This window comes from Lissotriton helveticus (assembly GCF_964261635.1).
Source record: "Lissotriton helveticus chromosome 1_1 unlocalized genomic scaffold, aLisHel1.1 SUPER_1_unloc_7, whole genome shotgun sequence".
Classification (NCBI taxonomy): Eukaryota; Metazoa; Chordata; class Amphibia; order Caudata; family Salamandridae; genus Lissotriton; species Lissotriton helveticus.
Genome location: NW_027611714.1, coordinates 1,026,419 through 2,179,851, shown reverse-complemented (window position 1 = coordinate 2,179,851; position 1,153,433 = coordinate 1,026,419). Strand labels below are relative to the sequence as shown.

The following is a 1,153,433-nucleotide window of genomic DNA, read 5'->3' as shown; positions in this document are numbered from 1 at the left end:
TGCTCTTGTCTTTGTTTCCATCTCACTTATTTCCTTTTCCCTGGGTCCCTTTCACCCCTCAGCCTTCCCTCCCGTCCCTCTCTGACTCAGCCCCTTTCCAAAAGTCCCGTAGAAGCCCACGCACCTGTAAGAGCCATGTAACTCCGGGGCCGTGGCGTGGTGACTCCACGTCCTTCAGTGAGGTCTGGTAGTAGATCTTGCCTCCAGGTATTCCAAGGCTATTCCCCTCAGGACTACCACTGCCCCTGCAGTGGCTAGGGCCCTCATTAGCATCTTTACCAGGGTGGGCTTCCCTAAGGAGGTGGTGTCATACAGAGGTACCAACTTCATGTCTGGCTACTTGAAACACACGTCGAAGGAGTGTCGTGTGAATTTCCGGTTCACTACCCTCTACCACCCACAATGTAATGGCTTTTTTTTTTTTTTTTAGAACTTTATTTTAATTTTTTCAACATACAACCTGGCAGTCAGAGTATACAGAGACATATAATACCAATATGTTCTTCGTAAGTAGGTTAGTCAATAATTACACATGCACTAATCTGCTTTCCCATTCTCCAGGTGATCAATAAGTGTCCCATTCCCCTAATTGGGAATGTACCTTACAATTATCATGTGGAGACACCTCCCTGCTCATCCCCAGTGTCGTAGTGTTCTGCCTTATCAGTTTCAGAGTCAGAGTCTGTGTCTGTTGTCACTTGGGAAGCAGGAGCTAGGAGTTATCTGCATGAGACCGACAAGTGTTTAGTGTATCCTCAAATTTGTCATCCTTTCTGCTAAGGCGCATATGTTTCTCCTCAGCTAGGGCCTAGTTGAGCGCATCTCTAAGCCAGAGCTCAATAGTTGGGGCATGCTGGGGTAGCCATGTGATTGCAATTCTACGTCATGCCAGTACCATAGGCGACTGACCAAATTTATAAGTTATCTTGCGCCCTTCTGGCATCTAAAGAGGCCTAATAAACAGCATTTTGTTGTCAGCTCAATACTTAGTTGTGTGGCATGCTCCATTTCTTCGACAGCTAGTTGCCAGAAGGAGTGTATTGCATCGCAGGGCCATGGTTAATGTAAGAAATCAGCCCCCACAGTGTTGGAGCGCAGGCGTATATCTGGGCAAGACACGACCATTCGATCAATCAATCAATCAATCACTGCATTTGTAAAGCACGCTACATACCCGAGAGGGTCTCAAGGCGCTGGGGAGGGGGGGGGGGGTGCCACTGGTTGAAGAGCCAGGTCTTGAGGAGTCTTCTGAAGGCCAGCAGGTCCTGGCTCTGTCGTAGGATGGTGGGGAGAGTGTTCCAGGTCTTGGCGGCGAGGTAGGAGAGGGATCTGCCACTGGCGGTGGTTTTTCAGGTGCGGGGGACTGCGGCGAGGGCGAGGTTGGCTGAGCGGAGGCTTCGGGTGGGGGTGTGGAAGCTGAGTCGGTTGTTGAGGTAGGTGGGTCTGGTGTTGTGCAGTGCTTTGTGTGCGTGGATCAGGAGCTTGAAGGTGATCCTTTTGTTGACGGGGAGCCAGTGCAGGCCTCTCGGGTGGAGTGTGATGTGGCTACGGCGGGGGACGTCGAGGATGAGTCGGGCCGAGGCGTTCTGGATGCGTTGGAGTCGTCTCAGGAGCTTGTTTGTAGTTCCTGAATAGAGGGCGTTCCCGTAGTCGAGCCTGTTGGTGATGAGGGCCTGGCTAACGGTTTTTCTCGTGTCGAGGGGGATCCATTTGAAGATCCTGCGGAGCATGCGGAGGGTGTTGAAGCAGGACGCGGAGACGGCGTTGACTTTCCTGGTCATGGAGAGAGTGGAGTCGAGGATGACCCCCAGGTTGCGTGCGTGGTCCGTGGGTTCCGGGGCTGTTCCTAGTGAAGTGGGCCATCAAGAGTCGTCCCAGGCTGATGGGGTGGGTCCGAAAATTAGGACCTCCGTCTTGTCTGAGTTCAGCTTCAGTCTGCTGTCCTTCATCCAGTCGGCTACGGCCTTCATTCCTCTGTGGAGGTTAGCTTTGGCGGTGTGGGGATCTTCGGTGAGGGATATGATCAGCTGGGTGTCGTCGGCGTAAGAGATGATGTTGAGGTTGTGTTGTCGTGCGACGTGGGCGAGGGTGGCCATATAGATATTGAACAGCGTCGGGCTGAGAGTCTTGTGGCGTTAAGTAGGTTCTTCGCAGGAAAGAGCAAGCGCACATGACCCAAAGACTCACTGAAGAAGTATTGTATGGTGTACTACAATAAGATTAATTAGCAAAAATCTATTTGGACCTCATATACACTATAAGTACACTGTCTATATACCATGTTCTTTCAGTGCAGAAAGCAAGCAGTAATAAAAGCAAAACATTCCATAAACACCGGAAAAACACTTTTTCTGGTAGTTTTAGTGGCGCGAAAATGTGAAACCACTGATAACAACTGTTTTTTAAGAGATTGAAAACACTGAAAAAACCCCACCAGAATTTATCAAAAATAGAAACTGAAAACAGGAAAGCCTAATTATAATGTATCCGTCAAAAATGGGAATTACTAGAAACCATGCCTGTTAGTTCACAGGACTGCTGCCAATCTTGATCTTCCATTGGAATGTCAAAGTCTAAATTCCAGGCCTCTCAGGTCCGTTTGTAGTGTGTAGTGTCTACTGTACAGTTTAAAATGCAGCCCTTTGGAGGTGCGAGGGGTCGTGGCTCCTCCTCTTCCTTTCGGGGAGGTTACAACCAATACCAGCAGTATCATCCCTATCAGGGCCAACCGCGTTACTCCTCCTCCTTGCAACAGCAGTCGTTTCGACAGCCGCAGGCTGCCTCTTACAAGCAGTACAGAGGGAAATCCTCCTGCTGAGGTAGAGATTCCTCAAAAAAGCACTGACAACTGCCAACTGTAAATGTAAATGTAAATGTCAAGGTATTTGTAGAGCGCACTGTCACCAAGCGGTTTCCTGGCGCTATTACTCATACCGCTGTGGAACCTCTCCTAGCTTTCCCTGTGAAGTGTCCACTCCTGGGCACCCCCAGGGTGAAGCCAGGCATTCTAGCACTGTTGGGGCCGGTGTGGAGGTTAAGCAAGCTATTGCCCAGAGTTGCAGCGAGGGACCCATGATTAGAATAGGCACCGAGGCAAGAATGATCAGGTCCGAGGAAATTGAGCCCAAGACCCGCCAAGGCCGAAATTGAACCCTCGTCCCGGGCCAGAACTCTGCATCAGGGTCTGCCACTCCAACCAAAGTTGGAGGGCGGATCTCCCATTTCTTCTCCAATTGGTCCGTAATACCTACAGATCGATGGGTTTTGGACATAGTGTCCAGAGACTGCACTCTGGAATTTGTGAAATTCCCTCAAAAATCTCCCCCCGGAGGTCCTCCTCCTGCCCGTCTGATGGAACTTTTATGCCAAATCAATCTCATGTTAAGGAAACGAGCGATCAAAGTGTACCGAATCTTCAAAGGGGTGCAGGCTTCTAGTCAAGATTCTTCCAAATCAAGGAAAAATCAGGGAAGTGGCACCCCATTCTGGACCTTCGTTCCCTCAAAAAGATTCTCAAGAAGCAAACTTTCCGGATGTTGTCTCTCCTAGAAGTGCTTCAATTACTGCCTCAAGGGGATTACAATCCAACACTGGACCTTCAAGATGCCTATTTTTATGTCCCTATCCTACCCAGTCACAGAAACTTCCTGCGCTTCAGAGTGGCTGGCAGAGATTTCCAATTACAAGTCCTTCCATCTGGCCTTCGCTCTGCACCCGAATGTTCACTAAAGTCTTGGCACCGGTGGCAGCATATCTTGGTCTAGCTGATGTCCAAATATTTCGCTATCTCGACGACTGCCTTATAAAGGCACAGTTGTTCGCAGTCGCAAGCAGACACACTCAATCATGCCTGTCTCTGTGTCTTTCCATCACTCTGGAGAAGTCTCAGTTCACCCCCTCTCAAGTGAGGACCTTCTTGGGGGCCATCATAGACACACAGCAAACAAGGGCCCTTTGTCTCCAATAAAAGACAACAGCAGATTTTCAAACTGGCAACTCCTGTGCACATAAAAGTATGTTTCTGTTCGACAGTTCAAATCGCTTCTGGGGATGCTGTCTTCCGGTATTCCCCTAATTCCCAACTGTCGCCTCAAAATAGGACCCCGACTGGAGAACTCGACAACCAATTGCAACAAGTCTCAGGGTACTTTGACGATGTCATCAACATCACGTCTCAGATATGAAGAGCATTGGTATGGTGGACTCGCATACCAAACATTTCTGCAGTTTGTTTGTAGTGGACACTCCAAATTTCATCCTCACGACAGATGCCTCCCTCGAATGTTGGGAAGGTCATCTTCAAGCCCTCACAGTCAAGGGGAAATGGGACACCCACCAATGAACTTGGCACATAAACCTTTTGGAGTTACTGGCGATATTCCCGGCTCTGAAGTCCTTTTGCACCCTCATTCAAGGAGCTTCAGTGTTGATCCGAATGGACAACACAACAACCTGACCCCAGGCCACCCCCCACGCCGCACGGCTCCTCCGCTGTGACCGCGTCTCTGCCCCTGGCGCTGCAGGTTCGCCCCTGACCTTGGTGTCCCCCTGCTGCTACCTTCTCCTTCTTTCTGCTGCTGCCCTCACTTGTGACTTGTGAATTGTGCTTTTTTTTCTGGACTTCTGCATTTTTCGGTATTTTTCGTAGTTGCCGTTGTATTCCTTCCCTCTGTGTGTGCCCCCCCCGCTCCCCGCCGCTGCTCCCTCGCGCCCGCCCCTTTTCTTTTGTACTCCCTGCCCATTGCCCGCCCCGCTCCTGCCTCCCAGCTGATCCTCCTTCCCACTTGGCCTCATATGGAGGCCGCACGGCGCAGGTGAGTGTGACCTGTGAAGATCCGGGCCTTATGGGCCTGGCGGCACAGGGCACGCCTTAATCTCCGAGGTCACCTGTCTTGTTGCACAGAGACACGGAACACTCTGTTGTCGTAGGAAACCGAATTTATTAGCTGCAGCTAGGCACAGTTGTCCTAGAAGTACACCAAGTATGTTCTCAGGAGACTGCCACTTTACTCCGTGGCTCACAAGCTTTTATAGTAAAAATGCAGTTGTACAAACATATACCCGATGCACAAAGTTACAGCCAGTCAGAAGAGTTTGAAAACAAAGTGTTGTGCAACCGGAATGTTCTCTGCTTACATGTTTGTGGGTTATTCGGCCCCTCAAGTTAATCAGTCTGGAATGAAAAGGCTTGTCTTGTATGCTTCAAAGGAAAGGTTGTAAAATAGGAAAACAAGAGGAGAGAATAGCGAAAGGCCGATAGATAAGATACGGCAAGAGAAGAATGCTAAAGGCTTAACAGATAGTTGGTACAAGGATTAGTTAGGCCGGGTGTTGTCTGTGCTTTGTTTCGGACAAGGACGGAGGGGGTCTTGCGACACGTTGCAGTCAAAAGGGCAGAGACAATTCGTTTGTCGAGCTGCCTGTGTAAAGGCAACACAAAATGGCGGATGAATGTAAGATGGAGTCGAATTTAGAGAACCTCAGACCCTCCTTTTGCCATTACACAGGCAATACACAACGATTCCCGTTAGTCTGAGTCGATGTCGATGATCATGAGGTGGTCAAGCTGTTGTTGCAACATCATCTTCATGTTGTCTGTCCTCTGTGACATAGGTTTGGGAACACACATAGTGGCACAAAGAACACAAATTACGGGAACACATTGCAAACAAAGGCAGCATGAAAAGATGATAACCAAAACTATTCCAATGAAAGTCAATACCTTCCATCCCCATGGACAGCAGTCCCCATAACCATCCCGTTAATGACCAGACCCCGTTCGTCCTAGTGAATGGATTTAGAGATTAGGTGTAATCTGGAGATGGCCTGGTATACTGTAGGGGCGTTGTCTGGTATGTAAATACAACAGCTAGACCCAATCAATTTGCATACTCCGCTTCTATCTTCAGGAATAACATCCAACACCATTCTGTTCTGTAAAGTTACGAGACGGTCCGCCTGAAGCTCAGCGGTGAGGTTACTCAGTGCCCCCACCGTATTGTTTACTGTAGCCTCAACAACGCGAATAAGGTGTCTGATGTCTCTGCTATTGGCCATAGGGCCCCAAAATGGGAGGAGTCCTTTGATAAAGTCCCCTCCCTCTTGTCCTGCCGGGTCTCCTGAAGTGATAACCCCTCTCCCATACCTAGTCTTATGATGTCCCAAAGGGGCTGTATATGTTGGAAGAAGGAGGAAAGCCACATAACACAATCCCGAAAAATTGGTCGGCAACCATGTGTAGGCTCTATCATGACAGACAAAATATGTACGTTGAGCTGGTACTAACAGGGGAGAAGTCTGAGATGAAAAAGTATAAGTATGGGTACAAGTGCTCTTTCCTAATTGGGCTTTGGCATTCTGACCATTCCCTTGCGAACAGTAATGGCCTCGACGGGGTAGAGTCCAAACGGGCGGAGATCTTTTTCGTCCAGCCCTATCTGTAAGGCTGTTTTTGTATCTGGTCAAGTTCCAACCATCATATGCTTGCTTCTCGTCAGGTGGGATCTTCCCACCTTCACCAGTATTCCTTGTCATGGCTACTATTCCCTTCATCAAGGGATCGTGACCAACATCAGAATTAACAGGGTATCGAGGTTGGTGCTCATATGCGTTGGAAAACATGGCCAGAAATCCATCATAAGAAAACGGCAAGACTAAATATGGCAACCCCTTATCCGTGCTGTGAGGCATGAGCCCACAGACCCAACAATCGGTGGTGTTAGTGACGAGTTCATGCTGATGCAACAACTGTATGAATGAATTGTTAAAGAATTCCATTCTCCTGGTCTGTCATGTTCAGAGAGGGTATGTAGCTGGTGCGGGGAGACAGTAGTGTGAAAACATATAGGGTGAGAGGTGGGTGTAGGTACAGGTATTGGTTGCAAAGTATGAGTAACCCAACCCACACAAGCTAATAAAACACATAGAAAAATCAAAACACATAATTCTACGCCACATCTACTAAACAATAATTTACAGTATTTCTTTTTCATTTCTGCTCTTTTATCATTTTCTGATTCACCAGAATCCATCCTCTAAAGTGTTGCTCGTGGCAATCTTCCTATCTCACTTAGTTGTGGTTATTAACCGTCCCATGACACTGCAGGTCCTGCTGGCCTATTGCCACTACTCAGGTCATAAACCAAGTCTCCTACCACGACCCTGCAACTTAAATTGGATGATTCCAGTATCACACTGGAAAGGAGAGAAAAAAATATATATGCAATTCAAAATTTGAAATGTAAGTTCAGAAAAAGGAAAAGTTTTCAAATGTCTCTTGTCTTTCTAGGCCTTAGATTGTATTTGTTTTTGTTCGGCACAGTCTGGTCCTGAAAAAGTGTCTCTGGATCAGTTGTATCTATTCTGAGATGCGATGGTACAGCTTCTTGCAAAACATCATCGTCTTCCTTCTCAGTCCGAGTCCATTCTAGGTGTGCATCGCCAAAAGGTACAAACCAGGGGACCCTTTCTCCTTCAAAATCACCTAAACCTCCGTGGACCCACTGGTCAAAAGGCAAGGGTACCTTTTTTCAGTGCAGACCATGAATCCAGTTCAGTTCTTTTTCCCAACAACCTTCACGGCTGTACGTGTCGTCAGCAGGACCTGTCTTGGCGGTCCCCAGCGGGGCTCCAGATTGTCTTTTCTTTGGAAATTCTTCAGACACACCCAGTCCCCAGGTTGGATGGTGTGCCCGGCATCTGAAGAGGCCTGAGGCAAAAGCGTCTTGTACCTGCTGATGGAGAACACGCAATTTAGTGGTGAGGTCATGCAAATATTCAACCAACATTGCATAATCTATATCCGAGTACTTTTTGGGCCTAGGGACACCCCAGACATTAGCCGGGCGTCCGAACACAATTTCATATGGGCTAAGTCCCACACGAGAATGAACAGCTGTTCGGGTGGACAAGAGAGCCAAAGGTGACGCATCGGCCCAGGCAAGACCCGTGCTGGCCTGTATCTTTGCAAGTTTAAGCTTGAGAGTGCCATTATAGCACTCTACCAAACCCGCTGACTGAGGGTGATTTGCCGCATGGTATTTCTGCTTAATACCAAGACCTGTACATACTTTCTGCATGATTTGGCCCACGAATTCACTTCCATTGTCACTCCAGACAATTCGAGGTAAACCAAACCTCGGGAAGTATTCCTTCAGAAGGACCTTGCTGTAGACAAAGCATTATTATCCTTTAGGGGGTAGGCCTCTATCCATATAGAAAAGGCACACACCACCACAAGGACATACTTTAGGTTATTGCATCTCTCCATATGAATGTAGTCTATCTGCAACACCTCAAAAGGATACGTTGGGAGAGCAAAATGGCCTGCTGGAGTTGGTGTCCCTCTTCCTGGGTTATGCATTAAACAAACAATGCAATGCTTAACTAGATTGTCTGCACATTTAGGGATTCCCGCATTCTGCCATACCGGAGCCAAAAGCTTGCATATTCCTTTCGCACTGATGTGGGCTGGACCATGCGCCATAGTTACTACTGGAAGTACATAGGCATCTGGTAGCAGCCAACGCTGATGTTCTGACAATTCTATCTAACACCCCGTCACATCTAACATTCCCGTACCATCTTTCCACTTACTTAATTCTTTCTCTGTAGCCTCTTCCTGAATCATTTTCACACTTTCTATTGTGTCCTCACACATTCCTCCTTGACTGACCCATCTGGCATGTCAGCAACATACATACGACTTGTCACATCTCTAGCTGTCTCTTTTGCTATCTGATCCGCGAAAGCATTTCCTTCACCTACGTCATCAGTGATCCTCTTATGTGCACTACATTTCACAATCGCGATCTGAGTGGGCAAGGCAAGTGATTCTAAGAGGTCATTTACTAGCTGGCCATGCTGTATTTTAGTACCGTGTGAGTTAAAGAATCCTCTTTCCTTCCAGAGGCGGCCAAAACTATGGGCCACTCCGAATGCGTATTGGCTACCGGTGAACACATTCACTCTTTTTCCTTTAGCCAATACACAAGCTCTAGTCAGAGCTATCAATTCAGCTGCTTGGGCTGAATTCTTCCTAATGCGTGCTGTATCTACAATTGTATGCAAGGTGGTAACAGCATAGGCTGCAGTCGTTTCACCATTGGTAAGCTTAAAACAAGAACCATCCACCCATAGGATCCCATCCGGGTCCAGCAGTGGCGTATCCTTCAAATCGATTCTACCTTTTATCTCTTCCTCCGTACGAAGAAAACAATCATGTTGTTCTCGAATGCCTTTCTCTACTGGAATCGGCAACAGTGTAGCCGGATTCAGGGTGTTACATCGTTTGATGTGTACATGACTAGCCAGGAGCGTCAGCTCATACCCAGATAGGCGTGCGCTCGTAAGGTGCTGAGTTTTTGTCCTATTTAGGAGAGTATCCACTGCATGTGGTACCATGACAATAAGTGTAAGCACCAATCCAGCAGATTGGCGAATGGAAACTGATGCTGCTGCTGTAGCTCTCAGACAACTAGGTAATGCTTTAGCCACGGGATCTAACGAAGCCGAAAAATAAGCACATGGACGTTGCTTGTCCCCAAATTGTTGTGTCAAGACTGACAACGCGCAACCTTCTCTCTCATGTACATAAAGTGTGAACGGTTTACTGTAATCCGGAGTACCCAACACAGGAGCAGAACATAAGGAAGTGCGCAAATCAGAAAAACTTTTCTGGCATTCCTCAGTCCAAGGGAGAGGTTGGGGTGTATCTTTAAGGGTAAGTGCTAACAAAGGTTTCGCTAATAAAGAAAAATTAGGAATCCACTGTCTGCAATAAGAGGTAATGCCCAAAAAGGCACGCACCTCTCTCTGTATACATGGTACAGACATTTGCGCAATTGCTTGGATTCGTTCTGGGGTCAATCGCCGTCCCTCCTTCGACAAGAGATGACCTAAATAGGTAACTGGTGACAATATTGTAATTTAGAGGGCGAAACCTTGTGATGAAAGTCAGACAAGTGACGTAACAGAGAAATAGTAACTTCTTTACAAATTTCTTCAGAATCAGCAGCAACCAATAGATCATCTACGTATTGAATAAGGGTGGCACCTGGAGGCAAAGTAAAAGCGTCAAGCTGAGTTTTCAAAGCCTGACTATAAATGGATGGACTTTCACAATAGCCTTAAGGTGCACGCTTGAATCGAAAGCTTCGGCCTCCTAAAGAGAAACCAAAAATATCCCTACTTTCCTCAGCAATGGGAATGCTAAAGAAAGCGTTCTTAAGGTCAATGACCGAAAACCAGGCAGCCGATGCAGGTATCATCGTCAATAAAGCAGTGATATCTGGGACGACAGGAAACTGTGGTACAACAATCTTATTGACCTCCCGAAGATCAATCACAAAACGATAAACAGGTGGCTGGGAAGAGTCAGTACGTTTAAGAACAGGCAAGACAGGACTATGGCATACATTTCCCCTAGTCTCTTCAACCACACCTTTCTCTGTTGTCAAAAAATTGACTGGTGCTAACTCGATCCCTCCTCCCCCGGCACTTGATGGCACTCAGTGTCAGTCCTTAGCGGATTACTTCATAGATAAAGTTGATCTTATCTATGAAAATTTCACTACACCTCCAGGTACTATGTACACTGCCCTTGACATAGTCCAAAAATTGGAAAACAATGACACTGATGCAGTAGTCACTACTTGGCAGCCCTTAGACGCCATTTCTTTCCTCTCCTGTTTAAATAGTGTGAGATCGGGCTCCCCACAGGACGCTCTCCCGGCCAAAATATTAAAACAATTAGACCCCCTCACTCATCCCCCCATCATTAAATTACTCAACGCTTCTCTGAGCGAGGCCCATGTCCCACAACCTTGGAAACACGCCATGGTTGTACCGTTATTAAAAAAACAGGGTGCAGATCCTTCAAATCCTGCTAACTTTCGCCCTATATCCTTGTTGCCAATTTTCTCAAAGATATTGGAGAGACATATAAATTCTCAGCTCTCCAAACTGGTTGAAAACACTGGATTTCTCCATCCTTCTCAGTCGGGCTTTCGGCCTAGGCACTCAACCGAGACAGCCCTCCTGGGGGTGACAGAGAGTCTTAGGCACGGTGTCGATCAGGGAAACACCATGGCGCTCATCCTGCTGGATTTGAGCGCAGCTTTCGACACCGTGTCACATTCCATCCTCATTGACTCTCTGAAATCTCTAGGTGTGGCAGGCCAGGCCTTGGCCTGGCTGGCGTCTTTCCTTAGTGACCGAAGCTTCCAAGTGTTTTCTTCTAAAGCTGCCTCCGCCATTTGTCCTTCCACCCGCGGCGTCCCCCAGGGCTCAATTCTTAGCCCTTTATTATTTAATATTTATGTTAAACCCTTGGCAACCATAGTCGAACAAGCTGGGCTAACCCTGTTTTCCTACGCAGATGACACCCAGATTGTCTTCTCCTTGTCAGGGAGAGACGTAAACAACATCTCCGCACTCAAGTCGGGCCTCACTCTTGTGGCCGACTGGATGCGGAGAAATTGTCTCAAGCTGAATGGGGAGAAGACCGAGGTGGTCATTCTGGGACAGAACAAACATCTTTGGGGTCCTCGCCATTGGCCCATCGAACTGGGAAATGCGCCTACACCATCTACTGCAGTTCGCAACCTGGGCGTCATTATTGACGACAGGCTAACTATGAGACAACAGGCTACTAAGGTCTCAGCCATCTGCTTTTCAACCTTGCGATGGCTTCACAAGATTTTGTGGATGCTCCCCCTCTCCTCTCGCAGAACTGTAGTCCAGGCACTTGTAACATCACGCCTGGACTATGGCAACATTCTCTATTTGGGCGCAGATAAAGCCACTATACATGTGCTGCAGGTGGTGCAAAATGCGGCCGCGCGCCTGCTAAAGAATGTCCCCAGACGCACCTCAGCCACTGCCGCTTTGCGTGACCTCCATTGGTTGAGCATCCCAGAACGCGTTAAATTCAAGGCACTCTGCTATATGTTCAAGGCTAAGCAGGGTAGCGCCCCAGTATATGTTCAGGGGCTGGTAAAACCCTATAGACCCCTGCGCTCATTAAGGTCATCGGACATTGGCAATTTCACAGTACCAAGATGGAAGCTGGCAAAAATGGGAGGCCGCTCCTTTTCCACTCTTGGTCCTAAATACTGGAACTCCCTCCCATTGGCATTAAAATCTGAGACCAACTTACTCCGCTTCCGTAAGGCTTTGAAGACCCTGCTCTTTACTAAGCGTGACCAATAGTCGGCAGAGGCCTTAAGTCAAGGTGACATTCTCTTTTCTTCTACAGTCTATCCCTGGCGCCGGGAAACCCATTGTGGGTAGCTGTGCGCGGTACAAGCTTAAAAATAAATAAACTAGATCATAAATAATAGCCAACAGTGCTCTCTCACCATCACTCGAAATCTTATACTGGGGAATGCGAGGTAGCTTAACATTAGACTTGAGGGTGACAATGTAGGGTGGGATCTGCAAGAGACCAACATCATTGGGACCTGTAGCCCAAAGATCAGCGGGCAAGGAACATAATTCAGAAGGGAGTTGGTCTCTAGACAAATATGTCGGGGAGATCAATCTCTTACCTAAAGTAAGATGCACGCCAGGAGGGGAACAATGCAGTGTCGCATACAGTCTTTTCAACAAGTCCAAACCCAACAGATTCTCACCACAACCAGCCATCAAAATAAGTGGAGCCTCTAAGTCATAAGGACCTATCGAAATGGGCAAAGGACAAGAAACTGGGTTGCGAACTGGGGCGCCAGAAAATCCTACAGAAACATTTGTTAAGCCAGACAAAGGTGCCCCAGGGAATTTGGAGTGGATGATAGAACTCTTCGTTGCACTACTGTCCAATAGAAATGGCTCTGACACACCAAGCGCAAGAACTTCAACATTAAGGCCCATTTTGGTCCACTGGAACTGAAATGACTCCCTCACTTTGTCTATGACTGTCCTAGCTAGAATTTATATACTGAGTCTCATCCTCCATACAATAATCGTCATTATAATAGTGTGCAGACTGAGTATTTTGCTGATCACAACAATTCATGGAATGGAATGGGGCGGAAAGGAACGTTGCTCCTGGGACATTGTACCTCGCCCCCTCCCCCTTGGGGTCGACTGAAAACCACCTCGGCCTCGTGGCCCAGGCGTACCACCAGCACGCTGCAATAAAACTGGGCAATTATTCTTAAAGTGACCTTCTTCTTTACAATAGGCACATTGATTAGGGCCCAGTGGAGGTCGTGGAACAAAGGGCTCAGGTTTCTGAAACACCTTCTGAAACTGGGGAGTCGGCTGAAACTGACGCTGAGCGGGACGAGGGGGATAAGCCTGTTGCAAGAGTACTTTCGTTTTTAAATCTTTAGTCTTTTTATCCAATTTATCATTTTCCTCCTTATCCCTATTCTCGTAATATTGAGCAGTAGCCAATATCTGGGCTGAAGAAGAAACGGCCCACAAACTTTCAGAATTCTTTAATTTATTAGAGAGTTCGGGAAGTAAATTAAATACAAATTTATCCACAAATAGTCGCTGCCCACCTTCTGTGCTCATATCTTGACCACTGTGATCAAGAAACGTTTCCTCAAACCGAGTAAAGAAGTCGGAGACACACTCATCTTTCTTCTGTTTACAGGCAGATAACTTATCCCAATTAACGCGCAGAGGGGGCAGCATAGTTTTCATTAAGGTGATTATCCTACCAGGAAGTTCTGTAATTAGATTATCATGTTTGGAACCACCCACTTGGAGTCTATCGTCGGCAACTAAAGCAGGCCAATCCCCTCCTAATTCCTGGACATGGTCCTCTTTCCGAATTCTAGCCCACAATGGTTGCGGAACAACATTTCCCATCAGCATATCTATGTCGGCCAAATTCATAACACACGCATCAACAGTCTGAGACAGTTCTTTGTAATAACCAGCAGGGTTCTTACGGGGGTCAGGTAAGGACTGTTTAAGGGCCAGCACCTCAGATCTCTTCCAATGTACATGTACCCATACACGTTAAAAATGAGCGGGAATAGCAGGATTTCCTCCCGCAGGTGCAACCTCGTCCCTCCAAACTGGGGGAACCTCTCTCATAGGATAGTGTTTCAGTTTCCGTCTAACGGAAAGATCGGGTTCAGGTAAAGACCGAGAAGTGAGCATGGACCTAAGGGCGACAAGTGTCTTTACAGCATTCTCAACTTCTGGACCCACAATTATTCCTTTATCGAAGTCAGCCTGAATATCTAGCAGATCCTGGGGAGCTAATCCCAATCCCGTATCCTCCCACTTTTGGCTAAGAATGACGCACATGGCATCAAAAACATGTCTTTGTGTTGGTGCATTCCACTGTGAAAAAGTGTCCATGATATCTTGTACACTATACTCGGGATCATTCATGATCCACTTACGAGCAAGAACATCTAACACATTTTGTTCGTCAGGACCCGGGAGTTGTCTACGGGCCTGCCTCCGAGGAGGAACAGGAGTCGTGCTCAATGACCCAAAGAAAGGGGACAAGAAACCAGAAACGGTATCGACCATCCGTTTACAAAATGAGGGGGAGTTGGACATAAGGACAGGGGACAAGGTATTAGGCGGAGCACAAGAGGGGGCAGAAGAAGGGGTAACCGGTATAAAGGGGGTCGAAGGCAAAGGAGCCAGTGGCAAAGGAGGTGGCAGGATAGGCATAACTTGAAGGGGCTGTGGTGGAGGTGCAGGGACTGGTTTAGGAACAACAGGTGGCTTAGCAACAGGTGGCGGAGCAGGTGGCATTAACAAGGGTGCATTAGCACCTTGTGCATAGGGCGGGGTAATCTCAACAAATGGGACATTAAAGGATCCTTTTCGGGGTCAATATCTTTGTCCGGATTGGAAGTTGGCAACACCGGATAACACTTATCCACATCCATACGATGTCGTCTTTCTAAAACCTCAATCACATGATCAGTCTCATTGTCAGTAAACTGCTGGGCAGCCTGTATGACAGTCATGCCCTTTTTCTTTCTATCTCTCTTTGCCTGTTTAATTTCTTTTTGTTTGGCTTCCTTGCGCCAGAGGCGAAAAGAGTCAAACATAGCCGGCCAGGCTTTTCTTTTAAACAATGTAGCTTTCAAATTATCTAGGATGTCAGGTTGAAAACTACCATTTTGTGGCCACTGCAGAACACCATCTTTCCTAGTATAGCGGACCCACACTTCATTAAAGGTGATGGGGCCCACACCATGTTCAGAATAGAGCTCATAGGTGGGAGTTCCAGCCGGAGGAATGGGACAAGAGTCCTCCAGTTGGGTATCACAATCACAACAGCACCAACGTCTGAACTTACTGAAACCAGGCACGTTATTTCACTGGCCTCTTTTCAAAACATCAAGGGGTTAATCAAGCAACACAGCACAAACGTACTCACCCCTTGGCTTCGGTTATTGCAATAGTCGAATCCAAACCCAAAAACAAAAGAAGTGGGAGCTACCCACTAGTACTTAACCAAATGTCTCCTTATGCCAACAGAGGTCCGTTCTAACGTCTCGAGATACCAGTTGTCACCAAGGGACCAAGACAGGGCGGCAGTCAGGGCAGCAGTTGCCAGCAGCCGTTGGAACGGAGAAGCCGCGCTTCAAAAGACCATCGGTCCACTTTCGACATACAGGGGTCGCTGATGTGGGGCGCCTCCTCCGGAATTTTCCTGCGGGGCTCCTCTCGATCCTCAGGCTCAACCACTACCTCTGAAGCCGCCCAACGTGGGGCGCCAATTGAAGAACCCGGCCTTATAGGCCTGGCGGCGCAGGGAACGCCTTAATCTCCGAGTTCACCTGTCTTGTTGCACAGAGACACGGAACACTGTTGTCGTAGGAAACCGAATTTATTAGCTGCAGCTAGGCACAGTTGTCCTAGAAGTACACCAAGTATGTTCTCAGGAGACTGCCACTTTACTCCGTGGCTCACAAGCTTTTAGGTTTAAAGCATTTTATTAAGACAGTTACAGAATAGAAAACAGTTGTTGCAAGAAATCAATGCTATGGTACCACCATATAGGAGCGTATCCAGCGCGCAAAGGTTCTACCATCAAAATGTCCATCCAAGAGTGGCGCCTGGTGCGTACGCTGCGACAATAACACAAAAATGAACAACCCCCTTTCATAACTCCCCATTCACTCCCACCCCCTCGAAACCCACCCATCCCCTCCCCGTCCAGTGCGATGATTGCCCTCCCACTTCACCTCCTTCAAGCCGCCCCTCCCTCCCAGCCGATTCCAATCCGAAACTCATTGATCAACTGAGTCCATAGGTGAAGTTAATCTCAGCAATCGAAGATATCGGGGACATGTGAGTTCTTTAAATTCCGTAACCAGTAGCGAGTGATACGGCTGCCACAGGTCATGAAACTGCTCCACTTCACCCACCACCGTGAGCGACAACTTCTCCATCCCCAGAACATGCCACAATCTGTGCAGCCAACCCGTGGTGGAGGGGAGTGTGGTGGTGCGCCAGTGGATAAGGATATTTTGAACTGCCGAGCCCAGTGCTATTGCAATCTGCCTGCCCCTACGAGACTTCAGAGGGTACATCAGCCGGTTGGGCAAGCCCAACAGTACATACGCAGGGAAGCGTGGCAATTCGATGCCAAAGTGTGAATCGATCTCGTCCAAGACTTCTTTCCAGTAGGGGCACTCCCATAGAACATGTGTAAGTGTGCCTATCTGTCCACAAGCTCGCCAGCATGTGTTGTCAATGTTACGATTCATTTCATGCAATCTCTCAGGTGTGTAGTACCAGTAGGTGGATACCTTAGTGAACGTTTCCGTAAGTCCCGTGTGGTATGCGGAATGTCGTGCTCGGTATGAAATCTGGTCCCACTCTGTGTGACTCAATGCCCTCCCCAACTCCCGCTCCCAGCGTTCCCTGCCTGGGTTATAAAGATGAGAGGAAGGAGGCTGCAAGAATTTGTAGAGGTCCGAGATTAATTTCGTGTCAGAGGAGCGTGTCACAAGCTACTTCTCATAAGGTAGGAGCTTCCTATCAGCCGATCCACGCACCTGCGGCTGTAGCGCCCAGTGGCGCACTTGTATATACCGCATTCTCTCCGTCTCGGGTAGCTGATATTCTCGCCTGAAATCCTGAAACAGGATGACGCCATCTGGAGTATACATATGGAACAGCGTTCTGCATCCCGCAGTACGCCAGTGCGTGAAGGCCCCCTGTTCCATTCCGGGATGAAAATCCGGGTTCTCAACCAGTGGCGTGAACGGCGAGGGGAATGTGGTGAGATCATGCACAACATTAGTGGCATCCCATACTTTCATCGGGACTCGCGCGATAAAAGACGCGTACAGGTTGGGGGGACGATGAGCCTTCGTAAAAAGGGATCCTCCTGTAGGGGCCGGCCCGCCACTCCCTGGTCTTGAAAAAGCCAGTGTTTATCTGACTCCCACCTGCTCCATTCCACCAGATAGCGCAGTGGGGCCGCCTGGAAATATTTGCGTAAATCCGGTATGCCCAGACCCCCTGCCTCAGGGGCCAGAGTGGATAAGGCCCTCTTCAGCCTGGGTTTGCGACCCTGCCTGATGAAGCGTGCACGGTCAGCTTGAGTCTGTTGGATCCATCCTTTCGGGGGCTGGAGCGGCAGAGCCCGGAACAGATATAGTATCTGCGGCAGGATGGTCATCTTAACTGCGGCTATCCTGCCTAGCCAAGATAGTGTGCCTCTGCTCCAACGACCCAGTTCCTCCTTAATTTTCTTTCCCAGGACTGCATAGTTGGTGGTCACCATAGCGGGCAAGGTGGGCGCCAGCAGGATGCCCAGATAAGGTACCAAGTCTCGTGACCAGTGCATGGGGAAGAGGCCTTGTAATTCGGTTCTCGTGGCAGCAGTCAACGAAACGTCGAGGGCCACCGATTTTCCCCATATTCATTGTGAATCCAGCGACAGCAGCAAAAGCCTCCAGCTCCGCGACACATGCTGGAAGTGCCCTCCTTGGATCAGCTAGTGTCAGTATAATGTCATCTGCATAGAGGCTAATGGTATGTGTATACCTCCCCATCTGTATTCCCTTCGCAATCGGGTTTTGGCGTATCCTCTGGGCAAGGGGCTCCATATAGAGTGCGAAGAGCAGCGGGGACAATGGGCACCCCTGCCTGGTGCCTCTCTCTATCGCAAACCTCTGAGAGCTGTAACCATTCACCCGGACCACCGCAGATGGAAACCTGTAGCAATTGAATACTAGGGTGCGAAATTTCTCCCCTATTCCCACCTTCGACAGAACCCGCTCCAATTAAGGCCAATGTACCCGGTCGAACGCCTTCTCCGCGTCGACAGCCAGCAGCAGTCTCTCCCCGGGAATCCGGGAGGCCTTCTCCAGGATATGAACCACTCTCTTGGTATTGTCCACCGTCTGCCTCCCGGGGACAAACCCCGCCTGATCTGGGTCCACCAGTCCTGGCAGATGAAGTGCCAGCCGGGCCGCCAGGATCCCAGTGTACAGTTTGAGATCGATGTTCAAAAGAGAGATCGGTCTGTATGAGCTACAATGAGTCTGGTTCTTCCCCGGTTTGGGGATGACCGATACGGTCGCTCGGAGTAAATCCGGTGGGATAGCTCCAGGAGCGGAGAATGAATTAAAGAGGCGGGTAAGGATAGGCGCCAGCGAGGAGCAGAACGTTTTATAGAAAAGTGACGTATAATCGTCCGGGCCCGGAGCCTTCCCGTGTTTGATTTTGGAGATGGCCGCAATCACCTCCTCAACCCGAATGTCTCTCTCCAGATACTCCGCTCGCTCCGGAGTGAGGGAGAAAAGGTCAACCGAGTCCAGATAATTTGTCTCCGCCTGTGCTGATGGGGGCTCGCTTGCATATAATTTTGCGTAATACTGACGGAAACCCTCCGCTATCTGGCTATCTTCGGTAGCCGTCTCTCCGTTGGAGACCGACAACTCCTTTACTAAATGTCGCTGATGCGCCACTCTGAGCCTGTTCGCCAACAGCTGGCCACACTTGTCTCCACCCGTGTAATACGTGTGTTTCAAGCGTAACGCTGCATACTCCGCTCTATCCGTATCCAGAGCTGACAGGAGTTTCCTCTCTGCCTTGAGTTGCTTCCAGATTCTAGGGGCTCCCGTTCGCTGATGTACCCGTTCCAGCTCATGTACTCTGCGGATGAGTTCGTCTCGCTTTTGCTGCCGCTCTCTGTTTTCCGCCGACGATATTGCAATGAATTCCCCCCCGGAGCATCGCCTTCAGTGCTGCCCATTGCATCACCGGGGAGGTGTCGGCATTATCATTATGCGTCTGATAATCACGAACCGAGGCCAGTATGTGCTTCACCACTTTCTTCTTATGCAGAAGAGTATCCCTGAGGCACCAGACCCCGCGTACGAGGGGCACCGGTGGCAGGCGGAATGTGCCAGTGACAGGTGCGTGGTCCGACAAGGAGAGAACCCCTATTTCGGAGGCTATAGCTAGGTCACAGACCGGCCCCGTGACCAAAAGATGGTCCAATCTCGCATAGGTCTTATGTGCATGTGAGTAATAGGAGTAGTCTCGGCCGGTAGGATGGAGGCGGCGCCAGAGGTCATGGAGGTCCAGTTCCTCCAATTGGGATTTGCCTACCTGCGAAATCTTCCCCGTCTGCGGGTGCCTCTGCGCCGATCTGTCTAAGGACGAGTCAAAGACCATGTTCAGGCCCCCCCCTATGATTATGTGCCTATCTGAGGTGGCGGCGATGTCCACCAAGGCCGAATTGAGAAATCGTTCCTGATGCTCGTTGGGGCTGTATACCGACCCGATAGTGAACACCAGACCTCCTGACTTAACTCTATATGCTAGGAGCCTCCCCTTCTGTTCTGCAAATTTATGTAAAACCTCCCCTTTAAATGTTCTAGACACCAGGATCGCTACCCCGGCTGTCTTGGTAGTGTTGGAGGAGAAAAATTGTGTTGGGAATTTGTGAGATCGCATCCTCTGACAATCACGGGCTAGCAGGTGGGTCTCTTGCAAGAGACAAATATCTGCTTGTGTGTTTTCTAGTAAAGACAGGACTGCCCTCCTCTTGACCGGGTTATTCAACCCCTTCACATTGAGGGTGATGACCTTAAGGGCTGTCATCGGCGTGGATAGAACGTAGCTCAAGCATTGAACATGGCCTAGGAGGGGCAGCACCGAGGCATGCAGTGTGCAGGAGTACTGTAAGGCCAGAATGAGTGCACCAAAAGCACTGGACGGTCCCAACTCCTTCCCCCCCCCAACACCCCTCGAACTTCCATCGAACTGCCCATCCCCGTCCTCCCCACCCCCACCTTCCCCACAACAACTCCCTCATGCAAGCAACCACCCCCTCCCTTCCTCCCCTTCCGAACTCCTCCGGAACCCCAACAACTTTTAGTCCCAGTCATGTCCCAAGTGGACAAGTCTGTGGTGAATTATTGAAGTGGACGTCCGGCCACTTACTCCTCCCTACGGCCCCCCACCTCCCAAGACCCCCAAACCTGCAATATCAGTAAGGCTGTGTCGTTCTCCCCCCGGAGCGTATCTATGCTGTCAACGCCATGTCACCATTGGAAGCAGTATCTCTGGCCACTTCGGAAACGGCATTCGCCATGCTGGCTCTAATGGTGGGCGAGTCCGATCTCAGGGGTGTGGCGGGCGCCCGTCTCCTCGATACTCTCCGCCAACTGCCTCTAGGGCCGCGTCTCTGGCTTGGCGTAGCTGCTTCTTCCTCCTCCGCTGTGATTCCCAGAACCTCGCATGTCTCCTGCAGTGATCGTAATTGGTGCATCGTGCCATTCCACTTAAAAATGAGGCGGAAGGGGTGTCCCCAGGCATAGGACGTTTCATGCTCTCTCAAAAAGTCAGTTGCAATCTTAAATGCTTTACGCTTCTGAAGGGTGATAGCGGACAGGTCCTGATACAGAGCTACAGAGTGACCGCGAAAGGTGAATGAAGGTTGCTTTCGCACCTCAGCCAAAATGCGTTCTTTCAGCGGAAAGTCTGGGAGAAAGGCTAGAATGTCCGGTGGTGGCGCCGATGCCCGCCTCGGTGGTCCTACCCTATGTGCCCTGTCAATCCGGACGGGAAACTCCGCAGTTTCGCCCAAGATCGCCCTGAACAGGTCTCTTCTGTAGATGGAATTCCCCGGACCCGAATGGTATTTCGCCGAGACCTGTTTTCAAGGTCCTCGTTGTGTGTTTGGAGATCCAGATGCTGGTCCCTCAGGCGCAACACCTCCTGTTGCAGTTGCACAATGTCCTCGTCGAGCCGGTGGTTTGTGCTTTCCACGGTGGCCACTCGCTCTCCCAGTCTGTCTACCTCTCTTCTCACCTCCCGTACTTCTCCCGCCACTTCTTGCTTCAGCGTTTGAAAATCGTCCCTGAGGGTGCTAAATAGCGATTCCAAGAAGGATCTAGTGACCGGCGGCCCCCCCCCCCGTTCGTGTTCTGCGACCCTCCGGCGGAGCTCGGTGACGGTTGGCCCCTGTCCCCTCTTTGCTGGGACCTGTTAAGCATCTCCGGGAGAGTGCGGTCCCTTTTTTTGCCACCCCTGTTGGCCGCCATCTTGGAATGAGTGTAGGCCAGTTCTTTCAGTCCACTCGGTCCGCCACTCCTGGCTCTACAGATGTCTTCCTGGGCTTATTGGGAGACCCTTGTCAGGCATCGACGATATGTTCGGGTCCGGTCATGAACCCCGGCTCCAGCGCCTCTGACACTAGGCCGTAGCCGCAGCCGCGACTCTGAGCACTGCCACACCGCTCGCCTTTCTTGTCGGGCCCCACTGGTCACCGGTCTCGGCCAACTTCGCTGTGCACTCCTCTGTATGACAAGTAGGAGGGATCTGCTCGGCCCCATGCGCCTCCGTTCGAGTGCTTGCTTGTGGGCCGCAACTGCGACCCTCGATGCTGCTGTCGTGCTCGTCGTCACTGCCAGGCCTCGACAGGCCCCAGGTGAGTCCTGCGCCACCGGCCCGCCCCCGGAGAGGAAACCCCCGGTCCATCCCGGCACCCCCCGGACCTGCCTGCAATCAGAGGCCTCTCGGGCCGTCCCCCTCGGCGGTACTCCGACACAGCCGCGGCTCGGCACCACGAGTGATGCTGCCGCCGGTCGGTGAGTGTGTGCCGAGCCTTACTTCCGAGCCTCCAGGCCTTACGTGGTCTCCGCTGTGTCTTCTGCCGGCTTCTTAGCCCCGGGGGGCTCCAGGGGGGATCCGGCTCTCAGGACCGAGGGCGGAGCGCCGGGCGCTGTCTCTGTCTGTTGCGGTGCACCTCCAGCGAGCATCCGACCATACAGGCCGAAGCCGCGGCCTCGAGTACCGCTCTGTAGCGTCTCCTCCAGTGCGGACCCACTCGTCGGGACGCCGGACGCTTTCCAGGCAGTTACGGCGCTGTAGAGTCTCTACGACCCCCGTCGGCGCACACCGGGCAAGGATTGGGCGGCGTGCAGGCCGTTCGTATCGCTTTCCACCGTTCAGCGGGTCCGGCCTCTGTCTCCTCCGTCTCCCGGTCCCGACCTCCAATGCCGTCCGAGGGGCTGTCTCGAGGCCACTTCGAGGCCAGTTCCGGGCCAAAGTCTTCGCTCCGGTCTACACCGCCGCTCCCTGCGTCGCTGAACGCCAGCGGGGGGAGAAAGGCTATATTTCAGGGCTCGGGCCTAGCTGTATCGGGGAGCCGCGAGAAGAAGCGTCCTCTCACTCCGCCATCTTGGCCACGCCCCCCGCTCACAAGCTTTTATAGTAAAAATGCAGTTGTACGAACATATACCCAATGCACAAAGTGACAGCCAGTCAGAAGAGTTTAAAAACAAAGTGTTGTGCAACCGGAATGTTCTCTGCTTACGTGTTTGTGTGTTATTCGGCCCCGCAAGTTAATCAGTCTGGAATGAAAAGACATGTCTTGTATGCTTCAAAGGAAAGGTTGTAAAATAGGAAAACAAGAGGAGAGAATAGCGAAAGGCCGATAGATAAGATACGGCAAGAGAAGAATGCTAAAGGCTTAACAGATAGTTGGTACAAGGATTAGTTAGGCCGGGCGTTGTCTGGGCTTGGTTTCGGACAAGGACGGAGGGGGTCTTGCGACACGTTGCAGTCAAAAGAGCAGAGACAATTCGTTCGTCGAGCGGCCTGTGTAAAGGCAACACAAAATGGCGGATGAATGTAAGATGGAGTCGAATTTAGAGAACCTCACCTGACCCCAGGCCACCCCCCAAGCCGCACGGCTCCTCCGCTGTGACAGCGTCTATGCCCCCGGCGCCACAAGTTCACCCCCGACCTCGGTGTCCCCCTGCTGCTACCTTCTCCTTCCTCCTGCTGCTGCCCACACTTGTGACTTGTGAATTGTGCTTTTTTTTCTGGACTTCTGCATTTTTCTGTATTTTTCGTAGTTACTGAAGTATCCCTGTCCTCTACGTGTGCCCCCCCGCTGCTCCCTCGTGGCCCGCCACATTTTCTTTTGAACCCCCTGCCCATTGGCCGCCCCGCTCCCGCCTCCCAGCTGCTCCTCCCTCCCACTTCGTCTCATATGGAGGCCGCACGGCGGCTGCACAGTGGGCGCTCCGAAGGCGCGCCAAATGCAAGCCCGTCTGCGCCCGTCCGCGCCTGGACCGCGCCCAGTGCCAGGACCCCTGACCCTCGACGATGCCTGCCCACCCGACGGACTTACAACGGCGCAACCATCCACGCACTCAACGCCGGCCGGAACCCCGCCTGCTACTGAGCCATCCCGAAACACACCCACGGACCCTTCACCTGCCAAGCCTGCAAATTCACCTGCATCCAAACCTGCACCGCACCCGCCAAGTCAGCTACCAGCAACAATCACCTCAAGTGCATCCTCCTCAACACCCGCTCCGTCCACAGGCACGGCGTCGAACTCTGGAACCTACTGGACACAACATCACCAGACGTCGCCTTCTTCAAAGAAACCAGGATGAAAGCCTCCGATATCGCCATAGCCATCCCGGATGGCTACAAGATCACCCAGAGGGACCGCGTCAACCAAACGGGAGGAGGCATCGCCATCGTCCTCAGAAACACCCTCCAAATCACGACCAACTCCCACGACACCCTCACCGCCGCCGAGCACCTTCACTACCAGATACATACCGACCCCTAGACCACCCTCAGAGGCACTCTCATCTGCAGACCCCCGGGACCACGCACACAATTCAGCGAAGCCGTCGCAGACTTCGTCAGCCCGCATGCCCTAACCTCTTCAGACTACATCCTCCTAGGGGACCTCAACTTCCACCTGGAGAACAACAATGACAGCAACACCGCCGCCCTGTTGGACAACCTCGCCAACCTCGGACTCAAGCAACTGGTGAACACCCCCACCCACTACGCCGGCCACACGCTTGACCCCATCTTCTCCTCCGGCAAGCACATCTCCTTCAGCCACTCCACCGGACTACACTGGACAGATCACAGCTGCGTCCACTTCAACTTCAGGAGAACCACGACCCACCACCACCCGCAACAGGTGCCCCGCAGAAGCTGGCGCAAGATCACCACCGACCAGCTCACCACCTCCCTCAGCCAGAACCCTCCCACCAACACGACGGACCCCAACGAAGCAGCCCGCAGCCTCACACAGTGGCTCACCAACTGCGCCGATGACCTCGCACCACTGAAGAACCCTCCCAGCAGACCCGGTAGCAAGAAAGCCTTGTGGTTTACCAACGACCTCAAAAACTCAAAGAAAACCTGCCGCATACTCGAGAGAGCCTGGCGCCACTACCAGACCACATAAAACATGACAGCCCTCAAGAACGCCACCCGCAAACACCACCAGCTGATCCGCACCACCAAAAGGACAACATTCAAAGAACGACTGAACAACAACACCCACAACAGCTAGGAACTCTTCAGCATCGTTAAAGAGCTCTCCAACCCCAGCACCTGCAACAACGACATCAAACCATCTCAAGACCGCTACGACTCACTCGCCTCGTTCTTTCACCGCAAGATCGCCGACATACACAACAGCTTCGGCGCACAGACCACGCACCCTACCACCGAACCATCGCCCCCACCACCACCCTATGCACTTGCACCTCGGTCAGCACCGAAGACACCACCCGAACGATGAACACCATCCACTACGGCTCCTCAACTGACCCCTGGCCACATCACATCTTCAACAAAGCTGACTCCATCATCTTACCCCAACTCCGGGACATCATCAACAGCTCCTTCGCATCCGCCACCTTCCCGGAGAGCCGGAAACATGCCGAGCTCAGCGCCCTCCTGAAAAAATCCACCGCGGACCCCACGGACCTCAAGAACTTCCGCCCCATCTCGCTCCTCCCGTTTCCGGCCAAAGTCATCGAGAAGACCGTCAACAAACAACTCTCCGCCTTCCTTGAGACAAACGGATCCCTCAACCCTTGCAGTCCGGTTTCCGAGCAAACCACAGCACCGAGACCGCCCTCATCGCAGCTACCGACGACATCAGGTCCTTGATGGACAATGTGGAAACAGCTGCCCTCATCCTACTGGACCTCTCAGCAGCCTTCGACACCGTGTGCCACCGCACCCTAATACAGCGCCTCAGCAACACCAGAATCCAAGGAAAGGCCTTGGAGTGGATCATCTCATTTCTCGCCAGAAGAACCCAGAGAGTCCGTCTCCCCCCGTTCCGATCCGTGGCCACCGAAGTCATCTGCGGTGTACCGCAAGGATCCTCGCTCAGCCCCACCCTCTTCAACGTCTACTTGAGCCCCCTCGCAGCCATCGCACGCCAACACAACCTAAACATCATTTCCTACGCTGACGACACCCAGCTGATCTTCTTCCTCACCAACGACCCCGCCACCGCCAGAGCCAGCCTCCAGGAAGGAATGAAAGACGTCCCGGAATGGATGAAGCTCAGCCATCTGAAACTGAACTCGGACAAAACGGAAGTCCTCATCCTGGGACCATCCCCCTCTGCCTGGAATGATTCCTGGTGGCCCCCTGCCCTGGGCACCACCCCCAAGCCAACGGATCATGCACGCAACCTGGGCTTCTTCTTGGTCTCCTCCCTCACGATGACCAAGCAAGTCAACGCCGTCTCGTCATCCTGTTTCAACACCCTGCGCATGCTTCGAAAAATCTTCCGGTGGATCCCCACCGAAACCAGGAAGACAGTCACCCAGGCCCTCGTCACCAGCCGACTGGACTACGGGAACACCCTCTACGCTGGAACCACAGCCAAACTCCAGAAAAGACTCCAGCGCATACAGAACACCTCTGCACAACTCATCCTGGACATCCCCCATCACAGCCACATCTCTCCCCATCTGAAAGACCTGCACCTGCTCCCCGTCAGCAAGAGGATCACGTTCAGACTCCTCACCCACGCACACAAGGCTCTCCACGACATGGGCCCCAAATACTTCAACAGCCGCCTCACATTCGACACACCCACCCGCCAGCTCCGTTCCGCCAGCCTCGCCCTCGCCACCGTCCCACGCATTCGCAAAGCCACCGCCGGAGGAAGATCCTTCTCCTACCTGGCGGCCAAGACCTGGAACTCCCTCCCCTCCCACCTATGGCTGACCCAGGACCATCTTTCCTGAAGGAAACAACTCAAGACCTTGCTCTTTGAGCAGTAGCGACCCCCCCCTCCTCCCAGCGCCTTGAGACCCTTAAGGGTGAGTAGCGCGCTTTACAAATCTGTTGATTGATTGATTGATTGAACAAGCATGCATTATGTGACCAAACAAGGGGGCACAAGATACACTTTGCTATCCCTACAAGCTCAGCAAATTTGGGATTGGGCGATTCAACATCAGATCACAGCAGTCCATGTCCCGGGGGTGTCCAACCTTCTAGCGGACTCCCTGAGCAGGTCGGTCTCGTCAAACCACTAGTGGGAACTTCATCAGCCGACGCTGGACCGCATCTTTCAGCTTTGAGGACACCCCAATCTGGATTTATTGGTAACCAACCTGAACCGCAAATGCCCATTCTATGCAAGTTGGCTTCCCCAATCATGTAGAAATGCGTTTTTGATGAACTGGTCAAAAATATATGCTCACGCTTTTCCACTGATTCCTCTAGTCGCAAGAGTACTTTGGAAAATGCAGAAAGAACCCTGCGGCATTCTTCTCATAGCCCCCAGATGGCCTCACCAGTTCTGGTTTACGGAGTTCCTCCTTCTGTCGGAATGTAATCCAATTTGGCTGCGCCCAATTTCGAATCTTCTTACTATGAACCATGGCCTGATCTGCCATCCGAATCCAACTGGTGCCTGAGCACTATGAGTTTGCTAATTTGATTATTCCTCCGGACTGCAGGGAGGTCCTCACTAACGCTAGAGCACCCTCCACTATCAAAACCTACAAACTCAAGTGGAAACGGTTCTGTCTTTGGTGTGAAGCTTCAAATTCAAATTCTTCATTTTAACTCTGAGAAGACAGAGATTCTACACTGTGCAGTAGGTAGAATGCCTCCTAAACTTCCGCTTGAGTTTTGGCCAACATCCCCTGCTACTCCATTGGCTCCCAGTAGCGTGGTACATAATCTGGGAGTCATGGTTGACAACAAATTGACACTAGAAAACTGTCAACAAAACAGCTGGAAGTGGTTTTACTCTGATCAGAGCATTTCGCAAAATCCTTCCGATGTTGTCTTAACAGAACAGAGCGCTGATAGTCCGGAGCACCATCCTCAGTAATCTGGACTATTGTGATGCCCTGTTACTAGAATCCCCGTGTTAGAAAGGCGACCCCGGGGGAGGCAGAAGATGTCTGACTGACCACCCCTAGGTTCACCTCTCCGTCGAGAAATAGCCGAGCGTTACCGAGAGGCCTCCGGAATGAGGGTCCTCTCCTAGGATCGTACAGCAGAGTAATCACAACACTACAGATGGACACCACACAAGAGGTCAAGTTCTTAAGCTTTTATATAGAATAGAGGTTGCTGGTTCTTGGCAGTATATACAGGCGGATCGAGGGACCCGTAAAGACTCGTAAAGGGAGGTAAGGTAGCGGGACAGTCTTACTCGGGGCGGAGGAAGGGATACCCGGCGCACAGCTCTCAATCCTCGAGCTGGGGGGTTCCGAGATGTTCAAGCCGCGGCAGCGCCAGCAGGCTTGCAGGATGGTTCAGCGAGGGTAGGCCGCGGCAGCGCCAGCAGGCTCTCAAGATGGTTTCAGCAAGGTAGGCCGCGGCAGCGCCAGCAGGCTCTCAAGATGGTTTCAGCAAGGTAGGCCGCGGCAGGGCCAGCAGGCTCTCAAGATGGTTTCAGCAAGGTAGGCCGCGGCAGCGCCAGCAGGCTCTCAGAGGGTCTCAGCAAGGTAGGCCGCGGAAGCGCCAGCAGGCTCTCGGAAGATCGTCGGGTTACGGATGAGTTCGTCTGGTGTCGGCCGTGACAGCGTCAGCAGGGCTTCCAGTCCAGGATACAACTGAAGTCCTAATCCAGGGCTGGCCCAGATATAGGTCTGGCGGTCTTTGAAGTCCGGACCCTCGCGCCTGGGGGTCAGAGGGGCCAGGATGAAGGTGTCCAGACACCCAGCAGGGGGGTGGAGCCAGCGCCCAGGGAGGCCGGAGGGCGATCGATACCAGGCGTCCGGGGACGGCTGGAGGCCCATCAAAACTCCTCTCCCTCCGGGATCTGTCGAGTGGCCACTCGACCACCTGGGTGGATCTTGGTGCCTCGATGTCGGGGCTTCGCTGGGGCCTGGGCCGGGGCCGAGGCCACGCGGTGGTGACGTGGTGGGCCCAAGATGGAGTCGGGCACGGCCTCGTGCTTAGGTCGTGATGGGCCTACGCTGGGGTCAGGCTTGTGGTGGGGGACCGGGATGGTAGCCGGCCCTGCGGTGTTGGGGCGTGCAGGATTGGGCCGAAGGGGCCGCCCGAGGTCTGGTGGAGGGTTGATGTCGTCCTGGGCCCGCCATGCGGGAGGGGTAGGACCACGCCATGAGGCCGGGTCCAACACGCGTCCCCCCCAGCTGAAGGCAGGGGAGAGTCACCCATCTTCTTGGGGATTCTCCTCGCCAAGGCGGAAGAATCTGGACAGGCCGTCAGCATTGGCGTGGTCGTTGCCGGGGCGATGCTCCACAGAGAAATCCATCCCCTGCAGCGAGATGGACCAGCGCAGCAGTTTCGGGTTTTCTCCCCGCATTTGCATCAACCAACGCAGGGGCTGGTGGTCGGTCTGGACTCGGAAGTGGGTGCCGAAGAGGTAGGGCCGGAGCTTCTTGAGGGCCCACACCACGGCGAAGGCTTCCCTCTCGATGGTGCTCCAGCGTTGCTCTCTCGCCAGCAGGCGCCGGCTGATGAAGGCCACAGGCCGGTCGATTCCTTCGGGGTTGACTTGGGACAGGACCACCCCGATGCCGTGCTCCGAGGCGTCGGTTTGGACCACAAACTCTCTGCTGTAGTCGGGGGCCTGGAGCACAGGGGCGATGCACATGGCAGTCTTTAGGGCCTCAAAGGCGGTTTGGCACGCAGGGGTCCAGTGCACCCTCTGTGGTAGTTTCTTGGAGGTCAGTTCTGTGAGGGGCCCCACAATGCTACCGTAGTCTTTTATAAAACGCCTATAATATCCAGTGAGCCCCAGGAAGGCTTGGACGGCGGTCTGGGTGACCGGGGGCTCCCAGTTCCGGATGGCGTCTATCTTTGGTTGGAGGGGAGCCACGTGGCCGCTCCCCACTTGGTGTCCCAGATAGGTCACGGACACTTGGCCTATCTGGCACTTACAGGCTTTGATGGTGAGTCCGGCCCGCCGAAGGGCCGTCAGGACCGTCCGGAGGTGGGTCAGGTGCTCCTCCCAGTGAAGGCTGTACACAGCAATGTCATCGAGATAGGCGGCACTGTACTCCTCTAGTCCGGCCAGCACCTGGTTCACTAGTCTCTGGAAGGTTGCTGGTGCGTTCTTCATGCCGAAGGGCATCACTTTGAAGTGATAGTGGCCATCTGGGGTCGAGAAGGCTGATCGCTCTTGTGCACCGGGGGTAAGGCCGATCTGCCAATACCCCGCCGTGAGATCAAAGGTGCTGAGGAATTTGGCGGCTCCTAAGCGATCGATTAGTTCATCCGCCCTGGGGATAGGATGGGTGTCGGTTCTGGTGACTGCATTCAGCCCCCGGTAATCAACACAAAACCGGAGCTCCGGAGCTGTTCCGGGGGCGGCGGCTTTAGGGACCAGGACAACGGGACTGGCCCAGGGGCTGTTGGAGGGCTCGACTACCCCCAGAGCTAACATCTTGGCCACTTCTGATTGGATGCAGGCCCGAACCCGGTCGGGTACTCGAAAAGCTCGGTGCTTCACAGGCGGGCTGTCCCCGGTGTCCACATCGTGGACACACCACCGGGTGACCCCCGGAGTGAGGGAAAACAGATCCGCAAACTGCCCCAGCAGCTTCCGGCAGTCTTGTTGCTGGTCTGGGGTCAGGGTCGAGGAGAGCCGGACCCCTTCGAAGGAGCCGTGTGAGAAGTTGGCCTGATGTGCAGTGTTCACTATTCTAGTGATCACTATATATCAGTCCAAACAACCCTTCTTGATGATTGGTTGTAAGTCAACCTTATAGACCAGCTATCCTAGTAGCATGGATACGAGCAGTCTAAGGCTAAGACTCTAGAGGGCGTGTTAAGCCAGCTGTTTTACCATCACATTACCCCTTGAACACCCAGTGAAAGGACACCACACAAGTGTTATGAAAATAAACAATGTATTTATTAGAATCACAACAACCCTGTACTCTTTATGAGGACAGGGTGCTAAGCACACAACAAAACTCTTACGAAAATACTTAAGTTAGCACAGTATATACAAATGCCCGAGGGGCACGAAAAACCATATACTTTAAAAGTGGAATGCGAAATTACTAGCAGGTAAGTACAGGACTAATAGGCTTTGGAATCGCTAGGACTTGACTAGGGAATCGTTAGATTACTTCTAGGAGACCTAGGGGACTCGGGTGCAGAGTGTGCACTCTCACGCGGGATGCGGGACAAAGTCTATGGAAGCTAGTAACGCTAAAGTTAGTGTTCACAGGCGAACCCGACCTGGTAGGGAGAAAACGACAGTGGATCCTGACCCTTGAATAGTGAGGCTATGCTGGGGCACCGAAATGCCGAAGTTACCTAGCCCAGGGGCTGCAGCTGCATAGGTCTCAAAAGACGTCGGGAATCCTCGTTGCCGGACCAGGAGCCTGGAAGAAAGATGCTGGCAGGCGACCAGTGAAGATAGTTCGAGTTGATCCAAGCCTGGATCTGGAAGATGGATGACACCTGAAAGCAGAGGGGACCAAGTTCGTGACTACTAGCCAGTAGTCAGTGGGCACCAGGAGGGCACCGGATGGCAGTCACCTCGACTAGGTGAGTGGGCGACGCTGGCTCTGCAGATCTCACGGACCAGGAGGCGTTGTCGGCGACCAGGATGGAGAGGCGAGCTGTCCCACGATGGATGAACCTGTCGGCGTCGAAGTTACCCGGGATTGGGCAACAAGCCTTGGCTAATTCAAGCCCACGCGGTGGACTCAAAATGGCGTCTTGAGTGGACCAGGAGGGTCCGGGGTGCTCCTCTTCGGGAAGGGAGCAAGGGCCAGTCTGGAGCAACCAGACCAGCAGCAGTGATGTCGTCGGGCGTCGTTCAGGAGGCCACAAGCCAGCGGGCTAGTAGCCAAACAACGCGGTGAGCAGCAAAAAGCAGAAGGGCCCCACGCAGATCGTGGAGATGCTGGGAGGCTGCACTTCGGTGCTGGAGCTGCTCAGGGTCGGGGCTTCTCGGACCCCAAAGCACTCACCAGGAAATTACTCGGCGGGCTTGCTGTGCAGAAGTCGTGCAGTCTTGCAGATGGCCGGTCCCTCGAGGTCTCGTCGCACCCACGGTTCTCAGCTGGGCTGTAGAGGTGGGTAGAGGTCAGAGGTGCCAGGGAAGCCGGTTCTCGTCGAGATGGGCAGTCGGATTCCGGAGGAAGGACTTGCAGCAGACCGCAGTGTTCTTGCGATGGTGCCTGCGGATGCAGGGTGACTACTCCTTAGCCACAAGGGAGAAATCTTAGGAAGAAGTCTTGAGTTCCTTTCGTAGAAAGTAGTTTCAGGATTCAAAGATGATCTAATTTGGAAGGGGGCCTGCTCCTACCTTTATCTGGGAAAAGGGGTCTGGCACGCGACTAAGTCCTGCCCTAGGGGTGGGACCAGGAGGGGGGTGGTTACACCCACTTCCTTGGTGGGCTTTTCCCCAGCACAGGGTCTGGAGTGTCCCTGGAACTGGTTCAAGCCAGCCTATGCACAGTGAGCACCGGGGTGCCACGTGCAGTCACCTTCCTCTGAAGCCCTGCCTACCTACAATACACAAAATCCTGTCTGGGACGGTGCTGGCACCGCCCCTGGCAGGAAACCCTTTGTCCTTATCTCCTGCTCTGGGAGGACTCCCAGCAGCAGGAGGGCAGACTTGTGTCTCGGTGGCAGCATCCATTTTGTGGATGCTAAGGCTCTGTCTGACTTTAACCGGGGTTAGGGGTTACATACATGTCGTGTCCCTCTAGAAGGGTGGAATGCTAACCCCGTCGCCAGAATTGGCGAGGGGTTAGTATTCCAATTCGTATGACACCTTACTCGACATGTTTTGATAAAGCGATACCAGAGTTGGCATATAACCGCGAGGATTATAATGCATTTAAGAGTATATGGTATGCGATATCATGGAAACGGCTAAGGGATGGATCCCGAAAGCCGCAGACAGGCTCAGCTCATGCCAGAGCACCATCTCACACGATTCCAAGCACTCTGCCTTCAGGATTGTTAAGGCCTGCCATAGGAGTGACTGATAGGAGATCTGTGTGTCCATTTTAGGGTTAGATATAGGTATACTATATCTAAAGCAAAGGGTGAGTACACCGACTTGCCCCAGCTGTCGTGCAGCCAGTTGTGTCAGTTTAGTTAGTCAGCCCAGGGGTGGCATAATAAATGCTTCAGCCCCTGGGAGACTTCTGGGTACACCTCAGCCCTGGGTACAGGGACTTGGAGAGGGCCCAGTGCCAATTCAGTACCTGAGTACAATTTGGATAGAGAGAACAGCTAGGCTGTGGGTCTGATTAGCAGGCCCACAGCCAGGGAAAGTCGTAAACCAGTGCAGCAAAAAGCAAAAATCTGGGTGATCATAGGATTGCAGACCCTACTCTCCTACATGACCCCCCCCCCAAACTTTGGTACAATAAACTAACCTTGACCAGGTGAGTCTTCTTGCTCTAAGTGGAAATACCTGGAGAGCCCATCAGCATTGCTGTGATCAGTACCAGGTCTAATGCTCCACTGTAAAATCCATCCCCTGTAGGGAAATGGACCACCTAAGCAGTTTGGGGTTTTCACCCTTCATCTGATTTAGCCACAAGAGGGGCTTATGGTCTGTCTGAATGGTGAAGTGAGTGCCAAACAAGTAGGCCCTCAGCTTCTTCAGGGCCCAGACCACAGCAAAGGCCTCCCTCTCAATAGCTGACCAATTTTTATCTCTGGGTGTCAACCTCCTACTAATGAAAGCAATAGGCTGATCATTACCATCAAAATTCAGTTGAGACAGAACAGCCCCCACACCCAACTCAGAAGCATCTGTTTGGACAATGAATGGCTTGGAGTAATCTGGACTCTTTAGGATAGGTGCTGTGCACATGGCCTGCTTTAGGTCATTGAATGCTTTCTGACAGCTTGCTGTCCACTGAACTTTCTTTGGCATCTTTTTGCTTGTCAGGTCATTAAGAGGGGTCACTATGGACCCATAATTTCTGACAAACTTCCTATAGTACCCAGTCAGGCCCAAGAAAGCTCGAACCTGAGTCTGGGTGATTGGAGGAGTCCAGTCCTTGATGGCCTGTATCTTACTCTCCAGTGGCTGAACCTGGCCTCCACCTACAAGGTGGCCCAGGTATACAACCTGTGTCTGCCCTATCTGGCACTTTGTGGCCTTGATAGTGAGGCCTGCCTTTTGCAGAGCCTCTAACACTTTCCTCAGGTGGACCAGGTGATCCTCCCAGGTGGAGCTAAAGACAGCAATATCATCTAGATATGCTGCACAGAAGTCATCCAGCCCAGTGAGGACTTGATTCACCAACCTTTGGAAGGTGGCAGGTGCATTTTTCAGTCCAAAGGGCATTACCACAAACTGATAATGCCCTCCAGGGGTAGAAAATGCTGTCTTGGGTTTGGCCTCCTCAGCTAACCTGATTTGCCAATACCCAGCTGTCAAATCAAATGTACTTAAGAAGTTGGCAGAAGCCAATTTATCTATAAGTTCATCTGCTCTTGGTATTGGGTGGGCATCAGTCTTAGTGACTGCATTGAGGCCTCTGTAGTCTACGCAAAACCTCATCTCTTTCTTACCACCCTGGGTGTGAGGCTTTGGCACTAGAACTACTGGGCTAGCCCAAGGGCTATCTGAGGGCTCAATGACTCCCAGCTCCAACATTTTCTGCACTTCAGTTTTGATGCAGTCTCTAACATGATCAGGCTGTCTGTAGATTTTACTCTTGACAGGCAGACTGTCTCCAGTGTCAACATCATGGGTACACCAATCAGTTTGGCTGGGTGTCAGAGAGAACATATGTCTGAAGGATTGCAGGACTTGCCTGCAATCCTGTTGCTGATGTTCAGTGAGGCTGCCACAAAAGACAACACCATCAACTGATCCATCATCAGGATTCTGAGTGAGCAGGTCTGGGAGAGGGTCACTCTCTTCCTCCTGTCCCTCATCTGTGGCCATGAGCAAGCTCATGTCCTTCCTGTCAACATATGCCTTGAGCCTGTTAACATGGAGCACTCTGAGAGGGCTCCTGGGAGTTCCAAGGTCCACCAAGTAGGTAACCTCTCCCTTTTGCTCAATGATGGTGTGGGGCCCAGACCATTTGTCTTTCAGAGCTGCTGGGGCCACTGGCTCCAGCACCCACACCTTCTGTCCTGGCTGGTACACAGTCAGAACAGCCTTTTGGTCATGCCAAGCTTTTTGAAGTTCTTGGCTGGCCTCAAGGTTTTTGGATGCCTTTTTCATATACTCAGCCATCCTGGAGCGGAGACCAAGTACATAGTCCACTATGTTGGTTGCAGGCTTTTTGAGAGGTCTCTCCCATCCTTCCTTCACCAAACACAGGGGTCCTCTCACAGGATGCCCATACAGAAGCTCAAAAGGGCTGTAGCCAACCCCCTTCTGTGGGACCTCTCTGTAAGCAAACAAGAGGCAGGGGATCGGGACATCCCATCTTCTCCTAAGAGTTTCAGGTAGCCCATGAAACATCCCTTTGAGGGTCCTGTTGAATCTCTCAACAAGCCCATTGCATTGTGGGTGGTAGGGTGTGGTGAACTTGTAGTTCACACCACACTCCTTCCACATTGCAGTCAGATATCCTGACATGAAGTTTGTACCTCTGTCAGAAACAACCTCCTTAGGGAAGCCCACTCTGGAGAACACTCCAACTAGGGCCCTTGCCACTACAGGTGCTGTAGTGGTCCTAAGTGGAATAGCTTCAGGATACCTGGTGGCATGATCCACTACCACCAGTATAAACTTGTGCCCTGATGCTGTCTGGGGTTCCATTGGACCAACAATGTCAATCCCCACTCTTTCAAAGGGAACCCCCACCACAGGTAGTGGTATGAGGGGGGCCTTTGTTGTGCCACCTGACTTACCACTGGCTTGGCAAGTGACACAGGAGCGACAAAACTCCTTGGTATTCTCATTCATATGGGGCCAGTGAAAGTGTGAGACACGCCTGTCCCAAGTCTTTGTCTGACCTAAATGACCTGCAAGGGGAATCTCATGGGCCAAGGTGAGAAGGAAACCTCTCAGAGACAAGGGGATGACCAGCCTCCTGGTTGCACCAGGCTTGGGGTCTCTTGACTCAGAGTACAGGAGTCCATCTTCCCAGTATACCCTGTGGGCACCTGTGGCATTCCCACAGCCTCAGCAGCAGCCTGCTGTCTGAGGGGTTCAAGGGAAGGGCAGTCTAACTGTGCCTTCCCCAGGTCTGCTCTGGAGGGTCCCCCTGAGCCCAGAAACTCAACTTGATCAAGTTCAAGCTCTTTAGGCTCAGTTTCCCTCAGCTCTCTCAGATCAGCCTCCTCAGAGACTTGATCCTCAACCTGGGGCAAGGGGGAAGGCAAAGCCTTAACCCTACTGCTCTTCTTCTTGGAAGGTGTCTGGTCCATACTTTCAGGATCCAGCACCTGTTCAGTGGGGCATCTCCTGGCCTGTGACCTAGTCACAGCAAGCACATGTGCTGGCAAGCCTAACATTTCCATGTGAGTCCTCTGCTCCACTTCTGACCATTGTGATGACTCCAAATCATTGCCCAACAAACAATCAACTGGGAGGTCTGAACTGACTACAACTTTCTTTTGTCCCTTCACTCCACCCCAGGAGAAAGCCACAATTGCCACACTATGACTAGTAGTGACATTGCTGGCATTGGTCACCAGGAAATCAGTACCTGGCATGATCTGTCCAGGGTCCACAAAGTTAGGTGTCACCATGGTGACACTGGCACAAGTGTCCCTATAGGCCTGAGCCATTTTGCCATTGATCAAAGGCGTCTGCCTGTATTTGCCCAAAGTATTGGGACTTATCTCAGGGGATATATCCATATCCCCTGTACAGACAAGGACAGCCTGAGTGAGTGTGCCAACTAAGTTGTCAGACCCCTCAGTTCCCAAGGTTAACCCAACTAATGCCTTGGGAGGTACACTACCACTACTGACTGTACTAGGGGGTGCAGTTGCCTTAGGGGCTGTAGTGGCAGGAGTTTGTCCTCCTCTTTTGGTGCACTCACTAAACCAGTGAGATTTACTTTTGCAGTACTGGCACCACCTTTTTGACTGGCCTTCTTGAGTCTTCTTCTTCTGGGAAGCCTGACCCCCACCCTCTTTGGTTTGTTGGGGACCTGGTGAAGACTTCTGGTCATTTTGTTCACTCTTTGCATTACCCTTCTGGTCTGCTTTCTTCTGACCACCCTGGTTCTGGTTCTGGTTCTGCTTGATCCTTGTCCTGACACATTTGTCTGCCTTCTTTCCCAATTCTTGGGGAGAGGTCAGATCTGAATCAACAAGGTGCTGGTGCAACAACTGGTTCTGACAATTGTTTAAAATGTGTTCTCTCATCATAAGATTATACAATCCTGTGTAATCTGTAACCTTGCTACCCAGCAACCAGCCCTCCAAAGCCTTAGTGGCACTATCCACAAAGTCAGACCAGTCCTGAGACTGAGTTTTCTGGGTGTCTCTGAACAGCAACCTGTACTGCTCAGTGGTTAAACCAAACCCATCAATCAGTGCATTTTTCAGGACCTGGTAATCATTAGCATCCTCCACTCTTGTAGTGAGGAGCTTATCTCTACCTTTACCGTCAAAGGAGAGCCACAGTATAGCTGCCCACTGACTTCGGGGAATGCACTGCACAGTGCAGGCCCTCTCCAAAGCAGCCATCCATTTCTGGATATCATCCCCTTGCTTAAAGGGGGGCACTATCTTAGTCAGGTGTTTAGTATCTAAACCCTACTCTCTATCTCTTGGGAGATTGCTGCCACCAGTGGGAGCTAGCCCACTCATCTGCTGCTCTCTAGCAAAAGCAAGCTTTTCTTTGGCCAGGGCAAGTTCTTCCCTTTCAATCCTCAGAGCAGCCTGTCTCATTCTAGCTTCATGCTCTATTCTCTGAGGGGAAGTCACTCTCCTCTGTGGAGAGTTTCTCCTCCTCTGGGAAGAGGCATTAGAGTGCAGAGATCTATTGGAGTCCCTAGAAAGAGATCTATCTCTCCTAACTCCAAGGTTAGGCCCACTTCGGGTTAGTACTGGGGGCCCCCAGATCCTAGCCCAAGTAAGTCTAAGTTGGCCCTGGTTAGCCTTCTGACTACCTCAAGACCTTTGTCTACCTCATCCCCAGAGAGTTCCTCTTGATCCTCCTCCTCAACTGCAGTAGCAGTGTTGGGGAGGTCTGGATCCCCAGAGGTTCCCTCTAAGGCTGGCATATTCTCATGTAACTGAGAAATCTTTCTGGCATCATATGTCTCTAAGAGACCTATCAGAAAGGGAATGGTGGGGTTAGACCCCTGCTTCAGTTTCCTGGAGGTACAGACTTGTCTCATCTCCTGAAAACTGAGAGCTGCATATCTTGAAGTGACCTGTGGAGGGTCAACACTGACATGGGGAGTCTCAGTAGATTCTCCCTGGGTAGACATGCTTTTCTAGTGAGGTGTAAGTGGTGCACTTACCTACACTATGTGTTTGCCTACTGATCCCTTGCTAGAGTTGTAGTTTAGGGTGTGCTAGGCCCTAGGAGCTACAACAGCTGGTTCAGTAGAACTCAGAGTATTCTAAGCTAAGTTATATGTACCTTTAGTACTTATGTGATCTTTCACAAGATATTCTTAGGATATGTGTGGTAAAACAACAGCAAGCTCAAATCCCAACCGCTGCTCACCAATGTGAGAAGTTGGCCTGATGTGCAGTGTTCACTATTCTAGTGATCACTATATATCAGTCCAAACAACCCTTATTGATGATTGGTTGTAAGTCAACCTTATAGACCAGCTATCCTAGTAGCATGGATACGAGCAGTCTAAGGCTAAGACTCTAGAGGGCGTGTTAAGCCAGCTGTTTTACCATCACATTACCCCTTGAACACCCAGTGAAAGGACACCACACAAGTGTTATGAAAATAAACAATGTATTTATTAGAATCACAACAACCCTGTACTCTTTATGAGGACAGGGTACTAAGCACACAACAAAACTCTTACGAAAATACTTAAGTTAGCACAGTATATACAAATGCCCGAGGGGCACGAAAAACCATATACTTTAAAAGTGGAATGCGAAATTACTAGCAGGTAAGTACAGGACTAATAGGCTTTGGAATCGCTAGGACTTGACTAGGGAATCGTTAGATTACTTCTAGGAGACCTAGGGGACTCGGGTGCAGAGTGTGCACTCTCACGCGGGATGCGGGACAAAGTCTATGGAAGCTAGTAACGCTAAAGTTAGTGTTCACGGGCGAACCCGACCTGGTAGGGAGAAAACGACAGTGGATCCTGACCCTTGAATAGTGAGGCTATGCTGGGGCACCGAAATGCCGAAGTTACCTAGCCCAGGGGCTGCAGCTGCATAGGTCTCAAAAGACGTCGGGAATCCTCGTTGCCGGACCAGGAGCCTGGAAGAAAGATGCTGGCAGGTGACCAGTGAAGATAGTTCGAGTTGATCCAAGCCTGGATCTGGAAGATGGATGACACCTGAAAGCAGAGGGGACCATGTTCGTGACTACTAGCCAGTAGTCAGTGGGCACCAGGAGGGCACCGGATGGCAGTCACCTCGACTAGGTGAGTGGGCGACGCTGGCTCTGCAGATCTCACGGACCAGGAGGCGTTGTCGGCGACCAGGATGGAGAGGCGAGCTGTCCCACGATGGATGAAGCTGTCGGCGTCGAAGTTACCCGGGATTGGGCAACAAGCCTTGGCTAATTCAAGCCCACGCGGTGGACTCAAAATGGCGTCTTGAGTGGACCAGGAGGGTCCGGGGTGCTCCTCTTCGGGAAGGGAGCAAGGGCCAGTCTGGAGCAACCAGACCAGCAGCAGTGATGTCGTCGGGCGTCGTTCAGGAGGCCACAAGCCAGCGGGCTAGTAGCCAAACAACGCGGTGAGCAGCAAAAAGCAGAAGGGCCCCACGCAGATCGTGGAGATGCTGGGAGGCTGCACTTCGGTGCTGGAGCTGCTCAGGGTCGGGGCTTCTCGGACCCCAAAGCACTCACCAGGAAATTACTCGGTGGGCTTGCTGTGCAGAAGTCGTGCAGTCTTGCAGATGGCCGGTCCCTCGAGGTCTCGTCGCACCCACGGTTCTCAGCTGGGCTGTAGAGGTGGGTAGAGGTCAGAGGTGCCAGGGAAGCCGGTTCTCGTCGAGCTGGGCAGTCGGATTCCGGAGGAAGGACTTGCAGCAGACCGCAGTGTTCTTGCGATGGTGCCTGCGGATGCAGGGTGACTACTCCTTAGCCACAAGGGAGAAATCTTAGGAAGAAGTCTTGAGTTCCTTTCGTAGAAAGTAGTTTCAGGATTCAAAGATGATCTAATTTGGAAGGGGGCCTGCTCCTACCTTTATCTGGGAAAAGGGGGCTGGCACGCGACTAAGTCCTGCCCTAGGGGTGGGACCAGGAGGGGGGTGGTTACACCCACTTCCTTGGCGGGCTTTTCCCCAGCACAGGGTCTGGAGTGTCCCTGGAACTGGTTCAAGCCAGCCTATGCACAGTGAGCACCGGGGTGCCACGTGCAGTCACCTTCCTCTGAAGCCCTGCCTACCTACAATACACAAAATCCTGTCTGGGACGGTGCTGGCACCGCCCCTGGCAGGAAACCCTTTGTCCTTATCTCCTGCTCTGGGAGGACTCCCAGCAGCAGGAGGGCAGACTTGTGTCTCGGTGGCAGCATCCATTTTGTGGATGCTAAGGCTCTGTCTGACTTTAACCGGGGTTAGGGGTTACATACATGTCGTGTCTCTCTAGAAGGGTGGAATGCTAACCCCGTCGCCAGAATTGGCGAGGGGTTAGTATTCCAATTCGTATGACACCTTACTCGACATGTTTTGATAAAGCGATACCAGAGTTGGCATATAACCGCGAGGATTATAATGCACTTAAGAGTATATGGTATGCGATATCATGGAAACGGCTAAGGGATGGATCCCGAAAGCCGCAGACAGGCTCAGCTCATGCCAGAGCACCATCTCACACGATTCCAAGCACTCTGCCTTCAGGATTGTTAAGGCCTGCCATAGGAGTGACTGATAGGAGATCTGTGTGTCCATTTTAGGGTTAGATATAGGTATACTATATCTAAAGCAAAGGGTGAGTACACCACCTTGCCCCAGCTGTCGTGCAGCCAGTTGTGTCAGTTTAGTTAGTCAGCCCAGGGGTGGCATAATACATGCTTCAGCCCCTGGGAGACTTCTGGGTACACCTCAGCCCTGGGTACAGGGACTTGGAGAGGGCCCAGTACCAATTCAGTACCTGAGTACAATTTGGATAGAGAGAACAGCTAGGCTGTGGGTCTGATTAGCAGGCCCACAGCCAGGGAAAGTCGTAAACCAGTGCAGCAAAAAGCAAAAATCTGGGTGATCATAGGATTGCAGACCCTACTCTCCTACAAGCCGTCTTTCTCGGAGGTGCTGAGGAGATCTGGTAGTGGCTCGGAGTCGTCTTCAGCTCCGTCATCGGTCGCTAGCAGCAGGCTCAGTTCAGTGCGTGCAAAGTGCGGCTTGAGCCGGTTAGCGTTTAGAACCCGGAGGGGGTTCCTGGGGGATTCCATGTCCACTAAGTAGGTGACGGGGCTCTTGCGCTCCACCACTTTGAAGGGCCCCGTCCATTTGTCCTGGAGGGCACAGGGTTCGACTGGGGACATGACCCAGACCTGCTGGCCCGGCTCGAATTCGATGGACGAGGCGTTCTGGTCATACCAGCGTTTCAACTCCTCCTGACTAGCCTCCAGGTTGGCCTCGGCAAGTTCCCGGAACTTCCGAGTCTGGTTGCGGAGTGTCAGGAGGTACCGGTAGACATCCGGTGGGGCATCTCGAACGGCTGTCTCCCAGCCTTCCTTGACCAGGCTGAGGGGGCCTCGGACCGGGTGCCCGTACAAGAGTTCAAAAGGACTGAACCCCAAGGACTTCTGGGGTACCTCTCGGTAGGCGAACAGGAGGCAAGGCAGCAGGACATCCCATTTGCGCCGGAGGGGCTCTTCTAGGCCCTTGATCATCCCCTTCAGTGTTCTGTTAAATCGTTCTACTAGTCCATTCCCTTGGGGATGATATGGGGTGGTGAACTTGTATGCGACCCCACACTGTTGCCATAGGGACTTCATATGCTTCGAGATAAAGTTGGAGCCCCGATCACTCACGACCTCTCGGGGGAAGCCGACTCGGGAGAAGATGCTCATGAGTGCTCGGCCCACCACGGGGGCCGTGATGGTGCGGAGGGGGATGGCTTCCGGATAGCGGGTGGCATGGTCCACCAGGACGAGGATGAAGCGGTGCCCTTGAGAGGTGCGAGGGTCCAGGGGCCCCACAATGTCTATCCCCACCCGCTCGAAGGGGGTGGTCACTACGGGAAATGGCTGGAGCGGGGCTTTGACTTTCCCCCCGGTCTTCCCGCTGGCTTGACAGGTCGGGCAAGTCCGGCAGTGGTTGTGCACATCGTTGCGCATTCTCGGCCAGTAGAAATGGGTCACCAGGCGGCTGTAAGTTTTGTCCTGCCCCAGGTGCCCGGCGAGGGGCACATCATGTGCTAAGTTGAGGAGGAAGTCTCTGAATCGGAGGGGCACGACCAGCACCCGACTGGCCCCTAGTTCGGCAATCTTCTGCTCACTGTAGAGAAGGTCGTTGTCCCAATAGACCCAGTGGGACCCCGCGGGGTCTCCAGCGGCCTGAGTAGCGGCTTGCTGTCGAATCCCCTCAAGGGAGGGGCAGGTTTTCTGTTCCTGCCGGAACTGTTCGCGAGTGGGACCCCCTTCTTGGCGCCATTGAGCGAGTTCTGGGAGGTGGTGGAGCTCGGGGAGATCTTCTTGGTCGGGCCCTTGGGGGCCGTGCTCGGGGTCGGCGTCCTCGGGGACGACAGGCGGCGGAGGTGCGGGCCACTCTGGTTCTTCGGTCGGCGCTTCTCCCGCTGGGGCGGAGGCTCGGGCGGACATGGAGCGGGTGGTCGCACAGACCCACTCGGGAAGGCCTAGCATCCCCAGGTGCTCTCTCCTCTCGACGCCCGCCCAGGGGGAACCAAGGACTGTGGACCAAGGAGGCAGTCCACAGGGGCATCGTCGCGGACAGTCACTTTTAGCACGCCCGACACTCCCCCCCACTCGAAGGGGATGCGGGCCATCTGGCACAAAGTCTCTGAGTTATCTGCGGCCCGGACTGGGCACAGAACGTTAGGGAGGATCTGTTCGGGGTCACCAAGTGGCAGCGGACGGCGGTCACGCTGGCTCCAGTGTCACGGAGGGCTTCGGTTCGGCGACCATTGATGGTGACCCACTGGCGGTATTTCTGGGTGTTGCCAGGGATCGGGCCTCGGGGGATCAAGTCGTGAGTCCCCAGGCAGGCTAAGGTCATGGCGGCGGGCTCCCACTCGGCCGGCTCGGGGCCGTGGTCCTCCTCCTCACTTCCTTCTTCTCCCAGGGCAGCGGCCATTATCTGGCGGGCGGGAGTACCGGTGGTGCCGGGTCGCTGGTTCATCGGGCAGAGGGGGTCATTCGCATAATGACCCTGTCGCTGGCACCTGTGGCATGTAACATTTGGGCGGGGCCCTGGTCTGGCTGGGGGGAACCCCTCTTCGGCCCAGGGGTGGCGGCGTGGAGGTAGGGGAGGACCCCTGAGGGGCGTCCCGTCCCCTGCTCTGGCCTACTCCGCCGCCTCGTGGTCGGTGGTTCCCCGGGGATCCCCGGCCGTAGTCTCCCATCTGACTCCGGGGAACTCGGGTGCTTGCCCACCTATCCGCCTCGACAGCGAGTTTTCGGGGCTCAGTCAGTTTGCTGTCGAGGAGGTGTTGCCGGAATTCGATGAAGCAGTTATTGGAAAGATGCTCCCATAGAATGAGGTCGACCAACTGCTGGTAGGTGGTGACCTGGCAGCCCCGAATCCACCCCTCGAAGACTCTGCTGTAATTGTTCACGTACTCCACCCACGTGGTACCGGGGATTTTTTTGCAGTCTCGAAATCGCTGCCGGTACATCTTGGGGGTGAGTCCGTAGCGAGTGAGAAGGGCGGTCTTCATGTGCTCGTACGAGGTCATCTCGGTATCAGGGAGCTCTAGCAGGGCGTCTCTCCCTTCGTTGATAAACTTTCCCCACAGGCCGGTGCCCCAGTCCTTGAGGGGTACTCGATGGGCGGTCATGGCCACCTCGTAGGCTTTGAACCACTGTTGGATGTCGTCGTTCTTATAGTACTCTTTATCGACATCCTTGGGTATGTGCACCTTCGTGTCCACCGGGGGAGGTGAGGTCTTCCACCCGGAGGAGCCCGTCTCATTTGCTTTGGCTTTAAGCTCCATTTCTTTGAGGACGCGCTCGTGCTCGAGCATGAGTTTTTTCTCCTCGAGGGCTAACTTCCTTTCTGCCAGTTGGATTTCTCCTTCTTGTCTGAGTCGAGCCATATCTAACTCATGGAGCCTGATCCTCTCTCGTTCTCGGGCGTCTTCGTGAGAGAGGCCCGGGTCTGGGTTTGCGGGTCTCCCTCCCGCGGGGTTCGTCTCGGTCTCCGGGCCTCCGTTCGGGCCTGGGTTCTCTTCACTCGGAGGTGGCGCCTCGCCGGCGTCCACCCCGGCCTGCAGGGCCGATTTAAAGTCTTCTTTGGTGCTTAAGCCCGTGGTAGCGATGCCTAGTTCTTTGCAGAATTGTTTCAGTTCCTTGTGACTGTAGTCTTCCATTTTCTCCTTCTGGAATTCGGTGTTCATAGCCGCAGTGGGTTTTTCTTGGTAGTGAGTGAATTACTCTCTGTACGATCTGCGTGGGCTCGGATCCCAGCGCTTGCCACCAATGTTAGAAAGGCGACCCCGGGGGAGGCAGAAGATGTCTGACTGACCACCCCTAGGTTCACCTCTCCGTCGAGAAATAGCCGAGCGTTACCGAGAGGCCTCCGGAATGAGGGTCCTCTCCTAGGATCGTACAGCAGAGTAATCACAACACTACAGATGGACACCACACAAGAGGTCAAGTTCTTAAGCTTTTATATAGAATAGAGGTTGCTGGTTCTTGGCAATATATACAGGCGGATCGAGGGACCCGTAAAGTCTCGTAAAGGGAGGTAAGGTAGCGGGACAGTCTTACTCGGGGTGGAGGAAGGGATACCCGGCGCACAGCTCTCAATCCTCGAGCTGGGGGGTTCCGAGATGTTCGAGCCGCGGCAGCGCCAGCAGGCTTGCAGGATGGTTCAGCGAGGGTAGGCCGCGGCAGCGCCAGCAGGCTCTCAAGATGGTTTCAGCAAGGTAGGCCGCGGCAGCGCCGGCAGGCTCTCAAGATGGTTTCAGCAAGGTAGGCCGCGGCAGCGCCAGCAGGCTCTCAAGATGGTTTCAGCAAGGTAGGCCGCGGCAGCGCCAGCAGGCTCTCAAGATGGTTTCAGCAAGGTAGGCCGCGGCAGCGCCAGCAGGCTCTCAGAGGGTCTCAGCAAGGTAGGCCGCGGCAGCGCCAGCAGGCTCTCGGAAGATCGTCGGGTTACGGATGAGTTCGTCTGGTGTCGGCCGTGACAGCGTCAGCAGGGCTTCCAGTCCAGGATTCAACTGAAGTCCTAATCCAGGGCTGGCCCAGATATAGGTCTGGCGGTCTTTGAAGTCCGGACCCTCGCGCCTGGGGGTCAGAGGGGCCGGGATGAAGGTGTCCAGACACCCAGCAGGGGGGTGGAGCCAGCGCCCAGGGAGGCCGGAGGGCGATCGATACCAGGCGTCCGGGGACGGCTGGAGGCCCATCGAAACTCCTCTCCCTCCGGGATCTGTCGAGTGGCCACTCGACCACCTGGGTGGATCTTGGTGCCTCGATGTCGGGGCTTCGCTGGGGCCTGGGCCGGGGCCGAGGCCACGCGGTGGTGACGTGGTGGGCCCAAGATGGAGTCGGGCACGGCCTCGTGCTTAGGTCGTGATGGGCCTACGCTGGGGTCAGGCCTGTGGTGGGGGACCGGGATGGTAGCCGGCCCTGCGGTGTTGGGGCGTGCAGGATCTGGCCGAAGGGGCCGCCCGAGGTCTGGTGGAGGGTTGATGTCGTCCTGGGCCCGCCATGCGGGAGGGGTAGGACCACGCCATGAGGCCGGGTCCAACACCCCGCAATATCTGATTGAGAGATTGCAGAAAGTACAGACCATGGTGGCCAAAATGGTACTAGTGCAACCACGCCGCTCCTCCGCCTCCCGGGCACTCTCAGATTTACACTGGCTGCCAGTCTCGCAGAGGATACGATTTAAGGCACTATGTATAGTATTTAAGGCTCCACATGGTCACTGGCCCAAATATCTGCAGGAGAAACTGATGTCCCTTCACGAGCAATGCGCTCCTCATCGCCTAATCTGGTGAGGTTGCCTAAAGTTAGGAAAGTCAAATCCGGAGGTAGGGCCTTCAGTGCGGCAGCGTCCCACCTATGGAATACTCTTCCATTTGATACGAGACAAATGGACAACATCCTGCAGTTTAGAAAAAGGTTAAAAACCTGGCTCTACCCTCGAGTATGCTCCTTGGCATCCTGCTAACTCCATCCTGGCAGGGGACACAGTCTCTCGGCCCTAAGCTAGTCGCCTGTATCACAGCGCCAGGTTACCCGTAGCGTGTCAGTTGCTAACTTAAATAAATAAATGTTCACCCTGTTCACTCTATGCCAATTAGTAAAATCCGGCCTCTCCCACTCTACCCTGAAGGTTTTTCTGGATGCAGTTTCCAGATTCCAGCACAATGGCTCCAATTCTCTTTATTCTTCAAGAATTACTTCATAACAACAAAAGAGTGGCTGAATCAATACGTACTGGAAAGAGAGAAATACACAAATGTTTTTGAAGGACCCTCACTCACCAGCCTGGGGTGACATGCTTCATCATAGGGTCCCCACCGGAACAACCGAATGTCGTTCCGGTGTGCTACGACGCCTGCGATTGCAGCGGAGCAGGTAAAATGATGTGTATAAGTGCAAGTGGTAAAGTGAAAATTTAAGAAGTAACCAGAAACTACCTGTAAAAACCTTTATTTCTAGGTGATTTGGTTACTGATTAACCACTTGGCTGCTAAGGGGTTTTGCCCTCCTGTGCTGGATATTTATGAATCCCATTTTACATGACGAGTTCCCCTTGTCATGAGCACAGCTCCAGTATAGCCTCATGACGAGTTCACCTTGTCATTAGCATGCAAGTGGTTAAGAACAAGTGGCGGATCTAACCCAGCCAAGTAATGAAGCTGGAAGAACCGTAAACGTGTAGTGTTAGGTCGACATGAACATGTTTCAGCTTGTGGCCCGGTGGCCCGGTGGCAGAGGGCTGGCTTGCGGACGCTGAGAGAGCTCTTTCCTTAAATATCCTGCACTTCGCCCCGCTGATTGCGAGCGGAGGCGCTTTTACGCTGCGCACTGATTTTAAATGTAATTTCACTGTATTTTTCGTTATGCAGGTTACTAACCTGTGTTTTGGGTTTCAGAGGTGAGCTGCTGGCTGGGGGCTGATCGTGGTCGCGGGTTCCCAGCGGTAGCGGGCGCCATTTTTGCTTGGGCTGACCTCCACCATATTCTATCCCTGACACTCCACCAACGCTCCGCCCCTATTTAGGAGCGCGACTTTCCCTCACCTAGTGTTTGCAAGTGGCCCGGTGGCAGAGGGCTGGCTTGTGGACGCTGAGAGAGCTCTTTCCTTAAATATCCTGCACTTCGCCCCGCTGATTGCGAGCGGAGGCGCTTTTACGCTGCGCACTGATTTTAAATGTAATTTCACAGTATTTTTCGTTATGCAGGTTACTAACCTGAGTTTTGGGTGAGCTGCTGGCTGGGGGCTGATCGTGGTCGCGGGTTCCCAGCGGTAGCGGGCAACATTTTTGCTTGGGCTGACCTCCACCATATTCTATCCCTGACACTCCACCGACGCTCCGCCCCTATTTATACGGGCAGTATGTGTCAGCGCAGCGGACGAGCGCAGCGGGCGCGACGAAGGCGCGCCGGAGTTGCGCCTGAGTTAAGCCCGTCTGCGCCCGTCCGCGGCCGGCCGGGGCAAGGTGCACGCCACTCTGCCTCTCTCCTCACATATTCCCGCTCCTCCCTTATTATGTGTCATGACCTCGCACTCCCTTCCCCTGAGTCATCCCCTAGGCTCGCCTCACTCGGCCTGCTCACGGCCAGAAAATCTTTTCCAGAGATCATCTTCCCCTCACTTACCGCCAGGTTACCAGCCCCGGGGCCCAGGTCCTGTACTTCTTCATCGGTAAGAGCCTTAAAATCCTCTCTGTCAGTGATGTACCTTAACACTCGGTCCCTGGTCAGCCACCAGTCAGATATTTTTTATCTCCTGGGGTCGGAACAGCCGGACATTTTGTTTCTGACCGAGACCTGGCTCACAGATGACTCTTCCCCCGACATCCTGGCGGCCATCCCCCCGGGATATTATATACTGCAAGTCAATCGTTCCTCTGGCAAAGCTGGTGGGGGGGGTTGCAGCCATTATTAGGCACCCAATTCGTTTCTCCCCAGTGCCCACTACCAGTATCCCCATGACTGATTGCCTGGTACTTAGATTGGAGCAGCCAGGGCCATCCCTCATATGCGCCCTGGTCTATCGCCCCCCTCAATCCATGCCCAGTTTCTCGGCCCAGTTTGGTGATCTTATCTCCTAGCTCCCCATCAATAACGCCAACGTTTTGGTCCTGGGAGACTTCAATTACTGGCCGTCGGATGTTCATGAAACACCTGGCTCACTGGCCTTCTCAGACCTCATGCTAGGCTTAAATTGCACTCAACACATACACTCACCCACTCATGTCAAGGGCCACACTTTAGACCAGGTTTGGACCTCCTGCCTGGACATTTCTGCACCCCTTATTCTCCCCTGCCTCTGGTCAGATCATTTTTTAATTACCTTCACTTTAGCTATGCCCTCCCCTGTTACCAAGGTCCGAGAAACCAATTTCTTGGCACGCAATTGGAACAGAGCTGACCTAAACGAATTTACCTCCCTTCTTAGTTCATCTGCCCCACCCACCACTGGATCTTCTGTTTCTATCGATTCTCAGACACAGGGTCTTACTCACTGTCTTACCTCTGCTGCTGACTTGGTGGCACCCTTAAAACTAGTCAGAGCGAGGCGTAGTCATGACGCCCAGAGGTGGTTTACCGAGGATCTTAGAGCCCAAAAACTTGGTCTTCGTCAGGCAGAACGGCGCTGGCGCCGGGGGTACTCCCCCGAGACCAAAGAGATATTCTCCTCCCTGCTTAGAGAGTATAAATCAGCCATAGCTTTGGCTAAATCCCTCTAATTTTCCAACAGAATTCTGGACTCCTCAAACAAATCCAAGGATATATTTTCAATTGTTGAGGAACTGTCTAATCCGGTGAGAGTCACTATTGCGCCCCTCCCCTCCCAATCCCTATGTGATTCCCTGAACCAATTTTTTGTGGAAAAAATTGTTAAGATTAAAACCAGTATCTCTGTCCAAGCCCCGCCAGTCCCCTCTCCGCCTGTTGTTCCCTGCCATCATCTCAATACCCATATTTTAACTCAGATTCCCCCCCATCTCGAAAGTTAACTTTCTTTCACTCTTGCACAAAGTTTCTTCTGGTTCTCCTCGCGACTGTTGCCCCCACTCAGCCCTTCGGGAAGCCTTTACTTCCTGCCCTGAACCCCCCTTGGCCCTTCTAAACAACTCTTTGGCCACTGGGGAGGTTCCTTGCTCCTTTAAACAGGCCGAGGTGGTTGCCATCCTGAAAAAACCCTCGGCAGACCCCTCCATCATGAGCAACTATCGCCCTATATCCCTCCTCCCCTTCCTCAGTAAAGTCCTGGAGTCGCATGTTACCCAAACCCTTAGCACTTTTGTTGAGGACTCGTGCGTCTTGGACCCCCAGCAGGCCGGGTTTTAGACCTGCGCATTCCACAGAGGCAGTTATCCTCTCCGTGATGGAGGAATTGCGCAGAGGGGCCGACGCCAACATCTGTCAGGCCCTGGTCCTCTTGGATCTGTCGGCCGCCTTTGAAACGGTCGACCACGGTATTTTGGTCGACTGTGTCAGAGAGGCTGGCATCCAGGGTACCGCCCTGGACTGGGTTCAGTTTTTCCTGACTAAACGCCAACAAGCCGTCAGGCTGTCCCAGTTCTCCGCGACTCAGGTCGAGCTGACCTGCGGTGTCCCCCAGGGCTCCTCTTTGTCCCCCCTCCTTTTTAATTTGTACCTGGTTCCTTTAATCCGTTTCCTTCGTGGGTTGAGTGTCACCGCGTTTAATTACGCGGATGACATTCAACTGGTCTTTACCATTGATTCCTCTGACGAATCAATCACTACTTTTCAAAACACGCTCTGCTTTATTAGCAATTGGATTAGCTCAAACCATCTGAAGCTCAACCCCGACAAGACCGAGCTGGTCCTTGTCGGGGGACTTTCCAATCCTTGGCAACCTTCCTTTTGGCCGGCAAGTCTGGGCAGCCCTCCTTGCCCAGTTAACTCAGCCAAAAGCCTGGGAGTCGTCATTAGTAACGATCTTTCTATGACGCCCCAGATCAGCGCAGTAGTGTCCTCCAGCCACTTCCAACTCAGGAAAATCCGCAAAATCTCTCGCCTCGTCACTACCGAAGCTCTTACTTTGGCCTTGCTTGCGTTAGTCATTTCTAGGCTTGACTACCCAAACGCACTGTATGTAGGCATTCCTGACTACCAACTTAAGAGACTTCAGTTGATCCAAAATCAGGCTGCTCGCCTGATTTACCACCAACCTAGAGATCAACACGTTCGCCCCCTCCTAAAAAGTCTCCACTGGCTTCCGGTATCTGCTCGCTGTAAGTTTAAGTTAGGCTGCATTATTTCAAAATCTCTTGCAGGCCAAGGTCCCCTTTTTATTTCCTCCCTTCTCCACCCGTATGCTCCTCCTCGCAATCTCCGGTCATCCCAGATGGCCCTGCTATCAGTTCCCAGATTTAAGAGGAAAAAACACGGTGGCCTTAGGTTTTCATTTCTAGCCCCATCTTTTTGGAATTCCCTTCCCCTCCCTCTTAGGCTGCCTTCTCCTTACTCCAGGTTCAGATCCCTCCTTAAAACCTTCCTCTTTACAGAGTCCTATAATTAGTTTCTGCTCTCACGCTCTCCTCACTGCTCCCTCAGCACAAGCGCCAAGAAACCTAATGGTGTTAGCCGCGCTCAATAATTTTTTTTAACATAACATAACAGCTTATATAATGGTGCAAGTTCTGCTAAGCATTCATCAGGACCATAAAAAAGGTGTGTCTGACCATGGCGGTATACGCGCGCTAAGGCGTATCCTAACCTCTGGCCATGTGTAAGTGATAAAAAACTCACGGTGTTACCATGAATTACGGTCTTCTGGTATTCTCCAGGCCGGTAGTGACTTGTATCAAGTATCAAGACTTGTATCAAGTATGAAAGTCACTTCATGGAACTCAGACTGGGGGACCCCATGGGAGTTTTCCGAAATGACAGGGTCCCACGATGTGCCTACCCGTACACGTCCGGCTCCGAATATTCTTCAAGAATTATTCAACAATTTTTCAAAGGCTTATTTCAGATGTTCCCTCCAATTCGACGCCCGCCTCCTCCTTGGCATCTGAACATTGTGTTGGCACAACTCATGAAGTGCCCATTCATAGGGCTGATCTTAAATTCATCTCCTGGAAGACATCACTGCTTTTAGCTCTTACTTCAAGTCAGCGAGATACAAGCTTTTACTATCAAACCACCTTTTCTTCAATTCACCAAAGACGCTGTGGTGCTCCGCACTAATACGGCCTTAATTCCTAAAGTTGCATCTGATTTCCACCTGCGGCGAGGGTTTGATTGGACGATCTTAGTTGGCGGGTGGGTTTGTAGAATGACAGTCGAGTGTTGAGGCATTCGGGTCCTAGATTGTAGAGGGCTTTGTGTGAGTGGGTGAGAAGGCGGAAAGTAATTCTTTTGTTGACGGGAAGCCAGTGGAGGTCTTTTAAGTGACCGGAGATGTGATCTTGGCGAGGGACGTCTAATATGAGTCTCGCGTTTTGGATGCATTTTTTCTGTAATTTTGCTGTGATTCCGGCGTAGAGGGTGTTTCCATAATCAAGTCGACTTGTGACCAGTGCGCGGGTGACAGTCTTTATTGTCTCGATGGGGATCCAGCGGAAGATCTTTTTGAGAATGCGAAGTACGTTGAAGCAGGAGGATGAGACTGTGTTGACTTGTCTGGACATCGAGAGAGAGGAGTCTAGGATGAAGCCACGGTTACGTGCATGGTCTGTGGGAGTGGGTGCTGTGCCCAGTGTGGAGGGCCACCAAGAGTCGTCCCAGGCAGAGGGGGAAGATCCTAGGATGAGCACCTCGGTTTTGTCTGAGTTGAGTTTTAGGCGGCTATGTTTCATCCATTCGGCTACTTCTTTCATGCCTTCGTGAAGATTGGTTTTGGCTGTTTTGGGGTCTTTGGTGAGGGACAGGATTAACTGGGTGTCGTTGGCGTAAGAGATGATGTTGAGGTTGTGTTGACGCGCGATGGAGGCGAGAGGACTCATGTAAACGTTGAAGAGGGTGGGACTGAGTGAAGATCCTTGTGGTACGCCACAGATGACTTCAGTGGCCTCTGAGATGAATGGGGGAAGTCGAACTTTTTGACTTCTCCCAGCGAGGAACGAGATGATCCAGTCCAGGGCTTTTCCTTGTATGCCGATGTTACTGAGGTGTTGTATAAGGGTGCTGTGGCAGACTGTGTCGAAAGCGGCGGAGAGGTCGAGTAGAATGAGGGCCACGGTTTCTCCTTTGTCAAGTAGTGTTCGGATGTCGTCAGTCGCTGCGATGAGGACGGTTTTGGTGCTGTGTTTGGCTCGAAACCCAGATTGAGATGGGTCGAGGGAGTTGTTGGATTCAAGGAATGCGGCGAGTTGGCTATTGACGGCTTTCTCAATGACTTTGGCCGGGAATGGGAGGAGGGATATGGGTCGGTAGTTTTTGAGTTCCGAGGGGTCTGCTGTGGGCTTCTTCAGAAGGGCGCTGAGTTCGGCGTGTTTCCAGCTATCTGGAAAGGTGGCAGAGTTGAACGAGCAGTTGATGACGTCACGGAGATGGGGTGCGATGATGGAGTCAGCTTTGTTGAAGATGTAGTGGGGGCAGGGGTCGGTTGGCGAGCCAGAAAGGATTGAGTCCATTAGGCGGGTGGTATCTTCAGTGGTGATTGGGTTCCAATTACTAAGGATGTTAGTTGGCAGAGTAGGATCTGAGGGGAGTGGGGAGGGCTGATCGCTGGGGGTATTCTTGAAGCTGTTGTGGATGTCGGCTATTTTGTTATGGAAGAAGGAGGATAGCGCATCGCAAAGGTCTTGGGAGGGAGTGATGTCGTTAGATGCTGCGGTGGGGTTGGTGAGTTCTTTGACTATGTTGAAGAGTTCCTTGCTGTTGTGAGAGTTGTTGTCGAGACGATCCTTGAATGCTGATTTTTTTGGCGGATCGAATCAGTTGGTGGTGTTTGCAGGTGGCTGCCTTGAGGGTGGCCATGTTGCCGGTGGTTGGGTTTTTTCTCCATGTTTTCTCCAGGGTGCGGCATAGCTTTTTGGATTTTTTAAGGTCATCGTTGAACCAGGGAGCCTTTTTGTTGGCTGATTTGATCTGGTGCTTTTTCAGGGGTGCTAATTCGTCCGCACTGAGGGTGATCCATTGTTTGAGATTGGTGGCCGCTTGGTTTGGGCTCAGTGAGAGGGTGGGAGGGTTTTGGTTGAGTGATGTGAGGAGTTGGTCGGAGGTGATTTTGTTCCAGTTTCTTCGAGGGATAGGTTGTTGGCGGTTGTGGTTCAGGGTGGTTTTGTAGCTGAAGTGAACACAGCTGTGGTCCGTCCAATGGAGAGCTGTGGTGCGATCGAAGGTGATATGCTTGCTGGAAGTGAAGATAGGGTCGAGTGTGTGTCCGGCAGCATGGGTGGGGGTGTCAACAAGTTGTTTGAGTCCGAGGTTGGTCAGGTTGTCTAGAAGGGTGGTGGTGTTGCTGTCGTGTTTGTTTTCAAGGTGGTAGTTGAGGTCTCCCAGTAGAATGTAGTTCTCGGAGGCGAGGGCATGTGGGCTGATGAAGTCCGTGATGTCATCGCAGAATTGAGTGCGGATGCCTGGAGGCCTCTAAGTGTGGTCCTGGGGTCGGTGTGGATCTGGAAGTGGAGATGTTCGGCGGTTGCAAGATTATCGTCGGAGCTGGTCGTGATTTTGATGGTGTTCCTGTGGATGATGGCGATGCCTCCTCCTGTTTGATTGGTGCGGTCTTTTCGGATAATCTTGTAAGCGTCCGGTATGGCTATGGCGATGTCGGGTGCTGATGATGTGTTCATCCATGTTTCTGTGAGGAAGGCGATGTCCGGTGACGCAGTGTCGAGTAGGTCCCAGAGTTCAGTGGCGTGTTTGTGGACCGAGCGGGTGTTAAGCAGGATGCACTTCAGGCGGTTGGAGTCGGAGTTGTGTGTGGAGGGAGTGGGTTTGGTGAGGGTCTTGAAGCAGTTGTACTTGCAGGAGAGGCAGGCGAATGGGCCGTGGGTACGAGGGTTTCCTGTCAGAACAAGAGTACCAGTATCTTAATCAAAGCAACCCTAGGATACCAACTATCTACACCTTGCCCAAAGTCCACAAAGACCTACAAAATCCGCCAGGACGACCGATAGTGTCAGGGTGTGGATCAATATTGGAACCACTGTGCCAGTACATAGACTTCTTTTTAAAACCACTGGCTGAACAGACGGAAACCTACCTGCGGGACACCACACACACGATTAACATTGTTGACGGACGCCTTTTTGACCACAGTAAGGAACTACTGGCCACGTGCGACATCGTGTCCTTGTACACGAGTATCCCGCAGGACGAAGCACTTGCTGTGGCTGCTCGAGCATTGGATAAACGGGCAGCTCCTGTACAGGTCCCTACCAGATTTATTGTCCTATTACTCAAGATAGCGATGATGCGCAACTTCTTTGTTTTCCAAAATTCGTTCTCTTTGCAGACCAAGGGTGTGGCGATGGGGGCAGCCTATGCTCCGGACCTTGCGATTATCTTCATGTCCGCATTTGAAACTACTTTCGTCTTGAATGATATCAATCCCTTCTGGTCAGGAATTAAATTATGGATGAGATATATAGACGACATCCTCCTCATTTGGTCTGGCAATGATGACGACTTAAACCATTTCTTCAGTTGGCTCAACAACAGATCATGCGACATACAATTCACGATCGAATTCGACAAACACAAGGTCAATTTTCTCGACCTGGAAATAATTGCAGAAGAGGGTGCACTGCATACCAATCTGTTTCGAAAACCAACAGAACGAAACTCCTTGCTGCAGTATACGAGCCACCACCCGAGGAGCCTGAGGGACAACTTGCCCTTTGGGCAATTTCTCAGAATTCGACGCAACTGCAGCAGGAAGGAAAATTATATGGAGGAGTCACAGAAATTGATGGATCGGTTGATCGAACGAGGCTACCCCAAAAGACTTACTAAAAAGGCTCGTAAGAGAGCATGGTTTAACCCACGAGAGATGCTACTCCAACCGAATGAACGTACGAGTAACAATGATCAAAAACTCATTTGTGTTACAACTTTTTCCACGAAGAGCAATGAGATTAAAAAGGTGGTCAACAGCCATTGGCCAATGATAACTAATGACCTGGGTTGCCAAGATCTACCTCTACACTCATTCAGGAAAGGGAAGAATATACGTGATCATGTGGTATGCTCACTGTTGGGTACCACCCCTAATCCGACCATCACGTCCCTCTGGAACCTCCCTCCTATCTTGGGACATTTCAAGTGTGGCAATTGCAAGGCCTGCCCAGCAACCATCCAAACCAAGGAGTTCACCTTCAAGCACCACCGTGTGAAACTCAAATCACACACGAATTGCAACACGGAGGATGTAATATATTGCATCATCTGTCCATGTAATTTGATATACGTGGGCCAAACACAACAGCGCATGAAGTCGCGCTTCCTACAACATTGCAGTAGAATACGATGTGCGGTGGAAGGGGCTCCCCTTGTGGAACACTGTCTCAAAAACAATCATGTACCGGAAAGCCTGAGATGGGTCATTTTGGAACAGGTGAAATTGGGACCCAGAGGTGGTAATATTGCTCCAATACTAAACCTGAGAGAACTAAAATGGATGCACACCTTTGATTCAGTACGAAACGGCCTGAACGAATCTGATAGCAGTTTCGCGCAATTAGCGATTTTATGATTAGCCTGTTAATACCCCTTGAATATTGCCCCTCTTCTGTATTTGTATTTATCTAATCGCAATTGCATTTTTACCACCCTGCGTGGTAGGTACATGCATGCATCTGGTATGTTATCATTAACTGTTTTCCATGATTTGCACCATATCTATGCATATTTGTGGTCTGTGCCTCCAACACACATAGCGTGTATACTCAGGTACTTATGTGTAATTGTAAATAGAAGCCCCGTGTCTGGGATGAGCTCATGTACACCATTGGATGAGCGCTCCCCTCTCTCTAGAAGTCTCCTGTAAATCTGTGGTTCTTTAACCTTTTAACCTATTCCAGCCTTTCTCAGTAAAAAAAGTTTTTTAATATTTTGTTCATTCCGTTTCAAGTCTCTCTGCTCGTAATCAGTACGGGTTGATACACTCTGCGACCGAGTCATCGCGGATTTTTCTTTAGCGTCCTTCAGTGCCTAGCAACTACACAGTCCTTCTACTGTGTCGGCACTCGACGTTATAAACGTAACCACGCCCCCTCGCAGCCACTTCCTGGTTACGCGAGTCGTTTGGAGTGAGTGCCTCGAGACCACGCCATGATTTTGACCGACTAGGTAAACGAACCCCTTCAATCTGAGACCTTTATTATGAAATTGATTTGGATTTTTTCCAATCTGTGTGACTGAGTACTGAGGCCACGCTCTCATTCATTTTTTCTAGTAACATCGAATAAGTTTGGAAACACGAGTCCTTCGCAATTGACTGCTTAGAGACCACCTCTGAAATTTATATTGAACAGGTAAACTAACGCATCCGCCTTGGGCATTTCAACACTTAATGTCAATTGGACTAATTTGTGTGAATGCCTACTGAGGCCACGGGTTTCTTACTGAGTTTTTATACTTATTGTCTCTAGTGATTCGGATTAACCCCATTTGACATCGCACGTGACGATTTACAAGGGACTGAAGGTATGATTAAACCTCTCCCCCCCCCCCTCCCCCCCATGCCCTGATTGAATCTTCTTGTAATGCCTGGTAATAAATCCTGGGGTTCGCCCCCCCCTTTTTTTCGTTTAGAATACTTGGCGGTGGTAACGACCTATGGTGAAGGCCACTGTTTCGAACCTCCCTTTTCTTAAGGTAATAGCTGTTGCATTTTTGATAGTCCTCCTAAGACCACTGTATTTTTAATGTTTTGCCCTGCGGACCACACACGCAGAGGTAGTCGGGAATTACCACCTTATTAAGTATTTTTATTTTATTTTCTCTTCACCCTAGGAGGTCTGCCCACCTCTCCAATGTCCTGATGAAGACCCGCCTGTAAGGGCCATTCAACCTACCGCTCAGGGTCGAAACGTAGACGTTTTTCCATGATATGTACTCCTTTGGTTATATATGAATCATACAGCCCTATATAGGAGATACTGTTTCTCTGACTTTGGATTGTGATACGCTCCTTTGTACGTGGCTCCAAAATTAGGAGACCGGTGTATATGTATATGTTAAGGAACCTTTATTCAATGATGTACAATTGAGTATTGAAGCAATTTTGTCACTACTTTCACTTTTATCCCTCACCTCACTTCCTACCCCCTTTTCTATGTGGGCACGCAAATGCTTATGAATTGCAAATGAATTTTTCGCTATTTGCTTGAACCATTTATTGATTCTATGGGTTACATTGTGAAATAAATTCAACGTAACCACTGACTTATATGTTAAAAGTTTTTTCTTTTTGAATAACATATCAATGTATGAATAAGTGTCTGGCTGTCTGGGACCCCTCTTCTTCATAATAAGGAAGTGAAGATAGGGTCGAGTGTGTGTCCGGCAGCATGGGTGGGGGTGTCAACAAGTTGTTTGAGTCCGAGGTTGGTCAGGTTGTCTAGAAGGGTGGTGGTGTTGCTGTCGTGTTTGTTTTCAAGGTGGTAGTTGAGGTCTCCCAGTAGAATGTAGTTCTCGGAGGCGAGGGCATGTGGGCTGATGAAGTCCGTGATGTCATCGCAGAATTGAGTGCGGATGCCTGGAGGCCTCTAAGTGTGGTCCTGGGGTCGGTGTGGATCTGGAAGTGGAGATGTTCGGCGGTTGCAAGATTATCGTCGGAGCTGGTCGTGATTTTGATGGTGTTCCTGTGGATGATGGCGATGCCTCCTCCTGTTTGATTGGTGCGGTCTTTTCGGATAATCTTGTAAGCGTCCGGTATGGCTATGGCGATGTCGGGTGCTGATGATGTGTTCATCCATGTTTCTGTGAGGAAGGCGATGTCCGGTGACGCAGTGTCGAGTAGGTCCCAGAGTTCAGTGACGTGTTTGTGGACCGAGCGGGTGTTAAGCAGGATGCACTTCAGGCGGTTGGAGTCGGAGTTGTGTGTGGAGGGAGTGGGTTTGGTGAGGGTCTTGAAGCAGTTGTACTTGCAGGAGAGGCAGGCGAATGGGCCGTGGGTACGACCTGGGGTGGCTTGGCAGCATTGTGGTGTGCGTCCGGGGTTGAGGGCGTGGAGAGTTGCGGCATCATATGTGGTTTTAGTGGGTTGGGAATGGCGGGGGCCAGGGGGTCTGGCGCTGGGCGCGGTCCAGGCGCGGACGGGCGTAGACGGGCTTACCTTTGGCGCACCTTAGGCGCGCATGGGGCGCGACCGCTGCACGTGGACGCTGCGCGTAAATGCATCTGTCATATAAGGATAGTGGGAGGGGCGAGGGGCGAGGGAGGATGATCTTGGAGGCGGGGAGCGGGGCGGAGAGCCGGGCTGGGGGTCGTTGCAAAAACAACAAGATGGCTGCAAGCCAATATGCGAGCGCGATGAGTTAGGGCACAACACAGGCAGCAAAATTAATATTTAAATCTTAAACAGTGCTCTTAGTCGGGGCTCTGGCACAAGCAGCGTGAGCAGCTCCAAAATAATCAATTTCCAACAATTAGGGGCACAAGCAGCGCGAGCAGCGCAAAAATAGCCAATTTCCAGCAATTAGAGGCACAAGCAGCGCGAGCAGCGCTAGTTACATAAAACCGGGACCATTATTGATTTACAGACTCTACCTGCAAGGAACGCCAGCCAGGGGAGAACTTCCGTGACGTCTCTGCCACCGGACCTGCACCTCGCGCACCCGCTTCGCGGGTGCTGCAGCGCCTCGGTGTAACTGGGGCTGCATACCGGAAGGGAGAAGAGGAAAGGCGGATCCGGGCAAGAGGCATCCAGCGGGGCTGCGAGCGTAGCAGGGACTCCATCAACCAGGAGTCCCTGCGTGACCGACGGCCAGCTTCCGGTCCGCTCTCCCTGCTGGCCCGCCCACCTGAGGATCACAAAAACCTCGCCCACCCTGTTATCGTGGGACCATTATTGATTTACAGACTCTACTTGCAAGGAACGCCAGCCAGGGGAGAACTTCCGTGACGTCTCTGCCACCGGACCTGCACCTCGCCGCACCCGCTTCGCGGGTGCCGCAGCGCCTCGGTGTAACTGGGGCTGCATACCGGAAGGGAGAAGAGGAAAGGCGGATCCGGGCAAGAGGCATCCAGCGGGGCTGCGAGCGTAGCAGGGACTCCATCAACCAGGAGTCCCTGCGTGACCGACGGCCAGCTTCCGGTCCGCTCTCCCTGCTGGCCCGCCCACTGGCCATTACGCCCCCTATATCTTAGCACTAATCTCCCGCAGCGCGGGACGCAGCACGGGCGAAGACCGGGCAAAGAGCGGGCCGTTTGAGGCCGTTCGAGAACGTTAGAGAACGGAACGGCCCACCCCCTTGATATTATAATCTTCCCCCTCATTTGCTTACACAGTCTTTCTCCCTAACCCTCAAACTACGCTGTTCGCAAATAGCAAAATGGAGACAAGGAGCAAAGCTACATCGGCGGCTGCGGGACCTATAACAACTGCTCCTATTCAAGGCAAAATAGACAACTACTTTCTTAAAGCGGGATCTCTGTTAATTGAAGACATCACCCTCTTAGAAAGACGTATTTCGCAAGAAATAGACTGGGTTCGAAGGTCCTCGATGGGTACTATAGCGACGGCAAAAACCCCAGAGGTTAGGCAGAACATTGATAATTCTCAACTCGGAGCCTGTGGGGGGGCTCACCTGCACACTAGCATAGATCTCTCGGAGGGAACAATAAGCGACCCTGAAGATATGAGTCTCCTATCGCTGCAGTTGACTCAAATTACGCAACCACCAAATACACCAAATAGAGGAGAAGATACTGAACTAGTTACTCAAACACCTATCCTACTGAGGGAAGAACTTCCTCTTACAACAAATACCCCAAACTCTACAGGGCCACAAAATACAGACCGGGGTCTAAGGGAGGGTGCTATTCAGAAAAGAAAAACAGGGAAACAGAGCTCCAAGGAAAGGATGGCCAATAAATCAAAGATAGGGCTAACACATAATGCTCCTAGTACAGCCAAACCCATACAGGATAGACCTCCATCGGTGACATCAGATGGCCTTCCCCTAGAACCAGCTAGAAAAATCTCTATTGATCTACCAGTCACCTTACCAGAACAAAGAACTGAGTCAGATGAAGGGGACATAACATTAGCAGACATAGGAAACCTTCTTAAATCAATTCTAAATCCCCTGGAAGCCCGCTTGATAAAAATGGAAGCAAGATTAATCAAAATAGAGAAAACTGCATTAGAGTTCATGGACTCTTGCAAACCTGGGGTTCTTTGTCCCACAGCCCCCAACACCGACCTGAAACCCAAAAACAACTCTAACCCTTTGAGACTGGCCAATGGTATTGATGCCCTAATAACAACAATTGGCACCAAAAATCCTAAACCACCTAACAACAATCGATTAAACCAGAAAGCCAATCCAGCTACCCCAGTAACCCCTGCAGTAACTCACGACAATCATTCATCCAGTGCACAACAAACACATACAGTTACTGATACTGCAAATTCTCATTTACACCATAAAAGTCCACCTAAAACGATACTAACTAACAAACAAAACTCCCAGGACTTTAACAAATCAAAGCATAAGACAGTTACTGTTAATCTTCCACCTGAGGTAGCTCCATACACTGCTATTTTAGCTGGGGTGCCCGAATTAAAATCGGATACATACGAGACAGGGGTCTCTTTAAAAAACAAAGTGATAAACTGGTTATCCACACACAGACCACTTCCTAGAGGCATGTCAAGCGAAATTCGCATGGTCAGACGAGTCTCGTGGGTAGGAAAGAGACCCAAAACAATTAGTGGCGACTGTATACTGGTGAGCTTCAAAGAACCAGGAACAGTCTCCTACATTTGTGGTTCCTTTATGGAGGATGAGGGAAATAACATCCACCCACTCCCCCTATCTTTCTTCTATCCAGTAAATACCCACACAACTAACAATCAGAGACGAGGGTATTTAGAGAACCGACAGGGCTCCTGGGGAGGTAATCAGGGAGGGAACAGAATCCCCTACAACCAAATGCGTACATCGCCTGAATACCCGCCAATCTATGATGATCCTCAAGGGTGGGAGACTGTAAACGCTAGAGGAGTGGGCAATGGAGGATTCAGAAGAGAAGCACCTTGGACCCCCAGACAATTTCAGCCACCGCCCCTACCACTTTATAATCGTTACGATTGTCTCGAGATGGTAGATTGACAATTGACCCTTGAAAGGGGACCCAGACGATTATCCCACAAAACCCCCAATTCCATCAATGGGGAGGAGATCTCTGCCGTTAGTACTTCGGGGTCACCCTTACAGGGAGAAGAAAGGGGAACTAACCTGGAGGGCCCATTTATGGGCCATGAGCAGACACAGAGGCCGTCTCAATCAGTATATAGAACACAAATGACTAACCAAATAATGCAGCGGGCTGGGCTCCAGGACTCTCGATCATTAAAATTGCTTTCTTGGAACCAGGCAGGCCTGGCCAACAGAATAGACTCGGATTCGTGGGGTGAGCTAATAAACTCAAAAAGTATTTGTCTCTTCCAAGAGACTTGGGCAAGGGAAGAGACTACGTATAGGGGTTTCATAACCTTCTCGATACAAGCCAATTGGGGCGGGAGAGGCCGACCGTCTGGAGGTCTGACGACCTGGGTGGCAACTGACTTAGGTTGCTCAGCCACACGATATACCGTGGACTCGGAGGATATACTGGCAGTTCTACTTGAATGGCCGGAACTTCATAAATTACTTGTAATAAACATCTACTCCAGGCCAGTTCCAATAGCCGCCACCTCTAAAACCATCGAGGCACTGTCCCGGCTCCTTGAAACTATTCCGGAGGGTGTACCATATCTGGTAGGGGGGATTTTAATTCCCATTTTGAACCGCTACCTGGGCTACTTGATGGACCCTCCCTAGAGGAGGATTCAAGTTGGCAGGTCCCTCCAACAGAAGCCCCCCTCCCAGAGCATGGACACCGCTGGTTGTTCAAATAAACACGCTCAATCTAACCCACGGCCTAAGAGCCTGTAACGGCCGCACTAGGTCTGACATCCCGAGTAAATGCACGTTCAACAGGGCGGGTAGAGAATCCAGATTGGATTACTTCCTAGTTCAGTTGCGTGCATGGAAAAGGGTCCCGGACTTCAGAGTATTGCCCAGACAGGATAGCGACCATAATGCTTTAGAACTAGAGTTTGTCACCTCCTGTCTGGAAGAGAGTCCCTCACGTGAGCAAAACCATGGAGAGGGATACCTCCTGGACAATAACAGGAAGAGGATTAAATGGGAAAACCTTGCCTCTAGTGAAGACAAGATAGCCACCCTATATGCTGGAATCATTCCAATCCTGGAAGAGGCCTTTGAGTTATGGAACACAGGTTCTATAAGGGAGACTAGAGAGGATTTAGCACAGGTTCACGAACATTTAATTAGAAAGCTCGAAGCCGACCTCTTTAGTACCAGAGCACCTAGATCCCAGGGCCCGACTAAATGCACTTGGTTTAATAGAGCTTGCCGAGATGCAAAACGCTATCTACTATCTAGTATAAAAGCAGGAAGCCCGAGGGAAGAGATCACTGCCAGAAGGAAGGCCTACAAAACACTCATAGCTAACGCTAAGATGGAGTGGGATGTACTGCACTGGGAGAATCTATCGGAGTCTTTAGCAACAAGAGACTCCCGCAGATTCTGGAGAATAATTAATCACGGTTGTGGGGAATTACCTACCGCAATCGAACCCAATATTGCTGCAAACGTCTGGCAAAAGCACTTCCAGCAGTTATACTCCATAGAGAACGAGGACACAGAAGTAGAAACTCCAATCCCCCCTCTCAAACAGTCCTCCGATCCTTTTAACATAAATGACATCAGGAAGGCGATTGCAGGACTTACCGCTGGAAAGGCACCTGGTTTGGACGGGGTGCCGGGCGACTTATATAAACATGAACCTGGAATATGGGCACCCTACCTTATGGTCTTATTCAATGGAGTGCTGGGGGGAATGAAAATACCAGGAACTTGGCTGGGAGCAGAGGTGGTCCCGATATTTAAAAAGGGGTCGCCTCTGCTTCCAGCCAATTATCGCCCAATCAGCCTCATTGATGTGTCCCAAAAACTGTTTGGTAGATTAGTTCTTGATAGGTTGTTAGGCTGGATGGAGGAGACGGACATTTTGAGCCCTCTCCAGGTGGGTTTTAGAAAAGGAGTGTCAACAGTCGACCAAATATTAAGACTGAATATCATATATTGGAAGACGGTGTTTTCAGAAGGTGGGACTTTTTATGCGGTTTTTGTGGACCTTCGCGCCGCCTTTGATTTAGTTCCTAGGGCTAAATTGTGGGCGGTGCTGGCCGAACTGGGTATTCCAGGAGATATTCTCCATGTGTTAGTCAGGCTGCATACAGAAAATTATGCCCGTGTGAGATACGGAAAGGGCGGCAGATTGACAGACAAATTCCCCGTTCGCAGAGGGGTAAGGCAGGGCTGCGTCTTGGCGCCGACCCTGTTTTGCTTATTTGTGAACGGGGTGATAGAGTATCTGAATAGGATCCCTAACATCGATGCGCCGCAATTGAACAGCAGCAGGGTGCCTGCGATCATGTTCGCGGATGACACCCTGCTGCTGTCAAAAACACCAATGGGGCTGCAGAGGATTCTGAACGGGTTTCTGGGGTTTTGTAATGAAAGGGGCCTAGAAATAAACCCTTCAAAAACAAAGTTTATGATCCTTAACCCCAAACCCAAAAGCTGCCCAAATCCCCATCTAGGATCTATAACCCTAGAAAGAGTACACGTAATAGAATATCTAGGCATAACCCTCAACCATAACCTGACTTGGTTGCCACACAAAATAAAAGCAACTACAAAACTATCCCAGAGGGCAGGTGCCATTACAAGAATCGCCAAAAAATCACCCCTCCGTCCACTGGCACCCGCCATTCACATTTACAAAGCCCAAGCCCGGGGGGGCATTATATACGGAGGCGAGCTATGGGGACATATACCATTGCACACTGTACAGGTTGCAGAAAACAATTTCATAAGACAATTGGCTGCACTTCCCCCGAGTACTCCATTACTCCCCCTAAGAATGGACCTGGCATTGCGACCAATTTCAGAGGAATTGGGTCTAAAACCACTGACTTACTGGAGGCATTTGTGGAGTAGTCAAGAACTAGTACACTACAGAAATGAACTCCAGGAATTATTGAGATCATCCTACGCCACCAAAATCCCGTGGATAAAGTACATTAGGGACATGTGTACGTCTCTCGGAGTCCCAGAGCTATGGTCCAACCCGGAAGTAGCGGCTCTAGGGCTTTCCAGAAAGGAACTTTCAAATCTGTTTTATAGCGCTATGCTTCAGAAAACCATCAACTCTATACGGGATGGATCCCTAACGAACAAATTTATTAAAATAAAAGACTCCTACAGTCCCGAATATGTACTAGACACCATGATGCCTGTGTCTGCTCGGAAGATTTTCATGCAATGGAGATACGGTTCTCTCCCCCTGAGGTCCATTACTAAATCCTGGGCTGGTAATTTGGAAACAGGGGAGTGCCCAGCATGCAAGTACAAACTGGAAAGCGATCTCCACGTGGTCTTGTTCTGCAGAGCTTATAGCAGAATTAGAAGATACTGTTTGGTCCCTTATCTGAGGAATTTGGGCTTTCGCACCTATGCCCCGGCCTACAGAGTCCTAAAGACTGACTTATCGGCACCAACTGTGTTCGCAATGGCGAAATTCTTGACGGCAATGTGGCGTTTACGTGCAATAACTCTCAGGAACTCTAAAGCTTTATGAATATCTTCCCCTTCTTTTTTACTAATTAAAATACATTTCCTAGTAATCTGATTGTAATTATAAGTGGGGGGTATTCTTTTTATAATATTTTTTATAATGCTTTTAATGATGAAAATCGTTTGTATATCTTTTATGATCTTTTTACGATCGAAATAAAGATTACTTGAAAACAAATAAAACCGTGATAGCTGTTCAGTAAATAATGCACAGGCACAGGCGGTGTGATCAGCGCTACGATACCAGCAGCAAGTAGCAAGGGGAGCGACCTCCTTCGGGGATCTCGGGATGGTCACAGCGCTACGAGCGCTGGGACGGGCAGGATAAACACAGTGGGAGGGAGGATGATCTTGGAGGCGGGGAGCGGGGCGGAGAGCCGGGCTGGGGGTCGTCGCAACAACAACAAGATGGCTGCAAGCCAATATGCGAGCGCGATGAGTTACGGCACAACACAGGCAGCAAAATTAATATTTAAATCTTAAACAGTGCTCTTAGTCGGGGCTCTGGCACAAGCAGCGCGAGCAGCTCCAAAATAATCAATTTCCAACAATTAGAGGCACAAGCAGCGCAAAAATAGCCAATTTCCAGCAATTAGAGGCACAAGCAGCGCGAGCAGCGCTAGTTACATAAAACCGTGATAGCTGTTCAGTAAATAAGGCACAGGCACAGGCGGTGTGATCAGCGCTACGATACCAGCAGCAAGCAGCAAGGGGAGCGACCTCCTTCGGGGATCTCGGGATGGTCACCTGTTTACAATGTACTTATGGCTTACTATGCACAGTTCTCGAATTACTGCTATCTACTCTGATTCAAGCATGTGAATCTATGAAAGATACCCCAATACTGGAGAAGAACATAAGTTACTTACCTGAAAACTGTGCTTCTCCAGTATTGATATCTTTCATAGATTCACATGTGACTCACCCACCTCCCCTCAGAGGCTCCGCTCTTCTCCTTGGCTCCTATGCCACACTTGTGCTAAAAAATTGGAGAGTCTGAGCCTCTGAGGAGAAGGTTCCAGAGGGTGCTGTCGCCTGATTGGCTGGAGTTTGGGCCATATCTAATGACTTGGATCTGCCTGTCACCCTCACTCTGTCTGTCTGTCGCCCTCACTCTGTCTGTCTGTCGCCCTCACTCTGTCTGTCTGTCGCCCTACCACAGCATCACTCAGGGGCACCACAACATCACTATGCGCTACCACAGCATCACTGAAACGCCACAGCATCACTCAGCGCCACCAAAACATCACTATGCGCTACCACAGCATCACTATGCGCTACCACATCATCACTATGCGCTACCACATCATCACTATGCGCTACCACATCATCACTATGCGCTACCACATCATCACTATGCGCTACCACATCATCACTATGCGCTACCACATCATCACTATGCGCTGCCACAGCATCACTCAGCGCCGCCACAGCATCACTCATCGCCGCCACAGCATCACTCAGCGCCACCAAAACATCACTCCGCGCCACCACAGCGTCAATCTGTGCAACAATTCAACAACAACTAGTTCAAATATGTTCTCTCAATGTTTCAAGCTTTATTACAAATGTCACAAAAAGATGTTAATATTTCACTTCTGTTCTTGGATTTTCGTCACAATAAAATACACTGAACATAATCTTCACAAAAGTTATTTACAAAAGTTTAAGCAATTGCCATTAGAAATTACAATAACTTTTACTTAAGTATTAATTATTTAAAAAAATTAAAAGCCATTGTTATTTGTAATATCAATAATCTAAGTCACGTAAATACAACACATATCGCATTACAAATGCTATAGGTGTCACATTTGCAACACATAAATAAAAAATGTGTCATTTACAATACCAATAGCTCAAACTTTCCTAATGCAAGACCTATTGCATTGCAAATGTTTGTTATAATTACAAGGGTGTGACAACACCACATAACACCGCATAAGCAACAATTGCAGATTAAACCACAGGGTTCAAATAAACCCCCACACACACCGTAAGATTAAACCTGTACTAAACACACACGCCTCAATAACAGGTACATCATGGAAAAACTGATGCACATAATGAAGTGGACCTAGAGATACATGCATTGCACAGACAAGATAAAGGTCTTAATTTAGAGTTTGGTGAGCAGAGTACTCCTTCACAAGCGTGGTGAAGTACCCTGTCCAACAAACGGATGGTCTGCCTGTAAATACATCGGATGACCATTACTTTTTAGATCAAGCAGTCTGATGTATTTTTCTCCTATTCATGACCACCAGGGAATACCTGGCAGTCGTGATGAGTATTTGTTTTTAAATGAATCCCACTTCCTGGGAGTAAATTAATCCGGGAGAAAGTTCCAAGGGTGTGAGGGTGATTAGTTATTGGTTTTTAAAAACAAACTCCAGCTTTGGAAGCTTGTTTTTTAAAAACACAAAAGTTGGTGAATGGCCACCTGAAACATCCCCAAGGGATCCAGAGAATTGTAGATCAACTTCCTATAGATGGTTGAGATTGCTTTTTCAGTCAGGGGATTAGTTAGCAGCTGGTCCTCCAGTGGGGATGCATCAGGCAACTTCCCCCGCTTCCCAGATATTACCTTGCAGAGCGTGACCCACCTGCAAATGTCAGAACCGTTTTTAGTTGCATAATTGATACCAACCGGACCATCGAGTTGCACCTCCACCAGCGAATGGTCTGAGATTCCCCCTGCTATGTGCGTAGCGGCCCTAAAGTCATCTTTATGGACAGTCCGGGTGAAAAGATAGTGCAGGCATACCAGACTACCATGTGCTGCAGACAGGTGCGTCCAGTTCTGATACCCTCTTGCGCTCTAGGGGCATTTAGTAGTATCAAGAATATAGTATAGGGTCAGTTCTGTCACTCCAGTCACCCCAATGCGTGTATGCTCTGTCTTAAGTGTCTTACCCTTTCACAGGATGAGTCAGTCTTTTCTGGGTCTCTTTCCTGTTTCCCGACATTTGAATGGCACGCCCGAAGACTCGAGAGAGCAGTGACCCACCAGCAGGCTTTTGTGGAGCGCTTTTGTCCTGGATATAGTGCTGCATTCAGTAGGGCACCCACTCTCTTTTCTTTGCAGTTGCCTGAAGATCAGCAGTCCCAAGGTAGCAGTCACACCTGGCCTGTCTGTAAGTGCAGCCTACTCTGGAGGCCTGACCAGCAGCAATTGAGCCCTCATTGTGGCCGGCTGGACCACAGGTGTAAGCTCAGACAGGGTGTTCGACACTGGAGTAGTTGTAGTCCCTCATGGACCTCTGACACAGAGTAGTCAGAAATTCAGCAGCTAAAAGCCCAACACAGGCTCTCCAGGAAATCAGTAGATTCAGACTCTGTTGTGTTAGGAATTTGGCAAATGCAACCTTAAATGGGCCTGTTGGCAGCACACAATCGTCCTACTGGGCCTCAACAATCATGTTGTCGTAGAGTTTTATTTTCTGCCTTGAACTGTTGGGAGAGTCTTGGCATCCCTCAGACTAGCTGGTTTGCTGGATGGCCTGCCGGCTCGCCCTACAGATAACGAGGATGTGTCGGACCTTGCTTTTTCCAGGCAAGCCTTGTCCTCCTGCTGGATAGTGAAGCTCCCTTCCCTTTCTTACCAGACAGGCAGGCTTCTAGGCAGACTTCTAGGCTCTTCAGGACAGTTACACAGCTTCTTCATTAAGTAATTCAGCTTACAGGTGATGTCCCTTCAACTTAGATAGACTGTCAGGCTGACACCATCCCTGGTGTCACAGCAGGCACCTGCGTACTTTGTAGAGCACATTATTCCTTGGTAACAGAGGACTTTGAACTCTGGTATAAATGAGGGATAGATGGTCCCACTTGTATACACAACTGGCAGGCAGGAGATGGTGTTTACTCTGTCGCACTCTCACATTGCATTTATGCTACGCACACCAAAACCCTAAACATGCACTTGATGTTATCGCAAAGTCTGGGCACAGGTATAGAAATGGAGCATTATATGGGTGTGTCAGTAGAAAGCCACTCCACTGACCATGATGCAAAGATCTAATCAGGCTATTGATCCTTACAACAGGGTGCATTGCCACCACCGCTCTAGCTGTTAAACCCATGACAGTCCTCTGCCTTAAATGAGGGCACACTTGGTGTGACCCTCCAGGTCACAGGACCGGTCCAAGATCTCTCATAGTCCCTTGTTACAAGTTGCACAGTACTGGGGTGGCAGAAAAATCTCATGTAATTGTTTTGTGGTAGATTTATCCCAGTAACGTGCAGTTACAAGTTTGACGCCATGTACTGGGGAGTTGCCACGAGGAACAGATTCTTCTGCCTGTCAAACCACATGCCATTCACTATTCTTTAGTGTTTTTCTGCTTTTATTTACCACTTGTTTGAAGCAGGTGGTATATATGTGCATGTGGTTGGTTGGGGGGGGGGGAGATGGGTGAAGCAGGGGAGGGAAGGGTAAAGAAATGTCTAACAAAGGGAAGAATTGTGTGTTTCCCCCAGTTTGTAAAACAACCAGCATAAGTCTTGGCTGCTTCTGCTGCACCCAGAGTCTTGTGCGTCTTTTCAGTCTAATTTTTCTGTCTGGACAAAAATGGTGTCCTGTTTTTCTGCAACCGGTAAATCCAGGTGCAGAAAACCCTAACAACTGATAATCAGGTGGAATAAAATGAGTACTTGAAAGTACTCCTTAATTTCATTGCCCTTGATTCATACTCTGGACCATAGTTGAGGGATATGTCTAGGCATAGTCCTCGCAATACACAATAGATTTGTGTGCGGCAGAGGCCAAACTCAAAAGTCAGGATATCAGATACAAGAAGGTGGCAACTCAGGGCAGGGGAAAACGCCTGTTGTCCATGGAGGGGAAATTCCCGTCCCAGAAATCTACATTAAAAATTAATTAATAGTATCCTTTTTTAAATATCTGTTTGGTGCCAGTGCATATGACTTTAATTTCTGCCTTTGGGATTCAATGTTACAAGTCCATAGGGTGCATGTATCCTTTGTGAGCTTAATAAAATGTTGAAAATTCTATAAATCCTCACTCCTACATCCAAGTACTCTCAGGCTACTATTCTACACTCTGATCTGTTTGAAAAACAGCTCAACATTTTCAAAATTCTGCAACTCTGCATTGATTTGGCTTGTAAATTATATTTTTGGAAATTTTCAAGTATTAACTATTTAATTTGAATACTATAGGTGATTGAAATTACTGACGAAGAAAGCAAGATTTAGCACCAGGCAACTGAAGTCAGTGCCATAAGAAGGATTATTTTGAAAAACTGAAGGACATCTAGCATTCTACGTTTAAACAATTTCCAAATTCTAGGTGTGGCGAGGAAGTGGGAGACGAGGAAAGTACTATACTGTAAGTGAAGTCTCTAATTTAGCATTTCATTAACCCAGAGCAAAGCCATATCTGTGCACAGAATAACCTTCATCTAAAACATCATGTAATTCCAGAGAGGAAGCACGCACTGCATAAAAGAAAGTTATAACAAAAAGTTTCTTCTGCAGACCATCAAAGAAAAGACGCTGAGAGAAGACTCCGAAGCTGACACGTTAACAACCAAAAGATTGGAAAATCACCTTTGTTCAACAACCGTTTTTATCCAGTTACACAAGTTAGAGACTATCTGCCTCTGGGTAGAAAACCACGACCCACTCTGCTGACTCTTGCGAAAACCTTAAAAATTCACCACTTTGTGTTCATGACCATCTCAGATTGTTTCCTTTTTATTGTGTACTGTTCTGTAATTCTATGTAAATCACCTCAACATTATCTGGTGTGCATGAGGGATATGTAAAACTGTTAAAGATAAAAATGTATTAAATGCGCACAGTTGCGCTATAGGTAATGTAAATAAATCCTCGTCTTCAGAACTACAAATCTTAACCTTACACCAAACATAGAAAGGGTAAAAGGAACTGATGTTCTGGGACTAATGATCCACAATGGTACTGTGCATGTTCTAACGCCCTCAGTTACTGCCATTACATCAGTGCAAAAAGGTACTTATCAGTTTAATCATTAAATATCAGACTAACACCTTATCACTGCATTGCTAAGAACCTATACAAATAGATTTGAGAAAAACTTCAGTCACAAAATAAGTTGCTGTCGGAGAGGCTATAACCTAAAGACTATTATCTGCTAGAAACATTTCAACATGTGTTAAAGGGCTGCTTCCAGACATATTTTGCTCAATGCAAGTGTTAAGAAGATTACACACAATTTCTTTTAGAGATAAATGCTGAACATTATCTAAACAAGCCCAACTCTAAAATCGGGTTCACTCTTACCGTGGCATATAAGCAAGAGAAAACTAAACATAGAGATATTAACTCTAGGAATACACCTTATAAAAACACGGACTGTGAGAACAAATTCAGTGTTCAAAACTGCCTCAATCAAGGTAAAATAACCTAAGTTGGGGTAAAAAAGTTACATGTGCCAAAAAAGATACAGCCCTAAATCTTATCTCACAGAATTTGACAGAATGCACACTGGGGGAAACCACTCTCAGTGCAATGTATGCCAAAAAAGTTTCAGGCGTAAATCTTATCTCACTGAACATATAAGAATCCACACTGGGGAAAACCCTTATCAGTGCTCTGAATGCCAGAAATGTTTCAGTGTAAAAAGTAGTCTCACACGGCACATAAGAATCCACACTGGGGAAAAGCCTTATCAGTGCCATGAATGCCAGAAATGTTTCAGTGAAAAAAGCGTTCTCAGTCAGCATATAAGAACCCACACTGGGGAAAAACCTTATCAGTGCACTGAATGCCATAAATGTTTCAGTGATAAAAGCGTTCTCAGTCACCATACAAGAACCCACACTGGGGAAAAACCTTATCAGTGATCTGAATGCCAGAAATGTTTCAGTGAAAAACGCGAACTCACGGTGCATATAAAAACCCACACTGGGGAAAAACCTTTTCAGTGCTCTGAATGCCAGAAAAATTTCCAAAACAAAGGAAGTCTTTCTCAACATACAATAACCCACACAGGGAAAAAAACGTATCCATGCTCTGAATGTCAGAAATGTTTCAGTTACAAAAGCAGTCTCAATCAGCATATGAGAACCCACACTGGGGAAAAACCTTATCAGTGCTCTGAATGCCCAAAAGATTTCAAACTTAAATCACTTCTAACTGCACATGTGAGATTCCACACTGGGGAAAAACCTTATCAGTGCTCTGATTGCCAGAAATGTTTCCGTGAAAAAATAGGACTCACTCAACATATACCAACCCACACTGGGGAAAAACCTTACCAGTGCTCTGAATGCCACAAATGTTTCAGTGTAAAATGCAATCTCACTCAGCATATAAGAACCCACACTGGGGAAAAACCTTATCAGTGCTCTGAATGCCAGAAATGTTTCAGTGAAAAAATCAGACTCACTCAGCATATAAGAACCCACACTGGGGAAAAACCTTATCAGTGCTCTGAATGCCACAAATGTTTCAGTAAAAAAAGCAGTCTCACTCTGCATATAAGATTCCACACTGGGGAAAAGCCTTATCAGTGCTCTGAATGCCACAAATATTTCAGTGAAAAAAGCGGTCTCAGTCAGAATATAAGAACCCACACTGGGGAAAAACCTTATCAGTGCTCTGAATGCCACAAATGTTTCAGTGAAAAAAGCAGTCTCACTCAGCATATAAGAACCCACACTGGGGAAAAACCTTATCAGTGCTCTGAATGCCACAAATGTTTCAGTGAAAAAAGCAGTCTCACTCAGCATATAAGAATCCACACTGGGGAAAAGGCTTATCAGTGCTCTGAATGCCAGAAATGTTTCAGTGAAAAAAGCAATCTCACTCAGCATATAAGAATCCACACTGGGGAAAAACCTTATCAGTGCTCCGAATGCCTAAAATGTTTCAGCCGTAAATCTCATCTCACTGGACATGTGAGAATCCACACTGGTGAATAAAATTATCAGTGCTCTAAAGGTCAGTAAAGATTCAGAGGTAGTGATGGTTACATGCACCATAAGAAAAGACACCATCAAAATAATTCAGTGCTCAGAACGCCAGAAAAACATCAATTTTATACGTAATCTCACTCTACATGAGCAGACGCACACACGGGAAAAACATTACCAACGCTGTGAATGCCAGAAATTCCTATTTGACAGGCACAGCCTCACTAACCAAAAGTAGTCTCACACGGCACATAAGAATCCACACTGGAGAAAAGCCTTATCAGTGCTCTGAATGCCAGAAATGTTTCAGTGAAAAACGCGAACTCACGGTGCATATAAAAACCCACACTGGGGAAAAACCTTTTCAGTGCTCTGAATGCCAGAAAAATTTCCAAAACAAAGGAAGTCTTTCTCAACATACAATAACCCACACAGGGAAAAAACCTTATCCATGCTCTGAATGTCAGAAATGTTTCAGTTACAAAAGCAGTCTCAATCAGCATATGAGAACCCACACTGGGGAAAAACCTTATCAGTGCTCTGAATGCCCAAAAGATTTCAAACTTAAATCACTTCTAACTGCACATGTGAGATTCCACACTGGGGAAAAACCTCATCAGTGCTCTGATTGCCAGAAATGTTTCAACGACAAAATAGGTCTCACTCAACATATACCAACCAGCACTGGGGAAAAACTCCATACTGATGAAAACCTTATGAGTGCTCTGAATGCCAGAAAAGCTCCAGAGAAAAAACGCTATCTCACCATGAGAAACTCCACACTGAAGAAAATCCTTATGTCATAAAAGGTTGAATCTGAAAGACAGTGTCATGCTTCATGAGAGATCCCACTCTGGGGAAAAACCTTATGAGTGCTCGAAATGCAAGCAACGTTTTGGTTACAAATTACTTCTCACTTGTCATGAGCGAACTCACATGGGAGAAAAAAACCTTATGTGTGTTCTGAATGTCAGATAAGGTTTAGTCTTGAATACAATGTCATTTCACATGAGAGAATTCACACTGGACTAAAGCCTTATACAGGAGGGGAAAGCCAGAAACGTTATACTCAGAAAGGAGACCTCACTAAACATGAGAAATGCATCCACACCAGGTGAAAAGTAAGGCGTATCCTGAGTTGTAGAAAAGCTTCTAACAACCTGATTTTACATGAGAGAGCACATATTGAAGTTGCAATAGGATTCATCAAGAAACTCTTGCAGGATAACTTAGGCTGCCCGCATGCAACCTCCAAAGAAATCTCAGGCCTTGAAGTTTTTTTAATTGCAACAAAATCCACAATTTGAGTATCTGAAAGTTACAAAACTCTCAAGGTCTTTACTTTACACAGAGAAGTGTTAGTGCTTGCAAAAATCAACTAATTGCCAAAAAAATAACAATATTGATGTCTTAAATTTTACTCCACCCAAAAGGCTTCTACTCACCCTTGTTTCTTAACATATGACTGATATCTATATTTTCATGATAAGATTAAGCATAGGTAGAGTTCCTCAATGAAGAAATCCCGCAGAGTGACAAAAAAACTCTGGCGCTCTACTCGGAGTCCCGCGAGCAGCGGAGTGCGTTAGGGTCATGCCCTTCTTGGTGATTTTGATCCAGGGGTGTTTGTCCCGCCCTGTAAAAATAATCGCGAAAGGCACCATGTGCAGCACAAGAGGGTGCAGTTGCTTCTACTCGAGCTGCAGCTTTGTCAATGTGATGGAAGGTTTCTCAATGCGAGTGGTTGTGACCTGCCGCGCCCACTTGCATTGAGAAATCCGACGACCAACTTTGAGAAATCTCGCCAGGAGGTTAATTTTGCTCGCCAACTAGACCTTGGCGAGCGCGAGCAAGGCAAAAATCTCATCAGGTGGTGGATTTTCCTTGCTCCAGGACATGACGTTGAAGAGCGTGAGCATTGAAAAAAACCTTGCTATGCTCCATGGAGCAGAGTTTTTAGGAACTCTACGAGCTCCGCTGAGTTCACCACCCAGAATTAGATAATATACAACAGCAGGAAAACATAACAAACCAGTTCATTGCCTTCGGTAACGCTCTTTCTGGTGGATACTCCTTTACCTGCAGATTCCTTACCGTGTGAATATTCCCCACACACCAGACTGGATCCTCAAACTTTAAAGCAGTCCTGCTGCATGCAGTAGGAGACATCATGCAGCTCAGTGTCGACATCATTCTGCTCCAGAAGTGACAAGCGTAGACGCATGGAAGCACTTCCCATGCGCACTGTGTACAACTACAGAGGCCTATGAGTTTATTATCTCACAGGTCTGTATCACATATGCAGACCCTGGACAGATATTAATTCACAATTTTTATCATGATTAGAATTCAGATGAGGCCTTTTCATTTCCAAAAATTCTAATTGTATTCTCATCAGCAAGTGTATATATAAAGTGTTGAGTGATGACTGCGCAGTGCTCAAGATGAAAGTGATATGATGATAAAACCGTCCGATCCACATTTTGTACACAAAAACAGGGCTGAAAATACTTTCGTACAATACAAGTTATGCAAAGGCGATTCTTAGAAGACATCATTTATATAAAATAGTCCCTGTATAGTCAATGTTTCGACCGTTCCAGTTAATTACCGTGGTCTCATCAGGACGGTAGATCGCCGCCTCTCCAATATGCTTCTCAACTATATTCAATACAACCCAGTAAGGATTCTTCTGTATCTCTAGGCAGCGTACCTGGGAGGAACTCACATTCAACTAAGCAGTTCCAGCGCCCGTTCGTCGGACCAAACAACTGCAGCAGGTGAATCCTCGGCTCGCTGTCAAACAAGTTCAAGTGTGACACTTCCTAATGAGGCCATCGTCATTGACTGTCTTGTCTGTGAGAAGCTGCACCAGCCCTCCTGTGATGGTGGGCCGGAAGACCTTCACCGCCAAATGAAATGCTCGCAACTCCAACAGCTTGTTGTGGAGTTGGGTCTCTGCCGGTGATGAGGGTTCCCTAGTCTCTGTCTCCCATATGGCCTTCCCAACCCAGAAGTGATACATCCGTCACCACTGTTAAGTCTGGGTGGAATAGGGAGAGAGGTCTGCCACTGGCATGATCTAATTCACTGGAGAACATGTTGGATTCTGCCTACAATAGGGTGAGTCAGCGTCTGGAAGGACACAAACAGGTTTTGCAGCTGCACCAGTTGTATAGGCAGGTCACTCAGTGGCAGGATGTCCTGGACGTTGCCTTTATGTGCCATGGCCATGAAAGAACTGGGAGACCTGTTGGGTTTGCAGCAGGGTCTGGCGCTGGCAGTGTTGAAAAACCCCACTGTAGCCAAAAGGGGATGAGATTTGTGATGAAATTGCGTGGCGGAGGGAGACAAGCAGTAAGGAGGCGCACTGATTGTATACCCCCCACCTGACAGGATGGTGACAGACCCCAACCACCTGCAGGGGAAACTTGCCACCTCATCTCATAGCTGCCAGGTGCTTTACTATGTAAGCAGAATGGTGGTTTACACCCGCGCTTACGTTGGGGCACCACATGTTTTTTCCAGCATAATTTGGTGTACTCCCCCTGTGTGGGATGACAGCACCCGCCGAAGACTGCACCATTGTGTAGTCTGGGACAGTGCACCTTCCATGTAATTCTGAACTGGGTCTTTAAATATGGTAAATTTTCTGTGCCTATTTAATTCAGGTATACAAAGAATGTGGTACTACTTGTATACTAGGGTAGGTCAAGGAAGATTGAATTTCTAAGGTGGCGGAAATGTTTTTGTCAAAGTGCTTTATTCCCTAAACACCCTCCCGCACCCTGAACATAATGAGATTACGTAAATTACACCTCTGTGTGCCTAATGCTGCAGTTTGCATTTCAAGACCAGTGATTAATGTGGCTTTATTAAGTTCAAAGCCATTAGGCGTTCCCGACCTGTGTGATCGAGCTGCATTTGTACATAGGCCTTCCTATATTATGAGATTTATTCCTGCTTCAGTCTTTAATTGCGATGAATACTGTAATACCCAGGCATGAAGTCATCGTCGAGCTGTTTAAATAATCCATCTGTCTTTCCACCTCCTCCCCTCTGCATCCTTAACCAGTGGCCTAGCCAGTGTGCCCTGGGCCTCAAGGTAAGAAAGGAAATGTGACCCCTGCCCTCTGTTTGGATTGTAGAAAACAGCAATAATCATTGTTCTGTGGGCCCCTCAGGCCTCTGTTTGAACTGTGACAAACAGCAGTTATCAGGGTTCAGTGGGCCTTTAAGGCATCTGGGACCTGGTGCCACCGCACCTGCTGCTCTAATAGGAAGCTAAGCCCCTGCCCTTACCAGCTTTTATTCTAGCCCAACTGGAGAACCGAAACAGCCAAGTACTGATCTGGCCATATCTGCAGGCATGCAGCCTGCCTCTTCCACTGAAGGGATTTAGGTCGCATGAAAGCTGCATGCGGGAAACAACTATTTTCTGAGGCAAAGTCAACCAACACCTCGTCTGTTCCAACCTGAATCCGTTTAAAACCAGGGACGAAAAACAGTTCATCGTCATCCCTTACTTATCAGAAGGGTAAAATAGATTCATCTAACATTACAGTGTACCACATAAAAAAATGTGATTCTGTGTACAAATTAGAACTAGCATGCATATAGAAAGGGGAGCCTGTGGCCAAAATAGCCATTTTCCCTACCCATACTTTTAACACAGCTTATCCAAAAATGCTAATTACATTGTCATCCGGAAATAGTCATTAGCGCCTACTCATAAGCAAATGCCACTTAGAATTGTCTTTCACTTCAAGCTTTCAAAAGTAAATTGATTTAAAAGCAGTATTGAATTTTTTGACATTATGTACTTTTACCAAAATTAAGAGCATCAATTTTATGACTCACCATAGAAAAAAGGAGTTGTTTATATATACTAAACCTCCAGAAACGTTCGATTAACCAGTTACAAAGTCACGTCTAGCTTAGTTAGTTTATAGTCTTCTTTTTTGTTAATAGAAATTATTTTACATTGTTGCTGGATCTGCATGACTAAACACTTATAAGGCCTCAAAGGCGAGACCTATTGGCTATGCCAATGCTTGTTAGTGATTGAGTACATTGAGCTGCAGAACTTTTGATTAAGTCCTGAAGAATGCCGCAAACACCTCTTTGGAGGGTTAATATGCTGAAACATGTTGACCTCTTATTGACTCTAACAGTGCATATATGTTTCTCCCACAGTGCCCTGTTTTTAATCCTGGCCCAGGGGAGTACAAATAATGGAAACCACATACCCTTTAGCAAGTTTTAACTTTCACCCTGCTGCCCTCACTACCCTGAGCTCATTATTGTGGTATTTAGTATACCTTTCTTTATGACAAAACATGCCGAACTCCTCCCTCTCAGTGAGGGGTTGTATCACAGTGCATGGAGATTCCCAATAAGGAAGCATGCCAACTATGGTGGGTGAGGGATATTTCATCTTAGCTAGGTCTTCATTTGAAACAGTAATCCTCAGAGACCCAAGGGTTTCTTGATTGTGGTAGAAATACATTTTTACCCCTTCATTGTACGTTCAAGCACAGACCATTGCATGAAATGTTGTGATCTATGTAGGGAAAATACTCTGTGCACTGAGAAAATGTGTTAAAATAACAGAAAGTTGATAATCTCATTTAATACCTTCTCAAACTTGGATTTATCTAGAAGAGAAGTCTGTTAATTCTAGCAGATTTTTGATACCACAAGGTATAAGAAATTAGGGGATCTTTATCTGATATATTTATCAGTAAATTATCTGAAATTATTGAACATAAACTTATGCACTTATTATTTCTAAGGATAAAGGAAGTTCTATATTTCTCTTTTCTAAACTAACCCCAGTGCGTATGACTACAATAACCACCTCTCTCAAATCAATATTGTGCTTGTTTAGTGAGAAACCAGGAACTGCGCATCAGTATTTTTCTTAGGAAGCTTCAAGTTAGAGAGTGTAAAAAAAACTTTTTAGAATGCCCCAAAAATTGTGATAAAGATATTTCAATATGTTTGACATAAAGAATAGGTACATTTCATTACAATATTGAAATGGGAAATAACAGGAACAAATATTTACACAACATTACAAAAATATTAGCAATATAGAAAATACTGAAGTTCATGCACTAATAATCCATTTGGAAAAAAAGTAGTTGCTTGTAAAGTCAGCACACTACTGTGTCTGTGATTGCTTTTAAATAAAGACCTTTTTTAATGCACCCCATTTTACTTTCAGATTCACAAATGTCCCCTTGGGTTACTAACTCCTGTTACTGTTTTCAGCCCACATATGGTTTCAAAGCTTAATACATACCTTAAGGATGTATTAAATATTCAGAAGGGAAACTATTAACATTCCCCTTCCAAATTCTGAATTGTTAAATGGGCTTAGTACATTTTAAAAAGGGGTTTAGCATTTACAAACTCTGTGAATTACCGAACCAGTGGATTTTTTAAACAATAAAACCCTTGGTACATGCGGCCATTTTTCTCAATTCCCTCCAAATTAAGTTTACTAATAATGTTAGTTTAATGATAACCGGTGCATGTACCTATTTAGTGTTAGTGTTGCTTCAGATCAAATAAAAACCATCACACATAACTCTTATGCAATACTTAAAGACAGAATTGCTGACATCCAGCTTTAATGTTTTGTTAAATATATTTGCAAATGTCGTCACTTAAACAGGTAAGCAGCTAAAGCAGTCTCTGGACATAAAATAGGATGTAATCATAATCTTTAGATACATTTTCTGAGTTTCAGGAACAATGTGTGTCTTCTGGGTTTACTCCAATCCACTATAATAAACATATTCAATCCTTTCAGATTTGATCTGTTTGTACTGGTTTCTATAGCAGACAATAATCTAGATTTAGAGCAAGGGTCAATCCCACCCATGGCTTTTAAAATCTATTTATCAATGATCTCTATTAGTGTTATCGCAACTAAAACTGTAATAGAACTGATCTGAGAGATGGACCTTCAAGTATTATGCTTAGTCAACTTATTGAACAAACTATGGAGTTAAAATCTGAATAGATTAGATCCACAAGCATTGCCTGACCACTGTATTTTACATCAATAGATTACTTATCAGCACATTTTCTCTAAGTACAATTCAGTCATCTTCTATTTTTCGCGGCGCTCATGCTGGGTCTGTTTGAACTCTTTTAAAATATGACATTTAAATCCAAAAGTTCAGGAATTCTAGTTTCAAGCCTGGTTAAACCTTAATGAATGGTACACCTAAAGATGCCTTTCTGTTCCTACATTTTATTGTGCACCATGATTCAGAAATGGCATGTTTTTGCTTTCGGAGGTAACATTCTAAACATATTTATTATTGTTGCCATCCGAAACATTATCACTAATTTGAAGATAACATCAAGTGGTCCTGTGATGCTTGCTGGAATGGGAAGTGTTTAATCAAAAGGTGGATTGAATTCAAGTTTAGGTGACAATTTAGCAAAAGCGTGTGGATTTTGTATATATTTAAAATTGTTGATCTCCAAAAAGGCCTAAATCAGTAAATTGAATTTAAATTCAAGTTTATCATTGTAATCCTATTGTTGCAAAAGATGTGATTTGAACCCCATGAGGCGGTTCCTTTCCAGAAAGCATTCAGGTTGTAATCATGAGTCAAATAATGCTGAGGAGGTTAAAATATTCAAATTGAATTCTAATTACGCATGAAATGTTCATTGTTCAATATATTTCTTAGTATTTTAATGTGCAGACTTTATTGCTTAAGGAAAATAATTAGAATTTGTTTTTCTATATGTAGGAAGCATTACATTAATGAAATCTCTGTATCCCACCTTCTTTCCTTTCCTTTCCTGTTCTTCATGAACGTTTCTATTGTTGAACTTTAAAGATTGCCCAAAATTAAGAATTGTGCTCTACATAACTTGGCTGTGTTACAGTATGTTGATTTTTATGCACAACTTTTGTCTCATGTGTATAGCAACTGATTGTTTTGCTTTAATAATCAGCTTATGTTTATTAGGTCTTATTATTCAATAAAATGTTTCAAACACAACAAATGGTAGTTGATATGTATTTACAGCTGCAGCATTTTAATTGTATGGGCACTTTCAAAGGGGCCAAAAATATTGTCTGCGGGTTGACGGAGGACTACATTGGCATCAGCAGGGAGAGGTTTGGGCAGGTGATTAGGGGTACATGTAAGGTTGGAAGTAGGGGGAACAACGCATGTACATTGTGTGGACTGTGACTCCTGGAGTTATTGTGAGGGATACTATGCTACCCTGTAAATGAATCCCCTAGTGATTATTATCAACAAATGTTATTCGGTTTTATAAAAGAAAACCATAAAAGTCATACATAAAATGATGAAACATCTTCCAAGTTACAGATTGACAAATATAATATGTCCAAGTTAATCAGAACACAAGATACAAATTCATGAATTACAGTACAGAAGTTAATCGCAGCTTGACCGGAGTCTAACAGCAACCAGTAAAAAGTAAAGCGTATGCAAAACAGTGTCTTTAGAGAGGAGTTGTAAAAAGATAAGAGCTGGTCTCACCCGCCTAAAACCCACTTTTTTGAGAATGGGAATAATAAATACCTTTCTAGGGACAGCATAAAAACTGCAAAGCATTATAAAGTGCATCATTTCCTGAGGAGACTCACCGTTGCAGCCACAGGGCTTGAGGCACAGGCCTCTGTGGGAGCCACAAGGGTGTACCAAGAGGTAATGGAAGAGGCTGAGCCAAAACCGGGTCAATAGAAAACGATCATGGATACTTTTAAGCCCTAGAAGATAAGGTTCGGTGGTTGGTACAGTTTTTAACACAATGTACCTACGCACACTAGGCTTACACCACTCATTTCCCTCTCTATCACAGCGGCTCATTCCTAAAAAAACTCTTTGACCAGAGAAAGGTCCCACTTACATATGCGCTTAGGGTTAATAAATAGTTCCTACCTACCCTGGAGAGGCCAACTCTTATATAGTGGAGCCATCGGATGCTTGAGACATGGTCAAGTGAAAGGCATTCCCGTAGGACGTCTTTGCTACGTGTATTTTCTTGCTTAGCCCAAATATTAAGCCACAAATCCAGGTAACGGAAAGCCAGTAAATCTGAGAGGAAAGGCATCCCCAATTCTTCATGCACGACATAAAACGGGGTGCTTTGTGGAACAGAAAGGGCCATCACAGGAAAGAGTTTTCAGCACTTTGCACTGCCCCTACCCCAATGTGGCCCAATATCTCACGCCCATAACTAACCTTTGAGATATTTTTGGCTTCATATATCTTCAAAATAGCCCCTATTGGCTTCCCTCGGACTTGGTTGGCAAAGTTAAAAACAGCTGCAAAAGCTTTCCCTAGATCCCCTTTCTTCCAAGTAAGCAAAGGGCACCAACTGAGGGAATCGTCAAACACAACTCCCAAATAGGAGAAAACATTGGTCTTCAGCATTGATGAAAGTCCGAGTTTAAAAGTGAACTGCTTAGCTTTACGATCTTCCACCTGCATAATGAACGACTTGGCATGATTAAACGAAAGGTCCAAGTCCTCCATAAAAAGGGCAAAATAATTCAGAAGAAGTTGTAGGCCCCCAGTTGCCCTCCTATAGCAGTGGCAGGCTATGCTCGGCTAACTGGGGACAATCAGCATTTGTGGCCAAAATGGCCTTCTCTAAGGAATTAATATATAGGTTAAAAAGAAAGGGTGCTAAAATGCACCCCTGACACACCCCTCTCTTGAAGTCAAGCTGACTGGACACTTACAGATCCTTTGAATAGCGGACAACCACGGTTGAATCACGGTGAAGATCCCTCAGAATTAAAAAAATTGTTACTGTCAATGCCAATGGAGGACATCAACTGCCACAGCTTGAACCTATTGACACAGTCGAATGCTGAGAACTGGTCCATGAAGGCTAGGTATATGGGGCTGGAACTAGCCACAGTGTAATTGTTCAGAACCATGTACAGGTTTAAACACTGTTCCACAGTGGAACGACCTGATCGAAAGCCGTTTCGGATATCAGATAAAAAGTTGTTTTCATCAGCCCTGGATACAAGTGTTTCAAATACCATGCAGCCCACCACCTTCACCACCGAGTCCAGAAGAGAAATGGGCCTATAACAGTAGGTCCTGTCCCGATCTCCCTTTTTGAATACCAGGACTATAATCGATAAAGCCCAAGAATCTGGGCGACCAACCTGGACTGCAGCGTTGCTAACAGCTGTGAGGACAGGCACCCAGGTTTCTACGTGGGAGATGTAGAGATCTGTCGGGATCCCATCTGGCGCGGGGGGCCTTGTTTTTAGACAGACCTTGCGTGGTGAAAATAAGTTCTGACTTGCATTCCACCCTTTCCTGCCCCTCAGTTGGCGGGGTTTCCGACTGGAAGATACCTTTGAAATGATGTACCCAATCATCCTCTGTTATATGGGCATCCAGTAAATGCGCCCCTGGTTCCATAAAAAGCTTTTAAAGAGAAAATACGTCATTAGACAAGGAATAGTGTTTGAGACACAGCACACCTATCTTTCAGGTATGAAATAATGCTTCATAATTTAGCAAAAAACATTTACAGGTCGAGTCCTACCGCTAATCACCTTTGACAATTGTATTTGCCAGGACACCCAACAAACTATTGAAACGGACGGCTCATAATTAGGAGAGAAAAACGAAAAACGAAGCTAACCTTATATATTTGAGAAAAATACAACATCACAATAGACCCTCATTTGATCATATCCAACGGATAGTTTTAAGGTAAACAGATAAAAATTAGCTCTATTTGAGAAAGAAAATTCACTCTGTTCTTCCTTTACCTTGCTAAATCTAAACATTTAGATTCATTGGGTGAATTAACATGCAACTCCAATTAGAACACGATGGTTTTAGTAAGCCCTTGGGAAATATGATAGGGAGTTGTATCCGGCAATTATAGAGAATTTTTCAAGAAGGGTTATGCATGGAATGTAGATAGTTTCAAACTCTGAATTTCCCAAAAACTATACCCAGTTCAGATAACTAAGATAGGATGATTGTCAGTCCCACTAGACAGTCAGGGACATGTGTAGTATGTAACAGATGGGATTGTCATTTGTTCAAGAGTATTACTAGCTGTTGCAAATTACTAAAGAGGACATGGCGAAAGAGATCAGGAAATTTGTTCTCAAACAGAACATGGATCTTGCTCGATATGCAATGCTTATGCACTTGGTTTTATTGATCGTACCAGCTCCTTAACATGTTTAAGAGAGTGCGCAAGAGCTATATAGGATTTTCCAATTAAATGCAAATGTTACTCTAACTGTTACTAACTGATTGAATATAGAGAAGAAAAAATGTTTATACGCCTCCCAGTAATATAACTGCTTTCCATTACATTGATATCATAAGTTTTGTCGCCTAAGTAAGAGAAGGGTCATGAATTATATAAATGATCAAACGCAAATGTTATTGTATTGCAACCGCCATAACATGTAGAATATTTTGAATAATTGAATTTACTTGAAGACCGTACTTGTATATATTTTAATTGCTTGTACGTTCATCCCCTAGGGTGATCTCATTGACCCCAGAAACTCGACAGACAGAACGTAGTGTCTTGACAAAGGTGGCCCAAAATCACATGTACCACCGAAACGCGTCGACGCATTTCAAAGTATAATTCTTCAACTCGGACACCTGTGTTGACACATTAATAGACTGTGCATAACACACGGGGGTTAGATAGAGCTTGAATATACACCCAGTATTGCACAATTGGATGTCTCACTGTTGTCTGTCCCCTCTACTTGTTTCAATTTTGCTGGTCAATCTTGAACCTCATGTACTTTGATTATTTTTCTCACATTTTTTTAACTGGTTTTATTTGTGTAAAGTGGTGCTATTGTCCACTTGGTATTTTAAATACATTGTGTAAATTCAATAAATTGTAAAACATTTTTTGCAAAATTGTTTGATTTTATGTTTTGTGCTATTTGCTTTGAGTTTTAAATTGTTTTATTGTAAACTCTGTATATACTCCACCAAAGTGAGGTACAGTGTGTATAGAGTCCAAGGGTCTCCAGAGGTAGGCAGAGATTAAAGTTTGATAGAACCTTACTCTCTAAAGTGGTAGGTTGGTCGAGCAGTAAGGCAGTATCAGAGGACAGTGTTAAGCATTTGATGTACACACTCAGTCAGCAAATGAATTCACACACTCAAGAACTGAACTCTAGGCCAATTGTTTTTGTATAAATAAATATACTGTTGTTTTATTTCTAGAACTAAGCAAGCCTGGCACAGGTAAGCATAAAAAAACTTTGCAGTAATAATTTACTTGTATGAACACAGTTCAAGTAGGCAGTAGAAATTGTACTTTGTTTGATTTACAGGGGAGCAGTAGTATGCAACACTTAGCAAATACAGTACATTGAAATGAATAGGCTTTTTCAGTAAATTGCAGGTAAGTTACTTTTTATGTTACTTTTCTAACTCAGTGCTGGGTACCTAGATTCTTTACAACAAGGGGTGGTGATGGACAGAGTCTCCGAATTAAGCAGAGTACTCTCACCCAGTCAAGAGATCAGGGCTAGATCCAACACCGTTTTTTAGCTCATTGCACCATCCCAGTTTCAGAACCTGGCTGTATGCAAATTAGTCTGTCCCTGGCCCAGTGCATCATGGGAACAGGGCAGACCAGACTACAAAAGCCAATTCTTACACTGGGAAGGAAACAAGCTTCCGGGGACCGGTTTCTGGCATTACAGCCGTCTTCGGCCCGGCTTGCTTGAATCCTGATGGTGCAATGAGCAAGGGACTCACATCTGAGTATACCCTTCCACGCTTAGGGTGGACAAAACTATTTACAACAAGGGGTGGTGATGGACAGAGTCTCCGAATTAAGCAGAGTACTCTCACCCAGTCAAGAGATCAGGGCTAGATCCAACACCGTTTTTTAGCTCATTGCACCATCCCAGTTTCAGAACCTGGCTGTATGCAAATTAGTCTGTCCCTGGCCCAGTGCATCATGGGAACAGGGCAGACCAGACTACAAAAGCCAATTCTTACACTGGGAAGGAAACAAGCTTCCGGGGACCAGTTTCTGGCATTACAGCCGTCTTCGGCCCGGCTTGCTTGAATCCTGATGGTGCAATGAGCAAGGGACTCACATCTGAGTATACCCTTCCACGCTTAGGGTGGACAAAATTATTTACAACAAGGGGTGGTGATGGACAGAGTCTCCGAATTAAGCAGAGTACTCTCACCCAGTCAAGAGATCAGGGCTAGATCCAACACCGTTTTTTAGCTCATTGCACCATCCCAGTTTCAGAACCTGGCTGTATGCAAATTAGTCTGTCCCTGGCCCAGTGCATCATGGGAACAGGGCAGACCCGACTACAAAAGCCAATTCTTACACTGGGAAGAAAACAAGCTTCCGGGGACCGGTTTCTGGCATTACAGCCGTCTTTGGCCCGGCTTGCTTGAATCCTGATGGTGCAATGAGCAAATGACTCACATCTGAGTATACCCTTCCACGCTTAGGGTGGACAAAATTATTTACAACAAGGGGTGGTGATGGACAGAGTCTCCGAATTAAGCAGAGTACTCTCACCCAGTCAAGAGATCAGGGCTAGATCCAACACCGTTTTTTAGCTCATTGCACCATCCCTGTTTCAGAACCTGGCTGTATGCAAATTAGTCTGTCCCTGGCCCAGTGCATCATGGGAACAGGGCAGACCAGACTACAAAAGCCAATTCTTACACTGGGAAGGAAACAAGCTTCCGGGGACCGGTTTCTGGCATTACAGCCGTCTTCGGCCCGGCATGCTTGAATCCTGATGGTGCAATGAGCAAGGGACTCACATCTGAGTATACCCTTCCACGCTTAGGGTGGACAAAATTATTTACAACAAGGGGTGGTGATGGACAGAGTCTCCGAATTAAGCAGAGTACTCTCACCCAGTCAAGAGATCAGGGCTAGATCCAACACAGTTTTTTAGCTCATTGCACCATCCCAGTTTCAGAACCTGGCTGTATGCAAATTAGTCTGTCCCTGGCCCAGTGCATCATGGGAACAGGGCAGACCAGACTACAAAAGCCAATTCTTACACTGGGAAGGAAACAAGCTTCCGGGGACCGGTTTCTGGCATTACAGCCGTCTTCGGCCCGGCTTGCTTGAATCCTGATGGTGCAATGAGCAAGGGACTCACATCTGAGTATACCCTTCCACGCTTATGGTGGACAAAATTATTTACAACAAGGGGTGGTGATGGACAGAGTCTCCGAATTAAGCAGAGTACTCTCACCCAGTCAAGAGATCAGGGCTAGATCCAACACCGTTTTTTTAGCTCATTGCACCATCCCAGTTTCAGAACCTGGCTGTATGCAAATTAGTCTGTCCCTGGCCCAGTGCATCATGGGAACAGGGCAGACCAGACTACAAAAGCCAATTCTTACACTGGGAAGGAAACAAGCTTCCGGGGACCGGTTTCTAGGATTACAGCCGTCTTCGGCCCGGCTTGCTTGAATCCTGATGGTGCAATGAGCAAGGGACTCACATCTGAGTATACCCTTCCACGCTTATGGTGGACAAAATTATTTACAACAAGGGGTGGTGATGGACAGAGTCTCCGAATTAAGCAGAGTACTCTCACCCGTTCAAGAGATCAGGGCTAGATCCAACACCGTTTTTTAGCTCATTGCACCATCCCAGTTTCAGAACCTGGCTGTATGCAAATTAGTCTGTCCCTGGCCCAGTGCATCATGGGAACAGGGCAGACCAGACTACAAAAGCCAATTCTTACACTGGGAAGGAAACAAGCTTCCGGGGACCGGTTTCTGGCATTACAGCCGTCTTCGGCCCGGCTTGCTTGAATCCTGATGGTGCAATGAGCAAGGGACTCACATCTGAGTATACCCTTCCACGCTTATGGTGGACAAAATTATTTACAACAAGGGGTGGTGATGGACAGAGTCTCCGAATTAAGCAGAGTACTCTCACCCAGTCAAGAGATCAGGGCTAGATCCAACACCGTTTTTTAGCTCATTGCACCATCCCAGTTTCAGAACCTGGCTGTATGCAAATTAGTCTGTCCCTGGCCCAGTGCATCATGGGAACAGGGCAGACCAGACTACAAAAGCCAATTCTTACACTGGGAAGGAAACAAGCTTCCGGGGACCGGTTTCTGGCATTACAGCCGTCTTCGGCCCGGCTTGCTTGAATCCTGATGGTGCAATGAGCAAGGGACTCACATCTGAGTATACCCTTCCACGCTTAGGGTGGACAAAATTATTTACAACAAGGGGTGGTGATGGACAGAGTCTCCGAATTAAGCAGAGTACTCTCACCCAGTCAAGAGATCAGGGCTAGATCCAACACCGTTTTTTAGCTCATTGCACCATCCCAGTTTCAGAACCTGGCTGTATGCAAATTAGTCTGTCCCTGGCCCAGTGCATCATGGGAACAGGGCAGACCAGACTACAAAAGCCAATTCTTACACTGGGAAGGAAACAAGCTTCCGGGGACCGGTTTCTGGCATTACAGCCGTCTTCGGCCCGGCTTGCTTGAATCCTGATGGTGCAATGAGCAAGGGACTCACATCTGAGTATACCCTTCCACGCTTAGGGTGGACAAAATTATTTACAACAAGGGGTGGTGATGGACAGAGTCTCCGAATTAAGCAGAGTACTCTCACCCAGTCAAGAGATCAGGGCTAGATCCAACACCGTTTTTTAGCTCATTGCACCATCCCAGTTTCAGAACCTTGCTGTATGCAAATTAGTCTGTCCCTGGCCCAGTGCATCATGGGAACAGGGCAGACCAGACTACAAAAGCCAATTCTTACACTGGGAAGGAAACAAGCTTCCGGGGACCGGTTTCTGGCATTACAGCCGTCTTCGGCCCGGCTTGCTTGAATCCTGATGGTGCAATGAGCAAGGGACTCACATCTGAGTATACCCTTCCACGCTTAGGGTGGACAAAATTATTTACAACAAGGGGTGGTGATGGACAGAGTCTCCGAATTAAGCAGAGTACTCTCACCCAGTCAAGAGATCAGGGCTAGATCCAACACCGTTTTTTAGCTCATTGCACCATCCCAGTTTCAGAACCTGGCTGTATGCAAATTAGTCTGTCCCTGGCCCAGTTCATCATGGGAACAGGGCAGACCAGACTACAAAAGCCAATTCTTACACTGGGAAGGAAACAAGCTTCCGGGGACCGGTTTCTGGCATTACAGCCGTCTTCGGCCTGGCTTGCTTGAATCCTGATGGTGCAATGAGCAAGGGACTCACATCTGAGTATACCCTTCCACGCTTAGGGTGGCAAAATTATTTACAACAAGGGGTGGTGATGGACAGAGTCTCCGAATTAAGCAGAGTACTCTCACCTAGTCAAGAGATCAGGGCTAGATCCAACACCGTTTTTTAGCTCATTGCACCATCCCAGTTTCAGAACCTGGCTGTATGCAAATTAGTCTGTCCCTGGCCCAGTGCATCATGGGAACAGGGCAGACCAGACTACAAAAGCCAATTCTTACACTGGGAAGGAAACAAGCTTCCGGGGAACGGTTTCTGGCATTACAGCCGTCTTCGGCCCGGCTTGCTTGAATCCTGATGGTGCAATGAGCAAGGGACTCACATCTGAGTATACCCTTCCACGCTTAGGGTGGACAAAATTATTTACAACAAGGGGTGGTGATGGACAGAGTCTCCGAATTAAGCAGAGTACTCTCACCCAGTCAAGAGATCAGGGCTAGATCCAACACCGTTTTTTAGCTCATTGCACCATCCCAGTTTCAGAACCTGGCTGTATGCAAATTAGTCTGTCCCTGGCCCAGTGCATCATGGGAACAGGGCAGACCCGACTACAAAAGCCAATTCTTACACTGGGAAGGAAACAAGCTTCCGGGGACCGGTTTCTGGCATTACAGCCGTCTTTGGCCCGGCTTGCTTGAATCCTGATGGTGCAATGAGCAAGGGACTCACATCTGAGTATACCCTTCCACGCTTAGGGTGGACAAAATTATTTACAACAAGGGGTGGTGATGGACAGAGTCTCCGAATTAAGCAGAGTACTCTCACCCAGTCAAGAGATCAGGGCTAGATCCAACACCGTTTTTTAGCTCATTGCACCATCCCTGTTTCAGAACCTGGCTGTATGCAAATTAGTCTGTCCCTGGCCCAGTGCATCATGGGAACAGGGCAGACCAGACTACAAAAGCCAATTCTTACACTGGGAAGGAAACAAGCTTCCGGGGACCGGTTTCTAGGATTACAGCCGTCTTCGGCCCGGCTTGCTTGAATCCTGATGGTGCAATGAGCAAGGGACTCACATCTGAGTATACCCTTCCACGCTTATGGTGGACAAAATTATTTACAACAAGGGGTGGTGATGGACAGAGTCTCCGAATTAAGCAGAGTACTCTCACCAAGTCAAGAGATCAGGGCTAGATCCAACACCGTTTTTTAGCTCATTGCACCATCCCAGTTTCAGAACCTGGCTGTATGCAAATTAGTCTGTCCCTGGCCCAGTGCGTCATGGGAACAGGGCAGACCAGACTACAAAAGCCAATTCTTACACTGGGAAGGAAACAAGCTTCCGGGGACCGGTTTCTGGCATTACAGCCGTCTTCGGCCCGGCTTGCTTGAATCCTGATGGTGCAATGAGCAAGGGACTCACATCTGAGTATACCCTTCCACGCTTAGGGTGGACAAAATTATTTACAACAAGGGGTGGTGATGGACAGAGTCTCCGAATTAAGCAGAGTACTCTCACCCAGTCAAGAGATCAGGGCTAGATCCAACACCGTTTTTTAGCTCATTGCACCATCCCAGTTTCAGAACCTTGCTGTATGCAAATTAGTCTGTCCCTGGCCCAGTGCATCATGGGAACAGGGCAGACCAGACTACAAAAGCCAATTCTTACACTGGGAAGGAAACAAGCTTCCGGGGACCGGTTTCTGGCATTACAGCCGTCTTCGGCCCGGCTTGCTTGAATCCTGATGGTGCAATGAGCAAGGGACTCACATCTGAGTATACCCTTCCACGCTTAGGGTGGACAAAATTATTTACAACAAGGGGTGGTGATGGACAGAGTCTCCGAATTAAGCAGAGTACTCTCACCCAGTCAAGAGATCAGGGCTAGATCCAACACCGTTTTTTAGCTCATTGCACCATCCCAGTTTCAGAACCTGGCTGTATGCAAATTAGTCTGTCCCTGGCCCAGTTCATCATGGGAACAGGGCAGACCAGACTACAAAAGCCAATTCTTACACTGGGAAGGAAACAAGCTTCCGGGGACCGGTTTCTAGGATTACAGCCGTCTTCGGCCTGGCTTGCTTGAATCCTGATGGTGCAATGAGCAAGGGACTCACATCTGAGTATACCCTTCCACGCTTAGGGTGGCAAAATTATTTACAACAAGGGGTGGTGATGGACAGAGTCTCCGAATTAAGCAGAGTACTCTCACCCAGTCAAGAGATCAGGGCTAGATCCAACACCGTTTTTTAGCTCATTGCACCATCCCAGTTTCAGAACCTGGCTGTATGCAAATTAGTCTGTCCCTGGCCCAGTGCATCATGGGAACAGGGCAGACCAGACTACAAAAGCCAATTCTTACACTGGGAAGGAAACAAGCTTCCGGGGACCGGTTTCTGGCATTACAGCCGTCTTCGGCCCGGCTTGCTTGAATCCTGATGGTGCAATGAGCAAGGGACTCACATCTGAGTATACCCTTCCACGCTTAGTGTGGACAAAATTATTTACAACAAGGGGTAGTGATGGACAGAGTCTCCGAATTAAGCAGAGTACTCTCACCCAGTCAAGAGATCAGGGCTAGATCCAACACCGTTTTTTAGCTCATTGCACCATCCCAGTTTCAGAACCTGGCTGTATGCAAATTAGTCTGTCCCTGGCCCAGTGCATCATGGGAACAGGGCAGACCCGACTACAAAAGCCAATTCTTACACTGGGAAGGAAACAAGCTTCCGGGGACCGGTTTCTGGCATTACAGCCGTCTTTGGCCCGGCTTGCTTGAATCCTGATGGTGCAATGAGCAAGGGACTCACATCTGAGTATACCCTTCCACGCTTAGGGTGGACAAAATTATTTACAACAAGGGGTGGTGATGGACAGAGTCTCCGAATTAAGCAGAGTACTCTCACCCAGTCAAGAGATCAGGGCTAGATCCAACACCGTTTTTTAGCTCATTGCACCATCCCTGTTTCAGAACCTGGCTGTATGCAAATTAGTCTGTCCCTGGCCCAGTGCATCATGGGAACAGGGCAGACCAGACTAAAAAAGCCAATTCTTACACTGGGAAGGAAACAAGCTTCCGGGGACCGGTTTCTGGCATTACAGCCGTCTTCGGCCCGGCATGCTTGAATCCTGATGGTGCAATGAGCAAGGGACTCACATCTGAGTATACCCTTCCACGCTTAGGGTGGACAAAATTATTTACAACAAGGGGTGGTGATGGACAGAGTCTCCGAATTAAGCAGAGTACTCTCACCCAGTCAAGAGATCAGGGCTAGATCCAACACAGTTTTTTAGCTCATTGCACCATCCCAGTTTCAGAACCTGGCTGTATGCAAATTAGTCTGTCCCTGGCCCAGTGCATCATGGGAACAGGGCAGACCAGACTACAAAAGCCAATTCTTACACTGGGAAGGAAACAAGCTTCCGGGGACCGGTTTCTGGCATTACAGCCGTCTTCGGCCCGGCTTGCTTGAATCCTGATGGTGCAATGAGCAAGGGACTCACATCTGAGTATACCCTTCCACGCTTATGGTGGACAAAATTATTTACAACAAGGGGTGGTGATGGACAGAGTCTCCGAATTAAGCAGAGTACTCTCACCCAGTCAAGAGATCAGGGCTAGATCCAACACCGTTTTTTTAGCTCATTGCACCATCCCAGTTTCAGAACCTGGCTGTATGCAAATTAGTCTGTCCCTGGCCCAGTGCATCATGGGAACAGGGCAGACCAGACTACAAAAGCCAATTCTTACACTGGGAAGGAAACAAGCTTCCGGGGACCGGTTTCTAGGATTACAGCCGTCTTCGGCCCGGCTTGCTTGAATCCTGATGGTGCAATGAGCAAGGGACTCACATCTGAGTATACCCTTCCACGCTTATGGTGGACAAAATTATTTACAACAAGGGGTGGTGATGGACAGAGTCTCCGAATTAAGCAGAGTACTCTCACCCAGTCAAGAGATCAGGGCTAGATCCAACACCGTTTTTTAGCTCATTGCACCATCCCAGTTTCAGAACCTGGCTGTATGCAAATTAGTCTGTCCCTGGCCCAGTGCGTCATGGGAACAGGGCAGACCAGACTACAAAAGCCAATTCTTACACTGGGAAGGAAACAAGCTTCCGGGGACCGGTTTCTGGCATTACAGCCGTCTTCGGCCCGGCTTGCTTGAATCCTGATGGTGCAATGAGCAAGGGACTCACATCTGAGTATACCCTTCCACGCTTAGGGTGGACAAAATTATTTACAACAAGGGGTGGTGATGGACAGAGTCTCCGAATTAAGCAGAGTACTCTCACCCAGTCAAGAGATCAGGGCTAGATCCAACACCGTTTTTTTAGCTCATTGCACCATCCCAGTTTCAGAACCTGGCTGTATGCAAATTAGTCTGTCCCTGGCCCAGTGCATCATGGGAACAGGGCAGACCAGACTACAAAAGCCAATTCTTACACTGGGAAGGAAACAAGCTTCCGGGGACCGGTTTCTGGCATTACAGCCGTCTTCGGCCCGGCTTGCTTGAATCCTGATGGTGCAATGAGCAAGGGACTCACATCTGAGTATACCCTTCCACGCTTATGGTGGACAAAATTATTTACAACAAGGGGTGGTGATGGACAGAGTCTCCGAATTAAGCAGAGTACTCTCACCCAGTCAAGAGATCAGGGCTAGATCCAACACCGTTTTTTAGCTCATTGCACCATCCCAGTTTCAGAACCTGGCTGTATGCAAATTAGTCTGTCCCTGGCCCAGTGCATCATGGGAACAGGGCAGACCAGACTACAAAAGCCAATTCTTACACTGGGAAGGAAACAAGCTTCCGGGGACCGGTTTCTGGCATTACAGCCGTCTTCGGCCCGGCTTGCTTGAATCCTGATGGTGCAATGAGCAAGGGACTCACATCTGAGTATACCCTTCCACGCTTAGGGTGGACAAAATTATTTACAACAAGGGGTGGTGATGGACAGAGTCTCCGAATTAAGCAGAGTACTCTCACCCAGTCAAGAGATCAGGGCTAGATCCAACACCGTTTTTTAGCTCATTGCACCATCCCAGTTTCAGAACCTTGCTGTATGCAAATTAGTCTGTCCCTGGCCCAGTGCATCATGGGAACAGGGCAGACCAGACTACAAAAGCCAATTCTTACACTGGGAAGGAAACAAGCTTCCGGGGACCGGTTTCTGGCATTACAGCCGTCTTCGGCCCGGCTTGCTTGAATCCTGATGGTGCAATGAGCAAGGGACTCACATCTGAGTATACCCTTCCACGCTTAGGGTGGACAAAATTATTTACAACAAGGGGTGGTGATGGACAGAGTCTCCGAATTAAGCAGAGTACTCTCACCCAGTCAAGAGATCAGGGCTAGATCCAACACCGTTTTTTAGCTCATTGCACCATCCCAGTTTCAGAACCTGGCTGTATGCAAATTAGTCTGTCCCTGGCCCAGTTCATCATGGGAACAGGGCAGACCAGACTACAAAAGCCAATTCTTACACTGGGAAGGAAACAAGCTTCCGGGGACCGGTTTCTGGCATTACAGCCGTCTTCGGCCTGGCTTGCTTGAATCCTGATGGTGCAATGAGCAAGGGACTCACATCTGAGTATACCCTTCCACGCTTAGGGTGGCAAAATTATTTACAACAAGGGGTGGTGATGGACAGAGTCTCCGAATTAAGCAGAGTACTCTCACCCAGTCAAGAGATCAGGGCTAGATCCAACACCGTTTTTTAGCTCATTGCACCATCCCAGTTTCAGAACCTGGCTGTATGCAAATTAGTCTGTCCCTGGCCCAGTGCATCATGGGAACAGGGCAGACCAGACTACAAAAGCCAATTCTTACACTGGGAAGGAAACAAGCTTCCGGGGACCGGTTTCTGGCATTACAGCCGTCTTCGGCCCGGCTTGCTTGAATCCTGATGGTGCAATGAGCAAGGGACTCACATCTGAGTATACCCTTCCACGCTTATGGTGGACAAAATTATTTACAACAAGGGGTGGTGATGGACAGAGTCTCCGAATTAAGCAGAGTACTCTCACCCAGTCAAGAGATCAGGGCTAGATCCAACACCGTTTTTTTAGCTCATTGCACCATCCCAGTTTCAGAACCTGGCTGTATGCAAATTAGTCTGTCCCTGGCCCAGTGCATCATGGGAACAGGGCAGACCAGACTACAAAAGCCAATTCTTACACTGGGAAGGAAACAAGCTTCCGGGGACCGGTTTCTGGCATTACAGCCGTCTTCGGCCCAGCTTGCTTGAATCCTGATGGTGCAATGAGCAAGGGACTCACATCTGAGTATACCCTTCCACGCTTATGGTGGACAAAATTATTTACAACAAGGGGTGGTGATGGACAGAGTCTCCGAATTAAGCAGAGTACTCTCACCCAGTCAAGAGATCAGGGCTAGATCCAACACCGTTTTTTAGCTCAATGCACCATCCCAGTTTCAGAACCTGGCTGTATGCAAATTAGTCTGTCCCTGGCCCAGTGCATCATGGGAACAGGGCAGACCAGACTACAAAAGCCAATTCTTACACTGGGAAGGAAACAAGCTTCCGGGGACCGGTTTCTGGCATTACAGCCATCTTCGGCCCGGCTTGCTTGAATCCTGATGGTGCAATGAGCAAGGGACTCACATCTGAGTATACCCTTCCACGCTTAGGGTGGACAAAATTATTTACAACAAGGGGTGGTGATGGACAGAGTCTCCGAATTAAGCAGAGTACTCTCACCCAGTCAAGAGATCAGAGCTAGATCCAACACCGTTTTTTAGCTCATTGCACCATCCCAGTTTCAGAACCTGGCTGTATGCAAATTAGTCTGTCCCTGGCCCAGTGCATCATGGGAACAGGGCAGACCAGACTACAAAAGCCAATTCTTACACTGGGAAGGAAACAAGCTTCCGGGGACCGGTTTCTGGCATTACAGCCGTCTTCGGCCCGGCTTCTTTGAATCCTGATGGTGCAATGAGCAAGGGACTCACATCTGAGTATACCCTTCCACGCTTAGGGTGGACAAAATTATTTACAACAAGGGGTGGTGATGGACAGAGTCTCCGAATTAAGCAGAGTACTCTCACCCAGTCAAGAGATCAGGGCTAGATCCAACACCGTTTTTTTAGCTCATTGCACCATCCCAGTTTCAGAACCTGGCTGTATGCAAATTAGTCTGTCCCTGGCCCAGTGCATCATGGGAACAGGGCAGACCAGACTACAAAAGCCAATTCTTACACTGGGAAGGAAACAAGCTTCCGGGGACCGGTTTCTGGCATTACAGCCGTCTTCGGCCCGGCTTGCTTGAATCCTGATGGTGCAATGAGCAAGGGACTCACATCTGAGTATACCCTTCCACGCTTATGGTGGACAAAATTATTTACAACAAGGGGTGGTGATGGACAGAGTCTCCGAATTAAGCAGAGTACTCTCACCCAGTCAAGAGATCAGGGCTAGATCCAACACCGTTTTTTAGCTCATTGCACCATCCCAGTTTCAGAACCTGGCTGTATGCAAATTAGTCTGTCCCTGGCCCAGTGCATCATGGGAACAGGGCAGACCAGACTACAAAAGCCAATTCTTACACTGGGAAGGAAACAAGCTTCCGGGGACCGGTTTCTGGCATTACAGCCGTCTTCGGCCCGGCTTGCTTGAATCCTGATGGTGCAATGAGCAAGGGACTCACATCTGAGTATACCCTTCCACGCTTAGGGTGGACAAAATTATTTACAACAAGGGGTGGTGATGGACAGAGTCTCCGAATTAAGCAGAGTACTCTCACCCAGTCAAGAGATCAGGGCTAGATCCAACACCGTTTTTTAGCTCATTGCACCATCCCAGTTTCAGAACCTTGCTGTATGCAAATTAGTCTGTCCCTGGCCCAGTGCATCATGGGAACAGGGCAGACCAGACTACAAAAGCCAATTCTTACACTGGGAAGGAAACAAGCTTCCGGGGACCGGTTTCTGGCATTACAGCCGTCTTCGGCCCGGCTTGCTTGAATCCTGATGGTGCAATGAGCAAGGGACTCACATCTGAGTATACCCTTCCACGCTTAGGGTGGACAAAATTATTTACAACAAGGGGTGGTGATGGACAGAGTCTCCGAATTAAGCAGAGTACTCTCACCCAGTCAAGAGATCAGGGCTAGATCCAACACCGTTTTTTAGCTCATTGCACCATCCCAGTTTCAGAACCTGGCTGTATGCAAATTAGTCTGTCCCTGGCCCAGTTCATCATGGGAACAGGGCAGACCAGACTACAAAAGCCAATTCTTACACTGGGAAGGAAACAAGCTTCCGGGGACCGGTTTCTGGCATTACAGCCGTCTTCGGCCTGGCTTGCTTGAATCCTGATGGTGCAATGAGCAAGGGACTCACATCTGAGTATACCCTTCCACGCTTAGGGTGGCAAAATTATTTACAACAAGGGGTGGTGATGGACAGAGTCTCCGAATTAAGCAGAGTACTCTCACCCAGTCAAGAGATCAGGGCTAGATCCAACACCGTTTTTTAGCTCATTGCACCATCCCAGTTTCAGAACCTGGCTGTATGCAAATTAGTCTGTTCCTGGCCCAGTGCATCATGGGAACAGGGCAGACCAGACTACAAAAGCCAATTCTTACACTGGGAAGGAAACAAGCTTCCGGGGACCGGTTTCTGGCATTACAGCCGTCTTCGGCCCGGCTTGCTTGAATCCTGATGGTGCAATGAGCAAGGGACTCACATCTGAGTATACCCTTCCACGCTTATGGTGGACAAAATTATTTACAACAAGGGGTGGTGATGGACAGAGTCTCCGAATTAAGCAGAGTACTCTCACCCAGTCAAGAGATCAGGGCTAGATCCAACACCGTTTTTTTAGCTCATTGCACCATCCCAGTTTCAGAACCTGGCTGTATGCAAATTAGTCTGTCCCTGGCCCAGTGCATCATGGGAACAGGGCAGACCAGACTACAAAAGCCAATTCTTACACTGGGAAGGAAACAAGCTTCCGGGGACCGGTTTCTGGCATTACAGCCGTCTTCGGCCCAGCTTGCTTGAATCCTGATGGTGCAATGAGCAAGGGACTCACATCTGAGTATACCCTTCCACGCTTATGGTGGACAAAATTATTTACAACAAGGGGTGGTGATGGACAGAGTCTCCGAATTAAGCAGAGTACTCTCACCCAGTCAAGAGATCAGGGCTAGATCCAACACCGTTTTTTAGCTCAATGCACCATCCCAGTTTCAGAACCTGGCTGTATGCAAATTAGTCTGTCCCTGGCCCAGTGCATCATGGGAACAGGGCAGACCAGACTACAAAAGCCAATTCTTACACTGGGAAGGAAACAAGCTTCCGGGGACCGGTTTCTGGCATTACAGCCATCTTCGGCCCGGCTTGCTTGAATCCTGATGGTGCAATGAGCAAGGGACTCACATCTGAGTATACCCTTCCACGCTTAGGGTGGACAAAATTATTTACAACAAGGGGTGGTGATGGACAGAGTCTCCGAATTAAGCAGAGTACTCTCACCCAGTCAAGAGATCAGAGCTAGATCCAACACCGTTTTTTAGCTCATTGCACCATCCCAGTTTCAGAACCTGGCTGTATGCAAATTAGTCTGTCCCTGGCCCAGTGCATCATGGGAACAGGGCAGACCAGACTACAAAAGCCAATTCTTACACTGGGAAGGAAACAAGCTTCCGGGGACCGGTTTCTGGCATTACAGCCGCCTTCGGCCCGGCTTGTTTGAATCCTGATGGTGCAATGAGCAAGGGACTCACATCTGAGTATACCCTTCCACGCTTAGGGTGGACAAAATTATTTACAACAAGGGGTGGTGATGGACAGAGTCTCCGAATTAAGCAGAGTACTCTCACCCAGTCAAGAGATCAGGGCTAGATCCAACACCGTTTTTTTAGCTCATTGCACCATCCCAGTTTCAGAACCTGGCTGTATGCAAATTAGTCTGTCCCTGGCCCAGTGCATCATGGGAACAGGGCAGACCAGACTACAAAAGCCAATTCTTACACTGGGAAGGAAACAAGCTTCCGGGGACCGGTTTCTGGCATTACAGCCGTCTTCGGCCCGGCTTGCTTGAATCCTGATGGTGCAATGAGCAAGGGACTCACATCTGAGTATACCCTTCCACGCTTATGGTGGACAAAATTATTTACAACAAGGGGTGGTGATGGACAGAGTCTCCGAATTAAGCAGAGTACCCTCACCCAGTCAAGAGATCAGGGCTAGATCCAACACCGTTTTTTAGCTCATTGCACCATCCCAGTTTCAGAACCTGGCTGTATGCAAATTAGTCTGTCCCTGGCCCAGTGCATCATGGGAACAGGGCAGACCAGACTACAAAAGCCAATTCTTACACTGGGAAGGAAACAAGCTTCCGGGGACCGGTTTCTGGCATTACAGCCGTCTTCGGCCCGGCTTGCTTGAATCCTGATGGTGCAATGAGCAAGGGACTCACATCTGAGTATACCCTTCCACGCTTAGGGTGGACAAAATTATTTACAACAAGGGGTGGTGATGGACAGAGTCTCCGAATTAAGCAGAGTACTCTCACCCAGTCAAGAGATCAGGGCTAGATCCAACACCGTTTTTTAGCTCATTGCACCATCCCAGTTTCAGAACCTTGCTGTATGCAAATTAGTCTGTCCCTGGCCCAGTGCATCATGGGAACAGGGCAGACCAGACTACAAAAGCCAATTCTTACACTGGGAAGGAAACAAGCTTCCGGGGACCGGTTTCTGGCATTACAGCCGTCTTCGGCCCGGCTTGCTTGAATCCTGATGGTGCAATGAGCAAGGGACTCACATCTGAGTATACCCTTCCACGCTTAGGGTGGACAAAATTATTTACAACAAGGGGTGGTGATGGACAGAGTCTCCGAATTAAGCAGAGTACTCTCACCCAGTCAAGAGATCAGGGCTAGATCCAACACCGTTTTTTAGCTCATTGCACCATCCCAGTTTCAGAACCTGGCTGTATGCAAATTAGTCTGTCCCTGGCCCAGTTCATCATGGGAACAGGGCAGACCAGACTACAAAAGCCAATTCTTACACTGGGAAGGAAACAAGCTTCCGGGGACCGGTTTCTGGCATTACAGCCGTCTTCGGCCTGGCTTGCTTGAATCCTGATGGTGCAATGAGCAAGGGACTCACATCTGAGTATACCCTTCCACGCTTAGGGTGGCAAAATTATTTACAACAAGGGGTGGTGATGGACAGAGTCTCCGAATTAAGCAGAGTACTCTCACCCAGTCAAGAGATCAGGGCTAGATCCAACACCGTTTTTTAGCTCATTGCACCATCCCAGTTTCAGAACCTGGCTGTATGCAAATTAGTCTGTCCCTGGCCCAGTGCATCATGGGAACAGGGCAGACCAGACTACAAAAGCCAATTCTTACACTGGGAAGGAAACAAGCTTCCGGGGACCGGTTTCTGGCATTACAGCCGTCTTCGGCCCGGCTTGCTTGAATCCTGATGGTGCAATGAGCAAGGGACTCACATCTGAGTATACCCTTCCACGCTTATGGTGGACAAAATTATTTACAACAAGGGGTGGTGATGGACAGAGTCTCCGAATTAAGCAGAGTACTCTCACCCAGTCAAGAGATCAGGGCTAGATCCAACACCGTTTTTTTAGCTCATTGCACCATCCCAGTTTCAGAACCTGGCTGTATGCAAATTAGTCTGTCCCTGGCCCAGTGCATCATGGGAACAGGGCAGACCAGACTACAAAAGCCAATTCTTACACTGGGAAGGAAACAAGCTTCCGGGGACCGGTTTCTGGCATTACAGCCGTCTTCGGCCCAGCTTGCTTGAATCCTGATGGTGCAATGAGCAAGGGACTCACATCTGAGTATACCCTTCCACGCTTATGGTGGACAAAATTATTTACAACAAGGGGTGGTGATGGACAGAGTCTCCGAATTAAGCAGAGTACTCTCACCCAGTCAAGAGATCAGGGCTAGATCCAACACCGTTTTTTAGCTCAATGCACCATCCCAGTTTCAGAACCTGGCTGTATGCAAATTAGTCTGTCCCTGGCCCAGTGCATCATGGGAACAGGGCAGACCAGACTACAAAAGCCAATTCTTACACTGGGAAGGAAACAAGCTTCCGGGGACCGGTTTCTGGCATTACAGCCATCTTCGGCCCGGCTTGCTTGAATCCTGATGGTGCAATGAGCAAGGGACTCACATCTGAGTATACCCTTCCACGCTTAGGGTGGACAAAATTATTTACAACAAGGGGTGGTGATGGACAGAGTCTCCGAATTAAGCAGAGTACTCTCACCCAGTCAAGAGATCAGAGCTAGATCCAACACCGTTTTTTAGCTCATTGCACCATCCCAGTTTCAGAACCTGGCTGTATGCAAATTAGTCTGTCCCTGGCCCAGTGCATCATGGGAACAGGGCAGACCAGACTACAAAAGCCAATTCTTACACTGGGAAGGAAACAAGCTTCCGGGGACCGGTTTCTGGCATTACAGCCGTCTTCGGCCCGGCTTGCTTGAATCCTGATGGTGCAATGAGCAAGGGACTCACATCTGAGTATACCCTTCCACGCTTAGGGTGGACAAAATTATTTACAACAAGGGGTGGTGATGGACAGAGTCTCCGAATTAAGCAGAGTACTCTCACCCAGTCAAGAGATCAGGGCTAGATCCAACACCGTTTTTTAGCTCATTGCACCATCCCAGTTTCAGAACCTGGCTGTATGCAAATTAGTCTGTCCCTGGCCCAGTGCATCATGGGAACAGGGCAGACCAGACTACAAAAGCCAATTCTTCCACTGGGAAGGAAACAAGCTTCCGGGGACCGGTTTCTGCCATTTCAGGCGTCTTCGGCCCGGCTTGCTTGAATCCTGATGGTGCAATGAGCAAGGGACTCACATCTGAGTATACCCTTCCACGCTTAGGGTGGACAAAATAATTTACAACAAGGGGTGGTGATGGACAGAGTCTCTGAATTAAGCAGAGTACTCTCACCCAGTCAAGAGATCAGGGCTAGATCCAACACCGTTTTTTAGCTCATTGCACCATCCCAGTTTCAGAACCTGGCTGTATGCAAATTAGTCTGTCCCTGGCCCAGTGCATCATGGGAACAGGGCAGACCAGACTACAAAAGCCAATTCTTCCACTGGGAAGGAAACAAGCTTCCGGGGACCGGTTTCTGCCATTTCAGGCGTCTTCGGCCCGGCTTGCTTGAATCCTGATGGTGCAATGAGCAAGGGACTCACATCTGAGTATACCCTTCCACGCTTAGGGTGGACAAAATAATTTACAACAAGGGGTGGTGATGGACAGAGTCTCTGAATTAAGCAGAGTACTCTCACCCAGTCATATAGCCAGGTTCTGAGCTGGGATGGGACACTGCTCCATCAGGATTCAAGCAAGCCGGGCCGAAGAGGCTGAAATGCCAGAAACCGGTCCCCGGTAGCTTGTCTCCTTTCTGGTAAAGAATTGGCTTGGTAGTTTGGTCTGCCCTGTTCCCATGATGCACTGGGCCAGGGACAGACTAATTTGCATTTAGCCAGGTTCTGAGCTGGGATGGGGCAGTGAGATAAATAACGGTGATGGATCAAGCCCTGATCTTTGGACTGGGTAAGAGTGGTCTGCTTAATTCAGACACTCTGTTCATCACCACCCCCTTTTCTGTATCGTTTTTGGCCACTATAGGTGTGGCAGGGTATACTCAGACATGAGTCCCTTTCTCACTGCTCCATCAGGATTCAAGCAAGCCGGGCCGAAGAGGCTGAAATGCCAGAAACCGGTCCCCGGTAGCTTGTCACCTTTCTGGTAAAGAATTGGCTTGGTAGTTTGGTCTGCCCTGTTCCCATGATGCACTGGGCCAGGGACAGACTAATTTGTATATAGCCAGGTTCTGAGCTGGGATGGGGCAGTGAGATAAATAACGGTGATGGATCAAGCCCTGATCTTTGGACTGGGTAAGAGTGGTCTGCTTAATTCAGACACTCTGTTCATCACCACCCCCTTTTCTGTATCGTCAGGATAATACATATGCTTAGGATTGCGTAGGATGGGGTGTGGAATCGGTTAAAGTACCAATAGATCAAAGGGGTCCTTATATATCAGCAAACGTTTTGGGTTCTACTGATCAGTTTCTGGTCGATACAGGAGCTACTCGTAGCTCTCTGTCCAAACACTTGGTTCCAAGGGCTCCCCTGTCTGGCGACACGATTACATCAATAGGGTTCGATGGAACACCTTCCCTTAGCCCACTGTCCCAACCCCTTACATTTCACATTGATAAATTTACTGCCCCATGCCCGTTTTTGTGGTCTCCGAACACACCAGATAACATTGTGGGACTTGATATGCTTAAACATTTTCGAGCAACTATACGCTGTGCCCCTGGCGGGGTGCGGGTTATTTTGAATGAAAACTACCCAGAGGTTGAGAGATTGTACCTCATGCAAGAGGCCGATGCGTTAGCTTCTCTTCCTAATACTTTGTGGGCTACTTCCGACACTGATGTGGGACAGATGATCATCCCTCCCGTATGTATTACTGTAAAGGAGGGAATGTCTTTGCCTCGTGTCCCACAATACAAGATTTCCAAGGAAGGTGAAGTTGCCTTGACACATATCGTAAATGACTTGATTAAGGCAGGGGTGGTGGAGGAAGTCCCTTATAATGTTTGTAACAGCCCAATTCTTCCGATTTTAAAGAAAGACACAGACACCAAAATCTATCGTTTTATTATTGATTTGAGGGAAATTAATAAGATAGTAGTGCCCCAGTATTCGGTGGTGTCTGATATTACTACCTTACTTACTTTGATTCCACCCACAGCCACTACCTTCACTGTAATCGATTTGAAAAACGCTTTCTTTTCGATTCCCATTCATCCTGATAGCCGATATTTGTTTGGCTTCACATTAAATAACAAATAGTATAGATTTTGTCGGGTTCCTTAAGGCTACACAGAAAGCCCTAGCATCTATAGCCAGGCTTTAAAAAGACAGCTTGATTCTTTCGACTTACAGTCTGGGGTGGCTCTTATTCAATATGTCGATGACATTCTACTTGCAGCAGACACACAGGAACAATGTGAGGAGAGTACTTATTCCCTGCTTTCTTTCCTTGCCAAGAATAATCACAAGGTTTCAAGGAAGAAATTGCAATACTGTAGACCAAAGGTGACCTACCTCGGTCACCTTTTGTCTAAGGAGGGGCGTGCATTGACATCAGATCGAATTCAAGCAATTTTAGATACGCCAGTCCCTTGCACTCAGAAAGATGTTCGTGCTTTCATAGGTTTGACGTCCTTTTGTAGACAGTGGATATTAGGATTTTCACACATTATAAAACCGTTGTTATCATTGTTGTCCAAAACTACACCGATTCCCATTGAATGGACAGATGAATGTCAGAATGCTTTTGAACAATTGAGGCAAGCTCTTTGTTCTGCACCAGTGTTAGGTACGCCAGATTATACAAAGATTTTTACATTATATGTCCACGAGAAGGATGGATGCGCATTGTCAGTCTTAGTGCAGACACACGGAGATAAACAGAGACCTTGCGCTTATTTTTCAGCAGTACTCGATCCTGTAGCACGAGGATTACCTGGGTGTTTTCGAGCAGTTGCAGCAACAGCAGTGGCTATACGACAAAGTGAGGGAATACTTTTGTCACACAAATTGTTGGTATTAGTTCCCCATGCGGTAGATGTTTTATTGAACCAAACGAAAACACAGCATTTAACTAGTGCTCGTTTAACAGGATACGAGCTGACGCTGTTGGCGCCACATATTACACGGAAGAGGTGCGCCACTTTGAACCCCGCTTCTTTATTGCCATATCCTGTTCCTGAGACCCAGAAGGAAGAACATCATGATTGTGTTTTTCTGACCGAAGAACAAACAAAGGGTCGTATCGACTTACAGGATACGCCTCTTCCAGATGTAGATGGAGAACTGTGGGTTGATGGATCTTGTTTAAAGTTGCCAGATGGTACGACTTCCGCAGCTTATGCGATCACGACACTTAAGACAGTGGTAGAAGCAGCACGAATACCACAGAAATCGGCCCAAGCGGCTGAATTGATAGCCTTAACGAAAGCATGTGAATTAAGTGCTGGATTACGTGTGAATATCTACACTGACAGTCGTTACACTTTTGGAGTAGTGCACGATTTCAGCCTACTCTGGAAGGAACGAGGGTTCCTGACCTCGCATGGAGTGCATATTATGCATGGAGAGGTAGTACGTGATCTCCTGAATGCACTATTATGTCCAAAGAAAGTAGCGATAATCAAATGTAGTGCACATAAGAAGGTGACAGACAAAATAGGACAAGGAAACGCTTTTGCAGATCACATAGCGAGAGAGACTGCAATGTAACAAAATATCTCTCCTATGTATGTGGTGAAATCACAGGCTGAGCGATGGCATGATGCCAGAGAGGAAATATTAGACATCCAAAAATCAGCACCTGAAGCAGAACTTGCAACCTGGGCGATAGAGGGAGTGTTGGATGAGGAGGGTTGTTGGCGTAGCAAAGATATGAGATGGAAATTGCCTGCCGCTTATTTGCAAACAATGGTTCAAATGACACATGGGCTGGCACATGTTGGGGCTCTTGCAATTACTAAATTGCTTACACGAGTTTGGGAGCATCCTGAGATTGCTAGCACGGCTAAAAGAGTAGTGCAGACCTGTCTGATATGCTTACAGTACAATCCTGCTAAAGGGACTTATACTCCTAAAGGAGGGTTTGTTCCACCTACTGCACCATTCGAAGTACTGCAAATGGATTACATCCAGCTTGAGCGCTGTAACAATCTTAAGTATGTCCTAGTGGTGGTGTGTGCCTTCAGTAATGGATTGAGGCCTACCCCACAAAGGATAATACAGCATTGACAACAGCTAAAGTGTTACTCAAGGAGTACTTCCCGCGCTTTGGTGTTTGTAAATTTTTGTGGAATGATAACGGTCCTCATTTTGTTGGGAAGATAGTGGAGTACGTCCTGAAAGGATTGGGGATTAGGCAGAAATTTCATGCTGTATTCCATCCGCACAACGCAACAAAACAATGCCTGCACCCCTCTTATTTAGTAAACCACGATTATTCAGATATAGACCACACCGTAATTTAATTTAGGTAGATCCGGTACCCTAATAAGTACCATTTACTTTTTATTTTGGAAAGAATTTCATACGTGTGTTCATGCAGAGATAAACAAATACACTGACATGTCTAACTTACTGACTACATATATATACACATTTCATACAAAAAGAAAATTATATTCATGAAGTGAACAAAACACATCCTAACAATATCGTGACAAAAACATTTCAATCCAATACAATCATTGTTTTTTACTTCATAATTTTTCATCAGATAATGTCAAATGCCCAGGAACATTAAGAAATTATTCACAAAGTCCTAGTGTATATTTAATATACTAGTATGTTCCCATTGGTAAGCCGATGCGTTTCGAGTTGGGGCCAACAGGGTTCCCAAACTCTCATCAGGGCCTTTTGATTAATCTGTATAGGAAGTGAAATAATAAACACTATTTAGTGTTGTTATATGTCTCGTACAGCTCTTATGCCATACCTCAGTCATTGCCTAAAGTGTACCTGTAATTCGATTCACTGTGGGAACGGTATATTCAGGGGCTTCTCAGTGGGAAGGGCTGTCTCTCTTAGCTCTGCCCGTATCGCCGTGCCGGTGAACTGCTGTTTCTAGAAGGGGGAGATGAATGAGCCTACCGATGTACATCTGATAGATTCAAACAATGATCCTTACAACAAGCCATTAGTCTAACAACATCCTACCTCGTCTTGAGTGGTGAACTACTCGTGAGGATTTGGTTGTGCTGGTAACGTCTCGCGTATATTCTTTACCTATTCAATGAAAACGCGTGTCAAACTTTACACGGCGAAATACGGGCCCTCAACAATTTATGGCGATGATATATTAAATTATGCTTGCCAGGTCCATACCTGCACTCATGTGCGCTTGCCCTGCCGCTTTGCTTCTTATGGTGTTCGTCGCTCAGGGATCGGGAAACATTACTCATCCAGATCGCGTTTCTGTAAAGCAAGTGGAGCCGGTAAACACTCGCGTGTTGCGCCTAATTGTGGCCTTAGTTCAAATGAACGAACAGACAACCGTGTGAAACGTACTTGTTTGTTTGCTCTTGGCAAGCACACCGGTGTCCGCTCCCGCATGCAGTCAGGAACCATCTGACTGATGCACAATGCGGAGGGGGCCATTTTAGGCTGACATTGCGGGTGGGCGCTCAGTGCTCAAGGATTATGGGAGATGTAGTTTAGCCGTGAAAGCAATATGTAATACATTAATTTGCTCATTCTATGGGACTAGGTATGGACGTTTTCATGTACATGCAGGCAGTCTGACTAATTTTACCCAGGATTGCAGACGCGTTCACACCCTGGATAATTCGGACATGCTGTTTAGTCCGGTTGGAGTGGTATTAAATTTCAAAATTAAATATGCTTCTTTTTGAAGCAACATGCTGTCGACATCACCAGGGCACTGTGTACTGTTTATTGTAAATAGTACAGACCATTCAAAATCGTTTTCATTGTGTGACTTTTCAATGAAGTGCTCGACCATGGGGGCAGTGAGCACCTTCCTTTTGAGCCGCGATTTGTGTTGGCCTATGCGTACATTGACCTGTTGGTTGGTCTTTCCAATGTAGATCTTTCGGCAAGGACAAATTACCACATAGATTAAATTTTTTGTTTTACAGTTAGAAAAAGTAGAATGCTTCCATTTAACATTCATATCTTCAAACTCGTTGCCCTCGATAGTATTGGCACATGCCACGCAGTTACCGCATCTATGGTGTCCCTCCAATGGTTTCATATTCCAGAGGGACAAAAGGTCATGTTTCTGTTTTGGCCTTGGAATGTCCGCACGGACAATTTGTTGTCCCACACTCTTGTTCTTTTTGTAGGCGAATATTGGCCGGGGGAAGGGGCATTCCAATCCCTCAAGCAGATGCCAATTTTTTAATACTGTCTGCCGCATTCTGTGCGTGTCTGGGCCAAAAGTGGTCACACAGACAGGCCGGTCCAGTTCTTTCTTCTGTCTGGTCTGTAAAAGGCATTCACGTGGTGTGAACCGTGCCCTTTTGTAAGAATGTTTTAGGAGCTTTTTGGGATATCCTCTGTGCTTCATTTCATCACAGAATTTCTGTGCATGATTGTCATAATCTCCTATTTCGGTGCAGTTTCTACGTATCCGTAGTAGTTGTCCATAGGGGAGATTTGCTTTGAGGTTTCTTGGATGGTAGCTACTGTGGTGCAAAATGGTATTTTTGTCCGTGGCTTTCTTGTACAGGGATGTTTTTAAGCATCCTTCGAAACAAGTCAATTCGACATCCAAGAATGTCATTCGGGTCGTGCTCGCCTCCATTGAAAATGTAATGTCTTGATGTCTCTCATTGATCCAACCATGGAACGCCAATAGCTCGGTCTGGCTCCCCTGCCACAGGAGCCAGACGTCATCTATATAACGCAACCATTGGACAATGTTGTCAGAAAAGGGGTTATTCCTGTCAACGAATTTCTTTTCGAATTGTGCCATATACAGCACCGCCATCTCTGGGGCATAAGGGCAACCCATCGCGGTTCCTTTTATCTGCATGTAAAACTGGTCGTTAAAGACAAAATAGTTCTTTTTAAGCGCTATTTCGGCTAGTCTAAAAATGAACGATGTAGGCACTCTATGCGGCCGTGGTCTACTTTCTAAGTAGTACTCCATTACTTCAAGGGCCTCGTCCTGGGGGATCTGGGTATACAAGGACGTTACGTCCATTGTAACCATTATTTGAATTGATGGATCAAATGGTATCCCCTCGACTTTTAACAAAAAGTCGGTTGTATCCTTCAGATAGGATTTTACATCTTTGATAAAAGGCTTGAGAAAAAAGTCCACATATTTAGATATGGATTCAAGGCAGGAGTCACAACCCGAAACTATGGGTCGGCCTGGTGGTTCATTTAGACTTTTATGGTTTTTGGGTAATAGGTACAAGACTGGTGTCCTGGGGAATTTCTTATTGAGGAATTCAAATTCCTTATTTCCCAGGAAGCCTTGTTCCTTCCCCATCTCAAGGACGACATTAATCAGCCCTTGGATCTCCTTTGTTGGATCTTGTGGTAGCATCCGATACCATGTAGCATTCTCAACTTGTTTAAGCCCTTCCGATAAATACATATCACGGGGCCAAACCACCACCGCTCCCCCTTTATCCACCTGCTTGATGACCACTGAACTGTCATCTTTCAGACTCTGAATTGCATTGCGTTGTCCTTTAGTCAAGTTCTGCTGTATATACCTCTTATCTTTCTCCATTTTATTGAAGGATGACAGCATGATTTGTTCAAATGCTTTTATTTGTTGTAGGATATTTTGATGGGGTACGAATTTTGACTTATTTCTTAACCCAGTGGTTTCATTGTTAAGAGTTGTTGGTTGGTTGAAAAAGAATGCTTTTAGTCTTAATTTTCTACAGAATTCCAAAGTCTCGACCTTTAGTTTAGTAAAATCCGTTTGTCTACAAGGGACAAACTTCAAGCCTAGATTCAATAATGATTCCTCGTCCTTTGTTAGATTTTTCTGAGACAAATTGACCACTGTGTTGGGTTTTATGATTTGTAGAACCGGTTGCGCGTCCTCATTTCCCATGGCGCTTTGAATCGTGTTTTTGTTTGTGGGCCCCTTTCTAAAAAAGCAACCTGTTTCCTAGATTTGCCTCTCGAATCGGAGTCTGAAGACTCAGATGAGGAAGTCTCTGAAAAAGTAGTGAAACGGTTTCTTGATCTTCCTTGGTAATTCGACAGTGCCCTGCGTGAGTCAGACGAGATGTAATAGTCCTCTTTCAAAAAAGGATACACTTGTTCGATCTTGAAGGACTTAGTGTCTCTATCGTATTTGGTAGTTTTGTCGTTTATTGAATTGTCTTTAAATACCTGTATCTCTTTTTCAATCTTTTCCAGAAGTGCTTTGGCGTCTGCAATTGTGGGGTCGTTTTGAATAGCTTTCGTTAATGTCTCAATTTCCTCCTCTTCTTTGCGGCACAATCTTTGGGCAGTTTCTATAGTGTGGACCATCAGGTCCCGACTGCATTTAGTATTTATATAACTAAATCCCTTCTTATACTCTTCGTCATCTGTGAAGATCACGGGTGTATTCTTAATCTGCAAACCCCAGGGGATGGTTCCACCCTTCAGATGTCTCAACAGGAAATGTCCATGTAGTTCTGTCCTCACACGTTTTTTTACAAAGTCTGACTAGTTTCTCTGAGTCATTCTGTTGTTTAGCACTGGTGCTTAGGGCAATCGAGGAAAATGGTGACGAGGCAATAAGTGACTCAATATGACTTTCACTAAATGAAAGTGTATCTTTATCTGCCATAATTTGTGAAAGACCAAATGTCCTTCAACACACAAATGGAATATCTTATTCCCTTAATACTCTCGCGAACTAGTGTCCACTCTAAACTTTGAAACCAAAAGGAGTTAGGTCCTGGCGGGACAGGGGCGGGCTGGACCATTCATGAATCAACGCAACAAAACAATGCCTGCAAACCTCTTATTTAGTAAACCACGATTATTCAGATATAGACCACACCGTAATTTAATTTAGGTAGATCCGGTACCCTAATAAGTACCATTTACTTTTTATTTTGGAAAGAATTTCATACGTGTGTTCATGCAGAGATAAACAAATACACTGACATCTCTAACTTACTGACTACATATATATACACATTTCATACAAAAAGAAAATTATATTCATGAAGTGAACAAAACACATCCTAACAATATCGTGACAAAAACATTTCAATCCAATACAATCATTGTTTTTTACTTCATAATTTTTCATCAGATAATGTCAAATGCCCAGGAACATTAAGAAATTATTCACAAAGTCCTAGTGTATATTTAATATACTAGTATGTTCCCATTGGTAAGCCGACGCGTTTCGAGTTGGGGCCAACAGGGTTCCCAAACTCTCATCAGGGCCTTTTGATTAATCTGTATAGGAAGTGAAATAATAAACACTATTTAGTGTTGTTATATGTCTCGTACAGCTCTTATGCCATACCTCAGTCATTGCCTAAAGTGTACCTGTAATTCGATTCACTGTGGGAACGGTATATTCAGGGGCTTCTCAGTGGGAAGGGCTGTCTCTCTTAGCTCTGCCCGTATCGCCGTGCCGGTGAACTGCTGTTTCTAGAAGGGGGAGATGAATGAGCCTACCGATGTACATCTGATAGATTCAAACAATGATCCTTACAACAAGCCATTAGTCTAACAACATCCTACCTCGTCTTGAGTGGTGAACTACTCGTGAGGATTTGGTTGTGCTGGTAACGTCTCGCGTATATTCTTTACCTATTCAATGAAAACGCGTGTCAAACTTTACACGGCGAAATACGGGCCCTCAACAATTTATGGCGATGATATATTAAATTATGCTCGCCAGGTCCATACCTGCACTCATGTGGGCTTGCCCTGCCGCTTTGCTTCTTATGGTGTTCGTCGCTCAGGGATCGGGAAACATTACTCATCCAGATCGCGTTTCTGTAAAGCAAGTGGAGCCGGTAAACACTCGCGTGTTGCGCCTAATTGTGGCCTTAGTTCAAATGAACGAACAGACAACCGTGTGAAACTTACTTGTTTGTTTGCTCTTGGCAAGCACACCGGCGTCCGCTCCCGCATGCAGTCAGGAACCATCTGACTGATGCACAATGCGGAGGGCGCCATTTTAGGCTGACATTGTGGGTGGGCGCTCAGTGCTCAAGGATTATGGGAGATGTAGTTTAGCCGTGAAAGCAATATGTAATACATTAATTTGCTCATTCTGTGGGACTAGGTATGGACGTTTTCATGTACATGCAGGCAGTCTGACTAATTTTACCCAGGATTGCAGACGCGTTCACACCCTGGATAATTCGGACATGCTGTTTAGTCCGGTTGGAGTGGTATTAAATTTCAAAATTAAATATGCTTCTTTTTGAAGCAACATGCTGTCAACATCACCAGGGCACTGTGTACTGTTTATTGTAAATAGTACAGACCATTCAAAATCGTTTTCATTGTGTGACTTTTCAATGAAGTGCTCGACCATGGGGGCAGTGAGCACCTTCCTTTTGAGCCGCGATTTGTGTTGGCCTATGCGTGCATTGACCTGTTGGTTGGTCTTTCCAATGTAGATCTTTCGGCAAGGACAAATTACCACATAGATTACATTTTTTGTTTTGAAGTTAGAAAAAGTAGAATGCTTCCATTTAACATTCATATCTTCAAACTCGTTGCCCTCGATAGTATTGGCACATGCCACGCAGTTACCGCATCTATGGTGTCCCTCCAATGGTTTCATATTCCAGAGGGACAAAAGGTCATGTTTCTGTTTTGGCCTTGGAATGTCCGCACGGACAATTTGTTGTCCCACACTCTTGTTCTTTTTGTAGGCGAATATTGGCCGGGGGAAGGGGCATTCCAATCCCTCAAGCAGATGCCAATTTTTTAATACTGTCTGCCGCATTCTGTTTGTGTCTGGGCCAAAAGTGGTCACACAGACAGGCCGGTCCAGTTCTTTCTTCTGTCTGGTCTGTAAAAGGCATTCACATGGTGTGAACCGTGCCCTTTTGTAAGAATGTTTTAGGAGCTTTTTGGGATATCCTCTGTGCTTCATTTCATCACAGAATTTCTGTGCATGATTGTCATAATCTCCTATTTCGCTGCAGTTTCTACGTATCCGTAGTAGTTGTCCATAGGGGAGATTTGCTTTGAGGTTTCTTGGATGGTAGCTACTGTGGTGCAAAATGGTATTTTTGTCCGTGGCTTTCTTGTACAGGGATGTTTTTAAGCATCCTTCGAAACAAGTCAATTCGACATCCAAGAATGTCATTCGGGTCGTGCTCGCCTCCATTGAAAATTTAATGTCTTGATGTCTTTCATTGATCCAACCATGGAACGCCAATAGCTCGGTCTGGCTCCCCTGCCACAGGAGCCAGACGTCATCTATATAACGCAACCATCGGACAATGTTGTCAGAAAAGGGGTTATTCCTGTCAACGAATCTCTTTTCGTATTGTGCCATATACAGCACCGCCATCTCTGGGGCATAAGGGCAACCCATCGCGGTTCCTTTTATCTGCATGTAAAACTGGTCGTTAAAGACAAAATAGTTCTTTTTAAGCGCTATTTCGGCTAGTCTCAAAATGAACGATGTAGGCACTCTATGCGGCCGTGGTCTACTTTCTAAGTAGTACTCCATTATTTCAAGGGCCTCGTCCTGGGGGATCTGGGTATACAAGGACGTTACGTCCATTGTAACCATTATTTGAATCGATGGATCAAATGGTATCCCCTCGACTTTTAACAAAAAGTCGGTTGTATTCTTCAGATAGGATTTTACATCTTTGATAAAAGGCTTGAGAAAAAAGTCCACATATTTAGATATGGAGTCAAGGCAGGAGTCACAACCCGAAACTATGGGTCGGCTTGGTGGTTCATTTAGACTTTTATGGATTTTGGGTAATAGGTACAAAACTGGTGTCCTGGGGAATTTCTTATTGAGGAATTCAAATTCCTTATTTCCCAGGAAGCCTTGTTCCTTCCCCATCTCAAGGACGACATTAATCAGCCCTTGGATCTCCTTTGTTGGATCTTGTGGTAGCATCCGATACCATGTAGCATTCTCAACTTGTTTAAGCCCTTCCGATAAATACATATCACGGGGCCAAACCACCACCGCTCCCCCTTTATCCACCTGCTTGATGACCACTGAACTGTCATCTTTCAGACTCTGAATTGCATTGCGTTGTCCTTTAGTCAAGTTCTGCTGTATATACCTCTTATCTTTCTCCATTTTATTGAAGGATGACAGCATGATTTGTTCAAATGCTTTTATTTGTTGTGGGATATTTTGATGGGGTACGAATTTTGACTTATTTCTTAACCCAGTGGTTTCATTGTTAAGAGTTGTTGGTTGGTTGAAAAAGAATGCTTTTAGTCTTAATTTTCTACAGAATTCCAAAGTCTCGACCTTTAGTTTAGTAAAATCCGTTTGCCTACACGGGACAAACTTCAAGCCTAGATTCAATAAGGATTCCTCGTCCTTTGTTAGATTTTTCTGAGACAAATTGACCACTGTGTTGGGTTTTATGATTTGTAGAACCGGTTGCGCGTCCTCATTTCCAATGGCGCTTTGAATCGTGTTTTTGTTTGTGGGCCCCTTTCTAAAAAAGCAACCTGTTTCCTAGAGTTGCTTTTCGAATCGGAGTCTGAAGACTCAGATGAGGAAGTCTCTGAAAAAGTAGTGAAACGGTTTCTTGATCTTCCTTGGTAATTCGACAGTGCCCTGCGTGAGTCAGACGAGATGTAATAGTCCTCTTTCAAAAAAGGATACACTTGTTCGATCTTGAAGGACTTAGTGTCTCTATCGTATTTGGTAGTTTTGTCGTTTATTGAATTGTCTTTAAATACCTGTATCTCTTTTTCAATCTTTTCCAGAAGTGCTTTGGCGTCTGCAATTGTGGGGTCGTTTTGAATAGCTTTCGTTAATGTCTCAATTTCCTCCTCTTCTTTGCGGCACAATCTTTGGGCAGTTTCTATAGTGTGGACCATCAGGTCCCGACTGCATTTAGTATTTATATAACTAAATCCCTTCTTATACTCTTCGTCATCTGTGAAGATCACGGGTGTATTCTTAATCTGCAAACCCCAGGGGATGGTTCCACCCTTCAGATGTCTCAACAGGAAATGTCCGTGTAGTTCTGTCCTCACACGTTTTTTACAAAGTCTGACTAGTTTCTCTGAGTCATTCTGTTGTTTAGCACTGGTGCTTAGGGCAATCGAGGAAAATGGTGACGAGGCAATAAGTGACTGAATGTGACTTTCACTAAATGAAAGTGTATCTTTATCTGCCATAATTTGTGAAGGACCAAATGTCCTTCAACACACAAATGGAATATCTTATTCCCTTAATACTCTCGCGAACTAGTGTCCGCTCTAAACTTTGAAACCAAAAGGAGTTAGGTCCTGGCGGGACAGGGGCGGGCTGGACCATTCATGAATCAACGCAACAAAACAATGCCTGCACCCTTCTTATTTAGTAAACCACGATTATTCAGATATAGACCACACCGTAATTTAATTTAGGTAGATCCGGTACCCTAATAAGTACCATTTACTTTTTATTTTGGAAAGAATTTCATACGTGTGTTCATGCAGAGATAAACAAATACACTGACATGTCTAACTTACTGACTACATATATATACACATTTCATACAAAAAGAAAATTATATTCATGAAGTTAACAAAACACATCCTAACAATATGGTGACAAAAACATTTCAATCCAATACAATCATTGTTTTTTACTTCATAATTTATCATCAGACAACGTCAAATGCCCAGGAACATTAAGAAATTATTCACAAAGTCCTAGTGTATATTTAATATACTAGTATGTTCCCATTGGTAAGCCGACGCGTTTCGAGTTGGGGCCAACAGGGTTCCCAAACTCTCATCAGGGCCTTTTTGATTAATCTGTATAGGAAGTGAAATAATAAACACTATTTAGTATTGTTATATGTCTCGTACAGCTCTTATGCCATACCTCAGTCATTGCCTAAAGTGTACCTGTAATTCGATTCACTGTGGGAACGGTATATTCAGGGGCTTCTCAGTGGGAAGGGCTGTCTCTCTTAGCTCTGCCCGTATCGCCGTGCCGGTGAACTGCTGTTTCTAGAAGGGGGAGATGAATGAGCCTACCGATGTACATCTGATAGATTCAAACAATGATCCTTACAACAAGCCATTAGTCTAACAACATCCTACCTCGTCTTGAGTGGTGAACTACTCGTGAGGATTTGGTTGTGCTGGTAACGTCTCGCGTATATTCTTTACCTATTCAATGAAAACGCGTGTCAAACTTTACACGGCGAAATACGGGCCCTCAACAATTTATGGCGATGATATATTAAATTATGCTCGCCAGGTCCATACCTGCACTCATGTGCGCTTGCCCTGCCGCTTTGCTTCTTATGGTGTTCGTCGCTCAGGGATCGGGAAACATTACTCATCCAGATCGCGTTTCTGTAAAGCAAGTGGAGCCGGTAAACACTCACGTGTTGCGCCTAATTGTGGCCTTAGTTCAAATGAACGAACAGACAACCGTGTGAAACTTACTTGTTTGTTTGCTCTTGGCAAGCACACCGGCGTCCGCTCCCGCATGCAGTCAGGAACCATCTGACTGATGCACAATGCGGAGGGCGCCATTTTAGGCTGACATTGTGGGTGGGCGCTCAGTGCTCAAGGATTATGGGAGATGTAGTTTAGCCGTGAAAGCAATATGTAATACATTAATTTGCTCATTCTATGGGACTAGGTATGGACGTTTTCATGTACATGCAGGCAGTCTGACTAATTTTACCCAGGATTGCAGACGCGTTCACACCCTGGATAATTCGGACATGCTGTTTAGTTCGGTTAGAGTGGTATTAAATTTCAAAATTAAATATGCTTCTTTTTGAAGCAACATGCTGACATCACCAGGGCACTGTGTACTGTTTATTGTAAATAGTACAGACCATTCAAAATCGTTTTCATTGTGTGATTTTTCAATGAAGTGCTCGACCATGGGGGCAGTGAGCACCTTCCTTTTGAGCCGCGATTTGTGTTGGCCTATGCGTGCATTGACCTGTTGGTTGGTCTTTCCAATGTAGATCTTTCGGCAAGGACAAATTACCACATAGATTAAATTTTTTGTTTTGCAGTTAGAAAAAGTAGAATGCTTCCATTTAACATTCATATCTTCAAACTCGTTGCCCTCGATAGTATTGGCACATGCCACGCAGTTACCGCATCTATATATCTATGTATCCATCCCACATGCATACATTTAACACAGCAGACACATCCCGATGCATACATTTGACAGAGCAGACACCATCCCACATGCATACATTTGACACAGCAGACACCATCCCACATGCATACATTTAACGCAGCAGACACCATCCCTATGCATACATTTGACAGAGCAGACACCATCCCACATGCATACATTTCAAACAGACACCATCCCACATGCATACATTTCAAACAGACACCATCCCACATGCATACATTTGACACAGCAGACACCATCCCAATGCATACATTTAAAACAGCAGACATCATCCCACATGCATACATTTAACACAGCAGACACCATCCCGATGCATACATTTGACAGAGCAGACACCATCCCACATGCATACATTTGACACAGCAGACACCATCCCACATGCATACATTTATCGCAGCAGACACCATCCCACATGCATACATTATACACAACATACACCATCCCACATGCATACATTTCACACAACAGACACCATCCCACATGCATACACTTGACACAGCAGACACCATCCCACATGCATACATTTAACACAGCAGACACCATTCCACATGCATACATTTAACGCAGCAGACACCATCCCACATGCATACATTTGACACAGCAGACACTATCCCACATGCATACATTTAACACAGCAGACACCATCCCGATGCATACATTTGACAGAGCAGACACCATCCCACATGTATACATTTGACACAGCAGACACCATCCCACATGCATACATTTAACACAGCAGACGCCATCCCACATGCATACATTTAAGACAGCAGACACCATCCCAATGCATACATTTGACAGAGCAGACACCATCCCACATGCATACATTTCACACAACAGACACCATCCCACATGCATACATTTGACACAGCAGACACCATCCCAATGCATACATTTAAAACAGCAGACACCATCCCACATGCATACATTTGACAGAGCAGGGGCATTCCCTTCCAAATAGCGAGTTTCAAAACCATGTACACATTTTTTGCGACTGTAATAGCGGACGCAAAACACTTGCAATTACCACCTACTTCAAGTAGATGGTAATGCATTCGCAAATGGGAAGGGGTCCCCAGGGAAATGCATGCAAAATTATTTTTTAATGGCAGGCAGTGGTCCCAGGGACCACTGCCTGCCCAAGAAAAATTTAACGAAAACGTTTCATTTACTTTTTTTTAAATGCATGGAAAACGAGCTGCATTTTTAAAAAGAAAACTGCTTTATTGAAAAGCAGTCCCAGACATGGTGGTCTGCTGAGCCTAGCAGGCCACCATCCCTGGAAGGTCTGGCATTCCCAATGGGATCGCAAATTGCGAGAGGCTCATTAATATTAATGAGCCTCGCAATTTGCGACCTCCTTGGGAATCCCAAACAGTTTTAAACACACTGTTGTACAGTTCATTTAGCGACTCACAATTAGGCACTCGCAATGTGTCGCCAATTGCGAGGCGCTAAATTAAATGGTTGTACATCTGGCCCCAAAATCCTTAGTACTTTGAGTATTTGTTTTCTGTGCACACGTGTTTTTTTTAAATTACTGTTTTAATATTTGAAATTTAACTCATACAAATTGCTTGGGGGTCCCCGGCTTCCAGTGGTGACTCAATGGGGGTCCTCAGGACTCAAAAGTTTGGGAACCACTGATCTAGATCACGGGTACTCACAAACATTTTCTCGGGGCCGCAAAGTTTTGTCTGTGGTGTGACCGAGGGCCGCCCTGATGCCAGCAGGGTGTAAAGTCGGGGTAGGGAAACAAAGCATGTATATCTAGTGGCTGCCTTTAAGAATGAAGGTGTTCCTAAAGTTAAAGGCCTTGTTACTTCATTTTCCTAACTGCAATTAACCTTTAAATAAGTGTTTGCTGTATATGTACGTTTCTTTTTCATGTTAGTTATGAGTCGAGTAAACAGCAGCCCAGTGCTGCTGCTCACCAGGGGTCCGCATGTAAAGACCAGGAGGGCCTTATGCGGCCCCCGGGCCGTACTTTGAGTATCACTGATCTCGATCCTCCCGGCGACCACCCCAGCTACATGTGTATTTCCATGTTCTTCAAAAAGGGGTCGCAGTTGAGCAGACAGCCTTGTCACGTCTTCAAGGAAATGTGAGTGTGACGAGGCTGGTGTATTTATTCACCACTTAACTAATCAGTCTCCTGTCCCTCCGTCCTCACGTAAGCCACAATTTGTGACACATTTGCTATTTTAAGGATTGTAATAACATCACTTTTGTATATTTAAGTCCATACAGATACTGAAAACAGCAAACCGCAAGTAAAAAATGAAAAGTACAGGGGGCACGAGCCCTAAACAAAACAAAAAATAGGTTTTAGAGGGGCAGGGTTTGCAAATTAGCATAGGCAGTGTGCAGTAATGTCACAGAGAGGGACATTGCAAATCTATTATGCCTCTCTTTAATGGTAATGAACCGTGATTCACGTAATATAAGCACACACATGAGCAGCGTATACCCTCATGTAAATGAATAAAGAAGTCTTAAATGTATTTTGGTACAACAATGTGGGAGAGTTTTAATGAAACGTGGGGAAACATGTTAACATTGACTTTTATTGGGCAGAGCAAGTTTCCAGTGGGAGAAAGCTAAAATATTGTAATGCATGATATAGAATGAATATAGTGCTCTCTGAATCTGACTTTCATATCTATGTACTTTTTTTACTGCATTGCACAGATATTCTATGCAGTAGTCTATTATTATTTTCCTTTTGCATGATAGCTGTGCATTACAGTTAGCTTATAGATGCCACTTCTTCAGCTATTCACTAATGGTGAGCATTTTTATTTTGGTGCCCGTAAACATTCTCTATCTCAGTGCGACCCTGACAGTTGGCAGCCCACTAGCGATTCATTTGATTTTTTGTTTTTTTAAACAGTTTTTATTGCAGACTTATGATATACAGAGTACATGTATTTAGGTATCGTTCTCCTGCTGTCAGCGCCCCTCAGCATTCGCTGACTGTTGTACACGGCCTTCAAGCCCACAACCCGGAGGTCGGGCGGCGTCATGCAACGTAACTCTAATCTCAGTGGTGCAGTGACAGTTGCAGCCGTTTCGCAGGGAATTCCCTTGTCCGCATTTACTTTTCTCCCCTCTCAAACCCCCCCACATCAATTTAACATTCCAACTCCCCTCCCATCCCCCTATTAGTCCCTCCACCTACGCCTGAGCTCGCGGTTAGCCTGCGTTCATGAATGTAGTCAGGAGTCGATATATGTCTAAGTGATAGATGTATCCTGTGTGTTGTCGGGGGCTGTAGTATGTAAGTTGTGAGTGCCCTCTCTGTCTAGGGATGTGCTGTCAAGTAAGGCTTGCACAAGCGTTTCCCATGCAGCTGCTGCCTCTAACGCTTTGTCATCTGCTTTGCGGCGAGCTTGTTGATATCGGAGCGTGCTCTCACAAGCTGCCCATTTCAGGAACTCATTAACCCATCGCCTGTATAAAGGGCCCGTTCTCGATTTCCAGTTTCTCGTTATTTCTCGTTTGGCCAAGAGAAGGCCCATATCTATAAATTTACTTGTGATCTTATTTTTTGGCGTGTGAGGGAACCAGTGCAATATACTAATGGCCTTATCATAATGTAACCCTCAGTCTGTTATTTCGTTAAGCGTCTCGCCAATCTCCTGCCAGTATTCTCGCAGGTGAGGACAATCCCATAGCATGTGGCCCAGTTCCACTCGCCCCGCAGTGCATCTGGGGCATGCCGCGTCAGCCACCCCAAAATATTTCCCAATTTTACCAGGTGTTAATTAAGCTCTATGGAGAACATAAAAGTGTATTAGCTGGAAGCGTGCATTTCTTGTGCTCTTTCGCGCTCGCCTCACTATTTGTGTCCAAGTTGTGTCGGGGATCTCCGTGTTGAGGTCCGATTCCCATTTAGCTTTCAATACCATCAGCGGCTGTAAAGTCTCCCGGAGCATCCTAGAGTAGAGGCATGTCACCGCTTTATAAGTGCCTGCTGCCATCATGGTATATTGGCAGGCCATGGATGTCGTGGGTTCCAAGAGCCCTTCCCTCCAGTGTGCCTGCATGGCCCTGGTCACTGCGGCGTGCAGTAAGTATCCCCCCCTCGGCAGGTCGTAACAGTCTTGTAAAGACTGATACGGTAGTAGCACACCATCTTCGTACAGGTCGCCAATCATTTGTAACCCTGCGTCCTCCCAGATATGAAACCGTGACCAGTCTCCGCCGTGGTGGAGCGCCGTCACCATTCCCAGCGGTATCTCAGGCGCGTACCGATGACTCACGCCCGCTCGGCGCTGTGAACGGTTCCAGCAAAGCCTGAACGTTTGCTCTTCCAGGGACAAGTCTCTGAGGGAGAGCTTCTGCTGCAGTGTGATATAAGCCAAGATATGGCGTGGGTTGCCTATGTCCCTCTCTTGTTCCGGGCCTCGGAACACCCTCGCTACCTCCTGCGTAAAAATCTGCAATTGTGCAGCTATATAATAAAGCTCGAAGTCAGGGACCGCCAGTCCCCCTTCGTCCGTCTGGCACTAGCGATTCATTTGATGTTTACTAAATACCAGGCAGTTGGGGTATACCTGCTACTTGCTACCAAATGAGTGTTTGGACACACAACAAACTGGAACAAGCATTTGCAATGCAATTGGTCTCACATTTACGCAAGTTTGAGCTATTGGCATTGTAAATGATAATGCCTTTTATTTATGTTTTGGGTTTCAAAGCATAAATAAAATGCTTTGTTATTTACAATCTCAATAGCTTAAACTCGTGTAAATGCGCTACCTGTTGCATTGCAAATGCTTGTTATCTTCAGTCTCATGGTCTTTTTAGTAACATTAGAAAACTTAAATTTGAAGCTTTTGTGTGGGCTCTTATGGCCTAGGGCGCTGTACACACAACCATACATTTCTAATTTGTTGTCAACAAAGTTTGAATTTGAATGATTCTGCCCCGGTTTAACCAAAAGCTGTCAATTACTGAAACATTTTGCATAGTGTATTTTCCTGTCAACAAATAAACATGTGTGTGGCATAAATGCCTCAGTGGCCGCTTACTTCCTTGAAGTACTATTTTCCTTACAGTAAAGTCCCCAATTTAATTATATTCAAATGGCATTATATTTATGGAATTCCCCTTTCCCACCCCACAACAGAAGCAATCCTATCGATTACCTAGATACTTGTGTGTGTGGTTTGATTGCCACAGTTGTCCTTGAGGACTCCGGTTCTGGTGTGCATTACTGGGTCAATGGTGAAGCTGGACATATACTGTTTGAAGAAGTTATGTCCAGTGGTCCTTTTTGCAGCGGCTATAAACCACTCGCACCTCTTTGTCCCATGCTCCACTGGCATCCCACTGATTTTTCATGGAAGATTAAATCTGCCCCTGTAAGTGTATCCCGCCCCTGGGAAGCCAGTGGGATCTATTCAAAGCCAATGGCCTGTTACATTAAACCACGCGAGCTACCGAGGCAGAACCCACAGATGGCCGCCGCGGTGCGTGCATCTGCGGCGTGGCGGCCGTGCTCTCAGGGCTTCTACGCGCTTGGTTTCTTGGCCGCCAGGTATAAAATTACTGTAGCACCAAGGCCGCAGGCCACAGCTCTCATTCAGTCAATTTTTTCGTAAATGTATTGTTTGGGTGAGGGATTAAGTTTCTCTTAATTTACAACAAGAAGAGGACTTTTCTGCAGATGCGCCACTGAAAAATCTGTTAACGTTATTCATTGCATAGGAAATTAAGGTGGTGGACATGGTGGTGGTGGATGCGGTGGTGGTGTACATGGTGGTGGTGGTGGATGTGGTGGTGGACATAGTGGTGGTGGTAAACTTGGTGGTGGTGGATGTGGTGGTGGTGGATATGCTGGTGGTGGGGGTCGTGGTGGACATTGTGGTGGACATGGTGGTGGTAGACGTGGTGGTGGTGGACGTGGTGGTGATTGACGAGGTGGTGATGGACGCGTTGGTGTTGGACACAGTGGTGGTGGACGCGGTGGTGGATGTGGTGGTGGTGGACGTGGTGGTGGTGGCGTGGTGGTGGTGGATGTGGGGGTGGATGTGGTGGTGGACATGGTGGTGGACATGGTGGACGTGGATGTGGTGTTGATGGACATGGTGGTGGTGGATGTGGTGGTGGTAGACGTGGTGGTGGCCTCGTGGTGAACGTGGTGGTGGACATGGTGGTGGTGGTGGTGGAGGTGGTGGTTGTGGACGTGGTGGTGGTGGGGGTGGATGTGGTGGTGGATGTGGTTGTTGTGGATGTGGTGGTGGTGTATGTTATGGTGGTGGACGTGATGGTGGTGGATGTAGTGGTGGACGTGGTGGTGGACATGGTGTTGTTAGTGGTTGTGGTGGTGGATGTGGTGGACATGGTGGTGGTGGACGTGGTGGTGGTAGATGTGGTGGTGGTGGTGGACGCAGTGGTGGTGGATGCGGTGGTGGTGGACGTAGTGGTGGTGGACATAGTGGTGGTGGACGTAGTGGTGATGGACGTGGTGGTGGACATAGCGGTGGTGGACATGGTGGTGGTGGACGTGATGGTGGTGGATGTGGTGGTGGTGGACGTGGTAGTAGTGGACATGGTGGTGGTGGTAGTGGTGGACGTGGTGGTGGACGTGGTGGTTGTAGTGGATGTGGTGGAGTGGATGTGATGGTGGTGGTGGTGGATGTGGTGGTGGTGGTAGTGGTGGTGGACGTGGTGGTGGTGGGTGTGGTGCTGGTTGACGTGGTGGTGGTGGAGGTGGGTGTCGTGGTGGTGGTGGTGGTGGGCATGGTGGTGGGGAACGTGGTGGATGTGGTAGTGGTGTACGAGGTGGTGGTGGTGGAAATGGTGGATGTGGATGTGGTGGTGTTGATGGAGGTGGTGGTGGATGCGGTGGTGGTGGACATGGTGGTGGTGGTGGACGGGGTGGTGGATGTGGTGGTGGTGGACATGGTGGTGGACATGGCGGTGGTGGACGTGGTGGTGGTGGACATGGTGATGGTGGTAGACATGGTGGTGGTGGACGTGGTGGACATGGTGGTGGTGGACGTGGTGGTGGTGGTAGATGTGGTGGATGTGGTGGACATGGTGGTGGTGGACGTGGTAGTGGTGGACGTGGTGATGGTGGTGGACATGGTGGTGGTGGACGTGGTGGACATGGTGGTAGTGGTGGTGGTGGACATGGTGGAGGTGGTGGTGGTGGACATGGTGATGGTGGTGGACATGGTGGTGGTGGACATGGTGGTGGTGGTAGTGGTGGTGGTGGACATGGTGGAGGTGGTGGTGATGGATGTGGTGGTGATGGACATGGTGGTGGTTGTGGTGGTTGTGGTTGAGTTGGTGGTGGTGGATGTGGTGGTGGTGGACGTGGTGGTGATGGACGCAGTGGTGTTGAACGCGGTGGTGGATGTGGGGGTGGACGTGGTGGTGGATGTGGATGTGGTGGTGGTGGACGTGGTGGTGGCCTCGTGGTGGCCATGGTGGTGGTGATGGACATGGTGGTGGTGGACATGGTGGTATTGATGGATGTGGTGGACATTGTGGTGGTGGATGTAGTGGTGGTGGATGTGGTGGTGGACGTGGATGTGGTGGTGGTCTCATGGTGGATGTGGTGCCGTGTTGGTGGTGGTGGACATGGTGGTGGTGGATGTGGTGGACCTGGTGGTGGTAGACATAGTAGTGGTGGATATGGTGGTGGAGGAGGTGGTGGTTGTGGACGTGGTGGTGGTGGTGGTGGATGTGGCGGTGGTGGATGTGGTGCTGGTCGACATGGTGGTGATGCACGCAGTGGTGGTGGACGCGGTGGTAGTGGATGTGGGGGTGGACGTCGTGGTGGATGTGGTGGTGGTGGACGTGGTGGTGGTAAATGTGGTGATGGACTCGTGATGGCCGTGGTGGTGGTGGTGGACATGGTGGTGGTGTGATGCACATGGTGGTGGTGGGCGCGGTGGTGGATGTGGTGGACATGGTGGTGATGGACGTAGTGGTGGTGGATGTGGTGGTGGTGGTGGAGGTGGTGGTGGTAGTGGATGTGGTGGTGGTGGACGTGGTGGTGGAGGATGTGGTGGTGGACATGGTGGTGGAGGTGATGTTGTTAGTGGATGTGGTTGTGGTGGACGTGGTGGTGGACATGGTGGTGGTGGTCATGGTGGTGGTGGATGTGGTGGACCTGGTGGAGGTGGTGGTTGTGGACGTGGTGGTGGTGGTGGGGTTGGTGTTGGATGTGGTGGTGGTGGTGGATGTGGTGGTGGACGTGGTGGTGGAGGTGATGTTGTTAGTGGATGTGGATGTGGTGGTGGTGGTGGACGTGGTGGACACGGTGGTGGTGGACGTGGTGGACATGGTGGTGGTGGACGTGGTGGTGGTGGTAGATGTGGTGGATGTGGTGGACATGGTGGTGGTGGACGTGGTAGTGGTGGACGTGGTGATGGTGGTGGACATGGTGGTGGTGGACGTGGTGGACATGGTGGTAGTGGTGGTGGTGGACATGGTGGAGGTGGTGGTGGTGGACATGGTGATGGTGGTGGACATGGTGGTGGTGGACATGGTGGTGGTGGTAGTGGTGGTGGTGGACATGGTGGAGGTGGTGGTGATGGATGTGGTGGTGATGGACATGGTGGTGGTTGTGGTGGTTGTGGTTGAGTTGGTGGTGGTGGATGTGGTGGTGGTGGACGTGGTGGTGATGGACGCAGTGGTGTTGAACGCGGTGGTGGATGTGGGGGTGGACGTGGTGGTGGATGTGGATGTGGTGGTGGTGGACGTGGTGGTGGCCTCGTGGTGGCCATGGTGGTGGTGATGGACATGGTGGTGGTGGACATGGTGGTATTGATGGATGTGGTGGACATTGTGGTGGTGGATGTAGTGGTGGTGGATGTGGTGGTGGACGTGGATGTGGTGGTGGTCTCATGGTGGATGTGGTGCCGTGTTGGTGGTGGTGGACATGGTGGTGGTGGATGTGGTGGACCTGGTGGTGGTAGACGTAGTAGTGGTGGATATGGTGGTGGAGGAGGTGGTGGTTGTGGACGTGGTGGTGGTGGTGGTGGATGTGGCGGTGGTGGATGTGGTGCTGGTCGACATGGTGGTGATGCACGCAGTGGTGGTGGACGCGGTGGTAGTGGATGTGGGGGTGGACGTCGTGGTGGATGTGGTGGTGGTGGACGTGGTGGTGGTAAATGTGGTGATGGACTCGTGATGGCCGTGGTGGTGGTGGTGGACATGGTGGTGGTGTGATGCACATGGTGGTGGTGGGCGCGGTGGTGGATGTGGTGGACATGGTGGTGATGGACGTAGTGGTGGTGGATGTGGTGGTGGTGGTGGAGGTGGTGGTGGTAGTGGATGTGGTGGTGGTGGACGTGGTGGTGGAGGATGTGGTGGTGGACATGGTGGTGGAGGTGATGTTGTTAGTGGATGTGGTTGTGGTGGACGTGGTGGTGGACATGGTGGTGGTGGTCATGGTGGTGGTGGATGTGGTGGACCTGGTGGAGGTGGTGGTTGTGGACGTGGTGGTGGTGGTGGGGTTGGTGTTGGATGTGGTGGTGGTGGTGGATGTGGTGGTGGACGTGGTGGTGGAGGTGATGTTGTTAGTGGATGTGGATGTGGTGGTGGTGGTGGACCTGGTGGACACGGTGGTGGTGGACGTGGTGGTAGTGGACATGGTGGTGGTGGACGTGGTGGTGGATGTGGTGGACCTGGTGGTGGTGGATGTGGTGGTGCTATATGTGGTGGTGGTTGACACGATGGTGGTGGACGTGGTGGACGCGGTGGTGGTGGACGTGGTGGTAATGGACGTGGTGGTGGTGGACGTGGAGGTGGACATGGTGGTGGTGGACATGATAGTGGTGGACGTGGTGGTGGACGTGGTTGGTGGTAGTAGGGGACGTGGTGGATGTAGTGGTGGACGTGGTGGTGGACGTGTTGGTGGTAGTGGACATGGTGATGGTGGACGTGGTGGTGGATGTTGTGGTGGTGGTAGTGGTATTGGATGTGGTGGTGGTGGGTGTGTGGGTGGTGGACGTGTTGGTGGTGGTTGTGGATGTGGTGGTGGTGTTGGACATGGTGGTGGTGGTGGACATGGTGGTGGACGCGGTGGTGGTGGACATGGTGGTGGTGGACGGGTTGGTGGTGGTGGTGGACGTGGTGGTGGTGGTGGACGTGATGGTGGTGGACGTATTGGACGTGGTGATGGTGGTGGACGTGGTGGTGGTGGATGTGGTGATGGTAGTGGACATGGTGGTGGATGTGGTGGACATGGTGGTGGTGGACGTGGTGGTGGTGGATGTGGTGCTGGTGGTAGATGTGGTGGAGGTGGGTGTGGTGGTGGTGGATATACGTGGTGGTGGTGGACATGGTGGTGGTGGACATAGTAGTGGTGAATGTGGTGGTGGTGGATCTGGTGGTCACGTGGTGGTGGTGGTAGGTGTGGTGGTGATGGACGTGGTGGTGGTGGACGTGGTGGTTGTGGACATGGTGGTGATGGACGTGGTGGTGATGGACGTGGTGGTGGTAGACGTGATGGTGGACATGGTGGTGGTGGACGTGGTGGTGTATGTGGTGGACATGGTTGTAGTGGATGTGGTGGTGGTGGACATGGTGGTGGAGGTGGGTGTGGTGGTGGACGTGGTGGTGGTGGACATGGTGGTGGTGGACGTAGTGGTGGTGGATGTGGTATGATGGACGTGGTCGTGCTGGTGGTGGACATGGTGGTGGGGGATGTGATGGATGTGGTGGTGGTGGATGTGGTGGTGGTGTTGGATGTGGTGGTGGTAGAGGATGTGGTGGTGTTGGACATGGTAGTGTTGGATGTGGTGGTGGTGGACATGGTAGTGGTGGATGTGGACATGGTGGTGGTGGTGGACGTGGTGATGGTGGTGGACATGGTGGTGGTGGACATGATGGTGGTGGATGTGATTGTGGTGGATGTGGTGGTGGTGATGGACGTGGTGGACATGGTGGTGGTGGACATGTAGCACAGAATTCCCGGGAGCTATAAATACACGCTGAAGTCAAAATCCTTGCTTTATATTGATTTTACGCGTGGACGATCCCGTCCCACGCAGTGCAAACCCTGTGCGCAGCCAGTATTTTGTGTGGGACAGGCGGTTCAGCGTTACTTGCATCTCGGAGTGTGCCAGATGTTTACTACCAGATATAAGTTTTATGGACATCACGAATATTGGCCTTTTCATAGATCAGGTTTTTCCCCAATGTACAACTTGAACACAGCAATCCGCCACAAACAAACAATATTTCCTCGAAAAAGAGCTACTTTCTCGCAAGTTCCCATTAAAAATGCTTTCCTTCCCATTATCAAACCCTGTGCTGGTTAATGATCTTTTCATATCGGAACAAATTAAAAGGTGCAGCATTTAAAATGTTAACATAATAACCCACAAGCAGATATCTTCGCAGACTAGGGTCCTTAAGCGCAGTATTGGCGAAAATTACAGAAAATCTGTGAAGGAACACAGACATTGACATTTTACTCTAGGGCAATCCCCACACACGCATGTAAGCACGTACACACGCACCATTCTCTGTTCTTGATCACAGAGCTATCTATGGGACATGTCAAATTAAAGTGGTATTCATAGTGTGCGGCCTGCTGTGTTTTTCTGAGTGATTACACCCCTGTGCGTGTGGATTACCCATACTTTAGAATACTCATGAGCGGCAGGAGTAAACAGCTGCGGAATAACTGCCCCCTGCTGACTCATGGCATGCAATCCTACTCGGAGCCTCGTATACCACACATGTAATAATACAGAACAGAGCACCCTTTCGAGTGGATGACAGGGTAGGCCACATAACTTTCAACCCAGTAACCCCCCCATGCATGCACTCATCCTGCACACACTTTCCTTAAAGCGACTTCCTAGCTGGTGACCCGCATGCATGCACTCACCCTGCAAACACTTTCCTTAAAGCGACTTCCTAGCTGGTGACCCCCATGCATGCCTTCACCCTGCACACACTTTTGTTGCAATAACTTCCTAGCCAGTGACCCCCCCATGCACGCACTTACCTTGCACACACTTTCCTTGCGGTGACTTCCTAGCTGGTATTCACCATGCACGCACTCACCCTGCACACACTCACCCTGCAGTGGCTAGTGGCTACCTAGCTGGTGACCCCCTTTGCACACACTTTTCTTGCAGTGACTTCCTAATCGGCTGTGGTGACTTCCTAGCTGGTGACCCTCATACACGCACTCCCCCTGCACACACTTAGTTGTAGTGACTTTCTGCAAGAAGCCTCTCTATGCACAATCTCACTGACACACTCCCTCTGATATAACGTCTGCACAATGGTTCCCGGTGCACACATTTCTTGGAAGACACACGCCTTGCACGCACTTTCCATGAGGGGTGTCACAGCGATATATATACCGCCAGCGCGTTTTCAGGGCATCAGTGATGTATCACGCACTGCTGGCAGACAGTTGTTCTCAGACACTACCTGCACTCACAGTCCCCTCACAATCACGCTGCACACACCTTCAACGAGCAGCCCTTCATCGCTGCACACATTCCTCCAGCAGACAGTCATTACACACACTGGTTCACCCTCTCCTTGCTTCCTCACCACCTGCATGGATGCAACTTTCACACTATGATTCCATACACTCACTATCACCCGTACACACATCCACTCTCCCCACAGTGACTTCTTGCAGTGTGCGCCCTATTCACACCTCAACCACACGCGTGCACACACAGTCCCGGTAGACAGGGACTTCCCCTCCCATACAAACTCACTCCTTTCAAGATCTCCCTGTGACGGCTCACTACCAGACGCGCACCTCTGATCACTCTCCGAGTTACACCTTCAACTAGTGATGCGCTGATCGGCCTCCCTCCGTGGGGCATCCAATCTCACACCAGAGGAGCGCCCGTTTACACACTTATCACACTATCTGCTCCATCCTTTTGTTGTTGTTAGCCACTGCCATGGCACTCACTGTGGTAGTGCCCCCAGCCTCCCCTCTTCAATGCCCTCGATGAAGTCTGCAGCGATCCCCTCCCGTGCACAGCTCCCAGGTACACGTCAGTGTCCTTCTCCCACCAGCAATGTCCCCTCTCCCCCTTGCAAGGCATCCCTTGCCCCCTGCAGCCCCCGTCCCTGAACCTTATGTTACCCTTCGATCCCCCGAATTACTGCTTGTCTACTACTGCCCTTTCGCTCCCTCTTCAGCATATCTGTTACCCCCACCAGGCCCTCTCTCGCTCAAGCAGTGCAGCTTTCACACCACCTGGAGTTCTTTCTCACCTCTAGCAGAGCCCCTCTCACCCTTAGTAGCGCCACTCTCAACCCCAGCAGCACCCCTCACAGCGTCCTCTCACCACCCCACAGCGCCTCTCACACCCTCGCAGCACCCATCACACCCTCGCAGCGCCCATCACACCCTCGCAGCGCCCATCACACCCTCGCAGCGCCCATCACACCCTCGCAGCGCCCATCACACCCTCGCAGCACCCATTACATCCTTGCAGCGCCGCTCTCACACCAGCTACAGTTCTCTCACCACTCGCAGCCCCCTCTCACCCTTAGCAGCCCCCTTCAAGCTTTGAAGCCATCGCTGTTGCATATTTATCTTATGCAACTAACAACCATTGACAAAGCCAATAGTCCTGGCTTGTAGTAGATGTAATGTTACTTGTTATATATGGATGGAATGGCGAAGCAGCAAAATACCAGAGGGGGCGACACACTATGCCGAGCATGTATTTTCAGTTTGAGTTTTTAAGCCACGCCCTTCATTACATCGACCACGTCCCTCTGGGAGCCATCACAAGGTTTTTTATTCCACTTAAAGCCCTTCCTCCGGTATAGTGACTTCCTGCTGAACTGGGAGAACAAGTTCACTCAGACTTGGCAGTCAGCTCCAGAGAGACTAATCTATGCCCGGGCCCCTCATCCATTGGCACCTTGTGATTCTTACAGCGTTACAGTTCATATCTCATTCCCCCTATTGGATTTTGTCATTTTAGTGTCATTTTATTCAATACATTTTACCTTTTTTTTTTTCTATTTTGGTTTGGGTTTTTTATTGTTTTGCATTTTTACTTTTACTTTTTTGGTTTCTGCATAAATATTTGACATATTACCTTAAGTTAAGCCTGCCTGTTCCGTGCTTAGGTACCAGGGGGTTGATCCTAGGTAAATTGAATGGCTTTGAAAGTTCATTCTGACAACGGTTGTGATTGTTCCTCATCTACCGTAAATAATAATTCAGTTTCTTACAGAAACTATCTGAAATGGCAGGTGATAACCTACCAGGCTTGAAGCACCCTGTGGACAAACTGGAATATGGGAACAGTATTGTGTGGCAATAGAACCTCTAAAAAAATTCAGCTTGGAGATGAACCAAGAATCACGCTTGAAAGTCACAACTTTTTAAAACAAGGTAGTCAGGAAAGTGTGGCGAATATATTGCAGCTCTTTGCATTTTGGCAGCCCCAAGCAAATTTGAGAACAGAGTGGATGTATGTAGCAGAGGCGAGTCTGTTCACCCAATGTGAGTGGTGAGATCCGCTTTGCTGGTCTGCCTGAAGTTATGATGCTGCTGACAGTGGCCTGTCTGCTAATAGCGATGGCGTGACTGGAGGATCTATGAAGCCAAATAAGAGAAAGTTATCTTCCGACACCACAGTCTTCGTGACTGAGACCAGTAATACTGAAGACTCTGAGACTCACAGCAGTAATTTCTCCTTTCAGAGCGTTATTGCTGCAGATGGAGTGAAGCCCAGAAGTAAGCACATTACTAAGGTAACAACAAAGTTTAATATTGTTCATTTGTATTAACAGTTTCTCTTTTGCAGCTTTTGGAAATGCATTTTCTAGTTTTGTTGCTTTTTGGTTAGTTTTTTATTGTAGGCTGTTATCTTCGGTTTAAAGGGAAAGATGTTGTAGTGTGTGACTGTGGCGTGGGATCAAGAAGAGACCTAAGACCAGTTCGGGGTAGGTAAGGTTTTATTTTGGAAAATGTCTTTTTATGTCAGGTTGTCAAGATGTCTCTCTGAAAAGCTCTGGGGTCTGTGATGGCGTCTATTTATGGTCTTGTTTCCAGATGGTTAAGAAGCAGGCTTCAGGGGATTTTCCGTTCTTCCTACCTCCTCGTTGGACTCCGCCAGGGAAAAGAAAAAGGTACAGATTGTCAGGATATGTACTCTATCTGGACTCTCCCACAGGGAACCGGGCAAGTGCAGGGGACACCCGTGCTAAGGTGCTAACCACTTTATTAAACGTGCAAAGGTGCAGAGGCGTGATTACTGGTGAGAAGGGGTATATTTACACGGTGAGGACAAAGAAAGGTTGGGCATATATTGTGGCAGACACGCGGCTACGGTTTACAAGAACCCCGTCTTCCACGGATCCGGTGGCCTGCTGGCTTACTCCTGTCATCCTCGGGTTTGCCTCCAAAAGCTCAGTTCTCTGCTCCTCTGTGCCGCTCTCCCACTCTCGATCCTCGGTCAGTGGCATCACACGCCAGGACATCTTCTTCCGCGTTTTTACCCATTAGGAATCCCGCGTCGTCATCAGGGGCCGGAGCTGCATACTTGTGTGTCTTCCAGTTAAATGGGCCGTCATCCAATTCGTCGGCTAGTTCCCAGGAACAGGCTTCTCCCCTGTTCCAGTCATGCTGATAATGAACCAGAGAGGGGGAGGACGTCAGTTCACTATGCCACCACTCAACATTATCCGGTTCTTTTCCTCCCGTTCCCTGCCCAGTGTTACATTCCTCCCCCCCTGGTTTCTGCCGATTGGAAAGAATGAATTGTCTGGATAGGAAATCAGCGTTTCCATTCTCAGTGCCCTTTCGATGTTGTATTGAAAAAGAAAAAGGTTGTAGAAAAAGGAACCACCTGAGTACTCTAGGGTTATGGGCTTTGGTCCTGTTCATCCATTGTAGCGGGGCGTGATCTGTATAAAGTACAAAAGGCTTGCCTTCTGGGTAGTACTTTAATTTCTCCACCGCCCACCTTATCGCCAGGCATTCTCTTTCGATCGTGGGATATTTGCACTCCCTAGGATTTAGTGTCCGGCTAATGTAGAGGATCGGATGTTCTAATCCGTCCTCTCCTATTTGGGACAATACAGCTCCTAAGCCCATGTCCGAAGCATCCGTGGCTAAAGAGAAAGGTTTTCTGAAGTTGGGAGGTATCAAAATTGGGCTTGTAGTGATGGCCACTGTAAGGGTCTTAAAGGCTTGTTTAGCCTCCTCCGAAGTATTTAGAATGGAGGAGGGTTTAATATCCTTTCTTAAAAGGTCTGTGAGCGGAGCTGCTGTCACCGCAAAGTTGTCTATAAATCTCCTGCGAATGGCCTACAAGGCCTAGAAAGGCTCGTATCTCTCTCTTTGTTTTGGGGAAGGGAGTATTCCTGATGGCTTTTACTTTTTCCTCTTGAGGGGCTACAACACCTTCCCCCAACATATACCCCAGGTATTTAACCTTGGAGTATGCCTGTCTAGATTTTTTTGGGTTAATGTGTAACCCTGCCTTGTGTAGGGCTTCCAGAATAGCTGTTAAGTGTGTTAAGTGGTCTGACCAGGTATTGCGGAAAATTACAATGTCGTCAAGATAGACGGAACAGAAGGAGGAATAGGGGTGTAGGATGGTATTCATCAACCTCTGGCAGGTCGCAGGTGCCCCATGCAGCCCAAAGGGCAAGACGTTGAACTCATATAGGCCCTCCTCTGTTGCAAAGGCTGTCTTTTGTTTATTTTCTTCCCTAAGGGGTACCTGACAGTACCCCTTAGTGAAGTCTAGCATGGTAATAAACTTGGCTTCGACTATCCTTTCTATTAAATCACCCACCCGGGGGATGGGATAGGCATCAAAGGAGGAGATGTTATTTAAAGCTCTAATGTCCATACAGAACCGGGTCGTCCCGTCCGGTTTAGGAATCATTACTATAGGGGACGACCAGATACTTCTTGATGGACGGATAACTCCCAACTTGAGCATGTCCTGTACTTCCCTTTTTATATCCAGTCGTCATGCTGCCGGCACCCTGTAGGGTTTTTGTTTAACACATTTCCATGGTTCTGTTTCTATTTTGTGCTCTATCAAATGTGTTCATCCTGGCAGGTCCGAAAACATTGGAGAGAAGGGATGTAAGGTGTTTTGGAGCTCAGTTTGTTTTCTGAGCGTATGTAAGTTCTTCATTAACAGGCAGTTGTTCTAAGGTGCTCTGCTCTGACCCAGTAGGGATTCCGAATTGAGCTACCTTGGGTATCGGACCTATCCATTTTTTCAATAGCTTGATGTGAAATTCTGCCTCCTCGAAGGGGAGATCTGGACCCTGTAAGTGGTTCTCCCTATGGTGTCTACTATGGGATAGGGACCCAGCCATTCACTCCTGAATTTATTAGTGGAGGAGGGTAACAACACTAAAACCCAGTCTCCCTTTTCTAGGGTTCTCCATTTCTTGCCTTTGTCATAATATTTCTTTTGCCTGTTCTGGCTATTTTCTAAGGAAGAGTATGCCAAATCTCTCAGTTTGCTGAGCTAGTACTACAGCTGTTGAGTATACTCTAGTAGGGTTTTCTGTTTGTGGTGTTTCTCTTGTTCCCAAGTGTCCTTCGTTATTTCCAAGAGGGACCGAGGTTGTCGGCCGTACAGCAGTTCAAAGGCTGAGCAACCTAAACTACTTTGTACCTGGGCCCTCAGTACATATAGTGCTAACGGTAGGACTTGGTCCCAGTCTGTGTGTTCAATGGAGAGCATTTTTTAGGGTTGTTTTCAAGGTCCTGTTGTACCTTTCTACCAACCCATCTATTTGGGGGTGGTAGGCTGAGGTTTTTATGTGAGACAAATCTAGCAATTTACAGACTTCCTTCATCAGTCTGGAGACGAACGGGGTCCCCTGGTCTGTTAAGATTTCCTTTGGAAATCCCACCCTCGAGAATAATTCTATCAGTTCAGTTCAACTTTATTTCGGCTAATATAGCCATAAAAGCAAGAGTACAGAGACAAGAAAAAAACATTTACAGACATAAAAAACATTTACAGACAATTATTTGCAGCGCCCTCATCAACAATTTATCACATACACAGATGGCAGTTGGTAAAAATGGGACTAGGTAACAATTAATTCAAAACGGGTAAATTCACAATACTACGTTAAAAATCTAAATAATTTAAGTAAAAAAGGTTTTCTCCACGATGAAAAAGCCAGACTAAAAACCAAAATTTAAAACCTTTAAAACCACTAGAACCACACGTCTTGCAAGGGATGAACTCAGTGCATTCTGCATTGGCTAATACTGGGTGGCTATGTACGCCATTGTTACATTACAGCTTGTATCCAAGCCGTTTCCTGATGAGATACACATTAAACAGAAACCTACTTATGCAAAAGACAACCAGTTGTGAGGTATTAGACTTAATGATGCGCTCTGCCTCTTTGTATGATCTGACACCCATGTTTTTACAAAGGGGTCTAATCCAGCGGTACCTAGGTGATTTATATGCTGGACAAAAAAGCAGTAAATGGACATCATCTTCCTTTGCCTTTAATGAGCAAAGGGAACAGAGGCCATTATCGTTGTTACCTCCCCAATTGCATGTTTTAGCATTTATCTGTAATACCCCATATCTAAATTGCAAATATAAGGTTTTTGCTATTGGTGGTCCTATTTCATCTATAAATTGTTCGAATGCAGCATTATCTTTTATAATCATAAATTCCTGGGTCAATATGCCAGTAGATGGGCTATGAAATAGCTCATCATTGACGTTGGACCAGTAAGTTGACTTAAGGAGCTTTTTACACACTGGTGTCATATTCTGGGGTTCGTTCCAAAAATGGGACAGCCCTAACCTGGTACACCAAAGGGAAACATGTTTTAGCCAGGCGATTTTCTTGTATTCATCAATCTGAATAATTTCTATCAGACCACTTTTATAGTTACACAACTCCGGGGTTGTCCACAATCTTATCCAGTACAGCAAAGGTCTAAGAGCTGCTTGATAATCCGTCCTTTTAAGATCCAAATCTAAAAGCATTGGAACTAAGGGAGTTCTAGTTGGTAGTTTAAGTAATCTACGCAAAAAATGGTTCTCTTCCTTTTCAAAATTGCGTTTACAATGATGTCCCTAAACCTCGGCACCGTAAAGTGCCGCTGATTGGGCCTTTGCCTTAAATACTTCAAGTGCCGGTGTAATGGCTTTAAAATAACTAGCTCCGTGCACTTTTAGGATGGGCATCGAATTCTGCTTAAAAGATAGCTCACTCTTTGCTAGATGTCCCTTCCATGAGAGATTACTATCCAACATAATGCCTAAGTAATTAAAGCTCCCCACATATTCCAATTTTTGGTTATTTAGAACCAAATTCTTTCTAAAGGACTTTTGCGGATTTATGGACATATATTTTGTTTTAGATGAGTTTATTTCTAACCCCTTCTTTACACAGTAACCATAAAATGAATTCTCCAGGTTTTGAAGACCCCTCGGAGTCTGTGGATGAGGATTGTATCATCGGCAAAAAGTAATGCCGTAATCACCTCATCTCCTAGCTTCGGGGAGTCATGATCACAGTCCCTTAGGTAAACAGGTATATCATTAACATATAGTGAGAAGAGCGTGGGCGCCAGCACACAGCCTTGACGCACGCCACGACTCACCGGAATGGGCTTTGAAAGTTCACCTCCCTTCCCCCATCTAACTTTGGCATAATTCCATGTGTGTAATCTAATAAGTTCTTTAAGTAGCTCGCCGGGGACCCCATATCTCTTAATGTGATCCACAGAAGATTCTGTGGAACAAGATCAAAGGCAGCCCTCAAGTCTATAAATGCCACGTACAAACTGCCCTTTCTTATATTGATATACTTCCAGCAAATGCACGTGAACCTGAACACTTTGTCCACTGTACTAGTTTTTGGTCTAAACCCTGCTTGGAATTTAAACAATATCTGCGTCCCCTCCATCCATTCTGTGAGTCCATTTAAAATGTGCCTGGCAAAAACCTTCTGTAAAAGGTCAATTAAACTAATTGGGCGGTAATTGCCCGGATCATAACGATCCCCTTTTTTGAAAATCGTTACAATTTCTGCCCCTTTCCAACTGTCGGGGATTGGTGTTCCAGCCACTATAGAATTACATAGAAAATTAATGTATGGCCCCCATACTTCTACATCATGTTTAACTAAATCTCCAGGAATCTTGTCCGGTCCTGGGGCGTTACCCACTTTGATTGCTTGTAGTGCCTGGGTAGTTTCCTCTCTACTAAAACATAGTGGTGTAATACTCAATTCTAGATTACTCTCTTTATTATGTAAGGGCGACCCCTGTTCATCATAGGAATAGAGTTTGGTAAAATGGTCGCACCAAGTTTGTTCGTCTAGATAAAGCTCCTTGGATGATCTACCCTTTCTGTTGCCTTTGGCTATTAAACTCCAAAAGGTACCCTGATCTCTCAATTTGGCTGCTGTTAGTAAGTCGTCCCATAGTGCATCATCTCATGCTTTTTTCGCCTGGGTCAAGATTTTATTATATGCATGTCTACTTTCTTTTATAGAATGGAAGTTTTTAGATTTGACAGTCTGCATCAGATGGTGCTTCGCTAAACGGCATTCTTTATTATACCAAGGGTTAGCCAACTGTAGATGGCCTTCGCTTGGGTTCTTGTCCCTTTTGCAATTTTTGCTCAGAAAGGGAATTAAAGCGTCAACCAATTTATAATGTAGATCTAGAACACCCTGGCTGCCTATTAGGGGCTCCTTACACGACCCAATAGTGTCGGAAAAGGTATTATAAATATTTAACATTGTCTCATCCTTAGCTAGGATATAAGGCCATCTCAGTGCACGTCTATTGTTAGTTATCTGCAACTCTCCAAGTGAACTATTTGTTGTAACCTATTCGTCCTGTTTAACTAAAAACGGTTGAGGATGTAGCCATAATTGGAGTGGAAGATGGTCACTCTCTGTCCTAACATCTATTTTGAGATCAATGAGTAAATACCATAGACTCAAGGAGACCAATATAAAGTCTATATGTGACTTACAGTTGCCTTTAAGAAATGTCGGGGCTGCTGGTCTATCGGACTGCAAGCGGCCATTACATGCCCTAAGATCATGACCTATTGTCAACTGCAAAATTTGGGTTACAGCTACAGTACATTTAACAGACCCAGTAGAATCCAGATTTGGAATATCATTAGCCATATCTTGTTCTTCAAGTAAGTTGTCAAAGCCCAACACAGGTTTATATTTGCAATTAAAATCCCCTCCTACTACTACTTGCGCATTTGGACCTAGATAATCTAAGAGGGAATCTAGATGTTCTATAACCTTAGATTCTTTATTTACTGGGTACGGCCTATTGTAAATGTTTATTAAATATAGAATTTCTTTTTCCCTTGTCACCACTTTTAACCCCAGTAGATCAGGGGAATGGGTTATCAATGGGGTAATTTCTATTTCTAAATTTATTCTAACCCAGATCACCAGACCCCCTGACGCCCTCCCTCTTACTGAGGGAATTGCGTCACAATAGAAGGTTTTGTACCCAAGTCTGTGGGGGGTTTCTAGAGCCCAGGTCTCTTGAAGGAGGATAATATTGTAGTCCTCAATGTAGGTACACCAAACTAGATCACGAAGATTCCTAGCTAGCCCTGCTATGTTCCATGATATTAGTCTTACTGATAAATTATCTTTGGGACCAGATAGGGATACATTCAGTAGTTCCTCTTGTGTGGAATTATCATCCAGTGAAACAGATGCGATATTTAGTACTTCCAGTGAGGTGTTTCTGGAAATTGGTCTCTCAGACACAGTCCTATCAATACGACATGTACTGGCCTCTCCTAAGGTACCAATATTATCACTAGCACAATTAAGAAACTTTTCCCTTGCTAAAGTCATTGGAATACAGCCTAATACAGACTTATCATCATGATTCAATAAGGGCACTACTATCTGTGCAAACTCGAGCTCTAAATTAATTGTATTAGGTTTATCTACTTGTGTAATTAAAGGTGGTCCCAACCCAGAGCTCTCGGTCAATGCAAGTCAATCATTCTGATCCAACGCACTCAGTGCCTGATACCTGTTGTGCGTTGTGATCTCAAAGACTGGACTTTTGTCAAAGCTAAAAGGCCTAGATGGTGTGTTATATTGAGGGACCTTAGCTAGATGGCTATAAAAGTATTACAAAGGGTGCACGCCCACACTATTCTCACTCTGCCTCAAAGATGCTGCTCTAAGAAGCACAGTCGCAACATGCTGTGGGTGCCTAAAATTAATGATGACACAATCACCCCTACAGGTTTTCCTGGCATTTCCGATCCACGGAACCCGTCTAGTTGTCACTATCTGGTCCGAGTAGTTTATCGGAAATCCACAATTCTTGTTCAGCCAGGAGACAGTTTTATGTTTAAGTGAATCGTGAGATTCCTGGCGGGAAATGGACTCTATAGGGTCTAGAGGTGGGACATTGGAGAGTACGACCACATATGGTTCACAATCTGGTGGGAGATTAATTGGGCGGATTTTCTTTACTGGGTTCGGTAGGCCCCCTATGGTTACTGGAGCCGTTTTGATCTGTGTACACTGGCCATCCAATTGGCTCATCTCCCTACGTTCGCCTGCACTTGCCCTTCCCACCTGTATCTTATGTGCAACATTAGCTGGTTGAACATCCTTTACCCTCAATTTTGGGCTGTCAGCGTTGGATAGCTGGTTTAAAAGGCCACCTAATCTAGATACTTCAGCTGTCAAGACATCTATTTTTGCCACTAGAGGCTTGACAGTAGATTCTAATTTAGCCTCAAGCATCTTAGCAATAATGTCCAAAAGATCAGAGTCCGTATTAATGCCACTATTTGTAATCATAGTCATAGTCATAGTCTCTTTGTGGCCAACAGTACTCTCCTGCGCTATGTCGGGCATTTTCTTATGATGTGTTCCTCCCCGCTTAGTCGTTATTTTCCTACATTTCCTCACCGCTCTCTTAGGTGGTGAGCGTCGTATTGAAGCATCCATAGATATATCTGGTCAATCCTCGTCTGTTATGTCCTGATCAACCACAAGCATATCAGGGGTTTCCACTATATGGGCATCAATAGTGACATCAGTGGAGGAGAAGGGGGCGGGGTTTAGATCACTACAGTCATCAATGGGAGTATTTGGTATCCCAGGCATATTGTCCCATCCCAGTGATTTCCTTCTGTCGTTGTTGATTTTACTCACCATTTTGACTAGATAGTTATCCATAGTTCCTTTGGACTTTGCCATCAATAGCAACTAAGTACTGATCCCTGGAAGGCTTGTATCTTTTAGACCACGTCTAGGTATGACTATGTATACAAGGTCCAAAATCTATAACGTTACATGTACTTCCTTAATAGAGTTGAAAAACATGAACTGTAATACAATATGTAATAGGCAGGGGAAACCCAATTAACCCTTGTAGGCTTGGGCACTGAATATTTAAAGTCACAGTGTGCTAAAAGGGACTTATTTAGGGACAGAGAGTCTTAGTTATGAGTCATACATGCGTAACAAACTCAGGTGTATCGACAGAGTATCACAATTAGTTTTGCACTGGAATTAATCCAAGGAAGGATAATAAAAGGGAACACACGGAGAGAGTTTATATTTCTGAAAATCTTATTATTCTGTATTGAAATAATGAAGCAATAAATTTACATCTTGGGAGACAAGTACATAGAAATAAATCAAAGCAAAAAAACTGAGAACAGAGATGTAGTTAATCACATTCCTTCAGTTCACAGCTCACACATCAGCTCCTGGTCAGTGTAACAAACAACCAAAAATAATTAATAAACTGTGGTCTAATGTTGGTGACAATGCAGCACTATTAGGAGATGATGGAGGTGTCGACGTTTCGGTCTAATGTGCAGTCGTCGTATAGACCATCATCAGGACTAAATATTTCATTGCAGAAAGAACTCCCTAAATTAAAATAGAACACAATTACTAAAAATAATGTATAAAACGATTAAACAATTCATACAACTCCATGTGTCAGGCTAAGTCTATATTGTCTATTTCTAACCAAGCAATTAACCCCTTCCTGGTAAAACTCGGTATTTTGACATCATTAAAAAATTAGTTCAGAATAAAATCAAACATTAATCATTATGCCATAGTTATTGCATTCAACTTGGTAGTAGAGACCAAAGAAAATATGCGTAGAAATCTTGAAGATAATGTTGCTGTACAATAGAAATATCTAGAATTAAAACAGTTACAAATTAAACAATGCTAGGAATTTGTTAGACAGTGATTAATCATTGCATCACAATTGTGAACAGATTAATGACGAGAGATACACAAAAAGTCTCTTGATGACAGACCAACGTTGTTTCCATATCGTAAAGTGTAGACACTTTGGTAGCAATCACATACAAGAGTGGCTAATTGAATATTTTACAACAAACAGTTAGAACAAAGAAACATCAAGCAATGCATTTGTCACCTGAAATTTCAGTAGTGTATGTATTGAATTGGGTTGACCACAGGTGAAGGGGGTCACTGGAGAAATAAATCCGATCTGTAAGGAATAAGTGATACATGAAAGGGGGGGGGGACTGCGCATAATAAAAAGAACCCCATCAAGTAAAATCTAAATGAAAAAATGACATACCTGTTGCTCTGGTATAGTGGAAAAAATTCTGTCGTATGATGAACAAACAAATAAGTAATTGAGGCGTAACTTCGTGTTACTGGAAAAAGGAAAAGGGAAACCGAAATGTAGAGTCTGGCAAGTCAGCACTAAAAGATGTACTGTGTGCACTAAATAGACAGACCTTAATAGAAGTCTGGGGAGTGTTTATCTAATATACACGTTCATACACTGAAATTTGGACGAGTTACAGGTCAAGCAATGTGTCAAGGTTGGCGACCACTGCATGCGAAATATTTCTGTGTGTAAGCGAACAAAACTTATGGACACATGGCCAGTAAGTACAAAACTAAGCGAAAATGCATGGCAATTCGACAATTGAAACTGGTCGAAATTGACACAGTGTCTGCATGTTGCTAATAATATCAGCAGTGAGAAGAGTCTCTCAGAGTCAAACTTGTGGCAAAAAATCCGGCAAAATCACGGGAAGTCTCTTAATGTCGATACAGTCACAAGGAACAAGCTACCATATACTAAACAAAGGGTCCTTTCTAACCAGCGTAATTTGCTTACTTGGTCAAACGAAGAGCCGCGTCCTCAGTCGGTAACCTGGATCATCAGTGATACGGACTGGCCCGGGCTGTGGTTTTAAAGACAGAGACCCGGAAATGAATTGCGCGGTGCAAAAGTGAAGAAGGACTCGGGTTGTTTCTCTAGGATCTATATGACAACAGTCGCCATGTTGGAAAAGGGGGGGTTTACCATTGAAAACACAATCTTAACAAACATATATATGTCTCGGGATTGTCGTGTGATTGTCAAATATCCGAACTGAATCAGGAAAGATGAGTAGGATTCGAATTATATTTAAAAGACATTTGCACATAAACACTATGATCGATAATGTTATATTCTGTAAAAAATACAGAAAGGGATATAGCTCAAAGGCTGACTTGTGATCCGTCTGGGGGTTGTTACTAATGGAGAATTATGTACCCAACAACGTATAGAGAGATCTGTACCCCTTGTTTATTAGTGAGACGAAATTTCAGATGACAAACCACGCATACAAACCAGTATATATAGAGTCAGTATGATCTTGAATAGAAAAATACAGAAAAAATACAAGCAAATAATCGATTCATTATCCTGTGTATACTAAAATCATTCTAGCTGTGTATATGTAGCCTGGGTCTTGTAGTAGTTCAGGTGAGGCAGGCAAGTGCATGCCATTCTGTACTGGAATTAAGACCAAATTTAACTGATTCCGCTAAACAGATCCAACGTTGTTCTTTAAGTGAAAGCACGTGATCCACATTGGGTTGTCTAATTGTGGGCTTTACTACCTCAACTACTCACCACTGTAGTTCATTTTCGCTATGGTTTTTGGCTAAATAATGGTCTACAAGGGGAGCGATCTCAGTATGGCAGCGAATTCTCGACTGATGTTGCATAATGCGTTTTTTGATAGGCTGTGTCGTTTTACCAAAATATTTCAAGCCACAGGGGCATTCAATGACATAAACAACGTTTGTTGTATTGCAATTAGAGAAGTTTTTCAGTACAAAAGTTTTGTTATTCAAGATGAATTGTTTGGTATTGACCGTAGTGGCACATGCTGTACAATGGTTACATTTGAAATGTCTTATTAAAGGACTCAATTGTCACATATTATCCACCAGATGGGTATCTTTATTTTGATAGGCGTGAACCAGCCTATCCCTTAGGTTCTTACCTCTTTTGAAAGCAAACATAGGCTTGTCGACCAGCTCTGGTAGATCTGAGAGGAGAGGCCAATGTTTTGAGATCGTTTTCTTAATGGAGTTGCTGGAAGTACCAAAGGTAGTTACACAAACAAGTTTCGGTTGCGTCGTTTTAACTTTGACTTGTAGAAGTGATTCTCGGTCATTATACCAAGCTCGCTTCAGTGAACGTTTCAATAGTCTGTTTGGATAACCTCGTGCGAGCAATTTCAGTTTGAGTTGTTGTGCTTCTCTAAAGTAGTCAATTCTCCTCGAGCAATTTCTGCGCAAGCGCAGAAATTGCCCAAAGGGTAGCCCATCACGTAACGCTTGGGGGTGACAGCTGTTGTATCTGAGTAAGGTGTTTTTAGCTGTAGGTTTGGTATACAGAGTAGTATATAAAAAATTTGCCTCATTGACCTTGATGGAGACATCCAAAAAATCAATACTCTTGGTTGTTGGAAACCATTGTAAATTGCAGGTTGTTGTTTCTTAAATTAATCCATGCATGAAAATTGGCCAATTCCACAGAACTACCATGCCAAATGAAAAAAATGTCATCTATGTAACGCAGCCAACATCGAAGCTGGGCTGCGAAAGGGTTACTGATGCTGTAAATGAACCTGTCCTCAAAATCAGAAACGTATATATTCGCTATGTCCGGCGCAAAGACTGGGCCCATAGCCACGCCTTTTAACTGTTGATAAAAGGTCCTATCAAAGATGAAAAAGTTCTCACATAAAGGAATGCGTAAACATTCAATGATAAAATCTGATGGAACCTGATGAGGTCTAGGTCTACCTTCAAGAAGGGAAAACAGGATGGAAAGAGCATCTTCCTGAGGGATGTTTGTATATAGACTTTCAATGTCCATAGACACCAAAAGTTCTAACTCACTATCGAAGGGAGTGTTTTCTACACACAGCCATAGTATCTCTGATGTAGTTTTTGTTCTCAGTTGCAAAAGGGCGGATAAAAAAGTCTACATACTGTGCCAGGGGTTTCAAGATGGAATTACACCCTGACACGATTGGACGTCCAGGAGGGCAGGTCTGATGTTTATGTACTTTAGGCAGTATGTAGATTGCCGGGACTGTGGGCGCTCTGTTAATGAAAAAGGATGCCTCTTTTTCACTTAACCAGCCTCCATCGAAATCTCTGCGAGATAGATCTTGGATTTTCTTCTCTAATTTGGAAGTTGGATTGCCTGGTAGTTTCCGATAGTTGGAGACTACTGATAGTTGTTTTTGGAGTTCCTTATTATAGGCTGTTTCATCCCATAATACTACAGTATGCCATATAATCGTAAAAGTCTTACTTTTCAGGGGGGTGGCCCTGCCTCGTTCTGCCCAGACTGCCCAGACTGCCTAGACTGCCCAGACTGCCCAGACTGCCCCACCCTTGTCCCGGGCTTCTCCCGGCGCTCCCGCGACGCGGGAAGGCTCTCGGTCTTTTCAGCGCGTTGTGGGCGTGTCCTCGGTCGGCTTCCTGGAGCCGAGGATCCTGGGTATTGTGGTTCTCCCCCTGCTCGGCGGTCGCGCTGAGGTTTTGAAGGCTGCGGCGGCGAGGGGAACCCAAGAAGAAAGCTATGGGGCGAAGTGGCAGCAAGAGTTCCAGGTAGGTGCCCCCGTATCACTTGAAACGCTCCCCTTATCAATTTCTCGGCTATGTTCTTAGCATTGGGGATTCTTAAGGGAAAGGCCTCCGGAAACCTAGTTGTGTAGTCCACTAGGACCAGGGCATAGGAATGTCCTTTTGCAGTGAGCTGTTGGGGTAGCACTAGTTTCTTTTAGATCACGGACTGCCTGCATCCTGAATCCAACAGCGCCCTTATTTGTCGTTGATTGACCGTTACCCTTACATAGAACGATGGTCCCATCTCAGCGGTGTCCATTACGGCCTTAGGTATGTACCCCACCTCCATTGGTTCTTCAGGGGCCTTTCTTCTGGGACACAGTCTAGCGATATGGCCCCATTCGCCGCACTCGAAGCACTGGGGGCCTTTGAAAACTGGTTCCTTTCTTATGGGTTTCACTTTTGGCTGCTCTGGGCCGACTTTGAACTTCCTCTCGGGTTTTGGTACTGCGGACATCTTTGTAGTTTTTTCTTGGTCCCAAGGGAGAGACCTAGGCTGCGCTCGGGAACAATTGGTGGCCATCTCTATGGCTTGTTGGGCAGTGAAGCCAGAATGTTGCTTAAGCCAACGTTGGCTTCCGTATGGTAATGCTTCCAGAAACTGTTCCAAGTATATACTAGTCATTATCTCTTCTTTGGACCTGCTCTCGGGTTTCAGCCACTTATCGGCTGTCATTTTTAACCAGAGATATAGAGTCTTGGGGTTTTCACCAGGAATTCCTTTTTCTTTCCTGAACCATACACGATAGGCCTCTGAATCTAATCCTAAGTGGTCCAGGATTATTTCTTTGATCTCTTGATATGGCGTATTCCCTCTGGCATTGGCCACCTGGTATGCAGCCTGAGCTTCCCCGGTTAACAATGGGGCCAGAAAGAAGGGCCATTTTTCTTCTGCCCAACCACAGGCCCGGGCTGCTCTTTCAAAGTTAGTCAGAAAGGCATCTGGATCCTCCCCTGCGTTGTATTTTTGTAATGATACTCCCGAGGGATGCGTCGGGGTGGCTCTTCGTTTCCCACTGGGTAAAGCACTGGGTTGTTGGACCGCCTTATTTAAGCCTTCAATTTGGGCTGTAATGGTGTTCTTGAAAACTTCCCTGTCTGCTTGAGCCGACGTCATTTGTCTTTCTACCGCCCATTCTAACTTTTCTTGTCCCTTTATTAGGTGTTGTATGATTTGGTCCATCTTCTGTTGTGGGATGGAAGGGGGATATCCCACTTCTGACACCAGTTGTGGCGTGGGATCAAGAAGAGACCTAAGACCAGTTCGGGGTAGGTAAGGTTTTATTTTGGAAAACGTCTTTTTATGTCGGGTTGTCAAGGTGTCTCTCTGAAAAGCTCTCGGGTCCGTGTTAGCGTCTGGTTATGGTCTTGTTTCCAGATGGTTAAGAAGCAGACTTCAGGGGATTTTCCGTTCTTCCTAACTCCTAGTTGGACTCCGCCAGGGAAAAGAAACAGGTACAGATCGTCAGGATATGTACTCTATCTGGACTCTCCCACAGGGAACCGGACAAGTGCAGGGGACACCCGTGCTAAGGTGCTAAACACTTTATTAAATGTGCGAGGGTGCAGAGGCGTGATTACTGGTGAGGAGGGGTATATTTACACGGTGAGGACAAAGAAAGGTTGGGCAGATATTCTGGCACACACGCGGCTACGGTTTAGAAGAACCCCGTCTTCCTACCCAGCCCGCCAAACGCTGCCGTACCTGTTGTAGCCACACTCCTCCCTCGGGAGTGTGGCACAGCGATTCATGGATCCAGTGGCCTCCTGGCTTACTCCTGTCGTCCTCTGGTTCGCCTCCAAAAGCTCCGTTCTCTGCTGCTCCGGGCCGCTCTCCCACTCTCGATCCTCGGTCGGTGACGTCACACGCCAGGACATATTCTTCCGCGTTTTTACCCACTAGGAATCCCGCGCCGTCATCAGGGGGCGGAGCTGCGTACTCGTGTGTCTTCCAGTCAAAGGGCCGTCATCCAATTCGTCGGCTAGTTCCCAGGAACAGGCTTCTCCCCTGTTCCAGTCATGCTGATAATGAGGCAGAGAGGGGGAGGACGTCAGTTCACTACGCCACCACTCAACATTATCCGGTTCTTTTCCTCCCGTCCCCTGCCCAGTGTTACAGTGACCTTAATGCTGCAATTTGCATTTCATTACCATCATTTGCTTACTCTGGAGAATCTCCAGGGTGTAGGAGGTTTGCTGTTCCATAGTTCTTTCTTCAGCTTCTGGGCAGTTATCACTCTGTGGTCCTGTTTCTCTGCTCTTCTTGTAGTAGCTCTTATCAGAGCTTCATCCATCCACCAACGATAATAAGATGCCAGTCATCACCCAGCACACAACACAGACTATGTTGGGCTACGTCGGCGCAGTTAGAGCGAGGATAAAGTTCTCCGGACCCATCAGGCTGTGAATGTACCCTAAGGGCTTAAGATGAAATGAAGAGCTTACCTCCTTCCTGAGTGGCTCAAGACTGCTGTGTGCAGACCCGATAGCTGGCAGAACCCTGGAGTATGTATGTATAAATCAGATTATGTTGGAAGTAACCTGCAATATAGTGGCAGGCAGCACCCTGCCATAAAGTAGGATTTCTCATAGTATTTATTTGCCAGACACATTAATGGAGATTGTCTTTTAACTGGTAGAAGAACAGCACTGACCATACATTTTTCTGGGTGTGTCTTTAAAATGACGTACACATTAGGAATGGCATTTCATTCTGCTGGAATAATAACACAAGTTATCTTACACTCTATGTTGTTGCACAGATTTTTGGCTGCAATGCATTACATGTTTCATTTAAACGTGCTTTCTACAGGGCACATACACGATTTGCTACTGTAGAGAAAGAACGCTCCTGTATACTGTGGCAGACTCAGAAATATTGAAAAACTTCATGATTTCTCTTTCAGCACTTCATAGTAAAACCTTTCAATTTTTGACTCAATCATTTGGCAGAAACATAACTTAGTACCATTAAAATAGTTGTGATGGGGAACATCCATGTGGGGTTAGGACTGGCTCGACCAGAGTGCTTGCTGACTTGGAGGAGCATGGAGTTGACCACCTTGCCTGGTCCGGGGTGGAACCAAGCCAGCAATGCTTTGCTGCAGGCTCATTTGCCCTGATAGCTGGTCAACAGTTTGAGGAGAAGGAGGCGAAGAGCTGGCTAAGTGTGCCATGAGGCTGGCATTTCAGTACATCCCTGAGAAGTGAGCTTTGAGTCGATGTAGTGTTCCTCTTATACCACGTGCAATTCATCCTCTCCAAAGCCTCAAGAATTCCTGGGTGTGAAGGGCGGCTGATTCTGATTGGGAGCTTGATAGTTTTCCAGAAACTCATGTTCTTGGTTGTTCATGTTTGTCAGTAGTTAATTAAACACGCCCAGGGGTTTTATCTCTTCAGTGACACAAACTGCAATAAAAGTTTCTTTGTCGCTGCAAAAAAATATGAATGGCCGACGAGGCTCTGTAGATCAAAGAATGGAAGGGCTGGGAAACTGTCATTCATCTCACTGCTAAGCAGAGCAGTGTCATGCTTCACCCTCACTCAGGCCTCTGATTTTAACTAACATCGCTTAGATCACTGGGACTTTAGAACCCATCCTTTTAATGAGAAAAGCAAAACTACAAGTCCCATAAGCAATAGTGGTGGAAGGTGTCACACATGACCTAGGACAACATCCGATTCAGCACATCCAGTTCAATTTTTTAAGTATTTGACACAATATTGAATTTATAACCTTTGTTTTTTATGGTCATGAGTCACCAGAATACTAAAAATGTGTCTTTTATTTTCAGGGTCAATTAAGTAATGGTCACCAGCTTGGAAGCTCAGTTAATTCTTCAGTATTTGTCATTGATCTCCATGTGTGGCTGATTTGGGTCTGCCTGCATCGTTCCCGATAACTCGCACAGGTAAGGAGCTTGTCACAGCAACATGATAACCCTGTACTCGTCTGTAAGAAGTGCGCTCCGAGGCAGGTATCCGATCATTTTTGTGAAACAAGCAAGCGCCAATATCTGCTATGTACATTTGTTAAATAAAACAGTCAAATCACAGTATACTGTTCCGGAGGTTCAGTCCGAGAGTCATTATCTATAACTGAACGCAGACATCCTAGGAAGCATGTGCTTTTAAGACAAGTTGTGTTCGCTCACCTGAAAGTGACATGCTTCATCATTGGGCTATACTCCTCACCAGGTCGGCCCTACAATGCCTAGCGGGCACCACCAGAGGGCACTTTGTCGGAGATCTTTTATTAAGTACGCCGGATGAGCATAGTACGACAGAAGATGTGAGATTGGTGAAAGTCTGGATATAAGATCAACTATCGACCAGTTGCCGCAATATAGTTAATGTGATCATCCTGGTCCATGTTGAGATTAAAAACAGTGGCAGAGAAATTGAGGAACTAATGGCCCCTATCACTGTGTGAAAGTATCGATCACCTATGGATCTGCTGGTAAGCTGGGGTCTATACTTCAGGTCCACTTTTTTCATGCCTTGTGTAGTCATGGAGCAATCTGTTGGCATTTCATCAGGACCAAATATGGGAAAATGGGTAAATGTGACCTAATCTTCTCCACAGCGTGAGGAGCTCTGTAACTCAAAGCCCTGCACAGTGCATAGGTTATAAGGTGCCTATTAACATCTTACTACCACAGGTGAGCACTGCCTAACAGGGTACACTAGATACGGTAACCCTCCTAAAATTCAGGGCATATTGACTTATCCAATAGCGAGGACGCCGCATCAGAGGGCAACTGGTTTGAAAAGCACATGCTTCCTAGGGTGTCTGCGTTCAGGTAGAGATAATGTCTGTGGGACTGAATCTCCAGAACAGTATACTGTTAGTTGATTTATAAGAAGAAAGTGTATACTGGACTGCCATTTTCCTTGTCATCTCACACCGGGAGGCCAACACATCTATCATACATTTAATTCAAAAATAGCAAAAGGCCAAGCAAACTAACAAGTGACAATTGTCTTTGCAATGGACGAGTGCATCCACCCTAAAGCAAGTTGGAGTATATAATGCTAATGCTACACAATGTATTTTTATACACTTTTCTCCTAATACAAGTCAATGAAACATGAACACGTGATAGAAGCAGTTACTGTAACAACACTAATGAGTAGGAGGCAGGATCTTCTCTCGAGAGGAATGTGAGGAGTCCGTGAGGTGCAGATCAAAGATACACAGAAAAGCTGCAGAATTCACTGTTTCTGGAAATAACACTTCTGTTTGTCAATGTTCAATTTACTACAAGATGCAGGAAAGTGTGCAGATGGACATCACTAAATAAAATGGTTCTGGGCCCTAATAGAATCATGTAACTTTGCAGGCATATTAAGGCGAACAGTCACATCAAATTAATATAAGAATATTGTAATTTGGTAATGTAATTATCAATTCACGTTGTGGCATTGATGTGTATGATGTGTAAACAATTATCGGTATTAAAGAAACCAGTATATCCAGTTATGCTTTCTCAATTCCTTCTTCCTAGAGGCCACCACTGCTGCTATCCTGCCATATTCAGCAGTGCCACCTGTGACCTGGAATCCTGCACTTAATCAATACCAAAGGTTGTCAATGCTTCTAGCCAACTCCGGTCACTGGTGCCACTCGCACCCCACCACCCTTGGGCCTGTTATTCTTTTAGCCAGCTCCAGTCAGTAGTGGCCCCTTGGACCTGTATGTAAGCCTACTAGCCAGCTCCTGTTAGTACTGGCCCCCTGGGACCTGTTATCATTCTAGCCAACTTGAGTCATTAGTAGCACCTTGGGACTAGTGATCATACTAACCAGCTTCAGTCAGTATTGGCTCCCTGAGACCTATTATCCTGCTAAGTAACTCCAGTCAGTAGTGACCCCTGTACCTTAATTCCTGCTAATATTCAAAACCAGAGGTTAACTTTACTGCCAACCAGTTCCAGTCAATATTGACATGTATTGTTACCCTGCTTGTAATGAATAACAGAAGCCAGCGTTGTTGCTAGCCAGCTCCAGTCACCATTGGCCCGTCACATATTATCCTCAATAGGATCAATGCCCAAGGCCTGTGCAGCTGCTAACCTGCTCTAGTCAGCAGTGACTTCCCGGACCTGTTATTCTGCATATAATCAGCATGTCTTCAGACCTAAATACACTCACCCCACATCCTTAGTGTATAATAGCAATTATTTACTTACATCATACAGTAGGTAACGCACTATATCACACGATCCCAAAAACAAAGAAAATAAAAAAATGCCTAAGCCTTCAGTACTCCACCTTGTCAAAAATGACCAAATCACACCAAGCACTATAGCCTGCCACATCACATGGCACACTCAGCCACAACATGACGATACCACAGCATGGATTTGGGGCCATTAATCCTCTGTTCTAGGCATGTATGCTGTAGATGCACATGCTTTGCATACTCCTGCCATCTTGTGTTGGGTCCGGATGTTTGCAAGTTGTTTATCTTTGAAGAAGTCTTTCCAGTCACGAGGTAAGGTGACCACCTTTCGGTGATAGTGCACATGGGCATTGACTCCATTGTTAGATTGTTTTTTACCCCAAACGGGGTCGGGTGCATATTGCTGCACTCCGAAACCGCTCTTCAGGTTCCCCTCAGTGCGCAGTCCACTCTACCCTCAACTGTATTGTTTCAGTACGCGTTTCCCTGTTCTCCTCGTTTCAAATAGTTTGGAAAACTCTCAATTTTTGACAGAAAACCTTGTGGGCAACCGTCGGGCCTTGCTGCGTAGGGCCAGCCATCTGCAAATGGAACAGACTCCATTCCATTTCTGTCCTGAGTGCCACACCAAGTACCCTCCACCGACGTACATCAAGTTTGTAACTTGTTCCTCTCTCCGGAGCACAAGAAGGAAGACTGCGACCCTTTTAAGTCGTTTCGGTCCAAGAGGACTCTACCCGATCATCAGGCTCGATGACAAGAGAGGCAGCATCAAAGCGTTCAGCATGAGAAGAAGCTCATCTCGATGCCAGAGCACAATCGCTGGGGCATGCAGGGGCAGTCATGTGATTGCAATTCTACGTCATGCTAGTACCATAGGCGACAGACCAAATGTATAGGTTATCTTGCGCCCTTCTGACATCTAAACAGGCCTAATAAACAGCATTTGGGTGTCAGCTCAATACTAAGTTGTGTGGCATGCACCATTTCTTCGACAGCTTGTTGCTAGAAGGAGTGTATTGCATCGCAGGACCATGGTTAATGTACGAAATCAGCCCCCACAATGTTGCAGCGCAAGCATATATCTGGCCAAGACCCGACCATTCGATAAAGGTCTTGTGCCGTTTAGTAGGTTCTTCGCAGAAAATTATAATGTATCAGTCGAAAATGGGCATTACTAGAAACCATGCGTATTAGTTCACAGGCCTGCTGCCAGTCTTGATCTTCCATTGGAATGTCAAAGTCTAAATTCCAGGCCTCTCGGGCCCGTGTGTAGTGCCTACTGTATCTGATCGCATTGTTCTGTAAAGATGCATAATTAGGTGTCTACACGCACCATAGGTTAGCAGTATCTCAAGAGTTGGAGTATGCGGCGGAGCTGTCGGACAGCATGGCCAGTTGTGCTTAGTTGTGTCTGCCAAGCACGCATGTTGTAAAAATTGCCCCTGGCTTAGACCAAACTCTTTGCGGGCATGTTTAAAGGGGATAAGTCTCATCTGGGTACAATTCACCTTATTGCTCGCATCCCCCTCACTCCATGCCTTGAAGGACATACTGAGTGCCATCTGCCTGATTGATTTTAATATCCAGATTGGGAGCTCCCTATGGAATGGTGCGCGCTTAAGTACTCTCACTACAAACCAATGCCATACTCTGGCCGTTTGTCGCACAATATATGGATTAGCTCTTGGTGTTCCCGATTCTTCCATTAACAGCTCTGGAAGACAACCAGCATCCACCATTCCTGCCGAGAGCCGAATTTGCCAACTAGGGACTGTGTTGAGCCATCGAGCTGCGTGTTGAAATTGAACGGCATAATATTAGGGGTCCAAATCCCCCGCTGCATACGTCCTGGTCAGTGTGGCCAAAGCCACTCTGCTATGTGTAATGGCCTTGTTGAAAGATTTAACAAGACAATGAAGGGCATGATTGGTGGACTTCCTGAAAAACTCAAAAGAAGATGGGATGTCTTATTTCCCTGCCTGCTTTTTGCCTATTGGGAAGGGCCACAGAAAGGAGTAGGGTCCTCCTTATCTTAACTTCTGTTTGGGTTTCCTGTCGGTACCACTGTGCCTTGTGAAAGAGGGATTGGAGAAACCTCTTGTTGAACCTTAGCAGATATAGTGGACTATGTGTTTGGCTTTTGCTCCAGGATGTATGAGTACGTGGAAAAAGCAAGCAAAAACGTTGTGGCCAGCCTAGCTCCAGAAGCTCTGGTGATGCCAAAAGGCTGCTATGGTTGAGTTCCAGCCTGGGCAGATGGTGTGGGTTTTGAGGCCTGTGGCTCCTAGGGCTCGGCAAGGTAAGTGGAGTAGACCCTACCCTATCCTAGAAAGAAAAGGGGCGGTCACCTACCTGGTAGACCCTGGCTCTGACAGGAACCCCGAGAGGGTCGTCCATGCCCACCGCCTTACACCCTAATATGACATGGCAGATGTGACCATGCTCATGGTTACAGATGAGGATCAGGAAGCAAAGAGTGAACCTGCCCCATACCTGTCCAGCAATCCAAAAGATGGGTCAGTGGAAGGTGCCGTCTTGTCAGACACCCTACCTGCCCATCAGGAGACTGATTGCAGACAAGTCCTAAATCAGTTTGCTGAGCTCTTCTTTTTGACCTGTCGCCAGACTAGCTGGTGTATCCATGCTGTAGACGCTGATGAAAGGCTACCTTTCGAGAATAAAACATACAGGCCGACTGAACATGTGATAGAGAGCATCAAAGCTGAAGTACGCATGATGCTGGAATTGGGAGTTCTAAAGCCTTCTGAGAGCCCCTGGACCTGCCCAGTTGTCTTAATCCCCAAGCCTCATAGCCAGGATGGTAAGAAAGAAATGAGGTTTTGTGTGGACTATTGGGGCGTGAATGCTGTGATCAAAACTGATGCATGCCAAATTCCATGGGCAGATTAACTTATTGACAGGTTGGGAGCAGCCAAGTATCTGAGTATGTTTGATCTCACATCAGAGTACTGGCATATAGGTCTGACGACTCCAGGAGCAAAATAAATATCTGCATTTTCAACCCCAGATGGGTATTATCAGTTCACTGTAATGCCCTTTGGTTTGAAAAATGCATCTGCCACTTTTCAAAGGTTGGTGAACTAAGCCCTTGCTGGATTGGAATCCTTGAGTGCAGCATATCTACACAATATTGCTGTTTTTAGCTCTACCTGGCAGGATCACCTGATCCACCTTAGGAAAGTACTGGAGGCTCTGAGAAGTGCAGGCCTCGTTATCAAGGCATGCAAGTGCAAGATAGGGCAGGGAAAGGTTGCATACTTGGGTCACCTTGTGAGTAGAGGCCAGGTTCAACCCTTACAACCCAAGTTCTCTTCCAGGGGATCCTCATCAATAGTCATAAGCACTGAATATTCCCGCCCACATGCGGGGACCCCGGAAATAATATAAAAATATATATGTAAATCACATATAACTAGCTCGACATATATGTATGCTCATATATAATTTTTTCTCACACCAATGCAGCCCCAACACTGAGGCTAAACAATGTAATTACTCATACATGTACTAAATTATCAAGCAAATAAAAAACATATTAGGTCAAATGGCCCTTGAACTCTGTGTTTTAAGAAGCAAAATATTCATAAATCATGAAAATTGCTAATAAATAGACATTGTTAGCCCATAGGCTGCATTGTTAAAGCAAAAGCATAGAAAATGAAACCATTTTCAACACATAAAACTGGCACCGTGCCGTTAAGGCAGCTATGACCCCTGGCTTCCCATCGTGCCTCAGGGGTGACAGTTAGGACAGTTGTTCTTTCCAGCTCCTTCAGTCAGGACCCTGGTGTAACAGCTCCTCCCTTTTTTGACTTTCTGTCAAAAAATACTAGGGATTTTCCTCAATTTTTACTTTCACTTGACGTCTTTTAAGCTTAGAGTGTTAGTGCTGCCTTTTTTGACTTTCAAAAAAAGAATATTTTTGTCAAAATGCCTTCTATTCTTGACACCTGCCCTTCCTGTGGGAAGAAGAAGGCCAGGACCTGTGTGTATCCTCTGTCTCTGTGAGACACACTCTGCACACCCTTGTGAACACTGCAAGAATCTTTCTAGGAGAACCCTCAAGGATAGAGAGAGGATAAGGATCCATGGCCTCTCTGAAAGAGGTAGGCCTCCTGAGAGACAGAAAAAATGAAGGACGCGATCGACGTCGAGAGAAGTCCCGACTTGTTCACTTTCGGTGTCAGGATCAGTGTCGAAGCTTCCAGCGGCGACGAAAACGACGTCGAAGACGAGTCATCTTCCTTCAACGATGAAGACTTCAGCGTCGAGATCCAAGGTACCTCCGCTGACGTCAACCGTCGACGCAGCATCATAGGCCTTCGACGGCGAAGCTTCCTCCGTTGACGCCTAGTCATAAGTGTTCGACGTCGAGGCACACTCTGGCGTCTCACCACCGGTGCTGGACATCGAGACACACTCCGTCGTCACCTCACCACCGGCGCTCAACGTCGAGACACACTACGTCGTCACCTCGCCACCGACGCTCAACGGCGAGACACACTTGGTCGATGGATCATCACCGGCACTCGACTTCGAGGCGGTCTCCGTCGCAGCATCCTCCGTCGTCGTCAAAGCATCGACTCTCGACGTCGAGTCGTATGTCGTCGACTTCTCAACACCGAAGTCCGACGTCGAGGCAAGTCTCTCCATCTGAATCCCAGAGGTGTTCGACGTCGAGCCATAGATCTCCGCAAGGAGAGGTTCAACTAGCCTCGGAGCAGCTTCCATCATCAGTGTCGAGGCCGGTCCTGCCCAGGTCCACGTCGACCCAGAAAGCTACGATGTCAAGTTTACCATCTCCGTCGCCAGGTCACAGACAGCCGTCGCAGCAGAGATCTCCACAGTCGGCGTTGGCGGCAGAGGGAGAGACGACCTCAGGGAGACACTCTAGGTCTACTGAGCATTCTCCTGGGAGCAGGAGCCTTCCTGCTAAAAGGAAGACGGGTCCAGCGGATGAGGCATCACGGAGTCGCTCAAGATCCCGGTCTAGAAGCCTTTCCAGAGAGAATTTGCCTCCAGTGAGCCTTTCATCATCTTCTTCAGGCTCTCACTCTTCTCACCGGAATAGATCTCCAGATGTAGTGATATATTCCTCCAACAGTGAGAGGTCCAGGCATTCTCCTGATGGTTCGCTGCATGAACAGAGGAGATCACCCCCACCAACAAGTTTGCCTGTGAGGAGAGATACTCAGAATTCGCCCTCCATCAGGTTGTCACCAAGATGGTACAGGCCTCTCCATCACAGGGCGCCAGACAAGGAAACAGCAGCCAGGCTGGCAGCAGCTCGAGACAAACCAGTGTCCGGGCCCAGAGAACAATCGCGCACCCCGGTGTGCTCCAGCAGACGGAGGTCCAGGTCTAGGAGCAGAAGAAGGGAACGCAGATCTCCCACTTCTTCCTCTTCCCCTACTCGATCTCATAGGGATTATTCTCAGACCTTGACGGACAGTCCTCCATCCAGAATATATCCCGTGGATGACATCTTTACCTTTCAAGACATCTTGGGCAGAGGGGTTCTTAAGCTGTGTGTTCCCATGACAACGCACCAGACCAAAACCTCAGTTATTTTTGAGACTTTGCATCATAGGTCTGCGCCCAAACCTCTGCTACCCTTGGTTCCGGGGATTATAGAACCGGTTATGGTGGTGTTCCTCACGCCAGCGACAATAAAGGCCGCTCCAGTGAGGATTCTCAAGAAATATCGCTTGCCAGAGGAGGATCCACTCTTCCTCAGAGGCGTTCGGCCACCAGACTCGGTCATCATCGCAGTGGTGAAAAAATCTCATGCTGTAGCTTCCTCCTCCACAGTACCTAATGTTAGGGGAGAGCAAGTCGCAGGATTCATGTGGAAGAAGAGTCTGCAACACCTCAGCCTCACTCCTGAAAGTATCCAATGCGATAGCGCTTTTGGGCCGCTATGATAGGTCCCTGTGGGATTCTCTGCAGCGGTTCATCGAGAAACTTCCGCAAGAGGACGAAAGGACTTTGAGGAGATTCTCTTGGAGGGCAGCCAAGTCTCCAACCAAATCATCAGCGCTGCAGCGGAAGGTGCGACCCTCTCAGCGCATGGCTATGCCCCCGGAGCGTGTGCAAGAAAGTCTTCCTGGCTACGTCTTACTGCATTGAAACCAGAAGCTCAATCCCGGATCTTGAACTTGCCTTTTTCAGGAACATCGTTGTTTGGGGCAGGTACCGATGAAGAGATGCAGCGGATAAAAGCATAATTAGACCCTCTTAAAGCTGTGGGGATTGAAAAGAAAAAAGAGTTTCAGAGGAGGTTTCGTCCCTACAGTAAAGTCTCTTCCAAGCAGAGGGTTCAAACCCCTCAGTGGCAGAAGGGTCAGGACCAACAGGGGCAGCAGAAGTCTCAATATAGAGGCAGGCGTAATTCCAGAGGTGGTGGAAATCAGCGCCAGGGCAACAATTCCAACAAAGCCCAATCCAAGCCATTAGTCCTTCCTTCCCCCAGCGCCGTTAACCACTCCAGTGAGGGGAAGCATCGCGCATCATATGGAAGAGTGGCATACCATTGCAAAAGATCGCTGGGTGTTAGCTACACTTCAGAATGGATACTGTCTTAATTTCCAACAACGGCCTACACCCGTTCCTCCAATGCCAACATCAAGTCATCAGCTGAAACTTCTGAAAAAAGAAGTGGCTATCCTTCTCGAAAAGTCGGCCATCGAGAGGGTGCCAATCTCTCAAAGGGGGAAAGGAGTGTATTCTTGATATTTTCTAGTCAGGAAAAAGGGCCAGAAAGCAGAATACAGACCCATTCTGGACTTGAGAACACTCAATCTGTATGTCAAGAAAGAGAGGTTTTGCATGTTGGCGCTTCATCAAATATATCCGCATCTCACGAGAGGAGATTGGATGTGTTCGCTGGACCTACAAGATGCATATTTTCATGTGCCGATCGCTCACAATCACAGAAGATTGCTTCGGTTCCGGTTGGGGACCTCTCACTTCCAGTTCAAAGTCATCCCGTTCGGGTTGAAGTCAGTACCTCGAGTGTTCACGAAGTGTGTCGCAGTGGTAGAGGCCGCTCTACGCCGCAGGGGTGTCTTCGTGTACCCATACCTGGATGACTGGCCGTTGAAAGGTCCTTCCCCAGACAGTGTAAGAAATCAATTTCTGAGCTGCATCGACCTCTGCCACCGGTTGGCTCTGCATGTGAACTTCAACAAGCCAATCTCACAGCGTACTCAGAAGATACATTTCCTGGGAGCTCTGCTAGACTCCAAGGTAGGAAAAGTGTTTCCTTCGGAGAAGAGACAGTGTTCCATAGTTCAGAAGTGTCAACTGGTGCTTCGCAGCAAGGACCTAAAGGTGCGAAGGATTGCCTCCCTGCTAGGGTCGATGGCATCCTGCATTTTCCTGGTCCCGAATGCCAGACTACGAATACGTCCTCTTCAGCAGGATCTGGAGGACAAGTGGGACCAACAGTCAGCATGCTGGGATGACAAAATCACACTGTCAGACGCAGCACGGGCATCCATTCCTTGGTGGGCAAAGAAGAAAAATATGCAGGTCGGAATTCTGTTCCATCAAACTCCTCCTGCCCAGACGTTAATCACAGATGCATCTTTGCAAGGATGGGGAGCACACATGGGTCATCTCCAAATGCAAGGTCTGTGGTCCCTCAAAGAGCGTACTTACCACATCAACATGCTGGAGTTGAGGGCAGTCCACTTCGCCCTCAAAGCGTTCCTTCCCTCGATTCAGGACTCGTCCGTGTTAGTACAGACGGACCCCACCATCACAATGTACTACCTGAACAAGCAGGGAGGTACACGCTCACGGGCTCTTTAGCTGGAGGCCCAAAACATTTGGCATTGGCTCCTGGCTCGCAATCTATCAATCACAGCAGTCCACCTCCCAGGAGAACAGAATGTGACGGCGAACGCTCTAAGCCGGCATTTCGAAGACAGTGAAGACTGGGTTCTTAACGACAAGGTTGTCGAAGACATCTTCCAGTCTTGGGGTTGTCCCACCATAGATCGCTTCGCGGACGACGAAAACACCAAATGCCGAGACTTCACCTCAAGATTCTACCGCCCAGGGTCGAAAGGGAATGCCCTTTTGATAAACTGTTTAGGTGAATTTGTGTACGTCTTTCCACTCCTTCCGCTGATCCCGAAGGTGGGGAGCAAGCTGACGAACTCGTACACAGCGATGAGCCTCATCGCCCCCGATTGGCCGAGACAATGGTGGTACACGTACTTTCTCCATCTGTCAGTGAGCCCGCAAAGGAAGCTGCCATGCAGGCCGGACCTGCTATCCAAGATGAACGGTAGGATTCATCATCCCAACCTTCCGTCACTGAGCTTGGCAGCATGGCTCCTGAGGGACAACGCAGGAGTACACTTACCGCTATCGACGCCGCCACCGGAGCCAAGAGTCATTTACCTTTGAGGCTCCCTTGCTGGGAGGACGCCGCCACCGGAGCCAAGAGTCACCTATCCTCGAAGCTCCCTTGCTGGGAGGACGCCGCCACCGGAGCCAAGAGTCACCTATCCTCGAAGCTCCCTTGCTGGGAGGACGCCGCCACCGGAGCCAGGAGTCACCAGCAGCCAGAATCGCGCCGCCGCTCCGGGACCACAGTTCCCGGCAGGCACCGCGGCGGCGCGCAATTGTGACGTCAGGAGGCGCTTATTAACAGCGCTAGAGCCGGCGGAGAGGGGGACAACGCAGGAGTACACTTACCGCTATCGACGCCGCCACCGGAGCCAAGAGTCATTTAACTTTGAGGCTCCCTTGCTGGGAGGACGCCGCCACCGGAGCCAAGAGTCACCTATCCTCGAAGCTCCCTTGCTGGGAGGACGCCGCCAACGGAGCCAAGAGTCACCTATCCTCGAAGCTCCCTTGCTGGGAGGACGCCGCCACCGGAGCCAGGAGTCACCAGCAGCCAGAATCGCGCCGCCGCTCCGGGACCACAGTTCCCGGCAGGCACCGCGGCGGCACGCAATTGTGACGTCAGGAGGCGCTTATTAACAGCGCTAGAGCCAGCTACGCGGGACGCGAGCGGGACGACCGGGGCTAAGCCCGGGCAAAGGGCGGGCCCTCTACGGCCCTCATCGGCACGAGGAGGCAGGGGCAGGGCCCTGATCCCTGCAAGGAACATTTAAAGTAAGTGTGTTCCCACCACGCATAATCGTAAGTGTAAAAGATACCGCCATTGACTGCCAAAACTAAGTACCTGCTTCTACAGCTTCGATAAATTTAACTAACATGTCCAAATCGAAAGTGACTGTTCCCGTCAATACCATAGACAATTACATGGTACAAAAAGTTGTCCAAATAAATCATGACAGGCGATCATCTCTGGGGTTGAGCCAATCACCTGATATGCATTTTGAAAATACGCTACCACCCACCCCTGCACTCGATATCAGTAACGAGGTGTTCCAGACCCAGGATGACATCCCATTGACTGAACTCTTGGTGGTCATAGATGAACCAGCCCACGAGAATATATTAGATCAAGGAATAATCTCCATTGAAGAGGAGGCCCTCGCACCCGTCCCAGCACCGAGAATAGCAAAGGGGGGGGAGAAGAATATGCCCAAGCGGGGTGGCCTACGGTCAAGCAAAAAACGCCCCAACGGGTCCCCCGAGAAAAAAAGTGTAGAAGATACAAGTGCTCCCATAGAAGGAAAGGTACATAGGGATGATGATCAATTAAAAAAGTTATTAAATGCTATTGATCATAAAATTAAATCAATAACCAAACCACTCTTAAATAAAATTGACCATCTAACTGAAGAGGTGAATAGACTAGGGGACCTCTTACAAAAATCAATAGAGGAGAACACAAAACGCCCGCTATTGAAAGTACCTGTAGTTGATTCCAAATCTACCCAAACAGCCCCCAGACAAGAAGTATTAGTAGATATCCCCACAATCAATCTGGAGAGCTCTGATCATGGGAGGGGGGGGTTAAGAGACTTGGACTCAGATACCAACATAGGGAACAACACAGGGTCAAGCCATACACATAGTATAGAAAATGCCAAGTTAGACAAAGGGGCTGTAGAATTAGTTGTTGAGGCCTCTCCGCTAATACTAGTCCTCGCAAATGTCCCTCAGTTGGAGCGAGGGCAAGTAGAGAATATTCCCTCCCTAATAAACAAATCTTTTCACTGGTTATCAGGGAACATGGCTTTTTCGCAAGGAGGCAGGGACCAGTTGGCACAAGAAATTACTAAAGCTAGAAGAGTTGAATGGATCGGGGGCGGCGCCAAAAAATTTAAGGGGGATTGTGTGGTGCTGCATCTTACCGATCCAGAAGTTCTGCCAAATATCCTAGCTAATATATACCCCCCAGCGCAGAACAACGGAAATTGTGCCATTAACGTTGGACTTTTTCTATTCAAAGAAAAGTGACACCTTAAACCCAACTATGTTGAAAACCAAATGGAACCCTGTACTAAGGAAAGCCAAAATTAGTGGAAAAATAAATAACTGGGGAATACCGCTGGAAAATAGGTTCTCGTCCCTTTCTGGTCTAAGCGAATGTGACTGACTGGAAGAAAGGTCAAGCACAGAAGTGGTCAAGGCTATTGAATCCTACGAGGGAAAATATTGTATTTTAAATAACACAGAACTAAACTGCAGTGAGAGAATTACATCCATCCGCAGGGAAGACACCCTTAGCATAGCTGAGCTAATCTCGCCAAATTCCCACACTAATACACAGGAGGTGGAAATTAATCCTACACACCTTCTGTCTCCTCTTAACCAATGTCCTTTGTTACAAAGGGGCATTGCCCAGACAGAAGGTAGTACAAAATTTATCTCTTGGAACATAGCAGGTATCCATCACAAATTGGAGACCCCGGAATGGTGCGAGTTCATCGATAGCTATGATATCATTATGATGCAAGAATCCTGGGCAGTGGCACCAGTCTTTCGCCAGGGGTATTTAAATTATCATATACCTGCGAAAAAGAACATTAAGGGACGGCCCTCAGGGGGTTTAATTATTTGGGTACGACAATCCTTACAATGCACCATCAAAAAGAGACCCATCAACAATAGTGACCTACTTTCATTAGTGCTCACTAGGGCGGAAGGCCAAATCATGGCTCTATATAACATTTATGCCAGGGGAATGCAAGGAGGCGTTGCCTCTGATGTGATAGGTGCATTAGATAATGACTTAGAGATCCTACCCGCAAATCATACTATCTACGTGGGGGGAGATCTGAATATAACATTTGAACCGCTAGGTTGTGAGGATAATGATTTGACCCAAGAAGAAGACTCTGAATGGGGCATTCCGCAATTAGATCTACCACAGGTAAAGAAGTGGACAGAAGTAGCTATACAGGTTAAGAGCTTATGCCTGTCCAGAGGCCTGAGGGCAGTAAATGGTCGTACCCCCTCGGACCTCCAGGGTAAACATACCTTTGATAACGGGAGGTCTAACAGTAGGATAGATTACATCCTCATAGATGTTAGAGACTGGTCCAAAGTGGTGGATATGCAAGTGGTACCGAGATTGGAGAGCGACCACAATCCTTTGTGCTTGCTCATCAATCTGGTATCAGGCGAAAACACAACTAACCAGAAAAAAGGTGTTGCAACATTAGATGTTGTTTCATCTAATAATCTTCGTCATATTAAATGGGCAACATTGATGGATAATATAGGGGACATGCAGGTCTTAGAGGAAATAGTTCATGTAGAGGTTTCTAGATTACAATCTCTTACCAACGAGACGAATTTTAACGAATTGATTGAAGAGTCACAGCAAAAGCTGTTCGCTAATATTCAGAAGTTATTCTTCAAAAAAACTAAACAGAAGAAAGGTTCTAGAATACTAACAAAAGGAGCATGGTATGACAACTCGTGTAGAGAAGCGCAACAGAAACTCAGCATAGCACTGAGGACAAAAACTGATGTATTAAAAGCCAGGAATGATTATAGAAAAGCACAAAATAGGGCAAAAAGATTGTGGGATGAGAACACATGGCTAGATTTGAAGAAAGCTTGTGCTGCTAAGCAACAGAAGGAGTTTTGGGCTATATTAAAGTGGGGTAAAGGGGGAAATGCTGATTGCCCAAAAAACCATGTAGCGAAGAATGACTGGGTGGAATTCTTCAAACCGCAATACGCAGACAATTTACCTCCCCCAACTGAAACCCCCCTTCAAAGGGTATCATACACCCAAGCCCTATTCACATTGAAAGATGCACAAGTGGCTATGGATGGAGTAACCAGAGGTAGGGCGCCAGGCATTGACGGAATACCAGGGGATGTGTTTTTAGCCGACAGGACTAACTGGTGTAAATATTTTGTATGGCTTGCTAACGCAATCGCACAAGGTGCCATGATCCCAGCAACATGGAAGGGCGCGGAGATAATACCGGTTTTTAAAAAAGGGGACAAGGCTTTACCAAGCAACTACAGGCCCATCAGCCTTATCGATGCTGCGCAAAAACTGATGGGCAGGATGTTACAAAACAAAATACAAGCCTGGATTGATGATAAGGACATCCTCTCCCCGTATCAAGCAGGTTTCCGCCCCCTAACTAGCTCTGTTGATCAGGTATTCCACTTTTTGACAATGTTCTGGAAAAATGTAACTCTGACAAACGGGCCATTATACGCTGTCTTTGTGGACTTGAAGTCAGCGTTTGACTTAGTACCCCGACACAAACTTTGGATTGTACTGAGGGAACTTGGAATAATCCCAGAAATGCTGACCCTGCTTGTGAGATTGCACGAAGACAACTATGCCCGGATCAGGTGGGGTGCCCAGGGAGATGTCACAGAATCTGTCCCGGTAGAGCGGGGGGTAAGGCAAGGCTGTGTCCTGGCCCCCACCCTATTCTCACTGTATATCAATGGTATAGTTGATTTCTTGAAACAATCCATGACAGATGCTCCAATACTAGGTGGGGAGCGAGTACCAGTATTGATGTTTGCCGATGATACCCTGCTGGTCTCGCGGACCCCCAGTGGATTACAAAAGACACTAAACGCTTTTGGTGACTTCTGCCGGAACCGGGGCTTAGAACTAAATACATCAAAGACAAAGTTCATGAACTTATGCCCGGTTAAGAAATTCAAGGGGAAAATGTATTTTAATGGCTCTGTACTGGAAGAAGTGAATGCTTTTACCTATCTAGGCATTTTATTACAGTCAAACATGAACTGGAAATCTCATATGGATAATGTGGTGCTAAAGTTTATCCAATTGACAGGTTCAATAGCGCTAAAATACAAATCTTCATTTACAAAACCTACTCAGCCAGTTATGGAGATTTACAGCATGAAAGTTTTGGGAGCTTGTTTGTATGGGTCTGAGTTATGGGGTTTCTCAAACTTGAGCCCACTAGTCGTCGCAGAAAATAAGTTTCTTCGACGAATGATTGGTGCACCCCAGAGCACACCCACGATCCCGCTACAATACGACCTCGGGAGAAAAAAGATAGAGGACATGATAAGATTGCGTCCCCTCCTATATTGGAGACGCGTAAAAACTACTCCCGAACTGAATCATTACGCAGCTGCTTTAATGGATGTTGTAAGCTCCGATTGTTTTCATAAGATATTATGGCTTAATGAAGTAAGAACCTTGCTCAAAAAACTGCACCTAGATCACCTGTGGACAGCAGTAGATCCACAGGTTTTTCCTTCCAAGACATTTTTGAAAAAAATGTACTGGGACATGATATTTAACACGGCATTGATTTCTAACCAACCATCGACTTTGACATCCCAGTTCCTGGATTTTAAACCCATACCTAAATACGAACAGTATTGGGATTTGATTTCCAAGCCCCTAGATAGGAAGTTATATTTCCAGTTTAGAATTGGCTCCTTACCCCTTAATGCTTTTACTGTCAAATGGTCCTCTGGAAATGTGAATACCTGCTTTCATTGTAATGTACATGTAGAAGACATCCCACATTTTTTGTTTGTTTGCCCATTATATGCTGCCCCAAGAAGTAGATGGCTAAAGCCGGTATTCAGGAACTTAGGGACTAGGAATTGTTCAGAGGCACTGAGAATATTAAGATCTATCTGTGCCCCGTATCTTGCTATCGCTGTGGCCAAATACTTGGGGTGGGCCTGGCTAATACGCACGCGCACTTTAAAATTGTAAAAATAACTACATATGCATGCAAGGCTCTATGCTGTGACTTGGATTTTATATGCTGGTTTTTTTTATGAACTGAACTATTCGTCAGCACTATACATCATGAACGGTTTAATTTGTATTTTATCTTGTTCCTAAATTTTAGAATAGTATTTATCGTTATAGCTTAGGGAAATATGCTTTTATGACAGTGTTGTCGAATAAAGTATTTAAACTTGAAACTTGTTTTGTACATGTACGACCCCACATACGGTAGCTTCAAAGATTAGTGCTAGCCTAAGCAAACCCACCCACTCCCCAAACCCTGTTCTCCTGCATGGCTAAACACTTATTTGGTCCCGTCAGCGAGACCTATTGGCTATGCCAATGCTTGTTTAAGTTGCCATTCAATTCAGAATCAGGCACTAGTTTAAGGGAGATGGATATATATTATGCAGATAGAAAATCCACCTCAGCTCAGGATAATCCTTCAGTCTTCCAGGTTAGAATGATCCAGGAATGCTTGAACCAGGAGGGCTGGGAAAGTGTTGAAGGTGGCTTAAGGCCTGATTACGAGTCTGGTGGGCTTCCAATGGGACCACCTCCATGGTGTTCCCAGGAAGATCGCCAAGCCCTTGTTGAGCCCGCCCACCGGATTATGACATTAATCCAGGGCGGGTGGTGCAGCTGAAGTCTCATGGCAGAGGCTGTGTTAGGTCCATTGGAGATCCTAAACAGCATACCACCACCCTGAGAGGGCCTGCAGCACGTTCCTGCACTGTATGGCATGCATCATGTTTTGCATGCCACACCATGCAGGAACGAGGGTGCAGTTCCGGGGAGGCACAACATGTGCACCCCACATGCAACCCTAAGCTCAGACTTGTCAGGAGGCCCTGCTAGGGCCCCTTTACCTGCATGTCTACTGCCCTTTTCAAGGTGGTGTCCCCGCCATGAAACGGGCAGTGGATATGCAGATCGTAATAGGCTCAGCAGGGCCAGCATATGTACCGCACGCATATTCAGGCCGTTTGTAGACCACCGCGGATGCAGGATACTTGATTCAGGTGGAGGTGGAGGTCTCGTTGCAGTTCGACCACAACACTCATATTATGGTAGTCAGACCGCCAGCGTGGTGTCAGTCAGACCGCCACCATGAGTAAGACAGTCCTGAGGACCCTTTGGTAGATACTTCATGAAATTGACCTAACTGCAATGCTTTGTGCTTCCTCTCTTCTTCACAATCTGTTCTTGTTTAAATGAGTATCTAGCTAAAACTCCATGTGTATCTAGCTAAAACTGGATTTGTAGCATGTGAGGGCTCAGTGGCTGCTCTTTCTTTAGTAAGTTACTCTGTGAACCATGGTAAATCACTGCCTTTTTATGAGTAAATAAGCTGTGACCTGCTCAACAGAACTTTTAGTGAAATATTCATGTATGGTGAAATATTCCTTGTTAAGTTTCAGATATGGTAAAGCAGAGATTTCTTTCTTCTACAGCCAGATAAATATTGTGTATTCACATTCCATTACATTTGCATTTAGTAATTTTTTATTTCTTTACATCCAACAGAAAATAAGCCTAAATGCACGGATTGATTATGAATAATGAAGATAACACAGCAAATCAGCAAAAATAGTCAAAAATAAGGAGCTCAAAAAGCATCAGTGAAATCAGAGACAGAGGACAGATCCAGGAAGAAACAGTCAAAGGCAATTCAGTGAATACAAGTCTGAGCTCTACTCTTCCACACCACAGGATGAAGAAATGCCCTCTACAGAATTAAGGCAACAACACTGACAAACCACCTCCTGTATAAACAAGCGTCCAACACCAGCTTTGACCATGAGGTCGGAATGAGAGTTGGAGGAAGGTCTTATGACTATTTGAGATCCATAGCTTGGAACAAACTCCCTCTTGAGCTTTGCGCTCTTGGCAACATGACAATGTTAAACAAAGATTGAAAACTTTGCTATTTGTCCATGTTTGAAACAACCAGCTTTACTTTCTCTTCAGACCTGTGCTTGACCCTGGGACACTCTTCAGAGTAGCTGTACACATTACCAGTTGCTTCATCATCATGATATGGCTAGAGCAGTGCTCCACTATCTAAACTGGCAACAGACCACCATTCAGTGCTCTAGATGTATTGTAAACTCTTTCTAGCCAACCCACAGGAACCAGGGAAAAGCACAACGAAGTGGAGCCGAACAACTGAAGGCTAGAGGAAAGAGGGCTTCCGCTCTCCAAAGCACAGAGTATTGTCCCAATTTGCACCGACCAGAAGGAAGACGAATCTTTACCCACAAGCACGCAAAGCCATTATCCACTGTAAGGACGCAATCACCCAGAAAGACCCCTTACTTATATTATGAATGTGATAGGTATTTAGTGAGTCTTGTATTTTATTGTTAAATCAGAAATCAAGCATCCAAAATACCACACACATGCATGGAATGTGAGAATAACGCTAGTGGTCTGTCAACCATGTTGTCCCTTCAGGAAACACAGTCATGTGATGTAGACAAATATATATCCATCCCAAAGACACTAAGCAAGAAAAAAGAATCATACACATACAGCGAGAGCTTTAGTTTGTCATCACTACTAAACAACCATCAGCAAACACACACAGGAGAAAAATCGTGCAATTGCACTGAATGTGTGAAGAACTTTAATCAGTTAGTAATCCTAAAATATCATCAGCGAAAACACACAGGGGAAAAACCATACCATTGCACTGAATGTGTGAAGAGCTTTAGTCAATCATCAATCCTACATAGACATCAGCGAACACACACAGGGGAAAAGCCATACCAATGCACTGAATGTGTAAATAGCTTCAGTCAATTATCAAATCTCCAAATACATCATAAAACACATACAGGGGAAAAACCATACGATTGCAGTGAATGTGTGAAGAGCTTCCGTCGGTTATCACACCTCCAAACACATCAGCGTACACACACAGGGGAAAAACCATACCATTGCAGTGAATGTGTGAAGAGCTTCAGTTGGTTATCACTCCTCCAAACACATCAGCAAACACACACAGGGGAAAAACCATTCCATTGCAGTGAATGTGTGAAGAGCTTCAGTCAGTTAACAGACCTCCGGAGACATCAGCGAACACACACAGGGGAAAAACCATACCATTGCAGTGAATGTGTGAAAAGCTTCAGTCGGTTTTCACACCTCCAAACACATCAGCGAACACACACAGGGGAGAAACCATACCATTGCGGTGAATGTGTGAAGAGATTCAGTCGGTTAGCAGACCTCCAAAGACATCAGCGAATACACACTGGGGAAAAACCATACCATTGCAATGAATGTGTAAAGAGCTTCAGTCAGTTAGCAGACCTCCGAAGACATCAGCGAACACACACAGGGGAAAAACCATACCATTGCAGTGAATGTGTGAAAAGCTTCAGTCGGTTTTCACACCTCCAAACACATCAGCGAACACACACAGGGGAGAAACCATACCATTGCGGTGAATGTGTGAAGAGATTCAGTCGGTTATCAGACCTCCAAAGACATCAGCGAATACACACTGGGGAAAAACCATACCATTGCAGTGAATGTGTGAAGAGCTTCAGTCGGTTATCACTCCTCCAAACACATCAGCAAACACACACAGGGGAAAAACCATTCCATTGCAGTGAATGTGTGAAGAGCTTCAGTCAGTTAGCAGAACTCCGAAGACATCAGCGAACACACACAGGGGAAAAAACATTCCATTGCAGTGAATGTGTGAAGAGCTTCAGTCAGTTATCAGACCTCCGAAGACATCAGAGAACACACACAGGGGAAAAACCATACCATTGCAGTGAATGTGTGAAGAGCTTCAGTCGAAATACAGACCTCCAAACACATCAGCGAACACACACAGGGGAGAAACCATACCATTGCGGTGAATGTGTGAAGAGATTCAGTCGGTTAGCAGACCTCCAAAGACAACAGCGAATACACACTGGGGAAAAACCATACAATTGCAGTGAATGTGGAAGTAGATTTAGTAGTTCCTCAAATCTCATGGTTCATCAACGAACACACACAGGGGAAAAACCATTCAAGTGCAATGAATGTGGGAAGAGCTTCAGTCAAGTATCAAATCTCCGAAGACATCTGCAAAAAAATCACAAGGGAAAAAACATACAAGAGCAGTGAATATAGAAGTAGTTCTAGGCTATTATCAAACCTACAAAACCATCAGCAAACACACACAGGGGAAAAACCATTTAAGTGCAATGAATGCGTAAGTAGATTTAGTGATTCCTCACATCTCATGATTCATCAGCGAACACACACAGGGGAAAAACCATTGAAGTGCAGTGAATGTGTAAAGAGCTTTAGTCGATTATCAAACCTTCAAAGACATCAGTGAACACATAATGGGCGAAAACATATTTTTCAAGTGACTGTGGCAAGAGTTTTATAGAGTCCTCAGCAATAAGGATTTATCAGCCAACTCACACAGGGGAAAAGCCATTTAAGTGCAGTGAATGCGTGAAGAGCTTTAGGCAAATCTCATACCTACAAAGACATCAGAGAATGCATAGCGGGGAAAAACCATATAAGTGCAGCGAATGTGGTAAGAGCTTTTGTGAATCAGCAAACCTAAAAAAGCATCATAGAGCACACACAGAGGAAAAGCCATTCAAGTGCACCTAATGCGTGAAGAGCTTTAGTCAATTATCAGACCTACAAAGACATCAGCGAACACAAACGGAATAAAAACCATACCATTGCAATGAATGTGGCAGTAGTTTTACTGACTCTTCAGCATTAAGGAATCATCAGCGAGCTCAGAAGGGGAAAAACCTTTTAAATGCACTGCATGTCAATTATTAATCCTACACATCCATCATCGAACACACACAGGACAAAAGCCATTCAAGTGCAGTGAATGTGTGAAGAGCTTTATTCAATTATCAGGGCTACAAAGACATCAGCGAACACACACAGGACAAAAGCCATTCAAGTGCAGTGAATGTGTGAAGAGCTTTAGTTAATTATCAAGTCTATATAGACATCAGCATACACACACTCGGTTAAAACCATACAACTGTAGTGAATGTGGGAAGACCTTAAGTGCATCTTCTACATGAAAAATTCATCAGCTAACACACACAGAGGAAAAGCCTTTCAGTTCCTGTGAATGTGTGAATATCTTCTGTCAGTTATTAAACCTACGAATACATCAACAAACACCCACAGTGGAAAAATGATATTGCAATAAATGTCTTAACATATTTTGTCAATTATTAGGTCTCCAGAGTCATCAGCGAAAACTCAAGGGGAAAACCGTACAAGTACACTGAAAGTGTGAATAGCTTTTGTCAATTTTCGATCCTACACAGCCCTCCGTGAACACACACCTTCATTTAACTTATGTTATGTTATGTTATGGTATTTTTATTTATACAGCGCACAGCTGCCCCAGCGAAGGGGCGTCCTGGCGCTATGAGAAGGTAAACACAACACAACATCGAGAGAGAGAGGGCACAGAAAGCAAACCTATGATTAAACAAACAAAAAGGTTTTGATGGCGCGCCTAAATTGAAGAAGGTCATCAATTGCCCGGATCTCAGAGGGAAGCAAGTTCCACCACTTCGCTGCTAGCACTCGAAAAGAGCCAGCCACCCGTTCTACTCAACCTGAAGCGCGGGACCACTAGCAGGTTCTGAACCAAAGATCTCAGCGTTCGCAGAGGGATATAAGGTGTAAAAAGATTCGCCAGGATTTAGGGAGGCGTACCCTTGAGGATTTTAAATGCCAGGCAGAGAACCTTGAATTTAATCCTCTGATTTACGGGGAGCCAATGAAGCGAGTGCAGCGTTTTTGAAACCGAGCACCGCATAGGCAGACCTACCACTACCCTAGCTGCAGCGTTTTGTACTCGCTGCAGCCGGATGAGTTCAGACTGGTTTATCCCAGCCAAGAGCGAGCTGGCATAGTCCAGTTGGGACAGTACTGATGCCTGAACCACCAGCTGTCTGGTGGGGGCATCAAAAAATTTCAGTATAGGCCTAAGTCCTCTAATAATGCCATAACAAGAGGCCGCCACCCTCTTGGTGTGGCAGATAAAGCTAAGTGTTGGATCAAGCCATACCCCAAGATTTTTTATCTCCGATACCGGAGAGGGGGTCACACCCAGTTCAGAAGGCCACCAGTTGTCACCCCACAGCCCCACTTGCTTGCCGACCACCATGACCTCTGTCTTCTTGGTGTTCAACTGGAGACAGTTTGAGTTCATCCAATTGGCCACTGCCCGTAAATTGTCCCGGAACCTGAGAGCCTCCACATCCGAGTCCCCACTCAACATGACCGCCAGCTGCGTGTCATCAGCATATGAGACCATCGTCAGGCCCCATTGTTTGACGACCGCAGCCAGCGTTCTCACGTAAAGATTAAATAGAGTGGGACTCAACGATGACCCCTGTGGGACCCCCAGGGCCAACGGGTAAGGTTTGGACTTGCCAGCTGGAATCGCAACCTGGAACGACCTATCCGTAAGAAAAGATCGAAACCAGCATAGGGCAGAGCCCTTGACTCCTACTTCCTCAAGTCGCTGAAGTAAAATCATGTGCGAGACCGTATCGAACGCGGCACTAAGATCTAATAGTAATAATGCCGCTGTCCGACCTGCATCAAGCACAGAATGCAGGTGTTCGACCATGGAAAATAGGGCCGTCTCCGTGCTGTGGCCCACACGGAACCCATTCTGGGTTGGGTCTAGAATGTTAGCTCTGGTAAGATGGTCTGCCAGGATGCCATTCACATGGGCCTCAGCAACTTTTGTAGCCCAGGGGAGCAAGGAGATCGGGCGATAGTTCTCAGGTTTGAGAGGATCAAGGGTAGCCTTCTTCAAAATGGGTGTGACTACGGCCTGCTTCCACCTAATAGGCACTACACCTGAGGATAGTGACAGGTTAATCAGAGACAGCACCGGATTGCTGCATAGCGGCAGCATGTTCCTAAGCTGAACCGGTTTAAGCAGATCTGCAGGAGAACCCGACTTAATTTTTAGGCTCAAGTGATCAAAGGCCTCCTTTGTCAAGGAAGGCAGGGTGTCAAGACACTCACTATCTCCCAAGATACAAGTGGCTCGCTCTGGATTAGACGAAACCGTAGGGAAGGTTCGATAGATGGCTTGCACCTTCTCGAGAAAAAAAGAGGCCAGACCCTCACAGTGGGAGTCCGAGCATATTTCTACAGCTGTTGTCCTCTTAGCCATGAGGTCCTTTAAAACCTTGAATATAAGTTTCGAGGGGTTAGGGCTATTCAGAAACTCTTGAGCGCAATAAGCTGCACGAGTTCTGCATACCGCTCTATGATAGATCTTCGTTTTAGCAAAGTAGAAAGCCTTGAGCTCAGGATCAAACGATTTTCTCCATAGCCTTTCAGCCTGCCTGCAAGCTTTTTTAAGGGACGCTAAGGTACTATCGTACCAAGGACTATGCTCTTTGGAGCCCTGTTTAGACCATACCAGAGGGATCAAGGATTCAAGGGCACGGGAGATCCACGCACAAAAAGAGTCATAGCCACCATCAACATTGGTGACCGGGCCCAGGGGTACTTTCTCCAACAAATGATAGAAGTCCTCTAATTTTAGTTTTGAACAACTGTGCCCCTGCACTAACACAAAAAGTGCAAATATTCCAACTTTTTCAATAAGATTGTATACATGTAATAGTGACACATAGCACATCAATCTAAACAGTTGGTGGAGGTACGTAATTCAGTGACACATGGTTGAATGAGACAGGTAAGTCAATCAATAGTCTGTAATTGGAGTGGGAAAAATCATTTTCACCAGCATATGGTCAGTCCAAATCATCTGAATAGGGCAGAGTACTCTAATTCCCCCTTACTTAGAAATAATCCTAGAAATGCAGTGAAGCCTGAAAGTACTTAATTAAATTAACATTAATAGTGATCCATCTAAGGACATAGACCGGAGCAGAACATTGCAGTTATTGTGAGATGAAGGAATTACAGAAAAAAGATAATTACAATTATGAGGGATATTCAAATTCCTGCTGAGGGAAGACTCAACTAAAATGAAAGAAGAAAAACAAATAATGATATTTGTAGAATTATAAAACTGTCTGTTCCCAGTGATTGCTCACTTTTGTACACACAGCAAAACAACAGGATTAGCTAGGAAATCCACTGGGAGACTAGCACAATGTGGCATAAAAGAAAAGAAACACTTGTGGTTTTTATTTGATGAAGAAGAGTTAAAAAGAAAAACATCCAAGGGTTCCCGTTCATGCTACCTGTAAAAGCAGCACTAGGAACAATGCTTGGGCTAAGAAGGGTATTTTCAGGTAACTGGAAGGATTAGTGCTCAAACCTATAAACTCAACACACTCTGACTGAGTCCCTGCAGGAAGAACTAATTTAATAAGCACACCTCTGAATATTCACAGCTGATTGTGGTGTTTTGTTGTTTCATACAACAGTGATGACTCAGTGACAGCGGTCAGAAAACAGTGTTCAGAAGCAGAGAAGTGAAAGGAGCTGAATGTGAGCTGTGACTCTCAGGGTTAATTCTTGCAGTGCAGGACATTCACCACCCAAGCCCTGACGCGGAAGAAGTGAAATGTGTTTTTATTTAAAGAGTTTTCTATAGCGCTGGCTAGACCCGGAGGTATTGCAGCGCTTTACATGAGAATCAACAATGTAACAGAAAAAATTCAACAATTACACAATAAATCCCCAAAAAATAGGGAATACAATTAGGAGAGGAGAGATAAAAGTAGTGGAGGGGGCAGGGGAGGTGAGAAAGGGAGGATAAGGGAAGAGACAATACGGAGAGATGAAAGAAGTCTGTCTAAAGACCGACTGGGAAGGTGATGACCAAGGAGGGAATCCACGGCCCATCTCCCCTATAGCTAAACCAGGTATCTCCATCGGGCATCAGACAAAAAAGTGAAATGAGCCGAATGTGAGTTGTAACTCCCAGGGTTACTGCTTTCAATGCACAACATTTACCACCCAAGTCCTGAGGTGGTAGAAGTGAAATGAGCCCTAATGTGAGCTGTAACTCCCAGGGTTAATGCTTACAGTGTGCGACATTCACCACCCAAGCCCTGTCGCGGAAGAAGTGGAAGGAACAGAATTTGAGCTGTAACTCCCGGGGTTACTGCTTGCAGTGTACACCATTGACCACCTAAGCTCTGACCCGGAAGAAAGGAAATGAGCAGAATGTGAGCTGTAACTTGCATTGCACAACTTTTACGACCAAAGCCCTGACGTGGAATAAGTGAAAGGATTGGAATGAGAGCTGTGACTCTCAGGGTTAACGCTTGCAGTTCACAACATTTACCACCCAAGCCCTGACGCGGAAGAAGTGATGCTTATGTTCATCATCGCATGCATCCGTAAATGAAGCAATCATAGTGGCACTTCCCAGAGGTGTTTATCATCAAGCTGTATCTTGGCTAATCGCTGACTATGTAAACGGTTTGAGGTTAGATTAATTGTATAAATAATTGTTATGAGTTTCTTATTTACAGAGATTCATTAAACCAAATCCTAAGTGGTCATAAAACAGATTCAGTGCATGATGGCAAAATTATTGATAGGAATTTTTGTGGAATGGAGGAGGCTATTACAAAGAGTTTGTAAATGCAAATGCTTGATGAAAGGGTTTCAATGGTTTTGCATTTGACTCGTGAGGGACATCTAGTAACGACTTGTGGAACTGCAGCTTGATGTAAGAATAATTTCAATGCTTTGCATTTGACTCGTGAGGGACATCTAGTAACAACTAGGTGAATTGCAGCTCTTTGTAGAATTATTTTGATATTGGATACTATAATATTCACTGCCCACTGATAATCTCGTCCCATAATGCTTCGCAGGGCCTTTGGTTGGGATTGTTTTTTTGCCAATAACTGTGCTTGGGGTGGTTCTAGGATGATGGGAGCACCACTGAAGTTCAACAAAATATGCTTTTTGTTTATGCTTTTTGTGTTCAAGGCATCTGCTTGGTCCTCCCCCTAGGTTAGGGGGGACCCCAAAATCATCAGCTCTCTCATTGCCTAATATTTTCATTGTAAAAGTTCACTTTTGTGAATTGGTTATATGCTTTTAAGCATGTAAAATTGCTTTCTTCAAAGCATCTGAGGATATTGTTGATTTAGCTGCTACCCTACTTGATTAAGCACAGTTTTGGTACTGTACTATGTGCCAATTTGCAGAGTGTGCGTAGTATTAAGCCCAGGGTTACCAATAATGTCATTAGCCTTGAAACAAAATGTAGGTAAAGTAGACATTTGTAGCAAAACTTTATCTTTAACTACATTAGATTCTATGCTCTACTATTTATAAAATGGATTGACAATGGACAAACGGGGCACATTAAGACATTCTCCTTATTTTAAGGTTCCTAAAAACATGTTTTGACAAGTTTGTCGATTTCCGAAGCCATGTTAAGAGAGCACTACATATATGTTCCTGTCAGCACCAAAAGAAACCATGTGCAAAAGCGCAAATGTGACTAAAGTACATACTTGGAAACATATTGCTATACATGCTATACATGCTGTTTGTATAATGTCAAAGTGCATCTCACTGATGGTAAAGTACCCATCAGGGTCTGCCCTGACAATGGGCAGAGTCTTCATCTCAGATACTGAGGACCTTTCTGCTCCAGGGCTCTGTAGGCGAAGATTAATGCCTTGTATTTGATATCTCTAATGACCAGTGTTAGACCTGACATCCTTGGCGTGGCTTTCTCTGACGTTTTGATGCTGTGCTGGCTTAGAGGCTTTAGGCACTTTGCCACTGCTGTTCAGTGTCAAAGTGCAAGTGCTCTCTGTGTGAATTGATGTTGTGATTGGTTCTCCCTGATTGGCATATTAATTTTACCTGTGGGTCACTAATAACTACATTGAGTGCGCCAGGTCTGGTAAATCAAATGCTACTAGTGGGCTTGCTGTGCCGATTGTGCCACCCACATGAGTAGCCCTAAAAAGAGGTCTCAGGTCTGCCAACGCGGTGCCTTTGCACAGTTTGTTAACTGCCATGTCAACTTGGCAAGTGCAACCACTTGCCAGGCCCTACCCTTCCCTTTTGTAACACATAGGACACTCCTATGGTAGGCCCATGGTACCCCCCTGTGCAGGGTGCAGTGTATATAAACGGTAGGACATGTGCTGGTGTGTGTAACATGTCCTGATAGTGAAATTCTGCCAATTTCGTTTTTCACTACTGAAAGGCTATCTTGCCCATGGGACACAATGGGGAATGCTTTGTAACATTTTACAAGCATATCTTCCCATAGGGATAAGATTGAAAAATTGAGTTTAGTATCCCTGAACTCAAGATTTAATAACATATATTTTAGTAAAGATGGTTTTTAAATTGTGTGTTTGAAAATACCACTTTTAGAAAGTGGCTATTTACTTATTCAACCATCCTGGGTGTCTCTGCCTGGTTGTGGATTGACTGTCTGGCTTTGGAGTGAAAGGGGCTGGGGAGGTGCAGTGGCTCCAGGAGTCTGGATGAGTCTGCACTAGGCTGAATAGGCCTGATCTGAATTTGGAGTGGTGGGAGGAGTAGCACCTGTACCTGAATAGGGCTGTGCCTGCCTTTCACAATGCTGACTCCACTCCCCTGTGGTGTGTCTGGAGCCAAGGCTCACGCAGACAATGGAAGTTGTTGTGCACTTGCAGCGTGCCCCCCAGAACTGGTTTGAACTGGGCTCAGAGCCCCTTGTACAAAGATAACAAAGAAATGTGCGATCTAAGACAAGGGAATCAATCAGTGTCTGCATACAAGAAACAAATAAGAAGTGGAAACAGTCTACACAATGCTTACTTGTGAGTCAATTGATGGTAGTTGAGTGGTGCTCAAATTATTACAAGGGATCAGTCCAATCCTCGAACTACATAAGCGTTGTGGATAAGATCTAACAGGATCTGATCACTCTAGCTGTAAGACTCCTTTCTCTTAACTTCAGATTAGCTAGCACCTCTTGGGAGAGCAAAAATGACGCCTTGTAATTTTCCCAAATAACAGATCTCTCCCTTGACTGAACCCTAACTCAAGCCAAGCTGCAGCCGCGACTTTCTGAATTGAGTGTCTCCTACACTCTCCTTCCCATTAACTGGATCTCAAAAGGAAGTAAGTTCAGCAGCATCTATGAACTCTATAGCCGCCTCCTTGGCTCACAGTTACTAGCATCCAGAAAGCAGCCTGCGCACCCCAACCACGACTGCCTGTTTACCTTTTAATTAAATATGTGAACAATGTGCATGCCGACTATGCCTATCATGCCACTGGGAGCACTAAGTCACTATGCTAAGAAAACTTGTAATAGGGCTAAGTGCTAATTTAAACTTACCTTACTCCAGTTTCAGGATGCTCACCCTGTCCTGATGATGATCTTTACTAACTAAAGATTGAAACGTCGTCGACCCCCCCGAAGGAAAAATTCCCTCCATTGTTTATATTTTTGTGGATTACCTCTTGTTGTTTATGTGATATTTCGTCTACCCTCACTTTTCTCACTCAAGTCACGATATGCACTCCATCACTTATGTGAGTACCTGAACGTATATCTACATGTTAAAAATACGAAATAATTAAAATTTCATATGTGGCCTACATGTTCTGCTCCCAGACTGATTTAATATCAAGTTCAAGTAATTTCTTTCGCTTTTTTGGACCGAATCAGGCCATCCCTGAACCATTGTTTTCCTTGCATATGTCACAACCCCAGGTTCCCTTGTTTCCTTAAACTACTTCTCTTGGATCCCGGCGTCGTGAAGGCGTGTACGTAGTGTGCAGTGGCAGACCGTGTCGAAGGTGGCTGACAGGTCCAGGAGTATGAGGACCGCAGTTTCTCCATTGACTAGCAGGGTCCTGATGTCATCGGTGGCGGCGATGAGGGCAGTCTCAGTACTGTGGTAGCTGCGGAACCCAGACTGGGATGGGTACAGGATGCTGTTCTCCTCAAGGTAGTGGGTCAGTTGTTAGTTGACTGTTTTTTCGATGACCTTCGCCGGGAACGGAAGCAGGGAGCAGGGAGACGTGTCGGAAGTTCTTGAGGTCCTTTGGGTCCACCTTGGGTTTCTTGAGTAAGGGGTTTATCTCGGCGTGCTTCCGGGAAGGTAGCTATCTCAAAGGAGATGCTTATGGCTTTCCGGAGGTGAGGTGTGATGACGGTGCTGGCTTTGGTGAAGATGTTGCGTGGGCATGGGTCTGATGGAGATCCCGAGTTGATGGTGTTCATGGTCTTGATGGTATAGTTGTCGCTGATGTTTGTCCAGGAGAGAAGGCGGTTGGTGCAGATTGTGATCGTGGGGGCGGTGGTCTCAGTGGGTGTCGGGCGGTCGTGGCATTGAAGCAGTCGTGGATGTCTGCGATCTTGCGGTGGAAGAATGTGGCAAGCGAGTCGCACAGGTCTTGTGAAGGTGGGATGTCGTTGGTGTTGGAGCTGGGGTTGGAGAGTTTGTTCACGATGTTGAAGAGCTCTTTGCTGTTGTGTGCGTTGTTGTCTAGTCAGCCTTTGAAGGAGGCTCTTTTGGCTGATCTGATGAGGTGATGATGTCTGCGGGTGGCGTTTTTGTGTGGTGCGCAGTTGTCCGGTGTTCGTTCACTGAGCCATTTTTTCTCCAGTGTTCAACAGGTTTGCTTGGAGGCCTGGAGGTCTTCAGTGAATGAGCTGGCTTTCTTGCTGGTTTGATTGTTGGAGGATTTCTTGAGTGGGGAGAAGGTGTTGGCACAGTCGTTGATTCACTGTCTGAGGTTGCGGGCTGTAGTGTTGGTGGGGTCGGCGGGTGGGCTCTGGGTGAGTTTTGCAGTTAGCTAGTCTTCAGTGACTTTGCCCCAGCAGCGACGTGGCATTTGTTGGGTGCGGTGGTGCGTGGTGGGCTTCCTGAAGGTGAAGTGGATGCAGTGATGGTCAGTCCAGTTGTGTTCGTCGTGTGGTTGAAGGAAATCTGGGGGCTTGCGGAGAAGACGGGGTTATGCGTGTGGAAGACGGCGTGGGTGGGTGTTGTCACGAGGTGTCTGAGTCCGAGGCTGGCGAGATTGTCGATCAGGGTGGTGGAATTGGTGTCGTTGTTGTTCTCGAGGTGGAAGTTCAAGTCCCAAAAGAGGATGTAGTCCATAGAGGCGAGGGCGTGTGTGCTGATGAAGTCAATCAATCAATCAATCAATCAATACATTTGTAGAGCGCGCTACTCACCCGTCAGGGTCTCAAGGCGCTGTAGGGAGGGAGGGGTGCCGCTATTGCTCGAATAACCAGGTCTTGAGGTGTTTCCTGCAGGTGAGATGGTCCTGGGTCAGTCGTAGGTGTGCTGGGAGGGATTTCCATGTCTTGGCAACCAGGTAGGAGAATGATCTTCCTCCGGTGGTGGTTCTGCGAATCCGTGGGACGGTGGCGAGGCTGAGGCTGGTGGACTGGAGCTGGCGGGTGGGGGTATAGAACGAGAGGCAGTTGTTGAGGTATTCGGGCCCATGTTGTTTAGCGCTTTGTGTGCATGGGTGAGCAACCTGAACTTGATCCTCTTGCTAACGGGGAGCCAGTGTAGGTTTCTCAGGTGGGTGGATATGTGGCTGTGGCGAGGGATGTCAAGGATGAGTCGTTCGGAGGCGTTCTGTATGCGCTGAAGGCGTTTCTGAAGTTTGGCTGTGGTTCCTGCATATAGGGTGTTCCCATAGTCCAGTAGGCTGGTGACGAGGGCCTGGGTGACCGTCTTTCTGATTTCGATGGGGATCCACCGGAAGATCTTTCGGGCACATACGCAGGGTGTTGAAACATGAGGACGAGACTGTGTTGACTTGCTTGGTCATCGTGAGGGAGGAGTCCAGGATGAATCCCAGGTTGCGTGTGTGATCCGTAGGTATTGGTGCGGTGCCCAGCGTCGTGGGCCACCAGGAGTCGTCCCAGGCCGATGGGGATTGTCCGAGGATGAGGACCTCCGTCTTGTCCGAGTTGAGCTTCATACGGCTGTGCTTCATCCATTCTGCGACATCTTTCATTCCGTCCTGGAAGTTGGTTTTGGCGGTGAAAGGGTCTTTGGTGAGGGAGAGTATCAGTTGAGTGTCGTTGGCGTAGGAGATGATGTTGATGTTGTGTTTGCGTGCGATGGTGGCGAGGGGGCTCATGTAGATATTGAAGAGAGTTGGACTGAGTGAGGAGCCTTGGGGTACGCCGCAGATGATCTTGGTGGCCTCGGGGCAGAAGGGAGGGAGGCGGACTCTCTGGGTTCTGTCAGAGAGGAACGATGTGATCCAGTCCAGGGCCTTTCCTTGGATTCCAGTGTTGTAGAGGCGGGTTATTAGGGTGCGGTGGCAGATGGTATCAAAGGCTGCCAAGAGGTCCAGAAGGATGAGAGCGGCTGTCTCTCTGTTGTCCATCAGGGTCCTGATGTCATCGGTGACTGCGATGAGGGCGGTCTCGGTGCTGTGGTTGGCTCGAAATCCGGACTGGGATGGGTCGAGCGAGTTGTTTGCTTCGAGGAATGTAGTCAGCTGTTTATTGACGGTCTTCTCGATGACTTTAGCCGGGAATGGGAGAAGAGAGATGAGGCGGAAGTTCATGAAGTCTTTAGGTTCCGCTATTGGTTTCTTCAGAAGGGCGTTGATTTCTGCGTGTTTTCAGCTTACAGGGAATGTGGCTGATGTGAAGGAGCTGTTGATGACGTTCCGGAGGTGGGGTGCGATGGTGGTGTCGGTTTTGTTGAAGATATGATGAGGGCATGGGTCGGAGGGGGAGCCAGAGTGGATGGTGTTCATGACGTGGGTGGTGTCTTCAGTGCTAATGGGGGTCCATGCGCTGAGGCTGGTGGTGGGGGTCGTTGGTTTGGTGGCTGGAGGCGGAGTCTGGGGCACGAAGCTGTCGGGTATATCTGCAATCTTGCGGTGGAAGAAAGTGGCGAGGGAGTTGCAGAGGCCTTGCGACAGTGTGAAGTCGTTGTTGCTGGGGTTGGAGAGCTATTTGACGATGTTGAAGAGTTCCTTGCTGTTGTGGATGTTGTTGTCCAGCCCCTCTTTGAACGATGTCCTTTTGGTGGTGCGGATCATTTGGTGGTATTCGCGAGTGGCGTTCTTGAGGGCTGTCATGTTTTTTAATGTCCGTTTGTGGCGCCATGCTTTTTCGAGGGTTCGGCATGATTTCTTTGCGATTTTGAGGGCGTCTGTGAACCATGAGGTTTTTCTGTTGCTAGTCTTGCCTGGGGGTTTCTTTAGTGGAGCGAGGTCGTCTGCGCAGTTGCTGATCCATTGTTTGAGATTTTTTGCTGCGTTGTTCGTGTCAGGGTTGTCGACAGGTGGGTCCTGGCTCAGCGATGTGGTCAGTTGGTCTCTGGTGACTTTGCTCCAGTATCTGCGGGGGATCTGTAGCGTGTGGTGGTGAGATGTGGTTTTCTTGAAGGTGAAATGGATGCAACTGTGGTCAGTCCAGTGTAGTCCGGTGGAATGGCTGAAGTCGGCGATGGCTTCGCTGAATTGTGTCCGTGGGCCCAGGGGTCTGTAGATGAGCATTCCTCTGAGGGTGGTCTGGGGGTCTGTGTGGATCTGGAAGTGTAGGTGTTCGGCGGCGGTGAGTGTGTCTTCAGCGTTGGTCGTGAAGCTGATGGTGTTCCTGTAGACGATGGCGATTCGTCCTCCAGTTTTGTTGACGGTAATTTTGTAGCCGTCCGGGATGGCTGTGGCGATGTCGGGGCCGAGGAGGTGTTAATCCAGGTTTCCGTGAGGAAGGCGACGTCTGGTGCTGTTGTATCAAGGAGTTCCCAGAGTTCGATGTCGTGTTTGTGGACGGAGCCACCCCAAAACGCTCCCAGACGGATACAAGATCACCCGGAAGGACCGCATCAACCAGACTGGAGGCGGCATCGCCATCGTACACAAGAACACCATCCACATCACGACCAACCCCAACAACACCTTCACCGCCGCCGAACACCTCCACTTCCAGATACACACCGATCCCAAGACCACCCTCAGAGGCACCCTCATCTACAGATCCCCGGGACCATGCACACAATTCAGCGAAGACATCGCAGACTTCATCAGCCCGTACGCCCTCCCCTCCGCTGACTACATCCTCCTAGGGGACCTCAACTTCCACCTGGAGAACAACAAGGACACCAACACCACCACCCTGCTGGACAACCTCGCCAACCTCGGACTCAAGCAACTGGTGAACTACCTCACCCACTACGCTGGCCACACGCTTGACCCCGTCTTCTCCTCCAGCAAGTACATCTCCTTCAGCCACTCCACCGGACTCCACTGGACTGACCACAGCTGCATCCACTTCAGCTTCAGAAGAACAACCACCCACCACCACCCGCAACAAATTCCTCGCAAGAGCTGGAGAAAGATCACCACCAAGCAGCTCACCACCTCCCTCCCCAGAACCCTCCCGCCAGCACAACGGACCCCAAACGAAGCAGCCAGCAACCTCACACAGTGGCTCACCAACTGCGCAAATGATCTCGCACCACTGAAGAACCCTCCAAACAGACCCGGCAGCAAGAAAGCCTCCTGGTTCACCGACGAACTCAAGAACTCCAAGAAGAACTGCTGCACCCTCGAGAAAGCCTGGCGCCACGACCAGACCACAGACAAACATGACTGCCCTCAAGCACGCCACCCGCAAACACCACCAGATGATCCGCACCACCAAGAAGACAGCATTCACAGAACAACTGGAAAACAACGCCCACAACAGCAAGGAACTCTTCAGCATCGTCAAAGAGTTCTCCAACCCCAGCGCCAGAAACAACTACATCACCCCCTCGCAAGACCTCTGCGACTCACTCGCCTCATTCTTCCACCGCAAGATCGCCGATATACACAACAGCTTCGGCGCACCTACCACGCACCCTACCACTGAACCAACGCCCCCCACCACGACCCTCTGCGCCTGGACCCCGGTCAGCACCGAAGACACCACCCGCATGATGAACACCATCCACTTAGGATCACCAACCGACCCTTGCACCCACCACGTCTTCAACAAGGCCGACTCCATCATCGCACGCCAACTCCATGACATCATCAACACCTCCTTAAACACCGCCACCTTCCCGGAGATCTGGAAGCAAGCCAAGGTTAGCGCCCTCCTGAAGAAACCAACAGCAGACCCCACCGACCTCAAGAACTACCGCCCCATCTCGCTCCTCCCTTTTCCTGCCAAAGTCATCGAGAAGACCGTCAACAGACAGCTTGCCACCTTCCTTGAGACGAACGGATCCCTCGACCCCTCGCAGTCCAGTTTCCAAGCCAACCACAGCACCGAGACCGCCCTCATCGCAGCCACTGACGACATCAGATCCCTGCTCGACAACGGGGAAACAGCGGCCCTCATCCTCCTGGACCTCTCTGCAGCATTCGACACTGTCTGCCACCGCACCCTAATACAGCGCGTCAGCAACATCGGAGTCCAAGAGAAGGCACTGGAGTGGATCATCTCGTTCCTTGCCGAAAGAACTTAGAGAGTCCGCCTCCCCCCATTCAGATCCAAAGCCACCGAAGTCGTCTGCGGCGTACACAAGGATCATCACTCAGCCCAACCCTCTTCAATGTCTACATGAGCCCTCTCGCAGCCATCGCACGCAAACACAACCTCAACATCATCTCCTACGCCGATGACACCCAGCTGATCCTCTGCCTCACCAACGACCCCGCCACCGCCAGAACCAGCCTGCACGAAGGGATGAAAGACGTCGCCGAGTGGATGAAGAACAGCCGCCTGAAACTGAACTCAGACAAGACGGAAGTCCTCATCCTAGGATCATCGCCCTCCGCCTGGGACGATTCCTGGTGGCCCCCTGCCCTGGGCACCACTCCCAAGCCAACGGACCATGCACGCAACCTGGGCTTCATCCTGGACGATGGCCAGACAAGTCAACGCCGTCTCATAATCATGCTTCAACACTCTGCGCATGCTCTGTAAGATCTTCCGATGGATCCCCACCGAAACCAGGAAGACGGTCACCCAGGCTCTCGTCACAAGCCGACTAGACTACGGAAACACCCTCTATGCCGGAACCACAGCCAAACTTCAGAAAAGACTCCAGCGCATCCAGAATGCCTCCGCACGACTCGTCTTGGACGACCCCCGACACAGCCACATCTCCAGCCACCTGAGAGACCTGCACTGGCTCCCCGTCAGCAAAAGGATCACGTTCAAGCTCCTCACCCACGCACACAAGGCCCTCCACGACCTGGGCCCCAAGTACCTCAACAACCGCCTGACCTTCTACGTGCCCACCCGCCAGCTAGTTTTGCAGGTTTGGAGGCAGGTGAATTTGCAGGCTTGGCAGGTGAAAGGTCCGTGGGTGTGCCTCAGGGTGGCTCGGTGGCAGGCGGGAAGTCGTCCGGTGTTGAGTGCGACGAGGGTGGCAGTGTTGTATCTCAGTCGGGTGCCCTGACATCGGCTGAGGCCAGGGGTTCCGGCGCTGGGTGCGGTCCATGCGCGGACGGGCGCAGACGGGCTTGCCTTTGGCATGCCTGCTGCGCGGTCTCCATAAGAGGCGAAATGGGAGGGAGGGGCAGCTGGGAGGCGGGAGCAGGGCGGCCAATCGGCGGGCAGGGGTACAGAAGGAAAAGGGGCCGCGGGGAGCAGCGGTGGGAAGCGGGGAGCAGGGGGGGGCACAGAGGGGCAGGGGCGCACAGGGAGCGCCTAGAAACCAAGATAGGAAACAGTAAAAATAAATAGACAAATACCAGAGCAATAGACAAATACAGGAGGAATAGACAACTACAGGAGCACCACCAATTACCGAGCGGAATGCACAGACCCGGGGCACACCAGCGGCGAACCCTCGTCAGCCCTCGGGTCCCGGAGGCTCGAGCGGCGTGGGGAGTGACCTGGGGTCAGGTCACGATGGAGTCGCTGAACTACGGTTGGGATCTGGGGGTCTGTAGATGAGGGTTCCTCTGAGGGTGATGTTGGGGTCAGTGTGGATCTGGAAGAGCAGGTGGTCGGCGGTGCTGAGGGTGTCGTCGGTGTTGGTCGAGACTCTGAGTGTGTTCTTGTGGACGATAGCGATTCCTCCTCCTACTCCTTTGGTGCGGTGACTGCGGGTGATATTGTAGCCTTCCGGGATGACTGTGGCGATGTCGGGAGCTGAAGCAGGGTTCAGTCAAGTCTCCATCAGGATGGCGATGTCTGGGAAGGTTGAGTCGAGGAGGTCCGCATGTTTGCGGGTAGAGCGGGTGTTGAGGAGGATGCATCTGAGGAAGTTGGGTTCTTTCCTGGGCGGAGGTTTGGCAGGGCGGATGCTGGTGATGCTGCAGTTCCAGCAGGTGAAGGGTCCTTGGGTGCACTTCGGGGTGGCCCGGTAGCAGGCGTGTTCTCGCCCGGCATTGAGTGCATGGAGGGTGCTGGCATTGTAGCGCAGTCGGGTATTTTGGTGTTCGCGGGGTCCAGGCATTCTGGCACAGGGCGCGGTCCAGGCGAGAACAGGCGCAGATGGGGTTGCCTTAAGTGCCTTTGGCATGCCAGCGGTGCACACCCTTGGCACGGCCGCACATCGGCCACCATAAGTAGGGGAGTTGGGAGGGAGGATGAGCTGGGAGGGGGGAGCGGAATAATGGAAGCAGGGGGCGGGGCTGCAGGGAAGGCAGCGGCAGAAACAGGGACCAGTGAGGGAACACAAGGCAAAGCAGGCACAAATGGACAACGAGGGCAATACAAGAACAATAAATACAATATTTGGACAACCATAGGGGCACAGAAAACAAGCACAATAAGCAGAAAAAAGCAAGGCAAAAGCAGGTAAAAGCAAACCTAAGGCACAGAACAGGCACAATAAAACGGGCAAAAAACAAGTACAGAAGCCGAAAAAGCAAACCTAGTGCCTACCACTGGCCACCAGGGATGAGGCGCAGATGGTAGCCTGCAGGTGGAGGTGGGCCTCGAACTAGGCAGCAGCTGAGCTGGAGCACGGGCGCAGTCCAGTGGAGCTACGTGGCGTGGGAGCGACCTGCCTGGCAACAGGGTCAAGGGTCGCTCTCACTGCCGCGCAGCGGCCGCCATAAGTAGGGGAGGTGGGAGGAAGGTTCAGCTGGGAGGGGGGAGTGGGCTAATGGGAGTGGGAGGGGCAGGCCGCAGAGGGTGCAGCGGCGGGAAGCGGGACCGGCGAGGGTACACAAGGCAAAGCGGGCACAAAAGGACACCGAGGGCAGTATTAGAACAATAATTACAATATTTAGACAACCATAGGGGCACAGAATACAAGCACAATAAGTGGGCAAAAGCAGGTAAAAGCAAACCTAAGGCACAAAACAGGTACAATAAAACGGGCAAAAGCGATACAGAAGCAGAAAAAAGCAAACCTAAGGCCTACCACTGGCCACCGGGGTTGAGGCGCAGATGGTAGCCTGCGGGTAGAGGCGGGCCTCGAACTAGGCAGCAGCTGAGCTGGAGCACGGGCACAGGCTGGTGGAGCTTTGTGGCGTGGGAGCGACCTGCCTGGCAAAAGGGTCATGGGTCGCTGAGCCATGTGTTCAGTTTTTCTTAAAAGTATCTGCTCTGAACTTTCAAGACGAAGGTTCTGAGGAAGTTTGTTCCACTTCAAGGAACCAAGAAAAGAGAAGGAATGACACCTGCCCTCCCCCAGTAAATTCCTGGAACCAAAGCTAGTGACTTACTGGAAGAGCAGAGCTTCCTTGCAGGGCAGTACACATGAATTCTTGTGGCCAGATATCTGGGGCCTATCTGGTGGAAGGTTCTATGGATCAGGAATAGCTCCTTGAACACAGTTTGTTTCCTCTTAGGCAGCCAGTACAGCACATGCAGGTGCTTAGAAGCCCAAATTACCAATCGCTGATTAAGAAGTAGTCGTGCTGCAGCATTCTGGACCACTTGGAGTCTCTGGATAGCATAGTCCAATAGGCCAAGATAAAGAACATTAGGACAATCCAGGCTAGATGTAATCAAGGCCTGGATCAAAGTTTTCTTGGTGGGACCAGACAGAAGGGACAAAAACGTCTTTACTGCATAGAGTATAACATAGCAGATCCCTACCACGGACCTGACTTGAGATTGAATCGGAAGCTCAAATTTGAACTCTAGGTTTCCAGGTACTCCTGTTTGAGGAAGCGGAAGTGGTGCTTATTCTGCCCAGCATGTCGACCAGTTACGGGTTTTAAGAGAATTTCTGTCTTGTCGGCATTGCACATTAGTTGGTGCTGATGCTTCCAGGAGAAAACTGCAGTCAAGCAGGGACTGTTTGAATCAGGAATAATGTCTTTGCCTATATATGATATAATCTTGGCTCCAAACGGCTCATGCACCTTCAAAACTACACAGAGGTTAATACCCTGTAACACAGCTGAAATAGAAAGGCAAGAGTGTTCGAACGGAGAGATAGAAGTGGTCGACTAAAGCAGTGGAATCACTGGAAACAAGAGCCATCAAGCCTTTTGCAGGGTGCTACACTCAGTTTTTAACCATTTTGAAGGTGCTGGACCTGTCTTTATTTCATGTATAATGGGTTGGCTGTACAGCAGAGACAGATCCCCGTGGAGTGGATAGAAGGGATATATACGGACACCTTCATCTCTGGATTTTGTAAACACCTTTGAGATTTGCCATAAGTGCTCATTTGTAGAAAACTAAGATAACAAATTGTGGCTGGGAGATATCATTTTTCCTGAAGAAGGTGGCTGTCAAATATTAGTAGCCGCCGAAACGCGTTAATGCTTTCCAAATAATCTTTTACACTAGATCTTTGGGACATTTTGTTAGTTGAAGATCACTGAGCAGATGAGATATTCCAACTTTTTAACAAATGATCTGTTATAGACTAGTGATGGTCTAATGACATGCGATAACTGTCTAATACGTTCTCCCGCTGTGTTTGACTAATGAAAAGGGTTTTTTGATTGGGAATTTTATTTGAATTGTTTAATTATATGTTTTGTATGCTTTTTTTAATTATATACAACAATTGTTGTTTTAAAGATTAACATTGTTTTTACTGTTTTTTTAATGAATTTATAATAAATTGTTGAAGAAAATTTGGTCCACACTGAGTATAGTAAGAACTCATTTTTATTCTCAGTATGTTTTGGTGATATTGTTTTCTGATATACGTGTGAGAGTGAAGTGATTGAGTTTGCCAAAGGGGATCTTTATTTCTTGACTATGGTCTACTTGGTGACCTACCTCTTTGGTTTTAAAGGGCCCCTCTCTTTTACTGAGATCATTTTGATGAGTATACAGAAAACGGGGTGAGCTATCATTTTAAACAGGGCCCACATCTCGTTAATGAGAGAGGCAGAGATAGCCAGGCCCAAAAGTCTCGCTTCTGCAACAACCTAGGTGGGCAAATAGTTCGCTCTCAACTCCTGCTCTGTGAGTGGGTGATTTCTGTCACCAGATATTGAAAATGGTTCTCCCATTACCTGAAGGTCAGCAGTAACCTGGCATGACACCATGTCCCCTTTAACTTGCACATAAATGGATTTCCCACAATTTACCTGTAACCCAGAAGCATCTCCATAAACCTGAAGGATCTCTATTAATCTATGTATAGTAATGTCAGGGTCTGGAATGTAAAGCAGTATGTCATCCACGTAAAGTGTGTCATCCGCGTAAAGCAACATTCTATCCTTATGATTGACTCCCCAGTCCAGATCCCAGACCTGTGGATTTAAACAGATCCACTCCACCAGAGGCTCAATAATAAGGGCGGACAATAGGGGCGTGAGAGGGTAACCTTGTCTGGTGTCCTTCTATGTCGAGAGTGGGACCACAAATGTGCCATTTAATCTTACTTTTTCCCGAAGAGGAGGTATAAAGGGCATGGACAAAACAAATTAAATGTGGCCCAAAATTCATTTTGGTAGAGTAGTTCACACAAATGGCCACTCTAACAAGTCAAAAGTCATCCATATATCTAGCAAAAGTAGGGCCGCTGGGCTGCGGAAATGGTGCACATGGGAGGATATAATATGGAGGTGCCGGAGGCAATGACGAGTGCTCTTATTCCGCATAAAGCCATTTTGATCATCGTGCACTAGGGTTCAGATGACATTAGGTAATCTCATGGCTAGCACTTTTGTTTGGGCTTTAGTTTGGATATTATTAATTACTGAAATTGAATTATAGGAGGTTCAGAGTTGTGGGGGCGTATGCGGCTTCGGAGTAACTGAAATAACTGCCCCTCGCAAGAAGTAAGAAAACATGCAATTCTCAAAGGCCTCTTCAAACATAAACTTTAAATGCAGAAAAACCAGGGGGGCAAATGCCTGGAAGAATTGAATAGGATACCCTTTGGGACCTGGGGCATCATTTGACACTGCCCACACCGAAAGAGCTCTTAGGATGGGATTCTGAAGTTCAGCAGGAGGGGAATGTACACAAGAATATAATATTTTGTAGTAGTGGGCGAATGTCTCTGTAATATCTGTGTTCACCATTTGTAATTGATCCTGAGAGTAAAATCTATGGGACAATTTGTGAGATTTGGCCTTTGTTTGGAAGCCAGTATAAAGTTTCCCAGCCTTGTCACCCAATTCATATATTCTGCTTTGTGAATTCAACTAACCTGTCCATCCAATAATGTGCATTTTCTACTTTAGTGTGGTTCTTGGATGTTGAAGGAGTTGAGCGGTGTCGGTATGATGTGCATTCACCTTCCTCTTTTCTAGTGGACTAATCTGGTCTAGGTCAGTAATCTCCCTGTTAGAAATGGGGGTCTCTAGTTGGCAAGTGTTTGCACATTTGTCCAAGTAGGAAGCCTTCTTCCTAGTCAGGGTAAGGGGGATAAGCTTCTAAAATAATCCCTGCTCACACCCTTGATCGCTTGGCACGTGCAGACAAGCTTATCTCAGAGACAGTGTGTAAAGCATTTGTGCACACATACAGTAATCAAGTGACAACCCTACAAATGGACACCACATCAGTTTAGAAAAATAAGTAATCTTTATTGAAACCATACAAGACCAAAATAACACAAATCCACAATACAGTAATAAAAATAAGACTCTCAAAAGGTAGAAAAAGTTCGGATCAAAGCAAATTGCAGATGCAAAACTTTTCACATAAAGTACCTTTGATGCTTCACGCGCACAAACAAAAACTATTGCAGGGAAGGTAAAGCGTTGGTTCCTTATGCCCAGGCAAGGTGATGCGTCGGTTTCTTACTCCAGGGGAGGTGATGCACTGCTGCCTTACTGCCAAGCAGGGGCGATGATGCGTTGGTTCCTTACTGAAGGGGAGGTGATGCATCAGTTTCTTGCTGTGCGGCCGCAGCATTCTTGCAGGCGTGGCGACCAGATGTGATGCCCGAGGATCAGGGACGCATCAGTTCTTGCTGTGGCAGAGGCAACGACACTGCGTTGCTTTCTTCAGCCGCGGTCCCCTGATGCCTTGGTTCTTGCAGCAACACAGCACGGCCTTCATCGAAATTGGTGTGGTTATCTCTGATTTCAGTGATCGGTGCATGGAGTTCGGTGTGCGGTGCTTTCTCAAGTCGTGGGCAGCCGGTCTGTTGCTTTCTTCAGCGTTGCATCGGAAACAGGTGCGGATGCGTCACGTTTCTTGAGGTTGCATTACGTTTCCAGCTCCCATTGGCAAAACAACCTTCAGAGGCCTAATACAGCCACAGGTACCTCTTGGTAGTTCAGAACTCCCATCAAGGAAGTTCAGGGGAGCTGGTGGTGAAATCTTTGTATCCCTGAGACTTCAAAACAGGAGGCAAGCTCTGCTTCAAGCCCTTGGTGATCTTCCTCAAGCAGAAGACACAGCACACAGCAAAGTCTTTATCCTCGCCTTGACAGAAACTGCTACTGCAGACCAACCCCAGACAGCTCACAGCAAAGGGGCAGTACTTCTCCTTCAGTCTTCTCAGCTCTTCTCCTTGGCAGAGTTTCCTCTTGAGTTCCAGAAATGATCTAAAAGTCTGGGATCTTGTCCCCACTTCCTATAACACAAAATCCTTTGTTCTCTGGTGGCAGAGAAACTCTTTGCCTAGCCCAAACCAGTTCTGTCCTCTCTGGTGCAGCGTCCTGGCAGGAGGTAGAGACAGCACCGTCCAAGGCAGACCAGGCCCATTTGGATGTGAAAGGAATCTCCTCCCTATACTCTGAATGGAGCCCAGGTCTATTTAGCCTAGCCCTGACTCACCCTGGAAAGGCAGGACACGCCTCACCCCCCACCCCTCCAAATGGCTGTCTGAACAGAATACACATCCCTAGCCACTGTCACTCCAAAGCCAGACAGGGGCACCTAGCAGCGGCACACTGGATGGCTAAGCAAGAAAATATTCACTTTCTAAAAGTGGTATTTTCAAACCCAGTATATAAAAATTATTCTTACTAAAAGATGCATCTCTTTATTCAGTACAGGCATACCAAACTCTATTTTCCAATATTGTTTCCATGGGCGGTTATACTTAAAAGTGTTATAAGTAAACTCCTCATTCTATCCTATAGGACAGATCGCATTTCAATAGTGAAAAACAAAATTGGCAGTATTTCACTATCCGTACATGCCACACACATCAGGTCATGTCCTCCCTTGCACATACACTGCATTCTGCCCACAGGGGTACCTTGGGCCTACCTTAGGGGTGACTCACATGTAAGAAGAAGAAAGGTTAGGGCTTGGCAAGTGGGTGCACTTGCCAGGTCGACATGGCAGTTCTAGACTGCACACAGCCACTGCAATGGTAGTCTTGAAACCCTTTTGCAAGGCTGCATGTGTGGGTAGCACAATCAGTGCTGCAAGCCCACTAGCAGCATTTGGTTTACAGGCCCTGGGCACACACAGTGCACTGTACTAGGGACTTAACAGTAAACCAAATATAGAATTACTAATCCATGATAACAATTTACAGAGGGAGCACTTGCACTTTGGCACTGAACAGCAGTAACCCAAAGGATCTAGACCAGTAAAATGAAATCCAACACACATTAAAACACAGGAGCCAACAGCAAAAAATGGAATGGAGATCCATGCCAAGGCTGCCAGCTCTAAGAATCCCTCTTCCCGTTTTCAAGCTGACACCTAATCTGAGCCATGGTATATCCTCTAGGCACTACCTTGAATGCTTTCCAAACTTTAACTTCTGAGGAGATAGAGACCGCAGTAATGTCAAAATAATCTATGATCTTATCCCACAGATGTTTCACAAGAGTATTATCCAATAGCCACCAGGCATTCAAACACCATATTCCAGCTGAGAGCTCATGTATGTGCTTCACAGAGCTCAAGTTTTTGAAGTTCCTAGGAGCTAAAACGAAGTAGACTATTGATGACCCTACAGGAAGTGATGTCACCTAACATTTGACGTTAATAATGTCAGAGGATGAGATATTAGTGAAATTATAGGAATGATGAGTACACAGCTAACATCCCAAAAATGAATACAGACATCCAAATTAACATTACACCGAATGTATAATCTGTTCATTCGTCAAGGTGAAATATTGAAAATGTCTCCTCGATGTGGATGTAGAAGAAAGGAAAGAGTAGTGTAAAAGATAGTGAAGAGAAGTATCCCCATGCATGTGCTCCCCGCCTCCCCCACCCCCCCCCGGCCCTCCCCGTCTCCCCCTCCCGTCCAGCCCACCCCCCCTTACTTGCTGAGTGGGTGTGCGACGACAAAGTTCCTTAGTGCCGCATCATCCCTGAGGTAGATTTGTGTACATTGTTGGCCATGCCTTTGAAATTTGGCCACGGGCAAAGTCTGTTCTGGTAGAACCCAAAATGGTCCTTTGTTCCGTTGTAGCCCTTCCGCGTTGTAGACCTTCTTAGTCCCACGATATTTACTGCATGTCTGCAAGCTAGGTACCGCCATCTGTTTCCTCGTACTTCGCCCCATCAGCTTGCCTTTCTACTCTGTTCGTGGTGCAATTTGTCCATTTTGGTTGGGCCTTAGATGCTGTACCTTCCCATTGGTTGTGTTGCTTCCATTCGAAATGCGCTTGGTCATTGAGGTAGATATGTTGTCCCGTTCGCATGTTGCGTGTGGGGAACCTACTCCGATTGACCCGACAGGTCCGGGGAGGCACTCCTTTTCGCTCCCCCGGGGTTCTTTGTCTCTTCCATGTCTTCGGCTGGTGGTCCCTGCATGTATCGACTTAGGTCTCCCGGGTTCTCGAATACCATTGTTTTCCACTTGTCTATGACTTTGAACCTGGTCGGACCCACAAAGCTGAAGCTAGCGCCTCTTTTCCGCAGGTTCTCCCTGAGGGCCAGGAACCCCTTCCTGATCTCGACCGTTGGTCTCGAGTAGTCCTGGGTTAGCACGATCTTGGAGCCTGACCATGATAGATTTTGATTCTTCCTCGCAAAGGCAAAGATGGCATCGGTCTGGCACGCTCTCAGTGGGTTACATATGTAAATGTAAATGTATTGCGATTTATATAGCGCACGTATCACCCGAAGGCATCAAGGCGCTTGCCTTGGGAACCCGTCCTGGTATTCCCCTGTGAGATAGCCCCAGCAGGGTATCCACAAGGTGAAAGCCAGGCATCCCGCCGCGAGGGGCCATAGTGGAGATTAAGCAAGCTATTGCCCAGAGTTGCAGAGTGTGAACCCGTGAGTCGAGTAGGCACCGGAACGAGAATTATCGAGTCAGTGGAATTTTTGAGCCCAAGACCTGCCGAGGCGGGGAATATGATCGGTCTTGGGCCTTTGCTTGTCGTTGGCTTCCCTGCCGGCACCCTGTATGCCTTCTGCACCTCGAACTGTCTTCCAAAGCTGATGCCTGTGAGTTTGGGGATCATCTCCTCGAGCATGGCTGCGCACGAGCCTGCTTTGTCTTCTGTCCCCTCCGGAACGCCTAGGATCCTTATATTGCCTCTTCTGGCCCGGTCATCTTGTTCGGCTAGCTGCCTTTGTATGGCCTTTGTGGCCTTTTGGCATTCCGTTATGGCTTTGGTGTTGTCTTTGGTGACGTCCTCCACTGCACTGATTCTTCCTTCTGCTGCTTCCATTCTTAAGTTGGTTCTGTGGAGATCTGCTCTTATCGCCGCCAGTTCAAGTTGCATGTTCTCCACCTTTAGCTTTGTCTCCTTCGCCACCTCGTTCCCCTCGTTGATTCTCTTTAGGATGGTCTCCAGGGTGGCTGTTTCGCCTTTTGTTTTCATGGGGGATCCCATGGAGTCCATTTTGGGCTTCTTTTGGTCACCAACTGTTTTCCCCTCGTTGTTCGACATCGTTCCGATGCCTCTCCAGGACAGAAAGTTCCCTAGTCGGCCTCCTCCTTGAGTCACTGCTGGCGTGCCTGCCGGGGTTGCTTTTGTTGTAGAGGTGTGGAGCCCTTGCGCTCTATATCTGCTTGGTTCTCTAATGTGCCTCGTTCTGGTCTTGGCCTTGAGTCCTGCCAGCGTGTGTTCTGTCTCGTTTGCGGCCGCGGCTGGGTGCCGACCGCCTTGCGACTTCGGGTCGTGCTGTTGGTGTTGGTGTTCGCTGAGCGAGCCCCTTTGCCGCTGATGAGCCCCCTCTCACTTGCCTTTGTACTTGTTCACCAGGGCTTAGGGTCGCCGGGGTGGGCCATATTGCTTACAGTTGGCTAGCACTTCCCCCTTGAGGCCACTTCCCCTCCTTTGGTTGGTGAGTTCTGAATACTGGCCGCTGGCCGCTTGCTTCAGTGCCCTTGTGTTTCCAAATGTGACCCCTCCGTCTTACAGCGCAACTTGATGACGTTTGGCGCAATACCGTGGTGGCCCCTGTGCCCCTTTGCGCCTCTGTGAGCTGTCTGTTCACTGTCTGCTCACTGTCCTGCCTTTGCCTTTGCAGCGCCCTCACTCTCCCTTCGCGGCCCCCTCACCTTTAGGAATGTCTTTTCGGCCAGCGGCAGTTGCGACAGGCTTGGCTCGGCTCCGCTCCGGCTCTGACGACCTCCCGAGTATCGCCCTGTGTGCAGCTGCACTCCCTCGCGCTTCCGGTACTGGGTCAGTCATCCTCCGTTTTGCCGTGATCCTTACAGCGATCGCAGTGCCTGAGCCTCTCTACTGTCCGAGCGCTCAGCTGGGCGTGCCTCACTTCCGGCTTAGTTGTTGTTGCTAGCAGACGCACTTCCTGTAATGGCGGCCCCCTGTAATGGCGGTGGTTTCTCCTTCGATTCGAAGGGCACTTGGTGAGTGAAACCGCTATTCTCTATTCGGCATCCAGCACTCTCCTTTCTCTTGCTCCTTCCGCTAGTGCCCGCGTCAGCCCGCCGCCCTGCAGGTCGACCCTCCACTCCGCTTCCACTCCGCTTCCACTCCGCTTCCCGGAGCCTCTGCCTTCGCTCAAACCCCCGCTGCCTGCTCTCGTTATTGCCGATCTCCGTACCTCTGCATCTCATTGGGGGTGCTCCGGTGTGCCTCCCTGGCTTCGGTTGCTCTGCTTCCCAGGCTTCTCCTCCGTTTACGCGCTGGGCGCCATTTTGGGGTCCGAGTTGTTGCCGGGGTCTCGGGAGCTGCGGAGAGCGATATCCTCTTAAAGCTTCGGCCCCGACTTGTGGATCTTGGTTCCCTTGTGCCCTCGCTCTTCCCCTGCTTAGATCCGTTTTCCTGGGTTCACACAAACTGGTATGGCGGGTAGTAATGGCCTTAGTTCGCCTCAGGGGTGCGGAGCGAGTGGACTCAGACGACCGTCCATATTGCCGTCCAAGCCATGGCACAAGCACCAAGAAAAAGGAACCACAGCAAAACCCACGGGGCTAGGCCACACAGACCGCAAAGCTTGAAACCACACAAATGACGCACAACACCCAAACAAACATCCTAGCAGACGTTAAGATAGTTTCACTGAACGTCAAAGGTCTTGATAGTCCGGTGAAAAGGAGGAAAGTGCTCGAATACCTCAGGAAGCTAAAGGGCGACATTTTTGTTCTACAAGAAACAAGACTAGATGTCGAGGACATACAGCGCCTCAGAGCAAACTGGGTAGGAGATGTCGTAGGGTCGCCAGCATGGAACAAGAAAAATGGGGTGGTGACAATAGTCAGCAAAAAGTCAAAACTTACAGTAGTGGAAGCACAGGCAGACACCCAGGGAAGAACCATTGTGACCAGCCTAAGGAGGGCGGGAGAGACGTACACGTGGCTAACATATATGGCCCCAACACTGACGATAAAGCCTTCTGGGAAGGAATAGGAGCGCAACTACACACCCTTCCACTAGACGACCTCGTGGTGGTTGCCGGAGACATGAACCAGGTACTAGACCCAGCAATCGACAAACACCCTCACAGACCGAGCTTAACCACACATAGAGGCAGCATCCTAAGGAACCTATGCTCCAAGCTCAGCCTGAGGGACCCGTGGCGTCTATGCAACCCAGACGCCCGAGAATACACCTTTTACTCCAACCCCCACAACTCCTACAGCAGAATAGACTACATCCTCATGTCAGAAACACACACCCACCTCATAGACCACACAGAAATTGGCCCCAGGACCATTTCAGACCACTCGCACATAAGCCTAACCTTATCAGGGAAGCACAATGGAAAACCAAACAGAAGATGGCGCTTCGACGACAGTCTGCTCAATAACACCTCTGCGAAAGCGGAGCTTGAGGCAGCTATAAAAGAGTACATAACAATAAACGACACCCCAGACACAGACAGAGGAGTCCTATGGGACGCTATGAAAGCCACCATAAGAGGGACCGTCATGACAATTAAGGGCAGGATGAACAAAGAAAGGAATAAATAAAATTGCAGACCTAGAAAAAGAAATCAAAAGCCTAGAAAACGGCCACCTAGCCAACATAGAGGATAGGAACACCCTCTCAAGTCTAACCAAGCGGAAATACGAACTCAACAGAATCTTGAGTGAGAGAGCAGGGACCTGGGTAAACAAATACAAATCAGTCAACCTGTGTACTGCAAACAAAGCAGGGAAAAACCTAGCATCCTACCTGAAAGGGAGACAGAAACAACACACGATTGGGGCCATTAAAGACAGACACAACAAGTCTCAAACTGAAAACAAAGACATTCTGGAAGTCTTTAGATACTTCTACGAGAGGCTATACACAAGAGACGACACACTCAAAGTTGATAGAGGGGAAGAACTACTAAGCGGCATAGAACCCTATCAGAAACTGAAAGAGATGTACTCGACCTAGCCAAAGCAGAGGACAAAATAGGTAGAGCGACGGTCAGCCTGAAAGAGAACAAGGCACCAGGGCCAGACGGTTTTACGGCTGGTTTCTACAAGCAGTACCTACACATTCTCAAACCGACCATGCAAGAAGTATTCACGGGCTGTGTCCAGAACGGTCGCATGACACAGTCAATGGCAGAAGCAAATATTATAGTCATACCAAAGGAGGGCAAGGACACTAGCGAGGCAAAGAATTTTAGACCAATCTCCCTCATAAACGTAGACTGTAAAATATACGTGAAAATACTGGCTACCAGACTGAATGCTTACCTACCGAAGCTCATACACAACTCCCAAGTAGGATACCTCAAAAACAGAATGTCCCACGACAACACAAGATTATTATGCCACATAATAAATCACTCCTCCAAAAGCAGCAACGCAGCTGTAATGATTGCCCTAGACGCGGAGAAAGCCTTTCATAGGGTGTCATGGCCATATTTGGATCAGTGCCTGGGGAAATTTGGGCTTGGAGCCAACTTTAGAAAGATGGTTATGGCACTCTACAATAACCCAAAAGCAAGGGTGGTTGTAAACGGAGGCACATCAGAAATACTTAACCTGGGCAGGGGAACTAGACAAGGGTGCCCTCTCTCACCAGCACTTTTCCTGCTAGCGATAGAACCACTTTTGACAATGATCAGAACCAATGAAGACATTGCAGGAATACCGGTAGGGGAGGAAAACTTTAAACTAGCGGCATACGCAGATGACGTACTAATAGTCACGGAAGACCCAGAGAGCTCCATCAAAGCACTAATGGGCACAATAGAGCAATACGCCCAGGTCTCGGGCTACAAACTGAACAGGGATAAATCGGAATGCAAACCACTGAACATACACACAACAAAAACCATGCTAGGCTCGTCAGGGCTAAGATGGCAGCAGAAGCCCATAAACTATTTAGGCCTCCTCTTTGAGAGGGACCTAAAAGCCACACTAGAACACAACGAGCAAGCCACACTCCAGAAAATTAAGGACAGGATAGAAGGGTGGTCTCCCAAATTCACGACGTGGTGGGGGAGAGTGGAAACGATTAAAATGATGCTGACACCAATGGTCAACCACATGCTGTGCATGCTGCCACTAATAAACACGGAAAACTTCCACAAAAAACTCGATAAAATGCTGAACAACTTCCTGTGGAGGGAGAAAAAGCCCAGAATAAGTCTACACAAGCTTAGACTGACAAAAGATCTGGGAGGCCTTAACTTAACGAATTTCAAAAAATTCCAGGAAGCATGCATTGCCAGACAGGGGCTCCACTGGCTCGACCCGAGACCAGACTACACCCCGGCATGGCTCACACTAGAGCGGGGGCTGCTAAAAGGCATGAACCCAATCAGCCTTCTCACAGCCACCAAACATCCGGCGGCCAAGGATAACCCAGTCCTTAAGAATACAAAGATAGCGCTACTAAGGGTGGACAAACTGTTGGAAACAAGCATAAGGAAGAGCCAACTCGAGTCAATCTGGCACAACCCTACAATAAAGTACAGTGACAGGACTCTGAACATGCCCTCCTGGTACAGACGTGGAATATCAACGGCCAACGACCTTCAGAAACAAGGCACGCACCTCACATTCGACGCACTAAGGGAAGAACACAACCTAGAGAGCATAGAACTATACAACTTCCTGAAGATCAAGGTAGCTATAAGGAAGGCAAACTTGAGGGGCCCAACACCTTCAATCATACATTATGCCGCCAAACTCAATACACTAGGCCATCAAGTAGCACACCTATACAGAGCCCTCAGTCCCAAATCAACCAAACTCAATGACAAAGTCATGAACTTTTGGGGTACAGTAGCGGGAAGGGGGCTAAGTGAGGGCGAGAAAGCGGACCTATGGAGATCCACAACTAGGAGAAAAGTAACTGCAACGCTAAACCAGACCAAATTCTGGCTAATACACAAAGCCTACTGGACACCACCCCGCCTAGCAGGCATGGGGATCCGGGAGAGTGACTCATGCTGGAATTGCGGCAAGGGAGGGGGGAACCTAGAACACCTACTGTATAGCTGCCCTAAGATTAGAGAGTTCTGGGACAAAATTGGAGTGCTAATTAACGAGATTATAGGGGGAAACATTCACATAGACTTCCAGAGCCTAGCGCTCGGGTTCACCTCCTCCGCAATCACGACTAAAGAGAACAGTGATTTAATCGATCTGTTGCTGACAGCAGCGGTCAAAATGGTTCTAAGTCATTGGAAAGACACATTAAAAGCCACGCCGAAAGCATGGCTTAATTGGATTACCTTTTTACGGGCGGCCGACAACATAACAGCGATACACACACCCAAGACACACAGGCAGTCGAACATGTGGGGCTCCATAGATGACTACCTAGCATCGCACAAACCCCCATAGGCGTTGAAGCTGGATAATCCAGCCAGTCCTGTGCGCACAAAGAGGTTACAACCAGCATCTGCTCCTTGATCTCTCCCTATCTCTTTTCTCCCGGGGTGAGGGTCCAAAGAGGTAACCCAAGCATAACGAAGGGGTGGAGAACGACATCGGAAACAGGAACTGGAAGAACGCAAATCGGACTTACGTCAAATCAGACTGGCAACGAACAGTTATGTGTCCCCCCCCCGGGCGTTTCTTCTTTTCCCTTCTCTCTGTCCCTTTCTAATCTTCCTCCTTTCTTATCCATGTATACTGTATGCTCCATGTAAATATATATTTTCTACAATAAAAATATAAAAAAAAAAAAAAAATGTTTTTTTGAAAATGCCCTGTTATCAAAATGTAGCCAGTGGGTTTGCTGAACTCTATGAAATGAATAGTATCTCCCTCTTTGACTGTAAGCGGCTACTCTGCACACAGTAGAAGTACGAGCAAAGTCACATATTGAATTCTAGTTCTGGGCTCCCCCTTCTCCGAGTTATAAGATTCAGTAAGGTATGAGTGAGACTTCAGCACAACCTCTAAATGTGTGAGTGTCACTCATGATGAGTGAGACTTAAAGGCTCTGATGTGTGTGTGTGTGTGTTGGATCTGATGTCACTGAAGAGGCAACAAATGCAACTTGCCTGACAGTGCTACGAAGCCCTCCTGCACCCGCACATTGATGGTGTGTGGACGAGGAGTGACTTATGATAGGAGAGAGAGTTACCAACTGGCCGGTCTTTTACCGGCATGGCCTGTATTTTAATGTTCCGGCGAGTGCAAAAGTAGGAAGATTAGTTAAAGCTGGTATGTTTTCCTCTAATCAGTGCAAACTTAAAATATCAAATATAAGCAGAAATCACTTTAAAATGTGATCTAGAGCTGCCTTAACGCATCAAGACTGATAGTTAAAGTAAACAAAGACAGCAAAGCCATTTTAAAAATCAATACAAATACTTTTATACAAAGTCTTATGGAAAAATAATATCCGGGCCGTTGCAAAATCTTAAAACATGACCAAAGGTGGTAACTCTAATAAGAGCCTGTATGAAGGAGTCTGACATTAGTTAGTGCTGGAATACCCTCTCATCCTCAGACCCGGCACCGTTCACTCACTGCCAAGGGACCATCCACTGAGGGAGAAATCTGTGAGAGTCAGACCTGATTGTTCTGTTTTATGAATTTATTGAGACTGCAATCTACTTCTTTCTTTATTTTATAAGTGAACCTTTTTTGATTTCAAGAAAATTTTATTAATGAGAGTAACGGTAAGGATAATGAATAGGAAATACAATACAAGTGATACACTCGATGCAAGAGACGTGCAAAAAGGGCTAAAATTAATAGGTAAACTAAGAGAATATATATACACAAGGGACATTAGCCCATGAGAGATATAAATTGCATTCAAGTAAAAGCCTCTATCAAGGCAATAAAACAAACGTATCACTTATCAAAATGTGTAGAAGGGGATAGGGGAGGAAACAGAAAAGAAAAAGAGAGGAGAAAAGAGAAAGAGTAAAGAGAGGATGAATGGGAAAAGAAGACAGGAAAGAGAGAAGAGAAGAAGAAAGAGAAAAAAGACGGATTCCCACAGGACAACCCCAGCCCAGAGACCAATAAGAAACAATAATTATGCCAATACATCAAAAGGAAACTGAGGAACCAACCCTTTGGAAGACAACTCCATATAATCATCCAAAGCCTGCCACACCCCACTAGAAATAGATGGAGAGAGGTGAGCTTGATCAACTGAAGTCTGTGCACTGCGTAAAAAGGAGACCCAAGCCCACCACGTATGATAGGAAACCGATGAAAAGGATTTCCACTCCATAAGAATAATTTTCACCGCGACAGTCAGGAGAAGATCTAACAACTGCAACTCCAATGGATCTAAAGGGAGACGAGTAGGGGCCGCCAGTGGACCTAGTAAGATTAAGGGGAAGGAAAGTTGGAGCTCAAAACCAAAGATAAGAGAGAGATGCTTCTGGATGAAGTTCCAAAAAGGTTGAAGCAAGGAGCAATGGAAAAACATATGAGGAAAGTCGCCCGCCACCAAACCGCAGCTCCAACATAAGTTGTCATCTTTAAGGTTAAGCGAATGAAGACGTACAGGTGTCCAATGGAGAAGATTATTAGAGAAAAACTTAGACTGCATTAAAGAAGGTGCGATCTTATTACGGAGAGAAAATTTACCAATTGATTGCCAAGTATCAGGGGAAATATGCTCCGTAATAGCATGGTCAAAATGATGTAGCCATTTTTGTTGAGCAACGGTCTGTGCAGGAAGTGAAGCAGAAGACAAAAATTTATAAATTTTGGAGGCGACATGACCAGATTTAATCCATAGCTGAAAGAGTGAGATTGTAGAGGAAGTAGGATGAAGACGCACTTTAGCAATGGCCACCTTAATTTTAAGAAAAGTATAAAAATCCAGGTTTGTTAAAGAATGCTTTCGAGCCATGGTAGAGAAGGGTAATGGTTCATCAGAAACACCATAGAGATGGTGGACAAGAGAAATCCCTTTACCTGCCCAATAGGACATGAGAGTTGGAGTAATGATAAGCTTAATTTTGGAATTTTGCCAGATCGATGACCACCTAGTTTTATGCAAAGGAATCACCACCTTCTTATCTACTTTCCTGACCGCAGCAATTGTATCGAGAATGATAGTACGGGAAAACAGGATATGGAAAGTAGAAGTGGTGCAAAAAGAGGCGGGAGGCAAAGGGGATGCCAGTTCCTGTTCTATGAGCAGCCAAGAGGGAACATGAAGAGCCGGCGGAGAGAACCATAAAGCACCTTGAGAGGCCAAAAAGGCAATTTGGTATTGTTCCCAGTCAGGAAAATTACAACCTCCCATATCACAAGGACGACGCAAAAATTTGTATGCAAGGCGAGCACGTTTGTCATTCCACAAAAATTTAGAAGTCAGAGTATCAATTTCGCGAAAGAAGGAATCTGACAATTTGAGGGGAATCATGGATGAAACAAAGTTAATAATCGGGGTAATCATCATTTTGAGAGTCTGAAGGCGACCCCACCATGAGATATGTTTCGGAGACCATGTATCCAGAAGACGACGCACTTTAAGGATAGTCTGGGATTCATTATAGGCAGCGGTGGCAGACAGAGTAGAACAAAAATAAATTCCTAAGTACTTCAGGTGTGTAGATTGCCATTTAAAGCCCGCAGAGCCCATATGGGAAGGGAAACAATAGGCATTCAAAGGGAACATTTCCGTCTTATCTTTATTGAGGGTATACCCTGAAACCGAAGAGAATAAGGAAATGGTGTCAGAAATAGCAGGGATTGCCAAAGCGATATCATCTGAAAAGATGAGAACATCATCTGCGTATGCAGCAGTTTTAATACAGTGAGGCCCAAAAGAAAAACCTTTGATGTCAGGGTGTAACTCAATCAAACGAAGAAGGGGATCAATAGAAAGTAGGAATAAAAGTGGGGATAAAGGACATCCCTGTCTGGTGCCCTGACTAAGATTGAAAAATGAAGACGTAGCACCATTGACTCTAATGTTAGCTTTAGGTTGAGAATATAAGGACATCACCATATTAATGAAAGAGTCGCCTAGGTTATGCGCACACAAAACAGCACGAAGAAAAGGCCAAGAGACCTTATCAAAGGCCTTTTCCGCATCCAGGGCCACAGCCGCGGCGGGAAGATGAGATCGTTTAGCCGCCCCGAGAATATGACAGAATGTGCGGACATTGTCTTGCGCAAGACGTCCTTTCACAAAACCAGTTTGGGAAGGGTGCACAAGATGAGGGATAAAGGATTCTAACCTTCTGGCCAGGATTTTAGCAAACATCTTAGCTTCCATGTTAAGGAGAGAAATAGGTCGGAAGTTTTTAGGATCCGAATGGTCCTTCCCTTCCTTCGGGAGCACCACTATGGTAGCCTCGGCAGCCGTACCAGAAACAGCTCCATCCTTAACAAAGGAATCAAAGACAGATTTCAATTTGGGGACAAGCGTAGGAAGAAAAGTTTTATAAAATAAAATGGGATAACCATCAGGGCCTGGAGCCTTACCAGAACGAGTAGCTTTAATCGCAGAAACGATTTCGTCGGGAGAAATAGGCTTGTTTAAAATAGAGCGATCAGCATCAGAGACCAATTGAATCGGAACTGAATTTAAAAAATCTCGACATTGTTCAAAAGAGGAATGAGTAGAAGGAGTATATAACTTATTATAAAAATCACGAAAAACTTCAAGAATTTCCTCTGTTTGGAATTTCTTAGAGCCTTTGTGGTCAGTAATGGAAGAAATTTGCGAAGATTTGAAAGAAAAATCCTGAAATTTTAACGTAGCCGCCAAAAGTTTCCCAGCCCGATTCTTTAATAACAGCTTCTTGGATTTTTGAGCTTGCACCCCAATATAAGCTCGTTTAGTAACAATGGTATTATATTTGTATTTTAGTAGTTTTATTTGTTGTAAACAAGTTGGATCCTTAGATTGCCTAAAGGAAGCTTCCAGAGATTTTATATCAGAAGACAAATCCGTAAGTTCCTTTTTAATATCTGCATTACGTTTGGACATACATTTAATAACTTGACCACGGAAAGTGCATTTAAAGGAGTCCCAAAGAACAATTGGGGAAGAAACAGAACCTTCGTTTTCATGGAAAAAGGTATCTATAGCTTCAGAAAACTCATGAACCTGAGAAGGATCATGCAATACTTCGGTATTTAATCTCCACGAACGAGCACGTGATTTAGGGCCAAAGGATGACAACGTAAAAGTTACCGCAGCGTGATCAGAGATCAAAATAGGATGTATAAGCGGAGAAGAGGAAGATGAAACAAGAGAAGAATGAACCAGGAAATAGTCAATACGAGAGAAGGAAGAGTGAGGCGAGGAGAAGAAAGAAAAATCACTACCAGTGGGATTATGAAGACGCCAAATATCTTGAAGATGAATAATGGAGCACATGTTGATCATTTGTTTGTGAGATTTAGGAGGACGAAACTGAAAGGCAGAATTCCTGTCTAAAAGAGGATCCATTGGTAAGTTGAAATCTCCACCAACAATGAGATTACCAGAGTGCGGGGTGTCATTTAATTTTGTAGTGACCGATTTCCAGAAGGATGGATCATCAACGTTAGGAGCATAGATATTCATCACATACAGATCATGCTGTCCATCCGACAATTTAGACAACAGCCAGCGACCCTCCGAATCATGATCGGAAGACAGTATCGATAAACCAGAATTCTTTGAAACCAGCGTAATGACTCCATTGCGTTTACCAAGGGCATCAGAACAGCAAACATCCGAAACCCACTCCTTCCTTAAAAACAACGCCTCTTTGTTAGTAACCTTGGTCTCTTGAAAAAGATCCAAATCAGAAGACAAAGACTTACAGTAGTCTAAGATTTTCTACCTCTTCACCGGGTGATTCAAACCCTTAACATTAAGGGATAATACATTATGAACATCCATGGAAGTTAAGGTCGGCCAAGAAGCTGACCGGAAGAGAAGAGGAAACCAGTCCTACAGAAAAATACATCCAGAGAAAAAGAAGGAGATAGTTCAAGTGCCCGAGGCACCAGGAGCCTGTGAAGTCGCCTTTTGAATCTCCATCTCGATCTCCAGCTGGTTGTCCAAGAAGGTAGTTAGATCAGCCGGCTCCTCGAAAATTCTAGAACGTCCTTTATAAGTGATGCGGAATTTCGATGGACCAGAAAACGAGAAGGGAATACCCATCTCAGAAAGACGTTTTCGAAGATTCAGGAATCCTTTTCTCCTTATAACCGTATCCCTGGCAAAGTCCTGAGAAATGGAGATCCTGTGACCATCCCAAAAGACTTGTTTAGCGTTCCGCATATGAGATAGAATCAGTTCAGTATGCTGATGCCGCAATGGTTTAAAAATGATTGCTCTCGGCTGGGTAGCTGTCTTAGACCGAAACGTAGGAACACGGTGTGCTCTTTCAATTTCAAAGTCTCTGTGGAAAGAAATTTGTAAGGTATCCGGAATCCAATGAGATAAGAACTCTATCATAGATGAGGATGACTTCTCTGAATCTTCCGGCAGACCAAAAATGCGTAGGTTAGATCTACGATTACGGTCCTCCTGCTCAGTTAAGTCTCTGCGCAATGCCGCCATGGAGCGCTCCAAGTGGTTGAGGGATCTGGAGTGTTTTTGGACACCATCCTCTGCACAACTGATTCGTGATTCAGTAGCGGATACACGAAGAGAGAGGGCCTTAAAGTCATTTCTGATAGCAGCCACCTCCACTTGTAATAAATCCGTGTTTGTTTTCATGGACTGCGCAATATCATGTACTTCATTGAGGCGCGCTAAAATAGTGTCCAGCGTTGAAGCGGCCTCTGACTGAGGAGGGTCAGGCGTAGGAGACAGTGACTTAAGCCTTTTCAACGACGTGCCAACATCTTTTGAGTCTTTATTGGTCGAAGAACGCCCCATAGTCGCAGCCATAAAGAAGCAGCCTCCAGAAAAAAATGCACAACCACTTGAGGAAAAAAAGAGAGGAAAAACTGCGCAGACTATACCATAAAAAATATAGATATAGCACACTGAGCTGAATGGGCGCTAAAATATGAACAGCGGCGGACTTATATGCAAGGCAGACAAGTAGCAAAAAATAACACAGCTACAAAAACGCAGGGGAGCACAGTAATGAGCTCGTAGGAAGAAGAGTCATACCACATGAGAGAGCTGCCCTGAGAGAAACAGCGCGTGGACAGCTTAATCACCAGCCAAGCAGCAAAGATACAGCAGAAAAAAAATTATAAATGTTACCAATTGCAGGCATCATTGTGAAGACGAAAGGAACATCCGCCACAAATTGCAATATTGTATCCCAGGCGGCGCTTCTGAGGAGAAGAGAAATCAGCGCGGAGAGCGGGAAGATGGCGGCCGCTCGTGAGGTAAACGAGCGCCTCTGAGGAAATCAGCAGAAGTCATGCAGCCGGTGGCCAGACGCACAGGAAAACACCTTCAGGCAGCGCTCCTCATGCTCCGGTGCCGAATGGTGTCTTTTCCGCCGGTAGGGGCAGCTGGACATGGAGATAGCAGCTCAACGGGCCAGACTTGCCACGGAGCTCAAGCGCGACCCGCCATACTGCAGCGGCGCGCAAGCCACGCCCCTTTATAAGTGAACCTTTGAATGGAGTGAGTGAGCAGGTAAACAATGCAGAGAAATGCTAAACTTAATTTGGAATGCTGTTTGAATATACACAGCCCTACCAAATATAAAGAATTACCCACAGAAACAGGGAAATTAGAAAAACGCTGTCCAGTTTAATTCTGGCAGTTTCAACATTTTGATATATTTAATGAAATAGAGACTGTCATTTCCAATTGACTAGAGGCGGTGGTTCCATCAGCTGCCACCAGAGGGCGCTCCTCGCCTGCTGATGAAACCACCTGATCTGCACATTGTATGAAAGAGAAAGGTTTCCTCTTCCAGGTCAGCGGTGGCAGAGACAGCACCGGCAGCGGTGCTGACATCACTTCCGGCCTCTCCTGGTGTTTGCAGCCTGCAGCAGAGGAGGAAGGAGCCTTGTCTGTCTGTGCAGTTACCATCATCTTCAGACCCCCCTCAGACCCCAGATCTCCCCCTGCCCCACCAATGCCCCTCAGGGGGAGGAGAGAGCCTGGGCACGTCTGCACAGGTCTCTGCTCAGGTTTGAGATTGTCAGCACCTTCTGCTGTGTTTGTAGAAATAGACTGAATAATCCTGGAGGGAATCTCTGCAGGAGCCGGGCTGAGCTGGGCTCTTCTATCCAGGGCCCCTTGGGCTGAGCTGGGCTCTTCTATCCAGAGACCCTGGGGCTGAGCAGGGCTCTTCAATCCAGGGGCCCTGGGGCTGAGCTCGGCTCTTCTATCCGGGGCCCCTGGGATTGAGCTGGGCTATTCTATCCGGGGGCCCCTGGGGAGGGCTGGGCTCTTCTATCTGGGGGCCCCTGGGGCTGATCTGGGGTCTTCTATTCGGGGCCCCTGGGGCTGAGCTGGGCTCTTCTATCCGGGGGCCCCTTGGGCTGATCTGGGCTCTTCTATCTGGGGGCCCTGGGGCCTCTGGGGCTGAGCTGGGCTCTTCTATTTGGGGGCACTGGGGCCTGAGCTGGGCTCTTCTATCCGGGGGCCCCTGGGGCTGAGCAGGACTCTTCTATCCGGGACCCTGGGCCTGAGCTGGGCGCCTGGGGCTGAGCTGGGCTCTTCTATCCGGGGGCCCCTGTGCTGAGCTGGGCTCTTCTATCCAGGGGTCCTGGGGGCTGACCTGGGCTCTTCTATCCGGGGGGCCCCTGGGGCTGAGCTGGGCTCTTCAATCCGGGGCCCCTGTGGCTGAGCAGGGTTCTTCTATCTGGGGGTCTGGAGGGGGGGGGGCTGGGCTCTTCTATCCGGGGGCCCTGGGGCTGAGCAGGGTTCTTCTATCCGGAGGCCCGGAGGGGGGGCTGTGCTCTTCTATCGGCGAGCACCTGGGGGACTTTACTCCCAACTCTGGGGGTGTTTGTGGGCATCATTTGTGTTAAAAAGGGGATCTGTGTGTACCGCATCTCACTGCACTATGAGGAATCTTTACACTCTGTACTGCATCTTACTGCACTGTGAGTAATTTGTGCACTACACTGTATCTATCTTACTACACTGTAAGGTATCTTTGTCACTGCAGTGCATCTTATGGAACTATGAAAAATCACTGCGAGGAGCTCGAATGAGCTGGGCTCATCTATCTGGGGACGTTTTGGGGGGAGGCGAGAGAGGGGTGTTCCTTCTTCCCCTGGTGGTTTTGGTGGTCATAATTTTTTTTATGGGGGAATCTATGCACACTGCACTGCATCTTGAGGAAAGCTAGTGTGCACACTACTGCTTTTTATTACACTCTGAGTGGTATTTAAAATAAAAGAGGAAATCTGTGCAGACTCCTCTGCCCTTGACTATTCTGTGAAGGATGCTTTGAGCACATCTGTGGTCTGCAAACGGAATCAGTTTTTACTACAGTCCGAGGGGCGTTTAAAAAAAAGGGAAACGCTGGGCACGCTGCACTGCTCTTTACTCTTCAGTGTGATAAATCTGTCCATACTGCACTTCCTTCTACTACACTTAGGGGCACACAGCGCAGCTCAGCAAGCCACCTAGCTGTGCTGCGTGATAGGGAAGGTGGGAAAAGGCAAATTGCTGGCCCCATTATTATCTTTACAAGCTCTTGAATGTGAGCAACAAATCAATACTTAATTCCGATTTGTACGGTACCATTTATTTATACCATTTACTTCTTCTTTTTTAAATTTTTAAACAAATCCGATTGTGTGAAAAAGATATCACATTGACATTACAATTAAGACATTAACATGCAAGGTTAACACGACAATTCATTATATACACATATATACATTGCATCATTATTGCACCTTTGCTATGCAGCAAATTCAAATCTTCGCATTTGTGATTGGACAAATCATATTTTCACAATGCTTATCAAGGATAAAGTCGCTTTAGGAAAAGGAGGTAAAATCAATATAAATGACACGAAACTTTTAAATCAAAACAATCCAACTGAGACTAAACAACTTAATCTGATTTCTAGTCAGTCCAATTATTTGGTTTGTTCTTTCTATCAACTATCAATTGCCTCCTTTATTGCCGACGCGTTTCAAACTCGCTGATTCATTTGGCGAGTTCTCATCAGGGCTTTATCTTTTGAGATCTTTATCCTGGAAATGTAGCAAGTTTCCGAGGTTCACTAGTTTTTCGTGGTTGTCAGTTCTGTTTAATTGACGCGTTTCAAACTCGCTGATTCATTTGGCGAGTTCTCATCAGGGCTTTATCTTTTGAGATCTGCAAATTAGGTACAAAAGGAAAAAAAGGGGGCTCAGTGTCTGAATGATCTGAGACTCACTTTCTCTGACACATTGTCTCTTAAATGGAACAATGCATACCTTTATCCTGGAAATGTAGCAAGTTTCCGAGGTTCACTAGTTTTTCGTGGTTGTCAGTTCTAAAAGGATTCAAAAGAATTTACAAGATCTGATTTTAGTGATTTTCCTACACGTGGTGCATAAGAAAAACGCAAAAGCACTCCTAGGATCTACCTGTTTAATTAGGGTCTTGCGCTCTCGAAGGTGTTTTAGCGCTGTGTGTGCCTGAGTTCAGGCCCCGGGTCACGGAAGCAGCAGAGGTTGTTCCCCACCTATAGAGAAAACAATATGTTGCTTCTAAATATCTTATGTCTGTTTTCAACATTTCGCACCCCAAGTGTTCGTGCTTACATAAAAAATGTTGTGTTTGTACCTTTATTGGTGTGCCCAATATCGTGACCGGCTCTCTTTGTGGTGCTGCTCACTTTGCACTGTATTTTTCCATTCTGCTGAACTGGCTCGTATTTTCAATTCTATCGGGAAATGGAGAAACGGCAATTACTATCGGTTGCCCTTTCGTGTTTCAGTATCAACCCGTCCCCCCCGCGAGTAGACTTACCCGGAGAATTCAATTCCCTGCTTTAGTTCGATAACCGTCACCCTCGTCTCTCACGTTTGTGTGCAAACACCGCACCTTCACGTAAGTGCTCATTATCACGGAGCGTGTGGGATTTGCCTGCATCACATGACCATTTGGAATTCTGGGAGATGTAGTCCATCGACCTGTTTCTTAGTGCATGCTTGCTGTTTATAAAGTGCGCAGCCCGGGGAGCATTGTCAGTTCGAGCATTCTTACAGTCTCGCAATTTCGGACATTGTGTTCAGCCCTGTTTGCATGCTATTGAAGCGCAAAATTAAATAGGCCTCCTTTCTCAATAAGACATCATCCAGGTCAGTGGTGTACTTAACATGTGTTGTGGTGAAAAGAACAGTCCATTTAAATTCTGTTTCAGTGTGGCCCTTCTCTATAAAGTGTTGGACCATTGGGGCAGTTGTTACTTTGTTCTTGATACGAGATCTGTGTTGTGTTATGCGGGTATTGACCTGCTGGTTGGTTTTGCCTATGTACAGTTTCCCACATCCACAAACGATGGCATATACAACGTTTCTGGTCCTACAATTAGAGAACCCCTCATTTTTCCATCGGACATTTTTGTGAAAAAATTCGCTGCCTTCAATCGTTGTGTCACATGACACACAATTGCCACATCTGTGGTGTCCCTCAATCGGCTTGAGGCCCCATATAGCAAGTAAGTCATGTTTGGGTTTTTGAATCTTCACATCAGCGCGCACAATTTGTTGTCCAATGCTGCGACTTTTTTTGTATGCAAAGATCGGTCTGGGAAACGGGCACTCTAGTTCTTCTAATAAATGCCAGTTTTTGAGTATTGCTTGTCTGATTTGATGGGTTTGAGGACCAAATGTTGTGACACAAACCATTTTGTCCAATTCTTGTTTCTCTCTACCTTGTAGTAAGCACTCTCTCGGCGTATAGCGGGCTCTTTTGTAGGCATGTTTGAGTAATTTTCTGGGGTAGCCCCTAGTTGTCATTTCTTCACAAAAATTCTTTGCATGTGTGTCATACTCTTCTACTTCCGAGCAGTTCCTTCGAATTCGAAGTAATTGCCCATATGGTAGGTTGGTTTTCAAATTCCTTGTGTGAGCACTTCGGTGATGTAAAATAGTATTTTTGTCGGTCTTTTTTTTTAAGAGAGATGATTGGAGATGACCATTGACACAACTAATTTCAACATCCAAAAATGTCATTTTAGAATTACTGCACTCCATGGAGAACTTAATGTCTTGATGTTTATGGTTCAACCATTGGTGGAACTCTACCAACTCCGTGCGGCTCCCCTGCCACAGGAGCCACACGTCGTCGATATATCTCAACCACTGTTTGATACATTTTTGGTAGGGATTATTGTTTTCAACGAATCTCTTTTCGTATTGCGCCATAAACAATACGGCCATCTCCGGCGCATAAGGACAGCCCATGGCTGTCCCTTTGATTTGTATGAAGAACTCTTCATTGAAACGAAAATAATTTCTTTTCAGTGTTAGTTCTGCCAATTTTAGGATGTATGATGTAGGGACCCTATGTGGGCGATCTCTGGTTTCAAGGTACATCTCCATCACCTCCAGTGCCTCTTCCTGGGGTATTTGAGTGTAAAGAGACGTCACGTCCATAGTTACCAATAATTCAGTTTGAGGATCGAATTCTGTCCCTTCCACTTTAACTAAAAAATCTGTTGTGTCTTTCAGATACGATTTTACCTTATGCACAAAGGGCTTTAGGAAAAAGTCCACATACTTAGAAAGTGGCTCTAAACATGAGTCACACCCTGAGACGATTGGTCGTCCAGGGGGCTCATTGAGATTTTTATGGATTTTAGGAAGAAAGTACACTATGGAGGTGCGCGGAAATTTTTTGATCAAAAATTCACTTTCTTTGTTATGTTATGTTATAAAGTATTTTATTACACGCTCTGCTACTACAGAGTATCCTGGCGCGATATGTAGGCACTAAACTGACCCAGTCCTAAAAGAAAGAAGCAGAGAACTAGATACTAAGATTAAAAAGATGGGTTTTTAGCCCTTTCTTAAATCCTGCCAATGTGGTTGCTGATCGCAGAGAGAACGGCAAGGCATTCCAGGCCCGTGCTGTTTGGACTGAAATTGACTGACCGCCCAGTCTCGCATATCTGATTTTAGGTATGGACATCAGACGAAGATTGGCCGATCGAAGAGCACGATGAGGCGTGTAAAAGGAAAACCTCTTGTGCAAATATTGTGGGCCTTGCAAATGCAGGGCCCGAAAGGCCAGAACCAATGATTTAAACATAATGCGATGCGCCACAGGGAGCCAGTGGAGCTCACGAAGATGGGCACGCGCACTGGTTCTTCGAGAAAGATGGAACAGAAGTCGTACGGCCGCACTCTGTATAACCTGCATTCGCTTGACAAGGTATTTGGGGAGACCACTATAGAGAGCATTGGCATAGTCAAGCCTAGACAGAATAAGAGCACGCAGGACAGTCTCCTTCGCCTCCCTATGGAGAAGTGGAAGGAATCGCTTGAGTGACTTTAAGGTGGCAAAACAGGTTGCAGTAAGTTTTTTTATATGGGCTTCAAACTTAAGATCCTGCCCAAACCAGACCCCCAGGTTTTTAGCCGGGCCTCCATGGTAGCTAGGGCATGCCAAATCTGTCGGCCAGATAAGCTCTCTGAAATTGGCCGGAAAATTGCCATAGAATAGTAGCTCAGACTTGTCCTCGTTGCATTTAAGCTGGGCTGAGACAAGCCAACGGAAGACATTGGTCAGACAGGAGCGGACTGTCTGGGCGTCTAAGCAGTCCTTAGGCCAGGTGAACAACAGCTGCGTGTCGTCAGCGTATGACATTATTTTGGCTCCCCACTGCTCAGCCAGATAAATCAGCGGAGTCATGTAGACGTTGAACAACAGTGGGCTCAACGTCGAGCCCTGTGGTACCCCGGTGGTGAGCCTCTTGGGTGATGAAGAGAAAGGAGGCAACCATACCTGCTGCGACCGCCCAGACAGAAAAGATGACAGCCAGGCCAGAACCGCACCCGACAGCCCCACCTCCGCCAGCCTAGTCAGCAGCTGGGCATGGGGCACCGTGTCGAAGGCGGCAGATAAGTCCAGCAAAACCAGGACCGCTCTGCCGCCTCCGTCAAGACACTCCCTAATGGCCTCAGAGACTTCCACCAGAGCCGTTTCCGTGCTGAAAGCAGCCCTGAACCCTGATTGAGCCGGGTGCAGGGCGTGAGAGGACTCGATGAAAGCATTCAATTGCCTAAAAACTACTTTTTCGGTCACTTTTGCTAGTGCCGGGAGCAGAGATATCGGACGATAGCTAGCGGTAGACAGGGGGTCCAGGCTAGGTTTCTTCAGCAGGGGAAGAAGTTTTGCCTGTTTCCAACAAAGAGGCACTGAGGCAGAGGCCAGAGACATGTTAACAACCTGGGTAACCTCCTGATACACCAGACTGGCCGCTCCCCCCAGAACCCTAGCAGGGCACGGGTCAGAGGGTGAGCCAGACTTTAGCGACTCCAAAATGGACAGCACATCAGCTTCAATCCAACATAGCCCTCCTCTCTACCTTGTAGCACCAGTGTCACTATTTCCCCTTGTATTTCCTTAGTGGGATCTTCCTTCACCTTCCTGTACCATGTTAGGTTGTTAACCTGTGACTCACCTTCCCTCAAGTATTTCTCTCTAGGCCAAAGGACTAATGCTCCGCCCTTATCGGCCGGTTTAATTATAACCGATGGATCATCTTTTAATCCATTCAGTGCCTCACGTTGGCCTTTGCTTATGTTCTATTTAACAAACTTCATGTTTTTATCAAGTTTGTTTATAGTTGATAATACTGCTGTTTCAAACGCCAAGACCTGTTTGGGGATGTTCCGGCTGGGAGTAAAAGTCGATTTGTTTCTTAATCCTGTCGTTTCGATATCCAGAGGTGGTTTACCTCTTGATTCTTGGCCTGATGAATCTGATGAGGATGATGTCTCAGAGAAAGTCTTAAACCTACTACGTGATCGCCCTTGATAATTGTACAATGCTCCACGTGACTCCGCTTGAGAGTAGTAATCGTCCTTTAAGAAAGGATATGCCTTTTCTAATGTGAAAGATTTTGAATCCTTCTCGTACTGAATGGTCTTGTTGTTTGTCGTGATGTCCTTAAAGGACTGGATCTCTTTTCCAATTTTTTCTAGGAGTGTTTTTGCGTCCGTCACCACTTGACTATCTTGGATACTTTTAGTGATTTCCTCGATTTCTTGTAATTCTTTATGGCTCAATCGTTGCGCCACATTAGAATCAAGAGGTAATAACAACAAAAAACAGGTCTCTTTTTTAGAGAAGGACCAACAAGGAAAAACAAGACACAAAGTACCATGGGAGATGCGCACTCGAAAAAACTTTTACAAGTCATGAAAGTGCCGTCAACTATTGTCAACTTATCCTCTAAAATCCTAACAACTGACGAAGAATCTGTGCTAAATTTAGGTCTGAAGTTTGTCCCTAACCAAAGAACAGACTTCACAAAGACAAAAATGGAAATGATTGCTTTCTGTCGGAAGATACGACTAAAAGCTTTCTTTGCAAACCATCCACCACCTCTGGATATCGAAACGACAGGATTAAGAAACAAATCGACTTTTACTCCCAGCCAGAACATCCCCAAACAGGTCTTGGCGTTTGAGTTGAGTCACAGGTTAACAACCTAACATGGTACAGGAAGGTGAAGGAAGATCCCACTAAGGAAATACAAGGGGAAATAGTGACACTGGTGCTACAAGGTAGAGAGGAGGGCTATGTTGGATTGAAAGAAAGTGAATTTTTGATCAAAAAATTTCCGCGCACCTCCATAGTGTACTTTCTTCCTAAAATCCATAAAAATCTCAATGAGTCCCCTGGACGACCAATCGTCTCAGGGTGTGACTCATGTTTAGAGCCACTTTCTAAGTATGTGGACTTTTTCCTAAAGCCCTTTGTGCATAAGGTAAAATCGTATCTGAAAGACACAACAGATTTTTTAGTTAAAGTGGAAGGGACAGAATTCGATCCTCAAACTGAATTATTGGTAACTATGGACGTGACGTCTCTTTACATTCAAATACCCCAGGAAGAGGCACTGGAGGTGATGGAGATGTACCTTGAAACCAGAGATCGCCCACATAGGGTCCCTACATCATACATCCTAAAATTGGCAGAACTAACACTGAAAAGAAATTATTTTCGTTTCAATGAAGAGTTCTTCATACAAATCAAAGGGACAGCCATGGGCTGTCCTTATGCGCCGGAGATGGCCGTATTGTTTATGGCGCAATACGAAAAGAGATTCGTTGAAAACAATAATCCCTACCAAAAATGTATCAAACAGTGGTTGAGATATATCGACGATGTGTGGCTCCTGTGGCAGGGGAGCCGCACGGAGTTGGTAGAGTTCCACCAATGGTTGAACAATAAACATCAAGACATTAAGTTCTCCATGGAGTGCAGTAATTCTAAAATGACATTTTTGGATGTTGAAATTAGTTGTGTCAATGGTCATCTCCAATCATCTCTCTTAAAAAAAAAGACCGACAAAAATACTATTTTACATCACTGAAGTGCTCACCCAAGGAATTTGAAAACTAACCTACCATATGGGCAATTACTTCGAATTCGAAGGAACTGCTCGGAAGTAGAAGAGTATGACACGCATGCAAAGAATTTTTGTGAAGAAATGACAACTAGGGGCTACCCCAGAAAATTACTCAAACATGCCTACAAAAGAGCCCGCTATACGCCGAGAGAGTGCTTACTACAAGGTAGAGAGAAACAAGAATTGGACAAAATGGTTTGTGTCACAACATTTGGTCCTCAAACCCATCAAATCAGACAAGCAATACTCAAAAACTGGCATTTATTAGAAGAACTAGAGTGCCCGTTTCCCAGACCGATCTTTGCATACAAAAAAAGTCGCAGCATTGGACAACAAATTGTGCGCGCTGATGTGAAGATTCAAAAACCCAAACATGACTTACTTGCTATATGGGGCCTCAAGCCGATTGAGGGACACCACAGATGTGGCAATTGTGTGTCATGTGACACAACGATTGAAGGCAGCGAATTTTTTCACAAAAATGTCCGATGGAAAAATGAGGGGTTCTCTAATTGTAGGACCAGAAACGTTGTATATGCCATCGTTTGTGGATGTGGGAAACTGTACATAGGCAAAACCAACCAGCAAGTCAATACCCGCATAACACAACACAGATCCCGTACCAAGAACAAAGTAACAACTGCCCCAATGGTCCAACACTTTATAGAGAAGGGCCACACTGAAACAGAATTTAAATGGACTGTTCTTTTCATCACAACACATGTTAAGTACACCACTGACCTGGATGATGTCTTATTGAGAAAGGAGGCCTATTTAATTTTGCGCTTCAATAGCATGCAAACAGGGCTGAACACAATGTCCGAAATTGCGAGACTGTAAGAATGCTCGAACTGACAATGCTCCCCGGGCTGCGCACTTTATAAACAGCAAGCATGCACTAAGAAACAGGTCGATGGACTACATCTCCCAGAATTCCAAATGGTCATGTGATGCAGGCAAATCCCACACGCTCCGTGATAATAAGCACTTATGTGAAGGTGCGGTGTTTGCACACAAACGTGAGAGACGAGGGTGACGGTTATCGAACTAAAGCAGGGAATTGAATTCTCCGGGTAAGTCTACTCGCGGGGGGGACGGGTTGATACTGAAACACGAAAGGGCAACCGATAGTAATTGCCGTTTCTCCATTTCCCGATAGAATTGAAAATACGAGCCAGTTCAGCAGAATGGAAAAATACAGTGCAAAGTGAGCAGCACCACAAAGAGAGCCGGTCACGATATTGGGCACACCAATATAAGGTACAAACACAACATTTTTTATGTAAGCACGAACACTTGGGGTGCGAAATGTTGAAAACAGACATAAGATATTTAGAAGCAACATATTGTTTTCTCTATAGGTGGGGAACAACCTCTGCTGCTTCCGTGACCCGGGGCCTGAACTCAGGCACACACAGCGCTAAAACACCTTCGAGAGCGCAAGACCCTAATTAAACAGGTAGATCCTAGGAGTGCTTTTGCGTTTTTCTTATGCACCACGTGTAGGAAAATCACTAAAATCAGATCTTGTAAATTCTTTTAAATCCTTTTAGAACTGACAACCACGAAAAACTAGTGAACCTCGGAAACTTGCTACATTTCCAGGATAAAGGTATGCAGTGTTCCATTTAAGAGACAATGTGTCAGAGAAAGTGAGTCTCAGAGCATTCAGACACTGAGCCCCCTTTTTTTCCTTTTGTACCTAATTTGCAGATCTCAAAAGATAAAGCCCTGATGAGAACTCGCCAAATGAATCAGCGAGTTTGAAACGCGTCAATTAAACAGAACTGACAAACACAAAAAACTAGTGAACCTCGGAAACTTGCTACATTTCCAGGATAAAGATCTCAAAAGATTAAGCCCTGATGAGAACTCGCCAAATGAATCAGCGAGTTTGAAACGCGTCGGCAATAAAGGAGGCAATTGATAGTTGATAGAAAGAACAAACCAAATAATTGGACTGACTAGAAATCAGATTAAGTTGTTTAGTCTCAGTTGGATTGTTTTGATATAAAAGTTTCGTGTCATTTATATGGATTTTACCTCCTTTTCCTAAAGCGACTTTATCCTTGATAAGCATTGTGAAAATATGATTTGTCCAATCACAAATGCGAAGATTTGAATTTGCTGCATAGCAAAGGTGCAATAATGATGCAATGTATATATGTGTATATAATGAATTGTCGTGTTAACCTTGCATGTTAATGTCTTAATTGTAATGTCAATGTGATATCTTTCTCACACAATCGGATTTGTTTAAAAATTTAAAAAAGAAGAAGTAAATGGTATAAATAAATGGTACCGTACAAATCGGAATTAAGTATTGATTTGTTGCTCACATTCAAGAGCTTGTAAAGATAATAGTGGGGCCAGCAATTTGCCTTTTCCCAGCATTATATGGTCCAGCTGACCCTACGTCCCAGGACCTATCTCCCCAGTTTCACAAAGCGTGATAGGGAAGGGCAGGAAGGCGCTGTATCTAACATTCTACAGTGCAGTCCTGTCTTTTCCCTGCGCTGGCGCACAATGTGCTCCTAGCTCTTAAGCAGGCACCCCTGCACCACATGTGCGTTGTAAACCGGATTGTTTTTGTGCAAGAAGGAGCACCTTCTTGCACAAAAGCAATCCCCTGAGGCATTTTCCTCTTTCCATGTGTGCTGCAGAATCCGGCACACATAGAACGCAAGGAACAAGGAGGTAAACACATTAGAGGGGAGTCGAGCTATGTACAAGCGTGCGCATCAAATGGACACAGCAGGCTCATACCTTTGGTGAGACCCGGTTTCACCCTCGCTTAAAATGAAATTTGCACTACACAATTCCTCCTCTATCTTATCATTATTGTAGTAAACATCACAGAAGAACTCAGTAACTCGCACCACGCATAATCAGCACATTTAGTGGCAACATATTCATAGTAAATATAGGACAGGCACACTAGTTAGGTGACATTATGATTTTTTTCTCGTATTATGTTTTGACGCAACTTTATACAGTGACATATGTTGACAAATTTGGAAGTGAATCAGTGTCATTGTTCAATATCTGTAATGTAGAACATAATGTCTCGCCCCCCATATAACGGGCACAAAAATGCAAATGGGGATGTACTATAATATATATTTTAATACTTTGTATTTACAGCTGTATGTTGATTTGGGCAAAAAATTAATAAAGATTATAAAAAAAATAGGTTGGATGGCTGCGGAGTGGTGGTCTTCAGGGCCATAACCGGTCTATGGAGGGTGGGCTATGTACGCCTCCCCTCTTCTAATTATGAAGCTAATTATCCCCCAGGATCTGGTCCACCTAGGCGGCATTATAAAAAACAAGCCGGCCTCTCATTTCAGCTCCTTCCTGGAAAGGTTCAAGATGATCTGTCAAGCGGGGGCCCAGAAAAATAGGGGGTCCCAAAATTCAAACTCCCCTTGCATTTTCCATAGACTTCTTTAACCCCTTCACTGCGGCGGCTATTCCGCCGCAGTGCTAAGGGGGCGGGGCGGAAGAGCGGCGGGCGCATGCTGGTGACGGAACCGCTCCGTCACCAGCGTCGGTTGCGCTGTGCTTATGACGGAGCGGTTCCGTCATGGCCCGCCCCGCTCAATAGAACGCTCAGCGCAGGCGCGGAATCCGCGCCGCGCAGGCGTGCCGGGCGGGACATGACGGAACCGCACCCTCATCAGCACAGCGCGACCGCGGCTGATGACGGAGCGGTTCCGTCATCAGCAGGGGAGGGGTTAAACAAGGCTGTAGCAAACACTGCTGAACAGCATTGCACCACATTTGGCCGAAAGCTGGATTTTGATCCACAGATTTAGCTTTTTGTGATTTGTTGTAAATTTGATCAGTAGTTTTTGAGAAATGAAGTGCCAAAAACAATTGTATATTTAGGCAGATCATGTCTAGATGTGCTCTGATTGGCCAAATTAAGAGGCAGAAGTCAATCGTGATTGGTTGGTTTCAAACTGAACAATATGTTTTGGCAGACTTTACCAGACTCAGGGACAAAATCCATGAGTATGTAACTAAATAAATAAATAAATAATTTAAGTGGGCAGAGTGGGCACACCCGAAAGTAACCCCTACCCCTTTATTGGCTGGCCACAACGTGGGCGACATGCAGTGGCAGCCGTTACAGGGCTCTTGGACATGGATCCCATTGAAATAAAAGGGTGATAACAGTTACAATATAAATCATTTGTTGATGGTACTTTACAAATTGTAGGAATTGTGGTGTGTTCTAACCTGATTTTAACCTGCGAAAAATGCTGACCCTCTTCTGGTATTTAATAAATCATGTTTGAGAGAAAACAGTTTTCTTATGATTTTCTCACAGGGGTTATAGAAGGTGCTCCTAAAGCTTAAATGAGAGCATGTTTCCTGTAAATCCACACTGTCTTTCTTAACCAATGTGAGAATAAAGTCTGATATTCTCAGTAAATCATGTACTTCCAACCATAGCAGCGCCTGTCAGCTGATTCCCATGTCTTGTACCGCAGCTTCCCAGAGTGTGCTAAAGAACAACTAGAGCGCTAACAGTCTTACTTATGACAAAAGTGTGGCACACCTGAAGACCTCTTGATTTCATCAAACTGGTAAAACATTTAATTTAAAAAGGAAAAAAAAGAGGCAGTTCATTTTGTCATAGAAATTATGATTTGTGCTGTAGAAAGCAAAATTAGCAAACGTTTTAAATGAGATCTCAAATATCGTCTTATATTTCATTAATACTGTTTGACATGCAGACTGAAACATGCGCTTTCAACACTAGCAGTAGACTACCAGTTAACTCCCTGGTGATCAGCAGCTTTACCACAGTGTTCTAATGAGCAACTAGAATACGGACATTCTGAAAATATTCCAAAAGTGTGGCACAGCTGAACTTCATCTTGATGGAATTGAAGTGGAAAGCTGAAAGCAGTTCTACTGAGGATACTGCAGCAAATTAAAACTTTGAGAGCTAACAATAAGGAAAGTTTAGATTCTAAGTACACAGAGGTGACAATTATGCATATCTTTTGTTACTTTATTAATCCAGCAGCCTTTAAAGAGCATCTTAATAAAAAACAGCATTAACTACATTTCCCATGAACCACCAGGGAAAGTGTCTCCATAACAACTATTGTCCAATCACATACCAGTCCTTTGTGTGTATATATAACTGTGACATCTCTTCCTGTCCCTCTTCTTCTCTGGAGGAAATTAACCCTTACTGCATGCTCTACTGGAGTTTCTGATTGTTACCTACATAATAGAAAGGTGACCCACGTTATCCTGTTCTTTGCAATGACTTCTCACACCAACAGTTGAATCTTTGCATGAATTTATCCATTATCAAGTTTGCATCTTACGGCTATGATTGATAAACATTAGACCAAGGCGAAATTACTTTTCCAAAATCAATTAAACTATTGATTAGCATTAATTACTGTCAAACAAATCATCTTAGGTAGGGCAAAGAGCTCTCTCCTTGATGTCTACATGTGCGATAATCCCCTCCTCCGTGTCCTTAATCGAATCAACTTACCTTCTTGTTAGCTAGGAAATATTTATTTCTATGTCACAACCGGATCCGAGGATTATGCATGTTTAAAGCTTACTTACCACCAAAACTGTGGCATCTGAAATAAATTTGAAATAAAACTTCTTAAAGGTTGATTCTGATGACCAATCTGTCATGGTTGTGCCCGAGCCCGAGTTTAACGCTGCAGTAAAGGGGGAGGTGAAGCTCCGCCCGTATAAAACGCAACGCTTCGGGAATAGAGACGCTTCGCGTTCTAGTTGTTGCCTTCATGCGTCGTCACTTCCGGGTCTCTCCCTTCTCTTCCGGGTCCCGAGTACCAGCGTTGGCGTGTCGTGTCTGGTACCTGCTTCCGTCCTCGAGAGTTGTTGTGTGCCTTCTTCTGCTCCCGATCACTGAACTCTTTAAAGGTGGCACGGTGACCTCCATTGGTGCTCCTCGCTTCTCTCATCCCCTATGTGAAGAACTTTCACTTGTTTGGCGGTAACGCGCCAGCGCTACTCAGGTGGCACCCCCCTCCTCCCCCCTAAGGCTCCCTTGGCTTGCTGTGTAGGGGCTCTTTTCTGTGGCGTTTTGGCATCTGCATTTTCCTTATATTCTTGACTTATGCACAGTGTCCTCACGCTTAGTTAATAGGAGTTGACAGTCATTTATACTCCTTCTTTGAGCGCTATACAGACCGGCTGGCTTAATTTTTATGTGGCTGCATATTATATTTATGTTGGTCATTAGGAAGGTTGTGCTGTTAACAACCCATAAAATACATACTTTCTTTTTAAGCCACCATGCATTACATGTTCCTCACATATTTTAGGGGGTAAAATACGCAACAACTATACTATATAAGTATACTACTGTGATTTGGTGTGATAAGGTGTTAACATTAACTTTGTCTATGTTTAGGAAACATTGCACCTGTTGCCCTATTCTTTTCATTTTTAACTGTGGACGCAAGCGGAAGAGTGGAGATTTCCAGGTGTAATATTTAACAGACCATTAGTTCTGTATGCTTGATCATAGCCTATCCAACTGCTAATGTAACTTTCTGTTCGCAAGAATTCTTCCGGAACCCAGTGGAGCTTTTGTGGTGTTGAACGTGTGCTGGACTTGCCCTGTCTCTCCTTCCCTTGTCTCCCCTCTTCCCCCTATTCACTGGCACTGCTTTGACTTTGTTGGGTGGGCAAGTGGTAGAGGGAAGTTGGGATTTATTCATCTGACTCCTGCCTCCTGTCCCTGCGGAGACCTCAAGTGAGCCTGACACAATCCACAGCAATCATAAGTCTTTTAATCTACCAGCTACTTGGATGGCCTTAGACTCCATGGCCTGTCTCGTGGAGTGGGCCCAAAAACCTTTGTACATCGATTCTGGGTTCTGCCATGATCCACTTTCTGATTCAAGTCTGCCTGTCTCTGAAAGCTGGGCAGATAATGATTTTAGCACCGCAAACCCTTTGTTGATGCTGTTTGCATGCAAAAAATCCCGACACTTTCATCTGCAGCACTTTGTTCCCTTTTCCCCCAAATAACCAAAATGTAGCTTTATTTTGGCTAATTTCTCACTCCCATCCAGGGAATCGGGGTACCTTTAGAATCCCTATAATGTTGGAAAAAATAATGCAAATTGGGAAGGGATAGCTTATGTGGACAAAACGTTATGGAGACCTAAGCTCACACTACCCGAAATAGCACGTGATGGCCTAGCAGTGAAAGGGTTAATGGGAATGTTGATAGTAACCTGAAAACACTTCTTGGGCAAACTAATAGCTTGGTGGGTTTATGTTAGGTCTGTGGTCTTTGTGCATCTCTAACTCAGCGTGTGCACTGAACTGAGTCCCTGAACTCTGCTGTTTCTAAGTTCAGCCTTGGGGTGGGCGTTCATTCTCACATGTGGCCCACACACTTTGGAATACTCTTCCAACTGAACTGCGTCAGCTCCCGAATGAACTTTCCTGCCATAGGGCCTTGAAAACCTATCTTTTCCGTAGTTTAGGTGAACTGTTGCTAATATAGACTGTTCTAGCGCTGGGAGGCCTTTGGGTAACTATGTGCTTTACAAGTCCCACAGAATAAAATAGAATACATGTCTGGTGTTCATTGGGCTGTTTTGGGTCTGCAAAATGTCTTTCCATTGAGAAAACAACATGGAGTCCAAGAGGAAAGGAGTGGGCAGACACTTCCTGTCATGGTCAGTTGTAGAGAAGTTACCCTCCGTCCAGGAGTTTACACCATAGAGAACTATCATCAAACCGCTTACCCACCTCGTTTTCTATTGAAACACCATGGTGATATGGAGTACGGCTAGGCTTTCATGGAGGTTTAGTTTAGTCTACAGGCTCTTATCTGCAGTGATGGATGCTCTCCGCTCTTCCAGCCAGGCTGTTTTATTTAACATATACTCCTCATTGTAGGGCTGTGTGTAGTGGGGTTGCAAATTGTGTTTGACTTTGTACTCCCATATATGCTTATTTGTTTTAATAGTCACTGATGTGTGTCTTTTACTTGTGTTAGGGTTATAAGTACAAAAAATATTCTCCAGAAACCAGTGCATGTGTTTATTCTTCTTTGATTGATTTATGTTGTCTAACCCAGTTTAACAGAAACGCGCTTAGAGGTCAGGAGACCTCACGTGAGGGTTGTACGTTGCAAACATACATTGCTCTCAAGTTCTGTGTCACAGGGATCTCACTGGGGCCTTTACTCCAAGCCACTGTAATTTTTTTGGTGTTGCTCTGGCCAGGTCACTGGTGAGCTGAACTGGTTTGGTTTCAGTCCATTGCAATCAATAGTCCTTCCTCCATTGTGATGATTTAAGCCAGGCAGTGCTTTTAGCTTTACAAAGGGTTACAGAAGTAGGGATGAATTGAAGGAGTAGTAAAGGAGCAGCATCGAGTAGTGCAGAGGGAGTGGAAAATCCAAAAAGTGGCATTGAGAAGCGTAGAGGGAGTAGGGAATCCAAGGTGCCGCATCAAGTGCACAGAGGTTGCACTGAATCAAAGGAGCTGCACCAAACAGTGCAAAGGGAGTAGGCTTTCAAGGAGCGGCATCAAGTAGCACTTAGGGTGTAGGGAATCCAAGGATCGGCATCGAGCAACGCAGAGGGAGTAGGGAATCCAAGGAGCGACATCGAGCAGTACAGAAGGAGTAGGGAATCCAAGGAGCGGCATCGAGCAACGCAGAGGGAGTAGGGAATCCAAGGAGCGGCATCGAGCAGTACAGAAGGAGTAGGGAATCCAAGGAGCGGCATCAAGCAGCGCAGAGGGAGTAGGGAATCCAAGGAGCGGCATCAAGCAGCACAGAGGGAGTAGGGAATCCAAGGAGCGGCATCAAACAGTGCAAAGGGAGAAGGGAATCCAAGGAGCGGCATTAAACAGTGCAGAGGGAGTAGGGAATCCAAGGAGCGGCATCAAGCAGCACAGAGGGAGTAGGGAATCCAAGGAGTGGCATCAAGCAGCACAGGGAGAGTAGGGAATCCAAGGAGCGGCATTAAACAGTGCAGAGGGAGAAGGGAATCCAAAGAGCGGCATTAAACAGTGCAAAGGGAGAAGGGAATTCAAGGAGCGGCATTAAACAGTGCAGAGGGAGTAGGGAATCCAAGGAGCGGCATCAAGCAGCACAGAGGGAGTAGGGAATCCAAGGAGTGGCATCAAGCAGCACAGGGAGAGTAGGGAATCCAAGGAGTGGTATTAAACAGTGCAGAGGGAGAAGGGAATCCAAGGAGCGGCATTAAACAGTGCAGAGGGAGTAGGGAATCCAAGGAGCGGCATCAAGCAGCACAGAGGGAGTAGGGAATCCAAGGAGTGGCATCGAGCAGCGCAGAGGGAGTAGGGAATCCAAAGAGCGGCATCAAACAGGGCAGAGGGAGTAGGGAATCCAAGGAGCGGCATCGAGTAGTGCAGAGGGAGTGGAAAATCCAAAAAGTGGCTTTGAGAAGCGTAGAGGGAGTAGGGAATCCAAGGTGCCGCATCAAGTGCGCAGAGGTTGCACGGAATCAAAGGAGCTGCATCAAACAGTGCAAAGGGAGTAGGGAATCCAAGGAGCAGCATCGAGCAGAGCAGAGGGAGTGAGAAATTCAAAAAGTGGCATCGAGAAGCGTAGAGGGAGTAGGGAATCCAAGGAGCAGCATCGAGCAGCGCAGAGAGAGCAGGCAATCCAAGGAGCGGTGTCCAAAAGTGAAGAGGGTGTAGGGAATCCAAGGAGCAGTATTCAGCAGTACACAGAGAGAGTAGGGAATCCAGGGAGTGGCATTAAGCAGTACTGAGGGAGTAAGACTCCAAGGAGCTGCATCGAGCAGCGCAGAGGGAGTGTGGAATCCAAGGACTGGCATCAAACAGTGCAGAGGGAGTAGGGAATCCAAGGAGCGTCATCGCGCAGAGGGAGTAGGGAATCCAAGGAGCGGCATCAAGCAGCGCAGAGGGAGTAGGGAATCCAAGGAGTGGCATCGAGCAGCGCAGAGGGAGTAGGGAATCCAAGGAGCGGCATCAAACAGTGCAGAGGGAGTAGGGAATCCAAGGAGCGGCATCGAGTAGTGCAGAGGGAGTGGAAAATCCAAAAAGTGGCATTGAGAAGCGTAGAGGGAGTAGGGAATCCAAGGTGCCGCATCAAGTGTGCAGAGGTTGCACGGAATCAAAGGAGCTGCATCAAACAGTGCAGAGGGAGTAGGTTTTCAAGGAGCGGCATCAAGTAGCACTTAGGGTGTAGGGAATCCAAGGAGCATCATCGAGCAGCTCAGAGGGAGTAGGGAATCCAAGGAGCGGCATCGAGCAGCGCAGAGGGAGTAGGAAATCCAAGGAGCGGCATCAAACAGTGCAGAGGGAGTAGGGAATCTAAGGAACGGCATCAAACAGTGCAGAGGGAGTAGGGAATCCAAGGAGCGGCATCAAACAGTGCAGAGGGAGTATGGAATCCAAGGAGCGGCATCAAGCAGCGCAGAGGGAGTAGGGAATCCAAGGAGCGGCATCGAGCAGTGCAGAGGAATTTGGGAATCCAAGGAGATGCGTCGAGCAGTGCAGAGCGAGTAGGGAATCCAAGGAGGAGCTTAGAGCAGTACAGAGGGAGTAGGGAATCCAAGGAGCAGCTTCGAGCCACGCAGAGGGAGTAGGGAATCCAAGGAGCGGCATCGAGCAGTACAGAAGGAGTAGGGAATCCAAGGAGCGGCATCAAGCAGCGCAGAGGGAGTAGGGAATCCAAGGAGTGGCATCAAGCAGCGCAGAGGGAGTAGGGAATCCAAGGAGCGGCATCAAACAGTGCAGAGGGAGTAGGGAATCCAAGGAGCGGCATCAAACAGTGCAGAGGGATTAGGGAATCCAAGGAGCAGCATCGAGCAGCACAGAGGTAGTGGGAAATTCAAAAAGTGGCATCGAGAAGCGTAGAGGGAGTAGGGAATCCAAGGAGCAGCATCGAGCAGCGCAGAGAGAGCAGGCAATCTAAGGAGCGGTGTCGAAAAGTGAAGAGGGTGTAGGGAATCCAAGGAGCAGTATTCAGCAGTACACAGAGAGAGTAGGGAATCCAGGGAGTGGCATTAAGCAGTACTGAGGGAGTAAGACTCCAAGGAGCTGCATCGAGCAGCGCAGAGGGAGTAGGGAATCCAAGGAGTGGCATCGAACAGCGCAGAGGGAGTAGGGCAGTGCAAAGGGAGTAGGGAATCCAAGGAGCAGCATCAAGCAGTGCAGAGGAATTTGGGAATCCAAGGAGCTGCGTCGAGCAGTGCAGAGCGAGTAGGGAATCCAAGGAGGAGCTTAGAGCAGTACACAGGGAGTAGGGAATCCAAGGAGCAGCTTCGAGCCACGCAGAGGGAGTAGGGAATCCAAGGAGCGGCATCGAGCAGAGCAGAGGGAGTAGGGAATCCAAGGAGCGGCAACGAGCAGGGCAGAGAGAGCAGGCAATCTAAGGAGCGGCGTTGAGAAGTGAAGGGAATCCAAGGAGCAGTATTCAGCAGTACACAGAGAGAGTAGGGATTACATGGAGTGGCATTAAGCAGTACTGAGGGAGTAGAGCCTCCAAGGAGCAGCATCGAGCATTGGAGAGAGTAGGGAATCCATGAAGTGGCATCAAGCAGTACAGAGGTAGTAGGGAACACAAGGAGCTGCATCGACAAGTGGAGAGTTAGTAGGGAATCCAAGGAGCGGCACCGAGCAACGCCGAGGGAGTAGGGCAGTGCAAAGGGAGTAGGGAATCCAAGGAGCAGCATCGAGCAGTGCAGAGGAATTTGGGAATCCAAGGAGCTGCGTTGAGCAGTGCAGAGCACGTAGGGAATCAAAGGAGGAGCTTAGAGCAGTACAGAGGGAGTAGGGAATCCAACGAGCAGCTTCGAGCAGTGCAGAACGACATTCAGGGAGAGCTGAGACAACTACCTCTGATCACCATCAACTCTACAAAACACTATACAACTTTAGGGGCTACATACATCTAAGTGAGAGACCCAACCATCTCTTGTTACTTTATCAAGCACCTAGTTATGACACCCTGCACAGATTTACAAATCGTCTGGCAGTCTCTGTGAGAAGTGAGCCTGGCATATGTTGTCCACTATTCTAGTGGGCACCTTGCACCAATCTAAACGGCCCTTATGATGGTGGGTGTAAAGTCAACCTTATAGACCAGCTATCCTAGTGGTAGCATGGACCAGCAGTCTTAGGCTAAAACTTCAGAGACCATGTGAAGCAAGCTGTGTTACCCATTATAATCCCTTGAGTATCAAATGAAAGGACACCACACAAGCTATATATCAAATATATACGTATTTATTACTAACACAACCCCTCTGGACTCTTTATGAGGTCATAGCTCGAGATACATTACAAGTTACTCATTAAGCATACTATAAGTTGCACAAATACAATTCTGCCCTAGGGGCTCACGAACCATATACTAAGTATGTGGTATAAGAACCACTTCAGGAATAGTGAATAGCCCTAGAGCCTAGGGAATCGCTGGGGCTACACTGGACAACCATGGATTGGAAGTAGGAGGCCCACGGGAGACGCGTGCAGTGTCTAAACACAGTCGCGAGTTGCCATAGAGTTATAATGGGAACGTAAAAGTTACAAAGTAGTTGATTTAGAACCCTTCTGAATGGACTACGGTAAAACCCTTTTAAACTAGGACACTTTGAGAGTCAACACCCACGGGAGCACCGGAGTACTCGAGTTACCTCACCAGGGAAGCCTGGTGCATAGGTGACTTTTCGTGTTGGGTTTCGTCGCTGTTTCCTATGGAGAGCTGCAAAGAAGTGCTGCAGGCGACCAGGAGAAAAGTGTCTGGGTGGATCCAAGGGTGGATTGAAGATGTGAAGAACCTGAAAGCAGAGGGGACAGAGTCTGGGTCACTAGCCAGTGACCAGGAAGGAACCAGGAAGGAACCAGGCGATGTCGAGTGATTTCAGGTGAAGAAGGTGAAGCTTGTGTCTGCAGCCACGAGGACCAGGAGGCGTTGATGACAACCAGGAGCTGGATTTGAGCTGTCCCACGAAGGATCTAGTCAACTGCGGTGTCGGTATCCGGATTGGACCCAAAAAGCCTTGGCAAACACAATCCATGCAGGAAGGGAAGATTGGCTTCAGTTCAGACCATCAAGGTCTGGGGGCTTCTCCTTTGCAGAGAAGCTGGAGCAAGCCTGGAGCAACCAGGCCAGCAATGTAGATTCAACGAAAAGTCTTCAGGGGGCTAACTAGCCAACAGGCTAGCAACTGGGAAGACGCATCAAGCTGAAATGCAAGAGCAGGCCCCACGAAGCACTCGTGGAGTGTGGAGGGTTGAGCTTAGGTGCAAGTGGTGCTCGGGTCTGGGGCTTCTCAAACCCCAATGCACAACTTTGAGGGTGCCTCGGTCATTGCGCTGTTAGCAAAGTGCAGGTAGTCCAGGATGTCCGGTCCCACGTCTCTAGTGTCTGCCATGGGTCTCACCTTTGCTGTGGATGTGGATCAGAGTCAGAGAAGTCTGGAAGTCCAGTTCCTGAGTCATTGAGTCTTCGGGTTCCGGGATGAGCATCAACAAAGCAAACTGGCAAGTTACTGTTGGTGCCTGTTTGTACAGGGTGGTCACTCCTTGACCACAAGGGAGATGTCTTCAGTCTTCTACTCGATATAGAACGCCGAAGGTCCAGGAGTTTTGTTTCAGAGTTTCGTTCCAGGATAATCTAAAGTCTCAAGACCCAGCTTCTATCTTTATACCAATTTTAGGGGCTGGATTACCTGCTAGATCCCTGCTATGGGTGGACCCTGAGAACGGGGTGGTTATACCCCTTTCCCTTTGCCCAGTTTTGTGCCAGAGCGGGGCTGGAGTGCCCCAGCAACTGGTTTGAACCGGGCTATGTATGGAGCACCTTGTGTGCCCCAGGCAGTGTCTGGAAAAGCATCTTTCCATTGAACCCACCCTGCCCCAATACACTACAGGCTGTCTGGGGAGGTGCTAGCACCTCCCTCAACAGGGCCCCTATTGTCCAGGCCTCCCTTGCTGGAGTTTTGTCCAGCTGCAGGAGGTCAGACTCGTGTTTGTGGCAGCAGCATCCATTTTGTGATGCTGAGGCTCTGTTTAACGTTAACCGGGGAAAGCAGTAACTACATGTCTTCTCCCTCTAGAAGGGTGGAATGCTACCCTCACCACCAGATTTGGTGGGGGAGGGGTAGTATTCCAAAGTGTTTGACACCTTACACGACATGTTTCGATAAAGCCAAACCAAAGTTAGCATTATCCTCGAGGACTATAATGCACTTAAGAGTATATGGTATGGCTATATCATAGAACAGCTATAAGGAGATGGTTCCGAAAGCTGCAGAGGGACTCAGCTCATGCTAGGGCACCCTCTCACATAAAGCCAAGCACTCTGCCTCCAGGATTGTTAAGGCCTGCCATAGGAGTGACTTATAGGTTACTATGTGTCTATATATAAGGTAGTTATAGATATACTATATCTAAGTAAGGGGTGATTACACCACCTTACCCAAGCTGAGTGATCAGCCTGTGGTGGCAGTTTGGATGGACAGCCAGGGTTGGCATAATACATGCTGCAGCCCCTGGTAGGCCTTGGATGCACCTATGCCGTGGGTACCCAGGGTACACTATACAGGGGCTCACAAAGGTGACCTAATCCCCAATTAGGTATGTACCTAAAGTACATGGTATCAATTTAGAGAGAGAACAGCTGGGCTGTGGGTCTGATTAGCAGGCCCACAGCCACACTAAAGTGGAAAAACCAGAGAATCACAGCAAAAAGTGGTGGTGACCATAGGAAGCAGACCCTACTGTCCTACAGTCTCCGCACTGTGGTTCAATTACAAAGGTCTGTACCCACTGCAATAAAAGACTGTCACAATACATCAATTGCGTCTTGGGAAGCAAACACAAGGAGATGATGGATGGAGCGCTGAAACTTTTTAGACACTCACCCCCAGACACAGATCTGGGTTGAATCCATCATTGTTCTTTAGCTCACTTTACCACCTCAGTTCAGACCCAGCTATATGCACAGTGTGCCTCATGGAAACAGTCCAGCCGGAACTGCCAGCCAGGACTTCCCTTAACCGGGAACAAACATCCTGGGACCGGTTTCGGGTAACACTACTCATCAGCCTGGCTAGCTTGAATCCAGTGGCAAAGTGAGCAAGGGACCCACTTCTGGGCATACCCTGCCAACTTAGGGCGGTCAAAGCAAACACAAGGAGATGATGAACAGAGCGCTGAAACTTTTCAGACGCCCCCAGTGACAGATCTGGGTTGAATCCACCATCGCTCTTTAGCTCACTTCACCACTTCAGTTCAGACCCAGCTATATGCAAATCAGTCTTTACCCTGTGCCTCATGGGAACAGTCCAGCCCGAACTGCCAAGCCAGGTCTTCCCTGAACCGGAACAAGCATCCTGGGACCAGTTTCAGGTTAACACCCCGGATCAACCAGGCTAGATTGAATCCAGTGGCAAAGTGAGGAAGGAACCCACGTCTCGGCCTACCATGGTTGTGTCTAGGCCTGGTCATGGGTACAGTAGTCACGGTTGTTTAATATTCACTAATGTTTAACAAGAGTTCCGCTTTGGGTGGACCCAAACTACCTTCCACAGTCTAAAACTCTACAGGTGAACAGCACACTATTATCATATCAGGCACATGCCAGGATATTTGTTACTCCGATCACATTCAGAAGAAAACTTTCTGAGTATGCCAGAATGATAAGATGAGGTACAAGCTGTCACATGGACAATGGTCCAGGAACTTTCTACCGTGTGCACAACCGTTGTGTTTGTGATGATCTCCTAATAAAGAGACTTTGGATCTTACTTGTGCTCGTCTCTTAATATGGAGTCTGATTCTTGTGTACATTTCTTGATGGTTAAAACACCAGGTGGAACCATTAGTTATTGTTGGAGTGCACCTCGCTTGCAGCCCTGCACACTGTTCACACTTTGGAATCACTCTACTATTGCAGGTTGTGCCGAATTCTGGGGCATATTATCAAGACAGGCGATAAAATTTTCGCCGTTTTAGCGGCAGAAAACTGCTGCTAAAATGGCGATAATGGACTTGATATTATGCTCTATGGAATTCCAATTGAAGCCCATGTTAGATGTCCTTCACATCCTTCAAATTCCCGCTTCAGCAACAACATAAGGAGGCCAATAGCCGGCTCCCAACTCCTGCTCTGTGAATAGGCGATTTCTATCACCAGATATTGAAAATGGTTCTCCCATTACCTTAAGGTCAGCAGTAACCTGGCATGACGGCATGTGCCCTTTAACATGGGCATACATGGATTTCCCCCAATGTACCTGTAACCCAGAAGCGCCTCCGTAAACCCGAAGGATCTCCATTAATCTATCTATAGTAATGTCAGGGTCTGGAATGTATAGCAGTATGTCATCCGCGTAAAATGTGTCATCCGCATAAAGCAACATTCTGTCCTCATGCTTGTCTTCCCAGTTCAGATCCCTGACCTGTGCATCTAAGCATAACCACTCCACCAGAGGCTCAATAATAAGAGCGAACAATAGGGGCGTGAGAGGGCAACCTTGTCTGGTGTCCTTCTATGTCGAGAATGGGACCAATAATGTTCCATTTAATCTCACTTGTGCCCAAGGGGATGTATAAATGATATTGAGAAAACAAATGAAATGTGGCCCAAAATTTTGGTAGTGCAGTCATCACAAATGGCCACTGTACCAAGTCAAAAGTCTTCTATATATCTAGCAAAAGTAGGGCCACTGGCTGCGGAAATTGTGCATATAGGAGGGTATAATGTGGAGGTGCCGGAGGCAATGACGAGTCCCCTTATTAGGCATAAAGCCATTTTGATCATCGTGCACTAGGGTTCGGACGACATTATGTCATTTCATAGCTATTTTGTACAAACTTTAGTTTTGATGTTATTAATTACGGAAATTGAATTATAGGAGGTACAGAGTTGTGGGGCTTATGCGGATTCGGGGTAGCTGAAATAACTGCCCCTCACGAGAACTAAAAAGGCCTCTTCGAACATCAACTTTAAATGCGGAGGAACTAGGTGTAGGAGAGTAGGGTCTGCTTCCTATGGTCACCCCCACTTTTTGCTGTGATTTTCTGTTTTTTTTACTTTAGTGTGGTTGTGGGCCTGCTAATCAGAGCCACAGCCCAGCTGCTCTCTCTAAATTGATACCATGTACTTTAGGTACATACCAGACTGGTTACTGGGTCACCTTTGTGAGCCCCTGTATAGTGTACCCTAGGTACCCAGGTCATGGGTGAATCCAAGGCCTACCAGGGGCTGCAGCATGTATTATGCCACCCCTGGCTGGCCATCTAAACTGACACCACAGGCTGATCACTCAGCTTGTGTAAGGTGGTGTAATCACCCCTTACTTAGATATAGTATACCTATATCTACCTTTATATATAGACACATACGCACCTATAAGTCACTCTCATGGTAGGCCTCGACAATCCTCAAGGCAGAGTGCTTGGTTTTATGTGAGAGGGTGCCCCAGCATGAGCTGAGCCCCTCTGCAGATTTCAGAACCATCTCCTTATAGCTGTTCTATGATATAGCCATACCATTTACTCTTAAGTGCATTATAATCCTTGTGGTTAATGCTAACTTTGGTTTGGCTTTATCAAAACATGTCGTGTAAGGTGTCAAATACGTTGGAATACTACCCCCCACCAGTCCTGGTGGTGGAGGTAGCATTCCACCCTTCCAGAGGGAGAATACATGTATGTACTGCTTTACCCAGTTAAAGTTAAACAGAGCCTCAGCATCACAAAATGGATGCTGCTGCCACAGACACGAGTCTGACCTCGTGCTGCTGGATGAAACTTTTAAGTAGGAGGGGGATGTATACAAGAATATAATATTTCGTAGAAGTGGGCGAATGTCTCTCTGTAATATCTGTGTTCGCCATTTGGCCTTGATCCTCAGCAGATACAATCGAAGGGACAATACTTGAGATATGGCCTTTGTTTGGAAGCCCGTACAAAGTTTCCCAGCCTTGTCACCCAATTCATATAATCTGCTTTGTGATTATAACTAACCTGTCCATCCAATAATATGGATTTTCTACTTTAGTGTGGTTCTTGGATGTTGAAGTTGTTGATCGGTGTCGGTATGATGTGCATTCACCTTCCTCTTTCCTAGCGCACTAATCTTGTCTAGGTCAGTAATCTCCCTGTTAGAAATGGGGGTCTCTAGTTGGCAATGGTTTGCACCTTTGTCCAAGTAGGAACCCTTCTTCCTGGTCAGGGAAAGGGGGATAAACCTCTAAATTAATCCGTACTCACCCCCTTGGTCGCTTGGCGTGAGCAGACAGGCTTATCTCAGAGTCAGTGTGTAAAGCATTTGTGCATACATACAGTAACACAGTTAAAACCCTACAAATGGACACCACCCAGTTTAGAAAAATAAGTAATCTTTATCGACACCAAACAAGACCTAAATAACACAAATCCACAATACAGTAATAAAAATATGACTTTCAAAAGATGGAAAAAGTTCTGATCAAAGCAAATTGCAGATGCAACACTTTTCACAAAAAGTACCTTTGGTGCTTTACGCGCACAAACAAAAAGTATTGCAGGCAAGGTGAAGCGTCGGTTCCTTATGCCCAGGCAAGGTGATGCGTCGGTTTTTTACTCCAGGGGAGGTGATGCACTGCTGCCTTACTGCCAAGCAGGGGCGATGATGAGTTGGTTCCTTACTGAAGGGGAGGTGATGCATCAGTTTCTTACTGTGCGGCCCCAGCATTCTTGCAGGTGTGGCGACCAGATGCGATGCCCGAGGATCGGGGATGCATCAGTTCTCGCTGTGGCAGCGGCGACGACACTTTCTTGCTTTCTTCAGCCGCGATCCCATGATGCCTTGGTTCTTGCAGCCACACAGCAGGGCCTGCATCAAAATCGGTGTGGTTATCTCTGATTTCAGAGATCGGTGCATGGAGTTCGGTGCGCGGTGCTTTCTCAAGTCGTGGGCAGCCGCTCTGTTGGTTTCTTCAGCGATGCATCGGAAACAGGTGCGGATGCGTCACGTTTCTTGAAGTTGCATTACTTTTCCAGTCATCTCAGCTCTTCTCCTTGGCAGAGGTTCCTCTTGAGTTCTAGAAATTATCTTAAAGTCTGGGATCTGGGCCTCACTTCTTATAGCACAAAATCCTTTGTTCTCTGGTGGCAGAGAAACTCTTTGCCCAACCCAAACCAGTTCTATCCTCTCTGGTGCAGCTTCCTGGCAGGAGGTAGAGACAGCATTGTCCAAGGCAGACCAGGCCCATTTAGATGTGAAAGGAATCTTCTCCCTCTACTCTGAATGGAGCCCAGGTCTATTCAGCCTAGCCCTGACTCACCCTGGAAAGGCAGGACACACCTCACTCCCCCATCCCTCCAAGTGGCTGTCTGAACAGAATACACATACCCAACCCCTGTCACTCCAAAGCCAGACAGTCAATACACAAACCTAGCAGCGGCACACTGGATGGCTAAGCAAGAAAATATCCACGTTCTTAAAGTGGTATTTTCAAACCCAGTATATAAAAATCATTCTTACTAAAAGATGCATCTCTTTATTCTGAGTACAGGCATACCAAACTCTATTTTCCAATCTTGTTTCCATGGGCGGTTATACTTATAAAGTGTTATAAGTAAACTCCCCATTCTATCCTATAGGACAGATAGCATTTCAATAGTGAAAAACAAAGTTGGCAGTATTTCACTATCCGTACATGCCACACACATCAGGTCATGTCCTTCCTTCACATACACTGCACTCTGCCCGCAGGGGTACCTTGGCCCTACCTTAGGTGTGACTCACATGTAAGAAGAGGACAGGCAGGGCCAGGCAAGTGGGTCCACTTGCGGGGTCGACATAGCAGTACTAGACTGCACACAGCCACTGCAATGGCAGGCATGAGACTCTTTTGCAAGGCTGCATGTGTGGATGGTACAATCAGTGCTGCAAGCCCACTAGCAGCATTTGGTTTACAGGCCCTGGGCACGCACAGTGCACTGTACTAGGGACTTAACAGTAAACCAAATATGGAAACACTAATCCATGATAACAATTTACAGTGGGAGCACTTGCACTTTGGCACTGAACAGTAGTGGCAAAGTACCCAAAGCATTCAAACCAGCAAAAATTAAATCCAACACACATTAAAACACAGGAGGCAACAGCAAAAAATGGAATGGAGACCCATGCCAAGGCTGCCAGCTCTAACACTCCCTGTTCCCATTTTCAAGCTTACACCTAATCTGAGCCATGGTATATCCTCTAGGCACTACCTTGAGTGCTTCCCAAACTTTAACTTCTGAGGAGATAGATCCCGTAATAATGTCAAAATAATCTATGATCTTATCCCACAGATGTTTCACAAGAGTATTATCCAATAGCCACCAGGCATTCAAACACCGTATTCCAGCTGAGTGCTCATGTATGTGCTTCACAGAGCTCAAGTTTTTGAAGTTCCTAGGAGCTAAAATGAAATAGACTATTGATGACCCTACAGGAAGTGATGTCACCTAACATTTGACGTTAATAATGTCAGAGGATGAGATACACAGCTAACATCCAAAAAGTTAATACAGACATCTAAATTAACATTACACCAAATGTATAATCTGTTCAGTTGTCAAGGTGAAATATTGAAAATGTAGGCCAGTGGGTTTGCTGAACTTTATGAAATGAATAGTATCTCCCTCTTTGACTGTAAGCGGCTACTCTGCACACAGTAGAAGTACGAGCAAAGTCACATATGGAATTCTAGTTCTAGCCTCCCCCCTTCTCCGAGTTATAAGATTCAGCAAGGTGTGAGTGAGACTTCAGCACAACCTCTAAATGTGTGAGTGTCACTCATTGTTCGACCTGGCCCTTTTTGGCAGGTTCACCCCGAAACTTTTTGCTTTTGACTAGCCTGTTTCTGCGCACTTTTTCACTGTGGTACAGTGTAAAGTGCGTGAGCTCTCTGTGTATGTGTGGTGAGTGACCTGCCCTCCCATAGGAATGCATGGGGAATATGTGTGATCATGGTAGTTCCTGATGTGTGGGGAGTGCAGGGTTGACTTTTGTATGTGCGAACTCGTGAAATTGAATGCTGCGTAATGATGTATGTGGCATGAATGTGTCTAGTGTGGAAGTGCCACTTCTAGACATGGGTGTGCGTGTGTAGTAAGTCTGCTGGCACGTGATTGGCTGGCGCCTGGCTCCAGGAGTGTGCCTGGGCCTGCTTGTGGATTGACTGTCTGGTTTGAGGGTGACAGGGGCTGGGGAGCCCCCAGGAGGTTGTCTGAGTCAGCCCTTGGTTGAATGACTGCATCTGCAACTAGAGTGGTGGGAGGATATAGCACCTGGGAGTGAATAGAGCTGTGCCTGCCGGCCACAATGCTGGCTCCACCTCCTTCTGGGCAGCTTTCGCCTCTGCCCCTCACACTGAAAGGAGTTCCCTATAACCAGTTGTAGCTGGTTCTCACACTGCCTGCACCCTGCTAGACAAAGGATTTTATGGTATAAAAAGGGGCTGTGTCCCCTTACAAAATGTTCTTGTTCTTAACTTGAATCCTGCCAGGCGCGTGCTGCTGCTTGGGCCCAGGGGAAGGCTTGCCCGTCCCCTCCTGGGCCAGTGTAGTTCTAGTGCCAGTGAAGGCACCATTGTCGTTTTGAGAGCCAGAGAGGCCCGGGCTCCTGCCCACGCGGGGCATCATGGTTCCTAGAGCCCCCCCACCCCCCTATGTTATTTTGAGCTTCAGCCCTTACCTGAGTGGTTTCCAGAGCCTTCGTGGCTCCAGCGACAGGCTCAGTTTTGGTCGCAGTTTGGCTGATGTCCTCAGCTGCCCAGCAATTAGTGGGCAGCTGCACCGTTTAGGCCCCTGACTTTTGGACACAGGGCGTCCTAGCCCCAACAAGGCCAGCTGGCCTAGGGACTGCCACAGGTGGTGGCTTATGTGTTTTTGGGCTATTGAGTTGCGTTCTGGCACCTCTGAATGTGTTGGTGTATGCATCATGCGTCTTCCTTCCCTGCACCTCTGAATGTGTTTTTCATGCATCATGTGCCTTGGTCTTACACCGCTGAATGTATGTTTGATGCATCATGTGTTTTACTTCCCTACACCTCTGAATGTTGTGATGCATCATGTATGATGTGTTGTTGCTTATACCCCTAATTGTATTGCGATACTTAGGTGGTTGTTCTTTCTAGTACAGGTGGTCCTAGTGAGGTCCTGGTTCCCTGTGTGACATTCTCCTAAGGTGGTTAGGGTTGCGTAGGTGGTACTTACCTGTTACCAGTAGTTACTGGTTGTGTGCTACACTTGCTAATTTGTGCTACAGTGATTTTATATCCTATGTCTAGATGTGCTATTTCTACTAAGTCCTGTACATAATCCCTTGTGAATATTGCCCGTGTCAGGTGGCACAATGTACATGTGTGATTACTATCTGATGTGTTTTGACAATACAAACGTTATTTTTATATAACCTTTTGTGGAGTTCCTTTTGTGGTGTGCCTAGGATGTTGTTGCTGTTGTGTGCTGGCGCGTATGCTTTAAACATTGCCTCCGGGATAAGCCTGTCTGCTCATGCCAATCTACCAAGGGGGTGAGCAGGGGTTATCTTGGCGTGTGACTCCCTTGCCCTGACTAGAATGATGGTTTCTACCTGGCTTTGGCGTCAGCCTTAGCCTACCAGAAATCCCAGTTCTAACACTCATGATGAGTGAGACTTGAAGGCTCTGATGTGTGTATGTGTGTGTGTTGGATCTGATGTCACTGCAGAGGCAACAAATGCAACTTGCCTGACAGTGCTACGAAACCCTCCTGCACCCGCACATTGATGGTGCGTGGACGAGGAGTAGCTTATGATAGGAGAGAGGGTTACCACCTGGCGGGTCTTTTAGCGGCATGGCCTGTATTTTAATGTTCCGGCGAGTACAAAAGTAGGAAGATTAGTTAAAGCTGGCATGTTTTCCTCTAATCAGTGCAAACTTAAAATATCAAATATAAGCAGAAATCACTTTAAAATCAATGTGTTCTAGAACTGCCTTAATGAATCATGACTGATAGTTAAAGTAAACAAAGACAGCAAAGCCATTTTAAGAATCAATACAAATACTTTTATACAAAGTCTTATTGAAAAATAATATCCGGGCCGTTGCAAAATCTTAAAACATGACCAAAGGTGGTAACTCTAATAAGAGCCTGTATGAAGGAGTCTGGCATTAGTTAGTGCTGGAATACCCTCTCATCCTCAGAGCCGGCACCGGTCACTCACTGCCATGACACCATCCACTGAGGGAGAAATCTGTGGGAGTCAAACCTGATCGTTCTGTCTTATGAATTTATTGAGACTGCAATCTACTTCTTTCTTTATTTTATAAGTGAACCTTTGAAGGGAGGGAGTGAGCAGGTAAACAATGCAGAGAAATACAAAACGTAATTTGGAATGCTGTTTGAATATACACAGCCCTACCAAATATAAAGAATTACCCACAGAAACAGGGAAATTAGAAAAACGCTGTCCAGTTTAATTCTGGCAGTTTCGACATTTCATATATTTAATGAAATAGAGACTGTCATTTCCAATTGACTAGAGGCGGTGGTTCCGTCAGCAGCCACCAGAGGGCGATCCTCGCCTGCTGATGAAATCCAATGAGCTGCACATTGGATGAAAGAGGAAGGTTTTTTTTTTTCTTCCAGGTCAGTGGCGGCAGAGACAGCACCAGCAGCGGTGCTGACATCACTTCCGGCCTCTCCTCGTGAGTGCAGCCTGCTGCAGAGGAGGAAGGAGTCCTTCTCTGTCTGTGCAGCGACCTCCATCTTCAGACCCTCACAGACCCCCCCTCAGACCCTAGATCTGCTCCCCTCAGACCCCACATCTGACCCCCGGCCCCCCAGGGGGAGGAGGGAGCCTGGACACGTCTGCACAGGTAGGAGATTGTCAGCAGCTTCTGCTGTGTTTGAAGAAATAGACTGAATAATCCTGGAGGGAATCTCTGCAGGAGCCGGGCTGAGCTGGGCTCTTCTATTCGAGGGCCCCTGGGGCTGAGCTGGGCTCTTCTATCCGGGGGGGGGGGTGGCACACAGGGCCTTACAAGGCGGGCTTGCGTGTCTTGATAAATCTAACTTAAGAGTTGCATCGCTCTTGCGCTTCATCGTGCGGCTCAAAGGCGTATGGTATTTTCAGAATCGATGACCTGTGCACGTTGCTTTGTTCTTTACTACATCACGAGGCGTGTTTACAGAAGAGGAAGTCTGGGCACTGCGCTAGAAGCAGTGTTAGGACCACAGGAGGAGAACGAGGGGTGGTTACAAAAGATTAAATCTGTAGACTCTGCACTGCAGTTTACTGACACTTTGAGGTGCCTTTAGAGAGAGAATCTGTAAGTACTGCATTGCTTTTACCCATCCTATGAGGGGCAGTAACAGGAGGAAAGCTGTGTGCAGTGCACTGCTGTGTATTACACTACCAGGGACATTTACAGAGGAAAACACAATGAGGGGTGTTTACAAAAGAGGAAATCTGTGTCCAAAGCACTGCTTTTCACTATATTATAAAGGGTACCTATTGATCCATAAAGTGCATGGATGTTTACGCACACTTCGAGAAGTGTTTAAAGTACAGAATATACATGTGCTGCTTTTTACTCAGACTACGAGGGGCATTTAATGTGGGAACATTTATAAACTGCACCACTTATTACTGACACCCATGGGTTTTAAATAAACAAGGGAATATGTGCACATTGCACTGTATTTTACTGTCACTGTAAGGAGTGCAGAGGTCAACATTGCTACTCTGCACTACTTTTTACTTTACTTCACTGTGAGGAGGCATTTGCAGAAGGAATATTTCCACCTGGCGCTGCTTTTTACTGACAGTGGAAGGGAAATAAGGACATGAATAATCTCGGTTAGATCTAGATTCATTCTGATATCCAGTCTTTCTGTTACACAGACTATTACCAACTGATAGTTTCTGGAGATTCACTTTGCATATTCCCTTCTATAAACTAGGCTGATTCACTATAATTCCACCAAAGGTTTCCAGACTCACCAGTGCTGAATGCTTCAATCTGTGTGACCCAGAACCTTGTTTATCTTGTGAATGTCTAAGAGGGGGAGGGAATTGGATTAGTCCCTATGTGAGGGTCAATCTCTGTTTACGTGGCCTGCTTCAGAAAGCAGCCCCTGGTAGCTTCCCCGAGGAACCCCCTTGTTGTTCACTGGATGTCTGGCATAGGGGTGGAATACACATCCGGCCTCCTGTACCCTGTTAAATCCCATTTGTCTCCACGTCAGAGCAGGAAGCCTGGCAGAGGTGAAACAAAAAGATCCTCTTTTCTTGTTGGCGACTGCTGCAAATTACAAAAAAGCACCCTTACTGATTGGAGACTGGTTGAAAGGCAAATTCAAGAAAGGTCCTCTGGTTTGGCTTATTGTAGAATCCTGCCTGTTGCACCTCGTGTGACGATGGAAGACGGCGTGACGGACATAATTTCACAGCAGAGCTCAGATCGGCAATTCCAGGGCTTGGTATCCAAAGATGCCCATTTGGGCCCTGAATAGAGGCATTTTTTGTGACCCAGTGAACTAGTGCCATGTCCCACCTAATGCCCATCACAATAGAGTCTGTAAGACCTACAATCTAGTGGAGCAGAACACTTGCTGGCTTAAACTATGCAAAGATACCATGACTTGGTGTGAATCTGTACCTATAGTCGAGAAGTGTGGCTCAATGGTTAGAGCGGCAGACCCTGATGCAGTAGTCTGGCCGGGACCAGGGTTCAATTCCCACCTCGGCGGGTCTCGGGCTCAATTTCCTCGGACCTGATAATTCTCGCCTCGGTGCCTATTCTAATCATGAGTCCCACTCTGCACATCTGGGCAATAGCTTGCTTAATCTCTACAACGTCCCCAACAACGCTGAGGATGCCTGACTTCACCTTGGGGGCGCTCAGGAGTGGGATCCTCTCAGGGAAAGGCCAGGAAGGGTTCCTCGGCGGTATTCGTACAAGCGCCGAGATGCCTACGGGTAGTCGTGAGCTATACAAGTGCGTAATCATTTCATTTCATTTCATACAGTATACAGAACTGGCATCTGCACCTGAAATTACATTGTTTGCGTCAGATCCTTCTAGTGCCTTGGCTGTGTTATTGCATTGTTTGCATCAGATTCTCCTCGTGCCTGGCCTGTGGGGTATTGCATTGTTTGCATCAGATTCTCCTCATGCCTTGTCTGTGTTATTGCATAGTTTGCATCTTTTTGTCCCTGTACCTGTCCTGTGTTATTGCATTGTTTGTAACAGTTTCTCCTAGTGCCTGGCCTGTGTCATTGCCTTGTTTGTAACAGATTCTCCTAGTGCCTGGCCTGTGTTATTGCATTCTTAGCATCAGATTCTCCTAGTGCCTGGCCTGTGTTATTGCATTCTTTGCATCAGATTCTCCTAGTGCCTGGCCCGTGTTATTGCATTATTCACATCATATTCTCCTAGTGCCTGGCCTGTGTTATTGCATTGTTTGTAACAATTTCTCCTAGTGCCTGGTCTGTGTTATTGCATTGTTTGAGTCAGATTCTCCTAGTGCCTGGCCTGTGTTATTGCATTGTTTGCATCAGATTCTCCTTGTGCCTGGCCTGTGTTATTGCATTGTTTGAGTCAGATTCTCCTCGTGCCTTGTCTGTGTTATTGCATTGTTTGAGTCAGATTCTCCTATTGCCTGGCGTGTGTTATTGCATTGTTTGAGTCAGATTCTCCTCGTGCCTTGTCTGTGTTATTGCATTGTTTGAGTCAGATTCTCCTCGTGCCTTGTCTGTGTTATTGCATTGTTTGCATCAGATTCTCCTTGTGCCTTGTCTGTTATTGCATTGTTTGCATCAGATTCTCCTAGTGCCTGGCCTGTGTTATTGCATTGTTTGCATCAGATCCTCATAGTGCCTGGCCTGTGTTATTGCAGTGTTTGCATCAGATCCTCATAGTGCCTGGCCTGTGTTATTGCATTGTATGAGTCAGATGGTCCTCGTGCCTTGTCTGTGTTATTGCATTGTTTGAGTCAGATTCTCCTTGTGCCTTGTCTGTGTTATTGCATTGTTTGCATCAGATTCTCTTCGTGCCTTGTCTGTGTTATTGCATTGTTTGCATCAGATTCTTCTAGTGCCTGGCCTGTGTTATTGCATTGTTTCCCTCAAATTCTCCTAGCGCCTGGCCTGTGTTATTGCATTGTTTGCATCAGATTCTTCTGGTGCCTGGCCTTTGTTATTGCATTGTTTGTGTCAGATTCTCCTCGTGCTTGGCCTGCGTTATTGCATTGTTTGCATCAGATTCTCCTAGTGTCTGGCTTGTGTTATTGCATTGCATGCATCAGATTTTTCTGGTGCCTGGCCTGTGTTATTTCATTGTTTGCATCAGATTCTCCTAGTGCCTGGCTTGTGTTATTGCATTGTTTGCATCAGATTCTCCTAGTGCCTGGCTTGTGTTATTGCATTGCATGCATCAGATTCTTCTGGTGCCTGGCCTGTGTTATTGCATTGTTTGCATCAGATTCTCTTTGTGCCTGGCCTGTGTTATTGCATTGTTTGCATTAGATTCTTCTGGTGCCTGGCCTGTGTTACTGCATTGTTTGTATCATTCCTAGTGCTTGGCCTGTGTTATTGCATTGTTTGCATCAGATTCTTCTGGTGCCTGGACTGTGTTATTGCATTGTTTGCATCAGATTCTCCTAGTGCCTGGCCTGTGTTATGGCATTGTTTGTGTCAGATTCCTCGATACCTGGTCTCTGTTTTTGCATTGTTCGCATGAAATTCTCCCAGTGCTTGGCCTGTGTTATTGCATTGTTTGCATCAGATTCTTCTATGACACGGCCTGTGTTATTGCATTTGTAGGACCTAGTACCATTGGCGTGGGTCTCCCTTCCACTTTTTGATGGATTGCCTCCTCTGTTTTTGATGTTTGCTGGTTTAGACGCTTTGGGCACCTCACCACTGCCAATCAGTGCCGCAGTGCAAGTACTCATTGGATTAAAATGGTGTTTAATTCGAGATTCCATGATTGCCGTATTTGATTTACTGTCAGGCCTGTCAGGTCTTAGTATTGTTCACAGGGGTGCCCAGGGCTTGTAAATCAAATGCTGCTGGTGGGCTTGCAGCACCAATTGTGCCACTCGCTGGAGCAGCTCGTAAAGTATGACTCGGGCCTGCCACCGCAGAGCGCCGTACGCAGCCTGGGGCTGCTGTGTGACTCAACGAGTGCAACCACTCGCCGGTCTGTGAACCTTCCCTTTACTGCCTGTTGGTCACCCCTACAGAAGGCCCTGCGGGCAGGGTGTGTTGTATGTGGAAGGCTGATCATGCCCTGGAGTGTGAGGCATGACCTGGTACTGAATCAACCCTGAGCGCATTTTTCACTATTGTAAGGCAGCCTGTTCCCCCTTAGGCCAGAATGAGCAGTTTGGTTATAGCATCCTATAATCCTACCTGACTCAGGGAACCAGGTAGAGAGTCGAGTTTATTATGCCTGAACTCAGAATGATAAGATGCTTCTTTTAGTAAAGTTTGTTTTACCATTCTGTGTTTGAAAATACCACTTTTAGAAAGACAGTATTTTCTTGCCTGACCATCCAGCCTGCTTCTGCTAGCGTGTGTATTGTGTGTCTGAGTTTGCGAGTGACAGGGCTGGAGGGACTCCAGGAGGTAGGGCGCGACGGCACTAGGCTGATAGTCCTGGGAGTGATGGGAGGAGTAGGCACCTGGGTCTGCATAGAGATTTTCGACTTATCTCACAAGACAGCAGACGCCACGCCGCTGCGGTTATCACCACGCTCAGCTTCCCACAGATATCCAAATTGCATTTTTATGCTTTTATCGGCTCGATAACATATGAGGCCTCCACTGCCCGAGATCAGATTCGTTTTATTCCACGAGGCAGTAGACGCCACAACGCTACAGCAATTACAACGCTAAGCTGCCCACAGGTATCCAACCTGGGGTTTTATGGTTTTATCAGCTGATTTTTCATCAATATATGAAGCACTACATATGCCATATCAGCAACTGAGGATTTCTGAAGCCCCGGCCTCATTAATCAACAGCTATCCACTGACCTTATTCACCTGCACAGTACAGTGCCTGCCGTTTGGGAACGCAAGATCACTCGCACCAAGCCATCGAGTTTTCGTCAACTTTTTACTTTATTCGCCGCAACTCATGCTGTCATGACTTTTCGACCCACGAAGTGATATGGCTGGATTTATATCTCCATTGTTTTTTCTTTGAACATCCTAAAGCACCTTTATATGCTACAAGATGGTAGCGTCCTGAGGAAGACACTTTCCATGTGGTGAAACCCGTAGACGAAAACCATCTTCCATTCAGATCATTGGAAATATCTGTATACACAACAATTTATATATATCGAATTTCTAATGAAATAATTTTTTACTGTTATTGTTTAGTTATCATAATAAACACAACGGAGACAGAAGGGTCAGAGGGAGAATATTTAAAGACCTACCCAGGGTGGAGTCCCCCTACCGAGAATGTAAGAAACAAAAAACACACACTGGGGGTCTACAGCTGGACCTAAAATGCTCCAGATAACCAACTTACAAACAAGCCGCTACCTAAGTCGGTGAGTGTTTGCCGAGACTGTGTAATTGGGATTTATTACAGAGTATTTTAAAACCATGACCTGTGCAGTGGGATTCACTTCAAATAAAGATCAGACCCATACAGAGGAGTAGGATGTCCATCAACGTCAGATGTAGATCATATATTATCATTTGGTCATCCAGATAGGAATGGTATATCCCATGATCATTGGGAAAAAAACCATAACCTAGATTTGACTGGGTCTTATCTCCAGATGTAGCGAAGACCAATTGAGCAGAAGGATCGTGATGGAATCTAGTGCCGTGCAAAATAAATGTAGTGTAGTGAGGTTAAAAAAGGATAGTTGATCAATACCAAAGCTTTAATAACTTGATCACTCCCTCAGTAAAAGAACAGTGCAAAGATGCAGTTTAAACAAATAACTGCATTACGGTCATTGTTTAGTTATCCTCATGACATCTTTTATCAATTTTATTAAACCAAATCCGTAAATGCTAATTTTGTGCCTGATTATCTCTTACTAAAAAAATGTTTTTGCTACTTGAACCTCGCCAGTATTTTGTTTTGCCTGGGTGTGTTATTTTCTAAAAAAATCTGCAGAGAGCTGGGCCATCTCCCACAACATCGGCTCCACTCCCTGTAGTGAGTCTGAAGACACTGGCCTACCCCGACAAAGGAAGAAAACACACACTGGTAGAATGCACCTAAAACTGGGTTTGACCAGGCAAAGGACCCTCTGCCTTCAGAGAACAACGGATTTATGGGTATAAATACTGGGGCCCAGACCCCAGATCTTTGGAATCACTCTGGAACGAACAAGACGTCCCTCTGCCGAGGAAGAGCACCTGGAGACCGGAGGAGTTGTACTGCCCCTCTGCCAGAGCGCTGTAGTGGGTTGGCCTGTGGTGGTGTCTCTCGTGCCAAGGAGAGGTAGAAAGGACCAAGGAAGATACTTTCATCATCCTGCCGATTATTCCGCGAGGGCTAGACTTGTGCTAGTCTCCTGTTTGAAGGCACAGGTGTTTGAAGGCGCAGGGCTACCAACAGCTTCACCTCTTCTGTTTGAGCAAAGCTGGAAGTGCTGTTTCAGCCACTACAGAGGAACTCTGCAACTCTGCAACTCAAGCCAGCTAACTTCGCCACCATCTGCCACGAGACCGTGAGTGCTGCTCTGACTCGCACCGTAGACCAACGCCTGCCGCTGGGCTGTAACCGGCTCCGAGATCGCCATCTTGGCAGAGCCGATCATCGACCAGAGTGACCAAGCACTCACTGACTCAATGACATCAGCAATGACCTGTTGCGCCAACGCTGCCGTATCGCCACCTCCTCTCCCATAAGGACCGAAGCCACCTCCTGCCTGCATCCCCAGCTGGGGTCCCGCCACATCGCTTTCCCCCAAAGCAAGGAACCGACGCAACCAACGTGCCACACGACCTCACAGCTCCCTGACGCTGAGAACAGCCTTTGTTTGTTTTCTTAATGGTACTGTCCCTTGAGAGTCTAGTTGTGACTCTGGGCCCGACGCTGTGCTCCTCGCAGGCAGACTGTCCCCTGAGAACTCTTTTGTGCGTTGAAACGATAACTCCTGTTGGGATTATCTGTTGCCAGAGACACTTGAAACTAAGAACCTATTTTTGAGTAAACGCTTAACACACTGCATCTGAGATATGCCTGTCTGCTCGTGCCAAACTACCAACATGGTGAGCAGGGGTTATCTACAGCATGTAACTCCCTTGCCCTGATGTAGACAAAGGGTCCCTACTTGACAAAGGTCCATACTGTTGCCAATTAGAGACTCCGGGTTCTAACAGCATTGTTTGCATCACAGTCTCCTAGTGCCTGACCCTTGTTATTGCACTGACCCCCCAACCCCCGGACCTCGCCCGCAGTTCAGGGACTCCATCGCCGACTTCATCAGCACGCACCCCCTGACCTGCACCAACGACATCCTCCTTGGAGACCAGAACTTTCACCTTGAGAACAACAACGACAACAATTACACAACCCTGATCGATTACCTCACCAACCTCTGACTGAGACATCTCATCACAAAGCCCACCCACTCCGCCGGCCACACGGTCGAGCCCGTCTTCTCCTCAAGACCGCACGTCTCCGTCAGCCACACCACCGAACACCTCTGGACCGACCACAGCTGCATCCACTTCACCTTCCAGAAACCCACCACACACCACCGTACCCAACAGATCCCCCGCCGCCGCTGGAGCAAAATCACCGAAGACCAACTACATGCAAACCTCGCTCTCAGCCCACCCACCAAACCCTCCAACACCGATGCTGCTGCACACAACCTCAGACGCTGGATCGAGGACTGTGCCAACACCCTTGCCCACTGAAGCAACCTCCCCAAAGAGAAACCAGCAAGAGGGCCAGCTGGTTCACTCCAGTACTCCTAGCCTCCAAGCAAGCCTGCCGGAAACTAGAGAAGAAATGGCACAGTGAACAAACTCCAGACAGCCACACAGCACACAAGGAAGCCGTTGGCAACCACCACCACCTCATCAGGGCTGCCAAGAAGACATCCTTCAAAGACCGCCTCGACAACAATGCACACAACAGCAAGGAGCTCTTCAACATCCTGAAGGAACTCTCCAACCCCAGCTCCAACACCAACGACATCCCGCTGTCGCAAGCCCTGTGCGAATCCCTCGCCACCTCCTTCCACCGCAAGATAGCAGACATCCACGACAGCTTCAACACCCAGACAGCCCCAACAGACACTCCGCACACCATCGAACACGTCCCCTTGCTAGCCTGGACCAGCGTGAGCGTCGATGACCCCATCATGACCATGATCACAGTCCTCTCCGGCTCTCCGTCAGACCCAGTCCCGTACCACGTCTTCAACAAAGCAAGCAGCTCCGTCGCACCTGACCTGAGCAACGTCATCAATCTCTCCCTCGAGACCGGGACCATCCCAGAGAGCTGCAAACACGCCGAGATCAACGCCCTACTCAAAAAACCCAAGGCAGACCCAAGAGACCTCAAGAACGTCCGGCCCATCTCTGTGCTCCCCTTCCCGGCCAAGGTCTTCGAGAAAATCGTTTACAGACAGCTAACCCGATACCTCGAAGAGAACAGAATCCTGGACCCTTCCCAGTCAGGGTTCCGCAGCAACCACAGCACCAAGACCACCCTCATCGCCGCCACCGAAGACATCAGGACCCTGCTAAACAACGGGAAGATCGCGGCACTCATCCTCATATACCTCTCCGCCGCCTTTGACACCGTCTGCCACCGCACACTACATGCACGCCTCCACACCGCAGGGATTCGAGACAAGGTTCTGGTATGGACCACCTCCTTCCTCTCCAGCAGAACCCAGAGCATCCGCCTCCCCACATTCTGTTCCAAAGCCTCCGAGATCATCGACGGCGTACCCCAGGGATCCTCCCTCAGCCCGTCACTGTTCAACATTTACATGACCCCGCTCGCACACATTGACTGACAGTACAACCGCAAAATAATCTCCTACGCCGACAACACTCAACTGATCCTCTCCCTCACCAAGGACCCCATCACTGCCAAAGCCAACCTCCATGAAGGAATGAAGGCCATGGCAGACTGGATGAAGATCAGCCATCTAAAGCTGAACTCGGAAAAGACAGAGGTCCTCATCCTCGGCTCCAACCCGTCAGCCTGCGACGAGTCCTGGTGGCCAACGGCACTGGGGGCACCCCCGACCCACACCGACCACGCACGCAACCTGGGAATCATCCTCGACTCAACGCTCTCAATGACCAAGCAAGTCAACGCCGTCTCCTCCTCCTGCTTCAACACCCTCCGCATGCTCCGCAAGATCTACAGATGGATCCCGACAGATACAAGAAAGACAGTCACCCAGGCCCTCGTCAGCAGCAGACTTGACTACGGAAACACCCTCTAGGCGGGCACCCCAACCAAGCTCATCAATCGACTACAACGTATCCAAATCCAAAACGCCTGCCACAACTGATCCTCGATGTACCATGACACGGCCACATCACCCCCCACCTGAGAAACCTGCACTGGTTCCCTGTCAACGAGAGGATATCCTTCAAGCTTCTCATCCACGCACACACGGCACTCAACAAGACCGGCCCAGCCCACCTCAACAGACAGCTCTTCTTCTACACTCCCAAACACCAGCAACGCTCCGCTGACCTCTCATTCGCCACCGTCCCGCGCATCCGAAGAACAACCACCAGAGGGAGATCCTTCTCCCACCTCGCCGCCAAGACATGGAACACCCTCCCACTGAACCTACGACAGACCCAAGACCTGCTGATCTTCAGGAGGATACTGAAGACCTGGCTGTTCGATCAGTAACGGCCCCTCCCCCCCAGCGCCTTGAGCCCCTCCTGGGTATCTAATGTGCTTAACAAATGTCTGATTGATTGATTGCATTGTTTGCATCAGATTCTCCTACTGCATGACCTGTGTTACTGCATGGTATACATCAGATTCTCCTAGTGCCTGGCCTGTATTATTGCATTGTTTGCTTCACATTCTCCTAGTGCCTGGCCTGTGTTATTGCATTGTTTGCATCAATCCTAGTGCCTGGCCTGTGCTTTAGATTCTCCTTGTGTGTGACCTGTATTATTGCATTATTTGCATCAGATTCTCCTAGTACCTGGTCTGTGTTGTTGCACTGTGTGCTCTGCATTGGTTATGTTATTATTCTAGAAGTTGCAGCTTTTCTAACAAAGTACCTTTAGTCCCAATAAAGTGTATCTTAGTGCACGCTTCCTGCAGCAGTAATCCATTAACTATTTACGTAGAAAAAGGCAGCACAACATTTCTTCCAGAGATTTCTTTAGGTCAGAAATAGTAAACAGCTAGGTAGGTATGATGTAAAACAAACTGGTGAGTGAAGTTTTAAATGAAGGACAGCAACACGTCCATGTTGAAACAACAGAAGTAAGACAATGGTACATGTTATGAAAAAATGGTTGATTAATATACAGTTCTGTGCGGTGTGTCATTATTTGTTCTTGTCTTCCAGTCTATTGTGATTTTACGAACTAACTTTGCGCGTGGAGCTTCCACGAATCTCAGAGACAGGCAGTTCCAAAGATGGTAACAGAGAATGTTGAAAGATTGGATTCTGGATGCTGGTAGATGGTTTTAAAGATTGGAGTCTGGATTGGGCTACCAAGTGCTGGTGGATCGATTGGTAGCTCCCGGAGGGTGTTTAGTTGGTCTGTGTGTTGGCACAGCTGTCCAGGAGGCCTAAGAAAATGTCAGCAATTTACAAAGGGCTTGCTGAGGACTAAGACCGCCCAGCTTCATGCAATATGGACTTGAAGGTGTGTGTTTGGGCAAGATTAATTGGATTCTGATAGCAAAATGTATGACCTTGTACAAAGAGCATTGATGTGACCAAGGATCACCATCTTCTGTTACAACAGATAGAAAAGATCAATGTACCTCGAGGTTCTTGAAAAGCTCTCTGCACTGTGCTGGTACAGTGGGTATGTTCACTAGTTGCCATTTTCAAGGGGATGTTTAGTAAGAGTAGTTGAATTCATCCTTAGAATTGTATTTCTAGCTTCAGCTCTTGGAGTCTTGCAGTATGTGGTGGATGCGGTAGAACTGTCTCAATTTTCCACGGAGCTTAGAAAATCCAGATTGTCCTTCATCTCACAGCTTGACACCTGTGACTTGACCAGTAGAATTGCAATAAAGAAGTTGACCTAGACCAGTTGTACCGCACCCGACCTTTGAACTGATCATTGAGGAAAGAAGCCCCTGCCTGGAAGGAAGATCTGCACAAGGCACAGCTAACAGAAGACCCAGCTGGCGGTGGCCTCAAAGCAGTGAGTGAACCACAAACCACACGATCCTTCAAGCCCAGCTGGCCACAGTAAGCAAAGCAACAGGAAGCTTGATCCGGGGCCCTGGAGCTGTAGTAACACGTTACCAGCAGAGCGTATCTTTGCCACAGTGGTCAGGGGCCTGGGGGACCAAGAATTGACTGATAGGATTATAACAGGCAGACAAAGTCCAAGCTAACAGAACATCACATCAGCGGAATAAGTATGTTGTCAAGTCGTTCCTGAAGCCACTATGACTTTACTGAGGGAAGGGTTGAGTCGAGGAACAAAAAGAAGAATTTCAGTTTGTGATACCTGCACTCACTGAAGGTCCTCCACCCTCATCCAGCCCTCTGGAAGCGAGGGCAGTAGGTAATGCCTCAGGTCACTGAAGGTCCTCCACCCTCATCCAACCCTCTGTAAGCGAGGGCAATATGTAATGCCTCAGTTCACTGAAGGTTTCCACCCCTATCTAGCCCTCTGGAAGTGAGGAATGTGATTTAGGACCCAGGCGATGGGTCTTAGAAGTCATGTAGGAGTAGTGTGCGGGCACTAACACGTCAGGCCAGGAGGTTGGACCACCTTTGTACTTTGTAAGACGTCTGATGAATGAGACAGAGGAGTTTGAAGCTGACCTGTTTTTCATCAACGGTGATGGATTAAACCCAGATCTTTTGACTGGGTGTGAATGTTTGATTGATTCAGATGCTCCGTCCATCACCACCCCCTTTTGTACCGCTGTTTTTCATCAAGGCGGCAGTGAAAGCACATGATGATAGTTCTGCACTCTAACTCTATCATTTTCAGCATATTCAGATCAGCATATTGTGAAAGTGTAGCTGTCTTCCCCGTGCAGCCTTCCACAAGTTGAGGTAGATAGTCCAGCCAAAAGAGAAAAATAAGCTCTTACCCCCTCAACTCTGTTAGGAGAGGTTAGTAGTTTTGTTGAATCATTCCAGTAATCCTGTTGTAAAACTCAAGAAGACCAAACGTTTTTGAATTTGAGGAAGAAATCAGACATCGCGGGCAAATGAACTTCCAATGTTTTTAACCTATTCAGGCTCAGCTTGTGTGGGACAAAGCTCTGGCTTTCCTGTTGAGAGTCCTCTAGCTATGAGAAGAACTTCAGTTTGAACTCTATTCATATTTATACATTTAGTAGTCATCAGGAAGTAAATGGCTGTCAAGCACACCCTCAGACCGCTGATGGAATTGTCAGAATCCCTGTCCAGCCTAAGGATCAGCTGTTTGTCACCATCAAAGGATAATACTTTCAGACCAAAGGAGTGGACTAACCTCTCAGTGGTGCCACATCCGGATTACGGAGAAAGGGTGAGATATCACATCCATTGGGTTCCTCCATAAACTATTGCCACCATTGCTGAGCAGACGAGCAGAAGAACAACAGTGTTGGAACGCCCACGCTGAAGAAGCAGAACGATTGTAGAGCTGCCCTTGGTGCCTCCCACCGAAGGACATTCAAAACGAGAAGTAATTGTTCAACAGTGTCTAAAGTGGCCATCGGCTCTAGAAGGTTTAGGCCGGCCTGAAGGTTATCATCTTGGCTCATTTGAAGCTCCTCCCGGAAGGGTAACAGAACTGTTCCTGTGCAGGGGCCGGGCTGGAATCCTGGGTGTTACCCAAACAAGAGCATAGTCCACTAGACTTTTATGACATGATTTAGAGTTTGGGTACTCCTTTGCAAACACAAAAGAATAAACTGCCTGGATGGCAGACCTTAAGGGTTTCAAGCTTCCTCTGACAGCCAATAGAGTAGGGATCGTCAAAGGAGGGGCATTACACTGCCCACTTTATTTAGGGTGGGTGATGTACTGTCCTTTTTAGGTCTCGCCTAGCGATGCAGCACATTTGTTGCTCACTTGGCAAGATCTATTGTCGTCGAGGTACAGGAGATATGCATGCGCCCGGACAGGACATGTGCACGCGTATGGTGTGTCGGCATGGCGCGCCTACGTCAGCTGCTTCCATTTACCAGCTTGTGAACGGGCAGCATTCCATTTGTCGCTGCTTGTTGTAGTGTGGCGTGGTTAGGATTATAGCTCCTTCCCCACGCCGCTGCTCGTAGCTTCCAGTTTACAGCTGAAGCTACATGTTGGTATCCTGCCCTCCTGCCCACTAATGCTGGTACACAGGACATTTGCAGGACAAACAAAACCGATGCAGTTTTTTTAAAACTGATTTAGGACTGACTTAGATGCGAGGCAGCGCCTTAAAAGGGAAGGACACGGTGCAGTTAAAAACTGGTACAAAACTAATCTAATAGTGAAAGTAACACCATATTATGTGCCTACTGAGGACGCAGTAAGTGTATTGGGTGCAGATGTTTGTCTTCTTTTGATTACTTCCCCTGCCCCTGGGAGAGGACTTGCTCTCATGTTCCCTGTCTCGAACCTAGGATTTCCTTTGCTAAAAGAAGTGTTGTGCAGGACAGAAGGTCATAATACCAGTAAAACTTAAAACAATAAAAGCATATATAACAAGAAACCCAAACGACGCAATGTTGAACACGGAGTAAACTGTGCAACACAGATGTGTGTGTGGTACACATTGTGTGTTTAGTGCTGCAGAACAGGCACCTCACCCCCAGGTAGAAGCAGGTACACAGAAGGATGCAGACAGGCAGTCACCAGCCAGCAGTGTTCTGAACAGGAATGCCCGCTTTATCACCCTTGCCCTCCCGGTATTCTATAATAGATTAGTAGAGTGCATACATATATTCATTTGTTTAATTTTATTGTGTACATTTGAGTATATATACATGCATATACCATCTGTAGGTATGTTTAACATGTGGTGGTTAATTATGATATATGACTTGTGTGTGCCACACCTCTCATTCACTTTTTCACATTCTTTCGTAGTAGCGGCCACGCCTTCCTTTTCTGCACACCGCTTCATATTGAAGTTAGCGGCCATGTTTTTTTTTTATCCTGCCGGGCTCGCCACAAAGAGCTTTTCTCACCTACCTCCCGGTCACAAACGCTATCTTACAGGAAGAACAGCGGTCGGTAAAGACAAAGTAACTGGCACAGGATCATCTGATAACATATTATAATATATTCACTTTGGACTTGTTCCTTATCTTACATGTGCTTAATAGTTAAATACCTTTTGATTCTATTTTCATTTAACATTTACTTTTTAGTTTACCTTAAATAAGCTCAAGTTTACATGTATTATTTTTTAAAACACATAATCAAACCAAACCTCACATTTTATAGTTAGGTAAAATACTTTGCTATTTGCAATGCGCATAGCTCTAACTCTTGAAAATGCGAGACCTATTGCATTGCAAATGCTTGTTTTTGTTAGTCACCTCCAGGTAAAACCTGGTAGCGATGGACAGAAAAGAAAATAATGATCCATACTTCCCGTGAAAAAGCTCCCAGTGTGTTTTTCTGAAATAACATTTGGTGGATTGACATCAAAATTGAATGTGGGCGTCCACCACATTTTTATGCTCTGAAAAGAACCCCTGTCAATGTACAAAGGTGACGACTGAGTCAACAGTTTTCTACAAATTTAAATTTGAAGTTTCAACTGGACTAGTCAGGCCTTTTGTTCGGTGGTGAACCAAATACCAAAACTGCCTCAGCACTAAAAGAAGCGTAAGTGCTACTGGAAGCTTTCAAGACACTGGTAGCAAAGGCCCTTTGAAGTGGACTCCGTAGACGGCATTGACTCAGTTTAGGTCCATGTCCCATTGAGTACCATGACGCTATGAGACCAATTGGGGTCTTAATTAGTCTAATCTGCACTATCTCTTGATGTGATACTAAACCCTAGGCCTTGATAAACTGGACATAGAGTGAAATAGCATTTACAATGCACCATTTATCATGCATGCCTTTTCCACGCATGCCTTTAAAACAAAATGCCAAGTATATATATCCGATGTGTGTGTATATATCACCTACAGGCGGTTGCCAATAGGTAGTAGAAGCAATTCTCTCTCAGCACACAAGTTTGCAAGATTTATTGGGAACCCTATCAGCGTGCAGCACGGAGACCTCAGCAAAGCTTACTGAGTGCCCAATTGGTATGACAGTGCAGAGATATTTTATAGATACAAGCCCTAGAGGATGGGCATCACAAAATACATAACACAGATCAGACTATGTCCTGCTGGACCAATCAGTGAAGGCTAATACTGGTGTGATACCTTCTAATGACCGAAATACGTCTACGATCTAGTGTTGCTGCCCACGTGTCATCGGCAAAAGCAGATTTGGGATATTTCCATAGAGGTGAAATATGTGTTTCTGATATATGTGGGAATGGCACGGGCGTGACCGGTCAGGTCACGTTGACACAGATAGGAAATGTGCTGTTTCTGCAATAGCTAGCTGGAAGCTGGCACGCGTATTTATCGGAAAGCCTTGCGTTGCTTTGCACGTTGCAGCTGGCTGACACAGAAAATGAAACGCGTGACCATTTTGTGCATTCTTGCTGGTGTCAATTTTAAGTAGATTAAAGAAAGCTACAGGCCTTAAAGCAAAAGGCATTTGGTATCATAAAATATCAGCTACATCATCGCCACATCTGATACCAAATCACATGCTTATCAGAAATCAGCTTTGTTCATCATCTCTTGTCCCTCATGCTGATGGGTGTGGTGGTATGTAATACCATCCCTGGATATGCAGCGGGCACAGGAGTTGGAAATGACTGTACAACAGGCCGGGCAGATTTTGACCAGGAGGCATAGTGTCAAAAGGACTGCTACCACTATTATAATGGCCTGTAGTATCCAAGAACCCCAGTCTGCAAACCAGTTCATCATGTCTTCCCACAGGCCCCCTGTGTGTATACCATGAGCCTCATCTCTAATTTCCTTGATCTTATCTATTGCTATATTTATATTCCCACTGTTATCTATGAATATGCAGCACTGAGAAGGTAATTGATGAATGATGTTGCAGACTCCGCCTTCTTTGGCCAGAATGATGTCTAGAGTAATCCTATTCTGGATTATTACAGTCCTCATGGAGGTGAGTTCTTCTGTTATATTCCCTAAGGCGCCAGTGGTAGAGTCCGCTAGATCCTCAATCATTCTGGATAACTGGTGTATCCTTACTGAGGTATAGGCACCGCCTACCACTGGGATCATCGCCCCAAAACCTGTTAATATGTTGTCTACCCATGCTGCCGTTCTCTCTGCCCTAACCAGCGCCAACACTTGCTTTTCTGCTGGAACTAACTTGGTGAAGTGGGTCATCTGCGGAATGATGGATGCTCGGTAGCAACTTGCATACCATCCTGGAGGCAGATAGAAGTATGCCCATGGGCCACAGACAAAGAAAAGGCCCCTGTAACCTACCAGACCTGGAGATGACTTGTCACGGCTCCTGACTCGTGTCAGTCTCATGGTGTGGTTACAGCTGCTGGTGCCCATATATATCTGTTGAACTGTCTTTGCTGGTTGTATACCTTTTATCCTGTTTATCCTGTCTTCACAGTCGAACAATCCCTGATGACCCTGAGCCAGTCGGCTGCATATTTGTGCAAGGGACCCTTTTAGGTATGAGAGGAGAGTCTGTTGCTTGCTTGCTATCGCTAGGAGGGGCCAGTACTTCAAATACAGTCACACCTACCGACACCTACACAGACATGCTGTGTTGGCTTAGTAGCATGTCGCGCATTAAGACACAGCCTACATACTTGGATACTGGCTGTACGTGGTACTTTAAACTATGTGTGGCATCTGTGGGCAGATGTGTGCAAACATAGCAATCAGATATATTTAAAATTGTTACATATGGCTTTAGAATTTCAATGTATTGATTTCCTTCATATGTTTCCCACAATCCTCCTTGATCCCCTTTATTCACATCCACCCCCATTTCAGCATTCTTTGTGGTCATAGTCAGTCATATTCCGTTCATAATCCTTTGGGGATTTCGTTGGTTCATTTCCCACTCTTCCATTAAGATGCGGTATCTCAAGATCTGCAGAATAGACTATAATCATCGTTGTCACTAGTATTGCTGGTGCCGGTAATAATATTGCAAGGACCACTGCTTTCCAGTTACATGTGTGTGGTTCAGTGGATGGCATGGCTCCAGAACAAACCTGTCCCTTCCCTATGCTTTTTAATCTTCTTGTGAAGGAGCCCTAAGTTTATTCAATGGTCCACTCGGGCTGGTGAATAGGCCCTAATTTTGTTCTTCTTCCTCTTGGCGCTATGCTAACTAACCCTTAGAGCCAGGTATTTTACCCACTGTTTTCCTGTTCTATTCAATGTCTCGGATAGGTCTAGGACCAATGTTCTCTATTGCAAAAATGGCACAATGGGGAATGTTCCAGGTCTTGGATAAGGCTAGAACCAGTGTCCTCCATAGCAAAAATGGCAGAAAGTTGAAAGTCAAAACGTACATTTGTTAATTCTTGCTCAGGTACTTGTGCCAAACGCGTTGGAGAGGAAATGTCATGAAAAATCAGTCTTATTAGTTCACTGAGCAACAGGGGATCTGGCATAAGTAATGTCAGTGTGGCAAAGAGTTACTGCCGGCCAGGAATCCTGCTGAAACTTGCCGTCACCAGCCAGGGAATGTCTGAGACCTGGGCCAGACCCTCCAGGACAAGAAATAAATTGTACGTGAGAAAAGGCAGCGGACAGTAGGCAGCAATGACAAAGGTGAACACACGCCCGTGGCGCAGAATCGAAGAAAAGTCAATATTACAGAAAGCGAGATAAATGGCTAAACAGTATTGACTTCCTGGGCCTTGTGATGGCAGAAGCAAAAATAGACCATGAGAACCAATAACAGGAGAACGAAGAACGTGACCATAAAAGGGACCATGAAAGACATGGAGTCGGGAAAACAAGCAGTGTAAATATCCCCAGGACATAAACACACTGGCCCAGACATAGGAAGCCAAGAACAAGAGGCAGAAACAACACAAGCGTGCTGAGAGGGAAAAGAGCAGAATCACCCCAAAGACAACAGAGAGGCAACAACGAGAGCATCCACCGGTATCGACGCTCCAGCAACCAGAGAGATCGGAGAGAGATAAATAAACAGAACGTTATCACCTCAAATCCCCTCTCTCAGAGGGTGCAGAAGAGGCCAAGCACCAGTGTCCGTCAATGGAGCCAGTCAGTTGTGATGGGACCGCATTCTTCACCAAATGTTGAAGCTGAAATAATAAAGGATAATAAAATGACACAGAAATAATTCTCTCTCAGCACACACGTTTGCAAGATTTATTTGGAACCCAATCAGAATGCAAAATAAACATGCAGCACGGAGACCTCAGCAAAGCTTACTGAGTGCCCAATTGGTATGACAGTGCAGAGACATTTTATAGATACAAGCCCTCGAGGATGGGCATCACAAAATACGTAACACCGATCAGACTAGGTCCTGCTGGACCAATCAGTGAAGGCTAATTCTGGTGTGATACCTTCTAAGGACCGAAATACGTCTATGATCTGGTGTTGCTGCCCTCGTGTCATCGGCACGTGTCATCAACAAAAGCAGATTTGGGGTATTTCCATAGAGGTGAAATATCTGTTTCTGGTATATGTGGGCATGGCACGGACGTGACCGGTCAGGTCACGTTGACACAGATAGGAAATGTGCTGTTTCTGCAATAGCTGGCTGGAAGCTGGCACACGTATTTCTCGGAAAGCCTTGTGTTGCTTTGCACGTTGCAGCTGGCTGACACAGAATATGGAACGTGTGACCTTTTATGCATTCTTGCTGGTGTCAATTTTAAGTAGATTAAAGAAAGCTACAGGCCTTAAAGCAAAAGGCTTTTGGTATCATAAAATATCAGCTACATCAGTTTTAGTTAGGATGTAGTTTACATAGGAAGAGCGTTTTTTCATTTGCCAATAACTTTGGTGTCATTTGACGAATACTCGTGAAATTTCTAAAAGTAGTTTGCAACTCACTTTAGCTGCTGTCTTTTTTCGGGGTGATCTGTCTTAGAAAAAAGGGGGGTCCCAAAACGCTTTTTCCCCATGTTAATTTCCATAGGAAATGTTGGCATGTCTACAGCCCTGACCTGCTTAACAGAATGACACCAGATTTGTCAGGAAAATGGATGTTGATTCTGGGAAGTGCCTTTTTGTGATTTCTTTAAATCTGTACAGTAGTTGCAGAGTTATTTACAGAAATACCTTGGGACACGGAGCACCCGCAACCCCTCCCAATCTCATACCTTGATCTGATTGGCTACCAACACTTCAAACCAGGAAGTGTTGGAAGCCGTCTTGTGACTCTGTTTGAATCAACTCACAGAAAAACCCATTAAAAAAAGAAAAGGGGGTTGGGTAGAAACACCCTGACCCCACTGGGTCTCTTCGGGGGAGTCCCACAAAGACCTCGCATGGCCAAAAAAAGCATAAAAAAAATAATTTCGGCAGGATTCGATGCCTGCCAACTTTTTTGTTGTTAAACCTAGCGTGGTCTCCTGTGTTGGCCCCAAGTGGGCCAGGTGCTGAGGGCATTTCTAAAAATAATAGAGTGAGGCGAACACAGGTCCCCCCACATGAAGCTGAATATTGCCCTAGGGGCCATCACCTACCCGGGGCTTCTTTAAAAATGAAAGTGGGAGAGGCTCGCACAGCAGGGCTCGAAAAATCTGAAAAGTTGTACTAGTCCTGCAGATCTAGTACCTTGGAAAATCCCCTCGACCTAACTTTAACCTACTTGACCTCCATCTCTGAAAACAGAGCAAAAGTGACAAGATAACAAGATTTAAAGTCATCTTTATTGCTCATTCCCTCTGTCAGCAATAAAAATGCCTTTAAATCATGTTATCTTGGCACTTTTGCTCCGTTTTCAAAGACAGAGTACAAAAGTTAGTTTGTCTTCCTACTCGCCAGAAAGGGAGAGTGGGACCTAAAAATAGCTTGTCCTAATCAATTCTCCCTCGCAAATGCGAGCAGGCGAGTGAATTTGTCGAGCCCTGTACAGCCTCTTCCACTGCCCAGGAATCACCACCTCCCCGGTGCTTATTTAATTATAATTGGGGGGGCTCTTTGACTCCCCACGTGCCCCGGTGTCCGCCACCTCCCTGGGGCTTTCTCTTTACACAAAGCATGGGTTGCGCGGACCCCCCTTCCTCCACCCTGTGGGCTGTCACCTTCTCAGGGCTTTAATTTTAAATAATGCGGGGGCACAAAAAACCCCTGCGACCCCGGGGAATGCCAACTCCCTCGGCCTTTTGTCAATTTGGAAGGGGGGGCCTGCATGATCTTCCCGGAGACCCAGGGACCACCTCTCCAGGGGTCTAATTTTAATTGATGTGTGGGGGCCACACAGATCCCCCTGCACCCCTAGGGACTGCCACCTCTTTTTTGTTAAATGTATTGCGGGGGTCACATGGCCCCTCCGCAGCCCTGGGGAAAATATGAAGAACCTTCAGCCAATAATGGCCCTGGGCACCCCTAGGGCAGACCCCTGCTATTTCCCTGGCCACCCGTGGGACATAGCTGTTTGTTGTGGCTTGGCGGGAGCTATACCGCTCCGGCCAAGCCACAGAAAACTGTGTTCCAGTTCTAGCAAGCGAGAGCAGAAAAAAATGCTCTTGCTTGCCGAAAGCGGCGCATTCTGGGGCAAGATTCTAGAGTTTAGTGAATATTATTGTATTAGCTCTCAGCTGAGCCGGAGAGCCTACCCCTGAGGAGGGTTTTGCTATTGGATACTATAATAATCACTGCACTCTAGAATTTCGTCCCATAATGCTTTGCAGGGCCTTTGGTTGGGATTGTATTTTTGCCCATACCTGTGCTTGGGGTGGTCCTAGGAGGATGGGACCACCACCAAATCATGTCAGCATTGTGTGCTGTTTGTGTTCAAGGATTCTTCTTGGTCCTTTCCCTAGGTTAGGAAGGACCCCAGAATCATCACGTCTCTCACTGCTTGCTGTATTTTTATTTTCACTTTTGTTAGATGATTATATGCATTTTAGCATGTGATAATGTTACTTGTCGTTTTCCCAAGGGTATGTGAGGATTCTGTTTTCTTAATTGTGGTGAGATGGAATGGAGTTGCGGAGCAGAATTCACAGAGTTTTTGATCAATTCCACAGAATTCGGTATAGTGGTACTTATCTGTGTGTTCATATTTTGTGTGTGTGTTTGTTATGTTATGTTATGTTAATTTCGATTTATATAGCGCCAAATCACCGACAGGTCTCTTAGCGCTTGCTTTGGGAACCCGTCCTGGCTTTCCCTGCGAGATAACCCCTACTGGGCATCCCCAAGGTGAAGACCAGGCATCCCATCGCACTGGGGCCTTAGTGGAGATTAAGCAAGCTATTGCCCAGAGTTGCAGAGTGTGAACCCATGATTCGAGTAGGCACTGAGGCGAGAATTATCGAGTCCGTGGATATTTTGAGCTCAAGACCCTGCCGCATCGGGAATTGAACCCTGGTCCCGGGTCCGACCTCTGCATCAGGGTCTGCCTCCTCTAACCAGTGAGCCACACTTCTCCACCTTTGTATGTGTATTTCTTTGTAGGTACACCCTTTTCTGCCGTAGAAGAATGAAAGCCTCTTTTAATGAGGTATTCCACAAGCCTGCCTTACAATTTAAAAAACATATTAAATGACATGAGCACACCCGCAATTTTCTATGTAATGACATTTATCCCAAACACGGATTGTTTTTCCTCCATTCCTACTTTCAAACTAGAGGCGTAGCTTCCATTTGCGCAGCAGGCGCAGTGGCACCAGGGCCCACTGAACTCCTAATTATTGCTGTATTTCACAGTTTCACATGGGTCAAAGAGGGAATGTCTTTCTTGGACTAGAGCCCCTGACACACTGGCTACTGCTGTAACCTAGCCTTGCTGGAGAACAAATGTTATTTGCGAGAGGGATGCTGTATGAAAGAGTGACGACTCGTTGGATATTGTTCTATTCGTGAAATACATCTGCTTTAGAGTTGGAAATGATTATCAGCCCGTCAGTGGCGGGAAGTTCCATCGGGGAGCATGGCAGTGCCTAACAGGGCTGAATGTTAACACAGCTAAGTACGGGAAGCTGCCCAGCGCATTACCTTTGCTTGTGTTCTAGGCCTTGTCATAAAGTTTGGCCAACTTAATTAGATATGGTGATCTCCTGTATGTGCTGCAAGCAAGTACACCATCCCACCGAGATATTAAGGTGTTAAGAGCCCTGTTCGTTGGGGAACGTTACTTGCGAACCACAGAGAATTGAAGGTGGAGCAGCCATAAAGACAAGCCCCAGGACAGTCTGGAGGTCAGCCAGCGTGTAAGCCTCATTACGTATAATCTCTTTAGTTCAAATGGGGCTGGTAAAAGCAGATATCTGCCCCACCATAAATATGAAATCTGGAAATATAGAGAATCTTTTTACTTTAACACTGAAAACTGCCAACATTTCTGTGTGACAATGTGGGCGAAATGAGGAATTAGAAGGGGAATTGGAGCAGTATATCACTAAACGTGTAATAGGTGATTAGGTGGAGACCGTAAATGTGTAGTGTTCATGTGATGTTTGTTTTAATAACACTGTGGTTGTGGTACACTGGGTTGCTCGGTTGAAGGCGTGAGCCGAAATGCGTAGGCATCATGTGTTGGGTTTTGCTGCATTATAGAATGAATAAAACAGTAGTGAGCACTTGGACAATGATTTGTCGTCTTCGTGGCACACCGAGTGAGAGTACGGCTGATCGTCCTTTGGATAAAGTCATTTTGAGGTGGTTTATGGCAGGGCCATTGTTGTAAATCATTATGCGTGGTCAAGGCATATGCATGGTAAAGACTTGCGTGGTAAAGGTGTTACGTGGTTAAGGCATATGCATGGTAAAGACTTGCGTGGTAAAGGTGTTACGTGGTAAAGGCATACGTGGTAAAGGCATTTGTTGGAATGTATGACATTATAATTAGTCTAATCCTGCACTATCTCTTGACTTGAAACTAGACCCTGAGCCTTGATAAACTGGACACAGAGAGCCCAAAAAAAGTGTAAAAGCACGTGTATTGGGAAGGTCATGCCACATTGTCATCACATGCCATTTTCCCACTGCCTTGTACCATTTCCCCAGTTTTTCTCGCATAAATGGTGCAATGTACCGTATAGCACTACTCGCCACCACTTTTAGAGGGTGATCCATTTCTCTTCCTACCCTGGATGGAGAGTTACTGCAGCATTTTGTTGAAGTGAAACTCTAAGTGTCAGAAAGAGTCAGATTGGCGTCTGTGAATTTTCACTTACTCACAAGTTAGGGTTCATTCACAAACTGACGAGGTGAAGCATGCGTGCGCTGCATTTACTAGTGTGTGATTCTACACATGCAAAACATCTACACCTGGTGGCGATCATCTGACTAGTTTTGTTTTCAAACATTGTTGAAAGAGCTGCTTAGTCCTAAAAGCTCCAACTCTTTGAGCATAAATAAGATAAGCTGCAAAACAACTCATCTGGGGACACAGACAAGCCCACTGACACCAAGATAGAGACAGTAAAGATGGTTATTCACAGGCCCTGGAAAACCCCCTAGTCCTGCTCATCATACAGACCCATCTCCCTCCTAAACGCTCATGCTTAACTATTCACAGGCATTCTGGCACACATCTTAGGCCATTCATAATGGCCTTATGACTGCGAGTCACAGCAGTGGTGAGATAATACTGTGCCGTTGATGCAATGCATTTTTTCCAACACTGAGAAGACACTGGACACAATGTCCGCCAAGGGCCCGATTTATATTCAGGTGGATGGTTTATTCTGTCATAAATGAGGCAGGTGTCCTGTCTACCCTATTAAAAATGCATTATATTCTGTGGCAATTGTAATAAAGCGATCATGATCTGTCATGTTTGAGGCAATAACCTGTCGGATAAACTCTAAATCAGGCCCCTTGTCTGCAGCAAGTGTTGTAAAAGGAGCAGGAGCCAGCGTTATAGGAAGAGGGTCTAGAAGCAGATATAGTCCCAGAGTCACTGAAGCACCTACCTGTTCACTTCCTCTGTTTATACCTCATTAGCACCTTCCTGTGCACCTGCTCTGTTTGTACCTCATAGGTACCTATATGTGCACCTCATCTGTTTATACCTCATAAGCACCTATATGTGTACCTCATCTGTTTATACCTCACTAGCACCCACCTGTGCACTCTCTCTGTTTATAGCTAATAGGCCCCTTCCTGTGCACCTTCTCAGTTAGTACCTCCCAGGTGAGCTTCTTAAATGAAGCTTGTGATCAGTGTACTGACAACCACGGCCTCTTCACTATCAGGCCATTATCTCCATCTGCTGTGTGCATGCTTCAAGCGTGCCCCCCTGCCACAGCTAACAAGGAACCCTGAAGAGTGAGTACACAGACCGAGGGGAGTAGGGGAGCTGAAGGACATGGAATGAGGTAAACCTGGATAAAAGAAATATGGGAATGGAGGAATGTGACTTCACCTGTGAACAATCGACATCCCCTTTCGCTCTACCAAAGCCCTGTTGAGTTTCAAAGTAGCATCCTGGCCTTCAGACAGACCACAATAAGTCAAATATCATGGAAAACAGGAACATGGAAAGCAATTATTAATATGCACACATCTGTTGGATGCTTGATATTTCAGATAATTTATTGGTTGTGATGGATTCTATATAAGGATAAAATGACTGATATCGTTGAATAATAAATGTCATGATTTAATGTTTGTTTGCCATATCTGTGTGCGCAATATAAAGACGGGCCATTAGAATTAACCCCTCATTCTGTTTCACAGAAAGCTCTGGAAGGAGCTGCTGATTGAAATACAACAGGATCTTAACTTTATCTACTTTAGGAAGAACTAAAGACTAATTTTTTAAGTTGTCTTTCAGGGCAGAATCAGTCAATAGTTCAAGGGAGATGGATATATATTACGCTGATAGAAAATCCACCTCAACTCGGGATAATGCTCCAGTCTTCCAGGTTAGAAGGATCCAGAAATGCTTGAGCCCGGAGGGCTGTAAAATGTGTTGAAGGTGACGTAGGGCTTTATTACGAGTGTGGCGGTCTTCCAATGGGACTACCACAGCGGAGGTACCAGGCAGACTGCCAAGCCCATTAAGAGCCCGCCGCCGGATTATGACGTAATCCATGGTGGGTGGGCGGTGCAGCAGCGGTCTCGCGGCGGCTGTATTAGGCTCATTTGAGAGCCTTAACAGCATACCACCACCTTAAAAGTGCCTGCAGTACGTTCCTGTACCATGTCATGCATGCCACACTGTGCAGGAACAAGGGTGCCATTCCATGGGATGGCACAGCATGTGCCCCCTGCATGCAACCCCAGGAGCAGAATCGGCCAGGGCCCTGTGAGGGCCCCCTTACCTGCATGTCCTTTATCCTTTTCATGGTAGAGTCCCCGCCATGAAAAGGGCGGTGGATATGCAGACTGTAATATGCTCGGCGATGACAGCATCGGCACTGCCAACATATTCAGGGTGTTTGCAGACCGCCTCCACAGCGGGATCCTTGATCCTGGTGGGGGGGGGGGGCGGTCTCACCACCACACTCATAATACGGCGGTCAGTCCACCTGGATGGTGGCAGTTTGACCGCAACCGTGAGTACGGCGATCATGAGGGCAGTCGCACTCATAGAAAGACTCTTAATAAGCTGCAAGGTAAAGGCGGGAGTTGGCATTTGAACTGATCCAGTGTGAACAGGAAAGCATTGTGGAAAAAGGTGTCTGGAGTTACCTTTGTCATATATACTTCCTAAAGAGCTACCTTTGTCATGTATACTTCCTGAAGAGTTACCTTTGCTATACACTTCCTGAAGAGTTACCTTTGTTATTCACTTCCTGAAGAGTTACCTTGGTTAAATACTTCCTGAAGAGTTACCTTTGTTGTACACTTCCTGAAGAGTTACCTTGATTAAATAATTCCTGAAGAGTTACCTTTGTTATACACTTCCTGAAGAGTTACCTTTGTTGTACACTTCCTGAAGAGTTACCTTGGTTAAATAATTCCTGAAGAGTTACCTTTGTCATGTATACTTCCTGAAGAGTTACCTTTGCTATACACTTCCTGAAGAGTTACCTTTGTTATACACTTCCTGAAGAGTTACCTTGGTTAAATAATTCCTGAAGAGTTACCTTTGTTATACACTTCCTGAAGAGTTACCTTGGTTAAATAATTCCTGAAGAGTTACCTTTGTCATGTATACTTCCTGAAGAGTTACCTTTGCTATACACTTCCTGAAGAGTTACCTTTGTTATTCACTTCCTGAAGAGTTACCTTGGTTAAATACTTCCTGAAGAGTTACCTTTGTTGTACACTTCCTGAAGAGTTACCTTGGTTAAATAATTCCTGAAGAGTTACCTTTGTTATACACTTCCTGAAGAGTTACCTTTGTTGTACACTTCCTGAAGAGTTACCTTGGTTAAATAATTCCTGAAGAGTTACCTTTGTCATGTATACTTCCTGAAGAGTTACCTTTGCTATACACTTCCTGAAGAGTTACCTTTGTTATACACTTCCTGAAGAGCTACCTAAGGTAGATACTTCCTGAAACTGAATTAACGGCAGCGCTTCCTGATTCCTCTCTTTTTCCACAATCTGTTCTGTTTAAATGAAATCTTGTCCATGTATATCTGCCTAAAACTCTACCTGTAGCACGAGTGCTCTGTGGCTGCCCTTTCTTTAGTAAGTTACTCAGTGAATAATGGTAAATCACTATCTTTTCAGAAGTAAATACAATGTGACATGTTCAACCACAGTTTTAATGAAATATCCATGTATGGTAAAATGTTCCTCACTAAATTTCAAATATGGTAGAGAAGAGATGTCTTATCCAGCTGGTTAAATATTGTGTATTCACATTCTATTACATTTGCATTTAGTAATATTACATTTCTTTACATCCAACAGAGAATAAGCCTTAAATGCAAGGATTGATAATGAATAATGAAGATAACACATCAAACCTGCAAAAATTATCAAAAATAAGGAGCTCCAAAAACATCAGTGCATTCAGAGGCAGAGGACAGATCCAGGAAGACGAAGTCAAAGGCAATTCAGTGAGTGTCCGAGTCTGAGATCTGCACCTCGACACCCCAAGACGAAGAAATGACCACAACAAAACCAAGACAACAAAACTGACAAACCACCTGCTGTATAAACAAGCGTCCAACACCAGCTTTGATCATGAGGCCGGTATGAGAGTTGGAGGAAGGTCTTGTGTCTATTTGGGATCCATAGCTTGGAACAAACTCCCTCCTCAGCTTTGAGCTGTTAGTATCATGATAATGTTTAAAAAAGGTTGAAATCTTGGCTTTTTGTCCATGTTTGAAACAAACTGATTTACTTTCTTTTCTGACCTGTGCTTTGCCGCGGGACACTCTTTGGAGTAGCTGTACACATTACGAGTCGCTTCACCATCATGATATGGCTAGAGCAGTGCTTCGCTATCTAAATTGGCAACAGACCACCATTCAGTGCTCTAGGTGTATTGTTAACTCTTTCTAGCCAAACCTCAGGCACCAGGGAAAAGCACAACGAAGTGGAGCCTAACCACTGAAGGCTAAAGGAAAGCGGAGTTCTCCTCTCTGAAGTACAGAGTATTGTCCCAATTTGCACCTACCGGAAGGAAGATTAGGCTTTACCCGCAAGCATGCAAAGCCATTATCCAATCTAAAGATGCAATCACCCTCAAGGAAGCCTTACTGATATTATGAATGTGGCAGGTATTTAGTGAGTCTTGTATTTTTATTTTTAAATCGGAAATCACGCGTCCAAAATATAACACGCATACAGGGAATGTGAAAATAACGCAAGTAGTTTATGAACTATGCTGACCCTTCAGGAAACACGGTCAGGAGAAAAATCGTGCAATTCCACTGAATATGTCAAGAACTTTAGCCAATTAGAAACCATAAAAGAGCATCAGCAAATACACACAGGGGAAAAACCATACCATTGCAATGAATGTGTGCAGAGCTTCAGTTGGTTATCACTCCTCCAAAGACATCAAAGAATACACACAGGGGAAAAACCATACCATTGCACTGAATGTGTAAAGAGCTTCAGTCATCTATCAGACCTCCATAGACATCAGAAAATACACACAGGGGAAAAACCATACCATTGCAAGAAATGTGTGAAGAGTTTCAGTCAATTATCAAACCTCCATAGACATCAGAAAATACACACAGGGGAAAAACCATATCATTGCAAGAAATGTGTGAAGAGTTTCAGTATGTTAGCAGAACTCCAAACACATCAGAGAATACACACAGGGGAAAAACCATACCATTGCAAGGGATGTGTGAAGAGTTTCAGTACGCTAGCAAAACTCCAAACACATCAGCGAACACACAGAGGGGAAAAACCATACCATTGCAGTGAATGTGTGAAGAGCTTCAGTCAAATTACATGTCTCCGCACACATCAGAGAATACACACAGGGGAAAAACCATACCAGTGCAGTGAATGTGTAAAGAGCTTCAGTCAATTATCAAACCTCCAGATACATCAGCGAATACACACTGGGGAAAAACCATACCATTGCAGTGAATGTGTGAAGAGTTTCAGTACGTTAGCAAAACTCCAAACACATCAGCGAACACACACAGGGGAAAAACCTTACCATTGCAGTGAATGTGTGAAGAGCTTCAGTCAATTATCAAGCCTCCATACACATCAGCGCACACACACGGGAGAAAAACCATACCATTGTAAGGAATGTGTAAAGAGCTTCAATCAAATTTCACAGCTCCACAGACATCAGAGAATACACACAGGGGGAAAACTATACCATTGCAGTGAATGTGTGAAGAGTTTCAGTACGTTAGCAGAACTCCAATCACATCAGCGAACACACACAGGGGAAAAACCATACCAGTGCGGTGAATGTGTAAAGAGCTTCAGTCTGTTAACAGGCCTCCGGAGACATCAGCGAATACACACTGGGGAAAAACCATACCATTGCAGTGAATGTGTGCAGAGCTTCAGTCGGTTAGCACATCTCCAAACACATCAGCGAACACACACAGGGGAAAAACCATACCATTGCAGTGAATGTGTAAAGAGCTTCAGTCAGTTAACAAGCCTCCGGAGACATCAGCGAACACACACAGGGGAAAAACCATACAATTGCAGTGAATGTGGAAGTAGTTTTACTTACTCTTCAGCATTAAGAAATCATCAGCGAGCTCACAAAGGGGAAACAAATCGTTTAAATGCCATGAATGCTTGAAAAGCTGAAGTCCATTATCAATCCTAAACAGGCATCAGCGAACACACGCAGAAGAAAAGCCTTCAAGTGCAATAAATGTGTGAACAAATGTAGTCAATTGTCAAGCCTAAGTAGACATCAGCTTGCACTCACTCTGTAAATACCGTACGACTGTAGTGAGTGTAGAAGTACCTTTAGTGCATCTTCCGCACTAAGGATTCATCAGTTAATGCTCACAGAGAAAAATCCATTCAGGTGCAGCGAATGTGTGAATATCTTCTGTCAGTTATTAAACCTACGGATACATCAACTAACATACACAGAGTAAAAAAGAGCATTGCAATGAATGTCAGAAGTGATTTTGTCAATTGCAAACACACCTGGGGTAAACCTTACAATTGCTCTAAAAGTGTGACGAGCTTTTGTCAATTTCTGATCCTACATAGCCTCAGCGTAAACACACCTTCATTTAACTCACTTAGAAATAATCCCAGAGATGCAGTGAATTCAAAAAGAACTTAAGAACATTAACAATAATATTGACTCATCTGAGGACATAGACAGGGGCAGAACAGTGCAGTTATTGTGAGATGAAGGAATTACAGGAACAAGTATATAATTATGTTAGTTATTCAAATACCAGATGAATGAAGACTCGACTAGAAGAAATGAAGAAAATCAAAGATTTGTAGAATATTGAAAGTGTCTGTTCCCAGTGATTGTTCACTTCGGTACACATAGAAAAAACAACGTGATATAACAGGAAATCCACTGGGAGACTAGCACAATGAGGAATAAAAGAAAAGAAACACTGGTAGTTTTTATTTGGCAATGAAGAGTTACAAAGAAAAACATCCAAGTGTTCCAGTTCATGCCACCTATGAAAGTGTAGGGATGAATATGATGTAGTGTAGTTCCTATTATCCCAATAGGCTCTGCGCATTGGAATAATACCTTCAATAGTATAGGCCTAGACCAGACGTTAACTAGGTCTACTACTGTCGATATTAGACTTAAAGTTTTGGGTTTGCCAGCTAGCTCAGAGTTCACTAGAAACTTTCTCGAATAGGCAAGGAGGAGTTGAACCTCCCTGGATAGACAAGAAGGGATTTAGTTTCTGACAACCATAGAACATGACAACTTTGCTCTCCCCTAATCAAGAGTGTATCTCTAGAGTCGTGTGAACAAAAGGCAATTTATTTTACTCAGTCAGTACGTGCATTCTTAGTCTCACCAGATTGTAGAGAAAAGGAAGAGACGGGCGTGTTCAATAAAAGATGTTATTTATTGATCAGTCTCTTTTCTCATACAAGAGAAATGGATCGATATTATTGCAATACTTATGGTTAAGTAAAGTGCATACATTAAAAGCAGAAGTATAAAATAATACTGTAAAAACATTGATATGGTTTCTGAGCCATATGAAGGTTTAAAATGAATAAAATGAATACATACACATATACATTTGACTAATCGTACTCAACTGGTGTTTCTAACTACGCCTACCCCGTGTACCTGACCTAAGCCTAATACGTGGGCGGGAATAGAAAGTTACAGTTTAAGTTAAGTTTGTTTTGCCAAGTGACTGACTAAAGAATTCTCTGCAAGGGGTTATTCAGTTCTGTACCTGGAATCTAGGATGAATGAGGGATGGTATCTCTCGTCTCTGGTCTCGATATTCCAGGCTGCCTGCGAGGGCTACCCGGAAGCGCCAGAGCTCAATCAATCAATCAATCAAGACATTTCTAGAGCGCACTACTCACCCGTAGGGTCTCAAGGAGCTGGATTTCTCGGCAGGAGAAAAGGCAGCTTCTCGTTCTCAGCGCGTCAGGAAGGCGGGGCTGCGCCAGCGGGGTCTGCTCTGCTCTGGGCTTCGGCAAGTCTGGCTGCTCCGATCTCGTCACCACCGCGTGTGTTTGCATAGGGCAATATCGGTAATATTTATACCTTTAAGGTGCCGAGATTGACGTAAGGATGGACATAGATACGTCAATAAGGATGTCATACGACCTGGTCGTTAGCACATTCTTTTGCTGAAGTTCTCGGTGAAATCAAAACAATGGCCGCAGGGTTTTTCCCAGGTCTGTCATAGGTTTGATTTGTTTTGAGAACTCCGTATGCCTTATCAGGGGCTGGAGTAATATCGCTTGTCTAATTAGATGGCAAGCGTTATGACCTAATCAGATAACACGTTCCTGTGCCGTAGTGTGGCTTTATCAGATAACGGTTCCTGCATCATGGGGGTTTTCTGCCTCATGGGATGGCTGCTAGTTAACTTGTTAACCAGAATAGGGTCAGGAATAGGGGGATCGATACAGAACCTATAGGAATACATCACAATGATTCTGCCTGCACATATTGCTATATTAGCATAAGTGAGTTAGTTGTGAAAACGCCATTTTGCTGCTTTTGCACATGACACAACATCTCTGTTTTTATAAAGACAAACTGCTTGCTTTTCCTTCACATGAGAACGGTCTGTTTTTCATATCTCTAGACTCACACTGCGACCTCAAGTCTACACAAAGTGTTCAAGGTTAAAATAACAATGTATGCTGTTGATGCAGGTTGATCGGCCCACGCTCTAGACACAACACAAACACAGCTGCTCATTTCTAAAACTCAGGTGCTTTTAATATTGCACTGCATGCATGAGTCTAGCACTTGGAAAAAACCTTTCAATCGACAAAGAGCTGTGCTGATCTGGGATGTGATTCACTTCACCTGACTTTGGAGGTATGGGTTTCCCGGTTTTAACCTAGAGATCTTCTATTATTATAATACCTAGCTCCTATCAAGGGGAGGGTGGTACACAAGGCACTATAGACCATTATAATATGATTTCTCCCTTTGTATTTTATGGAATTGTAACAATGTTGATTGTATTGATTTTATGCATCTTTTTACTTATGTTAGCAAAGATACTGCATCTTAGAGCACGTAGTTGAAATAAACATTTTAAACTATACAGTGTCTCTGATTGCTCACGTTGTGGACATTTATGAGAATAAAAACAAAAGAGTGTTCTTGATTCCCACTATTCCTGAGAGGTCCCAAAGTCGCTTGTTCATTGGTAGCTTCACTTTAGTACGGAGAATGAATGAGACACTGTTGCTAGTCGGATAGGGGTTCTGGGCACTGAGGTGCATTTTTGGTACACCACAATACACTGAAGTCCTGGTTTCCTGCGCATAGTTCTGTGCATGAGCTGAATTCCCGTAACATGGCACCCAAAGTCTTGATTAGTGCTCGTATCTGTCCCCAATACCCTCAACACCTTTTCCGGTTAACAGGCGTGACGGATTAACCTACCTATACGAATGTGTTATAGGTTAATTACAGCATAAGATTTATAAAAAGGTACACATTTTGAATTACTACCCTTTGTTGTACTGCAATTTATATAAATTGTTTTTCTTCTCTATGTCCTCATGGGTGATATTGACATAGCTCAGCATAGTTGGGCAGCGCTCCGGCGTCATCAGACGCAGTTTGGAGTACCAGACGATGATATGTCTGTAATATTTGTAGTGAGTGCTGATTCGGCGTTCCCCTTTGAGCTTTTCTACTATTGGGTCACGTTTCCTGCAATAAATGTGGATGAGGATACGTTTCATACATACACTCACACTGTGATTCCTGTGAACTATACTCCATATAGGACACAAGAGATTCCAATTTCGGCATGGCAGCATCGTGTTTGGTTTAATGGCACCCTGCCCCACACAGTAACTCCGGTTCGGTTAGGTCCCTTGTCAATTCCTGGGGCCACTTGGCCAGTCTTAGCCGGGTTCACACCATATCCACGTTATCTCAATGCCCCGATTGATGACTTGTGTCAACTTTATACCTCTTTTGTTGGGGTACATAGGGCTTTAGTTCAATATGTTTCTTGCAGCGGAACAAGTTGGACCGGCCGGGATGTAGATTGGTCCAGTCATGGTTAGTACGGTTAATTTAGTAATGGGCAAGCACCCTCAAACTAAGTACGATATGCCTTATTGGCTTGCCGAGAAATTTGACCCACTGGAAGCAGTGTTTCCTAATAACAGTCCTGTGGAAAAACACAGGATTCTCTCAATTAGTTTGCAGAAAGACCTATTGCCAGAGGTAATAGATTGTGAGATTTGGGGTAAAGTATTTGCAGCAGAATATGCGAAGTGTTTCTGCACGCCGTCTATAAATGTCTTGCCCTCTGTGATCAAGCATGTTCCGGATGAGCACAGTGCGGAGGCGGCTGTCGAGTTGAGAATGAGGCTCGTTGGAGTGTTTGACGTAGTTGCTGATCTCATCTTTTGTAATGTAAAGGGAGATGCGGTTAACTTTCAGGTGTCGAATGCTTTGCGCCTTGTCCAAGACGTTGACAAACCCGAGCGTTACCTTGAATTATTGCGGAGGCTTATAAGACCATTGGCCGCAATAGTTTGGGTGTTAAGCCTTTTGCTAAAACCGCAACTCAACCGCAGACTCAGATAGCAAAGTCTACTAAAGAGGATCATCCAAATTTTCCAAAACAGAATTGGAAGAATAAAATCAGGGGAAGCAGCAATAGAAACAGGGGTCGCGTCCGGCGTCGCCGATACCAGCGTCTACTGAGCGCATTTATGATTTGTGCAACCACGCAAGAATTAGGGCTCCTGATAGATTACAGGTTCCTCAGCAACGTTCTCCTTGTTCTTCACAGGAAACATCGCGCACAAGCTGGTGGAGGAGAACACGGCAGGGGTCAAGGTGCCCCACAAGGACGTGAGCAGCCCCGCCCGTCTGATGGTAAAGGCAAGCAGGAAGACTTGCCACGTTAACGCCCTCATTTTCAGAAAAAGAAAGTTGCTGCGTTAACCGTAAGGTATGCCACGGATAGTGAGAACACAGGTTTGGATCCTGACATGGGCATTAACGCTGCTCGACAGCGCAGCGGAGGTTACAATAGTGCGGCAAGCACTGCGTCCATATCTGAAGGCGACAGCAACTGACACTTTTATCACAATGGAAACTGCTGCCAGTAGGGTGGCTCCCCCTGACAGACTATATGATATAGTTCTTTTAATAGAAGGTGACATCCAACGTGTAATAAAAGGGATTTTTTGGGAACATCTGACCTCTACATCTGACATTCTGTTAGGTTAGTTGAGTCAGACTGGGCCCTGCTTTTCATTTTTGCCACTCCAAGAGGGGAGGAGGTTACCCTCCCCAGCTTTCCGCACACCGTGCCCAAGGAGCAGTCCGCAGAACTTTGCAGAAGAGTGTGCTCTGGTGCTTGCACCTGTGTTGTACCATACTCAAGTCGGTGGGATAAACTTTCTCCCAGACACGAGATTCCATTGCGGTTTATGCCACAGCCACCACCCCGCTATCCCATGCGGCGATTGGCTAAAGCCCCCGTTGCGGAAATCCTTGAACAATTAGAATATCAAGGTGTGATTGAGACATGTGTGTCACCCATAAATAATCCTCATTTCACTGTTACCAAACCTGATGGGTCGTACTGCCTGGTTTTGGATTATCTTTGTGAAACAAAGGAGTTAGGTCAATGTAGAGTATGGGGTAGACTGGGTCATAATAAACTAGAAAACACAAGAATATGTCTACACCCAATTAATTTCCAAAAACTTATTTCAGATCATAGGAGAAACACAAATGTATTGAGTTTGACCCAGTATTTTCATTTATACCTGTCTATTTTGAAAAAAAAATCATTCTTCTTTTGAACGTTTCGCAAAAAAGGAGAAAACTGTACATCCAACACATTTAAATTCCAACGTCTAACTATTTACAAACAAAATATTTACAATTCATACACACAATTATCATACATTCCACAAAAAATTCACTATACAAACACAAACAATTGAAATTTTCAATGAAGTTAATCTGAATTCATATAGAATGAAGAGACAAAGTCAAAAGGAAGGAGCACGTCCTAAAATAAGGATGACTTTTACAACCAGCCAGAGCTAGTTCAAACACTTAGTGATATTGATTGCTCCCTCAGATGTGCTGACGCGTTTCTAGTCTGAGGAAACCAGTTCCCAGATAGTCATCAGGGCTTTGTCACTTTTCTGTGTAAAATGCAGAAAAACAATAAAGTTTTAATTATCTAGCTTGAAGCCTCTATTCTTTCTGGTATTGCACTAAACTATCTATAATATGTACCTGTTGGTCTCTGATGTCTTACTCATTCCGACTACAAATGTCGCTTTATTTACAAATTGCATCAAAACACGTATTAGGAACGGCCCCTTCAGTTGCTAGAAACTACGTGTCCCATAACCCCCAGCCTAATAAAAAAAGAGTTTGAAGTGCAGACGTTTCCAAGATGGCCACCGGTCAAGCGCAATAGAGAGAGCACCCGTCCTGCTCACACATTGACAAAGGTACGTTATATAGCAAACTGGTGGGTACACAAGATTATGGGTCCAATATTGTTACAATTTCTTTTATCAGAACCTGCTTTTGAAAACAGAAGCACAGGCGAACCACTTGCCGCTATTAAGACTCTGACCCTGAAACAAAGGTAGGAATGAGTAGGATTGTATCTTCTTCCTCCTCCCCGCTTCGTGTACATAAATGAGTGGAGAAACTCTGACTTTTTCCTTCTATCACAGGCAGTCAACATAAAATGTCCTGTTTCACAGCTTGAGCCACTTCCTTGAATACAAAGATTCATAAAAAGGTTTTCCCTGAGCCTGACGATACCGTGAGAGGCCAGGACATCAGAGACACACAGGTACATATTTTAGATCATTTAGTACAATACCAGAAAGAATAGAGGCTTCAAGCTAGATAATTAAAACTTTATTGTTTTTCTGCATTTTACACAGAAAAGTGACAAAGCCCTGATGACAGTCTGGGAAGTGTTTACCTTGGACTAGAAACATGTCGGCACATCTGAGGGAGCAATCAATATCACTAAGCGTTTGAACTAGCTCTGGCTGGTTGTAAAAGTCATCCTTATTTTAGGACGTGCTCCTTCCTTTTGACTTTGTCTCTTCATTCTTTATGAATTCAGATTAACTTTTTTGAAAATTTCAATTGTTTGTGTTTGTATAGTGAATTTTTTGTGGAATGTATGGTAATTGTGTATATGAATTGTAAATATTTTGTTTGTAAATAGTTAGATGTTGCAATTTAAATGTATTGAATGTTCAGTTTTTTCCTTTTTTGCGAAACTTTCAAAAGAAGAATGACTTTTTTTTCCGAAATAGACAGGTATAAATAAAAATACCGGGTCAAACTCAATAAGTTTTTGTTTCTCCTATGATCTGAAATAGGTTTTTGGAAATTAATTGGGTGTAGACATATTCTTGTGTTTTCTGGTTTTGGATTATCGACATTTAAATTCACATTGTCGTACATGTGCGGTACAGAACACCCACAGTTCAGCTCAGCTCTCATTAACAGTCTGATGCGAAAAAGATTTAAGGTCACACGAGATATTTCAAATGGCATTTTTAGTCATAACCTGTCCTCCGTTAGTAGTCAATGGACAGCGTTCACTTGTGGCGGCAAACAAAAACAATTTAAGAGATTGGCCATGGGCTATAAAAACAGCCCAGGTGTCTTTGCTGCACGTGTCGTCTCTTTCTTAGATGGCATTGATCCTGATGCGTACTCGTACATTGATGATATTTATCTAATGGACGACGAATTATGGCCACATCTTTGACCGCATTATAGTTATGTTTGCGGACTTCGGTTATACATTTATCTTTGCAAAGTCAAACATTGCGGAGTTCACAGTGTTGTTCCTGGGCTCAACAATGAAGGTAGAGGTCTTGCACCTCACTTCCTGGAGAAATGCGCATGTTTATGGTCTCATACAACTCTGAAAAAACTACAATCCTTGCTGGGATTTTTGAATTTCGGGCGTACTTATATTCCCTATTATGCCCAGCGTATCAAACCTCTTTATGCTTTGATACAACCAACTTTTACCAAGTCATGCTGGCTGCCTGAACGTTCAGCTATTCTGCAATTCTTGAATCTAAGTACTTATTGACTCATGATGACCACACTAACCTGGTAATAAGAATTGTGCCTGGTGCCGTGGGTTTCATGTACTTGACGTTTAATGAAAGAGACACAGTGCCTATCGCTTACAAGTCACACTTGTACACTTCGGCTGAAAAGCGATTTTCTTCTGTCGAGAAAGTCTTGACAGCTGTACATATGGCAATTCTAAAAGAGAGAGCGCAGTCACAAGGAAAACACATGTTTGTTGTTACACCTTACACTGCATTTGAAGCAGTGATGAAAGCCAGTGTGCCAAATTCTAAAGTTTTATATCCTAATCGGATACAATGGGCAACTTCGTTGACATCTCCGGATGTCACATTTATCTTTGACCCCTCATTGCAAACTCAGGAGTTCTTACAGTATGAGTTTGTTCATACTGCTCCTCTGTTCATGCGCACGCTTGAGAATTAGCATTGTATCTATAACACTGACGGTTCGGCGCAACCGGCGATAGGATCTAAGCATTCTTATTCAGTGGTCTGCCCAATCGTGGCTGGTACCATGGTGAATGGAGAATTCAAGTCCGATGTCGTGCACACGCAGATATTAGGTGACTGTACCGCCCAGTTGGCAGAGCTACGTGCTCTAGTGCTTGGGTTAGTGAGAATGAGGGGTAAAAGGTCTGAGTCCCTTACTAGCCGTTTATTGAGCAATGGTCCCTCTTTTTTGTCAAGCTTACCCTCGGCATGGGGAAACCCCTAACCCCCTATTATAGCAAAGTTTGAGAAAGGTGTGTCAGGGCAAGCTTTGTTTTTTATAGTCTATTATGGAAAAATTCCAATCGCACGAGACGACTCGTACCAGCATTACACCAAAATCAGGGAATCTCTATTTATCCACAGAAAAGAACGACCAGATATACTTCTTCAACCTGATTCGTAAAGCCCTGAGGAAGCCCCAGGCCGGATGGCCATGTAAGGGGTGAAACAAGTGTTGGCTGTTCTCCTACGTACTATCACGAATATAGTAACACCTTTATTAAAACCAAAAAATTAACCATCGTGTGATTGGAATTTTTCCATAATAGACTATAAAAAACAAAGCTTGCCCTGACACACCTTTCTCAAACTGTGCTCTAGTGTTTGCATTGAAGTTTGCTGACCCTCGTGTGACTACTTTAATTGGGAGTGACTCTTATTACTGTGTTCAGTCCTTCAATGAAAATGTATTCTTTTGGACTCAGAATGACTATCGTGATTCCAAAGGTGGCACAATTAAGCACAAGATACTATGGGTTTGAGTCGCAGAAATAAAGAACGTCTGCCTCTCGTAAATGTAATTCATACCCTTGGTCACCAGCATGTAGGAGTACACGCTGTTGGCAACAGTCTTGCTGGTGAAGCAGCAAAGACCGCAGTCGCAACATATGTAGTAGCAGCAGTTACAAGGTCCAACAGTAAGAATGATGATGACATCTTGGCAGCTATAGCTGCTACAGAGATCGGTGATAATTACCCTAAGGGTTTCCCTTCTAAATACTTTTATCATTTAAGTCCTGATAAAGTTCCCTATGTGAGAATTAACAACGTTGGTGACAGGCTGATTTCCGACTCGGACCGCAGGCTACCCTTGATAACAGTCGCTCACTAAGGCATAGCCTCGGTTCATGCTGACGTTTCAGCGTATGTCTCGATCTTACAGCAGCGTTACTGGCGGCGTGGATTGTGTAAATAAACTTGTGAATATGTCCTTTCTTGTTATGTATGTCAGCAGATTAAACCTTCAACTGCTGCACGGCCGCCACAAACTCAGCTGTACATATCTAATAGACCACTTGGTTGTGTTTATTTAGATCACTGCTGACCTTTTTCTGCTGATACTGCGTATAAATATATCTTAGTTGCAGTGGATTCATGCACACGTTTTCTCTGCGTTTGGCCACAAAGGAGTGCTGATGCTCGAACTGTCATCACAGATTTGCATGTCTTTGTGGGAATTTTTGCATGTGGCACCTTCCATTCTGATCAGGTCCAGCGTTCACCTCTAAGGTGTACAAGAAAGCCATGGGGTCTTTGAGGGTGCAGGTAAAATTTTTGTCTCCATACCAGCCTGAGGGCAATTCTGTTGTGGAGTGAATGAACCGTGACTTAAAGCGATCTTTGACAGCTAGGGTTTTAGGTACTACGTGCACTAAATAAGCTTCCTAGAAGATCTCTGGGTGGGCAGACCCCTTACGAAATGCTCTTTGGCATAAAAATGTTTGTCCTGGACCTTGATGGTCTAGACATGGCGGCGACAGCCGTACCCTATGACTTAGATAATCATTCTGCTGTGTTACAGAACCTACAAGAGACTCGAGACAGTCTTGCAAAGGAACACTTGCCCTCCACATATGGAGCTGAAGCTGCTCTACAGATTCCGGTAGATTCCTGTAGTTAGCTGGCTACCCCGAGTCAGTGACCTGGTCTGTGAGAAGGTGGAGAACAAGAAGGAGTTCAGCCGCTCGTATCATGCACCCATTCCAGTGCTTGGCATGCAGGGCACAAGAACAGTCATTTTACCACCACTTCCGATTCGCAAGGGAAACAGGTACGACTCCATTGACAATGTCAAACTACAACGAGCGGCCGATTCTTCTTAGTATGACTCCTGCTGTCTCTTGTCCAGTACTGCTGAGAAATTCTGTTTTGGCCTCTGCTGACACCAACATCCCTGACCTTGCTATAGAGTTGCCCACAGTCACTAATCCATTATTAAATTCGCCAGCTGGCGATCCACATGAAGTTACTGAGTATACATATCCCACGGATGTGTCATTGCCTGATGTGTAAACAAGTCTAGCTGACCAGTCACATTTTTCCTTTGACTCTGACTCTATAACATCGAGTGTACCATTGAAGTTTTCTATTTTTGTTACTTGGTTTAAAATACATTTTTTGGTTCCCCCTTGGACTTACATCTGGTTGGTTCTCATCTCCATTTTTTTGTTCATGTCGATTGGATTTGTGATGGTATTTTTTCGTCTGGTAAATGGACACTATATAACTGAACGATCAAAAATCTGATTCATTGATGGAACTTTGGCCCCACACTCCTCATCACACATCATGAAAAGAGACCAGACTTTTGTCAACATCACAGCCTAGCCCGTGCTAGATGTTATTGTATGAGATGCTGTAAAATTTCAAACTCATGGACCCACAGAGGTGATTAATGTTCCTAATGTACTTTGTGTTTCAATGGGAGATGTTGTGAAACAAAACATACAATCTGATGATTGGGATGTCCAAGCCATTGAATCTCTCTTTTCTGATTTGAAATATTATGCTACCTTTCATGCTGAGGATTTATATTTAGATTCAGCAAACTACGCTGACTTGTTCTGTTACCAACACTATGGCTATCACTTTCTGCATAATGCTAATACATTTAGAAATGTGGTTAATTACACCCAATGGGAGGGGCGTGGCCGAGAGCCGAGCATGGCGGACGCTTGCTGAATTAGCTCCGTCCTCTGCCCGGTAATACAAGCTTAATATCCTGCTACCCTGATGGCCCAGACGACCCGCCCGGGTCTGCATGAGACGGAGGTGTCGGTGGGCAGCCTGGTCGGGGTCCAGCACCCGGCACAACAACTTACAAGGCGCCGAAGCACCCGAGGCGGAAGAGGCCTGCTACCAGCCCAGAAGCCGCGGCCTCGAGTGAACTGTGGGGCCGCAGAGTGAGCGACCTGCCGGAAACACTGAGCGGACGATAGGCGGAGCTGTCGGGACATCGGCGGCAGAGGTGGGGTGGTGACACTGCTTTTACCCCGGACCCTGTCAGGACACTTGGAGTGCACTCCCTGCGCAATCAGCCGGAGAGACACTTGCAGAGCGCGGAGCCGCCCTGCCGGGCAGAGCCTGGTGGAGACGGGGAGGCGACGGCCTTGACTGCTGTGCGACGGATTGGGAAGTGCCTAGTCGGAGACGGCGAGGGGAGGAGCATCGGAGCATAGCGGAGGCCACGACTTCTGGGACCCGCTCTTTTCACAGCTCCCCGACGGCTCACGGCGGTTCAGGAGGTGAGGACTGCGGGCCGATGCGGGGGTGCGCACTAACGCCGGTGAACCATGATGGCGGACTAGAGGAGCTGCCGGGGCAAGCAGAACAGGACGTTCCTAGACGCACATAAGGGGCAGGTCTGCCATAGAGGATAAGACACTACGACGTTGGAGGAGGGCCCGGTTCTTGCGGAGGTGAGGGGCGGAGAGGCGGCCGTGCTGTTCACTGCCTGGAGACCGGCTTTGAGACATAGCGTCTGGGAGAACACCCCCCCGCCACCTGGTTGATACTAGCGGTACCGGAGGCCGAGCGGCTGCGACCGCTGACATACATTGGGACTGGTGGAGTAGAGGAGGCTTTCATCGCACCTGCGGAGCACTGCAGGGTCTGTGGGAGGAGAGGACACGCCACCACGGGATCCCCCGGGGAGCCGGACGGAGGGACATTGGCTTTCCTGCTTGTGAGGGGTGGACCCCATTGAAGTGCAGTGGTCACACACGATTACGTGCATTGAGGTGCCGGTGGGGAGGCGCGTGGCCGGCCGATTTTGCCCCGGACGGCGCCAGGACAAGGGATCAGTACTTGTGTGCCACTCTCGCCTGGCCGCGGTGCGACCAACCACCACTGGGACGCAGGCCAGGCCTATTGTTATAGGCTTAATACCACCGTAGGCGCGCCACGTGAGCGACTTGTCGATACCACACCACTCCGCCAGCACACGGAACACAGGCGGTAGAAGAGTCGGGAACGGCGCAGGTGGGACGCCTGAGGCACGACCTGCTGTCTGCTGGAACGCTGCCCCCCGGGGGCGCACACGCCGCCATCCAGTTGCTGAGAAACATGGTCAGGAACAGGGCCAAGATGCCTGAGAGGGGCGCTGATCTAACGCAACAGTCTACTGGCTCAGAAGATCCACTGGCCTCGTCTAATGTAGAGATGGTGCCTCCAACGGGCCAGACATCGCAGGAGGCCAAACTGGACCTTATCCTGTCAGAGATACGGGCTTCCAGGGAAGCGATGGAAACGCGCATGGACCAAATGGCGACTGGCATGTCCCTACTACGCGCTGATCACAACAAGCTGGCGGAGAGGGTCACGGAACATAAACTGGCCCTGGACGATCTGATCCCGCAACAGACGGAGCATTCCACGAAAATGGAAAACATGGAGAAGCAGCTGAAACTAATATGGGCGAGGATGGACGATGCGGAAGGGCGGGCGCGCCGCAACAATGTGCGAATACTAGGAATTCCGGAGCGGAGTGAGGGGAGGAACCCGACGCAGTTCGTAGAGGATTGGTTGAGGAACCTTGCAGGGCCGCAGGTGCTTACGCCCCTATACAGCGTGGAGAGGGCGCATAGGATACCAGGTAAACCGCCAAGGCCGGGTGCGGCACCTCGTCCTTTAATAGCTCGCCTGCTCAACTACAAGGATAGGGATATAGTCCTGCGAGTGGCAAGAGAGAAGGCGCCTATACGCTTTGAGGACAAGACTATCTCGATTTACCCAGACTTCACCCCCAGGTGCAAAGGGCCAGGTCTACGTTCCTGCATGTGAAGAGACGCTTGCGGGACAAGAACCTGAAATATGCCTTACTGTTCCCAGCCCGCCTGAAAATAATTCACAACAACAAATCACTTTTCTTTGACACGGCTGAGGAGGCGGCGGAGTGGATGGAGGTGACGCTGACGCCGCCCAGCTCGCAAGACCCTCTTGCGGAGGGACAGCTGAGGGACGACCCGCCGCGCGGGAGGGAGGAGAGGCCTGAAGAGGGTGCAGCACACGAGGAGGTGGAGATAACGAGCGGACCAGACGGCCTGACGGGACTGAGGGGGACACAGGAGAGGGCTCGGCTGACGGAGGCCGCACTGGCTGCACACAACGTGGGCGACGCGGTGGTCCTAGATAGCGCCTCTGATGCCAGGACGGAGGTATCTGGTTCTGCGGACAGCCTGCAACTTTTTCCGAAAATAACTGCACAAGAGGCGAATGAACTTTAACGGGACTTCGGAAGACACCGCTTGGTAATGTATAGCCTGCATGAAAGACCTTGGGCGGGCTAACCGGGGTCGGGGGTACGGACACTCGCTGGGGCACGCCGTAAGGACTCCGGCGAGGCCCAGGCGAGGGAGAGCGGGACCACACCCCCAGGGCGCAGCAATGGTACTGTTTGCTTGTCACCCCAGTTGGGTGCTAGTGTTTGGACCTCATAGTTCTTTGAATGGGGACCTTGATGTTTTGGGGTTGTTAGTAACTGGGGCACACACGGCAGCAATTACTGGGAAGTTGGTAACATGGTTGGATACACTGAACCTAATTGTCGCAAACGGCCATGGGGTCACTTAGCGAATACAAAATGTGCACCTGGAATGTGAGAGGTATGAGCTCAATCCATAAAAGGTATAGGGTGCTTGCGCAACTGAATAGGAGACGTATTGCAGTGGCATACTTACAGGAAACACATCTGAATAGGGATGAAGGTGCGAAACTGCTCAAGAAGTGGAAGGGGCAACTATTTGCTACTACTTATTCTGTGTTCTCCCGGGGAGCGGCGATATGGATTAGGAACTCAGTCCCCTTCAAGGTGATGGAGGAGAGGTTAGACCCTGAGGGCCGGTATGTGCTTGTCAGGGGATTGTTGGATGGCTCCCCTGTTGTGCTTGGCTGTGTGTATGCACCGAATGTGGGACAGGGGGGTTTCTTGACCTCGCTTAACAGAGTGATAGCTGACTGGTCGGAGAATGTGTGGATTATTGGAGGGGACTTTAATGCAGTCCTGGACATATCGCTGGACAAGTCCCACCCGCCACTGCAGACTACTGAAAGCAGGCGACAGGCGGAAGCGCTTTCTCAGTGGGCGGCGGGTTGGGGGCTAGCAGATATTTGGAGATGCATGCATTTGACGGACAGAGAGTATACCTTCTTTTCCCCCCCCCCCCATGGCCTACACACGAGAATAGACCACATGTTTTGCAACATGACATTACTGGGGGAGATGGTAGGCTCAGAACACATGGGTAAGACCTTCTCGGACCACAATCCAGTCGAGGTCACGCTGAGATGGGGCAAGATACCCACGCCGATACCGACGTGGCGTATGTCCCCGGACCTGCTCGAGGACACCGTTTTTAAAGCTACCATGGCGGAACACATCGCACAACATTTACACATAAATGATGGCTCGGCTAGTACACGCCAAATAGAGTGGGATGCCTTCAAGGTGTATATAAGAGGGGAGGCATTGAACACACGAACAGGTATGAGGCGTATGGTCATGGAGAAGCTTAGTGATGTGGAGGGCCGACTGGCCATGCTGGAGAGGGAGGCTGCGGGCACGAACTTGCCTTTTACGCCATTGCAGGAGGCACACATTCAACACGCCGAGCTGTTGGAGGAACTGCGTGTCCTGGATTCCAGGGAATATACATGTAGACAACATGCCCACGCAGACAAATCCGGACCTCTATTGGCCCGGATATTGCGAGATGCCCCGGACCCTACTCCTGTGTTGGAGGTTATGGATCAATCTGGGAGGCTGGTGGCGACACAGTTCGGTGTAAACGTTGCCTTTCGTGAATACTATGAGTCGTTGTACGGCCCACATCGAAGTATGTCTAATGAGGCATTTGAAGAGTTCATGTCGGGAATCGAGCTGCCGCGCCTAGGTAGGACCCAGAGTGACGACTTGGCACGACCTATATCGGTCGCGGAAATACGACAGGCAATAAAAGCACTCTCAAGGAACAAGACCCCGGGAACCGATGGCCTCCCGGCTGAGTTTTATGGGGCGTATGTAGATTTGCTGGCCCCGCGACTACACGAGGTGTTCAACGAAGCGAAGAAAGCGGGTGGGTTACCGCAGTCTACGCTGCAGGCCCTGATTGTTTCATTGCCTAAGCCGGGTAGGGACAGTTTACGTTTAGCTAACTATAGACCGTTGTCCTTGTTGAACACCGATCACAAGGTACTGAGCAAGGTGTTGGCGACAAGACTGGCGCAATATGTCCCGGGCCTGATCCACCCGGACCAATGTGGTTTCGTGCCTGGCAGAAGCACGGCGATGAACCTGCGGAGGCTTAGCCAACTCATGCTTCACGAGCATTCACCCGTGACAACTGAGGGCTGTATATCGTTGGACCTGCGGCAGGCATTTGATTCCCTTCGTTGGGATTATATGTTTGCGGCGTTGGAACGGTTCGGGGTCCCGGCTGACTTCATTGCTTGGATCCGATTACTATACACCCGCCCCACTGCTAGGGTCCGCACGAACAGATGTATCTCACCTCAATTGGCTATAGCGAGGGGCACGAGGCAAGGTTGCCCACTATCCCCACTGTTGTTTATTATGGCACTGGAACCGCTCCTGTGTAAACTCCGGCTTCAAGCACGGCACAGAGGTATCAAGAGGGGAGGTGTAACACATGTGGTGTCGGCATACGCCAATGACATCATCCTTTACTTGAGGGACTTAAAGGGGGGACTGGATCCCATCCCTGAGCTTTTTGAAGACTTTAGTGCACTCTCGAGCCTTACGATCAGCGAGTCTAAATCCCATGGATACTGTTTTGCTGCTCTGGAGGCAAGTGATCCCTTGTTTTTCCCACCTCACAGCTTCCAAATGGCGGAGACTACTTTCCGCTATCTGGGGATACAGATTTACAGAGGGGCGACAAATATGCTTGAGGGCAATCTGGGTCGGGCTGTGGCAGCACTGAGGTCGCAGGTACAATTTTGGACCGCACTACCATTGTCAGTGGCGGGCAGGGTGGCCGTCTCTAAGATGGTAGTCCTCCCGAGGCTCCTTTACTACTTTACGAACTTGCCCTTTATGGTCCCAGCTGCGGTATTTCGAACCTTGAATACCATACTAACGGAGCTGGTCTGGGGACGGGGCAGACGCCGCATAAGTTTGGCGAAGCTACAGCTACCCACGGCGGCTGGAGGGATGGGAGTTCCTGACTTACTGGCGTATTACTATGCGTGCCAATTACAGTGGCTGGCTATTGGCTAGCGGGACGCAACCTGCACGAAATAGGCATGTCTGAAGAAGACAGGAGAAGGGGTGCCGTCCACACACTGTTGCTGCCCAACGCGGCGATCTGTGGGCAAGCTCCTCCCTTACTCAAGATGGCCATCTCCTGCTGGAGGAGAGCTGTGCGATACACGTCCCCCACCTCCTCCTACGCTCCCACAATACCATTACTGGGGATCCCATTGGGGACGGGAATTTTGTCTACACGGGCGCTCACCACATGGACGGATGCCGGGGTGTCGCAAGTGGGCGATTTTTTCAATGATGGACACATGATGACATTCGATAGCTTTGCGCAGTGGCAGTATCATAGCCAATGAGCTCTAACCGAGGCGCGATTATTGCTTATTGATGATGACATTCAATGACTTTTGCACAGCACACCACACGCCTGGGGGAATGTTCTTACTCCACGGAGGGGTGCGCGGCTACATCACACGGAATTGGGCACCGGCAGGCGACGAACCACTTGTCAACCCATTACACACGATGCTATACCTGATGGGTTCAGGGAGCCATTTAACGAAATGGATTGCGAGTGGTATTCGTGCGGGGAGGGCGATTTCGCTGCAGCCGCTGCGTGAAGTGTGGGGGAGGGATGCAGGCCGAGCGTTTCAAGATAAGGAATGGGAGCATGTTCTTAAATTCCCCAAGAGAGTCTCGAGAAACCCGAATTTACATTTATACAACTTATGATCTTACACTGCGCGTACCTCACGCCTCACCGCCTGCATTTAATGTTTCCCACCGCGCCAGATTCCTGCCCTCGGTGTGGACTGGCGGATGCAAGGTTAATACACATGCTATGGGATTGCCCGAAATTGGGATATTTTTGGGCTACAATACACACTGCACTACACAGAGTGTCCCCCACCAGACAGTACAACACTATATCCTTTAGCTTGCTGGGACTAGGGACCGCTAAACGTAAAAGAAGTGTGGTCACGAGGTTCATTGACCTCGCACTACTAATGGCCAAGCGTGCTATTACCATGAGGTGGAAATCGAGCAGGCCACCTGACCCAGACGTATGGAAAGCGGAAGTAGTGAGGTGGGGTAAGGCTGAGGGTATGGCATTACAGACCGAAGAGCGCAAAGGCTTGAGAAGGGTTCCTATATCTCTTGAGTGGAATGCTGTGATGATATCCTTTGAAACGGCTGAAGTGGACTCTACCACCGGGAGTGCGTCTGTGGATGACTGAAATGGGTAGAATGCCATGGGAATAACGTTTCCTTGGACTCACGTGCGCTTCTGTATGGCAAGGGACAGTAGCTCATACACAGACACAGGTGCACGAAAGAAGAAAAGAGTAGACATTTGGCCATGGCTGCGTTGTGGCTTATGGGACACAGAGGGCATTGCGACAAACCTTTGGAGAAACTAAGAGACGGATTCGGATTGTACCACCATGGATAGTTGACACAATATGCTTACTTTGATGTGCCTGGGGAGGGATGCTGGGTGGGGGGAGTAGGGCGGGAAAAGTTGGGGTTGGGTGGAAATTTGAAAAGAAGAAAAGGTGATTGGAGCTAATACAGTATACCTGGAATGTGTGCCTTCTTGAGCTGAACTGTACTGTGATGGTTTTGCAATGATATCCTGCAAATAAAAAGAATTTAAAAAAAAAATGACACCCAATGGGAACATTGTCCTATTCCCATAAAAGGCAGCTCAAATACCCTTTTGAATAAATTCACATATTTTACTGACTTTGATCGGTCTAACCCGAGCTCATTTTATTTTAAATTAAATTACAAATCGAATTCGAAATTGAGACTTACTCAATCAAAAGGGATGGCTAAGAGGTTTACTTAAAAGTGGAGGAGTGCACTTCCACACCTGATCATTCACTCGTATGCAAGAATGCTTAATTGCACGACACGTATAATGTGGAGGCTCCGAATTTAGCTTGCATTATGAATGGAATTCCTGTGCCAGCTATCGTACCAACATTCACACTAATAGCTAACGGTAGCTATTTGCTTTTAAATAATGAAGCTTGCTGCGGGATGTTGGCTGGAATTCCGTACATTGTCACTGTTTCACAGCGAGTAGGGAGGCTTGATATCTCGATTTGGCCTTTCATTCCGCCCCTGAAAGCAGAGTTCAACAAGTTGATCAGAATAAGAGCTTTATTGTCTCAAAAAGAAGTCGCTCTCACTTCTTCTCATGAAACATTTGTTCTTCATGTTACTAAAACGCGTACAGAAGTACACTTGCTTTTAAATATGGATCTCCCACTTAATTTTGGTGCTTTAATCCACACTATCTTTAATGCCTCAACCACTACAGGCCTGGCCCACTTTTTTAAAACTGTTAGCTCCAGCCTTGTGACCTCATTCCAAACTATATTTGGTGTGATACCGGCATTTTTTCATACTATTTTTTCCAGCGTCTTTGGCGGCTTCCCTCTAATTCTCACCTTGGCTGACAGTGTGCTGCTATTGATTTGCTTGCTCCAAAATGGCTGCACTGTCTGTGTCAAGAGACAGCCGACCCAAGCTCACGCAGCTTCATAATCGAAAGCTTGAACACTATGGAGTACTGCCATTGGGCATATTGGGCATGGTATATGGATTATCATTTCGCTTTTCATACTTTACTTGTGCTGAAAATGCCAGAATGCTGGCTTTGCGCTGCCTTTGTCTTGGTCAGCTTCGTACAGCCCTGTGCCGTGAATGCTTCAGCACTGGCAGCAGGCTCCTGCTCACCTCTCCCATCCTACACTGGCACCACCAGCCTCTATGACCTGTGAAGAGGTGGTGACTAAGAATAGTACAAAACAAATAAGCACATTTTCCAAAATGCTTTATTATCACTAAAATCAAATTTAATGTTGCCAGGTAGCACCCAAACAAACTGTTTTCTTGTGGAAAATGGCTTTGTTTAGCTTATATAACACTGTTATTTATCGCTGAAACATCAAGTTACCGTTTGATGAGATTAGGAACAGGAATGACTGCCTTGCACGGAGGAAACATCTGGACCATAACAATAAACTAAATAAGTAGAAACGGGTGCCCTGCTGAAACATGAAGCGCTGGGCCCGTGTGGAGAAAAGTAATACGGTGTGGATATAAAAGCAGTAGTCCCCAAAGGAGCATATATACAACTACAGCGTAACCAAACTGTAGTTGGCCGGTCCTCCTGAGAGAAAACCGCAAGTGATGTTACAGGAGTGCCAACCAATCAGAAGCCATCAAAGAAGAATGATGGAGGAGTAAACCAATGGCAAGAAGCCAGGTGAGATCACACTCCTTGTAAAGATTACAGCAGGTCTTGCAGACAGTGCATGTGCTGATGCTCAACCTATAAAATATTTAAGGGACAGAGTGAGCACACCCAAAAGGAACTCCCCTATACAGGCTGGCCACAACATGGACAACATGCCGTGGCAGCCGTTACAGGACTCTTGGACATGGAGCCAATTGAAATGAAAAGATGATAACAGTTCCTTATGACAAAACTATGGCACACCTGAAGCCATCTTGATTGAATCAAACTGATAAACCTAAAAATATTTCATTTAAAAAGGAACAAAAAGAGGCAGTCCATTTTGTAATAGACATTATGGTTAGTGCCGTAGAAAGCAAAATTAGAAAACCTTTTAAATGAGTTCTCAAATATCTTCTTCTATTTCATTAAAACGTTTTGGCATGCAGACTGAAACATGCACTTTCAACGCCAGCAGCAGATTGCCAGTTAACTCCCTGGTGATCAGCAGCTGTACCACAGTGTTCTAATGAGCAACTAGAGTACTAACTTTCTGAAATTATTCCAAAAGTGTGGCACAGCTGAAATTCACCTTGATGGAATTGAAGTGGAAAACTGAAAGTACTTTCTACTGAGGATACCTCAGTAAGTTATACATTTGCTAGCTAAAGAAAAGCAAAGTTTCGATTCTATTAAGGACAAAGAGGCAACAAATATTCATATTTTTAATCACTTTATTAATCCAGCAGCATTCAAAGAACATCTTAATGAAAAACAGCATTTACTACATTTTCCATTAACCATAAGCGAATCCAAGAAATGCATCGAGCTGCGCAGAGGAAGCAGGGAATCCTAGGAGCAGCATTGAGCAGCGCAGAGGGAGTGGGAAATCCAAGGACTGTAATCAAGCAGCGCAGAGGGGTGAAGGAATTTACCCGTTTAGCACCTCAAGCCTTGAACACAAAATGAAGAGTCGGTCAGACATTAGAGAATACAAACCAATAACTGTTTATTCAAAGTACACTCAGAGCGGAGCCTGGTCTGCGCAGTCGCTAGGAGTGCTGCAGAAGGACTGACATCATCCAGCATAAAGATACATTATGTACATTTCAGAACCAATGAAGGCACGCCCATCATTGAATTTTCCAAGCAGATGTAGCTAAACAGTGAAATACAAGAAGTAAGTTTCAATTCTGAGAGCGGGCACACATTATCTGCTATTCAAGGTCGTTCTGCCCGTCCCTGCCACTAGACAAGTGGGAGAAGGCCTCTATATGGTGTGAAAGGTATGCGCTAATAAGAGCAGCTCCTCATCCATGCACACAAAGCCCTCCACGACACCGGCCCTGCGCACCTCAACAGACGACTCAGCTTCTACACCCCCACCCGCAAGCACCGCTCTGCCGACCTCTCCCACGCCACGGTCTCCCGCATCTGAAGAATGACAGCGGAGGCAGATCCTTCTCCCACCTCGCAGCCAAGACCTGGAACACCCTCCCCACCAACCTCCGGCAGACCCAAGACCCACTGGCCTTCAGAAGACTACTCAAGACGTGGTTATTTAATCAGTAGCAACTCCCCCCCCAGCGCCTTGAGACCCTCACGGGTATGAAGTGCGCTTCACAAGTGTCCTGATTGATTGATTGATTAGTGAAGCAAAACTCAACCCTGGAGCAATGCAACTCAGAAAAGGACATTTCTCAGAAATAGCAAAGAATTAGTTTCAATCATGATTCTTCAAAATGGTGCCCAAGTAGAAAATGGCCACAAATGCTAACTTACATATAATAATACATAAACAAAATCATTTCTATTCTAACAGGGGGTTGGGTATCCAAGGAGGGGCATGGAGTAGTGCAGAGGGAGTAGGGAATCCAAAGAGCTGCTCGAGTAGAAAATCCAAGGAGTGGCATCGAGCAGGGCAGAGGGTGTATGGGATCCAAGGAGCTGCATCGAGCAGCGCAGAGGGAGTAGGAATTCCATTAGTTATTGTTGGGGTGCACCTCGCTTGCAGCACTCCACACTGTTCACACTTTACTATTGCACGTTGTACCAAATTCTGTCTCATGGCTGGTGGCTTTGACTGTGCCTTGCCATACAACAATAATAGTAATGAACAATAAGAAAATAAAATTCCCACTGTGCAACTTTAGTTAGATATTATAGCTCTCCTGCGTCTCAACGATATCTTCATGTATACTGCAACAAATAGACAAAAGATAGTGATTAAAATCAAATGTGTAGCTATATATTTCAAATAAAAAACATGTCCACCTAATAACTATTTCAATCCTTCTGTCAGTAATGATTAACCAAGATGTACCGCTAGTTCTTCATCAAGGTTAAGGCCTGTCGGATGAAGGGTGTTGTACCTGATAATCAATTTTGATTCTAATCTTCTTAGTTCTAATATTCTGTTGCCGCCCCATCCTCGAATTGGAACACTATCAAGCACACTGGATTTCAGCAGGTTACAAATCTGGTTAGGGAAGTTTTTCAAATGTCTGGCAATGGGGTATTGTTGATCTTCATTGTGAATAGCTCGCATATGTTCTAATACTCTTTTTTGGCCTCATGGACAGTACTCCTGATATAGAATTAATTGCACGGACATTTGAGAGCATATATTGCAAATTCTGTATTGCAAGTAAAATGTTTTAGGATTTTGTGTGCTGCTAGTTTTTCGGATAGTTTAATGGTCTTGCAATTATCACTAAACTTATATGCCTTGCATTTTCTACAAGTGAAAAATCCTTTGATGTCAGTCTTATCCCTTTCCAGATTAAGTAAACAGTGACTCAACATGTCTTTTAGGAATCTCACTTTTTTGAAAGTGATGGCTGGCTTGTCTCCAACAGGTTTTACTAAATCTGGGTCTGTTTTTAAAACTTCCCAGTATTTTCTTAAACTATGTTTCACCTGCCAGGCGTGGTTGTTAAAAGATGGAATGAATCTATTTTGCTTGTCCTTATCCTCATCTGTCTTTTTCTTTGGTACTAGCAATTCATTATGTTTGAGTTTTTCAACCTTCTTACTAGCTTGTCTAATGGTTTTCTTAGCATACCCTCTCTCAGCAAATCTTTGCATCATAAGCACCTTTTCTTTCTGAAATCCCTAGTCAGTGCTACAGTTTTTTTTCGAATGTAATAGCTCTCCGTAAGGGATGCTTTGGATTAGAAAGATAGGGCGGCAGCTGTCCGTGTGCAGTAGACTATTGCCTGCTGTTTCTTTTCCTACCTCCTCCAATTTCAGAACTAGAAACTCAATGGTAGTTTTGTTGATGTTGCTACTAAATGATAGGTTTAGGGACTTATCATTGAGTATGTTGACAAATTCGTAAGCTTGATTCTGGGTACCCTTCCAGATAAAAAAGATGTCATCTATGTATCTGACCCAGAGGACGACGTGGTCTTCAAAGTGTCTGATGTTACTGACAACTTGCTTCTCCCATCAGCCCAGGTACAACCCAGCAAAGCTGAGGGCAAAGCAAGTTCCCATCACCGTTCCCTGGGTTTGTCTGTACAGTATTTTATTGAAAATGAAGAAATTGTTTATTAGTCAAATGTGTATCATATCTAAAATCATCTCAGTATGCAGCAGATATGAGAACGATCTTCCCTCAAGGAAGTATCGACAAGGCTCGGGCTGAGCAAATTGGAAAAGATGGTATACAATATAGATGTATCTAAACCTTGGTCCTGAACAAGGTGGAGATGTAAATTGAAGATGTCCGTCAAAACGTGGATTGACGTTTTTTAAATTGTCCATTGTTGCCTGACTTCACAGGACAAATGTAAACAATGTATAATGTCTTGTACTCAAAGAAGAGTTTTTGTCTTTTTGTGTGAGATTTAATTTTGAAGCTCCTTTTTGAGTGCTGTGATAGATATTTATGTACACAGATGTACAACCTTAATTGAAAATGTGGATTGTTTTGAGATTGATTAAAGAAAAACCTTTTTGCAGTCTCAGAGGTGACAAGTGTGGTATTGATTATTTACACATCGTGCAATATGATTGTACTAATGTGGAACAGAAACAGCATTCATGTTCATTCTTACCTATATATAAGGTGTTGAGTTTTTGTGTATTTTTTGAGTATTCATTGGCACTCTGTTACCTAACCTTTCTCACTCCCTCTTTGGTTAACTTCAAGCAAACCCTTGGACTGTCCTCTGTCACACTTAGTAAAGAGTCTGTCCTCCTTGGGTCTCCGAAGTCATGCCCTGAGTGCAGTTTGTCTTGTCCCTGACATACTTCATGTAGAGCCCGGCCTCTTCTTTCTACACCGGTCTCAGAGCCTGGCATCTCTCATGTGCCACTGGGCGTGTGCAGTCCGTCTTGTCCCTTACATACTTCATGTAGAGCCCGGCCTCTTCTTTCTACACCGGTCTCAGAGCCTGGCATCTCTCATGTGCAACTGGGCGTGTGCAGCCGCTGTCACATGTAGAGCCCAGCCTCTTCTTTCCACACAGGGCTCAGAGCCTGGCATCTCTCATGTGCCACTGGGCGTGTGCAGCCGCTGTCACATTTGGAGCCCGGCCTCTTCTTTCCACACAGGGCTCAGAGCCTGGCATCTCTCATGTGCCACTGGGCGTATGCAGCCGCTGTCACATTTGGAGCCCGGCCTCTTCTTTCCCCACAGGGCTCAGGGCCTGGCATCTCTCATGTGCCACTGGGTGTGTGCAGCCGCTGTCACATTTGGAGCCCGGCCTCTTCTTTCCACACAGGGCTCAGAGCCTGGCATCTCTCATGTGCCACTGGGCGTATGCAGCCGCTGTCACATTTGAAGCCCGGCCTCTTCTTTCCACACAGGGCTCGGAGCCTGGCGTCTCTCATGTGCCACTGGGCATGTGCAGCAGCTGTCACATTTGGAGCCCGGCCTCTTCTTTCCACACAGGGCTCGGAGCCTGGCATCTCTCATGTGCCACTGGGCGTGTGCAGTCTGTCTCGTCCCTGACATACTTCATGTAGAGCCCGCCTCTTCTTTCCACACAGGGCTCAGAGCCTGGCATCTCTCATGTGCCACCGGGCGTGTGCAGTTTGTCTTGTCCCAGACATGCTTCATGTAGAGCCTGGCCTCTTCTTTTCACACAGGGCTCGGAGCCTGGCATCTCTCATGTGCCACTGGGTGTGTGCAGCAGCTGTCGCATTTGGTGCAGGGCCTGTTCTCTCTCACAGGGCTCAGAGCCTGGCATCTCTCATGTGCCACTGGGTGTGTGCAGCAGCTGTCGCATTTGGTGCAGGGCCTGTTCTCTCTCACAGGCTTGTTTATGAGAGCCCTGCGTCACTTTTGCACCACGTAACGGGGTACATGCATGACGCAGTGCTCTCAATCGACTTAAGAAGCCACACAAAGCCTCCCTGCGTAGTTTTAAGTGACCTCAGAAATCATGAGTAACGCAATGCAGTGCAGATCACTATGCCGCCTTAATCTGTGCCCGAGAGGCTTTTTTTGGTTGTTGCGGTGGGTTTTCCCACGTAACACGCACAGAATTTGACGCTGCCCCAGATTAACAAAATCATGTAAACCTGGGGAGCTGCCAAGTGTGTACGCCTCCTAAGGTGAGGCGTACTGAAAAGACATTCTGCAGGAGACATACAAAGAGAAAAACACCTCTTAGCATTGTTTGTGTTCAGGAAAGTGCCCCTGCACAAAAACAACCTTGCGTGCAGCGGAGGTACCCTTGCGTTGGGGCTGGGCTGCCAAAACGGCGCCAGTGCAGGAAGAAAAGACATGAATGCACCGTATTGCCTTGCTGCACTGCCCTATGCCAAAATCCCATAAATGAGCCCCTGGTTGTCGGACCTGTCACACTGAGTTCAAATCCTCACTTCTCTGGGTTCCCTGTCACACTTAATGACGTCTCCTGGCTTCCACTTCTGTTTGCGTTGATCTGTTTCCATAACCATGCTTGTCCCTCATTAACAAGGACTGTATTCCACTCACAGCAGTAACCTCCCTGGAATTCTTACATGTGCAATCCTGAGTGGCTCCGTATCTTGAATTACTAGCCCCGCAAAATCTTGACCCACTAATTACGGGTCTGAAAACCCCAGACGTGAGTCCCGTGCTCTCCATGCCACTGGAATCAAGCTATCCTGGCTGAAGAGGGGTGAAACCCGAAACCGGTTCTAGGATGCCTGTTTCCAGTCTAGGGAGGATCTGGCTTGGCAGTTCGCGCTGGACTGTTCCCATTGGGTGAAGGGTCAAGACTGATTTGCATATGGCTGGGTCCAAACTGGAATGGCATGGTGACCAAAAAAACAAAGGATTTAGGAACCAGATCTCTGTACTGGGGTGAATGTATGACATTGTTCTGCATTCTGCCCATCAATAGTTCTTTTTGCAGGTACAGCTGGAGCAGAGGAAGCGGAGCTGGAGTACACAGAGCAGGGACCCCCAATATTGGGTTTGAGCCCCACCACTATTCAGGAGGGTCGTGGCCTCCTCCCGCAGGTTAAACAAACATAGAAAAGAGTCAGCTAGGGTTGAGCTTAGGAGAAGCCACCTGAAAAAGTTTATGAGCAATGGGTGGAGGGTTCAAGGTGCAATAAAGAAGCAAATGAGGGGAAACATAGCGAAATATAAAGTATGTTCTTGTAAAGGACCGATCTAGGAGCATGAATAATTCTTAGCTATCCTGCGAGATCGACGAATGGAGACAACACTACTGCGGCATTTACGCCCGCCATTTAGAGCACCCGAAAGGACCCTAATGATCCAGACAATCTACTTTCCCAATACCCTATAATATGCCCCGATGAAGCCCCAGGCTGGATGGCCGTGTAAGGGGTGAACGACGTGTTGGCTGTCAGTTTTGCTCTCTAACTCACTCTCACGGATAGAGTGACAACACTCATGGCATCAGCCGAGAAGAATTTAAGAGAGCTTCTTCGAATGGTGCACTTGCCTTTGTTAAGTGTCCGCTTGGCACCTTGCAAAGCTTGGCAGACTTTAAGAAGGGGGCAGCATCAAGATCTTGAGAGGTGAAAAGAACTGCTACATAGTACCAGAACACAGCTTTTACCTGTCTGCAGCAAGGCACACATGTCTGCACTAAGCCCCTGCGTAGGTCCTCCTCCTGCAGGCAGTGATGGGAGTACAACTGAATACACCTGGTATGCTGATCTCCTGTCAAGTGCCATACTGGCTGCAGCACACTCCCTCTAACACCTCACAACATGCACATGCCACTTAACGCACCCTTACATCTCTAGACGCATGGGTGCGCAAAGCTCATGGCATGAGAAGGACATTCTTGCATCTCTGAATCAGATGACAAGAGGTAAAATTAATCACTCGCAGTAAAGGAAGCCAATGGCTGGAGTGGGCTGACCCACTGCCCGATGCTGAAGCAAAATGTGAATGACACAACAACAGACCAATGGATGAAACCCCTTGAATAGTATAAGGAAGGCAGTTTTTTGTATGGTCACCCCCAGGATTTTTTGACCGATGGTTTTTAGACTCTAAGAGAGAACTGAGGCCTGCTAGCCAGACCTCCGCGTCAGTGCCGTGACCTCAAAACTTGTACGTTACATTGGCTTTACCCACTTGGTATCGGCTACCTTACCTATCAGTCCCTTGTATGTGGTACACTGGTAACAGGGCATGTAAGTTAGAAGGTCACCCCAAGTACTGCAGCACTGGTTGCACCACCCTTGGTGTGATAAATGTCAAAGGAGTCTCCCAGCTACTCACTGCAGACTGGAAGAGCAGTTTCAAACTGCTTGCCCGATGTTCCCATTTAAAGCCATGGCAAAGTCAAGTGTGCCCTTGAAACATGCGTAAGTTACCCCTATAGCAGGTCTATCGAGCCCTAAGGCAGGGCGCAGCATATTTTACATGTTCTTCAAGGAAAAATCTGCAACTGTTGTTTTTATTGTGGAAAGACTTGGCCGCCCCATTGGCGAGTACAGGGTTACATGCTGACACCTCAGCTGTGCTAAATCCTGAATGGTGTAACCAAAGTTGATACAACAAAGTATCAAACAACTCTTGCATTAAGCCCCACTTGATTCTGAAGCTTAAATAAATGTAATAATTTACAGTGTACAACAAGTCTAAAGTTGCCACTTTGTAACCTTCTGTCTGCTATGCCTTTAGCAGTTAGCTTGCGTCTGAGACAGTTTTCTGCCCTCCCGGGGAGCCATGTTAACGACTTCCAAGAAAGGAGACAATAGGGTCCTGCACTGGAGAGAGGTGTTACCTCCCTCCTACAGGAAGCCATGCGGGATTTGACCCAAAATGTGACCTTCAAAGCTGAAGCTGCCTTTGAAGAGCAAAGGGGAACACTTGGCAGAGGGGCAGCTCGATTGTTTAGGCAGAATAGCTGACACCCGGAAGGAGAGGGGAAAACGGTTGTAAATTGTCAGGACATGTAGCCCCCTCATTAGCCACTCCTCTGGGTTTGGGGCTAGAGAGCTTTGGAGACTGAGAGAGGGGGTTCTGCTATCTTTGGAGCATGCGGAATCCTGGGATGCCCACATGCCACACTTCCCAATAAGTGGTTATCAGGAAAGAGGGTACCTGGTAGCCCAATGGCTACAAGCTGCACCATACCCTGAGGGCACTTTTCTGTACATAAATAGAGCCCACCTGGCACCCAGATCTCATCTGGACTGAAGGAAGGACCGAAGAAGGACTGCCGTGCTGCACCGTGGAAACGACAAAGAGAGACTGCACTAAAATGGGGTGCACATACTGAACCTGGTGGCAGGCGAAGGAAAGGGACTGTACCTGCTGTTTCCAGAGGCCAGCCAAAACCAAGAGACTCCAAGGGGCAGGTAGCTGTCCTCCTGTTCACAGAGCAGGGCTACAGCAACTGAGAAGCCTGCTAGGGGAATCCATATTTAAGGGTCTTTGGACCCGAAGTAAAAGGAGCAAGGAAAACAGCCTTAGATCTGTCCTCAAGATATGATTTAAGCCAGGACAGAGCTTTCCCTTGAGTTCTAATCTTCAACAGCTGTAGGCTAGAATACGAGACTGTGTCAAACGCTGATGACAAATCCAATTCTACAACCGTAGCCGATGCACCCTGAACCAGATTAGACTTGATAATTTCAGAGATCTCCAGTAAGGCCAACTCTGTACTGTACCCTGTACACTGCGTTTCATGGAAAAGGGAGTTTGATTCCATAAAAAGGGAAAGCTGTCTATTAGCCACCTTTTCCAGCATTTTGGCTACTGTGGGAAGAATTGAAATAGGTCTGAATTTGCTAAGAGTTTTGGGGTCAGTATTAGTTTTGTTAACAGTGGTACCTGGAGGGACTGTTTTCACCCCTTCAGAACAAACAGCAGACTTCTGTGAGGCGTTCAGCAGTTTGTTCAAAATGTGGTTAACAAACAGCAAAGCTGATTTCAGGATTTCAGGGAGGATTTCAGGGAGGCAACTGTCTCGGGGCAAGCCAAACTTGCAGATGGAAGAACATATAGGTCTAGATTTTTCATATATTACTTAATCAGGTTGTCACCCTATTTAGGGACTCACATTTCTGACAGAAGAGTGACACAGGGCCCGATTCACAGAACGAACTTAATTCTGGGAGTTTTTAAGGACCAGTTAAAGGTGAATTGCTAAATTACCTTTCTTGCTGATTATGGACCACACACGTGTCCTAACCACATCTGTTAGATTGATCCAAATCTTTTAAGAGAGGAAAGCGCTTTAATCCTGTGGGCTCGATTCACAGAACTAACTTAAGGCAAAATCCTAAACTTACTACTTTTGGTATTCACAGAACGTACTTACTACTTTTGGTGGGATAGAGCCATGTCTTCAACTTCTTCCTGAGCTGCAGCAAGTTCTCCATCTGCCTGAGTTCAGTTGGGAGTTTATTCCAGGCCAGTGCCGCTGCAATACTAAAGGCCCTTCCTCCTGATTTAGCTCTTTTAAATCTAGACACTCTTACCAGCTTAGCTGATGAGGAGCGGAAGATGCGCTAGGCAGCGTACTTTAAAACGGCTGCTTAGAAACATGTTGTGTTTGGTGTCAAACACCTTGGAATCCTACCTCCCGCGGGAAGGCATGATTCCTCCCTTCTAGAGGGACTTATGTGAAACACCGGTACACCCGATACCCGCTTTTTCGACCTGGGCATCACAAAATAGATGATGCCAGGCACAGACACAAGTCTGACCTCCTGCTGCTGAGCCAAGCCTGACAATAGGTTTCCTGTCACGGGCGGTGTGACCACCTCCCAGAGAGACCTTAGTGTATTGGGGCTGAGTGGATGCACTCTTAGAGTGCCAGAAAGTCTGCACTGGGGGCACATTTGGTGTCCCTGTGCATAGTCCAGCTCAAACCGGTTGCAGGAGCCATTTGCTCCTGCACTGGTGTGAAACTGGACAAAGGACATGGGTGTAGCCACCCCTCTGTCCTTACCCTCCCCTAGGAGGGTCCCTAGAGTTAGTTCAATGCCTTCCCTGGGTATAAAGTGGGAAACCTGACTACAGGACTTTGGATTTTACCTGGACTAAACTCTGCAAGCAGAAACCAAGTACTTCAATGGTCTACACTTCGCTGGAAGATAGAAGAAACTCCCTTGGAGTAAAGGAGTTACCCCCCTGCATCAGCAGGCACCTAAAAGCATCTGACTGGTTTGCATCTCCCGAGCTCCTGAGCACTCCGCAGATTTCTGCAACACAGGAGGTGGGTTCCCGAGCATCTCTGAGGTCGATCTGCTCTCAAAAACAAATGAAACAAGGCCCAAAATCCATTATATAGTACAATTAGCATAAAAGCCAATGTACCATGTCAAAAGTCTTCTATACATATAGCAAAAGTAGGGCAGTTGGGCTGTGGAAATCGTGCATATGTGAGAGTATAATGTGGAGGTTCCGGAGACAATTATGAGCTCTCTTATTAGGCTTAAAGCCATTTTGATCATCATGCAGTAGTGTTCGGACGACATTATGTAATCTCAAGGCTATTACGTTTGTACAGGCTTTAGTTTCGATATTATTAATTACTGAAATTGAATTATAGAAGGCACCGAGTTGTGGGCACTTATGCGGCTTCAGAGTAACTGAAATAACCACCCCTCACAAGAAGTCAGAAAGCATGCAATTCACAAAGACTCTTTGAAACATCAACTTTAAATGCAGAATAACCAGAAAGGCAAATTTCTTGAAAAATTTAATAGTACACCCCTTGGGACCTGGGTCCTCCCTTGACAGTGCCCACACTGAAAGATCTCTTATGATGGGATTTTGAAGTTTAGCAGGAGGGGGATGTTAAAAAAATATAATATTTCGTAGTAATGGGTGAATGTCTCTGTAATATCTGTACTTGACCCTCAGTGGATACAATCGAAGGGACAATTCTTGACATATGGCCTTTGTTTGGAAGCCAGTACAAAAATTCCCAGCCTGGTCACCCACTTCATACTATGTGAATATAACTAACCTGTCCATCCAGTAATATCAATCTTCTGCTTTAGTGTGGTTCTCGGATGTTGAAGGAGTTGAGCTGCTTTCGTATGGTTTGGATTCACCTCCCTCTTTTCTACCTGAATAATTTGGTCTTCTGGGTCAGTATTCTCCCTCTTCCAATTTTCGAGCTTACGCCTAACCTGAGCCATGGTATTTCCTCTAGGCACTACCTTGAATGCTTCCCAAGCTGTAACTGCTGCGGAGACTGAACCCGCAATAATGTAAAAATAATCTAAGATCTTATTCCGCAGGTGTTTCACAAGAGTATCATCTAACATTCAAACACCATTTACCCTTCAACTCCCATTGTCGATGTCAGGAGGTTTATAGCACCGGTGAATGATCGGAGAACCCACTGGAGAGAATGACATGTTTACCTTTGTCGTCTACGTGAACTATCTGTACTGAAAATGAGAAGGACCTACAGAGGCGAATGGAGAATGGCGACCCCTGTGGACCACTGATTAAACCCTGCATGATTGACATGGTGTATACATCCTGCCCAAGAACACACACTTTGTACCTAGTAAATGAGTCTCTGGAAGTAACAGGATATCAGGGGTGTGATGATCAACAAACAACATAATGGCCCCCTCTTAATTTTATTTTTCAAACCATTATCATTCCATGACTTTATACTATATCCCTTCTCACCGTCTGACAACAATTCGTTAGTCATTCGAATCAAAGTGATCCTGTACAACTCGCGGGGACATGTGCCTGGTAACCCGAGCAAAATGAAACCTTAAAGAATCTAAACTAAAATCCATCCCCCTAAAACCCCCACCCTATATTTCTATGCTAGAAATATCAGTCACCCAAAATAATATGTAATAATCACATGTGAAACTCAATGGCAAAAAGTGAAAATAGAAACAAGCAAGCAAAAGGATTGATGCACTTTGAATGAAGAGTCCCTTTTCTTTTCTCTTTCAGGGGCTTTGTATTGTGCAGAAAAGCTGAACATGAAGTCAGTTCTTTCATAATGGTCTCTGTTGCCACATGCGTGTTATTTCCCCTGAACTCCTGGGTATGGTGAAGACGGTCTGCAGCAGGAGCAACTTCTACCCCCAATGACTTATGGTGTGCTAGATTCTTTGATGACTCCTCGGTTTTCATAGTGTACTTTGCGGGATGAAGATATTTCATCAGACGCCCTTTCAGTCCCCCGGATGTGTCAGCTGAAAACATTTCAAAGGAAATATCTTGACCCAGCACAGTGGAGCAGAGGTCCTATCCTTCACGCCATTTGTAACACTAAGAGCATCTGTGAGAAAGTGCCTCGTTTGACATGGCTATCCCCTGTTTTTTGCTACCTGGTTTTGATGTGGTTTCAATTGTAGTGCAAAGGGTCTCCTGTGCCAGTGCTTTTTCCCAAAACATATCCACAATTGGTATGTCTGCCCCCTGTAAGTCACTAGTAAATGGTACCCTGGGTACCCAGGGCCTGGGAGTCGAAGAGGGTCCCCTCGTACCCTCCTCAGTGGGACCATGCCACTGCCCTTGCAGCTTGCATGCCCCTGTGAGAGCGAAAACAACAAGGTTGACATGGCAGTCTACCTGGGTGCCGTGCCAGACAGCGCTGCCTGAAGGTATAGGTAAGTCACCGCTCTAGCAGATCTCAAAGCCCTAAGGCAGGGTGACCTATACCACAGGTGAGGACATATCTGCATGAGCAGATACGCCCCAAAAATATTAGGGTCCATTCTTTAATATTGTAAGTGCCAGTGAAGCCAAACAGAGTACATGGGCTGGAAACTCGACAGCTCGATTTCCACAGCACCATGATTGTTTCCCTGAACATAGGGGTGTTTGGTACCAAACTACTCCTTTCAATATATCCTCACCAATGCCACTGTGAGCTTTATTATACCATGTACTCAGAGGGCACCTCAGATGTGCCCCCTGAAAACCTACCAATCCTGGTGTGGTTTCTGACCGGCTGTAGGCATTTAGCCACCACCAGACATGTTTCTGGACCCCTGGGTGGAGAGCCCCTTCTCTCTTGGACCAGAAACAATGCACATCCTGGGCCAAGGTGTCACACCTCCTCCCCCAGGATGGGCCGGTGCTCAAAGGGGAGCTTTAAAGGCCTGCCGCCTTTGTAATATGCAATCCTGTGCCTCTGCTGCTAACAGAAGATGGCAGCCTCCGGTTTACACCCCCACTTCATATGGGAAAACCGGTGGGAAAACTTAGGAGAATAAGAGATGTGCCCACCTCTGACAATCCACCCCTCAGGTGGGGGAGGCAAGGTGAAGCACATCTTTCAGTCCTCACCATCTTGAAGATGGGTAAACCCGCCAATCAGGGCTAGGCCTGTGCACACTCCCACAGGAGGGTGGCATAATAGATGGTGTAGTCAAGCCAGGTAAAGTGCCAATTGGCCCTACCTGCTACTCCCCTAAAATTCCTCTAAATTGGGTATTTAGGTGCCTCTACCAATCCTGAAAATTGGATCTGCGATGACTTAAGAAGAAAGAAGACGTCCCTGCAGAGAAGACTGAATACAACGACTGTCTTGGCCCCATCCCTACTAGCCTGTCTTCAGCTTCTGCGAACCTGCAACCTGTCTTGCAGCCAGTGACCTCTGAAAACCCTGGGAGGACTGCTGCCTTTAAAAATTACTCCAATCTCCCGTGGAGAGTGGACCTGTCCAGAAGAAAACAACTCCAAGGGCTCCAAATCCAGCTGGAACCGCGATCCCTGCACCCGACGCCAACGGCCCGAGTCTGAGTGGCCCACCTGCCCAGTGAAGTCTCCCCAGTGATTCAGACCTCCAATCCAGTGTTTGCTGACCGCTCCCTCCTGACCTCCATGACGATGCCTGCAGACTGAATCCAGAGGCTCTGCCTGACCGTGACTGGCTCAGGTAAGAAGACTTGGAAGTTGAAAGGCACCCCTGTACCCGGAGCCTCTGTGCCTTGGTGAGCTGAACCAATTGTGCCCCTACGACACCCTGCCTCTCTACTTACCCCTCCTGTAGTTGGTCTCCCTCTTGCAACCTCCGGTGAGATGCCTGCAGCCTCTTTGTCAAAAGCTACAAACTCCATTCAAAAGCATTGGTCACCCAGCGCTGATGTAGCATCCAGCTGCCCCTCTGCCCCTGGTGGTGTATGCTTGGTGCTGCTTCGGCCCCCCGTGCTTGTGCTAACCCCCAAAGCTTAGCCTCTGCAACTGATCCACTTACCTGCAAGCAGCGTGGCTCCAGGCACCCCCAGTCTCTATTGAAAGCATTAGACCGTACTCTGACTCTGACCTCTGCACTCAGCCGCCCCTGTGCTGCTAGTGGTGCAGTTTTGGAACTCACCTAACCCGTGCTCCTTGCTGACCTTTGGGCCCGAATACTGGATCTGTAAGAGTGGAACTTACCTGTTAAACTGCATTATTGTTTTCACCAGAGGGAACATTGAACTGCTTCACACATATTCTAAATGCCAACTTTTAAAAGCGAAAAGTATTTTTATTTAAAAATGTACTTACCTTTTTGCGAAGATCTTGGTCTGAAAATAAAATACAAACAAAGTATTTCTTTCCAAAAGTGGTGTGGATCTCCTTATTGAGCCGTGTGTCCATTATTGGTCAATGTTGTGCAATAGATGTCTTCCACTCCTCTGTGTGAGGCCTAAGGCTGCTCGCCCGCACTCCCACTAATAGAGCACTTAGGGTTTTACGTTGAGCCCTGTACACTTTTGGGGAACCCCTGATCTCTGTGCATGGAATGACCACGGGCATACCATATATGTGTGTGTAGTATACTTGTAAAGCGCACAGCTGCCCCAGCAACGGGGCGTCCCGGCGCTGTATAACTCTGGGGAACCCGTCCTGGCTTTCCCTGTGGGATGGTCCCTTGCTGGGAGTCCCCAAGGTGGAGCCAGGCATCCCCGGAATTGGTGGGGCCGTTGTGGAGATTAGGCAAGCTAATGCCCAGAGTTGCCGAGTGGAACCCCTGATTAGAGTAAGCACCGAAGCGAGAATTATCGAGTCCGCTGACCAAGGCCCACGACCCTGCCGCGTCGGGAATTGAACCCTGGTCCCGGGCTGACTTCTGCTCTCAGGCCTGCTGCCTCTAACCAGTGAGCCACACTACTCCACTACACTATACAAAGCCAGATTCATACAGCGTCAATGTACATTTTGAAGGGCTTCTCTGAGTGAACCCACCTCGGCAGAGAATTTGACTCACTTTAGTCAAATCCAAGATTCAGCAGAAACAGACAATGGCTTTAACCAGTTTCTCCAGGAAACATAAGTTTGACTTCTCTCTCTGAAAAAACAGTTTGCTCTTCCAAGGACAATGCCATTGCAGAAACAGCACAGTGTGAAAATCAGGAGACTGAAGGTACTCGGAGGAACACAAGCAAGGAACCACTTTGTGACCATTGTAAAGTTGAACATCACTGACGTGAAGCGTAATTAAACTGAAACAAACATGTCATTTCTTTTTGCAGAGATCAGCACTCTTCTGGTGTGCATGCTGAGAACAAAGCTTGTCAGGGACGTGTCAGGGTAGCGCCTGCAACGCTTCCAGACGCTTTTATCTCTGAGCTAAGAGCATGCTCCGCCCCCTTAGTCCAGATGAGCGCACATGTATGGGCTTTACAGAGCTCAAGGTTTTGAGATTCTTAGGAGCAAAAATAAACTATCCTATTGATGACCTCACAGGAAGTGATGTCACATAACATTTGTCTTTGATAATGTCAGAGGAAGAGACATTAGTGCAATGATAGGAATGATGAGTACACAGGTAACATCCAAATCCTTTATACAGACATCTAAATTAACATTACACCGAAAGTATAATCTGTGCAGCCGCAAGGTGAAATATTGAAAATGTATTGTTATCAAAATGTAGGACAGTGGGTTTGCTGAACTCTATGAAATGAATAGTGTCTCCCTTTTCGGTTGTAAGCGTCTACTCTGCACAGAGTGGAAGTGCAAGCAAAGTCACAAATGGAGTACTAGGACCGCCTCCCAGTTATAAGATTCAGCTAGGTGTGAGTGAGACTTCAGCACGACCTCTAAATGTGTGCGTGTCACTCATGATGAGTGAGACTTAAATGCTCTGATGTGTGTGCATATTGGATCTGATCTCACTACTGAGGCAACAAATGCAAATTGCCTGACAGTGCTACGAAGCCCCCCTGCACCCGCACATTGATGGTGCGTGGACAAGGAGTGACTTATGATAGGAGAGAGGGGTACCACCTGGCTGGTCTTTTATAGGAATGGCATGGCCAGTATGTTAATGTTCCAGCCCGTACAAAAAGTAGGAAGATAACCATAACTTAACTTAAAATATCAAATATAAGTAAAAATCACCTTAAAATGTGTTCTAGAGCTGCCTTAATGAATCATGACTGATAGTTATGTTGTATTTCTATCTAGAACCCTAATTCGATATTCCCGATTTATGCCCTTGTATGGTTATAATACATAATATCCTTATAAAGGCATAAGAATCATACCCATATTTAGTAGTAGCCCATGCAGTCCAAATTAAGCAAGGCTGCTTCCCCAGACTCCTAGAAAGTACAACGAGTTCTGTAAACAAACCAAACCTCCAGCAACCTGGGAATTCCCCATGCTCCTGTTTTGATTTGTCCTAGAACTCCTGCGAGCACTAAGAGAACGGCCAGTTCTTAGTGACATCTTTATTGACGTCTTATATCCAACCTTACGTCAAACCCGGCACCTTTCAGGTATAAATATACCAACGTTGCCTTGAGCAAACACACGGTGGTTTGGAGCAGAGCGGCTATCTACTTGCCCGAGAGCCCAGCTGATGCGAGAGCCCACGGACGCCGCCCCTCCCTTTTGACGCACTGAGAGAGACGCTGTCTTTTCTCCTGCCGAGAAATCCAGCTCCGGTGTTTCCAGATACCCTTGCGGGTTGCTGGAATATCGAGTCCTGAGAGAGAGATACCAGACCTCCTGCTTTCTATTACCCAGGTACGGAGCTGACTAAACCCTTAAAGAGAATTCTTGATTCAGATTCTTGGCAAAACCAACTTAACTTAAACTGCTACTTACTTACTCCTTCCCATGTATTAGGCTTAGGTCAGGTACACCGGGGTAGGCGTATTTAGAAGCACCAGTTGAGTACGTTAGTCAATGTATTTATGTATGTATATATTTTATCTATTTTAAAGTATCATATGGCTAAGAAACCATACCAATGCTTTTACAGTATTATGTTATAATACTCCTTTTACTGTACGCACTTTACTTTACTATAAGTATTGCAATTGTGGCAATTCATTTCTCTTGCATGAGAAAGAAGACTGCTCAATAAATAACACATTTTATTGAAACTGCCCGTCTCTCTATTTCTCTGCACTCTGGTGAAACTAAGTATGCACAATTGACTGAGTGAATTAGCTGTCTATTGTTTTCACACGACTCTAGAGATACACTCTTATTCTGAGGTAGCAAAGTTGTCATGTTTTATGGTTGTCAGAAGTTAATCCCTTCTTGTCTATCCAGGGAAGTTAAACTCCTCCTTGTTTATTCGAGAAAGTTTCTAGTGACCTCTGAGCTAGCTGGCAAAACTAATTAAGACTAATATAGTCAGTAGAGACCTAGATGACCTCAGTCCTACGTCTAAACTGCTGTTTATATTATTCCAATGCGCAGAGCCTATTGGGAATATAGGAACTACACTGCAGTTAAAGGAAACAAAGACAGCAAAGCCATGTTAATAATTAATACAAACACTTTCACACAAAGTCTTGTTGAAGAATAATATGCGGGCTTTTGCAAAATCTTAAAATATGACCAAGAGGTGGTAACTCCAATAAGAGCATGTATGAAGGAGTCTGGCATTTGTTAGTGCTGGAATACCCTCTCATCCTAGGACCCGGCACCAGTCACTCACTGCCATGACACCATCCACTGAGTGAGAAATCTCTGTGAGTCAAACCTGATTGTTCTGTCTTATAAATTTATTGTGAAAACAATCTACTTCTTTCTTTATTTTATAAGTGAAACTTGGAAGGGAGTGAGCAAGTAAACAATGCAGAGAAATGCAAAACTTAATTTTGGGCAGAGTCGGAATGTTGTATGAGTGTACACAGCCCTAACAAATATAAAGAATTACCCTCAGAAACAGGAAAAATAGAAAAACAGAAAAACGTTAACCGGCTTAATTCTAACAATTTCTTACATTTTCATATATTTAATGAAATTCAGGCTGTCATTTCAAATTCAATCCTAGAGACTGGAGGTGGCGGTTCCGTCAGCGGCCACCAGAGGGTGCTCCTAGCCTGCTGATGGAACCCACCGAGCTGTATACTGTTTAAAAGGAGAAGGGTTTCCTCTTCCGGGTCAGCGGCGGCAGAGACTGCACCAGCAGCTGCGGTGACATCACTTCCAGCCTCTCCAGGTGTGTCCAGCCTGCTGCAGAGGAGGAAGGATCCCTGTCTGTCTGTGCAGCCACATTCATCTTCTGCCCCCCTCAGACCCCAGATTTACCACCCCCAGACCCCAGACCTCCTCCTCCCCCTCCCTCCAGCCCTAGGAGGAGGAGAGAGCCTGGACACATCTGCACAGGTCTCTGTCTCTGCTCAGGTAGGAGATTGTCAGCACCTTCTGCTGTGTTTGTAGAAATAGACTGAATAATCCTGGAGGGAATCTCTGCAGGAGCCGGGCTGAGCTGGGCCCTTCTATCTGGGGCCCCTGGGGCTGAGCTGGGCTCTTCTATCTGGGGCCCCTGTGGCTGAGCTGGGCTCTTCTATCTGGGGGCCCTGGGGCTGAGCTGGGCTCTTCTATCCGGGGGCCTTAGGAGCTGTGCTGGGCTCTTCTATCCGGGGACCCTGAGGCTGAGCTGGGCTCTTCTATCCAGGGCCCCTTGGGCTGAGCTGGGCTCTTCTATCCAGGGGCCACTGGGGCTGAGCTGGGCTCTTCTATCCAGCACCCTTGGGCTCTTCTAACCGGGGGCCCCTGGGGCTGAGCTATACTCTTCTATCCGGGGGCCATTGGAGCTGAGCTGGGCTCTTCTATCTGGGGGCCCCTGGGGCTGAGCTATACTCTTCTATCTGGGGGCCCTGGGGCTGAGCTGGGCTCTTCTATCTGGGGCCCCTGTGGCTGAGCTGGGCTCTTCTATCTGGGGGCCCTGGGGCTGAGCTGGGCTCTTCTATCCGGGGGAATTAGGAGCTGTGCTGGGCTCTTCTATCCGGGGGCCCTGAGGCTGAGCTGGGCTCTTCTATCCAGGGCCCCTTGGGCTGAGCTGGGCTCTTCTATCCAGGGGCCACTATGGCTGAGCTGGGCTCTTCTATCTGCGGGCCCCAGGGGGGCTGTGCTGGGCTCTTCTATCCAGGGCCCCTGGGGCTGAGCTGGTCTATTCTCTCCGGGTGCCCCTGGGGAGGGCTGGACTCTTCTATCCGGTGCTGAGCTGGGCTCTTCTATCCAGCACCCTTGGGCTCTTCTAACCGGGGGCCCCTGGGGCTGAGCTATACTCTTCTATCCGGGGGCCATTGGAGCTGAGCTGGACTCTTCTATCTGGGGGCCCCTGGGGCTGAGCTATACTCTTCTATCTGGGGGCCCTTGGAGCTGAGCTGGTCTCTTCTATCCGGGGGCCACTGGTGCTTAGCTGGTCTATTCTCTCCGGGGGCCCCTGGGGAGGGCTGGACTCTTCGATCCGGTGCTGAGCTGGGCTCTTCTATCCAGGACTCTTGGGCTCTTCTAACCGGGGGCCCCTGGGGCTGAGCTATACTCTTCTATCCGGGGGCCATTGGAGCTGAGCTGGGCTCTTCTATATGGGGGCCCCTGGGGCTGAGCTATACTCTTCTATCTGGGGGCCCTTGGAGCTGAGCTGGTCTCTTCTATCCGGGGGCTGCTGGGGCTGAGCTGGGCTCTTCTATCGGTGGCCCTTGGGGCTGAGCTGGGCTCTTCTATCTGGGGGCCCCTGGAGTGGAGCTGGGCTCCTCTATCCAGGGGCCCCTAGGGCTGAGCTGGGCTCTTCAATCCGGGTGCCTCTGGGGGGGCTGGGCTCTTCTATCCGGGGCCCCTTGGGCTGATTTATGCTCTTCTATCCGGGGCCCCTGGGGCTGAGCTAGGCTCCTCTATCCGGGGGCCCCTGGGGCTGAGCTGGGCTCTTCTATCTGGGGGCCCCTGGAGCTAAGCTGTGCTCGTCTATCCTGGGCCCCTGGGGCTGAGCTGGCCTCCTCTATCCAGGGGCATTTGGGGCTGAGCTGGTCTCTTCTATCCGGGGGCCCTTTGGGGCTGAGCTGGGCTCTTCTATCTGGGGGCCCTAGGGGCTGAGCTGGGCTCTTCTATCCCGGGCCTCTGGTGCTGAGCTGGGCTCTTCTATTTGGGGGCCCCCGTGGGGCGGAACTGGGCTCCTCTATCCAGGTGTGAAATTTTAGTTCGTGAACTGAACATCATCTGCGCCATCTTGCCCATCCCTCAGACTCACGTATGAACTAACACGACGGCCATTTTAGGTACCATGGTCTCCCTGTTCACGATCGCCCGTCAGTACACTTCCCCGACCCTACAAGAATCCCCCATGTACCCTGACTGCCCCCGCTCTCACATGCACAAGTCATGAGCCCTGCCCTCCCGCATGACTCTGTCTCTGAGAATCACACCCCGCGCCTGACCAACACCTCCTTTCCTTCCATGAATACCCCTCTTCTGATAAACCCTTTTCTCTACGCTCGATTTTCCACGTTGATCCTTCCTTTCATGAATATCTCTCCTTTGATGACCTCTTCCTCTGAACCTAATTGTCTACATGGACCGCTGGTCATCCCTTAGCCTGAGGATACAGTTTATTGCCCACTACTGTATGCACTCGCCTCTCTTGAAAGGAGCCACCATTGATCATGACCTCCCCACCCCCTGAGATTCGATCAGGCGCACACATTCCAAAGGAATCGCAGAACACTCAGCTGCGTGATAGCCCCCTCCCATGGTATGAGGGGTAAGGGCCTCTACTGTTGTCATGTGTTGGAATGGGCCAGAACTGGGGGGGTGCCGGGGATGTCATCCTCATACTTCACAATGTCTTTGTTGTAATAAAGAGCGTTCACATGTCTTAAACCAGTGTATAAAAGACCAGGCCTCAGAGAGGCTGAGAGAGCACCTCGAGACGATACCTTGTTGTCCGATCTGACGTGTTCTACTCCGTCGGAATAAAACTTGTTTCCTGTCTTCCTGTCTCCAGCGCCTGCCTCTTTATTGGATAACTTCGTATGGTATTAGAGGCGTTTTACGCCGGGCAAATTTAACTTAGGAAACATCAACTAAATCGCCTGACCATTTTGAATTGATTTTCGTCAATTGGCGTCCCAAACGCGGGGCCCATCAGCGACACGTGGATCCAGTGGGAGAGGTCCCGACGACAGAGTGAACGACTGCAACAATCGGGAGAGCTCCTGTCCAATAGACCCTCGTCTGACAGCCGATCATCTGAACTTCACTGATTCCGAGCAGACCTCTCCCGAGTGATCTACGGTCCTGACTGGGAACCACCAGGAGTGCCGCGATAGCAACAGAGAGTAGAGGACGATCGGGCGCTGGAAGCGGAAGACGAGAAACTGTCCATGCAGTCCGGGTAAGGTCGTGACACACGACGAATTGCGAAATTGATTGATTGTTTTTATTGATTGAAATACTAGTATTTGCTTTGTCGCTCTCTGAGATATTTGCTGCCTGCAAACGGGGAGGAATAGGAATATTCTATCTCCCTTTGCAGATAGTGAAGGGTAGGTAACGCGGACTTTTGTCCCCCATTGTAATCTGCCGTGCCTATTTTTCTCCCCATTGATTGATTGTTTGATCGAGCATTGAATTGTTCGAAGTTGGTTCTCTTAGGGATCTTCTCTGCCTACAAACGGGGAAGAATAGGAATATCCTCTCTCCCTTTCTAGAAAGTGAAGGGAAGGTAACGCAGGCTTTTGCCCTCATTGTAACCCGTCGTGCCTATTTCATTCCTCATTGATTGATTGTTTGTCCAAACATTGACTGTTTGGAATTGGTTCTTTTTGGAGGTATTCTCTGTTTGCAAACAGCGTAGAATAGAATATTCTGTCCAGTCTTTGCAAGTAGTGAAAAGATAGGTAGTGCAGGCTTTTGCCCCCATTGTAATCCGTCATGCCTATCTTCTCCCCATTGGTTAGTAGTTGGGTCAACCCGGACCGCTTATTAGAGATGAACCATCCAGCTCCATTGGAAGGCACCCCTAATAAGGACATGTTTACTAAGCAAGGACTAGTCGCTATAGCTTATAGTAAGTTATGGCATAAATATACAAAAAAGGATCCCGAAAGTCAGTGGCCACTGATAGGTTCTTTTGATGAAAATACAATAAAAACGTTAGAAGCAGCTGTAAAAATAAATAAGGCAACGCCCACTATGCTCGATAGTATCGGCATGTGGCGCAAAGAAGCAGAACAGCGAAGGAAAAGAGAAGAAGCAAAAATAGTGAAAGAGTTACGAAAAGCTGCCCACCTGGCCGCAAAAGAACTAGATGAAGAAATAAGAAGAAAAGAGAAAGTTAAACAAACGCAAGAATCAGGACTGGCAGGCCAATGCCCTGTTAGGACCCCCTCTACGCTCTACCCGGAGATGCCCTCCAAACAGCGGGCAAATGACGAGTTACTGCTCGGTCCTCCAATTATCTACATGCCCCCTCCTTATGCTCCCTGCCAGCCTCTAGCACGACACTCACCAGTTCAAAGTGCAGGCGAGGGTGACCCTAGTGCCAGTGCCCCGGCTCTTACGGCCTTCACACCGGCCACATTGGTAACAACATCAGATGAACTCGAGACTGGCAAGCAGCTAACAGCCAGACCAAATAGGTTGAGCAAAGATGAGCGGGATGGAATCGACAATATAGCAAAAACATTGGTAGAACGGAAGGAGAGCGAAGAATATACGATGAATATGCACAACTCACATGCCGGTAGTCACCAACGGCATTTCATTTTACGGTTCAGCTACCACACCCTGAACGCATATGAGGATAGGTACCAGAATAAGGGTCCTGCCAAACTGACGGCTCTATATAGAAGGGTCGATGTTGGAGATGGGACTGAGAGCGATGTGACGGACCTCTTCATGCAAACGCTTGAGGTCTTCCGCCACCTCGCGGAACAGAAACCAGAGGTCAAGATCACAGTCCCTGAGACGATTGAGCCCCCATTAGAAGCAGCCAACACTATGATGCCTATCAGAGAAGCCGCCCCCTACTGGGTTCCCCCAAGAGGTCAGGGAACAAACGACGATATCAACCACGCAGATGCAAAAGGAAGGGTTGTGTACAATTGGGTTTACCAACCATGGGATCGGCAAGATATTTTAACTTTTAGGCAAACCCTGCCCGATTTAAGAAAGAACCCGACAGCATTTTATACCGAACTAGGCACAGCCTTGGGCTCAACCATAATGACTCTATCGGACATTGATTTGTTTTTCGGGTTATGTCTGCCGGCCGATGTGTGGAAGCAAATCCGGAAAGCCGACCACACAGATCTGTTCGGACACACCTGGAAGCAACTCATGGAACTAGATAGGCAGCGAGAGCCCGGAAAGAAACCTGTAAAAGACATACTGGAACTCCCCGACAAAATAGTGCAGAAGCTAAAGACGTTGATCCCAGAGAAGAAGGTAGACTGGTCGGTAGTCACGGCTTGCCGTCAGAAACCTCAGGAGGACGTATCAGAATACTTCTCCCGATTTGAGACGGTTTTCTCCGACTACAGTGGCCAAGATATGACCACCGCAACCGGACAACACCTATTCGTGCAAAACTACGTAAAAGGGCTATCTCAAGAGGTCTCCCAAAAGTTACAGACGAGTGAGAGTAGTTGGGGGGCCTCCAAACCTGCAGCTATCCTTCAGATGGCTCAGTATTACGAACACCAAAAGAACGAGAACGAGAGGGCGACTGAGAGAAAGAAAAAGGACTTAAAGGAGCGAGTTATGATTGCTCAATTGCAGGGAGTGACTACAGGAAGGGAACGGTATAGGGGAAACTACCAGTCGAATGCCCCTAGGAATCCGCCCCCTAGAGACCGCAACCCCACACCCGGTGCTCCACGAACCGACCTCGATGAGAACCAGTGTGCATTTTGTAAAGAATTTGGACATTGGAAGTCTCAATGCCTGGCCCTTCGGGAAATGATTACAAATAAAGAGACAAGGGACATGACAAATGGCCCCAAAACTGGAGGGCAGGGGCGAGGGCAGACCTACGACACCACCAATGACAGACCTGGCAGACCAAACACATTTGACCGCCCCCGACAAAATCAGTGCCAACAGTCCGACTGCAACAATGCTCACGACTCTGCATAGGACTGCCAGGGGCAAGGGAGGGATCCAGTCGAGCTCTGTGTTGACCAGCAAGGTCCTTACGTCACTGCTAAGGTCCTGGGTACAAAGTCTCCATTCTTGGTAGACACTGGAGCGACACGTAGTGTATTATCAAAGCGACTGATTCCAAGGGCACCCTTGTCTGGCTCACACATTACATCGATAGGTTTCGATGGAACGCCCCCCACTAATCCCCTGTCTGTACCTATCTCCTTTGACCTAGGAAACAATCCCACTGACACAACGTTTCTGCTCTCCTCCAACTCCCCTGACGCCATTATTGATTTACTGAAACATTTCCGAGCTACTATTAGGTGTTCCCCGGATGGAGTCCGAGTCATCCTGTACGACAACCCGAGCATGTCCAGACCCTACCCCGCACGACATATGTACACCATAACAGATGCTGACCTATCCTTGCTCGATACCCTACCCCAGTACCTATGGGCCAGAAACGACTCGGATGTAGGACGAATGATGATCGATCCTGTACACATAACTGTTCGACCAGATGCAATACTCCCGAAACTCCCACAGTACCGGATATCGCCCGAAGGCGAGAAGGCATTGGTAGCGATTATTCAGTCCTTGGTAGATGCAGGAGTGATAGAGGAAGTGGTTAGTAATGTCTGCAATAGCCCTATCCTACCCATTATTAAGAAGCAAGGTGAGGGAGATGAGAAAGCGTACCGCTTCATCATCGACCTGCGAGAAGTCAACAAAGTGGTGGTACCACAGTACCCCGTAGTCTCAGACATCGCCACCATTCTGACTCTCATCCCGTCCACTGCCACCACCTTCACTGTTATTGATCTTAAAAATGCATTTTTCTCTATCCCCATCCATCCAGACAGCCGTTATCTCTTCGGCTTCACATTAAGAAACCGTTCGTACCGATTTTGTAGAGCTCCTCAGGGCTACACTGAAAGTCCCAGCATTTACAGCCAGGCCCTCAAAACACAGCTGGACGCTGTCCAACTACCGGATGGAGTGGTGTTGATCCAATATGTCGATGATATCCTTTTGGCGGCCGACACCACTCCACTTGCAATCACGGCCACTATCCAACTCTTGCACTTTCTTGCGGAGAATGGCCACAAAGTCTCCAAAAAGAAACTACAGTTCTGCCAGCCCCAAGTGACATACCTAGGCCATCTCCTGTCCAAAGAAGGGAGGAAACTTACGCCCGACCGAATCCAAACCATCCTAGACACCCCCATCCCAAAAACACAGAAGCAAGTCCGTTCATTGGTGGGCCTTACCTCTTTTTGCCGACAATGGTTACCAAATTTCAGTCTCATTATAAAACCCCTACTTTCCCTGTTGGCCAAAGATGTTCCTTTCCCACTTCCTTGGACCCCCGATTGCCAAGCATCTTTTAAGGAGTTGCGGGATGCCCTTTGCTCGGCACCCGTCCTAGGAACACCAGATTACTCCAAACCCTTCTCCCTCTTCACTCACGAAAGGGAGGGATGTGCATTGTCTGTTCTAACTCAGCCCATCGGAGCCAAACAACGCCCTTGTGCCTACTTCTCTGCCACTCTTGATCCAGTCGCCAGAGCTCTACCTGCCTGCCTTCTAGCAGTAGCCGCTGCTGCTGTCTCTATCCGTCAGAGTGAGGGAATTGTACTTTCAAACTCTCTTACGGTGTTAGTACCCCACGCAGTTGACACCCTTTTGAACCAGACCAAGACTCAACACCTGACTAGTGCACGACTGACAGGGTACGAATTGACTCTACTTGCACCCCACATCACTCTGAAGAGATGCACGACATTGAATCCTGCTACACTGTTACCCTTGCCTGAAAATGACCCCGATGTGCCCCCTATACACGACAGTGTGACCCTCACAGACGAACAGACCAGGAGTAGAATTGACCTCCGAGACGTTGCTTTTACAGACCCTGATGGAGAACTATGGGTAGATGGCTCTTGTATCAAACTGCCAGACGGCACCACTTCAGCTGCCTATGCGGTGACGACAGCTCGAACAGTAGTTGAAACAGCTCGCATCACACAACGATCCGCACAGGCGGCAGAACTAATTGCCCTCACACGAGCATGTATCATAGCAGCGGGAACCACGGCGAACATTTACACAGACAGCCAGTATGCCTTTGGGGTGGTTCATCATTTTGGGCTCTTGTGGAGGGAAAGGGGATTCCTGACGTCCCACGGCACGCCCATCCTTCACGGAGATCTAGTCTCCGCCCTGATTGAAGCAGTTCTTCTCCCCAAACGATTAGCAGTAATCAAATGCCAGGCACACAAGAAGGTGACAGACTTAGTCGGACAGGGAAACGCACTAGCCGACATCACTGCCCGAACCACAGCTGAGAATAGGACGATGACACGCATGTATGTGACCAGGTCGCAAGCAGAAAAATGGACTGACGCTAGGGAAACGATTAGGGACATCCAGTCGGCCAGCACACCACACGAACTGACTGAGTGGGCGTGGGTGGGTCTAAGGGACGATGAGGGCTGCTGGCGGACAAAAGACACGAACAAATGGTTGCTGCCTGATGCATACTTGATCCCCATACTGACAATGGCACACTCCCCTGCACACATAGGTTCTGCCCCCATGATTGAACTCATTTCCAAAGTCTGGCACAACAACAAGATCCCCGACTCAGCCAAACGCCTGGTCCAGCAGTGCCTTATCTGCCTACAACACAACCCCGGGAAAGGAACTGTGGTACCACGGGGAGGGTTTGGGATCCCTGACCACCCCTTCGAGGTCCTCCAGATGGATTACATCCAGCTGGAGAGGTGCCAAGGCTTGAAGTACGTATTAGTCATTGTATGTGCCTTCAGCAAATGGGTGGAAGCCTATCCGACCCGAGATAACACTGCCATGACTACTGCCAAAGTACTACTGAAAGAGTTTTTCCCTCGCTACGGCCTTTGTCGAATTTTATGGAGCGACAATGGCCCCCACTTCATAGCTGAAGTTATCCAACTAATCCTGAAGGGGTTGGGGGTAAAACAGAGGTTCCATGCAGTCTTCCACCCCCAATCCGCTGGCCTGGTTGAGCGACACAACGCTACACTGAAACTGAAACTGTCAAAGATAGTGGCCACCACAGGACTTAAGTGGCCAGATGCCCTCCCACTGGCATTACTATCGATGCGCTCCACTCCCACTAAGCACCACTTGACCCCCTACGAGGTTGTGTTTGGGCGACCAATGAACCTCTGGACTGCTCCCAAACCGACCTCCATTCATGACGTCCCCGACGTCCTACTGTCAGATTATTTATACAAGTTAACTAAAACGTTGTCTGTCATTCATCAACAGGTGCAGCAGGCTATCCCCGATGCTTCCAGGGGTCCCGGTCACGATATCCAACCGGGAGATTATGTTTTAATCCGAAATTTCCAACGGGCAAAGAGTCTGGAACCCCGGTGGACGGGCCCCTGGCAAGTACTGATCACCACTCGGACGGCTCTTCGAGTAGAGGGGAAGAAGCACTGGCTGCACGCACACCACTGCAAAAAGGTCTCCTCGACCCTGGCCACGACAGACAACGTCAGCACCCAAGAAGAGCTCCTGAACAAAGACCGACCATCACTGAACTGCTATCCTGATACCGAGGCACTTAAACTTGCAAAACACTCTGATCCCACTGTGCCATCCCGAGAAGGGTATTTCCTGCATCGAAAGGAGGGAGCTTCGGCTAAGTAGGCCACTGACTAAGTTAAAATCTCAGAACGGTGGCCCAAAGCAACCAAGGGTTACCCGGAGAGAAGCTAAACAAAGTCTGTGGTTCTGCCCACTACCGAGCACCTTGAAGATGAAGATGATGGAAGCGCCAGATAAGAAGATGATGGAAGCGCCAGATAAGAAGATGATGATAGCAACGGGAAATACCCACTACAGGAACCCAAAGACTGACAATTTGCACAAATCAAAGACAATCGCTTTCTTCATTGTCCTCCTCCTTTGCCTCCTCCTCATGACTTCCTTCTGGATGTTGGAGGAAAGCACACCCGCTCATCAGATGTTGCCGACCACTGCACAGCCAACCACCATGAAAGAGCACCACCTGATCACCCTTTCACCTCAGCTCCGAGAAAGGCGTAAGGAGTTCTGGAACAATTCCTTCGTGCAACTGTTGCACCAGCACAACCTTGCTGCAAATGCCACGAACTGCTGGATCTGCGGGTTGCTCCCGCATGCCACCGGACACTCCATCCCCTTCATCCCTTCTCCTTTCTCAGTTCACGGCTCCTGCCTCGCCTGGTTGATCCTCTTGCAGGAAAGCCACAAGGACAACGCCGCTTCTGGTCAAACAGTGTCGCACTTCTACTATGGGTTCTGGCTGAACAAAACAGGAAAGACGTCTGTCCCCTTTTGTCCTGTGATTTCAGGTTCAGCCTTCCTTATGAACATCCCTGCCAAAGAAAGAGTCGAAATGCAAGTGCTCCACAATCCAGCCAGACCCACCTTCTCCCACCTGCGGAAACAAACGGCTGCCACCCTGACCTGTCTGTCATCAATGTCACAGGACTCGTATGCCTCGAAGGCCAGGGAACGCAGCTGGTGGGTCACAGTTCCTGTCGCATCACCAGAACATTGGTCTCAGCTGACCCCCCCTCCTTTGTTGCTTCCCCGAATATGTACTTTGTTTGTGGCACCAAAGCTTACACTTGGCTCCCGAAAGGCTGGAGGGGTACGTGCTACATCGCCTTCATTCTTCCTCCCACATATGTGGCCCCAGCCTACCATCACCGGCAAAAGCGCGCCGGAGACATTGTTATGTTATGTTATGTTACTATTTGTTTTGTAGAGCGCTCAGCTGCTCCAAAGAGCGTCCCGGCGCTAAAGATCATCACACCAAAATACCAGCAACTAACATAACGGCATAACGGCACCAAGATTAACCATAACAGCAATTACAGGGCAAAAAGATGAGTTTTAAGTCCCTTCCTAAAAACAGAGAGATCGGTACACGTCCTCAACCTCAGAGCCAGTGTGTTCCAGAGACGGGGTGCAAGGTAACTAAAGGAACGGCCTCCACAGCTAGCACGCTTCACTGTTGGGACGATAGCCTTGGCCTGGGCCGCAGATCTCAGAGGTCTAGATGGAAGATAGAAATGGACCCTTCTCTGCAGATATTCCGCGCCGAAATTGTGAAGCGCCCTAAAAGCTGTGATTAAGGTCTTGAAAAAGATGCGCTTACGAATCGGCAGCCAATGCAGAGAGACAAGGAGATTGCTGGCCCTGGCTCTTCTAGTTAGACCAAAGATTGCCCTGGCTGCAGAATTTTGAACTATCTGCAGACGAGTCAGCAGATATTCAGGCAGACCTAAGTAAAGGATGTTGGCGTAGTCTAGTCGCGATCCTATTAGTGCTTGCACCGTGATCTTCTTATGCTCAAACGATAGATAGGGCAAAAACTTACGCAACATCCTTAAGATGGCAAAGCACTTCCCAGTCAAGCCAACAACCTGGGCCTTGAAGGAAAGAGTGTTATCAACCATCATGCCCAAATTCTTAGCAGTGGCCGAATCGCTGGCAGGGGGAAACATGGCCGACGGCCACCATTGCTTCCATCTTGGGTCTGCAGAACAGCCAAAGAACAGTATTTCGGATTTGTCGGAGTTGCATTTGAGGCAATTTTTCCCGAACCATTCAAACACAAACTCCAAACACTTCCGAATAGCTGCTCCATCGAAGTCACATCCCCTGTCACAAGTGAACAGGAGTTGTGTATCATCCGCATAGGATATGATCTGGGCCCCTAGCTCCTCCACCCGTGCCGCCAGAGGTGTAAGGAAGACATTAAAGAGGGAGGGACTAAGTATGGAGCCCTGCGGGACCCCAACTTCAAGCTGCGGCATCAGGGCGGAGAAAGGGGGAGCCCAGATCGTTTGTCTCCGGTCGGCCAAGAAAGACTGAAACCATGCGAACACCGTTCCCCGCATCCCAACCTCCCAGAGTCTAGTTAGGAGGAGGTCGTGGGGAACGGTGTCGAAGGCCGCCGACAAATCAAGCATGATAAGCAGGGCCTTTCCACCCCTGTCGAGGGTTTTCTTCACAGCCTCGGTTACCTCAAGAAGAGCGGTTTCGGTGCTCAGGTTGGATCTAAAACCAGACTGTGACTGATGTAATAGGGAGTTACCCTCTAAAAAGTTGGTAAGGGTGGTGTGCACATATTTTTCAGTAAACTTGGCTAGGGCAGGAAGCAGCGAGATTGGCCTGTAGTTCGAATGCAGTTTGGCATCTGCATTCGGTTTTTTAATGAGGGGAAGAACTAGGGCCTGTTTCCAGGAGGAGGGGACTTTGCCCGAATTCAGAGAAGCATTAATGAGAGGGTTGATGATCGGGTTAAGGGCAGGCGCCAGGGTCACAAGACACTTGGCGGGACAAGGGTCCAGTGGAGATCCAGATTTCAGGCTAGACAGAAGGTCAAGTGAAGCCTGAGGCTCTAGAGGGGGGAAACAGTGCAGGGTGGGGCCCATATGCGTTGCCGTAGGGCATAACCAAGGGTAGGAGGGGCCGTCGATCGCTGAGCCCATACTCGAGATGTTCTGAGTTCCTTGCAAAGCTGACTGAATAGTGCGGATTTTATTAGTAAAAAATGCTGCAAGCTCCATGATCCAAGGTTCCGAGAAAGCAGACGCAGGAGTACAGCAGGAGGGAGATGTAAATTCTTTAACAATCTTAAAGATCTCTTTGCAGGAGCTATCTGCTTCATCGATCCTTTTAGCTAAAAAGGATTTTTTCTCTGAAACGATCTACATGTGATATTCTTTCACTGCTAGTCTGTAGGACTGCTTAGCAGATGTATCATAGTGCCTCCTCCAAATTCTCTCCAGCCTCTTGCAATGCCTTCTCTTAGCCGCCAAGGCAGCAGAGAACCACGGGGCTGATGCTCTTGCCAGTTCAGATCTAGCCTGGCGAGGTGGTGCCAAGGCTTCCAAACGTGCAGTGAGCCAGTTCTGAAAACACACCACATCGTCCTCCAAACTACCCGTGAAAGCACAAGGATGGGTTTCTAAGGCCTGGGTGAGCATGGCCAGGGTGACTTTGTGGAAAGCTCTAGAGCTGCGCGCAGCTAGCCGCTGCGAAATGCGAGCGGCCCCTGGCTGATGTACTAACGTGAAGTCCGCTAGGAGATGGTCCGACCAGAGTACTGGGGCAAGGGAGGAAAGGGCCACCGGAACGGTTGAAAAGATTTGATCTAGAGTATGCCCCTTCTCATGTGTAGGTGACTGCAGGTACATATGAAGTCCCACTGACGACATCATATCCAAGAATTTTTGCACTTCAGGATCCTCACCCTTATCCATGTGGATGTTAAAGTCCCCGAGTATTAGGCAATGTTTTGCCCTAAGACTCAGTGTGGAAATGATCGATAGCAAATCCTGCGTGAAGGAGCCAAGAGGACCGGGTGGTCTATAAAGCAAAAGCCCCAAACAAGATTGATGGGGGGATAGGGCCAGAGAGAAGGCAAGGGTTTCACAGCCAGGCAAATCGTCCGTCGACAAGATGGTACAAGGGATGTGCCTCCTAATAATAAGTGCCACTCCACCTCCCCTTCCCTTGCATCTATCTCGGCGGAAAATAGCAAATGAAGGAGGGATGGCAATAGCCAGATCAGGTTCCGAACCCTCACCGAGCCATGTTTCTGTAAGAAAGAGACAATCAAAGTCATCTTGTGTTAAGAGATTATGGATGTCAAGGGCGTGCTGAGGAAGGGACCTGGTGTTTAACAACGCGCATTTACTACCTAATGGAGGGAGCTCGCCCGAACAGGAATTAATAGGGACCGGCACCCACCCACACGTGGGGCACGTAGTAATATCTCCAGCAGAGTAGGGGATAGCTCGCTGGCATGGAGCCGTGTGTACATTGTAAGACAGAAGGTCATCTCTAGTGTACATGAAGCCGAGAACTAAATGACAACACCAAACTTGCTCCTGAGCGCCTCCGGGACGCTGACGGGCGCAGACGGGCTGACTCAGGCGAGACTCCGGCGCAGGGACGGCGCCCCCGCTAACGCGAACGCTAGCGCGGTACACCGCTGTTTCCTTATATCTGGTACACTAGAGCGCTCCCACCACTCTAGTCCCCACTCAAGATGGCCGCCGTGTGCAGAAAAGCCTGACCCCGGTTTGAAGGTCTAACGGCAGCTATCGCCGTGAGAAATGAGCGAAAATGCGTGCAAATGTGCTGAGAGTATGCTGAGTGCAATTACAGATGAAAATTATACAGTTTTAAAATTCGCTAAAAATCTGCAAAAACGATCCGTTTTGTTCACGGAGCGCAGAATACACTACACGTGCTCTGTTCTACACCAATGTCAATTCTAGCTGGTACAAAGGTTAGGTCTCGCGAGCGCAGCTTCAGGGCTCCTTATATCTGGTACACTAGAGCGCTCCCACCACTCTAGTCCCCACTCAAGATGGCCGCCGAGTGCAGGAAAGCTTGACCCCGGTTTGAAGGTCTAACGGCAGCTATCGCCGTGAGAAATGAGCGAAAATGCGTGCAAATGTGCTCAGAGTATGCGGAGTGCAATTACAGATGAAAATTATACAGTTTTAAAATTCGCTAAAAATCAGCAAAAACGATCCGTTTTGTTCACGGAGCGCAGAATACACTACACGTGCTCTGTTCTACACCAATGTCAATTCTAGCTGGTACAAAGGTTAGGTCTCGCGAGCGCAGCTTCAGGGCTCCTTATATCGGGTACACTAGAGCGCTCCCACCACTCTAGTCCCCACTCAAGATGGCCGCCGAGTGCAGGAAAGCCTGACCCCGGTTTGAAGGTCTAACGGCAGCTATCGCCGTGAGAAATGAGCGAAAATGCGTGCAAATGTGCTCAGAGTATGCTGAGTGCATTGGACAAGCCGACTCCACCGGAGCACAGTTCCTGGATGCGGCAAAGGGACTTGTTCCTCTGTGGGGCCCAATGGCAAATAGCCGCGCTATCCGACACCTGACTCAGGCAGTGGAAACAACCATTAACATCACGGCTGGCATCCTTGCTAACAACACGGCTGAGCTTCAGGCAGTCCGCCTGGTGGCTCTTCAAAACCGCCTTGTTCTAGATGTGGTTCTGGCCGACCGTGGAGGTGCATGCCGCATCATCGGCTCCAGCTGTTGCACCTACGTGCCAGATAACTCACCTTCAGTCTACAAAGCAATCGAACACCTCCACAGACTGTCCTCAGAGGTTCACCAGGAGCAGGAAGGATGGTCGCTTGGAGGCTGGTTCTGGGACACTTTGAAGGACTGGGGATGGAGATTGTTTACATTTATATTGATACCAATCATGATACTGTGTGGGTGTTGCTTAGGTATTCAATGTTTACCACCTTTGTGTTCACTCATTTCCAATTGTATGTGCCCTAAGACTTTGGACTTTAAAACTGAGCATATGAGTCCCCTCTATGAGATAGAAATACGTGGTCTCATGGGGATCGATCCGAACTGACAAGCTGGCGAGACATGTTAAAAGGGAGGACTGTGGAATTTTAGTTCGTGAACTGAACATCATCTGCGCCATCTTGCCCATCCCTCAGACTCACGTATGAACTAACACGACGGCCATTTTAGGTACCATGGTCTCCCTGTTCACGATCGCCCGTCAGTACACTTCCCCGACCCTACAAGAATCCCCCATGTACCCTGACTGCCCCCGCTCTCACATGCACAAGTCATGAGCCCTCCCCTCCCGCATGACTCTGTCTCTGAGAATCACACCCCGCGCCTGACCAGCACCTCCTTTCCTTCCATGAATACCCCTCTTCTGATAAACCCTTTTCTCTACGCTCGATTTTCCACGCTGATCCTTCCTTTCATGAATATCTCTCCTTTGATGACCTCTTCCTCTGAACCTAATTGTCTACATGGACCGCTGGTCATCCCTTAGCCTGAGGATACAGTTTATTGCCCACTACTGTATGCACTCGCCTCTCTTGAAAGGAGCCACCATTGATCATGACCTCCCCACCCCCTGAGATTCGATCAGGCGCACACATTCCAAAGGAATCGGCAGAACACTCAGCTGAGTGATAGCCCCCTCCCATTGTATGAGGGGTAAGGGCCTCTACTGTTGTCATGTGTTGGAATGGGCCAGAACTGGGGGGGTGCCGGGGATGTCATCCTCATACTTCACAATGTCTTTGTTGTAATAAAGAGCGTTCACATGTCTTAAACCAGTGTATAAAAGACCAGGCCTCAGAGAGGCTGAGAGAGCACCTCGAGACGATACCTTGTTGTCCGATCTGACGTGTTCTACTCCGTCGGAATAAAACTTGTTTCCTGTCTTCCTGTCTCCAGCGCCTGCCTCTTTATTGGATAACTTCGTATGGTATTAGAGGCGTTTTACGCCTGGCAAATTTAACTTAGGAAACATCAACTAAATCGCCTGACCATTTTGAATTGATTTTCGTCACAGGGGCCCCTAGGGCTGAGCTGGGCTCTTCTATCCGGGGGCCCTGTGGGGCTGAGCTGGGCTCTTGTGTCCGGGGCCCCTGGGGCTGAGCTGGCCTCCTCTATCCAGGGGCATCTGGGGCTGAGCTGGTCTCTTGCATCCGGGGGCCCTTTGGGGCTGAGCTGGGCTCTTCTATCCGGGGGCACTAGGGGCTGAGCTGGGCTCTTCTATCTGGGGCCCCCTGGGGCGGAGCTGGCCTCCTCTATCCAGGGGCCCCTAGGGCTGAGCTGGGCTCTTCAATCCGGGGGCCCTGTGGGGATGAGCTGGGATCTTCTATCCGGGGCCTCTGGGGCTGAGCTGGGCTCTTCTATCTGGGGGCCCCTGGGGCGGAGCTGGGCTCCTCTAACCAGGTGCCCTTGGGGCTGAGCTGGACTCTTCTATCTGGGGGCCCTTCGGGCAGAGCTGGGCTCATCTATCCAGGGGCCCTTGGGGCTGAGCTGGGCTCTTCTATCCAGGGGCCCCTGGGGCTGAGCTGGGCTCTTCTATCCAGGGGCCCTTAGGGCTGAGCTTGGCTGTTCTATCCGGAGGCCTCTGGGGCTGAGCTGGGCTCTTCTATCTGGCGGCCCCTGGGGCTGAGCCGGGCTCTTCAATCCAGGGTCCCTGGGGCTGAGCTGGGCTCTTCTATCTAAATTGGAGGATTGACAAATAGGTCCTTAAAATCAGGTTCGGTGGAGAGTAGACGCCAATGTTTCAAGATTATTTTTTTTTATTGGTTGCTTTGAGTCGAGTGTTGTGACACTATTACCATCCGGTTATCATCTTTCTTGTTGGCTCTGGTCAGAGCTTCCTTGCGTGTAATAGAGTTGACTCTTTCTTTGGCTTCGGTGATGATTTCTTGAGGGTACCCTCTGTTTAGGAACCTGATTCCTAATTCATTGATTCTGGTGTTGTAGGTATTGGAATCTGTCGTGATTCGTTTAATGCGCAGCATTTGACTATATGGAAGATACCTTTTTAAGGAATTCTGATGAAAGCTAGTGTAATGCAACATGTTGTTGCGGTCGGTGTTTTTCCTGAATAGGTCGGTTGAGATACTTCCTTCTGTTAATTCGACAGACACATCCAAGAAACTTATGATATGATCACTGATTGTCCAGGTCAGTTGGATCCTGTCATCTTTGGAATTTAATTCACTGAGGGCTGGTTCTAATGTTTCTCTCGTGTTTTTCCATATAAAGAACAAGTCGTCAATGTAACGAACAAAAAGTTTGAGGTTGTCCTTCCAGATATTTTGATCATAGATAAAAGACTTTTCGAACTCTGCCATGTACATGTTGGCGTAGGTTGGTGCGGCGCAATTGCCCATAGACATGCCCGATAGTTGTGCATACCAGTGTTGGTCATAGGAAAAGTAACTATGGTATAGTGTGTATATCATCAATTCCATTAGAAATGTTTGTAGATTCGTTGGAATGTCACTGTGCAGGATTGATTTTTCCACGGCTTCGATCCCTCCGCCATGTGGAATCGATGTGTACAGACTCCTTACATCCGCTGTGCATAAGATCAATTTTTCTCCTTCAGTTATTTTGATTTCAGATAGCTTGGCTAGAAACTCTGTTGTGTCTTTTATGTAACTTCTTTGGTTTTTTACCAATGGTTGTAAGTACCGGTCTAGGAATTTACCTACTGGTTCATGGATAGAGACCCTGGTAGAGACTATTGGTCTGAATGGTGGATCCGTCAAATCTTTGTGTATCTTGGGGAGCATGGTTATGGTCAACTGTTAAGTATTTTCTGGTTCTGTCGTCAATGATGCCCTCATCAGTTGCTTTTTGTAGAATTTTCATTAGCTCATTTTTGTATTCAGAAGTTGTTTTGCTCTCCAATGGAGCATATGTTTCGGGGTCAGAAATATGCTCCTTGATTTTCTCTGTGTACATGCTAGTATTGACGATGACTAATGAGCCTCCCTTGTCAGCTTTAAGGCATTTGATTTGTTTGTTGTTTGAAATTTTCTTAAGAGTGTCTTTGTCTTTCTGAGTAAGGTTTGATTTAGTTCTTCTGGAAAAGTTTATCCTGGAAATGTCTTGTTTGACCAATGTCTCGAAGGTGTCGATGATCTTGTGTGAACATGGTGGCATGTATGTACTTTTGGGGCGCAGGCCCAGTAGTTGATCAGGTTTGACTACTGTTGTAGGTGTGACCATGTTGCTGAAGAAATGTCTCAATCTCAGCTTTCTGGTAAGTTTGAAGGTGCTAATTTCTAATTCAAGAAGGTTACTGGAATGTGTTGGGACAAATGACGTTCCTTTCTGTAAAAGTTTGACCTCATGGGATGTCAAGGCTGTATCGGAGATGTTAATAACTAACGATTCCTCTTTTTGGTAGCAAGAAATCAAACCGAAACAAGAAGCTCAAAAAAACTCAGAAAGACAAAGACACTCTTAAGAAAATTTCAAACAACAAACAAATCAAATGCCTTAAAGCTGACAAGGGAGGTTTGTTAGTCATCGTCAATAGCATATTTCTGACCCCGAAACATATGCACCATTGGAGAGCAATCCAACTTCTGAATTCACAAATATGAGCTAATGAAAATTCTACAAAAAGCAACTGATGAGGGCATCATTGACGACAGAACCGGAAAATACTTAACAGTTGACCATCCACGAACTCCAACCATAACCATGCTCCCCAAGATATACAAAGATTTGACGGATCCACCATTCAGACCAATAGTCTCTACCAGGGGCTCTATCCATGAACCAGTAGGTAAATTCCTAGACCGGTACTTACAACCATTGGTAAAAAACCAAAGAAGTTACATAAAAGACACAACAGAGTTTCTAGCCAAGCTATCTGAAATCAAAATAACTGAAGGAGAAAAATTGATCTTATGCACAGCGGATGTAAGGAGTCTGTACACATCGATTCCACACGGCGGAGGGATCGAAACCGTGGAAAAATCAATCCTGCACAGTGACATTCCAACGAATCTAGAAACATTTCTAATGGAATTGATGATATACACACTATACCATAGTTACTTTTCCTATGACCAACACTGGTATGCACAACTATCGGGCATGTCTATGGGCAATTGCGCCGCACCAACCTACGCCAACATGTACATGGCAGAGTTCGAAAAGTCTTTTATCTATGATCAAAATATCTGGAAGGACAACCTCAAACTTTTTGTTCGTTACATTGACGACTTGTTCTTTATATGGAAAAACACGAGAGAAACATTAGAATCAGCCCTCAGTGAATTAAATTCCAAAGATGACAAGATCCAACTGACCTGGACAATCAGTGATCATATCATAAGTTTCTTGGATGTGTCTGTCGAATTAACAGAAGGAAGTATCTCAACCGACCTATTCAGGAAAAACACCGACCGCAACAACATGTTGCATTACACTAGCTTTCATCAGAATTCCTTAAAAAGGTATCTTCCATGTAGTCAAATGCTGCGCATTAAACGAATCACGTCAGATTCCAATACCTACAACACCAGAATCAATGAATTAGGAATCAGGTTCCTAAACAGAGGGTACCCTCAAGAAATCATCACCGAAGCCAAAGAAAGAGTCAACTCTATTACACGCAAGGAAGCTCTGACCAGAGCCAACAAGAAAGATGATAACCGGATGGTAATAGTGTCACAACACTCGACTCAAAGCAACCAATTAAAAAAAATATTCTTGAAACATTGGCGTCTACTCTCAACCGAACCTGATTTTAAGGACCTATTTGTCAATCCTCCAATTTTCACCTACACCAGGGCGCCCAACCTAAAAGAGATACTATCTAAGGATTCTAAAGAACCAATCACTTATCACGGAACACGTCCTTGTCACAACTGCAATAATTGCAATAATGTAATTAAGGGAAACACCATCAGTCATCCCATGAAGGGAAACAATGTAAAAGTCAACATCAACGCAACATGTGATTCCATGAACTTAATTTACTTGCTGAAATGCCCTTGTGGCAAAATTTATATCGGAAAAACAAAGAGGAAAGTCAAAACAAGACTTAATGAACACAAGTCAAACATTCGAACAAATAATGAACACTCAAGCATAGTCATGCATTTCAAAGAACAAAGGCACAGCACTGCTCAAATTCATGGTCCTTGAAGTGGTAGAAAAAAGTGAAGAAAAAGACAACAATAAAACTTTATTGAAACAAGAAACATCTTGGATTTATCGCCTTCAATCACTAAAGCCTTTTGGCCTTAATGATCGTATCGAATACAGTTGTTACCTATGATGACACATTGCTAAATATTGTGGTTTTGATTGATAATGCTTTTCCTCGAAACCATTCTATGTTATGATTATGTTTTTTGATGTCAAGTGCAACATTAGTCCGTTTTCTATATTCATGACTGTTTTAGCTTGTCCTGCACAAACATGGCCGCCGAACTGGTCTCACACCCGTAGTCCGTTTTTACTCACTCTTTTGAAACCTCCGCCCCCCGGGAGCATGACCCATGTTAAACTCCCACACACACGCAACCCAAACGTTCACAAGGACAAACCTTGTTGATCGTGTTCCCTGAGTCCTCGAATGGCCAGGAGACTTTAACTTCGCCATGAAGTAAGTTTATTTTCACAATTGGGTAGTAGCACTCTCCCACTGGTAACATCAGGACACCCGTTTAATCACCCGTTTTTTTCCGACAGATCCTAACACTCCGGCAGAGAGAAACTTCGGTATGTGTTTACCTTTTTTCCTCCTCCCTTTTCCCGCACTTGTCTGAACCACACGACCATTAGTTTGCCATGTTAAATCATGATACACAGGCTTACCAGACCCCATGTGAGATTTGTTTACAATATAGACCGAGTTGATGTAATGCACTGCATTTGTTCGATACCTACTGAAATGTGTTTTGAAAACAGTGATTTATGTAATGTGTTTGTTTGCATTTGGAAGCGTTTTCGCATTTACTAGCGCATGCTAAAGTGTTTCATTTTCATTTACAGAGCTCCTTGACAAAGGGCATAGCCCGAAATGCATTGGAGCAATTACATTTGTTTTTGGAGAATCTAATATGGATAATTGTGAATAGATGAGATGAATTGAGAAATTTATGAAATAATAAAAAACAAATCATCAACGAAACCATTGAACTTTATTTAAACACGTTTTTGGAGTTAGTCTTCGCAGACTAACCCACATGGTGTGCCCAATTCACAGGGACGCACTCACAGTTGTTTGTGCGCAATTTGCTTCATAGTCTCGCAAGTCCTCACCCTCCAGGGCACCGCACGCATGCGGATGTTATTCCTCCTGGACCGGTTTTCAAGATCCTCCGTGTGGGCCCGAATGTCTACATTTTGGTCTCACAGTCGAAGAACCTACTGTTGTAGTTAGTGAAGATCATCCTCTCTCACCAGCTCATGCTCCTCCAATGCAGCTACCCTCTCTCCCACCTCATCAACATCCCGTCGTCCCTCTTTGAGAACGGATGCAAGCTCCCCTTTCAGCTCCAAGAAGTCTCCCTTAATGGCAGAGAACAGTTCCAGCATGAAGGCCGTGGTGACGAGGCTATCAGCCTCTTAAACGGGGTCAGCGTGTCTTTAGTCTTTAAATGTTCCTTGGGAAGTCTCGGAGCCCCCGGATGCTTGAGCAAAAGTTCCTTAAGGGATTCTTCCCTTCGCGCTCGGGCTGTGGCCCTCTCTGCACACCAAAGTGTAGAAGGTGGATGGAGAGCAGGACGCAAGCTAGACGCTTCACAGCCGCCCCCGCTACAGAGCCTGGCCCGCGATCCGGGTTCAGCCTTTAGTTAAAATGGTGCTGAGAGTGTGGGGGCCGTCGAGTCTTGTAATCCCAGGAGAAAGCTGCAGTGCTACCAACGGCAGCGCCTGACGTCAGAGCACCCTCTGCTGAGGGAGGAAGCGCCAGATCAGGCGGTGCCCAGAGTAATGTTAGGGCCCAGCAGAGGTATCCAATGGGCCTATCTCTTCTATCCGGTCAATGACCCAAGTGTCACTGAGCAAGAAGCACTGGCTAGGGCCGAGGGCACCTTGGTTGCATAGCAACGCAGAGTGGGTTGGATGGGGAGTGCCGTTTCTTTAGAAGCCTTCTTGCCACGATCTAATGTCTCGGGGCTATATGTGTAAGTGTTGCGCGGGTGCACCAGTAGTCCCGACACCCAATGCACCAGCGCAGAGTGACTCACCAGGGAGCGGCCATCCGTCAGGCAACGGGCAAGTAGTGATGTTAGAGCCTAAGAGCAGCGTTCAAAGGACCCCCCCATTTATCCGATCAGCTCTGTGCGACTCACCCGTGAGTAGTCAGCCAATGGCTGCCGGGCGAGGAATATCTCACAATCAGACGTCCTGGGCTCACTGCGGGTCTGGCGAGCCTCTCAGTGAGCTCTCTCCTCCCCAGTATGTCAAGTAGGGCCCCCTAACCAGGCTTTGGGCCCCACAGTCTGTATGGGGCGGAAAGCAAAATGGCGGCTCCTGGGTCTTCCGGACCGGGCCACGGATCCCGCGGGTGCAGGGAGGAGAACGCATCTGCAGGTCGTTACGGACTGTCACAGTGATCTGCTTGTTGCTTAGGCCCTCAGGAGGTTGCTGCCAGTGTCCATGCAGGCCAACGCTAGAAGGGCGAGTGGATGGCGATTGCCCGTCCAGCCGCGTCCCGGGAAGACCCACTGCTTCCGGATGAAGGAGTCTCCCGGGTCTCCGGGCTTCCAATCTGTGTTGCGGTAGGCGGCCATGGAGTGGTGGGTCCTCAGGTCCATTGTGTGCGTGAGGTAGAGCGCACTTCTGGAGGCCTTCTGCCAGGCATGGCCATCCGCTGGGTGTCTCCCCAGGAGGGAGTCAGTAGCTGCAAAGTAGATGGGGCCAGCCGATGCAAGCCCTGGCGAGGAAAGCAACAAGATGGTGGCCGCCCGATAGGTCATGTCCGGGGCCTGGCATGCCACCTCAGGTGGTGGAGGACACCCGGTTCACAGGACCTACAGATAGTGGTAGGGGCGGCAGTCAATGCCCACCAGGCGTTCTGTTGCCCTCAGGGGCCGGTGCCGGGGCTTTCGCCAGAGTTAGACTCGCGGCTTCTGCCTTGGCCGCAGGACCATCAGGGCGCTTCGCCGAGGGATCAGGCAGGCGGGCTCAGGCGATCCAAATACTGTCTCACCCAGGCACCAGGATAAGCAGGAGTCGATGTCAGGAAAGTTCTATGTCGGGGAATGGGGCAAATACAAAGTGGATGATTTGGCAGGGCCGGAGGAGAAGAGTCTGGCGTCCTACCGTGCCGCCATCTTGGCCAAGCCCCTTGGGTGTAGTATTTTGCTATATTTGACTGCTGGATTTGCTAAAATCTAACAGGTATCAACAAATGTGTGCATGTTTATCAGTTAACTAAATGTGGAAATGTACCAATTTTAACTACATTTACTTGCAAACCAATAAATATGGATGATTACTAATAGGAAGGCCAAAAAATAAATATGGATATACACAGGCAGAAATGTTTTTTAAAAATACCATAAAACCAGGAGCCCTGATTATAACAGACTTGGAAACAGGAAAAGGGCTTTGTCATGATGCGCGGCGACCAGGAGTCAACTTTGTAAACAGCACACATCACTGGATGTGTTATCCAATCACCTGCCTCAATCCAAGTATGCGGGTACAGAGTTGCTAAAATTGATGCAATGTCTCTCTCACGTTGTGTTGATGGTTTAAAAGTTGTACTGCGCTTAAATATGAAACCAAAACAATCTTTTCGTATATGCACTGGTTTCTGATTCTTTTGGATCATGTACAAGCTTTATAAAACCTCTTAAGAAAATAAATAATTTATTTTTTAGAAAAGATCAGGAAGGAATGATTTTTTTGTCACATTCACATCATTGCAAGGCACTGAGGGTAGTACTAGACCATTTATTCACATTGGAAGAAACTAAGGGGGTCTATCAACCAGGGGCTCACATTTTATGAGACTGAAAGGTAGGGTACACATTGCTGACATTTCTGATCCCTCACCATGGTTTCTAAATATAAATCATCTGTTTGATTCTCCTCATTAACCCCCTCCCCCCTCCAAGGGTGACCAGAGAATGTATCCTTTTGGAACAAGGCTCGAGGAGAGATATGACTAGCTTTGTCTTTCCCTATTCAGGCAAACAGTTTTATTTATTTGTTTTTTTCTATTAAGCGGACATAGTCTGAAAGGACGTTGGAGCGCTTTAGAAAGGTGATTAACTCTATACACTGTATAGTATAAGATAGTTTACAGTGTTCAACCATCTAGGATTGCAGTCGGGACTTTCAGCAAATATTTATTTTATTACAGATCAGTATGTTAAAAAAAATACATGGTGCAAAAGGAGAAAGAATACAATTGTTGCCTACATGTTATATAGTAGATTGTAATCACTCTCTAAGTTGAGGCCTTTTATTCGCAGGTTGTTCAGCAAACTGTCCTGCAATGTCTGTGCAAATGGTGGCACCTCCTGTCCCACATGAAACCATAAACCGGATACACACATACTTCAGGCTGCAAATACCTACGGCCAGTGGCATCTGACTTTCATCTGACCCTAAAACTCCACTTGCCTCTCCTGGGTAGTATTGTTTAATGAAAGAAACAAAATGCCAATGATATACAGCAAGAACATAACATCCTAGATAACAAACTCCACGAATGCGCCCAAAACTGTGGATATGAGCCCTAGTAGTCCTTGCAGAGCAAATCTCATAACTGAGTAAATAGGGAGCACCAGGTCCAATCACGAGGTAGCCAGAATAGCCCTTAAACCTACAGCAGACTGGGTGTAGGTAAAGAAATGTAGCTATTGCTTTCTGTCCATTTGCGGCTATCTGGAGATTGCATATTGTCACCTCTTTAGGAAAGGGGCAAGTTGTCCTGGAACCTTTTGTTGACTAATCCTTCGGCACCTTTGAAGACTGCCACTGTTTATGTTCCTTTGTTCCACATTGTGCTCAGTTACTTCATCCCCCTATAGCTGTTGTCGTGTAGTTCCTATACACATATATAGGATCTGCACGTTCAGACAACATACACTGTGGGATTGGTGTCCAGCATATTCCAGACACCCCCACCGGGTATGTTAACCTGTATACCAGCTAGCTCACAGTGCCACTATAAACCCTTTTTACCAAAGAGAGAATAGTTTTTAGCAACTATTGAACATAACAACTCTGTCCCATCAGGGATCGTGGAAACAGTGCAGTACTTTTCGCTCAGTTACTCGTGCTCACTTTTGTTTCAGAGTAATGCACAGAATAAACAGTAGGGACCTTTTTCAAAAAGCATTTATTGAACCAGCGTCATTCTGCTGTAAAATAGGTGTGCTGAAACAACCATAAGACAAACAGATCTAAATGATTATAAGAACCAAAAGAGTAAAAGGATGGTAAATTCCTACCATTGTGCTAGAACAATGAATACAGACCAGAATATAAAATATATGACAGTAATACATTCCTACTCCTACAATTCAACACTATCTTGATGTACCTACGTGTACCTAACATGTATGTAGATGTAAAGCCAAGAATCTTCGTAGGATAAAGCCAACCCCATTACCTGAAATGAGAGACTGTGTGACCCTGTCTTGTTCTGAAGATGGACACACTGCGAGGGATGTTACACCACTGCGATCTGGAGTGTCTGCCTCCAGGAACCTCAACGTCTCGTGTCAGTGTGTCAGTATGAAAGTCCTTCTTCGCCTCCACCTGCCTCAGGAAAGATATGGTGTTTATATGCCCAAAGTGGTACCCTCAGGGGATCTACCTTGCTGTGTCATGTCGGACTAGGATGACGGAAGGAATAACCCTTATACATAGTTATTATGCAGGAGATGGTAGTCTTGCTGAGATTCCAAGAATCCTCATGCATAATGGATGAGGCTAGTTTTTACGAGAAAAAAAACACGTCCTGTAAGCAGTACTGTAACTAGCTATAATGTCACTACTAAGAACCGTTATGTAGTGTAATGGCAGGGGAGATATAGATAAAAGGTTCAGTTATTACCTGAGCCTATATTGGGGTATCTGTATGAAACATAACACTGTGAGCAAGTGTGGGTTTTTTAAACAATGCCTTGTCTCAGTAAGTGGTAATTGCATGCATATGGTTTTACCTCTATGTGGAGCTTCTGATGTTATATTGGCTGTGTCCTTCTAATAAATGCCTTGTCACTTTCTTTACATTCATACGGTTACTTCGTTAAGAACACTGTTGCTTTTTTATCCTTCAGATTTTCCCAGAGGAGACTTTCTGATGTTGTTTTAAATCTCCCTTGCCAATAAATGCCTTGTATTGTTTCTTCCCAATGTCGCCTTTATGTTGTATTAACACTCCATTTGTACTTAATGCTTTGCCACACTCTGCACATTGATACGGTTTCTCCCCAGTATGGATTTTCTGATGTTGATTTAGCTGCCACTTTCTTATGAATGCTTTGTCACACTCTGTACATTAAAATGGTTCTGATGTCGATTTAGCTGCCACTTTATTATAAATGCTTTGTCACACTCTGTACATTGATATGTTTTTTTCCCCAATATGGATTTTCTGATGTTGCTTCAGTTCTCCATTTCTTATGAATGCTTTGCCACACTATTAACATTGTTATGGCTTCTCCCCAGTATGGATTTTTTTATGTCATTTTAGCTCTCCATTTTTTATGAATGCTTTGTCACACTCTGTACATTGATATGGTTTCTCCCCAGTGTGGATTTTCTGATGTTGTGTTAGCTCACGATTAGTTATAAATGCTTTGTCACACTCTGTACTTTGATATTGTTTCTTCCTAGTGTGGATTTTCTGATGTAGTTTTAGCTCTTCATTAGTTATAAATGCTTTGTCACACTCTGTACATTGATATGGTTTCTCCCCAGTGTGGATTTTCTGATGTTGTGTTAGCTCACGATTAGTTATGAATGCTTTGTCACAATCCGTACTTTGATATTGTTTCTTCCTAGTGTGGATTTTCTGATGTAGTTTTAGCTCTTCATTAGTTATAAATGCCTTGCCACACTGTGCACATTGATATGGTTTCTCCCCAGTGTGGATTTTCTGATGTTGTGTTAGCTCACGATTAGTTATGAATGCTTTGTCACATCCTGTACTTTGATATCGTTTCTTCCTAGTGTGGATTTTCTGATGTAGTTTTAGCTCTTCATTAGTTATAAATGCCTTGCCACACTGTGCACATTGATATGGTTTCTCCCCAGTGTGGATTTTCTGATGTTGTGTTAGCTCACGATTAGTTATGAATGCTTTGTCACACTCTGTACTTTGATATGGTTTCTCCCTAGTGTGGATTTTCTGATGTAGTTTTAGCTCTTCATTAGTTATAAATGCCTTGCCACACTGTGCACATCAATATGATTTCTCTCCAGTGTGGATTTTCAGATGTTGTTTTAGCTGCCACTTTATTATGAATGCTTTGTCACACTATGTACATTGATATGGTTTCTCCCCAGTGTAGATTTTCTGATGTTTTAGCTCTCCATTTGTTATGAATGCTTTGTCAGACTCTGAACATTGATATGGTTTCTCCCTAGTGTGGACTTTCTGATGTAGTTTTAGCTCTTCATTAGTTATAACTGCCTTGCCACACTGTGCACATTGATATGATTTCACCCCAGTGTGGATTTTCTGATGTCGTTTTAGCTCTTGATTTCTAATAAATGCTTTGTTGCATTCTGTACATTCATACGGTTTCTCCCCAGTGTGGATTTTCTGATGTTGGTTTAGCTGCCACTTTCTTATAAATGCTTTGTCACACTCTGTACATTGATATGGTTTCTCCCCAGCATGGATTTTCTGATGTTGCTTCTGTTCTCCATTGGTTATAAATGCTTTGCCACACTCTGTACATTGATATGGTTTCTCCTCAGTATGGATTTTTTTATGTCGTATTAGCTCTCCATTTCTTATGAATGCTTTGCCACACTGTGAACATTGATATGATTTCTCCCCAGTATGGATTTTTGTATGTCGTTTTAGCTCTCCATTTGTTATGAATGCTTTGTCACACGCTGTACATTGATATGGTTTCTCCCCAGTATGGATTTTCTGATGTTGTGTTAGCTCAGGATTAGTTATGAATGCTTTGCCACACTGTGCACATTGATATGGTTTCTCCCCAGTATGGATTTTTGTATGGCGTTTTAGCTTTCCATTTGTTATGAATGCTTTGTCACACTGTACACATTGATATGGTTTCTCCCCAGTGTGGATTTTCTGATGTCGTTTTAGCTCTAGATTTCTTATAAATGCTTTGTCGCATTCTGTACATTCATACGGTTTCTCCCCAGTATGGATTTTCTGATGTTGTGTAAGCTCAGGATTAGTTATGAATGCTTTGCCACACTGTGCACATTGATATGGTTTCTCCCCAGTATGGATTTTTGTATGTCGTTTTAGCTTTCCATTTGTTATGAATGCTTTGTCACATTCTGTACATTCATACGGTTTCTCCCGAGTGTGGATTTTCTGATGTTGATTTAGCTGCCACTTTCTTATAAATGCTTTGTCACACTCTGTACATTGATATGGTTTTTCCCCAGCATGGATTTTCTGATGTTGCTTCTGTTCTCCATTGGTTATAAATGCTTTGCCACACTCTGTACATTGATATGGTTTCTCCTCAGTATGGATTTTTTTATGTCGTTTTAGCTCTCCATTTCTTATGAATGCTTTGCCACACTGTGAACATTGATATGGTTTCTCCCCAGTATGGATTTGTGTATGTCGTTTTAGCCCTCCATTTGTTATGAATGCGTTGTCACACTCTGTACATTGATATGGTTTCTCCCCAGTATGGATTTTCTGATGTTGTGTTAGCTCAGGATTAGTTATGAATGCTTTGCCACACTGTGCACATTGATATGGTTTCTCCCCAGTATGGATTTTTGTATGTCGTTTTAGCTTTCCATTTGTTATGAATGCTTTGTCACATTCTGTACATTCATACGGTTTCTCCCGAGTGTGGATTTTCTGATGTTGATTTAGCTGCCACTTTCTTATGAATGCTTTGTCACACTCTGTACATTGATATGGTTTCTCCCCAGCAAGGATTTTCTGATGTTGCTTCTGTTCTCCATTGGTTATAAATGCTTTGCCACACTCTGTACATTGATATGGTTTCTCCTCAGTATGGATTTTTTTATGTCGTTTTAGCTCTCCATTTCTTATGAATGCTTTGCCACACTGTGAACATTGATATGGTTTCTCCCCAGTATGGATTTTTGTATGCCGTTTTAGCCCTCCATTTGTTATGAATGCTTTGTCACACTCTGTACATTGATATGGTTTCTCCCCAGTATGGATTTTCTGATGTTGTGTTAGCTCAGGATTAGTTATGAATGCTTTGCCACACTGTGCACATTGATATGGTTTCTCACCAGTGTGTATTTTCTGATGTCGTTTTAGCCCTAGATTTCTTATAAATGCTTTGTTGCATTCTGTACATTCATACGGTTTCTCCCGAGTGTGGATTTTCAGATGTTGATTTAGCTGCCACTTTCTTATAAATGCTTTGTCACACTCTGTACATTGATATGGTTTCTCCCCAGCATGGATTTTCTGATGTTGCTTCTGTTCTCCATTTGTTATAAATGCTTTGCCACACTCTGTACATTGATATGGTTTCACCCCAGTATGGATTTTTTTATGTCGTTTTAGCTCTCCATTTGTTATAAATGCCTTGCCACACTGTGCACATTGATATGGTTTCTCCCCAGTGTGGATTTTCTGATGTCGTTTTAGCTCTCGAGTTCTTATAAATGCTTTGTTGCATTCTGTACATTCATACGGTTTCTGGATTTTCTGATGTTGTGTTAGCTCTCCATTAGTTATAAATGCTTTGCCACATGGTGCACATTGATATGGGTTCTCCCCTCTGTGGATTTTCTGATGTACTTCTAGCTCTCTATTTGTTCTATATGTTTTGCCACATTGTGTTGTCATCTTCTACATATTCACACGGTTTCCCTTATTTGTTTTCTTTCCTATACTTGGTTAGTTCTTCCTTCGTAATGAGCATCTCATTCGACTTGCTTCAGTTTGTTCAGTGTGTTATGTCTTCTATGTATATCAGCTGATACCTAAGTGCCAAGTGCAGACCTCACTGGACAGTACGGGTTTTCAGCTGTAGAAAAAGATTTTGGCACGGCATTAGCCTTCATGGGAAGTGATCTCGAGGCATACTTTTTTTCCATCACTTACCAAACAAGTAACGTTTACTGCCTTCACCTTTTTCGATCATTATTGCATTTGTTTCACCTATAAGACAAAGATTTAAAAATAAAAACACACTGGATAAGCTTAAATGCAGAGTCCATCATGAAAATCTATTGGCATGTAATTGTTCATAAAGACAAATGCGCTGAAGAAATTATAGATTACACTTTCAATGTGAAGATGCAGTAGACAGAGTAAGGGCATACGATCCTTCAATGATCCCTTTCTATTGAGGAGTGCGGACTAAAATAGCAACCAAGACACCAGAGAAGGTTCCTTGTTCATTGAGTGAGACCCTCTCCCTACGACGCACTACAATGCTGAATACATAGCAACACAATGCCTCCGTTCTTATCCAGGGAATGCTTCCTATTCTCACACAGGTTTAACAAAAATACAAAATGGAGCCTTTTCCAGTGAATGGACCATGCAAGACAGAGCATCACAATAACGGCAAGAAACATAAGCGACTGCTGCAAGGGAGTTCCTTTATAGTATCAGAGAGTCTGGAATAGGCTAGACAGGTAATCTGAGTATCTTCAACATAGTGTAACTCCAGAGATCCGAGACTCTGACCATATCTAGTCAAGGAACAGGCGGACTAGAACCATTTTACGTCAATGTAATAGAAAGAGGCACTGTTCCTCCAAGAGACGGGATTCCATGTAAGACTTAATCGTCACAAATAAATTCTCTTGGAAAACTAGATTCTATTACCTCCATTGTTCATCACCTCTTACACTGTCACACACTAATATACACCAGTGATCAAATGTACCACCAAAACAATCCTTGATTATCCAGTTTAATATGAAAACAATATATATATATATATATATATATATATATATATATATATATATATATTCACTGAAAAAACCATAGGTTATAGACCATATATAGTTAGGAATTAGCATTTAAAAAACCTTATTTTACTCACACAAAACCATTGAAATTCCATATATAGTTAGTTGCACTAACTATATATCGCGCACCCGCAATCCACTGCTGATCATGTCACATATTACATCATTCATGACATGGTCAGTGACATCACTGATGACATCACTGATGACATCTCAAATGACATCACTGATGACATCACTGATGACAACATCCAGTGACTGTACTTTTCTGTAAAGTTAAAATATGTCTTGAGTGGATGTATAAGTGTCTGGATGAAGGATTTAGTAGGTGCATGACTGACTGTATGAGTGAGTGATTAAATGTGTCTCACTGAATGCATGGGTTAGTGACTAAACTGTCTTAATTTGTGCATCATTATGTCTGTTGTTCTGTAAACTGCTGCATGTGTTGATCATTAGCTATACGAGAGGCTATATGTGTTATTAATTGGTTGCCCAAGTATTTCTATGGGAGATTGAGTTTGTGTGGGGGTGGCTGGAAGGTGTGTGACTCTATGCATAGATGTGTGAGCAGTTTATTCACTAGGTGTATGAGTTCAAGAGTGCATGTGGAAACAGCTACATGGGCAGTTGACTGTGTGCATGAGTGTATTGATGAGTGAATGGATATCTCAATGCTACATGTCATAGTAAGTACATATGTAAAACACAGTACATGTGAGAGTTGGCATATATAAATAACTGTGCATGAGAGCCACTGAATGAGTGAGTGGTTGTATCGATCATTGTGAACTTGTATCAGGGATTGTATAAGAGAGTAAATATGTGTTAGTATATGTTTCAATAAGTAAGGTGTGTTTAACTGTATAGTTGAAGAAATGGAGGTGAGATTGTTTCTTTGCATGACTGACTGGGTGTGTGAGTAACTCCATGGATAAGTGGCAGTGTGTGAGTGTCTGTTTACACTGAGTGTATCTAAGGTTATATTAGAGTCTGAAGAGGTTTATCGTATTAGCACAAGAATGATGTCAAATGAGATGTCATCAGTGATGTCATTTGAGATGTCATCAGTGATGTCATCAGTGATGTCACTGACCATGTCATGAATGATGTAATATGTGACATGATCAGCAGTGGATTGCGGGTGCGCGATATATAGTTAGTGCAACTAACTATATATGGAATTTCAATGGTTTTGTGTGAGTAAAATAAGGTTTTTTAAATGCTAATTCCTAACTATATATGGTCTATAACCTATGGTTTTTTCAGTGAATTTTCAAGGTTTTGTAAATGCTAATTCCTAACTATATATGGTCTATAACCTATGGTTTTTTCAGTGAATTTCAATGGTTTCTTAATAGCAAATATCATAAGCTGTCGAATGTCAAGTACGTGGTAAGTAAAAACATTTTTGTGTTTATGCACACTGATCTGCTTTGAATGCTGCCCCCCACCCCTCATTTCTATTAGGAGTACTCTCTCTTTGCAGATAGTGAAGGGTAGTTAACGCAGCCCTTTGCCCCCTTTGTAATACGTCGTGCCTGCTTCTCTCTCCATTTGATTGATTGTTCTCTTTGGTTCATTCTCTATTTACAAACAAGCACAGAGTCGCAATACTCTGTTTAGTCTTTGCAGATAGCGAAAAATCGTGTAAAAAAACAAAAGGAATCGAGCAAAATCAGTAGGCCACTAATGGGATCTCTTTTTGACCTCGCTAAAATAGAAACATTAGGAACAACCTGTTGAAAATAGCAATGCGTATGTACATAAGCGGCGTTCATTTGTGTTCACAGTACCCCTTGTTGATTTTTTCAATCGAGCATTGAATTGTTCGAAGTTAATTCTCTTAAGGATCTTCTCTACCTGCAAACGAGGAAGAATAGGAATATTCTCTCTCCCTTTGCAGATAGTGAAGGGTAGGTAACGCAAGCCTTTAACACGTCGTACCTATTTCATTCCTCATTGATTGATTGATTGTCCGAACATTGACTGTTTGGGAATTAGTTCTTTTTGGAGGTATTCCCTGTTTGCAAATAAACGTAGGAAAATCTTTGCAAGTAGTGAAAGGGTACGTAATGCGGACCTTTCTCCCCCGTTGTAATCTGTCATGCCTATCTACTCCCCACTGATTGATGCACCTTTTTCACCCGGACCATTTACTAGAGATACGTCATCTGGCCCGACCAGAGAGCACCCCTAGTGAAAAGGACATATGCAATAATAACGAAGTGATCACTGTATCCTGTTAACAGAAACTTTACCATGAAACAACCTGGAAAGAAAAAAATAGGAAAACGAAAATCAGTAGGCCACTGATGAACATGAACTTTTATTAAACAACAAACAAAGAAACGATAACATAACGTAATGATAAAACCTATTAATGTCCTAGAAACAAGAAAACGTTAAAGTATGCCAGTGGTGAGAGACCAGAAAAACAGTCCGAGAAACCAAATCACCCCTCGCTGTCCCAACTCATGCACTCTGAAAGTTCAAAGTTTTGAGGAGTGCTTGTAACATTGTCTGAAGCCTATTTGCAATTGCTTCATCTTCACTATTCTTAAAGTAAGTGGGGGCTGTTGTGATGCGGTGCCACCCTGAACCGCTTGACGGAGGCCCCCGAGGGACGGTGTCATGTCGCGGACTCGGAGGGGGCGCTTGGCTCCGGCCCCCTCCCCAAGTCGTGTTGCCCTGGTGTGGCCTGAGATCGCCCCCGACATAGGTGGCCGGCTCCCGGGGTCAAGCGGAACTTTTTTCCTTTTGGTGACTCTTCCATTCTTCACCTTGTCCCACAATCCGTTTCACCTAAAGACACGCTGTAGTGGGGCACCCCTTTTCCGTTTCATTTGCCATTCAGCCCGCTTTTGCTACACTGTGCCTCTTCCGCTATTCATTTGTTTACCGCCCGCTCTTTCGACTACAGCGTCTCGCTCACCATGTACTTGAGTTGCTCCCGCTCTTGCGGTGCAGCGATAGGCGGCTGCCACAGGACTCTCAAAATGGCGGCCATCTCTTCAGATTTGGGCGTGGTCCACTAAATGGGCCTGCGACACCTTGGAACTCGGACGCTTGTCTGCTAGAGCTTGGGCTCCATTCTCGAAAGCGTCCCCTCATCCTTGAAGATTCTACAAAAGTCTTGGGGGCCCCCGACTCCCGCAGGCTTCTGGTGGGGAGCGCCTAGCATGATTGCTCGTGGAATGGCCACGACGGAGCTACGAAATGGTGGTGCTCTCATGCTAACGCCAGCTTCAGTCTGAAACATCCAGAAACACTGTAGACTACCAATTCGATCAGTTCCGGTAGCGCTCCAACGTGACCCGGTAGAGAAGAACTTGCCCTCCCCTCTTTGACTGATGGTTCTTGTTGCCTGTCCCTTCTGTTGTCATTTAACAGAACTATTTAACCTGCTGAAAGGGGTTGTGTGCCGTCCGCTGGTTGGTGGAGACATTTTGACTATATTCTGGACCTGCGTTGTCGCGTAATGCGTCATATGACGCGCCGCGTTAGAAAGTTTAATAAATTATGAAACACAATAAACAATCCTTAAAAAATAAAAAAAAATAAAAAATAATCAACAAAAGCAACAGCTAGGTAATACACATATAATTTTATCTCCGCGAAGCGGAGCGCTGTTACAGATATATATCTTGTTTCTGAACGTTAATTTCTCAAAATGCACTGAAGCACATATATTGAGACCTAGCAAAGGCACATCGGGCTACCAGTCCCTACAATTTTTCCAAGTTTCGTGCAAATCCATTCAGCTGTTCGATCCTACCGAGAGACAAGATGGCGGCCGCTACGGACTGTTTGGAATGTTTACAGACACCGGAGAGCCAATCAGCTTCGCTTCGCAAAGCTCCGTAACGCGAAAAGTACGCGAAGCGGTGCGCTGTTACAGATATATACCTTTTTTTGAACGTTAATTTCTCAAAATCCACTGGAGCACATATATTGAGATCTAGCAAAGGCACATCGGGCTACCAGTCCCTACAATTTTGCCAAGTTTCGTGCAAATCCATTCAGCTGTTCGATTATTATTATTTTTATTTTTTTTTGCCCCGCGGGGCCCTTTTAAAACCTCCACATCAAACCTAGGGGGTGAGCGACAATGTACTATGCCCCCTTATGGTCATTTGCCCCTTCGCTTTGGCCTCCTCTTGTCTCTCGATCCTACCGAGAGACAAGATGGCGGCCGCTACGGACTGTTTGGAATGTTGACAGACGCCGGAGAACCAATCGGCTTCGCTTCACAAAGCTCCGTTGCGCGAAAAGTCCGCGAACCAGAGCGCTAACCGGTCCGCTGTTACAGATATATATCTTTTTTTAAACGTTAATTTCTCAAAATCCACTGGAGCACATATATTGAGACCTACAAAAGGCACATCGGGCTACCAGTCCCTACAATTTTGCCAAGTTTCGTGCAAATCCATTCAGCCGTTCGGGCTAAAAGTGAGGCCAACCGCCCTATGGAAATTAACATGGGAAAAACGCGTTTTGGGACCCCCCTTTTTTCTCGGCCCCCCCTTGACGAACCCCCCCAAAATTTTCAGGGGCTGCTCAGAAACAAAATGTGCCATTTTCCTGAAAATTTCAGCCAATTCCGTCCACAAACGCCAAAGTTATTAGACATAGAATTTTCAAAAAACCCATAGAGAAAAAATCCTAACTATATATACCTACTGGCGACCGCCAGTAGGTAATATATATATATATATATATATATATATATATATATATATATATATATATATATATAATTTTATTTTTTTCTCACAAAGTTCAAGTATAATCAATCTAAAACCAGATAAAAAAATAATGTGACGACCACATATAAGACACACACATTTGTCATAAAAAATGTTAATTTGCAGGAATCAATTAGAGTAATTGCACTGTCTGAGGGTTTTCTTAACGTGAAACTTTGTCACTCAAATTTAACAAAACTAGGCGTTGACGGGTTTCGGTGGATAAAACAGAATAAGACTGTCTTCTTCAGGAAAACAAGAATATATCCCTCCTAACAAATAATACAGCATTTGCCTGCATAGAGAACATAGGACATATATCAGATAAAACCACATTAGCTTAAATCTTAAACAATCTATGTAAAAAGAAAATACACTTTTCAGTTGACTTAAAACAGGGGTCTGATAGACCCTCTTATTCTACCAAACAAAAAAAGGTTCAAAGCCGCAGGGTCCTCTGGACATTTTTAAGACCACACAGGATTTAATCCCCAACACTTAATCACTAAACAGTACGAAATCCTTGGGTCTATTACAAAAATCAGAGAGTGTGGCGAACCACTACTAGATAGTTTGTGAACAAAGACATAAATGATACAGAACCAATGACTATGCGCCACAGAACTAACTGTGTGCACTTCCCTTTTTAGGACGAAATCCCTCACTCACCAGAGATGACATGCTTCATCATATGGAATTCTCCTCCCAGAGGAAAAACCTATTTCCTCTGGGGGCTACAACCCCTCTCCGAGAGGGAGGAGCTCAGGGATGTTTTGAATAGCTGGTAGGATACTCTAAACCCACATATGAAGAGACAGCTGTGTGAATGAGGGTGCAGCGCAAAGAAAGAAAAAATGTGGGGATAGTGAAGTTAAACTAGCAAAGGAGCGTAAAAATTCTACTTTATTTAGATACGACCCCTGCCAGGATAAAAAAACAGTGCACCAGCGGTATGGATTTAAACCGCAACGGTGAGATAGAAAGTAATGATCAACATGTTTCGGCCATAAACCTATATGTAGGCGAGGCTATCGTCAGGACCTATGATGCTGCTGCTTAGTGTGAGTGATACAACAAAAAAGGATACAAGGATAGAAACTGTTCTTAATCTGTCTGTTGCATAGCCACTACTGGGTAAGCAACCACACCTCTACCTGGCGACAGCTCAGGAAAGGAGCACCGTTCTCTCCCTCGGTACGCCAGCACAAATTGAGCCTGTGACCGGAGGTGACCATCTTATTCTTCTGTTTCATAAATTGGTACCAGACAATGCATTATTTTAGAAAGATTTTTATGAAAAAAAAGTATCTTGTATGATAAATTATCATAGTGGTCCCATCAAGACTACGTTATAGAAGCCAACACCAAACATCACTTCACTGCACTTTTACCTCTTCATTCTATGATCCCAATAGGATCAACTCACCTAGTATCTTCTACGGTGAGGCACGCTTAAATCTGTCAGAACTGTTCTTAAACATTTTGAGATGAACTCCCCTTCCTGATTAAAACAAAGATAAACAGAAGAATAGAGTTACTCACGATGGGAACTAAAACCCATCAGGGCTATACTCATAATTCTAAATAGATACAACCTATATGTACTACCTAGACATATCTATTATCCATTTCACAACATGTAGCAGTAGATAAAATTCCTATTGAGGTACTCTCTACACTTCCTACATAGCTCATCCATAGAGTAGATTCCAATATGACACTAAGATCGGAGTAACGGAACAAAGAAGGCATAAGAAATTGTTTTTCAAAGAAAAAATAGCTGGGTTGATTTTTGCAATCTTTGAAAGAGCTATTTATGAAGGGTAGAGAACACATCAATATACTTAACAAGAAACAGATCACTCTTTATATGATTGCTGATATATCAGATTATGCCAGATGATGTCCATTTGAATCTATTGTTTATGAAGGGATTCACTTTTATAGAATGCACACAATAAAATGACTTTTTAGCTGCAAATCTGTATGTAATTATATTGAGGACTACAGCTATGTTTGTGAACCAATTTAGTCTGTATGTCTTTCTAGTTTGTTTTCAGTGCTGGTTTGTCATGCTTATATACATATTTAAGTATTATATTACTAATTGAATCTTGTCTGTGCAGTCTATTTTTCCAATCCTATCTACCTACCCCTGCATGTGTTGATATAGCGGTCTACCTGCTCATCCATATATGTATCTACTGGTCTATCAATCTATTTATCTACTGTCTCGCTATATTTGAAACTATACCGATTGTTTTGACTTCTATCAATCTTTGCAAATCTCTCAGTCTATCTTTCAATGTACCTATATTTTCAAGTGTATCCATCTCTATCTACAAAGTTATCTTTATTAATCCATCTATCAAACCTTGTCCCCTTGTCTAGGAGGCTGGCTCTCTATATGGTGTTCTAAAACGAAGACCACCTTGTCCACGAGTCCCCATGAGATGTACAGAGGCAGCAACAGATAATATGAATGCTCTATTTTGTGGTAATGTCGACGAGCAGTTAGGCTTATCAGGAGGTCCTGCTAAGCATTTGTTGTTACACACAGTGGCAAGAAATGAGGCACACACAAGAATAAACTCAAGACCAACGTGTAAAAATAACACAGATTTGTATATCATTTTTAAGACTAAGAACACAGTTCTAAGGTAAGTACTTTCGGAGTTACGAAATATATCACTTTTGTGCGCCATTACGCACCATAGGAATCAATGTGGGAAAACATGAAAAATGCATATAATATCAGGCAATGCTTTCATGAAATTCACCTTCTCGTTTTAGGTTGATGTCAGCATCAGGTTCAAAGTTCCGGCAGGAGAAGTTCAAGAGCGGCCCGGATCGGGATGGAGCAGAGTCCTGAGGGTCTTAAAGATTAGTGTGCAAAGACAAAGGGGGCCATGTAAAAACACACTTGAAGGTGGACTTACAGGTAACTCTGGTGGGTCTGGGAACCAAGGGCGAAGGCCTTTTGGTCAGTGCTGGGGTCGAGTGCAGAGTAACCCTGGTCGGTGAACTCTTCTCTGTTCACTGAATTTTTCGCACTCCAAGGAGCTTTGAAAAATCCTGGATAATTTCCCTGCAAGATATCTCAACACGGGCGGTCGTGGGTGGGTGTTACCGCTCGTATTGAGAAACCTTTAGTTCGTGTTGAAGAAGCGGCCGCTCTAGTAGTACTTCTACTCGAGTGACAGAACTTTACGCAGTCAGTGCGAACACCGAGAGGTAACCTACTCCATCGCTCATGGATCTCCGTGCAGTTTGGCAGAGATTTTTTGTCACTTAGCAGAGTTCTGAGTAGCGGAACTCCAACTAGGCTTTGTGCAGGGAGATAAGGCAAACAGGGCATCATGCATCGTAGTGCCCTCACGGTCAGGAACTGGCAACTTGGAGAGGCAATCTTGGGGCAGCTGGGTCACTAAGGAAGTGGGTCTCGGGTATCTTGATGTCCCTTGACAGGTGCTTAGTTTGGGTGCTATGGGAGTCAGGGTGGACTGTTGTTCTCGGTTTTCATGGTTGGGAGTACCCTGGGTATTGGTAGGCCGCGGTTCCGTAAGGTCCCTGGGCCTCCAAACGCATTGGAGTGGCAGATGTAACCCTCCGGAGATGTACATTTTCTTGCTTGTGTGTTGCATCAAGGTAGTCAATGAGCAGCAGTTGATGAACAAGTGTAACACACAGCTAGGGCACATAGCCACAGCGTGGCGATTGTGCTGGAACAAGAGAGAAAGACATCGGAATACCAATGTAACCTCACAGGGGTGGTTTCACTGTTTCTAAAACTGAGCAACGCATGGATTGCAGAAGAGGGGCGGGACACATGGGAATGAACACTACATTTCCCACTATCCGCGGTTCATCTTGAACCTGGAAGAGGAACCTCTTTGTGGGTTAGAGGAGCAATAAGTAAGACAACGAGGCGGTGCAGATTATTCTTGCCTGGATGTTCCTGAATGTGCTGCCGAAATTAGTGGAGTATCGTTTTCCAGTACTGTAAGGGTGCTTGCACCACCTTCGATTTGTTTTAGTGTTAGTAGCTCTGAGAATGAGGGGAACCTCATGCAGTGCTTTTGTTACCTGACTGGGTGTTTGGAGAGACGTTCGTTTTACCGGTGTAGTGACAGCGGGGTATCTTTTGGTTTTAGAGCTCGCGTGGCCCTAGTGATGGGCAGGATTATTTCCGGAGCCAGTGCGCTCCATGGGGGCAGATTTATTTTCAGAGCCAGGTGGCTCTACCACCCCGCAGTATTTGTTTTAGAGCCCAGATGGCTTCAACCAAGGGGACACATAATTGTTTACAGGGCCAGAGGGGCCTGTGTCCTTTCCCCAGTGCTTGGGGACATGCTTCTTTCCAGAGCCAGATGGCTCCAATGTTGAGCAGTTATTTCAAGGGCCAGTGAGAGACCATGTGTTGGACTTGGCCCTTTTCCCTAAAATTATTTATTTTTCGCTCCCTTAATTCAGGATGCCCCCCATCGTAATAAAGTTGTATAGGCCCTGTGAGGTTGAGATGCCCTGTGTAATATTAAAATCAATGCTAAGGTGCAGGTGCTCTCTTCCCCCAACATGGCTGCCACTGACCCCTGCTACTGCAGCGCGGTCTTTTTAGACGCACTCTAGTAGCCAGGAGCTGGCTGGAACCCCTAAACAATGTTGCGACTCCAGCCTGCCTGCCCTGCCCATAAGCTAGAGTGAGGAAGCTCCTGGAACCTTCCGGAATAGGGGAGTGGTCACCAACTGCCAACTGCCACTATAAAAGGAAAGGGAGAGAAACTTTCCAGGCAGTTGGGGCATCATTGACCTGGGGGACCCTAGGCAGGAGACTTAGATGGTAGGGCCTAGTCAGGAACCTATACCACTGCGGGTGACAGGGTTTAGGCACTGCCCACCAAGCTGAGTGAGGAACACTGAACTAGCCCACTGATCTGGCCCGGCGGGAGGGGAACCCAGGGACCATCTGAAGTGACCTGCTGAGGAAAGCCTTCAACTCAACCCCCCCACCTCAAGAAACCAAGAGACTGTAACCTATCAAGGGCGCAGGAACCACCAAGCACCAAGGACAAACCTATCTGCCAGGACTACGGGGATCAATCAGGTACTGGGCATGCGCTGTCCTGTCTAACCCCCCTTTGTTGTCCTACATCATCTCCACTGTGGTGCTGCCTGCCCTACCTGCCCAGCGCTCCCCTACTGTGCCCTGAAGCGCTAGTGAGAAACCTGTCCCCAGCGCTATCCCTACTAAGCGCTGCATTCCCCCCTGAGCGCTGTGCCACCTGTGAAGCGCTGTAGTTCTGCCTCAAGCGCCCACCTGCTGGGTCCTGTGAAGCGCTGGTATTGGCGAACCTGAGAGGGACTTACAAGCGTTCCTATTCCCGCAAGAAACTGCGAGGAGCGGGGCTGTGTGCCTTGTGGAGTGCCCCCCCCCCGGCTCTCATCTGCCCGGTGACCCCCGACGCCAGGAGAGGGCCGCCGCCGTGCTAAAGTGGGCCGCGCCATGCCCAGAAGGAATTAGGGGGAAAGGCGCTGTCCTCCGGTGCGCCTGGTGGGGCCCCATCAACACCGCAGCCCAGCCCGACCGTGAGGAGTCCCCACGGCGGCCCCTGAGGCTGTGAGAAGGCCGCCGCGGAATTCTTGTCAGGCCGCGTTAGGCCCGAGAGGCTGAGACACTCACCCCACGTGACGGGGGTGCGTTCCAAGCCCCGCCCCTGCCGCGCACCAATTGGTCCGCGCTGCTGAGCCGCGTCAGGTGAGGCCGTTGATTGGCCGGATGCCGGGGGAAGCCCGGTCGGCCCGAGAACCCACACAGAGGGGGCCCAGAGGAGCGAGAGTCCCCTCCGTCGTGCTGCACCCCTAAGGCTGGCTATTTCATCGGTGCAGGGGCCCGGGAAGCCCGACTGAGCTCCGCAAACTGCCGCCACAGCGCCAGCTCTGCCGGAGAGCTCTGGAACGAGCATGAGCCCCCGACCAGCCGGAGATCTCCGCAAGGGCTCAGGAGGAGCCGAAGAGTCAAGGTAACCCCCGGGGAGGAGGGCGGAAGGCCTGAGTTCGCCCCTCCCCATGGGAAGATTGTTGCTGAGCCCCGTTGTCCCCAATTAGCCCCTTTCAAGCACTGGAATTGGGCCAGGGCCCCCAAGAGACACCGTGGGGGCCGCAGCTGATAACAGTTAACCCCTCGTTAGGGGGAAGGCCCTGATTAAGGAACAGTTAGTTATTCTTGCCCCATGAATGGTGGTTATCCTGGCCTAAGGAAATGCTCATTTTACCGGGAGGCATGGTTTACTAGTGCCTGATGCCTAACTAATGAACTGATGTATTGTTTACCTAATGAAATGGTTACTGCTGAGCAATGAAATGGTTATGAATTCCGACAGGTAGCTGCTGAAAGGGTTGTCTTTACCTACTTATGTACTATTTAATATTTATTTATTTATGTATTTATGGCCAAGTAATGGAAAATATGCGTTTTAAGGAAAGGTAACGAGTTAGTACTACTGTGATTTTTGATTGCCCTGATCTTGATCTTAGATAAAACTTATTTATTGAGTCAAACATATTGGTGTGGTATCAGTCTTTGCGTGCATTTATTGTCTCAGTGGATGTGTGTGCTGTGTAGTCAAATCAAATCAAATCAAATTTAGCTTTATTCGATTTATCTGCATAAATCATAAAAGCATACAAATACATATTATACAACACATTTTAAAAAGTTTTCCCCATCGAGAAATTTATAAAAAATCTATAAAACAGTTTTCCATATATAAAAAGTCAATGATGAGGATGTGGCCAGAGGCCTCATGTTAAAGCGTCTAGTAAAATTTAAACATGTAAAACTTCCATCATAGAATTTCTGTATTTCATCACTGACATTAAAAAGCGAGAGACAACAAAGATGACATACACCTCATCTAGCAAGAGTAACTTCAAATAAGCATTTTTACATGTTCTTATGCCCCAGCGTTTAAGCAAAGGTAAGAGGAACAATTTCCTTGGGGCAGAATACAAATTACAGAAGAACATAATATGAATGTTACTTTGTGATGAATGATCATCGCATGGGCAAATTAGATTCGGCGAAATCCAATCATTTTGTTTTGGAAAAGTGACCATACGGAAGAAAGTGCCTAAGCGCAGCCTGGTAAGAAGCATACGAGGATAAGGTGCAGTTTCAACCCTGAGATACAATTGTACACCTTCGTTGGGGGTAATTTTTTGGTAACTCAGGGTGGTAGTTTTGAGTTTCTCAGTGTCCCATCTAACGCTTTCTAGGTGTGTGATTAAGAGTTTTTTTAGAGCTGGCCTGGACAAATGTTCTAGGGACTCTGGGTCATCATAGTATTCGGGATGTCCAATTTTAGAGAACATCAGCCGGACGTGTCGTAGCCATTTGATTTTGGATACAGCATCCAGGTTCATACAATCCGTGATGAGTTCTCTATTAAATTGGCATTCCATAGTGGTCCAGATTTTATGCCAAAGCAAACACGGTGATAGCTTTATAGTGTCGCTAAGGTATTTGAGGCCAGTCTCAATGTGAGTAATAAAAGTTGAAGTAGATTTACTCACACCTAGTAAATAACGAATAAAAAGATTCTCACAGATTTGGAGTGAGGACACATTTTCAAAGCCCCATAGGCCTGCTCCATAAGTGACTGTCGCTACACACTTGGCTTGGTAGATCTGTAACATCTCGGCAGTTGGTTTGCCCCCAATTTTAGCTGCAAAAGTTCTCAGGGCCCCAATAGCACGGGTAAAGGCAAGCTTCCTGGCAGATACTGCATGTTTCCAAGCTCCTTTCCTCTCAAAAACAACACCCAAATAACAAAAAGTATCTGCACTCTCAATTCTTTGCTCGTCAAGATATATCGAACATGGTGGTTTTTTGCTTTTTTGGGTGCATGGCATGGAGAAAGTTTTAGAGATGTTCACTTTCAGATTTCTTTTCCCCATGTAGGATGAGAATTCACTAACCGCTCTCTGCAACCCTACCTTAGTCCTAGACATAATTGCCGCGTCGTCGGCATATAATAGGATGGGTACAGGCCTACCATTGACGACTGGGTAGTCACTAGGCAGATTTATTAAATGTTCTACAATGGAGTTAATATAAAAGCTAAACAGAAGGGGCGCAAGTATGCAGCCTTGCCTAACCCCTCTATTTATGGCAAATTTCTGAGTGCATTGCCCCTTGGTCCCGAACCTAACTCTAGCTCCGGCATCTCTGTACAGTTCTTTTATGAATACGACGATGGTAGGATCCACCCCAATAAGTTCCAATGTTGACCAGAGCTGCAGATGATCCACACAATCAAATGCTGAGCTAAGGTCAACAAATGTGACAAACAGGTCCCCTTTTTTGGCCTCAGTATATTTGGAAATCAATAAGGACAGGTTTAAACATTGTTCCTGGGTACCCAATCCCTTTCGGAAGCCATATTGGAGTTCCGAAATGACCTTTTTTTCTGTCTCCCAGTGCTGAATTCTCTTAAGGACGATCCTTCCTGCAATTTTCATGAGGCCGTCCAGTAACGATATAGGACGGTAGCATGCAGGATCGTCCCGGTTTCCCTTTTTAAAAATGGGCACTACAATTGCGTCTGACCAGGTGTTAATTAAGCCGCATTTGTTTCCCATATTTAAAACGTTAGTTAACAGGGGAGCCCAGAATTCCAGATTTGTTTTATAAAGATCCACTGGTGTATGGTCGGGGCCAGGGGCTTTCCCTGGGGGGCTTTCCCTGATTGCATTTTCAACTTCTAGGGTGGTAAAGACCAGATCAATTGGGTAAGGGGATGCTGGGGGATCACTTAACTGATAATCCTGAGTTGATTTATTCAAGGATGAGGTTACCTTCTGTTGGTTCTGGGTGTCCCCCTGGCTGTTGGTGTAAAGTTTGCCATAGTGTTCTACCCAGAGCTCTGCCGTGATTGCTACGTCTATGCAATTGTCAGTATCTTTTGTGTTATATACTGATCTTATAACTTTCCAGAAAAGATGGGTGTCCTTATTCCTGGCAGCTTCCCCCAAGGCTTCCCAGGCCTCCCTTTTCATAGTTGCTTTCAGATGATTAATTTCCCTCTTGTACTCTCGTCTGGCCTGGGAGATTTGAACCCTGTTTTTCGGAATGGTGTTTAAAGCTTTCTTCAAATTCTTTAGGGCAGCTGTACACCTAGAGTCAAACCACCCGCATGCGTGTTTCCCATTCTTTTTGTGGCTCTTGGTTAAAATATTTTTTATGTACAGCTGGATATTTGCGAAAGCTGCCATAATCGCCTTAGGATCAATATCTTCTTCTAAACAGACAAATATGTCTGCAAAGCAAGATGATATGAGGTTGTGAAAAAAGATTGTGGGGTTCAATTTCTCCCACTTTATGACATAGCCATTTATCTTTGTTAAGGTGACCTCAAGTGGATAAAGTGGACCGCTAGGTTCCTTTGCTTTCTCCTCTGAGAGCCTAACCCCAAAGGTAATAGGGTAATGATCGCTCATTGGGTCGTCCCCTATCTCCCAAAAAGTTATAAAATTGGGTTTAGTGGGGGATATCAGTGCAAAATCGATTGTAGTTTCGCAGCCTCTTCCATTATATGTTGGGGCAAAGGGAACTGGGGGGGAGCATGCCTGATTAATGAAGGTAAGATCAAAAGAGAATATAATACTGTTAAGGAGAGACCCCAGGTTGGTGTGTGAGAAGTGGAAAAGGCCATCCTCCTCATGATCTGTAAGGCCGCACAAACCTAACTCGGAAAATGGGCAGATGGCACAGTTAAAGTCTCCCACCCAAAGAACTGTATGGTCTCCCATGTTTTGATCTCTCACTTTATGGATGTGGTTTGACATTTTATTCAAAATCAATTCCATTTCATTTACTGGCATGTTGTTATAAAAATTCACCAGTATGACCTTTTGTGTGGTGCCCAATTTAAATGAAAGGATTTGGAAATATTGGTCAGAGTAAAAGTTATATACCTTTATATCCCCTACATTCGAGGTGTATATGCACAGACCCCCTTTATTGCGACCCTGTGGAGAGGGCGCAGCGGGTGAATGGAATGTTCGATACCCCATAATGTGCCTTTCCTCTGCAAGCCAAGTTTCTTGCAGGCAAAGTATGCCATGCTTCTGCACAGTCTCCAACCACGGTGTGTGCATGATTTTATTGCCCAAACCTGCTACATTCCAGGATAACAGTGAGTGCTTTAATTCGCTAACTTCTTGATGTGTTTGGCCCACGTTCCCCGTTACATCTACCTGGTCTTGGGAGTGTACCCTATCTAGATGTTGTGTGGCCCGCACTGAGGGGGGGCGCTGGACAGGGCAGGGTTGTTCCACCACCACATGGGTAAGATTGTTAACAATGAGTGGTGAATTATCACTTCTACTGGCATTCCTTGAGTGATTTTGGTCACTCGTCCGGGGTGGGAGATCGACGATTCCCAGTCAATCCACCTGATCTAGGCATTCAAACCTGTTCATCGTGGGTGCTCCTTCCCACCAGTTGTTAGTGGGTTGCCATCCCTGCCCATGCCCCTTCCCTCTCTGATTGTGGGCTATGATCCAGGCCCCAGGACACTCCACTACCTGTTTTGGAGGGTAAAAAAAGGTAAGGGGTTTGGTGACAATGGCTTGTTTAGTCGCATATGGATCCCATGTGGTGATGAGTTGGGCTGTATGGGGGTCTGCAAATGACACCACGATGCAGTCTCCTGGTATCGATTTGTAAGTGCGACCCACCCATGGGACTCTCCTGGCCATTAAGACCCTAATCCTGTTGGTGTGAGGGAGCTGCCTGTTGGCATTTAGCCAGTAAATCACTTTGTTCTTTAAGGACCACTGGGTTTCCACAGTGTCAGGGTCAAGCGGAGGTACCCCAGCCAGGATAACAACATAGGACCCGGCCTCAGGGGGGAGATCAATATAGCCTCCGCAAAAATTCTGACGATTATGGTGTGGGTTAGGTATACGCTCTAAAAGAGGAGTGATACGGTTGCTCACCTTCTGGTCAGCTCTAGAAAAAGATTTGGGCTGCACCTGTTTTTTGGAAGGTTCTTTCTCTGGTTTTGGTGGATTGGATGATGGAGGGTCAGCGGCATTTACAATTGTCCGGGGTTTGGGAATTGGAATAGCTTTGGGTAATGGGGGGGGTAAAGGTGAGGGCAAAATTGAAGGAACAAGGGGAGCCTCCTTAGAGACTGGAGCCGTGTGGATGCCAGTGTTAGAGGCTGTTACAGGTTGGATGCCCTCATTTTTAACCTGGGGGACACCCTCAGTAATATGAGGATATGTTGCTTCTAGCTGTTTTAGGCTAAGCGTGGCCAGGGATACTAAGGTTTTATCCATTTCAAGAAGGTGGTTCTCAATGCGTGACAGTCTGAGTTCAAAAGGTGTCAATAGTTGTTTTAAAGTAGCCCAGACTTATCAATATCCCTCCCTAGCTCATTTTGGCCTCCCCTTGTTAAATTATCACCAAAGACGGCAGGATTCTCTACAACAGGGGCAGTAATAGAGTTGAAATAAGTAAGATTGCTATCACCCCCTGTTAACTGAGTAGCTGGAGGTGATGTTTGTTTAAGCTCCCCTGTGTTAGGCAGAGTTCTTCTGTGATTGAAAAACTGTTGCCTTGCAATTTTTGCTTTCTTACGAGCATAAGCAAGTTTAGCATGGTTTTTCTTTTTCAATTTCAGACCTTGGCGATCTCGGTTTTTGCTTTTTGCTACAGAAAAGAAAGGGGCGGGAATGTCCCGCAAAGTGGTAGGGTTTCCCTGTTCAGTAAACGATTGGCCCTCACTAGGTTTGGAGGTCATAGGTGAGAAGATAAAGGAAGAATCTAATGGTAGTGGAGAGGAGGAAGGGGGGGAGTGATGAACGTCAGCGACAATCAACAAAGGGAGGGGGCAAGAAGCCTGTTGGGGGGATACAGCAGACGCAATGTTTCCCAGGGAAGATTTTTTAGAGTTAGCAAATGTTTGGGAAAGTCTGCGCGCAGCGTCTAACTCAATTGAAACCCTCTTCTGCATTTTTGTGATTTCGGCATCTATGGCCAAATTGGTTTTTACAAGGAAATCGTCCAAGGTACCATTTGACTTAGTTAAGCCCAGTGCAGTTTTACTGCGACTCCCCCGCGTGCACATAATGTGTGACAGTTATAATTTCTATAGTATACTCACTAATATGAAAGTCCAGGCACGATGACAGTGAGAAGAACCAAGGGAGGTGGGGCAGGCCAGTCCTCTTAGTCCTCGAACGGCCTCAAACGGCCCGATCTTTGCCCGGTCTTCGCCCCGGGCTGCGTCCCGCGCTGCGGGAGTGTTAGGATAATAAGTAGATGGCCGAGTAAAACAGGGGGGCGTGGCAGCAGGGAGAGCGGACCGGATGTTAGTCAATGGTCTAGCAGGGACTCCTGGGCAATGGAGTCCCCTGCACGCTCGCAGCCCCGCTGACCGCACTCACCCGGTAGCCTTTCTTCAGTCCCACACCAAGTGTCCCGGTGACCAAACCGGCGAAGCAGCACCCGCGGAGCGTAGTGCGGCGAGGCGTCCTTCGAGGTCCTGGAGGGTTCAGGGAATACCGCTGGGATTGCAGGGTTCAGCGCCCAAAAAAGTGCCTCAGTGCTCACAGATGCAGATGCGTCCCGCAGGTGAAGGCAGGGAAAGGGTTTTTAAGACGGAAGAAGGCGGGGGGCGGCAGCAGGGAGAGCGGACCAGATGTTAGTCAATGGTCTAGCAGGGACTCCTGGGCAATGGAGTCCCCTGCACGCTCGCAGCCCCGCTGACCGCACTCACCCGGTAGCCTTTCTTCAGTCCCGCACCAAGTGTCCCGGTGACCAAACCGGCGAAGCGGCACCCGCGGAGCGGGTGCGGCGAGTCGTCCTTCGAGGTCCTGGAGGGTTCAGGGAATACCGCTGGGATTGCAGGGTTCAGCGCCCAAAAAAGTGCCTCAGTGCTCACAGATGCAGATGCGTCCCGCAGGTGAAGGCAGGGAAAGGGTTTTTAAGACGGAAGAAGGCGGGGGGCGGCAGCAGGGAGAGCGGACCGGATGTTAGTCAATGGTCTAGCAGGGACTCCTGGGCAATGGAGTCCCCTGCACGCTCGCAGCCCCGCTGGCCGCACTCACCCGGTAGCCTTTCTTCAGTCCCACACCAAGTATCCCGGTGACCAAACCGGCGAAGCGGCACCCGCGGAGCGGGTGCGGCGAGTCGTCCTTCGAGGTCCTGGAGGGTTCAGGGAATACCGCTGGGATTGCAGGGTTCAGCGCCCAAAAAAGTGCCTCAGTGCTCACAGATGCAGATGCGTCGTCGTCAGATGCGTCGCTGTGTAGTCACTTAACAACTAAGCATTCTGGTGCCTACCTGCTCGGGCTAAGCTACCCCCGGGGATCTGGTGACCCCAGGTCCTACACCATGCCTCATTTGATTATTTACAGCTGCGCATCACTTAGTGCCAGCTGCTCCGTTTAGGCCCCCATGTGAGATTCACAGCTGCCAAGCAAGTAGTGGGCAGCTGTTACATTTAGGTTTGCGCAGTGGCGGAAACTTGACCTTCGCTGCCTAGACAGCAGCCCTGACTTTGTGGACATAGGGATTTGAGCCCCCTGTTTGAGATGGGCAGTTGGCCAGGTGTATGGTTACATTTATAGGGTGCCAGGCCCTAATGTGATTTATGTGCTAATGTGATGAGGTGCTAGGAAATGTAATGCATTTAGTATGTTTTACGCACCCTGTTTGATACCTTTAAACATGGTTTATGATTATGACGTTGTTTTGCACATCATGGTTTATGCTAGTGAGATCATGTTTCATTCTGTGATTTACGCCCCTAATGTAAGTTATACTTAGGAGGTTAGGGTCCAATGCATTTAGACTTGTGTGATACTGTGCATAATGTAGTTTATGTCACAGACTGATGGTAAGTACAGTGATTACCAGTGTTTACTGGTTGTACGTTTATGATCTAGTTTTCTTTTACTAAGTTCACTTCGTGATGGTTTTGACAGTGGTCCATGTGGCCCTGTCAGTTGTACATAACCCCTTGTAAATATTGCCCAGTGCCAGTTGGCACAGTGTACATTATGTGTTTACTATTCTAATGTGTTTTGAGAATACAAAGGCTATTTTTGATATAACCGTGTGTGGAGTTCCTTTTGCGGTGTGCCTGGGATGTTGTTGCTGTTGTGTGCGTGCTCAAATGCTTTACACATGGCCTCCCGGATAAGCCTGACTGCTCGTGTCAAGCTACCAAGGGGGTGAGCAGGGGTTATCTTTGGTGTGTAACTTCCAAGCCCTGACTAAAGTGGCGGTCTCTGCCTGCCTTTGGCGCAAGCCTTAGCCATGTAATAACAAAAAGGAGCCAAGAGGGAAAAGAAATGGTACTACAAGGGGATAGCCCTCCACTCAAATGAATTCAATATCAAAAAATCCCCGTACCATGGACCATAGCTAGCATATGTCACATAAGCGTAAATCTACACAAATCTGGATATTTCTACTATCTGATTCCAGATCCTCCCCCTTATCTTTTATGGTGAGATATGTGTTCTCTTATAACTGCTGGTCCTTAGCCAACCAGAGATCCCATTTCTAACACTACCACTACCTAGTTGGGCGCTTTGTTGACAGTGCGATACAATGTGTAAATATTGCTCTGACGGTCATTTTGGATCAGGCGCTATTGAGCAGCTACCAGCTACGTTGTTCTATTAATGTTCTGGCTTCACAGGAGAGAATAGTTTTTACTCATTTCAAACACAGTTTTCAGAGTTATTGGAGACATTGGTCAGTACCGTGATTCCAGTGCATATAATTAACTACAAGACATTCATTTGAGTGCTTATTGTCAGACCACAAATACTTGGTGATTAAGGACTAAAAAGGGTATGACGGTATCCCCATCATCTAATTATGTTTACAAACACGGCTCTAATGTTTAAGCAGTGTCCGATGTAATTATGACTGATTATGAACTAAAGCAAGGATATATTTTACCTCCCTTACTTTTTCCTTTTATATATGTGATTCACCTAATCAATTTAGTTTAACAATTTCCCACCAAATTGGAAAATGTTAAGTGTTATTCTTTTTTGTATCCCGATGACTTAATCTTATTCGATCTCACTCCAAAAAAATACAAGTGTTTAATATAAATATACTTTGAAACATTACGTTAAGATGAATGTTCAGAAAAGTAACATCAGATTAGCAGACGTAAGTAAGGAAAAAAATATGTATTGCTGGAAATCGGGGAATGATACAATGAATAAGGAGAAATATCCCTGTTTCAGTGGAATTTTCTCCCAAAATCTAGATTCAAAATTCCATACTACATATTTAAGCTTGAAGGCTTTAGGCCGCAGGGAAGCGACTCATTCATTATATAAAGATATTGGGAAAATGTACTTTAAGCACCTTATGATGATACATATTGTTGGGAATCCGCATTATCTCATTCCTGTGCAATCTGTCAACTCCTATGGTGGTTTTGGTTTCAAAGTGTGGGTCATAGATACAGGAAGTCCATGAGTGCCATACATATTGTAAGCATTGCCAATGCTTGTTTGCCAGATATATTGTTTTAGCATCGCCAATGCTTGTTTTGGCTACTGAGGTGTTGTCGCCACTGCTTGTTTGTTGAAAGGTAACCCCCTGCACATTTCCTGCTGGTTGCTTCCTCCTGTTCCTTAGCAACCCCCACCTGTGAGTTTGGCAGACTGTTGTCCACTGCTGCCCAAAGGCCCCCCTGACAAGCTGGTGGTACTTGGCTTTGTTTCAGTTCCTTCCTTGTCAAACAGCTGACTCCTAGCAATGCTCTCAAGGGAATCCCTCAGCTTCCTTCCTGCGGGGTCTGGTGCTGATCAGCTCCCTTTCCTGGAAACGCCCACAGGGAATTCCTCTGCTTCACTCCTTGCAGCCTCCTGCAGCAGCCAGAACAGATTGCAGTATAAAGCGTCCCTGGCCAACAGCTAAGTGGAGTGTGCTCACATAGACTTGTTGTGTGTTTGAACTTTGTGCTCATAGAGTCCTTGGGGCCAATTCCATTGTGGTTTGGAAGGCCTCCTAACAGCATTTGCTCCGTCAGATTCGGATTGGCAAAGGTGTCTTTCCGACCGAATCGGAAAGGTTCCCGACCGACCGAGTACGATGCAAGTTAGGCGTAAGGAAGATCCCAATCCGAACCGGATGACATTTGGACTGACCAAGACGTACGGAGCAGAATCGTACGTCTGCACGGGCAGCGTTTCTGACCGACTGATTAAGATGCTGGATTTGGACAGCCTTTCTGAATTGTGCTGTCTGACTTAAATCAGCAGTCGGAATCAGACTTTGGGGATCTGTAGCGGGCCTCCTGAACTCTGAGCCTTCCCAATTGGGTCTGTGTGGGTACCCATGGGTCCCCTCTTACCAGCCCTGTATAGTGTGGCAGGCACCAGGGGGTGTCCGCCATAGGGTGCCCAATTTTGTCCCAGACACCCCTTCCTTCAATGGGAGCCTAAGCATTTGGTCGGAACATAAGCTCCCATTGAAGTCAATGTGAGTCCAACCAAATTGGATCTGGAAGGATCCAAATGCATCGTACTCGGTAGGTTGGACTCTCCTGATCCGAGTCGGTCAGAAACCATTCCCAAACCGATTCAGTCTGGAAGATTTCCAAACCGCATCGGAACAGGGCCACTTGTGTATTTTGACGAGTGCTCAGAAAACCAAGTTGTGTGCTTTGAAGTGTGCACTAACGCTTCCGTAATCACAAATGTAAACAGAGCAAAGCAGTCTGTTTGGCAATAGCAGAGACCTTTGGACCTTTCTCTTTTTGGGACAATCTCTTCCCTACTGTGTTGTGAACGCACATCTAGCATACTCTTTTGTTGCTTTTTTTGTTATGGTTGTTTGGCGTGCACGCCTCCTGTTAAGGGCTGAGGGCCTTTCCTGTTATTTTCTGTTATGGTTATATTATTATTTTACAGTGTGTAATGACTTGTAATGAGAAACTACTACTTTGAAAGCACAAGGATAGTATGAGAGCCCCTAGAGGCAGTGATTGTGTGTACTAATTACCCTGCAAGACTTAACTCAGTGAAGAGAGTGCACATACGAAAGACTGTTTGTGTGACAGGTGATTATTATATGAATGTATGTAGCATGTTGGTCACTGTGTAAGAGCTTATGCGTCACTGATACCTGTTCTCTTCCCCATGTAGCATTGTCTCTTCCCCCATGTAGGAGTGACGACATGGCCATAATGAGAGACTAACAAACCTCATAATCAATCAGATGGCATCATTTATGAAAGAAAATGACACAAGCCAAATAGCCAAATAGTGGAGTGGGCCGAGCTTCCACTCCACACTCCATACTCCATTACTGCATGCCTCGCAAAGCGAGTAGTGCATGCGCGCTGCCGCTATAGGCTGAACCTAAAAAAGGCTTGATGATGGAACCAAAACTAGTGGACCAGTGGTAGCATCATTCCACTAATGCGTGAATGAGTGCTTGTGCATGCACAAACGGAATTACACAGGCACCATTTCTTACATGTACTGATCCAAGACAATAGACACACGTTGTATTGTATTGTAATTTCATTTATATTGCGCTTACTACCCCTGACGAGAGGTTGAAGTCTTTTACGGCAAGTAGCACGCTACTCTGGGTCCCTTATAGGATTAGTGTTGAATTAATATAGTGAAAAATGAAAGTAATTAAAGTGGTGGATAGGTTAGTCAGTTATTTGGATTTTGAAGGATAGTGGAGGGGGATAGAAGAGGATAAAAGGTTTGTATTTATATAGCGCTTGTTACCCCTGATGGTGTGTTGAAGCGCACATGGCTCTACAAATAATATTTTGTGCAAAAGTGACAATAATAAAAAGGACAGTGCATGCTGGGGAAAAGTAGAGGAGGAGTGGGTAGAGTCGGAGGGTTCAGGGGAAAGGAGAATCAGGCAAAAAAAAGTGCAAAAGCAAGGAGCATGGAGTTTAGGAATCACATAAGGAGCGAGCAACCAAGCATGAGTTGGGGGAAGAAGTATATGAGAGAAAACAACACACAAGTGAAAGAGCAACAAGGATTAAACTGGCCTATGCATTTAGAGGGAAGACGAAGGAGAGATCTAAACACAAGATCGACAAGGAAAGCCATCAAATACGTGAGTGAGACAATAAAGGCAGCCAAAGGAAAACAATGGGCAGGTGTAGACCCATGTGTGTTCTTGGTAAGCCCGCAATAGGCCTCACGCTGTCTGGAAGGCAAGGATCAAAAAACATGGTTCAAGAAGAACATTCTGATTTTGTGCATATAATCAAGTCACACTGAATTAACATACAATGCACTTATTTACTGAACACAGTGAGCACAATGTATTGATAGAGGCCACAAAATAATTGCACATAATGCATTGTTCTTTGGTGGTAAAGGGACAGAGAAGGAGATATCCAGCCAGCTATTGTGCATTAACTGATATATTACATGATAACTTTTATTGGATGTTTTGCAACAATCACTACAAATATATTGTTTTACACAGTATCTTGAATTTTGGTACATTTTTACAAGCTTGTAATAATGGGAACGAACCTCCTTACTTGTGTCTAATATATTTTTAAACACAAATGAACACTGCAAGCAGAACGTCTTTGAAAGTATTGGTAACAATTGTACTACAAGACTGGCATTGATGAAGAATGGTAATGAAATTGTTCAGATGAAAGATTACTACTGCAAGACTGAAAGAAAGAAGAAGAGAAGATAATCTAATGCCACAGTCAGAATATAGCACCCCGCTCTTTAGCATCCTCGCTCAGTGTACAGTTTCAAGCTCTGGGTGCTGTTGTGAGGCTGTCAATAGGGTTTGCTCCAGCAGAAAGAAAAACTGGTAAAAATGTCAGAAGTCTTGTTATTTCTGCCAATCCTCGCGCAAAACCTCAGCAGCGAAACTTAGGGTGGACACCCTTTGATAGTGGAAGCGATGAGCCATCCTTGTACAGATATTCTGATTAATCCAAGGATTTACAATTTGCATTTCACACCTTGCCAACTCTAGTATGTCTCAATGTTTGGCACATTTCTGTACCCATGCAGCGACAGGACAGAACATTAAGGGAAACAACCTTTACAACGCAACTTTTACAACGCACTACCATTACAACAAAACTTTTACAACGCAAAAACTTTTACAACGCATACCGTTACAACGCATGTTTTTACAAGGCAAGTACTTTTACAACGCATACCATTACAACGTAAGTATTGGTAAGTATATAATTATATTTAAAATTTTATATGTTTGGGTTTTTTTAAGGGGTATTTTTAGGGTTCAGGGTCAGTTTTTAGTTTTTGGGTAAAGGGGTATTTTTAGTGTACAGGGTCAGTATTCAGTTTTTGGGTAAAGGGGTATTTTTAGGGTTCAGGGTCAGTTTTCAGTTTTTGGGTAAAGGGGTATTTTTAGGGTTCAGGGTCAGTTTTCAGTTTTTGGGTAAAGGGGTATTTTTAGGGTTCAGGGTCAGTTTTCAGTTTTTGGGTAAAGGGGTATTTTTAGGGTTCAGGGTCAGTTTTCAGTTTTTGGGCAAAGGGGTATTTTTAGGGTTCAGGGTCAGTTTTCAGTTTTTGGGTAAAGGGGTATTTTTAGGGTTCAGGGTCAGTTTTCAGTTTTTGGGTAAAGGGGTATTTTTAGGGTTCAGGGTCAGTTTTGGGTTTTTGGGGTACAGGGGTATTTTTAGGGTTCAGGGACAGTTTTGGGTTTTTGGGGTACAGGGGTATTTTTAGGGTTCAGGGACAGTTTGGGGTTTTTGGGGTACAGGGGTATTTTTAGGGTTCAGGGTTATTTTGGGGCTTTTGGGGTACAGGGGTACAGGGTAAAAAAAAAAGTAAATTAATTAAATTAAATTAAATTAAATTATATTAATTACAATTAATTTAAAATAAAAAAAATATTATATACTTACCAATACTTACGTTGTAATGGTATGCGTTGTAAAGGTACTTGCGTTGTAAAAACATGCGTTGTAATGGTATGCGTTGTAAAAGTTTTTGCGTTGTAAAAAATTTGTTGTAACGGTATGCGTTGTAAAAGTATGCGTTGTAACGTCATACATCCAACATTAATGCCAAAGCAACCTGAGATCATAGTATACATGTATTTGTAGCAGAAATTTCCAGGTCATCTTTTGTCCAATGCACAGGGTTATCTTACAGTTTATAGTTTTCAGTTGTTCGTTTATGACAGCTGTGGTTGGACTATCAACACTGATTATGGATTAACGCCACAGCAAAGATGTCAGCACTACTGTAAGTGTGTTATGTTATGTTAAGCTTTATTTGTAGAGCGCACGTACACCAGGTTGGTTTCTTGTCGCTGCTCTGAAGGTGTTAGACTAAGGTGTTACTAGTATGCCTGTTTAAATAGCCATGTTTTCAGACGTTTGCAAAAGCTCATGAGGTCTCTGCAGGATCTGATCTCCAGAGGCAGGGAGTTCCAGTATTTGGGGCCCAGGGTGGTGAACTTTGTCCCCCCAGCGCGTTTTAGCCTGAAAGGAGGTGTGGTCAGGAGATGCATATGTGCAGATCGCAGGTTGCGGGTGGGGGTGTACCTATTGATCAAGCTGTTGATGAATTTTGAGTTTTTGTTATGCAGGGATTTGAAGATGATGCATCCCACCTTGAAGGCACGTCTCTGGGTTATTGGGAGCCAGTGTAACTTCTACAGCAGAGGGGTAATATGTTGGCGCCTGTTTTCTTGAAGGATCAGCCTGGCCGCCTGGTTTTGAACCATTTGAAGGCGGTTGATGAGGTAGGCCGGAATGCCAAAGTAAAGGGACATGGCATAGTCGATGTGGGATACTACCATAGCGAGAACTGCCTGTATTTTTGTTTCCTGATTAAGGAAGCTGCTGATTTTCCTTATTTTTCTTAGCTGGAAATAGCATGTTGAGATCACAGATCCAATTTGATTTTTCATGGTCAGGTCATTCTTGATTATGACTCCCAAGGGTTTTGCAGATGTAGAGGGGACAAGGGGTTGTCCTAGTTCTTTAGGCCAGAAGTGGGAGCTCCAGGAGTTTTATGGGCCTCCCGTGAGTATGACTTTCGTTTTGTCCGGATTTAATTTGAGGTGGTTGCTGTTCATCCAGTCACGGATGAACAGCATTGTCGTCTGGAATTCGTGGACAGTGGTAGGGAAGTTATTGATCGGGAATATTAGTTGAAAATCATCTGCGTAGTTGAAGGTTTGGACTTTCCTTTCTTTTAAAGCATGGATCAGTGGGAGAAGGTATAGAGAGAATAAGTGAGGGGAGAGTGAGGAGCCCTGGACATTGCAAGTGTTTTTAATCTTGGGGGTTATAAAGATTCCCAGGCGGACCGCTTGGTAGCGGTTTCTTAAGAAGGGGCTTATCCATTTGAGGGTCGGTCCTTGGATTCCTGCATCCATGACGCGGTAGACCAGGGTGTTGTGGTCGACCGTGTGAAAAGTGGCAGAGAGAACCAGTAGCACTAGTGCTTGGGGGGATCCTCCATCCGCTTTCTCTCGCAGGGAATCCAGGACTAACAGTATCACTGTTTCTGTGGAGTGAGCTGGATGGAACCCTGCTTGGTGAGGGTCCAGGTATTCTGACTGCTCCAGAAAGGCAGATAAGCTTTTGGCTACGTGGGCTTCGAGTAGTTTGGCCAAATAAGGAAGCAGTGAGATGGGTCAGTAATTAGTGAGAGTTCCAGGATCAGCTTCTGTTTTTTTCAAGAGTACGTAGCCCTGGGATAGTGATTTATTTAAGAGGGCCATGGCTGGGTCTGGGTCTGGGCAGGCCGTAAAGGCTTCCTTTAGGATCTAAGTGGGGCAGCAGTCTCTAGGGGAGGCAGATTTTACTTTGGTCATAAGGTCTGTGAAAACTTCTTGGCTTATCATTGGGAACAGTTCTAGCCTTTGTGTGTTTTTAGGTTTCGTTTGGCAAGTGGGCTTTGTGCATATGGGGATGCTTGCTTTGATAATTTTTTTTAAGTTATTCAGGGAGTCGCATAGGGATTGGGAATGTGAGGTTTTTAAAGCCACTTTGTCAGGGTTTGACAGATCATTGATTATTGAGAAGATGTCCTTTGATCGGTTTTTGGAGGTGAGGATTTTAAGTGAGAAGCCTTTGCAGCCAGAATCATTTTTTTGTACGTTTTAAGGGCTTTTAAATAGGTGTTTTTGTCATCAGGTGAGTATTTGCTTCTTTATTTCCTCTCTGCTTGGCACAGGGTAAGTTTTAATTCTTTTAAGTCAGTGGAAAACCATTTCGGCGCTTTGTGGCAACATGCTTGTTGGATTTTCCTAAGAGGGGCATTTTTATTGCTGGCTGTTAAGAGCCAGTCCGACAAGTTTTTCTCACTCTCATCTATAGAGGATTGGGTGATGGGGATTGTATTGGCCAGGGTTTTGAGAAATTGACATTTGTCAACGGTGTTCCAGCTCCTAAAGTATCCACGGTCAGTTTGGGGAATTTCATGTTTGGCAAGGTTATTTATGGAGAATTTAATTAGATGGTGATCTGACTAGATACAAGAAGTTACACCTAAATTTGTCATACTCAGGTTTGTGGACCATACCTGGTCTAATATATGCCCTTTAATGTGTGTAGCGGAGGTGATGTGCTGACTGAGGTTTAGCCCCATAAGTAGGTCAATTTAATTCAGCAGAGTGAGGTCCACCTGCTGGGTCATTGGCCCAGTAGTTGAAATCACCAATGAGTAGTATTTTCGCATGATTTGTTATGAGATATGTCATCTGTTCGCTCAGGTACTGTGGGAACTGTGGTATGCTCTGTGGTGGTCTATAGAGTATGACACAGACTAGAGGGGCAGAATCGGACTCTAGTTTAATCACTAGGTTCTCTACTTGTGGTAGGCCCTCGGAGGTAAGTACTGAGAATTTTAAGTCTTGGTGTATTATAGCTGCAACCCCCCTCCTATTTTTCCCTAGTGTCGGTTAGCTTGGAGAATGAAATAATTGCTAGATAGTGCTGCTAGGATATCAGGGGAGGATTCCTGTGTTAGCCAGGTTTCTGTTATCAATAGGATGTCTGGTCCTTTGGTCGCCAGTAGGTTGTGTATTTCAAGTTGGTGTCTGACCAAGAAGCGGGTATTTAGATAAATAACTGTTAGGGGTTTTACTTTGTTTATAGCTTTGAGGTTCGTGCTTTTACTTGGATGTGTATATTCACTGACTTCTGGGAATGATGATCTTTTTACCATTATCCCATTTGCGTCTACGTTAGCCCAACAGCGCTGGTCGATTGATAGATTGTTGGAGTGGAGTGATTTGAGTTGGGTCGCGGAGTAAGTAGTGATTTGGGCAAAGTGGCTTGCCCCTTGCCCGGGTCGGCCTTGCGTAGACGGGCTTGCCTTTGGCACGCTTTCGGCATGCGCCCGCTGCACTCCCGCGTTGCTGCCGCCATTTGTATCCCTTGGCAGCCCCAGCCCCTCCCCCCCTTCTCGGATTGGCGCTCGGGTGGCGACTCCACTAGGAAGAGAGTAGAGCTGGTGTGGTGGCGGGTTTTGGCTTGGTGAGTTAGGTTTGTTTTAAAATAAGCAGTGCATCAATTATATTTGTGACTTTCAAATTCAAAGCAAGTACAATTTTTAAAAACAAAGCAGTGGTAGCGCTTCACGCAGGCAGCGGCACCTTTAGAGTGGTTGTTCCCGCGCTGCTATCAGCTTTTGTATCCCTTGGCAGCCCCAGCCCCTACCCCTCGTCTCTGATTAGCGCTCGGGTGGCGACTCCACCATGAAGAGAGTCGAGCTGGTGTGTCGGCGGGTTTTGGCGCAGTGAGCTAGTTTTTTTTTAAATAAGCAGTGCATCAATTATATCTGTGACTTTCAAATTCAAAGCAAGTAAATTTTTTTAAAACAAAGCGGTTGTAGCGCTTCAGTCAGGCAGCGGCACCTTTAGAGTGATTGTTCCCGCGCTGTTATCAGCTTTTGTATCCCTTGGCAGCCCCTCCCCCTCTTCTCTGATTGGCACTCAGGTGGCGACTCAGCCAGGAAAAGAGTCGAGCTGGTGTGGTGGCGGGTTTTGGCGCGGTGAGTTATGTTTTTAAAATAAGCAGTGCATCAATTATATTTGTGACTTTCCAATTCAAAGCAAGTACAATTTTTAAAAACAAAGCGGTGGTAGCGCTTCACGCAGGCAGCGGCACCTTAAGAGTGGTTGTTCCCGCGCTGCTATCAGCTTTTGTATCCCTTGGCAGCCCCAGCCCTTCCCCCTCTTCTCTGATTGGCGCTCGGTTGGCGACTCCACCAGGAAGAGAGTCGAGCTGGTGTGGCGGCGGGCCTTTGCACGGTAAGTTAGGTTTTTAAAATAAGCAGTGCATCAAGTATATTTGTGACTTTCAAATTCTAAGCAAGTACAAATTTTAAAAACAAAGCGGTGGTAGCGCTTCACGCAGGCAGGGGCACCTATCTAAGGAAATGCAACGATTAGGCCAAGCTTGCATAAAATATATCAAGGGTGCCACTACAATAGCGGAAACACAATTAAACCATGTGTGCCTAAAATAATACAGGATGAATCACCCATTATGGCAGGATCACTGTTCTGTGAGAAGTCGAAATTATGTCCAAGACTGCCGTCAGTCTTGGACATAATTTCCAAGATGCATCCCTCACAGCAGCTGCAAGTCATCTCCATGAGAAATAGGACTTGATGTCATGTACATATGCTAATTCTTGGCAGGTCACTACGAGCTGATCTGAGTGCTACAGTATATTGCTGCACCAGTAAATCAATGAGGATTCCAATTAAACAGTTTTTAACAAGAGCAATACGTCACTGGTTCTGCAAAAAAAAAAAAAAAGATAAAATTATCTCTTCTCTCCAATCTCACGAGTGTGGATTTTCTTGTGCAGCTTTAAGTAGCCGCTGGTACTGAAAGCCTTCTTGCACTCAGTACATTTATATGGTTTTACCCCTGTGTGGCATCGATGGTGTATTGTTAGATGGGTCTTTGTAGTGAAAGCTTTGTCGCCTTCAGTACATGGCTATGGCTTCTCACCGATATGGGTTCTCTTATGCTCTATTAATGCACAATTTTTAATAAAAGCTTTGTCACACTCAGAACACTTATATAGTTTCTCACCAGTATGGATTATCTGGTGTATCAATAGACATGCTTTAGCAATCAAAGCCTCTTCACATTCTGAGCAATTATGTGTCCCTGTGATCTATAAGCTTGGACTTCACATTGCATACACTCATATGGTTTTTCCCAGTGTGTATTCTGCAGTGTACTATTAGCTGTTGCTTTCTAAAGAAAGCCTTGTCACACCCTGTGCATTTATAGGATTTCTCGTCACTATGAATCATCTGGTGCCACGTTAGTTGTCCTTTCTCACTGAAGGCTTTGTCACACTGCGGGCATTTAAATGACCTTAATCCTGTGTGGCGTGCTTGGTGACTCTTTAAAAATGATTTTGTACTGAAGGCTTTGCTGCACTCCGCACATTTATAAAGTTTTTCCCCAGTGTGGGTGTTGTGATGCTGCCAGAGTTGGTGTTTTGTGAGAAAAGCCTTCTCACACTCAGTACATTTGTGTGGTCTTAACCCTGTGTGGTGTGCTTGGTGTATCTGTAGAAGATCATTTACATGGAAAGCTTTGTCACAATCAGTACATTTGTAACGTTTTTCCCCAGTGTGGACTTTCTGATGGCGCATGAAGGTTCCTTTTACAGCAAAAGACTTGTTACATTCAGTACATTAATGTGGTCTCTCCCCGGTATGGACTCTGTGATGGTTCAATAAAGATTTCCTGAAAAAGAAAGCTTTGTCGCGTTCAGAACATTGATGTGTTTTTACCTTGGAATGGTATTTTTCATGTTGTGAGAGATGTTGTTTTGAAATGAAGGTTTTGCCACATTTTTAACATATATAGGGTCTTAGCCCTGAGTGACTTGCTTCGTGTTGCCTCAGAGATTCACTTCTATTAAACGCTTTCTCACATGTAGTGCATTTGTATGACTTCTCCCCACAGAATTAACTGGTGTCTCACAAGACCTAATTTAAAGGAAAAGGTTTTGTTGCACAGAGTACATTTATTTGGCCTTTTCTCCCTGTGTTTCTTTTCAGGATTCATTAGTAAAGTTTCCTAACACATATTTATTGTTTGAACTAAATTGCTGTGAAATCTCCTAAGAGTAGTGATACTAAGTTGGAGTTGCTGCAGTAAGTCACTCTACTGTCTCATTAAAGCTGAGTTAGCATGGAAGACGTTGTCAAATTCAGAGCATCTGCGTGGTCTCTCCTGTGTTACTCTTCTGATCTTCCGAATTCCCTGTAGCCAGCTTCAATACCTTAGTGTGGTCTGGCTCCTGTATGTTTCTGCTGATGCTCCATGTGCCCTTTACACGTGCCGTGTTATGTTCAGTACATTTGCGTGCCATGTCTTGTGTGAATTATGAGGAATAAAAGTTCTCTTTAATGATGACTTTAGATATTTGGTGGTGTTAGAAATGGGATTTCTGGTTGGCTAAGGCTTGCGCCAAAGTCAGGCAGGAACCACCATTCTAAGTCAGGACAAGGAAGACACCCGCCGAGATAACCCCTGCTCACCCTCTTGGTAGCTTGGCACGAGCAGTCAGGCTTATCTCAGAGGTGATGTGTAAAGCATTTGCGCACGCACCCACCAGAAACAACATACAAGGCCCCCCACAAAAGGAACACCACGCAAGGTTATATAACAATAGCCTTTGTATTATCAGAACACATCAGAATCATAATCACAGGATGTACATTGTGTTAACTGGTACGGGCAATATTTACAAGGGATTATATGTACACAGGACAGGGCCACACGGGCCACTGTCAGGACTAAGCACTTGGTAGAACTAGCACTTTGTACAAATAGAATTAGCACATAGAGCATATCATAACTGTAGCACCAAATAACAAATGTAGCACACAACCAGTAACCACTGGCAAAAGGTAAGTACCACCTACGCAAACCTAACCACCTTAGGAAAATATCACGCAGGGAACCATGAACACACTAGTATAACTATACTAGGAAGAACAACCTCCTAAACATGAAAACACATTCAGAGGTATAGGTAAGACACATGATGCATGAAAACACATTCAGCGGTGTAGGTAAGCAACTTTGTACATGATGCAAAAAAACACATTCAGAGGTACCAGAACACAGGGTGAGCAAAACATACTACACACAGTACATTTCCTAATACCCAAAGCATCAGCACATAAATCAGCATTTAGCGCAGAAATCACATTTAGGTCCAGGTGGTGCCACTGTGCCAAAACCTAAATGTAGCAGCTGCCCACTACTTGCTGGGCAGCTGGGGACAAGAACAGGGCCTAAACGCTGTGGTAGGCCAAATTAGGGATGAAGGAGTGCGACTCACTCCTGAGTCCAACGAACAAGTCCCCTAAAAAGCAAAACCTAAACGGTGCAGCTGCCCACTACTTGCTGGGCAGCTGTGAAACAGAACTGCGACAAGAGCTCTCACTAGCCCTCTGGACAAGGACTGCGCCAACTGCTGGAGCCATCTGGCTCTGAAATAAACAGGTGCATTGGAGCCCTCTGGCTCTTAAAACAACTGGGGCCCTCAGGGGCAGAACACGGGCCCCCTCTGGAGCCTCTGGGGCTCGAAACAAATACTACTAACTGGAGGGGGGCGGGCCGCTGCCAACCGGGGCTGCTCTACCCTCCAAAATGCCCCAGCAAACATGTGGGCGTAGGTAGGAGTCTCCCGTTGGCTCGGAATACCATGATGCCCCCGGGGTCGTGGGAGCCTCTGGCCGGAATCGTTGGAGTCCCTCTCGGGGGACTCTAAATCAATCAATACCCCCAACGCTGGAGTCCCCCCTCGTGGGGACTCGTGAATTATGCAGCCAAAATGCGGGAGAGCAACGGGGGAGCGGTCCGCTGCCAAGCGGGGCTGCTCTACCCGCAGACCGGAGACCCACCAAGACGCCCGCACTCACCATCAGCTGGGAGGCGGCGTCCTCGCTGGGCTCCTCTGCTCTGTTCCACGGGGATTTAGGCTGCGGGGCTCCCTCCTCTGCATGGGAGCCCCGCAACTCTGGTGTGGCGTTCTGCTGGCGGCCCCGGGGCTCTCCCTAATTCACAGGAGCCCCGGGCCACCGGAGGCCATGACACGGCCACGCTGCTCTTCCCGTCTCTGCAGCGGGGCGGGCAGCCAATCGCGGTGGCGGGCGGGACTTCCTGAAGCAAGCGGAAGTCCCGCCCCGCTCCAGGCGCCCGGCCGCCTGACTTCCTGTCTGCGGCCCGGCCTCAGCGGTGATTTAACGGGGGCAAAATGAGGGGTGAGCACCCTTGGTTTAAAAAATAAACGTAGAAGCGGGGTGGGCACCCGCTAAGGAGCACATAAACGAGGTGGGCACCCGTAAATATAAAATACCATAACGAGCATAATGCAGGGTGGGTACCTGCGATGAAGGGGCCGCAGGGGGAATCCCTACGCTCGGGATTCCATTGCACATGGCCACAGGGGAAAGGAGCCCCACGCTCCCAGGGCGCCCACAGGCAGCATCAAGTCCTGGTGCAAGGGCAACAGCAAAGAAACAGGTCCTGGAGGTCAGGGAGGCAAAGCAGGGCCCAGCACACAGGGTACTCCAGCAAGGAGACAGCCCCCATGGCGGTCCCTCCTGGGCCCCACCATCAGCAAAGCTCCCTCTGTCAGGAATCCAAAAACTAGAAGAGTCCTCCAAGCATCCAGGGACATCAGACTCACCACAGGGGGCGAGCCAGAATTGTGTGGGGAAAGCCCAGCCCTATTCAGTTCCCAGGTGCACTCCTCCCCGGCCATCAACATGCAGATCTCCCATTCACCACCGGGGCAGACCCATCCTGAATCCTGGAGCCACGCACACCAGCCAGCTCCAGCCAATCACAAGCCAGACAGTCACTGCACAGACAGGCCAACTTCTAGAAGTGGCACTTCCACACTAGACACATGAATTTCGCACACATCATCGCGCAGCATTCAATCTCACAAGTTCGCACATACCAAACTCGAGCCTGCACTCCCCACACATCAGGAACTAACATGGATACACACATTCCCCATGCATTCCTATGGGAGGGCAGGCCAATCTCACACACGCACTCAGAGAGCACACGCACTTTACACTGCGCCACAGTGCTAAAGTACGCAAAAACCAGAAATCGCTATAATTATCTCAGAGTGCAATGCAAAAAGTTCAGGGGTGAACCTGCCAGAAGGGCCAAGTCCAACAGGTGGATATTGATTGCCTAGCTGGTGTAAGACCGGGAGTACACAGTAATATTTGCTCTGGAAATACTCTTTACAGTAATCACACTGATGGGCAATCTGTAATGGGTTAAGGTTTCCAAGTTTTAGTTCATATTTTTTACCTTAAAATGCAGCAAATTAGTTTGCATTACCTGGTGCCTGGGAAGATGCTTCTTGGATCACAACAAGAAGGTGTCCAAACCTCTGAAAGATACACAAATTTGTTTATCGATTTCCTGTAGGACAGCTGTTTTGTGACCTGTTAGATTGACAGAAAAGTAGAATAAGTGTTTCATGAGACAAATTAAATACAAATCATTTGAAAGAATCTATATAAAATACCTGTTTCTTCAACAGAAGTAACCTATGTGGAAGAAAGATTGGAAATTCTTTGCACACATCAAAGGGTGAATAAACAGGATTATCATTGATTATAGCTCCTCCTCAAAATACAGTTTATCCTAAGACAATGTACACAACACGGATTAAGACGTCCCCCTATACGAGCCTTACTATTATTTTTACACAATCCTCATTTAAGTTTACTCTAAAAATATTCTAAATATAACAACAAACAATATGAGCAATTATGGAAGCAAATAAATCAACATGAAAAGTGGTAAACCAGGGACAAACAACATGAAGTGCTGCTTAATAGAGAAAATACCAACAAGAGTGATCTTTAGATTGTCTTGCAATATTTAATGTACTTTTTGGGGATACCTATATTTTCCTACTAGTCTACTTAAAGTCACCCCATGACGATGAGACTGCACTTATGCCTTCAATGTAGCTTTTTGATATGAACAACAAACTAATCTAACATTTTTAGATCTAGCGTGGAAAACCATCATACAAATGAAAAGGAAGATGTTATGGATCTACACGCTTTAGCCATTGGCTTGTTTCTGGAAGCCGCGGAAAATGAATGCTTATTTTGAAGTATCCTTAATATTTAGGATCAGTTGTTTTGTTCATTTCATTCTCTTTCTTGTTTCTGGTGTCACATACAAGGTTTAATGGTTTGCATTGTTTCAGTGTGTCCTGAGGAGTGCTCCTTTGCAATTAATACATTTAAGACCAGCTGTAAATTGTCTTTGCTCTAGTTTTGAGAGGAACATTGTTGTGCTTATTATAGTTGTACAGGACAACAGCCTTCTACCCCTTCCTTGTCGTTCCTCATCAGCATGCAATGTCAAGGTTTCCAAAATCAAAAAAGTTAATTGTGGTGGCAGAAGTTTTATCTACTGTACAGCAAAAAGATAGACCTCCATACCTTTCTCACTTAACGCCTGTACAAGCCTTTATGCTTTCAGAAAAGGCCTGGAAACATGTAATCAATTATCTCTTTTTGGGACTGGTTCCTCTGCTTGGCACTGTAGTCTTTTCATTTGTCTCCTCTAAAGAAAGTATCACTTAGATGCCCTCAGGCAACAGTTGTGCTTTATAAATAATTGCTGGGATGGTGCAGTGAGCTAAAAAACGGTGATGGATCAAGCCCTGATCTTTGGACTGGGTAAGAGTGGTCTGCTTAATTCAGGCACTCTGTTCATCACCACCCCCTTTTCTGAATCATTATAAATAATTACATCATTTCTTTTCAAAGCCCTAGCACCAGATACCAAGGAGAACTTCTTAGTTTGCCTGGCTATGCGAATGCAATAGCAATTTGTATCTAATTGTCAAGAAACCATTAGGAGAGCTATTAAGAAAAGACACAGTTTGAATGGACTACTGAACAACAGAAAAATGTCGATGTCATAAAAGCTCACATTGCTGGTGCACCAACAATTTGCCCTTTCTGCGTAGGAAAAACAAGTAATTACAACAGATGCTTGTTCGTATAGTGTCGGAGTTAGGGTATCACAAACATAAGGCAATTAAGAGTGGACTGTTGTATTTGTAAACCACACACTGCATGTCTATCTCCAAGAGAAGACAGGCAATGACAGAAAGGGAGTTACAACTGTGTGCATGGACTACGGAACATATTCGGATTAAAGTGTGGGGCGCTCAACTTATACTAAGAAGAGACCAAAAGCCTCTAGTAATTATCCTTTCTCCAAGTGGAGGTTGAGATGCTACTGTCCACACTGCCAGACCGGTTTCCAAGATGCCGGAGTACAGTTTTACAATTGAATATGTGTCTGGGAAGGGAAGCTAACTCTGACAACAGTTTGCTGGCCCAGGTAACCTGTAGCGAGCGGGGAAACAAATAACACAGGTGATACGGATGTTGTATGGACAGAAAGTGATTACCTTCTTTAGGGAGGTGTTCTTTGAGGAAGGTTTTCCAAATTGCCTTTCAAACGACAATGGTCTGCAATTGATTTTGCAAGATATGAAGGACCTTCTTAAGAATAGTAGTGTGGACAACATCACAAAGGCACTTTAAGTAATGAGCGGTTTGTGAGGTTTAATAGAGTTCCGAAAAAATACACTAGAGAGGCGAGGAGTTGCCACAGTGATTGGAAAGATTATATTCCGCAAGATTATAGAGTTATCACATCACTCCGCAAAGTGCTAGATGGGTGAGTTTTTAAACTGCTTGAAGGACGTGAAACTGCTTCTGACTTGCATTCATGGTAGCTTTAACGACCTAATGTGGTTAGGAGCAACAGGGAGAGGAAGTAGAACAGAGGGCTTTTTTGTAGGTAGTACAAAATGAAGGAGAAATATGATGAGTCAAAGAAAGTGTGATCGTCTACTTTCAAAGAAGGCAATTGGGTTTCCAATTGCAAACCAGGGTGAACTGCCGAGAGTGTGGTGACACAGGGTGGCAAGGTTTGGAATGTCCGGAATGTGGCAAATTATAGTAATGGTTTGTATAGTATTGTGCCCAACTTAGGCTCCACCCATCAAAAGACGTAAGTACTTTTATTGAAATGTTTCAGTGTCCCCCAAACTACTGTACCAGGGCGCTCACAGTGGAGATCCGGTTGGCTTTTTCAGGAGACCCCCAGAGCGAAAAAGGTTTCAGGCAGGGCCTTATATAGTTGATGCTATTCAGCCAGTGTTCCAAACACACTGGGACTTTTCTCCCAGGCCATGCTTTCTTTGGCAGATATTTATTTGGCTCAACCTCGGCCAGTTACATTACAAGGACACATTCATTTTTTTGCTGGGCACATGGAAATTAACGGATTTACCCAGAATCACAGGATGTTGAGCCGGCATCGCTGAGACTCGAACCTTGTTCCCAGTGCCAAAGTCAGTAGCTATGGATCATTTTACCATGACCAGCATCACCATGTTCTGCATCCTGGATGCAGGAAAAACCACAGAAGATTTGATTTGCATTCTTATGTAATGCCGCAGCTGACAGCACCATACCTCTCCCGTAAGACTTCTATGAAGGTGGAGCTACTGCAGATTCAGCATTGAACACACAGAGATACCCAACCTCTGAATGAGGAGGGGGGGGCTGGGGGTGCTGAGTGGTAGACAGATTATAAAGCCATCAGTTTCCGGGGGTGTCCCATTACCTGCCACCTCTATATGAAGGCTTTCTGCTGCATGAAGTCCACCTGTTATTGCACCACAGGCAAGCAATCACCAGTCACTTCCATGGGGCTCCTCGCATGCCCCTCCAGGGTACAAGGGCCCCAGGCCTCCTCACATGCCCCTCCAGGGTACAAGGGCACCGGCCTCTTCACATGCCACTCCAGGGTACAAGGGCACCAGGCCTCCTCCCGTGCCCCTCCAGGGTACAAGGGCCCCAGGCCTCCTCCCGTGCCCCTCCAGGGTACAAGGGCCCCAGGCCTCCTCACATGCCACTCCAGGGTACCAGGGCCCCAGGCCTCCTCACATGCCACTCCAGGGTACAAGGGCCCCAGGCCTCCTCACGTGTCCCTTCAGGGTACAAGGGCCCCAGGCTTCTTCACATGTCCCTTCAGGGTACAAGGGCCCCAGGCCTCCTCACATGTCCCTTCAGGGTACAAGTGCCCCAGGCCTCCTTCCGTGCCCCTCCAGGGTACAAGGGCCCCAGACCTCCTCAAATGCCACTCCAGGGTACAAGGGCCCCAGGCCTCCTCACATGCCACTCCAGGGTACAAGGGCCCCAGGCTTCTTCACATGCCCCTCTAGGGTACAAGGGCCCAGGCCTCCTCACATGCCACTCCAGGGTACAAGGGCACTAGGCCTCCTCACATGCCACTCCAGGGTAACAGGGCCCCAGGCCTCCTCACATGCCACTCCAGGGTACAAGGGCCCCAGGCTTCTTCACATGCCCCTCTAGGGTACAAGGGCCCCAGGCCTCCTCCCGTGCCCATCCATGGTACAAGGGCGCCAGGCCTCCTCACATGCCACTCCAGGGTACAAGGGCCCCAGGCCTCCTCACATGCCACTCCAGGGTACAAGGGCCCCAGGCCTCCTCACGTGCCCCTCTAGGGTACAAGGGCCCCAGGCCTCCTCACGTGCCCCTCCAGGGTACAAGGGCCCCAGGCCTCCTCACATGCCACTCCAGGGTACAAGGGCCCCAGGCCTCCTCACGTGTCCCTCCAGGGTACAAGAGCACTAGGCCTCCTCACATGCCACTCCAGGGTAAAAGGGCCCCAGGCCTCCTCACATGCCACTCTAGGGTACAAGGGCCCCAGGCCTCCTCACGTGTCCCTTCAGGGTACAAGTGCCCCAGGCCTCCTCCCGTGCCCCTCCAGGGTACAAGGGCCCCAGGCCTCCTCAAATGCCACTCCAGGGTACAAGGGCCCCAGGCCTCCTCACATGCCACTCCAGGGTACAAGGGCCCCAGGCTTCTTCACATGCCCCTCTAGGGTACAAGGGCCCAGGCCTCCTCACATGCCACTCCAGGGTACAAGGGCACTAGGCCTCCTCACATGCCACTCCAGGGTAACAGGGCCCCAGGCCTCCTCACATGCCACTCCAGGGTACAAGGGCCCCAGGCTTCTTCACATGCCCCTCTAGGGTACAAGGGCCCCAGGCCTCCTCCCGTGTCCATCCATGGTACAAGGGCCCCAGGCCTCCTCACATGCCACTCCAGGGTACAAGGGCCCCAGGCCTCCTCACATGCCACTCCAGGGTACAAGGGCCCCAGGCCTCCTCACGTGCCCCTCTAGTGTACAAGGGCCCCAGGCCTCCTCACGTGCCCCTCCAGGGTACAAGGGCCCCAGGCCTCCTCACATGCCACTCCAGGGTACAAGGGCCCCAGGCCTCCTCACGTGTCCCTCCAGGGTACAAGGGCACTAGGCCTCCTCACATGCCACTCCAGGGTACAAGGGCCCCAGGACTCCTCACATGCCACTCTAGGGTACAAGGGCCCCAGGCCTCCTCACGTGTCCCTCCAGGGTACAAGGGCCCCAGGCCTCCTCACATGCCCCTCCAGGGTACAAGGGCCCCAGGCCTCCTCACATGCCCCTCTAGGGTACAAGGGCCCAGGCCTCCTCACATGTCCCTTCAGGGTACAAGGGCTCCAGGCCTCCTCACATGCCACTCCAGGGTACCAGGGCCCCAGGCCTCCTCACATGCCACTCCAGGGTACAAGGGCCCCAGGCCTCCTCACATGCCACTCTAGGGTACAAGGGCCCCAGGCCTCCTCACGTGTCCCTCCAGGGTACAAGGGCACTAGGCCTCCTCACATGCCCCTCCATGGTACCAGGGCCCCAGGCCTCCTCACATGCCCCTCTAGGGTACAAGGGCCCAGGCCTCCTCACATGCCACTCCAGGGTACCAGGGCCCCAGGCCTCCTCACATGCCACTCCAGGGTACAAGGGCCCCAGGCCTCCTCACATGCCACTCCAGGGTACAAGGGCCCCAGGCTTCTTCACATGCCCCTCTAGGGTACAAGGGCCCAGGCCTCCTCACATGCCCCTCCAGGGTACAAGGGCCCCAGGCCTCCACACATGCCCCTCCAGGGTACAAGGGCCCCAGGCCTCCACACATGCCCCTCCAGGGTACAAGGGCCCCAGGCTTCTTCACATGCCCCTCTAGGGTACAAGGGCCCAGGCCTCCTCACATGCCACTCCAGGGTACAAGGGCCCCAGGCCTCCACACATGCCACTCCAGGGTACAAGGGCCCCAGGCTTCTTTACATGCCCCTCTAGGGTACAAGGGCCCCAGGCCTCCTCCCGTGCCCATCCATGGTACAAGGGCCCCAGGCCTTCTCACATGCCACTCCAGGGTACAAGGGCCCCAGGCTTCTTCACATGCCCATCCAGGGTACAAGGGCCCCAGGCCTCCTCACATGCCACTCCAGGGTACAAGGGCCCCAGGCCTCCTCACATGCCCATCCAGGGTACAAGGGCCCCAGGCCTCCTCGCATGCCACTCCAGGGTACAAGGGTACCAGGCCTCCTCCCGTGCCCCTCAAGGGTATAAGGGCCCCAGGCCTCCTCCCGTGCCCCTCCAGGGTACAAGGGCCCCAGGCCTCCTCACATGCCCCTCCAGGGTACAAGGGCCCCAGGCCTCCTCACATGTCCCTTCAGGGTACAAGGGCCCCAGGCCTCCTCACGTGTCCCTCCAGGGTACAAGGGCACCAGGCCTCCTCACGTGTCCCTCCAGGGTACAAGGGCACTAGGCCTCCTCACATGCCACTCCAGGGTACAAGGGCCCCAGGCCTCCTCCCGTGCCCATCCAGGGTACAAGGGCCCCAGGCCTCCTCACATGCACCTCCAGGGTACAAGGGCCCCAGGCCTCCTCACATGCCACTCCAGGGTACAAGGGCCCCAGGCCTCCTCACATGCCCCTCCAGGGTACAAGGGCCCCACATCTCCTCACATGCCCCTCCAGGGTACAAGGGCCCCAAGCCTCCTCACATGTCCTTTCAGGGTACAAGGGCCCCAGGCCTCCTCACATGCCACTCCAGGGTACAAGGGCCCCAGGCCTCCTCACATGTCCCTTCAGGGTACAAGGGCCCCAGGCCTCCTCACGTGTCCCTCCAGGGTACAAGGGCACCAGGCCTCCTCACGTGTCCCTCCAGGGTACAAGGGCACTAGGCCTCCTCACATGCCACTCCAGGGTACAAGGGCCCCAGGCCTCCTCCCGTGCCCATCCAGGGTACAAGGGCCCCAGGCCTCCTCACATGTCCCTTCAGGGTACAAGGGCCCCAGGCCTCCTCACATGCCACTCCAGGGTACAAGGGCCCCAGGCCTCCACACGTGTCCCTCCAGGGTACAAGGGCACTAGGCCTCCTCACATGCCACTCCAGGGTACAAGGGCCCCAGGCCTCCTCCCGTGCCCATCCAGGGTACAAGGGCCCCAGGCCTCCTCACATGTCCCTTCAGGGTACAAGGGCCCCAGGCCTCTTCACATGCCACTCCAGGGTACAAGGGCCCCACATCTCCTCACATGCCCCTCCAGGGTACAAGGGCCCCAAGCCTCCTCACTTGTCCGTTCAGGGTACAAGGGCCCCAGGCCTCCTCACATGCCACTCCAGGGTACAAGGGCCCCAGGCCTCCTCACATGTCCCTTCAGGGTACAAGGGCCCCAGGCCTCCTCACGTGTCCCTCCAGGGTACAAGGGAACTAGGCCTCCTCACATGCCACCCCAGGGTACAAGGGCCCCAGGCCTCCTCCCGTGCCCATCCAGGGTACAAGGGCCCCAGGCCTCCTCACATGTCCCTTCAGGGTACAAGGGCCCCAGGCCTCCTCACATGCCACTCCAGGGTACAAGGGCCCCAGGCCTCCACACATGCCATTCCAGGGTACAAGGGCCCCAGGCCGAGTCACATGCCACTCCAGGATACAAGGGCCCCAGGCCTCCTCACATGCCCCTCCAGGGTACAAGGGCCCCACATCTCCTCACATGTCCCTTCAGGGTACAAGGGCCCCAAGCCTCCTCACATGTCCCTCCAGGGTACAAGGGCCCCAAGCCTCCTCACATGTCCCTTCAGGGTACAAGGGCCCCAGGCCTCCTCACATGCCACTCCAGGGTACAAGGGCCCCAGGCCTCCTCACATGTCCCTTCAGGGTACAAGGGCCCCAGGCCTCCTCACATGCCACTCCAGGGTACAAGGGCCCCAGGCCTCCTCACATGCCACTCCAGGGTACAAGGGCACTAGGCCTCCTCCCGTGCCCCTCCAGGGTACAAGGGCCCCAGGCCTCCTCCCGTGCCCCTCCAGGGTACAAGGGCCCCAGGCCTCCTCACGTGTCCCTCCAGGGTACAAGGGCCCCAGGCCTCCTCACGTGTCCCTCCAGGGTACTAGGGCACCAGGCCTCCTCACGTGTCCCTCCAGGGTACTAGGGCACCAGGCCTCCTCACGTGTCCCTCCAGGGTACAAGGGCCCCAGGCCTCCTCACATGTCCCTCCAGGGTACTAGGGCACCAGGCCTCCTCACATGCCACTCCAGGGTACAAGGGCCCCAGGCCTCCTCACGTGCCCCTCCAGGGTACAAGGGCCCCAGGCCTCCTCACATGCCACTCCAGGGTACAAGGGCACCAGGCCTCCTCCCGTGCCCATCCATGGTACCAGGGCCCCAGGCCTCCTCACATGCCACTCCAGGGTACAAGGGCCCCAGGCCTCCTCACGTGCCCCTCCAGGGTACATTGGCACCAGGCCTCCTCTCATGCCACTCCAGGGTACAAGGGCCCCAGGCCTCCACACATGCCATTCCAGGGTACAAGGGCCCCAGGCCGAATCACATGCCACTCCAGGATACAAGGGCCCCAGGCCTCCTCACATGCCCCTCCAGGGTACAAGGGCCCCAGGCCTCCTCACATGTCCCTTCAGGGTACAAGGGCCCCAAGCCTCCTCCCGTGCCCATCCAGGGTAAAAGGGCCCCAGGCCTCCTCACGTGCCCCTCCAGGGTACAAGGGCCCCAGGCCTCCTCACGTGTCCCTCCAGGGTACAAGGGCCCCAGGCCTCCTCACATGCCACTCCAGGGTACAAGGGCCCCAGGCCTCCTCCCGTGCCCATCCAGGGTACAAGGGCCCCAGGCCTCCTCACATGTCCCTTCAGGGTACAAGGGCCCCAGGCCTCCTCACATGCCCCTCCAGGGTACAAGGGCCCCAGGCCTCCTCACATGTCCCTTCAGGGTACAAGGGCCCCAGGCCTCCTCACATGTCCCTTCAGGGTACAAGTGCCCCAGGCCTCCTCCCGTGCCCCTCCAGGGTACAAGGGCCCCAGGCCTCCTCACATGTCCCTTCAGGGTACAAGGGCCCCAGGCCTCCTCACATGTCCCTTCAGGGTACAAGGGCCCCAGGCCTCCTCACGTGTCCACCCAGGGTACAAGGGCACCAGGCCTCCTCACGTGTCCCTCCAGGGTACAAGGGCCCCAGGCCTCCTCACATGCCACTCCAGGGTACAAGGGCCCCAGGCCTCCTCCCGTGCCCATCCAGGGTACAAGGGCCCCAGGCCTCCTCCCATGCCCCTCCAGGGTACAAGGGCCCCAGGCCTCCTCACATGCCCATCCAGGGTACAAGGGCCCCAGGCCTCCTCACATGCCACTCCAGGGTACAAGGGCCCCAGGCCTCCTCGCATGCCACTCCAGGGTACAAGGGCACCAGGCCTCCTCCCGTGCCCCTCCAGGGTACAAGGGCCCCAGGCCTCCTCACATGCCACTCCAGGGTACAAGTGCCCCAGGCCTCCTCACATGTCCCTTCAGGGTACAAGGGCCCCAGGCCTCCTCACGTGTCCCTCCAGGGTACAAGGGCACTAGGCCTCCTCACATGCCACTCCAGGGTACAAGGGCCCCAGGCCTCCTCCCGTGCCCCTCCAGGGTACAAGGGCCCCAGGCCTCCTCACATGTCCCTTCAGGGTACAAGGGCCCCAGGCCTCCTCACATGTCCCTTCAGGGTACAAGGGCCCCAGGCCTCCTCACGTGTCCCCCCAGGGTACAAGGGCACCAGGCCTCCTCACGTGTCCCTCCAGGGTACAAAGGGCCCCAGGCCTCCTCACATGCCACTCCAGGGTACAAGGGCCCCAGGCCTCCTCCCGTGCCCATCCAGGGTACAAGGGCCCCAGGCCTCCTCCCATGCCCCTCCAGGGTACAAGGGCCCCAGGCCTCCTCACATGCCCATCCAGGGTACAAGGGCCCCAGGCCTCCTCACATGCCACTCCAGGGTACAAGGGCCCCAGGCCTCCTCGCATGCCACTCCAGGGTACAAGGGCACCAGGCGTCCTCCCGTGCCCCTCCAGGGTACAAGGGCCCCAGGCCTCCTCCCGTGCCCCTCCAGGGTACAAGGGCCCCAGGCCTCCTCACGTGTACCTCCAGGGTACAAGGGCCCCAGGCCTCCTCACATGCCACTCCAGGGTACAAGGGCCCCAGGCCTCCTCCCGTGCCCATCCATGGTACAAGGGCCTCAGGCCTCCTCACATGCCACTCCAGGGTACAAGGGCCCCAGGCCTCCTCCCGTGCCCATCCATGGTACCAGAGCCCCAGGCCTCCTCACATGTCCCTTCAGGGTACAAGGGCCCCAGGCCTCCTCACATGCCACTCCAGGGTACAAGGGCCCCAGGCCTCCTCCCGTGCCCATCCATGGTACCAGGGCCCCAGGCCTCCTCACATGTCCCTTCAGGGTACAAGGGCCCCAGGCCTCCTCACATGTCCCTTCAGGGTACAAGGGCACCAGGCCTCCTCCCGTGCCCCTCCAGGGTACAAGGGCCCCAGGCCTCCTCCCGTGCCCCTCCAGGGTACAAGGGCCCCAGGCTCCTCACATACCCTTCCAGGGTACAAGGGCCCCAGGCCTCCTCGCATGCCACTCCAGGATACAAGGGCCCCAAGCCTCCTCACGTGCCACTCCAGGGTACAAGGGCCCCAGGCCTCCTCGCATGCCACTCCAGGGTACAAGGGCCCCAGGCCTCCTCCCGTGCCCATCCATTGTACCAGGGCCCCAGGCCTCCTCACATGTCCCTTCAGGGTACAAGGGCCCCAGGCCTCCTCACATGCCACTCCAGGGTACAAGGGCCCCAGGCCTCCTCCCGTGCCCATCCATGGTACCAGGGCCCCAGGCCTCCTCACATGTCCCTTCAGGGTACAAGGGCCCCAGGCCTCCTCACATGTCCCTTCAGGGTACAAGGGCACCAGGCCTCCTCCCGTGCCCCTCCAGGGTACAAGGGCCCCAGGCCTCCTCCCGTGCCCCTCCAGGGTACAAGGGCCCCAGGCCTCCTCACATGCCCTTCCAGGGTACAAGGGCCCCAGGCCTCCTCGCATGCCACTCCAGGATACAAGGGCCCCAGGCCTCCTCACGTGCCACTCCAGGGTACAAGGGCCCCAGGCCTCCTCGCATGCCACTCCAGGGTACAAGGGCCCCAGGCCTCCTCACGTGCCACTCCAGGGTACAAGGGCACTAGGCCTGAGCCTTTCCATTCCTGGTGCTTTGCAGCAGTGAATGTCTTAGTGTTTCTTGTTGCTCAGATGTGTGTAATTTCTGATATTTAGACGTTTCCCTCGTCTTCATAGCTTGATTTTGTTTGAGAAAGTAACTATACTCTAGTCCTCCCCCAGCTGCCTGCATGGGGGGCTCCTTGACCACAATATCATGGGGGGGTGTCAGCCTGGAGGGGTGAGCAGGGCGTGGCAGTCTCTGCCCTCACCCACCACACTTCTATGCACATACATGATGACCATGCACATGCCCCGTGTGCCCCCACTCACACTTATACAGACGTTAGCAGCCATTTCCAGGCACTGCGATCTCGCTCTCAGCACCTGGAAGCCATCTACTTATCTCTGCTTTGTTTGATACAAAGCTTAATATCCACCTGTGTGTTTGTCATCATCAACTTTGCAGCGCCTGCCCTCGTTGGAACAGCCTTCTAAGCGCTCTGCCGCCAGTAGCATCAACCACTGCCCTGCGCATGTGCAGTTCGGAGTTCACTATGAACAATGACTGAGCATGCGCAGTTCGGGCGCTAGACCCGCATCTCTGAGCATGCGTAGTTGACCTGGGCATCTTTGTATCTGAATATGCTCAGTCCAACATCACTAGCTTGTATCTGTGTTGCAGTATCTGAGCGTCTGTAGTCTAACTTCAGTATCCGCGATCGGATAGCAGTGAATTTTCTCAGTATCTGGGCATGCGCAGTTGGTGACTGAGCGGTGCTGCAGCAGGCGGACGTGTGCCCGCAAGAGTGCTCCTGGCAGCGGTAGACGTGGGCCTGCCCTGTTCCCAGAGACTGGTCCCGGGGCGGGTAGAACGGGTGCGAGGGCAGCACAGGGGCACCAGAGCAGAGACAGCATAGCCACCGAGGGTACAGACTCCCTGGGTGTGATTGACAAAGTCCTATGAGTGACAGTCTGCTGCACATGCGTGGCACTTCAAGGTCCTATGAGTGACAGTCTGCTGCACATGCGTGGCACTTCAAGGTCCTATGAGTGACAGTCTGCTGCACATGTGTGACACTTCAAGGTCCTATGAGTGACAGTCTGCTGTAAATGCGTGACACTTCAAGGTCCTATGAGTGACAGTCTGCTGCAAATGCGTGACACTTCAAGGTCCTATGAGTGACAGTCTCCTCACGAGAAAAACTCAAGCAATCAAGACAAAGTGAACATATAAATATCCGAAATTACACCCATTTGAGCAACCGGAAAGTGTAAGAAGTGCCAAATGTATGACACTTAGAGCGACACTTTCTCACAAGGAAAACCAAGCAATGAAGTGCTTTAAAAAGAGCTAAATAGCAAAAATGAACAAACTTTTGAGCAATGCTAATCTCTAAAATCTCTTGAAACTAAAGCAATACCCCTGTAATGGAAGGTCACTGACCTACAATCTCTTTCTAAGATGATTCTACGGCAGAACACAATTACAGCGCCATCATGCATCAGAATTCAGACACTCCATGAGGAAGTTTGCAGAGGGCCTATGCTTAGCCTGACAAAACATCTATTGTGAATCGATACTGTGCCACAGAAACTGAGAACATTTTAGAAAACAGTGAACATGAAAATATGAAATTAAGAAAAAACATAACTCGGCTGTCAGTATTGTTGGACCCGGCCTCGTGGCGTGGTCCTACCCCTCCCGCGTGGTGGGCCCCGGATGACATCGGCCCTCCACAGAGCCCCGGGCGGCCCCTTCCGCCCGATCCTGCACGCACCAACACTACCGGTCCGGTTACCACCACGGGCCACCACACCGGCCTGACTCCATCATGGGCCCATCACGTCCTGAGCACGAGGCCTCGCCCGACTCCATCTTGGGACCACCACGTCACGAACACGTGGCCTCGGCCCCGGGCCAGGCCCCAGCAAAGCCCCGACATCAAGGCGCCAAGATCTACCCAGGTGGTCGAGTGGCCACTCGACAGATCCCGGAGGGAGGGGAGTTTCGATGGGCCTCCAACCGTCCCCGGACGCCTGGTATCGATCGCCCCCGGCATCCCTGGGTGCTGGCTCCACCCCCCTGCTGGGTGTCTGGACACCATCTTCCTGGCCCCTCTGCCCCCAGGCGCGAGGGTCCGGACATCAAAGGACTCCAGTCCTATATCTGGGCCAGCCCCGGGGTAGGACGGCAGTTGTATCCTGGACTGGAAAGCCCTGCTGACGCTGTCACGGCCGACACCAAGACGAACTCATTGTCCCTGTAACCCGAGAATACCCTGAGAGCCTGATGGCGCTGCCGCGGCCCACCTTTGCCGAACCATCTTGAGAGCCTGCTGGCGCTGGCGCGGCCCACCTTTGCCGAACCATCTTGAGAGCCTGCTGGCGCTGCCGCGGCCCACCTTTGCCGAACCATCTTGAGAGCCTGCTGGCGCTGCCGCGGCCCACCTTTGCCGAACCACCTTGAGAGCCTGCTGGCGCTGCCGCGGCCCACCTTTGCCGAACCATCTTGAGAGCCTGCTGGCGCTGCCGCGGCCCACCTTTGCCAAACCATCTTGAGAGCCTGCTGGCGCTGCCGCGGCCCACCTTTGCCGAACCATCTTGAGAGCCTGCTGGCGCTGCCGCGGCTCGACCTCTCGGAACCCCCGGCTCGAGGATTGAGAGCTGTGCGCAGGGTATCCCGTCCTACACCCCAACCGAGACTGTCCCGCTACCCTGACCCCCTTTTACGAGACTTTAAATACCCCTCAATCTACTTGTACATATCGCTGAGAACCAGCAGCCTTTAGTTCCTGATAAAGCTTACGAACTCGACCTCTGGTGTGTGTCCATTTGTAGTGTTGTGGTTACTCTGCAGTACGATCCTAGGAGAGGGCCCTCACCCAGGAGGCCTCTCTGTAACGCTCGGCTACTTCTTGACGGAGAGGTGGACCTAGGGGTGGTCAGTCAGACATCTTCTGCCTCCCCCGGGGTCGCCTTTCTAACATTGGTGGCAGGCGACGGGATCCGAGCCGACGCAGATCATACAGAGAGTAATTCACTCACTACCGAGAAAAACACACCGCGACCATGACTACTCAGGAAACCAGACCGACTGCGGAATTCCAGAAAGATAAGATGGAAGATTACAGCCACAAGGAATTAAAACAATTCTGCAAGGACCTAGGCATCGCTACCACGGGCCTCAACACCAAAGAGGACTTTAAATCAGCCCTGCAAGCCTGGGCGGACGCCGATAACGCGCCTCCCCAGAATGAAGACAACCCGGGCCCGAACGGACGCCCGGAAACCGACGCGAACCCAGCGGGGGAAAGACCCGCAAACCTAGATACGGGCCTCCCCCACGGAGACGCCCGAGAACGAGAGAGGAACCGGCTCCACGAGTTGGAGCTCGCCAGACTCCGACAAGAAGGAGAGATACAGCTGGCAGAAAGGAAATTAGCCCTCGAGCAACTACGGCTGGAAGGAGACCTAGAGGAAAGGCGAAGACAACGAGACCTCGAAGAAAAGAAACTCGTGCTCGAGCATGAGCGCGGCCTCAAAGAACTGGAAATCAAGGCCAAGACAAACGAAACCGGCACCGCCGGGGGCAAGACCTCACCCCCGCCGGTGGACACGAAGGTGCACATACCCAAGGAGGTCGTCAAAGAATACTATAAGAACGACGACATCCAACAGTGGTTCAAAGCCTACGAGGTCGCCATGACCGCCCATCGAGTACCCCTCAAAGACTGGGGCGCCGGCTTATGGGGAAAGTTCAACGAGGGGAGAGACGCCCTGCTAGAGCTCCCCGACGCCGAGATGACCTCGTACGAACACATGAAGACCGCCCTCCTCACTCGCTACGGACTCACTCCCGAAATGTACCGGCAGCGATTCCGAGACTGTAAAAAAATCCCCGGTACCACTTGGGTGGAGTACGTGAACTTTTACAGCAGAGCCTTCGAAGGGTGGATCAGAGGCTGCCAGGTCACCACCTACCAGCAGTTGGTCGACCTCATCCTATGGGAACATCTTTCCAATAACTGCTTCATCGAACTCCGGCAGCACCTCCTCGACAGCAAATTGACAGAGCCACGAAAACTCGCTGTCGAGGCGGATAGATGGGTGAGCACCCGAGTTCCCCGGAGTCCGATGGGAGACTACGGCCGGGGATCCCTGGGGAACCACCGACCACGAGGTGGCGGAGGAGGCCAGAGCAGGGGCCGAGACACCCCCACGGGGTCATCCCCTACCTCCCCGTCGCCATCCCTGGGTTGGAGGGGGTGCCCCCCAGCCAGACCCGGGCCCCGCCCGAATGTTACGTGCCACAGATGCCAGCGACAGGGCCATTATGCGAACGACCCTCTCTGCCCGATGAACCAGCGACCCGGCACCACCGGTCCCCCGAGCCGCCAGATCGCGGCCGCCGCCCTGAGTGCAGAGGGAGGCGAAGAAGAAGGCGACGACACCGAGCAGGCCGAGTGGGAGCCCGCCGCCATGATCTTAGCATGCCTGGGTGATCGAGACATGATCCCCCGAGACCCGATCCCATGTAACACCCAGAAATACCGCCAATGGGTCACCATCAATGGACGCCGGGCCGAAGCCCTCCGGGACACTGGAGCCAGCGTGACGGCGGTCCGCTGCCACTTGGTGACCTCCGAACAAATTCTTCCCAACGTCTTGTGCCCAGTCCGGTCGGCGGACAACTCTGAGAGTTTGTGCCAGATGGCCCGCATCCCCTTCGAGTGGGGAGGGGTGTCGGGCATGCTGAAAGTGACTGTCCGAGACGATTCCCCCGTGGACTGCCTCCTCGGGAACGACCTGGAAAGTTCCCTCTGGGCCGGCGTAGAGCGGAGAGAGCATCTGGGGATGCTAGGTCTTCCCGAGTGGGTCTGTGTGACTACCCGCTCCATGTCCGCCCGGGCCTCCACCCCAACGGAGGAAGACCCGATCGAGGAGCCGGAGTGGCCCGCACCTCCACCGCCCGCCGTCCCCGAGGACGCCGACCCTGAACCCGGCCCCCAGGGGCCCAGCCATGAAGAAATCACCGAGCTCGGCCACCTTCCAGAACTAGCTCAGTGGCGCCAAGAAGGTGGCCCCACCCGCGAACAATTCCGACAAGAACAGAGCACCTGTCCCTCCCTCGAGGGAATTCGACGACAAGCCGCCACTCAAGCCGCTGGAGACCCGGCGGGGTCCCACTGGGTCTATTGGGACAACGACCTTCTCTACAGTGAGCAGAAGATTGCCGAACCAGGGGCCAGCCGGGTGCTGGTCGTTCCCCTCCGATTTAGAGATTTCCTCTTGAACTTAGCACATGATGTGCCCCTCGCCGGGCACCTGGGGCAGGACAAAACTTACAGCCGCCTGGTGACTCATTTCTACTGGCCGAAAATGCGCAACGATGTGCATAATCACTGCAGAACCTGCCCGACCTGTCAAGCCAGCGGGAAGAGCGAGGGGAAAGTCAAAGCCCCGCTCCAGCCTTTTCCCGTGGTCACCACCCCCTTGGAGCGAGTGGGGATAGACATCGTGGGGCCCCTGGACCCCCGCACCTCTCAAGGGCACCGCTTCATCCTCGTTCTGGTGGACCATGCCACCCGCTATCCGGAAGCCATCCCCCTCCGAACCATCACAGCCCCAGTAGTAGGTCGAGCCCTAATGGGGATCTTCTCCAGAGTCGGCTTCCCCCGAGAAGTCGTGAGTGATCGGGGCACAAACTTTATCTCCAAGTATATGCGATCCCTGTGGCAACAGTGCGGGGTCACATATAAGTTCACCACCCCGTATCAACCCCAAGGGAATGGACTTGTGGAGCGGTTTAACCGAACACTGAAGGGAATGATCAAGGGCCTAGAGGAGCCACTACGACGCAAATGGGATGTTCTGCTGCCTTGCCTCCTGTTTGCGTACCACGAAGTACCCCAGAAGTCCCTGGGGTTCAGCCCCTTTGAACTATTGTATGGGCACCCGGTCCGAGGCCCCCTCAGCCTGGTCAAAGAAGGCTGGGAGACGGCTGTCCGAGGTGCTCCCCCAGATGTCTACTAGTACCTCCTGACCCTCCGCAACCAAACTCGGAAGTTCCGGGAACTGGCCGAAGCCAACCTGGAGGCTAGTCAGGAGGAGATGAAACGCTGGTATGACCGGAACGCCTCGTCGATCGAATTCGAGCCGGGCCAGCAGGTCTGAGTCATGTCCCCGGTTGAACCTTGCGCCCTCCAGGACCAATGGACGGGGCCCTTCAAGGTGGTGGAGCGCAAGAGCCCCGTCACTTACTTGGTGGACATGGAGTCCCCCAGGAACCCCCTCCGGGTTCTACACACTAACCGGCTCAAGCCGCACTTTGCCCGCACTGAACTAAGTCTGCTGTTAGCGACCGATGACGGAGCTGAAGACGACTCCGAACCTTTGCCAGATCTCATGAGCACCACTGAGAAGGACGGCTCCATCGAAGGGTCATGCTCTCCTCCACCCTGACCCCCGAACAGCACCATGACTGCCGGCAGCTACTGGGGCAGTTTGCAGATCTGTTTTCCCTCACCCCTGGAGTCACCCGGTGGTGTGTCCATGATGTAGACACCGGAGACAGCCGCCTGTAAGACACCGAGCTTTCCGAGTGCCCGACCGAGTGCGGGCCTGCATCCAGTCCGAGGTGGCCAAGATGCTAGCGCTGGGGGTAGTCGAACCCTCCGACAGTCCGTGGGCCAGCCCAGTTGTCCTGGTCCCAAAAGCCGCAGCACCCGGCATGCCCCCGGAGCTCCGGTTCTGTGTTGACTACCGGGGGCTGAATGCCGTCACCAGGACCGACGCCCATCCCATCCCCCGGGCGGATGAACTGATCGATTGCCTGGGGGCTGCGAAGTATCTCAGCATCTTCGATCTCACGGCCGGGTATTGGCAGATCGACCTCACACCTGGAGCGCAAGAGCGATCAGCCTTCTCGACGCCTGATGGCCACTACCATTTCAATGTGATGCCCTTCGGCATGAAAAACGCCCCGGCCACCTTCCAGAGACTCGTGAATAGAGTGCTGGCCGGGCTAGAAGAGTTCAGCGCCGTCTACCTAGACGACATTGCGGTATACAGCCTCCACTGGGATGCGCACCTGACCCACCTCCGGGAGGTCCTGACGTCCCTCCGTCGGGCCGGACTGACCATAAAGGCCAGCAAGTGCCAGATAGGACAAGGGTCCGTGACGTATCTGGGACACCAAGTAGGGAGCGGCCAGGTGGGCCCCCTCCAGCCAAAGATTGACGCTATCCAGGCCTGGGAGCCCCCGGTCACCCAGACCGCCGTCCGAGCCTTCCTGGGGCTCACTGGATACTATCGGCGCTTCATCAAAAACTATGGGAGCATTGTGGGGCCCCTCACAGAACTGACCTCAAAGAGACTACCACAAAGGGTGCACTGGACCCCCGAGTGCCAGGTAGCCTTCGACACCCTAAAGACCGCTATGTGTACCGCCCCTGTGCTCCAAGCCCCCGACTACAGCCGGGAGTTTGTGGTCCAAACCGACGCCTCGGAGCACGGCATTGGGGCGGTCCTCTCCCAAGTGAACCCTGAAGGGGCCGACCTCCCCGTTGCCTTCATCAGCCGGCGGCTGCTGGCCAGAGAACAGCGATGGAGCACTATCGAGAGGGAAGCCTTCGCCGTCGTGTGGGCCCTAAAGAAGCTCCGGCCCTACCTCTTCGGCACCCACTTCTGGGTCCAGACCGACCACTGGCCTCTACGGTGGTTGATGCAGATGCGGGGAGAAAACTCGAAACTGTTGCGATGGTCAATCTCTCTCCAAGGGATGGACTTCACTGTGGAGCATCGCCCCGGCAACGACCACGCCAATGCGGACGGCCTGCCCCGATTCTTCCGCCTCGGCGAGGAGAATACCCAAGAAGATGGGTGACTCTCCCCTGCCTTCAGCTGGGGGGGACGCGTGTTGGACCCGGCCTCGTGGCGTGGTCCTACCCCTCCCGCGTGGTGGGCCCCGGACTACATCGGCCCTCCACAGAGCCCCGGGCGGCCCCTTCCGCCCGATCCTGCACGCACCAACACTACCGGTCCGGTTACCACCACGGGCCACCACACCGGCCTAACTCCATCATGGGCCCATCACGTCCTGAGCACGAGGCCTCGCCCGACTCCATCTTGGGACCACCACGTCACGAACACGTGGCCTCGGCCCAGGCCCCAGCAAAGCCCCGACATCAAGGCGCCAAGATCTACCCAGGTGGTCGAGTGGCCACTCGACAGATCCCGGAGGGAGGGGAGTTTCGATGGGCCTCCAACCGTCCCCGGACGCCTGGTATCGATCGCCCCCGGCATCCCTGGGTGCTGGCTCCACCCCCCTGCTGGGTGTCTGGACACCATCTTCCCGGCCCCTCTGGCCCCCAGGCGCGAGGGTCCGGACATCAAAGGACTCCAGTCCTATATCTGGGCCAGCCCCGGAGTAGGACGGCAGTTGTATCCTGGACTGGAAAGCCCTGCTGACGCTGTCACGGCGGACACCAAGACAAACTCATTGTCCCTGTAACCCGAGGATACCCTGAGAGCCTGCTGGCGCTGCCGCGGCCCACCTTTGCCGAACCATCTTGAGAGCCTGCTGGCGCTGCCGCGGCCCACCTTTGCCGAACCATCTTGAGAGCCTGCTGGCGCTGCCGCGGCCCACCTTTGCCGAACCATCTTGAGAGCCTGCTGGCGCTGCCGCGGCCCACCTTTGCCGAACCATCTTGAGAGCCTGCTGGCGCTGCCGCGGCTCGACCTCTCGGAACCCCCGGCTCGAGGATTGAGAGCTGTGCGCAGGGTATCCCGCCCTACACCCCAACCGAGACTGTCCCGCTACCCTGACCCCCTTTTACGAGACTTTAAAGACCCCTCGATCTACTTGCACATATCGCTGAGAACCAGCAGCCTTTAGTTCCTGATAAAGCTTACAAACTCGACCTCTGGTGTGGTGTCCATTTGTAGTGTTGTGGTTACTCTGCTGTACGATCCTAGGTGAGGGCCCTCACCCAGGAGGCCTCTCTGTAACGCTCGGCTACTTCTTGGCGGAGAGGTGGACCTAGGGGTGGTCAGTCAGACATCTTCTGCCTCCCCCGGGGTCGCCTTTCTAACAAGTATAATATACCTAAAATTGGTAGGACAGCCCAGAAAATCAGCTCACACACCATTTGAAGGAGCAACTAACATCGGTGTACATAAGTGACAGTCTAGTAGAAGCGAGGCCCCCATCCAAACACAGCTGAGCATGGATTATACAAGAAAGTGAGAAAGACGTGCTAGCAACAGAGACCTGGGGCAGAACCAAGGCAGATCCACCCACCGGGCTCCACCTCACATGATCATACCAGGGCTTGAACATGTCGGCTCCAGTGTGACTCTTTCTGCTGTGCCCCCTCTGGAAAACTAGATGTAAATTATATAGATAATGACTTACATTTGGGTTTTCCGTTTTAAATCATTACGTTTTAGATTTCTTTATGGGCCTTTCAAGAGCAGCGAGCTCTACAGGCTCAGTCAGGGCTGTAAAATAAAGTATATTTTCAATTATCCACTGCCATTTAAATGGCAGAGCTCGGCCCTCCGTGGCACCAGTCTGACGAGAGCAGCCAGTGAGCAGAGCTACAGGCTCAGTCAGGCTGAACATTTAAATGCAATTTTCAAAAAGTAATTCAGACCTGAGCGGGCCACGGCTATGACGAATCTCCTCCAGTCTCTTTGTAATGAAGCTTGTGGGATGTCCTTCGGTCCAGTCGCTACAGGCACCAATTAACGGGCGGCACAGGAAGCAATGTGAGCAGTGCATGCAATCAAAGCAAAGAAACATAACTGCCCCTTTTTTGCGCCGTGGCCCACCTCACAAGTGACTATTTCCTGTCTCCACGCCCGGTAAATTGACACAATGTATATTGTTGCAGTCACTTGACTCCATGTCAGGTGAATGCAGCCCCCCGATGTAAATGCTAAGCCTGATGCGTGGTACTTGGCAGGACTGCAAGGGAAGGGCGTTAAACTGACTGCAGGCAGCCACTTCACACCATGTGATGCAGTCATCCAGTCAATGAATCCACCCTTGGAAACATGGGCAGACTTCACTGTCTCTGCCATTTCAAATGTGAGCTGGTGACACCTGGATGAATGTAGCACCTACATGCAGGGATAGGGTGGCCGGGTGCTTGGCCTGCCAAGGTATCGGGGCTTCACATTTTCAGTTCTGGGGATTCATGTAATGAAACAGTGCACTCTGGGAGCTTTATTCTTGTTCCGTTCAGTCAGAGGCGCCAGAGCGCGCTAGCATTTGGCGTAGGCTAATTAGAGCAGAGACCGCCAACCTTGTGAGCTACTAATATTATTTGTGCTGTAATAGTGACCACATCAGACAAGATCACATTAGTGCCCCCCCCCCGTGCTAGATTACTCACAGTGATCACCTCAGTACATTCAGCAGGACTGCCAGCAGTAAAGTAAAAAAGCCTTTTCAGATTGGAATGCCTCCATACGGTTAGTATGACATTCGTAGCTGGCCCTGCCCCTGGCACTAAGGTAGTAATATCAGTAATAGTGTATCATTTATCACTCAGATATTAGTGTTACATATATTTTGGACAATCAGACATTTTGGTCTCCAAACATTAACTTGAGTTCTGAAAACACTTTTTTGTCTTGAATACACTCATTTGGTCTGTAGATAATAATTCAACAAAGCAAAACGTTTCAAATTAGCATGCTGGGATGCACATAAGAGAGCTACTTCCAGCTAGCTCACAAGTCACCAGTTGGAGAAGCCTGTTTTAGAAACGTTTGCTTTAATTAGTTTGCTTTGTGCACGGACATTGTAGGATAAACATAGTATATATGAGGTTCCCCATGCTGTGGGTATGCCACGGAACAATACTATTCACTTGTATTACTTTTGCCCAGGACCACTTCTGACCAAAGGGGAAAGAATGAGATTCACTCATTAGTACAGTACATGCCCGGAGCAGCACATGACCAATCACTTGTTAATCTTGTGAGCTCATGGTGCTTACGGTTTGTTCTAGGCCAGTCATCGCTGACCGACACTGGGTTCATCCACAAAGACTTACTTAGTTCTTAGTTTTAAGCCTCAGATTCTACATGAAAGCTCATATATGCTGAAACAAAAATAAATACACATAACCCAGAAAGGTAGGTTGCTGTAAAAGTAGCTAGAATACTGAATTTGGTAAGAAGTCATTTGTGTAGATCAGTGGTTCTTAACTGTGGTCCGTGGACTCCTGGAGGTTCCACAGCGCATATTCAGGGGGAGGCAGAATAATATCTCTAACCATTATTATCCGCCAATCATTTGCATTTTGAGCTAAATAATTGTATAAAAACAGATTCACATATGAGGATATTGGGTTCATCAAGCAACAATAATACTTATTTTAAGTCAGTACGGTATAACCTTCCCAATGTGTTTGAAAAATATCTTAATAGAATCCATAAATATATGGTTAGAAAATAATAACAATTAGGATAATGTTTTTAGTTGGAATCTTCTGCTACTTCATGCTCGAGCATGTGTTAATGCACAATAACCTGAACTAGCGATCAGCTGTTACTAATAACAGTGCTTCACTGTTTATGATTTTCTGGAAACACATATGTATTTGCACACTTAGAAATCCAGTGTTCTAAGCCCTCTGTGATCTATGCGTTGTGTACACCTAGACAACCCAAAAGAGCCTTCCAGGCTGCATGTACTCCCACCCACTGCTTTACATGAGCAGCACTTACAGACTCCAAGCACTTACAATTTATTTTTAAAGGGGGCTTTCCCGCACTTTTCATCAGAGCTAACATATTTCCATAAGTAAAGTACCACTTCTACCACTTCTGAGTAGCAGAATCAACATTATTGGTCTTTTAATTTTAGGCAATAATGGCCTTTGCCTACTTTTGACATTAAAACCCTGCGTGGCCACCAGCTTTGTCCATAAAATGTTTGATTGTTGTGCAGTCTATCCAAGGCCAATGCCAATTCCTGCAGGACCTTCTCAACCCTGTGCCCCTTCATCTTCTAGGCTATTTGCAGCGCCATTTTAGGACTTAGAGAGACCAAGCTTCCTCAATCTGTTCTGCACATATTTACCAAACCTTCCAGAAAGGATGGATAATTCTTCACAAGCACGTCTTGAGGAATAAATCTCCTCCCTCTATTTGTCATCTGAGGCAGGATGGGCCAGGGCTATGCTGTGTTCACCACAGCTGTGGTGGGGTTAAAGGAGCCCTATGAAAATAAGTCATTTGAATGGTATTATACAATACCCGGTGGAAAGCGCACCTTCTCTAGACATCCTCCGCGTGAAAGAGAACATCTTCCCCCCAGGGGCCCCATAGAATCCTTCACCTCTGCCCCCTCCCCCCCAGGGGGCACCATAGAACCCTTCACCTCTGCCCCCTCCCCCCTAGGGGGCCCCATAGAACCCTTCACCTCTGCCCCCTCCCACCCAGGGGGCCCCATAGAACCCTTGACCTCTGCCCCCCCTCCCGGGGGCCCCATAGAATCCTTCACCCCTGCCCCCCCCCCCCCCGGGCCCCATAGAATCCTTCACCCCTGCCCCCCCCCCCCCGGTGTCCAGTGCCCCCCCTCAGCCTGGGTCTGGTTCAGCTCTCTCTGGTGCTCGTGAAATCCCATCAACACAAACAGTGATGACGCTGCACTCACCCCTGACCCGGGGATCCTGCTCTGTCTGCAGCAAACCCTGAGGTCGGGGGTACTATACTGGTCCCTCTGCGCATGCGCAGACCCTGGCGGGCAGCTGTCATGGTTGCACACTGGTGGCGCCGCGCATGCGCAGACCCCTAAACCTCAGCCTTGATCCCAACTAGTAGCTAAAGGTCCGCGCATGCGCAGTTGTAAACATTCGATCTTTTCACAACACGTAACCCGAGTTCAGCGCATGCGCAGATGTACACTCACACCTCCGGAAGTGACGTCCTCCGTGGCTGCAGCCAGGAAGTGTTCCTCGCAGACAGTGGAGTTGCAGCCCCGGGGGCGCCTCGAAGCGGAGGCTTCATCTGCAGGCGCTGTGAGGCTGGTGAGTCAGAGGGGAGGCTGAGGGGATAGGGGGAGTCAGGGAGGAGGGGGTGGGGGGGTTCACCTCTGTCATCGACCCTCATCCCTCAGCATTGACCCCTCAGACATTGTGTTGACTCCTCCTGGAGGCTCCTCGAGGCCCGGGGTCTTTACAAGAGACAGTGTGATCTGCATTTTTATAAACCATTCGTGAATTATGTATCTATGTCCTCAGAGCACAGGTCCTGGACAATCATTGGCAAAGCCAAGAGATTGCTCCCATGCAAAGTCTCTTGGCTTTGCCAATGTTTGTTTAGCCATGCTGCACAGCTCAGAGCAGAGCAAAGCGCTGACACCCCAGAGTGCACCGCGGCCTTGGACTGTGTTATTCTTTGTCATGTTGCACAGCAGCTCGCGAGCTTTGCATCATGTCTAAATAAGCATTGACAAAGCCAAATACCTCTCATGTTATCTGAGAGCTGTTTGGCTTTGTTAATGTTTTTTAGTGACGATGCAAGGAGTGTTGGCTGCAACATTACTCCAGGGCTTCCAACACCTGGGAAATGTGGGGATGATTTCATAAACACAGTCACTCATTTAATTACAATACCACACAGACAATATTCCCTCTATTTTTATCCTTTGTGTGCGAGAGAGTAAGGTCTCTGTGTGCTGCTGCCAAGGCTATGTCCTCCAAGAACCTGACCATGCATGTAGACCAGGGTTTTAAGTGAGATTAAAAAACTAGGGTGTCTCTCAAAAAGCCTGACCAATGCATTTAAGGACGTGGCTTACAAAGCAATTAAGATAGTTTAGCATAGTGTGCCACCCGACTGATATTTCGCTTCTTCTGTCATTGCATCCAAATATATAATACAAGTATCTTTACACCTACAAGAAGCCAGGATTATTGGCTTTGTCAATGGTTGTTCGTTGAATAAAGTGGTATATCATATTGTAAATGCTTCTGGTCTTGTGGTAGAGGTTGTGGCTTAATGCTCGAGCTGCCAACTTGGGAGATGGGTTTTCTGTCTCGGGTCAGACTAACATTCTGCGATTCTCTGCAAATCAGTGAATCTCCCCAGGCATATAAATAAAAAAATCCAGTAAATCGCTCCTATACCTTTGGGTTGAGTTCCCACTATATAAAACTTGTTACATTTCTTTTCTAAATGCGGGACTGATGGTTTGTCTGTTGAAAGAATTTATGTTAAATGCAGCCCATGACGTACGCTGTGATCAGGGGAGCAACTAGACCCGACCTTCGGGAGGGGGCTAACACTCCCACCCAGTGATAGCCCTGGCACGCGTCGCACACTGTGCAACAGTCTTTCTTGGCGCCCCATCTCCTTCTTCCCCATGAATTCCATTACTACCACTCACCAACATCCAGGATCATCTGAAAGCACACATTGTGCTTTTAAACGTCCTGCATTTCTTTCCTTAAAGCAGCACGGCTGCAGGGCTGATTGCGGGCCTTTTGAAAGTATTTATGTTAATCACAGCGTCCGTCAAGGGCTGCATTTAGCATAAATACTTTCAAAAGGCACACAATAAGCCACACAGCTGAGCTGTATTTAGAAAATAAATGCATCAAGTTTAAAAGCAGGTACTTGTTCTTTCAGATGATTCTGAAAGCACACCTCATGTTTGTAGACTTGTTGCATTTCTTTTCTAAATAGAGCACAGCTTTGGGGTTGATTGTATGCCATTTGAAAGTATTTGTTAAATGCAGCCCTTGACGGGCACTGTGATTAACATAAATACTTTCAAAAGGCCCACAATCAGCCGAGCTCTAGTTAGAAAGGAAAGGCAGCAAGTACATGTTATGTTAATTACATTTTTAGAGTGCAACGGTTACCCTGAGGTGTCCTGGCGCTATGCACTGCATATCAGGAGAAATGATGTCACTGAGTAAACAGCCATGTTTTCAGCCCCTTGTAAAAGAGAGGAGATCTGCTGAATTTCTCAAATGGAACGGCAGATCATTCCAGGTGATGAAACTCCGAGCTCCCCAACTGGCTTTTTAGGTCTCGTATAGGGCAGCGCATGCGCTGCCTCTGCGAGGCATCAAGTAATCAGTATTACTACTGAAACTCCACCCATTGCATTTGTCTTTGTATTGTCGCTTGCCATTGGTGGAATCTGGCATTGCTGTTCTTATCTTGCGCATTGTTGGCTTGTGGTCCGATACATCACTTCCTTTTTCTTAGGTTTCTGGAGGAAGCTGCATGGGCCAAATACAGTTAACATACGCTGCTGGCTGTTATCTTTTTATTTAGGGACTACTTTTTTTCTTGTGGCATTTCCACATGTGGCAGCTTCCTGCACTTACCTAAACCTGTTTATTTATTTACCTTTAATTTATTCATAACTAAATCAGGCTTACATGATGCTGCCTATGCAGAGGCTCGAACCCTGTTTTCCTGCCCCAAAGTCAGCAGCGTTATTATTGAGCCACCTCTTTGCACCGTTTGTTGTATTTGGTTTCAGATGGTACATTTGTCCCTCTCAACCGTGTTTTTTTAAAATTGTATCTGTCTCCATGTGTATTATTTTTTTCTATTTATCTCTCCCCACCCCCCTCCGAGATTCTTGTTTATTTTTTAATAAGTAAATAATGCAGCCCACGCCGAGGATCGGAACCCTGTTATCCAGCTCCAAAGTCAGCAGCGCACGCAGCCTGCCATCTGTGTTGTGTCAGGTTACAAATGGTTTCACTTTCGGGGCTTCGCTGCTGCGCCTGTTGTAAATGCCCCTCCTTTCGGTGCCTGGTTCTCTCCCATGTGATTTCACTCACTGAATATTTTTGTGGGCTATCATATCGGCGTTCGCGCTTCTTTCTATTCCGGCATGTGATGGCCTCTCATTCCTCCTCCCGTGTGGGTCTGGCCGAGGCTGGCGATGGAGAACTCTTTCAATTGTCTCTAAACACTTCACTGTAAATACACCCGTCAAGAGGCCCCATGTTATGTGCTTCACCTTGCGTCAGGCTCTTTCATGACCTCTTCCCCAAACCGTATGTTCCATTCTGTGACTTGTAGCGTCAAAATGTAAATTTTAGAAATGGTCGTAGTGGCATTGCCGTGGCATGCGACCACTTGGACACAAAGTCTTAAGTTACTAACACGCTTTTATAATAGTGATAGCCAACGTACATAGCCACAAGTATATTTTTATATTATTTTCCTTTAATTGTTTTCATGATTCCCAAGTGAACATGTCACTTATCTAATGAATGTTGAAATAACTTTGACCCCACTAATACAAGTTCCGAGCGTGAACAGGACATGCCTTAAATACTTCAAGTGTGCCGTGCCATGTAGCTTTAATTATATGCACCAGCCCCACCCCCAGAAATCAACCCGCAGCCACTCGCAAACAATGCACACGGTTTTCTGTCGAGCAAAAATGTATTTCTATTTTTTTGAAATACGAGTTCCGAGCTTGAACAGAGCGTTCGCGAAGTAATTCTCTCTAAACACTTCACTGTAGACGCACCCGTCAAGAGGGTCCATGTTATGTGCATCACCATCGCCTATTGAAAATACAAGTGAATATCAAAGCATTGTTGCTCTGCACAACTCCAAAGCCAGTTGTTTTATCTGTTTCTGGCACATGTGCAACCCAGAAAAACATTCTTCCACCTCTAAAGTGGCAACCCTGGACAATTTGCGGCAGTCTCTAGAACAGGAGCTGCTGCCACAGGTGAAGCAACAGGAGCTGCTGTCACAAGTGAAAGATATAATTGCAAACAATAAGTGCCAGGAAAGGAGGAGGTCATTTGCAGAGACCCAAACAACAAGAGGCCCATTCAACCGGCAAGTTTTCATTCAGATGATGTTCGGTTGTTTTAGCTCTGCTGCTCTTTTCACGTTCTGCCAAACTGCTTTAATCTCTTGTTTTTATCTTGGTTAACCGAGTTTGTGGAAGATTATAGTTAAACACGTGTCCTTCAGAAGAACAAAGCTGAATGTGTTAACTTAAAGCGGCAGATTGCAACCCAGTTCGTACATGGCCTAATCAGTGGCATGAATGCATCTTTGCCGAGTAGTAGTTTACCATAAACTGCTCAGCGAGTCATCAAGTTGCCTGAGCATGACCCATCAATGCAGTGGATAGTAATGTAGCTCAGTGGGCTAATGTGCACACTTTAGAAAAATTATGTCTGAAGTGCAGGCTCAAAATCAATGTAGGGTAAGGAAGCAGGGGTGTTTGGGCTGCAAAGTATGTGTCATGAGGATGGTGAAGATTATAATCCTAGAAAGGATGTTAGTGGGGCTAATGCGCCTGCTTTGCACATATCGACTTCTGCTATTCTCGGTTCCCGTATCAAAAATATGTGTGCTGCGAAGATCTGTAATGTGTTGGTTTAAGTCCTTTCAAGCCAGCTCATTGGGTTAATGCCGGTTTTGCAGAGATTATTTTTACGGATTGTTCACAAATACCAGTGTCAGAAAATACTTGAGCAGGAGGTGTCTGCTGTGACAGTCTTTACATATCCGAGATTTGATTGTAATGCACGCTCACTGTTATTATTTTAAGGGCAATACAACTAAAGTTTATCAGCGGTGACAGAGCAGCAACAGGTCTCGCATTTACACAAGTTTGAGCTATTGGCATTGTAAATGAGAATGCCTTTTATTTATGTTTTGGTTTTTGAAACATAAATAAAACACATTGTGATTTGCAATGTCAATAATTCAGATGTGCCATAACAAGTGCCGTAGCCACCGTCCTCAGACTTTCTTCTGGAAGATAAAGCTTTATTTTTCTTATGATTCTGAGTATCAGAAAACAAGCTGACACCACCGTGCTTATGTGGTCACTAAACGTAAGTTTGTTATGCACGAACACCCACAGATTTGTTGCTTTCCCGGTGGGGGCAGGGCAAATACCAAAATCTTCTGGTCACCAGTCTGGTGTCCATAGGTGTGGGTTATTCCCGAATATGATGACTTCTGTTTTGCTTGAATTTAGTTTCAAGCAGTTGGTCGACATCCACCCTGAGATGGATTTCAGACAATCATGAAAACATGCCCCAGTTTCCTTTTTCTCCCCATCTCTAGGAGATAAGACAATTTGAGTGTCGTCCACATAGGAGGTGAGTTGGAAGCCAAAGGATCTTATTAAACATACCAGAGTTATCAGGTACACATTAAAAGGTGTCTGGCTAAACAATGAGCCCTGAGGCACCCCACAAGAGAGGGAAAACGGCTTTGACATGTTGTTGTCGTCCAGATCAACTGTTTGTGTTCTTTCAGATAGAAAGGACTGCAGGAGGTTCCAAGCAGCACCCTGTACCCCTGCTTCAGACAGCCGTTCCATCAGAGCTTCATGATGGACCGTGTCAAAGGCCGCTGACAAATCTAGCATAATCAGTATTGCCTTGCCTCCACAGTCCAAGGCCTCCCTCACTTCCTCTGTAGATTTAATTAAGGCCAGCTCCGTGCTGTGTTTGCCTCTAAACCAGTATTGAGACTGGTCGAGTAGATTATTGGTTCGAAGAAATAAATCGAGCTGGGTATTCATAGCTTTGTAAGCAATTTTTGCAGGAGGCGAAAGCCGTAAAAATTGCCCTATAACAACTTGGGTCCTTAGGAACCAGAGTAGTTTTTTTAATAGAGGGAGCAATGTGGCCTTCTTCCAGTCCCTGGGAAATATGCCGGTGGTGAATATGGTGTTGAGCAAAGCGGTAAGAGCTGACCCTATGACTTCCGGGATTAATTTCAATACAAACGCCGGACATGGGTCTATTGACCCTGATTGAAAAGAGTTCAAAAGATTGATTGAGTCTGATGTTTCTAGCAATGAGAATTTATCTAAAACTGGTGTAGGGTTGGGTCTATTAGGTTCTATTTTAGGTGGCTGCACTCTTTCACCTTTTTGGGATAAAGTGAATGTAGACAAAATACATTCTACCTTTTGTTGGAAAAAAGGAGCCAATTTTTCGCACAATTCAGGACTACTTAAGCTCTTATTGGCTGGTGCTGCAAGTTTAGTAATACTTTTAAAGAGTTCTTTGAGACTGGATTTAACTTGAGAAATTAGTTTTTCTTTTTTGTTTCCAGCAATAGTTCCTTATAGATTCTGAGACTGTGCTTATACAGTTCTCTATCTTTGCTTTTATACCCTTTCCTCCATGCCCGTTCTAATATTTTACAGGCTGTTTCAGGTTTTTTAAATCATCTGAGTACCAGGGGGCTGAGGTTTGGGCCCGTTTAGGGGTCCAATGTTTAACCGGAACTAATTTATTGCATGCCACGTCTATCCAATCTGTATAGGCCGACGTAGCTTCGTCCACCCCAGAGGGGAGAGGGTGCAAGGTTCTCTTCAAACAATCTGCATTTTTCCAGGCTCTTTTTGCAATCTTCCTTTATGGGTTCAGGCCTCGGTTGAAGGCCTTTTGACCCTTTCGGTTCAAATAAAATGGCACTGTGATCGGACCATGCCAATGGGAGTAGCACAGTGTAGGTCAGATTTTGATTATTAGAAACCGTCAGCATATTACATGCCTGTATTTTATATGCATAGCTGAGTGGGTTAATACGCCTCCTGCAGAGAGTCTGTCAGCATATTACAGGACTGTATTTTTTATGGAGAGTTCAGTGGGTTAATGCGCCTACTGCAGAGAGTCTGTCAACATATCACAGGACTGTATTTTATATGGGGTACTCAGTGGGTTAATGCGCCTCCTGCAGAGAGTCAGCTGCATATTACAGGACTGTATTTTATACGGATAGCTCAGTGGGTTAATGTGCCTTCTGTAAAGAGTCCGTCAGCATATTACTGGACTGTATTTTATATGGATAGTTCAGTGGGTTAGTGTGCCTCCTGCAAAGAGTCTGTCAGCATATTATAGGTCTGTATTTTATATGGATACCCCAGTGGGTTAATGCGCCTCCTGCAGAGAGTCTGTCAACATATCACAGGACTGTATTTTATATGGAGAACTCAGTGGGTTAATGTGCCTCCTGCAGAGTGTCTGTCAGCATATTACAGGACTGTGTTATATACAGATAGCTCAGGGGGTTAATGGACGTCCTGCAGAGAGTCTGCCAGCATATTACAAGCCTGTATTTTATATGGATAGTTCAGTGGGTTAATGTGCCTCCTGCATAAAGTCTGCCAGCATATTGCAGGACTGTATTTGATATGGATAGTTCAGTGGGTTAATGCGCCTCCTGCAGAGAGTCTGCTGAATATTACAGAACTGTATTTTATACTGATAGCTCAGTGGGTTAATGTCCATTGCTGCAGTCGTCCATAGCTGCACTCCATTGCAGCACTCCATTGCTGCACTCCATTGCTGCAGTTCATTGCTGCAGTCCATTGCTGCAGTCCATTGCTGCAGTCCATTGCTGCAGTCTATTGCTGCAGTTACTTGCTACACTCCATTGCTGCACTCCTTTGCTTCAGTCCATTGCTTCAGTCCATTGCTGCAGTCGTCCATTGCTGCAGTCGTCCATTGCTGCACTCCATTGCTGCACTCCATTGCTGCACTCCATTGCTGCACTCCATTGCTGCACTCCATTGCTGCGGTCGTCCTTGCTGCAGTTGTCCATTGCTGCGGTCCATTGCTGCGGGCCATTTCTGCAGTCGTCCATCGTTGCACTCCATTGCTGCACTCCATTGCTGCACTCCATTGCTGCACTCCTTTGCTGCACTCCTTTGCTGCGGTCCATTGCTGCACTCCATTGCTGCACTCCATTGCTGCACTCCATTGCTGCAGTCCATTGCTGCACTCCATTGCTGCAGTCGTCCATTGCTGCAGTTGTCCATTTTTGCAGACGTCCATTTTTGCAGACGTCCATTTTTGCAGACGTCCATTTTTGCAGACGTCCATTTTTGCAGACGTCCATTTTTGCAGACGTCCATTTTTGCAGACGTCCATTTTTGCAGTCCATTGCTGCAGTCCATTGCTGCAGTCCATTGCTGCGGTCCATTGCTGCAGTCCATTGCTGCAGTCCATTGCTGCGGTTCTTTGCTGCAGTTCATTGCTGCGGTCCATTGCTGCAGTCCATTGCTGCAGTTCATTGCTGCAGTGCATTGCTGCACTACATTGCTGCAGTTGTCCATTGCTGCACTCCATTGCTGCAGTCGTCCATTGCTGCAGTCCATTGTTGCACTCCATAGCTGTGGTCCATTGCTGCGATCCATGGCTGCACTCCATTGCTGCAGTCATCCTTTGCTGCGGTCCATTGCTGCGGTCCATTGCTGTGGTCCATTGCTGCAGTGCATTGCTGCAATCCATTGCTGCACTCTATTGCTGCAGTTGTCCATTGCTGCACTCCATTGCTGCAGTCGTCCATTGCTGCAGTCCATTGTTGCACTCCATAGCTGCGGTCCATTGCTGCGATCCATGGCTGCACTCCATTGCTGCAGTCATCCATTGCTGCACTCCATAGCTGCACTCCATTACTTCAGTCGTCCATTGCTGCAGTCTATTGTTGCACTCCATAGCTACACTCCATTGCTGCGATCCATGGCTGCACTCCATTGCTGCAGTCATCCATTGCTGCACTCTGTAGGAAATGGGATCCCCGGCCGACCAGAGCTTGCGCCCGAGTCAATCAGAGACCACCACTCCCCCGTCAGGGCCAGGGGGTCACCCACCAAGACAACCCCTACTCGCCCTCTAGGTAACGTGGCGCGAGCAGCAAGGCCGATCTCGGAGGTCATGTGTAAAGCATTTGCGCACGCACCCCCAGCAACAACCTCCCGGGCCCCCCACAAAAGGAACTCCACACCAGGTATATATGAAAATAGTCTTTGTATTAAAAAGGACACATAGGAACACATACTTTACAGGGTGCCAGGGGCACGGGCAGGGTTTACAAGGGAGTATATACAGGACAGGGCCAGGGGACCACTGCCAGGAATATGCACCTGATGGAGCGGGCATTAGAACATATAACAACTGGGAGCTTCCTCGAACTAGGACTAGAACACATAATCACCAGGAGCTTAGCATTAGAATACGTCACGCCCCGGGGTTTCACAGGACTAGCAATAGAACTCACTCTAACCAGTATCACATACAGGAGACCTAGGATATTTAGGAGGGAAGGAATGGCAAGGCACATAACACATCAAGATCACTTTTAGAGGGGCAACAGAGAATACTCTCAGGGTTCACATAAACATTCACCAATAATTTCCATCAGGCCAACTGGCCGTTCTGGGGCCAGGACCCCCCAATGTCTCAATGTCCGGACAGGCTGCAGGTAGCCATGAACAACCTTACACGTGGCAGCTGCCCACGAAGTGCTTGGCAGCTGAAGGGCCAAGGATGGGCCACTCGATGGAGCCGCGCAGGCTCGAAGCCAAGGGCAGGGGTTGAGCCCCGCAGGCTCCGGAGGGTTGAGCGCCATGAGGGAGCCTCTAGGGGCTCGGGGACACTGGTGCAGGGACTGAGCCTCGCAGGCTCGAAGAACAAAGGGCCACGGTGGAGCCTCTCGGGGCTCGGTACTGCCGGAACACAGGGGAGCCTCCTCGGGGCTCGGGGACGATGGAAGAGCCTCTCGGGACTCAGGAGGGATGGAGCCTCTCAGGGCTCAGGACATCGGGGGAGCCTCGCTGGGCTCGGGGAATCGTGGGAGCCCCACTGGGCTCGGAGCAGCAGCAGGATAGGGGCGGAGTCCCTCTCGGGGGACTCGGTTTTCAATCGGAGCCTCTGGGGGCTCGAGGATCACGGGCGGAGTCGCTCTCGGGGGATTGGGGCCAAGCGGGGGCAAGCGGGGTCCCACTCGGGGGACCCGGCATCACTGGGGGCCCCACGGGCCTCTAAACACATTTCTGCTCACGCTGGAGGGGAGGGGCGGCCACCGGCAATGTGGCCCGACGCCCCGCCTCCCCTCCTGCAGCACTCACCGGTCGGCGAGCGCGCCGGTCTCTCTTCGCTCTCCGGGGCTCCCTCTGGCTCCTGGGGGCCCCGGGGGGAAGACGCGGCAGTCCTCGGGTCAAGCAGGGGCGCGGAGTAGGCTCCCGCTGCCCCCTGCATTATTCGGCTCTCCTCTCCTCGCCTCCACAGCTCCTCGGGCCGCCATCCAATCACAGCGCGGCCCGGGGGAGGGCTTCACGGAGGGGTCCCGGGCCGGCGGCGGTGACTCGGGGGAATTGACGAGGGCCAGGCCCCCCTCGAGAATGGGGGCAATAGCGAGGTAGGCACTCGCTGGGGGTGTAGAACCCCGCAGAACAGGGCAAATGCCGGGTGGGCACCGGCTGGTTGAAGGAAGCGCTCCCAGCGCTAGAAACACGGGCAAAGCGCTCCAAAGCGCTCGGGGACAGAATTAAGCGCTCCAAGCGCAAGGGGTCGGAGGAAAGCGCTCCAAATCGCTAGATGAAGGATAGCAAAGTCCATGGGAGAGTCGGGGACAGAATGAAGCGCTCCAAGCGCTATGGGTCGGAGGAAAGCGCTCCAAAGTGCTAGATGAAGGATAGCAAAGTCCATGGGAGAGTCCAGGACCTCAGGAGGAGCACAGCAGCTCCTAGGAGGGGCAGAGGGCCGACAGCAGTTCAGGAGCAGGGCAGGGCCCAGGGAGGCCAGCCAACCCTGAGCCCACGCAGCAGCATGCCCCTGGCAGGATTCAGTCAGGACAAGCAGGAAAGAGAGAGAGAAGAGGGCACACCCTCCTTTTATACATGAGACCCCTTTGTCTCAAAAGGGGCAGGCAGGATGAGAACCAGCTAGAACTGGTTATCAGGAATTTCTTGTTACTGGCCAGGTTAGGACACCAGACGCACCCCAGGTGGGTGGAGCCAGCATTGTGGGAGGACAACCCAGACCCATACAGGATACAGGCCCAGCCCCTCCCTCACTTCAGCCAATCACGCGCCAGTATGCTTACTGCACACACACACCGATGTCTAGAAGTGGCACTTCTCTTTTAGACACACACACGTCGCATACGTCATCTTACAGCATTCCATCACATGAGTTCATACATACCAGACTCGAGCCTGTACCCCTCACGCACCAGGAACTATCAGGGGCACACCCATTCCCCATGCATTCCTATGGGAGGCCAGTCCTCACCCATGTCCACGCACTCAGAGGGGGAATCACCATCCCCAGGTCACATTTATCAAGCAAATCTTCCGGGGTGGACCGGCCAGAAGGGCCCCGTCCAACACACTCCTTTGCTGCGGTCCATTGCTGCGGTCCATTTCTGCGGTCTATTGCTGCAGCATTGCAGCAGTCGTCCATTTCTGCACTCCATTGCTGCACTAGTCCATTGCTGCGGTCCATTGCTGCAGTCCATTGCTTCAGTCCATTGCTTCAGTCCATTGCTTCAGTCCATTGCTTCAGTCCATTGCTGCAGTCGTCCATTGCTGCTGTCGTCCATTGCTGCTGTCGTCCATTGCTGCTGTCGTCCATTGCTGCACTCCATTGCTGCACTCCATTGCTGCACTCCATTGCTGCGGTCGTCCTTGCTGCAGTTGTCCATTGCTGCGGTCCATTGCTGCGGTCCATTTCTGCAGTCGTCCATCGTTGCACTCCACTGTTGCACTCCATTGCTGCGGTCCATTGTTGCACTCCATTGTTGAAGTCATCCATTTCTGCAGTCGTCCATTGCTGCAGTCGTCCATTGCTGCAGTCGTCCATTGCTGCACTAGTCCATTGCTGCGGTCTATTGCTGCAGTCCATTGCTGCAGTCCATTGCTGAGGTCTATTGCTGCACTCCTTTGCTGAAGTCCTCGATTGCTGCAGTCGTACATTGTTGCGGTCCATTGCTGCACTCCATAGCTGCAGTCCATTGCTGTAGTCATCCATAGCTGCAGTCGTCCATAGCTGCAGTCGTCCATAGCTGCAGTCGTCCATAGCTTGCAGTCCATTGCTGCACTCCATTGCTACGGTCCATTGCTGCACTCCATTGCTGCAGTCCATTGCTGCACTCCATTGCTGCAGTCTATTTCTGCACTCAATTGCTCGGTCCATGGCTGCAGTCCATTGCTGCACTCTATTGCTGCAAGTTTAGTAATACTTTTTAAAGAGTTCTTTGAGACTGGATTTAGCTCGAGAAATTTGTTTTTCTTTTTTGTTTCCAGCAATAGTTCCTTATAGATTCTGAGACTGTGCTTATACAGTTCTCTATCCTTGCTTTTATACCCTTTCCTCCATGCCCGTTCTATTCTTTTACAGGCTGGTTCAAGTTTTTTAAATCATCTGAGTACCAGGGGGCTGAGGCTTGGGCCCGTTTAGGGGTCCAATGTTTAACCGGAACTAATTTATTGCATGCCGCGTCTATCCAATCTGTATAGGCCAATGTAGCCTCGTCCACCCCAGAGGGGAGAGGGTGCAAGGTTCTCTTCAAACAATCTGCATTTTTCCAGGCTCTTTTTGCAATCTTCCTTATGGGTTCAGGCCTCGGTTGAAGGCCTTTTGACTCTTTCGGTTCAAATAAAATGGCACTGTGATCGGACCATGCCAATGGGAGTAGCACAGTGCAGGTCAGATTTGGATTAGTAGAAGCCGTCAGCATATTACATGCCTGTATTTTATATGCATAGCTCAGTGGGTTAATCCGCCTCCTGCAGAGAGTCTGTCAGCATATTACAGGACTGTATTTTATATGGAGAGCTCAATGGTTTTATGCACCTCCTGCAAAGAGTCTGTTAGCATATCACAGGGCTGTATTTTATATGGATAGCTCAGTGGGTTACCGTGCCTCCTGCAGAGAGTCTACCAGCATATTACAGGACTGTATTTTATATGGAGTACTCAGTGGGTTAATGTGCCTCCTGCAGAGAGTCAGCTGCATATTACAGGACTATATTTTATACGGATAGCTCAGTGGGTTAATGTGCCTCCTGTAAAGACTCCGTCAGCATATTACTGGTCTGTATTTTATATGGATAGTTCAGTGGGTTAATGTGCCTTCTGCAAAGAGTCTGTCAGCATATTATAGGTCTGTATTTTATATGGATACCCCAGTGGGTTAATGCGCCTCCTGCAGAGAGTCTGTCAACATATCACAGGACTGTATTTTATATTGAGAACTCAGTGGGTTAAAGTGTCTCCTGCAGAGAGTCTGTCAGCATATTACAGGACTGTATTTTATACGGATAGCTCAGTGGGTTAATGCACCTCCTGCAGAGAGTGTGCCAGCATTTTACAAGACTGTATTTTATATGGATAGTTCAGTGGGTTAATGTGCCTCCTGCCTAGAGTCTGCCAGCATATTGCAGGAGTGTATTTTATATGGATAGCTCAGTGGGTTAATACGCCTCCTGTACAGAGTCTGTTAGCATATTACAGGACTGTATTTGATATGGATAGTTCAGTGGGTTAATGCGCCTCCTGCAGAGAGTCTGCTGCATATTACGGAACTGTATTTTATACCTATAGCTCAGTGGGTTAATGTCCATTGCTGCAGTCGTCCATTGCAGCACTCCATTGCAGCACTCCATTGCAGCACTCCATTGCTGCACTCCATTGCTGCACTCCGTTGCTGCACTCCTTTGCTTCAGTCCATTGCTTCAGTCCATTGCTGCAGTCGTCCATTGCTGCAGTCGCCCATTGCTGCACTCCATTGCTGCACTCAATCGCTGCAGTCGTCCTTGCTGCAGTTGTCCATTGCTGCGGTCCATTTCTGCAGTCGTCCATTGTTGCACTCCATTGCTGTGGTCCATTACTGTGATCCATGGCGGCATGACTTACTGGCCTGCTGCGCGCTTGCGTTGACTCGCTATTGCCCTTCTGATTGCTTTTCTGATTTTAACCTCTTGAAATATATATTTGCATTCGCTTCAATCGCGCTGTGCGAGTACAGGACGCAGGCGCTTTTGACCTTGTAGATACATTGGGAATTTTAGGTAGAGCTTACCTGCACTATAATGGTTGGGCACCCACACTTTGCGGGACAGAGGGATATCTAGGGCGTGCTGGGTCCGCTTTGCACCGTTTTGGCCGCCATATTGGGTGTGGGTTTCCAGGAGGTGACAATTCCTAGGCGCCATCTTGGCTGAGGGGCCAGCGGCTTGCCCTCACAGGACTTCCGCGTTCGGAGATGGAGTCTACATAAGTTGGGCTCCTCTTTGAGTCAGGTAGACTTACTGGCCTGCTGCACGCTTGCGTTGACTCGCTATTGCCCTTCTGATTGCTTTTCTGATTTTAACCTTTTAAAATATATATTTGCATTCGCTTCAATCGCGCTGTGCGAGTACAGGACGCAAGCGCTTTTGACCTTGTAGATACATTGGGAATTTTAGGTAGAGCTTACCTGCACTATAATGGTTGGGCACCCGCACTTTGCGGGACAGAGGGATATCTAGGGCGTGCTGGGTCCGCTTCGCGCCATTTTGGCCGCCAGATTGGGTGTGGGTTTCGAGGAGGTGACAATTCCTAGGCGCCATCTTGGCTGAGGGGCCAGCGGCTTGCCCTCACAGGACTTCCGCGATCTACGATACTTAAGATGGACACCTCCCAAGCGCGCAGCGTAGGTGTGCAGCGGGCGCGATGTAGGCGCGCCAGAGGTGCGCCAGAGGTAAGCCCGTTTGCACCCGTTAGCGCACAGGTTGCGCCGGGCGCCGGGAATGCTGCCTCTCTGTCTCTTACTCATTTTACTTATTCGAGAGATGAGCTTATAAGTTTGGACCCCCGTTCTATACCGAGCCACCAGCCTCACACCATTGCTAGCCGTCTGGAGCCCCTGTCCTGTGGCTTGCTCAACGTTAGATCTCTCAGCAAGCATCACGTGGAAATTGCACTACTCATTGAGTCTTATGAGTTAGATGTGCTTTTCATGACAGAGACATAGACCAGAGCGGATAGTGCGATGGAATTGGGCCTTGCCTGTCCCCCGGGCTATAAAATCAGACACTACCCTCGTGTAGGGACTAGAGGAGGTGGCGTAGGTTTCATTTTTAGGGAAGCATTGGATATCTCCCAGCTGGAGACTAAGGAAATCCCGGGTTGTGAACTAATGGGCTTCTCCTTAAAAGGACAAGGAGGCGTCCTATATTCCGGGCTGCTGTGCTATAGACCCCCGGCCAATGCCCGGTCAGACGTGCCTGAGCTGGTAGATCTGATTTACGATCTTTCCAACTCCCATGCCAGGACTATGTTTCTGGGAGACTTTAATCTGTGGCCGGATGGGCCTACAGACCTAGCTTACAAAGATCTGGTCCAGGCCTGTTGCAATATCCAGCTGCAGCAGCTGGTACTCTCCCAGACTCGCTCAAAGGGTCACGCCCTGGACTTGATCTTTGCAGATGCTAGTCGGGTGACTGTACGGAACATCATTCCTCAATGCTGGACGGACCATGCTCTTGTCCACTTCTCTCTTCTACTCCCTGTCGATATACTGATGAGTGGCAGTACAGGAGCTACTACTAAGTTTGGTAGGCAATGGTCAAGGCTCCTGCAACAGTCGAGCCTGCCAACTCTGCTTTCAGAGGGTTTTTCCTTGGGAGGCAGTGTTGAGGAGAGTTACGAGATCCTTAGCCAGCAAATTTCTGACTCATTGGCTGAACTGGCTCCTTTGCGGAAAACCAGGGTCATGGCTAAACATGCCATGCCTTGGTTTTCTAAGGAGCTTCTTCACCTGAAACTCCAGTGTAAACGGGCGCAGCGTGCCTGGAGGAAACAGTATCTTGAGTCGGATAATGCTCTCTTTAAACCGGCATTGTCGGTTTATAAAGCGCAGATTAAGTGTGCCAAGGCCAGATTTCTGGAGGAGACGCTATCGCTAGCAGTGAACAAATCCCAGGCCTTGTTTAGGATCGTTAAGGATCTTTCTCGTCCTGCCTGTGTTACTAATGACATTCCGGCCTCTCAATCGTTATGCGACTCTCTGGCAAAGGCCTTTGAGGACAAGATTGCTTCCATCTTGAGCAATCTGGGTACTTCGTCCATCCCTGATCCCCAGTCTACGCCTAATTCTGTACTGGTGACCACCCCCAGGACCCTGGAGGTGGATGGAAGGCAAGCTCGGTTGAACAGCTTCCCCCTCCCGTCCTTTGAGGATTCCTGCTCATTGGCCGACGGGGTCTCTTCGGGTTCTCCCTTTGACCCGTTACCACATACATTTTGGAAACTGTTCCATGAGGAGTTCTTCCCCCCCTTCATGCCATCTGTTGTCAGTCCCTCAGTACCGCTCGGGTTCCGGATTGTTGGAAGTTGGCCGTGGTATCTCCGCTTTTGAAGAAGGATACGCTGGATCCTACTTGTTCAGCGAACTACAGGCCTATTTCATTGCTTCCTTTCCCAATTAAGATCTTGGAGAAGCTGGCTACTAAACATCTGTCCAGCTTTATAGAGACCAACACTTGCCTGGACATGGCTCAGTTTGGCTTTAGGCCAGCCCACGGTACTGAGTCGGCACTGGTGACCGCTTTGGATGACCTTCGTATGCGTGTTGACCTTGGTCGAGCAGCCTTTCTAGTGCTGCTCGACATGTCGGCCGCGTTCGATGCGGTCAGCCATGCCATTCTGGTCAGGAGACTAGAGGAAATTGGGGTGTCCGGCCTGGCTCTGGACTGGTTGGTCTCTTATCTCGGTAATAGACACCAGGTGGTAGCCTTGCCGCCCTATCGATCTGACATCATAAAAGTGGGGCAGGGCGTACCCCAAGGGTCGGCCACTAGCCCTATTGTTTTTAATCTATACCTCCGTCCCCTGGTCAGGCTGATTAAGTCCTTCGGCATCGCGGTCATCAATTACGCCGATGACACCCAACTTATCTTCTCTTTTGAGGGTAGGGATGCTGTGTCTATGGAGACCTTCCACCGCTGTATGACAGCTACCGCGGATTGGTTGAGTCAAAACTCCCTGCAATTTAACAGCTCAAAAACTAAGGTACTGCACTGTTCGATGGACCGCACCCCTCGGCCTCTGCCACTGGATTTTTGGCCTTCTTCCTCCCAGGGCACTGTGTTGGCGGCAGATTCTGTTCGAAATCTGGGTGTGATGTTCGAATCTAACTTACAGTTAGACACGTTTGTGAACAAAACTGTGGCTACTTGTATGATGCTGCTCCGCACATTGCGGAAGATCCTTCCTTTGCTCCCGGCTCACGCCCGACCAGAGGTAGTGCGTAGTATCATCTTAAGCAGGCTTGATTACTGCAACGCGCTACTTCTGGGTGCGCCTGTTACCCTGGTGGGTAAACTGCAGCGAGTACAGAACATGGCTGCTAAGCTGGCTCTTTCTCGACAGCGTTCTGATTCCTCTTCCTTGGCGCTCATGGACCTTCACTGGTTGCCAATCCTCCAGCGCATTGATTTTAAAGCATTATGTCTAGTATTTAGGGCCCTTCATGGTCAAGGGCCGTCGCCCGCTGCAGGCGATGTTTTCCTGGTATACGCCTACCAGATCTCTTCGTTCTTCGTCAGCCTGCTTGGTGGTAATCCCTAAAATTTTGAGGACTCGGATGGGCGGACGCTCCTTTTGATTTACCGCAGCTAAACGGTGGAATTCTTTACCCCTACCTCTGAGAAATATGGGGGACCTCTCCTCCTTTAAAAAAGGATTAAAAACATACCTCTTTCCCAGGACAGTGTAAAGACTGTGGCAGTGTAACATGTTATGTTATGTTATGTTATTGTCATTTTTATTGCGCACAGATGCTCCAGCTAAGGAGCGTCCTGGCGCAGGGAATGGTGGACACAACACCACACTAAAACAGGAAAAAGAGAAGGAGGTAGAGATTAAAACAAAAGGGGTTTCAGGGCCCTACGAAATGCTAATAAATCCTCTAACAGGCGGATTTCTAAAGGAAGAGCGTTCCAGAGAATCGCGGCTCTCACGCGAAAAGAACGACCGCCCATCCGGCTGAGTCTGAAGCGTGGGACAACCACAAGGGATTGGCCAAGAGGTCTGAGAGGGCGAGTCGGGACGTAGGGAGATACAAGATTGTTAAGTATCTCTGGTGCCGACCTTTTTAAGATTTTAAAGGCCAAGCTGAGAGCCTTAAAGTGGATTCTGCTTTTGATCGGTAGCCAATGTAAGGACCGTAAAGTATTAGAAGTAGGACAGGTCCGTGGCAAACCGACCACCGCCCTCGCAGCCGCATTCTGTACCCGTTGCAGGCGAAGGATCTCCGCTTGGTTTGTTCCAAGTAGGAGCGAGCTGGCGTAATCCAACCGGGAGATAATCATCGCTTGGATGACCAGCTGTCTTGTCGGAGCGTCAAAAAATTTGAGCACCGGCCTTAACCCACGTAGGACACCAAAACAACCTGCCGCCACTCTCTTAGTGTGAGTCGTAAAACAGAGAGTATGATCAAGCCACACTCCCAGGTTTCTGAGTTCCAACACTGGTAAGGGGGCCGGCCCCAGCTCAGGCGGCCACCAACTGTTCCCCCAGCAGTCCGCATCTCTTCCAACGATCATCACCTCAGTTTTTTTCGCGTTCAGCTGGAGACAGTTGTTATTCATCCAGCTGGCCACCTCTCTCAGCCCATTTCGGAACCTGGGGGCATCCTGTTCGGCATCCCCGCTGATCGTAACCGCTAGCTGCGTGTCGTCGGCATATGAGACCATGGTTAGGCCCCACTGCCTAGCGACATCAGCCAGCGGTTGCACATAAAGGTTAAAAAGCGTGGGACTCAGTGAGGAGCCCTGGGGGACCCCCAGGTCCAACGGATGGTATTTGGACTGAAAAGGAGGGGTGGCAACGCAGAAGGAGCGATCGCTGAGGAAGGAGCGGAACCACTGCAGAGCAGAGCCACAGATGCCAATGCCCTCCAGGCGGTGTAGAAGGATGCGATGGGACACGGTGTCAAAGGCAGCGCAAAGGTCTAATATGTATGTATATGTATATATAAACCATTTTATAGCGCGCTCCGTTACTTGAGAGTATCCTGGCGCGGGTACAGGAGAGGCAGACAGTAAGACAGAAAGAAGGCATCTTAGCTTACACTCTTAAACAGATGTTTAATAGAATAGAATAAGCGCTGCCGTTTGACCTGCATCCAACACAATCCGCAGATGTTCTACCATTGCTAGAAGGGCCGTCTCCGTGCTGTGACCAGCACGGAACCCATTCTGCATGGGATCGAGGACATTGGCCCGGGTCATATGCTCAGCGAGGGCCAGGTTGACGTGGGCCTCCATGACTTTGGCCGGCCAGGGAAGCAAGGAAATAGGGCGATAGTTTTCTGGTTTTAAAGGATCCAAAGATGGCTTTTTCAGGATCGGGGAAACCACCGCTTGCTTCCACTTGGCGGGAACGATACCTGAGGTCAGGGAGAGATTAATCAGTGAGCACTCTATCGTGCGCCCCTGAAAGGAGGGGTCCCTGAAAAGGGCAGATCTTATAGGGTCCGCAGGCGAGCCAGATTTGACTCGCTGTGCCCATTTGACAAACTCATCCCCAGAAAGAATGGGGAGAGAGTGCAACACCGGACAACTACGGGAGCCATTCAGGGGGATCGAGGACAACGTCGTACTAGGGAACGACTGGTAGATATTCTTGACTTTGTCCAAGAAAAAAGAGGCTAGAGTCTCACAGTGGGAAATGGAACTGTCCACTTGCGGAGCAGCTCTCTTAGCCATCAGATCTTTGATAGTTTTAAAGATGGTCTTAGATGGATTGAGGCTGCTACGGAATTCTGTCGCGTAGAACGCCGCATGGGTTCTACATATGGCTCGATGGTAGAGCTTGACAGAAGCCAAATACGCAGTTTTTTTTACGGCATCATACGTCTTACGCCACTCCCTTTCTGCCCGTCTACAATAACCCTTCAAAGCGCGGAGAGCACTGTCATACCAAGGGCTCGCCTGCCGGGAACTGGATTTACTAGAGATGATAGGTACCAGAGCGTCAAGCGCCTTAGTCATCCAGCTACAGAACAGGTCATAGCCCGAGGTAGCATTAAGCAGAGGGCCTAATGGCTCTTCAGCCATGATGTGATGTAGGTCCTCTAGCCTAAGCTTATTCCAGTGGCGCCGAGGAATCCACTTGGGAGGTGGAATAGTACGGGTTACAGGAAGGGGTAGCCAGACGGACACCAGAAAGTGGTCGGTCCACGCCACAGGAGAAACAGCCAGAACTTGGGCATCCGTTAAGTTGGTAAAAAACGGATCCAAAATGTGACCAGCCACATGTGTGGGTTGGGAAACAAGTTGGGTCAACTGAAGGGCCTCCAAATCCGCCAAGAAACCACTGATAGCCACAATCTCTTTCTTGTCAAAGTGGAGGTTAAGGTCACCTAAGATAGAAAAATTGGCGCAACCACTCGCCAGCGTGCTCACCGCCTCCGGGAAAGCACCCCTGAAAGCGACATCACTGCCTGGGGGGCGATAAACGACCATCCCTGACAACGAGAACTGGGGGCTGATGATGATCTTAAAGAGGGCGCTTTCGCACCCAGCAATCTGCAGACCCGTCCAGGTGCACGCAAAAGTAGATTTAATAACTAAGGCGATACCTCCACCTCTAGACAAGCGGTTCCACGTAAAAAGTGAATAACCGGAAGGACAGGCCAGATTGATTATGGCAGCATCAGTGTCCTGAAGCCAGGTTTCAGTGATGACAAGCAGATCTGGCAGCTCATCCGTAATGAGGTCTGCAATGGACAGGTGGTGTTTTACCAAAGATCTGATGTTGAGGTTTAGTATCCGTAGACCGTGGACAAAACCCCTCGTCGGCAGGGGCGCGCCAATGCGTGCCCGTGGAACAGGGGAGGTGTCGTAGTCTCGAATACCTACTGGCAGGTCAAGCGACCATCCCTTGCAGGCACACTGATAGGGGCCACACAGCGGGTGGTGCGGTGCAAAAGTGCACCGTGGGAGAGACTTCCCAATTGCCCGGAGCGAGACACTGGAATATACAATCATCCTGCCACCCAAAAAGGGGTTTACCGGGAGAAACCCGCGGCGTTCCGCGCGTCCTTAGCGTGGACGGGCAGACTCTGGCTTGACTCAGGCGTGAGTCAGGCGCTACCGCTGCGCGAGAGGTGTGAGCTTTAAGTAGAGGCTCACCTGGACTCCTGAGAAGCGCTAGAGCGCTCAGGCAAGTGGCGCGTTGAACAGTAACCACTCCCAAGATGGCGGCCAGGCGCCACGAGCAGGCAGCAAAGAAGACAACAAACTCCGCTCTAAAGGCGGTGAGGGCACAATTATGCTGCAAGTGTGTGGGCACAGCGGTAATGTTTTAAAATCGCGTATGGTTGGTCAAAAGTCAAAAGCGCCCGGATACCCTTTGGGTGACAGTCTCTGCGCTATATAAATATGCCATACATACATACATACACTCCATTGCTGCAGTCGTCCATTGCTTCAGTCCATTGCTGCAGTCCATTGTTGCAGTCGTCCATTGCTGCAGTCGTCCATTGCTGCAGTCCATTGCTGCACTAGTCCATTGCTGCGGTTGTCCATTGCTGCAGTCGTCCATTGCTGCAGTCCATTGCTGCGGTCTATTGCTGCACTCCTTTGCTGCGGTCCATTGCTGCAGTCATCCATTGCTGCAGTCCATTGCTGCAGTCCATTGTTGCAGACGTCCGTTGCTGCAGTCGTCCGTTGCTGCAGTCGTCCGTTGCTGCAGTCGTCCGTTGCTGCAGTCGTCCGTTGCTGCAGTCGTCCGTTGCTGCAGTCGTCCGTTGCTGCAGTCGTCCATTGCTGCAGTCGTCCATTGCTGCAGTCCATTGCTGCAGTCCATTGCTGCACTCCATTGCTGCAGTCCATTGCTGCAGTCCATTGCTCTCTTTTTATCCGAGGTTGATGTCAGCAGCAAGATGGTTATTAAAATGTGTTCAAGATCAAACTGGAGCCATAGTTTAAAAAACTTTAAAGGGACTGGGCGCTTGTTTCAACATGTAGGGGCTTGATGGGGGAGGGGGCAAGGGAAAGTGGGAATACTATTGGTAATAACTCATCAGGGTTATTGGTGACGCCGTATTCTGTTTTCTGTTACATTTAGTATTGCGAATCTGTTAATGGAGCACCTATCACCGAGACCCAGCACTATATAAATTAGGATACAAATACAGTGATTGTGTTTTATTTAAATGTTATTAAAATATGATTTACTGTCCCACTTTCGCATAAATAAATGTCTGCTACAGCTTCATTTTCTTTTTCTTGTGTGCGTTTGCTTGAAGGGAGGGTGGGTGTAGTTTCTCTTGCCTGTCAGTTGCGTGAAGTCAGAGGGGGCCGCATGCTGTCACTGCTGCCTGGGCCTGGCGTGTAAAGATGGACTTATCTCCGTGGGGCTTCCTTTTTGGTTCATAGCTATAATGGAGTCTAAGTAACTACGTATCTCTGGAATCACCAGGGTTCATCTCTGCGGTTATTTTTCTGCTTTTCTTCTCTGCGCTATTTCTTGGCCAGAGGCAACAATTGTCTAGTTTTTTATGAACCCAATTGTAGCAGGGAGACGTATAGTGTGCACTCTGTCAACATGTGGACAGGCTACTCTCTGTGTTGCTTCGCGTCTAAATGCTGTTATGTTTGGCTTGGTGTACGTTGTGGGAAACATGGCACGCATCTGATGCCTTGGGCAATATTTTATTAAAAATCAAGTATTAAAAGACCTGGGGTGGGGATATCTTGTTGAAGGTTGAACGTCTGCTGTGGCGCAGTCCTGCAGCGTTACTCGGATCTATGTTTACACAGAGCGTCGAGTGATGGGTTCCCTGTCTGTCTCATGTTGCTCTGCTGGTAGCCTCCCCTCACATTCATATGTGAGTCAGAGGGGCATCTGTTCATTGTCATGAGACTCGGGCGTCCGTGGCTGGAATTCCAAAGCACGTCACTCATTATGCCAGACTGAGATGCTGCTTGTTGACGTCATTCTCCAGCGTTTCACTCTCTCGAGGGCCTTCACTCACCTTCCACGTGACACATTCCAAACATGCTCAGAAACACAAACCTGCACCCGGGTCATTTTGGGATTCCTCTTCTTTGCATAAATCAGTACATTTCAAAATCTAAGTATTTTTAGTGTGTGTGTGTTTTATTTTTTCACATACACTGGTAGCTCCTCCCAGTGTTGGTAACCACTGCCAAAACAAGACACACACCACTGTGAGGACTAGCGTGCTATGAGGACCGATTTCCACATGGCATTTGCATGTGTGTGTGTGTGCTAATTACAGCACCCTCTTAACACGTTTGTGCAATCATCCTCTCACTAGCAGGAAAACAAGTCTTGCAAATAAGTAGGAGCAACTATAAAAACAAGCCTTATTCTTGGAGACCTGCAGATTTATTTATTTATTTACTTGGGTGTATAGACCACCATGCACATCTGCAATTACCCTTGCTTACATTAATAACCCCGCCCCCTTTGTATTCTGTGACACAATTGGCCGCCCCGCTCCCGCCTCCCAGCTGCTCCTCCCTCCCACTTGGCCTCAAATGGAGCCCGCGCAGCGTAGGCGAGTGTGACCTGACCCCAGTACACCCCCACACCGCACGGCCCACCAGCTGTAGGCGCGTCTCTGCCCCAGCGCCACAGGTTCGTCCCTGACCTCGGTGCCCCCTCGCTGCTGCTTGTTTTTTCCTCCCGCTGTTGCCCTCATCTTTGGTATTTCATAATTGTATTGTATTTTAGTGTTTTCTTCTGTCAGTAGTTTTTGTGTTTTTTGTCAATATTGTACCCCTGGTGTGACCTCTCCCCGGTTCCCGCCGCTGCTCCCTCGCGGCCCACCCCCTTTGTAGTCTGTGACCCCATTGGCCGCCGCGCTCCTGCCTCCCAGCTGCTCCTCCCTCCCACTTGGCCTCAAATGGAGCCCGCGCAGAGTAGGCGAGTGTGACCTGACCCCAGGACACCCCCACGCCGCACGGCCCACCAGCTGTCGGTGCCCCCTCGCTGCTGCTCATTTTTTCCTCCCGCTGTTGCCTTAATTTTTGCCATTTCATAATTGTATTGTATTTTAGTGTTTTCTTGTGTCAGTAGTTTTTGCGTTTTTTGTCAATATTGTACCCCTGGTGTGACCCCCCCGCTCCTCGCTTCCCGCCGCTGCTCCGTCGCGGCCCGCCCCCTTTGTATTCTGTGACCCCATTGGCCGCCCCGTTCCTGCCTCCCAGCTTCCCCTCCCTCCCACTTCGCCTCAAATGAAGCCCACGCGTACGAGCAGCGGTCATGCCGAGACCGCGCCCAGCGCCAGGATCCCTGGTCCTCGACGATGCCAACGCACCCGACAAACTTACGACACCACCAGCCTCCACGCACTCAACTCCGGCCGAAACACTGCCTGCTACTAAGCCACCCCGAGGCACACACACGGACCCTTCACCTGCCAAGCCTGCCAATTCACCTGCCTCCGGACCTGCACCACACCCGCCAAGCTGAGCACCAGCAACAACCACCTCAAGTGCATCCTGCTCAACACCCGCTCCGTCCATAGGCACGCCGTGGAACTCTGGAACCTCCTCGACACAACATCACCAGACGTCGTCTTCCTCGCGGAAACCTGGATGAACGCCTCCTCGGCCCCGACATCGCCATAGCCATCCCGGATGGCTACAAGATCACCCGTAGGGACCGCGTCAACCAAACCGGAGGAGGCATCGCCATCATCCACAGAAACACCATCTGCATTACGACCAACTCCGACGACACCCTCACCGCCGCCGAACACCTTCACTTCCAGATCCACACAGACCCCAAGACCACCCTCAGAAGCACCCTCATCTACAGGCCCCCGGGACCACGCACACAATTCAGCGAAGCCATCGCAGACTTCGTCAGTCCACACGCCCTCACCTCCACAGACTACATCCTCCTAGGGGACCTCAACTTCCACCTGGAGAACAACAAGGACTGCAACACCGGCGCCCTGCTGGACAACCTCGCCAACCTCGGACTAAAGCAACTGGTGAACACCCCCACCCACTACGCCGGCCACACACTTGACCCAGTCTTCTCCTCCAGCAAGCACATCTCCTTCAGCCACTCCACCGGACTACACTGGACAGACCACAGCTGCGTCCACTTCAACTTCAGGAGAACCACGACCCCCCACCACCCTCAACAGGTTCCCCGCAGAAGCTGGACCAAGCTCACCGCCGACCAGCTTGCCACCACCCTCAGCCAGAACCCGCCCACCAACACGACGGACCCAGACGAAGCAGCCCGCAACCTCACACAGTGGCTCACCGACTGCGCCGACGAACTCGCACCACTGTTTCTGGCACATGTGCAACCCAGAAAAACATTCTTCCACCTCTAAAGTGGCAACTCTGGACAATTTGGAGGCAGTCTCTAGAACAGGAGCTGCTGTCACAAGTGAAAGATATAATTGCAAACAATAAGTGCCAGGAAAGGAGGAAGTCATTTGCAGAGACCCAAACAACAAGAGGCCCATTCAACTGGCAAGTTTTCATTCAGATGATGTTCGGTTGTTTTAGCTCTGCTGCTCTTTTCACGTTCTCCCAAACTGCTTTAATCTCTTGTTTTTATCTTGGTTAACCGAGTTTGTGGAAGATGATAGTTAAACACTTGTCCTTCAGAAGAACAAAGCTGAATGTGTTAACTTAAAGCGGCGGATTGCAACTCAGTTCGTACATGGCCTAATCAGTGGCATGAATGCATCTTTGCCGAGTAGTAGTTTACCATAAACTGCTCAGCGAGTCATCAAGTTGCCTGAGCATGACCCATTAATGCAGTGGATAGTAATGTAGCTCAGTGGGCTAGTGTGCATACTTTAGAAAAATTCTGTCTGAAGTGCAGGCTCAAAATCAATGTAGAGTAAGGAAGCAAGGGTGTTTGGGCTGCAAAGTATGTATAATGAGGATGGTGAAGATTGGGATCTAGGCCTCATCACAGCCAAGAGGCTGCTCACCAAACACTGGAAAAAGAGAGAACCACCAGTCACTAAATATTGGTATGCTTCCTTCACAAACTGGGCCAGGGCAGAAAGTGTGGCACTGCACCGAGAAGAGATAGCGGGCTTAAGACAAATCCCCATTGCACAACCCTGGGATGACATCATGAGATCCCTACAGAGAGAGGGCACGACCAGAGGGCTCGCATAGGGGTCGCCACACGAAGGGAAACACGGATGGAGTAACTATGGAGACGCCAAGGACACGGACAGTACTCCCCACTCACGACACTCACACACCCGGAGCACCGGAGACGCGGCGGTTACAGACCGGAGGAGGCTTGCCTTCCCCCCAGCCGCCCTGACCAATGACTGTACCACACGCCCGACACACTGACCGAGGGTCCGGACGGCCACCCACACGGAGAAACGTTAGTCCATAAACTGTTACACCACATTCCTGGCCCCCTTAACCGGCATCGCTCCCTCACATGCACTCTCCCACCCCGCCCCCCTCCCGCATGAATCCCCCCGTTCACCCTATATTTTTCTTTTGGTTTCTCGTCTCCCGTACATAGCCCTCTCTTACCCAAACGCCCCACCCGGGAAACACATTTGGACGCCTGACCGGCCACGAGGCCGGACATACGTTGCGTCTTCTCAATATACACTCAGGCTATATCCTTTATCCATATGATACATAACACAATGCATAGACAACACGTGGGGCCTTGCCGTTCTAACCGGATGGCGTGAACTACGACGAGGATAGACCGAGCACGGGTATTAACCACCTCTATTCCACCGCAACGCTCACATGGTCTGCCCGCAAACTTTATAGGTTTCAGTACAATAGACACTGAAATGATCCTCGACGACACAGCCAACAATTTGGGACACGCCGTTGAGACCTGTTCGGCTTATTGAGTTAAAACGTTTACTCTTTATAAAAAGATAAAACAAGACGTCATTTGAATGTATAATTGTACTAAGAGCATACGTGATGAGAAGGAAACATTTAATGACTTATATTTTAGGGTCACGGTCGAAGGTAGCATGTACCTTCCTTTTTATGACTGTTTGCCAATATGATACACCGTACTGATGCAGCCGGCCCGCAGGGTTGTAGGCTCTGCTATGTGTATTGCTCTATTGAATACCAATAAACGTCTTACAAAAAAAAATAAAAAATGAGAATGGTGAAGATTATAATCCTAGAAAGGATGTTAGTGGGGCTAATGCGCCTGCTTTGCACATATCGACTTCTGCTATTCTCGGTTCCCGTATCAAAAATATGTGTGCTGCGAAGATCTGTAATGTGTTGGTTTAAGTCCTTTCAAGCCAGCTCATTGGGTTAATGCCGGTTTTGCAGAGATTATTTTTATGGATAGTTCACAAATACCAGTGTCAGAAAATACTTGAGCAGGAGGTGTCTGCTGTGACAGTCTTTACTCAATTTGCATATCAGAGATTTGATTGTAATGCACGCTCACTGTTATCATTTTAAGGGCAATACAACTAAAGTTTATCAGCGGTGACAGAGCAGCAACAGGTCTCGCATTTACACAAGTTTGAGCTATTGGCATTGTAAATGAGAATGCCTTTCATTTATGTTTTGGTTTTTGAAACATAAATAAAACGCATTGTGATTTGTAATGTCAATAGCTCAAACACGCGTAAATACAAGACCTATTGCATTGCAAATGCAATAGGTCTCGCATTTGCGAGAGATTAAGCTATTGGCATTGTAAATGACAATGCCTTTTATTGATCTGTTTTGGTTTCAAATCCAACACATAAATAAAAGGTTTGTCATTTACAATGCCATTAGCTCTAACTTTTGCAAATGCGAGACCTATTGCATTGTAAATGCTTGTTTAAATTTAGGAACTAGGACTTGTTTTGCTACTGTGGACCGAAGAGTCCTTCCAGGAACATATCATTTGAATCTTTGACTCAGATGGTCGGGCCAATTCCATTGAGGGCTTTAAATGCCATACAGAGGCCCATAAAGCGTACCCTTTCTTTCACAGGGAGCCAGTGTAGTTGTATTCGTTCTTTTTTGACAAAATGTAGGTGTCCCTGTTAACAACCTGGCCGCCGTGTTTTGTGTGATCTGAAGCCTGTTAATGTGCTGTTTTTGGGCATTCGGACAGAGGCTGGTGCAATAATCCAGATGTGCCATAACAAGTGCCGTGACCACCGTCCTGAGACTTTCTTCTGGAAGATAAAGCTTTATTTTTCTTATGATTCTGAGTATCAGAAAACAAGCTGACACCACCGTGCTTATGTGGTCACTAAACGTAAGTTTGTTATGCACGAACACTCACAGATTTGTTGCTTTCCCGGGGGGGGCAGGGCAAATACCAAAATCTTCTGGTCACGAGTCTGGTGTCCATAGGTGTGGGTTATTCCCGAATATGATGACTTCTGTTTTGCTTGAATTTAGTTTCAAGCAGTTGGTCGACATCCACCCTGAGATGGATTTCATACAATCATGAAAACATGCCCCAGTTTCCTTTTTATCCCCATCTCTAAGAGATAAGAAAATTTGAGTGTCGTCCACATAGGAGGTTAGTTGGAAGCCAAAGGACCTTATTAAACATGCCAGAGTTATAACGTACACATTAAAAAGTGTCTGGCTTAACGATGAGCCCTGAGGCACCCCACAAGAGAGGCAAAACGGCTTTGACATGTTGTCGTCCAGATCAACTGTTTGTGTTCTTTCAGATAGAAAGGACTGCAGGAGAAGCAGCACCCTGTACCCCTGCTTCAGACAGCCGGTCCATCAGAACTTCATGATGGACCGTGTCAAAGGCCGCTGACAAATCTAGCATAATCAGTATTGCCTTGCCTCCACAGTCCAAGGCCTCCCTCACTTCCTCTGTAGATTTAATTAAGGCCAGCTCCGTGCTGTGTTTGCCTCTAAACCAGTATTGAGACTGGTCGAGTAGATTATTGGTTCGAAGAAATAAATCGAGCTGGGTATTCATAGCTTTGTAAGCAATTTTTGCAGGAGGCGGAATCCGTGAAATTGCCCTATAACTACTTGGGTCCTTAGGAACCAGAGTTGTTTTTTTTAATAGAGGGAGGATAGAGGCCTTCTTCCAGTCCCTGGGAAATATGCCGGTGGTGAATATGGTGTTGAGCAAAGGGGTAAGAGCTGACCCTACGACTTCCGGGATTAATTTCAATACAAACGCCGGACATGGGTCTATTGACCCTGATCGAAAAGAGTTCAAAAGATTGATTGAGTCTGATGTTTCTAGCAATGAGAATGTATCTAAAACTGGTGTAGGGCTGGGTCTATTAGGTTCTATTTTAGGTGGCTGCACTCTTTCACCTTTTTGGGCTAAAGTGAATGTAGAAAAAATAAATTCTACCTTTTGTTGCAAAAAAGGAGCCAATTTTTCGCACAATTCAGGAATACTTAAGCTCTTATGGGCTGGTGCGGCAAGTTTTTTAATACTTTTTAAGAGTTCTTTGAGACTGGATTTAGCTCGAGAAATTAGTTTTTCTTTTTTGTTTCCAGCAATAGTTCCTTATAGATTCTGAGACTGTGCTTATACAGTTCTCTATCCTTGCTTTTATACCCTTTCCTCCATGCCCCATATAATCTTTTACAGGCTGTTTCAGGTTTTTTAAATCACCTGAGTACCAGGGGGCTGAGGTTTGGCCCCGTTTAGGGGTCCAGTGTTTAACCGGAACTAATTTATTGCATGCCACGTCTATCCAATCTGTATAGGCCGACGTAGCCTCGTCCACCCGCGAGGGGAGAGGGTGCAAGGTTCTCTTCAAACAATCTGCATTTTTCCAGGCTCTTTTCGCAATCTTCCTTATGGGTTCAGGCCTCGGTTGAAGGCCTTTTGACCCTTTCGGTTCAAATAAAATGGCACTGTGATCGGACCATGCCAATGGGAGTAGCACAGTGTAGGTCAGATTTTGATTATTTTATATGCATAGCTCAGTAGGTTAATGCGCCTCCTGCAGAGAGTTAGTCAGCATATTACAGGACTGTATTTTATATGGAGAGCTCAATGGTTTTATGCACCTCCTGCAAAGAGTCTGTTAGCATATCACAGGGCTGTATTTTATATGGATAGCTCAATGGGTTACTGCGCCTCCTGCAGAGAGTCTACCAGCATATTACAGGACTGTATTTTATATGGAGAGCTCAGTGTGTTAATGCGCCTCCTGCAGAGAGTCAGCTGCATATTACAGGACTGTATTTTATACGGATAGCTCAGTGGGTCAATGTGCCTCCTGTAAAGACTCCGTCAGCATATTACTGGACTGTATTTTATATGGATAGTTCAGTGGGTTAATGTGCCTCCTGCAAAGAGTCTGTCAGCATATTATAGGTCTGTATTTTATATGGATACCCCAGTGGGTTAATGCGCCTCCTGCAGAGAGTCTGTCAACATATCACAGGACTGTATTTTATATGGAGAACTCAGTGGGTTAATGTGCCTCCTGCAGAGAGTCTGTTAGCATATTACAGGACTGTATTTTATACGTATAGCTCAGTGGGTTAATGCACCTCCTGCAGAGAGTCTGCCAGCATATTACAAGACTGTATTTTATATGGATAGTTCAGTGGGTTAATGTGCCTCCTGCCTAGAGTCTGCCAGCATATTGCAGGAGTGTATTTTATATGGATAGCTCAGTGGGTTAATACGCCTCCTGTACAGAGTCTGTCAGCATATTACAGGGCTGTATTTGATATGGATAGTTCAGTGGGTTAATGCGCCTCCTGCAGAGAGTCTGCTGCATATTACGGAACTATATTTTATACTGATAGCTCAGTGGGTTAATGTCCATTGCTGCAGTCGTCCATAGCTGCACTCCATAGCTGCACTCCATTGCAGCACTCCATTGCAGCACTCCATTGCTGCACTCCATTGCTGCTTTCCATGGCTGCACTCCATTGCTGCACTCCGTTGCTGCACTCCTTTGCTACAGTCCATTGCTTCAGTCCATTGCTGCAGTCGCCCATTGCTGCACTCCATTGCTGCAGTCGTCCTTGCTGCAGTTGTCCATTGTTGCGGTCCATTTCTGCAGTCGTCCATTGTTGCACTCCATTGCTGCGGTCCATTACTGTGATCCATGGCGGCATGACTTACTGGCCTGCTGCGCGCTTGCGTTGACTCGCTATTGCCCTTCTGATGGCTTTTCTGATTTTAACCTTTTAAAATATATATTTGCATCCGCTTCAATCGCGCTGTGCGAGTACAGGACGCAGGCGCTTTTGACCTTGTAGATACATTGGGAATTTTAAGTAGAGCTTACCTGCACTATAATGGTTGGGCACCCGCACTTTGCATGACAGCGGGATATCTAGGGCGTGCTGGGTCCGCTTTGCACCGTTTTGGCCGCCATATTGGGTGTGGGTTTCCAGGAGGTGACAATTCCTAGGCGCCATCTTGGCTGAGGGGCCAGCGGCTTGCCCTCACAGGACTTCTTCGATCTACGGTACTTAAGATGGACACCTCCCAAGCACGCAGCGTAGGCGCGCAGAGGGCGCAACGTAGGCGCGCCAAAGGTAAGCCCGTTTGCGCCCATTAGCGCACAGGTTGCGCCCATTAGCGCACAGGTTGCGCCGGGCGCCGGGAAAGCTGCCTCTCTGTCTCTTACTCATTCTACTTATTCGAGAGATGAGCTTATAAGTTTGGACCCCCGTTCTATATCGAGCCGCCAGCCTCACACCATTGCTAGCCATCTGGAGCCCCTGTCCTGTGGCTTGCTCAACGTTAGATCTCTCAGCAAGCATCACGTGGAAATTGCACTACTCATTGAGTCTTATGAGTTAGTTGTGCTTTTCATGACAGAGACATGGACCAGAGCGGATAGTGCAGTGGAATTGGGCCTTGCCTGTCCCCCGGGCTATACAATCAGACACAACCCTCGTGTAGGGACTAGAGGAGGTGGCGTAGGTTTCATTTTTAGGGAAGCATTGGATATCTCCCAGCTGGAGACTAAGGAAATCCCGGGTTGTGAACTAATGGGCTTCTCCTTAAAAGGACAAGGAGGCGTCCTATATTCCGGGCTGCTGTGCTATAGACCCCCGGCCTATACCCTGTCAGCCGTGCCTGAGCTGGTAGATCTGATTTACGATCTTTCCAACTCCCATGCCAGGACTATGTTTCTGGGAGACTTTAATCTGTGGCGGGATGGGTCTACAGACCTAGCTTACAAAAATCTGGTCCAGGCCTGTTGTAATATCCAGCTGCAGCAGCTGGTACTCTCCCAGACTCACTCAAAGGGTCACGCCCTGGACTTGATCTTTGCAGATGCTAGTCGGTGACTTTACGGAACATCATTCCTCAATGCTGGACGGACCATGCTCTTGTCCACTTCTCTCTTCAACTCCCTGTCGATATACTGAAGAGTGGCAGTACAGGAGCTACTACTAAGTTTGGTAGGCAATGGTCAAGGCTCCTGAAACAGTCAAGCCTGCCAACTCTGCTTTCAGAGGGTTTTTCCTTTGGAGGCAGTGTTGAGGAGAGTTACGAGATCCTTAGCCAGCAAATTTCTGACTCATTGGCTGAACTGGCTCCTTTGCGGATAACCAGGGACAGGGCTAAACATGCCATGCCTTGGTTTTCTAAGGAGCTTCTTCAGCTGAAACTCCAGTGTAAACGGGCGGAGCGTGCCTGGAGGAAACCGTATCTTGAGTCAGATAAGGCTTTCTTTAAACAGGCATTGTCGGTTTATAAAGCGCAGATTAAGTGTGCCAAGGCCAGATTTCTGGAGGAGACGCTATCGCTAGCAGTGAACAAATCCCAGGCCTTGTTTAGGATCGTTAAGGATCTTTCTCGTCCTGCCTGTGTTACTAATGACATTCCGGCCTCTCAATCGTTATGCGACTCTCTGGCAAAGGCCTTTGAGGACAAGATTGCTTCCATCTTGAGCAATCTGGGTACTTCGTCCATCCTTGATCCCCAGTCTACGCCTAATTCTGTACTGGTGACCACCCCCAGGACCCTGGAGGTGGATGGAAGGCAAGCTCGGTTGAACAGCTTCCCCCTCCCGTCCTTTGAGGATTTTTGCTCACTGGCCGACGGGGTCTCTTCGGGTTCTCCCTTTGACCCGTTACCACATACATTTTGGAAACTGTTCCATGAGGAGCTCTCCCCCCCCCCTTCATGCCATCTGTTGTCAGTCCCTCAGTACCGCTCGGGTACAGGATTGTTGGACGTTGGCCGTGGTATCTCCGCTTTTGATGAAGGATACGCTGGATCCTACTTGTTCAGCGAACTACAGGCCTATTTCATTGCTTCCTTTCCCAATGAAGATCTTGGAGAAGCTGGCTACTAAACATCTGTCCAGCTTTATAGAGACCAACACCTGTCTGGACGTGGCTCAGTTTGGCTTTAGTCCAGCCCACGGTACTGAGTCCGCACTGGTGACCGCTTTGGATGACCTTCGTTCGCGTGTCGACCTTGGTCGAGCAGCCTTTCTAGTGCTGCTCGACATGTCGGCCGCGTTCGATACGGTCAGTCATGCCATTCTGGTCAGGAGACTAGAGGAAATTGGGGTGTCCGGCCTGGCTCTGGACTGGTTGGTCTCTTATCTCGGTAATAGACACCAGGTGGTAGCCTTGCCGCCCTATCGATCTGACATCAAAAAAGTGGGGCAGGGCGTACCCCAAGGGTCGGCCATTAGCCCTATTCTTTTTAATCTATACCTCCGTCCCCATGTCAGGCTGATTAAGTCCTTCGGCATCGCGGTCATCAATTACGCCGATGACACGCAACTTATCTTCTCTTTTGAGAGTAGGGATGCTGTGTCTCAGGAGACCTTCCACCGCTGTATGACAGCTACCGCGGATTGGTTGAGTCAAAACTCCCTGCAATTTAACAGCTCAAAAACTGAGGTACTGCACTGTTCGATGGATCGCTACCCTCGGCCTCTGCCACTGGATTTTTGGCCTTCTTCCTCCCAGGGCACTGTGTTGGCGGCAGATTCTGTTCGAAATCTGGGTGTGATGTTCGAATATAACTTACTGTTAGACACGTTTGTGAGCAAAACTGTGGCTACTTGTATGATGCTGCTCCGCACATTGCGGAAGATCCTTCCTTTGCTCCCGGGTCACGCCCGATCAGAGGTAGTGCGTAGTATCATCTTAAGCAGGCTTGATTACTGCAACGCCCTACTTCTGGGTGTGCCTGTTACCTTGGTGGGTAAACTGCAGCGAGTACTGAACATGGCTGCTAAGCTGGCTCTTTCTCGACGGCGTTCTGATTCCTCTTCCTTGGCGCTCATGGACCTTCACTGGTTGCCAATCCTCCAGCGCATTGATTTTAAAGCATTATGTCTAGTAGTTAGGGCCCTTCATGGTCAGGGGCGGCCTCCGCTGCAGGCGATGTTTTCCTGGTATACGCCTACCAGATCTCTTCGTTCTTCGTCAGCCTGCTTGGTGGTAATCTCTAAAATTTTGAGGACTCGGATGGGCGGACGCTCCTTTAGATTTACCGCAGCTAAACGGTGGAATTCTTTACCCCTACCGCTGAGAAATATGGGGGACCTCTCCTCCTTTAAAAAAGCATCAAAAACATACCTCTTTCCTAGGACAGTGTAAAGACTGTGGCAGTGTAACATTGCGTATGGTTGGTCAAAAGTCAAAAGCGCCAGGATACCCTTTGGGTGACAGTCTCTGTGCTATATAAATATGCCATACATACATACACTCCATTGCTGCAGTCGTCCATTGCTTCAGTCCATTGCTGCAGTCGTCCATTGCTGCAGTTGTCCATTGCTGCAGTCGTCCATTGCTGCAGTCCATTGCTGCACTAGTCCATTGCTGCGGTCGTCCATTGCTGCAGTCGTCCATTGCTGCGGTCGTCCATTGCTGCAGTCCATTGCTGCAGTCGTCCATTGCTGCGGTCGTCCATTGCTGCAGTCGTCCATTGCTGCAGTCGTCCATTGCTGCAGTCGTCCATTGCTGCAGTCGTCCATTGCTGCAGTCGTCCATTGCTGCAGTCGTCCATTGCTGCAGTCCATTGCTGCACTAGTCCATTGCTGCGGTCGTCTATTGCTGCAGTCGTCCATTGCTGCAGTCCATTGCTGCGGTCGTCCATTGCTGCAGTCGTCCATTGCTGCAGTCCATTGCTGCAGTCCATTGCTGCGGTCGTCCATTGCTGCGGTCGTCCATTGCTGCGGTCGTCCATTGCTGCGGTCGTCCATTGCTGCAGTCGTCCATTGCTGCAGTCGTCCATTGCTGCAGTCGTCCATTGCTGCAGTCGTCCATTGCTGCAGTCCATTGCTGCACTAGTCCATTGCTGCGGTCGTCCATTGCTGCAGTCGTCCATTGCTGCAGTCGTCCATTGCTGCAGTCCATTGCTGCAGTCCATTGCTGCAGTCCATTGCTGCAGTCCATTGCTGAGGTCTATTGCTGCACTCCTTTGCTGCACTCCTTTGCTGCAGTCGTCCATTGCTGCAGGTCATTGTTGCAGACGTCCGTTGCTGCAGTCGTCCATTGCTGCAGTCCATTGCTGCACTCCTTTGCTGCGGTCCATTGCTGTGGTCCATTGCTGCAGTCCATAGCTGCACTCCATTGCTACGGTCCATTGCTGCACTCCATTGCTGCACTCCATTCCTCTCTTTTTATCCGAGGTTGATGTCAGCAGCAAGATGGTTATTAAAATGTGTTCAAGATCAAACTGGAGCCATAGTTTAAAAAACTTTAAAGGGGCTGAGTGCTTGTTTCAACATGTAGGGGCTTGATGGGGGAGGGGGCAAGGGAAAGTGGGAATACTATTGGTAATAACTCATCAGGGTTATGGGTGACGCCGTATTCTGTTTTCTGTTACATTTAGTATTGCGAATCTGTTAATGGAGCACCTATCAACAAGACCCAGCACTATATAAATTAGGATACAAATACAGTAATTGTGTTTTATTTTAATTTTATTAAAATATGATTTACTGTCCCACTTTCGCATAAATAAATGTCTGCTATAGCTTCATTTTCTTTTTCTTGTGTGCGTTTGCTCGAAGGTAGGGTGGGTGTAGTTTCTCTTGCCTGTCAGTTGCGTGAAGTCAGAGGGGGCCGCATGCTGTCACTGCTGCCTGGGCCTGGCGTGTAAAGATGGACTCATCTCCGTGGTGCTTCCTTTTTGGTTCATAGCTATAATGGAGTCTAAGTAACTACGTATCTCTGGAATCACCAGGGTTCATCTCTGCAGTTATTGTTCTGCTTTTATTCGCTGCGCTATTTCTTGGCCAGAGGCAACAATTGTCTTGTTTTTTATGAACCTAATTGTAGCAGGGAGACGTATAGTGTGCACTCTGTCAACATGTGGACAGGCTACTCTGTGTTGCTTCTGGTCTAAATGCTGTTATATTTGGCTTGGTGTACGTTGTGGGAAACATGGCACGCATCTGATGCCTTGGGCAATATTTTATTAAAAATCAAGTATTAAAAGACCTGGGGTGGGGATATCTTGTTGGAGGTTGAACGTCTGCTGTGGCGCAGTCCTGCAGCGTTACTCGGATCTATGTTTACACAGAGCTTCGAGTGATGGGTTCCCTGTTTGTCGCATGTTGTGCTGCTGGTAGCCTCCCCTCACATTCATATGTGGGTCAGAGGGGCATCAGTTCGTTGTCATGAGACTCGGGCGTCCGTGGCAGGAATTCCAAGGCACAACACTCATTATGCCAGACTGAGATGCTGCTTGTTGACATCCTTCTCCAGCTTTTCACTCCCTCGAGGGCCTTCACTCACCTTCCACGTGACACATTCCAAACATGCGAGGAAACACAAACCTGCACCCGGGTCATTTTGGGATTCCTCTTCTTTGCATAAATCAGTACATTTCAAAATCTAAGTATTTTTAGTGTGTGTGTGTTTTATTTTTTCACATACACTGGTAGCTCCTCCCAGTGTTGGTAACCACTGACAAAACAAGACACACACCACTGTGAGGACTAGCGTGCTATGAGGACCGATTTCCACATGGCATTTGCATGTGTGTGTGTGTGCTAATTACAGCAGCCTCTTAACACATTTGTGCAATCAGCCTCTCACTAGCAGGAAAACAAGTCTTGCAAATAAGTAGGAGCAACTATAAAAACAAGCCTTATTCTTGGAGACCTGCAGATTTATTTATGTATTTACTTGGGTGTATAGACCACCAGGCACATCTGCAATTGCCCTTGCTTACATTAATAACCCTGCCCCCTTTGTATTCTGTGACCCCATTGGCTGCCCCGCTCCCGCCTCCCAGCTGCTCCTCCCTCCCACTTGGCCTCGAATGGAGCCCGCGCGGCGTAGGCGAGTGTGACCTGACCCCAGTACACCCCCAACACCACACGGCCCACCAGCTGTAGGCGCGTCTGTCTCAGCGCCACAGGTTCGTCCTTGACCTCGGTGCCCCCTCGCTGCTGCTCGTTTTTTCCTCCCGCTGTTGCCCTCATCCTTGCCATTTCATAATTGTATTGTATTTTAGTGTTTTCTTCTGTCAGTAGTTTTTGTGTTTTTTGTCAATATTGTACCCCTGGTGTGACCGCTCCCCGCTTCCCGCCGCTGCTCCCTCGCGGCCCGCCCCCTTTGTATTCTGTGACCCCATTGGCCGCCCCGCTCCCAGCTGCTCCTCCCTCCCACTTCGCCTCAAATGAAGCCCGCACGTACGCGCAGCGGTCACGCCGATTGTGCGCCGAGACCTCGCCCAGCGCTAGGACCCCTGGTCCTCGACGATGCCAACGCACCCGACGAACTTACGACACCGCCACCCTCCACGCACTCAACGCCGCCCGAAACACCGCCTGCTACCAGGCCACCCCGAGGCGCACACACGGACCCTTCACCTGCCAAGCCTGCCAATTCACCTGCCACCGGACTTGCACCGCACCCGCCAAGCTGAGCACCAGCAACAACCACCTCAAGTACACCCGCTCCGTCCACAGGCACGCCGTGGAACTCTGGAACCTCCTCGACACAACATCACCAGACATCGTCTTCCTCACGGAAACCTGGATGAACGCCTCCTCGGCCCCCGACATCGCCATAGCCATCCCGGATGGCTACAAGATCACCCAGAGGAGCTCTCCCCCCCCCCCTTCATGCCATCTGTTGTCAGTCCCTCAGTACCGCTCGGGTTCAGGATTGTTGGACGTTGGCCGTGGTATCTCCGCTTTTGATGAAGGATACGCTGGATCCTACTTGTTCAGCGAACTACAGGCCTATTTCATTGCTTCCTTTCCCAATGAAGATCTTGGAGAAGCTGGCTACTAAACATCTGTCCAGCTTTATAGAGACCAACACCTGTCTGGACGTGGCTCAGTTTGGCTTTTGTCCAGCCCACGGTACTGAGTCCGCACTGGTGACCGCTTTGGATGACCTTCGTTCGCGTGTCGACCTTGGTCGAGCAGCCTTTCTAGTGCTGCTCGACATGTCGGCCGCGTTCGATACGGTCAGTCATGCCATTCTGGTCAGGAGACTAGAGGAAATTGGGGTGTCCGGCCTGGCTCTGGACTGGTTGGTCTCTTATCTCGGTAATAGACACCAGGTGGTAGCCTTGCCGCCCTATCGATCTGACATCAAAAAAGTGGGGCAGGGCGTACCCCAAGGGTCGGCCATTAGCCCTATTCTTTTTAATCTATACCTCCGTCCCCATGTCAGGCTGATTAAGTCCTTCGGCATCGCGGTCATCAATTACGCCGATGACACGCAACTTATCTTCTCTTTTGAGAGTAGGGATGCTGTGTCTCAGGAGACCTTCCACCGCTGTATGACAGCTACCGCGGATTGGTTGAGTCAAAACTCCCTGCAATTTAACAGCTCAAAAACTGAGGTACCTCACTGTTCGATGGATCGCTACCCTCGGCCTCTGCCACTGGATTTTTGGCCTTCTTCCTCCCAGGGCACTGTGTTGGCGGCAGATTCTGTTCGAAATCTGGGTGTGATGTTCGAATATAACTTACTGTTAGACACGTTTGTGAGCAAAACTGTGGCTACTTGTATGATGCTGCTCCGCACATTGCGGAAGATCCTTCCTTTGCTCCCGGGTCACGCCCGATCAGAGGTAGTGCGTAGTATCATCTTAAGCAGGCTTGATTACTGCAACGCCCTACTTCTGGGTGTGCCTGTTACCTTGGTGGGTAAACTGCAGCGAGTACTGAACATGGCTGCTAAGCTGGCTCTTTCTCGACGGCGTTCTGATTCCTCTTCCTTGGCGCTCATGGACCTTCACTGGTTGCCAATCCTCCAGCGCATTGATTTTAAAGCATTATGTCTAGTAGTTAGGGCCCTTCATGGTCAGGGGCGGCCTCCGCTGCAGGCGATGTTTTCCTGGTATACGCCTACCAGATCTCTTCGTTCTTCGTCAGCCTGCTTGGTGGTAATCTCTAAAATTTTGAGGACTAGGATGGGCGGACGCTCCTTTAGATTTACCGCAGCTAAACGGTGGAATTCTTTACCCCTACCGCTGAGAAATATGGGGGACCTCTCCTCCTTTAAAAAAGCATCAAAAACATACCTCTTTCCTAGGACAGTGTAAAGACTGTGGCAGTGTAACATTGCGTATGGTTGGTCAAAAGTCAAAAGCGCCAGGATACCCTTTGGGTGACAGTCTCTGTGCTATATAAATATGCCATACATACATACACTCCATTGCTGCAGTCGTCCATTGCTTCAGTCCATTGCTGCAGTCGTCCATTGCTGCAGTTGTCCATTGCTGCAGTCGTCCATTGCTGCAGTCCATTGCTGCACTAGTCCATTGCTGCGGTCGTCCATTGCTGCAGTCGTCCATTGCTGCGGTCGTCCATTGCTGCAGTCCATTGCTGCAGTCGTCCATTGCTGCGGTCGTCCATTGCTGCGGTCGTCCATTGCTGCAGTCGTCCATTGCTGCAGTCGTCCATTGCTGCAGTCGTCCATTGCTGCAGTCGTCCATTGCTGCAGTCGTCCATTGCTGCAGTCGTCCATTGCTGCAGTCCATTGCTGCACTAGTCCATTGCTGCGGTCGTCCATTGCTGCAGTCGTCCATTGCTGCAGTCCATTGCTGCGGTCGTCCATTGCTGCAGTCGTCCATTGCTGCAGTCGTCCATTGCTGCAGTCCATTGCTGCGGTCGTCCATTGCTGCGGTCGTCCATTGCTGCAGTCGTCCATTGCTGCAGTCGTCCATTGCTGCAGTCGTCCATTGCTGCAGTCGTCCATTGCTGCAGTCGTCCATTGCTGCAGTCGTCCATTGCTGCAGTCGTCCATTGCTGCAGTCCATTGCTGCACTAGTCCATTGCTGCGGTCGTCCATTGCTGCAGTCGTCCATTGCTGCAGTCCATTGCTGCAGTCCATTGCTGCAGTCCATTGCTGCAGTCCATTGCTGAGGTCTATTGCTGCACTCCTTTGCTGCACTCCTTTGCTGCAGTCGTCCATTGCTGCAGGTCATTGTTGCAGACGTCCGTTGCTGCAGTCGTCCATTGCTGCAGTCCATTGCTGCACTCCTTTGCTGCGGTCCATTGCTGTGGTCCATTGCTGCAGTCCATAGCTGCACTCCATTGCTACGGTCCATTGCTGCACTCCATTGCTGCACTCCATTCCTCTCTTTTTATCCGAGGTTGATGTCAGCAGCAAGATGGTTATTAAAATGTGTTCAAGATCAAACTGGAGCCATAGTTTAAAAAACTTTAAAGGGGCTGAGTGCTTGTTTCAACATGTAGGGGCTTGATGGGGGAGGGGGCAAGGGAAAGTGGGAATACTATTGGTAATAACTCATCAGGGTTATGGGTGACGCCGTATTCTGTTTTCTGTTACATTTAGTATTGCGAATCTGTTAATGGAGCACCTATCAACAAGACCCAGCACTATATAAATTAGGATACAAATACAGTAATTGTGTTTTATTTTAATTTTATTAAAATATGATTTACTGTCCCACTTTCGCATAAATAAATGTCTGCTATAGCTTCATTTTCTTTTTCTTGTGTGCGTTTGCTCGAAGGTAGGGTGGGTGTAGTTTCTCTTGCCTGTCAGTTGCGTGAAGTCAGAGGGGGCCGCATGCTGTCACTGCTGCCTGGGCCTGGCGTGTAAAGATGGACTCATCTCCGTGGTGCTTCCTTTTTGGTTCATAGCTATAATGGAGTCTAAGTAACTACGTATCTCTGGAATCACCAGGGTTCATCTCTGCAGTTATTGTTCTGCTTTTATTCGCTGCGCTATTTCTTGGCCAGAGGCAACAATTGTCTTGTTTTTTATGAACCTAATTGTAGCAGGGAGACGTATAGTGTGCACTCTGTCAACATGTGGACAGGCTACTCTGTGTTGCTTCTGGTCTAAATGCTGTTATATTTGGCTTGGTGTACGTTGTGGGAAACATGGCACGCATCTGATGCCTTGGGCAATATTTTATTAAAAATCAAGTATTAAAAGACCTGGGGTGGGGATATCTTGTTGGAGGTTGAACGTCTGCTGTGGCGCAGTCCTGCAGCGTTACTCGGATCTATGTTTACACAGAGCTTCGAGTGATGGGTTCCCTGTTTGTCGCATGTTGTGCTGCTGGTAGCCTCCCCTCACATTCATATGTGGGTCAGAGGGGCATCAGTTCGTTGTCATGAGACTCGGGCGTCCGTGGCAGGAATTCCAAGGCACAACACTCATTATGCCAGACTGAGATGCTGCTTGTTGACATCCTTCTCCAGCTTTTCACTCCCTCGAGGGCCTTCACTCACCTTCCACGTGACACATTCCAAACATGCGAGGAAACACAAACCTGCACCCGGGTCATTTTGGGATTCCTCTTCTTTGCATAAATCAGTACATTTCAAAATCTAAGTATTTTTAGTGTGTGTGTGTTTTATTTTTTCACATACACTGGTAGCTCCTCCCAGTGTTGGTAACCACTGACAAAACAAGACACACACCACTGTGAGGACTAGCGTGCTATGAGGACCGATTTCCACATGGCATTTGCATGTGTGTGTGTGTGCTAATTACAGCAGCCTCTTAACACATTTGTGCAATCAGCCTCTCACTAGCAGGAAAACAAGTCTTGCAAATAAGTAGGAGCAACTATAAAAACAAGCCTTATTCTTGGAGACCTGCAGATTTATTTATGTATTTACTTGGGTGTATAGACCACCAGGCACATCTGCAATTGCCCTTGCTTACATTAATAACCCTGCCCCCTTTGTATTCTGTGACCCCATTGGCTGCCCCGCTCCCGCCTCCCAGCTGCTCCTCCCTCCCACTTGGCCTCGAATGGAGCCCGCGCGGCGTAGGCGAGTGTGACCTGACCCCAGTACACCCCCAACACCACACGGCCCACCAGCTGTAGGCGCGTCTGTCTCAGCGCCACAGGTTCGTCCTTGACCTCGGTGCCCCCTCGCTGCTGCTCGTTTTTTCCTCCCGCTGTTGCCCTCATCCTTGCCATTTCATAATTGTATTGTATTTTAGTGTTTTCTTCTGTCAGTAGTTTTTGTGTTTTTTGTCAATATTGTACCCCTGGTGTGACCGCTCCCCGCTTCCCGCCGCTGCTCCCTCGCGGCCCGCCCCCTTTGTATTCTGTGACCCCATTGGCCGCCCCGCTCCCAGCTGCTCCTCCCTCCCACTTCGCCTCAAATGAAGCCCGCACGTACGCGCAGCGGTCACGCCGATTGTGCGCCGAGACCTCGCCCAGCGCTAGGACCCCTGGTCCTCGACGATGCCAACGCACCCGACGAACTTACGACACCGCCACCCTCCACGCACTCAACGCCGCCCGAAACACCGCCTGCTACCAGGCCACCCCGAGGCGCACACACGGACCCTTCACCTGCCAAGCCTGCCAATTCACCTGCCGCCGGACTTGCACCGCACCCGCCAAGCTGAGCACCAGCAACAACCACCTCAAGTACACCCGCTCCGTCCACAGGCACGCCGTGGAACTCTGGAACCTCCTCGACACAACATCACCAGACATCGTCTTCCTCACGGAAACCTGGATGAACGCCTCCTCGGCCCCCGACATCGCCATAGCCATCCCGGATGGCTACAAGATCACCCAGAGGGACCGCATCAACCAAACCGGAGGAGGCATCGCCATCGTCCACAGAAACACCATCCGCATCACAACCAACTCCGACGACACCCTCACCGCCGCCGAACACCTTCACTTCCAGATCCACACAGACCCCAAGACCACCCTCAGAGGCACCCCCATCTACAGACCCCCGGGACCACGCACACAATTCAGCGAAACCATCGCAGACTTCGTCAGTCCACACGACCTCACCTCCACAGACAACATCCTCCTAGGGGACCTCAACTTCCACCTGGAGACCAACAAGGACTGCAACACCACCGCCCTGCTGGACAACCTCGCCAACCTCAGACTCAAGCAACTAGTGAACACCCCCACCCACTACGCCGGCCACACGCTTGACCCCATCTTCTCCTCCAGCAAGCACATCTCCTTCAGCCACTCCACCGGACTACACTGGACAGACCACAGCTGCGTCCACTTCAACTTTAGGAGAACCACAACCCACCACCACCCGCAACAGTTTCCCCGCAGAAGCTGGACCAAGATCACCGCCGACCAGCTCGCCACCACCCTCAGCCAGAACCCGCCCACCAACACGACGGACCCCGACGAAGCAGCCCGCAACCTCACACAGTGGCTCACCGACTGCGCCGACGAACTCGCACCACTAAAGAACCCTCCCAGCAGACCCGGCAGCAGGAAAGTCTTGTGGTTTACCAACGACCTCAAAAACTCCAAGAAAACCTGCCGCACCCTCGAGAAAGCCTGGCGTAACGACCATACAGCAGAACACATGACAGCCCTCAAGAACGCCACCCACAAACACCACCAGCTGATCCGCACCACCAAGAAGACAGCATTCAAAGAACGACTGGACAACAACACCCACAACAGCAAGGAGCTCTTCAGCATCGTTAAAGTGCTCTTCAACCCCAGCGCCTGCAACACCAACATCACTCCCTCGCAAGACCTCAAGACCACCCTCAGAGGCACCCTCATCTACAGACCCCCGGGACCACGCACACAATTCAGCGAAGCCATCGCAGACTTCGTCAGTCCACACGCCCTCACCTCCACAGACTACATCCTCCTAGGGGACCTCAACTTCCACCTGGAGAACAACAAGGACTGCAACACCGCCGCCCTGCTGGACAACCTCGCCAACCTCGGACTCAAGCAACTAGTGAACACCCCCACCCACTACGCCGGCCACACGCTTGACCCCATCTTCTCCTCCAGCAAGCACATCTCCTTCAGCCACTCCACCGGACTACACTGGACAGACCACAGCTGCGTCCACTTCAACTTCAGGAGAACCACAACCCACCACCACCCGCAACAGTTTCCCTGCAGAAGCTGGACCAAGATCACCGCCGACCAGCTCGCCACCACCCTCAGCCAGAACCCGCCCACCAACACGACGGACCCCGACGAAGCAGCCCGCAACCTCACACAGTGGCTCACCGACTGCGCCAACGAACTCGCACCACTAAAGAACCCTCCCAGCAGACCCGGCAGCAGGAAAGTCTTGTGGTTTACCAACGACCTCAAAAACTCCAAGAAAACCTGCCGCACCCTCGAGAAAGCCTGGCGTAACGACCATACAGCAGAACACATGACAGCCCTCAAGAACGCCACCCACAAACACCACCAGCTGATCCGCACCACCAAGAAGACAGCATTCAAAGAACGACTGGACAACAACACCCACAACAGAAAGGAGCTCTTCAGCATCGTTAAAGTGCTCTTCAACCCCAGCGCCTGCAACACCAACATCACTCCCTCGCAAGACCTCAAGACCACCCTCAGAGGCACCCTCATCTACAGACCCCCGGGACCACGCACACAATTCAGCGAAGCCATCGCAGACTTCGTCAGTCCACACGCCCTCACCTCCACAGACTACATCCTTCTGGGGGACCTCAACTTCCACCTGGAGAACAACAAGGACTGCAACACCGCCGCCCTGCTGGACAACCTCGCCAACCTCGGACTCAAGCAACTGGTGAACACCCTCACCCACTACGCCAGCCACACGCTTGACCCCGTCTTCTCCTCCAGCAAGCACATCTCCTTCAGCCACTCCACCGGACTACGCTGCGTCCACTTCAACTTCAGGAGAACCACGACCTACCACCACCCGCAACATGTTCCCCGCAGAAGCTGGACCAAGATCACCGCCGACCAGCTCGCCACCACCCTCAGCCAGAACCCGCCCACCAACACGACGGACCCCTTCGAAGCAGCCCGCAAACTCACACAGTGGCTCACCGACTGCGCCGACGAACTCGCACCACTGAAGAACCCTCCCAGCAGACCCGGCAGCAGGAAAGCCTCGTGGTTTACCAACGACCTCAAAAACTCCAAGAAAACCAGCCGCATCCTCGAGAAAGCCTGGCGCCACGACCAGACAGCAGAACACATGACCGCCCTCAAGAACACCACCCGCAAACCTGCGGAGAGCTGGAAACATGCCGAGCTGAGCGTCCTCCTGAAGAAACCCACCACGGACCCCATGACCTGAAGAACATACGCCCACTCTCGCTCCTCCCCTTTCCAGCCAAAGTCATCGAGAAGACCGTCAACAGACAACTCTCCACCTTCCTCGAGACCAACGGATCTCTCGACACCTCACAGTCCGGCTTCCGAGCAAACCACAGCTCCGAGACCGCCCTCATCGCAGCCACCGACGACATCAGGTGCCTGCTCGACAACGGGGAAACGGGAGACATATGCAAATCATCCTTGACCCTGTGCCTCATGGGAACAGTCCAGCCCGAACTGCCAAGCCATGTCTTTCCTGGACCGGAATCAAGCATCCTAGGACCGGTTTCCCCATGAGGCACAGGGTCAAGGCTGATTTGCATATGGCCATGTCTGAACTGGGGTGGTGTGGAGTGCAAAAAAACGATGGATTTAGGCCCAGATCTCTTTAGGCCCAGAGCTCTGTACTGGGGTAAATGTATTACATTGTTCTGCATTCTGTCCATTAACTGTTGTTTTGCTTTTGTTAATATGAGGCATTCATCTCTTTGGGTGCTGTACACAACTGTACCATGTAGAAGGCAGAACTACTTATTGTGGTAAAGGAATTTGCAACAGACAATAATAGTACACATTTGCTGATATATTTAGAAATGTGTGAATACTTTGTGAACTACCCCCTGGTTTACGTTAAAAGGATATTGCAAGATAGAGTCATGGACCTCCCAGTGAGTTGCAATATACTGTTTACATATGGTAGGGATATTTTATTTATGTTACAGTTCTTGGTCATGCACTCCATCTTCTTTCCCTCAGTGCTTTTTTAAACTTTTGTGGCATCTAGTTAATGAAAAATGTGAGATCTTTAGTATTAACAATCAGTTGTTTTTTACTTGTAGCCAAAATGTTATGTAGCTTAAGTATTAAAACCGAGTGTATGATTTCTGGTAACTCCTAGATATATTCATGTTGTGGTATAGCAACTTAAACATTAAAGTAAGGAAATGTGTTTCAATAAGTGCATCCTTATCAGCTATTGAAGAAGAATTTCCAGAGGAAAAAGATCTGAAGAAAGAGAGAGGGATATATCAAGTCTCACTTCATTTAGGCGGCATCAACATTTCTGTCCAGCGACCTCCCTTTCATATTCTCTATAATATGTTGCTGGGGGCACAGTGACTCCTCAGCTGGAATCTAATACATTATTATAGTAGAGTAGATCTGTTGTTTTCTTATTGTGGTTGGCCACAATTAGACGTAATAACTTATTACAGTGAGTTGTGACATGATGCCTGCTGCCAGAGCCAACAGCCAAGGTGAAAGGCAGGTCAAAGAGCCCCATTGCAGGTGCAGTTTAAACAAAGAAAAGGAGAACTGCCTTTTTAGGTCGAGCTTGGGCAGCTCATGCGCTGCTCTGCGAGGCATGCTGTATTCGAGAATAGAAGCCAAACCCTGCCCATATTTGTCATTGGCTTGTGTCAATGTTCTTCGTACATGCTGACTTCTGATTCGTTAACAGGCTTGTTTGTGCCTCCTTAGTACCGTCTTGTCTTAGTTTGTTATGATTGATATTTAAATCAAGGAATGCAATGGTGGATTTATGTACTATGGATGTAAATGTGGGATGGTTCTGGATGGTGTTGAGGTACGTGACAAAATTGTCAAAGTCTGTCTCACTTACTGTCCAAATCAAAAAGATGTCATCTATGTACTGCTTCCAACATTTAATGTTGGAGCGGTACACATTGTCAATATTGAGAGCAAATGTTTGCTCCACATAGTTCATATAGGTATTTGCAAGATTTGGCGCAAAAACTGCTTCCATGCTGGTGCCAGAGCACTGCTGGTAGTAGTTGCCACCTGTAAGAACTGGGACCACCAGTTCTTCGGGGGGTAGCATGGCTCGAGCAGGAAGGCAGCCAGGGGCTTGCGTGTAAAGCAGCTACTTAACACACACATCCAATGAAACACACAGTGGCGCAATAATGGAGACCACACCAGTAGTTGTATTTGAAAAATCAAGATCGTTTATATAGGCTTTCAATTAGATCAATGCATTGGTAATTCATTAGCATTTCAGATAAGCATTTCATTAAGACATTTCATGAATCACGTGCAGATTGCATTTCCTGTCAAGGGGTAAACGTTTCATTAAGCATTTCAGTAAGACTTTTCATTAAAATAATAACCAGCTCATCTAAGCAATGAAACATTAACTAACCCCGCCTGTCGCATCAGACTCTTTGACAGGCAAAGGGGTAATTGTATAAACCTGGAGGATCCTACAAGAAGCGACTATAGTATTGCGTGTAACTAACACATCAGACCTCTCATGGACGCTCTTCCTGGAAGGTAATAAAACATATCAGCAAGTACTTATCAGTCTAACAAGGAACTTCAAAGAACACAGCCTTTAGTCAGCAACTACAAGCCTTTCTTCTTGTGAATACAGATCGGTTTGCGACCCAGATCAGATCATCAGAATATTGTGGAAGTCCACCTCTGCAAGAAAATTCAGTACAGTGAAGTGACTCTCCCTCTCATTAACAGGCTTGTAAATATGGTACACTTTGAACATATCAGGCTTGTAAATATTGGGGAACGTTGAACATATCAGGCTTGTAAATATGGTGCACGTTGAACATATCAGGCTTGTAAATATGGTGCACTACGGTCTAATGAGGAAAGTGTCTGACCCTCCAGCCTCCAAATACTTGAGGCACATTCAAAAGGTGGCCAACAGGGCCCAGTCACAGTTAACCCCGGGGGAGGGGCGACCTCGGGCCACACTCGGCCTACCGCCCTCCTCCCCAGGGGGTTACCTCTCTGCTTCGGCCCTCAGGGGCCCTTGCGTAGGCTGGAGTCGGCGGGAGAAGCTTCCGCCGGTTGGGGGACCTCTCGCGGCCTGACGCGGTGCCAAACGCTGCTACAGCGCCGCGGCGCCAGGGGCGAGAAACACACACTGCGGGACCAAGCGGAGGGGCGTTTCCAGCTTCGGACCCCCTCCGCGATGAATCGTGGCCTGTTCCGGGTGCCGGCCTTAAAAGAAGGGCTGGATCGGAGCAGCCAATAGCTGTGCGGCGTGGCGGGGGTCGTGGCCGATGACGAGGCCGGAGTTCCCCCGTCACGTGCTGCAGGTAGGGGAAGGCCTCAGGCCTAGCGGCCTAGTGATTACGTTGCGGCGGCCCTCTTCTGACTCCGGGGGCCTCCGAGGAGGAATCAATGGCGCGCCCCTTCACAGGAGTGCCGGGGCAGACGAAGGAGGATACTTCCCGGCCCAGCGCGGCCTCTCAGGGTTTCCGGCGGCCCTCTCCTGGCATACGGGGGCCGCCGAGGGGGGATACACCCTCCCTCTGAGGAGATTCCACGACACCCCGGGAGGGCGCGGACGGCTCCGGGCCGTGGCGGTGAGTTGGCCTGGCAATTAGCGCTTCTGGGCTCAGCGCTCGGGGACAGCAGGTGAGCGCTTGTGGGCCAACGCAGCGCCTCGCAGGCAGGATGTTCCCTGAGGGGAAAAACGGCTAGGAATTCCAGTGCCTCACAGGGGACTTCAGCGCTAGAGTCACGAGGGCACAGTTAGCTCAGGGCAGGCAGGATGGGAGCAAATAATAGCGCTTGTCATACAGTTCAGTCAGGGGGAGACAGGTAGGCCCAGTTGTAGGCGGGGGATGCGCAGGGCAGCACAGTCCAGTACCTGGTCTCAGGAAGCAGTTTTGTTGGCGCTTGGATGGTTCTGCGCCCTTAGTTACTTGTTTCTTGAAGTGGAAGAGGGGGGGGGTGATGAGTTGAAGGCTTGAAGAATTTCTCCTCAGTCACTGCAGATGGGCCCTGGGGTTCCCTACGACTGGGCCAGATGAGGGGGCTAGCTTTGGACACCTCACCCAGCTTAAGAGGCAGCACCTAGATCCTGTCACTCCCAGTAGCATAGGTTCCTCACTAGGCCCTTCCGCCTAAAACTCCTGCGTTGGTTCCCCAGGTCAGTGATGCCCCAACTGACTAGAAAAAGTTCCCTCCCTTGCTTATATATGCCCAGGTCAGGTGACCACTCTCTAAGGCGGGAAAAGTCAGGTCCGCCTTTCTTCTGGAAGGTTCCAGGAGCTTCCCCACTCTAACTATGGACAGGGGCTGGGTGGCTGGCATTGCAACATTGTATGGGGACCCAGACTGCTCCTGGCAACTAGGGTGCTACACTAAAAAGACCACGCTGCAGTAGCAGGGGCCAGTGGCAGCCATGTTGGAAGTAGAGAGCACCTGCACCCTAACACAGATTAGCTATGAAAAGGTGCCCGAAGACCTAAGGGCCAACAAAAAGTAGGTGGAAAAAATGAGGTAAGTGCAAAAAATCACGGGAAAAGACCACCCTAGGGCTGACACGTCTAACATGCGTCCCCCCCCAGCTGAAAGTGGGGAGAGCTACCCAACCTCTAGGGAGTTCTCGTCACTAAGGCGGAAAAACCGGGAGAGACCGTCAGCATTGGCGTGGTCAGCTCCGGGCCGATGTTCCACCCTAAAGTCCATCCCCTGTAGGCAAGTGGACCACCTTAGCAACTTTGGGTTTTCGCCTCTCATTTGCATGAGCCAGCGAAGGGGTCGGTGGTCGGTTTGAACCAGGAAGTGAGAGCCAAAGAGGTATGGCCTCAACTTCTTCAAAGCCCAGACCACAGCGAAGGCTTCTCGCTCGATGGTACTCCATCGCCGTTCCCGCGGGAGGAGTCTTCGGGAGATGAAGGCCACAGGTTGGTCTTGGCCATCATCGTTGAGTTGCAACAGCACGGCGCCTACGCCATGCTCTGAGGCATCTGTCTGCACGATGAATTCTTTTTGGAAGTCCGGAGTGGCCAGCACCGGAGCGGTGCACATCGCGCGCTTCAGTGTTTCAAATGCCTCCTGGCAAGCAGCCGTCCAGATGACCTGACGTGGCTGCTTTTTGGACGTCAACTCAGTCAAGGGGGCCACAATGGTACCATACCCCTTGACGAATCTGCGGTAATAGCCAGTGAGGCCGAGGAAAGCTCGGACCTCAGTCTGAGTTTTGGGGGGCTCCCAGGCCATGATGGTCTCAATTTTGGCCTGGAGGGGTTGCACCTTACCTCCACCCACCAAGTGTCCCAGGTACACGACAGAGCCCTGTCCAATCTGGCACTTGCTAGCTTTGATGGTCAAGCCAGCCCGTTGTAACGTCCGCAGCACCTCCTGGAGATGCTGCAGATGGTCCTCCCAGGTGCTACTGAAGACAGCTATGTCATCCAGGTAAGCTGCTGAGAAGGATTCCAGGCCAGATAATACCTGGTTCACCAACTGCTGGAAAGTGGCCGGAGCATTCTTGAGCCCGAAGGGCATCACTCGGAATTGGAAGTGGCCCTCCGGGGTGGAGAACGCTGTCTTCTCCTTTGCTCCATCGGCCATGGCAATCTGCCAGTACCCTGATGTCAAGTCGATGGTGCTGAGGTACTTGGCTGCTCCCAGCCGGTCAATCAGCTCGTCTGCCCGTGTTATCGGGTGAGCATCTGTCTTGGTGACAGAGTTCAACCCCCGATAATCCACACAGAACCGAAGTTCTGGGGTGGCGCCCGGTGGAACCGCTTTCGGCACCAGAACAACCGGACTAGCCCACGGGCTGCTGGAGGGTTCGATTACTCCCAGCTCCAGCATCTTGGTCACCTCACCCTGGATGCTGTTCTTTACTTTGTCGGACAGCCGGTAAGACTTGGTTTTCACTGGCAGACTGTCCCCTGTGTCCACATCATGGGTACACAGATGGGTAATTCCAGGCGTGAGGGAGAACAACGAGGCGTGCTGCGCCAAAACCTGGCGGCAGTCCCTCTGTTGTTCTGGGGTCAAGGATGGGGAGAGGACAACTCCCTCCACTGTACCATCCTTCTCCTGAGCCGCTAGAAGGTCAGGAAGAGGCTCACTTTCCGCCTCCTCGCTCCCATCTGTCACCATGAGGAGAGCAAGCTCTGATCGCTCATGATGAGGCTTCAGGCGGTTGACGTGGAGCACCCGGTGGGGTTGTCGGGGGGTCTTCAAGTCCACGACGTAGGTGGTCTGGCCTCTTCGCTCCACAATCTCGTACGGACCAGTCCACTGGTCCTGGAGGGCACTAAGCTCCCCAGGCTCCATGACCCACACCTTCTGTCCAGCGTCCAACTCTTCCGTCCGAGCGTTGCGGTCATACCACTCCTTCATGACGGCTTGGCTAGCCTCCAGATTGTCTGAGGATTCCTTCCACAGCTTGGCCATCTGGCTGCGGAATGCCAGCATGTAGCTGACAACATCACGGGGAAGCTTCCTCGAAGTCTTCTCCCACCCCTCTTTGACCAGACTGAGGGGTCCCCTAACGGGATGGCCATAGAGCAGTTCGAAGGGGCTGAACCCGACTCCCTTCTGGGGTACCTTGCGGTACGAGAACAGCAAGCAAGGGAGGAGGATGTCCCATTTCCGCCTCAGGTCTTCTGGCAGACTCCGGATCATCCCCTTCAAGGTCTTGTTGAAGCGCTCTACAAGCCCATTAGTCTGGGGGTGGTAAGGAGTGGAGAACCGATAGGTCACTCCGCACTCCTTCCACATGGCCTGCATGTAGGCCGACATGAAATTTGTGCCCCTGTCCGACACCACGACCTTGGGGAATCCCACTTGGGTAAATATCCCCATCAGGGCCCGCGCCACTACAGGTGCAGTAACGGCCCTCAGAGGGATGGCCTCCGGGTACCGAGTGGCGTGGTCCACCAATACCAAAATAAACCGATGTCCCGCAGAGGTCGGAGGGTCCAATGGCCCAACTATGTCAATACCGACCCTCTTGAAAGGGGTCACGACCACTGGGAGTGGTTCCAATGGGGCCTTCAACTTGGTCCCAGTCTTGCCACTGGCCTGGCAAGTCTTGCAGGTCTTGCAATAGGTGTCAGAGGCAACTCTCATCCTAGGCCAATAAAAATGTGGGACTAGCCTCGCAAAGGTCTTGTCCTGGCCCAGGTGTCCGGCTAGAGGTATCTCATGCGCCAGTTCCATCAAAAAGGCCCGGTAACACTGGGGGACCACTAAGGCCCTCGAGAACCCAGGCACCGGAACCCTTGGCTCACTGTACAGGAGGCCATCCTCCCAATACACGTGATAGCCGCCGGTCTCCTTGTTCGACGCTTGGGCTTCGGCCTGTCGCCGCATGCCTCCAAGCGTGGGGCACTCCTTTTGCGCCCGACAGAATTCCTCCCGGGTAGGACCTCCTTCCACATGCCACTCGGCAAGGGTCGGCAAATCCCCCACGGGAACGACATCCACCTCCATGGACTCCGGGGTTACCTCCGCGGCCTCCCCATCCATCACACGGGGTGTGTCCTCCACAACACTCTCCTCTGGACCGACAGTGGGTTGGGCCGTTGTTTCAGGCTCCAGCCCGGGTTGAGCTTTTTGCCGGGCAGTCGTGGACCGCGTGACTACGCACGTCCACCCTGGTAATCCCAGCATATCAGTGTGGGCCTTAAACTCCACTTCCTTCCAGGCGGTATGTTCGAGGTCATTACCGACCAGACAGTCCACAGGCAAGGCAGGGCTGATCGCAACTCTCAACGGGCCTGACACTCCTCCCCATTCAAAGGGAACTTGAGCCACGGGATAGTAGCTCATTCTGCCGTCAGCCAACACGGCCGGATGGTACACATCAGGAACAACCTGCTCAGGGGACACCAGCCGCCTCACTACAGTGGGGAATGTAACCCCCGACTTTTTCAAGGCTATCTTCTGTTGCTGTTTCACGTTGTTAGTTGAGGTGATACTTCCAACCCTCAAGGGGTTCTGGTGTGGATATCGTGGGTGTTATTCCAGCTTTGATGAAATGAAGACCAAAATAATGGTTCTCTATCTGCGTCTCAGACGCTGCATCTTATACGAGGCAGGCGGGACGGATTCACTCCCGGATTACAACAACGCGCAGATAGAGAACCATTATTTTGGTCTTCATTTCATCAAAGCTGGAATAACACCCACGATATCCACACCAGAACCCCTTGAGGGTTGGAAGTATCACCTCAACTAACAACGTGAAACAGCAACAGAAGATAGCCTTGAAAAAGTCGGGGGTTACATTCCCCAGTACGACGAAACACGTGTTGGCTGTGACGTCTTCTTCAATAAACAGCAACAAACCCTGAACAAAAGGATTAAGACATGTTATTTTGTTGATGGATGATCTGTATTGTGGAAACACGTGTATTTAACAATTTCATTTAATAACGAAACGTGTGCTAAGGAGTAATAAACATTTTGTGGCATTGCCTAAACAGAAGAGGGAAGTGGTTCTCTTCTCCTTCTAGCACCGTAAGAATAACTGTAATCGTTTACTTGTATACAAGAAAAGTGTACACCTCCCTGTGGCGCCACCAACCTAGTATAATACCACTATTCTAGTAGCAAAACGCCTCACTACAGTGGTCATGCTGACTCCTGTGTCCCTCAGAGCGTCCACCTCCTCCCCATTGACCTTCACCCTCTGCTGGTACTTAGCAGTATTCGACGGTAAGAGCGCCACTGGGACCATCTCTTTATCCCCGAGTGAAACCAGGGTCAGGCCTGTCCACTCCCCTTCCCTATGTAGGGGCAGCTCCAACCCAAGCGCTATACTAGCCACCCCGGGACTCTTGCCACCAGTGGGGGATGGGGGTCGTTTGCGACGCTGGGGGTCTCCCTTGTAGTGCCCGACCTCTCCGCACTCATAGCACCGGACCACTTTTGGCTGCTGACTCTTGTCAGGGTAAGTGGGTTTTGGGGAACGGTTCTGAGGTGGGGTACCTACTCCTTTCCCAAACTGTCTAGTTTGTGGGTCTCGTGAGAACTCTGTTCTTTTATCTTCCCCCTCCTTCTTCTGAGGGGCGCCCAGTCCACCTTTCAGGCCATCTCCCCCGGGGCCCTTGTGTGACACCCGGGTGCTAACCCAAATATCCGCCTCCTCCGCGAGCTCATGGGAATCAGTAAGCTTGCGGTCCACCAAATGTTGGCGCAACTCCGGAAAACACTTATCCAAGAGGTGCTCTCTCAAAAAAAGGTTATACAGACCCTCAAAATCTCGCACCTCGCTGCCACGCACCCAACCATCCAGAGCCTTTCGGGCATACTCAAAAAAATCCACCCAATTCTGCGTGGACAGCTTATGGTTGCCACGAAACCTCTGGTGATACCTTTCAGGGGTGAGGCCAAAATGTTTGATAAGCGCCTCCTTCATGGGGGAATACCTAAACTGGTCTGCCTTCTCCAAATACAGGAGTGAGTCCCTGACATCAGGAGGTATATACCGGTACAAACCACCTCCCCAATGTTTCTCAGGCACCCCATGGGCAGTCAAGGCCACTTCATACGCCTCCAACCACCTGGCAATTTCATCCCCCTTGGTGTAGCTCGCTATCCCCTCCTTGGGTAACCAGAATCTGGGCTCCTGATGAGCTCCTGGTACGCTGCCACCATTAGGACTTCCTGGCGCACTCAACTGCAATGCTTGCAGCTCCATTTCCTTGAGCTGCAGCTCGTGCGCCAGCTTCCTTTCCTCCAATGCTAATTTCTCTCTCTCCAAAGCAAACTGCTTATCTTCCCTTTCTCTCTCCTTCTCGTGCTCTAACTTGGCAAGCTCCCACTTCAATTGCCTCTCCTCCCTCCTGTCCTCGTACTCCTGCGGTGACACACTCTCCCTAGATACACTGCTCCCTGCCCCGGAACGTCTTCCTGGCAATATATTGTCTGATATGTCCATGTTGAGCAGGCCTGGGTCTTCTTGAGTGTCCTCCTCCCCGTGTGTGACCTGTTCCCCATCCTCTTCTTCCTCTGGGTGGGCCCTTACCCATGCCCTTAAGGCGGTACGGAGCTCTTCTTTTACAGCTCTCGTCCCCACAGGCACCCCCATCCCCTGACAAAACTCCCTTAACTGCACTGCCGTGTACCTATCAAGGTCAGCCAGCTGGAACTCCATTCTGTCAGGTGAGGACCTAGATAACCTGGAAGAAAAATTCTAGGACGTGGGCAACAATACTGGTTCAACACACTCTGTTGCAGGCTAGACAGTGGTGAGCAATTGGGTTTGCTTGAAGCACGATAGGTGTCCAATTAATTGCAGCGCACTCTGTCCCACTGGAGGGTGTTAGGTAGCTACAGGTCCTGGATCCCACCGCTCGCCACCAATGTAAGAACTGGGACCACCAGTTCTCCGGGGGGTAGCATGGCTCGAGCAGGAAGGCAGCCAGGGGCTTGCGTGTAAAGCAGCTACTTAACACACACATCCAATGAAACACATAGTGGCGCAATAATGGAGACCACACCAGTAGTTGTATTTGAAAAATCAAGATCGTTTATATAGGCTTTCAATTAGATCAATGCATTGGTAATTCATTAGCATTTCAGATAAGCATTTCATTAAGACATTTCATGAATCACGTGCAGATTGCATTTCCTGTCAAGGGGTAAACGTTTCATTAAGCATTTCAGTAAGACTTTTCATTAAAATAATAACCAGCTCATCTAAGCAATGAAACATTAACTAAACCCGCCTGTCGCATCAGACTCTTTGACAGGCAAAGGGGTAATTGTATAAACCTGGAGGATCCTACAAGAAGCGACTATAGTATTGCGTGTAAGTAACACATCAGACCTCTCATGGACGCTCTTCCTAGAAGGTAATAAAACATATCAGCAAGTACTTATCAGTCTAACAAGGAACTTCAAAGAACACAGCCTTTAGTCAGCAACTACAAGCCTTTCTTCTTGTGAATACAGATCGTTTGCGACCCAGATCAGATCATCAGAATATTGTGGAAGTCCACCTCTGCAAGAAAATTGAGTACAGTGAAGTGACTCTCCCTCTCATTAACAGGCTTGTAAGTATGGTACACTTTGAACATATCAGGCTTGTAAATATTGGGGAACGTTGAACATATCAGGCTTGTAAATATGGTGCACGTTGAACAGATCAGGCTTGTAAATATGGTGCACTACGGTCTAATGAGGAAAGTGTCTGACCCTCCAGCCTCCAAATACTTGAGGCACATTCAAAAGGGGGCCAACAGGGCCTAGTCACAGTTAACCCCGGTGGAGGGGCGACCTCGGGCCACACTCGGCCTACCGCCCTCCGCCCCAGGGAGTTACCTCTCTGCTTCGGCCCTCCGGGGCCCTTGTGTAGGCTGGAGTCGGCGGGAGAAGCTTCCGCCGGTTGGGGGACCTCTCGCGGCCTGACGCGGTGCCAAACGCTGCTACAGCGCACCGGCGCCAAGGGCGAGAAACACACACTGCGGGACCAAGCGGAGGGGCGTTTCCAGCTTCGGGCCCCCTCCGCGATGAATCGTGGCCTGTTCCGGGTGCCGGCCTTAAAAGAAGGGCTGGATCGGAGCAGCCAATAGCTGTGCGGCGTGGCGGGGGTCGTGGCCGATGACGAGGCCGGAGTTCCCCCGTCACGTGCTGCAGGTAGGGGAAGGCCTCAGGCCTAGCGGCCTAGTGATTACGTTGCGGCGGCCCTCTTCTGACACCGGGGGCCGCCGAGGAGGAATCAATGGCACGCCCCTTCACAGGAGCGCCGGGGCAGACGAAGGAGGATACTTCCCGGCCCAGCGCGGCCTCTCAGGGTTTCCGGCGGCCCACTCCTGGCATACGGGGGCCGCCGAGGGGGGATACACGCTCCCTCTGAGGAGATTCCACGACACCCCGGGAGGGCGCGGACGGCTCCGGGCCGTGGCGGTGAGTTGGCCTGGCAATTAGCGCTTCTGGGCACAGCGCTCTGGGACAGCAGGTGAGCGCTTGGGGGCCAACGCAGCGCCTCGCAGGCAGGATGTTCCCTGAGGGGAAAAACGCCTTGGAATTCCAGTGCCTCACAGGGGACTTCAGCGCTAGAGTCACGAGGGCACAGTTAGCTCAGGGCAGGCAGGATGGGAGCAAATAATAGCGCTTGTCATACAGTTCAGTCAGGGGGAGACAGGTAGGCCCAGTTGTAGGCAGGGGATGCGCAGGGCATCACAGTCCAGTACCTGGTCTCAGGAAGCAGTTTTCGTGGTGCTTGGATGGTTCTGCGCCCTTAGTTGCTTGTTTCTTGAAGTGGAAGAGGGGGGGGGGGGTGATGAGTTGAAGGCTTGAAGAATTTCTCAGTCACTGCAGATGGGCCCTGGGGTTCCCTACGACTGGGCCAGATGAGGGGGCTAGCTTTGGACACCTCACCCAGCTTAAGAGGCAGCACCTATTATTATTATTATTATTCAGAGTTTTGTATAGCACCTGGTTACCTATTAGGCATCCCAGTGCTTACCAGAACATAACACTACTTAAAGAATGAAGGGATTAAACAGAAAACAGAAAAGTTTTTAAAAGTTTTCGAAACCGAAGCAGGCTAGCTTCCGAACGCAGTTGTAGGGGCAACGAGTTCCACAAAGAGGCCACATTTATTGAAAACCTTCTGCCACCCGTTCTTGCCTTCTTCACCCTGCCAACCTGAAGGAGATGTTGGTCGTCAGAGCGAAGAGGACGGGGGGCCTTGTAGGGCTGGACCATCTCCCCCAGAATAGGTGGACCTACCCCGTGCAGAACTTTGTGGGCGATACAAAGTGACTTAAACTTCACTCTGTCTCTCACAGGGAGCCAGTGCAATGCCCTCAACGCCGGGCGAGCAGATTGACGCCTGGGGAGACCCGTCAGAAGTCTGGCTGCCGCGTTCTGCACTTGCTGCAGTTTATTCAGGGTAGATTCGGGTGCACCCAGGAATAACGCATTGCTGAAGTCCAGCCGCGAGATGATAAGTCCCTGGATAAGAAGCCTTCGGGTGGTCGCTGGGAGCAGAGGCAAAATCTTCTGGGCTGCGCGGAGCAGGCCAAAGCACACGCCAGCAGTCTTTTTGGCATGAGTTTTGAACGATAGGTCCTGCTCCAGCCATACCCCCAAACTCTTGATCTCCCGTTTAGGGGGGGGAACCGGTCCCAGACAGTCTGGCCAGCTGCTGGGGGACAAAGATGGAGAGGAGTTCTCCAGCAGCATCAGTTCCGTCTTGGAGCCATTTAACTTTAGGGCTGAGCTGCACATCCACGTATAGATCTTCTCAAGACATGTGTGCAGCCGGTCGGGATGGTATGCCGACTGGGAAAAGCCTACCACCAGCTGAGTATCATCAGCATAGCTGATGATTTTAATACCCAGCGGCAGTACCACACTCTCCAGGGGGGCCATGTAAATGTTGAATAAGGTAGGGCTCAATGAAGAGCCCTGTGGCACACCACACTGGAGAGGGGTCGAAGATGATTTTTCATGGCCTTCCCACACCTCAAATGAACGATCTTCCAAAAAGGAAGCGAACCATTTGAGGGCCAGACCCGTGACCCCCACCCCTGACAGCCGTTGGAGAAGCACCTGATGGTCCACGGTATCAAAAGCAGCGCTGAGGTCCAGGAGGATCACTGCCACTGATCCCCCCGCATCCAGCATGCTCCTAGCATTCTCCACGACCGCCAACAGGGCAGTGTCAGTCCCCTGACCGGGACGAAAACCCGTTTGGGAGTCGCCCAGGAGGGAATTGGCTTCCAAGAAGTCCGAGAGGCGTCTGTTCACCAGCTTCTCAGCCACCTTACTGATACCCGGCAGCAAGGAGATAGGCCGAAAGTTGGCGAGGTCGGCGGGATCGAGGTTAGGCTTTTTCAAAAGGGCCTTAACCACTGCTCCTTTCCAACTGGGGGGAACTACCCCGTGGGCAAGGGACAGGTTTATCAGGTCCGTCACAGGGCCACCAATCACAGAGGACACCTGTTTAAGATATTTAATAGGTGCTGGGTCTTTCGGAGAACCGCTCTTCATTGAGCCCAGAACCGCCAGAACTTCCTCCATCGTAACCGGACCCAGGGAGGCCATCTCCACCGATTGCATCTTAGATAGAGAGCTGGAATTGTCCACCAAGGCGGGGACCTCACCTGGCCGGGGGAGGGAGGCCAGTATGTTATCAATTTTTCTTTTGAAAAACGAGGCCAGTTCGGTGCATTTTTTGCGAGGGTCCTCATGTAAAACCCGGGGTTCAGGGACATTAAGTAGCTCCTTAATAACCCTAAATGACTCTTTGGGAGAGTTGGCCGCAGAATATATACGCTCTTCAAAGAATCTTGATTTTGCCACCCGTATAGCGGATTTATACCTACTCAGAGCCGTACGATATTCTTTGCGACTCGCCTCACTCCAATCTCTCCTCCAGGACCGCTCTAGATTCTTGCACCCCTTCCTCAAGGTTCTCAAATCCGACGAATACCAGGGTGCCGAACCCATTCTCTTCCCCTTTGTAAGTTGTTTCTTTTTGGGAAGGAGGGTATCCAGAGAGTGCACGAGCCAGGTATGTAAGTTCGCATCAGCGACTATCGGATTGACTCCTTGAGGGGGCCGCGTGGCCTCCAGGTGTGCCGCCCAAGTGTCAACTGGGAGCCTCGACCAGGCTCTCTCAAGGGTAAGAACCCTTGGGGCTGCCGCAGCTGGGCTATCAAATTGCCAGGTCGCGGACACCAAAAAGTGGTCTGTCCAAGGCATGGCAAGAGCCGGAGATGGAATAAGATGGTCCAAGTTGGAAAATATGGGATCGAGCAGATGGCCCTTCTCATGAGTCGCGCCCGAGTTGACCAAGTAGATTCCAAACGAGTTGAAATCGTCGATTAAATCGACTCCCGCGGTGTTCGTAGGGTCATCCAGATGGATATTAAAATCCCCGAGGACAACAAAGTTGGCAGTAGAAGAGGCAAGAAGAGCGGTAGTTTCTAAAAGAGAGTTAGGGAAGCTACCCAAGGGTCCAGGGGGGCGGTAAATCAACAAGCCTACCAGAGATACTGTAGGTGACAACCGAAGGGAGAACTGTAAGCTCTCACAATCAGTTACCCCTCCGTTCTGGATCTTACAAGCGAGCGTGTCTCTATAAAGAACAGCAATTCCTCCTCCCCTACCTTTCGGTCTATCAAGGTGGAGTATATGAAAGCCTGGAGGGAGTGCTCTAACCATGTCCGGGCCAGAACTAGGGGAGAGCCAGGTCTCCGTAAGAAACAGCACATCAAGCTCGTAGTCCAGAATAAGTGAATGGATTTCAATGGCATGGCACGACAAAGACCGACAGTTAAGTAGGGCCATAGAGAGAGCACATTTCACAGCCATTGACTTATGGCCGGAGACACAGGCTCTACACGGTAAAAAAGGACTAGTCCCCACCTGTGCGAATCTACAAACAGTTGGATGTGGTGGACGTAAGGCAATGAGAGCGTCCCTCCCATAACGGAGCTTGGTAGTAAGAGATGGCGAAGAGTCGGGCATGGTGACAGGCCCTGAGCCCGTCTGGGCCCGGACGGGCACAGACGGGCTGAACTCTGGCGTAACTCCCAGTAGCATAGGTTCCTCACTAGGCTCTCCCGCCTAAAACTCCTACGTGGGTTCCCCAGGTCAGTGATGCCCCAACTGACTAGAAAAAGTTCCCTCCCTTGCTTATATATGCCCAGGTCAGGTGACCACTCTCTAAGGCGGGAAAAGTCAGGTCCGTCTTTCTTCTGGAAGGTTCCAGGAGCTTCCCCACTCTAACTATGGACAGAGCTGGGTGGCTGGCATTGCAACATTGTATGGGGACCCAGCCTGCTCCTGGCAACTAGGGTGCTACACTAAAAAGACCACGCTGCAGTAGCAGGGGCCAGTGGCAGCCATGTTGGAAGTAGAGAGCACCTGCACCCTAACACAGATTAGCTATGAAAAGGTGCCCGAAGACCTAAGGGCCAACAAAAAGTAGGTGGAAAAAATGAGCCAAGGGCAAAAAATCACGGGGAAAGACCACCCTAGGGCTGACAGGTCTAACACCACCTCATAGTAATTAATTTACAGACCCATCTCACATTTACATCCACAGCACATAAATCCACCATCGCATTCCTTGATTTAAACATCAATCATGACAAAGGGAGACTATACACTTCCCTCCATAGGAAACCCACTGAAAAGAACACCCTCCTTTCATACCAAAGTCAACATCCACGAGCGCTAAGGGATGGACGGCTCTTTGGCCCATTCCTTAGGATACGCCGCAATTGCACCCTTAAAACAGACTACATGTGAGAGGTGGAGATACTAAGGACCAAACTAGTCACAAGAGGGTACCCCAATAAACTTGTATAAAAGTCTCTGAAACGCACCTGGCACTGCCCCAGGGAAGACCTTCTCAAGACAAAAGAGAAACCCAATCTTAACAAGATTGTATGTGTCACCACCTTTGGCACACATGCCAATCAAGTCCACAACCTGATCACCAAAAATTGGAATATTATCCAGAGTATTGATCCTACAATAGACACACCTCTGTTTGCCTACAAACGAGGAAAATATCTAAAAGATCATCTGGTCAGGTCATCAACAGACTTAATCATCAACAGGACAAACACACTGACTACTGCATGGGGCCTACCCAAAATAAAAGGACACCACAAATGTGGCAACTGTATTTCCTGCAATTTCACGTTCAATACCAACACATTTGAACATGGTAGTGTAAAACACGATTTACAATCATTCTCTAACTGCGATACAAAGAATGTTGTTTATTGCATATGGTGTCCATGTGGCCTCCCCTATATTGGACAAACACAGCAACCGATCAAGGCTCGCATTGGCCAACATCGCAGCCGTATACGCAGATCGTTTGAAAACGCACCACTTGAGTCTCATTACAATGTAAAAGGTCATACTGCTGATGAAATAAAGTGGCAAGAAATTGAGATTGCCACTCTTCCAGAAAGAGGCGGTCACAGCCTTCAAATACTCCAACGGAATGAATGCCGCTGGATAGACAAGGTTAATTTAATAAATGAAGGGCTTAATTCTGCTGAGGAATGGAGAGGATATGTCACTACCCTTTGCTAACCAACTGTCTGTGATATAACAATTGTGGCCTGAATACACCTGTATGTCATCTGACACCCGACTATGCTTGCTCCAACAGCTTTATTTAATTCATTATTGCAGTGACATTTGAACTGTATATATTAGATCTACTCTCATGAAATACGTGTTCACTAACTAAGAATTACAACTGTGAAATGTCTGCACGCATACAATGTTCAGCATGCGTGGTTGCATATTACAAATACCGGCGAAATTCGGATTTTTGTAAATATATAAAATATATATGTGATTTTACCATTTCTTCCCTATTTAGTGCCCATTACCGATATTGTGCCTTAATTTCCACCTATTAACAGAATTCACCACTGTCATTAGCGCAGCAACACCACAATTTTGCCAAACATTCTAGTTCTTCACCTCCCTCTTAGGTCTTCTTTTACTCTTTACTGACCACGGAACCGTAGCCCCGGATTGCTTGGTGCAGCAGTTTTCCTTAGCTAGGTCTGCCTGTTTCCCTTGGCAAAAATAGCGGGAAACCTTGTATATGTCATGTTATGTTATGTTATGTTATGCTGTTTTGTAACGCGCTCAATTACTGCCGGAGTATCCTGGCGCGAAAAAGAAGAAAGAAATTAAACAGCCAACACTACACAGAAAAGAGAACTAAAAGGCCAATCTAAACAGGTGAGTTTTCAAAGCTTTTTTTAAAGCACCAAAGTTAGCAATAGCACACAGAGAAGAAGGAAGCTCATTCCAAGCTAACGCGGCCTTCACCGCCACTGAGTGCCCTCCCAACTGGACACGCCGAAAGCGGGGAACCTGCATCAGATGTTGAGCAGCAGAGAGCAAGTCTCGGTTGGGAGAGTACCGAATGAATCGTTTCTTCAAGTAGGCGGGACCCTGCCCGTTGATGGCTTTATGAGCCAGGGTCAGAATTTTAAAGGTAATCCTTTGAGGGACTGGCAACCAATGCAGGCTCTGCAGGTAATTCCTAACGCTGATCCGGCTGGAGATATTCCCCAACAATCTAGCGGTCGCGTTTTGGATCACCTGGAGCCGCCTTACCAAATAGGCCGGGGAGCCACTCAGCAGAGCGTTGGCATAGTCCAGACGCGAGACAATTAAAGCTCTCGCTACTGACTCTCTTGCCAAGGCAGGCTATATAACAAACCTCTCTGGATGAGAATCTTTGTCATTGTACCCGATCAAGCTGACTGACGCTGCTTTTTCTGAATCTACACGCAGAGCACTGTCCCGCTTTTCTAATCTTCTACCGAGGTAAGTAATAGCACATCCAGGCCGCTTAGCCCTTGCCCTCAGCCCTTCTTTTAGCATACTGACCTCTATATCATTATTATTTGAATTGCCATACAAACTCCCAGTGCATTGTCGCTGTTAATCCACAAAGGGATTTTACAACGCTACGGCTGTGGCGTAAAATGAATTAAGGCCCTCAGGCCTACCTACATACCCTATTGGATTGACAGCCTGTCCTCACATTGAGGTAAGAACCTCGGTGAAACTTGTATTTGATTATAAACAGCGCATTGTCCAATTATCAGTAATTGCAACATTCTTCTTTGCTTCCTTTCTCACAATCATAGTACCCGGACGGGTCCTCATGTGAGTAAACCCTCTATTCTTCACGTGTGGCACATCATTTTCACAAGGCTGCGCAATCATAAATTCAGGTACCTTTTATCCAACTGCCTTTATTTTCTTTTTTTCGCATTTGTGCCGGTATATGGGCCATATGCTCTTTTTATTTCATTCCCATTTAGATGTCCCTTCATCAATAGTCCTGAAGAGACTCCACACTGTTTTTAAGGTCAAAACGTCGTCGACAAACAGAAGCGAACCATTTCCCCAGCACATATCATTGTATATAGCTGCTGTACACATGCTACAACTGTCCCAGCTCGCACTGAACAGTTGGAGATGGGCCATTCCACAGAACATATATCTGTTGGCAGAGCTCCTTCCAGGAGTTCACAATCAGATAGCAGATCTGTTGAGTCGGCAGACACAACAAATTCATGAATGGGAGCTACATCCGCAGGTTATCCAACCATTCTTTCACAAGTGGGGTCATCCAGACATAGATCTGTTCGCCACACACGAAAACTCAATATGCCTAACCTACGCCGCCAGGTTTCCACACCCGCTGTCCAAGGGCAATGCAATATGGATGAACTGGTCAGGAAGATTTGCATATGCTTTTCCGCCAATACCACTAATAATATTAGTAGTACGCAAGCTTAGACAACAGTCTCTCAAACTATTCCTAGTAGCTCCCACATGGGCACCCAACCGTGGTTCACCACACTGCTAGAACTATCTCTAGTTCCACACCAGCAGCTACGACTAACTCCATTCCTGCTAACGCAGAACCATGGAGACATCCGACATCCAGACCCAAATCAACTGAATCTGGCGATCTGGCTCCTGAAGTCTTAGAGTTTGGTTATCTTAACCTACCACCAGACTGTATGAACATTATTAAAGAGGCCGGGAGACCTACCACCAGAGCTTGTTATGCTGCTAAATGGAAGAGATTCGCCATTTTTTCAACAATAACCAAATTGATCCCCTGGATGTCTCCATCCAGAATATTATGTGTTACCTTTTACATTTACAAAGGTGTAACTTCGTATATTCATCCATACGCCTGCACCTTGCAGCAATTGCAGCAAATTTACAAAACAGACAACATCTGTTTCTTTTCAGAGTGCCTGCAATTAAACCATTATGGAAGGATTAAAAAGAATCATCCCTTCCAGGTTGCCACCTTCTCCAGTATGGAAACTAAACGTTGTTCTTACAAGACTCATGAGACCCCCTTTTGAGCCTTTACATAAATGTGAACTGCAATTCCTCACGTGGAAAACAGCTTTTCTTATTGCTATCACCTCTATTAGAAGCGTAAGTGAAATACAAGCATTTACAATACAAGAACCATTTTTACAACTACATCGTAACAAAGTGGTTTTAAGAACTAATCCAAAATTCCTTCCAAAAGTCAGAACTCCTTTTCATTTAAACCAATCTGTAGAATTACCTGTGTTTTTCCAAAACCCAAACTCTGTAGCAGAACGGGCTCTACACACATTAGATGTTAAAAGAGCTCTTCTCTACTATATAGATAGGACTAAGTCTTTTCGAAAAACAAAACAACTGTTTGTGTCTTTCTCTCCACCTCATAAAGGCAACCCCATCTCTAAAGGTGGGATTGCCAGGTAGATTGTAAAATGTATACAAATATGCTATCAAAACGCAAAACGTACATTAACAGTTCCTCCTAGAGCGCACTCAACACGCAAACTAGGAGCCTCTATGGCTTTCTTAGGAAACATCTCCCTAGAGGACATATGCAAGGCTGCAACATAGTCTTCAACACACACCTTCACTAAACACTACTGTGTTGATGTGCAAGCCAAGCAGCAAGCTGCAGTAGGCCAAGCTGTCCTTAAAACTCTCTTTCAAACTACTGCAACAGATACAGGTGACCGCCGCTAGAGGGGACACTGCTGCACAATCGATGCTAAGTGTACAATCTGCAGCTCATATGCCTCGAACAGAAAATGCTACTTACCAGTATGCATCTGTTCTTGGCATGTAGAGCTGCAGAGTTGTACACGCCCTCCCGCCTCCCCGGGACCTGTATCTGTTCCAGTTTTATCTTACTTAGATGCACACGCATGGACATCTTTTTTCTTTACTTCTACTAACTCCATCATTTCCCATCATGGCGAAAAACAATCTAAGGATGGAGCCGATGCCCATAGTCACTATCGTCCAAGGGAGGAGTCACCTATCTCGTGACTACAAAGACTTCTTCTAAGATGACAACAACATGCAATCATCCGAGCCCACCACCAGGTGGAAATCTAATGCTAAGTGTACAACTCTGCAGCTCTACATGCCAAGAACAGATGCATACTGGTAAGTAGCATTTTCTTTACTGGTAAAGTCGGATTTAACATTACTATTTTAGAAAAGCTACTTTTAGAAAGTGGAATTTTCTCTGCTTGTACTGCTCTTTGTGCCTTACACCCTGTCTCTAGTACACGTCTGGGCTAGGTGACCGACCCCTTTGTGTATTCCTTCTAGAGAGCCACGGACACTGCAAGGGTTGGGTGTGATTTAGCACCCATCTGCATCCATCTGCATCCCGATGGGTCTTTCTGGGCAGATGGGAGGAAGGGGCCCACTCTTACCCTTCACAGGGTAGTAGACTGACCACATACAAAGGAATGATTACACCCTTTGGTAGTCTGGAGTGAGTGCTGGGATTGAAAGCGATACTGGTGTACTTCAAAACCACTCTTTGAAGTTTCCCTCACATATAAGGCCCATTTGGACGTAAGTGCTGAGTCTCTGGCCCCATCAAATCCGACACTTATGGATCTAGACAGACCCGCTGTCAGAAGAACTGTGGTGCTACACAAAAGACGCAACTGGAGTCTTGGTTTCTCCTTGAGTCCACACTCCGCGATAGGAGGGCGTCAAGGAAGGATCGTATTCCCTTGCTCTGCCTATGGTATCTTTCCATTGAAAGTGTAATCTAGAATTTCTTCAGCACACTTGTCTATGTGATGAATTAAATGTCTCATTAAATGCCAATAGAATTTCGTGATGGACCCACCATTTAGGCTTATCCAGTGTTTTTTTTTTTTCCAACAGGTGAAATAAATGCAGTAATGAACAAAAAAAGTGAAGGAATTAAACATCAGTTGTGTAGGAAGTGATGTAAAAACAGTGCACCTTAAAATATCTTCCATTGAAGGCTAATGCCTCGCCAAAGTCTTTCTACAGCAGAAAATCCAAACTGCCCAATGTGGTCTGTACTTGGCTCTTAGGGATCACCTGATAAACATTGACAAAATAACACACTGACATACTGAAGCAAGTCTGATAAGGTCTCACTACGAAGGAAGAGCTAACCTGGATCAGAAAGAACACACAGAAGAGAAACCGTATGAATATCTAGAAAGTGACAACACATTTATTAGGGAGAGAAAGCAAGTGCAACATCATAAAGTTATACTGGAGAAGAACCATATTGATGGACTGACTGTTTTCTTTGCCGTGCAAGCCATAATGCAGCATCAGAGTGTCCACGTAAAGGAGAAACCATATAAATGTACAGAATGTGACAAAGCATTTATAACAATTGGACAGCTAAAGCAACATCAGAAAATCCACACTGGGGAGAAACCATATAAATGTACAGAATGTGACAAAGCATTTATAACAAATAAAGATCTAAAACGACATCACATAATCCACACTGGAGAGAAACCATATACATGTACAGAATGTGACAAAGCATTTGTAACAAATGGAGATCTAAAACGACATCACATAATCCACACTGGGGAGAAACCATATACATGTACAGAATGTGATAAGGCATTTAAAACAAATGGAGTGCTAAAGCGACATCAGAAATTCCACACTGGGGAGAAACCATATACATGTACAGAATGTGACAAATCATTTAAAACAAATGGAGAGCTAAAGCGACATCAGAAAATCCACACTGGGGAGAAACCATATCAATGTAAAGTGTGTGACAAAGCATTCATTAGAAAGTCACATCTAAAGGAACATCAGAAAGGCCACACTGGGGAGAAACCATATCAATGTACAGAGTGTGACAAAGCATTCATTAGAAAGTCACATCTAATGTTACATCAGAAAGTCCACACTGGGTGGAAACCATATCAATGTGCAGAGTGTGACAAAGCATTTATAAGAATTGCACAGCTAAAAGAACATCAGAAAATCCACACTGGGGAGAAGCCATTTCAATGTACAGAGTGTGACAAATCATTTAGAAGAAATGAAGAGCTAAAGCGACATCAGAAAATCCACACTGGGGAGAAACCATATCAATGTACAGAGTGTGACAAAGCATTCATTAGAAAGTCACATCTAAAGGAACATCAGAAAGTCCACACTGGGTGGGAACCATATCAATGTACAGAGTGTGACAAAGCATTCATTAGAAAGTCACATCTACTGTTACATCAGAAAATCCACACTGGGTGGGAACCATATCAATGTACAGAGTGTGACAAAGCATTTATAAGAATTGCACAGCTAAAAGAACATCAGAAAATCCACACTGGGGAGAAACCATTTCAATGTACAGAGTGTGACAAAGCATTTATTAGAAAGTCATATCTACTGGAACATCAGAAATTCCACACTGGGTGGAAACCATATCAATGTACAGAGTGTGATAAAGCATTTATAAGAAATGGAGGGCTAACGCAACATCAGAAAATACACACTGGGGAGAAACCATATAAATGTGCAGAATGTGAGAAGGCATTCATTAGAAAGGCACATCTAATGTTACATCAGAAATTCCACACTGGGGAGAAACCATATAAATGTACAGAATGTGACAAAGCATTTATAACAAATGGAAACCTACAACAACATCAGAAAATCCACACTGGGGAGAGACCATATAAATGTACAGAATGTGACAAAGCATTTATAACAAATAAAGATCTAAAACGACATCACATAGTCCACACTGGGGAGAAACCATATAAATGTGAGAAGGCATTCATTAGAAAGGCACATCTAATGTTACATCAGAAATTCCACACTGGGTAGAAACCATATCAATGCACAGAATGTGGCAAAGCATGTATAACAAATCAACAGCTAAAGCAAAATCAAAAGGTCCAAACTGGGGAGAAACCATACCAATGTACAGAATGTGACAAATCATTTTTAATCAATGGAGAGCTGAAGCAACATTAGAAAATCTCCACCGGAGAGAGAACATTCAACTGCACTGAATGTGAGAAGGCATTTATTAGAAAGTAGCATCTTATGCAACATCAGATAGTCCAGGTAGGAGAGAAACCCTATGAATGTGCATAATGCAACAAGTATTTAATAATAGGCAAAGATAAATACTACATCAGAAATTCCACACGATATCAACTCCGGTGCTACTCTTATACAAAACTCAAGTGATATGTCTAGTATTGCACCCATACCTCCTTCTCAATGTATGCTGGGAACTGTAGTTCAGCCATGTATTCAATCTGATGCCCATTCGGTCTCTCTCCTGGAGCAAGGCTCTAATCTGTTGTTTGCGAATGGTACAGTCATTACTCCAGAGTCTGGTCTCGATTCAAGGGGGTCAGAGAGCACTGAGGCCACGGATACATTTTATTCAGTTTCGGATCATTCATCAGCAGAGGAGGATCCGGAGTTTGATGCTGAACTTGAATGGTCTGACTACGACAGTGAATCAGGGGATTAGCGCCTTAGTGAGGCTTCTAAGGATGTGAATGCTGCGAGCGCTGTTAATACAGTACGTAAAGCCCCCTGCCCCAAGGGATTGATAAATACCGCCTGCCTACAGAATATAGTATTAGACCAAGCTGTAACTAATAGTGGAGCTACACCTGACAATCCCTCTGGCTCGTCAACAGAAAACTCTGAGGAAGTTACCCTCTCAACAATTTACCAAACTATCATCACCCACAGAGAGGCTACAAGACAGGAGAACATTCGTACACAGGGGGCGTGCCGTAGAATGCAGAACTCCTTGCGCCGAGTGGTGAAAACATGTACTGACATTGCCTCCAGGGTTGGGGAAGCTGACGAGCGGATTTCGGCGTTAGAGGATGCAGTGGTGGCCCAGAAAGAGCTCACAACAGAGATTAAGGAACAATGTACTGATATCCAATAGAAGCTCACAGACTTAGAAAATCAAACGAGAAGAAACAACTTAAGAGTCTTAGGAATCGAAGAAAATATAGAAGGCGAAGATGCTAGGCAGTTCATAGTCGAGCTCTTTTCGGAGGCGTTCCCAGAAGTTACACAATGGGACTGGAATTTAGAAATACAGCGGGCACACCGGTTTCCATTTCAGCAGCGGCAAACCTCAGCTTCTGGTACCAATAAAATCTTCCCACGCGCCATCCTGATATGCTTCAACAATTTTCTCGCACGTGAGAAAATATTTGATCTCGCCAGACCTGATAAAAAACGGACTGCGAAGGGATTTCAATTTTTTGTGCAGCCTGATTTCTGTCCAGCTACAGTTGAGAGGTGATGGCACCTTTGTCAGCTGATGCCCTTGTTCCAGGCTAAGGGTGCTCAAGCCTTTCTACTCTTTCTTTCTAAGTTGAAAGTGATCCCGTTCCGGGAGAAAGTGGGTCTCACCAACCTGACCATCAAAAGGACCATGGTCCTGTTGCTCTACATGGGGGGTGGGGGCGAGGGGTGCTGGGAAGGTGGGGGGTGGTTTTGGGGGGGGTTTAGGGGGGTTCGGGGGGGTTTGGTGGCGGGGGCTCAGGAGGCTGTTTCTGTTTCTAGTATCTTTTTTGTGTTTAGGAAACATGATTGATGCGCTAATGACTCAAATATTGTCTACACTATGTATATTCTTGTTCAGAGGTCCAGTAATTTTTCTGTACAGTACTATTAGTAAATCGAGTCTTGCTGGTTGTTGGTTTTTCTACTTTTTGAATGGGGGGGTAGGCTACGCTGTGTCACATGGAATATCTGTGGGTTGAATGATCCCAAGAAGCGTAGGATGGTTTACAAGATTCTCCAAATTCTACAGGTCGATCTAATTTGCTTACAGGAGACTCATATCCCGTGGACTAAACGTAGCTGGTTAAGATTTCCTGGATATGAGTTGGTTGCCTGTTCTAGACAAACATCTACAATCAGGGGTGTAGCTATTCTCCTGAAGAATGGGGTTGGATCTATTAAAAGGGTGAAGGTGGATCATTTTGGAATATGGGCAATTATTGAACTCTTGCTGAACAGATCTCCATTATCAGTCTGCTCAATATACGCTTCCAATTTAGATGATCCGCAAGTTCTCAGGAGCCTAAATTTGGAATTAGTGGGATGGCCCCATCCAATATTATTTACTGGCGACTTTAATATTAATCTTTCTAATCAATCTCCTAACTTGTCGTAACTATGTGGGCCGAAAGCCTCAAGTATTCAAGGCTCTCCAAATTCTTTTGTTGGACTATGGTCTTATAGATCTATGGCACTATCACCATCAGGCTATGGATGGATATACATTCTATTCTGCCCCGCGTAATAAAATGGTACGCCTTGACTATGCTTTTCTTTCGGATCAAAATGCCTCTTCGGCACACATTGAAGTTGCCCCCAGGAACATATCCGATCATAATCCCATAATTATTGATCTCTCATGGGACCGTCCTACTAACCAAATTAGGCCATGGACTTTCGAGAGCAAGCTCCTTATAGATCAACAATATCAGGAGCGTATGGCTATTTGGATCCCAGAATTCTTTAATATTAATAGGGGTACCTCTTCTGATTCTATGGTCTGGGATACATTTAATGTGGCTTTACGTGGAGAAACTAAAAACTTTGCCTCCCACCGTTGGAAACCAGCCCAGCAACACACTAAAGATAGACTCAAAGAGTTGCAACAAGCTGAACTTGAATTGTGTAATAATATCCGCCTGGGCCACGATGTATCCAATAGTCAGAAAGCGGTCACTATAGCTAAGTCTAATCTGTTAGAACCTTTGTATCAAGATTTAGCAGCCAAATATGTTCAATTTCGTATGCTAATGTATGAGTTTGGGGAAAACTCAGGCAAGGTTCTTGCAAAGAGACTGCAGCAGAGGGCTATGGCGAACCGAATTGTCCGAATTACAGACCAACAGGGCCGTCTGCAAGAGACCCCGGCGGGGGTCCTTGATGTTTTTGTGAGCTTCTATACTAAATTATATACAGAAGATCCTAACATGGCTCAAAACCAAGTTGGTCTGGATGACTTCTTTCACCCCTTAAACACCTGGCGGGTAACAATGGAACAGAATGAAGTCCTTTCAGCACCCATTAGCTGGGATGAGGTAGAAACCGCTATTAAATCTCTTTCCAACGGTAAGGCTGCTGGCCCCGACCTTATCCATCTCGAGTTTTTTAAGACCTTCTCACCACTGTTCAGACAAGAAATGTTAGCAGTTTTTAGGGCTGCCCAACTTGGGGTTGTTCCTGATTCTTGGCGCTGGGCCACCATTGTGCTGTTTAAAAAGAAGGGCAAAGATGAGCTAAACCCTGCCTCATATCGGCCGATTGCACTCATTAACACAGACAGTAAGATCTATTCTAGAATTCTAGCTTTTAGACTAGCTCAAGTTATAGTCCCCTTGGTCTCAATCCGGCAGCATGGTTTTATTCCCAGAAGGGACACAACAGATCACATTTGGCGCGTCATTGCCCTTCTTGATTGGGCTCAGGCTACGAGCTCTCCCCTCGGGGTGATCCTGTTGGACGCCGAGAAGGCATTCGACAGGGTCTCCTGGGGGTATCTTTGGGCGGTAATGCATTGGAAGGGATTCCCTCCCGAGTTCATCCAGGCCATCCAGGCGCTTTATCTGGCTCCAACCGCCGCAATTCGTATCTCAGGGAAAGAATCTGCCTATTTTTCTATCGGTAGGGGGGCTAGACAGGGCTGTCCCTGTTCCCCCCTACTATTTGCCCTGTTCATCGATCCCTTCCTGAGTATGATCGAAAATTGCCATGGAATTGCTCCAGTCAGGGTTCGCGGGGTGGACTACAAGGCATTGGCGTATGCCGATGATATTGTTGTACTAACTGACAGTGTTGGCTCTTCTTTTTCAGCATTAGAGAGTCTCTCGGCTAAATTTGGTGCTATGTCTGGGTATAAGCTCAACATCTCAAAGACCCAAATAATTCAATCCTCAGCTATGCCCCTCTCGCATGTTTCTATAATCAAAGAGGCCACATACCTTGCGGTTCAAATTTCCGCCGATGTTCATCAGATTCCAGACCTAAATTACCTCCCTGTTATTGATTTGCTTCATAGGAAACTTGAGAGAATGGACCATCTGCATCTTTCTTTATATGGACGTTGCAATATCCTGAAAATGCTTGCTCTCCCAAAGTTCTTATATCTTTTTAGGTCCATCCCACTCTTAATCCCTAATTCAACATTAGTGAGAGCTGATAGAATACGTCAACGGTTTCTCTGGGGGTATCGCAGGCCGAGAAGGCCCGCTAAATGGGCATGTCTCCCCCGGGAGTGAGGTGGCTGGGCCGTTCCTAATCTGTTATAATATTATTGGGCCGCCTTGATTCAGCACTTTGGCCTCCCCCTTCTTGGGGATAATGTTGAAATTTCAATCTGTATGTCCCCATCCATTTATGAAATAGCACTTGGGGATGCTGCCAAGGGGGTATTAACACGTGTACTGGAAATCAGTTATTTAAAGAAAAACTAATTTAAGATCTGCTGGGCCTTATTCTCTGTATGGCAGAAAATTCGCTCTCGTCTGGCTATTCCAAAACTTAATTATTATACCCCATTAGACGCCTCTGCCTTGCTTCCTCCAATATTTTATGATGGTTTGATGATGAAATGGAGGTCTTTAGGGTTGAAGGGAATTGGTGATTTAGTCCAGTCCGATCATTTGGCCCCTTTTACTTTTTTGAAGGAGAAATTTCACTTACAATCTAGCTATTTTTAAAAAAATATTTACAGATTAGAAGCTTTTTCGACACAAACCTCTCCAGGAACCCCTATCTGTATGTTAAGATCAATTTAATTGAACTAATTCGGAAGGAGTCTAGAATTAGCTCTCTGTACCAAAGTCTTTTGTCTGAACTTCCGGATGACCTATCTGCTCAGAATGCAAAGTGGGCTGCTAAATTTGGTGTTCCAATATTAGACCTGGAATTTCCGTTTGAACTAGCTAGATCCGTTCTTGTCTCTGGCTCACTGCGCACTCAAAGTCATATGGCCATGTTTAACTTGTATCATACCCCTGCAAAGATAGCTAGTTGGGGGACTCCTAGATCAACTAGCGGGGGCTCTTGTCCTAGATGTAAAATGAGCTCTGCTGGTGCCATACATATGTTCTACTCATGTCCCAATTTAAGTTCCTTTTTAGACGAAGTGGAAGTTTTTCTCATCAATCATTTCTAATTCCGGTTAAGATCTCAGCGGAACTAATAATAATTGGATATGAATAGTCAACTGGTTCTCAAAGAACTCACCATTCATCAGCGTTTTTGTTTATTGCAATGGCTATGATTAGACTGTGTATAACATCGCAATGGTTAAATCCTGAAACTCCTTATAGCAATAATGAAGGGACCCCCTCAAGAATCAATAAGGCCAGGGAGGGGAGGGGAATGAAATATCACAGAAAAAACACAATTTTCCCTCTATGGCCACACAAATCTAATAAACATGTATCTCTAATTTATAACAAGATAATGGTGACAAAGACAAAGCATTTAATTTACTTCACAAAGTGAAAAGTTTATTTTATTGTCTCTGATTTATTCATAATCTGTTTATATAAAGATTTCTTTTCTTCTTTTTTATACATATACAATTTTTAATTTTTTTAGAAAGGAGTTTAAGAACAAGAATTTGAAATATATACAATTAAAATTCATACACAAGAAAAAAATATTTTTATACAAAAAAAACCTAAATATATACGTCCCTGGTAACAGAAACTATGTCACACCATTCTTACACATTCACACCCTAACTGCATACAACTATCTGAAATAAAGACACTGAATCTTAAATGACAGAAAATCTCTGCCAACATGAAGGTCTCAAAGATGAATTTTTGAGACCCCGCACTTGGTCGACGCGCGTTTTGGCGGCTCAAGGCCACCTTCTTCAGGACCTCTTCCAGATCAAACAACCCAAATATCCAGGGAAGGAAAACGGGGTATGTTTATATGTATTCAGGAAAACGATCCTGCGGTTAGGTCCGGTATTTATTATAGGTTTCCTGACTTATGCCTCTTGTAATATAGCATTGCCTAAAGGAGGATGCTGAAATATCAAGTTGAAACTCTTCACCAGGTAGAGGTATTATATTCTCCTCAACTGTTGGAACCGGCTCGTATTCCTATAGTTGTAATATCTTCAATAAATGACTTCCTTATCCCATTAATGGTAACTTTGTCCAAGCGTCAGTGTCTAAACATCAGAACATCTTGATTCCAAAACGTGTATACGCCGACATGCTCTTATCCTTGTCAACCCGGTGAGCGAAACTCCTACCTTTATCCATTGGAAAGCTAGGATGCTTGCATGGTACAAATTAGAGTCACCGGTGCTGTTGTTGAGGGGGAGGAGGAGACGTTTATTGGCATTTAAGAACTGGGCTCCTCTTGCATATTGGCTCTCTCAGTAACTGCTTCATTCTATATTTAACTGCGTTGTGTACTCATTTGGTTATGTATATGTATATTTTTTTGTATCAACATGTACTTCTAAACTATGTACTTTGTTCTATTGTCTCCTGATGCCCTGTTTTTCTTTTTGAAAATTTAAATAAAGCAAAAAAAAAAATCCACACTGGTGAGAACCGATATGGCTGTACTGAATGTGACTTAGCAGTTATTACAAAGCAATGTTTAAAAATACATCAGAATGTTCACACATGAAAGAAACCATATCATTGTACAAAATGTGACATCGCATTTATTCCAAATGGAGCGTGACCATTCAACTGCACCGCACGTGACAAGTTATTTATTATAAAGGGAGAGTTAAAGGAATATCAGCGTCCACACTGGAGAGAAACTGCATGAATTTATAGAATGTAACAAGGGATTTATTACAAAGCAAAATGTAATACAAGATCAGGAAGTTCACACAGGGGTGAAAAAATATGTATGTTCTGAATACCACAAAACATTCATAGTAAAGGGAAAACTGAAGCAACATCTGAAAGTATACATGGCTGGAAATCCAATGTATGTACAGAGTTTATTCAAATCTTCCACAGGAAGAATAGGCTAATGCAGCATATACAAATCCACCCTAGGGAGAAACCTTATTAATGAATAGAATGTGACAAGGGATCGATTACAAAACAAAATGTAATATATCAGAATGTTCACACAGGAGTTAAACTCTATAAATGTATTGAATGTGACCTTGCATTCATCAATGGAGAACTAACTCGACATCAAAAGTCAACCCTGAAGACCGCACTGAATTTAGCAAGGCATTTATTGGCAAAGGAGAGTTAAAACTGCATCAGCAAGTCCCCACTGAGAAAAATCTATATGAATCTACAGACTCAATCAATCAATGGGTATAAAGCGCTGCAAATCATCAGTGAGGTTCTCAAGGCGCTGGGTGAGGAGTTGTTGTCCGGAGGGGCCGATCAGTTGAACAGCCATGTCTTGAGTCCTTTCCAGATTCAGTGATGAGGCAGATCTCCGGTGCAGGGGGAGTTCATTCCAGGTCTTTGCAGCCAGATGGGAGTAAGAGCGAACTCCGTTCCTTGTGCCTTAGACTCTAGGAGTTTAAGCTAGGAAGAGGGAGGCGGAATGCAGGTATCTGGCAGGGAGCCATCCAAAGATCTTGCGGCGCATGCGCATTGTGAGGAAACAGATGGCGGAGATCATAAAGCCGTCTTTGACCTGCCAAGATCTGCCTCCCCTTCCCAGGTCAGATTGGAATTTGGCCTTCACCACCAGAAATTCCGGGGAATGAGCGGTTTCATTAAACTCTGTCATAAAATCCTCTACTCAAACCCAGGTACCCTGAATAGATTATGCTGGGATGAAATTAAGGACCAGTTGAACCTCGAAACTCCAAACTGCTCGGGAAGCTTTTTGAGAACATCTTTGGCTGAGTTGGAACTAGAAACAGTTTGGGAAAACAGGGAAGAAAGAGCAACCTTCGGCAAAGCAGCAAATATCCCTATTGGCTGACAAAAAGGCAATCATCAAGTGCCGGCACGGGTGGACAGTCATTAATTCCTACAGATGTTTAAAGCCTCAAGCATACTTATCTGCACACTAGCTTACAGCTAAAAAAAGAGCTTTATAAACTTTGGATTAGGCTTGCACGTCTCAAATGACCTGTATCCATCTTGGAAAAAGACCTTTCAATCAGAGACGTGTCGATTATGCGGCTTCAAACAAGAATCTCTAACTCACATATTATGTGCCTGTCCAGCAGTTCTGGTCTAGAGGAGACAGTACCTAAAACACATCTTCAAGGATCTGAATATCCGTTCAAGCAGGCAAGCGGTGATACGATGGCTGGAGGGCACATCCATCATCCTCGCTTGCCGGGGGGCTAAATTCATGGCAAAGGTTAGAAGACTTTTACAGCAAGCTGATGGAGAACATGTACAACAAGTGGACCCATGCAACTTTGTAAAAGCAGAACTCCCATGAGCTGCCATTGGCCAAAATAAAAGGACAGGTCGGGAAATCACCATTGAACAATGGGGTCTTACTAATATCATTGTTCTCCCTAAGGGGTTCGTACAATGTGAATCCTGATGTTCTGATGTTAAATCTTAGCCCTTTTGGTGCTGTCTTATGCTGCCTATTTTACTGCCCGTTTTTCTATGCTCTAGCCAGGAGCCGAGGAAGGACTACATTGGAATATAGTCCTAGAGCTACACTGGTTTTATGTCAGGAGAACGCCGTTAAAGTAGGAATTCTTATAAATGAATTTTGTTGTTAATCATTTTGTATTGAAGTACATGAACCATGGTATTGTGTTAAACCAGGTGCATTTTAAAACGGGATTGTAATGATTTTTGTTAAGTAACTTTTAATCTACTCCAGGGGGGTATTTTAATGATTTTAATTAATCAAACAATAAAAAAAAAAGAATTTGAGATGGCGGAGATCATGTTGATTTGCTTCTTCATAGAGTGCTTGTTATCCAGGACAATACTTGAGTCACGGGCATGGTTGGTAGGGGAGGGGAAGAAGCCATGTTCTGCTGACCACCATGCGTTGCTTCAAGGAGATGCGTGGTTACTGAAGATGAGGACTTCTGTCTTGTCCATGTTCAGTTTTAGGCAGTTGTGCTTCATCCGGTCGGTGATGTTGGCCGTGCACCTATGAAAGTTGTCTCTGGAGGTAGTGAGGTGGGTCTAGTATGTGTAGATGACCTTCAGCCCGTGCGACCTGACAATGTTGGCTAGGGGTGTCATGTAAGTGTAGGAGAAGGGGGCATAACAGAGGATCCTTGTGAGGAGCTGCAGATGATGTCCTTGGGTTCAGGAGTAGGGCGGGAGTCTGATTGAGGTTTTCTAGGGAGGTAAGAGGTGATCCATTTGAGGGCATTTTCTTGGATTCCGATGTGGTGGAGCTTGTCGATCAGGATTTAGTGGGAGACCATGTTGAAGGCAGCTGAGAGGCTAAGGAAGATGAGGGCTGCAGTCTCACTGAGGTACAGGAGGGCTCTGATGTCATCTATGGCTGCTATCAGGGCAGTCTCTGTGCCTTGATTGGCTCGGAAGGCGAACTGGGAGGAGTTCAGTAGGTTGTTGTGCTCCAGGTGTCTTTTCAGCTGCCTCTTGATCGACCTCTCGAAGACTTTGGCCGGGAACAAGAGCAGGGGTATCAGTCAGGAAATCTTCAGCTGCTCTAGGTCTGCTGAAGGTTTTTTTCAGGAGGGGTTTCACTTCTGTGTGTTACCACTCTTCTGGCAAGGAGGCCATGGCGATGGATCTGTTCAGTGGTTTTGTGAGCTCTAAGCTGATCGCCTTGCACCTGAGGTTAAAGATAAGATGGGGGCATGGATCAGTAGATACCCCAGAGTGCATCAACTTCATTATAGAGGTGGTGTCTTGTGCAATGAGGAGGTCCCAGGAAGCGGCTGGAGTTTGGAGTTAGTGTCAGTGGGTGTGTGGAGGTCGAGGCTGTCACTTGAGGAGAGCTGAGATTCAAAGTCCCTGTAGATGATGGCGATCTTCTAATGGAAGTAGTCAGCAAGCATGTCGCACAGATCCCAGAAGGGAGTTATGATATTCTCAGTGGATGCAGGGTTGCTGAATTCACTAACGATGGCGAAGAGCTAATTGCTGTGGTTTGAGCTGATCTCAATGCACTCTTCTTTGCTTCTTTTAGGAGGAGGTGGTAGTGGTTGATCGATGTCCTGAAGGTGGTGTAGCGCACTGGATCCTTACTGGTACTCCATCTTCTTTCTAGCCAACAACAGTCTCATTGAGAGGTCTAATGTTCCGGGGTAAACAAGTTGACACACTTTGTGGATTCTCTGATCTTGTTCGGCTCGGCGGGGGTGACATAGTCGGTGATCCAGTCTGTGAAGCTCTAGATGGCCTGTTTATGGTCTGGAGCTGTGTCCGGTCAGTTGGCATGGAGAGTGTTGTTCCGGTTCTCGTCTGAGACGGTTTTCAAGTTGCTCTGAGGTGTGCTGGGTGGTTTGGCTTTGGTTTCTGTAGCGTTGTGCCCTGTGATGGTGAAGTGGACAATGGAGTGGTCGGTCCAGGTGAGTTCTGTGACATGGGGGTACTTGATTGTTTTACTGGAGGTGGAGATGGAGTCAAGCGTGTGCCCTACGATGTGCTTTGGGTTGATGATGAGTTGGATGAGGCCGATGCTCATGCTTTCTATTAGGTTGTCAGTGCTGGCATCGCTAAGGTCTTCCATGTGGAAGTTGAGATCTGCTAAGAATATGTAGTGTTCGGAGGCAAGGGCAAGTTGGGTGATGAAGCAAGGAATGACTTTGCAAAACTCTGGGCTAGTTCCTGGAGAATTTGACAAAGTGTTCTTAATGAAGTATCTGTATGAATGTACAGAAAGTGACAAGGCTTTTATTAGAAGGTTACCGCACAGCCAATGTTCCATAGGAAAGCCCACCCTGGAGAGGAACCATATAAAGGGCCAAGGGTATGCCCAGACATGGGTCCTGGGCTCACTGTGCACTGGATTCAAGATGACTGCTGAGGGGTGATACCCCTAAACCGGTCCCAAGATGCTTGTTTCTAGGCCAGGGAGGACCTAGCTTTGCAGTTCGAGCTAGACTGTTCCCATGAGGAACAGAGCCAATGGTTTGCATAAAGCAGGGTCTAAACTGGCGTGACATGGTGAGCAAAAGAACAATGGATGTAAACAAGATCTCTTGACTGGCGGTGAATGTTTGATTTATTCTGAATCCCGTCTATCATTTGTGCTTCTTTTGGTTACATATATAAGCACCATACAAATGTTGAACCAGCAACAAAACGCAAGAGACGTATCAATTTTATCAACTCTATGCCCGCATACTTAGATTGAGGTGGTCTGCGATGTCACTGCTGGTTGTGGTGACGGGATAACACATCCAGTGATGTGTCCTGTTTACAAAGCCGACTCATGGTCACTAAGCAGCTTGATAAAGCCCTTTTCCTGTCCCAGAGTCTACTATGATAAATTGTCATGACAAAGGCAATCGCTCTATACCACGCTCCTCTCCGACTGTGCTACCACCAAGTAACAAGGATAACAAACATAATACTACTGAACTGCATGGGCCCATTTGGTGACTGAAGAGCCACAGTGGGAAGAATACAAAAATAAATCCTCAGTCTTTGAATGGACAGAAGGGGCAATTGATAGGTCAGTGTTTCACCATCCTGAAGACAACAATACTTGGATAGAGGCTATAAAAAAACTGGTTACTTCGCTTTACTTGTTTATGAAACAAGTAAATATTTGAGTGTGATATTGTGTATTTTACCTTCCTGATCCTCTCCCCCTAGGCACTTACTATTACTTGTTTACCGCTCACTGTGCATCCCCGCGCAGCGGATCTTAACGCTGCCGCGGGCTACAAAATAATTTTGCCGCCATTACCTGGGATCCCTCAGGCCACGCCCACTATCGATAGGCCACACCCCCCTCGTTCCCCCCTCACCTATAAATCATGTGTATCTACCGGACGCGCAGCGGACAAGCGCAGCAGGCGCGCCCGTCTGCGCCCGTCCGCGCCTGCTCCGGGCCTAGGGCCAGCCATGCTGCCGGTTCCCATCTCGTACAGAGGCAGGCATGGTCTAGATCGCAGCTTTTTGATTTAAGAGTGACAATCTGCACTCCATCGGCACGGTGCAAGCTTCCACTGACTAGCCCCCCCTATTTTAAATGTAACAGCTGTCCTTTCTCCCTCGTTCCTCACATAAAATGGTCCCATTTATCGCCAAAAATCTTTCTCACACCTTTACGAACCTTTTCTAAGGGATTATTGAATTGTCACTCTTTGCCAAGTCACTCTAGTGACATTTGGCTGCTGCTTTCATCAACCTCCTGGGACTTACTCTTTCTTACTGAGACATGGATCAAGGACTTTTCCAACCCAGACATTTCTCTTGCTTTGCCCCCGGGGTACCGCCTCACAGGAGTAAGCCGTGAAGGCTCTAAACCCGGAGGCGGAATCGCGGTTATCTTACAGTCTCACTTGACGATCACGTCCAGGAAAATTCCGAATTTAGGGTCCATAGAGGCACTATACTTCTCCATCTCGGATACCATCACGGCCATCTTTTCGGGGACCTGGTATATAGTCCTCCTAATACCTTACAGCCTGCCATTTCTGCACTATTAGCAGTTATTGCAGATCTGTCTCTCAAACACCCGCATTTCACGGTACTGGGAGACTTTAACCATCATGTGGATGTACCTGACTGTACTCGAGCCATTCATCTTTTAGATTCCATGCAAAGTTTGAACCTGACTCAATGGGTTAGTGGCCCCACACGCTCTGCAGGACACACCCTTGATCTGATTTTCTCTAACTGGACGGAGCTTAAGATCCTCCCCTCCACACCTCTGACCTGGTCTGATCCCTTTTTGATGCAGTTCGAAGTGTCCATATCCCAGCCTCCTAAGAGGGAATCTGCCATTACAGAACAAGGCAGAAAATGGCATACGGTCTCATCTAAGGCCCTGGAGCAAACGTATAAGAGTAATTCATACTCACTCCCAGACGACCTCAATGAAGCGGTATCTATATTTAATAAAGACCTCACGGCCGCCATTGAGCGAGTCACGCCCTTGCAGACCCTCACCTCCCGCAGATCTAAACCGTCTGCTCCCTGGTTCACTCAGGAATTAAGGGAAAACCGAAGCAGGTGCAAAAAACTGGAGCGCCTATGGCGCCGAACCTATGACCCGGCAGCCAAATCCCTCTATAGACGGGCTCTTACAGAGTTTCATAAACTCAAACGCAATACTATGAGTCAACACTTCGCAGAAAAAATCATTGGGGCGAAAAACTCCACTAAGACCCTCTTCAACATTGTTAAAGAGTTTACTAATCCTGCTGCTCTGTCCGTTCCTGTCACCCCTAGCCAACTGCTCAGTAAAGGCCTATCAGATTTCTTTTCTGAAAAAATTGCCAATATTACGGCAACAATTCTTCAGAACCGCACAGAAGTTACTTTGGATCCTGACTCCTCATGTGCTAAAGCATTTACTTCTTTTAAACCGCTGACTAAAGAGCATGCCCTGACTCTATTTCTAAAATGTAAATCAGGTTCACCCATGATCCAGCCCCGGCACTGATCCTGAATGATATTGCCCCTTTAGTCATTAATCCCCTGCTTGAAATCTGGAATACCTCCCTACAATTGGGTGTTGTCCCTTCTTTATGGAAACACGCGCTGCTGATTCCTATTTAAAAAAAAGCTGGTGTCGATCCAATGTGTTTTAGCAACTACAGACCAATTTCTCTTCTCCCCAAGCCAGCCAAAGTACTCGAGAAAGCGGTACAAGAACAACTGTCCGACTATCTTGAATCAAACCTGCTGTTCCATGACTCTCAGTCAGGATTCAGGCCGGACTTCAGTACTGAATCAGCCTTACTAGAAGTGTCCGAGTCTATTCGGGAGTGCGCGGATAGAGGAGAGGAGGCCATGCGGGTCCTCCTCGACCTATCCGCAGCATTCGATACCATCTCCCATGAAACTCTGATAACACGTCTTCAGGAGGTGGGAGTTGGTGGGACCCCGCTGGCCTGGGTCAAGTCTTTCCTGACGGATCGATTTCAACAAGTGATGTTGGGCTCCTTCTTCTCCACCAAGAAACCGTTGACATGGGGGGTCCCGCAGGGATCTGCTCTCAGCCCTCTCCTGTTTAACGTATACCTGAAGCCTTTGGCAAAAGTGGTAGAATCGTGGGGCGTCAGAGTGATCTTCTGTGCTGACGATACTCAGCTTGTGTTTTCCTTTAAAGATCACTCTGAAAGCTCTCTGTTAAATTTTCACCACTGCTTGGTGAATATCGCCTCTTGGATGTCCTCAAATAACTTAAAACTAAACACGGATAAGACGGAAGTCTTATTTTTTAATCAGAAATCCCCCATCTCCACTGGCCTCTGGTGGCCAGCTGAACTGGATCCTCCCCCTGTACCCGTCCAATCTGCCCGCAACCTGGGTTTCCAATTTGAATCAGCCCTCTCCTGCAAAACCCAAATTAATAAAGTCTCGGCATCCTGTTTCGGAAAGCTCCGCATGATCCAAAAAAAATCATCCCTTTCCTACCACTCGATTCTCGTAAAATAGTCCATGCCCTCATAACATCCCATCTGGACTACGCCAATAGTCTATATGTGGGAGCCCCGGCGTATCTCATTAATTGACTACAGACAGTACAGAACTCAGCGGCCAGGTTGATCTGCAATTTCCCCTACCCCCACTCCATCTCTCCCCATCTCATCAAACTGCACTGGCTCCCAGTGAGACTACGTATCCAATTCAAATCTCTGACCATTGCTTTTAGAGCTCTCAATGGGTGAGGCCCTGCCTACCTGAGACACAGACTGAAACTCTCACAAGCAACACGCAATCTTAGATCTAACCATCTTCGACTAATGTTCTGTCCCTGATTTCGTCTTGCGCGTACGGGAGGGAGGGCCTTCTCAGTGGCCACCTCCAGACTTTGGAATCATCTGCCACTGGAACTTAGATTTCTGACATCAGAGCAACTGTTTCGAAAGAAACTTAAGACCTGGCTCTTCTCCCTGATCTAGCCCACTATATCTCCCTGGACTTTACCGTACCGCACTAGCTGCTGTCTTTAGCGCCGGGACACCCCTGTTGGGGGTAGCTGTGCGCTCTACAAACCTCAAAATAAATAAATAGGGCCAACTGTTAATTCCACTGCGATCAAGGCTTCAATCGAGCAGGATTTATAAAGCGCGGCTAATCCCCCGCAGTGTCTCCCTCCACAAACACACGGGGCAGACCCGCCTCGTTGCCAATGTGGTGTAGGGCCTCAGGCCCACATTGTGCAAATGATGGACACAGACACCTGGTGACTATAGTGTAGTAACTGGCCACAAGCACATGCCCCCCGGCCCTTTTATTGGCGGCCCACGTCACTCGTGACACCCGTGATGGATGGGTGTGGGAGTGCATATGTGTACAGCCTTCAAGGGAGTGGCTGGGAGTATAACTTCCTGCTGAACACTAGAACGTGTCCAGCAGGACACTACACCAAGTATGCCAGCCCTCAGTGCAGCCTCTCTACCTCATGCAACACCAGGAGGTCAGAGTCCCAAGGGGGTAAAATAGGAGGGAGGCTGTTTAAATCAGACATTGGCCCCCCAGCGCTGAGATAGCAAAGCAAGATCTGGAGCACTAGGTGGAACACATTATTGTTGTAATTGTCCATTTCAATCTTTTTTTAACTAAAACACATCTCCTCCAACTTCTCCGTGAATCACGGGGACAGCATTGTCAGGAAGGTTTTTGTATTTGTATTTATAAGCGCTAACTTCCTCAGGGAGGATATAACGGTGCTAGAAAGCCTAAGACCTGAATGAGGGTGCATATTAGAGGCTTCTGTGTCAGCAGTTACAGCCTGGGGAACAGATATGTTTTCAGCTTCCTTCTAAATGACATATAGTATCGGTAAGACAAAGTTCTAAAGGTCGTTCATTCCAGTGGGTTGCCGACAAATGAAAGAGTGGCCTCTTGCCCTAGATTTCTTAATGCATCTTGTTATTGCCCATGCCTGGTAGCATGACCCTCAAATTCCGTGTAGGGCATAGAATTCGATGTTATCTTGTAGGATTCTGGGGCCGTGTTGGTGTAGGGCTTTGTCTGCATGGCATACGAGCTTGAATTTGGCTCTTTGTTGCACATGCAGCCAATGGAGCTCCCTCAGGCATTCCGATGAAGGGCTGTATTTTCTTTAGTTACACACCAGCTGGGCAGCTGCATTCTGGAGTCCCTGCAGACGGGAGAAGCGGTAGTCTGCCATGCCCACATAGAGCGCATTCCCGTAATCCAATTTGCTGGTGAGTAAAGCCTGAGTGATCGTTTTCCTGCAATCCAGCGGGATCCATACGAAGAGTCTTTTTAATAGTTTTAGTGTAGTGAAGCGTTTCCTACACAGTGTTCAGACTTGGTCCTGTATGGTTAGTGTAGTGCATTATCGATGAATATGCCCAGGTTTTTTATGACCTGTTTGGACTCAGGGGCAGATCCTAATGATAGGGGCCACTAGGTTGCATCCCAGATTAGGCGGGCTCCTCCATAGAGTAAGATCCCTGAGTTCTCTGCGTTCAGTTCCAGACAATGGTCTGAAGTCCAAGTCGCCATTTCTGAAAGGCAGTTATTCCGTTTATTCCTGGTTCCTCGTGCCTTTCTTCAAGGGCTATCAGCAATTGCGTGTCGTCTGCATAGGAGCAGATGTTAAAGCCCCATTTCTTGCTGATTTTGGCCAAAGAAGATACATAGGCATTGAAGAGGGTGGGGCTCAATGAAGCTCCCTGCGGGACACCATAATTGATAGTTTTTAAGTTGAGGGCGAAAGGACCCATTTGCACTGTTTGTGTTTGGTTGCTTAAAAAGGAGTTGAACCATTGAAGGGCTTTGGAATGTATACCCTTTTCATGTAAGGTATTCAGCAGGAGGCTGTGAGAGACAGTATCAAAGGCTGCCGACAAGTCCAGAAGGATCAGGGCGGCGGCTTTGCCCTGGGCAATTAGGGATCTGATATTATCTTAGACCACCAATAAGGTGGCTTCTGTGATGTTAGTGGCTCTAAGCCAGTCTGAGATGGGTCCAGGAGCTCATTGGTTTCTAGGTAGTCGGCCAGTTGTCTGTTAACCACCTTCTCCTATACTTTAGACAGGTATAGAAGCTGGGAGATTGGCCATTTGTTTACGCGGTTGTGGACGTCGGAGTCTGCTTTCTTTAGTAATGGAAATACGATTGCTTTTTTCCAGATTTCCGGGAACACAGCAGAGTCTAGGGATTAATTGAATATGCGAGTTACATGAGGGCATACGATACTGTGAATAATTGCAGGAAGTCTATAATAGCCTCCAGGCCATCCATATGTGGTTAGATACCTCTCCAGAGCTGGGTGCCGAAGCATGAAATGCCCCACTCCCTATGCAGCATCACGTTCAGTTGGAGCTTGACTGTCTTGAGTCACACGCAAGTGCGTCAAGTGAGCTGGACTATGTACCTAAGGCACACACATTAGGCAGAGGGGTTCCGGTGGGACCCACAATAATGGGGACTGCATCAGAACATGAAACTGCAACTTTAGAGTCGACAAAAGGTCCCCACAGCACTCATACTGTTACCAGTTAATCAGGCCTTGGAAGAGGATCAGCTGAACAGCAGGGGTTCAACTGCACTCTGGAATTTCCTTTAGGGAATCAATGGACAGATTGGAATTCTACAGACATACATTCCTCAAGGCTACACGTTTAGAAGTGCCAGAAGCTGGCCAGGCACGTAGCTTGGTGAGGACGGTCGCAAACATATATTAGTGTGTTGTGTCCATTCTAGCAAGACATTTTCACACCCTTGCTACTAAAGGGAGCTTCTATGTAGTATACAGTAAGTGGTGTTTGCATGAGTGCAGAGGATATGAGGGCTAAAGAGCATTTCAGGGTCCCCATGGCTTTTAGCCAAAAGACCACTGCACAGGAGGACGGCGGGTGATTACGAAGGGCAGAGGATGGGTGATGGCAATGGCAACGCTAGACTGCCAGGTTGCTGAGTAAAATGTATCGTATCACCAAGTAGAGGGGTATTAGGAGGCATACCAGTGAACAGGTAGGCCTTTCATTCTGGTGGAGGGCAATCAATTCCGTGGATAAACCAATTGTACTATGTCCAATTCTTCGACTGGGCTCACTCAGCAGTAAAGAAAGCAAAAGATTTAGCACAGTTCTAAAACAAATCTAGGTGCTCACTTGCAGACGCACAAGAGACAAACATTCACTGAAACTAGATTTAGCACCATTAACTTGTTCGCCATAGTTTACCAATAAGACTGTCTGTGCAAATGTCTGGTCAATTCAGCAAAGAATGTGCATTCCGTAAACAAAGGCATGCTTCAGATTGCACAGTCATAGCAGTTCATACCACACCACAGAGGGGTGCTTCGGTTAAGATAGAATTTGCCCGCCTCACTGCCACTGCAGCTAGGCGGGTTGTTAAAGTTATCATCTAACAAGTGTGCTGTGGTTCCAAAAGTTGGGGAAGCACTGGGTTAGAGCACAAAAAGGCTACACGGCAGTAAAAAAACATTGGCATTCCCGGTATTCAAGAAAGGGCAGGGGACTGTATGTATGGTTCTCCACTTGCCTGCCCCTTGGTGTACATTAGCAGAAGTTTGGATTTGGACGACTTACGCCAGGGTGGGACCATCAGCATGGCGACAGCACCCAAATAGCAGTCAGACGGTGAGGGGCTTGCATGCAATAGGGGCATGGAATAAGAAGAATACTGGGGGCGCAGCCCCTCCTTGCATTAGATGGTAGGGCAGTGGGACCCGCAATGCTATAGGCATTACGCTTGCCCCTATATGAGCAGAAGGGTACATTGGCAGGAACCTGCAATAGAGTGGGTTTAAAATAGGTTTTTCTTTTGGCCATTTCTAGTAAGGATGTGCACTCTGTAAACGTGAGCATATGGCTCACAGGATCCTGCATTTAAGGAAGCCTGGTGGGCTGCCTTGCTTGTCACTCCAAAGAATGTGCTGTGACTCCAATAGTGTGGAGAAATATGGGTTCAGAGCAGAAATGGTGACAATTAACGGAACTGAACGCATCTTGCATTCATATTCAAGAAGGTGCAGGTATAATTGGCCATATGTTATTCCATGCCCTCACAAATCCAAAAGCATTGGCAGTGGCATCTGTTTTAGCACCCTGGTATGCCTTTAGCAAAACCTGGCTTTGGGCTACACAAACTAGGGTGGGAAAACCAGCACGGCGACACAGCATCAGGAGACGGGGTTTTGCGGGCAGTAATGACGTGCGTGAAATGTGGCAGGATTTAGGAGTATCCGTAGGGGACCACAGGCCCAATGCCCCCCACCCTCTGGCGGTCAGATCTACCTTTGCCTTGTATTAGGTGGGGAGGCTCACCATGCATCCTCGAAGGGATATGAAACAGCTTAGAATCGATGCATGCCATATGAATCCATGGGGAGTGGACGCGCGCAGCCTGACTTACTACAGTTGCCGCTAGCTGCTCTTAAGCTTTTAACCACTTGCACTTTATTTTTAACAATTGTTGTCCTAATATTTAATTGCTGCTCCTACCTGTCTTCATTGCTGTTTCCTCCCCGAAGCCCCGGTCCGACACGGCTTGTGCCGATTGTTCGGAGGGCTGACCTGGGAGCTATCTGCACCACTTCCGGCAGTCTATGGCGTTCCCTAGAGTACATAGGGCACAGAGCAAGCGCAAGCGCAGCGGACGCGCGCAGTATGCGCGCCGGCGGTGCGCCAAAGGCGCGTATCTAAGGCAAGCCCGTCTGCGCCCGTCCGCGCCTGGACCGGGCCCAGGGCCTTACCCCCTGGTGCAAACACGTCAGCCGTCAGGCGCTGCTATTCCAGCACGGCCCTACTTAACCTACGTTCCTCAGCTAGATGTCCAGGTACTCACTTTACCTTTTACGGAACCTCCCACCTTCCTAAAGTCTGTTTGCGCTGCCTCTTTAAAATACACATCGACCCAAGTTCAAATATCACCTCCCTATCGCCCTCTATCACAAAAAAGGAACAACATTCTAGCAGCCCTCATTAACGCCAGGTCTCTGGGCAAACATAAAGAGGAAATAGCATAATTAATTACCCTTCACAAACTAGATCTTCTTTTTATCACGGAAACCTGGACCAATCCCTCATCGGAGCCAGACTTACTAGTGGATGTCCCAGAAGGCTACAACATCTTAAAACAGGACAGAGCCATGAAAATAGGGTGTGGAATTGCCATAATCTACCGCAGCCATCTTAAAACCTCCATAAACCCAGTCCCACTCACCACATGTGAGGCCACACACTTTTCCATTGCCCTGGGTCCCTCTCAACGCCTCAAGGGCATTCCATTATATCGCCCACCTGGTAGTAAGACACCATTTTTAACCACTTTTATTAAAATGGTGGAATCCCTAGCCACCGATAACTCCACCACCATCTTGGGCGACTTTAACTTTCCCTTAGAAAACTCGGCAGACAAAGGTACCAACTGTCTTATATCAGAATTAGAGTCCTTGGGTCTCATACAATTGGTCCCCAAAAGTACCCACGAAGCAGGCCACACTTTAGATGGGTTGTTTTCCAATGTTAAAAACATCAAGATAAAAGAGGTTTTACCTCTTGCCTGGTCAGATCATCATGCAGTGATGTCCGAAATCCCCCTTGACTCTCCACCACACTCAACTACCATGACACACGCTTTCATCTCGTTTAAATCATGGCAAGATCTTGATAATCAACAGCTTAAGGAATTCCTGCCTACCTCACAACCTGAGATCTCTAACGATCCAAATATAGCTGCCAAAGAATACACCCACTGGCTAACCACTGTCATGAACAAACTAGTGCCTATAAAATCCCTCTCTAAAAACCGCAACTCCCCCTCGGCCCCTTGGTTTACCAGTGCACTCAGAGAGCAAAAACAGAAATGTAGAAACCGAGAAAGACACTGGAGAAAGACTTATGCCACCGAAGAGAAACTGCTTTATAAAAACGAACTTACTAAATATAAAGCTATGATTCTCCAAGAAAAAAGCTTATACTATTCCACTCAGATTGAACAAGCTAGAAATTCCAACAAACAACTTTTTCAGGTCGTATCCAAACTCTCACAATTACCCTCACAAACCGTTCCTGCGCCCTCGCAAGCTTTTTGTAATAACCTTGCTAACTACTTTTTATGACAAGGTTAACAACATATACACCAACTTCTCGGATCAAATGAAAGAACCTCCACTTTCTCAACACATAGACGACTCCCAGCCCACCTTTAGGCAGTTTCAAAAGATCAATGTCACCCAAGTAATTAATGCCATGACCACCATCAAATCAGGCTCTGCAAACGATCTTTGTCCACCGGCAATACTCCTCCCAGTTGCTGACATTATAGCCCCCCAACTCACAGAAATATTTAATTCAATGTTTTGCACGGGTATCTATCCTACCATTTGGAAAGACAGCCTTCTCAAACCTCTCCTGAAAAAAACCCTACCTAGATTCTGAAGACACTAAAAATTACAAACCCATTGCTAGTCTGCCTTTTGCGGCCAAACTCGTAGAAAAATTAATGACCACACAAATTTCCCAGTACATTGAAGATCATTACCTACTGGACGATACCCAGTTTGGCTTTCGCAAGAATCATAGCACTGAGACAGCACTCATTAAAGCATCTGATGAAATAAGAACCATTCTTACCAAGGAGGGACGGCAGTGCTCATTCTACTGGATTTATCTGCTGCCTTTGACATGGTCGATCACAACATCTTGATCGACCGTGTCAACACCATAGGCATCCAGGATAAAGCCAGAGACCTTCTCGCCTCGTTCCTTTCCAACCGCACCCAGACGGTCCAGTTGGCCAATTTCAGCTCTGCTCAGATGACATTACCATGTGGCGTCCCACAGGGCTCATCCCTAAGTCCAACGCTATTTAATGTCTATGTAGCGGACTTAGCGTGAGTCATCAAGTCTTATGGGATGAGCCTAACATCTTACGCAGACGACACTTAGTTGGTTTTGGCTATAAAAAACAACGGAGAGAAAATAGCGGCCAACTTTCAGCAAGGCATGCTGGCCATCATTAATTGGATGGCCACCAAGTGCCCTAAATTAAATTCAGAAAAAACGGAAGTAATGATATTTGGCAAGCTTTGCCCGACTTGGCCCAGTTCCTGGTGGCCCACAGAGTTAGGTCCTCCGCCCAACCCTGTCACTCTTTGATGACAAACTGACATTTGCTGCTCATGCAAATACCATCGTTTCAGACTCCTTTTACAAACTCAAAACTATCATAAAAATCCACCCATATCTCCCCCCTAACTCAGGTAAAACATTGGTCACAGCTTTTGTAATGTCTTCCTTGGGCTACTGCAATGGGCTCCTTATCAATGCCCAGCAAAAAGTCATTCGAAAACTGCAGTCCGTACAAAACGCAGCAGCCAGAATGCTCTCAGGTACTCAAAAGTTCAAACCCATTGCCCAAGTTATTAAAGGCTATCACTGGCTAGCGTTGAAAAACCGAATAAAATTTAAGGCACTGTGCATTGCCTACAAAGCCTCCCGCAAGCATGGACCAGGCTTTCTTCTCAATTCCTTAGCCTTTCATGTCCCCAACAGATCATTTCGATCTACTTATGCTCTCTTGATGTCTGTGCCACGGACCAAAACAGCCTCCTGGGGCGATCGCCGATTCACTGTCTCTACAGACAAACTTTGGAATTCCTTGAATAAGAACACTAGACCCTGTCCTAATCTTATTGCCTTTAGGAGAAAAATAAAAACTTGGCTGTTCAATCAATAAATCCTCTTTTTACTCCTCTTTTCTGCCACGTTCACAGCGCCGAGACGCCCTCGGGCATTTGTTGCGCTTTATACGTTTCATAAATAAATAAATGACTAAGGTTCTAGCTCAGGTGGGGGTGCCATTGGTCCTTTGGCTTCACCCTGTCCCTGCCCAATGACCCTCTGTCGGGGACTCCATATTTCACTGCTGGGGCGGTACCCGGTTATCAGTCCAAACCGCCAGAATGTGGGACTAGCCAACTAATGGTGGTAAACAGGGATTAGTCAACCCCAAATGTAATGCAAATATTTATACACAGTGCACAATGGATTATATCAGATAGAACTGTGGTTATGAAGAGAGCAGTAGTTTAAATTCCCTATGGGTAATTCTTGCCGGCGCTGTACTCCCATACGTGTAGAGGTCAGGAGGGAGAGATAAGGGCATGGTGTTGGCCACAAACAGTAACCTGTTAACACATACTAATGGCCTTGGAGGTGAACTCCACTATGCTTACCTACGGCTGGTTAAATGAAGCTGTGGTTAAACAGAGAATAGCAGTTCCCGACTTCGGGGAGGCCATCGAACTTTCCTACGGCAAGATAAATAAGACATGAACAAGCCCACCAAGCAGGAGGTCTTGGTTGTATTCTAATGAAAAATCAAATAGAAAAAGAAGGGCTTGATAATTAGGTGTGTCATCTTTAGTGCAAACACCCCTTGGTACCCCTGATAGGGTCGGGTACACACGTCAGAGGTAGAAATGAGCTGTCCAGTAGAAGGACTGGTAACCGCAGGTTGCAGGAGAGAGGAGTTGGCCTAATTGCTAGGGCAGTCGACCTCGAATCTGGGAAACCGGGTTCGAGTCTCGTCAATGACTCTGAACATTCTGTGATTCTGGGCAAATCACATAATCTCCCCGTGCCTAACAAAAATGAATGCGTCCTCATGTAACGCAACTGGTGCTTTGCTATGTAGAGCGCTCTGATACCTGATACCAGGTCAAGTTCGCGCTATATTAAAACTCTGTAAAAAAATGGCGCCTGCCAGGACCCTGGTTGAAAATGACATCGCCCTGCTAGTCGTAAGCCTGAGCGACCGGGGGCTTCCCTGGCCACGCTCCACTCCTAAAAAGGCATGAGTAAAGTTATGGACTGGTGGCCCATGGTATTTAAGGGGGATAATCCCCACATAAATGGTAAGACCGATTGGGTTGGCCACGGTGCAGTTGATTCATCAGGCGGGCGGGGCAGCGTAGGTTAGTTTCCGCTGTCTGCCCTTGGATCGCCTGTAAGTTATCCCACCACGTTGGCATAGTTCCTTGTGTAAAATAATCCTGCAGCAAACTGTTTTCCAACAAAATTTGTGAGGACTGATTTTTTACAGGGCACTTAACTGCTAAGCAGTGGGGTTCCTGATATCAGCACTGTGTGTCCTCTCCTCCTGTCCCCTTCTCTTATGTCCTCGTGTCCTGTCCCCCTTCTTTCTGTCCTCCTGTGCAGCACACAGGGCAGCATCAGGTGTGCGGTTCATTGCTGCACACTCACTGCACGTCAGGCTCCTGTGCCCCACTGTGCCCTCCTCCTGTGCCCTCTTCTCCTGTCCTTTCCTCTCCTGCCCCCCTCCTTCTGTCCTGTGCACGCACTTGTACAAGTCACATTCAGTGCTGTACATTAATTATGCAGTCTGTGCTCTGAGATTGGAGGCCACATGCCCCCCCCTCTTGGGCTCTCCCGAGCCCCTCCCCCACTCATCAACCCCATCTTGAGTCCACCTTAAGCTGTTTGTAGATTTTCAATCATACTCCTGCACCTTCTATGCTCTGTAAAGTTGCATTCTGGGAGTTTCATCCTCCCTTCGTCTCTGAGCCTCAAAGGGAGACTAAGGGAAGGCTCCGCCCCTTACCCCTCGTCCTGCACCCTTTCCCCATCCTTTGGTTGGGGTGATAGGAGGGGGGATTACTGGGGCTACCCACACTGGCTGGAGCGCCTCTGACGTCACTGGTCATGGCGCGGCCACCCCAAAGCTCTGGATGCCAAACTCCGACAGGCGAGTTATCTTCAACCCGAAGTGAGCGCGCCGTGTGATCTGCGGCAGGTGAGCGCCGTGTGATCTGCTGCAGGTGAGCGCCGTGTGATCTGCCGCAGGTGAGCGCGCCGTGTGATCTGCGGCAGGTGAGGGCGCCGTGAGATCTGCTGCAGTGCCGTGTGATCTGCTGCAGCGCCGTGTGATCTGCTGCAGCGCCGTGTGATCTGCGGCAGGTGAGCTGCCGTTGTGGGAGGGATGGAGGGGGTTGGAGTCGGGAAGGTACTGAGTGAGGGGGGTTTCTTCCCGCCTTCCGTTTGCGGTGTAACTGTGGAGTAAGGGCCTGAGCTGCTGACTCTAGATTTGGGAAACCATCGAGTCTCAGTGTCTGTTCCACATCTTGTGATTCTGGGCAAACCAGGCAATCTGCCAGTGCCTCCCAAAACAAGCGCTGGCAAAGTCAGTAACTCTCTTCTAGTCACGTCCTTAAGTTTACAAGTAAAAGACTGATGCCTCCTCTACTGAGGGCAATCCACCGGTCCCTGTTACATGTATCAAGCTTTACTTCATCTGTGGGGCACACGTGTCACTGAGCGGCAGAGGGAGCGCCAAGATCAAACCTGGACCAGAAATACAAACATATAAAATCAAACCTCCGGCCCTTTTTTCCTCTCAAACCTCACTCACTTCCCTCTCCTCTCCTCTCCCACCCCCAGCCATCTTCGGTCCCTCCCCCACCTCCTCTCTCTTCTCTCTCTCTCTCTTCCTCTCCTCTCTACCCCTCACCTCTCTCTCTCTCTCTCTCCCTCTTCTCTCTCTCCCTCTTCTCTCTCTCTCTCTCTCTCTCTCTCTCTCTCTCTCTCTCTCTCTCTCTCTCTCTCTCCCTCTTCTCTCTCCCTCTTCTCTCTCTCTTTCTCTCTCTCTCCCTCCCACCCCCTCTCTCTCCTTTAGTACTTCCTCTGTCTCTCCTCAACCCCCTGCTGTGGCTGCTGTCATCCCCCGCTGTGTTTTCATGGCGAGGCCCGGCTGGGGTGAGGCTGAAGGCAGATTGAGCTGCTGACAGTGCCCGTCCTTGCGTCAAAGGGTGTTCTGTCTGCGTGCCCATCCAATAGTTGGCCTCTCAGCAGAGGGTGAGGGTCACATATGTGCTGACTGTAAGAGTGTTCTATGTGACAGTGTGTGAAGGAGCATGTGTGTGCGAGGGAGAGGTTGTCGCAGTGGAGACACAAGGAGGGACGTGCATGAGAGTGAGAGGATGGGTGAGAGGGTGGATGAATGGTGAGATGTACAGATGCAGGGACTTTAGAAAGACGTGTTTGGAGAATGCAGTGTAAGTGACTAGTGCAGAGCAGAGACTGCAGTGGAAATGATGCAAGGGATATTAGTTATTCTTGTATCTGATATTGAATATATAGCACTAACAAGCATTGATAAAGGCAAGAAGCGTTTGGCAAAACAGGAACAAGATGGTTTAATTAGATGCAGCGGCTGGGGAGTCTCGCCAGAATGTGTCTGAGGAAAGTCTCTCGGTTACAAAGTTTGGCTGACATTGTATACATCTGGTGAGATACAATAAAGTCATTCCTGCATTCCTGAAAAGCATCTCAGTCATATATTAACAAGTTTGGGCATCTGATAAGGACACAGATGGCTCTCGACCTCGGGGAGAGCTAGTGTGGGCCGTGTGTATGTGTCAAGATGTCCCACATGAGCGTGTGACCGCTACGTGTGGTGTGAATGTCGTTTTGACCCCCAGTCACTGTCCAGCACCTGCCCTGAGGTAGGAATCCGGCGGAGTTTGAATAGTAATTCCCCCTCCCTCCATCCCCTCAGTCTCTGTCCAGCCTGGTTTCAGTGAGGGTAAGGGTCCTAGCTCCAGCCTTCTGAAACACCGTGTCTGTCTCGTCACTGGCGTAACAAAAGTGTAAGGGGCCCCCATGCAATGTACACGGAGGGCCCGCTCCGGTTCAATCCGGAGTGCTCAAGCCTGAGTACTGTGGTGAGGGGCCCCCCTGCAGCTCGGGGGATGCGGGGGCCTGTGTTACGCCGCTGTGTCTCATCCCCTGTGAGAGATCTACGCAGACTCTTTATGCAGCCGCGGGCGCTGCAGGTAAGAGCGGCCCATTAGATATCATGGGCATCTGATGCCAAGGGGGGGGGCATGGCGGGGAGTGTGCTGTCTGGCGTACACTTGCCACATTGCAGACATTTCCTCATGTAGGGGTGGTCCCAGTCTGGATCACCCCACCATACCGAACGCAGTCTTCAACATTCGCAATACCATGGGGGGGGGTCATTGGACCCTTCTTGTGGCCATGGACTCATTTGCAGAGCGAACCGCCCGGTCCAATCTACTCAATTATCTACTGATGGTACAACACGGTACCAGCGATTCTCTCCCTCGGTGAGAATCTCATAGGGAGTGGGGTCTGCCCTGCGTGAAATTGATTGAGCGCTCGTTTGCTGCGCTGGTCTGTTGTGGCGTGTCAATCATCCCCTTACCTCGCTGGATCCCATTCTGGTGTCTGGCTGGCCATGGATACTTTGAAATTGATTGAGCGCTCGTTTGCTGCACTGTTCTGTTGGGGCGTGTCAATCGTCCTCTTACCTCGCTGGATCCCATTCTGGTGTCTGGCTGTCCATGGGTACTTTGAAATTGATTGAGCGCTCGTTTGCTGCGCTGGTCTGTTGGGGCGTGTCAATCGTCCCCTTACCTTGCTGTCAATCGTCCATTTACCTCGCTGGATCCCATTCTGGGGTCTGGTTGCCCATGGGTACTTTGAAATTGATTGAGCGCTCTTTGTTGCGCTGTTCTGTTGGGGTGTGTCAATCGTCCTCTTACCTCGCTGGATCCCATTCTGGGGTCTGGTTGGCCATGGATACTTTGAAATTGATTGAGTGCTCGTTTGCTGCACTGGTCTGTTGTGGCGTGTCAATCATCCCCTTACCTCGCTGGATCCCATTCTGGTGTCTGGCTGGCCATGGATACTTTGAAATTGATTGAGCGCTCGTTTGCTGCGCTGGTCTGTTAGGGCGTGTCAATCATCCCCTTACCTCGCTGGATCCCATTCTGGTGTCTGGCTGGCCATGGATACTTTGAAATTGATTGAGCGCTCGTTTGCTGCGCTGGTCTGTTAGGGTGTGTCAATCGTCCCTTTACCTCGCTGGATCCCATTCTGGGGTCTGGTTGGCCATGGGTACTTTGAAATTGATTGAGCGCTCGTTTGCTGCGCTGTTCTGTTAGGGCGTGTCAATCATCCCCTTACCTTGCTGGATCCCATTCTGAGGTCTGGTTGGCCATGGATACTATGATATTGATTGAGCGCTCGTTTGCTGCGCTGGTCTGTTAGGGCGTGTCAATCATCCCCTTACCTCACTGGATCCCATTCTGGGGTCTGGTTGGCCATGGATACTTTGAAATTGATTGAGCACTCGTTTGCTACGCTGGTCTGTTGTGGCGGGTCAATCGTCCCCTTACCTCGCTGGATCCCATTCTGGGGTCTGGTTGGCCATGGGTACTTTGAAATTGATTGAGCGCTCGTTTGCTGTGCTGGTCTGTTGTGGCGGGTCAATCGTCCCCTTACCTCGCTGGATCCCATTCTGGGGTCTGGTTGGCCATGGGTACTTTGAAATTGATTGAGCGCTCGTTTGCTGTGCTGGTCTGTTGTGGCGTGTCCATCATCCCCTTACCTCGCTGGATCCCATTCTGGGGTCTGGTTGGTCATGGATACTTTGAAATTGATTGAGCGCTCGTTTGCTGTGCTGGTCTATTGTGGCGTGTCAATTGTCCCCTTACCTCGCTGGATTCCATTCTGGGGTCTGGTTGCCGTTGGGTACTTTGAAATTGATTGAGCGCTCATTTGCTGCGCTGGTCTGTTGGGGCGTGTCAATCGTCCCCTTACCTCGCTGGATCCCATTCTGGGGTCTGGTTGCCCTTGGGTACTTTGAAATTGATAAAGCGCTCGTTTGCTGCGCTGATCTGTTGTGGCGTGTCAATCATCCCCTTACCTCGCTGGATCCCATTCTGGGGTCTGGTTGGCCATGGATACTTTGAAATTGATTGAGCACTCGTTTCATGCGCTGGTCTGTTAGGGTGTGTCAATCGTCCCCTTACCTTGCTGGATTCCATTCTGGGGTCTGGTTGCCCAGGGGTACTTTGAAATTGATTGAGTGCTCGTTTGCTGCGCTGGTCTGTTGGGGCGTGTCAATCGTCCCCTTACCTCGCTGGATTCCATTCTGGGGTCTGGTTGGCAATGGATACTTTGAAATTGATTGAGCGCTTGTTTGCTGCGCTGGTCTGTTTTGGCGTGTCAATGATCCCCTTACCTCGCTGGATTCCATTTTGGGGTCTGGTTGCCATGGGTACTTTGAAATTGATTGAGCACTCGTTTGCTGCGCTGGTCTGTTAGGGTGTGTCAATCGTCCCCTTACCTTGCTGGATTCCATTCTGGGGTCTGATTGCCCATGGGTACTTTGAAATTGATTGAGCACTCGTTTGCTGCGCTGGTCTGTTGGGGCGTGTCAATCATCCCCTTACCTCACTGGATCCCATTCTGGGGTCTGGTTGCCCATGGGTACTTTGAAATTGATTGAGCGCTCGTTTGCTGCGCTGGTCTGTTGTGGCGTGTCAATCATCCCCTTACCTCGCTGGATCCCACTTTGGGGTCTGGTTGGCCATGGATACTTTGAAATTGATTGAGCGCTCCTTTGCTGTGCTGGTCTGTTGTGGCGTGTCAATCATCCCCTTACCTCGCTGGATTCCATTCAGGGTTCTGGTTGGCCATGGACACTTTGAAATTGAGTGAGCACTCGTTTGCTTTGCTGGTCTGTTGGGGGCGTGTCAATCGTCACCTTACCTCGCTGGATTCCATTCTGGGGTCTGGTTGGCCATGGATACTTAGAAATTGATGAATCATTCGTTTGCTGCGCTGGTCTGTTGTGGCATGTCAATCGTCCCCTTACCTTGCTGTCAATCGTCCTCTTACCTCGCTGGATCCCATTCTGGGGTCTGGTTGGCCATGGATACTTTGAAATTGATTGAGCGCTCGTTTGCTGCGCTGTTCTGTTAGGGCGTGTCAATCATCCCCTTACCTCGCTGGATCCCATTCTGAGGTCTGGTTGGCCATGGATACTATGAAATTGATTGAGCGCTCGTTTGCTGCGCTGGTCTGTTAGGGCGTGTTAATCATCCCCTTACCTCACTGGATCCCATTCTGGGGTCTGGTTGGCCATGGATACTTTGAAATTGATTGAGCACTCGTTTGCTGCGCTGGTCTGTTGTGGCGGGTCAATCGTCCCCTTACCTCGCTGGATCCCATTCTGGGGTCTGGTTGGCCATGGGTACTTTGAAATTGATTGAGCGCTCGTTTTCTGCGCTAGTCTGTTGTGGCGTGTCAATCTCCCCCTTACCTCGCTGGATCCCATTCTGGGGACTGGTTGGTCATGGATACTTTGAAATTGATTGAGCGCTCGTTTGCTGCGCTGGTCTATTGTGGCGTGGCAATCGTCCCCTTACCTCGCTGGATTCCATTCTGGGGTCTGGTTGGCCATGGGTACTTTGAAATTGATTGAGCACTTGTTTGCTGTGCTGGTCTGTTAGGGTGTGTCAATTGTCCCCTTACCTCGCTGGATTCCATTCTGGGGTCTGGTTGCCCATGGGTACTTTTTAAATTGATTGAGCGCTCATTTGCTGCGCTGGTCTGTTGGGGCGTGTCAATCGTCCCCTTACCTCGCTGGATCCCATTCTGGGGTCTGGTTGCCCTTGGGTACTTTGAAATTGATAAAGCGCTCGTTTGCTGCGCTGGTCTGTTGCGGCGTGTCAATCATCCCCTTACCTCGCTGGATCCCATTCTGCGGTCTGGTTGGCCATGGATACTTTGAAATTGATTGAGCACTCGTTTCATGCGCTGGTCTGTTAGGGTGTGTCAATCGTCCCCTTACCTTGCTGGATTCCATTCTGGTGTCTGGTTGCCCAGGGGTACTTTGAAATTGATTGAGTGCTCGTTTGCTGCGCTGGTCTGTTGGGGCGTGTCAATCGTCCCCTTACCTCGCTGGATTCCATTCTGGGGTCTGGTTGGCAATCGATACTTTGAAATTGATTGAGCGATCGTTTGCTGCGCTGGTCTGTTGTGGCGTGTCAATCATCCCCTTACCTCGCTGGATTCCATTCTGGGGTCTGATTGCCCATGGGTACTTTGAAATTAATTGAGCACTCATTTGCTGCGCTGGTCTGTTGGGGCGTGTCAATCGTCCCCTTACCTCACTGGATCCCATTCTGGGGTCTGGTTGCCCATGGGTACTTTGAAATTGATAGAGCGCTCGTTTGCTGCGCTGGTCTGTTGTGGCCTGTCAATCATCCCCTTACCTCGCTGGATCCCATTCTGGGGTCTGGTTGGCCATGGATACTTTGAAATTGATTGAGCGCTCATTTGCCGCGCTGGTCTGTTGTGGCGTGTCAATCGTCCCCTTACCTCGCTGGATTCCATTCTGAGGTCTGGTTGGCCATGGATACTTTGAAATTGCAACCGTTCAAGCTCTGTGGCTCGCACTTTCCTAATTCTAGGAAGCACATCTTGCTCTCTTCGCCTCAGTGCAGTCTGCATGCACCCCTTTTGTAGATAAGGGGTCTCTCCTGGATATATAGTGGATTATTCTGAAGGGGCGGGCCTCAGGGAGGAGTGCGGTAGTTGTTTATTCTGAAGGGGCGGGCCTCAGGGAGGAGTGCTGTAATTGTTTATTCTGAAGGGGCGGGCCTCAGGGAGGAGTGCAATAGTTGTTTATTCTGAAGGGGCGGGCCTCAGGGAGGCGTCCTGAAGTGGTTTATTCTGAAGTGGCGGGCCTCAGGGAGGAGTGCGGTAGTTGTTTATTCTGAAGGGGCGGGCCTCAGGGAGGAGTGCGGAAGTCGTTTATTCTGAAGTGGCTGGCCTCAGGGAGGAGTCCTGAAGTGGATTATTCTGAAGGGGCGGACCTCAGGTAGGAGTGCGGTAGTCGATTATTCTGAAGGGGTGGGCCTCAGGGAGGAGTCCTGAAGTGGTTTATTCTGAAGGGGTGGGCTTCAGGTAGGAGTGCAGTAGTCGTTTATTATGAAAGGGGTGGGCCTCAGGGAAGAGTTTGGAAGTGTTTTATTCTGAAGAGCCGAGCCACAGGGAGGAGCCAGGAAGCGATTTATGATCATAGCTGCCAAGGTTTCAGATTGCTTATTATGTGTGACATATTCATAATTTCAGCGTAATTATGAGTGACATTCCACGACTATGCGTGACACTTTCTCACAAGCAAAATCAAGCCATGAAGATGAGGGAAACATTTAAATATCAGAAATTATGCCCATTTGAACAACAAGAAACTCTAAGAAGATCTTAAAACTGCTGCAAAGCACCAGAAATGGAAGGCCATTAACCTCGTAATAAGCAGTTACTCACAGCTAAACCTCATAAAATACAGTTTTACGGATATATGTGGATCATGTTCTATATGTCCATCTCCCCTTTTCTTACTTTTTCTCTCCTTCCCACTGTCTAATTTTCCTCCCTTGTACTCTTTCTCTTCCTCCTTCCCTCCTTCCCTCCTTCCCTCCCACCTTCCCCCTCATTCCTGCAATCTGGACCTAAAAGCTCTGTCCCCTTTCAGGGTTTTTTTTCAAATCATTTCGTTATCTAGCCCTCCCTCCCGTTAGCCATCCCCCACTTGGTTGCCAAACTGACAACCTCTCCCAAAGGGGAGACATATTGGCTTTGTCAATACTTGTTATATCTCCTCTTCCTCTGGGTACTCTGAGCACACACCGCTGCCCGACAATTACTCAGACACTGCAGCGTGACGCTTCGCGCGCATAAACCCCATTTTCCCCAGACAGAATAGAACATTTTCCAGCTATTGTGACAAGATTTTTAGATTTTATTAAGGACGCGGAGGTGAGGATTATGCTGTCTCAATTTCTTTACTGAACTCACAGCAGCCAATAAAAGTAAAACTACACAATGAAAAAACATCATATCCCATGAGGCTTTGAACCACGCCTCCTCGTTACAGCCAATGGCAACTGATCAAAGTATACAATAGAGAGACACCATCTTTGCTTCCTCTTTCTTTGCGAAAAACCAGTCCAAAAGTACGAACCAAAAAACAAAGTCCCAACTCTCAACTGAGAGGCAAACAGTTCTTTTTCATTCTCAACGGAGAATATAATCCACACGTCCTGAGGTCAACCGCTTCTCACACGGGGGCGATCCTTCTCCTTCCGGAGTAGCCATTTAGTTCTTGTTAGAATCATTTCCTGGAAATAGAAACAAGGTTGAAAAAAGAGAACCCACAATTTTGATTCTCATAGGGTGGGCATTTAATATTGTTATGAACATAACCCTAAAACAACTTGCCAGTTGATATAAACTGTCCCAACGGTTGGGATAATCCTCGCCTCCGTGTCCTTAATAGAATATAAAATTCCTGTTGCGATAGTTGGAAAATTTTGTATTCTATGTCAGGACCGGAGGCTTCTGATTATGCTGGTTCAAAGCTCATCAATAACCACAGAAGAAACATGAGAGATAGGCTTGTGATAGAAAACTATAAACATAGAATCTGTAGAGCAGACAGCTTCTTTCAGGATATCTTCTAAACGAGATCCCAACATGTAAGCCTTAGAGGCCATAGCACCTCTAGCAGAATGGGCACCATATACTGAGATATCAATACCTGCTTCTGACATTACCCATCTGACCCACCTAGCTAAGGTGGCAGCAGAGACCGGTTTGAAAGGCTTTTGAATTGCAATTAAAAACTGACCCAACGGGTCAGACCTATGTGCAAGACTGCATTCCTCATAACATTTCAAACATTGCAAAACACATAATTTATTATTATAAGGGAAAGAAGGATACTCTACCAAACATGACATAGTTTTTGTCTGTCTCGTGATGATAAAAGAGACACCCTGTGGAGAAAACATTCTGCCTACCAAATCCAGAGCACGCACGTCCGACACTCTGCAACAGGAGATTAGACATAGCAGCATGGTGAGCTTGGCAGATAACTGTTTCAAGAAAAGGTCTGTATTATCCAGCCAAGGCTTTAGTAGAGAGATGACCTTAGATAGGGTTGAATATATTTGGGGCGAAGGGGATCAGCCACCGTGACACCTTTAAGCAACTTGCATACTAGGGGATGCATCCCCACTGGTTTACTATCAATACGATTGTGGCCTGCTGAGATTGCGGACCTGAAGTTGTTAACTGACCTGTAGGCCAGGCCTGATTCCGCACACTCAGAAAGGAAGTTCAAAATCTCAGTTACCTCTGATCCCACGGGATCCACTTGCCGTTGAAGGCACCAACCCTCCCATCGCTTCCAGGAAGTTGAATATTGGTTCCGGGTGGATGGAGCGCAATCCTGTTGTAGGAAACGCATAGTTCCTCTGTGGCCCCCAATGGTGAAGAAACGCATCCGTTCGCATCGCCATCGGGTCTCCAACTGAAGGACAAGGGGAGCTGAACATTGAGGGGAGAGGCAAATAGGTCTATCTTGCAGGGGCCTTGAATACTCATGATCTCTGCAAACAGCGTGGGTTGAAGCCTCCGGTTGCTGTAATCCCAGAGGAACCTGGAATTCCAATCCACTACTTGGTTGAGCTTCCCGGCAGGTATTCTGCCAGTACAGTGATCTTGTGATCCAGGCAAAAGTGCCAGAACTTCTTCACTATGTTGACCATCATACGGGACCTCATTTCCCATAGGCGGTTGATATATCTCACCGCTGACACATTGTCCATCCGGAGGAGGATGCAACAATTGCTCTTCAGGGGAGATATGGACCTGATCGCAAAATACCCTGCTAGTAGTTCGAGGCAGTTGATGTGCAACTTTAACTCGTCTGCAGACCAACGTCCGCCTGTTGCAAAGTCGGACTCGACAATGACGTCTGGGGATGCGCCGAAAATTGCTCGACCATTCTATCTGTTGGCTCAGGATAATCATTAAGCATGGGCGTAAAATTCGTTCCGCTCAAGGAATTTGCGGATTTTCGGCAAATTCGTGATCCACGAATTTGCCGAAAATTTGTACATTCGCACGCAGCAGATTTTTTTTTGCTTGGTCGCACTTGACAAATTCAATATTGCGGCGCACGGCGTTCACTTACCGTCATTCAGCGTTTGAAAAGTTGTTTTTCTCAATGTTTGCGTGTGCTGCGCCATTTTGGATCTTGCTGCGTGATCCGCGGGAGTTTGTCGACCGCGATTACGTCATCGCGCCCGCCACCGTGCACAGCGAGAGTTTGTCAACGTGAGTACGTCATAAAGGCTCGTGATCACGCATCGCGGGAGTAAACAATTGCGAACACGTAGATGCGGCGGGCAGCAACAATCTCGCACTCGCAAAATTGCAAAATTTGCAATTCTGCACAAGAAATCCACCAGCAAGCAGCATAAACCTTCTGAAAATGATGATTTTTATCAGAATAACTCCTAAGGTTGACATTTGCATGCACTTTTTTTTGCAAGGAGTCCATTTTGAAGGGGGGGGGGAAGGAAGTGCCCCACAGTCTCCAACTTCCTGTTCCTGTCCAGCAGGCTCCTCCCAGTGCTTTCTTCATGTGCTGGTCACTTTCATTTGGATCTTGACCTGTAAGGATTACTTTTTGTGGATGCTGCTGGATATTTGGATTTGAGGCCTTTTTGACTTTCTTTGGATCAATTTTGGATTAGAAATCAACTTTCACAAGTAAGTTTGTTTGGGGCATTACAGTTGCTGCAACTACAATTTTGGAACTTTTTCAGAACATTAAATAAAATATATTGTGGGTAGCCACAGTATCCAGTAGGACCAGGGTTAGTTATGGGTGCATGATACAACTGTTTTGTTGAATTTAACCATCATTGAGGGCATGGATGGCCTGGGATTGTGCTGAATTTTGTGTTTTTTCCTGATTTTTTTGGGCTGCTGTTGGGGACTTTTGCCCAGGGGTAGTGAGTGGTGCATGGACTGAGTCTGTCTGTGGGGTCTCTTTAATGTAAACATCATGGATGGCATTGGATTGTGGTGATTTTTGTGTGTTTTTCGTTTTTTTTAGGTGTACTGTTGATGGGGACTGGCCATGTGGGTGGTGGCCATTTTGAGAGCTGGTACAGGCAGGCCCTGGCCATGTGTTTGGGGTGCAAGGGGCCATTTTGAAGACAGGCAGTGTTCTGAGGCCTGCACCCATTTTGCCTAGCTTTCATCCATTATGCCCAGGGGTAGTGAGTGGTGCATGGGCCTAGTCTTTCTGTGGGGTGTCTTCTTGAATTTAAACATCATTGAGGGCATGGATGGCCTGGGATTGTGCTGAATTTTGTGATTATTTTCGATTTTTTGGGGCTGCTGTTGGGGCCTTTTGCCCAGGGGTAGTGAGTGGTGCATGGACTGAGTCTGTCTGTGGGGTCTCTTTAATGTAAACATCATGGATGGCATTGGATTGTGCTGATTTTTATGTGTTTTTCGACTTTTTGGGGTGTATAACTGATGTTCCTCTGTCTTCCATTGCTTTTAGGTGCACAAGAGAACCACCAGTGCCAGGAAGAAGTCCTGCTGCGGTGTGTGCAGCACAACGTCACGTGTGGCCACAGACAACTCTGCAACTTGTGCAACTGCGGCCTGCTGTTCTGAGTGACATCTGAAGAAGATGGCCCCAAAAAAGTTGCCCGTAGCTCCTCTAGCAAGAAAGTTGCCAGTAAGGAGCAGAAGAAGCAACTGGGAGCCACTTACCAAGGAGACTGGTGTGACGACCGCCACATTTTTTGGGGGAAAAAAAAGTACGCCTGCAGCAGCAGCGGGGTCTGCTGGGGACCAAGCTGGGAGCAGCACCTCCGCTCCATTGGGCAGAGTGCCACCACCACCACGCAAACTTAGGTCCAAGCCCTTGAGTGCTGCAGAGGCAGCCAGTAGAGTTGTTCAATCACCATCGACCAGTGATGTTGGCTCATCGCAAGAAAGTAGCAGCAATGTCCCTCAATCAACACAGGTTGTTGTAACTCATCTGACGAGTGTTCAACAACCACAGCCGCAACAACAACCACATGTGCAAGTACATGTGGAAGGAGAGGCGCAAGCAGAGGTGCATGGCGCGGCACAAGTGCCCACAATAGTTGTTCCTCCCGAAGTAGCGGCACATCAGGAAATCGACATTCAAGCCGAGGTATCACATGAGGAAGCCACTCCTCCTGATGATTCATTGTCTTCCAGATACCAAACAAGGAAAAGATCAAGGATGCTGTCTACTTCTTCTTCAAGCCCCCTTCTTTCTGATGATATGGATGAAAATTGGGAACCACCACTGCCATCTGAGAGTGAGGCACACCATGATCTGACAAAGGTAGCTAAGCGTAAAAGGAAGGTCCCAGAAAGTCTCAGAGTTATGGAGTGTGATGATGACACTGAAGAAGAAGTGGCGTATACTCCTGCTGATGAAGACTCTCCTCCTGACGACGACGCAGTCATCATAGGCGTCACTCCAGCCTCAGCGGGCATGCAGCAAACAGACATTTTTACCCTATCCCGAAATGCTGCTGAGCGTGATGATGGCGACGTGACAACGGGACCACCGCAAATGCAGTTAACTAGTACACCACCACCTACCGCTTCCATATTTTCTCGCCAGAAGGGACCTCCATCCACCTCCACCTCAATTAGTGGTGATGCAAGTGCACAACGTAGTAAAGTTCGGCAACACACATCCTCCACTTCATCTGCCATTAGCAGCATGACCAGCAGTATCGCCTCCTTCACCCCCCACAGAAATTTGAAGTCCGCAGTTTGGGACTTCTTTAGTGTTTGCACAAAAAGGGAAAACATAGCCATTTGTAGCATTTGTAAGCTTGCAGTTAGTCGTGGTAAGCTTGGTACCAACTATGGTACTGGAGGCCAGAGAGGTCATCTTAAGAGACAGCACACTGTCCAATGGCTTGCGCACCTAAAGGAGATCAAGGAAGCCCGAATTGGAAGTCAACAAACTGTATCCGTTGATGTTTTATCTGATGATGACGAGGAGGAAGAAGCGTCAAACATTTCTTCACCTACACCCAGTACCCCTGTCAGCAGCACACCCCCTGAGCGCCACATTAAGAGTGTGGGAGAGACACCAATGCGAAAAACGTCATCACCGAGCGTAACTGGGTCGAAGGAGTCATCATCTGCCCGTAAAAAAATGGTCCAGCCCACCATTAGAAGCATGTTGTTATCAGATGCGCCATTTGAACGCAACCACCCAATGGTGCGTCTGTATAACACTAAGCTGAATAAAATGCTAGTGCTGGACCTTCTCCCTTTTTCTTTTGTGGAAGGGGTTGGTTTTCTTGAATTAGTGGCAACGCTCTGCCCTAAATGGAAGGTTCCTAGCCGGTACTATTTTGCCAGAGTTGCGGTTCCAGCACTACATGCAGATGTGCTGGAGGCGATTGGGGCAGCTTTGAAGAAGAGTGCTGTTCACACTATACATCTGACAACAGACATGTGGACCAGTGGCGCAGGCACTGATTGCATGTGCATCACTGGACACTGGGTCTCTTTTTCAGGAGTTACAGAAAAGCTAAGGGCAGGTGTTGACACGGACAATGTTTTTAAAGCTGCTCGGAAACATGCAACACTAGCCATGTTTGGCATGGAGACAAGTCATACAGCACAAAACATTTTGCAGGAGTTTAACACAAAGGTCTTGAAATGGCTGTCCCCCAAAAAACGCATGATTGGTTATGTTTCCACGGATAATGGCGCCAATGTAGTTAAGGCCATGGATAAGGGTCACTATTTCAGAGTGCCGTGTTTGGCGCACTGTATAAACCTGGTTGTTAAAAAATTCTTGAGTGAAGAAAGTCCAGTGTGCGAGGTACTGACCACCTGCCGAAGAATGTGCACACATTTCAGCCATTCTTTTAAGGCCAAGAAGCATCTGAGGGGCCTGCTACATGAACGTTGACTGCCAGTGAAAGCACTCATCCATGAGGTGGCAACACGTTGGAACTCAACCTTCTACATGTTTGAGCGTCTGTATGAGCAGTTTATGGTACTCGATCAGTATTTCCTTACACTGGGTACAGCTGCAAAGGACCTGAGTTTACATGCGGAGCAATGGGAGCTAGTTAAAAGCCTGGCAGACATGCTTCGTCCTTTTGAGGTCTTCACGCGTGCAGTCAGCAGGGAGGACTATAGTTTGGGAAAAGCTATCACATTGTTGAGCATGCTAGAGCACCAACTGAAGGAGGGGTCTTCTACGTTGCAAAAAGATGAAGAAAAGCAAGAAGCTTTTCATTTGGCGGAGAAATTATTACAGTGCCTATTTTGCGATGAACGTCTTCAAAAGATCAACACAGAACAGCATTACATTTGTGCTACTATTCTGTATTCACGCTACAAAAAGGCACTGGCAGCCAGAGCATTGTTTGCTTTTGGTGATGAAGATGTTTCAAAGTACAAACGTTGGCTTGGTCTGTCAGCCATGAGGTTTGAAAGAGAACGGCCGGAAATTGAATGAAAAGGCAGTACATCAGCATCAGAAGGCCATCCGGAGCCCAAAGAATCCACTCTTGCACCTGTGGCTGTGGCAGAAGTGACCTCTCAGCCGTTAAAGACACCAGCAACCGGATCATCTGCACCAGACACAACAGGAACATTGTGTGAAGAAGACAATTGGCTAACTCAGCTTGGTTTTGCTTCTGAAAAGGTCCCAGCAAAAAGTAAGCAAAGTGGAGGAACCCTGCAGAACCTTGAGTCGATGGTGAAGGACTATCTGAATGACCCAGCAGAGGTCTATATTCATGATGACCCATTGGCGTATTGGCATGGGAAAAGAGAATTGCGGCCAGAGATCACCAACCTGGCTATAAATTACTTGTCTTGCCCACTCGCAAGTGTGTCTTCTGAACGTGTTTTCAGTGCTGCTGGTGGCATTGTAACTTGCAAAAGGACCCGCCTCTCGCCGAAAAATGTGGAGAGGTTAACAATGATCAAGATGAATCAGCACCTCATACCACCAGATTACAAAGTACGAGAATACACGCCGGAAGAAGACGAGGAGGACACCAACTTAGATGAGGGAATTTCTTCTCTGTTAGGTGACCTACTCCCGCCTGAATTCACAGAGTATGAGGACGAACTCTGCTTCCCTGACACCGAGCCCTGAAAATGAGCCAATGAATCAATAACTTTATTTTTCCTCCTTATTCACTTTTATTCCTGTGTGTTTGTCTTTCTTTGTTTTGCAATGTCAATATAAATAAAAAGTTGAATCACCTAATCAATCACAAAAAGAAGCCCATCAGCAGAACTGTCTTCACTTATTTGCTTATTGATTTGAAGGTGCGGCAGTCTGCATTCCTCAGGTTCACAAGTTCACAAGAACATGCTCCTCTATCTTCCTCCTCCAGACTCCTATTTCCCTCAAAGCAGATGGCTGGATTACGCCCAATGAAGAAAGACTCTGCACTTGTGGGGGTGTTCTACTTCTTTGCGGTTGAGTTGACGGCTCTGTGGCCATTGGTGGGAAGGTCTAATACCGTATAAAAGTGGTTTGGAGAAAATCTCAGCAAAAAAAGTTTTTGCCTTTTTGCTCACTATCATGTTTTTGGTGGCCTGTTTGGGGGGTTCCTGGTGTTTGTGGGTGGGTTTTGGGGTCTGGTAGCAACGCTGGCACAGTCTAATTTTGATTGCATTTGTTTTCCAGGACATCCATGGTGGAAAAGTAGAGTTATGACCTTGCTGCACAGCGCGTTTGGACAGAATTGAAAGAAGGGCGAAAAATATTCTTGGTATGAGATTTTCCATTTTTGCTTTTTGCCTGTTTGGGGGTGTTGTGCTTTTTTGCGGGTGGGTTGGCGGGTCTTGGGGCATTGCTGGGAAGGTGTAATACCGGATAAAAGTGTTTTGGAGAAAATCCATGAGGAAAAGCGTTTTTGCATTTTCTGACATTTCGCTCTCTACAGCATTTTTGGGGGCCTGTTTGGGGGGCTTCCTGGTGTTTGTGGGTGGGTTTCGGGGTCTGGGAGCACTGCTGGGTATGGATAGTTTTGATAGCAAGAGGTTTGAAGAAAATCCATGGAGGCAGAGGGGAGTTAGGGCCTAGCTGCAGAGCGCGCGCGGAGTGATTTTGGAAATTTCCCCAAAAGTGACTAAGTCCCCATTTTTGTACTTTTGCTTTTTGGCTGTTTGGGGGTCTTCTACTTGTTTTCGCCTGGGTTGACGGCTCTGGGGCCATTGCTGGGAAGCTCTAATACCGGATAAAACTGGTTTGGACAAAATCCATGAGGAAAAAGTTTTTGCATTTTCTGACATTTCGCTCAATGTAGCGTTTTCGGGGGCCGGTTTGGGGGCTTCTTGGTGTTTGTGGGTGGGGTTCGGGGTCTGGGAGCACTGCTGGGTATGGATAGTTTTGATGGCAAGAGGTTTGAAGAAAATCCATGTAGCAGAGGGGAGTTAGGGCCTAGCTGCAGAGCGCGCGCGGAATGATTTTGGAAATTTCCCCAAAAGTGACTGTCCTCATTTTTGTACTTTTGCTTTTTGGCTGTTTGGGGGTCTTCGACTTGTTTTCGCCTGAGTTGATGGCTCTGGGGCCATTGCTGGGAAGCTCTAATACCGGATAAAACTGGTTTGGACAAAATCCATGAGGAAAAAGTTTTTGCATTTTCTGACATTTCGCTCACTACAGCGTTTTCGGGGGCCTGTTTGGGGGGCTTCCTGGTGTTTGTGGGTGGGGTTCGGGGTCTGGGAGCACTACTGGGTATGGATAGTTTTGATAGCAAGAGGTTTGAAGAAAATCAATGGAGGCAGAGGGGAGTTAGGGCCTAGCTGCAATGTAGCGTTTTCGGGGGCCGGTTTGGGGGGCTTCATGGTGTTTGTGGGTGGGGTTTGGGGTCTGGGAGCACTGCTGGGTATGGATAGTTTTGATAGCAAGAGGTTTGAAGAAAATCCATGGAGGCAGAGGGGAGTTAGGGCCTGGCTGCAGAGCGCGCGGAGTGATTTTGGAAATTTCCCCAAAAGTGACTAAGTCCCCATTTTTGTACTTTTGCTTTTTGGCTGTTTGGGGGTCTTCTACTTGTTTTTGCCTGGGTTTACGGCTCTGGGGCCATTGCTGGGAAGCTCTAATACCGGATAAAACTGGTTGGGACAAAATCGGAGGCGAAAACATTTTTGCGTTTTTGCTGACTTGCTTGTCTTTGAGGTGCTCTTTGGGGGCTTTCCGGGTGTTTGTGGGTGGGTTTTGTGGTCTGGGAGCACTGCTGGTACAGTCTAATTTTGATTGCATTTGTTTTTCAGGAAATCCATGGTGGAAAACGAGAGTTATGGCCTAGCTGCACAGCGCGTTTGGACAGAATTGAAAGAAGGCCAAAAAATATTGTAAGTATGAGATTTGCCATTTTTGCTTTTTGCCTGTTTGGGGGTGTTGTGCTTTTTTGCGGGTGGGTTGGCGGGTCTTGGGGCATTGCTGGGAAGGTCTAATACCGGATAAAATTGGTTTGGACAAAATCCATGCTGAAAAGCCTTTTGCATTTTTTGTAACTTAGGGTTCGTTAGGGTTAGCACTAGCAGCAGTATTCCATGTGTTTGGGGGTTCTAGATTTTTGCTACTGGGTTCTGGGGTCTTACAGCACTCCAGGGAATGTGTAATCTTGGTTGCAACTAGTGGTTTGAAGAAAATCCATGGTGGAAAAGGGTTGATTTTGCCTAGTGAAAGAAAGCGTTTGCCACTATTCTTAACTTAAGGCTCGTTGTTAGGGTTAGCAGTATTGTATTGCATGTGTTTGGGCAGGGGTTATTTTACGACTGGGTGGGGTCTTGGAAAACTTGTTGTAATGTCTAATCGTTTGAACATAATGGTGGGAAAGGGGGGTTTTGGACATACCTTCTAAGTGCGTTTTGACACGATTTGAAATTAGGCCTCTGTGAGGTAGCAGCAGTATTCTGCACGTTTTTGGGAGGGTAATGTGGGGTGTTCTAGATTTTGGGGATTGTCATCTCTGAAAGTGACAGTATAATTTTTGCACTACACAGCGTGCCTTACATATTTTTTTCTCCGAGGTGTCTTTAACACTTAGTGTTGTATTTTTCCATCATCAATTACAGGCAGGCTTTTACCCTGTGCCATCGATGTACTACTCAGGCGTACAATTAGCGATCCGCAAATCCGCATCAGGCAGGCAGTGGACACTGGACTGTTTGTCTGGTCACCTAGATTGATCGACGGAGCATCTGATGGAATGAAGGAGTACCGCGAGTAAGAGGAATGGCTGGATGCATCGACTTCACAAATTCAACGGGACCACTACAAAAAACAGTAACAGTATCCAAAATTCTCCTTATCTTTTCAATGATATTCTTGTGAACTTGAACTCACTTCTACGAGTGTGACTCTGTGCGTTTGTTTGATCTCTGCTTCAAATTCATCCCTCCAGCTATTTGATACGTCTTTGCTATGTTTAACACTAATTTAATGTTCTAAGTGTTTATTGTCTGAGGGCAGAGAGGCAAGTGAAATTGCGTAATGACTGCAGCCCTGTACTGCCAAGTTTGCTAACTTGTTCCTTCGTAGTTACTAGTAAGTTGCAGTAAGTAGTAGTACTACTTTTCAGTAAGCTAACCATCCATTTACCAACAAACAACTTCTCGCATGCAGTAGTGCACTTTCTTTATGTCCCTTTAAAGGTTTATCGATATCTTCAAATCCAAAGATTTGTTTATCTTCATTTGTTGTTTTACTGACCATGTTGTGTTTTTTTTCCTCTCTACCAAACTTTCCCCCCCAAAAAACCCCATTCCCATCCAATTTTCAAACCCTAACCCTCTTCCCCCGGGCTGTGTGGTATTTCATTGATGTGTGACTGACAACAACAATAAATTACACACACTTGCTGGGGAGGATATGGTCAAAGCAACCAGAAGTTCATGTGCGCCATCCTGGATTGATAATAAGAACATCCTCCTCCTACACGACGTGAACAATATAATGCTTAATGCTTACCTTACGTTGGAACTGCTTAGGCTACAATTTAGGGCACTGTTCTGTACCGTACTATCTATTGTACTGTTTCTAATGCTACGCTCAGGCCACTCAATGTTTAATATCCTCTTTTTTTCATATGGTGACTGCCAGTGTGTACCACTACTGCTACCAGCTCAACAATGATATTGCATCCGACGAGGATTCAAGTCAACAACCGACCTTATTCACCAACCGTGATTCGCAAATCACAGGTAAGATAAGCATATAGAATAATGGGCTAGGACTAAGTTTGGAAGAGAGCAGAGACTAACAGTACTACTAGTAAAGTACAGTAGTAGGGCTACTGAATTGACTAACTCGGTTACTAGCATTTTGGTACATTTAGGACAAGATGTTTCATTCATGCTGGTAAGTTTGAAAAACCAAACGTCCAGTAACCACCGCCAACCCCCACACAAAATAATATGAGCGCGTATACTGTGTTTTTGAATGAAAAATATAATTATTGAGAAATATAAATTATGGATGTTGTTGTCGTCACAAAAATAGAACTACCCCAACTCACCCCCCTCCCTAAGCAAACCAATGTCCAAAAATCAAAAAGTACCCTTTCCCAAAAACCCAATTCCCACCCCCCCAACAGTCTTTAAAAAAGGGACAAGGGACAGTCACTTCCTCCGGTGGCGTTTAACTTTAGAGAGCTGGTGCTGCACGTCCTGCAGCTCTTTGCGGAGGTCCCGGACCTGGCGCTCCAGGTAGTCCACTCGCTTTCGGAGGCGGCGCAGGCGTACCATCCGGGCTCTGGGGGGGCAGCTGGTGTTTTTGCTGCTGTGCGGCGGTGGCGGGAATCTGTCGGGCCACGGCTCCGTTTGGCTGGAGGCTTGTGGCTGGTGGACCCGGGGGCAGTGGAGGAGGATGTGGAGGTTGTTGTTGTAGTTTCCTCCTCATGCTCCCGAGCCCACAACCGTCGATACTCGACACAAATAGCCTCCAGCTTACGGGCCCTGGCCCGGACAGCCATCTCCTTACGGGTGAGCTTTTTGGGAGTAGCATCTATCAAAAAAGAAAGAAAAATACTGTAGCCAATAGTCTTTAACATAAAGTCAAAATAATTCAACAGAAAGTTGACACTCAGTAACACCAGCATAAGTAACACCAGCAAGTAGCAAACACAGTATAACATTTTTAAGATAACGGACCAGGTTTTTTTTGAATGTCGATCCACAACTGGCGCCTCCCGTATGTGACGTTATTTATAATTTCTAACCACTATTTTGAGGGTGCCCCAGATAGGAGGAAGAACCTAAACCTCCAATTAGGACCAAGATCCAAACATAATTGATACAGCAGGTATCTGTGCACACGTCGCCTTTTACAGAGTAAATGCTGTTGGTAATCAAACAACACAACCAGACAAAAATGTGGAAGTAGTCTTGATAGAAGTTTTTCTTCAATTCAGATTTTATCCACCACGCCCAGCCAACACGTGTTTTGTCAGGGCTAGTAGCCCGCGACTTCATCAGGGCTCCCGCGGGCAGCGGTTCCAAAGCTATTGCCACAATGGCTAGGTGCTCTCAGCCGGTTCTAATTCCAAACCGGCTACCGGGTACTGTCGAGGTTCTAGCTGATTCGTCTTAGCCGTCCGTGTGATGGTTAATACCAAAGATGCGACACACCATAGGAGTATCCGAGTGAGCGGCAGGTTAAGAAGACGTACTGCTTTCCAGCGTCTCCGCGTGTAAATGCGGAAATCATTTACTGTTTACACGCGGAGACGCTGTAAAGCTGAGACGGCTGAGACGAATCAGCGAGAACCTCGACACTACCCGGTAGCCGGGTCGGAATTGGAAGCGGTTGAGAGCACCTAGCCATTGTGGCAATACCTTTGGAACCGCTGCCCGCGGGAGCCCTGATGAAGTCGCGGGCTACTAGCCCTGACAAAACACGTATTGGCTGGGCGTGGTGGATAAAATCTGAATTGAAGAAACACTTCTATCAAGACTACTTCCACATTGTTTGTCTATTGGTTGTGTTTGATTACCTACAGCATTTACTCTGTAAAAGGCGACGTGTGCACAGATACCTGTTGTAACAGTATAACATTTTGGCATGTATCTTTCCGCCGTCTTTGTAAGCCTGTGACATTACTGGGAGTTTCAGGAATTCCACTAGCAGCACTATGGGTGGACTCACTACTACTTACATAGTCAGAGAGTACTCAAAAAAGGCCTTTTTAAACTTTTTTTCTCTTGGGTTGCAAAAGAAATCACTGGTACGTGAACTTGTGCTCGCCGCCATAATGGCAGCTCACTCTGCTTTCACCCAAGAAATACAGACACAGGCCATGATGATGCAGACTCGCAGTACTTTAAGCAGTACATGCAAGTGGGGATCTGAATGTCTTACTTTTCTATAGGGGTGGCACTGCCACTGGCCATACTTCTTCCACTCAGCGTCTGTTCTACTACATCATCCACCTCTGCTATCGACGAGGAGGATAAAGAAGATAACACCCAGGCTTCGAAAGTACGTCTATGATTCTTCTTGATGTCTCAAATGTACCAAAATTTATTTTTTTCCAAAACCAACTAACACCCTTTTCATTATATTTTGGAAAGCGCTGTCTTCTTATGTTGAATTGCATTCAACAAAACCATTCTTTACAGTCATAAATATTAAGACTCGCTCGTCCTTCGTTTCACCCTTCTTTAACTTTTCGTTCTTCACATCCCTAAACTTCATCTGATATGACTTGGCTTCACAAATCACAATAAAAATTGGCCAGCTGAGTTGAAGTGAAATAGAGGGGGCCATTGGTTACCAGAGAAGTACCGCAGCTAATGCTATTAACAGTCAAGGTTGACTGTCTTCTACGTGATAGTCCAAAAAGTAGTTCTAAATTAGTAAATGTTCTTGACAGTACAGTGTACTTATACTAGTGTACTGTGTACTACTGTACAGTACATCATACACTCCTTGCGAGGCTACTCAAAAATATTTCAATAAGTAAGGAGTATAATAACTTACCACTGTCCGCCGCCGCTGAGTCTCCCCCCCAGCTCCTCCTGTTGGCGCCGCCCCATCCTGAGTGGACCCCTCTGCACTGCTGGCCCCAGCACTGGTTGTCATCTGTGCCGCGTCAGATGTTGTGACGTCTAGGAAAAACATGTCATATTTTCAGATGCCATACACAACCCTCTATTTTGTCTCGTAACGGAAGAAAATGTTACATAACACATTTTTTTTTATAACTGGGATTGAAAAAAAATAACGGTTTTGGGGAGGGTGTTAACCTTTTATATGCTTATTCCATTAAATGCTACACTTGTTCTTATGACAACTGATGAATGCTTGCTTAACGGGCACCATTTTTCTCATTACAGAAAGAAGATTACATTGCCCTTCTGCCAGACAATTCTCTAACTACTAGTAAGTCATCACCAGCAGTACTGTGTTTTCATTTCTTAATTGAAAATAAAACTTTAAAACTAACAAAACTAACAAACACTGTGTGGTTTTTGTTTACAAGTGAGTGAGCGGAAAGGTTTGAACTACTGCACTTGGCAGTCATGTTTCAGTGACTCAGATAGGCCGGGACTCGGAGGTAGTCTCTCTTCTTCTGTTCTTCTGGGTCGTAAAAATCATTGGTCAGACATTCTAGATAGTCTGTCAGTGAATTGGGGGTTCAACTTCTGTTCGGACTGCGGTATGTCGAAAGACGAACTGCACCTATCATCTTGTCCATACTTCTTTGTGTGCAGAATAGTCCCTGAAACACTAGCGGTATGGCATGTGCTCCTCTCAAATCAAAAAGGACACTGCTACCGTTTAGTTGGTGTAAACAATTACATTTTGTTGTTGCAAATTGTCAAAGCACTTACATTAAGAATACTGGAATAGGGGGAGGAGCCTAGCTCGAGAGGGTAATGGCCGCCTTTTAGCTCGGCTCCGTCGGCCCTCCGGCCAACCTCGACTATCCTGCAATTTATCCTGTACTGCGACGATACTTCACTACAGATTTTGGAATTTAACGACCCACTCTTACTCACCGTCTGGTCCGGAGGCTCCTGAGTGCTGTGGGTCCGCAGTTTTGCCCTCGGAAAGTTTTGGCCTCCGGGCGCTCGAGACCGGGACCTCGCCGGTGGGACCCGACCGGTGGTGCTGAGATTGCCGGCCCCGGCCGCGAGAGAGAGCCACTGGTGGGAGCCGTTGTGTGTGTGCCCCGGAGATCCTGAACCGGCCCCGATTTGTGGACCGTGCGGCTGGAGGGGGACGAGATGTGTTGGGGGCTGACTGTGTGAAGGGGTCCCTTCGCCTTTGTTCTGTCCGGCGGCCCTGGACCCCGTGCCTAGCTCTCGCCTGTGGGGCCTGCCGCTGTTCGGAGGGGGCCCCCCCCCATCGAGCGCCTACCCGCTCTGTGCCGGTGAGGCCATTGTTGGGAACCTCTGGAGGTCTGTAAAGTCCTACATTTGGGAACTGTTTGGGGGCCCGCGGTGGAGTGCGGGGCGGCGAAACTCACAAAATGGCTACCAACAACGTGGGGGGTGCTCCGCTCTGTGTCGACGAACTTTGCTGGCCGGATTGCGCGGGGGCCTGGGCGTGTGCTCGTGCACCCACGCTCGGAGATGTCCTGGACGCCTTGATGTCCTTACACGCTGCCTTGGTCGCCGCTCTTTCATGCACCCCTATCGTCCTGATGCCTCCATTGCTTCGCCCCCTTCGGCTGCCCCAGGAGTTGCTGCCGCTGTTCTTCGGCCGCTTGATGGGCCGGTGGCTTTTGAACCTCCGGTTTTTCACCATCCGGGCTTTGATGACTTGCACACGACGCGCAGATCTGCTTCTTCCCGGACAACTGGGAACTATGGTGGACCGCTGTTTGCTCCCGCTTCGATGGATCCGAGCTTTTGTCCTGGAGGGGTACCTTTGCATGTCGAACTGTGACACTGGACTCCGGCTTGCTTTTGCTTGCCCTGTCGTTGCTACTACAATTGACTTGCTTCACTGACTTTTTGTATTCCATTAGTTTGGTGGCTCTCCCTAATCTTCATCACTGCCGTAACCCTAGTCAACATCCAGATTATTCTGAGCTGGGTGGTCCGCTTCATGTTATCCTTTATTGGGTTGGTTTCGTGGTTAGGAAGGGCTGGGGGTAAGTTGCACAACACTGATAGACTGCTGGTTTACCTGTCCGTTGCACTGATGTTTACACTCTCGACATTGTGAAACGTTTAAATTTTCCCCCTCCCCCCCCCTGCAGTTATTGCTGTATGTGAAGGTGTAGTACTGATTTGATAGTTATTCATTTGATGGTCGGGGGAGGGTCGCAGCCGAGTGTGTTTGCTCGTATCCTCTGGCTCCTCCCTCTCATCTTATTTTTGTTTCATATTCCCTCTCCTCCTCCTTTTTGTCTCCCTATTCTACTTTCTTTCCTTACTATATTTCGGGTTTCGGATTAGGGCGACAGGCACGCTGTTTGGAGGGTAGGCCGTAGCCTTCTGCAGGGGTGCGGGGTGGGACGGGTGGGCGGGGTCTTTCAGATGTTTCTTTTTTGGTTCTATGGCCCTTTTCTATCCCTTTATAGAGGTGCCGCTTCTGTCCTCGCTTCTCTGGCATGAGTGGGTTGGGGTCTGTTGCTATGCCACTTTTCTCAGTTTCGGTGTTTCCGTCGCGACTGCCATACCCTTCTTCTCGCCAGTTTTCTACTTTCTTCTATATTACTAGCCGCGGGATGCTTGGCCCGGGGTGGCGCCCTTCTTGTACGATTGTGTTTCTCCTTTTATATTTCCTTTCTTTGTTCCTCCTTCTTCCCCTTTCCCTGTTTTTGCCCTTATTGGTTTCCTTCCCTCAGTTTCCCCCCTATTTTTCCCCCTTTTCCCTCCTCCCTCTCCTTCCCCCCCCCCTTTTTTCCCCAGGCTAGTATGGCAAGTAGGTTTTAATCGTGCAGTTTATCCGCTCCCCTTGCATTTGTTAGCGTGTTATTGGGTGGGGGGCATGAGATGTTGGTAGTACTTGTATGCTTATCTAATGTATTTTGTGTTTGTTTTGTGCTGCGATCGACTCGTGTCTTCACATCCTCCTCCCCCCCCCCCCTCTTCCCATTTTGGCGTGGGTATATTTTTGTTTATTGGTTTTTTTCGCATTTTTATGTGTCTGCCATAAGCCTTGTCCCCTTATTATAAAATGGACCTCATTGTTCCTGATATTGGGCCGTTAATGTTGCTTGTCCTTTCCTTAGCACTGTTTTAAATATGTTTGCCTGCCTGCCAGCTGGCCTGTGTCGCTTATTCTAACTTTTGATCATTTAATTGACTTGTGGCCGGCCGGATTGGTTGTGGGCCCACGCATGTATATCCTGTTGCTGCAAATAAAGGTTTTCCAAAAAAAAAAAAGAATACTGGAATAGACAGCAAGGGCAACTCAGAGGACTACACTCAGTGCCTAGAGCTATTGCTGTATCAGAGTTTTGTTTCACACCGTTTGCCGAATGGGCAAGCTTAGCTACCTACACAGACCGACTCATAATTGTAAATAGTAGTAGCACAGAGAGTGATGGTAGAGGCAGGATAAGAATGTAGAAAGTAGTCTACATTAGAAGAAGATCCAAGACTATTTTGTAAAACATAGAATTATTAGGAACCAGTTTATAATAAATAGGGGCTGTAAAAGTTAGGGAAGTATAAGTATTAAGATAACAATAAGACAACTTACTGGGCCAGCAGAAGAGCCTGGAAGGGACTGCTCCTGTCCAACTTCTGCCACCGGAGTCTCTGTCGCCGTCGTCTTGCCCCTGGGAGTTTCTGCTGGTGATCATGAAATAAAGAAACACAACATGGATGATTGTTTTTTGGGAAATATTTGTTTTCTTTGTACTCAATCTAAAATTATGTCGGGGAAACAAATTAACATCAATTGCATCTGATCTGGTCAACTAAGAGGATAGTAGTACAGTATTGCAGGATTCGCAGACCGTCTAATAGGAAAGTTATATAATTCACTAACTACATCAACAACAAAAAGTTTCTACTACGACTGCCATCACTCAGCAGCACGAGACATCGCGTGACAGACACAGTCCGTCGTCATGATTGCAGACCACTAACAAATGTCCTAGAACAAGTAATAAATAGTATACTCAACGTATCAATCCATCACTGTCTCTTCAAAGTGGCAGCAGCAGGAGTACAAAGAAGGACTAGACTTGAGTCTACTGTGAATGAAAAACAAGATGGCCGTGCCCATAGAGGACCGTGTGGGTAAGTTCGCGCGATATTTCCCCCGCGAGCACGCAAAAACGCTCACGAATACGTAATCGCGCGCCGCATACGACGCGAACTCGCAACGAGCGGCCGGAAACGGAAACACGTCACGCAAACAAGATGGCCGCGCCCGTACATGAACTCATGGGCAACCTCAGAGTCGATGCGCTGCAAGCGGCCCGCGAAGAAGCAAAAAACCGCCCGAACACGCAAAAAAAAGAAAAACCGCCCGAACATGCAAAAAAAAAGAGAAATCTGCAAATTCACACGAATTTGCGGATTGCAAGTTCGATTTCGCGTCCCGCACATCTCGCGAAATGGAAGAAAAACAAATTTTGGAAAACTGAAAGCACTTAGCAGGTGCAAAAGTTCAAACTAATTTGTAACCATTCCCGGTAGTGCTTCCTGAGGGGCCCCTCCAGATTTCAGTTGCCTACTTTCAACTATTCTCTGACCCTGCTCTGACCCTCAAAGCAGGGTCAGAGAATAGTTACAAGTATGGCACATTGCTCCTGTAAAAAAAATAACTGCAACAGGAAGGTCTTACAGCTAAGGAAGCCGGTGCCAGACTTGAAGTACAAATTCAGTGACACATTAACCAGCCCCAAATTAATTCATCTCAGTTGAGGCTGGGAAGGTGTGCTTTGCTTTCCCCCCATAATCTACAGTGGTGAACAAGAGGATGGCAGTGGCAAACCAGAGGGTGGCAGTGATGAACAAGAGGGTGGCAGTGATGAACCAGAGGGTGGCAGCCTTGAACTAGAGGGTGGCAGTGGCAAACCAGAGGGTGGCAGTGGCAAACCAGAGTGTGGCAGTGATGAACCAAAGGGTGGCAGGGAGGAGCCAGAGGATGGCAGCGATCAACCAGAGGGTGGCATTGATGAACCAGAGGGTGGCAGTGATCAACCAGAGGGTGGCAGTGATCAACCAGAGGGTGGCAGTGATGAACCAGAGGGTGCTGTGATAAACCAGAGGGGGACAGTGATGATCTAGAGGGTGGCAGTGGCAAATGAGAGAGTGGGACAGTGATGATCCAGAGGGTGGCAGTGGCAAACAAGAGGGTGGCAGTGATGAACCAGAGGGTGGCAGGGATGAACCAGAGGGTGGCAGGGATGAACCAGAGGATGGCAGTGATGAACCAGAGGGTGGCAGCCTTGAACCAGAGGGGGACAGTGATGATCCAGAGGGTGGCAGTGGCAAACCAGAGGGTGGCAGTGATGAACCAGAGGGTGGCAGGGATGAACCAGAGGGTGCTGTGATAAACCAGAGGGGGACAGTGACGATCCAGAGGGTGGCAGTGGCAAACGAGAGGGTGGCAGTGATGAACCAGAGGGTGGCAGGGATGAACCAGAGGGTGGCAGGGATGAACCAGAGGATGGCATTGATGAACCAGAGGGTGGCAGCCTTGAACCAGAGGGGGACAGTGATGATCCAGAGGGTGGCAGTGGCAAACCAGAGGGTGGCAGTGATGAACCAAAGGGTGGCAGGGAGGAACCAGAGGATGGCAGCGATCAACCAGAGGGTGGCATTGATGAACCAGAGGGTGCTGTGATAAACCAGAGGGGGACAGTGATGATCCAGAGGGTGGCAGTGGCAAATGAGAGGGTGGCAGTGATGAACCAGAGGGTGGCAGTGATGAACCAGAGGGTGCTGTGATAAACCAGAGGGTGGCAGCCTTGAACCAGAGGGTGGCAGGGATGAACCAGAGGATGGCAGTGGCAAACCAGAGGGTGGCAGTGATGAACCAGAGGGTGGCAGTGATGAACGAGATGGTGCTGTGATAAACCAGAGGGGGACAGTGATGATCCAGAGGGTGGCTGGGATGAACCAGAGGGTGCTGTGATAAACCAGAGGGGGACAGTGATGATCCAGAGGGTGGCAGTGGCAAACGAGAGGGTGGCAGTGATGAACTAGAGGATGGCAGGAATGAACCAGAGGGTGGCAGGGATGAACCAGAGGATGGCAGTGATGAACCAGAGGATGGCAGCCTTGAACCAGAGGGGGACAGTGATGATCCAGAGGGTGGCAGTGGCAAACCAGAGGGTGGCAGTGATGAACCAGAGGGTGGCAGGGATGAACCAGAGGATGCTGTGATAAACCAGAGGGGGACAGTGATGATCCAGAGGGTGGCAGTGGCAAACGAGAGGTTGGCAGTGATGAACCAGAGGGTGGCAGGGATGAACCAGAGGGTGGCAGGGATGAACCAGAGGATGGCAGTGATGAACCAGAGGGTGGGAGCCTTGAATCAGAGTGGGACAGTGATGATCCAGAGGGTGGCAGTGGCAAACCAGAGGGTGGCAGTGATGAACCAGAGGGTGGCAGGGATGAACCATAGGGTGCTGTGATAAACCAGAGGGGGACAGTGATGATCCAGAGGGTGGCAGTGGCAAACGAGAGGGTGGCAGTGATGAACCAGAGGGTGGCAGGGATGAACCAGAGGATGGCAGTGATCAACCAGAGGGTGGCAGTGATCAAGTCAAGTCAAGTCAGAATTTATATAGCGCACTACATACCCATGGGGTCTCAAGGCGCTTGAGGAAGGGGGGGGAGGTTTACTTATCGAATATCCAAGTTTTAAGTTGTTTTCTGAAGGCTAGGTGATTTTGAGTAAGGCGGAGGTGGATGGGGAGGGAATTCCAGGTCTTGGCAGCTAAGTAGGAGAAGGATCTTCCTCCCATGGTGGCTTTGTGGATGCGCGGAACAGCGGCGAGGGCTTGGTTGGACTAACGCAGCTCGCGGGTGGGGGTGTAAAAGGAAAGGCGCGTGTTGAGACAATCAGGTCCAAGTTTGTATAGGGCTTTGTGTGCGTGGGTGAGGAGAGGGTACGTTATTCTCTTGTTGATGGGGAGCCAGTGAAGGTCTTTCAGGTGAGCGGAGATGTGGTCTGTGCGGGGGATGTCTAGTATGAGTCTGGCTGAAGCATTTTGGATGCGTTGGAGTTTTTTCTGTAGTTTCGCGGTGGTACCGGCGTAAAGGGTGTTTCCGCAGTCCAGACGGCTTGTAACCAGTGCGTGGGTGACCGTTTTTCTTGTTTCGGTGGGGATCCAGTGAAATGTTTTTTTGAGCATGCGTAGGATGTTGAAGCATGAAGATGAGACGGCATTGGCTTGTCTAGTCATCGAGAGTGAGGAGTCCAGGATAATGCCCAGGTTCCGTGCATGGTCCGTCGGTATGGGGGCTGTTCCTAGGGCCGTTGGCCACCAAGAGTCGTCCCAGGCGGAAGGGGATGAGCCTAAGATGAGGACTTCCGTTTTGTCCGAATTCAGTTTCAGACGGCTGTGTTTCATCCACTCGGCTACTTCTTTCATCCCTTCTTGTAGGTTGGTTTTGGCGGTGGTTGGGTCTTTGGTGAGTGAGAGGATCAGCTGAGTGTCGTCAGCGTAGGAGATGATATTGAGGTTGTGTTGACGTGCAATCGTTGCGAGGGCGCTCATGTAGACGTTGAAGAGGGTGGGGCTGAGAGATGATCCTTGCGGGACGCCGCAGATGACTTCGGTGGCCTCTGACTTAAAAGGGGGGAGGCGGACTCTCTGAGTTCTTCCAGCGAGGAACGAAATGATCCAGTCTAATGCTTTTCCTTGAATTCCTATGTTTCTGAGGCGTTGTATCAGGGTGCTATGGCAGACTGTGTCGAAGGCTGCGGAGAGGTCGAGGAGGATAAGGGCGACTGTGTCTCCGTTGTCCAGTAGTGTTCGAATGTCGTCTGTTGCTGCGATGAGGGCGGTCTCGGTGCTGTGTTTGGCTCGGAAGCCAGACTGTGAGGGGTCGAGTGATTTGTTGGTTTCGAGGAAGGTGGCGAGCTGATTGTTAATGGCTTTCTCAATGACTTTGGCAGGGAATGGGAGGAGCGAGATGGGACGGTAGTTTTTGAGTTCGGTGGGGTCAGCTGTGGGTTTCTTCAGAAGGGCGCTGAGTGCGGCGTGTTTCCAGCTTTCTGGGAATGTGGCGGAGTTAAGGGAGCAGTTGATGACATCTCGGAGATGGGGTGCGATGATGGAGTCTGCTTTGTTGAAGATGTGATGGGGACATGGGTCTGTAGGGGATCCTGAGTGGATGGAGTTCATCAGGCGAATGGTCTCTTCTGTGGTGATTGGGTTCCATTCGAAAAGGATATTCGGAGGAGGTAACGGTTCGGAGGTGAGTGGGGTGGGCTGGTTTACAGGTTGGTTGTCGAAGCTGTTATGGATGTCGGCGATTTTGTCATGAAAGAATGAGGCAAGGGAGTCGCAGAGGACTTGAGAGGGGGTGATGTCGTTAGAGCTGGCGGTGGGGTTGGTGAATTCTTTGATGATGTTGAAAAGTTCCTTGCTGTTGTGGGCATTGTTGTCTAGTCGGTCTTTGAGTGCTGATTTCTTGGCTGTCCGGATTAGTTGGTGGTGATTGCGGGTGGCGTTTTTGAAGGCGGCTTGGGTGATAGTGTTTGGGTCTGTTTTCCAAGTTTTCTCAAGGGAACGACAGAGCTTCTTGGATTTCTTAAGTTCATCGTTGAACCAGGGGGCGTTCTTGCTTCCTTGCTTGATTTGATGTTTTTTCAAGGGTGCTAATTTGTCGGCGGTTTGTGTTAACCATTGTGTGAGGTTGAACCAGATGAACCAGAGGGTGCTGTGATAAACCAGAGGGGGACAGTGATGATCCAGAGGGTGGCATTGGAGAACCAGAGGGTGGCAGTGATGAACCGGAGGGTGGCTGCGATGAACCACAGGGTCGCTAACAGGCTGGACACGTAGAAACAACATGGTCGCGACCGTTGCGACCATACAAGTAAGTTAGCGTTCCAGAACTTGTACAAAACACTCGCAAACTGGCAAAAACAGCAAATTCGCAAATTCGCACGAATTCACGAATTTTGCGAATCACGAGTTCGGAAATTTGCAAATTCGCAAAGCTTACTCTTCACCCAGTGTGATGGTGGAGAGGCCTGGAGAGATCGGGCTCTACAGCCAGTGTGATAGTGGACAGTCCTGTAGAGGTCAAGCTCTGCTCCCAGTGTGATGGAGGACAGACCTGGAGAGGTCAGGCTCTGCAACCAGTGTTTTTTATTTAATTTAATTTTATTTTTAGTGTTTTATAGAGCGTGAACTTGACCCGTGAGGGTACCAGAGCGCTTTACATGGTACACAAGTTCAACAAACCAACATAAAATGCAGAGAAATACAGACCTATACAAAAGGTTGGCGGGGCAGGGGTGATGGATGTGGGGAAAGGGGATACACGTGAATGATTACATTAATAGTTAGAGACAGTAAAAACAGAGGCCCAAATATTCTTTTCTGGATAATTAGTGATCAGGGGAGGAGGCAATAGTCTTAGCTTCTTCCGGAAGCGATAGTCTTAGGTTCGTCAGGCATAATGTGTTGGGTGAGGGCAGGTATTAGACGAGGAATTTACCCATGAGGAAGGTTTTGGCATCCTTCTTGAAGCGTGCGAGAGAAGGGATTTTTTTGATGTCGGGTGGGTAAGAGTTCCAAAGTCTTGGTGCGGCACCTGTGAACGCCCTATTGTAGGTTCTTTTTTTCTGAAAAAAGGCAGGTTAGAATAAGAGGTTTCTGGCGGACCGGGAATTTCTGCTTCCTCCAGATACCACTAGTTTCTGTGCCAGATAGACAGGGGAGTCTGTGTCTAGGGCCTTGTGTGTAATGCATGCCAGTTTCAACTGGATTCTGGCTTCTAGCGGGAGCCAGTTCAGTGCTTTCATGTGTGGAGAGATGTGGTCGAACTTTCTGGTACCTGTAAGTAGTCTGGCGGCCGCGTTGAGGCAGGCTTTTAGAGGTGCTAAAGAGATCTTGGGTAGACCGGTGAGGGTGGAACATTCATCCATATTCCAGTCTAGAGATGACTAGAGCTTGAACTGCCATTTTTTAGTCAGGAGCATCGATGAAAGGTTTCAGCTTTCATAGGTAGCTCAGTGGGCATCTGGCTGCTTTGGCCATCGAGTTGATGGAGAGTGTGATGGGGGAAAGACCTGGAGAGGTCAGGCTCTACAGCCAGTGTGATGGAGGAGTGACCTGGAGAGGCCTGGCTCTATAGCCAGTGTGATGGGGGACAGACCTGGAGAGGTCAGGCTCTGCACCCAGTGTGATGGGGACAGACCTGGAGAGGTCAGGCTCTGCAGCCAGTGTGATGGGGGACAGACCTGGAGAGGTCAGTCTCTGTACCCAGTGTGATGGGGGACAGACCTTGGAGAGGTCAGGCTCTGCAGCCAGTGTGATGGGGGACAGACCTGGAGAGGTCAAGCTCTTCAGCCAGTGTGATGGAGGAGAGACCTGGAGAGGTTAGGCTCTACAGTCAGTGTGATGGGGGACAGACCGACGATTTGTTAGTCGCTGCAGATACTGAGGAGATTTGTAAAGAAGCCACCTTATCGTTGTTGCGTCATTTGTCTGATTTGCATCATCAAGTGTCTCTTTTGAAATTACAATATTGTCGACAAGAAGTGACCTTCTTAGGTCATCTCTTATCGAAGGAGGGAAGAAGATTGACCCCAGAAGATACACCAAATCCCCTTCCGTGGTCTGATGATTTTCAGAAGAGTTTTCGGATTTGCGTGATGCATTGTGTTCGGCTCCTGTGTTGGGTACCCCCGACTACAGTACGCCCTTTACACTATATGTCCACGAGAGAGAAGGATGTGCGTTGTCAGTGTTGACACAATCTTTTGGGGACAAGCAGCGTCCATGCGCGTATTTCTCGTCGACTTTGGATCCGGTAGCTAGAGCGCTGCCGAGTTGTTTGAGAGCCACGGCGGCAGCAGCTGTTTCTATTCGACAGTCTGCTGGTTTGGTGATGAATAATACGTTGATCGTGATGGTCCCACATGCAGTGGATACTTTGCTAAGCAGGACCAAGACACAGCACTTAACTAGTGCTCGATTGTCAGGTTATGAGTTGACACTTTTAGCGAGTCATGTGCACATAAAGAGATGCAACACGTTGAATCCAGCGACGTTATTGCCGATTTCAGCAAAGACAGATGTTTCTGAACAGCATGATTGTTTTCTCAGGACAGAAGAGGAAATGAAAGGGAGAGTAGATCTTAGGGACACTCCTCTTGTGAAGTGTGATGGTACCTTATGGGTGGATGGTTCATGTTTCAAGCTTCCGAATGGTGATACGACTGCGGCATATGCTGTTACGTCTTTGCATACGATTGTTGAAGCTGCAAGTATCCCACATAATTCAGCTCAAGCAGCAGAGTTGATTGCACTTACGAGGGCGTGTGTATTATCAAAAGGAAAGAAAGTGACCATATATACTGACAGCCAGTATGCGTTTGGTGTGGCGCATAGTTTTGGACGATTGTGGAAGGAACGTGGGTTCCTCACTTCTCATGGAACTAAAATTCAGCATGGTCAGTTGGTGGATGAGCTTCTTGAGTCACTTACTTTGCCGTTGCAAGTTGCAATTGTGAAATGTAGTGCACACAAGAAGATTACCGATGATGTTGGTCGTGGTAATGCGTTTGCTGATGAAGTTGCGAAAGAAACAGCAAGAGATGTGATGAGTCGAATGTATGTTGCGGGTCCGGCGAGATGGGTTCCGGATAGAGGAATGTCTGAAGATACAATAGAGAGTGTGAAGTCTATTCAAGCTGAAGCTACAGAGAAAGGGTTGAGAGTGTGGAGAGAGAGTACGGGTAAATTAGACGCAAATGGTTGTTGGGTTGAATTGTCAGAGCATCAGCGATGGTTGTTACCCGATGCGTACGTGCTTGCAGTGGTTACAATGGCACATGTAATGGCTCATATTAGTACGAAAGGGATTTGTAAGTTGTTGGCTCCAATATGGCAAAATACTGGAATTCCTAAGTGTGCAGAGAATGTGGTCAGGAATTGTATGGTTTGCCTAAAGTACAATCCTGGCAAGGGAATTCCAACTCCAGCTGGTCATTTTAAGCCTCCGACGTATCCGTTTGAGGTTCTGCAGTTAGATTTCATTCACATGGAGAGATGTAACAAATTGAAATATGTGCTTGTGGTTGTTTGTGCCTTTTCGAGATGGGTTGAAGCATATCCCCTGAAAGATAATACTGCCTTGTCCACAGCTAAAGCCCTTGTCAAAGAGTTTTTCCGTAGATTTGGTTTGCCGAGAATGGTTTGGAGTGATAATGGGAGTGAATTTGTGGGTCAAGTGATCAAGAGAGTGTGCGAAGGCTTAGGAATCCGCCAAAAGTTCCACGCTGCAAATCACCCCCAATCAGCTGGTCTAGTTGAGTGCTATAATGGCACCCTCAAATTGAAGTTGGCAAAGATACAGGCGAGCTCTGGTCTTAAATGGCCAGACGCGTTACCATTAGCAATTTTATCGACAAGAATGACTGTACATTCACGAGTGGGACTTAGTCACTATGAGATAGTTTTTGGTCGCCTGGCAAACATATGGGGAGTGCCGAGGCCGACAAAATTCAGTGAGATTGAACACCCTATACTGCTTGATTACTTGTATGACTTGACGGCTAAATTGCGTGTCTTAAACCAACAGGTTCATGATACACTGCCTCAGGCTTCTGAAGATCCAGGGCATGCAATCGATCCTGGATCGTGGATACTGATCAAGAACTTTCAGCGGACAAAGAACGATCAGCCCCGCTGGATTGGTCCCTTCTTGGTGCTTTTATCCACGAGAACTGCAGTACGAGTACAAGGGAAGGAAAACTGGATCCACGGCGTACATTGTAAGAGGGTCCCTTTGCCTCTGCCGTACGACCGGTGGGTCAAGGAGGGTATTCCTGATTCTGAAACTGAGACTGTGCCTCGTTTTCTGCCTTTTAGCGATGCACGTTTAATTGGGACAAGTTCTGAGCGTGAAAGTGACGATCTTTTGCAAGAAGCCGTGCCACCATCAGTTCGACTGGACACTACCGAGCCTGAACCCTTATTCTGTGATCACACAACACCTGGCACAAGCCGTTATAATTTGCGACCAAGAGTCATGGGACTAATAAAATAAAAATCCTTTTCTTTACTATTTTTGAAAGTTCAGCTCTCCCATCTGAGAAACTGTTTTGACTGATTTTTGTTTTTCGAACCGCCATCCGGGTTCAGCTGTAGGGTCGCGGCATCAAGTCTTTGGAGTGCAAGCCGAAGACACAAGGTCGACGGTTCTGGTTGGTCCTAGGGCGTTTCCCTGGACTGACAGACACATTCCTTAGCACGGAACACCCTACCTCCGCGAGCAGCAAGGTTAGAGGTTGGAGTTTTTCGAGATGGAGAGACCTGTTAATGAAATGAATTTTAGAGGTCAAATGTATAAATTAATCAGCAGAAAATGTTTCTTAATATTGTGTGTTCTCATGTTGCTTAGCTTAATGATGTTTTTAATGTGATATATTATATTCTCTTTTCAAGTGACGTTTGCACCCACTACACAACTCATACCTTCTTCTACTGTTTCTTCGCATTCTTTTTACTCCCTGCCTGACCATGAGACCATTAGAAGATTGGAATTTGTTAATAACTCTTTCGTTCAGCTTCCGCACCAACATCAGCTAGTAATGAACACGACTAACTGTTGGGTGTGTGGTCTTATGCCTCATACTACTGATAAAGGTATTCCTTATCTGGTCCTGCCATTCAGCTATAATGGTTCTGTGTGGGCATACGGAACGATGTTCATCTATGCTTGTGAACTCTACCCCCTACGTTCTGTGAAAGACAATCCTAAGAATAGTGCTCTAGTCAAGGGAATAGTCGACATGATAAAGGGAGCTGCTTCCTATGAGGCTATCCCGAGAGACGAAACACTAGCATATATTGGATGGAACGTGACTGGATATGGAGCGAGTCTGAGCGAGAACCAGCGAGCGAAAAGATCCTCTCCGATGTGGACGAGGGAGATTGGTCGTTGATGGGATGGTTCTGGGAACTGTTATCCACATGGGGATGGAAGATTCTGATGGTCATTGGGATGATCTTAGCCATCCTTTTCCTGTTCTGTCTTTGTGTACAGTGTGCTCCTGCTATATGTGGTCTCTGTGCTACATCGTGTGTAAGGAAACCTGTATCAAGAGACGTGCTAAGTAATAGGATGATGCTACAGCAACACCTTGATGACCTAATGAGTATAGACTTGGACTCAGACTGACGTGGGTTTAGGTTATTGCCTATGTAAGGGCAAAGGGAGGGTATGAGGTATTGGAACTCCGAACCCGTTTCATAAAAGTCGTCGTATCATGACGACTTTGGTATCAGCGGACCGAAAATGGCGAGTGTAAGATGTACGAGTGTTTTCGTCATGATCAAGTGACGAGATCACCATGAAATATGGCATTCCGTTCTGAACCCTCGGGTTCCATTTTGTGTACGGCAGCCATTTTGTGATTGCCCTCACATAGGCCGATGACTAAGGCCGAACGAGTCCTTGGGACACGTACACTTCTAACTGACTTCTGTGTGACCTGGGCAAGCTGACTCTGTTGCCCGAAGCCAAACTTGTTAGAACAGTTCCTTTCCCAGTAGCTGATCAAGATTGAGGATCAAGGCATAGGACATCATAAACCCTTTTATTGCCCACAACTATGTCTTATCTTACTCACACCTGTCTCTGCTCCTTTATTTATGGTCCGTTTACAAGGGGGATGTGTCCGTTTTTATTATGGGTTCGATCGACCTGTCTGATGAAGAATGTTAGATTTGACCAATAATTGATTATGGGCTGGACAAACTGCGAAATGTGCTTGTCATCATGCTCCTGCTGTTAAGTTGTCGTAAAAACATATGAGTGGTCAGCTGTAAAAAAGGAATGTTTGCCTGAAGCATAATATTTGGTATAAAAAGGGATGACTGGCTTTGTAAAGTTGAGCAGTCTCCTGAGAACATACACTGTGTTGTACTTCTAGGATCTCTGTTACAGGCTGCAGCTAATAAAATTGATCTTTGACGTCAACAAGAAGTACCCCGTGTCCCTGTACTCTAAGACAAGTGGACCCGGAGACTTGGGCGTTTCCACTGGCGCCACTGGGTCTTAAATAACCCGGTTCTTCAGACTTTGTTCCTAGTGGGATGGGAGATGACTCTGCTCCCAGTGTGATGGAGAGGTCAGGCTTTGCTCCCACTGTAATGGAGGACAGTCCTGGAGAGGTCAGGCTTTGCTCTCAGTGTGACGAAGGAGAGACTGAAGAGGTCAGGCTCTGCTCCCCGTGTGATAGAGGAGAGACCAGGACAGGTCAGGCTCTACAGCCAGTGTGATGGAGGAGGGACCTGGGGAGGTGGTCAGGGTCTGCTCTCAGTATGAGGGAGGAGAGCCCCAGAAAGGACAAGCTTCGCAATCAGTGTGACGGAGGGGAGACCCCGGCTATAAACCCAGAGTACTGCCGGAGAGAGAGTTGGTGAGGCCAAGCTCTTCACTCTGTTTGATGTCAGAGAGGTCCAGAGAGGTCAGGCCCAACTCTACATCCACTCTGAGAGTGACCAGGCTCTTCACCAGGAAGAGAGATAGTAACAGACAGAACTTACTTTCTGACAGTGTGTGAGAAGTTAGACGACTTTGCAAGAAAACGAGCAAAAAGCCTGTGCCTCTTCACAGGAGAAAGGTGAGATATGTCAGATATATTATGTCCTGCAAATAGATTTGATATGTACCCCATATCACCCATTATTACCCCTGTTTTTGACGGAGTATGGCAGGGCATAGTCAAAGCCACCAGCAGAGAGACTGAATTTGGTACAACCTGCAATACTAAAGTGATTCCAAAGTGTGAACAATGTGCAGGGCTGCAAGCGAGGTGCACCCCAACGACAACTAATGGTTCCACCTGGTGTTCTAACCATCGAGAAATGTACACAAGAATCAAACTCCAATCTAAGAGACGAGCAAAAATAAGAGCAATATTGTCTTTATTAGGAAATAATCACAGACACGTAGGTTGTGCATGGGGAAGAAAGTCCCTGGACCAATGTCCATGTGACAGCTTGTACCTCATCTTATCATTCTGGCAGACCCAGAAGGTTTCCTTCTGCATGTGATCAGAGTCACACATATCCTGATGTAGGCCCAATATGATAATAGTGTGCGGTTCACCTGTAGTGTTTTAGACCCTGGAAGGTAGTTTGGGTCCACCCAAAACAGAACTTTTGTTAAACATTAGTGACTAATAAACAACAGTGACTACTGTACCCATGACCAGGCCAAGACACAGCTGATGACTGGTGACAGTCAGTTCAAAAGCTTTATTCGATTTGTAAACAAACCATACAAGCAGAACAAATTTACATGTGTAACATACATTACTAAAAATACATCAAAGTCACTAAGTCTAAAAACTATCTAAAAACCATCGTAGACATAATATATAATGTTCTAAAAACATAATTTGACCAGAAGAATTAAGGTTTGGACAATACACATTCTGTTGCCTGATAAAAACTAAATTCATTTATAATACATACAAATACACAGACAAATATACAGACAGGAAGCCAAAGTTAAAACAAAACACAGTCAGATGTATCAAATGACTATGGCTTTCCTGGCAGCTGTACATTTCAGTATATATGACGCTACGAAAAAACAGGTATCCCGATCCTTTAAGGAGCATAGTAGCTGTAAAGCATTCTTCGTAGAACAAACATTGTTTTTTAAAAAGACGGGTTTTAAGTATATTACCCTAAAAGAATGATAGAATTTGCAAAACAATAAAAAGTGACAGCAACTCTGGCATGAAATGTTACTGGTGACAGTCATTTATAGCAGTGGGCACAGACCTTTGTACTTGTAAATTTGGGTAGCATGACATAAGCAGGTGCTGGCTAAAGTACCACAAGACGGTTGCGTCTCCCACTTAGATGTATGTAGCCCCTAAAGTTGTAGAGCGTTTTGAAGAGTTGGTGGTGATCAGAGTTGGTTGTCTCAGCTCTCTCTGAATGTCGTTCAGCACTGCTCGATACTGCTCCTTAGATTCCCTATACCCTCTGTATTGCTCGAAGTTGCTCCGTGGATTCCCTATTCCTTCTATACTGCTCGACGCAGCTCCTTGCATTCCCTAATCCTTCAACACTGCTCAATGCTGCTTCTTGGATTCCCTACTCCAGCTGCTCTATTCAATGCCACTCATTTTATTTCCTACTCCCTCTGTGATGCTCAATGTTGCTCCTTGGATTTACCATTCAAACAACTGCTTCGAATCCCTAATCCCTCTACACTGCTTGATGCTGCTCTTTGGATTCCCTACTCCCTCTGCACTACTCCATGCCCCTTCTTGGATACCCAACCCCCTGTTGGAATAGAAATGATTTTGTTTATGTATTGTTATATGTAAGTTAGCATTTGGTGCACCATTTTCTATTTGGGCGCCATTTTGAATCATGACCGAAACTAATCCTTTGCTTTTTCCGTGAAATGGCCTTTTCTGAGTTGCATTTCTCCAGGGTTGAGTTTTGCTTCAATGATGAATACACTGTTCTTATTAACGCATATCTTTCCCACTAGATAGAGGTCTTATCCCACTTGTCGAGTGGCAGGGACGGTCAGAACGACCTTGATTAGCAGATAATGTGTGCCTAGTCTTGGAATGGAAACTTACTCTTTGTTCAATTCAATTCAAATAATCTTTATTCGGATAAGAATATCCATAAAAGCACAGTTCATTACCACCAACAGGAAAAATACAGAACAAGTTTAAACAACATATAGATACGCATCATAATCCAATACAAATACGATATTGCAAAAATAAATTCCACATTAAAATAATAAAATCACATTAAAAGAGTTGGACGGACACGAAATCTAGCAGCATTAATGACATAGTGCAAATATGAGAATTAGGCCAATGTGCAAAATCAGCAGCGTGTTAAAGATAAAGTGCAGTAACGTGCAGTGGATCTCGCAGCAATTAGCAACAAGGTGCAGGTATGATTAATTATAACCCCATTCCTAGTTGTACCAATACTAGCAGCAACATAATCAAATAAAATACTTTGTTTGCAGGCAGTATTAATGATCACCATGGGAAGAGAAACGAAAATAAATGCATTTCACTAAACAGTATTACAGGGTTTTTGTCACGTTAAGATACAACCATGGAAGCATGTGAGCATACCGCAGCTTCTAAAAAAGCGCTTACGCGAAAAGTCAAATCGTCACTTCCAAATTATAAGATTTCAAAATATGCTAGTTTAAAATCCAAAATAGCCCATGCCTTAAAGTACGGAATTAAATACTGTTTTGTATATCTTGCATAGAACTTACAAAAGATTTTTAAAAGTAACACCGTTTGTTTGCTACCAGTGCCGCAAGGGCAGCACAACTGCTCAAGGTTGCTGTTAAATCCTATCGGGAAACAGAGTAGATATTTTATACTGCCATCCCTAAGGCGGAAAAGTAAACACCTTTTCCATCTCCCTATATTTTTCCTGAGATATTTGTGTGGCATAAGATGTTAAATGCCCGGTACCTCCAAAAAGGGGCATATACCTGACAACCGATGGTTTGAGGTGCTCAGTGTTGTATCTTCCTTTATAGTACAAATCATACAGTGCCCCCCTAAGTGATTTTATGCTTATGCCCTCTAGTGCTAGTGGACGTAAAAAAATGTGTTCCAACTTCACACTGGTTAAACTTTTTTTAACTGCAGCAAGCCAAGGCATACTACCGCCCTTGTCGCACTTAAAGCAATCTATGATTATCTCTCTCGTTAAAATTGCAGAAGATTCTACCATATTTTTAACCAAAATATAGCTGGACGGGACCTGATAAAATCCTCTACATAGCGCAGGTTCAATTCCTTATGACATATATAAGTTGAAGATGAAAATTGGGCCCCGAGAACTTTTCTGCAAAATCTATTTTCCTCTATTTGGATCCCGCTGCAATCTATATATCCCCAGACTTCCGCGCCATAAGTGACCGTTGGGACACATTGTGATTTGTATATCTGGGTTAGGGGTAACACCACCTCTGCTTGTTTTGGCTGCCAAAGGCTAACGATGGAATTGACCGGTTTAGAGAATTTACTTCTACTATGGGCCGCATGGGCTTGCCAGGATCCTGTTTCTGAGAAAACTAGGCCCAAATAGGGAAAAGTGCTTGTGCATGTTAGGGATTCACTACCCGATGTTATAAAATGATTGCAGTGTTTTTTCGGGCCGCAGGTCATTATATAAGATTTCTTAAAATTAGTGAAAAGCTCCAGGTCGGCCATGAAAGTCACAAACCCTGTGACTAAAGTGCGAAGTGCATTAGGCGTGCGGCCCATAAGGACTGCATCGTCTGCGTATAAAAGCGCGGGGAGTAATTTACTATTGATTTGGGGACGTCATTGGTCAATTTAGACAGGGAATTGTGCAGTTCATTTATATAAAGAATAAAAAGTAGAGGGGCTAGAACGCAACCCTGTCTAACCCCCCTACCAATGACAATATCCCCAGAGACCTCCCCATCGTTACTAATCCTCACCCGTGCCTTCAGATCCCTGTGCAAATGTGCCAAAAAATAAACCAAAGCCTTGTCCAACCCATAATGTAAAAGGACCTCCCACAAACGGGATCTATTAACAAGATCAAAAGCTGAAGTTAGGTTCATAAAACCCAAATAAACTGGTGATTTTTGAGCAATCATGTATCTGCCCAGGATCAGGTATAAATTCAAACACTGTTCAACAGTTCCAACATTACTTCTGAAACCCAGCTGACAGCAATTTAAAATTTGGTTGTCTTCAGCCCAAGTCCTAATCTTATTAAAAACAACCCTGCCCAAGATCTTCTGGGTATTGTCTATCGAGGAAATTGGGCGATAACAGCTGGGGTTGGATCTGTCTCCTTTTTTAAAAGTGGGCACAATAATGCTAGTCGACCAAGTGCTCGGGATAGCTGTATTAGTCAGATTATTAAAAATATTACATAAAAGAGGAGCCCAAAAATCCGGTTTGTGTTTCATAAGATCGATTGGTAGCCCATCCGAACCTGGGGCTTTGTTCCCTATACTTTGATATATGGCATCCTCAAATTCATTTACTATTATAGCGTCCTTTAAGACTGGCAGGCTGATGTTAATATTAGAGGTCGCTATAGGTACCGTGTAGATTCTGGCAAAGTGCGCCTCCCATAATTCACTCGTTATATTACAACTTATGGTAGTAATATCCAAGCCCATAGACCTCATGGCTTTAACTGCTTTCCAAAATCCAGTTACATCCTTAAGTGTTGCCGCACTAGCAAGATTAGCCCAGCGTTCTTTCAATATCTCATCTGAGCGTAGCTTGGTTGCTTTCTTATAGCAGGCTCTTAGTGATCTAACGAGAGTTATGTCCCTGGGTGTAGCCGCTAATGCTACACGCAGTTCTCTATTAGCCCGCGAGCATGTGCCGTCAAACCATTTGGGATTCTTGCTAGTGTTGTTGGCTGGTCTTGAGATTATATGTTTGATACCAATACATAAACTACTGAACGCCTCAATGATCTCTGCGCCAAAGGTGCTACTTGATAAGCATGTCTCTATAAGTGAGGGATACGATTTTATCATGCTTACAAATAAAGCTTTGTTATCTATGCCCTTCCAGATCACTCTGAGTTTGTCAGTGGATGCCACTAAGTATTTAGTCCCTATTTCTCTTTGGGTGGTAGGCTTGGAGAAGAATCTGATAGATGTCAGAATTGGGTTGTGATCGCCTTGACTAGTACATAAAACCTCAGCCTTTACTAAAAGATTTGCCAGTGAGGATGATATAAAAATATAATCTATTGTAGATGAACTACCACGTCCTCAATAAGTGGGCAATGGGTGATTGTTTGAATGTACTCCAACCCTTTCCATTACATTAGTTAAATTACGCGAGGATAAATGGTTATGAAGTTCCACCCCTCTTTTACATATGGACTCCCTAACCGGGGCGATGGTGATAATGTCAGAACCGCTAAAAAGTCGTGCTTTGAAATCCCCACCTAGGAAAAATTCCATCCAATTTGTCATATGTGTGTTCATCTTCTAGTTTATCAATAAACTCAAACAAATTAATAAAATTCCTGTTTGGTAGTGATGTAAAATCATTATTATAAAAATCAATTAAATATATCGAAGTCCCCAGTGAATAAATCGTGGCTTGGAAATTCTCGTTGTTTGTCACCAGGGGTTTTATGCTACCCCAGCTGAAATCTTTATCCTTGATAGACCTCCACTTGGCCGACCTATTTGTGGACTAGGTACAATGCTTTTGCGACACACAAACCCTTCTAAAAACAGTTCCTTTGTGCTCCATGTCTCCTGGAACATTAGAATGTCATATTTGCTAACCAGATCAACCCACTCCATGGAATTTAGCTTGGCTACTAATCCTGCAATATTCCAACTAAGCACACTTACATTAGGATCTTGGGATCATGGACAACGAGACAAGCTATTGAAAGTTCCATGGGCTCAGGTGCAACAATCGATAATCGATTCGATAGTCAGTCAGACTCTCCAGACTCGACAGAACAGCGAACCGATTCTGTGAGGTGTGTGTAGGAATAGTAAAGTTATGTAGGACCAGAGGAGGGTTGTAGAAAAAGCCCAGGGGTAGTGAATGTATGAGTGTTGGGGATTTGTTGTGAAACGTTTGTGCTCGCAGTAGCCTTTTCACCAACGAAGGACGTCTAAAATTCACGACTATACAATCCTTTATGATGTTCTTATCGGAGGGTCCCATCCATCCCACTCGTCGAACCATTCATATTTTGCTGGCATTTACCATCCCTGAGACTTTATGCTTGGATAACCAATCAATGCTTTTATTCCTGAGTTGTTCCCAAGACTCAAATTGGTCTTTCTTCAGAGGGGGACGCCAGCTAGAATTACAACATAAGGACAAGCTTCAGGTGGTAAATGAAAACATCTGCAGATAGACTATTATCAGATTTATCAAAAATAGGGAGCGTATTTGGGGCAATTACTGTACTTGTGGGGACCAGCGGCACGGGGATAGCTGATGCTAAATTGCAAGGCAAACTATTACTGGTGGTATTATTGCCAAATGCTGCACTTGACAAAGGCATCAAGCTAGGAATAGATTTGGGGAGGGAATTGCTCTTAAGGTTACCACACATATCACAAGCAGTATTAACAGTATTAACAGTGGGTAGCATACAGTCACCAATCTGCTGTGGCATACTCTGATTAGTTATTTCCATTGCTTTTAAGTGCTGCTCCCCCCTAATTTTATCAACAATAGTAACTGCAATTTTTTGAGTATCAGATTTCTTTACCGGATTTTCAAGTCTGTCCAAACGTTTAAAAAGGCATTGAATTGTTTATCTACTAAATTCTTTAAACGTTCATAAACGGAGTCCACTATGGTATCAATTGAATTATCGCCCGGCCTAACACAAATACTAGGGGTAATGGTGTGCTCAGTCTGAGTGCGGGTCGAGTTAGCTGTGGCTTCTGATGTAGTCAAGTCCACAGTAATATCGTTTGTTTGCTCAATAGAGCCCGGGGTCACAGCAATGGACCCTGTATCCACGAACTCAAGGGTGTGGGTTGGGATTTTAGACGAGGTGGCTGTTTCCTCTTACTGCTAGCGGGTTTTGGCATAGTTTTCTTCCTTTTTGCCCCCATTGCTTTAGTATTTGGGGTCAAGTTCCCAGTGCTGACGTTGGCTTCAGTCCGGGATTGACAATCAAGAAACTCCACATACGCCTCATCAATCTCAGGACCTACTGGCTGCGTTTCTCGATGGCAGGTGGTGGTAATTAGTACATTAGGTGTCAGGGGAGAGGGGCATTTAAATTACCCCGCTCAGCTCCTTCAGGCGAATGCAGCTGGGATACTGATAGGCCCAAGGAAAGTCTCCTATCTGTTAGGTCAATCTATGATGAAACGATACTAACAGCTCTTTCAAGCATACAGTCAATGGTAATAGTAGGCCTTGGGCCAGATGTTACTGTACGCTTCCTCATATTGCTTAATGCCACTCACCTTAATGGATCGCTAAGAGGGGTGGCCCAGCCGGGACTCCTTTGGCCTCTGACGGGCAGCGCCTGGGCATGCCCGCCCACGTCCCGCGCTGTGGGAGCCCTGGGCGAGCTTTAAGCGCCTACTGACGCTAAGCGCGGCATCAGCAGTCGCGAGGGATGCTGGGTAGTATGGTCTCCTGGCCACCCAGAGTTGATGCAGGCAATGGCAGCCCTCAGCGCTTGGCGCGCGATCCTCGGTCTCCCTGGGCAGAAAAAACAACAGTCAGAGCAACAGGTAATCAACAGGATTGAACTCCCGCACTGTGGGAGCCCTGGGCGAGCTTTAAGTGCCTCCTGGAGCGAAGCGTGGTGTCAGCAGCCGCGAGGGATACTGGGTAGTGTGGTTTCCTCGCCCCCCGGCGTTGATGCAGGCAATGGCGGCCCTCATCGCTTGGCGCGCGATCTTCGGTCTCCCCCGGCAGAAACAACAACAGTCAGCGCAGCAGGTAATCAACAGGAATGGACTCCCGCACTGCGGAAGCCCTGGGCGAGCTCTAAGCGCCTCTTGGTGCGAAGCGCGGCGTCAGCAGCCACGAGGGATGCTGGGTAGTGTGGTCTCCTCGCCCCCCAGTGTTGATGCAGGCAATGGCGGCCATCAGTGCTTGGGGCGTGATCCTAGGTCTCCCCGGGCAGAAATAACAACAGTCAGCGCAGCAGGTAATCAACAGGAACTTACTCCTTGAATTTCACTGTTTAGCTACATCTGCTTGGAAAATTCCATGATGGGCGTGCCTTCATTGGTTCTGAAATGTACATAATGTATCTTTATGCTTGCTGATATCAGTGCCTCTGCAGCACTCCTAGCGACTGGGCAGACCGGGCTCTGCTCTGTGTGTACTTTGAATAAACAGTTATTGGTTTGTATTCTCTACCGTCTGACCGACTCTTCATTTTGTGTGAAAGAGAGGTGGTCATTAGTGACCCGGGTGACCCTAACAGGGTAACTTCCTTCAGACTGAGAGGTGGTCATTAGTGACCCGGGTGACCCTAAATGGGTAACTTCCTTCACCCCTCTATGCTGCTTGATAACACTCCTTGGATTCCCCACTCCCTCTGTGCTGCTCGATGCTGCTCCTAGGATTCCATGCTCCCTCTGCGCTGCTCGGTGCCTTTCTTGGATTCGCTGGTGGTTCATGGGAAATGTAGTTAAGGCTGTTTTTTATTGGGTTGTTCCTTGAATGCTGCTGAATTAATAAAGTGATGAAAGATATGCATAATCATCGCCTCTTTGCCTTGATAGAATCTAAACTTTCCTTTTCGTTAGCTAGGAAATGTTTACCTTACTGCAGTATCCTCAGTAGAAAGTGCTTCCAGTTTTCCACTTCAATTCCATCAAGAAGAATTTCAGCTGTGCCACACTATTGGAATCATTTCAGAAAGTTAGTACTCTAGTTGCTCATTAGAACACTGTGGTACAGCTGCTGATCACCAGGGAGTTAACTGGCAGTCTGCTGCTGGCGTTGAAAGTGCATGTTTCGGTCTGTGTGCCAAAGCGTTTTAATGAAACAGAAGATATGTGAGAACTCATTTAAAAGGTTTTCTAATTTTGCTTTCTACAGCAGTAACCATCATTTCTATGACAAAATGAGCTGCCTCTCTTTGTTCCTTTCTTAAATTAAATGTTTTTAGGTTTATCAGTTTGATTCAATCAAGATGGCTTCAGGTGTGCCATAGTTTTGTCATAAGGAACACTGTTAGCGCTCTAGTTGTTCTTTAGAACACTCTGGGAGGCTGCAGTAGAACACTGTATATCAGCTGACATTCACTGCTCCTGCTGGAAGTGCACGATTTACTGAGAATGTCAGACTTTATTCTCACATGGCTAAGAAAGACAGTGTGGATTTACAGGAAACATGCTCTGATTTTAGCTTTTGGAGCACCTTCTATAACCCCGGCGAGAAAATCATGAGAAAATTGTTTTCTCTTAAACCTGATTTATGAAATCTCATATGAGGGTCAGCATTTTTCACAGGGTAAAATCAGCTTAGAACAGACAAAAAATGATTTATATTGTAACAGTTAGCATCCTTTAATTTCACAGGGTAAAATCACCTTAAAACAGACCATTCCTAAAATTAGTGTGGTACCATTCACAAATAATTCATATTGTAACTGTTGCCATCTTTTCATTTCAATTGGCTCCATGTCCTGTAACGGCTGCCACGGCATGTTGTCCATGTTGTGGCCAGCATGTAAAGGGGGGGTTCCTTTCGGGTGTGTCCACTCCGCCCCCTTACATATTTTTTAGGTTGAGCATCAGCGCATGCGCTGTCTGCAAGACCTGCTGTAATCTTTACAAGGAGTGTGATCCCACCTGGCTGCTTGCCATTGGTTTACTCCTCCATCACTCTTCTTTGTTGGCTTCTGATTGGTTGGCACTCCTGTAACATCACTTGCGGTTTTCTCTCAGGAGGACCGGCCAACTACAGTTTGGTTACGCTGTAGTTGTATATATGCTCCTTTGGGGACTACTGCTTTTATATCCACACCCGTATTACTTTTCTCCACACCGGCGCCGCGCTTCATGTATCGCAGGGCGCCCGTTTCTACTTATTTCGTTTATTGTTACGGTCCAGATGTTGCCTGCGTGCAAGGCATTAATTCCCGTTCCTATTCTCATCAAATGGTAACTTGATGTTTCAGCAATAAATAACAGTGTCATTTAAGCCATACAAAGCCATTTTCCACAAGAAAACAGTTTGGTTGGGTGCTCCCTGGCAACATGAAATTTGATTTTAGCGATAATAAAGCATTTTTGAAAATGTGTATATTTGTTTTGTACTATTCTTAGTCACCACTTCTTCAGAGGTCATAGAGGCAGGAGCCTGCTGCCGGTACTGAAGCATTCACCGCACAGGGCTGTACGACGCAGACTGAGGCAAAGGCAGCGCAAAACCAGCATCCTGTCCTTTTCAGCTCCCTCTCTGCCCCCTTCCTTGCATGTGTGCAGAACACCAAAATCCAATGGCCCTTGCACTTCAGGTACAGTAACACACACGCAATGTACCGTGCAAACACTAGTAATCTGTACACGTGATTTCTTGCACACAGTTGCCTATTTAGTGCCACACACAACCACGCAGTCACTCCTGCCCAGGCCTTTCCCATACAAATCATCACATGTGTCCTTTTACACTCCCATCACCATAGCAGCTAAAATTGTGGCCACAAAACAACACAAGAGAAACAGCGGAGGTGGTTTCACATGATAGAGCGACATGCCTGGGGGCTGGGGGGGAAGGGGATTGGGGAGGGAGAAGGGTTTGTTCACTTATTAGTTGTTTAGATAGATATGTGTGTAGATGAGAACAGACAACCGAGAAGCTGATCTCCGATATAAAGACATTGAATGTAAAGTTGCAGGAGTTGTTCGGAATTTGGGGCGTGGTTGCCCTTGCGGTGACAGCTATAAGGGGCGAGAAGCGGGAAGCAGGACTGAATAGATGCAACTGAACTTGTTGACACCCGCTGCTTAAGTTAAGATGTGACGCTCTTATTGAAATGTACTGCTACTAATTGACAAGATGAAAATTAATAAAATATGTTTACAAAAAAAAAAAAAGAGAAACAGTGGAGGTGGTTGTGACTGCAATCGCATCCTGAATAGCAACTGGCTTCTCATCACCACCATAGTGGCAGTGGTGCTTCGTATGTGCCCCTCCATCCCTCATTTCTCCACACAAATCCCATCAACACCTATGGTGACTAACCGTCCCTACTTTTCATGGACTCTCCATAAGAATGACTTTTTACGAAGCCACGTCCATAATTTTCAGTATTTTGGGTGACAGCCAATGAAGCGGTGTGTTTCACCCTCTAATGGTGGCCTCAAACTTTTTGTGGAGAGCTACTATGATTGGCTTGAAAGCCATCAGCCAATCCTAGTGCTCGCTGCTCCACTGCAGGACTTATATGGGCCAATGAAAACAGCTTTGGTTACCCAGCCTTGGGTTGCTTTAGCTCCCGCAAATCACGCTTTCAGTGTTATTCTAAATTGTTTACAGTGTTCTGCACTTTTGAAACTGCAACTCCGTGTGAAACCGGTCACCAAGTCAGCCATGGGCTTCATTACCCCTTCAATCAACTTCTCCAAGGTAAGTGGAATATTTTTGCTTTTCATGTTTTGAAGTTTTACATTTGCGTTTAGTTTCAGTAGAATGAAATTCATCTATGGTCACAGTGTTTTCACTCTTTCTCTCTGTCTCCACATGTGAAGTCGTTCCTTCTCTCTTTCCATCTTTCTCTTTCCCTATATCTCTCTTCTGGTTCCTATTCCCAGTGCACTAGGTCTCGCATTTACGAGAGTTTGTGTTATTGGCATTGTTCATGATAATACCTTTTATTTGAGTTTTGTTTCTTAAAACAAATAAAAGGCACTGTCATTTACAATGCTTCTAGCTTAAACTTTTGCAGATGCGAAGCCTATTGCATTGAAAATGCTTGTTTATTTAATTTATTATGTCCTGGAGTCTGTTAAAGGCTGCCAAAACATATTGTTCAGGTTGAAATCAACCAATCAGGATTGACTACTGCCTCCTAATTTGGTCAATCAGAGCACATTTGGACACCAACTGCCTAAATATACAATTATTTTTGACACTTAATTTCTCAAAAACAACTGATTGTATTTATACCAAATAACAAAAAGCTAAATCTGTGGGCCAAGATCTAGCTTCATGCCAAAGTTATTGTAACGCTGTTCAGCAGTTTTTGCTACAGCACTGTTTAAAGAAGTCTATGGAAAATACAAGGGGGAGACCCCTACTTTTACCGGCCCCCGACTGATGGGTCACCTTGAAACTTTCCAGGAAGGAGCTGAAATGAGAGGCCTACTTGTTTTTTATAATGCCCCCGGGTGGGCCAGATACTGGGGGATAATTAGCTTCAGAATTAGGAGAGAGGGGGCGCACTTGGCCCAACTTCCCCAGACCAGTTATAACCCTGGAGACCACTACTCCCCAGCCATCCAAATTTAAGGTTAGGGGACACGTGGCCCCTCTCCTGGGCTGATTTCAGCCTTCGAGACCACAACACCCACGGGGCCTAGCTATCCAAACCAGAGGGGAGGGGGCAGATGACCCCATCCTGGGCCAATTTCGGACCAGGGATCACCATTACCCGGGGCCCAGCCGTAAATGTAATGAGGGGAGCCATGCAGCCCATCTCCCCGGGCCGATTTTGGATCTAAAGGGGGCAATCCCAGGCACGAAGCAAAAATCATGAGGGAGGGGGACACGCAGCCACCTCCCCAGGTCAATTTCAGCCCAAGGACCATCTGGGGCAGTGCCCTAAGGTAACTATAACCCGCACACTGGCCATGCACTGCTAATTACCCCACATATTACATCACTCATGATAACTACTATGCCATCATTGATGATACAATTTGCAGTAAAATTATTGATAAGTAAACTGCATGGTGGGCGTGCAAGTTATAGTTACCCGAGGGCATGTGTTATAGTTTCTTGAGATAACTCTAACCATTACTGCTGAATTTCTATGGTTTTGTGTATAAATTGTGAACCGAACTATACCGTCCCTGTAACCTTTGTTTTTTTTAGCTAATTTCTTATGTTTTTTAAACTCTTTTTCCTAACTAGAATGTCCCTGTAAACTTTGTTTTTTTTCCAGTAGATACATATATAAATATATGTATATAATATTTATAGTTAAGCACCCATAGAACTATGGAATTACTAGCCCCTAGACAACCTCATAAAATTCTCTTTTACAGGTAACTTGGAAAAGGTGTAAGACGACATTACTCAGTAATCACAGTGAAGCTGCTCCATAGATAGGCTTTGCTAGGACTTTATCATTGTAAGAACAAACAGGGGCTCAGAAAAATAGCCTCTCATACTATGAGAAAAAGTATAAAACGATGAGTTAATCCGAGACCGAGGAGGAGCAACATTCTGGATTATGACCTTTGCAGGAGCGTTTGAACTAAAACCAAAAAATCAAATAACCATTACTATATAACTGCTGACCCTTCACCCTTACTTGGTGCTCATAGGTTTATGAGAAGCTCTTTGTACTGAGCTCCACCATTCCACAATAATTCCTATCAATAAGTTTGCCATCATGCATTGATTCTGTCCTATAACCAGTTAGAATTTGGTTGAATGAGTCTCTGTCAATAAGAAACTCATAACATATATTTATACAATTAATCTAACCGGGACTCATTTACACAGCCAGCTGTGACCAAGATCCAGCTCGATGATAAACACCTCTGTTATATACAATTGATCTAACCGTGAATCATTTACAGAGCCAGCGGTGACCAAGATCCAGCTTAATGATAAACACCTCTGTTATCTACAATTAATCTGACCGTGACTCATTTACACAGCTAGCGGTGACCAAGATCCAGCTCGATGATAAACACCTTTGCTATATACAATTGATCTAACCGTGAATCATTTACGTAGCCAGCGGTGACCAAGATCCAGCTCGATGATAAACACCTCTGCTATATACAATTGATCTAACCGTGAATCATTTACACAGCCAGCGGTGACCAAGATCCAGCTCGATGATAAACACCTTTGCTATATACAATTGATCTAACCGTGAATCACTTACATAGCCAGCGGTGACCAAGATCCAGCTCGATGATAAACACCTTTGCTATATACAATTAGATCTAACCGTGAATCATTTACATAGCCAGTGGTGACCAAGATCCAGCTCGATGATAAACACATTTGCTATATACAATTGATCTAACCGTGAATCATTTACACAGCCAGCGGTGACCAAGATCCAGCTCGATGATAAACACCTTTGCTATATACAATTGATCTAACCGTGAATCATTTACATAGCCAGCGGTGACCAAGATCCAGCTCGATGATAAACACCTTTGCTATATACATTTAGATCTAACCGTGAATCATTTACATAGCCAGCGGTGACCAAGATCCAGCTTGTTGATAAACTCCTTTGCTATATACAATTGATCTAACCTTGAATCATTTACACAGCCAGCGGTGACCAAGATCCAGCTCGATGATAAACACCTTTGCTATATACAATTGATCTAACCGTGAATCATTTACACAGCCAGCGGTGACCAAGATCCAGCTCGATCATAAACACCTCTGTTGTATGCAATTGATCTAACCGTGAATCAGTTACATAGCCAGCGATGACCAAGATCCAGCTCGATGATAAACTCCTTTGCTATATACAATTGATCTAACCGTGAATCATTTACACAGCCAGCGGTGACCAAGATCAAGCTCGATGATAAACACCTTTGCTATATACAATTGATCTAACCGTGAATCATTTACACAGCCAGCGGTGAGTCAAGATCCAGCTTCATGATAAACACCTCTGTTGTATATAATCCATCTAATCGCGAATCAGCTACAGAGTCAGCGGTGCATTAAAATCCAGCTTGATGATAAACACCTCTGGTAAAGGGCCACTATGATGGGTGCATGTACAGAAGCAACGATGGACATAGGCGTCACTTCTTCCACATCAGGGCTTGGGTGGTGAATGCCATGCACTGCAAGCATTGACCCTGGGAGTCACAGCTCACGTTCTGATCCTTTCACTTCTTCCATGTCAGGGCCTGGGTGGTGAATGCCATGCACTGCAAGCATTAACACAGAGAGTCACAGCTCTCATTCTTCTCCTTTCATTCTTTCATGTCAGGGCCTGAGTGGTAAATGCCGTGCACTGCAAGCATTAACACAGAGAGTCGCAGCTCTCATTCTTCTCCTTTCATTCTTTCATGTCAGGGCTTGGGTGGTAAATGCCGTTCACTGCAAGCATTAACCCTGAGAGTCACAGCTCACATTCTTCTCCTTTCATTCTTTCATGTCAGGGCTTGGGTGGTAAATGCAGTGCACTGCAAGCATTAACACAGAGAGTCACAGCTCTCATTCTTCTCCTTTCATTCTTTCATGTCAGGGCTTGGGTGGTAAATGCAGTGCACTGCAAGCATTAACACAGAGAGTCACAGCTCTCATTCTTCTCCTTTCATTCTTTCATGTCAGGGCTTGGGTAGTAAATGCAGTGCACTGCAAGCATTAACACAGAGAGTCACAGCTCACATTCTTCTCCTTTCATTCTTTCATGTCAGGGCTTGGGTGGTAAATGCCGTTCACTGCAAGCATTAACCCTGAGAGTCACAGCTCTCATTCTTCTCCTTTCATTCTTCCATGTCAGGGCCTGGGTGGTAAATGCCGTGCACTGCAAGCATTAACACAGAGAGTCGCAGCTCACATTCTTCTCCTTTCATTCTTCCATGTCAGGGCCTGGGTGGTAAATGCCGTGCATTGCAAGCATTAACCCTGAGAGTCACAGCTCACATTCTTCTCCTTTCATTATTCCATGTCAGGGCCTGGGTGGTAAATGCAGTGCACTGCAAGCATTAACCCTGAGAGTCACAGCTCACATTCTTCTCCTTTCATTCTTCCATGTCAGGGCCTGGGTGGTAAATGCCGTGCACTGCAAGCATTGACAAAGAGAGTCGCAGCCCTCATTCTGATCCTTTCACTTGTTCCATGTCAGGGCCTGGGTGGTAAATGCAGTGCACTGCAAGCATTAACACAGAGAATCACAGCTCACATTCTTCTCCTTTCATTCTTTCATGTCAGGGCTTGGGTGGTAAATGCAGTGCACTGCAAGCATTAACACAGAGAGTCGCAGCTCACATTCTTCTCCTTTCATTCTTTCATGTCAGGGCTTGGGTGGTAAATGCAGTGCACTGCAAGCATTAACCCTGAGAGTCACAGCTCTCATTCTTCTCCTTTCATTCCTCCATGTCTGGGCCTGGGTGGTAAATGCAGTGCACTGCAAGCATTAACATAGAGAGTCGCAGTTCTCATTCTGATCCTTTCACTTGTTCCGCATCAGGGCTTGGGTGGTAAATGTTGTGCACTGCAAGCAATATATCCGAGTGTGACAGTTCACATTCTTCTCCTTTCATTCTTTCAGGTCAGGGCTTGGGTGGTAAATGCAGTTCACTGCAAGCATTAACAAAGAGAGTCGCAGCTCACATTCTTCTCCTTTCGTTCTTCCATGTCAGGGCCTGGGTGGTGAATGCAGTGCACTGCAAGCATTAACACAGAGAGTCTTAGCTCACATTCTTCTCCTTTCATTCTTCCATGTCAGGGCCTGGGTGGTGAAAAACATGCACTGCAAGCATTAACCCTGAGAGTCACAGCTCACATTCTTCTCCTTTCATTCTTTCATGTCAGGGCCTGGGTGGTAAATGCAGTGCACTGCAAGCATTAACACAGAGAGTCGCAGCTCTCATTCTGATCCTATCACTGGTCCCGCGTCAGGGCTTTTGTGGTAAATGTTGTTCACTGCAAGCATTAACCCTGAGAGTCACAGCTCACATTCTTCTCCTTTCATTCTTCCATGTCAGGGCCTGGGTGGTGAATGCAGTGCACTGCAAGCATTAACCCTGAGAGCCGCAGCTCTCATTCTTCTCTTTTCATTCTTCCATGTCAGGGCCTGGGTGGTAAATGCAGTGCACTGCAAGCATTAACCCTGAGAGTCGCAGATCACATTCTTCTCTTTTCATTCTTTCATGTCAGGGCCTGGGTGGTAAATGCAGTGCACTGCAAGCATTAACTCAGAGAGTCGCAGCTCTCATTCTGATCCTTTAACTTGTTCCGCGTCAGGGCTTGGGTGGTAAATGTTGTGTACTGCAAGGAATAACTCCGAGAGTGACAGTTCACATTCTTCTCCTTTCACTTTGCTTTTGGACACTGTTCTCTGGCCGCTGTCACTGAATCATTACTGTTGTAGAAAACAACCAAACACCACAACCAGCTGTGACTATTCACCAGTGTGTGCTTGTTAAATTAGTTCTTCCTGCAGGGACTCAGTCCAAGTGTGTTGAGATTATAGGTTTTATCACTAATCCCTAAAGTTAGCTGAAAATACTCTTCTTAGTCCAAGCATTGTTTCTAGAGATGCTTTTGTTGCGGGGATTCTGCTCATGCACAGAACTATGCACAGGAAACCAGGACCTCAGTGTATTGTGGTGTATCAAAAACCCACCCCAGTGTCCGGAACCCCTATCCGACTAGCAACAGTGTCTCATTCATTCTCCGTACTACAGCGAAGCTACCAATGAGTAGACAACCCAGAACAAGCGACTTTGGGACCTCTCAGGAATAGTGGGAAGCAAGAACACTCTTTCGTTTTTATTCTCCTAAATGTCCACAACGTGAGCAATCAGAGACATGGTACAGTTTAAAATGTTTATTTCAACTACGTGCTCTAAGATGCAGTATCTTCGCTACCATAAGTAAAAGGATGCATACATTCAATACAATCAGCATTGTTACAATTCCATAAAATACAAAGGGAAAAATCATATTATAATGATAGTGGAACCAGGTCTATAGCGCCTTGTGTACCACCCTCCCCTTGCTAGGAGCTCGGTATTATAATAATAGAAGACCTCTAAGTTAAAATGGGGAACCCCATAACTCCAAAGTCAGGTGAAGTGAATCACATCCAAGATCAGCACAGCTCTTTTTCGATCGAAAGGTTTATTCCAAGTGCTAGTCTCATGAATGCAGTGCAATATTAAAAGCAGCTGAGTATCAGAAATGAGCAGCTGTGTTCGTGTTGTGTTTAGAGCGTGGGCCGATCAACCTGCATCAACAGCATACATTGTTATTTTAACCTTGAACACTTTGTGCAGACTTGAGGTCGCAGTGTGAGTCTAGAGATGTGAAAAGAAAAACAGACCATTCTCATGCGAAGGAAAAGCAAGCAGTTTGTCTTTATAAAAACAGAGACGTAGTGTTGTGTGCAAAAGCAGCAAAATGGCGTTTGAGCAACTAACTCACTTATGCTAACATAGCAATGTGTGCAGGCAGAACCGTATCCTCAATACACCCTCCCTTGATGGGGCCAGTGCACGAAAAGGAACATAAGAAGAATGCAGAGTTCAAGTTCATCCAAGAAAGAAATTAGTTCATTCTTGTCAAAAAATGGGTCACGAGGAAATGAAATGAAAAGAATGTCTATTAAAAAAGAAAAAAATGCAAGTGAAAGAAAGAAAAATAACACCACAGGGAGAAGCAAAAAATTTGAGTGATGCATCGCATGCTGGATCGTTGCCATTCTAATCCATCAGCGTGTATGCACAGTATGTCGCAACAGCCTCCAAAAGGAAGTCATTGTTATTGTCAGCAAAGAGTTCCACCAGACAGTTTAGTAACGGAAATGAACATACATGTTCTTCAATTGCAGGCAACGTGCGTTTACTTCAAGATAACTTCGTTCCTGGAAGTCATGCGCAGCCGTGTATATGTCCCAATTCACCAAAACTCAGTGCCCCGCTGCACAGACCATAATCCCGATTACAGAACAGGCCAACTCATGAGCCGCTAAGGAACTCGTTAGATGGTCAAAATCTGGAGCAGGAGACACTTTATTTGAGAGACAGAGTTCTAATGGCCATTTGAATTGGCAATCCAGGCAATGGAGCACGGGCTGAGCACAAGTAAAGTATGAAAAGTGAAATGATAATCCATATACCACGCCCAATGTGCCCAATGGCAGTACTCCATAGTGTTCAAGCTTTCGATGCATGAAGCTGCGTGAGCCTGGGTCGGCTGTCTCTTGACATAGACAGTGCAGCCATTTTGGAGCAAGCAAATCAATAGCAGCACACCGGCAGCCAAGGCGAGAATTAGAAGGAAGCCACCAAAGATGCTGGAAAAAATAGAATGAAAAAATGCCGGTATCACACCAAATATTGGGGCTCATTAGGATGGCGGACGGACCTGCGTCTGTCCGCCACCCTAGAGAAGGAGGGACCGTCCGCAGGGGCAGCGGTGGTCCCTCCAGTGCAATTAGGATGTGACCGTCAGCCTGGCGGTCACATACTCAATAGTTACCATTGCGGCACCCGCCGCAAGGTTAAATATGCATGCTTAGCATTTGCATGCACAAAGCGGCACGCACCGTGCGGTGCCTGCCGCTTCGTGCACGCAAATGCAGGGGGGTAACATAGGTACCCCCCATGTGCACCCCCACCCCCCAATCACCCTGGGGGCCCGCAACGGGCCCCCAAAGAAATCACCGTATGCCTTTCCACGGCGGAGAATCCGCCGTGGAAAGGCATCTGTTTTCCACCATCCTAATGTAGCTGGCGGTGTCTGATAGACACCGCCAGCCATGTTGAAGCTTTTCCACCGCGGTCGGAAGGCGACCGCGGCGGAAAAGCTGCGGACCGATTTTGAGACCCATCGCCATCCTAATTTGGCGGTGGGTCTTTTGTGCCTCCCCAGCGGTTTTTCCGCATCCTCCGGGCCGGCGTTGGCTTCCGCCGGCCCTGAGGATGCGGGAAAACCGCGATTGTAATGTGCCCCAAAGTTAGGAATGAGGTCACAAGGCTGGAGCTAACAGTTTTAAAAAAGTGGGCCAGACCTGTAGTGGTTGAGGCATTAAAGATAGTGTGGATTAAAGCACCAAAATGAAGTGGGAGATCCGTATTTAAAAGCGTGTGTACTTCTGTACGTGTTTTAGTAACATGAAGGACAAATGTTTCATGAGACGAAGTGAGAGTGACTTCTTTTTGAGACAATGAAGCTCTTATTCTGTTCAACTTGTTGAACTCTGCAGGGCCGGCTCTAGGCTCATGGTGGCCCTGGGCAAGGAGCGTAGATAGGGGGCCCGGAAGAGGGGGTCTGGGCGGGGCGGAGCGCGCAAGCCAGTAAAGAGGGGAGGGGGTCAGGGTGTTTAGAAATGGAACAGAGCCGGAGGACGCCAAATCCCTGCCAGGGGCCACCACGCAAATATGTATCCATCCTCAGAGGATTAATATATTAAGGATATATATTGGCGTGGTGGCCCCTGGGGTTTGGTGGCCCTTTGCAGGTGCACAGCTTGCACATGCCTAAAGCCGGCCCTGAACTCTGCTTTCAGTGTTGGAATGGAAGGCCACATAGAGATATCGAGCCTCCATTGCGGGGGTGGGAAAAGCACATTTTTACAGCAAACTACTGTTATGTTATGTTATGTTAAAACAATTTTTATAGCGCTACTAACACCTGAAGGTTTCTTGGCGCTTGTGCTGAAGAGACAGAGAGAAGGTGAGGGACAGAGCTAGTTGTAGGCCTCAGTGAACAAAAAAGTTTTAAGGAGGGATCTGAACCTAGAGTAGGAGGAAGGCAACCTTAAAGGGAGGGGAAGGGCATTCCAGAAAAAAAGGAGCTAAGAAAGAAAACCTAAGTCCGCCATGTTTCTTCCTCTTGAATCTCGGGACTGATAGCAAAGCCAGTTGGGACGAGCGAAGATTGCGTGAGGGGACATATGGGTGAAGGAGAGAGGAAATGAAAGAGGGGCCACTGCCAGCAAGAGATTTAAAAATTATGCAGCCTAGTTTAAACTTGCAGCGTGCAGTGACCGGGAGCCAGTGAAGACTTTTTAAAAGAGGGCGAACATGTTGGTGTCTGGGTTGTCGGAAGATGAGACGAGCGGCCTGATTTTGAATCAGCTGGAGTCTCTTGGCTTGGTAGTCAGGGATGCCTACGTAAAGCACGTTAGGGTAGTCGAGTCTAGAAACGACTAACGCTAACAAGGCCAAGGTAAGGGCTTCGATAGTGAGGAGGCGGGAGATTTTGCGAATCTTCCTTAGCTGAAAGTGGCTGGAGGACACTACCGCGCTGATTTGGGGTTTCATAGAGAGATCGCTGCTTATGATAACCCCCAGGCTTTTAGCTGAGTTCACTGGGCAAGGGGGGTTGCCCAGACTGGACGGCCAAAAAGAGGGTTGCCAGGGATTAGAAGGCCCCCCGACAAGAACCAGCTCAGTCTTGTCGGGGTTGAGCTTAAGATGATTTGAGCTCATCCAGTTGCTGATGAAACAAAGGGTGGTTTGAAAAGTGGAGATTGATTCATCCAAGGGGTCGATGTTAAAGACCAGTTGAATGTCATCCGCGTAATTAAACGCGGTGACATTCAAACTGCGGAGAGAGCGGACTACTCGCTGTGAAACAGTGACAATGTACAGAATTCCAGCCAACATCCCGAAGCAAGCTTCATTATTTAAAAGCAAATAGCTATCAGTTGCTAATAGAGTGAATGTTGGTACGATAGCTGGCACAGGAATTCCCTTAAAAATGCAAGCTAAATTCGGAGCCTCCACATTACACATGCCGTGCAATTGAACATTCTTGCATACGAGTGAATGATCAGGTGTGGAAGTGCACTCCTCCCCTTTTAAGTAAACCTCTTAGCCATTCCTCAGACATCTGTATGAGAAGGGCAGAGACCAAACTTCATGGAGAAAAGAGGTACCAAGTGGTTCACATCTACCCAGGGCATAGTGTTTCATACATGAACTAAACTTAAACAGAGGAAAAGCCAATGTTATTAAACCATGGATGAGCCACTCAGCTGAATTAGATTCGGCTACAGAAAATGGTAATGGTTCTAATTTTTTTATATGCAATAGAGAATATGACGCATCCTTCATGGACATGAACTGTTGTTTTTCTGTTAAATTAAATGGTATAAACACTGACGAAATATTAATGTAGTCCCAAGGCACTTTCCCAGATTTTAAAGTTTGTAAGGTCCATGCAAACTGCGTGATGGACCGGAATTGATTTTGACCATGGAACAAAACAGAAACATCATCGTGCACAATATCCACAACAGATGAATCAATATTATCCAAGGTGTAAATCCTGGAAGAGAGTGTGTTAATGCTATTATCAATGACGGCAAGCACTTTTTCCAAATTAGCTTGGTCTATTGCTCTTAAACGGGAAGCAGCCTCAACCTGCAACAGTTTCCAAACTTCATTGTAAATCACACATATATATATATCTTTTAGATCTTCCACTCACAGGACCCTTAACAAAATCAGTTAAATCAACATTGTCGGTGAACAAAGATAAATGATGTTTAACAGACGAAAGGGTGGAATGTTTCAGCCAATTTTGACATCATTTCCCCACTGACTAGGTGGTAACTGAATGGGAAGTTTCAAAACGGGGATCAGTTCTGTCCTGTGTAAGGCCAGGGGCTAAATCCAGAAAGCCATGTCGACAAGAATCAGAACTTGTTGGCCACAACAGCCAACCCTCAGGATCCAGGGACAAAATGTTAAAGAAGGAATTTGAAATTAAAGATTGTAATTAATCAAGGGACCTATCAGTATGATTGCTCCAATTAGATTAAGCATGCAGATTAGGACTTTTAGGGGTATTCATGTGTTTTGAAGTGGCCAAACTAAGACAAGTTGTTTGTGAGATCGCACTATTTAAAAACAACATGTGGCCGAGAATAAGACATGCTCGGTGTAAAGCTTCAGTGCCCTGCACTTGCCAGGGTCGAGAACCCCAAACAGATTTAAGATCTATGGTATCTTTCCATAGCTTGTAGCCACCCTCTGCTAACTGATCCATAAAGGATTTGGAAGACAACAATTTTGAGTGAGGAAGTCCCACTTTCAAATTCAATTTGTAATTTAATTTAAAATATAATGAGCTCGGGTTAGACCGATCAAAGTCAGTAAAATATATGAATTTATTCCAAAGGGTATTTGAGCTGCCTTCTTTGGGAGTAGGACAATGTTCCCATTGGGTGTAATTAACCACATTTCTACATGTATTAGCCTTATGCAGAAAGTGAAGGCCATAGTGCTGGTAACAGAACAAGTCGGCGTAGTTTGTGGAGTCTAAATATAAATCCTAAGCATCAAAGGCAGCATAATATTTCAAATCAGAAAAGAGAGCTTCAATGGCTTGGACATCCCAATCATCAGAACGTATGTTTTGTTTCACAACATCTCCCACTGAAACACGAAGTACATTAGGAACATTAACCACCTCTGTGGGTCCATGAATTTAAAATTTTACAGCATCTCATACAATAACATCTAGCATGGGCTAGGCAGTGATGTTGACAAAAGTCTGGTCTCTTTTCATGATGTGTGATGAGGAGTGTGGGGCCAAAGTTCCATCAATTAATCAGATTTTTGATCGTTCATTTATATAGTGTCCATTTACCAGACGAACAAATACCATCACAAATCCAATCGACATGAACAAAAAAATGGAGATGAGAACCAACCAGATGTAAGTCCAAGGGGGAACCAAAACATTTCTTTTAAACCAAGTAACAAAAATAAAAAACCTCAATGGTACACTCAATGTTATAGAGTCAGAGTCAAAGGAAAAAAGTGACTGGTCAGCTAGACTTGTTTACACACCAGGCAATGACAAATCTGTGGGATATGTATACTCAGTATCTTCATGTGGATCGCCAGCTGGCGAATTTAATAATGGATTAGTGACAGTGGACATCTCTATAGCAAGGCCAGGCCTGCTGGTGTCATCAGAGGCCAACATTTAATTTCTCAGCAGTGCTGGACATGAGACAGCAGGAGTCATACTAAGAAGAATCGGCCACTCGTTGTAGTTTGACATTGTCAATGGAGTCGTACCTGTTTCCCTTGCGACCAGGAAGTGGTGGTAAAATGACTGTTCTTGTGCCCTGCATGCCAAGCACTGGAATGGGTGCATGATACGAGGGGCTGAACTCCTTCTTGTTCTCCACCTTCTCACGGACCAGGTCACCGACTCGGGTTAGGCAGCTAACTACCGGAATCTACCGGAATCTGTAGAGAAGCTTCAGCTCCATATGTGGAGGGCAAGTGTTCCTTTGCAAGACTGTCTCGAGTCTCTTGTAGGTTCTGTAACACAGTAGGATGATTATCTACGTCAAAGGGTACGGCTGTCACCGCCATGTCTAGACCATCAAGGTCTGGGACAAACATTTTTATGCCAAACAGCATTTCGTATGGAGTCTGCCCACCCAGAGATCTTCTAGGAAGATTATTTAGTGCACGTAGTACCTAAAACCCTAGCTGTCAAAGATTGCTTTAAGTCACGGTTCACTCGCTGCACAACAGAATTGCCCTCAGGCCGGTATGGAGACAAAAATTTCACCGGCACCCCCAAAGACCCCATGGCTTCCTTGTATGCCTTAAAGGTGAACGCTGGACCCTGATCAGAATGGACGGTCCCACGTGCAAAAAATCCTACAAAAACATGCAAATCTCTGATGACAGTTCAAGCATTAGCACTCCTTTGCGGCCAAACACAGAGAAAACGTGTATCCACTGCAGCTAGATATACTTATATGCAGTATCAGCAGAAAAAGTTCAGCAGTGATGTAAATAAACACAACCAAGTGGTCTATTAGATATGTACAGCTGAGTCTGTGGCAGCCGAGCAGGAGTTGAAGGTTTAATCTGCTGACATACATAACAAGAAAGGACATATTCACAAATTCATTTATACAATCCACGCCACCAGTAACGCTGCTGTAAGGTAGAGACATAGGCTGAAACGCGGGCATGAGCCGAGGCTATGCCTTCGTGAGCGACTGTTATCAAGGGAAGCCTGCGGTCCGCGTCGGGAATAAGCCTGTCACCAACGTTGTTAATTCTCACATAGGGAACTTTATCCGGACTTAAATGATGAGTTTTTAGAAGGGAAACCCTTAGGGTAATTATCACCGATCTCTGTAGACACAATAGCTGCCAAAATGTCATCATCAATCTTACTGTTGGACCTTGTAACTGCTGCTACTACATAAGTTGCTACTGCGGTCTTTGCTGCTTCATCAGCAAGACTGTTGCCAACAGCGTGTACTCCTACATGCTGGTGACCAAGAGTATGAATTACATTCACGAGAGGCAGACGTTCTTTATTTCTGCGACTCAAACCAATAGCATCTTGTGCTTAATTGTGCCACCTTTGGAATCACGATAGTCATTCTGAGTCCAAAAGAATACATTTTTATTGAAGGACTGAACACAGTAATAAGAGTCACTCACAATTAAAGTAGTCACACGAGGGTCAGCAAACTCCAATGCAAGCGCTAGAGCACAGTTTGAGAAAGGTGTGTCAGGGCAAGCTTTGTTTTTTATAGTCTATTATGGAAAAATTCCAATCACACGATGGTTCATTTTTTTGTTTTAATAAAGGTGTTAATATATTCGTGATAGTACGTAGGAGAACAGCCAACACTTGTTTCACCCTTTACATGGCCATCCGACCTGGGGCTTCCTCAGGGCGTTACGAATCAGGTTGAAGAAGTATATCTGGTCGTTCTTTTCTGTGGATAAATAGGGATTCCCTGATTTTGGTGTAATGCCGGTACGAGTCGTCTCGTGCGAGTGGAATTTTTCCATAATAGACTATTAAAAACAAAGCTTGCAATGACACACCTTTCTCAAATGTTGCTATAATAGGGGGTTAGGCCCCATCCAAAGGGCAAGCTTGACAAATAAGAGGCACCATTGCTCATAAATGGCCAGGAAGGATTGGGACATTTTACCCCTCATGCTCACTAACCCAAGCACTAGAGCACGTAGTTCTGCCAACTGGGCGGTACAGTCACCTAATGTCTGCGTGTGCACGACATCGGACTTGAATTCTGTATTCACCATGGTACCAGCCATGGTTGCGCAGGCCAATGAATAAGAATACTTAGATTCTATCGCCGGTTGCGCTGAACCGTCAGAGTAAATGATACAATGGTAGTCGTCAAACGTGCAGATGGACAGAGGAGCAGGATGAACAAACTCATACTGTAAGAACTCCTGAGTTTGCAATGAGGGGTCAAAGATAAATGTGACATCCGGAGATGTCAAAGAAGTTTCCCATTGTATCCAATTAGGATATATAACTTTAGAATTTGGTACACTGGCTTTCATCACTGCTTCAGATGCAGGATAAGGTGTAACAACCAACATGCGTTTTCCTTGTGACAGCGCTCTCTCTTTTAGAATCGCCATCTGTACAGCTGTCAAAACTTTCTCGACAGAAGAAAATCGCTTTTCAGTCGAAGTGTACAAGTGTGACTTGTAAGCAATAGGAATTGTGTCTCCTTCATTAAAAGTCAAGTACGTGAAACCCACGGCACCAGGCACAATTCTTATTACCAGGTTAGTAGGTTAGTGTGGTTATCATGAGTCAATAAGTACTTAGATTCAAGAAGATCAGACTGCAAAAATGGCAGAATAGCTGAATGTTCAGGCAGCCAGCATGACTTGGTAAAAGTTGGTTGTATCAAAGCATATAGAGGTTTGATATGCTGGGCATAATCAGGAAAATAAGTACGCCCAAAATTAAAAAATCCCAGCAAGGATTGTAGTTTTTTCAGAGTTGCAGGAGACCGTAAACATGCGCATTTCTCCAGGAAGTGAGGTGCGAGACTTCTACCTTCATTGTTGAGCTCATAGCCCAGGAGCAACACTGTGTACTCCACAATGTGTGACTTTGCAAAGTTACATTTATAACCAAAGTCCGCAAACATAACTATGATGCGGTCAATGCAACACAGATGCGGCCATAATTTGTCATCCATGAGATAAATATCATCAATGTACGAGTATGCATCAGGATCAATGCCATCTAACAAAGAGACGACACCTGAGGCAAAGACGCCTGGGCTGTTTTTATAGCCCATAGCCAATCTTTTAAATTGTTTTTGTTTGCCGCCACAAGTGAACGCTGTCCATTGACTACTAACAGAGGACAGGTTATGACTAAAAAAGCCATTGGAAATGTCTAGTGTGGTCTTAAATCTTTTTCGCACCAGACTGTCAACAAGGGCTGAACTGTGGGTGTTCTGTACCGCACATTTACGAAAATGTGAATTTAAATGTCAATAATCCAAAACCAGGCAGTACAACCCATCAGGTTTGGTAACAGTGAAACGAGGATTATTCATGGGTGACACAAATGTCTCAATCAAGCCTTTATATTCTAATTGTTCAAGGATTTCCACAACGGGAGCTTTAGCCTCTCGCCGCATGGGATATTGGGGTTGCGGCTGTGGCATAGACCGCAATGGAATCTCGTGTCTGGGAGAAAGTTTATCCCACCCAACTTGAGTAAGGTACAACACAGGTGCAAGCACCAGAGCCCACTCTTCTGCAAAGTTCTGTGGACTGCCCCTTGGGCACGGTGTGCAGAAAACTAGGGAGGGTCACCTCCTCCCCTCTGGGAGCGGCCAAAATGAAAAGCAGGGGCCAGCCTGCCTCAGTTAATAGAATGTCATATGTAGAGGTCAGATGTTCCCAAAAAATCCCTTTTATTACACGTTGGATGTCACCTTCTATTAAAAGAACTATATCATATAGTCTGTCAGGGGGACCCACCCTAGTGTCAGTAGTTTCCACTGTGACAACGACGCCAACTTTGCCACCCTGATCCACAAACCTCGACAACCTTGGCCTCAGACAACTTGTCACCGCACTCACCCACGCAGCCGGCCACGCGCTGGACCCCGTCTTCTCCACAGGCACCCACGTCGACTTGCACCCACGTCGACTTCGACCACACCACCGAACTCCACTGGACCGACCACCGCTGCATCCATTTCACCTTCAAGAAACCAACCACGCATCACCGCACCCAACAGCTGCCTCGCCGCTGCTGGAGCAAAGTCACCGAAGACCAGCTGATCACCACCCTCGCCCAGAACCCACCCACCGACCCCACCAACCCAGACGCCGCAGCCTGCAACCTCAGACGGTGGATCGACGACTGCACCAACACCCTCGCCCACTCAAGAAACCCTTCAACAGCCACATCAGCAAGAGAGCCATCTGGTTCACCGACAAGCTCCATACCTCCAAACGCGCATGCCAGAAACTGGAGAAGATATGGCTCCATGAACGCACACCGGACAACCACGCAGCCCACAAGGACGCAACCCGCAGACATCACCACCTCATCAGATTAGCCAAGAGATCCTCCTTCAAAGACCGCTTGGATAACAATGCACACGACAGCAAGGAGCTCTTCAGCATCGTAAAGGAACTCTCCAACCCCAGCGCCAATGCCAACGACATCCCGCCCTCAGAAGAACTGTGCGACTCACTAGCCATCTTCTTCCACCGCAAGATCGCTTACAACCACGACAGCTTCAACACCACAACCACCCCGACTATGCCAGACTCCACCTCCCCTGTGAACACTACTAGCGCCAACCGCCTGACCTCCTGGTCCAACGTCAACGACATCGAGACAAGCAAGGCCATGAACTCCATCCACTCAGGATCTCCGTCAGACCCGTGCCCACACCACGTATTCAACAAAGCAGACGCAGCCGTCAAACCCCAACTACTGAAGGTCATCAACATCTCCTTCGAAACAGCGACATTCCCGGAAAGCTGGAAGCACGCCGAAATCAACACCCTCCTCGAAGCCCAAGGTGGACCCCAAGCACCTCAAGAACTTGCAGCCCATCTCCCTGCTCCCGTTCCTGGCAAAGGTCACCGAGAAAATCGTCAACATGCAATTGGCCCGCCACCTGGAAGACAACAAAATCTTGGACCCGGCCCAGTCCGGATTCAGACGAAACCACAGCATCGAGACAGCCCTCATCGCCGCCACAGACGACATCAGGCGCAAACTAGACAATGGCGAAACATCAGCCCTTATCCTCCTGGACCTGTCAGCCGCCTTCGACACGGTCTGCCATCGGACTCTAAAGACACGCCTCCTAGAAGCCAGAATCCAAGAGAAGGCCCTTGACTGGACCACGTCCTTCCTCTCCGGCAGAACCCAGAGCGTCCGCCTCCCACCCTTCCGATCTGAAGCCACCGACATCATCTGTAGCGTCCCCCCAGGGCTCAGCCCGATGCTGTTCAATGTCTACATGGCCCCCCTCGCACAAGTGGCCCGCCATCACAACCTCAACATCATCTCCTACGCCACAATGACACCCAGCTCATCCTCTCTCTCACCAAGGACGCACACCCCACCAAAACCAACCTCCACGAGGGAATGAAGGCCGTCGCCGACTGGATGAGGAGCAGCCGTCTGAAGCTGATCTCGGACAAGATGGAGGTTCTCATCCTTGGACCCACCCCCTTAGCCTGGGATGACTCCTGGTGGTCGACCACACTAGGAACAGCACCAACACCCACTGACCATGCACGCAACCTAGGATTCATCCTCGACTCCAACCTATTCTTGTCAAAGCAGGTCAACGCTGTCTCCTCCTGCTACAACACCCTCCGCATGCTCCGCAGGATCTACAAGTGGATCCTGACCGAAACAAGAAGAACGGTGACACAGACCCTCATCAGCACAAGACTGGACTACGGCAATGCACTCTACGCAGTAATCGCAGCCAAAATCCTACGACGACTAAAACGCATCCGGAAAAAACGCCTCCGCCTGCCTGATCGTCAACGTCCCCGTAGCAGCCACATCACCCCCCACCTGAGAGACGTACACTGGCTCCCCGTCGACAAGAGGATCACCTTCAAGCTCCTCAGTGACGCACACAAAGCACTCCACAACGCCAGACCAGCCTATCTGAACAGCAGACTCAGCTTCTACACCCTCACTCCACCAGCCTCGCCCTCGCCGCTGCCCCACGCATCCAACGAAGGACCTCCGGTGGCAGTTCCTTCTCCTACCTCGCCGCCAAGACCTGGAACACCCTCCCTACCCACATAGGGCAGACCCAAGACTTACTCGCCTTCAGAAGACTCCTCAAGACCTGGCTCTTCGAGCAGTAGCAGCAACCCCATCCCCATAGCACCTTGAGACCCTCTGTCAAGCGTTCACACATGAGGTTCCTGTTGTTTCCTTCTTGGAGATGCACGCTCCCAACCCCCCTATGAACTAATCAGTCAGCAAGGAGTTAAGCACTTGCACAACTGCGTAATCCACAAGGGAAAGGGGAAGTGGATAGAGAAACAAGACAAACAACACTGGATCTCTTCCTGAGATGGCAGCTCGGTTTCTAGTTTGAAGTGTTCAGGACTTCAGGTTCATTCGTACCTTCACAAAATAACAACAATCCTTCAAGTCTCAAAATAACACTTTGCTTTTCTTTTGAAATATTGCTAAAATTACTATTACCTACCTATATCTGAGAAGACCTTTCTAACACTCCTATGATTGTCAGGTTTCAATATTTCTGGGTTAATGCCTTTAAGAACAATACGCAAATAAAATGAATAATCAAAACAATGCACCAAGATATCAGCAATCATTGGTTAATGGTTTGTGTTTGATTTAGTATTCAATTTGACACCAAACGTGGCCGACCTGACAAGTGTGTGCTGCTGTCCTTAAAAGGGATTCTGAGAATAAAAGACAAAAAAAGAAACAACAACAATATCCTCCTTTTAGGAAGTTTAACCTCTGTCCTGTATAGGAATTCTGTCCTGCATACAAATTCTCCTATGTCAAATTATACATTGAATACACATGACTTAAAGAATCTTCAAAACACTGTTTAGTTTTTTTTTTATAAAACAGTTATTGTCTCTGCTGAAATGTCAATAACGATTTTCTATATTGATTTGTCTACAACTATGTTCATAAGAAATGACAATTGAAAATAACCTTGCTTTAAATATATGCCAAGTTCCAAAAATCCGTTTTACAATCAAGAAAATGATTTTCTAGCTCTCGAGTCTTTTACAAATAAGAAGCTTGTCCTTACCAATGCTTGTCTTTTGATCCCGAGTTGCTTGGTAACCAGATCTCTTACTTGTTTACACAGGAAATCGGATTGACGAGAGAAGGCTCAACCAGAACTGAAGATCAAGGGAACTGAAGCCACTGGTGCCTTTCGGAGATCGGAGGACGATGAAGGAATCACAAATTGGAAGGTAAGTTTTCAAAGGGAAAACGGGAACTGAGGTTTTCTAAGGGAATCGGGAACAGAAGCTAGCGGAAGGAATTCCAGACGGGAGGGAAGCGGAACCAAAAGAAAGGGACTGAATCAGACGGGTCTCAGATGCCAAACAGGAACACTCACGGTGATGCTGTTGCACGACGCGAAGCGTCACTGTGAGCGAGGGCAGGATATTTATAGTCTTTGCTTGGGCGTTCCTTCACCTGCTCACGTGTATTCAGGAAACCGTTCAAAACGTGAGAGTGAAAAGGCTCTTGTATTAAGTTCTACGCGTGCATAAAACTTGAACAGTAACAATCATTGCTAGCTGCAAGAAAATGTACCAACATACATTGCTAGCTACAAATGAATCACTAGCAGTACTTGCCACACAATAAACAGTACTTGTCACACAATACGAGAACATGCATAATTAAAGGGATTAACTTGCAAGGGCAAAAGAACCCATGACACCCTCACGGGTAAGTAGCGCGCTTTACAAGTACTCTGATTGATTGATTGATAAAAGTATCAGTTGCTGTCGCCTTCAGATATGGCCGCAGTGCTTGCCGCACTATTGTAACCTCCGCTGCGCTGTCGAGCAGCGTTAATGTCCATGTCAGGTTCCGAAGCTGTGTTCTCACTAGCCGTGGCATACCTTACGGTTAACGCAGCAACTTTCTTTTTCTGAAAATGAAGGCGTTAACGTGGCAAGTCGTCCTGCTTGCCTTTATCATCAGAGGGGCGGGGCTGCTCACGTCCTTCTGGGGCACTCCGACCCCTGCCGTGTTCTCCGCCACCGGCTTGTGCGCCCGATGTTTTCTCTGAAGAACGACGAGAACGTTGCTCAGGTACCTGAAATCTATACGAAGACCGAATTCTTGAGTGGTCGCACAAATCATAAGTGCGCTCAGTAGACACTGGTATCAGCGCGGCCGGACACGACCCCTGCTCCTATTGCTGCTTCCTCTGTTTTTTATTCTTCAAATTCTGTTTTGGAAAATTTGGACGGTCGTCTTTAGTAGACTTTGCCATCTGAGTCTGCAGTTGAGTTGCCATTTTAGAAAAAGGCTTAACACCCAAACTATTGCGGCCAATGGTCTTATAAGCCTCCGCAATAATTCTCGGTAACGCTCGGGGTTTGTCGACGTCTGGGACAAGGCGCAAAGCATTCGACACCTGAAAGTTAACCGCATCTCCCTTTACATTACAAAAGATGAGATCAGCAACTACGTCAAACACTCCAAAGAGCCTCATTCCCAACTCGACAGCCGCCTCCGGACTGTGCTCATCCTGAACACGCTTGATCACAGAGGGCAAGACAGTCATAGACGGCATGCCAAAACAGTTTGCATATACTGCTGCAAATACTTTACCCCAATTCTCAGAATCTGTTACCTCTGGCAATAAGTCTTTCTGCAAACTAATTGTGAGAATCCTGTGTTTTTCCACAGGAGTGGTATTAGGAAACACTGCTTCCAGTTGGTCAAATTTCTAAGCAAGCCAATAAGGCATTTCGTACTTAGTTTGGGGGTGCTTTCCCATTACCGAATTAACCGAATTAACCATGACGGGACTAATCGGCATCCCGGCCAGTCCAACTTGTTGCGCTGCAAGAAACATAATGAACTAAAGCCCTATGTACCCCAACAAAAGAGGTATAAAGTTGACACAAGTCGTCAATCGGGGCATTGAGATAACGTGGATATGGTGTGAACCCGGCTAAGACTGGCAAAGTGGCCCCAGGAATTGACAAGGGACCTAACCGAAACGGAGTTACAGTGTGGGGGAGGGTGCCATTAAACCAAACACGATGCTGCCATGTCGAAATTGGAATCTCTTGTGTACTATATGGAGTATAGTTCATAGGAATCGCTGTGTGAGTGTATGTTTGGAACATATCCTCATCCGCATTTATTGCAGGAAACGTAACCCAAGAGTAGAAAAGCTCAAAGGGGAACGCTGAATCAGCACTCACCACAAAGATAACAGACATACCATCGTCTGGTACTCCAAACTGCGTCAGATGACGCCGGAGCGCTGCCCGACTATGCTGAGCTATATCAATATCACACATAAGGATATGGAGAAGAAAAACAATTTATATAAATTGCAGCACAAAAAGGGTAGTTATTCAAAACATGAACCTTTTTTTAAATCTCAAGCTTGAATTAACCTATAACACATTCGTATAGGTAGGTTAATCCGTCACGCCTGTTAACCGGAAACAGTGGTGAGGGTATTGTGATACAGATACAAGCACTAATCAAGACGTTGGGCGCCATGTTGCGGGGATTCTGCTCATGCACAGAACTATGCACTGGAAACCAGGACCTCAGTGTATTGTGGTGTACCAAAAACCCACCTCAGTGCCCAGAACCCCTATCCAACTAGCATCAGTGTCTCATTCGTTCTCAGTACTACAGCAAAGCTACCAATGATTAGACAACCCAGAACAAGTGACTTTAGGACCTCTCAGGAATAGTGGGAATCAAGAACACTTTCATTTTTATTCTCATAAATGTCCGCAATGTGAGTAATCAGAGACAAGGTATAGTTTAAAATGTTTATTTCAACTACGTGCTCTAAGATGCAGTATATTTGCTAACATAAGTAAAAATATGCAAAAAATCAATACAATCAGCATTGTTACAGTTCCATAAAATACAAAGGGAGAAATCATATTATAATGATAGTGGAACCAGGTCTATAGCACCTTGTGTACCACCCTCCCCTTGCTAGGTATTATAATAATAGAGGATCTCAAGGTTAAAACGGGGACAGCATACCTCCAAAGTCAGGTGAAGTGAATCACATCCCAGATCAGTACAGCTCTTTGTTGATGGAAAGGTTTTTTCCAAGTGTTAGTCTCATGCATGCAGTGCAATATTAAAAGCACCTGAGTTTCAGAAATGAGCAGCTGTGTTTGTGTTGTGTTTAGAGCGTGGGCCGATCAACCTGCATCAACAGCATACATGTGTTATTTTAACCTTGAACACTTTGTGCAGACTTGAGTTCGCAGTGTGAGTCCAGAGATGTGAAAAACAGATCATTCTCATGTGAAGGAAAATCAAGCAGTTTGCCTTTATAAAAACAGAGACATGTAGTGTCATGTGCAAAAGCAGCAAAATGGCGTTTGAGCAACTAACTCACTTATACTAATATAGCAATATGTGCAGGCAGTATCGTATTCATCCCTACACTTTTACAGGTAGCATGAACAGTAACACTTGGATGTTTTTCTTTGTAACTCTTCATCGCTAAATAAAAACCACCAGTGTTTCTTTTCTTTTATTCCATATTGTGCTAGTCTCCTGGTGGATTTCCTGTTATATCAAGTTGTTTTTTCTATGTGTAGAGAAGTGAACAATCACTGGGAACAGACACTTTTATTATTCTACAAATCTTTGGTTTTCTTCTTTACTTCTAGTCGAGTCTTCATTCATCTGGTATTTGAATATCCCACATAATAATATATTTGTTCCTGTAATTCTTTCATCTCACAATAACTGCACTGTTCTGCTCCTGTCTATGTCCTCAGATGAGTCAATAATATTGTTAATGTTCTTAATTTTTTTCTGAATTTACTGCATCTCTAGGAATTATTCTAAGTGAGTTAAATGAAGGTGTGTGTACGCTGAGGCTATGTAGGACCAGAAATTGACAAAAGCTCATCACAATTTTAGTGCAATTGTATGGTTTACCCCAGGTGTGTTCACAATTGACAAAATCACTTCTGACATTCATTGCAATGCTCTTTTTTACTCTGTGTGTGATAGTTGATGTATTCGTAGGTCTAATAACTGACAGAAGGCATTCACACATTCACTGCACCTGAAAGGATTTTTCTCTGTGTGCATTAACGGATGAATCCTTAATGCGAAAGATGACCTAAAGGTACTTCTACACTCACTACAGTTGTACGGTATTTACAGAGTGTGTGTAAGCTGATGTCTACATAGGCTTGATAATTGACTACATTTCTTCTCACATTCATTACATTTGAAGGCTTTTCTTCTGTGTGTGTTCGCTGATGCCTGCTTAGGAGTGATAATGGACTGCAGCTTTTCAAGCATTCATAGCATTTAAAAGATTATTTTCCTCTTTGTGAGCTCGCTGATGATTTCTTAATGCTGAAGAGTAAGTAAAACTACTGCCACATTCTTGCAATGGTATGTTTTTCCCCTGTGTGTGCTCTCTGATGTGTGTGGAGGTTTGATAGATCCCTAAAGCTACTTCCACATTCACCGCAATGGTATGGTTTTTCCTCAGTGTGTATTCGTTGATGTCTCCGGAGGTCTGTTAACCGACTGAAGCTCTGCACACATTCCTTGCAATGGTATGGTTTTTCCCCTGTGTGTGTTCTCTGATGTGTTTGGAGATGTGCTAACCGACTGAAGCTCTGCACACATTCACTGCAATGGTATGGTTTTTCCCCTGTGTGTATTCTCTGATGTCTGTGGAGGTCTGTATTTCGACTGAAGCTCTTTACACATTCACTGCAATGGTATGGTTTTTCCCCTGTGTGTGTTCTCTGATGTGTGTGGAGGTTTGATAGATCCCTAAAGCTACTTCCACATTCACCGCAATGGTATGGTTTTTCCTCAGTGTGTATTCGTTGATGTCTCCAGAGGCCTGTTAACTGACTGAAGCTCTTTACACATTCACCGCAATGGTATGGTTTTTCCCCTGTGTGTGTTCGCTGATGTGTTTGGAGATGTGCTAACCGACTGAAGCTCTGCACACATTCACTGCAATGGTATGGTTTTTCCCCTGTGTGTATTCTCTGATGTCTGTGGAGGCCAGTATTTTGACTGAAGCTCTTCACACATTCACTGCAATGGTAAGGTTTTTCCCCTGTGTGTGTTCGCTGATGTGTTTGGAGTTCTGTTAACGTACTGAAACTCTTCACACATTCACTGCAATTGTATGTTTTTTCCCCTGTGTGTATTCTCTGATGTCTGCGGAGGTGTGATAATTGACTGAAGCTCTTTACACATTCTTTGCAATGGTATGGTTTTTCCCCTGTGTGTGTTCGCTGATGTGTTTGGAGTTCTTGTAACCGACTGAAGCTCTTCACACATTCACTGCAATCGTATGGTTTTTCCCCTGTGTGTATTTTCTGATGTACGTGTAGCTGTGAAATCTGATTGAAGTTCTTTCCACATTCCTTGCAATGGTATGGTTTTTCCCCTGTGTGTGTTCGCTGATGTGTTTGGAGTTCTGCTAACGTACTGAAACTCTTGGCACATTCACTGCAATGGTATGGTTTTTCCCCTGTGTGTATTCTCTGATGTCTGTGGAGGTTTGCAATTTGATTGAAGCTCTTTACACATTCCTTGCAATGGTATGCTTTTTCCCCTGTGTGTATTCTCTGATGTGTGTGGAGGTTTGCAATTTGACTGAAGCTCTTTACACATTCAGTGCAATGGTATGGTTTTTCCCCTGTTTGTATTCGCTGATGCTCTTTTATGGTTTCTAATTGGCTAAAGTTCTTGACATATTCAGTGGAATTGCATGATTTTTTTCCTGACCGTGTTTCCTGAAGGGTCAGCATAGTTAATAAACTACTTACTTGCGTTATTTTCACATTCCCTGTATGTGTGTTATATTTTGATTTCCGATTTAACAATAAAATACAAGACTCACTAAATACCTGCCACATTCATAATATCAGTAAGGCTTCCGTGTGGGTGATTGCATCTTTAGATTGGATAATGGCTTTGCATGCTTGCGGGTAAAGCTTAAACTTCCTTCCGGTAGGTGCAAATTGGGACAATACTCTGTACTTCAGAGAGCAGATCTCCGCTTTCCTTTAGCCTTCAGTTGTTAGGCTCCACTTCGTTGTGCTTTTCCCTGGTGCCTGTGGTTTGGCTAGAAAGACTTAACAATACACCTAGAGCACTGAATGCTGGTCTGTTGCCAGTTTAGATAGCGAAGCACTGCTCTAGCCATATCATGATGGTGAAGCGACTCGTAATGTGTACAGCTACTCCAAAGAGTGTCCCGGGGCAAAGTACAGGTCAGAAAAGAAAGCAAATCCGGTTGTTTCAAACATGGACAAAAAGCCACGTTTTCAACCTTTTTTTAAACATTATCATGTTGCTAACAGCTCAAAGCTGAAGAGGGAGTTTGTTCCAAGCTCCGGATCCCAAATAGACACGAGACCTTCCTCCAACTCTCATACCGGCCTCATGATCAAAGCTGGTGTTGGACGCTTGATTATACAGCAGGTGGTTTGTCAGTTTTGTTGGCTTAATTTTGTTGAGGTCATTTCTTCGTCTTGGGGTGTCGAGGTGCAGAGCTCAGACTCGGACACTCACTGAATTGCCTTTGACTGCGTCTTCCTGGATCTGTCCTCTGCCTCTGATGCATTGATGTTTTTGGAGCTCCTAATTTTTGGTAATTTTTGCAGGTTTGATGTGTTATCTTCATTATTCATAATCAATCCGTGCATTTAAGGCCTATTTTCTGTTGGATTTAAAGAAATGTAATATTACTAAATGCAAATGTAATAGAATGTGAATACACAATATTTAACCAGCTGGATAAGACATCTCTTCTCTACCAAATTTGAAATATAGTAAGGAACATTTTACCATACATGGATATTTAATAAAAATGTGGTTGGACATGTCACATCTTATTTACTTCTGAGAAGGCAGTGATTTACCATTGTTCAGAGTAAATTACTAAGGAAAGGGCAGCTACAGAGCACTCGTGCTAGAGGTACAGTTTTGGGTAGATACACATGGATAAGATTTCATTTAAACAGAACAGATTGTGGAAAAAGAGAGGAATCAGGAAGCGCTGCCGTTAATTCAGTTTCAGGAAGTATCTACCTTAGGTAGCTCTTCAAGAAGTGTATGACAAAGGTAACTCTTCAGGAAGTGAATAACAAAGGTAACTCTTTATGAACTGTATAACAAAGGTAACTCTTCAGGAAGTATATATGACAAAGGTAACTCCGGAAATCTTTTTCCGCAATGCTTTCCTGTTCACACTGGATCAGCTCAAATGCCAACTGCCGCCTTTACCTTGCTTGTTACTAAAGACAGGGGTCTCTGTTTAAACAGGGTGGTCACTCCTTGACCACAAGGGAGATGTCTTCAGTCTTCTAGTCGGTATAGAATGTCGAAGGTCCAAGAGTTTCATTTCAGAGTTTCGTTCCAAGATAATCTAAAGTCCTGGGGACACAGCACCTATCTTTATAGTAAGTAAATGGGCTGGATTACCCGCTAGGTCCCGCCTATGGGTGGACCTGGGAAGGGGGTGGTTACACCCCTTTCCCTTTGTCCAGTATCGCGCCAGAGCGGGGCTGGAGTGCCCCAGTAACTGGTTTGAACCGGGCTATGCATGGAGCATCTTGTGTGCCCCATGCAGTGTCTGGAAAAGCATTGTTCCATTCAACCCACCCTGCCCCAATACACTATAGGCTGTCTGGGGAGGTGCTAGCACCTCCCTCGACAGGAAACTCATTTTCCAGGCCTCCCTTGCTGGAGTTTCGTCCAGCAGCAGGAGTTCAGACTCGTGTCTGTGGCAGCAGCATCCATTTTTTGATGCTGAAGCTCTGTTTAACTTTAACCGGGTAAAGCAGTAACATACATGTCTTTTCCCTCTAGAAGGGTGGAATGCTACCCCTGCTGCCAGAATTGGTGGGGGCGGTAGTATTCCAAAGTGTTTGACACCTTACACCACATGTTTTGATAAAGCCACACCAAATTTAGCATTTAACCATGAGGATTATAATGCACTTAAGAGTATATGGTATAGCTATATCATAGAACAGCTATAAGGACATGGTTCTGAAAGCTGCAGAGGGGCTCAGCTCATGCTAGGGCACCCTCTCACATAAAACCAAGCACTCTGCTTTGAGGATTGTCGAGGCCTACCATGGGAGTGACTTATAGGTGCATATGTGTCTATATATAAAGGTAGATATAGGTATACTATATCTAAGTAAGGGGTGATTACACCACCTTACTCAAGCTGAGTGATCAGCCTGTGGTGTCAGTTTGGATGGCCAGCCAGGGGTGGCATAATACATGCTTCAGCCCCTGATAGGCCTTGGATGCACCTATGCCCTGGGTACCTATGGTACACTACACAGGGGCTCACAGAGATGACCCAATACCCAACCTGGTATGTACCTAAAGTACATGGAGTCCCTTTTATAGGGAGAGCAGATAGCCTGGAGCCCCGAATAGCAGGATCCCAGGCCAACTAAGTCAAAAACCAGCAAAACACAAGGCAAAAAGTTGGGGTATAAAAAGAATACAAGGGGGTCAAAGGGAATATTTATCGACCTAGCATTGTTATCATCCCTTCCCACTATGAATACCAACAAATAGGATAACAATGGGTCAAAAAGCAAACTATCCCAAAAATTATCTGTGTGTCAAAAGGTACAGCCGCGAAATCCACTAAGGGTGAATCGTGGTGAAATAATTATTCCCATGAGATTACCAACCTGTACCGCCCTACATCATTTGGGATCCTTCATCCTGAAGAAAAGTGGTTGCACCCACAGTAGATTAGGCGGGTAGTAGCCTAGTCTAACAAGATGTCTCAAATGTGAGTGTGGTGTACTATGGTATCAGGGGGTAAACTGACTAGCAGTGCCAAAAGTGATAAAAGTAATATGTGCTAAGTGCAAAAAATGTTTAAAATTGGGTAGTGGAAATGGACAAACAATTTTATTGAGGTCCTATCTGCTCTCAAAACTAAAAACAGTGCATAGTAGTGTAAACAAATAACTACTAGAATTGATATTCGGTCGACATGTTTCTGTAGTGAATATAGAGCCTATTGGTCTACTACTGCTTCCTCAGGACCATAGTTTATGCTACTGCGTGAAGTGAATAGCGGTGAAAAGAAATGAGTTGGGGTAACCATATAGTCAGATATCCACCTTCCTACATCCAGTGTCTTCACAGTGTTGGAAATTATCAATTTTATTAACAGCACGATATTAACTCACCACTGCTGTGGCTTGCAGCAATAAGGCCATTATGAACGGACTAAGTTGTGTGCCAGAATGCCTGTGAATAGTTGAGCAAGAATGTTTGGGAGGGAGATTGATCTCATGATGAGCAGGCCTAGGGGTTTTGTCAGGGTCTGTGAATAACTGTTATTACTGTTTCTCTCTTGGTGTCAGTGGGCTTGTCTGTATCCTCAGCTCTTTAAAAAAATTTTGAAAACAAAACTAGTCAGATGATAGCTGCCAGGTGTACATGTTTTGCACGTGCAGAATCACACACTAGTAGCTGTACTGCATGCATGATTCACCTTGTCAGTTTGTAAGCAAGTGAGCATTCACAGACCCCAATCTGACTATTTTTGACACTGGAAGCAGTTAGAGTTTCACTTCAACTTCAACAAAATGCGGGAGTAACTCTCCCTCCAGGGTAGGAAGAGAAATGGATCACCCTCTAAACGTACTGGCGAGTAGTGCTATACGGTTCATAGCACCATTTATCTGGGGAAAGCTGGGGAAATGGTACAATGCACTGGGAAAATGGCATGTGATGACAATGTGACATGACATTTCCACTAAACCTGCTTTTACACTTTTTGTTTGAGCTGTCTGTGTTCAGTTTATCAAGGCCCAGGGTTTAGTTTCAAGTCAAGAGATAGTGCAGGATTAGACTAATTATAATGTCAAAGATGCCAACAAATGCCTTTAACATGTATGCCTTTACCCTGCAATGCCATTAACACGTATGCCTTTACTACGTAACACCTTTACCATGCATATGCCTTGACCATGCATAATAAATGATTTACAAAAATGGCCCTGCCAGTAAATGGTGGGTGCCCTTAAGCCCATCCAGGGCACCCACATGATCAATGTTGATTGCCCCCAAAGTCCCCATGACGCCAGCGGGAGCCAGTATTGTTCCTACCCATAGGGAGCAGCTTAAAATCCTGCGCTCTACGGGCAGGACATAATTTTTTCATGTGTTTCTCTGCTTGCTTTATAAGCTGTGCATTGTGGGGAGTGTAAATTATTGTCAGCCCAGGTAACTATAACTGCTCAGTTTCTATGGTTGGCAGTTTTCAGCGTTAAAGTAAATAGATTCTCGATATTTCTGGATTGCATATTTCCCATAGTAAACAAAGAGGCTACTTGTAGTGAGGGCATTAGAGGGTACACGGTAGCCGACCTCCAGACTGCTCTGGGCTTGTCTTTATGGCTGCTCCCCCTTCGAGCCTCTATGGTTCTCAAGTAAACTGCCCCAAGGAACAGGGCTCTTAACTCCTTAATATGGTGTACTTGCACCACATACAGGAGATCACCATATCTAGTTAAGTTGTCCAAAAGTTATGACAAGACCGTGTTAAACTGTAAAATCCAGCAATAATTAGAGTTCAGTGGACTCTGGTGCGATGGCACCTGCTGCACCAATGGAAGCTATGTCTCTATTTTACGCATTGTGTTTGAAAGTTGGAGTGGAGGATAAACAATCTGTGTTTGTGATAACAATAATGATTTACAAGTACAGTTTTTACACTGAAAATCTTATCCAAATAATTGATTGTGAATACATAGAAAATTGTGTGTGCTAATGTAATTTAATGTGTGCTTTAATGTATAGGGCAGGCATAGGGAATACCTAATTAAAAGAGGATTTCTATCTTCTAAGGAAGAGGTTAAGCACATTGATAAAGACAGAAAGGAGTGCTCCCACAAAGAAATACACATACAAAGAGATGCACAGACCCACAAACACACACCAAACATGAACTTACAGACACCTAACTACCCACAATGGTGCCCACAAACACATATATACAAATAGAAACAAACTAACACCCACAAACAGATATTCAAATAGATGCACACAAACATGCACAGATAAGCAAACACACAGGCTAAAAGACACTCACATGTAAACCAGCACACACCTCATTGACACTGAAGTAAATAGGTAATAATGAGACACTGGCAGGCAGGAGCGTGGCTTGGGCAGTAAGATTGGAGGGGGTGAGCTGTAGAGTTTCCATGAATGGAGCTGAGTTATAATGTGCATGAGAGGGCCTAACGGGGCAATGGAAAGGAGACACATGCGGAGTGAGAGAAAACACGTTATTTTGTCATACAACCAACATTGTTAAAGACTTTCAAAACAGAAAGGGAAAAGTGTGTGTCGATAAAAATTCCTGTTGAAATGCAACAGACATCTCACCATACCCGACTAAAAGCACCTGTGCCCAACTATTTAGCTGAAAATACATTTACTAGTGAGATGTAACGCCCCAAATACCACCCCCGGAAGCTGCGTCCCTACTGGCATGGCAGAGAATGACACCGAAAAGGGAATGAAGTAGAATTTCAAGTACTAGGGTCTCTACAGCAGCACAGAGGATAATTGCCTAACTTGGCCTGGTGCTCTAGAGGGGCCATTCCCACTAAATCTTCAGCCCGATCTTGCTTGGCCAGGGATGAGGGACGGCGACGCGATAACTTAAGACACACAGTGGGTCGGTAACAGGCAGAAAGCTCTGATACCTGCTACTTTTTAGCGACTGAGCAGAAAGGTGCCCATGTCACAAAAGGGCCTAATGCCCACTAGATTAGCATTCAAGAATCACTGACATAATCATATCTGTCCCCAACAGCCCCTCAACAGAGATCACTGAACAGTGCTTTAACTATACACAAGGACAGAGCACAGAGGTCGCCGTCACCAACAACAATTGATGGAATATGTCACCCTAAGTGGGAAGGGTATGCCCAGACATGGGTGCCGTGCTCACTACACCACTGGATTCAAGCTAACCTGGCTGATGCCCTGCAACCGGTCCCAGGATGCTTGTTTCCGGTCCAGGGAGGACCTGGCTTGTCAGTTCGGGCTGGACTGTTCCCACAAGGAACAGGGTTGAGACTGATTTGCATATGGTTGGGTCCAAACTGAGGTGGTGAGCAAAAGAATAATGGATTTAACCCAGATCTTTGTTGCTGCGGGTGTATGTTTGCAGTGTCCAGCATTCTGTCCATCAATTGTTTCTTTTGAATATGCCACCCTAAGTGGGAAGGGTATGCCCAGACGTAGGTCCCATGCTCACTACACCACTGGATTCAAGCTAGCCTGGCTGATGAAGGGTGATGCCCTGAAACCGGTCCCAGGATGCTTGTTTCCAGTCCAGGGAGTATCTGGCATGGCAGTTTGGGCTGGACTGTTCCCACAAGGAACAGGGTTGAGACTGATTTGCACATGGCTGGGTCCAAACTGTCGTGGTGTGGTGAGCAAAATAATGATGGATTAAACCCAGATCCTTGTGACTGGGGGTGAATGTTTCCAGTGTCTGGCATTCCGTCCAGCAATTGTTTCTTTTGAATACAGCATGTAGAGGGGGCCCAGGCGCTGAGGCAGGGCTGTCCGCTGACCATGGAGGAGAGCTGCAAGGTGCTGCTGCGAGATGGTCATGCTGCTAAACATGGTCAGTGACATCGCTAATGACAACGTCCACACAACCACTCACACACCCACTCCCATCCCACAGAACCTCTCATACACCCACTCCCAACCCCACACAACCCCTCACATACCAATTCACAGACCCATACCAGCACTCACACAACCAATAACTCATCCAAAGAGCCACTCACAAATCCACTCACTCATACAGCCACTTACATACCCACTAAGTCACCCATATAGCCACTCATGCTCCCATTCACTCACCAATACAACCACTCACATATACAGATATACATACACTTACACATCCACTCATACACCCTTACATCTACTCTCACACCTACTCAATCACCCATACAGAAACTCACACTGCCACTCACTCACCCATACAGGTACTCATTCACCCAGATACTCCCCTATAAAGCTACTCACACTGCCACTTACTCACCAATACAACTACTCACACACCAACGTATTTACCATTCAGCCACCCATACACCCACTCACTTACTCATACAGCCACTGACACAGTCTCTCATTGACCCATACAGTCACTGACAGCCTCTCACTCCCCCATACAACCACTCACACACTGACATAACCACTTACATAACCATTCACACATCCATACTACCATTCACTCACCCTTACAGCCACTCACACAGACATTCCCTCTCCAATACAGTCACTCACAACCACGGGAGCGTAACCAACTGCTGTGTATAGGGGACACACTCTGAGAGAGCTCCACGCCCGGACCAACTAATGCTGCTAAATCCGGCATTGTTATGACGCATCCTACACCCAGATGAGAGAAGTGTGACTGCACAGCGGAAGGCGGATGATATGCCCACACCAAAACAGTCGATGCGACCTGTGGGCAGCCAAACAAAGAGACTGTGCTGACAACGCCTGATTCCGATACGGGTGAGACAGCACAGGTTTGAGAGATCACGGAGACAAGGACGGCACAGAGAGGTACGATAATCCAACCAGTTGGGGACCCCTGCATTCCGGGCTATAGAGTTAACCATGGGTGCGGGCAAGGACCCTGAGAGCTGCATCACCGAGGCCGCCGGACCCGTCCCCGGCATAACGCACTGCGCGAACCCGCGCCGCTCCTGCTTTGGTGGCGGAAGGCTGTGTCCACTCTCCCCCCCAGAACTACATTGTACTGAACTCCTGGGCTCACCAGAGGGGGGACAAGCAAAGGGAGGCAGACCTGTGCAGGGCTTCGGGGATGGAGGGCCGGCAACGGAGGCCGGTGCCAACGCCATTTAGGGCCTAACCAATTCACCCGCTCCCGATACGGGAGACAGCACCGGTCTGAGAGAGCACGAAGGCTAGGATGGCACAGAAAGATATGGCAATTGACCGACAGGGGACCCCTGCATTACGGGGTTGTCGGGAAAGCCCTGGGTGCCGGTTAGGACCCTGGAAGCAGCATCACCGAGGACTCTGGACCCATCCCTGGCATGACACACAGAGCAAGCCCGCGCCTCTCCCGCTTCGGTTGCCGAATGTTGTATCCACCCTCCCCCAAACCTGCATTGTACTGAACTCCTGGGACCACTGGACAGATGACGAGCAGGAGGCTGGAGAGTGGAGGCAGGCCTAAGTGGGGCCCCGGGGGTCAGATGGCCGGCAACAGAGGCCAGTAAACTGGCACAGTGCACGGTACAGCTCACAACCTTGCCCCTGCGCAACACCAGACTTGGCTGCGATCTCCAGTGGGTGAGCGAAGACCTGCAAGCTCCCCCTGGGTATGTGAAATACCCAAACACCCCTTCTGCACAGGACTAACGGCGGCCCGGCAGCACTTTGGGGCGACACCTGGGCCCTGTCCTACATTGTGACTGGCCTGGGACAAACACACATGCAGTGGCTATGCTAGACCACGAAAGAAAAACGGTGAGTAGAGACTCTCAGTTCTCCCCCATCCACCCTCCTACTACTTTATATACACAAACATGTTGAGTAGGCCCCAGGATACTGCCCTTAAACATGGGCCTTCCCTGACGCTGGGCGGTGGAATCCCCACTGTGTGAAGAGTTACGCATCATATGGCCTACTGAGGGAAGCAAGACACTCTGCTGCACCTACCAACTTAGGTCACTGAGCTCCTCCCCCATTGCAGCACGCACACACTGGAGGGTGAAAAAAGGCACTCCAGGAGGTACTTCAGGCTTGGGACAGAGTGGACACCGCATACAACAGGGGGCAACTCGAGAATGGAACCGAACTAACTGCCTGAAAGAGAATCACCAACTTAAAAGTAGAGGGTTCATTTGTCAGCTACCTGTGCAATGACACAGTGGGGTGGGGGATGTGAGTTGGAGGAAACTACCGAAGACATTGCAAAAAAGGAAGGGGACCCCCTCTAAAGATACAGAACAAGGTCAGGGAGAAGAGGGGAAAATAAACAGTGTTTGATGACTCATGACCACATTTATTTATGCATAGGAATTAATCCCAAAGGTCAACTGTGAGCGCCCAAGCTGGTGTGTGAACCCACTCAGAGAAAATTATAACGACATATCTGAAAAATATACAGTTTTTTATTTTCATTTCATTTTATCAAAATATTTTTTCATAGCTTATACAAATCCATAAATATTTTTACAAATGACATATTTAAACATAGTAAAGTCACAGATCAACATAAATAAGAAAAACAATACATATAATCAAACATGAAAGCCCAGAAAAAAACAACCAGAAACATCACACCACCCCTTTCATACCCAACTCACACAAATCCAGACACACCTTCACATTCATAATATATCTGGGGAACACAATTACAGAATAACAAAGTAACTGTGATGATCAAAGACAGAAACTGCACAAGGGCAGGATGTTATATAGGCCGTGGTCAACACGTATCGGTGGCTGCAAGCTGATAGAATGCCACCTTCATCAGGACCTGCCAGATATAATGCCCCAAAGTATGGGGGGAAAAGATGCCACTCAACCCGGGAAAGGTAAAAACACACACTCCAACAATAGGTATAAGCACCTTCTTTATAGGTGCCGATATGCATCTTTAGATATAGAAAACAGATTTGCCAGACAGTCCTCAGCTAGGTGTAAACACCAATCTCAGCATCTGCGGGGATTAAACCCCATCAATCCTTTCTAGTGTGACAATTACTCGAAATTCGGAAGCCTCTATTCTTATATCTTGCACATATTCTTGGTTTGCTACAGGATGTATCAAACACCGGAACAGTATGGCGAGAGTATAATATAGCAACTCCCAGTGAAGGGCCTCCAATACTTCAAAAGCTACACTTGGTCCAGTAATCCTCCTCCTTCTCAATCTTCCACCAATGTCTATGCTTCAATATGTAGTGGTCTCTAAAAACGGTCCGATGTATTCCTGGAGTGCCGCCTCAACAGAGCTTGCATCCGCCCGGAGAGTATACACAGAATCGCCTACAGGGGCCCACTGGTTCAGGCTAGAACCATACATACGACAGACCATACTGAGCTGCTGCCGACGTCAGTGCATCACCCCGTGCAATAACAGAGACATTGCGCCCAAATAGACACTTCTACCCGTAGGCACGCTGTGTGGCCTCCTGGTGCTGTGCAGGGAAACAAATAAAAATGGGACGCCCCAAAAGGAAAGTCCCGGAGACGACCACAACTACAGGCAAACAACAAACGGAGGATACGGACCCCCACCTCTCATCAGCCTTCCTTGAGCTGTGTCCCACCAACAAACATGACTTCAGAACCCGACAAACTAGATTAAATCCTACAGGAAGTTCGGGACGCAAGAAAATCCATAGAGCACCAAATTGGCTCAACAACAGGATTCACTCTTCTGAAAGCAGACCATGATAAACTTGCCACCACCGTTAAAGATAATATACTCGCTGGTGCCATAGCATAAAGAGCAAGCAATGCAACTGACACAGCTACAGCGCCAAGTGTTGGGACAACAGGAATGGATTGATGATGTTACTAATCTTGATGTTACTAATATCGATATTTGTATTATTGTTATGTATTTTATTATGTATTTAATATGTATGTGTTATATGTTTTTTGTTAAGTATTTTACTTGTTTTATATTATATGTGTACTATTTTTATATGTTAATAATGTTATTTTTAAGTCAATTTTGTGTTTTAATACCGGAGCGGGTTGTGCCTAAATATAGGGAAATAGGGTGGGAAGTAATTTAATTATACTAAATTAATTACTAATTTTTTATAATTATAAATTAATTTTAATTAATTTTTGCGTTTAAGTTCTGTAGCGGGTTATGGATTTACAGGGGAATTGGTTGGGAAGTAATTTAATTGTAATTAAGTAATGATTTATTTTTATTTATTGGTTTTGATAATTATTATTTTTTCATTAATTATTAATTGGTAAATATTTTTAAAATGTTAAATTAATTTATTAATTGGTAATCAATGTTTTTATTTGGCAATTCAATTTTTTAATTGGTAATTACTTTTTTTAAATGGCAATTAATATTTTTAATTGGTAATTAATTGTTATTCATTGGAAATAATGTTTTATTAATTGGTAATTAATGTTTCATAAAAAGTATTTTTGGGTATAAAAAAGCATTGTATTGTTTAATTTTTTTTAAGTGTTAATCAATTTTTAATAATTAATATGTTTTTGTTATGAAAAATGTGTTATTGTTCAATATTTATTATTTGGTCATTAATATATATTAATTAATATTTATTATTAATTTACTGTTAATTAATTATCAATTGTAGTTATGTTTTTAATAATTATTAATGGGTTTTTGTAAATGATGTAGAGTTATTTAAAAAACTAAATTATTAATTATTTTAAATACAAAAATTATTTATAAGTATGTTATATTTAACTTTTACTCTATCCAACACTTTCTCTTATGTTGCACCCTCTCGAGTTGGAATAGTAATTTTTACCCCTACACTATCCAATGCTTTCCTTACTGTTGCACTCTCTGGAGTTGGAATAGTAATTTTTACCCTTACGCTATCCAACGCTTTCCCTACAGTTGCACTCTCTGGAGTTGGAATAGTAATTTTTACCCTTACGATTTCCAACGCTTTCCCTACTGTTGCACTCTCTGGAGTTGGAATAGTAATTTGTACCCCTACGCTATTCAACACTTTCCCTACAGTTGCACTCTCTGGAGTGGGAATAGTAATTTTTACCCCTACACCATCCAACGCTTTCCCTACTGTTGCACTCTCTGGAGTTGGAATAGCAATTTTTACCCCTACGCTATCCAACGCCTTCCCTGCTGTTGCACTCTCTGGAGTTGGAATAGTAATTTTTACCCCTACGCTATCCAACGCTTTCCCTACTGTTGCACTCTGCGGAGTGGGACTAGTAATTTTTACCCCTACGCTATCCATTGTTTTTGCTACTGTTGCACTCTCTGAAGTGGGAATAGTCATTTTTACCCCTACACTATCCAACGCTTTCCCTACTGTTGCACTCTCTGGAGTGGGAATAGCCATTTTTACCCCTACGCCATCCAATGCTTTCCCTAGTGTTGCACTGGATTGGGAATAGTAATTGTTACCTCTACGCTATCCAACGCTTTCCCTACTGTTGCACTCCCTGGAGTTGGAATAGTAATTTGTACACCTAAGCTAGCCAATGCTTTCCCGCCTGTTGCACTCTCTGGAGTGAGAATAGTAAATTTTACCCCTACGCTATCCAACGCTTTTCCTACTGTTGCATTTTCTGGAGTGTGAATAGTAATTTTAAGCCCTACGCTATCCAACATTTTAATTACTGTAGTTTTTTTGGGACTTTGAATAGTAATTTTATTTCTTCAGCTATTTAATATTATTTGTATTATTTTAGATAATGTAGTATATAATGAATTTTATAAATATTGATAGTATATTTAATTATTTTAGCGTATTAAACATAATTATTTACTTTTTATTTATGTTATTGTTTTAAGTGTGTAGATGTATTTGTAATTTATAATATTTTTTAATAATATATAAGTTATTAAAATAATTATTAAAACATATTATTAAGTAAGTATATATTATATATTTTATGTATATGTGTAATTAATGTTTTATTATTATATATGTATTATTTATTCAATTTAAACATTAGTAAATATTTTTAACTATGTTTATTTTATTTATAAGTATTATTTACTTTATTTTATACATTTTGTTTACCGAAAAAACCTGACATTTTTAATTACGATTATTTTAACACTGATATTTTTTTTCTCGATATTTTTGTACTTAACATGTTGTAGATAGTATGTCGATATTCTTGCCTTCGATATTCCTGCATCGATATTTCTGTAGTTTGATATTTTGTAGGTCAATATTCTGTCAGTGATTCGTTCCATGTCTTGGCGCGAGGTACATATATGGGGGACAGTGGCGAGGGTGTGGTCGGTGGAGTGGAGCTGGCGGGGTGGGGTGTAGAAACTGAGTCGGCTGTTGAGGTATGCTGGTCCAGTGCTGTGGAGTGCCTTGTGTGCGTGAGTGAGGATCTTGAAGGTTATCCTCTTGTTGACGGGGAGCCAGTGTAGGTCTCTTAGGTGGGGTGTGATGTGGCTGTGGTGAGGGATGTCAAGGATCAGGCATGCTGAGGTGTTCTGGATGCATTGGAGCCGTTTAAGGAGTGTGGCTGAGGCTCCTGCGAAGAGGTAATTTCCGTAGTCCAGTCTGCTGCTGACAAGGGCCTGGGTGACCGTCCTTCTCGTTGCGGTGGGGATCCACTTGTAGATCCGGCGGAGCATGCGGAGGGTGTTCAAGCAGGAGGAAGAGACGACGTTGACCTGCTTTGTCATGGAGAAGGTCGATTCGAGGATGACCCCAAGGTTACATGCATGGTCGGTGGGCGTTAGTGCAGTTCCTAGAGCGGTCAGCCACCAGTAGTCGTCCCAGGCCGAGGGAGTGGATCCGAGGATGAGGACCTCCGTCTTCTCCAAATTCAGCTTCAGTCAGCTGTTTCTCATCCATTTGGCGATGGCTTTCATTCCTTCGTGGATGTTGGTTTCGGCGGCCAGGGGGTCTTTGGTGAGGGAGAGGACGAGCTGGGTGTCATCGGAGTAGGAGATGATGTTTAGGTCATGCAGTCGAGCGGCATGGGCGAGCAGTGCCATGTAGATGTTGAACAGCGTTGGGCTGAGGGATGAGCCCTGGGGTATGCCACAGATGATCTCGGCGGCTTTGGAGCGGAAGGGAGGGAGGCGGATGCACTGTGTTCTGCCGGAGAGGAAGGAAGTGGTCCAGTCCAGGGCCTTCTCTTGGATACCGGCGTCGTGGGGGCGTGTTTGTAGTGTGCGGTGGCAGACCATGTCGAAGGGGGCTGACAGGTCCAGGAGGATGAGGGCTGCGATTTCTCTGTTGTCTAGTAGGGTCCTGATGTCGTCGGTGGCGGGGATGAGGGCAGTTTCGGTGCTGTGGTTGCTGCGGAACCTGGACTGGGACGGGTCCAGGATGCTGTTCTCCTCGAGAAATCTGGTCAATTGTTTGTTGACGGCCTTCTCGATGACATTTGCTTGGAAACGGAGCAGAGAATGGGTCGGAAGTTCTTGAAGTCCTTGGGGTCCGCCTTGGGTTTCTTGAGTAAGGCATTGATCTCGGCGTGCTTCCAGCTCTCCGGGAAGGTTGCTGTCTCGAAGGAGATGTTGATGGCTTTCTGAAGATGGGGTGCGATGGTGGTGCTGGCTTTGTTGAAGATGTGGCGTGGGCATGGGTCTGACAGGGATCCGGAGTGGACAGAGTTCATGATCTTGATGGTATCGTCGTAGTTAATGTTGGTCCCAGAGGTCAGGTGGTTGGTGTGGGTGGAGTTCGTGGGGGCTGGGTCTCAGTAGTTGCCGGGGCAGTCGCGGCATCGAAGCTGTCATGGATGTCTGCGATCTTGCGGTGGAAGATGGTGACCAGCGAGTCGTCTACGTTTTGCGACGGTGGGATGTCGCTGGTGTCGGAGCTGGGGTTGGAGTGTTCCTTCACGATGTTGAAGAGCTCTTTTCTGTTGTGTGCGTTGTTGCTTAGGCGGTCTTTGAAGGATGCTCGTTTGGCGGATCTGATGAGGTGGTGGTGTCAGTGGGTGGCGTTCTTGTGGGCTGAGTAGCTTTTTGGTGTTCGTTCACGGATAAGTGCTTGGAGGTCTGGAGGTCTTCGGAGAACCAGCTTGCTTTCTTTCTGGTGTGGCTGTTGGAGGGTTTCTTGAGCAGGGCAAGGGTGTTGGCGCAGTTGTCGATCCACTGTCTGAGGTTGCGGGCGTCGGCGTAGGGCGCCGGTAGGATCTGCAGGTGGGCTCAGGGCGAGGGTAGTGGTTAGCTGGTCCACAGTGACTTTGTTCCAGTAGCGGCGGGGAGACTGTTGAGTGCGGTGGTGCGTGGTTGGTTTCCAGAAGGGGAAGTGGATGCAGCGATGGTCGATCCAGTGGAGTGGAGTGTGCTGGTGTTATTGACGGAGACGTGTGATCTTGGGATGTATGACATTACAACGCAAACTTTTACCATGCATACCTTTACAACGCGGTTTTTACATCGCATACAATTACAACGCATAGCGCTTTTGGGTGTTGGATAGTGAATAGTTTAATTTACTATTCCAACTCCAGCCCCCGTGGATACTAGGGAAGGTTATTGGATAGTAAATTAACCTATTCCCTATCCTAGAGCGCCCCCCAATGCAATGGTTTGCGTTGTAATGACCGCGTTGTAATGGTAGTGCGTTGTAAAAGTTTCATATTAAAGGATGTTTACCGTGATCTTGCGGTGAAGATGGGTTCAAGCGTGTGGCTGGTGGAGTGGGTGGGTGTTGTGACGAGTTGTCTGAGTCCGAGGTTGTTGAGGTTGTCGATCAGGGTGGAAGAGTTGGAGTCGTTGTTGTTCTCCAGGTGGAATTTCAAGTCCCCGACGAGGATGTAGTCTGTGGAGGCGAGGGAGTGTGTGCTGATGAAGTCGGCGATGGAGTCGCTGAACTGTGGTCGGGGTCCAGGGGTCTATAGATGAGGGTTCCTCTGAGGATGGTGTTGGGGTCGGTGTGGATTTGGAAGTCCAGGTGTTCAGCAGTGCTGTGGGTGTCTTCGGTGTTTGTTGAGATTTTGAGAGGGTTCCCGTGGACGATGGCGATTCCTCCTCCTACTCCTTTGGTGCGGCCCTTGCGGGTGATCGTGTAGCTTTCCGGGATGGCTATGGCGATGCCGGGTGCCAAGGACAGGTTCACCCAGGTCTCCGTCAGGAAGGTGACGTCTGGGGTGTTGGAGTCCAGTAGGTCCCAGAGTTCAACGGCGTGTTTGCATGCGGGGCTGCAGGGATGCAGCGGCAGTAAAAACGTTGGCGGGAAAAACGGGCGAGGGACGACAGGGGGGGCCGAGGGAGAACTGGGCATACAGGAAGGAGAGACAAGTAAGGCAAAAAATACAAGTTAGGTGAAAGTAAACAAGTTCGGGCACAGAAAAGACAAAATAATGCAGGAAGTGGTAGCGAGGCAGGCAAAGACAGGCAGAGCCGTGCAGCAGCGCGGGTAGCGACTGGCCTGCGAGCAGGATCAGAGGATTTTCCATCCCTAGCTTCTGACTATTCCCGCCCTCTTTAGCCGCCTGGTTGTGAAGGGCATTTGCCTAGACAGCAGACAGTGTATGTGTACAAGCCCTGGACATGTTCGCTGCCGACAGGCCCTTACCATGTTAATTATCTGGATGCCAGTTCAGCCCTCAGGGAGTCTGAAGACAAACAAGAGTGTGGGGATTCTTGAAAATGTTTTACAACCTACAACTGAGGGAAGACGGCAGAAAACACTATAAGCAAGCATTTGCAATGCAACAGGTCTCGCAATTACATTATTTTGAGCTATTGACATTGTAAATTACAATGCCTTTAAAAAATGTAAACAGACAACCCAAATTGCATTGTTTGATTTACTCCTGTGCTATCCTTCTCCTACACTTATTCCTACTTTTCTTCTCCACCTCTCTCTATCCTTTATCCTACCATCAACCTATAACCAGCATAAGGGGACCCTGCCGTAAATGTATACTATTAACTCCATACCTTGTAACCACAGGAACGGGAAGCCCACACTAAAACATACGATTCAGAAAAGGGGGTGGTGATGAACAGAGTGTCTGAATTAAGCAGACCCCCGGAAGCTTGTTTCCTTCCCAGTGTAAGAATTGGCTTTTGTAGTCTGGTCTGCCCTGTTCCCATGATGCACTGGGCCAGGGACAGACTAATTTGCATACAGCCAGGTTCTGAAACTGGGATGGTGCAATGAGCTAAAAAACGGTGTTGGATCTAGCCCTGATCTCTTGACTGGGTGAGAGTACTCTGCTTAATTCAGAGACTCTGTCCATCACCACCCCTTGTTGTAAATAACACACTAAAACATACGCCACACACAATTCAGATCACAAAGACAATAAGCACATGACAAAACACACTAAATACACTAACATATACACACTTCAGATAATCCCAAGACTGACCTCATGTTACATTCTGACATAGCTTTTATTTATTATTTACTATTGTAAAACTGTTCCTTTAACTGCATGTGACATGTTATGTTTCTGTCTGCATTCCATGTTCTGAACAGAGTTTTCCTCATGTAGCATTCTGCACTTTCTAGCAGTTTAACCTTGATGCATACAAGAACTGATACTTCAGTTAGCTCATAAAACCCATCCTGGGATTTCAGCCATGAAGCGTTTAATAAGGTTAAATTTTTGGTGGCCAGGGATGGACAGATTTGTTGACCGCACAGTGAGGGAGTGTAGTGAGTGTTGTTTTAATGATAAAATGCTTAAATTGCATGTTCCACCTCTCAAAGCCGTGCAATGGCCAGAATTTCCTTGGAACAAGATAGCATTTGATATTTCGGGCCCTTTCCATATTCTGCCAGAAACATCACGTTTTGCACTAGTCATGATAGATTATCATTCTAAGTGGCCAGAAGTGAAATTTGTGGCTAAAGTTACTTCTGAGGTAGTTATTTCCTTTTTCAAAGAAGTTTTTGCGAGAGAAGGATCTTCCTCAGTGTTAGTGTCTGACAATGGTGTGCAGCTAGTTTCGGCTGAAATGCAATCATTTTTAAAAGGTTGCAATATTAAACACATTCGGACATCTCTTTATGAACCACATGAGAACGGACAGTTTGAACGCTTTAACCGAGTATTAAAGGGTTTTGTTGCTGATGCTGTTAAAGAGAATAGTAATTGGTTGAATGTGCTTAGAGAGAAGCTTTGGACTTATCGCATAACTCCTCATACCACCACGGAAGTTAGTCCTTTCAAACTACTTAAAGGAAGAGATCCTGCTTCAGATATATGTCCCTGGTGGTTTAAGGAGAAATGCAAAAATTTAACTAAAGATGAAGTTGACATTGGAAAAATTGCCAGCAAGGTTTGTTGCAAGCAAAGCAAGTCAGCTTTGTGGTACAATAAAAGGTGGAAAACCAAAGAGCATGATTTGGGGGTTGGTGATTGGGTTAAGATCTTGAAACCTTTCATGGTCAGCAAAGGCATGAGTAAGTATGGCAGACCTATGCAAATTAAAAAAGTTTTCAGTAATTCTGTCATTACTCAAGATGGCAAAGTTTGGAACGTGAGTAAAGTTGCCAAATGTCCCATGCAGAATGATGTTCTGTTTCAGTCTCGTGGTGATTTAGACAGTGTTGAAACAAACGATAATTCTTTCTCTGACTCAGTGGCTTCAAGAGTCAAAAATGATACACGTGTCCGAAGAAGACCCACTTCTTTACAAAATTTTGTATAATACATTTGTATGTTGTTTTATTAATGAGGGGGATGTGTTACATTCTGACATAGCTTTTATTTATTATTTAGTATTGTAAAACTGTTCCTTTAACTGCATGTGACATGTTATGTTTCTGTCTCCATTCCATGTTCTGAACAGAGTTTTCCTCATGTAGCATTCTGCACTTTCTAGCAGTTTAACCTTGATGCTGCTGTACTAGGATCTTATGCTGTGCTGTTGAATAAACCTTTTAAATTCAAGCTGTTTCCTGGATTACTACACCTCACTTTTAACGCTAGCCATAGAAGGCAGTTAACAGGTATAATATTCCATTAAACAAAAACATCTGTAGCGTTCAAGAAAGGTGTTGGGCCATTTTGGAAACGTTACTGTTGGAAATGGGATCCCTGGCTGGCCAGGGCTTTCGCCAAAGTCAGTCAGAGACCACCACTCCCAAGTCAGGGCAAGGGAGTTACACGCCAAGATAACCCCTGCTCACCCTCTAGGTAACGTGGCGCGAGCAGCAAGGCTAAACTTGGAGGCGATGTAAGTTAAGTATTTGCGCACGCACCCCAGCAACAACACCCAGGACCCACCACAAAGGAAACTCCACACAAGGTTATATAAAAATATCCTTTGTATTACACCAAAACACATTAGATAAAACACACACTTTACAATGTGCCAGAGGTACGGGCAGAATTTACAGGGAATATTTACAAGACAGGGCCACCTGGACCACTGTCAGGAATCAGCACTTTTAGAACTAGCAATACAATACTTGTAGGCCTAGAACTTAGAACATAGAGCCTATCGGACAGTACCTTCCGTCCTGGTTGCACGGGATAATGCGAGTGACCTCCTTAGTAGGCTTTAGCGGGCGACCGGCAGCTACAAGCGTTTCTCTGGGGCGACCAATGTGTGCGGCTTAGAAGAGGAGGGGGAGGCAGGATGCGGGCGGCCCAGCGAAGCGGCGCGGCTCAGGGGAGAGCGGCGCGGCTCGAGGCTTGGACGGGCGGCCGGGCACGAGCTGCCAAGGGGAGTGAGCGAGGCACACTTCAGCGAGGCCCCAGGGGCCCAGGGAGATCAGACAAGTCCCAGCAATTTGTCAGGGAAGGCACAATAGAGTCCACTGGTCCTGGGACTCTGGTCAGGGGCGAGCTCAGTATCAAGCCCTTGGAATATCACTTAGACCATAACAGAAAATCACTGTAGCACAATATAAAAATAGAGCACACAACCAGTAACTACTGGTAACCAGGACCTCACTAGCACCACCTGTACTAGGAAGAAAACAACCACCTCAGTATCACAATACAAGTAGGGGCATAGACCTGGGGACAAAACACATGATGCAATGCATACATTCAGAGGTGTAAGGAAGGAGGCACATGACGCATTATCAACACATTCAGAGGTGCAGCGCAGGAGAACACATGATGAATAATCTACCCATTCAGAGGTGTAAGAGAAACACATGACGCATCAACACACGTTCTGCGGTGTAAGGAACAAGGCACATGATGTATCAACAACACATTCAGAGGTGCAGAACACAGGGTGCGCAAAACATACTACACATTGTATATTTCCTAACACCCAAAAGCAATAGGACATAGATCATAACAGCATCTAAACCTCAGTTAGCGCATAAATCACCTTTAGCGCAGAACTCACAAAGTCCAGGTTGCGGCCCTGCGCCAAGACCTAAACGTAGCAGCTGCCCACTACTTGCTGGGCAGCTGAGGGACAGAACAGGGGGCCTAAACGCTGCAGCTGGCACTAAGTGCTGCGCAGCTGGGAAAAGACCAGGGATGAAGGAGTGCGCCTCACTCCTAAAGTCCAGAGCACATGTCCCTAAAAGAGAAAGACCTAAATGGTGCAGCTGCCCACTAACTGCTGGGCAGCTGGGGAACAAATCTCGCCTGGGGCTCTCACTAGCCCCTCAGGAATACTGCGCCACATTGAGCCATCTGGCTCTCGAAATAATTGGCACTTTAGCCTCTCTGGGCTCGTCAAACAAGAATGCCCCCTGAGCCTCTCGGGCTCTCAAAGAACGTTGGAGCCTCTCAGGGCTCGTGAATAGGGTGGGGGCCTTCGCTGGAGTCCCCCCTCTGGGGACTCGATATGGCCAAACTAGTCACCGAGCCTCTCGGGGCTCGTGGGTAAAAATGGGCGGAGTCCCTCTCGGGGGACTCGAAGGAAATTATGGCCCAAGAGCCTCTCGGGCTCGGAACACTGGCGGAGTCCCTCTCGGGGGACCCGAAATCACTTGAGGCCTCACGGGCCTCTTAACACAACCGGGCTCGCTCTGGAGGGGAGGGGCGGTCTTCTTCCGGCGCTCCTCCTCTCTCGCACTCACCGGGCTGGCTGCTCGGGCTCGGGCTCCTGTCTGCAGGCGGCGGTCTTCTTCCGGGGCTCCCTCCTGGTCCTGGGAGCCCCGCAACCTTTCGGGCGGCTTTCTGCTGGTCCACCGGTGCTCCCAACAGCTCACGGGAGCCCGGGCAGCAGGCGGCCATCCTTTTCTGCCGGCGGAGCGGGCAGCCAATCACAGTGCAGCGGCGGGCGGGACTTCCCCTCAAAAACGGAAGTCCCGCCCCGAGTCAGGCACCGTAGTGCCTGGCTTCCTGTTTTGCGGCGCTCGGGCCGCGGCGGTGAATCTCGGGGGCATTGAAGAGGGGTGGCCTCCCTCGAGAGATTAAATAATAAGCAATCAAGCGAGGTAGGCACTCGCTGGGGCCCAGGGGCCCTTCTCAGAACGGGGAAAATGCCGGGTGGGCACCGGCTCGAATAAACAGCGCTCCCAAGCGCTGTGGGCAGAAATACAGCGCTATATGCAGGATAAAGCGCTCCCAAGCGCTAGGACGGGAAATACAGCGCTCCCAGGCGACAGGAAGGCACAGACAGCAACAAAGTCCTTTGGCAATCCAGCATCTCAGCAGTCCAGGGGCTGGGCAGGGCTCAGGGAGGCAAGCCTTCCCTTGAGCCCAAGCAGCAGCACGCCCCTGGCAAGATTCAAGTTGGGAACAAGAACATTTGACAAGAGGTCACAGCCTCCTTTTATACAGAGCAATCCTTTGTCTAAAGGTGCAGGGTGGGGGAAGAACCAGTCGCAGCTGGTCTGGGAGTACTGTTGATGGGCTCAACCACCCTCTCTATTCACTGGCAGGGCTTGGGTCATCAGTCGCTCCCCAGGGGGGTGGAGCCAGCATAGTCAGGGGAAAACCCAGCCTCATTCAGGACACAGGTACACTCCTCCCCAGCCATCAGCATAGTAATCTCCCACTCACCACCGGGCAGACCCATCCAGACTTCCTGGAGCCTGGCATGCCAGCCAGCTCCAGCCAATCACGCTCCAGCACCCTCACAGCACACGTACAGCCATGTCTAGGAATGGCACTTCCCCACTAGACACATACAAGCTGCACACACCATCTTGCAGCATTCATTCTCACGAGTTCACGCATACCAAACTCGAGCCTGCACTCCCCACGCATCAGGAACTACCAGGGACACATACATTCCCCATGCATTCCTGTGGGAGGGCAGACCTATCTCACAACAGGCACTCAAAGTGCGCACGCACTTTACACTGCGCCACAGTGTCAAAGTGCGCAAAGACCAGAAATCACTATAATTCAAGGCAAAAAGTTCAGGGGTGAACCTGCCAGAAGGCCCAAGTCCAACACAACCCCCTTCCAGCCAAAACGCAGGGTAGGCCAATCACCACCGTGATGGACTTCCCTGCTTGGGGCGATAGAACACGGACGCGGGCCCGCACAGCAGGGACACCCTCCGGTTCTACGCCGCGTTGATCCATAAGACAAGCACATACTTAAAAAAAAACAGGCCCAACTAGGCTACCCCACTGGTACTCCTTAGCTGTCCACGGCTAGGACCAGGCCCTAGGCCACCCAGATACCACTGGTCCCTGCCAATCCACAGAGTGGGGGGTAGTAACCCCTGGCCTACAATAGCCATTCTCCACTCCCTTTCTCAGTGTAGTTCCAAACTACCACTGATCCTTCAACCTAGGGTCCGTACCCTCAGGCTGACCAGAGGTCACGGGCACGATTGCCCCACCCTACCTCTACTTCTGAAGCACTCTCCAGAACACAACTCTCCCACCTGGGATCCACATTCACCGGACGCACAGCGGTCAGACTCCCTCTGACCCCCTTCCAGAGTTCTGCACCCTCCCACTGTAGAACAGGGTCCCTCCAATTAAGGTAGGCCCCACCTGCTCTCAGGGTAGTACCACAACACTCAGCCAAGAACCCTAAAGATCCCTGCTAGGCCTGTACCACCCCTTCTTGGAAACACAGGGTCTCTTCACTTAAGATGAGCCCCACCTGTGTTCACAGGAGTACCCCTAGAAGACAAACCGGCCAGGACACTGGCTACAGTCGCCCTGCCATCCAGGACAGGCAACCACCTGAACCTGGCTCCCCAACCTAGGGACGCTACCCTTTGGTTAGATGCCTGGCACACCAGGACTTCCACAAGTTGAAAACAAAAATCTAAGACTTTCTCTCCTCCTTCAGCAGCAAGGCAACCACTGCAGGTCAATCCCCATACAGCTTACCCGGTTCCTTCTCTTCAGGCAGGAGTTCCTTCTTGTAACTTCAGGACACTACATACAGTTGCCCTTACGTCCAGATCCGGAAACACCGGCTACTGGCTCCCCAACCGAGGGACGTACCCCTTTGGTCAGATGCCTGGCGCACCAGGACTTCTTTGAGGGTGACACAACTAATGTGTTGTGTACAAGTGTGCCTGACACTCAGGACAGAAGTGGCCTCACCATGGTCACTCCCTGGCGACACAACCCTTCTGGCTGGCCCCTGACCCACTGGCTCTTCCACTGGGGAACCTATCCCCCCCGCACCCCTCCATCTGGACTTCTGCACCCTCCCAACTGGAGCGGTACTGCCAGACACCAGAACTACTGAAACCCTGTTTACAGAGGTTCCACGTTCTCCAGACACTCTGGAAGATCCTCCTTAAATGACCTATTGGTACAGCCTTGGCCCCCGACCTGACGTTCCCTTCAGAAACATTCCAGGCCCTGACACTGGGTTTTGGGCACGTGGAGACATGCAGTCCCACCCACTCCTTCTCCTCTTGAGACAGGACGTGAGCCCCTACACCGAGACCTAGCTGGGCTACACTGAACTTCTTCCACCACATTGGGCTGGAAGACACCTCAGACACTCCTTTTGGAATCACTCCATCCCCTATGCCTCTCTCCTCCCAGAACATTACCAACTCCAAAATGCTGTCTCTCAACAGACCACAGAAATCAAAAAGCAGGCTCCACTGTCTGCAGACATTTTTGGGAAAAGTTCAACACACAGGACTTAGGTATCTAAGCAAAACAAGAGTACACAAGCATTCAGCAAGCTCCCCATCCAGAGAACTCACAAACACGTCCAGTGCCACACACCATTCATCCACACACACCCCTCCCCAGACTGGTAAGGCAGTTTCTACCACCCCTTACTTCTCAACCTGACCACACTTGACACAGGTACCATTACTCCAGGACAGGGACGGGGGACACATGCACTGGACACACTTATGCTGCCACCACTGGATCCCACCCTTCTGGTGAATCCAGAAAACACACTGCACTTAAGGGGATGATCTACCCTCCCGAGCTAGGGACACCTAACTCAAAGTGCACAAGAAACACATTTCCACAGAAATGACATTTTCAGCAACCTTAACAAAATAATCCCCACAATGTGATTTATCTAAAATGCAGAGTTTTCTAGTGCGGCCAGTTGCCACTGTGGTACAACGCAAACACAAATCCTTATCCTCACCGCTTGCCGCCAATTTTGGAAATGGGATCCCTGGCTGGCCAGGGCTTTCGCCAAAGTCAGTCAGAGACCACCACTCCCAAGTCAGGGCAAGGGAGTTACACGCCAAGATAACCCCTGCTCACCCTCTAGGTAACGTGGCGCGAGCAGCAAGGCTAAACTTGGAAGCGATGTAAGTTAAGTATTTGCGCACGCACCCCAGCAACAACACCCAGGACCCACCACAAAGGAAACTCCACACAAGGTTATATAAAAATAGCCTTTGTATAACACCAAAACACATTAGATAAAACACACACTTTACAATGTGCCAGAGGCACGGGCAGAATTTACAGGGGATATTTACAAGACAGGGCCACCTGGACCACTGTCAGGAATCAGCACTTTTAGAACTAGCAATACAATACTTGTAGGCCTAGAACTTAGAACATAGAGCCTATCGGACAGTACCTTCCGTCCTGGTTGCGCGGGATAATGCGAGTGACCTCCTTAGTAGGCTTTAGCGGGCGACTGGCTAGCTACAAGCGTTTTTCTGGGGCGACCAATGTGTGCGGCTCAGAAGAGGAGGGGGAGGCAGGATGCGGGCGGCCCAGCGAAGCGGCGTGGCTCAGGGGAGAGCGGCGTGGCTCGAGGCTTGGACGGGCGGCCGGGCACGAGCTGCCAAGGGGAGTGAGCGAGGTACACTTCAGCGAGGCCCCAGGGGCCCAGGGAGATCAGACAAGTCCCAGCAATTTGTCAGGGAAGGCACAATAGAGTCCACTGGTCCTGGGACTCTGGTCAGGGGGCGAGCTCAGTATCAAGCCCTTGGAATATCACTTAGACCATAACAGAAAATCACTGTAGCACAATATAAAAATAGAGCACACACCCAGTAACTACTGGTAACCAGGACCTCACTAGCACCACCTGTACTAGGAAGAAAACAACCACCTAAGTATCACAATACCTGTAGGGGTGTAAGAACATAACACATGATGCAATGCATACATTCAGAGGTGTAAGGAAGGAGGCACATGACGCATTATCAACACATTCAGAGGTGCAGAACACAGGGTGCGCAAAACATACTACACATTGTACATTTCCTAACACCCAAAAACAATAGGACATAGATCATAACAGCATCTAAACCTCAGTTAGCGCATAAATCACCTTTAGCGCAGAACTCACAAAGTCCAGGTTGCGGCCCTGCGCCAAGACCTAAACGTAGCAGCTGCCCACTACTTGCTGGGCAGCTGAGGGACAGAACAGGGGGCCTAAACGCTGCAGCTGGCACTAAGTGCTGGGCAGCTGGGAAAAGACCAGGGATGAAGGAGTGCGCCTCACTCCTAAAGTCCAGAGCACATGTCCCTAAAAGAGAAAGACCTAAATGGTGCAGCTGCCCACTAACTGCTGGGCAGCTGGGGAACAAATCTCGCCTGGGGCTCTCACTAGCCCCTCAGGAATACTGCGCCACATTGAGCCATCTGGCTCTCGAAATAATTGGCACTTTAGCCTCTCTGGGCTCGTAAAACAAGAATGCCCCCTGAGCCTCTCGGGCTCTCAAAGAACGTTGGAGCCTCTCAGGGCTCGTGAATAGGGTGGGGGCCTCCGCTGGAGTCCCCCCTCTGGGGACTCGATATGGCCAAACTAGTCAACGAGCCTCTCGGGGCTCGTGGGCAAAAATGGGCGGAGTCCCTCTCGGGGGACTCGAAGGAAATTATGGCCCAAGAGCCTCTCGGGCTCGGAACATTGGCGGAGTCCCTCTCGGGGGACCCGAAATCACTTGAGGCCTCACGGGCCTCTTAACACAACCGGGCTCGCTCTGGAGGGGAGGGGCGGTCTTCTTCCGGCGCTCCTCCTCTCTCGCACTCACCGGGCTGGCTGCTGGGGCTCGGCTCCTGTCTGCAGGCGGCGGTCTTCTTCCGGGGCTCCCTCCTGGTCCTGGGAGCCCCGCAACCTTTCGGGCGGCTTTCTGCTGGTCCACCGGTGCTCCCAACAGCTCACGGGAGCCCGGGCAGCAGGCGGCCATCCTTCTCTGTCGGCGGAGCGGGCATCCAATCACAGTGCAGCGGCGGGCGGGACTTCCCCGCAAAAACGGAAGTCCCGCCCCGAGTCAGGCACTGTAGTGCCTGGCTTCCTGTTTTGCGGCGCTCGGGCCGCGGCGGTGAATCTCGGGGGCATTGAAGAGGGGTGGCCTCCCTCGAGAGATTAAATAATAAGCAATCAAGCGAGGTAGGCACTCGCTGGGGCCCAGGGGCCCTTCTCAGAACGGGGAAAATGCCGGGTGGGCACCGGCTCGAATAAACAGCGCTCACAAGCGCTGTGGGCAGAAATACAGCGCTTCCAGCGCTATATGCAGGATAAAGCGCTCCCAAGCGCTAGGACGGAAAATACAGCGCTCCCAGGCGCTAGGAAGGCACAGACAGCAACAAAGTCCTTTGGCAATCCAGCATCTCAGCAGTCCAGGGGCTGGGCAGGGCTCAGGGAGGCAAGCCTTTCCCTGAGCCCAAGCAGCAGCACGCCCCTGGGAAGATTCAAGTTGGGAACTATGGGCCCGATTCACAGAATGAACTTAAGACTCAATCCTAAACTTACTACTATTTTGGTATTCACAGAATGAACTTACTACTTTTGGTATTCACAGAAGTTAGGATTTTGTCTTAAGTCTGTCTTAAGTCTGTCTTAAGTCTGTCTTAAGACAAACTTAAGATAAAATCCTAACTTCTGTGAATACCAAAAGTAGTAAGTTCATTCTGTGAATACCAAAATAGTAGTAAGTTTAGGATTGAGTCTTAAATTTATTCTGTGAATCGGGCCCAAGAACATTTGACAAGAGGTCACAGCCTCCTTTTATGCAGAGCAATCCTTTGTCTGTAGGTGCAGGGTGGGGGAAGAACCAGTCACAGCTGTTCTGGGAGTACTGTTGATGGGCTCAACCACCCTCTCTATTCACTGGCAGGGCTTGGGTCATCAGACGTTCCCTAGGGGGATGGAGCCAGCATTGTCAGGGGAAAACCCAGCCTCATTCAGGACACAGGTACACTCCTCCCCAGCCATCAGCATGCTAATATCCCACTCAGCACCGGGCAGACCCATCCAGACTTCCTGGAGCCTGGCATGCCAGCCAGCTCCAGCCAATCACGCTCCAGCACCCTCACAGCACACGTACAGCCATGTCTAGGAATGGCACTTCCCCACTAGACACATACATGCCGCAAACACCATCTCGCAGCATTCATTCTCACGAGTTCACACATATCAAACTCGAGCCTGCACTCCCCACGCATCAGGAACTACCAGGGACACATACATTCCCCATGCATTCCTATGGGAGGGCAGGCCTATCTCACCACAGGCACTCAAAGTGCGCACGCACTTTACACTGCGCCACAGTGTCAAAGTGCGCAAAGACCAGAAATCACTATAATTCAAGGCAAAAAGTTCAGGGGTGAACCTGCCAGAAGGCCCAAGTCCAACAGTTACTTTGTTCCACTGAAGGAAATTGTAAGTGCTGGGTGGAAAACCCTGCACTGGCATCGGACTTAATTTTAGTACACACATTTATATTTATCTCTTTAGCAGATATTTTATGTATATGTTATCCTTGAAACCCAATAAACAGTAAAGGGACTGCTCATTGCGTCACATGAAGAACATTAAAACATGGAGAAGAAGGTCTCAGTTTATGTTAACTTGCAGACATTCCAGCCACACCTGCTGGAATCTGTTAGTATGCATGGGTTGCCTTGTAAGTTTGTGAATGCACAGAAACATATATATTCGTAGCAATTCCCAAACTCCAGTCTGACCCCTTCAAGCCCTGGATCTGGCCAGGAATGCAGGGTGGGAAGGGGAACAGACCATCTCCATTAATGGCAGGAGTGTAGGGAATATACTGTTTTTGCATCAGGGTATACAAATGCATTTTCACGAGAGGCTTGGGCTCTAGTCTCCTTTACACTATCTGGATTTATGCACAGGAGTGCATGCAAGATGCCACATGACATTACCTATTGCTATATTACCCTGAGAAATATGCGATTAGCACAGCATTCAAGGCATACTTACGGGATTTTTTTTTTTACCACTGGACTTGGTATCTTGATTTGTGGACAAAACATTTTCTTTCCACATGTGGACAATCCCACTGAGAATCGAGTGCAAGCTGTCAATAGTTTATTACTAAAATGTTAGGATATCTGTGTGAGCAGAGGGAGGTTCAAGTCCTGCTTCTGTCAGTTATACAGGAAGGCCATGCTATTGACTCTGTGCCAGCCCGCCGTCTCTTCATCGACACCACCCTGATTTCCTATACCATCTATATGTCTTAGCGCCAGGGATAGCTGTAGTGCCGGAAGTGCCCGCTGCAACCCTGGTAACATTTGTATGTGCCTTTTGCTTTTGTTTTAAAAGAAAAGAACCCGAGAGATGTGGTTTTATATGTGAATTTATTATACCCTTGAATTCCTTCTGCAGGATTCCCTTACTCCCACCTTCCACCAGTGCCCCTCACCTCTCCATAGCCTCCTCTCTGACATGCATTCTTTTTAATTTTGCTGGATTGTTTACTGACACTCAGTTCTGTGTTCTCTATATGATGTGCTGTGCAAGCCCACCTCTTCCAAATTTGGCTGCATTTAATTCCGCTTTCATCACTGGGGTGAACAGCTGTGTCAGCAGTGAAGTGCAGAGCAGTGGTGTGTCAGCAGCAGTGATGAGTCAGCAGGGGTGTGTCAGCAGCGGCATGTCAGCAGCAGCGTGTCAGCAGCGGCGTGTCAGCAGTGGTGTGTCAGCAGTTATGTGTCAGCAGCGGTGTGTCAGCAGCGGTGTGTCAGCAGTGGTGTGTCAGCAGTGGTGTCAACAGCGGCGTGTCAGCAGTGGTGTGTCAGCAGTGATGTGTCAGCAGCATTGTTACAGCAGTGGTGTGTCAGCAGTGGTGTGTCAGCAGCGGTGCATCAGCAGCGATGTGTCAGCAATGATGTGCCAGCAGTGATGTGTACACAGCGGTGTTTCAGCAGTAATGTGTCAGCAGCGGCATATCAGCAGTGGTGTGACAGCAGTGGTGTCAGCAGTTGCATGTCAGCAGTGGTGTGTCAGCAGTGATGTGTCAGCAGGGATGTGTCAGCAGTGTCGTGTCAGCAGTGTCGTGTCAGCAGTGGTGTGTCAGCAGTGCTGTGTCAGCAGTGCTGTGTCAGCAGCGGCATCAGCAGAGATGTGTCAGCAGCGATGTGTCAGCAGGGGTGTGATCGGTCTGGACCAAAAGCGACCAGGATCTGAGTGTCGTCAGCATACGACACAACATCAAAACCATCTGATTTAATCACTTTGGCCATAAAGGTCACATAAAGGTTAAAGAGTGTGGGACTCAAGAAAGAGCCCTGTGGTACTCCCATCCTGACTAATCTACTACAGGAGCTGGTATTTCCTACCTTTACTATCGCAGTTCGATCCATTTTTGAGCCACTGTAAAGCCTTACCTCTGACACCAATCTCCCAAAGCCGACATTCAAGAATGCTATGGGAGATGGTGTTGAACGCTGCAGATAAGTCTAGCAGAACGAGGATAGATGACTGTCCCTTGTCTAGTGCAAGCCGGATATTATCAGATACCTCCAGCAAAGCTATTTTGGTACTGTGGGCTTCCCTAAAGCCAGATTGTGAGGGGTCAAGCAATCCATAGCTCTCAAGATGAAACATGAGCTGTTTGTTAACCAGTGACTCAAGCATCTTACTGAAATGAGGGAGTAAAGATATAGGACGATAATTAGAGAGAAGTTTTGGGTCTGCACTAGATTTTTTTAATATATGCCTAACACTGGCAGTTTTCCATATTTTGGGAAATTCTGATTCTAACAATAATTTGTTGAATAGATCAGTGAGGCAGTTCAAGAGGGCTGGAGCTACAGTAGGAAAATATTTCGGTGGCAAAGAGTAAATTCTTCCAAAATATGAAAGGGATCAAAAGTAGTTACAGAACAATTTCCCATATCATTATTAATATCTTGTGCAGGGAAGGAATTATGGCTAGCCATGATCTTATCAACAAAAAATGTTGAAAGTGAATCTACCCAGTCCTGAGAGGTAGAAGGTTGTGTCTGAACAGGCGTGGTAGAGAATTCCTTCAAAATTTGATAGAGCTCCTTGTTAGAATTTGCAGCCCTCTCAATACGGCTAAGGAGAAATCATTTTCTTGTTTGTCTTATGTTTTCCATATACTTATGGTGAGCCTCTTTATATGATTTACGATCTATTGGGTCTTTAGTTTTCCTCCATTTTCGCTCCGCAGTCCTGCAGGCGAGCTGCACTAGCTTTAGTTGTTCAGTAAATCACGGAGTGGCTCGGGCTTTAATTGTAACTCTGGAGAGAGGAGCAATTTTATCCAAAGCATTTGTTATTGTTCTATCTAGAGAAATCGCACATTGATCAATGTTATCAATTGTGTTAGGTAAAGCTGACCTGAAGGTAGTAGTAAATAGAGGTAAGGTGATTTTACGCCAGGATCGTCTCCGAACCACTTCCCTACAGGGGACCGCATTGATAGTACGATCTAGAATAACAAATTTTAATAAAAAATGATCCGTCCACAATAGTGGTAGTGGAGACTCAACCTTGACCACTGTAGAGTTTGTTAACAATAGGTCAAGCGTATGACCCGCAATATGCGTAGGCCCATTTACTAATTGGACTAATTCCAAGGTGCTGAGACTTGAGATTAACTGATCCGTGTCAGGGTCATGTAATAGTTCTACATGACAGTTAAAATCACTTAGCAGAAGGAAAGTGTTGGAGGCTAATACATGTGGAGCAATAAGCTCGAATAGCTTATATGGAAAGTCATTTTTGGGACCTGGAGGTCTGTACGCTAATGCTCCTCTCCATTTTCCTCCCAACAGACCTCCCATTTTAAAGATACATAATTCCATTTTGTTTGTGCTTATGGACTCTAGGGAGGAGATGTTAACTTCCGGAGTTGTGGCTATGAGTAGGCCACCTCCCCTATTCTTCTCTCTGTCCACTCTTATTATGTAATATTGTGGAGGAAACGCAATGGCCACATCCAGGCATGCTCATGTAACCAGGTTTCCGTTATAAAACAGATATCATGTGATTCAGAGTCAATAAGACTCCATTCTTCAACAGCATGTTTAGGAATAGTGTGTGCATTAAAATATAGTGCTTTTAGTGGACTGGAGGTTTTGGTGTGCGTAGATGTACAAGAAACTTGAGTTTCACAGTGGAGAACTTGTAAATTAGGAATGGCCATCATATGTACCCCACTAGTTGTACCAGCTTCAAGTCTGGCTAACTGTTTAGATAATAAAGGGTTGAGATCTTTCAGCTCCTGACTAGAATATTTGAGAAAAGACAGTTTGATGTCAACTATTTAAGAGAATAAAAGGCAAAATAAACTAAGTTTTAAAGACAAAACGGGCAGGGGTCCAGGCAGCTGACAGCTGTCTGGTGCGGACGGGCGCAGACAGGTTTGCCTTTGGCGTGCCGCTGCGCACGTCCGCTGCCCAGCCCCGCTTTTGTAGGGCTGAAAGGCTGGTGATCAGAGGCTGGAATGCGAATTACACTTCCGGTTGGCAAGCTGACGACCAGAAGTGCGACTAACGCCTCCTAGTCCCTCCGCACAATCAGCACAAACCGTGGCGGACCGAGGACAGAGGCGAGTGCGATCAAGTAAGTGAAAATACAGTATATAAATGAATCCGGCGCAGATTAAAAAGCGGTAGTGTCGGCGCAGGGTAAAATACACTAATAGTCCCAAAAATACAGTTCAAGAACTAAAGTAATGGATTTCGACTTAGGGCGGCGGCAGAGGCCTAGTATAGAACTGTTCGCTGTTTTCACAATAGGAATTGCTGTTGTGGTGTTTATACTTTGGATAACCCCATCCCAGAATCCAGTTAGTGTAGGGCACTCCCATAACATGTGGAAGACTGCAAAACGCCGATATCTTCCACATGTTATGGGAGTGCCCTACACTAACTGGATTCTGGGATGGGGTTATCCAAAGTATAAACACCACAACAGCAATTCCGCCAATCCGAAAACGGGTACTCATCCCAGTAATAGGAATAAAAACTTTATTGGAATACGACGAATTTAGTGTCAAAAGACCGAGAATGGCGAGTACAGTATGTACAAGCATTTTCGTCGCATTCAGGTGATGATTTCACCTCGAAATCATCATTAATATCCTGAACCCTTGGCTTCCATTTTGTATATAGCCGCCATTTGGTGTGTTGCCCTGTACATAGGCCTTAATCCAGCTGAATTCGATCCCATAAGGACACGTACACCTTAATCGACTTTCCTGTGACCTGTACAAGTAGAAACCATTGCCTCAGGCCGAACTCGTTAGGTCAGTTCCCCTCCAAGTGGCCGAACAAGATAACATCAAGGCTCAACAAGCCATAAAACCATTTCAGCGCGCACACCTGCCCTATCTCGCTCACATCTATCTCCACTCCTTTTCTTCACTTACTTTATGATGGGGAGGTGCCCGTTTTTATTGAGGGTCCAGCGATATCTGATGAAATGTTAGGCCTTGCCGAAATGATTTGTTGTGGGCAGCACGACGTGAAATATGTACATGTCATCATGACTCTGTTTTTTCTTGTAACCAATAACTGTAAATAACATACTACAACTTCGAAGAATGTTTGCCTGAAGCTAGAAACTGTGTATAAGAAGAGAAGCCTGACTTTGTGAATTCGAGCAGTCTCCTGAGAATATACTCCCCGTGTGGTGTATTACTAGGACACTTGTTACCTTGGTTGCAGCCAATAAACCGATCTTTGACTTCACCTAGAAGACTCTGAGTTTTTGTGGTCCGGATCAGGAAAGAACCCGAGGTCTCTGGGTGTGCCCTGGCACCGCTGGGTTACCGGTTCTGTGCCGGTTCTTAAAAACCCAGTACCTCAGTTGGCGCCCAACGTTTGAGGCGATTCCAGTGGTACCAGTCAGCCAGAGGATCGTGAGGAGCTTCGTGTGGAAATTCCGGAGGACGGCCAACCACTTCAGCGACCCCTGCATGTCGACGTGGTCCGAAGGTCTTTGCTGCGAGGTTCCCCGCTTCCCGACGGCTACAGAGGACTGCTGCCTTGGCTATCGCCCTGATTTGGACCCTTGAAGTTTGGTAGAGCGAAACACTAAGACGAGTCTTCTGAGTGACGTCATCGATATTTCAGTTAAGTATAAGTGGAGCGTCTCCCAGTCCTTAGGTGATTCTTGAGTTTGGGTATTTTGAGTTTTGTGTTGGTACATGCAAGCACCAAAACCGAGGGACTTGTGTATTCACAAGAAATAATCGTAATCGATAATCCTTCGAAGTTTGGAACTAGACTAGTGAGCGAACATGCCTGGTCTTAGACTTAGGAACTTGTTTTGTATTGGTAATAATAATAGGGACTCCCGATTGGAGGACTCGTGTCCGGTTCCTCCGGTTGGAACTCCAACATATGAGTTATATGTCAAGCACGGAGTAGGTCCCATCGCATATAATGAGGTGTGGATTAAATACACCAGAAACGACGGTGTTCTAAAATGGCCCCAATACGGTAGTTTTGACGCAGAAATTCTAGATAATCTTGAGGTCAAACTGTTCAAAAAGAAAGCCCGGCCATCGATGTTTGACTCGTTCCGCCTATGGCGTAAGGAGGCCAAACAAAAGGAAATTAAATTAGAGAAGAAAAATAAGAGAGAAAGGAGTATTTCAGTAATACAAGCCGCGATGAAATTTAAAGACAATGAAGAAGAGCAGATAAGTGTGGCAGTTGCACAGGCAACGTAAAATGGCAATAGATAAATGCTATCCTGTTTTACCGTCTCTTCAGCAAGAGACAGCAAAAGAGCGTGAAAAAGATCCATTAATGGCACATTTGCTAAGTTCGTCACCACCCTATGCACAAAATGCCACAGCACCTCCGCAACCTTTAGTTGCACCTCTGGTAGCTGTTATGCCTGCTCCTTTACAGCACTCACCAGCTGCTCTTCAGCTGGCTTCTGTCTCTCTGGTACAGTCTCCTCAAGGCTCACCAATCACATCTACTTCTCCTAATGCTCCTTCTACAACTTCGCCTAGCACACCTTCTATTTCTCCTGATGCTCGTTCTACAAATGCCTCTGTTTCTGCTTTGCCTGACTCTGTTTTTTCACCAGTTCTTCCTCCGCTTTCACCTTCCGTTTGGCATAAAATGGCCAGCATTGTTACTAACATTCCTTCACCACTTTTTCGGTCGCCTAAAACGACCCCTAATATGGGACGAAGATAGTTCCGAAGCCAAATGCCTGATTATCAGGAGAGAGATACATTGAATAGGTTAGCACGGAAATGGGCTATGGATACCGCAAGATATGATGTAGAATCTGTCATGGAAGTGTTTCGTCAATGGGATGCACCAACACAGAGATATGTTTTTGAACAGATGTGTGTTTTTCTGTGTGAGGATTTGGAAGACAATGGTCAAGAAAGCAACCCGCAAGAGTTGTGTCATGTACGGTTTAAGTTTGGGGACGGCATGATTGTAGGTCCTGATGTCGAAAAAGCAGTTGAGATATTGTTATCATACCGAAGTAAAGGAAGTAATTCTGGGTCATCATCTGAATCTGGTACATCTAGTAGGAAAAAGGCATGTCAATACCCCATGAGAGAAGTACCCCCACAATGGAGGGAGGGTGACTCAACCGCTGTACCACCTGTTCTGCCACACTTTCAGCGTGTTTGGGTACATGTCCCATGGAAGCGAGCTGAAGTTTTAGCCCTCAAACAGACGTTACCTGATCCGCGTAAAAATCCTGCAGGGTATTACAAAGAGTTGTCACAGACTGCTGGGTCATGTATAATGAATTTAGCCGATATCGACATGTTATTTGGGAACGTTGTTCCGCAGCCTTTATGGAATAAAATATGTCATACAGATCATGATCAAGAATTTGGTGATTCATGGGCTAACATTGCTATTGCAGACGCCCGACAAGTTGGTGGTGCCAAGCCTGAGCCTTTGGTAGCAGAACTACCTAGTAAAATAGTCGAGTACATGAAAACGATAATGCCTGCAATACGTGTAAATTGGGACAAATTATCAGCATGTAAGCAAAAGAAAGACGAAACTGTCTCAGATTTCTTCACCAGGTTTGAAGAAACGTTTGTCGATCACAGCGGTCAGGATATGACCACTGAAGGTGGCCAGCGATTATTTGTCGATAAATTCGTGCACAATTTACTTCCAGAATTATGTAAAAAGATAAAGGATTCAGAAAGTTCTTGGGCTGTCTCGTCTTCGACACAGATATTGGCTACTGCCCAATATTACGAAAACAGAGACAAAGATGAGAAGGATAAGGCAGACAAGAAAACGAGAGAGTTAAAAACAAAGGTTTTATTACAGCAAGCTTATCCGCCACGTGGCGCTAGTAATGGCCAGAATCACGGTGGTCAGAACAACTATCAGAATAATTTTCAGCATTCTCAACAGTATCAGAGAAATTGGCAAAGAACCGAGTATAATCAGCCACGTGTCACTGTAGGCCCCAACCAGTGTCTGTATTGCAAGGAAGAAGGTTATTTTAAGTATAATTGCCCTATCTTGTTACAACGTGCAAATGGTGTCTCACACGTAAGAGGTAGAGGTGTTCAGCAAGCACCTAGAGGTAGAGGACGTGGAAACGTCCCCCAAAATGCGCAGTCTCTTCCACCACAGAATTCTATGAATAAATTCGATCAGCAGAATAACGCATCAAGTAGGACAGCTCAGTTCTATACTGATGATTACTATGCAGAAAGCGAACAATGGAGCAATAATGATTGCTAGGACAGCCTTGGACAAAGAGAGGGAGTTGTTTCAGTTCCAGTAGATCAGAGTGGACCATACGTTGAGGTGACTACATCAGGTGTGTCAGAACCTTTTCTCTTGGATACTGGTGCTACAAAGAGTTCTATTATGCACTCCAAACTCCCTGGCGCACCTTTGTCTGGCGAAATGAATGTTTCTGTAGGTTTTTCTGGCGCCCCGATTAGAAATCCGATTTCTGACCCTTTGTCTCTTTCTGTTGGTCCTTGTGAATTGGAAGCACCCCTTATTATGACAACAGGTTGTGGTGAAAACTTGTTAGGATTGGACTTGCTAAAAAGATTGTATGCGACTTTGTATTGTTCTCCTTCAGGAGTAGAACTTACTTTAGGTAAGAAAGTGGTTTCTCCCATGTACCTATCGAGAGATAAGCTTCCAGCAGAATTGTCATTTCTACCCGATATCCTATGGGCCACCGGTCCTAATGATGTGGGTCTTTTAGAAATTCCACCCTATATTGTAACTTTAAAAGCCAATGTTAAAATGCCACGAATTCCCCAATACCGAATTTCTAGAGAGGGTGAAAAAGCCTTGCTAGCGATCGTTTACGAGCTAATTGCAAAGGACGTGATTGAGGAAACAAGAGGAAACGTTTGCAACAGTCCAGTTCTGCCTGTTTTAAAACGAACTGACCCTTCCAAGCCACCTGTTTACAGATTTATGATCGACCTTAGAGAAGTGAATAAAATAGTTGTGCCACAATTTCCAGTTGTCCCCGACATTACCACATTATTGACTATGATCCCAGCTTCTGCCTCTTGGTTCTCGGTGATTGACCTGAAGAATGCTTTCTTCAGCATCCCGATTGCTGAGGAGAGCAGGGACATTTTTTCCTTCACTCTAGGAGGTCGCAGTTTCCGCTTCAAACGCGCTCCTCAAGGCTACTGTGAAAGTCCGTCAATATACAGCCAAGCTCTAAAAACACAGCTTGATACGATTGTTTTGCCTAAAGGTGCCGCTCTTGTACAGTATGTGGACGATTTACTCATTGCTGCAGACAATGCGGAAATTTGTAAAAAGGCCACACTGTCACTATTGCATCATTTGTGTGATTTACATCACAAGGTGTCACTTTCCAAGCTCCAATATTGCCGACAAGAAGTGACCTACTTAGGTCACCTCTTATCGAAGGAGGGAAGGAAACTGACCCCAGAAAAAATTAAGGCAATAGCGAAATTGAATGTACCTACAACACAGAGAGAAGTGCGTGCTTTCTTGGGCATTACCTCGTACTGCAGACAGTGGATTCCAAATTTCTCGTTATTAGCCAAACCTTTGGTGGCATTGACATACAAAAATACGCCCAATCCTGTACCTTGGTCTGAAGAGTGTCAGAAAAGTTTTCTCGAACTACGCGCAGCATTGTGTTCGGCTCCTGTGTTGGGTACCCCCGACTACAGTAAGCCTTTCACACTGTATGTCCATGAGAAGGACGGTTGTGCATTATCTGTGTTGACTCAGTTGTTTGGAGGTAGACAGCGTCCATGCGCTTACTTTTCGGCGACTTTGGATCTGGTAGCCAAAGCATTGCCAAGTTGTCTAAGAGCCACAGCAGCAGCAGCTGTTTCTATTCGACAGTCTGCTGGTCTGGTAATGAATAACACACTAGTCGTGATGGTTCCACATGCAGTAGAGACGTTACTAAATAGAACTAGGACACAGCACCTAACTAGTGCTCGATTGTCTAGTTATGAATTGACCTTACTAGCAAGTCATGTGCGCATAAAAAGGTGCAGTAGATTGAACCTAGCTACATTGTTACCAATCGCAGAAGGATCAGATGTGTCAGGACAGCACGATTGTTTCCTTAGAACAGAGGAAGAGACGAAAGGGAGAATAGACTTGTCCGACACTCCTCTTACCGAATGTGATGGTACATTATGGGTAGATGGTTCATGCTTCAGGCTCCCGAATGGTGACACGACTGCAGCATATGCTGTCACGACATTACACACAGTTGTTGAAACTGCACGTGTGCCACATGGTTCAGCGCAAGCGGCTGAACTCGTTGCACTCGCGAGAGCATGTGTGTTGTCTAAAGGAATGAAAGTGACTATCTATACTGACAGTCAATATGCGTTTGGTGTGGTTCACAGTTTTGGACGATTGTGGAGAGAACGAGGGTTCCTGACTTCGCATGGAGCAAAGATTCAGCATGGTCAGTTGGTGAATGAGCTTCTTGAATCACTGACCCTGCCCCTACAAATGGCGATTGTGAAATGTAGTGCTCACAAGAAGGTGACTGATGATGTTGGTCGTGGAAATGCATTTGCTGACGAAATCGCGAAAGAGACGGCGAGAAATGTAATGAGCCGAATGTATGTAGCAGGCCCTGCAAGAGGGACTGGTGAGGTTGGAATATGTGAAGACACCATAGAGAGAGTGAAGTCCATTCAAGCCGAGGCCACAGAGAACGAATTGAGCACGTGGAGAGAAAGTACGGGTAGAATGGATTCAAATGGGTGTTGGATTGAATTATCAGAGCACCAGAGATGGTTGTTACCCGATGCATACGTTCTTGCAGTAATTACAATGGCTCATGGAATGGCTCATATCGGCGTGAAAGGGATTTGCGAGTTGTTGGCCCCAGTATGGAAGAATTCAGGGATTCCCAAGTGTGCAGAGAATGTTGTAAAAAATTGCATGGTTTGTTTGAAACACAACCCAGGTAGGGGAACTCCAACTCCAGCTGGTCACTTTGCACCTCCTACGTATCCGTTCGAGGTTTTGCAGCTAGATTTCATCCACATGGAGAGGTGCAACAATTTAAAATATGTGCTCGTTGTTGTTTGTGCTTTCTCAAAATGGGTAGAAGCCTATCCCCTCAAAGACAATACTGCCCTGTCCACAGCAAAAGCCCTGGTGAAAGAGTACTTCCCGAGGTTCGGTATGCCTAGAATGGTCTGGTCTGATAATGGAAGTGAATTTGTGGGTCGTGTGATGAAGAGAGTGTGTGAAGGGTTGGGTATTAGACAGAAGTTCCACGCTGCAAATCACCCCCAATCAGCTGGACTAGTAGAATGCTACAATGGCACGTTAAAACTTAAACTGGCCAAAATCCAAGCGAGCACAGGCCTTAAATGGCCTGACGCTCTACCTTTAGCACTCCTGTCCACTAGAATGACTGTGCATTCACGAGTGAAACTCAGCCCTTACGAGATTGTTTTTGGCTGGCCGCCAACATTTGGGGAGTGCCTAGGCCCACGAAATTTAGTGAACTGGAACACCCTGTTTTGCTCGATTATCTGTATGAATTGACGGCTAAATTGCGTGTTTTGCATCAACAGGTCCACAACACTCTGCCTCCGGTCTCTGACACTCCGGGCCACGACATTGATCCTGGTTCGTGGATACTGGTAAAGAATTTTCAAAGGACGAAGAACGACCAGCCCAGGTGGACCGGGCCTCACCTCGTCCTTCTCTCTACAAGATCTGCGGTTCGGGTGGAAGGAAAAACCAACTGGGTCCACGGGATCCATTGCAAGAAGATACCTTTCCCCCTGCCTACTGACCAATGGGTCAAGACAGGTGGCACTGATCCAGAACGTGATACTGATCCAAATACCGTACCTTTTAATGATTTGCACGAAAGTAGCTCTGACTCTGAACCAGAAAATGAGAACATTTCGCACAGGATTGTGCCACCGCCTGAACTGTTGAACACTGCAGAACCTGACCTTTTGTTTCAGGACCAGACTATACCTGGAACGCAACGTTACAATTTGAGACCGAGGAAAAATGAATAAGTAAAGTAATTTCTTTTGCAAACTTGAGACTAAAAGAATCCATGGACTAATAAAAAAGATATTTTTTCCCCCTAAGTACTATTTTTGAAAGTGCAGCTCTCCCATTTAGGAAACTTGCTTATTTTTGTTTTTCGAACCGCCATCCGGGTTCACACTGCTAGGGCCGCGATTGGCTAAAGTCTTTGGAAAGTGCAGCCAACGACGTTAGGTCGGTGGTTCTGGTTGGTCCAAGGGAGTTGCCCTATACTGACAGAAGCACTCCTTAGCAGAATCAACCTCCTCATCGCGGGCAGCACTTTTAGAGAGGATGGAGTTTCACGATGTGGAGAGACCTGCCAAACGAACGAACTTTAAGCATCAATTATGCGAAACAATGTCAAAGAAAAGTTTTATAATATTATGCATTTGTATGTTATTCAGTATGATGATATTTTTAATAAGTTACGTCATATTCTCGTTTCGTGTAACATTTACACCCACGGCATCGCCCATACCTCCTACTACTGTTTCCCCTCATTTTTTCCATCCCCTTCCTGACCACGAATCCAATAGAACACTAGAATTCATTAATAACTCCTTCATTCAGCTCCTGCACCAGCACCAGCACCAGCTAGTAATAAACACAACAAACTGCTGGGTTTGTGGACTTATGCCTCACACTATGGATAAGGGTATCCCTTATCTAGTTCTGCCCTTTAGTCACAATGGCTCTGTGTGGGCATACAGAACAATGTTCATATATGCACGCGAAAACCAACCCCTACGTTCTGTAAAGGACAACCCCAAGACTAGCGCCCTAGTGAAAGGCATAATGGACATGGTTAGAGATATAACTCTTTATGTAAATCCTCCCAATGATGAGATACTTGCATATGTAGGTTGGAACGTGACTGGGTATGGAATTACCGTGAATGAGAAACAGCAAGCCACGAAGTCTTCCCCGATCTGGATTGTACCCCATCGAGGTAATCTGTGTCTGCAAGGTACTGGCAGGAATCCCAGAGCTCAGTTAGGAAACAGTGTCTGTACAGAAACATATGTTTTTGGGTCACAGATTTCCCCTGCATTTCTAGCAGCAAAGGGTACCGATTTCATTTGTCACGATAGAGCCTATACATGGTTGCCCCCTGACTTTTCGGGCTCATGTTTTGTGTCATTCCTGTTGCCTCCCACCTACACAGCAGCGGCAGACTACCACCGGACAAGGATAGTTAGAGGTGTCTTCAGTAAAGAAGACACTGCAGGTCAAGAATTTGGAGTCTTTGCTAAGGGTTTTTTGCCATTCTGGGATCTATGGCTAACAGCAGGAATATAAGGCAATTGACAAGGGTAGTCGAGTCCACCGTGATTGAAACTGCCGGTGCCCTTAGTAACTTAACTGCTGAGCTCCAGTCGGATCGTCTTATGACCCTTCAGAACAGGGTCGCCCTAGATGTCATACTTGCAGACCGAGGTGGTGTATGCAGATTAATCCAATCTAGCTGTTGCATTTCTATCCCAGATAACGCTCCGACAGTGTATCAGGCCATCTCCAAACTACATAAGATTTCCGAATCCATTCATGTGGATAAAGGAGATTGGTCGTTAACGGGTTGGTTCTGGGAACTGATATCCGCCTGGGGATGGAAAATTCTAATGGTCATTGGGATAATCTTAGCCATCCTTTTCCTGTTCTGTCTGTGCATACAGTGTGCTCCTGCAATATGTGGCCTCTGTGTCACATCATGTATAAGGAAGCCTGTGTCAAGAGATGAACTAAGTACTAGGATGATGTTACAGCAACATCTCAATGACTTTAAGAATATAGATCTGGACTCAGACTAACATGAGGATAGATTAATTGCCTATGTAAGGGCAAAAAGAGGGTTTGTGGTACTGAAAATCCGAAAACGGGTACTCATCCCAGTAATAGGAATAAAACCTTTATTGGAATACGACGAATTTAGTGTCAAAAGACCGAGAATGGCGAGTACAGTATGTACAAGCATTTTCGTCGCATTCAGGTGATGATTTCTTCTCGAAATCATCATTAATATCCTGAACCCTTGGCTTCCATTTTGTATATAGCCGCCATTTGGTGTGTTGCCCTGTACATAGGCCTTAATCCAGCTGAATTCGATCCCACAAGGACACGTACACCTTAATCGACTTTCCTGTGACCTGTACAAGTAGAAACCAATGCCTCAGGCCGAACTCGTTAGGTCAGTTCCCCTCCCAGTGGCCGAACAAGATAACATCAAGGCTCAACAAGCCATAAAACCATTTCAGCGCGCACACCTGCCCTATCTCGCTCACATCTATCTCCACTCCTTTTCTTCACTTACTTTATGATGGGGAGGTGCCCGTTTTTATTGAGGGTCCAGCGATATCTGATGAAATGTTAGGCCTTGCCGAAATGATTTGTTGTGGGCAGCACGACGTGAAATATGTACATGTCATCATGACTCTGTTTTTTCTTGTAACCAATAACTGTAAATAACATACTACAACTTCGAAGAATGTTTGCCTGAAGCTAGAAACTGTGTATAAGAAGAGAAGCCTGACTTTGTGAATTCGAGCAGTCTCCTGAGAATATACTCCCCGTGTGGTGTATTACTAGGACACTTGTTACCTTGGTTGCAGCCAATAAACCGATCTTTGACTTCACCTAGAAGACTCTGAGTTTCTGTGGTCCGGATCAGGAAAGAACCCGAGGTCTCTGGGTGTGCCCTGGCACCGCTGGGTTACCAGTTCTGTGCCGGTTCTTAAAAACCCTGTACCTCACTATCGCAGTTCGATCAATTTTTGAGCCACTGTAAAGCCTTACCTCTGACACCAATCTCCCAAAGCCGACGTTCAAGAATGCTATGGGAGATGGTGTTGAATGCTGCAGATAAGTCTAGCAGAACGAGGATAGATGACTGTCCCTTGTCTAGTGCAAGCCGGATATTTTCAGATACCTCCAGCAAAGCTATTTTGGTACTGTGGGCTTCCCTAAAGCCAGATTGTGAGGGGTCAAGCAATCCATAGCTCTCAAGATGAAACATGAGCTGTTTGTTAACCAGTGACTCAAGCATCTTACTGAAATGAGGCAGCAAAGATATATGACGATAGTTAGAGAGAAGTTTTGGGTCTGCACTAGATTTTTTTAATATATGTAGGCTGTCCTGTTTTCAGTTACTATTTTTTGTAAATTCTGGTGGGGTTTTTTCAGTGTTTTCAATATCTTAAAAAACAGTTGTTTTCAGTGGTTACACATTTTCACGCCACTAAAAACAACAGAAAAAGTGTTTTTCCGGTGTTTATGGAACGTTTTGTTTTTATCATTGCTTGCTTTCTGCACTGAAAGAACGTGGTATATAATCTTATTGTAGTACACCATACAATACGTCTTCAGTGAGTCTTTGGGTCATGTGCGCTCGCTCTTTCCTTCCCATGTAATCTTCTGTGAAAAGGCCCTTTCAGCATTCATAGCCCCTTGGGCTGAAAACCATCAGCTAAGGGACACAGTTGGGATGACTCTTTCTTTGATGCCACATAAAGCACGAAATTATAAATATTTGCGTTTTAGTTCCTGTGCATAAGAAAACAGTGCACCAGAATGGACTAAAAAGTCAATAGCATCCCTCATTAACTCTTAAGATTGTAAAGATGCTTTCAGCATACCATCTAACAAGTGGCAAGGATCTCCTACAGGGAATCACTTCAGCTCAGGTATCAATTTTGACAGGTCATCACACAAGTTTTTTATATACATAGCTGAATCACTGCAAATACAAACAATATCACTCCAATCTTTGTTGAACTTGGAAAGAACCTTTTTTGCAGAGCTTTCCAAGTGACACTGCGTTCCATGTTTTCCAAAAGTCTGGTGTCATGTTTTCATCACTATCCCAGATGCTTGGTGATATATATACTTGTCACTATACCTTACATTGAATGTTTAAAGCCTGAGGTGTTGGCAATTCACCTACTATCAATACTGACCCACTGGAAACTATGGTCTGATGTATTAAGGGTTTTTACCCATTATCTGTGGGTAAATGTGATGACACATATTAGGAAAGATTTTTATGAAACTAGCCATTTTACCTATCAATGAAAGAATCAAATTCAGCCAAAATATCAAATGTGAGTTTGATAAGTCCTGATTCTCTACAGTTTATAAAGTAATTAAACTAGACCTAAAACATGACACTAAACCCTGCATCTTTAGACCAGAGCCCAAAGATGAAAAAAGTAAAAGGAAGAAAAAACAATATTTTAGTGGCATCCCTAAAGAACAAAACTCAAGCAGAATAATGTTAGCCAGTCTTTCTTGCTGCTAGCTTGTATAACAAAGTTACATTTTATTGACCCCTTCAGTAAGAACAAAATGACTCTTTCACTTTCTTTTTCCTTTCTTTGAATGGCATTTAGTTTGTGGTTGTGCAGGTGTTTTTTCAGTGTTTATATGTTTTCACCGGTGAGGGCTATTTTTCTTTCAGTGGGGTTTTATCAGTTATTATAGGTTTAAACCTAAAACCCCACAGCCTAAATATATGCCTAACACTGGCAGTTTTCCATATTTTGGGAAATTCTGATTCTAACAATAATTTGTTGAATAGATCAGTGAGGCAGTTCAAGAGGGCTGGAGCTACAGTAGGAAAATATTTCGGTGGCAAAGAGTAAATTCTTCCAAAATATGAAAGGGATCAAAAGTAGTTACAGAACGATTTCCCATATCATTATTAATATCTTGTGCAGGGAAGGAATTATGGCTAGCCATGATCTTATCAACAAAAAATGTTGAAAGTGAATCTACCCAGTCCTGAGAGGTAGAAGGTTGTGTCTGAACAGGCGTGGTAGAGAATTCCTTCAAAATTTGATAGAGCTCCTTGTTAGAATTTGTAGCCCTCTCAATACGGCTAAGGAGAAATCATTTTCTTGTTTGTCTTATGTTTTCCATATACTTATGGTGAGCCTCTTTATATGATTTACGATCTATTGGGTCTTTAGTTTTCCTCCATTTTCGCTCCGCAGTCCTGCAGGCGAGCTGCACTAGCTTTAGTTGTTCAGTAAATCACGGAGTGGCTCGGGCTTTAATTGTAACTCTGGAGAGAGGAGCAATTTTATCCAAAGCATTTGTTATTGTTCTATCTAGAGAAATCGCACATTGATCAATGTTATCAATTGTGTTAGGTAAAGCTGACCTGAAGGTAGTAGTAAATAGAGGTAAGGTGATTTTACGCCAGGATCGTCTCCGAACCACTTCCCTACAGGGGACCGCATTGATAGTACGATCTAGAATAACAAATTTTAATAAAAAATGATCCGTCCACAATAGAGGTAGTGGAGACTCAACCTTGACCACTGTAGAGTTTGTTAACAATAGGTCAAGCGTATGACCCGCAATATGCGTAGGCCCATTTACTAATTGGACTAATTCCAAGGTGCTGAGACTTGTGATTAACTGATCCGTGTCAGGGTCATGTAATAGTTCTACATGACAGTTAAAATCACTTAGCAGAAGAAAAGTGTTGGAGGCTAATACATGTGGAGCAATAAGCTCAAATAGCTTATATGGAAAGTCATTTTTGGGACCTGGAGGTCTGTACGCTAATGCTCCTCTCCATTTTCCTCCCAACAGACCTCCCATTTTAAAGATACATAATTCCATTTTGTTTGTGCTTATGGACTCTAGGGAGGAGATGTTAACTTCCGGAGTTGTGGCTATGAGTAGGCCACCTCCCCTATTCTTCTCTCTGTCCACTCTTATTATGTAATATTGTGGAGGAAACGCAATGGCCACATCCAGGCATGCTCATGTAACCAGGTTTCCGTTATAAAACAGATATCATGTGATTCAGAGTCAATAAGACTCCATTCTTCAACAGCATGTTTAGGAATAGAGCGTGCATTATAATATAGTGCTTTTAGTGGACTGGAGGTTTTGGTGTGCGTAGATGTACAAGAAACTTGAGTTTCACAGTGGAGAACTGGTAAATTAGGAATGGGCATCATATGTACCCCACTATTTGTACCAGCTTCATGTCTGGCTAACTGTTTAGATAATAAAGGGTTGAGATCTTTCAGCTCCTGACTAGAATATTTGAGAAAAGACATTTTGATGGCAACTATTTAAGAGAATAAAAGGCAAAATAAACTAAGTTTTAAAGACAAAACGGGCAGGGGTCCAGGCAGCTGACAGCTGTCTGGTGCAGACGGGCGCAGACAGGTTTGCCTTTGGCGTGCCGCTGCGCACGTCCGCTGCCCAGCCCCGCTTTTGTAGGGCTGAAAGGCTGGTGATCAGAGGCTGGAATGCGAATTACACTTCCGGTTGGCAAGCTGACAACAAGAAGTGCGACTAACGCCTCCTAGTCCCTCCGTACAATTGGCACAAACCGTGGCGGACCGAGGACAGAGGCGAGTGCGATCAAGTAAGTGAAAATACAGTATATAAATGAATGCGGCGCAGATTAAAAAGCGGTAGTGTCGGCGCAGGGTAAAATACACTAATAGTCCCAAAAATACAGTTCAAGAACTAAAGTAATGGATTTCGACTTAGGGCGGCGGCGGAGGCCTAGTATAGAACTGTTTGCTGTTTTCACAATAGGAATTGCTGTTGTGGTGTTTATACTTTGGATAACCCCATCCCAGAATCCAGTTAGTGTATGGCACTCCCATAACATGTGGAAGACTGCAAAACGCCGATATCTTCCACATGTTATGGGAGTGCCCTACACTAACTGGATTCTGGGATGGGGTTATCCAAAGTATAAACACCACAACAGCAATTCCGCTGCCCTAAGTCGCAGAAGTTGCAAATGTGATACACTGACTTGGCAGTACTAATTGCTAAATGCGCCATCACCATGCGGTAGAAATCGGCGAGGGCCCCAACAGTTTACAGCTGGTACAATGAGGTGGTGAGATGGGGTAGTGCGGAGAACACTGCCATTAGACAAGAGGAGGCCCAAGGCCAACGTAAGACTCCAATATCAATGGAATGGGACATATTATTAGAAGCACTCAGGGCCATTGAACCGGCACCCACCCCTTAAGAACAAGATGTATAATATGGTAATCATCATTTGTATGCAACCCATCCCCTCATAATGTCGGACCCCAAGTGATATATACGAGTAGTAGTGTTCTCCAACTCCCAAACACTACACACGCAATGATGGGCAAAGCAGGGAAATCTGGATGGACTATATAACTGAGAATTTCAGATGGGGTGAGCCAATAGAAAGGGTTGAGAGGAGGGATAGTTTAGATGTTCAAAAATTACACAAGCTAGTATATATAGCCTTTTTCTCCTAGGTATCAATGAGAGACTGTACAAATACATCAAACGGTACAAGTTTTGTAATATCTTATAACAGCTACAGATTAACTGCAAGAAGTTACAAAATGTGATATATCATTCCAAATGTACTGTAACATTCAATGCAAATATATTTTCTGTATTGGGGATAAAAAGGATAAAATCAATAAAGTGTGTATAAAAAAGATTACAGTCACTCACAACCAATCACTTACCTATACACACCATCAAACAGCTTTCCACTCACTCACACAGCCACTCCCTCACCAATGCAGCCACTCACACAGCCACTAACTCACCCATGCAGCCACTCGCACATCAGCTAACACATCCATGCAGCCACTCACACACCCATACCGCTACTTAGACATCCACTCACACTCTGATACAGACAGTCGCACAGCCACTCAGATGAGATGTTAGAAATAGTATGACTAATTACTAGTACAGAAAGAATAGTAATTTAACTTACGATGTAGCTTAGTATATATCTTTAAGTCTCAGAAATGTTTAATAAACACTTACACTCACTGGATGATGTCATGGGTGATGTCACTGACTGTTCTGGTCCTCCGTAGCAGAAGAGGAAAGGGGTAGAAGCACCACAACAGGAATGCTGAGAGACAGAAAATGTCGTATGATTGTGAACTGAATGTTGCAACGGGAGAATCGCAGCTCACATATGGCATTGGGGCAGCAACTGCATCTTCTCCAGGGTTTGGGACTGCCTACATAAACCCCTCCCCTGGACAGGGCTGGTGCTTGTCAATCGTTAGAGAGCCGGTGGAGTCAGACTCTTTGTTTGGAGATCCATCTTTGGTTCCTGTGGATGGTTGGATTCAGCCTTCTTCAGCTCTGCTGTGACGTAGCTCTTGTCAGTTCATTTCTTTTTGTAAGCAGCAGCCCTCCGCTGATACGGAGAGCCTTCCCACTTCCAGGTCGTTCAGTGGCAGAACTGCTGAACCCGGAAGCTCTCCTGCAGACTCGAAAGGATTCGATTCTGCTGCTCTGCAGTGAAGGAGCTTTCCTGTGCGTTCAGTTCTTGAACGCTTTTTTTTGTAAGGGACACCCCTTCGGTTTCACCTCCTGCCGTGCCTAGTAAACACACTCCCTCTCCGCTGTGATGGAGAGTGGTGTAGAGAGCGAAAATCCACGTTCTCTATACCATGACTTTTTTTTGTTTCTTTTTAAATGTAAATCCAGTATTTGTAAAGCGCACAGATACCCTGAGGCATCCCGGCGCTGGGGGCCGTCGGGAAGATTAAGCAAGCTATTGCCCAGAGTCACATGGTGCTGGGCTGACCTGCTGCCGGGGATCGAACCGTGAGCCCCAGCTGCCGGTGTCAGTCACCCTCTTTTACATTTGCTCATGCAAACCCTTGACAGGGTTTAGGTATTCAGGACTGTTCTTCTACTGTTGGGCCAGCGCATGCTCTCAGGACAAGAGTGATAAGTGCACCCAGATTCCATTGTGCATAATCTTCATTGTCTGGATTTCTTCCTGAGTTAAAAGTGTTCCTCTTATCTACTCTATCAGATGCCATCATTGGGTTGCTGTGACTTATACCCAACCCATCTGGATGACAACAGATGAGTACAGCCCTTATGGCTGTTTATTCTGTGGTGACACTAATCTGTGGTTCACTTCTTCCCAGTACGAATGCATATAAGTTTGTCATAGAGGTGGGGAGGTTTACTTACAGCTTTCATCTACAGTGTAGTGCATAGTGAGGTGCTTGAAGTCATTATGACTGCACTTTCTCTTACATACAGGGGTTTACTAGTGTTTTAGGGCTTACTGAGAAAGAAAGATTTCTCGTAATAAGGAGGAGACCTAAGAGACCCTGTGGTAGTGGACCACTACCTTTTGTTGTTTTATCCCTTTCCCTTTTCCCCTGGGTACTTCCGTGCAGGGTAGGGTGCTGTCTACTCCCTGGGAGGTAGTGTAAGGGGGAACTGGGAATTGTACATCGCCCCTGATGAATCTGTTTCGGAAGGTTAGTGGTTGGTGTGCTGTTGACTAATCTGAACCTGACACTGACCATGTCATAAGTGATGTAATATGTGCGGTCATAAGCAGTGTATTGGGGGCGTAAGTTATAATTAGCACAGGTAACTCTGAGCCTAACTATAACGTCCCTGTAACCTATGGTTTTTCCAGTGAATACAAACAATACAAACACACACATATTTATGTATATATATATATTTTTTTTACCATTGTCTTATTTAACATAGTATTTTTACCATGTTTATAGTCACATGACCAGGCTGGAGGCTGGATGTAGGCGGGTGTAATTGCATTATAAAAAGAAAAAAGTTACAGCTATTCTCTGCATGTGAACAAGGGCTTTCTAGCCCGAAACGCGTCATTGCTGTTTTTTACCACCTGAACCTGTTCAAGTAAAGAATTGTTACCTGATTCTGTGGTCCGTCTCCTGCTTCGCCGGTCCGAGGGGATTGGAGGTGGTTGTTGGGAGTTTTCGCGCATATATATATATATATATATATATATATATATATATACATTTACTGAAAAAACTAAGGTTTAAGTAATGTTACAGTTAAGTGAGTATGTCAGTAATAACATTAATGCTTTGAACTTGAAAAATCACAAAAATTCACCGGTTATTATCAGAGCTAACTATAACTTGCACCCTGTCCTGCATTGCTTATGACCTCACATATGACATCACTCATGACTTGTTCTATGACATCATTTATGACATCACTGATGACATCTCAAATGATAATATTGATATCACTGATGACATCATCCAATGAGTGTCCTTGTTTGTTTTATAGTTTACATAGTGGTGCGTAAGTACCATATTACTTGTCTACCTATTGTGTACACTCGGTCCAGCTACTGGATGTAAGTCTTTACAAAACATATCTGCTTCTACACATCATAGTTGTGTAGAGGTATGGAATATGTTATAAATCTTTGTACTGAAGAGTAACTCTCTTTGCAGGTAACAGCTGACTTGTGTTCATTAAGTTCCACACACGTTTTATGGTTCTTCAAAAAAAGATTTCCACAGGAGTAAGATTCTACATAGTAGATACTAACTTTTATAAGCAGCCTTGAACTATCAGAGAGAACGGTATCAGCATGACAATTTCTACATAACATAGAAGACTCTGTGCACCAGGTACTAACCTATGTACCAATGCTTGTTTTGCTTGAGAAGATGGGCTAAAGACAGTATAAAGGGTGCGAGTTGAAGGGTGTTTAGCACTTCAGATATTGGTCAATTTTAGCAAATAGTGGCTTTTTTGACAGCTGTGCAATGTACAAAATTGATACTTTTCAATACTCGGGTGTGTTTGTTATGAAAGCTTCACTGTTTGTAAACAGTGTGGTATAAAGTAAACTCCCTCTATCGAGTAAGCTTTGTTTACAGTATCCAGTTCTCTACTGATAACATCTTCATTTCTGAAGTAGGTTCGGTGAGTTACAGGTGTTTGTCCGCAGTAGGTCATTTGTTTTGAAACTGGCATTCACTATTTTTTCTAAACTTGGCTTTCTCTGAACAGTTGTTTACAGATCGTATTCTGTACTCATGGAGGGGTTCCTATATACCTGTGGCTGATAGTTAATGTGAACTATTTTAGTTGTAAAGTGTATGGTACAGGGTCAAGGTTGCACATAATGATGCTTTCTACACCTAAGGGAGTTGAATCGTGATGGCAGTAGTGATGGCTGATAGTCTCCTGAGCTATTCTGTACTTACTGTCCGGCCTCTAATGCCATAGTAATTTATAGATCAATATGCGTGAAAACAAAGCTTGGATGATGTCATCAGTGATCTCATCAATCCTGTTATTTGAGAATTCATCACTGATGTTACAAATTATGTCATGGAACATGTCATGAGTGATGTAATATGAGAGGTCATTAACAGTGAATGGCGGGGGTGCAAGCTATAGTTAGCACTGATAATTTTAACCGGGGAATTTCTTTTATTTGTTTACTTCAAAATGTTAATGTTATCATTGACACATTCACCTGACTATAACGTTACTGTAACGTTTGCAGTAATAAATAAATAAATAAAAATCCTTTATGTAAATGCAAGCCCCCGCTGCGCCCAGTCTTCGGCCGTGCGCGGCAGGGGGTTGGCTTTAGGGCCCGAAACCTACATCACCCATACAGCCAACCCTTTCCTGTGCAAGGCCAATAGGGTTGGACACAGGGCCTGGGCTCGGTGATCCCAATTCCCAGGGTGATTCTCTTTGTTATTAGAGGTACGAGGGAGCACAGCACCCCTCCCCAAGCATTCTTAGACCCTGGGGGCCGCACGGCACCCCTCCCAAAGCATACCTAGGCCCTGGGGGCCGCACAGCAACCCTCCTCAAGCATTCTTAGGCCATGGGGGCCGCACAGCACCCCTCCCCAGTTATTATTATTAGGGATATTTGTAAAGCGCATGGTTACGCAGAAAGCGTGTCCCCGCGCTGGAACTGGGGCTTAGAGACAGAAGGGGGGGGGAAGCCTAATTAACCCTGAAAGAGATGCGTTTTAAGTTTCTTTCGGAAACTTGATTCTGAGGGGTCCAGGCGAAGGTTGAGAGGAAAGTCATTCCAGCTTTTCGCCACCAGGTAGCGGAAGGACCTCCCTCCCATGCGAGTCCTGCTAACCCTAGGGACTTTTAACAGGCCTCCGTGAGAGGAGCGCAAGGCGCGTGATGGTGCATACCTGGTGATAAGGTTATGGAGTGGGGATGGCGCCTTTCCAGCAAGAATGCGATGGCAAGTGCATAGGGCCTTGAATGCGATTCTGCTTTTTACTGGCAGCCAGTGAAGGGTCTGAAGGGCAGCTTTGGAGTTGGATCTTTTGGGGAGATTAAGGATAAGGCGGGCTGCCGCATTCTGTAACACCTGAAGGCGGTTAGTTGCCTTACAGGTTGCTCCCAGATACAGTAGGTTTCCGTAGTCCAACCGTGATGTGACGAGTGCATGCACCAGCGTTCTACGGGCGGACGTAGGCAGGAGAACAAGGACCTTCCGCAAGCTTTTCAAAACACTGAAGCATTCTTAGGCCCTGGGCATCGCACAGCACCCCTCCTCAAGCATTCTTAGGCCCTGGGGGCCGCACAGCATCCCTCCCCAAGCATTCTTAGGCCCTGGGGACCGCACAGCACCCCTCCCCAAGCATTCTTAGACCCTGGGGGCCGCACGGCACCCCTCCTCAAGCATTCTTAGGCCCTGGGGGCCGCACAGCACCCCTCCTCAAGCATTCTTAGGCCCTGGGAGCCGCAAAGCACCCCTCCCCAAGCATTCTTAGACCCTGGGGGCCGCACGGCACCCCTCCCCAAGCATTCTTAGGCCCTGGGGGCCACACAGCACCCCTCCTCAAGCATTCTTAGGCCATGGGGGCCGCACAGCTCCCCTCCCCAAGCATTCTTAGGCCCTGGGGGCCGCACGGCACCCCTCCCCAAGCATTCGTAGGCCCTGGGGGCCGCACAGCACCCCTCCTCAAGCATTCTTAGGCCCTGGGAGCCACACATCACCCCTCCCCAAGCATTCTTAGGCCCTGGGGGGCGCACAGCACCCCTCCCCAAGCATTCTTAGGCCCTGGTGACCGCACGGCACCCCTCCCCAAGCATTCTTAGGCCCTGGGGGCCGTACAGCACCCCTCCTCAAGCATTCTTAGGCCCTGGGGGCCGCACAGCACCCCTCTTCAAGCATTCTTAGGCCCTGGGGGCCGCACAGCACCCCTCCCCAAGCATTCTTAGGCCCTGAGGACCACACAGCACCCCTCCCCAAGCATTCTTAGGCCCTGGGAGCCGCACAGCACCCCTCCTCAAGCATTCTTAGGCCCTGGGGGCCGCACAGCACCCCTCCTCAAGCATTCTTAGGCCCTGGGGACGGCACAGCACCCCTCCCCAAGCATTCTTAGGCCATGGGGAGCGCACGGCACCCCTCCCCAAGCATTCTTAGGCCCTGGGGGCCGCACAGCACCCCTCCTCAAGCATTCTTAGGCCCTGGGAGCCACACAGCACCCCTCTCCAAGCATTCTTAGGCCCTGGGGACCGCACAGCACCCCTCCCCAAGCATTCTTAGGCCCTGGGGACCGCACAGCACCCCTCCCCAAGCATTCTTAGGCCCTGGGGGCCACACAGCACCCCTCCTCAAGCATTCTTAGGCCCTGGGGGCCACACAGCACCCCTCCCCAAGCATTCTTAGGCCCTGGGGGCCGCACAGCACCCCTCCTCAAGCATTCTTAGGCCCTGGGGGCCGCACAGCACTCCTCTCCAAGCATTCTATGGCCCTGGGGGCCGCACAGCACCCCTCCTCAAGCATTAATAGGCCCTGGGGGCCGCACGGCACCCCTCCCCAAGCATTTTTAGGCCCTGGTGACCGCACGGCACTCCTCCCCAAGCATTCTTAGGCCCTGGGGGGTGCACGGCACCCCTCCCCATGCATTCTTAGGCCCTGGGGACCGCATGGCACCCCTCCCCAAGCATTCTTATGCCCTGGGGGATGCATGGCACCCCTCCTCAAGCATTCTTAGGCCCTGGGGGCCGCACAGCACCCCTCTTCAAGCATTCTTAGGCCCTGGGGGCCGCACAGCACCCCTCCCCAAGCATTCTTGGGCCCTGGGGACCGCACAGCACCCCTCCCCCAGCATTCGTAGGCCCTGGGGACCCCACGGCACCCCTCGCCAAGCATTCTTAGGCCCTGGGGGCCGCAGGGCACCCCTCCCCAAGCATTCTTAGGCCCTGGGGGCCGCACAGCACCCCTCCTCAAGCATTCTTAGGCCCTGGGAGCCACACAGCACCCCTCCCCAAGCATTCTTATGCCCTGGGGACCGCACAGCACCCCTCCCCAAGCATTCTTAGGCCCTGGGGACTGCACAGCACCTCTCCCCAAGCATTCTTAGGCCCTGGGGGCCGCACAGCACCCCTCCTCAAGCATTCTTAGGCCCTGGGGGCCGCACAGCACCCCTCCCCAAGCATTCTTAGGCCCTGGGGACCGCACAGCACCCCTCCCCAAGCATTCTTAGGCCCTGGGGACCGCACGGCACCCCTCCCCAAGCATTCTTAGGCCCTGGGGGCCGCACAGCACCCCTCCTCAAGCATTCTTAGGCCCTGGGAGCCACACATGGCCCTGCGCGGCCCATGCAATGGAACGCAAGAGAGACGCAACTCTTAAGTTATATTTATCAAGCCACGCACGGCCACCTTGCATGGCCCTGCGCGGTCCATGCAATGGAACGCAAGAGAGACGCAACTCCTAAGTTATATTTATCAAGTCACGCACGGCCGCCTTGCATGGCCCTGCACGGCCCATGCAATGGAACGCAAGAGAGACGCAACTCTTAAGTTATATTTATCAAGCCACACCAGGCCACCTTGCATGGCCCTGCGCAGGCCAAGCAATGGAACGCAAGAGAGATGCAACTCTTAAGTTATATTTATCAAGCCACGCAAGGCCGCCTTGCATGGCCCTGCGCGGCCCATGCAATGGAACGCAAGAGAGACGCAACTCTTAAGTTATATTGATCAAGCCACGCACGGCCACCTTGCATGGCCCTGCGCGGCTAGATAAAGCTAGAGTAACACCACGCAGCGTAAATCACGGCGCTGGGTTACTCTTCCCCAGAGAGGTGTTCTGTTCCAAGGGTGGGGCGTGCTTGTTTCCACACATCAACCCATGGATTTTGGTGCATTCCTATATTTAGCAACACTGGTAGACTTGAGAATGCATCAAAATGCTAAGTCTCCCCAGGTGAGTCATAGCAAAGAGAAGTATCTTTATTCCTCCTTGTTGCCTCCTCTTTCTATGTGTGCTGGATACTGCAGCACACAGCAAGATGCCTCAAGGGATTGTTTTTGTGCAGGTAGGTACCCCTTCCTGCACAAGCACAATCCTGTTTACAAGGCACGCAGGCTTGCACCATGGTGCAGGGGTGCCGGGTTTGGCACTGGGAGGACATTGTGCACCAGCGCAGGGAAAACAGGACTGCGCTGTAGAGTGTTAGATACAGCACATTCCTGACCTTTCCCTAATACGCAGCGCAGCTAGGTGACTTGCTGTGCTGCGCTGTGTGTCCCTAAGTGTAGCATAAGGACGTGCAGTATGGACAGATTTATCACACTGAAGAGTAAAGAGCGGTGCAGCGTGCCCAGAGTTTCTCTTTTTTAAACGCCCCTCGAACTGTAGTAAAAAGTGATTCCGTTTGCAGACCACAGATGGGCTCTAAACTCCCTGCACAGAAAAGTCAAAGGCAGATTTCTCACAGTGCAGGGTGCACAGACTACTCATAGTGCAGTACAATGCATGGCAGTATGCACAGATCGCGCATAGTGCAGTAAAAAGTAGTACAGTGTGACAGGTTTCTCATAGTGCAGTAAGATGCAGTGCAGTGTGACAGGTTTCTCATAGTGCAGTAAGATGCAGGGCAGTGTGACACGTTTCTCATAGTGCAGTAAGATGCAGTGCAGTGTGCACAGATTTCACACAGTGCAGTTCGATACAGTGCAGTGCACTGACATAGACTTGTCATAGTGCAATAAGATGCAGTGCACTGCACAGACTCCTCCTAATGCAGTCAGATGTAGTGCAGTGTGCACAGTTTTCTCATAGTGCATTAAATAGCATTGCAGTACTCTGAATTCCTCATAGTGCTGTAAGGTGCACAGTGGTGTGCACAGATTCCTCATAGTGCAGTAAGAGGCAGTGAAGCGTTCACAGGTTTCTCAGAGTGTACTACGTTACAGTGCAGTGTGAACAGATTTCTCAGAGTGGAATAAGACGCAGCACAGTGTGCACAGATTCCTCATAGAACAGTAAACTGCAGTGCAGTGTGCATAGATTACTCATTGCAGTACAATGCAGTGCAGTGTGCACAGATTTCTCATAGAACACTAAACTGCAGTGCAGTGTGCATAGATTACTCAATGCAGTACAATGCAGTGCAGTGTGCACTGATTTCTCTCAGTGCAGTGGCACATACTTCTCATAGTGCTATAAGATGCAGTACAATGTGCACAGTTTCCTCATAGTGCTGTAAGATGTAGTGACAATAATGTAAGTGCAGTGCTGACAATCTCCTACCTGAGCAGAGACCTGTGCAGACATGTCCAGGCTCTCTCCTCCTCCGGGGGCTGATGGGGGGGGCGGATCTGGGGTCTGAGGTGGGCAGGGGCAAGTCTGGGATCTGGGAGGGCAGATCTGGGGTCTGAGGGAGGTCTGTAGATGAAGGTAACTGCACAGAGAGACAATGGTTCCTTCCTCCTCTGCTGCAGGCTGCAAACACCAGGAGAGGCCGGAAGTGATGAACCGCCACTGCTGGTGCTGTCTCTGCCGCCGCTGACCCAGAAGAGGAAACCCTTCTCCCTTTCAGCCAATGTGCAGCTCAGTATTTCATCAGCAGGCGAGGAGCGCCCTCTGGTGGCCGCTGACGGAACCACCGCCTCCAGTCTTTAAGAGTAAATTGGAAATGACAGTCTGAATTTAATTAAATACATGAAAATGTAAGAAAACTGCTAGAATTAAACTAGTCAACATTTTTCTGTTTTTCTATTTTTCCTGTTTCTGTGGGTAATTCTTTATATTTGATAGGGCTGTGTATATTCAAACAACTTTCCAACGATTTGCCCCAAATTAAGTTTTGCATTTCTCTGCATTTTTTACCCACTCACTCCCCCCAAAGTTTCACTTATAAAACAAAATAAAGTAGATTGCAGTCTCAATACATTCATGAGACAGAACAACAGGTTTGACTCTCACAGATTTCTCCCTCAGTGGATGGTCCCTTGGCAATGAGTGAACGTTGCCAGGTCTGAGGATGAGAGGGTATTCCATCACTAACAAATGTCAGAGTTCTGCATACAGGCTCTTATTAGAGTTACCACCTGCCTTTTGGTCATGTTTTAAGATTTTGCAAAGGCCCGGATATTATTCTTCAATAAGACTTTGAATAAAATTGTTTGTATTCATTTTTAACATGGCTTTGCTGTCTTTATTTACTTTAACTCTCAGTCAGGATTCATTAACCCCTTCCATGCTGCCACGATTTTGCTCCTGTGCTGGACATTCCAGCGCGGGTGCGATCATGACGGCCCCCAGCCGTCATCAGCACTCGGGCACTGTAGTACATGACGGCTGGGGGCCGTCATCAGCATGCAAGGGGTTAAGGCAGCTCTAGAACACATTTTAAAGTGATTTCTGCTTATATTCGATATTTTAAGTTTGCACTGATTAGAGGAAAAATGCCAGCTTTAAGTAATCTTCCTACTTTTGTACTGGCCGGGACATGAAAATACAGGCCATGTCGCTAAGAGACCGGCAAGGTGGTAACCCTCTCACCTATTATAAGTCACTCCTCATCCACGCACTATCAATTTGCGGGTGCAGGAGGGCTTCGTAGCACTGTCAGGCAAGTTGCATTTGTTGCCTCGGCAGTGACATCAGATCCGAAAATGCATACACCTCAGATCCTTCAAGTCTCACTCATCATGAGTGACACTCACACATTTAGAGGTCGTGCTGAAGTCTCACTCACACCTAGCTGAATCTTATAACTGGGAGACAGGAGAGGGGTCCAAGTACTCCATATGTGACTTTGCTCGCACTTCTACTGTGTGCAGAGTAGCCGCTTACAACTAAAGAGGGAGACACTATTCACTTCTTAGAGTTCAGCAAACCCACTGTCCTACATTTTGATAACACTACATTTTCAATATTTCACCTTGCGGCTGCACAGATTATACATTTGGTCTAATGTTAATTTAGATGTCTGCATTAATGATTTATATGTTACCTGTGCACTCATCATGCCTATAATTTCACACATTTTTCTTCCTCTGACATTATCAAAGGCAAATGTTATGTGACATCACTTCCTGTGAGGTCATCAATAGGATAGTTTGTTTTGGCTCCTAAGAATCTCAAAACCTTGAGCTCTCTGAAGCAAATACATGTGCGCTCATCTGAAGTAAGGGGGAGGAGCATGCTCTTAGCTCAGAGATAAAAGCGTCTAGAAGCGGTGCAGGCGCTACACTGACACGCTCCTGCCAAGGTATACTATCAGCATTCAGACCAGAGCAGTGCGGATCTCTGCAAAAAGAAATGACATGTTTGTTTCAGTTTAATTGCACTTCATGTCAGTGTTGTTCAACTCTACAATGGTCACAAAGTGATTCCCCGCTTGAGTTCCTTCCTACGAGTACCTTCTGTCTCCTGACTTTCACACTGTGCTTTTTTTCCAATTCAATTATCCTTGATAGACAATGCTGTCTTTTCTGAGAGGGAAGGCAAACTTATGTTTCCTATTGAAAGGGGTTAAAGGCACTGTCTCAATCAATCAATCAGGACATTTATAGAGCGCACTACTCACCCGTAGGGTCTCAAGGCGCTGGGTGGGGGGGGGTGCCGTTACTGCTCGAACAGCCAGGTCTTGAGCTTCTTCCTGAAGGAGAGGTGGTCTTGGGTCAGGCGCAGGTCGGTCGGGAGTGAGTTCCAGGTCTTGGCGGCCAGGTAGGAGAAGGACCTTCCTCCTGTTGTCGCTCTTCGGATGCGGGGGACGGCGGCGAGGGCGTGGTTGGTTGATCTGAGGAGGCGCTTGGGAGTGTAGAAGTTGATCCGGTTGTTGAGGTAGCTCGGGCCTTGGTCGTGTAGGGCTTTGTGCGCGTGGGTGAGGAGACGGAAGGTGATTCTCTTGTTGATCGGGAGCCAGTGCAGATCTCTCAGGTGTCCAGAGATGTGGCTGCGTCGGGGGATGTCGAGGATGAGTCTGGCCGAGGCGTTCTGGATCCGCTGGAGTCTCTTCTGGAGCTTGGCGGTGGTTCCGGCGTAGAGGGCGTTGCCGTAGTCCAGTCGGCTGGTGACGAGGGCCTGGGTGACCGTCTGCCTCGTCTCGGTGGGGATCCACCGGAAGATCTTACGTAGCATGCGCAGGATGTTGAAGCAAGACGAGGAGACGGCGTTTACTTGTCTGGTCATGGAGAGGGAGGAGTCCAGGATGAAGCCCAGGTTGCGCGCGTGGTCCGTCGGTTTGGGTGCGGTGCCCAGGGCGGGGGGCCACCAGGAGTCGTCCCAGGCGGAGGGTGACGAGCCCAGGATGAGGACCTCCGTCTTGTCCGAGTTCAGTTTCAGGCGGCTGGTCGTCATCCATTCGGCTACATCTCTCATCCCTTCGTGCAGGTTGGCTCTGGCGGTTGCGGGGTCGTTGGTCAGGGAGAGGATCAGCTGGGTGTCGTCGGCGTAGGAGATTATGTTGAGGTTGTGTTGGCGCGCGATGGCCGCGAGGGGGCTCATGTAGACGTTGAAGAGGGTGGGGCTCAGTGAGGATCCTTGAGGGACGCCGCAGATGACTTTGGTGGCCTCTGACTTGTACGGTGGTAGGCGGACTCTCTGTGTTCTTCCGTCGAGGAAGGAGGTGATCCATTCCAGTGCCTTGTCCTGGATTCCGATGTTGCCGAGGCGCTGTACTAGGGTGCGGTGGCAGACAGTGTCGAAAGCCGCGGAGAGGTCCAGGAGGATGAGGGCCGCTGTTTCTCCGTTGTCCATCAGAGTTCGAAGGTCATCGGTGGCAGCGATGAGGGCGGTCTCGGTGCTGTGGTTCGCTCGGAAGCCCGACTGTGAGGGGTCGAGGGATCCATTCGTCTCGAGGAAGGCGGCCAGCTGTTTGTTGACGGTCTTCTCGATGACTTTGGCCGGGAACGGGAGGAGCGAGATGGGACGGTAGTTCTTGAGGTCGGTGGGGTCTGCTGTGGGTTTCTTGAGAAGAGCGCTGAGTTCGGCGTGCTTCCAGCTCTCAGGGAAGGTGGCGGTGTCGAAGGAGGTGTTGATGATGTCCCGCAGGTGGGGTGCGATGACAGCGTCGGCCTTGTTGAAGACGTGGTGAGGGCAGGGGTCAGTCGGAGATCCGGAATGGATGGAGTTCATTGTGCGGATGGTGTCTTCGGTGCTGATCGGAGTCCAGGTGCGGAGGGAGGTGGTGGGTGGCGTTGTTGCGGTTGTGGCTTGCGTTGGTTGGTTGTTGAAGCTGTTGTGTATGTCCGTGATCTTGTTGTGGAAGTAGGACGCGAGGGAGTTGCAGAGGTCTTGCGACGGGGTGATGTCATTGTTTCCGGCGTTGGGGTTGGAGAGCTCTTTCACGATGTTGAAGAGTTCCTTGCAGTTGTGTGCGTTGTTGTCCAGTCGGTCCTTGTATGTATTTTTCTTGGTGGCGCGGATCAGTTGGTGGTGTTTCCGGGTGGCGAGCTTGAGGGTGGTCATGTTGTCCGTAGTTGGTTCCCTTCTCCAGACTTTCTCGAGGGCTCGACAGTTCTTCTTGGAGCTCTTGAGTTCGTCGGTGAACCATGGTGTTTTTCTGCTGCAGGGTCTGCTGGGTGGGGTTCTCAGAGGGGCGAGTTCGTCCGCGCAGTTGTTGATCCACTTCGTGAGGTTGTCGGCGGCCTGGCTGGGGTTCGCTGAGCTGGCGGGAGGGTGCAGGCTCAGGGAAGCGGTGAGCTGGTCGGCTGTGATCTTGTTCCAGCTTCTTCGGGCAACCTGTTGCTGGTGGTGGTGGATCGTCGTTCTTCTGAAGGTGAAGTGGACGCAGCTGTGGTCCGTCCAGTGGAGTCCTGTTGCGTGGCTGAAGGTGACGTCTTTGCTGGATGAGAAGACGGCGTCGAGTGTGTGTCCGGCAAGGTGGGTGGGGGTGGACACCAGCTGCTTGAGTCCGAGGTTGGCGAGGTTGTCGAGCAGGCCGATGGTGCTGCGGTCGCTGTTGTTCTCCAGGTGGAAGTTGAGGTCCCCCAGGAGGATGTAGTCGGCGGAGGGGAGGGCATGCGGGCAGACGAAGTCGGCGATGTCCTCGCTGAATCGTGTGCGTGGCCCCGGGGGTCGGTAGATCAGGGTGCCTCTGAGGGTGGTGTTCGGGTTGGTGTGGATCTGGAAGTGCAGGTGTTCAGCGGTGGTTAGGGTGTCGTCGGTGTTGGTCGTGATGCGGATGGTGTCTCTGTGGATGATGGCGATGCCTCCTCCCGTCTGGTTGGCGGTGCGGTCCCTCCGGATGATCTTGTAGCCCTCTGGGATGGCGATGGCGATGTCGGGGGCTGAGGAGGCGTTCATCCAGGTCTCGGTGAGGAAGGCAACGTCAGGGGCGGTGGTGTCGAGGAGGTTCCAGAGTTCTACGGCGTGTCTGTGGACGGAGCGGGTGTTGAGCAGGATGCACTTGAGGTGGTTGCTGCTGGTGTTCGGCTTGGCGGGTGCAGGGAAGGTCCGGATGCAGGTGAACTTGCAGGCGTGGCAGCTGAAGGGTCCGTGGGTGTGCTTCGGGGCGGCTCGATGACATCCTGGGATGCGGCTGGTGTTGAGTGCGGTGAGATCCGCGGCGGTGTAGGTTCGTCGGGTCGGCTTCCGTCGGTGGGGACCAGGGGTCCTGGCGCTGGTCGCGATCCGGTCACGGACGGGCGCAGACGGGCTTACCTTTGGCGCGCCTTCGGCGCACAATCGGCGCGCCCGCTGCGCGTCACCGCTGCGCGTTCGCACGGTCGCCATTTAAGGCCAAGTGCGCGGGTGGGCGGAGCAGCTGGGAGGCGGGAGAGGGGAGGGAACACAAGGAAAAAAGGGGCGGGGTCAGCGGTGGTGGCGGGAAGCGGGGGGCGGCGAGGGAGGCGGGAAACAGGACGGAGGACGGTCACAAACTAAGAAACAAGCACAAATTACAGTAAAAATACGTTTAACACGGGCAAAAGCTAATAAAGATAAAACAAGCACAAATTACGGTAAAAAACGCTTGACACGGGCAGAAACTAAGAAAAAAAACAAGCACAAATGGATGACAAAACAGAGCAGGGCGAGCGCCAGCAGGGTAAGCCGGCAGCGAGGCAGGCAGCGAGGCAGAGGGCACAGAGAAGGGGCACACGCAGCAGCTGGTGGCCGTGCGGCGCGGGGGTGTCCCACAAGTGGGTCACACTCACCTGTGTCGCACGGTCGCCATTTAAGGCCAAGTGCGCGGGTGGGCGGAGCAGCTGGGAGGCGGGAGCGGGGAGGGAACACAAGGAAAAAAGGGGCGGGGTCGGCGGTGGTGGCGGGAAGCGGGGGGCGGCGAGGGAGGCGGGAAACAGGACGGAGGACGGTCACAAACTAAGAAACAAGCACAAATTACAGTAAAAATACGTTTAACACGGGCAAAAGCTAATAAAGATAAAACAAGCACAAATTACGGTAAAAAACGCTTGACACGGGCAGAAACTAAGAAAAAAACAAGCACAAATGGATGACAAAACAGAGCAGAGCGAGCGCCAGCAGGGTAAGCCGGCAGCGAGGCAGGCAGCGAGGCAGAGGGCACAGAGAAGGGGCACACGCAGCAGCTGGTGGCCGTGCGGCGCGGGGGTGTCCCACAAGTGGGTCACCTGTCTATGTTTCTGCTGATTCCTGGATTTGACTGAAGTGAGTTACACATTCTGTGCCTGGGTGGGTTCACTAAGAGAAGCCCTCCAACATGTACACTGATGCTCTCAGTGCCTTGGCTAAGATCTGGAGGATGGGACCTCTGCCCCACTGGGCTGTGTCTGGCACACAAGATATTGCCTTTGAACCTCCTTCAGTTCACACTGACACATACAGGGGATTCAAAGGGCGTCTGATGAAATATCTTCATCCCACAAAGAACACAACATAAACCGAGGCGGCATCAAAGAATCTACCACACGTTAAGTCGTTGGGGGTAGAGGTTACTCCTGCTGCAGACAGTCTTCACCATACCCAGGGGTTCAGTTGAAACAACACGCATGTGGCAACAGAGACCATTATGAAAGGACTGACTTCATGTTCAGCTTCTCTGCACAATACAAAGCCCCTGAAAGAGAAAAGAAAAGGGACTCTTTAAGAAAAGGAGGCTCTTCATTCAAAGTGCATCACTCATTTTGCTTGCTTGTTTCTTTTTTCACTTTTTGCCATTGAGTTTCACAGTTGTTTATTACATATGAGTTGGGGAGACTGATACTTCTAAGATGGAAATATAGGGTGGGGGTGTTAGGGAGATGGATTTTAGTTTAGATTCTTCAGGGTTTCATTTTGTTAATGTTACCAGGCACATGCTCCCGCAAGTTGTACAGGATCACTTTGATTCTAATGACTAACAAATTGTTGTCAGACTGTGAGATGGGATATAGTATAAAGTCATGGACTGATAATAGTTTGAATACTAAAATTAAGAGGGGGCAGTTATCACACCCCTGATATCCTGTTACTTCAAGAGACTCATTTACTAGGTACAAAGGTTATGTTCCTGGGTAGTACACAGACACCTGTGTCCATCATGCAATATTTACTCAGTGGTCCACAGGGGGTCACCATTCTCCATTTGTCTCCATAGGTCCTTCCCGTTTTCAGTACAGACAGTTCATGTAGATGACATAGGTAGCCGACTGATGAGGATTATGAATCTGAAACCGGTCCCAGGATGCTTGTTTCTGGTCCAGGGAAGACATGGCTTGGCAGTTCAGGCTAGACTGTTCTAATGAGGCACAGGGTCAGACTGATTTGCATATGGCCATGTCTGAACTGGGGTGGTGGAGTGAGGTAAAGAATGGTGATGGATTAAACCCAGGTCAGTTGACTGGGGGTGAGTGTTTGATTTGCTCAAACGCTCCATCCATCATCCCCTTTGGTATCGATTTGTTTGCACTAAGTTGGAAGGGTATGCCCAGACGAGGTTCCCTTGCTCACTCTACCACAGGATTCAAGATAGCCTGGCTGATGAGGATTATGAATACAAAACTGGTCCCAGGATGCTTGGATCTGGTCCAGGGAAGACATGGCTTGGCAGTTCGGGCTGGACTGTTCCAATGAGGCACAGGGTCAGACTGATTTGCATATGGCCATGTCTGAACTGGGGTGGAGGAGTGAGGTAAAGAATGGTGATGGATTAAAACCATATCAGTTGACTGGGGGCGAGTGTTTGATTTGCTCAAACGTTCTGTCCATCATCCCCACTGGTACCCCATGGTATCGCTTTGTTCTCCCTAAGTTGGCAGGGTATGCCCAGACGTGGGTCCCTTGCTCACTCTACCACTGGATTCAAGATAGCCTGGCTGATGAGGATTATGAATCCGAAACCGGTCCCAGGAAGCTTGTTTCCGGTCCAGGGAAGACATGGCTTGGCAGTTCGGGCTGGACTGTTCCAATGAGGCACAGGGTCAGACTGATTTGCATATGGCCATGTCTGAACTGGGGTGGTGGAGTGAGGTAAAGAATGGTGATGGATTAAACCCAGATCAGTTGACTGGGGGTGAGTGTTTGATTTGCTCAAATGCTCTGTCCATCATCCCCTTTGGTATCGCTTTGTTCACCCTAAGTTGGCAGGGTTATGTTTCAGCCAATTTTGACATAATTTTCCCACTGACTAGGTGGTAACTCAATGGGAAGTTTCAAAACGGGGATCAATTCTGTCCTGTGTAAGGCCAGGGGCTAAACCCAGAAAGCCATGTTGACCAGAATCAGAACGTATTGGCCACAACAGCCAACCCTCAGGATCCAGTGACGAAATTTTAAAGCAGGAGTTAGAAATTAAAGATTGTAATTCTTCAAGGGACCTATCAGTATGATTGTTCCAATTAGGGTAAGCATGCAGATTAGGAATTTTAGGGGTATTCATGTGTTTTGAAGTGGCCAAACCAAGACAAGTTGTTTGTGAGATCATTCTATTTAAAAACAACATGTGGCCCAGAATAAGACATGCTTGGTGTAAAGCTTCAGTGCCCTGCACTTGCCAGGGTCTAGAACCCCAAACAGATTTAGGTTCTATGGTATCTTTCCATAGCTCGTAACCACCCACTTCTAACAGATCCATAAAAAATTTGGAATACAACAATTTTGTGTGAGTAAGTCTCACTTTCGAATTTGATTTGTAATTTAATTTAAAATAAAATGAGCTCGGGTTAGACCGATCAAAGTCAGTAAAATATGTGAATTTATTCAAAAGGGTATTTGAGCTGCCTTCTGTGGGAGTAGGACAATGTTCCCATTGGGTGTAATTAACCATATTTCTAAATGTATTAGCCTTATGCAGAAAGTGATGGCCATAGTGTTGGTAACAGAACAAGTCGGCGTAGTTTGTGGAGTCTAAATATAAATCCTCAGCATCAAAGGCAGCATAATATTTCAAATCAGAAAAGAGAGCTTCAATGGCTTGGACATCCCAATCATCAGAACGTATGTTTTGTTTCACAACATCCCCCATTGAAACACGAAGTACATTAGGAACATTAACCACCACTGTGGGTCCGTGAATTTGAAATTTTACAGTATCTCATACAATCCCATCTATCACAGTCTAGGCTGTGATGTTGACAAAAGTCTGGTCTCTTTTCATGATGTGTGATAAGGAGTGTGGGGCCAAAGTCCCATCAATTAATACAATTTTTGATTGTTCAGTTATATAGTGTCCATTTACCAGACGAAAAAATACCATCACAAATCCAATCGACATGAACAAAAAAATTGAGTTGAGCACCAACCAGATGGAACCAAAAAATGTATTTTAAAACAAGTAACAAAAATAAAATAGAAAACCTCAATGGTACACTCGATGTTATAGAGTCAGAGTCAAAGGAAAAACGTGACTGGTCACCTGGACTTGTCTACACACCAGGCAAAGACACATCCATGGGATATGTATATTCAGTATCTTCATGTGGATCGCCAGCTGGCGGATTTAATAATGGATTAGTGACTGTGGACATCTCTATAGCAAGGTCAGGCCTGTTGGTGTCAGCCAAGGCCAAAACAGAATTTATCAGCATTGCTGGACAAGAGACAGCAGGAGTCATACTAAGAAGAATCGGCCACTCGTTGTAGTTTGAAATTGTCAATGGAGTCGTACCTGTTTCCCAGGAACGGGTGCATGATAAGAGGGGCTGAACTCCTTCTTGTTCTCCACCTTCTCACGGAGCAGGTCACCGACTCGGGGTAGCCATCTAACTACCGGAATCTGTAGATCAGCTTCAGCTCCAGATGTGGAGGGCAAGTGTTCCTTTGCAAGACTGTCTCGAGTCTCTTGTAGGTTCTGTAACACAGCAGAATGATTATCTACGTCAAAAGGTACGGCTGTCGCCGCCATGTCTAGCAAAGAAAAGCCTTACAGGTGTAAGGTGGGGACCTTGAGCACACCTACGTGCGACTGCAATTTAAATAATGGTAAACATGCGTAGTCTTAGAAGTAAATTAAAGTTTTAATCACTTTGAAATTCAGTTTGATTTTCCAAATCATGGCATCAGTTATGCAACAATAGGAAATATCAATGGTTTTAATGGTGTCCCCGATGCATTTCGAGCCACGCTGGCTCTTCTTCAGGGGGTCCGTAATCTGTTAATGTAAAACAAAGGAAATATGCATAGGAGAGATACAGGGCCCGAGAGCTGATAACATATCACATGCTGCTCAAAAGAAACAGACAATGCAAGGTGAGCAGTGAACTGAGAAACCAAAACGTTACACAAGCGGTAACCGTGCGATATTAAACCCATTGTGAATGGCAGGCTGGTGTGACAAGATGAAACTTAGACTAAGTGAATATTGAAAAAAAGCGAAACGGGTGCACGCGAGTGAGACTACGGTAGAAATACAGAAAGATGAAATAGTGCTGGAGACACTGAGGTAACATGCGAGAAATACAAGTTGACGGAAACCGAAAAATATGGGTAAACAGGGAAATACAGGTAAACAAGTGCAGTAGGCACCAAAGTAAAAAAAGCTTACGCCTAACAGAATACAAAGTGTGAGAAACCGCTGTGTATCCACAAGGACGCCATGAGAAACCAGGAAATTAGGTGGAACCGTGTGTGCGCATTTAGAGGGGAGTATAGACATAAAAACGGGACAAACTGTAGAGTCGAGTGAAAGCCCGAGCTGTGCTGTAAAAATGAAAAACGGACACGCGCGGAGTGTCAATATGGAACTAGAATGCCGAACAGCTCGGCAAATGCAGAACGCAGAGGTGTAACCACCGCCGCGATGTCTAGACCATCAAGGTCCGGGATAAACATTTTTATGCCAAAGAGCATTTCGTATGGGGTCTGCCCACCCAGAGATCTTCTAGGAAGATTATTTAGTGCACCTAGTACCTAAAACCCTAGCTGGCAAAGATTGCTTTAAGTCACGGTTCATTCGCTCCACAACACAATTGCCCTCAGGCCAGTATGGAGACTAAAATTTCACCTGCACCCCCAAAGACCCCATGGCTTCCTTGTACGCCTTAGAGGTGAACGCTGGACCCTGATCAGAATGGAAGGTGCCACATGCAAAAATTCCCACAAAGACATGCAAATCCCTGATGACAGTTCGAGCATCAGCACTCCTTTGTGGCCAAACCCATAGAAAACGTGTGCACGAATCCACTGCAACTAACATACGTATACTTAGTATCAGAAGAAAAAGGACAGCAGTGATCTAAATAAACACAACCAAGTGATCTATTAGATATGTACAGCTGAGTTTGTGGCGGCCGTGCAGCAGTTGAAGGTTTAATCTGCTGACATACATAACAAGAAAGGACATATTCACAAGTTTATTTACACAATCCACGCCACCAGTAACACTGCTGTAAGATAGAGACATACGCTGAAACGCCGGCATGAGCCGAGACTATTCCTTCATGAGCGGCTGTTATCAAGGGTAGCCTGCGGTCCGTGTCGGGAATCAGCCTGTCACAAACTTTGTTAATTTTCACGTAGGGAACTTTATCAGGACTTAAATGATAACAGTATTTAGAAGGGAAACCCTGAGGGTAATTATCACCGATCTCTGTAGCAGCTACAGCTGCCAAGATGTCATCATCAATGTTACTGTTGGACTGTGTAACTGCGGCTACTACATATGTTGCTACTGCGGTCTTTGCTGCTTCATCAGCAAGACTGTTACCAACAGCGTGTGCTCCTACACACTGGTGACCAAGAATATGAATTACATTTACGAGAGGCAGACGTTCTTTAAGTTCTGCGACTCGAACTCATAGGATCTTGTGCTTAATTGTGCCACCTTTGAAATCACGATAGTTATTCTGAGTCCAAAAGAATAAATTTTTATTGAAGGACTGAACAAAGTAATAAGAGTCACTCACAATTAAAGTAGTCACACGAGGGACAGCAAACTCCAATGCAAGCACTAGAGCACAGTTTGAGAAAGGTGTGTCAGGGCAAGCTTTGTTTTTTATAGTCTGTTATGGAAAAATTCCAATCACACAATGGTTCATTTTTTTGTTTTAATAAAGTAAAGTCCACTTAATAAAGGTGTTACTATATTCGTGATAGTACGTAGGAGATCACCCCTTACATGGCCATCCGGCCTGGGACTTCCTCAGGGCGTTACGAATCAGGTTGAAGAAGTATATCTGGTCATTTTTTTCTGTGGATAAATAGAGATTCCCTGATTTTGGTGTAATGTCGGTACGAGTCGTCTCGTGCGATTGGCATTTTTCCATAATAGACTATAAAAAACAAAGCTTGCCCTGACACACCTTTCTCAAACGTTGCTATAATAAGGGGGATAGGGGTTTCCCCATGCCGAGGGCAAGCTTGACAAAAAAGAGGGACCATTGCTCAATAAACGGGCAGTAAGGGATTGGGACATTTTACCCCTCATGCTCTCTAACCGAAGCACTAGAGCACGTAGTTCTGCCAACTGGGCGGTACAGTCACCTAATGTCAGCGTGTGCATGACATCGGACTTGAATTCTCCTTTCACCATGGTACCAGCCATGATTGTGCAGGCCACTGAATAAGAATGCTTAGATCCTATCGCCAGTTGCGCCGAACTGTTGTAAAGTAATCTAGGACCCTAATATGAATTTCCAGATTCATGCCCAAATATGGATTTAACTTATAATACCCTTATATGGGCATAAGAATCATGACCATATTTAGTCAGAGTCAGCGCAGTCCTAACATGGCGCTTCCTCTGCCTCTAAGCCCCTAGAGAGTACAACTGGCTCTGGGACATGACGAACTTACTGTAGCCCCAAGAGAATACTCTAAGCCTCCAGTATTGATTTGTCCCAGACCCCTGGAACGTATTGCGCACTTCATGCACCTAGTGACGTTAATATGTCCACCCTTGTGCGTCAAACACGGCACCTTTTTAGTATAAATATGCCCAGATTTGCCTAGTTAAACACACAGTGGTTTGGAGCAGATCGACTGACTACTCGCCCTACGCCCTGCTGTTTGCGAGAGCTGAAGGAGGCGACCCTCCCGTTTGACGCACTGAGAGAGACGCTGTCTTTTTCTCCAGCCGAGAAAGTTCAGAAAATCCAGGAAATTGCAGGCTGCCGGGAAATCGAGTTCTGAGAGAGAGAGATACAAGACCTCCGGCATTCTAAATCAAGGTACGGAGCTGATTAGCCTCAGAGAGAATTCTTGGTGTTAGAATATTGAGTCAGTTTAGACATTTTATTATTGTTGTATAGATTTTATATGTTTTAGATGCATCTTATGGCTGAGAAAATATATGCTTTTACATTATTATTTCATAATACTCTTTTTACTGTACGCACTTTATTTTATGACAAGTATTGCAATTGTAGCAATTCACTTCTCATGTGTGAGAAAACAGACTGTTCAATAAATAACATCTTTTATTGAAAACGCCCGTCTCTCTTTCTCTACATTTCTGGTGAAACTAAGCATGCACGACTGATTGAGTAAAATACCCTCTATTGTTTTTCACGACTCTGGAGATTCCCTCCTCATTCATGGAGATTCAAAGTTGTCATGTTGTATGGTTGTCAGAAACTAAATCCCTTCTTGTCTAAGTAGGAAGCCTAACACCTTCTCTCACATTCGAGAAAGTTTCTATTGACCTCTGAGCCAACTGGCAAAAACTTAAGTCTAATATAGTCCGCAGAGATCTAGGTGACCTCAGTCCCTGGTCTATACTGTTGTCTATATTATTCCAATGCGCAGATGCCTATTGGGACTATAGGAACTACACTACATGGCGCCCAACGGTTTGGTAAGGCGATAATCTAACGTAAGAGGCTAAAGTAACTCAATAGTGCTTTTCACTCAGACCCCTTTTTTCCATTATACTCCATAGACGTCTGGAGTGGGTGAAAGGGCAATATCCGCCAGAACTGAGTAGGATGAGAATCCTATGAAGAGGTTTTTGGTTTATTCAACGTTGAAGGATGCAGTGTTCCAAAATATTGTGCACCTAATCTTTGTTCCCTTTGAATCTTGCTCTAAAAATATGGATGATGCCGAAGCGGCAGACATTGCTAAACAGCTAATAACAGCTGATGATAGCATTTTACAAACTAATCGGAGAGCCCGGCTCATCCCAATAAATGTGAAGAAAATTTTGACTCTCAACTTAATGAACAACGGTGTACCACCCAACGGTGGTACAATTGTGTTTGTAGTAGAGGCACATGAGTATCGGCAGACAGATGTATTCTATTCATGGATAACATTCCCAGCAGTAAATCCTATAACAAAAGAGTTTCACTACTATGAACCAGGTGATACTCCAGCGGAATATATTCCTCATGAGGAGGTCGAAATTCCACTAACTTACCAGCAGCATGAGCTATGGTTTAATGGCGCCCTACATCACAGTGAACACGTAACCAGGCTTGGTCCACTAGGTAGACCAGGAGCAACCTGGCCAGTATTAGCTGGCTACACACCACATCCTGACATAGAGAAAATGACAAGAGATGAGGTAGTTATCCAGCTAAAAGAACTAATTAAGATTCACAGACAGTTAGTCCAATATGTCATGAGGACTTTAACAGTCCAACCGACAGTAAAACTACCACAGCATGCCCCTTATCAGGAGAATACAAATAAAATTACTCCACAGACAATACAGTCAGTCATTGGAAAGTTACCCACAAAACGGGAACAGATTCCATTTTGGTTAGCACAGAAAATTACACAGATAGAGGCAGTTTTTCCTGACAGTACACCGCATTAAAAACACAGAATTCTGACCATCTGTTTACCAATGGGGATCACACCAAATGTGGAGGACTGTGACACTTGGGGAACAGTCTTTGCTTCAATCTACACAAAAACACATGGTGTTCCGTCTATTGCGGTAATACCAGACGTTCTGAAGCAAATTCAGAATGAATATGGTCCAGAACCAGCTTTAAATCTAGGTATGAAATTACTGAAAGACTTTAAGCAAGTCTCTGCTATACTATTAGCAAATGTGAGAGGTGAAGCATCATCTGTGGCGATCCGCCAAAGATTAAAGGAAATAGATGTAGCAGACCAGCCTTTTGAGCTTGCCAGAATAATAGAAAAGTGTTATGAAGAATTAGGTAGAGATAGTTTGGGTGGAACACTACTAAAACATCAACTACCAGACAGTACAGAAAAGTCGTTTATAAAAAAGACTCCAACTACTCCAAAAAAGAAATGGGAAAGTAATAAAGATACTAGTCCCAGGGGAAAACAGTCAAAACACAGAGGAAGATCAACCCGGAGGAGAAATAAATCTCCTGCATGGGTGGAAAGACCTCCCCAAAGGGAACCCTCTGAAAAAAGATACAATCTTAGAAATAGAGATAATCTGAAAAAACTTGAAAGATAAAGATTATGATACACGCTCCTCTCGATCTTTTCAGACTTCCTCACCGAAATCGGAAAGAAGAGGACGGTCAGAACAGAAGGAGGAGCACCCCAAGTCCAAAGACAAGGACCTTGCTCCACAGAGTAAGAAATTAAAATTTGAAAAGAAAAAAGTAGCCAGTGTAAAAGTAAAAAATGCCGAGGATTCTGACGACACAACTCAAGAACGGAGAATGGGCTCTAACAATGCTAGACAGCGCAGCAGAGATAACCATCATTCGCAAGAACGTGATGAATCTTCTGGAGACAGTGGACACGAATTAATACATTCAAGTGGAAACTGCAGACACGAGAGTGAGTGTCCCCCATAGAATATATGAAACAACTATCCGTATAGAGGGAGACATAACTAGGAAAATTAAAACACTTTTTGGGGAAAAACTCTCCCAGGGTTATGACATCCTGTTGGCTGAGAAAGATTGGCCACCAAAGTTTGTTAGAGAGTGCCCACATGGCGAAATAATTAGGCCAGCCTTCTCAAAACATGTTCCAATACATAAAATACACACCTATGCTAAAAAATGGGCTGTAGCACAAGCTCCAGCTTTATATAAAAATCATGTTGGGTGGGATGAGGACTCTCCTCACCATAAAATCCAATAAAAAAATACACCAACTGCACAAAGGCAGTACCCAATAAAGCAAGAAGCTAAAAAACAGGTCAGGTGCCTTCAGATTTTCAAAACAGACCTGCTATTTTTTTAAGAGACTTTTTTACAACTTTGAAAAGACTATCTTTTTTTCCGTTCCCAAATATTTACCCCTTTTTGGCACAAGATACTCGGCTCAAAGTAAACATATTCTTAGAGAACGAGATTTCTGGATCTAGAGTCAGTATTAAAACCCAGCCTCTAGCACTTGCAATCTTGTATTTGAAATGTGATGAAATGTTCTCGATTTTTTTTCTGTATTTAGAGACATTTCATAAATTGTAAATATTTCATGAATGATATAAGGTTTAATGTATGCAATGCTCAGTATAATGCTCAGTATACAGTTTGCCTTTTACTAAGTCGTACAGTACAATACTCATTTTTCCATGTACATGCCATTTTTTGAAATTCAAAAATGTTTTGTATTTTGTGGGTGGGATGTATACACATACTTAGCTATGCTTAGAAGTAGTTATATACTTATCAGGATGTACATCTTACCGTGGAGTGGGTGTTGTAAAGTAATCTAGTACCCTAATATGAATTTCCAGATTCATGCCCAAATATGGATTTAACTTATAATACCCTTATATGGGCATAAGAATCATGACCATATTTAGACAGAGTCAGCACAGTCCTAACATGGCGTTTCCTCTGCCTATAAGCCCCTAGAGAGTACAACTGGCTCTGGGACATGACAAACTTACTGTAGCCCCAAGAGAATACTCTAAGCCTCCAGTATTGATTTGTCCCAGACCCCTGGAACGTATTGCGCACTTCATGCACCTAGTGATGCTAATATGTCCACCCTTGTGCATCAAACACGGCACCTTTTTAGTATAAATATGCCCAGGTTTGCCTAGTTAAACACACGGTGGTTTAGAGCAGATCGACTGACTACTCGCCCTACGCCCTGCTGTTTGCGAGAGCTGAAGGAAGCCGACCCTCCCTTTTGACGCACCAGAGAGAGACGCTGTCTTTTTCTCCAGCCGCGAAAATCCAGCTCCGGTGTTCCCTGACGCCCTTGCAGGCTGCTGGGAAATCGAGTTCTGAGAGAGAGAGATACAAGACCTCCGACATTCTAAATCAAGGTACGGAGCTGATTAGCCTCAGAGAGAATTCTTGGTGTTAGAATATTGGCAGAGAAATTATTTAACTTAACCGACTTCTCCCTTATCTCTTCCCGTACTAAACTCAGGTTAGGTACACAGGGTAGGCATAAGCTAGAAGCACCAGTTGAGTCAGTTTAGACATTTTATTATTGTTGTATAGATTTTATATGTTTTAGATGCATCTTATGGCTGAGAAACTATAATAGGCTTTTACAGTATTATTTCATAATACTCTTTTTACTGTACGCACTTTATTTTATGACAAGTATTGCAATTGTAGCAGTTCACTTCTCATGTGTGAGAAACAGACTGTTCAATAAATAACATCTTTTATTGAAAATGCCCGTCTCTCTTTCTCTACACTTCCGGTGAAACTAAGCATGCACTACTGATTGAGTAAAATACCCTCTATTGTTTTTCACGACTCTGGAGATTCCCTCCTCATTCATGGAGATGCAAAGTGGTCATGTTGTATGGTTGTCAGAAACTAAATTCCTTCTCGTCTAAGTAGGAAGCCTAACACCTTCTCTTACATTCGAGAAAGTTTCTAGTGACCTCTGAGCTGGCTGGCAAAAACTTAAGTCTAATATAGTCCGCAGAGATCTAGGTGACCTCAGTCCCTGGTCTATACTGTTGTCTATATTATTCCAATGCGCAGATGCCTATTGGGACTATAGGAACTACACTACAGAACCATCAGTGTAAATGATACAACGGTAATCCTCAAGCGTGCGCATGGACAGAGGAGCAGGATGAACAAACTCATACTGTAAGAACTCCTGAGTTCGTAATGAGGGGTCAAAGATAAATGTGACATCCGGAGATGTCAACGAAGTTGCCCATTGTATCCAATTAGGATATATAACTTTAGAATTTGGTACACTGGCTTTCATCACTGCTTCAAATGCAGGATAAGGTGTAACAACCAACATGTGTTTTCCTTGTGACAGCGCTCTCTCTTTTAGAATCGCCATCTGTACAGCTGCCAAGACTTTCTCGACAGAAGAAAATCGCTTTTCAGCCGAAGTGTACAAGTGTGACTTGTAAGCGATAGGCACTATGTCTCCTTCATTAAACAACAAGTACGTGAAACCCACGGCACCAGGCACAATTTCTATTACCAGGTTAGTGTGGTTATCATGAGTCAATAAGTACTTAGATTCAAGAATATCAGACTGCAAAAATTGCAGAATAGCTGAATGTTCAGGCAGCCAGCATGACTTGGTAAAAGTTGGTTGTATCAAAGCATATAGAGGTTTGATATGCTGGGCATAATCAGGAATATAAGTACGCCCGAAATTCAAAAATCCCAGCAAGGACTGTAGTTTTTTCAGAGTTGTAGGAGACCGTAAACGTGCGCATTTCTCCAGGAAGTGAGGTGCAAGACCTCTACCTTCATTCTTTTGCTCATAGCCCAGGAACAACACTGTGTACTCCGCAATGTGTGACTTTGCAAAGTTAAATTTATAACCGAAGTCCGCAAACATAACTATGATGCGGTCAATGCAACACAGATGCGGCCATAATTAGTCATCCATGAGATAAATATCATCAATGTAGAGTACGCATCAGGATCAATGCCATCTAGCAAAGAGACAACACCTGCGGCAAAGACGCTTGGGCTGTTTTTATAGCCCATAGCCAATCTTTTAAATTGTTTTTGTTTGCCGCCACAAGTGAACGCTGTCCATTGACTACTAACAGAGGACAGGTTATGACAAAAAAAGCCATTGGAAAGGTCTAGTATGGTCTTAAATCTTTTTCGCACCAGACTGTCAACGAGAGCTGAACTGTGGGTGTTCTGTACCGCACATGTACGACAATGTGAATTTAAATGTCGATAATCCGAAACCAGGCAGTACGACACATCAGGTTTGGTAACAGTGAAACAAGGATTATTCATGGGGGAAACACATGTCTCAATCACACCTTGATATTCTAATTGTTCAAGGATTTCCGCAACGGAGATTTAGGCTCTTGCCGCATAGGATATTGGGGTTGTGGCTATGGAATAGACCGCAATGGAATCTCGTGTCTGGGAGAAAGTTTATCCCACTCGACTTAAGTACGGTACAATGCAGGTGCAAGCACCAGAGCCCACTCTTCTGCAAAGTTCTGCGGACAGCTCCTTGGGCACAGTGTGCAGAAAAGTAGGGAGGGTCATCTCCTCCCTTCTCGGAGCAGCCAAAACGAAAAGCGGGGGCCAGTCTTCCTCAGCTAACAGAATGTCACATGTAGAGGTCAGATGTTCCCAACAAAATCCATTTTATTACACGTTGGATGTCACCTTCAATTAAAAGAACTATATCATATAGTCTGTCAGGGGGAGCCACCATAGTGTCAGTAGTTTCCACTGTGATAAAAGTGTCAGTTGCTGTCGCCTTCAGATATGGACGCAGCGCTTGCCGCACTATTGTAACCTCCGCTGTGGAGCAGCGTTAATGCCCATGTCAGGTTCCGAAGCTGTGTTCTCACTATCCATGGCATACTTACGGTTAACGCAGCAACTTTCTTTTTCTGAAAATGAGGGCGTTAACGTGGCAAGTCGTCCTGCTTGCCTTTACCATCAGACGGGCGGGGCTGCTCATGTCCTTGTGGGGCACCCCGACCCCTGCCGTGTTCTCCGCCACCAGCTTGCGTGCCCAATATTTCCTGTGAAGAACTAGGAGAACGTTGCTCAGGAACCTGAAATCTATCAGGAGACCTAATTCTTGCGTGGTCGCACAAATCATAAGTGCGCTCAGTAGACACTGGTATCGGCGACGCCGGACGCGACCCCTGTTTCTATTGCTGCTTCCCGTTTTTGATTCGTCCAATTCTGTTTTGGAAAATTTGGACGGTCGTCTTTAGTAGACTTTGCCATCTGAGTCTGCGGTTGAGTTTCCGTTTTAGCAAAAGGCTTAACACCCAAATATTGCGGCCAATGGTCTTATAAGCCTCCGCAATATTTCTCGGTAACGCTCGGGGTTTATCGACGTCTGGGACAAGGTGCAAAGCATTTGACACCTGAAAGTTACCCGCATCTCCCTTTACATTACAAAAGATGAGATCAGTAACTACGTCAAACACTCCAACGAGCCTCATTCTGATGTATATGAATTTAGGACCCTAGTGTAATTTTCCCGATTCATGCCCATATATAGGTATAAATCACCTTCTCCTTATATAGGCATAGAAATCATAACCATATTTAGACTTAGCCTATGCAGTACAAATACGGCATGGCTACTTCCACGAGTTCCAAAAATCCATAAAGATTTCTTGGAAAAACCCGCCTTCAGCAGTCAGGGACTTCCCCTTGCTTGAATATTGATTTATCCGAGAACTCATGGAGTTTTCAAAGAACTGAGTCTTTGATGACGTTATTATGACCAACATTACGTCAAACTAGGCACCTTGATGGTATAAATATGCCCAGGCAAACACACAGTGGTTTGGAGCAGTTCGACTATCTACCTACATGACACAGCTTGCCGAAGCAAGTGCCGAAAGAAGCCGACCCTCCAGCAGACGCACTGAGAGCGATGCTGCCTTTTCTCTGGCTGAGAAATCCAGCTCCAGTGTTTGCAAGCTACCCTTGAGGGTTGTTGGGAAATCGAGTCCTGAGAGATACTAGACCTCCTTTATTCTAAAACCAAGGTTCGGAGCTGATTAGACCCTTAGAGAGATTCTTGGCAAAAGAATACTGAAACTAAGCTACACCTCACTTACTTCTTCCCTTGTACTAGACCTAGGTTAGGTACACCGGGGTAGGCGTATTTTAGAAGCACCAGTTGAGTATTTTTAGTCCTTATTTATTAATGTATGTATTCTATGTATTTTATGCCTTAGAAACCATGTCATGCTTTTACAGTATTATTTTATAATACTCTTCGTACTGTACGCATTGTATTTTGCAACCAGTATTACGATTGTAGCAGTTAATTTCTCCTGCATGAGACAGAAAACTGTTCAATAAATACTTTTTATTGAAAATGCCCGTCTCTCTATTTCTCTGCACCTCTGGTGAAACGAAGCATGCACGATTGACTGAGTGAAATAACTATCTATTGTTTCCGCGACTCTAGAGATACATTTCTTATTCTTGGGAAACAAAGTTGTCATGTTTATGCGGTTGTCAAAAACTAATCCCTTCTTGTTTATTCGAGAAAGTTTCTAGTGACCTCTGAGCTAGCTGGCACTCACAATTAAGTCTAATATATTCGATAGAGACCTAGTCGACCTCAGTAATATGTCTAATCTATATTATATGTTATTCCAATGCGCAGAGCCTATTGGGAATATAGGAACTACACTACGATTCCCAACTCGACAGCCGCCTCCGGACTGTGCTCATCCTGAACACGCTTGATCACAGAAAGCAAGACAGTCATAGACGGCGTGCCGTAACGCTTCGCATATACTGCTGCAAATACTTTACCCCAATTCTCACAATCTGTTACCTCTAGCAATAAGTCTTTCTGCAAACTAATTGTGAGAATCCTGTGTTTTTCCACAGGAGTGGTATTAGGAAACACTGCTTCCAATAAGGCATATCGTACTTAGTTTGGGGGTGCTTGCCCATTACCGAATTAACTGAATTAACCATGACGGAACTAATCGACATCCCGGCCGGTCCAACTTATTGCGCTGCAAGAAACAATGACCTAAAGCCCTATGTACCCCAACAAAAGAGGTATACAGTTGACACAAGTCGTTAATCGGGGCATTGAGATAACGTGGATATGGTGTGAACCCGGCTAAGACTGGCCAAGTGGCCCCAGGAATTGACAAGGGACCTAACCGAAACGGAGTTACGTGTGGGGGAGGGTGCCATTAAACCAAACACGATGCTGCCATGCCAAAATTGGAATCTCTTGTGTCCTATATGGAGTGTAGTTCACAGGAATCGCAGTGTGAATGTATGTATGGAATGTATCCTCATCCGCATTTATTGCAAGAAATATAACCCAAGAGTAGAAAAGCTCAAAGGGCTGAGCTATGTCAATATCACCCATAAGGACATAGAGAAGAAAAACAATTTATAAATTGCAACACAAAAAGGGTAGTAATTCAAAACGTGAACCTTTTTATAAATCTCAAGTTTGAATTAACCTATAACACACATTCGTATAGGTAGGTTAATCCGTCACGCCTGTTAACCGGAAACAGTGGTAAGGGATTAGACAACCCAGAACAAGTGACTTTGGGACCTCTCAGGAATAGTGGGAATCAAGAACACTATTTCATTTTTATTCTCATAAATGTCCACAATGTGAGTAATCAGAGACAAGGTATAGTTTAAAATGTTTATTTCAACTACGTGCTCTAAGATGCAATATCGTTGGTAACATCAGTAAAAAGACGCATAAAATCAATACAATCAGCATTGTTACAATTCCATAAAATAGAAAGGGAGAAATCATATTATAATGATAGTGGAACAAGGTCTATAGCGCCTTTTGTACCACCCTCCCCTTGCTAGGTATTATAATAATAGAGGATCTCTAGGTTAAAACGGGGACCGCCTACCTCCAAAGTCAGGTAAAGTGAATCACATCCCAGATCAGCACAGCTCTTTGTCGATGGAAAGGTTTTTTCCAAGTGCTAGTCTCATGCATGCAGTCCAATATTAAAAGCACCTGATTTTCAGAAATGAGCAGCTGTGTTCGTGTTGTGTCTAGAGCGTGGGTCGATCAACCTGCATCAACAGCATACATTGTTATTTTAACCTTGAACACTTTGTGCAGACTTGAGGTCGCACTGTGAGTCTAGAGCTGTGAAAACCAGACCGTTCTCATGTGAAGGAAAAGCAAGCAGTTTGTCTTTATAAAAACAGAAATATGTAGTGTCATGTGCAAAAGCAGCAAAATGGTGTTTGAGCAACTAACTCACTTATGCTAATATAGCAATGTGTGCAGGCAGAACCGTATCCTCACTACACTTTTACAGGTAGCATGAACAGGAACTCTTGGATGTTTTTCTTTGTAATTCTTCATCGCCAAATAAAAACCACCAGTTTTCTTTTCTTTTATTCCACATTGTGCTAGTCTCCCAGTGGATTTCCTGTTATATCACGTTGTTTTTACTATGTGTACCAAAGTGAACAATCACTGGGAACAGACACTTTTATTATTCTACAAATCTTTGGTTTTCTTCTTTTCTTCTAGTCGAGTCTTCATTCATCTGGTATTTGAATATCCCACATAATTATATATTTTTCCTGTAATTCCTTCATCTCACAATAACGGCACTGTTCTGCTCCTGTCTATGTCCTCAGATGAGTCAATATTATTGTTAATGTTCGTAAGTTCTTTCTGAATTCACTGCATCTCTAGGATTATTTCTAAGTGAGTTAAATGAAGGTGTGTGTTTGCTGAGGCTATGCAGGATAAGAAATTGACAAAAGCTTGTCACACTTTTAGTGCAATTGTAAGGTTTAGCCCAGGTGTGTCTGCAATTGACAAAATCACTTCTGACATTCATTGCAATGCTCATTTTTACTCTGTGTATGTTAGTTGATGTATCCGAAGGTTTAATAACTGACAGAAGATATTCACACATTCACTGCACCTGAAAGGATTTTTCTCTGTGAGCATTAACGGATGAATCCTTAATGCAAAAGATTTCCTACAGGTACTTCTACACTCACTACTGTTGTACAGTATTTACAGAGTGTGTGTAAGCTGACGTCTACATAGGCTTGATAATTGACTACATTGCTTCACACATTTATTGCACTTGAAGGCTTTTCTTCTGCGTGTGTTCGCTGATGCCTGTTTAGGATTGATAATGGACTACAGCTTTTCAAACATTTATGGCATTTAAAAGATTTGTTTCCCCTTTGTGAGCTTGCTGATGATTTCTTAGTGCTGAAGAGTAAGTAAAGCTACTTCCACATTCACCGCAATTGTATGGTTTTTCCTCAGTGTGTATTCGCTGATGTCTCCGGAGGCCTGTTAACTGACTGAAGCTCTTCACGCATTCACTGCACTGGTATGGTTTTTCCCCTGTGTGTGTTCGCTGATGTGTTTGGAGATGTGCTAACCGACTGAAGCTCTGCACACATTCACTGCAATGGTATGGTTTTTCCCCTGTGTGTATTTTCTGATGTCTAAGGAGGGTTGATAATTGACTAAAGCTCTTTACACATTCCTTGCAATGGTATGGTTTTTCCCCTGTGTGTGTTCGCTGATGAGCTTGAAGTTCTTGTAACCGACTGAAGCTCTTCACACATTCACTGCAATGGTATGGTTTTTCCCCTGTGTGTATTCTCTGATGTGTGTGTAGCTGTGAAATCTGATTGAAGCTCTTTACACATTCCTTGCAATGGTATGGTGTTTCCCCTGTGTGTATTCTCTGATGTGTGTAAAGGTTTGAAATTTGACTGAAGCTCTTTGCACATTCATTGCAATGGTATGGTTTTTCCCCTGTGTGTATTCGCAGATGTGTTTGGAGGTGTGATAACCGACTGAAGCTCTGCACACATTCCTTGCAATGGTATGGTTTTTCCACTGTGTGTGTTCGCTGATGTGCTTGAAGTTCTTGTAACTGACTGAAGCTCTTCACACATTCACTGCAATGGTATGGTTTTTCCCCTGTGTGTATTCTCTGATGTGTGTATAGCTGTGAAATCTGATTGAAGCTCTTTACACATTCACTGCAATGGTATGGTGTTTCCCCTGTGTGTATTCTCTGATGTGTGTATAGGTTTGAAATTTGACTGAAGCTCTTTGCACATTCATTGCAATGGTATGGTTTTTCCCCTGTGTGTATTCGCAGATGTGTTTGGAGGTGTGATAACCGACTGAAGCTCTTTACACATTCATTGCAATGGTATGGTTTTTCCCCTGTGTGTATTCGCAGATGTGTTTGGAAGTGTGATAACCGACTGAAGCTCTGCAAACATTCCTTGCAAAGGTATGGTTTTTCCCCTGTGTGTATTCGCTGATGTCTGTGGAGGTTTGCAATTTGACTGAAGCTCTCTAGACATTCAGTGCAATGGTATGGTTTTTCCCCTGTTTGTATTCGCTGATGCTCTTTTAGGGTTTCTAATTGGCTAAAGTTCTTGACATATTCAATGCAATTGCACGTTTTGTCTCCTGACCGTGTTTCCTGAAGGGTCAGCATAGTTAATAAACCACTTGCGTTATTTTCAAATTCCCTGCATGTGTGTGATATTTTGGACAGTTGATTTCGATTTAACAATAAAATACAAGACTCACTAAATACCTGCCACATTCATAACATAAGTAAGGCTTCCTTGTGGGTGATTGCATTTTTAGAATGGATAATGGCTAAGCATGCTTCGGGTAAAGCTTAATCTTCCTTCCGGTAGGTGCAAATTGGGACAATACTCTGTGCTTCAGGCAGCAGAACCACTCGTTCCTTTTCCCTTCAGTTGTTAGGCTCCACTTCATTGTGCTTTTCCCTGGTGCCTGTGGTTTGGCTAGAAAGAGTTTGCAATACACCTAGAGCACTGAATGGTGGTCTGTTGCCAGTTTAGATAGCGAAGCACTGATCTAGCCATAACATGATGATGAAGCGACTTGTAATGTGTACAGCTACTCCAAAGAGTGTCCTGGGGCCAAGCAGAGGTCAGAAAAGAAAGTAAATCCGGTTGTTTCAAACATGGACAAAAAGCCAAGTTTTCAACCTTTTTTAAACATTTTCATGTTGCTAACAGCTCAAAGCTGAAGAGGGAGTTTGTTCCAAGCTATGGATCCCAAATAGACACAAGACCTTCCTCCAACTCTCATGCCAGCCTCATGATCAAAGCTGGTGTTGGACGCTTGTTTATGCAGGTGGTTTGTCAGTTTTGTTGTCTTGGTTGTCTTAATTTTGTTGAGGTCATTTCTTCGTCTTGGGGTGTCGAGGTGCAGAGCTCAGACTCGTTCACTCACTGAATTGCCTTTGACTGCTTCTTCCTGGATATGTCCTCTGCCTGCACTGAAGTTTTTGGAGCTCCTTATTTTTGATAATTGTTGCAGGTTTGATGTGTTTTCTTCATTGTTCATAATCAATCCGTGCATTTAAGGCTTATTTTCTGTTGGATGTAAAGAAATGCAATATTACTAAATGCAAATGTAATATAATGTGAATACACAATATTTAATCAGCTGTAGAAGACATCTCTTTGCTACCATATTTGAAATTTAGTAAGGAACATTTTACCATACATGGATATTTCATTAAAACTGTGGTTGAACATGTCACATCTTATTTACTTCTGAAAAGGCAGTGATTTACCATTATTCACTGAGTAACTTACTAAAGAAAGGGCAGTCACAGAGCACTCATGCTACATAGACAGTTTTAGGTAGATATTCATGGACAAGATTTCATTTAAACAGAACAAATTGTTGAAAAAGAGAGGAATCAGGAAGCGCTGCCGTTAATTCAGTTTCAGAAAGTATCTACCAAAGGTAGCTCTTCAGGAAGTGTATAACAAAGGTAACGCTTCAGGAAGTATTTAACCAAGGTAACTCTTCAGGAAGTGTATAACAAAGGTAACTCTTTAGGAAGAGTATAACAAAGGTAACTCTTCAGGAAGTATACATGACAAAGGTAACTCTGTAGGAAGTATATATGACAAAGGTAACTCCAGACACCTTTTTCACAATGCTTTCATGTTCACACTGGATCAGCTCAAATGCCAACTCCCGCCTTTACCTTGCAGCTCATTAAGGGCCTTACTACGAGTGCGACGGCCCTCATGATAATAATGTAATAAATAATGTAATATGGCTTCTTATATAGCACACTTATCACCACTAGAGGGTCTCAAGGCGCTTGCTTTGGGAACCCGTCCTGGTTTTTCCTTGTGAGATGTCCCCTACTGGGTACCCCCAAGGTGAAAGCCAGGCATCCCGCCGTGGGGGGCCATAGTGGAGATTGAGCAAGCTATTGCCCAGAGTTGCAGAGTGTGAACCCCTGATTTGAGTAGGCACCGAAGCGAGAATTATCGAGTCCGTGGACATTTGAGCTCAAGACCCTGCCGTGTCGGGGATCGAACCCTGGTCCCGGGTCTGACCCCTGCTTCAGGGTCTGCCTCCTCTAACCGGTGAGCCACACTTCTCCACGCCGTACGCACGGTGGTGGTCCAACTGCCACCATCCTAGCGGTCTGACCGCCGTATTATGAGTGTGGTAGGAGGACCGCCACAAGACCGCCATCCCGCCAGGATCAAGGATCCCGCTGTGGAGGCGGTCTGCAAACATCCTGAATATGTTGGCAGTGCCGATGTCGCAGAGCATATTACGTCTGCATATCCACCGCCCTTTTCATGGCGGGGACCCACCATGAAACGGATAAAGGACATGCAGGTAAGGGGGCCCTAACAGTTCCCCGGCCGATTCTGCTCCTGGGGTTGCATGCGGGGGGCACATGTTGTGCAACCTCATGGAATTGCACCCTTGTTCCTGCACAGTGTGGCATGCATGACATGGTGCTGGAACGTGCTGCAGGCACTCTTAAGGTGGTGATATGCTGTTTATACTCTCAAATGAGCCTAATACAGCCGCTGCGAGACCGCTGCTGCACCGCCCACCCACCCTGGATTTAGGCCATAATCCGGCGGCGGGCTCTCAATGGGCTTGCCAGTCTGCCTGGTACCTCCGCTGTGGTAGTCCCATTGGAAGACCGCCACACTCGTAATAAGGCCCTAAGTCACCTTCAACACATTTTACAGCCCTCCTGGTTCAAGCATTTCTGGATCCTTCTAACCTAGAAGACTGGAGCATTATCCCGAGTTGAGGTGGATTTTCTATCAGTGTAATATATATCCATCTCCCTTGAACTATTGACTGATTCTGCCCTGAAAGACAACTTAAAAAGTGAGTCTTTAGTTCTTCCTAAAGTAGGTAAAGTTAAGATCCTGTTGTATTTCAATCAGCAGCTCCTTCCAGGGTTTTCTGTGAAACAGAATGAGGGGTTATTTCCAATGGCCCGTCTTTATATTGCGCACACAGATATGGCAAACAAACATTAAATCATGTAATTTATTATTCAATGATATCAGTCATTTATTCCTTACAGAGAATCCATCACAACCAATAATTTAACAGAAATATCTCCCAATCCAACAGATGTGTGCATATTAATAATTGTTTTTGTTTCTCAACATTTACAAGATATTTGACTTATTGTTGTCTGTCTGACGGCCAGGATGCTACTTTGTGACTCAACAGGGCTTTGGTAGAGCGGGAGGAGGTGTCTGTTGTCCACAGGTGAAGTGTCATTTCTCCTATCCCATATTTCTTTTATCCAGGTTTACCTCATTCCATGTCCTTCAGCTCCCTACTCCCCTCGGTCTCTGTACTCACTCTACAGGGTTCATTGTTAGCTGTGGCAGGGGGACACACTTGAAGCGTGCACACAGCAGATGTCAGCTAATGACCTGATAGTGAAGAGGCCGTGGTTGGCAGTACGGAGCTCACAAGCTTCATTTCAGAAGCTCACCTGGGAGGTACTAACTGAGGAGGTGCACAGGAAGGGACCTATTAGCTATAAACAGAGAGAGTGCACAGGTGGGTGCTTGTGAGGTATAAACAGATGAGGTGCACATATAGGTACCTATGAGGTACAAACAGAGCAGGCGCACAGGTAGGTGCAAATGAGGTTAAAACAGAGGAAGTGAAGAGGTAGGTGCTTCAGTGCCTCTGGGACTATATCTGCTTCTAGGCCCTCTTCCTATAATGCTGGCTCTTGCTCCTTCTACAACACTTGCTGCAGACATAGGGCCTGATTTAGAGTTTATCGGACAGGTTATTGCTTCAAACATGACAGATCCCGTCCGCTTTATTACAACTGACACAGGATATAATGCACTTTTAATAGGGTGGACGGGACACCTGCCACATTTATGACGGAATAAACCATTTGCCTAAATATAAATCGGGCCCTTGGCAGACATTGTGTCCAGTGTCCTCTCAGTGTTGGAAAGCATCCATTTTATTAACGGCACAGTATTATCTCACTACTGCTGTGACTTGCAGTAATAAGGCCATTATGAACGGACTAAGTTGTGTGCCAGAATGCCTGTGAATAGTTTAGCAAGAATGTTTAGGAGGGAGATGGGTCTGTATGATGAGCAGGACTAGGGGGCTTTCCAGGGCCTGTGAATAAGTGTTATTACTGTTTCTCTCTTAGGGCCATATGTATCAACACATTTCCCCATAGACACAGAATGGGTAAAACCCTTTGATACATCTGGCCCTAAGTGTCAGTGGGCTTGTCTGTGTCCCCAGAATAGTTGTTTACAGCTTATCCTATTTATGCTCAAAGAGTTGGAGTTTTTAGGACTAAGCAGCTCTTTCAACAATGTTTGAAAACTAAACTAGTCAGATGATCGCTGCCAGGTGTACATGTTTTGCGTGTGTAGAATCACACACTAGTAAATGCAGCGCACGCAAGCTTTGCCTTGTCAGTTTGTGAATGAACGCTAACTTGTGAGTTAGTAAGTGAGAATTCACAGACCCCAATCTGACTCTGACACTGGAAACAGAGTTTCACTTCAACAAAATGCAGGAGTAACTCTCCTTCCAGGGTAGGAAAAGAAATGGATCACCCCCTAAACGTGGTGGCGAGTAGTGCTATACGGTTCATAGCACCATTTATCCGGGCAATACTGGAGAAATGGTACAATGCACTGGGAAAATGGCATGTGATGACAATGTGACATGACATTCCCACTACATGTTCTTTTGCACTTTTTTGGGGCTGTCTGTGTCCAGTTTATCAAGGCCCAGGGTTTAGTTTCAAGTCAAGAGATTGTGCAGGATTAGACTAATTATAATGTCATACATTCCAACAAATGCCTTTACCACGCAATACCTTTACCACGTACCACCTTTACCACGCAAGTCTTTACCATGCATATGCCTTGACCACGTAACACCTTTCCCACGCAAGTCTTTACCACGTACCACCTTTACCACACAAGTCTTTACCATGCATATGCCTTGACCACGTAACACCTTTACCACACAAGTCTTTACCATGCATATGCTATGACCACGCATAAAGAAAGATTTACAAAAATGGCCCTGCCAGTAAAGGGTGGGTGCCCTTGAGCCCACCCAGGGCACCCACATCATTATTGTTGGGGGTCAGAGGGGGTCCCTAAGCCTCCGTGATGCCAGAGGGAGCCAGCATTGTTCCTACCCGTAGGAAGCAGCTTAAAATCCTACGCTCTACGGGCAGGAGCAATTTCTTCATGTGTTTCTCTGCCCGCTTCATAAGCAGTGCATTGTGGGTGGCGTAAGTTATAGTTAGCCCATGTAACGATAACTGCTGAGTTGATATGGTTTTGTGTGTGTAAAATCTGATCCTAAGTAAATGTCCCTGTACCCTTTTTTCTGTGAATTTCTAAAGTTTTTGATGCTATTTTCTACCTATAACGTTTCTGGAAAAAGGGGGTGGTCCAAAGGAGAATCCAAGGCTATATCAGATTTCACGTGGTTTTTGTAGGAGAAACACACTCAAAAAAACTCTGGACCTCTTGAGTTTTGAACAATAAAGTCTTTAAGGGGATAGTGAGTGTGTTAACAACGATTCTTTATATCTTTAGGCTGAATCCTTGTTCATATAAGTTGAGTCAGAAATTCATTGTTGTGTAGAAAAAGGCTCTTTATTAATTTTAGTAAAAAACATGAACAGCCGACATGTGTTTCGCCCCCTGTGGCGATTCGCGCCAGGGCTTTTTCAAGACTGTAAAAGATCAAAGTTACATATATGTGTTTAAAAAGTTATCCGAAAACTGGCCTTTGACCCCAATACCAGTTTGTGAAGTGTGAGAGGAAGAAAGGAAAAGTGATTAGAGTGAAGCAACAAGATTCCAGATTCATTAGTCCATTGCTTCCATGAAAAAAGTTATGTGTAAAGAGAGAGAGAAGAAAAGGGAAGTGCTGTTTTAGAGATTTGTGATAATGATTCTGAGTTGAGGTTTCTGATAGTTGATCTGTATCGGAAAGTGCTGAAGTGACGAGCTTAGAATATGAGAGAAGAAGTAAATACCAAACAGGAGGAAGCGTTCACCTTTGTGGTTTTTGGATATTACAGTGTTTTAAAGGCTGTTTATAAGGCGATAAGTGTAGTTGAATTGACTATTAGCCAAAAGAGAATCAGAGAATCAGATCAAGTCAGATAGAGCAGTCCATTATAATTCCCAGTGAACAGATAGGCATGCCAGGGGAAGGGAGAGCAAGACAGCTCACAGTTAATACTACATACCTATTTACATTTCAATTTGCTCATTGAAATTCTTCATCATTATTAGTATTGGTTTCCAACAAAAATCCGGTTTTTCAAAATATCAATCTGTTAATACAACATTCACATTTAAAAAGAGTTCTGTCCCCTATGTTCATAGGTTTGTGTTCAAACATTTTTTTCTTTTCTTTAACAAACAGTAATTCACTTTATACAATATGAGCTATTGCTGAGCGTATTAATGCCTTATCTCTGCATTGTCTACATTGTGGCATGCTTGGTATTGTTGAGACAAGCCTAATTGCGGAGCAGTGCACAACGATATTTGTAATTTAATCAGAGGAATTAGATTTCGATAGTTTATGTCATCTTAGTTTTTACAATTGGAAGTATGGCACTTCAAAGAAGAGCAGGCACTGTTTTTATAGGACTGATTAAATTGAAACAGGTCAGTCGGTGAAATTATTCTTAGTAGCCTGGCATGTGGGTTCCGGTATATAGTCTCGGAGGAGTATCCCACCAGCAGGGTTGTTAACTATCGGCGTATTCCATAAGTGCGGAAAGCAAGAGAGTCCGGTGTTTAGGCAAAGGTGAGGTCACACGGACACAGAGGAAATATTACCAAACGGGAGCCTGTCCATAAACGCGGTGTGCGCACTTACTTGTAAGGGGAGTCCCTAGATTTTGTAGTCAGGAGCCTGCCGTACACTCCTTCCGCTTTCGCGTGTGTGTTCGTATATGGTTACGCGCTGCCTCTTTTGAACCGGAAGGGCAGGAAATAACCCGGAAGGCAAAGCCTGTCGGTTTTACGCGGAGGGGAAATATTTGCTTAAGTTCTGATATTTCAAATGAGCCGTGTGGAATATACGTACTGGGTTGGGAGGCTCTATGGTGTCTGCTAACTAGTCGTATTGTTCTATAGATTGTTCATTGATGTATTCCGCCGGTTAATCCGGAGGATTTCACCAGTGTGACGTATTTAATAAAGGTCGACAAGGGACTTATTAAGAGCATCAGGTCGTATTTTTAGCCTCCGCCATTTAAGAATGGTGTTATTTAAGTTAGTTCAATAGTATTACAAATGCGCCGTGTGGAATATGCGTTCTGGATTGGGAGGCTCTATAATGTCTACTAACTAGTCGTATTATTCTATAGGTTGTACATTAGTGTATTCCGCCGGCTAATCTGGAGGATTTCAACAGTGTGACGTAAAAAAATCGACAAGGAATTTATTCAGAGCATCGGGTCGTATTTATTGTTGAGGGTTACACTGGACAGCACGGGTGTCCGTGGAGCACCGTTTTTTGACAGAGGTGAAAAAAAGGATAGTCAACATTACTTCAGCGTCATTATTTTTCTTTTTCTTTTTCCGGGGGGATGCGCAAGATTTCACATAGTGGACTAGAGCATCACGAGTAAAATGCCCTTTACAATTACTGAAAGATACTGGAAGTACTGGACTCATTGAATTGATCACATTATTTCTCCTCTATATGTTAGCTAAACAATCTGTGAATGTCCCTGCTAAATGCTGACCCTAGGGTTAACAAAATAGTAAGTGATATAATTGCCCATTCCAAAAGTCTGATACACACTGATGCTGGTGTTCCCATATGTAAACTTGAGTATGGGTTTTCTTTGCCCCACTTAGTATTTGCTCTAATCCACTTAGTGAAATCTTGCGCATCCCCCCGGAAAAAGAAAAAGAAAAATAATGACGCTGAAGTAATGTTGACTATCCTTTTTTCACCTCTGTCAAAAAACGGTGCTCCACGGACACCCGTGCTGTCCAGTGTAACCCTCAACCATTGAACTAACCCAAAAAAACACCACTCATAAATGGCGGAGGTTATAAATACGACCCGATGCTCTGAATAAATTCCTTGTCGATTTTTTTACGTCACACTGTTGAAATCCTCCAGATTAGCCGGCGGAATACACTAATGTACAACCTATTGAATAATACGACTAGTTAGTAGACATTATAGAGCCTCCCAATCCAGAACACATATTCCACACGGCGCATTTGTAATACTATTGAACTAACTTAAATAACACCATTCTTAAATGGCGGAGGCTAAAAATACGACCTGATGCTCTTAATAAGTCCCTTGTCGACCTTTATTAAATACGTCACACTGGTGAAATCCTCCGGATTAACCGGCGGAATACATCAATGAACAATCTATAGAACAATACGACTAGTTAGCAGACACCATAGATCCTCCCAACCCAGTACGTATATTCCACACGGCTCATTTGAAATATCAGAACTTAAGCAAATATTTCCCCTCCGCGTAAAACCGACAGGCTTTGCCTTCCGGGTTATTTCCTGCCCTTCCGGTTCAAAAGAGGCAGCGCGTAACCATATACGAACACACACGCGAAAGCGGAAGGAGTGTACGGCAGGCTCCTGACTACAAAATCTAGGGACTCCCCTTACAAGTAAGTGCGCACACCGCGTTTATGGACAGGCTTCCGTTTGGTAATATTTACTCTGTGTCCGTGTGACCTCACCTTTGCCTAAACACCGGACTCTCTTGCTTTCCGCACTTATGGAATACGCCGATAGTTAACAACCCTGCTGGTGGGATACTCCTCCGAGACTATATACCGGAACCCACATGCCAGGCTACTAAGAATAATTTCACCGACTGACCTGTTTCAATTTAATCAGTCCTATAAAAACAGAGCCTGCTCTTCTTTGAAGTGCCATACTTCCAATTGTAAAAACTAAGATGACATAAACTATCGAAATCTAATTCCTCTGATTAAATTACAAATATCGTTGTGCACTGCTCCGCAATTAGGCTTGTCTCAACAATACCAAGCATGCCACAATGTAGACAATGTTCTTTACAATCATTTTCGCAGAGATAAGGCATTAATACGCTCAGCAATAGCTCATATTGTATAAAGTGAATTACTGTTTGTTAAAGAAAAGAAAAAAATGTTTGAACACAAACCTATGAACATAGGGGACAGAACTCTTTTTAAATGTGAATGTTGTATTAACAGATTGATATTTTGAAAAAACAGATTTTTGTTGGAAACCAATACTAATAATGATGAAGAATTGCAATGAGCAAATTGAAATGTAAATAGGTATGTAGTATTAACTGTGAGCTGTCTTGCTCTCCCTTCCCCTGGCATGCCTATCTGTTCACTGGGAATTATAATGGACTGCTCTATCTGACTTGATCTGATTCTCTGATTCTCTTTTGGCTAATAGTCAATTCAACTACACTTATCGCCTTATAAACAGCCTTTAAAACACTGTAATATCCAAAAACCACAAAGGTGAACGCTTCCTCCTGTTTGGTATTTACTTCTTCTCTCATATTCTAAGCTCGTCACTTCAGCACTTTCCGATACAGATCAACTATCAGAAACCTCAACTCAGAATCATTATCACAAATCTCTAAAACAGCACTTCCCTTTTCTTCTCTCTCTCTTTACACATAACTTTTTTCATGGAAGCAATAGACTAATGAATCTGGAATCTTGTTGATTCACTCTAATAACTTTTCATTTCTTCCTCTCACACTTCACAAACTGGTATTGGGGTCAAAGGCCAGTTTTCAGATAACTTTTTAAACACATTTATGTAACTTTGATCTTTTACAGCCTTGAAAAAGCCCTGGCGCGAATCGCCACAGGGGGCGAAACACGTGTCGGCTGTTCATGTTTTTTACTAAAAATTAATAAAGAGCCTTTTCCTACCTATAACGTCCCTGTAACCTTTGCTTTTTTCCGCTCACCCATACAGGTACTCCTACACCCACATACTCCCTTATAAAGCTACTCACAGTGCCACTTACTCATACACCCACGTATTTACCCATTCAGCCACCCAAACACCCACTCACTTACCCATACAGCCACTGACACAGTCTCTCACTGACCCATACAGTCACTGACAGCCTCTCACTCCCCATACAATCACTCACACACCCACATAACCACTAACATAACCATTCACACATCCATACTACCATTCACACATCCTTACAGCCACTCACACAGACATTCCCTCTCCAATACAGTCACTCACAACCACAGAGCGTGACCAACCTCTGTGCATAGTGGACACACTCTGAGACAGCTCCACGCCCGGACCAACTAATGCTGCCAAATCCTGTTTTGCTAGGATGCATCCTACACCCAGACGAGAGAAGTGTGACTGCACAGCGGAAGGCGGATGATATACCCACTCCAAAACAGTTGATGGGACCTCTGGGCAGCCAAACACAGCGACTGTGCTGAATCCATTTGAGGCCAAACCAATTCACCTGATCCCGATACGGGTTAAACAACACCGGTTTGAGAGATCACAGGGACGAGGACGGCACAGAGAGGTACGATAATCCAACCAGTTGGGGACCCCTGCATTCCGGGGCTATAGAGAGAACCCTGGATGCGGGCAAGGACCCTGAGAGCTGCATCACTGACGCCTCCGGACCCGTCCCCGGCATGACACACTGAGCGAACCCGCGCCTCTCCAGCTTTGGTGGCGGAAGGCTGTGTCCACCCTCCCCCCAAACCTGCATTGTACTGAACTACTGGGACCACTGGACAGACGACGAGCAGGGGGCTGGAGAGTGGAGGCAGGCCTAAGTGGGGCCCCGGGGGATGGATGGCCGGCAACAGAGGCCAGCAAACTGGTGCAGTGCACGGTACAGCTCACAACCTCGCCCCTGCGCAACACCAGACTTGGCTGCGATCTCCAGTGGGTGAGCGAAGACCTGCAAGCTCCCCCTGGGTATGTGAAATGCCCAAACACCCCTTCTGCACAGGACTAACGGTGGCCCGGCAGCACTTCGGGGCAACACCTGGGCACTGTCCTACATTGTGACTGGCCTGGGACGAACACACATGCAGTGGCTGTGCTCGACCACGAAAGAAAAATGGTGAGTAGAGACTCTCGGTGCTCCCCCATCCACCCTCCTTCTACTTTATATACACAAAGAGGTTGAGTAGGCCCCAGGATACTGCCCATAAACATGGGCCTTCCCTGATGATGGGCAGAGGAATCCCCACTGTGTGAAGTGTTACGCATCATATGGCCTACTGAGGGAAGCAAGACACTCTGCTGCACCTACCAACATAAGTCACCGTGCTCCTTCCCCATTGCAGCACGCAGACACTGGAGGGTGAACGAAGGAGCTCCAGGAGGTAGTTCAGGCTTGGGACAGAGTGGACACCGCATACAACAAGGGGCAACTCGAGAATGGAACCGAGCTAACTGCTTGAAAGAGAATTCACCAACTTAAAAGCAAAGTGTTCACTTGGGTAACATAATTTATCAGCTACCTGTGCAACAACACAGTGGGGTGGGGGGCTGTGAGTTGGAGGAAACTACCGAAGACACTACACAGAATCGCCTACTGGGGCCCACTGGTTCAGGCTAGAACCATACATACGACAGACCACACTGAGCTGCCTGCTGAAGTCAGTGCATCACCCCGTGCAATAACAGAGACATTGCACCCAAATAGACACTTCTATCCATAGGCACGCTGTGTGGCCTCCGGGTGCTGTGCAGGGAAACAAATAAAAATGGGAGGCCCCAAAAGTAAAGTCCAGGAGACGACCACACCTACAGGCAAACAACAAATGGGGAATACGGACCACCGCCTCTCATCAGCCTTCCTTGAGCTGTGTCCCACCAACAAACATGACTTCAGAACCCGACAAACTAAACTTAATCCTACAGGAAGTTCGGGACTCCAGAAAAGGCATAGAGCAACAAATAATCCTACAGGAAGTTCGGGACTCCAGAAAAGGCATAGAGCAACAAATCGGCTCCCTATCAACAGGATTCACACTTCTGAAAGCAGACCATGCTAAACTTGCCACCAGCGTTAAAGATAATATACTCACTGGTGCCACAGCATAAAGAGCAAGCAATGCAAAGGACACAGCTACAGCTCCAAGTGTTGGGACAACAGGAACGGATTGATGATGCGTAGGGAAGAGCTCAGAGGAATAATGTTCACGTTAAAGGTCTGTCGGAAGGATGTGAAGGGCCCAACGCTACCAACGCTACCAAGTTTATGGAGCAATGGCTCAGGGAGCATGTGGCCTCGGAGGGCCTCTGAGACTTCTTCTGTGTGGAAAGGGCACACAGAATACCGTCAGGCAGACCAACAGCAGGCAGACCAATGCCCTGTCCCATAATTGCTTGGATCCTGAACTTCAGGGATCGAGACACGCTGCTTTAAAAGGACAGAGAGGGATCCCGAATACAATATGAAAATCAGAGGATCTTATAAAAACCCTGATTACACGAGGCAAGTACAGTGGAAAGGTCCTCATATCAGGCGACAAAAAAGAAGCTTTGAACTCTTAATCTGAAGTATGCCCTACTCTTCCCTGCTTGCCTGAAAGTCATATATGACCAAAAAGCAAACTTCTTCGACACCCCGGAAGATGCAGATGAATGGTTGGAGATTATGTCCCCCTCGACAGCATCAGGGTCCTCCACGCAAAGTAAACTCCGAAATCGGAAAATGACGGCTTCTCTGAAATCACGCCATAATAATCCCACAAAGGGGGGGCGCTAGAGGGCACACTGCGGGATGGCTGCCTGAAGTGACAGCTCCGCCGGACAGACCTCGGCCCTGAGTGTTTTCGCCCTTAAAACAGACGATATGCCACTGGAAGCGGTCAGCAGCGGAACGCGTCTAGAAGCTGCAGAGCGATTTTGACGGCACTCGGCGCCCGGAATGAGGATATAGAGAGCCTTTCCATCTCCAGTGCATGGCGGCTGCCACCCTACAAGATGGCGCCCGTTGGCCGACTGGAGAGCTGAGCGGTGAACTGAGCGCTGCTACGACGAGGAGCGGGGCGCCTGGAGCCCAGTGATCACGGCCGCGGCGGCCCGAGTTTGTACCCTGAGATGCGGTAGTTTAAAGCTCACTGCTCCTGTTGTGAACTGATCTGGGCGCTTCTGTCTGCAACACCACCATCAACCTAAAATGGCAGCCTCCAGGGAGCAACGCGGGGAAAGCCTCCAGGTCAGGTAGGAGAGCTCCCCATTGCCACCTTTTGCCGCCCCTTCTCCTCATACTCCGCTCACACCATGGATGACATCAGGTGCGGGGACCTGCCGGAGCCGCTCGAATGTGTGCTGCAAGCGGCAGTAGAGTGGGGACCGTGAGAAAGTGACGGCTCTCGGATGGCGGGTAAGCCTGCATCATCTGGAGCAGTGGCCGATATTGCTCACATTACACTGCCGATTTTTGCCACTGCCTACCCCGCGCCCTATACACTGTGCAGTGTTTCACTCTTGCCGTAGCCACATTGGACCTGCATTGCCAACAGCGTGACTGCTATCCACCTGACATGGCGAAGCGGGGGTGCCACAGGCAGAACTATGACCATAAGCTTGCCCGGTGAGCTGAGTGACTGGAGCGCGGGCCGCTTTCCATTTTGATTGGCGAGAATGGTTTGGAAGATTCCGGGAGCCGGCCATTTTGTGGATCATGATAATACCCGCTAGCCGACACACGAGATGACACGCCTGCCGGGCGCATCTGTCCATTAGCACGTATCCTCGCCCTATATCCTTACTTCACCCAATACCGATGGGTTTTCTATGAACAGCACTTCAATACATGCTCTCGAACATTGTCTAACGCCATGGTCAGATGTACTCCGCAATCCTATTCTTTTCCTTCACCCAATAAGGATTATTCGTGCGGGAAAAACTACTTGAAACATATGCTTTTATCTGGTCCTGAGCCCGGTCGGGTTGGAATTATCACTGATTGAGCGACCTTCGGCTTCTATTCATTTTTGTACAGCCCTGAATAGTCGCAGGCATATTGTGCCACATGCGACGAAACATTTGGCTCTTGTTTTGAATATTACTATTGCTATTGTGTTTTCCATGCCTTTGTCTCCATAACTGTATCTGATTCTATTTTGACTTTTCAACTTACTTACTCTAGAGTGTGCATGGGTTTCTGTTTTGTCTTGATACAGTGTCAGTCTAGGTTGACACTCCACTGGGGGGGTTACAGGTTTTTTCCCCTCGCCCTCTTGCACCTCATACTCCACTGATTAGCCACTCTTCTCGAGTCTTAGCGTTAGCGTAGGGCAGTGCACCCCAGTCCTAGGACAAAAACCTTTCTTGACCCTTACTGCGCCACACAGATAGCTGAAGGCCGGGGCCTTAGCAGCCACTAATTGCATTATACATGTGGATTTCTTGCGACGACCTTCCCGGGCTGTAGTTATCTGGCAGACGATGGTGGGAGCTCACGTTGCACAGCCTTACCTGATAGCACTGCCTTGGCCTCACCTTCTGACACGAGCAGTTTCATGCAGCCACGGTTTGTTTCCAACTCCATAGCTGCCTTTTTCACCTGAATATCTCAGCGTCTCCACCCTGTGTTCGCCCTTGGATCTAGCAGGTGACGCTACAGTGGGTGCTTGGTCTTGGACAACACAGCAACGATCATAAGTTGCCCTTCTGCGATCAACAGCGCAGACATAGAACTGTGCCGCAGGGCACCTTCTTTCCTACAGTCTGCTGCTCGCAGACAAGTGTTCTAAGGTCCCGGCTCGTCCATCAGGATGGGGAAACCAGACAAGCAGCAATCAAAGCTTAACTTTGAATCACGCAGGGTGGTGCGTGGACCTGCAGCGCACTCTGATACAGAAACAGATGTGGACAACGCCACGGAAAGCAATAGGCAATACAATCCAACTTGCAAGGACATTAACGGGAAGCTCGACCATCTTACCAGCTGGGTGGATAACATGGCGGCCAAATTAGACATACAGGGGGAGTGCCTAGATGTGGCTGTAACCCGTATATTGGCGGTCGAGGATGAGGCACATACCACTGCTAGCAAATGTGGAGGAATGGAAAAGGTGTTGGAGGTGATCAAGGCCAAGGCGGAAGATTTGGAGGCCAGATTGTGCCGCAATAACGTCCGTATAGCGGGGGTCCCTGAAACAACCAATACGGGCCGCATGGAGACATATGTTGAGGAGCTGTGTCGAGCGATTTTCGGAGTGGAACAGCTATCTCCGCTCTTCATTGTTGAGCGAGCACACAGATCGCTGGCGTCCCGTCCTCAACCAGGCGTTCCCCCTAGACCTATAGTGGCTCAAATTTTAAATTATCGGGACCGCAACAACATACTACGGATGGCGCGGGAGAAAAGGCAAGTGAACTATCAAGGTAACCAACTAGAATTCTACCTGGATTACACTATAGCTGTGCAAAAGGCCCGCAGGGAGTTCGCCACTGTTAAGATGAAGCTGAGAAACATGCAGGTGGAATACGCTATGTTATACCCTGCGCATCTGAAGGTAACCTGGGAAGGTAAAACCACCATACTTCCCACTCCTAAGGTGGCCCAGGACTTCCTAAAAAAAATTGCTGGCAAGCGCAAGGAACAGAAACATGCCGATCAACAGCAGGATTCCGATTGATGAACCGACCGACGGAGACCCCTCTACTGAGATTGGTGGCGCTCCGGGGGGGTGCATGATAACTGTCCTTGACATGATTAACCTGAGTATGCTACGCTGGTTGAGAACTGTCTGACTCCTGGGTGGTAAGTGCATGCTTCCCACACAATATATAACATTTGAGCACTACAGAATGGTGCAGCATGGCAGTGGCTAGATGCCCGAGGAACGGACCCACCGATGGCTGGCAATTGAGGCATGTAGCTGTGAGACTGCAGTGAAGTAAACGTGATTGTATGTTCTTTTCAGACCCTATGTAGCATACGTTAAGATTTTGACTGGGGTCCTGCCGGTAGCGCGGATCCCGGCTCCCTTGTTTGCGGGGTTTGGATTGGCGCTCTCATTCTTAGTGCATGTGTTGGTTGGGTTTTAAACATAATACACTAAGATACACAGTCAAATGACAGACGCCTACACAATAATAACCTGGAATGTACGGGGATTGGGGTCAATACACAAACGCCATAGAATATATGCACAGCTAAACAGACGCAGGTCACACAGGCTTTATTCAAGAATCCCACCTCACTATTTCCGAAGTCCTCAAGATGTGTAAGAAATGGAGAGGCCAATTCTTCTCCACATTATACTCTGCCTTTGCCAGGGGGGTTCTGTAAAGATGAGGCGGACGCAGGAAAGGATGTTGTAGATTTATTGAAGAGAAGAGAGCCGTCCAGCCAGTAGATAAGACACAGCAGCTGCAACTGCCACACAAGGAACACTCTAGTGGAACCCCCAGCAAAGACCCACAGGTGACATCACAGTATTCCAAGATGGCATGACATCAAGCAGCAATAAATACAGATTACAGATCACCACACACCTCCCCCCTTTTTAATAAACAAAAAAAACAATGAAAAGAAAAAAAGAACATAAAAAAAAACACGAAAAACATAGAGTTTAACAACTTGAATTAACAAATTAAATATAATCACGAAATCTGTTAGGCTAACAATCACTCTGGTGCTTCTCCTGAAACCATTCTCAGCTTTAACAATTTTAGGAGAAAGTACAGTTGAACGAAAAGAAGGATCTTTTGCAACACGAGATGTGCTCCACCAGTTTCCATTTGACAATTTAACAGCATTTTTGCGAACATCCACAACTTGCTGAGATTCAAGAAATTTAGAAAAACCCTTCTTAACTGTGACAGGATTTTTAACTCTAACCCAATCACCCACACAAATACTAAGTGGAGCCCTCTTTCCTAGTTCAACATTACTAGACAGTAATTCAGAAGATTTCTTATTTGCACATTCCCATACCTCCTCCAAATCACACCCTCGGTGGAAACTTTTGACCATCCAAAAAGGATAAGGTTGAGAACAAGCTTTTCTTCCTCTCATAAGTTCGAAGGGAGTCAAACCTGTAGCAACATGAGGAGAAATACGATAAGACCATACTAGGTCTTTAACCGCTTGAAAAATACAACTTTTAGACCTAAAAGCTGCTTGCACACATTCAACAACAACCCTATTGAACCTCTCGGTTTTACCATTGCTCTGGGGATGATATAAAGGGGTTCTAGTATGTTTAATACAACAGTTATTCAAAAAAACACTCATGTCCTTAGAAACAAACTGTACCCCGTTGTCAGTGAGAATTTCTTCCGGACAACTTTCCCTCATGAAAATTTTACTTAAGCAATCAATGACACTTTTAGAGTTGGGAACATTGATGGGTTCGACCTTCACCCATCTGGAGAGATGATCAACAAGAACAAGAAAGTATTTAGAAGTATTAGGAAGAACATGAAATGGACCAAGAAAATCCAAACCAATTTTCTGCCAAGCCCTGACTGGAGGAGAAACAATGGAATCAATAACACCTTCTCAGACAAGAACTTTGTCACTAGTGTTACAACGTGTACAATGCTTAACTGCCTCTACAATTTGATTATCCATTTTTGGCCACCAAAAATTCGCTCTAACATTCCTCTTGGTAATAGTAGCTCCAAGATGTCCAGAATGAGCATCCAAAACTAATCTTTCTCTATAAACAGAGGGAGGAATGAATTTGTCACTCCTAACAATTTTGCCATTTTCCAAAGAAAGTTCAGAATTAATTTTCCAATAGATCTGAAGTTCAGAAGAAAGAGATTTTTCCTTTGGCCACCCTTTTTGTATAAAAGAAATTACTTCTTTAAGGATGTCATCATTTTCAACTGCTTTAATCCAATCGTTTTCGGCGAATGAAATAAAGTACTGACTAATATTGGCCACAAAACACTCTTCAATTTCAGTTTCCCACTCTTGTTCATCAGAATCTTGTATGGGAAGTCTGGACAAACAATATGCCCGTTTATTTTTACCTCCAGGGATGTAAATGACCTTGAAGTTATATTCCAGTAATTTAGTAGAAAGCCTAGCCAAACGGGCGGTCGTACGTTTAATATTTTTGCCTGAAAAAATATCGACTAATGGTCGATGGTCAGTTTGAAGGATCAAGGGCCAGATGTAGGTGGCCGTTTCAGGCCATTTACCGACCGGTAACGGCCGATTTTGGCCGTTACCGATCGGTAAATGGGTGACTGGTATGTAGGGGGCATTTTTTTACCGATTCGGTCAAATTACCGATTCGGTCATTTTACCGAATCGGTAAAATACGGATTCGGTAAATTTACCGCATCTGAGGCACCCAGATGTAGGTGGGACTCTTCTGAGTCCCAGAGGCCTTACCGAATCGGTATTTTACCATCCAATCCAATTTGATGGTAAAATACCGATTCCGGTGTGCATGCACATGTGTGCATGCACACCTATGCCATGTGACAGGCAGACCTTCCCTTAGGGCATGTATGCCTGCCACATGGCACCCAAGCCTGTTTTGGGGGTGCCAGAGGGTGTCAAAGTGACACCCCCTGCACCCTTGTGAAATTCGGTATTTACCGATTCGGTAAATACCGAATCGGTAATGCCCATTCATTCCTATGGGCTTCAAAGCCCATAGGAATGAATGAGAATTACCGATTCGGTATTTACCGAATCGGTAAATACCAAATTTTTCCGAATCGTTATTCCAGCACATCTGGAATACCTACATATCCACCCCTCAGATTTACCGATTCTTAATTACCGAATCAGTAAAATTCAGTAATTTTCGGTAATTAAGAAACGGTAAATCTATTTTACCTACATCTGGCCTGAAAGGTCTACCCATAAGTAAGATTTGAATTTTTCAACACTCCAAGCACAAGCTAGAAGCTCTTTTTCTATAACAGAATATTTTCTTTCGACAGGACGGAGAGTCCTGGAAGCAAATCCTACTGTAAATTCCCTGCCATTGGACAATTGTGAAAGAACCGCCCCTAAACCATATTCGCATGTATCAACAGTGATCACAGTTTCTATACTACCGATAAAAGGTTGTAGAGCAGGTGCTTTAGTGATATGCTCTTTTATAAGCTGAAAACCCTTCTCACACTCATCAGACCAGCTAAAAGTGGCACCCTTTTTAATAAAAGTCTGAAACATTCAGTAGTCTTAGCATAGTCTTTCATGAATTTCGAGTAAAACTCACAAAGACCTAAGAAGGATAAAAGCTGTTCTTTGTTGGAGGGTGCAGGAGCCTCAATAATACTCTTTACTAAATCTGGTCTAGGTTTATACCATTCTCCGAAATGATATGACCAAGATATTCAACCTCTCTAGTTTTTTTTTTGTTTTTTGTTTTTCAAAGACCTTTATTGTTCAAACAATCACATTACACAGCTTCTGGCCAACAACCCCGGGGCCGGCCGCCATTGTATTGTCATACTTGTTGTTCGTCTTGGTACACAGCCTTTTAGCCGCCATCCCTGGGGCGCGGCGGCAGTTCACTGTCACCCCTGCGGGTGCGTCTATATCTCAACGCGAATTTTAGAGGTCTAATTTTTCTATTAAAACTTTGAACAGTTAAACCAACTAGTAGTTACCACTTTCGGTCCCTAGTGTTTCTAACATTGTGTACTGCACCCCTGTGTGGTCCTGAGTGATCTCTCGCGTGTCATTGGACGCATGCCCAGTGTCTGTGGTCCATTCTGAACCCACCCTCCGTGGTCGGTGTCCTCCCCTATGCCACCGCTGCCATGTGGCCCTCCCCACTCCTCCCCTCTCTGCGTGTAACTTCCCTCCTGCAGTAGGTGTCTGGACTCCCTTCCTTTTACTCTGGCGAGTCTTCTTCGCCTTCCTCGTCTGATGTCAGTGAGTCTTCCTCTTCCAGTGGGTCACATAGGTCCCCCCTAAATGTGTTCCACGGGAGCCATATCTTGTTCCACTTACGCGGGCACGCCCTGACTGTGTACACTGTTCTTTCCACTAGCATGACCCTGTCCATGCTCGCGCACCATTGTGGTAGCGTCGGGGTGGACTCCGCCCCCCACTTCTGCGCTATGTCCCTCTTGGCAATTACCATACCCAATGTGGCCCATTGCCGCCCGTGTCTGGTGAGGTCAGTGGGTTCCCATATGTTGAGGAGGCATTTCCGAGGTTCGGGAGTCAGGGACACCTCCAAGGTTTGTGAAATAGTCCTCATGACCTGCCTCCAGAACTCTTGAATGCGGGAGCAATCCCATAAGGTGTGGAACAGTGTCCCTTCCTCCTCGCACGCAGGCAATATGGGTTTTGTGTTCTGTGGATTGCGTAGAGCAACGTACGTGTATAGTACACCCTGTGCAAGATCTTGAGTTGCACAAGGCGGAATCTCGCCGATATGCCCACTTCTTTGGGTGCCGCCAACGCCTCATTCCATTCCGATTCGTCCATGTCCCCACCCTCCTCCACCCATTTGGCTTTAAGCGCTATGGTCGGGTCCGCCAGGTTATTTACTAGTTTACGGTATGTGAGGGAGGTTGCTCGCTCTTGCATGTAGTCTGTAAGCAGCCTGTCCTCCAAGGGTGACGCTTCTGGGAGTGTCGTACCGCCGGGAATGGCAGTTAGCAAAGCATGTCTCACTTGTATATATCGATACTGTTCCGTGGGCCCCATCTCATATTGCTGTCGCAGTTGGTCGAAAGGGATTACTGTGCCCCTGTCCCACAAGTCTCCCACCGTGGACAGACCTATGTTGTCCCATGAAGCAAATCCCTTACTACTCCTCAGGTTACCCAGGGCCCTTGCGTCCCATAGAGGGGTAAGTCTCGTGATTGTTCCTTTCCATCCCCGTTTCGCCTGTGTCTTATGCCACAGCGTCACCACGAGCTTCGTGGGCCCGACGAGTGTACGCACCTTCCTCAGGTCATAGAGTGGGGCTAGGATAGTGCTGGTACCCAACTGCTGTCTGTCCGCCCGGTATGCCGGGTCGTCCTGAGGCACATGCAGCCACTGATTTATGGATTTCAATTGGGCGGCCCAATAATAGAGTTGCAGGTTTGGTAGCGCTATCCCTCCATCATACCACCCCCTATGTAGTTTAGCCTGAGCTATCCTTGCCGGGCGGTTGTTCCACAGTAGACCAGCAACCACAGCGGACACTTTCCCGAAAAATCTATTGTGGACCGGGTATGGAGTATTCTCCAGGATGTACAGGAACCGGGCCAGGCCACGAATTTCGGGCCGAAACCCATACGCTCTAGGACTTCGAACAAGTACTCCCACTCCACCATATCGAACGCCATTTTAGCGTCCAACGCCAGGATCACCGCCTTCTCGGTCAGCGTGTCAGCCTTAGCCAGCACATTATGTACCCTACGTAGGTTGAGGGCAGTATTCCTATGAGGCATAAAGCCTGACTGGTCTGGGTGTATTAGGTGGGGCAGGAAGGCCATCAACCAAGTGGCGAGGAGTTTAGCCAAGATCTTAAGCTCGGCGTTGAGCAGGGAGATGGGGCGATATGACCCGCACTCCTCCGGCTCTTTACCGGGCTTGGGGATTGCAACTATAGTCGCCACCCTCTGATCCACCGGAAGTATGGCCTTTTCCAGGCTGTCTTGATACATAGCTAGCAGGGGTCCACTGAGCCCATCCGCTGCTGACTGGAACCATTCTATCGGGACACCATTTGGCCCGGTCGCTTTTCCCGGCTTGACTGCGTGGATCGCCCTTTGGATCTCCTCCATCGTGATATCCGCCTCTAGTTCAGCCCCTTCCTCTGGTGAGAGCGTGGGTATGGGGATATTCTCTAGCGCTGCTCTCGCCATTGCTGTTGTCACCGCACATTCTGGCGTATATACCCCTTCGAAATAGTCAGCTAATGTCTCCACTATTTCTTCAGGGCACGTGCTAAGCCGCCCCTGTTTATCGCGAATTCGCTGTATTCCCCTGGCACTGCCTCCCCTCTTGTCTAGCCATGCCAACATTCTTCCTGCCTTGTCCCCTATGTCGTATATTCTATGGGCCGTGTCTGCGATCTGGGACAACGTTTGTAGCCTAATATGTTCCCTAAGCTTTTGTTGGCTTAGTAGGACTGTCTGGGCGGCCTCTGGCGTGGGATCTGCCTCGTGTGTTGCCGTCGCCGCATGCAGTGCCAGTTCCAATTCCGACCGTTCATGATGTTTCTCCCGTATGTGCCCCGCTATAGTGGCAATGGCCTGGCCCCGCAACACCGTCTTGTAAGCTTCCCATAGGGTAGCCGCTGACTCCACTGACTCAGTGTTCTCCCTAAAGTAGTGGGACGTCGTCGTTTTAAGTATCTTACTAACCTTAGGAATGCGGAGGTATGATGCGTGTATTGGGTATATTCTTTTACGTTTCCGTTCCTGCGTGGAGAGCTCGAGAGTGATTGGTGAGTGGTCAGATATCCCTCTGGGGTGTATCTCAGCAGTGTCAATATTTTGTAGACCCCCACCCAGCGCCATGAAGTAGTCAATTCGTGTCAGACTATTGTGCACCGCGGAATGGTAAGTGTACTGCTTCGCAGCAGGGTGTAAGTATCGCCATATGTCGATCAGTCCTAGTGCTGTCATGAACCTCTGCAGCTGAGAGGGACCGCCCGTGTGTGTCAATGCCGGCACCCTATCTGCAGTGGGATCAAGTATTGCGTTGAAGTCTCCCCCTATTATCGTGTCTCCCTCAGGCAGGTCTACACTTCCCACTCACATTTATTTCCCTTCACCTACACTCAACACACACCACACATAGTTCAACTTGTCAACGCTCCCGCGTAGTCGCAGGTCGCAGCGTGCCGCATCCCCTTAGCGGGGTGCGAAGACCCCGATGATGAAGCATGACACCAAGGGGCCTGTTGGTGTGTGAGGGGTATTTTACACAACACTGAGTGTTCCCCCCTTTCTTCTTTTTTACACACTGGTAGTAGGATTCTTCTTGTTTATTTATCAGTGCTAGCAGGAATTTGCCCAGCTCTGGAAGTATGGTCGAGTGTAGTGCTGGGGGGATATATACGGATACCACATTCAGGAGTCTCCCCTCCCATTGGCCCTGGAGCGCCGCGAAACACCCCAGCGCATCCACCTTGGTGCTAAGTGTAATAAACTGTGCCGACTTTTTCAAGAGAATGCCCGTACCCCTCGAACCTGTGGAGAACTCTGAATGCACCGCCATCTTGTATCCCTTTCTGTCAAGCGCTTTCGTCACTGACCCTGTAAGGTGCGTCTCCTGGAGGAGCACCAAGGCTGGCCCCAACCTCTTGACCGCATTCAGCACCAACCCCCTCTTGATCTTGTCCCCCAACCCTCGCACATTCCATGACATGAGCTTGCGCGGCGTTACCCGGGCTCGCAGCGACCCCTCCTCAGCTGCTCGTGCTTGTGCGTCCTGCATTATGTGATTTGTGAAGTAAATTGTGGTATTCGGGTCCCCGTCTCGGGGTACGCCCGCATAGCGTCATACCCAGGTTGTGCCTCCGTACCGGTGAAGCGTTAGACCTTGCTCGTGTAACTACTATAACATGTAAACAGCCCCAACCCCCCCCCCCCTCCCTGCATCCCTGCATAATGGACTTGCAACCGCCCGCCTCCCCAACTTAGCAGAGTGCTTAACCCATCCCTTGAACAGTGTACTTGCGCGCTGGGGTGGAGAATCTTCCGGAGCAGGCGACATCCCTGCCCTCCTGTGAGTCCTCCAGGCCCAGTGCCCAGGCTTGTCCTCCCGCCAGATATCATCTTAACGGACAGTTAAGCGGCGTCTCTCGTAAAGTCAGCATTCCACCCCTCCTTCAGCGCCCTGACTTTCCAGCATCGGTGTATTATTCCCTCCGTCCCTTCCGAATGTCTGCGATTCAGGGGGCCTATCGTTTCTGTGTGTCCGGTCCTGTCTCTTCGTGCGATGAGATTGGTTCGTGGTTCTCCAGCCCTCCAACCAGTCTTGTGCTGCCTCCGGCATCCCAAAGAACCAGGCCTTGCCCTCCGCTTCCACTCGGAGACGCGCCGGGAAGATCATAGAGTAGGGCAATTCCTTCGCCCTCAACGCCTTCTTGACCTCTAAGAAAGTCTTCCTTCTGCGAGCCACCTCAGCTGTGTAGTCCGGGAAGAAGGCGACAGTCGAGTTCTGAATACGGACGGGTGGGGAAACCCTCGCCGCCTGCAAGATGGCGTCCCGGTCTCGGAAGTTGAAGAGTCTTGCCAGGATAGGCCTAGGGGCCGCCCCCGGCTTGGGTGTTCCACCAGGCACTCTGTGGGCCCTCTCCACCGAAAAGAAGAGGGAGAGGCCCTTCGGCTGCAGGTGCGTCTTGATCAAATCTTCTACATAAATGTCCGTCGCCCCCTTCCCTTCTGATTCCGGCACTCCCAGAATGCGGACGTTGTTCCTCCTCGAGCGCCCTTCCTGATCGTCCATCTTGGCTCTGAGGAATTTGTTTTCAGCCGCCATTTTCTCCATTGCGATTTGTAATTCAGAGACGTCTTCCACCAGGGATTTCGTTACCACCTCCACTTGTTTTACTCTCTCAGTCATCTTGTGGAGGTCGGCCCTAATCAGGGTGACTTCTGTTGCAGTAGAGCCCACTGTGGTTTGTACCTGTGCCAGGGCCCGCATCACATCTTCCAGCGTCGGCTTCTTCGTGCCTTCCCCCTCCCGGGACCGCCCGTCGAAGTACGGGAGTCCCCTTGTGGTAGTGTGTTTTTATCGTAGGCGAATTTGTCCAGTCTCGCCTGTACAGGGTTGTTTTTGGGGCCTCTCCCTGTCATGATCCTTCCCGAGTCCGCCCCACTCCTGGTGCGTGGGGTCGCCGTGCCTTCAGGATCCGCTCGCCAGGGTGCGGGCGATTTATCCCTCCTCAGCCTCCGGGAGTCTATTCGGCCTTAGTTGTCTCGCAGCCACCTTAGGCCAGGATCACTTCACGGGGGGGGGGGGGGGTGGGGGGGGGTCGTCAGGATCCCGGTGTTTCTCCCGCTCCTGGGTGTCGCTGTGACCCGTTCGCCACCTTAGGCTGCACTGGCTCTCAGTCCTGTCTGCGGGGTGTGTGGTGTCGCCTCAGCAAGTTCCCGCTCTGTCCCAGCGCACCGGCTATTGGGATGGCCACTGTGTAATCCCAACTGCCCCCGTTCCTCGTGGCAGCCCCCATGCACTTCCTCGCACTTTCGGCCGTCGGTTGGGCGGGCCGCTACTGGGGGTTCCGACTGGGCGTATGCCTGTGGTTTGGGACGGCCATGTGCGATTCGAGCAGACTCTCTCAGCCCCCGGCCGACCCCGGTTCTCGACTCTCACCAGGGGGCCCCTCTGGACGCGCCGCTTCTCTGCCTCCTTCCTCCTCGTGTCCCACGGGGGGGGGGGGGTCCCAGTGCTGCCCCTCACCGTTGTCTGCGCTTTGTCTGCCGGTCGCCCGGCTCGCCTTCCTCCGGCTCTGGGTGCTCTGGCCTCCCGGGCGTCTCAGCCGTAGACCGGGGCTTCCCCAGGCTCCTGGCGTGGCGCCGATACTCCCTTCGTGCCTGTCGCCGATAGCTAGTGCGCCGCCGCTACCTCCTCCTGCAATGGCGCTCCACGGTCCCGGTCGCCGATCACTTCCTGCGCCCGAGTCCCGCCGCCACCTCACTTCCACCCGGGCTGCAGTCTCAGGGCAGGCCGCTGCTTTCTGTCTCGCACAGGCCTCACCGCACCGGAGCTTCCTTCGTCTGTCTCGGGTGCTCGTTGGCTTTCTAGACGCCTCTGCGGGATTCCGCCCGGTCCCAGACCCGGTCAGCCCCACCGGAGTGAAAAATTGGACGGATCAATGTGGCGGATATAAGGGGGATATCGCCTCACTCGCGGAGCTCCTCTGTTAAGCTGCCGCCATGCTCGGCTGCTAGCCACGCCCCCCCCAACCTCTCTAGTTTTGAAAACACACTTGCTCTTCTGTAAAGTTACTCCTCTTTGTTCTAAAATGGTGAAAACCTGTTCAATTACTTTCTCATGTTCAACCTCAGATTGAGTGAAAACACTCACAATATGGCTGTCTCTGGGGAGGGGGTCACTGTATCTCAGAGTGAAGCTCTTATTTCAGTTATTTTACCAAAGCCGGGCACGGATCCCGGCCCTGTGGCTCATACCGACCCAGGACTCTCTTAATCTGAACTCACTGCACATTTAGCGTCTATTTTAAACATATGGCTGTCTCTGGGGAGGGGGGGTCACTGCATCTCAGAGTGAAGCTCTTATTTCAGTTATTATACCGAAGCCGGGCACGGATCCCGGGCCTGAGGTTCATACTGACCCATGACTCTTAATCTGAACTCACTGCACATTTAGTGTCTATTTTAAACATATGGCTGTCTCTGTGGAGGGGGGGGGTATCACTGCATCTCAGAGTGAAGCTCTTATTTCAGTTATTATACCAAAGCAGGGCACTGATCCCGGGCCTGTGGCTCACACCGACCCGTGACTCTCTTAATCTGAACTCACTGCACATTTAGTGTCTATTTTAAACATATGGCTGTCTCTGGGGAGGGGGTCACTGCATCTCAGAGTGAAGCTCTTATTTCAGTTATTATACAAAAGCCGGGCACAGATCCCGGGCCTGTGGCTCACAACGACCCGTGACTCTCTTAATCTGAACTCAGTGCACATTTAGTGTCTATTTTAAACATATGGCTGTCTCGGGGGTGGGGGGGACACTGCATCTCAGAGTGAAGCTCTAATTTCAGTTATTACACCAAAGCCGGGCACGGATCCCGGGCCTGAAGCTCACACCGACCCAGGACTCTCTTAATCTGAACTCAGTGCACATTTAGTGTCTATTTTAAACATATGGCTGTCTCTGGGGAGGGGGTCACTGCATCTCAGAGTGAAGCTCTTATTTCAGCTATTATACCAAAGCACAGCACGGATCCTGGGCCTGTGGCTCACACCGACCCAGGACTCTCTTAATCTGAACTCACTGCACATTTAGTGTCTATTTTAAACATAAACTGACTCTGGGGCGGAGGAGGGGGGGGGGAGGGGTCAATGCATCTGAGTGAAGCTCTTATTTGAATGAATGAATGAAGCCAGATTTATATAGCGGTACTATGCCCAACGGGCGTCAAGTTATTATACCAAAGTCGGGCACAGATCCCAGGCCTGTGGCTCACACCGACCCAGGACCCTCTTAATCTGAACTCATTGCACATTTAGTGTCTATTTTAAACATATGGCTGTCTCCGGGGGGGGGGGGTGTCACTGCATCTCAGAGTGAAGCTCTTATTTCAGTTATTATACAAAAGCCGGGCACAGATCCCGGGCCTGTGGCTCACACCGACCCAGGACCCTCTTAATCTGAACTCATTGCACATTTAGTGTCTATTTTAAACATATGGCTGTCTCGGGGGTGGGGGGGTCACTGCATCTCAGAGTGAAGCTCTTATTTCAGTTATTATACCGAAGCCAGGCACGGATCCCGGGCCTGTGGCTCACACCGACCCAGGACCCTCTTAATCTGAACTCATTGCACATTTAGTGTCTATTTTAAACATATGGCTGTCTCTGGGGGGTGTCACTGCATCTCAGAGTGAAGCTCTTACTTCAGTTATTATACCGAAGCCGGGCACGGATCCCGGGCCTGAGGTTCATACTGACCCATGACTCTTAATCTGAACTCACTGCACATTTAGTGTCTATTTTAAACATATGGCTATCTCTGGGGGGGGGGGGGGGGGTCAATGCATCTCAGAGTCAAGCTCTTATTTCAGTTATTATACCGAAGCCGGGTACGGATCCCGGGCCTGAGGTTCATACTGACCCATGACTCTTAATCTGAACTCACTGCACATTTAGTGTCTATTTTAAACATATGGCTGTCTATGTGGAGGGGGGGGGGGGGTGTCACTGCATCTCAGAGTGAAGCTCTTTTTTCAGTTATTATACCAAAGTAGGGCACGGATCCCGGGCCTGTGGCTCACACCGACCCGTGACTCTCACTGCACATTTAGTGTCTATTTTAAACATATGGCTGTCTCTGGGGAGGGAGTCACTGCATCTCAGAGTGAAGCTCTTATTTCAGTTATTATACAAAAGCCGGGCACGGATCCCGGGCCTGTGGCTCACACCGACCCGTGACTCTCTTAATCTGAACTCACTGCACATTTAGTGTCTATTTTAAACATATGGCTGTCTCTGGGGAGGGGCGTGACACTGCATCTCAGAGTGAAGCTCTTATTTCAGTTATTATACCATAGCAGGGCACGGATCCCGGGCCTGTGGCTCACACCGACCCAGGACTCTCTTAATCTGAACTCACTGCACATTTAGTATCTATTTAAACATATGGCTGTCTCTGGGGAGGGGTCACTGCATCTCAGAGTGAAGCTCTTATTTCAGTTATTATACCAAAGCCGGGCACGCATCGTGGGGTGTGAGGCTCACACCGACCCAGGACTCTATTAATTTGAACTCACTGCATATTTAGTGTCTATTTTAAACATATGCTGTCTCGGGGGGGGGGGCACTGCATCTCAGAGTGAAGCTCTTATTTCAGTTATTATACCAAAGCCGGGCACGGATCCCGGCCTGTGGCTCATACCGACCCAGGACTCTCTTAATCTGAACTCACTGCACATTTAGCGTCTATTTTAAACATATGGCTGTCTCTGGGGAGGGGGGGTCACTCCATCTCAGAGTGAAGATCTTATTTCAGTTATTATACCGAAGCCGGGCACGGATCCCGGGCCTGAGGTTCATACTGACCGATGACTCTTAATCTGAACTCACTGCACATTTAGTGTCTATTTTAAACATATGGCTGTCTCTGGGGAGGGGGTCACTGCATCTCAGAGTGAAGCTCTTATTACAGTTATTATACAAAAGCGGGCACAGATCCCGGGCCTGTGGCTCACAACGACCCGTGACTCTCTTAATCTGAACTCAGTACAACATTTAGTGTCTATTTTAAACATATGGCTGTCTCGGGGGTGGGGGGGTCACTGCATCTCAGAGTGAAGCTCTAATTTCAGTTATTACACCAAAGCAGGCACGGATCCCGGGCCTGATGCTCACACCGACCCAGGACTCTCTTAATCTGAACTCAGTGCACATTTAGTGTCTATTTTAAACATATGGCTGTCTCTAAGTGGGGGGTCACTGCATCTCGGAGTGTAGCTCCTATTTCAGTTATTATACCAAAGCAGGGCACGGATCCCGGGCCTGTGGCTCCACCGACCCAGGACCCTCTTAATCTGAACTCACTGCACATTTAGTGTCTATTTAAACATAAACTGACTCTGGGGCGGGGGGGGGGGAGGAGGGGTCAATGCATCTGAGTGAAGCTCTTATTTGAATGAATGAATGAAGCCAGATTTATATAGCGGTACTATGCCCAACGGGCGTCAAAGTTATTATACCAAAGTCGGGCACAGATCTCGGGCCTGTGGCTCACACCGATCCAGGACCCTCTTAATCTGAACTCACTGCACATTTAGTGTCTATTTTAAACCTATGGCTGTCTCAGGGGAGGGGGTCACTGCATCTCAGAGTAGAAGCTCTTCTTTCAGTTATTATACAAAGCCAGGCACGGATCCCGGGCCTGTGGCTCACACCGACCCGTGACTCTCTTAATCTGAACTCAGTGCACATTTAGTGTCTATTTTAAACATATGGCTGTCTCTGTGGAGGGGGGGTATCACTGCATCTCAGAGTGAAGCTCTTATTTCAGTTATTATACCAAAGCAGGGCACTGATCCCGGGCCTGTGGCTCACACCGACCCGTGACTCTCTTAATCTGAACTCACTGCACATTTAGTGTCTATTTTAAACATATGGCTGTCTCTGGGGAGGGGGTCACTGCATCTCAGAGTGAAGCTCTTATTTCAGTTATTATACAAAAGCCGGGCACAGATCCCGGGCCTGTGGCTCACAACGACCCGTGACTCTCTTAATCTGAACTCAGTGCACATTTAGTGTCTATTTTAAACATATGGCTGTCTCGGGGGTGGGGGGGACACTGCATCTCAGAGTGAAGCTCTAATTTCAGTTATTACACCAAAGCCGGGCACGGATCCCGGGCCTGAAGCTCACACCGACCCAGGACTCTCTTAATCTGAACTCAGTGCACATTTAGTGTCTATTTTAAACATATGGCTGTCTCTAAGGGGGGGGTCACTGCATCTCGGAGTGTAGCTCCTATTTCAGTTATTATACCAAAGCACAGCACGGATCCTGGGCCTGTGGCTCACACCGACCCAGGACTCTCTTAATCTGAACTCACTGCACATTTAGTGTCTATTTTAAACATAAACTGACTCTGGGGCGGAGGAGGGGGGGGGGGAGGGGTCAATGCATCTGAGTGAAGCTCTTATTTGAATGAATGAATGAAGCCAGATTTATATAGCGGTACTATGCCCAACGGGCGTCAAGTTATTATACCAAAGTCGGGCACAGATCCCAGGCCTGTGGCTCACACCGACCCAGGACCCTCTTAATCTGAACTCATTGCACATTTAGTGTCTATTTTAAACATATGGCTGTCTCTGGGGAGGGGGGGTCACTGCATCTCAGAGTGAAGCTCTTACTTCAGTTATTATACCGAAGCCGGGCACGGATCCCGGGCCTGAGGTTCATACTGACCCATGACTCTTAATCTGAACTCACTGCACATTTAGTGTCTATTTTAAACATATGGCTATCTCTGGGGGGTGGGGGGGGGGGGGGGGTCAATGCATCTCAGAGTCAAGCTCTTATTTCAGTTATTATACCGAAGCCGGGTACGGATCCCGGGCCTGAGGTTCATACTGACCCATGACTCTTAATCTGAACTCACTGCACATTTAGTGTCTATTTTAAACATATGGCTGTCTATGTGGAGGGGGGGGGGTGTCACTGCATCTCAGAGTGAAGCTCTTTTTTCAGTTATTATACCAAAGTAGGGCACGGATCCCGGGCCTGTGGCTCACACCGACCCGTGACTCTCTTAATCTGAACTCACTGCACATTTAGTGTCTATTTTAAACATATGGCTGTCTCTGGGGAGGGAGTCACTGCATCTCAGAGTGAAGCTCTTATTTCAGCTATTATACAAAAGCCGGGCACGGATCCCGGGCCTGTGGCTCACACCGACCCGTGACTCTCTTAATCTGAACTCACTGCACATTTAGTGTCTATTTTAAACATATGGCTGTCTCTGGGGAGGGGCGTGACACTGCATCTCAGAGTGAAGCTCTTATTTCAGTTATTATACCATAGCAGGGCACGGATCCCGGGCCTGTGGCTCACACCGACCCAGGACTCTCTTAATCTGAACTCACTGCACATTTAGTATCTATTTTAAACATATGGCTGTCTCTGGGGAGGGGGTCACTGCATCTCAGAGTGAAGCTCTTATTTCAGTTATTACACCAAAGCCGGGCACGCATCGTGGGGTGTGAGGCTCACACCGACCCAGGACTCTCTTAATCTGAACTCACTGCACATTTAGTGTCTATTTTAAACATATGGCTGTCTCGGGGGGGGGGCACTGCATCTCAGAGTGAAGCTCTTATTTCAGTTATTATACCAAAGCCGGGCACGGATCCCGGCCCTGTGGCTCATACCGACCCAGGACTCTCTTAATCTGAACTCACTGCACATTTAGCGTCTATTTTAAACATATGGCTGTCTCTGGGGAGGGGGGGTCACTCCATCTCAGAGTGAAGATCTTATTTCAGTTATTATACCGAAGCCGGGCACGGATCCCGGGCCTGAGGTTCATACTGACCGATGACTCTTAATCTGAACTTACTGCACATTTAGTGTCTATTTTAAACATATGGCTGTCTCTGGGGAGGGGGTCACTGCATCTCAGAGTGAAGCTCTTATTACAGTTATTATACAAAAGCCGGGCACAGATCCCGGGCCTGTGGCTCACAACGACCCGTGACTCTCTTAATCTGAACTCAGTACACATTTAGTGTCTATTTTAAACATATGGCTGTCTCGGGGGTGGGGGGGTCACTGCATCTCAGAGTGAAGCTCTAATTTCAGTTATTACACCAAAGCCAGGCACGGATCCCGGGCCTGATGCTCACACCGACCCAGGACTCTCTTAATCTGAACTCAGTGCACATTTAGTGTCTATTTTAAACATATGGCTGTCTCTAAGTGGGGGGGTCACTGCATCTCGGAGTGTAGCTCCTATTTCAGTTATTATACCAAAGCAGGGCACGGATCCCGGGCCTGTGGCTTACACCGACCCAGGACTCTCTTAATCTGAACTCACTGCACATTTAGTGTCTATTTTAAACATAAACTGACTCTGGGGCGGGGGGGGGGGGGAGGAGGGGTCAATGCATCTGAGTGAAGCTCTTATTTGAATGAATGAATGAAGCCAGATTTATATAGCGGTACTATGCCCAACGGGCGTCAAGTTATTATACCAAAGTCGGGCACAGATCCCGGGCCTGTGGCTCACACCGATCCAGGACCCTCTTAATCTGAACTCATTGCACATTTAGTGTCTATTTTAAACCTATGGCTGTCTCGGGGGAGGGGGGGTCACTGCATCTCAGAGTGAAGCTCTTACTTCAGTTATTATACCGAAGCCGGGCACGGATCCCGGGCCTGAGGTTCATACTGACCCATGACTCTCTTAATCTGAACTCAGTGCACATTTAGTGTCTATTTTAAACCTATGGCTGTCTCGGGGGAGGGGGGGTCACTGCATCTCAGACTGAAGCTCTTCTTTCAGTTATTATACCAAAGCCAGGCACGGATCCCGGGCCTGTGGCTCACACCGACCCGTGACTCTCTTAATCTGAACTCAGTGAACATTTAGTGTCTATTTTAAACATATGGCTGTCTCGGGGGTGGGGGGGTCACTGCATCTACGAGTGAAGCTCTAATTTCAGTTATTATACCGAAGCCAAGCTTGGATCCCGGGCCTGTGGCTCACACCGACCCGTGACTCTCTTAATCTGAACTCACTAGTGCCTATATTAAACATAGGGCGGTCTCTGGGGGGGGGGGGGGTTCACTGCATCTCAGAGTGAAGCTCTTATTTCAGTTATTATACCGAAGCCAAGCTTGGATCCCGGGCCTGTGGCTCACACCGACCCGTGACTCTTAATCTGAACTCACTGCACATTTAGTGTCTATTTTAAACATATGGCTGTCTCTGGGGAGGGGGTCACTGCATCTCAGAGTGAAGCTCTTACTTCAGTTATTATACAAAAGCCGGGCACAGATCCCGGGCATGTGGCTCACAACGACCCGTGACTCTCTTAATCTGAACTCAGTGCACATTTAGTGTCTATTTTAAACATATGGCTGTCTTGGGGTGGGGGGGTCACTGCATCTCAGAGTGAAGCTCTAATTTCAGTTATTACACCAAAGCCAGGCACGGATCCCGGGCCTGAGGCTCACACCGACCCAGGACTCTCTTAATCTGAACTCAGTGCACATTTAGTGTCTATTTTAAACATATGGCTGTCTCGGAGGGGCGGGGTCACTGCATCTCAGAGGGAAGCTCTTATTTCAGTTATTAAACCAAAGCCGGGCACGGATCCCGGGACTGTGGCTCACACCGACCCGTGACTCTCTTAATCTGAACTCACTGCACATTTAGTGTCTATTTTAAACATATGGCTGTCTCTGGGGGGGGTCACTGCATCTCAGAGTGAAGCTCTTACTTCAGTTATTATACCGAAGCCGGGCACGGATCCCGGGCCTGAGGTTCATACTGACCCATGACTCTCTTAATCTGAACTCACTGCACATTTAGTGTCTATTTTAAACATATGGCTGTCTAGGTGGAGGGGGGGGGGTGTCACTGCATCTCAGAGTGAAGCTCTTATTTCAGTTATTAAACCAAAGCCGGGCACGGATCCCGGGACTGTGGCTCACACCGACCCGTGACTCTCTTAATCTGAACTCACTGCACATTTAGTGTCTATTTTAAACATATGGCTGTCTCTGGGGAGGGGGTCACTGCATCTCAGAGTGAAGCTCTTATTTCAGTTATTATACCGAAGCCGGGCACGGATCCTGTGGATCACACCGACCCAGGACTCTCTTAATTTGAACTCACTGCACATTTAGTGTCTATTTTAAACATATGGCTGTCTCTGGGGGGAGAAGTCACTGCATCTCAGAGGGAAGCTCTTATTTCAGTTATTACACCAAAGCCGGGCACGGATCCCGGGACTGTGGCTCACACCGACCCGTGACTCTCTTAATCTGAACTCACTGCACATTTAGTGTCTATTTTAAACATATGGCTGTCTATGTGGAGGGGGAGGGTGTCACTGCATCTCAGAGTGAAGCTCTTATTTCAGTTATTATACCAAAGCCGGGCACGGATCCCGGGCCTGTGGCTCACACCGACCCGTGACTCTTAATCTGAACTCACTGCACATTTAGTGTCTATTTTAAACATATGGCTGTCTCTGGGGGGGGTCACTGCATCTCAGAGTGAAGCTCTTACTTCAGTTATTATACCGAAGCCGGGCACGGATCCCGGGACTGTGGCTCACACCGACCCGTGACTCTCTTAATCTGAACTCACTGCACATTTAGTGTCTATTTTAAACATATGGCTGTCTCTGGGGGGAGAAGTCACTGCATCTCAGAGGGAAGCTCTTATTTCAGTTATTACACCAAAGCCGGGCACGGATCCCGGGCCTGTGGCTCACACCGACCTGTGACTCTCTTAATCTGAACTCACTGCACATTTAGTGTCTATTTTAAACATATGGCTGTCTCTGGGGAGGGGGTCACTGCATCTCAGAGTGAAGCTCTTATTTCAGTTATTATACCGAAGCCGGGCACGGATCCCGGGCCTGTGGCTCACACTGACCTGTGACTCTCTTAATCTGAACTCACTGCACATTTAGTGTCTATTTTAAACATATGGCTGTCTCTGGGGGGGGTCACTGCATCTCAGAGTGAAGCTCTTATTTCAGTTATTATACCGAAGCCGGGCACGGATCCCGGGCCTGTGGCTCACACTGACCTGTGACTCTCTTAATCTGAACTCACTGCACATTTAGTGTCTATTTTAAACATATGGCTGTCTCTGGGGGGGGTTACTGCATCTCAGAGTGAAGCTCTTATTTCAGTTATTATACCGAAGCCGGGCACGGATCCTGTGGATCACACCGACCCAGGACTCTCTTAATTTGAACTCACTGCACATTTAGTGTCTATTTTAAACATATGGCTGTCTCTGGGGGGAGAAGTCACTGCATCTCAGAGGGAAGCTCTTATTTCAGTTATTACACCAAAGCCGGGCACGGATCCCGGGCCTGTGGCTCACACCGACCCAGAACTCTATTAATCTGAACTCAGTGCACATTTAGTGTCTATTTAAAACATATGGCTGTCTCTGGGGGGGGGGGGGTCACTGCATCTCAGAGTGAAGCTCTTATTTCAGTTATTATACCGGAGCAGGGCAAGGATCCTGGGGTCTGAGGCTCACACCGACCCAGGACTCTCCTAATCTGAACTCAGTGCACATTTAGTGTCTATTTTAAACATATGGCTGTCTAGGTGGAGGGGGAGGGTGTCACTGCATCTCAGAGTGAAGCTCTTATTTCAGTTATTACACCAAAGCCGGGCACGGATCCCGGGCCTGATGCTCACACCGACCCAGGACTCTCTTAATCTGAACTCAGTGCACATTTAGTGTCTATTTTAAACATATGGCTGTCTCTGAGGGGGGGTCACTGCATCTCGGAGTGAAGCTCTAATTTCAGTTATTACACCAAAGCCGGGCACGGATCCCGGGCCTGATGCTCACACTGACCCAGGACTCTCTTAATCTGAACCCAGTGCACATTTAGTGTCTATTTTAAACATATGGCTGTCTCTGAGGGGGGGTCACTGCATCTCGGAGTGAAGCTCTAATTTCAGTTATTACACCAAAGCCGGGCACGGATCCTGGGCCTGTGGCTCACACCGACCCGTGACTCTCTTAATCTGAACTCACTGCACATTTAGTGTCTATTTTAAACATATGGCTGTCTCTGGGGAGGGGGTCACTGCATCTCAGAGTGAAGCTCTTATTTCAGTTATTATACCAAAGCCGGGCACGGATCCCGGGCCTGTTGCTCACACCAACCCAGGACTCTCTTAATCTGAACTCAGTGCACATTTAGTGTCTATTTAAAACATATGGCTGTCTCTGGGGGGAGAAGTCACTGCATCTCAGAGGGAAGCTCTTATTTCAGTTATTACACCAAAGCAGGGCACGGATCCCGGTCCTGTGGCTCACACCGACCCAGGACTCTCTTAATCTGAACTCAGTGCACATTTAGTGTCTATTTAAAACATATGGCTGTCTAGGTGGAGGGGGGGTCACTGCATCTCAGAGTGAAGCTCTTATTTCAGTTATTATACCGAAGCCGGGCACGGATCCCGGGCCTGTGGCTCACACCGACCCAGGACTCTCTTAATTTGAACTCACTGCACATTTAGTGTCTATTTTAAACATATGGCTGTCTCTGGGGGGAGAAGTCACTGCATCTCAGAGTGAAGCTCTTATTTCAGTTATTACACCAAAGCAGGGCACGGATCCCGGGCCTGTGGCTCACACCGACCCAGGACTCTCTTAATCTGAACTCAGTGCACATTTAGTGTCTATTTAAAACATATGGCTGTCTCGGAGGGGGGGGGGGGTCACTGCATCTCAGAGTGAAGCTCTTATTTCAGTTATTAAACCAAAGCCGGGCACGGATCCCGGGCCTGTGGCTCACACCGACCCGTGACTCTCTTAATCTGAACTCACTGCACATTTAGTGTCTATTTTAAACATATGGCTGTCTAGGTGGAGGGGGGGGGTGTCACTGCATCTCAGAGTGAAGCTCTTATTTCAGTTATTAAACCAAAGCCGGGCACGGATCCCGGGCCTGTGGCTCACACCGACCCGTGACTCTCTTAATCTGAACTCACTGCACATTTAGTGTCTATTTTAAACATATGGCTGTCTCTGGGGGGAGAAGTCACTGCATCTCAGAGGGAAGCTCTTATTTCAGTTATTACACCAAAGCAGGGCACGGATCCCGGGCCTGTGGCTCACACCGACCCAGGACTCTCTTAATCTGAACTCAGTGCACATTTAGTGTCTATTTAAAACATATGGCTGTCTCGGAGGGGGGGGGTCACTGCATCTCAGAGTGAAGCTCTTATTTCAGTTATTAAACCAAAGCCGGGCACGGATCCCGGGCCTGTGGCTCACACCGACCCGTGACTCTCTTAATCTGAACTCACTGCACATTTAGTGTCTATTTTAAACATATGGCTGTCTATGTGGAGATGGGGGTGTCACTGCATCTCAGAGTGAAGCTCTTTTTTCAGTTATTATACCAAAGCCGGGCACGGATCCCGGGCCTGTGGCTCACACCGACCCGTGACTCTTAATCTGAACTCACTGCACATTTAGTGTCTATTTTAAACATATGGCTGTCTAGGTGGAGGGGGGGGGGTGTCACTGCATCTCAGAGTGAAGCTCTTATTTCAGTTATTATACCAAAGCCGGGCACGGATCCTGGGGCCTGTGGCTCACACCGACCCGTGACTCTTAATCTGAACTCACTGCACATTTAGTGTCTATTTTAAACATATGGCTGTCTAGGTGGAGGGGGGGGGGTGTCACTGCATCTCAGAGTGAAGCTCTTATTTCAGTTATTATACCGAAGCCGGGCACGGATCCTGGGCCTGTGGCTCACACCGACCCGTGACTCTCTTAATCTGAACTCACTGCACATTTAGTGTCTATTTTAAACATATGGCTGTCTCTGGGGGGAGAAGTCACTGCATCTCAGAGGGAAGCTCTTATTTCAGTTATTATACCGAAGCCGGGCACGGATCCCGGGCCTGTGGCTCACACCGACCCAGGACTCTCTTAATCTGAACTCACTGCACATTTAGTGTCTATTTTAAACATACGGCTGTCTCTGGGGAGGGGGTCACTGCATCTCAGAGTGAAGCTCTTACTTCAGTTATTATACCGAAGCCGGGCACGGATCCTGGGGCCTGTGGCTCACACCGACCCAGGACTCTCTTAATCTGAACTCACTGCACATTTAGTGTCTATTTTAAACATATGGCTGTCTCTGGGGAGGGGGGGTCACTGCATCTCAGAGTGAAGCTCTTACTTCAGTTATTATACCGAAGCCGGGCACGGATCCTGGGGCCTGTGGCTCACACCGACCCAGGACTCTCTTAATCTGAACTCACTGCACATTTAGTGTCTATTTTAAACATACGGCTGTCTCTGGGGAGGGGGTCACTGCATCTCAGAGTGAAGCTCTTATTTCAGTTATTACACCAAAGCAGGGCACGGATCCCGGGCCTGTGGCTCACACCGACCCAGGACTCTCTTAATCTGAACTCAGTGCACATTTAGTGTCTATTTTAAACATATGGCTGTCTCTGGGGAGGGGGGGTCACTGCATCTCAGAGTGAAGCTCTTACTTCAGTTATTATACCGAAGCCGGGCACGGATCCTGGGGCCTGTGGCTCACACCGACCCAGGACTCTCTTAATCTGAACTCACTGCACATTTAGTGTCTATTTTAAACATACGGCTGTCTCTGGGGAGGGGGTCACTGCATCTCAGAGTGAAGCTCTTATTTCAGTTATTACACCAAAGCAGGGCACGGATCCCGGGCCTGTGGCTCACACCGACCCAGGACTCTCTTAATCTGAACTCAGTGCACATTTAGTGTCTATTTAAAACATATGGCTGTCTCGGAGGGGGGGGGGTCACTGCATCTCAGAGTGAAGCTCTTATTTCAGTTATTAAACCAAAGCCGGGCACGGATCCCGGGCCTGTGGCTCACACCGACCCGTGACTCTCTTAATCTGAACTCACTGCACATTTAGTGTCTATTTTAAACATATGGCTGTCTAGGTGGAGGGGGGGGGTGTCACTGCATCTCAGAGTGAAGCTCTTATTTCAGTTATTAAACCAAAGCCGGGCACGGATCCCGGGCCTGTGGCTCACACCGACCCGTGACTCTCTTAATCTGAACTCACTGCACATTTAGTGTCTATTTTAAACATATGGCTGTCTCTGGGGAGGGGGGTGTCACTGCATCTCAGAGTGAAGCTCTTTTTTCAGTTATTATACCAAAGCCGGGCACGGATCCCGGGCCTGTGGCTCACACCGACCCGTGACTCTTAATCTGAACTCACTGCACATTTAGTGTCTATTTTAAACATATGGCTGTCTAGGTGGAGGGGGGGGTGTCACTGCATCTCAGAGTGAAGCTCTTATTTCAGTTATTATACCAAAGCCGGGCACGGATCCTGGGGCCTGTGGCTCACACCGACCCGTGACTCTTAATCTGAACTCACTGCACATTTAGTGTCTATTTTAAACATATGGCTGTCTAGGTGGAGGGGGGGGGGTGTCACTGCATCTCAGAGTGAAGCTCTTATTTCAGTTATTATACCGAAGCCGGGCACGGATCCCGGGCCTGTGGCTCACACCGACCCGTGACTCTCTTAATCTGAACTCACTGCACATTTAGTGTCTATTTTAAACATATGGCTGTCTCTGGGGAGGGGGTCACTGCATCTCAGAGTGAAGCTCTTATTTCAGTTATTATACCGAAGCCGAGCACGGATCCTGGAGTGTGAGTCTCACACCGACCCAGGACTCTCTTAATCTGAACTCACTGCACATTTAGTGTCTATTTTAAACATATGGCTGTCTCTGGGGAGGGGGGGGTCACTGCATCTCAGAGTGAAGCTCTTATTTCAGTTATTACACCAAAGCAGGGCACGGATCCCGGGCCTGTGGCTCACACCGACCCAGGACTCTCTTAATCTGAACTCAGTGCACATTTAGTGTCTATTTAAAACATATGGCTGTCTCGGAGGGGGGGGGGGTCACTGCATCTCAGAGTGAAGCTCTTATTTCAGTTATTACACCAAAGCCGGGCACGGATCCAGGGCCTGTGGCTCACACCAACCCGTGACTCTCTTAATCTGAACTCACTGCACATTTAGTGTCTATTTTAAACATATGGCTGTCTAGGTGGAGGGGGGGGGGTGTCACTGCATCTCAGAGTGAAGCTCTTATTTCAGTTATTAAACCAAAGCCGGGCACGGATCCCGGGCCTGTGGCTCACACCGACCCGTGACTCTTAATCTGAACTCACTGCACATTTAGTGTCTATTTTAAACATATGGCTGTCTAGGTGGAGGGGGGGGGGTGTCACTGCATCTCAGAGTGAAGCTCTTATTTCAGTTATTATACCAAAGCAAGGCACGGATCCTGTGGCTCACACCGACCCAGGACTCTCTTAATCTGAACTCACTGCACATTTAGTGTCTATTTTAAACATATGGCTGTCTCTGGGGGGGGCCACTGCATCTCAGAGTGAAGCTCTTATTTCAGTTATTATACCGTAGCCGGGCACGGATCCTGGGGCCTGTGGCTCACACCGACCCGTGACTCTTAATCTGAACTCACTGCGCATTTAGTGTCTATTTTAAACATATGGCTGTCTCGGGGGGGGGGGGGGGGTCACTGAATCTCAGAGTGAAGCTCTTATTTCAGGTATTATACCAAACCGGGCACGGATCCTGGGGCCTGTGGCTCACACCGACCCGTGACTCTTAATCTGAACTCACTGCACATTTAGTGTCTATTTTAAACATATGGCTGTCTCTGGGGAGGGGGGGGGGGGTGTCACTGCATCTCAGATTGAAGCTCCTATTTCAGTTATTATACCAAAGCCTGAATGGAAGGTTAGATTCAAGCACTCTTGCCGCTGGCTCGGCCTCCATGCTCCGTCAGGGGTGATGGTGTCTGAACCATCATTGATACCTTTGATAGATTGCAGCATGGATTTACAGTGCTCCATGTGTTCCACTTCCTACATACGTGCATGTTCACTTCAGAATGTTAATGAGGGCAGGTGATGCGTGTGCCCGGGTGAATACCTTTCTAAGAAACAGTCCCGAGGTTGTATTTCAATAAAACAACTTGATATTTGTTTGCGTTTATAGTCATTATTCCCCCCCCCCCCCAGCCCCGCACGTACCCGCGTCAGCAGCGCGCCTCATGGAACGTGGCGGTGTCGGCGTCGTGCGCCCTCGTCTCTGGGGTCAGCTGGCGGCGTCGGCCTCGTGCGCCCCTCGTCTCTGGGGTCAGCTGGCGGCGTCGGCCTCGTGCGCCCCTCGTCTCTGGGGTCAGCTGGCGGCGTGGGCCTCGTGCGCCCTCGTCTCTGGGTTCAGCTGGCGGCGTCGGCCTCGTGCGCCCCTCGTCTCTGGGGTCAGCTGGCGGCGTCGGCCTCGTGCGCCCTCGTCTCTGGGTTCAGCTGGCGGCGTCGGCCTCGTGCGCCCTCGTCTCTGGGGTCAGTTGGCGGCGTCGGCCTCGTGCGCCCCTCGTCTCTGGGGTCAGCTGGCGGCGTCGGCCTCGTGCGCCCTCGTCTCTGGGGTCAGCTGGCGGCGTCGGCCTCGTGCGCCCCTCGTCTCTGGGGTCAGTTGGTGACGTGTGCCTCGTGCGGCTCTTGTCTGTGGGGTCAGCGGTTCACAGCTAACCTTCGGCCGCGCGCCTCCTCGTGCTCCGATACTTCCGGGTTCTTCTCTTACGCCTTTCAGTGACGTGGAGTTGTTCTCCCGTTTCACGCCGCAGGCCTCGGAAGGATGAAAGGCCGGGCCCGCCCGCCATCCCAAGAATGGCGCCGGCCCATTCCCCCATGCTGGTGCCCCTCCCGCCCCCAGCAGGTGTGGGGGCGCCCCTGGATCCTTACCGCCAGACTCCATTCTTCTTGCTAATCCTCCTCCGGGGCCGCCTCAGCCACCCCGTCCGACCCTAACCCCCCCTCCGGCCCGAGGAGCTGGTCTGCGGTGTGGGGGGAGGACCCTGTCCTGTATGCCGAGGATCACCGCCTGACACGCCGTTCTCCAGTCATCCCCCCACCCCCGGGGGCCGCGTCCCCCTCCTCCTTTGGTCTCTGCGGCCCCCACGGACTCCTCGGCATCCCGAGAAGCCCCCCTCCCCCCTCACGGGCGTTGCTCCTACCCCCCCTCTCCCCCTCCACCCGCCTCTCCCCCTCCACACGGGAGCCCCCGTTGCTATCCCTGCATTGTCCTCCTCTGCCTCTCTCTGTTGGTGCCAAAGCCCCGCACCCCCCCCCCTCGCTTATGAACCCCTGCGGTGCCCCCCACCCTCCACTCAGCCCCCCAAGAACACTGCCCCCAGATCGGATTCACTGCTCTGACTCCGGATCCGGCGCGGGCTCTGCTGTGCCCGGCTCAGGGTGGGAAGCTCATTCCACTCGTCCTTGCATTGCTATCAATCCTCTCCATTCTCTACCAGTGCGCACGCATTGCAGTATATTTGGTTGTACATTAAACACACTTACCGTGCGCCCTGCTGTCTGCGCGTTACTTCCTATGTTTGCTACAGTCTGGACTTCTTATGATTCCTACAGTCTGGATGGATTGAAGTGCCTTCCCTTCACGTTTTGTGTTTTGTTTCACCTGCGTTCGTGGTGACTCATTACCTTTCCCCTCTATCACAACATGAGCGTTCTCACAAAACCTAAATAAACTCTGTTGTTGCCTGCGTGTCCGGCCACAAACCCCCTCAGGCCGCAGCAGCTCCTCACCGCCCCTTCTGGGCGCTTTCTGCAGCTTTCCCTCGCCCACAGTGCAGGGCGCGACGGCAGCAGGGCAGCTCGGCTCAGGAGCAGTGACATGTTTTAAAGGGGGCTGCTTGTAGGGGCTGAGATGCCGCCTTCGTCCTGTCAGTCATGGAGTTAGATGCGAGTGCGGCTCCTGTGGTGGCCTCTTTCCTGGACGGCTGGCTCTTTTCGCCTGGTCGGGCGTGGAGCAACCACTGACTGGTCCCCACTTACTGCAGGGTTTGTCAAGAGGGCGAAATTTACACATTGGTTATTTAATGCGATTTTATAGGGCGCAAAGTACTTTACCCGAAGGTGTCAGTGCGCTTTTCAAAAAGGACTAGTTATGTTACATAGACTTCAACATCTAAGCGACAAGCTCAAAAGCTCTAATAAAATTATGAATGATAGTCAGCACAATATTTTAACACATATACCCGTGGTTGGTTATACACTTACAAGTTGCAAATAATTCAAGCATAAGATACTAGCATGCCATGTGTATGTATCCTCTCTGGAACGGCATTGAGGGGAGTTTTAACCGTTACTAAGTTTAGCTAGTAGAGTTGTTTGTATCACCCAGTTGAATACCCTCCACCTGCTGTGCAGGAATATACCCAGGGTGGATCACATTTTTGACCTCTAATCAAGCTAAAAAATTTGCCCAGCAGCAACATTTGTGCTGCTGTGGGGTTCTAATCCTGATACCTTTATAAACTCTAGGCAGATTGCAGCACAGTTGGTATTCGCCTTACTGTGCATAACAGTTCTGTACTTGTAATGCCTCACAAAGACCAGGATATCTAGTTTTCTGGGCTAACAAAAGGGCAGACGTTTTTCTAGCCTTCCTCAAGGTTTATTTACACTCCACCCTGGCATATTTCAGCCTTGGTGAGGACAGTGAATATGGGGGCATGGGTAATGTTTTGCATTGGTAGGCTGGCAAGCTCAAATGAAATAGATGCACCCATTGTCAGCAGACCTAGCTCAGGTAAACAGTACTCCCGTTTGGCACGCATATGAAATTGTTCATGTGGGTTGGGCTTTGTGTGAGGTTGGACCAAGGGGTTGCCCTACAGTGAGGTATTAGGATACGTTTTAAGTCCTGCAGCTTGCAACCCCCGCAAGGGCCCCGTCTTGCTGTAGGTGCAAGGTTATGGGTGGTGTTATATATATGGATGCTATGACAGATAATAAATAATAATAATAATAATAATCCACATTTGTAAAGCGCACAATCACCCGTAAGGGTCTCTAGGCGCTGGGGGCCGTCGGGAAGATTAAGCAAGCTATTGTCCAGAGTCACATGGTGCTGGGCTAATCTGCCGCCGGCGCTGGGGATCGAACCGTGATCCCCAGATTCCAGCGTCAGTCGCCCTGGCCGCGGCGCCACACCTCTCCATGACAGGAGAGTGAACCATGCGGCAAGAATTGCGAAACATTCAGCATCATGTTTTAACCCAATGACCAAGACAGAGTCTTGAATCATTAGGCCACAGGGAAGCACAACAGAATAATTCTAAACCTGTGGTATCTGGTTTTTCCCGCCCTCCACCCCTCGCTATCCTCGGAGGGGATTTCCAAGAATACCATGTGGTAGATACAGGACGAAGAGCCTGAATGGTGTGGCACGCTATGCCAGGAAAAGTTTACAGCTTAAAAGTTTTAACCCTATGCCATGATAGGCTAATCGTCCAGGCCAGAATCATGGGGCCACCGGGTAACTCGACTAGGTATGTTTTAGCGTACAGAGGGCACATGTGGTTTGGTGCAGGGTAATTCCACCCACTCCACCATGTGCCAGCCAGAGGGGGGGTGACTGGTCTTAGAGGAATATACTTTATTAATCTATACTGATTGGCATTAGCACTTTCACTTTCCTGAGGCGGAAAGCCAGGAAAGTTAGGCAGCACATCTCAACTCTGGTTTTAAAAATTTGTTTTAATCTGTTTTTACCTTCTTCTCTTGCTCATTTTGCACTCGGCTACCTTCATTGCACTGTGTATCACCCCGCGCAGCCGATTAGGCGCTGTCGCAGGTTGATCCGGGGGTGAGCTGCCATCTTGCAGGGAGGCGCAGGGTTGGCGGTCTAGTTCTTTCGACCCTCCCGCCCTCTCAGGTATTTAAATCGCGCTGTTCCTGCCGCGCGCTGATTGGCATTAGCACTTTCACTTTCCTGAGGCGGAAAGCCGGGAAAGTTAGGCAGCACATCTCAACTTTGGTTTTAAAAATTTGTTTTAATCTGTTTTTACCTTGTTCTCTGCTCACTTGCTCATTTTGCACTCGGCTACCTTCATTGCACTGTGTATCACCCCGCGCAGCCGATTAGGCGCTGTCGCGGGTTGATCCGGGGGTGAGCCGCCATCTTGCAGGGAGGCGCAGGGTTGGCGGTCTAGTTCTTTCGACCCTCCCACCCTCTTCCTGTTTAAATGTCTGGCACCTCCCATCCGCGCAGCGAGTCGGGCCGATGGCGCTCCCGTCTGCGCCCATACGGGCCCAGGGGCCACGACCCCTGACCAATTTACGTCACCTAGGCTCATCTATGGAGCTGATCAATTGCATGCTTTGAGACCCATACCTATCCATGCAGCTGTTACCTTTGACATGCTTGATAAGTTCCCACAATTTTGCCCCCATTGCACTTTCTCTTTGGATGTCCCACAGTTATGTAACTGTTTTGTTCAGCGGACCATTACTCCTTTTTACCCTAGTTATACCTTTCTCAGCTTGAATTGTCGCTCCCTGCATAAGCATAAACGTGAGATTTTTGATCTTCTCACTGATGATTCCCCTGATGCGTTATTCATCACTGAAACATGGCTCCACAAGAGCTCCGGTCCAGACATCGCGGAAGCTTTACCCGTTGGCTACGCCATTGCTAAAAGTGACCGACCCAAGAAAACCGGGGGTGGCATTGCAATTATATTTAAGAACGCATATCTATGCCAACTCGATCCGGTCACCTTATGCAATTGTGAGGCAGCGTATTTCAAGCTTGCTCTTCATCCTAAGGTCACCCTCACTGGTCTTTTAGTGTATCGTCCTCCTGGCCCAGCTAATGCCTGGCTGGTACAATTCTCGGATTATATAGCTTCGGTTTTAACATCCTCCAGCAACTTCTTGGTTGTTGGGGATCTGAATATCCACTTGGAGAACCTGCCAGGTCTTTAACCACGCTAAAAAGTACCTCCATCCTAATAACGTGCACTCGCATGTCCTCTCTCTCCCTCCCCCCATCCCCCAATCCTGGGCCCACTTCAAGTCCCTGGCCGCAATGGTTTGTCTCGTGTAATGCTACCGGTCAGTGTTCTTGCGAACCCTGATTTTAAATCTTCCTCCTCCCTGATGAAAACCAGCTCAGTAAGGCAGGCGGCTGCTTGGAATGTTGAAAAATGTACTCTGTGATGGCAGAACGCGGAGATAGACAAGCGGGATCCCCGTAGGACACTAAATACCCATTCTAGGGCTGGGAACATCGAGCCCTCTAGGGGAGTGCCCTTCTTTGAAGTGAATCCCATCTCCATTGGAAAGTCAACCCCTTACATGCAAAAGTCCCACCCCTATGTAATTAGCATTTGTTCAAGGAGTCAAGTCAAGTCAAGTCATAAAATTTATATAGCGCACTACATACCCAGAGGGTTTCAAGGCGCTTAGGAGGGGGAGGAGGATTATTTGTCAAATATCCACGTTTTAAGCTGCTTTCTGAACGCTAGGTGATTCTGGGTGAGGCGAAGGTAAGCGGGGAGTGAGTTCCATGTTTTGGCAGCCAGGTATGAGAAGGATCTGCCTCCCATGGTGGTCTTGTTGATGCGAGGTACAGTGGCGAAGGCTTGGCTGGAAGAGCGAAGTTGGCGGGAGGGGGTGTAGAAGGACAGTCGAGAGTTGAGGCAATCTGGTCCGATGTCGTAGAGTGATTTGTGTGCGTGGGTAAGCAGACGAAAAGTAATCCTCTTATTGACGGGTAGCCAGTGGAGGTCTTTAAGGTGACCAGAGATGTGTTCGTTGCGTGGGATGTCTAATATGAGCCTGGCTGAGGCGTTTTGGATTCGTTGTAGTTTCTTCTGGAGTTTAGCGGTGGTACCTGCGTAGAGGGTGTTTCCATAGTCCAGTCGGCTCGTGACTAGAGCGTGGGTGACCGTTTTCCTTGTTTCGGAGGGGATCCAGCGAAATGTTTTTCTGAGCATGCGAAGAATGTTAAAGCAGGAAGAGGATACGGCGCTGACTTGTCTGTTCATTGAGAGTGAAGAATCCAGGATGACGCCAAGGTTCCGTGCGTGGTCTGTCGGGATGGGTGCATTTCCGAGGGCTTCCGGCCACCAGGAGTCGTCCCATGCAGAGGGGGATTTACCTAAGATGAGGACTTCTGTTTTGTCTGAGTTCAGTTTCAGACGGCTTTGTTTCATCCATTCGGCGACTTCTTTCATTCCTTCGTGTAGGTTAGTTTTGGCGGTGCTGGGGTCCTTGGTGAGAGATAGGATCAGTTGAGTGTCATCCGCGTAAGAGATGATGTTGAGGTTGTGTTGGCGGGCGATGGCCGCGAGGGGGCTCATGTATACGTTGAAGAGGGTGGGACTGAGTGAGGATCCTTGTGGTACGCCGCAGATGATTTCAGAGGCCTCGGACTTGAATGGTGGGAGGCGGACTCTCTGGGTTCTTCCGGTGAGGAACGAGGTGATCCATTCCAGTGCCTTTCCTTGGATTCCGATGTTTCTGAGGCGTTGTAAAAGGGTGCTGTGGCAGACTGTGTCGAAGGCTGCAGAGAGGTCGAGGAGGATGAGGGCGACTGTGTCTCCATTGTCCAGTAGAGTTCGAATGTCGTCTGTTGCTGCGATGAGGGCGGTCTCAGTGCTGTGTTTGGCTCGGAAGCCAGATTGTGAGGGGTCGAGTGATTTGTTGGCTTCGAGGAAGGCGGCGAGCTGGTTGTTGACAGCTTTCTCGATGACTTTGGCCGGGAATGGAAGAAGCGAGATGGGGCGGTAGTTTTTGAGTTCGGTGGGGTCTGCTGTTGGTTTTTTCAGAAGGGCGGTGAGTTCAGCGTGTTTCCAGTCTTCTGGGAAGGTAGCGGAATGGAAGGAGCAGTTGATGACGTCTCGGAGGTGCGGAGCTATGACGGAGTCTGCTTTGTTGAAGATGTGGTGAGGGCATGGGTCAGTGGGGGATCCAGAGTGGATGGAATTCATCAGGCGGATGGTGTCCTCAGTGGAGATTGGGTTCCAGGCTATAAGGGTGTTAACAGGGGGAAGATGGTCAGCTGATGGTAGGGTGGGTTGGCTTCCGGGTTGGATGTCAAAGCTGTTGTGGATGTCAGCAATCTTGTTGTGGAAAAAAGAGGCTAGGGAATCGCAGAGGGTTTGAGAGTGGGTGATGTCGTTGGAGTTGGCCGAGGGGTTGGAAAATTCCTTGACGATGTTGAAAAGTTCCTTGCTGTTGTGGGCGTTGTTGTCAAGTCGATCCTTGAATGCTGTTTTCTTGGCTTTTCGGATCAGTTGGTGGTGAGTACGGATGGCGCTTTTGAAGGCGTCCTTGGTGCTGGTGGATGGGTCTTTTTTCCAGGCCTTTTCAAGGGAGCGGCAGAGTTTCTTGGACTTCTTGAGGTCATCGTTGAACCATGAGGCCTTCTTGATGCCAAGTTTATGTTGACGTTTTTTCAGTGGTGCTAAGGTGTCAGCGGTGTTGGATAACCATAGGGTGAGGTTGGAGGCGGCTTCGTTGGCGTTAGAAGAGAGGGCTGGGGAGGTTAGAAGGAGCGATGTGGAGATCTGCTCCGTGGTGATTTTGTTCCAGTTTCTTTGTAGAGTTGGTTGGAGGTGGATGATGGGTTTCGGCTTGTTGTAGGTGAAGTGAACGCAGCTGTGGTCAGTCCAGAGGAGATCCGTAGTGTGGCTGAAAGAGACATGGTTGCTGGAGGTGAAGATGGGGTCGAGTGTGTGACCTGCGATGTGGGTGGGGGAGGTGACCAGTTGTTTAAGTCCGAGGTTGGCGAGGTTGTCCGAGAGGGTGGCGGTGTTGCGGTCGTTGATCTTTTCAAGGTGGAAGTTGAGGTCTCCCAGAAGGATGTAGTCTTTGGAGGGGAGCGCGTGTGGGGTGATGAAGTCTGTGATGTCTTCACTGAATTTTGCGCGGGGTCCTGGTGGTCTGTAGAGGAGGGTGCCTCGGAGTGTGGTTTTGGGGTCGATGTGGATCTGGAAGTGAAGGTGTTCGGAGTTAGCGAGGTTGGTGTCAGAGCTGGTTGAGATGCGGATTGATTTCTTATGGACGATAGCGATTCCTCCTCCTGTATGGTCGGTGCGGTCTTTGCGTGTGATCTTATAGTCATCAGGGATAGCGATGGCGATGTCAGGGGCGGAGGAAGCGTTCATCCATGTTTCCGTTAGGAAGGCGACGTCAGGAGAGATGGTGTCTAGTAGGTTCCAAAGGTCAATGGCGTGCCTGTGGACCGAGCGGGTGTTGAGAAGGATGCATTCTAGGTGGTTGGGGTCGGTTGGGGTCGGTGTTGTGGTCGTAGCGGAGATGTTGTCGGTGCCGCTGAATTTGCAGGAGTAGCATGAGAAAGGTCCATGGGTGCGTCCAGGAGCGGCTTGGACGCAGTTGGGGGCGCGACCGGGGTTAAGGGCTAGGAGGGTGGCTGCATCGTAGGTGACGCGGGGGGGCTGGGTAGCGCGAGGGGCAGGGGGTCTGGCGCTGGGCGCGGTCCAGGCGCGGACGGGCGTAGACGGGCTTACCTTTGGCGCACCTTCGGCGCGGATTGGGCGCGGTCGCTGCGCGTGAACGCTGCGCGCATGGGCTACTGTCATATATGGATGGTGGGAAGGGGGAGGGGCGAGGGCGGCTCAGCTGGGAGGCGTGGCGGGCTCAAGGGACGGAGCACAACAACAACAAGCTCAAAATGGAGGGGAGGGCAGAGCAGGGCGCCGGGGGATCTTACAAACAATGCGCAGGTCGGGTTAAAATGAGCAAGATATGAAAAACGGAATGCACACGCTCTTAAAATGGCAAACTAGTCACAGTGCAGCTTTGAGATAATCACGATATGATAAACTAAATGCACGCGCTCTCAAATCGCCAGAATTGGACACAGTGCAGCATGAGAAATAATCAAGTAATGAGAACTGAATGCACACGCTCTTAAGACGCAAAGCTGAGTAGCAGAGCAGCTTAGAAGTAACGATACCACGTTGTAGAGGGAGCGCAGGCAGGGGAGCGATCACTCGAGCCAGAAGCGAGGACCCTTTACCGTTTTGACAAGAGGTTTGCCCATCCCAATTTAGAGAGCCCCCACCCTTTTGATGATTGCCCTGTCCTCAGAGACGTTTGCTTTGTTAAAATTCTTAAGAGAGAGGCCTTCCTCGTTTGGGTTAGTTCTGACTATTTGGCATGAGTTGTGTCTACTTCGATGTAGCCTGGCGCTTTACAAGCTTAATAATTCCATACAGTCGCAGAGGTTTCCTTTGAATCCGTATTTTCTTTCAGAATGCCTTCCCTCCAGTGATTTAGCATCAGTCAGAAACGTTGTATACCCTACACCAAATCAAGTCATTTCTGTCGTCTTGAGGACTGCCTGCAACAGGAACATCGAATTGAAACCACAGTTACGAATTTGTCCAGTCTCTGAAACAATGTAAAAGGAATATGTTTGGGGAAACCTCTGCCTCCTCCCCCTCCCCAGCCAGCTTGGTGCCGCCAGCACCTCCGCTCTCTCTCCCCGCACACAGCCTTGCTCGCATTTCTCCTCCCCCTCCCCAGCCGCCAGCACCTCCCCTCCCTCTCCCTGCAGTTTCACGGCCGCCAGGCCGTGTCTCCCTTTATTTTTTCAGCCTCCCCTTTTTTCAGCCCCTGTTGTGCCGCCCGACTTGTTTCTGTTTGTTTTCTTGTTGCTATTTTTTTTGGTTTGGTGTCATGTGAGTTGCTTTGCAGAGAGCATGACGCCCAGCCCAGTTCGCCCTCCGGTTGGGTGACTTGGCAGTGTGGTGGACGTCACGGATATGTGTTGCCCTGGACTAATGCAGGCGTTAACATAAAACTGGAGTTTGGGAGGGGCTTGGAACACATGTGTAGGACGTTTTCTTGCGTCACTGGGGAATCTAGTGAGTGTGCGCTTTCCAAAACGAACCTATTCAAAACAGGCATTTAATTTGTTTGAAATCGATGACTGGGACGAATTACCTGATAACAACGTTCATTTTCTTTCTTTTTAGCATCACATGGCAGTCTGAAAATATAATTCTTAATCAGTGTTGCAGAATTGTGCACTTTAATGTTTTTAGGTCTTGCGGACAGACAGCTGTAGTTATTCATCAGAGATGCCATTTTACCACACAGTACAGAGAGAGTGTGCTTTTGGTCCAGCCATTTGCTGTTGACTTTTTTATCCGCTGGTACGATAGTCATGGCAATGTAAGGAAGGCTGCATGAGTTTGACATTATTTTCCGACTGGGTGTTGTGATAGGGTGAGGTTATATGAAGATCCTTTTCCCTGTGCAACAGTTCATTCTGCACCTCTTCACAGCTCAGTGTCCTGTTGTGCAGGATGTGGCCCCTCTCTCAGCTGTTTAGCTTCTGCCTTTGCCAGTGCTTGTTGAATTGTGTCGTAAGCACAGTCCATTGCAACCGCGGAGCCCAGCCATTTGAGGTGTTATTTTTTTTCATACAGGCATACAGCCAAAGGGACCTAGATGTTGCTTCACACAGTACCAAGGCCATTTCACCCCCTCACCCACTCATCCTCACACACCCTCACTCACCCTCACACCCTCAACCCCCTCACAACCCTCTCACCCTCACTCACCCTCACCTGCCCTCACACACCCTTGCTCTCACCCCCTCACCCTGACACACCCTGTCACACTCACACCCTAACCCTCACACCCCCTCACCCTCACCCCCCTCACTCACCTTCACACACCCTCACTCACCCTCACCCACCCTCACACACCTTCACACCCCCTCATACACCCACTCACCCTCACACACCCTTACCCTCACCCCCTCACCCTCTCACACCCTCAGTCACCCTCACACTCACACTTCCTCACCATCACACGCCCTCACATCCTCTCACCCTCACAAACCCTCACCCACCCACCCTCACACCCTCACCCCCTCACCCTCACACCCTCACTCATCCTCCCCCCCTTATCCTCACACACCCTCACTCACCCTCACACCCTCACCCCCCTCACAACCCTCTCACCCTCACTCAGCCTCACACCCTCACACACCCTCACCCACACACACTCACCCTCGCACCCTTTCACTATCCCCCCCCTCACCCTCACACACCCTTACCCTCATCCCCTCACCCTCACACACCCTCAGTCACCCTCACCCTCTCACCCCCTAACCCTCACCCCCTCACCCCCTCACACACCCTCACTCACCCTCACACACCCTCACCCTCACACCCCTCACACACCCTCACCCTCACACCCCCTCACTCACCCCCACCCTCACACACCCACTCACCCTCACCCTCACACCCTCACACCACTCAGTGCTACAACACATATTGTGTTACAATAGGTGTCACATTTGCGAAAGATAAAACTATTGGCATTGTAAATAACAAAGCTATTAATTTCGCTATTTTCAAAACAAGCACATAAATAAAAAATGTGCCCTTTACAATACCAATAGCTCAAACTTTCCTAATGCGAGACCTATTGCATTGCTTTGCTTCTCTCCCCTGCTGCACTCTCCTGCTCTCTAGAGATGTGGCCTAACAACCAGAGCTGCCATCTAAGTCACGTAAATACAAAACATGTTGCATTCCAAATGCTATAGGTGTCACATTCGCGAAAGTTATAACTATTGGCATTGTAAATGACAAAGCTATCAATTTAGCTATTTTAAAAACCAACACATAAATAAAATATTTGTCATTTACAAGACCAATAGCTCCAACTTTTCTAATGCGAGACCTATTGCATTTCCAATGCTTGTTTCTAATATACTCCACCTACATTGCTTTTCGGCATTGCCTGTTCTTTGGTCTGACCATTATTTAATTAGGTTTACTTTTACTCCTACTGAAGCATTGCCTCACTGTAGGGCCCCAGTGAGTATTCGAAAGAGAGACTGGAAAAAGTTGGACATTTGCTCTCTAGACAGAGCTCTTGCCACTCACTTACCCACCAGCCTACCAAATTCGGTTGACGTGGAAACCGCTGCCACCGCTGTCAACTCCTGGCTCCTTGAAGCCTTTGACATCTGCCTTCCCTTTGTCCATAAGAAGATGAAAATCCATAGAACACCTGCCCCATGGTATAATGAGACATTACAAACTGATGAATCTCGATGTAAAAAATTGGAACGCGCCTGGAGAAGGGATTACTCTCCTTCAGCTGGCCTTACTTATAAAAATGAGTTGAAGCGTTACCATAAAGCATGTACCCTAACAAGGGCAAATTATGCAAATAAAATGATCTCGGAAGCGGTTAACAAATCTAAAGTACTTTTTAGCGTGGTTAAAGACCTGGCAGGTTCTCAGACTACGGCCAAACCTCCCCCCCTGTCAAACAGCAAGTGCGATGAACTCGCTCAGTACTTTATCGCTAAAATTGAAAATATTTATCAGGATATCTCCGTTCAAAGAGACAGCAACATCTCTGCGACTCTGCCCCCTAATTTAGGGGCGGTCACTGACTCTCCTGCTGCGTCCCTGGCATTACTTCTGTCCTGGCCTGATCTTCACCCCTCCACTCTCTTGGAGATCCTGTGCAAGGTTAAGTCAGGCTCTCCGATTGATCCCTTGCCTATCCCTATACTGCGCCTTCTGGATACCCCTCAACTCTCTATGATTTGCACCTTACTTAATCAGTCACTCAACACTGCTGTCGTCCCTGGTTGTTGGAAGCACGCAATGGTTACCCCGTTGTTGAAAAAACCCACTGCTGATCCCACGGTTCCTTCCAACTTTCGTCCTATTTCTTTATTACCTGCATTTTCTAAAATCTTAGAGAGGCACATTCACCAGCACCTGTCCCAGTTTGTGGCAACTAATAACTTGCTACATCCCTCTCAGTCTGGTTTCCGTCCTGGTTTTTCCACCGAGACCACTCTTCTTGGCGTAACAGAAAATCTTCGCCTGCTGCTGGACCGAGGTGATACAGTTGCTCTGATATTACTCGATCTCAGTGCAGCTTTTGACACTGTATCCCACAACATACTCCTCAGATCCCTCGCGGCTATTGGCATCCGTGGACTAGCCTTGGACTGGCTTACATCTTTCCTGAAGGACCGGACTTTCCAAATCTTTTCTCACTTCTAAAACTTATTCTTCCCCTCACGGTGTGCCCCAAGGCTCGATCCTCAGTCCCCTCCTCTTCAATCTTTACGTCACTCCCTTGGCACTTATTGCAAAACGTTCTGGACTTAATTTATTTACTTATGCGGACGATTCTCAAATCGTCTTTTCTTTATCCCAAGTTGACCCTGCCTCGACCTCCCCCTTGCAGGCGGGTCTCAGCGAATTATCCAACTGGATGAACCACAACCTGCTCAAATTAAATGGTGGGAAGACCGAGGTTTTGGTACTTGGGAATAAACCCGACCTCTGGAGCCCTAGGCACTGGCCAGCTGCTATGGGTTCTTTACCTTCCCCTTCCAAATATGTGCGTAATCTTGGGGTGATCATCGACAATGGTTTATCCATGAAATGTCAGGCCAACAAAGTGGCAGCCACCTGCTTTACCATCCTGCGGTGGCTGAGAAAAATCTTTTGGATGTTACCATCCGAAACGCAGAAGTCCGTAGTGGATGCCTTGGTGACCTCCAGGTTGGACTATGGCAACGTACTCTACCTGGGGTCTACCAAGGCAGTCACACGGCGTCTTCAATTGGTCCAAAATGCCGCCGCTCAGCTTCTCTGTGGCTGTCGTAAAACCGATCACATCACAGAACGCCTTCGGGAGCTCCATTGGCTCCGTTTTGAAAGTCGAGTAAAGTTCAAGGCTTTGAGCTACATGCACAAGATCAAGGCGGGGGTAGCACCCTTGTATCTTCAGTCCCTTGTCAAACCCTACACTCCTTCTCGTTCTCTTCATTCTTCTCAATATCTATTTTATGTACCTAAGTACAGACTTTCTAGAATTGGTGGCAGTTCTTTTGTTAATCTTTGACCAAGACTTTGGAACTCCCTCCCCCTGGACATTCGCATGGAGAACTGTCATGCTTGCTTCCGCAGAGCCGTTAAAACCTGGCTCTTTAACCAATAATCCCTCATCTGCTAGTGATATGCTGCTTCTGTCCTTTCAGCGCCGGGAAACCCTTATGGGTAGCTGTCGCGCTATATAAACTTAATAAATAAATAAATAAATACTTCTTGTAATTTTGAAGGGACTTTGGCCTATTTTCTGATTTGCCCTTGTCCTTTATTCGTTCCCGCTCCCTCAGAGCCGTGTGTAACAGATTGTACCCTTCCCAGATGTGCTGTCCCAATCTGTCTCTGGGGTCCCTCTTAGGACTCAGCTGGCTATCTTACTACAGAAATGGTTATATCAAACAGTTGGCATCATTGTATCCCACTCACATTTTACAACTGGCCTTTGAGACTGTGCAACAAGGGGGAAGGGTCTTTCAAACTTTTCCTTTAATTTTATTTTCTGTATGTTATCTTTAAAAGAGATTCTTCTATTTTGCAGTACCTCAAATTCCCAGTTTAAGGCCACTTGATTTTCTGTGTCCTGCAATCTAAGTGCTTGGTCAGGTGTTGCTTTCCCGTACCAATCGGTCTACAGATTTTCACACTAGGAACAAGAACTCTCTGTGCTACCTTAACAGCAGTATCCGTTTGACAGAAGCTTCTTTAGTAAGAAGAGATCAGTGGGTTAAGGCGTGCACTGCAAGGATCGATGGGTAACAGTCAAATGTTTGCTTACAAGGTCTGTGAAGTTGATGTGATGGGTCATTTCTTCTGCAAAGCACTGGGCATAATCTATCGGTCACAGATTTGCATACTAGTACATTTCCTGTGGTGTTCTTGCATTTGGCACAGAGATCGAGGGGTAATACCAGGTCAAATACCCGTTCCAAACAAGACAGCTCACTGGGGTATGTGCCTGCTGCAAACCCCATCTGTACTGTTCAGGACATAAGTAGCTAGCTCAAGCTTTCACTCTTTGAGTGTGACAAAGTTAGTACTAGTAAGTTGAATTGCAATTAACAGCTTTAGTAAATATCAAGGAAAAATTACGATTGTACTGGGTGATTTGCACAGTTATTATTAGTGTAATGATTCCGCGACACCTTTACAAGTTAGACTGGGATGGGACTCTAGCAGCTAAGTAGGACCTCTTATTCCCGATTTCTGCTGGCTCAGTGTCCACTGCAGGGGCTGGGGTTCTACCTCCTGCCCCCCCCAAACCCCTACTCCCGGATGGAGTTTCTCTCAGCCTGGCACCTCCCTCTTCAGCTCCAACATGCCCACAGGTTCAACCACCCGGTTCTTAGAAAAATGCCCCTGGCGGTGGGAGGGCTTTTGTAAATCGTCAATTCAGCCTGCCAGCACCAGTCTAGATCACTTTCCCAATCCTCCACTGTTGGAGTGGCAGCTGCCCCCCATTTCTTTGCCACGTTTTGTTTAGCTACCACTGCGGCTAGCACCAACCATTGCTTTATATCTCTTGGTCAGTTGTCATTTGCCTCCGATATCAGGAGAAACCATTTGGGCTCCAATGGGACTTCAATGCCCAACACCTCCGACATTGACTTGGCAATTTTCCCAATTACTCCTGTAGAATCTGGCATTCCCAGAGTAGGTGGTAAAAAGAACACTCAGTCTCACTTCCCCTATGACATTGTTTATTCTCACTCCTACCCATATAGCACTGACTTGAAGTAATACACCCTGTGTAGCACTTTAAGCTGTATAAGTCGAAACCTCATCCGGATCGCCACCTCTCTTGGGCCCTGCAGCATTCTATCCATTGCTCGTCTTCCATGGAACCCACATCTTGTTCCCATACCAACCACAGGCCACCCATGGGGTCCGGGGCATTATTGATGATCTTTTTTATAAAACAAGGATATGGTCTTGTCTCGTTCTTGCTCTGACAGTACCCTGCCTTTTTTTTTTAAGGTGACAATCTAACCCCACACTCAGTTACATCACAAAACCTCTCATAATTAGCTGCACATACCCCGTTATGTACATTCGTACACATAACAATTACTGACAGGCTGTTTGCTTATGTTTTATATTTATAGTGTCCTTTCCCTGATGAAGGGCCGAACAACGGGCCTGAAATGCATTGGATCTGTTTAAAGAATTGTGATATGTTGAAAATGGATAAAAAACGATTATCAAATATATGATTTGGAGACCTTTTTGCAAAACATTTCTAGAATAAAAACAACAAATATTTGAACATTTAAAACGGTGTGTGAATCCTCTATTTCTAGTGAGGAGTAATTAGTGTACACATAAGGATGGGACCAGTGGTCCACTGGCCCCACAGTTGTTGTACTTGTATTGTGGTACCCATCCGGTTGGGCCTCTACCCAGCATATCTAGCTCTGCGTATATAATATTGTTCACATGTCCTCCCAGGACCAGTCTGCCCTCCGGTAGCTTCAATAGTATGACCAGGTGGAGAATAGACAGAGCACTGTAGACCAGGTGGAGAATAGACAGAGCAGAAATTGAGTCTGTTTCCCCCCAACATGCCGCTTATTGCTGCATATCTCCCAAGGTTATCAGTCCACACATTGTATTCCACATTAGGGCATGCTTGTTTGATCAGAATCCCTACACCCTTAGAACAGGAGATGTATCCCGCATGCGCCCTCGGAGTGTATCCGTATCTATCTAGAGCCTTGCAGTGGTTACCCCTGAGGTGTGTTTCCTGTAGGAGAACAACATTGGGAGTGTGGTATTTGATATATTGTAGCACTGTCGATCTTTTCTATTTCCCGTTTAGGCCATTAACATTCCAGGACCATATCTTGATCGAAGATTGTGTTTGTCTATGGGTTGCCATCAAAATGTGTGTTCACTGTGGGAGTCTCCCTCTCCAGGTGGGCCCCTCCTGCTTCTTCATGTCCAATCTCACTCTATAACATCAAGAAAGCTATATTCGGTTGCTTCATAAAAAACAATCATTAAAGCACAGAAGAAAAAGAGCACATCAATACATGATTTACAATTTAAAAGGTAAAACTATGTATCATATTAGAATAAAATACATCAATACAGGGTCTGAAATAATAAAAATGTCATCTTAATTTAAACAAGATACCTAGTACATTGTAAACTTAAAACGTTATTAAATTCACCTATAGTTTATCCAAAGTGAAGGTTTAAGTGGACAAACGATTCCTAAGTCTCAAGACTTTCTTCAAATAAATCACCTTTTTAAAAGTGCTATGCACATCTTCAAGCTGTTGTAGTGCGAGTAAGCAGGTCGGCATTGTCGGAGCCCAATCATTTTTAAAACCGGTACCAGGTACAGTCTCCTTAAGATAGTATACAATTTGCAGAACAATATTACATGGATCGTTGATTGGTTGGAATTATTATCACAGGGGCATAATTGGAGGTTTTAGGACAAGTCATTCATTTTGGGCAAATTAACCCCAACTCTCCATCCGGCAGAGCGCCTGTTGCCCCTTAACACACAACTGTTCTAGCTAATAGATTGAGGGGTGGTCGATCAAGCTGGACCCTGAGTCAATCGAGTTGTTCTCTGCCCCCTCCGTCTCAGCCCTTCCACAGCTTTTAACTCCTGTGAGTCTCAGTGAAGAGTCTCTTGCCAATTAGTTCAGTGGCACACAGCCCAGAGTCTCGGTAGTCCCCAGCACCCCTCCAAAGATCTCTCACGATACAGTCTTACCTCTGCTTTGATTTCCCCCTTTATTCTTTCGGATCTGCTCCCGCATTCGCTGGATTGGCCTGGCTCGGTGATGTAGTTCGCTGATCTTGCTCTATTTCTGTCTCATCACTCCTCTTAGACCATCCGGTTTTCCGATGTACGTCCTTGCCCTGCTTCTTCCCGATGGAGCGCCACCCCTCCAGCCACTCTTGCGCCTCTTCTGGAGTTGCGAAGTGCCACGTCTTTCCTTCTGCTATCACTCTCAACCTCGCTGGAAAGAGCATCATATATTTCAACTCTCTAGATCGCAGCTCCTATTTCACCGAGTCAAAACTCTTTCTCTGTCGCTGCACTTGGAGAGTAAAGTCCGGGAAGAACATGATCACTGTGTTTTTGAATGGCATGTGTCTTTTCATTCTGGCGGTCTTGAGTATCCCTGTCTCTGTGGTTAAATATTCTGGCGATTATAGTAGATGGTGGGGTTCCGGGCCTGAGAAAGGGGGCCGGTACTCTGAGCTCTCTCTATAGGGAAGAATTGGAATAAGTCAACACTTTGTCCTTCTGCTCCTTCAGGTACCCTCGTATGTTGTTCCTTCTTGCTCTCCCCTCCTGGTCTTCCAGCCACGCCGCCATGTGTGTGGCTTTCTGTGTTAGAGTGTACACCTGTTCCTCGAGTCTTTTGGTCTTAGACTGAAGCTGGGCAATATTGGTTTCGGCGATGGAGACTTTTTCAGTTAGTTTTGAAAGGTCCGCTCTGATGAGGGTCACCTCCACTGACACAGTAATTTTTTTGTTCTAGAGAGCCTTTGACATAAAATATTGCTGCCATTATTGCGTTTAATATTGGCTCTTCAACTTCCCCTTCCTCTTCAGCCGCCATGGCGGGTCGTGTGACCACATAGTTGTCCATTTTGTTGGACTGGATTGGGCCTGCTCCTCTGGGTTTCCTCATCTCTCCGATTGTTGCCATTCGACTGTCACCATGAGGGGTCCGAGACCCCAGTCACGGAACTTCTTACTGGAAGCAGCCTCTCACTCTTCATGGTCGCAAGTTCTTGCATTGACATTCTACAGTGGTGATCGGGCAGCCCTGCCAGAATCCAACCCACTGACCACAGGCACTTGTGGCCGTTCAAATTCTCAGTTTTAGCCCTAAAGCGTTGTCTGGGCTTTCCACTCTGTTTGTTCCAATGTCCCTCCCTCTGGTCTGCTGTAAGTTGTGGGCCACCAGCAACGCCGCTTCGCACTATGGAACCAAGAAAGCTATCATACTCCTAAGCCACTGGCCAGTGGCTGTTGCAAACTGGGGGGTCGTCTGTCTTCCTCCGTGCCCCTCTTATCGTCCGGGTCTGTGTGCCAGTCAGTGCGCCCTCTGGCGCTTCTCCTCACCACCTCTTTGTTACCTCTGGTGCACCGCAGGATCCCATGAATCCAACCAGGGCCTCTTCTGTGGCTGCTGCGCGGTGTTCTGCCCTTCTTTAAATCCCCTCAAACAATCATGGTGGGAAATCATGTGTGGGGTATCCCTCCTCATCAGTGGGTGTATCTCGGTTCTACTAGTAATAACCTACTCACTGTTGCCCTATCTCAAGGGGGATCTGTGTCGCTGTTTTTTCTCACCTGGGGACCGGCTACTATTGTCTCTTGGATACAGCCTTAGCATGTAGGCCTGTGGGTCCCCTCGCGCCATTCCAGTTGCTGCCGCCAGACGTCTTACCTGGGACTCTGGGATATAGCCACCGGCCTCTGTTTCACCTCAGCGCCTGTAGCTGGTAATCTCACCGGGGGTGAAAGGCCCACACGTTTGCTTGCCTCCTCACCGGTGCCGCAATTTCCTCCAGTTTTCTGACCTCACAGGCACTCAAGCTGCACCAGCCCCAGTGCATGTTTTCGGCGCCGGCACAGGTCCGACGTATTTTCAATGGGCTCCACCCCAGATCGAGGTAGCTGTCCGCGGTAAAACACTGGTTCCCAGGGGCCTCCAGAATACCGATCGGGACGTTGGAGAGTCACCTCTTCACTCGCCAACGTTCTCCAGCGAGGTTTCAACCTCCAGGAATCAGGATATCGACGGATAATTATGGGCCTGGATGGGAGCTCTGCTACTCTGCGGCTATCTTGGTCCACGACCAAGCCACTGTTTTCCAATATTAGGATTTTAATCTGGATTTTGGCTATTTACATAGGACAACTATGACTACACTGTGAAAAAATGTGTTTAGGTGCCAGTCACTTAGGACATTTTAACATAACATTACATTTCAAATATCCTACTTCCTAATACCATGCTTCCAGCCATGTGGATTAATAATATTTAAAAGAGGGGGTTTGACTAAAAAGGGCCTCATCATGACACGTCAAAATATAGTTTTGACACTGCTACAGTCATGCTACAATGTTAAGCCTGAAGCCTTGTCTGCAATGCCAATGTAGAGAACGGCACATAAGGAACTACAGTCCACCAGTGGCTTTTAACTTTCAGGCCGTGGCTACATTTTGTACCATATACTATGAACTTATAGACATGTTAAATAAAGCAATTAGGATTATACCAATTCGACCATGTTTAAAGGGGAAACACAGGTACTTTACCACTGGTTAGCAGTGAAGGTATACCTTTACTTATTTTGAGAGTTTTGTAAACCATGTACACAACTCCAGGGTATCAGAAAATACACATGGTTACCACGGGAGGTTACAAATAATGTTAATCATTTCAAATGGTAGGTTACATATTTTAATATATTCATTTGCTCTCCCTATAGGTTGATGATTACATAGCATATGGTAGGTTTCAGAATTTTAGTTGAGATTCATTTTGCAGCTCATACGAGATTAGAAGGTGTTGTCCTTGTTGCCTTTGCGGCTGAGCCACTACTTGTCTTCCAGTCTTTGCATCTTTACCCATCTTTCTGTGATGTTGTGTTAGACGGGAGCCTGAGTGATCTCTTTGCTGGAGGTTAGTGAAATGAGAGGATTTTATTTACTGGGTGGTCTTGGGTGTCTTTCAAAGGGGTTGTGCTTGGACACATCTATTGAATCTCGCTATAGAATTTGTGGGCAACTCCAGTGGAAGGGAGTTCCAGATTCTGGGTGCATTTTCAGTTAAGTAGCATGTGCAAGACTTTACTTTCTTGAATCTAAGCAATCTGAATAGTAGCGTATTTGCGCTCCGTGGGGTGAGCTTCTTTCCTAACCTGGTCAATTCCCTTGCTAGGTATTCTGAAGTCCCCATGTGAAGGGCTTTGAGTGCAATGCAGGCTCTCTTGACGATACAACTTTCTTTCATTCTGGAGCCATTCTAGCTTAATAATTGAGGGGGATTTATGTGGCTAGAGTCACATTTACAGAGATGAGCTTAGATAACACCAAGGTCTAAATCACATTAAAGGTCCGTCTCTGGGATAATGGGTTTAACCTTTTTGAGGCGCTTGAGGTTGTTCAAAATAATTTCAAAAAGGGGGTGGTGATGGACAGAGTCTCTGAATTATGCAGACCACTCTCACCCAGTCAACAGATCAGGGCTTGATCCATCACCGTTTTTTAGCTCACTGCACCATCCCAGTTCAGAACCTGGCTATATGCAAATTAGTCTGTCCCTGGCCCAGTGCATCATGGGAACAGGGCAGACCAAACTACCAAGCCAATTCTTCACTGGAAAGGAAACAAGCTTCCGGGGACTGGTTTCTAGCATTACAGCCATCTTCGGCCCGGCTTGCTTGAATCCTGATGGTGCAATGAGCAAGGGACTCATGTCTGAGCATACCCTTCCACACTCGTGGTGGCCAAAATAATTTCAAAAAGGGGGTGGTGATGGACAGAGTATCTGAGTTAATCAGAACACTCCTACCCAGTCAACAGATTAGGGCTTGATCCATCACCTTTTTTTAGCTCACTGCACCATCCCAGTTCAGAACCTGGCTATATGCAAATTAGTCTGTCCCTGGCCCAGTGCATCATGGGAACAGGGCAGACCAAACTACCAAGCCAATTCTTCACTGGAAAGGAAACAAGCTTCCGGGGACCGGTTTCTGGCATTACAGCCGTCTTCGGCCCGGCTTGCTTGAATCCTGAAGGTGCAGTGAGCAAGGGACTCATGTCTGAGCATACCCTTCCACACTCGTGGTGGCCAAAATAATTTCAAAAAGGGGGGGTGGTGATGGACAGAGTATCTGAGTTAATCAGAACAGGTGTTGGATCTAGCCCTGATCTCTTGACTGGGTGAGAGTACTCTGCTTAATTCAGAGACTCTGTCCATCACCACCCCTTGTTGTAAATAATTTTGTCCACCCTAAGCGTGGAAGGGTATACTCAGATGTGAGTCCCTTGCTCATTGCACCATCAGGATTCAAGCAAGCCGGGCCGAAGACGGCTGAAATGCCAGAAACCGGTCCCCGGAAGCTTGTTTCCTTCCCAGTGTAAGAATTGGCTTTTGTAGTCTGGTCTGCCCTGTTCCCATGATGCACTGGGCCAGGGACAGACTAATTTGCATACAGCCAGGTTCTGAAACTGGGATGGTGCAATGAGCTAAAAAACGGTGTTGGATCTAGCCCTGATCTCTTGACTGGGTGAGAGTACTCTGCTTAATTCAGAGACTCTGTCCATCACCACCCCTTGTTGTAAATAATTTTGTCCACCCTAAGCGTGGAAGGGTATACTCAGATGTGAGTCCCTTGCTCATTGCACCATCAGGATTCAAGCAAGCCGGGCCGAAGACGGCTGAAATGCCAGAAACCGGTCCCCGGAAGCTTGTTTCCTTCCCAGTGTAAGAATTGGCTTTTGTAGTCTGGTCTGCCCTGTTCCCATGATACACTGGGCCAGGGACAGACTAATTTGCATACAGCCAGGTTCTGAAACTGGGATGGTGCAATGAGCTAAAAAACGGTGTTGGATCTAGCCCTGATCTCTTGACTGGGTGAGAGCACTCTGCTTAATTCAGAGACTCTGTCCATCACCACCCCTTGTTGTAAATAATTTTGTCCACCCTAAGCGTGGAAGGGTATACTCAGATGTGAGTCCCTTGCTCATTGCACCATCAGGATTCAAGCAAGCCGGGCCGAAGACGGCTGCAATGCCAGAAACCGGTCCCCGGAAGCTTGTTTCCTTCCCAGTGTAAGAATTGGCTTTTGTAGTCTGGTCTGCCCTGTTCCCATGATGCACTGGGCCAGGGACAGACTAATTTGCATACAGCCAGGTTCTGAAACTGGGATGGTGCAATGAGCGAAAAAACGGTGTTGGATCTAGCCCTGATCTCTTGACTGGGTGAGAGTACTCTGCTTAATTCAGAGACTCTGTCCATCACCACCCCTTGTTGTAAATAATTTTGTCCACCCTAAGCGTGGAAGGGTATACTCAGATGTGAGTCCCTTGCTCATTGCACCATCAGGATTCAAGCAAGCCGGGCCGAAGACGGCTGAAATGCCAGAAACCGGTCCCCGGAAGCTTGTTTCCTTCCCAGTGTAAGAATTGGCTTTTGTAGTCTGGTCTGCCCTGTTCCCATGATGCACTGGGCCAGGGACAGACTAATTTGCATACAGTCAGGTTCTGAAACTGGGATGGTGCAATGAGCTAAAAAACGGTGTTGGATCTAGCCCTGATCTCTTGACTGGGTGAGAGTACTCTGCTTAATTCAGAGACTCTGTCCATCACCACCCCTTGTTGTAAATAATGAGGTTGTTCAAGGCATTTCTGGTTGTGGTGTTTGTGAGTAGTCATGCGCAGGCTCTTGCCTAGCGTGATCCTAAGGCCTGCAATTGAGAGCATCAAGGAGCGAGGTCCAGACTTGGATTGGTGATAAGATGCCTTGTGGAGCGATTAAAAGAAATTCCATCTTCAGGGCAGTTGAACTTTAGTTGATTGCTAGCTAGCACACACTGTACCTCTTTTAGGGTTCAATTCAGGCAGAGAACATCCCTGAGAGAGATTTGTAGGTAGAGCCAAGTGTAGCTTGCATATATGTGATATGCATGGTTAGCATGATGCAGGATTGCAGTTAGATGCTTCATGGAAAAGGTTGAAGAGGGTGGATGGGAAAGACTTAGTCTTGGGGGACTCCTTAGGTTATTGGGTTGAATATGAGAGTAAGCTGAGTTTGATTTGTTTTGTGTGTTAGCTGAGGAACTAGACAAACCAGTTTAAAACAAACTGTGTTGCCAATGCCCATACATGATTTTCAGGTGTTTGAGTGTGTTGTGGGTGACCGTGCTAACTCCAAGGAGAGCTCAGAGTAAGAGTAGGCATGAGGCCACTTTAACAAACATCTTGAAGATGTCATCAGTGACGTTGAGGATTGCGGTTTCTGTGCTGCAGCCTGCCATGAAGCTGTCCTGAAAGTAAGTCACGATAATCTGTCTGTTGACCGAATTGGACAAGTACACACATTTCCAGAACCTTGGCCAGAAAGGATAGGTTGGTCACGGGACAGAGGTTGCTCAGATCTTTGGGTCTGCTCCTGATTTCTTGAGGAGCTGGGTGATCTGCCCTGGCTTTAAACATTCTTGGATTGTTTATTGGGATAGTGAGGTGTTGATTGTTTTGATCTAAATAGATGCAATGGTGTGGCGGAATATCTTGACCAAGGGTGAGGGAATGGGATAAGCTATGTGAGTCATTGAGTTTAGGTCTGACATGACTTCGGTAAGTTTATAAGTTTATCTTCCGGGCGTGTCTTAAATTCATGCCACACTGCATTGTTCTTATGGGGTAGGTATGGAGAGGGGTATCTGGTGGTTTCCCCGGTTTTATTTTCCTGACTTAACTTTGGGTGTGTAGTCACTGCAGACCAGCTACTGTCAAGGTAGTCGAACAGAATTTTTGCACTATTGTCAGCAAAACATTCTTTGAAAACCTCACTGTGCTCCACTGTGGCGGTGAATTTAGGATGGTAAGGGGGGTCATAGGCATAGGGGTTGACTGATGTGGAGTTTTTTGGGGTGGTTTTTAGCCATGTCTTGCTGCAAGACTAAGAAAGTGGGTTTGCTTTGAAGATTGCTTTGAGGTTACCCTGGCTCTGAACAAATTGGCTGCATTACCTATTTTTTTAAACTTCAGGACAAGGTACTAAGTTACTTTCTCCTGTAATTGCTGCCAGCGACATTTTTCTCATTGCTGGTAACCTATTTATTTATTTATTTATTTATTTATTTGTATAGCACCAGAATTGACTCCTGAAGGAGTATCTCTGCGTTTCGGACGAGGAGCACAGATAAAATGCAACTACAGCCTGAATCAACAGGAGAAGAGAATAGTCTTAAGCAGCTTCCTGAATTGTCAGTAGGGCACTGATGTAAATGTAGGGGGAGCTCATTCTAGTAGCGCGGACCGATGTAGGAGAGGGCCTTTCCCCCTAGCTTTGCCCTCTTAATTCGGGGAACTTCTAGCAAATGTTTAGAACACGAGAGGAGAGACCTAGGATAGTAGCATAAACATTTCTCTGCCAGATAGGAGGGGCCAAAATTAAAAAGCGCCTTGTAAATGGTACAGCAGATTTTAAATTTTAACCCTATGGCGTATCGGAAGCCAGTGAAGCTGAGCAAGAAGAGGGCGGGAAACAGTCCTAGGGGGCACATTAAGGACTAGTCGTGCTGCAATGTTCTGGACCACCTGTAGTCTGCTGATCGAGGTCTCACTCGCAGAGATCAGCAGACCATTACAGTAGTTTAACAGGCTTAGTATAAGTGCCTGAATCAGAGTCTTTCTGGTGGAATCAGGAAGATGAGAAAATACTTGACGAAGAAGTCCCAGAGTGTGGAAACAGATACCAGCTTTCTGAGTAATATGCTCTTTCAGAGTGACGGCTTGATCCAGGTGAATGCCTATATTCTTAACAGTGGATTTAGGGTCAGGAGGGGTGCCAAAATCAGTGGCCACTACTCCGGAGACCACAATAAAGTGGCCTCCCCAAAGAGCAAAATCTCAGTTTTTCAGATGTTACACTGGAGGAAATTACTCTTCATCCAGTGTGAGATAGCCCTCATTCCCGAGGAGAAGGCCAACTGCACCGATGGTGTAAATTTGTCAAAAGGAAAAAGCTGCTAAGTATCGTTGGCATAAGATATAGGAGTAAACCCATGGGTCCTCAGGAGGTTGGCCAGGGGAGCAACATAGATATTGAAAAGTGTGGGGCTCAAGCATGAGCCCAGAGGCACCCTCTTGGACAATTCCAGAGGTGCCGAGTGATATGGGCCAAGATTGACAGTCTGAGAGCGACCGGATAGGAAACTCGACAACCATTGGAAGGCCGAGCTTCTTAAACCTCCTGCAGTCTTCTGAGTAATATTTGGTGTGAAACCGTGTCGAATGCTGCAGATAGGTCCAACAGCACCAACATCGTAGAGTGGCCTTTGTCTAGGGTCATCCTGATGTTATCGGTGACCGCTAGCAGGGGTGATTCGGTGCTGTGCTTGGGCCTAAAGCCAGACTGGAAGGATCAAGACAACCCATAATTCGACATGGGTGGAGAGAGGAGTGTTAATATGTCTCTCCTGAAGTTTACTCAGAAAGGGGAGCAACAAGATGGGCCGGAGATTGGACAGATCTGTCAAAGGGGCCTTGGTGTTTTTACGAATGGGCATAACCTGCGCTGCTTTCCATTCTGCCGGGACATGGCCATCTCTCAGTGAAAGGTTGAGAAGATGTTCAATTGAGGGGGAAAGTTGGGTGGCCACAGAGGTGACGACTTTTGCTGGGATGGTGTCATGGGGAGACCCGGATTTTATTCTGTGGATCAAAGTGATAACCTCTGCCGAGGTCAGCAGGGGAAAGCTTTCCAACATCTGAGAAGTAGCCGGTACAGGTAGATCCGCAACTGAGGGGGGTGGATCCTGGCTATCTGACAGAACAATTTGTTTCATAAATTTGCTGACTTTTCAGTGAGAAATATTATTGCATTGTGTTTGTGTGGGTGCTTCGAGGTTTTCACAAGCCTTGGGATTGGTAAAAGACTGCAGTATACAATGTAGGGTTTTAGGGGCATTGCCAGCCATGTCCAATTGGGAGGCTATAAAGGTTTTACGCGCTTCTTTTATATTATTATGATATCTGGACAGAGCGGTCAGAAACTGAGTTTTATCATTCTCATCATGAGTCGTGCGCCAGTACCTCTCATATTTCCTGCAAAGTTGTTTTTGCACACGCAGCTGAGGGGAGAACCAAGCAGCCTGCGTCCGTTTGGAGTGGTTAGGAAGACGTTTCAATGGTGCAAGATACTCAATCGTCTTGGAGAGTGCACAATTGTATTTCGCCAAGGCTTCTACTATATTATCTGATGCGGTAGTCCGAGGTCTTGAGAAGGAGGCTTGAAAGCTCTCCGGGGTGAGTTTCTGCCATTGTCTACAGATATGGTGGGTGGCCGGAGTTAGTCCCTTTAGCTCCCTTTGTCCCGAATAGAGAATTCAATTAGCGCATGGTCGGACCAGGTGAGTTGGAAGGGGTGGCTCACAATGGACCTTGGGAGAATTGGAAAAAATAATGTCCAGTGTGTGGCCCGCTATATGAGTAGGGCCTTCACTGAGCTTAGATCAGAGCGCTTGCAGGAGTTTGACTCGTGCAGGAGCGAGCTGGCCCAAGGGAAACTCCCTAGACCAATCAGAATGCTCTATTTTTAAACTGCAGCTCCCGCAAGAGTCTCTCAAGGCTCGCGTGGACCGAACAGTCCAGATATGCAATTCTTTTTCAGCCTTAAGTTATCTTAAACTACTGAACGGATTAACACCAAATCACAAAAAGCACAATTTGCGGACCAAAGTCTAACTTCCTGCCTAGTTTGGTGCAATCCCACTCAGCAATTTATGCTGTGCCTGTCTTAAAGAAGTCTAGGGTAAATGTTTTTCTCGGCCCCTGCTAGATGGATCACCCCGAAACATTCCATGCACAAACTAGTCAAAAAGGAGCATCATAGGGAGGCTGTGGGTCAGAAGAGGGGCACACCCCCGACATGCATATTGTCCGACCGGTGTTATGTCTTCTTTGTTTGAAATGCAATAAAAATTATTTAAACAAAAAAAAAAAAGAGCACCATTTGGAAAGTTTCATGGAGATTCATCAAACTGTCCCAAAGTTATTAGCAACACAAGACATATTTTTCTTATGGAACAGCGGACCTAACTAAAATACCTTGTGTCATCCACCACAGGGTAATATATATATATTTCCAGTGAATAAAACAAAGGTTATAGTATTGTTATAGTTAGGTGAAGTGTTCAGTTTTAAACTCTAAAAACTATTGACATTCAGCATTAAAGTTATCTCAAGTATCTCTAACTTGCGCCCTAGCCCGAAGGTAACTCTAACTCGTGCCCTCGCCATGTACAGTGATATTATCAATGTCAAAGAAGATGTAATGTGTGATGTAATACCTAGGGTAACTAGCAGTGCGTGGTGAGGGCGCGAGTTATAGTTGCCTCAGGCCTCAAGTTATAGTTACGTGAGATAACTATAGCTGGTGAATTTCAGTGTTTTTTAGAGTTTAAAACTGGACATTTTACCTAACTAAATAATACTTTAACCTTTGTTTTAGTGAATTTCAGTTTTTTTTCCCTCAACTTAAAGTAACACGGTCAGGATTGGCCACAGGGCCTGGCTCTGGGGACCCCAAGGCCTTTTTTTGTAAAAAGGAGGGGCTGCGTTTTGTAAAAAGGAGGGGGCTGTTTGCACTCTTTCCCCGAACTTATTTTGGCCTTGGGGACCCCATCCTCCAGGTCCACTAATCAAAGTTAAGAGGAGGGGGGACATGCAGTCCCCCTCACAGGCCAATTTCGGCCCCAGGGACCCCCCCACAACCTCCTGGGCCCAGCACATATTTTGTGGAGGTTGTGGAGCACTTGCATAATCACAAACCACTTAAGGCTCAGAGATGCCTTTTGCGACCGGCCCGAGATGGAAGACATAACTCTGACGCTTCAAGTCTGCACCTAACTTTGAAACGGAGGACCCTAAGTGTAACGAGGAGGCCACGACTCCAGATTCTCTGTTAAGAATGAGCCCAGGCCTGAATCACTTGGAGGAGGTCCACAGTCATCCATCAGTTACAGCCCAAGATGTATCACTAAAGGGACCATCACAAGACCAGTTTGTGTGAAGGAACTTGATTTACCACCCGAGGATTTGAACATACTTGCCCCGGTGACAGAACAAAGTATCTTGTTTTGAACATCATGGGGTTGTGACAAGATTCTCCCTATTCCACTCACTTGAAAATCAGTTTAAAAGAGTTGTCCTGATGAAGGTGGCAGCTACTTAATTCCACCAAAACGCGCGTTGACCAACCTGCCAGGAACATTAACAAAACAACACCAAAGCAGTTGCAAATTGCGATTTACTCAGCCCGCTATCCCTGTGTCATTGGTGTATGTTAGAAAAATACTCCGGTTCCCCCACGTGATTTTGATGTGTGAATCTTGAGATGAGTGAGATTGCTTTTCGTTTGTGAGTGTGTGGTATGAGAGGTGAGGCTGTTTGGATCTGACGATAGTTGATGGGGGCGATTTGTTTCTCTGCGAGATTGAATGATGAGGAGCAGATTCATGTGTCTACTGATGTATTTTATTTGTAAATATCATTATTTGTAGATGTGTCCTACATATGATAACGAACAATTTGCTCAACATGTTTGTGCTGTTATTTGTTCCAGCATATATGCTATAATGATTGTTAATTTTCAAAAAAAGATGATTGTGAGAAGTTGGCCTGATATATGATGCTCACTAATTCTAGTGATCACCTTGTATCAGTCCAAACAACCCTTATGGTGATTGGTTGTAAGTCAACCTTATAGACCAGCTATCCTAGTAGCGTGGACAAAAGCAGTCTTTAGGCTAAACTCTGAATGGCATGTGAAGCCAGCTGTTTTACCACAATATAACCCCTTGAATACCAGATGAAAGGACACCACACAGGTTGTTATAAAAATAAATGATATATTTATTAATAACAACACCTCTGAACTCTTTATGAGATCAGAGGGCTAAGCACATGACAATACTACAAGGGAAATACGAGTTTGCACAATATTTACACGTGTGCCATAGGGGCACGACAAACCATATACTCAGAACAATGGAATGCGAGGAAAGAAAATACTGTAAGGAGATCCAGAGGCTGGAGGATCGCTGGGACTACGCTACGAACTAGGTAAGTAAGGAGCAGGAGGCCCACGGGACTCACGTGCAGAGTGGAAACTCTCACGCGGGATGCGTACCAACGTCTATGGATACTACAGTGTTACAAAGTTACGGATTCCGGACGAACCCGGCTGGATGGAGGGAAAACAACAGTGGACCTGAACACTAGGATAGTGTACACAGACTTCAGCACCTAGAAGTTTTAGTTACCTCACCCAGAGGCTGCGGGTGCATAGGGCTGAAGTGGTGTCGGGTTTGCTGCGTTGATCCCGGTGATGCCTGAAACAAGAAGTTGCTGGCAGGCAGCCAGATGGAGGAGTCCGGTGGTTCCAAGGATGGAACTGAAAGGAAGAAGTCCTGAAAGGGAAGGGGACAGAGTCTCGGTCACTAGCCAGTGACGGTGCTGGAACCAGGAGGGAACCAGGTGCTGTCGCCGCAGTCTCCACGTTGCTCGTCGCACCCACGGGTCCCAGCTGCGCTGTGGATGTGGGTAGAGGTCAGAGAGGTCTGGAGGTCCGGGTCTTGTCGAGCTGGGTCGTCAGATTCCGGGATGGAAGGATGTTGCAGCAAACCGCACAGGAGCTTGATGGTGCCTGCGAAGCAGGATGGTCACTCCCTGACCATAGGGGAGATTCTTCAGTCTTCTGATGTTCAGGAGGTCGAAGGTCAAGAGTTTCTTCGTGGAAGGTTGTCAAGATTAATCTAACTTGGAATGGGACCAGCTCCTACCTTTATCCTGCTAAAGGGGGCTGCACTACTGACTAGGTCCCTCCCCTGGGTGGGACCAGGAAGGGGGGTGGCTACACCCCCAATCCTTTGTCCGGTTTCCTGCCAGAGCTGGGGCTGGGATGCCCCAGCAACTGGCTGGAACCGGTGTATGCACAGGGCACCTTGTGTGCCCCAGGCATGTCTCATTCCTTTCAGCCTGGGCCTACCTAATACACAAAATCCTGTCTGGGGTGGTGCTAGCACCTCCCAAGGCAGGAAACCGTTTGTCCAAGCCTCCCTCGCTGGAAGGACTCCCAGCAGCAGGAGGTCAGACTTGTGTCTGTGGTGGCAGCATCCATTTTGTGATGCCAAGGCTCGAGTAAACTTTAACCGGGGTTCACAGTTACATACATGTCGTGTCCCTCTAGAAGGGTGGAATGCTACCCCCGTCACCAGAATTGGCGAGGGGGTAGTATTCCAATTCGTATGACACCTTACTCGACATGTTTTGATAATGTTATACCAGAGTTAGCATTTAACCGCGAGGATTATAATGCACTTAAGAGTATATGGTAAAGCGTTATCATGGAACAGCTATTAGGACTTGTTTCCGCAAGCTGCAAACGGGCTCAGCTCATGCCAGAGCACCATCTCACATAATTCCAAGCACTCTGCCTTCAGGATTGATAAGGCCTTCCATAGGAGCGACTGATAGGAATATATGTGTCCATTTTAGGGTTAGATATAGGGAACTATATCTAAAGCAAAGGGTGATTACACCACCTTGCCCCAGCTGTCGTGCAGCCAGTTGTGTCTGTTTAGATGGCCAGCCAGGGGTGGCACAATACATGCTTCAGCCCCTGGTAGGCCCTGGGTACACCTATGCCCTGGATACCTAAGGTATACTGTACAGGGACTTATAAGGTGGCCCAGTACCAATTGGTAAATGCACCTAAGGTACATGCTTGTCAATTTAGAGAGAGAACAGCTAGGCTTTGGGTCTGATTAGCAGGCCCACAGCCAGGGAAAGTCGTAAACCAGTGAAGCAAAAAGCAAAAATCTGGGGTGGCCATGGGATTGCAGACCCCACTCTCCTACAATGATGAATAAAATAATATATTTTTGCACATATGACTATGGTGAGATTGATTTGTGGGGACTGCACGTTTTGAGCCTTTAGCTGGCCACTAGTCAAATTAATATAGGTCTGACAGGAGCATTTGTATGTGATTTTCCAAGGCTTTTATCCCCCTGACTCCTGGACCTCAAAGTATGTTGAGGGGGTAACCTTTTTCAGATAATTCAGGAGTGGGGCACTTGGCCACACTCCCCAAGACACCGGGGACCCCATCCCTCCCACGCCCAGCACATTTTTAGGGGGCAATGGCGGCACGGTGCACCCCTCTGGCCTCTTTTGGCCACGGGGATCATATTACCCGGGGTTCTTCAACATAATTTAAAGCAGAGGATGGCACGCGACCCCCTCCTTCCAGGGCCTATTTTATCCCCTGGGTACCAATCCCCCTGGGCCTTGCCACATGCATGAAGGGTTAGGTGGACATGCAGCCCTCATCGATGGGCTGATAATGACCCCAGGAACACCATCTCCCAGGCTCCTTCTAGAAAGGGGAGGCATGCGTTCCCACTGCCTGGGTTGGTTTCGCCCCTGGGGAGCCTATCCCCTGTGGTCCAGCAAAATGTTTAGGGGAAGGGGGCCCGTAGCCTCCCTTCCCGGACCGATTTGAGCCACATCCCTTAGGGCCTCATTCTTTTTTTTTTTCTTTTTTAAATCTTTTTTAGAATTTAAGACCAAACAGCGGCAAACAAGGTCACATTTCATGGTTTTTCATGTATACAGCAGATCTTACAGAGGGTCCAATGTTACATCATCATCGTGGTAAAGGATAAATAAATCATAACCATTAGTTGTCAACCTCAAGTACCTGTCTCCTAGTCTGGGGGGTTCGCAGATGTTACCTCTGTATTCGTTCCAATTGTCCCATATTTCCCCCCATTTGCGGGGGCACCCTCTGGCTACATACACCGTCTTCTCTTGTAACATGCACCGGTCCATATCTTGTTTCCATTCAGAGAGACATGGTGGCGTGGCTGCCCCCCAGAGTCTTGCAATGTTACGCTTAGCCACCATTTGGCCGAGCGTTACCCAGAGCCTGCCTCTAGCTGGTAAGTCCGTTGGCTCTCATATGTTTAGAATGCATCGTTTCACCTCCGGGTGCAACTGCTCCCCCCAAACATCCTCCATACAGCGCACCACCTTCACGCAATAGGCCTGCAACACTGGGCACTCCCATAGCATATGGAAGAAAGTGCCAGTCATTCCACACACCCATCTGCATTCATCACTCTCGCCTCTGCCCATCCTTTTTAGCCGTGTGTTCGATATGTACACTCTATGCAGAATTTTAAGCTGGATGAGCCGCAGCCTAGACGAGATAGCCAGCTCCTTAGGGGAGGCTAGCGCAAATCTCCACTCTTCCTCATCGATTTCTAGGCCATCAGCCTCCCACCGTCTCTTAAGGTCATGAAGCAGATCGGGAAGATTATTTATCAACTTCTTGTAGACGAGTGAGATTGTATGTTCCTGAATGTGCCCATCCAACAACCAATCTTCGAGGGGGGATGCTTGTGGGGGCACGGTGCCCTATGGGATGTTTTTCTGCAGTGAGTGACGGACTTGGAAGTATCGAAAGTACTCAGGGTCTGCTAGCTCATATGTCGTCTGTAGGGAGGGAAAGGACTTGACCCCGTTAGAGTCTCATAAATCCCCTATCCGGGAGATACCGATAAGGTCCCAGTTCCGGAACCCCTTCGTACGGCCCAAGAGGCCAAGCCGTTCCGAAACCCAGAGAGGAGTGGCCAGGGTGAGCCTATTGTGCCAACCCATGTGTCGTTGAACAACGTGCCACAACTGCACTGTGTGGAGAGTTGGCCCAGTAAGCGCATGCTTGCCTGGACGTGAGTATAGCACTGCTTCATAGTTCCCCCGCGGCAGGAGCCACCTATCCATGCCATATCCGGGGTCGTTACCGTCGCAATATGTGCCCTAGTTAATAGCCGTATGTCAGGCAGGGCAATCCCTCCGTCGTACCACCCCAGCGTCAGCTTCTGCAGAGCTATTCTGGGTGCACAGGACCACAGTTGGTGTCTCTGCCCCGCTTCAACAGCCTTGAAATATGAGGAGGGAATTAGGTCAGGGTAGTTCTGCAGGGCGTAAAGAAATCGGGGTAGCGCCATCATTTTAAATAGTGCTGCCCAACAGGGAGACCAGGAGCTCCTGCCAGGCAGCAGAGTCGTGCTTAAGCCTCATGAGGTATACGGGAGAGGGGTCCCAGACAAAGAACAAGTGATTACAATTTCATACACTTATTACAAAGAAACAAATAAATGAATGCAAAAAGATTTATTTCAAAATTGCATTGTTACCTTTCATTGGTTGGATTTCATCAACAATATTTCAACAAAATGTATGTATATGTACCCACATACACAACATGGAAGGGGGGTGAAGTGAGGGAAAGTGCCAAGGATAGAGTAGGATTAGGGAAATAGTCAGAATCATTTGTGACAAGTATTCATCATGATTTCAAAAACAATGTTGATGTGGTTCCTTAGAACAAGGCCCACAATATTACGCTCGTCTAGAGTCCAGAATTTTAGTAGTGTAGACCACCTAACTCTCCTTCAGCTGCTTTGGTCTAGCTTGGGGGTGGGAGTTGGTGAAGATATTATGGTCTACGTTTCGACCCAAAAGGTGCGTAGGGTAGTAGTCCTTACAAAAAGGGTCTTCTTCAGGACAGAATGGTTGTGGGTGGGCAACCTCCTAAAGAAATAATTAAAAGAATTTAACACAGGAGGGGCTGCAACAAGGCTTCCTTACGGATCACGAATATCAATATCTTAATCAGAGACATCCTCGTACTCCAACTGTATACACCTTACCTAAGGTGCACGAGGACATACAGAATCCCCCAGGACGGCCCATCGTCTCTGGGTGCGGTTCCATCCTTGAGCCTCTCTGCCGCTATGTGGATTTCTTCTTGAAACCACTAGCTGAAGTAACCACTACCTACCTGAGAGATACCACACATGTCATTAACCTGGTTGATGCAAAAACATTCAATCCAGAAGAGGAACTATTGGCAACGTGCGACATTGTGTCGCTATATACGAGCATCCCTCAAGAGGAGGCACTCATGGTGGCCACTATAGCCCTTGACAGCCGCGAAGCCCCTGTACAAGTACCTACCAATTTTATCATCCTTCTCCTAAAAATAGCAATGATGAGGAACTTTTTCATCTTCCAAAATGTATTTTACTTGCAAACAAAGGGCGTGGCAATGGGGGCAGCCTTTGCCCCGGACCTGGCAATTCTGTTCATGTCGTTTTATGAAAATACCTTTATCATGAACCACTGCAACCCTTTTCAACATCAGATACGCATGTGGATGCGGTATATTGACGACGTTCTGATCATATGGAACGGCAATGAGGCTGACTTGAATGGGTTTCATTCTTGGCTTAACCTACAGTCCCCAGATATCCAATTCACAATGCAAGCTAGTAACAACAGAATTGATTTCTTGGACATCAGCATAATAGCGGAAGAAGGGACACTGTACACCACACTCTTCAGGAAGCCTGCTGAACGTAATTCGCTGTTACCATACTCAAGCCATCATCCACGTAGTCTTCGGGACAATTTACCTCATGGACAGTTCCTTCGGGTCCGGAGGAACTGCAGCAGGAAGGAAGACTACATGGCACAATCTGACATACTGATGACACGCCTAATAGAAAGAGGCTATCCCAAACGGCTTATCAAACGTTCAAGGAAAAGGGCATGGTTTAGTCATCGTGAGACGCTCCTGGAACCATCTACGCACATGGATCAAAAAGAAAAACGCATGATATGTGTTACCACATTCTCAACAAAAAGCCATGCAATAAAAAAGACAATCAATAAACACTGGGGTCTAATAGGCGACGAGTTGGAAATCACTGATCGACCCATGCATGCTTTTAAAAAGGCTAGATGTCTGAGAGATTACGTAGTATCGTCCTTCTTGGAATGCCCAGCGGCACCCACCCTGGCCTCATGCTGGAAACAATCACCTATAGTTGGACACTTTAGATGTGGTAGTTGTAAAGCCTGTCCCTCCACTATTCAATCAAAGGATTTTACGTTCAAAAACCACCATCACACCTACAAGAGCCACACGAACTGTAACACCAGAAATGTGATTTATGGAATAATCTGTCCCTGCGATTTGATATAGGTAGGCCAAACCCAACAACGGGTGAAAGCTAGATTCCTTACACACTGCAGCCGCATAAGATGCAAAACACCGGGGGCACCACTAGTAGAACATTGTGAAAGAGAAAACCATCTCCCTGAAACACTCAAATGGGCAGTTCTGGAACATGTGACGCTAGGCCCCAGGGGTGGTGATTTATCTAGTGTTCTCAATATCAGAGAAATGAAGTGGATTCATATTTTTAATTCTGTAACGGAGGGTTTAAATGAATCTGAAAGTAGTTTCGTACAGTTGGCTAACCTCTGATTTCATAAGTCTATACCATCTTGAGAGATCAATGCACTGTAGTTACTCGTACCAATTTTGGGTATTGCTTTTCACTAACCTGTGAGTTTTGTGCGCATTACCATATGGTCACCCTAGTGTCAACCAAGGCTGTTATACAGTTTAACACTGTGATGTTTCTGTTTACATGCCTGATTACTATGTGAATCATGTACCAACTCCGAGAAATATATTTATTAATTCCCAAGAGTTTGATTAGGTTACTGAAACAAGGTATGGGTCCCGCTAACCTGTGGGATTGGTGTTCATTAAGAGAGCAAAGCACTGGAGTCACTTTTATTTGTTTTGGATAATGCTTTTCACTAACCTGTGAGTTTTGTGCGCATTACCCTATGGTTACCTTTGTGTCAACAAATGCTGGTATACAGCGATACACCGTGAAGTTTTTGGTCACACTGTTGTTAAAAGTTAGGCTGCAAACGTCAACATTATCGGCGCCATCTTGCTCTTCTTGAACCCATTCGTGCACGTAAGCGGCAGCCATTTTGAGCACCATGGCCTCCCTGCCCCTCGCTGATAGCCAGCGCGTCTCTCTCTCTCTCTCTCTCTCTCTCTCTCTCTCTCTTAACCTCGCAGGCATCCCCCCCGCACGCTGACAACCCCCCCGCTCTCACATGCCTTGGGTCGTAAACCCCTCTTCAGCGCAGCTCTGCCTCGGAATCCCATCCTGTTCCCAGCACGACACCTCCCTTCATTCCTTTCATGGTCCCAGGCCCTTTGATACAAACCCCCTTTTCCTGTGTGCCCGTTTGTCTTCCTCGTTCCCAGGCCGCCACCTGGCTCTGCGGGTACTGTTTATTGCCCCCCCCCCCGTACAGTAGGAAGCTTCCCCCATTAAAGGACCCTCGAATTGATCAAAGCCCCCACCCTATGAGATCCGATCAACCCCACACATTCCGTGAATCGGCGGAATGTCCAGCTGCGCGATAATCATCACCTGTTGTGACCGGGGTGGGGACTTCAACTGTAAATGTGTGTGGGAACGGGCCTGAAGGGGAGATTCCGAGGATGTCCTTTCATACTTCAAAGCAGTGCAAGAATGTGTTACCTGCAATAAAGATCATAAACCTGTGTATAAGAGGCCAGGCCTCAGAGATGCGGTTAGAGCACCTCGTGACGATACTTGCTGTCCGAACTGATGTGTTCTCCTCCGGAGAGAATAAACCCTTGTTTCCTGCCTTCCAGTCTCCAGCGCCTGCCTCTTCATTGATTAATATTTTTTGGGTTAAAGAGGCGACACCGCCGGGCAATACTTAAGGATCTTTGTTTATTGGTTGTCCGTGACCTTTTTTTACAATTGGCGTCCCAAACGTGGGGCCCATCAGTGACTCGTGGATCCAGTGGGAGAGGTCCTGACGACAGAGTGAATGACTGCAACGATCGGGAGTGCACCTGTCCGATAGACCCTCGTCTGACAGCCGATCATCCGAATTTCACTGGTTCCGAACAGACCTCTCTCGAGTGATCTACGGTCCTGACTGGGAACCATCAGGAGTGCCGCGAGGATTACGAAGAAAAGAGGACGATCGGGCGCTGGATTCGGAAGACAAGAAACTGTCCATGCGGTCCGGGTAAGGTCGTGTAAACACGACGAATTGCGAAATGATTGTTTGATTGTTTGGAAAATACTAGTATTACTCTTTGTTAATTTGTTTGGAGATTCGCTGTCTGCAAACGGAGAAACAACAGGCTCTCTCTTTGCAAGCAGTGAAGGATAGGTAACGCAGCCATCGTGCCTATCTTTCTCCCCCACTGATTAATTATTTGAACCCGAACTACTGTTCACGGATTGTTTTCTGGAGATTCTCTGTCTGCAAACAGGAAAGAGCAGCCCCCCTTTACAGATAGTGAAAGGGTAGGTAACGCAGACCTTTGCGGGCCTACTTATTCTCCCCACTGAATTGTTTGATTGACCAAACGTTGACTATTCGATATTGGTTCATGAGGTATTCACTACCTGCAAACAACGTAGAATAGAAATATTCTGTCTAGTCTTTGCACGCAGTGATAAGATAGGCAGTGCTGACTTTTGTCCCCGTTGTGATCCGTCATGCCTGTCTTCTCCCCACTGATTGGTAGCCTGTTTAGCCCGGACCGCTTATTAGAGATGAACCATCCGGCTCCACTGGAAGGCACCCCTAATAAGGACATGTTCATGAAGCATGGATTGATCGCTATAGCCTATAACAAGCTGTGGCATAAATATACGAAAAAGGATCGAGAAAGTCAGTGGCCACTGATAGGATCCTTCGATGATGACAAAATAAACGCGCTAGAAACAGCCCTTGGTAAAAACAAGACAACGCCCACTATGCTTGATAGTTTCGGCATGTGGCGCAAAGAAACTGAACAACGTAAAAAGAAAACTGAGAGTAGGTTGGGAAAAGAGCTGCGAAAGGCAGCCCACCTAGCTGCTCAGAAACTAGAAGAAGAGATAAAGGAAAGAGAGAAAGCCAAACAGAAACTAGAAATGGAGACATCAAGCCAGTGTCCGGTTAGAACGTCCTCCATGCTCTACCCTGATTTACCCTCAAAACAACGAGCCAACGATGATCTGCTGTTAGGTCCCCCGATCATCTACATGCCCCCTCCATATGCCCCTTCCCAACCCTTAGCACAGCACCCACCACCCCCAGGTATAAACGAGGGTAGCGCCACAGCTTTGGCCCCCATGGCCTCTGTGCCGGCCGAACTCCTTGTATTAAATACTACGCAAACGACAACGTTAGGCGACCCTGAGACCCGAAGGGTTGGTTCTGCAAGAACAAGCAGACTAAGCAAAGATGAGCGAGCAGGGATCGACAAGATAGCATGGACACTGGTAGAAAGGAAGGAAGATGAAGAGTACATCACGGATATGTTTAACTCGTATACAGGGAGTCACAGACGACATTTTACCGTACGACTGTGTTACCATGTCTTGAACGCATACGAGGACCGATATCGAGACAAAGGTCCCGAGAGCCTAACGACTCTGTACCGGAAGGTCGATATCGGGGATGAGGGCGAGTGTGATGTGACGGACCTCCTTACGCGCACGCTTGAGGTTTTCCGCCACCTCACTGAACGAGAATCGGGAACTAAACCCACGACATCCGTAGCGACCGAACCACAAACTGAGCAATCTAACACCATGATGCCGATACGAGAGGCTGCCCCTTACTGGGTTCCTCCACGAGGTGAAGGGACTAACGATGATGCAAACCACCAAGATACAAAAGGAAGGGTAGTGTACAACTGGGCCTACCAGCCATGGGACCGGCAAGAGATTCTGACATTCCGGAAATCTCTGCCTGACCTACGTAAAAACCCCACTGCCTTCTATACTGAATTGGGTACAGCCCTAGGTTCAACGATTATGACCCTGGCTGACATCGACTTGTTTTTCGGGTTATGTCTACCTGCTGATGTGTGGAAGCAAATCCGGAAAGTCGACCACCTTGAGCTGTTTGGACATACCTGGTCACAACTCGATGACATTGATAAACAACGAGGACCTGGACAAAAGCCTTTGAAATCCATTCTAGACCTTCCAGATAAAATCGTACAGAAATTAAAAACCCTGATTCCAGAAAAGAAAGTGGACTGGTCGATAGTAACGGCCTGTCGCCAGAAACCCCAGGAGGATGTATCGGACTACTTCTCCCGGTTTGAAACGGTGTTCTCCGATTACAGCGGCCAGGACATGACCACTGCAACCGGACACCATCTGTTTGTCCAGAATTATGTTAAGGGTCTGTCACCGGAGGTCTCCCAGAAACTGCAGGCTAGCGAGAGTAGTTGGGCAGCCTCCAAACCTACGGCTATCCTCCAGATGGCCCAATATTATGAACATCAGAAAAATGAAAACGATAGAGCAACAGAGAAAAAGAAGAAGGACTTGAAAGAGAGGGTGATGATTGCCCAACTGCAAGGGGTGACTATAGGACGAGACCAATACCGGGGAAACTATCAGACGAACGTCCCTAAGACTGCACTTCCCCAGGACCGCACTTTGACTCCCCACAGTGGACGTACAGACATTAGAGAGGACCAGTGTGCTTTCTGTAAAGGAACTGGCCATTGGAAATCCCAGTGCCCAGTTCTTCTGGAAATAATCAGAAAGAAAGACCCCAAGGACATAGCAAGTGGACCGAGAAATAAGGGACAACAGCGAGGGCCCCCAAATGACGCGACTAACGACAGATCAGGCAGACCAAATACATTTGATCGACCCAGACAGAACCAATGCCAGCAATCTGACTACGATGACGCCCACAACTTTGCATAGGACTGCCAAGGGCAAGGGAGGGATCCAGTTGAGCTCTATGTTGACCAGCAAGGCCCTTACGTCACTGCTAAGGTCCTGGGTACAAAGTCTCCATTTCTGGTAGACACTGGCGCAACACGTAGTGCGTTATCTAAACGACTGATTCCAAGGGCACCCTTGTCTGGCTCACTTATAACATCGACAGGTTTCGATGGAACGCCCTCTACTAACCCTTTGTCCGCCCCGATCCTCTTCGACTTAGAAAACAACACCACTGACACCACGTTTTTGCTTTCCTCCAATAGCCCTGACGCCATTATGGGACTTGACTTATTGAAACACTTCCGAGCGACAATCAGATGTTCTCAAGACGGAGTTCGAGTTTTCCTTTACGACAACCCCGTTCTGCTTAGACATTGCCCTCCCCGACGCATGTTTTCCATCACCGACGCTGACACATCCCTGCTTGACACTCTGCCTCCGTATCTGTGGGCCAAGGCAGATTCGGACGTAGGGCGCATGTTGATTGACCCAGTGCACATTACTGTCCGACCAGACGCAACACTCCCAAAACTTCCACAATATCGGATATCGCCCGAGGGCGAGAAGGCATTGGTAAAGATTATTCAGTCGCTGATAGACGCAGGAGTGGTAGAGGAAGTGGTTAGCAACGTTTGCAACAGCCCTATCTTGCCCATCATCAAGAAACAGGGAGAGGGAGATGAGAAAGCATACCGTTTTATCATTGACCTTCGAGAGATCAACAAAGTGGTGGTACCCCAGTACCCCGTGGTCTCAGACATCACCACCATCCTGACTTTGATTCCTTCTACTGCCACCACCTTCACTGTCATTGACCTCAAAAACGCATTCTTTTCCATCCCCATCCACCCAGACAGCCGATATCTCTTCGGCTTCACCCTAAAAGCCCGCTCATATAGGTTCTGCCGAGCACCCCAGGGTTACACAGAAAGCCCTAGCATCTACAGCCAGGCCCTCAAGAGACAACTGGATCAAGTCCAGTTACCCGATGGAGTGGTGTTAGTGCAATATGTCGATGACATCCTTTTGGCAGCCGACACCACTCCATTAGCAGTTACAGCCACCATTCAACTCCTGCACTTCCTTGCGGAAAATGGCCACAAGGTCTCCAAAAAGAAGTTGCAATTCTGCCAACCCCAGGTCACTTACCTAGGCCACCTTTTGTCCAAAGAAGGAAGGAAACTCACTCCCGACCGGATCCAAACCATTCTCGAAACTCCTGTCCCTAAAACCCAGAAACAGGTTCGCTCCCTACTAGGCCTCACCTCCTTCTGCCGACAGTGGTTACCAAACTTTAGTCTCATTGTGAAACCGCTGCTTTCTCTGCTAGCTAAAGACGTCCCTTTCCCACTCCCTTGGACCCCTGAGTGTCAAACCTCCTTCACGGAACTACGAGATGCCCTTTGTTCGGCCCCTGTCCTAGGTACCCCCGATTACACAAAGCCCTTCTCCCTTTACACTCACGAAAGGGAGGGGTGCGCTTTATCTGTCCTGACCCAGTCCATTGGCCCAAAGCAACGACTGTGCGCTTACTTCTCTGCCACTCTTGACCCTGTAGCCAGAGCCTTGCCTGCCTGCCTTCGAGCTGTAGCTGCTGCTGCAATCTCTATCCGACAGAGTGAGGGGATCGTGCTCTCGAATTCCCTCATGGTACTGGTACCCCATGCAGTTGACACCCTCCTGAACCAAACCAAGACGCAACACCTGACGAGTGCACGACTGACTGGATACAAACTGACTTTGCTTGCACCCCATATCACCCTGAAAAGATGCACCACACTGAACCCGGCAACTCTGTTACCCTTACCAGAGAACGATCCCAATGTGCACCCTGTACATGACTGCGTGACTCTTACGGACGAACAGACTAGAAGTAGGGTTGACCTCAGAGACACGGCTTTTCCTGACCCTGACGGAGAGCTGTGGGTGGACGGTTCTTGCATCAAACTCCCCGATGGCACCACTTCCGCTGCCTATGCAGTTACCACGGCTCGAACTGTAGTCGAGACAGCCCGCATCACGCAACGATCTGCCCAGGCAGCGGAACTGATTGCCCTGACACGAGCCTGCATTCTGGCAGCAGGAACCACAGCGAACATTTACACCGACAGCCAGTATGCCTTCGGGGTGGTTCACCATTTTGGGCTCCTTTGGAGGGAAAGGGGATTCTTGACCTCACACGGCACCCCCATTTTGCACGGGGATCTAGTCTCCACCTTGATGGAAGCTGTCCTTCTTCCCAAAAAGCTTGCAGTCGTCAAATGCCAGGCACACCAAAAGGTGACAGACATTATTGGGCAGGGAAATGCACTAGCCGACATCACTGCCCGAACGACAGCTGAAAATAGGACGACAACACATATGTACGTGACCAGGTCACAAGCAGAAAAATGGACTGACGCTAGGGACACTATTAGAGACATTCAAATGGCTAGCACACAGCACGAACTGACTGAATGGACACGGGTGGGATTAAAAGATGACGAAGGCTGCTGGCGGACAAGAGACACAAACAAATGGTTGCTACCTGACTCGTACCTGATTCCCATACTGACTATGGCACACTCCCCTGCCCACATAGGATCAGCCCCCATGATTGAACTTGTCTCCAGAGTTTGGCACAATGATAAAATCACAGACTCCGCCAAACGTCTGGTCCAACAATGCTTGATATGCCTGCAACACAACCCCGGGTAAGGAACTGTAGTACCCCGGGGAGGATTTGGGGTCCCAAATCACCCGTTTGAAGTCCTGCAGATGGACTACATCCAGCTAGACAGATGCCAAGGCCTGAAATATGTACTTGTTGTGGTATGCGCATTTAGCAAATGGGTGGAAGCATACCCAACCCGTGACAACACTGCTATGGCCACTGCAAAAGTACTGTTAAAGGAGTTTTTCCCCCGTTACGGCCTTTGTCGTATTTTATGGAGCGATAATGGCCCCCACTTCATAGCCGAAGTCATCCAGCTCATCTTAAAGGGGTTGGGCATCAAGCAGAAGTTCCACGCAGTCTTCCACCCCCAGTCTGCTGGACTTGTTGAGCGACACAATGCCACACTAAAGCTTAAACTGGCCAAGATAGTGGCTACCACGGGTCTGAAATGGCCAGACGCCCTCCCACTGGCATTGCTATCGATGCGTTCCACCCCCACCAAACATCACTTAACACCTTATGAAGTTGTTTTCGGCCGACCCATGAGTGTCTGGTCAGCACCGAAACCAACTTCCATTCATGACGTCCCGGACGTCCTAATGTCTGATTATCTGTATAAATTGACTGAAACTCTGTCTGTCATTCATCAGCAGGTGCAGCAGGCCATCCCCGATGCTTCCAGGGGTCCGGGTCACGCCATCCAACCTGGAGATTTCGTGCTGATCCGAAACTTTCAGCGGTCGAAGAGTTTGGAACCCCGGTGGACGGGCCCCTGGCAAGTGTTAATCACCACCCGGACGGCTCTTCGTGTGGAGGGGAAACGGCACTGGCTGCACGCACACCACTGTAAGAAGGTCTCCTCGACCCTGGCCACGACAGAAAACATCGACAACCAAGAAGAGCTCCTGAACAAGGACCGACCGTCACTAACCTGCTATCCTGATACCGAAGCACTTGAACTTTCAAAATTCTCTGATCCCACTGTGCCATCCAGAGAAGGGTATTTCCTGCGTCGAAAGGAGGGAGCTTCGGCTAAGTAGACCACGGACTAAGTTAAATCTCAGAACGGTGACCTAAACACCACCAAGGGTCACCCGGAGAGAAGTTAAACGAAGTCTGTGGTTCTGCCCGCTACCGAGCACCTTGAAGATGATGGAAGCGCCAGATAAGAAGATGATGGAAGCGCCAAATAAGAAGATGATGGAAGCAACAGGAAATACCCACTACAGAAACCCAAGAACAGACAGACTCCACAGCTCAAAGACAATTGCACTCTTCATCACAATCCTTTTCTGCTTTCTCCTCATGACCACACTCTAGATTATGGAAGAAAATGCACTTGCTCACGAAACATTCCTGACCACTGCTCAGCCTACCACCATGAAGGAACATTATCTGATTTCGCTCTCTCCCCAACTCAGAGAGAGGCGAAAGGAGTTTTGGAATAACTCTTTCGTACAGCTACTTCACCAGCACAATCTCGCCACCAATGCCACCAACTGTTGGATCTGTGGGTTGCTACCCCACGCCACTGGACACTCGATACCATTCATCCCTTCACCCTTCTCAGTTCATGGCTCCTGCCTTGCTTGGCTGATCCTCCTGCAAGAAAGCTATAAGGACAATACCACCTCCAGCAAAACCGTAACGCATTTCTTCCACGGGGTCCGGCGAAACAAAACAAAGACACACTTCTGCCCGCAGACCTCCAACGACTCAATCCACATGGACATCCCTGCTAAAGAACGAATTGAAATGCAGGTGTTCAACAATCCAACCAGACCCACCTTCTCCTACCTGCGGAAACGAACGGCTGCCACTCTGACTGTGGCCCTGTCATCAACGTCACAGGCCACATGTGCATAGAAGGACTTGGGACACAGCTGGTGGGCCGCAGTGCTTGCCGTTTTACCAGAACTTTGGACTCCACGGATCCACCTTCCTTTGTGTCGTCCCCAAACATGTATTTCGTCTGCGGCACAAAGGCCTACACCTGGCTCCCCAAAGGCTGGGGGGGCACTTGTTTCATCTCCTTCATCCTTCCTCCGACTTATGTGGCCCCAGCGAATCATCATAGACAAAAACGAGCCAAGGACATTGAACAAGCCGACTCAACAGGAGCGCAGTTCCTCGATGCTATGAAGGGACTTGTTCCCCTCTGGGGCCCGATGGCAAACAGCCGTGCCATATGACATCTGACTCAGGCAGTTGAGACAACAATGAACATCACAGCTGGTATCTTTGCTAACAACACCGCCGAGCTTCAAGCGGTCCGCTTGGTGGCCCTCCAGAACCGCCTTGTCCTAGATGTGGTTCTTGCGGACCGTGGTGGAGCATGCCGCATTATTGGGTCCAGCTGCTGTACATACATACCTGACAACTCACCCTCAGTGTACAAAGCCATCGAACATCTTCACAGACTCTCTTCAGAAGTCCACCAGGATCAGGAAGAATGGTCGCTTGGTGGTTGGTTCTGGAACACCGTTAAGAACTGGGGCTGGAGACTGTTCACCATTATCCTGATTCCTGTAGTTGTAATATGCGGTCTATGCTTAGGAATTCAATATCTGCCACCTCTGTGTTCATTATGTACAAATTGTATTTGCCCTAAGACTGTGGACTTTGGAAACGAACGCATGGGAGCATTATATGATTCCGAGGTTAGGAATTTGATGAAGATTGACATTGAGTAGGCAAGTTGGCTAGATATGTTGAAAAGGGAGGACTGTTAAAAGTTAGGCTGCAAACGTCAACATTATCGGCGCCATCTTGCTCTTCTTGAACCCATTCGTGCACGTAAGCGGCAGCCATTTTGAGCACCATGGCCTCCCTGCCCCTCGCTGATAGCCAGCGCGTCTCTCTCTCTCTCTCTCTCTCGCTCTCTCTCTCTCTCTCTCTCTCTCAACCTCGCAGGCATCCCCCCCGCACGCTGACAACCCCCCCGCTCTCACATGCCTTGGGTCGTAAACCCCTCTTCAGCGCAGCTCTGCCTCGGAATCCCATCCTGTTCCCAGCACGACACCTCCCTTCATTCCTTTCATGGTCCCAGGCCCTTTGATACAAACCCCCTTTTCCTGTGTGCCCGTTTGTCTTCCTCGTTCCCAGGCCGCCACCTGGCTCTGCGGGTACTGTTTATTGCCCCCCCCCGTACAGTAGGAAGCTTCCCCCATTAAAGGACCCTCGAATTGATCAAAGCCCCCACCCTATGAGATCCGATCAACCCCACACATTCCGTGAATCGGCGGAATGTCCAGCTGCGCGATAATCATCACCTGTTGTGACCGGGGTGGGGACTTCAACTGTAAATGTGTGTGGGAACGGGCCTGAAGGGGAGATTCCGAGGATGTCCTTTCATACTTCAAAGCAGTGCAAGAATGTGTTACCTGCAATAAAGATCATAAACCTGTGTATAAGAGACCAGGCCTCAGAGATGCGGTTAGAGCACCTCGTGACGATACTTGCTGTCCGAACTGATGTGTTCTCCTCCGGAGAGAATAAACCCTTGTTTCCTGCCTTCCAGTCTCCAGCGCCTGCCTCTTCATTGATTAATATTTTTTGGGTTAAAGAGGCGACACCGCCGGGCAATACTTAAGGATCTTTGTTTATTGGTTGTCCGTGACCTTTTTTTACACTGTTACAATTTTACATTTTTTACATGCCTGATTATAATGTGAATTATGTACCAAATAGAATTATCAATTCTCCTGAGTTTGATTATATCAATGGACAAAGGCATGGTTTCACTGTCCTGTGAGATTGGTGCCCATTGGCCTCTTAATAATGATGTGCTCAGTTACACTGTGTTAGAGCATTATATCTATTGTAAACCTTTTGGAGACAGAATTTATCGGTCCCTGCAGAATCCCTTTTCTTAAATTTAGGGTTGCAATATGCACCTTCCAATCTTTTTTCAAGAGTTTTGTTTTCTTATATCCTTCTGATGTCGTGTCAGTGGAGATCAGTCTGTTTACCATCTCTATTAAGAATTCTGAGTTGAGGCCCCGCCCCCTTCTTTCCAACCAGGAAGCTTTCCTGGTTAGTGAACGCTACAGAGACGCGCTGGTGAATCATACTGACGGCTGTACCGGCGGTTGAGGTGAGATGTTCGAGCGATGAGGGGCTCCTTAACCTAGGATCGCTCGGTCAATTGTGATACCTGTCAGTACGAGCCTGACAGTAACTCGGGCTGTTTCTGTTTGCCTTGTAGATGGTCCCCGTCGATCCCTACGCATTGGTGCAAATTAGACTGAGGTGAGCTGGCTGTTTTTCTAATGCGCTCCGGTTGTTAAGCCTTGCAAAATAATATCAGCTCACTCTGACGCCCTCCCTTTATCTTGACCTCTCCAACTCTAGAGTTACACGACATGGTGAAGTAATTCCATCCTGTCTGTGTTTGCAGTAGGGCTCTGTTGGAGCAAATCCGATCCGTTTCTTAAGGTGAGCTTTCAATCTTTCAGATGAGCTTTTGGTGTTTAGTGTTGTGTGATAAAAACAATTTTGACTTTGTTCCCCGTATCTTAAATCCTTCTAACGCTAGAGGAACACCATAGAGGCTCTGACGAAGACTCCCCTATATTTTCACAGGCTACAGTGGCAATCTTTGAGTCCCATACCACGCTTCTCTATCCCTGTTGAGGTAGGTTCTGCCCATGCAAGTGGTAAATTTATATGCCAACTATCTTTTAAATAATCATGATTGTATATTTAAACACTGGCATGTCTTTTTAATAAACAGGTAACCCTGAGAGCCACTACATCGAACTTTCCTTGCCTTTGAGCGATACAGGCAAATTTTTCCAAATTTTTCCAGCCACGCGAACGCAGCTTACAATTTAAATTAGAGGTACTAGGTATGAATACTTGGTTCAATACAAGCGTATTATCGATAGTATTTTTGCGATGGATGGAGTATGATGTTCTTAATTTCTAAACTATACTTTACAATAGGTCCCTGACGACTCTTTTAGACTCGTGTTCCAATAGTACAGACAAGCGCTCGGAAGGCATGTCCTCCTTATACTTGATCAGCATGAATAGGTTGTAAATGGGTATGTTGCCATTTTTTAACCTTCTGGGGCTATCCTTTTAAAACTGTAGAGTGTTTAAACTAAAACTCAGGGCCGTTTATCAGACTAATCTTTGATCATGATCTTTCTTGTAATCTCTACATAGGAACAAATTACAAGTTTTGTGAACATTCAGGACCATTAATCTATTTTGGTCTTTCTCCTTCTATGTGTTAGGTGAGTTGACATTGTACCTATATGACTCTGGAGGTCATCTCCAACTAACTGATCTACCATGTACTTTATGTTCTGTGGACAGATGACAACACGTTTTCTAACTAACCGCCTGCTTTGTATGTACCAACAAGGAGGTTGTGTACTAAAAATTCTTTTAATTATTTCTTTAGGAGGTTGCCCACCCACAACCATTCTGTCCTGAAGAAGACCCTTTTTGTAAGGACTACTACCCTACGCACCTTTTGGGTCGAAACGTAGACCATAATATCTTCACCAACTCCCACCCCCAAGCTAGACCAAAGCAGCTGAAGGAGAGTTAGGTGGTCTACACTACTAAAATTCTGGACTCTAGACGAGCGTAATATTGTGGGCCTTGTTCTAAGGAACCACATCAACATTGTTTTTGAAGTCATGATGAATACTTGTCACGAATGATTCTGACTATTTCCCTAATCCTACTCTATCCTTGGCACTTTCCCTCACTTCACCCCCCTTCCATGTTGTGTATGTGGGCACATATACATAAATTTTGTTGAAATATTGTTGATGAAATCCAACCAATGAAAGGTAACAATGCAATTTTGAAATAAATCTTTTTGCATTCATTTATTTGTTTCTTTGTAATAAGTGTATGAAATTGTAATCACTTGTTCTTTGTCTGGGACCCCTCTCCCGTATATCTCATATTCACCCAGGTCCCTTGACTCTACTGGGTTTAACCCTTTTTGTGTAACACTAAGCCTCGTGAGGGGCGGGAGCAAGTTTTTATCATACATAGCGGTCTTGTCATTCGATACAAAGATGCCCAAATACGTGAAGCCCTCTGTGACCACCTTTATGGGACAGTCACGTGGAAGTATGGGGGTGGCACCACTGAGGACGTATAATAGGGATTTACTCCAGTTAATGCTGTAGCTAGAGTTCTTGCCAAGGCTTGTAAAAATATCCAAAGCCACGATCAAAGTCTTCCGGGGCCTCGAGAGATAGAGGAGGATGTCGTCTGCGTACAGGGAGATCCTGTCCTCCCATCCTTCAGCCCATCGTAGTCCTTTAAGGGAGACATCCTGCCTGATCCAGGTGGCCAGCAGCTCAAGGGAAAGGGCAAACAGAAGGCGTGAGAGTGGGCACCCCTGGCGGGTCCCCCTCTCCAGGGTGAAGGCCTCTGAGACCTTGTTGTTCACGACCACCTGGGCAAGCGGCTTGGAATAAAGGAGCCGCACCCAAGAGATGAAACTGGGGCCAAAGCCCAGTTTGCGAAGGACCACCATCATGTAGGGCCATTCGAGGGTATCGAAGGCCATTGTAGCATCGAGCGACAACACCACTGCATCTTCACCTATCATGTGGCTTCTTCCTAGCCCCCCATTCAGCTGACGGAGATTAAGCGTCGTATTGCGATGGGGCATAAATCCGGATTGGTCCGGATGCACCAGGGTGTTGAGGACCGGCTGAAGCCTATTAGCAAGGACTTTCGCCAGTATTTTTGGTTCTGTGTTTAGCAGTGAGATAGTTTACAACAAGGGGTGGTGATGGACAGAGTCTCTGAATTAAGCAGAGTACTCTCACCCAGTCAAGAGATCAGGGCTAGATCCAACACCGTTTTTTAGCTCATTGCACCATCCCAGTTTCAGAACCTGGCTGTATGCAAATTAGTCTGTCCCTGGCTCAGTGCATCATGGGAACAGGGCAGACCAGACTACAAAAGCCAATTCTTACACTGGGAAGGAAACAAGCTTCCGGGGACCGGTTTCTGCCATTTCAGGCGTCTTCGGCCCAGCTTGCTTGAATCCTGATGGTGCAATGAGCAAGGGACTCACATCTGAGTATACCCTTCCACGCTTAGGGTGGACAAAATAATTTACAACAAGGGGTGGTGATGGACAGAGTCTCTGAATTAAGCAGAGTACTCTCACCCAGTCAAGAGATCAGGGCTAGATCCAACACCGTTTTTTAGCTCATTGCACCATCCCAGTTTCAGAACCTGGCTGTATGCAAATTAGTCTGTCCCTGGCCCAGTGCATCATGGGAACAGGGTAGACCAGACTACAAAAGCCAATTCTTACACTGGGAAGGAAACAAGCTTCCGGGGACCGGTTTCTGCCATTTCAGGCGTCTTCGGCCCGGCTTGCTTGAATCCTGATGGTGCAATGAGCAAGGGACTCACATCTGAGTATACCCTTCCACGCTTAGGGTGGACAAAATAATTTACAACAAGGGGTGGTGATGGACAGAGTCTCTGAATTAAGCAGAGTACTCTCACCCAGTCAAGAGATCAGGGCTAGATCCAACACCGTTTTTTAGCTCATTGCACCATCCCAGTTTCAGAACCTGGCTGTATGCAAATTAGTCTGTCCCTGGCCCAGTGCATCATGGGAACAGGGCAGACCAGACTACAAAAGCCAATTCTTACACTGGGAAGGAAACAAGCTTCCGGGGACCGGTTTCTGCCATTTCAGGCGTCTTCGGCCCGGCTTGCTTGAATCCTGATGGTGCAATGAGCAAGGGACTCACATCTGAGTATACCCTTCCACGCTTAGGGTGGACAAAATAATTTACAACAAGGGGTGGTGATGGACAGAGTCTCTGAATTAAGCAGAGTACTCTCACCCAGTCAAGAGATCAGGGCTAGATCCAACACCGTTTTTTAGCTCATTGCACCATCCCAGTTTCAGAACCTGGCTGTATGCAAATTAGTCTGTCCCTGGCCCAGTGCATCATGGGAACAGGGCAGACCAGACTACAAAAGCCAATTCTTACACTGGGAAGGAAACAAGCTTCCGGGGACCGGTTTCTGCCATTTCAGGCGTCTTCGGCCCGGCTTGCTTGAATCCTGATGGTGCAATGAGCAAGGGACTCACATCTGAGTATACCCTTCCACGCTTAGGGTGGACAAAATAATTTACAACAAGGGGTGGTGATGGACAGAGTCTCTGAATTAAGCAGAGTACTCTCACCCAGTCAAGAGATCAGGGCTAGATCCAACACCGTTTTTTAGCTCATTGCACCATCCCAGTTTCAGAACCTGGCTGTATGCAAATTAGTCTGTCCCTGGCCCAGTGCATCATGGGAACAGGGCAGACCAGACTACAAAAGCCAATTCTTACACTGGGAAGGAAACAAGCTTCCGGGGACCGGTTTCTGCCATTTCAGGCGTCTTCGGCCCGGCTTGCTTGAATCCTGATGGTGCAATGAGCAAGGGACTCACATCTGAGTATACCCTTCCACGCTTAGGGTGGACAAAATAATTTACAACAAGGGGTGGTGATGGACAGAGTCTCTGAATTAAGCAGAGTACTCTCACCCAGTCAAGAGATCGGGGCTAGATCCAACACCGTTTTTTAGCTCATTGCACCATCCCAGTTTCAGAACCTGGCTGTATGCAAATTAGTCTGTCCCTGGCCCAGTGCATCATGGGAACAGGGCAGACCAGACTACAAAAGCCAATTCTTACACTGGGAAGGAAACAAGCTTCCGGGGACCGGTTTCTGCCATTTCAGGCGTCTTCGGCCCGGCTTGCTTGAATCCTGATGGTGCAATGAGCAAGGGACTCACATCTGAGTATACCCTTCCACGCTTAGGGTGGACAAAATAATTTACAACAAGGGGTAGTGATGGACAGAGTCTCTGAATTAAGCAGAGTACTCTCACCCAGTCAAGAGATCAGGGCTAGATCCAACACCGTTTTTTAGCTCATTGCACCATCCCAGTTTCAGAACCCGGCTGTATGCAAATTAGTCTGTCCCTGGCCCAGTGCATCATGGGAACAGGGCAGACCAGACTACAAAAGCCAATTCTTACACTGGGAAGGAAACAAGCTTCCGGGGACCGGTTTCTGCCATTTCAGGCGTCTTCGGCCCGGCTTGCTTGAATCCTGATGGTGCAATGAGCAAGGGACTCACATCTGAGTATACCCTTCCACGCTTAGGGTGGACAAAATAATTTACAACAAGGGGTGGTGATGGACAGAGTCTCTGAATTAAGCAGAGTACTCTCACCCAGTCAAGAGATCAGGGCTAGATCCAACACCGTTTTTTAGCTCATTGCACCATCCCAGTTTCAGAACCCGGCTGTATGCAAATTAGTCTGTCCCTGGTTCTGAGCTGGGATGGGGCAGTGAGCTAAATAACGGTGATGGATCAAGCCCTGATCTTTGGACTGGGTAAGAGTGGTCTGCTTAATTCAGACACTCTGTTCATCACCACCCCCTTTTCTGAATCGTTTTTGGCCACTATAGGTGTGGCAGGGTATACTCAGACATGAGTCCCTTGCTCACTGCTCCATCAGGATTCAAGCAAGCCGGGCCGACGAGGCTGAAATGCCAGAAACCGGTCCCCGGGAGCTTGTCTCCTTTCTGGTGAAGAATTGGCTTGGTAGTTTGGTCTGCCCTGTTCCCATGATGCACTGGGCCAGGGACAGACTAATTTGCATATAGCCAGGTTCTGAGCTGGGATGGGGCAGTGAGCTAAATAACGGTGATGGATCAAGCCCTGATCTTTGGACTGGGTAAGAGTGGTCTGCTTAATTCAGACACTCTGTTCATCACCACCCCCTTTTCTGAATCGTTTTTGGCCACTATAGGTTTGGCAAGGTATACTCAGACATGAGTCCCTTGCTCACTGCTCCATCAGGATTCAAGCAAGCCGGGCCGACGAGGCTGAAATGCCAGAAACCGGTCCCCGGTAGCTTGTCTCCTTTCTGGTGAAGAATTGGCTTGGTAGTTTGGTCTGCCCTGTTCCCATGATGCACTGGGCCAGGGACAGACTAATTTGCATATAGCCAGGTTCTGAGCTGGGATGGGGCAGTGAGCTAAATAACGGTGATGGATCAAGCCCTGATCTTTGGACTGGGTAAGAGTGGTCTGCTTAATTCAGACACTCTGTTCATCACCACCCCCTTTTCTGAATCGTTTTTGGCCACTATAGGTGTGGCAGGGTATACTCAGACATGAGTCCCTTGCCCACTGCTCCATCAGGATTCAAGCAAGCCGGGCCGACGAGGCTGAAATGCCAGAAACCGGTCCCCGGTAGCTTGTCTCCTTTCTGGTGAAGAATTGGCTTGGTAGTTTGGTCTGCCCTGTTCCCATGATGCACTGGGCCAGGGACAGACTAATTTGCATATAGCCAGGTTCTGAGCTGGGATGGGGCAGTGAGCTAAATAACGGTGATGGATCAAGCCCTGATCTTTGGACTGGGTAAGAGTGGTCTGCTTAATTCAGACACTCTGTTCATCACCACCCCCTTTTCTGAATCGTTTTTGGCCACTATAGGTGTGGCAGGGTATACTCAGACATGAGTCCCTTGCTCACTGCTCCATCAGGATTCAAGCAAGCCGGGCCGACGAGGCTGAAATGCCAGAAACCGGTCCCCGGTAGCTTGTCTCCTTTCTGGTGAAGAATTGGCTTGGTAGTTTGGTCTGCCCTGTTCCCATGATGCACTGGGCCAGGGACAGACTAATTTGCATATAGCCAGGTTCTGAGCTGGGATGGGGCAGTGAGCTAAATAACGGTGATGGATCAAGCCCTGATCTTTGGACTGGGTAAGAGTGGTCTGCTTAATTCAGACACTCTGTTCATCACCACCCCCTTTTCTGAATCGTTTTTGGCCACTATAGGTGTGGCAGGGTATACTCAGACATGAGTCCCTTGCTCACTGCTCCATCAGGATTCAAGCAAGCCGGGCCGACGAGGCTGAAATGCCAGAAACCGGTCCCCGGTAGCTTGTCTCCTTTCTGGTGAAGAATTGGCTTGGTAGTTTGGTCTGCCCTGTTCCCATGATGCACTGGGCCAGGGACAGACTAATTTGCATATAGCCAGGTTCTGAGCTGGGATGGGGCAGTGAGCTAAATAACGGTGATGGATCAAGCCCTGATCTTTGGACTGGGTAAGAGTGGTCTGCTTAATTCAGACACTCTGTTCATCACCACCCCCTTTTCTGAATCGTTTTTGGCCACTATAGGTGTGGCAGGGTATACTCAGACATGAGTCCCTTGCTCACTGCTCCATCAGGATTCAAGCAAGCCGGGATGACGAGGCTGAAATGCCAGAAACCGGTCCCCGGTAGCTTGTCTCCTTTCTGGTGAAGAATTGGCTTGGTAGTTTGGTCTGCCCTGTTCCCATGATGCACTGGGCCAGGGACAGACTAATTTGCATATAGCCAGGTTCTGAGCTGGGATGGGGCAGTGAGCTAAATAACGGTGATGGATCAAGCCCTGATCTTTGGACTGGGTAAGAGTGGTCTGCTTAATTCAGACACTCTGTTCATCACCACCCCCTTTTCTGAATCGTTTTTGGCCACTATAGGTGTGGCAGGGTATACTCAGACATGAGTCCCTTGCTCACTGCTCCATCAGGATTCAAGCAAGCCGGGCCGACGAGGCTGAAATGCCAGAAACCGGTCCCCGGTAGCTTGTCTCCTTTCTGGTGAAGAATTGGCTTGGTAGTTTGGTCTGCCCTGTTCCCATGATGCACTGGGCCAGGGACAGACTAATTTGCATATAGCCAGGTTCTGAGCTGGGATGGGGCAGTGAGCTAAATAACGGTGATGGATCAAGCCCTGATCTTTGGACTGGGTAAGAGTGGTCTGCTTAATTCAGACACTCTGTTCATCACCACCCCCTTTTCTGAATCGTTTTTGGCCACTATAGGTGTGGCAGGGTATACTCAGACATGAGTCCCTTGCTCACTGCTCCATCAGGATTCAAGCAAGCCGGGCCGACGAGGCTGAAATGCCAGAAACCGGTCCCCGGTAGCTTGTCTCCTTTCTGGTGAAGAATTGGCTTGGTAGTTTGGTCTGCCCTGTTCCCATGATGCACTGGGCCAGGGACAGACTAATTTGCATATAGCCAGGTTCTGAGCTGGGATGGGGCAGTGAGCTAAATAACGGTGATGGATCAAGCCCTGATCTTTGGACTGGGTAAGAGTGGTCTGCTTAATTCAGACACTCTGTTCATCACCACCCCCTTTTCTGAATCGTTTTTGGCCACTATAGGTGTGGCAGGGTATACTCAGACATGAGTCCCTTGCTCACTGCTCCATCAGGATTCAAGCAAGCCGGGCCGACGAGGCTGAAATGCCAGAAACCGGTCCCCGGTAGCTTGTCTCCTTTCTGGTGAAGAATTGGCTTGGGAGTTTGGTCTGCCCTGTTCCCATGATGCACTGGGCCAGGGACAGACTAATTTGCATATAGCCAGGTTCTGAGCTGGGATGGGGCAGTGAGCTAAATAACGGTGATGGATCAAGCCCTGATCTTTGGACTGGGTAAGAGTGGTCTGCTTAATTCAGACACTCTGTTCATCACCACCCCCTTTTCTGAATCGTTTTTGGCCACTATAGGTGTGGCAGGGTATACTCAGACATGAGTCCCTTGCTCACTGCTCCATCAGGATTCAAGCAAGCCGGGCCGACGAGGCTGAAATGCCAGAAACCGGTCCCCGGTAGCTTGTCTCCTTTCTGGTGAAGAATTGGCTTGGTAGTTTGGTCTGCCCTGTTCCCATGATGCACTGGGCCAGGGACAGACTAATTTGCATATAGCCAGGTTCTGAGCTGGGATGGGGCAGTGAGCTAAATAACGGTGATGGATCAAGCCCTGATCTTTGGACTGGGTAAGAGTGGTCTGCTTAATTCAGACACTCTGTTCATCACCACCCCCTTTTCTGAATCGTTTTTGGCCACTATAGGTGTGGCAGGGTATACTCAGACATGAGTCCCTTGCTCACTGCTCCATCAGGATTCAAGCAAGCCGGGCCGACGAGGCTGAAATGCCAGAAACCGGTCCCCGGTAGCTTGTCTCCTTTCTGGTGAAGAATTGGCTTGGTAGTTTGGTCTGCCCTGTTCCCATGATGCACTGGGCCAGGGACAGACTAATTTGCATATAGCCAGGTTCTGAGCTGGGATGGGGCAGTGAGCTAAATAACGGTGATGGATCAAGCCCTGATCTTTGGACTGGGTAAGAGTGGTCTGCTTAATTCAGACACTCTGTTCATCACCACCCCCTTTTCTGAATCGTTTTTGGCCACTATAGGTGTGGCAGGGTATACTCAGACATGAGTCCCTTGCTCACTGCTCCATCAGGATTCAAGCAAGCCGGGCCGACGAGGCTGAAATGCCAGAAACCGGTCCCCGGTAGCTTGTCTCCTTTCTGGTGAAGAATTGGCTTGGTAGTTTGGTCTGCCCTGTTCCCATGATGCACTGGGCCAGGGACAGACTAATTTGCATATAGCCAGGTTCTGAGCTGGGATGGGGCAGTGAGCTAAATAACGGTGATGGATCAAGCCCTGATCTTTGGACTGGGTAAGAGTGGTCTGCTTAATTCAGACACTCTGTTCATCACCACCCCCTTTTCTGAATCGTTTTTGGCCACTATAGGTGTGGCAGGGTATACTCAGACATGAGTCCCTTGCTCACTGCTCCATCAGGATTCAAGCAAGCCGGGCCGACGAGGCTGAAATGCCAGAAACCGGTCCCCGGTAGCTTGTCTCCTTTCTGGTGAAGAATTGGCTTGGGAGTTTGGTCTGCCCTGTTCCCATGATGCACTGGGCCAGGGACAGACTAATTTGCATATAGCCAGGTTCTGAGCTGGGATGGGGCAGTGAGCTAAATAACGGTGATGGATCAAGCCCTGATCTTTGGACTGGGTAAGAGTGGTCTGCTTAATTCAGACACTCTGTTCATCACCACCCCCTTTTCTGAATCGTTTTTGGCCACTATAGGTGTGGCAGGGTATACTCAGACATGAGTCCCTTGCTCACTGCTCCATCAGGATTCAAGCAAGCCGGGCCGACGAGGCTGAAATGCCAGAAACCGGTCCCCGGTAGCTTGTCTCCTTTCTGGTGAAGAATTGGCTTGGTAGTTTGGTCTGCCCTGTTCCCATGATGCACTGGGCCAGGGACAGACTAATTTGCATATAGCCAGGTTCTGAGCTGGGATGGGGCAGTGAGCTAAATAACGGTGATGGATCAAGCCCTGATCTTTGGACTGGGTAAGAGTGGTCTGCTTAATTCAGACACTCTGTTCATCACCACCCCCTTTTCTGAATCGTTTTTGGCCACTATAGGTGTGGCAGGGTATACTCAGACATGAGTCCCTTGCTCACTGCTCCATCAGGATTCAAGCAAGCCGGGCCGACGAGGCTGAAATGCCAGAAACCGGTCCCCGGTAGCTTGTCTCCTTTCTGGTGAAGAATTGGCTTGGTAGTTTGGTCTGCCCTGTTCCCATGATGCACTGGGCCAGGGACAGACTAATTTGCATATAGCCAGGTTCTGAGCTGGGATGGGGCAGTGAGCTAAATAACGGTGATGGATCAAGCCCTGATCTTTGGACTGGGTAAGAGTGGTCTGCTTAATTCAGACACTCTGTTCATCACCACCCCCTTTTCTGAATCGTTTTTGGCCACTATAGGTGTGGCAGGGTATACTCAGACATGAGTCCCTTGCTCACTGCTCCATCAGGATTCAAGCAAGCCGGGCCGACGAGGCTGAAATGCCAGAAACCGGTCCCCGGTAGCTTGTCTCCTTTCTGGTGAAGAATTGGCTTGGTAGTTTGGTCTGCCCTGTTCCCATGATGCACTGGGCCAGGGACAGACTAATTTGCATATAGCCAGGTTCTGAGCTGGGATGGGGCAGTGAGCTAAATAACGGTGATGGATCAAGCCCTGATCTTTGGACTGGGTAAGAGTGGTCTGCTTAATTCAGACACTCTGTTCATCACCACCCCCTTTTCTGAATTGTAGCAGTGAGATAGGCCTGTACGAGGTGCACAGCTCCCTAGGTTTCCCTTCTTTAGGAATCGCTACGATGGTTGCTAGCCTTTGGTCGCGGGGTAATATCCCTTTGGACTTGCTTTCTTCAAACATACTCTTGAGATAAGAGCTAATGCCATCCGGCTTGAGCTTGTAGAGCTCAATCGGGAGGCCGTTCGGCCCAAGAACCTTCCCAGGATGGAGATCCCTGATGGCACGTTCAACCTCTGCTGCAGAGAGCGGCGCTTCCAGGAGTTCGCGTTCCACGCCGGAGAGGGCAGGCATCCTAAGGTCAGCTAGTAGTGCGTCTGAGTCTTCTTCCGGCCGGTCAAAACCCCTGCTATAGACAGCCCAATAATGACAAGCAAATTCTGTGACTATGTCATGCGGTTCTGTTACCACAGAGCCATCCAGTGTACGGATTTCAGCCACTACCTTGCTCGCCTGTTGTTTTTTGTCCAGCCATGCCAGGAGCTTACCCGCCTTGTCTCCTTGGTCATATATACTGCCCTCCTTGGTGGCAGCCATCTTCTTAGCTGTATCCAACACCATCGCCTGATACTCCGCTGTTTTGAGGGACAGCTGGTGACGAACCCCGGGCGCATCCTAGTGGACTATAAGGTCTTTGCTAAGATGCTGGTGGAACGATTGGCGCCGGTGGTCCCTCATTTAATTCACACTGACCAAAACGGGTTTGTACCAGCGAGATCAATGTCCTTGAATCTCAGGAGATACTTCAGAGTGGCAGCTGAGTCAACGAGGGACTGGCCTAGGGCAGGGTGCCTGATATTAGACCTAGAGAAGACATTCGATTGCCTGGAGTGGGGTTACTTATTGACTGTCCTGATGTGCTATGAGCTTGACCCCGAATTTTTACAAATGGTTGATCTTTTATACAAGAACCGCCTGGGTCCATACATCTCGGAGGTGGTGGTGGTGGGCCGGGGCACCCGACAGGGATGTCCCCTGTCCCCGCTGCTGTTTGCACTGACTATAGAACCCCTGGCTGCGGCCATCCAGCAGACACTCGGCAATGGCATCCTGCTGTAAGATGTAGTCCATCAGGTATCGCTTTATGCCGACGATCTGCTGGTGTTCGTGAAGGATGTGGGATGCATACCAGACCAACTGGCCCAGCTGCTACGCACGTTTGTGGATGTCTCGGGGCTCCGAGTATATGCGGGTAAATCCTGCCTTTACACAATCAGTGAAGGGTTCGCAGACCCGGGATACCACCTCAACGGCATACAAGTCCTAGAGAAAGCAGACACCTTCCGGTATCTGGGGATCCAGATATACTGACACCCGACCGATCCATTTGAGGGGAGTCTTGGGAGGGCGGTTGAGGCGCTCAGGTCTCAGATGCACTTTTGGGCCACGCTCCCGCTGACGACCACAGGCAGAGTAGCCCTCGCCAAAATGGTCATGCTTCCCCGTCTCCTGTACTACTTTGCCAACTTACCTCGGTTCATCCCCGCTTCCTTTTTTCCATGCTCGACAAGCTGCTGCGGGATTCTATCTGGGGCACCTCCAGGCACAGGCTGGCATTAGCGAAACTCTTCCTCCCAAAAGATAAAGGGGGACTGGCTGCTCCCTGTTTTGAGCACTACTACCTAGCTGTGCAGCTCCAATGGATTGCCTGTGGTTGGCGGATAGAGGCAGGGAAGACACGGCTATGGCAATGCCATCATACTCCCTAGCACGCATAACCAGGCGTCTCCACCCGATAGCACCGGTGGAGCACCCTACCCCGCTTCTGCTGGCGGTGGCATATAAGTGCTACCGAAGAGCCTTGCATCTCACACATAGTACGGTTCCTTATATGCCTGCTATACCTTTGGAGAGCTCTCCTGGCGGTGAAGGGGTGCTCACATCCCACATGCTTACGGAGTGGCAGAAGACTGACATCCAGAAGCTTGGCGATCTATACAGAGATGGGACACTTGTGGAGTACGAGATGCTGGTGTCGGAGGAGGGGCTACCCCCTGGTGGGTTCTTAATGCATCGTTCGCTGATAGCGAAACTGTGTGCCAAATGGGGGACATGGCGACAGAGCCTGAACAACATTTAACTATGCAGTACCTCCATGTCATGGGAAGAGGCAAGCACTTGATTTGCTGGTTTGCAGCATCGCTACGGGCGCATGCGGCGATCAATTTGGGGCGCCTTAGAGGCAAATGGGAGCTAGATCTGGGAAGGCCACTAACTGACAAAGAGTGGGAAAGGGTCCTTAAAAGTCCAGTGCGCATCCCCAGAAACATGCAATTCCGCCAGATTAAACATTTCATTGTCCACAGGGCTTACCTGATGCCTGAATTGATCAACAAATACTTCTGCCGCATGGATGCGTTCTGCCCCAGATGTAATGAGATGGGGGCGGGATTCCTGCACACACTGTGGAGTTGCCCTGGACTGGGCACTTGCTTGAGCGCCATTAGCGTGCTGCTGCGAAGATGCACAAACCGCACTATACCCTTTGACTGGCCCGAGTATATTTTACACCATTTCTGGAGACCCCCCAAAGACAAGGTGTCGTCCCGCTTCCTGGACTTGGGGCTGGTGGTGGCGAAGTGCCTCCTCACGAGGAGGTGGAAGGCACGGGACGCGCCATGTGCATGGGCGTGGACTTCCTCCCTCCAGGCGTGGGCCCAGGCAGAGTGGACCGCCATTTGTAGGGAGGAGACGTTGGGGCTCCGGAAGGAACCCATGGCGGAGCGATGGGAGCACATGCTTACTACAATGCAGCATCTGGCTGGGGAGGGAGATGCAAGTGGCACGGAGGGGGCAGGGGACGCTCATGAGGATGGGAGCATACCACAGGTCATTCTCCTGATGAGGTAATTCGCTATGTACAGTTTTTGCTCCTACGAGGCACGAGGACAAGCACGCAAGCGCAGTCGAGGCCAGAGGACGTGCAAATGCTCTGGGGGGGTGCGGGGGAGTTGAGAGCCCAGGAGGAGGGGGACCCAGGGGGGATGTGGAAGAAGGGTTTGAGTATGAATGTTGATTTGCCGCTGCTTTTAAAGTTTTTTCTTTTGTTTCATGAAACGCATCATCTGTTTGTAAGCCCAAGCAGGAGGCGTTCTCCCTGAATCATGCAGTTGGGCAAGTATCCAGTGGCTGGTTATCTGGCACAGTCCCAGAGTATGCATTTGGACAAGAACATCATGGTTCAACCAACTCTGAGCAAATATTTCATGTCTTACTTGTTGCACGCCTTGACCATTGTACACATAGCATGATATCTTGTTGTGCTCTTGCTTGTATGACTAATATGCCTATACCATCATCGTCCCTGCATTGATGATGCCTATACTGTGATATGTAACGTTATTTTGTGAAAATGCCAATAAAACAGATTTCACAGGAGACCGCGCTTTTTTTTTGTTGCTACAGATCCTCCGAGAATTTGGGGTAATTTTTTGTTGTTGACTCTTTTGGCCCCAGGCAAGGTACCTCTGGGACCCAACCACCAGGTTTAGGGTGTCAGGGTATTCCTACCCTGTCCCTTTGTGTCTTTTTTTCTGACTCAGGACCGAGTCCCAAGATGTCTGCAACCATACATCCTGGTAGAGGTGGCAGCCATCAGATATCCGTTTGAGATCTTTTGGGATCTGCAGAGCATTCACTGTTCAAAAACAACACCAATACACAAAAAGCACTCCTTTTAAACCTAGATCTAGCTTTTTGCCAAATTTTGTGTAAAACTGTTCAGCGGTTTAGGCTGTAGCTGTATCTAAAGATCCTATGGGAAAATGAATGGGGGAAAATCATTTTGGGCCCCCCACTTTTTTCTCAGCCTTTGCTTGACGGATCACCCAAAACTTTCCATGCACAAACTAGGCAACAAAAAGCCTCATCAAACAGCGCCAAACTACCAAGTGGCAACCACAACTACAGTAAACCGAATCCCAGGAAGATTTGCTGTCTGATAATCAAAAACATGGAAAGAGTGGGCCTCATTCAAAAATAAGCCCCATTGAATGGGCCATGAAGGGCAACTGTTTTTCTTTGGGTGGGAGGGGGAAGCTTTGCTCCCTCCCACCCATTTTGAGGCCTCGGGCATCTCATCCCCGGGCTAGTATACTTATTTATGGGTACAAGAGTAGTACGAGAAGGAGCCCCACTTTAAGGGTTTAATTAAATCACATCCAGCCACGACAATCTGGAAAATCTCCTTCAAGCGAATGGCAGGTACACCCTACACACCTTATTGTGAATACACTAGAGAACTCTTGGACTTTTTTCACCAAGTATACGTGGCCCTGATGAAGTTACTCTGAAAGGAACGAAAAGCAATGGCTGATGCCTAATCTCTTTTTTTACAAAGAAGAATAAAAGACTTTGACTTCTTTCCTGGTGCACCTTCCATGATCAAAATCTGTTCTTGTCTGGATTCCAGTGGAGCCCAACTGCGGCAGGTTCCAGAAGCGATTTGCACCACGGGACTCTTTTAATTGTGTAATAGGGATAGATATGCTGAACCTGTGGTCAGCCGCGGTTTGGAGTATTTTGACCTTACAGGACACTTGAGGTTCCTCTTACGGCTTGGCAACACACTATATGGCAACACGAGGACAGCGCTTTATTCGCCCGTTCCAACACTGAGGACAGATTCATTCCCCTTCCGTCACCGATCACGCTGGGATCAGCGTAGAGTAACTACCGGACCAGGCTAGCTCTGAGCAACTTGTTCACTTCCGATTTACTTCGCTCCTGCCACCGATCACACTGGGCTCAGCGTAGACGTATTATTGGACCACGTTGGTCCCGGATAATTTGTTAACCCTGGATTTACCTTCCCACTTCCCCACCCCCGCTGAACACGCTGGAAAACGCGCTCACCTGAACATGAACTACGTAACACTAGTTGACCATCTAACTCTATTTGTGCTGTACTGAATTAGAAGTACCCCTCAACTGAGCCCGTAATCTACTGCTCGACAGGACGTCCATCCTGGCACCCGTCTAAATCCTTAATTAACAGATTTTCCCGCCACACTCTACCACCTACCTGTGGCCAAACGCACTGCCTCCAGCCCCGCTTCTGTCCTGATGATGATCCTAAATCTTACGGATCGAAACGCCGTCGACTATCCAGCGAGATTCTAGGCGCTTTTCACACAGTGGTTACCGCAAAAGTTGAAAATGAATAACAATCTTCTGAAACCAATTTAAAACCACTCTGCTGTTTTTATTCACTGTAGATAATTTGTTCACTATACACCTTGCGCCGTCCACGCTGCTCTCACTGTCACTTGCGTCGGCGTAGTGTCACTCACTTTGCACTCGTGCACCTTGTACAACCTTGGGCTGTCACGTATTATTTAATCATTGCAATGTTGATATTAACGGTTAATTATGTTTTTCCTCTAACTTTTGAAATGTTTATAAAATGATGCCTTGGGCACATAGATAATCAAATTGAGTCTCCTTTTTCTGTTTGGATAATACTGTACAGATATCCTTAATAACTGTCTATAAATAACTACTGGTTGGGATATTGTTCCTTATATATAATTCTTTACCCCAATCCCAACAAGGTTGATGGGTTTATACTCCTGTTATCTTCTACAAGAACCTGTGGTCAGCCGCGGTTTTGAGTATTTTGACCTTACAGGACACTTGAGGTTCCTCTTACGGCTTGGCAACACACTATTGGGTTTAATGGCGCCCTTCCCCATTCAATGACACCGGTCTGTTTAGGCCCTTTATCTATTGAGGGGTCCACGTGGCCCATTTTGTCTGGGTATACCCCACACCCACGTTATCTTAACGCTGCAACACTTGCAGAACTTCGCGCCCAACATACTTCATTGGTTCGCATACATTGAGCTGTTATACAGTATATAGCTCGCAGCTTTCAGGGAGGACCGCCTGGTGTTGCTGCACATTCAGCGGGTGCTGCTGGTAAAACAATCAGTCCCTTGTTGGTTAATTTTGTTATGGGCAAACGTCTTCAGAATAAAGGTGAATTTCCTTATTGGCTTGCTGAAAAATTTGGACAGCTTGAAGCCGTATTTCCTAGGATTCTATTAGTTTACCAAAATACTTAATTCCTGAAGTGGCTGATTGTAACACCTGGGGCAAGGTGTTTGCAGCAGTGTATTCGATGTGTTTCGGCACCCCTTCCATGACTGTACTCCCTTCTATGATCAAGCGTGTTCCAGATGAGCACGGGGCAGAGGCCGCAGTAGAATTAGGGATGCATCTGGTAGGAGTGTTCGACGTGGTTGCCGATATGATATTTGCCAATGTCCAGGGCGATGCCGTGAGCTTTCAAGTAGCAAATCGCTTGGAGGCTGTACCGGACGCTGATAAACCACGCAAATTACCAAAAAATATTGCAAAGGCTTATAAAACCATAGACCGCAATAGTTTGGTAAATAAGATTTTTACAAAGTCAGAGGCTCTGTCTCTAAATCAACCAAACGCCTAACCTGACAAGGAGAGGCGACCTTTCTTTCCTAAAAAGAATTGAAAAAAGGGACAAAAACAACAGAAGCAGGGTTCACATGCTAGTTCACCAATCCTGGAGTCTTCTGAGCGCACTTATGTCTTGCACGATTGCGCGAAAATTAAGTCACCTGACCGTTTTCAAGTCCCTGAACAACACTCTCCTCATTCTTTACAGGGCACTTCAAAATCACACACGTTGAAGGTGGAGAGAGGCAGGATCGGAGCAAAAGCCATCCTGCACCCCAGAGTCGTGAGCAGCCTCTGCAATCTGAAGTCAAAAGTAAGCCAGAGGATTTAGCTTGTTTTCGAATTCCCATTCAAAAGAATAAAGTTGCTGCATTGGCTGCACATTATGCCTCAGATGGTGAGAACGTGTCTTCTGGATTGGACTTGGGCAGTGACTCTGCTTGACAGCGCAGCGGAGGTAACCATCATTCGGAAGCTCTGCGTCCCTATCTGGATGCAATAGCAACTTAGATTTTTGTGACTATTGAGACAGCTGTCACCCGGGTTTCCCCCTCAGTTAGACTCTATGAAGTAACTTTTCTAAATGAAGGGAATGTATTTTGTACAATCTATGCGGTTTTCTTGGAAAATCTAACCTCCACTTATGACATGTGTTAGCGGAGCAGGATTGGCCTCCACCTTTTGTGTTAGCAGCGTCCCGAGGGGAAGATGTGATACTCCCAAGTTTTTCACGTCATGTCCCTGAGAAGGTCGCGAAAGAGTATGCAGCTGACTAGGCTGCTGCCTTAGCCCCAGCTGTGTATCGAATTAGGTGGGATGGGATTCAGATTCCTCGCATCATGTAATTCCTTTACGCTCTATACCACAACGACAATACCCAATCAGGCGCGAGGCTACGGCTTCCGTTTGTGATATTCTAACTCAATTGGAGTATCAGGGTGTGATTGAAACGTGTACATCACCGATGAATAATCCTCTCTTTACAGTATCAAAACCTGACGGTACAATTCGTTCGTATTGGGTTACAGAAATTTGAACAGTCACTGCCGCACCTTTGCGTTGCAAAACACACACAGCTCTGCACTAGTGAACAATTTGGTTTGCAAAAAATGCAAAACTACACTTGACATTGGTAACGCATTCTACAGCCACAATCTGGCTCCTGAAAGCAGTGACCTGACAGCATTCTCTGCCATCGGAAAACAACATTTTTACAAGATTGCCTATGGGGTTAAGAATAGCCCGGGGCATTTGCGGCACGTCTAGTGTCTTTGTTAAATGAAATAGACCCAGAGGCAATATCGTACGTCGATGATACATATCTGGCAGACGACGAGCTGCTGCTGTATCTTGAACGAGTCGACAGGATAATCTTGAACCTGGCTGACTTCGGTTACAAATTCAATTTTGCAAAGTCAAATATTGCCTGTTTGGCAGTACTCTTTTTGGGCTATGAGCTCAACAATTAGGGCAATGGCTTAGCCCCTCACTTCTTGGAGAAATGTGCACATTTGTAACCACCTTCCACACTGAAGAAGCTTCAGTCCTTGCTGGGATTCTTACATTTCAGGAGAACTTACATTCCCGATTATGCCCGGCGTATCACACCGCTTTACGCATTGAAACAACCACAGTTCTCGTATGCTAGCTGACTTCCGGACTACTTGTTCACACGTGACAACACCACCAACCAGGTGAAAGGTATCCTTCTAGGGGCAGTGGATTTCACATACTTGACTTTCAATGAAGGCAACACAATTACAATTGCATACAAATCACATTTACATACTGCTCACTGGGGCAAGGCAAACGCATTCTCATGGTCACTCCATTCCCTGCTTTGGAAGCAGTGACTAAGGCTAATGTTCCTAACTCCAAAGCTTTACATCCCCTTTTGATACAATGTGCTACTTCTTTGACGTCTTAGTCATTAGTGCATGGATGGCAAACAACTGCCTCAAATTAAACTCGGACAAGACGGAGGTGATGATCTTTGGTAATCTCACCCCTGGCTGGTCCCCTACTTGGTGGCCAGCTAAGCTGGGCTCACCTCCGTCCCCGTCACAAAGGTCAGAAATCTGGGTGTTATGTTCGATGACAAGCTGTCATTTACTAACCACGCCGCCGCAGTTGTCTCTTCATCCTTCCATGTCATCTGGATGATAAAAAAACTTCTACCTTTTCTCCCAGTCAGGGCCAGCAGGACTCTCATTAGTACATTGGTTATGTCAAAGGTTGACTATTGTAATGGTCTACTTATCAATGCTCAGGAAAGAGTCCTAAATAAGTTACAACTAGTGCAGAATGCAGCAGCCAGGATTCTGTCAGCCACCCCCAAGTTCAAACCAATATCCAAGGTGGTTCGACAGCTCTATTGGGTGCCCATCAAGAGTAGAACCAAGTTTAAGGCCCTAGGCATTGCATACAAGGCAATCAATAACACAGGACCTGAGTTTCTGAAGAAAGCTCTATGTTCCCATATGCAGAGCATACCCTTGCGCTCATCAGCAGCTAACCTGGTGATTGTCCCCCTCTTGGGGCGACAGAAGATTCACTGCTGCCACTATCAGACTATGGAACATGCTCTCCCTTCACATTAAGACCAGTCCCACCCTGCTTAACTTCCGCAAACAATTAAAGACCTGGCTCTTCAACCAATAAGCCACCTGCCCCTGGCCGTATCTCTGCCTTAGTCTGCAGTGCTGAGACACCTAAGGGTATTTGCGCACTTTACAAGTTGCTTAAATAAATGTCACCTTTATTTTTGATCCTTCTCTTCAGACATAGGAGTTCTTACAGTATGAATTTTTTCATCCACCTCCCTTGTCCCTGTTTCCTTTGCTGGACTATGCTTGCATCATTTACACCGCTGGCTCAGCTCAACCGGCCACGGATTCAAAGCATGCTTATTCTGCGCCTTGTGCAATTTTTGCTGGTTATATTGTTAATGGCGAGTTTAAGTCTTCCATAGTGCATACTCAAGCACTTGGTGATTGTACGGCACGATTGGCAGAACTGCAAGCACTTGTACTTGCTCTCGAGTTTGCTGATCCTAATGTGAATACTCTTAATGTATGCGATTCCTATTACTGTGTTCTGTCCTTTAATGACAACTTATTCTTTTGGTCACAAAACTACTATCGGCATTCTAAAGGCAGCGTAATTAAGCATAAAATGCTTCGGGTTCGAGTGGCAGATCTTAAACAACATCTGCCTCTCACACATGTGACACACACTCTGGCTCATCAGTGTGTAGGAGCACATGCTCTAGGTAATTCCTTGGCTGACGAAGCAGGCAAGTCTGCGGTAGCCACTTGTTCAGTAGCAGCAGTTACAAGATTCAAATCAAAAATGGATAATGAGATTCTGGCAGAAGTTGCTGCTACATGGGAGGGAACAGGTTATCCTCAGTGTTTCCCTTCCAAATACTCTTATCACATAAGTCCCGAACAGGTTCCTTATGCTACTATTCCTAAAGTTGGGGATCAGCTGATTCCCAACATGGACCTCAGACCTTCTTTGATCAAAGCCTCGCATGAGGACATTGCTTCTGCGCATGCTGGTGTGGCGGCTACAGCCTCTATACTACAGCAACGTTATTGGTGGCGTGGTTTATTTAAACAGACCCACAATTATGTCCTGTGTTGTGATATTTTGGAGAACCTGACCTTATGGGCAAGGCGGCGCAGGGCACACCTAGGATCTCCGGGTTCACCTGCCTCGACAGACAGAGACACGAGACACTCTGTTAGGCGTAGAAAAGTAGATTTATTAGCTGCAGCTAAGCACAGTTATCTAAGAAGTACCACACAGGTAGGTTCTCAAGAGACTGCCACTTCAATCCGTAGCGCACAGTCTATTATACAGAATTGCGAATTTGTATGGTATACCGCTGATTGCTAATCCTCTAAGATAGGATGCCAAATGGAATTGAATTTCAATAGGTTCAGCATATCGAAATATAACAGCCGGCACCGGGCAGAGTTAGTGTGCCCGGTGCCGGCTGTTATATTTCGAAACGCTGAACCTATTGAAATTCAATTCCATTTGGCGTCCTAGCTTAGAGGATTAGCAATCAGCGGTATACCATACAAATTCGCAATTCAGATCCACTACTTGGTCCCATTGTTTGGTATTTCTCATTTAAAAGAAAAGGACTGAAGTGTGAAGTTTCAGGGGGTATTTTCACCAGCAATGAATTGTTTGGTCCTGATGATGGTCTACATGACGGCAGCATCATAGACCGAAACGTCGACATCCTCATCATCTCCATCAACGCTGCTTTGGCACGAGCACACAACCACTGTTGATTAACTAAGCTGGTTGTTTGTCTTAATTGTTAGGAGTTGATGCTTAGTTTTGAACTGAAGTGTTTAAGTTGCTTTTACCTCTGTTCACAACTTTTTTGCTCAAATTCATTGGTTTTTTTGTCTCCCCATATGTTTATCGGCAATTTGCATTATCAAAACCTATAAAATCTCTTACAAATATATTTTCAGTTTTTCCGTGTATCTTTTCCTTCCAATGATTCATTCAATTGTTTGATTTTTCTTGATTTGTGATATTCTGTTGATACACTGGAGTGCGATTATCCTAACACAACTCCCAACTGAGTAGATCTGCTTAATGGAATCAAGTCCCTTGTAGCACTTTTTTGACTTCAATTATCCTGTGCCCAAGCCTACAAGGGTTTATATGGTTTCCCCTGCCTGTATTATGCTGTTGCTCCAAGGCAACTAGGTAATGCCTTAGCTACTGGATCTAATGTAGCCGAAAAATAGGCACACGGCCTTTGTTTGTCACCAAATTGTTGTGTCAGTACTGATAATGCGCAACCTTCCCTTTCATGAACATAGAGTGTAAAAGGTTTACTGTAATTTGGAGTACCCAACACATGAGCAGAACACAAAGCAGTACGTAAAGCAGAAAAACTCTTTTGACATTCATCGGTCCAAGGAAGAGGCTGGGGCGTGTCTTTAAGTGTGAGTGCCAACAGAGGTTTAGCAAGTAGGGAACATTTTGGAATCCACTGTCTACAGTAAGAGGTAATGCCTAAGAAAGCACGCACCTCTCTTTGTGTGGACGGTACAGGCATCCGTACAATTGCATGAATACGTTCTGGGGTCAATCGCCTTCCCTCCTTCGACAAGAGATGACCTAAGTAGGTAACCTCTTGTCGGCAATATTGTAACTTAGAAGATGATACTTTATGATGTAAATCAGACAAATGTTGTAAAAGCGACACAGTTGCAATTTTACAGACATTTTCCGAATCAGCAGCCACTAACAAATCATCCACGTATTGGATAAGAGTAGCACTCGAAGGTAAAGAAAAGGTGTCAAGCTGTGATTTCAAAGCTTGTCTGTATATTGAAGTACTTTCACAATAGCCTTGAGGTGCACGCTTAAACCGGAAACTTCGGCCTCCTAGAGAGAAGCCAAAGAGATCCCTACTTTCTTCAGCAATAGGACTGCTAAAGAAAGCATTTTTAAGATCAATAACCGAGAACCAAACAGCTGAAGTAGGAATCATAGTGAGCAAAGCAGTAATATCTGGCACAACAGGAAACTGAGGGACAACAATTTTGTTGACCTCTCGAAGATCAATTACAAAACGGTACACAGGTGGCTGAGAGGGACCAGTACGTTTAAGAATAGGTAAAACAGGGCTATTGCAAACATTCCCTCTAGTCTCTTCGACCACACCCTTCTGAACCAAATCATGAACAATAGCCAACAAAGCTCTCTCACCATCATTAGATATTTTACATTGAGGAACACATGGCAGCTTAACATCGGGCTTAACGGTAATCACATACGGTGGAATTTGCAATAAACCAACATCATTCGGACCCGTAGCCCAAAGTGTAGCAGGAAGTGAATGCAATTCAAGTGGTAGCTGTTCTTTAGATACATACATTGGAGAAGTCAATTTATCACCCAAAGTGAGGTGTACACCAGAGGGTGAACAATACAGCGTAGCATGTAAACATTTCAATAAATTCAAACCCAATAAATTCTCTCCACAACCCGTTGTTAAAAGAAGTGGAGCTTCCAAATCGTACGGACCAATAGAAATGGGCAAGGGACAAGAAACCGGGTTAGTAACTGGGGCGCCCGAGAATCCTACAGAAACATTTGTTAAGCCAGACAAAGGTGCCCCAGGGAGTTTGGAATGCATTATGGAACTTCTCATTGCACTAGTATCCAAGAGGAATGGTTCTGTAACACCCAATGCCATAACATTAACATAAGGTCCTTCCTGATCCACCGGAACTGATACGACTCCCTTACTTTGCCTATGGCTGTCCTAGCTAGTATGGAAATCAACGTCCTCATTATTGAGACAATAGTCAACGTTGTAATATTGTGTGGACTGAGAATTCTGCTGATCAAAGTAATTCGTAGAGTCCTGAGGGGGAGAGGGACGTCGCTCCTGAGTCGACGCACCACGTCCCCTACCTCTGGATGCGGACCGAGAATCACTGCGACCCCGTGGAGCCAATGATCCACCATAACGCTGCAATAAAATCGGACAAGCATTCTTAAAATGACCTTCTTCCTTACAATAGGCACACTGATTAGGACCCAATAGAACTCGCGGAGCTGAGGATACCGGTTTCTGCAACAACTTCTGAAACTGTGGGGGCTGTTGGAATTGAGGCTGAGCAGAACAAGGGGGATAAGCCTTTTGCAGAAGAACCTTCGTTTTTAATTCCTTAGTCTTTTTCTCCACTTTTTCCTTATCTTCCTTATCCCAATTCTCATAATATTGAGCAGTAGCCAATATCTGGGCAGTGGAGGAAACGGCCCACATACTCTCTGATTGTTTCAATTTATGTGATAATTCTGGAAGTAAATTAAAGACAAATTTATCTACGAACAAGCGCTGTCCACCTTCAGTACTCATGTCTTGACCACTATGATCGATGAAAGTCTCTTCGAACGAGTAAAGAAGTCTGAGACGCTTTCATCCGTCTTTTGCTTACACGCCGCTAACTTATCCCAATTAACGCGCACCGCAGGCATCATAGTTTTCATCAAATCTATTATTTTGCCAGGTAATTCCGTAATTAAATCATCAGGTTTGGCACCACCTATTTGTCCTGCATCTGCAGCTGTAATAGCAGCCCAATTACCGCCTAAAGCTGCATCATGATCCTGTTTACGAATCTGGGTCCATATCGCTTGTGGGACTACATTTCCCATAAGTAAATTAATATCTGCCAAATTCATGATACAAGCGTCAACAGTCTGGGACAACTCTTTGTAATACCCAGCAGGATTCTTACGAGGGTCTGGTAAAGACTGTTTAAGTGCCAATACTTCTGACCTTTTCCAAGGATCATGTACCCATATACGCTGAAAATGAGCAGGGACACCAGGAATATTACCTGCCTGTGCAACCGCATCCCTCCATATCGGAGGAACTTCTTGCATCAGATATTGTGCCATTTTACGACGAACCGAGGGATCAGGCTCAAGAGAATTTTGAGAGAAAAAGGCGGATCGGAAAGTAACAAGCTTTTGAATAGCACGCTCTACAGCAGGACCCACAATAAGTCCCTTATCAAATTGATCCTGTATTTCAAATAAATCCTGAGGAGGTGAATCCAAATCCACATCTCCCCATTCTTTAATCAGAGTATTGCACATGGCATTAAACGCATATCTCTGTGTAGGCACGTTCCATTGAAGGAAAGTATCTAAAATATCACGTACATTATACTGTACACTACTCACAATCCAATTACGAGCAAGAGAATCTAACTTAGTCCATTCCTCCAAATCTGGAAACTGACTACGGGATTGTCTCCTAGACGACGCAGGAGAAAAGTAAAGAGGCCCAAGAAAAGGTGATAAAAGACCTGAAACGGTATCAACTAAACGTTGTCGAGCTGTAGGGGAATCTGACACTAAAACAGGAGACAACGTATTCTGCAAAACAGAAGAAGAATCTGTAGCAAAAGAAACGACAGATGGAGGAGGCTGAGGCACAGAAGATTGGGGTACAGAAGTTGTTGGCAAAGGGGGCGGAGCTGGAATCACAGGAATAGGCAATTGTGCAGGAACCAAAACAGCTGGATTAACAGCAGGTTGTAATGACGGTGCATTAGCACCTAACACATAAGGTGGAGGTAATGTCAGCAGATGGGACATAAAACAATCGTCGTCGGGATTTTTATTCTTCGATACAGTAGGTAACACAGGATAACATCTATCTATTGCCATACGATGTTGTCTTTCTGATACCTCAATCACCTGATCGGCTTCGTCATTTTTAAACTGCTGGGCAGCCTGTAAAACCGTCATACTCTGCTCTTTCTTATCTTTCTTCATTTGCTTAATTTCTTTCTGTTTCGCTTCCTTACGCCAGAGGCGGAGAGAGTCAAACAGTGCCGGCCGGGCTTTTCTCTTAAATAGAATTGCTTCCAAATTATCTAGTATATCTGACTCAAAAGAACCATTTTGTGGCCACTGTAGAACACCATCTTTTTTGGTATATCGGATCCATGTTTCGTTAAAATCAATAGGACCCAGACCATGTTTTGAGTAGAGCTCGTAAGTAGGAGTTCCTACTGGAGGAATCGGACAAGAGTCCTCTAGCCGGGAATCCCTAGAACAACTAAAATAGCAAAATTTCCTAAACTTACTAAATCCAGGCATTTCGTAACAAACTGGACTTCCTTACAAACGTCAAGGGGGTTTTTAGACAATATAGTCACAGCACAAACGTACTTACCCCTTGGCTTCGGTTAGCGCGCTAATCGAATAACAAAAACAAAAAAAGAGAGTGGGCTCTACCCACAAATACTTAACTAAGTGTTTTCTCACGCCAACAGATGTCCGTCTAACGTCTCGCGATACCAATCATCACCAAAGGGCCAAGGCAGGGCGACAGTCAGGGCAGCAGTCGTCAGCAGCCGTCGGGAAGGAGTAGCCGCGCTTCAAAAGACCTTCGGTCCACTTCGACATGCAGGGGTCGCTCACGTGGTTCGCGAAATCCTCTGGAATTTCTTGCGAAGCTCCTCACGACTCTCGGGCAAAAACTACTACCACTGAAGTCGCCCACACGTTGGGCCGCCAATTGGAGAACCTGACCTTATGGGCCAGGCGGCGCAGAACACGCCTAGGATCTCCGGGTTCACCTGCCTCGACAGACAGAGACACGAGACACTCTGTTAGGCGTAGAAAAGTAGATTTATTAGCTGCAGCTAAGCACAGTTATCTAAGAAGTACCACACAGGTAGGTTCCCAAGAGACTGCCACTTCAATCTGTGGCGCACAGTCTATTATACAGAACAAGCTTACAATGACAACTCCCAATACACACAAAACTGACAAATAGGAATAGTTTGAAAACAAACTATCGGATGTCTAAAAACACACCTTCCTTTCAGATCCCGCGTGCTCTCCTCCCCACAGGTTAATCAACACTAGTGCCCGTAATTCAATTTGCAGGTGGTAAAACATGTGCAGAATGCTTCAAAGGAAGGGCTATGTAACAAGAGAACACACGAAGAGAATGGTGAAGGCCAGTTAAACAAGATAAAGTAGAGAAGAATGGTGGGGCCCAAACAGTGGAGTAAGACATGGATTAATCAGTCTAGACATGGCTTTACAAACTCGGCCAGACCCTGACATCAGTTTCGTAAACAAGGACAAGGTTTGCTCTTTAACCGGAAAGACACGGAGAAGCTGAAAACGCAAAAATACCATATTTACCGCGTTAGCCGTGCTGCCTGAGTGAGGCAACACAAAATGGTGGCTAAGCACAAAATGGCAGCTGTATGCGAAGCAGAGCCGAAAAAACTACGTAACCTCAATTTGCCAGCAAATTAAACCTTCCATGGTCACACGTTCACCACAAACACTGCAGTGTATTTCTAATAAATCATTTGGCTGTGTTTATCTTGATCACTGCAGTCCTATTTCTTCAGATACTGCGTACAAATACATATTTGTTGCAGTAGATTCTTGCACTAGATTCCTCTGGGTTTGGCCACAACGCAGTGCTGACGCTCGAAATGTCATTAAGGATTTGCGTGTCTTTGTCAGGATGATTGCCAGTGGTACCTCCCACTCTGACCAAGGTCCAGCGTTTGCCTCTAAGGCGTGCAAGGATGCAATGAAGTCAATGGTGGTACAGGCCTGAGGGCAATTCAATTATGGAGCGACTGAACCGTGACTTAAAGCAATCATTGACAGCTAGAGTCTTAGGTATTGGCAGGAACTGGCTGACCAATTTGCATGGAGTTTAATGTGCCCTTCTTAATCTCCCTAGAAGATCTCTGGGTGGACCCCTTAAAAAAATGCTCTTTGGGATTCAGATGTTTGTTCCAGACCTTGATGGTGTAGATGTTGTGGCGGCTGCTGCAACATTTCACGTAGATACAGGATCTACAAAAGACACGTGATGCCCTAGTGACTGAACAGTTACAATCTTCCGCTGATCGAGCTCTGCTGATTCCAGTCACTGCATGGCTTCCTAAAATTGTCGATCTGGTGCGTGAAAGAATTGAGAACAATAAAGAATTTGGTCCATTTTACAGAGCTCCTGTTTCAGTGCTTGATTTGCAGGGTACCCGTACTGTCATTTTACCACCACTTCCTGGTCACAAAGACAACCACTACATCTCAGTAGACAGTGTCAAGTTACAAATTTTGGCCCATTCTGAATAGTGTCACGCCTGCTGTTTCCTGCAATGCGATCATATTGTCTCCATGTACATTGTCATCTTCTGTTTCAACTCCTGCAATTAACCAAACAATGGACACCATTATGGAGCTTCCCCCAGTTCGTCCATTTTCATCACCCATGGCTGTTTCGTTTGCATCCAATAAAGAGGATTCCACTCCTCCACGTTTACTTCCATAGCCCACGGAGAGCTACTATGGTGACCATACCAGCATCGGTTCTGGCTCGTTATCACCTGTGGCTGCTTCCCCATCCAAATTAGGTACTTTGTTTGCTTCGTTTAAAAAGATTTACCCAGTCCCACCCTGGACTTACATCTGGTTGGTTCTCATCCTGATTTTCCTTTTCATGTCCATTGGATTTATCACAGTTTTCTTTTTACTCATCAACGGCCATTATCTCCCTATGCTGCTAACTTGGTCGATGGAACTTTGGCCACACGCACCTCGCCACACCGCATGAAATGCGTCAAGTCCCTGGTGAACATTACATCATTTTCCATTGAGGATGGCATCCTTTGGGACATGGTAGCTTTAGAAGTCCGTGGTCCGACTGAGGTCCTTAGAGTTCCGTACATGTTTTGTGTCTCATTAGATGTGGTGACACATGACATTCATTCTGACGATTGGGATGTGCATGCAGTTCATGCATTATTTTCTGATTTAAGATATTATTCTGTATTTGATAAAGATTTGTATATGAATTCTGCCAATTATGGGGATCTTTATTGTTATCAACATTATGGGCACAATTATTTTACACAACACAAATACACTACGACCATTTTGTAATTATTCACAATGAGAACATTGTCCGACTCCTTAAGAGGGGAGTTCTACAACACTTAGAAATAAATTCACCTATTTCTCAGATTACAAAATAACTAATCCCAGTTCCTATTTTTTTAATTGCCACAGTCTTTAACGTCTAAATTTGTGTTGACCCACACTAAATTACTTTTTTCTGAGTTATCTAGGTCACGATTGGCTAGCAAGGGTTATGAACTTTGGAAAGACACCATTGACTGGAAATCAATCTGGGGTTCTAAACCTTGGCAGGTTACTGGTACTGAAGCTTTTCAGCGTTCTTGCCTCATCCCCTCTCAAATATTGGTTTTAAATGATTCCATATACAGACAACTTGTTTTAAGCATGCCAGTGTAAAAAATGTAAATACACCATCCATTCTGTCTATGGCAGAATGTGAACATTGTCATAACCATTCCAATTGTATAGTTGCAGCTTTTCAGGCCTTATTGCACAATGACACATTTAATGTCTCTGATCCTGATCACTGCGGTTGGTTGGTCTGGCAACAAAATACCAATGCGTGCCAGATGTGTTTCTATAACATTACAACGGGTTTCACACAGGCTAGGCCTGACCCTTGATCATTCCGTAACCCCCTATTCAGTGGGCAAAGTATGCCAACATTGGTTTCCACATTGTCAACTGTCAAGCAACATCTTTCACTTTTATCACAAAACCTTGATTTGGCTGATTTCATCTCTGGCCCAAGAAATCCAAGAGCCAAGAGATTTATGTATGCTGCTTACAATGAAGTTTGGAAATATTCTCAGATGGAGGCTGCATTCCGTCTGAGCCAAATTGATCAAGCAAACTTAGAAAAAGTACTTGCAGTAGTAGATAACAGCATTAACACCCTTTGTTCCTGTATTCATACGTTAGACAATATTGTATATTCTGTTATTGACATTGTTCAAAGGGATGTGTCTGTGTTGTATCATGGTCAAAATCAATTACGATCAGTAATGCAAAAAGTGCCTTGGGATTATTTGAATGCCACTGCTTTATTGTTGCCATTTAACTTAAAGAAGCAAAGTTTATGTCCATGAAAGATGCTGTTTACACACTCCTACATATTGAACAATTAGATTGCTTGCAGTTTTCGGTAGCGGAAACTGATTCAGCTGTTTGGTTAATTCATGGTGTTATATCTTTACCTTTCTCACTTTTTCAATTTAAAGTGTGCATGCAACATGTTCTTGTAGGCCGCTATGAACCACTGAGTAGTGGCTACCTACAAAAATGATGGCCCCTGCCTTTCACTTACCAGGGTCAGCAAGAGGGTAAGGAAGTATTTCTTACAGGGGAGGATTGTAATTCTACAATGGGACACTTTTTGGTCTGGGAGCACATTAAATTACACGGCGCTTGTAATGCTTTGGTGCCCAAATTGGCCTGTTTTTTAAAAGGCACTCATGTGCCATCTATAACTCCAGTTTTCTCTTTGCTTACGAATGGCAATTATCTTATTTTGAATACCCAGGATTGTTGTGGTTTGTGGGCTGGAATCCCTTATTTAGTTAGTTTCCCAGCGCGTAATTTGCTGTGGCAATGTCCTTTTTCCACCCACGCATGGGAGTTTCGATACCTCAATCCGGCCTTCCATTCCCACTTTGAAGACAGACATTAACAAGTTGAGCAGGCTCAAAACCCTATTATCTCAACAGGAGGTGGCCCTGACTTCTACTCGCAAGACCTGAACCTCAAGTGTGATACAGCCCCTTCTAAATACTAACCTCCCACTACATTTTGAGGAGTTAATACACCAAATATTGAATGCATCTGAAACAACCGGCCTTGCACATTTTTTTTTTAATGTGTGGGATCCAGTCTTGTGACTTCAATCCAGACTGTTTTTGGTGTTATACCGGCTTTCATTAATTCTATTTTCTCCAGCGCCTTCGGAAGGTTACCCTTAATCTTGGCGCTAGCTGCTGGAATATTGATTCTTCTACATCATGGCTGCACAACTTGTGGCCCTGCAAAGGCCAGACCAGTTGCTGCTGTACCTTGATCGCCTTGCCCAGGCTTTCGGATGCTTGCCGCTGGCAACGCTTGGCATCAGTTATGGCATGACTTTTCGTTTTGCTTACTTCACATGGGTTCAACCAGTCTTTAACTGTCGGCAATGTCCTCTCTCTTGGGCTATGGATATATGCCTCTCAAACATGTACTGTCCAATCCCTGATTTCGGACGGTTAATGGGTCCCTTAGAGGCGCATGCCGGGGCATGTTCGGCGGATGGCCAAATGGCACGTGCAGGTACCCTTGGAATATTGGGTGACTGGGATGTCTGTGCGGCTGCACACGACTTCCTGCAACAAAGTTTCATCGAATATCATGAAAGGTTGCCACTAACATTGTGGACTGGTTCAGCTTATAACAAACAAGCGTGTTCCTTCGACTGGATGGAATCTCTTTTCTGCCAACAATCGAGATGATCTTCTGGAAGGCATTGCCTTTCTCTGAACACAAACCTTTATGCATTGACTGACTGTGTTCTCTTCACATTGATCCCACCTGCCACATATCAAGTTTCACCTCATGTCCAAAAATACATTTGACCTGCTCGGCCTTTTGAACTCTGTCTTGGTCCTACAAACTTACCAGGGGGAGAGTGTCATGAGGGTCCTTTCTCACGTTGTCGACATTGCTAAATGTTGCTGCCATGCTGCTGCTTTTGCGCTCGTTACCATTATTATTTAGTTATTGCAACACTCTGTGCCTCGAATGCAAGGTTAGGTTGTTTTTCTAATTTTCAGTATTTCTAGAAGTTTAGTCTGAACAAGAAATGCAAGGTTGAACAACAGTACATATTGTCTTTCTGTTCTGGTCATTCCCTATTACCTAGACATAACATGTGACGCAGCTGCAGAGCTGAGAAATTCATGCTTTGATATTGCGATGTTTCATGTTTTTTTAACAAACTTGGAGAGAGCAGTTTCATGAGAGGAGCTCTGCTGCGCATATGATGTAACCTATACATCAAACCTTTCAGGTAGGGGGTCTGCTGACAAAGCCTAGAGAGCTTCCTTTATATGAAATAAAGTTCTTCTTAGCAAGGGGAGGGTAAATATGGATAGTTTAATTACATTTGATCAAAAGCAGCAGTCAAAACTGCATAGACTTGAAGCAGGCTCTGAAAATAGCATACACCCTTCATACTTACAGGCAGGTTGTGTGAATGGTGTTGTACAAAAGGAGACCTTCGTTAGACATTGGCCATGCAAGATAGGTAGGCATGGTAAAGGATAGGTGATTGTGTGACAAATAAACAACAAAGGGTCCCTGAAGTCTCAATGGGAGGGAGAGATCAGGGAAAAAACCACAGGAAAAATACAAAATCTTCCCCCTAGAACAATAAAGGTTTTGGTGATCGTCATTATTCAGCCTTTTACATACAGTCTTTACAAAATAACTACTCCATTTGTATTCTATGGTATTGCAACAATGTTCACTGTGCTAAGTTTATGCATTTTGCTGCACGTAGTGGCTTGCATCCTGTATTGCAGAGCGGGATAGTTAAAATAAACATTTTTAACTATTTCAGTAACTCTGACAATTCTCTTGTGTTGACAAGTACGAGTGAGTGAGCGAAAAAGTGTTCTTGATCCCGCGATTCCTGAGAGAGTCGGGAGTGCTTATGTTCTGGGTCGTCTAATCATTTCATATCTCCTTGATATTGGTGAGAGACCGAATGAGATACTATAGCTAGTCGGTTTGGTATTTTGGGTGCTAAGGTGGTAGGTTGGTACACCCTTATTCACTGAGGACCTGGTTTCCTGAGCATAGTTCTGTGTAAGTGCAGAATCCCTGCAACAACACTGTGTACCTCAGGTGATAGATTTCCAACCTCCACACAACATATTTTTGCTGGAGGATCCCTTACCCGTGACAATCTTCATCAGACAAATATCATACCTGGAAAGCCCAAAAGGATAAACGTTACCTCATGTGAAGTTATAAGACTTCATCTTCCTAATTCGCCCAAGATCGGAAGTGTAGTTTTAATTTAATTTGTCACTAATTTAAAATAACTTCACAGAGAGCTTGGAGCATAACTATCAATAACATTTTAGAAAATCAGTGGCAACCAGTGTGTTTTAAACATTTTAGGCATGCAAAAATAGTGAAAACTATGTAGAATTTAGATGTCACTTTATAGAGGGCGTTAGGAAGGTCCCACAATCAGTTTCACTATAAAATTGTGAAAAAAGATGGATAGTTTAATTACATTTGATCAAAAGCAGCAGTCAAAACTGCATGGACTTGAAGTAGGCTCTGAACAGAGCATACACCACTCATACTTACAGGCAGGTTGTGTGAATGGTGTTGTACAAAAGGAGACCTTTGTTAGACATTGGCCATGCAAGATAGGTAGGCATGGCAAAGAATAGGTGATTGTGTGACAAATAAACAACAAAGGGTCCCTGAAGTCTCAATGGGAGGGAAGAGAGCAGGGAAATAACCACAAGAAAAATACAAAATCTTCCCCTTAGAACTATAACGTTTTTGGTGATTCATCCAAGATACAAATATTGTTATCCGACAGACAAATAGTATTGGGTTTTTATTTATCAAAAATATAAAAATGTTAAATACAGTAATTTTTGAAGAAAAATATTTTTCCCTTTTAACAAGCATCAAAATACATTCATATAGATATCAACAAGAGACAAACATAGGCCTACTAAAAAAATTATCCAACACAAATATTATAAAGAAGAAATAAATACAATACAGTACAAACCAATCACACAAATGTTTTACAATAGACAGCAGAAAAAAGACCAAAACATTGATAATTAACAGTACAATGATACAATAATGTTGTTATAAATAAAAAAACAGAAAACCATAGGACAAGACGTCTAAATCAGTGGCGACCAGTGTGTTTTAAACGTTTTAGGCATGCAAAAATAGTGAAAACTATCTAGTTCTTAGATGTCACTTTATAGAGGATGTTAGGAAGGTCCCACAATCAGTTTTACTATAAACTTGTTAATTACATTTGATCAGAAGCAGCAGCCAAAACTGCATGGACTTGAAGCAGGCTCTGAAAATAGCATACACCCCTCATACTTACAGACCGGTTCTGTGAATGGTGTTGTTCAAAATGAGACCTTCGTTAGACATTGACCAGTAAGATAGGCAGGCATGGTAAAGGATTGGTCCATTTGTGGTCTGTGGCCTGACTGACAACACCAGATCCATCTCCAGTTAGAGGAGTCATAGATAGGCAGACAGCATCACTGCTTGTAAGGCTCCAAGTGGGGGTTTCATGGTTTGCATCCAGGATCCTGCTCCGTGATAACATCTCTCTTTGATGCTTGCATGGTATCACCCATTTGTATGCCACAGAGCCCTCCACTTCAAGAATTATGGACATTCTCCACTCTTCGACATGCAGTGACTACTTGCATATTATCCTCAAGGAGCCAACCTCAATGTGTCTAAAAGTGCTTCGACGAGCATGCACTTTTCTGAGTGGTGAATATAGAAAGCATGGAAGTCTCCTATGTGTACTAGAAATGGAAAATATATACTTGCAGAGGGATTTTTGGCATTACTACAGATAAAAGTCAAGCTTCATGTTATAGAACCGGGTCGAGACTGCCATATTTTAATGTACACTAGAAAGCCAAATCACCTCCTTAATAGAACTTGGACTTCTAAGCAATTAGGCTGTACATTCCATTGACTACATAAGTAAATGTAGACATGGCTGATATGCATTAAAAGAGAAGGTATCAGCACTTCTCACCAAGAGCATACAGTAGCAAATAACAAGAGGGTGCCATAGTTAAGCAATTTGCAAAATGCCATGTGGTTCAAGTAACAATGGTTATACCTTATTAAAACTTTAAAGACCACTAAGCAAGATGATTCTTGGATCTTACACTAAGATCCCTTTTAGAACATCAAGTGCAGAATTTAGCATTGAAATCACATTGTTCCAGGTGTATTGGCCTAAACATGTTAAGGTCTAAATTCCACTTAAAGTCTCCAATCACCTTTTCTCCACACGTATATACCTCTCAATATAATCCTTTGGGCTCTCTCTTTCTCTGTACTCTCCCTTTCTCCTAATCTATGTTGTCTCTGCGCCTTTCAACCTTTTCCCCACAATCCGTTTTTGATTGCTGCTGCAACTATCTTCCCACCCTGTCTCTCTTGCTCTCTCTCTCTCTTGCTTATTCTATTTACTCTGCTATCTTTCCCTCAATCCGCTCTCCATTTATGGAACCTGTCCTCTCTATCTTCTCTTCCATCTTCTTTGTACTTTTCAATATATTTTATTTTCTCTCGAACCCTCTGCTTCGTCACCCATGTATGGCAACTGAAACTTTCTCCTGGCTGTGCATAGCCATTATCAGCATCTACCACCTTTCTTTGACCAGTGTGCATTTTGCTGTTCCTCAGCCCCAGAAGCCTACCATCCTGGGGGCCTCCTGGCGCCGAAGAATAACCCTGCGATCAACGAACAAAGAAGTCAGTGTAGCGTGGCCATCATGTCCATGCAGCTTGTTGTCAATTCTTGTTGGAGAGGACATTATGCTGCATGAATTTGGTGATTCATAAAGGGGGTGGTGATGGACAGAGTATCTGAATTAAGCAGAACACTCATACCCAGTCAAAAGATCAGGGCTTGATCCATCACCGTTTTTTAGCTCACTGCACCATCCCAGCTCAGAACCTGGCTATATGCAAATTAGTCTGACCCTGGCCCAGTGCATCATGGGAACAGGGCAGACCAAACTACCAAGCCAATTCCTTACTGCAAAGGAAACAAGCTTCCGGGGACCGGTTTCTGGCATTACAGCCGTCTTCGGCCCGGCTTGCTTGAATCCTGATGGTGCAGTGAGCAAGGGACTCACATCTGAGTATACCCTTCCACACTTGTGGTGGCCAAAACGATTCATAAAGGGGGTGGTGATGGACAGAGTATCTGAATTAAGCAGAACACTCCTACCCAGTCAAAAGATCAGGGCTTGATCCATCACCGTTTTTTAGCTCACTGCACCATCCCAGCTCAGAACCTGGCTATATGCAAATTAGTCTGACCCTGGCCCAGTGCATCATGGGAACAGGGCAGACCAAACTACCAAGCCAATTCCTTACTGCAAAGGAAACAAGCTTCCGGGGACCGGTTTCTGGCATTACAGCCGTCTTCGGCCCGGCTTGCTTGAATCCTGATGGTGCAGTGAGCAAGGGACTCACATCTGAATATACCCTTCCACACTTGTGGTGGCCAAAACGATTCATAAAGGGGGTGGTGATGGACAGAGTATCTGAATTAAGCAGAACACTCCTACCCAGTCAAAAGATCAGGGCTTGATCCATCACCGTTTTTTAGCTCACTGCACCATCCCAGCTCAGAACCTGGCTATATGCAAATTAGTCTGACCCTGGCCCAGTGCATCATGGGAACAGGGCAGACCAAACTACCAAGCCAATTCCTTACTGCAAAGGAAACAAGCTTCCGGGGACCGGTTTCTGGCATTACAGCCGTCTTCGGCCCGGCTTCTTGAATCCTGATGGTGCAGTGAGCAAGGGACTCACATCTGAATATACCCTTTCACACTTGTGGTGGCCAAAACGATTCATAAAGGGGGTGGTGATGGACAGAGTATCTGAATTTAGCAGAACACTCCTACCCAGTCAAAAGATCAGGGCTTGATCCATCACCGTTTTTTAGCTCACTGCACCATTCCAGCTCAGAACCTGGCTATATGCAAATTAGTCTGACCCTGGCCCAGTGCATCATGGGAACAGGGCAGACCAAACTACCAAGCCAATTCCTTACTGGAAAGGAAACAAGCTTCCGGGGACCGGTTTCTGGCATTACAGCCGTCTTCTGCCCGGCTTGCTTGAATCCTGATGGTGCAGTGAGCAAGGGACTCACATCTGAGTATACCCTTCCACACTTGTGGTGGCCAAAACGATTCATAAAGGGGGTGGTGATGGACAGAGTATCTGAATTAAGCAGAACACTCCTACCCAGTCAAAAGATCAGGGCTTGATCCATCACCGTTTTTTAGCTCACTGCACCATCCCAGCTCAGAACCTGGCTATATGCAAATTAGTCTGACCCTGGCCCAGTGCATCATGGGAACAGGGCAGACCAAACTACCAAGCCAATTCCTTACTGGAAAGGAAACAAGCTTCCGGGGACCGGTTTATGGCATTACAGCCGTCTTCTGCCCGGCTTGCTTGAATCCTGATGGTGCAGTGAGCAAGGGACTCACATCTGAGTATACCCTTCCACACTTGTGGTGGCCAAAACGATTCATAAAGGGGGTGGTGATGGACAGAGTATCTGAATTAAGCAGAACACTCCTACCCAGTCAAAATATCAGGGATTTATCCATCACCATTTTTTAGCTCACTGCACCATCCCAGCTCAGAACCTGGCTATATGCAAATTAGTCTGACCCTGGCCCAGTGCATCATGGGAACAGGGCAGACCAAACTACCAAGCCAATTCCTTACTGGAAAGGAAACAAGCTTCCGGGGACCGGTTTCTGGCATTACAGCCGTCTTCGGCCCGGCTTGCTTGAATCCTGATGGTGCAGTGAGCAAGGGACTCACATCTGAGTATACCCTTCCACACTTGTGGTGGCCAAAACGATTCATAAAGGGGGTGGTGATGGAAAGAGTATCTGAATTAAGCAGAACACTCCTACCCAGTCAAAAGATCAGAGCTTGATCCATCACCGTTTTTTAGCTCACTGCACCATCTCAGCTCAGAACCTGGCTATATGCAAATTAGTCTGACCCTGGCCCAGTGCATCATGGGAACAGGGCAGACCAAACTACCAAGCCAATTCCTTACTGGAAAGGAAACAAGCTTCCGGGGACCGGTTTCTGGCATTACAGCCGTCTTCGGCCCGGCTTGCTTGAATCCTGATGGTGCAGTGAGCAAGGGACTCACATCTGAGTATACCCTTCCACACTTGTGGTGGCCAAAACGATTCATAAAGGGGGTGGTGATGGACAGAGTATCTGAATTAGGCAGAACACTCCTACCCAGTCAAAAGATCAGGGCTTGATCCATCACCGTTTTTTAGCTCACTGCACCATCCCAGCTCAGAACCTGGCTATATGCAAATTAGTCTGACCCTGGCCCAGCGCATCATGGGAACAGGGCAGACCAAACTATCAAGCCAATTCCTTACTGGAAAGGAAACAAGCTTCCGGGGATCGGTTTCTGGCATTACAGCCGTCTTCGGCCCGGCTTGCTTGAATCCTGATGGTGCAGTGAGCAAGGGACTCACATCTGAGTATACCCTTCCACACTTGTGGTGGCCAAAACGATTCATAAAGGGGGTGGTGATGGACAGAGTATCTGAATTAAGCAGAACACTCCTACCCAGTCAAAAGATCAGGGCTTGATCCATCACCGTTTTTTAGCTCACTGCACCATCCCAGCTCAGAACCTGGCTATATGCAAATTAGTCTGACCCTGGCCCAGTGCATCATGGGAACAGGGCAGACCAAACTACCAAGCCAATTCCTTACTGGAAAGGAAACAAGCTTGAATTTGGTGAGCTTGAACTGTTTTAGGGTAGATGATGACTCGTTGATGCTCACACACTACCTTCATGGTGTGGTGAACTTCAACAGGAGGTCCACAGTACTGGAAAAGAAAATGTTTCTGGTAAAAGGACCAGAAACATTTTCTTTTCTAGAATCAAAGCTAGGAAGCGAGGGAATTGGTTCCCACGAGGCCGTTTGCCAATGCAAAAAACATTTTTGGGATACATCATACTTTTTTTCACAATTCGCATTTTTTTGGATTTTTAAAAAATGTGAATGCATTTAAGGAATCGCATTTGTGCGATTCCTGAAATTCAATGCATAATTTTTTAAGAAATTGCGAATTGTGAAATTGGAAGCGCAAATTAACACGAGGTTGACTCTCGTGTTAAATTGCGAACATTTTTAAACAAGCAAAAAAATGCATTTTTTAAACTTGCATGTTACAGACACACATGTCCTTAGGACATGTGTGTTTGAAACATGCACTTAAAAATACATTTCAGGGGTGCAGGGGGGGTCCTTTGGACCCCCCCCGCACCCCTGGAATGCATGACCATTATGCGAATTCTAATTTGCAAATTCGCAATTCCCATTGATTCCTATGGGCCTTTTGGCCCATAGGAATCAATGGGAAATGCGAATTAGCAAATTAGAATTCGCATAATATTTGCGAATCAGTAAAAAATGCGAATTTTACCGAATCGCAAATATTATGATAAAATATTCATGCATCCCGTTTTGCGAATTCCAAATTGTGATTCGCTATTTTTCGCAATTTGGAATTCGCAAACGGCCGGGATGATGCATGTGCCCGTAAAATAGCTAAGTGAACTGTTCAAACATTTCAAATATATTTCACTAGTTATGAGGACACATTTGTGTACTTCTGTGGTGAAAAAAATATTTTTATTGGATCAAAATAAATTAGAACACTTTACTTGGTGATGTGCAAATTTTAAATATTTTTGCTGAAACACAATTTCCAAACCTTGTTTATAGGCTATTGGTAAATAAATAAATAATACCCTATTTTTGGATGAATGAATGAATAACAGATAGCTCAATAAATAAGAGTCAAGATTCGAGGTAGTAGGAGTTTCTGCAGGTTTATTACAGCATAAGGACAGGATCAGGACAACCTGCATAGGGTGGCCCAGCAGCTGCTGGGGCTAGGTCTGGGATGAGCGCGCTAACATTTAATAATAAAACATTGACTTATATACATAGCGCAAACACATAGCATTACATTGCAGTAGGCGTAACAGTGGGTGGAGTAGAAGGCGTGACGCGTAGCAGTCGCGAGAGATAAGAGAAGTGAGAGGTGTAACTGGGAGTTTACTTAGACATGTGATGCAAAACGTAACAGAATATGTCATGAATGGGCGGAAACATTGGAGGGGGCTACCTAAGGAGCCGGGACCTCTAACCTAATGGTGCGCGAAAACTAGCAATGACGTGTTACTAGGAGAAGCTGGGGGCTACGAACTCTGTGCTAGGAGCAGAGACTAGAGTCTGGGAGGTCGGAGCGACATATACCTAAACCCTATCTGGTATCTAATGTTTAGGGAACATGTTGATATAAACTAGAAGTCATGAGGGGAGAGGCTAACCTGATTCTAAGACTGGACCATGCATTATTCTACATGTAGTGCGTGAAGGATATTAAAAAGACCATTAAATACAGTATTTTTCTAACATGGAGACGAGAAGGCTAGACAATGACGGAAACTATTGATGCAGTTCAGTAGCTTAGGAATGCAGAGGAGGAGGACTGAACTGATAGCAGGAACTATAACATACTTTTGGCAGACTCAGAGGCAGAGCCGGGGTGCACCGGGCACTGCGAGACAGGAAATAAGTGAAGGGTCGAGGATACAGGTGGGGGCTGTATCGCTCCTCAGCGAGGCTTTCAGGAGACAGGAGCTGAATCTGTGGTCCGGGCCCTTCTGAGGCCTGGAAACGGGGACTTTATAATTGAATAACGTGCACACTGAGAAACGTGGCAACATTACTTACATGGGCCTGATATTCGTAGTATTCACGAGGACTGGAAACTAACATACTAGAGGTGGACACAACTGTAATTGCGTCTTTAATCAGAAATGGGGAATAACATATGCATTTTGATCATGCACACATAACATATGATGGATGAGGCGTAGGGACACAGAACATGGCAAAATTTACTTTTCCACATTCCCTCCTTGTCACTACGTTTCCATCAGGAAACATCAATATTCATGATACCATCTATCATTTCATGCAGTACCATTTGCTCGTCTCGAATTGTCCTGGAACGGGATTTAGAACGGGGCTTGAGACTAGGAATACAAGAGGTAGCACACATGCTGCAAATCGCAGGGCCACATTGTATACAGAGGCAGCAGCTAAATAGGATCGCTACTGCAATACCTAAAAAGGACAGGACTTTCCAACCCCATGCGGAAATTATATTCCAGAACCAACCGGACCATGTCCAGGTGCCTGGATCTTGGTGTAACAGATGGGCAATTTTATGGAGTCTGGTTATAGCTGAATAAACAGACGGCGCGTTATTTGGAATGAAAATGCAACAACTGGATCCGAGAATTCTACAGGCCCCGCCCCTATCGGCCAGTATGACGTCAAGGACGAGACGATTCTGCAAAACGACAAATCTCATAGCAGATTGCTCTTCGGTTAAGTTACCTAGGGCAGAGGCAGTCTCATTTACTACAGCTTCAAGAGTTCTTGTTAATCTACGGATTAGCTTACTATTCTGGACAGGGCCTATAAAGAAGAAGAAACCTCTATTGAAATCTGTATACTGTTCTAGAGCAGTCTCAGTATAATCGACAATTGGGGACTCGATCTCCCTTTTATGTCTAATGTGTACTAGGAAAGAATTCCTATGATAGTCAGGTGGGGCTAGAAAAACAGGTGGTAGTAGGAAAGCAATGTAACAGGTTCCCTCCCAATCGAGGGGCAGACGGACATATGCAGTTTGACCACAAATAAAATAAGAATGACGTGAAGCTTTAAAAATAGATTTCCCACTGTCACTATACTGGATAACAGTATTACATTCACTATGACCAATATGTACAGAACCATAACTACGGACACATAATTCGCCTTTGACTGGTAGTACTGAAATAGCAGGTAAGTCTGGAGTAGTATCAGACTGAACATTCAGAACCATGAAATTCGACGAATAATTTCCTAAATTATATACTTCATTTTCTAGATCTAAACCTGTTCTATGGGGGAAACCTTGCTTGTCTGGGAAACATGTACTGTTAAGAAAAGACATATCTGTTGAGGATGACGTTAGCGTGGACCATGCTCCACACGAACCATTGTGTGAGAATGGATAAGGAAAGAGTGGCAGAACTCCCTTCGATGTCTGGAAAGGGGGGAGTCGACCACACACCCAACAATTTGTGGCATTGCTGGTCTGGTGTGAATAATGTAACATACGGATGAATGTGTTATTACGCATGGCGAGGCGGTATGCATATTCGTGGGGAGGCAGATCACTAAACGTGTGCTCTACTGTAGCATGAGCAGACATATTTACATGAGGAACTGGAAAACACAGATAGAAAGCATAACTAGTGCAGGAAATCATTATGCTGATGAATAATATGAAACTTAGAAAAACGATACATTTGACTGAGCTTTGACTGACTCTCTCACTATGGGGGTCTATTTTATACATGTCAGAAACAGTCTAACCGTTTCACCTAGGGGAGGACTTATACAATCAAACTGGCTGACTTATTAGACCTGAGCTTTAATTTATACTCCTGTTGCGGAGTTTTCTCTAACAAGGGAGGGGTTGTAATAAAGTCTGGTGCGGGACAGTCCTTTAAAACAATGTTCTGGCAATCCTTCGAATCCTGGGAAATGTTCTTGGAAATGTTCGTGAAGACTGGTTTCGGTCCTTTGAAAAGTTTTACGTGAGAAAGGTGAACCCACCCCTTCCTGCCTTCCAACTTGACGGCAGTTCGGGTGGTCAAGAGGACCTGACGTGGCTCCTTCCAACGTGGTTCCAGCGGACTTGATCTGTCAAAATTTCTGATCATCACCAAGGAACCTGGAACGATCTCGTGCGGTGCCACCTCGGTATTGTCTGGAAATGCGGCGGCAACCTGTGAACGACATGAGTTGAGGGCAGACATCAAGGAAGCTAGGTAATCTGTCAGCATATTACATGAAACATCGGTAATACTTCGGGGTCTAGGAGTACCCCACATATTAGGGGGGCGGCCGAAAACGACCTCATACGGGGACAGACCTGATCTGGAATGTGCGACCATACGCATGTAAAACAGAGCGACTGGCAAAGCTACTAACCAGTCCACACCCTTGTCTTTACAGACTTTTGCTATACGGATTTTCAGAGTCTGATTATGCCTTTCGACTAGTCCAGCTGCTTCTGGATGGCGTACACAATGGAACTTCCACTGGTACCCTAACAAAAGGGAAACGTGTTTCATGAGTTCGGATGAGAATGGCTGGCCGTTATCAGAATATACGACTCTAGGGAGTCCATATCTAGGGAAGAACTCACGAACCAACTGCTTGGCAGTGGTCGCGGCTGTGTAATCTGGGACTGGATATGCTTCTGTCCACCTGGACAAAGCGCATACAACTACAAGGACATACTTGAAACCTCGACATCGCTCCATTTGAATATAATCCATCTGGAGGACCTCAAAAGGGTGGTCAGGGGGCTGGAAACCACCTTGTTCCACCGGGACACTTTTACCTGGATTAAACTGGCAACATATCATACAGGTACGGACTTTCTGTTTGGCTGCAGCTCGTAAATGCTTGTTGAACCAAATGTTCTGGATACTGTCTAACATAGCTTTTTCTCCTAAATGTGCTGGACTATGTGCGGTATTGATAATGACTTGAACCATAGAATCGGGGAGAAACCATGTGGCTCTACCCTTCGTTAACCATCCTTGATCTGTCTGGACCCCTCCTTGTACAGACCATTTCTTCACTTCCTCGGGAGTAGCATGACTGGATATCTATGACATCTTGAGTGGGGTCCTTAACTGTCATGCATGGAGTCAGATCTGGAATGTGTGTCTGATTACCTGGAATGTCTGGAGTCTGTGCTGTAAGCTTGGCTGTGCGGTCTGCTAAATCATTACCTTGGGAAATAATGTCAGTGACTTTCGTATGTGCTTTGCACTTCATGATAGCAATAGATGTCGGTAAATGTATGGCATCTAACAGGGCTTGAATAAGGAGACCATGCTGAATCTTGGTTCCATGAGAAGTCATAAATCCTCTCTCCTGCCAGAGCACTCCGAAGTCGTGTACAACTCCGAATGCGTAGCGTGAATCTGTGTAAACATTAACCTTCAGATTCTTGGCATGTACACAGGCTTGTGTCAGAGCGACTAGCTCTGCTGCTTGAGCGGACAGAGTATCAATACGGTGTGTTTCAATAACTTCAGTGTCAGTAGTCACTGCATACGCGGCGACTAGTTCTCCTGTACTAGTTCTCATACATGAACCGTCCACATAAAGTGTCAGGTCAGGATCTGGTAACGGAATATCTGTCAGGTCTTGTCTTGGCTTTGTCGTAATGTTAACTACTTCCACACAATCATGTGTGTCTGGATTTGAACTAACTGATGGTAACAGTGTAGCAGGATTCAGGACATTGCAGCGTCTAATTTCTATGTGTGGCTGGAACAGTGTCAATTCATAACCCGTTAAACGTGCAATTGTCAAGTGCTGAGTTTGTGTTCGGTTTAAAAGAACTTCTACTGAATGTGGGACCTGTACTGTCAGGCAATGTCCTAAAACTATGGAATCACTTTGTCTGATAGCTAGTGCTGTGGCTGCAACTGACTTGAGGCACGCAGGCAACGCCTGGGCGACTGGATCTAATGTGCTCGAAAAATAAGCACAGGGCTTGTATTGACCTGCTTGATCTTGTGTGAGAACAGATAATGCTGTACCTTCGCGTTCTGTAACGAAAAGTGTAAAAGGCTTACTGTAGTTCGGTGTAGCTAGAACTGGAGCTTGACATAGGGCTTTCTTTAACTCGTTGAAACTAAGTGTATGTTCAGATGTCCAAGGGAGGACAGTCGATACGGCTGCCTCCTGTGTCGTTAACTGTATCAGTGGCTTGGCTAGGAATGCATACTGGGGAATCCATTGTCTACAATAAGAAGTAAGGCCGATAAAAGCACGTACCTCCTTCTGGGTTCTGGGCTGGGGAAGACTCGCTATTAACTGGATACGGTCGGGTGTCAACTGCCTACCCCTCTTGGACAGCAAGTGTCCTAAGTATACCACTTGCTGGACACAGAATTGAAGCTTCGAAGGTGACACCTTGTGTCCCATCTCGGCCAGAAAATACAGAACTGTAAGTGATGCACGCTCGCAGTCACGTTCAGTACGGGCTGTGATCAGTAGATCATCGACATACTGGAGCAGGGCAGTGTCAGTTGGCATGTGAATGTTGTCTAGTTGTCTCTTGAGTGCTTGACTGTAAATGCTAGGGCTTTCTGTGAAACCTTGAGGAGCGCGTGTAAACATATAGCTCCTTCCATTTAAACAAAATCCGAAAAGAAACTGGCTGTCTGGATGAATTGGAACACTAAAAAATGCATTCTTGAGATCAATAACAGTGAAAAACATGGCTTCGGAATCAATGGCTGTTAACAGGGAAGAAATGTCTGGGACAACTGGGTACTGAGGAATAATACATTTATTAAGTTCTCGTAAATCAATCACTAATCGATATACTGGGGGTGCATTCGGATCAGTACGTTTCATGACTGGAATGATCGGAGAATTACATACATTGGAGTCAGTTTCTACAATTACTCCTTGAGCCATAAGCTCGTCAATAATTTTGGATAAGGCTGCTACAGCCTCAGGCGGCAATCTGTACTGCCTGATTCGAGGTAACACTACACCTGGTTTGAGAGTCACACGATAGGGTGTGATTTGCATGTAAACTACATCAGTTGGACCTTGCGCCCATAAATGCTGCGGAACATTAGACAATCTCGAATCAAAATCTCGTAATACATAGTGACCCTTAAAGTCACGTAGGAACAGACGTATTCCCTCAGGGGAACAGCAAATAACTGCACCTAATTCCTTTAGTGTCTTTATGCCTAATAGATTTTCTGGACATGACTTAGTAAGTAACAGATCAGTAGTACGGGACAATGGACCTACTTCTAGAGTAACTGGCTCTGAAATCTCATTAACTATTGGTTTTCCTGAAAATCCAAGGGAAACATTTCTTGAGCCTGAGAGCGGAGCCCCTGGAACTTCGGCATGACTAATCGTGGTCCTACTTGCCCCTGTATCGATCAAAAACTTTCTGTCTTTCCCTAATACTTGACTATGAACATAGGGACCTTCTTGGTCTACAGGTATCTCGATGAGAGGCAAGCCTACCTCCCTCTCCAGGCTGTTTCATGAATATGACTGGTACTCTGGATACTCGGACTGTGCATATTGGTACATCTGCGATGTAACGTGCTGTGTTGCAGCAATAGGCTGCGGTACTGTAACTGTCTGTGGTGCATTCTGTGACTGAGAAGTCTGTGAAACTAGTTCTTGTCTTGGCGGACGTGGTCTTTCTTTAGTCTTACCAGTAGCTATGTTGTGTTTCAGAACTGCACACTCGTTTATAAAATGACCTGGCTGTTTACAATAATTGCAGTTCCCTTTAACGGGAGCCGCAGGATGACTGGCTTGATTCGGACCCCTCTTCTGACTGTCTTGAGGAATAGATTGTGCAACTAGCACTTTCATTTTCGTGTCTTTCATACGTTTTCTTTCGTGTTCTTGCTCTTCTCTGATTCTATTCTGGTGATACTGGAGCATCTGGAGCATCTGGGACGGAGTATTTGCTTGCCAGGTGCTTTCGACTTTCAAAACTCGGTTTTTAATTTGTGGGCTTGAATTCTCGACTAATTTAGTAACGAAAAGATGAGGGTATGACTCACTACTTGTCTTGAGACCACTGTTAATACTGAAACATTTCTCGAATCTAGAATAAAAATCACTAATGTCTTCATCTTGTTTCTGTTTACAGGCTGAGATTGCATCCCAGTCTTCTTTCCTAGTCGTCAATAATCTGGGTAAAACTTGAATCAATAATTCTGGTAATTCTTTACATTTATCTCCAAGACCGGTACCTGGTACTCGTGCCTTGTCTTCAGCGTCTAGAGCTGCCCAATCGATCTTTTTCTCTCCCACCTCCCATTCTTTTTCTTTTAACTTTTCATACACCCCTGCGGGTAGCAGGACCTTTAACATTTTAATGATATCTGGGTAAGTGTATTCTCCCATACGGAGCATGTCTTTTAATTCTCTATGGAACCCTGCTGGATCTTTGTCATGACAGGGAATTAATTTTTTCATTTCAAGAAGTTCCATCTTTGATATCGGAGTGTATACAAACACTCGTTGCATATTGCCACCCGCCCCTTGGACTGGGTGGACTTCTCGTAGCGGATTCTGTCTGTCTATGTAGAATGGTTTACTTTCTGGGGGTGAGACATGAACAAAATGCGGGTTCAGGAACGTTCTATACTTGTGGCGCTGTTCTAGAATGACACTAATTAAATCGGTACCTAGACCTCTCCATCTGTACTGGAGTAACTCGTTCAGGATATCATGTAACGGGCCTGGATCAGAATGTTGACCCTCATACAGAGTAATGAGGTGCTGGATCATATACATACCCACCAGTCGTTGCTCGGCTGGGGGCAGTTTCAGAAACATTTGTGCCACTATTTCGTCTGGAAAAGTGGTAGAATCAGTAATCCATCGGACTGCTGATCGGGCTAGTTCTTGTTCATGCATGGTACCTAATTCGCTATAACCGACTCGTGATTTCAGAATGTGATCGGTAGCTTGAAATACTTGTTCTAAAGAAGTTCGTTCTGGTGTTGGATGATGAAAAATAGACTTAGGTTCTGGACGTAAATGGCGATCTGGAAATCTGGATTTTCCTACATACGCTATTCTGGCGGAATTCTCGTCTTCCTCTTCAGGATCAGAGATACTTTCTTTCTCGCTTACTTGTGCTACTTTACGTTGTTCGTGTAACCTTATTATTTCTTTACGAATTTTCTTGTACATACTTTCCATGGCACTAATGGTCTTGTGCTTACCCTCGGCTATATTATCACTCCACCTCGTTAGGGTTCTCATTTCGGCGGGATCTTTAGACGGGTAATCTTGTTCTCTTATTAAACAATTGATCAGGAACTTTAATATCATGAGCTGAATCTCGGCTTTCCTTTGAGACATAATCTCGCTAATACTTTCTGGATCATCCCCTGTACGGATGAAACGATATATTCTGTCTAGATCTTCTTTCATATTTGGTAAGGTGACTAGATACTCGGTCACCCTTCTTACGCGTACTGAATATAAAACCATATTATACTCGCCTGGGACTGCGTCATAGACACATTCGGCAAGGGCTTGTCTGATTTCTGTAACTGACTTATTACTTTTAGGAGTACGCTGTGATGCTTGAGCGTGTAATTCGAGTGCTGATAAACGCTTGTGTGGCGGCGGGGTTTGAGGAGGACCTCCTCCTACGGCCCCTAGACTAGAATCGTCGACTGACATTCTTCGTGCTTGCAGGGTCGGTAATTGTAACGTGGGCTGAACTTGTATGGCAGGCTGACCCGGGGGTACCGTAACAGGTACTCCGGTGTCTAGAGGAACGGGAAGTGCCTGATTTACGGGGACAGGTGGAGCGCGAACTGGATTTGCATATTCTGGAACTGTGTCGTCCAAATAGGACGAAATAAAAATATCAGCTGCGGTCGGTTTGTGACGTAGCTTGGTCGGAACTAATGGTGGCGGGAAATTATTGAGTGCCTCTGGGGTCGCTTTTGGCAAGCCTTCGGCAAGGAGAGGATACATACCCTTAATAAGGGCATGCCTCCGTCTGTCTGACTGTTCGGTTTTAACTTGTTCACCTATCTCGATTAATTCTCTTTCTTGAGCTCGTTCTTGGAATTCTCTGCTTAACTCTGACTTTCTGACTTCCTTTTCCGTTCTTCTATGCGCTTCCTTACGCCATAACTCGATGGCATCTTTCTGTGACTGTCTGGCTTTCTTTTTCCATAATGCTTCCTCTACTCGCATGATACATTCGGCATCCCATGTACCCGATACGGGCCATCTATACTTTTCTTCTAACTGCTTGGTATACTCTACCCATAAATCTAGATACAATATGGCGCTTATGCCATGTTTCTGATACATGAAGTGACCTGGACTGTCCCTAGGCGGAACAGGAACTGCTGCTTCCAGCAGACCCTTTCTAGTTTTTAACTGACGTAACTTGGAAAAGAGCGGCATTCTAAACTTGAATCGGGACACAATACAATACACGAAAAACAAATAACAATTGGGAAAACAATTCAGGCATACCACGACGTTGAAAATACATTAAACAACATTATAAATAACAGTTCGAACAAGATACTACCTGAAAATACTGAAAACAGAAACAGAACAGAATTCTCGAGAACGGAACAGACTGGAGTTACTGGATGCACTGCTGTAACAGTACGGAACATACCGGTCCCATAAAGGAACACATCAAGACCCGTATCCACCTAAGTGAACACTTCGTTTGTGGGCTTGGGTACCACCAACCCACGGACCAGGAGTCAATTTAGACTGACCCTGTCTAGATACTACCACAGTAATGGTACTCACCGGGCAGCACGGAACGGAAGGCCTCGGACGGGACTGGACTACGACGACGAACTTCGGACTTCGGACTTCAGTTACGGGTGGACCTCCGGATACCTCGGACCTTGGACTCTCGGCTTGGGCTCTGGTCGGGACTCGCCGCGTTCCTCCACCGTCTCGTTCGGATGCTGGACCGCCTCCTCCGTCTCCTCCGTGGGCCTGAGGGATACTTGAACAGAAATATCTGCACTTGGCCAGTATAGTTCCGTCACGACTGCAGAGGGTCAGGGGGTCGGCGTGGCTTCACCGACGCGTGGGGAAAGGGCAAGTCCCTATTCGGGCGCCATTATGTGGTAAATAAATAAATAATACCCTATTTTTGGATGAATGAATGAATAACAGATAGCTCAATAAATAAGAGTCAAGATTCGAGGTAGTAGGAGTTTCTGCAGGTTTATTACAGCATAAGGACAGGATCAGGACAACCTGCATAGGGTGGCCCAGCAGCTGCTGGGGCTAGGTCTGGGATGAGCGCGCTAACATTTAATAATAAAACATTGACTTATATACATAGCGCAAACACATAGCATTACATTGCAGTAGGCGTAACAGTGGGTGGAGTAGAAGGCGTGACGCGTAGCAGTCGCGAGAGATAAGAGAAGTGAGAGGTGTAACTGGGAGTTTACTTAGACATGTGATGCAAAACGTAACAGAATATGTCATGAATGGGCGGAAACATTGGAGGGGGCTACCTAAGGAGCCGGGACCTCTAACCTAATGGTGCGCGAAAACTAGCAATGACGTGTTACTAGGAGAAGCTGGGGGCTACGAACTCTGTGCTAGGAGCAGAGACTAGAGTCTGGGAGGTCGGAGCGACATATACCTAAACCCTATCTGGTATCTAATGTTTAGGGAACATGTTGATATAAACTAGAAGTCATGAGGGGAGAGGCTAACCTGATTCTAAGACTGGACCATGCATTATTCTACATGTAGTGCGTGAAGGATATTAAAAAGACCATTAAATACAGTATTTTTCTAACATGGAGACGAGAAGGCTAGACAATGACGGAAACTATTGATGCAGTTCAGTAGCTTAGGAATGCAGAGGAGGAGGACTGAACTGATAGCAGGAACTATAACATACTTTTGGCAGACTCAGAGGCAGAGCCGGGGTGCACCGGGCACTGCGAGACAGGAAATAAGTGAAGGGTCGAGGATACAGGTGGGGGCTGTATCGCTCCTCAGCGAGGCTTTCAGGAGACAGGAGCTGAATCTGTGGTCCGGGCCCTTCTGAGGCCTGGAAACGGGGACTTTATAATTGAATAACGTGCACACTGAGAAACGTGGCAACATTACTTACATGGGCCTGATATTCGTAGTATTCACGAGGACTGGAAACTAACATACTAGAGGTGGACACAACTGTAATTGCGTCTTTAATCAGAAATGGGGAATAACATATGCATTTTGATCATGCACACATAACATATGATGGATGAGGCGTAGGGACACAGAACATGGCAAAATTTACTTTTCCACAATCAGTAAAACTACATGTTAGTGGGAAAGTTTTGTGGACATTTCAATGGAAAATATGCTGTCTGTAAATGACAGTGCACTACCACATTATTCTTTAGCAATATATTTATGAAAAGCAAATTTTAAACATGGACTGGAAATTATTACTGATCCCGCCCAGATGAAAATGCTATGAGTGAACTAAGAGGCAAGCCAGGGATTGTGTGTCCCTATAAATGGGCTTGATTCTTATTACACATGGAGCAGACATTTAGTCTAGTAAATAAAGAGTTTTTTTGTACAGCAGAAATAGTGAACTTTATATATATTAGTTTATTCGATCAATAGCATGATCATTCACATAAATAAAATCACAAGGCATACAGTAATTCATCACAACATTAAAAGCACAAAATCTTACAAGAACATCAATAAAGTACCTGTACATCAATTATTAAAAGTTTATAAAATTCATAGTTAAATACGATAATAAAAAAAAGAGAATATCTATTTTGCCTCAAATCAGAGATGAAGCAGTTCAGCCCTTTCGTTACCACACTGTTCCAGTGACTTGTCTAGGACCGGCTTACTTGCATGTTCAAGTATCTATATCAAGATATTATTTTGCCACTTTAGATCTCTACCTTGCAAATTTGAAGGTGCTCTCTTATCTGACAATAATGAAAAGACAAAATATTTGCCTAGGATCACATAATTTGAGACCAGTTCACAGGTGAAGTACATTACAGTTAGGTCGAGCAGGTAATTCAAGTTACTTGACCTGCAGGTCTAGTAACATTTGTATGATTTTTTGAGCCCTGACTGGGATACAAAAATGAAAGCAGACCGCGCTAATGGAATCAGCAGGGAACCACAAATGTCCACCACACGTTCCTACACTTTTCCCGATAACAGTACTACTATACTATTGTGAATGGGTTATAAACTGAGAAAAGAAAGGCTCCCTAAGACAGAAGGAAAAATCAATCTTCTGCCTTGTGAATTGACTACTTCTGGGTATAGGGTCAGCGTTGGTATTGAGGCCAGGGCTGTCGGCACCCAGGAAATCCTGCCAGGCCCAGACATTTTTGAAAACAAGGCACCTAGGGTAGTCCGGGCTCATGTGGTTTGCATGGATCCCAATTTCTTTTCTTACCCTGAATGCCATGCAAACATCAAACCTTGGCTAAATCAAATATTTTCCTCATATTTCGTTAAGCAAAATGTTGGAATCTGTGAAGATCCATAAATTCCTAATACCCAGAGTTCCCGCACTTCTTCCAATAAAAACGCTATCCCAAGTTTTTACCAAGTATTATGCATTTAATATAATATTACATAGGACCTCAAAAGATCAATTTATTTGCTATGATCATAAATTAGATTAAGATAGAGCAGAATTTCAAAGGTGTCAATAAATTTCAAAACAGAGATACTACACAAATCTTAAAGTACAATATATAAAACTATCAGTCGATGTTCTGTGGCTTTGTCTAGACAGGTCAATTATAATACAAATTCTTTCTGCCTCAGATGCCCTGATTATGATTTCCACAATATTTGGTTCAAGAGATGAACCCTCAGTGTGTTGACCCTGGCAGGGTTATCTAGATATTAAACCACTTTTGAAATATAGCCTGTTATAGCAAACCCTTTGTGACATGACAGGCTATACTGGGTAATTGCAGATACTGACTAGCTAGTTAGGGTATTTGGCGCCCTCTGCTATAGGTGGTTTACCCTACCAAAACAATCTGGCTCCTGCACACAAAATAATGATTTCAGGAGCAGTTACTTATCTCACCAGGCTGTAAATAACAACAGGGCAGTGTAGGATGGAGCAAAGACAATCAAATGTAAGGCAGACCCAACTTTTGATGATCCTGTCCCAGCACAATAGGTCAATCACAAGCACTATGCACATTGGAATTTGGAGTTTTCTGATTGGACATTGCATCGGGATGACTAGTAGGTTTAGCTAGTGACATCCACTTAAGTAACAGGAATATGAAATAACATGAAAGTTGCTGCCTTAAGAACAACGTAAGAACATCAATGTTCCAAACAGTTGTGCAATCTTTTCACACTGCAAATTATTGTTTGACATACCATATGTGAAAGGTAACAAGGGAGTCCCACTAATCCATATTGAATTTTTGACCTCTTAGCTGGGACTACGAACAAACTTTTAAATCGGCTCCTCACCCACAACACTATGGAATTCCTCACGGCTCCATCTTATCCCCTCTATTATTCAACATCTACCTTTCCCCATTACCAAACATTATTAAATCATTCAATCTCACATGTTACAACTATACAATGTGATGATTGCCTCTGAGCCATAAACAAATGGATGATGAATAACCATCTAAAGCTAAATACAACAAAGAGAGAATATGACCTGCAGACAATGGTAAAGATTCCAGACTACCGTCATGCATGAGGCCCCTGCAACAATATCAAGAGGAGTCACAAACCTTGAGGTAACAATGGATTCAGACCAATATTTGATACCACATCAAACAGAGTGCTTTCTACACAACAAAAACACTATGTTGTAACCTCCCATACCTTGGACACTTGTACTTTCTAAGCGTGACTATGGTAATAATACCTTGGGGCACCCACATTCATCGTACACAAAATACAAATTATCAAAAATGCTGCTGCAAGACTTCTTCTCTAACATCACCCAAGATAAGGCAGGACTCCAGTCTCACAATCACTCCACTGGCTACCGATAGCAAGAAGGGCAATGTTCAAGGCACTTTTCATTGTCCACAGTGACTCCAAGGAAATAACTGCTGTACCTATAAACTAATTTCAAGCCCTCCAGGCTTGCACCACTTATAACTATACCACCTTACCCTAAGAAATATGTAGGAGGAACTGTTTCTTCGTAAAAAGACACCAAGCTCTGGAACTCCCTAACAGCCATCATTTGAAGCATCCAGGAGAATATATACTTCAGAAGACAATTGATAACATGGCTATTTTCAAGACAGCTACACCCACCCACTCCAGCAACAGATCCCGGAAGGACAGTCACACCCTGAAATTCAATCTTCAGCTTACAATATAAAGATTAGAAACAACCCAATCAGCAAAATACTTTCGCTAGGCAGGTAAGTTAAGAAAGACTGACCTATGGTTCACTGGGGTCATTTATAGTTGTGTAGTTTCATATTTAACATTTCTATTCCACGCTAATACTTATACATGTTACACTCAGCAGTCGACATCCAACTGTAACTTACACATCCTCTATTCACATAAGACATATCTGCTTTCACCAGTATTGTGATACGCCAGCCATCACTACATGCACAGGTACGGAATAACTGAAGAGATGTGTCACACACGGTATGAATCGGAGGACTTTAATCCAGTCCAGCACTGCTGGTGCCAAATATAAATACACTATGGCGGCTTCTTTATATCTCACAACAAAACTGAGATATGGGATGGCAGTAACAATTCACATCCCAGCAGATCCCTCCACTTCTCTCTCCCTACACCCATGCCAGCTACATACATTTCTGATTGGACAGCCCAGTGCGGTAACCAGCTAAGCAGACTATAATCATAAGAAACACCATAAAGCAGCCAGAGTAATGAAAATTCATGAACTGCGCATGTATCTCTCACACCTCATTGTGCACCACACTGCTACATGCTGCGTCCCATAACACGATTATACACCTTGTGGTCTTCACCCATGACATGAAAGCACTTCCACATAGAATCATAAAACAAAGACAACACCCATCCAGCCACACACCACCCTATATGGCGTAGCTTGCTGCCCATGTAAGTAAGCACTTCAGTGCCACACATAGGGGTAGTAAGCGCTATACAACTGCTGAAATACAATACAATATTTATCACATGTGCATCACCAAGATTTGTTCTGATCCTCTTCAAAACTTTGTTCCGGTAACACTTCAGAATGACAAAATAAAATGTGCTTGGTTTCTGCTTTCATAATTGCGGATATATGTTGCAATATATGTACAGTACATTTAGAGTTTTTTTTTATTGTGTAGTAGAAACAAACTGACATCCTTCAGTCGTTCTTTTCACACTTCCTGTATGCAGGGTCACTGGAATTATGTGATCCTGCAGCTCTGTAGTTTTCCGCATGATTATGCATTTTCTACATTTACCACATAATCCATCATCTGCTGCCTAATTTTCAGATTTGAAGAAAAAAAAAATTCTAGCTCATCCAGATCAAACGTTACTAAAAATGCTGCATTTTTGGAAGGTCCGTTGTAAAGGTTGACCTGTCACCTTTCAGGGACTTATAGCTGTATTTGGTTGTGAAACTGGTCCTAAAGAAGTGAAACCTTGCCCAGACAGTGGTAATGTGTAAAAATGGAAAAATAATGAATTAATACTATCACAAAATTTACAGTATTAAGGGCATCATTTATGTTTTTGTTTGTCGCATAATTTATTCAACCTTGCCATGTAATTATAATTTTGGCCTTCCCTGCCGCATAATTCCTGTGATCGTGCCTCTACCCTATTGAGATTGACACATAGATCACTTTACAAAATACTCTCACTTTCCAGTCGGAGGGAAAAAAAAGAAAACAACAATAGACAAAGTCTGAGATTTGACCTCCGCTTCTAAACATGCAGTGAATGTATCAAGATAAAAAAAAATGCACTTTATTGCTAATTCACCTTCTGAACTCCAGCATGTTTTTTTCAATTAGACTGTATGCATTCGTATGTGAATGCAGTTTGTTAAGATAAACAGATTTTAAACTGAGTTTTCCATAAATACTGTGCCCGACCCTCAATTGCCCCCCACCCCCATGGTTACTGCCCTTTGGTGCCCGTGTGCAGGAAAACCAGCAAGTGAACTAGAGATGGGTCAATTTGCACATTAATAACGGATTGCCACAACCTTGCCCGATTAACACAGTCAAAGGCCATTGTCAAATCCATAAAGGCTACAATTGCAGACTGTTTGGCTACTGTGTATTTCCAATATTCAGCTTTAGGTTGAGGCATTGATCAATCGTCCCTGTACCACTTCAGAAACTGCTTTAGCATCTATTTAACACATTATTTTCATTGATCCATTCACAGAACTCTACCCAGGATTGTGGCTGGGATGTCTATCAGGGAAGTGGGGTGGTGGCATTAGGCTTCTCCCTCGTGCCCTTTTTGAAGGTAAGGAGAATGACCGAAGAGGCACAAGAGAGGGTGATCAATGAGTTGTTCAAGCTGTTCTAAACATTTGTCAGCAATGTGTACATGCCAGGACACTCTTGAGTATTTGAAAACTACCTATAACATAACATAACATAACATAACATGGGGGCCAAAGATTTGTGTTGCACTTGATAATATCATTGGGAGCACCATCCGGCCCAGGCGCTTTACCTCCTGCACTCTCCTGGATTGCAGCCTTCACTCCCTGCAGAGTAATAGAGAGGCAGGATGGAGCGCCCCTGGGGCATAGCTGCACACAGCTTAGACTGCCATCAGTGCCATCCAATCCCCCCCATACTATTGAATATGTGTGCACCAGATTTATTGCGGTGAGTAGGGTGGGGTGAGGCTTGAATTACCAGGCCACAGTGAAAGAATGCTTGTGGATGTCATAGGTTGGGCCACTTTCAAAGCATGTGTAGAGGTGGTACAAGTATCCTTCAAGTCAGCAGAGTGGCTATAAAAAGAGATGAGTGTGTGCACGATGGAACAGACCTAGCGTTCACAGTTGAACTTCACACACCTTAGACTAGGAGGGCGAAAGGTCCTTTATGTGAAGTTTATATTGGTGCTGTAAGTTTAAGTATGATGGCAGATTCTGGTGAGTCAATTACAGTAATTGCTTGTGTGTCATATAACCAATTGTGATCTGAAAACAAACCTCTTAACCCTACAGATATTCTCTCTAAAGTGCATGGAGACCAAGAGATCCAGATGTTGGGGTATTTTATGGATAATGTTACATGCTTTGGTAGACATACCGCAACCCATGTTTAAGTAGCCTTCAAATGGAAAAATATTGTAAGTTGGCAAGATCTGCCCAAAACAGATTTACAGTATCTTATGGGATCTAATAGCCCAGCACAACTAAATGATACTTGTATTACTTTGCTTGAAGACTTTGACAAAGATATAGCTGCTGTCTTAGAGAATTTCCCAGAGGTTTTCAATGTGAAGATAGACACAATTAACAAGTTTGAACACTTGATCAAGCTAAAACAAAATGCTGTTCCAGTTGTACTTAAGAGTCAAACCTGTGCCATTGAGCAATATAGATGATCTTAAGAAACTTTTCGACAAAGTTTCTAAAGAGGGTGTAATTACCACCACTGACTTTTCAGGATGGGTTAGTCCGATTGGGATGGCACGAAAAAAAGACAGGGACATTTTGTTTGGGTGCAGACTTGTGCACACTAAATACAAATTTCATCATAGGCCGTTTCCTTTAACCTAAAATTCAAGAACTAATGGCCAACATCCATAATGCTATATTTTTTCACTGTTGACTTGATGTCAGTTTACCATCAATTTCCAATCGCTGCAGAGTTACAAGATTTAACCACTTTTGGGACGCCCTTTGATGCGAATACATTTTTGAGACAACAGTTTAGTTTGGCTTCCACAGCAATTGTGTTCCAAATATTGATTGGCAACATTTTGGCTGGGATTAATGGTGTTCAAGTCTCATCAGGGCAATATTGAAAGGTTTTCACAGTCATTGAGCACACTAAGATTCTTGAAAACGTTTTGAAAAGTTTAAAATAAATTGGAATACCTTTGGTTGAGCTACCGTCCTGGGTTTGTGAAAGGGAGCTGATGTGGCAAGGGGGGGGGAGGAGATCAGTCCTACATAGGGACACCCGTCTTGACCCTCAGTGAAGAAATCAACGCCTGCTCAGGACTTTAGAGCTCTAACGATTATTTCAGCGACAAAGTGATTATGCCTGTGGAGAAATCAATTGCTGTGAGGATGTGTAATAAGAAAGCAATATGCATTGCAGGATTTGTTGTCACTGTGGTTGTTATGGCAGTAGTAACTTGGGTTGTAGAGGAAGTAGCTCCTGCTCGACAACTTTTGATTGCCACTACTCCAGTACCAGCTGAACACCATTACATTACTCTCCCATATCATGAGCAGAATAATAGACAATCTTATCTGAACAACACGTTCATCCAGATGTTATACCACACCCACAATGCTACAAACACTACTAACTGTTGGGTGTGTGGGATGATACCTGCTCACTAGAAGAAGGGAGGAACACCTTTCATTCCTCTTCCAGTCTCCCATAATGGTTCTTTTCAAGCCTGGTTTGCCCTTTTAATCGCTTCTCGAAATGCTAACATTACCAGTATGGCTGTAGGAAGAATAAATTATCATCTCAATAAAGTGTGTTACCCAGATGAAGATGGCAATCCACACGCTAAAGGAACTAAATGGGAGTGGGAGGAGTACCGACCCGGAAATGTTTCTACGCCTTATGTTTTCCCAAATATGCGAACTACCAAGGGTAATGGACCATTTGTAATGTCCGTTACTAGAGCCCGAGCTGTCTTGTGTATAAGCAGTGCTGGGGCGAATCCCAGTAGGAAGAAGTGAATGTACTCTGGTCTTGACTATTGAAGGTGTCACTAATAGTAGTTTCATGTCTTCGCATAACACCTACTTTGTCTGCGGTAACAAGGGATACTACCATCTACCTGTTGGATGGTCCGGAGTATGCTACGTGTCCTTTTTGTTACCTCCTGGGTTTTTGGCACCAGCATCATATCAAAAAGACTATCGACTGTTTAATGATATCTCCAAGAACAGATATAAGAGGACAATAAGTAATGAGGAGGTGGACCAAACTGATACTGCATTACAGCAATATGTCGATTTCAGTTTGGGACTGTTCTTCTTTGTCGGTGCTGCTCTAAACAGCAGGAAAATCAGACGGTTGACTCGTGTTGTGGAGGCTGTTACCAACCAGACAGCCATGGCACTTGGGAACATTACAGAGGAATTACAAATTGCAAGGCTTGTGGCACTTCAAAATCGTATGGTCCTCGATGTACTTTTGGCTGATCGAGGTGGTGCACATCGCATCATCGGAAGTAGTCGTTGTGTTTACATTCCAGATTATTCTCCTTCATATTTTGATGCGATCTATAAACTACACAAAATTGCTGCTGAAATCCATCCAGATCCTGGCACATGGACTTTCGCCAGTTGGTTCTGGACCCTACTTGCGACCTGGGGCTGGAAGTTATTGACTGCTCTGTGTGAAATATTTATAATTTTATTGACATGCTGTTTTTGTATACAATGTGGTCCAATGCTTTGCTCCACCTGTATTCCTGTCACAAAACGACAAAACCCGTTCTCTAAGGCAAGCAATGTGAGTGTGTCAAACGCTATGGTTTCCTCCTCAGCGTGGTGTATACATCACCATATCTTTTATCGTTTTTACAGCAAAAACCTCTTTATTTCTTATGGTCATATGCAACACTCTCTTGCCTAATATTTAAAACTCTGTTTCCACTGACAGTCCACCAGAAGGAAAAATGACTGATCTTCATACAACAGTCAGTACACCGGCCAGCTTCTTAAGTAAGCATAACCCCCTGGATCAAAGTGCACAAAATGAAAAAATGTAAAAATGTGTAGGAGATAAGGTGACCCCTCACGGGCGAACCACCATAGGGGTAACTGGCAGGTACTCACCAGATAGACCCACTGTTCTCATCATTGGCAGTCACCTTATCTCGGAAAAAGAACAAAAATAGTGTCCAAAACAAAACAAAACGAATAGGTGCAAAAGAGTGATGGTGAATTACACTCTAAAGTAGGGACGATAAATGATTAAAATTGACAGTCACACCTTTCACACAATAACTTTATTATTCACTGAGGGTGAACTGTCAAATTAAAAATGTGTGCAGGTTGCTATCTACGCATACCCGTTTCACAGGCCAACATGTTTCATTGCCTCCAAAATATGGCAAATTCTTCAGGGCTAGACAACTCGTCACAGCACCAGAGTTGGACACATTATTCTAGAGAAACCATGCTCAGCTATTGTCTCTCATACCAGCTTGCGGGTGGGTGCTCAAGTCAGGGTGGACTCCTTATGTGAATCCTTCTTTCTAACTGCCCCTTAGTCGTGGTATCGATCAGTACGGGATGATCGCAGCGCGACGTCTCGTCCTGTATTACTTTCCTGTATACTCGCTAAACGTAATGTTGCACAAATGAATTCCCAGAAAATATTAGTTAAGGAAATTAGTAATATGATGCGGATTGATATACAAGATGTATACAAGGACTATCCTAGATCATAAATGTCTTCAGCTAATGCTAAAAGGGTCATCTGTGGATAATTGACAGCGTTCGGTGTTACCATTTAGCTGAAGCCATCTTGTTTCCAGCAGCGATTTTGTCTGATAAGTGCTCACCACATGCTGTTTCCTTCTTTACTGTTGTTTATCCTTGTGCTCTGTTTAAAGGACTGGCTATACTTAGACTCTGCTATTCTGCATATGTGCAGAGGAATCTTTAACTGTCCATACATCAGTTTTTAGACTGTAACTGTCAGGTTGTTTCTACCGGAGTCAGCAACTGCTAGCTCCTCCTTTACTGTTGACTGTGCATTTCTGTCGGACCATCTAAGTATGTAACCTTCCTATGTGTGCTTGTACCGCCCTCTTTTGAGCCCCTGTGTGGGTATAAAAGACCCCTGGTTCTTCTACTCCTTGTGCTACATCATACGCTACTGAAGGGTGTTGTGTGAATGTAGTTCCACCTCATTGAGGTTTATATAAATCTTTCCTTTAACCTTTCAGCTTCCGTGCCAACTTCTATTTACTTGTCTGAGGACTTGAGTGCAGAGAAGGGCAAACCCCTAGCACTAGTAGGCCTGGCTGAGTCCCACTTCTACAGTTCCACCGACTCATCCTGCCTTTGCATTCTTCTCCTGAAGTGATATCGTTCAAGGACAGTACTCACTTTGGGGAGGTAGTGCAAGTCCAACTTTTTGATGCAGATCTCGTATTCATTATGAGTGTCCGAGTCACTATCAGAGAGTTCAGGAAGATGTTCAAAGAATTCTTGTCCCTCAGAGCCCAAACAATGCATTAACCATGAGGCTTTCCTCTCTGCACTTAAGGAAGGGGCACAGACACAAGCATAATGTGTGAAAACCTTCTTCCACGAGAGAGGAGGAACTCATGGTGATATCAAAAAGAAGGAGGGGCAGTGACATTTTGCATTATGTATGTACTTCGTTTTGACCTAGTTACTACTTAAGGGTGAACTTCAGTGATCTGCTTACAATATCCACAAATCGTATAAGCTGTGCGCATCAGCGAATCTGCGTGAAACTTCAGCAATTAAAATGTAGGCCAATGCGTACAGTCCCAGAAACTTCATTTGCTGTGCACATCAGCGGAACCATCAGCCCGATTACTGATGGCACATATTTATACAGGGAGGAGTCACTTTAGTCTGGTGCTCAATTACATGTGTAGATGTGAGTCTGGTGGTCCTGATAAGTGAAAGGCACATATTTGTTTACATACAATTTCATATATGTCTGATTTATTATTCCTATTACAGCGCCTTCTACCTTGAGAAGGTCCGTCCTACACCAGTGTGTGGACAAAACCCATGCCGACAAATCAAGGACAAAGGGATTGGGACATGGTCTAGGGACACTAAAAACAAATCCTACATCAAACCTCACGTTTAACTGATGGAGCGCTATGAGCGACCTGAAGCGTAATACTGAGAAAAAGTAACCTGGAGAATTGCTGCAAATTAAAGTAAACTAAAAAAAAACTAATAAAGAACTACATAACCACAGCTGTGTGACCTGGAAGCCGATTGTTTCTCAATATAGCCCTAGTTTGTGATTACATTACAGTGCTCACATTATGATCCGCGCTAGAAGAGATGGGAGCCTGGGGTGTCTGGTCACAGAAGTTCATTTACATACAAAGGGGAGTGACAGCCTGTTCACAACGCACAGCACAACTTGTTTACGTAAAGTGCTTGTACACAGAACAGGGTAAAGTCTTGTGTCTCTTTTTTTCATTTTCTTTAATATATCCTGCACCTCGCTCACTTCTCTTCCTCTCATTTCAATACATCATAAATTACTCAAATTCACTATTGCTTTTTCTGCACGGCACAAGTCGGGGATAGCAACAGTTTAAAGGGGTCCCCCCACTATTATCTAGAAATGGGACTCAGTTCCACCTAGCTCCTTAGCCTGCGACTGATAATTGTTACTTTGTGCCCCAGCACTGTAGGCACAGGCCTCTGAGTGTTTGTTTGTGTGAGTGGCGCAAGAGAGGAACAGAGAACTTGACAAAATTAGCCCTGCTATTGCTTAATACATTGTAAATGCGAACCACTTTGGGGCTTAGGGGCTGGATAAAGAATAACGTCAGGAAACAAACGCAAATTAAAAACACATTTTATTTATTCGCTTAAAACTGTTTACAAATTTAATTTCCAACTTCCAGATATCTGTTTAAAAATATTTACACTTTCAGTAATTTTCGAGTTTAGTATCAAACTAATAGTGGGAAAAACACATGATGTATAAAAACTGAAACCAAAAACTTATTTTTACATTATTTTATGTTTCTTGTTTTTTGTTTTTAAAACAGGCCGTCAACCTTTCAAGTAAAAATTATTATAAGGACCTGACATCACTTCTTGTGATGTCACTACATGTGACGTCACTGTAATTTGCATATGATAATGAGCTCCATACTATTTTCCTTACTTGTGCCCTGTTTATTGGCATGACATAGGTATTAAAAATAAACATATAAATTCACAGGTGTTCAGCCCGTTTCTCTTGTCATGTCCCACATTGACATGTATTCGGCTGCTTCTTCTATTTTTAGGTGAGTACATATAATGTGCCGTTCCCCCTCCTTCCATTTCTCTCTATTTCTCGCCCATTTCTTTGTCTCTCTCGCTCTCTTTATCTCTCACCCTCTCTATCTCCCACACACTCCTGTTAGCGTTAGCTTCATGAATGTCACTGCCACTTCTGGCATTCATACGACAAATCCTTTAGAACATTTGAGGACAGGGGACAATCAAGTGTGGGAGATGAGTTGCTGGGAGTGCAACTGATTGTCCTGGCACATATATACTTTTGATGTGGGATTTCGCTATTTCACCACATTCTTCAAACAGAGTCTACTGCTTACAATTGCTAAATTCTGGTAAAAAGTAGAGTTTGGCAAGTCACAAACTGAATAGGGAGAGCCATGTCGGAGAGGAGCCACGGGTCACACTTAGTTATAAGGCCCGAGGCATGAGCTGATCCATCAACCGATAACAGAGTGTAAAAGATGCAGCAAAATTACTTAAAAACACTTATATGCTCTTTTATATCTAAAACCAGGTTATTTCTTGAACACCTGTGCTTCACTTTAGTTCATCACATATTCTGCTGCGGCATTTGTTAATAGTAATATCTACATTTTACCAATGAAGTTTCCCATCCCCAGAGCCCTGACAACGTGTTCACTCTGGGTGTGTTTGGTTTATAGGTTTTATCACTAAGCCGACAAGTTAGCTGAAAATATCGTTGCTAGTCCCAGTATTGTTCAGTGTTGCTTTTAAAGGAAGTGTGATTAGGTGCGAATGAATGTTTTTCTTTGTATCTCTTCTTCACCAAATAAAAATCAACAATTTTTCTTTTCTTTTAGTCCACATTGTGCTAGCCTCCCACTGTGTATCCTGGTACATCATGCTGCTTTGCTATGTGTACGGAAGTGAACAATCACTGGAAACAAACACTTTTATAACTCTGCAAATACTGTTATCTGTTTTCCTTCTTTACTGCTAGTCCGGTCTTCTATCATCTGGCATTTCAATGTCCCACATAATTTGAATTAAATTTTTTTCCGTAATTCATTCCTCTCACAATAACTGCACTGTTCTGCTCTTGTCTTTGTCCTCTAAGGGGTCAATATTATTTTTGATGTTCTTAAGTTCTTTCCAGAGTCTCTGTGTTCGCTGATGTGTTTGGAGGTTTGATAAGTTACTAAAGCTTTTCCTACATTCACTGCCGTTGAATAGTTTTTCCCAAGTGTGTTTTTGCTGATGACTTTTGAAGGTGTGATAACTGACTAAAGCACTTTGCACATTCACAGCAATGGTTTTTCTCCTGTGTGTGTTCGCTGATGAATCCTTAATGCTGAAGAGCCGCGAAAAGTACTGTCACATTCATTACAATGTTAGGGTTTTTCCCGTGTGTGTTCGCTGATGATTTTGTAACACTGATAATTGACTAAAGCTCTTTAGACATTAATTACACTTGAATGGTTTTTCTCCTGCGTGAGTTAGCTGATGATACCCTAATGCTGAAGAGCTGCGAAAACTACTGTCACATTCACTACAATGATAGGGTTTTTCCCCTGTGTGTGTTCGCTGATGATACCTTAATGCTGAAGAGCTGCAAAAACTACTGTCACATTCACTACAATGATAGGGTTTTTCCCCTGTGTGTGCTCGCTGATGACTTTGTAGATGTGACAATCGGCTAAAGCTCTTTGGACATTCACTGCACTTTAATGTTTTTTTTCCTGTGTGAGTTCGCTGATGATACCATAGTGCTGAAGAGCAATGAAAACTACTGTCACATTCACTACAATGATAGGGTTTCTCCCCTGTGTGTGTTCGCTGATGTGTTTGAAGGTTTGATAAGTGACTAAAACTCTTCCCACATTCACTGCAGTTGAAAGGTTTTTCCCCTGTGTGTGTTCGCTGATGTCTTTGTAGCACTGATAATTGACTAAAGCTCTTGACACATTCATTGCACTTGAATGGTTTTTCTCCTGTGTGAGTTCGCTGGTGACGCCTTAATCCTGAAGAGCCGCAAAAACTACTGTCACATTCACTACAATGATAGGGTTTTTCCCCTGTGTGTGTTCGCTGATGTGTTTGGAGGTTTGTTAAGTGACTAAAGCTCTTCCCACATTCACTGCAGTTGAATGGTTTCTCCCCTGTGTGTGTTTGCTGATGAACTTGTAGTACTGATAATTTACTAAAGCTCTTTAGACATTCACTGCACTTAAATGGTTTTTCTCCTGTGTGAGTTCGCTCATGATACCTTAATGCTGAAGAGACGTGAAAACTACTGTCACATTCAGTACAATGATAAGGTTTTTCCCCCGTGTGTGTTCGCTGATGACTTTTTAGGTCTGATAACCGACCAAAGCACTTTGCACATTCACTGCACTTGAATGGTTTCTCCCCTGTGTGTGTTCGCTGATGACCTTGTAGTACTGATAATTTACTAAAGCTCTTTAGACATGCATTGCACTTGAATGGTTTTTCTCCTGTGTGAGTTCGCTGATGATACCTTAATGCTGAAGAGCTGTGAAAACTACTGTCACATTCACTACAATGAAAGGGTTTTTCCCCATGTGTGTTCGCTGATGACTTTTTAGGTCTGATAACCGACTAAAGCACTTTGCACATTCACTGCACTTGAATGGTTTTTCCCCTGTGTGTGTTTGCTGATGAATCCTTAATGTTGAGTAACGACTAAAAATGCTTTCACATTCATTGCAATGGTATGGTTTTTCCCCTGTGTGTGTTCGCTGATGTGTTTGTAGATTTTCTAATCGATTACAGCTCTTCCCACATTCACTGCACTGGTATGGTTTTTCCTCCGAGTGTGTTTGCTGATGTCTTTGTAGGTGATGTAACTGACTAAAGCTCTTGCCACATTCACTGCATTTAAATGGCTTTTCTCCTGTGTGTGTTCGCAGATGAATTTGTAGCTGTGATGACTTACTGAAGCACTTTGCACATTCACTGCACTTGAATTTTTTTTCTCCTATGTGGTTACACAGATGGCTTTGTAGGTGTGACGAGAAAGTAAAACACTTTGCACATTCACTGCACTTGAATGGTTTTTCCCTTGTGTGTGTTTGTTGATGTCTTCGTAGGTTTGATAATCGACTAAAGCTCTTCCCACATTCACTGCACTTGAATGGCTTTTCCCTTTTATGTGTTTGCTGATGTCTTTGGAGGTTTGATAATCGACAAAAGCTCTTGGCACATTCACTGCACTTGAATGGTTTATCTCCTATGTGCGTTCGCTGATAAATCCTTAATGCTGAAGAGTAACTAAAACTACGGTCACATTCACTACAATGATAGGGTTTTTCCCCCGTGTGTGTTCGCTGATGACTTTGTAGCTTTGATAATCGACTAAAACTCTTCACACATTCACTGCATTTAAATGAATTTTCCCTTGCGTGTGTTTGATTATGTCTTTGAAGGTGTGATAACTGACTAAAGCACTTTACACATTCACTGCACTTGAATGGTTTTTGTCCTGTGTACATGTGCTGATGAAGCTTGAGTAGTGATGACAAACTAAAGCTCTTGCTGCATGTGTATGATTCTTCTTTCTTGGTTAGTCTCTGTGGGTCAGGTATAAATTTATCTACACCCCTTGACTGTATTTCCTGATGGGCCAACATGGCTGTTAAAGCACTTGTGATTTCTCACACACTTTAAATGTGTGCAGTATTTTGCACGTTTGATTTCTGTTTTAACAATAAAATACAATAGCCACCAAATATTTGCCACACTCCTAATACATAGAATGTGTCTTTGTAGGGGATTGTGCCTTTAGATTGGATTATGGCTGTGGACGCTTGCAGGTAAAGATGTATCTTCCTTCTGGCCGGTGCAAATTGGGACAGTCTGTTGTATTGTAGATAGAAGAGCTCCTCTTTCCATTACCCGTCAGTTGTCTGGCTCCGCTCTGTTGTGCTTTTCGCTTGTTACTGTGGTTTGGCCAGAAAGAGTTTACAATTCACCTAGAGCACGGAATGATGGCTTGTCTTCATTTTAGAAAATAGAGCACTGCGGTAATCACATCATACGGATACATTGATCAAAGTTAGTATTTGACACTTGTTTATTCAGGAGGTGGTTTGTTATTGTTGTTGCCTTAATTTTCCTAAGGTCATTTATTCGTCTTTTGGCGTGGAGGTGCACAGCTCAGACTCTTACAATCACTGAACTGCCCTTGATCTGTCAGTATGTGTGCAGGTTCCTCTGTCGCCGACTGCGCTGATGTTTTCCTGAATACTGTAGCTCAATATTTCTGCTATTATTGAAGATTTACAGCATTCGCGTTATTATTGATGGTCAATTCATACATTCAAGGCTTGTTATCTGTAGGATGTAAAGATATTTAAAATTACTAAATTGAAACAAAATAGAATGAGAAATGACAATATTTATCTGGTTGTAAAAGACATTTCAGGGGAGATTTACCAAATCTCCACGCAATGCGGCGCAGGCCTCCCCCTGCGAGGCTGCACTGCATGACAGGGAGGGAGCAGGAGAGCACCATATTTTCAAAGATATGGCTCTCTCCTTCCCTTTCCCTTGCGCCGGCACTGATTACAGCAGCCCTGTGCCATGCATACACCTTAGCACAAGAGCGCTAGGGTGTGTGTGTGTGAGCCCAGCATAGGTTTTGTACAGGAAGGACATCCTTCCTGTACAAAATACTATGCCTAGACATGAGGGAAACCTTTTCCAACCTTGTATGCATGTTGCACAGTGCAACACACATGCAAAGTCAGAAAAGGAAGGAGAAATTAAAGCATTTCTCCTTCCAAGCGCCTAGTTTAAAAGGGCGCAGTTTTCTCACGCTAAACCCAATCTACTGTATTTGGTAAATTGAGTTTAGCGTGAGAAACAATGGGTGGTTGCACGGGAACGCCCATGCCCCACCATTGGCAGGCCCCAAGGTTCAAAGTAACGCGAAGCAGTGCAATGCGATGCTGCACATTACTTTTACGCTATTTGCTGGAAAGAAAATTAGGAAAAAAAGATTTTGCACTCTTTTGTGCCACTTTTGTGACGCAAACACGACGCAAAATCTTAGTAAATCGCCCCTTCTTCTTTACTGCCTTTGAACTTAGTAGGGAATATTTCATCATACACAAATATTTAACTAAAAGTTCTGGTGATCAGGTGACATCTTATTAATGTCTGAAAACGAGGTGATTTAACAGTGTTCACTGAGTAATTTAGCAAAGTAAGGGTGCTCGGAGCTCCCAAGTGCTTAAGGTTTTGCTTAAGATAGATGCATACGGTCAAGATTTCATTCAAACAACAATAGAGTTTAGAAAAAGAGATGGACCAGGCGGGGCTGCAAAATTTCCAGTAACTCTTTACGAAGCATACAACGAAAGTAACTCCATTCACACACTTCTCATTTCTTTCCTATTCACTTAAGATTATCTCAAATACCAACTCCTGTCTTTACCTTGCTGTTCATAGGTCACCTTTGACACTTTCAACAGCACCCTTGGTTCAAGCATTTTTGGTTTTGTCTAACCTGGAAGAGTGGAACATTATTGTGGTTTGTCGGGGTTTCCTATCGCCATAACATCTGTCCATCTCCCTGAAACTAGTGCTGCTTACAGCATCCGGTTCTGGCCCAGAAAGTCTGGATTTTCTGAGCTCTGTAGAACATTAAGACAGTTCTTCCGCATCTAACAAATACCACAAGACCCCAAGAGTCCATGCTACAAGTGCTGCTGCAAGGTTTAATTAACCCACTGTATCTGAACATCCCCTGGAAAATGCCAACTAGAGAATAAACATCCTGCCTGCACCAGCAGAGTGCAGAAAGCTTTTCAAGCTCCTCGAGGTACATGGACTTTCTCTATCTGTCGTAACTGAAGATGTTAATTCTTGGTAACATCTATCGCCTTTGGACAAGGTCCTCCATTTTACTATCAGAATGTAACTCATCCTGCGCAGACACAAACCCTCAAGTCTGTATTGCATGAAGCTGGGTGGTTCTCACGCAAAAGAGGGCCCTCCACAAATTGCTGACATTTTCTTACACCCACTGGACAGCCGTGGCAACACACAGACTAACTACACCCCCTCAGGGATCACCCGTCCATCTGCCAGGATCAAGACTCAGATCTTTCAACCTTCTCTGTTACCGTCTTTGGAACGGCCCATCTCTGAGATCCGTGGAAGCTCCACACTCAGTGAGCTCAGATTTGCCTTGCAAAACCATCTCATGAGAGTGCAAGAAAAGAACATTAAGTGACACGCACTGCACAGAAGTGTAAATATATCTACCATTATTGTTCCATGTACCATTGTCCTAATGCTGATGTTTTGACATTAATTTTTTGCCGTCTATCACAGCAGCTTCTTCGTTTAAAATCTTACGCAATAGTTTGTTTTCCATCATACCTACTTACCTATGTACTGTTTCTGATCCTACAGCATCTCTGGCAGACATGTTGTGCTGTCTGTTGCCACATAAATATGAAGTAGATTGTTACTGCAGGAAGTGTCCTTGCAGTCAGATGCACTTGATTGGGATAAAAGGTACCATGTTTGTTAGAAAAGCTGCAACTATTGGAATAATAACATACCAAAAGCCGCACATACAGTGCAATAACACAGACCAGGTACTAGAAAAACGTGATGCAAACAATGCAATAACACAGGCCAGGCATTGCAAGAATATGACACAATCAGTGCAATAACACAGGCCAGGTACTAGGAAAACGGGACTCAAACAATGCAATATCACAGGCCAGGCATTAGGAGAATCAGATGCAAACAATGCAATAACACAGGCCAGGCACAAGGAGAATCTGATGCAAACAATATAATAACACAGGCTGGGCACTAGGAGATTCTGATGCAAACAATGCAATAACACAAGCCAGGCACAAGGTGAATCCGAGGCAAACAATGCAATAACACAGGCCAGGCTCGAGGAGAATCTGATGCAAACAATGCAATATCACAGGCCAGGCATTAGGAGAATCCGAGGCAAACAATGTAATAACACAAGCCAGGCACTAGGTGAATCTGATGCAAACAATGCAATAGCACAGGCCAGGCACTAGGGGAGCAAGCTATCTTTTCACCAGCAAGGGACACCACAAGCTCTGCGCAGCACCCTGGTGGCACAGGAGTTCCAGGGTCCACGTCGGAAACGCCGCTAGTGCCATCAGCCTACCAAGGTGCTCAACCTCAGTGTGAGGACTGCCTGCCCCAGCATCCCTTGATGTCACCGCGCTTATAGTGCTGCCTCTCCCCCTGCAGCACGGGACGCGCGCGGGCGAAGCCCGGGCCAAGGGCTGTCCCGTCCTTGCCCTCATTGCCAGGAAGAGGCAGGGCAGGGCTACCCCCCTTTCCACTGGCATTAGGCATCTTGCCTTCTCAGATTCGCTGGACATTCAAGAACTGTCGTGGACTAGTCGAGGTACTGTTAACGCGGTTATCTCCCAGCATTGCCCAAACTACTCTCTTTGATTCTAAATAATTACGCTCTCTCTCCTGAGGGGTTTGTGGGGCCGGTATAAGGGTGGCCTGAGGGTTCTCATTGTCCACGGGGCCAAGAGGCCTGTTCATTGCTGATTGTGTAGACAGGTTGCTTTAGACTTAACTTGCACTATAGAGGTAGCATGGGGAAAAGGAAAACTATGGAGGGCAGTGGGGGAGGGGCGGGAGGGATAGTAAAGGGAAAAAGGCTAGGAAGATACAGAAACATGCAGGGAGTAATTGTGTACTGGATAGGATAGACACCCGCATTAGCGAGTGCGAGGACATATTAGTGACAGATACAACCACCCATGTAGCAAATACTAAATCTCCACAACGCTTTACCCAACCAGCTAGTTTAAACAACCCTACTACGGCCCGCCAATTAGCTATTCCAGCTATGTTTCATAACCCACTAAAACAAGCGTTGTCATAGCCAATGGGTCTCGCCTTTGGGACCTTATGTGTTTAGCCAGAACTTTTGGCTATGTTGTACAGCGTTGTGGCTGCTGTGAATTTTGTTGAAAAGTTATAATAAAAAGCGTTAAGCATTTTTGTTAAGTTTATACAAACGAAGACAACATTATATACAACTGAAAAACCTGATAAAAAAGATTTTAACATAAAAAATGTCTTCTACTTTTTTTGTACTTGCACGGCTGGCAACTTTTTCCTGCCTGTTCTCATGCTTGTTTGTTATAATTTTTTTTGTTATGGGAAAGCGGGACGTAAATAACAGGGGAGTGTAGGTTGGAAAACAGTAATTTAATTAGAACACGAGCAGCAGACGGACACTAGGGGAGAATCAACAGATGCCAGATTCCAAGGGCAGACTGACGTGATGATTAGGTGATGCGCCGATACAAAATGGTGGTGGTGAATGATGACTAGTGCTCAGGTGGTGACAATATATGGTGTGGATTGGAGGTACGTTGTGGATTGTGGAGTTGAAACATGTTGTTTGGTGTGTAATTAAGCAGTGTGTTTTGGAAATGTGGAGTTTAAATGTGTGGCTTGGAACTGTGGTGTTGAGTGAAATTATGCTTAGGAAAATTGTGTCATGGTGTGGAGTGCATTTATGTTGATTGGTGGTATGTGGTATAGAGTGCATTTATGTGGAGTGTATTTATGATGCATTGAGTACAGTGCAATTATATGGCGTGTAGTTATCTGGCACTGAGTGGTATTATATGGAGTGTATTTATGTTGCATTGAGTAGAGTGTTATTATGTCGTGTAATTATGTGGCACTGAGTGGTATTATATGGAGTGTATTTATGTTGCATTGAGTAGAGTGTTATTATGTGGTGTGTAATTATGTGGCACTGAGTGGTAATATGTGGAGTGTATTTATGTTGCATTGAGTAGAGTGCAATTATGTGGCTTGTAATTATGTGGTACTGAGTGGTATGTGGAGTGTATTTATGTTGCATTGAGTAGTGTAATTATGGGTGTGTAATTATGTGGCACTGAGTGGTATTATGGGGAGTGTATGTTGTATTCAGTGGAGTGCAACTTTGTGGCATTAATTGGAGTGTATGTTGCATTGAGTGCAGTGTAATTATGTGGCATATAATTATGTGGCACTGATTGGTATTGTTTGGAGGGCATGTTGCATTCAGTAGTGTAATTATGTGGTGTGTAATTATATGGCACTGAGTGGTATTATTTGAAACATATGTTGCACTGAGTGCAATTTAATGTGTAGCATATAAGAATGTGGCACTGTGTGGTATTATGTGGAGTGTATTAATGTTGAATTGAGTAGAGTATAAATATGAGGCGTGTTATTATGGCACTGAGTGGTATTATGTGGAGTGTATTTATGTCGCATGGAGTAGAGTGTAATTATGTGGCGTGTAATTATGTGGCACTGAGTGGTATTATGGGGAGTGTATGTTTTATTCAGTAGAGTAATTATATTGCACCGAGTGGTATTGTTTGGAGTGTATGTTGCATTGAGTGCAGTGTAATTATGTATCACATAATTATGTGGCACAGTGTGGTATTATGTGGAGTGTATTTATGTTGCATTGAGTGAAGTGTAAGTATGTTGTGCGTAATTAAGTGGCACTGAGTGGTATTATTTGGAGTGTATGTTGCATTGAGTGAAGTGTTATTATGTAGCATATAATTATGTGGCACTGAGTGGTATTGTGTGGAGTGTATGTTGCATTCAGTAGAGTGTGATTATGTGGTGTGTAATTATGTGGCACTGAGTGGTATTTGGAGTGTATGTTGCATTTAGTGCAATGTAATTATGTAGCATATAATTATGTGGCACTGAGTGGTATTGTGTGGAGTGTATGTTTTATTCAGTAGAGTGTAATTATGTTGCGTGTAATTATGTGGCATGTAATCATGTTGCACTAAGTGCTATTATTTGGAGTGTATGTTGCATTTAGTGCAGTGTAATTATGTAGCATATAATTATGTGGTATCTATCGTGATACCCCAAAGCGGACTCCATCTATGCATGCACCCAGGATCTGGGGACAACACCCTTAATTCTGCTCGAGTTTAGCATAGTGCAGAACACAAGTCACCTTAAAAAATACCACTACATCACAATGCAATAACAATAGACTTCTGTTCTGTTCCCTGAACCCAGACACCCCTCCGATCACTCATGGACTTTCCTTTACCTTTGCCCGTGTATAGTGCTCAGCTGCCTTTAGGGTAGGTTTGCGCTCTACAGATACCACATATGTACATAAATATTGAACCAAAGCCAATCAGGGAGGTTCAGTGCTAAATATGTCAGACAATGAGTGCATTTCACTTGTGCGAGCATTGTGCGCAGCCTCTCGTCGGGTGGATGGGGTGACCAATTCTCTGTGTTGTTGGGTTTATTTCATTTACTGAACGGACTGTGTTCTTACAGAATACTAACGCTGGTGTGTGACTCCTTCTGTGGCACAGTGACTGAATCGAATCATTTGACTCGATTTACAGTGAATTAAAACCAAATGCGTCTAATTAGTAAACGTGAGAACTAGAGAGGGGGGGCTTAGTTCGAATAAAGGACAAGAGATGGGAAGAGATAATAGAACATTATAAGGAACACAGAAGAGCAGGTTTAAGGAACAGGGTGGAAGAAAGGGTGAAACCAGGGTAAGAAAGATTGCCCCTTGAGCATCAGTTTCAGGAGCAAACTCAGAACTTTTAGAAGCTGCAGCGTCCCGCGAGTGGTGCGCGCGCTCGTGTGAAATCTGACACAAAACAGATGGCACACTGCGCGCCGCTGCTCGTAACCGCAAGCCGTAGGCCTTTTCACATGCTTCCAAAGCGATTCCAAGAGGTCGATTTCCTAGAGCAGCGCATGCACACATGGTTTCAAAGGTCAACGCACATCCACTGGTTAATGGTTGACAGGGTACCAGTGGATAGTTTAAAAACCAACAGCGTCAGTCCCAAAACCGGGAGTGATCCAGTAAGATAACTCCTACATTTATTACCCTTTGCCCATCACTGTTTGATACTTAAATTTAAGTAGGGAACAACATGAGATATCCCTGAACATAATGGTGCGTATTACTCTGATGATCAAACGAGCTGTGAAGGCGTGCTTGAAGCAACTTTTTCTGTCACACTCTACTGACTTTGAAAATAATGAATAAGAAACACCGTAAGTAAAACTCTAGGACGAAAACAAAGGGTGTGACTGGCACAGAATTTTAGCTAAAAAGAGAAAGGAATGAAGCACATTGGCTGTGGAGAAGTGTGGCTCACTGGTTTGAGGAGGCAGACCTGGAAGCAGAGGTCAGCCCGGGACCAGGGTTCAATTCCCGGCTCGGCGGGGTCTTGAGTCCGAAAATGTCCATGGACTCGACAATTCTCGCTCTGGTGCCTACTTGATTCACGGGTTCACACGCTGCGACTCTGGGCAATAGTTTGCTTAATCTCCACAATGGCCCCTCGCGGCAGGATGCCTGGCTTTCACCTTGCGGATACCCTGCTGGGGTTATCTCACAGGGGAATACCAGGACGGGTTCCCTAAGCAAGCGCTTAGAAACCGCTTGGTGATTTGCGCTATATAAATTCCTGTACATTTACATTTACCACCAGGGCCTGATCTCATTCCATGCTCTAGGCTTATGGGCAACATCAGAGGAAAAAGCTCCGAAATACTTGATGGCCTAATGATGCCCGGACAATCACTTCCAAGTTTGTCAATCCAGCAAGCAGGACAGGAGGAAAGGGCAAGCAAAAATCACCCTCCACCAGCCAAAGTGATAATCCCCATGTAGGTAAGGGAAAATTTGTAAAAGAATGATTGGCCACCAGAGGATGAAAGCCGACTCACTGTTCTGCCCCATTTCCATTCACAGAAGGCTGTGGATAGCCTCTTCCACATCAGCACTTCAGACACTGTCCTGTTGTGTTTGTTTTCTTACGAAACTCTGGCTCAGGTTGCCCTTTTAGTGAATTACATTTCAAAAGGTTCAGCTATTTATTTAGCACGCTATAAAAAACCACTAATAAAGTAAAAATCGGTATCAACCAAATACTCCCTTATAATGTATCCCTACACTTCAAATATACAATTTTAATGGATTTAAAGTACAGAAAAGTGAAAGTTGTAGATGTTTGAAGTGTGGCAATTTCCTTTTTAGGTCTCACTTACCAGACATTGCTGTTGCGAGTCTATTGCGAGTGTGCGCGTGCGCTGGTGTGAAAACTGACACAAAACAGATGGCACACTGCACGTCGCCGCTCGTGCCCGCAATCCGTAGGCCTTTTCTCACGCACAAGCGTGTGAAAAGTCCACAGCAATTCCAAAAGGTACGTTTTCCTAGAGCAGCGCATGGGCTGCTCTAGGCTTGACCTAAAAAGGGTGCCCAGACATAGGCGGTGAGGGAAACCTAGATGCTGGAAGTGATAGCCAATCCTCAAATAAGTCATCTGGGAGTCACCTACAGAAGACAGGGTCGGAAATCCCGTACACTAATACGTTTCTACCACTGGTGGAGTTGCTGGAGGAGGACACCGAAACGGGGCCTAGGTGTCACCCCCCTCATCAAACATAGTATTCCGAGACATGTATCCTAGAACCAGATTGTAGATCTACCAATGTTCCCCAAGAAATACTTAGCCTCATTAATACTCTCAGACTAGAGGTCGAGGATATGAGAACCATGCTTGAGGGTCTTACTTCCCTGGTAAATCAGCTATTGAATAAGGAGCCTTCCTGTCCCTCTCGCCCTGTACCCACTGACTCTATATCTCATCAGGTGGTTTATCCAGAGTGGGAGATACCCACTGTAGGTAAAACTCTTAAGTTGGCATTTTTTTGCAAGCTAGCCCCCCGCAGCCATACCACGTATAGTGGTTCCAATACCCTCCAGGATCGAGTAATTAGCTTTGTAATTCACGAAGACATCTCAAGGGCTTCCAGACTTACCTCCCGAACCCAATCACTAGATTGTATTGAGCTTACACTGAGTGAGGTTGATGTTGCGGAAAATCTTCTTTCCCTGGAATATCGTACTTGTCCCCAGAAGGTTCCTCGATCCAATTCAGACGGTTCTTACCAAGCAGTGCGTGCCACCAAAGACTGGAAAATACACTGCCTGGGTTAAGAGGCTTTTCACCTCTTGAGGCTAATGATTGACTGCTTTGTAATACACAGAACAAACTAGATGGTCTTTTTGCTCCCCATATGATTAAAGAATCCCCTCTCTGTAGTTCTGAAAATGTCTGGACTCGTGTAATAATTCTGGACTCGAGAATTATACTTCATCGTAACAGGACGAATTTAGTATCAAAAGACCGAGAATGACGAGTACACTACGTACAAGCATTCTCGTCGCATTCGAGTAACGATTTCACCTCGAAATCGTCATTTACGTCTTGAACCCTTGGCTTCCATTTTATGTACGACAGCCATTTTATGAGTTGCCCTCACACAGGCAAACTGAATCAAGCCAAATTCGATTCCAAAAGACACGTACAACTTGATTGACTTTCCTCTGACCTGGGCAAGTTGGAACCATTGCCCCAGGCCGAACCTGTTTGGTCAGTTCCTCTCCCAGTGGCCGAATGAGATAGCATCAAGGCACAGCCTACCATAAAACCTTTTCTTCACACACACACCCTGCCGAATCTTGCTCACACCTGTCCCTGCTCTTTTCTCTCACTTGCTTTATGATGGGGAGGTGACCGTTTTTATTGGGGGTACACCGATATCTGATGAGAATGTTGGGCTTTGCCTGGTAATTTATTATGGGATGGACAAACTGAACTATGGCCTTGTCATCATGACTCTGCTTTTTCTTTGTAATGGAAACATTTCTATGATGTAGTAAAATGTGCAGAATGTTTGCCTAAAGCACAATATTTCGTATAAAAAGAGAAGCCTGACTTTGTGAATTGCGGCAGTCTCCTGAGAATATACTTCCCGTGTGTTGTACTTCTAGGACGCTAGTTACCTTGGTTGCAGCCAATAAAATCGATCCTTGACTTCACCTAGAAGACTCTGAGTTTCTGTGGTCTGAATCAGGAAAGGACTCGAGGTCTTTGGGTGTGTTCCCTGACACCGCTGGGTTACCGGTTAACTACCGGTTCTGAAAAACCCGGTACCTCATCTTAGCTTAGCTGGTACTCAACTTCCTTGTCTTCATCCAGGAAGGGAGGCTACTGCCTCTCGGGAAGCACCCTCCTTAACTTAGGAGTATCGGGCCCAAATGATGTACTTATTGATGTTACAAGCGGACAGCGGCTGCATTCACCTGCTACCCATGGGACATCCATGTTATCCTGGAATGTAGCAGGATTGAAGACGAAGACCGTCTCCCCTGATTGGTTCGCTTTTATTGATCAGTTTGATGTCTGTTGTTTTCAAGAAACCTGGGCAATAGACCCCCTATACTGCTTAGGTTACTTAAATGTCTATACCCATGCAACATGTGGGGGTAAGGGTCGACCCTCAGGGGGATTGGTAATCTGGGTGCGCCAAGCTGGCGGTTTTAATATGGAGGTCCTTGAAACACAGAGTAATGATATCGGTGCGATCAGGTTGAAGTGGTGCCAACAAGGGGTTGTGGACATTTCTAACGTTTATGACAGGGGCTCAAAGGGGAAGAAGTCGGACGTTATAGCGGTTTTGGACGACTTATTAGATCTACACTCCTGTGGTTCAAACATTCTGATCACGGGGCATTTTAATTTGACTTTTGAGCCCCTCACTCTTGAACATTGTTGTAGGAAGGTGTCATCTGACTGCATGGTTGCCCCCACTTTTTTCCTGCTGTTTTGCTGGTTTTCGACTTAGTTTAGCTGGGATCCTGCTATTCTATCTGCTTTCTCCCTAAATGGATTCCATGTACAATAGGTACACTCCAGTTTGGTTACTGGGGTACCCTTGTGAGTCCCTAGTATATGGTACAATAGGTACTAAGGGCATAGGTACCCCAGAGGCCTACCAGGGGCTGCAGCATGCATTATGCCACCCCTGGGAAGCCTTCCAAAATTACACCACAGGACTGGTGGCGCAGCCTGGGTAAGGTGGTGCATGCACCACCTTACCCAGGCTGCGTAGATATAGGTTACCTATATCTACCTTAAATCACTTCACAGAGAGACCTATCAGTCACTCCTATGGCAGGCCTTATCAATCCTGAAGGCAGGGTGCTTGATTTCATGTGAGAGGGTGCCTATGCATGAGCAGAGCCCCCCTGTAGCCTCAGAACCTATTCTCTGGGGCTGTTCTGTGATGCAGCCTGACCATATACTCTTAAGTGCATTATATCCTCGCTGTAAATGCTAACTTTGGGATGGCTGCACGGAAACATGTTGTGTTTGGTGTTCAACTCTTTGGTATCCTACCCTCACCCGCCAGTCCTGGCGGCGGGGGTAGAATTCCACCCTTCTAGAGGGAGAGACATGTACACACCGGTCTACCCGATAACCAGTTTGAAGAGCCCTGGCATCACAAAATGGATGCTGCAGCCACAGACACAAGTCTGGCCTCCTGCTGCTGACCGAAATTCAGGCAGGGGAGGCCTGGATAATAGGTTTCCTGTCACAAGGAGGTGTAACCACCTCCCAGACAGGCCTTAGGGAATTAGGGCTGGGTGGGTGTACTCCAGGAGTGCTTTGAAGTCTGCACTGGGGGCACATTTGGTGTCCCTGTGCATAGTTCAGTTCAAACCGGTTGCACAGGGCTACGAGTCCCTGCTCTGGCAAGAAACTGGACAAAGGAAATGGGTGTAGCCACCCCTCTTACCAAACCCTCCCTTAGGTGGGTCACCAGAGTTAGTCCAACCCCTTTCTTACGTATAAGTAAGGAACCCCTGGCAACAGGACTTTAGATATCCCTGGACGAAACTCTGCAACTGAATCCTAGAACTTCAACGCTCTACTCAAGACTAGGGGACTGAAGAAATCTCCCTTGGGGTCAAGGAGTGACTCCCCTGCTTGGCAGGCACCAACGAAGCATTTGCCGGTCTGCATCTCTGAAGCTCCCGACGGACTCCGAAGTATCTGCAGCCCAGGAAGAGGATTTCCAGACTTCTCAGAGGTTGACCCGAGTCCCCAGCAAAGCTGAGACCTGCAGCCCTCGTGGGTGACGTGGATCCGGAACGCCTAGACACCGTGCACATTTGCAAGTGCATTGACTTCTCAACATCTCTTGAAGTCGTGCTTTAGGTTACTTGTAGCCCTAGCCCCGAGCACTATCTGCACTGCAGATTGTGGGCCCACACTCCATGAGTGTTCCGTGGGCCTGATTCTTGCATTTCCACTTGAGGCTCCTTTGCGATGCCTAGTCCGTTGACTGGTGGGTCCCTGTGAAGTCAACTCTGATTTTCCTTAGGCTTTTCTGATGGCTTTAGATGTGCTCTGACTCCCCACCAAGTGGTGAGTCCCTCGGACCTTGCTGGCCCGCACCGAAGTATCTTTCTCCTTTCTGCGTGGGTTGCTGTTGCCACAGCTTGTTGGGTCCAATCCGGGCACCGATACCGTAGCACTCGACATCCTTCATGGGACAGCACAAATCTAGCTCCTGGTTGTCGTTGACGCTGCCTGGTCCTCGTGGCTGATGAGTCAAGCTTCACCTCCTTCACCTGAAATCACCCAACATCGGTGGGTATCTGCCTATCGTGCCCCTGGTTACTGGCTAGTGACCCACTCTGTCCCCTCTGCTTTCAGGTTCTTCTCATCTTCGATCCAGGCTTGGATCACTGCGGACACTTTCCACTTCGACTGCAGTAGCACTTTGCAGCAGATTGCCATTGGAAACAGCGACGATTCCCGACACCTAAAGATACCTATGCACCCGACTTCCCTGGGTGAGGTAACTCGAGTACTCCATTGCTCCTGTGGGTGTTGGCTCTAGAACCCCTTAAGTCTAAAGGGGTTTGCTCAAAGTCCTCCTCTAAGTGTCCCTTTTCTTTAAATTTCCAACCGCGACATTCCATATTGAAGTAAACGGCGATCTGTGGCTGTGTTCAGACACTGCACGTGTCCCCTGTGGGTCCCCTGCGTCACTACCTTGGGTGGTTCCTGGTGGCCCCAGCACTTCTACAGGCTCTAGGCCTTGTGTCTATCAAAGTTGTGGTTCTTATACCACTTTATTTATATATGGTTTGGTACGCCCCTAGGGCTCAATATATATTGTGTTAATTTACTGTGTGCTATTAAGTTTTCTGTATGTACTTTTGCCTCTAGCCTCATAAAGAGACTAGAGGGATTGCGTTTAGAATAAATACATATATTTTATATATATCCCTTGTGTGGTTCTCCTTTCATTTGGTCATTCACGAGATTATCGACTGGTAAAACAAGCTGCTTCACATTCCTCCAAGACTTAGCCTGAAGGCTGCGCTCCATAGCTACCACAAGGATAGCTTTCAATAAAGGTTGTCTGTAACCTATCATCAATAAGGGCCGTTTGGACTGGTGCAAGGTACAAGAATAGTGGACAGAATATGCCAGGCCAACTTCTCACATATTAATTCAAGTCTTGCTAAAGCAGGCACGACAAAGTGCACAGCATTGGCGCCCTTCTTTTTTGTATTTGCAGCAGCGTGCCATGCGCCCTTCCACTTTAATAATGCGTGTCGCTTATTTGAAATGCAGTCCACACAGCACTCGTGGGACGCCGCTTGTTTGTATTTGCATCGCCATGCAGGATTTCTCTTTGGGAGCGGCTGCCGCCCCGCACAGCATGCGTGTCCTGCAAGTGCTGTGTGGGGCGGCGGCTGTTCTTGAAGTGGGAGCGTGCAGGGCCTGCTGCAAATGCAAACAAGCGGGCACCATTGCCCAATTAATGGATAACTTATCCTACGCCTTCGTCAGGACCTTAAGTATTGCTACCGCTCTCCGTCGGTACCTCTGGCGGTTTCAAAAGCCACCTGGGGCTTTTGGAACCGCCAGAGGTACCGACGGAGAGAGTGGTGCCTCCTATGTCCTGATCCGTGACCAGGTGATGCGAGGTCTTGTCCTCTCAAAAGACGGGAAATTGTTATTTACAGAGGAACGGTTATCCTTATTTACAGGTAAAGAGGTTGTATCAGTTCCAACTCTTTACACATGTTATATATTGTGTATTTATAACACTCACTTGCAGTAGCAATACTTAAGGTCCTGATGAAGGCATAGGACAAGTTATCCATTAATTGCTGAAACATGTTGATCCTTCACATCTAGACAGTTATTTGTTTAAGACTGTAGTTTTGCACTGTTTTTATGTCTTGATCTCTGAGAGGCGCGAATAAATAATGTTGCTTCCCATTGGTCAATTTTAACTCACATCACATACACACTACTGCACTGCATTCACGATTCCCACATAATCGAGTACTCGCATCTAGAGGTCCAAATACAGTCAGGTGCGTTCACCCAGTACTTCATTATCGGTGGACATGACCATACTGTATAGACGAACATAGCCCATGCCAATGCATGTTTTTGCCACATGTTTGTCTTTCCTGGGTCAGTCCTGTGTATCATTTTGAGTGTGCCATTAATGCAGTGAAATCATAACATGTTTGAGGGCAGTGTCCCACTTGTATCTGTGAACTACAACTATACTCCCTTCCTCATTTCCCCCTCACCATCAAAATAATTTTTGGCATGTCATCTTGTAGTGTTCTTTAGTGTCTTGTGACCGATCCGCTTCACATAGGCAGATCCAGTATGTCTGTGAGGGTGCTTGTGAACCAGGTGTCCCTCAATGCTTGTGGTTTTTCCTGCCTGTGACTGGAAGCATTTAGCCTGTTGAATTGTGGGATTTGCAGTCCAAACTCTGTAGTTTTTCCTTCTCATTCCCTGTGACTATTAGTTTTTCCCTCCAAATGTCTACTTTGCTCTGTGCTAAAATGTGTATGTTAAGCAGTGCACCCCAGTGACCATTTTGTGTTAACAAGTAAGTGAAACCAGCCCCCCCTTTCCCCCATGAGACAGCAGTAATCTGCTGTAAGATGTTTAAACTGTGTTGAATAGGGACTGTGCACTTCGTTTTTTGGCCAGAAGAGGGAGTACAGTTTTATACAAATAGTGTTGTTAGAGGACACGTTTGTTAGGGCCTTACCTGCAGAAGTCCAAAGTGTGGATTGAGCCTGTCTGTCTCCTAGGAGATTTCTGAATAGAGGAGCAGCTTCCAACTCCCTGGCCAGCAAACCTTGTCTGAGATTGCTGGGACCTTATATAGTCTGATATTGTTTGGTACATTGGACACTGATTGGTGGTTGTATCTGGTGTTTCTATTGGTTTAGGGTTAGTGTCCTTATTGGTTGGGTATTTGAGGGCTCTGATTGGTTTCTGGGTCTGTGATTCAATCAATGTAGGGTTGGGGCTAGGGTTAGGATTTCTATTGGAAGTAGGGACTAGGGCTTCCTGTGTTATTGTTTGTTGGGACTAGGGTGGGACTAGGGCTAGGGTTAGGCCTTTAATTGGAAGTAGCGATTAGGGCTTCTGGTGTGATTGGTTCCTGGACTAGGTGTGGGACTAAGAGTAGGGTTAGGCTTTCTATTGAAAATAGAAACTAGGTCTTCCTGTCCCATTTGTTGCTTGGACTAGGGTTGAGACTACTGGTAGGGCTAGGGCCTCTATTGGACGTAGAGATCAGGGTTTTCTAAACTGATTGGGTGCTTGGACTAGGGTCATGATTGGCTGTAAGGTCCTGGTTCCAATTGGTTCTAGAGTTTAGGGTTAGTGTTGTGATTAGATAGTGTTTGGGCTAGGGTTCCCAATGGCTGAAGGGGTCACCTGACTACTAGGGCCATAAACAGCCAAGGCTTAGGGCATCTCCGCTTGGGAGTCGGAGCTAAGGGTGAAGAGGACATGGGTGAGTGCCTGTTTAAACCTGTTAAAGACTGGCCGGGACCAGTGCCAGGAATGCTGGCCATTCATTAATACCCACCCTACGTATTTGTCACTCTGTATATATACATTTATTTTCACTATAGATATGTGCCTATCTTTGTGTATTGCTTTGTATAAACATGTACAATACTTATGTTATAAAACAACAAAAAAGACAAAAATCATCTTTGGTCTACATGTACTTGCTTCCATTCTGCATCTATGTACCTCCATGTACTTGGATCTATGTGTCTGTTACTTTTCTCCTTAAAAAGCATATCCAATGCACTACCCTATTTCTCAACGTGTACCTCTATCTATATCTTTAATCTGCATATACGTACCTCCTTTATGCGTCTATATACTTTCAATGTACTTATGTATCTATATATTTATCACTTTCTTCTAATTTAGCATATCCAATGCACTACCCTATTTCTCACCCTATACCTCTCTCAATATATCTTCTAGCCCAACTTTCTGACTCATTTTAAACTTCTTTCTACTACTCTTTCCAATTCACTACTCTATGTCTCACCCTATACATCTATCAATATATCCTCTACACCCACTCTCTTTTATCCCAAACCCCATACTACTACTATGTTTCACAAAATAATCCTCTCTCCTACTCTATCCCACCTTGTATCAACAGACATCTCTTTTACTATACCGATCCCCCAAAAGAAACCTTTCTAAACTCTCCCATCTGACTCTTCCCCTCCAAAAACACTTTTTACTCATCCAAAAGCCTCCTCCTACAGCTATGACCTAAAAAAAAGAAATCCTTCACTCTTTTATCCCTCCACTATCCTTTTCAATCACAATAACAGACTAACATGTTCACTACTCTAATTCCATATTCCACCTTATTAATTCACCACTAATCCTTTATGGGTTCCAGAGTAGCGTGCTACTCGCCATCAAAGCGTTTCAACACCTCATCAGGCTTACAAGCGCTATATAAATGCAAACCTTTTTTCCTTTTTACCTCTCCCCAAACCTTCTCAATCCAAATAACTGACTAACATATCCACCATTCAAATTACTTCATATTTCACTACACTAATTTTCAACACTAATCCTTTATGGGTTCCTGAGTAGCCTGCTACTCGCCAGAAAACCCATCAGGGGTAACAGGCACTATGTGAATGCAGCCCTTTCTTTCCCTTCTATCCCTCCGCTATCCTTCACACTCCAAATAACTGACTAATATCCACCACTCATATTACTTTCATGTTTCACCATACTAATTCACCACTAATCCTATATGGGTTTCCGGAATAGCATGCTACCCCCCAAAAAAAGCGCTTCAACACCCCCATCAGGGGTTAGAAGCGCTATATAAATACAAACCTTCTTTCCTCTTCTATCCTTCTGCTATCCTTCCGAATCCAAATAACTGACTAACATATCCACCACTTAAAAGTTACTTGCATGTTTTACTATACTAATTCAACACTAATCCTCAATAGGTCCCGGAGTAGCTTGCTACTCGCCAAAAAAGCGATTCGACGCCTCGTCAGGGGTAGTAAGCGCTATACAAATGCAATTACAATACAATACAATACAAAATTGTGATTTTATTGCAGATGCTGATGAGCAATGGGGGATCTTAAAGTTAGAACTGCCACCAATTAAAAAATGGTCTGACGTGGCAATCCAAATCAATGCCACTTATCTAGAGAAGGGACCACGGGCGGCGAATGTCAGATCCACATCCGATAGGCATGGAGCAAATACTTTCAACAATGGCAATTGTGCTAGTCGCATAGACTACTTATTAATCAATCTGCGACTGTGGCATCCCTTAAGGGATATGGTAGTAAGAGAGCGGCCAGAGAGTGCCCACAACCCCCTGTGTGAAACTCTTGGTTTGTTACCACAACGGGAACACACGCGATCAGAGAGTAATTTGCTCACAAGGATGTGGTTCCATCAAACGACATGAGACGCATAAAATGGGCAAATATACTCAAGCACCCCGAAGCTTTAGCTTCAATATCCCTATACTTTGAAGGGGCGATTTCAGAGTTGGTAGTATGCATGCTAAACTCAGCTGCTCTTGCCCCTTGATTGGTACCCATGTTAGCTTTTTGCCAAGCTACGCACTTATTTCATTAGATGCCATAAGCCCAAGGGAGTCTATCCTAGGAAAGGCCCACAGTGGTTCAATATGGAATGTAAAGAGGTGCGTAGACAACTAGGAGCTGCAATTAAAGAGTGAAATCCCAGTGCTGTACGGCAACTAAGGTATAATTACCGAAGAGCACAAGTTAAGGCACAAATCCTGGGAAGAGGATAGATGGCAGGAACTCAAATTAGCATGCGTAAACAAAAATCCCAAACAGTTTTGGAACATAGCTAAGTGGGACAGGGGTGGTCTGCCAACCCAGCCGCAAAACCACGTTTCACAGGAGCATTGGGTCACTCACTTTAAGCCTCAACATGCACGTTGCTCAGGGGAAGGGACGTAAGAGAAGCCCCCGTGCCGGTACTAAATAGGCACAGTTTTTGAAGATGCTGAAGTTAGTCTGGCCCTGGGGGCAGTAACAGGAGGTAAAGCCCAGATGGCATTCTGCCGGACATATTTCTGTATGAAAAATCTAAATGGTGCCACTACAACGCGATGGTGGCTAACGCAATTGCGCAGGGTGCCCCAGTTACTGATTCGTGGAAAGGGGCGGAGATTATCCCCGTTTTTAAAAAGGGGGATAAATCCCTGCCAGGCAACTACGGGCTTATCAGCCTGATAGACTCACTCCAAAAGATAATTCTGCATCTAGTTTTGAACAAACTGAAGGATTGGGTGGGAGAGACAGACAGCTTATCTCCTCTACAGGCAGGCTTTAGGGCGTGTACTAGTACCATTGATCAGGTATTTCGTTTTATTATGCTCTACTGGAAGACTGTGGTCTTGAACAAGGGTAGCCTTTATGCTGCCTTTGTGGATCTTAAATCGGCTGCATACTGAGGTGCAACGGAGGGCAAGAACAAGAATGTTGGGCTTGGATGTGTCCCAGAGTAATTACCAGTGGCAGAGATGAACTCAAACGTTCCACCCATCATTTTCCGTATTCATAAATATGCCAGGTGTGCCCAGATGTGGGTCCCGTGCTCGCTGCAATGCTGGAATCAAGCCGCACCCTACAGTCAGGACCCAGATGTGGGTTCAGTGCTCGCTGCACCGCTGGAATGAAGCCGCACCCTACAGTCAGGACCCAGATGTGGGTTCAGTGCTCGCTGCATGTAGGAAGGTGGCTACCTGACTATGGTTACCCCAGATTTTTTGCCTGTGTTTAGCTGGTTTTTTGACTTAGTTGACCTGGTTCCCTGCTAATCAGGGCCCCAGGCCATCTGCTCTCTCTGTAAAATGGATTCCATGTACCCTAGGTACATACCAATTGGAAATGGACTCCTTGTCAGCCCCTGTAGAATGCACTATAGGTGCACAGGGCACAGGAGCCACTAAGGCCCACCAGGGGCTGCAGCATATCTTTTGCCACCCCTGGCTGGTTCTTAAATTGACACAACTGGCTGATCACTCAGCTGGGGTAAGGTGGTGTACACACCCCTTGCTTAGATATAGTATACCTATGTCTAAACCTATATCTGGACACATGTAAACCTGTGAGCCACTCCTATAGACAGGCCTCACCAATCCTGGAGGCTGGGTGCTTGGTTTTTATGTGAGATGGAGCTCTAGCATGAGCTGAGCCTGTCTGCAGCCGTCGGGAACAAATCCCTAAGCTGTTTCAGGATAATGCCATACCATATACTATTAAGTGCCTTATAATCCTCGCGGTTATTTAGCAACTCTGGTTTGGCTTTATCAAAACATGTCGTGTAAGGTGTCATACGCTTTGGAATACCATCCCCTCGCCAGTTCTGGCGACGGGGATGGCATTCCACCCCTCTAGAGGGGTAAGACATGTTACTTCACTTTAATGCGGTTGATTTCTCCAAAGGCCTTAAGATCCACAAAATGGATGCCTCTGCCACAGACAAATGTCTGGACCCCTGGAGCTGACCGAAACCCAGTCAAGGGGGTCCTGGACAAAGGGTTTCCTGTCACAGGAGGGTGTCACCGCCCTCCAGACAGGAGATAGTGTATTGTAGCAGGGAGGTTTGAAAGAAACCAGACACTGCCTGGGGCGCACAAGGCTGCCCCTTGCATAATCCGGCCAAACCGGTTCTGGGGCACTCCAGCCCTCGTGCCAGGGCGGCCTGGATCAAAGGAAGGGGGTGTATCCACCCACTTCCTGGGTCCCACCCATAGGAGGGGACCTAGCAGGTAATCACGCCCACCAGATTCGAATAAGAGTGGGAGCAGTGCCAATGCACATCAGATTTCCTGGAAGAAACATTTGAAACGATATTCTGGACCCTTCGCCCTCCATCTCAACGTGGAAGCCCGAAGAATCTCCCTTGTGGTCAAGGAGTGACCACCCTGCAGCAGCAGGCACCATCCAGCCCTCGACGTCTACTTGGTTGCAGTTCCCGCCGGAACTCGAGCGACTGAGATCGACGAGATCAAGCCTGCCCAGCTTCTAACAGCCCGATCCACAGTCCCTGCAAAGCTGAGACCCGTGGAGGCGACCGGAAGCGTGGGGCACGCCATCTTGAATTGACCACGAGACGCTGACCGTGCAGCCCACGAGTGACCCTCGAAGCTGTACACCGGGGTTTGAGAAGCCCCCACCCTGAGCTACTCCTGAGCCGAAGTTCAGCCCTCCACACTCGACGAGTGCTGCGTGGGGCCCTTTGGCACGATTTGGCTCAACGCGTTGGCCCGGTCACTTGCCAGCTGGCTTGTGGTCCCTGTGCCGACGAACTACAAAAGAAGACTCGTGATTCTGGTTGCTCCAGATCCACACCAGCTCCCCTGAAAGGGAGCCCCGACTCTGACCTTCCTGGTCCGAGTAAGACGCCATCTTCCAATCCCGCGTGGATTGCTCTTACCAAGGCTTGTTTGCTCCAAACCGGAAGCCGACTGCACCGACGGTGAGAGCCTGCGTGGGACAGATCGTGACCTGCTCCTGGACGTCGCAGATGCCCCAGAGCCCACGTGACAGCGAAGAGAAGCGCCTCGACGACCACCTGATTGCGCCCGACATTGCCTGGTTCCGTCCTGGTTCCACCCTGGTCACTGCTGAGTGACCCAGACTCTGTCCCCTCTGCTTTCAGGTACTCTACAACTTGAGTCCACCCTTGGACTCCACCGGACACTTCGTCTTCACCCTGCCTGCAGCCCTTTCAGCTTCAAGCACCAAGAGCCTGCGTGTCAAAACCCGACGCCACTTCGACCCTGTGCACCCACTTCCTGTGGGTGAGGTAACTTTGCTCCGCCGGTGTTCCCACACTGGTGCACACCTCTAGGGTCTGTGTGTTAAGTTTTGTTCCTCTAGGTTCAGCGGAAGTGTCCTTAAACTTTAACTATTTGACTTTTACGCACCATTGGTTAACATTGGTGCATGCGTGCGCTTTCCGCACATCTCCCGAATCCCGAGGGCCATTCCCGACTTCAGCATTGCTTGTCCTGACTGCTCCCAGCGATTCCCTAGGCCCTAGGCCTAACCACTGTTCGAGTGGCCTCTCTTATACCACTTGTTTAGTATATGGTTTGAGTGGCCCCCTGCCCTCATCCATAATTGTGCAACTTTGTATGTTTAAACAGTGCTTTTGATTTAACGCTTGTGCCCCTTTATTCATAAAGAATACTGGGGATTGTTTTTAGTAATAAACACATATATTTTTATAATATATACTTGTGTGGTGTCCTTTCATTTGGTATTACAGGATTGTATGTGGTAAAACAGCTCGCTTAACACGACCTCTTAAGTTAAGCCTTTAGGCTGCTTAGTCCATGCTACCACTAGGATAGCTTGTCTAATAAGGTTGACTTACAACCAGACACCATAAGGGGATTGTTTGGTCAGGTAGTAGGTGGTTCCAGAATTGGAAACATCCCCTACCAGGCCAACTTCTCACATTGGTGAGCAGCGGTGCGGATTTGAGCTTGCTGTTGTTTTACCATTGCAATCTTTATATCAAATTGAAAGATCACATCAAGTACCTCTAGGTACATATAAAATCAAAAGCTTAGCATATTAAGTTCTACTGAACTTAGTAGTTGTAGGTTGAAGGGAGTAGCACACCCCTGACTACAACTCACTAGCAAGGTCCAGTAGGAAAACACTTAGTGTAGGTAAGTGCACCACTTACACCTCACTAGTAACCATGTCTGACACAGGAAAGGCCTCAGGGTCTAGTCCTGTGACAGTTGACCCTACCCAGGCAACTTCTGGATATGACAAACTAACCCGCAGAGACTTGATTGTCTTGTGCAAAGCAAGAGGGTTAAAAAGGGGCAGAAGCCCCACCTGCCTAATCCTGGTAGAACTCCTAGAACAGGATGACTTAGAGAAGGCAAAAGCAGCTTCCCTAGATACAGGAACTGGAGGGAACCCCCCTGCAGTTGAACCCCCTGAAGAGGAGGATGATGATGACTTGGATGAGGACTCAGAGGTTGAGGACTTAGAAGTACAGGATCAGGGTAGCCAGGTTCCAGTTGGTAGGCTTAGCCAGGCCAACTTGGACCTACTGGGGAATGGAGAGGGCCAGCACCTCCCCAGAACCCAACATGTGATTCTCCCAGGCAACAGAAGAGTGAGATCTCCCTCAGGGGACTCTCATCTTTCTAGTGCCTCCAGAGAATCAGAGAGAGGCATGAGTGCTTCTCAGAAAGCTGAGCATAGGGCTAGAATGAGGGCTGTCAGACTCCAGATAGAGAGAGAGGAGGTAGCCCTGAGTCAAGCTAAGCTTACCTTAGCTCAAGCTAAACTTGCCTTGGCAAGAGAGCAGAAATTGTGTGGCTTAGATGCCACTGGTGGCAGCAATATTCCTAAAGAGAAACCCAGGTCCTATGATAGTAGAAACCTGACAAAGATTGTGCCCCCCTTCAAAGAAGGGGATGACATCCACAAATGGATGACTGCTCTTGAGAGAGCCTGCATGGTACAGCAGGTTCCTGAGGAACAGTGGGCAGCAATCTTATGGTACTCCTTTTCAGAGAAAGGGAGAGACAAGCTCCTCACTGTTAGACATGAGGATGCAAACAATTACAAAGTCCTGAAGAGTGTTCTGATAGATGGGTTTGGCTTAACCACTGAACAGTACAGGTTGAAGTTCAGAGACACCCAGAAGACACAGACTCAGGACTGGACTGATTTTGTTGATTGTGCAACTAAGGCTCTGGAGGGTTGGCTACATGGCAGCAAAGTACATGACTTTACAGGATTGTATAATTTGATTATGAGGGAGCAGATCCTAAGTAATTGTCAGAACCAGCTCTTACACCAGCACCTGGTAGACTCTGATCTGACCTCTCCCCAAGAATTGGGAAAGAAGGCAGACAAATGGGTCAGAACCAGGATTAGGCCTAAGAATCAGGACAGTAACCAGAAGAAGGAGTCTACCAAGCCTCAAGATAAGGGTGGGGATAAAAGTAAAGAAAAGACTTCCCCAGGGCCCCAAAACTCCAAGGATGGGGGTGGGTCCCAAGACACTTCTTCAACTGAGAAAAAACCCTATTGTTATCCCTGTAAACAGGTGGGGCATTACAAAACAGACAGCTGTTGTCCCAAGAATAACAATAAAGAAAATATACCTCCAAAGCCAGCTTCAACACCTCCTGTTACTGTCAGCAGTAATCCCCCAGGAAGTGGAAGCACACCCAGGAATCTGGGTGGGTTTACTTTTGGAAATCAGGTGGACCCTGGCCTATCCAGGTCCCCATCACCCAATGATCTTGTTTATGAGGCTGGCATGGGGTTTGCCAACTTCTCTGCTTGCCCAAATACTTTGAGCAAGTATAAACAAGAACCCATCATCAATGGTTTAAGAGTTGAAGCTTTTAGAGACACAGGGGCTAGCATCACCATGGTGGCTGATGGCATAGTCCCCTCTAAGCAACTTTTACCTGGTGCCACATACCAGGTAATAAACATTGATGGCATCCAAACAAATCATCCCATGGCAGTAGTAAGTCTCAGCTGGGGAGGTGTCACTGGCCCAAAGAGAGTGGCAGTGTCCCCAAACTTGCCTGTAGACTGTCTACTGGGTAATGATTTAGAAATCTCAGCCTGGGCTGGGGTTGAACAGGAAATCCATTCTAGAATGGTAAATTCCAATGGAAAGGTTAGTGGGGCTGTAATGGCTACAGCCCCAATTCAAGATGTCCTTCCTGAAAAGGTTGGTAGGGCGGAGATACTCCCTGCCCCATCTTTAGCAAAAGCTCTTCCTGAACAGAATAGCAAAGCTGTTATGATAACAGCAGAAACCCAAACTGAGTCTCCTCCTGAAAAGGTTGGTGGGGCTGTGATGGCCACAGCCCAAACTCAAACTGACACGTGTGTTGTGAAACCTGAAATGATGGATAACTCCACACAAACTGAGAGCATGGAGGAGGAAGAGAAATCTCCCCCTCACCAGACTTTAGGACAGGATCAGCCTCCTCAGGGAACTGATCTTACCCCTGATGAAGGAACTGCCCCAGAGGTGGTTGGGCCTAGCCTGACAGAACCTCTGATGTCAGTGGACCCTTCTCAGGTGGGACCCAGTCTGGAGCAGGTAACCTGCCCCTCTCTCCCTTGCCTTAGCCAGCCCAGGGCTGCAGAGGACAAGAAGGACAGTGAGACCCAGAGGGCCCCCTGTCAAATAAAGCGCCCCCATCAAAAGATTAGGTGCACCAAAACTAGTAGCCCTAGTAAGGTGAAAACTTTAAAAACTCCTGAGGGAGCCCCCTTAAAAACAGTTAGGGACCTCCCCCAGATGGATTCTGTTGGGCACAGCCAAACCTGGGACCCAAAGGGCCCAAACCTGAACTGTCCCTCCAGCAAGCCAAACAGAGGGACCCAGCCTCCAGCTTTAGGTAGCCAGAGGTTGACCCTGAGAGCACAGTGCAACTCAGTTAAAGAAAGAAAGGCACACATGGTGGAAGATAATTGGAGGAAGCTAAGCCCTAAATTAGTAGAGCCTCACTTCAATACTCCATATCCAAACCAGCCTTTAACTTTGCATAAACACACCCAAGGTAGTGATTCCCTATGGTGGAGACCCTCTAATACCCAAAGGGTGAGGGACTGCTTAGTGGACCATGAGACAGGGGGTACCCATGCTAGTGCAGGTACTTCCTTATATGGCCACTCAGGCAATATAGGCTTACCTGGCCAAGGATAGCCTTATCTCCTTTCGTTTGGGGGGGGTTATGTAGGAAGGTGGCTACCTGACTATGGTTACCCCAGATTTTTTGCCTGTGTTTAGCTGGTTTTTTGACTTAGTTGACCTGGTTCCCTGCTAATCAGGGCCCCAGGCCATCTGCTCTCTCTGTAAAATGGATTCCATGTACCCTAGGTACATACCAATTGGAAATGGACTCCTTGTCAGCCCCTGTAGAATGCACTATAGGTGCACAGGGCACAGGAGCCACTAAGGCCCACCAGGGGCTGCAGCATATCTTTTGCCACCCCTGGCTGGTTCTTAAATTGACACAACTGGCTGATCACTCAGCTGGGGTAAGGTGGTGTACACACCCCTTGCTTAGATATAGTATACCTATGTCTAAACCTATATCTGGACACATGTAAACCTGTGAGCCACTCCTATAGACAGGCCTCACCAATCCTGGAGGCTGGGTGCTTGGTTTTTATGTGAGATGGAGCTCTAGCATGAGCTGAGCCTGTCTGCAGCCGTCGGGAACAAATCCCTAAGCTGTTTCAGGATAATGCCATACCATATACTATTAAGTGCCTTATAATCCTCGCGGTTATTTAGCAACTCTGGTTTGGCTTTATCAAAACATGTCGTGTAAGGTGTCATACGCTTTGGAATACCATCCCCTCGCCAGTTCTGGCGACGGGGATGGCATTCCACCCCTCTAGAGGGGTAAGACATGTTACTTCACTTTAATGCGGTTGATTTCTCCAAAGGCCTTAAGATCCACAAAATGGATGCCTCTGCCACAGACAAATGTCTGGACCCCTGGAGCTGACCGAAACCCAGTCAAGGGGGTCCTGGACAAAGGGTTTCCTGTCACAGGAGGGTGTCACCGCCCTCCAGACAGGAGATAGTGTATTGTAGCAGGGAGGTTTGAAAGAAACCAGACACTGCCTGGGGCGCACAAGGCTGCCCCTTGCATAATCCGGCCAAACCGGTTCTGGGGCACTCCAGCCCTCGTGCCAGGGCGGCCTGGATCAAAGGAAGGGGGTGTATCCACCCACTTCCTGGGTCCCACCCATAGGAGGGGACCGAGCAGGTAATCACGCCCACCAGATTCGAATAAGAGTGGGAGCAGTGCCAATGCACATCAGATTTCCTGGAAGAAACATTTGAAACGATATTCTGGACCCTTCGCCCTCCATCTCAACGTGGAAGCCCGAAGAATCTCCCTTGTGGTCAAGGAGTGACCACCCTGCAGCAGCAGGCACCATCCAGCCCTCGACGTCTACTTGGTTGCAGTTCCCGCCGGAACTCGAGCGACTGAGATCGACGAGATCAAGCCTGCCCAGCTTCTAACAGCCCGATCCACAGTCCCTGCAAAGCTGAGACCCGTGGAGGCGACCGGAAGCGTGGGGCACGCCATCTTGAATTGACCACGAGACGCTGACCGTGCAGCCCACGAGTGACCCTCGAAGCTGTACACCGGGGTTTGAGAAGCCCCCACCCTGAGCTACTCCTGAGCCGAAGTTCAGCCCTCCACACTCGACGAGTGCTGCGTGGGGCCCTTTGGCACGATTTGGCTCAACGCGTTGGCCCGGTCACTTGCCAGCTGGCTTGTGGTCCCTGTGCCGACGAACTACAAAAGAAGACTCGTGATTCTGGTTGCTCCAGATCCACACCAGCTCCCCTGAAAGGGAGCCCCGACTCTGACCTTCCTGGTCCGAGTAAGACGCCATCTTCCAATCCCGCGTGGATTGCTCTTACCAAGGCTTGTTTGCTCCAAACCGGAAGCCGACTGCACCGACGGTGAGAGCCTGCGTGGGACAGATCGTGACCTGCTCCTGGACGTCGCAGATGCCCCAGAGCCCACGTGACAGCGAAGAGAAGCGCCTCGACGACCACCTGATTGCGCCCGACATTGCCTGGTTCCGTCCTGGTTCCACCCTGGTCACTGCTGAGTGACCCAGACTCTGTCCCCTCTGCTTTCAGGTACTCTACAACTTGAGTCCACCCTTGGACTCCACCGGACACTTCGTCTTCACCCTGCCTGCAGCCCTTTCAGCTTCAAGCACCAAGAGCCTGCGTGTCAAAACCCGACGCCACTTCGACCCTGTGCACCCACTTCCTGTGGGTGAGGTAACTTTGCTCCGCCGGTGTTCCCACACTGGTGCACACCTCTAGGGTCTGTGTGTTAAGTTTTGTTCCTCTAGGTTCAGCGGAAGTGTCCTTAAACTTTAACTATTTGACTTTTACGCACCATTGGTTAACATTGGTGCATGCGTGCGCTTTCCGCACATCTCCCGAATCCCGAGGGCCATTCCCGACTTCAGCATTGCTTGTCCTGACTGCTCCCAGCGATTCCCTAGGCCCTAGGCCTAACCACTGTTCGAGTGGCCTCTCTTATACCACTTGTTTAGTATATGGTTTGAGTGGCCCCCTGCCCTCATCCATAATTGTGCAACTTTGTATGTTTAAACAGTGCTTTTGATTTAACGCTTGTGCCCCTTTATTCATAAAGAATACTGGGGATTGTTTTTAGTAATAAACACATATATTTTTATAATATATACTTGTGTGGTGTCCTTTCATTTGGTATTACAGGATTGTATGTGGTAAAACAGCTCGCTTAACACGACCTCTTAAGTTAAGCCTTTAGGCTGCTTAGTCCATGCTACCACTAGGATAGCTTGTCTAATAAGGTTGACTTACAACCAGACACCATAAGGGGATTGTTTGGTCAGGTAGTAGGTGGTTCCAGAATTGGAAACATCCCCTACCAGGCCAACTTCTCACACTGCACCACTGGAATGAAGCCGCACCCTACAGTCAGGACCCAGATGTGGGTTCAGTGCTCGCTGCACCACTGGAATGAAGCCGCACCATACAGTCAAGGCCCAGATAGGCTGAAACTGGTCTTGGGTTGCTTCTGTTCCGGTTCAGAAAGGATCTGGATTGGCTCTTCAGGCTGGACTGCTTCTATTGGAAGGAGTCTAAAGCTGATTTGCATATGTCTGCTTCCTGTTTGAGGTGGAATTGTGGGCCAAAAACCAATTGATCTCCCTCTTCTGCTTGGCCTGGGGAGGACCTGGACGTGAGCCGGAGTCTAGTGAGGAAGAGGATGTGATAAGTGCCTGGTATGGACCAGGACATGAGCCGGGGCTTGTGAGGACCAGGATATGAGCCAGGGGCTTGTGAGGCTCAGGATGTGAGCCAGGGCCTTGTGAGGACCAGAACCTGAGCTGGGTCTTGTGAGGACCAGAACATGAGCTGGGCCTTGTGAGGACCAGAACATGAGCTGGGCCTTGTGAGGACCAGGACGTGAGCCAGGGCCTTGTGAGGACCAGAACATGAGCTGGGCCTTGTGAGGACCAGGACATGAGCCAGGGCCTTGTGAGGACCAGAACATGAGCCGGGGCCTTATGAGGACCAGGATGTGAGCCAGGGCCTTGTGAGGACCAGGACATGAGCTGGGGCCTTGTGAAGACCAGGACGTGAGCCGGGGCCTTGTGAGGACCAGGACGTGAGCTGGGGCCTTGTGAAGACGAGGACGTGAGCCAGGGCCTGGTGAGGACTAGGACGTGAGCCAGGGCCTTGTGAGGACCAGGAAGTGAGCCGGGGCCTTGTGAGGATCAGGACGTGAGCTGGGGCCTTGTGAGGACCAGGACGTGAGCCAGGGCCTTGTGAGGATCAGGACGTGAGCTGGGGCCTTGTGAAGACGACGACGTGAGCCGGAGCCTGGTGAGGACCAGGCCGTGAGCCAGGGCCTTGTGGGGCCAGGACGTGAGCCAGGGCCTGGTGAGGACCAGGACGTGAGCCTGGGTCTAGTGAGGACCAGGACGTGAGCCAGGGCCTTGTGAGGACCAGGACGTGAGCCAGGGCCTTGTGGGGCCAGGACGTGAGCCAGGGCCTGGTGAGGACCAGGACGTGAGCCTGGGTCTAGTGAGGACCAGGACGTGAGCCAGGGCCTTGTGTCAGGACCAGGACGTGAGTCTGGGTCTTGTGAGGACCAGGACGTTAATCTGGGCCTTGTGAGGATCAGGACGTGAATCTGGGCCTTGTGAGGACCAGGACGTGAGCCGGGTTCTGGTGGGGACCAGGATGTGAGCCAGGGCCTTGTCTGGACCTAGACATAAGCCGGGGCCTTGTGAGGACCTAGACGTTAGCTGGGGTCTTGTGAGGACCAGGACGTGAGCCAGGGCCTTGTGAGGACCAGGATGTGAGCCAGGGCCTTGTGAGGACCAGGACGTGAGCCGGAGCCTGGTGGACCAGTACGTGAGCTGGGGCCTTGGGAGGACCAGGACGTGAGCCAGGGCCTTGTGAGGACCAGGACGTGAGCCAGGGCCCTGTGAGGACCAGGACGTGAGCCAGGGTCTGGTGGACCAGGACGTGAGCCAGAGCCTGGTGGACCAGTACGTGAGCTGGGGCCTTGGGAGGACCAGGACGTGAGTCAGGGCCCTGTGAGGACCAGGACGTGAGCCAGGGTCTGGTGGACCAGGACGTGAGCCGGAGCCTGGTGGACCAGTATGTGAGCTGGGGCCTTGTGAGGACCAGGACGTGAGCTGGGGCCTTGGGAGGACCAGGACGTGACTTGGGGCCTGGTGGACCAGGGCCTTGTGAGGACCAGGACATGACTTGGGGCCTGGTGAACCAGGGCCTTGTGAGGACCAGGACATGACTTGGGGCCTGGTGGACCAGGGCCTTGTGAGGACCAGGACATGACTTGGGGCCTGGTGAACCAGGGCCTTGTGAGGACCAGGATGTGAACCGTGGCCTGGTGAGGACCTGTTATGTTCCATATAGGTACCCATATATAGGTCCGGGTAATATCATATACTTTCACCTTTTAGGATTGAACCTTTACCTAGTTCAAGTCCTGGGTGCAGCAGGAGGGTTTTTTCCCTGAACAATAGCCTCCTATAATTTCATCAATGGACTCATACAGTATGAATGAATATTCATGAGGTAGCCATTAAAGAAAATGGGGTAGCCCACAAGGTATGGACCTGGGTATATTACGATATAAATAAACAGTGGTCCTAAACCTATTCCTTTAGGATTCTGACATGTCAGGATTCTGACATTCTCCGGTGCAGCTCCGTACGTCCTTTCTCTGTTTCCACTGCTGTCACTCGGCGCTTGCCACGTGACCCGGAGGTGTTCCCGGCTCTGAACTAGTGTTGTCGCTGTTTGAAGGGTGGCGGCAGCAGTTGGAGGAGCGCGTGACCAGCGGAGAGCTACCTGAACGTTGGTGACAGGAGCACAGGGTGTAACCAAGACTATAGAATCAACTAAGGTATCTCCACCCTGGTACCGGTGCTGTATGGAATATTGTGCCTACTTTTCACCTGATGATTGAATCATCTATGATTAAGGAGTATAAGTATATATCGCTGATTGAGGACAATTACCTCGTTGGTTCTTCGCCTTAGGGGTCATCGACACCCATTGGTTGCCCATCTTTTCTGTCCTGATGAAGACTCGCATGCCCCAGGTTTAAATGACCGGTTGGCCCTAAGTCAAGTCGAAACGTCGACGCTATTATTCCTACCTTGGTCCTGTTTCTTGACATTACAAAGTGCACACTAAGGACATGGATGTCTTTTTACATTGTTTTGAATGTAGTGGGTACTAAATAATTGTGTTTGGCCAGGTAGACTCAATACGGCAAAACTGAAACACCGTTATTGAACAAAAAGTAATGTGAATATGTTATGATTATTACTTTGGATTTTCTTTTCCTTTCTTTATTCACTGAACACTCTCTGATCACTCTCTTCTGCACGCTCCTTTGGGCAACCTTTTATCTCTGAAGCAATGAAATATTGTGTCAAATTAATTCAAAAACAACAATGAATTAAATACATTGTTACTCCGTCCTTGTTGTAGTGGCTGTTGTGCTTTTTCTTAAAATCATTAGCTATATTTGTAAATTGGAGCAGATTCAGTTGAAATGCTCTTGAACATTTGATTTAATGAATGAAGATTGATTTCGTCAATTAGTAAAGTAATAGGTTCAGAATATTCATGAGGGTTCTTGGAAACCAGGTAGAAGCTACACCACCTGCATAATATCTATGTACAAGGTACATCCCCTACGTCATGCTCAAATCCAAAAATGGCTAATACAAGGGACAAGGGAGAAAGAAACACTAGATAATTTTTGTATAAATACAGCACATCTTACTGAGTTATGGGCCAAAAACCAATTGATCTCCCTCTTCTGCTTGGCCTGGGGAGGACCTGGACGTGAGCCGGAGTCTAGTGAGGAAGAGGATGTGATAAGTGCCTGGTATGGACCAGGACATGAGCCGGGGCTTGTGAGGACCAGGACATGAGCCAGGGGCTTGTGAGGCTCAGGATGTGAGCCAGGGCCTTGTGAGGACCAGAACCTGAGCTGGGTCTTGTGAGGACCAGAACATGAGCTGGGCCTTGTGAGGACCAGAACATGAGCTGGGCCTTGTGAGGACCAGGACGTGAGCCAGGGCCTTGTGAGGACCAGAACATGAGCTGGGCCTTGTGAGGACCAGGACATGAGCCAGGGCCTTGTGAGGACCAGAACATGAGCCGGGGCCTTGTGAGGACCAGGATGTGAGCCAGGGCCTTGTGAGGACCAGGACATGAGCTGGGGCCTTGTGAAGACCAGGACGTGAGCCGGGGCCTTGTGAGGACCAGGACGTGAGCTGGGGCCTTGTGAAGACGAGGACGTGAGCCAGGGCCTGGTGAGGACTAGGACGTGAGCCAGGGCCTTGTGAGGACCAGGAAGTGAGCCGGGGCCTTGTGAGGATCAGGACGTGAGCTGGGGCCTTGTGAGGACCAGGACGTGAGCAGGGCCTTGTGAGGATCAGGACGTGAGCTGGGGCCTTGTGAAGACGACGACGTGAGCCGGAGCCTGGTGAGGACCAGGCCGTGAGCCAGGGCCTTGTGGGGCCAGGACGTGAGCCAGGGCCTGGTGAGGACCAGGACGTGAGCCTGGGTCTAGTGAGGACCAGGACGTGAGCCAGGGCCTTGTGAGGACCAGGACGTGAGCCAGGGCCTTGTGGGGCCAGGACGTGAGCCAGGGCCTGGTGAGGACCAGGACGTGAGCCTGGGTCTAGTGAGGACCAGGACGTGAGCCAGGGCCTTGTGTCAGGACCAGGACGTGAGTCTGGGTCTTGTGAGGACCAGGACGTTAATCTGGGCCTTGTGAGGATCAGGACGTGAATCTGGGCCTTGTGAGGACCAGGACGTGAGCCGGGTTCTGGTGGGGACCAGGATGTGAGCCAGGGCCTTGTCTGGACCTAGACATAAGCCGGGGCCTTGTGAGGACCTAGACGTTAGCTGGGGTCTTGTGAGGACCAGGACGTGAGCCAGGGCCTTGTGAGGACCAGGATGTGAGCCAGGGCCTTGTGAGGACCAGGACGTGAGCCGGAGCCTGGTGGACCAGTACGTGAGCTGGGGCCTTGGGAGGACCAGGACGTGAGCCAGGGCCTTGTGAGGACCAGGACGTGAGCCAGGGCCCTGTGAGGACCAGGACGTGAGCCAGGGTCTGGTGGACCAGGACGTGAGCCAGAGCCTGGTGGACCAGTACGTGAGCTGGGGCCTTGGGAGGACCAGGACGTGAGTCAGGGCCCTGTGAGGACCAGGACGTGAGCCAGGGTCTGGTGGACCAGGACGTGAGCCGGAGCCTGGTGGACCAGTATGTGAGCTGGGGCCTTGTGAGGACCAGGACGTGAGCTGGGGCCTTGGGAGGACCAGGACGTGACTTGGGGCCTGGTGGACCAGGGCCTTGTGAGGACCAGGACATGACTTGGGGCCTGGTGAACCAGGGCCTTGTGAGGACCAGGACATGACTTGGGGCCTGGTGGACCAGGGCCTTGTGAGGACCAGGACATCACTTGGGGCCTGGTGAACCAGGGCCTTGTGAGGACCAGGATGTGAACCGTGGCCTGGTGAGGACCTGTTATGTTCCATATAGGTACCCATATATAGGTCCGGGTAATATCATATACTTTCACCTTTTAGGATTGAACCTTTACCTAGTTCAAGTCCTGGGTGCAGCAGGAGGGTTTTTTCCCTGAACAATAGCCTCCTATAATTTCATCAATGGACTCATACAGTATGAATGAATATTCATGAGGTAGCCATTAAAGAAAATGGGGTAGCCCACAAGGTATGGACCTGGGTATATTACGATATAAATAAACAGTGGTCCTAAACCTATTCCTTTAGGATTCTGACATGTCAGGATTCTGACATTCTCCGGTGCAGCTCCGTACGTCCTTTCTCTGTTTCCACTGCTGTCACTCGGCGCTTGCCACGTGACCCGGAGGTGTTCCCGGCTCTGAACTAGTGTTGTCGCTGTTTGAAGGGTGGCGGCAGCAGTTGGAGGAGCGCGTGACCAGCGGAGAGCTACCTGAACGTTGTTGACAGGAGCACAGGGTGTAACCAAGACTATAGAATCAACTAAGGTATCTCCACCCTGGTACCGGTGCTGTATGGAATATTGTGCCTACTTTTCACCTGATGATTGAATCATCTATGATTAAGGAGTATAAGTATATATCGCTGATTGAGGACAATTACCTCGTTGGTTCTTCGCCTTAGGGGTCATCGACACCCATTGGTTGCCCATCTTTTCTGTCCTGATGAAGACTCGCATGCCCCAGGTTTAAATGACCGGTTGGCCCTAAGTCAAGTCGAAACGTCGACGCTATTATTCCTACCTTGGTCCTGTTTCTTGACATTACAAAGTGCACACTAAGGACATGGATGTCTTTTTACATTGTTTTGAATGTAGTGGGTACTAAATAATTGTGTTTGGCCAGGTAGACTCAATACGGCAAAACTGAAACACCGTTATTGAACAAAAAGTAATGTGAATATGTTATGATTATTACTTTGGATTTTCTTTTCCTTTCTTTATTCACTGAACACTCTCTGATCACTCTCTTCTGCACGCTCCTTTGGGCAACCTTTTATCTCTGAAGCAATGAAATATTGTGTCAAATGAATTCAAAAACAACAATGAATTAAATACATTGTTACTCCGTCCTTGTTGTAGTGGCTGTTGTGCTTTTTCTTAAAATCATTAGCTATATTTGTAAATTGGAGCAGATTCAGTTGAAATGCTCTTGAACATTTGATTTAATGAATGAAGATTGATTTCGTCAATTAGTAAAGTAATAGGTTCAGAATATTCATGAGGGTTCTTGGAAACCAGGTAGAAGCTACACCACCTGCATAATATCTATGTACAAGGTACATCCCCTACGTCATGCTCAAATCCAAAAATGGCTAATACAAGGGACAAGGGAGAAAGAAACACTAGATAATTTTTGTATAAATACAGCACATCTTACTGAGTTAAGAGAGAGGCGATCAGGACTTCCATGCCGACACACTAACGTGAGACGCTGAGGTTCCTGCATGCAGACACTCCAGCTCGCAGTGGTCTGAACATCCCTTGCGGGTTGTCCAGTTCGAGACCAGAACGGGGGTCCCACACTCTCTCAATTCAGGTAATGGGGTTTGACTTATCCTAGGAGGATTCTTGGCTTAACACCTACATACATGCTTGGTACACTTAGGTACATCTAGCTAGGATTACATCGTAGGAGTACGCATTTTACTGTAATGTATTTTATATGCTGGTATGCATTCATTATTTTAGCAGAATGGTAGAAATCTATCATCCTTTTACGTTTCTAGCGCTTCTAGTTATGTATATCTTCTACTGTCTATTGATTGTCTCAGCACATCTATTTTACACTAGAACAACGACTGTTCATCAAATACATATTAAAAACATCCCAACCGTTTGTTCTCTGTATCTATCTGAGAAGATCAGAGTTGTCATGTTTGATAGTTGCCAGAAACTCTTCCCTCCTTGGTAAGAGGAGTTTCCATTGGCACTGTGAGCTAGCTGGTATACAGGCCAACATAACAGATAGAGGTGTCCAGAATCAGTCTGACACCCATCCTATAGTCTATGTTGTCTAAACGCACAGAACCCAGATGACAAGCCAGGACAGGCCTCTATGCCTACACCCCTGGACAGACCTCACCTCCTCTGCACCCCTGGACAGGCCTCCCCTCCTCTGCACCACTGGACAACCCTCGCCTCCTCTGCACCCCTGGACCGGCCCCAGCTCCTCTGCACCCCTGGACAGGACTCACCTCTTCTGCACCCCTGGACAGGCCTCTCCTATGCACCCCTGGACAGGCCTCACCTCCTCTGTACCCCTGGACAGGCCTCCCCTCCTCTATACCCATGGACAGGCTTCTATGCCTACACCCCTGGACAGACCTCACCTCCTCTGCACCCCTGGACAGGCCTTCCCTCCTCTGCACCACTGGACAGGCGTCACCTCCTCTCTCCCCCCCCTGGACAAGCCTTGCCTCCTCTGCACGCCTGGACAGGCCTCACCTCCTCTGCACCCCTGGATTGGCCTCACCTCCTCTGCACCCCTGGACAGACCTCACCTCCTCTGCACCCCTGGACAGCCTCCCCTCCTCTATACCCCTGGACAGGCTTCACCTCCTCTGCACCCCTGGACAGGCCTCACCTCCTCTGCACCCCTGGACAGGCCTCTATGCCTACACCCCTGGAAAGACCTCACCTCCTCTGCACACCTGGACAGGCCTTCCCTCCTCTGCACCACTGGACAGGCGTCACCTCCTCTCCCCCCCCCCCGGACAAGCGTTGCCTTCTCTGCACCCCTGGACAGGCCTCACCTCCTCTGCACCCCGGGATAGGCCTCACCTCCCCTGCACCCCTGGACAGACCTCACCTCCTCTGCACCCCTGGACAGCCTCCCCTCCTCTATACCCCTGGACAGGCTTCACCTCCTCTGCACCCCTGGACAGGCCTCACCTCCTCTGCACCCCTGGACAGGCCTCACCTCCTCTGCACCCCTCTGGACAGGCCTCAGCTCCTCTGCACCCCTGGACAGGCCTCCACTCCTCTGCACCCCTGGACATGCCTCACCTCCTCTGCACCCCTCTGGACAGACCTCACCTCCTCTGCAACCCTGGACAACCCTTGCCTCCTCTCACCCCTGGACCGGCCTCAGCTCCTCTGCACCCCTGGACAGGCCTCACCTCCTTTGCACCCATGGACAGGCCTCACCTCCTCTGCACCTCTGGACAGGCCTCTCCTCTGCACCCCTGGACAGGCCTCTCCTCCTCTGCACCCCTTGAAAGGCCTCTCCTCTGCACCCCTGGACAGGCATCTCCTCTGCACCCCTGGACAGGCCTCTCCTAGTCTGCACCCCTGGACAGGCCTCACCTCCTCTGCACCCCTGGACATGCCTAACCTCCTCTGCACCCCTGGACAGACCTCACCTCCACTGCAACCCTGGACAAGCCTCACCTCCTCAGCACCCCTTGACAGGCCTCACCTCCTCTCCTCCCCCTGGACAAGCCTCACCTCCTCTGCACCCCTGGACAGGCCTCTCCTCCTCTGCACCCCTGGACAGGCCACATCTCCTCTGCACCCCTGGACAGACCTCATCTCCTCTGCACCCCTGGACAGGCCTCACCTCCTCTGCATCCCTGGACAGGCCTCACCTCCTCTGCACCCCTGGATAGGCCTCACCTCCTCTGCACCCCTGGACAGACCTCACCTCCTCTGCACCCCTGGACAGCCTCCCCGCTTCTATACCCCTGGACAGGCTTCACCTCCTCTGCACCCCTGGACAGGCCTCACCTCCTCTGCACCCCTGGACCGGCCTCACCTCCTCTGCACCCCTCTGGACAGGCCTCAGCTCCTCTGCACCCCTGGACAGGCCTCCACTCCTCTGCACCCCTGGACATGCCTCACCTCCTCTGCACCCCTCTGGACAGACCTCACCTCCTCTGCAACCCTGGACAACCCTTGCCTCCTCTCACCCCTGGACCGGCCTCAGCTCCTCTGCACCCCTGGACAGGCCTCACCTCCTTTGCGCCCATGGACAGGCCTCACCTCCTCTGCACCTCTGGACAGGACTCTCCTCTGCACCCCTGGACAGGCCTCTCCTCCTCTGCACCCCTTGAAAGGCCTCTCCTCTGCACCCCTGGACAGGCCTCTCCTCTGCACCCCTGGACAGGCCTCTCCTAGTCTGCACCCCTGGACAGGCCTCACCTCCTCTGCACCCCTGGACATGCCTCACCTCCTCTGCACCCCTGGACAGACCTCACCTCCACTGCAACCCTGGACAAGCCTCACCTCCTCAGCACCCCTCGACAGGCCTCACCTCCTCTCCTCCCCCTGGACAAGCCTCACCTCCTCTGCACCCCTGGACAGGCCTCTCCTCCTCTGCACCCCTGGACAGGCCACACCTCCTCTGCACCCCTGGACAGACCTCATCTCCTCTGCACCCCTGGACAGGCCTCACCTCCTCTGCATCCCTGGACAGGCCTCACCTCCTCTGCACCCCTGGACAGGCCTCACCTCCTCTCCTCCCCCTGGACAAGCCTCGCCTCCTCTGCACCCCTGGACAGGCCTCTCCTCCTCTGCCCCCTGGACAAGCCTCACCTCCTCTGAACCCTGGACAGGTCTCACCTCCTCTGCACCCTTGGACAGGCCTCTCGGTGAAGGATTCTCATTAAGGACAGAGGAGCCCAGAGTTCATTCCACCCCATACAGCGCCTCTGACTCCACTCTGAGCCTCGGGGCGCTATGCACAGGCCCCAGAGAGACACTGCTTCCACGGACAGGCCTCACCTCCTCTGCACCCCTGGACAGGCCTCGCCTCCTCTGCACTCCTCTGGACAGGCCTCACCTCCTCTGCACTCCTCTGGACAGGTCTCACCTCTGCACCCCTCACCTCCTCTGCACCCCTGGACAGGCCTCACCTCCTCTGTACCTCTGGACAGGCCTCTCCTCCTCTGCACCCAAGGACAGGCCTCACCTCCTCTGACCTCTGGACAGGCCTCACCTCCTCTGCACCCCTGGACAGGCCTCACCTCCTCTGACCTCTGGACAGGCCTCTCCTCCTCTGCTCCCCTGGACAGGCCTCTCCTCCTCCGCTCCCCTGGACAGGCCTCACCTCCTCTGCTCCCCTGGACAGGCCTCACCTCCTCTGCACCCATGGACCGGCCTCAGCTCCTCTGCACCCCTGGACAGGCCTCTCTTCCTCTGCACCCCTGGACAGGCCTTTCCTCCTCTGCCCCTCCTCTGGACAGGCCTCTCCTCCTCTGACCCCTGGACAGGCCTCTCCTCCTCTGCACTCCTGGAAAGGCCTCTCCTCCTCTGCACCCATGGACCGGCCTCAGCTCCTCTGCACCCCTGGACAGGCCTCTCTTCCTCTGCACCCCTGGACAGGCCTTTCCTCCTCTGCCCCTCCTCTGGACAGGCCTCTCCTCCTCTGACCCCTGGACAGGCCTCTCCTCCTCTGCACTCCTGGAAAGGCCTCTCCTCCTCTGCTCCCCTGGACAGGCCTCACCTCCTCTGCTCCCCTGGACAGGCCTCTCTTCCTCTGCACCCCCGGACAGGCCTCTCCTCCTCTGCCCCTCCTCTGGACAGGCCTCTCCTCCTCTGGACAGGCCTCTCGGGGAAGGATTCTCATTAAGGACAGAGGAGCCCAGAGTACATTCCACCCCATACAGCGCTGACTCCAACCTGAGCCTCGAGGCGCTATGCACAGGCCCCGAAGAGAGACACTGCTCCTCTGGACAGGTCTGACCTCCCCTCCTCTGCAGCCCTGGATAGGCCTCACTTCCTCTGACCCCCACTCAGGCTCTCCTGACCTCACCATGAATGCCAGGAGGGTGAATCTGATCCATGGATCAATAAATTGCAGCCAAGTGAGTTAGCAGCTCTCCTACCTGAGCAGAAACCTGTCCAGGCTCTCTCCTCCTCCTGGGGGGCCGGGAGGGGGGGGGCAGATCTGGGGTTTGAGGGGGGTCTGTAGATGAAGGTGACTGCCCACCAGACAGGGCTCCTTCCTCCTCTGCAGCAGGCTGGACACACCAGGAGAGACCGGAAGAGATGTCAACACCACTACTGGTGCTGTCTCTGCCGCTGCTGACCCGGAAGAGGAAACCCTTCTCCCTTTCATACAATGCGTGCTCAGTGGGGTTTACAAGCAGGCGATGAGCGCCCTCTGGTGGCCACTGACAGAACCGCCACCTCCAGGCTCCAGCAGTGACTACATTTCACATAAACAAGCATTGGTGCCTGGAAAGACACAGACATGGGTGAAACACTCACAGTCCATGACAGGCCTCACCCTTCCCTGGTGTGCTCTTGAGGAGCTTCAGATTCAGCCCCTCATGCCAGCTCTGCCTCCTCCCTCAGTGAAATACCAGCAATGTGTTCATTTTTTAAGCTTCTGCAAAGGGACAGACATGACATTCAGGAGTGAATTTAAATGAGGAATTGTATTTCATTCAATGTGTGCAAGGTAGACACAGCTGCTGCAATGAGGCTGGGCAGCATTTCTAATGTTCCTGTTCCTGGGGGTGATTCTTTATATTTTACAGGGCCATGAATCCTCAAACCATAGCTGCCAAGGTTTCAGATTGCTATGTGTGACATTTTCATAATTTCAGTGAAATTATGAGTGACATTTCAATGACTATGAGTGACACTGACTTGCAGCGGGCAAAATCAAGTAATGAAGATTAAGGAAACAGATTAATATCAGAAATTACCCCCATTTCAGCAACAAGAAACTCTAACAAGGTCTTAAAACTGCAGCAAAGCAGCAGAAATGGAAAGAAGGGCACTAACCGGAGACAGCAGCATGACTGCAGCTCTCAGAGACAGAGACATTTTCCCCTGAAATAAAACCGAACACATAAGTCCATGGAAAAAGCGAAATATCCGAAATTAATACGCCCTTTAAAACAGTAATAAGCTTTGGAAAGACGTTCAAGCTTCTACATAGCCCCTGAATTGCAAACTTACTAACCTACAGCCCCTTTCTAAGATGAATGTTACTGGAAGGGGGCCTGCTAGCAAAAGGAATGTGTTTTAAAACTCACTATTGACAGGGGAGTGGGTCAAAGAAATTATACAACTCCACCACTCCGAACCCCCTAAGGCAAAGTAAACACACAAGAAGGGGTGGAGAGATTAGAGTACACGTGTAACAACACGAGACAGGAAAAAGAAATCTGTTTTGAAAACTGCCCTCACCCACACACAAAAGTGTGTGACATGCTTCATCATCGGGTCTGCTTACAAAACGCCCTGGTGTAGCCACGCTCAGGCCGGAGCATAAGGGAAGGGGAAAAACTAATAATGTTTTGAGAACCTAGTCTTCTCTTCTAACACGACCCATCCTCATTCTTTTTAATCCTGGTTGTGGAACCTTAAATAAAGGTTTCATTGGTATCCACAAACCAGTTTTAAAGCACTTTCCCATTAACTGCACTTTGTCTTATCACCATTCCCAGTCACAGGGTGATATTCACTGTTCTATCACTTGGTTTGTTACATTTGTGTTGTGTCTAGTCATTTCTCAATATTTTATTATTTTTTCCCCTTCTCTTATGCTCCGCCCTGAGTGTGGCTACACCAGGGCGTTTTGTAAGCATATGTTTTAAAACTTTATGGGATATAAATTGCACACAGATGATCAATCATGGTAATTAAGGAATCATTTTAGAAGCATTAAATGTGAACTGTAACTCGTCCAAGCATGTTTTTTTTTTAAGGGACCACTTCTCCCTTTTCCGTCTTCATACTGCTTTTCAAAAAAGGTTTTCGTTTTGGCATTTATAAAAACAGAAGAGCTCAGGTCTTACAAGCATTATTCTGCTTAGGCCGCATGTGGAGAGCAAGGCACGTGCACACTCCAGTACGGATGACAGGACTAGGTCAGGTGTAACATGAAAACGAAGTACAGAACTCCCATGATCGCTTTTAGGTGACCTCGAGACGCCACAATGTACTAAAGAAACAGCCCATGGAACATAAAATGCAATCGTTTTGACAAAAACGCAGTCATGTAGCTAAGAACCGGAGTATGTGTAAAACAAGAGAGGTTCTGTATTAAATACACTCGTATCACTGCTAAACAATTCCCAAGCAGGCCTCTGCAACATGTTATGAAATAATTGCATAACATTATGATGTGAATGCAGAGCCCGCACACTGCCCAGATGAACAGAAGGGCCCTGCACACATTTGTTTTCAGAAGTTGCTGTCACGGAGAGCTACAACATAGAAACTGAGCACGTGAGCTGTGCTGAATTAAGTTCGCTAGAAGAAACCAATAGAACCTGTTTACTAAATAGATTAATTCAGTCCTAAAACAAAGCTACATTGGCACAACTTAGCTGAATAGCTTAGACAATTGTGATAAATGAGGCCTCTGTCTTTACAACAATGGAATAAGACACCTGCAATGTATTCGTATGTCTTGTAAAAAAAAAAAGCTCTGTCACACACGCTAGTTACTTGATGAAAGAGAGCGCACAACGGGAACGTCGTACCACACATAAATCAAGGACAATTTGCAATTAAAGAAATTTTTACTTTTTAAGGAACGCTACAAATTCAAGATATTTTCCATTTTTATTGAACGATGCCACTCCAGTAAGCAAAAACAAAGCCGGGACTGCATAGAAGAGGGTTTCGCTGTGAATAAGCAGCAGAACCTTTTACTATTTAGTACAAACAACTCAGGTCACAAACTGCCACTGAAAGTATTAGGAACGGCAGTACTGGCAGCACGCTAGCGCTTTTAATAAAATGTAAAGTACACTTTGAAGAAAACCGATACCTCTCGAGGAGCAGCAATTGTACGGGCCGGACCTCGCCGCAATGACTACCTCCGACAATCAACTCTCTCCCGTTGCTTTGTACCACATCAGGGTTTGCATTTCTCTGCTGCTTTCTTGTTCACCTCCCCCTTCAAGGGTTCACTCATAAAACAAGGAAAGAAGCAGCACAATAAAGTCATGGGACAGAACCATCAGGTGTGACCCACACATGGGTCTCTCACTCAGTGGATGGGGTCTGATGGAGGGGTATTTCACCCACACAGGGGTCTCTCAATCAGTGGATGGGGTATGATGGAGGGGTATTTCACCCACACAGGGGTCTCTCAATCAGTAGATGGGGTCTGATGGAGGGGGTATTTCACCCACACAGGTGTCTCCCACTCAGTGGATGTGGTCTGAGGATGGAGGGGGTATTTCACCCACACAGGGTCTCTGACTCAGTGGATGTGGTCTGAGGATGGAGGGGGTATTTCACCCACACAGGGGTCTCTCACTCAGTGGAGGGGGTCTAAGGATGGAGGGGGTACTTCACCCACACAGGGGTCTCTCACTCAGTGGATGGGGTCTGATGGAGGGGGTATTTCACCCACACAGGGGTCTCTTGCTCAGTGGATGGGGTCTGACGACGGAGGGGGTATTTCACCCACACAGGGTCTCTGACTCAGTGTATGGGGTCTGATGGAGGGGTATTTCACCCACACAGGGTCTCTCACTCAGTGGATGGGGGTCTGAGGACGGAGGGGTTATTTCACCCACACAGGGGTCTCTCACTCAGTGGATGGGGTCTGAGGATAGAGGGGTATTTCAGCCACACAGGGTTCTCTCACTCAGTGGACGGTGTCTGAGGATTGGAGTGGTATTTCACCCACACAGGGGTCTCTCACTCAGTGGATGGGGTCTGATGGAGGGAGTATTTCACCCACACAGGGGTCTTTCACTCAGTGGATTGGGTCTGATGGAGGGAGTATTACACCCACACAGGGGTCTCTTACTCAGTGGATGAGGTCTGATGGAAGGAGTATTTCATCCACACTGGGGTCTCTCACTCAATGGATGGGGTCTGAGGACGGAGGGGGTATTTCACCCACACTGGGGTCTCTGACTCAGTGGATAGGGTCTGATTGAGAGGGTATTTCACCCATACAGGGGTCTCTCACTCTGTGGATGGGGTCTGGGGACAGGGGGTATTTCACCCACACAGGGGTCTCTCAGTCAGTGGATGGGGTCTGGGGACAGGGGGTATTTCACCCACACAGGGGTCTGTCACTTAGTGGATGGGGTCTGAGGAAGGAGGGAATATTTCACCTACACAGGGGTCTCTCACTCAGTGGATGGGGTCTGGGGACAGGGGGTATTTCACCCACACAGGGGTCTCTCACTCAGTGGATGGGGTCTGACGGAGGGGGTATTTCACCCACACAGTCCTAGATCTACTCCTGAGGCGGAAGCTGGGAGCTGTGTTTCGTGAATTTCTACTCTGTACTTTTTAACACTTGAATTATCATTTAGCAATTTGCTCACATTTTAAGATCCTTCGCCGCAATCACCCCTCAGCCAGGTAGGCGCTGAGTTGACATACGCACCCGGAGGCTGCCGGACAAATCCAGCGGTCATCTTTGCCAGGTACGCTGGGTGGTGGTCTAGTCTTTTCTGATGCGCTCTGCGACAGCTTAAAAGCAGGAATTACCGCGCAGGCGCTAGTCCTAGATCTACTCCTGAGGCGGAAACCAGGAGCTGTGTTTCGTGAATTTGTACTCTGTACTTTTTAATACTTGAATTATCATTTAGCAATTTGCTCACATTTTAAGATCCTTCGCCGCAATCACCCCTCAGCCGAGTAGGTGCTGAGTTGACATATGCACCCGGAGGCTGCCGGACAAATCCAGCGGCCATCTTGGCCAGGTACGCTGGGTGGCGGTCTAGTCTTTTCTGAAACGATCTGCAACAGCTTAAAAGCAGACGGGCATGCCTCTGCGCAGCGGACGCGAGAAGCAGGCACGCTTAAAACGCACCGAAGGAGCGCCTAAGGAAAGCCCGTCTGCGCCCGTCCACGCCCACACAAGCCCAGAGACCTTGACCCCTGCCCAAAATCAGGTAACACCTATTTCTCTCCCTCGGATTTCATACTCATCTGATATCTTACATACTATCAGAGCCACACAAACTCTCACTAAATGACCTAGCGCTAGCTGTATAAATATTTTTCCTGACTTATTGGAAGGTCCGGTAGCTTGCAGACATTGTTCCTTCCAGAGAAATCTGTATATATCTTTCGTCTCACCAGCCCGACTTCAAAGATTCTTTTCTCCTGAGGGCACCTCTTTCATCCTATGCAACGTGCGCTCCTTAGCCAAACACCCATATGAAATCTGGGACACGATCACCTCTCACTCACCAGAGATATGGGTTTTTTATGGAAACTTGGCTAAATCCCTCAAACCACCTCACTATAAACATTGCCATTCCAGAGAACTCCAAATGTATCCATCTGGATCGGACAGGGAAAGTAGGCGAGGGGATAGCCATTGATTTCAAAAATCATCTCAAACTATCCTGGATTTCCACTATGATAGATGAGAGCCTAGAAATAGGCATTTTTAAGGTCACTAAATCCCCTACGGAAAGTTGGCTTGGAGCATTAGTCTACCGACCTCCTGGCCCAAAAACAGACTTTGCGGCTACCGTAATAGACTACATAGCCATCCATGTCCTTGCGTCAAATAAATTCCTGATGCTGGGTGATTTTAATCTTCACTGTGAGGCTCACATAACTCAAGAGATCAGTAATTTCCTCGGTGATCTAGAACAGTTAGGGCTTACACAAAGAGTAATAGGTCCTACCCACCAGGCGGGCCACACCTCGGACCTAATTTTTTCAATATAGATCAGATCAAATGCGATCCTCCGTGGCCTCTTACGTGGACCGATCACTCTATGATCAAGTTTGCAATGCCCAACATCGCCCTTAAATCTCCAACACAGTTGGCTCTCAAAAAACCATCATCCCGTAGGCCCTGGCATAAACTAACGACCTCAGCTTTCAATATAAATTTTCAGGCCGAGCAACAAATACGAAACCATGATCAAGATGCATCTGCTATGCTGACTTTTTTTAATAAGGCTCTTGAAAATTCTTTTGACAAAATTATTCCGACAAGTAAAAAGTCCAGACCAATCCCTTGTCGAACCTCAGCCCAATGGTACTCCTTAGAACTAAGACAGAAAAAATCCTCCTGCAAACAACTAGAGAGACACTGGCGAGCGACCAAGTGTTCTCAAAGTAGACAGATATTTAAACTAGCTCTAACTAGTTACCATCGAAATCTAAAGACTGCCAGACGCCTTTTTTATTCTGAATCAAATTGAGAATGCCAGTAACTCCTCCAAAGCCCTCTTTGGCATTGTTAGAGAATGTATATCACCTGAAGTGTGCAAACAATTGCCTGTGGAATCCCAGGAATTCTGTGATTCCCTAACCGCCTTCTTTCAGGAGAAAATCTCAATTATCTACTCCAATTTTCCTTCACAGGATAACATTCCCCCTTCAATCCTGTCCAGCTTAAAAAGTCCCACTAGCAGGTTAACCTGTTCTCTGGACAGTTTTGTTCCTGCCACACTTGAAGAAGTAATTAAAGCACTAAATGTGGCCAAATCAGGCTCCCCTGCTGACCTTTGCCCCCCTAAAATTATGTCTATTTTATCCCACAGCTGTGCACCAACCATTCAAACAATTTTCAACCACTCTATTCAATCGGGCACTATCCCTATTTCCTGGAAGGAAGCGTTTGTTCGTCCCATCCTAAAAAACCTCTGGCTAACCCGCAGGAGCTCAGCAATTACCGCCCCATTTCACTGCTCCCCCTGCTGGCCAAAATGCTGGAAAGCATTGTAAATAGACAACTAAACAGTTATCTTGAAACCAACAACATCATGGCCCCCTCGCAAACAGGGTTTCGCCCAGGTTTTAGCACAGAGACCGCCCTGTTAGCCGTTACGGACTCTTTGAGGCTGACTGTGGATGCTGGAGGATCTGCCATACTGATTCTCCTTGACCTCTCCGCGGCCTTCGATACCGTCTCCCACACCAGGCTCGCGGAGAGGTTAATATCCTATGGCATCCAGGGTCTAGCCCTTAAATGGCTTCAAAACTTCCTAACGGACAGAGCCCAAACGGTTATCATGGGTCCTTTCCACTCAGATAAAACAACGCTGGACAAGGGTGTCCCACAAGGCTCCTGCCTCAGCCCTACCCTTTTTAACATTTATCTGGCTCCGCTGGCTGAGGCAGTAGAAGCATTAGGTTTCGAAACAATCTCCTATGCACATGACACCCAGCTACTGTTCACCATCGGCCCAAACCCAGAGGCTGACAGGCTCCGGTTAACCAAGGGCAAACATGCAATATCCAACTGGATGACCGACAACTGTCTCCAATTGAACCCTGGTAAAACGGAAGTTATGCTGCTGGGAAAGGCCGCTACCATCTGGACAAACAAATGGTGGCCTTTACAACAGGGTATTCCCCCTGCTCCAAAACAGAGTGTAAAAAACCTGGGTGTGAAACTAGATCGCCTACTGTCAATGAAGGATCATGTAGCAGCCACTATTGGTTCCTGCTACCACAGCCTTCGCCTACTTCGGAAAATGTTCCCATATATCTCAACTGACAACCGTAGAACGCTGATCCAAGTGATGGTGATCAGCCGTTTGGACTACGGGAACGCCTTACTGGCTGAGGTTGGGACCACACTTCAAAACAAACTTCAAGTAATCCAACATACAGCTGCAAGAATGATCCTAAACATGCCTGCTGGTTCTCCGTCATTGCCTTTGTTAAAATCTCTACACTGGCTGCCGGTAAAAAAAAGATCCATCTTCAAAATATGCTGCTTGTCTTTTAATGCTTTAAACGGCCGAGGCCCTCAATATTTACAAAAGAAATTGTACAGATACACCCTTGGTCGTTTGCTGAGATCGGGCTTGGCGAGGCTGCTTCATATTCCTCGCATCCGTCTCAAGCGTACAGGTGGTATGGCTTTCTCCTATCTCGCCCCCAAATACTGGAATAGTCTTCCCAAATTTCTTAGAGATATTCCACTGTATACATCCTTCAGGAAACATCTAAAAGCCTTTCTGTACTAAATTCCAACTCAGCCCCGATGTTGCTATCAGTGATGTTTTACTCTAGGCAGCACCGAGATGGCCCAGGGTGATTCGAGCGCTATACAAGAGTGACTAACATAGCATAACATAACATAACACAGGGGTCTCTGACTCAGTAGATGGGGTCTGATGGAGGGGGTATTTCACCCACACAGTAGTCTCCCACTCAGTGGATGGGTCTGATGGAGGGGGTATTTCACCCACACAGGGGTCTCCCACTCAGTGGATGGGTCTGATGGAGGGGGTATTTCACCCACACAGGGGTCTCTCACTCAGTGGATGGGGTCTGATGGAGGGGGTATTTCATCCACACAGGGGTCTCTCAATCAGTGGATGCAGTCTGATGGAGGGGGTATTTCACCCACACAGGGGTCTCTCACTCACTGGAGGGGGTCTGATGGACAGAGGGGGTATTTCACCCACACAGGGGTCTCTCAATCAGTGGATGTGCTCTGATGGAGGGGGTATTTTACCCACACAGGGGTCTCTCACTCAGTGGATGGGGTCTGATGACGGTGGGAGTATTTCACCCACACAGGGGTCTCTGACTCAGTGGATGGAGTCTGATGGAGGGGGTATTTCACCCACACAGGGGTCTCTCACTCACTGGAGGGGGTCTGATGGACGGAGGGGGTATTTCACCCACACAGGGGTCTCTCAATCAGTGGATGGATTCTGAGGACGGACGGGGTATTCCATCCACACAGGGGTCTCTCACTCAGTGGATGGGGTCTGATGGATGGGGTATATCACCCACACAGGGGTCTCTCACTCAGTGGATGGAGTCTGATGGAGGGGTTATTTCAACCACACAGGGGTCTCTAACTCAGTGGATGGGTTCTGAAGATGGAGGGGGTATTCCATCCACACAGGGGTCTCTAACTCAGTGGATGGGGTCTGAGGATGGAGGGGGTATATCACCCACGCAGGGGTCTCTGACTCAGTGGATGGGGTCTGAGTATAGAGGGGTATTTCGCCCACACAGGGATCTCTCTCTCAGTGGAGGGGGTCTGATGGAGGGGGTATTTCACCCACACAGGGATCTTTCACTCAGTGGAGGGGGTCTGAGGACAGAGGGGGTATTTCACCCACACAGGGGTCTTTCACTCAGTGGAGGGGGTCTGAGTACAGAGAGGGTATTTTACCCACACAGGGGTCTCTCACTCAGTGGAGGGGGTCTGAGGACAGAGGGGGTATTTCATCCTCAAAGGGATCTCTCACTCAGCGGAGGGGGTCTGAGGACAGAGGGGGTATTTCACCCTCACAGGGATCTCTCACTCAGTGGATGGGGTCTGATGGAGGGGGTATTTCACCCACACAGGGGTCTCACTCAGCGGATGGGGTCTGAGGACAGAGGGGGTATTTCACCCTCACAGGGATCTCTCACTCAGTGGATGGGGTCTGATGGAGGGGGTAGTTCACCCACACAGGGGTCTCACTCAGTGGATGGGTCTGATGGAGAGGGTAGTTCACCCACACAGGGGTCTCTCACTCAGTGGATGGGTCTGATGGAGAGGGATGTTCACCCACACAGGGGTCTCTCACTCAGTGGATGGGGTCTGAGGAAGGAGGCAGTATTTCACCCACACAGGGGTCTCTCACTCAGTGGATGGAGTCTGAGGATGGAGGGGGTATTTCACTCACACAGGGGTCTCTCACTCAGTTGAGGGGGTCTGAGGATAGAGGGGGTATTTCACCCACACAGGGATCTCTTACTCAGTGGATGGGGTCTGAGGACGGAGGGGGTATTTCACCCACACAGAGACGGTGGCGAGGCCGAGGTCAGCGGATCTAAGCTGGCGGTTCGGGGTGTAGAAGCTGAGTCGTCTGTTGAGGTAGGCTGGTCAGGTGTTGTGGAGTGCCTTGTGTGCGTGGCTGAGGAGCTTGTTTATTTATTTATTATTGCAATTTGTAAAGCGCAACGTATGCCCGTAGGAGCTTGAAGGATATCCTCTTGATGGGGAGCCAGTGCAGGTCTCTCAGGTGGGATGTGATGTGGCTGTGGCGGGGAATGCCGAGGCTGAGGCTTGCAGAGGCATTCTGTATGCCTTGTAGTTGTTTCTGGAGTTTGCCAGAGGTTCCTGCTTAGAGGGCGTTAGCGTAGTCCTGCCTGCTGGTGACGAGGGCCTGGGTGACTGTCCTTCTGGTTCCGGTGGGGATCCATCTGTAGATCTTGCGGAGCATGCAGAGGGTGTTGAGGCTGGAGGAGGATACGGAGTTGACTTGCTGGGCCATTGACAGGGATGAGTCCAGGATGGACCCCAGATTGTGTGCGTGGTCGGTGGGAGTCGGTGCAGCTCCCTGTGTGGCCGGCATTCAGGAGTCGTTCCAGGTGGACTGGGTGCAGCCGTCTTGTCCGAGTACTGTTTCAGGTGGATGTTCTTCATCCATTCGGCGACGGCCTTCATTCCTTCGTGGAGATTGATTTTGGCGGTGGTGGGGGCCTTGGTGAGGGAGAAGATCAGCTGGGTGTCGTCGGCATATGAGATGATGTTGAGGTCATGCGATCGGGCTATGTGGGTGAGCGGTGCCATGTAGAGTGTCAGGCTGAGGGATGATCCTTGGGGAAATCCGCAGATGATCTTGGTGGCTTTAGATCGTAATGGAGGGAGGCGGACACTCTGTGTTCTGCCAGTGAGGAAGGATGTGGTCCAGTCCATGGTTTAGTCACGTTACCCTGCGTTGTGGAGGCGTGTGCGTAGGGTGTGGTGGCAGACGGTGTCAAAGGCAGCCAAAAGGTCCAGGAAGATGAGGGCTCCGGTTTCTCCGTTGTCCAGCAGGTTCCTGATGTCATCGGTGGTGGCAATGAGGGCAGTTTCGGTGCTGTGGTTGCTCCGGAATTCGGTTTGGGATGGGTACAGGATGTTGTTCTCCTCGAGGAAGAGGGTCAGTTGCCTGTTGGCAATCTTCACTATAACGTTCGCCGGTACGGGAGTAGGGAGATGGGCCAGAAATATTTGAGGTCCTTATGGTTCGCCCTGGGTTTCTTGAGTACGGCGTGCTTCCAGCTCTCTGGCAAAGTGGCGGTCTCGAAGGAATTGTTTATGATCATGCGGAGATGGGGTGCGATGGTGGAGCTTGCTTTGTTGAAGATGTTGTGCCGGCAGGGGTCTGATCGTATGCCGGAGTGGATGGTGTTCATGATTTTGATGGTGTTGTCATCGTTGACATGGGTACAGGAGAGCAGGGGGTTGGTGTGGCTGGGGGCGGGAAGTCGGACGTGTCGGTGGCTGTCGGGGGCCTGGTTGTTGAAGCTGTCGTGGATGTCTGCGGTCTTACAGTGGAAGAAGGTGGCTAGGGAGTCGCAGAGGTCTTGCAATGGCAGGATGTCGTTGGAGTTGGAGCTGGGGTTAGAGAGTTCCTTCATGATGTTGAAGAGCTCTTTGCTGTTGTGTGCTTTATTGTAAAGCGTTCCTTGAAGGAAGTCCTTTTGACAGTTCGGATGAGTTGGTGGTGTCTGCGGATGGCGCTCTTTTGGGCTGCATTGCTGTCCGGTGGTGTCTGTTTGTGGTGCCACTTCATTTCGAGCCTTCGACAGGTCTGCTCGGATGCCTGGAGGTCGGCGGTGAACCAGATGGATATTCTGTTGATGCATCTGTTTGAGGGTTTCTTGATCTGGGCGAGAGTGTTGGCACAGTCGTCGATCCATTGCCTGAGGTTGCGGGCCGCAGTGTCGGTGTCGGCGGTGTCAGTTGGTGGGTTTTAGGCAAGGGTGGCGATTAGCTGGTCTTCGGTGACTTTGCTCTAGCTGCAGCATTGAGTCCGTTGTGTGTGGTGGTGCATGGTGGGTTTCTCGAAGGGGAAGTGGATGCAGTGGTGGTCGGTCCAGTGGAGTTTGGTGGTGTGGTTGAAGGTGACATAGTTGCTGGCGGAGAAGATGCTGTTGAGCATGTGTCCGGCGGAGTGGGTGGAAGTCGTGACTAGCTGTTTGAGTCCGAGGTTGTTGAGGTTGTCGAGCAGAGTGGTAGAGTTGCTGTTGAGGTGGAAGTTCAGGTCTCTGAGGTGGATGTAGTCAGTGGATGCAAGGGTGTGCGTGCTGACGAAGTCGGGGATGGAGTCGCTGCACTGTGGCCTGGTAGGTCTGTAGACGAGGGTTCCTCTGAGGGTGGTATTGGGGTCGATGTGGATCTGGAAGTGCTGTTGTTCGGCGGCGCTGAGAGTGTCGTCGGTGCTGGTCGAGATTCTGAGGGAGTTCCTGTGGACGATGGTGATTCCTCCTCCTGCTCTGTTGGTACGGTCCCTGCATGTGATCTTGTAGCCGTCCAGGATGGTTATGGCGATGTCGGGTGCAGAGGAGGGGTTCATCCAGGTCTCCGTTAGGAAGGCGACATCCGGGGAGGATGAGTCGGGTCGGTCCCAGAGTGCGATGGGGTGCTTGTGGGCAGAGTGGGTGTTGAGTAGTATGCATCTGAGGTGGTGGCGTCCTACCCCGGTGGGCAGGGTGGCGGCTTGGAGGCCGGCGAAGCTTCAGCTCCGGCAGGAGAAGGGTCCTTGGGTGCGCTTCGGGTGGCCAGTAAGCAGGTGTATGATCGGCCGGCGTTGAGTGCGTGGTCGGTGCTAGTGTGGTAGTGGCGGCGGGCATTGTGGTGTTTGGGGGGCCAAGGGGGTCTGGCGCTGGGCACGGACGAGCGCAGGCAGGTTTGCATTCGGTGCGCTTTCGGCACGGCGGCCATTAGAAGGGGAGGTGGGAGGGAGGAGCAGCTGGGAGACGGGAGCGGGATGAAAGGGCAAGCAGGGGTAGGGGCCGCAGGGGACGCAGCGGCGGGAAGGGGAGAGGAAGGCTGGAATGCTGGAGGGCCACAGAGCAAAAAAGAGGTGGAAGCAAAGAATACAAAGAAAAGGAATACAACAGTGGGCACAAAATAATACAGCAGCAGAATACTACAAAGTAATACAACAGCGGGTAACAGATACCGCAAAAAGTAATACAACAGCAGGCAAATAACAGGCAAAAAGGAACAGAGCGAGCACACAGATACTTACGGCTCACCACTGGGCCACCAGGGATGAGGCGCAGGTGGGAGCCTGCAGGTGGTGGAGGATCTTGAACTCGCGGCAGCAGCGAGATCAGGGACATGGGCACAGACAGGTAGAGATGTGCGGCGTGGGGAGCAACCTGTCTGGATCAGGGTCAAGGGTCGCTCCTATATCTCACTCTTGATTCATGGCTCTTTATTCAACCATCAGCCACTCTCAGCTCCTTTATCTCACATTGATTCCACCTCATGGCTCTTTAATCCACCCCAGACACTCTCGGCTCCTTTATCTCACTCTTGATTCCACCTCATGGCTCTTTAATCCACCTTGAAACCAAGGAGAGGGGCTCATAAAGTCCAATAGAGAAAGAGCACCATAAATAGTTATATAAAACAAGTTTTCCCTATGGACTCTTCTTTTCACTTTATCAGTCATACACGCCACACTCACAGGTTTGGAGCCACCAAGAGGACAATATGCTGCCTGTTTGTTACAAATGTATTCAATATCAGATCATAAATATCTCAAATTGAATCAAATCATTTGATATCACAATATCTAAAATTTCATTACATAAACATCATTACCAATACACATTAAAAAATCATATTCCAAACTAAGTGTATATAAGAAAACACAGTAAATCAATATCAAAATCAATAAAACCTCATACGGAAGGAAAACAAAACCAAGGCCAAGGGTTTAGTAATTCTGCTCTGTGTCCTGCTTCAGATTTAACCTCAATTAGGCATCGAAGCGTTTCGGTGGAGTTTTGTTATTTTCTTCCACCTTCTTCAGGACAATTTACAATAGAGATCCTTCCTCTCTTTCTGCTTTCAATAAAATCTAACAAAAAACATATTACAGTCAGTACCCTTTCGGGCAAATAATACAATTAAAAGCATCTGTAACGATACACTTCTTCTACCTTTATCTGACATATGTAAGACAATTCATTCAGCATCACTATGACATTTATTTTGAGTAAAACCCACAAATAATTATCACATTAATCCTTCTTCACATTCTTGTTATAAATCCTAAGGGGTTCCAAATACTCATCATTCTATTGCGCAGACATACTTATTCTTATTGTCTGATAAGCAATTCTGATCAACAACATCTGATAAAATGTATTAGTTAGAGTCCCTGATTCGTTTCCATAACCGGATCTAGATCTCTCGATTCAAATTCACAATCTTATTAAGACATGACTCCATTAAGCCTTCTATATCTAAATGAACACGTTTTTAGAGCCCACTTATATCGGTCCTCATATAATGTTCCATATTAAGGTCCAACCCTTCCCCTATCAATGTTTAGGGTACTCATTTTCTTTCAGTGATATATCACCTTATTCTTTAAAGTGTGTTGGTTAGACAAAGCCCCTATAGTGCTTCCATATTGCGATCCTTAGACCATTTGTTGTAGGATCTCAATTAACAAAGAGAGAATAGGGATGACGCTTTCCAACATTATACCGACAAAAAATCATTGTGGCCCAATCTTCACTGGCGCCACTATCGTCTATGGTGGCTTTAAAAATTATGTAATTCCATCTCACCTTAAATTAAAAAACCTCAATCAGTTTATTTTCTTCGTTTCCTCTGTATCCAGTTGAGTTATGGAGACAAAGGACCTTAAAAACAACTAGAGCACCGTTCTCCGACGTGCAGTTTGTCTAAAAGAAGGACATTTCCTTATGTAATTATATTCAATGTAGTCAGTTGCCCTTAAAAGGTGAGCTCAGTCAATAGTGGCTTACCTTGAACTACTTATTTCAACCGAACTGTTACTTCCCAGTTTTTCTTGTTTCAATGGTCGGGACACTCATTTATTCCATCCGTACGTATTATGTTTTCAATTTTCTTCAAAATACCAGGGCTATTAAATAAAATACAATATAAATACCAAAGGTAGCCCATTTTTAAAAAAAGAATTCAAAGACCCTTCACCACTACTGCTTATCTTTGCTCACTAGAGAAAGAGATTATCAAGTTATACCTCCCTTTAGCATAGATGCCTGTTGGTTAAATTAAGGCAACACTACACTTTTCTATTTTTATCTAAGACTAGCTTGGTTTACCAACGTCTAGGGATAGTCCATCCCCTGCTGCTGCCCAAGCGGCCTCCTTCGGTAGCGAACAATACACATTTCTTTTTAACAGCTCCCTGCCCCACATCTTAATTTTCCCGAGGGGATGGTGAAACTAACACTTATGTAAAAGAATGAAACTCCCGCTGCCCGCACTCAACTTATGCCCTAACTGCTTGTGAGTTCAACCCCCACCTTATCACATTTGGGGCCTCTCTTATAGGCAATCCCCTTGCCTCTATTGCTCCTGGAGACTCGCATCCACCCCCAGACACTCTCTGCTCCTTTATCTCACTCTTGATTCCACCTCATGGCTCTTTAATCCACCACCAGCCACTCTCGGCTCCTTTATCTCACTCTTGATTCCACCTCATGGCTCTTTAATCCACCACCAGCCACTCTCGGCTCCTTTATCTCACTCTTGATTCCACCTCATGGCTCTTTAATCCACCACCAGCCACTTTTGGCTCCTATATCTCACTCTTGATTCCACCTCATGGCTCTTTAATCCACCCCCAGACACTCCTGGCTCCTTTATCCCACTCTTGATTCCACCTCGTGGCTCTTTAATCCACCCCAGACACTCTCAGCTCCTTTATCTCACACTTGATTCCATCTCATGGCTCTTTCATCCACCTCCAGACACTCCTGGCTCCTTTATCTCACTCTTGATTCCAACTCATGGCTCTTTAATCAACCCCCAGATACTCTCGGCTCCTTTATCTCGCTCTTGATTCCACCTTGTGGCTCTTTAATCCACCCCATACACTCCTCGCTCCTTTATCTCCCTCTTGATTCTACCTCATGGCTCTTTAATCCACCACAGACACTCTTGGCTCCTTTATTTCACTCTTGATTCCACCTTGTGGCTCTTTAATCCACCCTGACACTCTTGGCTCCTTTATCTCACTCTTGATTCCATCTCGTGGCTGTTTAATCCACCCCAGACGCTCTCAGCTACTTTATCTCACTCTTAATTCCACCTCGTGCCTCTTTAATCCACCCCAGACACTCTCGGCTCCTTTATCTAACTCTTCATTCCACCTCGTGGCTCTTCAAACCACCCCAGACACTCTCGGCTCCTTTATCTCACTCTTGATTCTACCTCGTGGCTCTTTAATCCACCCCAGACACTCTTGGCTCCTTTATCTCACTCTTGATTCCATCTTATGGTTCTTTAATCCACCCCAGACACTCTCGGCTCGTTTATCTCACCCTTGATTCCACCTCATGGCTCTTTAATCCACCCCAGACACTCTCGGCTCCTTTATCTCACTCTTGATTCCATCTTATGGTTCTTTAATCCACCCTAGACACTCTCGGCTCATTTATCTCACTCTTCATTCCACCTGATGGCTCTTTAATCCACCCTAGACACTCTCGGCCTGTTTATCTCACTCTTGATTCCACCTCATGGCTCTTTAATCCACCCCAGATGCTCCTGGCACCTTTATCTCACTCTTGATTCCAGCACCTTTATCTCACTCTTGATTCCACCTTGTGGCTCTTTAATCCACCCCATACACTCCTGGCTCCTTTATCTCCCTCTTGATTCTACCTCATGGCTCTTTAATCCACCCCCAGAAACTCCTGGCTCCTTTATCTCACACTTGATTCCACCTCATGGCTCTTTAATCCACCCCAGACACTCTCGGCTCCTTTATCTCACTCTTGATACCACCTCATGGCTCTTTAATCCACCCCAGACACTCCTGGCTCCTTTATCTCACTCTTGATACCACCTCATGGCTCTTTAATCCACCCCAGACACTCCTGGCTCCTTTATCTCACTCTTGATTCCACCTCGTGGCTGTTTAATCCACCCCAGATGCTCTCAGCTACTTTATCTCACTCTTAATTCCACCTTGTGGCTCTTTAATCCATCCCAGACACTCTCGGCTCCTTTATCTAACTCTTCATTCCACCTCGTGGGTCTTTAATCCACCCCATACACTCCTGGCTCCTTTATCTCCCTCTTGATTCCACCTCGTGGCTCTTTAATCCACCCCAGACACTCTCGGCTCCTTTATCTCACTCTTGATTCTACCTCGTGGCTCTTTAATCCACCCCAGACACTCTCGGCTCGTTTATCTCACTCTTGATTCCACCTCATGGCTCTTTAATCCACCCCAGATGCTCTTGGCTCCTTTATCTCACTCTTGATTCCACCTCATGGGTCTTTAATCCACCACCAGCCACTCTCCTTATCTCACTTGTGTAGGTTCCTGCTTTCCCCCTTTGTTGGTTCCCTCCCTCCCTGTTTGTATATTGCTAACTAGGACACATGCTTGTGTCCCACTTTATGTATTGTTTTGTTAAAACTGTCTAATATTATTGATCAAGTAAAAATTAGACCTCTGTCCGGCTGGACATGTCCCCAAAATATAGTTGCTATTGAGTTTATATTCTTTTAAGAAATTAATCCTTGTTCTAGGGACCACTGTTGTTTAAAATGGAGATTGAGAGAGGCAGGATGTGTACCTCAATCTCCAGAGCCTCTACCTTCATATCTGGAGATTGAGAGTGGCAGGACCTGCAGCTCACCTTCCAGAGCCTCAACCTTCACATACGGAGAATGGAGGGTCAGGACCCGCACCTCACCCTGCAGAGCCTCCGCTTTCTTGTCTGGAGATCGAGAGCGGCAGGACCAATGCTTGCCCTGCAGAGCCTCCACCTTCATGTCTGCAGATTGAGGGGGCGGGACCCGCACCTCACCCTGCAGAGCCTCCACCTTCATGTCCAGAGATTGAGGGGGCGGGACACATGCCTCACCCTCCAGAGCCTCCACCTTTATGTACGCAGAATTGAGGGGCAGGAACCGCACCCCACTCTGCAGAGCCTCCACCTTCCAGTCTGGAGATCGAGAGGGGCAAGACCCACGCTTGACCTGCAGAGCCTCCAACTTCATGTCCGCAGATTGAGGGGGCAGGAACCACGCTTGCCCCTTAGAGCCTCCACCTTCATGTCTGGAGATCGAGACGGGCGGAACCCGAGCTCGCCCTGCAGAGCCTCCACCTTCATGTCTGGACATTGAGAGGGGCAATACCCATACCTCAACCTCCAGAGCCTCCACCTTCATGTCTTGCAATTGAGAAGGGCATGACCCAGGCCTCCACATGCAGAGCCTCCACCTTTATGTCTGGTGATTGAGGGGGGCGGGACTCGCGTCTCACCCTCTAGAGCCTCAGCCTTCATGTCTAGACATCGAGAGAGGCAGGACGTGTACCTCAATCTCCAGAGTCTCTACATTTATATCTAGAGATTTAGAGGGGCAGGACCAGCAGCTCACCCTCCAGAGACTCCACCTTCATGTCCGGAGATTGAGAGGGGCAAGACCTGTGCCTCACCCTGCAGAAACACCACCTTCATGCCTAGAGATTGAGAGGAGCGGCACCCACACCCCACCCTGCAGAGCCTCCACATTCATGTCTGTAGATTGAGAGGGCAAGACCAGTGCCTCACCCTGCAGGGCCACCACCTTCATGTCTGGAGATTGAGAGTGGCAGGAGCCGCACCTCACCCTGCAGAGCCTCCACCTTAATTTCTAGAGATTGAAAGGGGCATAGGAGCTCCTTCCAGTTGCCAATGGAGGTGGTTGATGTAATTTTGTCAGCTTATTGTCCCCCCACCTAGTCAGTCTATTCTGGAAGGTAAAACTCATACATCGTCTGGAGTGTTGATCATAACATGGACCCTTCAAAGGCTCTCCTTTCAGAAACTTTCCATTGTGCTTTGTCACTGGTCCAGCAAAGTTCTGCAGTAGACAAAGGATACATTGCTGCCCTGTCCAGCATGCCTCATACAATCTCCATTCATATCCTCATTTTTTAAGGGCCTGGCACATATTGTTGCACCTATTCCCTTTCTCATGTGTCAATGGTCTTTGTTGGACTTGGCCCTTTTTGCAGGCTCATCCCTAAACTATTTGCCTTTCTCCTAGCCTTTTTGCTGACATGGTGTTGGTGGTTTTAGGACTCTGGGCACTCTAGCACTGCTGTCCAGTGTAAAGTGCGTGTGCTCTCTGTGTTACCTATGGGAAGATTGGTCTACACCGATTTGGCCTATTTAATATACCTGTCAGTCCCTTGTAAAGTGGTATCTCATATACCCAGGGCTAGTAAATTAAATGCTACTGGTGGGCTTGCAGCGCTGATTGCACCACCCACCAAAGTTGCCTTTCAAACCTATCTCAGGCCTCTGCCATTGCAGGGCCTATACGCGCACTGTTACAACCGCTGTGACGTGGCACCTAAAGTGTGTGCCATGTCTGTGAGCCCCCTTTTACTACTTGTCAGTCACCCCAAAGGTAAGCCCCAGTTAGCCCTATGAACAGGGTGCATTGTAGGTAAACGGTAGAACATGTACTTTAAGTGAGTGACATGTGCTGGTAGTGACAAACAGCCATTTTGGTTTCTCACTACTGTGAGGGTGCCCTCCCTTAGGAATGCATTGGAGGCTCCCTAATAAGTGTTTCAGTGGCAATTCCTGATATGAGAGGAGCAGCGTGGTCAAGTTTGGTATATTTGGAATAGGGATAACAAATGCTACGCAATGGTGTGGCCAGATTTATTATAACTATTTTAGAAATGCCACTTTTATAAGTTGCCACTTCTGGGTGCTACGTGTCTGCCAGCCTGATATGAATTGCATGTCAGTTGAGTGACAGGGGCTGGAAGGTGTGTGTGGATCCAAGAGGGGCAGGGTGAGTCAGCGTTGGGCTCAATAGGACATCAGCATTTGAATTAGTGGGAGGAGTAGTCCCCTGACCATGAATAGGATTGTGGCTGCCCTAGTGAATGCTGGCTCGGTCCGCCGTTGGTGCGTCTGATGGCCGAGGCCCCATCTCCCAAAGAAGGGTGTGAGCACTGTAAACAGAGTGCTCCAGAACCAGTTCTTGCTGGTCCCCCAAGCCCTGTGCTTTGCAGACAAAGAGATGTGTAGTATAGGTATAGGGGCTGTGACCCCATGAAAAGTTGTGCTTTTTGTGCTTCTTTGGGACCTGCTGCTGCTGGGCCCCAGGTGGAACCGCCACACGGGACTGCCTCCCTGCTGGAGGGCCCTGTGTCCTGGCCTGTGGGGGCACAGCTTTGTCCCTTGAGGAAATCTTTGTGGGGGCTTAAGCGCCTTGTGAGCGATGTGGCCATCTTCTTCATTCACCCAGGATAGGAGAAACTTTGGTTGCAGGCATCGCTCGGCTGCCTGCAGGAAGAGAGTGGGAGCCCACGCCGCATTTGTGTGTGTCTTGAGGCGGGAGCCCACCCCGCCTTTATGCTGTTTACCGGAGCCTACCCTGCTGATTTATGCTTAAAAACTGTGAGCCCACCCTGCATCAGTGCCATTAGAGCGGGGGCACACCTCGCAATTACCTTTATTATTTACTGTGGGAGCACATCCCAGTTTTCAGGGGAAGAGCGGGTGACCACCCCACAATGGCTTTATCTGAAGTGGGTGCCCACTCTGCACTTGGCCGAGAGAAGACCAGAACCGCCATGGCATGGAAGCCAGGCAACTTGCCTGGTCAGGGCGGTGTCTTCCAGAGACATCGGCGGCGGCGTCAGTCCGGCGAGAGCCCACCCCGCCTTCTGGAGCCGATCGGCAAAGGTCCCATCAGCAGGAGGGGAGGAGCCCCGAGCGGAGATGGAGCCTCCAAGCCTGCGCCAGTGAGAGGAGACCGGGAGAAGAGGCCTCGAGAGTAGGGCCGATCCCAGCACACTGCCAGTGCCCGTCCCCAACCCAAGTGAAGTCCCGAGAGAGAGCCCGGTTCGAGAGAGAGCCCGGTTAGTGGGGCCGAGTTGAGAGTCCGGTGGGGGAGTGTGTCAGGGCACATTGTCAGTGCCCTCCCCCGTGGTCATTCCTAAGGCACTGTGGTGCCCGTGCCTCTATTTCCCACAGCTGCAACGCCATTGCGGCAGCTGCACCAAGGAGGGCACTTTTATTTTTACAGAGTCCCAGAGTGGTGCTCATGAGGCACGGAGAGTGCCAGTGCTTATTTCTCTCTTGGGCACAATTGTTTCTGAGTCCCAGTGGGGGCTCGGAAGGCACAGTGGTGCCAAGCTTAATTCCCCAGCTGCCCTGCGAGAGCGAGAGCGCCGGCAGCTGCAACCTGGGGCACATTTGTTTTGCCAAATCCCAGTGGGGTCCCAGGAGGCACAGTAGTGCGAGGAGTCAAGCCATCATTTCTTTGGGGGCATTTTGGAGACAGGAGTGAGATACACTCCTGCCACGCCCCAACACAATTGCACACTTTGATTTCGCTGCCTTTGCAGCTAAACACTAACATTCTGGACAAAGGGCCTATTGAGCCCCCCGTGAAAGGCCAATTGGCCTGGGGGTAATTTTTAGAGTGATATGCCCCATGACTAGAATGGGAATGATCTTCTGTATCTTATGAATTAATTTGACTGTTTGTTATCACTTCTGTATTTTTTATTCACAATATTTATGTCATATGTGTTAGAACCTTATCTGCATACATTTTATATTAACTAAAAACTTCCTACAAAAAAGATGAATGAATAATAAATAAAATAAGAGAATATATCAGGAACACACAGAGTGTCAGTTGATTCATTAGCACAACGGTCTTCCTCTTATTGTATAACAGGCATAAAACCCGGTGCAATTGCGCTCCTCTCTTTCTAAAGTATCCCTGCCAGGGTTTATCTCATTAGGCAGGGGCCCCTTCCTTCCAAATTCAATGCCCCATAACTAGGGCATACTGTGTTTATGCATCATTATGAGGTTGGTGCATAATGTGATGCTTGTTGCAGGATATAATGCTGAGTACAGTATTTTGCAAGTAATTACTGGTTGTGTTCTACATTTACTATTTGTGCTTCTTGATGGTTCTGGCTTGTTATCTGCTGTTTCATCAAGTTAATGGTCTAACAGTTTGGGCATACCTTTGTCAATAAAGGGTATGGCTCCAATGAAGGAGGTCATAGTTCAGTTTTTTTACCCCCTCCCTCCCCCCCCCGGGTGCTACGTTTAATATTTCATCACCATGCTTTGACAACAATATTGCCAGAGGACCGTGACGTTGAGAGATGGCTATGTGAGAGTAAATTCCTTGCCAAGGACTTGCATTCTCAGAATGCTCATTTAATTATGCAAATTTTTGTCAGAGCCCCAGATTGGCATGTTAGGTGCTTTCTAGGTGGAGTATTTGTCCCACCCTTTTTTGCACCAAGTAGGTTGAATGTGTATGGTGTTGTATTGAGTGAATGTGTTTTGCAAGTGTGTGAATGCAAATGTATTTATTATTAGATTTTGTGTTGAATTTTACCCACAATGCATTTCTGTTCATCACATTGAGTCATGTGTTCCCTTTTGGAGAAACAAATTGAAAAGATTTTGTGCTATTGAAATAAAAGGCACTAATGTGCTTTCGGGTGTATTGTTTTATGGTTCTTGCACCTTTGGTTGAAATAATCTAAATAGTGGATCAGTATTGGCATTTTTCTTGTTGGTTGTTTGTTGTCTTAATAGCATCACTTTGTTCAGGTGCATCAGTGAGTTACAGGCACTTAGTGTTCGGCCATCCTTCACATTATTCTTCCTGGAGAATTATTCCTCTGAACGACATCGCCTCTCCTTCCAAGGTGGTGACCTCTTTCCATCTGAGGCAATCTGTACCCCTTCCCACCTTCTACCCCCAAAGGAGGCAAGATGATATCAGTTTTTTTTTTGTTTTGAAAATCTTTTTATTGACAGGGTAAAGTTCGGCCATCCTTCACATTATTCTTCCTGGAGAATTATTCCTCCAAACGACATCGCCTCTCCTTCCCAAGGTGGTGACCTCTTTCCGTCTGAGGCAATCTGTACCCCTTCCCACCTTCTACCCCCAAAGGAGGCAAGATGATATCAGTTAGAGCCCCAAAAGGAAGTCTTTTTTTATTCTGACCTTAGATGCGGACTGTGGAGGCTGCAAGAAGGGCACCTCTGCCGAGGAGAGGACCTTATCTCATTGCATCATCTTGTGCATCACAAAGAAACTGACTGAGGGAATCTGCGCTCAGTCCTCCAGAACAGAGTCCTCTGCATCAGCACTTGTCAGGGGTGTTCCTGTGACTGAGATTTACTGTGCAGTGACATGGGCTTCACTCCTCCACACCTTCACTAAGCGATATTGAATGGATTCAGAGGAGAGGAGGGATGGCCAGTTCAGATGTTCAGGGTCTTTAACTGCGTTATTTAACACCGTAATGACTCTTGGTGTGATTCCAGAATCATGGAAGTCTTCCATAACTGTGCTGATTCACAAGAAAGGGGGGAGAGATGACCCCTCCAACTATCGGCTATTTTCCCAATTAGACAACATTGGAAAAATCTTTGGGAAACTCTTTCGGTCACGACTCGAGATCTGGACAGAGGAAAACAATATTCTCCCTAACCTTCAGGCCGGATCCTGAAAAGGTCAAAGTAGAATCGACCAGGCTCTGAGGTTGTACATGATCTGTATGAAGTACGTGTCCCTGGAAACTCCCCGCTCTTCTTCGTCTTTGGAGACCTAAAAACAGGATTCTATTCTGTCACCACTCCGTCCTTCGGAGTCTTCTGGAGGAAGGAGGTTCCCAAGCAACTATTTGAGTATCCGAAAGGATCTGCCCCGCGGCAAACATTCCAGAGTAAGACTCAGTGTAAAAGAAGAATGAACAGAGAAGTTTGAAATAAACATTGGCGTAGGGCAGGGTTGCGTACTTGCCCCAGCTTTATTCAACATTCAACATCAATGGAACTGATTCTCTCAGGAATCTTGGTCTCCATGTTCCGATATTGGAGATGGAGAATATTCCGATGCCACTTGTTGCAGATGATGCAGTAATATTAGCGCTTACTGAAAAATAAATGCATCAACTTTTGGAAGGCTTCGAAGTATTCTGTAAGGTTCATAACTTAATAATCAATAAAGATAAAAATATATGATAATTATTCCTAAATCAATTATGGTAAACCAACTAAGCGACTTAAAACATGACTACCTCTGCATACGAATGGATGACCATTTATATTGGAAAGCTTATGTGGCGAAGTCGGAAACACACTTGATGCCACAATTCTACATTTTGCTAACTCAAGCAGCAAGAGACCAATAAAACAAGCACTGACACATTCAAGACAAATGCACGGGTGGCCTGCTCTTGTGGTGCTAACTGTGGGATTTTACGAAAGTTCAGGCTCTCCATAAACTGGAAGACATCTTCCAATGACGGCTCATCTCCTCGACGCAGCGAGCTGTCTTTGTTTTCGCTTTTCCAAGACTGTTCTTTGCAGGTCTGTTTTGAGTCCGCACCCGAAGCCGCGCACCTCGCGGTCGATGTCGTACTTTGGGATTTCTTTGACCTCGACGATGTGATACCTCCAGTTGGGGTTATCTGTTGCTAAAAACAGCATTTTAGTGAATAACCTATTTTTGAGCTACTTCTACTATCTTATTTCTGATTACGGTATTGTGGATTTTTGTCGTTTGAGTCTTGTGTTAAGTCTATATAAAGAATACCTATTTTTATAAAACTTGTGTGTTGTCCGTATATTTTTTGTATTGCAATGGTTTTAATTAACTATGCAAATAAATTAAATTTGAACTTGTGTGGTGTCCATCTGTAGTGTTTTCACTGTATTACTGTATGTGTTCACAAATGCTTTACACACTGCCTCTGAGATAAACCTTCCTGCTGTGGAAGTGATATGGTGCAGCGGCCAGGCTGTCTAACTTCGGTCTACGGGGTTCACGGTTCGATCCCAGGTGCCGGCAGTAGGTTAGCCAAGCACCATGTGACTCTAGGCAATAGCTCACTTAATCTTCCAGAGAACCCCCAGCGCTGGTACACCACTTCGAAGGTAGCTGTGCGCTTTACAAATACTGGTATTTCATTTCATTTCGTGCCAAGCTACCACAGGGATGAGCAGGGGTTATTTTAGGAGTGTAGCCCCTTACTCTGACTAGAAGCAAAGGTCCCTATTTGGACAAAGGTGCAAGCCATTGTCAACTAGAGGCCCCCAGTTCTAAAACCCACCTTTTCATCCACTAAGTTTCTTTTGGCCGTTACCCACAACGGAGTGACCTCCATGTTGGGGACCCTTCCTTTAAATAAACAAAAGGGAGTTTCGCCAGTGTACGAACAAGAAGTGAACCTATACTCGCGAACCTTCTTCCTCATGGTCAACTCCCAACTTTCACCGCAGGCAATAGCTTGTTGCAGAGTCTCTTTAACAAACTTGACAAACCTTTCCACCACACCATTGCTTTGTGGATGGTACAGGGATGCCTTCTTATGCTTGATCCCCCTGGAACTCAGAAACTCTTCCATGACTAAGGACGTGAACTGAACACAATTGTCTGACAAGAGTGTTAACTGGAAACCCTCACGTTCAAATAACTCTTCTAGAAACTCAATCACTTCACCAGACTCAACGGAATTAACCACCTTGATATCAGGCCAATGGGAAAACAACAATACACACGATCAAATAGCGATCCAGAGTCTTCCAGTTCACAGGTCCCAAAATATCTATAGAAATGTTCGTCCACGGACCAGTAGCCTGTTCCCTAATAACCATGGGTTGCATCCTGCACTTCAATATTGTGTCACAACACGCACATTCAGCACATTCACGCACCAACATCTCTACATGTACATCCATGGCAGGCCACCAATATGCTTACTTGATCCTTTCCTTTGTCATGGCAATGCCCAAGTGCGAGGTGTGAGCAGTCTTTACTGGCTTATCCCTTACAGCAAGGGGTGCAACCAACTTACTACCGCGCATGAGGAGACCATCCTCCACTGCCAGATCTTCCCTAACTCGCCAAAAGCCTTCGAGGACCTCTTCACAGTCCTTCTTCTCACACCAACCACCTGTAACCATGGTTAGGACTTTCCGCAAGTCTAAATCGGTGATGTGATGTTCCCTCCACTCTCTCTCGGAAATCAACCCTTCACTAATCACACACACGTTAATTTCTTCCTCCAGTTCTCCACCTCCAAACTACTCAACATCATCTGTCGTTTCACATTCCTCACCGCAAGTCTTAACAGACATTCTGCCAGAACTGTAGAGCCACAACCCACTTCAATATCCTATGGGAGACAAAGTCAATGCCTTTCTTGGAGAAGACCTCCTTAAGAGGTTTGTGGTCTGTAAGAATTCTAAACCTTTTCCCCCTCAAAACATTTCTCAGCTTGCGCACCACCCAGAAAACACCCAGAGCTTCTTTCTCTACAACATTACAGTTGCATTCAGCACCCCTCAAGGGCCAAGAGACAAAAATAATAATTTTAACCTCCACATCAGCCTTCTGCAAAAGAACTGCTCCTAATCCCTTCAAGCTGGCATCAGTCATGAGATAAGATACCTTTGTGAGGTCAAAACTTCCTATAAAAGGGTGTTTCATTCAGGTGTTTCTTAATGCACTCAAACTCTTCCTCACAGCACTTGGACCAAACAAATGTGCTTCCCTTCTAGAGGAGAGACCTCAAACAAGAGGTTTTCCCTGCAAAGTTAGGAACAAACTTGTGATAAAATTCAGCCATGCTTAGAAACTTTACAAACTCTTCTTTGTTCAAAGGGGTGCGCAAATTACAAAAGGTGCTTACCAATGACTCTTTGGATTTGATGCCTACAGCGGACTCAAAATGCCCTAGGTCGTATTTTTTTTAACCTCATATTTGCACTGGTCATCCCTAAGGGTGAGGTCAGCATTGCGTAACTTCTTCAATACTGACCTCAGCCCCCCGTCATGCTCCTCAAGATCCACACCACAGATGAGCACATCATCTGGGTACACCTTGACACTTTGAAGGCCTCCAAGAATGCCCTTCATCGCCCTCTGAAAAAATGAGGCTGCAGAAATCAGTCCAAAAGGCCTTCTTAGAATTCTAAAGGTACCACAGGGTGTTACGCAGGAGGTAAGGTCCTGGGAAGAGGAGTGAATATTCTGAAGAGGAGTATAGGCTGGCCTGGTGATAGGCAGAGGTCAAGTCCAAGGAAGAAAAATGCCTTGCCCCCTCAACAAAACACAGCATTTTAGTTATGTTAGGTAAAGGGTAATGCTCAACAATAACTGCTTTGTTGAGCTCCCTCGAGCTGACACAGAGACTGGCGCCCCATTGGCTTTGGGGGCTATAACAACAGGAGAGACCCACTCCATTGCTTCAACTTCTTGAATAATGCACTTGGCTAAGAGATTGTCTAATTCAACTTTCATGCTCTCCCTTACTTACAGAGGTGCATTTCTGACCTTAGCTGTTTTTGGAACAGAGTTAGATTTGACCTTTATCCAATGTACATAGTTTTTGAGACAAACCCAGATCACCAGCAAAGACCTCTGCAGATTACGCTCATAAAATGTTTTTGGGACTAGAGTTATCTTGGCCCCAGAGTCGAACAGCATGCTCACTGGAGCATCATTGATCAAAACTAGCTCCTGAGGGCCATCACTAGCATTCCCTGTGACTGGGAGAATATTGATTCCTTCCAATTCTTCTTAATATAGATCTACTTCCCTTATTTTTTTATGCTCATTGCCCGTTCTGCAGCTTTTTGAGATGTGACCTTTTCTCTCACAAGTTTTGCACATGGCCTTCCAGCCTGGGTAGTCTTTAACCTGTTGACTGAGGCACGAATTTCGCCGAGGTGCGGGCATATTAATGAGTGGGCGTTGTAGGAAGGGGGAGTCTCTAGTTGGCGCAGTGCAGCACTGGCGACAAGCAGGGACTCTCCTTTCCTCGTCAGGGCTGAGGGTTACCTTCAAGACAACCTCTGCTTACCCTCTAGGTAGTGTGGCTTAAGCAGTCTTAGGCTAATCTCTGGGGCACATAGGGTTAAACATTTGCAATATTATACCATCACAACCAACCCACCACACAATGACACCAAACTGTATTTTGTAAAAATATATCTCTTTATATATTGTAAAAAGCAGGCTTGTAAATACAGTCTTCAAACTCTCAATAGCGGTTCCAGTTTACTTAGTTTCAAGTTGCCACAGTTCTTTCTTAGCAATAAGCAATCTTTTGGGCCTTCTGCCCAGGTTTCAGCAAGGTTCAGTGTCTTGTAGCGCCTAAATGCGCGTTCCGCTGTCTCCGCTCGCTTCAGAGAGAAGATCGGGCCCGGCCGGCCAAAGCTCACGCTTCCCGCGTGGGCCTCGCGGACCAGGAGCAGTGCGAGCCTCGGTTTCAGGGGCGGCTCGCGCTGTGAAGCAGGCAGCGCGGTGCGAGCTCAGGTCGTAGGACGCTCGCACCGCAAGGACAAAGAACACAGTACCTTGGATTTCTCGCAGATCTTGGAGCGGACGGCTGTCCGTGGAGCTGTCCCACGTCGCGTTGTCTTCCTGGAGGGTGCGGCGGCCTGCGAGTCTCAGCGCAGGTCACAGGGCACCCGGGATGACGGTGCAGATGCGGGGCAGGATTCTCCGGGGTCAGGTTCGCTCACACTGAAGGGGGAAGCTGCAGGCAGGCGGGGCTGAGGGGGGTGCACTCCACGGAGCGCGGGGCACAATTCAGGCACGGCTCAGCAGCGAGTCACTTCCAGCTGCGGGGGCCAGGGGGTCTCGGCGCCCAAGTCCCGAGGGGCACAATCTTGGCAGTGCCGGTCTTTGCGGAGCAGCCTGTACCTCGGGGGTCACACAGGCGGCGATGCTTGGACCGGGCAGGTCCTCCCTTTGCTTTGCAAGGGTGGCTCAGCGCGGACAGTCACGGCGCTCAAACCAGCGTGGGGCTGGTCCTTACTTTGCGGCTGGCACACGATCAGGCCACAGTCACGGTGGTCGGGGGAGGGGCACAGCTGCACAAATTGTCAGAGAGCGTGGCGGAAGGCACAGCGCTCTCAACTCTCTTTTCCTTGGCGCTGTAGAGACACACAGCACACGCCAGCAGCAGCTTTTCTTCAGAGGGATAGCGCCCACTGTTCCTGGGGCGCTGGTCAGGGGGCAAGTTCACAGGCAAGCCCTTGGAGCTCTTTCAGCAGAGTTTGGCACAAAGTTTCAATAAAGCAAAAGTCTCTTGTAGTCTTTTCTTTCCTCTCCTTTGGCAGCAAGGCACCAGACACAGGCCAGAGACAGCACACCTCCTTGTAGTCCTTCCAGGTCCTTCTCTTCGGGCAGAGTTTCTTCTGTAGCGCAAACAGGATCTAATTTACAAGGAGCAGGGCTCCTTCTTTTATACCCAGTTTCTTTTGTTCTAGCAAGCCAGGGGGGCCTCTGCATAACTGCTCCAGTCTCTGAGCACTTGTTGTGGGTACTTCTGGCTTCTGCATTCAGTGTGAGGGCAGGCACATCAGCCGCTCCCCAGGGGGGCGGAGCCGGCATTGTGAGGACAGGAGTAGCCTGAGCACTTTGTTGACAAGCTTCGGTCCTTCCTGGGCCAGGTGCAGGCTGAGTCATCAGTCGCTCCCCAGGAGGGCGGAGCCAGCATTGTGGAGGCAGAGCACAGCCTGATGCATCATTCAGGGGAAACTCCCACCACCCACTAAGGTGTCATATGGCTATTCACTACCTGTCAACTCCCAGTCCTGTCACTCACACACACCAGACAGTCAGATCCACATCCAAGCAGAGGCGGGCTGAAATGGTTAGGTAAGCAAATGCTAACTTTCTAAAAGTAGCATTTGCAAACACAGGATATTAAAATAAACTTTACTAAAAGAAGTATTTTATTATTCTGAGTTCAGGCATACTAAACATTAATTTCTACCATGTTCCCTGAGCCTGCTGGGATTATAGAGTGTAATAATTCCAGCAGCCCATCTGGCCTAGAAGGGAACTGGTAGCCTTACAATAGTGAAAAACGAATTTGGCAGTAATTCACTATTAGAACATGCCACACACATCAGGGCATGTTCTACCTTACACTTACAATGCACCCTGCCCTCAGGCCTACCATAGGGGTGACTAATATGAAGTTACGGGAAGGTTTAGGGGCTGGCAAGTGTGTGCACTTGCCCAGCCAGGGTGACAGTACCAGACTGCACGCAGGTTCTGCAATGGCAGACCCTAGACACATTTTTAGGCTGCTTCTGTGGGTGGCGCAACCAGCGCTGCAGGCCCACTAGCAGTATTGGCATTCACAAGCCCTGGCACTCCTGGTGCACTTTACTAGGGACTAACAGTAAATCCAATGAACCAATCATGGACATCAATCACATGTACACTTTACAGTAGGGAGCACTTGCACTGCGGCACGGGTTGGCCGTGGCGCAGTGCCCTGAGTAGCAGACACCAGCAAAACATTTGAGGCACAACAGCAAAAAGTGGAAGGGAAACTCACGCCAAGGTGCCAGGTCTAACACGTGTCCCCTCCAGCTGAAATGTGGGGGGAACTACCCTTCCCCAGGGAGTTCCTCATCACTAAGGCGGAAAAATCTGGACAGACCATCAGCGTTGGCGTGATCTGTGCCAGGGCGGTGTTCCACCGTGAAGTCCATACCCTGTAGGGAGATGGACCACCTCAACAGTTTTGGGTTCTCACCCCTCATTTGCATCAACCATCTGAGGGGCCTGTGGTCTGTCTGAACCCGGAAGTGAGACCCAAACAAGTAGGGTCTTAGCTTCTTCAGCGCCCAGACCACAGCAAATGCTTCTCGCTCTATTGCACTCCACCTACTTTCCCGTGGAAGTAACCTCCTACTGATGAAGGCTACGGGTTGGTCCCAGCCCTCCTCAGTCATCTGTGAGAGAACAGCCCCTACACCATGCTCTGAAGCGTCTGTTTGCACTATGAATTCCTTGGAGAAATCAGGAGCCAGGAGCACGGGCGCCGTGCACATGGCAGTCTTCAGGGTGTCAAAAGCCTTCTGACAGGTGTCAGTCCAAATCACATTCCTGGGCTGCTTCTTAGAAGTCAGCTCTGTCAAGGGGGTCACAATAGTGCCATAGCCCTTGACAAACCTCCTGTAATACCCAGTGAGCCCCAGGAAGGCTCTCACTGCAGTCTGGGTCTTGGGGGTTCCCAAGCCAGGATGGTTGCAATTTTGGGTTGCAAGGGTGCCACCTTGCTACTCCCCACTTGGTGTCCCAAGTACACCACTGAACCCTGCCCAATCTGGCACTTGCTTGCCTTGATTGTGAGGCCTGCCTTGCGCAGCGCCATCAACACTTCCCAGAGGTGCCGCAGGTGTTCTGGCCAGGTACCACTGAACACTGCGATGTCATCCAGGTAGGCGGCACTGAACTCATCCAGCCCGACCAACACCTGGTTGACCAACCTCTGAAAGGTGGCAGGGGCATTCTTCATCCCAAATGGCATAACCCGGAACTGGAAATGCCCATCTGGTGTGGAGAATGCGGACCTCTCCTTTGCCCCATCGGTCAAGGCGATCTGCCAGTACCCAGACGTTAAATCAAACGTGCTGAGGAACCGAGCATCCCCTAGCCGATCAATGAGCTCATCAGCTCTGGGGATAGGGTGCGCGTCAGACTTGGTGACTGAATTGAGTCCTCTGTAGTCCACACAGAACCGGAGTTCAGGTGTGGCTCCCGGCGCAGCAGCCTTTGGGACCAAGACCACGGGGCTGGACCAAGGACTGCTGGAAGACTCAACCACCCTAAGAGCAAGCATCTTGGAGACCTCCTCCTTGATGCAGGCCCTGACCCTGTCAGTCACTCTGTAAGCTTTATGCTTCACAGGTAAGCTGTCTCCTGTGTCCACATCATGGACGCACCAATCTGTGACACTAGGAACCAGGGAGAACAGATCTGGAAACTGCCCCAGCAATTGGCGGCAGTCTTCCTGTTGCTCAGGGGTCAGGGTGGGTGAGAGGTTAACTCCATCCACTGACCCATCTTTCTCACAGGCCACTAAGAGGTCAGGAAGAGGCTCAGACTCCTCTTCCATTCCATCATCAGTGGCCAACAGCATGCCCACTTCGGACCGTTTCAAGTGGGGCTTGAGGCGGTTGACATGTAGGACCCTTAAAGGATTCCTGGGCGTCTTCATGTCCACCAAGTATGTCACTGAGCTCTTGCGCTCCACAACCTCAAATGGGCCTGTCCACTTATCCTGAAGGGCACAGGGTTCCACTGGGGCCAAGACATACACCTCTTGTCCAGGCTGAAGCTCTACCAGAGTGGCATTCTGGTCGTACCACCGCTTCATCTCCTCCTGGCTAGCTTCCAGATTTGCCTCAGCAAGTTGTCTGAAGCGCCTGGTTTGGTTTCTGAAGGCCAGCATGTAGCTATATACATTCTGGGGAGGTTTCCTGGGAGATTGCTCCCAGCCTTCCTTTACCAAACTCAGTGGTCCTCTCACGGGGTGACCATACAGCAGTTCAAAGGGGCTGAACCCTAGGGACTTCTGTGGCACCTCGCGGTATGCAAAGAGCAGGCATGGTAAGAGGACGTCCCACTTACGCCTCAATGGACCTTCCAGGCCCATGATCATGCCCTTCAGGGTTCGGTTGAATCTTTCAACCAACCCATTTCCTTGGGGATGGTAAGGTGTGGTGAACTTGTAGGTTACACCACACTCTTGCCACAGGGACTTCATATACTTGGATATAAAGTTGGTCCCCCTGTCGCTCACCACCTCTAGAGGGAACCCCACTCTGGAGAAAATTCCCATCAGTGCACGCCCCACCACGGGGGCCGTCACTGTCCTCAGAGGGATGGCTTCAGGGTACCGGGTGGCATGATCCACCAAGACCAGGATGAACCTGTTGCCCATGGCTGTCTTGGGGTCCAGAGGCCCAACAATGTCAATACCCACTCGTTGGAATGGAGTACTGACCACAGGGAAGGGTTGGAGGGGAGCCTTGTTCTTCCCTCCGCTCTTCCCACTTGCCTGGCAAGTTGGACAGGTCCTACAATGAGCATCTGAGCTCTTGTGCATTTGGGGCCAGTAGAAGTGGGTGACAAGCCTGTCATAGGTCTTGTCCATCCCCAAATGTCCTGCTAAAGGCACATCATGAGCCAGTCCCAGTAGGAAGGCTCTGAACTTCTGGGGTACCACCAGCACACGGGCTGACCCAGGTTCAGCAGCCTTAGGCTCTGAATACAGGAGGTCATTCTCCCAGTACACATAATGTGTTTTGGCCTGAACACCATTGGCCTGGTCTGCAGCCTGCTGCCGCATACCCACGAGAGAAGGGCATTCTTTCTGCTCCCTGCAGAATTCCTCCCTGGAGGGGCCTCCTTCTTGCTGCCAATGGGTCAGCTCAGGCAGGTCCCCCAGTTCAGCAATCTGTTCCCCAGTAGGCTCCAGGGCATCCCCCTCAAGGTCTGCTTCCTCCTGGACCGTGGGAACTTCAGGGGCCGGTTTCCCGCGCACCCTGTGCCTTCTCCCTAAGGCCGGTTCCTGGGCCTCTCCTTCAGGCCCCAGGACCTCTTGATCACCCCTACTGGCTGCCATTGACCGGGTGGTCACGCACGCCCAGTCAGGTAGACCCACCATCTTCAGGTGAGTCGTTTTCTCCACCTTTTCCCAAGGGGAGTCCTCCAAGTCATTCCCTAGCAAACAGTCAACAGGTATGGCTTTCCTCACACAGACCTGCAGAGTACCAGAGACCCCCCCCCCACTCGAAGGGAACTTGAGCCATTGGACATTGGCTCTCAGAGTTGTCAGCATTGACAACTCTACAATAGGCATGGGGTACAACCTGCTCTTGAGACACCAGGTGATGCCTCACTGCAGTCACACTGGCTCCTGTGTCTCTAAGAGCCTCAGCTTTCCTACCATTGATGGTAACCACCTGCCCATATTTTTTAGTGTTAGAGGGCAGGTAGTTTGTAGGGACCATCTCACTGTCTCCTAGTGAGACTAGGGTCATCTGAACAGGATCTCCACCCCCCGGGGCCATCACTTCTTCTCCTAAGTGAACACTGGTCACTTGTCGGGGCGGAGCACCAGTGGGTGCTGGTTTTCCAAACAGGCGACACTTGGGGTCACTGGCTATGTGCCCCGGGTCACCACATTTGAAACAATTGAAGGGCCCCTTTGGAACAGGTCTACCTGTCGGGCCCCATTCTGCTTTGGGGGTGGGGGAGGCTGAGAACCTTTCTGCTGGTCCCCTTGGGGATTACTTTGGGGGCCCTTTTTGGAACCCTTTCTGTTTTCCCTTGTTCCCCCCACTCTTCTGCTGGGGACCCTGCCCACCCTTGGCGGAGTCTCCCATTGGACCCTTGTGGACCCTGGTGCTGAGCCAGCGGTCCGCCTCTTCAGCAAGCTTCCTCGGGTTGGACAGCTTGCTATCAATCAGGTGCTGGCGTAACTCAGGAAAACATTGTTCAGACAAGTGCTCCCATGCAATTAAATCAAAGAGACCTTGAAAATCATTCACTTTGTTACCCTTCACTCAACCATCCAGTGCTCTGCAAAAAAAAGTCACAAACTCCACATATGTATTCCCAGGCCGCTTATTACACCCCCTAAACTTCTGTCTATACATTTCAGGGGTAAGCCCATACCTGGTCATTAAAGCTTCTTTCATATGGGGATAGGATCTCTGGTCTTCAGTGGGCAAATCTAGCAGGGTGTCCCGCCCTTCGCTAAGGAACCTTCCCCATAACCCCGCTCCCCAATCCTTCTCAGGGACCCGGCGGGAAAACATGGCTACCTCATATGCCCTAAACCACTGTCCTATGTCATCCCCCTTAAAGAACTCCTTAACTACATCTTTGGGGATGTGCACTCTTGACTCTACCTGCACCGGCGTTGCGCTGCCACCAGAGGGAGGATGATCCAAGGTTTTCTCTTTTAGACTCATCTCCCTCATTTTCAAATCATACTCCAATTGGAGTTTTCGCTCTTCCAGAGCCATTCTTTTGCTTTCAAGCTCCATTTGGCCCTTTAAATTCAATTCTGCCAGCTTTATCTCATGATCCCTGGTTGCCTGTCTATCTGCCAGCTCCTCTGGCGACAGGCCTCTGCCAAAGCTAAGAACGCTGTCTGGTTTTTCCAGACTCACAGGATCCACAGGTGCACCCTGATCCTCAGGTGCCTTCCTAGATTCAATCCAGGCTCTCATGGCCTTGTGGGGCCAGGGGGTCTCGGCGCCCAAGTCCCGAGGGGCACAATCTTGGCAGTGCCGGTCTTTGCGGAGCAGCCTGTACCTCGGGGGTCACACAGGCGGCGATGCTTGGACCGGGCAGGTCCTCCCTTTCCTTTGCAAGGGCGGCTCAGCGCGGACAGTCACGGCGCTCAAACCAGCGTGGGGCTGGTCCTTACTTTGCGGCTGGCACACGATCAGGCCACAGTCACGGTGGTCGGGGGAGGGGCACAGCTGCACAAATTGTCAGAGAGCGTGGCGGAAGGCACAGCGCTCTCAACTCTCGTTTCCTTGGCGCTGTAGAGACACACAGCACACGCCAGCAGCAGCTTTTCTTCAGAGGGGTAGCGCCCACTGTTCCTGGGGCGCTGGTCAGGGGGCAAGTTCACAGGCAAGCCCTTGGAGATCTTTCAGCAGAGTTTGGCACAAAGTTTCAATAAAGCAAAAGTCTCTTGTAGTCTTTTCTTTCCTCTCCTTTGGCAGCAAGGCACCAGACACAGGCCAGAGACAGCACTCCTCCTTGTAGTCCTTCCAGGTCCTTCTCTTCGGGCAGAGTTTCTTCTGTAGCGCAAACAGGATCTAATTTACAAGGAGCAGGGCTCCTTCTTTTATACCCAGTTTCTTTTGTTCTAGCAAGCCAGGGAGGCCTCTGCATAACTGCTCCAGTCTCTGAGCACTTGTTGTGGGTACTTCTGGCTTCTGCATTCAGTGTGAGGGCAGGCACATCAGCCGCTCCCCAGGGGGGCGGAGCCGGCATTGTGAGGACAGGAGTAGCCTGAGCACTTTGTTGACAAGCTTCGGTCCTTCCTGGGCCAGGTGCAGGCTGAGTCATCAGTCGCTCCCCAGGAGGGCGGAGCCAGCATTGTGGAGGCATAGCACAGCCTGATGCATCATTCAGGGGAAACTCCCACCACCCACTAAGGTGTTGTGAGAAGTTGGCCTGATAGGTGATGTTTCCAATTCTGGAACCACCTGTTATCAGACCAAACAATCCCTTATGGTGTCTGGTGTCTGGTTGTAAGTCAACCTTATTAGACAAGCTATCCTAGGGGTAGCATGGACTAAGCAGCCTAAAGGCTTAACTTAAGAGGTCGTGTTAAGCGAGCTGTTTTACCACATACAATCCTGTAGTACCAAATGAAAGGACACCACACAAGTATATATTATAAAAATATATGTATTTATTACTAAAAACAATCCCCAGTATTCTTTATGAATAAAGGGGCACAAGCGTTAAATCAAAAGCACTGTTTAAACATACAAAGTTGCACAATTATGGATGAGGGCAGGGGGCCACTCAAACCATATACTAAACAAGTGGTATAAGAGATGCCACTCGAGCAGTGGTTAGGCCTAGGGCCTAGGGAATCGCTGGGAGCAGTCAGGACAAGCAATGCTGAAGTCGGGAATGGCCCTCGGGATTCGGGAGATGTGCGGAAAGCGCACGCACGCACCAATGTTAACCAATGGTGCGTAAAAGTTGTAAAGTTAAAGTTTAAGGACACTTCCGCTGAACCTAGAGGAACAAAACTTAACACACAGACCCTAGAGGTGTGCACCAGTGTGGGAACACCGGCGGAGCAAAGTTACCTCACCCACAGGAAGTGGGTGCACAGGGTCGAAGATGCGTCGGGTTTTGACACGCAGGCTCTTGGTGCTTGAAGCTGAAAGGGCTGCAGGCGGGTTAAAGATGAAGTGTCCGGTGGAGTCCAAGGGTGGACTCAAGTCGAAGGGTACCTGAAAGCAGAGGGGACAGAGTCTGGGTCACTCAGCAGTGACCAGGGTGGAACCAGGACGGAACCAGGCAATGTCGGGCGCAATCAGGTGGTCGTCGAGGAGCTTCTCTCCGCTGTCACGTGGGCTCTGGGGCATCTGCGACGTCCAGGAGCAGGTCACGATCTGTCCCACGCAGGCTCTCACCGTCGGTGCAGTCGGCTTCAAGTTTGGAGCAAACAAGCCTTGGCAAGAGCAATCCACGCGGGATCGGAAGATTGCTTCTCACTCGGACCAGGAAGGTCAGAGTCGGGGCTCCTTTTCAGGGGAGCTGGTGTGGATCTGGAGCAACCAGATTCACGAGTCTTCTTAGTCGTTTCTTCGGCACAGGGACCACTAGCCAGCTGGCAAGTGACCGGGCCAACGCGTTGAGCCAAATAGAGCAGAAGGGCCCCACGCAGCACTCGTCGAGTGTGGAGGGCTGAACTTCGGCTCAGGAGTAGCTCAGGGTGGGGGCTTCTCAAACCCCGGTGCACAGCTTCAAGGATCACTCGTGGGCTGCACGGTCAGCGTCTCGTGGTCAATTCAAGATGGCGTGCCCCACGCTTCCGGTCGCCTCCACGGGTCTCAGCTTTGCAGGGACTGTGGATCGGGCTGTTAGAAGGCAGGCAGGCTTGATCTCGTTGATCTCAGTCGCTCGAGTTCCGGCGAGAACTGCAACTAAGTAGACGTCGAGGGCTGGATGGTGCCTGCTGCTGCAGGGTGGTCACTCCTTGACCACAAGGGAGATTCTTCGGGCTTCCACGTTGAGATGGAGGGCGAAGGGTCCAGAATTTCGTTTCAAATGTTTCTTCCAGGAAATCTGATGTGCATTGGCACTGCTCCCACTCTTATTCGAATCTGGGGGGCGTGATTACCTGCTAGGTCCTCCCCTATGGGTGGGACCCAGGAAGTGGGTGGATACACCCCCTTCCTTTGATCCAGGCCGCCCTGGCACGAGGGCTGGAGTGCCCCAGAACCGGTTTGGCCGGATTATGCAAGGGGCAGCCTTGTGCGCCCCAAGCAGTGTCTGGTTTCTTTCAAACCTCCCTGCTACAATCCACTATCTCCTGTCTGGAGGGCGGTGACACCCTCCTGTGACAGGAAACCCTTTGTCCAGGACCCATTTGGTTGAGTTTCGGTCAACTGCAGGGGTCCAGACATTTGTCTGTGGCAGAGGCATCCATTTTGTGGATCTAAGGTCTTTGGAGAAATTAACCGCATTTAAGTAAAGCAACATGTCTTACCCCTCTAGAGGGGTGGAATGCCATCCCCGTCGCCAGAACTGGCGAGGGGATGGTATTCCAAATCGTATGACACCTTACACGACATGTTTTGATAAAGCCAAACCAAAGTTGCTATTTAACCGCGAGGATTATAAGGCACTTAAGAGTATATGGTATGGCATTATCCTGAAACAGCTTAGGGAGTTGTTCCCGACAGCTGCAGACAGGCTCAGCTCATGCTAGAGCTCCATCTCACATAAAACCACGCACTCTGCCTCCAGGATTGATGAGGCCTTCCATAGGAGTGACTCACAGGTTTACATGTGTCCAGATATAGGTTTAGATATAGGTATACTATATCTAAGCAAGGGGTGTTTACACCACCTTACCCCAGCTGAGTGATCAGCCAGTTGTGTCAATTTAAGAACCAGCCAGGGGTGGCAAAAGATATGCTGCAGCCCCTGGTAGGCCTTGGTGGCCCCTATGCCCTGGGCACCTATAGTGCATTATACAGGGGCTGACAAGGAGTCCATTTCCAATTGGTATGTGCCTATAGCACATGTGTCAGTAATTTAGTGAGAGAACAGCAGGCTGGGGGTCTGATTAGCAGGCCCACAGCCTCAGTAGTCGAAAACCAGTGAAGCAAAAAGAAAAAATTTGGGGTGACCATAGGATAGCAGACCCTACTCTCCTACACAACCCCCCCCAAACGCAGGGACATTAAACTAACCTTGACCAGATAAGTCTTCATGTTCTAAGTGGAAGTACCGGGAGAGACCATCTGCATTACCATGGTCAGTCCCTGGGCGGTGCTCCACTGTAAAGTCCATCCCCTGTAGGGAAATGGACCACCTGAGCAGTTTGGGATTTTCACCCTTCATCTGATTTAACCATAAGAGGGGCTTATGGTCTGTTTGCACCAGGAAGTGAGTTCCAAACAAGTAGGACCTCAACTTCTTTAATGCCCAAACCACAGCAAAGGCCTCCCTCTCAATGGCTGACCAACGTTTTTCTCTTGGGGTCAGCCTCCTGCTAATGAAAGCAATAGGCTGGTCTTGACCATCTTGATTAAGTTGTGAGAGCACAGCTCCCACCCCCAACTCAGAAGCATATGTCTGTACAATGAACTGTTTGGAGTAGTCAGGACTCTTCAGGATAGGTGCAGAGCACATGGCCTTCTTCAGGTCATCAAATGCCTTCTGACAGCTAACTGTCCACTGAACCTTTTTTGGCATCTTCTTGGATGTCAAGTCATTTAATGGTGTCACTATAGACCCATAGTTCTTCACAAACTTCCTGTAATACCCAGTCAGGCTCAAGAAGGCTCTGACTTGTGTCTGGGTAACTGGAGGAGCCCAGTCCTGTATGGCCTGGATTTTGCTCTCCAGTGGCTGAACCTGGCCTCCACCTACTAGATGGCCCAGGTATACAACCTTACTCTGCCCTATCTGGCACTTAGTGGCCTTGATAGTTAGGCCTGCCTTCTGCAGGGCCTCCAAAACTCTCTTCAGGTGGATCAGGTGATCCTCCCAGGTGGAGCTAAAGACAGCAATATCATCCAGATAAGCTGCACAAAAGTCATCCAACCCAGTAAGGACTTGGTTCACCAACCTTTGGAAAGTGGCAGGTGCATTCTTCAAACCAAAGGGCATTACCACAAACTGATAATGTCCACTAGGGGTAGAGAATGCTGTCTTGGCTTTTGACTCCTCAGCTAGTCTGATTTGCCAGTAGCCAGCTGTCAGATCGAATGTGCTCAGAAACTTGGCAGAAGCCAATCTGTCAATGAGCTCATCTGCTCTTGGAATGGAGTGAGCATCTGTCCTAGTGACAGCATTGAGACCCCTGTAATCCACGCAAAACCTCATTTCTCTCTTTCCATCTTGGGTATGAGGTTTTGGCACCAGGACTACTGGGCTGGCCCATGGGCTCTCTGATGGCTCAATCACTCCAAGCTCTAACATCTTTTGCACCTCAGCCTTGATGCAATCCCTGACATGGTCAGGTTGCCTGTAGATCTTATTCTTGACAGGCAGACTGTCACCAGTGTCCACTACATGGGTACACCAGTCAGTCTGGCTGGGTGTGAGTGAAAAAAAATGCCTGTGGGCCTCCAAAACTTGTCTGCAGTCCATCTGTTGCTGGTCAGTGAGGCTGCCTGCCAAGGCTACTCCATCAACTGAACCATCATCAGGGTTCTGAGAAAGCAGGTCTGGGAGAGGGTCACTCTCTTCCTCCTGTTCCCCATCTGTGGCCATGAGCAAGCTCATGTCCTCCCTGTCCACAAATGCTTTCAAGCGATTCACATGGATTACCCTGTGAGGGCTCCTGGGTGTTCCAAAGTCCACCAAGTAGGTGACTTCTCCCTTCTTTGCAATAATAGGATAGGGTCCACTCCATTTGTCTTGGAGTGCTGCTGGAGCCACTGGCTCCAGTACCCATACCTTCTGTCCTGGTTGGAACTCTACCAGCACAGCCTTTTGGTCATGCCAAGCTTTCTGTAATTCTTGGCTGGCCTCCAGGTTTTTAGATGCTCTTTCCATGTACTCAGCCATCCTGGAGCGGAGACCAAGTACATAGTCCACTATGTCTAGTTTGTGTTGTTTGAGAGGTAACTCCCATCCTTCTTTCACCAAACACAATGGACCTCTCACAGGGTGGCCAAACAAAAGTTCAAAAGGGCTGTAGCCAACCCCCTTCTGTGGGACCTCTCTGTTAGCAAAGAGCAGGCAGGGTAAAAGAATGTCCCATTTCCGCCTGAGCTTCTCTGGTAATCCTTTTATCATGCCTTTAAGGGTCTTGTTAAATCTCTCCACAAGCCCATTGCACTGTGGATGATATGGGGTGGTAAACTTATAGTTTACTCCACATTCCTTCCACATTGCTTTCAGATAGCTAGACATAAAATTCGTGCCTCTATCTGATAGTACCTCCTTAGGAAAGCCCACTCTTGAGAAAACTGCAATGAGGGCCTTTGCCACCACAGGTGCTGTGGTGGTCCTTAGGGGAATAGCCTCTGGATACCTGGTGGCATGATCCACTACCACCAGTATGAATCTGTTCCCAGATGCTGTTTGGGGGTCCATTGGACCCACAATATCAATTCCAACTGTCTCAAAGGGGACCCCCACCACAGGTAGTGGTATTAGGGGGGCCTTTGTTGTGCCACCTGACTTACCACTGGCTTGGCAAGTGACACAGGAGCGACAAAACTCCTTGACATTCTCTGACATGTGAGGCCAGTGAAAGTGTGAGACAAGCCTGTCCCACGTCTTGTTCTGGCCTAAGTGTCCTGCAAGGGGAATATCATGGGCCAAGGTAAGAAGGAACCCCCTAAACTGCAGAGGTATAACCAACCTCTTGGTCATGCCAGGCTTGGGGTCTCTAGCCTCTGAGTAAAGGAGTCCATCATCCCAATACACAGTATGGGTACCTTGGGCATCCCCAGCAGCCTCAGCAGCAGCCTGCTGTCTGAGGGGTTCAAGGGAAGGGCAATCTAATTGAGCCTGCCTCAGGTCTGCCCTTGAGGGTCCCCCTGTCCCCAGAAACTCAACCTGGTCAGGTTCGAGCTCCTCAGAGACAGTCTCCTCTTGGACTGCAGAATCAGTTTCCTCTGAAACTTGATCCTCAACCTGGGGCAAGGTGGAAGGCTCAGCCTTTCCTCTCTTGCTCCTTCTCTTGGGTTGTGGATGGTCTATTGTTCCAAGATCCACCACTGGTTCAGGAAGGCACTTCTTAGCCTGAGCCCTTGTCATGGCAAGGACATGCTCTGAAATCCCTAGCATTTCTGCATGAGTCCTGTACTCCACTTCTGACCATGCTGAGCTTTCAAGGTCATTGCCTAACAGACAGTCTACTGGTAGGTCTGCACTCACCACAACTTTCTTTAGGCCATCAACTCCTCCCCAGGAGAAGTTCACAACTGCCACACTATGGGAAGTAGTGGAGTTGCTTGCATTGGTTACTAGGTAGCTCTCTCCTAGTACAATCTGTCCAGGGTCCACAAAGTCAGGTGTCACCATTGTGACACTGGCACATGTGTCCCTGTAGGCTTGAGCCAGTTTCTCATTAATTAAGGGAGTCTGCCTGTATTTGCCCAGGTTACTGGGGCTCACTGCAGTGGGCAACTCAATGTCCACATCATACAGGAGAACTGCCTGTGTAGGGATTCTGACTAGGCCAGATCCTACTTCAATACCCAGGGTCAACCCAGCTACACCCTTGGACTGTGTTCCACCACTGCTTACTGTACTTGGGGTTGCAGTTGCTTTAGGAGCTGTAGTGGTGGGAACTGGATTTGCCTTGGTGCACTCACTGCCCCAGTGTGAAACTGATTTGCAGGTATTACACCAAGGTGTCTTTGGACCTTTGTTCTTCTTCTTCTTGTTTCCATTTTGGGAACCACCCTCCTTACTATTAGTTTGGGGGCCTGAAGACTTCTGGTCTTTTTCTTTATCTTTCTGATTCTGATTACCACCCTTCTGGTCTGTTTTCTTCTGGTCACCACCTTGGTTCTGGGGTTTCTGCTTAATCCTTGTTCTGACCCATTTGTCTGCCTTCTTTCCCAATTCTTGGGGAGAGGTCAGATCAGAGTCAATAAGGTATTGATGCAACAGCTGGTTTGTGCAGTTATTAAGGATCTGTTCTCTCATCATAAGATTGTACAATCCTGTATAGTCTGAAACTTTACTTCCCTGCAACCAACCCTCCAAAGCCTTAGTGGCACACTCAACAAAATCAGTCCAGTCTTGAGTCTGTGCTTTTTGGGTGTCTCTGAACAACAACCTGTATTGCTCAGTGGTTAGGCCAAACCCATCAATAAGAGCACTCTTCAAAACAGAGTAGTTTTTGGCATCCTCAGGTCTAACTGTGAGGAGCCTGTCCCTCCCTTTCTCAGAAAAGGAGTACCACAAAATTGCAGCCCACTGTTCCTCAGGAACCTGCTGTACCATGCAGGCTCTCTCAAGAGCAGTCATCCATTTGTGGATGTCATCCCCTTCTTTGAAGGGGGCCACAATTTTAGTCAGGTTTCTATTGTCATAGCCCCTGTCTTTTTCTCTTGGAAAATTGCTGCCACCAGTGACATCTAAGCCACTTAATTTCTGCTCTCTTGCCAAGGCAAGTCTAGCTTGAGCCAAGGCTACCTCCTCCCTCTCTATCTGGAGTTTGACAGCCCTCATTCTGGCCCTATGCTCTAGCTTTTGAGAAGCACTCATGCCTCTCTGTGATTCTCTGGAGACACTAGAAACATGAGAGTCCCCTGAGGGAGATCTCACTCTTCTGTTGCCTGGGAGAATAACATGGTGGGATCTGGGGAGGTGCTGGCCCTCTCCATTCCCCAGTAGGTCCAAGTTGGCCTGGCTAAGCCTGGCAACTGGAACCTGGCTACCCCTCTGATCCTGATCTTCTAAGTCCTCAACTTCTGAGTCCTCCTCCTCCTCTTCTTCATCATCATCCTCCTCCTGAGGGGGGTCAGTTACAGGGGGGTTCCCTCCATTTCCTGTTTCTAGGGAAGCTTGCTTCGCCTTTTCTAAGTCATCCTGTTCTAGGATTTCTACCAGGATTAGGCAGGTGGGGCTTCTGCCCCTTTTTAACCCTCTTGCTTTGCACAAGGCAATCAAGTCTCTACGGGTTAATTTGTCATATCCAAAAGTTGCCTGGGTAAGGTCAACTGTCACAGGAGTAGACCCTGAGGCTTTTCCTGTGTCAGACATGGTTACTAGTGAGGTGTAAGTGGTGCACTTACCTACACTAAGTGTTTTCCTACTGTACCTTGCTAGTGAGTTGTAGTCAGGGTGTGCTAATCCCTTTAATCTACAACTACTAAGTTCAGTAGAACTTAATATGCTAAGCTTTTGATTTATATGTACCTAGAGGTACTTGATGTGATCTTTCAATTTGATACAAAGATTGCAATGGTAAAACAACAGCAAGCTCAAATCCGCACCGCTGCTCACCAATGTGAGAAGTTGGCCTGATAGGTGATGTTTCCAATTCTGGAACCACCTGTTATCAGACCAAACAATCCCTTATGGTGTCTGGTTGTAAGTCAACCTTATTATACAAGCTATCCTAGGGGTAGCATGGACTAAGCAGCCTAAAGGCTTAACTTAAGAGGTCGTGTTAAGCGAGCTGTTTTACCACATACAATCCTGTAGTACCAAATGAAAGGACACCACACAAGTATATATTATAAAAATATATGTATTTATTACTAAAAACAATCCCCAGTATTCTTTATGAATAAAGGGGCACAAGCGTTAAATCAAAAGCACTGTTTAAACATACAAAGTTGCACAATTATGGATGAGGGCAGGGGGCCACTCAAACCATATACTAAACAAGTGGTATAAGAGATGCCACTCGAGCAGTGGTTAGGCCTAGGGCCTAGGGAATCGCTGGGAGCAGTCAGGACAAGCAATGCTGAAGTCGGGAATGGCCCTCGGGATTCGGGAGATGTGCGGAAAGCGCACGCACGCACCAATGTTAACCAATGGTGCGTAAAAGTTGTAAAGTTAAAGTTTAAGGACACTTCCGCTGAACCTAGAGGAACAAAACTTAACACACAGACCCTAGAGGTGTGCACCAGTGTGGGAACACCGGCGGAGCAAAGTTACCTCACCCACAGGAAGTGGGTGCACAGGGTCGAAGATGCGTCGGGTTTTGACACGCAGGCTCTTGGTGCTTGAAGCTGAAAGGGCTGCAGGCGGGTTAAAGATGAAGTGTCCGGTGGAGTCCAAGGGTGGACTCAAGTCGAAGGGTACCTGAAAGCAGAGGGGACAGAGTCTGGGTCACTCAGCAGTGACCAGGGTGGAACCAGGACGGAACCAGGCAATGTCGGGCGCAATCAGGTGGTCGTCGAGGAGCTTCTCTCTGCTGTCACGTGGGCTCTGGGGCATCTGTGACGTCCAGGAGCAGGTCACGATCTGTCCCACGCAGGCTCTCACCGTCGGTGCAGTCGGCTTCAAGTTTGGAGCAAACAAGCCTTGGCAAGAGCAATCCACGCGGGATCGGAAGATTGCTTCTCACTCGGACCAGGAAGGTCAGAGTCGGGGCTCCTTTTCAGGGGAGCTGGTGTGGATCTGGAGCAACCAGATTCACGAGTCTTCTTAGTCGTTTCGTCGGCACAGGGACCACTAGCCAGCTGGCAAGTGACCGGGCCAACGCGTTGAGCCAAATAGAGCAGAAGGGCCCCACGCAGCACTCGTCGAGTGTCGAGGGCTGAACTTTGGCTCAGGAGTAGCTCAGGGTGGGGGCTTCTCAAACCCCGGTGCACAGCTTCGAGGATCACTCGTGGGCTGCACGGTCAGCGTCTCGTGGTCAATTCAAGATGGCGTGCCCCACGCTTCCGGTCGCCTCCACGGGTCTCAGCTTTGCAGGGACTGTGGATCGGGCTGTTAGAAGGCAGGCAGGCTTGATCTCGTCGATCTCAGTTGCTCGAGTTCCGGCGGGAACTGCAACTAAGTAGACGTCGAGGGCTGGATGGTGCCTGCTGCTGCAGGGTGGTCACTCCTTGACCACAAGGGAGATTCTTCGGGCTTCCACGTTGAGATGGAGGGCGAAGGGTCCAGAATTTCGTTTCAAATGTTTCTTCCAGGAAATCTGATGTGCATTGGCACTGCTCCCACTCTTATTCGAATCTGGGGGGCGTGATTACCTGCTAGGTCCTCCCCTATGGGTGGGACCCAGGAAGTGGGTGGATACACCCCCTTCCTTTGATCCAGGCCGCCCTGGCACGAGGGCTGGAGTGCCCCAGAACCGGTTTGGCCGGATTATGCAAGGGGCAGCCTTGTGCGCCCCAAGCAGTGTCTGATTTCTTTCAAACCTCCCTGCTACAATCCACTATCTCCTGTCTGGAGGGCGGTGACACCCTCCTGTGACAGGAAACCCTTTGTCCAGGGCCCATTTGGTTGAGTTTCGGTCAACTGCAGGGGTCCAGACATTTGTCTGTGGCAGAGGCATCCATTTTGTGGATCTAAGGTCTTTGGAGAAATTAACCGCATTTAAGTAAAGCAACATGTCTTACCCCTCTAGAGGGGTGGAATGCCATCCCCGTCGCCAGAACTGGCGAGGGGATGGTATTCCAAATCGTATGACACCTTACACGACATGTTTTGATAAAGCCAAACCAAAGTTGCTATTTAACCGCGAGGATTATAAGGCACTTAAGAGTATATGGTATGGCATTATCCTGAAACAGCTTAGGGAGTTGTTCCCGACAGCTGCAGACAGGCTCAGCTCATGCTAGAGCTCCATCTCACATAAAACCACGCACTCTGCCTCCAGGATTGATGAGGCCTTCCATAGGAGTGACTCACAGGTTTACATGTGTCCAGATATAGGTTTAGATATAGGTATACTATATCTAAGCAAGGGGTGTTTACACCACCTTACCCCAGCTGAGTGATCAGCCAGTTGTGTCAATTTAAGAACCAGCCAGGGGTGGCAAAAGATATGCTGCAGCCCCTGGTAGGCCTTGGTGGCCCCTATGCCCTGGGCACCTATAGTGCATTATACAGGGGCTGACAAGGAGTCCATTTCCAATTGGTATGTGCCTATAGCACATGTGTCAGTAATTTAGTGAGAGAACAGCAGGCTGGGGGTCTGATCAGCAGGCCCACAGCCTCAGTAGTCGAAAACCAGTGAAGCAAAAAGCAAAAATTTGGGGTGACCATAGGATAGCAGACCCTACTCTCCTACAGGTGTCATCTGGCTATTCACTACCTGTCAACTCCCAGCCCTGTCACTCACACACACCAGACAGTCAGATCCACATCCAAGCAGAGGCGGGCTGAAATGGTTAGGCAAGCAAATGCTAACTTTCTAAAAGTAGCATTTGCAAACACAGGATATTAAAATAAACTTTACTAAAAGAAGTATTTTATTATTCTGAGTTCAGGCATACTAAACATTAATTTCTACCATGTTCCCATAGCCTGCTGGGATTATAGAGTGTAATAATTCCAGCAGCCCATCTGGCCTAGAAGGGAACTGGTAGCCTTACAATAGTGAAAAACAAATTTGGCAGTAATTCACTATTAGAACATGCCACACACATCAGGGCATGTTCTACCTTACACTTACAATGCACCCTGCCCTCAGGCCTACCATAGGGGTGACTAATATGAAGTTAAGGGAAGGTTTAGGGGCTGGCAAGTGTGTGCACTTGCCCAGCCAGGGTGACAGTACCAGACTGCACGCAGGTTCTGCAATGGCAGACCCTAGACACATTTTTAGGCTGCTTCTGTGGGTGGCGCAACCAGCGCTGCAGGCCCACTAGCAGTATTGGCATTCACAAGCCCTGATACTCCTGGTGCACTTTACTAGGGACTAACAGTAAATCCAATGAACCAATCATGGACATCAATCACATGTACACTTTACAGTAGGGAGCACTTGCACTGCGGCACGGGTTGGCCGTGGCGCAGTGCCCTGAGTAGCAGACACCAGCAAAACATTTGAGGCACAACAGCAAAAAGTGGAAGGGAAACTCACGCCAAGGTGCCAGGTCTAACAGGCGTGGTTCGGACACCCCCGGCCATCCTCCGCACATGCTCACTCCGGGGGCCGTCCGACGCACGCAACGGGTTAAAGTTGGCCATAAGGCCAGAGTTGCCACACCTGAAGCACTTCCCCTGAAAATTCTTTGTGTTAAAGGGCTTTGTAGTGGTGCTCAATTTGGGTTTAACAAATCTATCCACTAGCACTTTGACATTAATGTTCTCCTTTTTATCACCTGAACTGTCTTTGCGTATAATATCAACACACGCTTTTGAATGCTCATGACTTTTGGCTATGGTCTAAACTAAACACAATGATGCCTATGGTATTATTTTTACAAACTTCCTAATTTAGGACCGATACCAAAAATTATCAATCCTCTGTTTTTTTAATTACTTATTGACTAAATCTCTATTTTCACTTTATTTTTATTCATCTAGTAGCTATCAGAACTCTTCAATGAATCAACAAAACAAAAAAAGGTGGTTTGCATAACTTTTTTTAGTAAACCAAGTCTTTTTTATAAGGACAAATTATTTTTCTCTCACTTATTCCACTTTTTTCATTTTATACATATATATACACATTTATATACATTTGGCATGTATCTTTTCACAATATTTACAATGTGCAGACAAACATAAGCATGAACAAAATAACAAAACTTTCTCCAGAACCCTTTTTATGGTTCAAATGCCCAACAATTTGAACGAGGAAATCATGGTATTTTGTTATATGACCCTAATTCCTTCATCTGGATCACCACATTCAATAATGGAGCCTAGGCAGCTGAAAATAGTTTATGCTTCTTTTTTCAAAGCTCTCGTCAAGTTTTTCGAATTCTATTTCAACGTTTTTTTAGGTCTCAGATTACAATAACAGTCGACTCGTTTCAGCCTATAAACTATTTAGGCCTCTTCAGGACTTTGGGCAAGGATTACACATTTACCTGCATATGAATGCAGCCAGGATCGGTGTGCATAAGTGGCAAAGCGGCAACGCAACAACCCAATAATTGGCGCTTTCAATACCGGGAAGACGGCACGTAATCCTGTATTTCTTGAAATCACTGCGTGTGGCTTAGAATCGTCCCGGAAAGGTCCAATCCATTCTCCCAACTGTAACAACCTACACGCAATAACCGGGGCAGCACTGCATATAATTCAACACGAACGGGAAGGATCCAGTAGTTAAAAAGGATTCCCTCTCTGCCAGCAAACTCCGTACAGCACTTCTTGAAGCGATGGCATGTCTTTTTGCCACAGGGCGTTTCTCGTTTTGTATATGGCGCATCCTAACATAAACTGATCTCTTAAGCGATCCTCTAAAGCTGCACTAACATTGCACGTGGAAGCCAATTTGCGCAAGGTAGTTATGTATTGTTCCACCGACTCATCCTACCTTTGCATTCTTCTCCCGAAGTGATATCGTTCAAGGACAGTACTCACTTTGGGGAGGTAGTGCAAGTCTATCTTTTTGATGCAGATCTCGTATTCATTAGGAGTGTCAGAGTCACTATTCAATGTTCAAAGAATTCTTGTCCCTCAGAGCCCAAACAATGCATTAACCATGAGGCTTTCCTCTCTGCACTTAAGGAAGTGCCACAGACATGAGCATAATATGTGAAAACCTTCTTACACATGAGAGAAGGAACTCCTGGAGATGTCAAGCGCTGGGATGCCTAATAGGTAACCAGGCGCTATACAAAACTCAGAATAATAATATAATAATAATAACAAGAAGGGAGGGGCAGTGACATTTTGCGTTATGTATGTACTATGTTTTGACCTAGTTACTACTTAAGGGTGATCTTGAGTGATCTGCTTACAGTGCGCAATATCCACAAACCTTATAAGCTGTGCGCATCAGCGAAACTGCGTGAATTTTCAGCAATAAAAATTTAGGCCAATGCGCACAATCCCAGAAATTTTATTTGTTTTGCGCATCAGCGGAACCATCAGCCTGATTACTGATGGCACATATTTATACAGGGAGAATTCACTTTAGTCTGGTGCTCAATTACATGTGTAGACGTGAGTCTGGTGGTGCCTGATAACTGAAAGGCACATATTTGTTTACATACAATTTCATATATGTCTGATTTATTATTCCTATTACAGCTCCTTCTACTTTGAGAAGGCCTGTCCTAGACCAGTGTGTGGACAAAACCCATGCCGACAAATCAAGGACAAAGGGATTGGGACATGGTCTAGGCACACTAACAACAAATCCTACATCAAACCTCACGTTTAACTGATGGAGAGCTATGAGCGACCTGAATCGCAATACTGAGAAAAAGTAACCAGGAGAATTGCTGCAAATTAAAGTACATTTTAAAAAAACTAATAATGAACTACATAACCACAGATGTGTGACCTGGAAGCCGATTGTTTCTTAATATAGCCCTTGTGTGTGATAACCTTGCAGTGCTCACATTATCATCCGCGCTAGAAGAGATGGGAGCCTGGGGTGTCTGGTTACAGAAGCTCATTTACATACAAAGGGGGTGACAGCCTGTTCACTTCACACAGCACAACTTGTTTACGTAAAATGCTTGTACACAGAACAAGGTAAAGTCTTGTGTCTATTTTTTTCATTTTATTTAATATATCCCGCACCTCTCTCTCTTCTTCTCTTCCTCGCATTTCAATTCATCGTAAATTACACAAATATACTATTGCTTTATCAGCACGGCACAAGTAGGGGGTGGACACAGTTTGATGGGGTCCAGTTCCACCTAGCTACTTAGCCTGCGAATGGGAATTGTTACTTTGTTTCTTGCATCTACAGACACAGGCCTCAGAGTGTTTGTAACTATCCGCCCCAATAGCAGTGTCACCTTTATTTATTTGTATGAGTGGCACAAGAGAGGAACAAAGAACTAGACAAAATTAGCCCTTCTATTGCCTAATACACTGTAAATGTGAAACACTTTGGGGCTTGGGGGCTGGATAAAGAACGTCAGGAAACAAACGCAAATTAAAAGTACATTGTATTTATTCGCTGAAAATTGTTTAAAAATGTAATTTCCAAGTTCCGCATAGCACTTTAAAAATATTTCGCCTTTCAGTCCTTTCCGAGTTTAGTTAAAAACTGATAGTGGGAAAATCACATGATGTATAAAAACTGAGAACAAAAACGTATTTTTACATTATTTAATGTTTCTTGTTTTTTGTTTTTAAAACAGGCCGTCGACATTTCACATGAACATTATTATAAGGGCCCGACATCACTTCTTGTGACGTCACTACATGTAACGTCATTGTGATTTGCATTTGATAATGGGCTCTTTCACTATTTTCCTTATTTGTGCCCTGTTTATTCCATGACATCAGTCTATAGCAGTGGTTCCCAAACTTTTTCAACCCATGGCTCCCTTGGCTTATTGATCGTTGCCCGCGACTCCCTATTATTATGTGACATTTTTTAGTGACCGGGCAGAGGCCCTTCAGGAGCGCTGAAGAGTTTCTAAGGCGTGTCTAGACCATCACAGTGATCTAGACACTGCCTTATTAAAACTGGCTTTATAAAATTAAATAGTTAAATATAGCATAGCTGCTAAGTTTTCTGTAAATGTAGGAGACATTTCGATGTTTTTAGGGTACTCCTTAAGTGTGACACTACAAATGTGCCACACTTTATAGTGAGTAGAATGAAGCAGTTATGATAACCTACTAAAGCTTTTTACACATTCATTGCACTTGAATAGTTTTTCCCCTGTGTGTATTCGCTGATGTGTTTGTAGGTTTGACAGGTGACTAAAACACTTTGCACATTCACTGCACTTGAATGGTTTTTCCCCCGTGTGTGTTCGGATATATTTTTAAGGTTTGATAACTGACTAAAGCACTTTGCACATTCATTGCACTTGTATAGTTTTTCCCCTGAGTGTGTTCGCTGATGCGTTTGTAGGTTTGACAGGTGACTAAAGCTTTTTCCACATTAACTGCACTTGAATAGTTTTTCCCCTATGTGTGTTCGCTGGTGTCTTCGTAGGTATAATAACCTACTAAAGCTTTTTACACATTCACTGCACTTGAATCGTTTTTCCCGTGTGTATTCGCTGATGACTTTGTAGGTTTGACAGGTGACTTTTCCCCCGTGTGTGTTCGCTGATGACATTGAAGTCTTGATAAGTGGCTAAAGCACTTTGCACATTCACTGCACATAAATGGCGTTTCCCCTGTGTGTGTTTTCTGATGACGTTGAAGGCTTGATAACCTACTAAAGCACTTTGCACATTCAGTGCACTTGAATGGCTTTTCCCCCGTGTGTTCTCGCTGATGACGTTGAAGGCTTGATAACTGACTAAAGCCAGGGGAATGGCTTTTCCCTTGTGTGTTTTCGCTGGTGTCTTCGTAGTTCTGATAACCGACTAAAGCTTTTTACACATTCATTGCACTTGAATGGCTTTTCCCCTGTGTGTGTTTGCTGATGACTTTGTAGTTCTGATAATTGACTAAAGCTCTTCCCACATTCATTGCAATGGGATGGCTTTTCTCCTGTGTGTGTTCGCAGATGACTTTGAAGTTGTGATAACCGACTAAAGCACTTGGCACATTCACTGCACTCGAATGGCTTTTCCCCAGTGTGTATTCGCAGATGTGTTTGGAGGCCTGATAAATAACTAAAGCTCTTTAGACATTCAATGCACTTGAATGGCTTTTCCCCAGTGTGTGTTCGCAGATGTCTTCGTAGTTCTGATAACCGACTAAAGCTCTTCCCACATTCACTGCACTTGAATGGTTTTTCCCCTGTGTGTTTTCGCTGGTGTATTTGTAGTTCTGATAACCTACTAAAGCTCTCTACACATTCATTGCACTTGAACGGCTTTTCCCCTGTGTGTGTTTGCTGATGACTTTGTAGTTCTGATAATTGACTAAAGCTCTTCCCACATTCATTGCAATGATATGGCTTTTCTCCTGTGTGTGTTCGCAGATGACTTTGAAGGTTTGATAACTGACTAAAGCACTTTGCACATTCACTGCACTTGAATGGCTTTTCCCCCGTGTGTGTTCGCTGATGAATTTGAAGGTTTGATAACTGACTAAAGCACTTTGCACATTCACTGCACTTGAATGGCTTTTCCCCCGTGTGTGTTCGCTGATGAATTTGTAGCACTGATAATCGACTAAAGCTCTTCCCACATTCACTGCAGTTGAATGCTTTTTCCCCTGTGTGTGTTTTCTGATGACGTTGAAGGCTTGATAACCTACTAAAGCACTTTGCACATTCAGTGCACTTGAATGGCTTTTCCCCTGTGTGTGTTCGCTGATGTGTTTGGAGGACTAATAAGTGTCTAAAGCACTTTGCACATTCACTGCATTGGTATGTATATGTTCGCTGGTGTATTTGTAGTTCTGATAACCTACTAAAGCTCTTTACACATTCATTGCACTTGAATGGCTTTTCCCCTGTGTGTGTTTGCTGATGACTTTGTAGTTTTGATAATTGACTAAAGCTCTTCCCACATTCATTGCAATGATATGGCTTTTCTCCTGTGTGTGTTCGCAGATGACTTTGAAGGTTTGATAACTGACTAAAGCACTTTGCACATTCACTGCACTTGAATGGCTTTTCCCCCGTGTGTGTTCGCTGATGAATTTGTAGGACTGATAATCGACTAAAGCTCTTCCCACATTCACTGCAGTTGAATGCTTTTTCCCCTGTGTGTGTTTTCTGATGACGTTGAAGGCTTGATAACCTACTAAAGCACTTTGCACATTCAGTGCACTTGAATGGCTTTTCCCCTGTGTGTGTTCGCTGATGTGTTTGGAGGACTGATAAGTGTCTAAAGCACTTTGCACATTCACTGCAATGGTATGTATATGTTCGCTGGTGTCTTTGTAGTTCTGATAACCTACTAAAGCTCTTTACACATTCACTGCACTTGAATGGTTTTTGTCCTGTGTACGTGTGCTGATGAAGCTTGAGTAGTGATGACAAACTAAAGCTCTCGCTGCATGTGTATGATTCTTCTTTCTTGGTTAGTGTCTGCGGGTCAGGTTTATATTTGTCTACATCCCATGTCTGTATTTCCTGATGGGCCAACATGGCTGATAAAGCACTCGTGGTTTTCTCACACACTTTATATGTGTGCAGTATTTTGCATGTTAGATTTCTGCTTTAACAATAAAATGCAATTGCCACCAAACATTTGCCACACTCCGAATACGTAGAAGCTGTCTTTGTAGGCGATTGTGCCTTTAGATTGGATTATGGCTATGCACGCTTGCAGAAAAAGATGTATCTTCTTTCTGCCCGGTGCAAATTTGGAACAGTCTGTTGTATTGTAGCTAGAAGAACTCCTCTTTCCTTTACCCGTCAGTTGTCCGGCTCCGCTCTGTTGTGCTTTTCTCTGGTTACTGTGGTTTGGCCAGAAAGAGTTTACAATTCACCTAGAGCATGGAATGAGGGCTTGTCATCATATTATAAAACAGAGCACTGCTGTAATCACATCATACCGATCCGATGATCAAAGCTGGTGTTGGACACTTGTTTATACAGGACGCGGTTTGTAATTGGTGTTGCCTTAATTTTCCTATGGTCATTTCTTCGTCTTGTGGCGTGGAGGTGCTCAGCTCAGCCTCTTACAATCACTGAACTGCCCTTGATGCTTGATCCGGGATCTGTCAGTTTGTGTGCAGGTTCCTCTGTCGCTGACTGCGCTGATGTTTTCCTGAACACTGTAGCTCATTATTTCTGCTATTATTGAAGATTTACAGCATTCGCTTCATTATTGATGGTCATTTCATACATTCAAGGATGGTTTTCTGTTGGATGTAAAGATATTTAACATTACTAAATTGAAACATAATGGAATGAGAATTCACAATGTTTAACTGGTTGTAAAAGACATTTCGGAGGAGATTTACCAAATCTCACGCAATGCAGCGCAGCCCCCCCCCCCCGCGAGGCTGCGCTGCGTTGCACGACAGGGGGGGAGCAGGAGAGCACCATATTTTCAAAGATATAGCTCTCTCCTTCCCTTTCCCTTGCGCTGGCACTGATTACAGTGGACTACTTGAAGGAAAGAACAAGTGCACAGCGGATAATACTTTAGTTGAACTAGTTTAGGATTTGTAAGTAGGTGTTCCCACGGTATCGTCTCCTGTCCACGTGACGATTAAAGCATAAAAGTATTAGAAGTGCATTCAATTAGAAATTGGTTGCATCCCATGGGGCACTCTGGAAATAATGTTCAGTGAAGTTGTAAATACGTTTCTTGTACTCAATTTGAAATGATCAAATTAATTTTATTTCTTCTCTTTTTAGATAGTCATTCCATATTCATCAATGTCAATGTTAGTTACACATCTGATTAATGAAGGCTCCAATGCATTTCGGGCAATAGCCCTTCGTCTCGGAGCATATCTAGAAATGAAAACAATAGAGCTCATTCAGTCTATTAAATTCATAGTTTCTGCATCAAAAAATAGTATCTACAGTGGTAATTTAAACGTGAAACTTGAGCGAACAAAATAAACGTGCATGAAGTGCAACAAACATGCGGTGAAAAAGTGAAATAAAAATCCGATCAGGAAAACTTACTGGTTCGGCGAGTGCGCCGTGTCAGAGTATCAAGGTGTCCGTCAATATACGCAGTGCCTAAAATTCATAAGCATCCAACGGACTCGCCCATTAGACCCATTGTATCCACTCAAGGCAGCATCCATGAACCAGTTGGACAATTTCTAGACAGACATTTACAACCTATTGTTCAAGGCCTGAAAAGTTACATGAAAGATACCACTGACTTTTTACGCAAATTGGAGACAATCAATATCAGTCCCAATGAAAGCTTATAGTCATGCACTGCAGATGTCAGATCTTCCTCATCAGGAGGGTATTGAAGCCACGGAACAAGCAATCCTTAACCTCTTGCATGCTCATGACAAGGTGAGCTCGTCATGAGGCACACTGGAGCTGTGCTCATGACAAGGTGAGCTCGTCATGTATAATGGGATTATCAATCAATCAGCACAGGAGGGGAAAAGCCTTGGCAGCCAAGTGGTTAAACTAAATGTGGAAGAACCCATGCAACTATTCCTAATGGAATTAGTAATCTTTACTCTATATCAAAGCTATTTTAAGCATGAGAATGATTGGTACCTTCAGCTTGTAGGTACTTCGTTGGGCAACTGTGCAGCCCCAGTCTATGCGAACCTATTCATGGGTGAATTTGAACAAATGAATATCTTTATGAATCCCAATTGGTCGAACAACTTAAAAATGTATGCTCGATACATAGATGATCTCTTCATTGTATGGACCAATACTAAAGAAAGGTTGGAACAAGCACTCAACACCTTAAACACAGTTGACAAACGCATTCAATTCACGTGGGTCATCGATACCCAATCAGTAACCTTTCTAGATGTTTCTGTCAAACTACATGACAACCAGATTTCTACAGACAGTTACCGGAAATCCACTGACCGGAATAATGTACTACATTATTCCAGCTTTCACCAAGGGTCATTAAAACGACACCTCCCAAAATCTCAAATGTTAAGAGTGAAACGAATAACCTCGGATCCCATGAAAGCAAAGCAGCGTGTTAACGAAATGGGTGAGAGATTTAGACAAAGAGGATACCCGCAGCAAATTATAGAAACTGCCAAAACAGAAACCAGTGTTCTCAATCGCAAGGATTTACTAAAGCCTGCTCCAAAACAACAAAGTGAAAGTACAGTTATCGTGTCCAAATATTCCAATGTTAGTACAGCCTACAAAAAGGTCATATTGAAGCACTGGGCCATGTTAATGGCTGAACCGGATTTTGATGGAATCTTTAACCATCAACCAATATTTGCTTACACAAGGGGGAAAAATCTTGGTGAAATCCTTAAACAACGTGATCAAACTGAAATCACCTTCAAAGGAACAAGACCATGTGCAAATTGCAATAATTGCCACAACATAATACTCGGCAATAAAGCCATGCATCCTATAAAGGGTCAACAAATTGCATTAAAGGTTACATCCACTTGTGACACAATGAATGTTGTGTCTCTACTGAAATGCCCTTGCGGCAAAGCGTACATAGGAAAGACTGAACGAAAATTAAAAGTACGCCTCAATGAACACAAGTCCAACATAAGAACCAAAAACCTGAAATCATCAGTAGCAGCGCATTTCTTAGAGATGAACCATAACATTTCTCAACTGAAATTCATGGTGTTAGAAACAGTACAAAAGATTGAAGGAAGAGACAACAGCAAGTATTTGCTTCGCCACGAAAACTACTGGATTTACAGATTGAACACGATGAAGCCCCATGGATTAAATGATCGAACTGAATTTTCTTGTTACATATAATTTTGAGCCCACAGGGGTGTTTATGTTCTGTACAATTGACCTGATGAAGTTCAGCCTATCTTTTACCTTATTTACTTTTCTCTAGTTTGGTGATTTTATATTTCCCCATTGAACGCATCTTACTTACTTATCCGTATTATTTTTTAGAGTCACCGTACATTATTATTTTTTATCGTCACCGTACACTTTTTACGTCACTGCCGTCTTTCCTTTTTCACTTTTGTTTCCAAATAGTCTATCTTTCATGGTTCCACATGATCGACATTTAGGAGTCCGTTTTTTAGCTTTATGCATCACAGTGCCTTCACGTGACTCTCACGTTGTACGTGAAATTACCCAATAGACTCTCGGATACGCCGACTATCTGGATGCTCCGCTAACCGCGAGCCACCAAATTAGACAACCAGCGTTTTACCTTTTCATTTTCTTCACCCTTGAGTATTATATTTTGAAAGCTCTCGTAGCAATTCCACAACTTGTTAGGACGTTAGACTTACCCTGTTTTTTCCCTACGTTTAGATATTCTGATACTCTGACACGGCGCATTCGCCGAACCAGTAAGTTTTCCTGATTGGAACCCGTCTTTTTTATTTCACTTTTTTACCGCATGTTTGTTGCACTTCATGCACGTTTATTTCGTTCTCTCGCGTTTCACGTTTAAATTACCACTGTAGATACTATTTTTTGATGCAGATACTATGAATTTAATAGACTGAATGAGCTCTATTGTTTTCATTTGTGGATATGCTCCCAGACGAAGGGCTATTGCCCGAAATGCATTGGAGCCTACATTTATCAGATGTTTAACTATCATTGACATTGATGAATATGGAATGACTATCTAAAAAGAGAAGAAATAAAATGAATTTGATCATTTCAAATTGAGTACAAGAAACTTAGTTACAACTTCACTGAACATTATTTCCACTGATTACAGTGGCCCTGCGCCATGCACACACCTTAGAACCAGAGCGCCAAGTTGTGTGTGTGTGAGTCCAGCATAGGTTCTGTACAGGAAGGACACCCTTCCTGTACAAAATACGATGCCTAGACATAAGGGAAAGTTTTTTCCATTTTGTATACGTGTTGCAAAGTGCAGCATGCATGCAAAGTTAGAAAAGGAAGGAGAAATGAAAGCATTTCTCCTTCCTTGTACCTAGTTTAAAAGGGTGCACTTTTCTCATGCTAAACCCAATCTACTGTATTTGTTAAATTGGGTTTAGCGTGAGAAACCTTGGGTGGTTGCATGGGAACGCCCATGCACCCCCCCCTTGCCAGGCCCCCATGGCGCGAAGTAATGCGACGCAGTGCTATGTGCCGCTTCACATTAATTTTACGTTATTTGCTTGAAATTAAATTAGGAAAAATGTTTTTTGCGTTGTTTTGTGACACTTTTGTGACGAAAACACGGCACACAATGTTAGTAAATCTCCCCCTTCTTCTTTACCGCCTTTGAAACTTAGCAAGGAATATTTCATCATACACAGATATTTAACTAACCATTCTGTTGATCAGGTGACATCTTATTAATGTCTGAAAAGAAGGTGATAAACCAGTGTTTACAGAGTAACTTAGCAAAGTAAGGGTGCTCCCGGAGCACCCAAGTGGTTAGCGGTATAGCTTAAGATAGACGCATATGGTCAAAATTTCATTTAAACAACAATAGATTTTAGAAAAAGAGATGGATCAGGCTGGGCTGCAAAATGTCCAGTAAATCTTTACGAATTATACAACAAAAGTAACTCTATTCACACACTTCTTCTCTTCCCTTTCCTATTCACTTAAGATCATCGCAGATACCAACTCCAGTCTTTACCTTGCTGTTCATAAGTCACCTTTGACACTTTCAACAGCTCTCTTGGTTCAAGCATTTCTGGTTTCTTCCAACCTGGAAGATCGGAACATTATTGTGAGTTCAGGGGGTTTCCTATCGCCATAATATCTGTCCTTCTCCCTGAAACTAATGCAGCTTACAACACCCTGAAAGTCTTTAAAAAGCAAGTCTTTAGTTCTTCATAAAGCAGATAAAGTTCTGTAAGATGCAACTCCTTCCGGGGCTTTTAGGTGAAACAGAGCGAGGGATTCACTGTAAGGCCCATCCTATACACTATAAGCATAGATAAGGTAAACAAACGTTGATTCATATCTTTAATATTCGACAATGGAAGTCATTTAGTACTTATAGAGAATCCATCACAACCAATAATTTACCTGACTTATCCCCGCAGCAGATGTGTGCATATTACTCTTTTTCCCCCTTTTTTCACCATTACATGGCATCTGGCATAATGTCCATTTGGGGCCCAGGATGCCACTTTGTGACCGGATGGGCATTTGGTAGAGCGGGAGGAGGTGTAAGTTTGCCACGGGTGATGCAGCATTTCTACCTTTCCATATTTCTCATATTCAAATTTACCTAATTTCCTGTCTGTTGACCGCCCTACTGCCTTCTGGCTGCACACTCACTCTGTGGGGATCATCAGAAGTCAGATAACGGCCCAATAGTCACAAGGCCATGGAACTCACTTCTTCTACAACACTTATTGCAGACATAGAGCCTAGTTAGGAATTTGTTCAACAGATTATTGCCTCAAAACTAGGGCTGGGTGAAGAATTCCGCTCTGCCGCAGACCTCGTAAAGTTTTGCCCACTCTGTTCCAAAAAACTCCACAAAGTGATGCAGAACAGAGTTTTTTTTCTCAAGCGGTTCGCCAAAGGTAAGGTGACGAGCGCTTGTGAGAAAATACAACGCGCTAGACCTCCTACTGGTGAGATTTATCATTGCGGGAGGTCGCAGCAGGTTGCGACTACTCGAGTGTAGAAATATGCCATTCTTGTTGATGCAGCTGCCACTTGATTAGAATGTCAATTTGAGCGGCAGAAAGCAGCAGCGCCCTCTGGCACGATGTGTAGTGCAGTTCGTGCTGATTTTACAGTGCGTGACAAAATCCTGGCACAAAAAATCTGTGAGAGCAGCGCAACTTAAGAAACTCTGCCACTAGCGGAAGTCCGCAGAGTGCGGCGGAGTTTCCCTGGCACTTCGTGGAGTTCAGCGGAGTAAAACTCTGCGAACTACACAAAGGCATTACCAAAACGTGACAGATATCCTGTCTGCCTTATTATAATTGCCACAGGTTGTAATGCATTTTTAATGGGGTGGGCAGGATACCTGTCACATTTGTGATGGAATAAACCATCCGCTGAAATCTAAATCAGACCTTTGGTGTACATTGTGTCCAGTGTGGCTAGCTGGACTTGAAGGATCTTGTGGTTTGAGGGTCTCTCACTGCTTTGAGGTCACCACAAAGCCGAACATCTGTCAGCTGTGCCCTGTGCAGAACTTCCTTCCAGGCAGGATCTCCGTCAGTGGCGCCTTGTGCAGATCTTCCTTTCTAGACAAGACTTCTGTCAGCGGCACCTTGTGTAGACCTTCCTTCCAGGCATGGCTTGTGTCGGTTGCACCTCATTTTGATGTTCCTTCCAGGCAGGACTTATGTCAGCTGTGCCCTGTGCAGATCTTTCTTCCAGACAGGACTTCTGTCAGCAGCGCCTTGTGCAGATTTTTGATTGCCCTGTATTACACAATTATGTAGTTTTGGGAGGTATCTGGCTCCCCTAACGCCACTCTGGAATGGTGGATTGTTATGACTTTTGTTTTATGTGTTGCTAGCGTTGGACACCATTTCCTTTCTTTGTCTCTGTTACCAGTAGCTGATACTTCACCAGGGAGCGTGTGAAGGTCGCAGGGGTTGCTGGACCCTAATTAGGTTTATATTTTTCCCTCACATTATCTTTTAAACTTGCTAATATTGTGATGAGTAGTACTTTCGTTTTGTATATGCCTCTCTGGCTCACCCCCGGAGGTTGTGCTACAAAGACAGATCTACGGCGCGCCGAAGTGGCGCCTATGGCAAGCTCTTCTAAGCTCGTACGGGCTTAGACTGTGCTCAGCGCCGGTCCTCCTGTTGGTTTCACCCCCCCATCTGGCAGTTCATATCCGCTACTCACGGGATGAGCTGCTCACTTTTGAACCTTTAGGTAAGCCTTGTTTAGGCCCTACTTTATTCCGAATGATACTATCGTCGAGAATATTTGCCCAGATTGTAAGCTCACTCTGAGCACCTCCAGGATTGTCGCACTTATCTCTCCTACACCGCATGTCTTCAGGTTACCCACTCCTCAGAGAGAAATCAGAGGCATGTTTATTAATGCATGGTCTCTAACAGAGAGTGCATCCTATTTTGCGGACTTTCTAGAAGTTTGTGCACTGGATTTTGCTTTCATCACTGAGACCTGAGCAGATGCTTCATCCCACCCAGATCTAATTGTTGTGCAATTTCAGGCTTGATCATTTGTGGAAAGGGGCGGTGGGTTAACAATCATTTACAGGGACAACCTCAAAGCCTCCTTTGAGACATCACCAGCCGCATCTGATTATGGAGCGCCTGCATATAAAATTGCTCTTTCTAATAGTGACTCCTTCAATGGGGTACTATTTACCGACCCCCAGACCCTAGGACAGCCTTCTTAAATAGTAACAATCAGCTCTAGGACATTAAACCCAACTCCCTCGATTTCACTCTATTCGGTGACTTCAATTTCCATCTTGAAAATTGTGCAGATAAAGATAGGATCGATCTCTCAGACCATGGGGCAAGTCTCGGTCACACCCGTTAGTGACGGCTCTCACACACTCAGCCGGCCACTTATTAGATGGTATTTTCTCAGACAATCCCTCTCTTCAAGTCACTGCTGCACGTCCACTTCTCTGGTCAGACCATCATGCAGTTATGCTTCAACTGAATTTGGAAGCTCATGTTCTCACTGTTCATCCTCAGCCGCTGTGGTTCTTATGCCGCTCCTGGTATAAAATGACCCTTGAACTATTGATGGCACAGCTCACTCAATCTATGCCTGAGATTACTGCAGATTTAGATGCAGTCACGGATGTATATCATCAGTGGATTGACTCCAGTGTCCATTCGCTTGTTCCATTTAAAAATCTGAAAAATAAAAGATTTTTTCCCTCCGAAACCTTGGTTTGACAAGAACCTTAGAGCTCACAAACAAGCCTGCAGAAGGCTAGAAAGGAAACTGCACATCCACTATGATCCCTGTGATCAGATCCCATACAAGCAGGCCATTCGGGCCTACCAGGATATGATTTTAAAGCAAAATCCAGTCACTATGTCGTCAAAATTAAATCTTCTTTAAACATCCCCAAAGAACTCTTTGTGACAGTGATAGAACCGAGCAAGCTTCCTGAACGTAAAAACATTACTGCCGACGAATCCTTCTGCAATTTCTTAGCAACTTTTTTTTTCAAAATAAGGTCAAAGCTACCTATAATACGTGTTCGCACAAGCATCCTCCCTGTGGTGTAACCAATAAGAAGGACACAGGCATTGAACTGGTAATGATGGCTACCACCCCCTCAGACCTCATCAGAACAACAGGAAATAGGTCAGCAAAGGAGTTGGGATCGGGTAGTGTCGGGTACTGGCAGATGCCACCTCCCTGACTCGATCAGTACAACAGAAAATACGGCTGTCCCTCACTCTATGACACGGGGAGCCTGTCCCTCAGTCGGAGATACGTTTCTGCTATCTTTTAATCTTCTATCGGAAGATCAAGTTCAAACATTATTTAGCCAAATTAAATGTAGCTCTCCCAAGGATCCCGGCCCTCCCAGAATTCTTCACTTGCCACCTGATGCCGTCTCCAGGCACCTCGGGGGCATCCTCAACAGGATGCTCACGTCTATTTATTTTCCTGAGAAATATAGGACGGCCTCCATTCTGCCTCTCCTCAAAAGCCCAACGTAGCAGGAGCGATAGAAATAATTACAGGCCTATCTTGCGTCTTCCCTTCCCTGCATAGGTTGTGGAGAAGGCTGAGAACTCTGAGCTTTCACATTTTATTAATTATAATTCACTTCTGGATGCCACCCAATTTGACTTTAGAAGCCAACAGATGGGCTATCTCTGAATATTGCCTCAGAAGAGATACGGCAAACCCTTGACACAGGTGGAAATGCTGCCCTGACCTTGTGGAACTCTCTGCAGCTTTTAACAGTTAACCAAAGCCTTCTTATTGACTGTCTCTTCACTTTAGGGATCAGGGACAAGGCCCTTAAGCTCGTTAAATATTTCCTTTCAGATAGAGAGCAATTTGTTGAGCTCAATGGCTTCAAGTCGCCCTCTTTCTGTCAACCGTGTGCAGTTCCTCAGGGCTCTGCCCTTAGTCCGACCCTTTTTTCCTTAAACATAACCTCTTTGGCTAACCTTATAAAATCATTTGGCTTTGCAATGGTATCCCCTGCTGATGACACCCACATTGTGGGGTTTGTGGCCAGCAACCCTGATGACACTGCAGCTCGCTTCCATGAGTGTATACTACAAGTCGGTAGTTGGGTGTCAAAAAACTGTCTAAAACTGAGCTCGGGGAAAATCAAGGTTCTGCTTTTTAGGCAGGAACATATTGTTCTGGGCCCCCACCTGTGGCCACAGGAGTTGGGGTGTTCCCTACCCCGATTACCAGAGTCAAAAATCTTGGTGTATACGTTGACAACAAACTCTTTTGAAGGACACGTAAATTTTGTCACTTCCTCCTGTTTTTTCATACTCCAAATACTCAGTAAAATCTTTACCTTTATCCCTTCTGACTTACAGAAATCTCTGATCTCTGCACTTATTCTTGCTAAAATAGATTATTATAGCGGATTTATTCACCAACATTCAGAAAAAAATCTAAAATAAAGTTCAGGTCGTCCAAAATGCAGCCACTCTGCTGCTTATGGCAATACCCAAACGCCAATCAGTTTCTCATGTTCTTCCTTTAGTTCATTGGCTTCCTATAAAAAAAGGATTGAGTTCAAATCTTCATGCATTGCATTCAAGGCACTGCGTAACTCCAGTCCAGAATACCTTAATCAACGCTTCCAGTGGTACGTCACTAAAAGATCACTGCTCATATCTTATACATCGAATCTCATTATACCTAAGGTCAGAAGGGCTCCTTGGGGAGACAGAAACTTAGTAGCCTGCACAGCTAGGCTGTGGAATTCTATGCCACCTGATCTCAACAAAGACGTCGGACCTGCTCTTGTTCCGTAAATCATTAAAAACCTGCCTTTCCAACCAGAAGCTCTTCTTGACTGAAGCTTACAGTTCATTCTATCTTGTGGCTTGTTTCCTTCTTCTTAATCTGAGTATCCAGCACCTAGACACCTTTGGGTAGCAGAGTGCTCTACAAATCTAACTTTCATTTAATTTCATTTCATCTTACATTTCATCCTTCCAGGCAGGACGTCTGTTAGCTGTGCCTTGTGCAGATCTTCCTTCCAGGCAGGACGTCTGTCACCTGAAGTTTGTGCAGATCTTCCTTTCAGACTGCGGCTTCTGTCAGCTGTGCCTTGTGCAGATCTTACTTCCAGGCAGGGCTTCTGTCAGCTGTGCCTTGTGCAGATCTTACTTCCAGGGTGGGCTTCTGTCGGCGGTGCCTTGTGCAGATCTTCCTTCCATGGTGGGCTTCTGTCAACGCTACAAGTGCTGCTCCAAGGTTTTATTCAACCACTGTATCTGAACATCCCCTGGTAAATACCAACTAGAGAAATAACATCCAGCCTGCACCAGCAGAGTGCAGAAAGCTTTTCAAGAATATCGAGGTACCTTGACTTTCTCTGTCTGTCGTAACTGAAGATGTTAATCCTTGGTAACATCAATCCCCTTTGGACAAGGTCCTCCATTTTGCTATCAGAATGTAACTCAAGTCCACATTGCATGAAGCTGGGTGGTTCTCACCCAAAAGAGGGCCCTCCACAAATTGCTGACATTTTCTTACAGACGCTGGACAGCCGTGGCAACACACAGACCAACTACACCCTCTCAGGGATTACCAGTCCATCTGCCAGGATGAAGACTCAGATCTTTCAACCTTCTCTGTTACCGTCTTTGGAACGGCCTGTCTCTGGGATTCGTGGAAGCTCCACACTCAGTGCGCTCTGAGTTGCCTTGTAAAACCATCTCATGAGAGTGGAAGAAAAGAACAATAAGTGACACGCACTGCACAGAAGTGTGAATAAATCTACCATTAGAATTCCATGTACCATTGTCGTACTGCTGATGTATCCACATGGACAACATCTCTGGCAGACATGTTGTGCTGTCTGTTGCTACATAAATAGGAAGTAGATTCCAACTGCAGTAAGAGTGCAGTTTCTTGCAGTCAGAGTCCAGGCACAAGGACAATCTGACACAAACAATGCAATAACACAGGCCAGGCACGAGGAGAATCTGACACAAACAATGCAATAACACAGGCCAAGCACAAGGAGAATCTGAAGCAAATAATGCAATAACACAGGCCAGGCACAAGGAGAATCTGGCGCAAACAATGCAATAACACAGGCCAAGCACAAGGAGAATCTGAAGCAAATAATGCAATAACACAGGCCAGGCACAAGGAGAATCTGGCGCAAACAATGCAATAACACAGGCCGGCCACAAGGAGAATCTGATGTAAACAATGCAATAATACAGGCCAGGCGTTGGGAGAATCTGATGCAAACAATGCAATAACACAGGCCAGGCACGAGGACAATCTGGCGCAAACAGTGCAATAACACAGGCCAAGCACGAGGAGAATCTGATGTAAACAATGCAATAACACAGGCCAGGCATGAGGAGAATCTGGTGCAAACAATGCAATAACACAGGCCAGGCATGAGGAGAATCTGATGTAAACAATGCAATAATACAGGCCAGGTACTAGAACAATGTGACACAAACAATGCAATAACACAGGCCAGGCGTTGGGAGAATCTGACGCAAACAATGCAATAACACAGGCCAGGCACAAGGACAATCTGGCGCAAACAGTGCAATAACACAGGCCAAGCACGAGGAGAATCTGATGTAAACAATGCAATAACACAGGCCAGGCATGAGGAGAATCTGGTGCAAACAATGCAATAACACAGGCCAGGCATGAGGAGAATCTGGTGCAAACAATGCAATAACACAGGCCAGGCATGAGGAGAATCTGACGCAAACAATGCAATAAAATGTGACAAGCACTAGAATAAACTGATGCAAACAATGCAATAACACACGCCAGGCACTAGGATTGACGCAAACAATGCAATAATACAGGCCAGGCACTAGGAGAATCTTATGCAAACAATGCAATAACAAAGGCCAGTGACGAGGAGAATCTGATGCAAACAATTCAATGACACAGCAGGTAGTAGGAGAATCTGATGCAAAGAATGCATTAATTCAGGCGAGGCATTAGGAGAATCTGATGCAAACAATGCAATACCACTGGCCAGGCACTACAAGAATCTGATGCAAACAATGCACTAACACAGGCCAGGCACCAAGGAATCTCATGCATTCAATTCAATGACACAGCAGGCACTAGGAGAATCTGGTGCAAACAATGCATTAACACAAGCCAGGAACTAGGGTTTATGCACAAATTGCAATAACACAGACCAGGCACTAGGAGAATCTGATGCAAACAATGCAATAACACAAGCCAGGAACTAGGGATGATGCAAACAATGCAATAACACAGGCCAGGCACTTGGTGAATCTTATGCAAACAATGCAATAACACAGGCCAAGCACTAGGATTGATGCAAACAATGCAATAACATGGGCCTGGCATTAGTATTGATGTAAACAATGCAATAACATGGGCCTGGCATTAGTATTGATGTAAACAATGCAATAACAAGGGTCAGGCACTAGAAGAATCTGATGCAAACAATGCAATAACACAGGCCAGGCAGTAGGATTGATGCAAACAATGCAATAACACAGGCCAAGCACTAGGATTGATGCAAACAATGCAATAACAGCCAGGCACTAGGAAAATGTGACACAAACAATGAAATATCACAGGCCAGGCACTAGGAGAATCTGATGCAAACAATGCAATATCACAGGCCAGTCACTAGGGTTGATGCAAACAATGCAATAACAGAGGCCAGGCACTAGGCAAACATGATGCAAACAATGCAATAACACAGGCCAGGCACTAGGAAAATGTGACACAAACAATGAAATATCACAGGCCAGGCACTAGGGTTGATGCAAACAATGCAATAACAAATGCCAGGCACTAGGATTGATGCAAACAATGCAATAACAGAGGCAAGGCACTAGGAAAATGTGACGCAAACAATGCAATAACACAGGCCAGGTATGTGAGAAGTTGGCCTGATAGGTGATGTTTCCAATTCTGGAACCACCTATTATCAGACCAAACAATCCCTTATGGTGTCTGGTTGTAAGTCAACCTTATTAGACAAGCTATCCTAGGGGTAGCATGGACTAAGCAGCCTAAAGGCTTAACTTAAGAGGTCGTGTTAAGCGAGCTGTTTTACCACATACAATCCTGTAATACCAAATGAAAGGACACCACACAAGTATATATTATAAAAATATATGTATTTATTACTAAAAACAATCCCCAGTATTCTTTATGAATAAAGGGGCACAAGCGTTAAATCAAAAGCACTGTTTAAACATACAAAGTTGCACAATTATGGATGAGGGCAGGGGGCCACTCAAACCATATACTAAACAAGTGGTATAAGAGATGCCACTCGAGCAGTGGTTAGGCCTAGGGCCTAGGGAATCGCTGGGAGCAGTCAGGACAAGCAATGCTGAAGTCGGGAATGGCCCTCGGGATTCGGGAGATGTGCGGAAAGCGCACGCACGCACCAATGTTAACCAATGGTGCGTAAAAGTTGTAAAGTTAAAATTAAAGGACACTTCCGCTGAACCTAGAGGAACAAAACTTAACACACAGACCCTAGAGGTGTGCACCAGTGTGGGAACACTGGCGGAGCAAAGTTACCTCACCCACAGGAAGTGGGTGCACAGGGTCGAAGTGGCGTCGGGTTCTGACTCGCAGGCTCTTGGTGCTTGAAGCTGAAAGGGCTGCAGGCGGGTTAAAGATGAAGTGTCCGGTGGAGTCCAAGGGGGGACTCAAGTTGTAGAGTACCTGAAAGCAGAGGGGACAGAGTCTGGGTCACTCAGCAGTGACCAGGGTGGAACCAGGACGGAACCAGGCAATGTCGGGCGCAATCAGGTGGTCGTCGAGGAGCTTCTCTCCGCTGTCACGTGGGCTCTGGGGCATCTGCGACGTCCAGGAGCAGGTCACGATCTGTCCCACGCAGGCTCTCACCGTCGGTGCAGTCGGCTTCAAGTTTGGAGCAAACAAGCCTTGGCAAGAGCAATCCACGCGGGATCGGAAGATTGCTTCTCACTCGGACCAGGAAGGTCAGAGTCGGGGCTCCTTTTCAGGGGAGCTGATGTGGATCTGGAGCAACCAGATTCACGAGTCTTCTTAGTCGTTTCGTCGGCACAGGGACCACTAGCCAGCTGGCAAGTGACCGGGCCAACGCGTTGAGCCAAATAGAGCAGAAGGGCCCCACGCAGCACTCGTCGAGTGTGGAGGGCTGAACTTCGGCTCAGGAGTAGCTCAGGGTGGGGGCTTCTCAAACCCCGGTGCACAGCTTCGAGGATCACTCGTGGGCTGCACGATCAGCGTCTCGTGGTCAATTCAAGATGGCGTGCCCCACGCTTCCGGTCGCCTCCACGGGTCTCAGCTTTGCAGGGACTGTGGATCGGGCTGTTAGAAGGCAGGCAGGCTTGATCTCGTCGATCTCAGTCGCTCGAGTTCCGGCGGGAACTGCAACTAAGTAGACGTCGAGGGCTGGATGGTGCCTGCTGCTGCAGGGTGGTCACTCCTTGACCACAAGGGAGATTCTTCGGGCTTCCACGTTGAGATGGAGGGCGAAGGGTCCAGAATTTCGTTTCAAATGTTTCTTCCAGGAAATCTGATGTGCATTGGCACTGCTCCCACTCTTATTCGAATCTGGGGGGCGTGATTACCTGCTAGGTCCTCCCCTATGGGTGGGACCCAGGAAGTGGGTGGATACACCCCCTTCCTTTGATCCAGGCCGCCCTGGCATGAGGGCTGGAGTGCCCCAGAACCGGTTTGGCCGGATTATGCAAGGGGCAGCCTTGTGCGCCCCAAGCAGTGTCTGGTTTCTTTCAAACCTCCCTGCTACAATCCACTATCTCCTGTCTGGAGGGCGGTGACACCCTCCTGTGACAGGAAACCCTTTGTCCAGGACCCATTTGGTTGAGTTTCGGTCAACTGCAGGGGTCCAGACATTTGTCTGTGGCAGAGGCATCCATTTTGTGGATCTAAGGTCTTTGGAGAAATTAACCGCGTTTCAGTAAAGCAACATGTCTTACCCCTCTAGAGGGGTGGAATGCCATCCCCGTCACCAGAACTGGCGAGGGGATGGTATTCCAAATCGTATGACACCTTACACGACATGTTTTGATAAAGCCAAACCAAAGTTGCTATTTAACCGCGAGGATTATAAGGCACTTAAGAGTATATGGTATGGCATTATTAACAGCTTAGGGAGTTGTTCCCGACAGCTGCAGACAGGCTCAGCTCATGCTAGAGCTCCATCTCACATAAAACCACGCACTCTGCCTCCAGGATTGATGAGGCCTTCCATAGGAGTGGCTCACAGGTTTACATGTGTCCAGATATAGGTTTAGATATAGGTATACTATATCTAAGCAAGGGGTGTTTACACCACCTTACCCCAGCTGAGTGATCAGCCAGTTGTGTCAATTTAAGAACCAGCCAGGGGTGGCAAAAGATATGCTGCAGCCCCTGGTAGGCCTTGGTGGCCCCTATGCCCTGTGCACCTATAGTGCATTATACAGGGGCTGACAAGGAGTCCATTTCCAATTGGTATGTGCCTATAGCACATGTGTCAGTAATTTAGTGAGAGAACAGCAGGCTGGGGGTCTGATCAGCAGGCCCACAGCCTCAGTAGTCGAAAACCAGTGAAGCAAAAAGCAAAAATTTGGGGTGACCATAGGATAGCAGACCCTACTCTCCTACACAACCCCCTCCCCCAAACGCAGGGACATTAAACTAACCTTGACCAGATAAGTCTTCATGTTCTAAGTGGAAGTACCGGGAGAGACCATCTGCATTACCATGGTCAGTCCCTGGGCGGTGCTCCACTGTAAAGTCCATCCCCTGTAGGGAAATGGACCACCTGAGCAGTTTGGGATTTTCACCCTTCATCTGATTAAGCCATAAGAGGGGCTTATGGTCTGTTTGCACCAGGAAGTGAGTTCCAAACAAGTAGGACCTCAACTTCTTTAATGCCCAAACCACAGCAAAGGCCTCCCTCTCAATGGCTGACCAACGTTTTTCTCTTGGGGTCAGCCTCCTGCTAATGAAAGCAATAGGCTGGTCTTGACCATCTTGATTAAGTTGTGAGAGCACAGCTCCCACCCCCAACTCAGAAGCATCTGTCTGTACAATGAACTGTTTGGAGTAGTCAGGACTCTTTAGGATAGGTGCAGAGCACATGGCCTTCTTCAGGTCATCAAATGCCTTCTGACAGCTAACTGTCCACTGAACCTTTTTTGGCATCTTCTTGGATGTCAAGTCATTTAATGGTGTCACTATAGACCCATAGTTCTTCACAAACTTCCTGTAATACCCAGTCAGGCCCAAGAAGGCTCTGACTTGTGTCTGGGTAACTGGAGGAGCCCAGTCCTGTATGGCCTGGATTTTGCTCTCCAGTGGCTGAACCTGGCCTCCACCTACTAGATGGCCCAGGTATACAACCTTACTCTGCCCTATCTGGCACTTAGTGGCCTTGATAGTTAGGCCTGCTTTCTGCAGGGCCTCCAAAACTCTCTTCAGGCGGATCAGGTGATCCTCCCAGGTGGAGCTAAAGACAGCAATATCATCCAGATAAGCTGCACAAAAGTCATCCAACCCAGTAAGGACTTGGTTCACCAACCTTTGGAAAGTGGCAGGTGCATTCTTCAAACCAAAGGGCCTTATCACAAACTGATAATGTCCACTAGGGGTAGAGAATGCTGTTTTGGCTTTTGACTCCTCAGCTAGTCTGATTTGCCAGTAGCCAGCTGTCAGATCGAATGTGCTCAGAAACTTGGCAGAAGCCAATCTGTCAATGAGCTCATCTGCTCTTGGAATGGGGTGAGCATCTGTCCTAGTGACAGCATTGAGACCCCTGTAATCCACGCAAAACCTCATTTCTCTCTTTCCATCTTGGGTATGAGGTTTTGGCACCAGGACTACTGGGCTGGCCCATGGGCTCTCTGATGGCTCAATCACTCCAAGCTCCAACATCTTTTGCACCTCAGCCTTGATGCAATCCCTGACATGGTCAGGTTGCCTGTAGATCTTATTCTTGACAGGCAGATTGTCACCAGTGTCCACTACATGGGTACACCAGTCAGTCTGGCTGGGTGTGAGTGAAAACAAATGCCTGTGAGCCTGCAAAACTTGTCTGCAGTCCATCTGTTGCTGGTCAGTGAGGCTGCCTGCCAAGGCTACTCCATCAACTGAACCATCATCAGGGTTCTGAGAAAGCAGGTCTGGGAGAGGGTCACTCTCTTCCTCCTGTTCCCCATCTGTGGCCATGAGCAAGCTCATGTCCTCCCTGTCCACAAATGCTTTCAAGCGATTCACATGGATTACCCTGTGAGGGCTCCTGGGTGTTCCAAAGTCCACCAAGTAGGTGACTTCTCCCTTCCTTGCAATAATAGGATAGGGTCCACTCCATTTGTCTTGGAGTGCTGCTGGAGCCACTGGCTCCAGTACCCATACCTTCTGTCCTGGTTGGAACTCTACCAGCACAGCCTTTTGGTCATGCCAAGCTTTCTGTAATTCTTGGCTGGCCTCCAGGTTTTTAGATGCTCTTTCCATGTACTCAGCCATCCTGGAGCGGAGACCAAGTACATAGTCCACTATGTCTAGTTTGGGTTGTTTGAGAGGTAACTCCCATCCTTCTTTCACCAAACACAATGGACCTCTCACAGGGTGGCCAAACACAAGTTCAAAAGGGCTGTAACCAACCCCCTTCTGTGGGACCTCTCTGTAAGCAAAGAGCAGGCAGGGTAAAAGAATGTCCCATTTCCGCCTGAGCTTCTCTGGTAATCCTTTTATCATGCCTTTAAGGGTCTTGTTAAATCTCTCCACAAGCCCATTGCACTGTGGATGATATGGGGTGGTAAACTTATAGTTTACTCCACATTCCTTCCACATTGCTCTCAGATAGCTAGACATAAAATTTGTGCCTCTATCTGATAGTACCTCCTTAGGAAAGCCCACTCTTGAGAAAACTGCAATGAGGGCCTTTGCCACCACAGGTGCTGTGGTGGTCCTTAGGGGAATAGCCTCTGGATACCTGGTGGCATGATCCACTACCACCAGTATGAATCTGTTCCCAGATGCTGTTTGGGGGTCCATTGGACCCACAATATCAATTCCAACTCTCTCAAAGGGGACCCCCACCACAGGTAGTGGTATTAGGGGGGCCTTTGTTGTGCCACCTGACTTACCACTGGCTTGGCAAGTGACACAGGAGCGACAAAACTCCTTGACATTCTCTGACATGTGAGGCCAGTGAAAGTGTGAGACAAGCCTGTCCCACGTCTTGTTCTGGCCTAAGTGTCCTGCAAGGGGAATATCATGGGCCAAGGTAAGAAGGAACCCCCTAAACTGCAGAGGTATAACCAACCTCCTGGTCATGCCAGGCTTGGGGTCTCTAGCCTCTGAGTAAAGGAGTCCATCATCCCAATACACAGTATGGGTACCTTGGGCATCCCCAGCAGCCTCAGCAGCAGCCTGCTGTCTGAGGGGTTCAAGGGAAGGGCAATCTAATTGAGCCTGCCTCAGGTCTGCCCTTGAGGGTCCCCCTGTCCCCAGAAACTCAACCTGGTCAGGTTCAAGCTCCTCAGAGACAGTCTCCTCTTGGACTGCAGAATCAGTTTCCTCTGAAACTTGATCCTCAACCTGGGGCAAGGTGGAAGGCTCAGCCTTTCCTCTCTTGCTCCTTCTCTTGGGTTGTGGATGGTCTATTGTTCCAAGATCCACCACTGGTTCAGGAAGGCACTTCTTAGCCTGAGCCCTTGTCATGGCAAGGACATGCTCTGAAATCCCTAGCATTTCTGCATGAGTCCTGTACTCCACTTCTGACCATGCTGAGCTTTCAAGGTCATTGCCTAACAGACAGTCTACTGGTAGGTCTGCACTCACCACAACTTTCTTTAGGCCATCAACTCCTCCCCAGGAGAAGTTCACAACTGCCACACTATGGGAAGTAGTGGAGTTGCTTGCATTGGTTACTAGGTAGCTCTCTGCTAGTACAATCTGTCCAGGGTCCACAAAGTCAGGTGTCACCATTGTGACACTGGCACATGTGTCCCTGTAGGCTTGAGCCAGTTTCTCATTAATTAAGGGAGTCTGCCTGTATTTGCCCAGGTTAGTGGGGCTTACTGCAGTGGGCAACTCAATGTCCACATCATACAGGAGAACTGCCTGTGTAGGGATTCTGACTAGGCCAGATCCTACTTCAATACCCAGGGTCAACCCAGCTACACCCTTGGACTGTGTTCCACCACTGCTTACTGTACTTGGGGTTGCAGTTGCTTTAGGAGCTGTAGTGGTGGGAACTGGATTTGCCTTGGTGCACTCACTGCCCCAGTGTGAAACTGATTTGCAGGTATTACACCAAGGTGTCTTTGGACCTTTGTTCTTCTTCTTCTTGTTACCATTTTGGGAACCACCCTTCTTACTATTAGTTTGGGGGCCTGAAGACTTCTGGTCTTTTTCTTTATCTTTCTGATTCTGATTACCACCCTTCTGGTCTGTTTTCTTCTGGTCACCACCTTGGTTCTGGGGTTTCTGCTTAATCCTTGTTCTGACCCATTTGTCTGCCTTCTTTCCCAATTCTTGGGGAGAGGTCAGATCAGAGTCAATAAGGTATTGATGCAACAGCTGGTTTGTACAGTTATTAAGGATCTGTTCTCTCATTATAAGATTGTACAATCCTGTATAGTCTGAAACTTTACTTCCCTGCAACCAACCCTCCAAAGCCTTAGTGGCACACTCAACGAAATCAGTCCAGTCTTGAGTCTGTGCTTTTTGGGTGTCTCTGAACAACAACCTGTATTGCTCAGTGGTTAGGCCAAACCCTTCAAAAAGAGCACTCTTCAAAACAGAGTAGTTTTTGGCATCCTCAGGTCTAACTGTGAGGAGCCTGTCCCTCCCTTTCTCAGAAAAGGAGTACCATAAAATTGCAGCCCACTGATCTTGAGGAACCTGCTGTACCATGCAGGCTCTCGCCAGAGCAGTCATCCATTTGTGGATGTCATCCCCTTCTTTAAAGGGGGGCACAATTTTTGTCAGGTTTCTATTGTCATAGCCCCTGTCTTTTTCTCTTGGAAAATTGCTGCCACCAGTGGCATCTAAGCCACTTAATTTCTGCTCTCTTGCCAAGGTAAGTCTAGCTTGAGCCAAGGTAAGTTTAGCTTGAGCCAGGGCTACCTCCTCCCTCTCTATTTGGAGTCTGACAGCCCTCATTCTGGCCCTATGCTCAGTCTTTTGAGAGGCAGTCATACCTCTCTCAGATTCTCTGGAGGCACTAGAAATATGAGAGTCCCCTGAGGCAGATCTCACTCTTCTGTTGCCTGGGAGAATAAGACTGTGGGATCTGGGGAGGTGCTGGCCCTCACCATTTCCCAGTAGGTTTAAATTGGCCTGGCTAAGCCTGGCAAATCCAACCTGGCTACCCTCCTGACCCTGGCCTTCTGTGTCCTCAATCTCTGAGTCCTCATCCACCTCTTCTCCTTCTTCCTCCTGAGGGGTACCAGTTACAGGGGGTTTCTCTCCACTTCCTGACTGTAAGGGAATTCCATTCACCTTGTCTAAGTCATCCTGTTCTAGGATGTCTATCAGGATTTGGCAGGTGGGACTTCTGCCCCTTTTTAACCCTCTTGATTTGCACAAGGCAATCAAGTCCCTTCGGGTTAGTTTGTCATAGCTGGAAGTTGCCTGGGTAAGGTCAACTGTCACAGGAGCAGACCCTGAGGCTTTTCCTGTGTCAGACATGACTCTAGTGAGGTGTAAGTGATGCACCTACCTACACTAAGTGTTTTCCTACTGTACCTTACTAGTGAGTTGTAGTCAGGGTGTGCTAATCCCTTCAACCTACAACTACTAAGTTCAGTAGAACTTAATATGCTAAGCTTTTGATTTTATATGTACCTAGAGGTACTTGATGTGATCTTTCAATTTGATACAAAGATTGCAATGGTAAAACAACAGCAAGCTCAAATCCGCACCGCTGCTCACCAATGTGAGAAGTTGGCCTGATAGGTGATGTTTCCAATTCTGGAACCACCTATTATCAGACCAAACAATCCCTTATGGTGTCTGGTTGTAAGTCAACCTTATTAGACAAGCTATCCTAGGGGTAGCATGGACTAAGCAGCCTAAAGGCTTAACTTAAGAGGTCGTGTTAAGCGAGCTGTTTTACCACATACAATCCTGTAATACCAAATGAAAGGACACCACACAAGTATATATTATAAAAATATATGTATTTATTACTAAAAACAATCCCCAGTATTCTTTATGAATAAAGGGGCACAAGCGTTAAATCAAAAGCACTGTTTAAACATACAAAGTTGCACAATTATGGATGAGGGCAGGGGGCCACTCAAACCATATACTAAACAAGTGGTATAAGAGATGCCACTCGAGCAGTGGTTAGGCCTAGGGCCTAGGGAATCGCTGGGAGCAGTCAGGACAAGCAATGCTGAAGTCGGGAATGGCCCTCGGGATTCGGGAGATGTGCGGAAAGCGCACGCACGCACCAATGTTAACCAATGGTGCGTAAAAGTTGTAAAGTTAAAATTAAAGGACACTTCCGCTGAACCTAGAGGAACAAAACTTAACACACAGACCCTAGAGGTGTGCACCAGTGTGGGAACACCGGCGGAGCAAAGTTACCTCACCCACAGGAAGTGGGTGCACAGGGTCGAAGTGGCGTCGGGTTCTGACTCGCAGGCTCTTGGTGCTTGAAGCTGAAAGGGCTGCAGGCGGGTTAAAGATGAAGTGTCCGGTGGAGTCCAAGGGGGGACTCAAGTTGTAGAGTACCTGAAAGCAGAGGGGACAGAGTCTGGGTCACTCAGCAGTGACCAGGGTGGAACCAGGACGGAACCAGGCAATGTCGGGCGCAATCAGGTGGTCATCGAGGAGCTTCTCTCCGCTGTCACGTGGGCTCTGGGGCATCTGCGACGTCCAGGAGCAGGTCACGATCTGTCCCACGCAGGCTCTCACCGTCGGTGCAGTCGGCTTCAAGTTTGGAGCAAACAAGCCTTGGCAAGAGCAATCCACGCGGGATCGGAAGATTGCTTCTCACTCGGACCAGGAAGGTCAGAGTCGGGGCTCCTTTTCAGGGGAGCTGATGTGGATCTGAAGCAACCAGATTCACGAGTCTTCTTAGTCGTTTCGTCGGCACAGGGACCACTAGCTAGCTGGCAAGTGACCGGGCCAACGCGTTGAGCCAAATAGAGCAGAAGGGCCCCACGCAGCACTCGTCGAGTGTGGAGGGCTGAACTTCGGCTCAGGAGTAGCTCAGGGTGGGGGCTTCTCAAACCCCGGTGCACAGCTTCGAGGATCACTCGTGGGCTGCACGGTCAGCGTCTCGTGGTCAATTCAAGATGGCGTGCCCCACGCTTCCGGTCGCCTCCACGGGTCTCAGCTTTGCAGGGACTGTGGATCGGGCTGTTAGAAGGCAGGCAGGCTTGATCTCGTCGATCTCAGTCGCTCGAGTTCCGGCGGGAACTGCAACTAAGTAGACGTCGAGGGCTGGATGGTGCCTGCTGCTGCAGGGTGGTCACTCCTTGACCACAAGGGAGATTCTTTGGGCTTCCACGTTGAGATGGAGGGCGAAGGGTCCAGAATTTCGTTTCAAATGTTTCTTCCAGGAAATCTGATGTGCATTGGCACTGCTCCCACTCTTATTCGAATCTGGGGGGCGTGATTACCTGCTAGGTCCTCCCCTATGGGTGGGACCCAGGAAGTGGGTGGATACACCCCTTCCTTTGATCCAGGCCGCCCTGGCACGAGGGCTGGAGTGCCCCAGAACCAGTTTGGCCGGATTATGCAAGGGGCAGCCTTGTGCGCCCCAAGCAGTGTCTGGTTTCTTTCAAACCTCCCTGCTACAATCCACTATCTCCTGTCTGGAGGGCGGTGACACCCTCCTGTGACAGGAAACCCTTTGTCCAGGACCCATTTGGTTGAGTTTCGGTCAACTGCAGGGGTCCAGACATTTGTCTGTGGCAGAGGCATCCATTTTGTGGATCTAAGGTCTTTGGAGAAATTAACCGCGTTTCAGTAAAGCAACATGTCTTACCCCTCTAGAGGGGTGGAATGCCATCCCCGTCGCCAGAACTGGCGAGGGGATGGTATTCCAAATCGTATGACACCTTACACGACATGTTTTGATAAAGCCAAACCAAAGTTGCTATTTAACCGCGAGGATTATAAGGCACTTAAGAGTATATGGTATGGCATTATCCTGAAACAGCTTAGGGAGTTGTTCCCGACAGCTGCAGACAGGCTCAGCTCATGCTAGAGCTCCATCTCACATAAAACCACGCACTCTGCCTCCAGGATTGATGAGGCCTTCCATAGGAGTGGCTCACAGGTTTACATGTGTCCAGATATAGGTTTAGATATAGGTATACTATATCTAAGCAAGGGGTGTTTACACCACCTTACCCCAGCTGAGTGATCAGCCAGTTGTGTCAATTTAAGAACCAGCCAGGGGTGGCAAAAGATATGCTGCAGCCCCTGGTAGGCCTTGGTGGCCCCTATGCCCTGTGCACCTATAGTGCATTATACAGGGGCTGACAAGGAGTCCATTTCCAATTGGTATGTGCCTATAGCACATGTGTCAGTAATTTAGTGAGAGAACAGCAGGCTGGGGGTCTGATCAGCAGGCCCACAGCCTCAGTAGTCGAAAACCAGTGAAGCAAAAAGCAAAAATTTGGGGTGACCATAGGATAGCAGACCCTACTCTCCTACAAGGTACTAGAAAAACGTGATGCAAACAATGCAATAACACAGGCCAGGTACTAGAAAAACGTGATGCAAACAATGCAACATTACAGGCGAGGTACTAGTAAAACGTGATGCAAACAATGCAATAACACAGGCCAGGTACAAGGAGAATCTTATGCAAACAATGCAATAACACAGGCAAGGCACGAGGAGAATCTGATGTAAACAATGCAATAACACAGGCCAGGCACTAGGAGAATCTGATGCAAACAATGCAATAACACAGGCACTAGGAGAATCTGATATAAACAATGCAATAACACAGGCCAGGCACAAGGAGAATCTGACGCAAACAATGCAATAACACAAGCCATGCAAAAGGAGAATCTGATGCAAACACTGCAATAACACAGGCCAGGCACGAGGAGAATCTGATGTAAACAATGCATTAACACAAGCCAGGCACTAGGAGAATCTGATGCAAACAATGCAATAACAGAGGCACTAGGAGAATCTGATGTAAACAATGCAATAACACAGGCCAGGCATGAGGAGAATCTGACGCAAACAATGCAATAACACAGGCCAGGCACGAGGAGAATCTGATGTAAACAATGCAATAACACAGGCCAGGCACTAGGAGAATCTGATGCAAACAATGCAATAACACAGGCACTAGGAGAATCTGATGTAAACAATGCAATAACACAGGCCAGGCACAAGGAGAATCTGACGCAAACAATGCAATAACACAAGCCATGCATATTGATTCATTGCACCACCTTCCCTAACACTCTCCCCCGCACTGCCTGGGCTCGATATTGCAGCCTGCCCGCCCCGGTCCGACTCGGCAATTATTGCCGTAGAGCGGAGGGCGGACAGGCAAGAGCAAGGCACACGAAGATTCCACTTCCGCCAGAGCGGAGGTCAGCGCTCTAGTTGCCAACGCCCTCAGGGCTATTTAGACTGGATCAAACGCCGAGCGGTTGCGGTAAGGAGGCGGTGGCAGTGTCTCCTAGACCCGCTGTGTACTCGACGGTAGTGTAAGACCTCAGTCTGTCTATCTGGCCTGAATGCGAGGGCTGCGAGGAGCTAGGGAATAATTTTAAAAATTTGGTATTTTAAACTTGCGATTGATTTTAAAAATCGTTTTGTACTTTGAGATTGATTTACTAATCTATATTGATTCATTGCACCACATTCCCTAACACTCTCCCCCGCACTGCCTGGGCTCGATATTGCAGCCTGCCCGCCCCGGTCCGACTCGGCAATTATTGCCGTAGAGCGGAGGGCGGACAGGCAAGAGCAAGGCACACGAAGATTCCACTTCCGCCAGAGCGGAGGTCAGCGCTCTAGTTGCCAACGCCCTCAGGGCTATTTAGACTGGATCAAACGCCGAGCGGTTGCGGTAAGGAGGCGGTGGCAGTGTCTCCTAGACCCGCTGTGTACTCGACGGTAGTGTAAGATCTCAGTCTGTCTATCTGGCCTGAATGCGAGGGCTGCGAGGAGCTAGGGAATAATTTTAAAAATTTGGTATTTTAAACTTGCGATTGATTTTAAAAATCGTTTTGTACTTTGAGATTGATTTACTAATCTATATTGATTCATTGCACCACATTCCCTAACACTCTCCCCCGCACTGCCTGGGCTCGATATTGCAGCCTGCCCGCCCCGGTCCGACTCGGCAATTATTGCCGTAGAGCGGAGGGCGGACAGGCAAGAGCAAGGCACACGAAGATTCCACTTCCGCCAGAGCGGAGGTCAGCGCTCTAGTTGCCAACGCCCTCAGGGCTATTTAGACTGGATCAAACGCCGAGCGGTTGCGGTAAGGAGGCGGTGGCAGTGTCTCCTAGACCCGCTGTGTACTCGACGGTAGTGTAAGACCTCAGTCTGTCTATCTGGCCTGAATGCGAGGGCTGCGAGGAGCTAGGGAATAATTTTTAAAATTTGGTATTTTAAACTTGCGATTGATTTTAAAAATCGTTTTGTACTTTGAGATTGATTTACTAATCTATATTGATTCATTGCACCACATTCCCTAACACTCTCCTCCGCACTGCCTGGGCTCGATATTGCAGCCTGCCCGCCCCGGTCCGACTCGGCAATTATTGCCGTAGAGCGGAGGGCGGACAGGCAAGAGCAAGGCACACGAAGATTCCACTTCCGCCAGAGCGGAGGTCAGCGCTCTAGTTGCCAACGCCCTCAGGGCTATTTAGACTGGATCAAACGCCGAGCGGTTGCGGTAAGGAGGCGGTGGCAGTGTCTCCTAGACCCGCTGTGTACTCGACGGTAGTGTAAGACCTCAGTCTGTCTATCTGGCCTGAATGCGAGGGCTGCGAGGAGCTAGGGAATAATTTTAAAAATTTGGTATTTTAAACTTGCTATTGATTTTAAAAATCGTTTTGTACTTTGAGATTGATTTACTAATCTATATTGATTCATTGCACCACATTCCCTAACACTCTCCCCCGCACTGCCTGGGCTCGATATTGCAGCCTGCCCGCCCCGGTCCAACTCGGCAATTATTGCCGTAGAGCGGAGGGCGGACAGGCAAGAGCAAGGCACACGAAGATTCCACTTCCGCCAGAGCGGAGGTCAGCGCTCTAGTTGCCAACGCCCTCAGGGCTATTTAGCCACGCCTCCCCTTTAAGCGCGCAGCGGTTGCGCGCAGGGTGGCGCCTTTCGAGCGCGCCTAAGAAGCGCCGAAGAAAAGCCCGTCTGCGCCCGTCCGCGACAGGACGGGGCGTAGGGGCTAGGTCCCTGGGGCATGGCCAACGCATCGGTGGGTACACATTTCATTTCGTATTCTGCTAGATCTCTGCGCCAGTATCAACCCATCAGTTCCTGTGCTATACGTGTACCGGGTGAGCAACTTGAAGGCTGTTTCCCTTGCCGGCAATGTCGCTATCAATCAATGGTGCTAACTGGCAGCTCTCATGTTAAAGCTACCAGATCCACTTCCCCCATAGAACTGAAGTGTTTCCTCCTTAATGTCCGGTCCCTTCCCAAACACCAAGTCCAGATTTGGGACTTGATTCATTCTAAGCAACCTGACATATGTTTCCTCACGGAAACATGGATGAAACCCCATACTACCACCGCAATAACATTAGGGGTTCCAGTGGGCTATATAATTATACACGTGGATAGGCCTATTAAAACTGGCGGAGGATTAGCTATTATTTTTAAAGATACGGTCAAGATAGTAATGATAGAACAAAGCTTTACCCCTCTTTTGGAAATCATGATATTCAAAATTAATCTGACTAGTAATGTCTCATGGAAGGGTGCACTAGTATATCGCCCACCGGGACAGAATCAAGACTTTGCACTGTCTCTTCTAGAATTACTGGCCCCCCATGTAAGAGCTAAGGAGGACTTTCTTCTCCTTGGAGATTTTAATATACATATGGATAATCCTGAAGATCATGAATCCATACAGTTAACAGCAGACTTGTCTAATCTTGGATTAGAGATAAAAAATAGGGGAGCAACGCATACAGCTGGTCATACCCTTGACTGTATTTTTTCCAATTGCACCAAAATAAGGTGCCTCCCTGCTACAGAAATTTTCTGGACCGATCACTCCTTGATTGAGTTTTACTTGGCAAGACCCAGTAAACAACAATCTAGAATACCACCTCCCCCTATTCTACGACGCCAATGGTATAAAATATCAGCTGAAAATCTGCGCCAACATTGGCAACAACCCCAATTTTCCGAAGGTGATTCTGCTGAAGAAGCACTAGGAAAATATAATGAATCCCTTAAGTCTGCTATTGACTCTCTTGCCCCGCTAAAACTTCATAGACAGTTTCCTCCCACTAAACAAGAAAAGTGGTATACTCTTGACCTCAGGAAGGAAAAACAAAAATGTAGGAGGCTAGAAAAAACTTGGAGGAAATCAAAAAATGAGCAGGAAAGGAAAATGTTTTTAGTGGCCCAGGCAAATGATTATAAAAATATAAAGCTTGCAAGAAAAAATAATCTATCCTTACAGTTGGAAGAGGCAGGTAATTGCCCTAGGGAATTATTTAAAATCTTGCTAAGCTTTGTAAAGCCATCAGCTAGTGAGAGCCCTTATGAAGCCTCACAGACATTGTGTGAGGAGATCTCCAAGTTCTTTGAGGACAAAATAAACCTGATTTATGATAAAATCTTGGCCTCACAAGGTGCAGTAACAGTGTCCCCCCCCCCATGTACATCTCCGGCACTGTCCAAAAACACCTTTCTTGCTATTCCACCAGTTAGTGATTTGGATCTTCCCCTCCTCATTAACCATATGAAAACTGGCTCCCCAAGCGATCACCTTCCTGCTAAAATGGTGGCCCCTCTTATTTCCATCTTGGGGCCTTCCATTCAGTCAGTTATGAACACCTCGCTGACGAAAGGACAAGTTCCGAGAGCATGGAAGATAGCGGTGGTAAACCCTATCAGGAAGAAGGCCGCCTCACCCTGGACAGATCTGTCCAACCTTCGGCCTATTTCCCTCCTACCCTACATCGGAAAGATGACGGGGAAGCACGTAAACACCCACCTATCGAGCCATCTTGAAGCAGTAGAAGGCCTGGACCCCTCCCAATCTGGGTTCAGGCCAAATCACAGCACCGAATCAGCCCTACTGGAGGTCACCAATAACATCAGGTTGACACTAGATAGTGGGGGCTCTATGATTCTGGTGCTGTTGGATTTGTCTGCTGCTTTCGATACGGTGTCCCATGAAGTGCTTCTCGGTCGTCTGAGGGGTGTAGGGTTGGGAGGGACGGCCCTGTCTTTCCTGCCGATCTCAAGAAGTCAGGCTGGGCTCCCACAAATCCATCTCCAGGGAGCTCACCAGGGGTGTGCCACAGGGCTCATGTCTTAGCCCCACATTATTTAATGTGTATGTGGCCCCCCTGGCCGACTTAGTGAGGCCATATGGGTTTACCCCGATATCCTACGCTGATGACACCCAGCTGATGTTCCCCTTCAAAATCTTCTCACCTGCCCTGCAAAAATCCTTCGCGGAGGGCATGAGGGCTGTGTCATGCTGGATGGCTGAGAATTGCCTGCAATGCAATGTGGGCAAAACAGAGGTGTTACTGTTTGGGGAGGCAGCAACACTCTGGTCTGGGGATTGGTGGCCCACAGAATTGGGCCCTGTTCCGGTCCCAAAGCAGACTGTCAAAAACTTGGGGGTGTTATTCGATCAAGCCTTGACTTTTAAACATCATGTCGACCAAGTTGCTGGCACCTGCTTTAGAGCCATTGGACTTCTGAAAAGGGTGTTGTCTCTTATACCGGATGGTCACAGGAAAACCCTTGTGCAGGCACTGGTGATCAGTAGATTGGACTACTGTAATGGCCTTCTTTTGTCAACCAATGAAGGCCAATTAAAAAAACTACAAGTAGTCCAAAATACGGCGGCGAGGCTTGTTCTCAGCCTTCCATCTAGAACTCCCTCCCGCCCTTTACTAGCTAAACTTCACTGGCTACCAGTGCGGCAACGCACAAGGTTCAAAATTCTGTGCACCATTCATAGGTCTTTGATAGGAAAGGGTCCTAAATACTTGACAAAAGCTTTTTTACCTTACGTCCCAGCCCGATCACTTCGATCGAGTAATTTGTACCTTTTACAGGTCCCTAAAATAAAAAAATCCCGTCAGGGAGGCCGTGCTCTGGCATACGCAGGTCCCACCCTTTGGAATTCCCTTCCCCTCCAACTCAAACTCATCACTAACCATCTATCATTTCGTAAAAACCTCAAAACCCATCTTTTCACCACCATTTAATCAGTTTGTGTCTTACCTTTCTGTTTATGATTGGCCCGGGGTTAAGCACGCTCGTTCCATCTTAAGCGCAGAGATATCCCTTCGGGGATCTATTCAGGCGCTATAGAAGCACATAAATAAATAAATAAATAAAGGAGAATCTGATGCAAACACTGCAATAACACAGGCCAGGCACGAGGAGAATCTGATGTAAACAATGCATTAACACAAGCCAGGCACTAGGAGAATCTGATGCAAACAATGCAATAACAGAGGCACTAGGAGAATCTGATGTAAACAATGCAATAACACAGGCCAGGCATGAGGAGAATCTGGCGCAAACAATGCAATAACACAGGCCAGGCATGAGGAGAATCTGATGCAAACAATTCAAAAACACAGGCCAGGCACTAGGAGATTCTGATGCAAACAATGCATTAACACAAGCCAGGCACTAGGAGAATCTGATGCAAACAATGCAATAACGGAGGCACTAGGAGAATCTGATGTAAACAATGCAATAACACAGGCCAGGCACGAGGAGAATCAAGGGCAAACAATGCAATAACACAGGCCAGGCATGAGGAGAATCTGATGCAAACAATGAAATAACATAGGCCAGGCATGAGGAGAATCTGATGCAAACAATGCAATAACACAGGCCAGGCACTAGTAGGATCTTATGCAAACAATGCAATGCAGCAATGCAATACAATAGAGAGAGGAGTTGGCGTAATGGCTAGCGCGGTCGACCTCAACTCTGGGGAACCAGGTTCGAGTCTCGGCAAGGACGCACAACATCCTGTGGTTCTGGGCAAATAACGTCATCTCCCAGTGCCTAACAAAAATGAATGTGTCCTCATGTAAAGCAATTGGTGGTCGTGTAAAGCACTCTGATACCTGATACCTTTGTGTTAAGTTTGCGCTATATAAAACTCTGTTAAAAACAAAAATACAATAACATTGGCCAGGCACTCGGAGAATCTGACGCAAACAATGCAATAAAACGGGCCAAGCACTAGAATAAACTGATGCTAACAATGCAATAACACACGCCAGGCATAAGGATTGGCGCAAACAATGCAATAAATCAGGCCAGGCACTAGGAGAATCTTATGCAAACAATACAATAACAAAGGCCAGGCACGAGGAGAATCTGATGCAAACAATGCAATATACCAGGCCAGGCACCAGGGTTGGTGGAAACAATGCAATAACACAGGCCAGACACTAGTATTGATGCAAACAATGCAGAAATACAGCCAGGCACTAGGAAATTGTGATACAAACAATGCAATAACACAGGCCAGGCACTAGGAGAATCTGATGCAAACAATGCAATATCACAGGCCAGGCACTAGGGTTGATGCAAACAATGCAATAACACAGGCCGGGCACTAGGCAAACGTGATGCAAACAATGCAATAACACAGGCCAGGCACTAGGAAAACGTGACGCAAACAATGAAATAACACAGGCCAGGCACTAGGGTTGATGCAAACAATGCAATAACAAATTCCAGGCACTAGGATTGATGCAAACAATGCAATAACAGAGGCAAGGCACTAGGAAAATGTGACGCAAACAATGCAATAACACAGGCCAGGCACTAGGAGAATCTGATGCAAACAATGCAATAATACCGGCCAGGTACTAGAAAAACGTGATGCAAACAATGCAATATTACAGGCGAGGTACTAGAAAAACGTGATGCAAACAATGCAATAACACTGGCCAGGTACAAGGAAAATCTGAGGCAAACAATGCAATAACACAAGCCATGCAAAAGGAGAATCTGATGCAAACACTGCAATAACACAGGCCAGGCACGAGGAGAATCTGATGTAAACAATGCAATAACACAGGCCAGGCACTAGGAGAATCTGATGCAAACAATGCAATAACACAGGCACTAGGAGAATCTGAGGTAAACAATGCAATAACACAGGCCAGGCACAAGGAGAATCATATGCAAACAATGCAATAACACAAGCCATGCAAAAGGAGAATCTGATGCAAACACTGCAATAACAGAGGCCAGGCACAAGGAGAATCTGACGCAAACAATGCAATAACACAGGCCAGGCATGAGGAGAATCTGGCGCAAACAATGCAATAACACAGGCCAGGCATGAGGAGAATCTGATGCAAACAATGCAATAACAGAGGCACTAGGAGAATCTGATGTAAACAATGCATTAACACGAGCCAGGCACTTGGAGAATCTCATGCAAACAATGCAATAACAGAGGCCAGGCACAAGGAGAATCTGACGCAAACAATGCAATAACACAGGCCAGGCATGAGGAGAATCTGGCGCAAACAATGCAATAACACAGGCCAGGCATGAGGAGAATCTGATGCAAACAATGCAATAACAGAGGCACTAGGAGAATCTGATGTAAACAATGCAATAACACAGGCCAGGCATGAGGAGAATCTGATGCAAACAATGCAATAACACAGACCAGTCACTAGTAGGATCTTATGCAAACAATGCAATGCAGCAATGCAATACAATAGAGAGAGGAGTTGGCGTAATGTCTAGCGCGGTCGACCTCAACTCTGGGGAACCAGGTTCGAGTCTCGGCAAGGACGCCCAACATCCTGTGGTTCTGGGCAAATAACGTCATCTCAAAGTGCCTAACAAAAATGAATGTGTCCTCATGTAAAGCAATTGGTGCTCGTGTAAAGCACTCTGAAACCTGATACCTTTGTGTCAAGTTTGCGCTATATAAAACTCTGTTAAAAACAAAAATACAATAACATTGGCCAGGCACTCGGAGAATCTGACGCAAACAATGTAATAAAACGGGCCAAGCACTAGAATAAACTGATGCAAACAATGCAATAACACACGCCAGGCACAAGGATTGGCGCAAACAATGCAATAACACAGGCCAGGCACTAGGAGAATCTTATGCAAACAATACAATAACAAAGGCCAGGCACGAGGAGAATCTGATGCAAACAATGCAATAACACAGGCCAGGCACCAGGGTTGGTGGAAACAATGCAATTACACAGGCCAGACACTAGGATTGATGCAAACAATGCAAAAATACAGCCAGGCACTAGGAAAATGTGATACAAACAATGCAATAACACAGGCAAGGCACTAGGAGAATCTGATGCAACCAATGCAATATCACAGGCCAGGCACTAGGGTTGAAGCAAACAATGCAATAACACAGGCCGGGCACTAGGCAAACGTGATGCAAACAATGCAATAACACAGGCCAGGCACTAGGAAAACGTGACGCAAACAATGAAATAACACAGGCCAGGCACTAGGGTTGATGCAAACAATGCAATAACAAATGTCAGGCACTAGGATTGATGCAAACAATGCAATACCAGAGGCAAGGCACTAGGAAAATGTGACGCAAACAATGCAATAACACAGGCCAGGCACTAGGAGAATCTGATGCAAACAATGCAATAATACCGGCCAGGTACTAGAAAAACGTGATGCAAACAATGCAATATTACAGGCGAGGTACTAGAAAAACGTAATGCAAACAATGCAATAACACTGGTCAGGTACAAGGAGAATCTGAGGCAAACAATGCAATAACACAAGCCATGCAAAAGGAGAATCTGATGCAAACAGTGCAATAACACAGGCCAGGCACGAGGAGAATCTGATGTAAACAATGCAATAACACAGGCCAGGCACTAGGAGAATCTGATGCAAACAATGCAATAACACAGGCACTAGGGGAATCTGATGTAAACAATGCAATAACACAGGCCAGGCACAAGGAGAATCTGACGCAAACAATGCAATAACACAAGCCATGCAAAAGGAGAATCTGATGCAAACACTGCAATAACACAGGCCAGGCACGAGGAGAATCTGATGTAAACAATGCATTAACACAAGCCAGGCACTAGGAGAATCTGATGCAAACAATGCAATAACGGAGGCACTAGGAGAATGTGATGTAAACAATGCAATAACACAGGCCAGGCACGAGGAGAATCAGGGGCAAACAATGCAATAACACAGGCCAGGCATGAGGAGAATCTGATGCAAACAATGCAATAACACAGGCCAGGCACTAGAAGGATCGTATGCAAACAATGCAATAACACAGGCCAGGCACCAGAAGGATCTTATGCAAATAATGCAATGCAACAATGCAATACAATAGAGAGAGGAGTTGGCGTAATGGCTAGTGCGGTCGACATCAACTCTGAGGAACCAGGTTCGAGTCTCGGCGAGGACGCGCAACATCCTGTGGTTCTGGGCAAATAACGTCATCTCCCAGTGCCTAACAAAAATGAATGTGTCCTCATGTAAAGCAATTGGTGGTCGTGTAAAGCACTCTGATACCTGATACCTTTGTGTCAAGTTTGCGCTATATAAAACTCTGTTAAAAACAAAAAGACAATAACATTGGCCAGGCACTCGGAGAATCTGACGCAAACAATGCAATAAAACGGGCCAAGCACTAGAATAAACTGATGCCAACAATGCAATAACACACGCCAGGCACAAGGATTGGCGCAAACAATGCAATAACACAGGCCAGGCACTAGGAGAATCTTATGCAAACAATACAATAACAAAGGCCAGGCACGAGGAGAATCTGATGCAAACAATGCAATAACACAGGCCAGGCACTAAGGAATCTGATGCAAACAATTCAATGACACAGCAGGCACTAGTAGAATCTGATGCAAACAATGCAATAGCAAAGCCAAGGCACGAGGAGAATCTGATGCAAACAATGCAATAACACAGGCCAGGCACTAAGGAATCTGATGCAAACAATTCAATGACACAGCAGGCACTAGGAGAATCTGATGCAAACAATGCAATAACGCAGGCCAGGCACTAGGAGTATCTGATGCAAACAATGCAATAACACAGGCCAGGCACTAGGAGAATCTTATGCAAACAATACAATAACAAAGGCCAGGCACGAGGAGAATCTGATGCAAACAATGCAATAACACAGGCCAGGCACTAGGGTTGATGCAAACAATGCAATAACACAGGCCAGGCACTAGGTGAATTTTATGCAAACAATGAAATAACACAGGCCAAGCACTAGGATTGATGTAAACAATGCAATAACACGGGCCAGGCACTAGAAGAATCTGATGCAAACAATGCAATAACACAGGCCAGGCACTAGGAGAATCTTATGCAAACAATGCAATAACACAGGCTAGGCACTAGGGTTGATGCATACAATGCAATAACACAGGTCAGGTACTTGGGTTGATGCAAACAATGCAATAACACAGGCCAGGCACTATGAGAATCTTATGCAAACAATACAATAACAAAGGCCAGGCACGAGGAGAATCTGATGCAAACAATGCAATAACACAGGCCAGGCACTAGGAGAATCTGATGCAAACAATGCAATAACACAGGCCTGGCACTAGGAGAATGTGATGCAAACAATGCAATAACACAGGTCGGGCACAAGGAGAATCATATGCAAACAATGCAATAACACAGGTCAGGCACTAGGGTTGATGCAAACAATGCAATAACACAGGCCAAGAACTAGGTGAATCTTATGCAAACAATGAAATAACACAGGCCAAGCACTAGGATTGATGTAAACAATGCAATAACACGGGCCAGCCACTAGAAGAATCTGATGCAAAAAAAGCAAAAACACAGGCCAGGCACTAGTCGAATCTTATGCAAACAATGCAATAACACAGGTCAGGCACTAGGGTTGATGCATATACTTGAAATAACACAGACCAGGCAGTAGGATTGATGCAAACAATGCAATAACACAGGTCAGGTACTAGGAAAACGTGACGCAAACAATGCAATAACACAGGCCAGACACTAGGATTGATGCAAACAATGCAATAACACAGGCCAGGCACTAGGATTGATACAAATAATGCAATAACACAGGCCAGGCACTGGGATTGATGCAAACTGTTGGACCCGGCCTCGTGGCGTGGTCCCGCTCCTCCCCGCATGGCGGGCCCGGGACAGCAGTGACCCCTGTCCTCCCCGACGAAGCTACCTCTCCAACCCTCAATGAGAGCCGCCACTCCTGACGACCCTCGGCTCTCCCCCTCAGGAACACGGCGACCCCTGTTCGCCCCACTCTACTGGTCCAGGCCCTACCCGGGCCACCATCTCAGACCCCGACTCCATCTTGGACCCTCCGCGTCCTGACCACGTGGCCTCGGCCCGTCCTCGGCCGCAACCCCAGCGAAGCCCCGACATCGAGGCACCAAGATCCGACCAGGTGGTAAAACGGCCACTTGACGGATCAAGGAGAAGGGGAGTTTCGATGGCCCTCCAGCCGTCCCCGGATGCCTGGTTTCGATCGCCCTCTGGCCTCCCTGGGTGCTGGCTCCACCCCCCTGCTGGGTGTCTGGACACTCTCATCCCGGCCCCTCTGACCCCCAGGCGCGAGGGCCTGGACATCAAAGGACTCCAGACCGATATCTGGGGCAGCTCTGGAATGGGTCGGCAGTTGTATCCTGGAGTCGAGAGCCCTGCTGACGTTGTCGCGGCTGACCCAGAGAAGAACTCACTACCTTGAACCCTGAAACCATCTTCGGAGCCTGCTGGCGCTGCTGCGGCCCAACCTCGCTGAAACCATCTTCGGAGCCTGCTGGCGCTGCCGCGGCCCAACCTCGCTGAAACCATCTTCGGAGCCTGCTGGTGCTGCCGCGGCCCAACCTCGCTGAAACCATCTTCGGAGCCTGCTGGCGCTGCCGCGACCCAACCTCGCTGAAACCATCTTCGAAGCCTGCTGGCACTGCCGCGGCCCAACCTCGCTGAAACCATCTTTGAAGCCTGCTTGCGCTGCCGCGGCCCAACCTCGCTGAAACCATCTTTGAAGCCTGCTGGCGCTGCCGCGGCCCAACCTCGTTGAAACCATCTTCGGAGCCTGCTGGCGCTGCCGCGACCCAATCTCGCTGAAACCATCTTCGAAGCCTGCTGGCTCTGCCGCAGCCCGACCTTGTTGGTCCTAAGACTGTCCCGCTACCCCTTACCCTCAGTTACCGAGACTTTAAGGATCCCTCGATCCATTTGTACATATTGCCGAGAGAACCAATCGTTATTACTGATAAAGATTCTAAGAAGTCATCCTCTTGTAAGGTGTCCCTTTGTAGTGGTGTGATTGCTCTGCTGTTACGATTCTAGGAGAGGAGCCTCACCCAGGAGGCCTCTCGACGGCGCTCGGCCAACTCCATACGGAGAGGTAGGTCTCGGGTGGTCAGTCAGACATCTTCTGCCTCCCCAGGGACCGCCTTTCTAACACAAACAATGCAATAACAAAGGCCAGGCACTAGGAGAATCTGTTGCAAACTATGCAATAACACAGGCCAGGCACGAGGAGAATCTGATGCAAACAATGCAATAACACAGGACAGACACTAAGGAATCAGATGCAAACAATTCAATGACACAGCAGGCACTAGGAGAATCTGATGCAAACAATGCAATAACAAAGGCCAGGCACTAGGAGAATCTGTTGCAAACAATGCAATAACACAGGCCAGGAACTAAGGAATCTGATGCAAACAATTCAATGACACAGCAGGCACTAGGAGAATCTGATGCAAATAATGCAATAACACAGGTCGGGCACAAGGAGAATCTTATGCAAACAATGCAGTAACACAGGTCAGGTACTAGGCTTGATGCAAACAATGCAATAACACAAGCCAGGCACTAGGTGAATCTTATGCAAACAATGCAATAACACAGGCCAAGCACTAGGATTGATGTAAACAATGCAATAACACGGGCCAGGCACTAGAAGAATCTGATGCAAAAAAAGCAAAAACACAGGGCAGGCACTAGGTGAATCTTATGCAAACAATGCAATAACACAGGCAAGGCACTAAGGAATCTGATACAAACAATTCAATGACAAGGCAGGCACTAGGAGAATCTGATGCAAACATTGGAATAACACAGGCCAGGCACTAGGAGAATCTGATGCAAACAATGCAATAACACAATCCAGGCAGTAGGAGAATCTGATGCAAACAATGCAATAATACAGGCCAGGCACTAGGAGAATCTAATGGAAACGAAGCGATAACACAGGTCGGGCACAAGGAGAATCTTATGCAAACAATGCAATAACACAGGTCAGGCACTAGGGTTGAAGCATACAATGAAATAACACAGGCCAGGCAGTAGGATTGATGCAAACAATGCAATAACACAGGTCAGGTACTTGGGTTGATGCAAACAATGCAATAACACAGGCCAGGCACTAGGAGAATCTGATGCAAACAATGCAATAACACAGGTCAGGCACTAGGAGAATCTTATGCAAACAATGCAATAACACAGGCCAGGCACTAGGGTTGATGCATACAATGCAATAACACAGGTCAGGTACTTGGGTTGATGCAAACAATGCAACAACACAGGCCAGGCACTATGAGAATCTTATGCAAACAATACAATAACAAAGGCCAGGCACGAGGAGAATCGGATGCAAACAATGCAATAACACAGGCCAGGCACTAAGGACTCTGATGCAAACAATTCAATGACACAGCAGGCACTAGGAGAATCTGATGCAAACAATGCAATAACACAGGCCAGGCACTAGGAGAATCTGATGCAAACAATGCAATATCACAGGCCAGGCACTAGGGTTGAAACAATGCTATAACATAGCCGGGCACTAGGCAAACGTGATGCAAACAATGCAATAACACAGGCCAGGCACTAGGAAAACGTGACGCAAACAATGAAAAAACACAGACTAGGCACTAGGGTTGATGCAAAAAATGCAATAACACATGCCAGGCACTAGGATTGATGCAAACAATGCAATAACAGAGGCCAGGCACTTGGAAAATGTGACGCAAACAATGCAATAACACAGGCAAGGCACTAGGAGAATCTTATGCAAACAATACAATAACAAAGGCCAGGCACTTGGATTGATGCAAACAATGCAATAACAGAGGCCAGGCACTAGGATTGATGCAAACAATACAATAACACAGGCCAGGCACTAGGATTGATACAAATAATGCAATAACACAGGCCAGGCACTGGGATTGATGCAAACAATGCAATAACAGAGGCCAGGCACTAGAGGGGCGTGGCCAGGAGGGCAACATGGTGGACGCAACTCACTAGAGCTCCGCCAGTGAGGCTCTAACTTATCCTGCATTTCCCCGGATAGTGTGAAGTGAACTTACCAACACAGGGTGGAGTGGTTGCGGGATCGCCTGGGGACCTCGCCGGTGTATCCAGAGTCGTGAGGCAAGGCCACGGCGCCGAGAATAAGCCGCTGTGAGGGAGTCCCTGGCGGAAGCGGTAAAGGCGTGAAGCCTGGCCGGGTCTCAGAGAGGAGGGGGGCCCTGACCCCGACAACGCGGAAGTAGCGGAGGAAGCCTGATCGTGACTGAGGGCTACGGAGAGTGCCAGGGAGGTGCAGTGGAGGCTCCAGAGTGGGCGGCCGGATAGCCCGCAAAGGCGCCGGCAGGTTGGGACGAGGAGTCCTGAGGCGCCCGTACGAGGGACCGGAAGGTGAGCCGCCATTTGGCAACTTTGCGGCAGGCCAAATCGAGTAGCGGGAGTGAGGACTCTGCCACTGACGGGTCCCGGAGACAGACGCCGGGAAGAGAGAAACCCGCTCCTCTGCTGGTTGTGAGGAGCGGGGACAGTCCAAAGCGAACGGCAGCCGGAGGTCACCGAAGCCCCTGGGGTGAGCTGCGGAGCCCCGGAGGCGGGAGACCGAGAGGAGGTCCAGCCCTGGCGAGAGGAAGTGGCCTGCAGAAGCTGCGAGGCACCTAGAACTGCGGGAACGACAGAGGGGCACGGCAGAGTGGAGGAAGGCAGAGACAGGCGGCACGAGGGTGAGGCTGGCAATAGACTGAGCTACCGAGGTGACATTTTCATTCAGGCGCCATTTTTGAGCGTTCGTGCAGCGAGAAGCCCCAGACCCCCTAAAACTCAGCGCTAGGCCCTCTGACTCCAAGCGCCGCCAGCCACAGACACTGCGCAATTACTGCAAAAGCGGAGGGGCCCGCCTGAACTGCTGACTCAGGGCCCTTCTGGCGGGACGTTGCTGATTGCGGCCGCAATCGGTCAGAATACAGGGACAAATGCCGAGAGCTTGGAGCCGGACAGTGCACAGCCCCTGATTGCCCCACCACAGCTGCCCACAAGCGGAGGCCTTCTGCGGCTCGCACGCAGTTGCCAGCACATGGCCCTACCTGCTGGGATGTAGACCGCACGCCTGCCACTAGTCTGGCCGTGAAATACCTGAAAGTGGATTGCTGTCAGCACCTGCTTGTCCTGCCTAATTGAGCAAGAATGAAAACCCCACTTGAAGCAGCAGTCAGAGGCCGAGCTATTCGGGAAACGCTTGGGGGAAGGTTTGCTGTCAGCACACACGGACCCTGACAGGAGGGTGCACATACAGGAGTCCGGGAGCAAGGTTGCAGGGTGGACTGCCCTTGGACGCACGGGAGATGACTCCTGCTGATAGATTGGCTGGTAGGAGTGAGGGCCCTATTCCCTGGGGAACGAACCCGTTGCGCAGCAAATTGCTATGGGCAGGCTCAGGGACAAAGCGCAGTTGAGGAAGCAGGAGGCGAGCGGACCCGACACGCTGCAGGAACAGAGGCGGATAGCCATGGACCCCGCAGCTGCTCTAGCGGCCAAAATGGACACGGTTCTGGCGGCGGTGGAGCGTATCGGATCGACCCTAGAGCAAACCAAGTCGTCATTAGAGGGGCGGATTGATAAAGTAACGTCTGACTTCACATTGCTGCATGCAGACCACCGCAAACTGGCGGAGACCGTCACAGAACAGCGTCAGGCGGTTCAGGAACTACAACCTGTGGTGCGCAGTCACTCTGCGGCCCTGCAAGACCTGATTGATAAAGTCCACAAGCTAGAAGACCATGCTGAGGACGCAGAAGGACGCTCTTGGCGCAACAACGTCCGAGTAGTAGGCCTGCCAGAAGGAGAAGAAGGGACAGCACCTGAACGGTAAACTGAGACGTGGCTGAGGACAATCCTGCCGACTGGAGTGCTATCCCCGCAGTTCATGGTGGAAAGGGCGCACAGGGTGCTGGCGCAAGCCCAGAAGCCGGGAGCTAGACCCCGCCCGTTTCTCTTCAAGCTCCTCAACTACAGAGACCGGGACACGGTGCCCCGGGAAACCCAGAAGATCAGGACCTGCAGGTGGGCAACAGTTGTGTAATGCTTTTCCCGGACCACACAGCAGCAACACAAAAGAGGCGGGGCTCCTACATAGCAGTAAAGAAACAGCTCAGGGACCTAGAACTACCCTACTCGCTGCTCTTCCCCTCACGGCTGAGCGTGGTCACAAAAGAGGGCACACGCTTCTTCGAAACCCCATCGGAAGTCTGGGATTGGCTGGAGGAGACCGGGCAGTGGACGGGGACGCGACCGGTGGGTCCGGAGGGCGGCGGATAGCAAGATCCGCGCTCCAGGAAGAAGAGGAGGAAGAGAGGGGCCAGACGAGGGACAGGCCTGGGGCAGACGGCACCCAGCCTGGAGAAGATACGGCAGGAGCGGCAAGAGGCACTGGAGGCGGTCGCATCGCTGGGAGCGGTGGCAGGGCATGGAGGCCCGGAACATAGACAGCAGCGAGGAGCCGGGGCTAGCGGATCTTCCTTGCCATTCACTGTAATGTCAGACGACATTATACCGCTGGTAGTAACACCCCAGACAGCGGACTATATCGTGTGACAGTTGGCGAACCTACGATGGACCACTACATGACTTGTGTTTTGTGCAAAGATCCATTGTATCCTTTGTATGACTGATGTAACACACTGGTAGGCAACATTGCTGGCCTGGAGTCACGCAACCGTGCAGGCATAGTAATAGGACTTGCCAAAATAACGCAGATGCACAGTCACGCTTTCCACTAGGGCACGAGTTCATGCACTAACACGCGGGGTGACATTTGTAGGTGGCTCGCTCCAGCCGGTACGCTCTACTGTCAGCGGCAAGCCAAACACACCTCAACAGAGCTGAGGGCCTTGTCGAGGGAGTACCCTGATAACACCACTGACTGCGCGTTCCCCAAACGCACAAACATTGCGATCACGATACACTAAGCAGTAGCTTGGTTGCCCAGTCTGGACGCATTCCCCGTTGGAAGTATGCCCATAAAGTTACACAGTTAGTTTTAGTTCACATATTTCAGATGCAGCAATTAGTGATTCCCGTCCGAGGGCCCACCCCTAGGCCTCACAAGCTACGCCCCCTGATCCCCCGGGCGGCCACACCACAGCACCACCCATGGCATGCACTAACATCATGACCTGGAACATCCGAGGCATGCACACCCCGTCGCGCCGGTACTCTGTTTTCGCGTATATGCAGCGCCACTAAACGGGGATCGCGCTCCTCCAAGAAACGCACATGTTCCGAGTGGAATTAGAGAGACTCCTCAGGCGCTGGAGGGGACAACTTCATGGCACGACCTACGCAGCGCACGCGCGAGGCACACTGATATGGGTGAGGGCAGGTGTTCCCTTCGCATGCACTGACACTCAGGTAGACCCGGAGGGGCGGTACACTTTCGCGAGGGGGAGGCTTAATGGGCAGGAGATATTGTTGGGTTCTATTTACGCCCCCAATACAGAGCAACCTGCCTTCCTGGCATCTTTAAACCACATCCTTCAGCAGTATGCGGGCCTACCCTGGCTGCTAGGCAGCAATTACAATATGGTGCTGGACACACAGTTAGACCGCTCCTACTCGGCCCTGCGTGCAGTGGCAGCGACCTCAGCGGCGCAAGCCCTTAGAAGACTGGCTAACACACTGGGGCATTCAAGATCTCTGGCGTACACAACACCCCACAGACAAAATATACTCCTATTACTCGCCGGTGCAGGGCCTTCATATTAGGCTAGACAGAATAGTAGGCTCCCAGTCCCTGCTCCCGCTCTTGACCAAGTCGGAATACCTAGGCAGGACGCACTCGGATCATAACCCCCTGTGGTTCCAGATTAGCTGGACGGCGGATAGACCTCCGGTGCCCACTTGGCGACTGTAGCCGGCCGCGCTGGAGGACGCTGAGTTCAGGTCATCGCTGGGTACCGCCATCCTCTCCTACTTTGAGGAGAATGAGGACACAGCGAGCAATCCTATGGTGGAGTGGGACGCCCATAAGGCAACTCTCCGGGGGCATTGCATAGGGACAACGTGGAACATCCGGCGCAGGTATCCACATCCCTGACCCGCATAGAATCCGAGCTACAGCAATATGAGCGAGAGGGGGAGGGAGCGGGTAGGCATGCGCTTAAGTTGGGGGAGCTACGAGGTGAGCATGCGGTCCTAATTGAGAGACTTCGGTGTCACAACTATGCAGCGCACACGGCCAAGGTGCATGCGAAGGCGGACAGAGCAGGTCGCTTGTTAGCCTGGCTGATACAGGCCACGGAGCGCAAGGCACCGATCAGTGCCATTCTCTTAGGAGAAGAAACAGTGGTGTATACGCAGCGCGAAATATACCAGGCGTTCACCGAGCACTATCGGGACCTGTACAAAGCTCGAGGCACTGGCTGGGAACGCGCGTTGGCTGACTTCCTAGCATTGGTTACGCTGCCCACAGTCACTGACGTGCAGAAGGCAGAACTGGGTGCCCCGCTCGCACTAGAGGAAGTGGGCCAACGATCCAGGCGCTGGTGACGGGGAAAACACCGGGGCCGGACGGCCTGCCAGTCGAATACTACAAAGCGAATAGAGACATCCTGGCGCCACAGCTGCTTCAGATGTATAAGGCATCGATAGATGAGGGCCGTCTTCCATCCTCCCTGCGAGAAGCGTTTTTGGTGTCCTTACCTAAACCTGACAGAGACCCAATGTCCCTGAGCTCGTATCGCCCGTTGGCGATGCTCAATACGGACTATAAGATACTAGCCAAGATGCTCGCTGAGGGTCTGGCGCCAATAGTCCCGCTTCTGGTCCACCCCGACCAGAATGGTTTTGTGCCGGCGAGGTCCACATCACTGAACCTCAGGAGGTATTTCCGAGTGGCGGCAGAAGCAGCGACGGTCTGGCCCAGAGCGGGGTGCCTGATACTGGATCTAGAAAGGGCCTTCGATAGCCTTGAGTGGGGCTATCTTCTGGCGCTGTTGGAGGCGTATGAGCTGGAAGGGGAATTCCTAGAGATGGTGGGGCTTCTGTATAGGAAGTCCGTGGTCTGCGTCCGGCTGGGGCCATACATCTCGGAGGAGGTAGAGGTGGGCAGAGGCACCAGGCAGGGGTGCCCTCTGTCGCCGCTGCTCTTTGCGCTCGCCATCGAACCTTTGGCGGCAGCCATGAGGCAACTACTAGCTGACGGAATTCAACTAGGGGATGGTATTCATCAAGTGTCCCTATATGCTGATGATCTATTGGTCTTTGTCAGGGATGTAAATAGTATGCCGGAACAGCTTGCCCCACTGCTAAGCCGCTTTGCCGGTCTCTCGGGGCTCCGAGTTAATGCGGGTAAGTTCTGCCTCTATGCCTTTAATAGTGAGGTCAATGATCCGGAGTATAGCCTACAGGGGACGAGAGTACAGGGGCGAGCGGACACATTTAAATACCTGGGGATCTAGATCTACCGACAGCCGGCTGACCTGATGGACGGGAACCTAGGTAGAGCAGTTGCAGCGCTCAAGTCACAGATAAGCTTCTGGTCCATGCTCCCCCTGACGCCCACCTCGCCTTCTATACTATTTCGCGGATCTGCCTCTGTTCGTGCCTGCATCTTTCTTCTCCAAGCTCAACGGGACCCTGCGCCACTTTATCTGGGGCGCATCTAAGCACCACCTGGCCCTTGGGAAGCTGTTTCTTCCCACAGACAAAAGTGGCCTAGCCGCCCCCTGCTTTGAGCACTACTATCTGGCAGCGCAGCTCCAATGGATTGCCCGCTGGATGGCGGACAGGGGGAAAGAGGACACCGCCACAAGTGAGCCGCCCTACACCATGGAAAGGATCGCCGTGCTGTTTCACCCGCTGGCAGCCAGGGCCCGTCCTGCCCCGCTTCTGCTAGGGGTGGCGTACAAATGCTTACGTAGGGCACTATACCTCACAAGGAAAGTGCTCCCATACGTGCCTGCGGTGCCGTTGGAGGGCACGCCGGGGGGTGAGAGTGTTCTCACACGCCACATGCTAGAGCAGTGGCAGGGGGCGGATGTGCAGACGCTAGGCGATCTATACCAGGATCGAGTCCTGATCCCCTTCAAAACGCTGGTCACAAAGGGTGGGCTCCCCCTGGGGGATTCCTCATGCACAGGTCCCTCACGGCCCGAAGGCGATGAGGTGGGGCGACATCGCGGAGGAGCAGGCGCAGCACTTGACGATGCAGTACCTACATGTCATGGACAGGGCCAGGCATCTCATTAAATGGTTTGCAGTGTCCCTACGAATGCACACGGAGCTGGACTTGACCCCCCTCTGTGGAAAGTGGGAACAAGATATCGGACGACCGCTGGCGGACAAAGAATTGGAAAGGATGCTCAAAAGCCCGGTGTGCATCCCCAGAAACATGCGCCTACCTCACCCCCGCCTCAATAAATAAATATTTCAACAGGGCGGATGCATCTTGCCCCCGATGTGACGAGCTAGATGCAGACCTCCTTCACCTTTTGTGGCGCTGTCCAGGACTTGGCACTTATTGGAGGGAAATCAATGCCCGGCTCGCGCAATGCACTGGTCGCACAATCCCTTGTAATTGGCCTGAATACCTCCTGCACCACTTCAAACGGTCGCCTGCTACTAAGGCGTCGTCCTGATTTCTAGACCTGGGAATGGTCACGGCGGTGAGGCTCCTCACAAAGCGATGGAAGGCAAGAGACCCGCCCAGTGTGCAGGTGTGGACCTTGTCTCTCCTGTCGTGGGCCCAAGCGGAGTGGACCGCCATTAGGAGAGAGGAAACAGTGGGGCTCCGCAGAGAGCCCATGGCGGAAAGCTGGGAGGGCATGCTCAACGCGCTGCAGGCGACAGGGACTGGCACAGCTGAGGGGGCGGAGGGGGACACGGAGGGCGGAATGGATAACAGAGGGGAGGGGTGCGTGGCGAACAACAACAACAATACCGACACTAGCACACAGGCTGGGGCCCGCCACCGGAAGGTTGTGAGGGTGCAATAGACATGGGGATGCATGTACGCAATGAGGGGAGAGTGCGGGGCCGGTAAGACAGAATAAGGGAACAAATACACATTCTTTGGAAGAAGGAGGGGGAGGTGGGCCTCGGGGAGGGGAATGAGGGAACGTTTTGTATTGAACCCTGGCGATAATGCCGTATCTCGTTGTTATTGTTTTCTTGCAAATGTTATGGTTTCAACTGAGTTACATATATATGATTTGTCTCACCAAGCAGAAAAGGGACGCAACGACTCTCACAAGCTATGGACATGTATGAATGCCCGAGACTCCGTCGCCTGACACATAGGTGAAACTACATTAGCGCTTTAATAACATAATGCATTGTCGGAGCGCTGATAGCAGAAAACTGGTGATAATGTATTTGATGTACATGGTGCACGAACTGAGATGTTGAGAATGAAATAGAAATGATAATAAAAAAGAGTTGACAAAAAAAAACAGAGGCCAGGCACTAGGAATATGTGACGCAAACAATGCAATAACACAGGCCAGGCACTAGGAGAATCTTATCCAAACAATGCAATAACACAGGCCAGGCACTAGGGTTGATGATTACAATGCAATAACACAGGCCAGGCAGTAGGATTGATGCAAACAATGCAATAACACAGGTCAGGTACTAGGAAAACGTGACACAAACAATGCAATAACACAGGCTAGACACTAGGAGAGTCTGATGCAAACAATGCAACATCACAGGCCAGGCACTAGGGTTGATGCAAACAATGCAATAACACAGGCCGGGCACGAGGAAAACGTGATGCAAACAATGAAACAACACAGGCCAGGCACGAGGGCTTATGCAAACAAAGCAATTACACAGGCCAGTCACTAGGAAAATGTGACACAAGCAATGCAATGACACAGGCCAGGCACTAGGGTTGATGTAAACAATGCAATAAAACATGCCAAGCACTAGGAAAATGTGATGCAAACAATGAAATAACACAGGCCAGGCACTAGGAAAATGTGACGCAAACAATGAAATAACACAGGCCAGGCACTAGGGTTGATGCAAATAATGCAATAACACAATGCAGGCACTAGGGTTGATGCAAACAATGCAATAACGCATGCCAAGCACTAGGAAAATGTGATGCAAACAATGCAATAACACATGCCAGGCACTAGGGTTGATATAAACAATGCAATAACGCATGCCAAGCACTAGGAAAATGTGATGCAAACAATGCAATAACACAGGCCAGGCACTAGGGTTGATGCAAACAATGCAACAATGCAATAACACAGGCCAGGCACGAGGAGAATCTGATGCAAACAATGCAATAACACTGGCCAGGCATTAGGAGGATCTGATGCAAACAATGCAATAACACTGGCCAGGCACTAGGAAAACGTGACGCAAACAATGCAATAACACTGGCCAGGCACTAGGAGTGATGCAGACAATACAATAACACAGGCCAGGCACTAGGATTGAGGCAAACAATGCAATAACACAGGTCAGGCACTAGGGTTGATGCAAACAATGCAATAACACAGGTCAGGTACTAGGAAAACATGACGCAAACAATGCAATAAAACATGCCAGGCCCTTGGATTGAAGGAAATAATGCAATAACACAGGCCAGACACTAGGAGATTCTGATGCAAACAATGCAATATCACAGGTCAGGCACTAGGGTTGATGCAAACAATGCAATAACACAGGCCAGGCACGAGGAGAATCTGATGCAAACAATGCAATAACACAGGCCAGGCACTAGGATTGAGGCAAACAATGCACTAACACAGGTCAGGCACTAGGGTTGATGCAAACAATGCAATAACACAGGCCAGGCACGAGAAGATTCTGATGCAAACAATGCAATAACACAGGCCAGGCACGAGGAGAATCTGATGCAAACAATGCAATAACACAGGCCAGGCACTAGGATTGAGGCAAACAATGCACTAACACAGGCCAGCACTAGGGTTGATGTATACAATGCAATAACACAGGCCAGGCACTAGGATTGATACAAACAATGCAATAACACAGGCCAGGCACTAGGAAAACGTGACACAAACAATGCAATAAAACAGGCCAGACACTAGGAGATTCTGATGCAAACAATGCAATATCACAGGCCAGGCACTAGGATTGGTGCAAACAATGCAATAACACATGCCGGGCACTAGGAAAACGTGACGCAAACAATGAAATAACACAGGCCAGGTACGAGGGTTTATGCAAACAATGCAATTACACAGGCCAGGCACTAGAAAAATGTGACGCAAGCAATGCAATAACACAAGCCAGGCACTAGGGTTGATGCAAACAATGCAATAACACAGGTCAGGCACTAGGGTTGATGCAAACAATGCAATAACACAGGCCAGGCACTAAGGAATCTGATGCAAACAATTCAATGACAAAGGCCAGGCACGAGGAGAATCTGATACAGACAATGCAATAACACAGGTCGGGCACAAGGAGAATCGTATGCAAACAATCCACTAACACAGGTTAGGCACTAGGATTGATGCAAACAATGCAATAACATGGGCCAGGCACTAGGATTGATGTAAACAATGCAATAACACGGGCCAGGCACTAGAAGAATCTGATGCAAACAATGCAATAACACAGGCCAGGCACTAGAAAAACGTGACGCAAACAATGCAATAACACAGGCCAGACACGAGGAGAATCTGAGGCAAATAATGCAATAACACAGGCCAGGTTCTATAGTATATGGACACAATGTAATTACACAGGCCAGGCACTAGGAAAATGTGACGCAAGCAATGTAATAACACAAGCCGGGCACTAGGGTTGATGCAAACAATGCAATAACACATGCCAGGCACTAGGAAAACGTGACACAAACAAAGCAATAACACAGGCCAGGCACTAGGATTGACGCAAACAATGCAACAACACAGGCCAGGCACAAGGAGAATCTTTCACAAACAATGTGATACCATGTGCGAGGCACTAGGAGAATCTATTGCAAACAATGCAATAACACAGTCCAGGCACTAGGAGGATCTGATGCAAACTTTGCAATAACACAGGCCATGCACAAGGAGAATCTGATGGAAACAATGCAATAACAAAGGCCAGGCACTAGGAGAATCTGATGCAAATGTCGAGAATCTGATGCAAACAATGCAGTAACCCAGGTCGGGCACAAGAAGAATCTTATGCAAACAATGCACTAACACAGGTTAGGCACTAGGGTTGATGCAAGAAATGCAATAACATGGGCCAGGCACTAGGATTGATGTAAACAATGCAATAACACGGGCCAGGCACTAGAAGTATCTGATGCAAACAATGCAATAACACAGGCCAGACACTAGGAGAATCTAATGCAAACAATGTAATAACAAAGGCCAGGCACTAGGAGAATCTGATGCATGTGTCGCAATAACACAGGCCAGGCACGAGGAAAATCTGATGCAAACAATGCAATAACACAGGCCAGGCACGAGGAGAATCTGATGCAAACAATGCAATAACACTGGCACCAATGGGGTTTCACCCAGTGGAGTTACTAACAGAAAGTGTTTAGTGTCCACCAGCAGGAAAACTTCTATTCTGTTGGCAAGTTCTCTTGACAGGTGAGCATGTAATAGCTGGTGGGATCCAGGGAACTTTGAGGTCAAGAGGGTGGGAGGACAAAGACTAGTTTCATATGGACTGAAGCCTGGGCAAAATGAGCAATATTTCAAGGAAGTATTTACCATATAGTAAATCATGCAGAGTCAATTTTTTAGGTATGGGATATTACGTACCAAGTGGTGTCAGGGAGATTATAATCTTCCCTACAAGGGTAATCTGCTTTACAAAGAATTTCAATACAAGGAGTGACTCTAAAAAGCAGCGATGGGACATGCAGTGAGAAGAGAGAATGCAAATTGTCACTAACGTTATGGAACAGCACACAACTTTAGAGGCTACGTAGATACAAGGGAGACACCTGAAATGGGCTCTGCACCTCACATAAATCCAGTACACGAAAGCGCCTTATCACACAGACCCAACATCCTTGGTGGGTCCGAGGGGAGAAGGAGGGGCTCAGAACACAAACATTTAAACTCGAGGTGTGGTATTATTTCTAGGGTGTTAGCGTTTCTTGGTGGAGTTCACACATGGATATTAGGTAAAGAAAGATCCCTATTTGGGACGGTGCTGCAAGGTATAGAGAACACTAAACTCTATAAACCTGAGCCTGTGCTCAAAGCTACAAATTAATACACTCCCCAGCACACGTGAAATTCGCATCAAGGTTTGCCTATTATGGTTTGTAGACAGTTCACATGTCAATGTTCAAGCAAGTAAATTAAACTTTGATGAAAACAAAAGGTTGTTTGTTGTTTATTCCATCATATCTCATCTTTAATGTATTCACCACATCCAACACGTGTTTCGTCACATTGGGGGGCTCTCCCGCGACTTCCTCAAGGCTAATGCTTCTCATCCGCGATCTTTGATATGTGGTGATAATTCCGACCCACATAGGGGTTCAAGTTTTTTGCGACGCGCCCACTCTTATATCAAGTAAGTATCTCCCTCGTGTCTATCGGTTGCAGGTATCTCTACACAGTCTCTCCTGGTATCCGGCGCGTCGCTCACGTTTCTCTCGTGTGCGATAAGCAACTGGAGTTGCTGTGTTTTTATAAAGGAGATATTTAGATATGCCTTCGTATTAAGAGATGCAGAAATTCATTCTTGATAGAATCAGGACTAGAATCAGGTTTTTCCTAGATGAAGCTGGAATTTCAGCATTTGGTAGCTTGTAGAACAGTTGATTTTCAGCTCCTTTGCAACCCGACCTCGAAAAGGACAGGCCTCACCTCGTCTGCACCCCTCCACCCCAGGACAGGCCTCACCTACTCCGCACTCCTGGAAAGGCCTCACCTCCTCTGAATCCCTGGACAGGGCTCACCTCCTCTGCACTAACCCTGGGCGTAGAGGGGCGTAGTGGGGCTCCGCGGAGCTACGCGGAGAGGGCGAGAAGCTACGCCCACTCCCGCACTCCGCGTAGCCCCACTACGCACCTCCCTCCCGCTCTCCCCTACATACATTATTTAAGGAATTACAGTGATTAAAACAATATTAAAGCACTTACATTGTCCGGGGCTCGTCCGGGGCTCCCTCTTTGAATAGCGTCCTTTCCTGGATACCAATGCGCATGCGCGGGCGGCCGCGCATGCGCATTTCTCCCGAGAAATGCGCATGCGCGGGCTGCCGCGCATGCGCATTTGTTTCCAGGAAAAGGACGCTATTCAAAGAGGGAGCCCCGGACGAGCCCCGGACAAGGTAAGTGCTTTAATATTGTTTTAATCACTGTAATAGCTTAAATAATGTATCTAGGGGAGGGCGGGAGGGAGGCGGGTGGCGGCCGACTCGGCTACGCCCACGGAGTGGGCGTAGTGTTGCCGGCTACGCTGTCTACGCAAAATGCGTAGAAGGCAACACTACGCCTACTCCGTGGGCGTAGCCGAATCGGGCGCCCACCCTTACTCTGCACCCCTAGACAGGCCTCACCTCCTCTGCACCACTGGACAGGCCTCACCACCTCTGCACCCCTGGACAGGCCTCACCTCCTCTGTACCCCTGGACAGGCCTCATCTCCTCTTCCCGCTAAACAGGCCTCTCCTCCTCTGTCCACTGGACATGCCTCACCACCTCTGCCCCACTGGACAGGCCTCGCCTCCTCTATACCTCTGGACAGGCCTCACCTCCTCTACACTCCTGGACAGGCCCCTCTTCCTCTGCACCCCTGGACAGGCCTCACCTCCTCTGCACCCCTGGAAAGCCTCACCTTCTCTGCACCCCTGGACATGCCTCTCCTCCTTTGCACACCTGGGCAGGCCTCTCCGCTTCTGTACCCCTGGACAGGCTTCACCTCCTCTGCACCCCTGGACAGGCCTCCCCTCCTCTGCACCCCAGGACAGGCCTCACCTCCTCTGCCCCTCCCCTGGACAGGCCTCTCTTCCTCTGCCCCTCCCCTGGACAGGCCTCTCCTCCTCTGCACCCCTGGACAGGCCTCACCTCCTCTGCCCCTCCCCTGGACAGGCCTCTCCTCCTCTGCACCCCTGGACAGGCCTCGCCTCCTCTGCATCCCTGGACAGGCCTCTCCTCCTCTGCACCCCTGGACAGCCCTTTCCTCCTCTGCACCTCTGGACAGGCCTCATCTCCTCTGCCCCTCCCCTGGACAGGCCTCTCCTCCTCTGCACCCCTGGACAGGCCTCACCTCCTCTGCCCCTCCCCTGGACAGGCCTCTCCTCCTCTGCACCACTGGACAGACCTCTCCTCCTCTGCACCTCTGGACAGGCCCCACCTCCTCTGCACCCCTGCACAGGCCTCACCTCATCTGCACTCCTGGACAGGCCTCTCCTCCTCTGCACCACTGGACAGACCTCTCCTCCTCTGCACCTCTGGATAGGCCTCACCTCTACTGCACCCCTGGACAGGCCTCATCTCCTCTGGACCCCTGGACAGGCCTCTCCTCCTCTGCCCCTCCTCTGGACAGGCCTCACCTCCTCCGCACCCCTGGACAGGCCTCACCTCCTCCGCACCCCTGGACAGACCTCACCTCCTTTGCACCCCTTGGACAGACCTCTCCTCCTCTGCACCTCTGGACAGGTCTCTCCTCCTCTGTCCCTGGACAGGTGTCTCCTCCTCTGCCCCCCTGGACAGGCCTCTCCTCCTCTGCCCCCCCTGGACAGGCCTCACCTCCCTGGACAGGCCTCTCCTCCTCTGCACCCCTGGACAGGCCTCAGCTCCTCTGCACCCCTGGACAGGCCTCCCCTCCTCTGCATCCCTGGACAGGCCTACCCTTCTCTGCACCCCTGGACAGACCTCTCCTGCTCTGCACCTCTGGACAGGCCCCTCCTCCTCTGCACCCCTGCACAGGCCTTACCTCATCTGCACCCCTGGACAGGCCTCTCCTCCTCTGCACCACTGGACAGACCTCTCCTCCTCTACACCTCTGGACAGGCCTCACCTCTACTGCACCCCTGGACAGGCCTCACCTCCTCTGCACCCCTGGACAGGCCTCTCCTCCTCTGCCCCTCCTCTGGACAGGCCTCACCTCCTCCGCACCCCTGGACAGACCTCTCCTCCTCCGCACCCCTCGACAGGCCTCACCGCCTCTGCACCCCATGGACAGGCCTCTCCTTCTCTGCACCTCTGGACAGGCCTCTCCTACTCTGCACCCCTGGACAGGCCTCACCTCCTCTGTCCCCCTGGACAGGCCTCTCCTCCTCTGCCCCCCTCGACAGGCCTCACCCCCCTGGACAGGCCTCCCCTCCTCTGCACCCCTGGACAGGCCTCACCTCCTCTGCACCCCTGGACATGCCTTATCACCTCCACTCCCCACTCAGGCTCCTGACCTCACCATGAATGCCAGGCAGGGGGGGGGGGGGGCATCTGATCCATGGATTAATAGATTGCAGCCAAGTGAGTTGGCAGCTCTCCTACCTGAGCAGAAACCTGTCCAGGCTCTCTCCTCCTCCTGGGGCTGGGGGGGAGCAGATCTGGGGTCTGTGAGGGTCTGAAGATGGAGGTATCTGCCCACCGGACAGGGCTCCTTCCTCCTCTGCAGCAGGCTGGACACACCAGGAGAAGGAGGAAGTGATGTCACCACCGCTGCTAGTGCTGTCTCTGCCACCTCTGACCCGGAAGAGGAAACTCTTCTTTCATCCAATGTGCAGCTCTGTGGGTTTCATCAGCAGGCGAGGAGCGCCCTCTGATGGCTGCTGACGGAACCACCGCCTCCAGGCTCACACAAACAAGCATTGGTGCCTGTAAAGACCTGGGATTCCAGATGTCACAGATGTGAATGTTTTAAGGGTCAGACAGTTCAAGTACAGGGCCTCACACTTTGCTGCTGTAAAAAAGTATTTATAGCTACACTTCAGATGAGCATCTTCCAAACACTAATGTAAAGGACCTAAGAGTATTTACAGAAAGGCGACAACTGGAAGCAGGCGCGCAACACCCATTGGAATGAAAGGGCTTCAGTCCCACCCCCCGTTGTGTGTGGCAGCCCGGGCTAAGACAGCTCCCAGGCACACACGCACCCGAGCACTTCACAGGTCTTTAAAAGACCATGTGCATGTTAAAGAGGCTTTGTTGATGTTTCACCCCTTTTAAGAGCCCCTGCAGTGCCACTCTACCTACTGCTTAATGTTTCAGCCCCCCATGAAATTTTTTCTTAGCCCCCCCCCCCCGAAATGTGGCTCTAGTTGCGCCTCTGACTGGAAGTGGCAGTCTGTATTTCAAAGAATATATCTGTATTTCAAAGAATATATCTGTATTTCAATGAATATATCAGAATATCAGTCAGTTTTCCCATTAAACTGGGCAGCTTATTTATTCTTTAAAAAAATTTATTTGCAGTTGTTCAAATCCACAACGTCCTAGATAGCAAAGTAAACAGAGGTAAATATCATGGAGTTTTAAACACCAGATCAGTGACAATGCGGCATAGGTCATGTGTCAAAGCGACAATTGAAGGAACAGCGTATTTATAATTTTCCTATGTCTGTGGCTTATTCCTTATATTTACTTCGGTTTTATATCCTCGAACAAGACTGAATTGTAGGTTCTAATTAGGTTTTGAGTTTCTGATTTAAGAGCACAACTGCCTCCTAAAATATTAAGATAGCGCCCTCTTCCAGGCTTTGTTTTTTTGTTTACAGTAACCACCATCCTCTCTCAAGATTCACTGACAAAAATAAAGCAATATATCTTTGAAACAATTAATTCCTATGATAGGGCAACCAAGTATGAACCAGAAATTTCTTACACAGTTTACATTGTATCATAAAAATGAGTGAGTGTTACTGGTCTGAAGAAAAGGGGAGGGGCATTTCTTTACTCTAAAATATTCTACTCCTTCACATAGGCTCCTATATAAAAGTACGTCGTCATCAATACACCGCTGATTAGTGAGCACGTCAACTCTTTGTAGCATTGTCATGCAAGCAACCTTGAGTGCCTCGACAGCGACATTAATTTGGACGTGCATTTATCAGAGCCTTCAAACCTCACTCATCACGAGTGACACTAACACATTTGGAGGTCGTGCTGAGGTTTCACACAAACCTGGCCCATTCTTCCAAAACTATGGGGATTAACTAGAACTTCACACATGACTATTCATCAGAGAGCAGACCCTCTGTCCCACATTTTGGTGCAAAACTTTTCTCATATTTCACCATGAGTACTGCACACAGTGCAGTCGAATGTTACATTGAATGTCTATTTTAGTGATACTTGGTTGTCAATCTTATCACTTTACATGTGTGCTGATCATGTCTATAAATTCAGTAATAACTATGAGTGATTTTGTTTTTTCATTTATCACTCTCTGAGTGATTTTGTTTTTTCATTAAGAAACCTGACCTATAAATTCAGTAATGTCTCTTCCTTTGGTATTGTCAAAGTCAAATGTTAAGTGACACCACTCCCTGTGTCTTTTTTAAATACCTCAATTCTCTATTGATTTTTCATATACAATGAGCATATTACAGGGATGGAAGTTTATCGATCCAGCAGAGTCCAAGATACTGTGTAAACTAGAACTTGTGTGAAGACATTGAAAACAGGAAAAACAATAAATGAAATAACCCCTCTAGATAGAGGTGATGTGGCCCAGAAAATCCCGCAGATGATCCGGGAAGGAGGATGAGGGAGAACACGAGGGGAAGGGACATGGGAACAGGAAAAGAAAATGTCAGGGTGCCAAGCCCCATGGTCGCCCACAAAAAGCCAACTCCCACTATGAAGGCCATAGCCAGCTAACTCTTACAGTGGTGGGTTAAATCCTGGAATGCTGACATTTTGTGAAGCAAGGTCAGACGGGCCATCAATTGCGGTGCCACCTCTAGGTTGGTCATCAAGATATCCCAAACATGACAGGCACCGCGCGGTGCCTGCCATGTTGTAACCCCCAACCCCCCACGCCCTTTTACCCTGGGGGCCCACAACGGGCCACCAAAGCAAGAACCGTATGCCTTTTTGTGGTGGCATTTCCGCCATGGAAAGGCATTACCCTCAGCCCACCCTAATATGGCTGGCGGTGTCTGATAGACACCGCCACCATATTATACCTTTTCAGCCGCGGTCGCAAGGTGACCGCAGCAGTAAAGAGGCGTACGGTCTTCCCGTCTGCCACAGTCCCCCCCGCCATTGTAATATGGCGGGGGGAAATAGGTGGCAGATGGGCAAGGATGGCGGACGGATCGCCACCGCCTGCATGGCGGTGGCAATCCGTCCGCCATCCTAATCGTCCCCTAAGTTAGCGGCCTCTGTCAGGCATTGATACTTGGGATTGTCTCTTTGTTTGTTGCTTTGTTGACCACCTCCCTCTCTCTATCAATTCAATACTTTATTTTGCATAAAAGTGTCTAAAACATTTACAATAATTTAATTAAAAAAACATTAAATATGAAATAGCGCCAGTATAGGGATAAAAATATCTTACAACACTACCAAGCTTGTTTTAGATCAGTTAGTTATCCCAAAACAAATCGACTTAAAAAAATTCATAAAAGGCAATGCATCATAAGTAAACTGAATAATCTATTGTGTTTCTCTCCAGATGGTCAATAACCCTCTATTTCCACCATAACCACTCCATCTATCACTGGACACTCATCAACACCAATAATAGTCGACCAAAATAAAAAACTCCCTCTCTCAAGTATGATTCAATTACAAAAAATAATCAAGCAATGGCGTAGCCAATATGTCTCGCCTACCGGACCTAATACGTGTTTAGCCATGCAGGAGAATAGGGTTTAGGCGCAGGGGGGGGTTTGCTTAGAATAGCACTAATCTTTGAAGCTACTGTTTGTGGGGTCATGCCGCTGCAACACAAATCAACCACCAACAGAACCAAGCAGATCCAGGCACACGTACAAGCATACACACTCGTGCAAGCAGGCAATGAAGAGGGAGCATGCGGGCACCTGATCTGCCAGCCAGAGTCTGTGCCCAGCTCCTCGTGCTGCCCAAGCAGAGCCCCCCGCACACTGCGCCAGATGCCTTAGGCATGTCTCTTTTATTAACCGGATTGACTAAATCGATATCATGGATAATGAGACAGCAAGCACTGAGGCACTGTTAATTGTTAATTGGCAGCTCGCCTTTTTTATTTTTTTTTTAAATGAATGTCGCCATTGCTAAACTGGCAGCAAGTGCCCATGCCTGGGAGAGGTCGCCATGCCAGGCACACCATGGGAAGTCTTTTACAGCAAAGGTGACAAATCTCCCTTAAGGGAAGAAAGAGAGAGATGGGTCCTGCAGAAGAGGCAGCGATTTCAGACATCCCTTTTCCCAGTCCTTCTCCTCCCCCTCCTTCTCCTCACCGGATCCGTTACCCCAACACTGATGCACCTCGTGTACCGGCTTGGCAGACAAGCATTGGCAAAGCCAATAGGTCACACCTTTTGGCTTTGCCATTGGTTTTTGCTGACTCTGTTCAACCTTTTAATAAACAGTGGTGTGCCGCGGGCGGGCAAGGGCGGGGGAGCACCTCATGGGCCGCCGCAGGTGAAGAGGCGGAAACAAAAAAGAAATGCAGACAACGGGAGGAGGGCGGGAGCATGTTCAACACGGACAAAGGTGGGGGGCGGGAGCAAAGGGTATGCGGACAGCGGGGGACGATAGCCTGGTGAACACGGACAAAGGGTGGGGGGTGGGAGCAAAGTAACAGGAAATTTAACAAGCGCGCCGCTAACGTGAAAGTGACTACACTGTGTTTAATTAGTAACCTAATCCAAAATGAGGAATGCAGCTGCCACCCTGCACGCTGCTACTCGCTCCCAAGATCAAAACAAGGTGGGAGTGAACCTTTGAGAAGAGGTGGGGCATGCACCCGCCTTTGGCCGTTTGCGCGCTTCCATTATTGAAAGACACATGCAAAGGCCAATCCAATGTGTGGGAGGAGTCAGACCCATACAGAGAAGTTTAGAGTGCTCACAAGAAGCCTCCCATAGAGCTAGGCTCGACCTAAAAAAGATATTGTTGAAACAAGAATCCCTAAGAGAGAGCAAAAGTAAGAGACACCGCTTGCCTTCCGCACCGCGTTTTTAAGCTCTTTAAAACACTTTACATTTTCCCTTTCTCATTTTAAAAATACCTTACTCATTTGTACATTGCTTATTTGTACTTACATGTCACGGGGCGATGTTGTCATACAAGTTTGGGGTAGCTTTTAGTTTTTAACTTTACTGGGGGGTATACAATTCAAATTTGCTTGAATACGATTTGGATTTGCTTGAATTTGAATCTGCTTGAATCACTTTTACCTGCATTCAAATGGCGGCGGTGTAACTCCACTGCAAAGCCTTCGCTTCCCCACTCCAGTGTTTGGCAGTGGGCGGGGCAGCTTACTCTTTTCTCTTCTAACGCTTCTTAAGATGTTCACAGTGCAGATGTGCCACTGGTGTACTGAAGGCGAGCCTAAGGCAAGCTCATCTGCTCCCGTCATGATCCCGGAAGTAACCAGATTCTAGCACATCAGAAAACGTCAATGGGAATAGCAATTGCTCCTGCTGCAGATAATGTCTTACCAATGCCCAGTGCTTCAGGGGCAAAGAAATGCATGTGACAAGAGAGATCCCTTAAGAAAGGTCTGCAGGTTAAACCTTTCAGCACAATCTAAAGCACCTGAAAGAGAAAGGAATCTCGACTCTTCATGAAATACACATCAACGACAAGCGAAATAACGACTGAGAAGAGTTCCTCCACCAGACCCCATGCATGGTCAGGGCCGCATATTTTCTATTCACTACAGATTTGTTACTAAAGATGACTGCATCAAAGAGCTGGTACTGGACGTCATTACTGATACAATTGTTTTTCTAGGTTGATACAGTCCCCATGTTTTGTCTGCATCCCACCTTGGTCCAGTTTGATATCGCTGTTTGCCGATTACCTGGTCTTCTGAAGTACTTCCTTTGCCCGTTGTAGCTGCCGCCTAGAGCCTTCTGAGATTTGCGGGCTCAATCCTTACATCAAACCATCCACGCGCTTTCCTCGCAGACCGCGGACTGCCGGGGAACTACATCCCCCAGAAGGCAGTGCGGTTTCGCGGCAAGAGGCGCAAGAGGACCCGTGTCACCACCACATAAATCTGCCAGGGAGACCCCGCGGCGCGGGACGCTGTTTGCCGATTACCTGGTCTTCTCAAGTACTTCCTTTGCCCGTTGTTGCTGCCGCCTAGAGCCTCCTGAGATTTGCGGGCTCAATCCTTACATCAAGCCATCCACGCGCTATCCTCGCAGACTGCGGACTGCCGGGGAACTACATACCCCCTAAGGCAGTGCGGTCTCGCGGGAAGAGCCCGAGAGGACCCGCGTCACCACCACATAAATCTGCCAGGGAGACCCCGCGGGACGCTGTTTGCCGATTACCTGGTCTTCTGAAGTACTTCCTTTGCCCGTTATTGCTGCCGCCTCGAGCCTCTTAAGATTTGCAGGCTCCATCCTTACATCAAGCCATCCACGCGCTTTCCTCGTGTACCACGGACTGCCGGGGAACTACATCCCCCAGAAGGCAGTGCGGTCTCGCGGGAAGAGGCGCGAGAGGACCCGCGTCACCACCACATAAATCTGCCAGGGAGACCCCGCGGCGCGGGACGCTGTTTGCAGATTACCTGGTCTTCTGAAGTACTTCCTTTGCCCGTTATTGCTGCCGCATAGAGCCTCTTGAGATTTGCGGGCTCAATCCTTACATCAAGCCATCCACGCGCTTTCCTCGCGGACCGCTGACTGCCAGGGAACTACATCCCCCAGAAGGCAGTGCGGTCTCGCGGGAAGAGGCACGAGAGGACCCGCGTCACCACCACATAAATCTGCCAGGGAGACCCCGCGGTGCGGGACGTGAGTGGGCTCGCCCAGGCCAAGGGCGGGCCTGTCTGTGCCCGTCCGGGATCGTTCGAGGCCGGGCAGGGCCACCCCCCCTGATATTGCCATTCCAAGGACAGCTGGACCCTGCAGCAGTGAGTGGGGTGTATTTTTTTAAAGTACCTATTGAATGTCTGGGGTAAAACACACCATGGGCAAAAAAATCCAACCGCCACAGATCGTAATGCTACATCTACAGATACTATGTTGGAAAGGGCAATGGACATAGTCAGTACCGAGATCGAACTGACAGAGAGACGTTTATCCCTGGGTCTCACAAAACCCCAACCTGCAGTACAAGTTGAGAACACTGATATAAGTGACCCTCAAATAATGGTATACAATGAGGCTGACCACTGTCCACACCCATTAATTGGAGATAACTTACTGAACGTGGAAGGTTCTGACCATATAGGTGCAATAGTGGACTCTTTATCTAGGAGCTGCCCAATTGACATTACAGTTTTGGTTAATTCGGACATATCCCCTAAAAGGAAGAGGAAGGCGGCGAAACCAGTTTGCTCCAAACGGAAACAACCTCCACGCTTGAACTCAAAATGCACAAATTGAATACATGGATTAAAGGCCTGAAGGCCATAGTAGACCCAATCCCTAGTAGTGACTCAATTGATTTAGTTTCATTGGATGTTTTAAGTAACTCTGTATACACACAGACGGAGTCCACACAGACTGGTTTTTCTAATTTTACACTTGGGGACACTGCCATAGATATTATTATAGACACACTGTATGAACGTGTTAAAGGGATTGTGGATAAAAGCTTTGCAAAACTATGGAAGCGTCTAGATTCCGGGAGGCAAGATGGCGGACTGAAGCCGCCACAGTGAGGACGCTTCTACGGGACCTCCCGACCTTCGTGTTTAGCCGCGCTGAACTGCACGGTACTTGGAGAATGGAGTAGACATCTGATGAGCCGGAGCTCTAATTTGCGCTAAGACTGCTTTAAAACTGCTTTCAGAGACGCGGCAAACCTGTTAAAGAAGAGAAAATTCCCTAACCTGCTTACCCGCTGTGTTTGCTCGAGAAAGGAGGAGAGGAACGCCGTATGATTACTATGCGGAGCCGGTAGCTGTGGAATCCTTGAGGCAGTAGCTGCAGCTGCAGAGAGAGGCGGAGGAGGCGGAACGAGCGGATTGAGCAAGGGCAACCCGGCAAGTGAGACTACGGGGAATCGGAGCCTCGGCAGAGCAGCGTGGTGCAGAGGGGAAAAAAAACGCCAGGTAGGAGCAAAAAACCAGCAGCCTCCCAGCTAAGAGGTCAAGCGGCAGAGAGGGGTTAAACAAAAGCCCCGCTGTGGCGAGGACTAGGAGTAAGAAGAGACAGAAGAACGGTGCAGTGATGGCCCCTAAAAACGCGCCCAAAAACCCTCCTCGCCTGAATAAATTACAGAAGGAGATTAATGAGGGTAAAGAGACTGTGGTGCCGGCGGCGGTGGTGGTTAAGCATGTAACAACAGTGCCAGCAACAGCAACACCATTAACACCAAAACCTGTTACCAAACCTGCCACTACCCTGAACGCTCTTTCCCCCAGCATGCAAGGTAACCAAATTAGTAAACAAATAATAATCCGTCCATCGGTATTACTGGCCTCAGGGGTCAAAGATACAGCATTAACTGTTGGAAAGTATGTAACTGTTACTGCTAGCAATAAGGGACTAGCTAACTCTCTGGCTTCTTCTACTAGCCCCACGGCCAATAATCAATCAGACGCTGGCACTACTCCCACTAATGACATGCCTACAATGCCAGATGACACCAATGCCGTTTCTGCTAATACATGTCAGTCAGAGGCGGATACGGTACAGCGCCCTGTTGAAGACTGTCAAGGTCTTGAGGGGGCAAACAAGGGGGTACAGACCCCAGGATCTGATACGGGGAGTGTGAGGATGATCACCGATGATGTACTAATGAGGTATCTAATCAACCTGACTCACCGGCCAACTCAGTCATCAATACCGAGATTACTAATCATATAAATACAAACATAACAAGCGTCTCTAATGAAACTACAACCGATTTTTTAGCAGTAGAATCCAACGAGGATGAGTATGAGGACCTAGGGGCTGGAGAGGGTCCCGAGGGTGAAGAGACTGAAGAGACTGAAGATGATGCCGTGATAACGATCAACGGTAAAAACACTGGTCTTTTAAAAAGGAAAGGGAAAGCTAAGATTAAGGTCAAGAAGGGCAGAGGCATGAATTTAAACATTTTGCCATCGACTTTGACATCTGCCAGCGCCAGCACCCGGGAAAAACTTTTGAAGGATCAGAGCCCACTGCGTAAGTGGATACAGGCAAAAGGAGGAGTAAAATCCATAGCCAAACGCCTCTCTGACAATAATAGCATAAATAACTTTAAGAATACACCCGGCAGTAAAAATATATCTCCAGATCCTCTGCAGATAGCTTCTCAGAAGGTAATAGGTAATGGCTCCAGCTCCAGCTCCACTATTATATTGGGTGAAAATGCTGACTCCTCGTCTTCTTTCTACGCTTGCAGTGAAATCACTCAGGTTCCTTTGACTGCATTAGACCCAGCATTGATACCAACCTCACCCCAACAACAACCGCCTCAAACACCTGCAGTTTCCCCCATGGGAACTTCATTGGATTTAATTCTGAAGACGCTATTAGAACATCGCCAAGAAGTTCAGCATAGCTTTTCTCAATTAAGAGAAGACAACTGTAAAATGCAGAGTTGTTTGCAGGAGGTTAGAAGTAATCTGCACAATGTTACTGAGGAGATTGTTGAAATCCAGCAAAGGATTGTTACTGTTGAAGAAACGCTTGCTACTACCGTTATAACTTCAGATTGTCAGGATAGAGATATTTTGACACTCAAGAACAAGGTTGAGGATTTGGAAAATCGCCAAAGGCGCCAGAATCTGCGATTTTTTGGAATACCCGAGGGGTCAGAAGGGGCAGACACCCGGGCATATATGGTCAAGTTTCTACATAAGGCCTTCCCAGATCTATCCGATTGGGATTGGGATTCCCAAATACAAAGAGCTCACAGACTACCTATGTTTACGAAGAAAAAAGATGGCCGATTCCCTAGACCCATACTGATTTATCTGGGAAACTTTTTATTAAGACAGGCAATATCCATCAAAGCCAGGCCCAATACTCCGGTGACGGTGGATGATGTTACATTTTTCACGAAGTCTGATCTCAGCAAAACTACAATGGATAAACGATGGGAGCTGCGAAAGTTGATAGACCCTTTAAAATCTAAGGGGGCAGTGGTCTATCTTCAGGAGCCTGCCAGGCTTAAAGTTATAAAAGCAGGCCACACCCACATATTTGATGACTTTAAAGAGGCTGAGCAATTTCTTGCTTCATTGGTTAATGATCATTAGCCTCCAAAATTTAAAAGAAAAACACTGATTTCAGACAGATCATAGAGGGTTGGCTCTCTTTTTTTTATTTCTCATTTTCTCTTTTTCTTTTTGGGTGCTTTTCATACCTTATTATTTTTTTCTACTCTTTTCCCTACTCTTCTAATAGGGTAATAGGATACTCACGTATGATTTAATACGGAGGGAGGGAGGTCCTTGGGGAGCTCCCACTGTCTGGCTGCCCATCCAACGGCAGCAGAAGATAGGGGTAGGCTTCCGGGTAGGTACAGGGTGTGGGGAGGGACGCAGGTTGAGACTAGGGGGAGTCTGGGGGAGGGGTGGGGGGGACTTAGGGGAAACTGAAAAAGGTGACACAAGCAGATACAATATGAGGTACAAATTTACCATTTTAGAAGGGTTTTTTTTCCTTGAAGCAGTTGTCTAAGGAAGAACTAAAAACAGCTATCTTCTCTCTTCCCTCTGGGAAGGCTGCAGGGGATGACACTTTGCCGATTGAAATTTATAAAATATGTTGCGAGGAATTACTTCCAATATTCTGCTCAGTTGTTAATCAGATAAGTACAACAGATAGGGCCCGACCTCTTGGAATACTGCTAAAATTATATTTTTTTTAAAAAAGAACAAACCACCTACGGAATGCGGGTCTTACCGCCCTATCTCCTTGATTAATGCTGATGCCAAGGGTTTTTTTTCCTTGAAGCAGTTGTCCAAGATATATCTGAATTAAGACATGAGCCAAGTTAGTTGCCTTGCTTGGAATGTTTCAGGGCTTAATAATAAAAACAAAAGACAACTTGTCTTTGAAGAATTAAAAATGTACAACCCTCATTTTGCATTATTAAATGAAAAACATATACGATACCAGGATAGGAAAATGTTGGAGCAGGGGGGTTATGAGCTTATTATATGCACACCATTGAATGCCTCTATCCGCGGGGTGGCTATACTCAAGAGAAAGCTATTTAAGGTTGAAGTTAATAGGGTTGCATCAGACAAAGCCGGAAGATGGGTAATTGCTCAAATTACGCTGTCTAATCTCAAATATACCCTCTGTGCAGTTTATGGGTCTAACCATGATGATGCAGCAATTTTTGACCGATTAAATATTGAACTACTTGGTTGGGAAGGGGAGTTATTACTTATGGGGGATTTTAATTGTGTTATTAATTATGCAAAAGATACGACTAAGGGCATTTCTTCACAAAGAATGCGTAAGACTAGGGCATCTATTCTAGAACTAGCCCGCATACATAAACTGAAAGGTGTTTGGCGGCACCTTTACCCTATGCTTGCAGGATATACTTACCATTCAATACCACATAAAATGTACTCGCGTATAGATATGGCTTGGGCAACGAATCATATTTTGGAAGGCTGTAAAATGGAGATTTGCCCAAAGGTAACATCTGATCATAACCCTATAGTGGTAATCTTCAAGATCGTATCTAAAAAGACAGAACCTAGGTTATTCTCCTTTCCCAGACATCTGATATCTAATCCTAGGTTTATCTCTCTTTTTAAAGAACACATAAAAGAATTTCTAGAGTTTAATATTGATACGGCTAAAGTTACCTCAGTTTGGGACTGTTGTAAAGCTAGCATCAGAGATTTCGCCCAACAGTTTATTATCCAACAGAATGCCAATCGTAAGGACGAGATCCGCTGTATTACATCAAGGATAAGGGGGCTAGAAGAACATATGGCAGAAATTACCAGAAAAGAAGGCACGGGGGCTTCTCATAACCTAAATAAAGCTAAACTAGAACTTAAGCTGATAACATTAAGATGCAAGACCAAGAAATTCTTAAGAGACAAAGTTACGACTAAACTACATAAATATAAATTCTCGCAATACGAGAGCGGCGATAGAATAGGTAAAATCCTCGCTTACAAAATCGCTGACGATAGATTTACTTCTTTAATAAAGAGCATAGAAGGCGCAAATGGTATTAATTATACTAGTCCAGAACAGATATTGCAACAATTTGTAGAATACTATACTAAATTATACACCCCAGAGGGCATCCCCCCTACGGCGATAGTGGAAAATTATATTAGAAACAATTGGCGGCTAGAGAAGGATATAGTAGATATGGAAGAATTGGAAAAAGATTTCACTAAGGAAGAACAAAAACAGCTATCTTCTCTCTTCCCTCTGGGAAGGCTGCAGGGGATGACACTTTGCCGATTTAAATTTATAAAATATGTTGCGAGGAATTACTTCCAATATTCTGCTCAGTTGTTAATCAGATAAGTACAACAGATAGGGCCCCGACCTCTTGGAATACTGCTAAAATTATATTTTTTTTAAAAAGAACAAACCACCTACGGAATGCGGGTCTTACCGCCCTATCTCCTTGATTAATGCTGATGCCAAGGTATTCGCTAAACTAATTGCCACAAGACTTTCCCCCCTCATGCCTAAGTTGGTTAGTGAACATCAGCATGGCTTTGTAGTAGGCAGAGATACAACCCAACACGTAAACACGGCTATTACTCTGTTTGACATAGCAGCCACTAATCCCTCCCCACTCGGAATGATATTACTCGACGCTGAAAAAGCTTTCGACCGAGTGGGGTGGGATTATCTCTGGGTAATTCTTAAAGCAATTGGGTTTAAAACTAAATTTTTAACTAAAATTCAAGCACTTTATGACCGCCCTAATGCTGTAATTGGGTACGATTGTTTACTCACTTCTAAATTTTTAATTTTGAGAGGGACCCGGCAGGGATGCCCGCTTTCACCTTTATTATTTGCTCTCGCCATGGAACCTTTTAATAATGCTATACAAGAACAGATGTTGATAAAACCATTTACATCTGGGACAAGATCGCTTAAAATTACTGCTTACGCGGATGATTTGGCAGTTTATACTACTGATGTGATGGAAGCTATGGCAGGAATTATCAATGAAGCGGATGCATTTGGTGAAGTTTCTGGATACAAGTTAAATCTAGGCAAGACTCAAATTATAGCCAATTATAAACCACAGATACCAGTAACAGGAATATGCCATGCTGCTACCTATGTAGGTATCAAGATAACATCTAATATCAAGGATATAATGGCATTGAACTATGATGCTTTACTAAAAGACACTCAGGCTCTCCTTAAACAAGCATTGAAAATGCAATAGGTCTCGCAATAGAAGAGTTTGACATTTTTCGTTTTGCATATAGATGAGTGGCGTTGCGTGGATGAGTGGCGTTGCGTGGATGAGTGGCGTTGCGTGGGTGAGTGGCGTTGCGTGGGTGAGCGGCGTTGCGTGGGTGAGCGGCGTTGCGTGGATGAGCGGCATTGCGTGGGTGAGCGGCGTTGCGTGGGTGAGCGGCGTTGCGTGGGTGAGCGGCGTTGCGTGGGTGAGCGGCGTTGCGTGGGTGAGCGGCGTTGCGTGGGTGAGCGGCGTTGCGTGGGTGAGCGGCGTTGCGTGGGTGTGCGGCGTTGCGTGGGTGTGCGGCGCGTGTGTGTGTGGCGTTGCGTGGGTGTGTGGCGTTGCGTGGGTGAGTGGCGTTGCGTGGGTGAGTGGCGTTGCGTGGGTGAGTGGCGTTGCGTGGGTGAGTGGCGTTGCGTGGGTGAGTGGCGTTGCGTGGGTGAGTGGCGTTGCGTGGGTGTGTGGCGTTGCGTGGGTGAGTGGCGTTGTGTGGGTGAGTGGCGTTGCGTGGGTGAGTGGCGTTGCGTGGGTGAGTGGCGTTGCGTGGGTGAGTGGCGTTGCGTGGGTGAGTGGCGTTGCGTGGGTGAGTGGCGTTGCGTGGGTGAGTGGCGTTGCGTGGCGTTGCGTGGGTGAGTGGCGTTGCGTGGGTGAGTGGCGTTGCGTGTGTGAGTGGCGTTGCGTGTGTGAGTGGCGTTGCGTGTGTGAGTGGCGTTGCGTGTGTGAGTGGCGTTGCGTGTGTGAGTGGCGTTGCGTGTGTGTGTGGCGTTGCGTGGGTGAGTGGCGTTGCGTGGGTGAGTGGCGTTGCGTGGGTGAGTGGCGTTGCGTGGGTGAGTGGCGTTGCGTGGGTGAGTGGCGTTGCGTGGGTGAGTGGCGTTGCGTGGGTGAGTGGCGTTGCGTGGGTGAGTGGCGTTGCGTGGGTGAGTGGCGTTGCGTGTGTGAGTGCCGTTGCGTGTGTGAGTGGCGTTGCGTGTGTGAGTGGCGTTGCGTGTGTGAGTGGCGTTGCGTGTGTGAGTGGCGTTGCATGTGTGAGTGGCGTTGCATGTGTGAGTGGCGTTGCGTGTGTGTGTGGCGTTGCGTGTGTGTGTGGCGTTGTGTGTGTGTGTGGCGTTGCGTGTGTGTGTGGCGTTGCGTGTGTGTGTGGCGTTGCGTGTGTGTGTGGCGTTGCGTGTGTGAGTGGCGTTGCGTGTGTGAGTGGCGTTGCGTGGCTGAGTGGCGTTGCGTGGCTGAGTGGCGTTGCGTGGCTGAGTGGCGTTGCGTGGCTGAGTGGCGTTGCGTGGCTGAGTGGCGTTGCGTGGCTGAGTGGCGTTGCGTGGCTGAGTGGCGTTGCGTGGTTGAGTGGCGTTGCGTGGTTGAGTGGCGTTGCATGTGTGAGTGGCGTTGCATGTGTGAGTGGCGTTGCGTGTGTGTGTGGCGTTGCGTGTGTGTGTGGCGTTGCGTGTGTGTGTGGCGTTGCGTGTGTGAGTGGCGTTGCGTGTGTGAGTGGCGTTGCGTGTGTGAGTGGCGTTGCGTGTGTGAGTGGCGTTGCGTGGGTGAGTGGCGTTGCGTGGGTGAGTGGCGTTGCGTGGGTGAGTGGCGTTGCGTGGGTGAGTGGCGTTGCGTGGGTGAGTGGCGTTGCATGGGTGAGTGGCGTTGCGTGGGTGAGTGAATGGTTAGCTGTTGCTTATGCGACGTATAGCACTTAATACTAAAGTAGGCAGACCTTCTTAGCCTTTGTGAGAATAATAGCAAAATAAAAATAAAAACCAGATCAAGTCAAGGACGCAAACGGCACCATGCTATTGTTTATTTACTCAGATGATTTGCATAAAAATGTAACTTGTGAGCACGTTTCTCTAACTCTCCAATAATCCCATTACAACACTTTGTACAAATGAGATTGGGACTCATCCTTCCGAAGTCGAGAAAAATGTGCAACGCTGTGTTGAAGTTAATTTTTTTAATTAACAAAATGCAAATAATGTGGAGAGATTTCAAGTGATTCAGGAATGGGCGCCCTTGTAAAGAGAAAGTACGGCCGGCCTGGGCAGTGATAGGGGAGGAGGGAGGAGAAATGCGAGTCACGGCAGCAGCAGCCTTTGATGTGCCTGCCGGCCGGCCGTGAATAATTAGGGGGTGAGAAATGCGCTCGGAGGGCTGCCTTTGATGTGGTAATGCGAGGCAGGCAGGCAGGCGGCTGGTGGCATTGTGCACGCGCTTTTTAGGGCTTGCGCAAGCGCAATGACCTAAAAAGCACATGCACTTGAAGGAATCGCCAGTGGAATCGCCAGTGGATAAACACTGGATAAGCCCCTATAGAGCTTCGCCAGCTATGCGCTGAAGCGCATCAGCAGGCGAGCCCTAAAAATGGCATAAGGTGCCTTTAAACCTTATTGGGCGAATTAATCTTATTAAAATGAATATTTTGCCAAAATTTCTATACTTATTTAGATGCATTCCTTTGAAGATAAATAAAATATTTTTTAGGAAACTTGAAGGCTTATTGGGCAGTTTTATATGGGGCTTTAAAAAGAATCGTAGAGCACTTTCTTCCCTGAAACTACCTTTCATTAAAGGAGGGCTTAACTTTCCGGATTTCAGAATGTACTATTTTGCATCATTTTTGGGACGGTTACAGAGCTTGTTTAATTCTAGTAATCCATATTTCTTTCACCAATTTATGTTAGGATTAGATTCATTACAATTTTTGGCCAGAAATAATGACCCAAATTATTTTAAAAGAGTTAAGTTCAAGACTGCGAAAGATATAATCAGCATATGGAAGATAGTAATGACCCAGAATAAAGCATCATTCTATCATTCTCTTTTAACCCTTTGGAATAATCCAGGATTACCAAGTATTTTTAGTGATTCAGGATGTAAAATATGGGCGAATCGAGGCATAGTAAGATTGGGGGACCTATATGGGTCGTCAGGCTTCTTGGATTTTGATACACTTAGGCTATTATATAAATTACCCGCAAATACTTATTTTAAGTATATACAAATACGCGACTTCCTTATAGGGAAATTAAACCTTAAAGAGATTGCTGATTCAGATTTATGGCTGTGCATGTATAAAGGAGTGGGGAACAAGAAAAATACCATTAGTCAAGGATACAAATGCTTTATTGAAGGCAAGATAGATGATTGTCCCAAATTAGCACAGAAATGGGCTCTACGGTTTACGACCGGTATTAGCTCAAATGACATTTCCTCTTTTTTAAACAAAATTGATACATTAATCCACTCTTCAAGCTTAAAACTCCAAGCATGCAAAACGATATGTCAACTTTACTATACCCCTTTACAAATAAGTAAATGGGTTCCCAACAACGTTTTCAACGATCGTACTAAATGCCCAAAGTGTCATACTCAGGCTACTGATTTAGAACATATGCTGGTTCTATGCCCTGTTCTTACTTCATTCTGGGACGGCATAGAAAATATTCTGAGATCAAAACACCTAATCGAGGTACCATTATCATCAGACATGATCCTTTTAGGCTTGCAACTTAACTGTTCTCCATTTCAAGACTTAATTTTTATTCTATTAGCATGTGCAAGGCTGGTCATAGCTCGAGCATGGATATTGGAACAATCACCTCATGCAAATGAATGGTGGTGCTTGGTTACAGAGATACATCATATGGAAATACTGTTAGCTAGGAAAAGAGGTGCTAAAGCACTGGTTAAAATAGATAGAATTTGGGGCTGCTTGTTTCCTACTTGTGAATTGATTTAATGTGAAATTGAGCCCTGTTTCTTCTTACTATTTTGTAATTTCATTTACTCATTCCATTCTTTCTTTTTCTTTCTTCTTTCACTGCTTCTTGAAATATTTACGCTGATTTTGGAAATTTTTTGTTAAACAAAATAGTTTGTATGTGTTTAAAATGCTTGTGTCACCTTTAAATAAAAATGTTTAAAAAAAAAAAAAAAAAAAAAAAGGAAGCGTCTAGATCGCCTGGAATCCTTAACCACTAAGGCAAAATCTCCCTGTAGGGAACCTAATCAGCAGCCTGAAAAGGCCGGTCCCCAGGGAAATTTAGCCCAGAGTGGGCAATATGTACCTCAAACTGCAAAGTCGTTATCTGCCCCCTGTGATATTAACAGTAAAACTAATGATTCTGCAGCTTTAAAAACATGCATTGGACCTGCTAATATTCAAAACATGAGTGTCATTTATGCTCATGACGTCACGACAGTCCGCTCGAATACTGTCGATATTAATATCGGCAAACATGTTGAGCCAAACAAGGATGTTTTTTTTTTTTTTATATTTATTTTTATTAATTATAACACAAGAGGAAAATGTACATATCGGGTGTCAGGTAACAAAGAAAATACTGCCGTGGGCGGGCAGACGGGTTAAGGAAGTGCATTACAATCAAATATCAGCGAGATTTCAATATTAGTTAAGAACCGAGGCAAAACGAAACAATACAGATGTCCACAAATAAACCACATCAGTACCCACCCCCCAGGAATGGAGGATATGCGAATTAAGCGGCCGACACCCAGATATGAGATGGAAAGGATAAGGAGAATATGCCACATCTCTCGTGAAGAGGGAAAAGGGAAATAGAAAGGTCATAGAACAAAACAAAGGAAAAATAAAAAATAAAACCTCAACCCCCCACCCTGCACCCCTGCAGATGGCTACGACCTAACCCCACTAGCAGCGTGCCTGTCGCCCCCTAAACTACACCCAAGGAAGGGAAAAGCTGGAGGAGGAGATATATTACAAAACGATACGGGCTCCTGAACTCCCTTCCCCCCCGCCAAAAGCAGACATCCCCTACCGTAATATGCAGCAAATTAGGATCGACCAATAAACAAAGTAATAGGGGAGCCACCGACAGGAAAAAAAGGGGGACCACCCCGCCAGGCCCCCGGCGCCACAGAGGCAGCAAATCCCTGTTCGAGCATGGTAGTAGCGCCAAACCCAGACAGTCAGAATCCCATCCGGCCCTCACGCCCACAGACTAAACCCAGCAGAACTAGAAGAAAGTCATTGCACGAAAGTTAATTCAAATTCAGCCCTGGCCCACACGATCCATTATAACCAAGTCACGATTCGTCATGCGAGCCCTGGCCAGTCGAACCGCCATCCAAGCGAGAACATCCAGAAATAGAATAGTGTCCAAGACGACACGAAAGGAGTGATACCAGGATAAACAGTCACAGAGTCGTAATGTCAAAGCAACTTCACTGCCCACCAGCGATAAGTCAGCAAAGCGTTTTTGGTCACTCGGAAATAAAAGAGGCGATGCAATAATCTGATATTCACTGGGGAAGTCACACTGAAGTACAGGGATAGTCACATCCAGCTCGGGCAATATCGACACGGGGCAATCCAGACAGCCAGTACTTTCGGGCTCGCTCGCCGCCATCTTAGGGTCGCAAGAAAGTTCCATGTCCGATTCCAACACAGAGTCCTCGATAGCGATCGGTTCTTGCACCGCGGGTGAGGCATCCCGGCTCACTACCATCAAAGGGTCAGTGTCCGGTCTCCGGCAATTGTAATCAACCGGTACCCCCAACTTCTGGACAGTGGCGGTGACACGGTCGTGGAGCTCCCAAATGGCGGCCATTATTGTGCGTAGCGACGGTGTGCTTTCAGCCCGCTCCATCGCCCCTCAATGAGCGACCGGGCGGGTATCCGAACCCCGGAGGTCGACTACTTCAGGGCACCAGGCACAGGCACTACAGATGACAACTGTTAGCAATGCAAAAGTACAATCTCAGCACCGTCGCCGCCAGCGAGGAACCTAGCCCATCAACCCCGGGAGCTCAGCGGGGTCTCCGGGCGGCGGATCCCCAACAAAGACAGTTCTTAAGGCGAGCCGCCGTAGTTGCAGGATAAAACTGCCACCGGACACCATCCAAAACGGAAGGGACAAAAACGCCACTTTGGGAGACCGGAACCACCCAAGTCATGCGGCCGATGTTGTTGCACTCCAACCCAGCAGGGTTAAAACTCGAGGCCCCGGCTTCAGCTCCGGATTAGGCCGAAAATGGCACACGGCGTATCTTCCTCATGTGAGCAGCCAGAAATTTCGGGATTGCACCTTTAGAGTCAGGCGCACTTCAGCTACACGGGAGTCCGGCGGGGAGTCAGGATGAAAGGCAGGATGTATCAGCGGACAACAAGGAGGTTTTCTACCTCCAGCATCTTGCCCGTATGCTTTGGTTCTTGCAGGGGTACCTCCATTAGAGAAAAACAAAATAGAGTCCTGGGAACAACTTCGGAACAAAAGTGTGGATTGGCTGGCTAAATACAAAGGGTACAGGAGGTGGGATATACATGATATTCTAATGGTACGAAGGGTAGGCTGGGTGGGACCAGCAGAAAAAGCTATTAGGGGTGATTGTATTGTCATCAACTTTAGCCGACCAGGTATTGTTAGATCTAAACTAGTTGTTAGAGAGACTAATTACCCCCTACCCACAAACCTAAGTACACTACCCCTCGGCTTCTTTTATAGACCACCACCGACACAGTGCTCATTCATTAGCCCATTTTCCCAATCGGTAAATAGGTTCTCTCCCGTCTTTGACCTAGACACTCTTGATTGACCTTTTTCTAAATCTCAACCGACTGTTTCTGTATTCGCGGCACCCTTTGAGACTCCTAAAATTAATATTGACACTGAGGTGGAAACTTTCTCCAAATGATCATTCTGACTCATTACTACTGGTGCTGAGCAGGAATGTGGCTGGTCTGGCTCCTAAACTAGACATCGAAGAATGGGTTAATATGGTAAATAAATTTGATATCCTTATCCTGGGCAACTAAAGAATTATACCTAGAAGGATATGAGTGCTATAATATTATACCCCCAAACACGGTAGACCCTCTGGCGGTTTATCAATATGGGTCAGTATCGCATCAGGTGGCAGACCGAAATTAATTCCCATTAGAAACGCTAACTTTCAAGTACTGATTTATACACGGGGGGGTTCTATTTGTTTTTATTAATTTTTATAATAAGGACTTCTTAACCACACCTAACGTTAATTTTGTTAATCTTTTTAACTTTATTTCAGACATGGCTAATCTACTGGGAAAGCATAAACCGGTAGGGATATGTTTGGGAGGTGACTTTAATGCGAAGATAGCAGGGGGAAATACTGCGAGTCCCACCCAGCATATCTGAGTTAATCCATGTAAGAGAGGACACGAATTAATAAACCACCTATCAAATAGCAGCCTTTTAAATGTTATGGATATTGTTTCTGTAAATAATGGGGAAAATTCAACACCGACTTATAGAGGTTTTGGTCGATCCTCAACTATAGAGTATGTTTTTATATCTGCGCCATTAGAAGATCATCTGGTTTGGGCAGAGGTTAGGGCATCGACTTTTGGGGATCGCAATCCCATCTTAGTCTCTTTCTGGGCAGGCCCGAGACCCAAAACTAGAAAGGAGCCAGGGGCTGGCAATTTAGACATTTCCACTGATAACCTAAGAGTTAAATGGAAAGCATTGGACTGCACGAAGGTGTTCCAAAAGATGGTATACAACTATCCATCACTCTGTGAGACTTGTCTCACACTGGCTAACCCTAACCCAGAGGCAGTCTCTGCTTTTCTCTTACTATGCGCAGGTATTAAAGAACTAATCACCAGACCCGCAGCTACACCTCTACCCGACCCTAGGTGGTTTGATAACATTTGCTCCAGGGCTAACAGAGAACTCAGAGCTGCCCTATCAGCGTCCCCTAGAGATCCTAACCTCATTAGAGTACTAAGGCACACTTATAAAAGTGCGGTAAAGCACAGGCGAGATGTGGTTTTAAAAGAGCTCAGCCCAGGGGCCCCCGGATAGAAGAGCCCAGCTCAGCCCAGGGGCCCCCAGATAATCAATCAATCAATCAATCAAGCATTTATAAAGCGCACTACTCACCCGGAGAATCCCAGATAGAAGAGCTCAGCCCCAGGGCCCAGGAAAGAAGAGCCCAGCTCAGCCCCAGGGTCCCCGGATAGAAGAGCCAAGCTCAGCCCCAGGGGCCGCCGTATAGAAGAGCCCAGCTCAGCCCCAGGGGCCCGCGGACAGAAGAACCCAGCTCATCCCCAGGGGACCCTGGATAGAAGAGCCCAGCTCAGCCCCAGAGGCCACCGGATAGAAGAGCCCAGCTCAGTCCTAGGGGCCCCAGATAGAAGAGCCCAGCTCAGGCCCAGGGGCCCCAGATAGAAGACCCCAGCTTAGCCCCAGGGGCCCCGGATAGAAGAGCCCAGCTCAGCCCCAGGGCCCCAGGGCCCCCGGATAGAAGAGCCCAGCTCAGCCCCAGGGGCCCCGCATAGAAGAGCCCAGCTCAGCCCCAGGGGCCCCCGGATACAAGAACCCAGCTGAGCCCCAGGGGCCCCCGGATAGAAGAGCCCAGCTCAGCCTGGCTCCTGAAGAGATTCCCTCCAGGATTATTCAGTCCATTTCTACAAACACGGCAGAAGGTGCTGACAATCTCCTACCTGAGCAGAGACCCGTGCAGACATGTCCAGGCTCTTTTCTCCTCCTGGGGTGCCGAGGGGGGGAGCCGGGGCTGATCTGGGGTCTGAGGGGGGGGCGCCGGGGCAGATCTGGGGTATGGGGGAGGTGCAGATCTGGGGTCTGGGGCGACGGGCAGGTCTGGGGTCTGAGGGAGGGGTCTGTGTGGGTCTGTAGATAGCGGTAACTGCCCACCAGACAGGGCTCCTTTCTCCTCTGCAGCAGACTGGACAGACCATGAGAGGCCGGAAGTGATGTCACCACCGCTGCTTGTGCTGTCTCTGCCGCCGCTGACCCGGAAAAGGAAACCCTTCTCCTTTTCATCCAATGTGCAGCTCAGTGAGATTCATCAGCAGACAAGAAGCGCCCTCTGCTGGCCGCTGACGGAACCGCCGCTTCCAGGTACCTGCAGTGAATACATTTCACACAAACAAGCATTTATACCTTTAAAAACCTGGGATTTCGGATGTCACAGACATGAATGTTTTTAAGCACCAGACAGTTCAAATACAGGGCCTCACACTTGGCTGCTGCTGTGGAAAAGTATTTATTGCTTCACTTCAGATGAGCATCTTCCAAACACTGATGTAAAGGACGTAAGAGTATTTACAGAAAGGTGACAACTGGAAGTGACAGTCTGTATTACAAAGAATATATCTGTATTTCAATTAATATTTCTGTATTTCAATTAATTATATGTAGTTCAATGAATATATCTGTATTTCAATGAATATATCTGTATTTTAATGAATATATCTGTATTTCAATGAATATATCTGTATTTCGAAGAATATGTGAGCATATCGGTCAGTTTTGCAAATAAACTGGGCAGCTTAGTTATTTATTTAACTCATGTAGTTGCAGTTTTTTAAATCCACAGGGTGGTACACAGGAAAGTAAACAGAGGAAAATACTACGGTCTTTTAAACACCAGATCAGTGACATTGGGTCATAGGTCATGTGTCAAAGCTGAAGGGGACAGAGCTGTATCCTCAGCACTTCTTGAGTGGGGTGCAGGGGGGAGTCATCTAGACAGTCACCTTGAGGTTTGTCTTAAGCTTTCTAGAGTGTTCATAGGACTTTGCTCTTTCTGGTCCCTACACGCCGGGAAAGAACGTGCATGTGCGTGATCCAAAGGATCAGAATCAGCTTCCGGCCTGGCCATTGTAATGCCAGCCACGCGCATTGCTCGCATTCTGGTTGTCTGTTTGTACCATACGTTATCTTAACAGCATCCATCTAACATTTTCTAGCTTTACAATTGCACCAAAATACGTTCTTATTAATGTCATTCTTTTTTGAAGGCCCTTGGATTTCTATCCATGGGCTGTGTTTGGATGCGTATCATTGGAAGAGATTTGTAAAGTATCAGATTTTAAATTAGTTATGCCACTGATGGCCGTACCAACCACATATTCCTAAACATAATGGGGTGCATTGTAGTGGCGGTTTGTGACTTTTGAAAGTAGTAAGGCGTAGAAGTTGGGGCTGAGTGTTACATCGGAACCAAGCAAAGCAAGCAAGCCTGGTCAACAAAAGGGGATTTGGGGGTTGTCCCCTCTGTGAAAATGTTTAAAAAGAGTGCACTTTAATACAAAATTATTTGACATGCAATTAGACATGGGGTCACAAAATTAAAAAAGTTCTGGCAACTGCCTCCTTAAACTGACCGACTTGCGTGCACAGCTGTACCTTTTATAATGTGTGTATGTAATTGTGATTGTGTGTACATGTAGTGTGTATGAATCATGATCTGCTGTACTGTACCTGCTATGTGTGTATAAAGCGTGTGCTGTTGTTGCCTGACTGTACATGTCAAATGTAAGTGAGCGAGAGAGCGAGTGAAGCTTTTTCTGATATTGATGTGTGTGTGTGTGTTACTGTCTGTTTGTGAAAGCACATGTATGTGCAGCACTGCTTCTGCCAGAGGGTGCCTGCCAGTCATGTGTGTGTGTGTGTGTGTGTGTGTGTGTGTGTGTGAAGCTTGTGCTACTGTTGCCTGACCAGCTGCTGTTCCGTGTGGGAGAGCAGAATGAAATGGTAAAGCTTCTGCTTGTTAGCATAATAAGCGAATCTCGAGAACAGTGTTTACACTACACCATGGCACTACACAAACACTAAAACTGCTGGCCGCTGACACGGCTTGCTGCTTTACTCACCAAAACACGGGGTGTGCAGCAGCGCCTACTAGTGCCTAGAGAACCTGCTCTCCGGCGCCTCGGTGACGCTGTCGAGTAGTGAACCGCCCTCCTCATATCGGACTCTCGCAGGGCTGACTCTACCTGATTATCTGCTCTGAGGGGTTGGAGGAAGTGGGTTCCCAAAGGCCACAATTAAGAGGCAGCCACATCCCTCCTCTCAGCGAGCCCTATGTCATTGCTGGGCAGTTTGGCTTTTTAAACCGGCTTTCTTGGGGAGAGAGAGGCCCTTCATTACCAGGTCTTAAATCCTTGTGTCAACTGATAAGGGGGAGGCGTGAGGGAGCCAAGCCCAGGAGCTGTGTGCTCTGCCCATCGAGGGCTCTGCTGCTGCCTGGCACCGCGGAACAACTTTGAGGGCAGATCTAAGAACCTACAGCCTACCAAACAAGCATTATAAAATGCAATAGATCTAGCCTTTAATTAACTTAAAGCTACTTGCTTTGCTATACAATACCATTAGCAAAGCAAATGGCTTTAACTTAAGAAAAGGCGAAACCTATTGCATTTTCAATGCTTGTTATCGTATTGCCTCAACGAATGGACTGCCACCAACCGCCTTCGCATTAGTTAAGAACCTTGGAGTTGTAAGTCTAGCTCAGCTAAGATGACAGTAGCCTTCCTGAGTGACCTTTAATTTGGGATTTAGTGACTACCTGCCCTGCCCGGGGTAAGGTCCATTTATCGGTGCAGCTTTTCAATGCAGAGGGCTTTACTTTGGATTTTCTTTTAGCCCTTTTAGTTCCCGAGTATCACAAGTCAGCATCTAAAATGGTGTAACCCAGCTAGAAGCTATGGCCACACCTTGCCCTGCAGAGCCATTGGAAGCCCTTGGGCGGAGGGGGCTTCACCAGGCCTAGTGTGGCGTCTTCTGATTGATTATAGCATACATCTGCATAGCATAGTAATAGGAAACTTCAGAAAAACTTCAATCAAACCACCTGTAGCACATTATACAAAGGGCATTTTCAATGGACACAAAACAGCCAGAGATTCATTTTCTACAAACCGCTGAAGACTGTAATCAGAAGCCTGCAAACAATCACACACAGCACCCGCCTTACCCCGAAACACCAGCACGCCCGCTCTTACGTTTGAACAACTTAGATGGACTGGGTAATTCATCCCAAGCCTTTCCAGCTATTGTGGCCTCAATCGATGCACTCTATGCATACAGAACAGCCTCAATGTACATTGATCGCACAATATATCCATAGCCCAGTGTTCCCCAAAAGCATCAGTTTTACAATGGTGGCAATAAACAACAACTGCACATTGATTTCCAAAGACAGCATCAAATACTGCTCACCCAAATAATCCCTTTGCTTAAACAAGGCCATTATGGATTGCGCCACAAAATAGATATAACACATCGGTTTAAAAATATTTTTCTATCACAAGTTATATTTAAAACAAGCATTTGCAATGCAATAGGTCTCGCATTAGGAAAGTTTGAGCTAGTGGTATTGTAAATGACATTTTTTTTATTTATGTGTTGGTTTTGAAAATAGTGAAATTAATAGCTTTGTCATTTACAATGCCAATAGTTTAAACTTTCGCAAACGTGACACTTATAGCATTTGTAATGCAATATTTGTTGTATTTACATGACTTAGATGTATTAATATTACAAATAACAATGGCTTTTATTTTTTTAAATAATTAATACTTAAATAACAGGTATTGTAATTTATAATGGCGATACCGTAAACTTGTGTAAATAACTTTTGGGAAGATTATGTTCAGTGTATTTTATTGTGATGAAAATCCAAGAACAGAAGTGAAATATTAACATCTTTTTGTGACATTTGTAATAAAGCTTGAAGCATTGAGAGAACATATTAGAACCAGTTGTTATTGAATGGTTGCACAGAGTGATGCTGTGGCGTTCAGTGGTGCTGAGTGATGCTGTTGCCTTCAGTGGTGCTGAGTGATGCTGTGGCCTTCAGTGGTGCTGAGTGATGCTGTGGCGTTCAGTTGGGCTGAGTGATGCTGTGGCATTCAGTGGTGCTGAGTGATGCTGTGGCATTCAGTGGTGCTGAGTGATGCTGTGGCGTTGAGTGGTGCTGAGTGATGCTGTGGCGTTGAGTGATGCTGTGGCATTAAGTGATGCTGTGGCATTGAGTAATGCTGTGGCATTCAGTGATGCTTTGGCGTTGAGGGATGCTGTGCACTGAGTTGTGCTGTGGCGTTGAGTGGGGCTGTTGAGTGGTGCTGTGGCATTGGGTGGTGCTGTGGCATTGAGTGGTGCTGTGGCATTGAGGGGTGCTGTGGCATTCAGTGGTGCTGAGTGATTCTGTGGCGCTGAGTGATGCTGTGGCATTGAGTGATGCTGTGGCGTTGGGTGGTGCTGTGGTGTTGAGTGGTGCTGTGGTGTTGAGTGGTTCTGTGGCGATGAGTGGTGCTGTGGCATTGAGGGGTGCTGTGGCATTCAGTGGTGCTGAGTGATTCTGTGGCGCTGAGTGATGCTGTGGCATTGAGTGATGCTGTGGCGTTGAGTGATGCTGTGGCGTTGAGTGATGTTGTGGCAGGATGGATCCCACTGATTTCAGAAAAGGTCAAAGGGTGCGTAATATCACATCTGCCACCACCAGCAGTTTGGTGAATGGGGGACAATAATTGTAAGGTCACAGTGAAGCTTTTATTGTGGAAGTGGAAAGTGCACCTGCCCCTGAGAGCCAGCTACGAGACGGGACAGTAGTGTGTGCCAGCAGTAGCACCACCCTCCTTCGCTTGTGAACTGGGAAACTCTTATCACATGTAAAATCAGAGCAGAACCGTGGAACATACACAGGCGCGGGACTGGAAGCTTCCATCCAGGAACAGCGGGTCAGGGGTCAGGCACTGCAGACACACTCTGGGTATCGGTCAGCATCTCACCTGGAAGGACGATGTGTCCTCTTCTGCAACAGAAAGGGGCAGGTAGAGGGAGGGAGAGCAGGGGCGGGAGAAGTGAGAAATGAAATAGGAGCAGAGAAAACAGATAAGGGAAGGCAGTGTGGACAGAGGAGAAACAAATGCACAAATAAAGTGAGGGAAAGGATAGAAAGAGAGTAGAGTGACAAGATAGAGAAACAGGGACGAGGGGAGACGTTTAGAGAAATATGAGGTTGAGAGAGGATGAGAGGGACAAAGGGAGGTAGAAAAAAAATGAAAGGAACAGAAGGGAGGAGGGGCCAATCGAGAATGAAGGTGGGGAAACAGGGCACGAGGAAGTAGGAGAGAGGGAGAGATATAGAGGCGAGAGAGCGAGCAGGCACAGAGAGGGGAAGGGGCAGAGAAAACGTGTGTTACTTAAGTAAATAAAGCTGATTAAATATCATTTCACAGCGCCTAATCACAAACCTTTAACCCGGATTAGCATATGGCAGCAGGTCAGCACTAAAAGAAAAGGGTGAAAAGTAGCCGGCAGAGGAAAGGCAGCGCTGGGAGGGGGGCTGGGTAACCATGCCAGCATCCCGATTCACGAGCAGATGGTCCTGTTTATGACCTGCGGAGCGCGTGAAGTGGATGGTGGCAAATGGACTCAAAGCGGCTGGTCGCTTTGATGTTCTTGGCTTGCTTTGTGGGATGGCGGGAGTTTCAGATCCTCAACAGAGTCAGCAAGTTTCCAAGTACTAAGTGCAAATGTAGTCCTTAGTACCAGGTTATGGTCCTGTCCAGATTTTCATTCTGCTCCTCTAGTGCACGATGAAACATAACCAAACTAGGGCACAAATTAGAAAAGCAAGACTGCGTTATTCAACATGCACAGGGATATGGACTTGAATATTAAGCAGGCCTCCCAGGTGCACTTTAGAAATGGGGCTGGAGAGCTGTGCAGTCTGGCTGCAGTCCAATATCTATCTATCTTATTTAATATCTGTAACCCTGCTGAAATAACCAGTGATAGGAGCAGAAAAGCACCACTGTTAGTCTGGTACTATAGTAGCTCCTGTTGTGATTGGGATTCTGAAACTGGGGGATCAGGCATGTCAAAAATGAAACAACTGTGAAACAAACTATACTTATAAAAGCAGGACAAATGTATTTGTAAAAGAGTCTGCTAGCAACAAATTGATACTTGCGGTGTGAGTTCAGAGTACTTGGGTCACTGTGAAGCGTGTAGTCAAATATATGATGACATGCTAGCGAAAAAGCACCAAAACTCAGGTAAAAAAGACAAAAAAACACACAGGACACATCAATACAATGATCGACCATGGTTTCAAAGAACAAACTCTATATTTTGTTAAGACTTTTGTGAATCTGCCTAATAGGTTGTCATCTTGTCGGGGTGCATTTGTATCCATGTCTACTGTCATAAGGGTGGGGGCTGTAAGCACCCGATCATCGATGGTTCGGCATGCTCCCAGGCTTCCAGGAACCTGAGACAGGCCTTGGGTGTTAAGGCCCGAGATAGGATGGCGCTCAAAGGTCACGAAGAGCATATAAGGCTGCTCTAGCAACTCGCGAGTCGGCCCTGAAGATGGAGGCCTGGAGTACACTGAGTAATAGCTCAAAGTTCTGGTGCATTATTAACAGCCCATTTCTATCTGGAAATAATGCTAAATTACTGGAAGCCCATATCACTGAGGACAATTGAGTACATCATTTCGAGGGTATCTTCCAGTCGGATACCCCGCCAACTGAGGGGCAGGAAAGGGTGGAAGGCAAGTCGGAACTTATTTTTACCACCCAAGAGGTAAGAGCTGGTATTCTGGGTCTGTTTAAAAACAAGGCCCCCGTGCCAGATGGGATCCCGCCATATCTCTACATCACCCACGTAGAAACCTGGGTGCCTGTCCTCACAGCTGTTATCAATGCTGCAGTCCAGGTTGCCGCCCAGATTCTTGGGCTTTATCGATTATAGTCCCGGTATTTTAAAAAGGGATATCGGTACAGTACCTATTGTTATAGGTTCATGTCTCTTCTGGACTCTGTGGTGAAGGTGATGGGCCACATGGTACTTGACACACTTGTATCTTGGGTTGATGAAAACAACTTTTTATCCGATATCCGAAAAAGCTTTCGCCCAGGTAGTTCCACCGTGGAACAGTGTTTTAAACCTGTACATGGTTCTCAACAAATACATTGTGGCTCGTTCCAGCCCCATATACCTAGCCTTCATGGACCAGTCCTCAGCATTCGACTGTGTCAATAGGTCCAAGCTGTGGCAGCTGATGTCCTCCATTGGCATAGACAGTAACATCATTTTATTTCTGCTGGATCTTCACCGTGATTCAACCGCGGTTGTCTGCTATTCAAAGGATCTGAAAGTGTCCAGTCAGCTTGACATCAAGAAAGGGGTGTGTCAGGGGTGCATTTTAGCACCCTTTCTTTTTAACCTCTATATTAACTCCTTAGAGAAGACCCTTTTGGCCACAAATGCTGATTGTCCTCAGGTTGGCAAGCGTAGCCTGCCAGTCCTCCTATACGCAGACGATGCAGTCCTTGGGCGAAGGCAGCTAGGGGCCTAAAACTTCTTCTGAATTCTTTTGCCCTTTTTATGAATGACTTGAACCTTTTGTTAAATCATTCAAGTCGTTCATTATGCAGGTGGGACCTCGTAAAGTTAAGCAGTTCACTTTTAAATTCGGACTTTCGTCAATACCGAAGACCAATGTTTTCTCCTATTTGGGAGTTGTGTTTGACGATTCCTTGAGTTGGTGCCCTTTGTTTACTTGGAAGAAAGGTGATCTAGTGAAAGCTTTTTCAGCTGTTTTTAACTTTGCCAGCAGAGTGGGAGGGAAGCCAGTAGGGGCTCTTTTGAATACATATGAAGACAAATATATCTCAAAGGTTAGTTATGGGAGTGAGATATGGGGCCACATTGGGGTAGGGGCAGTGCAAAATGCTGAAAACTCTTTCCTGCGATGGGCCCTTTCTGTCCCACAAAGCACCCCGTTTTATGTTGTGCACGTAGAGTTGGGGATGCCTTTCCTCTCAGATTTACTGGTTTTCCATCCCCTAGCTTTGTGGCTTAATATTTGGGCTAATTAAGAAAATACACTTAGCAAAGACATCCTACGGGAATGCCTTTCACTTGACCATGTCTCAAGCATCCGATGGCTCCAGTATATAAGAGTTGGCCTCTCCAGGGTAGGTAGGAACTATTTGCTAACCCTGAGCGCATATGTAAGAGAGACCTTTCTCTGGTCAAAGAATGTTTTTTAAAGAATGAGCTGCTGTGATAGAAAGGGAAATTAGCTGTGTAAGCCTAGTGTGCATAAGTACATTGGGCCACATGCATCAACCTATTTAGGAAGTGCAAACGGTGCGAATCGGTAAATTCGGCGATTCCTAAATAAGTTTTTGGGATGCATCATACATTTTTGTGAAAATCGCTATTTTTAGTGATTTCCAAAAATGCGATTGCTTTTAAGGAATCGCAAATTTGCGATTCCTTAAAAGCAATGCATGATTGTTTTTCAAATAGCGAATTAGCAATTAGGGGGTGCAAATTACCACGAGGTTGAACCTCGTGGTAATTTGCGAAAAGTTATGAAAATGCTCAAAATTGCATTTTTTAAACTTTCATGTTACAGACACACATGTCCTTAGGACATGTGTGTGTGAAACATGCACTTTAAAATACATTTCAGGAGTGCAGGGGGGGGTCCTTTGGACCCCCCTCTGCACCCTTGCAATGCATCAAACAAATGGGATTCGCCAAAAAAAAGTGCAAAACGGCATTGATTCCTATGGGCCTCTAGGCCCATAGGAATCAATGTGATGCCATTCCTTAATTGCGATTCGCAATTAAGGAATCGCAAATACCGAAAATTAAGAAATCCTAAAAACTTTTAGGATTTCTTGATGCATAGGATTTTGCAATTCCTAAATTGCGATTCCTTAATTTTCGCAATTTAGGAAATGCAAAATCCTACATTGATGCATGTGGCCCATTGTGTTCAAAACTGTACCAACCATCGAACCTTATTTCCTAGGGCTTAAAAGCATCCATGATCTTTTTCTATTCACCCAGTTTCGGCTCAACTTCTTCCATTACCTCTTGGCACACCCTTGCGGCTCTCACAGAGGCCTCGTGCCTCATGCCCTGTGGCTGCAACAGTGAGTCTCCTCAGGACATGATGCACTTTTTTAATGTTTTGTAATTTTAATGCTGTCTTTCATAAAGTTATTTATTATTCCCATTCTCAAAAAAGCGGGGTTTAGGAGGGTGAGACCAGCTCTTAACTTTTTACAACTGCTCTAATGACACTGTTTTGCATACGCTTAACTTTTTACGGGTCACTGTTCAGGTCAAGCTGCGATTAACTTCTGTACTGTAATTCATGAATTTTTATCTTGTGTTCTGATTAACTTGGACATATTATATTGTCAATCTGTAACTTGGAAAATGTTTTATCATTTTATGTATGACTTTTATGGTTTTCTTTTATAAAACCGAATAAAGTTTGTTGCTAATAATCACTAGGGGATTCATTTACAGGGTAGCATGGTATCCCTCACAATAACTTCAGGAGTCACAGTCCACACAATGTATATGCGTTGTTCCCCCTACTTCCAAGTTTACATGTATCCCCAATCACCTGCCCAAACCTCTCCCTGCTGATGCCAATGTGGTACTCCGTCAACCCGCAGACCATATCTTTGGCCCCTTTGAAAGTGCCCATACAATAAAAATGCTGCAGTTGTAAATACATATCAACTACCATTTGTTGTGTTTGAAACATTTTATTGAATAATAAAACCTAATAAACATAAGCTGATTATTAAAGCAAAACAGAACATCAGTTGCCATACACATAAGAGACGATAGTTGTACATAAAAATCAACATAATGTAACACAGCAAAGTTATGTAAAGCACATTTCCTAATTTCGGGCAATCTTTAAAGTTCAACAATAGAAACGTTCATAAAGAACAGGAAAGGAAACAAAGAAGGTAGGATACAGTGATTTCATTAATGTAATGCTTCCTACATATAGAAAAACAAATACTAATTATTTTCCTTAAACAATAAAGTCCTCACATTAAAATACTAAGAGAAATATATTGAACATTGAACATTTCATATGTAATTAGAATTAAATTTGAATATTTTAACCTCCTCAGCATTATTTGACTCATGATTACAACCTGAATGCTTTCTGGAAAGGAACCGCCTCATGGGGTTCAAAATCACATCTTTTCCAACAATAGGATTCAAATGATAAACTTGAATTTCAATTCAATTTATTGATTTAGGCCATTTTGGAGATCAACAATTTGAAATATATACAAAATCCATACACTTTAGTAAAATTGTCTCCTAAACTTGAATTCCATCCACTTTTTGATTAAACACTTCCCATTCCAGCAAGCATCACAAGACTATTTGTTGTTATCTTCCCAATTAGTGATAATTTTTCGGATGGCAACAACAATAAATATGTTTAGAATTTTACCTCCGAAAGCAAAAACATGCCATTTCTGAATCATGGTGCACAATAAAATGGAGGAACAGAAGGGCATCGTTTGGTGTAGCATTCATTAAGGTTTGACCAGGCTTGAAACTAGAATTCCTGATTTTTTGGGACATTTAAATGTCATATTTTTGAAAGAGTTCTAACAGACCCAGCACGAGCTCCGCAAAAAATAGAAGATGACTGAATTGTACTTAGAAAAAATGTGCTGATAAGTAATCTATTGATGTAAAATACAGTGGTCAGGCAATGCATGTGGATCTAATCTATTCAGATTTTAACTCCATAGTTTGTTCAATAAATTAACTGAGCATAATACTTGAAGGTCCATCTCTCAGATAAGTTCTATTACAGTTTTAGTTGCGATAACACTAATAGAGATCATTGATAAATAGATTTTAAAAGCCATGGGTGGAATTGATCCTTGGTCTAAATCTAGATTGTTGTCTGCAATAGAAACCAGTACAAACAGATCAAATCTCAAAGCATTGAATATGTTTATTATAGTGGTTTAGAGTACACCCAGAAGACACACATTGTTCCTGAAACTCAGAAAATTTATCCAAAGATTATGATCACATCCTATTTTATGTCCAGAAACTGCTTTAGCTGCTTTCCTGTACAAGTGACACCATTTGCAAATATATTTAACAAAACATTAACGCTGGATGTCAGAAATTCTGTCTTTAAGTATTGTGTAAGAGTTATGCGTGATGGTTTTTATTTGATCTGAAGCAACACTAACACTAAATAGGTACATGCACCGGTTATTATTCAACTAACATTATTAGCAAACTTAATTTGGAGGGAATTGAGAGAAATTGCCTCATGTTTTATTGTTAAAAAAATCTACTGGTTTACTAATTCACAGAGTTTGCAAATGCTAAACCCCTTTTTGAAATGTACTAAGCCCATTTAACAATTCAGAATTTGGAAGGGGAATGTTAATAGTTTCCCTTCTGAATATTTAATACATTGTTAAGGTATGTATTGAGCTTTGAAACCATGTGTGGGCTGAAAAACAGTAACAGGAGGTAGTAAGCCAAGGGGACATTTGTGAATGTGAAAGTAAAATGGGGTGTATTAAAAATGCCTTTATTTAAAAGCTATCACAGACAAAGTAGTGTGCTGACTCTACAAGCAACCACTTTTCACCAAATGGATTATTAGTACATGAACCTCAGTATTTCCTATATTGTTGAAATTTCGTACCTAATATTTTTGTAATGTGTAAATATTTGTTCCTGATAGTTCAGAATTTCAATATTGTCATGAAATGTACCTATTCTTTTTGTCAAACATATTGAAATATCGTTATCCCAATTTTGGGGCATTCTAAAAAGTGTTTTCACTCTCTAACTTGAAGCTTCCTAAGAAAAATACTGACGCCAGTTCCTGGTTTCTCCTAGATCATTTAGCTTTCTCACTAAAACAAGCACAATATTGATTTGAGAGAGGTGAATATTGTAGTCATACACACTGGGGTTAGTTTAGAAAAGACCAATTCCTTAATCTTTCGAAATAATACTTGGAAAAGTTTATGTTCAATAATTTCAGATACCTTACTGATAAAGATATCAGATAAAGATCCCCAAACTTCTTATTGTGGTATCAAAAATATGCTAGAATTAACTTTCTAGTTATATTTGCGATGATGAACTTTCTGTTATTTTAACACATTTTGTCAGTGCACAGAGTATTTTCCCTACATAGATCACATTTCATGCAATGGTCTGTGCTTGAACGTACAATGAAGGGGTAAAAATGCATTTCTACCACAATCAAGAAACCCTTGGGTCTCTGAGGATTACTGTTGCAAATGAAGACCTAGCTAAGATGAAATATCCCTTCAAAAGGACAATTTCCCTCACCCACCATAGTTGGCATGCTTCTTTATTGGGAATCTCCTTGCACCATGAAACAACCCCCTCACTGAGAGGGAGGAGTTCAGGCATATTTTGTTATAGAGAAAGGTATACTAAATACAACAATAATGAGCTCAGGGTAGTGGGGGTAGCAGAGTGAAAGTTAAAACTTGCTAAAGGGTATGTGGTTTCCATTATTTGTACAACTCTGGGCCAGGATTAAAAATAGGACACTGTGGGAGAAATATATATGCACTGTTAGAGTCAATAAGAGGTCAACATGTTTCAGCCTATTAACCCTCCAAATAGGTGTTTGCGGCATTCTTCAGGACTTAATCAAAAGTTCTGCCGCTCAATGTACTCAATCAATAACAAGCATTGTCATAGCCAATAGGTCTCGCCTTTGGGTCCTTATAAGTGTTTAGCCATGCATATTCAGTAACAATGTGAAATAATTACTATTAAAAAAAGAAGACTATAAAGTAACTAAGCTAGACGTGACTTTATAACTGGTTAATCAAACGTTTCTGGAGGTTTAGTATATATAAACAACTCCTTTTTTCTATGGTGTGTGATATTAAGTTGATGCTTTAAATTTTGGTGAGAGTACACAACGTCCAAAAATTCAATACTGCTTTTATATTAATATACCTTAGAAAGCTTGAAGTGAAAGACAATTCTAAGTGGCATTTGTTATGAGTAGGCGCTAATGACTATTTCCGGATGACAATGTAATTAGCATTTTTTTGTATAAGATGTGTTAAAAGTATGGGTAGGGAAAATGGCTATTTTGGCCAAAGGCTGCCCTTTCTATATGCATGCTAGTTTTAATTTGTAAACAGAATCACAATTTGTCATGTGGTGCACTGTAATGTTAGATGAATCTGTTTTACCCTTCTGATAAGCAAGGGATGACGATGAACCGTTTTTTCCTCCCTGGTTTTAAATGGATTCAGGTTGGAACAGAAGAGGTGTTGGTTGACTTTACCTCAGAAAATGGTTGTTTCCCGCATGCTGCTTTCATGCGACTTATATCCCTTCAGAGGAAGAGGCGGTTGCATGCCTGCATATATGGCCAGATCAGTACTTGGCTGTTTCGGTTCTCCAGTGGGGCTAGAATAGAAGCTGTTAAGGGCAGGGGCGTAGCTTCCCATTGGTACAGCAGGTGCAGTGGCACCAAGTCCCAGATGCCATAAAGGCCCACTGAACCCTGATAACTGCTGTTTTTCACAGTTCAAACAGAGGCCTGAGGGGCCCACAGAACAATGATTATTGCTGTTTTCCACAGTCCAAATAAACAGCAGAGGTCACATTTCCTTTCGTGCCTTGGGGCCCAGGACACACTGGCTAGGCCACTGGTTAAGGATGCAGTGGGGAAGAAGTGGTGAGACAGGTGGATATTTAAACAGCTCGACAATGACTTCATGCCTGGGTACTAAAGTATTCATTACAATTAAAGAATTAAGCAGGAATGGATATCATAATATAGGAAGGCCTATGTACAAATGCAGCTCGATTAGCGGCTGCCTTTAACTTCTCACTTATCACCTCTCCTAATTTACAGTTTTATATTAGATGCAGACATAAATCGTGACCTATGAATATGTTTATCTATCTTTAGGTTCAAATGACCCATCTTTTCCATATGCAAGTATCAGACAGGTCGGGAACACCCAATGGCGTTGAACTTGATAAAGCCACATTAATCACTGGTCTTGAAATACAAATGGCAGCATTAGGCACGTAGTGGTGTATTCTACGTAATCTCATTATGTTCAGGGTACGGGAGAGTATTTAGGGCATAAAGCACTTTGACAAAAACATTTCCGCCACCATAGAAATACAATCTTCCTTGTCCTACCCTAGTATACAAGTAATACCACATTCTTTGTATACCTGAATTAAATAGGCACACAAAATAGCACCGTATTTAAAGGCCCAGTTCAGAATTACATGGAAGGTGCACTGTCCCAGACTACACAACGGTGCAGTTTTCAGTGGGTGCTATCATCCCACACAGGGGGAGCACACCAGATTATGCTGGAAAAAACATGTGGTGCCCCAACGTAGGCGCAGTTGTAAACCACCAGTCTGCTTACATAGTAAAGCGTTGGGCGGCTATTAAGTGAGGTGGCACGTTTCCCCTGCAGGTGGTTGGGGTCTGTCACCATCTTGTCAGGTGGGGGGTATACAATCAGTGTGCCCCCTGACTGCTTGTTTGCCTTTTCGCCCGTGCCAATAATACAGTGCAGTCCTTGGAGGAGTAGTCAATTTGTATTCATGAAACACACTTGTGTTTCTCGGATGTGTAATCCCCAGATGATCCCTGAACTGTTCCCCAATGGGCTATTTGTACGTCGTATTGAATTGTATGGTCTTATGAGGACTGTTAATAATAATAAAAAAGATTTAGTGAGTGTTTATTGCCCTCTATGTCACTCTACTTCTAAGTACCTAACATAGCTTGTAAAGTGCTTACTGTCATCTGCTCACTTACATTATGCTTATTATGCTTAATATAAATAGTGAACAATTTAGGCGTTTGTGTCGGCCTACAACGTGGACCTGATACAAATAGCAGTACCTACAAGGTGGATGGTACAATTCAACAAGAGTCTAAGATACTCCAGCACAGATGACTTTGCATCAACATTACGGGGCATCAGTCTTGATGGCAAGCCAACTTAAAACTTATCAGTATTGTATACATTATTATCAGAGACTATACTTGCCTCTTGGATACAACTTTACAACGGAATTTTATCAATTTGTGTACAGTTGTGTGTATACAATAAAACAACCTCCCCACCATAATTGATCTGTCTATTCATCTTTTTGGGATCTGGAGTAGCATGCTACTCGCCGAAAAGCACTTCAACACTTCATCAGGGGTAGCAAGCGCTATATAAATGCAAAACCTTCCCTCTTCTATCCCCCCACAATCTTTTTTAACCCAACAGACCAACATGTCCAGCTCTCATATACATTTTATATTTCCCTGTACTAATTCACCACTAATCATTTTTGGATCCTAGAGTAGTGTGCTACTCGCCGAAAAAGCGCTTCAAAGTTCGTATGGGGTAGTAAGTGTTATGTAAATCTAAATACATTAAAATTACTGTTTACATCGGACTGTACTAACACGAGGATAGAAGTAGAGTGGGGATTAGAGTTTATCTTCCCAGAACAAAGCATACTACAGAAAGTGTGTGAACAGTCTATATGTTGTGCGCCTGGCAAAAAAAAAACACAGCAGCGGTGGGAAGAAGGTAGGTAATCTGATGGTCAGACCTATGTGGAAAGAAGCAATCACTTTGGGCAGAGAAGAGGGCTTACACGGAGGACTACTTTGTTCGGATGGACAGCAAGAAAGGGCGGTCTGGAAGATAAGCCTAAAGCTCACTCATCCTGCAATCAGAGGTGATGGCAAGCAAAAAAGCAGTCTTCTAAGGAGGCGAAGAGGACAATTATATAGGCGCTCAAAGGGAGCACACATAAGATAAGTGAGGTCAACTCCCACTAGGGCATTACGAAAGGAGAAGGAGGAAAGAGATGAGTAATGCACTTCAGAAATCTGTTAACAATAGGATCGAAGGCCATGCTCAAGAGCTCGGGGTACCAGACTTGGGACTGATCGCGTTTGATCTTCTTCAGCAATCTTGGCAGAAGTGGTACAGGAGGCCGCAACTCCACTCGCAACGAAAAGGGTCGCCGAGCAAGAGCTGCTTTGGAAACTCTAACACGCAGAACTGCTGACATTGAGCGTTCTCTTCGGTGGCGAATAGATCTAACCAAGGCTCTCCCCACTACTGAAAGAGACCTAGCAGGACCTTCGAGTGAAGATGCCATTTGTGATCCATCATGCACTGGCGGCTGAGTTTGTCCGTCCTTGCGTTCAGTGAACCTGTTAAGTGTTGAACCACCCGAGATATGCCCTGATGTTCCAGCCATGTCCAAAGGCGAAGAGCCTCTTGACATACAGTCCACGACCCCACCCTGCCCTGTTTGTTGCAGTACCACATGGCGGTGGTGTTGTCCGTGAACACCTGCACCACTCTTCCTTTGACAGAAAGAAGAAATGTCTTCAGTGCAAGACGAATCGCCCAGAGCTCCAGAGGATTGATGTGGTGCCTGGACTCCGCCAGAGACCAGAGGTCTTTGATCTGCACCATTCCCATATGGATGCCCCAACCCAGGAGTGACGCATCCGTCACTACTGTGAACTCAGGTTGGGGAAGGTAGAGGGATCTGCTGTTGACTCAATCCTGGTTCGTGAACAACCACTGCAACTGACTTGCAGTCACCTCCGAAATCTGAACGTCATCGGAAAGATTCCCCTGGTGCTGAGCCCACTAAAGTTTAAGTTTAAGTTTAAAATATTTATCAAGCGCAACGTACACCTGGGCGGTTTCTTGGCGCTAAAATAGCAGGCAGCCAGCTGGGCAAGAACAGTCGCTAAGAAGTCGACTGGAAAGGCAGGAAGGGCTTACGAAAGAAGAGACTGATAAAATAAAAAGGTCTTCAAGGCTTTGCGAAAACTGGAATACTGGGTGAGGGACCTAAGATGGAAGGGGAGAGAATTCCAGAACATGGGGGCGAGAGTGGAAAATTTTGAGCCACCCTGTTTTTTTTTCCGGTAGCGGGGTACTGCTAAAAGAAGTTTGTTATAATCTATGAATAATGTCTCCCTATGTATGTCCCTGCCATCTAGATGATGTCCATTAGAGTGCTTCAGTGCTGTGATGTAATATAGAATGTTCAGTGCTGTGGAGAGACTAATGACAGTTTAGATGGGGCTGAGCTACCTGCTGGGTGCTCCTGGTGGTACTTGTCTGGACCAACTTACTACATTTTGATGGCGACGATTTGAACTTACCCTCTGCGTGCTAAACTGGATTTTCAGCGTCACAGCTACCTCTTTAGGATTTCAACTCAATACTTCAAACAAGATTCAAACAACAAAAAGGCAAGTGGTTTAATTCAATTTTCTACCTTATTCAAAGAAGGCTCTGGCACCTAGCCCCACCAGTGACCATTTCACCGGTCGCCCCCAACGTCCTTATGCCACCCTTCTCTGCCACTCTTTTAAACATTTAATCACCTTTCAAAAGCCAGTTTCAGTCAATTTACACTGCAGCTCTTCTTCCTGCCTGCTCCTGCCTGCTCCTGAGCGACAAGGATTTTTACAGTTTCATCCTTTCCTCACTCCCTACTTTGCTGCCTTCCAACTACCTTTCTAATAACGCTGGCAGCACCTCAAGCTTTCACCACGGTTCTTCAGACCTGACAACCTTGTTCTATTATGCTATATGGTTATTGCCTTTCAGCAAAATTAGCACGTTTTTCTAACTGCTATAAATCTAATGAAAGCTACACAAGAACAATCTAAAATAACATTAATCTACGTCCAATGTCCAGCGTAGCCAGGTCACAAAATGAATTTGGAAGCATGCAACTACGATCCATGGCGTTGAGGTTAATTGACATTGATTTAAGGGGCAGTACGTTTTTCACACAGGATTGGTGTGATATCACAAATGTTTTAACGGAGTCTCGAGCAAGACAAATTTACATTTTTTTTCAAGTCAAATTCAATGTTTTATCTCAAGATGTTCGGATGTGTCGCACTTTACAACTGCCACTTAAAAAAAAAAAAATTCAAAAACTTTGCTCGCGCTTACCTCAGAGCAGTTCTAACGTCTCGTGCAGACTCTAGATACTTCTTCTTCTTCTGTCGACAGTGTGACGCATTGACTGCAACGCTGCCTTCAAGCGTTTTGCCGCACGCTGCTGCTTTGAGCCATCCTGTATAACATCGAGTACGTGCCACCATTTTTCTGATGTTGACTTTCAGTGTAAATATACTGTCTTATCAGATAAATCACGACACGCAGTATACGTACCGGAGATCTACCTAAATCGCTATGAAGCTCATATGAAGCTTAAGAAGCAATAAGTGGTTGACAACTCGATGTATCAAAACAAGTTTTTTGTTTCGATGGCGATTAAATGACTGTTCATAAGTAAAGAAATATTAATTTAATAGATGTTTCATTTACGTTTGAAAAAAGGAAAAATTGCCACAGCTCACTTTGATGCTTCAAGGTATTTTTTGTGTATCGACATAGTCAGAGGCACACTTCATGATCTTCAAGGGTCATTGATTTAAGTTCTATTAATGTCGTACATATTAATGGGCAACATTACGTTCAAGTCTTGTTTACATATTGTCTTGTTTACATACTGTCACTTCAAGACATATATTTTTATTTGGCTAAAGATTGTTGGAAAGTTAATCCGAGTATCTATTCTTTTCTGTGTTATGCAGGTTCGTTATATACTCTGTACACACTACGCTATACAACACTGCCATCTAGTGGCTTTATTTCTAGTACAGATTTATGTCAAAAATGCTTAACAGTTTAGTCTCTCCACCTACCACCAAATAAGAGTCAAAGACTACCATAATGTCTATGTTGCTCACTTACTAGTGTTATTGTGGAAGCCTGTATTAAGACTTTATTTAGACTTTATCGCTTAAAATTTAACAATTTTTACAAGGGTCTACATATAAGTACATTTTAACCCAATTTTCAATTTACGTGCATGTATTCAAATTTTCAATTATCTATATATGTACATATTTACAATGTTTCCTAGTTAGGGAAGTACATTTCAATTCAATTTTCAAGTTACATGCATGTATTGAAGTTTTCAATTATCTATGTATGTGCATATTTACGATGTTTCCTAGTTAAGGAAATACATTTCAACTCAATTTTCAAGTTACGTGCATGTATTGAAATTTTCAATTATCTATGTAGAGCATATTTACAATGTTTCCTAGTTGGGAAGGTATTTATCAATTCTATTTTCAAGTTACATGCATGTGTTCTAAAAATTCCCTTTGAGAATTTTTATTTCAATTTCAATTTAGACGCCACAAAAGGAAAACTTCTCAACATTCAAGTTATATGTATTGCTGTGAAACACTTAGAGTAATCTAATTTTCAATAATCACGCAATATCTCGAAGTTTCCTAATTATCAATGTTTATTCAATTGTGACGTTTGTGAGGTTTTTGCTTAATATTACCTCATTTGTTGTCAATATTCAACCTTTAGGTTGTCGATATGGATCTATTCCTGTCAATATTTCAATGTTTTGATTCAATTTACATTTGCTCAAGGTTTATATTATTCTTATGTTGACACTGTTTATTGAATAGTATAAGAAGTCACTATCTGTTCCTTCTTATGCTTTCATTCAGTTTTCTATACTTTTTCTTGACATCTTTCTCCTTACATGCTCTTCGTTTAGTTAGTTATGTGAGGGGTTGTTGTTGAGCTGTTCTTTCCTTTTTACTCTTTTATGAGGAAGATAAGGAGAGAATATAGTATATTCATCTAAAGAAATATAAGGAAATGTATGAGAATGTCTATTTCAACTCCACATACTTTATTGTGCTTTCCGACACATTTGCCTGGCCAGTATTTGAGTCAGGGAGTATCGATAGGTATGTATACTTTTCTCTTACAAACTTATGTTTTAAAAATTTCAGTTCGCTTTCAGAGAAAAGGAGATATGTTATAATCTATGAATAATGTCTCCCTATGTATGTCCCTGCCATCTAGATGATGTCCATTAGAGTGCTTCAGTGCTGTGATGTAATATAGAATGTTCAGTGCTGTGGAGAGACTAATGACAGTTTAGATGGGGCTGAGCTACCTGCTGGGTGCTCCTGGTGGGGCTAGACTTTACTAGATCTTGACTAATTTAATATCTTAATAAATATCACTTAAAACATACCTGCTTGCCTGGACTAATTTGCAACAAAGTTGTGCCGAGGAGCGGAGGTCTCTGCCCGGGACATAGGCCTTGATGGCAGAGGATATGAAAAGGGGGGCCAGGCCAGTCCTGGCCTGGAACGCCATGCAGCCTAATTTGAACAAGGCGCGTTCCCGCACAGGGAGCCAGTGGAGGGTTTTCAGAAGGGGGGAGGTATGGTGGAATTTGGGAAGACCAAAGGCCAGGCGGGCAGCCTGGTTCTGCACTAGTTGCAGTTTACGCAGGCTGTACTGAGGGATGCCGTTGAACAAGATGTTCCCGTAGTCCAGGAGGGACAGGACCAGTGCGGACATAATTAGTTTGAGTGCAGAGAAAGAAAAGAAGCGAGAGATGGAGCGGATAGTACGGAGAGTAGTGGAGTAGTGTGGCTCACTGGTTAGAGGCGGTAGACCCGGGAGCAGAAGTCGGCCCGGGACCAGGGTTCAATTCCCGACGCGGCAGGGTCGTGGACTTGGGTCAGCGGACTCGATAATTCTCGCTTCGGTGCTTACTCTAATCAGGGGTTCCACTCGGCAACTCTGGGCATTAGCTTGCCTAATCTCCACAACGGCCCCATCAATTCCGGGGATGCCTGGCTCCACCTTGGGGACTCCCAGCAGGGACCATCCCACAGGGAAAGCCAGGACGGGTTCCCCAGAGTTATACAGCGCCAGGAAACCTACGGACGGGTAGCAGTGCGCTTTACAAGCTCAAATACAAATACAAATACAGAGTAAGAAAGCAGGAAGAAACCACCGAACCAATCTGGGAGTGCAAAGTAAGTTTATCATTTAGCTTGATGCCAAGAGTCTTAACAGAGGAAGCAGGGGTGGGAGGAGAACCAAAGGAGGGGGGCCAAAAGAGAGAATTCCAGGGACTGGAGCAACCACCCGTCACTACAAGTTCCGTTTTATCGGGATTGAGTTTCAGGTGGTTGGAGTTCATCCAGTCCCTGATGAAAGATAGGATAGATTGAAAATTAGAGATAGAATCAGGAGTAGAAGACAGATTGAAAATGAGCTGGAGGTCATCGGCATAGTTATATACCGTGACCTCCAGCTGCTGTAGAGCAAAGATAAGAGGAGCGATGTAAAGATTAAACAGTAAAGGAGAGAGAGAAGAGCCCTGAGGAACGCCGCACTGGACCTGGCAGGGGGTAGCTGAAAACTCCCCGAGGTGGACCGCCTGGGTCCGGTCCCTCAAAAAGGATGAAAGCCAGATAAGGGCTGAGCCTCCTATGCCCGCCGCCTTGACACGGGAAAGCAAGATGGAATGATCCACCGTGTCAAAAGCGGCGGACAAGTCAAGGAGGACCGGCACCTGAGATCTGCCCATGTCCATGCCCTCTCTGAGGGTGTCTAATACTGACACCACCACTGACTCTGTCGAGTGCTTGGGCCGAAACCCAGCCTGACACGGAGCCAGCCTCCCATTCTCCTCGGCAAAGGAGCTGAGCACAGATGTAACATGTCGCTCAAGCACCTTTGCCAGAAAGGGGAGGAGGGAGATGGGGCGATAGTTGGCCATCACAGAGGGGTCGGCTCCTGGCTTTTTCAAAATGGGGACGATGGAAGCAGCTTTTAGCGATGGAATGACAACCCCTCGAGCCAATGAGTCGTTAAGGAAGCCCAGAGGAGGCAGGGAACAGACAGTATAAACCTGCCGTAAGATGTGTGCCGGGCATATGTCGGAAGGGGAACCGGATTTAATTTTGGGAAGGAGGGACAGGAAAAGTTCTTCAGAAAGAGGAGGAAAGGAATTGAGCAAGGCTTGGGCGGGGGGAGGCAGGGGGTCAACAAAAAAAGAAGATGGGGGGGGATGTTGGATTTGATTGTCGAAATTTTTTCGACAAAGTAAAGATTCAGTGAATCACAGAGTTTCAGATCCCACTGCAGAGCACGTATAGGCAATCTGGCATGATGCACCAGCAGGATGCAGGAGGCCCAGCAGCCTCAGGGTCATTCTCACCGAACACCGGGATGGAGGCTGAATCATCGGTATCATATGTAAATGTACAGGAATTTATATAGCGCAAATCACCGAGCGGTTTCTAAGCGCTTGCTTAGGGAACCCGTCCTGGTATTCCCCTGTGAGATAACCCTGGCAGGGTATCCGCAAGGTGAAAGCCAGGCATCCCGCCGCGAGGGGCCGTTGTGGAGATTAAGCAAGCTATTGCCCAGAGTCGCAGAGTGTGAACCCGTGAATCGAGTAGGCACCGGAGCGAGAATTGTCGAGTCCATGGACATTTTAGGACTCAAGACCCCGCCGAGCCGGGAATTGAACCCTGGTCCCGGGCTGACCTCTGCTCTCAGGTCTGCCTCCTCTAACCAGTGAGCCACACTTCTCCACCATAGCCCCAATATACTGGACTTGCTACTAGGGAGGATAGACCCAAAACTGTGCTGTGTCCAGAACCGCTCCGATGAAAAGGAGCTTATCGGATGGAATCAGGTGTGACTTCAGCACGTTAACTGAGAACCCCAGCAAATGCAGGAAGTCCGTCGTAGTCTGGATGTGGAAGCCTTCAACAGCCAGTCGTCGAGAAAGGGGAAGACTGGAACCCCTGACCTGCGCAGATGAGCTGCGACCACCGCCATCACTTTCGTGAACACCCGGGGGAGGGGCTGGTAAGGTCAAAGGGGAGCGTGGTAAACTGAAAATGCGTGTGGCCCACCGTGAACCGTAGGTATTGCCGGTGGGCAGGCAAGACAGGGATGTGAAAGTAAGTGTCCTGCAAGTCCAACGCTACCATCAAATCTCCAGGGTCGAAGGCAGATAAGACCTGAGCCAAGGTTAACAACTTGAACTTCTCCTTTCGGAGAAAGCGGTTGATGTCCCTGAGGACTAAGCTAGGATGCAGGCCTTTGTCCTTCTTGGGTACCAAGAAGTAGTGGGAGTAGCAACACCGACCTACTTCTGGCACAGGGACGCATTTGACAAAGAGATCCATAACTTCCTGGAAGAGAAGGGCCAAATGATCCTCCGACATGGGATGAAATCACCACACACTGCATGACCCTTACGCACTCCGCTGCTTGCGGAACTCCGCGTAGACCGCCAGAGTTTTTTTGTCACTTTGCGGAGTTCCTCACTGAGGAACTCCGCATAAGCTTAATCTTATCATGAAAAAACTAGATATAAGGCATATGTTAAGAAACAAGGGTGAGTAGAAACCTTTGGGCAATTAGTTGATTTTTGCAAGCACTAACACTTCTCTGTGTCAAGTAAAGACCTTGAGAGTTGTGTAACTTTCAGATACTCAAATTGTGGATTCTGTTGCAATGAAAAAAATTTCCAGGCCTGAAATTTCTTTGGAGGTTGCATGCAGGCAGCCTAAGATATCCTGCAAGAGTTTCTTGATGAATTCTATTGCAACTACAATATCTGCTCTCTCATGTAAAGTCAGGTTGTTAGAAGCTTTTCTGCAACTCAAGATACGCCTTACTTTTCACCTGGTGTGGATGCATTGCTCATGTTTAGTGATATCTCCTTTCTGAGTATAACGTTTCTGGCTTTCCCCTCCTGTATATGGCTTTAGTCCAGTGTGAATTCTCTCATGTGAAATGACATTGTATTCAAGACTAAACCTTATCTGACATTCAGAATACACATAAGTCTTTTTTCCCCCGTGTGAGTTCGTTCATGTCAAGTGAGAAGTAATTTGTAGCCAAAACATTGCTTGCATTTCGAGCACTCATAAGGTTTTTCCCCAGAGTGAGATCGCTCATAAAGCATAACACTGTCTTTCAGATTCAACCTTTTATGGCATAAGGATTTTCTCTAGTGTGGAGCTTTGCATGGTGAAATAGCGTTTTTTCTGCAGCTTTTCTGGCATTCAGAGCACTCTTAAGGTTTTTCATCAGTATGGAGTCGCTTATGGTTAGTGAGGCTGTGCCTATCAAATAGAAATTTCTGGCATTCACAGAAATTGGTAATGTTTGTCCCCCGTGTGCGTCTGCTCATGTAGAGTGAGATTGAGTTTAAAATGTATGCTTTTCTGGCATTCGGAGAACTGATTATTTTGATGGTGTGTTTTCTTATGGCGCTAGTAACCATCTCTACCTCTGAATCTTTCCTGACATTTAGAGCACTGATACATTTTTTTCTCTTGTGTGGATTTTCACATGACCAGTGAGATGAGATTTTTGGCTGAAACATTTTTGGCATTCAGAGCACTGATAAGGCTTTTCTCCAGTGTGGATTCTTATATGCATAGTGAGACTGCTTTTTACACTGAAACATTTCTGGCATTCAGAGCACTGAAAAGGTTTTTCCCCAGTGTGGATTCTTGTATGTTGAGTGAGTCTTATTTTGTCACTGAAACATTTCTGGCATTCAGAGCACTGATAAGGTTTTTCCCCAGTGTGGATTCTTATATGCTTAGTGAGACTGCATTTGTTTATGAAACATTTCTGACATTCAGAGCACTGATACGGTTTTTCCCCTGTGTGGATTCTTATATGCACCGTGAGAGAGCGTTTTTCACTGAAACATTTCTGGCATTCAGAGCACTGATAACGGTTTTCCCCAGTGTGGATTTGTATGTGCCGTGTGAGACTACTTTTTGTACTGAAACATTGCTGGCATTCAGAGCACTGATAAGGTTTTTCCACAGAGTGGGTAAATGCATGTTGATATAGAGTCGCTTTGAAACTAAACCTTTTCTGGCATTCAGTGCATTGATAAGGTTTTTCCCCAGTGTGGAATCTCAAATGTGCAGTTAGAATAGATTTACGGTTGAAATGTTTTGGGCATTCAGAGCACTGATAAGGTTTTTCCCCAGTGTGGAATCTCAAATGTGCAGTTAGAAGTGATTTAAGTTTGAAATGTTTTGGGCATTCAGAACACTGATAAGGGTTTTCCCCAGTGTGGATTCTTGTATGTTCAGTGAGTGTGCTTTTGTAACTGAAACATTTCTGGCATTCAGAGCACTTAAAAGGTTTATACCCAGTGTGGGTTCTTATATGCCGAGTGAGACTGCTTTGGACACTGAAACATTTCTGGCATTCAGAGCACTGAAAAGATTTTTCCCCAATGTGGGTTCTTATATGCAAAGTGAGACTCCTTTGGTCACTGAAAGATTTCTGGCATTCAGAGCACTGATAAGGTTTTTCCACAGAGTGGGTTAATGCATGTCGAAATAGGCTTGGTTTGTTACAAAAACTTTCCTGGCATTCAGAGCACTGATAAGGGTTTTCCTCAGAGTGGATTCTCATATGTTCAGTGAGTTTAGATTTACGGCAGAAACTTTTTTGGCATTCATCGCACTGGTAAGGTTTTTCCGCAGAGTGGGTTAAAGCATGTTCATATAGAGTCGCTTTGACACTAAACCTTTTCTGGCATTCAGAGCACTGATAAGGTTTTTCCCCAGTGTGGATTCTCATATGCTCAGTGAGATAAGATTTACGCCTGAAATGTTTTTGGCATACTTTGCACGGAGAGTGGTTTTCCCCAGTGTGGATTCTCATATGCTCAGTGAGATAAGATTTACGCTTGAAACTTTTTTGGCATACTTTGCACTGAGAGTGGATTCCCCCAGTGTGCATTATGTCAAATTCTGTGAGATAAGATTTATGGCTGTGTCTATTTTGGCACATGTAACTTTTCCCCCCAAATTAGGTTATTTTGCTTTGATTGAGGCGGTTTTGAACACTGAATTTGTTCTCACAGCCAGTGTTTTTATAAGGTGTATTCCTAGAGTTAATATCTCTACATTTAGTTTTCTCTTGCTTATATGCCACGGTAAGAGGGAACCCGATTTTAGAGTCAGGCTTGTTTAGATAATGTTCAGCATTTATCTCTAAAAGAAATTGTGTGTATTCTTCTTAACACTTCAATTGAGCAAACTATGTCTGGAAGCAGCTCTGTAACACCTGTTGAAATGTTTCTAGCAGATAATAGTCTTTAGGTTATGGCCTCTCCGGCATCAACTTATTTTGTGACTGAAGACTTTCTCAAATTTATTTGTATAGGTTCTTAATAATGCAGTGATAAGGTGTTAGTCTGATATTTAATAATTAAGCTGATAAGTACCTTTTTGCACTGATGTAATGGCAGTAACTGAGGGCGTTAGAACGTGCACAGTACTATTGTGGATCACGAGTCTCAGAACATCAGTTCCTTTTACCCTTTCTATGTTTGGTGTAAGGTTAAGATTTGTAGTTCTGAAGACGAAGATTTATTTACATTAGCTATAGCGCAACTGTGCTCATTTAATCCATTTTTATATTTAACAGTTTTACATATCACTCACGCACAGCAGATAATGTTGAGGCGATTTACATAGAATTACAGAACAGTACACAATAAAAAGGAAACAATCTTAGATTGTTATGAACACAATAAAGTGGTGACTTTTTAAGGTTTTCGCAAGAGTGAGCAGAGTGGGTCGTGGTTTTCTACCCAGAGGCAGATAGTCTCAAACTTGCGTAACTGGTTAAAAACGGTGTTGAACAAAGGTGATTTTCCAATATTTCGGTTGTTAACGTGTCAGCTTCGGAGTCTTCTTTCAGCGTCTTTTCTTTGATGGTCTTCAGAAGAAACCTTTTGTTATAACTTTCTTTTATGCAGTGTGTGCTTCCTCTCTGGAATTACATGATGTTTTAGATGAACGTTATTCTGTGCACAGATATGGCTTTGTTCTGGGTTAATGAAATACTAAATTAGAGATATCACTTACAGTATAGTACTTTACTCAGCTCCCACTTCCTCGCCACACCTAGATTTTGGAAATTGTTTAAACGTAGAAGGCAGGATGACCTTCAGTTTTTCAAAATAATCCTTCTTATGGCACTGACTTCAGTTGCCTGGTGCTAAATCTTGCTTTCTTCGTCAGTACTTTCAATCACCTATAGTATTAAAATTAAATAGTTAATACATGAAAATTTCCAAAAATATAATTTACAAGCCATATCAATGCAGAGTTGCAGAATTTTGAAAATGTTGAGCTGTTTTTCAGACAGAGCAGAGTGTAGAATGGTAGCCTGAGAGTACTTGGATGTAGGAGTGAGGATTTATAGAATTGTCAACATTTTATTAAGCTCACAAAGGATACATGTACCCTATGGAGTTGCAACATAGAATCCCAAAGGCAGATATGAAAGTCATATGGACTGGCACCAAACAGATATTAAAAACATATACACTATTAATTAATTTGTAATGCATATTTCTGGGAAGGGAATGACTCCTCCACGGACAACAGGCATTTTCCCCTGCCCTGAGTTACCACCTACTTGTATCTGGTATCCTGACTTTTGAGTTTGGCCTCTGCCGCACGCAAATCTATTGTGTATTGCGAGGACTATGCCTAGACATATCCCTCAACTATAGTCCAGAGTATGAATCAAGGGCAATGAAATTAAGGCGTACTTTCATGTGTTCATTTTATTCCATCTGATTATCCTTTGTTAGGTTTTTCGGCACCTGGATGTACCGGGTGCAGAAAAACAGGACACCATTTTTTTCCAGACAGGAAAATTAGACTGAATTTTTCTGCCACCCCAGTATTGTGCAACTTCTAACAAGGGACTATGAGAGGTCTTGGACCGGTCCTGTGACCTTGAGGGTCACACCAAGTGTGCCCTTATTTAAGCTAGAGGACTGGCATGGGTTTACCAGATAGAGCGGTGGTGGCAATGCACCCTGTTGTAAGGATCAATAGCCTGATGAGATCTTTGCATCATGGTCAGTGTAGTGGCTTCCTACTGACACACCCATGTAATGTTCCATTTCTATACCTGTGCCCAGATTTTGCGATAACATCAAGTGCATGTTTAGGGTGTTGGTGTGCGTAGCATAAATGCAATGTGAGAGTGCGACAGAGTAAACCGCATCTCCTGCCTGCCAGTTGTGTATACAAGTGGGACCATCTATCCCTTTTTATACCCTAGTTCAAAGTCCTCTGTTACCAAGGAATAAAATGCTCTACAAAGTATTCAGGTGCCTGCTGTGACACCAGGGATGGTGTCAGCCTGACAGTTTATCTAAGTTGAAGGGACATCACCTGCAGGCTGAATTACTTAATGGAGAAGCTGTGTACCTGTCCTGAAGAGCCTAGAAGTCAGTCTGCCTAGAAGCCTGGCTGTCTGGTAAGAAAGGGAAGGGAGGACAAGGCTGTCCTGGAAGAGGCAAGGTTCGACATATCTTCGTTATCTGTAAGGCAGGCCGGAAAGCCATCCAGCAGGACCAGCTAGTCTGAGGGACTCCCCCCCCCCAGCCCCGCCAAGACTCTCCCAACAGTTCAAGCCAAAAAATAAAACTCTACGACAAAGTGATTGTTGAGGCCCAGTTGGACGATTGTGTGCTGCCAACAGGCCCATTCAAGGTTGCATTTGCCAAATTCCTAACACAACAGGGTCTAAATCTACTGGCTTCCTGGAGAGCATGTGTTGGGCCTTTAGCTGCTGAATTTCTGACTACTCTGTGTCAGAGGCCCATGAGGGACTACAACTACGCCAGTGTCAAACACCCGGTCTGAGCTTACGCCTGTGGTCCAGCCGGCCACAGTGTGGGCTCAATTGCTGACAGTCAGGCCTCCAGAGGGCTTGCACTTACCGACAGGCCAGGTGTGACTGCTACCTTGGGACTGCTGATTTTCAGGCAAAGGCAAAGGCAAAGAAAAGACAGAGTGGGTGCCCTACTGTATGCAGCCTTACATCCAGGACAAAAGCTCTCCACAAAAGCCTGCTGGTGGGTCACTGCTCTCTCGAGTGTTCGGGTGTGCCATTCAAGTGCCGGGAAACAGGAAAGAGACCCATACAAGACTGACTCATCCTGTGGAAGGATAAGGCACTTACGACAGAGCATATACGCATTGGGGTGACTGGAGTGACAGAACTGCACCTATACTATATTCATGATACTCCTAAATTCCCCTAGAGGGGAAGAGGGTATCAGAACCGGACACACCTGTCTACAGCACATGGTAGTCTGGCATGCCTGCACCATCCTTTCACCCATAAAGTTGATTTTAGATCTGTTACGCACATAGCAGGGGGAATCTCAGACCATTCGCTGGTGGAGGTGCAACTGGATGGTCCGGTTATGGACTTCATCCTACCCCCAAGGGTTGATCCGTGATATTTAAAAGACAAGACGTTCAAAGCTTGTATGAGAGATAGAGCAGAATTCTATTTTAAGGAGAACGGGCGGCCTGTTGAATCAGCTTGCATGCTATAGGGTGAATTTAAGGCAGTGATTCGAGGCCAGACACAAGCCTTGATTGGGAGAATGTCGAAGGAACGTAAATTGAAGTGCGAAGCTCAGGACAAGGAATGTGCTTTCCTGGAGGTTCGGTTGGGAAGTGGGGAATCAGTTTCTCTCCCATTACACCATCAACTGAAGCAGCACACATTAAGAGCAGTAATGGAAAATAGCTGGCACTCATACGCTGACTACCCAGCATTGTCTATATGATGTCGGTGATAAAGCCAATGAGTTGCTTGCATGGTTAGAGAGACAAGACAAAGGACGGAACTGGATCCTTGAGGACACTGACAACAAGGGGACAGAAATACTGGGAGAGACTTCCTGAAAGACCTGACCCTGTCAATGCTAACGAATGAGGATCGAGACGCACTAGACCAAGACCTGACAGTAGACTAAATCAATAAGACAATAGGAACCTTGAAAACAGGGCAAGCGACGGGGCCTGATGAGCTCCCATTAGAATTATATAAAAGCATGATGGATAAAATCAGGGAATACCTCCAGAGTAGGTTTCAGACTGCCTGTAAATAAGGGCGTCTCCCAGAGCACCAAAGAAGGTCTGAGGTGGCGGTCATCCCAACAAGCAGTAAAAATGCAATAGGTCTCGGATTTATTTGAGTTAGAGCTAATGGCATTGTAAATGGCAATGTCTTTTAGCCATGTGTTATGGAGTGTATGCATGTAACCTGGTGACCCGATTTGAGGAGCTGATTGCACAGACCCGATATCACTGTTTTTGCTTGTTTCTAGAGAATCAAACTGTAGAGCACACTGACCACATTGGGAAGGGTTCTAATCTAGGCAGGGGGGGGGGGAAGGGTAAGAGGAAGTTGTGAATAGGGGAGGGGGATGGGTGGGGTGTCATGGGAGTTTAATTGCGTTCAAGAAAGTTTTTGCGACAAGCGATGGGCAACGTCACAGTGTCCATACAAGTGGAGGTTGGGACCTCCCGATCCTCATGACTGACAAAAAACGAGTTCCATGGGTTGGGCACTGTGAGACGTCGTACATCGTTATTATACAGTTTGGGGCCATGGCAGGAAGTTGAGTTAGGGTACTGTTGATTTGGTTTCCAAGGACATAAAGAAAGTGTTTTCTAAAATGATTGGATATGTTTCACGCAGGTATGGATTAATATCGTGCTACTGATATGTTGCTATGTAGCGCTGCCGGTCTCCGGGTTGTGGATTCACAGCTGTGTATTCTATGTGATGTGAAATAAAGGTTTTTGAAACTTAAAAAAAAGAATGGTGGCATGCTGTACTCACTCACACTCTGCCGCACTCACTCCCACTCTGCCCTCAACACGCTGCCCTCAACACGCTGCCCTCAACACGCTGCCCTCAACATGCTGCCCTCAACATGCTGCCCTCAACACGCTGTCCTCAACACGCTCCCCTCTGCAAGCCCTTAACACTCTGCCCTCTGCACGCCCTCAACACTCTGCACTCACACACACTCTTCACGCCCTCAACATGCTGCCCTCAACATGCTGCCCTCAACACGCTGCCCTCAACACGCTGCCCTCAACACGCTGCCCTCAACACGCTGCCCTCAACACTCTGCACTCACACACACTCTGCACACCCTTAACACGCTGCCCTCAACACGCTGCCCTCAACACGCTGCCGTCAACATGCTGCCCTCAATACTCTGCCCTCTGCATGCCCTCAACACCCTGCCCTCTGCACGCCCTCAACACTCTGCCCTCTGCACGCTGCCCTCTGCGCGCCCTCAACATGCTGCCCTCTGCATGCCCTCAACACGCTGCCCTCTGCACGCCCTCAACAGTCTGCCCTCACACACACTCTGCACGCCCTCAACACGCTGCCCTCAACACGCTGCACTCACACACACTCTGCACGCCCTTAACATGCTGCCCTCAACACGCTGCCCTCAACATGCAGCCCTCAACATGATGCCCTCAATACGCTGCCCTCAACACTCTGCCCTCAACACTCTGCCCTCAACACTCTGCCCTCAACACTCTGCCCTCAACACTCTGCCCTCAACACTCTGCCCTCTGCACGCCCCCAACACTCTGCCCTCTGCACGCCCTCAACACTCTGCCCTCTGCATGCCCTCAACACGCTGCCCTCTGCACGCCCTCAACATGCTGCCCTCTGCATGCCCTCAACACGCTGCACTCTGCACGCCCTCAACACGCTGCCCTCTGCACGCCCTCAACACTCTGCCCTCAACACTCTGCCCTCAACACTCTGCCCTAAATACTCTGCCCTCAACACGCTGCCCTCAACATGCTGCCCTCAACACGCTGCCCTCAACACTCTGCCCTCAAGACTCTGCCCTCAAGACTCTGCCCTCAACACTCTCTGCACTCAACACTCTCTGCCCTCAACACTTTCTGACCCTGCCCCAGCTCAGCGCCCCTCTGTGTCTGCAAGAACCATGTCCTAGAAGCTGACTGACCCTGCCCCAGCCCAGCGCCCCTCTGTGTCGCAAGAACCATGCCCTGGGAGCAGACTGACCCTGCCTAAGCCCAGCGTAGACACAGAGAAGAGGCTGACAGGGAGAGCTCCGTGCTCTAAATACATATTTGGAATTTTTGCAGTTTGCCAACTCCAGCTGGAAAGCAAGCGCCGGCTCCAAGTGCTCTTGTTATTCAGTTCATAGACAGCTAAGCGGCCCAATTTGCTGACATAAATCATGGGCATGAAATGTATCCAGTCTCTCAATTAAAAGTTTTAAATATAATTTAAATATAATATACGAGTCTATCTCTCAGCACCCCTGCCTACTTGATCTCATAACAGATATTAGTATGCCCGATACGAGAGCAACTCGCAACAAAAAACAGAAGCCGCAAAAAAAAAGAGAAAGAAACATAATCGTAAACCGCCGGCGAGTGGTGCATGCGCGCGCGCCACTGCCACCATATGTCTTGAATTATCTCCGCCGTGAAGGCTGAGATAATTGAAGATATATGGCCTTCTGATGCACGTAACAGACACCAATAGGCCATAGGCGGAGCTACTCGACCGCCTATGGCCTATTGCGTGTTGTGTTTCTAAAGCACACGCACACAAAGGCCAATAGCAATGCACGTAGCATAAAAAAACACAAAAAACCACGAGCAGCCTGGAATTCGTTAGGTACGTTTTCGGAAGCCCTGAGAAAAGGACTCTTAGGCCAGTGGGACGGTAGGCCCGAGCCCTAAAAAGGACGAACCAGCAACTCAGTGTGGGTCTTATAGGCCTATCTCCCCGCTTAATATTGAGACTAAGGTCCTTGCGAACGCCCTGGCGATCTGCCTGCGGACAGTATTGCAACAGTGGTTCATCCTGATCAATCGAGCTTTATGCCACACCAGGGAACGCGCTTAAATCTCCGACACCTTAATGGAGTACCATATGCAATAGGGGATTCCTTTGCTGAAACAATGGCGCTGCTGTTAAGCTCTTGTATGTGGCCCCTGTAGCGTGCATGCGTGTCAATAATACAGTCTACCGAGTCTTTGCCGTCCGACAGGGATGTTCCTTGTCTCCTATGATCTTCACACATGTTTGGGTTCACCAGGACCTCTCATATGGGGTATTCCAGTTGATCAGGAGTGGGATGTGAGAATCTCCGTCTACTCAGGACGTTTTGTTATATGACACGTAGCCAGCCTTCTCGAGTGAATGAATCCTACACATTTTTCACATACTTGGAGATTATTCAGGATATAATATTAACTGGAAGAAGTCCTTAATATTCCTGCTGGTGGCAGGGACCCTGCGGCTGCACACTAGGTGCACAGTTAGGGTGGCACTACATAGCTTTAAATATTTGGTTGTGTTCATTACAAGAGAGCACAGGCAGGAACATACTCCCGTAATTAGATCTTCGCTGGGATGCCCCACACTTGCGGGCGCTCCCGCTCTCCTTACTGGGCTGGGTGGCCCTATTTAAAGTGATGACCCTCCAGGGTCTCCTGTACATTGTGCAAAAAATGTCCTTTAAGATCCCACCAGACATTTTTTTTCAAAAGATAGTCTGAGAACTTCGCCTCCTGTTGTGGGATGGTGGCACGTCACACTGAGTAAGTTGCAGAGGGGAGTTTATTAAGGTGGACTGGCGGTCCGGAGCATTCACAAGTATTACTGGGTCACGCAGCTGGTGGCAGTCAACAACTGGGTTGTTGCGGACTGTGAGGATCCTTCTTACCGGGTAGATAGATTGGCCATGGGCAAGAGAGGTTACCCCACCCCGGTGCTGTATCGAAAAAAGTATGAGTGCACCCTAACTACTCATACCTAAACATTGGTAAAGGTGTGGAAAGAGGCTACCAAGTGTTTAGGCTGAGAAGGTAAGCTGACTGAAATTACTCCACTGTATGATGGTGATCTCGTAAGTGCAGCGGGAGGATTGCAGGGCTTCAAAAATGGGGATTGATTAGCTTAGAGCGGCCGGGCGATGTGTGAGGCGACAGGCACTTGTGTCCTTCACGATCCTACAACAAAAGTATGAATTAGGTGACTAAAAACGGTTCAATCAATCATATCAATCATAGGCATTTATACCGCGCACTACTCACCCGGAGGGTCTCAAGGCGCTATGGGGGGGGGGGGTCCGCTCCTGCTCGAACAGCCAGGTCTTGAGCTTCTTCCTGAAGGAGAGGTGGTCTTGGGTCAGGCGTAGGTCGGTCGGGAGGGAGTTCCAAGTCTTGGCGGCCAGGTGGGAGAAGGACCTTCCTCCTGTTGTCGCTCTGCGGATGCGGGGGACGGCTGCGAGGGCATGATTGGTCGAGCGGAGATGGCGTTTGGGAGCGTAGAAGTTGAGGCGGCTGTTGAGGTAGGTCGGGCCTTGGTTGTGTAGGGCTTTGTGTGCGTGGGTGAGGAGCCGGAAGGTGATTCTTTTGTTGATCGGGAGCCAGTGCAGGTCTCTCAGGTGTCTGGAGATGTGGCTTCGTCTGGGACGTCGAGGATGAGTCTCGCCGAGGCGTTCTGGATCCGCTGGAGTCTTTTCTGGAGCTTGGCGGTGGTTCCGGCGTGGAGGGCGTTGCCGTAGTCCAGTCGGCTGGTGACGAGGGCCTGGGTGACCGTCTTCCTGGTCTCGGTGGGGATCCAACGGAAGATCTTACGTAGCATGCGCAGGATGTTGAAACAGGACGAGGAGGTGGCGTTGACTTGTCTGGTCATGGAGAGGGAGGAGTCCAGGATGAAGCCCAGGTTGCGTGCGTGGTCTGTCGGTTTGGGTGTGTTGCCCAGGGCGGGGGGCCACCAGGAGTCGTCCCAGGCGGAGGGTGAGGAGCCCAGGATGAGGACTTCCGTCTTGTCTGTGTTCAGTTTCAGGCGGCTGGTCGTCATCCACTCGGCCACGTCTTTCATCCCTTCGTGTAGGTTGGCTCTGGCGGTGGCGGGGTCGTTGGTCAGGGAGAGGATCAGCTGGGTGTCATCGGCGTAGGAGATGATGTTCAGGTTGTGTTGGCATGCGATGGCTGCAAGGGGGCTCATGTAGACGTTGAAGAGGGTGGGGCTGAGCGAGGAGCCTTGGGGAACGCCGCAGATGACTTCCGTGGCTTCTGATCTGAATGGGGGCAGGCGAACTCTCTGTGTCCTTCCGGCGAGGAAGGAGGTGATCGATTCCGACGTTGCTGAGGCGCTGCACTAGGGTGCGGTGGCAGACAGTGTCGAATGCCGCGGAGAGGTCCAGTAGGATGAGGGCCGCTGTTTCTCCGTTGTCCAGCAGGTTTCGGATGTCGTCGGTGGCAGCGATGAGGGCGGTCTCGGTGCTGTGGTTGGCCCGGAAGCCTGACTGAGATGGGTCGAGGGATCCAGTCGTCTCGAGGAAGGCTGCCAGTTGCTTGTTGACGGTCTTCTCGATGACTTTGGCTGGAAACGGGAGGAGCGAGATGGGGCGGTAGTTCTTGAGTTCGGTGGGGTCCGCCGTTGGTTTCTTTAGTAGAGCGCTGAGTTCGGCGTGCTTCCAGCTCTCAAGGAAGGTGGCGTGTCGAAGGAGGTGTTGATGATGTCCCGCAGGTGGGGTGCGATGACAGCGTCGGCCTTGTTGAAGACGTGGTGAGGGCAGGGGTCGGTTGGAGATCCGGAGTGGATGGAGTTCATCGTGTGGATGGTGTCTTCGAGGTTGATCGGTGTCCAGGCGTTGAGGGTGGTGGTGGGGGGCGTTGGTGCGGTCGTGGGGAGCGTTGTTTGTGTGCTGAAGCTGTTGTGCATGTCAGCGATCTTGTTGTGGAAGTAGGAGGCGAGGGAGTTGCAGAGGTCTTGCGACGGGGTGATGTCGTTGATTCCGGCGTTGGGGTTGGAGAGCTCTCTCACGATGTTGAAGAGTTCCTTGCTGTTGTGTGCGTTGTTGTCCAGCCGGTCCTTGAATGCTGTTTTCTTGGTGGCGTGGATCAATTGATGGTGCTTTCGGGTGGCGAGCTTGAGGGTGGCCATGTTGTCCGGTGTTGGGTCTCTTCTCCAGGCTTTCTCTAGGGCACGGCAGTTCTTCTTGGAGCTCTTGAGTTCGTCGGTGAACCACGGGGCCTTCTTGCTTCCGAGTCTGCTGGGCGGGGTCCTCAGAGGGGCGAGTTGGTCCGCGCAGGTGCAGATCCATTTCGTGAGGTTGTCGGCGGCTTGGCTGGGGTTCGCTGAGCTGGCGGGAGGGTGCTGGCTCAGGGATGCGGCGAGTTGGTCGGCTGTGATCTTGTTCCAGCTTCTTCGTGCAGCCTGTTGCTGGTGGTGGTGGACCGTGGTTCTTCTGAAGGTGAAGTGGATGCAGCTGTAGTCCGTCCAGTGGAGTCCAGTGGCGTGGCTGAAGGTGATGTCTTTGCTGGACGAGAAGACGGCGTCGAGTGTGTGTCCGGCGAGGTGGGTGGGGGTGGTCACCAGCTGCTTGAGTCCGAGGGTGGCGAGGTTGTCAAGCAGGGTGGTGGTGTTGTGGTCGTTGTTGTTCTCCAGGTGGAAGTTGATGTCCCCGAGGAGGATGTAGTCGGCGGAGGGGAGGGCGTGCGGGCTGATGAAGTCGGCGATGTCTTCGCTGAATTGAGTGCGTGGTCCCGGGGGTCGGTAGATCAGGGTGCCCCTGAGGGTGGTCTTGGGGTCGGTGTGGATCTGGAAGTGCAGGTGTTCGGCGGTTGTCAGGGTGTCGTCGGTGTTGGTCGAGATGCGGATGCTGTTCCTGTGGATGATGGCGATACCTCCTCCAGTCTGTTTGTCGCGGTCTCTCCGGAAGATCTTGTAGCCCTCTGGGATGGCGATGGCGATGTCGGGCGCTGAGGAGGCGTTCATCCAGGTTTCCGTGAGGAAGGCGACGTCAGGAGCTGTGGTGTCGAGGAGGTTCCAGAGTTGGACGGCGTGTCTGTGGACGGAGCGGGTGTTGAGCAGGATGCACTTGAGGTGGTTGCTGCTGGTGTTCGGCTGGGTGGGCGCTGATGCAGTGCAGGTCCGGATGCAGGTGAACTTGCAGGGCTGGCAGGTGAAGGGTCCGTGGGTGCATCTCGGGGTGGCTCGGTAGCATCCAGGGGTTCGGCCGGTGTTGAGTGCGTTGAGGGTGGCAGCGTCGTACGTCCGGCGGGTGGGCTGGGGTCTGCGGGGGCCAGGGGTCCTGGAACTTGGCGCGGTCCAGGAGCGGACGGGCGTAGACGGGCTTACCTTTGGCGCACCTTCGGCGCTCAATCGGTGCTCCCGCTGCGCGCGTCCGCTGCGCGGTCGCTCTGGGGGCGTCATAAGAGGGGAGCCGGGAGGGAAGGTCTGCGGGGAGGCGGGGAACGCGGGAACCAATCAGCAGGCGGGGGGGGCGGGGTCTCGTGGGAAACCGGCGGGAAAAGCCTGAGGGCTCGGCGGCGGCCCTGCGGTGGCTTGGGCGGCGCTGGGGCGGCTCTGCGGCGGCCCTGCGGCGGCTGGGGCGACGTGCAGTGCGAGGCTCAGGCAGCAGCTAAGGAGGAGCAGGCGGGGGTGTGGGGGCGACCAGGCCAACTGTTCTGACATTTGCAGGTGGCCACGCTCTGCAAAGTCACATTCGGGAAGGGGGGCAGTTGCCTGATGCATCCCTACTGGAGGACCAGCTGCTAACTAATCCCCTGACCGAAAAAGCAATCTCAACCATCTATAGGAAGTTGATCTACAATTCTCTGGATGCCTTGGGGACGCGGAGAGCTGTGTGGGAGAGGGATCTAGGCAAGCTTGGCGATGGCGATTGGGTTGAGGCCATTCAGGGTGTCAGGGAGTTGGCAATTAGAAGTAATTTTTGTCTAATTTAACTAAATATACTGATACTGCCAATTCTATTAAAGGGCAGCTTGAACTCAGAGCTCAACAACAGACTCGATTGAATAAATGACCAGCACACTGCTTATCTTGCCAAGACACAGGTACTTTGTAAATCTCTTTTTATTCAACTAGTGCTCAATCGATAGTGTTGACACCGAAAATACGGTGCACATTAGTGAGAGTGATTAGACCAAAAACACAAAGTCTGCAAATATAGAGTGAGTAACATAGCTTGGCTTGTCCTGACACTCCCTGGCCAAATCCCACTACATAAAACTAGATTGCCCTTTATCGAAGGCAGGTAGTCCTCCCAAGGTTCTGGAGGTCGCTGGGCTGCAAGACGACTTGACTTTTGGTTCTGGATCATCCAGGGATGCAGACAGGCCAGTAGGACTGGGACCAAGACAATAGTTCTCTACAGATCCTCACCAGCAGAGAAGGCTGCAGTGCCCGGCTCATCTTAGGTCGTCAAGAACTGAAATTCAGGGTCTGGGGATGCCACCTAAAATCTTGATTTAAGGGTGTTACAAGGGAGTGACAGGTAGAGTCTAATGGGCCCCTTTCCTGGGGTGTCTATACCCTCTATCATGCCCACCTCCTGTGGGAAGGGGACACAGTCCTAGCCCTGATTGGATAAGTCCCATCATCTTCCCATCTTCAGCACCTGAGGGGTGGAGTTGACAGAGGGTGCGGTGGCGCACCTCCTGCTCTATCTAAGGTTTCCCACCTGTCCTTGCGCCTAAAAGGGGGTGAGGCCAGGATGATCGCTTGCTCCCTCTAACAGAAGAGGCTGGGGTTGCATTACCAGGGTGGCAAGGCCTTTGAAAATCCCTGCCACAGATGGCTCTGCCTGACCAGGGAGAGGTGTGAATATCTCCACCCAGGAAAGGCATTGTTATCAACCTCAAAATGCACAGGCACTCTCTCCATGAGGACAGAACACTGTCTGGTGGTAGCAGGCTGGCTCAGGCCAGTCGGTGACCACACTAAGGATTGGTAGATCTTAGGGGACCCCTCTAAGGGGGATGTATGACGTTACCACGCATACTTTTACAACGCATACCTTTACAACGAAACTATAACAACGCAAGTACCTTTACAACGCATGCCTTTACAACGCAGAGGGTCGTGGACCTTGGTCAGCGGACTCGATAATTCTCGCTTCGGTGCTTACTCTAATCAGGGGTTCCACTCGGCAACTCTGGGCATTAGCTTGCCTAATCTCCACAACGGCCCCACCAATTCCGGGGAGGCCTGGCTCCACCTTGGGGACTCCCAGCAAGGGACCATCCCACAGGGAAAGCCAGGACGAGTTCCCCAGAGTTATACAGCGCCGGGACGCCCCGTTGCTGGGGCAGCTGTGCGCTTTACAAGTATACTACCTTTACATTTACATTTACAACGCAATGCCATTACAACGCAAAAAAAGGTAAGTATATAATATAGTGTACTTTAATTTTTTTTAATTATTCAAATTTTAATTTACTATTCTAACTCCTGGGGGGAGTAATAGTAGGGTAAGTGCTGGATAGTGTAGGGGTAAAATTTACTATTCTAACTCCAGGGGGGTGTAATAGTAGGGGAAGTGCTGGATAGTGTAGGGGCAAAATTTACTATTCTAACTCCAGGGGGGTGTAATAGTAGGGTAAGTGCTGGATAGTGTAGGGGAATAATTTACTATTCTAACTTCGGGGGGGTCTAATAGTAGGGTAAGTGCTGGATAGTGTAGGGGTAAAATTTACTATTCTAACTCCAGGGGGGTGTAATAGTAGGGTAAGTGCTGGATAGTGTAGGGGTATAATTTACTATTCTAACTCCAGGGGGGTGTAATAGTAGGGTAAGTGCTGGATAGTGTAGGGGTAAAATGTACTATTCTAACTCCAGGGGGGTGTAATAGTAGGGTAAGTGCTGGATAGTGTAGGGGTAACATTTACTATTCTAACTCCAGGGGGGTGTAATAGTAGGGTAAGTGCTGGATAGTGTAAGGGTAAAATGTACTAATTACTTTTTTAATAATTAATATTAAATTAATATTTTATTTAATTATTATGAAAATTTAATTATTTCTTTAAATAAATGTACACTATATTATATACTTACCTATACTTACCTATATTTGCGTTGTAATGGCATTGCGTTGTAAAACCATCTGCGTTGTAAAGGTACTTGCATTGTAATGGTTTAGTTGTAACGGCATTGCGTTGTAAAAGTTGCGTTGTAATGGTTGTATACCCTCTAAGGGGCACCCTGTGTGCAATTTTTAATAAATCGGACACTGCAATCAATGCAGTTTTAATATGCTCAGATGTTTGGTATCAAATATCCCATATTTCAGAGAAACCTTCATGAGGCTGGGGAACTCGTAATGACAAGTGTCCAGCCAATGTGCTTACTATAGAGCTTGCCTGGTCACTTGCAATATTCAGGAATCGACAAGGACATTGCAGTAGATATCCCTAAAGCAGCATGCACTATAAGGCCTGCTAGAGGGGTGTCTTACCTATATCTATGGGCATCGCATACAGGGATGTGTGGCACGTCGACTCTTCAGTTTTGTCTGCACCAAGACACACAGCTGCAGTGGCAGTATGTATGTATCTATGTATGTATGTATGTATGTATGTATGTTTGCATGTGTGTATGTGCGTGGTGAGGGGTCCCTTAGGGTGGCATAATTTGTGCTGCAGCCTTTAGAGACCCTCTTAAACAAGGCCTTTGGTACCAGAGGTAATCTTTTACTAGGCACTTATATGTGAGCTAATGGGGTGCCAACCGTGGAAACGACAGGTACACTTAAGGGAAGGAGATCGGGCTCAGGGGACCTGGTTGGCAGGGACCCTGTCCACTTCCAGTAAATACTATATCATTTTCCGGTTAAAAAGTGAAGGCTAACCATGTCCAAAACAGGCCCTTTCCTACATTAAGACATTTTTCCTAGGACAGCGAAACCTCTACAGCAGGTCTTGCTCACAGTCCTTATACTGTGACTGCCACTACTGGATATTAATCTTGAATTTTTAAAGCAGGGCCAGGATGTGGACAGGAGCCAATGAACAGGAGGGCAACTCACCAGATAATAGAAGTCTTCTGTCTTCACACTCACTTAGAGAGAACAATAACATCCCATGTATTGCAGGACAAAGAGGCCACAACCCTCAGTGAAACACTCACCTTTCAGAGGAGATTCGTTAATAAGAATAAAATGAACATAACAGGTCCCTGGGGACCCCACAGATACACCGTTACTACCAGTACCATAAATGCTTGGGGTCCCGCAGGTAAACCTAACAGTGCTACAAAGTCTTAGGGGCCCTACAGGTAAACCTTTCCTAACCCAGTGCTACAAATGCTATGTGCTCAGTGCAGCAGGACTGGGCGCTCTAGGGCAGCAATTAAGTTGCTTGGCATTCATCTACCCTTAGCTAAGCCACGTGATAAAGGCAGTAGATCAGGATGATTCTCCTCGATCAGAAGTAGCTCTCACTATCGAAAAGGTGAAGACCCTGGTATAACACAAACGCAGACTTGCGGTTAGGCTCTACCACGACATGTAGTAAACTATTAATTTATGTATCTGTAGGATTAGATTGCATTGCAAGTTAATTCTTATGTCAATATTTTCCGCACACAACATACAACATAGATTCCTCACGTGCATACCCTGATGAAGGAGAACCCCCAAAATGAATTGGGGCAGACTGAATTAGAATTTTTACTTGGGGAACAGTGATTTTGAAAGTGATTCTATGAGAATAAATATGCTTAAACTGGAATACAGGTGGATTTGCTCCCAAGGGAAGGAGACATAGATGCACTTTTGCGGGTACAAGCTGTGGAGCAGGAGACACAGACCAGATCTAGTCTAGAGCTATACAAACAACTGTAGCCAAATACATCTCCCTTCTGGAACGCGATGAGTGGATTACATAAATACTACAATAATGAATGAAAAGTACATGGCATGCATAGACAAGGTTTGCTATGTAACCTCTGGACTCCTGTAAACCTAAACAAACACCAGTAATCAGACACTAGGGACATCACCTGAAGCTCCTAAGATTTTCCTTTTGTTTGGTATCTTGTTTTTGGGAGGTGTGTTTTAGGATAAGCTATGTTGGGTGTGTGTGGGGTGTGTCAGGTAGCCCCTGTGGTAGACAATGGGATAGAGGATAAGGAGTGCCATGCCATCCCTTCATATATTTCTCCCCTCCTATATTCACAGTCCCCTTTTACCAGTTGTCCGATTTGCTGTTATCAAGAAGTGGAGAGAGGGGAATCGGCAGGCGGCCCCTTTAAGCCGGAGCTGAGGACGGACATCACAGGATACACACTTGAAGAAGGCGGGGCGGAGAGCGCGTCAGGTTGCTCAGTAGTTAGTCCAGCTACACGTGGCATGGGAACGCGAGGCGGAAAAACCAGCGGGGAAGACCGGAAAGACAGAGAAGGACTAACAGCCTTACGAGAGAGACAACCAGAGCCCAGGGGAGGTCACAGCTTGTCGGCGAGCAGAACACCCGAACCTGGCGGAGGAGGGAAAGCCGAAGCAGAAGACCAGACCTCACTGAAGGTCGCGGAGTCACCACGCCACGGCCCCGGAAGGACATGGCTCTTCCAGGTGCGTGGGCGTCTTCGGGGCTTTTGGAAAGGGGCTGAGTCAGAGAGGGACGGGAGGGGAGGCTGAGGGGTGAAAGGGACCAAAGGAAAAGGAAATAAGTGAGATGGAAATAAAGACAAGAGCAGAAATCATCGGCTACTCTTTTTGTTTTGGTTGCTCCAACCTCTACACCCTCCCTTGACATTTATGCATGGCTATTATTTATCCCTCACATCCTCCCTTGGCTAAACCATAAAGCAAAAACACTTACCTGGGTCTTTTCCTTCTGTCCGAGGGACGACGGCGGCCGAGGCTCACCTAAGGGACTGATGTGGAAGACCCTGTGGGAAAGAACAATATAACAGAGACAATCAATCATTGTGATTTCCTGTAATACTAATAAAAAGTACATACCAAGAAATTATTCAATGCAGTGTGCTCCTTCTTGACCGACTCTTCTACAACGGGGAGCTACATACTTTCCCTACAGGGATTGGGAGACAGAAACACAAAGACCAACAGACACACACAGACACACACACACGGGAAAGCATAGTAGGAAAACGCTATATACAGTTTTTATACGCTTGCATATGTACATTGTTTTAGAAAGATGGTGGAACAATTTATTCTGTTCAATGTGCTTATTTTGCTAATTACTTTTATCTGCTTCTATTATCATTGCAGTTCGGGTTGGACTGTTCCCATGAGGCACAGGGTCAAGACTGATTTGCATATGGCCATGTCTGAACTGGGGTGGCATGGTGAGCAAAATAATGATGGATTTACCCAGATCTCTTGACTGAGGGTGAATGTTTTGATTTGTTCTACATTCCGTCCATCAATTGTGTGTCTTTTGCATTATTATAATTGTAGCACATAAATTCTATACAAGAATTACGATGGTTAAATTAATAATGAAAATGCTAATGTTATGTTATTTTAATTTGATATCGCACACGAATTACCCCTAAGCAGAAACTACTTTAAGGAGAAATTTAGGATTGGTACGTAGAACCACTCAATTTTTGTGAAGTTGAAAGAAAGGCTCTTGTATAGGTAATGCCTGAAGTTCATCAACTCTCCTTAGTGAATTTATCGTTCTGAGGAAAGCAACTTTCCATGATAGGAATTGTAACGGACATTTGTGCATTGGTTCAAAATGCGGGCCCATTAGCCTTGTAAGGGCTATGTTTAAATTCCACTCTGGAGCAGGGGGAATACTTGGCGATATAACCCTATTTAATCCTTCCATGAAGGCTTTAATCACTGGTACTCTGAAGAGAGATAGGTGTTGTCCATTTTGCAAGTATGCAGCTACGACTCCCAGGTGTAAACAAATGGATGTGTAAGTTAATCTGCATTGCTGTAAATGCAATGGATAACAAATGATGTTCTTCACAAACAACAAGAGCAATTTGACTGTGACCTGGTTCGATAGGAAACACCTGATTTCAGAGTGGGAAGGATGACATAAAATCACGTAGTACGTAACAATTAAGACCGATATAATTGCTAACAAGATGCGGGTTGTAGCAGTGCAGAACATCGGACTAAAATGTCAAGAAGTTTACACGGTCAATTCAGCAAGAGTGGGCAGTTTGCCAAGTAGGATGGTGTGACAATCGTTTCAGCATATGTCACGGTAAGCCTAATATGATTGAAGTGGACTTAAGGGCAGGTAGAAGTGAGGGTTGTTGCGATGATGAAATTGAGCCTCACAGATACAGGGCAGTGTATTATGAAGCACGGTTTTGTTAAAGATAGGCAATGGCTATTGAGGGCATAAGAATAACGCCTAGGAACAGGTAACAGCTTGGGGTGGTGAGATGACGCAAGGTAGCGCCACATGTATGGGGCAGCATATTGCAAAGTATGATTGTTGTTTGGCAAGAGGGCTAGCTACGGAGGGGTATAAGTTCAACGCTGAGTGCAACTTGATAACTATCAAAATGTGGAGTGCTATTCGGTTTGCAGTACGTTTCATGGACATTTTTTGTTTGTGTATAAAACATATTAAGAATGTATATATTTTAAAGACATGTGTGTAAAGTACGTTGATGGTAATGCACATGAATTTGCTTGCTTTTTAGATGCCCCTGACGAAGGGAAATCTCCCGAAATGCATTGGGCTTTTTAATAACAATAAAAAAAACGTGACATATGGCAACCACCTCTCCTTTGTTTTTGGGAACGTTTCAGCTTGGAAGTAGAATGAATAAAATGGATTGAAGCAAATGAAAAATGGTTAAAAAGAAATTGAGCAAAAAAAGGATTAAGCGAAGTAAAAAGAAGAAAGCATTAATTGATTGGATTCATTCATTCACGTGGCTGTGCAGCCTACATGGGATCAGAAACTTGGTTCCTGTTCTGTCTTTTATCTGCACCTCCTGGACTCCTCACATTCCTATCGAGAGAAGATCCTGCCTCCTCCTCATTAGTGTTGTTTCAGTAACTGCTTCTATCACGTGTTCATGTTTCATTGACTTGTATTAGGAGAAAAGTGCATAAAAATACATTGTGTAGCATTAGCATTATATACTCCAACTTGCTTTAGGGTGGATGCTCTCGTCCATTGCAAAGACAATTGTCACTTGTTAGTTTGCTTGGCCTTTTGCTATTTTTGCATTAAATGTATGATAGATGTGTTGTGTTTTATTTTACATAGCACAAGAGATGCTGAGGAAAATGACAGTCCAGTATACACATTCTTCATATAAATCAACTCACAGTATACTGTTTTGGAGGTTCAGTCCTAAAGACATTATCTCTAACTGAACGCAGGCACCCTAGGAAGCATGTGCTTTTCAAACCAGTCGCCCTCTGATGCGGCGTCCTTGCTATTGGACAAGTCAATATGTCCTGAATTTTAGGAGGGTTACCGTATCTAGTGCACTCTGTTAGACAGCGCTCACCTGTGGTAGCAAGATGTTAATAGGCACCTTATCACCTATGCACGATGCAGGGCATTGAGTTACAGAGCTCCTCACGCTGTGGAGAAGATTAGGTCACATTTACTCGTTTTTCCATATTTGGTCCTGATGAAGTGCCACCTGATTGCTCCATGACTACACAAGGCATGAAAAACGTTGACCTGAAGTATAGACCCCAGCTTACCAGCAGGTCCATTGGTGTAAGCTTGAGGAGTCGTCCCCATGTAAATGTGATGGTTTTTCAACCCAGGATAATGCACATTTTTTGTTCTTCTGTTCTTTCTATTGTGAACCTCGCACTCGATATTTAAAACCAATCCTGAAGGAGATGGGTTTCATGCAGTACAAGCTTGCATTGTTATACTTACAGATGATGAATTCCCCTTTAATTATGTATTGCACTGCTAGTTTTTTGGCCGCATCTGTCAGATGTAAGAGATCAAGGTTAAGATTGGAATTACAATTGAGGACAGATACCTAAATTCATGTCTACTGTACTGGTGAGCGCAAATTGTAATGAAGTTTATGGAAATAATGCCCTTTTAACTTGTTTTTTAATTCCACTTAATGTTTAATACTGTATTAATTGATTTTAAGATATTTTGAATGTGTGATATATGGTGTAGAATACTTTTATGATTTTAATTAATCGAATAAAGTGGACTTTGACTGACTGACTGACTGACTGACTGACTACTCACATGACTTGAGTTGTTGAGTCTTCCATGCTCTTGTCTCCTCCTCACATAGAGTGTTCGGTGCTCCTGTTCTTCTAACACAAGTGCGTGCACTGGCTTGGGTTTAACTAAGTGCGTCAGAGCGCTGCTTGCAGAGCAGACTGCTCGCTGCTATTCATCCCGCGCCAGGCAACAGTATTTAAGGGTGTGTGGTAAAACAATATTATCTACGTTTGAGCACTCTGGGCTTCATATTCCACCGGTGAATGACAGTATAATAGCGTTGTGTGATGGAACGTCGGTTTTGCAATGCTGTTGCTAAGTGCCTAATTACCTACAGGTAATGACATCGCTTGAAGTGTTTGCCTTATAAATAAGTTCCTTTCGTCGACAAAGAGGGTGTACTTAGCCTGAAGAGGTGAAAACACTTCCAAAAATAAGCCCTCTGTACACATATTGTGTTGTGAAACAGCAAGACATTTGCCATTTATCCAACGAGCGGGTACTTATAGCAATAGTTACACAGCGGATGCCTCAACTGGTTTTTGTCACGTGGTCAAGACCGTTTGTACAACTCGGAGGATTTAAACAAGGAAATTACTGGGTCAACATTGGTGTCTTCTGTCCCACTTAGGACGTTCCGGAAACATAAAGGACCGATCGTGCCATAAATTAAATTCATATCTCCCGCAAGTGCAAAATGTTCATTATTCATAAAGCACAGAATTGTGATGCGCCCAAAGTTACTCGCATCCGACATCGTGTACTTTACACAGCTTAAGAGTAACTTATGCACTTGTGAGTACACTATGCACGGGCGAGTGAGAGAGAGTAGGGAAAAGCAGGTGGGCATTCAGAGGCGAAACCCGAGAGTGGCGAGGCTGGCAGTGCAGACTAGAGGAACACCCACAGGGCTGGTTCGAAGAGTTGGTGTCCCCGGCTGAAAGAGAATGCACGAAGCCCCTCTTTGATTTGCATACACTGACACATTGAGGGGCTGTTTGCATCTCATCAGATGACCCTGCTCCAGGAACTGCTTGGTGCAGACCTCTCCTGTGCTGCAGTCATAACCAAATCTCAGTGTCAAAAGCAGTAACTCTGCTATCTGCTAAAAATAAACATCTTTCATCTGCATGATACAAGTTTACTTCCCTGTAGACACATTAGCCCTCTATACTACTTTATGACTTAAAGCGTGACTAGACAAAACACAGACCTTGAAGTTTGCATGCAGTTCCTTGAGGCTGGTTTATAGCTCACTGTGTTATAATTGAAGGATTGCAATTTATGACCTGCAAGTCATAAAAAAAATCTCGGTGTCAAAAGCAGTAACTCTGCTATCTGCTAAAAATAAAAATCTTTCATATGCATGATACACGTTTGCTTCGCTGTAGACACATTAGCCCTCTATACTACTTTATGATGAGGTAAAGTGTGACTAGACAAAACACTGATCTCAGCAGCAATAGCCGCCAGAGTTACCTTACCATTATTATTATTATTATTATTATTCCATGAGATTCCATGAGATTTAGATGGCACACAAAGCTCTCAGCCGCAGGTGGCTTGATCTCAAAAGATATTTTAAAAAGCAGCCTTTGCAACCCATTAAGCCACAGCATATTTACTGTCACATTTCTACTTGTTTCCTATTTCTTTGTGGAAGACTTTTAAAAGCAAGTGTATTAGAGGACTGTCAAACTGCTGTTCATGACTCATCCCCTCATTACTTAACCCTCTGTTTGTTGCCACATCTGGACCCCCAGTTTATGGGTTCCCGAAGTAAAGTCTTTCCAATTACAGCACTGAACACTAATCTTATTTCTGTTAGTTTTTGTGAACGCGACTCGAATGTACTGGAGCGCTCTAGGTGAGAACCAGTTACACGGCACAACCTAGTACGCCAGGCAAATGTTGACTCGTTTCACTGAATACATCTGTCTGAGCTGCGTGTATGTTCAACAGACCCCCACAAGCCACTGTTCCTTCCCAGTGCGATGGAAACCGCTCCTCGCAAAGCATTACAGTAAATTAATGCACAACGCGTTTTCAATGTAGAACACAGACCAGACAGTGAAAAACCTTAAAATTCACGTGTCACTAGACACTGTAATAACGCGGAGCTGCGGTAAAGCGCTATTATTCAGGCGGATTCTAAGATTTAAAAAATATATATTATTTTACCTCACTGCTGATGAATGGGCACGAGCTTTTAGATAACACATGCTTAACGGAAGGTAGTCCTTGCAGTGAATTGTTTCAGAAAGCAAACAAGAATGGGCTGCCACCAATTCTTTAGAGATATTTATTTACATGAAAAGGAAAACCAACGCTGCAAGACATTCTGCCACGAGGCTCGGGTTATGCAGCACTAGAAGAAAGTTACACCGAGTGTGTCTGGCGCTGTATTATATCTCCAGCATTCACAAACTCGGTGATTAATAGCGCGGTTCCTCAGAGACCGGCACTTACAGACCAATAAAAAACAAACAAACCCTCTCCCTCCTCCCACCCGGACCTCCGTGCACCCCCTCCCCGCGTTCCCACCACTAATAACATAGCCGTATATTACCTGCCCCCCCTCACTCAGCACGGCAGCCCCCTGTCCTCAGTCGTCACGCCAAGAATGCGGCAGCCGCAGCCTGGAAATTCCCATTGTCCGCTCGCTGAAGCCATCCGCACAAAAAACGAGGCGCGCGACGCGATCCGATTCTTTGGACAGGAGCAGCAGTGAAAGATGATCTGAATCTGGTCAGAGGGACCCTGTGGCCCTGCCTACCGTAAGGTTCAGCCTCTAAGTGACGTCAGGCGGGCACACGCACTTCCGCGCAGGCGCAGAGTGTTCTTGGCCGCTTCTCTGCTTGCTGATGGCATACAAGAGGCGTTGGACGGGACGAGAATAGCCCAAGGGACCCGGTGAGTGGGGTCGGGGGCTGTGTGTGGGAGTGGGGTGGGAGGAGGGGTGCGTGTGTGTGTGCGTGTGTGTGCGTGTGCGTGTGTGTGCTGTGTCTGTGTGCTGACTTGCTGGGAATCTGAGGCAGGGGATGTGCACGGCGCCGGGCTGGGCGTGCGCGCCCACAAGGTGAAGTCGACGCTCGTGCCCGGCCCCTGTCTCAGATTCCCAGGAGACGGGTGACAATAGTTGTCGAGCTAGACATGCTTCGCATGTGTTCTAGCTCGACCTAAAAAAATAGTTTTATATATCACTACGTGCAAAAACCATAAATCGATAACAATATGACGTTGCAGAATTATGACCATACTTTAAACTGGCATCATGAGAAGGATACCGCTTCCGCTCGTTTGAACGATATACTTAACATGTTTGTTCTTATCTTTTAAAATTCTTTTTTAATCATTTTATAGGGATATAATATTTGTATTATGACATTGTTATGGTTTTAAATAACTTAAACAATAAAGATTACTTACTTTAAAGACCTGGCCAAGCCTCATTTGGCTGCTGCCGGGGCCCTGGCCGATGATAAAGTGCCTCCAGGCCGGAACGTGGACGGCGTGCTCAATGCTTAGTGGTGCCGGGAGATGTAGTTCCTCACCCCTGTCAGTCACAGGTTTGTGGCAGACAAGCAAACAAAGATTAACGGGCTCCCGTTTCAGTGCAAGACAAATTGCCCGAAGCTCTAGAAGGTTGACTTGGAGCCCGGACTCCGCTGGAGTCCAGTGGCCTCTGATCTCCGCCTCTCCCATGCAGCCACCCCACCCCAGAAGTGATGCATCTGACACCATTGTGAACTCTGGTTGGGGAAGGGAGGGGGGCCTGCCGTTGACCCAATTGTGGTTCGTTAGCCACCACTGCAATTGGCGTGCAGAGCCCTCCGTGATCTGGATACAATCGGAAAGATTCCCCTGATGTTTTGCCCACTGGAACTTCAGATCCCACTACAGAGGCCGCATATGCCACCTGGCATAATCTACCAGCAGGATGCAGGAGGTCATAAGGATCATTCTGACTGAAACCTAGGATAGAGGCTTAAAGATCGGAATCATAGCCCGAATATCCCAGACTCGCTGTTTGGAAGGATAAGCCCGAAACTGCGTTGTATCAAGAACCGCTCCGATGAAAAGGAGCTTCTGAGAGGGAATCAGGTGTGACTTTGGCACGTTGATAGTGAACCACAGCGAATGCAGGAGGTCCGCTGTAGTCTGGAGGAGGGAGACGACAGCCTGGGGCGAGCCCGCCTTCAACAGCCAGTCGTTGAGATACGGGAAGACGTGAACCCCTGATCGGCGCAGATGAGCTACAACCACCGCCATCACTTTCATGAGCATCTGAGGGGCGCTGGTAGGGCCCCAAAGGGGAGCACGCTAAACTGAAAATGCTCATGGCCAATTAGTGAACCGTAGGTAATGCCTGTGGGCTGGCAGGTCGGGAATGTAGAAATAGGTGTCATGCAAGTCCAGCGCTACCATCCAGTCTCCAGGGTCGAGGGCAGACAGAACCTGAGCCAATGTCAACCTCTTGACATTGGCTCAGGAGGAAGTGGTTGACGTCCCTCAAGTCTAAGATAGGACGCAGGCATTTGTCCTTCTTGGGTACCAGAAAGTAGTGGGAGTAGCAACCACAACCTACTTCTGGCACAGGGACGCGTTTGATGGCTCTCTTGGCCAGAGAGCCGCAACTTCCTGGCAGAGAAGGGCCAAGTGATACTCCGACATGTGATGGAATTGAGGTGGCATTGATGGAGGAGTAGTCTCGAAGGGGAGGAGGTAGCCCCTTTGGACTATCTGCAAAACTCACCTATTTGACAGGAGGTTCTGCCAGTGGGGGAGGTGATGGCGAATCCTGCCGCCCATTGGCCCAGGAGGGTCGGGCTATGAAGGTTTAGAAGCTGCTGCAGAGGGGGTACTGGTGGACTGGCCCCCACCTTGGCCCCTGACCACGACGCTGCGTCCCACGTCCCTGGCCACGCAGAGGCTGAACAGTATACGCAGGCCTGTGGCTCTGGGCGGAACATGGTGGGACATCCCTTCCATAGCCACAAAAAGAGCTAAAAAGCAGACTGCGCTGGGCGAGAGTTAGTACCAAGGCTTAAGGATCATTCTTAGCCCTAGAATCCTTAAAAAGCTTGAGCGCGTTGTCCGCTTTGTCACCACACAAACAACAGCCATCAAAGGGTCTGTCCAAAAGAGTTGATTGGACATTGCCCGAAAAGCCAGTAGACCTTAGCCAGGCAAAGCGTCTCAGTGCTAATGACGTTGAAATCGTCCTGCCTAGTGAGTCGGCGGTGTCCAGCCCACATCGTATGTGAACTTTGTTGCACTTCTCCCCTCAGCAGCTGCAAGGGAGAGCACGGCCCGTGACTCTTCCGGGCACTGAGGCAGTACCTGCGAGACAGTGTCCCACACATAGTGGGTATAACGGCCCAAGAGACATGCAGTGTTCACAGACCTCTGTCCTAAGCTGGCGAAAGAAAACATCTTCTTCCCATGATGGTCCAGCTTCTTGGATTCCCTATCAGGTGGAGCAGTAGGGAATGCACCATTGGAAGTAGAGGCTTGGACCACCAAGCTCTCAGGAGTAGGGTTTTGGGAGACGAAAATGGGGTTGCCCGGGGCAGGGCGGTGGGGTGGGGCAATCGTCCTATCCACAGTAGCCCCTGTGCTGGGCTTGGACCAAGGGCCCAGAAGGATGTCTGTGAGGGCCATATTGAACAGCAGCAGGAGCTCCGAAGAGGCCGCTGATGGTTGATGGACCTTGGTCAGGAGGTTAGTACTGATTGCCACCATAGGAAGCTCAAGGTTTAAGGCCTCAGCCACCCTACGCCACACCACTGCGTATGATGCAGCCTTCTCTGTAGCCAGAGTAGGGGGAGAAAGCATACCAAGGTCTGGAGAAGTGTCCAGAGCACTGGCCACACCAAACTCCTCTCTCCAGTCTGGTTCTTCCAACTGGTATGCTAGAGGGTCCACAGACCCCTCCTAGTCCTCAACTTCCTCTGGTTGCCATTCAGGGTGATAGTAAACACCAGGGTAGAACAAGGGTACAAAAGTACCGGGTGGTGCCGGTATCAGCGTCCGTTCTGCTCCGTGTCCATGTCGAGCGGGAGGCCGGGGTAGACAACGGTTGGGGACACAACCTGCAGTGGAAGGGGTGGAGGTGTCGTCAATGGATTAGACGCCGGAGGTGGTGTCGTAATGTCGACCAGCCCCAATCCAGATCCAGGAGTTGATCCATGGGAGCACTGCGGAGCCGAAGCCGCCAGCATCGAAGGCCAAGAACCCCCAGCCGAGTCTGCAGGGTCCGAAGGCGCACTGGCCCAGTAGGGGCACAAGCAGCCCCCATGCTTACTCCTTTTGTCGGTTTAGACTCCATCAGAAAAAGCAGAGAAGTTTTTGGATGTTTATTTTAGATACGGTTAAACATGGTCTAAACCAGGAAATTCAATGGGAACAGGCCATGTGATACAATACCAGTTAAATTACCATGGTAAATCAATCACTGACCGAAGGCCGAGTGCCCATGGCATGGAAAAAGGCATCAGTAAGACCTATTAGGAAGAATACTACAATCCCTTGGACGGATTTGTCTAATCTCAGACCGATATCCCTACCTCCATTCATGGGAAAGCTCACTGAAAGACATGTAAACAAGCACCTTTCGAGCTATATATCGAACAGGCCGGCAGTCTAGACCATTCGCAATTTGGCTTTAGGCCGAAGCATAGTACTGAGTCGGCACTGTCAATAACGGATGATCTACACATGTACCAGGACAGGGGTCATTCGGTAGTCCTGGTACTGTTAGATCTGTCGGCAGCGTTCGACACTATATCTCATAATATTCTGCTCGAACGGCTTGCTAAGATCGGTCTTGTGAGTACAGCACTGGCCTGGCTAAGAAGTTTCCTATCTAACCGGACTCAATCGGTTAAAATGGGCACATTTCGCTCGGTGGAAACTGAGATTACCAAGGGGGTGCCACAGGGCTCTTGTTTGAGCCCAACTCTTTTTAACATCTACGTGGCCTCCCTGGCTAAAATCTTTAGAGAGTTCGGTTTCATCCCAGTATCATACGCGGATGATACCCAGCTCCTGTTTCCTTTTAAAACTCTTACCGACGAAGTGAAAACATCTTTTTCCAATGGCATGAAGGCAGTAGCAAATTGGATGACTTCTAACTGCCTCCAATGCAACGTAGGCAAAACGGAGGTTGTATTCTTTGGGGAAGCGCAAAGATCCTGTGGACCCCGGACTGGTGGCCGCAAGACCTTGGCCCGGTCCCAGACCCTAAATTGGTTGTGAAAAATCTAGGAGTGCGCTTGGATCGTGAACTCTCTTTTAAGCAACATTGTAACATCATTGTGGGTTCCTGCTTCCATGTCATCGGCTTGTTGCGAAAGGTCTTTCCCCTGCTACCGGACTTCACCAGGAAAACCTTGGTGCAAGCTCTGATACTTAGTCGTTTCGACTATTGTAACGGCCTCCTGTTATCGGCCAATGATGGAGTACTAGCCAAACTCCAGATGATTCAAAATACTGCGGCCAGGCTGGTATTAAATGCCCCCCCTAGAACACCGTCAAACCCTCTCTTGGAGAAATTGCATTGGCTCTCAGTCCGTAACAAGGTAAAATTTAAGACCTGCTGTTTAATACACAAGAGCCTAAATGGACTGGGGCCATCGCACTGGAGAGATAAATTCATTCCATACAACCCGGTTAGGTCCCTTAGGTCCAGTAACCAGCTTCTCCTGAGAGTGCCAGCTGTGAGAAAGGCCAGACAGGGTGGCAAGACCCTATCTGTAGTCGGTCCGATTTTATGGAACAAGTTTCCCCTTGAGCTGAGGCAATGTTCTGAACATCTGAGCTTCAGAAAGAACTCAAAACATTCTTGTTTCAGAACTAATCTGCTATCCACTGACTGCTTGACCATGCTTCTGGTATTTTGGGCGCAGAGATACTCCGGAAGGAGTCGATTCAAGCGCGTTATAAACCCGCAAATAAATAAATAAATAAATAAATAAAACCATCCATGGCGTTTGTTCCAAATTCTATTTTTTGCAATTCCTATATACTATATACACCTCAGCAAAATACATCTATTAGTGGCACATGTTTCATCTTCCACCTTATTTTCTTCAGTCTTACTATTATCTTTCATATTTTATTCCTTTATTTATTTATTTTTCTTAGCTTTATATATGTAGCAGTTACATACCTGCGCGTCGCAATTAATCATCATATACTGTCCTTATCATCGCTTGCCACGGAGTTCCCTGTTAGTACACGGCCTAGTCAATTCGGATTAGGTCGGCAACACTACACCACCCAGTCAATTTGGATTAGGTCGGCCACACTGTATAAATACATGTGTAGCACGCTATGACTACATTGCTATTCACTTTCCTGATTGCAATACTGTTTCAACAAACAGATGCACGAATACTGCTTCATATAAGGAGTGACATTGCTCTTTATATTATGAAAATTGATTCATTTTAGCTGTGTCACAGACAGTATAAGGTGGTAATATTGCGTAAAGTTAGGCATTGTGCTTCACATATATGTTTTTTACATCGTTCCAATAAAGTTTTGTCAAGGTACACATACGATTGGCCATCTTTTACCATGTGATACACCCGCTGCAGGTCAAAACACCTTAACCGGATCACGCCAGGTTTAGTTTCCGATAGCAACCAAAAAAATGCCAATACTGATACCATTCAAACTCAAGCAATTATCCCACACACCAGATGACCTAAACACTCTGGTTGAAAATAGTAGAATTCTCTTTTTCTTTTTCAAGTACACTTTTTTACTTATTAGTTATTATTTTCTCTTGATTTGTATTGTTTACATTTATAAACAATGATTCATTAACAAAAAGATAACTAATAAGTAAAAAAGAGTATATGAAAAAGAAAAAGAAAATTCAACTTTTTTCATCCAGCGTGTTTAGGTCATCTGGCGTGTGGGATAATTGCTTGAGTTTGAATGGTATCAGTATTGGCATTTTTTTTGGTTGCTATTAGTATATTGGTCCGAACCTTACTGAATAAGAGCCAAACCCTTTCTTGTTTTTCAGGTTTAGTTTCCGGGCATATTCGCAGAAAGAAGGAACCTCATATCCGGAGGCTCCAAATGACTAAAAGGTAAGTTCGAGCCATTGACACGCCCTAGCTTTAATCAAGTCCGCATAGTTTTTCACAGTACCCTAATTAAGTTTGCATAGCTCCTGCTGGCGCATCGTTATCTCGTGACATTATAAAACACATTTAACTTAACATATGTGGATATTTTGTAACTCTTATTATTCTTCTGCCTATATTTTTACCCGGTCATAGTAAAAGGCACGAGTGAAGTACAATTGTGCATTCTTTCTCCTCTGCAAATTACACACCTGTGTAACGAAACCCGCTAGTTTAAGCCTCCATTTTGTAGGCATTTCAAAGGCTTGATTTCGAAGTATATTATATAAGCTGTACTGTAATTTCATTTTCGCATTATAGTTACTTCATTTATATTGCAGTAATCCTTGAAATCACAAAACAGAATTGTACTGACCCCTTTCATCTGCACCGCATTGCATCAAAGTAAGTGCTGTGCCGTTCTACATTAATCCCTAATACTAGTATTGACTAGCTATTTATTATCGATCTTCAGTAGGTCTCATTGCTATTACATTTTCGCTAAATACAAACATGCTTTAAGTTTCAACTAACCAGGACAATCCTGTGTATCTTTAGTCTTTAGCTTTGAAAATATAGCAGTGACATCCAGTAACTATCAGACATCACTGTGCTATCTTGTTTTTCTGGCGTCGCCTGATTCCTCTCTCTATTGCCCATCAGGCATACAGGTATAAATAGAAAATAGTTTTCGGATTTGTAATTAAGGACCCATTCTCTATCACATTTGTCCATTTACATATGTTTAATAATTTTTAGTACACCATTATTGAAACACCACGAGGACTTACATATTTCATCCGCTTACAATGTACTGACGGCGTCTTTTTGCCCTTGGCAACTGAGGTAAATATTAGTTAGATACCTAGAATCGCTGTCAATCAAAAACGTTATTAAATGTGAGCAACTATCAATATGCGTCTTCTACCTTCATCGTTTAGATTATACATGAAGTATCGCACTGTCTTCATTTACCGTTCAACACAACGGTTCTCCAAACCCCATCAATAGTAGGTATACTATTTCTGACACCATGAGTTAAGCATGTGACTTTGATACAAATAGGGGTCACCATCGTATACATACACAAATGTTCTGGGTGCCTTTTCCTTTCTTCCTTCCCCCCCCCCCTTTTTTAATCATTCACATAGGGTTCCCTTCACTATCTTTATATATTGCCTTTTTCACATCTAATTTTATTCCATTAACCTTACTATTCACTTCTAAAGTAATTATCTTGAGTCATATCTTTCCATTTTCACTTTTACTCTCATTCTTCTCCCTTATTTCATCCAATGCAAATGTCTTCTTTGTATACTTATCGCTCATTGTATTCGTGAAAGAACCTCCCTCATTCATAAAGACAATGTTTACTTCACAGATTCATCAATTGTTTGTACTGTGGCCCTCTTCCTGGCGAAGGCACCCCTGTTGCGCCGACACAGACGTAGAATTCCACCAGTCATTTGAATTTGTGCCACTCAGTCTCCAATTGATCTTGTTTTTTATATATTGTGTCAATCTATCAGTGTTGAGCAATATGTCATCATACCAACAATGTTTTAAATGTGTCTTCAGTATGTCTGTGAGTTTGTATGATGGACATGAAAGTGGATGAATGATTATTATTTTTTTTTCTAATTGTTTAACACTTAATAAATGCTCATTTTGTATTCTTGATAAATAATTTGTGCTCTTTGGTTCTTTCTGACCTTTGTCTATTGATTAGCATTTAATTATTGTTTATTGAGTGGTTGCCTTAAATCTGTACAATGATTGATTTTTCCCTACCTTAAGGAACCTTATCTTAACTGTAGGCGGCCTCTTCTTTTGCGCTTGTCAGCAATCCTTAGCATCTGAAGGCTTGTGAGTCAACGATCCTTCACATAGTAGAACATATGTGAAAAAAGAAAACCCAAATCATTTCAGTGATTCTTTTTGTGCCATTTCCACTTCCCCATTAGATGCTACTTACCTTGCTTGGAATGCTGAAAGTATATATTAGCGGACACTTCCAATATCAGGCGTACCAATCTGCAGGAGAACAATACCAGATATTTTAGCCACCACTCACACATGGATGACAGTGAATTAATTGATGGACCTAAAAACATCAAGAAGTAATCAATATAGTTTTCTACCATTAAAAGAGCTATGAGCGAATTAAAGTTACATCATCATGTCTGCAGCAACAAACTAAAGTTACATCACACAATGCAAGACAGACAGGTGGAAAGGTCATAAGATTGCGGAAACATGTGTGTACCTAATTTATCTGAACGACCTCATTCATAGAGGTGCTCCAAGGAGAAGATGTGGCCACCATACACTCCAATAGGGGGCCAACACTTCCGACTCTAAAATATAAGATCCCCTGAACAACAAAATTAAGAGTTATTACATGTACAATAGTCCTATTTAATCAGCAGTGCTTTATTTCCTATCTCTACATGCATCCAGCAGTATTGATAACCTTTGCAGCCAACATATGTTTCGTCAATAGGGTATATCCACCATCGACTTCATCAGGCTACAAATAAACAGAAAACCATACATAAACTACAGAGTATCATGCTTATGTAGTAATCAACCACGGTATCCCTGCTGCAAGATCTTTTGTGTAACACCGCATTCCAAAATGTTCTTTCTTGAGATTAAAATTATAGTTAAGAACCGTGAAACCACAAACAAGACAATGCATCCAAAGGAAAGATTGAGTTGTGCGCCCTCGATACCAAAGAGAAGAGACCTAGTGACACCTCAAAAGAACACCCGTATTAGGAGGACAGTTGTCCAGAAACAGACTGCAAAAAAGAATACCAGGTGAATATTTAATACAAATAGGAAATCTAAATAACCACTCATATTACCCAAAACAGTGATAAAACTTGCCGCATTAAGGGCTAAGGCTATCTGCCTCCCTCTTAAAGAGCGCAAGGGAAATGTTAGTGGATTAGGGAGACCCAGCAAAATATAGGCAGGGAAGCACAGGATATCTGTCTCGAAGGCTTCATTTATGTCCTGGAGTATCAGGTCCCAGTATCTTACTAATTTGAGGCAATGCCAAAGTAGATGTACTAATGAGCCTGCCTGCCCGCAGCCACGCCAGCAGTAAGCCGGGGTCGGTCTTTGTTCGAGTGCTTCTGTCGGGCCGCAGTTAAGTACCAGTATGAGGCAACTTTATAAGCTGCTTCCGTACCCGGGATGTTGTGTGCAGTGTGATGTGTTCTAAAAAAATATGTCCTGCCACTCCTTGTCTGTGAGGGATGTGCCTATTTCCTCCTCCCACCTTAACTGTCCTTAGAGTTCGTTGGTGTGGTGTCTACTGAGAGGAAAGAATATAGTTTTGATATAAGGCGCTTGCCGTCGCTTTTACTAATAAGCCACTTTTCATACTGGGTTAATGGACGAGAAGCTCCTGGTCTCATCTCCGGGTAGGTTACCCAGTGACGAATATACCTTTAAATCCCCCATTCTTTTTCCCCGCAGGGAATCACAACGCCGTCGTTACAACAAGCGTGTTGTGATTCCGCATACCATTACTCCGCAAATCAGAACAACGACTTGCAGAGGAGGGGCGCTGTAAGTTGGAATAGTATATTCCAACTCCAGTCTGTGCAGACACTAGGGAAGGTGTTGGATTTTAAATCCAACACCTCCCCGCCCCCCGCAAAGTGTTGTTCCGACTTGCGGAGTAATGGTGTGCGGAATCACAACGCAGTCGTTGTAATGACTGCGTTGTGATTACCTGCGGGGTAAAAAATTAGTTGTAAACGCTGTTTACCCCCAGGGACACGCTTGATTATAGGCGTACTAGTCAGTTGCTGGGATTTCGTAATCTTTCTGAAGCTGATCAAAGGGAAAGGCCCTCTCTTGATTACACCCCTTCTCAAGCCACTGCTGGAATGTTTTTGATTTGCACCCAGGCGGGAAGTCAGAGTTGTCCACCAATGGAGTGGGGAGGGGAATGAAGTAAAGCCATGGCGGATTGCAGTTGCGTCCCATACTTTTAGGGTAGTTGTCATCACCGGGGAGAGGTAAAGCCTCCATGCGTTATGCCTACGCGGGAGCAAAATCTCTCCCCAAGTCTTCGCTCCTGCAATTATTTGGTTACTAAACGATCAATGTTTCTCTGAAAGTGGGTGGTTCCACTCAAGAATGAAGGGTAGTTGTAATGCTTGAAAATACCTGGACAACACAGGGGCCCCCCACCTAACTTGGGTTTTGTGATCTGCACAAAGCTGAGTCGCGGTTGCTTCCCACCCCAGATGAAGTGGTTGATGGCCCACTGTAGGTTCCGCAATGTTACCGCAGTTGGGGAAAGGGAGCTAGTTTGAAAGATGTACAATATGCGCGGCATTATCGTCATTTTAACTGCTGCAACATGACCCGCCCAAGAGAGACCCGATCATGACCATGTGGAGAGGGTTTCAGTAGTCTGTTCTAGAAGTGGCCCGTAGTTAGCCGTTAGTGTCTTATTAGGGATTCATACTAAGAAAATCCCCTGGTATGGTATGTGATTGCTGGTCCAAGTGAATGGGAAATGCCTGGACAGGGCCTCTACTGTGCCAGGGGTAGTAGACAGATTCAGTATTTGTAACTTGGGAAGGTTTACCTTGAAGCCAGCCACTTCACTGAACCACGAGAATTTGCCACTAGGGCCACGAGCGAGGTCTCGGGATTTGTCAAGGACAGGAACACGTCGTAAGCGTAGAGGCTTATAGTATCTATGTCAGCCCCCAGGCGGACCCCGGAGATCAACGGGTTGTCTCTAACCTCTGAATTTGGTATATCCCGCTTGGATAGATTTGTGATTCTTTTTTCTTCAAGCTGATATTTGGATATTCTCCACCAGTACTTATGGTGGGTCCGATCTTCAATCGGTGTTCTTTTCTTATCTTCATTATCTCTCCTCCTGTTTTCTCACTTCCCTCACTTTCTTGTCACTCTATTCTTAGTACATATAAAAAGAATTCCTGTTAAACGTATCTTTTTTTCACTTGGTGATGGCTGGTGCTTGTTTTACTTACACTGCAGTCAATTCCACCTTTGTTATACTCTTGGATTCTTGAGTCACACTGTGTAGATGTGTATTTAGGTCTAAAACTAACACTGTTTAGATGTGTATTTAGGTCTACAACAAACTCTGTTAAATTTTGGATGTATAGACACGTCAAGGAGTGTATACAGCATGTTTTGTTTTACATAACATATGGTTTATCTATGTTTCTCAAATGTATATACAAATGTTGTTTTTTATGTGTTTTTAAATATGTCAATCTCTATATATGTTAGTGAATTGTATGGTATTTATATATTTGTTTTTGTCAATGTATGCAATTTTGTATGTCATATTTATACTAGTATTGTTTGATATTTCCAGCCTTGAGAAAGTCTTAGTGCAAGACAAAAAACGTGTTGGCAAACTGCGTGCTGGGAGATCTTATACGATTTTTTTAATACTAATAAAGAATTGATGAAATCACAAGAAGATTGACATTCAATTGACTCTGAACTGCCTGGATCTTCTTTCTTGGAATTGATGTTGGTTTTAATCTGTCTCATTGTCCAATTGAGGGTATACAGATCCCTTAAAAAGCGATTACTTAGCTAGGACTGAAAAGAAACTTATAAGGTGTGCTTTCGATAGCCTCAATGCTATATGTTCATATTTGGCATCGACGTTGAGCAATGAGACTGGACGATAGGAGGCACATTCAAGGGGATCTTCAGATGGTTTTATGATTACTGAGATGGAGGCCTCCGAGAGGGAATCAGGGAGTGCTCCCGTATCAAGAAATGAGTTAAAAAGCTGTTTCAGAACAGGGGCTAGTATCTGACAGAATTTGTTATAGAACGAGGGGGGCGGGGAGGGGGGGGGGGGGGTTAAGCCATCCAGGCTCGGGGACTTGGAGGTTTTGAGACTGGCTATTGCTGTCACTACCTTGTCAACTTGGATAGAGCGATCAATGTAAGTTGCAGTATCAGTAGGCAGCGCAGTCAGCTGCGCACCATGGAGGTAACTACCTATGTCTCTATGTGTAGAGTCTTCCTCCGCACTAAGTTTGCTGTAGAAGGCTCAGAAAGCTTCTGCAATTTTGCGTATACTAGAGTCCCGGACGGGTCTTTGATTGCCGGTATTGTTACGGTAACCTCTCTTTGGCGTAGCTTATGGACTAGCATGCAGCCAGAAGGATTTCTGTTAAGGAAGAATTTGTGCCGGAGATGCAATAAGGCATATTCCGCTATATCTAGGTCCAATCGGTGGAGAATTAAGCGTTTCTTCTTCAATTCCCTCCAGGAGCGGGGGGCACCGGTGAGTTTGTGTATGAATTCTAGTTCTGCTACTGATGCCGCTATTTACTTCCTCTGTTCCTTCCGTAGCTTGTTTTAGCTTGCTGATATGGCTATTAATTCCCCTCGTATAACTAGTTTTAACGCTTCCCACAAGGACGCCGGGCGAACCTAGTCTCGGTCATTGGTGGTGAGATAGTCTTTGATTGCCTTGCTAATAGCTTTAGTTATCTGGTCGGAGTGAAGCATGGCGTCAAGAAGAAGCCTTCGTGACGGGCATGGTTGAGAGGCACCTAGGTTCAGCGATAGCGTTATCAGGGCATGATCAGAGAGGGAATGGGATTAAATTGTTGCTTCAGCTACGCATTCCCAATAGTGCATCTGTGATGAGAAAATGATCAATAGGGGCATAGGATCTATGGGCCGCAGAAAAGTATGTGTAGTCTTTGGCGGGGGGGTGTGTCTGACTCCATATATCATTAAGGACGCAATTCATACGCCATTGATGTCCAGTCTGTGTGAGGGTCCCAGCTTGTGTAGCGAGATGCCCCGAGCGATCTAAGTCTGTATTCATTACCAGGTTAGGCCCCCCCACCCTATCACCACCTCCCGGTCTTGCGAGGCTAAGACTTGTGTAAGGTAGGTAATCAAGAAGCGTTCCTGGTGTTCGTTCATTGCATAAATAGATGCCACTGTGAACCGTTTATGACCCCACTGGAGCCTAATCCATAATGCTCTGCCCTTGTGTTCAGCTATCACATCAGTGACCTTTCCCTGGAAGCTCTGGGCAAGCAGTATGGCAACCCCATTTTTTTTTTTGTGTCAGTGGTCCAGTATGGTCTGGGAAACCTGGGTGAGCGCATGCGGTGGGTGTCCCTGACAAGTAAGTGGGTTTCCTGCAATAAGCATATGTCTCCCCGGAGTGTTCTAGATAAGATAAGATTGCTTTGCATTTTACTTGACTATTGAGGCCTCGAACATTGAGGCTCACCAAACGTATATTATGCATTGCACAAGTTTAGGAAGCCCCTATGCAGCTTGTTCACTTCGTCCTCGTCGCGCCTGCGAGGTAGCGATGGTGCGCCATACCATGAAATTCGTAGAACTCTTGGAGCCCTTCTGGAGACTTGGCTGGTGCGGAGGAGAAGAAGTGAAAGAAGATAGAATGTACCCATAACCAACAAAAGGATATACTGAAGAAATCAACAGGAGCCAAGTATGTCAAGACCCAAGAGTCAGTATGAGGCGACGACAGCCAAGGGAGGACTGTTCTGGAGGACCACCCTCCAAGAGATTCTGTGTGGGACCCCTGAGCGACCCGCAGATTGTACAGTACTGGGAGCATCCTACCAACAGCCCCTCTACTGCCTCCTTCAGTGCCTCGCAAGTCCCTCCGTACCCCCGGGAGCAGGTTCGTCTTCAGCTCATGATGCAGTTGAAAGGGTGGATTCCGCTGATAGGACCTGTAGCACCGCCTGTCTCTTTTTACTAATGGTGGCCAAGTCGGGCTGGGCCCGCAGTGGTTGCTTGTTACCTTCTGCCATGCAGTTCGTATACACTTAGGAGAGGTGGGCTACTCCTCAGAATCATCCTGCGTGGTGATGTGCAGGAGGGCACAGGCTTCCCTGAGTGATCTGATCTGATAGAGAGATCCTTCATACTTGAAGATGATGCGGAAGGGGTGGCTCCATATTAGCCTTCCGTAGGTGTTCTGTTACAGAGCGGAACGTCCTACGTTTCTGCAAGTTGATCCTGGAGAGATCCTGGTAAAAGGTTAGGGAATAGCCTTTGAAGTGGACCGGTGGGAGTCTCTGGCTTTTCTAAGAAAGTCCTCTTTGATCTGAAAATCGCGAACGCAAACCAGTATATCGGCTGGGGGACCTTTCCCCAGGCATTCAGATCCCACTCTGTGAACCGAACCCGGTCTAGCTGTAGTGCAGAGGTTTCAGGAAGTCCGGAGACATGTCGTAGGAGGTCTGTGACAAACTTGCGTAGGTTGGAGCCCCCTGCTTTGGATGGCACACCTCCTGGATCTGTTCTGCAGGTCCTCGTTGCGAGCCTGAAGGGCCAGCTACTGCTCTTTTAGCCGTAGCTCCCCTTTTTGAAGCCACAAGAACTGCTCCTCCCGGCCTAGCTCCCTGTCTTCAAGCTTGGCGACTTTCTCGCCCACCTCGGCCTCCTCGCATGTCACCTATCGGATTTCCGATGCTAATTCGGTTTTCATCATCTGCAGGTCTGCACGTAGTGAAGAGAAGAGTGTTTCAAGGAATGCCTTAGTGACCGTACCCTCTCAGTCATCTGCGTCTAGCCGAGCCTCATGCCCTTGGCTTCTAGCCTTATCTTCCATCCTGGAACTGCCTGACTTTCCCAACATGACGCCTTGTATTACGAGAAGCGGTTGAACCCCCCTGTGTCGATTTGAAGACTGTGCATGACTGGTTCTCTATCGTCTCCGTAGAAAATGAAGGAGTCATCCTGAACCCTACTCATATGCGGAGATTACCCTCTTAACTATTGGCATCCTTCTCTCTTCTTCATCTCCCGGACTTGGCATTATTGGACTGAACCCAGCTTGGGAGTCGCCCACAAGAATGACCTTCAACCTCTATGAGCATTTCTTGAAGTTCCTTATTTGAGGACCTCTGCATTGCTGGATCCCCCGTGAGAGTTGATGTGTCTACTTTTTAGATTGATTGTTTGTCCCACTGTGAACTGTACATCATCGCCCTGAAGAAGGTGTAGCCCCGTCCGGGGGCCTTACACCTAAGCGTGCGTCGGCGTTTTGTGTCATCTGGGGTCTACTTGGCTGATCTGTTGTCCATCCCCCGATGACTGTTTTCCATCTATTATTATTGGATCAGCTCATGGCTATTATGTACCTTGGTATTGGATGCCTGGTTGTGGTATGAGAGTGTTTGAAATGCTGGTATGTATGAAGGTATGAGAGTTTTTTGTTTGATGTCGATATGTGGGACTATATTTGTCAAATCATCAGTTTTTTAGAAAAATCCCCATGTGGTTTGTCATTAATGTATTGAATAAAATGTTTTTCTATGTAATAAAACTTGTATCTATTTTTCATTATGTGCTGAATTAATCTGTTTTGATTTGGGTGGTTCTAAATGTATCAAAGGACCTCCTTGTGAGTTCTATATTAAATCTATATGGCAGGTATCTTTTCTCTTGTTGTATTTTGCCTTTCCGAACATGTTCCCTGCCATGGCTTTGAGGCTGAGGGGAATAGCTATCTTTGTGCCAATTATTCGATGTGACCCTGCAAAGCGAAAGATGGGCCAAAACTTGGGCAGGCTGCTCATCACATGCCACAGGAGCACGCCACAGGAGTAGGCACGCTTTTGATCCCCACTGTTCACCGGGACACCTGCACGCTCCAGAGTTCTCACACTCTGTGGTCCAGGGTCGTGGCGCAGTCCGCAAGCTCTGTTCGCCTCACCAGTCCAGGTTGTCCACACAGCCCCTGGGGGGAGAGGGGATCAATCAGCTCCCCTGTCTCCGCGGTCCACGGAGCTCTACCCCATGGAGGATCATCACTCGTTTGGTGGACATCCGTATACTATAGGCCGCAGGTCCCGGTCCAGAGACCGCTGGTCCTCTTAGCCTTTCGTTCTTTCGCACAAAGGGTTCTATGCTGCTTCCGCAAGGATCCGCTTGTACCCCCTTCTCTCAGGAGCTTGTATTTAGTCCCAGGGACACCTACTGGGGAACAAAGGGCTCGAATTATATGCTTATTTAGGCGGCGGCACGGAGTGATCTAAAAGCGCGTCCTAGCTGTCCACCATCTTGGCCACGCCCCCAATTAACTTTTATAGAGGTGTGGTAAATAAATAAATAATACCCTATTTTTGACTAGACATATATCATAACAGATAGCTCAATAAATAAGAGTCAAGATTCGAGGTAGTAGGAGTTTCTGCAGGTTTAATACAGCATAAAAGACAGGGACAGGACAACCTGCATAGGAACAGAATGGCAGGGCTAGCGTGGCCCGGCAGCTGCCGGGGCTGGGTCTGGGATGAGCGCGCTGACTTTTAATAACAATACAAGAGCATATATACATAGCGCAAACACATAGCATTACATTGCAGTAGGCGTAGCAGTGGGTGGAACAGAAGGCGTGACGCGTAGCAGTCGCGAAAGATAAGAGTAAAGTAGGTGTAACTGGGCGTTTACATAGACATGTGATGCAAACGTAACAGAATATGTCATGAATGGGGCGGAAACCATGGAGGGGGCTACCTAAGGAGCCGGGACCTCTAACCTGGTGGTGCGCGCAAACTGGCAATGACGTGTTACGAGGAGAAGCTGGGGGCTATGAACTCTGTGCTAGGAGCAGAGACTAAAGTCTGGAGGGTCGGAGCGACATGTACCTAAACCCTATCTAGTATCTGATGTTTAGGGAACATGTTGATATAAACTAGAGGTCATGAGGGGAAAAGCTAACTTGATTCTAAGACTGGACCATGCATTATTCTACATGTAGTGCGTGATGAAGAATATTAAATGACCATTAAATACAGTATTTCTCTTAACATGGAGCCGCATAGGCTAGACAATGACGGAAACTATTGATGCAGTTCAGTAGCTTAGGAATGCAGGGAAGGAGGACTGAACTGATAACTGGAACTATAACATACTTTTGGCAGACTCAGAGGCAGAGCCAAGCTACACCGGGCACTGCGAGGCAGGAAGTAAGTGAAAGGTCGAGGATACAGGTGGGGGCTGGATCCCTCCTCAGCGAGGCTTCAGGAGACAGGAGCTGAATCTGATGTCCAGGCCCTGTTGAGGCCTAGAAACGGGGACTTTATAATGAAATAACGTGCACACTGGGAAACGTGGCAACGTAGCTTTACATAGGCCTGATATTCGTAGTATTCACGAGGACTGGGAACTGGCATACTAGAGGTGGACACAACTATAATTGCGTCTTGAATCGGACATGGGGAATAACATATGCATATTGGTCATGCACACATAACATATGATGGATAACACGTAGGGACACAGAACATGGCAAAATTTACTTTTCCACATTCCCTCCTTGTCACTACGTTTCCATCAGGAAACATCAATTTTCATGATACCGTCTATCATTTCATACAGTATCATTTGTTCATCTCGAATTGTCTTGGAACGAGATTTAGAACGGGGCTTGGGACTAGGAATACAAGAGGTAGCACACATGCCGCAAATCGCAGGGCCACATTGTATACAGAGGCAGCAGCTGAATATGATCGCTACTGCGATACCTAGAAAGGACAGGACTTTCCATCCCCATGTAGAAATTATATTCCAGAACCAACCGGACCATGTCCAGGTGCCTGGATCTTGGTGTATCAGATGGGCAATTTTATGAAGTCTGGTTATAGCTGAATAAACAGACGGCGCGTTATTTGGAATGAAAATGCAGCAACTAGATCCGAGGACTCTACAGGCCCCGCCCCTATCGGCCAGTATGACGTCAAGGACGAGACGATTCTGGAGCACGACAATTCTCATAAAGGATTGCTCTTCAGTTAAATTACCTAGAGCGGAGGCAGTCTCATCTACTACTGCTTCAAGGGTTCTTGTTAACCTACGGATTAGCTTACTATTTACAACTGTACCTAAATAAGGGAACACACCTTTATCAATATCAATGAATTGTTCTGCAGCAGTTTCAGTATAATCGACAATCGGGAGATTTCTCTTGTGTCTAGTATGTACTAGGAAGGAATTCCTATGGTAGTCAGGTGGGGCTAGGAAAACAGGTGGCAGTAGGAAGGCAATGTAACAGGTTCCCTCCCAATCGAGGGGCAGACGAACATATGCAGTTTGACCACAAACAAAATATGAATGACGTGAAGCTTTAAAAATAGATTTCCCACTGTCACTATACTTGACAATAGTAATACAATCACTATGTCCTACGTGTACGGAACCAGAACTACGGACACATAATTCGCCTTTGACTGGTAATACTGAAATAGCAGGTGAGTCTGGAGTAGTATCAGACTGAACATTCAGGACCATGAAATTCGAAGAATAGTTACCTAAATTGTACACTTCGTTTTCTAGATCTAAACCTGTTCTGTGGGGGAAACCTTGCTTGTCTGGGAAACATGTGCTGTTAAGAAAAGACATATCTGTTGAGGATGACGTTAACGTGGACCATGCTCCACACGAACCATTATGTGAAAATGGATAAGGAAAGAGTGGCAGAACTCCCTTTGACGTCTGGAAAGGGGGGAGTCGACCACACACCCAACAATTTGTGGCATTGCTGGTCTGGTGTGAATAATGTAACATGCGGATAAATGAGTTATTACGCATAGCGAGGCGGTAGGAATATTCGTGAGGAGGCAGATCACTAAACGTGTGCTCTACTGTAACATTAAAAGGCTTATTTACATGAGGAACTGGGAGATACAGATAGAACGCATAGCTGGTGCAGGAAATCAAAAGGCTGAGAAATAATGTGAAACTTAGTAAAACGATACATTGAATTGAGTTTTCACTGACTCTCTCACTATGGGGGTCTATTTTATACATGTCAGAAACAGTCTAACCGTTTCACCTAGGGGAGGACTTAGACAATCAAACTGACTGACTTATTTTACTAGACCGGAGCTTTTGCTTATACTCCTGTTGCGGAGTTTTCTCTAACAGGGGAGGGGTTGTAGCAATGTCTTTTGCGGGACAGTCCTTAGGAACAATATTTCGGCAATCCTTCGAATCCTGGGAAATGTTCTTGGAGACCGGCTTCAGTCCTTTAAAAAGTTTAACATGAGAAAGGTGTATCCATCCTTTGCGTCCTTCCAACTTCACGGCTGTACGGGTGGTGAGGAGGACCTGACGGGGCTCTTTCCATCGAGGCTCCAGCGGACTTGTTCTGTCAAAATTTCGGACCATCACCATGGAACCTGGAACGATTTCGTGCGGTGCCACCTCGGTATTGTCTGGAAATGCGGCGGCAACCTGTGAACGACATGAGTTGAGGGCAGACATCAAGGAAGCTAGGTAATCTGTCAGCATATTACATGAAACATCAGTAATACTTCGGGGTCTAGGAGTACCCCACATGTTAGGGGGGCGGCCGAATACGACCTCATACGGGGACAGACCTGATCTGGAATGTGCGACCATGCGCATATAAAATAAAGCGACTGGCAGAGCTACTAGCCAGTCCACACCTTTTTCTTTGCATACTTTAGCGATGCGGATTTTCAGAGTCTGATTATGTCTCTCGACTAGACCGGCTGCTTCAGGATGGCGTACACAATGGAACTTCCACTGGTACCCTAACAACAGGGAAACGTGCTTCATGAGTTCAGATGAGAATGGCTGGCCATTGTCAGAATATACGACTCTAGGGAGTCCATATCGAGGGAAGAATTCACGAACCAACTGCTTGGCAGTGGTCGCGGCTGTGTAATCTGAGACTGGATATGCTTCTGTCCATCTGGACAAAGCGCATACAACTACAAGGACATACTTGAAACCTCGACATCGCTCCATCTGAATATAATCCATCTGGAGGACCTCAAAAGGGTGGTCAGGGGGCTGGAATCCACCTTGTTCCACCGGGACACTTTTACCTGGATTAAACTGACAACATATCATACAGGTACGGACTTTCTGCTTGGCTGCAGCTCGTAAATGCTTGTTGAACCAAATGTTCTGGATACTGTCTAACATAGCTTTTTCTCCTAAATGTACTGGACTATGTGCGGTATTAATAATGACTTGAACCATAGAGTCGGGGAGAAACCATGCGGCTCTACCCTTTGTTAACCATCCTTGATCTGTCTGGACCCCTCCTTGTTCAGACCATTTCTTGATTTCATCGGGAGTAGCATGTAACTGGATATCTATGACATCTTGAGTAGGGTCCTTAACTGTCATACATGTAGTCGGATCTGGAGTGTGCGTCATGTTAACTGGAATGTCTAGAGTCTGTGCTGTAAGCTTGGCTGTGCGATCTGCTAGATCGTTACCTTGGGAAATAATGTCAGTAACTTTCGTATGTGCTTTGCATTTCATGATAGCAATGGATGTCGGTAAGTGTATGGCATCTAACAGAGCTTGAATAAGGAAACCATGCTGAATCTTGGTTCCATGAGAAGTCATGAAACCTCTCTCCTGCCAGAGCACTCCGAAGTCGTGTACAACTCCAAATGCGTAGCGTGAATCTGTGTAAACATTAACTTTCAGGTTCTTGGCGTGTATACAGGCTTGTGTCAGAGCAACTAGCTCTGCTGCTTGAGCGGACAGAGTATCAATGCGGTGTGTCTCAATAACTTCAGTGTCAGTAGTCACTGCATACGCGGCGACTAGTTCTCCTGTATTAGTTCTCATACATGACCCATCCACATAAAGTGTCAGGTCAGGATCTGGTAATGGAATGTCTGTAAGGTCTTGTCTTGGCTTTGTCGTAATGTTAACTACTTCCACGCAATCATGTGTGGCTGGATTTGAACTAACTGATGGTAACAGTGTAGCAGGGTTCAGGACGTTGCAGCGTCTAATTTCTATGTGTGGCTGAAACAGTGTCAATTCATAACCTGTTAAACGTGCAATTGTCAAGTGCTGAGTTTGTGTTCGGTTTAAAAGAACTTCTACTGAATGTGGAACTTGTACTGTCAAGGAGTGTCCTAAAACTATGGAATCACTTTGTCTGATGGCTAGTGCTGTGGCTGCAACTGACTTGAGGCACGCAGGCAAAGCCTGGGCGACTGGATCTAATGTGCTAGAAAAATAAGCACAGGGCTTGTATTGTCCTGCTTGATCTTGTGTGAGAACAGATAATGCTGTACCTTCACGTTCTGTAACGAAAAGTGTAAAAGGCTTACTGTAGTTCGGTGTAGCTAGAACTGGAGCTTGGCATAAAGCTTTCTTTAACTCGTTGAAACTAAGTGTATGTTCAGATGTCCAAGGGAGAACAGTCGATACGGCTGCCTCCTGTGTCGTTAACTGTATCAGTGGTTTGGCTAGAAATGCATACTGAGGAATCCATTGTCTGCAGTAAGAAGTAAGGCCGATAAAGGCACGTACCTCCTTCTGGGTTCTGGGCTGGGGAAGACTCGCTATTAACTGGATACGGTCGGGTGTCAACTGCCTACCCCTCTTGGACAGTAAGTGTCCTAAGTAGACCACTTGCTGGACACAGAATTGAAGCTTCGAAGGGGACACCTTGTGCCCCATCTCGGCTAGGAAATACAGAACCGTCAGTGACGCTCGCTCGCAGTCACGTTCAGAACGGGCTGTGATCAGTAGATCATCGACATACTGGAGCAGGGCAGTGTCAGTTGGCATGTGAATATTGTCTAGTTGTCTCTTGAGTGCTTGACTGTAAATACTAGGACTTTCTGTGAAACCTTGAGGAGCGCGTGTAAACATATAGCTCCTTCCATTTAAACAAAATCCGAAAAGAAACTGGCTGTCTGGATGAATGGGAACACTAAAAAATGCGTTCTTGAGGTCTATGACAGTGAAGAACATGGCTTCGGAATCAATGGCTGTCAATAGGGAAGAGATATCTGGGACAACTGGGTACTGCGGAACAATACATTTGTTAAGTTCTCGTAAATCAATCACTAATCGATATACTGGGGGTGCATTTGGATCAGTACGTTTCATGACTGGAATGATCGGAGAATTACATACATTGGAGTCAGTTTCTACAACTACTCCTTGAGCCATGAGCTCGTCAATAATTTTGGATAAGGCTGCTACAGCCTCAGGTGGCAATCTGTACTGTATGATTCGGGGTAACACTACACCTGGTTTGAGAGTCACACGATGGGGTGTGATTTGCATGTAACCTACATCAGTTGGACCTTGCGCCCATAAATGCTGTGGAACATTAGACAGTCTGGAATCAAAATCTCGTAATACATAGTGACCCTTAAAGTCACGTAGGAACAGACGTATTCCCTCTGGGGAACAACATATGACTGCACCTAATTCTTTCAGTGTTTTAATGCCTAACAGATTTTCTGGACATGACTTAGTAAGTAACAGATCAGTCGTGCGGGACAATGGACCTACTTCTAGAGTGACTGGTTTTGAAATCTCATTAACGATCGGTTTTCCTGAAAATCCAAGGGAAACATTTCTTGAGCCTGAGAGCGGAGCCCCTGGAACTTCGGCATGACTAATTGTGGTCCTACTTGCCCCTGTATCAATCAAAAACTTTCTGTCTTTCCCTAATACTTGACTGTGAACATAGGGACCTTCTTGATCTACAGGTATCTCGATGAGAGGCAAGCCTACCTCCCTCTCTAGGCTGTTTCATGAATATGGCTGGTACTCTGGATACTCAGACTGTGCATACTGGTACATCTGCGATGTGACATGCTGTGTTGCAGCAATAGGCTGCGGTGCTGTAACTGTCTGTGGTGCATTCTGTGACTGAGGAATCTGTGAAACTTGTTCTTGTCTTGGCGGACGTGGTCTTTCTTTAGTCTTACCAGTAGCTATGTTATGTTTCAGAACTGCACACTCATTTATAAAATGACCTGGCTGTTTACAATAATTGCAGTTCCCTTTAACGGGTGCTGCAGGATGACTGGCTTGATTCGGACCCCTCTTCTGACTGTCTTGAGGAACAGATTGTGCAACTAGTACTTTCATTTTCGTGTCTTTCATACGTTTTCTCTCGTGTTCTTGCTCTTCCCTGATTCTATTCTGGTGATACTGGAGCATCTGGAGCATCTGGGACGGAGTATTTGCTTGCCAGGTACTTTCGACTTTCAAAACTCGGTTTTTAATTGGTGGACTTGAATTCTCGACTAATTTAGTAACGAAAAGGTGAGGGTATGATTCACTACTTGTCTTGAGACCACTGTTGATACTAAAACATTTTTCAAACCTAGAATAAAAATCACTAATATCTTCATCTTGTTTCTGTTTACAGGCTGAGATTGCATCCCAGTCTTCTTTTCTAGTTGTTAATAATCTGGGTAAAACTTGAATCAATAATTCTGGTAATTCTTTACATTTCTCTCCAAGACCAGTACCTGGTACACGTATCTTATCTTCAGCTTCTAGGACTGCCCAATCTATCTTTTTCTCTCCCACCTCCCATTCTTTTTCCTTGAGCTTTTCATACACCCCTGCGGGTAGCAGAACCTTTAACATTTTAATGATATCTGGGTAAGTGTATTCTCCCATACGGAGCATGTCTTTTAATTCTCTATGGAACCCTGCTGGATCTTTGTCATGACAGGGAATTAATTTCTTCATCTCAAGGAGTTCCATCTTTGTGATTGGAGTGTATACAAACACTCGCTGCATTTCGCCACCCGTTCCTCTGACTGGGTGGACTTCTCGTAACGGATTCTGTCTGTCTATGTAGAATGATTTACTTTCTGGGGGTGAGACATGAACAAAATGCGGGTTCAGAAACGTTCTATATTTGTGGCGCTGTTCTAGAATGACACTAATTAAATCGGTACCTAGACCTCTCCATTTATACTGGAGTAACTCGTTCAGGATATCATGTAACGGGCCTGGATCAGAGTGCTGACCCTCATACAGAGTAATGAGGTGCTGAATCATATACATACCCACCAGTCGCTGCTCGGCTGGGGGCAATTTCAGAAACATTTGTGCCACTATTTCGTCTGGAAAAGTGGTAGAATCAGTAATCCATCGGACTGCTGATCGGACTAGTTCTTGTTCATGCATGGTACTTAACTCACTGTAACCGATTCGTGATTTCAGAATGTGATCGGTAGCTTGGAACACTTGTTCTAGGGAACCTTGTTCTGGTGCTGAATGATGGAAAGTTGACTTGTGTTCTAGGTGTAAATGGCGATCTGGAAATCTAGGTTTTCCTACATACGCTATTCTGGCGGGATTCTCATCGTCTTCCTCTTCAGGATCAGAGGTACTTTCTTTCTCGCTTACTTGTGCTGCTTTACGCTGTTCGTGTATCTTTATTATTTCTCTACGGATTTTCTTGTACATACTTTCCATGGCACTAATGGTATTGTGCTTTCCTTCGGCTATATTATCACTCCACTTTGTCAGAGTTTTCATTTCTTCCGGGTCTTTAGACGGGTAATCTTGTTCTCTTATTAGACAGTTAATTAAAAACTTTAATATCATACGCTGAATCTCGGCTTTCCTTTGAGACATGGCATCACTAATACTTTGTGGGTCATCCCCTGTACGGATGAAACGATATATTCTGTCTAGATCTTCTTTCATATTGGGTAGGGTGACTAGATACTCGGTCACTCTCCTTACGCGTACTGAATATAAAACCATATTAAACTCGCCTGGAACTGGGTCATAGACACATTCGCCAAGGGTTTGCCTGATTTCTGCAACAGATTTATTACTCTTGGGAGTACGCTGTGATGCTTGAGCATGTAATTCGAGTGCTGATAAACGCTTGTGTGGCGGCGGGGTTTGAGGAGGACCTCCTCCTGCGGCCCCTAAACTGGAATCGTCGACTGACATTCTTCGTGGCGGAGCGGGAAGTTGAAATGCTGGCTGGACCGGGGGTACCGTAGCAGGTACTGCATGGGGTGCCCCGGTGTCTGGAGGAGCAGGATGTGCCTGATTTACAGGGACTGGCGGAGCGCAAACAGGATTTGCATATTCAGGGACGGTGTCGTCCAGATAGGACGAAATAAAGATATCAGCTGCGGTCTGTTTGTGACGTAGCTTGGTCGGAACTAGTGGTGGCGGAAAATTACTGGATGCCTCTGGGGTCGCTTTTGGCAAGCCCTCGGCAAGAAGAGGATACATACCCTTAATGAGGGCATTCCTCTGTCTGTCTGTCTGTTCAGTTTTGACTTGTTCACCTATCTCGATCAATTCTCTTTCTTGGGCTCGTTCTTGGGATTCTCTACTTAGTTCTGACTTTCTGATTTCTTTTTCGGTTCTTTTATGAGCTTCTTTGCGCCATAACTCGATGGCATCTTTCTGTGACTGTCTGGCTTTCTTTTTCCATAATGCTTCTTCTACTCGCATGATGCACTCGGCATCCCATGTACCCGATACGGGCCATCTATACTTTTCTTCTAACTGTTTGGTATACTCTACCCATAAATCTAGATACAATATGGCGCTTATGCCATGCTTCTGATACATAAAGTGACCTGGACTGTCCCTGGGCGGGACAGGAACTGCTTCTTCTAACAAACCCTTTCTAGTTTTTAGCTGACGTAGTCTCGAAAAAAGAGACATTGTAAACTTGAATCGGAACACAATACAGTACACGAGGAACAATAACAATTGGAAGGACAATTCAGGCATACCACGACATTGGAAATACATTGAACAACATCATAACATAACAGTTCGGACAGAATATTACCTGGAATACTGAGAACAGAAACACAAGAATTTCTCGAGAACGGAACAGACTAGAGTTACTGGATGCACTGCTGAAACAGTACGGAACATACCGGTCCCATAAAGGGACGCATCAAGACCCGTATTCACCTAGGTGAACACTTCGTTTGTGAGTCTGTGTACCACCAACCCACGGACCAGAGTCAATTTAGATTGACCCTGTCTAGATACTACCCCAGTAATGGTACTCACCGGGCAGCAAGAACGGAAAGCCTCGGACTGGACTGGACTGCTATGACGACGGACGACGAACTTCGGACTTCGGACTTCAGTTACGGGTGGACCTCCGGATACCTCGGACCTTGGACTCTTGGCTTGGGCTCTGGTCGGGACTCGCCGCGTTCCTCCACCGTCTCGTCTGGATGCTGGACCGCCTCCTCCGTCTCCTCCGTGGGCCTGAGGGATACTTGAGCAGAAATATCTGCCACTGCGCAGAAGAGTTCCGTCACGACTGCAGAGGGTCAGGGGGTCGGCGTGGCTTCACCGACGCGTGGGGAAAGGGCAAGTCCCTATTCGGGCGCCATTATGTGGTAAATAAATAAATAATACCCTATTTTTGACTAGACATATATCATAACAGATAGCTCAATAAATAAGAGTCAAGATTCGAGGTAGTAGGAGTTTCTGCAGGTTTAATACAGCATAAAAGACAGGGACAGGACAACCTGCATAGGAACAGAATGGCAGGGCTAGCGTGGCCCGGCAGCTGCCGGGGCTGGGTCTGGGATGAGCGCGCTGACTTTTAATAACAATACAAGAGCATATATACATAGCGCAAACACATAGCATTACATTGCAGTAGGCGTAGCAGTGGGTGGAACAGAAGGCGTGACGCGTAGCAGTCGCGAAAGATAAGAGTAAAGTAGGTGTAACTGGGCGTTTACATAGACATGTGATGCAAACGTAACAGAATATGTCATGAATGGGGCGGAAACCATGGAGGGGGCTACCTAAGGAGCCGGGACCTCTAACCTGGTGGTGCGCGCAAACTGGCAATGACGTGTTACGAGGAGAAGCTGGGGGCTATGAACTCTGTGCTAGGAGCAGAGACTAAAGTCTGGAGGGTCGGAGCGACATGTACCTAAACCCTATCTAGTATCTGATGTTTAGGGAACATGTTGATATAAACTAGAGGTCATGAGGGGAAAAGCTAACTTGATTCTAAGACTGGACCATGCATTATTCTACATGTAGTGCGTGATGAAGAATATGAAATGACCATTAAATACAGTATTTCTCTTAACATGGAGCCGCATAGGCTAGACAATGACGGAAACTATTGATGCAGTTCAGTAGCTTAGGAATGCAGGGAAGGAGGACTGAACTGATAACTGGAACTATAACATACTTTTGGCAGACTCAGAGGCAGAGCCAAGCTACACCGGGCACTGCGAGGCAGGAAGTAAGTGAAAGGTCGAGGATACAGGTGGGGGCTGGATCCCTCCTCAGCGAGGCTTCAGGAGACAGGAGCTGAATCTGATGTCCAGGCCCTGTTGAGGCCTAGAAACGGGGACTTTATAATGAAATAACGTGCACACTGGGAAACGTGGCAACGTAGCTTTACATAGGCCTGATATTCGTAGTATTCACGAGGACTGGGAACTGGCATACTAGAGGTGGACACAACTATAATTGCGTCTTGAATCGGACATGGGGAATAACATATGCATATTGGTCATGCACACATAACATATGATGGATAACACGTAGGGACACAGAACATGGCAAAATTTACTTTTCCACAGAGGCAAAACAGTGTTTGCAGTGTTGGGCAGTGTTACTTGTCTAAGAGTAGAGTTTACATTGTCTGTGTAGTGTTACCCATGAGTGTAATGTGTATAGTGTCTGGGAAGTGCTGTCTCTTGTCCTGGAGTGGTGTTTACAGTGTCTGGGCAGTGCTATCTGTTGTCTGGCGGGAGTGTTCACAGTGTCTGAGCAGTTCTATCTGTTGTCAGGCGGGAGTGTTTACAGTGTCTGGGCAGTGCTATCTGTTGTCTGGCCGGAGTGTTTACAGTGTCTGGGCAGTGCTATCTGTTGTCTGGCAGGAGTGTTTACAGTGTGTGGGCAGTGCTATCTGTTGTCTGGCGGGAGTGTTCACAGTGTCTGGGTAGTGCTATCTGTTGTCTGGCGGGAATGTTTACAGTATCTGAGCAGTGCTATCTGTTGTCTGGCGGGAGTGTTTACAGTGTCTGGGTAGTGCTATCTGTTGTCTGGCGGGAGTGTTTACAGTGTCTGGGCAGTGCTATCTGTTGTCTGGCGGGATTGTTTACAGTATCTGAGCAGTGCAATCTGTTGTCTGGCGGGAGTGTTTACAGTGTCTGGGTAGTGCTATCTGTTGTCTGGCGGGAGTGTTTACAGTGTCTGGGCAGTGCTATCTGTTGTCTGGCGGGAGTGTCTACAGTGTCTGGGCAGTACTGTCTGTTGTCTGGCGGGAGTGTTTACAGTGTCTGAGCAGTGATATCTGTTGTCTGGCAGGAGTGTTTACAGTGTCTGGGCAGTGCTATCTGTTGTCTGGCGGGAGTGTTTACAGTGTCTGAGGGGTGCTATCTGTTGTCTGGCGGGAGTGTTCACAGTGTCTGAGCAGTGCTATCTTTTGTCTGGCGAGAGTGTTTACAGTGTCTGAGCAGTGCTATCTGTTGTCTGGCGGGAGTGTTTACAGTGTCTGGGAAGTGCTATCTGTTGTCTGGCGGGAGTGTTTACAGTGTCTGTTCAGTGTTACCTCTGAGGGTAGTGTTTCCAATGTCTGAGCAGTACTACCTGTTGTCTGCTTTTAGTGTTTACAGTGTCAGGCAGTGTTACTTGTCTGAGGGTAAGTTTACAATGTCTGGGCAGTGCTATCCCTTGTTTGTTTTTAGTGTTTACAGTGTTGAGCAGTTTTACTGTTGTCTTAGGGTGCTGTTTACAGTGTCTGGGCAGAGTTTCTATTGTCTTAGGGTAGTGTGTACAGTGTATGAAGTGTTGCATGTTGTCGGGGGGAGTGATTACAGTGTCCAATCTATTGTGTTTTTAGTGTTTACAGTGTAACCTGTTGTCTGAGGGTAGAGTATGTAGTGTCTAGGCAGTGTTTCATGTTGTCTGAGGGTAGTGTTTACAGTGTCTTGGCAGGGTTTCTGTTGTCTTAGGGTAGTGTGTACAGTGTATGAAGTGTTGCATGTTGTCGGGGGGAGTGATTACAGTGTCCAATCTATTGTGTTTTTAGTGTTTACAGTGTTACCTGTTGTCTTATGGTAGTGTTTATGTTGCCTGGGCAGTGGTATCTCTTGTCTGAGGGTAGAGTTCACAGTGTCCGGGCACTGTTACCTGTTGTCTGAGGGTAGTGGTGGTGACCCTTGACCCTGCTCGCAGGGCCGGTCGCTCCACACACCGCATGGCTCCCTGTGTGTGACCAGGACTCCTGCCCTTCACCGCTGCTGCCGCGAGTTCGCCGCTGCACCCGTATTTCTGAGTATTGTTGTTGACTGTACCCAGTGTTTTACTTGCATTGTGCCCTGCTTATTGCCTGTTGCCAGTATATTTTGTGTTTCTCCGTGACTGTTTTTCCCGCTTCTGTGCCCCCCTGCTCCCCGCTTCCCATCGCTGCTCCCCTGCGGCCCCGTCCCTTTTCCTTCTGTGCCACGCTCCCTCTGTCGCCCATTGGCCACCCCGCTCCCACCTCCCAGCTGCTCCTCCCTCCCACTTGGCCATTTATGGAGGACGCCGCACGGAAGCGCAGCGGATGCGCCAATTGCGCGCCAAAGGCAAGCCCGTCTGCGCCTGGACCGCGCCCAGCGCCAGAACACCAGGACCCCGCCGACACCAGGACACCCGACTAAGATACGACACCGCCGCCATCATCGCACTCAACACCGGACAACCAACCGCCTGCTACCAAGCCAACCCAAAGCGCACCCACGGACCCTTCACCTGTCAAGCCTGAAAATTCACCTGCCTTCGACCCCGCACCCTGCCCGCCAAACCAAACACCAACAACAACCACCTTAAGTGCATCCTCCTCAACACCCGCTCCGTTCACAAGCACGCCATCGAACTCTGGGACCTCCTCGACGCATCAGCACCAGACGTCGGTTTCCTCACGGAAACCTGGATGAACGCCTCCTCAGCCCCCGACATCGCCATAGCCATCCCAGACGGCTACAAAATCACCCGGAAGGACCGAACCAACAAAACAGGAGGAGGAGTCGCCGTCATCTACAGGAACACCATCAACGTCACGACCAACGCCGAAGACATCGTCCCACCGCCGAACACCTACACTTCCAAATCCACACCAACCCCCAGACCACCCTCGGAGGAACGCTCATCTACAGACCCCCAGGCCGACGCACACAATTCAGCGAAACCATCGCAGGCTTCATCAGCCGCACGCCCTAGCCTCACCAGAATACATCCTCCTAAGAGACCTGAATTTTCACCTGGAAAAAAACAACGACAACGCCACCTCCACCCTGCTCGACAACCTCACCAACCTCGGACTCAAGCAACTGGTGGACACCCCCCCACCTCGCCGGCCACACGCTCGACGCCATCCTCTCCGCCAGTAACCACGTCATCTTCAACCACTCCACAAGACTCCACTGAACCGACCACAGCTGCGTACACTTCATCTTCAAGAAGACTACATCTCACCACCTCGCGCATCGGATCCTCCGCAGATGCTGGAGCAAAACCACCACAGACCAGCTAACCACATCGCTGAGCCAGAACCCACCAGCCGACACCAATCTACCCGACACCAACAACGCAGCCCACAACCTCGCTCAGTGGATCACCAACTGCGCCAACAACCTCGCTCCACTGAAGAACCCCCAAGGCAAGACCGGCAACAGAAAACCCCCATGGTTCACTGATGCCCTCAAAGCCGCAAAGAAATCTTGTCAAACACTCGAAAAGACCTGGCGCCACGAACGGACAACAGAAAACATGACAACCCTCAAAAACACCACCCGCGAATACCACCAGCAGATCCGGGCCACCAAGAGGACATCGATCAAAGAGCAACTGGACAACAACACCCACAACAGCAAGGAGCTCTTCAGCATCGCCAAAGAGCTCTCCAACCCCAACGCCAGCAACAACGACATCACCTCGTCACAAGATCTCTGCAACGCCCTCGCCACCTTCTTCCACCGCAAGATCGCAGATATACACGACAGCTTCGGACCCCAATCTCCATCTCTTGACACCAAACCAGCTACCCCCACCACCACCCTCAGCGTATGGACCCCCATCAGCAGTGAAGACACCATCCACGTCATGAACTCCATCCACTCCAGCTCTCCCTCCGACCCATGCCCCCATCACATCTTCAACAAAGCCGACACCATCATTGCACCCCACCTTCGGAACGTCGTAAACAGCTCCTTCGCATCAGCCACCTTCCCTGAGAGCTGGAAACACGCAGAAATCAACGCCCTTCTGAAGACACCCACAGCGGACCCCAAAGACCTCAAAAACATCCGCCCCATCTCTCTTCTCCCCTTCCCGGCTAAAGTCATCGAGAAGACCGTCAACAAACAGCTGACCGCATTCCTCGAGGCAAACAACTCGCTCGACCCTTCCCAGTCCGGATTCCGAGCCAACCACAGCACCGAGACCGCCCTCATCGCAGCGACAGACGACATCAGAACCCTGATGGACAGCAGGGAAACAGCCGCTCTCATCCTCCTAGACCTCTCAGCAGCCTTTGACACCGTCTGCCACCGCACCCTAATAGACCGCCTCAACAACACTGGAATCCAAGGAAAGGCCCTGGAATGGATCACCTCATTCCACTCCGAGGTCACGGAGATCATCTGCGGCGTACCCCAAGGATCCTCACTCAGCCCAACACTCTTTAATATCTACATGAGCCCCCTCGCCACCATCGCACGCAAACACAACATCAACATCATCTCCTGCGCCGATGACACCCAACTGATACTCTCCCTCACCAAAGACCCAGCCATCGCCAAAACCAACCTTCAGGAAGGTATGAAAGAGGTAGCGGACTGGATGAAGCACAGCCGTCTGAAGCTCAACTCAGACAAGACGGAGGTCCTCATCCTCGGACAATCCCCATCAGCCTGGGACGACTCCTGGTGGCCCACGGCGCTGGGCACCGCACCGACACCCATGAACAACGCTCGCAACCTGGGATTCATCCTGGACTCCTCCCTCACGATGACCATGCAAGTCAACGCTGTTTCATCTTCATGCTTCAACACGCTACAGATGCTCCGGAAGATCTTCCGATGGATCCCCACCTAAACCAGAAGAACAGTCACCCAGGCCCTCGATACCAGCCGACTGGACTTCGGGAACGCCCTTTACGCAGGAACCACGGCCAAACTTCAGAATCGTCTCCAGCGCATACAGAACGACTCCGCACGACTCATCCTCGACATCCCTCGCCACAGCCACATATCCGCCCACCTGAGACCTCCACTGGCTCCCCGTCAACAAAAGGATCACGTTCAGGCTGCTCACCCACGCACACAAGGCGCTCCACAACACGGGCCCCGAATACCTCAGCAGCCGCCTCTCGTTCTACACCCCTACCCGCCAGCTCCGCTCCACCAGTCTCTCCCACGGATTCGTAGAACCACCACCGGAGGAAGATCGTTCTCCTACCTGGCAGCAAAGACTTGGAACTCCCTCCCCAAACACCTACGACTGACCCATGACCATCTCACCTTCAGGAAACACCTAAAGACCTGGCTCTTCGAGCAGTAGCGGCACCCCTCCAACCCCCACTCAGTGCCTTGAGACCCTTATGGGTGAGTAGTGTGCTTTATAAATGTATTGGTTGATTGATTGATAGTGTTTACAGTGTCTGGATGGTGCTATCTGACGTCTGTGGGTAGTGTTTACAGTGTCTGGGCAGTGTTGCCTGTTGTCTGAGGGTACTGTTTACAATGTCTGGGTGGTGCTGAGGTCTGAGGGGAGTGTGCACAGTATCTGGGCAGTGTTGCCTGTTGTCTGATGGTAGTGTTGACCCAATGTGCAGTTGCAAGATCCCACAGCTATCTGAATACTTTAAAGGAGGGGGCGGTGCTATTCTCCAGCCAGAACGCAAAGTCTTCTGTAATCAGGAGTGGGTGGAGGTACTCGTCTGTCATCGGGGTGGAGGAATGGTTCATGAAGTTGGAAGGCATGGCTTGGCAGTTCGGGCTGGACTGTTCCCATGAGGCACAGGGTCAGACTGATTTGCATATAGCCATGTCTGAACTGGGGTGGCAGAGTGGGCTAAAGAACGGTGATGGATTAAACCCAGATCTTTTGACTGGGTGTGAGTGTTTGATTGGTTCAGATGCTCCGTCCATTACCACCCCCTTTTGTACCACTAATGGTTCATGAAGTTGCCAGTGGCAGTAGCAGGAGAGGATTCTGAGGCTGACATTGGGGCACAGCGTGATTCTGATCTTCACAATCTCCCTGATTTTGGTTTTTTTTTAGCGTGAAGTGGGTCATGGAAAGGGTTTCTCCGAGTATTGCTGCTACTACAACCCCATGGTGATGTTGGTGTGTTTCAAGGAGTATGTCTGAAGCATGAGATGCTGCAGCACACGGCACAGGAGTCTAAAAGGCAAGTCTCTGGGATGAGGTGGGTGTGAAGTTTGGGATTTGCGATAAGGCTGTGTATATCTGGTGCAGGCATCACAGCAGATCTTACAATAAAAAGATTTCAAGAATTGCTTTTTTTTAATGCTTTCTGTCAGCAGATTACACTTGCTGGACGTTGGTAGGATGCTGCTGGCCTTGAGGATCTCACTCGGTTTAGGGTCCCTGGTCACAGTTTGTCATTCATGCTTTTCCAGCTGGGTCTGGTGGTTCATTGGATGAATGCGCCAACTGTAGGGGCCTGTATTTAACCTTATGGTCACAGATTCAAATCCTGGCAGGTCCACTCACTCTTTCATCCTTCTGAAGTCGATAAAATGTGTACCAGTGACTTGGATAACAATATAATCTGTTATTCAGCACAATGAGGCCCTTCTGGGTGGCCGTGTGTTAGAAATGGGGGTCTCTAGTTGGCAATGATTTGCACCTTTGTCCAAAAAGGAACCCTTCAGGATAAGGGGGTACACTACTGAAATAACCCCAGCTCACTTCCTTGGTAGCTTGGCACGAGCAGTCAGGCTTATATCAGAGGCTGTGTGTAAAGCATTAGCACATAACCAACAGTAACAAAGTGAAAACACCACAAAAGGACACCACACCACTTTAGAAAAATGTCCAATACTTTATATATTCAAAACAAAAACAATACAAATCCAACATACAGTTCTTCAAAATATGAACTTTTCCAGAATAACCTTAAAATACAGTTCCTTGAAGTCTGTAGCTCCGTTTGGTGCTACAGCGGTGCTGAGAACAGAATCCAACAGTTCCGTCAGACTGCATCGGTCATGGGGTCGGCAGACTCGTTAACAGTACCTTTTAGTTGCAGCCGATCACGTTGGTGCAGGCCGGTCATTGAAACCGTTGTGGTTGCGTTGTGAAGAGTAGCTGTGCAGCGTGCGGTGCCCTCAAGATTCGTACGGGTAGCAGCTTGGTGACGATGGTCGTCGGTAAGACCAGAGGTGCAGTGCGAGATGCGGCTGTGCCCTCTGCGGTGCCTTCCGGACATGTAGTCGGCGACAAAGTCTGCTGCTTTCCCCCTCTGTGGCAACTGAAACTGCGATTCCAGAGGTGGTACCCAGAGGTAAGTGAAGTCTTTGCTGTCCTGGAGACTTCGTGAACAGGAGGTAAGTTTGGTTTGAAGCTCTTGGAGATACTCAGCACAAGTTTAAGAAAGCTCAGTCCAGTCCTATTACTGCCCAAAGCAGAAGCAGCAACTGCAGGCCAACCCAACAAAGCAACAACAGCAACAACCCAGCAAAGGGGCAGTACTCAACCTGCAGTTCTTCCAGCTCTTCTTCTTTGCAGGTTCCTTAATTCCAGCGAATTCTAAATTTCTGGGGTGTGGGCCCTAATATTTATACTCAGTTCCTCTTTCTTCCCTTGGGTGGAGAGTGTCTGTGCCCAGCCCATACCAGTTCTGTTCTCCCTGGCCCGGCTTCCTGGCAGGAGGTGGAGACAGCATTGTCCAAGGCAGACCAGGCCCATTCAGGTGCCGGGAAATTCCTCCCACTACACTAAATGCAGCCCAGGTCTATTCAGCCCAGCCCTGACTCATCCATTGAAGGCAGGACACACCTCGACCCCCCCACCCCCAGTGGCTGTCTGAAGAGAATGCACACCCCCAGCCCCTGTCACTCCAAAGCCAGATAGTCAATCCAAAAACTCAGCAGAGGCACACAGGATCATAAAACTCATCTTTACTAATCTTTACTCATCTGAGTGCAGGCATACTAAACTCCCTTTCTCTATTTTGTCCCAATGGGAAGATATACTCGTAAAATCTTACAGAGTATTCCCCATTCTATCCTATGGGACAGATAACCTTTCAAAAGTGAACAAGCATTTGCAATGCAATAGGTCTCGCATTAGTAAAAGTTTGAGCTATTAGCATTGCTGATAATAATGCAACGCCAATGACTGAAACATTTAGTAATGCGAGACCTGTTGCATTGCAAATGCTTTTTTATTTCTGGTACGACACAGACCGTATCAGTCTCTACGTCTTAAAGATACTTTTAAATGGTTTGTGTATCCCAAAGAAATCCGGCTCCTATACCATTATGAGTTAAGCCAACCAAGTCATTTATAGTGCTTAGAAACAATAGAAAGGCGACATATAGTTGTATATATAAACACCTAACTTCCTATAGACGCTGCTAACATAAACGAGGTGGACCCGGAAGGTCTCCTTGGAAATGTTCAATAAGCAGCAAATTTGGAAATATCAGGTACATTTCATTTCCCTCCAGAGTGCTCCACTGCGCAGTGGACCTTGTAATTCTGACAGGGCTGGTAACACTTGTTACCGGCCCAGTCAGCATTACCTGGCCACTGATTATGAGGAACTTAGACTAACTGAGCCGCTTACCCTGCTGACAGTGACAGCACATCTCCAGGAACGTATTCAGACTGTTATACTCCGGTCTGCGATACGAACCTCAGCCCAGAAAGTGAACAATGCTGTAATATCACACTAATGACAAATTATACGCTATCTAATTGCCAAATAACTATAATAAGAACATACACCACTATGAAAAAAAATATTTATGCAATATGCGCTAGGTAGAAAAAGAGGCAAAGAAGGTAATTTAGGTAACATGATTTGGCTACAGAGTATAGACAGGAAGAATGCGAGGTGTGCTGAGTTCTGTTCCCTCCTCACAGTTGGACATCACTGTCCAGTTTTGGGCATGAGTAACACTGTGCCTGATTGCAAGATTATTGCTGTTCTTTATTGAGGCATTAGTCTTGAGCCTCAAACTTGATCTCCCCAGGGCCTTAATTATAGCGCTGGAACAATCATTTGTCTGCTGCAGGTCGCCTCGGTGCTTGGAGATGATGGGTGTTGGAAAGGCGATCCCAGGGGAGACAGAAGGTGTCTGACTGCCCAACCCGAGACCCACCTCTTTGTATGGAATAGGCCGAGCGCCGTAGGGAGGCCTCCTTGGCGAGGCTCCTCTCCTACAATCGTATCAGCGGAGCAATCACACTACCACAGACGGACACCACACGAAGGGATATTCTCAAGAATCTTTATATAAGAAATGAAGGCACGTTCTCGTTGTAGCATAACACAGGGATCGAGGGATCCGTAAAGTCTTGGTTTTGGGAAAAAGGGGGTAGCGGGACAGTCTTGGTACCAATTGGTGCGTGGATAGTTCAGGGGGTCAGGCCGCGACAGCGTCAGCAGGGCCTCGGGATAGTTCAGCGTTGATCAGGCCGCGACAGCATCAGCAGGGACTCGAAGGTGGTTCAGCTCGGTCAGGCCGCGACAGCGTCAGCAGGGCCTCGAAGGTGGTTCAGCTTGGGCAGGCCGCGACAGCGTCAGCAGGGCCTCGAAGGTGGTTCAGCTCGGTCGGGCTGCGACAGCGTCAGCAGGGCCTCGAAGGTTGTTCAGCTTGGTCAGGCCGCGACAGCGTCAGCAGGGCCTCGAAGGTTCCAGGGCAAGAGTTCGGATCATGATCAGCCGCGACGAGGTCAGCAGGGCTTCGACTCCAAGATACAACTAGAGTCCTAATCCAGGGCTGGCCCAGATATAGGACTGGAGGCCTTTGATGTCCGGACCCTCGCGCCTGGGGGTCAGAGGGGCCGGGATGAAGGTGTCCAGACACCCAGCAGGGGGGTGGAGCCAGCGCCCAGGGAGGCTGGGGGGCGATCGATACCAGGCGTCCGGGGACGGCTGGAGGGCCATCGAAACTCCCCTCCTCCGGGATCTGCCAAGTGGCCACTTTACTACCTGGGAGGATCTTGGTGCCTCGATGTCGGGGCTTTGCTGGGGCCGGGGCCAGGGCGGCTGCGGCCACGTGCTCGGGACGTGATGGGCCCAAGATGGAGTCGGGCCGGAAATGGTGGCCTGGCATGGTCGCCGGACCGGCAGGGTTGGCGAGCAGGGTCCGCCTGGGTCCCAGGGAGGGGGAGAGCCGTAGGTTGCCAGGGGGGCTGCTCTCGTCGAGGTTTCGTGAAGGTTCGTGTCAGGGGGTCGACAGCAGGTCGATGGAGGGCCGATGTCGCCCGGGGCCCGCCATGCGGGAGGGGTAGGACCACGCCATGAGGCCGGGTCCAACAATGGGCTTTCATTTTTATTTCGAGTGCAATTGAGCCCGTCCTATCCGGTCTGATTGCAAAAAACGGTGAAATGCACAGTACCGACTAACGCAGGTTTATGTAAACGCCGAGGAATTGCCTGGATGGCTGTTTATGGTGCAGTACTCAAAGGATGCTGCGTCAGGGTTTAATGGTGCCGGTGGTTGCAAGTGTTGGGCACCGGTTCTCAGTTTCGGGGCGCGTAATATCTATTTTACCATTAGACTGTTTCCCAGAGAAAGATAGAAAAGGCAGCAAATGAGAGACAAAGGGACAAGAAAGGGAAGAAAAAGAACATGCAAGGTGAAACAAACATGAAGGAAGTGTAGGCGGTGGAAGAAAGAGGCATGACGTCGAATCGGGACTAGGCAGGCCCAGTATTCGGCGTACTGGGCATTTGGCAGCACCGAGGGCGGCCTCTTAAAAAAAGAAAAAAAACTTTTTGCCTCAGCACTTGAAAAAAAATGATGTACAAATTAAACAACGACGCTGTCTAATGAACATTAGTGCTGACTTCTCCAAAATCAGTCTCAAGCTGAGATTTCACACTGCATGTCAAACATAACAGACCCATTCAGACGGGGTACGTGTAGAAGATTTAGCTTTGTTATACCACTTTACCAGGAGCAGGTGTGACCTTGTGACGCAGTTCCCTTTTGAGTCAATATTCCATGTCTGGTGCAAACTGGACTCAACGGGAAGGGGTAACCTTTTGTTTACGAGCGCTACGTGTGATACTGGTCAACACAAACCTCAGGAGATGAACCGTATTGTAGGGGCTGAATTTGTGTGTTCTTAAATGCTCCCAACATAAAGCTAGTAATTATTTCATCGAAGATTGATTGAACAAGGAAGCATCCTCGAGATTACAAAGAGTGAGTCTGTTTCCAAACATCGTCACTTCCGAAGAGACAAGTGGTGAAGCATAGGAGCAAACTTAGCATCTACCAAGTTTCATGTGCTTGCGTCACGTTCTGTATTGAAAACAGCGGGCCCGTTTTGTTTAATTATTTTACAGTGTGTTCTTGCTCCCCCGCAACGCTTGATGGGTCTTTGTTGTGAGAAGTACATCTGCTTAAGGCCGTGCGAGTTAAGCACTCCCTATTGCAATCTGTCGCGACTTGCAAGACACAAGATTATGTCTGAGATGGCAATCTCGACTTCTCATCCTTCCGATGACAATAATTTGAGTCCCATTTAATTCGGCAATCTTACCTTGATGCTTTGCATTGTCTTAGCCATGGCAATGTTTCAAATGTATTTTAAAAACAAGCAACAGCATTGCAAGCTTTCCTTAGCTTACGTAAACCGAGCTGGTATAGCGTGTGTATCACACCTGTATACTTCCTCATACTCACAATATAGAACAAGTTCTGCCGCTGAGTAGTTTGGGCAGTGTTAGGGGGTGTTATCTGAGTCCGGGGACGCATTGCTGACGAGCCATTGCAGACAAAGGATGTGACCGCGTGCTGCAGGAGACACGAGCTGTGAAAGTGAAAGTGTGGGAGAGCGCGAGAAGGGACGCGCGCGTTTACAGCATGTGTCTCCTAAAGCGCGTGTGTTCACAGCACGTGTCTCATAAAGTGCGCGGTCACAGCCATAGTCTGCAATGGGTTTATTAAGGTTGTGCACCTCAACTGTCCCACTTTGCTACTTACACAGCGACAATAAGTATCGCTGGCGACAGCGCTTCGCGCTGCGACGACCGCTTCGCGCTGCGACGCCAGCGAGACCTCAAAACGAATGACCCTGTAGTTCACCATCACGACATGTCACACACACCAGGACATGTACTACTTTTCAAATACACTGTATCCTGCCCAGAGGGGTACCTTGGGCCTACCTTAGGGGTGCCTTACATGCAATAAAAGGGAAGGTTAGGTCTTGGCAAGTGGGTGCCCTAGCCAAGTCAATCTGGCAGTCACAACTGAGCGCATACACAGCAGTGGCACGTCAGTGGCACCTTTAAAAGGCTGCTGGTGTGGGTGGCACAATCAGTGCTGCAGGCCCACCCTCATCATTTGATTTACAGGCCCTGGGCACACACAGTGTACTGTACTACGGATTTACTAGTAAATCAAATATGACAATCATGGAAACACCAATCCATAACACAATTTACAATAGGAGCACTTGCACTTTAACACTGGACAGCAGTGAGAAAGTGCAAAGAGATACCAAACCAGCAAAAACAGAGAAAAAAACAGGCGGTCAATGCAAAAAAACAGGGGAAACACACCAAAAGATGCCAGGTCTAACACTGTGCACTTTACACATACACATATTATGCTTTTCACTACTTCAACAGATTGGCATATAGAATGACAGAGAAGCCATCAGTTTTGGAATTCCATCTACAACAACCAATCACATTGAGGCCCAACATAGGAGAAGTGTGGCTCAATGGTTAGAGCGGCAGACCCTGATGCAGAGGTCTAACCCGGGACCAGGGTTCAATTCCCCGCCTCGGCGGGTCTTGAGCTCAAAAATTCCACGGACCTGATAATTCTCGCCTCGGTGCCTATTCCAATCATGGAATCCCACTCTGCAACTCTGGGCAATAGCTTGCTTAATCTCCACAACGGCCCCCACAACGCTAAGGATGCCTGGCCTCCACCTTGGGGGTACCCAGGAGTGGACACCTCACAGGGAAAGCCAGGATGGGTTCCACAGCGGTATTCGTACAAGCGCCTTGAGACCCTTGCGGGTGAGTAGTGCGCTATACAAGTATCAATTTACATTTAACATAGCGATAAGGATTGATGATGTTATGAACAGCATCGGGGTACCCTCTTTGATAGTCTTCACAGAAATCATTGTACATTTAAGCAGGAGGGCAGGTCTGGGTCAGTAATGGGGTCAGCAGGGCTGGTAGGGGTCAGTAATGGGGCAGCAGGGCTGGTCGGGGGTCAGTGACGGGGGCAGCATGGCTGGTCGGGGTCAGTAATGGGGGCAGCAGGGCTGGTGGGGGGTCAGGAATGGGGGCAGCAGGGCTGGTGGGGGGTCAGTAATGGGGAGGCAGGGCTGGTGGGGGGTCAGTAATGGGGTAAGTTGGGCTGGTGGGGGGTCAGTAATGGGTCAGCAGGGCTGGTGGGGTCACTAGTGACGTCAGCAGGGCTGGTGGGGGGTCAGTAATGGGGCAGCAGGGCTGGTCAGTAATGGGGGCAGCAGGGTTGGTGGGGTCAGTAATGGGGTCAGCAGGGCGGGTCGGGGTCAGTAATGGGATCAGCAGGGCTGGTGGGGGGTCAGTAATGGGGGCAGCAGGGCTGGTGGGTGGTCAGTAATGGGGCAGCAGGGCTGGTGGGGGGTCAGTAATGGGGTCAGCAGTGCTGGTGGGGTCAGTAATGGGGTCAGCAGGGCTGGTCGGGGGTCAGTAATGGGGTCAGCAGGGCTGGTCGGGGTCAGTAATGGGGGCAGCAGGGCTGGTGGGGGTCAGTAGTGGGGTCAGCAGGGCTGGGGGGTCAGTAGTGGGGTCAGCAGGGCTGGGGGGTCAGTAGTGACGTCAGCAGGGAGGGGGTCAGTAGTGACGTCAGCAGGGCTGGTGGGGGTCAGTAATGGGGTCAGCAGGACTGGTCGGGGGTCAGTAATGGGGTCAGCAGGGCTGGTGGGGGGTCAGTAATGGGTCAGCAGGGCTGGTGGGGTCAGTAGTGACGTCAGCAGGGCTGGTGGGGGGTCAGTAATGGGGTCAGCAGGGCTGGTGGGGGGTCAGTAATGGGGTCAGCAGGGCTGGTGGGGGGTCAGTAATGGGTCAGCAGGGCTGGTGGGGGGTCAGTAATGGGTCAACAGGGCTGGTCAGGGGTCAGTAATGGTGTCAGTAGGGCTGGTGGGGGGTCAGTAATGGGGTCAGCAGGGCTGGTCAGGGGTCAGTAATGGGGTCAGTAGGGCTGGTGGGGGGTCAGTAATGGGGCAGCAGGGCTGGTGGGGGTCAGTAATGGGGCAGCAGGGCTGGTGGGGGGTCAGTAATGGGGTCGGCAGGGCTGGTGGGGGGTCAGTAATGGGTCAGCAGGGCTGGTGGGGGGTCAGTAATGGGGTCAGCAGTGCTGGTGGGGGGTCAGTAATGGGGGCAGCAGGGCTGGTCGGGGGTCAGTAATGGGGTCAGCAGCACTGGTCGGGGGTCAGTAATGGGGTCAGCAGGGCTGGTCGGGGTCAGTAATGGGGGCAGCATGGCTGGTGGGGGTTAGTAGTGACGTCAGCAGGGCTGGTGGGGGTCAGTAATGGGGTCAGCAGGGGGGCTGGGGGGTCAGTAGTGACGCCAGCAGGGAGGGGGTCAGTAGTGACGACAGCAGGGCTGGTGGGGGTCAGTAATGACGTCAGCAGGGCTGGTGGGGGTCAGTAGCGATGTCAGCATGGCTGGTGGGGGTTAGTAGTGACGTCAGCAGGGCTGGTGGGGGTCAGTAGTGGGGTCAGCAGGGCTGGTGGGGGTCAGTAGTGACGCCAGCAGGGCTGGTGGGGTCAGTAGTGACGTCAGCAGGGCTGGAATGGGTCAGTAGTGATGTCAGCAGGGCTGGTGGGGGGTTAGTAGTGACGTCAGCCGGGTGGGGGTCAGTAGTTACGTCAGCAGGGCTAGTGGGGGTCAGTAGTGACGTCAGCATGGCTGGTGGGGGTCAGTAATGGGGTCAGCAGGACTGGTGGGGGTCAGTATTGGGGTCAGCAGGACTGGTCGGGGGTCAGAAGGGCTGGTCGGGGGTCAGTAATGGGGTCAGCAGGGCTGGTCGGGGGTCAGTAATGGGGTCAGCAGGGCTGGTCGGGGGTCAGTAATGGGGTCAGCAGCACTGGTCGGGGGTCAGTAATAGGGTCAGCAGGGCTGGTCGGGGGTCAGTAATGGGGGCAGCATGGCTGGTGGGGGTTAGTAGTGACGTCAGCAGGGCTGGTGGGGGTCAGTAATGGGGTCAGCAGGGGGACTGGGGGGTCAGTAGTGATGTCAGCAGGGAGGGGGTCAGTAGTGACGTCAGCAGGGCTGGTGGGGGTCAGTAGTGACGTCAGCAGGGCTGGAATGGGTCAGTAGTGATGTCAGCAGGGCTGGTGGGGGGTCAGTAGTGACGTCAGCCGGGTGGGGGTCAGTAGTTACGTCAGCAGGGCTGGTGGGGGTCAGTAATGGGGTCAGCAGGGCTGGTGGGGGTCAGTAATGGGGTCAGCAGTGCTGGTGAGGGTCAGTAATGGGGTCAGCAGGACTGGTGGGGGTCAATAATGGGGTTGGCAGGACTGGTGGGGGTCAGTAATGGGGTCAGCAGGGCTGGTCGGGGGTCAGTAATGGGGTCAGCAGGGCTGGTCGGGGGTCAGTAATGGGGGCAGCAGGGCTGGTCGGGGGTCAGTAATGGGGGCAGCAGCACTGGTCGGGGGTCAGTAATGGGGTCAGCAGGGCTGGTCGGGGGTCAGTAATGGGGGCAGCAGGGCTGGTCGGGGGTCAGTAATGGGGTCAGCAGCACTGGTCGGGGTCAGTAATGGGGTCAGCAGGGCTGGTCGGGGGTCAGTAATGGGGGCAGCAGGGCTGGTCGGGGGTCAGTAATGGGGGCAGCAGGGCTGGTGGGGGTCAGTAGTGACGTCAGCAGGGCTGGGGGGGTCAGTAATGGGGTCAGCAGGGGGACTGGGGGGTCAGTAGTGACGTCTGCAGGGAGGGGGTCAGTAGTGACGTCAGCAGGGCTGGTGGGGGTCAGTAGTGACGTCAGCAGGGAGGGGGTCAGTAGTGACGTCAGTAGGGCTGGTGGGGGGTCAGTAGTGACGTCAGCATGGCTAGTGGGGGTTAGTAGTGACGTCAGCAGGGCTGGTGGGGGGTCAGTAGTGACGTCAGCAGGGAGGGGGTCAGTAGTGACGTCAGCAGGTCTGGGGGGTCAGTAGTGACGTCAGTCGGGGTCAGTGAGAGGCCCTGATCTCCCTCAGACTCACCTCCTCGGTCTCTCCTCTCCAGGGGGGGCGGGTGGATCCCTCCTCTCGTGATCTCCGGCGGGGAAAGCTCCGAGTCCGAGTTGATCCCGAGAGCGGAAGAGACCGCGGGGGCTCCGGGCGACATTAACCTCCCGACGGGCATGAGCGGGGTCAGGTACTAATATACTGCGCATGCGCTCAGCTCGGTACACTAATGCCTCAAGACTTCACGGCGCAGGATCACAGCTGGAATACTAATCACTGATGGACGTAATGCGCATGCGCACTGCACGGAAGGGATTCCAACGTCAGTATTGCGCATGTCCAGCGCAGGTATACTATCAAACTCCACAATGTTATACTAATCATGCATGATTGCACTGCGCATGTGCCTTACACGGTTCGTACGCATGCCCACATCTCTGAGGCAGGGCAGTGTCTTCTGCGCATGCCGTTATCTCACAGAAGCGGGTCCAGATGCATCTGAGTCTGCTCGTCTCTTTTTTCCTCGAGCCTCCAGGTCCAAAATATTGTGAAGTGGCCGCTTGGGACCTCGGGTAATCTGGAGTGTTTGGACTGAGCGCATGGGCAGCCCTGCCAAGGTCACGCATCCGGCGTTAGACTCACGCATGTTCAGGCTGGTGACTGCCTGACTGCACTAACATGCATCAGCCTGCCTGTATCGTGCTCTTGACCCCGGCACGAGGCACTCTCTATTTGCTCAGCTTCACAGTATTGCCTGCTCATCCTGGCCTGCGCTGGGTCAACAGCCTGCTGCCTCGCGTGGCAGTGACTGTTTACACTGCAGGGCCTCATAAAGGCATGTTGGTGTCTGCAGGCGAATCAATGATTCTAGCTGAGCTTGAGGGCGTCTGTCACAAACATGTCCAGGTCCTGCAGCCAGCACCCCCTTGGATCACGGAGCCCGCGCCTTCCCTGTTGTTGTTTTACGGCAGGGCATCCACCCAGCTGTTGCCTTGCGGGATCAGACTGACCACTAACAGGCGGCAGCTTTCTGGTAACTTGCCATGCCCGCCCCACTCAGAGTGATACAGTAAAGTCCATGCGCTGCACTGGTGACCACCAGCATTGAGAAGGTCATGGGTCACGCTGAAGTGTGGCGAGGAGTTTCTGCTTGCAGGCAGGATGTTTTCATGCAAGTAATCCTGCAGCCCCACGACTGAGCAGCTACCAGCACTGGGAGACAGACACCCATGCGCTCTCTAGCGTTGGGAGGCCTTTGGTACCCATGCGCTTTTCACGTGTCCATTCAGTCATTCATTCATGCCCGCTAGGGTCCGTCCCAGTGGAATCTGAAATCAAAACAGATTCACCCACACTTGGCACGTGTGTCCTGAGGACCAAGGGTCTTTGTCTCACTGCAGACAGGATATTTTTAAATTCTACAGCTGAGCAGCCCCAGGGGGGCGGCACTCATTTTGTTATTCTTTAAATCGACAAGAGCATCATTTTCTGCATCTGCTGAGACTAAAGAAGGGATCAAATAAGTCGCTCAGTCCCAAGATAAAGCTGCTTAAGATTACAACGTATGTGCATGGTGTGTAGGTATCCCATTTATTATTGCGGCTTCTGCAGGAATACACCCTGAAGAGAATCGAGCACTTTCAATTTACATGGGACGCTCCCATTTAGTTCAAGCTAAAATAAGTGCTTTAAATGGGCCGGTACTCACAGGTACTGAGTACCGGCACTACTTAGTTTTATCTCTTTGAGTACCGGCACTTCTTATTTTTATCACTCTGAGTACCGGCACTTCTTAGTTCTATCACTCTGAGTACTGGCACTTCTTAGTTTTATCACTCTGAGTGCCGGCACTTCTTAGTTTTTATCACTCTGAGTGCCGGCACTTCTTAGTTTTATCACTCTGACTACCGGCCCGTCTCTACTGCCGAGGAGAGTACTGGTACTCATGAAACGCTGGTGCTGGCGGCCTCTCTGACAGCTAAGGCACTTCTGTAGACCTGAGTCGAGCCCCCGCTGAACTATTCAGCTTGGGCTCATTTGCATACCGTCCAGGTGTTTGCCATCATGCTGTGTTGAAAACACAAAAATCGAGGCAGCCCGGTGACAGCAGTATTCAGAAAGCCATGGGAGGTAACCAGGCTCAAATGGCTTTAATTCCACCTGACTCTTTTGTGTAAGCGTCTGCATATGTTTGTCTGCTTGCCTGTGACTGTTTTTGTGTGACAGAAATATGAGAGAAAGGGGGAGCGAAGAGAGGCACTCTTGGAAAATATATTAAAGGAACTGTAGGGTATGCTTGTGTGTGCACGTCTGCTAGTTTTTTTCTGTGTCGCTCGAGAATATATAGCATTGTGCCACGCAACAGCAATTAACAGTATTGATGTTGCAAATATTACAAAACAAGAAAATGTTAAAATATCACCTCGTTTGGCTTTAGTTGTGTAATGAGTAAACAAACCTTGTTTGTTTATTGTTAGACATTTCTCATGTGTTTTGGTGGGTGCTGCAAGTAGTATAGAAGTCAGGAAGTATCGGCATGTCTTCACCTAAGCCCCGCCCCCAAGACCCACCCACTCACCACATTTAAATGAGCACCGGCACTATTTCCCCCCGTTTAAAGCACTGGCTAAAATTAATCTAGCTTTATCTTTCATCAATTCAAATGTAGGCTATATTTAAATTACTAATACGTCCATTTTGCCTTGTTACAGTCTGCCGCATATGGTTACTCGGAGACAGGCATGTTTCTCCTAATTTATTTTTCAGATTGAGATGCAAAAAAAATCCAGGGTTACTTATTTCACACACAAAATAAACAGTATTAATGTTGTAATTGCCAGGAACGATGTTACGCAACTTTCAGCTTTTGGCATGTACAAGGGCCAAGCTCTTAGCATTCCATGAAATATGCCCTGCACTAAAGACAGTAAAAAATATGTAGTGAAATTCGAGGCTGCGGATACCGTAATGCATAAATGCACCCTACGTCTCACAGCAGAACAGAAACAAGGAAAAATATTCTAAATCTATTTTATTAGTTTTCTTTTTTAGTCAACTACATACAAAATATGCACGCATATAAATGAAAGATGATGAATCGTTCCAATTAAAGAAATTGATTGGATATGCATTCTGGGAAATGGCAAATGGGAAATGTTTACTTTATAGAACAGCAATTGATGAATGCAATCACTGTAGAGATTTTCTGTGTAAACAGACAGAAACAGACTTCAGGCCTGGTAGGCAAAGTGAGGAGTTGTGACTTCTGTATAATAGCGTGCCGTGATTTTGGCTGACCCGGGAGACGTTCATATGGAGCAAGGAGGCTGTAGATCTCACATCGGATTTTACCCTCAATGTCTTATTATTGCCAAGCAACCTAACCAGCATCCTCAATTATTGAAAACAACCATTTTTAAATGAACACAGCCAAAATCACAGCGCACTGGTTATGCTAAGTACTGACCAGTTTGTAAGTGGTCTCAATTTTAATACGATTCACGTCTTTTTCATCGGTGGCTCCTACGAATTATTTACCAATATGAAGGTTATTGATTTTTCGAAACCAAACAGATGAGAGTCCTCCTTCCGTTCCTATCAAGTAACATAAAACCCTCGATACATTGAAATTCTATTTAGAAAACTCTGTCCTGAAGAAGGTAAAGGAGTTACATCTCACTGAAACGCCGCGTCAACCTTTTTGTAGTTTTCTTGTGATGTATAAATTGTAGCCATAAGAATTAATAATAATGTACTTCAAAAATGAGATGTTTTTAAATCTATATGCAATTGTATTGTCTAAGTTTTATAAAATTTTGATGCTGACATATAAGTTTGAATATTGTTTTTATATATCTTTCTATCTTTTGTTTTTAATTGATATCCACAGCATTTTTTAATTTGTTGTCTATGGTATTTTATAGCCTGTTTTTCAACATATGATCCACATATTTTCTTGTGTATAGGTTAGCGACTTTTTTGTTTCTTTTGTTGACCCATATTGCCCTTCCATGTATGTATTTGACTGGGTTGTTGCCGCCAGCACTATTCTTAGGTGTAAGGCATCACAGAAATCAAACAATTGTTTATATATTGATGGGTAACGTGCTAATGTCCGAATATACAAAAAGACGCATGAATATTAACGGCCCTGGCATGCGTTTGTACTGTTGGTAGGCCGAAGGGAACGGGTTTGTTTCAAATAGTTTCATTTAATTCAAAGCTGCCAAGTTTTCAGTTTGCAGATGAGTGACATTTTCATAATTTCAGTGTGTGCATTTGTGACATTTCAATAAGTGGGTGACACTTTGAGTGACACTTTATCCCAGATATCTGCATGTAATGCAATAGATTTCGAAAAAAAGATGAAATTGTTGCCCTGCACTCTTTAGGTTGGACACAACCCCTGCCTAATAATGTCACAGACAGAGCACTGCCACGTCTCCCACACGGTGTTACTTACAACCACACACAACCTTACAAAACAGCTGCAAAACAACAAACATTCATGCTCAACACAAGCTTTTCAGTAAAGTGTACCCACCCTTATTGCTGTTCTCAACAGTTATAGCACTGGCTGCCTTTTGTTAAAGATACAATTGTAAAAAAATAAAGAAACTGGGTCTTGTATGTGACCCGTGGAAGCTACGATTATGGGGCTTAGGAATGAAGCCTTTTGTAGGGGGTTAAGTTGACAGCATTCAAATCTATGATTATTTTCCATTTTCTCTTTCATAGTAGTCAGTGGGATGCCTGATCTCTTACAATAGGGAAGGATGTTTTCTGTTGCACGTTTCTAATCCAGAGTATCTTTTAGAAATAAACCAAATGTAGTGGCAAAGAAGAAACTTTTATCTTTTGACAGCAGAAGTTTCTGAAGAAGAAGGGTCTTACAACTGTGGGGAAAAACACAGCTTTTTTTAATGAAACATTTCCATTTGGATATTTTCACGACAGGACACGACATGACAGACGCACATTTACTTGGAGGAGAGCATGTCTTACGTTAACTGCCACTCAGACCATTGCTCGGGAGGCTGTGGTCTGCTCGGAGGTGACAGATCCCGCCAAATCAGCATCTGCTGTTGTTTGAGGCAGTGCTCTCTGCACAGTGAAATAATACTTCGGATGGGAGCACACTACATTCTTATGCTGGGTGGAGGAAAGTAGGATCTGCTTCTATGGTTACCGCCACTTTTTCCTTGATGCTAAGCTGGTTTTAACTAGTCTGACTGGGATCCTACTAATCGGGACCCCAGTCTCTCTGCTTTCTCCCAAAACTGTTGTGTTCAGTACTTAGATTGGATACTGGGGTACCCTTGTAAGTCCCTAGTATATGGTACCCGTGTACCCAGGGATAAGGTACCCCAGAGGTCTCCCATGGGCTGAAGCATTTATTGTGCCACCCATGAGAGACCATTCAAAATGGAGTTACAGGCCTGCCATTGCAGCCTGTGTAAACTGGTACTGGCATCACTTACTAAAGAAATAAAAGTCCTATATCTAGGGTCACTGCACTTAAAACCTATAAGTCACCCCAATAGCAGGCCTTTGCAATCCTGAAGACAGTGTGCTAGGTTCTAAGTGACAGGGTGCTCCTGCATGTTTAACTCAGTAATGATGAGGTTTAGTGATTGATTATTTAAAATCTTTACAAAGAATGATTGCACAGTATAAACATTTCAATTATGATAATACAATAAAAAGAAAATAATTTTAAAAATGAAGCATAAAACTTTTTAAAATAGTACACATGAATTATAAAACTGTTTTAAATTTGTAAATTCATATGTTTAAAAGTATAGAAGAGAGAAATATGAACGGTATGACAGTTAATATTATAAAAGTTCAAGTTTTTTCCATGCAAATGCTAAGAATTTTGAGAAGGCAGAGTTAATCGGTATGTCGTCTGGGCAAAGACACTGGATCAGTGCTTGTCTACAAGTCCTTGTTGATCTTTCATTGAATAACCTTTTTAACAGTGTTAGTCTTTCGTTTTTTAATTCCGGACAGAGGCACAATAGGTGTATAATGTTTTCTTCTCCTGTGTTACACAACCGACATGATATGTGGATAGGTGGAGAAGTGTGGCTCACTGGTTAGAGCAGGCAGACCCTGAAGCAGAGGTCAGACCCGGGACCAGGGTTCAATTCCCGACGCGGCAGGGTCTTGAGCTCAAATGTCCATGGACTCGATAATTCTCGCTTCGGTGCCTGACCTAATCATGGGTTCACACTCTGCAACTCTGGGCATTAAGCTTGCTTAATCTCCACAACGGCCCCCCTGCGGCGGGATGCCTGGCTTTCACCTTGGGGATGCCCTGTAGGGGCTATCTCACAGGGAAAAGCCAGGACGGGTTCCCAAGGCAAGCGCGGAGATACCCCTTCGGGGGTCGATTCAGGTGCTATATAAGAAACATAATAATAATAATAATAATATGTTATTTTTGAGTTTTTTCCATGGTAGTGCATGAGATTCTCCGGGTAGTATTCCGAAACGTGCTTTCATGAATATATTTTTATATTTCCAAGTCCAAGCTGCATTCAAGTATTCTTGCGGACTCTTTTTTTTATAACCATTTATTATGGACCAAGCGTGCTCCCTTTTAACCAGGGACTCTTTGTCATTTATCAATGATAAAAGATCAGTTGTTTTATTCACAATTTTTAAAAAAGATTCATGAGGAATAGTAGTCGTCCAAATCCCCTCAAGCCCAAATTCATCCAAAGCCTTCTCAAGATATTTCCAAACAGATGATTTGATATTGCCTTCTATTTCTTTCCATAAAAGCTGTGAAATTAGATTCTCCTTGTCATTTTTTACTCTGTTCCATACTTTAATTACATTACCCATTCAAGCATATAGTTCAAGCCGAATTCCAGTCTAATTTCGGATTGTAAAGCATTTTTAGGTAGACAAAAAAAGGGATCGGAAAGTGTTTGAGATTTCTTTGTTTATTGTTAGTGCATCTTTTCCGTTTAATGCCTCACTACCGTAGGTTAGGTAAGGTAGTAATGTTTCAGATATAACTTTAAGTAGAGGTTGGTAGGATAATTTACTGGTGGATTTTTTTATAATCCCAAATGCACCTGTTAGGGAGTTCGCTTTCCTTGCGATATCCAATTTCTGGGGTTTAAAGTTACCATTATCATCAAAGACCACTCCCAGATATCTATAGGTCTTAATTTGTTCCAGTTTTTCCTTTCCTAAAAAACATTTTGTGTTGTACTTCCTTCTCACGTTTTTTGAAACAACCATAACTTTGGATTTTGATTCATTTATTACCATTTTGTTTTTTATTGTGTACTCCTGTATGCATGTCATCAACCTTTGCAAACCCACCTTAGTTCTACTTAAAAGGATGACATCGTCTGCATATAGCAGATTTGATATGTGTTTATCTGCAAGCTTGGGTGGGTGTGCATTTATCTTGTTCAAGGCTCCAGTTAGATCAGTTAAAAACAGATTAAATAATAAAGGTGCCAATACACAGCCTTGCTTCACTCCCCTAGCGTTGGTATTTCCTCAGCTTTCCTTAATGATCTGCCGTTCCCAATACGAACTCTGGCCCAAGTTTTTGTATCCAGGAGACTAATCAGCTATATTAAAGGGGGGGGAATCCCTTGTACATGTAACTTTTTTCCTAACAGATCTCTCTCGATACAATCAAAAGCTGATTTAAAATCAACAAAACATAAGAATAGTGATTCTTTGTTTGCAAGTGCTTTTTCCATTAACATTGATAGTGCCAGGATATTGGAAGATGTACCAAGTCCTTTAATAAAGCCAGTTTGGTTTAGCGGAAGAATGCTATTCCTTTTTACCCAGCCGGATAAGATTGTTAGCAGATGGGCTGCAAATAATTTTGCATCCGTGTCCTGTAGTGTTATTAAACAATAGTTTTCCGGCAGCGCCCAATCTCCTTTTTTGGAGCATGAGCAGGACACCCTGGCAGCCTACGGAGTCCATTCTCCTGGGTTGTCAGGAAGCAGCCATATACTGTTAGAGGGGCACCACATAATTACGCAATGACCATCTCAAAAGCGGCTGCAACGAATCCTATCATGTTTGGTATCAAACAAGTTGGAATAATACCTCCCACACCATAAACAGCGTGGGAGGTATAATTCCAAGCACTTGAAGAGCCCTCCGTTAGGCTCCCAGTGTTCACAGTACCAGCCTTCTAGACCCGGACAACACAAAATGGTTGCTGCCGTCCAGGGACACGATTCTGCCCTCCTGCTGCTGAGCCAAGCTTGCGCAGGGGAAGGCAGAACAAAAGGCATCCTGTCACAGAGACATGTGACCACCTCTCAGGCAGGATTTAGTGGATTGGGATTGGGTGTGTGTGCTTACCAGCGCCATTTAGTCTGCATGAGGGGCACATTTGGAGTCCCCATACATAGTCCAGTTCAAACCAGTCCTGGGAGCCATTGGCTCCCGCTCTGGCACGAAACTGGATAAAGGACATGGGATTAACCTCCCCCTGTCCAGACCCTCCACTGGGAGGGTCCCCATAATCTTCCCAACCCAGTCCCTAGGGTCCTTAAGAGCTTCCTGGGTGTAGGTCCCTAGATTCGTCATGGGATAAGATTCAGATCAGACACCACTTCTACTTCTACCGTCGGGGCCCTCTGAACTTCGCTGGACTTCGTGTGGACCAGACTTTCAGTCTGCTGCATTCTCTGTGCCGGTGCATCATACAGGAACCTTCCAAGGATGGTGACGCATCAAAGACACTTGAAGGAATCTCCATTGGAGTGAAGGAGTCTCTCTCCTGCATTTGCAGGCACCGCAACTAAGTTGTCCTTTCTGCAGTTCCTGAGCTTTTTCGGATGCTGTGTGCTCTGCAACACAGGTCATGGTTTTCCTTGCCCTCTCACTAAGTTCGAGGACAGTATCCCTTGTGGGGGTTGCAATAACTGAACCCCTGTGCACCGCGTCCAACATGCAGTTTGAAAGGCATGTTGGCTTCTTTCCAAGAAGATCTTTGAGCTCCAAATGGTTCCAACCTCAAGCACCTCCAGTGACCAGAATCTTCAGCCACACCGCATTGTGTGCCTCATGGCCTGCATCCTTTGGTGAGCTGCTTGAGGTCCTCTCACAACTCCAGTGCCTCCAGCCTGTCAGTCCACTTGAGGGTCACACTCATTTCTTCTGGGCGACTCCCTGATTGCTCAGGGTCTGCCCGGACTCTCCTGCCTTAGGTGAGTCCCCTGGACCTTGCTGGTCCCAATGTTGCTCCTTCTTTGATTTCTGCGTTGCTTGCCGTTGCCAAGGCTTGTTGTTGCTCCCGCCAGACACCGACTTCTCAGCACTCGACATCCTTCGTTGGAAAGCTTGTGCATATCTTCTGGTCCTCCTCAGCATTGCCTGGTCCTCACAGCTGCAGAGTCAAGGTCATTGTCATACATCCTGCAACACCGGTCATCTGAGGGCATTCATCTTCCAAGTCTCCTGGTCACGCCTGAGTGACATAGACTCTGTCCCCTCTGCTTGAAGGTCCTCTCAACTTGAATCCACCTTCAGATTCCTCCGGACATTTTCTCCTCTTCCATCAGCAGCACTTTACTGAAGTCCTCCATTGGGTTCGACAGCGGTTTCCGACACCACTTCAAACCTATGCACCCGGCTTCCCTGGTGTAGGTACTGTGGGTACTAGGGTATCTATGGCTGGGGTGGCTCTCCAACCTTCTGTCTTCCACAGGGTTTCTTCAGGGTCCACTGGGAAGGATCCTTAATCTTTAAAAATTGAACCACGACTTACACATAGAGTTGTACAGAGCACGCAGTCGTGTTCCTACATTGCACACGCTCTCCGTGGGGTCCCTATCTACTCACCATGGGTGGATCCTTGGGGTCCCAGAACGTCTGCGTCCTCTCGACACTGTCTTGACCCAAGTCGTGGTTCTTATACTACTTTCTTAATATATGGTTTGATCCCCCCTGGGGCCATGGTGTATTTCATGCTATTTACTGTGTTTCTTTGCTAAAGTATTGTGTGCACTGTGCATATCACCGGGTAGGGGATATTTTTGTGTGTTAGAGGCAGTGCTCTCTGCACAGTGAAACAATACTTCGGATGGGAGCACACTAAATTCCTATGCTGGGTGTAGGAGAGTAGGATATGCTTCTATGGTTACTGCCACTTTTTCCTTAATGCTAAGCTGTTTTTGACTAGTCTGACTGGGATCCTACTAATCGGGATAGCCTGGCTGACAAGGGCTGTTAGCCCGAAACCGGTCCTCGGAAGCTTGTTTCCGGTTCAGGAAAGACATGGCTTGGCAGTTCGGGCTGGACTGCTCCCATGAGGCACAGGATCAAGGCTGATTTGCATATGGCCATGTCTGAACTGGGGTGGTAAAGTGAGCTAAAGAACGATGATGGATTCAACCCAAATCTGTGACTGGGGGTGAGTGTCTGAAAAGTTTCAGCGCTCCGTCCATAATCTCCTTGTGTTTGCTTTGTTCCCCCTAAGTTGGCAGGGCATGACCGACCTGGATCCCTTGCTCACTTTGCCACTGGATTCAAGCTAGCCTGGCTGATTAGGGCCGTTAACCTGAAACCGGTCCCAGGATGCTTGTTCCTGGTCCAGGTAAGACATGGGTTGGCAGTTTGGGGTGGACTGTTCCCATGAGGCACATGGTCAAGGCTGACTTGCATATGTCAATGTCTGAACTGGGGTTGTAAAGTGGCCTCCTTATTACACTTGTACCGATGCTCCACTCTCTGGCCTCCTTATTAACTGTTGTTCAGCAGCGAGACACGCCTCCTACATCGCTGCCCTCATCCTAAGCCATAAAACGGATGTAGCTATCCTAACTGAGTAGTGGCTCAATGATTCCTCATCTCCTTACCTTAATTTTTTGGTCCCACTTAGCTATAAACAAATTAGAATTGATAGACAAATAAAAAAAGGGGCAGGCATTGCATGCATCTACCGCGCAGACCTCCTTGTCACAGAACTTCATGCAGAGCCCACCGACTTCTGGGAAGATCTTGTTCTCTCCATTAGTACCAACACTACTCAGTTATGCAAATTGCACATCTTCTACCACCCTACAGGCAAGAAGAACACTTTCAGGGATCTCCTCATGGAAATTATCACTGCTAAGGTTTCCCCCCACTCCAATGCCATTTTCCTTGGTGACTTTACTCTGCATTGGAACGACCCCAATTATTCCTAAGTCAACGCTGTCAAAGTCTTCCTCGCTGACCAATCACTCATACAGGCATGCACATTACCTACCCACACAAAAGGCGCCACTTTGGATTGGATAATCGCTAAGACATTACCAGTCAGGCTGAATTCAATTGAGCCATGCGAGTGGTCAGACCACTACGCCATCGGAGTTGAAAGTGGAGATGTTCCATAAAGAGGGGGGAGTTGTCTGTGGTGGTTAGGTATTCAAGGTTCTCTTTGTAGATTATGGTGATGCCTCTGCCGTTTCTGTTGGATCGGTGGTATGGGTGTGGCGATATCCGAAGTGGATGCAGGGTTCAGCCAAGTTTCTGTGATGAAAATTGTGTCCAGGGAGTGGGCTGTGATGGCTCAGATTTCATAGTAAGAATGCGTGGTTCAGCAGGTAGTTCATCTTTCCGTAGGTGTTGGCATCGCCTTGTTGGTGGGTGTCTGTGATGCGGAGTGGCTGATGGAGCAGCGTGGATAGTATCCTCAGTGACAGGGGTAAATCAGCATTTCTGGCAAGAAAAAGGGCCTACGGTGGTCCTGGAGGAGGCAAGTGCACAGTTGTTGTCCTGGCATCCTGGGTTCAGAGCTTGAAGTTTATTTGAGGTGAAGTGGTGGTGGTCCGCGGGGGTTGGGGTCTTGGCACTGGGTATATTCCAAGTGTGAGTGCGGTGTGCCCTCTGAACGCATCTGTAATGTGGTGGTGCTGTGATCTCGTAGGGAGATGGGGGCTGGAGAAAGGGGGGGGGCCTAGCAGTGGCCTCCGTGTGGGTGTAGGTACCAAGAGTGAGGAACAGGAGGCAACGCACATCAGACCTCTTACTCATGGGGTAACACTTATTTATTGTATTTGCCGCTTGGAAGGTGGCGGTCCCTGGGGCTGTGGGTGGCCATACAGTCCCTGCAATGTATTAAATTAAAGCCCCAGGGAGACAGTGGTACCCGGGGCTGCGGGGGTCCGCGAGGCCCAACGCACTGAATTGTATTAAAGCCTTGAGCTGTGGCAGTCCCCGGAGCAGTGGGGTTCCACACGGCCCCTGCACTATATTCAATTAAAGCCCCGGGGAGGTAATTTTTCCCAGTGCAGCGGGGGGCAGTGCGGCCCCACACTGAAGTGTAATAAAGCCCCAGGGAGGTAGAGGTCCCCAAGGCTACTATAAGCTTCAGGAGGGGGGCGCATTTCAAGTTGGGGAATTAATTCCTCTTCAATCCTGCGGTCCCCTGGGGGCCAACTAGCCCACCAGGTACCTCCAGTAGTACGGGAGCGCACTGTACGCTGGGCTACAAAACCAACTGATGTTAAAACTCTAGCGCCTCCAAAACGCTGCAGCCAGGTTAGTTCTGGACATTCCCCGGTCCGAGCCGGTGGCTGACAGACTCAGAAGCCTCCACTGGCTCACAATGGAGAAAAGGGTAAGGTTCAAATTAGCATGCCTGGCGTATAAGGCTTTTCAAGGGATAGGCTCTCAATTTCTAAGAACAACCTCAGACAATACAAACCACCTAGGAATCTCAGATCATGCAATGCAAAGCTGATCAAAACCCCCAGATTCAAACAGCTAGGATGGGGAGGGAGGAGCTTCCTGCTGCATGCAGCTAAGACATGAAACCAAATTCAATTATCAATAAAAAACAGTCCATCGCTGCTACTTTTCCGGAAGGCATTAAAGACCTGGCTCTTCTCAGTTCAGTAAATTTCCTTCCGCAGCCTTATAGTCAACGCATCAGACTTAGCGCCAAGACGCCTCAGGGCATTCACGCGATCTACAAATTCCATAATCAAATTAAATCAAATCAAATCCAGTATAAGCTAGGGAGACGCATTGCAGAGAGGTATTCAGAGGCCACGCCCCTTTTTACAACACTCTGCAACACAGCTCTGAGGAAAAGTGTTCATTTGACCGACATCATTTGTACCAGGACTCCATTGCTTTTTCATTGCCATCTCGTGTCAAACACTTCCACACAACCCACCTGGTCATTTTCTGCTGATGCCTGAGGAAATTCTAAACTGACACGACAAAAACCATCTTGCAGCCTGCATTTCTGCTCAGGAACTGTCGCACACCCAACCCCCCCTGTTCTTTGCAGGTCAACTGAAAGCCACAAGACACTCACACCCTGAGTGAATGATTCATTTTCCATCTCCTGCTCCCAGCCAGGTAAACATCCTTGACACAGTGATCAGGTTATCTAGACAATGGTCTGACTGCTGGACTCTAATCAGGGTAAATAAACAAATGACTTGAAAGACCAGGCTTTGATCAGGCAATTGAACAATGACCTGAAAGAAAGAGCCCTGATCAAAGCAGAGTGGACAATGCTCTATGTACCAAGCCATTACCAGGTCACCAACTACAAGCATCGCCTTGATCAAGCTATCAACTACAAACACTGCCCTGATTGGACAATGGACTGACAGCCAAAAGAATATTATGAGAAATGTATAAAACGCTTGTAAGCTACAGAGTAAAGTAGCAACCTCCTGGGTTTTGTCTCTGACTAGCTTGGGACTCTATTCCATAGCCCCGGCTATTGAATAAATCTGGGTTCCTCCTGAAGACGAAGGCTCCTCTGTCTCCTTTTTACTAAGTATGCAAGGTATGGAAGAATAGGGCGGTTCCCCCATCGCCGAGACCCAGTGAGTGGGTTATTACGGTTCTTCAAATGGCGCCCGAATAGGGACTCCACGAGTACGGAGGTCAGGCCCGGTGGACGTGAGGAGGTGCATCGAGAGACTCCGACAGAGGCGCCCTACCCAAGGATTCTTGTTATATTCCGGTAGACCGAATGACTCATCCGTTGTTCCTCCCCACCCGGTCTGGGTCACTTGACCGCCTTTTCGCTGGAGTCCCCTAGCAAATAATTTCTGGAGCAGGACATAGCCCTACGTTTGCAGAAGAGAACTACCCCTGTAAGGTAAGGGTGGACTGATCATCCACCAAGTCTGTATGATTCTGTTATTGACTTTCGCAAAAGCCAATTTATTATTGACTTTTGCCAAAACCAAGCAAGCGAGGTGAATTTTAAAACCTGCTGGTGTCTGTTCTGTATGAAATCTGTATGAATTATTGTCCTTTGCAAAAGACAAGCAAGCGAGGTGAGTTTTAGGAACCCGCTGGTGTCGGTTATCTGTTTAAAAGCATGCCGGTCAGTAGTAAATTCAAGAGGTTATATTGTTGTATGTGTACGCAGGACTCCCAGCTGGAGGAGGCCTGCTCGCTTCCTCCAGAAGGAACTCCTGGCCACACTATGTATATTAAATATGGCCCCGCTGCCATAATGTTTTCCTTGTTTTGGGTGAAATACACCAAGAAAAGTAATGTGGAGTTACAGTGGCCATTTTTTGGTTCCTTTGATTCCCAAGTCCTTGCAAACTTAGAGGAGCAATTAATTAAAAGAAAAACGCGCCCGTCCATGTTTGAGTCTGTCCGATTTTGTAGGAAAGAGGTAGAACAGAGAGCTAAGAAACAGAAGGCGCAAGAAAGAAAACAAGAACGAATGTCTATGGCCGACCACGCCAGAGAAAATGTGCAAAATAGAATGACAAAATCGGTAGAAATAGCCGATAGGGAGCATGGGGCCCGGGTACAGAAATGTTATCCAGTCCGTGAGGAAAAAGGAAAGGTCCATATAGAGGGGGGAGAAGAAAGTGATTCCTTGCTTGATACCATGCTAGAAAGCCCTCCTGCATATGCCCCAATGTACCCCGCCCTGATGCCTCACACCCCGTATGTCCCCCCGCCACCACCCACTCCAGCCCCCACTGCCCCTCCTACCGTATCCCCTGTCACACCAGCCCTCCCGAGTTTTCCCATGACTTCGACCACACACATTAACTCTGTCCTCGCCGAGGGAATGATAACAAGTCTCCATCAGTCCAACCGTAGCGGCTTTACCCCTACCCGTCCTTCTCCTGCTTCCCCGTGGTCTACAGTCAAACAAGACTTATGTAAATTATTTAATTCCCCCCGAATAGCCTCCTTGCGCTCAGCAGTCAGCTTTTCGTCCCTTCAAGAGAAAGACCTACAGATACAACAGTGTGAATGTTGGATGAATAACAAAGATATTTATTCCTTTAAAGAAATATGGTCCACCTTTTCACAATTGACAATTATGGAACAAACCACCTGGGCTGAATACATGTGTGCTTTGGTCATGCAAGAATTTGAAAAATCTTCTGTTCAGATGCCTACCGGATTGATGGACCTTAGGTCACAAATAAAAAGTGATGTTCAGGGAGAGGGGATGTTTGGGGCTATATCTGTTTTAGGGTATGCAACGTTTACAACCAATTTTTTACCACGCACTACCATTACAACTCGGTCATTACAACGCATATCATTACAATGCATTGCGCTGGGGGGCGCTCTAGGATAGGGAATAGGTTAATTTACTATCCAACACCTTCCCTAGTGTCCACGGGGACTGCAGTTGGAATAGTAAATTAAACTATTCACTATCCAGCACCCCAAAGCGCTATGCGTTGTAATGGTATGCGTGGTAAAAACCGCGTTGTAATGGTATGCGTGGTAAAAGTATGTGTTGTACCGTCATACATCCCTGTTTTAGGAGCTTACCGTGACATGACTGCCTTTTCAAATGCCCCTTTAGAAACAGCTATGCCAATGAGAGAGGTGGCCCCTGTCTTTGTTAGTGCACTTACCGATGCCCAAAATAATGGCAGAGGGGCTGTTGAGGCACACTGACGCAGGCTTTGGGTTCATGTTCCTTGAAAAAGGTCAGAAGTAATGCAGTTAAAAGGGCAGTTACCAGATCCCTGGAAGAATCTGGCTGCCTTTTACAGGGAATTAGGTCAGATTATATCTGCAGGTACTCTAGTTCTTGAGGATATAGATTTACTTTTTGGGGCGGTTGTACCCACTGAAATATGGGACAAGATTCGGCATATTGATTGAAGAACCGGATGAACCCACTCACGGGGTCTCGGCGACGCGGGAACCGCCCTAGTCATCCATACCTTGCATACTTAATAAAAAGGAGACACAGGAGCCTTCGTTTGCAGGAGGAACCCAGATTTATTTCAGTAGCCCGGGCTATGGAACAGAGTCCCAAGCGAGTCAAAGGACAGTGCAAAGGAGGCTGCTACTTCACTCGGTAGCTTACATGCCTTTTATATGTTTCTTAGTACATTCATTTGGCTGTTAGTCCATTATTCACTCAGGGCAGTGTTTGTTGTTGATTAGCTGGACCCAGGTGGTGTTTGTAGTTAGTGACCTGGTCAAGGCTTGGTACACAGAGCATTGTCCACTCTATGCTTCTAGTTAGTGACCTGGTCAAGGCTTGGTACATAGAGCATTGTCCACTCTATGCTTGTAGTTGGTGACCTGGTCAAGGCTTGGTACACAGAGCATTGTCCACTCTATGCTTGTAGTTGGTGACCTGGTCAAGGCTTGGTACACAGAGCATTGTCCACTCTGCTTTGATCAGGGCTCTTTCTTTCAGGTGATTGTTCAACTGCCTGATCAAAGCCGGGTCTTTCAAGTCATTGTTTACCCACCCTGATTAGGAGCCAGCAGTCAGATCATTGTCCAGATAACCTGATCAGGATGTCAAGGATGTGTTATCAGGCTGGGAGCAGGAGAGGAAAAATGAATCATTCACTCGGGGTGAGGGCCATGTGGCTTTCTGATGAACTGCAGAGAACAGGGGGTTGGGCGGTTGACAGTTCCTGGGCAGAAATGCAGGCCTACAAAAATTGATTTTTGGCGTGCTGATAGAATTTTCCTTGTACAAGAGAAAATCTACCAGGTGGGTCCTGTGAAGGTGTTTGCCACGAGATGGCAATGCAAAAACCAATGGAGTCCTGGTAAGAATGATTGTTGATCGAAAAATACTTTTCCTCAGACCCTTTTGCCATAGAGTGGCAAATACTTTAGGAAATGACAATGTTCATAAGGACATCTGTTTCTTGCTGGATCATCACCATCATATTGGAGTTGTGAATGTTTGATGGTGGAGGCTTGATGGTCTGGACACACATTGTACGGAGCACTGGCAGGCACTGAAAGCACAAGCAGCAGCAGACCAGGACAGCTACTCCCAAGGCAAGGAAGATGAGGACCTTCCAAACCCCACTGGGAAAGAAGGCCCAAGATCCAGCCTGTGAGGGGGTGGTTGAGTTGAATACTACCATCTCACCGAGTTTATCTGGTGGTAGTAGCAATGTGGAAGAGCTGGTCGGGCAAAAAGGAGCACTGGTATTGCCAGATCTGTTCCGCCGGAAGTCATCGTGGAATGTCCCAAGGACAGGATGGGCAGTACCGTTGACAGTGAAGGCCTCCTGCATCAACATCCACCATGCAAGACAAGACCCAGAGATGGAAAAGGGGTAGAGAAAGAATGGGACAGGATGTAGCATGGAATGTGGCATCAGTCCGCACACCCAGCAGTTGGAAGTGTTCATGATCAGTTGGTGGTGATGCAACATTTGGATGAAGGTTTTATTGAACAATTCTGCACAGCGGGGTAATTCGTGGGCTGGTAAGGAATAGTACTGATGTTCTGCGGGAGTCGGGATAGGAGTCGATGATGTAGCAGGATGGTAGATCTGTTAGAGCCAACCAAGGATTGATAGGAGGATGGAGACAAACAGCGTCACCACGGTGACCAGGAAGCATCTGCTATGTCGGAGACTGGCATCTCGTTTCTGGATACGGGTGTTTGGGAAGGCGGCCATTGTGCTAAGCCAAGGACCCCTAGTGGCTGTTTGTGATTGATGGTTGTTTCACCAGATGCAGTGGCCGAGGGCCCTTATGGTTTACCTCAGTCTTACAAATGGCACTACTCTCAGCCTGGGAGGATCACAGCCTACAGCCTATCGGTACTTGGCGAAGTCAAGGGCAAGTCTTTCCTCGGGGGCGCAAAACAATTGTTCTTGGTGTTGAGAAGAGTTAAGGGAGGGTTCCACCTATCCTTTCAGTATGCTGTCAGTCTCTGCTTCCGTAGATGTAGAATACAGTCTGGCATTGCTGAATGGGACAAACGTCAGGACTGTTTCTGTAAAGAGTACAAAAGGTATTAGTTAGACTGTACAGACAATCAGTTTTTATACCCAATGCTGTACAGACATATTAGTAGTATGGGACTGAATATCAATCACACTCTGTACTGTGTTTTCAACCTTGCCCTCGTCTGCCACCCACCTAGCGGGACCTCCTACATACATTCCTTCCCTCTTTTTCAGCGCAGTTTGTCTGGCCGTCTGGTCAGCCAGGGCATTGCCTTTCCCAACATCATCTGTCATTTTCTTATGGGCCTTACATTTTATGAAGGCCACCTTTCTGGGGAGTGTCAGGGAGTCTAACGGTTGGTGAATTAGGGGGCCATGTTGAATTTTGCTCCCATGGTAAGTAAGGAAATTGCTTTCTTTCCCCAACCTCCCGAAGTTGTGGGCCACCCCGAAGGCATACTGACTGTCGGTGTAAATATTTACCGTCATCCCTTTGCTTAACTCACAAGCTCTAGTGAGGGCCACTAATTCTGCTGCTTGAGGAGAGCACTGCGGAATCTGAGCAGTTTCTACTACTCGCCCTAATGTCGTGAGGGTGTAGGCAGCTGAGGTGTTACATTCTGGCCCTCTGAGACATGATCCGTCTACATACAGTGTACCTTCTGGTTCTGCTATCGGGGTATCCTGTAAGTCAACCCGTCCCTTTGTCTCATCCTCTGTCCTTAATATGCATTCGTGTGGGTCTAAGCGGGCATCCTGAGTATCCAGTGGGAGTAATGTGGTGGGGTTTAGTGCAGTGCATCTTTTGATGTTGATGTGGCTGGCAAAGAGTGTCAGTTCATACCCTGTAAGCCTTGCGCTAGTGAGGTACTGTGTCTTGGTTTTGTTAAGGAAGGTATCTACAGAATGAGGGACCATCAGAGTCAGAGGGGAGTTCATGACAATTCCCGCACTCTGATGGACCATGAGGGTGGCCGCAGTGGTCGCCCGTAGGCATCCTGGGAGAGCCCTTACAACAGGGTCAAGGGATTTTGGCTGAGAGCCCATGCTTCGGAGCTCAGCGACTTGGTAGCCTTGCTTGTGACCTTGTGGTCAGAATTTTCAGGTTCGGGTTTCGCCCGTAGAGTTACTCTTTTACTCGCGTCCTCCGTGGTCAGCCCTCCCCTTCACGGTCCATTAATCTGCAGACAGTCTGGTCAGGCCTCTCGAGCTCCATTTACATCCAGTTTGTTTTGCTTTGGGATTCTCTGAGTGATTAAGGGAGCCGCAGACAATAGTACCGGAGCGATAACAAAAGCCTTTCAGTGCTGACAAATGTTAAGTGTCTTTTGCGAGCTTTGCCTGTTTCTAACTTTATTGCTTCGGGAATTGACTCCTTGTTGTTTCTTATGTATTAGCATTCCACCATTTTCTTTTAATCACACCGCATATTGTGCTACTTTAGAGGCCTTGCAACAGGGCAATTCGATAGGTTACTGTTGTATATTGATTCTTCTTGTAATATGGCTGACTGTAGTCATTAGCCCTTCCTTAGTGTTTCCACCTCCTTAGTCTCCCAGAATACCTGTGAGTGTTCTAACTTATCCCCTGGGGTTCCATGTGTGTCAGTTGATGGATCTGGTCAGCTGGCGAGATGTGTACTCGGCTGTGTCTTACAATAAATCTATATGTAATCAACTAGAAGTATCTTGTCATCTATCACCATCCTATTTACAACATTTTGGCGACGTTTCAGCTGACCAGACCAGAGAGGAAACCATCTAACACAGCCTGAGCTACACCTCGCGAAAAGAACCCACTGCGGTCCACCTATCTGCTGCCAATAACCTTATCAAAAGAAGCATGAAACTACATGAATGAGGGAGAGTTAAAGGAAGCTAAAGCAACTAAAGAACTGTGAGTCCATCATTTATCCCTGGCAGCACTGCGTAATAAGAAACAAAGACTTCTTACCACCCAACTGCAGTTAAAAGTAAGGTTTAGAGAAATAAAGCCATTAAGTAACCCGCTCTGGGAAAACTGAAGAAACTAGCTTTGTAAGCTTTAAAGACTTATGAATCCAGTCTCATGCGACAGCTAATGCTATTTAAAATTACATCTCAACCATCTGCAGCCTTTTAAGAACAAAACAAATTGCCAACGTTGTGAAAGCCTTTTTAAAAGAAAGAAATTGGTAATTTTCAGGCATTTGTTCAAGGAATTTCTCTTCTGCTATTTATGATTTAAGAGAGACAGTGTTGAACATGAGTGATGTGATTAATTAGAGCCTGGTACTTCAATGTCTAAAGCTGTTGCCTAAACGGAGAATTCATTTGCATATAGGACACCCATGCTTCCGGAAAATTTGATATCCACTGACATATACGAAGAAAGGGAAAAACAAGATTCAAGTTGTCCCCCAGTGAGTCTGCTAAGTAGTTAAAAAAAATTAGTTTGACTGTTGCCACTGTTTGGATGCTTACTGTCTCGAGCTGATCCGCTCTTCACCGTGCCATTTTCAGTTTTGATGACGTGATAGAATCTCCGTGTGACTCAGTGGAGGAGCGTGGTGTTTTCAGCCTCATGTGGTGTTAGCGTTCTAGACGCTACCGCCTGTGCGTGTGATGCAACACGCACCCAGATCCTGAGAAGGACTACGCATGCGTAACGGCTGTTCGCGCGCTTCAGAGCCCGGCAGAGCGTGAGCCCCAGCGGACGCCCGGCGCTCTTTCTCCCTCTTAACTTGTATTAAATAAAGTAATTTTCCCCTTAGCACACAAGTCTCTGTGTGGTCATTCAGGTGCAACCTAACCTTCTACAGTGGCGACGAGGAGTGGGATCATTCCACATAAAACAAGAAGGAAGAGCACCCGACAAAGCAGAGGAAGTAGATGCTCAGAGTAGCCCTCGACGGAAAACCTCTACTCCACCCACCTGCTGCACATGAAGAGACGCATGAGGGAGCTACAAAACCGAGGGAACAGCGTGGCAGAGGCACAAAGAAGAATCAGACACCTTAAAGGTCAGATAAAGCGAAACGACCTGCGCAAAAGCACGGAGGGAACCTGGCTGAGAAGGGTGCCCACGAGGGAGCGGGAGGAAGCGCGCCCAGCTCCACCACGCCGCAAGCAGAAAGCGCCAACGCTCCTGGCAGCCCCAGACATCAGGAAGGAGACAACAGCGCACCAGGCAGCCCCAGAAATCAAGCAGAAGAGCCAGAAAGACAGATCAAGATGAGCAGTCAGGCGTCATCACTCACAGCGCCCATCCCATTCCTACCTAGACCAGGAGAACCACAGATGAAGTGGGAGGACTGGAGGGAATACTTCAGCAACTATTTAGAGGCCCTGGAAGATGAATCCACAGACGAGTTCACCCCCGCAAGACGGAGACGGATATTGCTGCACAACCTGGGCCCGGAGGGCATAAGAGTGTTCAAGAATATTGCGACTGCGCCACTGCAAGCAGTTGACGCTGATGTCTTCAAACAAGCCTTAGGGGACTTAGATGCTCATTACCGCCCGGCTGTATGCGTCTCCGTTGACAGGTTCAACTTCCAGCAAAGGAAACAAGGCGACGGAGAATCAGTTGACGACTATGTGGCTGCTTTGAGGAGACTTGCGGTCACCTGCAAGTACGGGGCATTGGAGGAAGATTTTATTAAGGACCAGATAGTAATGCACACCACCAACAAGAATGTGCAGGACAAACTGTGGGCGCATGGTGAAGCAACATTGAAAGAAGTGATTGCAATGGTGAAGAAAGCTGAGCTCTCCAAGAGGTGCGCAGAGGCAGCGAAAAAAGAAAGTGCGCAAAGAGTAATGGTCAACAAAATCGATGACGCGGAACCGTCGAGTAGACACAAAATGGCGCCGGGAGACGACCGTGCATCCAGCAAATGGGCGGGAAAACCAGGACAAGCAGGAAGACAGTCCTCAGTCACCAGATCGTCATGTTACAGGTGTGGTAGCGTGAACCACTCTGCCCAAGACAAACGCTGCCCAGCTTTTCGTGTGAAATGCATGTTCTGTGGCCTGATTGGCCACTACGAGAAAGTGTGCCACAAGAAGGAGAAGAAGACGATGGTAAAATATATAGCGCAACAACCGCAAGATGGAGCCACCGGGGGGAGTCAGGCGAAGATGACGAAGTGCTGTGCATCGAAGAGCAAGTACTAGGCATTGACACGCAACGCTCCGACAAACCACGAGCCGAAATGCTGATTGGTGGAGTGAAAATCAAGATCGCGATTGACTCTGGATCGCCATACACCATTGTGCAGAGATCGGTGAGGGAAGGAGAGTTCAGTCCGAGCCTAGGCCCACAACTCAATCCGCCGGACATCAGGCCTGTGTCTTACACGAGTAACCTGATCCCCATGGTGGGGTACCGGAGTCTCCTGTTTGAATTCCGAGGACGGAAAGCCACCTGTAAGCTATATGTAGCTGAGAAAGGTCCCTCTGTACTGGGGTGGAGAGATCAAGGTGACTTGGGAATCAAGCTAGACCCCGGCGGCAAAGAACAAATCCTCCTGACGGACGATGAGCAGTGGCCTGATTTGGAGAGAGTGAGAAGAGGGTATCCCAAAGTCTTCGGAGGCAAGGTGGGAATATTGGAGAAATTCATGCATAAAATTGTGCTCAAAGAGAACTCCCAACCTGTGTCCCACAAAGTCCGCAATATACCCATCGCGGTGAGAGAGGCAGTCCAACAAGAATTGTCCAGACTGGAAGAGCAGGGGATCATAGAGCCCATCGACAGTTCGGAATGGTTGGCCCCCCTAGTGGTCGCCAAGAAGCCCAACGGGAAGGTGCGTCTGTGCGTGGACTTAAGCGAGCTAAATAAATGCTTGGTGGTGGAGAAGTTCCCCCTCCCCAGGATAGAAGAGATGCTAGCAAGAACTAGGGGTGTGCAATGGTTCTCCACCATTGATCTCACGTCGGCGTACCACCAGATCGACCTCCACCCGTTCAGCAGGAAGCTGACGTCCTTCATTACTCCCTATGGGTGCTACCGATTTCGCAGGATGCCCTTTGGCCTGGCATCTGCAGCGGCGGTTTTCCAAAAACTCATGAATCGCCTGTTCAGAGACGTCACAGGCATCCAATATTTCCAAGACGACATCTTGGTAATGGGGATGGATCACAAAGACCACGACACCAAGCTGGACAAGGTGCTGAGCGTATTACAGGAAAGAGGACTCACGGCTGAATGGGAGAAGTGCCGTTTCGGTATGACATCCACAAACACCTATCTGGGGCACGGAATTAGTGGACAAGGGATCACGCCCAAGAAAGACAATGTGAGAGCAATATGCGAGGCCAGAGCCCCCAACAACAAAGATGAAGTACGGTCATTTCTAGGGATGGCCGAGTACTATAGCAAATTCGTCCAACATTTTGCAACGAAGACACATGGCTTGCGACAACTGATTAGAGACAAAACGTCATTTCAGTGGGACGATGAAGCTCAAAGAGAGTTTGATCAGCTGAAGAAAAACATCAGCCAAGCTGTACCGTTGCAGGGTCATGATCCAATGGGTGTCAGCATCCTCACCACAGACGCCAGCGAACAGGGACTGGGAGCAGTCCTCGCTCAACAAAGAGAGAACAACACAGTTGAAACACTCAGCTTTGCGTCCAGAGCACTGTCTGCCACTGAGCAGAAATTCAGTGTAATCGAGAAAGAAATGCTGGCTGTCGTGTGGGCAATGGGAAAGTTCCGGCAGTTCCTGTGGGGCACGAGGTTCCGCCTGCAAACCGACCATAAGCCACTAGTCAAGGTACTAACCTCAAGTGGTCATGCCACAGCTAGCCCGCGGATTACCAAGATGATGCTCAAACTATTGGAATACACGTATGACGTTGAGTATATCCCAGGTACGCGCAACAAAGTGGCAGACTACCTTAGCAGAGCGTCGGCCATGGAAGACGCACCCTCCCCTGCGGAGGAGAATGAAGAAATGGTGGCAGTAATGGAAGACGTGGAGAAGGCCATCAGTATGCAAGACTGGGCACACGCGTATGGGAAAGACGAAACCTTGGAAGAGACAAAGAGACACTTAGTGAATGGGTGGCCAGAAAAGAAAAAGCTGAACGAGGAACCCAAGAAACTGTATGAGGTGAGAGAGGAGTTATCCATAAGTGACTCAGGAACATTTCTGTACCGAGGAGACAGGGTAATACCCCCACAGGAGCTGATCCCCACATTGCTGAACCAACTGCACGAAGGTCACCTCGGCATAGTGAAGACCAAGTCGAGGGTGAAGCAGATGTATTGGTGGCCGGGGATGGACAGCACAGTCGAGAGACATGTTATGGACTGCAACCAATGCCAGGAGTCCGACAAGGTGCTCAAGCCATTAAGGCCAGCTTTGGGCAGTTTCGAACAACCCCGTGATCCATGGGAAGATGTAGCTGTCGACATCCTAGGGCCGATATTGGACAGTTATGGAGTAGCCAAGTATTTGTGTGTGCTGGTGGACAAGTATTCCAAGTGGCCTGAGGTACATGTGCAGGAGGAAATGGACTCGGAGGTTGTAATCAAATTCCTCACCTCTGTGTTTCTGAGGGATGGCAAAGATACATGGAGAGGAATGGAATCAAGTCCAAACACACGTCAGTGTATCATCCTGCCAGTAACGGGCAAGTGGAAAGGTTCAATCGAGTGCTGATGGGGTCAATTCAAGCTGCCATAATGCAAGGAAAGGACTGGGAAACAGAGATTCAAAGAATGCTGTGGGCGTATCGAATTACCCCCACCACGACAGGGTACAGTCCCTTCCAAATTCTCAGAGGCAGGCACCCGTTCACGAAGGACAATGTGGCGTGGAGAGAAAAAACTATCACCAGCAAGTGGTCGCCTGCTGTGGTACAACACAACTTGGAAAGAGCCCAGAGAGTGTATACTGACCACTACAATCACAGGAAGAGAGTAAAAAACTCTTTGCTGGAAAAAGGGGAGTGGGTGAGAGTCAAACAAGCTGTACTGAAGAAGAAGGGAGAGAGTAAATACAGCCCACCCTTGCAAGTAGAGGAAGTGTACAGCAGAGCAGCACTCCTTAGTGATGGCAAAGTGTGGTCTCAAGATCGCATGGCAAAAGTCAACAAGATAGTCAAGTGGCCAGAGGAGAAAATCACCAACATGCCCGGTCAGGCAAAAGACGGAGAAACTGAAGAAAATGAGCCAGTGGAAGAAAGCATGGGAGGTGGAGATGCAAGCATGGACAAGGGAGACCCGATTGAGACCAGTGAGAAGGAAACATCAGCGAGAGCGGGAGCGACGCCTGGGAGAGCAGGACACGATCAAGTGGGAGGAAAAGTGGAAAGTCCTGTCCCTGAGCCGCTCCGAAGAACTTTTACTCCGGTAAGACGCACGCGCGCTGGGAGATTGATGGTCAGACCCTCGCATCTCAAAGACTTTGAATAATGAACATTGAACATTGAACTGTCTCATCCCTTTGTGGAAAAAAGGGAGATATGTGGTGTTAGCGTTCTAGACGCTACCGCAAGTGCGTGTGACGCAACACGCACCCAGATCCTGAGAAGGACTACGCATGCGTAACGGCTGTTAGCGCGCTTCAGAGCCCGGCAGAGCGTGAGCCCCAGCGGACGCCCGGCGCTCTTTCTCCCTCTTAACTTGTATTAAAGCACACAAGTCTCTGTGTGGTCATTCAGGTGCAACCTAACCTTCTACACCTCATTGCAGCGTTTGAAAGAATCCTGGGTGCATCATTCGACATCGACATGCTGCGCAACGTGAGGGGTCACGACGCGACGTGATGCAGCCATTTTTTTGTTTTTTTCATTTTCCCGTACCTTGTTTCCATGGCAATTTCACTGCTTGCTGCCCGGTATGATTATATTGCTCATCGTGCTCCACCAAAAGTGTTTCTCAACTGTGAACTATACACGCGGCACATCTCCTGGCAAGTGTCTCATTTATTAATATTGTTAATTTCCACATTCCTGGAGGTTTCGTGTGAGGCTGATTGTGAGCTGTAGCTGAGTGTTTGTGCTGTTCGGACAGTTAAAGAGCAATCATTAACATTTCTGCACATATTTTCAAATTAAAGGAGCATCTTTTAAGCAGTGTAAAAACATCACGAGTGTCGACAATAAAATACGAGTCACAGTGTAAAACTTATAACAACAGTGCCTCCTAGTGGATTTTTACGTTATTGTAATAGAGATCTGGGAATAATCTGGAAACGAGTCGAAGTGGATGGAACAAAGTAAATAGAACTTTGCTTTGAGAAAGCAACAATTTTATTTTGTTGATGTACATGTCATGTCCCTCACATTATCAACGAGTGCCTTACAACTGTGTAATTAGTACTTAAGAATAGCAAAGAAGCATAAAGGAGACTTTGGCTTGACAGAGAATCTATGGACAAATGTCCAATAACTATCGGTACACGGAATCCTCGGAAAGTCAAAGAGCAGGGCGAAATTAGTCCATAATTGAGTCAAAGAAGCGAGGGGACAGAAGTAAAAGAAAACAAAGTATGGAAACAGAGCATGGACAATGGTCATGCAAGTGGAGTCATGTTTGCAAGATGGACAAAATGTTCACAACCGGGACAAAGGTCCCAGGTGAGAGTCTCGACGGAAGGTCCACATCGGGGACAGAGGTCCCAGGTGAGACTCTGGATAGTAAGTTCACAACGGGGACACAGGTCCTGGTCCCACGTGAGTCTTTGGACGGTAAGTCCATAATGGGGACAGTGGTCCCAGGTGAGAGTCTCGGCGTTAGGTTCATTACGGGGACAGCGGTCCCACGTGAGACTCTGGACGGTAAGTCCACAACGGGGACAGAGGTTCCAGGTGAGACTCGGGACGGTGAGTTCACAACGGGGACAGAGGTCCCAGGTGAGACTCTGGACGGTAAGTCCACAACGGGGACAAAGGTCCCAAGTGAGAGTCTGGACAGAAAGTCCACAACGGGAACAGTGGTCCTAGGTCAGAGTTTGAACAAGATGTCCACAACAGAGGCAAAGTCGGAAAGCCCGTATTTGGGACAAAGGTTCCAAGATTTACAGCAAGGATGGACGAATCCATCTTTTGAAGTGAAAGCTTCAAGAAGGAAAAATGAATTTCTTTACATCGCTTGTGATACTGCACTTGGTAATCTTCAGGAGTAACTACGTTTGGAATCTTCAAAGTTTATCTAAGAATGTGGTATCTGTAAAGCACGAAGGCGTATGTTGAACTCTCTATCTTCAACTCAGAGCGTAAAGGGTGGACGGAAACAGATTTGAGAGAGTGGACTGTCTCTTCCTGTTTTGCTGGTCAAGGACAGATTAGAGGGAGTGCACTATTTTTTTCCTGTTTTGTCAGTCTATTAGTTGTTTTAAGTGTTGTGTCTCACCTCGCACTTTTTACACTCTTTCCCCCAAAATGCTCTTTCGCCTTCATGAACTAAAATTAGTTCAAGTTGTCTTAGACCTCCTATCTGTCTTTAATGTTATTGTTGCTGTTTCCCATACTTTAAGCTCGTTTTTTATGTTTGTTTCATTTCTTTTCTATAGGAGGAAGATGTGTTGTATATTGATTCTTCTTGTAATATGGCTGACTGTAGTCATTAGCCCTTCCTTAGTGTTTCCACCTCCTTAGTCTCCCAGAATACCTGTGAGTGTTCTAACTTATCCCCTGGGGTTCCATGTGTGTCAGTTGATGGATCTGGTCAGCTGGCGAGATGTGTACTCGGCTGTGTCTTACAATAAATCTACATGTAATCAACTAGAAGTATCTTGTCTTCTATCACCATCCTATTTACAACAGTTACATCACAAGCACAGTTGCAGCAACATCCAGGCAGTGGTATATTCAAGTTCAGTAACTGTTATTCTCTGTGGGGCTTCAGCACTTCAAACGCTTGCTTTTATTATAAGTTTGGAGGTAATGTAGCTCATGCTGTAAATAAAATGCAGTGGCAGTCCATTGACCACGCAGCTGCAATGTAATCATTTTCCAGCCATAAACATTTTTTACCCATTTTCCAACTGCATTTTGAGCAGTGACCATCCATAGAATGTGTTTGCTGTGGTGAGAATTACAGAGGCCCCCTTTACAAGTTCCTACCGTAGCCAGTTGTTTTTGAAAATATATCTGTGCTTAGTAGAAAACAAAGGACAGTATGTTGGTTATTAAAAAATGTTTTAAAACAAAGAGCTCTTACATTTTTTCAAATAAAAAGTGCAAACTTTTGAGTGGACCACAACGTGTCGTCAATGCAAACTATCCCTTAAGTTACAGTAAAATAAGAGACTACAAGTGAATGTATTTTCTCTCCTGTAATGCTCAAGAAATTTGCTACTGCTATGTATGAGCCGTTTAATGATTCTCAGCTCTCTATTATTTATCACTTTAGATTATACTAATAAGGGTATTGGGTATATTTCTTCTGTAAACAGTCTGGAAAATAACTTTCTTGTTTGTACTTGGATAGATGTTCTCACCATCCTGACTAAAGAGGTGGCAATGTTATATTCAGAAAGATTTAGATTTGTGGGTTGCGATTCACTTTCTGTCTTAGTTACATTTAAAGGAAAGGCAAATAAAAGGTTTGAAAAATTAAATGGAGGCAGAAATTAGCCGATGGGAAAAAGCACACACCACCCCACAGACACACCACCCCACCCACACAACCCCACACACACACCCCCACCCACACAACCCCCCACACCCCACCCCCCCACACACACACCCCACACAACCCCACACACACCCCACACAACCCCCCACACACACACTGCACACACAACCCAACACACACCAACCCACAGACACACCACCCCACACACACACATCCACCCACACAACTCCACCTCCCAAACCCCCACCCACACAACCCCACACCCCCCACACACACCCCACCCCCGACACAACCCCACACACACCCACCCACACAACCCCCCACACACAACCCCCCCACACACACCCCACACACACACACACCCACACACACCCCACACAGCCCCACACACACACAACTCCACACATACACACCAAAATGCAAGTGTCCGTCTGTAACACAACTGGTGCTCATGTAAAGCGCTCTGATACCTTTGGCTCTAGTTTGCTCAACAAAAAAAGTTTGGCAAAAGCTGCATGGTAAAGCGTAAAGGATGTTTTCTACCATTATTTATTAACGTAATTGCTTTCTTAGAAGAGCTCCTGCTCAAATTAAGCACTGTCCTACTTCCTTTACTTCTCATCCGTTTTCCATGGCCGGCGCCGGACAATGATTAAAGTGTCCAGCTTGTAGTCATAAACTGAACTCTGTCTGCTTCTTAAAAACTGCAATATACGTGGAACCAAAACACGGTGCAGTCGGGTTGTGCGAGTCCATTCTAAAACCTCTGTATTCAGTGAGGCCACGGACAAACTCTAAATCTTGACTGTTGTAGGCGAACCATGTATGACTGAGGTTGTTTTAAACGGGCCAGAATGTTTAAAGAAGAAAGAAAGAATTCATTGTTTTTGAAATTTCAGCTCTAGTTTTGCTACAATGTGCACGCAGAAAGCCACAGAGGGCCCGGAAAAGGGGAAATCACCAACAATAAGGAAAAATGCAGCTGAGAATTGCACTCTTGAAAAGATTGATGAATTGATAGAAGAAGTCGAGTCACTATTGAATAGTGAACATAAGACCCAGAAATGTTACAGGAATTAAACCAAATAGCTGTAGAGGGCTCAACTGTAGTGTCAGAGGCAAGGAGGGTACACCAACAATAACATGTTCAAATAAGTATTCACCACTAGCCTCTGCAACATTGTTAGATGATGGAAGCATTCCATTTTTATCTCAAAATCCTAACCACATTTTGCGCCCACAACATATTAACCAACAAGCTTAAATAAAAACAAACCCCGGTTCTCTTAGCGAGCACGAACCATTGGCTGAAAGGGCACAAAATATTAACAATACTCAGCTGATAGCAGTGCTAGTGCAGAGACTAGATGTACTGATGGAAGAAGTTGCCAATTTGAAAATACTAATTGGGAACCTTATATCTAAATACAACACAGGAGGAAGGATGCTATGGAGGAGCTGCAAGGTTACAATAGAATGCCTCAGGATGACCCCCGGGTCCTCAAAATTACTCAACCCTAAACTACAACAGGAATTTGGCAGGAATTGCTAAAGATGATTTAAAGTCCCACTGGCAATAGTTGGGAGGGGAGGAAAATAGGTACCGTAGGAGCAAAGTCAGAGAGAGGGGATATTCAAAAGATAAGGTGGAATGTTGGACAAAATCACATTAATAATAAATTGTATTACAATTATACTTCAACTTGCCTGTAGGAACTATAATACACAGAAAGAGAGCAGGATCAACAAATAATGCAGATGATGCAATGCCCCCCATTGGCATCAAAGGGCTTCAGTCCCCACTCAATCCCCCCCCCCGTCGTGTGTGGCATCCCGGGACCGCTCACAGCCGCACCCGAGCACTCCACAGGTCTTTAAAGACCTTGTGCATGTTAATGGGGCTTTGCTGTTGTTTCACCCCTTCTAAGAGCCCTGCAGCTCGACTCTGCCGATTGCCGGCAGAAGTCCTCTCATCTCATCCCGCGACACACCAACGTCTGGGGCGCGACACAGTAATGTGTCGCGCCACACAGTTTGGAAAGCTGTGGCCTAGGGACTAAGACAGTTGGCACCAGTATATGTGACATCACTAAGACACTGAACTCCACATCTCCTCCGAAGTTGGTGGCATCCCCCAACACCTACTTTAGCTGTGGAACTGCCGCCTACACTTGGCTCCCCCGTAACTGGTCTGGTACCTGCTATCTGGCCTTCCTCCTTCCACCAACATATTCCACCCATGGAGGTTACCATCTGACAATGAAGGGCACCCTGCGCCGCTCGCGTAGGGGTGTCATATCAGCCGAAGATACAGCAGGCCAGGAAGCTGGGGATTTCTTCAAAAGTATGCTCCCATTCTGGGGCCCCATGGCAAACAGTCGAGCTATCCGAGGACTAACCAGGGTCCTTGAGGCCACCATCACAGTAACAGCTGGTGCCCTCTCCAACATCAATGCGGAGCTGCAGGCAGACCGCCTCATAATGCTCCAAAACCGCATGGTCCTGGACGTCATCCTGGCTGATCGTGGTGGCGTATGTAAATTGATCTGCTCCAGCTGCTGCGTGTATATCCCGGACAACACACCTACAGTGTACGATGCCATCCAACGTCTGCATCATCTCTCTTCTGAAGTGCATCTGGATGAAGGCAACTGGTCCCTCACCGGCTGGATCTGGGGCTTTCTCTCCCAGTGAGGTTGGAGGGTCCTCATCTTCCCTGCCCTAGGAGTAGCTGTCCTGGTCTCCTGCTGTCTGTGTTCACAGTGTCTGCCAGTGCTCTGTACTATGTGTGCCCAGACCATCAAGCCTCCACAATCAAGCATTCACAACACCAACATGATGGTAATGGTCCAGCAAGAAACAGATGGGCTTATGAACATTGACATTTCATAAAGTATTTGCCACTCTAAGGCAAAAGGACGGTCTGAGGAAATGTATTTTTGAACGACAATCCTTTTTACAGGACTCCACTGATTTTTGCCTTGCCATCTCATGGCAAACACTTCCACAGGACCCACTTGGTTGTTTTTCCTTGATATACGAAAGAAATTCAACCACCACGATAAAAACCCATTTCTTGCAGGCCTGCATTTCTGCCCAGAGACTGTCGCCCACCTAACCCCCGTTCTCTGCAGTCCGTCAAAGAGCAACATGGCCCTCACCCCGAGTAAATGATCCATTTCCCTGTTCCTGCTCCCAGCCTGACAAACATCCCTGACACCATGGTCAGGTTGTCTGGACAAGGTCTGATTGCCGCATTTTCATCCAGAACAATCGGAGAATGGCTCGTAAAGCCGGGGCTTTTGATCAAGGCGACTGGGCAAAGAAACATGAGGAAACCAAGCCCCGATCAAAGCAGAACCAACATTTGACTGTGTGCTTTACCTTGATCAGGTCACTAGCTGCAAACAACACCTGGACACGGCTAATCAACAATAAACACTGCTCTGATTGAACAATGGTCTTGCAGCCAAAAGGCTGGAGTATGAAATGTATAAAAGGCTTGTTAGCTACGGATTTAAGTAGCAACCTCCTTTGTCATGTCTTTGACTGGCTTTGGACTCTGTTCCATAGCCCGGGCTATTGTAATAAATCTGGGTTCCTCCTGCAGATGAAGGCTCCTGTGTCTCCTTTTACTACGTATGAAGGGTATGGGAGATTTGAGCTGTTCCCCTGCTGCTGAGACCCTATGGGTTATTCCGGTTCTTCAGACCCCTCACATCTTTATTCACATGAGCAGCTGTTCACATCTTTAGTCTACAGCGAAGAATTGCTACTTGTTATCTGCTGTTCCCCCAGGTTCCTGCTCAAGCAGTTTGGGTATACCTTTGTTCTCTTTATAGCATCACTTCGTTGCGGCACATCAGTAAGTTACAGGCACTGAGCGTGCGGCCGCCCTTCACATGCTTCTTCCTGGAGGAATTATTCCTCAGAACTACATCGCCTCTCGTTCTTAAGGTGGTGACCTCTTTCCTTCTGAGGCGATCTGTCACCCTTCCCACCTTCTACCCCCATAGGAGGCGAGATCATCTCAGTAAGAGCCCCAAAAGGAAGTCTATTTTTATATTGACCCTAGGTGCGGACTGTAGAGGCTGCAAGAAGGGTACCTCTACCCAGAAGAGGACCTTATCTCATTGCATCATCTTTTGCATCACAAAGGAACTGACTAAGGGAATCCACGCTCAGTCCTCCAGAACAGAGGGGCATATTATCAAGGAGTAATGATATTTATAGCTAAATGCGCTTAGTGCATTCTTTTTTTTACCGCTTGCTATCGACGGATATTATCGCAGAGATAACGTGCTGTTACCAACGTTTATCTCCAATGCGATAAAATATCCGGCGATAGCAGCTCAATGCAAGAATATCACTGGAAATCCAGCGATATTCTTGCATTAACGCCAATGGGTGCTTAATGTGATAATCCACCCCCCATTGACTATAGAGGTAAGTCAACTTTTTAGCAGGCGTTGGATTCTAGCGATAATCGCGTTTAGCTCAATTTTTTTTATCGCTTCGCCTGCCTTGATAATAGGCGATAGCTGTGTTAGCGACTGTTTTCAGTCGCTAACAGTTTGGGAGCGCCCACTTTGCGTGTCATTAGCGATAAATATCGCTGACATGCAAAGCGGGCCCCAAACCTGTAGCTATCGGCTATAAGCTGTCGCTAACTGCTGTTAGCGACAGCTTGCTAATAGGGCGATAGAAATATCACCGCTTTAGGGGGAAAATGTCCAACTAAAGCGGCGATATCGCCCTTGCTAATATGCCCCCAGGGTCCTCTGCATCAGCACTTGTCAGGGGTGTTCCTGTTACTGAGATTTACTGTACGGTGACATGGGCTTCCCTCCTCCACACCTTCACTAAGCGTTATTGCATGGATTCAGAGGAGAGGAGGGAGGGCCAGTTCAGACGTTCAGTGCTTCAGGGTCTTTAACAGAGTTATTTTCCACTGTAATGACTCTTGGTGTGGGTCCAGAATCATGGAAGTCTTCCATAACTGTGGTGATTCACAAGAAAGGGGGGAGAGATGACCCCTCCAACTATCGGCTAATTTCCCAATTAGGCAACATTGGAAAAATCTTTGGGAAACTCTTACAGTCCCGACTCGAGACCTGGACAGAGGAAAACAATATTCTCTCTAACCCTCAGGCTGGATCCTGAAATGGCCAAAGTAGAATCGACCCGGCTCTGAGATTGTACATGATCTGTATGGAGTTTGTGTCCCTGGAAACTCCCCACTCAACTTGGTCTTCAGAGACCTAAAAACAGCATTCTATTCTATCACCGCTCCGTCCTTCGGAGTCTTCTGGAGGAAGGAGGTTCCCAAGCAACGATTTTAGTATCTGAAAGGATCTGCGGCGGCAATCATTCCAGAGTAAGATTTGGTGTAAAAGAAGAATGCACAAAGAAGTTTGAAATAACCATTGGCGTTGGGCAGGGTTGCGTACTTGCCCCAGATTTATTCAACATTCACATCAGTGGAACTGATTCTCTCTGGAATTTTCGTCTTGATGTTCCGATATTGGAGAAGGAGAATATTCCTATCCCGGTGGTTGCAAATGATACAGTAATATTAGCGCATACTGAAAAATCAATGCATCAACTTTTGGAAGGCTTCGAGCTATTTTGTAAGGTACAGAAGTTAATATTCAATAAAGAGAAAAATATATGATAATTATTCCTAAATCAAAGGTATTGTTGACATTCAGGATTAATGGTAAACCAACTTAAAACATGACTACCTCTGCATACGAATGGATGACCATTTATATTGGAAAGCTCATCGGGTGAAGGCGGAAACAAACTTGACGCCACTATTCTACATTTTGCTAACTCAAGCAGCAAGAGACCAATAAAACTAGCACTGACGCAATCAAGACAAATGCACGGGTGGCCTGCCCTTATGGTTCTGAACTGTGGGATTTTACGACAGTTCAGGCTCTTCTTAAACTGGGAAACATCTTCATGTGACATGTACTAAACCTGGGTCCTGGAACCCCAATGAAAGTTTTAAGAGCTGAGCTGGGGTTCACCGGAGGATCTCACCCCATAAGATAATGGATGCGAGTGTGGTCAAATCTATCCTTTGCATCATATAGAATGGTCCCGCAGGAACAGCGCCGATGCAGGATTACAATAGTTTACCCTGGTTCAAGCACGCTGAGAACATTCTAACATACACTAGTTGAGTAGAGAAATAGAATAATCTGAAACTGATGAATAAGGCAACACTAGAACTGGTTAAAAAGAAATATTGGACATGCTGTTCCCTGCTGAGAAAATGGCTTTATATCTTTATATCTCATGTTCAGATTAGGAACTCTTCAGGTGCGGGCCTTTACTAAATCATGGTTATAGCCCACGGAGGCGGATCTGACACATGTCCCCGTACATAAGGGGTCCTGAGTCATTTATGTATTTTATGCTGCTGTGTGATATGTCACTTAAACGAACGAACGCACCGGATTGCCTTCTACTTACTGAGTCATCACCTGACATCCTGGCAGCCCTCCCCGATAATTATTATATCCTACGTAGAGACAGGCCGCTAGGGAAGAGATGGAGAGGAGTGGTTGCAATTATAAAAAAAGAACTTCTCGCCTCTGCCCTGTCTCACCTGGTAATTCCATCAGTGGATTCTTTTGTAATTACATTTACTTTATACAGTAGCACGCTTATTTTTCATATATTATACAGACCCCCGCAACAATGCCTGACTTCCCCAAGACCCTTGCTAATCACATTGCATCTTTGATCACTGACTATGACAAAATAATGATTATAGGTGACCTGAACTACTGGGCTAATGAGACTGACGAGGGAAAATCTTCCAGAGAGCATTCTGAGTCACTTGCCTGTCTAAACCTTACTCAACACATTGATACCCCTACGCACATTAAGGGCCACACCCTTGATCAAATGTGGTCCATCAATGTTAACTTGACTAACCTGGCAGTACTACCCTGCTTTTGGCCTGATCACTATATCATCAGTTTTAATCTGCTTGCCCCCCACTGAACTCTAATCCCTCACACTCAAAAAGCACTTTTAGAAACTGGAATCGGGTTGAGCTGGATAAACTAGTAGAAACTCTGTCTAGGGAGCAGTCGGTACCAGAAGGCAATCCTGATAACTGGGAGAGTGAGATTACCGATTGGTAAAAGAAGGCCTTCGATCTCCATGTACCTCTGCAGACCAAAACCTACCGCCCTAGGCAGCATGAAAAGGCCAAATGGTTTTGCAAAGATCTAAAAAACATTAAACTCCAAGTACGCCAAGCCAAGCGGAAGTGGAGGAAAACCTACAAAGCACAAGATAAACTTGATTACACCACCATTCTTCATCAATGTAAGGCGTCTATACTGGAGGCCAAGAGAGCCTTCTTTACGAATAGGGTACTCAACTCTGACAATGGCTCGAAAGAAATCTTCAAGATATTAAAAGAACTTTCTAACCCCAGCCGTGTCACGCCATCGTTTGTGCCTAGTCAGGTACTTTGCGATGACCTGAACTCCTTTTTCTTAGGTAAAATGAAGAAAATTCAAAATTCCATTGCTCCCACTAACTGTGACCCCCAAAACAACAGGGAGGCTTCCAATCCCTGTGTTCTCAACTCCCTTCCCTTAATGGACAAGAAACGTTTCCTGGACCTTGTAGCTAAGATCAAATCAGGCTCACCCATGGAGGATTGCCCCATCTATGTCTCCAAAGCAGTCTATCGGTCCTTCCCCGATATCTTTCTTAAATTACTGAACCATTCACTGTCCCTTGGCATTGTTCCACTTACTTTTAAAGAAGCAGTGGTCGTTCTACTTCAGAATAAGCAAGGCATAGACCCCAATAAACTGGAGAACTACAGACCCATCTCTCTCCACCCTTTCCCGGCCAAAGTGCAGATGACCCATGTGGCTACCCGCCTCAGCTCTTTTCTGGAAACCACTAAATTCTTGGATAGCCATCAGGTAGGTTTTCGTCCCGCACACTCCACTGAGGCAGTGATTCTATCAGTATAGGACAACCTCAAGGGACAGGTCGACATGGGCCATACTCAGGCTCTGATCCTCCTTGACCTCTCTGCGGCATTTGACACAGCGAACCACAAAATCTTGTTGGAGCACAAGGTCTCCTGGGCACTGCCCTTGCTTGGGTCAGCTCATTTCTGGAAGCCTGTAAACAGTCAGTGTGGCTCTCACCCTTCAAATCTAGAATGGTAAACCTGAACTGTGGCGTTCCTCAGGGTTCCTCACTCTCGCCAATTTTATTTAATATCTATATACGCCCCCTGATTTCAGGTCTACGTCAGATGGGTGTGAAAATCTTCAACTACGCAGATCACGTGCAGCTTATTTTCACCCTCGACAACTCTGTAGAATCTAAGGATTTTGTCAAGAGGTCTATGCTCTATGTCAAAGCATGGATGAATGAAAATCAACTAGAGCTGAACTCAGAAAAAACTGAGATCATCGTTCCCCACAGCAATCCTGACTACTGGACCCCCTCCTATTGGCCCCTCGATCTGGGAGAGGCACCCATCCCTAAATCTGCTATAAAAAGTCTTAGTCTTCATATTGATGCCGACCTCTCTGTGAGCACCCAAATTGGCTCAGTGACATCGGCATGCTTTGTCCAATTGCGCAAACTGTGCAAGATCAGGCGCTTCTTTAGTAAGAAAGCCATCACCCAAATCGCCTTAGCCCTAATCCTTTCTAAAATTGATTATGGGAATGTCCTCTACAATGGAGTCCCACAATTCCAGAGACACCGATTGCAGATGATTCAAAATCAAGCGGCGAGGATCATCTATCTTAAGGACAGGCGATGCCATATCACCCCCCTGCTTAGAGACCTCCACTGGCTCCCAGTGGAGCAACGAGCCTTGTTCAAAGCTGGTTGTACACTCTTCAAAGCTATTCAAGACACCGGCCCAAGATTCTTCATCTCTTTGATCAATAAACATCTACCTCAGCGGACTTTGAGATCCTCGCACCAGAACCTCCTGATGGTGCCCAGAATCCATCGCTTGAGGGAGACTATCTGCGGGTCATACAACAGCTAAAGACCTGGCTTTTCACTACGGCCTACAACTAGCTATCTCAGGCCCACAACTGCACTCATCGATTCACTCTCACAGTGCCAAGAAACCTGGCAGTGTACCTGCGCTCTAGAAAGCCCCATATACCATAACATAACATACCATATTATGACACAGGACGTCACACCTTCTCCCCCCTAACACATTCTAAACTTAAAGAAAATAAAAGGAAAATTAATAATGAATGCAAAGGATACAAAGAACATAATAGAGAATGCAGTTACGATCTTTGAAGAACTCAACAAAGCGATTTTATAGGCAAAGAGAAAACTGGGGTGCATGGGAAATGGGAAAGAGCTCACTTTAAGAAACACAATTGCACAAACGTCGGGGAATACATTTCAAGCGAAGTGGCCCAGAGCCCCTTTCTTGTGCAAAAGGCTCTTCCACCTCAGAGCCTGAATCAGGCCCACCAGTTGTGGTGCTAGTATCAAAACTAGCACTAGCCTGACACTTCACCACTCAACTTAAATTCTAAATTTTACGGTCACTCGTCTTTATTGCATTTTTGAGAACCTTGATAACCTTAAACGGAATTTGGATCTGGGAGACTTGATCTTGACCACTTGTTCTCTTCACAGACCTCCTTTTATCATACAAGATCTTTCTTTTTTATCACCCCTTTCTCTCTTTCCAGTTCTCAATACTGCCCACTGTTAGACCTGGTACCATTGAAGTGAGTCTCCCTTCCATTTTTCGCTGTTGTCTCCTCTGTTTTTGATATGTTTTTTCTGGTTAGATGCTTTGGGCACTGTGCCACTGCTATTCAGTGTCACAGTGCAAGTGCTTCCATTGTTAAATTGATGTAATGTATTAGGGACGCCATGAAAGTCTTATTTGGTTTACTCGTCAGTCCCTAGTACAGTACACTGCATGTGCCCAGGGCTTGTAAGGCAAATGCTGCTGGTAAGCTTGCAGCACTGATTGTGCCACCCGCAGAAGCAGCTTGTAAAGTGCATCTTAGGCCTAACCATCCAAGCCTGCCCCAGCTAGGTTGTGTATTCCATGTCTGGTTTGTGAGGAGTGAAAGGGGCTGGGGTGGCTCCAGGAGACAGGGTGAGTCAGCACAAGGCTGAATAGACCTATCTGCATTGGGAGTGGTGGGAGGAGTAGCACCTGGCCCTGAATAAGGCTGTGCCTACCTTCCACAATGCTGTCTCCACCTCCCGTGGGGCGTCTGGTAACCCTGGCCCACCCTGACAAAGGAAGAAGTAGTGCACTGGCAGGATGCACCCAGAACTGGTTTGGACTAGGTACAGAAACTCTCTGCCTTCAGAGACAAACTATTTGTGTGTATAAAAAGGGGAAACCAGAGCTTCTTTCTCTACAACAGAACAGTTGCATTCAGCACCTCTCAAGGGCCTACAGATGAAAAGAATGGCTTTATCCTCCCTATCAAGCATCTGCAAAAGAACTGCTCCTAACCCCTTCGACCTGGCTTCATTCAGATGTTTCTAAATGCACTCAAACTCTTCCTCACAGCCCCTGGACCAAACAAATGTGCCTCCCTTCTTGAGGAGAGTCCTCAAACAAGAGGTTTTCCCTGCAAAGTTCAGAATGAACTTGTGATAAAATTCAGCTATGGCCAGAAAGTTTACAAACTCTTCTTTGTTCAAAGGGGTGCGCAAATTACAAAGGGTGTTTACCAATGAGTATTTGGGTTTGATGCCTGCAGCAGACACAAAATGCCCTAGGTACTCTATTACTTTGACACCAAATTTGCACTAGTCAGCCCTAAGCGTGAGGTCAGCATCGCGTAATTTCTTCAATACTGACCTCAACATCCCGTTATGCTCCTCAAAATCCACGCCAAAGATGAGCACCTCATCTGGGTACACCTTGACATCCTGAAGGCCTCGAAGAATTCCCTTCATCACCCTCTGAAAAAATGAGGCTGCAGAAATCAGTCCAAAAGGCATTCATAGAAATCTAAAGGTACCAAAGGGTGTTACACAGGAGGTAAGGTCCTGGGAAGAAGAGTGAATATTCTGAATATTCTGACAAGGTGTGAAGGCTGGCCTTGTGATAGGCAGAGGTCAAGTCCAAGGAAGGAAATGCCTCGCACCCTCAAGAGAACACAGCATTTTAGTTATGTTGCGTAATGGATTATGATCAATAACTGCTTTGTTGAGCTCCCTCAAGCTGACACAAAGCCTGGCCTCCCCATTGGCTTTGGGGCCATAACAACAGGAGAGACCCATTTTGTTGCTTCAACTTCTTGAATGATGCATTTGGCTAAGAGATTATCTAATTCAACTTTCATGCTCTCCCTTACTTACCAGGTGCATTCCTAACCTTAACTGTTTTTGGAACAGCATAGGATTTGACCTTTATCCAATGTACATAGTTGTTGAGACAACCCCAGTTCACCAGCAAAGATCTCAGGGAATTCCTTGATCCAGTCTCAATTAGCATTACTAACAACCTTAACTGGTGGTAATTCTTCTAGGCAGACAGATCTCATTGGGATCAAGGCAGATATGTAGATCATGTTGATGGGACCAACTTATGAGCGAGTCCCACTTCTACAAGACATAGATTTTACCAGTGATGACTCTCCCTTTGAAGTCAATTGTGCCCCAGAAATAACCCAGCAACTCAATAGTCACCCCACCTTAACCTTTTGGTCTAATGTCTGGCTTCAACAGGGTGACTATGCCCAGCAGATTATGCTCATAAAGTGTCTTGGGGACTAGCGGTATCTTGGCCCCAGAGTCAAAGAGCATGCTCACTGGAACATCATTAATCAAACTAGCTCCTGAGGGCCATCACTAGCATTCCCTGTGACTGGGAGAATATTGATTCCTTCCAAATCTTCTTCATAAAGATCAACTTCCCTGACTTTTTAATGCTCGTTGCCCATTCTGCAGCTCTTTGAGACGTGACCTTTTCTCTCACAAGTTTTTCACATGGCCTTCCAACCTGGGCAGTCTTTAAATTTGGCCACATGGGCAGGGTTGCCACACCTGAAGCACTTCCCCAGAAAATTATTTGTGTTAAAGGATTTTGAAGTGGTGCTCGATTTGGGTTTAACTAATCTATCCACCAGCACCTTGACATTAATGTTCTCCTTTTTATCACCTGAACTGTCTTTGTGCATAATATCAACACACGCTTTTGAATGCTTGTGACTTTTGGCTATGGTCAGCACTTCTTGAAGAGATGGCATGTCTTTTTGCCACAGGGCGTCTCTCATTTTGTCGAGGGCGCATCCCAACATGAACTGACCTCTTAAGCGCTCCTCTAAAGCTGCACCAAAATTGCATGTGAAAGCCAATTTGTGCAAGGTAGTTATGTACTGTTCGACTGACTTATCCTGCCTTTGCATCCTTCTCCCGAAGTGATATCGCTGAAGGACAGTACTCACTTTGGGGAGGTAGTGCAAGACAACTTTTTGAAGCAGATCTCGTATTCATTAAGAGTGACAGAGTCACTATCAGAGAGTTTAGGAAGATGTTCAAAGAATTCTTGTCCCTCAGAGCCCAAACAATGAATTAACAATGAGGCTTTCCTCTCTGTGCTTAAGGAAGTGCCACAGACACGAGCATAATGTGTGAAAACCTCCTTCCACGAGAGAGGAGGAACTCCTGGAGATGTCAACAAGAAGGGAGGGGCAATGACATTTTGCATGTTGTACGTACTGTTTTGACCTAGTTACTACTTAAGGGTGAACTTCAGTGATCTGCCCACAGTGCGCAATATCCACAAACCTTCTAAGCTGTGCGCATCAGTAAAACTGTGTGAAACTTCAGCAATTAAAATTTAGGCCAATGCGCGCAATCCCAGAAACTTTATTTGCTGTGCGTATCAGCTGAACCATCACCCCGAATACTAATGGCACATATTTATATAGGGAGTAGTCACTTTAGTCTGGTGCTCAATTACATGTGTAGATGTGAGTCTCGTGGTGCCTGATAACTGAAAGGAAAATATTTGTTTACATACAATTTCATATATGTCTGATTTATTATTCCTATTACAGTGCCTTCTACCTTGAGAAGGCCCACCCTAGACCAGTGTGTGGACAAAACACATGCAGAAAAATCGAGGACAAAGGGATTACGACATGGTCTAGGGACACTAACAACAAATCCTACATCAAACCTCACGTTTAACTGATGGAGAGCAAAGAGCGATATAAAGCAATATACTGAGAAAAAGTAACCTGGATAATTGCTGAAAACTAAAGTAAATTAAAATAAACTAATAAAGACCTACATATCCACAGCTGTATGACCTGGAAGCCGATTATTTCTCAATATATCCCTTGTTTGTGATTACCTTACAGTGCTCACATTATCATCCGCGCTAGAAGAGCTGGGACCCTGGGGTGTCTGGTCACAGAAGCTCATTTACATACAAAGGGGGGGGGGCAGCCTGTTCACAACGCACTTCACAACTTGTTAACGTAAAATGCTTGTTCACAGAACAGGGTAAAGTCATGTGTCTCTTTTTTCATTTTTTTTTTTACTATATCCTGCACCTCACTCTCTTCTTCTCTTTCTCTCATTTCAATTCATCTTAAATCATTCAAATTCACTTCATCAGCAAGGCATAAGTCGAGGGTCGACACAGTTTGATGGGGTCCCCCCCTATTATCTGGAAACGAGACTCAGTTCCACCTAGCTCCTTAGCCTGCGACTGGTAATTGATACTTTGTGCCCCAGCACTGCAGACACAGGCATCTGAGTGTTTGTTTGTGTGAGTTGCGCACAAGAGGAACAGAGAACTAGACAAAATTGTCCCTTCTTTTGCTTAATACACTATAAATGTGAAACACTTTGGGGCTTAGGGGCTGGATAAAGAACAACGTCAGGAAACAAACGCAAATTAAGAGCACATTTTATTTATTCGTTGAAAACTGTTTAAAAATGTAATTTCCAAGTTCCACATATCTGTTTAAAAATATTTACACTTTCAGTCATTTCCGAGTTTAATTAAAAACTGATAGTGGGAAAAACACATGATGTATAATAACGGAAACCAAAAACATATTTTTACATTTTATGTTTCTTGTTTTTTGTTTTTAAAACAGGCCGTCGACCTTTCACGTGAAAATTATTATATGGGCCTAACATCACTTCTTGTGACGTCACTACTTGTGACGTCATTTGGATTTGCATATGATAATGGGCTCCTTCACTATTTTTCTTACTTGTGCCCTGTTTATTGGCATGACATGGGTCTATAGGTATTAAAAATAAATATATAAATTGACAGGCATTCAGCCTGTTTCTCTGGTGATGTCACACACTGACATGTATTCGGCTGCTTCTTCTATTTTTAGGTGAATACAAATCACCGGCTGTTCCCTCTCCTTCCATTTCTCTTTCTTTTTCTCCCCCTTTCTTTGTCTCTCTCGCTCTCTTTATCTCTCCCCCTCTCTATCTCCCACACACTCCTGTTAGCTTTAGCTTCATGAATGTCACTGCCACTTCTGGCATTCATACAACAAATCCTTCAGAACATTTGAGGACAAGGGACAATCAAGTGTGGAAAACAAGTTGCTGTGAGTGCAACTGATTGTCCTGGCACATATATGCTTATGCTGTGGGTTTTCGCTATTTCACACATTCTTCAAACAGAGTCTGCTGCTTACAGTGGCTCAATTCTGGTAAAAAGTAGAGTTTGGCAAGGCACAAAATGAATAGGGATAGCCAAGTCGGGGAGGAGCCACGGGTCACACTTAGTTTTAAGGCCCGATGCACAAGCTGATCCATCAACCGATAACAGTGTGTAAAAGGTGCAGCAAGCGTTACTTAAAAACAAGGTATATGCTCTTTTATATCTAAAAATAGGTTATTTCTTGAACACCTGTGCTTCACTTTAGTTCATTACATATACTGTAGTGGCATTTGTTAATAGTAATACATACATTTTACCAATGAAGCTTCCATCTCCAGAGCCCTGACAACATGTCCACTCTGGATGCGTTGGGTTTACAGGTTTTAATCTGACAAGTTAGGTGAAAGTACCGTTGTTAGTCCCAGTATTGTTCAGTGTTGCTTTTACAGGTAGTGTGATCAGATGCAATTGAATGTTTTTCTTTGTATCTCTTCATCACCAAATAAAAATCAAGAATGTTTCTTTTCTTTTAGTCCACAATGTGCTTGTCTCCCATTGTGTATCCTGATACATCATGTTGCTTTGCTTTGTGTACGGAAGTGAACAATCTCTGGAAACAAACACTATTATAATTCTGCAAATACCGTTATCTGTTTTTCTTCTTTACTGCTATTCAGGTCTTCTATCATTGGTATTTTAATGTCATACATAATTTGAATTTGATCTTTTTCCGTAATTCATTCCTCTCACAATAACTGCACTGTTCTGCTCTTGTCTATGTCCTTAGACGGGTCAATATTATTTTTGATGTTCTTAAATTCTTTCCGGAATCTCTGCATCTCTAGGATTATTTCCATGTGAGTTAAATGAAGGAGTGTATTCACTGAGGGCTGTGTGGGATCGAATATTGACAAAAGCCCTTCTCACTTTCAGTGCCCTTCTATGTTTTCCCCCTGTGTGTTCGCTGATGACTTTGTAGCTCTGATCGTCGACTAAAGCTCTTCCCACATTCATTGCGCTTGAGTGGCTTTCCCCCTGTGTGTGTTTGTTGATGTTTTCGTAGGGTTGATAACTGACTAAAGCTCTTCCCACAGTCATTGCACTTGAATGGTTTTTCCCCGGTGTGTGTTCGCTGATGACTTTGAATTTGTGATAACCGACTAAAGCTCTTTGCACATTCACTGCACTTGAATGGTTTCTCCCCTGTGTGAGTTCGCTGATGTCTTTGAAGGTTTGATAACTGACTAAAGCTCTTCCCACAGTCATTGCACTTGAATGGTTTTTCCCCCGTGTGTGTTCGCTGATGACTTTGAATGTATGATAACCGACTAAAGCTCTTTGCACATTCACTGCACTTGAATGGTTTTTCCCCTGTGTGTGTTCGCTGATGTCTTTGAAGGTGTGATAACAGACTAAAGCACTTTGCACATTCACTGCACTTGAATGGTTTTTCCCCTGTGTGTGTTCGCTGATGTGCTTGAAGTTGTGATAACAGACTAAAGCACTTTGCACATTCACTGCACTTGAATGGTTTTTCCCCTGTGTGTGTTCGCTGATGGATTTGAAGGTTTGATAAATGACTAAAGCTCTTCCCACATTCACTGCACTTGAATGGCTTTTCCCCTGTGTGTGTTTGATTATGTCTTTGAAGGCTTGATAACCGACTAAAGCTCTTTACACATTCACTGCACTTGAATGGCTTTTCCCCTGTGTGTGTTCGTTGGTGTCTTTGTAGTTCTGAAAACCTACTAAAGCTCTTGACACATTCACTGCACATGAATGGCTTTTCCCCCGTGTGTGTTCGCTGGTGTCTTTGTAGTTCTGATAACCTACTAAAGCTCTTGACACATTCACTGCACTTGAATGGCTTTTCCCCTGGGTGTATTCGCTGATGTCTTTGAAGGTTTGATAAATGACTAAAGCACTTCCCACATTCACTGCAATGATATGGCTTTCCCCTTGTGTGTGTACACTGATGTTTCTGTAGGATTGATAACTGACCAAAGCTCTTTGCACATTCACTGCACTTGAATGGGTTTTCTCCTGTGTAGGTTTGCTGATGACGCTTGCATAGTGATGATAAACTAAAGCTCTTGCTGCATGTGTATGATTCTTTTTTCTTGGTTAGTGTCTGTGGGTCGGGTATATATTTGTCTACATCCCATGACTGCATTTCCTGATGGGCCGACATGGCTGATAAAGCACTTGTGTTTTTCTCACACACTTTATATGTGTGCAGTATTTTGCACGTTTGATTTCTGTTTTAACAATAAAATGCAATAGCCACCAAATATTTGCCACAGTCCTAATATGTAGAAGGTGTCTCTGTAGAGCCGATTGGGCCTTTAGATTGGATTATGGCTATGCACGCTTGCGGGTAAAGATGTATCTTCCTTCTGGCCGGTGCAAATCGGAACAGTCTGTTGTATTGTAGATACAAGAACTCCACTTTCCTTTACCCGTCAGTTGTCTGGCTCCACTCTGTTGTGCTCTTCTCTGGTTACTGTTGTTTGGCCAGAAACAGTTTACAATTCACCTAGAGCAGGGAATGATGGCTTGTCATCATATTAGAAAACAGAGCACTGCGGTAATCTCACCATACCGATCCCATGATCAAAGCTGGTGTTGGACACCTGTTTATACAGGAGGAGGTTTGTTATTGTTGTTGCCTTAATTTTCCTACGGTCATTTCTTCGTCTTGTGGCGTGGAGGTGCACAGCTCAGACTCTTACAATCACTGAACTGCCCTTGATGCTTCATCCGGGATCTGTCAGTTTGTGTGCAGGTTCCTCTGTCGCCAACTGCGCTGATGTTTTCCTGAATACTGTAGCTCATTATTTCTGCTATTATTGAAGATTTACAGCATTCGCTTCATTATTGATGGTCAATTCATACATTCAAGGCTTGTTTTCTGTTGGATGTAAAGATATTTAAAATTACTAAATTGAAACATATTGGAATTATAATTCACAAAGTTAACTGTTTGTAAAAGACATTTCGGGGGAGATTTACCAAATCTCCATGCAATGCAGCGCAGCCCTCCCCCTCACCCGGCGAGGCTGCGATGCTCGACAGGGAGGGAGCAGGAAAGCACCATATTTTCAAAGATATGGCTCTCTCCTTCCCTTTCCCTTGCGCTGGCACTGATTACAGCGGCCCTGCGCCATGCACACACCTTAGCACAAGAGCACTAGGATGTGTGTGTGTGAGCCCAGCAAAGGTTTTTGTACAGGACGTATACCCTTCCTGTACAAAATACTAGACACGAGGGAAAGCTTTTCCCACTTTGTATGGGTATTGCACGGTGCACCACGCATGTAAAGTCAGAAAAGGAAGGATAAATCAAAGCATTTCTCCTTCCTTTGCGCTTAGTTTAAAAGGGTGCAGTTTACTCACGCTAAACCCAATCTACTGTATTTGGTAAATTGGTTTTAGTGTGAGAAACCTTGGGTGGTTGCACGTGAACGCCCATGCACCCACCTTGACAGGCCCCCAAGGTGTGAAGTAATGCGAAGCAGTGATATGTACTGCTTCACATTACTTTTACGTTATTTCCAGCGCTAAACAAGAGTAGGGCTGGAAAGTAAATTAGGAAAAAAAGATTTTGCGCTGTTTTGTGCCACTTTTGGGACGAAAATACGGCGCAAAATATTAGTAAATCTCCCCCTTCTTCTTTACCGCCTTTAAAACTTAGCAAGGAATTGTTCATCATACACAGATATTTAACTAAAAGTTCTGTTGATCACGTGACATCTTATTAATGCCTGAAAAGGAGGTGATTTACCAGTGTTCACAGAGTAACTGAGCAAAGTAAGGGCGCTCACGGAGCACCCAAGTGCTAGAGGTATAGCTTAAGATAGACGCATATGGTCAGGATTTCATTTAAACAACAATAGAGTTTAGAAAAAGAGCTGGATCAGGCTGGGCTGCAGAATGTCCAGTAACTCTTTACGAAGTATACAACAAAAGTAACTCCAGTCACACACTTCTTCTTGTTCCTTTCCTATTCACTTAAGATCATCTCAAATGCCAACTCCTGTCTTTACCTCGCTGTTCATAAGCCACCTTTGACACTTTCAACAGCTCCCTTGGTTCAAGCATTTCTGGTTTCTTCTAACCTGGAAGATTGGAACATTATTGTCAGCTGAGGGGGTTTCCTATTGCCATAACATCTGTCCATCTCCCTGAAACTAGTGCAGCTTACAGCACCCTGTTCTGGCCCTGAAAGATAACTTTAAAAAGCAAGTCTTTAGTTCTTTCTAAAGTAGATAAAGTTCTGTAAGATGCAGCTCCTTCCAGGGCTTTTCTGTCAAACAGAACGAGGAGTTTACTGTAAGACCCGTCCTTTACATTATAAGCCCAGATAAGGCAAACAAACGTTGATTCATATAATTTAATATTCAACGATATCAGTCATTTAGTACTTATAGAGAATCCATCACAACCAATAATTTACCTGACATATCCCCGCAGCAGATGTGTGCATATTACTCTTTCCCCCCCTTTTCCACCATTACATGGCATCTGGCATGACGTTGTCAGTTTGGGGCCCAGGATGCCACTTTGTGACTGGATGGGCATTTGGCAGAGCGGTAGCAGGTGTCAGTTATCCACAGGTGATGCGGCATTTCTACCTTTCCATATATCTCATCTTCTAGTTTATCTTATTTCCTGTCCTTCGGCCCCCCTACTGCCCTCTGGCTGCTCACTCACTCTGTGGGGTTCATCAGAAGTCAGATAATGACCTGACACTCACAAGGCCGTGGCTCTCACTTCTACAACACTTATTGCAGACAAAGGGCCTAGTTAGGAGTTTGTCCAACAGATTTTTGCCTCAAAACTAGGGGTGGGTGAAGAATTCCACTCTGCCGGCGGAGCTCGCAAAGTTTTTCCCACTCCGCACTCTGTGCAGACTTGTTCCAAAAAGCTCCATGCAGAACGGAGATCTTTTCTCAAGCGGTTCGCCAATGGTAAGATGGCGAGCGCTTGTGAGAAAATATAACGCACTAGACCTCCTCCTGGCGAGATTTCTCAATGCGGGAGGTCACGGCAGGTCGCGACCACTCGAGTGTTAAAATCTGCCATTCTCGTTGATGAAGCTGCCATTCGATTAGAATGTCAATTAGAGCGGCAGTAAGCAACATCGCCCTCTGGCACGACGTGTAGTGCTGTTCATGCTGATTTTACAGTGGGGGTTGAACTCCTGGCACTAACAATCAGTGAGCACAGCGTAACTTAACAAACTCTGCCACTTGCGGAAGTCTGCAGAGTGCGGTGGAGTTTCCCTGGCACTTCGTGGAGTTCCGCAGAGTAAAAATCTGCAAACTACACCAAGGCATTTTCAAAACGTGACAGATATCCTGTCTGCCTTATTATAATTGCCACAGGATGCAATGCATTTTTAATGGGGCCAGCAGGATACCTGTCACATTTGTGATGGAATAAACCATCCGCTGAAATATAAATAAGGCCTTTGGTGTACATTGTGTCCAGTGTGGCTAGCTGGGCTTGAAAGATCTTGTTGTTTGTCGGTCTCTCACTGCTTTGAGTTCACCGCCAGGCAGAACTACTGTCAGCTGCACCCTGTACAGATCTTCCTTCCAGGCAGGGCTTCTGTCAGGGGTGCCTCGTGCAGATCTTCCTTCCAGACAGGACATTTGTCAGCTGATCCTTGTGTAGATCTGCTTTCCGGACAAGGGCTTCTTTCCTCAATGATCAGTTCAAAGGTCGGGAGAGGTAGAACTGGTCTAGGTCCTCTTCTTTATTGCTGTTCTACTGGTCAAGCCACAGACCTCGTGCTTTGAGAAGACGGAGAGTCTGGATTTTCTGAGCTCCGTAGAACATTAAGACAGTTCTACCACATCCAGCACACACTACAAGACTCCAAGAGTCAACGCTACAAGTGCTGCTCCAAGGTTTAATTCAAACACTGTATCTGAACATCCCCTGGCAAATGCCAACTAGAGAATAAACATCCTGCCTGCACCAGCAGAGGGCAGAAAGCTTTTCAAGCACCTCGAGGTACATGGACTTTCTCTATCTGCCGTAACTGAAGATGTTAAACCTTGGTAACATCAATCCCCTTTGGACAAGGTCCCCCATTTTGCTATCAGAATGTAACTCATCCTACGCAGACACAAACCCTTTAGTCCGTATTGCATGAAGCTCGGAGGTTCTCACCCAAAAGAGGGCCCTCCACAAATTGCTGACATTTCCTTACACCCCCTGGACAGCCGTGGCAACACACAGACCAACTAAACCCCTTCAGGGATCACCAGTCCATCTGCCAGGATCAAGACTCAGATCTTTCAACCTTCTCTGTTACCGTCTTTGGAACGGCCCATCTCTGAGATTCGTGGAAGCTCCACACTCAGTGAGATCAGATTTGCCTTGTAAAACCATCTCATGAGAGTGAAAGAAATGAACATTAAGTGACACGCTCTGCACACACGTGTAAATAGCTCTACCATTATCATTCCATGTACCATTGTCCTAGTGCTGTTGTTTCGAGATGGATATTTTGTCGTCTATCACAGCAGCTTCTTCATTTAAAATCTTACTCACTGCTGACCTATGTACTGTTTCTGACCCTACGACATCTCTGGCAGGCATGCTGTGCTGTCGGTTGCTACATAAATAGGAAAAAGATTGCTACTGCAGCAAGAGTGCAGTGTCCTAGCAGTCAGATGCACTTGATTGGGATAAAAGGTATCATGTTTGTTAGAAAAGCTGCAACTATTAGAATAATAACACACTAAAAGCAGCGCATATAATGCAATAACACAGACCAGGCACTAGAAAAACGTGACGCAAGCAATGCAATAACACAGTCCAAGCATTAGGAGAATACAGCACAAACAATGCAATACCACAGGCCACGCACGAGGAGAATCTGATGCAAATAATGCAATAACACAGACCAGGAACTAGGAGAATCTGATGCAAACAATGCAATAACACATGCCAGGCAGTAATAGAATGTGACGCACACAATGCAATAACACTGGCCAGGCACTAGGTGAATCTGACGCAAACAATGCAATAACACAGGCCAGGCACTAGGATTGATGCAAACAATGCAATAACACAGGCCAGGCACTAGGATTGATGCAAACAATGCAATAACACAGGCCAGGCACGAGGAGAATCTGTTGTAAGCAATGCAAAAACAGCGGCCAGTCGTTGGGAGAATTTGACGCAAACAATGCAGTAACACGGGGCAGACACTAGGAGAATATGATATAAATAATGCAATAACACAGGCCGGGCACAAGGAGAATCTGATGTAAACAATGCAATAACACAGGCAGGGCACTAGGAGAATCTGACGCAATCAATGCAATAACGCAGGCCAGGCACTAGGATTGATGCAAACAATGCAATATCACAGGCCAGACAAGAGGAGAATCTGATGCAAACAATGCAATAACACAAGCCAGGCACTAGGAGAATCTGATGCAAACAATGCAATAACACAGGCCAGGCGCTAGGAGAATCTGATGCAAACAATGCAATAACACAGGCCAGGCGCTAGGAGAATCTGATGCAAACAATGCAATAACACAGGCCAGGCACTAGGATTAATGCAACCAATGCAATAACACAAGCCAGGCTCTAGGAGAATCTGATGCAAACAATGCAATAACGCAGGCCAGGCACTAGGATTGATGCAAACAATGCAATATCACAGGCCAGGCAGGAGGAGAATTTGATGCAACAATGCAATAACACAGGACAGGCACGAGGAGAATCTGTTGTAAACAATTCAATAACACAGGCCAGGCACAAGGAGAATCTGATGCAAACAGTGTAATAACACAGGCCAGGCACGAGGAGAATCTGATGCAAACATTATGTTATGTTATGTTAATAACATTTCTATAGCGCACAGATGCCCCAGCCAAGGGGCGTCCCGGCGCTTCTGGAAAATACCCAAACACAACACAGCAGAACGATGGAGGAAACACGCAGATGAGGATCCTAAGAGAAATGAGGGAACAGATGCGTTTTGATGGCTCTCCTGAATTTCAACAGCTCATCAATTTCTCGAATGTGGGAAGGTAGAGAATTCCACAACTTTGCAGCCAAGACTCAGAAGGAACGTCCTCCCGCTCTACACAGTCTGAATCGTGGGACCACAGCCAGATTTTGGCCCAAGGATCTCAAAGGACGCGAAGGAACATAAGGCTTCAGAAGATTGTCAAGAATCGGAGGGGAGGCCATCCTGAGGATCTTGAACGACAGGCACAGGGTCTTAAAATAGATCCTCTGTGTCACCGGTAGCCAGTGTAGCGACCGGATAGTACTCTCAGCAGAACAGAACCTCGGAAGCCCCAACAGGGCTCTGGCTGCAGCATTCTGGATACGTTGCATCCGCGCGATTTCAGCCTGGTTGGCCCCCAGCAATAGTGAGCTGGCGTAATCAAGCCGTGATAGTATAGATGCTTGAATAACCAGCTGCCTAGTTGAGGCATCGAAGAACCTCAAGATAGGTCTCAGCCCCGTAGAATACCAAAACAGGTGGCCGCTACTTTTTTCGTATGGCCACAGAAGCTGAGGGCAGGGTCAAGCCAAACCCCCAGGTTCTTAACCTCTGTCACTGGAATAGGGGTTACACCCAACTCAGGGGGCCACCACTTATCACCCCAGAGATCCGCTCGCTTACCCACTATCATGACCTCCGTTTTTTTGGCATTAAGCTGGAGACAGTTGGTATTCATCCAGCTGGCCACTGCCAGGAGTCCTTCCCAAAATCTGGGGGCATCACGGTCTGAGTCCCCACTCAAGGTGACCGCCAGCAGCGTGTCGTCAGCATAGGAGGCCATGGTCAGACCCCAATGTTTGACGACAACAGCCAGCGGCCTCACATAAAGATTGAATAATGTGGGGCTCAATGACGGACCCTGAGGCACACCCAGATCAAGGGGATAGAGTTTGGACTCAAACGGAGGAGTGGCAACCTTGAAGGTCCGATCAGATAGGAAGGAGCGGAACCAATCGAGTGCAGTGCCCTCAACACCTGCCTCTCGTAGACGTTGAAGTAAAATTCTGTGCGAAACCGTGTCAAACGCGGCACTGAGATCAAGAAGTATCAGTGCCGCAGTCTGACCGGAATCTAGCACAGAACGAAGATGTTCCGTCATAGAAAGCAGGGCAGTTTCTGTGCTGTGGCCCGCACGGAACCCATTCTGGGAAGAATCCAGAATACATTCCCTCGCAAGATGTCAGCACCTCATTCACATGGGCTTCCGCAATTTCCGCGGCCCAGAGAAGGAGGGAGATAGGGCGATAGCTCTCAAGTTTGAGGGGGTCTAGGGTAGCCTTCTTGAGAATGGGTGTCACAACGGCCTGTTTCCATTTTAACGGGACGATGCCCGAAGTGAGGGAGATATTAATTAGATGGCATACTGGAGGGAGGCAGACAGCAGCAGATTCTCTGAACTGGACAGGCTTCAAAGGGTTCTCTGGTGAGCCTGTTTAATTTTAGAGGCCAGTTTGTAAAATACCTCCATCGGTAAACTAGGTAGTGAGGATAGAACCTCACCTATAGTAAATATGGGACTGGAAGGCTCATCTCCCTGATTAATGATGGGAAAGGCGCGATAAATAGCTAGAACCTTTTCCCTGAAAAAAGCAGCCAGATTTTCGCAGTGGTCCACAGAGCAGACTTCTGCTTCAGTGGCTCTTTTGGCCATCAGGTCCTTAAGGACTTTAAAAACTAACTTAGACGGATTGGTGCTATTTCTGAATTCCTGGGCATAGTAGGCCGCACAAGCTATGCATACCGCTCTATGATATAGTTTAGTTTTAGAGAGATAGGCAGTTTTTTCCCAGCCTCATAAGATTTCCGCCATTCCCTTTCTGCCTGTTTACAGGCTTTTTTTAACAGAACCAGGGAACTGTCGTACCATGGGCTGGGTGCTCTAGAACTGCATTTAGTCCAGGCAGCAGGGATCAGAGCATCTAAAGCCCGGGAAACCCAATCACAGAAGGCGTCATACCCAGCTTCAACACTAAGGTGAGAGCCCAATGGGTTGACCTCCAGGAGATGATGAAAATCCTCCAGTTTGAGTTTCTTCCAGTGACGTCTCATCACCACTCTATCTTGGGGCTTAAACGGATGCTCTTTAATCACAAGAGAGATTTTCACCAAAAAATGGTCAGTCCAAGCTACAGAACTGGGCCTGGTTACCTTGGCCCCAGTTAAGTTAGTGGAAAAAGGATCAAGAATATGGCCCCCCAGATGAGTGGGGGAGGTGACCAGCTGATTGAGCTGAAGGGCCTCCAAATCAGCCAAGGTACTGCTGATAGTGGGCATATGGGTGCAGTCAAAATGAAGATTAAGGTCTCCAAGAATGCAAAAGCTGGCACAGCCCAATGCCAGGGAACTGACACAGTCAGGGAGAGCCTTTCGAAAAGCAGTGTCACAGCCAGGAGGGCGATAGATTAGGAAACCGGACAGAGTGAACTGATGGCTAATAGAAATCCTAAAAAAAGCACTTTCACACCCCACTAGGTCCACTACCCTCCATTCACATGGATAGCAGGATTTTACTACTACAGCAATGCCACCACCCCTAGATAACCGATTATGTGTAAAAATGGAATAATCAGCGGGGAGTGCAAGATTGATGGCAGCCACATCAGCATCTTGAAGCCATGTTTCTGTCATAAAAAATACGTCTGGCAGTTCTTCACTAATGAGATCATTGAGTTCTGCATAATGCTTCGGAAGGGATCTAATGTTCAGATTCCAGACCGTAATGTCTCGAGGAACCAGAGGCCTACTGGCGGGGGGCTTAACCGGGACAAGTTCTCTAAAGGCACGAATCGGAGCGGGGGCGATAAGGGACCATGTCCCACAACTACAGGTATGCGGACCACAGAGGGGACTGACCGGCTCATAGTGGCAGCGAAGAATGGAATGGCTAATGCCGAACAAGTCGGCCCGAGAATAAACATACCTTGGCAGCATTTACAGATGGAACCCTCAGGCAGAGTGCCACCACGCCTGATGCCGCCTTAGCGCGGACTGGCGCAGACGGGCAGGACTCTGGCACGACTCAGGCGCAGCGAAGGCACGCCCGCTGCGCGGAACCGCTGCTCGGAACCGCTGCTCGCTCGAGAACTGGCTAAAGTAGGGTTACCACGTGTAGGCAGCACCACTAGACCGCACCAGATGGCGCGCTAAAGCGTCACCACCCCTCCCAAGATGGCGGCCAATTTACAACAATTTACCAAGCCCCCAGAACCGGAGCCGCTAAAACAGCGGTGGAACATCAATTATATGCAGGTAAGAGGGAGAATGCCCTACGTTAAAAACAGGGAATAAGAAAATAAAGTAACAGAAATACAAAACAGGTATTAAAATGCGGAGCGCGCCTGCAACACAGCGCTAGCATGCGCGAGTCCGTAATGCAATAAAAGCAAGTGTACCTTGGCCAATGCAATAACACAGGCCAGGCACGAGGAGAAGCTGATGTAAACAATGCAATAACATAGGCCAGGCACGAGGAGAATCTGATGCAAACAATGCAATAACACAGGCCAGGCATGAGGAGAATCTGATGTAAACAATGCTATAACACAGCTCAGGCACTAGGAGAATCCAATGGAATAACACAGGCCAGGCACTAGGAGAATCTGATGTAAACAATGCAATAACACAGCCAGGCACGAGGAGAATCTGACGCAAACAATGCAATAACACAAGCCAGGCACTAGGAGAATCTGATGTAAACAATGCAATAACACAGGCCAGGCACGAGGAGAATCTGACGCAAACAATGCAATAACACGAGCCAGGGACTAGGAGAATCTGACAAAAACAATACAATAACATGGGCCAGGCACTAGCGTTGAAGCAAATAATGCAATAACACGGGCCAGGCACCAAGAGAATCCGATGCAAACAATGCAATAACACGGGCCAGGCACCAAGAGAATCTGAAGCAAACAATGCAATAACACGGGCCAAGCACCAAGAGAATCTCTATGCAAGCAATGCAATAACACGGGCCAGGCACTAGGAGAATCTGATGCAAACAATGCAATAACACGGGCCAGGCACCAAGAGAATCTGAAGCAAACAATGCAATAACATGGGCCAGGCACTAGAAGAATCTGATGCAAACTATGCAATAACACAGGCTAAGCACATGGAGAATCTGAAGCAAACAATGCAAAAACACAGGCCAAACACTATGATAATCTGATGCAATCAATGCAATAACATAGGCCAGGCACGAGGAGAATTTGATACAAACAATGCAATAACACAGGCCAGGCACTAGGAGAATTTGATACAAACAATGCAATAAAAGAGGCCAGGCACGAGGAGAATCTGATGTAAACAATGCAATAACACTGCTCAGGCACTAGGAGAATCCAATGCAATAACACAGGCCAGGCACTAGGAGAATCTGATGTAAACAATGCAATAACACAGGCCAGGCACGAGGAGAATCTGACGCAAACAATGCAATAACACAGGACAGGCACTAGGAGAATCTGATGCAAACAATGCAATAACACAGGCCAGGCACGAGGAGAATCTGACGCAAACAATGCAATAACACAGGCCAGGCACAAGGAGAATCTGATGTAAACAATGCAATTACACAGGCCAGGCACGAGGAGAATCTGATGCAAACAATGCAATAACACAGGCCAGGCACGAGGAGAATCTCATGTAAACAATGCAAAACCATAGGCCAGGCACTAGGAGAATCTTATGCAAACAATGCAATAACACAGGCCAGGCACCAGGAGAATCTAAAGCAAACAATGCAATAACACAGGCCAGGCACGAGAAGAATCTAAAGCAAACAATGCAATAACACAGGCCAGGCTCGAGGACAATCTGATACAAACAATGCAATAACGCAGGTCAGGCACTAGAGGAATCTTGTGCAAACAATGCAATAACACAGGCCAGGCACTAGGAGAATCTGACACAAACAATGCAATAACGCAGGTCAGGCACTAGAGGAATCTTGTGCAAACAATGCAATAACACAGGCCAGGCACTAGGAGAATCTGACGCAAACAATGCAATAACACTGGTCAGGCACTCGGAGAATCTGATGCAAACAATGCAATAACACGAGCCAGGGACTAGGAGAATCTGATAAAAACAATGCAATAACACGGGCCAGGCACCAAGAGAATCTGAAGCAAACAATGCAATAACACGGGCCAAGCACCAAGAGAATCTCTATGCAAACAATGCAATAACACGGGCCAGGCACCAAGAGAATCTGAAGCAAACAATGCAATAACATGGGCCAAGCACCAAGAGAATCTGATGCAAACAATGCAATAACACGGGCCAGGCACCAAGAGAATCTGAAGCAAACAATGCAATAACATGGGCCAAGCACCAAGAGAATCTGATGCAAACAATGCAATAACACGGGCCAGGCACCAAGAGAATCTGAAGCAAACAATGCAATAACATGGGCCAAGCACCAAGAGAATCTGATGCAAACAATGCAATAACATGGGCCAGGCACTAGCGTTGAAGCAAATAATGCAATAACACGGGCCAGGCACTAGGAGAATCCGATGCAAACAATGCAATAACACGGGCCAGGCACCAAGAGAATCTGAAGCAAACAATGCAATAACACGGGCCAAGCACCAAGAGAATCTCTATGCAAACAATGCAATACCACGGGCCAGGCACCAAGAGAATCTGAAGCAAACAATGCAATAACACGGGCCAAGCACCAAGAGAATCTGATGCAAACAATGCAATAACACGGGCCAGGCACCAAGAGAATCTGAAGCAAACAATGCAATAACATGGGCCAAGCACCAAGAGAATCTGATGCAAACAATGCAATAACACGGGCCAGGCACCAAGAGAACCTGAAGCAAACAATGCAATAACATGGGCCAAGCACCAAGAAAATCTGATGCAAACAATGCAATAACATGGGCCAGGCACTAGCGTTGAAGCAAATAATGCAATAACACGGGCCAGGCACTAGGAGAATCCGATGCAAATAATGCAATAACACGGGCCAGGCACCAAGAGAATCTGAAGCAAACAATGCAATAACACGGGCCAAGCACCAAGAGAATCTCTATGCAAACAATGCAATAACACGGGCCAGGCACCAAGAGAATCTGAAGCAAACAATGCAATAACATGGGCCAAGCACCAAGAGAATCTGATGCAAACAATGCAATAACACAGGCCAAACACTATAAAAATCTGATGCAAACAATGTAATAACACAGGCCAGGAATGAGGAAAATCTGAAGCAAACTATGCAATAACACAGGCCAGGCACGAGGAGAATCTGAAGCAAACAATGCAAAAACACAGGCCAAACACTATGAAAATCTGATGCAAACAATGCAATAACACAGGCCAGGAATGAGGAGAATCTGAAGCAAACAATGCAATAACACAGGCGAGGCACTAGGAGAATCTGATGCAAACAATGCAATAACACAGGCCAGGAATGAGGAGAATCTGAAGCAAACAATGCAATAACACAGGCCAGGCACGAGGAGAATCTGATGCAAATAATGCAATAACACAGGCCAGGCACTAGGATTGATTTAAACAATGCAATAACACAGGCCAGGCACGAGGAGAATCTGATGCAGGTGAGCATGTAATACCTGGTGGGATCTAGTGTATTGTGTGGACATGAGGGTGGGAGGGCAAAGACTAGCTTCATATGGACTGAAGCATGGGCAAAGTGAGCAATATTTTAAGGAAGTATTACCATATAGTAAATCATCCAGAGTCAGTTTTTTTTTTCCGGGCCAGGTACGGGATATTACGTACCAAGGGGTGTCAGAGAGATTATAATCTTCCCTTCAAGGGTCATCTGCTTTACAAAGAATTTCAATACAGGGAGTGACTCTAAAAAGCAGCAACGGGACATGCAGTGAGAGGAGAGATTGCAGATTATCACTAACGTTATGGAACAGCACACAACTTTAGAGGCTGCGTAGAAACAAAGGAGATCCCTGAAATGGGCTCTGCACTTGGCCCCCCAGATAGAAGAGCTCAGCTCAGCCCCAGGGACCCCTGACAGAAGAGCCCGGCTCAGCCCCGGGACCCCGGATAGAAGAGCCCAGCTCAGCCCCAGGGGCCCCAGATAGAAGAGCCCAGCTCAGCCCCCCAGGGGCCCCGGGTAGAAGAGCCCAGCTCAGCCCCAGGGGCCCCGGATAGAAGAGCCCAGCTCAGCCCTAGAATAGCCCAGCTCAGCCCCAGGGGCCCCGGATAGAATAGCCCAGCTCAGCACCAGGGCCCCCCGGATAGAAGAGCCCAGCTCAGCCCCAGGGCCCCCCAGATAGAAGAGCTCAGCTCAGCCCCAGGGGCCCCTGGATAGAAGAGCCCAGCTCAGCCCCAGGGGCCCCCGGATAGAAGAGCCCAGCTCAGGCACAGGGGCCCTGGATAGAAGAGCCCAGCACAGCCCCAGGACCCCCAGATAGAAGAGCCCAGCTCAGCCCCAGGGGCCCCCGGATAGAAGAGCCCAGCTCAGCCCGGCTCCTGCAGAGATTTCCTCCAGGATTATTCAGTCTATTTCTACAAACACAGCAGAAGGTGCTGACAATCTCCTACCTGAGCGGAGACCTGTGCAGACGTGTCCAGGCTCTCTCCTCCTCCTAGGGCTTGGGGGGGAGGTCTGGGGTCTGGGGGTGGTCAATCTGGGGTTTGAGGGGGGTCTGCAGATGAAGGTAACTGCACAGACAGACAGGGCTCCTTCCTTCTCTGCTGCAGGCTGCAAACACCAGGAGAGGCCGGAAGTGATATCACAACCGCTGCTGGTGCTGTCTCTGCCGCCGCTGACCCGGAAGACGAAACCCTTCTCCCTTTCATCCAATGTGCAGCTCAGCGGGTTTCATCAGCAGGCGAGGATCGCCCTCTGGTGGCTGCTGACGGAACCGCCACCTCCAGGCTCCAGCAGGAAAACAAGCACTGGCACCTGCAAAGACACAGACATGGATGACTTGGTCTCATATGGGAAACAAGCATTGGTTCCTGTAAAGACACAGACATGCGTGTTATGGGAAACAAGCATTGGTTCCTGTAAAGACACAGACATGCGTGTTATGGGAAACAAGCATTGGCGCCTGTAAACACACAGACATGGGTCTTATGGGAAACAAACATTGGCGCTGTAAAGACACAGACATGGGTGTTATGGGAAAAAAGCATTGGTTCCTGTAAAGACAGACTTGAGTGTTATGGGAAACAAGCATTGGCGCCTGTAAACACACAGAAATGGGTGTTATGGAAACAAGCATTGGCTCCTGTAAACACACAGACATGGGTGTTATGGGAAACAAGCCTTGGTGCCTGTAAACACACAGACATGGGTGTTATGGGAAACAAGCATTGGCTCCTGTAAACACACAGACATGGGTGTTATGGGAAACAAGCCTTGGTGCCTGTAAACACACAGACATGGGTGTTATGGGAAACAAGCATTGGTTCCTGTAAAGACACAGACATGCGTGTTATGGGAACCAAGCATTGGTGCCTGTAAACACACAGACATGAGTCTTATGGGAAACAAGCAATGGCACCTGTAAAGACACAGATATGGGACACTCACAGTCCAAGGGCAGGCCTCACCCTTGCATGGTGTGCTCTTGATGAGCCTCAGGTTCAGCCCTCATGCCAGCTCTGCTCCCTCCCTCAGTGAAATACCAGCAATTTGTTCATTGTTTAACTTCTTCAAAGGCACAGACATGATATTAAGGAGTGAATTGAAATGAGGACTTGTATTTCATTCAATGTGTTCAATGTAGACACAGCTGCTGCAATGAGGCTGAGCAGCGTTTCTAATGTTCCTGTTCCTGAGGGTGATTCCTTATATTTGACAGGGCTGCGAATCCTCAAGCTATAGCTGCCAAGGTTTCAGAATGTTATGTGTGACATTTTCATAATTTCAGTCAAAGTATGAGTGACATTCCAATGACTATGAGTGACACTGTCTTGCGGCGGGCAAAATCAAGTAATAAAGATTAGAGAAACAGATAAATATCAGAAATTACCCCCATTTGAGCAACTAGAAACTCTAATAAGGTCTTAAAACTGCAGCAAAGCAGCAGAAATGGAAAGAAGGGCAATAACCGGAGACAGCAGCATGACTGCAGCTCTCAGTGACAGAGACATTTTCCCCCTGAAATAAAACCAAACACGTAAGTCCACGGAAGAAGCTAAATATCAGAAATACACCCTTTAAAACAGTAATAAGCTTTGGAAAGACGTTCAAGCTTCTGCACAGCCCCTGAATTGCAAACTAACTAACCCACAGTCCCTTTCTAAGATGAATGATACTGGAAGGGGCCTGCTAGCAGAAGGCTTGTGTTTTAAAACTTCATGGGATATAAATTGCACATAGATGATCAAACATGATAATTAAAAAATCATTTTTAGAACCATTAAATGTGAACTGTAACTCGTCCAAGCATGTTTTTTTTTAAGGGACCATTTCTTCCTTTTCCGTCTTAATACTGCTTTTCAAAAAAGGTTTTTCTTTTGGCGTTTATAAAAATAGAAGAGTTCAGGTCTTACAAGCAATATTCTGCTTAGGCCGCATGTGGAGAGCAGGGCACGTGTACACTCCAGTACGGATGAGAGCGCTAGGTCAGGTGTAACATGAAAACGAAGTACAGAACTCCCACGATCGCTTTTAGGTGACCTCAAGACGCCACAATGTACTAAAGAAACAGCCCATGGAAAATAAAATGCAATCGTTTAGACAAAAACGCAGTCATGTAGATAAGAACCGGAGTATGTGCAAAACAAGAGAAGTTCGGTATTAAATACACTCGTATCACTGCTAAACAATTCCCAAGCAGGCCTCTGCGACAGATTATGAAATAATTGCATAACATTATGATGTGAATGCAGAGCCCCCACACTGCCCAGATGAACAGAAGGGCCCTGCACACATTTGTTTTCAGAAGTTGCTGTCAAGGAGAGCTACAACATAGATACTGAGCACGTGAGCTGCGCTGAATTAAGTTCGCTAGAAGAAACCAAGAGAACCTGTTTACTAAATAGAATAATTCAGTCTAAAAACAAAGCTACATTGGCACAACTTAGCTGAATAGCTTAGACAATTGTGACAAATGTGGCCTCTGTCTTTACAAGAATGGAATAAGACAACTGCAATGTATTCGCATGTCTTGTAAAAAAAAAAAAAACTCTGCCACACACGCTAGTTACATGAGGAAAGAGAGCGCACGACGGGAACGTCGTACCACACATAAATCAAGGACAATTTGCAATTAAATACATGTTTACTTTTTAAGGAACGCTACAAATTGAAGATATTTTCCATTCTTATTGAACAATGCCACTCCAGTAAGCAAAAACATAGCCGGGACTGCATAGAAGAGGGTTTCGCTGTGAATAAGCAGCACAACCTTTTACTATTTAGTACAAACAACTCAGGTCACAAACTGGCACTGAAAATATTAGGAACAGCAGCACTGGCAGTGCCCTAGCGCCATTAATAAAATGTAAAGTACACTTTGAATAAAACCGATACCTCTCGAACAGCAGCAATTGTACGGGCCGGATCTCGCCGCAATGACTACCTCCGACAATCAACTCTCTCCCGCTGCTTTGCACCACATCAGGGTTTGCATTTCTCTGCTGCTTTCTTGTCCACCTCCCCCTTCAGGAGCTCACTCATAAAACAAGGAAAGAAGCAGGTTGTAGTCACAATAAAGTCATGAGACAGAACCATCAGGTGTGACCCACACATGTGTCTCTGACTCAGTGGATGATGTCTGCTGGAGGGGGTATTTCACCCACACAGGGGTCTCTCACTGAGTGGATGGGGTCTGAGGACGGAAGGGGTATTTCACCCACACAGGGGTCTCTCACTCAGTGGACGGGGTCTGAGGACAAAGAGGGTATTTCACCCACACAGGGTCTCTCACTCAGTGCGCGGGGTCTGAGGACGGAGGGGGTATTTCACCCACACAGGGACGGTGGCGAGGGTGAGGTCAGCGGAGCGAAGCTGGCGGTTCGGGGTGTAGAAGCTGAGTCATCTATTGAGGTACGCTGGTCCGGTGTTGTGGAGTGCATTGTATGCGTGGGTGAGGAGCTTGAAGAATATCCTCTTGACGGGGAGCCAGTACAGGTCTCTCAGGTGGGATGTGATGTGGCTGTGGCAGGGGATGCCGAGGCTGAGGCGTGCTGAGGCATTCTGTATGTGTTGTAGTCGTTTCTGGAGTTTGGCCGAGGCTCCTGCGTAGAGGGCGTTGGCGTAGTCCTGCCTGCCGGTGACGAGGGCCTGGGTGACTGTCCTTCTGGTTCCAGTGGGGATCCATCTGTAGATCTTGCGGAGCATGCAGAAGGTGTTGAAGCAGGAGGAGGATATGGCGTTGACTTGCTGGGTCATTGACAGCGATAAGTCCAGAATGGACCCCAGATTGCGTGTGTGGTCGGTGGGAGTCGGTGCGGCTCCCAGTGTGGCCGGCATTCAGGAGTCGTCCCAGGTGGACAGGGTGCAGCTGTCTTGTCCGAGTACAGTTTCAGGCGGCTGTTCTTCATCCTTTCGGTGACGGCCTTCATTCCTTTGTGAAGGTTGGTTTTGGCGGTGGTGGGGGCCTTGGTGAGGGAGAGGATCAGCTGGGTGTCGTTGGTGTATGAGATGATGTTGAGGTCATGCGATCGGGCTATGTGGGTGAGCGGTGCCATGTAGACGTTGAAAAGTGTCGGGCTGAGGGATGATCCTTGGGGAATATGTAATTCAATATAATGATTAATCAATAGAATAAACGGTGGATGTTGCCAAACTGATACAAATACCCATCATTGATAAGCATGCCAAAAGCCAGGTGTTTCAATGTGCGAGATAACCATATCATGCAATCACGTCAACGTGAAGTAATAGAGGTATCACCCTATGTGAATGATTGTAGCAACCACAAACGCCAACAGAATTGTTAAACGACTGTCTGCTTACTGAATGTAATGTGTGGTCTCTCTCCTAGATGGAGGAGCTTTACAAGCTACCAAAATAACAAAACAGGAATGAGGGGATGCCACATTGCTACATAATAGCACATGATTATGTTGTATTTATCAGTAATCTCATGCAGACAATACCTTTAACGATAAACCTCATGTGAGGTTCCAAGGGTCAATATCTGGACACAGCGTACACTCGAAAATTATAACCAAACCATAGTGCACAAATTAGTGCAAGATTTTTAAACACAGGTGGTTAGGTGGAAAGGTAATCACAGAATTCTTACCAGCAACCTATGCTGACTTTACAATACTCCTTGAGTTTTACTCGGTGATCTGGAGCTCTCTATAACAAACAGAGCCATGTTAGCCTCACGTTCTACAAAATGAAATTACATCTACAAAGGGGTCGTGTCAGAAGCCTTCTTACCCAAAATAAATATCCTCCTATTCTTCATACTCCTCTGCTTATTGCTACGCTGTGGCACCAAAACAGTTGAACAAGAGTATCAGGGGGATTTTAATTGTAATTTGTGTGAACTAACAAAGGATAATAGGTGTGGCCTAGCACAGGACAATGGTGAGGGCCATTTGCATTTCAAACATACTATTTTAGGGGAACAGTTTAACAGTTTGTTAGCTAACTTTGACCTAGGGTTTGCAAATTAAATGTGTACCTCACCTTCTGTATCAGCTCCAACATTTAATGGTAGGGGTTGCTCTACAACCATAGACTATGTTATTATTTCTAACAAATGTGGGAACAGAATTCACTCCTTTAGTGTTTCCGATATAGTATTGAGCGACCACTTCCCGCTTTGTGTGACCGTCCTACTACCTACTGTATCCACGCTGATTAATGAGAAAGAAAGCGACAGTTTGGACACGAATTTAGCCATCGGTAGCGTTAATGGATATACGCTGAAATGGGCCATGGTAAACGAGGCAGAGATAATTCAAATAGTGGTTGATAAATGCTTTTCAGAAATAATGACGTGTCTAGGGGTAGATTCACCACCTGAAATTTGTCTTGCATCCTTCCTTGTAATATCGAATAAAATTAAAGATTCCCTTATGAGGCAGTTTAAGAATCAAAAAAAAGGGGGAGGTTGGTTTGACTCTAGGTGCACTAGGGCCTACGCGCTCCTAAAGAAGGCGCTGTACAAAAAACCTAGATCCGCTGAGGAGGTCAGTAGATGTAGGAAAGAATACAAAATGGCAATTAAAGAAAGGAAGAATACTCTGAGGACTGAAGCTTGGGAGGCTCTTCATTCTGCTTCTACAAGGAATGATGGCGCAAGTTTTTGGAAACTCATGAGAACTCCCTTTCTTAGGGAAGAGGTCGATCCAAAAATAGAAATAGCAATCCCTGACTCAGACTGGGTTAGACACTTCTCGAGAGTATATGAGGGCGAGGAACAAGTGGGGTCTTCGATCCCTGCTGTTGATTACTCCCCCAATAGAAACTTGCACTTTACTCTAGAGGAGGTTGAAAGAGCTCTGAGTAAAAGCAAGAGCGGTAAAGCACCTGGCCCAGACGGGGTCCCCATAGATATATTTAAGACAATTTCTTCTCTCTGGGCGCCCCTCCTGGTCCAGGTGCTTAACGCCAGCTGTGTTACTGATTTCCTGCCCACCTGGGTGGAATCTGTAATAGTTCCGATCTATAAGAAGGGGAATAGACATGACCCGGCCTGTTACAGGCCTATTTCCCTTCTGGATTCCTTTACAAAAATAGCAGGTAGAGTAATTTTGGACCGGCTCTTGGAGTGGGCAGAGGAAAACTCTGTTCTGTCTGATCTTCAGTATGGCTTTCGCTCCGGCTTGGGGACAGTAAAACAGGGATTGAACCTCCTTATATTGGTCGGGAAATACACGAGGGCAAAACAGGGCAACCTGTTTTTGGCCTTCGTGGATCTCTCGGCCGCCTTTGATTGTGTGATCCATTCTAAGCTGTGGTTATTACTGGAACAACTCGGGGTTGAATCTAATATTATTTATTATCTTAAACGTTTTTATAGCGACGCTTCAGCCCGCGTTCGCTTTGGCCTAAGGGGAGAACGCAACGACAAAATTCAAATCAGGAGTGCGGTCAGGCAGGGCTGTGTCCTGGCCCCTTTCCTTTTTAACTTGTATATAAATGGATTGGAAGAAGTTCTGTGCAAAGATAGCTTGGATCCCCCATATGTAGGCGGCCACCCAATACCAGCACTTCTGTACGCTGTCGATGCTGTACTTATGTCAGGTACTCAAGTGGGCCTACAGCGAGTGGTTGATAGCTTTTCCCGCTTTATGAATGAGCTGGGCCTGAAAGTCAATACATCAAAGACTTTCACTATGTATTGTGGTAGGCATAGCAAACCTAAGAGGCCCATTTTTATTGCAGGACAGAAGCTCGAATTTGCCAAGCATTTTTCTTATCTTGGGATACTATTCGCTCAAAATGAGACATGGACCCAAGCTGTGTCTGTAAAAAAACTTGAGCTGCTACAATCGACTGCTGCTCTTAAAATCTTTTCAAATAAATTAGGGACTAGACCACCTGTAGAATTAATTAAAATTTACAAAGCTAAGTGTGTGGCTGGCGCTACCTATGGTAGTGGGGTTTGGGGTTTTGCAAACCCCGCACCCATCCAGATGGCTGAAAATTCATTTTTAAAATATATCTTGGAACTTCCCAAAAGCTCACCTAATGACAATTGCCATGCAGAACTGGGTCTTTCTTACATAACTGATCTAATTAAACTAGAGCCTGTGCTATTATGGCACAGACTTTGGACACAAGAAGCCACGCACTTAAATAGAGATGTTCTGACAGACATTTTAAAATTAGAGGGAGCCACAAAGATACCATGGGTGAACTATGTTTGTAACTTTTTAAAGGACATGGGGAGAGAAGATTATTTCTTGAACCCTACCAACATTTCAGCTATCTCACGGAAAGAGTTGAAAAGGTAGGGTCTAGCTCTTCTGGACTCTCACACAATTACAACGGAGGTCTTAAAACCTTCTGTCCTACAGCATCAAATGGTTTTAATGACTTTTAATATTCAGCCCTATTTAATACATGTATCTAATAAATATGAGCATGTTTTACTTTCACGCTTTAGATTTGGTATTGTCCACAGATTGGTTAGTTTTCCTATGATTAATAACTGGATGCATGATCTACCTCCTACCCCTGGGACAATATTTCACCTCAGAGTACTATCCATGTTTTCCTATTTTGTAAATTTTATGATGCAACAAGGAAAAATGTCTTACTGCCATTATTAAGAGAATTAGGACATTGTTAGTGTCGTGCGGCGATGCTTAATATTCAATGTCTTGACAATCACTTATGTGTAGCGACAACAACTTCGTATTTAAAAGATGTGATGCGCATTAGGAAAAGCATGGACATTTAAACGCACTTTATAATTTAAATTTCATCCTCGGAGCTGAATCCCTTGAAATTGATGAATCCCTTAAAATTGATGAATTCCCATATTGTAATTATGTATTTTTAATATTGTAATAATGTGTTTTTATCTGTACTTTTATGATTGCTTCCAACAATCGAAATAAAGATATTTTGATTTTAATTTGACAGCTCAAGGCCATGGCATACCGCAAACCCCATACCCTCTTGAACCCCTGCTCCCAAGTCACAAACAGTGCACAGTCTTTGCTCCAGTGAGTGAGTGAGATTGAGTGCAGAGGCGAGTTTGACAATCAGCAATTGGCACTGTGGAGTAGTGCGTGAGATTGGCATTCAAGGAGAGAGACTCTGTTGACCAAAGAACGACCCCCTGGCAGCCCTGCCGTGTCGCTCCTGTACCCGCTGTCCACTGGCGAGAGGCAACTCTGTTTCCAGACACCACCATTTCCTTCACCCAGGATCCATATGTCATGTCCTGGTTATGTGCAACAGTGCAGTTGTGCTCTTTATCCGGGTCCTTCACATAAGGATGAACATCTCATTCACTAAACATTCCAAGTGTCTGATCGAGACAACCCATCCCGAAGGAGTCCTTCCTCCTGCTTGCACCTTCCGTGACCTCGCCTGGACAGCACGTGCGATTCCTAATATATTCGTCATTAACCACGACCCCTTCTAAGCACAAACCTGCTTGGTAAGGTCTCCTTCAGTGACCGCTGAGGGAAAGCACCCGCTTCCTGGTGTCAGTGGCAATGACCCGGCCATGAGTTCACCGACGCTGTCCCTTTCAGTGCCAACCCATTCTGCCACTCTGGGCCCTGCACAGGCCGCAGGAGAAAGTGAGTGGGGGAGCTTTGGGGAGGGTGAAGCTGTCTGTGCTAAGGTAAAACTCAGCTTTGACATAAGTCGGCACCAAGGCGTGCCCCCGCTTGCCCTTTTTCGTGCTGTGCAGACACAAGCTTGGCAACTTGCGAGTCTCAGTCTGAGGTGCTTTCCGGGCGCAGGCCTGTCAGAGACTTCTGTAATTGGGATAATTTATTAACACCACGAGGGACACCTATAATGGTTCCATGGTATGGAGCACTCCCTTCAAAATACAAGTACGGTCCACCGATTTCTTATCTTTATTGGGCGATGTGTCTGAAACACATGGCCCCATAAAGATAAGTAAACTTCTGAGACGTAATGAGACGAGCTTGTCCAAGTGGGCCGCCTCAAAAACAGAAAAGTCTACATCACGGAATGCTCTTTCCCAATGGCTGGCCACCGTTTAGCATTAACGGTGACGCCAGCCAATGGGAAAGAGGGGCGGGGCTTAAAGCCCCTTACAGAATTCCCTCTAAATCATTAAATCTCGCCAGCGAGACTGCGCATGGGCGCAGCCTTACACTAGCCGAGACCTACAAATCTGAAAAGGGAGGGAATGTAGTTGTCTGGTCCTTAAAAATGTATTTGAGGAAAGGCAAGAGACAATTAGATGATGTGAACGATTATGAAACAAGCATTTACAATGCAATGGTCTCGGCATTATTAAAGGTAGAGCTATTGGCATTGCTCATGATTTTATGATTTTTTAAATTATTTTTTTAAATCATAAATAAATGGCATTGTCATTTGCATTGCCAATAGCTTAATCGCTTGCATATGAGACCTATTGCATTAGCACCCACACACAGAGTAAGTAGTAGAGTGAGTAGTTGATAGTGAGTGGGATAGAGTTATTAGTAAAGAGCGTATTAGAGAGCGAGTAGTAAAAAGTGAAAGAGTGAGTATTATATAGTGAGAGAGTGAGTAGTAAAGAGTCCTAGAGCCACACACATTTAAATGCACAGCCACACCTTTACATATACAAAGTTTATTTTTATTTTGTAGTAGTAAAGAGTGAGTAGTATAGTGACTAATTATGAGTGAGTAATGTTGAGTAGTAAAGAGTGTAGCAGAGTGTGTAGTACAGTATTACAGTACATACTATACATTAGATGCTATTTAGTACAGTGAGTAGTAGCGAGTAGTTGATATTGAGTATTACAGTGAGTAGAGAGTGTTATGGAGTCGTATAGTAAATATTCGAGTGAGTATTGATAATGTTGATAGTGAGTATTATAGGGTGACTATTTGAGTGAGTATTTGTGAGTAGTAGAGAGCGTAGTAAAGGGTGTGTAGTAGAGTGTGTAATAGAGCGTTATAGTGAGTACTGTAGAATATTTATTTGTGTACTAAAGTGAGCAGGGAGTATTAGAGAGTTGTTGAGTAAGTACTTTAGTAGTAGAGTGATCAGTAGTGAGTAGTTGATATTGAGTAGTACAGTGAGTATAGAGTATTAGATATTTGTCGTGTAACTAGTACAGTGAGGAGTGAGAATAAGAGAGAGTAGTAGTGTGTAGTAGATCGTTTTTTGTAGAGTATTAGAGTGAGTACCTTACAGCATTTTTTCTCATTAGTAAATCTATTAGGCAGTATTAGAGAGTTGTAGAGTAAGTAGTACAGTATTAGAGTGAGTAGTAGAGAGTGATTAGTAGAGAGTATTTGAGAGTGAGTAGTCTAGAGTGTAATATTTAGTATTAAGTAGTGAAAGAGTGAGTAGTAAACAGTCTTAGAGTTACACACATTTACATGCACAGCCATACTCTTACATATACAAAGTGTGTTTTCTTTTAGTAGTAAAGATTGAGTAGTAATTGTGACTAATTATGAGTGAGTAATGTTCAGTAGTAGAGAGTGTAGCAGAGTGTGTAGTACAGTCTTATAGTAAGTACTATACATTAGATGCTATTTAGTACAGTGCGTAGTAGCGAGTAGTTGATATTGAGTATTACAGTGAGTAGAGAGTGTTATGGAGTTGTATAGTAAGTATTCGAGTTAGTAGTGATAATATTTGAGAGTGAGTAGTATAGAGTGAGTATTTGAGTGAGTATTGTGAGTTGTAGAGAGTGTAGTAAAGGGTGTTATAGTAGAATGTGTAATAGAGTGTCATAGTGAGTACTGTAGAGTATTTTTGGTGTACTAAAGTTAGTAGGGAGTTATAGAAAGTTGTAGAGTAAGTATTTTAGTAGTGAGTAGTAGCGAGTAGTTGATATTTAGTAGTACATTGAGTAATGGAAATAGGTGGGCAATAGGTGAGCATTAGAGAGTAGTAGAGAGTATTAGCGGACACAGAGCCACACACACACACAGAGCCACCCACACACACACACACACAGAGCCAGACACAAACACACACAGAGCCACACATATACACACAGAGCCACACACACACACACAGAGTCACACACACACACACAGAGCCACACACACACACACAGACAGCCACACACACACACACAGAGCCACACGCACACAGAGAGCCACACACACACACACAGAGCCACACATACACAGAGCCACACACACACACAGAGCCCCACACACACAGAGAGCCACACACACAGAGAGCCACACACACACAGAGCCCAACACACACACACAGAGAGCCCAACACACAAAGACACACAGTGCCCAACACACAGACACACAGAGCGCCACACACACACAGAGCACCACACACACACACACACACACAGAGCGCCACACACAGAGCGCCACACACACACAGAGCGCCACACACACACACACACACAGCGCCACACAGAGCGCCATACAGAGAGCCACACACACAGAGAGCCACACACACACACACACACAGAGAGCCAGACACACACACAGAGCCACACACCCACAGAGAGCCACACACACAGAGAGGCACACACACAGAGACCCACACACACAGAGAGCCCAACACACACACACACACAGAGCCCAACACATAAAGACACACAGAGCCCAATACACAGACACACAGAGCACCACACACACACACAGAGCGCCACACACACACAGAGAGCGCCACACACACACACAGTGCCACACACACACAGAGCAACAGAGCAACACACACACACAGCGCCACACACACACACAGAGAGCGCCACACACACAGAGTGCCACACACACACACACAGAGCACCACACACACCCACACAGCGCCACACACACACACAGAGCGCCACACACACACAGAGTGCCACACACACACACAGAGCGCCACACACACACACACATAGCGCCACACACATGCAGAGCGCCACACACACAGCGCCACATACACAGAGCACCACACACACACACACACAGAGCACCACACACACACACACACAGTGCCACACACACACAGAGCCACACACACACAGAGTCACACACACACACACAGAGCCACACACACACACAGAGCCACACACACACAGAGCCACAAACACAGAGAGCCACACACACACACACAGAGCCACACACACACACACAGAGCCACACACAGAGCCACACAGAGCCACACACACACAGAGCTACACACACACACACAGGGGCTCCCTGGGACATGGCACAGCTGAGGCTCTGATGCAAGCAGCACATCTGCTTGTGGGATTTATACTATGGTGTAAAGTGTTGTCAAACGCGTGTGATATTTTGTAAGTTGAGGATGGGCGCCAGAATGATGTGATCTGGGTCAACAGCAGATACTGAAAACAAGATATTTTATATTTTTGGTGCATACACGTAATGAAGCAGATGTGGTTCTAAAGCCATGGCATACTTTTTCAATTCACCCTCCAAGCCCCAAAACGATGGTGACGGCTCTCTTATTGTTATTAATGCAATCACCGCCATCAAGCCTCCACTCCCACCCATGACACAACACAAGCAGCTAGTACTGAAGGAGGACCAATACTTCAGAGCCCGGCCTGTCATCTGCAACGGGCCTGTCACCTGGAGCGCGCCTGTCATTTGGCGGGCGGAGGCTGTCACAGGCAGGTAGTGGGAAGTCGGGCCTCTCGGGAAGGAGGGCGGGGGCACAGACTCTCACCCACAGGGGGCGCAGCAGTCTTCCTTCAAAAAGAGTGCACCCGTTCCTTGTGATGGTCACCAGCTGGTCGCGGGCTCCTTCCTGGCAAGGGGAGGGTGGCAGAGACCGACCAAATGCCCACTCATGGCCGAGTGTCACTTTCAGGGAAACATGTCCGCATCTCTCTACTTCAGGGTGCAGATATGAGAAGAGAACTGGGCGCACATGCAGGGCCCCCTGGAGAATGGGGTGACCTAGGCTTGCTCCTGGACCTGGAGGTGCCTTGAAGCCAAGGAAGTAGCGGCTGTTTCCATATCACCAGTGCAGCTGAGCTGATCACAGCCTCCGTTTCTCAATCTCTCTGGTATCGAGTTGGTATCAAGCCTGACCCAGGAGGGAGGCGCTGGGATCTGCTGAGAAGACTAGCCCAGCTCTGGGATCGGAGTGCCCGTGCGGCTCAGTGATCTCCATGGCACTCGCCGCAGCTCTGCTCCGGTCCTATCGGTGCAGAGAGCAGTTGGATGTAAGGCAGGTAGATCGAGGAAGGGTCTGACCCCCGCTATTTGCTGATCTCACGTGAAGCTGATCAGGCGCTCCCTGGTGCCTCAGCATGAAGGTGTCTGTCAGCCCGGTTTCAGAACTCTCAGCCACTTTTGAAGAGAAGGAAAAAAGGCAGGAGGCGGGTGCGTTCCAGAGAGAGGAAGTGCATGGGGGCGAGGACAGTGGTGGCGTCTTGCCCCTATGGGAGCCTGTGGTGTCCGTACAAAGCCGCAGCAGCAGCCATCAGAACTCCCTTCCGCGGCCCCTCAGATCACACTGTTGAACACGGGGAGCCGAGCTCTCCCAGCTGTGGGCAGGCTCTGTTCAGGTCGGGATCGCCCTACCTCCCTCATTCCTCCCCGTGACTCCCCCCTCCTTCTCTGCTCACGTTACTCCAGAGGATTAGAGGGCCAGAGGTCAATCAGGGCTGGGGAAATAGTTTTCAAAGCAGGTAGTAGAAAGGTGGGGGCCGGCACTCCTCCTTCGAGCAGAGGGGCCCAGTGTGAGGAGTTCAATGAGAATATCTTATTCTTTTCTCAGACTAGGGCACATTTCAAGCAACCAACCAATACGGCAGCCTCTAACAGAACCCCGGGTCTCTTTCCAATGCCTGCCATCCCGAGCATCGCTTTCTGAGAGCCCCGCAGTATTTCCTTTCTGTCCGCACCTAAGAAAAAATACAATTACATTAATACTCTCACCACCTGGTGAGCCCGCCATGAAGCATGCATTTATAGTGTGCATGCCGAATAACCGTGTGCTTTAAAAAATCTACCTATCAACGGTGTTTGAACATTTCCTTCCTGAGATGCATGCATTAAATCTGCTGATCATGTGTTAATGAAGCCGTTCTCAGGCGGGGCCTTTATTAGCTCAGCAGCCCTGACCCCTGGCCCACGCACACCTTGCCTGACCCCGGTGGTTCAGATTGGACACCCTCTGGCCGGCTTCCAGCATCCTCGGTTTCTAAATGTCTCTCTGAATTAATAGCCCGCTCCTCGCTGTGCCTTGTAATGTGCTCAGCATCGCGCCATCTATCAGCCTCAGAGCCACGGGAAGGGGGGATGTAGTCGATACACTCAATTTAGCAGCTCCGGCGGAATGTCCTCACATGTTCTTTCTAATGTGAAAATTGCGGGCTCCCTGCGGGCCGAGGGAAACGCCGGGGCGTGTTGCGCGCTTGGGACGGGAAAAGCATTTCCATTTATTTACTATGTGTATTCGTGTTGGGGGGCGGGGATGAGGCATGAGAGGGGAGGACAAAAGGAGAGAGGTAAAAGAAAACAAAAACAGACCTTGTGTAACGCGGTAACAGACGAGGGGGCGGCACCAAGCACAACAAGGGAACAGACGGCAAAAAACTTACCTGCACAACGACATGACACCACCATCTTTCTACAAGGTGAGGCAGAAATGCCTTGGAGAAAGCAGCGTATTTTTCAGATTCGGGGGCGTGGTTTTTGTTCTCTCCTCTTCCCATTGGCTGGAAGGTAAAATTAGGAAGCCAGCCAATGGAGAAGAGGGGCTAGTTCAAGCCCCCACTAAGAGACATTAATTCTCGGCTGGGCGAGCACTGCTGCGCAGTGCAACGCTAGTCCGAGACCTAAAAACGGACAGAGTGAGCTATGAAAGAAGCAATGAGAGATACAGAGTGTTGGACCCGGCATCGTGGCGTGGTCCCACCCTTGCCGCACGGGCCCTGGATGACATCGGCCCCTGCCCTCCCCCCTGAAGATCCCCTCTCCAACCTTCAACCAGAGCCGCCACGCCTGGCGACCTCCGGCTCTCCCCCCCAGGAACACGGCGACCCCTACTCGCCCCACTCTGCTGGTCCGGCCCCTACCCCGGGCCGCCATCTCAGGCCCGACTCCATCTTGGGCCCTCCACGTCCGGACCACGTGGCCTCGGCCCGACCTCGGCCGCGGCCCCAGCGAAGCCCCGACATCGAGGCACCAAGATCTGACCAGGTGGTAAAGCGGCCACTTGACGGATCAAGGAGGAGGGGAGTTTCGATGGCCCTCCAGCCGTCCCCGGACGCCTGGTTTCGATCGCCCTCTGGCCTCCCTGGGCGCTGGCTCCACCCCCCTGCTGGGTGTCTGGACACTCTCATCCCGGCCCCTCTGACCCCCAGGCGCGAGGGTCCGGACATCAAAGGACTCCAGACCTATATCTGCGGCAGCCCGGGAAGGGGTCAGGAGTTGTATCCTGGAGTCGAGAGCCCGGCTGATTGAATCGCGGCTGACCCTGAGAAGAACTCGCTACTTTAAACCCTGGAACCTCAGAGCCCTGCTGACGCTGTTGCGGCCCGACCTCGCTGAACCATCCTCAGAGCCCTGCTGACGCTGTCGCGGCCCGACCTCGCTGAACCATCCTCGGAGCCCTGCTGACGCTATCGCGGCCCGACCTCGCTGAACCATCTTCGGAGCCCTGCCGACGACGTCGCGGCTCGACCTTGTGGAACCCCCCAGCTCGAGGATTGAGAGCTGTGCGTAGGGTATCCCCGTGCCAGGCTGGTACCAAGACTGTCCCGCTACCCGCTTCCCCCCGTTACCGAGACATTAAGGATCCCTCGATCTGTTTGAACATATTGCTGAGAGAACCTACTGTTATTGCTGATAAAGACTCTAAGAATCTATCCTCTTGTGTGGTGTCCCTTTGTAGTGGTGTGATTGCTCGGCTGTTACGGTTCTAGGAGAGGAGCCTCGCCAAGGGGGCCTCTCGACGGCGCTCGGCCAACTCCAGAAGGAGAGGTGGTTCTCGAGGTGGTCAGTCAGACATCTTCTGCCTCCCCTGGGATCGCCTTTCTAACACAGAGCCAATCTAACGAAATGGAAAGATTATTGTTTAATAACAATGGATGAGTATACATTCTTAAGCTGTGCTTTCCTGAAACTATCAGCAATGTATATGTTGCCTACAATTAGGCTGTGGGGTTTTAGGTTTAAACCTATAATAACTGATAAAACCCCACTGAAAGAAAAATAGCCCTCACCGGTGAAAACATATAAACACTGAAAAAACACCTGCACAACCATAAACTAAATGCCATTCAAAGAAAGGAAAAAGAAAGTGAAAGAGTCATTTTGTTCTTACTGAAGAGGTCAATAAAATGTAACTTTGTTATACAAGCTAGCAGTAAGAAAGACTGGCTAACATTATTCTGCTTGAGTTTTGTTCTTTAGGGATGCCACTAAAATATTGTTTCTTCTTCCTTTTACTTTTTTTCAGTTTTATGACCTTTGGTCTAAAGATGCAGGGTTTGGTTTCATGTTTTATGTCTCGTTTAATTATTTTATAAACTGTAGAGAATCAGGACATATCAAACTCATATTTGATATTTTGGCTGCATTTGATTCTTTCACTGATAGGTAAAATGGCTAGTTTCATAAAAATCTTTCCTAATATGTGTCATCACATTTACCCACAGAGAATGGGTAAAAACCCTTAATACATCAGACCATAGTTTCTAGTGGGTCAGTATTGATAGTAGGTGAATTGCCAACACCTCAGGCTTTAAACATTAAATGCAAGGTATAGTGACAAGTATATATATATAACCAAGCATCTGGGATAGTGGTGAAAACATGACACCAGACTTTTCGAAAACATGGAACGCAGTGTCACTTGTTATGCTCTGCAAAAAAGGTTCTTTTCAAGTTCAACAAAGATTGGAGTGATATTGTTTGTATTTGCAGTGATTCAGCTACGTATATAAAAAATGTGTGTGAGGACCTGTCAAAATTGATACCCGAGCTGAAGTGATTCTCTGTAGGAGATCCTTGCCACTTGTTAGATGGTATGCTGGAAGCATCTTTACAATCTTCAGAGTTAATGAGGGATGCTATTGACTTTTTAGTCCATTCTGGTGCACTGTTGTCATATGCCCAGGAACTAAAATGCAAATATGTATCATTTCGTGCTTTATGTGGCATCAAAGAAAGAGCCATCCCAACTGTGTCCCTTAGCTGGCGGTTCTCAGCCCAAGGAGCTATGAATGCTGAGAGGGCCTTTTCACAGAAGTTTACATGGGAAGGAAAGCGCGAGCGCACATAACCAAAGACTCACTGAAGGAGTATTGTATGGTGTACTACAATAAGATTAATTTGCAAAAATCTCTTTGGACCTTATATACACTATACGTACACTGTCTATATACCATGTTCTTTCAGTGCAGAAAGTAAGCAATGATAAACGTAAAACGTTCCATAAACACCGGAAAAACACTTTTTCTGTTGTTTTTAGTGGCGTGAAAATGTGTAACCACTGATAACAACTGTTTTTTAAGATATTGAAAACACTGAAAAAACCCCACCAGAATTTACCAAAAATAGAAACTGAAAACAGGACAGCCTACCTACAATCCACAAGGATAAGGATAATCCTCCGGGAGTCCAATAGTCTCCTCTATGGGTAGCCTAAATGAAAATACTTCAAGGTATATTGACTACCTTTTGAGACCCTTTGTGCAACTGCTTCCGTCCTATGTAAGAGATACAGGCGACTTCTTACGGTTGATCAACAATATAATTTGGGAAGAGAGCCTGTTGTTGATGGTATTGGATGTAAATAGCCTGTACACATGCATACCTCACGATTTAGGAATGAATGCGTGTAGCCATTTCTTAAGCGCATGGTCCATGTCATACTTCATGCATCCTGAGATGTTGTTAGACATGATGTACACATATTTGACAAATAATTTCTTCATTTTCAATCATGTATTATACAGGCAAACCCAGGGGACGGCAATGGGGACCTAATTAGCCCCTAGCTATGCAGGGTTGTACCTAGGCTGGTGGGAGGAGCAGATGGCCAATAACATCAAGGCTTTGACCAACATGTCGTTCTCTGGGTAAGGTATATCAATGATATTTTTTGTATTTGGAGAGGAACAGAAATGGATGCTAATGATTTTGTGGAAACCCTGAATAGGAATGAATTTAATCTTAGATTTTCTAGTGAAGTACATGCAAATGAAATTGAATTGCTAGAAGTAAAAATAAGGGTTGTTAACAAATTGGAAAGCACATTATTTCACAAAAAAACAGCTGGTAACAGTTTCCTACATGCTGATAGCTGTCACCCCAAGAATTTAATTAACAGCGTACCATACGGAGAACTTCTTAGGGCAAGAAGGAACTGTAGCTCCGAGGAAGCCTTCTATGATGAAATGAATAAGATGAAAGTGAGATTCAGAGAAAGAGGCTACTCTAAGAAAGTGATAGAACAGGCCAGTAATAAAAGTAAGAACTGTGAAAAGGGATGACTTACTGTGGTTTTGACAAAACAAACTGACACATGGTTTGCTAATAAGCCTTGATTTAGATGTCAACTATTGGCTTGGATACAAGATATAAATATTTTTACTTTTCAAAATTGTACAAGAGTACCACTAAAGCTACTACTTTAGTATTTAAACAAATGTATGTGACTTCACTCGTTGTCCATCTTTAGTGTTGATATGACCTGTGGGGTTTTAAAACAGATCAACTGACCACATCACATGATGCATATGAATAAAGCCTAGAGGAGGCTCAAACGCGTTATGCTGAACCATCCAACAAATTAATAAAGGATTTTTGCCTCTGGGAGCAGAGGCTGTCTCTTTTGGAATACATGATACGGACGACACCCGCATAAAGAGCCCCGGTCCGCCAGGCAGAGCATCCTCAGGGCGTCACATTCATTTGGAAATATATGTATTTTTTTTATATCTAGTTTAATGAGAGGGGCAAGTCAGTAGAGAAGCACATTTTAAAAAGAAGACAAGTGGGATCCATTAGCATCGTGCCGTGCTGCAATGCAATAGGTCTCGCATTAGGAAAGTTTGAGTTATTTGTCTTGTACATGACAAATTTGTTATTTATGTGTTATTTTTGAAGATTGTGAAATTATTAGCCTTTTCATTTACAATGCTAATACTTTTATTTTTCGACAATGTGACACCTATAGCATTTTTAATTTAACATGTTTTGTATTTACGTGACTTAGAAGTATTGATTTTACAAATAACAATGTTTTAAAAAAAATAATTATACCTAAATAAAAGTTATTGTAATTTATAATGGCAAATAGCTTAAACTTTTGTAATTAACTTTTGTGAAGATTATGTTCAGTGTATTTTATTGTGACTAAAATATAAGAACAGAAGGGAAATATCAACTTTTTTTGTGACATTTGTAATAAAGCTTGAAACATTGAGAGAACATATTCAATAAGTTGTTATTGAATGTTTGCACAGATTGATATTGTGGTGGTGCTGAGTGATATGGTGGCGACAAGTGATGCTGTGGCGTTCAGTGATGCTGTGGTAGCGCATAGTGATGTTGTGGTGCCCCCAAGTGATGCTGTGGTGCCCGTGAGTGATGCTGTTATTGTGCGATAGATAGATAGAGTGAGGGCGATAGATAGCTAGAGGGAGGGGGAAGATAGATAGAGTGAGGGCGATAGATAGAGTAAGGGTGATAGATAGAGTGAGGGCGATAGATCTATAGAGTGAGGGCGATAGATCTATAGAGTGAGGGCGATAGATAGAGTGAGGGCGACAGATAGAGTGAGGGTGATAGATAGAGTGAGGGCGAAAGAGTGAGGATGATAGATAGAGTGAGGGCAATAGAGTGAGGGCGATAGATAGATAGAGTGAGGGTGATAGATAGATAGAGTGAGGGCGATAGATGTGTGTTTGTGTGTGTGTGTGGTTGTATGTGTGTTGTTGTATGTGTGTGTGTGCGTGGTTGTATGTATGTGTGTGTGCGGTTACAGAAGGATGTATGTGGAAGAGAGCAGCAGATCAGCATATTATAAGAGAAAAGGGAGTTAAAGAAGGATGCGTGTTGAAGAGATCAGCAGATCAGCACAGGAGAAGAGAAAAGGGAGTTAAAGAAGGATGCGTGTTGAAGAGATCAGCAGATCAGCACAGGAGAAGAGAAGAGAACAGGGAGTTCAAGAAGAAGGCGGTTGGAAGAGAACAGCAGATTATCACAGGAGAAAAGGACAGAGTTAAAGAAGGAGGCGGGTGGAAGAGAGCAGCAGATCAGCACAGGAGAAGAGAACGTGGAGTTAAAGAAGGAGGTGGGTGGAAGAGAACAGCAGATCAGCACAGGAGAAGAGAACAGGGAGTTAAAGAAGGAGGTGGGATGGAAGAGAGCAGCAGATCAGCACAGGAGAAGAGAACAGGGAGTTAAAGAAGGAGGTGGGTGGAAGAGAGGAGCAGATCAGCACATGAGAAGAGAACAGGGAGTTAAGTAAGGAAGCTTGTGGAAGAGAACAACATATTAGCACAGGAGAAGAGAACAGTGAGTTAGAGAAGTGGGCGGGGTGAAAGAGAACAGAAGTTTAGCACAGGAGAAGAGAAAAGGGAGTTAGAGAAGGAGGCGGGTGAAAGAGAGCAGTAGCTCAGCACAGGAGAAGAGAACAGGGAGTTAAAGAAGGTGGCGGGTGGAAGATAACAGCAGATTAGCACAGGAGAAGAGAACAGTGAGTTAGAGAAGTATGCGATGTGGAAGAGAGCAGCAGATCAGCATAAGAGAACAGGGAGTTAAAGAAGGAGGCGGGGTGGAAGAGAGCAGCAGGTCAGCAGAGGGCTAAAAGAAGAGAACAAGGAGTTAGAGAAGGAGGTGGGTGGAAGAGAGCAGCAGATCAGCACAGCAGAAGAGAACAGGAGTTAGAGAAGAAGGTGGGTGGAAGAGAGCAGGAGATCAGCAGAAGAGAACAGGGAGTTACAGAAGGAGGTGGGTGGAAGAGAGCAGCAGATTAGCACAGGCGAAGAGAACATGGAGTTAGAGAAGGAGGCAGGGTGGAAGAGATCAGCAGTTCTGCACGGGAGAAGAGAAGAGAACAGGGAGTTTCAGTTTCAGTTTCATAATCTTTATTCGGTTTTCATTATTCAGAAAAAAACATAAAAGTACAGGTTCAGCATGGTTTCAGTTAGCATCATTTTTAAAAAAAAACATATAATTCATTATACAGTTTAAAGTAGAACATACATTGGTTAATTAAGATTGGGTCGATGATTTATACAACATTTTAAAAAACAGGCAATGGACTTAGCATTCAGTTTGTTTTCTAACATCAAAAGTGCTAGGAATGCTGGTCGGCAAGTTCGAATTCTAATTTGCCTCAGTAATGGAAGAATCCATCGTCTACATGGGGCCTCGTAGAATTTGCAGAACAGGGACACGTGAATTGAAGATTGAGGTGAAATATTATCACACGGGCACGGTGGTAGATTCTTAGTCCAGTCATTCTGCTTAAGGAACAAAATCAGCCTGTGAAATATGGTTAGTCTAAGGCGAGTAAGCAGGAATTTCCCAAATTGGGTTAATTTGTACTTTAGATATCGCTGGATTGAAAAGGAGGTTTGAATGGTCAGCAGGTGTTGAATTGAGCACTTTCCTATTTCTTCAACCAGTCGAAGGGCTCCCAAATGGTGAAGTGAAATCTTTTTTAGGTCTTTTCTAGATATTTCAGAGATTGTGGTTGGATGATTGAAATATCTCTGTAGACCTAAATCATTAACACCATCAATGCTGCAGAGATCCCTCCTCCATGCTGATGATCTATGAATCCCATTGTTCATGACGAGCTCAGCTCGTCATGAGCAAACAAGCAGTGTACTGCATGACGAGCTCAGCTCGTCATGAGCATGGAAGGGGTTAAAAAAGGACTTTACATAAGCTAACCATCTAATTTTTTTGCTGTTATCAAGTTGCATGCATTCCTCTATAAGAGAGCGGGTTAAGATGCACTGTTCAGTGGTCCATATGCGCCGCCATAGCATTATGGGCTGGATCTTTATGATGTCTACTATGTAGTCCAGTCCTAATTCCAAATAACAGCCAGATGTCTTTGTGCTCTGGGGGACTGACAAACGGTATCTAATAAAGGAATTCTGTACCTTCTGTAACCCTTCAGTGTTTGAGTAACCCCATATCCCTGAACCGTAGGTTGCCACACTTATGCATTTGGACTGATATATTTTTAGCATCTCTTCAGGCGATCTCTTGCCTAACTTTTGTGCAAAAGCCACCAGTGCTTTTGTGGTTAATAAAAATGATAGCTTCCTACTTTGAATTGCCCTTACCCAGCTTATCTTATTGTCAATTAAGATCCCTAAATAGGGGTAAGAGGTAGTGGTCTCTAAACTTGAGTTGTTAACAAATATTTCTTTGCTTTTAGTTGTGTTTCTTCCCGGACCAATATGCATTGTAAATGTCTTTTTTATATTAATTTTGAGGTTCAGGGACTGCATAAATTTGCAATATGTGTTTAGCGAGCGCTGTAGCTGTACAGCGGTTCTGGCCAGTATGACCGCGTCGTCGGCATATAACAGGTGCCGGTATAGGACGGCGCCGTATTGATGGTAAATCTCGACTCTCTCTGGCCATCTCTTGCTCCAGCCCATTAGTATATAGTGTAAATAGAAAGGGGGCCAGAACACACCCTTGTCTGACCCCCCTTCCTATACTAAATGGCTTGGTCAGCTCTCCATCTACCCCATAGCTTACCCTTGCGGATGCATCTGAGTAAAGTTCTCTTAAAAAGTTCACCAAGTGGGAATCTACCCCCATGTCTAAAATTATTGCCCATAACTTTGAATGACTAACAAAGTCGAAGGCTGCGGTTAGGTCTACATAGACCATATGCAGGGCTCCTCCCTTTGCTGAAACGTACTTCCCTATTAGTAAAGTGAGGTTCAACGCCTGGTCCACCGTGCCCAAGCCTTCTTGGAACCCGTACTGTAGGTCTGATAGTATCTTATTGTCGGAGGCCCAAATCTGAAGACGAGCTAAAAGGATTCGTCCAGCAGTTTTGCCGAGGGAATCCAAAAGTGATATAGGCCGATAACAGGCCGGACTTTCACTGTCACCCTTTTTAAAAATTGGAACCAAAATGGACGTGGACCATGACTCAACCAAATTATATTTAAAAAGATCTACCGGAACCCCGTCCGGACCTGGTGCTTTTCCGGTTTTTGATTTTTTTAAGTGCGGTGATGACTTCTTTATGTGCGATTTTTAATTGGAGTGGATAGTTGACTTGAATCAAGGACTCTTCCGTACCTGGTGGGTTGTCATCATCCTTTTTAAAGATGTTTGAAAAGTGATCAACCCACTTGGCGGCTTCTATCGCCACTTCCAGCTTCGGGAAATCATAGCCATCACAGGGAAAGGGGGATTTGACTATCCTCCAAAATGTGATGTTGTCTTTCAAAGAGCAGCTCTCATGTAGTTGTTTCCATAATTTGTTCTTAATCTGTATTTTGCGTTTTTTTAGGGCTAGCTTGTATCTTTTCCTTAATTCCACTATTTCATTTCTGGACCTTATATCTCCTGTTAGGGCTACCTTTAATTTTGTATAGGCTTTTGTGCAGTCTGTATTACACCAACCCTTCCTTTAGGATCCTTTTGGTTTCTTTTTACATAGCAATTCATCTCCTATGATTTTAGTAATGGAATCGTAGTTGGACAGTACCAACTCAGGAGTAGTAGACAGATCTAAACAAGCAAAAAGCATAGGGAGAGCTTTCTTTACTACAGTGCTCGTTATTATGGTTTTATCAATCTTAACCCATTTTAATGAGAAACCATTTAATTTGTCTAAATGGAGAGATTGCTGATCTAGGGTACTCCAATAAGCTTTCTCTGCAATGGCAGAGCGAATACTCATTGAAAACGTATTTGGGAAGTGGTCGCTAACTGCATTCACTCTTGTTTCAAATTTGCCTAATCTTGACGTATTGGTTTTTGATGTAAGTATAAAATCAATTATACTAATGGTGCCTCTTCCATTAAAAGTTCTAGAGAATGGAACCGATGGATTAACTATTTCATTCGTAAAACCCAGATTTGTAGCTGCCATTATTTCGTTCATATGCTCTCCGGCCCTCGTATGTGTAAAATGTGTCGGATGTTTTCCATCCTCGTCCTCAATACCACATTTTTTAGAGCCGCTATCTTTGCACAAAGTCAAATTGAAGTCACCACCCCATATTAATGTTACCGATCTTTTGATGTGTTTCTGAGTTAGATTCTGAATTAAGGAAGAGATCTCATTTAAAACTTCTGTTAAATCTAACATATTCAAATTATTATAAAAATGTATAATGATAGAAATAGTAGAAGCCCTGTGTACAATAATTAAGGCCTGGTAATTGGAGCCCAATTTTAAGACTTCAATTTTGTCAGCAACTAGGGTATTAGATACAAATATTATCAAACCCCCCTTTGCTCTTCCAGATATTGACGGAATGGCTTTTGAAAAATAGGTCTTGTAGCCCAGCAAATGAACTGGGGTACAAAGCCATGTTTCCTGCAGAGCAATAATATTATGCAGTGTTGCCTCTGTACTCCAGTTAATGTTCGTGAGTTTATTCCAGCTACATTCCAAAAGATACTATCTAACGTTGGGCTCCCTTTATCAAGTTCAACTGACACTTTAAAATTCATTGGGGAAGGTATTATCTCGGGTATACTGACTGTGTACATCTGTTCAACCTCTCCCTCACATGTTATCTCTCCCCCATCTCCTGTAAACTTTGAGCTTGTTAAGTCTAACAGACTTGATAATGGTCCCTTGTAGGTGTTTAGGGGAGCCTTTGTATTTGATGGACATATGGGCATGGGATGAGCGTCATTTCGTCAGTCAACCCCATCTAAACTGGTAAGGGAAGCGAACCTATTTGAGGTCTGGATGTCGAAGACTGAGCCCCCCAGGATGTTATAATTTGGGTTAATTGATCTTCGTTGGTGGGGGAGTAATGACCTGGGATAAAAATAACTCAGGTCATGTATCCTAATCCCTTCCCCTCCACTCTCATGGTACCAGTCATTGATGAACGAGATAACCCTATGATCTCTAAAATTAATGATTATCACGTCACCTTGTGTGTCTTTGGGCCTCTGTCCTACCCAGCCAAGCCTTCTCACATTCAAAAGCTCCCCGTTAATATTAGGGGGTAAGGGTCTATTCTTCCCTAACCAATATATTACCTTGTTTTTAAGGACCGAGTACCCCTCAGTTTTCTCTGTTTTCAATTCTGGAACCCCTGTCAGTATTGCAAAGTAAGGGGCTGCTTCTGGCGGGAGGTCTATCTGTATCTTGGGGACATTTACATTTCTGATGTTTTGCCTCTCCCTCTCACCTTTTCTATATACATCCAGTGGGTTGTTTTGCTGTTCTACGGTTTCTTTCACCGTGGGAGCCTTAGATGTTTTCGGGGCATTCATTTTCTTCGTAGGGGGAGTTGATTTCTCCGTCAGTGGAGGTAGTGGTTTTGGTGTTTTGTTTCCTTTATTTAGGTCACACGGCCCAGGGTTTGCAACTAGTGTTAGTTTTCTGTTGTCTTCAACTAAAACCTTCATTAGGGTTGTATTTGTGGTGATGGTTTCTCTCTATTGACCCCAGGTGAGTTGCTAGCCTTTTGACTCTTTCAACAAGGGGCAACAATAAGGATTTTACTAACACCTCAATATTCCCCATTAGATCTTGGTTTGGATATTGGTGTCTGGTCGATGAATGGCCTGAGGCTATGATCTCTATTCCTGTAGTATGAGTAGTCGGATTAAGTCGAGAGGTGTTAGGTATTTTAGCCGGCCTCCCCTCTTGACTGTTTACCCCCCTTTTTCTCTTTAATGTGGGCCTTTTAGGTGGTAATGGGGCCTGGGGATTGTTCTTTTGATTGGACATTAGAGGGTGAAGCATCAGGGATTCTTCAGGGATTATTTCTAGGACAAGGTCTGTAGTGGTGTCCCTATTAGTATCGGCCCTATTGGGTTCAGATATTGTTGTAGTTTCAAGAAATATAGAAGGAATGCTAATGTCGCTGTTTGTGAGTTTTTCCTTCCCATTTGCCGAATTTGGGGTGATGGCTTGTTGTATTAACCCCAATGAGGAGTGCCTATTTTGCAGTTCTGTAGACGGCGCTCAGCGTTGGCAATTTCTTGTTCCAGCGCTGTGGCTGCTTTTGTAATATATTGATCTATGGTACTCTTCAAGGACCCTCCCGGTAGGGATTTCCTTCCCTTGATACCCCTAGCACCCCTTTGGGGACATGACCGATGGTATTCTAATACTGAATTACGATGTGAGTACCAGCGCAATGCTAGTACATGCAATGAGGGAAAAAATATAAAAGAAAAGAAAAATACAAGGCAATGGATGGTAGGTCCAAGAATCAGAGTACCTTAATTTGTAAGTAGTCTGGTGATCTGGGCAGTTGAATAAGGGGGGATCGGGCCAGGCCTGGCCTCCTCTGGTCTCTGAGGGCCTCAGAGGGCCTGCCCTTTGACCGGGCTTCGCTCAGCGTCCCGCGCCGAGGATGTGTGAGTGTTTTAATGCGCCTCCTGCCGCGTCAGCTGTGCGCGCCGCCGCTAAGGAAGCCGGGAGTTGCAGTCCCGGGGCGGCGACCCGGATGCAAACTGCGGCGGTGATGCAGGTAGGGTCGTGTCAGCCGGTGGTGCCGCTGGCCTCGCAAGATTGGCCCCTCCGCTGCACTCTCAGGACTCTTGCCGGTGTCGGCAAGACAAAGTAAGTTCCCCCCGCTCCACTGATGTGTGAGCGTTTTAATGCGCCTCCTGGCGCGTCAGCTGTGCGCGCCGCCGCTAAGGACTCTTGGAGGTGTCGGCAAGACAAAGTAAGTTCCCCAGTTCCCTACAGGGAGTTAGAGAAGGAGTTTGTTGGAAGAGAGTAACAGATCAGCACAGCAGAAGAGAACAGGGAGTTAAAGAAGGAGGTGGGGTGGAAGAGAGCAGCAGATCAGCACAGGAGAAGAGAATAGAATAGGGAGTTAGAGAAGGAGGTGTGGTGAAAGTGAGAATCAGATCAGCAGAAGTTAACAGGGAGTTAAAATGCAATGCAATATGTTTCTCATTTGTAAAGTTTGAGCTATTGCTATTGTAAATGACCAATTTTATTTTAATGTTTTGTTGTGAAAAATAGTGAAATTAATTGCTTTGTCATTTACAACGCTAATAGTTATAACGTTTGCAAATGTGACACCTATAGCATTTGTAATGCAATATGGGTTGTATTTATGTGACTTACATGCATTGATATTACAAACAACAATGGTTTGGAGTTGGAGGGTGGAGTTGGAGGGTGGAGTTGGCTTTTGATTTGGAGATTGGAGTTGAAGGTTGGAGTTGGAGGTTGGAGTTGGAGGTAGAAGTTGGAGGGTGGAGTTGGAGGGTGGAGTTGGCTTTTGAGTTGGAGGGTGGAGTTGGCTTTTGATTTGGAGGGTGGAGTTGGAGGGTGGAGTTGGATGGATTATTTGGAGGTTGAAGTTGAAGTTGGAGGGTGGAGTTGGCTTTTGATTTAGAGGGTGGAGTTGGAGGTTGGAGTTGGAGGTTGGAGGTTGGAGTTGGAGGGTGGATTTGGAGGGTGGAGTTTGATAGTGTAGGTGGAGGGTGGAGTTGGAGGGTGGAGTTGGAGGGTGGAGTTGGAGGGTGTATTTGGAGGGTTGTGTTGGAGAGTGGATTTGGAGGTTGGAGTTGGATGGTGGATTTGGATTTGGAGGGTGGATTTTGAGGGTGGAGTTGTAATTGGAGGGTGGATTTGTAGTGTGTATTTGGAGTCTGTAGTTGTAGTTTGCGGGTGGATTTGGAGGGTGGATTTGGATTTGGAGGCTGTAGTTGTAGTTGGAGGGTGGATTTGTAGGGTGTATTTGGATGTTGGAGTTGAAGGGTGGAGTTGGATGGTGTTTTTGGAGGGTGGTGTTGGAGGGTGGATTTGAAGTGTTGAGTTGGAGGGTGGAGTTGGATGGTGGAGTTAGAGGGTGTAGTCGGAGGGTGGATTTGGAGGGTATAGTAGTACTTGGATGGTGGATTTGGATGGTGGATTTTGAGAGTGGAGTTGGAGGGTAGAGTGGTGGCGCTAGAGTGTGGGCGCTAGAGTGTGGGTGCTAGAGTGATCGGGTGGTGAAAAGAGTTGTAAAGCATAGAGTGGTGACGGATAGAGTGGTAGAGTGTTGGTGGAGAGAGTGGTAGCGGTAGAAGGCTGTACTGTGTGTGAGAGAGAGTGCATGTGTGAGAGAGAGTGTGTGTGTGTGTGTGAGAGAGATAGTGTGTGTGTGAGAGAGTGTGTGTGTGAGAGAGAGTGTGTGTGAGTGTGTGTGTGAGAGAGAGAGTGTGTCTGTGAGAGAGAGAGTGTGTGTGTGAGAGAGAGTGTGTGTGTGAGAGAGAGTGTGTGTGTGTGTGAGTGTGTGTGTGAGAGAGAGAGTGTGTCTGTGAGAGAGAGAGTGTGTGAGAGAGAGAGTGTGAGAGAGAGAGTCTGTGTGTGAGAGAGTGGGTGTGAGAGAGAGAGTGTGTGTGTGAGAGAGAGAGTGTGTCTGTGAGAGAGAGAGGGTGTGTGTGTGTGTGTGAGAGAGAGTGTGAGCGAGTGTGAGAGAGAGAGTGTGTGAGAGAGAGTGTGAGAGAGAGTGTGTGTGTGAGAGAGAGAGAGAGTGTGAGTGCGGGTCCAAGAAATGGCGTATCATATCGGGTTGTGCAAAATTTGCTTTTGCATAATTAAGTGAAATTTGGCAAACATTACAGGCAATTGTACAGTATGCAAAAAGAATATTTAGCATTATATTTTTCTGTGAAATGTATCTTTGTGTACATTTTGGATAGAAGAACACATTTCGCGCTCAACCAAAAAAAACCCACAAAAACAACACATGCTGCAAGCAAGAGCTGCCAGTGTTCTGGTCGTTCACATTGTTTGACTGCTCTTGAGGGAAAATGTGGCGTAATTCCGGGAATTACTCCCAGACTCCAGGCGCTGGTCCAGACGTACCACTATAGATTGACAGAGCTGCAGATTCAAAAGCGCGGCTGCGCCCCCCCTACCCCACGTTTAACATCCGTAGCGAATTATTGCACCTAATGTAAAGCAGGGGCTCGGGATGGTATGAAGAATTGCTAAGAGAGCCTCCTACGTCCGAGACTGAATATGCCTTTCTCGCATACTATTACAATTGTATTTCTCTGGACATTAATAGACAACTGGCATTGCTAGAAACAACGGGCTGTTTGTGCAGCGAGAACATCCGGGCAGGCTATTTATTGTTGCACAGTTATGCAATTCACACCAATGCCTCCCAGCTGACGATATCATGCCCTCATTTTCATAGAAGGGCTCGCTACTCCCTACTCGATATAAAGTGATTTATCACCAAGAATCAATCGTCATCAATTAAATACACAGATGCAGATAGCCAAGGGTGATAAATGAACTGATGGGAACTTGGGGAGCAATTGCTACTCGTGTTGGCAACTGGCAAAAATCTTTCATTCTTTTGAAAGTAGCAACAAAAAATCAAAGTCAAGATGTCATGGACACTAAAACTGGAGCTCATAAAGCATGGACTGGTGGTGCTGGTCCCCTGAGGAGCGGAGAGTGGAAATACAGGAAATGAAAGAGCCGTAGGAATGGATCAACAGACGGGGAAGGGCAAGGGAGAGAATTCACTAGGACATCAAACGATGTAGGCATGGGAAGTAGAGGATGTATGGGTAGAGGAAAAGCCAAGGCCACGTGGAAGATAGAAAGTAACTGGGCAATATAAAGGAGGTACAGGAAATGGAGTAGTGGGTTTCAAAAAGTCTGAGTGGGTGGGACGGAAGGGGTGGTTTGGGCTGGGGCTACAGAATGGGAGCGCTGGACGGCAGAGACGGAAGAAAGGAGCCCGGGCTGGAGTCAAGGATGGAGGGAAGAGTAGCAAGAGAAAGAGGACAAAGCCTATTATTAGCAGTCCAAGTGGCCTGCAAGGGGGAAGGCAGATCGATGTAAATATTCTGGGCACTAAATGTACCCATTGATGGAATCCTATGCATTTTATGTGGCAATGCTTGTCATGTCCACACAGTGGCTTGTGCATCAAGACGGGAAGCAGGAATGGGGAGGAGGGCGGGAGTGGGGGATGCAGGGAGGGCACGTTGCTCCTGAACACTGGGCTCTGCTTTTAGGACATGTGAGGAGAGCAGAAGAACACAATTTTCTTGCTCGGAGATTAGCATCAGAGCACAGATAGCTATGGGGAGGGGCGAATAGAGCAAACAGGGGGGTATACCTATAGCAACGGAGGAGGGGGCACAACTGGCCACCCTTGGCCATTACAGAGAGCAAAAGGCAGTGAACGGGGGAGGGGGTGCATCACCTGCAGGGGGAGGAGGTGACGTAGCAGGGGCAGACAGAACAGGGAGCATGAATTGCAGCTGTCGAGGTGGGAGGTAAAGGGACAGGGCGGGGGCAGAGCCAGCTGGCATCGGGTATTACTAGCAGTGGAGAGGAGAGAGTGCAACCAGCGACGGAAAGAAAATAGGAGCGGCGGGGGAAGTAGAAAAGAAGGGAGGAGGTGAAACAAGCTAAGAAAGGAATGAATGGCAGAGCTCAGAGTAGGGTGAAAGAAAAGGAGGAGTAGAAAAGCAGTGAGGGGCAAAAGGTAGTGAAGGCGGTAGAGGAAATAGGTGAATGAGCAGGGCCGGTCCTAGGCCTCCTGAGGCCCCGGGCGAAAGGGAAGATGCGAGGCCCCCCTAGTTGCATATTGCGTCACAAGAAGTGACATCACAGAAAGCGACATCGCAGTACTATTGATCTTATTTGGCATCACTGAAGCTAACTAATGTGGATATCAGTAACATGGACAAAAAGTAGAGGGGATTGAAAACAGGTGAGCAAATATCAATTTATTATAAAAAGTAGATAAAATTAAATATTACAATCAAACAAGGTTGAGAGAATGAACACAATGCTTGTTGCAAAATGCAGTGAGGTCACAAACTCCAAACCAGATCGCTTGTAACCACAAAAATGTTTGAACATCTGGCCCATGGCTTTTCTAGCTGACAAGTTAAAACTTTTTGATTCTGCTGGTTTTAGTTTGAAAGTGAAAATTACATAGATTGGTCCAAAGATCGCCGACCTTGCACCAGGAAGCTCAGCACCTACAACAGTGATTACTCAGGATCAGGCACGTTGCCCATTGGGCTCAAAGGGCTTCAGCATCTTTTTAATTGAGATTTTTCAAACAAAAAGTACAGGCACAGTATAGAAGAAAGAGGAGCAATCGCATAGTGGGGTATGAGGACTGTGAGACGGAACAGCATGCTTTGCTATCAAGTTGTAGAGTCAAGGTACCATCATGACGTAACATAACGTAGTAACATTTAATCTTAGTATCCTAGGTCATAGGTGCTTGAGATGAGTAAGGAGCTATAAGAGGACTGGCGAGTGTTGAAGCGCAGAGAATTCTAGAGGAGGCCACCTCACCTACCGGTAGTGAACAGCAATGTAGAGCAGACTTTTTGTGCAGTGGCGAGCGTTACTATTACGTAATCTTTAAGGGTGTGTAATATACCAACCTTGGAAGGTTAAAAGTGTTAGCTTGCCTAGGCACGATTTACGTGTAGGAACTGCAGGTCAGGAGTGAGCATCTGATTTACTGACACATCTTGCCAGTAACGCATAAAGAGCATCTTCTGGTCTATGCCGTACTTCAGGACTAGAGGATAAAATGCGTTTTGAAGCAATATGGTTGAGATGTGATAGCATGGCCATCGAAATTATCACTGCAAGAAGTCACTCAGCACCACCACAGCACCACTCAGCACCACCACAGCATCACTCAGCACCACCTCTTTATCACTCAGCACCACTCAGCACCACCCAGCACCACCACAGCACCACTCAGCACCACTCAGCACCACCACATTATCACTCAGCACCACCACAGCACCACCACAGCACCACTCAGCACCACCACAGCATCACTCAGCACCACCACAGCATCACTCAGCACCACCACAGAACCACTCAGCACCACTCAGCACCACCACAGCATCACTCACGGCCTCCACAGCATCACTCAGGGCCACCACAGCATCACTCAGGGGCACCACAACATCACTATGCGCTACCATAGCATCACTGAAAGCCACAGCATCACTTGTCGCCACCACAACATCACTCCACGCCATCACAGCATCAATCTATGCAACCATTCAACAACAACTGGTTCAAATATATTCTCTCAATATTTCAAGCTTTATTACAAATGTCACAAAACTATGTTAATATTTCACTTCTGTTCTTGGATTTTCTTCACAATAAAATACACTGAATATAATCTTCACAAAAGTTATTTACAAAAGTTTAAGCTATTGCCATTATAAATTACAATCACTTTTATTTAAGTATTAATTAAAAAATTAAAAGCCATTGTTATTTGTAATATCAATACATCTAAGTCACGTAAATACAAAACATGTTGCTTTACAAATGCTATAGTTGTCACATTTGCGAAAGTTATAACTATTGGCTTTGTAAATGACAAAGCTATTAATTTAGCTATTTTCAAAACCAACACATAAATAATAAAATTGTCATTTACAAGACCAATAGCTCAAATTTTCCTAATGCGAGACCTATTGCATTGCAAATGCTTGTTTGAAAGGTCCACTATACTTAAACAGCACGGTGCTGTTCTACTAGTAATTTATGAACGTGGTTTCCACTGCAACTGATTTTGCTTCACTTACTTTTTCACGTCTCTGCTTC

The 1,153,433-nt window shown here is 47.4% G+C and overlaps 8 protein-coding genes, 1 long non-coding RNA gene and 3 pseudogenes across 13 annotated transcripts in view; 6 read left to right on the top strand and 6 right to left on the bottom strand.

The window, feature by feature from the left end:
* Positions 1-84,655, top strand: part of LOC144806399 (uncharacterized) — a 113,429-nt gene extending 28,774 nt beyond the window's left edge. Inside the window, exons 3-4 of the long non-coding RNA XR_013605794.1 lie at positions 70,151-70,319; positions 84,432-84,655. This is a non-coding gene — a long non-coding RNA (uncharacterized LOC144806399). The remainder of the gene's footprint in view (positions 1-70,150; positions 70,320-84,431) is intronic.
* On the top strand, positions 70,744-75,856 carry LOC144806394 (uncharacterized; annotated as a pseudogene).
* Positions 84,656-166,847: 82,192 nt separating the features above from the next.
* LOC144806396 (uncharacterized) lies at positions 166,848-170,664 on the top strand. Its single transcript, XM_078672759.1, has 3 exons — positions 166,848-169,381; positions 169,467-169,658; positions 169,733-170,664. The coding sequence occupies exons 1-3, from the start codon at positions 167,724-167,726 to the stop codon at positions 169,947-169,949; spliced, it is 2,067 nt and encodes a 688-aa protein (XP_078528885.1). The 5' UTR covers positions 166,848-167,723; the 3' UTR covers positions 169,950-170,664.
* A 96,437-nt stretch (positions 170,665-267,101) lies between these two features.
* On the top strand, positions 267,102-269,509 carry LOC144806395 (uncharacterized). The gene has a single exon (XM_078672758.1). It carries the CDS (start codon positions 267,987-267,989, stop codon positions 269,391-269,393), a length of 1,407 nt encoding a protein of 468 aa, XP_078528884.1. The 5' UTR covers positions 267,102-267,986; the 3' UTR covers positions 269,394-269,509.
* A 17,181-nt stretch (positions 269,510-286,690) lies between these two features.
* LOC144806432 (U4 spliceosomal RNA) lies at positions 286,691-286,756 on the top strand (annotated as a pseudogene).
* Positions 286,757-334,907: 48,151 nt separating this feature from the next.
* Positions 334,908-397,832, bottom strand: LOC144806422 (uncharacterized). Its single transcript, XM_078672781.1, is given in 6 exon segments — positions 334,908-336,023; positions 336,375-337,816; positions 337,898-339,056; positions 346,055-346,129; positions 374,031-374,137; positions 397,766-397,832. Coding segments are annotated over 3 exon segments (2,916 nt in total). The 5' UTR covers positions 338,742-339,056; positions 346,055-346,129; positions 374,031-374,137; positions 397,766-397,832; the 3' UTR covers positions 334,908-335,393.
* A 191-nt stretch (positions 397,833-398,023) lies between these two features.
* LOC144806419 (uncharacterized) lies at positions 398,024-468,072 on the top strand. The gene is made up of 2 exons (XM_078672777.1): positions 398,024-398,138; positions 464,805-468,072. Exon 2 carries the CDS (start codon positions 465,222-465,224, stop codon positions 466,752-466,754), a length of 1,533 nt encoding a protein of 510 aa, XP_078528903.1. The 5' UTR covers positions 398,024-398,138; positions 464,805-465,221; the 3' UTR covers positions 466,755-468,072.
* Positions 468,073-563,082: 95,010 nt separating this feature from the next.
* Positions 563,083-1,120,890, bottom strand: LOC144806426 (uncharacterized). 2 transcript variants are annotated; one of them, XM_078672792.1, is made up of 2 exons: positions 1,120,687-1,120,890; positions 563,083-566,999 (listed from the first exon to the last, which is right to left on the bottom strand). In XM_078672792.1, exon 2 carries the CDS (start codon positions 566,191-566,193, stop codon positions 564,679-564,681), a length of 1,515 nt encoding a protein of 504 aa, XP_078528918.1. In that variant the 5' UTR covers positions 566,194-566,999; positions 1,120,687-1,120,890; the 3' UTR covers positions 563,083-564,678. The 2 variants fall into 2 exon arrangements, with proteins under 2 accessions (XP_078528918.1, XP_078528917.1); XM_078672791.1 differs by lacking the exon at positions 1,120,687-1,120,890 and adding an exon at positions 622,444-622,643.
* On the bottom strand, positions 644,999-689,642 carry LOC144806406 (uncharacterized). 4 transcript variants are annotated; one of them, XM_078672767.1, is made up of 3 exons: positions 689,087-689,642; positions 688,686-688,753; positions 644,999-648,749 (listed from the first exon to the last, which is right to left on the bottom strand). In XM_078672767.1, the coding sequence occupies exon 3, from the start codon at positions 647,942-647,944 to the stop codon at positions 646,511-646,513; it is 1,434 nt and encodes a 477-aa protein (XP_078528893.1). In that variant the 5' UTR covers positions 647,945-648,749; positions 688,686-688,753; positions 689,087-689,642; the 3' UTR covers positions 644,999-646,510. The 4 variants fall into 4 exon arrangements, with proteins under 4 accessions (XP_078528893.1, XP_078528892.1, XP_078528891.1 ...); XM_078672766.1 differs by having other exon boundaries at positions 688,686-688,837; positions 689,087-689,641; XM_078672765.1 differs by having other exon boundaries at positions 688,686-688,861; positions 689,068-689,375.
* Positions 798,835-895,185, bottom strand: LOC144806412 (uncharacterized; annotated as a pseudogene).
* On the bottom strand, positions 990,566-1,061,896 carry LOC144806427 (uncharacterized). Its single transcript, XM_078672794.1, has 6 exons — positions 1,061,739-1,061,896; positions 1,026,481-1,026,539; positions 1,026,297-1,026,385; positions 1,012,021-1,012,090; positions 996,412-996,580; positions 990,566-996,316 (listed from the first exon to the last, which is right to left on the bottom strand). The coding sequence occupies exon 6, from the start codon at positions 995,327-995,329 to the stop codon at positions 993,815-993,817; it is 1,515 nt and encodes a 504-aa protein (XP_078528920.1). The 5' UTR covers positions 995,330-996,316; positions 996,412-996,580; positions 1,012,021-1,012,090; positions 1,026,297-1,026,385; positions 1,026,481-1,026,539; positions 1,061,739-1,061,896; the 3' UTR covers positions 990,566-993,814.
* LOC144806429 (uncharacterized) lies at positions 1,104,374-1,107,473 on the bottom strand. Its single transcript, XM_078672797.1, has one exon. The coding sequence runs from the start codon at positions 1,107,286-1,107,288 to the stop codon at positions 1,106,038-1,106,040; it is 1,251 nt and encodes a 416-aa protein (XP_078528923.1). The 5' UTR covers positions 1,107,289-1,107,473; the 3' UTR covers positions 1,104,374-1,106,037.
* Positions 1,120,891-1,153,433: the final 32,543 nt, after the last annotated feature.

Coding starts and splice junctions, on each gene's coding strand:
- LOC144806396 (XM_078672759.1), top strand. CDS start 167,724: ATGGAATGTGAGAATAACGCTAGTGGTCTGTCAACCATGTTGTCCCTT. Junction 169,382..169,466: donor TGTGGGAAGAGCTTCAGTCA/AGTATCAAATCT, acceptor TAGTTCTAGGCT/ATTATCAAACCTACAAAACC. Junction 169,659..169,732: donor TCAAACCTTCAAAGACATCA/GTGAACACATAA, acceptor CTCAGCAATAAG/GATTTATCAGCCAACTCACA.
- LOC144806395 (XM_078672758.1), top strand. CDS start 267,987: ATGCTGACCCTTCAGGAAACACGGTCAGGAGAAAAATCGTGCAATTCC.
- LOC144806419 (XM_078672777.1), top strand. CDS start 465,222: ATGCAGCATCAGAGTGTCCACGTAAAGGAGAAACCATATAAATGTACA.
- LOC144806426 (XM_078672792.1), bottom strand. CDS start 566,193: ATGTGGCAGGTATTTAGTGAGTCTTGTATTTTATTGTTAAATCGGAAA.
- LOC144806406 (XM_078672767.1), bottom strand. CDS start 647,944: ATGTGGCAGGTATTTAGTGAGTCTTGTATTTTATTGTTAAATCGAAAT.
- LOC144806427 (XM_078672794.1), bottom strand. CDS start 995,329: ATGTGCCAAAATAGACACAGCCATAAATCTTATCTCACAGAATTTGAC.
- LOC144806429 (XM_078672797.1), bottom strand. CDS start 1,107,288: ATGTCGGCCCATCAGGAAATGCAGTCATGGGATGTAGACAAATATATA.